The 1,039,144-nt window shown below is 45.4% G+C and overlaps 4 protein-coding genes across 5 annotated transcripts in view; 1 reads left to right on the top strand and 3 right to left on the bottom strand.

The window, feature by feature from the left end:
- Nucleotides 1–46,357, top strand: part of KCTD17 (potassium channel tetramerization domain containing 17) — a 54,334-nt gene extending 7,977 nt beyond the window's left edge. Inside the window, exons 3-6 of the mRNA XM_086936457.1 lie at nt 23,421–23,512; nt 26,307–26,402; nt 31,385–31,516; nt 45,361–46,357. Of these exons, the coding sequence (XP_086792583.1) occupies nt 23,421–23,512; nt 26,307–26,402; nt 31,385–31,516; nt 45,361–45,471 (431 nt within the window). The 3' untranslated portion in view covers nt 45,472–46,357. The remainder of the gene's footprint in view (nt 1–23,420; nt 23,513–26,306; nt 26,403–31,384; nt 31,517–45,360) is intronic.
- Nucleotides 46,358–84,095: 37,738 nt separating this feature from the next.
- LOC147748569 (thioredoxin-dependent peroxide reductase, mitochondrial-like) lies at nt 84,096–84,958 on the bottom strand. Its single transcript, XM_086963154.1, has one exon. It carries the CDS (start codon nt 84,809–84,811, stop codon nt 84,227–84,229), a length of 585 nt encoding a protein of 194 aa, XP_086819280.1. The 5' UTR covers nt 84,812–84,958; the 3' UTR covers nt 84,096–84,226.
- A 3,048-nt stretch (nt 84,959–88,006) lies between these two features.
- TMPRSS6 (transmembrane serine protease 6) lies at nt 88,007–347,568 on the bottom strand. 2 transcript variants are annotated; one of them, XM_086963145.1, is made up of 18 exons: nt 347,391–347,567; nt 346,553–346,685; nt 300,158–300,297; nt 292,630–292,697; nt 265,563–265,744; nt 210,826–210,867; nt 208,757–208,961; nt 180,678–180,814; nt 178,089–178,201; nt 167,697–167,806; nt 165,533–165,675; nt 156,617–156,715; nt 120,765–120,878; nt 119,574–119,690; nt 116,504–116,672; nt 113,896–114,167; nt 92,559–92,695; nt 88,007–89,199 (listed from the first exon to the last, which is right to left on the bottom strand). In XM_086963145.1, exons 1-18 carry the CDS (start codon nt 347,430–347,432, stop codon nt 89,041–89,043), a joined length of 2,382 nt encoding a protein of 793 aa, XP_086819271.1. In that variant the 5' UTR covers nt 347,433–347,567; the 3' UTR covers nt 88,007–89,040. The 2 variants fall into 2 exon arrangements, with proteins under 2 accessions (XP_086819271.1, XP_086819274.1); XM_086963148.1 differs by lacking the exon at nt 156,617–156,715 and having other exon boundaries at nt 347,391–347,568.
- Nucleotides 347,569–359,646: 12,078 nt separating this feature from the next.
- On the bottom strand, nt 359,647–806,195 carry IL2RB (interleukin 2 receptor subunit beta). Its single transcript, XM_086963139.1, has 10 exons — nt 805,965–806,195; nt 703,910–703,989; nt 668,521–668,635; nt 666,837–666,918; nt 593,776–593,878; nt 462,620–462,765; nt 461,487–461,646; nt 404,220–404,328; nt 366,797–366,872; nt 359,647–366,616 (listed from the first exon to the last, which is right to left on the bottom strand). Exons 2-10 carry the CDS (start codon nt 703,986–703,988, stop codon nt 365,924–365,926), a joined length of 1,563 nt encoding a protein of 520 aa, XP_086819265.1. The 5' UTR covers nt 703,989; nt 805,965–806,195; the 3' UTR covers nt 359,647–365,923.
- Nucleotides 806,196–1,039,144: the final 232,949 nt, after the last annotated feature.

Below are 1,039,144 nucleotides of genomic sequence, written 5' to 3'. Positions count from 1 at the left end.
TATGAGGTAGGTCATGCCAATCACAGGGCACTCAAACCCTTAGTGTGCCCCAGTGTATGTTTTCACTCTATTCTAAGTGTTTTCAGCATAGCATTGGCTCTGGTTAGAGAGAGCCCAGGGTCAGTCAGTTACTACCAGTACCAGTCAGCAAAAAAGTTGGGGGTTGCCCACGGAACAGGATGACTTTGCAACACCCTCCCAAAACGAGCACAGATTATTTTAATGGATCATAGATGTGAGAGTGCCATCTTTCTTTCCTTGGTCTGCCCGCACTTTTCTGAACTGCTGATGTGCTTTGACTGAGTGTGCCCTGGGTTTTTGCCAACCAGGTACCTAGGGCCTTTGTTCCTTCCCTAAAACTGAAAACCCAATTAGCATCTCTGGCCACCTCTCAGCCCCTAGTAAATGGTACCCTAGGTACCCAGGGCATGGTGACCAGAGAAGACACCGCAGGGCTGCAGCACTTATTGTGCCACCCTCATGGACCCTGTACCCTGGCACTTTGCAGGCTGAGTGCCTAAGTATAGAACTAAACCAAGAGTCAACATGGCAAACATCCCTGTGTGCCATGCCCACAAAACCCACTGCCCTAGCATACTTCAGTCACCCCTCTAGCTTGGCGCCCTATGCCAGAGGTGTGGGCACAGGTGTACAAGTCCTGTGCCCCTACAGTACCCAGGGCCATTCCTGGGCGCTGGAAGTGCAGTGATGCCATTAAGAGTATATGGTGCTGGGAGGTTGTCATTTCGAACTCCACAGCACCATAATGGCTACACTGAAGACTGACAAGTTTGGTACCAAACTTCTCAGCACATTAAACCTGCACTGATGCCAGTGTGGGATTTAATGTAAAATGCACCAGAGGGCATCTTAGAGATGCCCTCTGAAATCCTAACCTACAATCCACGTCTGGACTGAGTGTCTGCAGAGGCTGCCACACAGCAGACATGTTGCTGGACCCCTGGGTGGAGAGCACCCGCTCTCCTGGGCCTGCAACAATGCAAATCCTGGGCGAGGTGCTAGGTCTCCTCCCCCAGGATGGGCAGGGGGAAGCTTCAAAGGCATGCCGCCTCTGTGAGCTTCTCCAGACCACTTGCTGTACCCAGCAACTGGCCCCCACCATTACTAACCCCCCACTCTGGCGGGGAAAACTACGTCAGGAAGGGGGGGGGGGGTGCCAGCCTGTGCCAACCCCACCCCTCAGGTGGGGGAGACTAGGTGAAGCACGACCCCGGGCTCCGGCCATCTTGTAGATGGGGAGCCCTGCCCAATTCCAACTAGACTCCTGCCCCCCTCCCACAGGAGAGGAGCAAACTAGGGGGTGTACTCACACCAGGACAGGGACCCATTGGTCCCTGTCCTTGCCCTACCTGTAACACCCCTAAATTCAGTATTTAGGGGCTCTCTGAACCTTCCTTCCTCAGATCCCGATATGAAAAGAAGAAAGAAGATCAAGAAGCAGACCCGCCGTGCAGCTGCGAATAAGACGACAACAACTGACTTGGCCCTAGCCCTACCGGCCTGTCGATCCTGGAACCTGCTCCCGCCTAATCCTGGCGACTCCTGCGGACAGCAACCTTGGGACACCTGGAGGACCTGCCTGCCTTGACCCTCTTAAAGACTGGGACCCCCATCAGAGGCTCTGCTGCAACAACCCACCTGGTGCCAACCAGGTAGCTCCGGACCAGCCCACTCTGCACCTGCCGAGCCCGGGCCGGGCCCAACTGAACCAAGACCACCAGGATGTCCCCCCCGGCGACAGGGACCCGAAGTCCAGTGCCCAAAGGCCCCAATGAAGAGGACCACTTCTTAGCAAAGTTGGCCAAGAGATTAGAGCAAAAGATCAGACTCCTGGCTCTAGAAAAGGAAAGAGATGGGCTTAGCCCCCGGATGTATGACGTTACAAATCATGCTTTTACCACGCATGCCTTTACAACGCATAGTGCTTTGGGGCGCTGGATAGTGAAGTTTAATTTATTATTCCAACTCCAGTCCCCGTGGATAGTAGGGAAGGTGTTGGATAGTACATTAAACCTATTCCCTATCCTAGAGCGCCCCCAGCGCAATGCGTTGTAAAAGTTGCGTCGTAAAGGCACTGCGTGGTAAAAGTTGCATTGTAAAGGATGTTCCCCTTAGCCCCCATCTCTGGTGGCAGTAATACCAATAATAAGGATGAAGAGCAATCTTATGATCCAAAAATCCCCAAAGGGATTGTCCCTAAATTTGAGCAAGGTGAGTATATCACGAAGTGGTTTACAGCCTTTGAGAGGGCTTGTGATATCAGAAGATTAAAGAAACCTCTCTGGGGGGCACTCCTGTGGGAACTGTTCTCTGGTAACTGCAGAGACCGGCTTTGGCCCCTCTCTGGGCCAGATGCAGGGTCTTAAGACCTCATGGAGAAAATTCTGATTGAGGGATTTGGACTCCCTGCTGAGGAGTATAGAATTAGGTTCAGGGGGGGCCTCACAAAACCCAGGCCCAATCCTGGATATATTTTGTAGACTACTCAGTAAAGACACTGGATGGTTGGTTAACTGGACACAATGTGCATGATTTTACTGGACTTTATAATTTGTTTATTGAGAGAGTTACTCCTGAGGCGAAAAGCCGGGAGCTTGAAATTGACTAATTTTAATCATTGTTTCTTGTGTTTTATACTTGCTTATTTGCACATTGCAATTATCCTGGCACCTACCCCAGCCTCGCCGAGCAGCTGATTATTAGCTGTTTTGGTACAAAAACGCTCGTTTCTTTGGCGCCATTACCACGCCGAGGGAGCCTAGAGAAACGCCCATCTCTATTGACCACGCCCCCCTCCGACGTCTGAGCTGCCACTACAACTAATGAGTCTACACCGGAAGCGCAGCGGACGAGCGCAGCGGGCACGCCGTTTGTGCGCCGAAGGCGCGCTTAAGGCAAGCTCGTCTGCGCTCGTCCGCGACGAGAACGCGACCAGCGCCGACAACTCTGCCCAAAGTTGCCCGCAGCCCCCACGGTATACCCGGGAATCACTGATTAATCTACGAGTGTTCGCTCACGAAGGTAAGCTCACCTTTGAAGACACAGCGTTTCCATTACTTGACTTCACACATAAGGGCCTGCTCATGGGAGGCCTTCTGAACGTCAGATCACTACCAAAGCATGCTAACTAAATCAATCTCCTTATAGAATCCCACCATCTAGATGTCCTTTTCATAACGGAGACGTGGACTCAAGCCGACTGCGATATTGAATTAGCATGGGCCTGCCCTCAAGATTTTAATATTTTGTACCTCCCTAGACCCAAAGGCCGTGGTGGCGGAGTAGGCATTATCTACAGAGCCTCCTGGCAAATAAACACGATAGACATAGACCCAGTGGCCGGGATTGAGCTCTTTGGCCTGTCCATAAACTGCCACCTAGGAGATATTTTCACAGCGATTATTTGCTACCGACCTCCAGGGTCCTTTACCACCCCTCAACAGAAAGCACTACTTACCACTTTTACGAATATGGCAACCTCCCACAACAAACTAATCATTTTAGGGGATTTTAATCTCTGGCCAAACGGTAGCTAGACACTGGTCTGGACAACTTCCTGCTGTCCTGTGACAGCGTGGGACTTCACCAATTGGTTAAGCAACCCACCCATTCAGCAGGCAATCGACTCGACCTTATTTTTTCGAGTCCTGGTTTAACACACATGAATGACATTCTGCCCATGAGCTGGACGGATCATTCTCTTATCAAATTTTATATTACCAGCACTAAAACCAGAAAGCTGAACAAAAGCGTTCTACCAGAATTTTCGTACAGAGACTGGAAAGCTCTGGAAAAACAGTTCCACCACCAATGTCTTCAATGTGGAAGATACCTTCTCCCCAACCAACTCGGTTGAATATAACTACGGAGCCTTCAGCACAAGGATAGCATCCATTTCAGACTCTATTGCCCCACTAAAACATTGTAAACCTAAAGGCAGAGCACCTGCTCCATGGTATAATGACTCCCTGAAAACTCTCAAATTAGCCTGCAAACAGGCTGAGAGGAAGTGGAGACAGGGATATTGTGACAATAATAAAATCATCTGGAAAACAAGCTCCTTGAATACAAATCTGCCATCAGAGAGCAAATCGTCCTATTACTGCTCCACTATAGTTAACGCAGCTAACAGTTCGAAAAGTATATTCCAGATCCTTGATAACCTCATACACCCTGACTGCGCCAAGAAAACCATCCCCCCTTCACAGACCCTCTGTGACAATCTCGCACAGTTCTTTACGGACAAAATCGAGACCATCATTAACAATCTAGCAACTCCCCCATCGCAAAATATTCTAAATTCCCCCGGAGTCGATACTACCAACCGTGATCCTCCGAGTCCAGTCTGTCCTCCTAGGGAAGGTCTACAGGCCTTTCCCCCTATCCCCGAAGTTGAATTCGAGAGACTGGCACTTGGCATCACCTCTGGGTCCCCCCTGGACCCACTGCCCCCTAAAATCTGGAAAGCATGTGGAACGGTACTATTCCACACCCTCCGGAGGATTTGTAATCAATCTCTATGTTGTGGACTCGTTCCCACCCCCTGGAAGCAAGAACTTATCACCCCGTTACTGAAAAAACCATCTCTGAACCCAGAGTGTCGTTCCAACTTTCGACCCATATCGCTTCTACCCTTTCCAGCGAAAGTGGTGGAACGCTGGGTCAGCTCCTGTCTATCGACACATCTTGAGCAGAATCACGTTCTGGACGACTTCCAATTCGGATTTCGTCCAGCCCATGGCACCGAAACAGCAGTGCTTACAGCCATGGAAGAACTTCGTATGCGGGCAGACAGGGGCCAAGCAGTGGCCTTGATCCTACTGGACCTGTCTGCCGCATTCGATACTGTTAACCACGTGATTCTGCTGGAGAGGTTGAGAGAGGCTGGGGTCGACGGCACTGCCCTGCTCTGGTTCCATTCGTACCTCAGAGATAGGAAACAAGCTGTATCCCTCCCTCCTTTTCAATCTGCTTTCTCCCCAGTCCCTCACGGTGTACCCCAGGGTTCTTCTATCAGTCCGATCCTTTTCAATGTTTACTTAAAACCATTGGTTACTCTAATTAAAACCCACAGAATGAAAACCGTAAACTATGCGGATGACACCCAGCTCATTCTTTCATGGGAGGGGGAAGACTCAATCCCCATGGAAGCTTTTCACGATTGCCTAAGACACTGCAGGCTGGTTGCACCGGAATTCCCTCCAATTCAATTCCTCTAAAACCGAGGTTCTGTTTTGTCCCGTGAGCCGAATCCCTCGCCCTTTGCCTGTGGAATTCTGGCCCCCGGAAAACTCAGATAAACCTCAACCGGTTACCAGTGTCCGCAATATGGGTGTCATGCTAAATAACAACCTTAGCATGGAAACGCAGGTAACCAAAACAGTCGCTACCTGCTCGGCCCTTATGCGCTCATTGCGTAAAATCCTGCCACTACTCCCCGCCCAGGCCCGAGCATTGATAGTCAGGTGTACTATTCTTAGTCGCCTTGACTATTGCAATGCTCTCCTGCTCGAGTCTCCAGCGGTACTATTGGACAGACTCCGAGTCCAGTCGGCAGCAGCCAAATTGGCCCTTGGTTGGACCAGGAGATCCTCGGCCACAGCAGCTTTAGCCGAGCTACACTGGCTTCCATTGAAGCAACGAATAGCCTTCAAGGCCCTCTGCTTGGTCTTCAAGGCATTACACGGATCGGGCCCAAGACCCCTACAACAAATGTTTTCCTGGTATATCCCTACCAGAACTCTACGATCCGCTACAGCCTGCCTTGTGACAGTACCCAGATTTAATAAGGTTAGGACCGGGGGAAGATCTTTCAGAGTGGCTGCTGCTAAGCTTTGGAACAGTCTGCCCGCCGACATTCGTCAAATTCCACTGCTCCTGCCTTTCAGGAAACTAATAAAAACGTGGCTCTTCCCCTAGTTTTCCCCCGCCACGTCTATCCCCCTAAAACCGTTCCCATTGCTTCTAGCTCAGGAGTAAGCTTTCAGCGCCAGGATACCTGCCAGGTGACAGCTGCGCTCTATAAGTGTCTGTCTTAAATAAAATGATAAATAAATGAAGGAACACATTTTGAGTAATTGCCCAAATGAAAAGTTGAATCAGCATTTCCTCACCTGGACGCTACGCTGCCACGGCCCACCTTTCCTTTCTGGAGACAGCATTTGAATTGCTGCAACGCCTCGCCAGACCCGCTTCGCGGGTCCCGCAGCGCGGTGTTGACCGCTGAAACCTTCATCCTTAAAGGGGCAGTATCTCTGAAAACCAGCAGGGCTGCGAGCGCTTGCAGGGACTCCGAGGACCAGGAGTCCCTGCGTGCCCCATCGACACCAGCTGGGCTGCTCTCCCTACCGGCCCCGCCCACCCGCCTATCACATCTACTGTTACTTAAAGGTTGACGAGATCCCGCTGCGCGGAAGCAGCCCGGGACAAGGGCGGGACCGTCTGTGGCCGTCCGGGGCCGAAGGAGGCTGGGCTGGGCCCACTCCCTGACCTCTTATTTACGGACTAGCTAAGGTACTGTGTTATATGAGGAAAATTTCGTGGTCCATTGACATCGTTTACTACTGAACTGTGCTGCAACGGTTTACTAGCTATTTGTACCCTCCATCCTCCTCCTGGTTACCAGACGGGGGTCAGTTTGAAGAGGGTTTATCTGAGCTCTCACTGAATCGCCCAGGAACTTGGATTAGTAGGAGGGGTTAATGTTTGAGAATAGGACCAGATTTTGCCTATATGGTCTTTATCAGATTTCTGTCGAATGATTTCGCCTTGTAGGTGATTCACCTGAGATTAACACGGACTGACCTTAGGCTTCTTTTGAGATTAACCCATATTTGAACCTTAGCATTTATCTGTAATTGCTTTAGGACTCTTAATTTCTTGAAGCAAGTAATTGTTTATGCCGTTTGCTATTGTTTTACTTTTTGCTTTGCTAGACTCGCGGCCTGTCCTCATCACCCTATTTTTCTTATTTGTGTAGTTTTTGATCTTTGATACCATCTTTACTCTCTCGTAAATATGTCTAAAAAATTGGCCCTTGTCACCCCAGCACCACTCAAAACCTTAGATTCCTTCTTAGTCCAAGTAGTTAAAAAAATAAATAACGAAAGAAGGGAATCTTTAGGTTTGAGCCAATCACCAATTTTGCTCCCATTGAGTCCCGATCCTAGTGCACAAACGCCTGGTACATCATTACTTGATCCTACAATTCACATACCTGACGCTAATTCATTAGATATTGGCATAGATGATGGAAATTCCGACCTGTTAGCTGATCAGTCAACTAATGTAGTGTCTGACTCTGAGCAACAGCAAAATACCGTTGCGGAAATTCCTTCACCTTCCTCGCCTGTTATGCGACCTGTGAGAAATTGTAGAAAAGCTCAAGCCAAACGGGGGGGGGGGGAAACAGCTAGGAAGGAAAAAGACTGCCTCACCCACTAGACACAAAGGGAAAAATGTGGAGCGCGAAGATGCTGACGAGCTCAGACAAATCATCGACGATGACCTATTCAATAGGATCTCGGACATGATAGATATTAAAATTAAGACCATTATCAAGCCACTTATTGGGAAGATAGATAAATTAACAGCAGAAGTAAAAAAGATGGGTAGGTTGCAAAGTAAGTTGGTTAATGACCTGGAGAATTTAGCCATTCAAGTTATTAAACCAGTAGTTATCGTGGAGGAGGATCCGGGTGTAGATACAGGGCCTATGGAAGCTCAACAACAGCCTACCCCGGAAGGCCAATCACCACCACCTGTGCCCACCCAGGACGCAATAAGAGAGCCCCCCACTTTACAACCTGTGGGGCCAGCCCCATTGTATTTAGGGGATGATTCTTCTCAATTTATTATGGAAGCCTCACCATTAGTCCTGGTATTGGCGAATGTTCCTGTCTTAACTCAGGATCAAAAAGAATCCGCTCAAGGACTAAAAGATAAAGCTTTATATTGGCTCACCAATAATATGCGTATGGCAGATCAGGGAGTTGACCAGTTAGCAGGGGAAATTGTTATGACAAGGAGGGTATCATGGATTGGGAATAAGACTAAGAAGTTTAAAGGGGACTGCGTAGTATTAAATTTTGCTAGCGCAGAAGTACTCCCTAACATTCTCGCTAATATCCTCCCACCCCAACGTAGAACTGGATCCATAATCCCCCTTACCCTGAAATTCTTTTATAATGAGACTCAGATGGCGACCTCCTCAAACATCTCCAGGCCTAGAAGGAACGCTAGAGTTGCTCACTGGGGCGGGGAAACTAGACCCAGATTTAACAACGATTGTTTCCACCCCATGACCAGTCGCGGGATAGGGCAACACAACTTCCCGAACGGGCCAATGGCCAGAACACCAGGACTATTTTGGTCCAATATAAATAGGTGGGGCCCAAATACTCTGGGTTATGATAATAGAGGCCAGGGAAATGGGTTTATGACCAGGCAGGGGAACGAACACTTCTTGATGCGACCTAATACTCCTCAGCCTATGTGGAATTCAGCAGCAAACGGATGGGGTCAGGTGTCTACTCCTTTTGATTGGGGACTGGGAATGGGGAACAGATACGGAGTTTTGTCCGGCCAAAATGACTGCGACTGACATATAGAGGTCACAAACCAGGGGAAAGAGTCCATAGTCCAACAATTGGATCAGATCAGCCCACGCATTAATGGCCTAGACCCCAATGAGTCCATCCCCCAGTCAGTGCACGAAGACCGAATTACATTTGGGCATGTTCATCCCATATCTTTGCCATATTTGCCTGACCATACCTCGATCCAGGGACAGGGTAGTGCTAACCCACATAGTTTATTGATTGTGGGATTTAATGAAGTAACCCAAATACCGCGAGAGCCTGAAGTGGCATTGGTGCGGCACCCAGAAACTAAGACATCTATAGACTCCTGTAGACTAATAAGCTGGAACATAGCAGGGCTAAATGGTAAGCGTCAGGATAAAGCCTGGTCAAGCTTTGTTCTAGGCCACCACATTATTGCCCTTCAGGAAACTTGGGACATTTCTGACAATCTGTGGTGGGATGGGTTTATTAGTTTCACTAAAGCAGCCGTTCACAGTCGCATGGGGAGGGCCAAGGGAGGCCTTTTATTCCTGTTTTCCTTAGATTTAAAGGTAAGTTGCAGGCAGATTAGCACCGACTCCCCTAATATCTTGATGGTCGAAAGAGTGATTAAAAACACTAGTAGGACTATTTATATAAATTTCTATAATTCAGGGAATAGTGATTATAGAGGCCGTAATATCACTGATCTAGATAGTATTTTAAATTCGGTCCGTGTTTTTGGTATTGCTGAAGGAGCAGAGGGGGCAGACCCGAGAGCATATATTACCCAACTGTTCCAAAAGGCATTTCCCGACCTTTCAGACTGGGATTGGGACTCTCAGATCCAGCGGGCTCATCGCTTACCACTATTTCAGAAAGATAAGAGTGGCAAATTCCCACGACCGATTTTGATTTATATAGGTAATTACTTGCTCCGACAAGCTATCTCTTTAAAAAGCACGGCCTAATACCCCAGTCACCATTGATTCTATTATTTTTTTTGTGAGATCTGACCTAAGTAAACTCTCGCTAGAAAGACGATGGAAACTGAAACAATTCATTGATCCAATTAAGGAACTTGGTTATCAAGCCTATCTGCAGGAACCTGCAAAGCTGAAAGTGATTAAAAATGGCCGATCTTATTTCTTTTTGGAAGTAAATGAAGTTGAAAGTGCTATTGCTACCTGGCGACAGGGGAAATGACTAAAATAATAATTAAGCTAGCGTCTAATGCTTAAGCGCATAGGGTTTGGCTGATTCTTTTGGTATAATTTAGTTAGCTATAAAAGGTTCTGTGGCAACTAAATGTTTGCATTGGTCAGCACGGGTTTCTTCTTTTTTTCTTTTGTGTTGCTACGATTAGTGTTGAATGCCTGGATCCTATCAGTGTTCTTTCTGCTCTCCGACTGCCAAGGGAACGGCAGTCCACCGAATGGGGGGACCAGAAGGCAGCCACTGGGTGGGAAATAGCCACTGGGTGGGAAATGGGGGGGGGGAAAAAACAAAAAAAAGCATCATGAGTATAAATATATTTGTGTTTTCTTGGCTAAGATAAGCTTATATGGTTTGCAAAAATGTTATGTTTCTTTTTGGGTAAACGCCATGTCAGAGTTTTTTACTACGCCAATTAAATGTATCAATTAAAACTACTAGTTTGGAATGTGGCAGGCCTAAACAGTCGGAATAAGAGGAGACTAGTATATGAAGAACTTAGGTTGCATAACCCACAGTTAGTAGTCATAACTGAGACTCACATTGCATATAAGGATAGAAGTTTATTGAATCAGTTAGGCTATGATCTTCTGGTCTGCACAGACTTCAATGCCTCAATTCGAGGAGTAGCTATACTGAAACATAAGCAGCTTAAAATAGAAGTCAACAAAAAAATGACGGATAAGGCGGGCAGGTGGGCCATGCTACAAGTGACTCTGGAAGGTCTCCAATTTATAATTTGTGGGGTTTATGCCTCAAATCAGGACGAGCCAAGAATAATTGATCAGGTCAATATGGAGTTACTTACATGGGAAGGGGAACGCATAGTGGTGGGTGATTTTAACTGTGTTATGGATTATAATATGGACACAACCAGAAAGGGTGCGTTGCAAAGGATGCGTAAGACGAGGGCTGCTATCATAGATTTGGCTAATATACATGCAATCAAAGATGCTTGGAGATATCTTTACCCACACCTACCAGGGTATACTTATTACTCATCCGCCCATAAACTCTGCTCACGCATTGATATGGTCTTTGCTTCTAACTCTATATTGTCAACTAGTAAAATGTTTATATGCCCCAGGGTGACTTCGGACCATAACCCGCTCTTATTCATAATAGAAATAGAAACAGATAGGCAACCACCTAGGCCCTTCTCCTTTCCCAGATATCTTTTCTCTGACAACAATTTTGTGAGCTTGCTGAAAGGACATATACAAGATTTCATTGATATCAATGGGTCTTCTACATCTCCTTTGATGGTGTCGGATGCATGTAAGGCTAGCATCCGTGGGTTTACACAACAGTTTGTTTGGCAGCAAAATAAAATCAATAGGGTTCGAAATACAAAATTACTAGATGATATATCTAATATCGAAGAGAGGCTATATAAGATGCTAGCTACTTCCACCACTACAAGGGCAAAAGAAATAGAAGATTTAAATTTAAAACTGATGGAATCAAGATTAGCCTTGAAAACTATTTTTAGAGAGAAAAGTATATCTAAATTAGCTAAATATAGGCTGAATCAATATGAAAGTGGGGAGAGGATAGGAAAAATTTTGGCATACAAAGTGGCAGAAGACCGAGCCCAAACGCTGATCAAGGAAATAAAAGGCGACGATGGACAATTACATCAAGATGCTAAATCAATTTTACATCAGTTTGCTATATACTACCAAAAGTTGTATACGCCTGAAACAATCCCAACAGGAGATATTATAAAAGCCTATTTGACAGAAAATGGTGTACAGGATATAGAGGATGAGCAAGCAGAACATTTAGAAGCAGATATAACAGTAGGAGAAATACAGGCAGCTATTAACTCCCTAGCACTGGGAAAAGCCACAGGGGAGGACTCAATCCCCCTAGAACTTTATAAAAGGTGCATGGAGGAATTGATTCCTCTCCTGATGATGGTCATTAAAGCTATTGGTAAAGGGGATCAAGCCCCAAAATCCTGGAACCGCACTCAAATCATATTCTTTCTTAAAAAGGGGAAACCCCCACAAGAGAGAGGGTCTTATAGACCTATATCATTAATTAATGCTGATGCAAAAATATTTGCAAAAATACTAGCAACAAGGCTTGCGTTACTAATGCCACAGATGGTTTCACCATTTCAACACGGGTTTATCCCCAAACGTGATACTACCGTTCACATTAATACTGCTATATCGGCATTTGATGTTGCTAGGACGTGTCCCACCCCACTCGGAATGATTCTTTTAGATGCGGAAAAGGCATTTGATCGAGTGGGGTGGGACTTCCTCTGGGCAGCTTTGGTTGCATTCGGCATAAAAGGTCAGTACCTGAAGTGGGTTAAATCCTTATATGACCAACCAAGGGGTAAAGTATGTTATTCAGGACAATGCTCACCTATTTTTCCAATAGAACGTGGCACTCGACAAGGGTGCCCTATGTCTCCTCTGTTATTTGCTCTAGCAATAGAACCTTTCTTGATTGCATTACACAAGCAAGAGATGATTGTACCGTTTAAAAATGGTCTTAATGCACTAAAAATAACTGCCTACGCAGATGATGTAGCGGTTTTCTCTACGAATGTCCCTGAAGCGATATCAGGTATAGGTATCGAAGCAGATAAATATGGTAGGGCATCAGGGTATAGGTTAAATGTCAGCAAAACGCAAATAATCACAAATTTTACTTCACTAACACCAATAGATGGAATATGTAATGTTGCAACATACCTTGGGGTTAAAATCTCTTCTAATTTAGATTCAATAATTTCACTTAACTATGAATCGTTATTAAAAGAAACTTCTCTTCTTCTCAAAAAATGGCACAAACTTCCAATGGGGATCTTGGGAAGAATCAACTTAATCAAAATGAAGATCTTACCTAGATTTCTATATCTTTTCCGGTCTATACCTTTAAGAGTGTGTAATACTTACTTTAGCAGACTGGAGGGTATTATTAGCAGTTTCATTTGGGGGTACAAGAAAGCACGACGTGCGATATCTCTGCTTAAACTCCCCTATGACCAAGGTGGACTTGGGTTACCAGACTTTAAATTATATTATTGGGCTGCTTTTTTAACTCGTTTTCGCAGCCTACTCATTCCTGATAAATGTCTTTACTTTCATAAACTTATATTAGGGGATGAAGCTACTATGTTCTTTTACAGACTCAACGACCCCAACTACTTTAAACGAGTACGGTTTAAGACGATTCGAGACACAGCTAATATCTGGCGATCTATCCTTGTCAAGAATAACATCTCCTTATTTCATGCCAAAACACCACTCTGGTATAATCCAGGGTTATCAGGTGTTTTTCATGATTCAGCTACTTCTATGTTCTCGGATAATGGCATAAATAATTTGGGAGACTTGTATGACCATACTGGATTCTCTACTTTTGTAAATCTAAAGATGATGTATAAATTACCAGAAAGGGCTTGGTTTAAATACAATCAGATCAAGGATTACATTATCCGTAGAACAGGCCTTGATAGCATATCTGAATCCGAAATCTGGAACTGTATGTACAGGGAATCTGACAAGGCACTGATCAGCTGCGGCTATAAGACTTTTTCTATCTTACACAAGGATGACATTAGTAAGGTGGCAGAAAAATGGAGTGCAAAGTTGGGTGTGAATGTAACACCAACTATGATAACCTCCTCACTAAATAGCCTAAATAATGCAGTTCAATCGGCTAGTCTGAAATTACAGCTGTTTAGGAGTCTGTTTCAACTGTATTATTCACCTGATAGGATTCTAAAATGGGCTTCTAATAATGAATCGAACGAATGTAATGCTCGTACAAAATGTCCTAAATGTGCACACAAGGGGGCAAACATTGTTCATATGTTTTTTTCATGCCCCGAGCTATCTATTTTCTGGAAAGATGTAGCCGGTGTTATCTCGACTAAATTGGCTAGGCCAATTATACTCACGCAATTGGATATTTTGATCGGAGTCGTTGGGGTAGACAATAGATCTCGGGATCTGATGAATATACTTTTTACATGTGCCAGATTAACTATTGCCAGGGCCTGGATACAAAGTCATCCCCCTACGGTCACGGAATGGTGGCTTTTGGTCAAAGACATTTATAATATGGAAAATTCTTTAGCGATGACTAAGGGATTGAGGCAAAAACGGAAGATACAAGAAATTTGGGGAGTAATTATGTCTTAATGATATAACAGAAATATTGATTTTCAGTATTGTTATTTTGATGCCTTATTTTATGAGTTGTCTGACACTGTATATATATGTATTTGATGTTACTCATGATGCTAATAAAAATTTAAAAAAAAAAAAAAAAAAAAAAAAATTCGGTCAATCAGAATAATACGTTTGATACAGACTATATCTTAGGTGATTTTAATATTCATCCGTGCAACCTAAATTGCAGGAGAAGTAGTATTGAAGGGGATGATGGACCTGAGGGACCTCATTTTGAACATACCACAGAGGGAGAGGAGCTGGAAGATTTTGTTGCCAACTTTGACCTATATGAACCAGAGGGCGGCATAAGATTGCCAACCTTCACTGGCATCCCTTATGGTACAATCATAGATTACATTTTTGTATCCCTAGGCATTCTTAACCGGGTTATTGTCTATCACACCACACAATCACATTTTAGTGACCATAATCCGGTAGAATTAGAAGTGGCGTGGGGAGGCAACATGGGACCATCCCCATTGAAAGTAATTGCCCACCCCCTGAGGACTACTGACCAAGGTAGACGCATGAAATGGGCAAAGGTGGTTCCTGAAAAATTTTATGCTGAAAATTTTTCAAAGATGAACCCCTTCGAAGCTAATGACGAGCTGGGCTCGTCATGGCGCTTACCTGCCGTGCGCGGATGACAAGGCTAGCTCGTCATGAATAATAGCATCCTGCAAATCTCAGCACAGGACGGGAAAACGCCTAGCAGCCATGTGGTTAAGGGGCAGGTCGAGGTTTGTAATAATCCCTGTGCACAGGGTCAAGAAATTGTCGAGGCGTTCGAGGTAATATGTGGGCAGGTGTCACAGGACCTTTTAGCAAAGACAAAAAAAGGAATTCCAGGAAATAAGCGCTGGTTCGATTCAGCATGCTCAAAAGCACATAGATTACTACTGGCAGCCCTAAAAAATACTCCCAGGGTAAAAGATGAGATTACCAGACTCAGGAAAACGTATAAATTAGCAATAAAAAAACGAAAGGATACCATTAAACAAGAAGCATGGGAGGGCCTCCTTTCGGCGGCAGTCCTGAAGGATAGTAAAAAATTCTGGGACATCATTAAACAGCCCTTTTTCTCAGACGACAATAATGACTCCATGGACTGCGTTATTCCTGATGAAAAGTGGCTATCTCACTTTAAAAATGTCTATGGGGACACTGTTGATGCAACTAAAGATGCCCTGCTGACAAGCCCAGTCATCCGCCCCATCATCTTTAATCGAGATGAGGTGGAAAAAGCCATTATGTCCACTACAAAGCACAATGCACCTGGCCCTGACGGTGTGCCCGCTGACTTTTTTATGTACTTTCCAAAACTGTGGGCTGAAGTTTTGGCAAACGTGTTCATTGCAGTTAATGGTAACCCTGTTCCTGCATCATGGAACACCTCCACCATAGTTCCTATTTTTAAAAAAGGTCAGCGGGATGACCCAGGCTGTTATAGGCCTATATCCCTCCTGGATTCATCAGTAAAAATTTTAGGAAGAGTTCTTCTATCCAGGCTGAGGGAAAACGTTGAGGGCTGTGGTGGTTTGTCCGAAATCCAATACGGATTTAGGGAAAGAAAGGGGACTATTGAACAGTGCGTCAACTTACACTTGCTCATCTCCAAATACACAGTAGCCAAGGAGGGGTCCGTGTATCTTGCATTCATGGACCTCTCCTCGGCATTTGACCTGGTCAATAGGACAAAATTGTGGTCTATTCTGCAGGAGATGGGTATTGATGAGGCATTGGTCACCTTTATGGCCTCCCTGCATCAAGAACTTTTCTCAAGTGTACGTGTGACGAATGAGGGTAGGCGCACCGCTCTCTTTAGATCATTAAGGGGTGTGCGGCAGGGCTGCATTTTAGCCCCCTTGCTCTTTACCATCTACATCAATGGCCTGGGCGCACACCTAGGGGGGCAGGAAGCCGACGTCCCGCGTGTAGGAGCAATAAAGATCCCGGCACTCCTATATGCGGATGACGCCGTGCTGATCGCCCGCACGGGTGTTGGCCTCCTGCGCCTATTGAATGCCTTTGGTTCATTTATGGAGCAATTAGACCTTAAAATAAACGTAACCAAGTCACACACAATGGTGGTGAGTCTAGAGTGCCGCAGGAAGAGAAACAAAACTTTCACATGCAGGGGGGACATGGTCTCTAGGGTATCCACATTCCCATATCTAGGAGTACTGTTTGACCAGAAAGGGTCCTGGGGCCCACAGGTTAGAGCTAAGAGGTTGGCCGTTACTCGATCATCATCAGCACTCCTGAGCTTTGCTGGTAGGCTGGGGGCCAGGCCTATGGAAGCTATACTAAAAATCTATAATAGCAAATCTGTGGCCATTGCATTATATGGTTCCGCATTGTGGGGATATGCAAATGTGGAACCAATCCAGAGAGCGGAGAATGGATTTATTAGAACCCTACTCTCTGTACCCCAGTCGACCCCAACGTATTGTATTCATAAAGAAGTTGGCATACAGTTTCTTTCTGATAAGTTGAGTATGGCCCCTTTGATTTTTTGGCTAAAAATGTGGATGAATGAAGAACTCCCATTGAATCATAAGATCATGTCCGATGTCCTGACTCTTGATAAATCCAACAAAATTCCTTGGCTGGCCTATTTGGCCAGGACTTTTTTAGACCTAGGCCGTCCGGAGCTTTTTACCTCCCCGGTGAATATTAGGATCCAAGATCTTGACTTTGTTAAAAAGTTTTTCATGGGAAGGAAGGAAGCATGCCGTGAAGAACATGAACTAGTAAAACCGGCAGTGAGGGATCATTGCTTGTTGGTCAGCTCGCCATCACTCGCACCATATCTTGGTTTCGTCACAATCCCCTTCCACAGGTTTCTTTTAACCAAATTTAGATTTAGTTTGCTGCACTTTCACTTAGGTTCCTTTAATAATTGGCAGAAGCCAGAATTAGCCCCACCCTGTAGCTGTGACCAGTTCTCAGCACAAGATACAATGCACTTTATGTTTTGTGGGTTGTACTTAGAGCCAAGGAAAAATTTTTTGTTGCCAATTCTTAAAGAAGCCGGCTTCACTCAGGTGAGACCGGCTTTGCTCTTCTTACAATTACTACCTAATCCCCACATTACTTTTTGCGTTGCTAAATTTCTGGTAGCCGCCTCAAGGGCGAAAGCTGTATGTCAAGATTAGTTATCTATGTCAAACTACCTTTTTAAACTGTTTGTCACAATTTTAAAATTTGTTGTTACTATTCAATATTATGTGTATTATGGAAAATTTTGTATGAAATGTATTTTATCCTTTCTCTCTTTGCATGGTTTTTAAATAAGCCGAATAAAGATATTTTGACTGACTGACTGAATCAGCATTTGGTAGACCTAGGTCTAATTTCTCCCCAAGAATTGGGAAAGAAGGCAGACCACTGGGTCAAGACTAGGGTGACCAGGACAGCCACTGGGGGTGACCAAAAGAAGGTGGTCACAAAACCTCTCTAGGGGAAAAGTGGTGTAAGTCCCCAAGATAAAGTCTGAGTCTTCCAAAGGGCCCCAAAAACCAGTACAGGTGGGTGGGTCCCAAACTACTCCCTATGTGCCTCAGCCCTATAGGGAAAAACTTTGATCCTAACCAGGCCTATTGTAACAACTGTAAAAAGTTGGGACATTTAACTATAGACAGAAACTGCCCCTACAATAAAGCCCCTAAGGCACCCAATACAGCTACTCCAGGGACCGTAAATCTACAGATGGGATCAGAGGAGTGCCCAGAGCAAATCTGGGAATACACTCAAGCTAGTCTAGCCTCCTTTGGGGGGGGGGGGTGGAGGTTGCCAATGTAGCTGGTTGGCCACCCAACTGTAACCAGTATCTGCAGTACCCCTCCATTAATGGAACTAGAGTAGAATCCCTGAGGGATAAAGGTGCCAGCATCACTACGGTAAAGGAAAAGCTGGTTTCCCCAGAGCAATACCTGGTTGGGAAAACGTACCTAGTCACCAATGCTGACAGCATTGCCACCCAACGCCCTCTTGCTTTGGTGACATTAGGATGGGGGGAGGTTACTGGCCTGAAACTGGTAGTGGTCTCTCCACAATTGCCAGCTGACGGTCTGCTTGGAAATGACCTGGAAACCTCAGCCTGGGCTCAGGTTGAGCAAGTAACCCATGCAGCCATGCTGGGTATCCCTAGACTGGTGTGTGTGCGCAAACCAGAGCACAGAGCAAAAAGAAGGGTGAACAAGTAAGGTTGGAGCCTGAAAGTATGGCCCAACCAACCAAGGGAAAAAGCAAGGAGACTGGGGAACCAGCTTCTACACAGCCAGCCTCTCAGGACACCTCTCCTCGGGGAGAAGACTTGGAACCCCTAGAGGGAACTGAGCCCATGGAGCTTGAACCTTACCAGGCTGTACTCCTGGGCCCAGGGGGACCCACTAGGGAAGAGCTGTGCCAGGGTCAGTGAGACTGCCCAACTCTTGAAAGCCTGAGGCAACAAGCTGCTGCAGAAGCAAAGGGAGATGTTGGTGGTACCCACAGAGCTTATTGGGAAGAGGGATTACTGTATGCTGAGGCAAGAACCCCCAATCCTGGAGCTACCAGGAGGGTGGTAGTGCCTCAGAAGTATAGGGAGTTCCGCCTCATTTTACCTCATGACACCCCCCTAGCTGGACACCTGGGTCAAACCAAAACTTGGTAAAGGCTAGTTAGCCACTTCTACTGGCCTCCGATGAACCAAAAGGTGAAGGAGTTTGTGAGCTCCTGTGTTACCTGTCAGGCCAGTGGCAAGACAGGTGGCAAACCAAAGGCCCCCCTGATACCACTGCCAGTGGTGGGGGTACCCTTTGAAAGGGTAGGTGTGGACATTGTGGGTCCACTTGAGCCTCCCACAGCCTCAGGGAACAAATTAATTTTAGTAGTAGTGGATCATGCTACTAGGTACCATGAAGAAATTCCCCTTAGGGGGGACTACAGCTTCTGCAGTAGCCAAGGCCCTCCTGGGTGTCTTCATCAGGGTAGGGTTTCCTAAGGAGGTGGTTTCAGACAGAGGTACCAACTTCATGTCTGCTTACCTGAAACACATGTGCAAGGAGTGTGGGGTGCAGTACAAGTTCACTACCCCATACCACCCGCAAATCAATGGTCTTGTGGAGAGGTTCAACAAGACATTGAAAGGTATGATCATGGGACTCCCTGAAAAACTCAAAAGGAGATGGGATGTCCTGTTGCCATGCCTGCTTTTCACTTATAGGGAAGTGTCACAGAAGGGAGTGGGAGTTTCACCCTTTGAACTTCTGTTTGGTCATCCTATAAGGGGACCACGTTGTCTGGTAAAATAGGGTTGGGAGAGGCCTCTCCAAGCCCAAACAAGACCTTGTGGACTATGTGATTGGCCTAAGGTCCAGAATGGCTGAGTACAAGGACAAGGCATCCAAGAATCTTGAGGCCAGCCAGGATCTGCAGAAGCACTGGTATGACCAAAAAGCTGCAATGGTTGAATTTCAACCTGGACAACAGGTGTGGGTTTTGGAGCCAGTGGCACCAAGGGCTCTCCAAGACGGATGAAGTGGCCCTTACCCTATCCTGGAGAAAGAGTGAGGTCACTTACTTAGAGGACATGGGCACTAGCAGGACACCCAAAAGGGTTATCCATGTGAACCGCCTGAAACTCTACAATGACAGGGCTGACCTCACCATGCTGATGGTGACTGTTGAGGAACAGGAAGCAGAGAGTGAACCTCTCCCTGATCTCCTCTCTTCCAGCCCAACAGATGGGTCAGTGGATGGAGTGGTCTTTTCGGACACCCTCTCTCCCCAACAGCAGACTGACTGCAAGCAAGTCTTACAACGGTTTGCTAGCATATTTTCCTTGACCCCTGGTCTGACCAGCTGGTGTACCCATGATGTGGACACTGGTGACAGTACCCCTGTCAAAAACAAAATCTATCGACAATCAGACCAAGTCGGGGAAAGCATCAAAGATGAAGTCAGCAAGATGCTGGAGCTAGGGGTGAATCAACCCTCTAAGAGCCCCTGGGCTAGCCCAGTGGTTCTGGTCCCCAAACCTCATCAACCGGTTGGAAAGAGAGAGATGAGGTTTTGTGTGGACTATAGAGGGCTCAACTCCGTCACCAGGACAGATGCTCATCCCATTCCAAGAGCAGATGAGTTGATAGACATGCTAGGGGCAGCTAAATTCATCAGCACCTTTGACTTAACTGCAGGGTACTGGCAAATTGGTATGGCCCCAGGAGCCAAAGAGAAAACCGCATTCTCTACCCCTAATGGCCACTATCAGTTTACTGTGATGCCTTTTGGGTTAAAGAATGCCCCTGCCACCTTCCAGAGGTTGGTGAACCAAGTCCTGTCTGGGTTGTAATCCTTCAGTGCAGCCTGTCTTGATGATATTGCTGTCTTTAGCTCCACCTGGCAGGATCACCTAATCCACCTTGGGAAGGTGTTACAAGCCCTGCAATCTGCAGGACTGACAATCAAGGCATCCAAATGCCAGATAGGGCAGGGAACCGTGGTGTACTTGGGCCACCTTGTTGGCGGAGGCCAGGCCCAAACCTTACAGCCCAAGATCCAGAGCATCCTGGACTGGGCAGCTCCAACCACCCAGACCCAAGTCGGGGCATTCCTTGGCTTGACTGGGTACTACAGAAAGTTTGTGAGGGGATATGGTTCCATTGTGACTCCCCTCACAGAACTCTCATCCAATAAAATGCCCAGGAAAGTGAACTGGACTGTTAGCTGCCAAAAGGCTTTTGACACCCTGAAAGAAGCAATGTGCTCAGCACCTATTCTAAAAGCACCAAACTACTTCCAGCAGTTCATAGTGCAGCCTGATGCCTCAGAGCTGGGGGATAGGAGCAGTCCTCTCCCAGATCAATGAGGAAGGCCAAGACCAACCTGTTGCTTTTATAAGCAGGAGGCTACTCTCCAGAGAGCAGCGTTGGAGTGCCATTGAGAGGGAGGCCTTTGCTGTGGTTTGGTCGCTGAAGAAGTTGAGGCCCTCCTTGTTTGGAACTCACTTCCTGGTTCAAACTGACCACAGACCTCTCCGATGGCTACAGGGTATGGACTTTGAAGTGAAACACCGGCCAGGGACTGCCCATGCCAATGTAGATGGACTTTCCAGGTTATTCCACTTTAACAATGAAGACTCCCTAGGGCAAGGTTAGTCTCATCACCTTTTGTTTGGGGGGGGGGGCATCTTTCTTGCCTTGGTATGACGCCACTTTTTTCTGAACTGCTGATTTGCTTTGACTGAGTGTGTCTTGGATTCCTGCCAATTAGGTACCTAGGGCCTGTGTTCCTTCCCTAAAACTGTGCTGAAAATAAAATCCCAATTGGCATCTCTGGCCACCTCTCAGCCCCTAGTAAATGGTACCCTAGGTACCCAGGGCATGGGGACCAGAGAAGACCCCTGAGGGCTGCAGCACTTATTGTGCCACCCTCTGGGGCCCATTACCCTGGCACCCACACACTGCCTTTGCAGGGTGAGTGCCTAAGTAGAGAACTAAAACAAGAGTTGACGTGGCACACATCCCTGTGTGCCATGCCGACAGCACCCACGTCCCTAGCATACTTCAGTCACCCCTGTAGCTGGGTGCCCTATGCCAGAGGTGTGGGCACAGGTGCATGAGTCCTCTGCCCCTACAGTACCCAGAGGCATTCCTGGGCGCGGTAAGTGCAGTGATGCCATTAAGAGTATATGGTGCTGGGAGGTTGTCATTACGAACTCCACAGCACCATAATGGCTACACTGAAGACTGACCAGTTTGGAACCAATCTTCTCAGCACATTAAACCCTGCACTGATTTAATATAAAATGCACCAGAGGGCATCTTAGAGATGCCCTCTGAAATCCTAACCTACCATCCACGTCTGGGCTGAGTGGCTGCAGAGGCTGCCACACAGCAGACATGTTGCTGGACCACTGGGTGGAGAGCCCCCGCTCTCCTGGTCCTGCAACAATGCACATCCTGGGCGAGGCGCTATGTCTCCCGACCGCCCCCCCCCCCCCCCGGATGGGCAGGGGTTAGCTTCAAATGCATGCCGTCTCTGTGAGCTTCTCCAGACCATTTGCTGTACCCAGCAACTGGCCCCCACTAGTTCTAACCCCCACTCTGGCGGGAAGACTGGCAGGAAAAACTACGTCTGGAAGGGGGGTGTGCCAGCCTGTGCCAACCCCACGCCTCAGGTGGGGGAGACGAGGTGAAGCAGGACCCTGGGCTCCGGCCATCTTGTAGATGGGGAGCCCTGCCCAATCCCGGCTAGGCTCCTGCCTCCCTCCCTCAGGAGAGGAGCGGACTAGGGGGTGTACTCACCCCTGGACAGAAACCCATTGGTCCCTGTCCTTGCCCTACTTGTAACACCCCATAATTCAGTATTTAGTGGCTCCCTGAACCTTCCTTCCTCAGATCCCGATACGAAAAGAAGAAAGAAGATCAAGAAGCAGACCCGCCGTGCAGCTTTTAACAGGACGACAACAACTGACTTGCCCCAGCCCTACTGGCCTGTCGATCCTGGAACCTGCTCCTGCCAGGAGCTCCGCTCCCACAGCCGAGTGGCCTGCTAGCCAGCAGGCACCAACCAAAGGCCCCCTTTCCCTCATTGGATATAATTGGGTCTACCTACCTCTGCACCCGACCGGCCCTGCGCTGCTGGGGCGGAACCGACTATACTTACCTGACCCTGGGGGACCCTTGAGTCTACACCCGGAACCTTAACTTCACCAGCCAAGTACTCACCTGGAAACCAGTAACTCACTTACCTGCCATTGGATAACATTGACCCATTTTGACTAAAATTTCTTAAGTGTGAAGTTTTGAAAACTGCAAATATTCGTATAAAATCAGCCGAATTCCGAAGTACTCACCTGCAAGAAGCCAGTACTGTACCTTGCAGCCCAGTACTGAACCTCAAAATTAATCCTTACCGGGTTTACTAGTAATCTGTATGGGAACCCATTGTCTGTTTTTCTATGAAATTTCTTCGAATTGCCTACTTTTGAAAACTTGAAATATTCTTTAAAAATCATACGAAATACTGAAGCGCAATTACCTACCTGTTTAAGTTCAGACCCCAGTGCTGGCCCTAGAAGAGCCACTTTCTCACAATAGACTTGAGATGTCACATACACTGGTCCCATGAACGAGACCTCACTAGTGCAGTCTCCTGGGGTTTTGTGTTTGAATAGGTCTTTAAAACAATTGGTAAGTTTGCAGAGCCCTTAAGCTGCACCCTGATAGATGCAATCAGCTCCCTTTGTCCCTGTAATTGATACCGGGTTTAGTATATCCCCAATTATAAATATATTCTTGCATGTTTTAATCTCTCCTCTTTTGTACTACAGTTTTGTATGTTGTCTTTCTTAATCTTTTCCACCTATATTCGCCATTACTGTTTTCTCATTTGCTCTCCCCTCTTTCGCTGCACACTTCATTTGACTCCTCAGGTGTTCTGGAAGAGGCGGAGTTTTACAACATCTCGTCGTTGATCAGACTCGTCAGGGACCGCATTGAGGAAAGAGACTCTGATCTAACACAGGTATCGGTAATGAAAAGGGGTGAATGTATGTATCTCTGCTTCTTTTATGATTTTAATTAATCGAAATAAAGAGTTTTGACTGACTGGGTGGGGGGGGGGGTAGCACTTTGTGCTTCGCCTGTCTCCTTTTTTTTTTTTTTTTCTTTCCGTCGTCCTCTGCCTTCTCTCCATTCACATTTAGCAATTGCACCAAATTTCCGTATCTCCTGTCTCACATACCACTTCCACCCAGTGCACACAAACTCACCTGTTTAACAGAACCTTAGTACACACACATACAACCATATCCGAATCCATTGCAAGTTTCCTCAGAACCCCTAAGTATCAAACGCTCCATCGTCTTATGAAGTTCCCTCGGTGGGCATAGTCCTTCAGTCAACTGAGCTGCATGACCAGAGTGATCCATCAAATGCGAATGCTAGGATTCATAATTTCACCATGGGATGTGGGGTTATTTGCAATTCCCGTGCCACCGCCTCATGAAAGCTGATGAGCCATGAGCATTCTTAATTAAAATGGTTTCTTGACTTGATTGAAGTGTGTACGGCAGTCTAACATTTGAGCGCCTCAACTGGTGCAGTCTTGTGAGATCCTGGTAAAAAGATGGGAGAAGATGAAACACTTAAGGAAAAAAAAAGGAAAAAATTAGGATATCGGACTGGTGAACGTATTCGAAAATAGTGCACCCCGTGCCCCAGCTAAAAATATCTCGAGCAATGGAACTGCACAAAGTGGATGAAGCAAAGTACAGAGAGAATGGGCTGTTGAACATGTCAACTGAGGAGGGTTGGACGCACTTCAGTAGCGAGATGAAGGGTAACGTGCATTGTCCTTGTTCTGAGGCACGTGTCAATCAGGAGTCCCCTATAATTGCCTTAACTAAACTGAAATTATTTCGACAGGTTCTCAGAACTGGAGAGCAAAGAAGCAGTTTTTCACATTTTGGAAATAGGCAATATTCTGAAGGTCGAAAATTGTCTTACTGTGTTAGCGTTCTCTAACAATGAGCAGGGTCGATGCAGGAAAAATGTAGGGAGATAGGTCAGTGTTAAAAGATGTACACAGTAACTGATTTACTGGCTTGTTGTGCATGCTTGTGTGCTTTCTTTCCCCCATCCTCTTTCCTACTCTAGTTTGTTTTTTTATCAATAGATTTGTATATTCAATTTTATAGGTGCACACACCTATAGAAGCAGTCTTAATAAGAATGGACTACGTCTAATATGACTTCATTCATTATTCCTTTATAGGTTCATTTTCTTGAGTTATTCAACTTCTACGATTGAACACCTAGTTTGTTCATTGTGTTCGTAATAGTTTATTAAAGTGCACCCTCCTTTATTTTGTTTTAAAAAAGCACATTGGTGAAATGTGTGTTTTTATTTTACTCAAAATATTGAAAGGCTAAAAATGTTAAAAAAAGGACTTGTGATCCTCAAAAGTTAATGCATCTTTGTACTAATGTTGTGGGTTCAATTAAAGTTTCGACCACCACCCCTCAACACTAAATTCTTGGTTTGCTGCAACATAGAGCCAACAAAAACGTTCTCCCAAAAATGCCTTAACCCACCTCAAGTTAAGCCCTTCGTAGTCTTATCGAATGATCGATCTTTGTATCGTAATTCGAGGGAAGGCCAAAGAAGGTGGAATTCAGAATATTGGATTTGCAGTAAAGGAGCAGGTACTTAACTTACATTTGGTGACCTTTATTGTGGCGACGACAACCTGGGAATAATGGGCTGTGTTGACTTTAGCTGCAGCAGCAATGGATATTGATGTATACTGTTGAGCGGATGACTCTTTTTACTTTTGCACCCGGAAACGACTTCGTTTGTGATGTGGTTTTGGTCATTGGCTCTAATTTAATACAGTCCATTTCAAAATGAAAGAAAATGTCAAAATAACATAGATCCTAACCTGATCTTTCAAGCCACTTGAAACCACAATGCGTTATGCAGGTTTATGGGGTACCAAAAATTGACCCAGTTACCTACAATAATAATCTTACTTTAAGTGTGTTTTGGGAACTCCAAGACTGTTGCCATTTAGTTTGTCTGCCAGCTATGATTAATGTCATGAATGAAAAACAAGTGTTTGGTGGCACCAAGTTAGGCTTCTTTAGAGCAGCATCTCTTCTAACGTGTTAGAGTTCCTACGCTGTTGGAGCTAGGATGCTGGCATTTAATAAATTATCCATCATTTTTAATTTTTCTTTATTCTGGTAGAAGACCTAGAATACAGGCTATGGGCAACTGGACTCTGAGCGATTAGTGGATAGAACTCCGCTTACAATTATCTGTCCTTAGAATACTTTCATTTTTAATTGCTATTTTGCGGTTTTCGCTCACTTTGTCTCCTCAGCAGTCACATGCTATTGACTGTCCTTCGGTTGCAGAGGCTGGCATGCAGCAAGCTACTTTTAACTCTATTATAGTCAGTGGGGGCTCTGAGACTGGCCTTCACTGCGGAAGCCTCGACTGTCACTTATAGATCCTTTGAGGCTGTACCTTAAAGCTGAAGTAAATTTCCTCTACTTACCATTATGGTGGGGTTTGATGAGCTTAAATACTGTTCTGCCCCATGGCGATATCCAGAAGCCCCGTAATACCCCTTTCCATATCTAGTAAGGCTCTGGGGTGTCTATTCCGTAACATCCCTTTAGCCTCAACCACATTTTGAGGTTCCTCTTAAGCACCTTCCTGCCCCACCAGTCCTTCCCCCTTTGCTACTCCTTAAACATTCCTGGGACTCCGCCAGGGCTTGCTTGTTGTAAACTCATTTCTGTCTTCCTCAGGCTCCCCCTAAGCACGTCTACCGTGTGTTGCAGTGCCAGGAGGAAGAGCTAACACAGATGGTCTCCACCATGTCAGACGGGTGGCGGTTTGAACAGGTAACTGGGTGGACAGTGGAGTGGGATGGAGGTTATGCAGAAGGACTGGGAGGAAGGCAATTGGGCATGTCGAAGAAACAAGAGTCTGGGACAGTTAACGTATTTTAAGTAGGATCTTGAGGCCACAAAAATCTCAATTTCTTTCCGTCTTAGCTTGTGTTTTTAATAATTCTACACACATTTTTAGTGGTTTGACAAAGTAACAATTTGCATCCTCTACTCCGGACATATCCCACGTATGTACAGGAGAGCCTGAACGATTCACAATTCCAGGATATCTGGGTAAAATGAATATATATGCAACTAATCTAAATGGAAGTAATTTACATAGATACTGGTTCGCATGTCATGTAGTATGGATTCTGGCCCTCTTGACCAGCATTTGACCACCGTGCTCTATTCCCAGGTATTCAGCAGGAGATTCCCCGTTTATATTTCTTATGGCACAAACTGAATTGTCTCTTGTGCTGCTAAATAAACATTCTCTATCAGTCATCCCCATTTTATCGGCCAAGGGAGGATGAATGGCGTTGCTGGTCCAAGATGATTTCCACCTGTGAGTAGGTTAAGTTCTCAGCAGCTAGTTGAAGCAACCATCTAGAACTACCCTGCATGCTATGATTATCCAGTTCTCTTTCCCCGAGTCTAGGGCAGTTGATTGTGCTCCTTCCTAAAGCCTGACTTTAGAGTGCTCCAAGGTCTCCCTAGGGGCATGCAGCACTATGTAAATCTCACCTTCCTACTGTTGGAGACCTGAAGCTATCCTTGTAGCTGACAGCAGCAGCCTGGTGATAGTTATTTTTAACAATGTGTGAAAAAGAAAATGCGATTGATAATATGACTAGGGAAAAGAGCAATATGTAAGGCACAACAACCAATTAAAAAATACAAGTTTGATTTATTAATGAAATTACAGTATCATTTTTAAAAACACAATCAGTACAATGTTTCTATAAAAATACACAAATTTATGTATAAAAGAAATATTTGTGACACAATTATACAAAAACACATATAAAAAACATAGGTGGCAAACAATAAAAATCATCGACGCGCGTTTCGGCGTTAACAAAACGCCTTCATCAGGAGCCACATTCAATCTGTAAAACATGTATAAAAAAGGTTAGAGACATCTAGAGGTCATGAATACCTCATAACAAACAATCAATAATTCAAAACATATAGCTGTGCTTACATAACAAGTAAATCCCTACAAGATGTAGCTACAAATTGTAGCTACAACTGATACAGACTAGTTGATGTATATTTGAGCAGTAATTATACCCAATAATGGAAAGAGGGGTATTTTTGGGTATAAATGACAACAAAATGTCTGTCATTTATGGAGTAGCAGTAATAATTTTAGGTTAGTATTATTAGCTTAAGTGTGATAAGGCCAAGATCTGATAGGGGTATCCCATTTTTTCAAGCCTGGACATGGATCTCTTCTCTTTAGTCTTACCTAGTGAACACAAGATAGGTGTTCTCTATTAGTGCTGGACAAAGTCTGACAGCTGTTTTCTTGGCGGAACTCTATCTCGCCTGGCTAGAAGTCTTGGTCTGTAAAAGATGTATTTATTAAGCATATGTACCACTCTGTTCACAGTTCGGTTATAGAAATAAATTCTTTGGAAGGGATGAAATCAATGTATTGCGTTTCTGGATACTGATTTATTTTATATATTGCAAGGTTGTATGGTTTCCTATTTATTTCACACGGGTTAGTTTTATGGGTATCCCTTTCTTTTTTGCAGAGTTTTTTATGGGGATATACGGAAAAATGTATGCCAATATATCACAGTGTTCAATTGAGTACCAAATAAAGGGGGATCAGCTAAACCCTCACATTTAGTAATAAAAAGGTTTTTACTTATGTATCAGATAGAAAACAGCATGATTCCCATTTCTATTACTTAGCAGTTCGTATTGTCATAGATCCAATGAGAACATAGAATATTGCATATGCATCAGGCAAGTAGTCAGATAGTTCCCATATCTGTGGGAAAAAGCTGTCACAAATCTATCCCACAAGCGGCAATTTGTCAAGCACAACACCCATGCATCTGATAGCAGGAGAAAAGCTTACAGTTTCTGTTAAAATGTGTGTTGTATTGTCGGTGTACAAGCGATCACCACCCTGGAATCCTGTATAATACCGGTGTGGTTTAAACGTGCTAAGAATAAAGGGCGCATAGCATTACTATCGAGCGAGTCATTAATGGTAAACAAATTCAATGTGGCCTCATAGCTTGCTTACCGAAAATGAAAGAAAGGCGAGCCGTGGCTTCAACCTGTCAAGAGCCAAAAAAGCCACAGTCTGTAGTCTTTTTCTGGCGCCTCGCAGCCGCTGGTGTGCGTATGCTTGTTCCTAGAAAAGGTATAGAGCGTGAACAGTTCTTTATAGTTCAAGATAGTGCGGCGGCTAATGTAATTCATCTATCAGTCACTTATGTATTGCCTCATGGCTAGCTTACCGAGAATAGAAAAGGTGCAGGCCGTAACTTCAACCTGTTAGACGCCAAGAAAATTTCCGTCTTTTTTAGTCTATAACGGCGTCTCACAGCCGTTGGCTTGCACGTGCTCATTCCTAAAAGGAGTGCAAAACGGGGCTAAATTATTTAAGTTCGGGGTGCCGGTACATAGAGATAAGCAAAAACAAAAACAGGGCGGCGGCGTACGTCTAAGCCGTTTGCTTACCGAGAAAAGATAGAGTCCGGTCCGTGACTTCAACCTGCGGGCGCCCCGTTAGAAACTTCGATCGGCGTCCCGCAGCCGTTGGGAAAGGATGGTTGGCCAGCCGGAAGGGCTGCCCTGCTTTAAGTACCCGGAAGTAGGTTTGACCACAGTTTTTAAAGGGCAAGTGACCGTTACTTTCAGAACTCGGGTATTATGGTAGCGAGTAGCGGTGTGAGTTTACAGATCATGACTCTCTAGTGGTCCTGTGAGAATCAATTAGGGTTTAAAGGATATCGCGCATGCAAATACACTGTTGACAGAGGCTTCAATAGGTGAACAGCGATCGGTGCAACCAGCGCCCGACGCGAATGAACATTCATTCCATACAGATTAACCTCAATAGAAAAGGTTCTGTTTTTAAAAATCGGACATATTTGCACGTGCAAGCCAACGGCTGTGAGACGCCGTTATAGACTAAAAAAGACGGAAATTTTCTTGGCGTCTAACAGGTTGAAGTTACGGCCTGCACCTTTTCTATTCTCGGTAAGCTAGCCATGAGGCAATACATAAGTGACTGATAGATGAATTACATTAGCCGCCGCACTATCTTGAACTATAAAGAACTGTTCACGCTCTATACCTTTTCTAGGAACAAGCATACGCACACCAGCGGCTGCGAGGCGCCAGAAAAAGACTACAGACTGTGGCTTTTTTGGCTCTTGACAGGTTGAAGCCACGGCTCGCCTTTCTTTCATTTTCGGTAAGCAAGCTATGAGGCCACATTGAATTTGTTTACCATTAATGACTCGCTCGATAGTAATGCTATGCGCCCTTTATTCTTAGCACGTTTAAACCACACCGGTATTATACAGGATTCCAGGGTGGTGATCGCTTGTACACCGACAATACAACACACATTTTAACAGAAACTGTAAGCTTTTCTCCTGCTATCAGATGCATGGGTGTTGTGCTTGACAAATTGCCGCTTGTGGGATAGATTTGTGACAGCTTTTTCCCACAGATATGGGAACTATCTGACTACTTGCCTGATGCATATGCAATATTCTATGTTCTCATTGGATCTATGACAATACGAACTGCTAAGTAATAGAAATGGGAATCATGCTGTTTTCTATCTGATACATAAGTAAAAACCTTTTTATTACTAAATGTGAGGGTTTAGCTGATCCCCCTTTATTTGGTACTCAATTGAACACTGTGATATATTGGCATACATTTTTCCGTATATCCCCATAAAAAACTCTGCAAAAAAGAAAGGGATACCCATAAAACTAACCCGTGTGAAATAAATAGGAAACCATACAACCTTGCAATATATAAAATAAATCAGTATCCAGAAACGCAATACATTGATTTCATCCCTTCCAAAGAATTTATTTCTATAACCGAACTGTGAACAGAGTGGTACATATGCTTAATAAATACATCTTTTACAGACCAAGACTTCTAGCCAGGCGAGATAGAGTTCCGCCAAGAAAACAGCTGTCAGACTTTGTCCAGCACTAATAGAGAACACCTATCTTGTGTTCACTAGGTAAGACTAAAGAGAAGAGATCCATGTCCAGGCTTGAAAAAATGGGATACCCCTATCAGATCTTGGCCTTATCACACTTAAGCTAATAATACTAACCTAAAATTATTACTGCTACTCCATAAATGACAGACATTTTGTTGTCATTTATACCCAAAAATACCCCTCTTTCCATTATTGGGTATAATTACTGCTCAAATATACATCAACTAGTCTGTATCAGTTGTAGCTACAATTTGTAGCTACATCTTGTAGGGATTTACTTGTTATGTAAGCACAGCTATATGTTTTGAATTATTGATTGTTTGTTATGAGGTATTCATGACCTCTAGATGTCTCTAACCTTTTTTATACATGTTTTACAGATTGAATGTGGCTCCTGATGAAAGCGTTTTGTTAACGCCGAAACGCGCGTCGATGATTTTTATTGTTTGCCACCTATGTTTTTTATATGTGTTTTTGTATAATTGTGTCACAAATATTTCTTTTATACATAAATTTGTGTATTTTTATAGAAACATTGTACTGATTGTGTTTTTAAAAATGATACTGTAATTTCATTAATAAATCAAACTTGTATTTTTTAATTGGTTGTTGTGCCTTACATATTGCTCTTTTCCCTAGTCATATTATCAATCGCATTTTCTTTTTCACACATTGTCTATTTCCCTGCATTACAAATTCAGTATTTGAACAGGGGGTCCTTGTTGTTCACATTGATAGTTATTTTTAATGCATGTGCTTGTTTTTACAGCTGGTGAACATCGGTTCCTCCTATACCTATGGTGGCGAGGACCAGGCTGAATTCCTCTGTGTGGTCTCCAAAGAGGTCCAGGGATCACCCAATGGTCTCCGCGTTTTGTCGTTCTCCCGCTGCCGTGGCAAGGTAGGGACCAAGTTCAGGTAATGTTTATCATCGATATCTGAAGAGTATGTCGAACTCTCTAAATGGTTGCCCCAGTTCTCTCAACTCCATACTGGTTTTCCAAGCTGTATCTTTCCATTGTCTGCCTCCAGGTTATTCTTATGATCATTAGCTTGGCATCTCTTCAACTACTTTAGAGCAACAACTATGCTTCTAATCAATAACTCTGCACCCTACTCATGATTTTCTCCTAGCCATAAGATTGATGCCACCATTCGCATTTTATCAGTAACTCCATGCTAGCTATTAGTATTGCTGCTCCGTCTTCACCCTCACAACTTACCAGTGGTGGGTCCCATGTGCCATCTGTACTTGTCAGCTCCAGAGCTTCAAGCTCCCTAAAGTTGAGGTCACAAGATCCCAGGAAGTATCTCACGCTACAGAGCCCTATGTAGAACCTGCAGGTCTCATCCTACAATTTGGGCAGGACCGGCTTAATGTTTCATCCTTCTGTGGTTCGAGTTCTGTTACAATAAGTAAATCCCACCATTGCATCGCTGCAACTAGATCTCCTACCAATAGATAGCCTTTATGTATATTTTACCATTACCACAACCCTACCCCTAAAATACTTTTTCATCAACTTTTTAAAAATTCGTTATTATACCCCCATTTCTCTTTTTTGTGCATATGAATGTTTTTCCAAGTGTTGTGCATATTCTAACCCTAACTTGCAAATATTCTTAATTTAACCTCATCCCAAGTAAGTATATGTAATTTATAATTTACTTTGGTTTAAAAAAAAATAATACATTTTTACATTTTTGTTTGTCCCATCAATGATAATATTACTAATTGAGGCCATGTGATTAACAATTTTAGCTGCTCTTGAAGAGCAGGAGCTTTTTATTTAGCTGTTTTGAGGTCGAGCCCGGGCAGCGCATGCACTGCTCTGCGAGGTATGCTGTATTAGAGTATGGACTTGAAGCTATACCCACTCTCCACCCATGTTTTTCATTGGCTTGTGTCATTGTCCTTTGTAAATGCTGGCTTCTGATTTTTTAATAGGCTTGTTAGTCCCTCCTTAGTACCGCCTTGTCTTCATTTGTAACATCCCATGAGGACTGGCCCTTTTACTTCTTTTGTTACACAGTATGTCTTAGTCCGTAAGCACTATTTTCTTTAATGAGTTTCACCAACTGCAGGCACAACATGCTTTCCTGCAACATTCAGCGTGCCATGCGTGCTTTCACTTTGCAAGCAGCCCGGGACAATGGTGGCCGCTTCTTTGAAGTGAAATAGGTCTCGTATTTACAAGAGTTTGAGCTGCTGCCATTGTAAATGACCATGCCTTTTATGTGTTAATTATCAAAACAGATAAATAAAAGGCATTGTCATTTACAATGCCTATAGCCTAAACTCTCGCAAATGCAAGACCTATTGCATTGCAAATGCTTGTTAGTGTTTTCAATGGCTTTAATTAATAATTATTTAATAACTAATCTTTTTTGTTTATTTTACAAACACATTAAAATTCTTGGATCAAACTTGAAGTGTTTATTCCGTATTTCTTTATTAATTTAAACCTTTAAATTTTTAATGGCTATTTACATGAACAACCTCTTCTTAACTTTCAGAGTTTTTATGTAGACTAACATTTGATTTTAGTACTTTGTTCTTACTCTATTCATCTTTTTTAAGGCATTTTAATTAATAAATATTAATTACTCGACTGGTTATTGTCGAGCATTTAATTAGGTTCACTTGCCATATAAATATTTTGTTCGTTTGATTTTTATTTATTTTTTAATATATGTATTTCTAAATACTGTATTTCAGGGAGAGGACCCTCCCCGAAACACACTTCTTTATTTATTGCTTTGCTTAATTTATTATAATTAAAGGAAGCCGTTTTTGATAATGGCCATAACCACATAAATTATTTAATCAAACTTAAAGCAATTTGTTATTTTTTTTACTCTGACCCCAAATAATTGATTAATATTACCCTTGGCGATGCAGTTGCTATTTTGATATAGTGTGGACTTTATAATGGTAAGGCAATCTAAAGGGCGCATGCTGAAACGAGGACCTTTAGAGCGGCATTATGAAACGCCTGTTACAGTGGCTATGAAGTTGCACATTATTAATCTCACAGCAGCCGCAATTAAGCGATTATTCTTCCTAATGTAGGACTGTTCGGAATTTAAATTGCCATGGGATACACATAGGTCAGTCTTCCTGAAGTGAATGCCTACCCAGCATGATTCTTAGGCAGTCTTGTGAGTGGGACTCACAAATGCAGTGTTGGAACATGGTCTGTGAACCTAGTGCCTGTAATATGGCCAGTAGGGCCATGGCAGGCTCACACACAAAGACCAGTGGGCCGGGACAGAGCTTGTCTCTATGTCAAGCCCAAGATCTTAGCACTTTTTTTTCCTGCCAAGTGGCATCTGACTGTCTAGGTGACCAGTTTTGCTTTCATGTACCCACCCCATTTTCTGTCCGTCACGCCGTCCATTGAGGACAAAGTCCTAAGGTGTGTATAAACATATAACCTCTATTTTGCTGATGCTGTTTTTTTACCTTCAGTTTAATCCCTGCTAGACTCCGCATGGTGCGCACCTTGATCCCAATATACGGAAGAGCCAGACCTTTGACTAGTGCCTGTGTAATGATCAACTGAGCTCTGGAACAAGTCTCAAAATATTTTTATTTCAGTTCTTCTTTCTCACCGCCTGGATTTGTTTGCTTTAGGATTTATGCAGAGGCAAAATGTTTGCAAGTCAGTAGCGTCTGCACGCACGCCGCCGTTACCTTGCCTCGATCTCCAGCCCTCTGATCAACCTGTCACATAACACCCTTCTTTCATCATCTCCTTCGCCTCCCCTTCAATCAACAACTGACCTCGTCCATTTTCTTTGGAGCAGTTTCCTTCCTTATTGCCTCTTCACTCTTGCTTCTTCTCGGTCAACCCTCTTGTCCATATAAGCACCACTTATAAACTAATATCCTGCTTCTTCTCTGTGACCTTTTTTTGTTTAGAAGAGCACTGCTTGAGCAATACCCTTTCTCCTCAGCCACGCCTTGTCAATAGCTGCAACGCTTGATCCATACCCTCCTCATTCACTTCTCAGGTCTATAGCTGCAACGCTTGATCAATACCCTCCTTCTCCCCAGCCACCTCTCTTGTCCATAGCTGCAATGCTTAATACCCTCCTTCTCATCCACGTCTCTTGTCCATAGCTGCAACACTTGATCAATACCCTCCTTCTCCCCAGCCACCTCTCTTGTCCATAGCTGCAATGCTTGATTAATACCCTCCTTCTCCTCATCCACTTCTCAGGTCTATAGCTGCAACGCTTGATCAATACCCTCCTTCTCCCCAGCCACCTCTCTTGTCCATAGCTGCAATGCTTAATACCCTCCTTCCTCTCATCCACATCTCTTGTCCATAGCTGCAACGCTTGATCAATACCCTCCTTCTCCCCAGCCACCTCTCTTGTCCATAGCTGCAATGCTTAATACCCTCCTTCTCATCCACGTCTCTTGTCCATAGCTGCAACACTTGATCAATACCCTCCTTCTCCCCAGCCACCTCTCTTGTCCATAGCTGCAATGCTTAATACCCTCCTTCTCCTCATCCACATCTCTTGTCCATAGCTGCAACGCTTGATCAATACCCTCCTTCTCCCCAGCCACCTCTCTTGTCCATAGCTGCAATGCTTAATACCCTCCTTCTCATCCACGTCTCTTGTCCATAGCTGCAACACTTGATCAATACCCTCCTTCTCCCCAGCCACCTCTCTTGTCCATAGCTGCAATGCTTGATTAATACCCTCCTTCTCCTCATCCACTTCTCAGGTCTATAGCTGCAACGCTTGATCAATACCCTCCTTCTCCCCAGCCACCTCTCTTGTCCATAGCTGCAATGCTTAATACCCTCCTTCTCCTCATCCACATCTCTTGTCCATAGCTGCAACGCTTGATCAATACCCTCCTTCTCCCCAGCCACCTCTCTTGTCCATAGCTGCAATGCTTGATTAATACCCTCCTTCTCCTCATCCACTTCTCTTGTCCATAGCTGCAACGCTTGATCAATACCCTCCTTCTCAACCACTTCTCTTGTCCATAGCTGCAATGCGTAACCAGTGCCCTCCTTCTCCTCAGCCACTTTCCTTATGCATTACTGCAATGCATGATCAATGCCCTCCTTCTCCTCGGCCACCTCTTGTCCATAGCTGCAACAATTGATCAATACTCTGCTTCTCCTCAACCACCTCATGTCCATATCCTCACCACACAATCACACTCACCCACTTCTCCCTCCTGTGTTTTCAGGTCTGGGTCTCTTTATGTTGCCATCATCCCTATTATCAAATAGTTAACTAAAAATTGTACTAATAACTTAAGACCTGGCTCCTATTCCTAAACTAATGGATAGTGCTCCGTTCCTTTACAACAAAGTTTTAGCTGAATAAGAATAACTAGATCCACTTCTTTTAAAAACCCCAACAACCGCCTTGTGATATAGAGACGATTGAAAGGAGTAGAGGGAGGGGAGGGTGCAAGGATGAAGCAGAGGTAGAATCATCGTGGATGAAATTGGATGGGGCAATTTGGGACTGAGGACAAAAATCTGAGAGAAGGGTATTCTTTCATCACCTCCTGAAACTTATCGGTCATCAACACTACAGTTGTTGTCCTGCGGACTTGTGTACTAGCTGGGGTGTGCCGATATTATGGCTTTCAATTTTTAGGGCGCACGTGGTTCTCGAAGTTTCCAGTACCATCACTTCTCCTTCCATTCACAACTCATGATGGGATGATCCTCCCTCCATGTTCCTTCAATCAGGTCTTTCAGACCCGGTCTCTTGAAAACCATTTCAGAGGTGCTTCATGCACTTGTGGCACTTGTTTTGGAGTGCTGTGTACTCGATATGTTTATTTTTTGCTGCTGGGGACAATGGCGTAGCAAGGTGGTACCGGGTGCGGAAAGTTTCTGGTCACCCTTCCACAACCCAAAAATTGAAATTTTAAGGACAAATAAGATACTTACAATTGCAAGTGTTTTTGCCATTTTGTCACTCCCTCCCGCCCCTCATTGATGACACCTGGGGCGGCCTGCACCCTCCTTCCTACGTCGCTGACTGGGGAGTGGAAGAGGTAAATATGTGTGACTGTGCACCCTTGTCTGTCAAACCCTTCTCCTTTCCCTTTTTAGGTCACGCCTATGCAGTGCAAAGCGCAAATGCGCTGCATTGGAAAAAGACCATTAGAAATGGTCCAATTTTGCAGGGAAAAACGTGCACGCATTGCTTTGAATGGCAACGCGTGCTTGTTTGGCAATTCCCTTGCGAGAGCGAGCGGGATTATCTTTTAGGAATTATCACGCTCGCTCCTGCAAGGGAAACTCTGCCTGTTCTCGGCTGCACTACCCCCCCACCCCCTACTTGCGCGAGGGCTCTCTGCCGCACTCTTCTCCCCCCCACCCCCTACTTGCGCGAGGCGCTCGCGCTTGTTCATACTTGCTCCTGCAATTGATTCGGTCCTTCCAGACAGAGCAACACACATCTCTGTACATTTCTTATCACGTTGATTGTCATATTCTGTGTTGTGCTATTCCTTATTCTAACTCTCACAGACTCTATTTTACTTCTCATGGAATTGCTATTGTTCAGCCATATGCATCAATAGCCACTGGTTTTGCACTGCTCGTGTATGAGCGTCCAGTTACTCTCTGGTGCCGAGTGCAAAACTCCTGAATTGAGATGAGGGAAAACCAATATCACACTCTGTCTCTCAGTGAGTTGATAGTGCAGCCTATTGCAGACCAGCCCCGCTTATGCTTTCGGGAGAAAACCTTGCTTACAAGTGTCATGTACCTTAGTGAGTGGAGCACTTGTGTTCAATGAGAATTGCCTTCCAAGCCTCATCCGTTATGTGCCACTCACAGTTCTTTCCTGTAAAAATGTAATTATTTTTATGTTGTCATAGGCACATTTTTTAACTGTTTCTCTTCACTCCCTGGTGTCACATCCTGCCGGGGTTTGCAGTCACGCTCACAGCCGCAATGCATTACCTCCAGTCTCCTCTGGTTATTCACAGCTGCAGTGGAAACCCGTACTTCCTCTTCCCACCTCCCCCCCCCAATCCCATGACAATGTGTCTCTGGGACACTTCTGAGTCCTGTTCCTGAACATTGTCACTACCTTGCGCAGTGCGGATACTACCTTGTCTGAAGTTCGCCCTTCCTCAGCGCTGTCAGCAATAAATCTACCCTTTCAGGTTTTTTCATGCGGTCCCTCGACACTGTTCAACACTAGGCAGCGTCTCTAGTGCCAATTTTGCTGGGTCTTATCGTCCATTCCTACCTTCTCTGCCATGGTTCTACCCCACCCCTCCCTCACGCATCCCCACAGTTGTCTACCCTCTCTCCAGGCACACCCATCAAATGCCCAGGCCCACTTACTGCATTTCCAGGTATTACTCCACATGTTAATCCACAGTCTCTGATGGCCAAACCCAACCATTTTATGCCCTGGCACAACCACCATGTGCCCAGGCACACTCTCAAATGCTCAAGCGTACTTACAAATTCTCAGATGCAATTCATATTAAGCCCAAATATAACATAACTTGCTTATACAACAACCAGGCACATCCTCCGATATCAGGGATGGCCCTTGAATAGCTGCCGCCAACTGGCGCCTCTATGGTCATTTAAAAAAAAAAAAACGTTCTTGCTGACAGTTCATACGTTTCTGTAGTCCTTGAATGAAGGGTCTCTTGTTGTCAGTGTATATGTTTCTATGGTCATTGAAATAAGGGCTTTCTTGCTGACAGTGCACATGTTTCTATGGTCAGTGAAAGAAGGGCTCTATTGATGACAGTACACATGTTTCTGTGGTCCGTGAAAGATGACTTTTTTCTGACAGTAAATATGTTTCTATGGCCAGTGAAACGAGCATTGGCATAGCCAATAGGTCCCGCTTTTGGGACCTTATAAGTATTTAGTTATGCAGCACAATATTCTTGGTGCAACAACATCAACCGTTGCATGGCTAAACACTTAAGGTCCTAATGGCGAGACCCGTTGGCTATGCCAATGCTTGTTTCCTTATTGTATTGTTGGCAGCATCAGTTTACTATAAATTTTTCCTACAGCTTCTTTTACGCTGGATGTTTTGAAAGTTGATATTCGTGTCATTCTGGAGTATTGCTAACTTTTGCTTGAAAGATTAGATTTCCTCCAGCTCCACTGCCCTCCCTATTGGTCTGTAGTGTGCAGACACCACAGGATGCTGCTGGCTGCCCCAGGTATACTCTCCTGGTCTGAAAATGTTTTACCAAATTGGGAAGCACTGGATTAAACCCACGTATGGCTGCTGATTTACTTATCACTTTGGAGGGTTTTTAAGTTCTAAAACGTTTAGTAAAAAGACAAGAAAATTGCCCTTGGTAAGGAAACCTTTTCAATTCCTGACTTTGATTTTAGTTTTTCATTTTTACCTGCCGACAAACATCCAGAAGGGATTTTGCCGAAGCATTCCTTCCAAGGTTACCCCACCAGATCAATTAGTGGCTTCATTTTGCTGGCGCCTATCTGTTTTTTTTTGTGTCCTCTTTTCTTTGATCAGTTGTGTTTACTGTAAGCCCGTTTTGTTTAGCCGACAGAGGTCTCACCTGTCCTGGCTAGAAACAGGTAGTTGTCTGCGTACAGATGAATTAAGAGATGGAAGGGCTCAGCACTCATGGGCGTGGACCTCCTAACTTCACAAATGGGATAAAACGGGAGGAAGCCTGCAGCCCCCCCTGCTTGCTGCCCTGTACGTACCAATCTTCAGGGTTCAGTAGCCGTTTAAGTATGGGCGTTGTGAGTTCATGTGAAAGAGCTACCCTTCTTTTTGCGCACGAGCACGTAACTGGTACCTTTTTTGAACATAATCTGAAGCGGCCTCCCAGCATAGTCTCAACAACGAAGCTCGCCTCAGGAAACTTGTTTCCAGTTGGAGATGCAATGGGATAGATCCAATCAATCTGGAAACACCCAAAACCTACCTCTTTTACAACAAGGGTGTGCACCTTAGCTGTGGCGCTACTAGATTTCTCAGGGGTGAGGCATGTCATGTCATGCAATGGAGGTGGTGCCATTTCCGCAGGCAATATCCGAAAAGAGTGACAAACTAGACTTGAAACATTTTTTTTTTTATACTATCCGATTAGAACAAACCTATAAATGCCAGGTGTCCTCTCGAAGGTCGTCTTGAACCTTAATCACAGATAGGCTCTAGCATGAGGAGGCTGCATGGAAGTTGTCACCATTAATGAAGTAAAACAAAAAAATGGCCGTTTTTGCACCATTTTTTTAACCCCATAAATTGGGGTGTGAGGTATGCAACCATACAACCGATTCTTCAGTTTGAAAAACATTAAAATTGATGATGGTGATGCGTTTCCGCAAAGTCCCTGGGCTGCAGTATTTTGCTGCCACACTAGAAAATTACTCTAGTCTAGGGATATTCTTCTCAAGAGATATGAACTGCAATGCAGCATTTCTGTTCTCTACCGCCTTCTGAAATGTTTCTACATGTGCTGCATCCAGGGGCATGCCAATGGGCACCCTAAAGCAACTTGGACCCAATACATGTCAAGTACTGCCACACCCAATAATTCTAAGGAAGTCCACCATCTCCAATGCCACGTTCCAAGTGAGGGCCCTACTCGAGACGGGTCATCTTTTTCCAAATTCACTTTTTATTGAGTTGGAATATATCATTTACATCAGCTGATGGTCAAAATGCCTGTCACACCTCGCATCCAGTAACCTGTTAATATGAATTTGCATACCAACGTATAAACGAAAACTCCAAGTGATCTGTCCCAGAGCAACATTGAATAAAAGGATTAAATGTCTGGACAATATTCTGTTCACGTTTCTCTAGACCACGGTTCTGGTTTAGCTTGTGAAGCCTTACACAATGTTTTGAGCGTCCTAATCCTTCCAGTGTAAGGGCATGAGACACTGTCACTTCCAAAATCAATATTTAAATTTTTCAACAGTTCTGTAAGCCACCCAATGTTGAACGAAGGTTTTCAACCCAATTTTTTGGGCATGTACATAATTAGAAAATGTATACACCCTGGTAGATACTATACATCATCCACTAAAGTGACTTTTGCCATAATATACTGAAATGGGCAAACAATAAATAATACTTGCACAAGACAACCCTGTAAAAATCTATTTAATGTGGATTGGCCAGACTCCATATTTCCCGGAATTGTATTTGTGATGTGTCCTCAATGTGCCACTTTCAGGCCCAATGGCATTTTATTCGTAACATCGAAGAGTCTCCTAGCAAAACACTTGCATCATTATTTGACCGCCTTACTCTTCTAACTGTCACCCTTGATCTGTTATGAGGTAGAGCGTTTTTTCATTGCAGCGCTTAAGCTAAAGAAAGAGTTGACTAACGTGATAGCTTATTTATATTGGTTGGATTAAAAATATTATTTTATTTGATTGAATTTCGCCTTTATATTTTTGTTCTGGTTAGTTACATGAATCTTTTCTCTCACTGTGTAAATAGGTTTAACGCCTTAACCTTGGCGGTTTTTCCGCCGCGGTGCGTGCGTTCTAAAGGGTGGGCGAGGCTGTGTCGGCCGTTGCCAGCACTGGGGAGCACGAAAGGGGTTAAATGAATTTCTAATGTCTTCTTCATTTATTTTGATTAATTTAGTGTTTTGTATAGCGCAAACGTGACCCGTTATGGTATCAGATCGCTTTACAGCAATAGCAAGTTAGTTACAAGATTCAGCAATAAATGGTTAAATACAAGCCTGGAGCAGGTGATAATGAGAGAATAGTGCTGAGATAACAGGCTATTTACAAGGAGTAGAAGAGGCGATTAAGAGTTCAGTCGGGGGAGATAGAATGAGGACTTTGGCAGGAGCAGAGTAAGACAGCACAACACCAGCCTTTGCCCCTTAAAATGACAGTGAGGTGAAAAAGATGCAGAGTGGTCAATGAAAAAGGAATCACATGGTTTACATATATGAGAACAAAATTGGCTACCCCTTGTAGAGTTCAAGTACAGAACACCAAATCGCTGGGCTGCTGAAACTGTAGAAGCATTAAGAGTATAGGGTAGGTATTTTCCCATTAGGAAAGTCTTCGCTTCCTTCTTGAATCTTAATAGAGCTGGTATTCTTCTGATGTAGGGTAGCAGCGAGTTCCAGATTATGGGTGCAGCCCCTGAGAAAGCTCTGTTTTCTTCTTCCGGAAGGGGGGTAGTTTCAACACAAAATCCCTGGCACACCGGGAGTGCCTGCTTCCTCCGAAAACACGATTTTCTGAGCAAGCTACGCAGGAGACTTAAAGTGAACCACTTTGTGAGTGATACAGGCCAGTTTGAGTTGGATTCTGGCTTCGTACTGAAGCCAGTTCAGCGCCTTCAGGTGCGATGAAATGTGGTCTAATATTTTTAAGCCTGTTTGGAGTCTTGCCGCTGCGTTAATAAAGGCTTTTATAGGAGCCGTTGAGATCTTGGTTATACCAGATAAGGTTGAGCATTCATATTCGATCCGAGAGATAACTAAAGCCTAAATTGCCATTTTTAGGTCTGACGTATCTAGGAATGGTTTGAGATTTCTCAGGTAGCTCAGGTGAAACCTGCCATTTTGGCCAGTGTGTTGATTCGGGCTTGCACATTCAGTTTTTTGTCCCGTGTGATTCCTAGTGATTTGTCTGAATCCACTATAGCGCGGTGATAGTTGGTCCATTCAAGTATGTTAGGGGAGCTTTTTGGCGGGGAAATAAGTAAGAATTTGTTTTTTGCGCATTAAATCTGAGCTGGTTTCTAGAAAGCTATTGAACAGTCCGTTTCAGAGCTTCGTTCATTTTTTTGATCTCCTCTAGGTATGAAATTATGATGTAGATCTGAGTATCGTCTGCTTACATGTGGTAAGAGAAATTGGCGATACGTAGAATTTCAGCTAAGGGTTCCAAATAGAGGTTAAAAGAGTTGGGGAGAGAGTTGAACCTTGGGGGACACCAATCCTAACTGGGGAAGAGGAGGATAGATTACGATTAACTAAGAATCTCTGGGAGTGGTTCTGTAGGAAGGATGTCCTTGTCTGGCTGTAGTGCAAACACAGCCTTTATGCAAGCTGATGACTTGCAAAGCAGGTAGTAATTAGGCTGGCCTCATGCAAGAGTATCCCAAAACATGGGCACTGTGTAGGATGAAGGCTGAGCTCCTAGCTGTCATTGCCCTTCCTGAATATGCAATCTGGGCAGAAAAAATGGCAGGCCCTGCCAAGAAACCGAACCAGTTATAACTACGGAATCCACTGGCTCTGCCCCCTAACCCTACCAGCCATCAAAAAGGCAGTGCTCAGGAAAATCTAATCTACAATCCCTTGCTAAAAGGTCCTCCTAGGTGTTCTAAGTGTAGCCATGTATCTAGCCTACCTCACTTCCGTGTCCATGCTAAACCATGGGCATCCAAAATGGATTCCACTGGTCCAAGGATACATACACTCATTCATGCAGCAATTTTCTTGAGGGAGGTTGTTAGGCAACACTTCTGCCTGTAATAGAAAAAACATCGGTGCAGAACAACTACTTCATAAAATCGAGTCAAATTAACAACCCTGGTAATTAATAATAGCCCCATATTGATGAAGGGGCACGCTTGCTGCCTCCGCTCCCCATCAAAGAACCAGGTCTGCAGCTTGTCATTGCCATGGACAGGCCTAGGCCTATGCGTGCACACTAGATTAGTGTGTGAGCTGGCCACAAAAAAGTCCAGATATCCGTTTCCCATGCAACTGGGACACTCAAGACCGAATTACATGCCTGGATGCTGTGCCAGAGACATTCTTGTCCCTATAGGACCGGATTCTAAATCATGCAGAATTTGGGTGGGAATTACTGCTGCTCTGCGTGGCAACTTTAATGGGTGACCAAATCACCTCTCCTGAATTTTCCACTTCAGAAGGAGTCCTAACGTGGAATCTGTGGTGTAAAACACAATTACTACAGGTTTAGTATTTTTGTGAGAATTTTTCCCGTGATGGATTTCACCAGGTTTTCCCTGGTGAAAGTGGTCAGAAAAAAATTGTGGTTTGTGGTAATTGATGCACAACTCTGAATCCTGATCCATGTGCAAACTTACTTTTGTGCATGAATCAGAATCTAAAAAGCAATTTGGAGTCTTAAGTACATTAAATTTGAGTCTGTATGTTGAGAGAAAGCAAGGGTAGATTATGTGAAGAGAAGAGCCTAACTTTATATTCCCCATTATAATGGCCTTGCAGCGCCCTTGGGTTTGAGTATATTCTACTATAGTAGTATTGATCCAATGCTTGATAATTCTAACGAGGGCTAAAGTGCATTTGGGAATAGGATGCACGCTATTTTATGCATCCCTTTAGATGGAAGAATATAGACTTATAGCCCGTTGCCGAGGGCTATACCGATTATTAAAGGCCCTGAACTTGACTTATAGGTCTGAGCTGCAGGCATGCGCCTATAACTAGGGTGAGTGCTTTTAACAACTAGTAGGGGAGAGGAGTTGGCCTAACGGCTAGGGCGGTGGACCTCTAATCTGGGGAATTGGGTTTGAGTCTCGGCAATGCCTCTGAACATCCTGTGATTCTGGGCAAATTGCGTAATCTCCCCGTGCCTAGCAAAAAGGAATGTGTTCTCCTGTAATGCAACTGGTGCTATGTAAAGCACTCTGATACCCGATTCGGGTTAAGTTCGCACTATATAAAATTCAGTAAAATACAAAAAAATAAACTATAGCCCAAGGCAGAAGGGCTGTAAGGCTATTAGAACATTCCACCGACTAAGGGTAGAATGTTATAAATTAAAAAGGGAGAAACATGAAGACAAACATTGGAATGTTGGCTCTCCAGGCTTATACCAGACATTATAAGCCTGGAGCCACTCCGTTGTCTTCATTGGAGCGCTCAACATGCCACAATATTCTAATGCACGTTTGTTGCGCAACCCACATAGGGAGTGTTGCGATGTGTGTGAGGACCATAACTAGGCTCTTATGTTTTATTGCAGTGTCTATACATTATTTGAAGTGAAAAGGAGTGAAAGACCTGTCCCTTAAGCATTAGACTCTGATTTATGGCCAACCTCAAGTGTGTGAAGGCTGTGTGGCCAACTTTTGAAGTGTTTAGATGTTTTGCGTGTATGGCTGAAACTTCTCAAAGGTGTTACAAATAACTTAGTAGCTCAGCCTGCTCTTGCATTTAGGAGAAAAATGCATGAATAAACGAGGGCATACATGACGATATCTATCACCGTTGAGTGGCCTGCATATACTGTTTGAAGCACACAGACTACAGGAAAGTGATGGTTCTTTGTATGTTCTCATGTTTGTTCTCAGGTTTTCTTTCATCTTCTTAGTGTTCACTCTACTGAAGGCTAAATTCCAAGAGTGAGCTATACTACCAGGTTCTCCCATGTCTAATTTTGTTTTCAGTTAAAAATGTCAAGGTATATACATCTATGAGTAACACTACCCTAAAGATGCCTTGCTCTTCCGATTACACATTTTCACATTTCTTTGCTTCTTTTGCTACCTTCGAGAACTCTTCTTTTTTTTCCACTGTAAACACCACCATTCAATTCTTCAAATTTCGCTCATTTGTTGTTACTTCTTACGCAGCTTGTCTTACCAGTATGTTCAGCTTTCGGTCAGCTTAATCCGCTTCTCTACCTGGCCTCAAACACCATTTTTGACCCACCCCTCTTAACATTTCCCGAGCCACCTGGCCCTCTTTTCAGTACCTCGTCTGCTGATTACCTGCTCATTCTCTTCTTTTTTCTTGTTTCTCAGAACGATGACGTTGACGTGGAGGGAGAGCCGGACTTGGAGGTGCACACAGAAGAGGTGATGGTGCATAAGAAGGAGGAGGAGTATGCTGCCCATGCCGGAGGACCTCCCTAGACCATGGGGCTGTGTGAATTTATGTGGACAAAGTTCCAGTGTCACTTGTCCCATACTCTACACTTTCATGCTGGAGGATCGTCTTACACCATGGTCCAATGCTGGTGGACTTGCTTTGGCCAGAAATGCCTGTTGTAGGAGCCTCTTAGAACCCTATAATACCAGAAATTGCTTGCACTGTTCCATCTTGCTGAACTCGCTTAGAAGGAAGCCTTTCTTTTGTTGTTTGCGTCCCTGTTCTGGTATCAGGTGTAGTGGACACACAACAAATAGGGATTGCAACTGCATCCAGACTAGTTTGTCTCTAGCCACCCCCTCTATACCCTGTTTGAATATCCTCAGCATTTATCTTAAATTTGTTCTGCACTTTCCTGCCTCCACACTTCCTCCCTGTCACCCTTTTCTTTCTCCCTCATTCCTCTCCTGCTGTCCCACTGTGTTTCTCTTGTCCACGTTTCCGGTCTGTCCATTTGTTTCTCTGTCCCTGTATTTTATTCTCTCCGTTGTTGTAGCCCTAGGTATTTCTGTATTCTATCTTCCCCATCACACTTTTCTTTCAGTTTTCTCATGGTATGATTTCACATATTTCAGCGTTGGAACTCTTAAATTGGCAAGCTTTATTAGTTACAAACGCCCCAGCCTTAAATGTCAGTAAAGGGCGCATTCAACAGTTACCGGACCCTCCCCTTCCAATTGTCTAATGTCTTCTGTTCCATTTATTAATAAAGCTCTTTCTAATCCAAACCGCTTCACTGCTAGTGTCTACCTGACATAAACATCTCAGTTCTGCAGATTATATGTACTTCTCTACTGTGTGCTGTGGGGTACCACTAAAGACCTGAAACGTGCAAATGTCACTCCCTTGTTAAATGTTGGTGCAGTGGTGCTTTCAGAAACAGACCCTCAGCTAGGAGTAGCTGGATCCTTCACACATCCTTACACCTGAAAAGATGGCTGCCATTTCTATGCTTAAATGGCTGCCAACGGTACCCTCACCATTGTGAGTGCAGCTGTTTTTGACTCTTACCAACAGGGTGTGCTGTATTACCACTTTTTGGGAACCCAGCATGACTACTGCAGAGGTTGTGCTTTGTTTACGGGACGCCTGCTCTGCTTATGACTGTCCTATTCCTGGCTTTGTACCTTTCACTGCTGTTGCATGCTCTATGCATCTATGGGCATCTGTGAGAAAACCCTGCACTGTACCTTTCCAATTGTGTGTGAGTGAAGGAAGCTTGCACTTCTGCTGGCTGTGTTTTGCGTTGCATAGGACTCTTGCACCATTCCCTAAGTTATACCCATGCCTGCATTTTATGAGGCGTAGGACCCTGGCACTTTTCCCTGTGTTATATATATGTTTGCACAGTTCCCATGGTAGTACCCATTTGTGGGGCATAGTACTCTTGCACAGTTCCCTGTGTTATGCCTTTGTCTGCATTTTATGGGGCGTAGGACCCTAGCACTCTCCCCATTGTTATGTCTATCTTTTCTGAGGCTTGAACTGCTGTTGACCATGCAGTGTGGTTAGATTCCACTGCTGCTGCAAGTGACCTCTGTTCTGTGTGAGAAGCATACTTGTCGAGTGAGTTGTACCTGGTATGCATGCATGCATGCACGTGTGTGTATATCAGTGCACGTGATCTTGCACTTGTACAAGGGGAGAAGCTTGCACCACTGATGCCTGTGCATATCCATTCCATGTATACAAGGGAAGTTTGTTCTACTGATTCCTTTGACACCTATTGTGGGCGACGCTTGCACTGTGGCTGCCACACTGCAGTATTTCCTCAGCGTGTAAAGAAGCTTGCACCGTTCATGCCCATGTTGTGTGTCGATGGAGAGCAATTACTGCTGGTTACATGGCACGAATGCTGCTTCCTGTGCTTTACAGGTCTGTGATAGAAGCTTGCATTGCTGCTCCCATGTGATAACATGTTGTGTGTGTTTGTAAGTGAACCATGAACTTCTGCTCTCTCAACGGTGCCTGTTCTACGTGCAAAGGAAGTTTACATTGTGTGATCCCAGGGCAACCTTTACTCCCACCGCGTGCAACCTCTGCCCTTAATTTAAGTTACTGTTATCAGCCACAGCCCGTTAGAAAATATTGCAATGACGCACTCGGTCCAAGGGGCACTCGCCCAGCCCACTCAACTTACTAAACACGAGTAACTGTATGTAACAATACACCGTTGGAAGCGGGGCGTTGCAACATAAATGAATAAGCCCAGGGCTGCGCATGCGCACAACACTAGAGTGTCTACGCACTTGCGCCTGCCCGAGGCCACGCAGTGGCCATCAAGAGGGCGGGCACCTAGTCAAGGAGGGCGGTCCCGCCCCCAGTTGCTTGTCCGGCACATCCGCCTCACCGGTTGGAGGAGGCGGCCTGCCGAGAATCTCGTCCGGGCGGCGGGGAGGGGCTTCATGGGTACTTATGCCACGGTGCCCTTCTCCTGAGCCTCTTTGCCGCCCGGACGCCGTCGTGATCTTGCGGGACACTCTTTTCGTCGGGACTTCGACGGTGAGCTGGGCCTTCGCCCCCCCCCCTCCCCTGCCCCCCCCCTCCGCCTACTCCCTCCCTTTGGAGGCGTGGGCCATGGTTAGGCGGCCCGCTTAGCATCGGGCCGCTGTGGAGGGGGGGACGTTCCGGTCTTCCCGGGTTTTTCTTGCCCTCCCTTTGGGGGGTCTCAATAATGCGCGGCCTGTTGTTTCCCTTGGGGCCCGGCTCGGGTCCCGTGCGGCCTTCCTCCCGCCCCCTGCCTGCATTTGAGTGTTCGTATGGCCGGGGTGAGGCGATTTCGGTCCCCTTTGGGCAGGCTGTGCTTTCCCTTCCACCCGGTCCCGGGGTGCTCTTTGTTCGTGTAGGGCCCCGAGCCGGCGCTCGCCTATCTCCCTCGGGTTGGGTTAGCTCGGTTCTCCGGGGATCCGGGGGTGACTCTCACCTCCCCTCACCGCCTTTCTGCCGCCATTATGGGTCGGTGTTAGCGCGGCGACCATTCTGGAAGTTATTATTGTTTGGCTTGAAGGGTCGTGGTGCGCGGGATACTTTTGCAATCCCGTTTTCAATTGCTTATTATGTTCGATGTCGCTTTTGGAAATGTTCAGTGTGCGGGGCGGCTGGGTACGATTTGTTACAAAAGATGTATGGTGGCGAGGTCGGTGTTCGGTCCTCGCGGGCCCTGGACCCGACGAGCAGTTCATGCAGTGCTGATGTGGATTTAAACTGTTTATACCAAATTTGTGCTGTTATTGTACTGCATTGCTATTTTTTGAATTTCATTGTGTTTGATTTGTACTTATTTCACTGTTATTGCGGTGCTGCGAGGCTTGGTTCAGGCAAGAGGGGTTCGGGTCTGGCCTGCGGTGGGTTTGCATGGGGGTACTCACCTTTTCACTGCTTCTGAATGGAGGTTCGATCTGATTACAGTGGACGAACGTTTAGAGGTCCTTGGCAGTTAGTGTTGATATGGTAGGTTTCAGAGGATCTTTGAACGTGGCTTTCGTTGTATTGCCCCCTTTGCATGCAGTTCGACTAAGTGACCCCCGAGGGTATTCAGGCTTGGCTAATTTTACGTACATTTTTCCGTGGGTGATCCCGTGAGTTAGGCCCCAGTGTGAGCGTGATCCTCAAGTGTGCATCTCTCTCTGTCTATGTGCGCAGATAAAACTAAGTAGTTCGGTGGACACGACTGGGCGGGTGGGGGTTAGAGTACATGTGGTAGCCGTTTGGTCTTTCGATGCATTTGCCAGTGCCACGAAGGGGACCCCCCCCCCTAAGGATTTTTAGTACTTCCAGGTAGCCCAAGTGCTTTTATTTCAGCTCCTGTCCCATGTCGACCACGGAGGGCGGACGCCGCACCGGAGCCTCGGGCTACAACCTTGTTAGCATACTGTGCGCGAGATGAGGGGGCATGTGCCTCGGGGCCACGGAACTGAGGGGTTTATTCTGTGGTGCGAGCTTCGCGGGTTTCCCGACGCTCAATGGTGAGCACTGTTTATTTTAAAGCTTAGGGCTGCATACTTCGGGGCTATGAATGAGCCTTACGGGCGCAATTTTTTGCAGTGCGATTGTTGTATCGACTCCGGTCTTTAGATAACGGCGCGAGGGGGCAGCCCACCACGCGTGTGCATGTATGGTGCGACCGCAATTTCGAGGGGTGCACAGTATCATTCTGCCGAGTATCTCGAGGATCAATATTATCATTAGCATACTAACGCTTCTCTGTGTCTGTAGTGTTGGGAAGTATGTTGCGTACACCCGGGGCAACATGCTCGATAATTTCAGCATATTATCGCGTGTTATTGATGTCTTGTGTGTGGTATCATGTCGCTAAGCTTATGCGTGGCTGCAGTGTAGTTAAGGGATAGCTCTATCACGCCAGGCGTAGGTGGGAGGCAGCTGAGCTAATTCTTGATCCAAGGCTTTCTGTGCAGCGTTCGGCTAGGGGCTCGGCGAAGCTCCGGTGGTTGTCCTCGTTGCCTCGCGGGAGCGCAGCCGCAGCGGGTTCATCTCGGTTTCGTGGCCACTTGGTGGGATTAGATCCTCCCTCATGTCGGAACATTTCGAGGTGTTATGCCGGGTATGTGTCGTAAGGATTGCTCAAAGCGCTAAGTTTAGGGTGGTGTCCGGCGGCCTTTGCGGCGTACGACTGGTGTGTACAATTTGGCAATGGGTTGTGGGGGTCGGCGTGGGGGCACGATGCACTACTCCAGGTCCCACGTTATGGAGTAAGCTAACATATACTGTCTTATTTCCTCCCGTTGCAGGCCCGATTCACACCCCCCCCTGCCTTCCATTTCGTTTTTCCTGGGTGCTGTATTATGTCCCACAGCTTCAGACAATTGTCGAGGTTTGTATCAGCGAAGCGTGGGGGGGCCAGCTCAGGATGGAGTCGGGTGGGCGAAGGATCATGTGTAAGGCTTGAGGCCTTTCTTGGTTACAAGATTTACTGTTGCCTGGTTCACGGCATATACTGTGCTGTTTTTTCTGAATGTACTCTCCATGGTAGCTGGCCGGGTAGCATGCCATGAAAGTCTGCGCATATGTTGTGTGCAGCTCCGCCCTCTGCTCGTTTATTTGCTCATCTCTTGTAAGGGGTAGTTTAATTTCTAGCGAGGCGTGGCCCTCTTAAAGTTTGCAAGCGTTTTGAGTAATAAGGTATGATGCTACTCCTTTTGTTCAGCCTGGTGTGAGTGCGTGGTTGCATAGTGCTGTCGAATAAAGTTGCGGGTGCCATGTTACAACAAAGAGGATTATCGCTGAGCTGGTCTACGATCGCTCCGTGGGAATTGTGAAACGTGAGTTGACCTGATCACTTTTGTAACCGTGTGTCCCAGAAACCAAGCCGTCGAAATTTATCCTGACTGTACCACCTGGGTATTCTTTAGGGAGAGCAGTACAACGAGTCCCTTCTTTCCCGACCAGTTTTGTCTCGTCCTGAGTTATTGTGGGGGCATAAGAAGTTAGGTTTTCGACCAAGCTACGATCAAAGTTATAGCTTCCCCCCCCCCCCCCCTTTTAGTTACGTTTTGCATATTTTTGGGTGGCTCTTGTCATAATCTCTCAGTTCCAGGAGATAGAACGGCTGGTAACCCTGATGTAAGATAACTTGCACACGGACGAGATAGATGGATTAGCGGGAGAAGCTTAGTTTCTTAAAAGGTTAAGCGAGTGATAGGGGTTTTGAAAACTGCCTCCTAGTTGTTGCATTAAAAAGCAGATCTGCATTACAGGGCTCCTGCTGAACGCCAAAATAGCTATATATCGCCATCTTCTGGCTTCCTGCCGGATAGCATTATACCTGGTCAAGGGGATTTTTATTCAATAGAATAGTGCGATTGAGAAGCGTAAATAATGCTATCTGCTCTTTTCACATCACATGATACCAACCCTTAAGTAGATCCAAATGTGATTGCTTGTGGTAGATTCGCTTTCATCCCCTGTTCTGGCATGTGGGTCCTACTAGGTTTCTGGGGATCTGGCGTCGAGATTCGAGTATAGGAATGCGCAGCATTATTAGACTAAGTTACCTGATACCAAAAGGAAAACTTTCTTAGGCTTGCCTAGGCGAGGTGTCACCTTCACTATGAAGGTTTTGATGCCACCCTCCTTTCCATTATCGCTGCAATATGCAAGGTAGTGTGCCCCCCCCCCCTTCACTTGAATTAAGTGGAAAGCCACCGAATCGTCGTGTATCCGCATGAGGAAGCTTTGCGCTTGTCTTTAAGCTTCTTGTTTGTCTGCGTGGGAGCGTTCACTCGGGCTTTATCCTGACGTTCTCTGGCCTCCGTGAGCATGGGCCCCGTTCTTGCGCTTGATTGTCGGGACCATATTATACCTAGGCCACGGAGGGGTTGTACGACCGCTGGTAAAGTGCCAGGGGTACTACATATAAAACTAAAGCTAGTCGGGGGGGATTGATTCACTGTCTAAGTCTACGTCGGCTCCTTAGGTGGGGGCTCGAAAGCTTAGTGGGCTGGGGACTGCAGGCAGGCGGCCTAGGTATCTGTAGGGCCTACATGTGAAATATTTACATCCCTATCGGGCCATTACAGTCCGACTTTTGCCTTCAGAAAGCGGGCATCGAAGTCGTGCCATAGTGAACGGCAACAATGGCAGAAAGCGTTATGATAAATTTCGATGTAAACTTAAGTCTCCATCTGGTGTATAGTAACACGAGGGGGTGATCAGTAGAAGTAGTCACAACCGTGGAGCTTACATTTGCTTATTCTCATCTTACATAACAAATACAAATCGCACGATAGGGACCTCGCTAGGGCCCAGGTAATTCCATGCTTTGTGGTCAAGACCGCTGTTGCCACCCCCATTCATGTGGAAGCCTTTGAGTCTGCTGGCTGACGGACAGCTGACGGTTAGTTTGTCATCTTTTAAAGTTTGCTTTGAGGTTGAGTACTAAAGTTCTCCGACAACATAAGTGTAAATACAGCAGCAAAATCGTGGGTTGCAAGAGGAGCGTTGGGTTCAATTGCCCGGGCTATTACAATGGAGATTCAGTCAATGTCTGTATGGAATGTGTTTACCAGGTTTTATTTGTAGCCACCAGGTTGATCACTTGTATAGGGTTCTAAGAGTCTATTCAGGTATGAAGGACTAGTCAAACGACAAATCATAGACATAGGCAGAGGCAGAGTTGAGTGAATTTCATCTAAATCACTTAGGGACAGATATACCATCCATTTCAGTGCCATGCGTGATAACTTAACTTTTATCTTACTTTTCTCTTACCTGACACCGCTATTTCATAATAAGTGAGTGGTTAAGCAGCAATGTAATATTGTTAGTATTCTCAAAACAGGTAGTTCGACTGTCTGAACAGATGTAAATGGAACACAACAGTGCAATCTGTGTGCCTAAGGCGTTCATTTTCACGTTTTACGCCTTTGGCGTCTTTGAGGTCGGTCCTATTACGTAAAAGCAGTCGCCCCACAGAATGTCTTGGCCTGGTGTGCTGGGGGGCCCAGAGCCGCGTTGTGACTTTATATGGCTGTGTGGAACTTTGCTCGGCCCCTGCAGTAGTAGTAGTATGTCCGGTATGCAGTCAGCAGCGTTTCTCATTCCACATTTAGGGGAGTATATTTGCATCCACTGCCTTAGACTGAACTGCAATTAGTACCTATAGACGTGGGCCCCTAGTAGACTCTCAATAAAGAGTGCTCCAGACGTGTAGCTACAGCTGCCCTTACACTCAGAATGTTCGCGGCTAGTGATACTACATACACATGGCGCACTGAATACCCCTCTGTACTTGGCCGTTGTCTAGTGCACAAGCATACATAAAGCGCAATTTAACGGTTTAAGTTGTTAACTGCGCTTCAGCAGAAGTTTGACGAGGCTGGGTGTAGTCTGCTGAGGCTTTGTGTATAGGTGTGTGGCGGATTGCAGTGGCTGCGCTGGTTCTCCCATCCTATAGTTAGAAGCGCTATCAGCAGGGGAGGCCGCTGTACCCCACGGTCTGTTCTCTGCGTATGACCCGCGTACCTGGTAGAGCCTGCCCCATTGCTGCAGAGGGATTTGTCCCAGGGTATAGGCTGATTAGTTGTTAGGGGCTTTAGTTTATGCGGGCGTGCCTTCCTACAGATAAACTATCTTAGAGGTAGCGTGGCCAAGCGCCATGATGCAGGGCGGGATCTTAAAGGTACTCGTAGTTTTAGTCCCAGCTTTCCCTTGTTGGCGGTACTATGTTTTCCTCTCTGTCCTAGCTATATTCGAGGTAGCGTGTCCGAGCTGCCTCCAGTCCTCACCTCTAGTGGGCAGGTGTGGCCCCGCCTTTAAGTCCTGTCAATCCGGTATTGACTTATGTAGGCACCACCCTAGTTATAGTATATGCGTATTGCCCCCCCTTGTCCCTGTGCTTCATCGAAGTTTAGCAGCTCTAGCGTTCTTCATGAGCGCTCTTTTGCCATGTTATGCGATGCACCGGGTGGGTTTGAGTTTCAGGGCATGGGCGGCTATGCCTTTTGTTCTATAGCCTTAGTTGCTTCCTGTCATCAACTCGTGTGGGCATGTGTTGCCAGCGGTTACGCCAATCCTGTATTGTCATAAGTATGACATCACCCGAGTTGCATAGGAAAAGATGTACTGACCCCTTATTGTCCCGGTGCTCTTGAGCATTGCTGCACAGGCGTTCATCGTAAGCTTTCCTTCTCAATGTTCGGAGGAGGATGGCGTTTCACCAGTGGTGGTAACCTAGCGGGGTTTTGCCTGCTGCGCTTGTTGTGAAGCGTTGGTTTGAGTTTCAGGGCATGCGCTGTACGTCTTGGGTGCGATAGAAAGCAACTTCAGCAGTCAGGGGCCCCCGCCTTCGCTTGTCATTTCCTAGTAGCATGTCCTCCTGACACAGGGATGGCTACACTAGGGTAAGGACGATAGGACCCAGGGGGTATCCGCTGATAGTGGCAGGAGGCCGGGTGTCTCGTTAGGCATGTGAGGTTCATGCCAGCATCAGGTATCTGCGAGATGGTAAGGGTCCACTACTCTAACGTTGTCCTGGTCTTGTTCAGTTGGACTGACTAGATGTTCTGCAGAGCAAAGATTGCAGGCTTTTCCCCAGAAAGCATGGTGGTGGTGCCAGGATAAGGTTCACCCAGCGTAGGGGTCTAGGCGTGTTCAAGCACGACTAAGTCATGTTAAAGGTTATTTTCAGTCGGATGGGGTTCTCCTTACGCCCGTTGGCTTCGACCTCTTCCTCCGTGAGTTAAAAGAAGCTCTCATGTACAAGGGTTGCAGGTAGGGAAGGTAGCAATGGTGGGGGGGCCCGTGCGGCAGCGGGTACCACCGCACAGGCTGTGGCGGAGTTACTGGGCGATCCGGAAGAAGAGAAGTGCAAATGATGTACTTCAGCGGGCACATAGGGGTGCCAGAGCCTAACCTGTAACATCATGGGAGGTGCAGGAATCCGTGTCGGCGCCCCAGTAGTCCTTCGGGCGGTTGTGGGCCTGTGCAGCCGGGGGTTTGCCTAGTCACGCCCAGCAAATGGGTGTGTCAGTAATTAATTCTATTATACAGCAGTTGGGTGGTTCGCCACTGTGCTGTTTGGCTCAAACAGGCGGACAGGTGGCGAGAATGCGGCCTGTCCTGGATCGCCCGTAAGCTAACCCACCATCTTTACATATGTTGTATGTAAATAAATCCTGCAGCAAGTTTTTACCCAAACTTCTAATTGTCTGTGTTTCCTTTGCGGGTTTGGGTATGTGGGGCGGGACAATGTTATGTAGCCCTGAGGTGACTATGCGCCTGCCCGAGGCCACGCAGTGGCCATCAAGAGGGCGGGCACCTAGTCAAGGAGGGCGGTCCCGCCCCCAGTTGCTTGTCCGGCACATCCGCCTCACCGGTTGGAGGAGGCGGCCTGCCGAGAATCTCGTCCGGGCGGCGGGGAGGGGCTTCATGGGTACTTATGCCACGGTGCCCTTCTCCTGAGCCTCTTTGCCGCCCGGACGCCGTCGTGATCTTGCGGGACACTCTTTTCCCTCCCTTCCTCTTACCCAGAGTGTCAGTAGTAGGGGTTGGGGGGCGTTTTAATGTGTTTGTTTTTCGTTGCAGGCGGAGTTACTGGGCGATCCGGAAGAAGAGAGGTGCAAATGATGTACTTCAGCGGGCACATAGGGGTGCCAGAGCCTAACCTGTAACCTCATGGGAGGTGCAGGAATCCGTGTCGGCGCCCCAGTAGTCCTTCGGGCGGTTGTGGGCCTGTGCAGCCGGGGGTTTGCCTAGTCACGCCCAGCAAATGGGTGTGTCAGTAATTAATTCTATTATACAGCAGTTGGGTGGTTCGCCACTGTGCTGTTTGGCTCAAACAGGCGGACAGGTGGCGAGAATGCGGCCTGTCCTGGATCGCCCGTAAGCTAACCCACCATCTTTACATATGTTGTATGTATATAAATCCTGCAGCAAGTTTTTACCCAAACTTCTAATTGTCTGTGTTTCCTTTGCGGGTTTGGGTATGTGGGGCGGGGAAATGTTATGTAGCCCTGAGGTGACTATGCATCCTGCAATACCATCCGGTTACACCACGTGTTCATAGTGCCAGGGCAAAAATCCCCGCCCCTTACCCCCAAAAAATGTCACCTCTAGTACACTTAATCCAGTAGTATACGATTCTTCTGTATGCGCAAATAAGAAACCACGCCTGGTACTCCGGTGCTAACTTTGTGCATTATTGCCGCTTGCGAACAGCTTTTCAGTGTACAAAAGTTGAACGACTGATATTGTTCAATGTTTGTTTAGACCGCGTCCCTTCTGCTACACAAACGGGAGGTCTTTTTACTTGCGTAGGGTTCTACGGCGACATCTTTGTAACCACAGTACTAGGCCGTCTTTGACCACTAGATGTCAGTGTTCTGTTGCCTTGACTCTGGAGAGCACGCTTCAAACTTCTCGTGCGAAGTGGAGATTCTAAGGCCTTTGCCCTCACTGCATGGTGTTATCGTTCCCGGTTTGCATTGTTCTGCCACTTTTAGATATTTGTGACCCACAAAAAAGAGAAAAAGCTCAAGTATAAAGTCCTCTATTTAGTTACAATAAGTCAGTTTCCGTGCACTTTTCCCTTCACAATTTGCTCTACGTGGAACATATTTACCCCGCACGAGAATACACGGAAGTGTTTGGGACACTTAGAAGAAGCACTCCCACGACTTTATTCCAGCCTTCTCGTATCACATGTAAAACAACCTCACTCCACTCCTACTCAACACTAGCTGATCAATTATTCTGCAACTTCTGAGTATTACTACAATTTTGGACATCATGACTTATCGGCTTTACTTCCTTCCTCCTACATACATACCCACCCCATTCATACGTATTCTCACTTGTTGATAGAACATCTCCAACTTAACTCCTTAATCAAAGCTGCCAACCCATCTTGTGACCAGCTGACCAATTCAGCCATCAAAAAGTCATGTTCAAGAATCCACTCCATCTTCCACCTTTCTCTCACATAAGGCATGTTTCCTTCTTGTCTCAAGCCTGCTTTGGTTCTACCTCTCCTTTAAATATAAAAATAACTCCTCTCAGGCCAACCATCAACCAGTTTCTCAAACCCCCATTTTTTTTCAAAGCTCTCAGTACGACGGGTCTTTAACCAGGTTACACAGTGGCTATCATCAAACAACCGAATCTACCTCCTCCAGTTGAGTTTCCGGGTACTCTGTGGAAAGGGCACTGTTGCATCAATCTAAACTCATCAACCTGGCAACGCTCCTATTCTCATATTTGTGTGCCTACTTGTGGCCTCTTACACTGTTGATCATCCTACTGTGGTAGCATCACTGGTCCAATATATCAGTGGTTCTCCTCGAACCTCTAACTCCTGCTACAGGTACTTGGAACTTAAGAGCTCGGCACGCACCTTAAACCCAGCTGTCTTCCCACAACACTGTCTTCTGCCCCATTCTGTTATCATACTACAATAGCTTCCTTGCTGACAACTCATTTAGGACTTGATGTCTTTTTTTCCTTTTTAATTTCCAACTTTACTCTGTACCTCCAATCACAGATTTCGTACTGCCGCAGAGCCATCCAACAACACAAGGCATTGCAGTCGCTAATGCTCAACTTTTCTAAAACAGAGGTCCCTTGCTTTCTTTTCACCACCTGACGTCCCTATTACTGACTCCATCCCCCCCCCCCCCCCCCCCTTGACATTCAAGAAAAGGACACAAAACATTAGGCTTCTCTTCAGCCTTTCAATGAAGACTGGGTTCTTCACGACAAACACAGCACAACTTAACCTCACTCGCTCATACCATTGATTATTATAGCTAAAACACTCCAATTCGTTCTGTCAGTGGCAGCTGGTGACATTTAAAAGTGGTGAGACGTAAAATTATTGTTGTACTGAACTGCGACGAGCTATCCCGAACAACTTACCGGGGATTCAGGTCATTCTCCCTCTCCCCCTGAGAAAATCTGGAGAAAAAAAGTGGACAAATGGTGCATTGTCAAGCACATTTGAGGCAGCAGGAAGGTTAATAAAGCAATACGATTGAATTAATTATCATTTAAGAAATTGCCAATGAGCTATAGAGGACAATCTTTGTGTATGCTGATATAATTTGCCTGTATTAACTTTTGAACACACTGATACACTTGTAATGGTTTTAACTATACAATAAATACATTCATTGACTGTGCAGTGCTGTAGTTCAATATTATGGCACGATTTCCTTAAATGTTTCTATTTTCATGCAAGAAACGCCATTTAAAGAAATCTGTGCAGAAAATATGAATGCATTTCATGTAGTCCTGTGTAAAAAATGTCTCCATGTAACAGCAAAATTTCCAAAATTCTCAATAGAAAAGCCATCCCAGGGAGGACTTGTAAGCTTATTTTCACTCTCTGGTCCCCTGAGGTTTCTTATGTTGGTGCCCTTTGAATCCTTCTCACTCTTTGGACACATGATATCCCTGTTTTCCATTATGCCATATAGGTCTTGTGCTCGATTACCTGGAGACTTGTTTACCCTCAGCTCTGCTCACACAAAGATCCAAGTGACCCTGCTCAAACCAAAACCCCGTAAGTCCTACTCACTCCCTATGTGCTCACTCAGATTAACGGCAAGAGCACTGAGGGTCCTGGCAGAGTTTGATGGGAGAGCCTCTCCTTCTTGATGCAATGCCATAGGAGGATCAAGAACGTACATGTGTTAGAGGAAATGGTACTCATTACTGAAAACCAGTGATTGGTTATGTGTCAAGGGGACTATCAACCCTCTCTTGCCTGAACAAACAGGGCTGTTTTTTTATATGGATGGGAAAAGTGAATCCCAAAGCAGCAAAGAGAGGGATTCTGGAGTTTGTGGAAGAGGGAATTGGGCCATGGGGAACCTTTAGCACCTTTGTTCACTGGGGGAACTCAAATATTAGAGTTGTAGAATGGCTTTGAGGATTGCCCCTCTGCAGAATCTCAATTAAATAATTTCGAAAATAATTGTCGAGTGATAGTTGAGGATGAGCTGTGGTCTAGAGGGCAAAGTTGGTAACTTTGGCAAACCAGGCTCAAGTCCCGATCTCGACACAAATCCTGTGATGCTGACCAAATTCCTTAGTGTACCTGTGCCTAAAATGAAAAAATGTATGGTTTGCTATATTGTGCTTCGAAGCACTTCTGCAAGGTTTGCGCTATTAAAGAACACTGTAGGGGGAAACAAAGATTAACATAAGCAAGGGCAACAAAGGCTACTAAAAGTGTCTGAATGGCAACTTAATAGGAACCTGTACAACGGAAGCACACACACTGTCAGTGTTTAAATATACGTAAAGTACAATTTGGAAACAAGAATATCCAGTAACACAATTTTCTAAGTGTTTTTGTCATTGTAATATCGCCGAACATGAAAAACTGTTAACCGATATTGTACAAAGGAAGGCATAGATTAAATATTTGAGGACAATACTTTCCAGAAACTGATTAATGCCTTGCTTGCAGTGTAACCTTTCTTTTCAAGTAGGTCGCTTTACCAGCGATCCTGTCAGGTAGCAATCACTTCCCCTTTTGTAAGAAAGTCTCCAGACCGAAGTTCTCTTAATTCCTAACATGAGAGGATACGTTTGCAAGATCAAAGCGGGCAGATCTATTTTAGTACACCCTCGGAACTGATTATTTTGAAGCCCAGAAGGGCTCACCTAGAATAGCTCTTTCGCGTTCCTTAAACAGGTTGTCATGACAAGGTGCAGAGCAGCTCAAGTAATGTTTCAAGGTACAGATCATAACCTGCTCCCAGTGTTAAGTAATCAATATGTCTGCCTTTCAGTGTCCAAGGCATGGCGTGAAGCAAAATAATGTCCCCCTAAGACTGTGATGAGGGGCCCCGAAGTCTCCAATATGTCAGAGATGTGTATTGGCCTTGAGCTGAATGGCGGCCATCTTTGCCTTTGGCAGTGCACACAAATGAAGACAAGCCTGGCGTCCCTCTTGCCCCCTAACCAACACTAGCCTGACAAAGCATAGCTTCCAGAGCTGGACTGGGAGTCGACAGCAGGTTCGAGAATGTTTCTATGGGAGCAGTATCTTGCCACAGCAGCAAAACATGTCTGCAAAGAAACTGTGCAAACGCTCCCTCGACATGAATGGCGGACTGACGATTCCCCCGATAATTCATCCAATGAGAGCAGCGCACCGCCCTCCAGCCTACCAGGGCGGTTCCGCATGTACTTCGCCGTCATGGAAAAATCAGACCAGGTGGGAATATGAAGGTCACAGAAGAAATGTGACATCACTGTTTTAATAAATCGGTGACATGCTACTACTGCAGGCAAGCAATACTACGTGAAGTGTCTAGCAGAATACAATAGATACCTGCAGGCGTGTAATATAAACTGTAATAAATAATGTTCAGGGTTTGCTGCTGTCAAACAGTAAAACGTGCCTCGCACTGGGCTGTGGCGGTGTGTAATGAAGCTGAAAAGAGATTCTGCGGCAACTTGTAACCAGATTACACTTCTGCTGACAAAGGATTTACATTGGGCCAGCGGAGGGTTATAGTCCATGGAAAGAGTGGACCATCGGAGATAATCCTAATTAGCTAACAATCATCAGAACAAACAGCTGTACATAAGATATGCTTTCGAGGCTAGGTCTTATGAAGCTGAAATAAAATATAAATCAAAAACGCTCCACGTCGTCAACAGAGGCTCCCAAGTTGTCGGGTTTGAGCAGATTAACAGACCCTGGTTTTGGTGTTCATTGATAATCCGAAGTGGCCAGGGCGTTCATGCAATGGATTCGCTTGCACTAATGGGCTCTGTGCATCTGCACAATCAAAGAAACTGTGGTGTTAGAGTGGTGTAAGGCAACACACAACATTCAGCAAAGCATTATTATTATTGCAAGAGCCAGGTAGCAGCTAAAGTTGTCAGGCCAGACCTAAACAAATTGATAAAAAGTCAAGGGAGCCGGAGGTCTGCACAGAAATGTATGCTTTGCTGAATGTTGTGTTAGGAATTAAGAGAACTTCGGTCTGGAGACTTTCTTACAAAAGAGGAAGTTATTGCTACCTGACAGGATCGCTGGTAAAGCGACCTACTTGAAAAGAAAGGTTACACTGCAAGCAAGTCATTAATCAGTTTCTGGAAAGTATTGTCTTCAAATACTTAATCTATGCCTTCGTTTGTATAATATCGGTTAACAGTTTTTCATGTTCGGCGATATTACAAAGACAAAAACCAAAAACACTTAGAAAATCGTGTTACTGGATATTCTTGTTTCCAAATTGTACTCTACGTATATTTAAACACTGACAGTGTGTGTGCTTCCGTTGCGCAGGTTCCTATTAAGTTGCCATTCAGACACTTTTAGTAGCCTTTGTTGCCCTTGCTTATGTTAATCTTTGTTTCTCCTACAGTATTCTTTAATAGCGCAAACCTTGCAGAAGTGCTTTGGAGCACAATATAGCAAACCATACTTTTTTTTCTTCATTTTTGGCACAGGTACATTAAGGAATTTGGTCAGCATCACAGGATTTGTGTCGAGATTGGGACTCGAGCCTGGTTCGCTATATGCCAAAGTTACCAACTTTGCCCTGTAGACCACAGCTCTTCTCCAACTCTCACTTCACCATTATTTTCCAAATTATTTAATTGAGATTCTGCAGAGAGGCAATCCTTAAAGACATTCTACAACTCTAATATTTGAGTTCCACCAGTGAACCAGGTGCTATAGGTTTCCCCCATTGCCCAATTCCCTGTTCCACAAACTCCAGAATCCCTCTCTTTGCTGCTTTAGGATTCACCATTCCCATTCATATATCAAGCATTGGCATAGCCAATAGGTCTCGCCTTTGGGACCTTGTAAGTAGTTGGTCATGCAGTACATTATCCTGGGTGCTGTACCGGAATGGATTGAAGCATTATCAGGCGTATCTGCACCACTTTTGCATCTTGTGCAATAGCTCATTGGGGTTTTTTGTGCAATCAGATTATGCTGCCGGCCAATAGGGCAAAATTGAGAAAATAATGCAACAAACATATGACACGCCTGTTTATAATGACTGGTGCGTAATATTTTAGCACAGACAAATTCTGATGCATGCATAACTTGTGAAAAAGGGAATGAAACCGTTTTACCAACATTTATGCTGCTTGTTTAATAAGGACTATATTTACAACAAGGGGTGGTGAGGGACAGAGTCTCTGAATTAAGCAGAAAGCTCTCACCCAGTCAAGAGATCAGGGCTAGATCCAACACCGTTTTTTAGCTCACTGCACCATCCCAGTTTCAGAAACTGGCTGTATGCAAATTAGTCTGTTCCTGTCCCAGTGCATGATGGGAACAGGGCAAACCAAACTACAAAAGCCAATTCTTACACTGGGAAGGAAACAAGCTCCCGGGGACCGGTTTCTGGCATTACAGCCGTCTTCGGCCCGGTTTGCTTGAATCCTGATGGTGCAATGAGCAAGGGTCTCACATCTGAGAATACCCTTCCATGCTTAGGGTGGACAAAAATATTTACAACAAGGGGTGGTGAGGGACAGAGTCTCTGAATTAAGCAGAAAGCTCTCACCAAGTCAAGAGATCAGGGCTAGATCCAACACCGTTTTTTAGCTCACTGCACCATCCCAGTTTCAGAAACTGGCTGTATGCAAATTAGTCTGTTCCTGTCCCAGTGCATGATGGGAACAGGGCAAACCAAACTACAAAAGCCAATTCTTACACTGGGAAGGAAACAAGCTCCCGGGGACCGGTTTCTGGCATTACAGCCGTCTTCGGCCCGGTTTGCTTGAATCCTGATGGTGCAATGAGCAAGGGTCTCACATCTGAGAATACCCTTCTACGCTTAGGGTGGACAAAAATATTTACAACAAGGGGTGGTGAGGGACAGAGTCTCTGAATTAAGCAGAAAGCTCTCACCCAGTCAATAGATCAGGGCTAGATCCAACACCGTTTTTTAGCTCACTGCACCATCCCAGTTTCAGAAACTGGCTGTATGCAAATTAGTCTGTTCCTGTCCCAGTGCATGATGGGAACAGGGCAAACCAAACTACAAAAGCCAATTCTTACACTGGGAAGGAAACAAGCTCCCGGGGACCGGTTTCTGGCATTACAGCCGTCTTCGGCCCGGTTTGCTTGAATCCTGATGGTGCAATGAGCAAGGGTCTCACATCTGAGAATACCCTTCCACGCTTAGGGTGGACAAAAATATTTACAACAAGGGGTGGTGAGGGACTGAGTCTGCCCTGTTCCCATGATGCACTGGGCCAGGGACAGACTGATTTGCATATAGCCAGGTTCTGAGCTGGGATGGGGCAGTGAGATAAATAACGGTGATGGATCAAGCCCTGATCTTTGGACTGGGTAAGAGTGGTCTGTTTAACTCAGACACTCTGTTCATCACCACCCCCTTTTTGTAAATCGTTTTTGGCCACTATAGGTGTGGCAGGGTATACTCAGACATGAGTCCCTTTCTCACTGCTCCATCAGGATTCAAGCAAGCCGGGCCGAAGAAGGCTGAAATGCCAGAAACCGGTCCCCGGTAGCTTGCTTCCTTTCTGGTGAAGAATTGGCTTGGTAGTTTAGTCTGCCCTGTTCCCATGATGCACTGGGCCAGGGACAGACTGATTTGCATATAGCCAGGTTCTGAGCTGGGATGGGGCAGTGAGATAAATAACGGTGATGGATCAAGCCCTGATCTTTGGACTGGGTAAGAGTGGTCTGTTTAACTCAGACACTCTGTTCATCACCACCCCCTTTTTGTAAATCGTTTTTGGCCACTATAGGTGTGGCAGGGTATACTCAGACATGAGTCCCTTTCTCACTGCTCCATCAGGATTCAAGCAAGCCGGGCCGAAGAAGGCTGAAATGCCAGAAACCGGTCCCCGGTAGCTTGCTTCCTTTCTGGTGAAGAATTGGCTTGGTAGTTTAGTCTGCCCTGTTCCCATGATGCACTGGGCCAGGGACAGACTGATTTGCATATAGCCAGGTTCTGAGCTGGGATGGGGCAGTGAGATAAATAACGGTGATGGATCAAGCCCTGATCTTTGGACTGGGTAAGAGTGGTCTGTTTAACTCAGACACTCTGTTCATCACCACCCCCTTTTTGTAAATCGTTTTTGGCCACTATAGGTGTGGCAGGGTATACTCAGACATGAGTCCCTTTCTCACTGCTCCATCAGGATTCAAGCAAGCCGGGCCGAAGAAGGCTGAAATGCCAGAAACCGGTCCCCGGTAGCTTGCTTCCTTTCTGGTGAAGAATTGGCTTGGTAGTTTAGTCTGCCCTGTTCCCATGATGCACTGGGCCAGGGACAGACTGATTTGCATATAGCCAGGTTCTGAGCTGGGATGGGGCAGTGAGATAAATAACGGTGATGGATCAAGCCCTGATCTTTGGACTGGGTAAGAGTGGTCTGTTTAACTCAGACACTCTGTTCATCACCACCCCCTTTTTGTAAATCGTTTTTGGCCACTATAGGTGTGGCAGGGTATACTCAGACATGAGTCCCTTTCTCACTGCTCCATCAGGATTCAAGCAAGCCGGGCCGAAGAAGGCTGAAATGCCAGAAACCGGTCCCCGGTAGCTTGCTTCCTTTCTGGTGAAGAATTGGCTTGGTAGTTTAGTCTGCCCTGTTCCCATGATGCACTGGGCCAGGGACAGACTGATTTGCATATAGCCAGGTTCTGAGCTGGGATGGGGCAGTGAGATAAATAACGGTGATGGATCAAGCCCTGATCTTTGGACTGGGTAAGAGTGGTCTGTTTAACTCAGACACTCTGTTCATCACCACCCCCTTTTTGTAAATCGTTTTTGGCCACTATAGGTGTGGCAGGGTATACTCAGACATGAGTCCCTTTCTCACTGCTCCATCAGGATTCAAGCAAGCCGGGCCAAAGAAGGCTGAAATGCCAGAAACCGGTCCCCGGTAGCTTGCTTCCTTTCTGGTGAAGAATTGGCTTGGTAGTTTAGTCTGCCCTGTTCCCATGATGCACTGGGCCAGGGACAGACTGATTTGCATATAGCCAGGTTCTGAGCTGGGATGGGGCAGTGAGATAAATAACGGTGATGGATCAAGCCCTGATCTTTGGACTGGGTAAGAGTGGTCTGTTTAACTCAGACACTCTGTTCATCACCACCCCCTTTTTGTAAATCGTTTTTGGCCACTATAGGTGTGGCAGGGTATACTCAGACATGAGTCCCTTTCTCACTGCTCCATCAGGATTCAAGCAAGCCGGGCCGAAGAAGGCTGAAATGCCAGAAACCGGTCCCCGGTAGCTTGCTTCCTTTCTGGTGAAGAATTGGCTTGGTAGTTTAGTCTGCCCTGTTCCCATGATGCACTGGGCCAGGGACAGACTGATTTGCATATAGCCAGGTTCTGAGCTGGGATGGGGCAGTGAGATAAATAACGGTGATGGATCAAGCCCTGATCTTTGGACTGGGTAAGAGTGGTCTGTTTAACTCAGACACTCTGTTCATCACCACCCCCTTTTTGTAAATCGTTTTTGGCCACTATAGGTGTGGCAGGGTATACTCAGACATGAGTCCCTTTCTCACTGCTCCATCAGGATTCAAGCAAGCCGGGCCGAAGAAGGCTGAAATGCCAGAAACCGGTCCCCGGTAGCTTGCTTCCTTTCTGGTGAAGAATTGGCTTGGTAGTTTAGTCTGCCCTGTTCCCATGATGCACTGGGCCAGGGACAGACTGATTTGCATATAGCCAGGTTCTGAGCTGGGATGGGGCAGTGAGATAAATAACGGTGATGGATCAAGCCCTGATCTTTGGACTGGGTAAGAGTGGTCTGTTTAACTCAGACACTCTGTTCATCACCACCCCCTTTTTGTAAATCGTTTTTGGCCACTATAGGTGTGGCAGGGTATACTCAGACATGAGTCCCTTTCTCACTGCTCCATCAGGATTCAAGCAAGCCGGGCCGAAGAAGGCTGAAATGCCAGAAACCGGTCCCCGGTAGCTTGCTTCCTTTCTGGTGAAGAATTGGCTTGGTAGTTTAGTCTGCCCTGTTCCCATGATGCACTGGGCCAGGGACAGACTGATTTGCATATAGCCAGGTTCTGAGCTGAGATGGGGCAGTGAGATAAATAACGGTGATGGATCAAGCCCTGATCTTTGGACTGGGTAAGAGTGGTCTGTTTAACTCAGACACTCTGTTCATCACCACCCCCTTTTTGTAAATCGTTTTTGGCCACTATAGGTGTGGCAGGGTATACTCAGACATGAGTCCCTTTCTCACTGCTCCATCAGGATTCAAGCAAGCCGGGCAGAAGAAGGCTGAAATGCCAGAAACCGGTCCCCGGTAGCTTGCTTCCTTTCTGGTGAAGAATTGGCTTGGTAGTTTAGTCTGCCCTGTTCCCATGATGCACTGGGCCAGGGACAGACTGATTTGCATATAGCCAGGTTCTGAGCTGGGATGGGGCAGTGAGATAAATAACGGTGATGGATCAAGCCCTGATCTTTGGACTGGGTAAGGGTGAAGTAGTGTGGCTCACTGGTTAGAGGCGGCAGACCCGAGAGCAGAGGACGGCTCGGGACCAGGGTTCGATTCCCGGCGCGGCAGGTTTCTGGACCAGGGTCAGCGGACTCTATAATTCTCTCGCCTCGGTGCCCACTCTGATCAGCGATCACACTCGGCAACTCTAGGCATTAGCTTGCCTCATCTTCACTAACGGCCCCACCAGACCGCCGGGGATGCCTGGTCTCACCCTGGAGATACCCATTAAGGGACCATCTCTCAGGGAAGCCAGGAAGGGTTTCGCAGCGGTCGAAGCGCCTTGGGAACCTCTGGGTAAGTAGTGCGCTATATAAATGCCTATACATTTACATACATACATTTACATTTAACTCAGACACTCTGTTCATCACCACCCCCTTTTTGTAAATTGTTTAATAAGGACTGGCAAACGCTGAGCTGGTTCAAAATAATACATATATAATGGATTGGCAGCTTCAATAAACCGTTAACTTGGCCAGCGTGCGAACAATGGACATGATTGGTGGGGGTGTCCTCCTGTTCAGCTGAAACCAGTTTAATCGCCCTCATATTTCCGTCTTTTTCCTGATTTTGTCTTTGAACGCACTCCAGGGTTGCAGTTCAGCTTCTTGTAAACAGTGATTGCCTTCCCATACTTGAGATAACCCTATCTGCGGTGGCCATTCGCTTTGTTTGCAGTTGTGCCACACAGCACAGGGTAAGAGTTCAAGGAAAAAGGTACAATATATGATTTATGCTTCAGTTCTTGAGGCATTAATCCTAACCCTAAGGCCGGTCTAGCTGTGTGATGGCACCCATCGACATATCTGTTCAGGTGCCTTTACCTCACTCAGTGTGTTCCCAGGCCCTCGTTGCCCTCAAGTCTATAATAAGGTTTGTGGCTGGAGAATCTGAGTTCGCGATAAAGGCTTTGTCTGTGGCCCTCTATTGAGGCTAATGACTGGACTTGTGCTGCCCCGAGATACATGGCATTATCTGCAAATGGCTGACAGGAAACAGACATGTTAATGGCGCAGCTACAGGGTGGGGGCTCGCCTCATCTCCAACAAAAGAAGGTAGCTGACCACTCTGGTTGTGTCATTAACGCACAAGGTCTTCTCTCTCCATGGGCTCGGTTATTGGCAAACTATTTCCACAAACAAACACTCAACGGTCAATCTGGAATAATGCTGGCTTCTCCTTCCTTCTGCACGCCAAGCAGACGCGCCGTCGTTATAAAAAATATTAAACTGTCCGTCAGGGGATTGATAATCGAAGCAAGGTAAAGAACCAGGCCTGCATTGTTCATCACAACACTGTTTGAGGTTGCAGGGCTTTGAAAAACCCTCTTCCTCCAATTCTAAGCCCTGAAGAAAGTGTAAATGGAAGCATGCATTAAAGCAAGCTTCCTTTCTTTCCCATCGTGTGCTCCATAACCCTGACAAATGCCTGTCATTTTTTGATGAAACAGCAATAAGTACTAGTCCTAGAAGCAGCTGTCCATGGGGATGACTCAGTCCCTCTGGCCAGCTCTGCCCCATGTACTTGAACTAAGTTCGTTCGCGGTGCACACACTTTCCAGAGATGTTGATCATCTGCGAGTTTGGGTTATTTAGTCCTTACTCCATTAAGCATAACTCGAGCTACCAGCTGTGATTGTAAAATCTCATCACATATTGTTATGGTAACAAAGAACTCCAGCGGATCACGGCGCTGACGCATCAAAGCCCTGATAATAGAGCTTAACGTATGATTTTTCAACAAGACATTTAAACAAGCGAGGCCGCTGTAAGGAAGACAAGAACCCTGCACTGTAAACAGACCCCCTCAAAGCTAAACCTTAGCCCCCTGACCCCTCCCAGAAGTGCACATAATCGTAGACAGCCTTGTTAAAGGGACCCGCTGTAGAAGTAATGCTGCTGCCACCCTGCGCGATGCTGCTCGCTCCCGAGAGCAAAACACTGTGGGAGTGAACCTGTGGAGAAGAGATGAATGTTGTGTGTTGCCTTACACCACTCTAACACCACAGTTTCTTTGATTGTGTAGATGCACAGAGCCCATTAGTGCAAGCGAATCCATTGCATGAACGCCCTGGCTACTTTGGATTATCAATGAACAACAACATAGCCAATAGGTCTCGACTTTGGGACCTTGTAAGTAGTTGTGAGAAGAGGTGAGACACAAACCCACCTTTGGCCATTTGCGTGCTTTCATCTTGAAAGACACACGCAAATGCCAATCCAATGTGTGGGAGGAGTTAGACCCACAAGGAGAAGTTTGGAGTGCTCATAAAAAGCCTCCCATAGAGCAGCGCAAGTGCGCTGAGCTAGGCTTGACATAAAGAAACAGCCCTGTTTGCTCAGGCAAGAGAGGGCCAGTGGTCTCCTTGGCACAAAAGCAATCACTGTTTTTCAGTAAAAGAGTACCATTCCCTCTAACAAATGTAGGTTCTTGATCCTCCTGTGGCATTGCAACAAGGAGTCGGTCTCCCATCAAACTCGGTTAGGACCCTCAGGGGCTTTTGCTGTTAATCTGAGAGTTAGCACATTGGGAGTGAGCAAGACCTAAGGAGTTGTGGGTTTGAGCACGGTCCCTTGGATCTTTGTTTGAGCAGAGAACCAGTGGAGCTGAGGATAAACAAGCTGCCAGGAATCTTATGGCAATTTTAGAAAAAATGTAGTGCTGGCCGTACATATACTTTACAACGTCTCCTTAATTGGAGTAACAAATCACCTATTGATTGAGGATTTGTATGGTATTTTTTATTTATACCTTTTGAATTATTTATTTTCAGGCAGAAAGATAATTTGACGAAAAAGACATACCATATATACACAATTATTCAAAAAAATCAACCATACAAAATTACGACACTACTACATAAAACATGAAGCAAAACATTTCATATGTACATTTCATATGTACATTTGCACAATATTCAAGTTTGGTCAATATCATATATACATTACCACAGTATCCACATTTTTGATACAGTTCCAATCAAGGAATGGTGAAAATAATTAAGAAAAAATCAAGTGGAGAACAGATGAAGCAATAACATGCACAATATTAATCAATGAAAGAAAAGAATAAACTGAATCAATGTTTCAGTCATTCAAGAGTGCTTGTCTCCATTTGGCCGACGCGTTTCGAACTCGAGATATGAATTAACGTGTTCTCATCAGGGCTGTATGATTTTCCTTACAAGGGTCGTCGCACTTTTTATGGGGTTTCAGTTGAAGGGGTTCAGTTACTTTTTGTGGTCCCTGCCGCAGTTTCTTAAGGTGATTGCGTTGGGCATCCCAGATAATTACAAAGAGGACTTGTGACGTGCCCACCGGTGCCAGTTGCGAGCCTGTACTTGGGTTCGCGTGTTTTCAATACACCAGGTGGTTTCAAAGCGCTTTGATGTTTTGTCGCCAGCACTTGGAAGGAGAGCCCTTAAACCAAAGTTAATAGAATCGAACACGCTCTGATTTGGTCTTGAGCTTTGCAGCCTTGAACCCGCCACAAGCAGTTCAAAAACATGCCCAGGTCCTGCACTGCACTGAACCGCGCTGATCTGCCCGGAATTTTCTCGCTCTAAAAACCATCCTTAAAACCAACTGGTGTATTGAAAACACGCGAACCCAAGTACAGGCTCGCAACTGGCACCGGTGGGCACGTCACAAGTCCTCTTTGTAATTATCTGGGATGCCCAACGCAATCACCTTAGGAAACTGCGGCAGGGACCACAAAAAGTAACTGAACCCCTTCAACTGAAAGCCCATAAAAAGTGCGACGACCCTTGTAAGGAAAATCATACAGCCCTGATGAGAACACGTTAATTCATATCTCTAGTTCGAAACGTGTCGGCCAAATGGAGACAAGCACTCTTGAATGACTGAAACATGGATTCAGTTTATTCTTTTCTTTCATTGATTAATATTGTGCATGTTATTGATTCATCTGTTCTCCACTTGATTTTTTCTTAATTGTTTTCACCATTCCTTGATTGGAACTGTATCAAAAATGTGGATACTGTGGTAATGTATATATGATATTGACCAAACTTGAATATTGTGCAAATATACATATGAAATGTTTTGCTTCATGTTGTATGTAGTAGTGTCGTAATTTTGTATAGTTGATTTTTTTGAATAATTGTGTATATATGGTATGTCTTTTTCGTCAAATTATCTTTCTGCCTGAAAATAAATAATTCAAAAGGTATAAATAAAAAATACCATACAAATCCTCAATCAATAGGTGATTTGTTACTCCAATTAAGGAGACGTTGTAAAGTATATGTACGGCCAGCACTACATTTTTTCTAAAATTTACATATGGTCTAGCTGCCCGTACGTCCCAGGACCTAACTCCCTGTTTATAACAGGAATCTTATGGCAAGCATACAGTCTCCAGGTAATAGTGCACAAGACCTACATGGCATAAGGGAGAACAAGGATATCAAGTGGCCTAAGAGTGAGAAGGATTCCAAGGGCACCAACATAAGGAACCTCAGGGGACCAGAGTGTGAAAATAAGCTTACAAGTCCTACGTCGGACCCTGGGATGGTTTTCTACGGAGTATTTTGGGAAACGATAAAATGGGAAGCATTTGCTGTTACATGCAGTCATTTTTTACACAGAGTACTACTTGAAATGCATTAATATTTTCTGCACTTAAAAAAAAAATAAACATTGTTTCTTGCATGAAAACAGAATATTAATTTAAGGAAATAGTTTCATAATATTGATGTACAGCACTGTACAATCGATGAATGTATTTATTGTATGGGTAAAACCATTTCAAGTGTATCGGTGTGTTCAAAAGTTAATATGGGCAAATGATAACATCAGCATACGCAAAGATTGTCCTCTATAGCTCATAAAAATTGGCAATTTCTGAAATGATTAATAGAGCAATACGATGGAATTATTTATCTTCCTGCTTCCTCAAATTTGCTTGAAAATGCACCATTTGTCAACTCTTGTTGACAAATGGTGCCCCCCCCCCCCACCCCTCCCCACTGAACCTGAAGGTTGTTTGGGCTCACTGGCTACGATTGCTTGCTGCAGTATGACAATGTATTCCCCACCACTTTCAAATGTCACCAGCTGCCACTGAAGACCCCTGTAATGTAACTCACTACCACCCAACATTGGGGCCGTTCTCTCCATCCAAAAGTGGAAAATCACAGTAAAATATGTCCTGAAACTGGAACTATGCAAACGTTGGGCAACAAATCTTAATCTGTGCAATGCATGTCATTATCCTCTGGTAGCCAGTAGATATATGCGCTTTGGTCCAACTGTCACATACTTGGTTGATGTCCGTCTCCTCTTACCACACAGCGAAGTGATCTTTTCAGACTAAATAGTTACTCAGCCTAAATTTAATGCCTACTCTTGTTACTTATGTATCTCCTCTATTGCTATGTACATCATTCTATGTTGGAAATGGTTTTGCTGCTAAATAAAATAAACAAGCTTGAACGTTTGTCTCTTTGATGTTGCTAAAATAGGTTTCTTTGACTGTGCTTTTAAACAGGACCTGTTATTAAGACACAAATTACCATTTTCTTTGCCGAGTCCATCTTAAAATGCATATTATTAGTAATAATGACAATTGTCCTATAAAGTGATGTTTACTATGTTGTACCTGGCGTGGAGTAACTATTCTCAGCAGAATTGAAATACGCCTACATGGCACTGTCAGACCCACCCTCTTAGGGTGGGCCACATGACAAGCAGTGGCTACAGGGCCCGAGCGCTGAGGGCGCGGGTCGTCTCCTCTTATGTACCTGGGCCTGGCCTATTAAGTCTGCAAACTGGGCCAACCACAGCCCCTTCAGCACTTGACTCTCAATGGCAGCGATGGGGAGCAGCCACAGGCTTCTAGGGGAGGATAGCGAAGGGGTAGAACAGGAACAGCAATCCACAAACACCCAAAAACATAGTAACTTGATTATCCAGCCCAGTGCTCATCTTCAGAAAACAGAAGTACATATAAGAGTTTAAAATATAAAACTAGAAACTACAAAAACTCAGGTACTCAGTTTCTGGCCCAGGGCCACTGCCCTACAAGCAAGGACACTCCTGCTCCCCTGCCCCCCTCACATCTCTCAATTTTATTGGTAGCTCTGCTTTGAGTGAATGAAATAAAAATGAATGAAATAAAACTTATAAACGCACAACTTTGCCCGGAGGCATCAAGGCGCCTACAAAGACAATAAAAAACGAAAAGGCGGAACCAAAGAGCTAAGGGTAAGCTTTGCCAAAGAGCCATGTCTTAAGGGCCTTTCTAAAAGATTGTATTGATGGTAACATCCTAATTTCTAATGGGACAGTGTTCCACCATCATGGAGCCCGATTGGAAAAGGCTCTGCCTCCCCATTTTGCTCTTCAAGTCTTCTGAGCCTTCTGAGTCACAGGTGCTGTGCTTCAGCACCCCCGGTACCCTCGACAAGTCGTGCGTCAAGTTTCTCAGTTTTATGTTTCACACTAAATGGGACTCTCCACGGTAGGCCTTTGCCATGCTTCCATCAACTTCAGTCGTTCTTCCTGTGCAGGGAAAATGTGCCAGCTGCTTGCGCACCGGCCCTCTGCTTCGACACCAGGAGCAGACACGGGGATGTGTGGCGAGTCTGGAAGCTGCGGCAGGCAGGAGGGCAGCTGTCTTCAGAACAGTAGTCCTCTTATGGGAACTTGTTGGAGCTGGCTGGAGTTTGGGCCCTGCAGGTGTTGACATGGCGGTCCTTCACTTGGACTGGCTGGTGAGTCAGATGGGCAGACGTTTCCGGGGATCAAGGTGGCAATGCAGTCTGCTTCCAGGTCTGTAAGGCAACATTTGGGCTGCTTCTAGTTGCCTCACAATTCTGCTGCAGAGGTGTAGTCTGATTGGGTGCATTTCTGGTCAGTGCCTAGGTAAGTCACATAGCCACTCAGGCAAACAGTAAACAAATGCCAAGATTCAGCAACCTCAATTACAGAGGCGTAGCTCGCTAGGGCACAGGTGGGCGATTGCCCTTGGCTAACCAATCGAAGTCCATTCCGACACAAGTGGGCATGTATCCCAGGTTTAGCAACAGTCCATTCTTCAGCCAGGCAGGCTGCTTGGACACCCTTGGGAAGTGCACCGGCTATAAAGGCAAGGTGGGTAAGTGCCACTGATCAGCAGCAGGCAGGTTTTGTTATGAAATCTGCTTGGGCACACTTCCGCAGTGTCGCAGATCTACTGCTCCAGGTATGGTGACCAGGGCTGGCTTTAGGACAGTGCCACTTGTGCGGCCACACTTGTTGCTGACCTGGGAAGTAGGTGCTGTGTCTACCAATAACTGTAGGTTTAAAAACATCTTCAGCAGAGTCCCTTGTGTGTCCAGTTTTCAGACAGGATTAAAAATCTCAAGATCACTCTTATGATTAATGTTTCAGCTAGAGAGAGTTATCAGAGTTTTGTCTATGGGTAGTTTTGACTCGTCATAAAGTAGCAAAGAGGGTTAATATGCCAGCTGCAAAGAACGCATACTGTGCAGATCACAGATCTTTATTTTATGTGGATAGCAGAGTAGATTACTGCTTTTGTCACAGTGATCCTTTTTTACCACAAATCATAACATACAACCCTTATAAAGAACAGTGACTTATAAACTGTCATCAAAGAGCTGCATGCAAACTGCTTAACCCTTTCGATGCTGATGACGAGCTCAGCTCGTCATCAACCACGGGTGTCGTGTGCTGATGACGAGCTGAGCTCGTCATGACACCAGCAAAATGGCAATTTCCAGCACAGGAGGGGAAAAAACGCCTAGCAGCCAAGGTGTTAAAGTAGGTTAGGGGGATCTTTGCTGACTTGCCCACGGACTGCCAGTGGGATCGCTGCTTGTATTCTGCTGCAGCGCACCCTTACCTGAACTTCGAACGCTGTCCTGCCGCCGGAGCCTCCAGTCTGCCTCCCGCTGCTTCGCTAGCTTTCCCAAGACGCTAGCGCGGCTGCCGAGTGGAGAGCGGGCTGGGGACTACATATCCCAGCAGCCCTTGCGGCACCACACATCATCTAACCACGCCAGGAGGCACTTTAAAAACGTGTAAACCCCGCCTCACGGGACGCCAGGCGAAGCCAGTCTCCTCTGTGGCCCTCAGAGGCCTGAGGAGACTGGACTGGGCCACCTCCTTGATTTTCATTTTTTGCTCAGGTCTATTTCTATTTGTGTTATTAGGGCTACACTATAGTAAGCTGTTACTTCCTCTAGCATTTACCAAGTACCCTTCTGGGAAATCTAGTCTGCATCATTTGATGAACTCTACTAGTAAGGTTTAGTGTAGCTTAATTGGTTTAGTACGCATTATGACTTCACATCATTTAAAGGGAAAATCCTCAACGGTAGGAGGGGTACATAGAGGACCTCTAGATGATTATGTTATTAGGGCTACTTCAGGTGTTGAAAGGGAAATTGCTCTTGCTGAGGGACATGCTGAGCGACGTCGCTCTGTTGAGCTCATAAAAAACAAACTATCATCTCTAGGCCCGCTGCAGTTAGCAATTTCACCTTGCACAACGAATCACACTCAACGAGAGGGATTTGATGTATCCATCAATGACGGTATTCCACTACTTCTACAAGAGATAACTTCCTTACTCACTACAAACAGTGAATTGAATCTAAATGTTTCTGCTTCTTTTTCTAACTCAACACAAGAAGTGGAAGCTCTAGTAGATACACCGTTAACAATAGTGGAAACTGCTCAAAGAAAAAATATTAAAAACACCAAATGTTCCCGACCCCCAAGGCCCCCCATCGAAAAAAAGGAGAAAGAGGAGTGGACCGCATAGAAGCAAGACTACCCAGATTGATTTTGATTCTCTAAAAAGCCCTCAATTGGATGTACCTTCGTCACTTGTTATAGTTACCCCACCATATCATCCTATGGAAAAAACATCTAGCACCTTACATCTTACACATTACACCTAACATTTTAAGGGGAAATATTGAACATTTACTCAGAACTCTTATAATACCACTAACAGAGACTGAAAAAAATAGCATCCCAGTTGGAGAGCTTGGAACAAGCGACTGAGGTCAATAAAGAGTTAATAAAGGACCTACAAAAGTCCCCACCAGTACCCCCAACATTAGTACCACCTACCTTAGTATCATCCCTAAAATCCGTTCAAAAGGAACCAAAAAGTAACAAAAAAACTAACCAAAAACCCCTTAAGCAACCGCCTCTAAAAAAACCAATTCAAAATGTTAATAACCGGGACAAAGAGGCTCAACCAGGAGGGAAATCTACCGCCCCACGAAATATTAAAAATCTGAAAGGCAATGAAAATCCTATCCGGGTAATACAATCCAAGAGGCATAAAGTAGAATTACCACCTGAAGCAGTTCTGTTAGCTGTTGTCCTTACTGGAGTTCCATCACTAGAAGAAGGCAATAGAGAAGACCACCACCAGCTAAAAAACAGTCTTATTTTGGCTCAGACAAAACTGACCACTCCCACCATATATAAACGGAGAAGTGTTACATGTTAGGCGTCTTTCCTGGCTGGGACATAGAGCAAAAGACTTAAAGGGAGATATTGTTGTAATCAACTTTAGAGACCCTGGAGCAGTCAGATATATTCTAAGTTGGCCCCCAGAGAATGGTAGTAATGGTATCACGGCTCGGAACTAACCTACTTTTATCCTAGATTTTTAATGGCACCGGTAATTAATCACAGGCCCCTTCTTGGATATCAGGCTGGCTCTCTCATCCCTGTTCACAACCGCTATGTGGTTTTAACAGGTATCGAGGGAGTGGACTGCCTCCATCCTTGGAGCATAGAGAAGGGAACTGTCCAAATCCCACATAGTGTGTCATCTGTAAACTTCGAGTCATCTGTACCACCATCTGACCCGAAAATAACCACTGATGCCATTGCCACCCCTATATTGTCTAATAGACTAACAATTCTGAGTTGGAACATTGCTGGCTTAAATACAAAAATGAAATCTAGGGACTGGTTAGATTGGGTCACTAACTATGATATTTTAATGTTCCAAGAAACTTGGTGCACTACTTCCCTGCTCCTTGAGGGTTACAGCTGCCATAACCAAACTGCAGCCGTTCCGTCCATGGGCCGTCCGAGTGGGGGCCTATCTATTTGGGTCAAGATTACACCAGAAGCTAAAATTAAACCCTGAAGACCAATGACATGAATTTCCAGACTTTGATTTATATTAATAGGATAAAGGTATGTTTAATACATTTTTATAATAATGATTTCACAACCCATCCAAACACAAATGTTATAAGGTTGTTTGATTTTATTGATGGAATTGTGGATGGCCAAAAGTATGGTCAACTTGATGGCATTTGTGTTGGAGGTGATTTTAATGCTCACATTTATTCCTGAACCCCTCCCTGTAAAAGAGGGGAAGAACTGTTGAGTCATCTAGCCACACGAGACCTAGTCCATGTTTTAGAGAAGGTAAATACTAATGTGAATACAGGACCTGTGGCCACCTATGTTGGGCATGGGAGTTCAACCACAATAGATTATGTTTTTATATCTTCCTTGCTTGGGGACTGTTTATTGGAGGCTGAGGTTGTCAATACCATACATAGTGACCATAACCCTATTCTGTCCACTTTAAAAAGAATTTTAAAACCGTGTAAACGTAAAGAACCGGGAGCAAAAAAAGCTGGTGGCATCAACGGACAATCTTAGGGTAGCTTGGAAGGGGATAGATAATAAAGGGGTCCTAGCCCGTACAATTAAAAAGTACCCATCGCTAGTGTCTGTCTGTTTATCTTGCGATAATTCTGAACATGACATTATCGAGCCTTTTACAGGGTTGCGTAAGGCCATAAAAAAGGAGATTTCTAAACCCGCCCTAGTAAATAATAATAAAAAGCCCAGGTGGTTTGACACTTCATGTTCCAAGGCAAACCGTGATTTACGGGCTGCTCTCTTGGCTGATCCACGGGACCAGCCTTTGGTGAGGAAACTTAGGTTAAGTTACAAGCGCACCGTAAAAACACGAACAGAAGAGCTATTAAAAGATCACTGGGAATCCCTTGCATGCACAGCGGCACTGAGAGACGCCGCTGGATTCTGGGGTGAAGTTAAGAATTTTAGATCATTTGGATCAAACATCACCCCTATAAATTGCAATATATCAGGGGATAGGTGGGTGGACCATTTCTCAGGCATTTACGCTGCACCATCCCCATTAATGGAAACACATTACCCCTCTACGGCATTGAACATCTCAATAATGGTGGTGGAAGATGCTATCTCCCAAAGTGCAAGTAATAAAGCACCTGGTCCCGATGGATTATCCATTGACCAGATTAAATCAGAACCCGATTTTTGGTCACCTTTATTGTGCAATATTTTAAATAATTTATCTAACAGCCAAGTCCCGGCAACCTGGTCAAACAGCTTTATCGTGCCAATCTTTAAGAAAGGCGATAGACTAGACCCTGGCTGTTATCGCCCCATATCCCTAATAGACAACACTTTGAAGATTTTAGGAAGGGTTATTTTTAACAAGATCAGGACCTGGGCAGAGGAAAACATGATTTTACATCCATGTCAGTTAGGCTTTAGAAGCAATGTGGGGACTGCCGAGCAATGCTTAAATCTAAATTTATTATTGGCTAAATACACCATTGCCAAAAAATCCCCATTGCATTTGGGGTTTATGGATTTAAGTTCAGCTTATGATTTCGTTAATCGTTCCCGCTTATGGTCTGTTTTGCTAAATTATGGGTTAGACGAGTCACTTGTTTATTTTTTAGCTCACCTACACAGTGACTTGAAAGCCCGCGTCCGAATAAACAATGACGGTGAAGTCTCAGGGGACATTTTAATTGGCAGGGGGGTCAGACAAGACTGTGTCCTGGCCCCCCCTGCTTTTTATTTTGTTCATAAATGAATTGAGCAACTCTTTGTGTAAATTGACCAGTGATGTCCCGAATATTAATAGAAAACCACTTCCTGCACCTCTTTACGCGGATGATGCAGTCCTTATGGACCGCACACCCAATGCATTACGCACTTTAATAACAGGCTTTGTTCTATATATGGCTGACCTTGGTCTATGCACTAATTTCATTAAATCTTTTATAATGTCCTGTGGCCCAAAAAAGCATAAAATCTGTCATATTGCTTCAGGGAATAATGTTTTAAAAAGCACTAGCACTTTCCCTTACTTAGGTCTGTTGTTCTCAGATTCTGGATCTTGGCAGCCGCATGTTGCCAGTGGGAGGAACAAATTGGGCAAAGCCATCAATTCCATTATCAGCCTCCGCCAACCCAAACACGCCGAGGTAATAACACCACTGCTTCAAATTTACAAAACCCAATGTTTACCAACAGGAACTTATGGTGCAGAGGTGTGGGGCTTTTCCAATTGTACCAACATACAGACCGAAGAAAATAGATTCTGTAGGAAGGTTCTGGGGGGAAGGGGGGGGGGGGTGATTTCTGCTCCAACTTATGTTTGTCATAGGGAATTGAATCTCCCATATGTAGAGGATTTTATAAGATCTAGGCCTGCCTTGTTTTGGTTGAAAATATGGCGGAATCCTGCTGCCTCTTTCTTTAACCCGCGAAATTATAACGGATTGTTTAAAATGCAAGCGGGCTAGCCACATACCCTGGCTCAGAGCAGTAGAGAAAAGCTTAGTAAGTGTGGAGAAGGGGCATTTATTTTCATCACCCCTAACTATTGATTGCTCCCATAAGAACCTAGTAAAAAGGGCTTTTTTATGATCCGTACAGCAAGGAGAGGGAAAGGACCGAGCTTGTAAAGCCTACTATTATAAAGTATATCCCTCTTCTCGAAACATTTGGTAGGTTTAGCAATATGCCTCATGGCTACCTGCGGAAAAAATTGGGCCTATGGAATAGGCGTTTGCTGTTTCGCTTTAGGGACGGGAGCATTAAAAATCTACTTTGCTTCCCATTAGGCTTTAATAAAAATTTGGAAAATTTAAGCTGTCCCTGCAATTTAGGTGGTAAGCAAAGCCTTTTACATTTTATGTTTTTCTGTGGTTTTTATGTAAAATACACTAAACTTTACCTAATTCCATATTTTAGAGAGAGCGCCCTGATGGATTTTAACTTAGCATTTAGAGATTTATTGATGCTAGGAACTGATGATGTAATCTTCAGAGTTAGCTGCTTTCTCCAATCCGCTGTTCGCTCTCGAGCAACAATGAATATGGTCTGATAAAGTTTGCACTATTTTTGTATAGTTTTCACTTTTGTATATTTGCACTAGTGATTGTATTTTTGCACATATTGTGGTTAATTAGTCTGTGTACTGCCTTTATCGAAGTGCAAGCTTGGCTAAACATATTATACGTTGTACCTTAAAATAATGTCACTGGAAGTCTATCTTATGAAATTAATTGTGTCACTTTTTATCAGCCTTTTTAATGATTCTTTTATTGCTTTTATTAGGATGAATTGTTGTGATGTACCTGTACTTTTATGGATGTTTTTTATATTTGAATAAAGATCCTTTGAATAGGCCGTTCTGTTTTTCTCCCAGTCTCATTATTTTTTCCTAATGTTGCTCAAAAGTGTGTGTTTGGGTAGACATACATTCTTATCAGTAAAGTCCGCCTTTACCAGTACTTTAAAACATATCAAATGTATGTAAGAGAGGGGCTATGGAAAGATGGGGAGCACTTTTGCCTGGTAGTCGTAAGTGAACCTGAAGAGGTGGGGCACCAGAAATGATTGCTGCACCGGGTGCCAACAGCTCTAAAGCCGGCCCTGAGGGTGACAGACTCCAAACTAAAAGTGCACCAGAAATATTATGGACAGTCTGGTGGATGAACCCTCCGCTCTGGGGTCAACTGCTGTTGTGGCCACACTTCTGGATTTGATCTCGCTATCAAATGTTTTGCCACACGTCTGGATTCGTCCTTGCTATCAGATGTTTTGGATTAACTCCGCCACTGATGCTTACGGCCACATAAATATCAATATCTCACCTGGTTGGATCCATTTACATACTCCCCTGAAGGCTATTACAGGGACTGGGCTGATTTTTTTCAATCTCTCTGCAATAGGAGCCTACGGGCCCAGTGATGTGTCTTTTTTCCACCGACCTTCGCAGTGGATTTAACACCTTCGGTGCTCATGACGAGCTGAGCTCGTCATAACGGCTGTGGAACGCCCACGCGGGGATAATACCCCTCCTGTGCGGGGCGTTCCATTATGTGGGCAGATTGATGACGAGCTGAGCTTGCCATGAGCACAGCTCCACTGTACTGCATGACGAGCTGAGCTCGTCACGAGCACCGCGGCACCGCCCCCCCTTTCCCCAGCCCCGCGGCGAAGGGGTTAAGGTGTCTCCCATTTGTCCTGTTTAGGACCCCGGTTTAAGGACCCTATGTACCTTCATTTGTCTAAGAGGTCGAAAGATCGACTGTGATTTTGTACCTGTATTGATTTTTGATTTGCAGCATAGATAACAGCAATTTATTTCCTTTGTCTATTTTGTGACTGAATATTCAAAGTTTCTGAGCCAAATAGGCGACTGGACAGGACTATTTTAAATAGCACATTGTTAATATTGGATAAACACCCCAGTTTCACACTTTCAAACCCTCACAAGAATACTTCCTTGAGCACAATCCCCTCTCCTGGAGCACCTATTTACAAATGTATAGTTTATTCGCATGACTTAAATGCTGATATAAATATACTTGAATTCGCAAACAATTGTCTACATAGTTATTTATGGGTGATGTGATTGTTTTGATGGTTCATCCATTGTGTCCACCTTATTCTGTACCACTATTGACCCAGGTCCAGGGGAGTTTTGGGTTTCCCCATTGTAGTGTAACAGGAAAACTAATCCGCAATTTTTTGCAGGAAAAGGACTTTCCTGAATTGGTAAGGGAAGCCTATCGCCTATTTCCCCACTTTTCTATATGTCCCCTCACTCCAGTCTCAGTACTATCTGCAAGACACTTCCTGAACAAGTAACCTCATGGCCAGCATGTGCACAGGCCTGGGTCAGGAGCTACCAAAATGGTTTGCTTCACTATGACTCAAACCAAAACGTATAACTCATGTATCACATTGGCTAGCCACATACATCCAGGAACACAAGCACGGGGATTTCAGCACAACCTTCTGTGTCTAGCTTGTAGCAGCAGAATTTTACAGGAGTGGGCCTGTAGCCAACCCTCATGCGACACAGATAAAAGGCCTGGCTGAGAAAGGTCTGCGTGTGAATTCAGAAAATGGTTATTTAGCTGCCATTTCAACTTCTTTAAGTTCTACTACTTAGGATTCAGGTTTTTAAATCCTGATTGTTCGCTTTCTGAAAGATTTAGAGAACAAGTATCCTGATTACCTTACATGTTTCTGGTTGGGATCTCAATTTGTTAGTTTTTTCTTTTCTTTTTTCAATGGGCCGGAGCCCTTTTGGCAACTTCATTTGTGTTCTTTGAAATATTTCGAAGACCGCCCTTCTCCTTAATTTGGCAAGATTGGTTAGTTTGTTGGTTTTGCTTTCCACTCCTCCCTTTACAATTAATTGAAAAGATGAAGTGCTTCTAGGGCGAAGCCCTCTTTGTTGCTTAATGCTGCTACAGAATTTTATATCTCACAAGTCATCATCAGTTTGCCTTCATTTGACCCATCTCATTGTTCTAAGTAGGTGCTAAGGTTATACAGAGTAGATGCCGGAGGGTATTCATCAATTATAGTAATAGGTTGCAGTACTTTAGGTTCAACGAAAATTTGCTTGCATTTCAATGCCTATGACTAGGTTGAGAGGTGAAAGAGCAGGCAATATCAAGATGGTCTTTGATGGTAGCACTCTGTTGAGACAGACATTGTTTCTACTTTGGGGTACCGGTTCATACAATCTGTTAGGTGATAACTTGGTCATCTGTGCATTAAATGGCTAGGCATTCATGTCTTACTTTATATTAGAGAGCAGTTTCAGTTTGGCCGGCTAGTGTTAGTCTTTCATCTTGTAGTGACATTTTGAGTGGTTTTTCCAACTGTGTTGTAGCTGTGGGGACAAGTTATTTACCTTCAGTAATGTTCTCTCTGAAGAATATTTGAGATCCTGCAGATTCCTTTAATCTCTCCCAACTCCTCTCTGAGAAAATGTTTTTGTGTTTAAATTTTGAATTTCCTTTGGGTCTTCATCAGAGTCCCTAGCCTCGATAGGCTGGACTTGGTGTCATCAACGTCATGGCATCCTTCCATAGGAAGTTAGGCATTTCCGAGACAAAATTGCAAAACTCAGACTGTAATAATATGGTGCAGCATCTGACTCAAACTGTGAAAGATTTGTATGAATCCAGCCTAGTGCCTAGGAACAGGTTCTGGAGTTCATGTATTCCCCACAACAAACGTATCTAATGTTAAGTAACTTGATTTGCCAATGTAAATCTGCCCTTTGACAATGCCAAATGTGTAATTACACTTAAAAATGCAAATATTTCCCTATCCAAGTTGAAGTTGGGGATGCAAATGGATTTGCGAATTCTGCCCATCAGAACAAGATACCAGACAGCAATTCAATTTTACCTTTTAAATATACATTCACATGGCTCCAACATTGCTGATAAGCTATATGTATTAGTATGTATATGTATTAGTGGAGAAGTGTGGCTCAAATGGTTAGAGTGGCAGACCCTGATGCAGAGGTCTGGTCTGGGACCAGGGTTTAATACCCGACTCAGCGGGTCTTGGGCTCAATTTCCTCGGACCTGATAATTCTCGCCTCGGTGCCTATTCTAATCATGGGTCCCACTCTGCAACTCTGGGCAACAGTTTGCTTAATCTCCACAACGGCACCAACAGCGCTGGGATGCCTGGCTTCACCTTGGGAGGGCCTAGGAGTGGACATTCCACAGGGAAAAACCAGGAAGGGTTCCTAAGCGGTATACAGACAGCGCCGGGACACCTCCGTTGGAGGTAGCTGTGCGCTTTACAAATGGCATTTATTTATCTAAATTCGCACCCATAGCAACTCAATTATGGCCTCTGAAAAATGGTATCTATAATATTACAGACTCTGCTTAATATTGACCCACATGTGTATGGCCCCAACTAGAAGAATCCGCCATGCCTGACACAAAAAACATGTGAAGAAGCACCAGTAAGTTCACGTTTGGAGGTGACGGTGAGAAGCATCGTCTCTTCAGAGTTGCCGCCTGGTCAGCCTTGGTTGGTTTCTGGACACAAGCTGGTTGGTGTGTTGATGGCATCTGCAGTAGATGGCAAAAAAGGCTGGAAAGGTGGCAAGAAAGGAGGAGCAAAGGTTGCAGCAGGGCCCCGGTTACCACAACAGCCCACAAAAGAAAATTGGTTTGGGGAGGGGATGGAATGGCAAGAGGCAATGTACAAAATGTAGTGGCCACACGGACCTCTTTGGCGCTTTACAAAAACTCGAAAATAAATTAAGAAATAAATGGATTTTGAAGATTATAGACATGACAGCCTACAAGTTTCTAACAAAGCAGTATGACCCCTTTTTGAGTGGGAACTATGGTATTCGTGTTAAAAAAAGTCTGGTTTTATTGTATATATGTGGAGCATATTTGTAGAGGTTTTAAAACGCCTTAAAGGTGGTAATCTACAGTGATCTTTAATTAACATAAAATCTCTCGGCCATCTACTTTGTGATCACAGAAAATCAAATATCTTCTTTTCCATTATTCTTCACTGTGAAAATGAAATGTTATGCGTCACGTCATTGCCTAATGCCATCCCTGGAGACAGGCACAGCTGCTTCAATATGGAGATCTGTTTTTTTCAGCAGCAGCAGACAACAGTCTTCATCAGCACTGTGGTGACACAATCTGAATAACATCAGTTCACCTTCTCAAAATGCTCCTTGGAGCCATATGGGCTGGGTTTGATCGTTGGGGAATCTGGGGTCCAATTGGCAGGACACACCTCCCCGTGCGACTCCACATATTGGAAGGCTTTCACCACGCGCAGTGTTTCTTTCACATTGCGGCCAACTGGGAGGTCATTCACACTCAAATGTTTCGCAATCCCATTTGGATCAATAATGAAGGGGCCCCTCAGTGCTATCCCTGGACCCTCCAGAAGGACTCCATAATCTCGAGAAATCTGCTTTGTAAAATTTGACAAAAGTGAGATATGCATCATTTCCAACCCGCCATTCTTCCTTGGTGTATTGATCCAGGCGAGACGGCTGAAGTGCGAATCCACCGACACAGTCACAACTTCACAGTTCACATCATGAAATTCATTTGCTTTGTCACTGAAGGCCACAATTTCCGTAGAGCACACAGAAGTGAAGTCGAGGAGGTAGAAAAAGAGCACCAGATACTTTCCTTTGAAGTCGTCTAGGTTCAGGTCTTTGAACTCGTTGATCACAACAGCTGTACCTTTGAAGAAAGGGGCTTGCTGGGTGACAGCTGCCATGAACCGCGAGCAACTAGTGCTGAAGGCTGGCTTCTGGAGGAGGCAGGCTGTAAGAAGATGGGTTCGAGCGCAGGCCTAGAAGGCTACAGGGGATGGAGTGTCACAACTTCAGCGGCAACCACACTTAAATTGAGGTTGGGCGTGAAAAGAAACAAACATTTTAGGAGAATGATTAAATATCCCAGTTGGAAGAAAAGATACATGGGGTCAAAACTTATATGTTGAACACATGTTTGAGGAGTATTAGAGACTCAGGTGAGGAAAATGGCTGCTCGGATGATGGATCCGCCTAAGTCAAGTTCGCGGTCTAGTGTTTATCTTCACACGACTGCCAGAGAGCCCAATGTGCGTGTTTCGAATAGAAACTGCGCACGTCAACTGTAGACATCCGAAGGGCGGCAGCGTCTCCTTTTCGCGCATGTCTGTGAAGGTCCTCCGGAACTATTGAGGAGTTTTTCAACCAACGAATGTGTCAGAAATAACTTTCATTCTCAACTGGTGAAGTTGCTCGCATGCGCTACGAGGGAGCCCCGCAACCCGACACTCGTCAATTGAGGTCTGTCAGAGTGCTACAGAAAAGCATTCCAGTTGCTGAAGCAGCTTAATAGTGTACTCCAAGTTCCTGGGCACGGTAAAGCAGAAACAACTTTCATAGAACTGCCAAGGTACAGTGACATTTCTTTTGGATATAAACAATCAGAGGATTGTTCGGAAAGTTACACGTATATTTTTATTTATTTATTTTATATTCTTATATAGAGCAGGACTCGACCCCCGAAGGGATATCCCCGCGCTTGCGCTTTCAGTTAAGAAATGCCCAGTTGGTCCATGGTCTATAGGATGGTTGATAATTTATAGATTTTAGGAAGTCGAGAATAAGTACGTTTTTAATGATTTTCTGAAGGATGAATAATTAGTGGTTTGTTTCAGAGTAGGGGTAGAGAATTCCAGAGGATAGGGCCCTTGTAGGAAAGAGCTTTTCCTCCCTGCCTAGATCTCCTAATCCTGGGTATCTGAAGTAGTTGTAGCTTATTGGAACGCAGAGAACGTCCCGGTATACAGGAGTTAAATTTTTCAATCAAATATTTAGGGCCGGTGCCAAACAAACATCGGTGTATGGTGCAGCAGATTTTAAATTTAATGCGTTGCCGCACCGGCAGCCAATGGAGTTTGTCCAGAAGGGGGCGTGAGGAAGTCCTAGGCTGGACATTAAGGACAAGTCTCGCCGCAGTGTTTTGGACTACTTGTAATCTATTGAGTTGTTCCTCATTGGCTGAGAAGAGCAGACCATTACAGTAGTCCAATCTACTGATCACCAAGGTCTGGGCAAGTGTTTTCCTGTGACTATCAGGCAGGAAAGGAAAAACCTGTCGTAGTAGTCCGATGACACGGAAGCAACATCCGGAAACTTGACCTACATGTTCTTTAAGTAGTAGTGCCTGATCTAATTGCTCTCCCAGGTTTTCCACAGTCGGTTTAGGGCTCGGTGCTGGTCCTAGGTCCAGAGGCCACCATTCAGGGGACCACAAAAGCGTGGCCTCCCCGAACAACGTGACCTCTGTTTTGCCTACATTGCACTGGAGGCAATTTAAAGCCATCCAGTCTGATACTGCCCTCATTCCGTCCGCAAAGGATTTTTTTTAATGCGGGCGTCAGAGTCTTAAAAGGGAACAGATGCTGAGTGTCGTCGGCATACGACACCGGGGTGAACCCATAAGTTCTTACGATGTCCGCCAAGGGGGCCACATACACGTTGAACAGTGTGGGGCTTAGGCATGAGCCCTGTGGCACTCCCTTGGTGAGCTCCCTAGAGATGGAATGATGGGAGCCCAGTCTGACTTCTTGTGTGCGGCCTGAGAGAAAACTCTCCAACCAGAGGACAGCGCCGTGCCTCCTAGGCCCACTTCCCTTAGACGACCGAGAAGTATCTCATGTGACACAGTATTGAAGGCAGCGGATAAATCTAACAGCACCAGAATCATAGATCCCCCTCCATCCAGTTGCATCCTGATGTTATCGGTCACTGAAAGGAGGGCTGATTCGGTGCTGTGTTTAGGTCTGAACCCAGATTGAGAATAGTCCAGACCTTCCGCTGCTTCGATATATTTAGATAGATGGGTGTTCACATGTTTCTCGGTCATCTTACTAAGGTATGGCAGGAGGGAGATGGGCCGGAGATTAGAGAGGTCTGTCCATGGGAGTGCCGCATTCTTTCGGATAGGGTTCACCACCGCTTTCTTCCATTCCGAGGGCACTTGTCCCTCCCTAAGCGAAAGATGTATTACTGATTGGATCAAAGGTCAAAGCAGGGTGCTCAGGGGTGCAACCATTTTGGCAGGCAAAAAATCATCAGGAGACCCCTATTTTATATGACTGATAAGGGGAGGAAGGTCTAAGGCACAAATTACTGGAAAGGACATTAATGAGTTCTCTCTGCATACAGGCAGATTAGAAGGGGGGAATAGTATTCCTTTTACTGGATGCCACCATGATTTTATCATAAATCAAATGTATCTTATTTAAAAAAAAAACATGAAATATCATCGCAAAGAGATTGAGAGAATTCGTCAGGGCTCTCACAGGCTACCGGTTTTACAAAAGCCAGTAAAATTTTAAACAACTCCCTCGATGAATTGCCTGCCTCTGCCAGTTGCTGAGTAAGACTGTTCTTCCTGGCCAGTTTTATGTTTTTATAATAGTTAGACTGAGCCTCTTGATGTTCTTTCTTGCTCTCCTCAGTTCTAGTTTTCCTCCATATTTTTTCTATCTTTCTGCATCCCTGCTTCTCTATTCTAAGTACTTCAGTGTACCAGGCTTCTTGTTTGGAGGGGGGATGTTGCTTATGTAGTTTCAGAGGGGCCAGTGTATCAATAGCTTCTATTAGTGAGTTGTTGAATTTGGACAGTGCAGATTCCACACTGTCCTTATCTGTAAGGATAGGTTGTTTCCATATTTTCTGCAGCTCCTCCAAGGATACCTTATGCCACTGAATCAGCCAGTTTGGAAGGTATCGTGTTCAGAAGGTTACAAGTATTATTGTGAACTAGCAATTTTGGCGGAAGAAGCATTCACGCTTGTATCTATATATATCTATCTATATATATATCCTAAGGATTTTTCAGTTGGAGTAAATATTAAATAAAAACATGCAGTCATAAGGAAATTACAATAAAAGAATATACATAATACAGACTCCACAGATAAACCAAGTTAGATCTATAATGTTGTTGTTTGTATCTCACACAGGAAACTGCATATGCTTGTTAAAGTTATTTACAAGAGAGAAGCAACAGTCGAGGGTCTACACAGTAAATGCCCATTACTGAAGTAATATAGTCAAGAGTGTTATAGTGTAGGTTGTTGCCTTACCCATTGTGTCTCTCTACAGGTGCGGTCATAGACCACATCGCATAGACCTAGTAGAAGACTCATCTCTACAAGCAGTGCCTGTCTCTCTTTCTCTTCCACTTCCCATTTCCCCCCCGCTTCAGGCGTCACCTTGAGTATTCAGGTGGTGTCTGGGGTAGAGGGGCATTGGGACCATCATTGGCTACTGTGGATCATTCAGGCGCCTGGACACAGACCGGGCTCTAAGAACCCCAGCTCGCAGTAACATTCGCCAGGAAGCAGCCATGTTGCCAATGGACAGCTATGATGACCTCCAGCTACAGTGAATTCATAGCACCATGGATAAAGTTAATCTTTATACCTTTAGCCCATCCATTTCCTTTCCATCCTCACCTTTGTTTTGAAGAAGAAGAGATGTTCCTAAGTCACAGATGAACCCAAACTAGTATTTTCCCACTGAAAAAAGAAGCAGCAGAAAAGGTGAAGAGAAAAATTTGCAAGTGAAAGGAAAGCTGATGAAAAGGATGGGAACTGTTGGTGTGTTCAGAGAAATGCAGCTGGTTTAAGACTTCACAGCAAGCAGAGATACCCCAAACTCTAAAAACAATGTACTGGTGCCGGTTTTAAGCTCTTTGTCTGCCTGGTGAACCCTTTTGTACTCCCTCTGAAGGTTATTATGTCAGGTTGACTTGTAAGCCTCAGATGCAAGGAAAGGCTGTCTCATGGCTGCTTCATACAGAGCAATAGGGTCTGAAGTTGGAGAGTCTTCAAATGTTGGGTCCCTCTGTGACAAGTAATGAGCAGTCAGTTTATTAATGATGCCACATAAAGGATGTCAGTGATTGATAGGACAAGCCAAAAGTTTGAGATTTGGGAAACACCTATGAGATGACATGCTTGATCCAGCCGACCATCCGTGTGACCCTGGTGTAGACACCGTAGTATTTGGGCACTCCACAGCTGGCACCCCAGCTCACCACACCAGCCAGGAACCACCTGCCAGATGACTCCTTGCAGACGAGCGGGCCACCAGAGTCACCCTAGAAGACATGAGAAAAAAACATTAAAAAACAGTTGAATGCGAGGGACGATGAGCCCTGGCGCTGAAAAGTTACCTACAAGGCCTAGTAATCCAGACTTTTGTCCTTCCATCCCTCACTTACAAGCCAGTTTTGAGGGCACAGATTGGTTCAGTGTCTTTCCTATTCACCCAGACTATTGTCTCTCCCTCAACCCTGCTAATTTTCGTACTATTTCTGTTTTGTTTGTTTCTCAATGTGCCACCTTCCTTCAACAGTCTGCTGCTATATTCTCAACCTGCCGCCACAAAATTTCCTGCCCCCATTTTGCCTCCCCCCATCTTGATCCACCAATATATGTGGGCAATGCATCTTTTAGATTAATCTTAACTAGGCCAGCAGTGGACGGCTCGCTTGTCAGTCAAGCCATTGGCTACTGTTCTATTACTCTGCTTCCTGTGTTCAGTAAAATGTTAGAAAAACTATTAAGTAATCAATTATCAAACTAGCTAGAAGAATAGAACAATCTGAAAGATGGATGTAAGGTCTGTTTGTCCACTTGTGATATTCAGTTCACTGTCCGTTTAAACTAAAGCTCTCAATGTTCCCTTGCTAAATTCCATGGGAGATTGTGAAGTGTTCAACTGGATGGCTGTGAATTATTGAAAAGATCCAACAAAACCAAAATATTGATATTAGATATGAACACAGATCCTTAGGACATATACTGGCTTAGTAGGACAGGCTCTCCTCAACTTCCAGCACTGAAGGACACATTATTTCATGCTCTGACTGACAAAGATCTGTCCTTCTACTTCAATTCAGCATGTGGCTCTAGTCACCGTACACTATAACTGATGAAAAGAGCAATCTCTGTTAATCCAAATAATATGTATCTCTAAAGACTACTAACTGTGTGATATCAACATTAGAATATTGTATCAGCCTGCGCGCGGGCCTTACAACTGAGCTCAGATCAAAATTGCAGAGTACACAGAATTTAACATTTTTCTTAATCTGCTGAAGAAGGAAATACAACCATGGATCTGAGGCTAGGAGAAAACTTCAATAGCTGCCCCTAGATGATAGAATACAGACAGCTTGTGTCTGTGCCTCATCCATAACCTGATTATTCGCTCGAGAAATTACATCGGACTAAACAACTCAAACCACAAGTTCCTTGCTGAACGTTATGGCAAGGACTACAGCGAGTACTAACCATAGAAACAAGTAGGAAGGTTGGTGGCTCCTTCAGATTCGTAGGAGTCAAAATTTAGAATCAATTGTCCTCAAAACTAAGACAAATCTCACACTTTTCTTAACCTTTAGAAGGCCCTCAAGCCTCGCCTGTCGTGCTGCTGTGTTTACACGCTATGCTCGGTTTAGTGGTTATCTAACACCAGGGCGCCTTTCTGGACCTTTACATGTACAAATCATATCAAATTTCAAAACACAGTAAACACTTTTCTAAATGTTACAGTTCAAAACCATATAGAATAAAATCTGCTGCTTTTAGAGGTTCATACAAAGCAACTGTTAAGTCGGTCTCAACGAGAGTCTGTTATGAATGATATAGGTCTTTAGATAGCGTTCCCACCCACCTCCCGAAATGCAGAGAAAGTAAAGGATTGTAAAGCTGGCTTATTTGACAGAACGTTTGTAAATTTCACTAATTCTTTTGAACACTTTATGCACCAAAGCGCACCGATCGGATTGGAAGTATCCAGCTGTGGCGGCCATGTTCAGCTGCTGCCTGAGCAAGATGCAAGAAACGAGGCCCGAAGGAGGGAGCCTGCATCTAGGGCCGAGGAACTGCTAACCTCCTGCTGTGCTGCTTGAAAGAGGAATCGCTTTAATGATTTCACGTTAGAGGCGAAGGTGGAAGTGAGCGTGCTGGTACCTATGCTCACTCAACCGTCTTCCCGAAAAAAACACACTCGTAATTAAAATTGTCAGAAGTAACAGATCTGAAAACGAGAATGTTCCAGGATATTCAGGGCGCCAGGACACTTCTCTACATTCACGTCAACTGTAAAGGAGCAAAGCCTTCTGGGACTGGGCACTGAAGAAGGTGCAGCTTTCTCTTTTGACTGTTCGGGGAAAAGGACTTTGGGAGCCATTTTATTTCCCCAGTCACTGCAAGGAGTCGGATATATGAAATGCGGAGAGTGTCTCACCTCTTGGGATGCTAACACTCCCATCCCACCTCAGGCTGGATACTCCAGTGTGCATGCATGGGCTGTGCTTGCAGAGCTCACCTCCCATGGACACTCCAATATCTTGTGCTCTGTTTGTGTTCCTTTGAGGATTGCCAGTTATCACCACTATTATGAACTCCTGATCCTAAATGCAGGATCTCTTGTCCAATGCACAGCCCAGGGGAGCTGGCCAATCATGCCGTTAGGGTGAAGAAGGTGTTTAAGGGTTCACAAATTTGAAAATCATCTTAAACTTTCTTCAGAATAAATAGATGGGGTTTTCAGAGCTGGATTTCCTGCACTGAAACAGGTTTGCACTCAATTTGTGCCCGTTTAAAGAAGACATCACGTGAGGATCTAGTACAGCGCTGGTAAGGGGACTTGATCTACTTAACCACATACAGTGGACAGCCGGAGGCCATTTGGGCCTTCTTAAAACCATGGGTATCTCACTCTTACTCAAAAGTATGAGGGGTGACTGCCACTTGTCACCTGAAAACAAGCCTTGTCCTTCCTCAGCTTCTTTCATGCAGCTGAGTCCGCTTGAAGGCCTCGCCTCAGCGGCCTCATTCACTATTATGACACCATATTGGTACCATTGCACACCGTAGCCACAAGCAGTACTTCACACACCTCTAAAGACGAGAGGTGTCCAATACTTTAGCACCAATGATGGAATCGCAAGGACACACCTGTGCACTGCATAGGTTATTAAACCCTCATCAGATATACGTAGGCACCTGAAGCCATCCGTGGTCGGCTACAGGCTTACATACATGGAGGTCCTACCTCCTCTAAGCCAACTGAGGAGGCAAGCGGCCCAAGCTATAAGATCTATTTCCCCACTTAACCAAACTAGTCTCTTATGTGCTAAAATTTGAGGGAGCTTGGAAAGCAGATAACAGTATCAAGTGTAAATAAAAAGGGGTGCATATAAATTTACATCATTTGAGTTAAACTGCTATACTACCAAACAACCACAGCTAAATCTTGTATGTCTTAGAAGTCAGAGGACCTCATTTATGTCATCTTTCATTGCGATGCCACAATGGTGGCATTCTCCTCTTGGATTTACAACCGCTATAATCCATACACGACAAACAGTGAGGATACAAGCCTTGCTGGGACGCTTGTGTATGCTGCCACCATTACAAAGGAGCAGAGGAAATGATGCCACCTCACCTGACAGGCGTCCTTCTTGCCCTCTTGGTATCCAGCGCAGAGCATTCTAGGAGAGATCTGGTAGCGGTATGACTGCATGCAGACATCATGTGGAACAAGCTGGACGTCCACTTTCTGGAGCACATTGGTGACAGGACCTGGAGGCACAGTGGAGTTATTTTTTTTTTAATATAACATATTTACCACCATCTAGAAAGTACTAGAACCAAAAGTACAAATACAAAAATTCAAATAATACAGTAACAGTGCATTCTTTAATATATTATTTAATACAAAATCAAATCCAAACGTTAAAGATGTAAGGTTTGTTGAACAATTAGTTTCATAGCAAAACTTTTGGGGGACATTGGGAACAATAACATTTATTTACAATAAAATACTTTAGTAATTTGCGTTTTTGTTAGAGAAATTTTAAGGATTAGACTTTTGAGTGCGGTTCAGAGTTAGTAAAAGAGTTTGGGAAAAGGGTTAGCTTCATGGTTAGGAGTAGGCCCGGTTTGAGGGTTTGGGTTACTTGTAGGGTTATTCTAAGGGATAGGAATGGAGTGAGTGATAGAGTTACTATTTGGGTAAGTGGGTGAGAATTAGGGAACCCTACAGCACTAAATAAAAATGAAAACATTTCCAAATTGTGTCTTTCAATATAATTGAAATTAAACATGGCTTTGATTTTCTCACTTTCTGATTCAGATATTTGGGTTTTCAAATGTAAAATTGTGAATGTTCAACATAGATTCTTCTTTGTTATTTCTATAGTACCAATAGCAATAATACCTAATTATTAGCAATCATAATAAGATGAATATGGGCCTGATTATGAGTTTGGCGGAGTGAGCTGCCATGCCTTCACCCTGTTCCCACCCCCCCAAACCTCATAGTCGGCCGCTCGCCAGATTACGAGTATCTTGTGGTCTGGCAGGCGGTCCTTTGGCGTTCCCACAGTAGCGTCTATTAGAAAGGCGCCGCAATGGGAGCACCAAAGCCCGTCCTGCATGGTATGGACTGTAAAATTCAATGCTCTACATGACAGGCAGTGCATGTAGACAGGGGGGCACACCATGTGCCCCCCTGCAAGCATCCCGTGGCCCTGAGGAAATAGGCGGCCCTCTAGGGCCCCCTATGTTTCCTCATTGACACCCTTTTCATGGCATGTTCACCATCATGAAAAGGGTGGATGTGAGGAAAGTCTTAATAAGCTTGGCAGTGCCGCAGCGGCACATCCAGCAAATTGTAGCCCTCAGGTAGCAGTGCCACCGCCAAGGTTCACGGATCCCTGGTGGTTGCGGCGGTCCTATTGGAGTCTGACCGCAAGACTTGTAATACGGCAGTCGGATCACTGGTGCATTGGTTCATGACAGCCACCGCACCTCCACCACAAGTTTGGCAAACTCATAATCGAGCTCTATGTTCTTTTGCCATATTAGTTTATGAAGCATTGCTTGTATATGTTCTTCCAAACAAATCAATATGAATAACAATTTGGATCCTCATGTAAATAGTTCTATAATTCTGTACCCTTCTAATAATAATTTCACATCAAACTAATTAGGTTAGTAATTCCACAAGAATGATTACTTACTTGTAGTGTAGGTTCTGCATCATAATTTTCATTGCCATCATAAACCTGAGAATAATTCTCAGCTGCGTGCAGAGATCCCGGGAATATTTTAGTAAAAGGAACACTTTACATCCAAATATATGTAAATCCATAAATACTACAGAGGGTGGAGAAGGCAGCATGCCCAAACCAAGATGAATTATGATATTTTTCTGTGATGTTAGTTTCTGTTACAACCATCTAAAAAGGTAATTTTAAGTTAAAGATGCGTTGCAATTTATATGCCTTTATTTTTGTTGCATTCCTTGTCCTCTTGCTTCTATTTTAGTCCCTGACTTTTTTTACTTCACAGCTGGAACTTTGGACTGGATACTACTTGTCTTGCATCTTTTCACCCTCCTGTTCCTCAGGAGGAGTTAGGTGATTTGTTATTCTCTTCATTTTGAGGCTTCATTTAAATCAAGATTATACGATTGCCAAAGATGTCTTTCTTCCTCATTAGTGGGTTTTTTAAATGTGGGCCCCTCTTAAGCAGTTAGGTAACACCTTTCACATATACTGTACTCTTCTATTCTTTGCCTACTGGTAAGAGTTGCTCTTCCTATAGACAGTCTAGAAGAGTACTCAAGAGAGTGTTCAAGCATCCTTTTCGTGCATGCTAATAAGAAAGTCTGGTGTCTGATTCCACCAGAGGGAAAGCCACAACTATGACCTGGTAAAGAAACGTCCCTCTAGCAACAATTTGAAAGGTGGCCACTTGGAAATCTGTCTACACTTTTACAAGACACTATTAAGTTGATTCTGATACGAGGGTTGGTTTTTAGCACAGACACTCTTCAGAATCTGTGCTCTTAGACCTCTTAGAGAACTGAATACGAGTTTGTAACACTTTCTGACTTTATCCGTTATGACTGAGAGAGGGATTTGCTTGCTATTCTGCTCTATTGTTTATGACTATCAATGAAGATCCTACAATGCAGAAGAAATGAACACTGGGATCATTAATGGTCTGAAAGCCATGAAGTTTATTTTTTAGTCAATTCTACGTATCCTTCAAAAATGAAGTGAGTGGCTCTTTCAAGCAATTGACAGTACAAGTCACCATGGGGTTGCTAACCTCCGGATTATTAAAAGGATGCTTTTTAGCTCTCCATGGTAAGTATATCAGGCTTTTTATCTTCCTCATTTCTATACTTATTAGGCAGTAGTTTTAATTTTAGGGTCCCGCAAAGCAGGTTTGGAAAACACGTTTTTTTAGGACAGTCTGTAATTAAAAAAACCCTCTAACAGGCTTTGAAGGGTGTTTCTCTGCCATGGCATGCTGGATTCTTATATATTTAGGGGCAGATTTACAATAACTGGCGCATCCCCAGGGATGCACCAGTTATTGTGCGCCGCAGCTCCGCCAACCATGGTGCGCCGCATTTACAATGCGGCGCACCATGGGGCAAAAACAGCACAGATGCATGACGCATCTGTGCCTTAAAGTGGCGCATTGCTGGAGTTGCGTCGCAAGCGAGACGCAGCTCCAGCAAGGCTCGGGGGTGCCCTATCTGTCCAATGCTGCGTCAAGCTTTACGCCTGCTTCAAGCAGGCGCAGGGTTTTGACGCAGCATTGGCCTAAAAGTGACTGAGTGAAATCTTGTAGATTTCACTCAGCCACTTTTGCGAGGCGCACCTGCCCCGGAACGCCCACCCTGCGCGGGAACGCCCACATGTGGCACAGGGCTTTACAACGTGACGCATCTGCCTAGATGCGTCACGTTGTAAGTCGTTCGTAGGGATGCGCCATGTTTACGCCACAGTTGCGTGACGCAAACGTGGCGCAAGTCCAACATAAATCTGCCCCTGTGATTTAAAGTGTCCCGGTGTTCCCACACACAGCTGGAAATTATTCTAACATTTGTGGCTATCAATAAAGATTCTACAATAAAGAAAAATAATTTTCTCTAGTCATCCTATAGCAGTAACTAGAACAACAGCGCAATCAGAACACATTGCAACATAATGGTGAGCAATTTTAGAAAGTTGCCTGGTGTAGAGTGCAAACTCCTCCTTACTCAAACTAAAGACTGATATATTGTACTGAATTTCAGTGTATGTCACTATTGCCCAAAATTCCAAAAAAAGTTCAGAGTGACTTAGCATAACAGTAAATCAGCCAGTCGAAATCAGGAGAAGCAAAATCTAATAGGCGTCATTTGAGAAGTGCCTGGAAAAGGTCCTTTTCCTTGCAGACTCTGTGTAGATGCCTGTTTTTACAAATCTGAGGAATTACCCCCTAAATTAAGTACAGACAGGCGCTTTTCTGTGCATGTTCTGTTACTGAGACATCTTGAAGACACCTTCCATAGCACTGGATACCATTGATTGAAGACAAAAGGATGTTTAGATAGCGACCAAATATTGTGTACAGGATATTCTTTGCTGTTCTGGTAAGCCATAGTTTCAATGAGGCCCTGACATGACCAATTACTAGGGTGAATTATAGTGGAGAAATATTTAAGGAAGGCACCACCTTGTCCTGAAATATTGTCACAAAGGGGAAGAGCTAAATCTACTAATTTACTTTGTGTAGTTTCAAATGATGTGGTCAAATACTAATTGCTATATAGACTTAGGAACTCCATTGACCTTTCTGGTACATTGCGCAGAAAGACCATACAAAGACAAACTTATAGATTCCTATCTGAAAAAGTATTCTCCAGATAGGTCGTTTACTGTAGGTTCATATAGCCTTAGTATTTGTCTTTGTGTAAGGGGCTAATCCTGGATTTGCAACAGGCCACTGATGGGAGGCACTAATATAGCAACTTCATATTTTTCAGAATATCTCCACAGTGTGCAACTATTAACAGTGGTTTATCAAAATATTGAGAAAGACATGTTACCATAATATTGGTGCATTTATATTGTGATAACCAAACTATCATTTGTTTAATTAGTGCGTATATTTTTGTCAAGAATATTGTTGTAGGGGAGGAGCCAAGCTGGCAACCAAGATGGCCGCTTAGGCTCCCGGCTCCGCAGACCTTCTCATCCTGCTACAAGATCCTGCCAGTTATCCTGTGCCTATGCAACTCTCCCAGGTAGACGAAACGAAATAACGCTACACCGAGTGACCCCGAAAGTTCCACCTGCTTCGAGAACGGAGAACCGTCGCCTTTAAGTTTGCGGCCTACATCAGCATTGAAGCTGGGGCCTCGAGTAAGAATGCAGCCGGCGTCTAGTTGAACAACATCGGCCATAAGAGTTCGGGAGGAGCCGGTCCACCGGAATGGAAGTACATTTTGTCCGATTTCAACATCAAACATCCGTATGGATTAGCGCCGAAGTGGGGCACCTCAATGACACTGCGGATGCGAGCTGAATAATTGGTTGTCGGAGTACGGAATATAAACGGCTTGGTACCGTCTAAACTGCTACCCGATGGTTTCGGGCATATCCTGAAGACAGCTCCGCGATATCCTTGCATGCAGAGGAGTTGGATCGCGTGTCTTCGCTTCTGATTCTACTGAGTCTATCCCGAAGGGCCCAAGGATAGACCGTGAACGAAACGCGCGAAATGGCGCTCAATATCGGCCTTCGTGTGAATTGGGCCCGATCCTCCGAGAGGTCAGGGAAAATTCGAACGGATGACCTGGGACGACATATCCTATCTAAGGGATCTTCGAGACCCGACCAGAATTTCCCTATCGAGGAGAACCAACTAGTGCTGACCAGGGTTGAACCTACGCTTGGGGCTATAATGGCGGCGATCGAGGGTCTTCATCTCTCCCTGAATTAGAAAGTCCAAGCCTTGGAGCACAAATTGGATGCCATGGCTTTTGGACTGGAAAATAGTGACATAGCTTTTGTTCAATTCAATGACACTGCGGAAGTAACAACATCCACACCACCCGGACTGATGGCGGCCAGCAACCCCATAAAACGAGTGATGCGAGAGATCCTGGATTGCAAATTAGCTAATGCTCGTGTATCGGAGGTCCCGGACGTGTCAGTGCTCACAATATTGTTATCGACTGAGGGTAAATTGCACCAGGCAATGTATCTGATGACTCATGTGATGACTTAGGAGTGGATCGACAGGGCGGCCCTTTCTCCCTTTCTGAACTTAGTGCACCTGGACTTTCAACAATATCCCTGGTTCTTATCGACACAGATGGGACTCAGTGACAATGAGACTGAGAAAGCCCAGCTATTTCCGGCTCGCTACTGTTCTTTCACATTTTTTAAGATGGCGGCTGGTCGTTTGAAGAACATTCGTGTACCTGATCGAGCGGGTCAAGGCTGAGAACGGCCTATTGTTTCAAGACTTTTATTCAAATGGTGGCAGTGTATGATTCACTCTATGATGTTGGGGCCGGGAGGCAGTGTAGGTGAGTAATGTAGCCCCCTATTTTCGCTTGACAGTGAAATGATAATATATCCGTAATAGGGGGCGGCTTAGAACCAGCGGGGGGGGAGAGGCCGGGAGCCTGTACGAAGGCCCTCCTCCACTTACTTCTTTTACTATTTGTAGATTAGATGGGGCGACAGGCACACTGCTAGTTGGGGTCAGGCGTAAGCTACATGCAGAGGTGCAGGGTGGGAGGTGCGGTGTCGCGCACGTTGCGTATTTTTTAATTTTATTTTCTTTCTTTATTTACTGGATATCCTGACTCTTTTTTCAGTATTAGGGTGCCAATGCGAGCTCTATTATTTTGATTTGTTCATTTTTACATACAAGTGTCTGTACTTTGTCCTGTTTACGATTTTAGTATTGAGGGGCGCAATGATCATTGAGATCCTGATTTTGTGGGTGGAGGGGCCTGTGGGCAGCACGCATTGATATAGGCTAACTCAGCTAGTTTTATAATCCTGATTCGTCAAATGTCAGTTAGAGTCTCAATGTCCTGCTTCAACAGCTGCCGATATTGCGACCTTTCAATTGTTTGATTCCTTGTATGTTTTGGACTGCATTGCACTTGATACGCTCTTATTGTTTTTCGTTTTGTCTAACAATAAAAAGATTTACAAAAAAAAAATGAATATTGTTGTATATAATATCGATAGATGTAAGAACAATTATTCTACATTCTTTGATTTTTTTTCTTATTTTTAATTTTATTTAAAATAGTTAAATGTTTTAGGAAAGTGTTTTTTTTTAATAAAGAAATGGGGCGGTTCATTTTATAAAAGTGAACTTTTTTTAAATGAGTAATCTTTTATTTTTCAATTGAAAATTTATTAAAGTATTGACAAATATTATTGATCTATTTTGTATTGTTTGTTTTTAAGTGTAAACGTAGTGTTTTGCAATCTGTGTTATATTTTCATTATTTTAAAGGGTTTGTAGAGGGAAAAGGGGAATGTGTTTTAGATAATTTTTATAGCAATTCATTTTATCATTTTCAAAAGTTAATATTTTTCTATCATTAATAAAGATAAATATTTAATATTTTGTATTTGTGTACTTTACTATATTATTTACTTTTAGTTTTAAATAGTAAATTATTTAAATAAAAAATATGTTGATATAATTTTGTATGATTTTAAGATATGTTGGTGTTTTTTATATTTAAGGCAGTTTTTTTAAAAGAATTAAATATTAATATACCTTACATTAGATATTTTATTTTATACATGCTTTTCAAAGAAATGTTGGTGTAGTTTTTGAATAATGTATGTTTAATGAACATTGTTTTAAAAATAATGTAAAACATTTTTTATAGATGTTTTTATAATTGTTAATTTTTAAAATTGTTGCAATGTTTTCCTAGTGTTTTTATAACTATATATATAGACACACACACATATAAAAGCTTATTGTCAGGAAATCTTTGATTTCCCCAAATAAATTAAACTTAAACTTAAAGTTATAGTTATAGATTTAATTTACAATGTATCCACTACCTTTGACAAGTGTCATACAGTGTAGAGTGAAATTGCATACAGTGTAGTAGAGTTTCACTGACCGGCTTCTCCAATGAATAGTTGGTGAGCTACTGGTTGCTCTCCAGCTGCATTTGAATAGCTCTTTTGTGTGTGACCAATCTATTAAATTCGAAGATTTTGCTTGAGATAATTAATATATTCATATCAAAATTGAAAAGTATGTATTTGAAATGAAAATGAGTTTACTTTCAGAACGCATAAGATAGTGTCTGTAGAAAAATGGTTGAATTTCTAAAATAATTTTAGTGATCAATCATGTGCTGTTGGGGAGATTCATTACCAATATGACCTTATTCCACGAGCACTGCCGCTATGGCTGTTAAGTATTACTTATGTGATGGCATTCTAAATTGACAGCACCTTTTTTAAATTGCTGCTGGTAACACTTTGTGACGCACTTAGGTGATATCTGCTGGTAATCCTGCATAAGAAGGCCACTAATCTTGTATGATGTTGTCACTATTACCAGTAGCGGCTGCTTCTGATCCAACTAGGTAGGGTGGTAAGGAGGGGAGGGGGACATAAATATATTAAAAAAAAGTGAACAAAAAATTACGACTTACCCGACGCTGCGTCTGTCCCGTCTTCCGCCTCTCCCGATCCTTAACTGGTGCACACTGCCCAGCCTCCCAGATGACGCTTCTCTAATGCTGGGAATATTATTCCCAGCATGAGAGAAGCACTGGGATTGGTCTAAGAGGCAACAGGATGGAGTGCAAGGAAGCAGGACAAAATAATATCGAAGCACTCCTGAGCATTCCAGAGCTGCATATTTATGGCCTCAGTTCCCGGCCCGGCATTTCCTGATGTTCATCCTGCAGTCTCTCTGATTGGAGGACAGCTGTGGATGACTTTGTATTCTTTTACGATGTCCTCCAATCAGACAGCACATTGAGACACACCACTCTGAATCCAAAGCAAAGAGCAAACGTTTTGGATTCTGGATCCAAGCAGTTCCATGCAGGAGTGCAACCGGGAACGCGCGTCCCTCTTTGTATGTCTCCACGCCCCCCCCCCCCCCCCCCCGGGGTTGCGCCCCACAGATTGAAGACCTCTGCAGTAGACTGTTGTACTGTGGCATATACTATAGTAAAGTGTTGTAGAGTGTAGGGGTATAGACAGGAGTAAAGTGTCAGAGAGTGGGTTACTGTGTAGTAGTGTTGCAGAGTAGAGTTGCATAGAGTACAGTAGTTTGTCAAATAGATATGCTGTGTAGAGTGGATCTTTGTACAGTTGCATAGAGTGAGGTAAAGCCTTGTGCTGTGGAGTAGAGTCGAGTGGGGTAATGCAGTGTGGAGTAAAGTATAATAGAGTGTATTGGCATGTCATAGAGTACAGTGGTGTGGAGAGTAGTGGTGTAGCGTGAATAGTAAACTATAAATTGGAGGGTCTCGTAGAGTGGTAGTGCTGTGCCATAGAGTATAGAAAGGTGTTGTATTGTGGACTAGAGTGGAGTATAGAGTTGGACAGTGGCATGTACAGGGATAGAGTGGAATAGAGTGTCATAAAGTGTACTATACCTTTACAGAGTGGACTTATATAGAGTAGAGGAGAGAGTCGTACAGTGGAGCTGCATAGAGTGTGGTGGCATAGACTGCAGTGGCGTAGAGTGGATTACCATAAAGCGTAGTAGCATACAGTGGTATCACGTATAGTGGACTAATGCACGTTGGAGTGCAGAAGAATGGACTGGCATTTACTGGCGTAGCCTAGAGTGGAGTAGTGTACAGTGGAGTGGTGTAGAGTGGAGTAAGGTATAGTGGATTAGCGTAGAGTGGAGTGGTGTACATTAAAGTGGCATAACATAGAGTCAAGAAAACTCTTATAAATTGGAGTGTCGTCTCAAACAGTAGAGTAGATTGCTGTGTTGTACAGTGTTGGAAACTGTTATAGAGTAAAGTAGAGTAGAGTGTTGTTCGATAAAGTGTACAGACATAGAATCGAGTACAAATCTGGAGAGTGGGTTGTATCGGGATAGAGTGGAGTAGAGCCTAGTAGAGTGACATAGATTGCAGTAGAGTTTTGTAGAGTTTAGTTATACATAGAGGATGAGAGTACAATGGAGTGGTGTAGAGTAGAGTAGCGTACAGCAGAGTGGCATTCATTGGATCAACATAAAGTGGCATAGCATATAGTCTAGTAGTGTACAGCGGGGTGGAGTAGCATAGACTGGGCTGGTGTAGAGTGTACCAACATATAGTGTAGTAGTGTACAGTGGAGTGGCATACAGTGGAGTGGTGTGGAGAGGAACAGGATACAGTGGAGTGGCATAGAATAGAGTTGTGTCCAATTGGCTAGCATACAGTGGAACGGCGTACAGCAGAGTGGAGTGGCATATGGTGGAGTGGAATACAGTGGAGTGGCGTACACTGAAGTGGCGTAGAATGGAATTGCGTACAGTGTAATAGCATAGAATAGACTGGCGTAGAGTGGAGCTGTTTACAGTTTAACAGCGTAGAGTGGAGTGGATTGGCATACCGTGGAGTGGCAAAGATTGTAATTGCGTATAGTGGAGCAGCAAACAGTGGTGTGGTGTAGACTGGAATGGCAAACACTGGAATAGCGTCCAATGGAATAGAAAATAAATTTATGATGTACAATGGAGTGGCATACACTGGAGGGGTTTAGAGTAGAGTAGTGCACAGTGTAGTGGCATACAGTAAAATGACATATAGCGGAGAGATGTTAAGTGGAGTAGCATGTATTGGAGTAGCATACAGTGGAGTGGCATACACTGAAGTGACGTAGAGTGGAATTGCGTACGGTGTAATAGCGTAGAATGGACTGGCATAGAGTGGAGTTATGTACAGTTTAACAGCGGAAAGTGGAGTGTTGTACAGTGGAGTCGCATAGAGTGTAATAGCGTATAGCTGAGTAGAATACAGTGGAGTGGCGTACAGTGGAGTGGTATAGACTGAAGTGGCGTACAGTGGAGTGGTGTGTAGTTTAATAGCCTATAGTGGAGTGACATACTGATGTATTTGAAATTTAGCAGCAATGTAGATTTAAGTGGGCAGAATAAATGCTAAATTGCTCTGCCTTGCATTTCTCAAGATTTACCAATCATGGCAAGGCCACGCATGGTGGCCCTGTTGCTTTGTAAATCTGACTTAAGTATGGTGTTACACAATACCATATTACAGCTAGGTCTTTAGTTATATTTTGGCCCATTGTATACTGCTGTTACTTTCTGGTATTGCATGGTATATGGTGACGTCAAGCCAGTATATAATTGGGTAATGGCTATTTTTAGAAAATGGGAGGGCAGACATATTGTTTTTACTACACTTTGGCTGTGTTCATGTTAGGGCCTTAAATATAGTAAGTAGTTGGGTTTTAGTAGGTTCTATTGTAGTTCCCTAAGTATTAGCACTTTTTTACCGTGGTAATAGGTAGTGATTTTTTTTTACATATGTTTAAATATGTGGTTTATGGAGTACTTGCTTTTGTGCTGGTTCAGGGAGGACCTGGCCTGGCAGTTGGGGCTGAACTGTTCTCATGTTCCAATGTTGTTTTTGCATTAAACTTTTGTAAAGGCAGTCATTATCTAATCAGATAATGACTTATCATTGTCATGTACTGCAGTAGTTTCACAACATTTCGTGAAATTCCGCAAATATACTGTGGTCACAGATATCACTATGTTTAAATTACTTATAGCTTACCCTACTTACCCTACTTGCCTGAAGTTCCAAAAAAGGATAATTTGTGCAAAATAATGTATAATCCTGCTAAATGACATGCAAATGTTTACAGCCATTTTTGCTCTACGTTAAATACAATTGTCTATGGAAAATGCATTGGTGGAAAAACGCGTTTTAGGACCTGCCTATTCCCTTAGCACCGCCCTAGCAATTCACCTCAAAAATGTATATCATCACATAATGTAGAAAATGCTACAACTCTGGAAAATTTGATGGTGAATCATCAAACAGGTGTAAAGTTGTTATGGAGCAAAAATCAGAGGAATTCCTATCTCTGGGAATCCTACCTAAAACTACATAGTGGCAATCAGATTTAATGTGATTTCATTCTTTTTATCTATTGCATTTGTTATGTATTTGTTCATTGGTTATCATAATCATGTGAACATAAATGTATATTTTAGTTGTTCATGTAGTAATTCTGGACTTTCCTTGCCAGTTTTAGTAAAAATCATTGTTGTTATAAAAATTGAGATTTTTTTTATCCTAGTGGCCAAATATTATATCCTCCATATAATAGTTTGTGTAGCTCACTGGTACATCACGTTTTCATTTTTTTGCAGTGGAGTGCACAAGAAATATGGTTTCTGTTTGGCTTGTTGGGCTCAGTGTTAATTTTGTGAGCCAGAAAACAAGCAAAGAAAATGTATGTATATTAAGATGTATTCTATTTGTTATGTATACGCATTTTTTTTTACTTAAAGCAATGCTCATACAAGTAGGTTAGAATTGTTATATTCCCTATAATTAATATGCAATTCTTGAACAAAAATCCATTGCAGTTACCAGCATGTCAAAGTTTAGTTAGCTGGAACAAAGAGCATGAAGAGGTTGTGGTGTTAGGCCAGAGTCTCTGCACCGGTTCAATATCCTGTGATTTTCGGCAAATCACTTAATCTCCCCATGCCTGTAAAAATGAATGTGTTCTGGTGTAAGGCAACTGGCGCTCATGTGAAGCACTCCTAGTCCAGCCGGTTGACTTTACTCTATATAAACCAAGCTATGCAGGGTGGGGAAAGGGCATGCAGTGACAGGAGTGAGATGGTGGAGAAACAGGCCAGCAACAAACAGAATTCGGATGCTGGAAATCACACAGAGAAACATTGCACATACAAACATGTTAAAATTTAGATTTTTCCCTATATTTAATATGTAGTTTATATTCTTGAATAAATGCCCACTGCAGTTACCAGAATGTCAAAATGTAGCTACCTGGAACCCTCTGCATGGAGAGGCTGCGGCGTCATACCTGAGCTGCTGATTTTGGAGCTGGGAAACCAGGTTTGCGTCTCCGCACTGCTTCAACATCCTTGACTCTGGGGAAATCACATAGGGCCCGATTATGATGTAGGGCGACAACCTCCGACCAGCTGCCGGAGGCTTTCCACCCGACATCGTTGGTTTTATTCTGACCGCTGTATTAGGATGACGGCGGTCAGAGTGAAACCTGCGGTAGATTCCGCTGAGCTTCCAACAGGCTGAAGGAGCCCATCGGAAGGCCACCCTAATCCCATAATGACGGTGGAGCCAGCCTCAGCTCCGCCACCGGGATTATGATGGCAACATGGAAAGGCTGTTAGAAGGTGACACTGGGGGCCCCTAGCAGGTTCCTCTTCTCCCTTTGTCCACTATGAGGCCTGGGGTACAACTATGGTGGCCCCCCCTAAACCTCACTGCCCCGTGTGGCAGGCCTGCATGGTGCCTGCCACACGGTGCAGGGATGCTTAGAAACATAACTTTTTCAATGGCAGCTTATGCTGCCGGCTTTTTCTGCCCGCTGCACAAGCTGCCATCCATAGAGTGGTCACATCCAAATTGTACAGTCAGAACCGCCGACCTATGGTCGGGCGGTTCCCAATCTGCAACGGTCGACCCAGCAACGTAATGAGGCCCTTAATCCCATGTGCATGTAAAATTAGTGTGTCCTTGTGTAATATAACTAGCTCTCATGTAAAGCACTCCAAGACATTCCAGTTGACTCTGCGCTATATAAAACAATCTATGACTAGTGATGGGGGTGGGGAAGAGGCATGCAGTCAGAGTACCGAGGTGTTGGGAGGGGCAGGCCACCAACGAACGGGGAAGGGGCATGCAGCGACAGAAGTGAGGTGGTGGAAGGGACAGGTAAGCAACAAACAGAATGTTGATGCGGAAAAGTAAAATAAATAAATAAAGTATGTTACAAGTGTGCGGCTAGTGGATTCACACTGTCCGCCAGAAGCAGTACTTGGCCCATGCTCCTCAGCAAGAAAAAAGACGTGAAGCAGCGCAGGGGGCGCTGACCAAAAGGTAGAAAAGCGACTAAAGTGACGTAGGAGCCAACTAATGGTAAGTAACAGGCACACTCTAAGCCCCTTTTAAGATTTTTTTTTGTTACAAGAGATATTGCAAGAAGGACTCATGCGCAGTGTAGACAAAACCAAAAAAGGATCATGTGCATAGGCTAATGTACATTACTGTGAAATGTCATTATAATTTGTTCAGCTGTTTTTCCACTATGTCTAATACAAAAAGTCTATGTAAAAGCATTGGCGTCAAATCTTGCTTTGGGACCCCCCTTTTTTAGTCCAACCCCTGGACCAAATGTTGCAAAACGTTCCATCCTCCACCAATTTAACGGGAGTGATAGGTCTAGAAAGTTTTTCAGAGATTTGTCAAACGGGTGCAAAGTTATTAAGGGACTAACATTCGAGGAATTCCTATCTCTGGTAGTCCTAACGATGACTACAGAGAAGCTACTATCAATTCTGTAATGAACACACACACAGACACACATATATATATATTTTATGTGACCAAGATCTCGCTAGAGATCGAAACACGTCGTCCTTTGCTGGCCGAATAAACCCGCATATTTGCAAAAACTGCAGCCTGGTGTGGCCCGTCCTTTCTGCGCTATCAGCAGAAGTTTTTCGTTGTATACATATGTATATAAATATATATATAAATATATATATATATAAATAAAAAAATATATATATATATATGTTTAAGCAAAGTGCCCTGGAGCATGGGAGAGCACACAACCATTTCCAGCCCTCCAGCTCTGTCTGTGCAGCCTGCTGTCATTCATCAGTCTCCAAATCAGTATTGCCAACGCGTTTCAGGGCTAGTCAGCCCCTTCTTCCTGGGCAGAGAAAGCACGAATGAAACTTGCATTGTTCATTCACCAACTTTTATTTGCAACCTTCCCCTCCATATATATATATATCCATGCTGCCTGGTATTTGCCTCTCCCCCAGTGCCATCCATTTATTCAATAGTCCGATCCAGCGCAAATAACAATGGTTGACTTGTGCCTGTTCCCAGTAACCGTTTATCTGTGGGGCATTATGGGACCGGTAGTCCCGAGGGGTGGATTGCACTGGCCTAAACATTGACTTTGAGTTTTAAATACACTTGACGTTGGAAATGTGACCCCGAGGTGAGATCTTTATCATCCGATCCCGTCACCAATAATTGTGGCAGCAAGACAGGCAACCTGCTCAACAAGCTTTAATGCGTGCAGCTGCGGGTTAAGGACACGATGCACAGAAACTATATCGGCTCGAGGGAACTTTCTGGGACTAAGGTACCTGACCTTGTGGAACAACAATTATGTTCGGCAGCATGGAGTTTTCAGTACATTTTAATCTTATTATTCAAAATAGACGTTACAGGACTACAAGTTTGGCTGCAAACTTTATTTGCCTATAGAACTCCCACTGTGACGTAATTCATGGCATGTGTGTGATTTACTCTGTCTGCTTTAATGGGATTTCCCATCAGTTGAGTTTACATAATTCGTGAAATGTATTTTTGCGTTATGTTTGACCTGCTTTATTGGAGACTTTAGGCAGTACTTTACTGACACACACATGCATTATCAGAGCCTTATAACGAATGGTTACACATGAATGTGCTTTCTATGTCTATGATGAGGTCCAGGGGGAAGGGCTATTTAATGTGTTTGATACATGGCGCCAAACTAGATCGACAAAGGCCTCTGTGCAGGCCGAAACGCGTCTCTTGTACCTGGGATTGAGGGCGACATGACTGATTAAACTGATGCCAAATCCTGTAACCACTTTGTGCCTGTGCCTTCTTCCATGAAGTTCGTCTTTGTGGGAGCTGGATGTTCTGTTCATATATATATATATATATATATATATATATATATATATATATATATATATAAAAAACAACTCCTGAAGTAGAAAAAGTAAACTCCTTCACCAGGAACGGACAACACACAGGTTTTCGAAATTTTCGGTGCTTTTTAATTCAGCCTTTCACAACATGACGCGTTTTGACCAGGTTGCCCCGGCCTTGATCACATGACGTGTCAGGAAAAACTCCACCCTTAAATACTATGAATCAATGTATGACCCTCCCATTCTTCTCATGAACAGGGTAAACAGACTTATAAAAGTGCTTAGTGCAATCGTGCAAAAACATATCTTATAACAGAAGTTCAAAAATTAGTTCTATACATTATTTAACATAATTTAAATATTATCGCTTCATATAAAAGCAATAAAAATTATTAATGTTCAATGAACTTCAATGATTTATAAAAATCCGGGGCAAGTGCCCAATACTATTATATAAGATATAATATTCATCTTGCACGAATCTGAAAACAATTGATCATAGTAAAACCCATTAGTGCAAATTAAACATGTAGTTAATTACAACCTTTCATAAATGATAAGTTAAAAAATGAATGAATGAACGGATGCATTTTATCAAGCAATCTTACATAGAACCAAAAGAAATGAACATCTTGTTAAATATCCTGATGTTATTCTAACTTGAAACCAGAAAAATTATTATGTTCTATTGAAAAAGGATCAATTCACAACCAATAGATAAATGTATAAATATAAATATGTATATAAAATCAGAAAATAAATTGAATAATATATTAAACAATTCAGTGGAATCAGAATAAAGTGCTAGTCAATATCAACAGATTCATAATAGATCGATAATATATATAGAGATATGTACCTCAAAGTACAACCCTTTCCCCAATGTTACCTTGGTTCGAATGGAAATGTATACCTGTCAAAGTTTATTTTGGTTAATTCCTTTTAAGTTCAATTTCTCAATTTCATTGGTTGTTTTGTTTGCAGTTTCAGTTTATTTTTGGGTTTAATTGTTATTTGGTGGATACTAATTTGTGCTTATGTGTAATTGTTATATATGTTGTATTTTGGTATCTTTAAATAAAAGCAATTCATGTATTTATAATGTTTAAATACACATTGTTTTATTGTTGTTATAATTTCAGGATTTTATTTTAATAATGAATTAGTGTTATTTATCACAAATTTATTTGAATGATATATTTTTACACTTTGAAGTAACATTTAGGAATATTTTATTTCAAGTTTAGCTTTTACAAGGATTGTTAATATATAATGTAATGTTTATATTGTGCCCCATTTCAAACTATTAATGTAGTGTATTTCAATTATTATTGTATTTTTCTATTTAATAGTAACAAGATTTAGGCAGTCAATAACCTAGGGCCTCATGATATCGAGCGAAAAGCCACCCAACTGCTTCTTACAAGTATTAGATTGGAGATGACAATGTCATCTAATGTAAGCCTAATGATTCCACAGAAAATAAATATGCTACTTTTGTATGAATATTTTGCACAATGACTGATAATAAATCTAAGTGATCCTGAGTTAGAATCAATTGCATATGAAAGCACAGGTGGACATTAAGAGGAGACACCTTGGTGGTACATAAGGTGAGAAAGGGAAGGTTGTGTTCTGGGAGGAGAGTATTGTTACCATTAGAAATGAACACAGACCAAATTGTATAATAGTAATAGTATTCCTATCCTTAGGAATGAGAAGATAATAACATTTAGATTTCAGTTTTCTATGATGTAGAGAAAACATCATATATATGGTAACTTTCAGTGCTAGTGTTCAATATTTACAGGTAATCGAGCAGTATCTTAGACATATGTACATGTTAGACAGAGAAGTTAAGAAACATTTATTATTGTAAATGTAACATGCCATGTTAACATGCCACTGAAAGATATATGATGTAAGTATACATATTAATGGCGTATAGTAGCAACACTCTTTTTGATAGTTATAGATATTCTCCTCTGAAATTATGTGTATACACATTGATACACTAGTAATTGTTTTGAAAAATAAAGGTCTTCAATTCTGTAGCAATTACAGTAGTAATAACAGCTTCTTGTTTGGTTTGTCAAATAGGTAGAGGATCCTTGTATGGTCAGAATAGACTGGCTAGGTTATTTTCCCTCATTTAACAGTACTAGATATATACAATATCACATGATTGTTTCTATCTTACAAAGGTTGCAATTTTTGCTGACTTGTCTAATATAGCTTTTAACGGCCATTAAAGGCCCGCTCCAGCATTAAAGGCAAGGGCCTTTAACAAGGGAGCAGGCATTTAAGGGCCTTTATAACCCAGCTACTATGGGCTATTATGCTATTAGAATATTTCCCCCCATGAAGGCAGAATGTTCTAATTAAAAAACACAAAGGCCTCTCGGAGCGCGTGGGGGTTAAAATCCCCCTTGGGTTCCGAAGACTTTGTTTTCACAGCTCTTGTTGTGAATGTTTTATAGCTAACAGCACACACAGGGCCACAGTTGATAGCTGTTGAACATTCACAGCAAAAGATGTGAAATTGGGCTGAAGTCAGTCCCTGGTTCTCCCTGGCAAGACTGAACTGATTTTCATAGTTCAGCCAATCCAGGGAGACCCAGGAGCTGAGCAGCAGTCACCCCTCCCTCCTTTTGAAGCCCTGGTGACACTGAGCTTCATGAGGGAAGGGTGACGGCTGTGTGTGTCCTCCAGAATGAAAAACAAAGTCACTAACAAATAAACTGTTGCCTGAATTGTTGTTTAGATGATAATTAAATTAATTTAATTGAGTGATTATCAATATCCACTAACACCGCTCAGGATGAACCTAGAGATTAGCCCTATAGTAGATGTAGCCTCTTCTAGACCCCTCCTATACTGGCGACACCTATGGAGTACACCTGAATTAGCTGAATACAAAGAGGAGCTGAAGGATGTTAGAGCCTTCAAGGTACAGGGAACTCCCTTGGTTAGCGTATATCAGGAACACTTGCCAGGCCTTAGGGAGGGTACACATGTGGACAACCGCAGAAGAGATCTGTCCTACGATCTCTGGAATGGCACTACTTGACTCCCATAGAGAATTTAAATTGGCTCCACTATGGCGGGGGACTAAGCCTGGTTTTTTAACTTCAAGGTTTCTGGAAATTAAGCAGCAATATAGGCTAGAATTGGCTTTATATTACATTCAACTGATTCTAGCAAATTAGCTTTTTCTTCAATTTAGACATGGGGCGCTCCCGCTTCGAGCATTTACTAATAAATGGCAGGGCGCCCACACACTAGATTGTCCAGGGTGTGACCGAGCTGAGGAAACCAAAATGCATGTCCTCTTCTTTTGCCCCGCCTATGGAAAGGCAAGGTCTCGGTGGTTGCTACAATTGTGCATACATTTGGGGATTAGACACTACACAGAGGTGCTCAAGCTCTTTAAGTATGAAACTTACACACTTATTGTGTTTTCCATCTCCCGGTTCTTATACTCTATGTGGTGCACCCGTAGAGCTATTCTAAAGAAAACCCTCGTAGGAAACTCTTAGTTCCACAGCAACCTTTACTTACGCTATGCTATGCACCAGCCGGAATAACGCGGTTTGCACACATGAACTGTATGATTACCCCCACTGTAATTAACCCTCTCCATAGGGGTTTTAATTATATAATTTTAGTTGTTTTAATTCTGACTGTTTAACATTCTTTATAAATATCTATTAACGTCAAAGTTTTTAGCAACTGATAGGAGTTTTATTTATTAATGAACTAGTCATTTGCTATAATATGTGCCATTCTACCCCCTCTCGTACCCAATGTAGAAATTATAAACTTTGTTGTAGATCATACTATATCTAGCCATAGGACTATGAGCAGATATGAGGGAGTCGATTCAATAATGCACTAAAAACTTGCACATTCGAAGTGTTTTAATTTTAAAACACAAAAATACTGTATATAGCTTTTATGATGATATATTGTATTGTTTTTTTGCCAAAATGTATTGTACTGTTTTATACAAGTTTTTATGGCCTGTATGGTCGAAATAAAACTTTCTTTGACTGACTGACTGACAGAATTCTATTCTGAGTCCTGTAACCTTTTTGGGAATGGAGGCCTTCCCACAAGTCCTGAGAAGCACATAGACACCAACCATATTTATCTTTAAACTAATGAAGTAGTATGATGAGTTATGGTTTTGGGGCTCCAACCCTCTAACTCAATCAATTCCAATTTACGCCAAGATTGCGCTATGATTTCTTATAAGGATTGGTTGCTGATGTACACCAGTAAGCCATCCGTGTATAACAATATTCTATTGTTCTGCTCTGAGCCCCATTAAAAGCCTGAGATCTCCTTTAACCCTCTTATGCATTCCACCAACAGCTCCATAGCCAGTGCGTAGAGCAGTGGCGATATGGGTATCAATGCCCACTGCATTGTGTAATATTAATTGATGAGGATAGGGATCTACCACTTTTTTTTAAGTGTGACATACAGCTTTAGGTTATTCTAAATATCAGTAAGTCCTGTAACGCACAGACAAAAAGATTTGTTAAATACATGACTGCATTCAATCCTAGATAAGGTCAAGACTTTTAAATAGTCCTGGGATTTGACCATTCCAAATGAGTATTCTTTGTCTGTCAAAATTGCTAATTTGCTCTTGGAGACTGAAAAATCTTACAACCTAGATCCTTCTACATGTGCACAAATATGAATGCCACATAAAAATACTGCAATCACTGTACTACCTCACAGTAGCCAAACAAGTTGAATTTATAGCTTTTTATGTAATATGTGCAGAACCTTTCATGAGCTCTGCGTTTGTTTGTTGGTTCACAAATTCTCTAAATACCAATCACTTTGTCAACTGTGACCAGAAACTCAATTTCTGTTGAACGTGTATAATTTCAGGAAAGCCAGATCTGGTGGGAGAGTTTTTTTCCATCTGGATGGCAGTGCTTGTGAATATCTGCACATATACCTTTCAATTCAACAAGCATTCAACCAAAAGATCAGTAAATCCCTGGCTGTTCAGAAACTACAAAAAGGCGGTATCTTCTGAGATACTTGATCCTTCTTTAGCTGCTCCCTTCAGCATCAGGAAACCTCATCAATGATATACATGCATCAAGCTAATATACCCACTGTCAAAATATAGGTAGCTGGCAACAGTAGAACTTTCCAGGATATTATAGGATAATGATGTGTATACTTCTTTACAGAATAAGAGAATTTTTTTTAGCGGGTAGCAACAGCTGATCAACTTTGTCTTTGGTGAGTTAACAAATTGGTGGGCAGCTCCAACTCGATTCAGAAGACTGCCTGTCCCATTTCGCCAAGTTAAACCTCACTCTTATCCTAACCCAACAACATAAGCTTAACTGCAACCTGACTCATACCTAATCCTACCCCCCACTTATTTACGCATATAGGGTCCACGATGAATCCTTAGCCAAACTCAACCTTTAATCCTTGACCCTGAATGTCTTTTTGATCCTACATGCCAACAAGGTGCCTAGGCAGATAATGCAAGATGATTCATTATTTCCCTCTCACTAATAGAGTGAAGTGCTGGTTCAGCTAGACAAGATCTGAAACAGTAAGGCACAAAAGTGTGAGCGACGGAATTGATAAAAAAAAAATGTTGCAAATTCAGCACAGTAGCCTGCAATCTCCGGGCTTTCAATCAGCCAGTCATATTTCCTTAGAGTAGCAAAAATGCCTCTCTCAGCCATTAAGTGTCGCTACCAAAACTTTATTTGACTATTCATTTCCCAGGGTATATGATCGTAATCAGAACAGCACTTCCGGGACTGTCCAGCAGGTGTCACTATAAAAGTGGCACTTAATTTTCCCTCCCGATATGATGTGTTACTTATGTAGCACTCCTAGCCTGACCACTCAATCTCTGTAAAAGTTTCACATTTGCATCCTTACCCCAGGACTGTTACATTAACACCACTCCCAGACATGGCCAATGGATGTCACTCTGAGCCAATGGTACTCACCGTCCTCTTTATTGGCTCCCCAGCCGGTGACCCAGCATTTAGCACCTACTGAGAAGAAATGTGTGCTCGGGGGCAGACATATGGGCCTTATAAAGGTTGTGCCAGACACAGGATGATCCAGCTGAAGCAGGGCCATGTCAAAGTCGTGTGAATCCTCGTCGTAGAATGGGTGAGTCACTATGCGTACCACCTTGAAAGAGATTTCATTCCTGCTGCTCGGGTTCAGACGGTACTTTCCCAGGTAGACAGTCCAGATAGTGGGTGAGGCCAGGCTGAGATGAGAAAGAAAGAAGGTATAGTAGGGTGACTCAGATCTGTAGACAGGAAGAAGGAAAATCCTTCCCACTACTACCACCAGACCTAGCTCCACCTTTCTCTCACTCTGGCCACCAATAGTCATTTGAACTGGCTAGGGGTTAATTGTGCAGTCAACAACTCAATAATTCAACAGTCATAATCCTTTGCATTTGCACTATATTATCTCAATTTTCGGACGTCATCTCCTCTGCTAAACAATGTCCTTTATAAAAATTGCAAGATTGTAGTGATACTAAAACTGTAATTGTTATCACTGTAATCAGCAATGATCGAAGTCATGACATTTTGACGAATACTGGAATTAAAGAATCAGTGTCAGAAACATTTTTCAAGGGTAAATCCCCTACTTTTAAGCCACAGATGCTTCCAATTGTGATGTTAGTGCATATGTTATACTGTATTTTTAGTATTAAATCTGTTTATTAGAAAAGGACAGTCAGAAAAACCAAAACAAGGCACTCTTACAACCCAACGGGCCGGCTCAACAACGTAAGTCCGTGTATGCCATTTCAAGACTCTGGTGGCACAATAATTATTAAACACAGCATGCCGCCTACAACCCCAAGGGGCCGGCCGCATCTTAAATTGGAGAGGGGGAAGGGGAGAGGGAAAGGGAGGACGGAACATTCGGAGCAATATTCTATCAGCATGCGAGGTAACAGGAAGTAAATGCACCTCAGCTGCAATCTCAGTCCCCGCACCCATCGCCCTCCCCCACCAACCAACCAGACTACGTGATGTGGGGTAGAGCATGACCTACATAAAAAGCGAGAAAGGGAAGTCAGAAGGTTTAGATGGCTGAGGAAGCAAGGAAGGAAGGAAAATGGCGGGATGCGTTGAAAATGTTAAAATGTGAGTACAAAGAGAAGAGTAGATTAAGGGGTCATGTTACAACATAGAATGAGGGGAACCAACTAGCAATAAGTTATGGATAGAGTAACGCCTTAGTGGGGGTGAAAAGCCTTTTGGTTAAACGACATACAATGTACTGTGCAAGTAGAGGGAAAGCGTTTAAAAAGGACTGGGGCTATATAGACACGAGAAACGTTTTTGACTGTACTGTGAATTATAACATTGAGTTTCACGAGGTAATGATGTTGCTTTGAATATTTGCAGTTAATCCCTGACGAAGGGCTGAGAATGAGCCCGAAATGCATTGGATGAAGGATGTTTTTAAATGTATCCGCCGTGCTGCAGGAAGAAAAGGCCTATTTCGGCAAACTGCAGTATTTGAAAAGTTGGAAAGGCATTTAAGTGTCGCATATGTGATTGTTAATTCACACTCAAAGTACTCTAAACATTGGAGGAATGAAGAAATAAATATACAGATTTATAATGGATTAAACAGAGTCATCATTTGTTTAAAAGGAACTCGCTGTGCGTCCGTTAAGGAGTGTTAAAAACGCTCCATTCTTGTGAGTCTCATAATTGTCCACCATGGTGTGATTTAATTTCCAATGTTTCCTACTCTGCAGTGTTACACCATCCGCAATTTTATATAGTATTGTGTATTTATAACAGCACTTTTAGCAAATAAAATAAATACATGGTAGTGCAATTAACAAATGTAATAAAAACCTTTCCTTCTTTTTTCCCTAATCTTTAAAGTGAAGGGTTTTTCCCCATATTCATGAATATAGCAATTTTTGTCCGTGAAAATTTCTCCTGATAGGTAACTTACACTTGTGTAACAAGGATTTCAAAAAACAATGTAGAGAACAACTCTTATATCACACATGATCTAAATGTAATTTTAGGGATAGACAAGGCAATCAACAGATTACTGTTAATGCTTAAGACCATCCAGGGCTCACTTGGATGGATCTAACCTGGGACGCCAAAGAGTTTTTTGTGTAATGCTCCTTGTTTTTTGTGATTTGTCCACTACTGTTTTAGGGCTTAGGAGTAAACATCTGTCTTTACTGGATACTTTGGAAATGGTATTATCAGTCGTCCATCCAGAGTGCCCTCTATAGGAAAAGGCGCAACTATCTGATGCCATTCCACAACCTAGGGCAGTTATTTTAGCTCAAGTCAGCTTCCATTTTGTTTTAGGGTGTGCATGGTTGTGAATGGATCATTACCAATTACAATGAATCACAAATTAAACATTTCTCTGGTTGTTTTGCTATTATTGTATATACATTTGAAAACCTGTTATAATGTGCACACACATTTCACTCTGCTCTACCACTCCTATGAGTAGGAGGTCCAGGCTACTGTACTTTCGAACCATAACATTTACAGTGCCTCTGAGCTCTAAAGTGCAGTGTGAGCGCACCTCACTCACCTGTCCAGCGAGAAGCAGTGAGCAGCTGACACCAGCCACTGTTTGGACACCAAGGTCCCTCCGCACAAGTGCTCGCCATGGGCCTGCAGACTGGCCTGCCAGGGCCATTCTCCTTCCACACAGGAGGTGCCACCGACAATTCGGCTCGTGGCTGCCTGGAATCCACAATCTGGAAAACAAATAAGGTGAACATTCTCAGGCAGAGCCCTGTCAGTGCTGCACTGCCTTAGTAGTATAAGCTTCCACTCATGGAGCCATCTCACTGCTACACTACCCGAGCAGTGTAAGCTACCTCCAGCACCAAGCTTCCTGCAGCAGTGATGTGTCAGTGCTACACCACTGCTGCAGTGTGAGCTTCATCCACCAAGCTAGGAAATGTGAGCTTCCTTCTGCAGTGCTCTGTCAAAGCAAACTATTACTGCAGTGCAAGCTTCCTCCTGAAGTACCTTCTCAGTGCTACATCACTGCTGCAGTGTGAGCTTCATCCACCAAGCTAGGAAATGTGAGCTTCCTTCTGCAGTGCTCTGTCAAAGCAAACTATTACTGCAGTGCAAGCATGGTGAGCAAAAAAACGATGGATTTAGGCCCAGATCTCTGTACTGGGGTGAATGTATGACATTGTTCTGCATTCTGTCCATCCCCTGTTGTTTTTGCATTTGTCACCCCAAAAGGGACGGGTATGCTCAGACGTGAGTCCTGTGCTCTCCATGCCACTGGAATCAAGCTATCCAGGCTGGTGAGGGCTGAAAGCACGAAACCGATCCTTGGATGTTTGTTTCTAGTCCAGGGAGGACCTGGCTTGGCAGTTCGGGTTGGACTGTTCCCATGGGGCACAGGGTCAAGACTGATTTGCATATGGCTGGGTTCAAACTGGAATGGCACGGTGAGCAAACAAACGATGGATTTAGGCCCAGATCTCTGTACTGGGGTGAATGTATGACATTGTTTTGCATTCTGTCCATCACCTGTTGTTTTTGAAAGCTTCTTCCAGCAGTACCTTCTCAGTGCTACATCACTGCTGCAGTGTGAGCTTCTTCCAGCAAGATAGGAAATGTGAGCTTCCTTCTGCAGTGCCCTGTCAAAGCAAACTATGACTGCAAGGCAAGCTTCCTCCAGCAGTACCTTCTCAGTGTGAGCTTCATCCAGCAAGATAGGAAATGTGAGCTTCCTTCTACAGTGCTCTGTCAGAGCAAGCTATTACTTCGGTAAACGTTTCCTCCAGCAGTGCCTTTTCCGTGCTACATCACTGCTGCAGTGTGAGCTTCATCCAGCAAGTTAGGAAATGTGAGCTTCCTTCTACAGTGCTCTGTCAGAGCTTACTACTGCAGCGCAAGCTTCCTCCAGCAGTACCCTTGCAGTCGTACACAACTGCTGTGACCTTCCTCTAGCAGTGTCCTGTCTATGCTACATAGTCACAGTGGGGTGAGCTTACTCCAGCAGTGTCCTGTCAGCACTGCACAGCCCCAGCAATGTAAGCTAACTCCAGTAGTGCCCTTTCAGCTCTACGTTATCCCATCAGTGCAACATTCAGCCAACAGTACACTTGCAGTGCTACATACTGCACAGCAGTGTGAGCTACTTCCTGCATTGCGCTGTAAGTGCTCCATGACTCCAGCACTGTGAGCGACCTCGTGCAGTGCCCTGTGAACACTATGCTACCCCAGCTGCTAGAGTTTCCTCCAGCAGGCCTGAGCCCACGCTGCATTACCCCAGCAGCATGAGTTTTATCTAGCAGTGCACTGTCAGTGATACACTACTCCTGCAGTGTCAGCTTGATTAAGCAGTGCCCTGTCAGTGCTATAAGGTCCAGCAGTGTAAACTACCTCCAGCATAGTTGAGTTTGTGCTAGACGACACCATTGGTGTGAGATTACTTCCGCAGTGCATGGGCAACGCCTCCGTTGGAGTGTAGTAGTGTCACCCCACTTAAATGGGACCCAAAGCCTCAGAGATGAAAAATAAAATGGTAATTTATTACCATTTTATTTTTCTTCATCCCGTCCTGAGCCGAGTGTCAGGACGGGCGGGGCCTGCTGAGTTCCAGCAGTGGTGGGCTGCCGTGCACCGTTTAAAGTGCGCATGTCTCTTTGGCATTTTAAAACTCTCACCCCAGCTTGTCTTAAGACAGTGGGTTGACATCAAATGCAGGTTTCCAGTGCACTGCAGAGTGCAAAGAGAGGCTGCTCCCACCAACCAGGGTGCTGCTCTCATGCTGCATGTAAGCAGTGCAAGGATTGGGCAAGGGAGTTTGCTGGTGCCCGCTCAGCAGTCGACAGTGTCAAGGAAGAAAAGGTCTTGGGTCCAAAGCGAGGAAAACCTGTAAGTTAAGTGGTTTTGTGTTTTTTTTGTATTTTATTTTCGCGCTCACCTACTTGTCCGCCCAGCTCTCCTCCTGGTAGATGCCAACCACCAGTGCAGCAGTGTGATGTTCCCGTCAGCACAACGCTACACTCGCAGTGTGAGCTTCTAGCAGTAACCTCCTAGTGCTGTGCTACCCAGCAGTGTGAGAGTCCTCCAGCAGTGCCCTGTCAGTGCTACACTTCTCCAGAAAAGGAATGTAATTGTAAAAAGCTGCGGCAATATGAGCTTCCTACAGGAGTAACTTTTTTCTGCTACATAACTCCAAAAGTGTGAAATTCCCCTATCAGTGTCCAGTCAATTTATTCACCATAATGTCATTTGTACAAGTTTTGTTCAGTGACTTTTCTCTAGCAGGGAATCTCTATGAGTGGTACCCTTGGGATGTCTCACTCAGTGTAGTATCCCCTAACAGTACAGTCAGTGAGTACTCATTGGACTCAGTTTATCTCTCTAGGGACTGACCTCAGTTAGTACCCCACATAAAAGACCACAGTGCAGTTCCACCAAAGTGCCCCATGTGAGTATATCCTGGAAGTAGTTTGTGTCTCCCTGACAGCTCTCACTGAGTGTCCTCAGCGAGTATGCTCCAGCAGCACTTTGTGTCCCCTCCAGCAGTGGCCTCAGTGTGTGTTCCTCCAAGGTGTGTGCTTTGGGTCTCTGCTAAAGTGCCCTGAGTGTGTCTCTGTCTGCCGCGTCCCTACTCCTCTCACCGCAGTCCCTCTCATCCGACAGGTCTCCACAGTCTGCCACCGTGTCACATTCAGGGTTCGGCTTCTTGAGACAAGTTCCATCCTGGCACCTGTATGTGAAGGGCCCACACTGTACACCTATGGAGAGAAAAAGAAGAGCCTGTCAGCCCCTGGAAGAGGAAGAAGCAGCCCCTTAACTCTCCGTCTCTGTTTGCGCCCCATCTATCCCTCTCCCTCTATCTCGTTCTCCTGCACCTTTGTTATTCTGCCCTTCTTTCTTCCTCCTTTACAACTTCTCCACTAATGCCTTTGCATCCTTGCTTTTATTCTTTCAGGCCTCCCTATTTCTTCTCCCTTTCCATCCTTTCTCTGCCCCTGTGCCCGCTCTTCCTCTATCACCCTCCATGCACCACTCCACTCCCCCACTCTCATTTTGAGGTCTCCCATCTTTTAACCACCCTGTCTCATATTCTTTGCTTCTTTCTCACTTCTTGAATTTGAAGATTTTTTCAACCCAACATTCCTCCCATTTTGACACATCCCATCCAAGCACTCCTCTTTATTTCTCCTGGCTCCCCAACTCTCTCCATTCATTCATCTTACCTCTCCCAGTCTTGTTCTCTTTCCTTCTTTCAGTCCTAATATCTGCCTCATTTCCATTTTCATACAATTCCCCTCTGCCCCTTCTCAATGTGCAACTGAAACCAAGCTACACTCGACATAAAAGCCCCAATCAGGGCGAAACCTGCCTTGGGTTGTTTGTGACCCAGTTCAGGGAGGACCCTGCATGGCAGTTTGGACTGGACTGTTCTGGTTGGTGCAGAGTCAAGACTGATTTGCATATGGCTGGGTCCAAACTAAGGTGGAATGGTGTACAAAATAACAATGGACTGGAATGTGGCCCCAAGTAATTACCAGTGCCTGAGATTGATTCAAGTGAAAACAACACTGGGTGTGGGCTCACCACAGTAAGGCCAAGCCTCTGTATAACTTGAAAACTAAATAATTGCCAATACTGTAATCCTCAGTAAATCATCTCTATTTCTTCGCCATTGGAATTAAACTCAATATGCGAGCAAGACTAATAGTTCAGTCTGAACAAATCACTTTTTATTAGTACATTTTTTGTTCATTTGTTGGTTATAATTCACCAATTTCACATTTATAGGATTCAAGCATCCTCCCCATCACTTTTTGGTATATTCCTCTCACCTTCATGGCAGTGCTCTTCATCACTCCCATTGGTGCAGTCCTGCTGTTCATTGCACACTCTACTATAGTCCAGGCAGGTGCTGTCCTCTTGGCACTGGAACTGTGCTGGGCAAACTGGCGGGAGAAGAGCAGAAAGCAAGTGCCATCACTTTTTCACACTGAAGGATGTCTGCATTGTACATTTTTAGTCAAGTTATACTCTCAAAGACGTGGGTTTATTTGCCAAAAAAGCGAAACAGTAGTAGAAGACGTTTTCTGTAGTTTACTAAAAATAAAATCAGTAAACCGTTTTTTGCTGAAACAAAATTGCATGGATGAAATTTTGCCAGCCTAATGAAAAAAAGGTACATACTTTCCAACGTCATGAAGAGTAAACATCAGGGTTCTGCTCACTCCTATCCTTGGACCACACTGCCATGTTGCATCACACGGGATTACCCATTTTGGACCTTCTGCCCTTTCCGTATTTTCTAGCAGTGGCCCTAGATAGCGGGCATCCTCCGTGTTGTGGTCTTGAAACTCGGGTGCCACTGTCCCAACTGGTCTTTCTGCAGGATCGCTGCCCAGGACCGTGGCTGGGACTGCAGGCGGATTGGAAATAGTTGCCAACTTTTTTATTTTGCTGACAGTCAAACGCACAGAGCCTCGTTTTGAATGCAATGGTAATGGAAACTAAGGGCCCGATGGAGGTAGCCCTTTACCGATCGGAATCGGACGAAAATACCGATTTTCGGCCGTTTCCGATCGGTAAAGGGCTAACGAGATGTAGGGGCACATTTTCGGTAATTTTACCGAATCGTTATCATTACCGAATCGGTAAATACCGAATTTGTAAGGAATCGGTAACGATTCCAGATGTTGGGACCTACATCCCATTTACCGATTTTGAAATACCGAATCGGTAAAATTCGGTATTTCAAATTCGGTAAATGGGATTTACCTACATCGGGCCCATAGTTTTTGCTGTAAAAAGTATCTGCCGTGTTCATGAGAAAAAAGTCAAAACTTTTTTTACATGAATTGCAAAAAAACATGTATTTCACTAACTGTGTCAGAATGAGAAGTTTTGACTTACCTGCAACCAACTGTTTGCGGCCTGCCATGTTGTAGATTCACATGCTGTGCCATATCTTGCTAACTAGTGTCGGGTATGGATTATTTAACCTCGTTCACTTCAAAATGTAAATTCTAGTTTGGAGCATGACTTGCCATCATTTATGTTACAGCCCCGACAGAACGAATTCAGCTCAGCGGGGCCCCTGTTTTTTTGCATGAATGCAACACAGTAACCATTTGTGAATGTATGAGCAGATGGCCATGTTCTTGCCTTGCAACTATCCATTAGTGGGAAGTTGCCAAGGAAACCCAGGTTATCCCCTTTTTATGTGTCGAATGAGCCTGCAGAATATCTGAGGGTCGGATGTGTGTGCATTATGGCTCAGTTCACCAAAATGCCAGGGGTAGCTGAGGAGACTTCACATGCCCCTTGACCTTCTTCTGTTCCTGCCACTTCTGATGCCAGGGGTCGCGGAAGGCAGTGCCAGGAGTCACAGAAGGGGGGCATATCGGGAGTCGCAGCAGCAACCCCCGGTATCACCTAAATGACGTCCATGTTCAACCTGAATGCAACACACAGTTCATCTAGCTACCTCAGCGTTACCGATACTCAAAAGGTTTTGGAGGGACGTATTTGGCTTCATAGACAAATCGCTTAACTGCAAAATAATAAGAGACTTCGCCTCGCTCACCACAGCATTCATCCGAACCGACCTCCCCTCAGAGGGAGACAGAGAACTAAGGGACCTATTACTAACTGCTGCCGTCAAGCTAGTACTTACGAACTGGAAGGATACCTCTACAACGTCATACAGAGGGTGGCTCAGCTGGATCACCTACCTAAGAGGGGCAGACACCTTGGCATAAAGTTACTCGCCCTGGAAAGCCTCCTCCAGGAAGCTCTGGCAAACCTTGGACAAGAATCTTACCCCAGATGACCCACCATAAAAATGTATTGACTGAAGGAACTGTGAACCATTGAACTACACGCAACCTCCGAAATGTTTGTTAGATACTACCAGAGCTACTTCTGTACTAGCCGTCTTCTACACTTATTCTCACTTTCTTCTCCTCCTCTTCTGACCTCATGCTACCACCACTGTATAACCAACAAAAGGGTTGCAATCCGAGATGTGTACCATGAACCACTTACCCTGTTAACTCATTGGCTGGCAACTCATATATCGATTTTCTTTTATATTGTTTGTACTTTTATAAAAGCCATAAATATTAAAAAAGAAAAAAAAGAAAGAGGGTTCCTCTGATAAGTGGGCAGAGAAAAGGGAAATAACAATTTTTCTTACTTATACGCCTGATTATGTCTATGTAGTGCTTAAGAGCTCGTTTGGTGCGCAGAGGGTATGGGCTAGGTATTTATACCTGCCCCGACGATCTCGTGCCCACTTATGGCTCTGGACACGCCGTCTTGGAATCCAGTCGCGTCACACTTCGCAGGCCCAGAAATCAGTGTAATGCGGGGGAAGGTTTGCGGTGAGTGCCCTGTGCCCCATACCCCCCCCGTTTTGATGGTTGTCCCGTATGGCGAGACGAGTCTCCCACTACCCCGGCCAATAGAAGCTGCAAGTGGTGTGCGTGGTGGTGTTGGTTCGGGGTGGGGTCAGCGGGGGGGTCACCAACCTCATATCCAGGCTTCCCCTCCCCTCCGAGCCACAATTGCAGTGATCGGCCAGGACCGTCCGCTGGCCTGCATGGTGGTGCACAACAATTTCCTGATCTGGCCTGGGGCGAGCTGTGTGGTTGCCTACAGGCATGCTGCACCAGCCCGGGGGGGTGGCACTGCCTTACAGGTGGCTTCTCGGCTGCAGGGGTGGCACGGCTTAGCTGACCGGTCTATGTGTGCGAGTTGCAGCCATGGCTCTGGGGGATGGGGGCAGCTGATTGTAGTATGGGCTGTCCACCCACATATCTGCTCCTGGTTCCACGTTGCGTTGTGTTCTCTGGTCGGAGACAGAGTCAGGGTTTTGCGGTGAGTCTTTGGGCCCTTTGGGGCAGTTCCTCTTGCCTCCTTAGACGATCCGCCCCCCAGGCGTTCAAATTCCGCACTCACTGTGTGGCGCATTGCGTCCCATTGGTTGGTGGTCCAGGGTCCCGACTTGTGTTGCAGATGGGCGTGTCTGGGGGATTTGTCAGGCTGTCGCTCCTACCTCCTATAATGGATAGGGAAGAATGGTGGGAAATCTGCAGAAGGGCCCACTAATATTTTGGTCTCTGATTAATGCACTGTTTTTTTTTCAAAGATCAGCAGGTACTGTATTCAGACACTCGTGTTTATCAGGCGGAATGGGGGACCCACTTTGAAGGCTTATGAAGGAGTTGATGAGACCTTATCCACCCAGCCTTGCCCCGAAATCTCAGGAGTGGCACAGGGTGCTCTTAGTTTCAGACTAGAAGAAGTGAAGTATGCTTTAAATCAGTGTAAACGGGCAAAAGCACCATGACCGAACGGAGTACCCATTGATGTGTTTCTGGAGAACCAAGATCTGTGGGCAAGCTTTTGACACATGTTTTTAATAAAATTGCCCAAACATCTGCCCCTCCATCGTGGAAAACAACAGTAATTGTCCCCATTTATAAGAAGGGAGATAGGTCAACTCCTAAGAACTATAGACCTATCTCACTGATGGATTCCACTGCTAAGTTAATGGGTTGTCTCCTTTTAAATAGGTTGGAGGAATGGGTCTTGGATAAGAATATTATAATCCCATGTCAGTTTGGTTTTAGAAGAGGGAAAGGCACAGTGGATCAGTGCTTGAATTTGAGCCTAATTTTAGCGAAATATACTGTAGCTAAAAAAGACCACCTCTATTTGGCCTTCATGGTACTGTCCACAGCCTTTGACTGTGTGGCACAGTCTAGGCTGTGGCAGATCATGGAGGCATTGGGGATTGACCTGAATATTATTAACAATATTTGCGACTTATATTCAGGTGCTTCCGCCTGTGTCCGATATGGAAGGGGTGGTGATTGTACCAGACATTTTAAAATCATGAGAGGTGTTAGGCAGGGATGCGTTCTCGCCCCTTTCCTATTCGCACTATACACCAATAATTTAGAAGCTGCTCTGATGGAAACCACTCCGGATGTCCCTTATATAAACTCCAAACCGATACCAATACTACTTTATGCGGATGACGCAGTGCTTTTAGGATGTACTAGCAATGCACTGCGTCCCTTAGTGTTGGATTATACGCAATACATCTCTGGATATGAAAGTTAATTATTATGAGTCCTTTATCCTTGTTGCTGGTCCAAAACTGCAGAAACAAACCCAAATTATCACTGAACGGGGAAAACTGGGAGTCGTTGACTCTTTTGATTATTTAGGGATCATGTTTGATAGACAAATTAACTGGCAAAACATGATTGTAAATAGAGCGATCCAGATGGAAAAGAATATTGGGGCTTTAATTAAGTTTATAAAAATAACAGTTTAAAACCTTTAGATGTAATATAAACAGTGTATGAAGCAAAACCGGTGTCTGCTGCCACTTATGGAGCGGCTGTCTGGGGAGTCAGAGAATGTACAATGCTCCAACCAATTGAAGAGAATTTTTTTAAAAGGCTACTTTCATTGCCAAAGTCTTGTGCCAATTTTAAATGCCATATGGAAATGGCAGCCCCTTACATTTCTGACAACATTTCTCTGGCGCCAGTATTATTGTGGCATTCAATATGGCAAAAGGAGACTCTCACACTGACAAGAGATATTATAAATGATGTGTTGAATTTAGATGGGGCAAGTAACATAACCTGGTTACGATATGTTGAATCTACTTTAAAAGCTAATGGGCTACAACATCTTTTCTTCGACCCTATGAGTTGCTGTTCTATTTCTAAGAACGATCTGAAAGCCCAGCTATTATTTAATATGCAGACTGGAAGAGAGACTTAAATGTCAAGCTGTCAACAGTTAAAATATATTTAACAGTACCGAGTATCTCACAAATGGAGAAAAAAATCAACGTACCTAACATTAGTTACTAACCTACAGCACAGGTATATCCTGGTGAGATTCGGTCTAAACTATATCCCTTTACTTTTGGGTATCCCTGGCAATGTTTATATTGCTGACGATCTCCCATTTTGTACTTGTGTTAACCAGTCAATACAGAATGATATGTATTTTTTGTTTTTTTGTAAACACTATTGAATGAAAGGAAAAGGTTTATAATACCCATTATGCGTTAAATGAATTTTAAACAATGTTGTGTGGCCTTTTACTATTTGCAATTCTTGTCTGACCCCTTCACTTGTTTATCTGTGGCATCCTTCCTCTTAACTGCTCTAAAACAGAGAAGTTCAATCTGCGGATCTAATTCATTGTAATATGAACTTAATCAAGTATGAACTTTTATTATAAATCTGTAATCTGTATAACTATTGTATCTTAAAACCTATTGTACTGTAATGATGTGAAATGTTTTTATCTTTTATCTTTTTATATATGTAGTATACTTTTATGCCTTCATTATGTCAGCGAAATAAAGCTATTCTGACTGACTGACTGATAGGGTGTCCTTTTAGGAAACCTTAGGTCCCCACTGGGTGTCAAGAACATCCATGCTAGCTTGTTGGTTCAGGCCCAGTCAGTAACCCGGCATACCCATGCATGGTGAACTTCAAGGCATAAATGAAAGAGGTACAGCAAGGGTACTGGCCTGGCCCTGTAAGGGTTACCAGTGAGTAGGGGGGCTATATTCAATTATTATATGAAGTAATACCCTCACTATAAAACGGCAAGGCCTCCAGGCATGTACATCCTGCTTGCTAAAGCAAGATGCAGTGTGGGGAAGAGGGCACTTCCACAGGCCAGGAATGTTGACGGTGGATTACGTAGTACAGCCATAGGCAAGATTGTGATGCCTGTTGGTTGATATGTTGGTGGCCATATCCTGGGCATTGGCGGAGTTACAGTGCAATCAGGAGGTGGAAGGCTATGGTAGGGTACCTCTTCAGGAGCACAATAGGGGTGCCTGTGCCAAACCCCAGGAGTCTTTACGGCAGGACCCTAAAGAAAGAATCTTCGGCGCCCCGCTAGACCTTCGGGTGGTTGTAAACCTGAGCACCGGGGGCTACCTTGCAACGCTCTGCCCTTAAAGGGGGAGTGAATAAAGTGGTGGACCAGTGGGTTCACAGTATTGATGGGGGAAATCCCCTCATAACTGGGAGCACCGATTGGATTGGCCACCGTGCAATTTGGCTCTTCAGGCGGGCAGGGCAGCGTAGGTCAGTCACTGCTGCCTGTCTTTGGATCGCCCATGAGTTAAACCACCACGTTGGCATACTTTTGTATGGAATAAACCTGCAGCAAACTTTTCCCAACAAAATTGTGTTGTGTAATTTATTTATTCCAATTGCATGCTAAGTTCTGCAAAGGTTTGGAGGGTTGGCATATATAGGCACTATGAGGCTGCTCACAGCTCACACATTGGCCACCTCAAAAGGACAGCCACCTTAGTGCCACATTAGGCACACCGCCACCCCTCTAGTTGAGGGCACCCCAGGGAGGAGTCCCCCAGCCTGGCCACATCACTTCCGGCGCGCAGAGGGTATGGGCTAGGTATTTATACCTGCCCCCGCCCATCTGGCACCCACTTTTGGCTCTGGACACATCGTCTCCTGCCCTACCACAGACCCGGCATATTAGCTGCTGAGCACGGTAGGACTGTTTAATGTTTTTCATTTGTGTTGCAGGCACAGTTACAGGGCGATCAGGAGGTGGAAGGGTATGGAAGGGTACATCTTCAGGAGCACAATAGGGGTGGCTGTGCCAAACCCCAGGAGTCTATATAGCAGGACCCTGGAGAAAGAATAGTTGGCGCCCCACTAGACCTTCGGGCGGTTGTAAGCCTGAGCCACCGGGGGCTTGCCTTGCAACGCTCCACCCTTAAAATGGCGTGAGTAAAATGGTGGACCAGTGGTTCACGGTATTCAAGGGGGTAATCCCCTCATAACGAGTAGCACAGATTGGATTGGCCTCAGTGCAATTTGGCTCTTCAGACAGGCAGGGCAGCATAGGTCAGTCAGAGCTGCCTGCCCTTGGATCGCTCGTAAGTTAACCCACCACATTCACATTCTTTTGTAGGAAATAAACCTGCAGCAAACTTTTCCCAACAAAATTGTGTTGTGTGATTTATTTATTCCAATTGCATGCTAGGTTCTGCAAAGGTTTGGAGGGTTACCTATATAGGCACTATGATTGAGGTGAAGAGATGAAATTACAATTGGAAGGAATTGTGAAAGTGTGCATAAGACTACTTTGTCTTTATCTACTGGAATGAAAGGTTCTTACACTCATAACGCTTGGAGCTCTCTAATACTGCGCAAGAAAGGAACTCCTACCAGAAATGCAAGTTATGTGTTAATTACTGCATTGACCTTGATTGCAGTTTTCAGAAAGTAGACCCTTGGGTCTTATTAAGATAATGTTGAGATCCCAAGTGCGCATATCGAAGCGATAAGTCTTCTTAACCCCCTCTTAAAGAATTTAATAAGAGGGATTCTTCAAAGAGAAATCGATCATCTGATAAGTTCCTACTCAGTGGCAGCTGGCACAGGTATGAGGGGTGCGGCTGGGGCAGGGTGAGGGGAGAAGTCGAAAGATGAGGGTATAGGTGACAAATTAAAAAATAAATGAATAAAACCACTTACATTATGCTCGCCTCATTGCTGAGTCAGCGATGCGGCTAGCGTAAGGTAAGTGATTTTATTTAATTATTTATTTTGACCTATCCTGTCCTCTGTCGACCCCCCCCCCACCCCGCCGTGCCCCTCTTACCTGTGCCAGCCCCACTGCTCCTACTGCTTACAAATGTACACAAACTGAAGTGTAGGCGAGACCTGCTTCCTTAAGAGAATGAATGCATGGCACTTTGTGTGAAGGAGTTGCAGCTATTGGATGTACCCGGGTTTGATCACAGACCTGAACAAAAAACTTGCACTTTCCTGCATAACAGTGTGCTTTCTTAAGAATATAGGTATACTCGGATGGGAAGTTAAGGTAGCCAGACTCCATGACCTCTGGAGCAAAACTGTTGGATTGAGTGACTGTATATTGGATTGGTAACTTGCCTATTTGCATTGTCAACATGTTTGGGGAAACCTTGAGCTTGCAGCGTGGCTCTAGGGGCATCTTGAGGGAGTAGGACAACCATATCTGTCTTGTGAGGTAATATGAATTTTATGGTCAATTGTGTCCCCTAACGTAGACCCCAACGGCTCCATGTACGTGCTTCAAGTACATGTATGTTCCCTCCACAACCAGCTATGAAGACGCAAATACATTTGCGTCCAACGTTAACATGTCCTCTTTCAGATCCACCATGAATGGGTCGGATATTCGGTTCCTAAGTGTGCCTTGCCAACGTCTTTACATGGTGCACTTTTCATGTTTTACTAGCTCTGGTGAGTTAGGCCCTGATTCCTGCCATCGAGCCCTTTCTGCCTTCTGTTTCTGAAAACTACAGTCTGCTGCTTCCTGACCTCTGCCTTAATCCCTGTGCGGCGAGCGGTGCCTGGCTCGACCTGCTTGCCTGCCAAGACTGTATTCAGCCTTCAAGTTATCTGCTCCGCTCCTCGAAAATACATTCCTGTCTAGTAGTTTAGGAAAACATCTCCCCAGCTGCAGAGCAAAGGGCCCGGCCTTTCTGTTTCCATGCAAGTAATTCATAGCTCCTGTTACCATGGTAGGCCCATGGCCCCCTTGCTTTACACGTAGACACGTAGTCGCATATGCACGCACTAGCAGTCAGTATAGAATAGCCTCTGCCCGAGAGACCTTTCCTTCTAGATAGTACAGTTCCTTAAACACAAGATATTAGATATGATTTGGGATTAGGTTGTTCTGACATCCCAGACTTCTGTCTCCTCATGTAGGGCTAAATGTCAAGTCCCCTTCACCCTCCAGTTCCACGTCAATCACACGTCATGCTGCTGCGCGCGCATCTCTGCCATGTTTTTCTGCTGACACTGCAGGATTCGTCTATGGATCCACCTACCTGTGATACGTTTCAAGTGACGTTGTCTAGCACACACCTCCGTGCACGCCCTCATGCACGCCTTCTGTTACGTACATGTGTTCTTATCTCGTTTCTCTCAGCTGTTACGCCTTCTGCATCAATCTCTACTGTAATGCATTGACTATATATATGATGTCCTGTTAATAAAGCATTGTACATGTCCATGTCCATTCCCTTCCTGAACCCTTGTGGTGATGGAACATGATACCTGGTTCGAACCAATTCCTTTTTAAGGAATAAAACCTTCATAAACTCAGATGCCACGGACTCTGCCTCTTATTTTTGACTGAGTTATTCTTATTGAACTTTACCGCATAAATTAAGTATAGGTAATTTAAATTTACCACATAATTGGCGCCCGAATAGGGACCCCTCCCCCACCTTACGCGCCGGCGGTGCGTTGCAGGCCTAGCCCCCTGCCACAGCCGGACGGACAACTACGCGTACCCGCAGGATTTCCTGTATCTCCCTCAGGCCAACGGAGGTGACTGAGGCTGCGATCGACACCCAGACGAGGCGGTGAGGAGTGCGGAGGATCCCGACCAGAGCCTAGCTGAGAGAGCAAAGTCCGAGGTATTCAGAGGCCCACCAGTTCCGAAGTTCCGAAGTACCTACGTCACGAGTCGAGTCCAGTCCAGTCCGGTCCAGTCCAGTGTCGAGGTTCCGAGGCCTTCTGTTCCGTGCTTCCCGGTGAGTACCGTTGCTGGGGACGCATCTAGACGGGGGCATTAATTTGTGCCCGGTCAAGACGGGTTTGGGTACACAGACCCGGTCTGCACTGTTTAGCGGTGTATCTGTACTGTTTAGCAGTATATCGAGTATGCAGGTAGCTAGTTTTATTCTAGTTATTGTTGTTCGTTTTCAAAATGTTTAAATGTGTTTTAATGTCGTGGTATGAGTGATTGTGCGATCTACATTATCGTGTTTTTTGTGTTAGTTGTGTTCAAGTCCGAGTAAGTATCAAGTACCAAGTAGTACGGCTGAAACATGCTGCTGTTTTCCAAACTGAAACAGATAGGAACTAGAAAAGGGATACTCGAGGAAGCTGTTCCCATTCCACCCCGGGACACTCCAGGGTATTTTATGTACCACAAACACGGCTTAGATGCTGTATTATATCTCGACTTGTGGGTGGATTACACCAAAGATCTAGCAGAGAATCAGAGATGGCCTGCTACAGGGACATGGGATGCCGAGTGCATCATGAGAGTAGAAGAAGCAATATGGAAAAAGAAAGCCAGACAGTCGCAGAAAGATGCCATTGAATTATGGCGTAAAGAATCACACAGACGTACAGAGAAAGAATTCAGAAAAGCAGAAAAACATAGAGAGGATTCAGACAAAGCCCAAGAAAACATATTAGTTGAAGAGGGGATACGAGTAAAAGCAGAACAAGTAGACCGACAACGAAACACTCTTGTGAATGGTATGTATCCTCTTCTGGCCGAGGGTTTACCTAAGCCCACTCCGGAAATACCGAAGGATCTGCCCCCTCCATTGGTTCCGACTAAATTACGTCACAAGACCACAAAATACCTTTTCCTTTCTTCCTATCTAGACGATGTAGCTCCCTCATATACTTCTGCACCTGCTCATGTACCCGTACCACCTGCTCCTGCTGATATCTCCCTACCCCTACAGCGTCAGCTCCCAGGTCCGCAACTGCAGATCCCTCCAGGTCCGCTGCCCGCACCTGCTCCCGTTGTTCCCCCCGGTATGCAACAACTGCATCCATCAAATCCTTTTGGGACTGGCGTGGCCCAGGACCCAACCCAGCTACAGCAAGTACAATCAGGTTACGCTCAAGCCTCCAGTTCAGGAGGTGCTACGGGAGGTTATCAAACACCCCCACAGATACACCGAATTACGATGAGAGATTTAGCAAAGGCACGGACACCGAAAGGCGTTCCGGCCGAACTACTTAGAAGAGAGCGCACAGACTGCAGATATGACCCAGTGCCTGGTACGTCAGGCCCCATGTTACTAGCGTCCCTACGTTTGAGACGCGTTACAGACTATTTAATGTTACTACCAGGAATGCCAGAACATCTAGACAAATTGTACGATTTTATTAGAACAGGAGAAGGGTCGGAGTCTGTTGCTGAAGCCATGTCACGTCAGAAAGTTGAGACTAAAGGTTTGTTAATGCGATTTTTGGTTAATTGCTTAATAAGAGAACACGATCAGGCAGGTTTTCCGCAAAGTGAGATGGATAGACTGATCTGATGGAGCCAGAATATGTCGGAGGGTAAACATGATAAGGAAAACCAAGTACATCATATGGTTAGAAAAGTCCGTAAAGAAATAATAGAAATACAATGCCTGCCGGTATTTACGAGAAACTCAAAGAAAAAGAATGGGAGGTGGGAGAGCAAAAGATTGATTGGGCTGCATTAGAGAACGAAGAGAATACTAGAACCCCAGGCCTAGGGCTTGGGGACAAAACTAAAGCATTACCAGGATTGTTAGTACAGGTTTTGCCACGTTTGTTAGCAACGAAAAAGGAGGACTCGGATGCAATCTCAGCCTGCAAACAGAAACCCGATGAAGACACTAGTGATTTTTATTCCCGATTTGAGAAATGTTTTGTTATTAATAGTGGCCTGAAAGCCAGTAGCGAGTCGTATCCACATCTTTTTGTGTCCAAATTGGTCGAAAATTCTCTGCCCCAAGTTAAGAATCGTGTTCTGAAAGTCGAGAGCACATGACAAGCAAACACGCCTTCCCAAATGTTACAAATGTTACAGTACCACCAGAACAGAATTAGAGAAGAACATGATCACGAACAAAGACGTATGAAAGACACGAAAATGAAAATGTTAGTTGCTCAGTCAGTTCCAGCTGACGGTCAGAAAAGGGGCATGACACAGTCCAATAATTCAGTAGCTCCTGTTAAAGGGATATGCAACTATTGTAAACAGCCAGGTCACTATATAAACGATTGTGCAGTTTTGAAACATAATATAGCTACAGGTAAAACTAAAGAAAGACCGCGTCCTCCTAGACAGGACCAGGCCCAACAACAAGTATCACAGAATATCCAGCCTATGCAAGCTTCACAACAGACAGTACAGACCGTAGCAGTACCACAGCCACAGCCCATTGCCGCAACACAACATGCAACGCAACAGATGTACCAGTATGCACAAACAGATTACCCCGATTATCAACGATACACATGAAACAGCCTAGAGAGGGAAGTTGGCTTGCCTCTTATTGAGGTTCCTGTAGATCAAGAGGGTCCTTATGTACATAGCCAAGTGTTAGGAAAAGATAGAAAGTTTTTGATTGATACAGGGGCAAGCAGAACAACGATAAGTCATGACGAGGTTCCAGGGGCACCCCTCTCAGGCTCCCAGAATGTTTCCCTTGGATTTTCAGGCAAACCTATTGTAAATGAAGTATCAAAACCAGTACCTCTTTTAGTTGGTCCATTGTCTCGCACTACAGATTTGTTATTAACGAAATCATGTCCAGAAAACTTGTTAGGTATCAAGACACTGAAAGCTCTAGGAGCTGTGATTTGCTGTTCTCCGGAAGGAGTAAGATTGTTCTTACGTGACTTTAAGGGTCACTATGTGTTGAGAGATATTGATCCCAGATTACAGAATGTTCCTGCACATTTATGGGCACGAGGCCCCACTGATGTAGGTTGTATGCACATTACACCATATCGTGTCACACTCAGGCCAGGAGTAGTCTTACCACGAATCCGACAATACAAGTTACCTCCAGATGCTGTAGCGGCTTTACTGAAAATCATTGATGAGCTCATTGCACAAGGAGTGGTTGTAGAAACCGACTCGAATCTATGTAACTCCCCCATCATTCCAATTCTTAAACGTACTGATCCAAATGCACCCCCAGTTTATCGATTAGTTATCGATCTGCGCGAATTGAATAAATGCATCGTACCACAGTACCCCGTGGTCCCAGACATCTCGTCTTTATTGACTGCCATTGATTCCGAAGCAACGTTCTTTACTGTAATTGATCTGAAGAACGCCTTCTTTAGTGTCCCAATTGATCCAGAAAGCCAATATCTTTTCGGATTCTGTTTAAATGGTCGAAGCTTCAAATTTGCACGCGCACCTCAAGGATTCACAGAAAGCCCCAGCATCTATAGCCAAGCACTGAAAAGACAACTAGAGAGTATACACATGCCTGACAACACTGCCCTGTTACAGTATGTCGATGATCTACTGATCACCGCCCGCAGCGAACCTGAATGTGAGCAAGCGTCACTGACGGTTTTGCATTTCCTGGCTGACAAGGGACACAAGGTGTCCCCTTCGAAGCTGCAATTCTGTGTTCAGCAAGTGGTTTACCTTGGGCACTTGCTGTCCAAAGGGGGGAGACAGCTAACACCTGACCGCATTCAGTTAATTGTAAACATGTCACAGCCCAAGACACAAAAGGAGGTACGAGCCTTTATAGGCCTCACTTCTTACTGTAGACAATGGATCCCTCAGTATGCATTTCTAGCGAAACCACTCATACAGTTGACAACCCAGGAGGCAGCGACATCGACTGCCCTCCCTTGGACTCAGGAACACACACAAGCTTTTGACGACTTAAAGAAAGCCTTATGTCAAGCACCAGTTTTAGCGACACCATGTTACAGCAAGCCTTTTACACTTTCGTCACAGAACGTGAAGGTACCGCATTGTCAGTACTCACTCAGGATCAAGCAGGTTCACACAAACCGTGTGCTTATTTTTCTAGTACATTGGATCCAGTAGCCCAGGCTCTGCCTGCGTGCTTGAAATCAGTAGCAGCAACAGCTCTAGCAATCAGACAAAGTGATTCCATAGTGTTAGGACACCAATTGACAGTACAAGTTCCACACTCCGTGGAAGTTCTTTTAAACCGAACACAAACTCAACACTTGACTATAGCAAGACTGACAGGTTATGAATTGACATTGTTTCAGCCACACATAGAAATCACACATTGAACCCTGCTACACTTCTGCCATTAAGTGAGACAGACCCATTGGCACATGATTGTATTGAAGTCATTACCATTACGACGAAACCCAGACAAGACTTGACAGACACCGCATTACCAGATCCAGACCTGACACTTTATGTGGATGGTTCATGCATGAGAACAAGTACAGGAGACTTAGTGGCCGCCTACGCAGTCACGACAGAAACTGAAGTCATAGAAACAAATTGTATAGACACCCTGTCAGCTCAAGCAGCAGAGCTCATCGCTCTGACTCAAGCCTATATTCAAGCAAAGAACAAGAGAGTTAACATATACACAGATTCACGTTATGCATTCGGAGTCGTACACGACTTCGGTGTCCTCTGGCGAGAGAGAGGTTTTTTGACCTCTCACGGAGCCAAAATTCAACACGGTCCCCTCATTCAAACTCTGTTAGATGCAATACATCTGCCTACAGCTATATCCATCATGAAGTGCAAGGCACATACGAAAGTCACAGATACAATTTCCCAGGGTAACGACCTGGCAGACCGAACAGCAAAGCATACAGCCCAGACTCAGACTCACGCAACTGATCTGACAAAGACAATAGTCCAGACACCGACACATTGCATGACAGTTAAGGATCCCGCCCTAGCTGTTATTGATATACAGACACATGCTACACCAGACGAAATCAAGAAATGGATTGAACTAGGAGGGGTCCAGACAGAACAGGGATGGATGACGAAGGGAAAATCTACATGGTTTCTCTCTGACTCTATGGTCCAAGTAATCATTAACACAGTACACAGTCCTGCACATTTAGGAGAAAAAGCCATGTTAGACAGTATTCAAAACCTCTGGTTCAATAAACATTTACGAGCAGCAGCCAAACAGAAAGTGCGTACTTGCATGATCTGTTGTCAGTTCAACCCAGGTAAAAGCATTCCCGTAGAGCAAGGTGGATTTCATCCTCCCGATCACCCTTTTGAAGTCCTCCAGATGGATTATATCCAGATGGAACGTTGTCGAGGATTCAAGTATGTCCTCGTAGTTGTATGTGCACTCTCCCGTTGGACTGAAGCATATCCAGTCCCAGATTACACTGCTCCGACCACTGCCAAACAGCTGGTTCGTGAATTCTTCCCCAGATATGGTTTGCCCCGCATCGTATACTCCGATAACGGTCAGCCATTCTCGTCCGAGCTTATGAAGCAGGTATCTCTCCTGCTCGGCTATCAATGGAAGTTTCACTGTGTCCGACATCCCGAGGCAGCAGGTCTCGTGGAGAGACATAATCAGACTCTGAAAATTCGTCTTGCCAAGATCTGTAGAGAGAAAGGTGTCGACTGGATAGTAGCTTTACCAGTTGCACTCTTTTACATGAGAATGGTTGCACACTCAAGAACAGGGCTATCCCTGTACGAGGTGGTCTTTGGTAGGCCACCGAATATGTGGGGGACGCCTCTGCCTCGCAAAATCACTGATGTTGACTGTAACATGCTGACAGATTACCTTGCTTCCTTGATGTCTGCACTACAATCATGTCGTTCACAGGTTGCTGCAGCCTTTCCCGACAACACCGAGGTGAAGCCGCATGAGGTTGTTCCGGGGGACCTCGTCTTCGTAAGGAACTTTGACAGGAGAAGTCCGCTGGAGCCCCGTTGGCAAGCACCGAAGCTAGTACTTTTAACCACAAGGACAGCGATTAAAGTCGAGGGGCGCAAGGGCTGGCTTCACTCGAGTCATATCAAAAAATACCATGGACTACCGCCAGATCTAGACTCCCTGCCCTCCTCCACAGACTGACTCAAAACTCCCCCTGGTCGAGAAAACTTCTTCTCAAGAATATAAATTAAAATTGAGGTCTAGCAAGTCAGACAGTTTAATTGTTTAAGTCCTCCCCTAGGTGAATCGGTTAGACGGGTTTCTGACATGTATCCCCTAGACCCCAACAGAGAGAGAGATAGACAGAAACAGCTCAAGAAACGTGAATATTGTAAATCACTGCGCAGTCACTGTATTGTGACACTATTGATTATGTTTTTTCTGAGTCTTTTGATTATTGCTGCAAGTATACTGTTACATATATATTATCCTATTTTCAAGCGTGCACATTCTTCCTTCAATGTCACTGCCGAGCACTCTTTCAGTGAACTGCCCCCGCATGAGTTATCTTACCGACTTGCACTGCGTAACAACACATTCATTAGTATGTTACATCATTCCCATCAGACCAGCAATGCTACCAATTGTTGGATATGTGGCCGACTCCCTCCCTATCAGAAATACAAGGGAGTTCTGCCCCTCTTCCCGTACCTGTTCACACACAATGGTTCCTGTGGTGCATGGTTTAGTTTAATTAATTCCTTAGATTCTGATTCCGTAGTTTACCAGGGCAATTGGGTATGGGGAAATCTGAACACAGTTCTGCATAAAGTATGTTTCCCTGACAAGGAGGGTCTTCCAAAGAGGACAGGGACTGATCTAGAAAATGAAGTATATGGATTAGGTAACTTTACACTTAACCTCATGATTCTGAGTGTTGAATCCGAAACCGAACCAGTCTTGCCCGCTATGTCCGTACTACCAGTCAAAGGTGAATTATGTGTCAGAAAGAATGGTTCAGTACACCTGGGTCATAGTAAATGTACTACTGTGATCGAATTCAGTGATAAGGGCAAGTCTACATTTAAAGCTTCCCGTCATTCCTACTTCGTTTGTGGTCATACCGCATATATACGTTTACCTCTAGATTGGGATGGCACCTGTTACATTGCATTCCTTCTGCCACCCGTTTTCCTAGCCCCTCCTGATTACCATAGGGACACCCATCTAGTACACAATAGACCACAGAGAGATCTCACGATTGTCGACTACACTGAAACGGCATGGGAACAATACACAGACTTCAATAAAGGTTTCTTTCCCTACTTAGGTGCTGTCTTTAATAGTAAATTGATACGAAAATTAACCAGAACCCTTGAAGCAGTAGTGAATGAAACTACTTCCGCCCTAGGTAACTTAACGGAGGAGCAGTCTGCTATGCGGATTGTTGTTCTTCAAAATCGTCTTGTCCTTGACGTCATCTTGGCCGATAGGGGCGGAGCTTGTAGAGTCATCGGATCGAGCTGCTGTGTTTTCATTCCAGAAAACGCGCCATCAGTATATAGAGCCATAACCCGTCTTCACAAAATTGCAAGTCAGATACACCAGAATCCAGGCACCTGGACTTGGTCCGGTTGGTTCTGGAGCGTGTTGTCAGCCTGGGGATGGAAGGTCCTATCCTTCCTAGGTATAGCCCTTCTCATAGTATTCAGTTGTTGCCTATGTCTACAATGTGGGCCAGCAATTTGCGGCTTGTGCGCCACATCCTGTATTCCTCATTCAAGTCCACGTTCAAAACACCGTAAGAAGAAAGAAGAGCAAATGATGTTACATGAACAGATTGATAGATTAATGAGGATTGATATCTCATGAAGGGTCCGTAGGGGACAAGGAGGGAATGAGGTAATATGAATTTTATGGTCAATTGTGTCCCCAACGTAGACCCCAACGGCTCCATGTACGTGCTTCAAGTACATGTATGTTCCCTCCACAACCAGCTATGAAGACGCAAATACATTTGCGTCCAACGTTAACATGTCCTCTTTCAGATCCACCATGAATGGGTCGGATATTCGGTTCCTAAGTGTGCCTTGCCAACGTCTTTACATGGTGCACTTTTCATGTTTTACTAGCTCTGGTGAGTTAGGCCCTGATTCCTGCCATCGAGCCCTTTCTGCCTTCTGTTTCTGAAAACTACAGTCTGCTGCTTCCTGACCTCTGCCTTACTCCCTGTGCGGCGAGCGGTGCCTGGCTCAACCTGCTTGCCTGCCAAGACTGTATTCAGCCTTCAAGTTATCTGCTCCGCTCCTCGAAAATACATTCCTGTCTAGTAGTTTAGGAAAACATCTCCCCAGCTGCAGAGCAAAGGGCCCGGCCTTTCTGTCTCCATGCAAGTAATTCATAGCTCCTGTTACCATGGTAGGCCCATGACCCCCTTGCTTTACACGTAGACAAGTAGTCGCATATGCACGCACTAGCAGTCAGTATAGAATAGCCTCTGCCCGAGAGACCTTTCCTTCTAGATAGTACAGTTCCTTAAACACAAGATATTAGATATGATTTGGGATTAGGTTGTTCTGACATCCCAGACTTCTGTCTCCTCATGTAGGGCTAAATGTCAAGTCCCCTTCACCCTCCAGTTCCACGTCAATCACACGTCATGCTGCTGCGCGCGCATCTCTGCCATGTATTTCTGCTGACACTGCAGGATTCGTCTATGGATCCACCTACCTGTGATACGTTTCACGTGACGTTGTCTAGCACACACCTCCGTGCACGCCCTCATGCACGCCTTCTGTTACGTACATGTGTTCTTATCTCGTTTCTCTCAGCTGTTACGCCTTCTGCATCAATCTCTACTGTAATGCATTGACTATATATATGATGTCCTGTTAATAAAGCATTGTACATGTCCATGTCCATTCCCTTCCTGAACCCTTGTGGTGATGGAACATGATACCTGGTTCGAACCAATTCCTTTTTAAGGAATAAAACCTTCATAAACTCAGATGCCACGGACTCTGCCTCTTATTTTTGACTGAGTTATTCTTATTGAACTTTACCGCATAAATTAAGTATAGGTAATTTAAATTTACCACACTTGTCGTGTTGGGGCACCTAAGATGGTCATTAACGCTTGATGCATTTTATGTACCACTTCTGAATTAAGGGGATTAGGTGGCAAGGATTATTTAAATATCCATAACCACTTAATCCACAGAGCATTCCGCAGGAGCTGGGAGAGTGAAAACCTTGACACAAAACAGTCATTTTTTCTTTTCTATAGTGGTAAACAGAGCTATGCCTGGTGTCCCCAACTTTAGAACTACGAGTTGAGAATCTTGGGGGTGTATTCCCACTTGTATGTTTCTTGACTGTGCTTGCTGAGCAGACCTGCAAAGTTATATATTAGTACATGGAAAGTGTTCTGTCAGGAGATGGATGCTGCATTTCAGAGCCCGGTGACCCATCTCCTGAGCAATTTGAGACAAGAGTAGGGAGTGTATCCATCCCAGTTTCTGAATACAATACATGTTTTTTTAGGTCGAGCGACCTATCTCAATGCGCATGCGCATTGAGCGGGAGCGAAGATATATAGGGGCTTAAATAAGCTTTACCTAGACTGGGCGATTTGGTGCTGTGCCCGTGGCTTTTAGGTCAATGCGCAAGCGCATTGACCTAAAATACGCGTGCACATCATCAAATCGCCGTCTGTTCCCTCAGCCGCACTCCTCCCACACCTTTGAAGTGAAGCTTAGCTTCACTTCAAAGGCCCCTGCTGCTTAACACCCTCTCCCCACTCCGCCCCCTCCCCTGCCCGCCGTGTCGCATTTCTCCCCCCCCCCCTTCTCTGCCTTCAATCCGTCATGTTTTTTTTAACCCTTTCCATGTTTTGGTTTTCCAGACTAGAGTGGAAGTTAGAGAAGGTTGACATTTGGTGCTGTTCTACCGCATTTTAAGCTGTTATCAACTTATGTTGATACTCGGATCTGTATGTTACTGCACTTTAAAACCCATAGCTCTGTCATCTTGAATAGTGGCATGAAAGTGACACGGTGAAGCAGTCTGTTACAGTTGATGCTTATACTTGTGGTTTGCGCAGACCTGTTCTGGTTTCACGCCTTTTCTTGACATTTTTTCCATGAAATGTATTGTGAAAGACAAAAGGTGTTTATCAACTGTGCCTGGGAGAGCTGCAATCTGACCCTGGCACATCTCGCCACATGCAATTTCCCAGATAGAAAAAACGCGTTAGGCTGAAATTCAACACTTCTCTTCAACCCCGTCCGTTTGTGTACATGTCTGTGCTGCCGTCTTACGGCTAGAGCAGCCAATTTAAATGGGAACATCAGAACATGTGTTTTTGAGAGATTTCCGGTGCTCAGATTTCTTTTTAGTGAAAAGGCGACAATATCAACACTTCTCTTCAACCCCCTCCGTTTGTGTACATGTCTGTGCTGCCGTCTTACGGCTAGAGCAGCCAATTTAAATGGGAACATCAGAACATGTGTTTTTGAGAGATTTCCGGTGCCAAGATTTCTTTTTAGTGAAAAGGCGACAATATCAACACTTCTCTTCAACCCCCTCCGTTTGTGTACATGTCTGTGCTGCCGTCTTACGGCTAGAGCAGCCAATTTAAATGGGAACATCAGAACATGTGTTTTTGAGAGATTTCCGGTGCCGAGATTTCTTTTTAGTAAAAAGGCGACAATATTTTTTTTGCAAATTGGTTAAAAGACAACCTGTCATGCTGCACTGTAAATGTCACATAGATGGAGCAATAACTTGGACGTAACTGTATATAGACCTGTGCAGACGGGTAATAACATCGGTGGCACACGAAATTGCTACAATAAATTGAGTTGTCCAAACCTCCCCTTCTATTCCAGAAGGCACCCTTCACATCAAGTACCTTTTTAACGCAGCGCTCTCTGCGTGCTTGTAATCATATTGTTTGCCATATAGTTAGAGGTGCGTGCATCGTTAGGTCTTACATCCCCAGTCTCCTGGTGCTAAAGTTCTCGATATGTAACACATACCCACCTTACGTTTTCAGAACCCATGGCTGGTGTTTCCTGTGTCAAACAATCATGTGGTGATTTAACTGTGAGTCAGTCGGGAGCACCGACTTGTGAATTTCTCTCATCTCTACCTGATCTGTTTGATGAAGGAGTTTAGTGGAACATTTCGCCATATACTTTGAAGTATATGGCTGCCTCCCCATGAGGCAAGCGTGGGTGACTATAATTACTGGTGCTGGATGGGTATGCTACTCTGTGATTTCAACTCTTGACCATTATAATGGAGGTCCTGGTAAACCTGGTTCAAGGTTCGGGAACTACTGCTCACACCAGGTACTTCTGGGTTTCGAAGTGCAGGCTTAATACTCAGAACCACATGTTAGCGATCAGTTGTTGCAGTATCTCATCCATCATAAAATTACACCGTTTCTGTTAGCTGGTGACACTCGGGAACGATCTTTTGGCATGGTTACCTCATTAGTTTTTGTAGGGGGTTGTATTCATTAGTAGCATTTAACAGTGCCATGTAACATGTATTTTGCATCCACTGCCCTATCCTTTACAGTGATTGCTCTCAGTCACACATAGTGTAGTTAACAGCCACTGCAAAGAAATTGTGCACGAGTTGCTTTACACAAGGTGTTATTTTTAGCTTTTGCCTAAACGGAGCTTGCAACATCTCTTGTAGCAGCAGCAGCAGCAGCAGCAGCAACAACAAAAACATCTTAAAAGGGTCTTAGAGCCCGGCCACTACTTACTTTTGCTAAACATTGGTTGACATCCACGTCACTCTTTTTAGGTCGAAGGCCTAAAAGGCTGCGCTTGCGCAGTCTTAGGCCGGAGATTTAATGACTCTTAGTAGCGCAGAAGGTCCCGCCTCCCTGCCCTGTCTCTCCTTCATTGGCTGGCTTCCTAAACGGAGGCCAGCCATTGGAGGAGAGATGCGTCACTCCAAACAAGCCCCGTCTTTTTCGGATTCGGGGGCGTAAATTTTGCTGTTCTTTAGACAGTGACGTTGTCTGTCACTCAAATCAGCAAAACCACGCCCCCGAATCCGAAAAAATCGGAACCTTGAGGCCGCCATTTTTGTTGTTGTCTGCAGTGAGGATCGATCTTTCATTTAGCCCTTCTTCTGCAATCCACAGACACCCGGTTATGCCGCCCTTAGTTCTGCCCTCTTACTGCCCTGTGACAAGCCCTCCCCTGCCTGGGCACTCTCGGCTCTTCACTCGTTTGCAGCGCGGAGCGTGCGGCTTTGGGTGGAGCCTGCCGTGTGCGCTGTTCCCTGGGCCGAGTTCGGAGTGTCGTCACTGGCGGGAGGCCCTGCTGCGGCTGCATCCGTTGCTGGATCCCCGCGGTGAGTGTGAGTGGGTGTTGGGGGGCAGGGGTACCCATTAACTTGCTTGCTTGAGTTATCTTGCATGCGGGTGCGGCAGTGTGCTGTGCCTGCAGCAGCCCGAGGCTGCCAGGCGCTGGGAAGGTGCCCGAGAGCGAGGAAGCGGCCCACCGACCCGCCATAGCCGGGGACTGACGAGCTGTTTTAGTAAGCCTACAATGTAGAGTCACTGCTCGGGCTCACCTATGGGCCATGCTTAGAGAGACCCCCTCAACGCTTTCTGTGTCTCCTCCCCCCCCCCCACCCTCCCTCCTGCTGTCCGTGTCTCCTTTTCCACCCCCCCGTCCGTGTCTCGAGCGAGGAAGCGACCCACCGACCCACCATAGCCGGGGGCTGATGAGCTGTTTTAGTAAGCCTACAGAAACAGCAAAATACATGTCGGACGGGTGGGGGGCTACTCGCAGATGCAGTGACTGAAACCGAAAAATACATGTCGGACGGGTGGGGGGCTACTCGCAGATGCAGTGACAGAAACAGCAAAATACATGTCGGACAGCACACTATGCTTAGCACACATTTTTAGCGTTTGTGTTTTTAAGCCACACCCTTAATTAAATTGGCCACGGACGTTTGAGAGACACACCACCTCCCCCACCCACCCTCTGGATGCAATAACAGAAACAGCAAAATACATGTCGGACGGCACACTATGCTTAGCACAGATTTTTAGCTTGCTGTGCCTGCAGCAGCCCGAGGCTGCCAGGCGCTGGGAAGGTGCCCGAGAGCGAGGAAGCGGCCCACCGACCCGCCATAGCCGGGGGCTGACGAGCTGTTTTAGTAAGCCTACAGAAACAGCAAAATACATGTCGGACGGGTGGGGGTCTACTCGCAGATGCAGTGACTGAAACAGAAAAATACATGTCGGACGGGTGGGGGGCTACTCGCAGATGCAGTGACAGAAACAGCAAAATACATGTCGGACGGCACACTATGCTTAGCACACATTTTTAGCGTTTGTGTTTTTAAGCCACACCCTTAATTAAATTGCCCACGGACGTTTGAGAGACTCACCACCTCCCCCACCCACCCTCTGGATGCAATAACAGAAACAGCAAAATACATGTCGGACGGCACACTATGCTTAGCACAGATTTTTAGCTTGCTGTGCCTGCAGCAGCCCGAGGCTGCCAGGCGCTGGGAAGGTGCCCGAGAGCGAGGAAGCGACCCGCCATAGCCGGGGGCTGACGAGCTGTTTTAGTAAGCCTACAATGTAGAGTCACTGCTCGGGCTGACCTATGGGCCATGCTTAGAGAGACCCCTCGACGTTGTCCGTGTCTCCTTCCTCCCCCCGCTGTCCGTGTCTCCTTTTCCGCCGCCCCGCCCCCGCCCCCCCCGTGTCTCGAGCGAGGAAGCGGCCCACCGACCCGCCATAGCCGGGGGCTGACGAGCTGTTTTAGTAAGCCTACAGAAACAGCAAAATACATGTCGGACGGGTGGGGGGCTACTCGCAGATGCAGTGCCAGAAACAACCCTCTACCTTATTTAAAAGTGCGGTGGGCTCATCCAGAATTAAATGTAAATTCACATTTGCACAGATGGATTGTTTATTGTCCTTGGCTGCCACCCCTGGTGACACAGCTATTGAAATGATAGTGGTCTGGTGTAGGGCTGTAGGACAGCGCCTCAGTTACCTCAGTACCTTTCTTTCCATTCTTGGAAGGTGGATTTGTGGTTCAGGGCTTCTTTCCCTCACAGGTCTCCATGCACCTGGATCACCAGGGCGGGCAGGGATATGGGACTATGAGTGGGAGCTCTGTCGCAAAGCAGGCATCTTAGTCTCTGTCAGCCCACCTGCCAAATGCACTCTTTTAATGCATCAGCCATTTGTGCTAACTGCAGTTGTTACCAATCGGTCCGCATGGCATGCAAACAGCATGTGGACTGCTGTGGACTAGCTGAAGTAAAGGTATTAAGCCCCAGAGATTGAGGACACACGCTCACTAGGATATCATATCTCAGCTTTTACTGAAAAAGCATGTAATCTGGTAGCTCTTTTCCTGTAATACCCACTGTTGCTCCACTTCGCAATCCTGGGAAAGTGTCGGAATATAAGCATTGTACTATTTTTTTAATTGGCAGGTCAATTATGCAAACCTTAGTTTATTTAATCTTTTTTAGGTTTGCGCAAAAAATCTATATACTTTTTTTTTTTAAACCAGTGGTATTTATTTGATGTAACCCCACTTTATTTAAAATTGTGTATGAAAGGTTTCTTAGTCCCAAAACCTTATCCTCGGATAATGCAGGAGGAACAGTAGACTGTCTTATTGTGTCTCCCTCACTACCTCACTCTTTCACTACCTCACTCTCTCTGTCTCTCACTACCTCACTCTCTATCTACCTCACTTTCTCTCTCACTACATAACTCTCTCTAGCTCACTACTCCACTCTATCTATCTCACTACCTCACTATCTCACAACTTCTCTCTCTCAAAACATCACTACCTCACTCTCTCACTACCTCACTCTCTAGCTCACAAGCTCACAACTTCCCTCTCTCTCTAACTCACTACCTCAATCACTCTCTCACTACCTCACTTTCTATTTCACTAACTCATTTTCACTCTCTCTTTCACTACCTCTCTCTCTATCTCACTACATCACAACATCACTCTATGCTTATATCTCACTACCTCACAACATCCCTCTCCCTCACTACCTCACTCTTTCACTACCTCACTCTCTCTATCTCACTACCCCACTCTCTTTCTACCTCACTCTCTCTCTATTTCAATACCTCACTCTCTATTATTTCAAAACCTCACTCTCTCTCTATCTCACTACCTCACTCTCTCTCTGCTAATGCAATAGGTATCGCATATGCAAAAAAAAAAAGCTAATGCCCATAGAAATGACAATGCCATTTATTTAGGGATACAAACAAGATAAAAAAATAATGAGCAATACCAATAGCTCTACCTATAATATTGCCGAGACCATTGCATTGTAAATGCTTGTCCTTTCTTCCTGTTGGTCCACGTCTGCTTCCTGCTTGGCTCCACGTTTTCGTCCTTACTGTGGAGCTTGAACCAAGTACTTCTTCCTGTGGCTACACCTTCAATGACCATGCACTTGTAACATACTTTATTTACTTTGCAGAGTCTGCATTCTGTTCATTGCTTGCCTGTCCTTACCATCACCTCACTTCCTTTACTGCATGCCCTTTCCCTGTTCGTTGCAGGGCTGTCACTCCCACCACCTTGCTGCTGTCACTTCATGTCCATTCTCCACACAGTCGCTAGTGGCTTTCCTCCACCTCCACCATCACCACCACATCCACCATCACATCCACCACCACATCCACCACCACCACTTCACCACCACATCCACCATCACATCCACATCCACCATCACATCCACCATGACATCCACCGCCACATCCACCACCGCATCCACCACCACATCCACCACCACCACATCCACCACCGCCACATCCACCACATCCACCACCACCACATCCACCACCGCCACATCCACCACCACATCCACCACCACCACATCCACCACATCTACCACCACCACCACATCCACCACTTCCACCGCATCCACCACATCCACCCTCACCACCACCACCACATCCACCACCGCATCCACCTCCACCACATCCACCACCACATCCACCACCACATCCACCACCTCATCCACCACCTCATCCACCACCGCATCCACCACCACCACATCCACCACCATCACTTCCACCACCACATCCACCACCACTTTCACCACATCCACAACCACCACATCCACCACCACCACATCCACCACATCCACCACATCACCACCACATCCACCGTCACCACCACATCCACCATCACATCCACCACCCCCACCACCACCACATCCACCATCACATCCACCACCCCCACCACCACCACATCCACCATCACATCCACCATCACCTCCACATCCACCATGACATCCACCGCCACATCCACCACCACATCCTCCACCACCACATCCACCACCACATCCACCACCACTGCATCCACCACCACTGCATGCACCACCACCACCACCACTACATCCACCACCACATCCACTACAACCACCACCCCATCTACCACTACCACCACCACCGCATCCACCACCACCACTGCATCCACCGCATCCACCACCACATCCACCATCACCACCACATCCACCACCACCACCACATCCACCACCACATCCACCACCACACCCCCCATCTCCTCCACATCCACCATGAAATCCACCGCCACATCCACCACCACATCCACCACTGCCACATCCACCACCACCACCACATCCACCACCACATCCACCACCACTTCCACCACCACATCCACCATCTCCTCCACATCCACCATGAAATCCACCGCCACATCCACCACCACATCCACCACTGCCACATCCACCACCACCACCACATCCACCACCACATCCACCACCACTTCCACTGCATCCACCACCACCACATCCACCACCACCACCACATCCACCACCGCATCCACCACCACCACATCCACCAGCACATCCACCACCTCATCCGCCACCTCATCCACCACTGCATCCACCACTACCACATCCACCACATCCACCACCATCACTTCCACCACCACATCCACCACCACTTTCACCACATCCACAACCACCACATCCATCACCACCACATCCACCACATCACCACCACATCCACCACCACCACCACATCCACCACCACATCCACCCCCACATCCACCACCACATCCACCATCACCACCACCACCACATCCACCACCACCATATCCCCCAGATCCACCACCACCACATCTATATGTGTGTGGCTCTGTGTGTGTGTAGGTGCAAATGCAATGTTCTTGGATTTTCGTCACAATAAAATACACTGAACATAATCTTTACAAAAGTTATTTACAAACGTTTAAGCTATTGCCGTTATAAATTACAATAACTTGTATTTAAGTATTATTTATTTACAAAATTAAAAGCCATTGTTATTTGTAATATCAATACATCTAAGTCACGTAAATACAACACACATTGCATTACAAATGCTATAGGTGTCACATTTGCAAAAGTTAAAACTATTGACATTGTAACTGACAAAGCTATTAATTTTGCTACTTTCAAAACCAACACATAAATAAAAAAAGTGTCATTTACAATACCAATAGTTCAAACTTTCCTAATACGAGACCTATTGCATTTCCAATGCTTGTCTATAGTCTATGCATACCAGTACAATTTTGCTCCGCAAGCTGCTTGAAAAGCTATCACTGCTACAAACATTGCTTTACCTCTATCTCGCTTATGTAGAGAATTTGTTCTTCATTTGTCCGTTGACTGAGAAGTGTATTATAAGTGCTCCATATTTCTGAAGGGAGGAGTCTGTTGAAAATATTCAATGTGACTGGCTATCTGAAAAGTGTCACACTACTGTGACACTATGTGTGATCCTCCATAGCAATCCTTGATTGATTTGTATGATTTTAAGTAGACATGTTTGCAGATCGCCACTCAGAACTAAAAATATGCACAAAACCATCATGCCCAACAACTTTATTGTCATTCTGTCAAAGATTGTGGTGTCTGGGAAATTGAAATGTCTCTTCTTTTTCCAGTCTTGGTAAATCGGTGTTAACTGGGAATTCAGTGTTGCTTCCATATAATTCTGAGTCTGCAGTGGTTGCAGATTGGACTTTGGTCAGCGATGTGAACCCTACCTGATGTCATTAGTCTATAGTTTCTGGGTGTGGGACAGGCATTACTTAGCCGTTTTCCCTTTTACCACCTAATTGTCTAGATAATGAAAAACATGGACTCAGAAGTCCCTGGAGATGGATATTAGCTACGACCACAGAAAGGCACATGGTAAACACCCTAGGAGCAGATTTTATGCACTTATTCTCTTAGCTTTGAGGTAGCAGGTCTGGTCACACTTTACTATCCATCTGGATATGTCTGCGTTTGATGCAGAATGGTCCTTGTGAGGTTAGTAAAAGCAACAAAGAGTTGTTGAGCCTTGCAAAAGGGTTTGTTCCTAACAATGTAGTACATGATGGCATGCTCAAAATCAAGTGTGTGTAAAGCTGTTTCAGCTATTGAGTCTGGTTTGTGGATGAAGACGGGGAGGTCTATAATCTGATTAAGGTGAGAAGGAGATCATATTTTGGGTAGAAACCTGGGATTAGACCTAAGAACAACCCTGTCATTGTGGACTTGGAAGAAATGCTTTTCTCTTGTGAGGGTACGCCAGTGCAGTTAAAGGACGAAATATAGCTACCAGGGACGCTACCATCCTTTCGGGCTGTTATGGAAAATTCTTGTTGAGGGCTACAAATATCTCAAGGAGTGTTGAGAATCAGGGCTCACTTGGCCCATGTGGGAGCCACCAGGATGAGGGTGAAGGATGTATGCCAAAGCTTCCTGACCACATATGAGAGACAAGAGAGAGGAGGAAAAGTGTAGACAAAGATCCCTGATCAGTTCATCCTTAGAGTACTACCCCAAGGACTGAGGGTGTGGATACCTAGGGGTGACTTTTTGGCATTTAGCGTTTTCCAAAGAGATATACGTTGTGGACACCCCAACAGCGTAAGTACGGGTGAAGAACTTACGGGTGGAGTTCCCGCTTGTGGAATTGTTGATGCATCCTGCTGAGCACGTCTGCAAAGTTGTTGCCTACTGAGGGGAGGCGCTCCACTAGGAGGTGTATAATGGTGATTTATGCATTTATGGTGAAATCCAAGCTATGCAATACGGACGTGATGGCTTGGGTGTAGGCTAGGAACTGCTACATGCCTGCGTTCTTGATCAACCAATTGTCGAGGTAGGGGAACACTTATATGTTTTTATGCGCTGTCATTTTATGGTTTTAAAATATATTAACCCGAATAAAGGCTTTATTGAATTAAATTGATATCACTTTATAGCACTGGGCATTTACAAAATGTGGAGGAAGCGGCAATGAGTTGAATGGATGGGTATGTGGAAGTAGGCATCCTTTAGATCTAGTGTGATCATGAAGTCGCCTAGCTGCAGCAGTGAGATGCAATCCTGCAGGGTGATCCTGTAGGTGTATTCCATCAGGATATACTTGTTGAGAGGCCTAGTGTCTAGTATTAGTCATAGGCAGCTTTCCCTCCTGGTAAAAACAATTATAGGCAGTAGGCCCTCTTGCCCTTGGTGCACGGAAACTGGTTCCATGACCCCTTTGAGAGTGAGCAACTGAAACTCCTCTTGTAGTAAGGCGTTCTGGTCAGGGGAGATGTTTGGTGGGGCTGAGGTGAGATCAAGACAGTAGCAGTGCTCAATGATGGATAGAACCCACTGATCTGAGATGATTTCCTCCCAGTGGGGAAGAAATCCTTTAAGCCTCCTCCCTGACAGGTGTAGTGTGACCGGGGGAGATGTGGGGCAAGGCAGTGTTTGGAAGTTAAGGCTCCCTTGGCTGGAGCTCCTCTTCATTTTTCCTTGGGGTTGCTGCTCCTGAAGGTACCCCGTTGTATCCTCCAACCCCCTGATGGGGCTAGGCCTATTGCAGATCCTATGACTGAGTTTGGTCAGGGGGTTGGTCTTGATTTTACCCCTGGCCTGCTGCCTCTGAAAGGAACCTCTGGCTGTCAGTATTTAAAGGGGACCCATGGCATTGACTGTATACGTGTCTTCTATATTTTTTCCAATATTGCATTAACCTGTGGGCCAAAGAGGTGATCTCTGTTGAAAGGCATGTGGATGAGGTGTTGTTTAACTACTGGCTTGAAGTCGGAAATATAAAGCAAGGAGCAGCGGCACAGAATAATGGAGATGTTCACTCCTCTGGCAGCTGTGTCATCCGAGTCCAAAGCATGTATGGTGCCATTAGAAATCATTTTCCCCTCCTCTGTAATTTCCTCTCCTCTTCTTCTGTACGCATACAAGAGGTGCTGCAGTAGGGTTTCCATATCTCCCCACTGGGCTTTTGTCCTAACGTGACAGGAGGCCCAGAGAATTGGCAAAATAGTCCACAGGTGTGGCGGCCCTGACTGCCGCCCTTTTGCCTGCTGCATCAATGCACTTGCTCTCCTTCTCAGGAGGGGGAGTGTCGCCTGTAGCCTGGGCGGCAGCTTGCTTACAGGTGGTAGGGACCACCAGAGAGCCGTGGGGGGCAAGGGGGACGGACACATATCCTCTGATTTACAAGGGGGCAGGGGGAGAAAGTTTAAATTTAACCCATGATTTTACTGGCTACCTAAAGGTGCCTGGAGCAGTCTTAACCATGCCCATTAGCATTGGGAAACAATGGAAGGAATGTTCTGCCCTGGATAGTGTCTTGACCAGAAAGTCATCGTCCTCAGGTGGAACATGCATGTCTACCTTATGGTAGTCAGCTGCACGCTGAATAAACCAATGGTATGTGGTGGGGTTGTCTGAGGGACGAAGACCTAACAGAGACATGCTCGCGTCCAGGATCCATGGGGGTTCTAAATCGTAATCCCCAATGGGTGGTCTGAGGGATGTGGACATAAAACAGCTTCGAAGTCCTCTAGTGTGGCATAGGGGATAGAGCTGCTTGTGTAAGATAAGTACTTTGGTGACCCTGTGAGGAACCTGGAGGAGGGGAAGGGGGTAGGCAAAGTGAGGTGGGTTGGTGGAGGAGTAGGTGCAGGGCTGGTAGACTTAAACCTTGAACCTATTTTTAGGCAAAGGATGTGGAGGAGCATCCAGTTGTAAAGCGCCCTTGAAGACAAGCCTCCTCTTTTTGGGAAAAACCTGTCCAGGGTTAGAGGAGATCTTGCTATTGCAAGGGTGGATAGTTATCCAATTTGCCTTTCATCAGGGTGCTGCTGGAACCTTTCGAGTATGGGCCTCTCGGAGTATTTGGAGCTGGCCTTGGTTGGCGATGTTGGGGCCGGTGCTAGTTTGGTGCTTGATGCCTGGACCCATAGGTGTCTGTGCTCCTCCTCAATTTGTAGACTTTTGTGTGTTTTGAGAGTTTGGGTTTCAACTGTAATCATGACTCATGGAGTGGATTTGGTATGAGGGCCGGTGGTGACTGAGGTGGACAGAACACCTTCATCTGTCAGAGTCAGGTGCTGATGACCTCTAGGTTGGGCTGATGGGCTGGTACCAGTCATGTCAGAAAGTAGTTGACTCTGTGATGGACTTTTTGACTTGGCCATATCTGCGGACCTATATATACATCCTACTAATGTCTTGTACCACAGCCAATATAAAGATGTTTTTGAGTCGAGACCTGACTGTCTGTTGTCTCATCATGTGAAGGTGTCGACGAATCATGAATTTTTTTCTCTAACTGTTTTGGGGGTCAAGCATGCTTGTGGTGTTGAGAGTCATGCTGTTCAGAAGCAGCACCTCAAGAGGACACACCTTCACGAATAGTGTTTCAAGATAGATCCTCGTTTGGTATCAAAGGTACTTTTCGAGGCTGAACATCCTCACGTTTCAAGGCAGGCTTTCGGGAACATCTTGGGTACCCAATGCTGAGACTCCTAGCAATTGTGCTTGGACCCTTTTAATGTGGCTTGTGTTCCTAATGCTCTGTTTGTGTCTGCGGTGGTCAGTTTGTAACCTGAGCTGAAGTCTGGGTACCTCGTGGATTTTGTTTTCAGGCTGAGGCAATTTCTTGTACCAACACTCATCTTCTAAAAAATGGGCTTCTTCCTCCATGTTAACAGACTTTTCGAAAAAGAGCAAAGGTGGGTGTACCGTTTGGGTACCCATAAGCAGGGTCTTAATGACGAGATCCCATGGTCATCAATACTGAAATAATTTTGGTGTCCTAAACCATCACTGCATTTTCTGTTTGGGCTAGCACCCTCTTTGCAAGTGCACTGTTGTTGACACTAGACCCATACTATACAGCGGTCAACCATTCTGCCACTAACTCTTGTGATTTAGGAGGAATTACCATCCTGTACTTTCACCCTGCTCTCTCCTCCTTTTTTTGCTAGTAATGCCCGGCCCCATTAACTATGGCGAAGTGAAATTCCATTGTGACGCATTTTCTTCCCTACAGGCAATGTACGTCTCACCTATATGTTCGCCCAGGTCCCCTTGGGGCGTACCGATCACTTGGGCCTTACTCGACATGCACCATAACAGTTGCCATCCGGTGGTTGTGTCATTCTATCCATCCCCGAGTTTATTATTGATATTTAGCTCCTTCTGACGTAAGGACTATCCCGACAGCCACGGGACCTTTTTAAAGATGCCTTTATTTATGGCCTTATGATCATTTGTGTGTACTGCCCTTATAAGATATGCATTTAATGCGACTGTCAGCCATGGGCAACACCGCCCCGTTTTAATACTTTCAGTGAGATCATATACTCGTTTATCTTCATCTGTCCCATTCTTAATGTGACCACAACTCAACGCCCACCTTCTGGAGGGTACGAGCACAAAAAAGCTTTCATTTTCAATCTCTTTTTTCATTACGAGCAAGCCACTGCCCTGCTCGTTCTAGTTTACAGCCTCGAGGCGCGCTCATCCTCACCTGAGCGTGCCCGAGGATTGGGTGGCTCCACGTCTACTGACGCTGGCCACGCCCACCCTGGAAGTGTTTGCTTCCTCGTTACCGGTTTACTTATACCGCTTGCCAGGCTCCGTGTCCTATCTTCGGGACCCAGTTATAGAGGGTGCATGCAGGTTTCAAGTGGGTGCCTGGCGTCGAGGGCGTAAGCCCAACACTTTCAGCAACAACATCATGAGCTAAGTATCGATCGCTTGTAAACTACTGCTGAATAGTCTCTTTTTATTTCCTAAGGGTGTGCCGATTTCACCACCACCCCCCCTCTCGAGGTCCATGGTGTGATATTTTCTCACCATTCAAGTGAGAATAATTTTAATTCACTTCTCTAATTTTGACACTGAATGCCGGGGGCCACTGGCCATTTGGTCCTTTGATCCCGCCACGTACACGCGCCACGCTGGGTCATTGTTTAAGTGTTTATCGCCATTGGCATTGTCTATTGATCGACTAAGCACTTATATACCCATTCTTGGCGCAGAGTAATACCCACTCCTTGGTTGGGTGTTTAATGTACTGCTATTTACTAGTGTGTGTTTGTCAACGACCAGAGCACCACTCACTTCTCAAACTTGATGTAACTGATATACCTCTGAACAGAGAAACTTAACTGTTTGTTTGTCTCTTCATGTGTGTCTTTGTCATTTCTTTACAGGTGCATTTAAATTTTTTGGTCTCTATAATTTTGAGTGTTGGATTCCACGGGCCCAGACACTGCAGGAACGAGGTACGACCAGATCCACCGCCCTGACTCAATGCCTCCCATGAAGTAGACAACCATGAGAGAACACCCGAGCCCCGGGCAGGGGACAGGAAAATCAAAGGGACGTCAAATAAAGCTTCACCCCTGAGCTGGACTGGACAATGAGACTCGACCACCACCTCCACGCTTCTGTACCTGTGAGACAATGTAAACACAATTACTTCTGTGCCCAACTCAAAGGAATACCCCTCCTTCTCATAACCACACTCCACCATACAATAAGAAAAAACACCTCCTTACTTGTGAGCTGTACAGGATTAGCCTCGGGAGGTCTTTGGTAGCAGGTAGGATGAGTATTCCATTAACAAAGAGCATCCAACTCCATATAACGTTAGGGGATAAGGGGATAGTACTTCGAGGACAATGTCTGCCAAAAACGGGATTGTCAAGGGGAAAAAGCCATAAACTATGGCATAAAAAACCCCAGCTGATGTCCTTGTACGTGATAATAGTCCTAGAATCAAGGCGGGGGGCACAACAAACAATCGAGTCCCTCTTCCGGGATCTGCAGCTCCTCTGTACTCAGTGCGACAGAATGCGCCCAAGCAGCACACAACGAGGCGGATAGCCTACCAAAATGCGGAAGGACGCTGCGAAGGATCCACGCAGCTAACACGCCGGCTGGCGTCTCTAGGGGAAAGTATCCCTGTCTGTCCGAGGAGCCGTGATACGAGGGGACCGGAGCCCCAGTTCCCTCGAGTAAACAAACACCACAGCTCAAATCACAGAAACGAGGGAAGTGGAAGTGAAAAAGAAGGAGGGGGCGGGGTGGGAATAAGGCTTCCTCTAACTACTCTAAACTAAAAGGGAAAAAAAACGGAACAACCAGAAAACGGGAAGGGCAAGGCAACAACAGGACTAAAGACACAAAGGGGACTAAGGAAAATAGGAACACGAGCCCGTGAACCAAACTTTCTTTCAACGTGGATAACAAGACCCAGAACCTGGAACCCAAAGCTAAAAGATACCAAGCACTGAGCAAAGGTAAGGGCGGTTCCTAAATACCCTCAGAGCTAATCATGTGATGGTGGAGCATGGACATGGAAGATAGACTAGACCCAATTCCTAACAGTGAGTACCATAAAGGGAATTATTTAATTTCCTTTTTCTGCACTTTTTGACTTTTTTTTCACTTTCACGTCCCTAGGTTAGGGTGAGCCTTAGCGTGCCCATACCGCCGGGGTTTAGTCCACCATAGAACCTGACGAATGCCAGGTAATTTGAAACCAACATTGGCAGAAACATGTTGACCCACTTATAACTTTATTGGAAACATCCAAACAATCTATTTGGGTTATTTTCCAACACATTGCTTTTAATATGTCCAATTGATCAAGTAATAAATCATTTTTTGATACAATTTAGACATTTTTATTCTTACTACCAACACTATCACCTATCACTCACTATTCCACATTACCCGCTCCGCAGTAAATCTGGCATTGAAGCACACTGGGGTGGCATTCGGCCTCTCCCAGTGGGGCCCTATGATGTAAATGTGTTGTATTTGTATAGCACGAACAGTAACCCGTAAGCATCCCGGCGCTTGTACTCCTACCACAAGGGAACCCCTCCTGGCTTTTCCTTGTGAGGTGTCCACTCCTGGGCATCCCATGGTGAAACCAGGCATCCCTTGTGTATCGGGGGCCGTTGTGGAGACTAAGCAAGCTATTGCCCAGAGTTGCAGCGTGGGACCCATGCTTAGATTCGGCACTGAGGCGAGAATATCCGGTCAGAGGAATTTAAGCCCGATCCCGCCGAGGCGGGAATCGAACCCTGGTCCCTGGCCAGCACTTTGCATCAAGGTCTGCCGCTCTAACCATTGAGCCACACTTCTCCACTTCTCATGATGAAGCATGTCACCAACCAGGTTGGTGAGTGAGGGCTTTCTATACAAACCAAATTGGTGCTGTATAGTCTCCTTTCCTCTGCTCTGGTTGTTCTACTCAGAAGCCTTCTACACTCTATAAATGTGTCAAGTCAATGTCTTCTGTTATACATGCTCCATTCAACCGGAAGTTACATTTTAAAGTAACCATCTGTCGTATTCTGAGCAAAACAATTGATGGCATGATAAGCATAGCATGAGATGTACAGCAACACTTACTGCAAACAAACATCTTCCCACTAAAATGTTTGGAACAAACTGCTTCCTAAGAACCAGAGCTGGTGCGTCTGCAGAAGCGACGAAAAGGGCTCTGGATTAGGAAGATGAAAACAAGGTAGGTCTAGATACAGCTTGGGACAAGATGCTCACTAGACTAATGAGAGGTCTAATGAAGAGGTGTGCCACTGAAGACTCCGTAGGCAAGATAGCCCAAGGCCACCGTAACAGATTTGTCTAGCCCTTGTAATAAAGATATAGGAAGCTCAACACTTTTGGTCACTAGAATTGTCTGCCCCAGTCTTTACATTAAAGGCAAGGGGATTACAGAGCTCCAAGGCACTAGTGCAGCCTGACCCATCACCAAAATTAAAGGTATAAAGACAGGGAAACTCTGGATAAGTCAACAGGTGCAGATAACAATTGGGCCAGGCCACTTACTGCAATTCCTTTCGTCCAGTTCGTTGGGACAGTCTTTCACCCCATCACACGCTGGGACACAGAGTCCATTCACTGAGCACAGGAACTCCCCAGGGCATGCTGCAAAACAAGAGGACAGTGGAGATGTGTATTAGAGCGGAGCGGGAGTCAGATTCATCATTAACAACCGCAACATGGGGGCACAGTCTGGCTGAATGAAAATGGCAGGGAGAGGAGGCGAGCAGAGGACCATTATACAAAGAAAGACATTTGAAGAGAGGATTGGATGGTAAAGAGATAAAGAGCAATGGAGAGGCAAGGAAGGAAGCAGAAGGACAGGGAAAATAAGATGAAAAGAGAGAGAGACAAAATTGTGAGAAAGACACGAAGAAGAGAGGCTTTAAATGAGAAGAAGAGGCAGGATAAGATGAATAATGGATAAGGAGAGCAGTGAAAATATCTTCAAGTAATTCAGTGATCAGCAACTGTTTAAGGAGAGTGAAAGGGGCCAGGGGACAAATGAGATGATCTAATAAGTATGCTTTTCCAATCAATGCAGCACCACTGGACACTGCTGTCTGACAATAGCATTCAAAATGTTGACGTGACCTTTTGGAAGCTTCCCAAGAAGGTGTGTTTTTACTGGAACAAGTGCTGTAGGATGGCTGACATGCTTTGCGCATAGAAATGGAGGATGTCATGGAGTCTGCTCAGAGGTAGGACATTTTAGTATGGTTTAACACACAGAGGTCACATTGTACCAAGAAAGACAACAAACTGACTAGAAATCAGAAGCAATTAGCTAGGAAGGCTACACAAAGGCTATTTCTGCCCCAATTTGTTGCCACGTGATTTCAGAAGGCATATCTCACCTTTCTGCAAAGGCTGGGAGCCACAGCAAGTAAAAGTCCTTACTAGATAGTTAAGGGGCTTGAAATCTCCACCAATCAAGGTGCACTGCTAAACTATGGGCCGTTTTTAAGCTGGCTTGTCTGGATGACAGCCGAAGTGATGTCTTCATACACTCCCTGTCAAACTAAAAATAGACAGCCCCCCACATCTTAAATATTTTGACACACTTGGGGCATATTTACAAGGTGATATTGCCACAAGAACATCACTTTTAGTAACGCTCTGGTGGCGATATCCCCTTCTCGTTGTTTACAAAGCAGTGTTAAGCCACTTCATGTGGCATAATGGTGCCTTGTAAATAAGGCCCCTTTTCGTGCTTCACGTAGTGTGAAAGGGGAATGCAATGGGTGTTGCAGTGGGCGTTCAGCCACAACACCCATTGCTTTTTGACGCTGCCCCAGATATACAAGGATGGGTCAGCGCCAAAATCTAAGGCAGGTATAAACTGGTCTCAGGATGGCGATACGAGGAAATATTATTAATTTCTCCTCGTATTTTGCTCTTTCTATGAAACACAGAAACAGCAAATCGAGTTTCAAGATTGTTTATGAGCAGGAAGGTGTCCCTTCCTGCACATAAACAATCACCCATGCAGTACAGGCACTCTTGCAACAAGGCGCAAGAGTGCCTGCGTTCGCGCTAGGCTACTTTTTTAGCACCAGGGGAAATGCAGAGGTGCGCCGTATTTTTGTATAATACGGCTCATCCCTGCATTTAAAATATGTCAGAGTGCGGCGTTACCAATTTTGGGAAAACACAGTGCTCCGACATCTTAGAATCAGGGGAAGACACTGAAACTTCAGATGGCTCTGTCATCAGAAACCCCTCGCAAGTGGTCCGTCTTCCACAGGATCTCTGGGTGAAGTGCATTATAAGATCCACCTATTTAACCCAAGCATTGTGATGCTGATTTTTCATGTCTCAACTTCCATTCAAACATGAAGAAAACATAAATATCCCCAGCGTGCTGGATGAAACTCTCAGCACATTGCAGGACATGGAAGTCAACTGCGGAGTCAAACAAGATAGTCTACCTGAAGCCTGAATTTATGTCCCAAAGTTCTCTGTCAATGATAGAGCAGAAGCTAAATCCCATTACCTATCAATTTGGTACTAGGATCAAAGGTGTGTAAAAATATAATTCTGCAGTCCACAATTTGCAAAATCGACAAACTCTCTTAATTTGCAAACCTACACATCCTTTCACCTGTGCCTGTAGGCACAACTCACTTCAAAAAGGATCTGCTTTGCAAAAGTATTTTTTGCAAGAAAATTCTCCTAAAGAAAAAAGTTTGACTTTTTTTCCTGTAGAAAAATATTGATTTGTGAGATTTTTCACTAAGTATTTTGTTTATAAAAATAGAAATTATTTGTGAAGTTTAAAACTTTTTGAAAAGTTACACGTGTAAAACCTCTCCTCACACATCCCTAAGTAAGACAAATATTGTACTAAGACTGTCATTAGAGGCACAGTATGAAAAATACCATGGCTGAGAGTCCTACAACTTTGTGCCAGAATTACATCAGCAGAAATCAGGGAAACAACATGTAGGACCTTCGTTTTCATAGTTACAAATGCTGAATTGCAAAAGAGCTTTTTTAGCTGAACCTCTTTCTAATACTGGTCAATGAGAATCCATACACGCTGGCATGTTTGAAGACCAGGAAGCACTGCATTTCCGGAAGGAAAGAGAGTTTACTTCAACTGATCCCAAACAAATGAATTTGAAGTAACGCTATTTGCTGCTGACTGAACACTTCCCCATCTCTGCAGACATGTGGACAGATACCCACTTACTAAGGCTCTCTGGTGGACACTGCAACTTTTTACAAACTGTTTATTCTGATCTGATGAGTTCTCTTCTTTTTCCTTTTGGCTGTTTGTTGGACATGGCCCACTCTGCAGGGTCATCCCCAAACATCTTGCCTTTATCCTCCATTTTGTTGCTGAACTCGTTTTTGTTGGCTTTAGGACTCTGTGCACTTTACCATTGTTAACCAGTGCTAAAGTGGCTGTGCTCTCACCCCAAAGCATGATTTAATTGGTTCATACCCAATTGGCATATTTAATTTACAGATAAGTCCTTTGCAGAATGGTACACCATATACCCAGTGTCTGTAAATTAAATGCTACCACTGGACCTGCAGCACTTGTTGTGCCACCCACTTAAGTAGCCCTCCAAAACATGTCCCAAGCCTGCCAATGCAGCCTGAATGCAGTGTTACATTTCAACTTGTCATTTAAACCTTTTTGCTGAGTCTTAAACTCCTGTTTTATTACATATAAACACCCCTAAGGTAGACCCTATGTAGCGCATCGGGCTCAGTAATCAAAAGATTGGACAGGTACTTTTAAGTCTAACATGTCCTAGTAGTGAAAAACTCCTAAATTAATTTATCACTACAGTGAGGTTTACCCCTACTACAGGATAACATTGGAGCTTCCTTATTACATTTAATACACTGTAATTTCCAAACGGCAGCAGGTGGCTATGTCATGTTTGTTGTCTATGAAATTGTAATGATAAACACTCTTTTGTGCCTGTATCCTGTCATGGGTCACATGGCTGGGTGTAGCTGACAGTTACACTTTGGGAATTACTCTCAGACAGTTACACAGTACAGGGCCTATGTGTGCCTGAATTGGCTATCTGCTAGCATGATGGGGATGAAGTTCAGCACAGCCCCACTTACAACTGAATAGCCTGTGCTCTGTCTTCACACAAAGGGTCTAACAACCCTGCATTGTCACTTCAGCCAGCTTGGAGCCAGGGCAGGGAAGGTAGGGAATTCCATGCACTTCTAGAAGCTTCTCACACCTTCCAGAATCAGGCAACCAGGGAATAAAAGAATGACCGTAGACACCAACTCTCCGTACACTTCTGGACCTTTGGATACTCTGCTACGAAGAAAGACTGCAGTGCTGCTTCTAGGACTGCCACTCTGCTGGACTGCTGCTCTAAAGGAACTGCTGCCCTGCTGTGATGACTCGCTGCCCACTTGCCTGTGGAAGAAAACGGGACCTTCATATTGATCCCAGTACCCCGGAGTGACTCAAAGGGCTAGTCTGCTAACCTCCTGATCTGAGACTCAGGGGCATAACAGGCTCCCCGCCAGCCCCTAGACCCAGCTGCAGCAAATTCCTGACCCCCAAGTGGTGCCTCTCAAGTCCTGGACCCTTGGCGTGGCTCACAAGGTTGTGAAATCAAGCTTTTGGGCTATTTGCGACTGTGAACGGGCCAGTTTGCACCAGTACTACGCCGCTCGCACCCAAATACAGCGCGAGCTGCCACTTGCCTGTTTCTTCACACACCAGCATCAACAGCCCACAGGGGAAAGCCAATGCGAAGCTCCAGCCTGCCCATCCACCATGCCTGCCAACTATTCACAACAAGCCGACTGCCACCTGTGACGCTCTCCTTGCTTCTCGCGCCCCTCTTCAACACGAAAGGGACTCTTGGCACAAAGTTTGAGAATGTAAAACTCCAGTGGGAGTAATCTGGGACTGTATCCGACCACACTCTTTCATGGTCAGCCTGAACTTTTGACTGCAACCCGATCCAGCGCAACCAGATAGCCGCAATTGGCGCTTTCTACTTTTAGGTGCTATTTTTTAGTTTATACTTTAAAAATGTATCACTCCTCCTCTACAGATTGCAGTTTGTCATTTTAGCGTTGAATCATTTATCAAAATGTACTCTATTTTTCTAAATTGTTTGGGATTTTTCTTTTGTTGTGATTTCATTTTATTACTGTTTGTGTTTCATAAATACTTTACAGCTAAGTTTGCTTGCCTTTTGTGCCAAGCTACCCAGTGTTAAGCACAGGTTAATTTAGTGACTTTGGTGGTTCACCCTGCAGGGGATTGTGGCTCTAGTTTGACCAGGGCTCACACCCCTGTCAACCAACAACCCAATTTCTCACACTTGTTTTGCTGTTTAGTAAACCTTTTAATATATATATATACATTTTAAAAACCAAATAGGCTATGTCTGATATTTTATGTCTATATCTATTTTGATATATCAGTTACCTTTCCTTTTATATTCTGATTCCTCCCATTTTAATCTCTATCCTCTTGGTGGTTTTATCCAATACATTTGTACTATTTCCAGAGCTATCTTTATTTGGGTTTAATGTTCTTTACTTCATAACAGAGCTGAATGTTTGTGTTGATTCTGTGTCTGTAGCAACCTTTATGAAATTGTGAAGTGGACCTGGTCTGCTATTTCAAACCCTTACAGGCGCATCGCAACATGTCTTTGCCCACCAATGCCTGTGGGCAGCCGGTTTCAGTTATGCTGAAAGTGTACAAAATGGCTTTATGCCTCTAGCCACTCTTCCACTTCTGTCATGATAGCAGTGTCCTCAGAGAAAAAGTGACTGGGTGAATATTTGAATGAATCCATATATGAGTGAATGAGTCAGTAGACCAACACCCACCACAAGAGAATCCTCCATAATAACCCATTTAGATCTCCTCTTGGGTAACCTGGACACTAGGGAGAACTTTGTTATCATGGCATGTGATTTTAACTGCAACTTTGAGCCTATTATGGGACTCAGTGACATCTTCTTAGAAGAAGATGAGGCAAATGGGATCCCTGCTTTAGATAATATTAAACCAGTTAAATGTTCCCCCTTGGCCCTCCAAATGACGAAACTATGTGCAGAATACTGCACCAGGGCGTGCAATGGACGGCTACCATCAGATAGCTTGAAGAAGCCCACTTTTTATAGGGGGAACTATAAAAGTAATATAGATTTTATTATTGCCTCAGTATCATCATGGGAATATCTCCTTGATATGGAGGTAATAGAAAGATTAGAAAGTGATCATTTCCCTCTAGCCCTACAGATTGAGGCTTCCCTATTTGGAGATACAGTCTCCTTTTTGACTGGAGAATTAACCAATGTTGACCAAAATGAGATCCATATTAGCAACAATAGACGTTCTCTTAAATGGCCACTAATATTGGGCAACGGTGAAATTGTAGCAGAAATTTATAAGCTCTTTGCAAGTACCTTTGGCCCATATTTAAATGATACCCCAAAGGAGGGAAATAATAGCCATTTTAAGATGTTACACCTAAAATTCTTTGATGCTTTAAAGCCGTTAGTCACCAAGATGCCAAGGAAAGGGCAGCAGAAGACACATAATTTGCCCCATAGCAAACCCTGGTACAATAAAGACAGCAGGGAGTCCAAGAGGGCACTTTTAACTGCGATTAAATCAAAGGCACATTTGGACATCAAGTCAGCCAGGAATAGTTATAAATTGGTCCAAAAGGCATCCAAAATAGCATGGGAGGAAGCAAAATGGGCAGAACTGCTTCATGCAGCAAAAATACGAGACAACATAGCCTTTTGGAGGTTAATAGCGAATGGGAACCATCAAGGCAGAGTGGTCAAGGACGTCTATTTAGACTAACAGACCTGGGTAAACCATTTCACTAACCTCTATAAGGAATATGAGGAACCCCTCACAGATAGGATTCCAAGTTATGCCACTCCATTGGATACCTTGGATTTTACTTTAGGAGAGACAGAGTTGGCAATAACCCAGATTAAGTCTGGTAAGGCTCCTGGGTTAGACAAGATTCCGGGTGACTTGTACAAACACGAGCTAAAAATATGGGCTCCCTACATCAACTATCTGTGTAATGAGCTATCCCGAAATCTAGACTTCCCAGAGAGCTGGAAGGGGGCTGAAATTGTCTTGATTTACAAGAAAGGTGACAGGATGGACCCCTCAAATTACCGACCAATAAGCCTAATGGATATACTACAAAAAATTTATACGCGACATATCCTATTCCGCGTCAACGATTGGCTGGACGAAAAGGCAATTCTGTCTAGGTACCAAGCGGGATTTAGACCCAAAGTCAGTACAATTGATCAAATTTTCCGTTTTTGCTGCCTCTATTGGAAATACATTAAGATTAAGAAGGGCCAACTATATGTTGCGTTCGTTGACTTAAGGGCGGCGTTCGATCCAGTCCCACGTAACTTATTGTGGGAAGCTTTGAGTTTAGCAGGGATGCCACCCACATTGATAGTGCAAATAAAAGAGCTCCACAGAGGCAACTTTGCGAGAGTTCGATGGGGCCCAAAAGGCGAACTAACCCCCAAAATCCCTATTGAACGTGGTGTGCGCCAAGGGTGTGTACTGGCCCCCACACTCTTTACACTATTTGTGAATGACATTCCTTTACATCTAGAGGGATGCAAAAATGATTCTCCCAAGCTGAACGGTGAAAAAGTTACTTCCCTATTATTCGCGGACGACACCATTCTGATTTCCCAGACAAAAAAAGGTCTCCAAGCTCTCCTAAATTCTTTTAATGACTACTGCAATAAAAAAGGATTGGAGATAAATGGGAAAAAGACAAAGTGTATGGCCCTAAACCCAACTAAACCTGATAAAGGCTGCTTAACTTTAAACGGACTAAAATTTTAATCGGTTCCGCATTTTGTATATCTAGGGGTGACACTGGATTCCAACTTCACATGGAAAGCCCAATTGGAAAAAAGTAAGATGACGTTTAGCCAGAATACAAAACCTATTCTTAGAGAGCAAGACCTGAGTACCAGTAAGGCCGTGTCTCCCGCAGTTGAACTTTTTAAATTTAAGGTTCAACCTGCGGTGCTATATGGCTCAGAAATCTGGGGCCCAGGGTCCAAAGACACTTTTAATGTCTTGGACAACAACTTCCTGAGAAGCTTGGTCAGAGTCCCCAGAAGTACCCCTCTGGTCCCACTACAGCTTGATTTAAATTTTCGTAGAACGGATCATCACATTGTTCTACGTCCTTTACTGTTATGGATCAGGCTGTGGCGGGTACCCGAGTTGCAAGTATTTAGAGATGGGCTTATAGAAATTATGGAGCTTGATACCTTTAAGGTAATATCTTGGTTTAAACACGTTAAATTCTGGATCACAACACTAGGTCTGACACACTATTGGGAACATCCAGATCTACTTCCACCTAATTCAAAAACCATGGTAAAAAAGTCCTTTTGGTTGTACATAACGGATATGACTAAAAGCGCTTCATCCAGTGGGACACTGGTAACAAGGTTCCTTACCTTCAAAGATGATCCATTTTTTGAGACCTTTTTGGACGAAATAGAACCACCTCTAGCAAAAACACTATTTCTGAAATTTAGATATGGTAACCTCCAGATTGGCTCAACATTGGCACGTTGGTCTGGCGGTGTAAATACGCCAAACCATGTGGAAGATGAACCTTGTCCCATGTGTGGACGTAACCAAAAGGAAAACGAGCAACACATCCTCTTTTTTTGCCCAGCATATGCTCAGGCCAGAAAAAGATGGATCAAACCAATATGCCTAACATTAGGTGTAAGATCTTGTTCCCAGGCTTTAAGGATCCTTTCGACCAATACAAGCCAAACTATTGTATTTAGTGTTAGCAGATTCTTGTATAGTATCTTTTTCCAAAGAAAAAAATTGGGCTATAGATTGTAAGAAAGTCGATATGTCAAATTGCTGCTTAATCCATAATAGGGGGAGAATTGATGAAATCTCATTTCTTATTGCCCATAGTTGTCTCAACTAAGGAAGAATAGCTTTTTTTAAGAATGTTTTTATACTCCTTGCTTTTTAACTCATATGATTGACCTGAAAATTGAATGAACCTATGTAGCAAGTGTATTGTTTTATTGTATCTATGTAATTGTTCTTTTATGGTATTCATGCCGAAATAAAGATTGAAATGAGTGAATGAGTGTGTGAAAATGAATAAGGGAAATGCATGAAGGAGAGAATTACAAGTGAAGGAACGCTATTTGACTAGGTCACAGAATACATTTGTAAGAAACAGAGAAACAATAAGTGAACAAATAGATGTCTGACATTGAATATCTGAGTTAGTGATTCAATTGAGGTCTGAGTGAGCAAGGAGATGCCACAAAGCTGCTACTTTCTCTACATCATGGACAGATGAGAGTGGAGGTGAATGCAGGAGGACTAGTGGTCAGTAAGCTTAACTGGGTACTCACGGTCGGTCTGGTTGTAGAGACTGTAAGACACCTGCAGGCCTGGCCCCGTCAGAGTGATCTGAGAGCTGAAAGAGACAGTGGTGCTGGTGGAGGCCATTGCAATGCGCTCAGCATAGGGCAAGAGGACCCGCATGCCACACATTCTGCAGAAAGAGAAAGAGAGGAGGCAGGGAATAAGAAATGACAACACAACAGGACACCATTCTAGCAGTGCCAGGTCCCCTCCCCACTGGTAAAGAGGTCTTTAGGGCATCAACACACAGCACATAATTATTTAATACTGACATCCCCTCCATGGATACACAACATGAGGCTCAATACTGCAAAATACAACACTGTGTTCACTGCTTTCCCCGCAGGGCATCCATGAAGCTCATTACTTTCCCGGTGATCCCAAATTTCCCTTTATCTCACCTCATGCAGAACCTACTCTTTAAGGTTCCTGAAGTTCCTTCTATGTCTTAAATATGACCATCCCCATTTGAAGGAAGTTAGGATGTCTGTCAGTCAAGCTGAGCCAACAGAAGCAATTCTTCCCACACACAGGCTGGGCCCTATTCATAAAGGGAAAGTTGGTTGTAAACATACTTTTATGACTGAACATACTTTTTTACGCCTGCCTGGAATTTACCAAGGGAGTCCTCACAGGTGTAATCCCATTTATGAGGATGGAGATTTTCGGTGCGCGTCCAGTGATCTCCGCATTTGTAAATCACTCGTAAGAGGTGGCAAGTAGGCCTCCTAAGGTGTTATTTACCTTTGGAGTTTGTGAATGCCCATAAACCTGCATGTCTGTGGTAATCCACAAACACCTCTTTGTTTCCTTGGCACTCTGGAAGGGGTCAGAGATTTACTCCAGAAAAGGGACAGTGTAACTCCCCTCCCAGTGGTGTAGGGGGAACAGATCATCATCAGATTTGCTGGGAGAGGAGGACAGGTCTTTCTCTCCCTGGGGAACAATTGAGAAAAAATGCTATTTTCACAGGGCATCCTATTTCCCCTGTGCTGAATTCCCCCACACAGAGGGATAAGGCCACACAGTGGGAATAGGAGCCTCCTGCAAAGGCTACATAATGTTCCCAGGAGTACGGCTGAAAACCTGCGCATGGCGCATCTTTCTAAGCATAGTGCAGAGAATGTTCTGAATATGGAAAAGTCACAAAAGTACGAGGGGTTGTCTTCAATGCTTTTCTACCTTCCTTTGTTAAAAGGGACCTTTGTCCTGATTTTCAGCAAAATGAGCCTTGAGTGACTTGAGGCCTCCTCCTGCTACTCTCTGTAGTTCTGAAATACCACCTCGGCACATTTAGGAAAGGTTCCTTCCCGCCTTTACATCTGGTAGGAACTGAGAGAGGCATAGGATTCTGACGCATTCCCAGCTTTACAAAATGTTGTAAATCTGGATATGCGTCAGGTTCCATGAATGTTGCGTGGAAACACCTAGCGCAACACCCATAGAACACTCTTTGAACGCAGAGTAATGCGTAAAAGGGGCCCATATTTACAAGGCCATGAAAAGTCATGCAGGGGTTGCTTAACGTGGCCCTGTAAATATGGAAAAGCCCATTGAGCCACCAGCACGTCAAAAAAAGTGACGCACCTGCGTCGCAATGGGCTTCTTGTTGATGCCTTGAATGTGCATCTCTTCAAGCAGCACCATGTCCATATGTTACACTCACAAATGCCTGATGTCTATCGAACTGACTCTAGACTTACATGCTTGTGAAATCCCCAATTTAGGTAGTATTCCATTGTTTCGCAATTTGGTTCAGGCTCTGTAAATGCTCTGCATACACACATCCACATTGCTTAATTTGTTTAAAAATATATTTTTTTCATAAGAGCCTGTTGCCAGTGCTGCTATATGCTGGGTTTGACAAATATCAGTCCCACCTAGCACTGATTCCTCCCATGCCTCATCTTCCACCACAATATACTTCCTTTCTACCTATCCAATTCTTGCAGGTTCTTTTTTTATCAACCTTGTTTCTCCTTTGCCTTTCTCTCTCTTACTCTGGGTCAAAGTCTGATGATGAAAAATAAGTCCCAGTACCCAAAAATTATGCTGGTGCGTACCACCTGCAACATCGGCACAAATATAGCACTGATGCATACATACACACATAAGACAAGGCGGGAGAGAGAGGTGTGACAGTGGACTTACCTCCGGTTCTGAATCAGCCACTGTCCCTGGGTGCAAGGCTTGTCATTATTCCGCCGATCCAGCCAATAGGCATCAAACCACAGGACAACACCATAGTCGAGGGAGGGAACCTGGTAGGGAACAGAAGAAAAGAAGGGAGATTTGAGACAGCTCAATTGAGGCCATTCCTCATAGTGATAGAGATGAGGAAAACAACAAACACCCTGATCTGAAACCCACCCTGATATCTACATACAGTCCAACCAAACATGCAGAGTTGGTTGAGGGTCATCACTAGAGGCCTTCGTCTTGTCTGCAACACAGGTTATGTATGACTGAGGAATGACAGAGGACTCCGCCTGTCATCTTTTGGAGGTAAGTAACATAAGCAGTTTCATAAGAAAGACACTACCTAAACTCCAGGGAATGTCTAAGTCTGTTGTGCTGTGTAAATTGCCAAGCGAAATAATAAGAACAGATCTGAATTTTGTATGTTTTGTCGTGCATACTGTCACGTCATTTTCCTTGAAGCAAACCTCAGCCTGAAACAAATCAGACATTGTAATAAATGGTGACCGAAATAAAAATGAGGATAGCATATATTTTCCAATACTGTCTGGTAGCAATAGAGAACTCGGAATGAGTAGTTAGTGCCGGAGGACTACCTTCGCGAAACTTATGAAGTGATCAGAATTTGACAACCCAGAAAATATTCTGCCACAGGATGTGGTAGCTCTTACTTCACGACCATGACCTGCCACTGTTTCAAAGGCTGTGCATATTTACTGTTCTAACCAACATGGGCAATCAATCCAAGTTGTGGTAATAATAGTGACAATGGTCAAAGTAAAAGTAAAAAAAAGTTCAATCTTTCTTAAGGGTTTCAAATTAGAGGGTTTCTGCTAGTGGAGCCCAGCGGCCCACCTGCCACAGGACTGCAATGTCACAATGGAGAAAGCCCTTGCACCATTTAGGCCTTAGTGATGCCCATAGGGCTAAAAGGTCTTTGGGGTATGGTGCTGTATTGAGGATCATGTGACACCTTCAGCCATTCCTGGCTTTTCAGTCAACACAATGCTTCATTCTGAGACATGTTGTTTTTTTACATTGTAAGTTGGGTCTCAAAAAACCAAAGTGTTACTAGATAAAATCCATGGTTGCCAAAGAAGTCAAGCATTTCATAAGATCAGTTGGATGCTGTGATATTATATGTTTAAAGGTGGATTTGTTTATTTCCAATACAGTATCTGCTTGATCCACACATGAAACCAAATATGGGCCACGTACAGCTATTTTAAGGAAGTGTACTTTTCATTCGAATCATACTTGTAACAAACATTGACAACGCAATATATTATTATCTTGGAAAAGCGTATCAAGAATATGTTTTTATTACGATTAACTAAAAGGCAAGGCAGGGATAGCAGAAGCAGCAAGGAAAACGTTTGTAATACAATAAAAGCAGATTGACTAATGGAAGTGTGAGTGGCAGTGTGTCTGTGTGTGAGTGCGACAGAGTACAAATGTACGCAAGAGTGCAAGAGAGTGAGAATGTGTGTTTGAGAGAATGTGTGTGTATGTGTGAGTGTATTTGTGCTATGCATGCAAGTGTGCAGCTGATCTGGCATACTGGAGGTCATTCTTGCCTTATGGACAAAAGCACTAATAGCCTATGGATGGGAAGTGTTACCTAGGGCAAACTGCAGGCCCTGACATGCTTCTATTAAGACACCATTATTGACTGTGGGGACTTGAAATGTGTAACTGAGAAAGCCGCTAGCCCAGTCATACCCAGTGGCAAGGACACAGAACATGCGCCACTACAGCTGGTCGAAGGCCCTAACATGATGCACTCAATTCTTAGCATAGGGGTGGATCCGTAGCAAAATGTTGGAACTGATAGTTGAGGTAACTATTGTCATAAGATTTGCTGTACTCATTTTATAGGGGGTGTGAATGGCAAAATTCGGACCCTTGCATGCCGGAGGGAATTTTTAGAGGTACTCATGACTGTGGCTGAAGTATCAACTGTAAACTTCTGCCACTCTCATATTGAATGTACTCCTTTGCATAAGCGAATCCCCCATGAAAAAAATATGACCTTGGTATCGTGTAAGTGATTTCTGACTTAAGCCATTTGAAAAAAACCGAGATCTACTCCTAGTAAAGGCCAGGCTTCCCTTGTGCACCATGAAAGTACTGAAATATTTCACGAATGCCCTGTAAAGGTCTGCGGTGTTATAGCAAATTTGATCCCAAAAGTTAAAAAAAAGAAGTCTACTCTCCTTTAAATCATCTACAGTAAATCTGTTAACTTATTTTGCTTGCTGGAATTTAGGGAGGTATTCCACCCCACCACTTACAAAGATCTTTTTTCTCTTATAATGGCTATGAGGTTTGCTCTGAGCCCATTTCTAGAAATGCTTGTCCTAACCCATCGCAGGGACCAGGACTGGCTTCAGGGAGGTGTGATCAGTGCCGCCGCACCTGGCGTTGACATTGGTGGCGGGCGCTGTGGTTAAAAATAATTTTTGGTTTAAAGCACATGAACTTCCTTATGCATCAGGCAACAATAAAAATGTCTGGTGATTAAAGTTCCTACTGGTAAGAGTTAGGAATTTTGTCTAGTTGCAGTTTGGCTCCTCGTAAAGCAGCTTGGAGGACAATGTGCCTGCTGCAAAGAACGGGTACCAGGCAGATCACAGAACTGAGTGTGAGTGAACTATGAGTAGTACTATAAAAAAATTAAATGTACATCACAGAGCGACTATGGATTGATGAGGTGCACTGTTGGAGAGTGGTAAATTGGGAATTTTATAGAGAAGAATGGTATGGGGAGGAGAGTGCCAAAAAAGACTAAGGGCCTCTTTTATGAGAAGTGTTACATCGCTGCGACAAAGCAGTGATGCAGCACTTCTCAGTGCGCCCTCCTTGTGACGCGTTGGATGCATCATATCTACTATATGACACATCGTGTTGCAACGAATGACAGATGAGTCAGTATTACTGATGGAGCAAAAGTGTTGCAAGGGTTCCTAAATAAGCACTTGAGACTATCTGAGTGGCTGCCACTAGCGCTCCAGCCTGTCCGGACTAGGAATCTTATCCCAGCCTCCTCCGAAGTTCAGGTCTAGTTGCGCACCTGGTGACTGACAGTGGATTTCCTTGTCTTGGAATGCCATGCGAGGGACAGCAGTATAGGGCTAGGAACAACAACTATGGCCTGATTCAAAAGGAGAAAGCTCCTTGCATTTCACAGCCATGGTCCTATTTTACTTTTCTGACAGAAACTCCCACTTTGGATCTTTTTTTCCAGAAAAACATAAAGAATGTAGAACTGGGCCAAAAAACATGGAGCCTACATGGCATTCTCGTATGTCTTTAGTGCATCCGCCGCATCAATTGATGCACTGATGGTATAAAGCAGGCTGGGGATTTCTTGATATGACGGGCTCCCAACTCATTTTATGGAACTGAGGGGCATATTCTCAAGAACCTGTGATAACCATTGCAAAAGTAACTTAACACAATTTCCAACATCGCAGTCTATCGCGTGAAATTACGCCATGTTAACTAAGCATTCTCAACACGGCGGTACCATGCGATAGTCTCCAGATAACGCGTAAAATGTCCGAGTAAAAATCAACGCCACGTCGCAAAAATGCAAAACGCAAACGCTAAAAATCTTGCGATGAGGCCAATCGCGGTACAAAAAGCAGCGGAAACCAGTGTCAGGCCTTCAAATCCCACAAGTCTGGTGGGAAAATGCACCATAAACACTAGAGAAACAACACATCAGAAACAATCCAAAGCGCGTAGCAACATGGATGCACCCTGACCAAGCGCAGAGGCCAACGCAAACCCCACAGACCAACAGCAAGGAACAACGGGGTCGGGGACAGCCAAGGAGAAGAGGGAGAGGAAGACAGGGTGCAGTCCGCAGGACAACCAGATCAGCGTCACGGAGGCGACAGAACACTACCATCAACTGACCCACAAGTAGTCTATCGTGAATGCAGTCGGAGTGTCGAGGAGGCCAATCGAGGAGGCCAACAGGCACTGGCATGATGTGACAACCTAAACCTGGCACAAATCCGCTGCCAACATGAAGGCTGCAACGGCGACAGGAGGTGGGAGTCCTTCGCCACGGGAGAAGCTGGAGGAAATGGAGGCCACAGTCATCAGTGTTGAGACGGTGCAAGGAGGTGGGAGTACGGACACAGCTCGAGACGACCTGACACAACATCAACAGGGCGAGTAATGACCAGGGACCGGGGGGACGGGGGAGATGGGCACAATGGCACAGATGCACCACGAGGTGTAGCACACTGCACACCCACAATTACCCTGGATCATGTCCCTGATCCCTGTGGCACACTCCGGCACACATACATAGCAAGAATAGCACACCCACATTGACGACAACGTGATACAAATCGCAAAGCCGACACTGCAGAACAGAGGACACAACTGGCTCAGCACACGCACAGAAAAATGCCTACTACATCTGACAGAGCTGGAAACTGTGAAATGGAAATGTTCACGTACAACCTCACACCCATCATGTAGTCCAAATGTACACGGTCCCGCATCCAAAACCTGCACCTCCCAAACAGTCACAATGTACATTGTCATACAGTCTGCATATAAACAAGGACAATACGACAACATACATTTCAACACAATGTCAACATGCATCTCCCCTTTACATTGCAGAGGGGCACGCAACACCTCCAGAAGAGCACAGAAGACAACACATCTGTAATGCCGGAGAGGACCACTACACCTTCGACACCGACGACCTACAACAGCCAATGGACATCCCACGCAACCCACCACCAGGACCCGGGTGGCCAAGCTACTCAGAGGAGAACACAGACCCTGCAACAGACCACACAGCAGAAAGCACCCGCAAGCACAGCTGGCTCACGACACTTCACCCACCCACACGTGGCACCCCAATGACAGGTGTCAGCACGCCAAAAGGAGGTGGCTGAACAGGTGTGGGCGGGGTCCGAACCCATGGTAGGTGAACTAGATCACATACGCTGGTGTCTATTAACCATCAGGGACCACCTTCACCCCACAAAGGAGACCCACACTGCCATATTGACACATGCGGATGCACATTCCAGTACAAAACCACGCCCAGGGGCACGCAAATAGCAGTCACACACCAATGTTGGCTCTGCGTACGACGGCCCAGGCCACTTCCCTTATGAATTGAGTGGGTGACAACAAAGCTACATGTCCAAGCTCCAACCCGCTGCCTACTGTGACATGTCTACGCCCGCTGTACACAGCACATTGTAATGTCGTAGGGCCCAGGGCCCTCATGCGTACAACAAGACCACAGGGACACGCGAAGACATTATATTGAACCGGCTACGGGCACGTGCGCCCGGTCCCTTTATTGGCAGGGCCACATGTACAGTGACGCCTGTGCTGGATGCCTGTGGGGTGAGTGCACGGAGTGCTTGGGGTTGGCAACAACTTAAACAGTGGACACCAGTGAAACGGAAATAGAAAACACCTGCATAACAGAGTCAACTGCTAAGCAACATGGAGGGAGCCGGAGCAAGTACAGAGGTCACCCAACATGCAAACAGAAGTGTCCGTGAGTTGCAGTGCACTGAGTCAGTGGCACCTGGAGTGCTGAGCAGGGGATCAGGCAGAAGATGGCATCCACAACAGGTGCAAGCAACTCCGTCAGTCTGCCAGTACCACCGTTTCGACTCTGGCAGATGATGGTTGGAGGTGGTCCTGGTGATGGTGGCGTGTGCCTTCTGCGGTGATGCCACGTCCGGGCCGGTCAGGACTTGATTGGATGTGTGAGCCCTGGTGGGCCACAGTTGAGGCCTGAGGCAGCGGACAGCGCAGGGCCACAGACACATGGCGTTTATGACCTCAAGGCCATCGCCTCAGAGGCCATCCAATATCTCAAAAGAAGGATACCTTGCGGTGTACTGAGGTAGGGCCAAGCGGAATGGGCGGGTCCTCATCGATGTCGAGGGTGAATGTGGCGGAGGGTTTCGGGGGACAGTGGAAGGTGTCCTCCAGGGCATGATGCGGAAGGTCTGATTTTATCCGGAAACAGCAAATGGTGGACTGGAAAGCGACAGCCTCGTTGCCAGAACCAATTCGGCCTCAGCTACATGAGGATGAAACTACCCCCTAGTCCATAGACTCAGACGCCACCAATGGTCGACCAGTGAGTGTCCATGAATGTCGGGGAACAGACTTAGTGGCACCGGGGCTGAGAGGGGATGCAGTCTTCGATGATACTGATACACTGATATGAACTCCGTAATTGCTAAATCAAGACTCTGTGACCTACTGGACCGCAGTGTAGGCCGGAGGCAGCGGTCAGCAGTGGCCCACAGCCAAGTGTCGTTGGCTCGCGGTGCACAGAGTTAGTGACACCAGGGCAGTTGTTGGTAGTGTTCGATCACCTCCGTAACGATGATCCTTTTTTGCTCCTGATTGCAACGCATCATCTTTTTACACCTCTCCTTGCGTGCAATATGTACTCTGCCATTGAAAAATCGATGCTCAATTCCAATTCAGAACAACTCGACCGCAGTGTAGGCGGTAGGCGTTTCCAGCAAGGGGCTACAGAAACGTGTGGTTGTGATGCTATATATACACTTGGTGTCACCAAATCGAAGGGAGTATAGTGACTTCAGCTCAGCCATACACATCGTCTCAACCATAGTGTAATCAAGACTCCGTTCCAAATCGGTGACCTACTTATCTGCTGTGTGTGCCGGTACAGTATGTCAACGAGAAAGGACTACTGCGGACCTTGCTTGCGGAGGATGTGATGGTCGTAGCACGTTGGCAGGGTTGTGGGCCACGGGCCTGGAGCTTGCACTGGCACGTGGTGGGCCCTCTTCGACACACGCCGGTGTCTGTAGGTGGGCATTGATGTCTGTGTGCGCAGGTGCGGGTACGACTGGTTCGGGGACCAACGTCCCGGGGTGCAGCAGGTGCACAGGATTGCAGGCAACCCCGCTAATGGCGACAGCGACGGCCTCGTGGCGGGCTGAGGGGCGCTGCCCTGGCAGAGACGTTGGGCATTCCGGAAGCAATTCACGCCCAGAGCTACGTGCCTTTTATTCACACCCCTATGCTAGCTTGGCGTACGACAGGCCAGCCCACTCCGCTCACGCTTACAGGTGGGGGGACGTAACAAGCTACATTTCCGCGTTCCTCCCCACTGGCAGGGGTGACATGGTTGCGTCCACTACACTCCATACACCAGCGGGGTATGTAGATATGGATATGTGTGTGGTCTGCATACTGCAGTCTGTCCAGCACATCCATGCCACACTTTGCATCGTGTACATTCTCATTCATGGGTCACTTGCCTCCTTCGCACATGCCTGGTCCCCACCTCTTCTCACATCCTGCTATTGTGTGGCTGAGGTTCCATGTCGTTGATGGCTAATGTACATGGCTCGCCCGGGTTCCCACAGTAAATTGTTCTGTCATGTATGGTGGGTGTGCATGTTATATGTGAGCTTGTGACGTGAGCATTTCTTGTGTTGTGAGTTGCATGATTGTGGAGTTGAGGAGAGGTGTGGTGTGTTCATTTGGTATTGGCCAACGAGCAGTGCATTTCCGTGGGTGCCATCCTGGTAGCGCAGGTTAATGATGTACTGTCGGAAGGTGTAGGGCTCATGCACACTGCCTGGGGATTTGGCGACAACGTTGGCAGGGATTCCTAGGTGGTCCAAAATTGCCTGGATATTGGTGGGATACGTGCGCTTTCTGTTGCTCTTATTGTGTGCAGTGTTGCCAGGGGGCACAAGTAGGACATGTGTGCAGTCAATTGCGCCTGACACGTGCAGGAAGACAGATGTGGCGTAGACGCCTTGCTTGGTCTCCAACTGTCCCTGCGCAGCGTTGGGGAAGTATAGATAGTGGGGTACCAAGCTGATGATGTCATCCATGACTGTTGTGAGGGACTTGGACTGGGCTGGCAGTGTGGCTCCTACGACTCGTGCGGATGTTGGTTGGAGGGTACCAGTGGCCAACAGGTGCATCACGGCCAGCAGCTTTGTCTGCGGTGGGATGTTGGCTTTCTGCTGTGTTGGTACCGTCAGCCTGTGTGCAATGGTGGTCAATATGCGGAGGATGGTTGATCTTTTGGGCCTCTGGTGGGCTTTGACATCCTCTGGTGTTGGGTCTGTGAGGTCTGTGCATTTTCAGAGGATCGCTGACTTTGTCTGCGCTGCCTCGGTGTTGGTCAGGGCGGTGGGGATTCAGGGGGTGGTCCTGGGGGTGGTGGCGGTGGGTGTTGTGGCCCTCTTGGGTGTCCGGGCCGCAGGTAAACTGGTGCTATGGGCTGTTAGCACCAGCTCGTGAATGGGGCGATACATTTATCGCGACTTTGGCTGCAATAATGTGCCGTTAACTCGGCGATAGCTCCTGGAGAATATGCCCCTGAAAGTTTTGGGCTACAAAATGTTTCAAATGTTTGGTCTTATATCATAGCTACCACTTTGATAATTCCTTCCTACTCGTAGGCAGTGTACAATTTAATAAAAGACGTTACTTGGAAGAAAATTATTTTATTTACAATTAAGAACATTAATGATATGATGTGTGTAGGCTAAAACATAAAAGACCATGATTCTTAATTTTTTAAAGTCATAATTGAACAAAAAACAATTGACAGGCCATTTTAAACTTCTCCCGAAGCTTCTTATATGTACACGACCTGAGACACAGTTAGAGTCCATCTGGCACCATTTGTAAACCCATTGTGTGTACATTGATTTATTTTTCTTTGCGCCCAGTAAATTATGCGATAATAACACGTTTGAAAAAAAAGTGAAGGGTTATAATTTAGGTTGTCTTAAATATAGAGATTTTTTAATCAACACTTCAACAGCCTTTTGTCTACAAAAAACTCTATGAAAATAAATGACTCATAAATAATTAAAAGTAAGGAATTGCACTCAGGCTCAGTTTTTAGCCAATACCACAGCAGATAAACTTGATATGTAAAAATAGGCACTTTTCACCTGTACAGGATATTGTAAACTAATGATATCTATTCGTCTTTTCAGAAAGAAGACAACTTGTTTTTAATATTTGTTCAGTCCTGAGGAAGGTGTTTTACACAAATTAAAGTTCAAGCACCGAAACGCGTCGACATAAGGACTGAATGTGGTTTTTAAAAAAAAATAATGCTCATAAATGTTTTTTTAAAGATTATTGTGATTTTTGAACAACATTGTATTGAATGGGATGTTTTTGTAAAGAATTTTGTGCAATAAATGTATGTGATGATTTTTACTGTGTAATGAAATGTGTAGGTTTTCATATTGAATAGAGACCGCGCCCAATTGTGTAATGTACAATTTTTATCAAAACAATTCCTTCTATCAATAAACACGAGTACAAAGAGCATCTTATAGAGTTTTGGTTTACAGATATCCTTACATGTTTGGTCACAAGTGGTCTATGTTTATCTGATAAGTGCTTAAATTTGAATAATTGATTGAAGAACACAGAAAGGAACCCCCCCTTTTTTTCTTGCCCATCACTAAAGCGCCAACCTGCTCCTGTCCCATGACCATCTTCAGAGCGCAAGTGGAGATGAGGAAAAAAGAGGCTTTTGTTGGTGAGTGAGAGGTTCTGGGAACCCAAAGACCGTAGCACTGATTACAACCCCAAGATAACAGCAAGTTGAAAAAGATGTACAGAGTCAAGCTAAACAGGAAAAAGTTAAATTGACAAATTAAAATGCTATCTTCTGACATGCAACCTACTCCAGACATTTCAAACTTTAGACAATAGCTCAAGGCACACCTACTCTTGGCTGCACCAATGGGTCGCCAGCACCAAGTGAACACTTCATACTGTCAATGGTATACAAGTGTCTTATGTCTTTTAATCAGTCTGACCACATACTTCAGACCAGGAGTTGAGCTCAACACAGGTAATATCACATTCCACCACTAGAGAAAACGCATCACAATTAATACTATATTGTAGCCACTAGAGGAAACTCTCCACGCGCTATAGTTATGTTCCAAATACTAGAAAGAGTGACCTCTCAACACACTGAAGATATATTACAGATATTAGGAGTTCCACACAGACAGATACAATATTTTACCAGTAGGAGCTTTCTACACACTGATATACCCCAGACCTTAAAAGAACTTATCACCCACTCACATCATAATCCATCCATAATAAAGGCTTGGCAATGTTCTAGAGGAAGATCATCCCACAAATACTGTTTCCAACCTTTCAGAAGTAAAAGAACCTCTTCTACTTATATTCTAGCACCCACCTTCACCTACGAGTGCACAGGTAAGGCCTGTTTTAGCCCTAGATCACTCTAACAAGCTAACATTTGGAGAATAACAACAAATGATGCAGAGAAAGACTCACGGTTATGTGCCAGCTGCAATTTGTGGCTGGGGAGTAGTAGCTTGGGTAGTAAGGAGTGCTGATATTACCCTGAAACTCCAGCCCTGGTTTCAGCACCAGCATCTTGTCACATGCTAAGAGGAAAAGGGAAAACAAGTATTAAAATACGGAGGGCACAGTATTCCCACGAAGGAATACTTCCAAGGCCCCCACCCTGGAGTGTAATGCCAGTTTCTCTTGATTTCCTAAAGGACCCCCTTCAAGCACCAGAGTCAGACTCATTCTGCCCATGTTTTATAGTATAGACAATGGTGGTTTCTAACCAACATAATATGGAGCTTTCGGGCTCCAACAATATCTGACAATGCAGGACTGCCACTGATGCAGATTTCAGGTTGAGCATGACAACAGGGCCTGCAGCAGCTGGAGCAGGTTCCCTTAACTTTATTAATGCAAATCTCTGGAAATGTCTGCATGATGTTACAGTAAAAAAGTCAGGAAGTTAGAATAGGTCTACTGCAGAAGTCAGGTTGTGGAGTTCTTGCAGGATGTCATGGTGCACAATACTAAGGGCCAGATGTACGACCCTTTTTTGTGCACACAAACAAGAGCTTAGGTTTTTTGCGACCGCAGAAAAGGGTCATGGCATATACAAACGTAATGTGCGAGTCATTGACTCGCAAAATAGCGTTTGTGACTCTCGCTATTAGTAAGGGGCGTCCCTTCCTAATAGCAGGACTCAATGCCATTCACTATTCTTTTGCGACAGTATTTGTGGCTGCAAAACACTCGCAGTTTACTTTCAGACCGACAGTTTGAAACAACATTTCCTTGCCTGTTCAGGCCACAGTAGTATCTCTGGTTCTATAGTATCATTTCTATGCCCAAACCTGAACAGGCAAGGAAATGTTGTTTCAAACTGTGGGTCTGAAAGTTTTTAAATTATAAGGTAACATATGCTGCGCAATTGATAACCTGCAGTTAGAGTGTCACCTAGATGAAAGGCCAGTTTATTAGACAGGTTATTGCACCCCTAAGATATGTATATTAGGGATCTCCCATTAAGGTGTTGAGTTTAACAATATGGACACAATGTTGAAATAATTATGAATATGTTCAGTACAGAATGTAGTATAAAACAGTATACTGTTTGTTAGTATAAGGTGAAATATGATGTGATGACTGTAAGCTACAATCCAACACTTACTTTCGTTTTTCTATATACACAGAAGGATTCCAATATATTCAGAAAAGTGACCCCATAAGAATCACTGTCCTGAAGGAGTTTCCACATTCATTGGCTCCTAAACACCGAAACGCGTCAACGCTATTGTTTTGTGTATAGAATTCAAACAAAGCCTAGGTGGCAGCAGATACACAGAAAGTCTGGTACTGTAGGCTCCATACAAAAGATAGAGGGCTAGTGGATCTGAGCAAGGTCTAGTAAGAGCATTAGAATTGCTTAACGAAGGGGGTAACTAGGGTTAATTGTGATTGTGTTATATATTTTTATGTTGAAAATGCTTTTTTATGAATGTTTTTTATGATGAAATATTATGGACAAATTGTTTTCATGCTATATATTGTATTTTATAGTGTAATGTTAATGTAAATGCTTTCAGGAAGATTTCTGAAATTTTAAAACTGGCAAAAAAGATAAAATCGTTTTTAATAAAAGATACTGTAAACGTTACATTCTAGTTGGCTAATATATTTGGAATTAAAACCAAGGCTCTACGACATAATGGTATGAGAGAATGATGTGAACAAGGATTTATTGTAGTTTCCAGGGATGTCCCTTTTTGACTATATTTGTCTTAAGCACCCTGTTCCCTGGAACTAGTAGGGTCTTCTCTCTTTCATTGACTATACTGAGATCTGGCCTGGCAGGTCGGGATGGACTGCTACAATTGGAGCAGGATCAAGGTTGATTTGCATATCGCAAAGCTGACAAGGTAGGCAAAAAAATAATGGACTGGATTGTAGCCCAGAGTATTTACCATATCTGAGATTAATTCAATCACTTTTTTGTTTCCTCAGTGCAATTCCCTGAGCATGAAGGGTATCCCCAGACTTGGGTCCCATGTTCACTCCGCCAGGATTCAAGCTACACTATTAACAAGGCCCAAATAGGCCACAACTTGTCGTGTTTGCTTGGTTTCCCATTTAGAGGGGAACTGGCCTGTCAGTTCCGTTTGCACTGTTCCTATTGGAGCAGGGCAAAGTTTAATTTGCATATAGCTAGTTCCTTCCGAGATAGCATGGTGGGCAAAATAATGATGGACTGGGATGGGGGCCCTAGTAATTACCAGTGGCAGAGGTTTACTCAAGCCTTCAAACCATCACTTTTTTTGTTTCCTGATATTAGGATGCAGCACAGGGTGATCTGAAGTATTGAGATGGAGCTGTGAAATAAAGCATAGCCAGTAGCTGGGAGTAAATGGAATGTGAGCATAAGTAGGGCACCATGCTGTGGAATGGGCCACCCATTCTGGTGAGGTGCTTTTGCACAGATCAAGTCTGCTCTGTACAAAATGGCAGTGGGTAACTTCTTAATATCTGTGCCGATATTGATGTCACTGTATATGGCTCTGCCTCCATCTTCCTTACCTTGGAAAGGGACAGCCTGTGCAGAGAGACTGAAGGGGTCATAGTAACTGTACATCGCCTGCTTCCATTGTACTGATAGCACTTCACCAGAGGACAGGACCTCTACCACTGGTTCCTGACGGCTGCATCCATAGTGTCTACATGAGGAACAAAAGGTGGTTAGTAAAGTGTGAGAATGTGAAGGCAAACGATAGAAGGCACTAGACTGGGGAGTAACAAAAGCTAGTTATGGAAAGAGAAAGAGTATTAGGCTGTGAGGTTGGAAAGGAATCTATCTTTTTGCGGACAACCTGGCTAAACTCCCTCCATCCAGTATGACATTGTATAGAAACACTCAATTAAAGGGGATTCACCTGGACTCGCCTCTTTCTTTCTCAAAAGTCATCAGTGCTCTCTGTACTTATTCAATGTTTCGAGGGTGACTTGGACCTTCTTTTAGGTTTGTTCCCTTGGAGACTTCTCAGGTTCCTTCCCCCGACCTTTCAGAAAGGAAGAACTATACAGCCTCCGCCATGAAGTGGTAGACCTGAAGGAACAAATCTCGGACTTGCAGATGCAGCTAGAGGATCTCGAAAACAGGTCTGGCTGATCAAATATTCGCAGCAGAGGAGTGCCGCATGAAACGGATATTGAAGGTCATGTGGTGCGCCTGTTTAGACAGCACCTACCTGAACTTGCAGATACAGACGTGAGACTAGACAGAACTCATCACACCGGGAGAGCAGCAGGCTCTATGAACTCTTCCCAAGATATCTTGATTTGTGTCCACCACTTTAAGCAAAATGAGGATATCACGTCAGCGGTGAACGTGGCAAGCCTCTTTACATGCAATGGAGCAAAAATCTGTCCCCTACAACCCTGCAAAAACGATGCCTTCTGTGACCAGTTACTTTATCCCTCCACGGAAAAGGAATCGGATATAGATGGGGGCATCCCTTCCGGATCACCTTTCAGTGGAACAAAGAAACACACTCTATTTGCACTCTGTTGGAAGCTCAAATCATCCTTGGATTGGAAATAACACCAGATAAACGTTGTACAACATCGATGGGGCGTTACACACCACCTACCACACTCTTTGGCAGCTGGACCAGAAGCACCTTCAAAAAGTTGTCTAATACCCTTATCATGGAAGAAAGTCACTGCAAACGATTAGTTTTGCTCAATGGGCTTCAAAACTATGAATCAGACTCTGTTGTTCAGAACGCACACGTGGAAGTGCCCTTAGTACTACACGAAGCAGCTCCCCACATACCCCCATGACCCTTACATTCACCAAAGGAACAGCAGGAGCTGATAGGGCAGGAAATCAAAACTGGCTCCTAAGAATGATCCTCTAACTGGCAGGATGTGTCACCCCTTTCCAGACTCAGTTTGGTTGCTCTCATGGGGAGCGCAGTGTTGTAAATAACTTATTTCCCCTGTTTGACAATTTCTTAGGCTAAGATTCTAGTGCCATACAGCACCTTTCGCTCTTTCGCAGTACCTTTCTCAGCAGCCACACTTGCCAAGGTGTTACCAAGTCTAGACAATGGTGGCAATCCCAAGTTTGAATGTCAGAGGTCTCAATGCCCCGACTAAATGCATTGAAGTCTTGAAAATGCTAAGGGACTCTGACAGTGACATTTGATACACCTCCTGAAACAAGATTGGACCTGAATAAAATACAAGGTCTTTCCACACCAATATTTTTCATAAGGCTGTGATAAAAAAGTGGGAGTTGCTATATTCTTCATTAGCAAATTCCGAAGGAAAATCCAACAAACTTCAGTTGTAATTCCGGGGAGGTTGCTCACACTCCATACTACCATAGAATAGTACTCCTTTACATTAGCTACTATATACACCCTCAATTAATCCCAGGAACATTTCATTGACAGGGCCCGTTTCATTGTTGCATCCACCCATGGCAGGGACATTATCATCAGTGGGGACTTTAATTTAGTGCTAGAGAGCAAACTGGACAGGTCAGTTCAAACAGTAGATCAATCTAGCACCTTCTCCCTTGACTGGGTCCAGTGGTTGGGGGACAGGGGGCTCTGGAGAACGATGTATCTTCCGACTAGAGACTACTACTCTTTTTCAGTATCCAGGCAGTCATATGCCCAATTAGAGTACACCCTGGCCTCGCCAGTGCTTCATTTGTGCTGGTGCTTGCCAGTGCTTAGCACCGGCACTTACTTTTTCAGGGCCGGGTCTTCACGAGTCTGCATGATTGGATGACACATTTTACATGGTGTTAGCTTATTGGCTTGGTGCAGAGTGGTGTTGTAACTTCTCAGTCTCTCCCGAGTCCCGGTGAGTGCTTCGTTGAGACATGTGAGGCGGAGACTACATTGAGCAAAGATTACTGCGTAATTTCAGATAGTCAGTGTATCATCATCAATCATATATGTGTGATGGCATCATGGCGGCCATTAGTTCAGTGTTGCTGCCGGTGGTGGGTGGGAGACAGACCAAGAGTCAGACACTGATTGGGCTGGGCCTAGGCTGCATTTGGTTGTGCGCGCTGCGCGCAGATTGTTTCCCAATTGCCACTCCCTGGCACACTCGCACCCCCAGCCACGAGTCATCAGCATGACGCAACCACGTTGAGGGCAGGCTACAGTGCAGCAGTAGCAACAGGCGGTGGGCCCAGTAGTTAATAAAGGCAGTGGCAGTGGCCCGCAGCCCAGGCCGACCACAAGTGTAACCGTAAGTACTAGTATGTAGCCATAAGCAGCAGTCATCATGCCAAACATCCATTTTTTTTAAGTGTGTAGACGTGTCGGGCACTGCCACCGTGGTAGCTCCGGCTCCATCCACCATCATCAAGGTTCGATGACGCACTGGGCCTGGCTGGCCTCCGGCTGCCCCAGCCCAGGTAGTACGGTAACGGTACACTTAATAGCAGTACTGTTTAATAGTATACTTTTATCAGAACAGGCCAGGACCGGCCGGCCAGGGCTACGTTGTTAAAGAAGCCTTGACGTATATAGGGCGGTGGTCGGCTGGGTTGCAGGTTTAAAGTTAAAAGCCCTGCCTTGTTTGAACGTATGATTGATATCCTTCCTCAGTGCTTACATTACTTAAATTAACAGTGGCTGCGCTTTTACTGAATAATGCTAAGAATAGCAGGATGTTGTGTAGGGCAGGCAGCGCAGCACGCACAGATTTTTTTCTGAATGCCACCTGTAGGGTTTGGTGAGGGTGCTAGGCCCTCATTCCGTGGATAGGTAAATGAGACACGGACACAGTGGTATGGGGATAGGTAATGGGCCCTGAGCACGTGCGCTCAGCCCCTTTTATTAGCCAGGGTCATCTGACCTGTGACGCCTGGTGGTGGGTGGGTGTTAAGTGTACGATTACAACATGACTGAGACACTAGACCATGTCCTCCGTCAGTACATTCCTCCCAACCTTAGTTAAGAAACTTGCCCTAACTAAAGTCCAACCTGTGGGAAAGAATACAGTTCACACCAAACTCATAACTTAAATCACGACGACTCCCACGTGGTCTTCTCCACTGCTGATCACGTTGATTGCTGGCAATGTTGTCTCTTCTTGCCTTGGCAGACTTGCATCTTGTAGGTGGGCTTTACAGTCTCTCTCGCTCTGTTCAACATCCTGTGAGCGTGCAGAAGTATAAATATATATTGAGTCCCAAGTGTGTTACTTTTCGCTGGACCGTCCTGGTCAAAGTGCTTGTTTCAAACTGGTGTCTGTTCCTGACGGGACCTTCCACTGCAGGTTATCCCTCTCACGGATAGCCCTCTCTCGTGGGTGTCCCCTCTTCCATCGACGACCTGGAGGCCCTTCTGCCAGGCTTCCACTGGACCGGTGGACATGCCGCCTTGCCTCTTCAACATGTTGAAGGACGTCGCTACGGGTCCTCTTCTCCGTGCCCGAGTTCCACCTGAAAGGGTGTTGTTGGCACTGGTTCCGTCTTGTGCGACCTTCGGTCTTCCAGGATCTTCAGTGCGAGCTTCCACAGTCCGTCTCTCGTTGGGGATCCGCTGCCACCGGTGTCCCTGAGGCCTCTGCCCCTGGATTTCCACTGCCTTGTGTCCGTTCCATCCCAAAGGTGGTTGTTACCAACAAACCGGCCTATTCGCTTCTGTCCTTAATGGATGACTGTTGGGTTCGCACGTGGATGCTTGCTTCCAGTGGTGTTACTTGTATCCCGGTTGTGCGTGTGGACTGTCGTGCACCTCTCACGTTCTCCTCGGTGTTTCCCATTTTGAGTGTCGTAGTGTCTTGGTCCACACTCCTCTTTGCTCTCTTCTATCCTCTTGTCTTCCTGTCATCGTGCTGCTTAGACTTCTTCTCCTTCTCCTTTTCTCTTTGGTAGTGGCAGACGTGCCACACAGACCTTCTCCTTTTCTTCTCTTCTCCTTTGTGGCATTGTGCCACTCCTTCTCCTTCTCTCTTTGGTGGCGTTGTGCCACTCAGGCTTCCTCTCCTTCCTTTTCGCAACGCGGTCTGGTCACCTTGCTGTCTTCCTCTTCCTGACCAGACTTCTCCAGGAAGCGTGCACTCCGCCTGCTTCCATCCGGTTTTGTCCTGGTTCACGGACACTGCCTCTACTCGTCTGTGACTGGACCGGGCGTTGCGATCTTCTCTCTCTCCTTAGATGTTGAGTGTTGACTTGTGGTTGGTGAAGTTCGTTTTTCGCTGTTCGCGGACTGTGTCTTGATGTTCGAACTTCTGGGACCTCTGGCCGGTCCACTCTGCCGATGGTGGCAGGCTATCTTCTGGCCTCTTGTGGGATACTTGCTGTGTTGTGGTTTGTTGACCCTTGCTTCGGTCACCTCCTTTCACGACCCCCGGTGGGTCGGCTTTTGGTGCGGCCATCTGGCTGGCCGGCTTCTTGGGTGCGTCACGTGTGACCGTCCGGGTTCTTCGTGCGACCGTCTGAGGGGTCGGCTTGGTGGGGTGACCATCGGGGTGGTCTTCTGCGTGAGTCCTCACGCTTCGCTGTCTTCTGTTTGATCGCGGTTTGCTCTGTTCCGGTGCTGTAGCGTTGGCGTGCTTTTCTCCGCGCTCTTCTTGTGCTGCGTTTCTGTGCGGAGGGTTATGTCACTACTCCAAGCTTCTTCGCGTTCAGGTCAGCTTCCCGTTACTTCACGGGTGTGCTTGCTTTTCTTCTGGGACCTTGGAGCATTGTCGGCGGTCTTCGCGCTTCCTCCCTGTGTTGCACTTGCTTGTTGGGGAGTCTTGGGACCTCTGTCTCTTCCCGTGGTGGTGGTGCAGCAGTTTCTTCCCTGCGGTTGCAACGACAACCTGTGGCCATCAGGTGCCGCTCCGCTGGCAGTTGGTCTCTGCTTGTCCCCTGTGCGTCAGGTGGTCTGCGCCTCTGTTCTGTCTCCTGCTCCCGGTCACTGCTCGTGAGCGTCAGTCCTTGCGCTCTCCTTTGTGCGTGGAGTTCCTTTACTCCTTGCGGCGTCCTACGCAGATTGCGCTGCGACTTTGGTCGGGCTTCCTTGTTGCTGTGTGGTGTACCTGCGCCAGTCTGGCGTCACTGCGTGTGTCTTGTGCTTCCACTTTTCCTTCGCGGCACATCACTTCAGATCGATGGATTCACTTGCCCCGTGCTGCTGTAGTTAGCCTTGCTGTGCTGTCCTCTGCTGTGAGCCTGCTTTGCTTTCCGCAGTCACAGTTGCCTCTGTGCTAGTCCTGCGCTCTTGGGACGTTGCTGCGTAGTGCCTTTTGTCCTCACCACTGGGTGGTGCTCTGGCACCGTTCTGGCATGTCTGGGTGCCTCACATTGTCCTGGGGCACGTTTAGTGCTTTGGCAGCCTTGGGCTTGCGCAATGCTTGTTTGTTTCTCTTGGCCTACAGTTGGAGACTTTGCCACTAGGTGGCAGTGTTGTACGCCTTCCTCACGGCCTCTGCAGCTTTCCTCATGCTGCGGTCAAAGATTCCTTTGGGTGGAGTACCAGTCTCCCTTTTGCTGTGGAGCGCTGGGGCCTTCTCACCTTCCTTCTGGATCACTCGGAGGCTCTCCCAGTGTCTTGTTCCTTGACCTGACGGCTGCTCGATGTTACAGCCGGTAAGCCTTTTCTTATTTGTTTAATCCCAGGCCAGTCAGGGGCACCACATACGTTTAATGCTTGGTGCGGGCGGGTGGGCCTCTCACTCAGAGCAGGGGACTCTCGTCTTGATCGCTCACAGTTCACTCCTGCCCGCTCCTCGCAGCCGGCCCCTTGCCCGCTGCGGGTCTGACGCTCGGTCGCTGGGGGGGCTGCTAGTGCTGTTCTGCCCGGGCGAAGGCTGGCTGCTGGTTCTTTGGTTTCCCACCCCGCCACCGCAGCCTCACACTTAACATGCTGCACGGCGGGGGAGGGGAGGTACTGCTTTAGTTAGCCGCGGGTGGGCTCCGCTTGTGTGTGTGTTCCCGGCCACAGCTCTTCCACACGCTGCGGGCGCTCCGCTTCCAAGTCCATTCACCCCCTCGCCGCGGCAGCCTCAGCCACTCGCTGCGTGGCGGGGAACAGGGACGCTTCAGGCAGGCCACGGGCGGGCTCCGCTGGCCCTGCTTTATTCAATGTTAATTTTATAGCGTCCTGACTAAGCGGGTGGGCTCCGCTTTACATAACTTCATGAGGGGGTCGCTTCTGGCTGGCGCGGCCTCCCAGGCTCACCTCCGGCCTACGGGCCTCGTTCTCAGCTGCGGCCGTGGCGGGTGGGCTCCGTCCGGCCAGCACTCCACTCCGATGGGGGTCCCTGCTGCCGTGGCCGACTCGGGTGGGCTCCGGTCGGTCCGCTTCGTGCTGGGGCACACTTTCGGCCGGCGGGCCTGTTCTCCCAGACCCTCGTTGTTAAATTCCAGCCCTGCTAGATGAGATAGCAACATTCAGGGGAGTGTCTGGGTATACAAAACTCTCAGATCTTGATCCTCACAATAGTCATGGTGGATAGACTGGTTCTAGAGTCCCATTTAGCTTTACCGTGGGCAACTCACTGAGTACACCACCTGGGCCTCAAAATGCTCCTCCCTCGAAAAAACAGAAGAATGCAAGTACAAAGGTCTCCTTATGGCTACACAAAAAGGTCTTCATACGTGGCAGATGGGAGGCCTCTCATGGTTGGGCCATATCATTTAAGATGACCCTCCTTCCCTAAATACTTAATGTCATGCAAACAATTGGGAGTTGAGCAATCACTTGATGCCGACCTCACTATAGGGACGGTGTTTGTAGCCAATTTAGGTGCACCTAACCACGAAATCCGAGGTAGCACCTTCCAGTTGGTGAAATACAAATCATGCAGAGCACCTCACAGCTGGTGGAATATAAATCATGCATGATACCTATACCTGCCCATTTATGAGACAAATACTGATAATCACATCTCATTGAAGAAAGTAACCCTTCTTCTTCATGTTTACGTGTTTGTGGTCTTGTATGTCTCTTCTCCCATACAGGTTTTTTACATATCCCCACCAAACTGTAGTGGGTAAATCACGGAAAATATCCGGATAAATTTCACTGTATATATTTTTCACATTTAGAGCCTCTCGGGAGGGTACGCCTTAGCGCGCGCACACCACCGGAGGACTTTTCTGTAGGTCCTGACGAATGCTGAGCAAAACGCATCCTAACAGCAGAAACATGTTGACCAATTCCTGTCTTTGATTAGGATTCCGGTTCCTTAACTAAGAACCTGAGGAGTCCGCACACTTTGTTTTTAACCAATGCAGGCTGGCCATTATTAAAGATTTTTGTGAAGGCACAACCTCCGCATTTTTTAATTAAACACATTTGCACCTTCACGTTTAGTCACCTCCTAATTTGGGCACTGTTTGCACTCGCCACATCCTGCTCCTCTGTAACCAGGCGTCGTAGCACGCTGGGGAGACATTCGGTCACCCCAGCGGGGACCCAATGATGAAGCATGTCACCAACTAGTGGTGAGTGAGGGTCCTTCAAACAAGAAAGGTTCTTTTTCCCCACCTCCTGACATCGGGTGACCAGCAAGCCCCCTGGTTTTCTTCTACTGAAGACAACCCACTGGGCTCACATAGGGAGACTGAGATTGTCCCGTTGTGTGTATGCACTTGTGTGAGCATTGATCACACGTGCATCACACAGCGGTGCTAACATTTTACCCTCACTAGTTTAACATTAATTTTTACTGCATCACAGTCACTCCTTTGTTGTTTATATACACAAAAAGGTCTTCATACGTGGCATTTGGGAGGAGACAATCCTGGTGGGGTCTCTTGATTGTCTCCTGATTATCTCTAATAAACTTATGATCCTAATATACCTACAGACTATAGATCTTCTTTGATTGTAACACCTCTCATGGTTGGGCCATATCATTTAAGATGACCCTCCTTCCCTAAATACTTAATGTCATGCAAACACTTCCCTTGCAGCCACCCCACCAACTTCTCGCTAAACTTCAGCAAAGGATGGAAGCCTTTATCTGGGGGATAAGCGGCCACAACTGGCACAGCACAAGCATACCTTTTGTTAGGAGATGGGGGTCTTCAGCATCCCAAACCTATCGAACTATTATTTGGCAGCCAAACTTCTCTATATGGTGGAATGGAACAAGACAGCCACCGAAAAGCACTGGTGCTTTATGGACCAGAGCATAATAGGTATTTACAGTTGGAAGGTGCCCTGGCTGGCTAAAAAATCTCGACCCTGGGGCCTTTACTTCTCTCCTGTGACCAGATCCACAATTTAGGCCTACGACAGAACTTTACTAAACAGAGGCTTACCAACCCACCCCTCGTCACTTACTCCTATCATTGGCAACCAAACTACCACCGGCCTCAGTGTGCAATGACTATCACGCATGGCAAAATGCCAACTGTAAAAGTATTGGAGACCTATATGGCCATCGTTGTCTCATGGAACTTGAGCAAACAAATCAACACTTCGGCATGCCGGAGACGAAGCACTGAAGGTACCGGCACGTACACCACTGGGTCACCCAACCGGCTGTAAAGACAAATGCTGCCAGGCCTCTTACATCCTTGGAGAGGTGGTTTTTTTATTAAAAAAGATCAATAAGGGCCTATTATCAGACATTTATTGCTTTCTTAATGAACCCCGACAGACATTTAAATCGCCTGCCCAACGCCGGTAAGAGACGGAACGAAAGCGCACCTTGTCTGGTCCTAAAAATATGGTCTGACATCTATCACAGAACACGATCCTAAGCATTTAGTACATCCGGCAGGGAGGCAATGCTGAAGCTTACTCAATACTAGTATTACACCTCTGAGCGCATGGTGCAATGGAGGATTTCGGCATCAAACCTTTGCTGGCGGGGTTGTGGTGCACTAAGCACACTGACACACTTTGTGAGGTTGTTCAAAGCTTATTTACAACAAGGGGTGGTGAGGGACAGAGTCTCTGAATTAAACAGAATACTCTCACCCAGTCAAGAGATCAGGGCTAGATCCAACACCGTTTTTTAGCTCACTGCACCATCCCAGTTTCAGAACCTGACTGTATGCAAATTAGTCTGTTCCTGTCCCAGTGCATGATGGGAACAGGGCAAACCAAACTACAAAAGCCAATTCTTACACTAGGAAGGAAAAAAGCTACCGGGGACTGCTCCATCAGGATTCAAGCAAGCCGGGCCGAAGAAGGCTGAAATGCCAGAAACCGGTCCCCGGTAGCTTGTCTCCTTTCTGGTGAAGAATTGGCTTGGTAGTTTAGTCTGCCCTGTTCCCATGATGCACTGGGCCAGGGACAGACTGATTTGCATATAGCCAGGTTCTGAGCTGGGATGGGGCAGTGAGATAAATAACGGTGATGGATCAAGCCCTGATCTTTGGACTGGGTAAGAGTGGTCTGTTTAACTCAGACACTCTGTTCATCACCACCCCCTTTTCTAAATCGTTTTTGGCCACTATAGGTGTGGCAGGGTATACTCAGACATGAGTCCCTTTCTCACTGCTCCATCAGGATTCAAGCAAGCCGGGCCGAAGAAGGCTGAAATGCCAGAAACCGGTCCCCGGTAGCTTGTCTCCTTTCTGGTGAAGAATTGGCTTGGTAGTTTAGTCTGCCCTGTTCCCATGATGCACTGGGCCAGGGACAGACTGATTTGCATATAGCCAGGTTCTGAGCTGGGATGGGGCAGTGAGATAAATAACGGTGATGGATCAAGCCCTGATCTTTGGACTGGGTAAGAGTGGTCTGTTTAACTCAGACACTCTGTTCATCACCACCCCCTTTTCTAAATCGTTTTTGGCCACTATAGGTGTGGCAGGGTATACTCAGACATGAGTCCCTTTCTCACTGCTCCATCAGGATTCAAGCAAGCCGGGCCGAAGAAGGCTGAAATGCCAGAAACCGGTCCCCGGTAGCTTGTCTCCTTTCTGGTGAAGAATTGGCTTGGTAGTTTAGTCTGCCCTGTTCCCATGATGCACTGGGCCAGGGACAGACTGATTTGCATATAGCCAGGTTCTGAGCTGGGATGGGGCAGTGAGATAAATAACGGTGATGGATCAAGCCCTGATCTTTGGACTGGGTAAGAGTGGTCTGTTTAACTCAGACACTCTGTTCATCACCACCCCCTTTTCTAAATCGTTTTTGGCCACTATAGGTGTGGCAGGGTATACTCAGACATGAGTCCCTTTCTCACTGCTCCATCAGGATTCAAGCAAGCCGGGCCGAAGAAGGCTGAAATGCCAGAAACCGGTCCCCGGTAGCTTGTCTCCTTTCTGGTGAAGAATTGGCTTGGTAGTTTAGTCTGCCCTGTTCCCATGATGCACTGGGCCAGGGACAGACTGATTTGCATATAGCCAGGTTCTGAGCTGGGATGGGGCAGTGAGATAAATAACGGTGATGGATCAAGCCCTGATCTTTGGACTGGGTAAGAGTGGTCTGTTTAACTCAGACACTCTGTTCATCACCACCCCCTTTTCTAAATCGTTTTTGGCCACTATAGGTGTGGCAGGGTATACTCAGACATGAGTCCCTTTCTCACTGCTCCATCAGGATTCAAGCAAGCCGGGCCGAAGAAGGCTGAAATGCCAGAAACCGGTCCCCGGTAGCTTGTCTCCTTTCTGGTGAAGAATTGGCTTGGTAGTTTAGTCTGCCCTGTTCCCATGATGCACTGGGCCAGGGACAGACTGATTTGCATATAGCCAGGTTCTGAGCTGGGATGGGGCAGTGAGATAAATAACGGTGATGGATCAAGCCCTGATCTTTGGACTGGGTAAGAGTGGTCTGTTTAACTCAGACACTCTGTTCATCACCACCCCCTTTTCTAAATCGTTTTTGGCCACTATAGGTGTGGCAGGGTATACTCAGACATGAGTCCCTTTCTCACTGCTCCATCAGGATTCAAGCAAGCCGGGCCGAAGAAGGCTGAAATGCCAGAAACCGGTCCCCGGTAGCTTGTCTCCTTTCTGGTGAAGAATTGGCTTGGTAGTTTAGTCTGCCCTGTTCCCATGATGCACTGGGCCAGGGACAGACTGATTTGCATATAGCCAGGTTCTGAGCTGGGATGGGGCAGTGAGATAAATAACGGTGATGGATCAAGCCCTGATCTTTGGACTGGGTAAGAGTGGTCTGTTTAACTCAGACACTCTGTTCATCACCACCCCCTTTTCTAAATCGTTTTTGGCCACTATAGGTGTGGCAGGGTATACTCAGACATGAGTCCCTTTCTCACTGCTCCATCAGGATTCAAGCAAGCCGGGCCGAAGAAGGCTGAAATGCCAGAAACCGGTCCCCGGTAGCTTGTCTCCTTTCTGGTGAAGAATTGGCTTGGTAGTTTAGTCTGCCCTGTTCCCATGATGCACTGGGCCAGGGACAGACTGATTTGCATATAGCCAGGTTCTGAGCTGGGATGGGGCAGTGAGATAAATAACGGTGATGGATCAAGCCCTGATCTTTGGACTGGGTAAGAGTGGTCTGTTTAACTCAGACACTCTGTTCATCACCACCCCCTTTTCTAAATCGTTTTTGGCCACTATAGGTGTGGCAGGGTATACTCAGACATGAGTCCCTTTCTCACTGCTCCATCAGGATTCAAGCAAGCCGGGCCGAAGAAGGCTGAAATGCCAGAAACCGGTCCCCGGTAGCTTGTCTCCTTTCTGGTGAAGAATTGGCTTGGTAGTTTAGTCTGCCCTGTTCCCATGATGCACTGGGCCAGGGACAGACTGATTTGCATATAGCCAGGTTCTGAGCTGGGATGGGGCAGTGAGATAAATAACGGTGATGGATCAAGCCCTGATCTTTGGACTGGGTAAGAGTGGTCTGTTTAACTCAGACACTCTGTTCATCACCACCCCCTTTTCTAAATCGTTCAAAGCTTAAGCCTTATTGGGACACAGTTCAGAAAGACTTTGATGATATCTTTGACACCACTCTTCCCTAATTCCCAAGCTGTATTCTCTACCCATCAAAACTGCTCAGGAGTAAGTCAATCACCTTGGTCTTGGGTGCGGCCAAATAGGCTATGACGTCAAGGTTCTAGAGCACGGGTCTCCAACCGGTCGATCGGGAGCTACCGGTAGCTCGCCGAACCCTCTGGGAGTAGCTCGCGCTACTTTCTAATTATAGAGAGGTCATTTAAACATTCTATTTTTTATCCTTTCATTGACTTTTCCAGCTTTAAGACCTTGCCCGCCCTCTCACAAACCAGCTACTCTGATTAGCTGAATGAGCTTCGCTGGGGCGGGGCGGGCCAAAGAACGTGATGTTCCTTCCTAAAGTCGCGCGCCGTGGTGCAGTTCATAATTGCCATCTAGCCTATCTCATCCTCCTGGGAAGCTGCGCTGGGAAGCTACGCAGGACTGGTAAGTGTTCCCCCCTGATTATTAGAAGTATTGTTGGTAAAACTGTCGCCGTGCATTGTTAGGCCTTTGATTTTATTATCGGCTGCCACCGTGCTTTACATCTGCCTTCAGTAACAAAGCGCGGTGGCAGCCGATATTAAAATCAAGATCCTGCAGGCAGTGAGCAGCTACCGCGCTCACAGCTGATTTTAAAAATCCAAAGTCCTTGCCTGCACCAACTACTTTCACTGACTACCACGCAAAGGCAAATTTAAAGCGTGTGGAAGTCAGTGAAAGCAGTTCAAGGCAGGGAAGGACGTTTTAATTTTTAACATTGGCTTCCGCTGTTGTAGCAGCTCAGTGCCTGCAGGATCTTTGCATTCACTGAGCAGCTTTCACTGACTACAGCACGCTTTACATTTGCCTTCGTGTGGAAGTCAGTGAAAGCAGCTTTACAGTTTGGTGCTAGTGATGTCTCCGGGCAGATGAATGTGAGCAGGCCAGCTGCCGTTCCTCTTATGTTAAATGGCGTCTCGTCTCACAAGGGTAGTCTGAAGATGTTGTGCTCTTCAAACAGGGAAGCCTTGGATGAGAGGGGGCATATTTTGGACTTGGAAGCTGGTCCTTAATCTACTAAAAGTGTTGGATTCCAGCGGCAGTTGGCGACATCTGTTGCATTCCAGCTTGCTGCTCAGTACTGGAGTTGGCAGAGTCTCCTTTATTGACTGTCCTTACCGTTGACAGAATTCCTTCCCTGTGACAATCTGCATGCCATTCAACCTTCCTGGGTCACATCCCCTGGAAAACCTTATCAAAAGACAACCGCTCAGAAGCTGTGCAGTCTGCATTTTTTAATTAATATGATATATTTCCTGACCTATACATACCCGTAGCCATCAGTGACTGACTCATGATTAGTGCACGCAAGGACCTTTTTAACATCGGCTGCAACCGTGCTTTATATCTGACCAGTGCTTAATTTGTAAAAAATGAAGTGCAGGTGCTCAAATGTTTGCCAGAGGCCACACCTACTTTTCTCTGGCTCCGCCCACTTCATCCACTGGCTCCACCCACTTACTATATTGGCTCCACCCACATTTTCACTGGTCTGGCCACCACCAGTAAATTAATGATAATTAAAAAAAACACGTAATCCTGCGCCTGCGGCCCCCGCCGCCCCCAGGCCCTGCCAGCCCTGCCTCGCCTCGCCTCACCTCACTCACCTGCCGCCTCAGCTGCCTGCCTTATTTCAAATTCGGCCGGCGCCGGCCTACCCCCAGGGCCAGGCCCCACCGCCCCAGGCCATCTTGTCCCTGCCTCCAGGGCAGCGCCAGCGCTGCTGTAGCAGTGGTAGGTAGAGTCGGTCGGTCGGGTCGACCAATCACAGTGTTAAAAAACCCGACTCACTGGTCTGGCCACCACCAGTAAATTAATCACGCTCACTTCACGCCACGGACCACTGTTCAATAGGCTGGAGCATGTGATTTTTAACAATCGAGAACAACACTCCTCACAAAGTGTACAACATCACACCTGAATAAAGCTGTTTATGGCTGCATCCCAAAGCATGTTTGATGAGAGAGTGAAAATTGGAGCATCCATGGGCTTTCTACCAGCTGTTGTCTGACAATTCCAATTCCTGACAGGTAGCAAGCTGTGCCGTTGGATGAAGGGAATCTTAAACAGTTCAGATGTGCTCTCGGGAGGCCGCCTGCTTACCCTAATCACTTTGAAGAATCAACGGTATGCCTTGCAAGATACATAAACTCACCACACATGTCTCGCTATTTGTTTATGGACTTTAAGAATGCTGGTCTATAAAGACAAACGGATCGAAATATCAATGCAGGTATAATGTATAATTTTGCATATAAGCGTTGAGACTAACAATATACACCAATGAAAATATGCATAATTATTTGTACTTTGTGTTACTCAAGAGTATTCAAATCTGCATTTACTCACGAAACAATTAAAGTATATTTATTTCTAGCTTACAAAAGAGCATAACGAGGAAGGAAAACTAAAATCTAATTTACATTAGCGATAAGTTTTGAAGCTGGCAGTGTTAATCATAAACATTCCATATTTTTCATCGACCAAATTTCAGCATATGGGAAAAATAATCCTGTATTTTGGCTCCATAAGAATCAGTGTTGGCAAGATTCAGTACGTAATTTCCTAGCTGGTGTCTTCTTTCAGTCAGCATGAATGTAGCTTCTCTAGTGCCATTTTTTAAATTCGAGCCATTAGAATAATCTATAATAAGGGGGTCAGAGCACGAGTGCCTCCGCTCTCATGTTATCCCTCGTTTATGCTCTACCTGCATTATTTTTGTCTTATTTAATTTTGTTAAAAGACACATTAAGTTTATGAAACTCTCCAACAGTGAAATGCTGCGTTCCTCTGGGCTAGCTCTGAGATTTCTAGAGACATACACATTTTCGCAAAGATATGAGGATTTAAATAAGCAATCTCACCCCACTGCCAGGCCTCTGGCCCTGCCCTGCCTCGCTCGCCTCGCACCCAGGTCGCCCTCACCTGCTGAGCAGTGACTGTGAGCACTCGCAGGGGTTATATCCAGGCTGTTTGTGTTGGCAGTGGCAGGGGTTTCTACAGGGGGCAGGGGTTACATCCATGCAGTTTGTGCAGACAGTAGCATTAGGGTCAATGGGGAGTGGGGATTACATCCATGCAGTTTGTGTTGGTAGGAGCAGGGATTTCTAGAGGGGGTTACATCCATGCAGTTTGTTTTGGTAGCGGCAGGGGTTCCTACGGGGGAGAGGGGGAAAGGAGTTATATCCATGCAGTTTGTGCAGGCAGTAGCATGAGTTTAAATAGGGGAATGGGGATTGCATCCATGCAGTTTGTGTTGGTAGTAGCAGGGGTTTCTAGGGGGGTGTTGGCTGTGGGATGCCGCCGCTGGTCGACTCACGGCTCCTACGAGGGGGGCGTGGGGGCATCAGTGGCTTATCTGAGGCAGCAGGTCTCAGCGCTCCTAATTACATTGCCTTTTTAATCAATGCCCGAAGCGGTTCCAGACACTAGGTCATAGCAAGGGGGTGGGGGAGGAGTGGGGGTGGAGGAGCAGGTGGGGGTGGGGGGGGGGAGGCCAGGGGTGCCTTCTATGCCAGTCTGTACCGGGTGTCATGCACCACGAGGGCTACCTGTGCTGCCACAGAGATATACCCGTCACGCACACCCCTGCAGTGTTTTTCTTGGTAATATCGCACTAGCAGCTTATTTATTGAAGGCATTGCAGCATTTGTATGGCGCTTTCTTACCACTAAAGAGGCTCCGCAGTCGCCGGCCGCTCCCAACTCCGAGTCGAGTCTCAGTCCCCGACTCCCCCGACTCCCCCACCAGCAACTTTGGAGTTTGGGCGGGCGAGGGAAGATGTGCGGAGTGCGGACGTGCGGTTATGCAGGGGCGGGCAGCAGAGAAAATGCGCGTGCAATGCATTTGCATGCAATCTGCGCACGCGTCACTTCCTCTGGCGCGCACAGCCCCAACCCCCGCAGCAAAGCCCTGCCCAGTGCCTGCCCCTGGCCCCTGCAAGGCTGTAACAAAAGTTACAATTTACAACGGCAAGTCCCGGACTCTCCCGCCCAGGCGGCGCCCACTGGGGCCCTGATCCGCGCCGCGCCTGGGGAAGTGGAATTAATTTGTTCTTCTGAATCTTACTTCTTTTCTTTAAGTAACTCAGTGCCACTGCCTGACAGTAATACACAGCAGCGCCACACTCTGTGCCTGCCAGAGAGTCATCACCACGCACCAGTCAGTGCGCACGCAGACAGAGACAGCCACGAGTCTAAAAAATGAAAATGAGGCAGAGAACAGGTGCACTTTAATGCCGAGTGATAGACCCGGCCCCCATAATTAAGTGCCGGTGCTGAGCACCGGCAAGCTCCGGCTCAAATTAAGCCCTGTATCTGACTTCAGTAACAAACCACGGTGGCAGCCGAGGTTAAAGTCCAAGGTCCTTGCAGGCACTGGGCAGCAAATGCGGTGGCAGGCAATGTTACAATCAAAGATTCTTGTCTGCAAGAGCCACTTTCACTTACTACTACAGCACGCTTTAAATTTGCCTTTGCGTGGTAGTCAATTAAAGCGGCTCGGTGCATGCAAGGCCCTTTGATTTTAACATCAGCTGACAATGTGCTTTATTATATCTTCTTTCAAATTTAAAGCGCTGTGGCAGCGATGTTTAAATCAAAGCGCTTTACATGTACTGACCCAATCCTCCCAAAACAGGCCCTTCCCCTCTCTGTCCTGTCGCTCCCAGTCTCTGTCTACCACACTCTTCCTTTGTGCCAAAGCAGCTCTGCTTGTGTGACAAGGAGCTGTGTTTTGCTGCACAACAGATACGCAAAACATATTGTTTTGTAAGTACTTCTACTGGTTTGCGTTTAATAGAGGCAGTTTACAATTTTAGAGGCTGAGATTATGCACTTTCTTCTTGTGTGGGATTTTTCTAAGCACGGCTCATAAGTCCTTAAGAAAGTGATTTTACCCATGCACTTTGATCCCATTGATGTTCTGTCTTTATTTAGCATGGTTCTTGCTTTGTTTTACTTTTTTTGATAAGAAAGGGGATGCCTTCTATTGAAGCATTTTAATAGCGCTTACTAATGTGCTGCACTGAAGCACTTACCTACATGGTTAGCAGGCTATGGCATGTGTAGGGTAGGTGGTTCAAAGTGTTTTCTTTGTTTTTTTATCCTATTTTGGATGTGCTTCCTTGTCTTGCCTGATAAACATCAAGTTGCAGTTATCATGATATGGGACCCATTGCATAGCAGTGTGGTGAACGAGGTGTGAGACAGATATGCAGTTTACTATGTTATGATTTTCAGTCTGATGACAGCTTTGAACAGCTCTGTAGTTGTATTTTGTTCAAACCACAGTAGGGGCCACAAAGAAATTAGACTTAAAGACAATGTAGTAGGGCGTGGGAGGTGTCTCCGAAAAATGCGCGAGTTGCTTGGCCTTTAGTAGCTCACGACGATTTTCACTGATCAGAAGTAGCTCTCACTACAGAAAAGGTTGGAGACCCCTGTTCTAGAGCACATGGACAAGCTCTATCGGCCATGGGACATTCTGGGCATGGAAAAGATAACTTAGGTGTTGAGGCATACTCAGCATATATTTGACAAGATGGGGGGCCCTGTAAAGATTTCGTCTTACAGGAACTTAAGGAATGCACATGCCCAGCGTATACTAAGACTTACTGCCCCTGGCGATTCTCCTGTGCACCTCCGATGACTCAATGAGCTCTGGTTGTGTGACTGCCTGTCTGGTAGGACGTTGGCAACAACTATATGCTAGTGACATTGGAACTGGATACAATCTCCTGAGTTTTTGTCTTCCTCTCCTCTCTCTTACCTCTTGGACTCTCCCCCCTTCTTTCCTTCCCCTGAGGCTTTATTACCTATCGTTTATCTCCCCACCGGCCTGCGGTTGTAGGTGGGTGTATGTATTCATCCTCTTGAAGTTAATAAAAAGATCTGAACCATAAAAATGGTTCCCTAGAGTGTCATTTCCGAAATTCCTATCTGAATAGGGGCTACTCACGACACAACATTTAATAATGCAGTAGCAAGGTCTACAATTGATTATACTTTCTGCTCTCGCTGTATATTCTCAAAAGTAAAAGACTATCGCATTGGGAGAGTGGATTTTAGCAATCACTTACCCCAGGAAATCACGGTAGAAGAGCCATTAACACACAAATTGCCCCCAGCAAATACACTCTGTTCAGAATTTACCAATAATGAGAAAATTGTAAAATGCAGAACCAACGACCTCTAAGGCCTCCATTCCTTTGAGAAACAACTCCTGGAAGAAGCGGAAGCAGCCGACCCCGATATAATAGGAGGCTGGGAGGCATTTACAAAAACCCTACCGAACAGCTACAGGGATGTTCTCCAAATAGGAGAACAATTGCCCCCAAAATCAACGGTCAGGCTACAACCTATGGAACAACACCGAACTAAAAAAGTTAAAAGCTTTGATAAATCACACACAACAGAGGCTGAAGAAAGACCCCACGGCATTGCAAGAACTGAGGCAGCTAAAAGCCACCCACAAAAACAAATTTGGCAAAATAAAAAGGAAGCCGAAGTATCTCTTTGGGCTAGACTCCTGCACGACATTAAAAACAAAAATAGCGCACAATTTTGGAAGAAGATTAACGCTCTGTCTAATCCGCAAGGCCAGTGTATTAATTCCAACGTCACAGAAGAGGCTTGGATAACTTATCTCGAATTACACTTTAATAAAGAACAGACTCCCCAAATTTGCTTAACTAACCTTGCCTCTACCCTGTAAACTCAATCACCCCAGTTAAACTTCAATGCAGTACTGGGACAGGACCTCATAATCACTAACACACAAGTTCATAAAAGAATCTTGAAAGGCAGACGTGAGGAAGCTCCCGGCCCAAACGGGATCCCGCCCATATTATTTGAACAAGATCCAGAATTTTGGGCTTCAGTTCTAAAACGATCTTTGACACAATATTGCAAAAGTCAACTGTACCATAATCATGGAGGGGCTCGATAATTTCTCCCATCTACAAAAAAGGAAATAGGAGCGACCCAAAGAGATACCAGTTGGTAGCTCTTCTGGACAATGAAGACAAATATTATGCCGATGTACTCCTCCAAGAATTAACAACATGGGCCACAGAAATCAAAGTAATACCTTACAATCAAACCTGTTTCTGTAGAGATATGGGTACTGCCACTAACATCTCCACCCATTTCATTAAGGATAGATGCTACACTTGTAATTAAACAGCCCTTGTACATGTGCTTCATCGATTACAGCTCAGCGTTTGATTATATAAACAGAAATATTCTGTGGCAAAAACTAAAAAGGCTAAGAATTCCAACACTGCTTCTAAAACAACTAATTCTTTTGCATAGTAACACCTGGGCACAAGTAAAGTTGGGGGCAGGGGACCATCTAACGAAAAAGATAAACACAACCTCAGGTACCTGGGAGTTGAAAGTGACTACACGCTGTGTTGGGGAGCCATCCACACGTCTTGCTGACCCAGGGACTGTCCTCTGCGTTCCTGCCTGCCGCAGCCCCTCGCCGGCACCCGCTTCGCGGGTGCCGCTTCGCGGACCAAGGAGGGTCTGAGCAACCTGGAGGCGCTGGGCTTCTGAAGGCGCCGGGAGCAACACCAAACCGGCGTTGGCGCTGTAGCAGGGACTCGAAGATCCAGGAGTCCCTGCTCTCACAGCTGCGCGAGCGGACGCGCCCACCACCAGCCACGCCCCCCGCCTGGCCAGCTTGAAAAGGCGCGTGTCTCCAGTGCTCCCTGGGTCCCTACCTGGGAGTTGAAAGTGACTACACGCTGTGTTGGGGAGCCATCCACACGTCTTGCTGACCCAGGGACTGTCCTCTGCGTTCCTGCCTGCCGCAGCCCCTCGCCGCACCCGCTTCGCGGGTGCCGCTTCGCGGACCAAGGAGGGTCTGAGCAACCTGGAGGCGCTGGGCTTCTGAAGGCGCCGGGAGCAACACCAAACCGGCGTTGGCGCTGTAGCAGGGACTCGAAGATCCAGGAGTCCCTGCTCTCACAGCTGCGCGAGCGGACGCGCCCACCACCAGCCACGCCCCCCGCCTGGCCAGCTTGAAAAGGCGCGTGTCTCCAGTGCTCCCCGCGTCCCTACCTGGGAGTTGAAAGTGACTACACGCTGTGTTGGGGAGCCATCCACACGTCTTGCTGACCCAGGGACTGTCCTCTGCGTTCCTGCCTGCCGCAGCCCCTCGCCGCACCCGCTTCGCGGGTGCCGCTTCGCGGACCAAGGAGGGTCTGAGCAACCTGGAGGCGCTGGGCTTCTGAAGGCGCCGGGAGCAACACCAAACCAGCGTTGGCGCTGTAGCAGGGACTCGAAGATCCAGGAGTCCCTGCTCTCACAGCTGCGCGAGCGGACGCGCCCACCACCAGCCACGCCCCCCGCCTGCAAAGCTCTCTGATTAACGCGCTGCCAAGCGCTCCGCGGGACGCGAGCGGGACGCCGAGCGAAGCCCGAGCAAAGGGCGGGCAGTCTGTGGCAGTCAGGGGCTGTCTGAGGCTGGGCTGGGCCACCCCCCTTTTCTTCGACCTCTACGACTCTTATCCCCCTGAGTCTAACGGCAGGCTTCGGATCTACCATGTCCACCAGATCTGGTAAAGCCTTGAGGGGTGGTGGAGCAAGTGTTATAGGGGGCCCTACGATGATTGGAACAATGGACAAATTCATCACCCGGGTGGCTAACGTCATTGAAAAGGAGATCGCAATGACGGAACGCCGCCTTTCACTAGACCTCCTTCCATCTAAGCGCTCCTCTTTGGGAACTGTGGCTCATGCTCTGTCGCCGCCTATGCCCACTGCCATCTTGCCTCAACCTGATGAGCAACACATTGCAGTGCTAGAGGCTGGACTAGAGAGGATAGAAAGCCTCATATCACTTCCCTCCCCAGGTAGTTGCTGCATCGAGGCTATTGCTTCTGGCCCATCCCCATGCACATTCAGCCCTCCTGACAACAGGTCTTTCTCGGATCCTATTGTTCCTTCACCTCACACATTACCTCTTCCCCAGACTAGATCTCCGCGGGTCCATAGGAAAAGGAAAAGGGGAATCAACACTCGGAGGGGGAATTATTCCATGCTCCACAAGCGCTCTAGGACAAAGCTTAATAGGGGCACTACACACCAAGACGCTGGAGAGCAGGAACTCCCTGGGATTGCAGGTCCCCCCCAGCATGCAGCCGAGCCCCTGACACCGTCCCTCCTACCCCCAGCCATACCGGCTCTAGCAAACCAGGTTACATCTCTCGAGTCTCTCGAGAATTTGGTAAAATCTTTGTTTAATCCGTTACTTGAGCAAGTTAGGAGCCTGGGGGCTAGACTCGACAATTTTGAACAGGCCACTAGGGACAACTTTTTCTCCCTGAAAACCCTGCTGAAAGTGCAATCTAGGCCCACTGAATTCATCCCAGATAGGAATGTGGCTAAGGAGGTCCCAGTAGGCCAACCAAATAGAGTTCAGTCGTCACTGCCGGCTAAAACACCGGCCATAGGGAAAGCCCCTACCCCAGTCACACTGGCCGGTGCGAAGCGGCCGGTGCCTAGTGAACTCACCCACGTAGCTCAGGTGCACGGCACTCCCCCCTCAGCAGTGACGGCACTTGTGCCGAACCCTGCCCAAAAGATCCCACAGAAGAAAGGGACTGGCCCAAGCGTCCACTCGGCAATTGCTGCGCCTGTTAAAACCAACGGAGCAGCACCCACCGCTAGGGCTACCAAACCAACCTCTTCACCCAAAAATCCGCCTCCGTCTAAAAACCCCTATCCCGCCACGCAAGTGCCCTCCGGTAAATCTCCCACCAGAATGTCACCCGTATGTTGTTGTCCTCACTAAAGTCCCCCTCCTAAAAGAATCACAACAGGAAACACATCAGGCGCTGAAAAACAAAGTCATCCACTGGATGAAAACCAATAGACCACTTCCAGTGGATGTAGACGGCCTGATCCTTGGGGTGCGCAGGGTGAGTTGGATTGGCCACGGGAAAAAACTTTTTGAGGGTGATTGCGTGGTGGTCAATTTTCAAGATATAAGAGCTGCCCACTCAATATGCTCCCAAGGCCGCACGGCTGGAACGGGGGTCGACGCTGTCGACCTATCTTTTTTTTATCCAAGAACGATCCCGACCACTCCACTATGCCCTGTCGGGCCCCCTCCTCTAAACATCGCCCACGGCCACCCCTCCCCGGGAGTCTTCGCACAGCAGCTCTACCAAGCGCCAGTGATGCAGAACTGGGGCTTCTGGGGCTGCTGACTCTTTGACGTCCCCGGGGAGGATCCTGCGGTTTCAAGTCCTGCTGTTGAGCCCATCCCCTCCCCTAAAATCTGTTGCCCCTCGACTGCACAACAAAGCCAGGCTACTGCTAAGTATCTATCAGAGCGAGGTGAAACCATGGAACCTCCCGGCATACTGGTTGGCCCCTCTGTTGTGGGGGTTGTGGAGACGTTGCCCCCCGTCGAGAACCGTAGCATTGCGGCTGTGACGGACCCCTCGCTTAGGGTTTTCAGCTGGAATGTGGCGGGCCTCGAGAGGAAGCTAGCGCTTCCAGACTGGAACTCGCTGGTGGAGCAATACTCCATATGCCTGTTCCAGGAAACCTGGAGCGGGGTGCCCCTGCACAAGGCAGGATACTCCACCTACTTTCTGCCAGCAGCCCTTAGTGTAACCGGTAGGGGCCGCCCTTCGGGTGGCCTCCAAATTTGGGTGGCTACAGAACTCAACTGCAGAGTGGTGGAGCGGGATACCAAATGCCCGGATCTCCTGAACATAGTGTTGAAAAACTTCCAAGGCCGAGTTATTTTACATATTTTTAATATTTATGCCCGAGGCACAAAGGGGGGCAGAGAATCTCCAGTAATATCTTGCTTAGAAGCCCAGCTCCGCCTATCACCTCATAGGTCCTGCACCCTGGTGGCGGGTGATCTTAACTGCACCTTTGAGCCCCTGGACCTTGAAATCTTATCTGATCAAGAGGAACTCGACGCTAGGTGGGGGATCCCGTCCCTTGAACTGAATCCCATCAAAAAGTGGACAGAAGTGGCCCTCCAGATCAATTCAATAGCCATGGAGTTTGGCCTGAGGGCTGCCAATGGCAGGACTAGGTCCGACAAAGCTGGGGCCCACACTTACAATAGGCCAGGGCACACGTCACGGATTGATTATTTCCTCCTCGACTTACACCTGTGGAGCATGGTGGAGGACATGGCGATTATACCATCTGTCGAGAGTGATCACAATCTTCTCTCTCTCACCATGTCTCACAGGTGGATAACCTGCCCTGTGACTAGAACTTCTTGTAACCCCACCCCGGACCTGTCAGTAGTCGCCAACTGTGGCCGGCGGCTAAAGTGGGCAAAGCTAGTACTCTCAGAGGAGAAAACCTCTGCCATTAGGCAGCTTCTTGCTTCAGCCCTAACCAATTTTGACCACCAGGTGGACGGGTTGTCGGAGGTGGCCGCAAGGTTCTGCACTATAACCCAGGCTATTAGCGATCTTTTCGTAGTGCCAGCCAACACGAACAGAAGGAAACCAAGCCCACAAGGCAGATTGGGCTGGTTCAATCAGAAGTGCAGGGAGGCGAAGTCACTTCTCATTGAAGCAGTAAAGTCCAAACTACCATCTAGGACTAGGGTGGCCAGGAGGCACTATGCACTCTGCCAAAAAAGCGCCAAGATGGAGTGGGAGGATAACTTCTGGCAGGACCTTCTGACCGCCAGTCGAGGGAAAGACGCAAAACGTTTTTGGGATTTGGTGGGCAACAGGAACCGTCCTGACGATACCTTGAGGACCTGTACCATCAACGCCCAAACTTGGTTCTCCCACTTCCAAAAACTCTACTCTGCCATTGAAGGCTCACTAAATGACCCCTTTGACCTCCCGCCCTCTAGCTTGGTCCAAGACCTGGAATCCTTTTCTGTTTTGGATGTTACAAAACAGATCAAAACCCTGGTACCACTTAAAGCAGCTGGCCCGGATGGCCTCCCTGGCGATATTCTTCGAGCATACCCGGAAGAGTGGGGGGTAATAATTTCTGCACTCCTCAACGCAATCGTTGCGGGAGGCCCGGTGCCAGATTCCTGGAGAGGTGCTGAGGTGGTCCCCATATACAAGAAGGGCAGTAGGGACCTACCTGGGAACTATAGGCCTATAAGCCTAATAGATTCGACCCAGAAATTGGCGGGGAAAGCGATTTTGGGGAGGATCTCGCAATGGGTGGATGAAAACCATATCCTGTCTGACATGCAAGCCGGGTTCCGCTCAGGCACCGGAACCATCGAACAGGTTTTTAGGCTCCTGTTACTACACTGGAAGGTGGTGGAGCTAGGCAAAGGCAGTCTCTACTTGGCCTTTATTGACCTAAAGACTGCCTTTGACCTGGTTCCCAGGGAGGAACTCTGGAGGGTGCTACACGGTTTAGGGATGCCCCCGTATTTACTAAACCTCCTTATTAAACTGCACAAAAACACCTATGCCCAGGTTAGATGGGGGTTGAACGGGGAAAAGACCGATAAGATCAGGGTCGAGAGGGGAGTAAGGCAGGGCTGTGTTCTGGCCCTCACCCTATTCTCCCTCTATATCAATGGGGTGGTAGACCATCTACTCGGCGAACCAGCAGACGCTCCCACTCTGGGAGGCGTAAAAATTCCAACCTTGCTGTTCGCCGACGACACCCTCCTCCTCTCTAAAACCCCCCAAGGTCTCCAGACATTACTAAATCGCTTCCAGGACTTTTGCACCTCCAGGGGCCTTGTCATCAATGTGGAAAAGACCAAGTACTTAGTTTTGCACCCACCCCGCAAACTTGGCCGCCCCCCTATTTTGAATTCTATTCCCCTAGAAAGAGTGGCAGAATTCGATTATCTGGGAATTCGACTCAAAGACGCGATGAGTTGGACCGCCCATATCAATAAAATGGCATTGACCCACAAAAGGGTGGGGGGGGGGCCCTCCTCAAAGAGTTCAACAACTCAACAAAACATTGTGTTGCCCCCCTACTTGACATATACAAAGCTCGTGCGGTCCCTGCGTCACTATATGGAGCTGAATTGTGGGGTCTGGGTAAAGTGGACTTACTGTGCAAGGCCGAAAACAAATTCATTAAAGATCTCCTTGCCATACCATCGAGTAGTCCGACTATCCCAGTGCTCATGGATGCTGGCTGTAAAGCAATAGGGGACCAGGCTCGCCTTCGACCCCTCCTGCTCTGGGCCCGCCTGTGGAGGGTACCGGAGCTAAAGCCCTACGCTGACGGCCTTGCTGAGGTGATGCACTCCGACGGTTGGCACAGTATCAAATGGCTGAAGAACATCAAACACCTCCTAGGGGACCTAGGCCTGGACTCTTGTTGGCATAGTCACTCCGCTCCCCCGAAGGAGACCCTAAAAAAACTTTTTTGGGAGTGGGTCCGTGTGAAGCGCATCAGCAATCAGCAGCACTGCAAAACCACCGCAGCTTTTCTGCTGATAAAAGATGTCATCGCCTACGAGCCGTACATGGACCTAATAACAATTGCCATGGACCGGTCCCTGTACATCAAATTCCGGCTGGGGTTGCTACCCTTGGCTGACCTCTGTTCCAGGTGGAATAAATCCCAGCCCTCTTCACGATACTGTGCTCTCTGTCCCGACAAACCAGAGACTGTGCCACATCTTCTTTTCGAATGCCCAGATTATGGCCGACCAAGATCACGTTGGCTTGGACCTATCTGCAGAGAATTGGGTACTCGCCAGCACTCTGTCGCCCTTCGGATTCTTTTAACTAATACAGCCCCTCCGATTGTTTGTGCCGTTGCCAAGTTTTTAAAATGGGCCTGGTTGATCAGACTTAGAAGACTGTCCATATCAATTTAATCTCTTTTTAACTAAATTATGATGAACTAATGTGTTTTACTGTTTTTTACTTAATGTACAGTCACACTCTTTTCGACATGCTGTTTTAATCTTTTGTATCGCTTTTATGATATATGCATATCGAAATAAAGCAATCAACCAACCAACAATAAAACAAGAATGTGTGCTTGCCGCTATACTTTTTAATCTCTTCATGGCCGAGCTTTCAGTCCAACTCAATGGAAGCAACTTGCATGCCCCGAAGCTAGGAGGCCATCAGCTATCCAATCTCCTAGATGCAGATGACCTGGTACTCATCAGCCGGACCCCTATAGGACTACAGCGTTTGCTTGACATCACATCTCAATACTCGGAGACCAACAAATTAAGTATTAATCAAGAAAAAACAAAAGGCATGTGTGTAAATTACCGGAAAACAAAAACAAAGTACAACTGGCACCTGGCAAAAGTCAAGCTGGAAGTTGTACAAGACCACTAATACTTGGGGGTTATGATAGATAACAAAGGCAACTACAAAGCACAATGTGAGGCAATAAAAAAGAGGGGACTAACGACAGCGGTGGCATTAGGAAATCTAAAAAATATGACCTCTGGACCAAGCTTTCTCCCTCTGACCAGGGTGAAACAGGCTAAATTAATTCCATTAATCACCTATGGAAGTGAAGTCATGAGAGGGAGAGACGCAGAAACATTGAACAGCGCCATTGCAATAGCCTTGAGAATAATATACGTGTTGCCTGGATATACATCTCCGGCACAAATAAGGCTTGAATTCGGAATGCAAAGACAAGAGCTGGCCCGTAAAGGAGCTTTCATTAAAACCTGGTATAAAATCAAAAAAGGGAAGCCAGAAACGTTAAACTCCTACTTGTGGAGGGAACTAGAAGCCTCAGACACATGCCCAGCTAGACACTTATTGGACAGTGCACTGGACCAGCTGGGGTTACGGCAACTCTGGGCATCGTCAGGGTCCACGGCAAGCTTCAAAAAACAACACTGTCAAAAATGAATTTATTATACAAGACAAAGCGGTCTTGACAGAACGCGCACACAGCTGGATCACTGTACAGCCCTACAGCAAAGCAGGTCCTCAAGTATACCTCCTATCTCACTTCTCTAAAACCACCAAAGAGAAGTTTCTGAAATTTCGGTTAGGCTTATTGCCATCTGCATATCATCTGCCACCATGGTTACTCCCTCCGAAGCCGGCAATCTGCCGTCTCTGTGGGGAAGGAGAGGAGGACATAGTCCACATCATAACCATATGCCAGGAACTGATGCAGGAGCGCTGGTCACTACTTAGACCAATCTTTAACAAGAAACAAATACGGTCGTGCAGACAAGCGGTGATCGCAAGTTTCTCTGGTGAAGATATTCAACTAAGCTGCTGCCTGGTAAAATTTTTAACTGCTGAGGATCTCAGACTAAAACGGATACCGCCAGATCATCAGATAAGTAGCACTGAAACCGAGATGGAGCTGGCCCGCTAACCCATCATGTAATAGCCTTAACAGCGCTTTGTACATCAAGCACTAAGCATTTCTGCACATCCAGGCCTCAAGGAAAAGCATTAACAGGCTAACCTTGGCCACTCTTGTATTGAGCAACAAAAGTTGTTGCAGCACCACACACTTTAAACTGGTACCTAATCGCCCACACTCATTTTGTAGCCAAGACCCTGACCAGGGGGGTAATTCTACCTCACGAACTGCTGTGAAATTTCCGCAAACAAAAAAATGAAGAAACTGGACTATGAGTTACCAAGGCCGGGGGAGTGGATCTCCTGCAATTTTAAGTGTGTTCTTAACTGTGGTTATTAGCCTTTTAAATTGATGTCTTACTGTTTTATAAAAGATAGCCAACTTTTGTAGGTTTTAATTAACTGTACAATAAACACATTACTATTACTACTCACGAGGTGATTAGGTGGCTTTCCAGTGGGGCAGGTGAGTCGTACATCGCCAGACGGTCTCTGCAGTCGGAGCGCTTCCATTCCAGGCGCAGTTTCACCGTTTGTCCCTTGGGTGCCTGGATATGCCATAGGCAGCTGGAGAATAGATAGTCTGGGCGCTTCAGAAGAATGAGCTCATCGTCTCTGAGAGAAATGTACCTATAACACCCTAGATTAAAATTAGGAGAATTGAGGAACTGCACCACATAGGCATAGGATGGGAGGCAGGATAAAGATATCAGCACAGGCCAGCTTTGAGGGAGACAGAGGAAATGAGGAAGTGAAGAAGGGTAAGATGGCAGGAGAGAAAGGTGAAAGAGGATGGACAAATGGATAGATGACTAGTTAGATGGATGGTCAGATGGTTAAATAGTTTTATGTTGGTTTGGAGGATTGAGTTGTCTCTAGACTCTAGGCCAGATTTTTAATCTGGCAGACGGCCCGTTTCTCCGCCAGGGTGGCGGAGTAAATGACTCTGTTGCACTGACAGAGGTACTGTCCACCAGATTTAGAAATGACCACTAAGTAGGCGGTAATTTCCTGAAGGGCTGCCAGGAATCACCGTTACAGCCGTTCCTGTCAATGCTTTTTACCATTTGGTGCAGGGCTTCATCAATATGATGGAGTCCTGCATCATACTGTTTTATTTTTTATTTTCAAAAAGAAAATCCAGAAGCGAGATTTTCTTTTTGAAAGTAAAAAATAAAATGCTGCTCTTACCATGGGAGTCCTCTCTCATGGCGAGAGGAGCATTTAGCAGTTTTCACTGTCCCTTACCACCAGAGTTTTCGTGGTGGTGATGGGCAGTGAAAACTGACCTCTAATTCAGCCCATCTAAATTAGGTTGGCAGAATAGATGTCTGCCTCCACAGGGATTTAATCACGGCAGAGATGGAGTAGTCTCTGTTATGATTGAACCAAAGGTCTGCACACATCTAAATTCGGCAAGCGGACCATTATGTTGGAAGTAAGCATACTCCATCGCAACTGAGTATGTTTACCGCCAACATATAATTTGGACCATAAGTCTCAAAATCATCTGAGCTAGAATAAATTCATATCCAGTTCTGAGTTACATATCCTAACTTTGACAACATATACTTCCTCTCCTGTACGTTGTCCTGCCTTTAATTTTCCCACTTATCCATAATGTTGAAAGGATTATATTTTTTCACTGTGACATCATGCCACTTTCACTCGTTCGCTCTTCCTAACCCTAAACGATTCTGTAATGCTAACTGCTTCGCTAATCTTAATTTAAGTACAATTTAGTTTTGTTATGTATAAAAATAATCCCCACTCTAGCCCATAAATTAATTGAACGTAGGAAGTGTTTAATTAAAATAATAATCTCTTATTCTAACATTAACACTAATCATGTCTGCAATCAAATGTTTTTTATGACAAATTATTACTAACTCTTATCCCTAACCCAAATTTGTGTTTGTTAAAATAATTTATTTAAATCATATAGTTAACACCCCTATTATAAGCGTTGGTTCTGTATCTAGAATTGAAGTTCTACAAATGTTGCTCTAATATACTGATTAAAAAATAAAGATGACGATTTTTTTTAACAATGTAAGTTTGTTTGATATTAGAATTACAATAGATTGTAAATGCTGGATTTTTAAATTCCGATAAAGTCAAATGGAAACCGTTACAATTTAATCACAATGCACTGGAAATGTTCAATATTAAAATCCTAACAAAATATAAGTGTTGGATATTCAAATAGGAGTATTCATACAAAAAAATAAGGCAATATAGGAGCAAGTTCGGAGGTTGTTTTTAGCTATGCCTTAACTTTATGCGCTTTTTAAAAAAAAATATTCTTTTTATATGTGCTTGTTTTTAATCTTATAATCTTTAATGGGCTTTAGGTTGTGCAGGAGGAAATGCACAATGGTGAAAAGTGTTTCTCTTTTGAATTATCTCTGAACACACTTCAATGCCAAAACTCAAAATCAAATGAACATGTCATTTTAAATGATAAAATCAAGCAAAGGAAATGAAAAAATATAATTCCATACCCAGTGTCAAAACTAAAACGGAAAGATCTTTCTCGGTCATCTCTGAAAAGTAAAATAAATAAATAAATAATATATCAGATAACAGATAATTTAATTAAAAGTTTCAACGAAAACAAACTCAAAAGGACAACTAAAGTATGAAAGAACAAGTTACTGAACCTCTGGTGGATGCTCTATCTAACCGCAGATTCCTTACGGTTAGAATATTACTCAGGCCTTTGACTGGATCTGGAATCTTTATGTAGCAGTGATTATGGGTGCCACACAGCTCGGCATTGGCTTCATTTTGACACAGAAATATTGGAGCCGAGCACCATATAAATGTCAAGCGTAAGCTCCCATGTCAGTTTCTTCCTTGACTCTTTCTGCGCCCTCGGATACAGAGCACGGAGATACCAATGTGCAGATCCCTAATTTGGGACCTTTTTAAATGATAAGAAGAGACGACTCTCCAGAATAGGGATGCAGGAAGGCTGTATGGAATCTGTGGTTAGATAGAGCACCTACCAGAAGAATAACTTACTTACCTTCGGTAATGCTCTTTCCGGTGGATACTCTATCTAGCCTAAGATTCCTCACTTTGTGAATACCCCCAGGCGCCAGACTGGAACCAGAGATTTATCTCAGCAATTCCTTCATGTGACAGTAGGAGGAATTGTGTGGTCCGCGCCCGTCCCATCATAGAAGTGACATCGGAGCCACATATAAACCCCTGCACATCAACATCAGCTTTTTTCAGATATCTGTCTGAGCTGTCAGATGCACAGCCTTGCATTATTCAGATATCACAGTGGGCAGATCTATAACTGGGATGTTTTTTAGCAGAAAAAAATATAAGCTTTCTAAAAGGTGAAAAGAGTGACATTACTGGATTTCCCATCATCAATCTGCATAGGAAGTGACATCTTTGGATTTCCGATCATTCATCTGCACAGGAATTTACATCACTGGATTTACCATTATCTATCTACACCGGAAGTTACATCACTGGAATTCCCTTCATCTATCTGCTGAGCAGCCAAGCAAGAGGAGTAATTTCCACCTTCCATCTACATAGAAAGTGATATTTCTGGATTTCTCAAAATCTATCTTCACAGGAAGTGACATCACTAGATTTACCATCATCCATCTGGCCAGAAAGTGACATCACAGCTCTCCGCTTCCAGAACCTACTTAATGACTGCCATAGCGTGGACGCACAGCCGACATGCGTAGCAGACACGCTGCTGGTGCACCACAGATGCACCAAAGGCAAGCCTGTCTGCGTCTGTCCCTGCCTGAGCCACACCCAGCACTAGGAACCTTGGCACTTCCACCACTACCATGCTCTGACCCTCCGTGCAGTCGACCCTAGTTGCTCCTCCACATACTGCTGTCTTGTCGCACAACACAACACAGAGGCAGCATTCCCCTGCACCTTCTGCAAATATTCATGCACTTAGCCACACTTAACACTCAGCACACTGACAGCACCCAACACCCCACCCCCTGACATTCACATGGTCCTGAAATCACCCACACAACACTCCACACTCGTATGCATGCCCCTCAATACCTGCTTACTCACATAAAACGCCACAGAGATTTAGACTTGTTACACGACAATGCCCCTGACCTACTTTTTCTCATGAAAACCTTGCTGAATTCTGCATCTAATTTCTCCCCGAGCACTCGCTAGTATCAACATGTAATCATATTATACAATACATAAATTACAGATGTCACATATTATTGTTTTTCTTGTATTGTTTGATATATTCTTGTAGTTCTTTTTTTAGCCTTTATTCTTCTAGGTCTGTTTTTTTAGCCAACACGTGTTTCGTCACCAATGGCAAGTAAACTGTGACTTCCTCAGGGCTAAAAAATATATACAGACAAAAACATTACTAAGACGAGGATATACTTTCGAGTATTGTTAATAGATTCAAGTATCTGTAACTTGTGTACCTCTACTTATCTTATTTTTACGTACCAGTGACATAATAGTGGGTAACCCGTGCATAAAGCTTAGAGCGAATTATCAAACTTATGTAAAACATTAAACAATCCATTTGCAGACTTGTTATTTATGCATATTTTATTTTCATTTCTTTAGCATCTAGTTAGCATTATTGACTAGCGTGCATAATATTTTCCATTGTGATGTTTAGTTGAAGTTTAGACTGACTAGACAATTTTGTTTTGCAAACATGCTTCCCAATGTTGTATTGCGTGTCCTATATTTTTCGTGTCTATCAAAAACCCTATCTCGTGAAAATGCAGATTTTCCACAGTTTTAATGTAAAGAAAATCATGATTTTATTAAAAAAGGCACAGAGGCTAATATTATGCATATCCCTTTTATTCCTGCCCAAACACAGCCGCAACAACACTATAGAACTTAGAATATTACCAAAACATTCCAGAACTTAGAACATGTATAATACTCCAAGTAAAGCAGCCATCTTCCTCTTTTGTGACTGCGAATGTGTAAAAAACAATAAACAACAAGTCCATGAATAAATTCCACCGACTCCAAACTTCTTAAAAACTCATCTTCGACTTCTTCTCCTCATGGAACATCCTCTTCATCCACTTCTTCTTTTATCCTTCAAAATAAATCAAACAATAATTAAATACAGGGCGGGCACAGCGGAGGGATAATATTAGCCTCCGTGCCTTTTTGAATAAAATCATGATTTTCTTTACATTAAAACTGTGGAAAATCTGCATTTTATGTCAAAGGCCCGGAGGCCAACATTATGCATGTTCAAAGTTCTTCCAAAACCTTACTCAAAACATTTTCCACAGGCTTAAAGTAAAACTTACGAAAAATCGAATCATTTGACCAATCTGCTGCCTTCAAAATTCCGCCCAAACTAAAACCTTTAACAAAGGCCTTACTAGCCATAGCCCCTCTCACCGAATGGGACCCGAAAACACTAGTATCCACCCCTGCCTTGACCATCACATTTCTCACCCATCTCGCCAAAGTAGGAGTAGACACAGCCTTATACGGATTAACATAAGAAATCAATAACTGCTTACAATCTGCTTTTCTCAAAGCAGAAGTCCTCTTTTCATACTCCTTCAGGCACTTAACCACACACAAAACACTCTCTCCCTCTAAAAGAGGATAAAAAATTGTTCTTGACATCGTTTTCGTCCTTCTCTTAACCTCAAAACACACTCCCTCTGGTTGATAAAACCTAGAATTAACATCCAAAGCTCTAACATCTGACACCCTCCTAAACGAAACCAGACACAACAGCATTGTCATCTTCCAAGTCAAGAATTTCAAATCCAACCCTGAATTTGACCCCTAACTTTCAAGCTCCCTCAACACCAAAGTGACGTCCCAAAGTGAATCATACTTAGCCTTCGGTGGAATAACCACCCTAACACTTTTAACCAATTTCCTGACCAGAACATGCTGTCCAACTGGAACTCCATCCACGAGACCATGCCCTGCTGAAATAGCAGATCTACTTAGATTAACTGAATTATACGCCAAACCACTACAAAAAAGACCTGACAAATAATTTGCTACCTCTACCACAGGTGCTGAAATGGGATCCAAAGCCCTCTCAACACACCAACCATTCCACTTTCTCCACGCTGACTCATACACCCTAGATGTCCCTTTAGACCATGACTTTGAGACAAGCTCCTCAGCCTCTTTTGATAAACCCTGCACTTGCCAAACTCTCCTGAAATCAACCAAGCCATCAACTTCAGTTGTCCTGTGACCACCAGGTCGTGAAAGTTCCCCTGAACATCCATCAATATATCCCTGCAATCCGGCAGAATTATCGGGTTCCCCACCAACAAATCCATCGCATCCGGGAACCACACCTGAGCTTTCCAGAAAGGAGTTATCAGAACCAACTCTGACTCCTCCCTTCTGACCTTGTTCAAAACCCTCTGAATCATAGAAAAAGGGGGAAACGCATAACACCTTCCCTCCTTCCAAGTCTGCAGAAAAGCATCTACTCCCTTCGCCTCCGGATCCGGCCTCCAACTGTAAAACTCCTTCAACTGAGTGTTCAACCTGTCTGCAAACAGATCCACACTCAAAGGTCCCCACATTCTCTCCAGATTCAAAAACACTTCTCTCTTCAACCTCCAACAGCTCGCATCCCTCATGTATCTTGAATACCAATCCGCTTCTACGTTGCTCAACCCGGGTATGTACTGAGCCTGAACCACAATCTCTCTCTCCAGACAAAATTTCCAAAATTCCTTTGCAAGTTCCGCCAATCCCTTTGACCGAGGACCACCCATCTTGTTTACATACTGAACCGCCGACAAATTGTCCATCTTCAGAAGAACACAACATTTGACTCTGTCCTTCACAAAACTTTTTATTGCGAAGGAACCTGCCAGCAACTCCAAACAATTTATGTGCATTAATCCTTCCTCTTTCGACCATTGCCCCCCTGTTGATGTCTCTCCACATCTCGCTCCCCATCCGCTTAAACTTGCATCCGACTCTATCTCCACTTCTGGCATTGACCCAAATATCGCTCGACCGTTCCAAGCATCCAGACTCATCAACCACCACTCCAACTCCTCCTGAGACTCCTGATCTATCACAAGTTTCTGAGAATACCTCACATCCTTCCTCAAATATCTTGCCTTCAACCTCTGTAACGCACGATAATGCAGGGGAGCAGGGTATATCGCCTGAATTGAAGAAGATAGAAGACCCAACAGACGCGCTAACTGCCTCAAAGTAATCCAGTCTGCCAACTTCACTCTCCTCACTTCTTTCCTGATCTTCCTCACCTTCTCCATTGGCAACCTCAAGACACAATCCAACGTCCGTATCTGAAAACCTAAAAAGGTCATCTCCTGTTTTGGATCCACACACGACTTCTCCTTGTTCACTACAAACCCCAAATCCTCTATTACTCTCACTGCAAATTCCGTATGATCCTTTGCCAACTTCCTCTCTTCTGCCATTATCAAGATATCGTCCAAATAGACTATCAGGCGAACTCCTCTGGACCTCAGCCAAGCTGCAATCGGCCTCATCACCTTGGTGAAGCACCACGGAGCTGATGTCAAACCGAAAGGGAGACTCTTGAACTTCCAGCGCCTTCCCAACCACCTGAACTGAAGGAAATCCCTTTGATCCTGGCACATAGGAATTGTTAAGTAAGCATCCTTTAAATCCAGTCTCGTTAACCAATCCCCCTTTCTCAACAGATCCCTTAGCATATGAATCCCCTCCATTTTGAAATGGTTGTAAACAACCCAATCGTTCAATTCTTTCAAATTGATTACCGGTCTCATCTTCTTGTCCTTCTTCTCTACAAGAAATAAGTTGCTTATAAAGCAACCCGGTATTTCTTCTGCAAGCTCTATTGCACCCTTTCTTTCCAACTCTTAATATCTTTGGAACCCTCGTTTGAACCGGGGTACTGATAAAGTCTATCCTGTAACCAGACACAGTTTCCAAAACCCATGGATCCTGTGTTATTTCCTGCCATCTGGAAACAAACTGGGCTAGTCTGCCGCCCAATTTTACTTCCGTAAATAAATGGTCTTGTAAGAGACTTACCTGAAAGTCCTCTTGGTCTCCTATCCGACCTTGGACCTCTTCCTCTCCCCCTCTGTCTTTGCGGGAAGAAACTTCCTTGATCGGACCTTGTAAATCCATATCCTCCTCCACTTCCATAGCCAAATCCATATCCGTAACCTGAACCAAAGGGCCTGTTTCCTCTACCATAAAATCCTCTGGTAAATCCGAAACCTCGGCCGGGGAACCGACCCCTTGTCCTCCCGGCCGAACCAAAAACACGTCTCATATCTTTCTGAGCCTTCTGCAAAGAATTAAATGTTCCTACGTACTTTGCCATATCTTTGACAAAGTCGTCACCGAACAGCAGCCCATCGCTCTGTTCCCCAAACTCCTTGCCAGCCAAATCTGCAAGTTTCGGATCGATCTTGAATAAGATACTCTTTCTCCTCTCCTGACAGAGAGCTGCATTGGCATTCCCTAGCAAACAAATTGCACGTTGCACCCACTGACGCATTTCACTTACGTCAACACCAGTATTGTTACTATGTGCTTCTTCGCACAAATCGAAAATCTTTGTCAAAGGACCCAGAATATCCAGCATCCGATCCTGACAACTTTTCAGGCCTTTGTCCAAGCCTCTTATAGGGTCTCTTCCCCCTTTGTTATTAATAAATGTCAGCATCTTTTGGTCCAATTCCGGAGTGAATGCCACTTTACTATTTAGGGATGGCCTCGGGCACTCAGACCTCAGTCGAGTCCTTATCTCCTTTGGCATCTCCTTTCTTATCCAATAACAAATATATTTAGCAACATGCTCTACTGGGGACCACTGAGGTGACAATGGATGCTGTATCAGTAATGGATCAAACATTTGATCCCCTTGAGGGTCAACAAAATCCTCATACTCCAACTTAATCTGGTCATCTAACTTCCTCCTTTTAACCTTCACTTCCTCTACATCCGAATCCTCCAAACTTGAGCTACAAGTAAGCTCCACATCCCCACTAGTAGAGCTACTATCGCACGCCACAGAGCTGTGACCTTTTCTTTGTGCCTTTATAGCACTCACTTTGGCCTTTATAGCCTTTTCCTTTTGCTCTCTATTTTCCTTCTCCTTAGAAGTCTTTCCTTTTATCACATTTTTTCTCTTCTCCTTCCTCTTAGATGCACCACCAGAAGTACCTGCCACTACCTGCACTTCCTCAGAGGTATAAAAACCATCCTCTTCTCCTGACCTTTGGCTTTTCTCTCCTTCTATACTTCTCTTCCCAATAGTGCTTTCTATCCTTTTTTCCAAGGAAGCACTAAACTCGCCAAACATCTTTTCCATGTATTCTTTCATTTTTTCCACGAAACCTGACTCCTCATTCTCCATTTTAAATTATACCTCCCTAAAGGATTCCTATCTAATACTCAAAAAAATTTCACAAATCTTAACTCTAATACACCTCCTCCTCAAAGCGACACACTCCACTTGAACCGACGAACTTCGTCTGACTGAAACTGACAATAATCAGTCAGACGATCAAAACACCCCAAAACATGGCCGAACATTTTTCCTTTAAGAAAACCGGACGTTTCCCAAACACACAAAATGGCCGCCGCACGTAACGTAAGTACGGCGGCCCCTACAGCACACACTTTCTAAGCCTCAGCGCGAGCCTCTAAACGCGTCAGAACTCTGCCGATCATCATTTCCTCTGATGCACTCGAGCGCGTCTCCCGTCACGCGACGCGTCTCACATATGCTAGGAGCTCGAGGACTCACGCGCTCACCAACCGTCAACACCTGAACCAAATAAACGGTAAATTCATTCTTCTTCGGCTAAAACACACGCTTAAACTGTCAATTAAACCACGGGATTATTCTAAATATTTAAAGACTTACACCCGTTTTTCCTTACTCTTTCAAACAACACTTCACATTTAAAATACCCATTAATAATACATTTCGCTTAAAACTTCACTCAAATCATCTTAACCAAAATCCTTATTTATCTCTGGGTATAAATACTAATCTATTTCTTCTAAAACGAATTTAAATAACAGCACTTAAAAAGTGTACTTATCTTATGTTCGAGCAGCAACAAAAGAGGAAGATGGCTGCTTTACTTGGAGTATTATACATGTTCTAAGTTCTGGAATGTTTTGGTAATATTCTAAGTTCTATAGTGTTGTTGCTGCTGTGTTTGGGCAGGAATAAAAGGGATATGCATAATGTTGGCCTCCGGGCCTTTGACATAAAATACCATGTTGTGATTACTTGTGACGTCCTAAAGTGTAATGCACCTGTTGCTTTGATCCGTTGTGGCTCTCTGAAACTATACTGAAAATAACAAGACTTTATAAGTTGGACATTCCCTTTACATATTTCAAAATATTTGCATCAAAATAGTTAAGTCTGGCCTATGAAAGGTCTAAACGACCCTACCTTTAAACCAGTTTTACTTCCGTCCCGGTGTCTCAATCTGTACTTAACTCCGATAAACTTTCCCAGGTTCAGACAACCCAATAATGTTGTATCAAATCAATATTATGTCCGTCTTCTGTAATCTGAAAATCAAATATAAGTGATTTTCAACGTTTTGTCCTGTAAAATGTATTGCTTGTTTTATAACCTCCTCTCTGATGGGCGTTGTCAGGTTATCTTACCCGAATTTTAGTTGCACGGCATCAAGTGGTCCCAGCAAGTACCCTATGAAGTTTCGCATGAGTCGCCAGCATTGTGACTAAGTAAAACTATGAAGCGAGCAGACTGTCCTCACGTCTCCACTGTATTTCCATGACCACCATTTTGAAGTGGCAAAACCTCTAAAGCTATATTCAAGTCGAAAATGTGTGTAACAGGTGGAAAGTCCCTTTGCCTTTACTATAATTATATGGTTGTCATCAAGAAGTTAGCCTTAAGCTGAATCCCTATTGGTTTCAGTTGATTGGCACATATGTTATTTATTGATCCATTTGTTTTGTTGATGTAATATAATATGCTGTTCAGTCATTGACCACTAATCGGTGGCTAAGTGGGTCCTCCATGAGACGTGAACCACAGTGTTTCCTGTTAAAGCATTTAACTTTTGTTGTATCTGTCAAATCATTGCATGCTACAATGTTAATAAGCAGCGGTGCATGTTTGCCATAAGTCATACTGCGGATTAACATCCAAATGCATCTAATTTTGCCAGTGTCATAAGCCTTCAACACTGGTTACATTAGATAATGTCTATGAGTTTAGTATCCCTAAACATTTGGTAAACATTCCATTTCATATTTCAGTAAATAATTAAGTACACATTGACACAGTATAGTCATCTAATTGCTGAGATGAACATCCTACAAACATGTGATTTCAACATTTTTTTCATATACATTCTTATTCACCAAGGAAGGATTTAAGCTCATGATCTGTGGTAAGACCCATTTCAGCACATCTCAAGCGTAGAATCCACATAGCTTCCTTCCTTCTAAGGATAAGTTCCCTGTTTCCTCCAAGGGGGTCTCCAAGGGGATCATTCAACTTCAATAGAAGTTGAATGATCTATGTGCCCCTTGTTTATCACATTTCGCAATGTGTGCGGCTATGGGGTATCTCCTGTCATTCTGTATGACAGCTCCCATGTGTTCACTAATTCTCCCTGGAGGGTCCTTATTGTGCTGCCCATATATCTCTGTTTGCATTTACATTCTATTGCATATATCACGTATTTGGTGTTGCAATTAATGTTTGAGGTAATCTCAAATGTCTGGTTATGGATGCCCTTAAAGTCCTCTTTTTTATCCAAAGCCCATTTGCACGTGACACAGTGGCCACATTTAAAACAACCTTGTGTGTGTTTCAGCATCCAATGTTGTTGTGGAGTACAGGAACAGTAACTGGGACTCAAAATATTCCTAAGAGATGTTCCCTTGTGAAAGGTGAAGTCAGGTCTATGTGAGGTGAACCCCTAGATGCTTTTCTCGCCTGAAGGATATGCCAATGTTTAACCATGCTTTGTGTAAGTATTTTGGAGCTGGTGGAGAAGTCAGTCAACCTACGTACCTTGTTTGGGTTGCCTTGTTTCTTCACTTTGTCTTTCAGTGTATCTGCTCTCTGCAGATTGTGCATTCTCTTATTCGCTGTTATTAATGTGTTCTTGTTATAGAATATAGCATGTTACAACGCATGCTATTACATCGCGTACTTTTACAACGTGATTGTTACAACAACCGCGTTGTTAGTACATAATACCCTTACATCGCAAGTCATTACATCGTCTTGCTGTAGGGGGCGCGCTGGAATTAGGAATAGTATTATTTACTATTCCTACTCCAGTTTGTGCAACAGCAGGGATGGTGTTGGATTTCATATCGAATACCTTAGTGCCCCCTACAGCAAGTCATTGTAATGACTTGCGATGTAAAGGTATTGCGTAGTAACAACGCAGTTGTTGTAACAACCCCATTGTAATAGCATCGTGGTGTTGCAACAGCAATGTAAACGCTGTTTCCCCTTGTCATACCCTCTGTTGGTGAGTCTGGGATTCATATCACTCACGCAGTTTTGAAATTCCAAGTCATGATTACAGTTGCGCCATACACGTACCAGCTCCCCATATAGGATTAATCTGATGTCTGGGATGTGAGCTGCTGGCATGTAATAATGCATTGCAGGAGCTTGGTTTATGGTAAAGATTACTGTATGTCCTGCCCTTGTCTATGTACAGTTCCACGTCCAAAATAGTATTCTCTGTGTGATGTGTTGGTAAGTAAATTTGATATGACTTTCATTGTTGTTTAGATGGTGACAGCATCTGTGTTACTTATCTATTGTACCAGTCCAAATCATGAGACAATCATCTATAAATCTGCCCTAATATAGGATACATTTGTTACATTCTGATCCTTTATGTCCCCATATCCATTCCTCCTCCATTCGACCCATGAACAGGTTAGCGTACGAGGGGGAAAATTTAGAGCCCATAGCCACTCCTCTGCTTTGTTTATACCAATCGTTCTTAAATAGGAACACACTGTTGTTTAGAATTAGTCTCGTCATTTCCACCGGCATTTCTGTGTGTTCCCATAAGCTCGCAGATCTTGTTCTTAACAGTCCTTCCATTGCCTGGATTCCCAGGCCATGTTTAATGCTTGTGTATAAGGCAACTACGTCCAATGTTACCAGTGTCATGCTTGGTTCCCATATTATATCCGTCAATAGGTTCAAAATGTGTTTTGTTTCCTTTTTGAGTGATGGTAAGCCGAACACTAGAAGTTTTAGAAAAATATCTACGTACCTCAAAAGTGTTTCGGTTGGTCCCCCTATGTTCAATATTATTTGTCTCACAGGTGGAAACGGGAGATATTTATGTATTTTTGGAAGGGTGTATATACATGGATATCTAGGGCGGTCAATTTTCAAGTACATGTATTTATTTTCATCTATAAGGCATGCATCATGCCATTGTCTTAGCGAGTGGAGCATTTTATTCATCAAGACCCATATTGGGTTGTTATCCAGTTTCTCATAGCACATTGGGTCATGTAGCTGTGAGAGTATATCCTGTTCATAGTCACATGTGTTCCTTAGAACTATGTTACCCCCTTTGTCAGCCTCTCGTATAGTGATGCTGCCATCCTCCCTTAGTAATTTTAGTGCATTCCGTTCTCCTTTAGTCAGGTTGTCTGGTCTACCATGACGTGTTATTTTTGGGAATTTACTTTGTCCAGTTCACCTAAGACTAGTTTGTGAAAGATATCAATGTTATTGCCCAAAGGTAAATTGGGTGTCCATTTTGATTTCTCTTTCAACCCACTGGTAATACTGTAGTCCATCTGTATGTTTAAATCCTCAAGAACTCCATTAGATGTGTTTGGGTCTCCCTCATATTCTGTTATTGAGAGTAATGATTTTGTGTCATGGATATCCTGTATGGATAAATCACTCAGTACACCACCATGTTAGGATTCCTTTATTGGTTTCATTAGATGCGGGTTGAAAACAAAACATTTCGTAATTTTCAACCGTCATATATTTTTAAAAAATAGATTTTTTCATTTTGCAAATGTCTCCAACACTGTTGGGGCAAATGCTAATTCCTTTTTCTAGAAGTGAGACCATATCTGGAGTGAGTGGTTTGTCTCTTAGATTAACCACTGTAATGCTATCTAGTTCCTATTGTTCCAAGAACGTGTTTTCATTCCTCTGTACCCTTCCTCCTGTGCCGCCCTTTCTTTCTTCTCCTTCTTTTCTTGTAGTGTCCACTTGTTGTGTTTGTTTGCGATTGCCATTTTTCATCCTCTGTACCTTCCTTAACCGCTTAACAGCGTCGGCAATTCCAGGCTGAAAATGTTCACCTCACCATCAGCCGCCTTCAATTCATCGCTCCCTTGCAGGATCTCTGCAACAATCTCTCTCAATTCTTCAGTGAAAAAATCACCACAATTTACAGGAACTTCAGCCCGGAATCGGACCCGACAGACCTTACCAAACACTTCCCGATCTTATCCAAAGAACCAATGCTAACCACATGGCCTACCATCACCCCAGAAGAAAATACTGTCACTATGAAGTCCACCCAACTCCTCAACACCACTCAGTCCGATTTTAGACTCAACCACAACACATAAACTGCCTCATCGCTGCCACAGATGACACCCGTGTGACTCTGGACAGAGGAGACACCATGGGCCTCATCCTCTTGGACCTCTCGCAGTATTTGACACAGTCTACGACTCCATCCTCATTCAACACCTACAAAACATAGGAATCCAAGGACACTACTCCAATAGATCTGTTCCTTCTTCACTAGAAGAACCCCGTCAGTCAGCCTGGCACCATATAACTCAAACGCCTGCAAACCCAACTGCGGAGTTCCACAAGGATCCTCCTTGAGCCCGACACTCTTCAACACATACATGATTCCTTTAGCCAGCATCATGGACTCTTACAATATCAACGTCTTCTGCTATGCTGAGACATGCAACTCATTCTCTCACTCACGAACAAGATGGCAAGTACGCAGATCAAGTTCAATGTCTACATGACTGAAATCGCCCACTGGATGTAGACCGACTGTCTAAAGCTGAACACAGACAAGAACAAAATGATGATCTTTGGGAAGAGCACATCACTGCGAGACTCCCACTGGTAGCCGACAGAGCTAGGACATACACCCATGCCAAGAACATCAGGATCATCCAAGTCAATACTGGCATGCCTCGTGCTCCCTTTGCTTAAAGATGCTGAGGAAGATGTCCAAATGCCTCCCAATCAGCACCTGGACACCATCATGCATGTCCTAGTCACAAGCAAGCCAGACTACAGGAGCACACTCCATGACGGGATGAACAAAAAACTCACCAGAAGACTGCATTCAAAACTGGTCAGCCAGAATCACTCTCAACCTCCCACGCCGCACTCACATGACACCACACCTGAAGGAGCTCCACTGGTTCCCCATTCAGAAACTAGCACAATTCAAACTCCTCACCCACACATTCAGGGCACTACATAACACTGGCCCAGTATACCTCAACAATCACAGCTGCTTTTACAAACCTTACAGACACCTCGGCTCATCCGGACTCCTACTTACACAAATCCCACACACATGGAAAAACCAGATCCGGTGGTCGAGCCTTCTTCTACATTGCTCCTAAAGTATGGAATGACCTGCCATTACACATAAGCGCTTCCTCCTCACTTCTTGAATTCCGCAAGAAGCTGAAGACCTGGTTTTTTGAGTAGTCCCACTAGGCCATAGGTGTGCCTACCCTCACACCTGTGCAATGTCAGGATACCCTGCTGGTTGATCATATCTCTACAAATTTGCATAACATAACATTCTACAGAAATGGGGAGGGAGGGTCATGAGGCATCTGAGATCAGTTAGAATATCCACTAGAAAGAGTGTTACTGAATGAAGGTAATCAACGTATTCTTCTGATGGATTCTTCTAACCACAGATTTCTCACCTTGTGGATAGATACCAAAGCAGTAACTTCCCAGGTGGTGGGTCTGTGCAATGGCTATGTCCAGAAAGTTGTACAGGGCTAAATGGGCAAAGTTCCCTCCCATCAGACCTGTTATCAAGGCACTAGTGTTTCGTGAATGTATGAACTTACACCCAATTCACAACCTGGCAGATGTCCAAGAGAGGCACTCCCATGTGCCATGTGCCAGTGTTGTCATGGCAGCCTTGGCTCTGGTGGAGGGAGCTGTCAAACCCTCTAGTGACTGCTTCTTAGCAAGTGCATAGCAGATCTTTATGCAGAGTACTATCCACCTTGAAACTGTTCTCTTCTGTATTTCCTTACCATTCTGAGCTCCATTGCACCCTGCAAAGAGTTGAACATCCATCTGATGTTTCTTGGTGCAATTGATATAGAAGCAAAAACTCTCTTGGGGTCCAAGCGATGGACCCTATCTTCTTCACCGGAAGGATTATAAATTGTCCAATGTGGAAAGGCAGCCCAACTTTCGGCAGACATGTTGCCTTAGTCCTGGGCCCTAGTTTTTCTGGGAAAAATATGATATACGGTTGTCAGACAGAGAGTGCCTGTAACAAACTCATTCGATTGGCTTATGTAGTCACTACGAGAAACACTGTCTTCCGGGTTAGTGGGCGTAGAATGCAGCTGTGCATTGGTTCAAATGAAGCGCACATCACGAACGCGAGTATCAAATTAAGAACCCATTGTGGCATCTTACAAGATTTTGATAAGAACATGTCAGTCCTATTAAGAAATGAATCACAACAGGTGATTTAAACAATGATAGCTGATCAGGACAATGGAAGAAAGGCCTTTTTTAGTAGCCACAGCAAGTTCTTGCTGGGATAGAGAGAACAAACAGTAAAACACCACAAAGCTGAGCTTGTAAAGTTTGTTACTGCAGAGAGATACGCCAAGCAACAAACTTCTCCCAGCTCCAGCATATGCGGTTTTGGTGGATGGACACCTGGCTGCCAGTAAGACATACACTATTTTAAGGGGAAGGTCAAAATGAGTTTACTGTTGTCGCTCAATCTCCATGCACGGGGTGTAGGTTGTGCATGGCCGGATGCAGAACCCTGCCCTAAAGCTGCGACAGAAGGTCCTCTCGAAGCGGCAGCCAGGGCAGAGGACAGATATTCATGACCAGAATGTCTATGTACCATACTCTCCTGGCCAGTCTGGGCACCACTAAGATGTCTTGAGCCTGGTAATTCCTAATATTCAGAACTCTGGCTAGGAGGGGTAGTGGCTGGAAGGCGTGCAGGAGTCCCAAGTTCCATTCTAGGCAAAAGGCATCTCCGAGGGAGAATTGCCCGGGACACTCCAATGCGCAAAAGTTTGGACACTTGAAATTCCCAGCAGATCAAGATCAAGCTATGGTTCTTCCAAAAGTTGGAAGACGCCCCGTGCTACCTCTAAGTGTATTCACCATTCGTGATCCACTAGGCACCGCAAATTGACTTTGTCCGCCCTGGCATTTAAAGTTCCTGCCAATTGTTGTATGACTAGGGAGCTGCCCTGAAGAGATGTAAAACCTCTTGGCATAGGATACACCCCCCCCACCCGCTCTGCTTGTTAAAGTACCAAACTGAGGTGGTGTTATCTGTGAGGGCCTACGTCCCATTCTCCCCTGATTGTCGGGGGGAAGGCTTTTAGTGCCAAGCGAATCTCTGACAACTCCAACAGATTGATGTGAAGACGGGTCTCCACCTCCTTAACACAGCAATGATACATCTGTCATGAACGTTAGCTCCAATGAGGTGGGGGGAGGGCTGCCACTAGTCCAATTGCAGTCTAACAGCCTGTACTGCAGATCCTATGAGGTTTCCTTCAACACACGGATGGAATCTGACATGTTTCCTTGGTGCTGAGCACACTGAAATGTCAGATACCACTGCAAAGCCTTCATGTGCCTTCAGACGTGCTGCAACCACTACCATTAGCTTCAGAAACACACGATGGGGACTGGTGAGACTGAAAGTATGTACAGAGAATTGAACAATGCTTGTGACTCAACTCGAAACACAGGTAGTGTCTGTGGGACTGCAGGAAAGGGATGTGTAAATATAATTCCTGCAAGTCTTGTGCCACCATCCAGTCTCCTGGATCCAGGGCAGACAGAACTTGAGCCAGTGTGAGCATTATGAATTTGTACTTCTTGAGGAAGAACTTCAATGAACAGATGTCTAGTATAGGACAAAACCATCCATCCTTCTTCAGCACCAGGAAGAAGCATTCTGTTTCTTAAACTGGTGCAGCACCATCTTGATAGCCCCTTTGCCTAAGAGGGCTTCAATATCTCTTTGGAAGATAGACAAGTAGTCCTTCCATAGTCGCTGAGATGTAGGTGGCAGATGAGGTAAGGTTGAGAGACGGGGTAGAGCATAGCCACCCTTAACAGTTTGATGCACCGATCTCTACAGTATAATGTTTTGCTACTCTAGGAGATAATAACTAATTTTGCCTCCAACAGGGTGACATATGTTTAAACAGTTGGTCGGAATGGTCAAAATATTGAGTACAAATTAACGGGTGGTTTGAGCAGAGTAACAGTTCACAACAAATAGAGATAAATTCAAAAACAGAAATTTAATTTCACATTTGATACCAGCATGAATCGGGTCATTCAACATTATTTATTGGTAGTGCTCATAGGTGTAGGAGAAGGAAAATTTAGGGTAGTGATAGTGAGTTGACGGGTGAGGGACAAGGTAAAGGTGTTTGTGAAAAGAAATACAATACACAGTATATACAAATAGACCTTTCCAGCCTATCTAAGGTCAATTAGTTCCTATATATACATTGCTCATAGGCGTACTTTCAATCAATACATTTGGTTCTATGAGCATGAGGGAGTTTAGTAAAATGGTCTACGTTTCTACCCCTGCGGAGAGGAGGGTGAGTGGTTGCCACACATCGAGGACTTTTTTTTACTTATACTTATTTTCACTTGACGCTGTCAACAACCTGGATCCACCTAAAATTTCCCTCCCCTTTTTCCCTCAGACTCGCATCCGGATTAACCAGTGCCAACATTGGGAGATATTTTCCCCTTTTGTCTGTAGAACTACTGTGAGTATCCTACCACACAGACTTTCTCATTTTCAGAGAAATCCTATGTTTGACATGCACTCTCACATGTCATGTCTTTCCTTTCAGTAAGTGTGGAGCCTTGCCATAGTCCTACCTGGATTGAACGTTCACCATCTTTCCAAGCACACAAGTAGGTTCAGTCATTACCCCCTACTCTATATGTTCACCACCCAATAATATCAGGTACTGAATCTTATCTGTCCCCCTTTAGGTGCTCTCATGTCCTGATGAAGACCCCGTTGTGAGGCAACCACTCACCCTCCTCTCCGCAGCGGTCGAAGCGTAGACCATCTTACTAAACTCCCTCATGCTCATAGAACCAAATGTATTGATTGAAAGTACACCTATGAACAATGTATATATAGGAACTAATTGACCTCATATAGGCTGGAAAGGTCTATTTGTATATACTGTGTATTGTATTTCTTGTCACAAACACCTTTACCTTGTCCCTCACCCGTCAACTCACTATCACTACCCTAAATTTTCCTTCTCCTACACCTACGTGCACTACCAATAAATAATGTTGAATGACCCGATAATGCTTTGAAATATAATCACATTTCGTGCTGGTGTCAAATGTGAAATTCAATTTCAGTTTTTGAATTCATCTCTATTTGTGGTGAACTGTTATTCTGCTCAAACCACACGTTAATTTGTACTCAATATTTTGACCATTCCGACCAACTGTTTAAACGTATTGCATTATTGACCCAGGCCGGGTGGTTTTTACTTGGGCATAACCCCGTAAAAATTCAACACCCCAACAGGGTGACAGCATGCCACAGTGTCTATCTAAAGGGGTTCTTAGGCGGCGTGGGGGGGGGGGGGAGGCTTAGAGAGGGAATGCAGCAGACTGGGTGGTACGGTGCCCCTCAGGACCTTGTGTTTCCACAGGATCCCTGATCTTTCCCCATTGTATGCCCCTTCCAAAGCCTCGAAAAGGATGATAATGTTGAGAGTACTGCCACAGGGGCTTAAAGAGGCCAAAAAAGTGTGCTGTCACGCTGCATTCCTTAAAGTGCTCCAGAGCCAAGTTTGCTTTGTCTTTAAAGAGTGGTGCCATCGAGCGGCATGTTCATCAGAGATGCCTGGACGCCACTGGAGAAGTCAGTGGATCCTATCTATATGTGGTCCTGAAGCACAACGCTTCTACTGATTTCCCTACTCAAGCAATCAATGGTGTTCAGTCCCGACCTGATGACATACCTTGCAGGATCTTGTCTGTCTTGTATTATTTGCATTGAATTGACACGTAGGTCATCTGCTTAAAGGCCATAAAGCTTGTGAATAACGTCTTAAGAAGCAAGTTGATTTGACTCACCTGAGTGATAAACTGGAAGGATGAGAACATCCATCCGTTTTCCAAAGGCCTTCCATGCACTTTTATACCCTATCCAAAGGCGTGGTAGGAACAAAGTTAGGGTTGAGCCTGCTAGTTGACTCTTGTACCACAAGACGTTCATTGGTGGGGTGCTGATGGGGGCATGGCTACGACTGCAATGGAGGCATACGTGCCTGGGTAGAGCTCCGCTAGAGGCTCCCCAAAAAGGCTCCTTTCTCTGACAGAAATCACCTGATGAAACATCCGACCAGCGAAACACTTTCCTGCCAGAAGCCCTGACCTCTGGTGCCAATCTTGCCCTACCTGGATCCAGATTCTGGGCCCCGACCGTGTGAGCTGATTGCCGAGCTGCTGCTGTGTGGCTTGGCTCCTCCCACGAGGCCTGGAATGATGGCGGAGACTGTGTGGGCCGCCTGGGCAGCATCGCAGTAGCCCTTCCTGACGTCGCCTGTCCCAGCGGGGTTGTATGATGTTACAACGCGATCCAAAAGATCGCGGTATATCACAACGCATCTTTTACAACGCAAGTCGTTACCACGACTTGCGCTGTAGGGTGCTGGACTTAGGAATAGTACGATTTACTATTCCAACTCCAGCCTACGTACAGTAGCAAAGGTGTTGGAATAGTAAATCTGCTATTCCTTAGTCTAGAGCGCCCTCCAGTGCAAGTCGTGGTAACGACTTGCGTTGTAAAAGACGCATCGTAATGGCACCGCGGTGTTTTGACCGCGGTGTAAAGGCTGTTTACCTCCCAGCAGACACCGGATTGCCACAGAAGGTTGCTGGGGCCGTCGCAGACCCACCCACTTGATGCCGCTGCTGAAACTCACTCGAGCGAGGCGCTCTGGGTGGGGGCCGACCGGGCTGAGACTGCCCTCGCGATGTGACGGGTCGATGAACCGGCGCTGCCCTGCTGTGCCTCTGAACTGTAAGTGATATAGAGCAGGGACTGCTGCCGTGCTTTGCTGGCCCCCCCTGGAGTGACGTTGGCTCCCACCAAGCGCTCCGCACTACAACTGACGCAGCTGCACCCCTGCCCTCCCACCCCACCAGAGAAACTGCTGGCACCGCTTTGGGGGCTGCGGGGCGACATGGAGGGCTTGTTATGGACGGCTGTCTCTGCCAGTGATTGCTGTGGCCCCAGTTGGGGGGCACCAGTGTTAGTGACATCTGGGAGACTTGGTGCCATTTAGGAAACAGCTGCTCTGCTGCCCATTTAAATTATAAGGGACACCCGCCATTGATCTGGCTGCTGGTGCTCCCATAGGGGCGGCGCGGCTCAGGCCTAGGTGCACCGCACTTTCAGCACTGGGCGGATTGCCCAGTGAGAGAGCCTGGCTGACACTTGTGGGGGCCCATGTGAACAGCATTGCCGAACACCAATTGCACCTGGCCCGGGCAGCGTCATGGGACGGTTTGTGTGGCACAGATACGGTGCCCACCCCAGAGCCCACATCCGGATCTGGTGAGAGCAGCCCATGATTCTAGATCGCCCCTTGTGCGGATGCCTCTCCATGGGTTGCTGGGCAGACGTGCGGTGAGGTCACCTGCGGGCGGCCGTGGAGACCTGTAGACGAAGCCCTACGCTGCGGAACACCTGCTGTCCTTTCCTCATTGGCTTTGATACGTGGCAAGTTGCGAGATCTCACACCGGGACCATACTGAGCAAGAGGCAGCATCTTTTTGTGCGTACTTTGCGCCACATGTCGGATGGCACTTGCGCACGGGCTGGAATGGGAGGAGCGCAGGCCCCTCCATCTGCTACCAAGACCAAGCAAGAAAAGATGGCGAAACAGGGACACAAGGACCAAACCGCGAGCAAACTGGATGCGGTGCTCGCTGCGGTTGAGAGGCTGGAGGACACTATCAACCAAACCCGCACCTCCCTAGAGTCTAAAATCGATAGGGTGGCCATTGATCTTACCCACCTGCATGCAGACCACCGGAAGTTGGTGGATCGCATCACTATATTAGAAACCACTCTCGCTGATGTTAAACCGCAAGTGGCTCACACGGATAAGCAGGAGTAGAACTTATTGAACCGAGTGGAATTTCTGGAGGAGAGGGCCGAGGATGATGAAGGACGCGCATGGTAGGTGTGCCGGAGAGCTGGGAAGGAAGAAAGCTTACTTCTCACATGGAGAATTGGCTCAGAGACCTGCTGCCTGAGGGAACCCTCTCCCCTCACTTGATCATAGAACGTGCGCACAGAGTCCCGGCAAGACCCCCTCCCACAGGCTGAAATCCGCTGCCTCTACTCATAGGACTTCTCAACTACAGGGATAGAGACTCCATTTTGCACGAAACTAGGAAACTGCAAGATGTCCAAATTGACAACCATAAAGTAATGTTTTTTCCAGACTATACCATACAGGCAAAGATTTTTCTTCATGGCGGTGAAGAGGAGTCTTCGGCAAAGCAACCTGAAATACTCACTACTCTTTCCAGCGCACCTACGAGTGGTCGCCAATGACAAGACGCATTTCTTTGCCACATCGTAAGAAGCGGAGGACTGGATGGACACCTTAGCTGCCGCGGCGGCCTCGCGACTCTGCTGCAGCGGCAACGTTGCCGAAACCGAGGGTCTTCTTTCGTCAACCTCGGAGAGAGCGGAGGGCCGCGAGGGAGAGGATGCCATCTTCACCTAATGTGGGGTCGCACGCGATCTGGTCCTCAGTGGACAGCGAGAGGTTCTCCAGGCGGTAGCAAAATCAGCGGCTCCTTGATGGCCGATGATGCTTCCAACTCCAGCCAGCATGAACAGACCACTGATGACGATCGCGAATATGGCCTGCAGCTCTCACAAGACTCAAATGGGCAACCGGATGTCACCCCACAAACGGCTGATAATATAGTATGAGTGCTATGGACCTTCCTCGCTGCTTCCACTCTGACTAAAGGTACTGTGGGATGTTTGGGGGAGAGCGAAGTTGTCTGCTGACCCAAAATAAGCGGGATTTTTAATGCCAGCATGGGACGGGTGGTGTTAGTTTGATCTGGGCTGGGAGGGAGGGCTCAATTGCATATTTTGCCTCTGACATTTATATCTTCGCCCACACCTCCAAACTGGAGAGTGACATTGTGTTACTGCAAATAAGTTATTCTCTTCAATGGAACTTAGCCTGAAGATGGGGAGCCTCTGCGACATAGTACACATGCTTGGCAAACTATTGCACCGCTGAGCGTAGCATACCCCCCTGATTATATTGACTGTTCTCTCTATTGAAAGTTTGGTCGATTGCTAGTTGCATTTCCACCCTTATGGAATTATTTAAGATGTTCTTGTTGTTGGGGGTTCTTTTGGAGATATAATTTATTGTATGCCAGATTATGAAACACACTATGCCACGATTCAGAAAGTTGGGTGAATCACACATTATCATGATTTTTGTGCCGCACATGTTTGTTGGGTTGCCAAGAACACATTACTTGTCAGTAGACTGCGAACGCCATGGTTTCACTTAAAATAGGAACATGGAATGTGAGAGGTTTGCATTCACCATTGCGCAGGTATCAGATATACTCATATCTTAAGCGGCATCACATACAAATAGCTCCTCTCCAGGAGACACACTTAGCCAAAGTGGAAATTCAGCGCTTACACCATCAATGACGTGGTCAGCTGTATGCTACGGGGTATTCGGCTTTCGCCCGAGGAGCGCTTCTATGGGTGCGTCCGGGAGTACCTTTTAAAATTATGGAATCATTGGTGGACACGGAGGGCAGATATGTGGTAGTTAAAGGCACACTAGATGGCCGGCAGGTTGTCATAGCTAAACTATATGCCCCTAACACAGAACCAATCAATCAATCAATCATAACACTTGTATAGCGCACTACTCACCCGGCAGGGTCTCAAGGCACTTGGGGGAGGGGGTCCGTTACTGCTCGAACAGCCAGGTCTTGAGTTGTCTCCTGAAGGCGAGATGGTCCTGGGTCAGCCGAAGGTGGATGGGGAGGGAGTTCCAGGTCTTGGCCGCCATGTAGGAGTAGGATCTGCCTCCGGCGGTGGCTCTTCGGATGCGTGGCACGTCGGCGAGGGCGAGGCTAGTAGATCGTAGCTGGCGGGTGGGCGTGTAGAATGTCAGGCGGTCGTTGAGGTACTTGGGGCCCAGGTCATGGAGAGACTTGTGTGCGTGGGTGAGGAGCCGGAACGTGATCCTCTTGTTGATGGGGAGCCAGTGCAGGTCCCTCAGGTGACCGGAGATGTGGCTGCGTCGGGGGATGTCCAGGATGAGTCGAGCGGAGGCGTTCTGGATGCGTTGGAGTCTTTTCTGTAGCTTGGCTGTGGTTCCGGCGTAGAGGGTGTTCCCGTAGTCCAGTCGGCTGGTGACGAGTGCCTGGGTGACCGTCTTCCTGGTTTCGGTCGGGATCCATCGGAAGATCTTGCGGAGCATGCGAAGGATGAGAAAGCATGATGAGGGGACGGCATTGACTTGGCTGGTCATCGTGAGGGAGGAGTCCAGGATGAAGCCCAGGTTGCATGCGTGGTCTTTTGGTTTGGGTGCGCTGCCCAGGGCGGGGGCCACCCGGAGTCGTCCCAGGCGGAGGGCGATGGTCCCAGGATGAGGACTTCCGTCTTGCCCGAGTTAAGTTTCAGGCGGCTGTTCTTCATCCACTCGGCGACGTCTTTCATCCCTTCGTGTAGGCTGGTTCTGGCGGTGTCGGGGTCTCTGGTGAGGGAGAGCATCAGCTGGGTGTCGTCGGCGTAGGTGATGATGTTGAGGTTGTGTTGGTGTGCGATGTAGATGTTGAAGAGGGTGGGGCGAGTGATGATCCTTGCGGAACGCCGCAGATGACTTCGGTGGCCTCGGATCGAAACGGGGGGAGGCTGTGTTCTTCCGGCGAGGAATGAGGTGATCCACTCCAGTGCCTTCTCTTGGATGCCGATGTTGTTAAGGCGTTGAACTAGGGTGTGGTGGCAGACCGTGTCGAACGCTGCAGAGAGGTCCAGGAGTATGAGTGCCACTGTTTCCCCGTTGTCGAGCAGGGCTCGGATGTCGTCGGTGGCTGAGATGAGGGCGGTCTCGGTGCTGTGGTTGGCTCTGAAACCGGACTGTGAGGGGTCGAGGGATCCATTCGTCTTGAGGAAGGCAGCAAGCTGTCTGTTGACGATCTTCTCGATGACTTTGGCAGGAAAAGGGAGGAGCGAGATGGGGCGGAAGTTCTTGAGGTCGGTGGGGTCCGCTGTTGGTTTCTTCAGTAGGGCGCTGATCTCGGCCTGCTTCCAGCTCTCCGGGAAGGTGGCGGTGTTGAAGGAGGTGTTGATGATGTTCCGGAGTTGGAGTGCGATGGGGGAGTCGGCCTTGTTGAAGACGTGGTGGGGGCAGGGGTCGGTCGGAGATCCGGAGTGGGTGGTGTTCATTGTGCGGGCTGTGTCTTCGGTGGTCACCGTGGTCCAGGTGCGGAGGGTGGCGGTGGGGGGCGTTGGTTCTCTGGTTGGGTGCGTGGATGGTGCGCCGAAGCTGTTGTGGATGTCGGCGATCTTTCAGTGGAAGAACGAGGCGAGAGAGTTGCAGAGATCTTGTGAATGAGAGATGTCGTTGGTGCCGGTGCTGGGGTTGAAGAACTCCTTGACGATGCTGAAGAGTTCCTTGCTGTCGTGGGCGTTATTGTCCAGTCGTTCCTTCAGTGATTTCTTCTTGGTGGTGCGGATAAGCTGGAGGTGCTTGCGGGTGGCGTGTTTAAGGGCGGTCATGTTGTCAGTGGTCCGGTCGAGGAGCCAGGCTTTCTCGAGGGTGCGGCAGGTCTTCTTGGAGTCCTTGAGTTCGTCGGTGAACCAGGAGGCCTTCTTGCTTCTGGGTCTGCTGGGAGGGTTCTTCAGTGGTGCGAGGTCGTTGGCGCAGGCGGTCAACCACTGCGTGAAGTTGCGGGCTGCTTCGTTGGGGTCCGTTGTGCTGGTGGGTGGGTTCTGGCTGAGGGAGGTGGTGAGCTGGTCGGTGGTGATCTTGCTCCAGCTCCTGTGAGGAGCCTGTTGCGGGTGGGGGTGGGTCGTGGTTCTTCTGAAGCTGAAGTGGACGCAGCTGTGGTCCGTCAAATGGAGTCCGGTGGAGTGGCTGAAGGTGATGTGCTTGCTGGATGAGAAGACGGGGTCAAGCGTGTGGCCGGCGTAGTGGGTGGGGGTGTTGACCAGTTGCTTGAGTCCGAGGTTGGCGAGGTTGTCCAGCAGGGCGGCGGTGTTGCGGTCTTTGTTGTTCTACAGGTGGAAGTTGAGGTCCCCTAGGAGGATTTAGTCGGCGGAAGTGAGGGCGTGCAGGTTGATGAAGTCGGCGATGTCTTCGCTGAATTGTGTGCGTGGCCCGGGGGTCTGTAGACGAGGGTGCCTCTGAGCGTCGTCTTAGGGTCGGTGTGTATCAGGAAGGGGAGGTGCTCGGCGGCGGGGAAGGTGTCGTCGTGGTCGGTCGTGATGCGGATGGTGTTCTTGTGGACGATGGCGATGCCTCCTCCGGTCTGGTTGACGTGGTCCCTCCTGATGATCTTGTACCCGTCCGGGATGGCGATGGCGATGTCGGGGGCTGAGGAGACGTTCATCCAGGTTTCTGTGAGGAAGGCGATGTCTGGTGATGTTGTGTCGAGCAGGTTCCAGAGTTCCACGGCGTGTCTGTGGACGGAGCGGGTGTTGAGCAGGATGCACTTGAGGTGGTTTCTGCTGGTGCTCGGCTTGGCAGGTGCGGTGCAGGTTCGGAGGCAGGTGAACTTGCAGGTTTTGCAGGTGAAGGGTCTGTGGAAGCGTTTCGTGGTGGCCCGGCAGCAGGCGGGATTCCAGCCGGCATTGAGTGCGTTGAGGGCGGCGGCATCGTAGGTCAGGCGGGTCGTCTTGCATCGGCAGGGGCCAGGAGTTCTGGCGCTGGGCGCGGGCCAGGCGCTGAAGGGTGCAGACGGGCTTACCTTTGGCGCGCCTTCGGCGCACAATCGACGCGCCTGCTGCGCGTCAACGCTGCGCGTACGTGGGGGCGACATAAGAAGGAGCCGGGAGGGAGGAGCAGCTGGGTGGCGGGAGCGGGCGGCGAATGGGCAGGAGGGGGGCGGGGCCGCAGGGAGGCAGCGGCGGGAAAGGAGGGCAGAGGGCGGCTCAGCTGCGGCTGGGTAGCTCTGTGAAGAAAGGAAAAAAAGGTTAGGAGAGGGAGAAAAAACGAAATAAAAACGAAGGCAGCAGCGAGGCAGCAAAGGGCACAACAAAGGGCAGAGCAGATGAAGGCAAAAACGAAGAAAAAAAACGAAGGCAGCAGCGAGGCAGCAAAGGGCACAGCAAGGGCACAGCTGATGGAGGCAGTAGCAGAGGTGTGTGCTGCATTTTTTGATAATCTCTCACGAGTCGTTGCGCCTTGGCATGTTATACCCATTTTGGGGGATGATTATAACAGCGATTTAGACGTCTGTCTGAACCGCTCCTTCCCACCTCTCCCGGGCACGAGCACATACAACGCCATGAAGGCACTAACTAACTGGGCGACACAGTGGCGCCTGCGAGATATCTGGAGACACCGCAAACCAAATGTTATAGTGTACTCTTATTATTCAGGTGCACATGGGTTGCATGTGCGGCTGGACCGTTACATGCTTTTGGAGGAATTGCTGCCACATTTATCAGCGGCCTACTGTCTAGGTAGGACGCTCTCAGATCACAATCCACAGGTGCTGGAGGTGACCTGGGAGTGCCCTCAGGCACCAATTCCCACCTGGCAGATACAACCAGAAGTCCTGCTGGACACACCCTTTCGAAACCTGATGGCCACCAATATTACCCAATACTTTGCAAATAATACGGACACGGCCACAACGCCGCTGGTGGAATGGGATGCATTTAAGGTGGTGATCAGAGGCTATTGTCTTGGTGCACAAGCGGGTATGCGGAGACAACTAGAGGTTGCACTCACAAAACTTAAAAACAAATTACTCCGGGGAGAGGGTGAGGCGTTCAGAGGCCACCCTGCATCTCTGGTGCAGGATAGGGAAGAGCATTACAGACTGATGGAACGCCTCCGCCTTTTAGACTATGCGTCGCATTCGGCACAAACCCATCACATGGGGACAAACCGGGCAAGCTACTGTCCTGGCTAATACGACAAGATGCAGTTACTACACCTGTGACGTCTATCAAGAACGCACGTGGTGTCACTGTGCATACACAACAGGGCATACATAACGCTTTTGTGGAAAACTATTCTGAAATGTACCAGACTCATTTGCGAGCAATGGGCGCAGACATATAGGACTTTCTCTCCACCCTAGCATTTCCACGAATAGCGCCGAACCAGCAAGAGGAGCTAGATGCTCCCATACTGCCGTAGGAAATTAAAGATAGCATTTTCTCCCTCTCTAACGGCAAATCTCCGGGCCCGGACGGATTGTCGGTTGAATTTTATAAAGCCTATCCAGATTTATTAATACCAGAATTACAGTGGGTGTATGCGAAGGTGCTGGATGACTCGGCGCTTACACCTACGCAAAATGAGGTGCTGCTGATCTCCCTTCCAAAACCAGGTAGAGACCCTGAACTTCTGGGATACTACCGTCCGCTGGCTCTGTTGAATACAGGTTACAAGATTTTCGCTTCCATCCTAGCTAAGAGATTAGCTCCATTTGTACAGACTCTAATCTACCATGATCAAAATGGATTCGTCCCAACCAGAAGTACCTCTCTCAAGATACGTAGACTGATTAGAATCTAGAGGTATGCATCGGAGCACTGGCCACATTCAGGCTGCCTTGTGCTGGATCTGGAAAAGGCCTTCGACTCGTTGGTGTGGCCTTATCTTGCAGCGGTTCTGCGCAAATTTTAACTTGGAGAAGAACATTACCAGCACACTACGGTGGGGGTGCGCATGGGCAGGCTCATTTCTGATGCAGTCCGAGTCGGTAGAGGCACCAGACAGGGGTGCCCGCTATCCCGCTGCTTTTCTCTCTCGCCATGGAGCCGCGGGCGGTTTTGCTTCAAGAGAGCGGTATGGAATGGGGCATTCTAGGCGATGAGCTCCACGCAGTGTTTCTATATGCAGACGATCTGCTGTTATGTATCAAAAATCTTCACGCTATACCCCCAGTTATATCTACACTGTTTCGCAAGTTTGAAGCAGTGCCGGGGCTTAGAGTTAATTGGGCTAAATCGGGCGTCTACTCGCTTCAAACCGACGTTACGGAAGCTGACGTAATTACTAACAGAACTGCACTTGCTTGGTATCCTACCACATTTAGATACCTAGGAGTTTACGTATATAGGTCCCCAGAGGACATCTTGGACGGTAACCTAGTGCGTGCTATTTCATCTGTTAAGGCACAGATACAGTTCTGGAAAACTCTCCCATTGAACATCATGAGTCGTATTACATTAGTCAAAATGATAGTACTACCAAGACTATTGTATTATTTTGCGAACCTACCTGTGTATGTTCCTGTACGTATATTTCGGGAACTGGAAGACCTGATTCGCAGACTAATTTGGAATACGGGAAGGCCCAGAATAGCGCTGCAGAAACTATACGCGCCACCTAAGCAGGGAAGGCGAGCGGTTCCTCATTTGGAGCTCTATTACCTAGCTGCCCAGCTACAATGGGCCACGAAATGGCTGACTGGAAGGAATCTGTCAGATATGGCAACCGAATTGCTTCCATGGACGCAGTCCCGAATACACGATTTGCTTCATCCACTGGCAAAATCTCCCCGCCCAAGACGGATCCACATTGAGCTGGCTTATAGATGTTTCTGGAGGAGCCTACAGCTCACCAGAGACGTGATCCCTTATGCCCCGATACTTCCGCTTGTTGGGACGCCCAGAGGTGGAGGCACAGTGACAGACGTGGAGTTGTTGGCCTGGAATGAGGCTGAGGTTGAAACAATAGGGGACCTGTATGTGGACGGTGCTCTAATGCCCTTTGCAACCCTGGCAACAGACAGTGACATACCGGTGGGCCAGTTTCTCCTTCAAGCGGCTATTATGCGGAAGCTGTCGCAGGCATGGGGAGATCTGACAACCGAGCCACCAACACATGAACTGATGCTGTATATGTATGTCATGGGAGAGGGGTCACATGTGGTCCATTGGATAGTGCAGGCCTTACTTACCCACATATTGAAATCACTGCAAGGTCTCCGAACAGGCTGGGCTGAGGATAGGGGTAGACCTTGGACTGATAAGGAATGGGAACGTGTCTTGGCTAGTGCCACACATATACCACGCAACTCACGGTTTAAACTTATGCAGACATATATATGTTGCACAGGGCGTACCTCTCACCGGACAAAATAAACAAACATTTCAACATCACCACTTCTGACTGCCCGAGATGTCGGCTTATAGATGCCGACTTCCTTCATATGCTGTGGTCCTGTCCCCTGCTATTGCCCTACTGGCGCACTGTCATTGAGACACTCACAAACTGCACTAGTACCCAAATACCTAAAACGTGGGAGGTCTGTATACTGGAATTTTATACACGCAATAAAGCCAACAGAGTGATCCCTAGATTTTGTGATCTGTGCCTAATAACTGCGAAGCAATTAATCACTAAAAGATGGAAGCATAAGGATCCCCCCCGAGACACTCAGCTGGAAAAAATCCCTAGAGGTATGGGCGCAAGCTGAAAGCACCATCCTCCAAAGGGATGAAATGGCGGGACTGCGCAAATACCCCATAGCACAACCCTGGGATGATATCCTTAAGGCCCTCACGCACCCTTGTGCTGCACCGCACACACCACCACTGCAACCAGCAGATGACATTACCTAAGAGGCCATCATGCTATATGCAGCGCTGATCTCTACCGCAATTGTCGGACTAACATACGATCACGCAGGCCTTCATGATATTCCGTGGATACCTACTTAGCCATATGAAGTTCTGACATCTAAATGTCCACAATCATACCAGACAATGCAACTCGCGCACATCACACATAACCCAGCTCAGCCACAGCTTACTTCGGAAGGCCACTCACCTGTGTACCTTCAACTGTATCTGGTGTATAATATATCTCTTCCCGGCCCCCTTTTTAGGTCGAGGTAATATCCGGTCTGCCAAAGGCAGACCGGAAGTCCGAGATTTATTGTTGTTTAGTGTGGACTATTTGTCCCGCCTCTTTTTTGCCTCTCTCCCATTGGCTGGCTTCCTAAACGGAGGCCAGCCATTGGAGGAGAGAGCCGTCCCTCCGAATAGGCTCCGTCTTTTTCGGATTTGGGGGCGTAAGTTTTGCTGTTCTTTAGACAGTGACGTCGCCCGTCACTCAGAACAGCAAAATACACGCCCCCGAATGCGAAAATTACCATGCTTTCTCCGAGGCATTTCTGCTTTTCCTCGGAGAAAGACGGTGGTGATTTCCAGAGCTGCTCTGCTCGTCCCCCCTCCCTCCGCTCGCAGCTCTCCTTCGTCCCGCTCCCCCCCTCCCTCCGCCCGCAGCTCTCCTTCGTCCCGCTCCCCCCCCCACCCCCTCCCACACCAGGCCAACTATTTTCATTAGCAATGAGAGCGGTGCAGATGTGCTGTGTGAGTGGCCATCCCGCGAGGTCAGGGAGAAAAGTTTACTGGAGGTCACGGAACCTACCTGGAAGGAGAGCAAGACCCGTTTTTATCTCTCCTCAAGCCTGGTTTGTTTGGGAGTCTAGCAGTGTCTACAATTAGACGGCTGCCATTCTATTACTGGTAATTGGATGCGGAGCAGCGCTCTGACCGAGACATCTCCACACCACATCGAGGAAAGATCCCTCTCGCTCCTTACCGGGAGTGGTGCCGTGCTCGAGGCATCTCTACACCTCATAAGGTACTTGCCACGACTTGGAAATACAGCGGACGGGAGGTCTCCCCGTGCTCCTGCTCGGCAAGGAGAAGAAGTCTGTCCCCAGCCGCCGCCGACCGGAGAAGCCCAGCAGCCCTGCCCGCGGCAGAGAGGCGCCGCCGCCTCCCCAAACAGCCGGTGAGTTGTAGTTTGCCAGAGGGTGGTTGACGGGCAGGGTCCGGTCTGAGATGCTGCCCGACTGTTCCGGTGTGTGAAGCCTTTCTGAAGCGTGCTCCCGCGCCTCGCCACACCAGCCCAAAGCCTCCCGGCCACGGCGCCTCTCGCCGCCAGTGACGGTGTGGATGAACGGAAAGGCGGCGACAGCTGCAGCGCTATTGTCTACAGGATTACGTTAATAGTTTACACCATCAAGCTATTCAAAGATTTTGGGCGGCCGTTCTAACTGGAAATCAGGAGACCCGAGAGAGACGGTAGTACAGACCGGGTTGTTCTCGGGGGCGGATGGTGAATCAGAAGCTGCTGCGAGGCGGAGTTAGAGTCCAGTCAACTCAGGCCGCCTTGGAGAAAATTCTTTACACAAACACCAGTCCGGTTTACGCAGGCAGTCGGTGTTTAAGGTGACCCACCAGATCAGATAGAAACTGTCTTTTAAACTTCCCTTCCCATCTGTTAGGTTGTAAATCTGACATGCTAACATCGCGTTCGTCAACGCTCTTGGCAGCTGGAGGGAAGGTTGGTAAAGAGGGCACACCTGCCAGAGGGGCAGCATCGATGCCACTGCGGCGAAGGTCACCCGCCGCGGCCTCTCCTTCTGTGCCCTCGCCGATCTCGCAAGCCACATCTGCCCTTCCTGTCGGATTCTCGCTCCCTCTGCCCTGGTTTCCCCTGCCTCTCTCGCTCCCCTTCTGAGCCCCCTGTATGTGTAGCGCTCTCCCCATCGCCCTTGCTTCCTTCACCCCTCTCTGTCTCGTTCCACTTCTGATCCCGTTTGCACATCTCCCTCCTGCTGCCCTGTTTTCCATCAGACCCTCTATTCCGCTCCACTTCTGACCTTGTGTGTGTGTGTGTGTACGTCTCCCTCCCCTAGGTTATGTCTCCCCCTCGCTATCTTGCTCCACGCCTGACCCCCATGCATGTCACTTTATGCTCGTTTCCGTCTCCCCCTCGCTTTCTTCTCCCACTTCTGAACACCTGTGTATCTCTCTCTGCCCTGTCTCTCTCTCCCCTGTCTCTCTCTCCCCTTATGACCTCCATGCGTGTCTCCCCCTCTGCCCTGGTTACCCTCCCACTCCCTATCTCGCTCCACTTCTCTGTGTGTCTCTCTCTGCCCTTGTTTTAAATACATTCTCTCACAACGGCTTTACTAAATGGAAAGGGATACAATCTTTATAGCTCATCACACACGCCTCAATGAGGCATGGCACCACTGTCCAGAGCTGCAAGACCAGGTCTAGATTCTCCACACACAATGCGGTTTCTTCAGATCCATTGCATTCTGCTCATAATGAGTGTGAACCTGAAAGCCTGTCTCCCTCCCATGGCTAGCCTGTCTTAAAGGAACCCCGAATTACTTCATGTCTGTAACACGCTGCTCCTTGCAGGGGTCTCTCATCACTGTTAGACCATCATGGATGGGGCAAACACGAAGCCAGTGACGATGGGCCCAACCATCAAAAGAGTTCCCGCCTCCCTGCAGGCCAGTGTGCCTCTGCTCATTAACGCGCACTAGAATGTGCCACTCCGGCACGGCGTGGAGCAGGGTTCCAGCTCTCGCGCATGCAGCCCAGCACCATACACAGTAAACAGAAGCCAGTCACATCAATGGCACGGTGGTTGAATGAAGTGTCAGGCCTGCTGAGGAGATCCGAGTGCAACCAGCAAATCTCAGGATGAAGCCCAGAGAGGCAGATTCGGTCTTTCATCCTTTCGAGATCGTAAAATGAGGCGCTGCCCGGGTACTCCGACCCAATGAAGGTGAGGAGAGTGTGTTATTATTACGGCATTTATAAAGCTTTTTGTACATATGCTGTGAACTGTACGGCTGACCTTTTAAGTGTTGTGGCATTATAGAATGAATGCAGCGATGTGCAGAGCTTCAGGAAGGCGTGGAGGTTGTGGGAGCGAGGTGTTTGCATCGCTTATATGATGTGAAAGGCACTCACTTTAAAGTACATTCGTGTAAGGCAAAGGCCGGTTGTGTTGAAATTGTATACCAGAACTATTAAAATGCTGCGGCGGCACGTTTGTTTGATGTAAAGCCCCCTCCCAAGACTACCAAAGCTGTTTTCAGGCCCTGAGGAATGAGACGAGTAAGAGCCATATTATTGGATAATTGTTGCTCACTGCCAAATGCGATCACATTGTTGTAGATTCCTAATTATACGTTTGTATCTCACCTCCTGACATCCTAGCACCACCATTTCCTTCTACATTAACGTTTTTCAGTTCAGCTGTGCAAATCCAGCATAGAGTTAAATAATTTCAAGCATGTGTTATAAACCCCATCCTTTCATTCACAACCGGGTTGTGTCTGTTATTGTTGTTATTGTGCTGTACCTGTGCTCGATGGTGAAGCTCATGCAACCTGCTTACAGGCTCACTTTCACTGCTCACAGTTTTATGTGCTCCTCTGAGTCTCGTGGTGATCACAAATTGTGACAATAGAGACCGTGTTTGCCATAATAAGACAACCCTTTGGACCCACAACAATGTTATTAACGAGTCTCACGAGCCCTGTAAATAAATGTTGAAACGACACAGGTTGAAAATGCAAGAGCGGGGGAGGTGGTGGCTCCGGTGCTGGGTGGGCTTATTGGTACCCCCCTGTTCTGTCTGTTTCCTTCCTTCTTTCCTCATTCCTCATCCTATCCCCCCTGCCCGATTTTGCCCCTGACACCCCCATCAACTCCCCCAAGGAAGAGTTGCTGATTGTGCCTTCTGTCCTTGCATCTAAAGGTTCCTCTGATGTGCCCCCGCACACGAGGGGTTAGGTCAGCTGGTAGAAATTCATAACTTTGCTTGAGGGGGAATGTGGAGGAATTATCATTCTGTTGAATCTTTCATTGTATTTGTTAGGAGACCAGGCTGCTGCCTGTCCCGGAGGCTGGACGGGGGGTGGGGGCTTTTGGAGCCGGTGATAGTAATTAGTGTGCGGAGTGCATTAATGAGGCTTGTAAATGCATTGTGTAATTTATACAATCTCTATACCCTACAGCGCAACATCACCTCCAGAATCAAGCAAGCATCTCCTCAAAACACCAGTTAAACAGAAATCAGCGCCAACGACAACACCACCACCTCACCATGCCTCACTACCACCACAGCCTCACTATGGACTACAATAGCATCACTCAACACTACCTCAACATCAAAGCACCACCTCAACTTTAGTGTGTGTGCGTGGCTCTGTCTGTGTGTGTGCGTGGCTCTGTCTGTGTGTGTGTGTACACATAGCTCTGTCTGTGTGTGTGTGTGTACGTGTATCTGGCTGTGTGTGTGTAAGTGGCTCTGTCTGTGTGTGTGTGTGCGTGTGGCTCTGTGTGTGCGTGTGGCTCTGTGTGTGCGCGTGGCTCTGTGTGTGCGTGTGGCTCTGTGTGTGTGCGTAGCTCTGTGTGTGTGCGTGGCTCTGTGTGTGTGCGTGGCTCTGTGTGTGTGCATGGCTCTGTGTGTGTGCGTGGCTCTGTGTGTGTGCGTGGCTCTGTGTGTGTGCGTGGCTCTGTGTGTGTGCGTGGCTCTGTCTGTGTGCGTGGCTCTGTATGTCTGTGTGTGTGTGGGTGTGTGCGTGTGTGTGTGTGTGTGTGTGGCTCTGTCTGTGTGTGTGGCTCTGTGTCCGCGAATACTCTCTACTACTCTCTAATGCTCACCTATTGCAATTGTAAATGACCATTTATTTATATATTTTTTAAAAATGAAAACAAATTTCATGAGCAATGCTAATAGCTCTACCTTTAATAATGCCAAGACCATTGCATTGTAAATGCTCGTTTTCCTTTTTTCCATTCCTTTTCCCTTGTCTCCATTTTCCTCTTCCCCTTTTTTTCCTTTAATTGGAGTGCAAGTTTTTTTTTCAATTCATGAATAACAACAAAAGTTGATATCTAGCCTTATTTACTCTTATGCACACACATTGCGCATGATGAAATGCGACTTGAGTCACAGGAGGAGTCGGGAATGCAACTGACATCTTTTGGTCACCTGCTGAGATCACACACAGGCAGTTACCGATTTAGTTATGCACACATGGGATACATATGTTTATACGTAAATGGAGAGGACAGTGTACGTCCGTAATTAGAACCTATGATACTTTGTGCATGTATAACGCTATGTGAGCTGAAGATGTACACCTTGCTATATCACTTAGTGGAACTACCTGACTTTAGTACACAGGCCCATGGCAACATTTCTTGTATTGTAAGTTGAATGTAGATAATAATGTGTTGCAATTTATATAAGAAAAGACAAAATGCAATAAAGATATTTAAAAAAAAAATAAAAAAAATTGGTGGGGTGCTGAAGGAGGAACAATTGGTTCCCAGGTCAGGTCTATGTTGACTCGCAATTTGCCTGTATACAGGACGGCCAGAACCAGGCTTTGTTCAAGTGCCCATTAAGTATCCATATAGACTTTGATGAATGGGATGTGGATCTCTGTGGAGGTCTGCTGGTGCCGTCAGATTTACGTCAAGATGTTTGTTTTCACCTTCACTTAAGGCAATTCTCCTACTCAAAAAGTTGGGAGTCACTATCTCCATCATCATAATAGAGTTCAGGGTCAAAGAACAGTTATAGTAAAGGAAGCTACTCTCGGAATGAGACTAGGGAGGTAGTTAGGGTGACCAACTGTTATGGGTGCAAATATAGGACGGTGACTGTAAAAATTAAAGACAAAGGGTCAAAATTCAGGACACAAATTCAGGACAGTAGGTCAAAATTCAGGACAAAACTTCAGGACAATTGGATAAGTTTTACAGACACATCAGAGGTCGCGCAATAGTATATAAGTAAGCCCAGCCATATCCAAACATATTCAACCATTTGCAAACCTATTTATCATGTATCCGTCCATCTATCATTTCACTCATCCATCCCTTCATTCATCCTTTCACTCATCCATCATCCATCCATCCACCCTTTCACCCTATCCATCTGTAGACTCATCCATCCTCTCTTCTACCCATCCATCCATTCATTCACTCATCCATCCAACCATTTACCCTTTCACCCATCCAGCCATTCTTTCACTTACTATCCATCCACCCAGTCCCTCATCCTTCCAACCATCCACCCTTTCAGTCATCCATCCATCCTCCCTTTCTCTCTCCATCGACCCTTTCACTTAGCAATCCTTCCTTCCATCCATCCACCCACCCATCTACTCATCCATTCATGAATCCATCCATTGACCCTATCATGCATACATCCTTTCTCTCATCCATTTATCCTTTCACTCCTTCACTCATCTATTCATCCTTTTGTCCATCTACCCTCCCTTTCACTCACTCATCCGTCCTTGCATCCACCCTTTCGCTCATCTGTCCATCCATTCACTCTTGCACTTATCAGTTCATCAATCATCTATCATTTCACTCATCCATCAACTCACTCACCATCCACGCTTTCACTCATCGAGCCATCATTTTACTGATCCATCCACCCTTTTACCCATCCAACTACCCTTCCACCCATACATTCAGCTATTTACCTTTTCTCTCTTCCATCCTTCCACTCACTCATCAATCCAGCCATCCTCTCTCATTAGCTTTCAATTCAATCTTTCATTCATCCACTCACCCTTTCACTAATTCATCCAGTTATCCACCCATCCCTTCACTTACTCACTCGCCCACCTTTTCATATTAATTTTGAGCTGAGCCTTTCTGAGAAGAGGCCCATCAAGAACTTCACCCTCGCTGCAGGAGCCTTTCCAGGAGTGAGACAGAAGCCACTCAGGGCAGAGACAGGATCCACCACAGGAGGGGGACAGGAGCCATCACAGGTGGGGGGGGGGGGGGGGGGGGACAGGAGCCATCACATGGGGGGGAACAGGATCCACCAGGGTGGGCATGCAGTATTCTAGTATCATCTTGGGCTCTTCCAGGGTGGGGGAGGGCGCCCCACTCCCTCCTGGTCAAGACAAAGAGAAGACAGGCTCCCTGTCCAAAATGTTAGTTTTGCCATCTCCAACTGTGATGTACAGCACTTAAAGGGGATACTCCAAGAGAACTGATTTAACTGATAGTCCTCCAGACTTTGTTTATCAGTGTGGGTGCGATTGTGCCATTTCTTTACTTTATTATATTATAGACTGCATGTTTGAAGAACCGCTCGCTCTGTGAAGAGAACCAGTGCTGGCTCGGTGCAATCAGGGCCGGCCGGTTCTAGGATGTTTGGGGCCCTGGCAGAAAGGGAATGTGTGAGGCGGCGGCCCCTCTAAATTGCAGAGACTCATTCAGGGCTATTTGCATTTAAATAGATGCCCCTGCTCCTGAAGCCACAGCCCCTCCCTCTGTCACCTTCGAGCACCTCTTAACAGCTCATCAAGGGCTGGAGGCGTGAGGCCATCCCGCTGTGCCTCTCCAATGCTGCTGGGTATCTGAGCTTTGGAACAGCCTCGGAGTTAAGAAGGGAGGTGGGTGGAAGCTGTGCCCGGTTAAAATTACAGACAAATGGCGTCCGTTAAAGGATCCTTCACGGACAACGGACAGACAGCCAAAATTACGGACTGTCCGTGAAATTTACGGACGGTTGGTCACCCTAGAGGTAGTGATTGAGGTCTAGGTGGGTGTGACTTTGGCTGAGTTTGCAGCAGATTTGCTTCAGAGTCTGGGAGAGAACAATCACATCTTGCTCTAGTGTCAGTGCTGGCATATATGCACGGCAAACCAGCAGGATCTCAGTCCCAGGGGTAGGTTTCAGAGCAGGCATCAGACCTCGAAATGTGTTAATAAGCACAGTTGGCATTGGGGACGAATCCACTGAAAGAGGCCTGACAGGAGAACTCGCCAGATCCTTTTGGTCTGTAGGCACGACAGATTGAGCCATAAGGGGGCAGAAAATATACACCAAGACCTGTTTGAAGGCTTCGACCTTTTGCAGAGTCATCGATGGACCTGGGAACTCAGGCTAGATATGGATGAGTTGGGAAATTGGTTCTGCTGTTGGGGACAAGGACCAAGATCAAGAGGCACCCTGACATCTGCTCAAATCCTCTTGACAAGAGTGGCGGAAAGAAGATGAATTGTTCTATGACTTCTTGCATTTCTTTTTTGACTTTCACTTACCCAACGACTTGGAGTTGGATGAAAACCTCTTGAGAAAGCAACCTCAAGCATGATAACGTGTCCAGTTTCTTAACTTCAAGTGAGACCCGCCCTTATATGCTTTTCTACTGTGCTCAGCGATGTAGAGCATGGCCTTGCAGTCTCAGATGGTCTCTATATTCATCCGAGCATAATCGTAAAATGAGTCTGAGTTGTGTAAGGAGACCAGACACCCGAAACAGACCTTGTGCAGGTCCAGCACCAGTATCGCTTATGGCAATCTCTGCAGGGGTCTGTCATTTTAGTGAAGCCATTTTCCCATGCACACTGTGAGAAATTTGATGGAAGAACTTTCCATCTCGGACAGAAAAACGAGAAAGCGAGCTGCGGATCTGTGTTGGAAGGCACAGAATGAAAGTAACTGATGACATGCAGGGGTGGCATTTATATGTGGCCCAATGTCACTTCTGGTGTGAGACGGACCAGACACAGAGCCACACAACACCACCTACTGGTGTGTTAGAGAATTGCAGAGAACATTTTTTAGATCCATTTTGACCTGGGGTTATTCACAAAGTGAGGAATCTGCAGTTAGAAGTATCCACCAGTGCGAGCATTAGCAAAGGTAACTAACTTGTGCGTTTGATGGGTACCTCTAACCAGAGATTCCTCGCTCTTAAAATAGATATCAAAGCAGTAACTCCGGAAGGTGAAGGGCCTGTGGTGTGGACTCAGACTAAAATGTCTTGCAGACCAAATGGGTGAAGTGGTCTTCCTACTGACCCAGCTGTTAACGTAGTAGTGCTTCATGGAACAAACAGGGGTGACCATCAGGAGCATGATGAGGGAGACACAACCGGGCTCAAGCAACCGCCCAACCTTATTTTAAATCTCACTGGCAAGACACTCATGGAACTCCAGATGAGGGTTCTAGAGATAACTCTAGGATTCATATTCACAGCAACTCTCCAAAAATGTAAACTGCATTGCGAGGTCAATGAGTTTATCAGAAAGATCAAACTAAGTGCCTTCTTTGAAGGTAACCCCATTGATGAAGACACACAAGATGACACAGGATTAGGGGCTAACCCAGTGGTGTCACTAGGGTTGGTGTCACCCGGTGCGGGTAACTCATGGTGTCACCCCCTCACAACTTACCGGATGGACCATCTCACCCTCTGCCTGCACCATGTCCCCTCTGCCTGCACCATCTCCCCTCCGCCTGCACCATCTCACCCCCTGCCTGCACCATCTCTCCCTTAGCCTGCACCATCTCACCCTCTGCGTGCACCATCTGCCCTCTGCCTGCACCATCTCCCCTCTGCCTGCACCATCTCTCCCTTTGTCTGCACCATCTCCCCACCGCCTGCACCATCTCTCCCTCTGCCTGCACCATCTCACCCTCTTCCTGCACCATCTCTCCCTCTGCCTGCGCCATCTCTCCCCCTGCCTGCACCATCTCCCCCCTTCCTGCACCATCTCCCCCCTTCCTGCACCATCTCCCCCCTGCCTGCACCATCTCCCCCTCTGCCTGCACCATCTCCCCCTCTGCCTGCATCATCTCCCCTCTGTCTGCACCATCTCTCCCTCTGCCTGCACCAGCTCTCCCTCTGCCTGCACCATGTCTCCCTCTGCCTGCACCATCTACCCTCCGCCTGCACCATCTCACCCTCTGCCTGCACCATCTCTCCCTCTGCCTGCACCATCTCTCCCTCTGCCTGCACCATCTACCCTCCGCCTGCACCATCTCACCCTCTGCCTGCACTATCTCTCCCTCTGCCTGCAGCATCTACCCTCCGCCTGCACCATCTCACCCTCTGCCTGCACCATCTCACCCTCTGCTGCACCATCTCACCCTCTGCCTGCACCATCTCACCCCTTCGCCTACACCATCTCACCCCTTCGCCTGCAACATCTCACCCCTTCACCTGCACCATCTCACCCCTTCGCCTGCACCATCTCCCCTCCACCTGCACCATCTCACCCCCTGCCTTCACCATCTCTCCCTTAGCCTGCACCATCTCACCCTCTGCCTGCACCATCTCCCCTCTGCCGGCATCATCTCCCCTCTGCCTGCACCATCTCCCCTCTGCCTGCACCATCTCTCCCTTTGTCCGCACCATGTCCCCTCCGCCTTCACCATCTCACCCTCTTCCTGCACCATCTCACCCTCTTCCTGCACCATCTCTCCCTCTGCCTGTGCCATCTCTCCCGCTGCCTGCACCATCTCCCCCTGCCTGCACCATTTCCCCCCTGCCTGCACCATCTCCTCCTCTGCCTGCACCATCTCCCCTCTGCCTGCACCATCTCTCCCTCTGCCTGCACCATCTCTCCCTCTGCCTGCACCATCTCTTCCTCTGCCTGCACCATCTCCCCCTCTGCCTGCACCATCTGCCCTCCGCCTGCACCATCTCCCCTCTGCCTGCACCATCTCCCCTCTGCCTGCACCATCTCTCCCTTTGTCCTCACCATCTCCCCTCCGCCTGCACCATCTCTCCCTATGCCTGCACCATCTCACCCTCTTCCTGAACCATCTCTCTCTCTGCCTGCGCCATCTCTCCCGCTGCCTGCCCCCCCTACCTGCACCATCTCCCCCCTGCCTGCACCATCTACCCCTCTGCCTGCACCATCTCCCCCTCTGCCTGCACTATCTCCCCTCTGGCCGCACCATCTCTCCCTCTGCCTGCACCATCTCTCCCTCTGCCTGCACCATCTTGCCCTCTGCCTGCACCATCTCTCCCTCCGCCTGCACCATCTCACCCTCCCCCTGCACCATCTCACCCTCTGCCTGCACCATCTCACCCTCTGCCTGCACCATCTCACCCTCTGCCTGCACCATCTCACCCTCTGCCTGCATCATCTCACCCTCTGCCTGCACCATCTCACTCTCTGCCTGCACCATCTCACCCCTTCGCCTGCACCATCTCACCCCTTCGCCTGCACCATCTCACCCCTTCGCCTGCACCATCTCCCCTCCGCCTGCACCATCCTCCCCTCCGCCTGCACCGTCTCACCCTCTGCCTGCACCATCTCCCTCTCTGCCTGCACCATCCCTCCCCCTAGGCCTGCACCTCCCTCCCCCGCCTACACCCCCTCCCCCACCTGCTGCTCTTTTAACCCTTTCTTCGTCGCCTTCTCCCCCTCCCTCATGGTTTCCTCTCACAGTTCTCAGCTCTTCACAAAGTGACTGAAATAAACTCATGAAATGTGCTTTGCATTCGTGCGTGCGACACTGAGAGTATAAGTTTAAATAGACATAGAAGACACACTCGCCCTCACCTTCGAGCAGAGCTGTCTTACACAGCGTAACAAGATGGTGACACCCCCCTAGTGACGCCACTGGGCTAACCCCACCTTCACCCCAACCCCCCACTTCAGTCTCAGTGGAAATACAAGCCTTTGAAAATGCAGTACTAAAGGACATAGGGAAATCAACCCCAATCTTATAAGGACCATCCACAATACAATTAGGGAGGAGGATATAGCCATAAAAGAACCAGCACACAACAAGATCATAGTGATAAAACCAGCAGACCAAGGGGGAGCCATAATTATCTAATCAACTGAAGCACATCGAAAGGAATGTCTCTGTCTTCTCATGGACGATGCATTTCTAAGACTGATAGTACAAAACACCAGCACTTATCTGAAGGACACCAAGGACGTATTACACCTCTTGTGTGACATTGATGTCAACTCTGAATCCTACCTGCTCTCGGGACGTGACATTGAAAGTCTAAATATGAGTCTCCCTCAACTAGAGACACTAGATATAGTAGAGGTGGTTCTTTTCAAAGTGGTCTGGGATTACCATACACCCAGAAATGTAGTCATAGAATGCTGCAAATGGGCCTTGACTAGGAACTTTTTTGAGTTTGAAGGTTTCCTCTTCAAACAGATGCATGGAACTAGCATGGGTAATAATAATAATAATAATAATAATAATAATAATAATCTTTATTGCATGATTAATTAAAATCTTTGCAATTGGACAATAAAAACAAGAAGGAGAAAAGTACATGAATAAAGCATTTTGGAAAGCAATTTTAAAAAACATTTAGAAAAGTTAAAAAGTGAAAGAAGAAACATGCGGCTGGTACAGTACTAGGCATTAGTGAAAAAGGACTTTCACAATCAATTGTGTCTTTGGTTATCAAAGGAAAATAGTCTTGAAGAGCAGAAGCCATTCACGCTAAGTTAAACTCAATTACTAACCGCTGGGTTTAGGGCCGTGTTGACTAATTTCATAAAGTGCACTAGCCTGCATGCTAGTTGGATGTCTTCTCCCTTAAAGCTTATCAACAGAGCTTGTCTACGAGTTCGCACACGTCTTTGGTTCCAAAGCTGTGTTAGTAAGCTCTTTCAGATACTATCTAGAGCTTTGCAGCTACACAGCAGGTGCAGAACGTCGTCCTTAGCATTTTCGCAAAGCCTACACTTGGCGATGCAGTCCAGGCGCATCCAGGGGGCAAGATGTACTTTAGATGGTATTACCCCCATCCTCAACCGCAAAAAGTCTTCCTTCGCCTTCCTTGAAAAGCCGGTGCTGAGGTATGGCTGTGGTGAGGCGCTGATGTAGCCTTGAATCACAAACCACCCATGGGACCTCTTGGTTAGTACTGCTTTGTCCTCTTCCACGGAAATTGTTTTCACAGATTTATTGACAAGACGTTTGAAGCAATTGTGTGTACAACTCGAGTCCCAAAGATCTCTTAGCACAAGGGAATTTATGGCTGCTTGGAGGTAGACCATTGCAGGGGAGTCCTTGTTTATTTCCAATTCTTTCCAAAGATGGGCATTCAGAGAGTCTATTTCCGAGTTCTTTACTTTGTGCCAGCATTTTACGTATGCACCTTGCGTGTGCGATTTGCTGCTTCTGTAGGCCAAACTCGAGCCTTAGCTGTGCTGGGGAAGTGTATGGAGGAAGCGCAAATGGTTAGTACTTTTGCACTCAGTATTGCTGACTTTTACGTACATCATCTGGAAACCCATAATATCCTATGTCCCAAAAATCCCTTCCTGAACCAAATCAAACTCTAGAAGAGGTACCTAGATGATATCCTGGTCATATGGGATGGCAGTGAGAGGACAGCTAACAGCTTCATGAACTGGTTGAACACACTAAACAAATTCCTTCAGTCTACACACACACTATAAGGAACAAAGAATTTGGGTTCCTTGACCTTAACATCATTGGAGATCAATCGTCCTGATGGCCCCCAGCGCCGGGACACACCTCCAAAGGTAGCTGTGCGCTTTACAGGTGCTGGTATTTCATTTAATTTCATCAGGACACTTTGAAAACAACCACACACGAGAAACCGACTACCAAGAATTGCCTGTTACTCCAGCCGGAGACAAGAGGTCTAGGCAGAGCACCACCCTTAGAGTAAGTGTGACTACAAGGGGTCTCCTCCTCTAACTTGCCAGTTTAAGCATGGCTAATTTGGAAACTCAAACTAAATCTGCAAACAATTGGTTCCAGGGACTCAAGACAATGGGTCCAGAGGGGATTCTAATTTCTGGGATTTGAAAGGTCCTGATGAAGGCTGTGATGACCTGAAAATTGTAGGCAATAAAAAGCAGCTGAAACATGTTCACAATCTGGCAGTAAGGAGGGGTGTAGGAACTCCTTATACTTTCCTGTCACCACCATCCTTTACGTTATTAATCCTAGTTGGTGGATCTAGGAATACAATTATTTGCTAAAGATACCACTAAACTAGTTTTAACTCTCACTGCACTTTTTCTTTCGGTGATCCCAGGATCCATTACATATATTATTATTTATATGTGTTGATATTGTCTACCCCTCCCTTTTGTTCCACCACGGGCGTTGGTCTGCGCAGGGGTGTATGAAGCAGGCCCGATGATGAAGCATGTCACACTTTTGTGAGTGAGGGCCGTATTTTTCCACTGAGCACGTGCCACCTCTAATCTAGACATCCAAACACACTACTCCCCTAGGTGTGTTTACAGTTGTATCTGGGGAGGCAGGAGTGGTGGTTGTTTTGTACCTCTCCCCCCTCCTTGTGTGTGAGAAACTTCATGACAGTTTCCATCCATGGCAACTGAAGGAAAATCTCCCCTTCAGCCAATTTTTGAGGTTAAGTACAAACTGCTTGGACATACATGACTACAAGACACAAGCAGTAGGTTTAGCAACTAAACTTAAGGCCTGAAAGTACCCAGCCAAAGTAGTGGAAAAAGCCATGAAAGAGGCCCTCAACAATTACACGGATGCTCTGTTGGACCATGTCCCCAGAGGAAAAAGAAGTACAGGCCAATTTGCATCACAACATTCAATGTAGCTTCCGATAAAGTCAGCAAGATCATCAATAAACACTGGCGGATCCTGAATAGTGCCCCCTAATCCTACCCAAAACAATGTTCTCCTTCGAACGAGGCAAAAGTCTGAAGTACTCCTTAGTGCATACATGTCCCCAGAAATCATCTACTGACACCAGACAAAACAAAAGGGATACTCCCACAAGTAGTAGGCTACTACACTTGGGGTGTGCCACTTAACATAAAATTATGAAATCAATCAATTTCAACAATAACACCAAATGGGAATTGTGAAAGTTTACTAACTGCAACACACCGAGGCTAGAATACATGATTACCAGTCCTTGTAACATTCACCACATAGGGATGACCACTCATAAGGTGAACATCAGTCCAGGGTAACATTGCAACAACCTCTGGTGTGGTAAAACAACAGCAAACATGTCTACCCACTACACTTAAAAGAAACACATGGTTTGAGATTACCATTGGGTGATCGTGGAATATGTATACCAGACAGCCAACTGTGAAAAAATACTTTTGAGAGAGAGCAAAGATGGGTTTTTTAACTCAATACCCATAAAAAAGTCCTAAATGACAATATCCTGTGGGGCCAATTCACTATATAAGACCAACAGGCTCATCCCCTTTACAGCGAGCGTCTTTACAAATGAGGTTTATCTCCCTATATTACATGATAGAGATTTCTGGGTCCTATATCAGAGCCCCCCCTCTTTTTTTCAACCATTTTAGTAAAAGGATTTTTGCATAATTTTAATGTGATTTTGGCATGTGAATATGACAATATTAGCCTTTTTTTTTCTCCACAGCCTCCGCAACCTTTTGTCTCCCCAACTTCTGGAATACCTCCAATTTTGCAGAAGGAAACCTAATCACAGGTTTCATTTAAAAAAAGTTTTTTTAGCACCATAAACAGATGCCAGCACCAGCCTGCATTCTAGAAGCACCAGGCATGCTCACTTAAACACTTAATGAAGTATCTCTTTCAGCGTGCACTGACTTTAATCATTTCGAGGTGTTTTTAGGGCTCGCCCCTTTCCTATTCCGCAGGAATAGGAAAAGAGCCCTAATGCAGCCAAACCATACTTCAGGCCAAGGGCTCTCCAGCGGATTTTGGGAAGTGCACGCCTCGTGCACGAGCTTGCCTGAGCCTTCTGCCTATCAGCCTGCCAGTTCTCCTCCCCTAATTATTCACTTCACTGACTCTGGCTCTTCAAAGGCTCTGCTCCCCGCCCCCCGCCTGCACTTCACGGCCGCTTGTTGCATTCACAGCTCTCCACTTTCCTGCTTTGTCCATCTTGCTAAAAACACCTACTCCCCTCTTCCTCTCTCCCTGCTGTCTCGGGCTGCACTCCCTGACCTTCCCTGCCCTCTCACCCCTCTGCATTCCACTTGCCTCCCCACCTGTCCTCATCGCAGTGCTCTGTATAGCATAATTTCTTCATGTTCTCCTTCTGCCCACACTAATTACTGTGCAGCTGTAGATACTTTTCCATGCTGTCAACGTTCTGTGGTAATGGTGTCCCTTCCGGAAGGTGTGGCATGCGTGGGTTATTCTTCACTCGTGGGCAGGGATCATACTGTCCAGATAGATGCCTTCCGGGTTGGGAGTTAATTACATGGCCCCAGAGCTCTGCAATGTCTGTCATCCTTGATTTTTTGTGTGTACACAATTGTGCACGCAGGCCTCCATCCACAACTCTCGCATAACAAGAGTTTAAAACACTGCATCTGCTGTCAGGGGCACAATTAGACACAAACTTTAGTGGGGGACTAACAATTTGAACGGGGGCGGGCTTTCTTCAGAACCCATGAACAATTACTTGCGGGGTCCTTTCACTCTTGTGGCACACTGCATAATAAGGGACGTTCTTTCTGAGCTCATATTTAGTCAATAATGTACCACAGGCCACTAATGTTGGTGTCAGCTACATATTCTTTACAGGGGTTTAGGGTTTTTCTAAAGGAGTTGTAACAGAATGGCTGAAAAACGCTTCATTTTAAACACACTGGGCCGGCGGACCAAGCAAAATTGGGAAATTCTGGTTCTTTTGTCAGAGACAATCAATGGCGCATTCTTACGGTCTAAAAGACTCTAGGGGTTGTACAGCAATATTTTTACCTCTATGTGATTGTAGGTGCTCGGAAGTTATTTGTGTAAAACAGCCACATTACTGGTATTTGTTGCTGAAATAAACAGCACCCACATGCCGGCCACTGGTATTGTATTTCAACATTTAATCCAGTCGGTATCTCAATATATACTCCATGCAGACATTTCAAGGGCCAGAGTGTCAGGCTTTGGGCGAGAGGCACATAAAGCCCCCGTTAACAGTCTTTGAATTACCTCTGTGATGTTAGTTCTCCCCTGCATGTGTGATTCCATAGCCAGCATTGCAGTTGTGTTTGCTTTTTCTGGACCATGTATTGATGCCAGTTCACATAGTACATGAAAGCACTTCAACATATGTGAGTTCAGACTGCCAGTTTTACAAAAATAAAACTTTATATAAGTACTACTTAATGCAGTTCTGTGATATGCCTAGTTTATTATCTCTTCCTCCGCATCGCTGGCTCGCTCTGCCTCTGTCTAGCTCGCCCCTCCCCCTCCACCGAGAGTCTTGCGGTCCTTATTGTCACCTCGGCTTGCATTCACCCCTCCTTTCTCCCCTTTCGGCCGCTTTGATCTTCTCAGTGAGCTGTGCGCAAATGCTTGTGTGTGATTACATGCCGGAGACTCTGGGCCGGAGCAGGCGCCTGCTTCAAGACTCCGCTTGCCTCGCCTCTCTGTGTTAATTTGTTAGGTCACCACTTCTCAGCATCCCTCCTCGCCGTGCCACAGCGCAAAATGCAAAAGTAATCTTCAGGACTATTGATGTCTTCAAATGACTCAAACTGAGCTATAAAACATGGTACTTCTCTTTTCCGTAACACCTAGAACTGCCAGAATTAAAAGAAGGCACTAAATTATAAGAAGCTATCGGTGCGTTTGGCATAGCGTCACTTACATGCCGGCGTACTGGTCTCCTGATTTGTTAATAGATAAGAAGTACAATCGCAATTATTTTTACTAGCCGGGGAAATAAAACAAAAGTTAAATTGAAACTTCTACTAAAGCTTTCCAGTTCTTGGGTGCTTCATAAACTGCAGGGCAGGGAGGGATGCGCTCTGCTGGCAAGGTTGCTCACAATTGAACCTCAATAGCTGGGTTTTAACCGTGGCTTTGGCATTTGATCAAATATTGTGCACTTCTTTACAAATGTTACAGTCCACATTCACGAGTCACCAACCTGTCTGGCTGGCCGGTAATGTGCTACGCAAACGCCCTGTGTGAAGCAGTCACGACTGCGGGCCACAGCTGGCCTGGGACACACGCATAACCCAGCTGCCCAGAGCCCTTACTAGATTCTGTGAGCGTGGTCCCTGGTCGCAGCAAGTACTGAGCTGCACCCACGCAGAGATGGCACCCGACTATGAGCCTGCTCTTTCCAGGTTGTGGCCAGGGCCAGCGCACTGTAATTAGCCATATTCACATTCCAGAACTAGGCCCTTGGTACTTGTGCTTTTGATTCCTGCATGGGAATCAAATTTGCCCCAACTGCTTGCACATCTGCTGCATTTTTTTTCTTGCATGCTATGAACAGGGCTCCCGGTTTTATTGCATTTTTAAAAAATAATTTCCCAATGTATTTATCCATATTTATTTTCTGGCCATCTTACTGGGATTTATCCATATTTATTATGTGTTTTGTGAATTAATGAAGGTGTAAAATGTTATATTTCGGCATTTAACTGATAAACATGCACACTTACTTTGGTGCCTGTTGTGTTTTACCAAAATAAGCAGCCATATATAACATTACAACACATAACAATAAACCCACAGGTAAATTTTTTACCACCAGCCGTCAGTGCACGCTTCCACCAGGCACACACACGACCAGCTGGCAGTGCACACTTCCACCAGGTACACACACCACCAGCCATCAGTGCCCCCTTTCACCAGGCACACAGCACCAGCCGTCAGTGCACGCTTTCACCAGGCACAAACGCCACCACCCGTCAGTGCAAGCTTCCACCACACACACACCACCAGACGTCAGTGCACGTTTCCAGACACACACACCAACGGCCGTCAGTGCACGCTTTGCCACCAGGCAAACACACCACAAGCCGTCAGTGCACGCTTTCAACAGGCACACACACAACACCAGCCGTCAATGCACACTTTCACCAGGCACACACACCACTAGCTGTCAGTGCACGCTTCTACCAGGCACACACACCACCAGCCTTCAGTGCACACTTCCAGACACACACACCACCAGCCGTCAGTGCACGCTTTCAACAGGCACACACACACCTCCAGCCATCAGTGCACGCTTTCACCAGGCATACACACCACCGGCCGTCACTGCACACTTTCCCCAGGCACTGACACCATCAGTCATCAGTGCACGCTTTCACCGGGCACAAACACCACCAGCCATCAGTGACGCTTTCACCGGGCACAAACACCGCCAGCCGTCAGTGCACGCTTCCACTAGGCACACACCACCAGACGTCAGCACCACCACATTATCACTCAGCACCACCACAGCATCACTCAGCACCACCACAGCACCACTCAGCACCGCCACAGCATCACTCAGCACCGCCACAGCATCACTCAGCGCCACTCCAGCATCACTCAGCGCCACCCCAGAATCATTCAGCGCCACCCCAGCATCACTAAGCTCCACCCCAGCATCACTCAGCACCACCACAGCACCACTCAGCACCACCACAGCACCACTCAGCACCACCACAGCATCACTCGGCGCCACTCCAGCATCACTCAGCACCACCACAGCACCACTTAGCATCACCACATCATCACTCAGCGCTACCCCAGCATCACTCAGCACCACCACATTATCACTCAGCACCACCGCATTATCACTCAGCACCACCACAGCACCACTCAGCACCACCACAGCATCACTCAGCACCACCACAGCATCACTCAGCACCACCACAGCATCACTCGTCGCCACCACAACATCACTCCACGCCATCACAGCATCAATCTGTGCAACCATTCAACAACAACTGGTTCAAATATGTTCTCTCAATGTTTCAAGCTTTATTACAAACGTCACAAAAAGATGTTAATATTTCACTTCTGTTCTTGGATTTTCATCACAATAAAATACACTGAACATAATCTTCACAAAAGTTATTTACAAAAGTTTAAGCTATTGCCATTATAAATTACAATCAATTTTATTTAAGTATTAATTATTTAAAAAAATTAAAAGCCCTTGTTATTTGTAATATCAATACATCTAAGTCACGTAAATACAAAACATGTTGCATTACAAATGCTATAGGTGTCACATTTGCGAAAGTTATAACTATTGGCATTGTAAATGACAAAGCTATTAATTTAGCTATTTTCAAAATCAACACATAAATAAAAAATTGTCATTTACAAGACCAATAGCTCAAACTTTCCTAATGTGAGACCTATTGCATTGCAAATGCTTGTTTAAGCTAGCATGCATAGCGCGCCTTACCTATCCTTCTGGTGTGAAGCGTTCTGTTACTCTTATATGTGCCATGTATCATGGCAGGCTGATTCTCTCCTAATATATTACAGGTGTGACAGACTACAGCACTAAGTAGGTGAAATGTTTATTTGAGCATGCAGAGTGTGACGTTGCTACACTTTGCAATAATGTTAAAATCTGATCAGGAGTGGAATCAGGGTGCGAGTTCCTTCGTCCCGAAGATAGCCACAGGGAAGAGTGGCTTAAAACATGTAGACCGTGTTAAAAGAAAGGTCATCAAAACCACACATACTTTCTACATTCCTTTCCTTTTTAACAATACCCTCTAGAGGATGGAATAAAGATTAGCTTTCCGACCAGGCAACTCCTATTCTACCATCATCTAGTGTATACCATTCAGTACTCCAGCATATTTCATAGAAAGCAGCACACCCCATTCCGCAGCAGAACAGGAAGAACCCTATGATGAAGCATGCCACCAAAGGGTATTCCTGGTGGGTGAGGTTATATAAAAAAGCCCTGCACTTTTTTCTCCCTGTAGAAGGTGTAGCACACACTACGTTGTAGGGCTCCATATTTTTTGATTAGTGCTTCATGAACCTGTGCCCTGATACCAATGTTGGGACCACTCAACTGTCAAGGGCAGGCGCCCCGCATGCCAATGCAGTGGTGGCAGACTTGGCCCTGGTGAAATGGCCCTTTTGTCCTTTGGAGGCTGCTTTATGGTGCCAGATCTTAATGCAGAGGACTACCTACTTTGTAAGAGTTCTTTTCTGCACCGCCTTTTCTTTCTTTGCAAAAGAGAGCCCGCAAAAAAGCTGATTGTCCCCCGATGGCCTGGTGCAATCAATGTAAAAATGTACAACTCTTTTGGGGTCCAGCTGACAGGGTGTCTCCCCCTCTTTCAATGGAAGGGCACAGGCAATAAACAGTTAGAGGGTGATGGATTCCCAATGTGAAAAGGGTCACAACATCTGTCAAGTTGATCCTCAGCACCAGTTTGCCTGGAAAAATGGTGGTGTAGGGTGCTTGCACCTACAGGACTTGGAGCTCCCTCACACAACGAGCTGAAGTGATCATGATGAATAAGCCAGTTTTTAGGGTCAGAAGAAGCAACAAGCATGCTGTGTATCAGCTTGAAGGGTGTATACCTGAGAAATGTCAGGACCAAACTGTGGCATCACAAACAGTCTGTGAGGAAACGTGTGTCAAGCCTTTAGGAAAATACTTCACAGCATGTGATTAACCCCTCCCACGCTTGTGACGGAACTGCTCCGTCACGCCCCTCGGGTGGGCTGTGCTGGTGACGGAGCGGTGAGAGGGCGGGGCCGTGACAGAACCGTTCCGTCACAAGCGCAGCCTACCCGAGGGCTGTGACGGAGCGGTTCTGTCACAAGCGGGGGACCGCCGCGCGGCCCCCCCCGCCCTCTAGTGCTGCGGCGGAATAGCCGCCGCAGCGAAAGGGTTAAAACAAGGACGGTTGGTATGGTAAATACAGAAAGGCCAAACAAATAACCTTTAATAGTGCCTACAGTAAGACCAGCTTGGCCAAACACAAAACAACTAACAAAATATTCGACCTTTAATGGGGCTGTCTTGTGGACTCCACACCAGGCCAAAAATTTGTCCCAGTGCCTGAGGTAAACAGACTTTGTGGAAGGCATGATGACATCAATGACTGTGGGTGGCAAATCAAATACAGTCAACTGCCACCACTCAATCTACATGCATAGAGGTGCAGATTGTGCAGGTTCGGATGGAGAACCCTGCACTTCTGTGACAGAAGATCCTCCTGGAGTGGTAGCCTGATCAAAGGGAGGATGTTCACACCCAGACGTTCTGGGTACCAAGTTCTCCTGGCCCAATTCGGAGGCACTAAGATGACTTGGGCCCAGTAGGCCCTGATCTTCTCCAGAACTCTGAGGCAGTAGTGGAAAATCATACAGGAGTCCTGTATTCCACTCCAGCTGAAATGCATGTCCTACTATTAGCCTTTGCGAGAACTGTAACACGCAAATGTTTAGACAACACGCGTTTTCGTTGGTGGCAAAAAGATCTAGCCAAGGTTCTCCATATTGTCCAAATTCACCCTCGGCCACTTCAGGGTGCAGTCGCTATTCATGAACTGGGAGATACCACCAGTTGAGCTTGTCTCCCCTGGCATTCCAAGATCCCACTAGGTAATTTGTGATCAGGGAGATGTCCTGGCATTCTAACAAGTTCTGAAGGCACAGAGCCCCTTGGCACAAGGCCCAGGACCCCACTCTACCCTGCTTGTTGTGTTACCTCATAGCAATGGTGTGGCCCTTGATAACCTGCACCACTCTCCCCTTGATTGATTGCAGGAAGGTCTTCAGGACTTGATGAACACAGCAGTAATGCATCTGTAAATACCATGAGCTATGGGTATGAGGGAGAGGGGCATGCCCTCAGTCAGATTGTGGTAGAGCAGCCAATACTGCAGATGATGTTGTGAAGTCTCCGCCGAAACAGGGATGGCATCTCACAGTTTTCCTTGTTGCTGAACCCACTGACACTTCACTGCAGAGCCTGCATATGCCACCTGGTGTAGGCTACAAGCAGGATGCATAAGGGCAACAGGCCAAAAGATGATATCAAAAGATCCAGGACAAACTCTGAAACATCAGAATCATAGCCCAAATCTCTTGAACTTGTTGCAATGGAGGAAAGGGCCTGAATTGCACAATGTCCAAGACAGCTCCTACAAAAAGGAGTCCGTGCAAAGGAGTCAGGTAATGACTATGGCTCGTTGTTTGAGAACAGTAACAGGATGTTGCCCTCGTCTGGATGGTCCACTGCTGCAAGCTCACCTTCAACAGTGAGTCAACGAGGTAGGGGTAAACTGGTATCCCCAACCTCTTTTTTTGGACTGCGACCCCCCCCATAATTTTTGTAAATACCTGAGGGGTGAATACAGGATGGCTACATGAAAGTACACCTCTTACAGATACAAGGCTACCAATACCATTCAAACATCCGAATCCACAGCAGACAGAACCTGGTCCAGCGTCAGCATTTAAATTTGCACTTCCACCCAAAGGCCTTCATGGGGTGAAGGTCTAAAACTGACCGAAGAGAGTAACAACCTGTCCCAATTTCTGAGTCCAGAACCTTCTTGATAGCCCTTTTGGAAGTTGGTGCTCACACCACTTGCAGTAAGATGGATAGGTGCCTTTCTGATATAAGAGAAGCCTGCAGTGGGTTGTAAAGAAGCGGATGGACATAGCCACGCTAATTGATTTGGAGAACCCATGGATCAGATGTGATGGATTGACACCCTAGGAGAAATCGCTCGATCCTGTCTTCTACGGACTAGTCGTGCACCGCAAGTGGCAAAATAAAGTAGCTTGGAGGCTGAAGCCGCAGAGGAAGAGGACCGATGCCCATGTTGACATGTGGTTTGCCTGCTGCATCCCTGTATCTGCCCAGAAAAGGAGTGAGGTCACTGCAGTGGCAGGGGGGGGCCTGGCATTGCCTGTATGGCAAACTTCTGGAATAGCCTCAGAAAATCCAAAACTGATGTGGAAACTGTGTGGCAGGGGTCAAAGGGCCCAAAGAACAAGAAGCGGCATGAGTTTCCTTAAAGTGTTTCAAGGTGGGAATCAACTATTTCGCTGAATAAGTGGGATCCATTGAAAGGCATATCCATAAGGAATGTCTGCACATCTCCTGGGAATCAACTCCCACAGGAGCTGAACCTGATTCCGATGAAGATTGCATTCCATAGGAAACTCAAATCCAGGCTTTTCCAGTGAGTCAGTTAAGTTTGGCAGTGGTTGTGAGACGTTGGGGGTTTTCCCCGCTTGCGCCAGGACACTCCCCGGAGGCGCGTTGCAAATCCCCATTCACTCATTCCTGAAAAACCAGAGGATTGCATACACTCCTGGCGATGGAGCACTACAATAGTTCTGACTGATCGCTCCTCAGCGCAATCAGTAGTATCCAAGTCAGCAAAAAATCCCATATTTAGCTTCATCCTGATCATCTTGAATGAGTTGAGCCAAGGAGACCCTAAATTCTTCTGGGACCGCAGGCAATATCTTGCTGGCCATGTCCCAGAGGGCCTGAGTATATCAGCCTAATAGGCAAACTGCATTGACCAACCTCAAGGCTCGGCTGGCCGAAGAGAACATTTGTTTTTGGAAAGCCTCAATCCTTTTCAACTCCCAGGACGGTTGTGGGAATTACATTAGGATTCAACTTGCTGGTGTGATTTTGGAGAATCAACTTCTCAGGAATAGGATGCTGCATAAGTAAGTTAGGGTTTCTGAACACCAATCTGCAGCGTCAGGCCACCTGTCTCTTCACTGGTGGGTAAGAGCAAGGCTTAGACCTAGAATGTCAGTGAGGGTTTTGTTGAATGGGAGTAAGAGCTACCAGGAAGCAGGCCCAATTTGTAGTATTCTGTAAGAACATTTGTTTTAACTTCAATCGAAGGCAGTTGTAGTTCCTGGACCTCAGAAGCACATTGAATTACCACAGCACAGGAAGCACTCTATTCCGATGGAGGGCCATGGGGGAAATCAACCCTTTATCAGGGTAAGTATGAAATATACTGGCCCCCTTTACGTCCATGTATAAACTGTGATCATCATAATGTGGGTAATACCTCCACTTCATCACCATTGTCATCTCTGGGTGATGGTAAACTTTGGTCAGAACCAAAAAGATGATGGAACCTCTATGGTAGTGGAGGTGTATTGTCAGAATCAGGCTATGCGACAACCGGGTGCACTGGTGTGGAGTCGAAGCACAACCTCACTTGGGGTCCGGATGGATTCGGCTCAGGGTCGGCACCGGATCCCCTCCAGCACCTACAAAATCAGCTGCTGCGTTGACGAAAGAGAGACCGGCGCAGGGTTTTGGAGCCGAGTGGAAGTCGGCACCGGAGTCTGCATGGAATCAGAGGGTACAGAGAATGGAAATGAGAATGGATCTTCCATTCTGTGGAGCACTGCTATGAAAACTTTGAGGATCCGGTCTGGAGCTTGGGGAATATCACAAGAGTGAGCATTCTGTAGTTAGAAGCAGCCATCAGAATTAAAAAAAACTAAAAAAAACTCACAACTGCTTTTACCTTCAGCACGGTGTTTTAAATATTGTCTTAAAAGCAACATGCTATTGCGCTGGAATAAAGTGTCCGAGACAACTTGTTCCAAAGGTGTCTTGTGGTCTGTACAAGTACAGCAGTCAAACAGAATTTTACATGGGCACAGAATTACCTAAAGAAATTGCAATTAATTTTAAAATGTAATGGTGGCAAATCAGATTGTTACTTAAAGTTTTGTATGTGACGTTATTTTCCAACTTACATTTTTCCGAGAAGGTTATGAATTTAGCCAAATAAGATTCAAGGGCAAATCCAATAAAAGAAGGTTTATGGTAAGCAACACCCCAAAATTCTGTTTTTAATGTCAGCTGTCTCTTGCAAAAATGTTTGTGAAACATTCTTCCCAAAAAAATGTAAAACGTTTTTGCAGGATTTTTCATCCGGGCTCAAAGTTGACAAACGTTAAGAGCGGCGAAAGTTGGCAACTTAACCAAAAATGTTTGCGCACCCCTGAATTTTACTCAACTCTACAATGGCTAGATTTTATGAACTAAGAACTAAACCAAAATCAGTTTACTCTCATTCATTCTAATGCACATCCAGCACTTTTATAAAACCTCCAAATTAATAAATCATACTCCCTGCTGCCTTACTTGCTGCACAAAAGTCACACCCACCAGCATTTAAAGTTGATGCTGTATAGCTAAAGAGACCAAGACACAAAAATGAGTGCTAAGTAACCATAAAAGACCAAGGAGAAAGTGCTTCATACCCTTGTGGCTAGAGATCAGTGACAAGCACCCGGTGTAGGCAAATAGTAGGGGTTCTGTGCTACCTCCCCAGATTCAGTAGAGCTAGATGCCCAGGGTGAACAAGGCATAGGTATGGGCGCCACGTACCCAGTGTCACCAGGGAGTAGGGATCAATGGTGTACTCCGCGGAGTGAAAGTTCCCGGTTCCATTGGCACTTGCGTGAAGAGCTCCAGACAGGGTGAGGTTCACCGCCTTCGGTGTCAGCTCTGTCAGCTGGCGCTCTGCCACCAGGAGTTGTATCCAGAAGAAAGCAGTCAGGCTCTCCTCGCTGGGGGAGGAGACAACAAGTCAAGTCGTGTTGTTAACAAGAGAATAAAGGACAGGTGCATAAAGTGCAATTAAAGCAAAGACTATATAGATCAAGACAGACGGGTCAGAAAGAAATGATGGGAGAAAGGAGAGACACCCTGGAGGACAGTCAGCTGAAGTCAGGGGCATAGAAAATCCGAGTGCATGGGATGCAGAGAGCACAGAGACCTGGAAACAAAGATACCAGGGAGGCACAGAGAGTAAGGTTCATTGAGATCGGGAATTGCAAGAGATGGAGAACAGAGATCCGAGGGACAAGGGGACAGAGTGAAGAAGAGGGCAAGGAACAAAGAGAAAAGAAAAGGAAGGAAGCTCCTACGGGTAATGTTCGCGCTTTATAAAATCGCATTAAATAAAAAAATAAAATAAAAAGAGCAGGAGGTGGAGAATAGAGGTCGTGTGGCAGAAAGAGAATAAATGTTATAAAGAACCAGAAGCAGACAGAACCAGGTACAAGTGGTGAAGCCTCTGGGCCATAGGGCCGTGTGATCAAAGAGACACAGAAGGCAAGAAGCAAAGAAACCAGAAAGAGCAGGAAGCAGAGAAAGGAAAATAGACACCATGGGGACAAAAGCTGATAGATGGAAGCATATGCATTAGGGTGCATAAACAACAGCACAACCAGGGATCCCATATGAGGCTGTTTTCCTCTGTGCAGGAGTGAGTGAAAGACTATACAATGTGTTAATATGACCCTCTGGTGGATAAAGTGTGATGCATGGTATATCATAGATGATGTACACTGAGCAAGTCAGAAACCTAACCATCTCTCACTGAATTTTAACTGTTAGTTGCTCTTACCACCAAACTCAATGATACTCACTTTTATCACTTTCAAAATGGAGAGGGGCTGTTTAGGCCCTACTGGGTTACATACCTGTCACAAGCCACTTACCCATAGAATTCTTCAGTGGGTGCTCAACTCAATGAGCTATCGTTTAGGTATGTGTAGGACTAAGCTAAGCGTGTGCACACGGAGGAGGGTGACCCATGGACTTAATTTGGGGCAACACAATGCATCTGACACCAGGGGCCTTATTATATGCAGGGCGCATGCCCTAATCCGTGCCACAGTGCAATTTTAAATAGATGAGCCGGGCACAGACCTGGCCAGTGAGCCCTATTATAGATAATGCACTGCAGCCAGGGCAGTCACAATCTTGCACCAACCCTGGGGACACCTCCTCGATGCTAAAAGGCGACTGTCGGATGCACCAATTTTCTCTTTTACAGTCGGTGGCAGCCAGCCTGCATCTTAAAGGGGCCAGAGAACACCCAGTAGGTGGGGCGTGTGAGTGACTGCACTCGCCTGCAGCGGATTGTCTGGGCGGGTCCCTGGAACCCCGTGGCGCATTCTGTGCCACTTCTTTGTGCACCGGCAGTAGGATCTGGGACGCCGGCATTCACCACGAGGTTAATCTCTAACTCGCGGATCATTCACGATACTGACCGCACTGCAGCGACGGCCATCGAGCCTTCCCCGCCCAGACTCTCTCCCTATTCGGAGCAATAACTTTGTCAAGGGTCGGCTCCACGCTGCCCACGGGTCCTGCACACGGCACAAAACGAAGCCGTGCAAATCTTGTTTCGAAGTAACCAACGGGCAACCAACCACTTAGCCCAAGGAATTGATTTCACCAACCTGCTACACTCGTAAAACCCCTGCGACGCCATCAGCTTCCTGATACCCGATACCTCCACCAAGAGGCTTTCTTAACTCAGGCAAAACTTTTTACTTAAGTCCTGAAGATGATCCCCTTTATTAATTGAGCGAGGGATCGAAACGTCGACACCCATGAGTGGCCATACATGAGAATAATTGGTATTTGAAGTTGTATGTACCACTCCAGGCGATACTGTCGAAATTCTTGATTCTTAACAGTACCCTGCCTTCTCTTTTTCTTTGCCTGAAACACCCCTTTCACTCTTTTCTATTTCTCTTTTCCTCCCGGTACGGCACATGATTGTGTCTTACTACGAAGTACTACTGTTGTAGAAATGTATTGTAATTAATTATCTCTTATCTGTTGATAAATAAATTCCTTGCCCGGCTGGACAAGGAAGTTAAGTATATAGCAGCCTATTGTGTTCTATATAATAACTGTTCTATTTTCATAAAAAGCTAAGAACCCTTGTTCCCTAAAACTTAACTGACACCCATGGTTCATAGCTACCCGCTGGGTCCCCCCTTGTTTCCTAAAAATCACTTCTTTGTGGTGCACCTCCTGATCATCTCTTTGCCTCTGCGCCTGCGTTCCTAATAAAGAGTGGAGGCACATGCAAGGTTTTCCCATCATTAGCATGAGACCACCCTCCTATGCTAATGCGGGGACATCCCCTTAGAATAGCTATATGTGTACCAGTGGGATCTATATTCCAGAAGGGGCTGCACAGGCTTCTGTGGCACTTCTTTATTCCCAATGTGCCATGGTGGCTTTTTATGTAGTACAGCTGCAAAAGCAGAAGGTTACTCAAAGTGTTCAGAACCTGCCATCATCTTTTTAGCAAAGTCATCCAGTGTAGAGTTATAAAGTTATCTAACCCAATAACTGATTCCGAACGGGCAGATGCCTGACAGATTTTAATGGTAATATGTGCTTAGATTTAGATTCTGATTCTTTGTATGGGAATGTATCTGCTGTGGATATCCTGGAAAGCTGGCACACAATCCTCCTTTCCTTGCAACATGGAGTGGGTTTATATTTTTCATTTGATTGGAAAAGGCCTAGCCTTAACTTAAAGCATCATAACAATAGAGTTGGGTTGAATACCTACAAGTGAAACTGTGTGTTTGGTTATTTTGACAGTGCAGAAATAAAAATGTTACTTAACCTGTAAGCTTCTGTTCATATCATTTAGTGAAGTAGGTTCATATACTCTGAATCCTCTTGCCATCTAGTGTTCGGCTCTGACATTTCCAGTCAGTAGGAGACTGGCTTAGTATATGGTGCACACTTATTTAAGTGGAGCACCTTGCACTAATCCAGACAACCCTTATGGTGATTTTAGTGGTCTTAGACAACTATAGAGAGCTCTCTAAATGGTAGCTGTGGAGAGCAGCCTTCAGGCTTATCTTGAAGGAGTGTTGAGCAGGTTGTTTTACCAGATCTAATCATGTAGTGTAGGTTAAACTAAAAGGGACCACACAGTGTAGTTATAAAAATATGTCTATTTATTACATAACTCTCACTAACACATTGCTGTATCTACTACCCAGAGATAGCAACATAAATAGACACAATACTTCAATTGTAAAAAGGTAAGTAAGCACAATACACTGTTGTCTCCAGGGGGAGACCAAACTATGTACTAAGAAAGTGGAATGCGAACTGCGACCTAAGTCGGAACTTGAACCAGGGGACTCAGAAGAGCTGGGGACACAAGGAACCACCCAAGGTAAGTACCAAGGGACCTAACGGAGGATGCGAAGAGTGGAAACACAGCTGTGTGCTCAATAGAAGTCAACAGGAAAGTCACAGTTGCAGATTTGAAGAAAGAGGACCCTTCCCAGTAGACCCTGAAGAAACACGGTGGAAGACAGAAGGTTGGAGAGCCACCCCACCCATGGATACCCCAGGAACCAGGATACCTACACTAGGGAAGCGGGGTTTATAGGTGCAAAGTGACATCTGAAACCACCGTAGACCACAATGGGGGACTCCAGTAAAGATGCCGCTGGTGAAGAAGGTGCAAGAGTCGGGTGAAATCCAAGGGTGGATTCTCAAAGTGAAGAACCTGCGAGCAGAGGGGACAGAGTCTATGCCACTCTGAGCTGACCAGGAGGGACAGAAGAACAATGCCCACTGATGTTGGAGGATGCAAGAGTGATGACGGTGACTATGTCGCTGCAGCTGTGAGGACAAGTACACAGAGGAAGACCAGGACCCATGCACAAGCTGTCCCATGTTGGAAGTCTAGAACTAGAGCGTCGGTGTCTGGCGGGAGCACCAACAAGGCTTGGCAGCTGCAGCAGGCTTGGAAAGCGATGAAGAGCAAGGTTGGGACCAGCAAGGTCCAAGGAACTCACCAAATGCAGGAGAGTCAGAGAAGGCCTCAAGAAGTAGAGGAGCCCACTAAAGCAGGAGAAGACCCTCAGGAGGAACCACAGGACGAAGCCACAGGAGTCGCAAGAGGACCTCAAGAAGCTCACCAAAGATGAAGGCACAAGGTGCAGAGGATGTGGCGAGGACAATTATCTTGCCAGGAAGAGATGCTAGAGGCTGGAGCTTCTTGTAGCCCCAAGATCTCTGGAATGAAGAGCCAACAAGCCTTGGCAATGGCAAACTGATGCGGTGCACAGGGGTTTGGTCCCAGCGGTTCGGACAAAGGATACCGGCTTCAAAATTGCAGAAAGGACAGGTCAGGCCTCGAGGGAGTTGCAGAACCACCTACTGTGTTGCTGAGCCTTTTGAACTCCGTGGGACATCAGGAGCAGAAGACTGGTCAGCTTTGTTGCACGGCCTGCAGATACAGGGAAGTGACTCCTTCACTCCAAGAGAGATTACTTTGGGTGTTCTTGATGCGCAGAGGTCTGTTGAAGATCCTGGGAGAAGCACAGGCACAGACGATAAAAAAGACTTGCAGAACAGCGAGACCAGGAGCAGCAGGAGTCTTTCTTGATGCAGTCTTGGTTCCAGGCAAAGTCTAGCGAAGTCCAAGTGTCCAGACGGTCGGAGAGTGACGTGGTTTCAGGCTTGAGTCTTGTCCCACGACGAATCTGAAGAGCCACCCACAGGTAAGCCCTTCCCCAGGGAAAGGGTTGGAACAACTCTGGGGTCCCTCCCAGAAGAGGGTCTAGATAAAGGGGAGGATACTCCCATGTCATTTGTTCAGTTTCACACCGGAGCGGAAGCAAAGGGCTCCCTGAACTGGCTCCAACTGGAGTATGCGAGGAGGGCACCAAATCTGCCCTTCAAAGCAGTCTGGTGGCACTGGCAAGGGCCCCCACCCCAGCCCAATACATTAAATCTTGTCTGGGGAGGTGGTCAAACCTCCCTGCGACAGTAAAACCTATTGTTCTACCTTCCTACCTCCCCCTGCTCGAGCTTGGCTCAGCTGCAGTAGGCCAGAAGCGTGTCTGTGGTCGGCAGCAGCACTAGCTTTCTGTCAGACCCTGAAAGGCTGTAACCAGGAGAACATGAGGGTACCCCAAGGGAGCCCTCATTACATGGGATCATACTTCCAACACTGGAATCGATGTTGGGGTATAATTCCAAAATGTTTTAAACCAAACATGACTGGGTTTGGTGCAGTCACTATATTGTTAGACATCTTGCAATGACTGATGTCCACTATATGTATTAAAATGGCTTGACTGCACTTACAAAGCCTGGAGAAACGACTCTGGGGTTTGTAAGGGTGTCCTGCTCATGCAGGGGCACACTCACATTTATAATTCAGCACCCTGCCTTCAGGATTGAAAGGCTTGCCGTAGGGGTGACTTATAGGTTTTAAGTGTAGTGACCTCAAATATAAAGAAACTTATATCTGTCATAAGTTGTGCTTGCATCAGCTTACGCAGACTGCGATGGCAGGCCTGTAGCCACAGTTTGAGTTGTCTCCCATGGGAGGCATAATGCAAGCTGCAGGCCATGGTGGACCCCTGGTGAACCTATGCCCTGGGTACCTTAGTACCATATACAAGGGACTTGCAAGGGTACCCAGTAGTCGATTGTGGAGGTATCAAAGTACTTACCATGTCAAATTTAGGAAGGAAGCACAGTGGCTGGGGTCCTGATTAGCAGGATCCCAGTCAGACTAGTCCAAAACACACTGAAACCAGGTAAAAAATCAGGATAACCATGCTAGAAGAATCCTACCTTCCTAAACATTCCAAGTTGTTTTTCTTCAAAGAAAGTCTTTAAGCCGCTGACTCCATGATAGATTATTTTTCGCCCAGAGGGTAGGAATAGAATGGAGCAGTGATTAAAGAAAGTATGGTGAACACGTGGATTGGTTACGGAAGCTAATTAGTAAAGGACGAAATCTGTGATCATTGCCACCCGCTTTAGGGAAAGAGGGTATGAGCGTGTGCATCTATAGCACTAACATCTAAGAACAGATGGTTACAGGCTAAGTAACTTTTTCAGCTCCTAGCATGTGCTGTTGTAGATACACATGCTCTGCACCAAATGTAAGACAGTACCTACTTACAAGAATTGGATAGTGTGTGAATGATGCAGAAGTCTGCAACAGAGTACCGAGGACCATTTAGCCGATTGGCAGTTGTCTGACTAAGTTATCCACACAATTATGTTTACAAAAAGTGTATGTGATTGGTCAAGAAGCTGCTTTACATATGTCAGTGAATAGGATATTCCCTTCAAAAGCCATCGTTGATGCTTTTTAACATGCAGAGTGTGCCCTGGGTCTAACAGGGAGGGCTCTTCTTGTTTTATGACAGCAGGATTGGATGCACTTGACTATCCAGACCCTCGCAGGTATGTTGTGCACTTAACAAATGACTGATTGATTGAATGCCTGCTTTGGAGATGGGCTGGCCCTTGTGTGGTTTTGCAAAGGCTATGAACAATTAGTCAGATTTGCGTAAGGACTGGTTGCTGTCAATGTGGCATATGAGAAGACGTTTGACAACTAGAATGTGAAGGGCCCTTCCTGTTGTAGACTCTGGTTGAAGGAAACATATTGCAAGATCTATGGTTTGATTAAGTTGGAAAGGAGAAACCAATTTGGGGAGGAATGTAGGTTAGTCCTGAGTACTACTGTATCATTTTGAACCTGAAAAACAAGTTACTCACGTTCGGTAATGCCTTATTTGGTAAAGACTCTATCTAGCTGCAGATTCCTTACCTTAGAACGATCCCCATGCATCAGACTGGATCCAAAAGATTTTTGAGGGCAGAACCCCTGTAGGCCGGTAGGTGACATCATTCAGCTCAACGTGGCAGTGTCCGTGTCAGAAGTGACGTGCGTGGTGCCTATGCAGGCGCTACCCCAGCACAATGACATTAGTTTCTTTTCATGACTTTCCAAACCAGGAGAGTGAAGCCACGAACAACATTGATCACTAGTGTGGAAAACTAGGGTCTTCAAAACAATTTCACACCAAAAAGTCCTGCAGGACCGAACAGCAAAGTGCCCGTCCCGAAGGACCTGACTGTCCAAGCAGCAGTGCAGCAGTGCTTAGTGAACATGTGCAGAGAAGTCTACATTGCTGCTTGGCAGATGTCCAGGCACGGACTCCATGTGCTAACGCAGTGATCGCAGCCTTTGCTCTGGTGGAAAGAACATGCAAACCCTCTGTGGGCTGCTTCTTGGCCAAGGTGCAGCAGATTTTAATACATAGCATGATCCTTTGGGAAATAGTTGGTTTCTCTACTGCCTTCCCTTTCTTACCCCACCAAGAGTTGGTCGTCCACCTGGAACTCTTTTGTGCAGTTATGGTAGAACGACAACATTCTTTTTGAGTCCAGTCAATGGAGTTGCCCCTCTTCCTAAGAGGGATCTGGCAGAATGAAAAAGGTAGGCAGAGTGATGGATTGGCGTTCATGAAAGGGAGTGACAACCTTCGGCAGAAAGGAAGCTCTGGTGCAAAGAACCAGGGGGTGGTAGGCTGAAGGCTGGGTGGACCCGTATGGATGCTTCTTGCCTGGTATTGTGGAACCCGCCCAATGGGGCTTCCCCGGCCTTATCAGGTTGGCTCTCCCCATGGATACTCCTGGCGAGTTAACGAATCTCTGGAGAGGCTTCAGGGCCCTCCTCACATCCTCATTGACAAAGCTGTTAAGAAGTGCCTGCGCCTTACTACATCGGTTAGGAAGAGGCACTGAAGTGCTGTTCCAGAACATGGGTTGGTCATGCAGACAGGCTCTGATGCTGTTTTGGATACGTGACCCACCTGTAATGGCAGGCTGGAGGATGCGCCCTAGCACCTATGGCACAGTGGATAGGTGCCCGGCTTACCATCGCAGTCTGATGAGCATACAATGGCAACCCCGGTGTTCTAACCTCCGTGTCAGGCCTGCCTCTGCGTGCTTGCATCCATGGTGCTAGCGGCAAGGGGCCTGGTTCGTTGTTGTGGGCCGGGAGTGCGCAACCGTACCATGAGTGGGTACACCTATGTCCGGCTAGGTCGAGCAGGGTGGTGTGTGTCCACTGGCACCACAGGTGCTCGGGTCTGAGTAAGCCATGTGCCCGGTCTGTCCTTGCCCCATAAAAGTGTGCGCACCCTTGCTATCTGTGTTGGGAAATGGTGCTGATTCCATGATCTGAAACATGGAGCTGGGAACTATGTGTGCCTCCTGCCATCGCAGATCATGGTGCGCAAGAGCGCACATGCGCCCAGGTAGTGAGGAATACCTATGAGTGATTTCACTACCTATGAGACCTGCTCTGTCCATAAGTTAATATGGGGAAGTGGTTGACAATACTTCACAGTACAATGGTGGACTGCAGTGGAGCAGCCTCATGATGTTTCATATCAACGGATTCACAGTGCCAAACCCTTTCCCTTGGTAAAGGGGGTTTAGGCATAACTTGCTTAGAAATGTCACTTATAGAATATGAACATTTCTATTGTCCAAAAGTCTAGGGGACCATGGTTTTTGGCTCCAATGGATACCAGTGGTCGGGGGAGCACATCTGTGCAGTCCCCAATTGACATCCATAAAACATGTGTTATCAAAAGAGACTAGCTTAAATATGACCAATATTGTTAGGACTCTGATTAGATTTGTCATGGGCACCTCGTTGGTGAGTTCATGAAGCCCTCACCCACCAACCCGGTTGGTGGCATGCTTCATCATCGGGCCCACCCAGTGACATTTAATGTGTCCCGGGTGTGCTGCGATGCCTGATTACAGCGGAGCTGGTATTTTACTGAGAGTGCAGTGTGAGGTGTAAAGTCAAGTGTGAGTTAAAACGGCTTGGCGAGGGTCCCAGTACCCGAGGGTAAATTACATTTTAATAACTGGGCCCCCGTCAGCGGTTAAAATAAGGCTTGGGGATGTTTAAGGGAGGCGAGTTACTACCTCCTACATCCATCAGTTGGTCGACATGTTTCAGCCAGTGCCTTAAAGTAAATCTGGCTTTCCTCAGGACCTTTTTAAAATAGAGTGTAGTGCAGGATAAAAAGGAGTGTAATCCAGGCTATGTGTTACACTCACTAAGATGTTTCTCTAAGTGTGAGAGGGGATTCCCTTCTCATATATGCCTGTACCGACAACATTGAAGACATAGACAAAACATGTAAGAATGGCAAATCTACAGTGCTCAGTGGGTAGACTACAGTCGGCAAAAGTGTAATGGCACTGGTGGTACCATTATTGTGATTATCGCAAATTATTGGGGGTGGTGTCGCTAAAACACGGGTATCACACATATACATGAGATACAAAGTGTGATGAGGCGTAAGTAAACACTCTTACGCTTAGATTTTGCAGCCAATGCTTCCAGGAGTGAAGCGGTAAGGGGTTGACCCTGTAGGAAAATAATGTTGGCCACTGGGAGTTAGAGACCTGTAAGGAGGGAAAAGCGCTTACCCAGAGATTGTTGCTTGGAGGTTGTCATACTCACAGCTTTTCTGGTCAGAGCCTGCCTTGTACCTGTTGCACCGTCCTCGTACTCCGGTAGAAAGAGCTGGAGTTTCTTGTTCGTTTTTATATGCTTGCTAATTGGATTAACTATCGGCACCTGTAGCTGGGAGTAAGAGTAGAAAGACTACCTAGCTGTCTGCTCATGGGCGGTGGAAAGACACTAGTCTCTAGCACATGAGCGGTGCCGCTTGTGTCTATTGCGCATGAGCGGGGGTGAGACACTAGTTGGTGGAAAGACACTAGTCTCTAGCACATGTGCGGTGCTGCTTGTGCCTATTGCGCATGAGCGGGGGTGAGACACTAGTTATTAGTGCAGGTGCGTCCGCGGGTCTAACACGGTAGAGTATGTGTTCTGTTGAAGTATGCAATCTGCCACTATCAATAGTGCGGGCATGGAGTTTCAAGGAGGTGCATTTAGCTCGGGCATAGTGTAATGAATCATCACAGGTTGCTGTAGGAGCGGGAGACTATGGCTGGGTATGGCAACTATTATATGGAACAACAGGAGAGTGAGGGTATAATTAAGAACACTCTTTTACCCCTTCCGAAATGTACAATAATCAACAGAAGAGTGTCAAAGTGAACTAAAATGAAAATAACAGGATTATGGACCAATAAGTGTCCATAGACAGAAAGAAAATTACCACCGTCTAGAGAAACAAGAATGAAGTAAAGGAATTAGGTGCATGTGCTCAGTGATGAAAAAGAACCCTCAGGCACCGCCTGTGAAGGTCGGTAGCCAATTGTCTTCATTGGGTTCCCAAAGGTTGAAAAAGATGTGAGGTAGTGATAAAGAAGTGCTTTAAAAAGAGCATTGGCTACTCATCACAAAATAACTTTATTAAGAGGGTAGCTCTAACTCTGGTAAAAACAGTGCAAATTAAAGGACTGGTGAATGGTTGAGTTAGTTTGAACCAAAAAGTCCTTACTGAAGTGAGAAGAAATCAAAGATGGTCAACATGTTTCTGCTTAAGAGCTAAAATTCAGCTCAGCATTCGTCAGGACCACAGGACTCCATCAAACCCCTAGATGGACATACGCTAAGATGTCCAAAACTAAGGTGTAGAGAAAGAAGAAATAAAAATAAAAAACTAATACAACCTGATTAGTGTGGACTTTCTATATTGGGTAATTGTCCCCGCAGTCTCACCCCAAGGGGGAGACAAAAAGTACTAGTAAGCCCTCAGTGGGACCTCATGGGTTGGCGGTGGGGGGAAACCTTCACGCTCGGTCCATTTGCTCCGATGCGACTCCCCGCCGTTTAGACCTAATTAGACCGCGACCGCCGCCCGTAACAACAGATGGCAACTAGTCACAACCCGATATGGGTTGGGCACGATTAGGGATGGTAGCCTCCGTTGAGTTGGAGTTCATAGGTCAACTGGGTTGAATGGGTACTAGTAAAGACCTCTGTATAGAGGTTTACGTCAGCATGTGACTGAGTACAGTGATATGTCAGAGAAAATGAGGAAATTCAGGGAAGGAAGGATGCACCAGTCATTGTGCCTCCTTGCCAAGGTGGTGCGGAATTTGCCTCCTCGCATGTTTGAAAACAGAAGTGCCTGGTGCGACTCATCCCTACGCACACCAGTCACTGTGCCTGGATCGCCTGGGCATGAGCCATATCATTGTGTACCAATCAGGGCCCCTCATCCTACCAAGAAGCTCCCCAGTGTTACTCCCCATTCATCGGTTGTTCCCTTGTTGACTCTCATCGTGGTAGAATAACTGCTCTTTCCACACCTGGTGCCTCCTGAAGATATATTGGCGCCAAGTAGTAGCAAGAGAAATTGATTTAATTGGAAAAACCTTTCTGAGACATTCAGAAGCAGGTGAAAAGACTGTGGGATGCCTATGAGTTTTAAAACCTGTGGGTGAACTTCCTGAGTGGCTGCTAACCTCTCCTTTATTTACGTCTACCGCCTAAATAAAACTGTTACATATTCCCAACTACTTCCTGAGGACCCAGACTGAGCGTGACTTCGGCAGTGTGCGGCCCAGTGTCCGGTAGGGAGGGCTGATTATCTTCCATCTGGGGGTGTAGGACAATAGGGGTGAGCTTGAAGGTGGAGAGAGAGGCTTGGGCCACGGAGTCTGCAGAGGGTGACCCATATACCTGCAGGCTACCAGTGTCACCACATTAGGGTGCTGAGTGCCTATGTGTATGTAAGAGTGTGACACATGGACTGGCTGTTACCTGTTACACCGCGTAGTGAGGGTGTGTGAGCAGGAGTGATCAGTACGGAAGGCCTTTGATTCACAACACTCGCTGGTGGTGCCGCCTTTTATGTTGCTTGGTGCCAAGAGCACAATACCTTTTGACACTGGGTTCCTCCCGCAAGGCTGCTAAAAATCGATATATGTTTTGTATATGTACATATTCTTGATATCATGCACCGCATAAAGGTGCTCTCGCTCAAAAGAGGGGGGAGTTAGATTAAGCATTGTCCATAGTGTGCATACTAGGGAAATCATAACAATACGAGTGTGCCTTGTACTACTAGTATTATTTCCAATTGTGTTTTATGTACTAAAGTATATGATGGCAATGTTATAATGATTGAATATGTGTGTTGAATATAAACGTTTTACATACATCCTTTATGAAGTCTCTTTAATGATGATCAATGCATTTATCCCGAGTGGCTGCTGTGCCTTTGCTTTACACATGGCCTCTGCAGTGAGCCTGACTGCTCAGTGCCAAGTTACTCAAGGGTGAGCACAGGTTATACAGTGAGTGTAATCACCTGCCCTTGATGGGACTGGTAGTTCTGCAACACTGGGGGCATCCCTTCAGCCAAACAGGCACTGCCGGTTCAAACACAGACCTTTCAAAAATCTATTTACAACAGGGGATTCGAACAGAGAATGCTGATCTGGCTATTGCAAAAAGGCTGAGATGGTAGAAAGATAGCTCTTTAAGGTGCCCCAAGCAGAGCTCAGCTGGGCAAGAAAAAGGATAAACAGAAGAACCTTGGGGAGGGGAGCAGAAAGAAGGTCAACCTGTTTCTCTACACACCATGCCTCAAACTTGCCCCCAACAGCAGGTGTATACTGTTTTTGTAGAGGGAGGCTTGGTTGCCAAGATAACATTGCAGACTTTGGGCGGAAGGTCAAAAGCCGAATGAAGGTGGAGCATTGACAGGTTTGGGTGGGGAACCATTCCCTGTTGCTACGACAGAAGATCCTACTGAAGGGACAGCCTGATCGGAGGACCGATGGTCATGCTCAACAGCTTGGGATACCAAACTCTCTGAGCCCCGTCGGTAGCCATAAGAATAACTTGGGCTTGGTTGTTCCTGATCTTCTTGAGAACTCTGGACAGGAGTGATATAGGCAGAAAAGCGTACAGGAGGCCTGAGCTCCACTCGAGATGAAAAGCATTTCCAAGCAAGAGCCGCCTTGGTTCTACCCACTCTTAAAAGAGACCTTGCACCACCTCTGGAAGGAGATGCCATTCATGATCCACTATGCATCTGTGACTGAGTTAGTCTGTCCTGGAGTTCAGAGAACCTGCCAGGTGTTGAATCACCAGGGACATGTCCTGATGTTCCAGCCATGTCCAGAGGCACAGGTCCTCCTGATAGATAGTCCACAACCCTTACCTGCCCTGTTTGTTGCAATACCACATGGCAGCAGTGTTGTCCATGAACACTAGCACAAGCCTTCTCTTGGAGGGTAGAAAGGCTTTCACTGCCAGCCGGATCACTCGGAGCTCCAGTAGGTTGATGTGGAGTTCGGAGTCTTCCGGAAACCAGAGGCCTCTGATCTCCACCTCTCCTAGATGGTTGCCCCATCCCAGGAGTGGCGCATCTGTCACTATTATCTGATCTGGTTTGGGAAGGGAGAGGGGTCTGCCGTGGACCCAATCACGGGTTGTTAACCAACACAGTAGATCTGGACCATGTCGGAGAGATTTCCCTGATGTTGTCATCACTGGATCTTCAGGTCCTACTACAGAGCCCTCATATATTAGCGGCATGTGTCATACACAGAATACAGGAGGCCATGAGTTCCAGCAGCCTCAGAGTCAGTCTCACCAAAACCCAGGATAGAGGCTGAAACATCGGTATCATAGCCTGCATATCCTAGGCACCTGGGGCGAGCCCACCTGCAACAGTCTGTTATCGAGATAAGGGAAGACTTGTAATCCTGACCATCGTAGATGAGCTGCAACCAACACCATCATCTTGGTGAACCCCCAAGGGATGCTGGTAAGGCCAAAAAGGAGCACCACAAACTGAAGGTGCCCATGGCCTTCCTGGTACCACAGGTAATGCCTAAAGGAAGGCAGGATGGGGATGTGAAAATATGTGTCCTGCAAGTCCAATGCTACCATCCAGTCTCACTGGTCCAGGGCTGACAGGACTTGAGCGAGCGCGAGCATTTTGAATTTCTCATTTTTGAGGAAGAAATTGAGAAGGTGCAGATGTAGAATAGGACAAAGGATTTAGTCCTTTTTGTGCACCAGAAAGTAGCGGGAATAACAATCATGACCTACTGCTGGTGTTGGCACCCTCTCTATGGCGCCCTTGGCCAAGAGAGCCGTCACTTCCTGATGGAGTAAGGAGAGATGGTTCTCCATAAGCCTGTCACAAGTGGGTGGCGGCGTAGTCACAAAGGAGAGGAAATAGCACCATAGGACAATCTGAAAAACCCAGCGATCTGATGTTCTTGACCTCCAGTGGGACAGGCGATGGCGTATTCAAATTCCCACTGGGTGTCCATGATGGTTGGAGTGCAAACTAAAGGGGTTTGGTGGATGCGTCTGCCGGGGGTGGTGGACTGTCCCAACCTTTGGCTGAGCCTGTCGGTACTGCGTCCTCTGCCCCGCAGAAGCTGGTAAGTTTGCATGCCATGGTGGCTGGGCAGGTAAAGGCATGGCTGGAAGCCCCTTTTATGGCCACAAAAGGAGCAAAAGGCAGACTGGTGTTGGCAGGGGGGTATTGAAAGCCCTGGGAACTGGCCATAGCTCTGCTAGCCTTAAAGCACTGCAGTGCTAAGTCCCCCTTGTATCCGAAGAGACTACAGCCTACAAAGAGCAAATACATAAGCGAAACTTAGACAGCCACTGAAAATTTGAATTGTGAACTTCACTGCATCTCTCCCATCTGCCATAGTTTGGGAGAGTAAAGCACTGGCCTCCTCTGGAACCATGCACAGCAGCTAAGCAACCGAATCCCTGGAGTGCCTGGGAATAACGGCCCAAAAGGCACATGGTGTTCACAGACCAGAGTGCCAGGCTGGTGGAAGAAAACATGTTCTTGCTTAATGTGTCCAGCCTCTTGAATTCCCTATCTGGTGGGGTTGTAGGGAATGCACCAGGATTTGCAAGGAAGTGGAGGCTAGGACCAACAAGCTTTCGTGAGTTTGTTGTTGCATGAGGATCCTGGGGTCCCCTGGGGCAGGACGACGACAACGGGCAATTGTCCTGTTCACAGGAGCTCCTGTACAGTGTTTGGACCAGGTCCCTAACAGGATGTCCGTAGGAGCTTCATTAAATGGGAGAAGGGGGTCTGAGGGGGTTACCCCCGGCTTAAGTACCTCTGTCAAGACATAAGCCTTCTCAACACCATAGCAAAAGATGCTCCCTCTTCTATAGCCATGCTAGGAGGAGAGATGAGGTCAGAATCTGGAGAGGTGTCCGGTCCACTGGCATCCACCAACTCCTCACACCATTCCATGATGGGGTCTAGGGGCTGGTATACTTCAGGGTCCAGTGGTCCATCCCAATATTCATGTATACAAAAGGGGAGAGATAGAGGATAAGGGCTGGAGCCGACCTCCAAGAACAGTTCATAACACAGAAAAAAAGGCACACAACCTTATTTTCGAAAAGTTCTAGTTCCTTCTCAGGAGAAAACAATATTCTCTGTTAAACCCTCACCCACCAGGGTTGCCCCTTGGTGGCATGCTTCATCATAGGGCCCTTCCCATTCCACTGTGCAACGGGCGTGCTGCGACCAGACGATCTACGCAGGAGCACTATTTTTCAACTATGAGAGACAGGTTGATCTGCGAGGGAGGAGTGAAGGAAAGGACGCTATTTAAAAATACCTGGCTAGTAGGTAATGACTACTTTATTCCGACCCCTAGTCGGTATGGTTAAAAACAGGGGAAAGATTGGGACTCATGGAGTTAATGTTCCAAATTCCTAATGTTCGACATGTTTCTAGCCTACCCCTCTCGGCTATTCTTCAGGACCTAGCGTCTGATACCTAGTTCCACTCCTGCTGTATACTAATCACAACATTCAACACTACATACTTTGTAGCTACTTTTTAGGTCAGTGCATATATACTTGATACCACCTAAACTTGTATTCTTATTGATTATATTGGGTATAAAGCCAACGGTTCATGGTTTCTCCGGGCGGGAAGTTTGGTCTGTAGTCACACTCTCATCAAGACCGCACTTCGCTTCTGAGACCAGCTGCTCGGGAGCCTCCCAATATTCCCCAAATCTTAGCCCAAAGGAATAGGGCTCAGTATCTGGCCTGGAGGGCATGGCTCCAGTTGGTGCTGGAGTTGGTGTCAGATGACACCTCTCCCTCTATGTGTCAGATCTGGGATGAGGCTGGTGATGCCGACGCTGGAGGAACTGGAGCATTGGTACAGGAACGGTGCTGGGGAAGGTCAAGGTGGTACGACCAGTGCCGATTCGTGATTATAAGTGGCTCTACTGGTGCCGGGGGTGGAATCGTCAGCGGGGAACCAGTAGGAGCTTCTTTCAAACCCATGGGGCTGCCTAAATTTGAGGTGCATGGTCTCACAAAATTCGTGGAGTTGGGCAGGGATCGTTGTAGGTCCTGGAAACTCAGGGCGGCATGGAGCCAGCCCAGGCACAGGCTCTAATGCGGTGCAAGGCCTTGAATGACAAAGTTTCCACGTCTCATTAGATGACTTCGATGGACAGGGTGAAGTTGAATACCTCTGTGACTTCCTGCTTCTTTTCTTTCTGTGGGACTTACTGGAAGGAGACGTTGAGTGCAATGAAGTTCTAGGACTCCGCCAGAGATCCCAAGACCTTCCTCTTGACCGGGATTGAGACCGATGCGGCATCACACGTCAAGCAGCAAGGAGTTTAAGGGACCGCTTTCTTAAGGCCTCAGGGTGCATAGCGCGGCGGCTGATGTAGATCTTCAAGACATGAACGCGCTTGAGGTACTAGAAGTAAAAGAGATGTGGGTCCGTCATCAACATCTGTCTGGCACTACAGGGCTTGAAGCCAGCTTTTCAAGAGGCCATCTATGCCACACCAGGAGAAAGCTTCTCAAAAAAGTTGGATAAAAAGTAAAAAATGGGTAAGTCAAAAAATGACAGGGGTAGCTTTCTCCGGATCTGTTCTGACTGGCTTGGAAGAAAAGAATTGACATCAGAGCTCTGGGTTTGCGTCTATATAGGCACGGGAACACCACTACCAGCATGCAGGGGTACTGCTCACGAAAAATGTCTAGATCCAGTCTGACGCATGCAGTTAATTCTAGGATAAGGAATCCACGTCTAGAAGTCTATTAGATAGAAAGATTCTTGCAGTGTGAGGCCCTACAGCTCTCTAACACATCTGAGAGATGTCACACCCACAAGAAAAGCTACCTTCCAGGAAAGGGACTGGAGGGGGGCAAAGCAGATAGGCTTCAAATGGGATCCCATGAGTTAGGTAAGGACTACATGGAGTGTCACACTTGTGCATGGGGGGTGCTCTGGAAGTAGGCTGTCCTGTTTTCAGTATTTATTCTTGTGTGGATTTCAGTAGTGTTTTCTCAGTGCTTTCTAAAAAGATTTTATTCAGTGCTTATCAATGTTTATTCCACGTGCCTAACCACCCAAAGTAGACAAAAACTGTGTTGTTCAAGTGTTTACAAAACATGTTACTTTTTTTGTGATGATTGTTATTAAGCATATATTTAATTTAAAGGAGAAATAACTCATGGTATGTAGTGTCCGATTGACTTATGTTAGACTATTTTAAGAAGAGAAAGTCTTATTTGCCGCTTACATCATATTACCTTTCAAAAATCTCTCTGTCTGGTTTATATAACCATTAAAGAATTAAAAAAGAAAGAGCGCTGTGTCCAAATGTTTTAATAAAAAACTCTGGTCACATTTGCAGGTCACTCTTCTATCCCTTACTGAACATCATGATACTGTAAGAGTGGTCAACCCTGCCAACAGCATAGTAACTTGTGAAACTCTTAAAATGTAGGATTACACCAGATTTGTAGCCCTGCAATCTGAGTTGTCTGAAACGAGATGCATTAAACGTGCCCACACCTGCCTTTCTGCACTCTTTGCCTGACTTCATTAAGGTGCTGCTGCTGTTCCCATGAGGCACAGGGTCAAAACTGATTTGCATATAGCTGAGTCCAAACTGGGGTGGCATAGTGAGCTAAAGAATGATGATGGATTCAACCCAGATCTGTGACTGAGGATGAGTGTCTGAAAGGTTTCAGCGATCCGTCCATCATCTCCTTGTGTTTGCTGTTGTTGTCAAGACATGCATAATTGCTAAGTGTCCCTACGGCAAATGTCTCACTCTAAGTCAAACCTGATCCTTTGACTGACACCACACTGCATTCTGGGATGTGTACTTTTGCCGTTAAAACTGTAACTGTGTGCTCAAAAACCTCAGAAGTAAAGTGCAGTTGGGTAAAAATCCAGAATTAACTGAGGGATTCACACATAACAATGGGACACCTTGCAGCTATGACGTTTGTTGGTATACAGAAAGTATTGTGCCATGTTTTCACCACTATCTCATGTAGATAGTAACAGGATTGTTTTCAGATGTACATTCACATTAAATATTTAATGCATGGGGTGTTTGGCAGTTGACCTGCTACAAATATTGACTTGTTAGAAAAGAGAGCTGATGTATTAAAGGGATTTACCCATTCTGTGGGTAAATCTGATAGTTTACAAAGGTCAAGATTCTAATGAGCGATCACTCCCCGGTCTCCCTCCAATTAGGACATGCTTCTGGTGGGATCCGTACGGTCTGGAGGTTGAATGCATGGTTCTTACAAGGCGCGGAAATCAGGGACACCCTCGCAGTGGAACTAAAACAATACTTTCTGGCTAACAAGGGCTCGGTCCCTTCATCTGGCGTACTTTGGGAGGCCGGTAAGGTTACCCTATGAGGGGTGGCTAGGGGTCTGGTTCACATGAAACGGGCAGTGCAGACTGCTCTTCTGACTCAGCTTGAGGCTCAGGCTGTACGACTAGAATTGAACAGGGGCGCCACAATGATGTTTATTCCGCAAGGCAGCTTGTGATGCTCCGGGAGGAGATCTGTCAGGTCTCCCTAGACTCGGCTAAGATGCTGTGACGTTCTGCTGTGGCCCGCGTTTATGGATGGGATGACAAAAACAGAAAGTTGCTCCATAACCTGGTCTCCTATCCCAAGGCTAACCCCATTACTCCTGAAGTCTATGATGCTGCCGGTACCCATCTCTGTACCTCGCAAGCTATTGCCCAAGCATTTGCGGGCTACTACGCCCAGCTCTAGTCAGCCCAGACCCCTGGGGCTTCTCTGACGGCACTGCTGGAACAGGCAGAGATTCAGCTTCCCTGCCTTACCCAGGATGAGTCCACGGACCTTGAACTTCCCTTTACCCCTGAGGAGATACACGGAGCCATCTCCCTGCTGCACTCTGGAAAGACACCAAGCCCAGACGGTTTTCCGAAGGAATACTACGCAACATATTGCGATGTACAGGTCCCCCACTTAGTTGACCTCTTTCAACATGTGGTCGAGAATGGCTCCTTTCACCTGAGACCAATGTGGCTACTATAGTGGTAATTCACAAGACCCAGCAGCCCTCCCTATCCTGCGCGGACTACCGCCCGATTTCTCTCATCAACACCGAGATGAAAATCTTTGCCACTGCCTTGGCACAACGCCTCCCTCCCCTATTGCACGAGGTGGTTCACCCCGGACCATTGGGGCTTTATGCCTGTGCATGGTACCCGGCATTGCGTACGACGCCTTTACCTCGCCCTTGCCTACCGCCACCTCCTCACCCTGTACCTGGCGCTGCTTCTCATCGACTTCGAGAAGGCCTTTGACACGGTCGATTGGAGCTATTTGGAGGACGTTATCGCCACGATGGGTTTCGGTCCCCTTTTTAGATGTTCTATCCGAGTCCTGTATTCCCACCCCAGAGCACAAGTCCCAGCCAACGGTGCTCTCTCCAGGACCTTTTCTATCTGGAGAGGCACCCGTCAGGAGTGCCCTCTCTCACCACTCTTATTCCCGCTGGCGATGGACCCCCTGGCCTGCCACATACGCAACGACCCCAAAATTCGAGGATGGTCTTGGGATCCCCATCAAATTGACAACATTTCCCTATGCGCGGACGATGTCCTCCTTTTTGTAGCCGAACCGAAGAATTCTGGCCCGCACTGCCTGGAGGTCCTCCATGCCTTTGAAGATGTCTCGGGTTTACGGCTCAATCCGGCGAAGTCCACTCTGGTTCCCCTCCATCAGTCGAGGGCCTGCTTCGACTGGCAGTCGACCATCTCCTTGCAACGCCAATTGTTCAAATATTTGGGGATCTGGGTGACCTTGCTCCCGGAGCTGGAATGGGCTCTCAACCTCACACCACTAGTCACGAAGGCCAAGGCTGATCCCAAACGCTGGCAGTCTCTCACACTCAACCCCCTCGGAAGAGAAGCATTTTTTAAAATGATGATCCTCCTCCATTTTCTATACATTCTCCAAAATATTACCTTTCAACTTCCGGACGGTTGGTTCCGCAAGTTTGATCGCATACTCACCTGGTTCTTGTGGGGAGGTGGGAGGCCACGTATGGGCCTGGCACGCTGGCGGATCCCTACCTTTGACGGGGGCATGGGGGTGACCAACCTTCACTTCTATTACCTGGCCACTAGACTTATTGTCGTTCACGACTGGTTCGCTGGTGGCTAGTCCGACCCGGCTTAACGTACAGAGGTCAGGACTATAGACTTTCCGCAGCTCCTGGCCTGCTTATATGGGGTTCCCATACCCTAAACCATCCCACCTGTCACTAGAGCAGTCCTTTATGGCCAGGCACTCTGCGCTACACGCAATGGGACAAGAAACGTACTCAGCATACACCCCTGTGGTACGGCACCTGGCTCCACGAGGCGTCAGCCCTTCAGGGTTTTTTTCGGCAGTGGGATCGGGTCGGGATTTCACTCCTTGGGAACATTTGGGTGGGAGATCACATCAGAACCTTTTCTGACCTGCAGCAACCCCCCTCCTTTCAAAATACCCAATTCTATAAATATTTGCAGCTCCGGCACGCCCTTAGTGCACACATCCCACCAGCCGCCTCCCTCCCTGAATTCAGCCCGCTAGAGGCCCAGGTCATGATGGGGAACTTGGGTAGAGGGGGGTGTTATGGATCTACCGCTCCCTGGTAAACAATGGCCCTGCGACCCTAGACTCGCTGCGCACCTGCTGGTAACGTTGGTTGGGTCCCTTGGAAGAAGCAGATTGGCGAGACACGCTCATGGCTCCCAAAACCCTGACGACCTCCTCTAAACTACGTCTCATCCAACTTTAGTATCTTCAGACGGCATATCTCACCCCTGCGCATCTGTACAGGGCAAAACTACGCCCCTCCCCAGCCTGTACACCGTGTAACCACGCCCTATCTGATTTTTATCACATGGTCTGGCAATGTACTCTTCTTGTTTCATTTTGGGCAGGTGTTGAATCAGAGCTCACGCAGATGTTGGATAGTTAGTTCCTCACGACCCATTGCGTCTTCTCCTGGGAGTATTCGATGACCCAGATGGCTCCAGAGCCGACAATCGCATCTTAGGCACTGCGATTGCGGTGGCTAAACAAGACTTTGCGGCGGCCTGGTCCCAGGCCAAACCCCCTACTGTGCATAAATGGCGTTGAGGGGTGGATTGGTGTGCGGCCCAAGAAGAACCCCTCTTCGAGGCCAGGGAATGTCCTGAGAAGTTTGAAAGGGTTTGGGGCAAGTGGCTAAATTTGTTGTTCTGATTACTGTGCACGTTTCTCTTCAGTTGTGCTATATCCACGAGGTGGCCTCTTCGGGGTCCTTGTTCCTAGGTCTGATATCCCTCTGTCTGCTGTCGATGGACTTTGATACAGTGTACACACTCATGATGCGTTTGTATGTTCCGTTTATTTCAAATGCCAATAAATTTGATTATCAAAAAAAAGATTCTAATTAGCCAGCCATTTCACCTATCAGTGAAATAATTAAACACTGTCAAAAGATACAATGTAATTTTAATATAAATTTAATATGCCTAAACTTTTACTATTCCTAGACTCTCTACAGTGTCTAAAATAAAAATAATTAGATCAGATCTAAAATATGCTTCTAAACAATGCACCATTATTCAAGGATAACAAAAGGAAGAAGAAGCAATATTTTACTGAATTCCATAAACAACAAAACCCAAGCACAATAACGGATACCAATCTTTTTTGCTGCTTCCTTATGTGACAAAGCTAGGTTGTGTTGAACTCTTCAGGAAGAAATAAAAATTACCAATTTTCTCTTATTTTCATTTCTTTGAATGACATTTTAGTCTGTGGTTGTTCAGGTATTTATCAGTGTTTATATATTTACACTGGTGAGGGTTGTTTGCCTTTCTGCTGGGTTTTATCAGTTTTTATAGTTTTAAACCTAAAAGAGGATAGCCTACCTTGGAGGGATGACTTTTATTGAGGCCCTATATGAAGCTTTATTGACTGGTATGTAGAAAAGGGAGGAATGCTCCCTGTTTGGATTGTAAGCGGATATGGCAAGGCCTGACCTTTGCAGATAAAGCAGTTAGCAAATTATGTCTTAGCGGGGGGCTTTAGGGGGTTTAGGAGGGCCAAATGTTTCTCCCACTTTTCTGCATAACAGGCTTGAGTGGTAAGCCTGTGGGACTCTTGTAGGATGCCCATGCTTTCTTATTAGAGGCAAAGGTATCCAAGCTCTGGGACCTCAGGTGCTGGATCGCTAGATTGAGATGTTTGGGGTCCAGATGTCTGAATTGACCTTGACTCTGGGTGAGAAGGTCTGGCATGCTGGGGAGCCTCTGGTAATCACTGATTGGCATCTTGAGTAATGAGTACCAAGACTGTGAATACACTGACCAGTTTATCCACAGTGCATTGTCCTTTGACTGTGGATGTGGGTACCTGGAGACAAAGTTTGGCAATTTTGAGTTTTCGGGGGTGGTGACAAGGTCTATGAGTGGTGTAAAGGAGCAAGACCTGTCGGTGGAGTTCCCACTTTTGGAATTGTTGATGTGTCCTGCTGAGCTGGTTGGCCAGGTTTTTGATCACTCCCAGAAAGTACTCCACCATGAGGTGAATGAGATCGTGTAGTGCCCACGGCCATGTCTTTTTTGCTTCTAGAGAGAGGGCAATTAAGTGAGTAACAGCCTGTTTCTTGAGCTAGTGAAAGGCTGTTATGTTGTCTGTTTAGCCATTAATGAGGGGGTGGAAGGTTTTCAGGGCTAGTTGTATGGCAAGGAGCTTGAGGTAGTTGATGTGGTATATAGTGATGAGGAGGATAGCTTGTATCATCCTATTTCCCAGATAAGCTCTCCAACCAGCATGAAAGTTATCCGCAGTGATGGTGAGGTGTGGAATAGGATCTAGGAAGGGCCTGCACTGCAACAGATTGCTGCTGTTTGATAACTGCAGAGAGTGATGGGTGCTAGTGCTTACCTAGTCTGTATCTTACTACTGACCCTCTGCCTGTGACCATTGAGCTGAGAGGAACTGTTGTAGCAGGCAAATATCAAGCTGGGCGTGGGGTACCTTGTGAATCCATCAGACTCATCAAGACCCAGTTCTGACTAAGAGTTCAGCGGAAAAACGGTTAAGAGCTGTCGAAAGGATAGCACCCACTGTGGGCTTGGGTAGGTGTCGCCTCTGACTGAGTTAGCACTGCCTGCAGGGCTGTATTTGAAGGGGTTGTTGGTGGGATGCAGGGGCATTTATTGAAAACCCAAGGCTGTTTAGGAGAGAGATGGTAGCCTGGGTGTCTCCTAGGCAGTGATTCTTGCTTGTGCTCTTGATAAGCCAATCATCGCGGAATGGAAAATCATGGACCCCATCCTTTCTTAGGTGGGTGGCTTTTACTGCTAGTAGGCACTTTGTGAATACCCCTGGAGCACTGATAATGACGAGGGTAAAACCCTGATTTGCATACTTAAGGTCTAGTGTCACCTTGTTGCAGTAGACGGATAATACCTTGTAGTGTGACCAATATGGAAGTATTCAGAGAGGATGTAGTGATATAGAGGCCTGAGGTCCAATATGGGGCTTAGGGAGACATCCTTCTTGGGGATCAGAAGGTAAAGGCAGAACCCCTTGCCCAGCATTTGAGGGGGACTTGCTGTATGGCCCCTTACAGAAAAAAAACTTGCACCTCTGCCTGCTGAAGGATTTGATGGTTGCTGCTGAAGGTGTGGGTATAGGGTAGGTTGTTGGAAGATGTGTTAGAAGTTTTAGGCAGTAGCCATGGAACCACTGCTAATATCCACTTGTCTGATGTGATTTCCATGAGGGAGGAAATCCCACAGTCTCCCCCTGAAAGGTGTCCTGTGATCGGGGATAAAGGAGGGTGACAACGCTTGGAGGGGGGAGCTCCTTTGTTAGAACCTCTTTTGCCACTGCCCATGTTGTTGTTGGCCCTGGAGCCAAGCTACACCTGACTGAAGAGCCCCAATCGGGACAAAACCAGTCTTGGGATTCTAATGTTCCAGTTCAGAGACGGCCTGGCTTGCCAAAGTGGGTCCCTTGCTCACTCTGCCAATGGAGCCAAGCTACACCTGCCTTAAGAGCCCCAATCAGGGCGAAACCAGTCTTGGACTGATTATGTTCCAATTTAGAGAGGCCCTTACTTGGCAGTTTAGGCTGAACTGTTTCTACTGGAGCAGGGTCAAGACTGATTTGCATATGGCCTGGGTCTAACTGCATATGGCTTGGACTAATCTGAGGTGGCATGGTGGGCAAAAGAAAGATGGGTTGGAAGGCTACCCCGAGCGATTGCCAGAGGTTATACTTATTGGAAGCATCCTCCCATCACCTTTTATGTGTTTGATGACCCTTAATGTACCCTTATGCCACCTGCTGGTGGCATGACTGCGGATGTTTCTGGTATGAGATGGTTGGGGCCGATGAATTGGCTTTGAATCCTACCTTGTATTGTTGCCTGTGAAAGGCACCCCTAGGTGATGATTTATTTATTTATGCATTTTTAAATAGCGCGGACTTTACCCGAAGGTGTCAGAGCGCTTCACAATAGGAACGTTAAGGATACATGAGGAGAAAATTACAAGTGAACAAATTACAAATGCAAACGTTAAGTTACATGAGGTAAAAGTGACAATTGTGAGCAAACAAAATACAAGAGGTAGCAAACAGTACATTACAGGAGGAAAAAAAATTACATGTGTGCAAGTTACAAAGGCGTACAAAGTATAAGTAGAGGTATAGTACAGCAATAAATGGCAGACACTCAAGCACAAGAACAAACGTTACGTAGGCAATGGTGGCACTTGTGCAAGTATCTAAAGCAAACAAAATGAAGGAGGTAGCAAACAGTGTGTTACAAGAGAAAAGTGACGTGTGCATGTTACAAAAGAGTACCAGACACAGGTAGAAGGATAATACTTCAAAAAATGGCAGACCCCTCAACACCACTCAAACCACAAGAACACACTGGGAAGGCACTTCCATAGTCATGGAGAATAGAATTTCCTATAATGGAAGGTCCTCCTTCAGATAATAGAGAGGGCGAGCATTATATTTTATGACTTTAGCAGTTTCTGTGTCCTTCTTGATTTGTTTTCATCTGATCAACCTGCAGAACAAACAGATTTTCTCCATCAAAGGGATGGTTGAGCAGATATTGCTGGACCTCCGGCTTAAAGCCTGAAATGTGGAGCCAGGTGTGGTGTCTAATGAGGACACCAGTGTTGACCCTCCTATATGCGGTGTTTGCAGCATCGAGGGTGCTGCGGATTTTGGCAATGGAAGTAGATTCCCCCGGCATTATTTCCTCACCTCTCTTTTGGAATTCCTCTAGGAGATGTATGACTATGAATTGCCTCTTGTCCCACTAAGCCCTGTCATAGTGGGAAAGGAGGCCGACAGAGTTGGCTATCCTTCAGTGGGTAGTAGCCCCCTACTGCTATGGTTTTCCCGACCATCCGCCAGCCTCTTGCTCTCATTATTGGGCAGGGGAGTGACGCCTGTGGTCTGAGTGGAAGCCTACTTGAGCGCTGTACTGGTGACCAGGGAGTCTGGTGGAACATGATGAAGGCTAGGTCTTTGGGAAAAGGCGTGTATTTTTTCTCTACCCATGGTGTTAGCACCCTGGCCTTGATGGGCTCTTTGACGATATCAGGGGCTGATTTGAGCATACCCTTCAACAGTGGGAAGAACTGGACAGTTCTCTCTGACTTAAAGACTGTTTCCATGAGGAAATCATCTTCCTCAATGAGGACATCCATATCCATTTTGGATGCCCGGTGTATCATCTTGTGGGTTGCTACGGTGCCGTCCGGGGAGATACCCTTACAGGGTAATGGTCCAGGTCTGGATCCCATAGGGGATTATCATTGTGGTCGTCCCATGGGTCATCTGTGGGCACCAGGTGATCAAATGGTGCCTTGAAAGGGTCAGCAGTTTTAAAATGGAGTGTAATATATGATGATTTTATTTATGAGCATTTTCCTAGCCTTTGTTTCTCTAACACCTTTTTAACTTCTGTATTTACAGACCAATACAAGACTACACTATATACTTTTTGTTATTGTTGTGTAAATGTTATTGTTAATTAATTGCACATTAAGCTAACTTATTACAGGTACAGGGTGGTATTTTTGAGCAATTTCTGAAGCTAGTGGTGCTACTATTATTTTTAAACAGAAAGAAGGTGGCGGCACACTGCCTCACCATTATTTTTAGTTCGTCGTTTAGTTAAGTCCGTCTGACCAATGTAAATTAGACTTATGTTGTGCTATTATGTTGTGTCAGCTGATAATGGCACACTATTGAAACTACCAGAAAACCATCACAAGTCGAAGCAATTACATGTTAATGAATAATGTTCAGCTCTCAGGTCTGTTTGTACCCTTTTCACATCAGTTTTCTCATGATTGTTACATGGTATCTATTTTTTTTCCTGATGTGCTGATCTGTTGATATCTGTGCTGCAGAGAAATTGGAAAAGGAGAAGACTCATCAGAAGTAGATGTGTCAGGAGGCACGCGCAAGAGAGAACAAGACACAAATTGATGCAAAGAATCCTTACCCGAAGGCATAGACAGTGCTGGAGTTGAAGAACGGAGCCAGTTTTGTTGCTCGGACCAAGTCCCCTACCTGCAATCGGGGCAAAAAGGATAGAGCGCATCATTAAGCTAACCGAGGCCACATACTATGCCGTCTGCTGTTGAAACAGGAGCATGGGCTTTCGAATCAATGAAGTGGGGTGACATCTGATGTCTTTCTAGCAACTCAAGATCCCTCCTTCTCTCCTTTGATACACGATCTCACTCCCCCCTCTATCTTCTCTAGCTCCATGTTCATCTTCCAAGCCCCTCTACTCTTTTGCATGGTTCATTGTTTCCCTCCCACTCTTCCCCTATGTCTTTATTGTTGCCACTCTTTCCTTGTGTGTCCCTTTCTCCCTCTTTCTCTCCTATCACATGGAACCTCAAAAGATGTGAAGGAGAGGAACATGGGACTACAAAGAATGACCCTTGTAGTTCCACGTCCCTCAAGGTAGGGTGTTTGTATTTCTATTTTTCTTTACCTCTCTAGTTTGTGGTACAATGTTCTACGTTCCTTTCATCTTTCTTGGGGTTTCAGATCTTCCTTTTCTGTAAACACATCACCTTCCTTCTCTGTCTCTGGTTTAGTGTTCCCTTCATGCTCATCTGTGTTCTTCTCCCTTTTGTCACTTTTATAGGCCAATGTTCTCGTTTTTATTCTCGTGGTTCCTTGCTCACGTCTTTCTTGATATTATGTGTTCCTCTCCCACTCCTCTTGTGGTTCTATGTTCTCATTCCTATCCTCTCCCTTGTGCTTCTGTGCTAACCTCCCTTGTCCCTACTGTGGTTTCATCTCTTTCAGCTCATGTGATTCCATGGTTCATTTTTCTCTGTTGTGGTTGAGGTATCCCTCCCTCTCCTTTCTATGGTTTCACATCTTCTTCTTTCTCTTTTAGTTCTATGTTCCCCTCCCTCTGCTGTCTCATATTCCAGTAGGCACCTTTCTTCTTATGTATCTTTCTATTAATTCCCTCTATGCTATCTAGATCACGGTCTCAGGTCCCCTGTGATGGGGCTACATGTTATTTCTTTCCACTCTTGGGATCATGTTACCTTTCCTCTTCTCTTGCGGTTCCATTTTCCCTTTTTCTTCACACTTGTGTTCATGTTCCCATCTTTCTCCTCTCTTACAGGCATATGTACCTCTGAATCTTTCTGTTTCATAGCTCACCTTCTTCTGGTGCAATGTTTCATGTTTCCCTTCCGTCGAGTCCCAGGTTTCTGCCCCCTTCTGTCTTGTGGTGACCTGCCCCCTTCCCTTTCTTGTGGCCCAGGTTTCCTCTCCTTCTCCTCCTTTATGGTTTCCAATTACCCTCTCCTCCTCTGCTGTGTTCCATTCTCCTCGCTCTTCTTTGACATTTCCATACTCTGTTTTCAGCATATACATCTATATTCCCTTCCTCTATGCTGTAGATCAAGGTTTCAGATTCTCCCTCTCACCTCTTTTCTGATTTCAAATTCTGCTCCCCCTCAAGTGGTCAAGACTTCCCTCAATGTGCCCTAGATCACAGCCCAAGGACATGGACGTTGATTCACCAAAATGTTAGGGGTAGCGGAAGCGACATCACGCACCCTTCGACCTGTGATGACATCGCTGGATGTGACATCACATAACATTGTCCCTACTGGTAATACAGGAAGTGATGACATATGAGTTTATGCCCTGAGGACGTCACATGAGGTGAAATTGCTGAAAATAAAAAACCGAAATAAGGCCAAAATTAAACAATACGTTCAAATAAAAAAAGAATAACAGAGATGCTTACACGCCTATTTCAATCAGAACACATATATTCATTGGGATGCTACCATGATATGTCAGGCATGCAACTATCACATGCTATGTGATAGGCACCATGTGCCAGACAGCATAATTAACGCCCCAAATGCTACACCAAGCCCCCACATGCTCTGGCACCATTACAATTGGAAGCTTTTATCAGGTACACAGATTAGGGGCAGCATGACGTGCAGGCTTACCACATACTGACAGAAAGGGCACAACAGAGGCAGCATGAGTGTAAGCACGACCCCACCACACAAAACGGATACAGAATGAGCAGTATTACTCGTGCTGGAGCTTAGGCTAAGCAATTGAGGAGTTGAGCCTAATGACTTTTTAGCAGTGTTGTTCTTGCCTCCATACTGTGATACCAGTGTACATTACAAGTTAGAAGAGTTCCAGCTTCCAAGAGCTGAGAGGATGTGCCCATATTAGCATGTCAGTGCATATTGAAAATCAGGAGAGAGGTGAAATGTAAAAGCTCAGCAAATGTCTGATTAGAAGTTTAGTGCATATTACAAATTTAATGCTGTCCATACTACTTACAGAAGTGCACTGTGTTGGATATGGAGATATCTCAGAGCTATTAGAGTTGTGCATAATGCAAGGCATGCTGGAAATGCATTGCGAAAGCTCCATGGAATTCTTAGAGCTAAGATAGTGATGCCGGGTGCACATGAAGATATAGAAGCATTACGAGAGCTTCATGGACATTTTCGGTCCTCATTCCCAGCCTGCTGGAGCAGTATCCACAGGGGGATTCTGCACTGGCTGATTCTCAAGGGCCTGGTATTCTTGAATCCTAAATTACTAGTGTAAGGCCCAATTTTACCCTGTGCAGGTCCACACCTGCTAAATTCACGTGTCCGCTGACATTTTTAACCTATCTGAAGCATGTGAAAAAGGAGCAACTATTCCCAGATTCACATGTTCTTTCCCATTCTGGGGAACTTAACGTGCGATGCCAATATTAGGGCTGAAGGTACCAGTCAGAATCAGTACTTTGGGGCTGGTAAGGTCAACGTTTAATTACAGGCATCTTGTAATGTAACCCTAAGTAGTGGGATAGCAATACATGGTGCAAGTGAGGATAGAAATGCAATGTGAGTGCTTTGTGAGAGCCCAGAGGAAGTCTTAGTAATGGGATAGCAGTCATGCTTGGTGCAAGTGTGGCTAGAGTTCCATTAAGGAACAAAGAGAGTCCCACTGGGTAACCACTGAAGTGGTTATAATTGTTCTGGTAGTACCCAAAGTCTTGTTTTTAGCAATACCAATCACACAATAAATCAAAAAACCTCAAAAATTATGCAAAGGCATTCGACTAGATATAGGCCAACAGTATAATCAAGTTATAAAGCAACTTAGAACACATATGTATCACACATAATATTCACTGTTTAATCAGATTAAGGACAACAGGAGAAATGTTTAAAAAGTTTGTTTCTGCATTTATTCAGAATAGTAATTATATTGCAATGACATCAAATAAATTAAAAACAATATGTTATACAATCAATTAAAAACCTATAGAGTCAGAGACATATACAAAAAAACATTTTTTACGGTGTAAGGTTAAAATGTTCACGAGAACAGGGGTCGACGCGGCGTTTCGGTTCAGGAGTAACAATAAAAAACCTTCTTCAGGACCAGTTCTGAAATTGTTTTTGTCTTCCAGATAAATCATAGAAGAACGGGGGCCCGATTGTGTAATCGGGTTTAGATGAACTGCGTATTTCGCAAATCTGAATATAGTGGAGACAGTTCTGGTGTCTTATGCTCTTTATGGGCGTGTTCACGCTCTGGTAGTAGGAGCCACCGATATTGGTTATTTACTTGGCCAGAAATTGATAACTGGCAAATCGCTGTGTCGCAAGCCTTTTCAATTGGCTTAATCTGCGTTCGATATCTGAGGAGTGTAGGGGATTATCCTCACACTTCTAGCTTGAATTCGGCCTCCCTGCTCCTACACCGGCAGCGTTTCGGGGGTTCTGTATTTGTTGAATATGACATATTCAAGAAATACAGAACTCCCGAAACGCTGCCGGTGTAGGAGCAGGGAGGCCGAATTCAAGCTAGAAGTGTGAGGATAATTGAAAAGGCTTGCGACACAGCGATTTGCCAGTTATCAATTTCTGGCCAAGTAAATAACCAATATCCACTATATTCAGATTTGCGAAATACGCAGTTCATCTAAACCCGGATTACACAATCGGGCCCCCGTTCTTCTATGATTTATCTGGAAGACAAAAACAATTTCAGAACTGGTCCTGAAGAAGGTTTTTTATTGTTACTCCTGAACCGAAACGCCGCGTCGACCCCTGTTCTCGTGAACATTTTAACCTTACACTGTAAAAAATGTTTTTTTGTATATGTCTCTGACTCTATAGGTTTTTAATTGATTGTATAACATATTGTTTTTAATTTATTTGATGTCATTGCAATATAATTACTATTTTGAATAAATGCAGAAACGAACTTTTTAAACATTTCTCCTGTTGTCCTTAATCTGATTAAACAGTGAATATTATGTGTGATACATATGTGTTCTAAGTTGCTTTATAACTTGATTATACTGTTGGCCTATATCTAGTCGAATGCCTTTGCATAATGTTTGAGGTTTTTTGATTTATTGTGTGATTAGTATTGCTAAAAACAAGACTTTGGGTACTACCAGAACAATTATAACCACTTCAGTGGTTACCCAGTGGGACTCTCTTTGTTCCTTAAGACTACTCCCCTGTCCCAGACTGAGAAGATAAGGGGGCCTCCTTTACCTTTTAGAGTTCCATTAAGACAGCACTGTGCTAGACTTACTACTAGGATCATAGCAGTGCATGGTGGGTGCAAGTGAGGATAGCGAAAGCTCGGAGGAAGGCAGTGCATGGTACAAATGAGGATAGAGATGCAGCGTGAGCTCTAAGCTAGTCTTAGTACTGGGATAGTGATGTCTGATGGAAGTGAGGATAGAGATGTACTAAATGAGGCTGTCAGTACAATGAGTAGTCACTATTTAAACATTTCGAGCTTGAATGCTAGCACAAGTCAAATTTCACAAATAGAACTTTGTAATTTCCATACAATTAAATGTATTTCACCCTAAGCCGGGCCACATGGCAGATACAGTTTTGCAAGGTTTTTTGTTTTTGAGGAGTAGAGTACCGGCACATCTCAAGAGAGACGTAATACATTTAATTGGAGAGTACCGGCACTTCTGAGAAACAAGCAGGGCCTCTGGTACAGAGTACCTGCACTTTTATCTATCCATTCCAAGCACTGCTCGACATTCAATACTGTTGTGAATTTGCCATTTATCTAACCAGCATTCTGCCAATGCCATGACAATGCAGTGAATTCAGTAGTCCGGAAATGACTTTGAAATTGGTCCAGTGGTTTCCATCACAGGCCGGAGTCTGTTATGGGTCATGTGCCCAAAGACTTAATTTCCTTAAGACTTAATTTCCTTGGCAGACCCCGGAGGACAGAAAGAGCTAAACTGCCACTGTCGCTCCTCAACCAGGCATTAGAAAGCTGTGCAAATCTAGGATAGTCACCCCCACTTTGGGGCATATTTACAAAGAAGTGATGGAGCGTGGTGTTACCCTACTTGGCTTAAAGCCGTGCTCCACCACTTCTGAAACGCAGAGCTGCACCATGTTTACAACAAGATGGTGCAGCCCCGCGATTCCCCCTGCGATGGCGCTAATTTCAGCTGCCTAGCACCAACGCAGGCACCACTGCACCATAGTGTAAGGGTGCCGGGGATGTGGGGAATTACTGTTTATGTGCAGAAAGGTGTCCCTTCTGCACATAAACAATCTTAAATGGTGAATTGTAACTTTTATGTGTGCTGCTTGTGCAGCACACATAGAAATTGCAACTCGTCATTTTTAAAATGATTGTTTATGTGCAGGAAGGGACACCTTCCTGTACATAAACAATCATGCATGGTGTTTTGCTGTTTGTATGTGTGCTGCACAATGCAGCACACATAAAAACAGCAAAAACGCAGAGAAATAAAGAATTTCTCCGCTTTGCGCCCTGTTAACACTAGGTTTGCCCTGGTCTTCATTTTGGCGCTGCCCGCTATTTGCACCACTCTTGTAAATATGGGGCAGCATTAAAATCAATGGGTGTTGCGGCAGAATGCCCACCGCAACACCCATTGCCCACCCCTTTCACACTAAGTATTGCATGAAAGGGTACCTTAATAACAGGGCAGTGTTAAGCCACATTAAGTGGCTTAACGTTGCCTTGTAAATAAGACAAAGCCCCTATTGCCACAACTTCGAAAAAAGTTATTGTAATATGTCCCTTTGTCTCTTAAGACAATTGGTGGGAATAATGTTCCATAAGAAAAAATACACATCTTTGGACTCAGCAACTCACCTCTCCCGCACTCAAGTGTGTCTACTTGCATCAAGTGAACAAGCAATACCAACTCAAAAACTGGGGCCAGGGGCAGCTAGTGTCTTCAACCTGGGCCATTCCCACCTAAAAACACAGCATCATGGGAAATCTCAAAGCTACGCAACCCTTCTACCAGAACAAGCCACCCTCCATACTTCAAGGGATCATGCCTCTAGGCAGGTGCAGAAGCCCACCTCTATGGCACACCCTGTGTCGTATATTGGAAACATCCCTAAAATCATGCCTTTTCAGAAAGGCCCTGAAAAGGTATCTTTTACCCTCTCCTTTCTGGCTTGAGCTATGACAGGTATTATATTCCGCATCATGTAGCAACATATTCGTCATTGCTCTGGGAAGCTGGGCGGAGGCCCGCTGGTGCAATATAAAAGTGGGTCAATGCTGTGGGTCACAGTTTTGAGTCCTAACGTGTCTTGTTCAGCCTTTTATCCTTATATAATTAGTGAAATGAATACCCTTGGGTTGGACAATAGTGACATCTTTTATTACAGGCTTGCCTGGTTGAAGGACGAAATAAAGAGCATGTTTACCGTTATAGGTGTGAAATCGTTGATGAACGTATAATGACCATAACGATTGCTGTTATTACGGTGTATAATGATGGCAGATATTTACATTTGCTCCTCTCTACCCTCCCAGCTGCCCTTCGCTTTCTTCCCGCTTCTGACTTTCGCAAGCATGCGGCCCCTGATGTTCTACTTCACCACCGCGTAGCTTTAAGCAGCCACGTTTGTTTACTGGTCTTTGTGCTGCCCAGAGACCTCTCGGAGCAAGGGGTCGCAAGGATAGCGCCAGGGGTCGCAAGGGGAAAGAAAGCTAGGGGTCTCAGCGTCAGGTTGTCTTCCCTCTCTTCTCTTGTGCTTTGATAGCCCCTTCCCTTCTTTCATACATACACGACCCTCTGACACATCTCTCCATGTTCTCTTCCTATGTTGAAGATCGCAGCTCCAGCCTCCAAGTTCCTTTCCCCTTTCTCTTGTGGTTCCAGGTTTCCCTCTCTCTCCTCTCATATGACCCCTATGCAACCCTTGAACTCTAGGACACAACCCTATTTTGACTTCCCTCCTCTCTTGCGGTTCCAGGTTTCTCTCCTGCTCTTCTCTTTTGGTTCTGTGCATCCTTCCTTTCCCGAATTTCCTCCTTTTCTCTGACATATCACTGTACCATACCCTCTCTGCATTCTAAAAACAGCCCTAGGTTCTATTCCATTTCTTGTTTTGTGGTTACAAGTGCCTCTCTTCTAATGCTAGATCCCCTCTCCCAGGTGTAGATCATAACCCTGGTACCCTTCCATCTCTCACCATCTTCTGCACTTTGCTGGCCTCCACTTTGAAGGCTCTTGTGTCCTGCCGGGTAAGGTCTTGGCTTAGCTGCCGGTTCTGGATCCGCAAGCTGCAGGCAAAAGTCTGGCTCACTAGAGGCTCAGATGGAGAGTTGAAGTCTGAAAAACAACAGAGAGCCTGGTCAGAGCCTACAAAGACGGAGAAGACATTATTTCTCCTTCCTTAGAATCCTTCTCTTCCAAATGCCCCAGTCCATCTTCTAATTTTAAAGTCCACCTTCCTTTGTCCATTAGCTTTGTTGTTGCATTTCTCCTTCCAAGATCCGTCTGATGTGTGCAGCAAGGCTTCTATACGTATTTTTCATTTTATACATAATACAGGCCTGGATTTACGCTAACATGATTACGGTGCATTTTAAAATGAATCAGTGTATGGTGCAAGTGCAGGGCATAGAAAGCATGCTAATTTGCAGTTTGTGCAGCCCATAAACCTGTGCTTAGATTGTCATGTTGTTCATTATTCATGCTGGAAAGATAAAAAATGAAAAATTCCATTCTCCAATGCACGCACAGTTCATAATTCTAATATATATATATATATATATTTTTTTTTTTAAGTCGAAATAAATTAATTTACTATGGGATTCTGTTTTAAGTCCTTGTCTCCATTACTTTCTATGCAAAGGAGTGGCAGTATCAGTGGTTGGTCTTATTGCTCCTTTTTTGGGAGTAGTAATTTACATGTGTGAACTTGGCTCCTCCACCCCTGTTTCAGGGGATGGAGACATGTAAATCTACCCTTTTGAGTAACTTTAGACTCATAAATGGTGAACAGCTCAAAGTTGTAAGGTTGCTCAATAATGTATGAGTAAACTTACATGTGTACCTTACTCACAAGTATAAGTTACCTTTGTGAATAGCCCGATAGTGGGAAATACAAACTATTGTGCATCTATGCAGATTTTGGGCTAGGTGGTGCTGTGCTAATACCACCTCCAGATGAGAGATTATTTGACAGGGTTTTCTGACTCACACTTCCAAATTTTTTGGAGCATATGCTTGAATTAACAGACTATAATATTGCTCCATCTATAATAAGAATTTAGGCCACATTTAGGGCCTCATAACAATGGCATTGCTGCAGGCAGGAACCGTCCGACAATGAGTGGGCGGTCACGCCTGGCCTATTAGAATATGACAGAGGTGCAGGCAGTCATAAAATGCTTTTTTCTAGTGCAGCTTGTGCTGCAGCCCAGGAAAAGGGCTGCAGTACAAGCAGTACTAGAAAAAAGCATTTTGTGCACATCAATGCACCCTGTGCCAGGCACCATGTGATGCCTGGCACACAATATATGGATGCGTGGAGGGCACTACATGTGCCCCTCAAGTTACTAAGCAGTGGGCCACGGAAACAGTAGCCCTGCTTGAGGCCCCAAATTCCTTTTCCGTCTGCTTATTCATGGCAGTGGGACCGCCATGAACAGGCAGTTGGAAAGGAATGTCCAAATCCCACCAGTGGTTGCCTGTGCAGGCACTGCCTCCATTCTAGGGATTCAAGTCTGACTGCTGCCCTGATAGGCTCCTTGAGCCTGTCAGAGGCAACGGTCTTCCCCCCGACACAATCACTCCAACCGCCGGTATTGTAATCCAACAAGCGGACCGTTGGCCAAGAAGTTGGGCAGACTGCCACCAATGGCCTGACAGTGGCGATCCGCCCGACATCATAATGAGGGCCTAAGTGTTTACATGACTAATGACTTGCTTGTTCGTTAACTAATTGCATTGTCGTTGAGGTGAGGGCAAACCAATAATGTTTCTAAGTTCATGTTGAAAATCTATCTCTTTTAATAAATGTCTGTCTATACAGTGATATAATCTGATGTACTAAGATGAAATGCTTCAGCAGGCTAAAGAAACACACTTTTTAGAATTTTGCAGTGACTGTATCATATTTTGACTTTAGGTTTGCTGCACGATATTCAGTGAAAACATTTTTATGGCTTTGCTTGAGCACAGACTCTTAGAACCAAGCCAGACCCATAGCTCGGCTTACCCTAATAATTTCTTGGCATGCCCACCCACATTTGTGACGGTTCAGTCACTTGATAAAACGATTTTAAAAGGCCAAGAGAGGAAACATGGAGCCCTGGCTACAAGCACACATTTGACAACTCTACCATCAAGGCATCTCGTAGCAGAGACAAAGAAGAGTGGATGCAGTAAAATCACATTTAAAATATGTGATCTCAGGGCAGGGGCTTGAGACTGTTGTGTTGTATGCGACAATAGTCATGAGTTCCCATAGTGAACTGCCAGGCCTAGGTAGGACAGACCCGAGAGTAGCTTTAGAGGGAGTTTGGGGTGTAAAACCCTGCAATGCATTCTTGGCTTGGTAGTTGGGTTGGGGGGCCCTGCTTTTCCTGTGTCCATTTTTTATGGTGTTCTCATTTTACTAAGTGTTTTTAACTTGCTCATTTTTTGGAGTGGAAACTTAAATATACGTAGTGACTGCTTAACCAAGCAAGCATTGGCAAAGTCAATAGGTCTTGCCTATGCAAGAGTATGCCTTTACCAATATGTTTTAGCCATGTTGTACACCAGCCAGGCTGCTGTTCAGCATGGCAACAAGTTAGTGGAGTAAAGGAGAGTAGCATGAAGTGGAATGTCATAAGGTGCAGTAGAGTGCAGGGTGACGGTGTGGCGTGGATTAGTGTAGAGTACAGTGTTGTGGAGTGAATTGGGGTGTCATGAAGTGACGTGGTGTAGAGTGTTGTGGAGTGTCGTGGGGGAGTTGTGTCGTAGAGTTGAGTAGCATAGAGTGTCGTGGAGTGGTGCAGAGCAGAGTGGAGTGGCATAGAGGGTGTTGAGTAAACTGGAGTAGAGTGGCTTAGAGCGGAGTATATTGTTGTAGAGTGGAATAGAGTGGAGTAGCGTAGGAGAATGGAATGGCACAGAGTGTTGTAGAGTTGAGTGGAGTAGAGTGGATAGGCACAGAGTGTTATAGAGAGGAGAAGAGGTGTGGAGTGAAGTATGGTGGAAAAGTGTGTCGTAGAATAGAGTGTAGTAAAGTGGCATAGATGGAGTTGAGCAGAGCATCGTAGAGTGGAGTAGTGCTGTAGAGTGCCATAGAGTGTTGCACAGTGGAGTGGTATAGAGTGGAGTAGAGTGTCAAGGAGTGTAGTACAGTTTAATGAAATAGAGCATCATAGAGTGGCGTTTTGTAAAGTGTAGTTTCATAGAAAGGCCTAGCGTGCAGAATAGATTGGTATAGAGTGCATTGTTTTTGAGTAACATGTTTAAAGGTAATTGGAGTAGAGTGCAGTGACACAGAGTACAGTGGTGTAGGGTGCAGTTGTATAGAGTGGTGCAGAGTAGATTGCAGTTGCATAGCGTGCAGTAGCACAGACTAGATTGTTTCAGAGTAGAGTGAAGTGGCGTAAAGTGGAGCAGGGTAGAGTGGAGTGTTCCAGGGTACTGTGTAGAAGTGTAGAGTGATGTATACTGCAGTGGTGTAGATTAGAGTTGTGTTGAGTGCAGTGATGTAGAGTGGAGTGGAGGAGAGTGGCGTTGAGTGTAGTGGTGTAGAGTAGATTGTTTCAGAGTAGAGTGAAGTGGGGTAGAGTGGAGTGGTGCAGTGTAGAGTGGAGTGGTAAAGGATAGAGTACAGTGGCACAGAGTAGTGACACAGGGCACAGTGGCGTAGAGGTGAGTCATGCAAAGTGGAGTAGTGGCATAGCATTTAGTGGCGTAGAGTAGATTGGTTCAGTGTAGAATGAAGTGGCGTAGAATGGAGTGGTGCAGGGTATAATGCAGTGGCAGAGTGGAGGCACAGAGTACAGTGTTGCAGAGTAGAATGGCATAGATTGGAGCGGTGTAGAGTGGAGTGGTGCAGAGTACAGTGGAGTGGTCAAGACGGGAGTGGTGAACAGCGCAGTAGCGAGGAGTGAGTGGTGCATAGTAGATTAGGGTAGAGTGAAATAGCATGGAGTAGATGTTGCAGAGTACAGTAGAGAGCCATAGAGTGAAATGCAGTAGAGGCCGACACAAATTAAAAGTGGTGGAAAGCGCAGAAGGGGGAGTGCAGGGGGGACTGCGGAGTTAAAATGAAAATAAAAAAAGGTACCTGAAGCTGCCGGACGCCTCGCGCCTCGGAGTTCCACTTCTTCCTGGCCCCAGCAGACACTGGGACACATAAGAGACTCCCTGTGCTAATCCCCACACTTCTCTCATACTATGAGAGCAGCGCAGTGATTTGCCTGAGTGGGCTGGTTTAATGCTAGCTCAGGGACAGGGAGTCTGTGCTGTTTCTCTAACCTGGCTGTGCACTACAGCCTGGTTGGAGAAACCTAACTGCAAATGCCTAAGACGGCTGGCCAAACAGACATGCACACTTAAAAGTGCACATGTACACCATTCCTCCTCCCTCACGTGGCCCGCCCTGCACATGCTGGTTAAGGCAGCTGCTGAAAAATAAAACAATAATAAAATATTGTTTTATTTTTCAGCTGCTGGCTCGGAGTGAGTGGGGCGATGCTCCTCTGCCATTGCGGAGGAGCTGCCGTTGGTGAAATGGAGTAGAGTGCAGTGTCATAGAGTGCAGTGGTGCACAGTAAATTAGAGTGGGGTAGAGTGGAGTGGAGTAGAGTATAGTGGCATAGAATATAGTGCTGTAGAGTGCAGTGGCGTGGAGTGTACTGGCGTACAGAGTAGAGTGGTGCAGAATAGAGTGCAGTGGTGCAGAGTTCAGTGGTGGAGACTACAATCTTGCCAATCTTGCACAGTAGAGTGTTGTAGCGTGCAGTGGTGTAGAGTAGAGTGGCATATAGTGCACTGGTGTAGAGTGCATTGGTGTAGAGTGGTGCAGAGTAAAGTGACATAGAATGCAATGGTGTAGAGTAGAGAGGCGCAGAGTGCAGTTGTGTAGAGTAGTAGTGTTGTAGAGTAGAGAATAATGGTGCACTGTGCAGTGGTGCAGAGTAGATTGGCGTAGAGTGCAGTGGAATAAAGTGTATCGGTTATGGGTAAAGTGGTGTAGAAATGCATTGGCATTGAATGCAGTGGCATAGAGTGCATTGGCGTAGAATAAAGTGGACTGGAGTGGAGCAGGATAGACTGCAGTGCCATAGAGTGTAATGGCACAGAGTTAAATAGAGTGGAGTAGAGTAGGTTGTTTCAGAGTAAAGTGCAGTGGTGTACAGTGCAGTGCAGTAGAATGCAGTGGTGTAGAGTAGATTAGAGTGGATTGGGGTAGAGTGGAGTGAAGCAGAGTAGAGTGTTGCAGTGTAGAGTGGCATAGAGTGCATTGGTGCAGAGTACAGTAGAGTGGTGCAGAGTAGAGTGCAGTAGCATAAAGTACAGTGGTGAAGAGAAAAGTGGCAGAGAGTGACATTTTGCAGAGTAGGGTGGGATAGAGTAAAGTGGCTTAAAGTGGAGTGGTTAAGAGTAGAGTGGAGTGGTGCAGGGTAGAGTGCAGTGGTGTAGAGGGCAGTGGCGTGAAGTGCATATGGCATAGAGTGTAATGGTGTAGAGTTCAGTGAAATAGAGTACAAAGTTGCAGATTAGACTGTTGTAGAGTACAGTGGTGTATAGTATAGTGGCATAGAGTGTATTGGTGTGGAGTGCAGTGGCGTTAAGTGGTGAAGAGCGCCGTAGAAAGCAGTGGCATAGAGTACAGTGTGCAGAGTAGATTGGTGTATAGTGCAGTGGCGTAGACTGCATTGGTTTTGATTAACGTGTAGAGTGCATTGGCGTAGAGTACGGAGTATATTACAGTGGCGCAGAGTGAATTGGCATATAGTGAACTGGCATAGAGTGGAGTGGTACAGAGTAGTGTGCATTGTTGTAGAGTGCAGTGGCACAGAGAGCAGTGTTGCAGAGTAGAGTGGCATAGAGTAGAGTGACGCATCATGAAGTGGTGTAGAGTGCAGTGGTGCATACTAGAGTAGTGTGAGGTGGAGTGCATTGGCATAGAGTACAGTGTAGTGTAGACTAGGGAGGCACAGAGTGAAGTGGCGTAGAGTGGAGTGGTGCAGAGCAGAGTGCAGTGACACAGTGTGGAGTGGCATGCAGTAGAGAGGTATAGTTTGGAGTGGTGCAGAGTAGAATGCAGTGACCTGAAGTGGTGCAGAGTGAAGTGGAGTAAAGTAAAGTATGCATGGTGGTAGCGTACTGCCATTAAAGACAACACATCTTCAATTGAAAGGACCATTACATTTACATGTGCAGTTTTATTGAATAAAGTATACAGAGCACAAATGATAATGTATGGAAATGTCATTACCTAGTGTATTGATTTGTTTTGTTCATATTAAAATATGTTTCCACAACACTTCAGAATTACCAAAACTTTCCTTTTCTAATTCTGATATATTCTGAAATATCTGCACAGTTCATTTACAGACATTTAAATTTAGCTGTATGCTAGAAAACAAATAACATCGTACAGCTTTTCTCAAGAACACCCCCAGTAGCCGGCATGATTGTCATGTAAATCATCTCACTTTGAAGTCAGAGAAAGAAACGTAAATACTGCACTCCATGGAAGACAGAGCCTGACATCTGACCTGTGTCTCTGAATGTACAGCAACTGTGACAAGATAAGAACAAGATTTAAAGGCATGTTTACATAAATCCAATATTGAAAGAAGAATACAGTAAATATGGTTTGGCAATGGAAGGGATGAACTCAAGCTTGACAACTTAAAACAAATAGAGCCAGCAAATCTAAAGTAAGTATATGTGAGTTATAAACCACAAAGCCAATGGAAAGCCATGGGCGGAATTCATTGCCAGGGAAGCTTACCAAATGTCCCAAAGAGGCTGTTAGCAAACCAGACAGCTGCGCTGTCTCGTAGGGTTCTACCTAAAAGGTAGTAAATTTGCACCCATAAAAGTACTCCTTGAATGTATGCACATTTACTGCTTTTTGGAGTTCACAAGCATTGGCAGTAGTATATTTGGAAAGCTGAACCAGTCTCAGATTTCCAGATACTACTACCAATCAAACATCCAAAAGTTGATGGGATGAATGCTTGTATATAGTTTAACCAGTTTCAATCACTTGGGTAGCATTCTAAGCCATCATGTTTTTGCCCACTGTGCCACTCAAGACAAAGGCCCACCTAATGCAAATCAATACTGACCGAGGGGCATATTACCAAGCAATAGCGATAATTATCGCTATTGCTTGGTTAGAGACAAAAATTTACCGCAGCGCTGCAGCGATTTGTACCGCAAATAAACCTTGGTATTACCAAGGTTTAACGCAAATGCGGTAAAAATCGCCGCAAAGCATGAATATCGCTGAAAAGTCAGCGATATTCATGCATTAGCGAGCTAATGCTCTTAGCCATGTTATCCACCTCCCATTGGATAACATGGCTAAGAACTGCTCTGGGCAGGTGTTAGCTTTTGGAGATATTCCCGCTTAGCGCGAATATCTCCAAAAGTTGGTAATAGGAGATAGCGATGTTAGCGACTGTTTTCCGTCGTTAACATCTTGGCACGCCCACTTTGCATCTCATTAGTGATAAATATCACTGACATGCAAAGTGGGGCCCAAGATGGTCGTTATCTCCTACTAGCTGTCGCTAACTGGTGTTAGCGGCAGCTAGGTAATAGGGAGATAATTTTATCTCCGCTTTCTTGGCTTTTAAAGCCAAAAAAGCGGAGATAAACCCCCTTGATAATATGCCCCCAAGTTCCTTATGGAAACAGTCCATCTCGAACCCTGTTCATCTCACCCCTCTGCCCTGCAACCCACTGAATTTTTAGTTGGAAAATTCGAGATTTTCATTCCCGAATCTCACTAAGCTACTCCCCTGCCAAGAATGTAAGAAGTAGGATACAAGTCATCAATTCAAACGAATGGTACAGAAGCTATACTTCAGGGGAGGGACAAACACAAGAATAGGAAAGAAAGTAATTGAATAAGAAGGAAGCAAATAAGACTGACAAGAAGGCCAACCAGTGGTAAGCAGTGGGCCAACCCAAAGCCCTGACATTGTCCACAATAGGTCTGTGGCATGTTCTTCACTATTAAGCTTTATATGATGTATGTGTAAGATCATTGGTTCTCATGTTCTAGTTTGGAATATTGTTGTGTCTGTTTGAATGCTACTGGTCTGAGGGCCCATTACCATGGCGGGCGGATCGCCACTGCCGGGCCGGCGGTGTCCTCCGCACCGCGATTGTAACTTTGAAAACCGCAGATCAGATTATGATGGCGGTGGTGATCACGGCGGTGTGAAAATCTGTGAGCTGCTTTTCCTCTGGTAGCAATCCGCCCACTAGCCTGGCAGGTGGAACTGGACCGCTAAAATGGGCCCGGTGCCCAGCTTTTTCCGCCGTCCGGATTAGGATGCATGCGAAAGCCAGTTTCTTCCGCGCCGGTCTCCCCCTATGGAAAGGCTGGCAGGGTTGTGTTTGGGGTCCCGTTGCGGGCCCCCCTTGTGTTAGGGGTGGGTGCACTGGGGGGTACCCTTGGTACCCCCCTACCTTTCAGTGCACCAAGCGGCAGGCACACGGCAGTGCCTGCCACGTAGTGCAGTGAAATGCACAACATACTCATTTTAGCAACGCAGCAGTGCTGCTGCCCGCTCCGCCCGCCACAATGTTAATGCTGCGGAATGTGACCGCTGCGGTGGCAGGCCCATCATAATTCAACGGGCGGGACCGCTGGTAGCATGGCGGTCAGACCCAATCACCGCCATGCGTGCGGCGGTCACTTCATAATACCATGGGCGGGACCGCCGCACGCAATCTCCTCTACGGTGGCGGCCGGAAAAAGTCTGACCGCCATCCTAATAGGCCCCTTAGTGTTTCCTTGGCCCTCTGTACCAGCAGCTTATCATCTATCTCTTCAATAAAGAACGACAAAACATTTACTGTGAAGCATCCCCTATCTTAACAAATTAGGTGACGACCGGGATATCAATGCACACTTCGTGAAAGCTTTTAACTTTCCAGCTCTTCCCTGAATCCACTTTCAAGGTTATCAAGGTACCGTTTTTATTTGTTTATTTACAAGGGTCCAGGAATCTATGATTATACGCTTATACCCTGCGCATGTTTGCCGCTGCTAGGTACTTCATTTTTATTTTTGAACAGACTTGTCTTGTGGTTAACAAAACCTTATCTGTTACTGAGCACCCCGATCGAGCAAGGTCTCTGGATTCTCAGTGCCTCCGCTGGGCCATTGCCCGTGTAAGACTCTGGGGACATGGTGCCAATATCAGCAACATACTCCTCCTGCAAACACAGCAAGATCATAATAAAGAACACACAAGACACATTGTTTGTTGGAGAAAATATTTCTGCAGATTTATTTGCATTATAAAATATATGCCAACGTGGAGGGTTAACTTACGGGCGATCCAAGGGCAGGCAGGAGTGACACCCCTAAACTGTCCTGCCCAACTGATGAGCCAAGTTGCACTATGGCCCTAACCAATTGGTGCTCACCATTAAGGGGGATTACCCCTTACATCACGTGAACTGCCAGTCCACCCATTCATTCAAGCCCCTTGAGGGGGCGGAGCGTATCCAGGCAAGCCCCCAGTTGCTCAGGTTTACAACCGCCCTCAGGACTAACGGGGTGCCGTCGTTCCTCCAGGGTCCTGCGGTGAGGACATCCTGGAGCTATTTGGCATTTGCACCCTTGTTGTGCTCCTGAAGAGGGTACCCCTATGTACCATTCAGCCTCTGGATGGCCCTGTAACTCCACCACAAGTCTGAGTGTAGCCCCCATCACACCTAGGGCCCCCCACCAAGGCAGGCATTCCTGCATATAAAAATAAAAATGTAGATGATTCAAATACAAATTGATCACTAATACAGACTAGAGATTATAATACAGTGATAAGTAAATAATGCAAATACATTTAGCCATGAGAATCAAATTCACTTCTTTTTTGAAGGAGGCAGTAGAAGGGTTCAGTCTTGTTTCTGTGGGCAAAGCATTCCAGATCCTGGGAGCCATTCCTGTGAAGGTCCGGTTGTAAGTTTTCTTCTTGGCAAATCGTTGAGGTTTCAGTAGAACATTCTTGGAGCCCTGGAGGATCTATTACCACAAGAGAGTACTAGTTTCTAAGCTAGATAACTCAGAGTATTCTGATGTAAGTCCTTGTGTGTCATATATGCGATTTTCAGATGAATTCGAGCCTTGAACGGTAGCAGGGCAGGTCCTAGGCCTTCTGAGGCCCTGGGCGAAAGGGAAGATGTGAGGCCCCTCTAAGTGACATCACAGAAAGTGACTTTGCAAATTAATTGGTGAGAATGTACGGCAAATCACCATCATACTCAAGCATCACGTGGCACACACTGTCATCTTTTTCCTCACGCATCCTAAAGCTACAAGCAAAGAGGTGTATTTATGACAATTTCACTAATGTATTTATGACATTCATAGACAGGGTACGTATCTTCCGGTTTCATTGCCATTTCTGAAACCAGCTCAGAACGCATCGCTCACCTCCACCGCAGCCCCCCTCCCCTTCTCCTACCCAATGAACGTCAACAACAACTCTTACACCCCTGGTGCCCATTCCTCTATCTATAAGCCAGTGCACAGAGGCATTCACCAATAATCTAACACTAGAAAGTCTCATGGACAAATAAACTGACAGCCCACACAAAACGAAGTCTTACTGTATAGGAGACAGCCCCTCACTCTCACAGTAAAACCCACCAACAACAGTAATAACCTAACGTCACATGCGTGACGTCACGTAAGACGCAGTGTACTGTATCAGTGACGTTCTGACAGCACACAATGCCATCTCTTGCACCACGGACACTAGCTCCCTGGGCATCTTTTGACCTGCGTCTCGAGCACTTACCCTACCTGGATGCTCGCGCCTCAGACTGTCTGTCACTTTGTCCTTCTGCATCTGTTTCCCTCCTCCCCCTTTTACTCCACCAGTTTCACTCCAGCCATCTGTGCCTCTCTTGTCCCCTCCCTGTCTGTTGTTCTGTTGTCTACCCCTCTCCCCGCAACCCCTTTATCTACTTGCATTTATTTCTGTCACCTCCTCGTACCCCACAAGCAATTTGCCCCATGTGCCATTACAGCTACGTTTCCTCAGCTAATGGGCACGCCTGTGCGCAAGTCTGCTCCTAAAGCTGCATTATGACGTCTTGAGCCAGACCGTGAAAATTTGCACTGGTGCAAGACATGTGCAAATGCTTTAAGCACTTTTTTTCTTCTTGCATCTTTAGGAGCAGACCAGACCAGACTGGGGGCCGGGTTGCAAGAATTGCCCCATGACCGAACAATTTTGCACCAGTGGCGGGCAATCTTGCCCCAGAGTTTGGACTGACCGAGTCAAAAAATTTAACTTCACTTGGTGCAGCGCTCGCACAGATTGGTCCCTGCAAACACAATTTTGAACTGGTCAGTAAACATCTGTGTAAATTGCAGCCTCAGCAGTAATAACGATTGATTTGAAGCAGGTCTCTTACCTTAACATACGGTACAGAACTTAACAACGACTCAACGGGGCCCCGACCGACTCCTGCCTGCAGCCCTGCCAACGCGTCCCGATCCGAGTAGTGAGTGACTGACTGACTGCTCACGTATGCGTCACACTGAGCGGGGCTGGCCATAAAATCATGTCCAGGGCCGTCATTGGTAGCGCTTTCACGTGCTACCAGGATTGACGGCCCTGGGACCCACTGTCACCCGAATCGGCAAGGCCGGCATCACGTCACGTCACCACCACTAAGGCAGCACGACCAAGCTAGGTGGTGGGGTGCCTGCGTCACGGTGCGTGCGCACAGACAGTGTTTAGTGCTCCTTCCCTGCCTTAGTTACTGCCTGCGGCCCGGCCCCTGCGCATGCTTGACAAGAGTGCTGTGCGCACTGCGCAGCGCTTTTCCCATGATTATTTTATTCCCGCAACTGCGGGGCGGGGGCCCCCCCTGAGTGCGAGGCCCTGGGCAGCTGCCCATACCGCCCATGGCTAGGACCGGCCCTGAACGGTAGCCAGTTGAGGGCTCTGAGGTCTGGGGAGATGTGAGAGTTTCTTTTTGAGCCTGTGATGAGTCTAGCAGGTGAGTTGATTGAGGCTCTTAGAGGGGCTGTCGTCGATCTGGGGAGGCAGCATAGGGCGACAACCCCATATTCCACTCTTGGGATTACTAGGGCTTGAACTGCCTGTTTGAAGTCGTTTGCTGGCAGGAAGAGTTTCAGTCTTCTCAGGGTGTTCATGTGGAAATGTGCTCCATTTGTAGAGGTGGTGATATGTTTCTGCATCTTTAGGTTTGTCTCCAGCGTCACTTCCAAGGATTTCACTGAGTCGACAATGAAAGGTTGCCCTTTGAGTGCTGTTAGGTGCTTCATCCCGTTGAGGATGATGGACGATTGGTGGGCGGAGGTTTAAGAAGAATTCAGTTTTGAGGGAGTTTCGTTTCAAATGGTTTTCGGACAGCCATGTTTGAGTTTTTTGTAGCGTTGAGTTCACTTCTTTTGAGTCTCTCAAGTCTTGCAATTTTTTTTTGCCCTGAAGATGTAGCGGTTCACCCACCATTAGTGACGGAACACAGGTTGGCCAAACAAAAAAGACCCACAAGAATAAAGGTCAAACAAAAGAATCACAAGACTAAATCAAACACAAGAAAAACAAAACAAGACTATGACACATCTGCAACCCATGTACTGTACAACAATATGACATCATGTTGATACTAGCAAGTGCTGGGGGAGATATTAATTGCTAAATTGGTTTGACATCGGTCTTCTAACTGGGGAGTGGGTAATCTCCCTACCTCAAAGCACCGCACAGGAGTAGAATTGTAATAACTTTATGTGCACGTCATTTAGAGCGCGGCAAAACTTCTACAAATTTCACCCTTGCTAGTGTATTGAATTCTACATCAGCACCTGTCGTCACCATAGCCATCTCCCCTGGCTACAAAATTGCCAGGCAAGACAGACTTCACAAGCCCGGAGGCAGTACCTGCATCAACCACAAGAACACCATCAGCTGCCTCACATCTACGTATATGTCATACTCTGACATGGAACACCTGTTTATCAAGTTCCATGTCACAGCCAACTTCACCTTAAGTGGCACTCTCATCTACAGACCACTGGGACCAAGCACAAACTTCACCAACACTATCACTGGCTTTGTCACACCACTCATCTTCACTGCTAGAAACTACATTGTACTTGGAGACTTGAACTTCCACATGGAAGACCACGCCAACCCCAGCTCATGAGCACTCATTGAGAACCTTGAAAGCCGGGGCCTCACCCAATGGGTAAAGGGACCTAACTATCTCGACTCATGCCTCCTGGACCTTATTTTCACCAACTTCTGTAACATCCAAGTCAATGAGCCCACACCAGTTCCCTGGACAGACCACGCCCTCGCCAAATTCAGCATACCCATTCCAGTAAAACACACATGCACCACCACAAGACCAGCCTGCCGAAGCTGGAACTGCATCATTGACAAGAACTGGAACACCGATCTCAACACCCACGGACCCTAACAGAGCAACAGCTTCCCCTAAGCCATAAAGAATTTCAACAATTGGATCACCACATTGCTGACTCCATGCCCCCCTCCCCCTCTAATACATCAGTGAACAGTCAAAATATCGATTTTTAAATATCAAAGTACATTTATATTGTGTTTTAAATATCGTAGGGACAGAATATCGACATCAAGAATATTGACAACCAGAATATCGAAATTAAGGTAAGAAATATTGATGTTGCAAATATCGATGGTATTAATATCGATAGTTAAATTATCAATGTTAATAATATCAATATTTATATTAGTGTTATGTATTTTAGTATGTATTTTATACTTAATGTTCTATATTTATTGTTAGGTATTGTACAGTTTTTTAAAATATATGTATATATATTTTTTTAATTTGTAATTTTTTTTAAAGTAAATTTTGCGTTTTAGTACTGTAGCGGGTTGTGGGTTTATAGGGGAATAGGGTGAGAAGTAATTTAATTATAGTAAAATAAAATATTAATTTTTTGTTATTTTTCAATAAATTTTGTGTTTTTGTGCTGTAGCAGGTTGTGGGTTATGGGGAATAGGGTGGGAAGTAATTTAATTTTAATTAAGTAATGATTAATTTTTAATTATTGGTATTAATAATTAATTTATTGTTAATTAATTATTATTATTAATAATTGATCATTATATTATTTGTATTAATTTATTATTGGAGTGAGTTGTGGGTTTATAGGGAAATAGGGTGGGCAGTAATGTATCTGTAATTAAGTAATTCAATAAAATAGGTATGGATAATTTTTTTGTTCATTAATTATTAATTGGTTATTAATTTCAATGAAATATTATTCATTGGTATTGATAATGAATGTTTTTGTTAATTAATTGGTTATCAATGTTTATTAAATAATATGTATGGTTATTGATAATTAATTTATTTTTAATTACTTATTAATTGCAAAATAATTTTTATTAATTGATTTATTGAAAATTAAATTAATTGTGTGAAATTGTATATGGAGTGTGTTGTGTATTTATTGGGAAACAGAGTGGGAAGTATTTAATTATATTACAGTAATTAACACCTTAGATGCGCGCAAACATCCCTCCCCAGTGCTGCGCTGTCCATTGGAACTAGTGCTGAATGGATGTCCAATGGTCGTGCGCAGCACTGGGGAGGTAGTGCTGCCGTCGGCCAACGCCCCGACGCAGCACTTAAGAGGTTAATCATTTTGATATATTTGTAGTTTTTATTTTATTTTTTGTACATTTATTAATAAATCATTATTTAATTGCAATATTTATTTGATTTATAAGTATGTTATTTTTAACACCTACGCTGTACTCTCTGGAGTGGGAATATTAATGTTTACCCCTAGGCTATCCAGCGCTTTCCCTACTGTTGCACGCTCTGGAATGGGAATAGTAATTTTTACCCGTACGCTATCTAGCGTTTTCCCTACGGTTGCACTCTCTGGAGTGGGAATAGTAATTTTTACCCGTAAGCTATCTAGCGCTTTCCCTACTGTTGCACTCTCTGGAGTGGGAAAAGTAATTTTTACCCCTACGCTATCCAACGCTTCCCCTACTGTTGCACTCACTGGAGTGGGAATAGTCATTTTTATCCCTACGCTATCCAGCGCTTTTCCTACTGTTGCACTCTCTATATTCTTTATCTTTTCCTGTGCCATTTACATTGTTTTTCTTGTTCCTTTCTCTTGAATATTTCATCTAATTGTTATTTGTTATTATAATGAGGGAGATGTGTTGTATCTGTACCTTTAATGATGTACATTCTTCGCCAGGAATGTAACTATGTCATGGGTTGGAATGCGATGTTCGGACGTTTGATCAGTTGTAACTTGGACTTGAGACTGAACGACTTGCCTCCCTGTTTGGGTGTGATTAAACTACTTTATTAACACTTGGAGAAGGGTGTATCTTTACATTAGTTTCTTGGGGTTAGAGGAAGTGTTTTTGGACCCCCCCCCCCCCCCCCCATTGGAGTTTTGGGGCCTTGTAGAGGATTTGTCCTTAGATTTATCCCCACCTTTCTCTTGAGGCTTGGTAGAATCTTCCGGTCACCACCCTGATTTTTGATCCCGGTTCTGACCCATTTGTCTGCCTTCTTACCCAATTCTTGGGGAGAGGTCAGATCAGAGCGCACCAGGTGCTGGTGTAGAAGCTGGTTTTGACAATTACTAAGGATCTGCTCCCTCATAATCAAATTATACAATCCTGTATAGTCATGTACTTTGCTGCCCAATAACCAGCCCTCCAGAGCCTTAGTAGCACAATTTACAAAATCAGTCCAGTCCTGAGTCTGTCTTCTGGGTATCCCTGAACAACAACCTATATTGCTCAGCGGTTAAGCCAAGCCCATCTATCAGAGCACTCTTCAGGGCTAGGTAGTTATTAGCATCCTCATCACTAACTGTGAGGAGCCTATCTCTGCCATTATCAGAAAAGGAGAGCCATAAGATTGCTGCCCACTGACTTAGGGGTACCTGCTGTACTTTGCAGGCCCTCTCCAAAGCAGTTATCCATTTGTGAATGTCATCCCCACTCTTGTAGGGAGGGACAATCTTACTTAGGTTTCTATGGTCATATGACCCTTCCCTATTTCTAGGGGTATTGCTGCCACCAGTGGGTTCTAACCCACTTAACTGTTGCTCTCTTGCGAAAGCCAGGGTCTCTTTGGCCAGGGCAAGTTCTTGCCTCTGGATCTTAAGCTTGACTTCTCTCATCCTTGCTTGATGCTCTAATCTATCAGGGGAAGTCATTCTCCTGAGGGCTTCTGACCATATTGAGGCACCAGAGTGGTGAGACTCCCTGTGAAGGGATCTCCTCCTTCTGTGCTCAGTGTTAAGCCTGCTTGGGAGTCTGTATGAGGCTATGCCCCTCCAGCCCCATATATTTATTTATTGACATTTGTAGAGCGCAGCGAATACCCGTGGGCGTCTCGGCGCTAATTAAGGGATGGATCAGCAACTGGGGTAAAGAAGATATACAAGGCTATTGGTCAAATAACCACGTCTTTAGCTGTTTGCGGAATGTGAACAGGGAGGGACTTGCTCGGATATGTGCAGGAAGGGTGTTCCAGAGTCTAGGGGCGGCAACCAGGAAACGCCTGTCGCCCCAGGTGACTGTTCTAGTGCGAGGCACAGCCAAGAAGTTCTGAATAGAGGAACGAAGAGATCGGGTTGGGACATGATGGAGAAGATTCTGTTTGAGAAAGTGGGGACCTTGATTATTGAGTGACTTGTAAACAATACACAGCGATTTGAATTTGATACGGCTGCGTATCGGGAGCCAATGGAGATCCCTAATGATGTTTGTAACTGGTGCGAACTTGGGGATCCCAGCCAGCATTCGTGCGGCTGCATTTTGGATTGACTGCATCTTATTTGTCACTCGGACTTGGGCATTTAAGAATAGAGCGTTACAATAGTCCAAGGAGGACAGGACTAGTGAGCTGACCAGTGTTTTCCCGGCCGTGTTCGGTAGGAAAGGTAGTATTTTCCTAATCATTCTCAATTTTATATGAGCTGAAGCCGCAGTTTTATTCGCATGTGCCATAAAATTGAGGCCAGCATCGAAGATGACGCCTAGATTTCTCACTTTGCTAGCTGGACTCGGCGGGGGACCGAAAGATGGTGGCCACCAGACAGGTGACCAGCCCGGGGAGAGGTGACCGAAGATGACCACTTCAGTTTTTTCTGAATTGAGTTTCAGACATTTCGTGGCCATCCAGTCACCTATTGCCATCATTCCTCTCGTGAATCGATTGGCCACTTCCTCCCCGTCCCCTTTGATAGCCAGTACCAATTGGGTGTCATCGGCGTAGGAGGTCAGGCTCATCCCAAATGCTTTGATGACATTTGCAAGGTCCGACACGTAGATATTAAATAGTGTCAGACTCAGGGATGAGCCTTGAGGGACCCCACACGGCAGAGACACCTTCGATGATTGGTAGGGTCCTAGAGATACTGCTTGTGATCTATTGGCCAGAAACGATACAAGCAGGTCCAGAGCAGTTTTCTGGACCCCCAGTCGTTCGACACGGTCGACTAAGATCTTGTGGTCGACCGTGTCGAAGGCCGCCGAAAGATCCAGCAGTACCAGGAGTGCTGTCCCCTCCTGGTCTCGTATGGCTCTGATGTCATCCGCAGCCTTTAGAAGGGCAGTTTCCGTGCCATGACATCTGCGGAATCCGAACTGGGTGTTGTCGAGCAACTGGTGCTGCTCCACAAATTCCGACAGTTGCTGATTCATGGCTTTTTCTATTACCTTAGCCAGGAAAGGAAGACTGGCTATCGGACGATAGTTTTTCAGGTCATCTTTATTCAAATTAGCTTTCTTTAAGAGGGGTTTGACCAACGTATGTTTCAGAGAAGCCGGGAAAATTCCGGAGCTAAACATAGTGTTGCAAACATGAGTTATAACCGGTATCAACGTGTTCATAACTGGCATAAGAACTTTGAGCGGACACGGGTCTAATGCAGAACCTGATTTGATTCTTGAAATAATACTCCTTGTCTGATCCATAGTGAGCTCGACAAAGCGGGTCAGTGTGTTATCCCATGAGGTGGAGGACAAGGATGGTGGTGTAGAGTCCGTGTTTAGAGAAAAAGCCTGATAGATGTCGTTAACTTTATAGCTTAGGTTGGCCTGGCTAAGTACTCCTACATGTACCAGGTCATTGTCATCATCATCATCATCCCCTTGATTTTCATCAGGGAGATTTTCTGTTGATGGATAGCCCTCCCCTGTACCACTTGTACTACCTGGGTTACCTGCTTTAATAGCATCAAACGCCTCTAGGATTTCTATCAGTTGCTTGAGGGTAGGGTTTGATCCTTGTTTTAGCTTCGAAATTGTGCACAAGTGCCTTAACTCATGGAAGGTAAAGGTATCATATCTGGAAGTTACCCTTAGAGGGTCTATCTCCACTGGGAGAGATCCATTAGGTTCTGCTCTCAGAGACATGATCTAGTGAGGTGTGGTGTGTGCACCTACCTACACTAAGTGTTACCTACTAAACTTCTCTAGGAGTTGTTGTCAGGGTGTGCTAGGCTCTTTGCTCTACAACAACTAACTTCAGTAGAACGTAAGTATTTAAGACTTGATTTATATGTACCTCTAGGTACCTTAATGTGATCTTTCAAATGATATGTCAAGATTATATGGTAAAACAATCAGCAAGCTCTTATCCCAACCGCTGCACATCAATGTGAGAAGTTGGCCTGATATGTGATGTCCACTATTCTAGTGGGCACCCTGTATCAGCCCAAACAACCCTTATGGTGATGGTTGTAAAGTCAACCTTATAGACCAGCTATCCTAGTGGTAGCATGGACAAAGCAGTCTTAGGCTAATACTTCAGAGAGCATGTGAAGCCAATTGTTTTACCAATTATAATCCCTTGAATACCAAATGAAAGGACACCACACAAGGTATATATAAAAAATATAACAGAACCCCTGTGCACTCTTTATGAGTTCAGAGTTCGAGATACAGCACAAGTTACTCAATATGCATAGTATAAGTTGCACAATACAATTCTGCCCTAGGGGCCTCACAAACGATATACTAAGTAAGTGGTATAAGAACCACTGCAGGAAAGGTGAGTAGGCCTAGGGCCTAGGAAATCACTGGGGCTACACTGAACTACCAAAGGTTAAGAAGTAGGAGTCCCACAGGATGCGTGTGCAGTGTCTAAACACACACGCAAGTTACCATAGACTTTCAATAGGAACGTAAAAGTTACAAAGTAGTAGATTTCAGACACTTCCAGGTGGACTACGGGAAAACCCAGTTAAACTAGGACACTTGGATAGTTATTACCCACGGGAGCACCGGAGTACTCGAGTTACCTCACCCAGGGTAGCCGGGTGCATAGGTGTTCTTTCGTGTTGGGTTTCGTCGATCAATCCTATGGAGAGCTGCAAGAAAGTGCTGCAAGCGACCAGGAGGAAAGTGTCCAGATGGATCCACGGGTGGATCGGAGCAGTGAAGAACTGAAAGCAGAGGGGACAGAGTCTGGGTCACTAGCCAGTGACCAGGAAGGAACCAGGCGATGTCGGGATGCAATCAGGTGAGGAGATGAAGCTTGTCTCTGCAGCCACGTGGACCAGGAGGCGTCGACGATGACCATTATGCATGGAGCACCTTGTGTGCCCCAGGCAGTGTCTGGAAACAGCAGTTTCCATTGAACTCACCCTGCCCCAATCCACTACAGGCTGTCTGGGGAGGTGCAAGCACCTCCCTCGACAGGAAACCTATTGTCCAGGCCTCCCCTGCCGGAGTTTAACTTTAACCGGGTAAAGCAGTAACTACATGTCTTCTCCCTCTAGAAGGGTGGAATGCTACCCCCGCCACCAGGACTGGGGGGGGGGGGGGGGTAGTATTCCAAAGTGTTTGACACCTCACACGACATGTTTGATAAAGCCAAACCAAAGTTAGCATTAACTGTGAGGATTATAATGCACTTAAGAGTATATGGTATGGCTATATTATAGAACAGCTATAAGGACATGGTTCCGAAAGCTGCAGACAGGCTCAGCTCATGCTAGAGCACCATCTCACATAAAACCAAGCACTACGCCTTCAGGATTTTCAAGGTCTGCCATAGGAGTGACATATAGGCGTATATGTGTCTATATATAAGGGTAGATATAGGAATACTATATCTAAGCAAGGGGTGATTACACCACCTTGCCTAAGCTGAGTGATCAGCCGGTGGTGTCAGTTTGGATGGCCAGCCAGGGGTGGCATAATACATGCTGCAGCCCCTGGTAGGCCTTGGATGCACCTATGCCCTGGGTACATATGGTACACTATACAGGGGCTCACAAGGTGACCCAATACCCAATTGGGTATGTACCTAAAGTACATGGAGTCCATTTTACAGAGAGAGCAGATAGCCTGGGGCCCTGAATAGCAGGATCCCAGGCCAACTAAGTCAAAAACCAGCTAAACTCTAGGCAAAAAGTTGGGGTAACCATATAATCAGATATCCACCTTCCTACATGGTTTTTGATTGTTTCTGAATGCCATTGCTTCGTTACTTGCGAATTCTGTCTTCTTTCATTCAGTTGCCTGTCATCGCTTTTTACCAGCCTCTTCTGTTTTGCCCTCAGTGATAATGCTTCTTGGCACGACTTCCATCCTGTCACTGAACTTGATGTCCTTAATGTCATTTCCAGACTGAAACCATCTTCTCACACTAATGATCCTCTCCCATCCAACCTTGTCCAAGAACTTAAACATATCTTTACCCCCTACTGGACCTCCATCATCAACTCCTCCTTTACCTCTGGTTGTGTCCCTGCTTCCCTCCAATTGGGACAAATCACTCCCATCCTCAAAAATCCCGCTGGTGACCCTAATGACCTAAATACTCTTCGTCCTATCTCTAACCTTCCTATTCTCTCAAAAGCCCTTGAAAAATGTGTCCTGTTACAACTAGATAAGTACATTGATTAATTCAATCTTTTAGACTCGTTCCAACCTGGCTTCAGAAACGGCTGTAGTACAGAAACCGCAATGCTAAACATAATTGATGACATCCAACAAGCCCTTGACAAAGGCGATTCCTCCCTACTCATTCTCCTTGATCTCTCCGCTGCTTTTGATACTGTAAATCACTCTACGCTACTTAACACACTTAAAGATCGTTTTGGCCTCAACGGTTCAGTCCGCAAGTAGTTTACCTCCTTTTTATAACACAGAATCCAGCAAATTAAAATCCATGACTGCCTTTCTAAACCTCTGCCTATCTCCCTAAGGGTCCCTCAGGGCTCTATCCTCTCCCCCTCTCTATTTAATCTCTTCATGGAACCCCTCACCCTCATCCTGAAACAAGCTGGTATCAATTACCACCGATACACCGATGACACTCAACTGTACTATAAAATTCAATCCTGCTCAGATGTCCTTCACCTCAATGATACCTTGAGTAAGATTCAATCCTGGTTCCACTTCAACCACCTCAAACTCAAGCCAAAAAAGACCGAAATCATTCATTTCTTCCATAAGAACAACTCGCTCCCCATTCTATCCTGGATCTCTGATTTTACTGCACTCAACTGCTCTCTCACCATATCCAACTCTGTTAAATCACTCGGTTTTAACATTGACCTGAACCTTACTCTTATGCCCCCACATAACAAATGCTGCCAAAAGTGCTCTCTGCACACTTCATCACTTAAAGAAAATAAAACCCTTCATTCCAGCAGACGACTTTAAATTAGTTGTCCAATCGCTGGTTCTGTCAAAAATCGACTATGGGAAGGCCATCCTCACTGGAACTCCTAAAGCACACCCCGTCCCTATCAAATCGGTTCTGAACCTTGCCGCTGGGCTCATTAGCGACCTTAACCGGTTTGATCATATCTCCCTCGCCCTTAAGGCCCTCAAGTGGCTTCCCATTGAAGGAAGAGCCTCCTACAAAACAGCGTGTATTACGCACAAAGCCCTGCATCAACGCTCCCCGCAGTACCTCTCAGATAAACCTCACATAGCTGGCTGCTCTAGATCACTGAGGAGCTCCAACACCCTCGCTCTTGTACCTCCTCTATTAAACAAGAGAAAAACACACAATCTCGCTCCTTTTCCGGAAACGCACCGAACATCTGGAACTCCCTCCCCAAAGATCTTTGTTGCAACCCCTCTTATGCCAGCTTCAAAAAAGACCTTAAAGTTCTCCTGCTGAACAAATACTGGGGCCCTTAAATCCACCCCTGGGGCGCTCATCCCACCCCTACCTCTTATTGCTCTCCTCCCCCTCTCTCATCTTCTTTCTCCCGCTAACCACTCCCTCCAGTCCATCCTATAGGACCTGCCCCGTTCTGATGGAGCAAGGATTCGCAGGTAATGCGACTTGCTTGAATTCAAGAACCTCGCATAATCAATAACGTTATTAAATCAACCTGTTCTGTTATTATTATCGCACTTTCACACTACACGCGGGTGTCCCAGAGACGCTTGCTTATGTGTTTTCTAATCCCAACAAAGCTTGCACACTGACTGGTCGCTGCTATGCGGATTTCAGTCTGCGCATGCATCGGTCATACCCATGTGATGTGACGCACTCGTAGTTCTGGAGGGATTTTTTCGCAGCACATGCGCATTATTGCAAACATGGCCGCTTTGTTTTTAACATGCATCTTGCTTGCTATCGCTGCTATTGCACAAATGTCTATTTCTGCCTAACTCTTAACGCTATAGATATTATAAAGTGAGGGATGTAATATAGCCAATCACGGTATACAGTGTAATCATTTTTTCTGTGTTCCTAATTTGTTTTTGCTTACTTTTCATGTACCGCGTATCTGCGGGCCTGGGAGTGGGGAGCCTCTCCATCTTGGAAGTCTGAGTGGAACTGACCACGTGATAAGAGAACCTAGTCTTGCAGCAGTGGAACTCAGCCAGCTGGCTGCCGAAGCTGAGATGATCCTGGGAACCTGCACTCTGACCCAGCGAGAAGAAGCTGTACTACACCTAAAATTGATACAAAATTATTAGTCCACTGTGTGTCCTATTGTTCTCTTTTACACGTATGCCATGGGAACTGGAATGTAAGGGGTGGGTACGAAAAATGAATATTAATTGTGGGAACACTAAATTCTAGGTAGTAACAATGACCTAACCACCTCACTTGTCCAATCCAAAGTTGGGGATCCTGTCACTTGCAACATTTGTGGGTGGTCCACTGACCCGAAAACAGTATAACTAGCCTAGGTTTAGCTAGAGAAATTGTCCGACTTGTCCGAGTAGCTGACCTGTCACCGACCCTACGAACTCTATAGGTGATTGATACAGAGAGCTGCGGAGCACTCTGTCCGTAATTTCCACAAACTCACTGGGGTGGAATAGTTTAAGTGCTGGCCAAGCACTTTGCTGGGAGATTCGAAAACCCAATCGGGGTTATTGGCAGATTCCATGCAGAGAGGGAGTAGCGCAGGCGTTGCATCCGAAGCTGCAGGTGTTGGTCGTACCCTTTGATGAGCCCAGTCCTGATCCAAATCCTGAGGGGTATCCTGTCCTGACGGTCCATGAGCTGTAACTGCTCGCCTACTGGCATCCTAAGTCCTTGAGGGTCCTTGTCCTCGCCTTTTTCCCAACTGACCCATGGCCAGGGTTAGTCCTCATTCCCGTCCTAGGTAAATATATAACTGTGGGTGTCCGTCTATCTATACTCTTTCCTCTCCTCCTTTTAAATAAAGCATCATTGCCTATGTTATTTTCCCTGTCTTTTCCAAAAGATTTTACATGCAAACTGTTTATTAGTTATGTTCCATTTTTCCCCTTACCTGTAGGATATTATTGAACTGTTTACTTATTCAGTGTGATCTATACTTTAGAATCTATGCTTTAAATAGTAGATAGAATAAGGTCTGTTTAAATCACTGATGAATTCTAGAACTCTACTAAATAGTATGGTTTTCCCACTTTACCTGCCTTAGTATAAGCCTGTAAACTGAATAGCATGTTCCCTGTTACCCTTTTCCTTTAGCCTGCTCGCACTCAATGGTGCTCACTCTCATTCATAGTTACATTATAGTCCTGATTCTAGTTATTGATTTTCTAATCTGTGTAAACTTTATTCTCATGACATATGAAATCTAACTTTTACTATATAAAGTCTTGAAAACCCTTCAGGTGTCTGTGATTATTACAAAAGCATAAATCGTTATTCAAATGTACAAGGTATTCTGGTTAGCCTTATCTCCTACCCCTGCTAGCTCCTGATTCATCGGGAACATAGGTACCTGTGACAAGGATTGGTAAGTCAGGTACACGGGAAATAATAGTAGAGAAAACACAAGAATTACTGATAGTGATGTGTAAGCTCACCAGATTCACAAGAATACAGTGCTAAACGCGTTATGGGCCCAAGTGCGTACAATTTGGTGAAATAAAGAGTCGGGCGACCTGCGCGCTCTATCAGTAATTTTCTGGTAGCAGTAGTATGGTTAGGACTAGTTAAGATAGGTAGATAAGATATTTTCAAATGAACTGTGAAAAATAAAATGTGCTGCTAAAAATAATTTTTCTGTACAGTTATCGATTGATTTTAAATGGAAATGTTTTGAAATTATATTTTATGAAATGCTGCTATATTATTGCATGTGATTAACAAATTGTTAGTGATTGTTCTATGTTGTCTGGAATCCCCGGGGAATAGTATAGCGGGTGGTGAGCAGAATCCACCTAGCTGTGAGGTCACTGGCTTCGAGGAAGATTAGTGCATGGTTAGGTAGAACAGGAAGCGCTAATTAGGACCTTTTCTGAGTGAGTAATTGAATAAATGATAGCAACGAGTCCACTAATGAAACTTTAGTTGTGATATTATCTAGTAAGGGTCACACAAGGAAGGAGTAGTGGGTTCATCAGAGCTTGAATGATAGCAAAGGAGTGCCTTGGTGAAACTTTTGACTTAGTATATATCCCGGAAAGAGTGGATGAGTCGAAGAAGTAACAGGTTCTCTAATGCTTGTGTGAAAGGGTAGGCAGAAGGGTCTATCCGTAGTGAATGAAAAGTAGACAGAAGTGGTTTACTTGTAGTGAAACAAAAACCTTCTTTCTTTTTAAGACACTCAAGCACAGTGGCGAAAGTTATACGTTGTTAACTAAATTGAGCACTTGCACTTTAAGAAAAATTCAAAGTTTCCGTTACCTTGTAAAGGAGGGAGTCGGTCGCGAAGCTGCGCTGACGTCATTTCGTGCTGCGCTGGTATTGGTTGAAACAGTGGGCGTGAAACGAAGCTGGTATTGTAAAGGAGGGGTGAGTGCCGAAGCGTGAGACCGCGTCTCGCGAAAAGGCCACGCACCCATTGGCTGAAATTATTTGCAATCAGAGCGTTGATTGGTTAGTGAAGTTTATAAGACGCGCTGGTATTGGAAGTACATTTATAAACAAAAAAATTCGCAATCCGAGCTTGAAGACAGCTTGGAGAGGTGTATGTGGCATCCCGGATTCTTACCTGATCCGAAAAATCTAGGTTTTCATAAGGAGCAGATGCTCAGAGGTAGACCTTACAATATGTACGGAAGCAAGAGGAAAATGTAATTTGCCGAAAAGATCAAGAATTATTTCAAGAAAGACAAACCCGTCAGAACTAGGGAGGGTGTAATCATTCCACCACCTAATACTCCCGCATCATTCATGATGTTTGATAAAGGGTATCATACTTGCGTGTGGTTGGAAAACTGGGCAAAGTATACTGAGGATGATGGGATCCTGGCTTTTCCTGTAGATGGTTCATTCAATGGTAGAATTTTGTTTAATTTGAGGACCCGAATGAATGACTTACATCCTCGAACCAGATTGACACAATATGAGGCTCTAGAGGAGTGGGAGATTGAGGCTCTAGAGCGAGATAGACCCAGGATGGATAAGGGAGTGAGTAAATGGTATCCGAAATTGCAGCGAGAAACCAAAGAGAAGAAAATGAAACAGTGGAGACAGAACATGATGGTTGAGGGACTATTTCCAGTGTTTGGGATAGAGGAACCCGCGGGAGGGAAATGCACTGAGAAAACCTGACACCTGATGGCTGCAGGTGAATCAGAAGATGAGTATCTAGAGGATTTATTTATGAAAAATCCACCACCATATGATGAGGAGTCTAGATCCCTGAGTACCAAAAACCCATTTTTCAGACGTCCAAGAAGTAGAAGGGCCAGTGAGACCGATACAACAGGTATAGGTAGTAGACAAACTAATAAGGACGGATTTTGTAGACCTGGTACCACTGTCCCAAATTATAGACCATTCGGTGATGAAAGACCAGTTATGACAGTCTTAACTGCCCCGAGTCTGTATCCACCTTTAGTTCCGCAAGTATTACATGACCCATCCATTGAAAGGGTTTTGCACGAACAGGAAAAGGAAGCATTAATCAAACAGCGAAATGCACTCATTCAGACAATAGCACAGATAAATCCCAGTCCTGAAGCCCTGACAATTCCAGTTACCATAGGTCCCATTGTTCCTCTTTATGGGGATAGACAGGCTAATCCGAGAACTCCAGTCATTTCCCCTGCTGTAGCGCATCCCAGGAAGAAGCCTCTCATCGTTGATGATCAGGCAAGTGAATGTGAATCTGTAATTTCCCTAATGGATCTGTCCATAAGGGAAACAGAAAGCAGTATACCACGGACAAGACCTCAGACTAGGACAAAGGAAGTCTTAATTGAAACAGCTTCAGGTACCAGGAACGCTACAATAGTGACTCCAGAGGAACTAGATCGATGGACCCGAGAATTAGAAAAGGAAACTCCACAGCCCAAACCGTTAGATATTTACAAGCTAAGAATAAAAATAGAAGAACTAATGGCTGGGAATGTGGGACTTGATCGGTTGAATACCTTTGATGAGGATGAACTTTTGTCCATCTGTAAGAGCCTGACTAAAAATACCAGAGTGTTTCATGAGAAACTAATGGACACAGCTGCTAATATGGGAGTAGACATCAGTAAATCTAAGGTGTTACAGAAGCCCTACAGAGCAGAATTTTCAGACAAAGACTTAGAACACATGAATGTGTCTGGGAGAAAGGTACAGATAAGGGAATTGTTAAACCTGTTACAAAAATGGGGAGATTTAGACAGATGGAAAGCCAGGTGGGCAAAGAAAAAGGAAGACAGTAGATCCAAGCAAACATCCTCTGAATATGCCCTAAGGGAAGTTGATAAAGCAGAGACTTTGTGCCCTATGAGAGAAGTGCCAGGAGGGAAATATGAACATGTTCCATGGTCCCGACAACACATAGTATCTTTCACAAATGATTTCCCAAAATTAAGAGAAAAACCTGTGGAGTGGTACTGACAGGTCGAGAGGTTCGTTAAAGTCCAAAAATGCCTCCTGAAAGACCATGATGGGTTCTTTGACATAGTAGTTCCCGTAGATCTGTGGACAGACTGTAAAATTGCTGTTGATTGGCCCAGTGAAGAATATCCCAGAGACCCTAGAACCAGAGCACCATCTCCAGACGTAATGAGACAGTATGAGAAAGTAATACTGCATTTGAAAGGGAAAGTGCCAGCTAAAGAAACTGATTGGACCCGTATAGATAGAACTACCCAAAATCGTGATGAGACTGTGCATTCCTATTATGAGCGACTGTTGCAGGTGTTCAAGACCTACAGTGGAATCGATAACATTGAAATGAAGGATATGACTCATTTCATTTACCGATTTGTGTTGGGATTGAGGCCTGAAATCTCACAGTGGATTAGAGACAATAAAATCTGTTGGCAGGGAAAACCCATAGATGAGGTCCTGAAGTACGCCAAGTACTGCGAGAACGAGATGGAAAATAAGCGAAAGGCCCTAAAGGAGAAGGTGATGTGGGCTCAAGTGAAATTGGCGGAACAACAAGAAAAGCAGTTAAGTAAAATAAATAATAACACCCCGAATATAGGTACTGGGGGAGGAGGGAAACCCCGAACTAAAATGAGTCGAGAGGAGGCTATGAAAAAGTTTCCCTGTCACGGGTGCGGTCAGATAGGGCACTGGAGAGACGAGTGTCCATGTTGCAGCATGGTAACCTGAAAAATAATGTATTTAAATCCACAGGTGCAGAATGAGGGGCCACGAAAATCCCAGCAACAGGTAAAACAGAATCAGTTGCCTCGTGCTCCTAGGCAAAATTTTAGGCACAAGGCTCAGCAGAATGAAGAGGTCGAGGTATGGGAAGGAAGGGAGGATAGAAATGCAGCAACCTCGCAATTCCTGTTGAATGATACATTCTTCTGTGATGAACCATACTGATGGGGCCTGAGGGGGGAGGACGAGGAGTGCGTGCTTGGCGCCTCCTTACCGGTAGACCAAACAGGGCCATACATTGAAGGAAAGGTTGAAGGAAATGGCGTCACCTTTCTGTTGGATACTGGTGCTACCCGTTCTACTGTGAGAACAGCAGACGTTCCTAACCTACCCCTCTCGGGAGAAGCTATCCAAGTAGTGGGCGTGTCAAACCAGATAATTAGAACTCCTGTAACTGAACCAATGGAGATTTCTATAGGGAACTTTAAAGAGATGCACAGATTTGTCGTCTGTGACTCCAGTCCTGTGAATTTGCTGGGACGTGATTTGCTGTGCAAAATGAACTGTACCATCTTTTGCACACCAAAAGGCGTTGAAATTCAGACCCCAGATGAAGATGGACTTTCCAAATTAATGTTACTAAGGCCTGACTCAGAAATAAAGAAACTGACAATACAGGACTTACCTGAAGAACTCCAACAGAAAGTGATACCAGATGTGTGGGATTTCACTGGGAGAGATCTGGGATTATTGGCAAATGTAGACCCAGTTAAAATAGCCATTAAGTCAAATGCAGTTTACCCAAATATCAAACAGTATAAAATGAACGCAGAAGTGAAAGGTGGAGTTGCTATTGAAGTAAAAAGATTGCTAGAAGCTAACATTATACAGGAAGTAATGAGCAGTCCTTTTAATTCACCCATAATTGGAATTAAAAAGCCTAGTGGAAAGTACAGGGTAGTGCAGGACCTGCGAAAGGTAAACCAGATTGTTGTACCTTGCTGTTCTATCGTGCCAAACCCTGCAGTGATCTTGTACCAAATTCCATGGAATGCGGAATGGTTTACCGTTATTGACTTGTGTCACGCATTCTTTTCCATCCCATTGCATCCAGACAGCAAATTTATTTTCTCATTTGAATTTGACAGTCATGTCTATGTCTGAAAGCGTGTTCCTCAAGGGTACACAGAGAGTCCTTCAATTTTCAACCAGATTTTAAAAAGATGCCTTGAATCACTAATCTTGCCTAGAGAATCAGTTTTGGTCCAGTATATAGACGACCTCCTAGTGGCGTCTAAAAGTCGGAACGACTGTGTTACTGATACCATTGCATTGTTGAATCATCTACGCAAAGAAGGACATAAAGTATCACCTGACAAATTACAGTTCTGTAAAAACTCAGTGAAATATCTGAGGCACCAGATAGAACAAGCACTGGCGTTGCCAATAGGTCTCGCAGTAGGAAAGTTGGAGCTATTACAATTGCAAATAACAATGCCTTTTATTTTTGTTTTCATTTTAAAAACAAAGGGCTTTGTCATTTACAAAACCAATAGCTCCAACTTTCCTACTGGGAGACCTATTGTGCACTGCACAGTGTGGGTGAAAGTGGCACTGCGTGGGTGTGAGTGGCGTTGCGTGTGTGAGTGGGGCTGCGTGGGTGAGTGGCGCTGCGTGTGTGAGTGGCGCTGCGTGTGTGAGTGGCGCTGCGTGTGTGAGTGGCGATGTGTGTGTGAGTGGCCCTGCGCGTGTGAGTGGCGCTGCGCGTGTGAGTGGCACTGCGCGTGTGAGTGGTGCTGCGCGTGGCGCTGCACGTGTTAGTGGCGTTGCGCGTGTGAGCGGCGTTGCGCGTGTGAGCGGCGTTGCGCGTGTAAGTGGTGTTGCGCGTGTGAGTGGCGTTGCATGTGTGAGTGGCGTTGCATGTGTGAGTGGCGTTGCATGTGTGAGTGGCGCTGCATGTGTGAGTGGCGCTGCATGTGTGAGTGGCGTTGCGTGGATGAGTGGGGTTGCGTGGATGAGTTGCGTTGCGTGTGGGAGTGGTGTTACTTGGGTGAGTGGCGTTGCGTGGGTGAGTGTGGTGTTGCGTGGGTGATAGTGGGCTTGCGTGGGTGTGAGTGGCGTTGCGTGTCTGTAAGAGGTGCTGTGTGGGTGAAAGTGGCACAGAGCCTTTGATGTGGCCTGGCGCAGGAGAAATGCTGCTGCTGCTAATTAAATATAAAAAGTGTTTAGTGGGCTTGCGTGGGTGTGAGTGGCGTTGCGTGTCTAAGTGGTGCTGTGTGGGTGAAAGTGGCACAGAGCCTTTGATGTGGCCTGGCGCAGGAGAAATGCTGCTGCTAATTAAATATAAAAATGCTGCTGCTGATAATTAAATATAAAAAGTGTTTAGGGATTCACTTCTGCCGAGAGTAACAAGGCAGTGCTGGGAGGGGGGCTGCGCACCAACTGAAGTGCTCTGGTTGCACGGCCTGCGGCCGTGTGATGTGATAAGCCTTTGAAGTACACAGGCATGCTTTGACGGAGGTGTGAGAGGTCTGGCAGGGAACAGATGGCCTGGCTGTGAAGCAGGGGGCGGGGCAGCGCTGGGGAAGCCTGTGGGAGGGTGATTGATGTCTTTGATGTGGGGAGGGAGGAGAGCCTTTTGCGAGCCTTGTGCAGGAGAAATGCTGCCGATGCGCGTGCATGTTTAATCACGTGATTCACGTGAACTTAAAGAAAACCGCGGCTGAAAGCCCGTGGTTTGAAGAGGATTTTGCCGACATGAATTCTCGCTCCGCTCAATGCGCTTGCGCGCATTGATAGGTCGCGAGACCTAAAAAGGTATCCGGAAAGTCACTTCAGAAAGAATTAGAATAATTCGAGACATGGAGTTACCCAGAACCCAGAAAGAAGTTAGAATGTTCCTAGGAGTTGTAGGATACTGCAGACAGTGGATTGTGGGATTTGCTGTTCTAGCAAAACCATTAATAAAGATGACCAAGAAAGGAGCAAAAGATCCAGTTGAATGGGATGATGAAAGTATGACATCCTGGATAAAATTACGAAACTGTCTGTGTTCAGCTCCTGCATTAGGAATGCCTGACTATTCTAAAAACTTTGACCTGTTTTGTGATACACGAGACAATTGTGCACTCTCAGTCCTAACACAAGAACATGGTCTGACCAGACGTCCGGTGGCCTATTTTTTGGCTACTTTAGATCCAGTGGCTGCTGGATTGCCTGAAAGCAGTAGCTGCAACTTGCACTAGTCTAGAACAAAGTGAAAGCCTTTTTATGGGACATCCTGTAACTGTATATGTTCCACATTCAGTTGTGATTCTGCTGACCAGAACCAAGACTCAGTATCTCACACCCAGTCGGCTGACTTAGTATGTGAGAATTCTTATAGGTGCAGAAAATGTGATAATTTCCCGATGTAACATACTAAATCCAGCAACCTTGTTACCAAACACCCAAAGTGCAGAAGTTGAGGGTGAAATTGAGCATAATTGCATTGACCTAACTGAATATAGCACTAAACCACGGCCTGATATAAAAGAAACAGCCTTGCCAATAGAAGATCTTGAGATGTTTGTGGATGGCTCATGTTTAAGACATGAGGATGGGGGTCTGAGTGCTGCCTATGCTGTAGTCACTCTGGAAAAGACACTAGAAGCCTCCTATTTAAGTGAAATAAAATCTGCACAAGTAGCTGAATTGATTGCATTGGCAAGAGCCTGTAAACAAGGGAAAAACAAAAGAGTAACCATATATACTGACAGCCAGTATGGTTACGGGGTTGTGCATGACTTCGGCCAGTTATGGCTGCAAAGAGAATTCATTACTTCCTCAGGCACCCCTATCAGAAATGGAAAAGTGGTACAGAACTTACTGGAAGCAATCCAGTTACCCAAAGAATTGGCGGTGGTCAAATGTGCTGCTCACAAATCTGGAAATGACGATGTGACAGCTGGAAATAGATATGCTGACCAAATAGCCCAATATTGTGCACGACACAAAATGTCATTAAACATCAAATTGTGAGGCGGAAACAGCTGCCAACTTATGGTGTTTGAGAGTGTATCTACTTGGGAGGAACTGAAAGGGTTGCAAATGGCAGCAGAACCAGAAGAACAGGAAAGATGGGAGAAGGATGGCTGCCAGCCCAGGAATAGAGATGGTGTCATTGCTTGTAGTGATGGTACGCCTGTGTTGCCAGATAGTATGGTTGCTCCAATGGCCAGACTGATACACGGAGACTCACACATAGGGAGGGATGCGATGGTCCGTGTTTTCAAAGAAGTATGGTACAATTCGAAGTTCAGGAACATTGCAGATGCACTTTGCCAGAGGTGTTTAACTTGTCAGCAGTTTAACCCTGGGAAGAGAACAGTAGTATTACAAAGTACAATTGGAAAGGCAGAAGGTCCTTTTATCAGACTGCAGGCTGACTTTATTCAGTTACCCATGTGCAAAGGATATAGGTACGTTTTGGTTATAGTCTGCCTATTCTCAAGATGGGTGGAGGCCTACCCAGCAAAGAAAAATAATGCTATTACTGTAGCCAAATTGTTACTAAGGGAACTGATACCTAGGTACGGTTTTCCAGACACGATTGAATCAGACAGAGGTGGGCATTTTGCCAATGTAATATTAGATGAACTTTATAAAGCATTCAAAATTACCCAAAAACTGCACTGTGCATATCATCCAGAGGCTTCTGGAGTAGTCGAACAGGTGAATGGCACTATAAAGTCAAGATTGGGAAAAATGTGTAACTCTACAGGATTGAACTGGATAGACGCTTTACCCCTTGTCCTGATGTGATTGAGAAGCATTCCAGACCGAAAGACAGGCCTGAGTCCCCATGAGATACTAATGGGGAGAGTGATGCGACAGGCATGGGTACCAGAACACAAACTGCTAAGTATTTCTGATGATTTGGTACTAGAATACTGCAAGCAACTGGGTGACCAAGTGCGTTCTATCTCTCACCAGATTGGGGAGGACGCCGTCGCCTGGCCAACAACTCCAGTCCATAATCTGAAACCAGGTGATTGGGTTGTGTTAAAGAAACACACCCGGAAGAGTTGCCTTGCACCAAAGTGGGGAAAACGCAGACAAGTGATTCTTGTCACCACAACTGCAGTAAAGTGTGCAGGAGTGCCAAAGTGGATCCATGCCAGTCATACCAAGCGGGTGACCGAAGAAGAAGCGACTGATGCTGAAGGTTGTGCAGCTGAGGGGTCTCCAGATGAGGGTCCGGAACTAGCTGATGTCGAACAACCGAGCACCAGTCAAGACGAATGGTTCCAAGCAGACAATCTGATTCTTGATCCAATAAGAACCAAGAAATACTCCTACCTAGTTGGAGAGTGGGATAGTGAGGACGAGACAGGAAAAGACGGAGATAATCAGGTCATCGGAATCCATGTCAGACCTGCTGAAGAACAAGGTCAGATAGGGACAGACCAAGTCATCGAGACACCTCCAAAGACTCCAGAAACTGAAAAGGGACAGATAGTAATTAGGGATGAAGTTCATGCGGAAGAAAATCAAGAGTTCGAAGTGCATGAACAGGAACAGATAGAAATAGACGAACGTGTTCAGGAGACAGAGTCTGAAACAGTTGAAAGTCAAAGTCAAATCCAAAGTACACCTGAACAAGGCCAGCTTAGAAACCAGGCGGAAGACGCTGAAGTAAGACCTGGAACTAGTCAGACAGGAAGGGACGAAGATACCGTCAAAGAAAAGGTACCACAACTGAACGAAAATAAAAGAGCTCGAGAGGAAAGCCAAACTACAGTGACAGCTAAAAGACTCAAGAAGAAGAAAAGTGAACCCAGATTCATAAAAAGACTGAGACTAAGATTGAAAACAGTAGAAGAGAAGTTAGAAGACCGAAAAAGGGCTGCCAGTGAAAAGGAGAAAACAGGAGCCCAGCCGAATAGAAGAAGTACCAGGATAAAAAGACAAAACAAAAATTATCGAAGCCCTGAATGGACTTACCTGGTGTTAGAGGAATTTGAAGATCTCGAAATAAGTGACGAAAGTGAGGAAGATCTGATTGCTGATCAGGTTTCTGAAGAAGAAGGCCCAACCTGAAAAACTTAGCCTGTGTAAGCCACTTGTGTAGAGACACAAAGAGGGGTTGTAAAACTTCTTTAAGCCACGATGTCTGATTCAAATGTGAATGGAAGACCCAGACAGAATTGCTGTAAAACATGCTGTAAAGTATGCTTATGTAGTGTAGCAATAGTACTGATATTATGGATAGGACTAACAATTAGTATCCCGTTCATGTTAAGTAAAGACTCTAACCTGTAACCTACTAAACAAGTGACGGAAGACTCAGACATTCAACCGACAGATGAAACACCACGAAGTGTAGAAAGACGTGAAAATACATTTAGCCTTAAAAAGACAAACCCAGACGTAGATGCATCAGATGAGGGAGGACTACATTATCACAAAATCAAAAACAGAACACATTTAAATGTATTTGCAAATCTTTTAGTACACTATGTAGAAGCAATGTAAATAGAAGACTGTTATGTACGCATGAAGCTACCCACTTCTGTAGCTGAAGGTGTGACGTATCACCATCTACCCCATACCTATGGAATTTCCTGTAGTATATTAGCAAGCTTATTTTACAGAAGCACCTTACAGTATTACTATTCAAACTCTGACGTAATTTTTTCTGAACTTCCTATTCGGGGAAACCTGAATATTGTACATATTAAAAGTGATGTGACTCGTTATATGGGAGAATATTTTCTGACTATAGGTGACATAGATTTAAATGAAGCACACAGAAATAATTTGACCTGTTCATTACATGAACAAGAGAAAATGTTTTTGAAAATGGCAGAAAAGAGAAGAGACAGTTTCCAAAGAAAGGCAAATGATAAAAGACAGAGAACTCCTAAGTGGGCAGAAAACATGGAAAGCACCTCAAATGGTGAAGCTAATCATGCAGGACTTCGAAAGAAAGGGGAAACTTTGCCTTCATAGGGAAAAGACTAGTTATTATAACAATGTATTCATCGGTTCCAATGAATGCGAACACAATTACAAGGTAATTGGAGGTTGGGGATTCAAAAATGGGTCAGAACCTGTGTTTCCTGGAATATATTATATATGTGGAAACAGGGCTTATTTCAAATTACCAGATCACTGGTATGGAAGCTGCTATTTTGGCAATGTCTTCCCGAAAATATACCACGTGAACAACGCCGCTGGAAGCAATGAAAATACTAATGGTTTAGTACGTAGTAGAAGGGAAAGTGTAGGAGAAATAATAGGTGATATGTTTAGTGCACTGATACCTGGAGTGGGAGTGGTTCTGAATACACATCGAATTTGCAAATTGTCTACAGTAGTGGATCGGTTATCAACTGACACTGCTGCTGGATTCCTGCTGGTCAATACCGAATTGGTTGCGATCAGATCAATGGTTTTACAAAACCGCCTTGCTCTTGATACCTTATTAGCAAAAGAGGGCGGAGTCTGTAGAATGTTGAAAGCGCAACATTGTTGCACTTACATTTCGGATAAGAGCATTGAAATTAAGAAATATGTGAGAAACATAACTAATTTGGAAAAGGAACTCAAACCACTGGAGGTTAACAGTGCCTGGAAGAGACTAACTGATGGTCTCTCCTCAATAGGTAGTTGGTTTTCTAACATAGGTAAAAGTCTTGTGAGTAAAATACTGATGCCAATAGCTGGAATAAGTTTGATTGTGCTGATCATAATAATTTGCTGCAAATGTCAAAAATGCAGAAAGAAGTATACTGTGAATAAGAGAGGAGTGAAAAGGAATGTTGATGAACTGGAATTAGAAGAGCTGAGAAATCAGATTTACAAAAGAGCCAAGAATTCCCATCCTAATAAGGATGCAGAAAAAAGGCTCAATAACAAGTTTGTGGAGATTGAAACGAATGAGATCTGAAAGAGAAAGTTGGCATCTGTTTCCATTAATAGTGATGATAGTAAATATCATCAAAGAGGGGATTGATGGAGCAAGGATTCGCACGTAATGCGACTTGCTTGAATTCAAGAACCTCGCATAATCAATAACGTTATTAAATCAACCTGTTCTGTTAATAATATCCCACTTTCACACTACATGCGAGTGTCCCAGAGACGCTTGCTTATGTGTTTTCAAATCCTAACAAAGCTAACAAAGCTTGCACACTGACTGGTCGCTGCTATGCGGATTTCAGTCTGCGCATGCGTCAGTCATACCCATGTGATGTGACGCACTCGTAGTTCTGGAGGGATTTTTTCGCACATGCGCATTATTGCAAACATGGCCGCTTTGTTTTTAACATGCATCTTGCTTGCTATCGCTGCTATTGCACAAATGTCTATTTCTGCCTAACTCTTAACGCTATAGATATTATAGAGTAAGGGATGTAATATAGCCAATCACGGTATACAGTGTAATCATTTTTTCTGTGTTCCTAATTTGTTTTCGCTTACTTTTCATGTACCGCGTATCTGCGGCCTGGGAGTGGGGAGCCTCTCCATCTTGGAAGTCTGAGTGGAACTGACCAGGTGATAAGAGAACCTAGTCTTGCAGCAGTGGAACTCAGCCAGCTGGCTGCCGAAGCTGAGATGCTCCTGGGAACCTGCACTCTGACCCAGCGAGAAGAAGCTGTACTACACCTAAACAGGGGCGGCTCTAGGCTCATGGCGGCCCTGGGCAGGGAGCGTAGGTAGGGGGCCCCAGAAGAGGGGGTCCGGGCGGGGCAGAGCGCGGAGGTGAGTGAAGAGGGGGGGTCAGGGTGTTTGGAAGTGGAACAGAGCCGGAGGCCACCAAATCCCTGCCAGGGGCCGCCACGCAAATATGTATCCATCCTCAGAGGATTATTATATTAAGGATATATATTGGCGTGGTGGCCCCTGGGGTTTGGTGGCCCTGTGCAGGTGCACAGCTTGCACATGCCTAAGGCCGGCCCTGACCTAAAAATGATACAAAATTATTAGTCCACTGTGTGTCCTATTGTTCTCTTTTACACGTATGCCATGGGAACTGGAATGTAAGGGGTGGGTACGAAAAATGAAAATTAATTGTGGGAACACTAAATTCTAGGTAGTAACAATGACCTAACCACCTCACTTGTCCAATCCAAAGTTGGGGATCCTGTCACTTGCAACATTTGTGGGTGGTCCACTGACCCGAAAACAGTATAACTAGCCTAGGTTTAGCTAGAGAAATTGTCCGACTTGTCCGAGTAGCTGACCTGACACGACCCTATGAACTCTATAGGTGATTGATACAGAGAGCTGCGGAGCACTCTGTCCGTAATTTCCACAAACTCACTGGGGTGGAATAGTTTAAGTGCTGGCCAAGCACTTTGCTGGGAGATTCGAAAACCCAATTGGGGTTATTGGCAGATTCCATGCAGAGAGGGAGTAGCGCAGGCATTGCATCCGAAGCTGCAGGTGTTGGTCGTACCCTTTGATGAGCCCAGTCCAGATCCAAATCCTGAAGGGTATCCTTTCCTGACGGTCCATGAGCTGTACCTGCTCGCCTACTGGCATCCTACGTCCTTGAGGGTCCTTGTCCTCGCCTTTTTCCCAACTGACCCTTGGCCAGGGTTAGTCCTCATTCCCGTCCTAGGTAAATATATAACTGTGGGTGTCCGTCTATCTATACTCTTTCCTCTCCTCCTTTTAAATAAAGCATCTTTGCCTATGTTATTTTCCCTGTCTTTTCCAAAAGATTTTACATGCAAACTGTTTATTAGTTATGCTTTATTTTTCCCCTTACCTGTAGGATATTATTGAACTGTATACTTATTCAGTGTGATCTATCCTTTACAATCTATGCTTTAAATAGTAGATAGAATAAGGTCTGTTTAAATCACTGATGAATTCTAGAACTCTACTAAATAGTATGTTTTTTCCCACTTTACCTGCCTTAGTATAAGCCTGTAAACTGAATAGCATGTTCCCTGTTACCCTTTTCCTTTAGCCTGCTCACACTCAATGGTGCTCACTCTCATTCATAGTTACATTATAGTCCTGATTCTAGTTATTGATTTTCTAATCTGTGTAAACTTTATTCTCATGGCATATGAAATCTAACTTTTACTATATAAAGTCTTGAAAACCCTTCAGGTGTCTGTGATTATTACAAAAGCATAAATCGTTATTCAAATGTACAAACACAAGAATTACTGATAGTGATGTGTAAGCTCACCGGATTCACAAGAATACAGTGCTAAACGCGTTATGGGCCCAAGTGCGTACAATTTGGTGAAATAAAGAGTCGGGCGACCTGCGCGCTCTATCAGAATACAACTGGGAGGGTTTTGGGTAATTCCAGATATGACCAGGCGCACACCTGGGTAACCGCAAGGTATATGTAACTACAGAGTACAGCACTCCAGGCAAAAAGGGCGGGCGGTAATCCCTCGTAACCGCTCGGGGTGGGACCCAACAGATCCACACTAATTGCACGAAAACAACAAAACCCCTGCACTGGAAAGAAGCAGTAATTTCTAGGTGATTTACAGTTTCAAATGAGAGAAGTAAACCGAGCACATCAAGACTTTGGAAGGTCGACTGATATGTACAATAATAAAGTTCAAAAAATGTAGAGTTCTTGGTGTATAGCAACGGTTTAATGTTCCTCTGTACTGGCCAACACGTGTTTCATCGCAGGGAACAGACTGCGAATCTTCAGGGCCTCATAAGCTATGAAGCGAAAACGGGGGTGATTTGGCCAATCGGATGCGCAGAGCAAAAAGCGTTATTCGCATATTTGGCAGTCTCTCATTCGAGTTCAAATGGAGGCCACAACCGGGAGGAGAAGTTTTAGCGCAGTGGCGCTCGAAAACATAGACAGGCGGGTACACCTGGCTAAACGCAATCCCCCTCCTGTATTTCCCGGCGCCGTGTTTCAAAAGACGGCCAAATCACCCCCGTTTTCGCTTCATAGCTTATGAGGCCCTGAAGATTTGAAACTGTAAATCACCTAGAAATTACTGCTTCTTTCCAGTGCAGGGGTTTTGTTGTTTTCCTGCGCGCTCTATCAGTTCCACCAGATATTACTGAATACTCCCACCCTCCTCAGCCACCCTAATTCGCTTACCCTTCCCCCCTCTTCTCCATGCATTCATTCCCATGCTAGGCTGATCTCTCAAGACTCGCATGCAACCGTTTTCAACTCATGTAATATGACGATGTTAATCTAGAGCTGTTTTGACCTTCTTGTTGGGTTTTGAATTCTCCCTCATTGTTATCCTGTTACATTCAATTAATCCTATCTATGTATAGCTGTATGATATTGCCGTAACTATCCCCTCCCTTGCCTCCCCCCATTCCCATACCCTACCCCCTCCTTTTACATCCTCTCCCTCTCTCACTAGCCAAATCCTCTTGATTTGCTGTAACCCTTTTCGCTAGTTGTTTTTTTTTTATAGATTGTGTAATATTCAAATTGCTTTCTACCATTTGTATTGATTTCTGAATACTACCTCATTGTAATTTTTGTTATATTGCAACGGATACTCATGTAAAGCGCTCTGATACCCCCGGGTCTAGCTAGTGCTATATAAAACATGTTAAATAAATAAACAGGACAGCGGCGCAATGGAGTCATTTCTGCTTGCACCCGTATTGAGGTTATTGCTGATACATTCCACAGAGGGAGCCCTTTACATACTTCTTATCATTTACTTTCAACCAGCCAACGATCCAGCAAGGGTTTCAGCAGTTCAAAGGAGAAGTATTGGAAAAATGCTCAAAGGTACGGGGGTTGTGGTACGTGCAAGCGGGAAAGGCGTTCATGCATTAGTGAGGCTCACTGTGAATTCGACTACATTGTTGTTTTGCCCCCACCGTCCACTGAGCTCAGACTCTGTAGCATACATTTATACACTAAGAACATATCGTATATGCTCTTTAATGGTGTTTGATTATTATTCATCTGGATTTTAGTTCACCTTATGGAATTCCACAGCAGAATACATGCTCGTATTTTTATTTCAGATTAGGAGAGGCACCCTAATTGAATGAACTTCTTCACTAATGCAAGACATCTTTTTACCCAAAGCTTGTTCATTGGTGTAGATTTACAAAGAACGCAATTAAAGTTCGAGCAGAAGTAGCTATTGTCACTGTAAATCGATAGGTCATTTCTAACACCAGTCGCGCTCCATTTGAGACCACGGTAGAATTTGTTTCCTCCTTGCCAAGGAATTTTCTGTACTTTTTTTTGTTCCAATAGCTTTCTTTTTTTTATAACAAACTTTATTGAGCCTTCAGTCAAAATACAATACATCATTTCAAATATCAGTGGCATTTTCATTTTTGTTGGTCATTATCCCGTCCTGCTCCTTAATTAAGTTTACAAACTTCAAATCATTGTATCCAGCATTACACATCATGAAATATATATTTTGAATAAAAGGAACATATGGATTTGTCCACAATATTTACTAATGTCTTAAAGGAGCCTTGTCTTGCATCTGTACTTTCAAGCCCTAGCCTGTAGCAAATACCCTCTCCCCTCCCCCTCCCTTTCCTGGTCCGTCTGCGTTCTGTCTTCTATTCCGTATCACCACCTTGAGTTATCAATGGTCTCTGACCTGTATTTCCCATGTACCTTGGACCATTCTGTGTAATTTGATTTAGCTGCCACTAACGATGCCTTCATTCTTGTAGTATTTTATAAGGTGGGGTCAACAAATTTAAGTGGGTTGTCTATTTGTGTAAATTCTTCTAGCATAGTGTCCCAGTCCAAGGTGATGGGACATTTTCTCAGTCCTCGCGTCACCTCCCTTTCTGAGCGCCGCACTTTCAGCACTACCCCATCTAACCACCTCCTCACGCCAAATGTGTCGTGGGGGGTTCCTCTGGGAATGCCATCTCATAGTAATCGCTCTGATAGCCAATATAATCGGTAGGTCCAGAAAACGCAAGTTAACTTTCAGTTTTTTTGCGCTTCCAAAAGCTTTATTGATCATTTTAAACAGGTCAGTAAAAGGAAAGAGCTCCCCAAGAACATTAGAGTAAAAACAATTGTTATCCGTAATTGTTGACCGTCCTGACTCGTTCAGAAGCGGTCGCTCCCCACACGCTCCCTGGTCATTTGGTATCGTAGCGCTATTGTGCTCATTGCTGCCATTAACCAATTTGCGCATTGCCCTCATTGCCTGTATTATCATTTGTGGCTGACTGGTATCGTAGCGCTATATTGCATTGCCCTCATTGCTTGTATTATTGTTTGTGGCTGACTGATATTGTAGCGCTATATTGCATTGCTCGCACTGCTTTTGTAATCATTTGTGCCTGATTGTGCCGGTGCCTCTGCCCATATCTTAGCGACATCCCAGACTGTGCCCCAATCTCGTCCTGTTTCACTTTTGTTTTTGCTGCCATCTTGTTGTTGTGCCTCCTAGCCCGTCTCTCCACCCCGCTCCCGCCTCCCAGCTGCTCCTCCCTCGCTCCGCCCCCCTCCACTCTCCACTTATGACAGATGCATTTGCGCGCAGCTTCCACGCACAGCGGACGCGCCCTATGCGCGCCGCAAGGCGCGCGAAAGGTAAGCCCGTCTACGCCCGTCCGTGTCCGGACGGCACCCAGCGCCAGACCCCCTGGTCCCCGCACAATCCACTCCACCCGCATAACGTACGACGCCGCAACCCTCTCTGCACTCAACACAGGACGTCTCCCAGACTGCTACCAAGCCGCCCCAGGACACACCCATGGACCCTTCACCTGCCACTCCTGCAAGCTAGACTGCATCAGGACCCACACCAAATCCACAAACGCCAAACAGAACTCCGACACTAACCACCTGAAGTGCATCCTGCTCAACACCCGCTCGGTCCACAAACACGCCACTGAACTATGGAACTTACTAGACACCGCATCGCCGGACGTCGCCTTTCTCACAGAAACCTGGATGAACGCCTCATCAGCGCCCGACATCGCCATAGCCATCCCGGACAGCTACAAGATCATCCGAAAGGACCGCACCAACCAAACAGGAGGAGGCATCGCCATCGTCCATAAAAACACCATCCGCATCACGACCAGTTCCGACGACAACCTCGCAACCGCCGAACACCTTCACTTCCAGACTCACACCGACCCTAAGACCACACTCAGAGGCACCCTCATCTACAGACCCCTAGGACCCCGCACACAATTCAGCGAAGATATCGCAGACTTCATCACCCCACACGCCCTCCCCTCCGAGGACTACATTCTACTAGGAGACCTCAACTTCCACCTAGAAAAGAACAACGAGGGCAAAACCACCACCCTTCTAGACAACCTCGCCAATCTCGGACTCAAACAACTGGTAAACACCCCCACCCACTACGCCGGACACACGCTCGACCCTATCTTCTCCTCCAGCAAGTACATCTCCTTCAATCACACCACAGGACTCCATTGTATGGACCACAGCTGCGTTCACTTCAACTACAAAAAAACACGACCCACCACTACCCACAACCAATCCCCCGCAGAAACTGGAACAAAATTACCACCGACCAGCTCTTCACATCGCTTTACCAAAACCCTCCCGCCAAATCATTGGACCCAAATCAAACAGCCATCAACCTGACACAATGGATCACTCACTGCGCAGAGTAATTAGCACCCTTGAAAAACCATCTAACCAAGCAAGGTAGCAAAAAAGCCCCCTGGTTCAATGATGACCTTAAGGAATCCAAAAAGATCTGACACACCCTCGAGAAAGCCTGGCGAAAAAACCCAACCACTGACAACATGACCACCTTCAAGAACGCCACCCGCAAACACCACCAGCTGATCCGATCCACCAAGAAATCGGCATTTAAGGATCGACTCGACAACAATGCCCACAACAGCAAGGAACTATTCAACATCGTCAAAGAATTTACCAATCCCACCGCCGACATCACTCCATCTCAAGACCTCTGCGACTCTCTAGCCTCGTTCTTCCACAACAAAATCGCTGACATACATAACAGCTTTGGCGACCAGTCTACCCCCCTCACCTCCAAACCAAAGCCCCCCTCCGACATCCTTTGCACCTGGAACCCAATCAGCACTGAAGACACCATCCGCTTGATGAACACCATCCACTCCGGATCGCCAACCGACCCATGTCCCCACCACATCTTCAACAAAGCAGACTCCATCATCGCACCCCATCTCCGAGATGTCATCAACTGCTCCCTCAACACTGCTACCTTCCCGGAAAGCTGGAAACATGCCGAACTCAGCGCTCTCCTGAAGAAACCCACAGCAGACCCCACCGAACTTAAGAACTACCGCCCCATTTCGCTCCTCCCAATCCCTGCCAAAGTCATTGAGAAAACCGTCAACAAGCAGCTCGCCGCCTTCCTCGAATCTAACGGCTCCCTCGACCCATCACAGTCCGGCTTCCGAGCCAAACACAGCACCGAGACCGCCCTCATCGCAGCCACAGACGACATTCGAACACTACTTGACAACGGAGAAACAGCTGCCCTCATCCTACTGCACCTCTCCGCATCCTTCGACACAGTCTGCCATAGCACCCTGATACAACGCCTCAGCAACGTCGGGATACAAGGAAAAGCACTGGGCTGGATCATCTCATTCCTCGCCGGAAGAACCCAGAAAGTCCGCCTCCCCCCTTTCAGATCGGAGGCCACTGAAGTCATCTGCGGCGTACCACAAGGATCTTCACTCAGCCCCACCCTCTTCAACGTATACATGAGTCCCCTTGCATCCATCGCGCGCCAACACAACCTCAACATCATCTCCTACGCAGACGACACCCAGCTGATCCTCTCCCTCACCAAAGACCCAAACACCGCCAAAACCAACCTACACGAAGGGATGCAAGAAGTAGCAGAGTGGATGAAGAACAGCCGTTTAAAACTGAATTCAGACAAAACGGAAGTCCTCATCTTAGGATCATCCCCCTCCGCTTGGGACGACTCATGGTGGCCACCGGCCCTGGGCATCGCACCCAAACCAACGGACCACGCACGTAACCTGGGCTTCATCCTGGACTCCTCCCTCTCGATGACCAGACAAGTCAACGCCATCTCATCATCATGCTTTAACATCCTACGTATGCTCAAAAAAATCTTCCGCTGGATCCCCACCGAAACAAGAAAGACGGTCACCCAAGCACTTGTCACAAGCCGACTGGACTACGGAAACACCCTTTACGCCGGAACAACAGCCAAATTACAGAAAAAACTCCAACGCATTCAGAACGCCTCAGCCAGACTTATCCTAGACATCCCCCGCCAAGCTCACATATCCGGTCACCTGAAAGACCTCCACTGGCTCCCTGTCAACAAGAGAATAACGTTCCGTCTACTCACCCACGCACACAAAGCCCTCTACGACCTAGGACCCAAATACCTCAACACGCGCCTGACCTTCTACACCCCCACCCGCCAACTACGATCGTCCAATCAAGCCCTCGCCGCGATTCCACGCATCCAAAGATCCACCATGGGAGGAAGATCCTTCTCCTACTTAGCGGCCAAGACCTGGAACTCTCTCCCCACCCACCTCCGCCTTACACAGAACCACCTTTTCTTCAGAAAACAACTCAAAACTTGGATATTCCATAAGTAACGCTCACCCCCCCCCCCTCTCTCAAGCGCCTTGAGACCCTCTGGGTGAGTAGTGCGCTATACAAATTCTAACTTGACTTGACTTGATCCGGTGTTCATGCAGATTGATATGACATTAAACATAATGTTATGAGGTAACAGTTATATGGTGACATCTTAGTAAACAACTCTTAATGACTGTAAAGTCAAGCCATATACTACAGGTAAGATCAAAAGCAAATGTTTATTCATCCGTTTCGCGTCCTCTAGTAGTCAATACTCAAGGAAATCTTCAAAATCACAGAATTGTGCTTGGAGATAAAGGAAACAAAAAATGTGCAGTGGGATTCAATGGGGCGTGAAGTAGACAGTGGAACAGCGTAAGAGAGAAAGTATGAAAAGGGTATCCAAGAGGGTACAGCGCAAAAAAGAAAGATAGCCGAGTAATAGGTTGCTAGGGCCAAAATCACGACTTCGTCCACCCATGATGTCGGGCAATGGGCGCAAAGGGAAGCCAAGAGTCCGCTACTACGTCTGATTACTGAAGGAGTCTAAGGATTCCCAAGTGCGCCAAGACAGGGTTGGGATGCTACAGTGGTGAGATTGGGCCATGTGTGCACTTCTAAGGTGTGTGACCCAATCCCACCAAGTATGAAAAGAAACAGTTTTGAAGTCTTTCCAATCAAGTGGGATAACTTTAAGCGCAACTGTGGTCAACAAATCAAAGAGAATTAAATTGTTGTTTGTAAGCAGGGGTGGATTCCCAGCTGCATGTGGTCTGATCACGATAGTTGGAAAATCCAACAGTGTTATTCCAAAGATTTTTCTTATTTGGGTTGTGATGTCATACCCGTATGAGGTGAGGTAAGGACATGAAAAGAACATATGTTCCGAGTTACCACACGCTATTCCGCATGACCAGCAAGTGTCAGTATCTTTCAGCTTGAGTTTAGAAAGTTTATTAATTATCCAGTAGAGTGAGTGAATAATTAAGAATTTAGTTTGTAGCAACGAATGGATGCGTATACATAGAACAGGAGGGACCCAATCTTGCTCTAAGTGTCTTAAGAGGGAGGAGTAATACCTTTGTTACTGAAGTAACTCGGGCATTTATTGCACAGGGAGAATTTAGCAGGGGTACAATCCTCACATATTAATTTATAAAGTTGGAGGCCACATGTCCACCTTATTCGATACAATGGAGGGTAGAGAAACAAGCATTTGCAATGCAACAGGTCTCACATTTACGCGAGTTTGCGCTATTGGCATTGTAAATTACAACTTCTTTTATTTATGTTTCGGTTTTTTAAACAAATAAAACGCATTGTCATTTACAATGCAATAGCTTAAATTCGCGTAAATGCGAGACCTGCTGCATTGCAAAAGCTTGTTATACTGTGTGTGCCGCCATTTTTGCATATTGCATGTTTGCATAAACAAAATAAAAACTGCAAAATAGCCAAGGTTAGAACTATTGGTTTTGACATTTTTTGTTATTTATGATTGTGGCGAGAGTGTTTAAACTGCTTCTAGTGAGACCTAAAAAACGGGAGTGTTTCGCCAAACACTATCGCCAGACTCATCTCTCCACCTCCCGTTCATCTGTTTCTCTGACCCCTCTCATGCTCCTCCCAACACTCCACTCCGCCCTCCTCTGTCTGCAATGTCCTCACTCCCATCTACCTTGTCAATCTGTTGATTCAGCCATTTTAATCATTCATCAACAGAGGTACCTCCCGCCCCCAACTCCCTCCATTCATTTTGGTCCACAGGGTGACACTGCCCCATTGCCCCCACCTCGCCCACGCCAGACGGAGAAAACTTACACAGAAAGTACCACACCAGGGTCCCGGCTCCGGCCAGCAGCAGCGCGACCACCACGGGGCCGAAGCGGAGGAGGTCTCGTGCCGCCTTCTTCTCCTCCTTCCCGCCCGGCACGTGCAGCTCCTCGGCACCTGTCTGAAGGGCAGGAAAAGGGCCATTAATCACCGACTGTCAGGGGCACTGAGCTCCCTCTTCCTCCGGTTCCTGACCACTGAGCTCCTCAGACCCTCCCGTGCTTAAGTTTATCCTGTATGAGACTATCCTGTAGTGTAGGAGATAGCGCCAGCCGATTTAAAGCAGGGACCCAGCAGGGACCCCGTGCTCTCCCTTAGCTGGCACGCATCTCCTCTATTTACTTTAGCCCCCCCCCCCCACGGTCCAGGTGTCCTCCTGTGCTTGGGACTAGAAATTCTCCTATACTTGGCTTGCACCGGACAGTAACTCTTTGTGTGCGTGGGCGCTGGACTCCTCCTATGACTGACACTTCACTGCTCCTGTGCCTGCGCGCTGCTTTTCGTGTCCCTGAGAGCATAGCTCCTCTTGTACCGGGGCCCTGAGCGTCTCCTGTTTCTGTACCGGGGCCCTGGGCTCCTCCTGTACAGGGGCCCTGAGCACCTCCTGTACCGGGGCCCTGAGCTCCTCCTGTACCTCAGTACCTGGGCCCTGAGTTCCTTCTGTACCGGGGCCCTGAGCGCCTCCTGTACATGCCTAGGCCTGGACCCCTCCTGCCTTCGAGCTCGTCCTCTGCCCAGATCCTGTGCTCCTTTGTGTCTGCCACCATGTGCCCCTGGTCGGATTCCCAGTATTACCCCGTACGGTATGTGGCACTGCGGTACTCACCCTCCCGCCTCCACGGCCCGGGGGTCTCACTCCGGGATCCATGCTCTGCGGGTGTCGGCGGCGTTGCTTCCGATCAGTGGACGGGCCCCATGGTGTTCCGTGTGGCTCGGGGTCGATGCGACCTCTTTCTTCCGGCAGAAGCTACCTTTGTAACTTGGCCTCCCATCATCTGTGCGGGCATGGCCCTGGTGCAGGCATGTTTGCAGCGGCTCAAGGCCTGCCCTCCCCCACCCGGGTCGATACCTGACCCCGCTCTCTGCCTTTTAGCCGGGCCAGGGGCCAGGAAGCGTCAACGAACTTCAGTCCGGCTAGAGTTGGTGTGGGAATGCCTACCATAGACACAGCTCCACTCTGTCTGAAGTGTGTACTCAACACAATCACCCTTAAGCGCCTAGACGCAAATCGACGTTGCCACACCTGCTTGTGCTCGACGTAAACACCTAAACATAACACAAAGCCGCCTTGCGAGTTTATACACATCACTCTCTCTGCATACCCCTAGATCAACCCAGTGCTATCTGCAAATGTGTGCACTCAACACAATCGCAACTAAGTGCGTAGGCTTAACTGGACGCCGTTTTAGGCCTACAAACCCAGTCCGCTGCCTTATGTGCACGTTGACTCAATCCAACTTTGCCCTCACTTTGTGTACTGTACACAGCCATTAATTAACGAATTAATTACTCTAGCCAATGCACCGCTAACTGTGTACCCGATTCAACACTTCTATGAGCTCTAGCGGTGAAACCAGTAGGTGACTGGGACCTGTACTAAACCCAAAGCATTCCTAAAAGTGCACATTTGAACTCAATGCCATCAGACATGTCAATACACATCCACTGGAAACCCTTGTATCAAACCCAGCTCTGTTATAAACTTCAAAACGTGACCCCAGTTACCAATAGTAAAGGCCTACTTTATAATAAGCTCCAACATTGGACTCAACCACGCCATTGTTACCACCTGAAATGGAGCCAGCACCACCTACATATTTATACACAACCAACTTCCCACGAGTCATTTATACTTAATCTAACCCTGTCACAATCTACTGATCTTAACCCAACCCCACGGCCAGCTTCTAAACTCAAGTCAGCCTCTTCATTGACAGCTTGTAAACTCAACGCAATGTTGGGAAAAAGTCAATTTAAAGCCAAGCTTTGTCAAAACTGCATATAACAGACAAATACTCAAGCATACGCTTGTAAATTCGGGCTATTCCCACATCCACCAGATTGTAAACTGACTCAGCGCTCCGAGGTAACCAAAAGATGAAATGCTTTATATATGTATATATAAAAAAAAATCATACCTAAACACATAAACCCAACACCATTATAGATGTTTACACATAATCTAACTCCATTGTAATTTAGAACCCCACTTCCTCACAACCAGGTCATACACTGATAAATTCAAGTAAAACTGATCAAGGTCACATAGTACACTGGTCCCAATGCTGTCGTAAAAGCCTCTACACAACCACGCCCCACTGGAATCGCTCATAGTAACTCAACTCAAGCATAAACCCTCTAACCTTCTAAGATCAAACTAGGTCACCTTCAACAGCTTGTAAACTGAACCTATCGCCCTGAAGTAACGTAAAGAGACAAACAGCGCTTCTTCTTAACACGCCAACATGAGTAAATACTTAAATAAACCCTTCACTGACTCAAATGTCTACACACAACCGATAGCGCGCTCTGCAAATCGACATATCAACTTAACATCACAATTTCTTGTAGTAAATCAACTCAAGCATAAGCTTCTAAGTTCACGCTAAACCGACTCCATCAGCTATTGAACTGCACACAGCGCTCTGAAATAAATGAAAGGGGACGCGCTCACTCTATAAAACACCAAAATCAATAAACTCCACACTGTTAAACGTCAATAAAAAGTCCGAACTCCGTCAGAATCGCACAAGGTGAAGTCAACTCCATCTTAAGCATTAAAACGCAAGGTAACCCTTTCGTCACCCTCTTGTATTTGAACGCAGCTCTGGACTCCTGCACCACAGATTACCATCGGAAGCGCACTGAACCTAGTGCAACCCTAGGAATAGGAATATGCGACACGCACTGCTCGCGCATGCGTACAAGACCCAAAGAGGTCGTCTGGCGACGTACTCAACACCCTGCTCAGTATAAACCACGAACCTACGTTGTCTTGAGGGCGACCCAGTCGTCTCTGCATCCCACCCAGCGCTACCGGATACGTACTTTCATCCGACCCCAGAGAAGCGTAACCAGTTACAGCCGAATATCTGTTTGTAGCAAGACGATAGGGCTCCCTTTGAAAGGCTCATGGGATCTGGTCACCCATGACAGCAGGTGGGGAGCAGGTGCAGGCAGCCTCGCGCGAGCCTCCAATACCCGGGAGATTTAACCAGCCTTTCTCTGCCTACAAACCACCTCTGCTTCAGAGGAGTCAACCACGGATGCAGTCAGTTCCGTTCCTCGCCGATCAGCTGAGGCCACCAATTTAGCCCCACTCGAAGGACAGGACCACTTATGGTTGACCACTGTAGAGGCTGTCTCTCCCGGGTAATGTTGTTTCTTCAGGGAGTTCTGCTGTCTACTGGTGGTGGGGTTGAGTTGTTGCATCTGGCATGGGAGGTGATATCCTCCATCAGGTGAGGCCCAGAGAGGTTGTTTCCTGTGATGAGTGTAGACATGTATTGTCTTTCTAAAGGTAAGTAATGCAGTGGGTGTCTCTGATAGGACATGCAGTTTTAGTTGTGTTAAGTAGTAATACTCTCTTATGATGGATGTAGGGTCCTGCAATAAGCGAGGACTGTGCTGGCTGTCTCTGTTGGATATTGCTGGGGCAGGAATTTCTTCTGCAAGGTGTACTGTCAGTCCCCTACACTGAGTGTCCACTGTGATTATCTGATATGATGGTTTGGATTTTGACCTCACCCTTACCTGCTTGTTTCTGAAAAGTGCCGGTACTCTCCAATTAAAAGTATTGCATTTCTCTTGAGAGGTGCCGGTACTCTACTCCTCAAAAAAAAAAGTGCTGGTACTCAGTACCGAGAGTACTGGCCCATTTGAAGCACTGGTCCTGTGACCCCGAAGGGCGCTTCAAGTGTGCTCTCCTTTGACTGTGGACTTCTGTCCCACTTATGGGTTTAGCCTGTAGAACAGTGGTGGCAGCGTACCATGTTTTGTGACCAGACCTTTTTATCTTTGTCAGTGAAGAGCGGGCCTACTGGCCCACTCGTGTAAAGTTCAGATTCTATGCACTAACCCAGACTCCAGTACACACATCCCCAAGTGCATCATATGCTTGTGTGTGTATATGGTGCATGTGGCAGATGCACTGAATGGATGAGTGAACCAGAGTAATAGAGGCCTGCGGGTTTCACTTTAGAAGCCACTGGCCGAATACTGTGCACAAGATGAAGATGAGGCTGACTTCCCAGACAATAGAGTGTGTCTGAGCGGACTGTGCTGCTGCATCAACAAAGTGTGCCCAAGGGTACTGTGCTGCTGCATCAGCAATCAGGGTCCATGGAGACGGTTGCACTGCTAAGAGGTTGTACTAAAGCTGACTGTGACCTTTGACCCCACAGCCCAAAAACCTATATCACCCAAAGCACAGAAACAGGCTCATCGGCAGCAGGAGGTCTGTGTCTTAACCAGAGCCCTGCACGCCCACACAGAACTCTGGGCAGTGGCCTCAGTTGCAGTCGCGGCCTGAGTTGGGGGGAACATCCAGCCAGCCTGTCTCCTCGTGGAAGAGGGAGCACGCCAGATGCGTGCTGCGGGTCCACGTTGGCTGCCTATGAAGGATGTGGTACCTCTGCTGCGGGGACTGCTGAATGAAGTGAGCCAATAAACTAGTAAAACAAGCATTTGCAATGCAATAGGTCTCGCATTTATGCGAGTTTGAGCTATTGGCATTGTAAATGACAATGCCATTTATTTATGTTTTGTTTTTTAAAACATAAACAGTATTGTCATTACAATAGAATGAACGTGCATAAATGTGAGTCCTATAACATTGCAAATGTTATAACGTGCCACACCCTTGCTCGGCCGAAAGGAAAGCGGCCAGCAGTATTAATAAAATAAATAAATAAGCTTGTCCGCTATAGTTAAAGCGGAAGCACTATAATTAAAAAAAAAACATTAGGAAAGCGGCCAGCGGTAAGTAAATAAATAATTAAGCTCTGCCGCTAGAGTTACAGTATAATTTAAATAAACACATTAGTAAACCCAGAGGACCTGCTGAGATGTCGTGGGTGGAATAGGAAAGATCATAAAAAAAGTGCTTACCAACTTATGAAGGAGACCGTATAATGCCACAAGTAAAAGATCCAGTCCTCATGGGAGGTAACAAACGGCGACTAGGCGGTAACAAGGAGGGACTAACAAGCCTCATTATCAATCGGAGGCCAGCATTTACCAAGGACAATGACACCAGCCAATGAAAAATATGGGAGGAGAGTAGACAAGTATTCCACAGCATACTCGACTACTGTATGCCTTGCAGAGCGAGCAGCACGTGCGCGCCGCCTCCAGGCTCGACCTAAAAAAACATGCATTTGGTCATTCCTGGATGTGTTACATTGCCCGTTGATGGTTTTGCTGCTGTGTAGAAAATACGCAAACCACTCTCACACATGCTCTTGAAAGATGCTTGCATTAAATCTTTCTGAGAAATGGCTGCATATTTTCTCACGCCAATAATGAGCTCACTGCCTGTAAAATTTGGGGTCAATGCATATCTAATTGCTTAAATTGAGGATAATCTCACTCAAAACAAATTAAAACAAAGTAGCCTCTTAAAAACATTCATGCAGGCACACCAGTTGTGGCCATATTTGCATTGGCAGCAACGGAAATGAACTGGCGCATATCCCTTGCATTACAAATTTCAGGACGCACAGTTAATTTTTGGCAAAGGGCTACGCACTCAATGTTTATATGCTTGTATAGCGCTCGATTGCCGTGGCGTCTTGGCACTGAAATGTGTGAGCAATAAGTGTATTTAACGTGGAAGCGCGCTTTTGACCTTGACTAGTGAGGGACTTCATTATTATATAAATAAATGTATCTCTGCTAATTGCCTATTATTGTAATAAAAGACGGTAAGTACAGCAGGCCGCCAGAGCTGCCCTGGTTGCACAAGTGATGGATACGGAAGGTTTTTATCACGCAGAGGCCATCTTCCCAGAGCCGCGGAGGACCCCGTTGAGGCGTTCTGTGCAGATGGGATCAGAATCCAACATCGAATTAAAAGCTGCAAACCAAACCTTTTGAAGTGTGATACACAATATAGCAGGGAATCTGTCACGGGAAATGCTTGCGAGGGGCCGAAGGGCGATGCTGACGTTAGACAAAAAAAAAAAGGCAGCGCCAAGAGAATGGAGACAGCATTCTGGATATTAGAATAACAAGCAGGAGCCCTTGTGACAACATTACGCTTCCTCCCACTGTGCAACGGACATTCAAGCAGTCAGACGCGTAGCAAGCGAGTAGCGCATTTTGCGATGCAGGGCGCGCTACGAAATTCGTTTTATTTATTAAATTGCTTACTTACCCCCAAATATCCATATTCCGGGTTTTAGCACCCGCCACCCTGCCAGTCCCGCCTTTCTGTCCCACCGGAACTCCCTCCACGGGCCGTGGCTGAGTGGCACACATCGTTTGTATGTGTGTATTATATATTTAAAACATGTAAAACGTATAGAAGTAGACAAATACAAGTGCATATATATTATTTATATATTCAATGAAAAAAAAGGTTACAGAAGGGACATTATAGTTAGGCTCACATTTCACAAAAAAACATACGTTTTTAACATATATATTTAGTTAATAGTATAAAATATTTATTAATCTTAATTATAAAATATTTAAAACATTATTAAAAATATATTTACATATACATATAAATAAACCTATTACCTAAATATAAAAATAAATAATATATAATAATTTAAATAATTAAAGTAATACTTTTTTATGTTAATTAATAATTTACACTACATTAAATATAACAAAATTAAAAACATTACATAGCTAAGGGAATAAAAAAAGTATTCACACTCCAACAAGTACAAAAGTAGAGAATTTGTTGGATAGTAAAAATTACTATTCCCACTCCAGTGAGTGCAACAGTAGGGAAAGCGTTGGATAGCGTGGGGGTAAAAATTACTATTCCCACTCCAGTGAGTGTAACAGTAGGGAAAGAAATAATTTAATATTTAAATAGGAATACATTAATTATCAATACCAATTAAAAATTTATTAAACTTAATTACCAATCACAACATATTTAATAATCCATTAATTATCGAAGATCAACTTACCTTTCGTCCCCAGGTCAATGCACTATCTTCCTCTATAGCCTATTTGCTCAAATCCATCCGTAAGATCCTTCCATTCATTCCAGGTAGCGACAGAAAAACAGTGGTCACTACGCTGGTCATGGCAAGGCTGGATTATTGCAACAGTCTTTTTCTTGGTGCCCAACAGGGGGTACTCAATAAACTGCAAGTACTACAAAATGCGGCTGCTAGGCTCATATTGGGGATCCCAAAATGTGTGCCTATATCCCAGGAGCTGGCTAAGCTCCACTGGCTCCCAATGCGAAAGAGAATTCTTTTTAAAGCACTATGCCTAGTATTTAAGTCTTTACAAGGCAAGGGACCCTTATTCTTTTGTCAGTACTTTCACTGGTATTGTCCGACTAGAAACCTTAGATCAGCTGACCTGGGGCTGATCACAGTGCCGCGCATTAGGAGAGCGCGCTGGGGAGGCAGAAGCTTTGTGCTGGGCGCAGCCAAAGCTTGGAATACCCTGCCTCTCCCCCTCCGAAAAATGACGGACCTCTTGGCCATTAGAAGAGCTTTAAAAACATGGCTGTTCACCAATTGATTCCCGTTTTGCCTCTATCTCAGGAGTAATACTTAGCGCCAGGACACCCACGGGTAACAGAGCGCTGTACAAATGCCAAAAAGAAATAAATAAATAAATTATAAATACCCTAAAATATTATTTATTAAAAATTAATTACCTATTAATAATTAACTAACAACCAATTAATTTTCAATACCAAAAATGTAATAAGTAATACAAAAATTACCAATTAATATTTAACAATACATTATTTATCAATACACAAAAATAATTTCAATAAATATTTAATAATAATTACATTACTTCCCACTCTATTCCCTATAGACCACAACCCACCCTAAATAATAAATTAATACAATTAACATAATTATCAATTAAACAATTAAAATTAATTACCAATTAATACAAATTAATTACCAATTAATAATTAATTAACAATCAATTAATTATCAATACATATAAATAAAAATAAATATTTATTTAATTACAATTAAATTACTTCCAACCCTATTCCCCTATACACCCACAACCCGCTACAGAACTAAAACGCAAAATTTAATTAAAAAAATGTGTAATTCCAAAAAATTAATATTTAATTTACTATAATTAAATTACTTCCCACCCTATTCCCCTATAAACCCACAGCCCGCTATGGAATTAAATTACACAAAAATTAAATAACGCAAAATTCATTACTTAAAAAAAATTAAACATACATTACAAAAATAATATATACTTTTAACACATACTAGCTAGGCCTGGGTGGTAAATTCCGTTCTGTTCGCAGAATTTGGATAACTTCGTATTCCGCGGAGAACGCAAAATTGCCCAAAATTCTGCGTGCCGCGAAATTGTTTGCTTGCTCGCGTTCTCAAATGCGTGTTTGCGAGATATTTCCCCCTGAGCACGCAAACAGCGATTGCGAACAGTAAAAAAGCATTCCGAACAAGCAATTCCGCATGTTCACGGAATTTCTGCGTGTTCGGAGATTTTTTACCATTTTGCAGAGATTTGCGTAACGCGATAACGCAAATTCCGCCCACCCCTAATACTAGCATACATAACACAATTTTGTTTTTCAATATTATGGAAAACCATATTTCTAAATTGGGGTGGGCTGAGCGGTACCCTTCCCCAGGACCCGCCCTTTTTATACGTTTTATCTTTTATTAGGGGAGGGGGTCATGCAGCCCCCTCCCCAGGCCGATTTTGTCCCCAGGAACCCCATCCTGGGGCCCAGCCTGTTTGCAATGGTGAGGGAGGCCGCGCTGCCCTCCTCCCAGGCTGATTTCTGCCCCAGGGACCCCACCCCCCAGGGTCCAGCCTTTTTGCAATGGGTGAGGGGGCCGTGCAACCCTTCCTCCCTGGGCCGATTCCGGCCCCAAGGACCCCATCCTCTGGGGCCCAGCCTTTTAAAAAAACTTTACTATTAGGGGAGGGAGGCTGCGTGGCGTGTTTCTCTCCACGCAATTTTGCGTGCAGAGAAACCGATGAAAACAGGAAACAGGTGAAAACTCTGCTTTTTGCAAGCTAGAGCTGTTTGACAGCTCTGGCTTGCAGAAAGCATAGTTATGTTTGCTTTTGCTGTCAGCTCCCCCCAGGCAAAAGCAAACAGCTACCTCCTGAGTGTGGGCACCTCAGGAGGTAGCAGGAGCTGGCCCTGAGGGGTGGCAGTCCCCAGGGCTTACATGGCACAGCGAGGTGGGCCACGCTCCCCCCTCCATTGTACAAATTATCACTGGGGAGGTGGTGGACCCCCTACATTAATGTGTTTCAGCCCTGGGAAGGTGGCAGTCCCCGGGGCTGCCTGCCACCCCCTATTTTGATATATTGCCCCAGGGAGGTGGCAGTCCCCAGGGCTGCGGGGAGGGGGGGGCCATGCGGACCCCCCCCCCATTCATTTTATGATTAGCCCTGGGGAGGTGGCGTTCCCAGGGCTGCCGCCGCATTCTTTGTATGATTTGCTCCTCGGAGGAGGCAGTCCCCAGGGCACACGCAGGATATTTATTCTTAAGTGCCCCGAGGAGGTGGCGGTCCCTGATGTGCGATGTTGCCGCCTGGGCATTCCCCGCATAATTAAAAATCAATGCCCCGGGAAATTGGCGGTCCCTGGAGCATTCATAAGCCCTAGGAAGGGTGTCCCATTCGCCCCCCTCCTATTTCATTGGCATGCCTCTGGGACCTGCCCCACCTGGGGGTTAAGTAAAAACAAGTGCAGGAGTCGTTTTTTTTCTTTAATTTTACAGCAAATTTGCTAGTATTGTGATTTTGCAGTACTTATGTTTTAAAAATATTTTTGGGGCCTGTCAGGGTCAGGGTATTCCTAACTTGCCCCCTTTTCAAAATTTGTTGGGGGGGGGGGGACTCAGCTGAAGCGAGTCCCAAGTTGGCTGTCAACACTTCCTCGTTGAAGTGTTGTCAACCAATCAGAGCTCTGCATTTCCTTGCACAAGCTCATTATTTTTTGTGAAGTCGTCGCAGCCACAGATATCACTAACTCTATTTTCTTAATTGTCTCAACAACAACTGATCCGATTTACATCAAATAACAAAAAGCACAATCTGCAAAATCAAATTTACCTTTTTGCTCAATTCGGTGTAATTCTGTAAAGAGGTTCAGGCTGCAGATATGTATAAAGATCCTATAAGAATAAACATGGAAAATAACACTTTTTTTATGACAGCCCTTTTTGTTGTCCCATCCTACCGCTTGAAGGGTCACCCCAAAATTTTCCATGCACAACAAGACCTAACTTGACACTTGAAAAAAATCGTGAAGTTTCGTCAACCGGCGCCAATGTTACAGGCAAGTCAAAAAATGCTTTACCTATGGAAACATGGTCCTAACTATAAGTACCTACTGGCAACCACCAGTCAGTAATATATCAGTATCCATTTCTTGACAAGAAAAACATTGACCCCTGAGTTATACAGATTCCGTGGGCCTCATTTATGAGGCCGCGCGTCACTTTTACGCTACCGGTGCGTCACGTTTTGTGACCCACCAGCAGCGTAAAAAATGTGCCTTGTTGCACCATATTTACAAAGTGACGCATCTAGGTAGATGCGTCACTTTGTAAACTCCTGCGCTACATTATACCTACGCCAGGTATAATGTATGCAGGGGGGTCGTTCTGACGCAAGAAAGGGTCATTGAAATGACGCAGTGAAATCTATAAGATTTCACTGCGCCACTTCTAGGACACAAATGCGCCAATTTCTTACGCCTGCCTCACAGCAGGCGTAAGACTGACACAGGCCCTTCCACATGGGGCTTGCTCCATGTGAAAGGACACATTGCTGGAGTTGCGTCACTTTTGTGACACACTCCAGCAATGTGTCACTTTTGCGCCATACAGATACATCAGAAATACTGACGTATCTATAACTCCTTGCGCCATGATGCGTCATACTGTAAATATGACACATCATTGGTGTTGCAAGGAGGGCTCAGTGAAAAGTGACGCTTTGCTGTTTTCACGCAGCGATGCGTCACTTTTCATAAATGAGGCCCCAAGTGCTTTTTTTCACACAAGAGATGCGCAAGCAGTTTGCCATTCCTCACGTGTTTCGGCTTTTCATTTTAAGTCTTGATCACAGGTGTGAGTCACACCCAGTGTTACATGGATCACAGCCTTTATAGCAAAAGACAGACTTTTTTGTTGGTCCATAGTCTGCCAAATATTGTGTACAATTTAAATGCGCTTTTCAAACAGTAAAACAATTTATTTAAAAAAAACCTGCAGAATTCTAGTTTTATCTTTTAAATGTTCATCCTGCAGTTAAACTATTTCCATCAAGCATTGCAAAACTGGTCAAAGCGTAAACATTAAAGCAAACTTGCTGATTGCCTTTTCATCCCAGCTTACGCTTGAAAACCTTGAAACTTCAACAAAGAATAATAACATATTTGCCTCGCATCCCTTGCCCACTTCCTTTTACACTTTCACTTAGGCAAAACCTCATCTTTTAGGTCTCCCCTAGTCAGCGATTGCACTGGCTCTTCGAGACATGCTGTATTCAGGATATAAGCATAAAGCTCCACCCACTTTCCGCCCATCTATTTAATTGGCTTCTGTCACTGTCCTTTGTAAATGGTGGCTTTTCATTGGTCAATAGCTTAGCAGTCCCTCCTTAGTACCGCCTTGTCTCTTCTTGTAACCTCGCATGAGGACATCCACAGTTACATGTGTTGTTACTCCCTAGGTTTTAATTACATCCTGAAGGCACTATTTTTTAAAAAAAGCTAGTTACTTCACTCACTAGAACATCTCACATTTATATGAGACCGTCTATACATTTCCCTTTATCAGCTCCACACGGAGTACAACCTAATCCGAAATTAATGTACTAATTCTATTGTCACATTTCTAAGCTACTAATTGTAAATATGGACATAGCTATTTGAGTGTACTCGTAGTACTGTCTTGCATGCAAGGCATTATAGGTAGGGCGGATTTACCATATCATCTGAGGGTGCAGTACCATATGTGACCAAAAGAGGTCTCCTTTTGGCCACACATGGTGCTGCACCTTGCAACATGGCTAGGTAAACAAGCATTTGCAAGGCAATAGGTCCTGCATTTACGCGAGTTTGAGCTATTGGCATTGTAAATAACAAAGCCTTTTTTTAATGTTTTGGTTTTTAAAAAGGTGGGTCAAGCTCCTGTTTCAAATATCCTTACATCTTCTGTGTTAAGAGCCCCGGTCCCTGGAGGGTGTTTTCAAGAAATTGATACTGATTATTAGCAGGATTCTTTGTTCCTGCATGTTGTAGCTGCCCGGCCTGGGTCAGGGGCCCTTGAAACGATTTTCAAACACTGGTCACCCTAATGCTAGGCCGACTGGGAGAGACACAACTCTAGAACCGTTGGGGTCACAGCCCGTGAGGGTCTCCGGTGACACCTACCCTGATGCCAGACATTATAGGAGTGACTGAGCAGCAGAACAGAGTGACTGCGAGAGGGACAGGGCGACCTGGTTTCCTGACATCCCCCCCAATACTCCTCAGGAAACAGAAGCATGCGTGGGTACCAACACCAGGGAGCCAGCAAGACCATACTGCAATAAGGGTAATTTTTTTCCCATCCTATCTCAGAAATTATATATGATTTTATAGCCCTTGAAAGATGAACCCTGATGCTTCTGATGTTTTACGACATGAGACACTGATGAGCTAAGCTATTGCCATTTCTTGTTACTGTCTGTTTTGTTACTGAACACAAACGATACATGAACATTTATTGAATACAATCTGGATAAAAGAAAGAATGACTATTCACATTTACTGAAGAAAGCACCTCTGCAAACGGAAGTCTCAAGCTGCAACTACAAGTTGAAAAACTATCTGTTGGAGTCCGAAAAAAGATCACATCAATGAATCCTTCTGGGAAGGTACACTTTATTTTATTCTATTAACAGTGCAAAGAAACATAACTTGCAAAAACATTTGTACATTTTATAGACACAAATATTTGCTGAACTTGCTAGATATTCGTAGATTTTACATTAAAAACACACTATGAACAGAGAAAACAATTGCATCAAATATGATATATACAAACTACAAGGACACAAATTTCTTTAGGCCAGCTATTACATTTTGCCCAAAGGTCCTCCAAAAGCTGGTGTTCTTCCAACAGATTGCATAATGCTCTTTTGCTTAAAAATGCCTCCATTCTCCCAAAAAAGAGGCCACAAATTAGTGCTCCAAAACAAATATCTTGTAAGAGATCCAATTTGGAATATCTGTAGGTAAATATCAGAAAATAATATAAAGTATTTAAAACTGCTAAACTCCCATTCATCCTCTTTGTCCTCCATAAAGCTCATCCTACTAAAAAAAGTATATTGATTCTCAAGTCATGTACTTTTGAAAAGTTTAAATAAAAGGTGTGCAGCTTTTATCTTTTTTTAAAGAAGATAGATTTGGTGGTTTCAATTTGGGAGACTGTGACTAACGTAAAATTTACATCTCTAGAAAAAAACACTACAGCTCAATGCATTAATCGTCTCCTAACTAGCTACCATTTCTATCAGTTGTTGAATGCATGCTTGTTTTTGACCTTGTCCAGTGCGCCACTGCCTTTTGGCTAGGTTCGTATAATAGGATTACCACATACATAAATACAGCTGTAGCAGTTGCAAATAATAAGTATTACATTTCGAAAAATGGCTAAGCTTTAATCATTTCCCTAAAAAATGTAATGTCATCTGTATGCTGCTTGGCTTGTGAGACCAGCTGCTTCAATTAAGCCAAGACTGGCTTTAAAATAACAGTATTGTTAGATTCCCAGACTATGCGCTAAAAATATTCAGACTCAAATGTGTATCTACAGGGAACCAAAAATAAAAGGAAGAGATTATAAACTGCACAATGTGTCCAACATAGGTGCAGGAGGACAGTTCAAACGCACCGGCCCTTTAAATGTAAAATACACTGTTTTATATATTTTTTTTGTCTGTGATGCTGGTCTGCGAAACGTCAGCAAGCTTGAACATTTTTGTACGTCAGTCATTACTGAAGCATATAAGGGTGGCGGTCAGGGCACACTCCAGATCTGTAGAAAACATCTTCCTCCTCCCAGTCTTATAACCAGGGCATGCTAACTGAAACAGCCAGTTTGTGAACCAGAATGCTCCATAATATTCCAGAATTTGCTGATGGTTTCAAGAATCTTACCAATATCTGCAATATGGTTTTCAAACAGTTTAACGCTTTAAAGATTTATTTTGAAGGCTCTGACGCTGGAGACTTAACCTAAGGCAGAACCAAAATCCATACCCTGTGAGCCTTGAGCACTCTGGAATTGTTGTATGTTGGAATACCTGAAGGCTGCACCCTTGGCCCAGAGCCTTCTGGCACAACCAAATATGTGCATTGCATGCCCAGAGGGTAGAGGCAGGGCCAGCACTAGGCATGGGCAGCTGCCCAGGGCCCCGCGCCTACTCGCAGCTGTGGGGTCTCACACCTGTAAAGACATCAGAAGTTCTAGGCCCAGGGGCCCCTGAGAGTTTATATGTTTTCTTTTTTATGTCAATCTCCCCTGCTGGCCCATCTCTGTGGGCCTAATGGCTGCATCTGCATGTTGATGACAGCAATCAGACAGGCAATCTGAGTGCCCTTGCCTGTGAAGTGGCCCTGCCCCTGTATGAATAAAAGACAGAATATCCTGCTGGGGCACAGCAAAGGATAGAGTGGCGATGGCGGCTCATCACAATGAAAACTGCACACCGAGGACAAGTGGAAAGGGAGCAGAGGCGAGTAAAAGGGGCAAAACAAATGGAATACAGTGGAGGGGAGCAGATCGGTGTGTGTGCGGTACTGAGACGAGGTGCACACAGAAGAGCAGAATCAGCATGCAAAAGTGTATGGAGCAAGGTTTAAAGTCTGCTGGGTCACTCAAGTCTTAGACCGGATAGTAAATTAAAATGGACATTGAAAAGGGGCCCTATACTCATGTCCTTAAGTTTGCCTGCAAAAACATTGATCCAGTGTCTGCACAATGAAGGAAAGTTCTGAAAAGCAGGTGATGAGACGGGCCCGCTCGACATTTTTGCCCTCACCCTAAGATGGAAAAAACAAATCTTAACTCTGCAGTAGTGCCACCCCTAACTACCTTTAATGCAACTTCGGTGAGACTCGTTATAGTTCTTTCAGTCTCATCACTCCAGAACTGGAGCATTTTCAATATTATGTACAAGGAAGCTGCAGATGTTGTTTATTCATTTTATGCAACTAATAACCACTGACAAAGCCAATAGTACTAGCTTGTTCTGGGTGTAATTTTACTTGTTATATTTATCTGGCGGCAATGACAAGTTTTTTCATCGCATTTAAAGCCCTCCAGTCAGGTCAGTATGGAGGCCGTTTTATTGACTAGATGTTGACCTGCTTTATGGCCAGGTGAGCGGTTTTTACTGTTGATTTTGTTGATAATAAAGCAAACATTGCCTGTAGCAAACTCAAATCAGTGCAGTTATACCTTACAAAAAACTTATACAGCATGTCTTTACAACTTGAAAACTGCAATAGTTTGCAAACATGGGACACCTTCCTAGCTAACTAACTCCCTAATCTGGGCCCCTATTATTTTGGTACAGAGGCCTATTTTCTGTCCCAGTCTGATGCTGCAAATTAGGCAGGGCCACTGGAACTATGCGATTGTGTGGTGGAAGCGATTTCTGCATAATTATGCAGAAATCATTTCCACCACATTATATGCATTTGATGCCTCTGCCACATAATCCATCAGCTGCTGCATAACCTACAGATTTTAACGTCTAAATTGCTTTCTATCTCTAAAGGTCCTAAAGTTACAAAAAATGCAGAGACACGTCTTGCCGCATGTGGGAAGGCCCTTTGAAAAGTGGGGATAGTCAACTTTCTGTTTCCCACTGCTAAATTTGGGTGTTGAATTGGTACTAATCGGGTGCAACCAGTGCCCAAACAGTGTTACCAAGTTTAAAAATGGCAAAAAGTGAAATATTACTATTTCAAAATGTGCCGGATTATGCCGCATAATTTGCCTTTTCTTGCCACATAATTTACTCACCCTGCCACAGAATGTAACCCTCTCCTGCTACATAATTCCTGTGGTTGTGCAGTGAGTGTAATCCATGGCAGTATTTGTATTCCTGTGTATATTTCCCATGCTTTACTGAATCTTGCTTTCCCTAAGAGTGCTAGCTATTTACAGCATGTGTGTTTGTGTATTTTATTTCACAGCATATTACTCTTGGATGATGCAACCTTTGTACTAAGTCGCATCCAGGTGTTTATAACAGGCTACAGTTGAGCACTTTGGATGTGAGGCTGCAGGCAGTACAACTTTCACACTGTGCCTTTCTGTGGGTCAAAAAAGTGTTCAGAAAACATGATCATTCAAAATATGGCCTCTCTACAGAGCACAAAGAGCAAGGGTCCTGCGTTGCAGGTGTGATTCTATGTAAGTGTGTGTGTGAAGGAGCTACTTATTGGTCAAAACAACAAGGTGAAAGTAAAATTATTTATTGTAGTTAGTCATTTAACTTAAACTGCTAACAACGATTGACAAAACCCTGTCGCGGCTGGCATAAATTGGCCGCAGCTGCATTTTGTCAATGGTTGTTAGCTGTTAACTGTGGGGGCGGGGTTAATTTTAATGTAAAGAAAAAAAAATAACTTTCCTTAGTCGGCCCGATCCGATCCCACGTCATATCTGCTTAGGGGCCTCACATGTTCCTATTCTGCCGGGGCACCACATATCCTAGGACCGGCTCTGGGTAGAGGGACTGATTGCATGACTAAAGCCTTACTCTTTCTCAACTAGAAGAGTCTGGCTTGCTTCAGATTTCCCACCAGAGATTGACAATTCATATTTCGTAGTTTTCTACACTTTTTTCATGATTTTACAGAAAAATAGCCCTGTACCTCCATCTATGTTGGTATTTTAATAGCACGGTTTAAAAAAAGAACTCTGCTTTTTATAATGAGAATGAGACTTCCTAACTTGGTGAGAAATTCCCACCAGCATTGCAAGTTCAATTATAGGTGGACTGTCCAAAACCACGCCCCCTGGGCTGTGAGTGACAAGGCAATGAGCAGTAATCACTCCTCCCAATCTTTCAGAACCCACTTTGAAGATTACCAACAGGTTTATGTATCTGGGGGCAGATTTATGAGGCATTTGCGCCTCTTTGCGCCGCAATTGCGTCACTTTATTTGATGCAACTGCGGCGCAAACAATGCGCCCTATTTACAACGTGACGCATCTAGGAGATGCGTCACATTGTAGAGCACTGCGCCATAAGGAGGCGTTCCTGCGCAGCGGGGGCGTTCCTGCGCAGGAACGCCTCCTGAAAGTGGCTGAGTGGAATCTATGAGATTTCACTCAGTCACTTTCAGGGCAATGCTGCGTCAAAACCCTGCGCCTGCTTGAAGCAGGCGTAGGTCTTGATGCAGCATTAGTAGAATGGGGCACCCCCGAGCCTTGCTGGAGCTGCGTCGCGCTTGCGACGCAACTCCAGCAATGCGCCACATTTCCGGCACAGATGCGTCACGCATCTGTGCCGTTTTTGCACCATGGTGCGCCGCATTATAAATGCGGCGCACCATGGGTGGGGTAGCTGTGGCGCACGTTAACTGGCGCATCCCTCGGGATGCGCCAGTTAACATAAATCTGCCCCCTGGTTTGCATATCTCGACCGCGGTCAAAGGATATAGTGGATATGTTTGTATTATAAAGTCACCTCTCCCTTTGTTAGGTAGTGCCCCAGAGTAGTAACTTTTCTGATTCCCTGAGCTGATATTTTAGGTCAAGTGTTTACACACAAGAACTCCAACCACGGAATGCTATGCCTAAAGGAAGAGACCCCACTCACCTTTTGGAAATTGTTAAAAAGTAACTCCTCCTCCTTAAACCTTTATGTTCAGATCACCAAATAGCCATTTGTAGACTTTATGAGACCCCGTCCCAGTCTCCACCACTCCCTGCCCCACTCCAGAACACACGCTCGGAGGGGCGTCCCGTGGACTCTTTAAGTTACATTCAGTTATTAATGCTTACAAATACTAAGGGACATGAGAAATGGTAGGACTTCACTTCTCTGAATGTTATAAAAGTCTTGAAAAACACTGCAAATTGCAAGAAATCACTGTATTTACAAAGGTGTAAGAAAATCGCGGGCCAAAAACATCTGAAAAAAACGTATGTGGGGAAAAAATCCCATTAATCAAATATTTACAGAATTTGTTTTCAGTGACACATCTTTAGACATAATTTCCCTTTAACAAAATATCACAAGAAAAATTAACTTCAAAAAACTTGCTAATCTTCCAATTTCATTACATGCAAAAAAGTGCACTTTTTCCAATTCTGCTGTTAGATTTATAATGTACCACCCTCCCCGGGAGACAATCCTTTCCCCAGGGATCATTCACATCGCACCTTCAAGCTCTAATTTTCTAAAAAGATCCCACTTAAGAATCCATTCTAAAGCAGAAGGTAGGTCTACCAAATAATAAGTGGGGACCCTATGCTCCCAAGTGGAACTCCTCGAAAAATGTCGCAGAGATGTGCCATTTTAAAATATTTATGAAAAATATGACTTTTATGCCGCAAATAAGTCACGCTTATCCCATTTTCTACCCCCCAAAAACACTAAAATTCTTTGCTAACGGACAACTTTTTCACTCTCTTTATCTCAAGCTAACCACTACACTAAAGCTGATCCCTGCACAGGTTGAAAGGAACCTTGTCTGCAATTGCTGGCCACCTCTGACAGCGTACGTGTAGCTGACAAGGCCCTATTTTAAGTGGCACTTCCTTTTAGCTTGCGCTGTTCATTATGCTTTTGTGTTGGAATCAAGAGAGCTAAAAGTTGGTGTTCGTCCGCGGATATTTCTATGCTCAGGATATCTGTCTGTGCCTAGTTTCTCGAGTGAAATACCATGTGGGATATCTATAGCCCTCAAAATATTTCTTTCCTGCACACCATAGTGGATGTCCTACCCTATCATTTAGTTGCATTATATCATACAAGTTACTTATCCTGAAAATCTGTAACATGCCATGTATCATAAAAGTTTCAATATGACCGTGCGCGGAGATAGCATCAGGTGGCTGAACTGTAATTCTTTCTTTTATCAAAACATTGTAGCCCACCCGCATGTCCAATAATTTACCCATATTGAAGCTCAAAGTCTTTCAGGGACAGGTAAGCTCCTGTGTTCCCTCCTAGTCTCTGAGTAAGTGTGGGACAAATACCTGATACATGCATGTTGTGTTCTTCCCTATCTGGCTCTACCAAATTAAGGGTTTCGTGCAATGACAGGACCTGGACAGGCGTCTCTAGCTTTGCTGAAAAGTCAGCGGGGATGGAATTATTGACCTTTTGCCTTTCGACTTCATGGTGTATCTGTGGGTATAGTAGATGGGCAGGGTTTCCTGGAGCCACAGGAAGAATGGCCAAATCACGGGAGCCACGGAGGACATTGGCGCTGCACGCTGTGATCCTCGATATCTTTTCATAGTCTGAGGTGTACACGGGTTGGGTGTCTGGGGATGAGACGGCCAGGTAGGATCCTTCCCCAACACTAATAGAATCTTTATTTTTGTCTTCGTTGTCGTCATTCTTTGAGGGTTCATAGGAGAAGTAGACCTTGCAGGGGGCCATGTCAAAGAGGAAGTATCCCTGGTTGTGGAAGCTGTGTTGGGATAGTCCACTGTTCTCGTATGGAAAAGGGTCATCGGTACAGCCTATAGGCAAGACCTTAGGAAGATCCTTCATGGGTGTAATCTCCACTGGAGATATCTTTGGGTCCATATCAACTACGGCGAATGAGGATGCTGGGAACGGAGACGACATCCAGGCCTATTGAGAGAGTAAAAGAGGGAATCCTCATCATTCACATCTTTTTTGAGGTTCCAGCACCCCCACATTGACCCCTCCTAACCACAATATAGTCCATCACACGTTTCTCAAGTTTGGTTAAAAATCTTTCTGGAATGAGAACTTCCCACAAAATCCAATCCAAGTTCCCAGTTTGCTTACCTTAAAATCACCACCGTAGAGGGCCTCAAAGAACACAGAGGGGTCGGGAACAGAGATCCAGGGATTTTTTTTATTCCTAGGGACCAGAAAAAGGGACCATTAGGCCAAAGAGGAAGAAAGAGGTGGAGTGAGAAAGATTACAAGAGAAAAAGAAAGCGCGGTATTGTGATAAAAATGGAATCTGGAAGGAGAAAAGGGAATAAAGAAGACAAAGGATAAATAGGACGACAGATGAAGTGGGTAAGCGATGGAGCTAGGGAAGGACAGAGCAGTGTCTAGACAGATGGAGTGAGGGAGATTATGAGGTAGAAAGGGAGACAGTGAGAGAAGGAATGGATGATGAGACTAGGAAGGAGAGAGAGGGAAGAAAAGGAAGGAAGAGAGCGAGAACACGAGGAAGTGAGAGGTGCCTTGTGCTCCCATCTAACAATATAAACTTAAAGGAGTGCATCGAAATTTTGACCATTAAACTCCTCAGCCCCTCTCTTTCAGCTAATAGACCACTTATGTTCACAAATCCCTCTCTGCATGTTCCTTCACGTCAAACTTCCCGAGATCAGTAACTCCTTCCCACACCATCAACTCCCAAAACTCTGACTGCCCGGAACATTGGACAACATTTACCAGGTTTTAACACATCCTTATTCTCATATAAAATGTTTGCCTGTTCATTCAAATGGCTTGAAAAAGTAGAAAGAAAAGTAAACATAACATTTCTATTTTTTAATCTGCACAACTGATACAAACCCAAAACTCTGTTCCACTTACAATTTAAAAGCAATTTTGTTCAGATGTTTTTTTACTCGTAGAAGCTCCATTTTAGAAAGTCGAGCATGGAGGGATTTCACCCATCTATTTGCCCATCAATTAACATATTTATGAAATTACTTTTCTTTTTTGGAAAAAAATGCATTCCTCACCTCTATTTACCAGGCTTAGCTGGCCTACTAGTTCCGTTTTTCATGAAAAAAGTACTGAATTGTACTTTTATGATTCTCACGTTAAGTTGGATGTTTAAGCGAGAAATGCGTTTTTTGGTTAAGTAAAAATGGCACTTTTTTTTTCTTTAGTTCCAATGAACTTTTTTTTCCCCATTTAAAGTAGTTCAGGTGAGGTATAAGGAGACTATGCCCTGATTTTATAGGGTTTCCAGAGGCAACCAAGACATTCACTCTGACCGCCACGCAGTGTGGTGCCAAGGTACACTTTGTCATAATGAGCAATTCAATCTGTCATCGTTAATCAAGAAAGAAACAAACGACAATCCAACCTATTCCCCCTCCCTCCATTGGTCAGTACATCACATCTTCTGTAATAACCATGGCTACATATGAGAAAAGCGAAAGATGATGAGCCACAGCAACAGACTTTGGGCTTGAGGGGCACTTTGCTCAGTGGGCGACTTTGGCCTGTGTTATGTGGTGTAAAGGTATTCAATATGGAGCGGGCCCTCAGCAATTAGGTCATCGCGGTCAGGGCCGGTTCTAGGATTTGCGAGGCCCTGGGCCAAAAGGGAATGTGCGAGGCCCCTCTAATTTACATAAGTGACCCCTTGCAAGAAGACAATTCAGAGACACTGAGGGACGCCCATTGTCCAGCATTTTAGCGCCCCCACAGTTTTAACTTTCAGTCCACAAGCAATTCTCACACCTTCAACCCAATAGGTGTAAGAATGCGTGTGGGCTAAAAGTTAAAACTGTGGTGGTGCTAAAATGCTGGACAATGGGCCTCCCGCAGTATCTCTGAATGGTCTCCTTGCAATTGGGACAAGTGGAAGCGTCTCCCTCCCCTAGGCCTCCAGACACCATCCCTGAGAGGCACTGGGAAGGAGCCCCTTCCATGGACCCTAATTGCAAGGAAACACGTTTCTTTTAGTGTTTCGACAGAGAAACAACAGGACATGCATCAGTGTGGGGCCCCCTGCTGGTGGGCTGAGTGCGAGGCCCTGGGCAGCTGCCCACGCTGCCCATGCCTAGCGCCGGCCCTGATCGCAGTGACTCCACTGGAGAGGCCACCGGAGAGTCTGACTCTGGGTCGGTCAAGCCATCCGCTATTTCACCACAGGTTCCGTCCATGTTCCCTATGCCCCTCTGTGCCTCCCTCAGGAGTACCCTTACCTCACAGCGCTCCCACTTTACCATCTCTCTCATCTTAAAGTTAATAGTCAGCTGTGGGCCTCCTTTTGCCTTCCAATTCCGAGCTATTTTACGCTTAGCAATGATATATGCTAGATCCTAAAACTTCTCCGTTATTTTTGCCTTTGCAGGGTGGGGGAACCAGTGTAATAGACAGTGCCCAGGGGTTCACGGGATCTCATTCTCAATGCACTCCCTCCCAAAAAGTGTGTAGCACGGGACACGCCCAAAATATGGAGGATGTGGGCTCTAGCATCACAACATCGGGGGCATGCTGCGTTGAGTACATGGAAAAATCTGCCTATGCAGTGGGGTGTGAAGTATGCCCTGTGTAGTATGTACTAATTGATGAGTTTGAATCTAGAGTCTAGAGACTGTTGGTGTTCGTTCTAAGATCTTATCCCAGTCTTTCGATTCAATAGGGGTGCCAATGTCCTCCTCCCACCTAGTCCTCACTACGTTCAGAGGCAGTTGTTGGTCCATTTGTAGTGCCCTATATGGACTTGAAACCGTTCATATGACACCTGATGAAAACGCCACATACTGACAACTCTGGTACATTGCGGGTTCAATGGATCCCCCTCCCCAGTGCTTCTTAATCGCCAATGTAAGTGCCCTATAAAGCAGGAGGGGCCCCTACGGCAGGTCAAATTCTGCTCTGATATCCTCGAACGGGAGCAGCTCTGAGCTCCTGTACAGGTCTCCCACCTTCGTCGCCCCCCTCAGCCCATTGGTCCAGGCCCCGACAATTCCCCCGTGAGATAATACATACAGGAAGTCCATAGGCAGTTCAGTCGAGTATGGGGTCATAGTATGTGGTGTAGTCTTTGTAATCATCTATTACATCACTTTGTCAGAGTGTTAAACTCATACGAGTCACTTGTGTTAGATCGCCGCACTTGAAGGAGAACCCTAAGAAGATCATGGAGCGGTGGCAAGAAGGGGTCAGGGACTGCCAGACCCCCTTCCCCCGTAAGGTGCTGCATTGTAGTTAGTGCCACACTACGTTGTACCGATCCCCACATGAACTCAGCGCTCAGGGTTTTTAGTTCCCTGAATTGCATCCCCGGGATCCATAAGGGGAATGTAGGAGAAAAATAAAGAAGCAGCAGAAGGACCACCATCTTCAGGAGAGTGACCCTTCCCATCATCGATAGTGGAAGCGCCCGCAAAACTTCATGGAGGACCTGAGGGAACCAATTGTGTGCCCTACATTGCCTTCTACTTGTCTTTGTCGTGGTATATCTTGAACCCCAGGTAAGTCAGGCATCAGGGTTCCAACTGCAACGCAGATATGTGTGCTGGGGGTCCTCCCTTCACGTCATGGGGAAAAGCCTGAATTTTTGCCAGCTAACCTGCAGCCCAGATAGGAGGCGGACTCCTGTAGCATGGTTTTGGCCCCCCTCAGGTCCTCCTGCGTGTCACACAAGAATACCAACAGGTCGCGTCTGCATACAGTGCTATCCTGTGGCAGTGCCTTGTATTGGGCCGCCCTGAAACGCCCCGCCAGCTCTAGCATACAACGCCAAGGGTTCCATAGCAAAGGCAAAGAGCAGAGGAGACGGGGCACCCTTGTCGCATCCCCTGTTCCACTCGACAGATCGCTGATATGGTCCTGCCAGAGTGCCCCCCTGGCAGCGGGTCCTGTATGTAACAGACGCACCCAGGCTACAAAGCACTCCCTTAAACTCATGTGAAGCATCACCTCATAAAGGTAGTGCCGTTCGAGGCTATCAAAGGCTTTTTCCATATCGAGAGCAAAGACGGCTGCGTCCTCTTTGGTATAGTCATTAGCCTCCATAATTGCCAAGAGGCGTCTGATATTAGTTGCAGCTTTAAATAATAAATCACGTCTGGTCTGAGTGTATCAAGCACATCATATGGGAAAGCAGGCGGGTTGCCAAGATCTTACTCGGAATCTTATAGTCAATGTTTAACATCGACAAATGTCTGTACGCCGAGCGATCATGCGTCAGCTTTCCCAGCTTCAGTATAGGGACGATCAGCAGTTCTCTGGTGGTGTCCGGTAGGATAACAGTAGTTTTGGCTGCTTTATATAACTCGGCTAGCTTAGACGTGAGCTCCAAGGAGGAGGTGGCGTAAAATTCCACTGGGAAGCCATCAGTCCCGGGGGTCTTATTTTGTGCCATGTGTTTAATGGCACACAATATTTCCTGTGGGGAGATATCATCTCCCAGGACTCTCGCCTCCTCCAGGCACAGTAAAGGGAGCACCCCCAGAAAAGTCTGCGTCACCATCGCATTCATTTATGTAATACTCTTATAGAGTGTCGAATAGTATTGGGAGACTATATTGTTAATCCCTTCCTGGGAGTACAACCTGTCGCCTCTTTCATTCTCCGGGTCCATAACTGCCAATTCCTGTTTGGACAGGTTAGCTAGCCAGGCTAACAGGGAGTCGGATTTGTCCCTGTCAGCATATGTCTTGCCCATATATTGCTTATAGTCAAAACACCTAAGGCGTTCTACCTGGGTCGCCACTTCCTCCCTTGCTTCTAAGAGCGCCGTCTGTAGATCTGGTCGATTTGGGCACCGTAACTCTATTTCCCTAAACGGTTTGGACCTCTCCCAGCACGGTATGTTGTATGTCCATCGCTTCCTCCAGGCAATGGTCCCAGAGTACCTCCATAAAGGCGTCCCACTCTAACTCCGGGGAGGACACCGTACCAGCATTATCGGCAAAAAAATCGGAGTATTTTTTCATGTATCGTCTCTCCAAAGGCTTGGTCCTCTAGCACTTCAGGTTTGAGTCTCCAAGTGGGTATGGCTTGGAGAGGTTGAGCCCAGCACAGGCGCAAATGGACGGGATTGTGGTCTGATATGGTACAGGCCAAATATTCAATTGCCTGAACTGGACTATGGACTCTCGGGGTACACAAGAAGGTATCCAACTGAACCTGCCACTTTGTGGCACCCTGAAAAGACGGAATAATCCCTCTCATATGGGTTCCTCTGCCTCCATGATTCCTGCAGTCCCCAACGTTGCTGACACTCTTTAAAGGCACGTGCCATACGTGCAGTCTGGGAATCTCGTAGGGGGGATTGAAAGCAGTCCATATGAATGCCTGCCACACAATTAAAGTCGCCCCCTTGAATCGTCAGAGAGGTCAAGTAGGGAGCCAGGCATTGGGATAAGTTCGCTAAGAATATACCCTGGCCTGCATTTCGGGGCGTATACATTCACCATGGATATGTTCCGTCCTCCCAGTCGGCTACGTATCATTACGACTCTACCCTTAGGGTCTTCAATTCTTTATACCAGCTGGAAGAGAAGTGGTTGTACACTAGGGTGCCCACTATGTTCCAAGTTGTGTCGCCCAGCAGCCAATGGATCCCTCTTCCTATTCCTCATCTACCTGCCCTGACATGCCCAGCAAAAGAAAACATTGTCAGTAACATATTACCTTAATAGCCACAACTGTCAAACTTCAGTCACATAACAAATACCCCAACTCCCCCTCCCCCGGACAAGGAGATAAAAATTCCCCATCCAAATAATACCAAGTAAGTAAAGTCGAGGGAAGGTGCCCACTCAGTATGTAGCTGAGGTGTTTAATCCCGCAATCCTCCCGGTAAGCCAGCCAGCCATCCAACCCAGAAAATCCTCATAGATAGCATCACTCACACTCTATATGCATCTCAGTATGACCTCCCCAAGACAATGCTAAGGAACCTGTATAGTAGTTCCCGCCCTTTATCAGTCTGTTGCTCAGATAAGATCTCGGCATCACCTTGGGGAACTTTGTACTCAAGCTCTCAGAGACACTAGAGCTGGGATCGGAGTCTGTTATCTGGGATCCCTGCGAGGGCCCTGCGTCCCGCAGAGTCGCTAGCCAATCCCAAGTCTCCTGTGGAGAGCGAAAGAACTCCGTCCCCCCTGGGGTCATTACTTTTAGCTGTGCTGGAAATAGCATTGCATATTTGCAATCAAGTTGACGAAGTTCCTTTTTGGCCTCCTGGAAGGAAGTACTCTGTCTCTACTTCTTTAGAAAAGTCCGGGAAAATCCACACATGTTTTCCACTCAGAGGTCGCCTTTTTGTCTCACTTGTGCCAAAATGTGATATCTATCCATGTATCGCGGAAGCTGTGCTATCACAGGCCTCACGGGGGCTGTGGCGGCCTCAATGACACCTGCTGCGCTCTTTCTAGTGCATAGAATGTTGATAATCCCACTGGAGCCACATCCGTGTGCAGCCAGTGTTCCAAGTATTCCACCATGTTGGCGTCCTCTACCTTCTCCGGCAGGCCCACCACTCTAATGTTATTCCTGCGGGAGCGATTTTCAGGGTCTTCTGCCCGGAGCTCCGATGTGTGCACAGTTGTTTCAACTGCCGTGAGGCAATCCTACAGGGGTGGACTCCGTCAACTGGCATCCATTTGCGTCACCCCCTCAGCTAGGCATTTATGGTCATTCAACAGGAGCCCCAGATTTTCCTCAGCAATTAGCACACTGGCGGTCAGTCTCCACGTCCTAGACCTCTTAACTTCTCACAGGTGATCCCTGGTGCTGCTCAAGCCGCTAGTTCCTGCTGCTGTCCTCCTGATGGTCTACTTCACCGTGGGTGCTAGTTAAAGCGATGCCCCCTGCTATTGGCCCTATTAGGCCCTGAATCTCTCAGCCCTCCAAACAGTGACTCCAGTCAAGGCAGCGCTGAGTCGTTATGGCCCTCTTCAGCCGGTCGTGCAGGCACCTCAACACGAGCCAGCGGTTTAGTATCCTGTTTCACTTGGCCATCCGTACACTGAGTATTCACATTCTCAGTCTTCCGTCACACAGCAGTATAAAGTGTCACTATTGTCTAGTCCCTTATCTCCAGGGCTGAGCTTGGAGGGATTCAAACAAAGGCCCCAGGGACTGGGAAGGACACACCGCACTTCTTATGCGGGGCCCAGGCTGCCTCCTCCTCCACTCTCCAGTGTCCTCTCATTCGGGCCCAGGCAGATCGGGCCCACAGCAGGGTGTGTCTCACCTTTAGCGCGGGGGTGCCGATCCACTCTCCCCGGCTGTACAGCTCTTCAGGAGAGCCAGGAGCTCTTTCACCACAGCTTACTGCCCGCTCCTCACAGTCCTGGCGCCTCTCCTGGGCCATCTCTCGCTCATCTCTCTCGCCTGGCTTCTCACCCAGTCGCACTAGCTGTCTCCCTTAGGGGCAGCAACTGGGATCCTCAGGGTGTTCAGAAGCTATAGGCGTCCAAGCCAATGGTCTCTTCTCCCAATACTCCGGCTACCCGAACTGCTCACCAGGCCATTACCATTTGGAGTCGGACCTCCACAGCTGGGCACAGCGGCCGAGTTCAACGTCCTCGCACTCAAATCACAGCTCCCCCACATCGTTGCAGGGATCCCAGGCTCAGGGCAAGTGAAGGTTGTCTTTCAGTGCTGGTTGAGTGGTTTTACCAGTACAGGATGAAGCTGGATGGCGGCCTGCCAAGCGGAGCTATAGAGCAGCGCTGCTCACTCCTTCGGTGTCAGGCCACACCCGAGGCTATTCCCTGATGTGTTTTCTGTGCATGTCAACAGAAGATAATCATTAGATGTAATTGGTCAAAGTTGTGAAGCTGAAGTCATCAGAACTATATTGATAAGTATAAGGGTGTTTGAGGAGGACAAGACCTTTAAACAACTTCTTCTTGACCAAGCCACCAACCACAATAGACGTGTGTAGATGAAGCTCCGTCGGCATCCCCGTAAGCCCGAGCCTAAACTGGCTTAATGGCTGCCATCCCTAACAATTAAGCAGCTGCCCCTACGACTGCCACATGTGGCAAGATCCTGTCAGCCTAGAAGGTTAGAGAATGCCGATTTGGAGCCCCTAGCACCTGGATGGGGGAGCGGGACCACTCTAGGGTGGCTGTGTGGGGCTGCTTGACCCTGACCTGGGGGCCTGAGAAGGTCCTCCCCCTCTGCTAAGGTTTGCTGGCGGATCAAAGGTTCGAGCTGTGGGTTGGCCCCTCCCTCTTCTCCCCATCTTTGCTGTGAGACACCGCTATGTGACGAGGTGTGCCGCTGGGGACTGCCCGGATGTTGGCGGTAATGGAGACTGGACCATTACTGAGCTGGGCCGGGGGCTGCACAAGTTACCCGACTCACTGGAGAAAAAGGCCAGCCCAAGCTTTTTTTCCCCGGAGGCCCTGCAGCGACAGGTGCCGTGGGTTAGCCTGCGGATTTTGTCACCAGACCGCAACGGGCCGACCCGCTGCCTACACCTCTCCTAGTGGCCCCCTCCCTGCAAAGGACCTGCTTGCCTGCTTGAATTCTACTTCGACAGAACGCAGAGACAGGCCTGGACTGCAATTAAGAAGGGGTATTGAGCAGAATAGCCACAGGATCTGCCCTCCACTACACCTTGCTAAATACATAACTTTCATCATATGATTTGATGCTGCCCCACCCTGGGGGAATTGAGTGTGCCTTGATGAGAAGGGCTCAGGGAGCATAGGCTCTTGCCACTCTTCCACACCTAAACCGGAGGACTGACTTCCTCAGTGCGCCACCCTCAATTTGCTGTCCACGACCCCTCCAGTGCTGGGCGAGCGGACCTGTACTAGCACTCCTACCATTTGCTGCTAAAGGAACTGATACAGTGGGGGTTGCCAGGTGCTTTGGGGGCAATATCGACCATATTACGTTACCTGAATTGTGCGGCTGTAAATGGACCGGGCTTCACGCCAGTTTGACCCAGTATGCACAGCCTACTAGGGTTGGTTGCCGAGACCCTAATCCACGCCGGTTACCCTTTGATGCCTTAAAGAACCCTATCACAGCCTAGAACCAGGAAATAGCTGAGAGTGCTGATCCGCACAACGGAGAGTGTGCACAGCTGAGGAGAACTGATGCCTTAATGGTGAAATTGCGATCAGGCTTCAAGGCCCTCGATGGCAGATTCGGAACACTTGATAAATGGCAGGACATGATGGGAAAGTGCATTGTTCTGCATGAACACAGGCTGAACACAGTGGAGGGCAGGGTGTCAATTTAGAGGAAGGCATGGCTCAAGCAGCAAAAAAGCTAGACAGACGTGAAAAGCTAATGAAAACGGTGGCCATGAAATATGAGGACGTAGAAACGAGGACCAGATGAAAAAAACTGCATTTTGGGCATACCCGAATCCACAAATACTAGATGCATGGACCAATTTGTGGAATGACTACTGCCAGACCTGTTTGGAATCCTCTACGCCTACATTTGCTGTTAAACGGGCCCATTGCTCGCTTGGGCCGCATCCTAATTCTGGCTGCCCGCTGAGGCCGCTTATTGTAAGTGCGTTAAATTACAAGGACCAAAACACCGCCCTGAGGCTGGAAAGAGAAAAAGGCCCATTGAACTATGGTATCCATATTTCCGGACTTTACTGCACTAGTCCAGGAGGCCTGACGCAAGTACACAGGAGTTAAAGCCACCCTTCGAAACCTGGCCTTCGATATGGCATGACTTATCCAGGCTTATTAACCATGACAAATTGTCGGACAAGCAATATCGTATATCTAATTCTGTGCCCTTGCAATCTCCCATATGTTGGGGAAACAGGCAGAGAATGTAGAATACGGATAGGGGAACACAAGTCTAACATCAGGAAACAAAAAATAACTGCCCCCGTAGTAAGCCATTGGGTTGAGAAAGATCATAAGGAACACGAACTCCGTTGGTTCATTCTAGAGAAAATAAAAGCGAACCCAGGTACTGACCCCGTAAGCTTAAGAAAAAAACGGGAGGTCTTTTGGATCTTCTTCTTGGATACTGTTAACAAAGGCCTCAATGAAGAATGTCCCTGGCACCAGGCTTTTTTGTAAAATATGAATCTCCTGACTATTCAGACTGACCCTATTTTCTTTGAATATGAAAAATTCAAATTAGGAGGTAACTGTCCCACACTGGACATTCTAAGTAAAAAGGTGAAAACGTGTAATCTCATCTGAGGAGGATGCTATAGCATCAATGCACTCATACCTATAATAATAATAAGACATGCACAACCCTGTCTGGCTCTATACTGTGGAGGTTGGTTGAATCAGCAAGATCAGCCTTTTATTGATAGCTATAGCCTAATTTTTTAAGGAATCAAGCCCTTACTCGATCTTAGCAGCACTTGAATAGCCCCCTTAGATGGCGATGACAATCTGAATTTTGAGAAAAGCTGTAAATAAACTCGCTGCACTATAAGTTAAAATGTAATATGGCAAAGCCTTTAAAACAATACGTTGAAGGTGCGTTTTATAAACCAGACTAATATAACTTTCTGCTAAAATAATGACCGAACAGGGCTATAAAGCTGTTGTTTAGCCATAATGTGCCTGTTCTAAGATGGCCGCCACCGAACTATCGATAACGTTTCAGTCCGTCATCTATCTCTCTGCTCTTTAGCAGCTGACGAACTCTCAGTATGGCGCGAAATACCGGCTACTTAAACTCGGACAGGCTCAGCTTGCCTGTGAGTCCTGTCGCCCGTGAGGAACGGCCGACACGGTTGACCAACGGATCCCCATCTACGGAGTTCGTCTTCACTATGCTAGGTAAGTGTATCTAGCCAATACCCTGTTACCCTCGCTCCTCGGAATAGAATGCACCTAGCCACGTTTTCTCATGTGCCCGTCTCTGTTTTTATTTATACATTAGGCGGCACGTTCGGCAGCTACGCGCCACTTCAAAATTGAAGAATCTTAGTGCCCATCCCCATCCAGGCGGCACCTTCGGCAGCTACGCGCCGCTCTCAATTTGCAGAAATTTAGTGGCCGTCCATTCTCGCTTCCAAAAAGGTGTGTATATGCAAGGGACTCTCAATATCAATAGTTACCCGTGATTGCTTACACGCATTTTTCACATTGCTTACACGCATCTTTGCCCATTGCCCACCAGGTATCTCCGTGTGCAACCCGCTGTCCACCTCATACCTCCTGACGGATTTACACTATACAGATTCAGTGTTTAATCCTCCTGTTATTCCCGGTGGGTATAAATCTCTAAATCTCTAATGACCATATCCTTTATTACCCTGCAAACGAGTACCTTTTTGTATACTTATTACACAATTCTATCCCAGGGAAAGGGTGCCTGATACCACCAAAACTTTGAAAAACATAGTGATCCTCTGTTTGCCTCCTCGCTGCCAATTTCTACATAGTGGAGCCTACTATTTTGAAATACAATTCTCAGGACTCAGGTAACTAAGCGAACCCTTGCCACTGTTTAGTTAAAATAAATTAACATAGACCGTGGATAATCAGAGCTCACTCTCTACCATTTAGGAGATCTTTGGTTTCCTGATAACACCTGTAAAGCATCTCTGCATTAGAAAACCCTGTGAATACCAAATCAGGTAAATTGTATTATGGTAGCTTTTGGACGTAAAACCAGGCCTGATCTTATATTATTGTTATAGATCAAATTAACACCTAGAAAACTATTTACCTTATAGGTTCTGTGAATACCAAATCAGGTAAATTGTATTATGGTAGCTTTTGGACGTAAAACCAGGCCTGATCTTATATTATTGTTATAGATCAAATTAACACCTAGAAAACTATTTACCTTATAGGTTCTGCGCTTTAACATCAACTTTGGCCCTCAGGTTATCTCGCCTTTTTAATAAAAATGTCCGTAAATACACTCCCTACTTTCTTTGCTGGGGTTAAATTATCCCCTGTTCCCAGCTAAAGATAGGGCTTCTCAACATTGTAGCATCTAGTGACATGCAATAACCTCTCTTTTCCGTCCTTGGTCAATATGTGTTTCAAAATGAGTGTATGTTATAATGTGACATATTGTGAAGTGTGTAAGAAGAAAATTGTGTCCCTGATTGGTTACTTAGCCCTGGCCATCTAATTGCCTTTACAGATCTCACCTATTCGGGAGTCTGTCAGTGGGAGTGCTCTTAGGTAGTTGGGTACTGCACATGGTCAAAATGACAACCACGTAGACACAAAATAAATGAGAATAATCATGGTCTAAAGAAATTGCATTGATCTAATAAATTGTACTAGAGAGATATTTATCATGAAAGATGGATTCTTTGTTTAGAAAAATACTAAGGCATTGTGTTTTGTTTTCAGATCATTATCATCTTCCCTCCCAGTCAACAACCCCCAGCCCTGACGAAGGTGTGGCCCTTTGGGCCTGTACACCGAAACGCGCGTCGGCTCATGTCCCAAGAAATACGGCATATTATGTTATACTAAATAAAGGGCCGTACTATGAGTATTTGTCTGGAATAAGACTCTGGTCTATGCCACATATTTACCATCTATGTGTGGCATACAACAGAATGATGGGAATGTATTGAAGAATGTAAGTGGAGTGATAGAACTTTAGGTAGAATTATTTGGTGAGAATCTGAGAGAATGAAAGTATGAATGAAGTGTGGATTGTTGCTGGGTAGGCCTTGTAGTGGAAATGTACCTTTGTCATTTTTATCCTTTTGCAACTTTTTATGTCTGTTGTGCAATATTATGTGTTATTTATGTACGTTAAAAAATCACTTTTGCTCTATATCAATTCTAAAGGTGTATAGATAAACAAATAAAAATACATATATTTTTGGAAAAAATTCTCTCCCTTGCATATATTTGGATTGTATATATTTTGTCCGGTGCAGTGCCAACTCCTAGATTTATCACCCCTCATACATCGGGATCTCAGTTTTGGGACCATTAAACCAATTGGCGGGGTACGTGCTCTGTTCTTTATTCATGACTTATCCAGGCTGCCTACAAGTGGAAATTAATGGCAAACCATGTATTTTTGACAACCCAATTCATTCTAGTGCCAACGTTGACCTCTTTTTTTTTCCATCTGGTTAACCCTTAAAATGTGCATGCTTATATGTATTATTTCTTGCAGTTTTTGGCAGTGCGATTATATTGAAACCTTTTCTTATCATAAGAGTGTTTTGCTTGGGATACAGCTGTATAGAATAATTCTAAATTTCCTCCTACAGGATGCAGGGACACAACGTAGCGTTGCCACCCCCTTGTGGTGTTCACACGTTTGTCATTTTGCAGCTACTTGTGGCTATAGGGGTTTTGCATTTGGTAACCTTGTTATGGAGGGATTGTACTTGGCAGACAGCGGCTAGGTATAGAAGGGGGAGTGGGTTGGGGGCGATAGGAGATGTTTCTTATGTCCATTTGATAACTTTATTTCGGTCGAGAGACCATAAAAGTGCAATAAAATATGTACAAGCACAGTAATAAAACCACAAATACAATTGAGTTAAAAAGATATTAAACATGGAGTTATCAAAGAATAAGCAGATAAGTGGATGTGGGGCATTATTTCGCACTAGAAAAAAGAGTTCTTCTCCGCCACATGCCAAATAAAAAACGGGAAACAGCAAAAACAATGGGAGGGGCAGTGTCATAGGTTAAAACTCTTGTAGCGGGGAGGAGCCAAGATGGCGACTGAGACGGACGCGTAGGCTCACGGCTCCGCAAGCCTTTGTCTCCCGCAACGATATCCTGACCTTCATCCTGTGATAGCGCGGCAGAGGGACGACTGTGAAAGTGCGCTGTTGTTGTTCGCGTTCCTCTGATGTCCCTGCCTGCCCGATAGCCGGAGATATCGATGGGATTGTTTGACGGCCTTTCTAGCCCTGGAACCGGGACCTGTATTATCGTACACCGCCGGATGCTGCTGGAGCGACGTCGGACGGTCGAGCCGGGGCGGAGCTGGCATTCTGAAACACGCTACCTGCTGCAAGGGAAATAGACAGACCCATATGCGGACTGTATACGTCGGCCAAGCGGGAACTCACTCTGCTACTTTCTCTTTGTGGAACGCTGACGGTGAGCTGCGCTGCACTGACCCCATTCCGGCACTTGCCTGGCAATCGTGGCTCACCCCCGAGTTTGCCCCCGCCTTGAGCCGAAAAGGGGGAGACTCTCACTGTGGGTCGCCCATTGCTAGCGTGTCCGCACTAAACCTGCAGCTTAGACTCCAGCCTCTCAGTGCCGGCTTCGCCCATACATTCTTGTGAATCCCCTGACGGGGTGGCAATGGCGGCTGGCTCCTCGATTGTGATGGTGGGTGATACCTCGACTCACGACTGGGTCGCCCTGCATGGACTTGAGCAGTGTGTTGGACCGTGTGTCGCATCTCGTTACGCGGAGATGTTGGAACAACAGCCTGAGTTAACCTATGGTACTGTTCTTGCCGCTCTTGCCGATTTGAGATCCGAATGGCGAGAGGGCTCCCGAGTGCTGAGTAAGAAGCTTGACGATGCCGCACTCGCATTGGGATGCGCGCCACTAGCCTGTTCTCAACACTGCACTGATTTGCCTCCACTGATTCCTGGCTGGGCTACACTGTTGCCACACAAGTGCAGGGAGGAGCGGTCTTTTGGCTGTGTTAGTGTTTGCGGACTGTCGTCCGCCTACCTCAGCGGCGCTACAGTGTTTCCTTCCCTGCCGAAGCCTGTGACCTCACCCATGGTATCGCTACTTTTGTTTTTGACGCCGCTAACGCAGCTACTGGTTCCCTTTGTTGCTTACATCTTGCAAGCTCTGCTATCCCTACAATGGAATGCACACCATCGGGCGCACCTGGAAACGCCCTTCCTTTGGGTCCACGGAACTATTTGTGACTGGCGATGTCCATTTTGTTTTTGGACACCTCTTCTCTGCCGAGTGTGGCCATTTTGTTCCTTTGTTCTGTTTGGGGCGGGTCCTCTTCGGGAGCCATGTTTAGGGGGATGCTTGCGAACTGGCCAAGGCTAGGAGATTTCTCTTTACAACTTGTGCTTGATTGGCCGGTGGGGACTCGGCCTGGGGCGCTTCCACAACACGTACTGCTGTGATATGTGATGACTCTCCCCGTTCAATCTTGTGCTTAGTGCTTTCTGTTCTTGCTCTTACGAATGGGGTAGAATACAAACGTATGGCTGGGAAGACCGGGAGAATTTGGATGTGGCCCTCCTCTGATTTTGAGGGGGTAGGCCGTAGCCTCTGCATGCGTGTAGGGTGGGGGGTTGGGGGTGGGGGTGGGGAATTTTATTTTTCCGTCTTAGTTTCTATGGGCCTTATTTTTCTTTTTTCTCTTACACTCTTTCTTCTCCTGTTTCTATCTTGGGTCCGCGGGCGGGTTTGGTACGAGGTGGGTGACGGTAGACATGGTGCATTATGGTTGCTTGATAATCCTGCTGCATATATCCTTGTGCCGCCATGCTGACTGGAAGGTTTCTACTTTGTTTGTTAGTCTTCACGTGACGATGTTGCCCGCTCATGTCGCAAGGGGATTGTACGGACTCTCCTCTTCTTGGTTTACTATCTTAAAAATATTTTATACAATTTTTTTTTTTTTTTTTTTTTTTTTAAATTAACCTTCATCACTCCTGTTTCTCAGTAACACGGTGATATCCAGTGTAACGCTAATTGATTGCCATTTTGTACTGATGTGCTACTGAGTCGCCGCATTGCTTGCACAAGTGCTTCAAATGATATCGTGGCCGGCCGGATGGTTGTGGGCCCGTATTTGTTCTTCTGCTATTGCACAATAAAGGTTTTCAAAAATTTTTAAAAACTAAAAAAAAAAAACTCTTGTAGCTTGGGCACATTGTCTAAACCCCACATTTTTGCACAGTGGAAGGATCCAGCACTTCCGAATTCCGCTGTATGCGGGGCAGAAAAAGAATATATGTACAATGTCTTCCCTCCAATAGTTGCAAGCAGGGCAATTGGCCTCTGACAAGAGTGACCATCTGGATGTAAGTGCCCCTATTGGTAAGGAGCCATGCCTCAGTTGGGTGTACAGTTTTCTTGCGAATGGGGGCTGCACCAAGTCCAGAAACACCTCCGTCCTGGGGCTAACTTTCGTCAGAAGAAACTCTGTGGTCAGCCTTCCCAGGGAGGTCGAGCAGTGTAGAGTTTTGAGGTTGTAGGACTTTACAGCCGCCACTATTTGGGACCTTTGCGTCCTCACACAGCAATCTTCCGGTGCATCCCAAAGTTGTGACATACCAGGTTGATGGAAAAAAGCCTTGACGTGGGCCAGCCAAGGTATGTTCTTGTGTTGTAGCTGGCCCCAGATTGCAGTGAACTCTGCCCTAAAGGATGCCTGCTCCGGCACGGACCAAAGTCTTCTCCAATAGAGCAGCGGTCGTGCAGCTGCCAGCTCATCTATGGATTCTAAGCCTAAGTCTAGGTGTAGTGGTATTAGGGGAGTACTTTGTGGGAGAGCTACCAAATGGCGCATAAAGGCATGTTCAACCTTCGATAGCTCATGTACTTTCATATGGCCACAAAGTTCTGCGGCGTACAAAGCTGCTGGCCTGACCTGCATTTTGTAGATCTCAAGGGCAGGAGTGACAGGTTTAAAGGTCGAAGCGCTATGAAATCTTTCTTATCATAAGAGTGTTTTGCTTGGGATACAGCTGTATAAAATAATTCTAAATTTCCTCCTACAGGATGCAGGGACACAACGTAGCGTTGTCACCCCCTTGTGGTGTTCACACGTTTGTCATATTGCAGCTACTTGTGGCTATAGGGGTTTTGCATTTGGTAACCTTGTTATGGAGGGATTGTACTTGGCAGACAGCGGCTAGGTATAGAAGGGGGAGTGGGTTGGGGGCGATAGGAGATGTTTCTTATGTAAGTTCTCTATGTTTTGTTCTCTTGGTACTATGCTGTGTTGCTTTTTTTATACACCACTACATGATGGTTATATTTCATAGCATATCAGGCTAACATTAGAACTTTCACCGATGTCAAATTCTTGGTGGGAACTGAGGGTGCCATTCCTACCGGCCTGGGCACACTTGGAGGGCAGTGAGATCCGCTGCTCGTGTTGTGATCCTGGGGTTGCAGGGAGGTCCTAAATAGATGGATGCAGGTGAGATGATGGCTTAGTGGTTAGGGTTGACCCCGTTTCCCCGATAGCTCTCCACCAGGTCCAACAGGGGACAAAGCCTTGGAGGTGTCAGCTTGCTTCATCGTAGAGAGGGCACACAGAGCACTACCAGCAAAACCTCAGATGAGCTCCCCGCCTTGCCTATTCATAGCCTGTGTTCTTAATTATGCAGGTCGTATCAGGACACCATACTCCAGGTGGCGCGCAGGACTGAGACTCTGGTGTTCCAATCCTCTCCGATCATACTTTTCCCAAACTACATCCTAAACATTCAACAACGCAGAAGATCCTTTCAGGAATTGAAAAAAAACTTTGAGCCATGAGCATTCACTACAAGCGCCTCTTCCCAGGCTGCTTGAAAGTAATATTCCAAGACAAGACCTTGTTTTTTGACATGCTGGAAGAGACCTGGGACTGGGTAGAGGAGTGATTCACTTGCACAGTGGTGGCTCCATCTTACTGAGATGGAGTGGAAAAGGTGGGAGAGAAGGGGGCCCTTTGAGCGAGTGGCGCACAGTTCCCTGCACGGAACGAATTGTGTGCACAGGACTCGCTCTCTGTAGCTGGGGTGTCCCCTGTGCAGGAAGTGACCATGACAGCACATATGATACTCTTCAAGGAGGTGGTGGACTCTAGCTCAATGCTTCCCTCACACAGACCCTCGCCTTAATGGGTTCTGCATAGATGTGGTAGGTGCCTGCACATGTTGTTGAGAAGGCGTGGAGTGGCAAGGGATGGCTGGTAATCCAAGACTAGAGCAGTTTTGTGTTTGTTCGAGTTGGTGAAGGGGGGGGTTGAGGGATGGCTCAGGCGGTGGGTAACACGACAGGGGAGGCACATATCTCAGGCTAGCCCAGTTGGCTACTGACCTTAGTTGCATCACAAAAGGTATTTCTAGTTGGCAAAGTATGGGGTGGGAGTTAGGGAAGAGGAAGGGTGGGTGGGTATTTTGTTTTGACACAGCATTGGTAGGTCTTGGCACCTTCACACGACAGTCACATAGTCGGCACGCACCTAAAACATGTGCGTCTTCACTTGAGCTGCTATTACCTTGGGAAAATGATTGACTTACAGACACATATACTTCCGGAGAGAGTTAGTGTCCTCTTGTGGAATGTTAACGGCATGCTAGACTAGTTTAAGAGAGGGTCCGTCTTGAAGGCAGCCCACATATTTAACCCTGACATCTTAATGCTGTCAATGCTTGTTCTGAGGAGATGGACACCCCGATTGCATCAACGATCACCCCCTCAACATTGGCTGACACCCCTGCGATATCCCTCAATGAGATAACTGGTGCCCTTTCTAAAATAGCACCAGTCAAAGCCCCCGGACTGGACAAGATCCCTGGGGCCCTTTTCCGCAGTGAACCTACTGTCTGGACACCATACCTTTGGGTATTATTTAATGCTATACTCCAAGGTATGAAGATCCCAGCTAGCCGGGCTGGGGCGGAAATAATCCTTATCTAAAAAAAGGGTTCACCGCTGTTGCCAATAAATTACAGCCTAATAAGCCTTATAGACACCACACAAAAAATCTTTGCATGTGTGTTGCTGCTCCGGTTGCAGAGCTGGATGGAGGAGCACAAGATACTCACTTTACCTTCAGACAGGGTTCAGGGAAAAATTGTCCACACTGGACCAAATCCTCAGGCTACAAATATTATACTGGAAGATCGTGTGTCTGGAGGGTGGCAGCCTCTACCTAATATTTGTAGATCTGAGGTCCGCGTTAGATTTGGTCCCATAGAGAAGTAGTGGGTAGTCCTTCAGGAGATGGGGGTTCCGCCTTATTTGTGCAAAGCCATAAAGCGACTGCACGAGGGAAACTATACCCAAATTAGACATGGGAAGAAGGGAAACCTTACGGTCCCCATTCCTGTGTATAGAGGTGTACGCCAGGGATGCGTACTCGCCCGACCCTATTTAGCCTCTACATAAATGGATTAGTAGATTATCTGCTCAGCGAGAAAGACCTTGACATGCCTAAGCTGGCAACACGTAAAATTCCAGCTATGATGTTTGCCGACGATACTCTGCTAGTATCTAAATCGGATACAGAGGGTATTAAATAGGTTTGATGCGTTTTGCAGGGAAAGAGGGCTTAAAATCAACCTTCAAAAAACCAAATTCATGGTGTTCAATTTCCGAAAAGTACCCAACCAAATCCATCTTTACATGGCAAACCCCTTGAAAGAGTATCCTCATTCGATTATCTAGGAATCATGATCACAGATTCTATGGATGGGGGGCTCATATTAAAAAATCATCCCTTAAGCTATCACAATCATCTGGAGGACTGATGAAGGTTTTCCGAAAATCAAGTTACAAACCTGTGAGTCCTGCCATTGAAATCTATAAGGTCCAAGCTAGGGGATGAGCATTGTATGAGGCAGAACTATGGGGACACTGTAGCTCTGAGAGTCTCACACAGACAGAAAACACCATTCTCAGGCAACTGTTTAGTCTCCCACAGAGTACCCCACTCACGCCGCTACGTCTGGACCTGGGGAAAAGGCCCATAGCGGACGAATCTAATCTTAGACACCTACTATTTTGGCGGCGTCTGTGGGTTACCTCTGAACTTGTAGCATATAGAGAGGAATTAAGAGAGGTGTTGAACCTACCAGGGGCGGGCAAACTACCCTGGCTCTCCTATGTTCGTCATATGTTAATGAGCTTGGACGGGGCAATCTTTGGGATGACCCTGAGGTTGCCTGTGCCTCAATCTCTAGGAAAATGCTAAGGGATTGCTACGGGGAATTTAAATTGGCCCAACTCTAATGCAACCCTTTGGCAGGTAAACTGACTGTAACCTTCTTAGAGTTCAAGGATAGGTATAGATTAGAGCCGGCTTTGAATGACATCAAGCCGGCAACTGCAAGAAAGCTCTTTTTACAATTTAGATATGGGGTCCTGCCTCTCCGCTCCTTTACAAACAACTGGGGCGGCTCACAAACCTTGGGGTGCCCGGCATGCGACTGCCCAATAGAATCTGACCTTCATGTATTTTTTAGCTGTCCCGGATACTACAAAGTAAGAAAACGGTGGCTGTCCCATATCTGTAGAAACCTAGGGACCAGACACTGTTGCAAGGCCTTTAGGATATTTAAACACGATACTAGCCTCCTGATAGTTTACTCGCTAGCAGGTTTCCTACTCTCTATGTGGTGCACTTGTGGAGCCCTTTTAAGAACACAACCAAAACAATGAACGAGGGCCACAGCTATGCATAAATGAAACAAGGAATTTTATTGGGCCACCTATTCTTACTGTTTAACTGAGATCATCTGCAATGATATAACTAACCTACATCTGGTTCTTCTTTTTTTTTTCTTGTGGGCAAGTCCAATTTTCATCTCTTATATCTGGTTCTGCTATCTGTCTCATATCTCGCAATTTTACACATGCATTTTGTATTACCAGAATTGTCTACAGTTAAGACTAATCAAATATTTTATATGAATAGATTTTCTCATGTGGGGAACTAGTCGAATAGACTACACCATATATCTGTGATAGGCCATAATTGTGCATGTTTCATCTAACAGTGTTTTCTTTATGTAGCCAGCTCTGCTCCATCGTTTTTCGTTTCTTTTTTAATTGCAATCGATTTTGAAAGGAAATTTATTGTATGTAATTTTATCTGTACTTTTAAGGTCAAATTGACCGAAATAAAGTTATTACTGACTGACTGACTCAAGAAGACCCACCTCATGGGCAATCGTGGCTCCTTCCTGGCTCTAAGGGGATATTCGTAGGTTTCCACTCTGAGTTTCACTGGGGCTCGCCATCTTGGTCCGTCGATGTATTCCTCTCTTGGTGTCCTGGGTGTGGCCTGATATCCTGCAATGCTTTGTGGCGGCGTCCAGCACCATTCGGGCATTCCTGATTTCCCTTGTTTCTGTCTATGCTCCCCCACCCCTCACCTTTTAGTTTGTGAGGATACTGAGCCACCTCCTTACGGAGCTCCAAGTAGCTTTGAGGATTTTGCAGGGGACCTCAATGATGTTAGTGACCCTGGCCTAGATCGCTCTTTCGCCTTGGACATAGTGGGGTCGGCAGATACTCCTCTCCACTTTCCTACATGACATGTCCATTATTGACGTGTGGTGGGCACACCACCCTGAGGAACATTGCTATTCCTTTTATATGGGAGTGCATATATCCTTATTCTGTCTTGACTACTTTCTCCTCTTCAGGCGGGACAGCCACTGAGTACTCAATGTCCAAATATTGGTGAGGGGACAGTGGGACCACTTGCTGATACTGCTGGACCTTGACTGGGAGCCAAGACGGTCTGCGGGAGTTGGTGCCTGAGCCGCTGGAGCCTCCATAACAATGAGTTCCGCGAGGCCTGCCGACATATGAGTCAGCGATTTCTGAAAGAAAGCTGTGGGTCAGCGAACTTTCCAGGTGTTCTCTGGGATGGCCATAAGGTTACCCTACATGCTGAAACTATCAGCTATAATAAGGGGCAACGGGGTCGAGCCCAGCAAATGGTGACGGTACTTGAGCTTGGACAACGTTATACAGCTACGGGGGAGGTCTCAGTCCTGTGCAACTCCATACACACGCACACACCGCTACATCAGGAACTCATGCAGGAGGCCTGTAAGGCATGGAAGGTTACGAGCAACCGCATTAATCAATAGGGGCACAAGGCAAGCAACACGCTGCACTGGCTGTGTACCCTCAGCACCTCCGTTGCTCCTATAGCCTATATTGAGTCCTAGGACGTCTCACACATCTCGGTCGGGCAGCGAGGCCATAGCACAAGCCTTCTCTGAGTATTACCAGCGGTTCTAAAGTTCTGACCCAGTGGACCCTCGGGCAAACCTCCCCCAGTTTGTGGCAATCCTGCTGATGACTTGGCCTGTCCATGGTGGACTGTGACTCCTTGGAGGCAGACGTAACATGCAAGGAGTTGAGGATAGCTATCATGCAGCTTCAGGCGGGGAGGACACTGGGGCCCAACGGCTTCCCAGCGGAGTTTTGGAGACTTATATGGCATCAGGCAGGTAAGCTTCTGCTGCAGAACTTTAGTGAAGCACTGCCCAGAGATCTTAAGGAAGCAGATATAGTAGTGATCCCAAAGCCGGGCGTCCATGCAGCCCACTGCGAGGAGTTCAGAACAATATCCCTGCTAAGTACGGAAGTCAAGGTGTGGACCAAGGTGTTAGCTAATTGACAAACTGGTGTGATCAGTCACCTTGTCCAGCCTGATCAGTCAGGATTCATGTCCCAACAGGCCACGATACACAACAAAAGGAAGGTTAACACCATGGAGATGAGCGCCATTTTATCCAGTCATCAAGCTCTGCTACAGGTGAACTTTCAGAAGGCGTTCAATTCGGTGAATATGGGCCTCCATGCGAGCGTACAAGTTGGCGGGCTGTGTTGAACTGGTTCAATATAGAAAGGGGCACCCGTCAGGGATGCCCCCATTCCCCCCTGCTTTAGCAATTGAGCCCATGGCTACCTGTGTGAGGGTGGACACTGTTTCGTAGCTTCCAATGGTCTCTGACAGTCAGAGATAGAATATCCCTTAGTGCAGACAAAGTCTTACTGTTTCTGGATGATCAGATGGATCAGGAGCCTGGATACCCTATTGAATTGATTGACAATGCCTTACTGGCCCTCGGGCCCTCCATATTTTCCAAATATTTAGGACTTACTCAGGACCCCGCATGAACTGCACCAAATTGTACATTTACCCCACTGCACATCACCTGATGTACAGTACAGGATGTACATATATATATATATAGTGCAAATCACCGAGCGGTTTCTAAGCGCTTGCTTAGGGAACCGGTCCTGGTATTCCCCTGTGAAATAACCCCGGCAGGGTATCCGCAAGGTGAAAGCCAGGCATCCCGCCGCGAGGGGCCATTGTGGAGATTAAGCAAGCTATTGCCCAGAGTCGCAGAGTGTGAACCTGTGAATCGAGTAGGCACCGGAGTGAGAATTGTCGAGTCCATGGACATTTTTAGGACTCAAGACCCCGCCGAGCCGGGAATTGAACCCTGGTCCCGGGCTGACCTCTGCTTCCAGGTTTGCCTCACTGGCACCTGAGTTACAGCTGCTCTTCTCAGGATTCAAATACCTGGAGTTACTTGTTACAGACAACAGGGCCTACAAGGCCAGCCTCCAATCTCAAATGGTGGGTCTGGCGAAAGACTTGAAATGCTGGTTCTTCCTCCCGCTGTCCCCACTGGGACGATCATCCATTTTTAAAATGGTTTCCCTTATGCAACTTTTCTACAAGCTCCAGAATCACCCCTTCCCAATTGGGCGTGGCTTCTTCTCTAGAGCCCTTGCTCTGATAAGAGATCTTTTGTATGGAGGAGGGGTCCCCCAGATTGCTCCTAAGAAGTGCTGTAGACCTGCCCTTGAAAGTTGTATAGCAACCCCAGATCTACAGTTATGTTACAGCCCACCTTTTAGTGATGAAAGACTGGGAGATCGGGGGGTTTCAAGACCGGATGTACGTGGTAGAGGGATGGGTTATGAACCAAAATAACCTTCTGCACTTACTATACGGTGGAGATGTCCAGTGTTCACTTCCAGTTTCTACGCGTGTGGTGCTGTCTATCTGGATAGCTGCTGTAAAGGCCATGGAATGGGCAGACACTCTCACATTGGAGACTCCGCTGTGGAAGGGGACAAGGCTCTCACAGGTCACGGAACTCCACAGATTTGTCCAGTGGGACACTATCAGTATATCGACCCTGGAAGACGTGCTGCGTAATGGGTCTCTTAAGTCCTTTCAGGAGCTGCAGACGGAGAACCCCATACACAGCACCAAGTTTTTCCACTTCCTCCAGATCCAACATGCACTGACTCCATACTTGCAGAATGTATTTATTTATTTATGTCATTTGTAGAGCGCTTGAATCACCCCAGATGGGGTATCACTGTGCTGTGGACATATAGAGGTGATGCAGTTAAGTGTTAGAAAAGTGAGATTTTGAGTTTTTTCCTAAAGCTCAGATAGTTAGTGCAAAGGCAAATGTCCGGAGGTAGTTGGTTCCAGAGTTGGGGGATAAGTAGGAGAACGATTTGCCTCCCAATCTGGTTTGTTTTATGCGTGGGATGGTAAGAAGGCCCTTCCCTTTTGAGCGAAGGGTACGTGATGGCTTGTGTCTGACCAGTTTGTCTGACAGATATGTTGGACCCATTTGGTTTAGGCCTTTGAACACCATACAGCAGATTTTGAATTGGATTCTTTTGTGTATGGGTAACCAGTGAAGTTTGTGTAGCAGGGGAAGTGAGGGGGTTCGGTCGGGTGCACTGGTTACCAGGCGAGTTGCTGTGTTCAGGATCACCTGTAGACTGTTCAGGGAGGATTCCTTGGCAGAGATCAGCAAAGCATTGCTGAAATCCAGACGGCTAAGTACTAGAGCGTGTACCAGACTTTTGCGTGTGGAGGCAGGAAGGAAGTGAAAGATCTTGCGGAGCAGGTTAGAGTGCATGGAAAAATACTCGTTTGGTTGCAACTATGTGCTCGTAAAGATTTAGGGCCCGATGTAGGTAATCTCGATTTACCTACTCTTAAATACCGTATCATACCGATTTGAGTGAGCTGTTAAGAATGGAGCAAAGAGGTGCTGCCAGTTCAGCTGCAAGGTCTCTGGAAATTTTTGCTGATATTAGGTCTTTGGGGGAGCCGGATTTGGCTGATTTTAGTAAGCATTCTGTGTCATGGATGGTGAGCAGAGGGAATTCTTTTAAGGTAAGGGAGCTAGATGAGGCTGGAGTAGGTTCAGCAATAATCAAGTTATGGCAAGTATTTGTGTTGGAAGCAGTTATCTTATTGTAGGTGTCATCAATTTTGTGTGAGAATTGGTCGGCTATGTTATCGCATAGTGATTGGGTTGGCTCTTCTTCCGGGCTGCAGGCTTTAGGATTGACTAGGGTGTTTAGTACTTGAAAGAGGGTTTTAGGGGTGTTATCCGATTGCTCAAGTTGGTTGGCTATGTGTTTTTTCTGGGCGATTTTTATGTTTTTGTGATATGATTCTAAGACCGTCCTATACTTTCCTTTGTCAAAGGGATCCTTAGTGCGGCGCCATTGACGCTCAATCTTTTTACACAGGGTTTTTCTGATCGAAGATCTGAGGAATACCAGGGGGTTTGGGCACGTTTGGAAACCGCAGAAGTTTTTTTCAGGGGGATCAGAGCGTCTATGGTGGATTTAACTGTGTCCTGGAAGACCATCAGGCATTTATCCACCGTGTCCGAGGCAGACTGTAGGGAGGGAATGAATGTATCGAGAAATAGAGTGGGTGTAAATTTGTGCCACTGTCTGTAGGGACGTATTACTGGGATTTTATTAACTACGTGTTCAGGAGGGCCTAGAAGGTCAAATTCGATTATAGAGTGGGCTGACCACATCAAAGGGTTAGTTGATTTATATACTGTGTCTGGTGAGTTGGAGAGAACCAGGTCCAATGTGTGGCCTGCGATGTGCGTGGGTGCGTCATTGGTTTTAGGAAGACCTAGTGTTGACAGCTCGGTCAGAAGGATAGCGGCCTCTGGGTCCTTAGGGTTCTCACTATGGACGTTGAAGTCACCCAGGAGAAGGAATTTATTGGAAGATATCACATGAGGAGCAATCATATTTAGGAGATGAGAAATGGAATCGGAGAGAGGTCCGGGAGGACGATAAACTAGGGCTCCTTTCCAGCTCATCTGTGGGTGGAGATCTATTCTAAATATCAGAATTTCAATTTTATCGCTGCTGTGTTGGTCTAGGATTGTGGCTTTTATTGGATCTTTGTATATGACAGCTATCCCACAGCCCAACTTGCATGGTCTATCTACTTTCAGGATACAGTAGCCATCTGGTAGTGCGATAGAGATGGCTGGGGTAGAGGAAGGTTTTATCCATGTTTCTGTTAAGAATCCGATATCTGGGAGAGAGGAGGAGAGTAAACCCCAGATATTAATAGCATGTTTAGGGAGTGAGCGAACATTGACTAGGAAGCAGTCCCAGCTAGCTCTGATTATGCCAGGTTTACCGGGGTGGGATATGGTTTGGGGGCCACTGGGTGGTGGGGTGATGCTCTGAAATCCACAGTGTGTAAACGTTAAGGGGCCTTCGACAATAGAAGAGAATTTGCGGGTGCACAATGAGTTCCTTTATACCAGGTGGGGGAGTACATTGATCCCTTATGAATAATAGCTCCTCTCTGGAGTATTTAGTGCACAACTCGGGTTGAGTAACCCAACTTGTGGTGAAACCAGCAGGGTTCCTGGCTCCGGGTGACGGTCTGCCGCGGAAGGGCTTGTCTTAGGCGCGTCCGCTGCACGCATCCGCTGTGCGTCGGCCAGGGCATGACAATTTGTAGTTTCCAGGCAGCAACCAGCTGACCTGGTTACTGAGCGTCACTTCCGGTGGCGCAGCACTCCCTCCACTTAAACGGAACCTTCCGTGGTGGAGCGGGGAGGAGCCCCTTCGTGTGACCCTTGATTGGCAGAGTGAGTACAACAAGCCAGTGATTTTAAAAAAACAAGCACGGGCGTTGCCAATAGGTCTCGCAGCAGGAAAGTTGGAGCTATTGGTTTTGTAAATGACATTTTATATTTATATATCGTTATTGGCATTGTCAATAACAATATATAAATATAAAATGTCATTTACAAAAGCAATAGCTCCAACTTTCCAAATGCGAAACCTATTGGCAACGCCAGTGCTTGTTTTTTCTTGCACTTGTCTGTGATCTTTAATCCCCTCCCTCCCTGTGTTTATGTGATGTTTTTTACGTTTCAATCAAGCAGTCTGCCCGGTTTTAAAGTGTAATCCACAACATGCCTCGCTCTAGTCATTCTGATGGGATATTCTTAAGTGTCACAGTCCATCTAGGGCGGTTATTTTCTCGCACAGTAAGTTAGAAGGTATTTTCTTTTAGGAGGCTGTAATTATGATGGAATATTTTCTGACCGATCAATTCCCATGGGATGTTAATCACAACAATTGTACTTTTACTTTTAGCCGATATGCCAATTCAGATGTGATATTATTGATTAGAACGGTGATGATTCTCGCGGAGTGATACGTCGCCGGTAGTAATTCTGGCGATATGTTTGCTAGCTGAAACGCCGCGGTTCATAATAATGCTTGGTGCCATGTACTTGTATGCATTTCTGTTGTCAGTATTAGGATCTGTCTGCCGCCAGCGAACTTTGATCCAAGCATTCCGACCAATAGGTCAAACCTATCTTTAGTTTGGACCCAGTTATACTGAAAAGGTGGGTAAAAGAGATTCTGTGCAATCCGAAGGTGTTCGTTCACAGCTTTTAGAAGCTTTTGGGCGGCACAGGCAAGAAGCTTTACGATTGGCTGCAGTGTGTTATCAGTGAACCAGCTCCAACGCCTGGCAGTGAGTGACAACCTCTAACTGTTCTATTGGGGTACCTCTACTCATAGAAACATATACCTTTTATTATCTTCCAATAAGGTAATACAATCTTGCATGTGTCTTGGAGTTAGATGGGGTAGAGGATGTGGCCTTACGGCTACAGTGGTCGACCTCGATACCAATGCAGGCTGCATGAAACATACACCAGATTATTGCCGATTATTAGCTTCTCTCATGCCGCCTGCATAGAGTCTGTCGCAGAGACAAATCATTCATGAAGATACTTGGATTAAGACTCTATGTAAACATTTTACTGCTGTTACAGGCTTCAAGGTTATCACTGCAGTCAAGTTTATTTCTCTTGTGAGAAGTGAAGCTTTCCGTACATTTTCTTCTCTCATCCACGATTTTGCTTCCTGGTGCAAACCTGAGGAAAAGGGAGCTTTTGGCCACACCAAAGCTTTGGAGACCTCTGTCCTAGGTTTGAACACATTAATGCTGTGTGTGCAGTGTGCTGCCATCACGTCTCGTACCAGGGAAAGCTAGAGAAAGAAGCAGACTTAAAAGAATATCCAGGTTTTCAAACGTTATCTAAAGCGATGACTGCTAGGGTGAGCATGAATGTCCAACGGAAGGGCGTTCTAGTGGGTGGCTGGGAGGAAGGAGAAAGAGCATCTGCCTGGACGAGAGCAATTAAACTGAGTGACCTTAGATGAGTATTATAAAACACAGATTTCCATGCTGTGCAGAACTAAAGACCCGGCTGCAAACGTAAGAAGGAACGCTGTGTCTAAGGATCCAGAGATGCATACAAAGCTGTTTTTTTAAAAAAAGGAGCATTTTGAATGAGGTGAATGTGGTGTAGAAAGTACTTGAGAAGAGCAAAATAATAGAAAGCTACCATAAGAAATGCGTTACTTACCTGTAACAGCAGTTATCCAGTATTGGTGTCTTTCATGGATTCACATGCCTGAATCATTCCCCGTCGTCGAGACGGGAGCCTCCGGTAAATAAAAAAGTAATGTCTTATAGACATACATAGAGAAAATAGGCCTAAGGGCCTCCCCTTAGTAGCCTTTCTTAGTCCTTATGTAAAAAGGACCAAACTCTCCTAGTCAGCCAATCAGCTCCGACCTCCCTCTAGAACCTTCCTGGGAGGAGCCTCAGTCCCTCAGATTTTCGTACGCACCCAGCTAGGTAGGCGTAATGTTGTTAGAGAGGGATGTGAGTCCTTCCCGGGGAGGCGGGAGGGTTGCATGTGAATCCATGAAAGACACCAATACTGGATAACTGCTGTTACAGGTAAGTAACGCATTTCTTATCCAGTATTAGGGGTGTCTTTCATGGATTCACATGCCTGAATCAGAATAGTTAGCAATCAGATATGCACATTTGCGATGTAAATCAGCTCTGCAGTCATGTTAGACAATGCATATATTATCACATATAGTATCACAAGAGCAAGGAATGTGCATACCTGGACGGCGGGATGTAGGAAGGCTCACCCCACTGAAAGAGATGGCGAAGCCCCGCTGGACCCGCTGCCGCGTCTTTCTGAAGTTCGAAATCCAGGCAGTACTGTCTGGAGAAAGTGTGCGGTGACTTTCAGGTCGCCGCTCTGCAAATGTCCAATATTGGCACCTCCGCGAAGAGAGCTGCTGACGTGGACATTGCCCTGGTGGAATGTGCAGTGACGCGAAGAGTGTTGCTGACGTGGACCACGCCCTGATGGAATGTGCAGTGACCTGATCAGTTAAAGGCCGTCCGGCCTGGTCGTGGTAGAATGCAATCGCTGATGAGATCCATCTTGAGATGCTTAGTTTCGTGAGGGACAGGCCCATTCTTGGCCTGCTGTATGCCACGAACAGTTGTGAAGAGTATCTGAAGTCTTAGAGTTATCTAGGTAGAACCTGAGCCATCTCTGAGATTTAAAGAATGTAGAGCCCATTCTGCTGCGGTGGAAAGGTTCGCAAAGAAAGTTTGAAGGATTACTGGCTCATTGAGATGAAAGTCTGAAGGCACTTTTCGGAACGAATTTTTGGGTTCGGACTCAGCACTACGCCATCATTCCTGAAGTGCATGTATGGTTCCTGAATGGACAGAGCTTGAAGCTCGCTCACTCTTCTGGATAGAAAACCGTCAGTAGCTCTCTGACCCTTAGTGTGGATTTTCCCCGAGACATACTTTGGGTCAGCTCCGTGTACTGGTTCAAACGGATGTTTCATGAGCATGTTAAGAACCACATTGAGATGCCAGGAGGTGGCAACCTCCTTACTGTCGGGAAAGATCTATATAATCGTTTTAGAACTTGCTTAATCAACCCGCTTGACCAGAGCGATGGGCTCGTTGGAATTCTTATATAACGAGATGACGCTGTTAAGGGTACTGTAATGGAGGAGTGGGTTAGGTCCGACTGTGGTAGATGTAATCGATAAGGCAATATTTGCACCAGTGATGTGGGGAAAAACATATTTCCGCGGCTACGCCCCAGACACAAAGCGCTTCCCCTTCCGGGAATATGTTTATGTGCTATCCGCACTTGCTCTGGTAAGAATGTCTACAGTCATGTGGATCATTCCGATTGTGGAACTCTGAACTCAGGGGCCAGGCGACCAACCTGAGAGACTTCCTACCCTGATGTTGAACTGCCTTATCGTTCATAGTAAGCAGAGATAGATACTGCCGCCGGTGGCTCCAGGGATAGGCGGCGGAGTTCTGTGAACCAATGTCGCCTCGGCCCAATTGGGGCTAGTAAATCCAGAATACAATAGGCGGCGGAGTTCTGTGAACCAATGTCGCCTCGGCCCAATTGGGGCTAGTAAATCCAGAATACAAGGCTCCACCATTCTTGTCTTGAGGACAATGGGAGCATCGGGAATGGAGGAATGCCCACGCAAAAACAGTGCGCCATGCGGTTGGAGATGCATTCCCCAGCCAATTTCCGAAGTGTGGGCATTCGGCGTACATTCACGTCGCAATTAGATCCATGTGCGGCGTGCTTCATCCGGAGAAGATGTGGCCAATGATGTGTTGGTCCAGCTCTCTGTTACAATGGTTTCTGCCTGCTGAACGCATTGGTGAGCCCATTGTTCGTCTTATTCTTGGTAGGCAAGCTTGAAGGGCCAGGAAGGCCGCCAGCAGGTTAGTCCGATTGATATGTAGTGTCTTCTCCATAGGAGACCACCGTCCACCTTATGTGACAACGTGAGGAACCGCCGGAAGTAGGAGTGACCAGCCTTGAGACAGTGTTTGAGAGGGTATTCCCCATTGTAGGATTCCGGCCATGTGCGGAGTATCTTTTATGTGGCAAGATGACCCTGTGGAATGTAACCACCGCTTCGATAGCGCCTCTTGTAGAGGTCTCGTTCGTAGTTGAGAGCGAGGGGGATACACGATCACTCACCGATGGGAATGCTTGTGGTGACCGTGTGTCCAGGGTATACCTAGGAAACTGAAGTACCTAGGAAACTGATGTAGTGAGAAGGTTCCAGGACCGATTTTTCCTGATTGAGGATGAGATCCAAGCATTGAAAACTGAAAGCAGGCGTTGGGAGACCTGGACCGTCTTGCAAGGATGAAGCCTTGACCAGGCAGTCATTCAGAAACCGAAGGACCTGGTGTCCTAGTAATGTCGCCCCCAGGGAACGGTATTTTGTGAGTATGTGTGGCGCAGACTTTAGCCCGAAAGGCAGAACGCGAAACTGCAAATGTCCGGCCACTACTGCAAATCGTAAGTATTTTTAGCGATTTCTGTGAAGTGGGATATGGAGTTAAACGTCCTGTTTGCAGGACCTCATGGATTGCCATGCGAAACAACTGTCTCTTGTAGGAGTGTGTTGAAGTCTCTGAAGCCCAAGGTTGGTCTCCACCTCTTATCTTTTTCTGGATATAAAAAAGGGAAGCGGGAACAAAAAACCCTTTTTCCTTATGAGGAGGAGGTACTCTCGCTATAGCTCCTTTGAGGAGGAGGAATTCTCGCTATAGCTCCTTTCTACAGTATAACCCAGACGTAGATGCAGCTGTACCTTTTGATATCTCCGCTGTCCGTTCCCTGAGAAGACAAGTTCTCAGAAGAGGGGTGCTTGTTTTGCTATTGTTGGCGACTGAAGGCCTTGCGGTCTACTCTGGCCTGAAGAGCAGGAAGATTGGAATTGATAATGTCCTTTGTGGGAAGACCTTCTTCTTCCTCCCTTTGTACTAAAGGACTGGTTCATATACTGAAGAGTGTTCAAAGTTCTCGCATTGTCTGCCTCGTTAACTAATCGTGCCAATAGTGACTGGCCCTCATATGGTCTGACCACAACCGTCGTTTGCACCTCAGGACGGAAAGGGCCCTCCTTGGATCCGCGAGACTGCTGTTTCAGCCAACTGGCGGAACCCTGTCATAGCGATGTTCTTCGCGCAGTCTATAGTTTAACGCCGATGCTTCACCATGTAGCGGATTCCATTTTACTTCCACTTCGGATGAGCCTGGCAATTCCGACTGGTATGGGGTCAGTGAGGCCACAATTGTCCATGCTAGCGTACCAAGAGCGCTAGAACGGTCACTGAGGAAAACCTGTTCCTAAGGTTGTCCCCTCTTAAATCCTCCGTATCAGGAGGAGGTGACCTCGGGGCCGAAGGATCCCCGGAGTTTTTCTAGGCCGCCCGTGTCACTACGGAGTCCGGCATAGAAAGTTCCTGTTAAACACGCCGGTGTGAGGGATCACTAGTGATACAGAGGAGGGGTACTACCTGACCCGTACCTTTTCCGACTATAGGTAATTTATAACCAGTATTGACCTCACAGCCTTCTTGAAGGTGTCTCTGGAGACGTACAAGAAGCAGGCCTGCTCTTGAGAGGTCATCGAGGTCTGAAAACGTTGAGTAGTTCTCCATACCACCTTAGAAGAGATTCCAGAATTGGTGGATTTCCTCCGTCGATGAATTCGTCGACGAGGTTGCCGTCATAGACCATGCCATCGCAGACGAGCAGTCATAGATGACCATACCCCCTTTAGAAGAGAGTACAGAATTGGCGGATTTCCCCTTCGTTGCGAGTCCGTCGACGAGATCTCCGTCAGAGACTATGTCGTCGTAGACGAGCAGTCATAGATGAGGCCGTCGTAGACGACTGCATATATGCTCCGTCGTAGATAAGGGCGACGACGCCGTCGAAGACTAGCCTTCGTAGCTGAGGCCGTCGTAAATGCGGTCATCATAGACAAGACCATCCTAGACGAGGCTATCGTAGACGAGTCCCTCGTAGGCTAGGCCATCGTAGACGAGGCCCTCGTAGGCTAGGCCCGCGTAGATGAGGCCGTCTTAGACTAGGCCATCTTAGAGAAGGCCCAGGTCGACTAGACAGGTTGTCATAGACGATGTCGTCCATGACTATGCCGCCGTAGATGAGTCCTCGAAGATGAGCCTACGTAGATGAGGCTATCGTCGATACCATAGACAGGCCGTCGTAGGCGAGCAGTCGACTCTTTAGACTAGCCTTTGTAGATGAGGCCGTCAGAGACTAGGCCATCTTAGACTAGGTCGTCGTAGACGAGGCCACCGAGCACTAGGCCTTCGTAGACGACTAGGCCATCGCTCACTAGGCCTTCGTAGAGCAGGCCATTAGACTAGGCCATCGTAGACTATAGAGTAGGCCATCGTAGAGTAGGCCATTGTAAACTAGGCCATCGAACACTAGGGCTTCGTAGACTAGGCCCTCGTAGACTAGGCCCTTGTCGACGCTGTAGACAGGCCGCGACGCGCCCACGAAGATGCGCCTTCGTAGATGAGGCCATCCTTGAAACCGTAGGCAGGCCGTAGACACGCCGTCGTAGAGGAACAGCCATGTAGATGAAGCCATAATCGATATTCCTAGAGGTTGTCGTCGATGGTTGCGTGTCCGACGTCGACGGTCTCGTCGTCGCCGGCCCCTTCGTCGTCGACGGCCTCGTCGTCGGTCTCGTCGTCGACGGCCTCGTCGTCGACGGCCTCGTCGTCGACAGCCTTGCCGTCGACGGTCTCGTCGTCGACGGCCTCGTCGTCGATAGTACCGCCGTCGACGGCCTCGTCGTCGACGGTCTCGTCGTCGACGGTCTTCCCTCGTCGTCGACGTCATTGTCGACGCTGTCGTCGCCGTCGACACTCTCATCGTCGACGCTTAGACAAGCATTGTAGATGAGCCATATAGACGCAGAGGCTGTGGTAGCAATGATGATGTTTTTGACATCGATGGCTCCTTAGGCTGTACTTCGGGTAGGAGACGCCCTTCTGAATGATCCTATGATCAGAGGAGGCGATTTAGACGGCTCATACGTCGTCATTGTTATCCGACATTTCTCCAAAGGCAAGTCCTTTACTCTCCTTTTTCACAGAGTGGGGAGATTGTTGAAGGACTGCGCCCGGAAGACCATGAGCGGTCTTTTTTAGGGCCTTCTCAGGATGGTACCCTGAGGAATGAGTCTGAGGAAATTCTTTATCAAGGTCTCCTAGACTTTGAGGGCAACACCTCATCCCAGTAACTGGAGAAAATAATAGCCTCCTTTCTGGCCTTAACCATATTAACAGCCTCTCTTCACAACCCCTCAAAAATCACTTGAAAAAGTGCAACATACCTTTTGGTCTGTGAGTGTGAGGAACAGAGCAGAGCTACCTCTTGGAACAAGAAGTGCAAATAGTAACCTCCTTTCTGGCGTTAACCATATTAACAGCCTCTCTTCACGACCCTTCAAAAATCACTTGAAAAAGTGCAACATACCTTTTGGTCTGTGAGTGTGAGGAACAGAGCAGAGCTACCTCTTGGAACAAGAAGTGCAGGCTCCAAACAGAATTCTTCCGTTCTTTCCCTTGTTATACCTTCTTTATTTGAGATAAAGAATGTATGTGAAGATAATCCATAGTAGAAAAGCCAAATTAAGTGAAAAATACACAGAATCTGAGCAGAGCTCAGAGGAGACTCCCTAGCACAACGTGCGGTAGAAAATCTGAGGGACTGAGGCTCCTCCCAGGAAGGTTCTAGAGGGAGGTCGGAGCTGATTGGCTGACTAGGAGAGTTTGGTCCTTTTTACATAAGGACTAAGAAAGGCTACTAAGGGGAGGCCCTTAGGCCTATTTTCTCTATGTATGTCTATAAGACATTACTTTTTCATTTACCGGAGGCTCCCGTCTCGACGACGGGGAATGATTCAGGCATGTGAATCCATGAAAGACACCCCTAATACTGGATAATAGGCGTGTTCTACATGCATACAAAACATGCAAAACAAGAGCGGCCGGGAAACTGAAAGTAAGGCCGGCCACCTGCCAGCCATGAATAATTAGGGGAGGAGAAGCCGCACAGCACACGCTGGGAGAAACCCTTTGATGTGCTGTGCGGCCGTGAAAAAATGCAATTAGGAGGGAGGGAGGCTGATGCGCGTGCTTGTTTGGTCACGTGATTCACGTGAACTCAAAGAAAACCGCACGAACGAAACCCTTGGTTTCACGAGTATTTTGAGCACTTGAATTCTCGCTCCGCTCAATGCGCTTGCGCACATTGATAGGTCGCGCGACCTAATAAGCGTGAATTCTTTTAAAGAGTGATTGAACAAGTAACTTTGTTCTGACAAACGATCGCAAAACTAAAAAAGTGCTGGATATAGCGTGTGTGCATCAGAGAGTGAAAGGCAGAGAGTGGAGCCCTTTACTAGGCACTCGAACCTTAAATGTACCTAAATGCTGCCTCTAGTGCGTCCGCTGCGCGTCGGCCAGGGCATGATCATTTGTAGTTTCCAGGCAGCAACCAGCTGACCTGGTGACTGCACGTCACTTCGGGTGGCGCAGCACTCCCTCTATTCAAACGGAACCTTCCGTGGTGGACCGTGGTGGACCGTGGCAGCACCCCTACGAGTGACCCTTGATTGGTAGAGTGAGTACAACAAGCCAGTGATTTTTAAATAAATAAGCGTGAATTCTTTTAAAAAGAGATTAAATAAGTAACTTTGTTATGACAAACGATCGCAAAGCTTAAAAAGTGCTGGGTTTAGCATGTGTGCATCAGAGAGTGTAAGGCAGAGAGTGGAGCCCTTTACCAGGAGCTCAAACCTTAACTGTGCCTAAATGCTGCCTCTAGCGCTTTCGCTGCGCGTCGGCCAGGGCATGACAATTTGTAGTTTCCAGGCAGCAACCAGCTGACCTGGTGACTGCGCGTCACGTCCGGTGGCGCAGCACTCCCTCTACTCAAATAGAATAACATGGTCATTACCGAATACTCTGCCCTGGTGGCAAAAATCCTGCACACCGACATCAAGGTAAACAAACTGTTCATCCTTTATTAGACTTTGAGGCACAATCAGCCAGGTCCCATGGTTGGGGTGAGGGAAGCGTGGCACGGGACTTGGGGCCACTGGAGGATGAGGACTGAATTGAAGCAGTGGCTGCCGCTAGGGAGGTAGAGATAGCCTCTCAGTTCCCCCTGATATAACTCAAACTGCTGTATTGCACATCCCTCACCAGGACACAGCTGTTCAGAATGGGGCCGGCTGATTCAGGAGGTTACCTGTTTCCCACGGGGAACCTGCTGCGCACATTTTGGCACTGCCTGGCCTTATCACACTTTTGGGAGGGCGTATTGAGGACCTTGGAAACAGTACCGGGTTGAAAAGTCCCTAGGGACCCAAAATGGATCCTTCTATACATCTGCTAGGAAATAGGGAGTGACAGATACAAGAGGGTGCTGCTCTGGTTGGGCCTGCTGATAGCCAAGCATGACATTGCAAGGGCATGGAAGGACACCACGATCCCACACATAACTGGGTGGGTGATAGGTATGAACTACTGCATGGAGCTGGAATGTCCAGTATATATGGCAAGTGGTTGCCCTAAGAACCATCCTTAAGTCTGGAAAGATTGTGTCAGGCACGGAGGATAACATCAAGAGCCATGTCCATCCTGACTGTGGCTCTTGGAGAGGGAGATGCAATCCTTTGGGGCCGCCCGACTGAGTTTATGGGGTGATGCTTAATGTTTTATAGCATCCTGTTTAGCCGCGAGAGAGGTGATCCTGTGTTTCCCACTTTGTGGCACTACAATGTGAATTGTGGAGATTCTCTTTTATTTTACTACAGCATCTGTACCAAGCCTTGGCGTGTTATCGGGCCAAATCCCAATAAAACGTAAAAAAATAATAATATCTGAAACAATGTATAAACAGCTGAGTGCTTAATCTCATTCTTAAAGATCTCTCAATAACTATAAGGACGGGGTATGCAAGTTTCAACTGTGCTTGCAACTAAACCCTTGTAGCTGCTGCTCACACTCTCTTCAATAGTGATTCGTTTGTTCAATTTTTCTGAAGGCTCATTTCTGTTGAAAACCATGCCAAATGTCAAAAAATCCTGTGGCTAAATATACCATGTTAGAAAGACACGACAGCAATGCAATCCTTTCAAACAGGCAGGTCGGCATATTCTGTGCCATCTACAATGCACTTATCAACCAATTTCCGAAAAGTGGTTCCTTGGCTGATAATTGTGATCTCTTGCTAGACAATGACATCTAATTAATGTTTATCTCATTCTACACCGAGTTCTTCATCACTTTATCCAGTGGTCCATATTTCTTGTGGTTCACATGTTGTTGACAAACGCCCCACTGAAAGCTAAGCAGAAAAGCCATGAGCCCCTACTTTTATAATATCTTGCCCCACAGACTAGGAAATCGAAAAAGTGAAGATTGACATGTCCTTGTTACCTAAATTCCACAAGGCCTCAGACCCTCATGTATGTTTGATTAATAACAGATGCCTCAATATTTCATCACAGAAGTGGACACATGTTTTGGGAACAAGTTGGTGTCTATGGAAAACTGATAGGGTTGGGAAAATGTAAGTCACATGCCTGGCACATCTTAGATCCAGCTATTGCATCTTCATAGTTATGGTCTGGTTGGAAATCCCCTGTTTACCCCATAAACCAGGCCCTGTCTGCATAACCAAAAGATTGGAGGGAATACAAAGATTATTTCTTCCTACTGTCAGTGTTCCCAGACAGGTGGGCCTTTAGAAACGTGTCAACAAAGTGGGAAAGAGGGAGGGAATGGACACACTTACCAATTTGTCCGCTTACAACCAATGATGAGCAGGATCCCAGGAATGAACGCGCCTGCCACACATATGCCCCCGATCCAGAGCACAGGAAAAGAGAAGACCTGGGCATGAGCTGTAGAAAAGACAGACGGATATGGTCAGTGTGGGCATGGGAGGCATCTCGCTCCACTGGGTGGAAGAGGGAATGGTTCTGGTGACTAAACTCTTTCTCAGGCTTTGAGTGTATAGAATAACACAGAGCTTGGAAACGGTATACCAATGGCAAAAGAATTGGACTCAAAGTTCTGGGATTATAAGAATGGGTAAAAGAGAGGGAGTAATGGGCTAGGGAATATGGTACCTGGGTAAACCTGTGATCATGTGATTTAGTTATCATGGAGTGTGTTGAGGTGATAATGGGGACTGAGGATGATGGGCCAAGAGCTGTAAAGGGGTTTGAGAGTCACTGGGTTAGTGGAATGAGGAAACTGAAGTCGGGTATTATGGTCCAAGGGCTAATTGAAGACAGAACCAGAAGACGGGATTAGGATTGGGGACTGCACGTTAGAAAGGGCAACAAGGATAAGTGGGCAGTTGAACAGGGGGTATGAGTCAGGGCTTGAGGTCCGAGGGATCCAAAGGCGAGGAGTATGCAACGAAGGTTATTGGATAACCCCCAAGCAGAAAGCGTATTGTGTGGGATTTACCTATTAGAGGAGGGCACTATGATAATAAGGGCCTGGGGCCAACATGTTCCAGTCCTGTTTAAGGCACTTAAGGCACTCTTTGTTCTGATGTTAATATACATAAACAAAACATAGGGCTATCCCATATGGCAAAATAAGTTATGTTTCATTTAACACATTTGCTTTGCTTGTTGAAAGAAATTGCAGAACAATATAACATTTATTAGCCAGCATGAACATGTTTTTTTCTATTAAGGAAACGTAGGTGAGGATTAAGCTTCCCTTCCTTCGCTTTTACAAAATACCAGACAAACATCAACATCATATACTACATTTCACAGGAACCACAGGGAAAATTGTAGTCAAAACATCCATAATTTCCCTTGTAATGATCCCTTATTAAGCTTTATTCCTGCAAGGTTATTCTTCTCCTGTAGTTTGGATTCAATCCTGTTTCTGTTGGGAACATGTTAAAAATAAGATCCTTCTAACAGCAATGTTTACAAATACAGTCCTCGTTACATGTCTTAACATTAAAACCTTTTACACTTATATACAAGCAATTCATCTAGTATGACAATAATTGATTCAGAAATTAATACGCACTCCATAAACTTATTTGGGGTGGGTCATCCATGGAAACATAAGTTTATAATATCTGCCAGGTGGGATAACCCTCGCCCCCCTGTCTTTATAAGAACGGAAAACATTGTTTCCTGCCGGCTAGGAAATGTTATATTCTATGGCAGGACTGGAGCGAGGACTATGCTAATTTAAAGCTTTGGGATTACCAGTGGATCCACCTTATCTGCAAGCTGGAAATAAAACAGTTTGAAAGTACAGTACGATAAAAATCCATAGAAATCATGATATCTTCTGGACAGGGTCCTGAAAAAAAGCTTTGGATGCCATTGCCCTTCTGGCTGAATACACACCAAAGTTCTACATGTCAGTGCCCATCTCTTGCATCATCCACCTGACCTGCCTAGCAATGGCTGGTAAAGAAACAATCTTGAACAGTTTTGTAACCGCAATAAGCACGCGAATCCCCCCATAGGTCTGTATTCCTCCGTCATGAGTTTATACCATTTAAGGCATTTAACCACACACAAATTAGGTGAGTCATTGAATTCTAGAGAAGAAATCACCCAAGTATTTGTCTGTGCGCCTAGACACCGAGAATGCCACTCTGTGTGGAGTACATTCTTCTACAAGAAAGCAAACAAAGAAGCATGGCCAACTTGCCAGATAATTCCTTACAGGATAAATGTTCATTTGGTTGGTGTGAAAGGAACATAGAAACTTGATGGCCATCCCGGAGACATGAATACCTAGGTTGTAGAGACACTGAGAGTCTTGGACCTTTTAGGAAACTGCATACCATAGGTTGTTCCTCAAACAAGATCCTTTCTAGTTACTGTGCCCTGCTGAAATAGGTGACAGACAGGTGTTCACTGACCTGTACAATTGCCTGTCTATTACTGTTTGTTATAATAACATTTAGTATGTGGACAAGGGCAGACCCCACAGGATCCAAACCCCATTAGCGCTTGATGATGCTAACTGCCAATACCTTTTCAGTGAGGCTCGCAGCTTGCTCTGAAAGGCCCAAGATCGACCATGCCATAAACTGGAGGGTTTTTTCCTTCGCCAGACGAATTCATCAGAATGTTCTAAAAGAGAGAAAAATGGAGTCGGTGCATCCAAATAAAGTTCCATCAAAACCGGAAACCACACTTGCGATTACAAAATTTGGATGATTAGAATACGATTATCTTCTTGTCTTGTCTGTAACCCTCGCATGCATAGCAAACTGTTGAACAGCATGCTTAACTTCCTCTATCCACATCTGTTGGACAGCATCTGACATGGCTCCTTCTGGTTCTATTTCCAACTGCAGTACCTTGGTACTTAGTGATCCAGCCTTGGTACAAAAAGGTCCTGTGGCAGGTACCCCATTTGATCATGGGTGCCTTGAACACCATGGTGTGCAATTTCCATCCTTTGGTGTTTTGAAAATAGCATGAGTGCCAGTCAGCCGAAGTGATCCGTTGACCTGGAATGTATTGTGCTGTCAAGGCTAACTGACTGTCCAGGCAGAAATGGCAGAAGTCCTTCAGCATCTCCGGGAGGAACCTGATTCGGGTTTCTCCAAGGTGATTTATGTCAGACACTGCTGAAATGTTGGCCATTTTCAGCAACACGCAGCACCTCGCCTTTACTTTGTCCAACATTTTATCACAAAAGGTCCAGCCAGAAGTTCCAGTTCATGTGCACACCTAATTATTTTTCTGACCAACTTCCTCCAGTAGATAACTCACTGCATCTAGCCCCCCTAGTCCATACTGATGGCGTCTGATTTCACACTCAGATCCAACGTGGATCCAAAGATCACCCTGCCCTTTCATGCCTCTATTGTAAGGAAATGCATCTTTTTGCATGTTCACACCGACATTTTTGGACTGATGCTGCTGTTTTTCCCGACTCTGAGAGTGCACTGAGGCCTTCTAACCACACCTCAGTGCTTATGCCAAGTTATGTCGAATTGGATACATCCAATTGGCAAGTACTGTCTTACTTATAAGTCCCTAGTATATGGAACCCCAGGTACCTAGGTCATGTAATACAGAATTCATCCATGGCTACACCACTGTGTACGCCACCCTGCATGTAACAGAGACATGTAACTGCAGATTGACAGGGCAGTGTGTGACAATGCAAATTCGACTTTGCCAAAAGCCACCACATCCTTTAAATATTATATGTAAGTCTTCCCTAATGAAGGCCTAGACAGTCCTATGGCAGGGAGCTATATATTACTTAGTAAGACATGATTTTCTATATGTCTGAGCAGACAACTTCCAAATTGCTGTTTTACTGTGGAAGGGTTAGAAGCCCCATTGGCTTACACAGGGTTACTGGCTGGCACTTCAGCCCGGCTAACTTCTGAATGGGACCACCTAACCAAGTAAAGTAATGTATCAAATTAATTGTGACATTAAAACTGATCTGATGCTCAGGCCAGATTTAAAGTCTCAATAAAGCTAAGCATATTTTAGAAAGTTGCCACTCTGCACTCCAGTTAGCCCAGTAGCCTCACAAAGGCTACACACAGGTTTCTGACTGCCCAGGAGACGTGTGAATGACTCCCACGCCTGGGAACAAAGGCAGTTGCCACAGAGCAAGGTGCTGTCTCCTCTCCCAGGATGGCCAATCAAGGTTTTGGCCCAAAAGGCAGTCTTCAAAGGTGAAGCCTAATACAAAAGAGCCCCCTGTTGCACATTACACAATATATCATTACTTCATGGACCCCACAGCTTTTATTCTACTGGGGAATGGTATTTACTTATGAACTCTCCCATGTGTATGTATAAAAGCACATCCTATGCTCACGAGGTGTTTCTCACATGTGTTAAGAGATAAGTACAAATAACGTGAGTGCCTAATGTAAATGGCCACCTTGGACCGAGTCTCCACCTGTGATCAAGACGTTCTGCCAAAATGTATTGGGTGGCCGCTTCTGCACTTCTACATCTATAAAGGTTGGCAGCATCCAGTTGGTAGTTATAGTTAGGACCTAGTTTCAACAGGAATAGGGTTTTTTCCTTTTGTTAATAATTTTGGCACAGTTCGATGAATCTTCACCAAATTTCCAAAACTAGTTTCCCACTCACTTCAGCAGCTGTTCAGAAGGTTTTGGGCTGATTCGTCAAGTGGGGCCCAAGAAAAAGGACGGTACTTTTTGTAATTTGGTGTAAATCAGTAGTTTTGGAGTTATTAAAGAAAAAAGATTTATGTATAGCTAGGGATGCAGAGCCTCCACGGATCCAACAGATCTCATGGTAAGATCAAACTGGCTACCACCACTTCAAATAGGAAGTGGTGGCAGCCATCTTGGGACTAGAGACTCAGCCCGAATGTCCCAAAAACGCAAAACAAAACCAAAAAGATGGGCATTGTAGGATTACCCTAACCCTCTAGGCCTGGTGTTGGGGTTCCATAGCCGGCTATGGCCATGAATTTGCATAGGATTCACGTTTAAATGTTTAAAAAGTAAGCGTGGTCTCCAGCTCTAGTTTGTTTTTAATGCCACCCCGGGAGGGCCAGGTCCTGGAGGGATTATAAAGTATATAACTGGGGGGGCAATTATGGCCCAGGGACCACGACTTTAAGATAAATGGGAAGGGGCATGCAGCCCTCCTCCGGAGCCAATTTTAACCTCGGGTACCCAAGCCCCCGGTGCGCGGCCATCATATACAGTAGGGGGGGGGCACACAGAACCCTCTCAGGCCTTTTTTGGCCCCAGGGACCCATTCTTGGGGCCCGAACGATGTAGAAAAGGGGGGGGGGGGTTGGGACAGGCAGCCCCCTCCCTCCCGGAGTCATTAATGGACCTGGGTGCCCCATCCTCCAGGGCCGGCTCCAGCGATGCCCTGGGGTGTCCACCCTGAGACATAGCAGTTTCCCTGCCCACACTGATACAGGCACAGATACCTGTGCTTGTTCTTGCTTAGTGGAACGATTTCAAAGCTCCCGCCAAGGGAGAACAAACACAAGACTGCTTCCAGCTGGAGGGAGCTTGATAAATGCTCCTGTCAGCTGGGAACAGACTTCAGTTCTGTTTTCCTGCCCACAGTAAAGCAGGCATGGAAACAGATCTGAATATTGCATCAGCCCATAGGGAGCACCATTTGTATCTACTCCCTAGGGCCGGAGCTATGCCTGCTCCCGCTGGATGCTGGGAGCCGACTGGTGATGCGGGGACCTTAGGGCTCCCCTGGCAAACTCCATCAAGAATATGGTGGTGCCCTTAGTTGGACGGGCCAGGGGATAGGGTCCCTGGGCCGAAATAGGCCTGGTGAGGCATGGAGGGGCGCATTCACGCCTCCTTCCTTTTTAAATGGCCAGGCCAGTGGGATGGGGATCCCGTCCCAAAATCAGCCTGGTGTTTGGGTTTGCAGGCCCCGTACCCTTTACACATTGGCTGGGCCCCAGGAGATGGGGTCCCTAAGGTCAATAAGGCCTGTGGAGGAGGGCTGCGTGCTCCCCTTATTAACTTTGGCCATCCCCCAGGTCCCCTGGGCCAAAATCGGCACGGGAGAGGGGCCGCTCTCCCTCCCACATTTATTAAGGCTGTGACCCGGGGAATGGGTCACCAGGGCTGAAATCATCCTAAGGAGGGTGGTTGCGAACACCCCTTCCCCATACCATAAATATAATGGTCGGCCCTGGGAGATAGAGTCAAAGACGCCAAAAATGGCCCGGGGAGGGGGACACTAGTCCCGCTCCCCCCAAAGGGGCTGGGCCGCAGGGTCCCCAGGGCTGAAATCGGCTCAAAGAGGAAGACCCTGGGCATGCCTAAAAATTTGGTAGGACCACAGATAGGGGGTCCCCGTGGCTAAAAGCAACTTGGAGAGGGTGCCTGCTGGTTGGATGCCATTGGGGGATTGGCTACAGGGCCAGGCCACAGGCCAAGCCCTGTGGCCAGCTTTCCTTTGCGCACGGCCAAAGGTGTGCACAGGAGGGTTTGGATGCTTGCAGGGGTTGGCCGCTTGGCCAGGTCTTGCGGCCAACATCCACCGTGCACGGCCAAAGGTCATGCACACAGCACTTGGATTAACGTATGGTAATAAAATATAACTTTAAGTTATCTATCTATCTATCTATCTATCTATCTATCTATCTATCTATCTATCTATCTATCTATCTATCTATCTTTTATGTGAAATGTGTGTTATTGTGGTCATTTTCAACACAAAATATGTTTTATATTATATTTCGGAGTTTTATTTTTATTTTCTTAAGACAAATACTATTATCACTTCAACTTGTCCCTGGCAGAGCAAGAAGATGCCAGGCAAGAGTATTCCTCCCCATTCCAGACCTTGCCACCATGCAAGAGACTGAGAAAATGAAGACATTTAGACTGAACTGACAGACCATATTGGATTTTGCAAATCAGCTGTCCCCAGAACTGATGCCTCTAAATCAAAATCCCAAGGCTACAACAATACTTGTAGAGGCAACAGCAGTCCTACATTTCACTGCAACTGGCACTTTCCAGTACACAGTTGGGGATTGTAATGGAGTGTCCCAAGACACTTTCTCCTGTATGCTACAATAGTTCCTGAATGTCATGATCAGTCACAGGAATGACTTTTTCAATTCCCTACTGGTGTGGTTACACTGAACAACATAAAGGCAGACTTCTTTGCATTACGAGGCATACCACAAGTTGTTGGTGCCATTGATGGGTCACATATAGCTGCATCCCATGACAGAGAACAGAATTTGTAAGGATCATGTCTTCCAGTGCAGAAACCCATTTTCATTTCAATTTGAAGACATGTTATTGAACATGTAACAAGTGATTAATTGCGATCTCATCAAATGACCATTTCTCACATGGGGAAGCTGTAATTGAGGAGGTGCATGCTCTGGGGAGTACCTGCTGCTAAATCCCATTGCCGTGAGGGGAACGGCTGTTGTGTCCATAGCGCCAGCATCCTGACCGCCGCGAGGGCAAGGGACTACTCCCCCAGGTGCCCCGGCGGGCGGGTGATGTCAGCGGAGCGCCCGGAGGGGCGGGTAAAACTGTGGAGAGCCGAGCGCTCTGTGGGAAGCTGTAATTGAGGAGGAAAAGGGGGTGGTGATGAACAGAGTGTCTGAATTAAGCAGACCACTCTTACCCAGTCCAAAGATCAGGGCTTGATCCATCACCGTTATTTATCTTACTGCACCATCCCAGCTCAGAACCTGGCTATATGCAAATCAGTCTGTCCCTGGCCCAGTGCTTCATGGGAACAGGGCAGACTAAACTACCAAGCCAATTCTTCACCAGAAAGGAGACAAGCTACCGGGGACCGGTTTCTGGCATTTCAGCCCTCTTCGGCCCGGCTTGCTTGAATCCTGATGGTGCAGTGAGAAAGGGACTCATGTCTGAGTATACCCTGCCACACCTATAGTGGCCAAAAACGATTCAGAAAAGGGGGTGGTGATGAACAGAGTGTCTGAATTAAGTAGACCCCTCTTACCCAGTCCAAAGATCAGGGCTTGATCCATCACTGTTATTTATCTCACTGCACCATCCCAGCTCAGAACCTGGCTATATGCAAATCAGTCTGTCCCTGGCCCAGTGCATCATGGGAACAGGGCAGACTAAACTACCAAACCAATTCTTCACCAGAAAGGAGACAAGCTACCGGGGACCGGTTTCTGGCATTTCATCCGTCTTCGGCCCGGCTTGCTTGAATCCTGATGGTGCAGTGAGAAAGGGACTCATGTCTGAGTATACCCTGCCACACCTATAGTGGCAAAAAACGATTCAGAAAAGGGGGTGGTGATGAACAGAGTGTCTGAATTAAGCAGACCACTCTTACCCAGTCCAAAGATCAGGGCTTGATCCATCACCGTTATTTATCTCACTGCACCATCCCAGCTCAGAAACTGGCTATATGCAAATCAGTCTGTCCCTGGCCCAGTGCATCATGGGAACAGGGCAGACTAAACTACCAAACCAATTCTTCACCAGAAAGGAGACAAGCTACCGGGGACCGGTTTCTGGCATTTCAGCCGTCTTCGGCCCGGCTTGTTTGAATCCTGATGGTGCAGTGAGAAAGGGACTCATGTCTGAGTATACCCTGCCACACCTATAGTGGCCAAAAACGATTCAGAAAAGGGGGTAGTTTGGTCTGCCCTGTTCCCATGATGCACTGGCCCAGGGTCAGACTAATTTGCATATAGCCAAGTTCTGAGCTGGGATGGTGCAGTGAGCTAAAAAACGGTGATGGATCAAGCCCTGATCTTTGGACTGGGTAAGAGTGGTCTGCTTAATTCAGACACTCTGTTCATCACCACCCCCTTTTCTGAATCATTTTTGTCCACCATAAGCGTGGAAGGGTATACTCAGATGTGAGTCCCTAGCTCATTGCACCATCAGGATTCAAGCATGCTGGGCCGAAGACGGCTGAAATGCCAGAAACCGGTCCCCGGTAGCTTGTTTCCTTCCCAGTATAAGAACTGGCTTGGTAGTTTGGTCTGCCCTGTTCCCATGATGCACTGGGCCAGGGTCAGACTAATTTGCATATAGCCAAGTTCTGAGCTGGGATGGTGCAGTGAGCTAAAAAACGGTGATGGATCAAGCCCTGATCTTTGGACTGGGTAAGAGTGGTCTGCTTAATTCAGACACTCTGTTCATCACCACCCCCTTTACTGAATCATTTTTGTCTACCATAAGCGTGGAAGGGTATACTCAGATGTGAGTCCCTAGCTCATTGCACCATCAGGATTCAAGCAAGCCGGGACGAAGACGGCTGAAATGCCAGAAACCGGTCCCCGGTAGCTTGTTTCCTTCCCAGTATAAGAATTGGCTTGGTAGTTTGGTCTGCCCTGTTCCCATGATGCACTGGGCCAGGGTCAGACTAATTTGCATATAGCCAAGTTCTGAGCTGGGATGGTGCAGTGAGCTAAAAAACGGTGATGGATCAAGCCCTGATCTTTGGACTGGGTAAGAGTGGTCTGCTTAATTCAGACACATTTGTTCATCACCACCCCCTTTTCTGAATCGTAATTGAGGAGGTGCATGCTCTGGGGAGTACCTGCTGCTAAATCTCATTGCCGTGAGGGGAACGGGTGTTGTGTCCATAGCGCCAGCACTCTGACCGCCGCGAGGGTAAGGGACTACCCCCCCCAGGTGCCCCGGGTGGCGGGTGACGTCACCGGAGCGCCCGGAGGCGCGGGTAAAACTGTGGAGAACCTCTCGCATCGCGAGACGCGCGCGGGAGCGTCCGGGCGAAGCCCGGGCAAAGGGCGGGCCCTCTGTGGCCCTCCGAGGCACGAGGTGGACGGGACGGGCCACCTCTCTTGGCATCCCAACAAAAGAAGGTATAGTACTTCATACTATTCACAGACTATCCATGGACATTTTGCTTCTCCATCATAGACACTATTTTTGAACATACTTTATTAATCATAACAAGCAAGGGGGCATATCATTATCCCATACCACAGCGGCGCCCGGGACAGAGAATGGAAAAGCACACTCAGAACTATAAAACACTTACCACTATCAGCAAAATAGATATTGATGACCGTCGCCAACCCCTCGACACAATGCTATCCCCGCCACAAACCCCCGATAGACCGCAAACCTTGTCCTACTGGGAGGAACTAAATGCTTTGTGCGGGTCTAAGTTTGTTCCAGTAATATCCCCCTCCCCCGTAAAAGGCCTTAGTATCGACACTCTCGCTGACAGACCATATGAACCATCCTTACCACCCAAGGAGGACAACAGCCAAGCTATTGCACTGTCGCAAGGCCAAAATGCGAAAAGGAAGCACAACAGGGTTAACGACTACGAACTTCAATCTAAAATACAAAAACTCTGTATTGATCCCCCATCGCCTGCCATAAATTCCACCATATCCAGGGGGGACGCTGAAAGTTTGAATGATGAAGTATCATCGCCTCAATTGCAACTACTGCCCCAGCTCGAACTGTTGTTAAGATCTGTAATAGCACCCTTGCTAGAACAAATTAACATTCTAGGGGATAGGCTGACAAGTATAGAGACAGCTATTAAAGCCAACTCTTCACCCCCTATAAAGATGGCAATACCTAATTGTCCCATCCCACCCACTGCACCTGAAGTGCCTATGTCAACTGACACAACAAAAACTGTCCCAACTGAAAGACAATCTCCCAGCATGTTACCTCTAACTGTTACCAAAATCGCCCACAAACCTGTGTTTAATACAAGAAAAAATGTCCTAATCGAAAGACAACCTCCCAAGAGACAACCCCCATTTGTTACTAAAATCGCCCCTAAACCTGTGTTAACTAATTACTCTGCTGCTAGAGCAGAGTCAAACAGAGCAGCATGTATAGACTTACCTCCGGAAGCCGCCCCCTTTGTGCTTGTTCTTTCAGGACTACCAGTTCCCACTCACAGGAAACCCGAGAGATATCAGGACCTACTACACAAGGTCATCTTCTGGTTAACTAAAAATAGACCCCTGCCACCCAATATGGACGGTGGTATCCTGAGTGTTAGAAGGGTGGGCTGGTTAGGGTCACTACCTAAAGACATTCCCGGGGACCTAATTCTTGTTAAATTTAGGAATAGGAACATCGTCCCCTACCTACGATCCTCCCAGCCCCACGAAGGTGACGGCACCATCTCCATTTGGGATATGCATGATTTTTATCCGAGTACCCCACATATCCCCCTACCAAGATCAACAGCAGTATACAATTATTTGGTAGGAAGGGGCGGTATTAGCTCTCCTGCCCCCCATAGATTTGACTTATTCTACAAATACTGCAATGTCTGAGAAGCTTTTATAAAGGGACAAGTTTACGTTTTAACCCAGTCAGTAATGCGGTTTTTATGTATCAAGCTTTTAAATAAGGAAAAGGCTCCTATAGGTTGGGCATATGTCTCTTCTAACTTGTATATATCATTGTATGTATTTTTCCATGCTCTTATGTTTATATTGTTTTTTATTTGTATGCTTTTATGATTTTAAATCAAAATCGAATAAAGCTAAGTGACTGACTGACACATGTATTTTTATTCTTTAAATGTAGAATTAATTTGTTTGATAAGCAAGATCAATCAAAAACACACTCTGTGATTATTTAGTGACTATTTAGCTTAGAAATTATTCCAGAAATGCCACAAATCTTATGACTGTTTCCCTCTATAATTCTACTATTTTATCTATATTAATCACATACTTTTATGATTCATTCATTTAGTTTTAGATTGAGTCTTAGTTCATACAGGACAGGCTCCATTTTAGTTAGACTGTCACATTTGTTTACCTTTGACACCAAATCCATCCTAGGTAATAGAGGCTGTCATCTTTGACAATGGAGGCTGCCTTTTTTTCTCAAATGATGCCGAATCATCACCGTGTTTGCCTTTGACGCTGATGTCATATGTGCTTATCTTTCCAAGAACAATGAAACTGTCAAGTCATTCATATACAAACATAAACAAAACCCCCAGTGCGACATCAGTCTGGGACAGGTGCCTTTATCAAAGTAACATCCATAGCCATAGTAGTGTAGTCTGAATTTATGTCCTATTACCACATATATCCATAAGGAAATATCTGGGATTCACACCTTGACATACATAATCTATGTCAGACATTCCTCAATTTATGTCAGAAATCCCACTCTCTGATCAGATTCAATCTATAAAGAGTGCCACTTGACCACTTAGTTAGAAGAGAAACTTCACCCAAGTCGCAGATGCAGATCATAGAACCAGATTAGCTTGACACTAGGTTCCATTTCGACCAAAGAAGCCTCAAGCAAGGCTTCCCAACGCTCTGTGAAGCATTCCATTCTCCCTTCACAAACTAGTTCCAAGATTGGGTTCTCTCATAGACTCAATCTACTTGCTCTTGGCCTTGAGCTCGAAATACCCGAAAAGCTATTCTAAACAGACAGCAAACCCTGTTGTGCAGGAATAGGCACCACCATCTAAACACAGCCTTAACATGTATTCATCTGTTATAAATAGCTTAGCGCTTAGAGATAGCGTAGTGAGGGTGTATGGGCTATAAATTGTGATGTTACCATTTTCCCTGTTTTCATTGTTATTGAAAAGTTATCCGCTTTTTATTATATTCTGTGATGTTACCAATATTATGTGCACCTGATCCTGACTGTTAAATATATATATTTTTAAATAAATATGTTGAAATGCATATTATGTTTCTAGTGATCTTGAGTGTGTAAATCATAAATGAACAATTGTTTGTATTACCATTGCTCTCTGTTACTAACCCAAAAGCATTGCCACCACCTCATTTATATACTGTGTGGGATTCTGTGGGGCTACAATATTCTGTCTTTCACATTCAGTGGTAATGCATTGGTCTAAGTTCACTCATATCGCCCATGGGTGTGAGAACAAACCTTGAAAAGCTGAGCCAGAGATCAGTTTAGGCGACACAAGTGCACTGCAACAGAAAACATTTCCACTCAATCAGTGAGCAGGTTGTACCTGTACAGCACATGTGTATGTGCCAGATTTCCTGGATTCACCAATGAGTCCTTTGTGCTACACAACAGTAGTATACAGCAATAGATATAACAATGTTGAAAAGTCAGGGACTAACTTGTTTGTAAGTACAATGCTCAAGCATTGTCAACCACAATATTAATTAGTGGCCAGAGCTTAATATTGTAATGAAAATGTGCATCTACTAGTTTTTATTTAAATTTCAGGAGACACTGCTTATCATAAGAGCCCATGGATGTTAACACCTCTGAGGAATCCAAAAACACCAGGGCAAGTCTACTTCAAGGAGGCACATGGTCAAAATAGGAGACCTGTTGAGGGCTTTTGGACTCCGCAAAGCATGATTCTGTTGCCTATAAAAGTCTGGTTGAGCTCTCCCTACTCACCTTACAAGGTGTGCCAAATACCTGTATTAATTTGTATGCTGCACAACATTGCCCTTAGGTGGAACATCCCTTGCATCACCAAATACGTTGAAATTGCCCAGGGTAATATTGTAGAATTGCACCATGAAGATGACAGTGGCGAGGAAGAAGGAAATGACCGTAGGCATCAAGAAATAGACGTCTTCTTATGAGGTTAAGTTTTTGAGCTACAAAATAAATATTCTGCAATTTTATCGTTTAGTATCTGACATTAAAATTTGTACTATTACTTTAACGTTTTTGCCTTCAAAAATGCCTAATGCAGGTGGCTGGACAAGGTTAAATAACTGTATTTTTCAAATTTCCATACATAGAACACTCTCATAGTATATGCAGGCTGATTTTTACTACTTTTAAATATCAAGGGTACAATTTTAAGTACACAACGAGAATAGTTGTGCTACGAGGAAGTCAATATACATAATTTATAAAGTCAAACAATAACTGTCTTTTCTTGATTGATCTTATATGCCACATCTCACTCTCATCTTCTGTAGCACTATAGAATCATTTGTGACTCTTGGATGGCATAGGTTATTTAACTAGTGATGTATAGTTCTAGAGGGTAAGTTACTTGCATTGTGTTGGCGTGCATCTTGTTCTCAAACTACATTCACATATTCATGGATGGATTCCAATGTGTGTGTTGTCATAAATATCAAGTACGAGTGTGGCTGTATGTCAAACATTTAAATTATTATTATGATGTCAGGGTAGCCATACGTATCGTATAAAACAGAAGTGGAATTGGGCTTAAAGGGGTTTTAGAAGAAAAAAATCTTGGTTTTCACTTATGTATGTTTGTGCTTTAAATAATACATGATTATTTGTTTTAAAGAACAAAAACGAATGAGCCATTATTTGTACAATTTTATGTATTTCAATATTGATGAACTACATTTTAATACAGCAAAGACATTCTACATTATGAATTTGAAACATAATTGCAAAAAGTATTAGATTGACATTTGTTGTCCAAAAATAACTGTTTAGAGTAGACTCTAAGGGTGTTAATACTATGTTTAATAGATTATTAATAATTTATTTATATTGACAATCTTACTGTTAACATAATAGATGATGTGACAACACAGAAGAAAGCACAAAACAAATTATGAAATGTGTTCAGGAAATTAGTATAATTGTCAAATATTCTGTATCAAAAATTACATTGGTTTGGGTATCAAAGTAAACATAATAATAGAATAATTCTTTTTTTCAGAGACTTAATTAAGTTGTATGATTGAATGAGATTATGAGGGTGAAATCACAGTTATTTAAACTCAGTGTCAAGAAAGGATATATTTGTAAATAGGTAAATGTGACTAACAAATTATTCTAAAAGGGAATGCTGGAGCCTCCCAGAAGGAAATTAACGATTGTGCCTCTAGGTGGTGGTATTGCTGGAATCCTCTACCACTGGTCCAGATTAATGACCCGTCCTGAGGGGATCACTGACACAGTATCGATCACAACAATAGCGTGGTACAGAAATATTGTGTCAAAAATATTGATTATAAAACTATTATTTCCCGATACTTATAATGGTAAGTACACAAATATTGAAAAAAGATCATTTAATATTAATATTGTTAAAAACATACATATTGTTTTTAAATATATATTGTTAAAAATAGTCAATCTTGAATATTGTAATATATATCATTAATTTAATGTACAGTAAATATATTTAAGTAACATTTAATACTGTATATAAATATATAAAACATATATATATAATGTATTTGTAGAGCACACGTTCACCCACAAGACTATCTAGGAGCTGAATAACAGATGGTTATTGTTACCCAACGGTACTCACTTTATCAACATCAGAATGATGAAAGGCTGAGTGGACCTGCCAGGATTTGAACCTGTGACCATGAGGTCAAACACAGGTCCCTACAGTGGATGGATTAGTACACTAAGCCACCAGACAAGGCTTATCTGTGTGCATTTTATATATACATACCACTTAAAAAAACAAAGGTTACAGGGACATTATAGTTAGGAAATAGAATTCTAAAAAGCCTTAAAAATTAACAGAAAAAAACAAAAGTTACATGGACATTATAGTTAGGCTCAGATTTCACTTGTACAAAACCAGTGGAATTCTGCAGTTATAGTTACCTGAGCTAACTATAACTTATGCCCCCCCAATGCACTGCTTATTACCTCACATATTTCATCACTCAAGATATGGTCAGTGACATCACGGATAGCATCACTTATGATATCATCAAGCAAGTGTAAGTGTTTATAAGAGTTTATGGGTGTTAAACATCTATACTAACCTACTGCAAAAGTTAAATTACTATACTAAGTGCACTACTACTGTGTGATACTACTTTTAACATATATCATGTGAGTGGTGTGGGACTCAATGGGTGTGTTAGTGGCTGTATGGGTGTATAAGTGGATGTGTGAGTAGCTGTGTGGTGAGTGAGATGCTGTGTGAGTAGGTGCATTGGTGAGTGAGTGGGTGTGTCAGTGGCTGTATGGGCGAGTGAGTGGCAGTGTCAGAAGCTCTATAGGTGTGTAAGTGGATGTATAGTGACTGTCAGGGTGAGTGAGTAGGTGTCTAAATGGCAGTATGAGTGAGTGACTGTGTGTGTAAATGGCTGTGTGGGTAAGGGAGTGGGTGTTTGAATGAGCGTTTGCCTAAGAGAGTTGGTGTGAGTGGCTGTATTGGAGTATGTCTGTGTGAATGGCTCCATGAGTGAGAAAGCGGATGTGTGAGTGCTTATATGGATGTGTGAATGGGTATGTAAGTGGTTTTATGAGTGTGTGAGTGCTTGTATGGATGAGTGAGTGGCTGTGTTGAGAGGCAGTATGGGAGAGTGAGTGGCTGTGTAAGTGACTATGTATGTAAATAAGTGGGTATGAGTTGCTGTATGGGTGAGTGTGTGGCTATGTGACTGGCTGTATGGGTGAGTGTCTGGTTGCATGAGTGGCTGTACAAGTGAGAGAGTGTGTGAGTGGCTCTATAGAGGAGTGAATGTGTGTGTGAGTACTGGTATGGGTCTGTGAATGGGTGTGTTAGTGGTTGTGTGAATGGGTATACAAGAGGTTGCAAGGGGGTGTGAGTGGTTCTATGGATGATGTCATCAGTGATGTCACTGACCATGTCATGAATTATGTAATATGTTAGCAGGGCATTGCAGGGTGTAAGTTATAGTTAGCTCAGGTAACAATCTTAATTTACTACTATAAAAGCATTTATATAAATGTATTTATATATATATATAACAAAATGAACATCAAATGCAAAACATTAAATAAATTAGCAAATTCTTCAAATATTGAAAAAAGAAATTTACAATTTTTTTTAAACATTACACCCAAAAATATGTATATATATATATATATATATATATATATATATATATATATATATATATATATATATATATATATATATATATATATATATATATATATATATATATAGAGGAAAGGGGAGGAAAGAACAAACCCCCGGACACGGAGGAGCCAGGAACAGGAGTACCAGGAGGACGAGGGTCAGGGGGCGGAAAAAGGAGGAAGAGGAGGAACAAGGAACTCCCGCTGGACCAATCGCACCAAGAAATAGCGAGCCCTGATACAACTGGCTCACAAGAACAAACCAACTTAACGGTTGTTAATTTGACACCCAAACAACTGACCGATCAAGAAACTGAAGTTCTCAGTTTAGGACTAACCTTCTGCCCCAACAAAGAACTAGAGTATACCCAAACAAGGATTGACTTGTTTCGCTTTACACGAAAACTAAAACTCCACAAATATTTCAAACTACGTCCCCATACTCAAGACTCTAATAAAAAGGGGGCAAGAATAACAGCTACGGATGCCCTAAGCAGCAGAGATCTAGTAACAGTAGAAGCTCTGGAAGATCTTGAAAGAGAAGAGACACTAGATGTAGAATATTTGGATACTGCACAAAGGGCAGAGCTGCAAGGGATCGACCAGGAGAGGGAGGAGAGCAATTTCAAACCTCCTTCCGTGTTTGTTCCCCAGTCTCCGTGGGATGCTGTGGATGCGTTTAGCGAAGCCATGATCAACGACCTCATGAAATACCGCAAGTCACACCACACCAGTCACAATTTCAACATCACTGAACAGCAATATGAGGCGTTAATGAACCTAAAGAAAGACAATCACATTGTGGTGAAACCTTCTGATAAAGGTGGGAACGTTGTTTTAATAAGTAGGGATTATTATAAGGCCGAGGCATTGAGACAGCTTTCTGATGAAAACTTTTACATCAAGTGTACCATGAACACGTACCAACAGAGTATCAAAGAGTACGATATTCTCATCAAAAAATGGTACGATCTACAGATGCTGGGCAAAGATGAACACTTATTCCTACGCAACAACTGCCCAATGATTCCCACCTTTTACCATCTCCCTAAGCTGCACAAAAGTAAAGACATTCCACCTGGACGCCCCATTATCTCTTCAATTGGCAGCTTGACAGAGAACATGTCGCGCTTTGTAGACAACATTCTTTTCCCTTTGGTGTTGAACCTGAAATCGTACATCAGGGATACAAAGGATTTCCTGATGAAAATACAAGACCTACAGTGGAATTCAGGATATTTGCTTGTGGTGCTGGACATCACAAGCTTATATACAATTATTGAACACCAACATGGTCTGAAAGCAATAAGACATGCTCTTGAACAGCGCCAGATGCGATTCGCCAGACATAACCTGATGATACTGGAATTTGTTGAATTCTGCTTAACCCATAATGTATTCCTGTTCGAAGAACAACTGTATTTACAAAAGCCAGGGACGGCGATGGGTACCTGCTTCGCTCCCAGCTACGCGAATCTTTTCGTGGGCTGGTGGGAGGAGCAGGTACCCAGGAGCTGTAGGGTTGGGCAGGAGGTGGGCACTATCGTGTTTTGGCATTGTTACATCGATGATCTTTTCATCGTCTGGAACGGTAATGTTGCAACAGCTACTGAGTACATTAAGACACTCAATGATAACAATCTCAACCTACACTTTTCGGGTTCTATTAGTCCGGTGGCAGCGGAGTATTTAGACCTGAAGGTGTTTGTTGAGGATGGACAGCTACACACAAGCTTATTCAGGAAAGAAACTGCTGGCAATTCAACACTCTTTGCCAGCAGTAGCCACCCACCACAACTTATCAACAGCATTCCCTACGGAGAGCTCTTGAGACTCCGTAGGAATTGTTCCAGAGATTCGGATTTCGAGGCGGCTGCCTCTGAATGTATATCCCGCTTTAAGGTAAGGGGATATGGCGAAGATTTATTACATGACACGCTGAGAAGGGTCAAAAAGATATCAAGAGGGAGTCTACTCACTGCCAGATCAGATGGATCCGGCCATGATAAGAACAAAACCACTAATTGCAATAAATTTAGGATGATCACCCCCTACTCCACCGGGGCGAATGATCTAAGAAGAATGTTCAAAAAGAACTGGCACATTCTGCAAATGGACACTGTACTAAAGGATGACCTTCCCCCTTATCCATTAGTAACATTCAGTAAAGCCAGATCTGTGGGAGACATGCTCGTTAACAGTCATCTGAACCCCCCCCCCCCCCAGGATGAATACTCTAAAAGATCAAAAAGGGTTTTTCCCCTGTGGGAGTTGTAAAGCCTGCGCGAGCAGTAAGAGGGTTCTCTCGAACACTATACCAGATACAGGAAGAAGCATGCCTATTAGGAGGTGCATTACCTGTAGCACGCAATATGCGGTTTACTGTTTGCTCTGCCCGTGTGGCCTTCGCTACATAGGCAGCACAATTAAAGAACTGAAACTAAGGATTATGGAACATTTGAGAGCCATCGACAAAGCAGACCCCAGCTACCCAGTGGCCCGCCACTTCGCGGAGGTTCATGGACGAGACCGGAAATTATTACAATATTTCGGTCTAGACACCATACCCCCAACCGTGAGGGGCGGAGATCGTCTAAGACGACTCCGTAGACTGGAATCTAGGTTTATCATAGATTTCTCTACAAAGTATCCCAGGGGTTTAAACGCTGGGGAGGAAATGGCGTTCCTTTCGGGTAAATAGGGAATACATAGTACCATCAAGGCCATACAGTTTGCAAGAAATTCCCCCACCTGTAAGAACCAAAAGAGAAGCATTACAGTAAGAACTCTGGGTGATCAGACAGCCTGCATAGGATCCCTAATATTGTTGTAATGTGATGTAGGACTTGACGTATGCTGAAGTATTTGTTTCTTTTGGAAACCGGTATGCATAACTGCTTATCAAATGTATATATTTTTGTCTACTATTTTCGCATAATCTGTACGCTCACCAGATTAGGGCCCTATGCTTTGTTGAATGGATTTTGATCAATTCCCTGAGATTTTCCTTTGCTTAGAATTAATACATGCTAAGGAATTGAATAATGTTGTGTTCAAGGGATCCTGAAATTCTTGTTCACAAAACAACGTTGATGAACTGATATTCAGCATTTGGGTCGCACAGCTTGGTGATTTATTCAGTATTATGATAGGTTGAATGCCTGCAGATATTGGTGGATTATTATTTGATATAACTAGATAGAGGACCTTAGCCGATCCACGGCTTTATTTTATTTTATTTGTTTAGAACATAAACATTTGATTTACTGTATATACCCACTTTCTGTATAGATTTGCCCATCTATGGGCTCTATTGCACAATCTGTGATCATCTTGAGGTTGTACTTTTGACATTCAAAGATGGCGCCCATAGCGACATAGGTGGGGTTGTCCTCTGTCTATTTCAATGTCAATGGAAAGAGAAAATGTCTTATTTAATCCGCCAAAAATGTGTATTGTTGTTACCCACACTGACGAAGGCAGCACGCCGAAACGCGTCTGTGTAGAGTGCCTGCGACAATAAAATCTGCATGGTAGAAAGTACCCCTCGAGTGCTGTTGTCTTCTTCAGATACGAGGAGGAGTTGGAGCGTTATATATATATATATATATATATATATATATATATATACAGCACGTGACTCCTCTGGATCTCTCGGTGTTTCAGCAACCACGCAGCACACCAGCAAACAGGAAGGAGACGGACCACAGCACATCAGCAGAGTTGTTTTTTATTGAACAACAGAAAGCAGCTACGCGTTTCTGGCAAGATGTGCCCTTGTTCACGCTGCAACTAGTACATCCAACTCAATGCTTTTTTATATGCTAATTACACATAGTGACCAACCCCTCACAGTGACATAGTGAGTCATGTGACTTCATAGAAATAAACAACATACTTCCACAGTACAGTGACAGTGTATCCAATGGAACATTACCAAAAAGGACGGAAAAACATCACTGGTTAAATCCAGATATTGATATACATGAATCATAAATTCTCACCGGTTAAATCCACCTATGACACTCATGTATCTCATAAAGCCTATGTATGATAGAAATAAAATCCCTTACTTAAAGAGCAGATAAACATCTACTTCACAATAAACAATAACAGGGAAATTCTAATATCTACAATTCATGCTTATGGGTATATCCGTCTATGTACCAGCGGTCGTATGAAAAAAGTGCTAAGTGAGTAAAGTGCAACATTTGTAAAAAGTGCATGAGAAAAGAAAGCTAAACCAGCTAAAGTGCAATACCAGTCAATATATCTAGTACGATAAGCAAATATATATTCACAGATGGATAGATGGTGGGTTATTGAATACCCTATCATTTCATGTGTATATTTCACGTACTTTAATAATAATAAATAGTATAAATAGTTAAAAAGGAAGGAACCTAGAACAATAAACCAAAACTGGGTTTATGATAATCACATGTCGATGTATAATAACCTTTCAATTTCATAGGCCTATATATACACAATTCTAAATCTCATATTTACAACCCACATTAATTTACATATGCTTATTTACAAAGTTCACCTCCATTGTCCCATTAACTAATCATATATGTACATGAGTAGAAAAATAGGAAAATAGAAAAATAGAAAAATAGTAGCAAAACAGTATCAAAACCCTATTAACGTTTCTGAAAAAGGGAAAAGTAGAAAATTACAAAAGTACAAAAGTACAAAGCTCTTCATATATATACATATGTATAAATGTATACACAATGGATCAATATATACACATAAATACATACATACAAAAATTTAAACAATTCATCAAGGATTCTAATCATTCCAAATTTTCAGACCAGTAGAAAAGGTTATACAGCCATATATACACAATTTAGGTGACCAAAATGAGCAGACCCAAACTCAACCTCAAAATAGGGAACCTAACTAAGAGGGAGAAAGATAGTGGGGATGGGTCTGTGTATATCAACAGAAAATGTACAGCGACTGGAAATTGATATGGTTATAAGAAGTGGTGTAACTCATCTATATTATTCAAACCATTGGGCCAGCGTGTGTCAAGCTCCAATATCATCCTAGTTTCTAGCTGTCTTAACCGTGACTCCCTGTCACCTCCTCTAGTCATAGGTGGCACAGACCCTATTACAAAATACTTCAAGCACGAGAGATCTTTATTGTGCACTCTTTTGAAGTGGCGTGCCACCGGGTAGGCAGGGTCACTGTGTAAGATTGCGCGCAGATGCTGCAAAATCCTGACATGTACCTGCAGCTTGGTACTCCCCACATATTGTAAGCCGCAGGTACATGTCAGGACATACACAGCAAAATCTGTTTTGCAATTGAAATTGCCCAAGATCTTTCTGGGTTCAGTAGAAAATGGAGTCAAATATTGTGATGTATTTACTCCGAATCTACATGCGCGGCAGCTAGAGCATTATATATATATTCACTGAAAAAACCATAGGTTTCACACCAGTTATAGTTAGCTGGAAATTTTACTGACATAAAACCATTGAAATTCCCACGTTATAGTTAGTTGGACTCACTATAACTTGCGCGCCTGCAATGCACTGCTGATGACGTCACATATTACATCACTCATGACATGGTCAGTGACATCACTCATGACATCACTGATGACACCATCCAGGGAATGTGTGACTTTCTGAAAAATCAATATGTTTTATATTTTAGTTTCTATTTTTGAATATGTGTTTCAAGGGTTACATTACACTGAAAGGAGGTCTGTCATTCGGTCACAAGGATGGTGTCACTGTTTTTTTTATTCTTTTTTGTTGTTTTATATTTTTTAGTATCAGTGTCTGTATGGTTTGGTGGGGGTATTACTTAGCACATAGATGCATCAATAACTGACTCACTGTTTGTATGTTTTTTGAAGACAGCATATGTGCAGGACTGTATGGGTGGATGAGTGTGTATATGTGTGTGTTAGTGAGTGAATGACTGTCTCACTAGTGTCTTAATGAGTAACTACATATGTTTTAATATAGTATATGTGAGTATTGATGTATATAAGTGAGTATATGTGAGAGTGAGAGATTGTAAGAGTTCCTGTTTAAATAAGTATGTGTTTCTATAAGTGATTGTTTAAGAGAGTAAGTATGTGTAAGTTTTCTTAGAAGTAAGGTGGTAGTGTGTGTATAGCTGTATATGCAAATAATGGATGATCAATAGTTTATTTGCATGTGTGATTATGTGTGTGAGTAACTTTTGGATGACTGTCGGTGTGTAACACGGATGTATAGGTGTTTCACTACATATGATGAGTGAATATATGTGAGTGACTATATAGAACTGTTGGTGAATGAGTGGATGTGTATATAGATGGTGGTATTACTGAATTGGTTGTTGAAACTGGTATGGGTATCTATTTTTTTGAAAATTTTTGTTTCTATTTTTGAATATGTGTTTCAAGGGTTACATTACACTGAAAGGAGGTCTGTCACTCTGTCACAAGGATGGTGTCATCAGTGATGTCATGAGTGATGTCACTGACCATGTCATGAGTGATGTAATATGTGACGTCATCAGCAGTGCATTGCAGGCGCGCAAGTTATAGTGAGTCCAACTAACTATAACGTGGGAATTTCAATGGTTTTATGTCAGTAAAATTTCCAGCTAACTATAACTGGTGTGAAACCTATGTTTTTTTCAGTGAATTTATTAGGTTTTTTAAATGCTAATTCCTAATTATAACTAGTGTGAAACCTATGGTTTTTTCAGTGAATGTCAAAGGTTTTTTAAATGCTAATTCCTAACTATAACGTGTGTGAAACCTATGTTTTTTTCAGTGAATTTCAAAGGTTTTTTAAATGCTAATTCTTAACTATAACGTGTGTGAAACCTATGGTTTTTTCAGTGAATTTCATAGGTTTTTTAATAGCAAATTGTTGGGCTACATCTGGCTGATATTTGGGCTACATTTGTTTTTTTTTGTCTCTGGTGGCCATCTTTGGGCTACATTGGGCTACATTGGGCTACATTTGGGCTCTAACATATATATATATAGCCCAATGTAGCCCAATATATATTTTTTCAAAGTTAATTTTCGTAAAAACCACTGGAGCATATATCTTGAGACATAGCAAAGGCACATCGGGGTACCAGTCCCTACAATTTTGCCAAGTTTGGTGGAAATCCATTCAGCCGTTCGGGCTAAAAGTGAGTTTGACCGCCCTATGGAAATTAACATGGGGAAAACACGTTTTGGGACCCCCCTTTTATCTCAGCCCCCGCTTGACGAATTCCCCCCACATTTTCAGGGAAGGAGCGGAGCGGAGCGGGCCACAAACTTTGAGAAATTTGCGAAGATTCGTCCACCGGCGCCAAAGTTATTCCCAATAGAATGTTGCGGATTTCCTATGGAAAGTAGATCCTAACTATAACTACCTACTGGCGACCGCCAGTAGGAAATATATATATATATATATATATATATATATACACACACACACACACACAAATAATATAGAATTTTAAAATATTAATATTAGATGTATTTAAGCAATACTAAAAAAAAGTATTGATGTCCGGGAATAATAGATATACTACTCCCACTCCAGTCTGTGCAACAGCAGGGAAAGTGTTGGAGTTTGGAGGGATTCAATTTACTATTCCTACTCCAGTCTGTGCAACAGTAGGGAATGGGTTGAACTTCGCAGGGTTAGTTTTTTTGTCTGTGAAACAGTAAGGAAAGTGTTCGACTTTGGAGGGGATACATTTAGTATCACTCCAGTCTGTACAACAGTAGGGAAAGTGTTGGACATCAGAGGGGTAACATTTACTGATTCCACTCTAGTCTGTGCAACAGTGTGGTAAGCGTTGGACTCCGGAGGGGTAACATTTACTATTCCCACTCCAGTCTGTGCAACAGTAGGGAAAGTGTTGGACTTGGGAGGGACTAGATTTACTGTTCACACTCCTCCAATCAATGCAACAATAGAGAAAGCATTGGACTTCGGAGGGGTGAAATTCACTATTACCACTGCAGTCAGTACAACAGTAGGGAAAGTGTTGGACCCCGGAGTGGTGATAATTACTATTCCTACCTTAGTTTGAGCAACAGTGGAGAAAGTGCTAATAATTTTGAAATATAATTATTACTCAACTTACATATTTAGTAATCAATGAAATAATCAAAAATAAAATAATAATTAATTACTGTTTATTACTTAGTTACCTTCCCACCCTATACCCCTACGAATTCAGCAGCCTGCACCTAATATATAATATAATTATTACATAACGTACACATTTATTAATCAATTAAATTTATAATAAATTAATAGTTAAATGGCAATTATTAATTACGTCATTAACTTTCCATCCTATACCCCTACATACCCAGCTCCTGTACATAACACAAAACTCAAAAATATAATTATTACACAATTAACATAATAAAAAATCAATTAAATAATAATACATTCTTAATTGTTACATGTCTCCACAGTTGTGGATTCAGAAATGATGACAGATGTCTCCAGTGTTTGCAGGGCTTCCATTTCTGTGGAAAAGTCAGGTTGGTTGTTGGCAGTTGAAATAGGTCCACAGAAAGGGGTAGTTAAGTCCCAAATAGCCCTACAAATGTCCTTCATACCTTCCTGCACCATCCCTGTAAGGTAGCACAAGATTGAAATCTGACGTTCCATGAAGTCATTATGCTCCCTCTGCAACTGATTTTGCTCCCCCAGAAGGTCATTGTTTTTTCGGGAACTATGACTGGGGCCATCTGACATTCATGTCTGGAAGCTGCACCAAGATGTTCTGGCCCGAAGTTGTACGAAAACTATGGGCATCATATGCCTTACTCACACGTACCAATTCAGGACTACCTGAAATGTTGTGCACTGTAGAAGTGAGTCCTGGCTCAAATGCCAATGTTGTTGCTGAAGGAAATACAGAAACCAGGACTTTCGGTACACAGGACTGAGTGGGTGGTGGGTGTGTGGCCACAGGGAGCAGATGCTAAAACAAACTGTTGAGGAGGGGCCAGCACTAAACTACAGGATGTGGATGGAGTGATTGGCTAAGTGAGGCTCACCCTTGCAGCCTCATCAGACAAACTAGATGAACCAGGCTGGTCTTCCTCATGATCCAGAACCGCAGGAGACGTCTGTCTACTGAAGGCTTCTGCAGGAGTTGGACTGGTGGTTGAGAGACTTTCAGTGGGTTGCTGGACTTCACCTGTGGGTGATAGTCCAGCAATGATAATGGAAATAATAATTAATGAATATGAAACTAAGAGGTATCTAGATAAACATCTGATACATGAGCTTCTGGGTAGAATGTTTTCTAGAATGGGTACCTGCATTTAATATAGATATTTACACACTCCTTTATGTGTCCCTCAACGACAGATATGGGATAGTATGTTGTTGGAAATATGTTGTCTGTCCAATTCCACATATGACTGGCTCTCAGTCATGTTTGACACCAAGTACAATTGTTAGTTTACACAATATTTCTGACTTCTCTAAATTATTTGTTGCATATATTTGGTGAAATATTTATATTTAAGACATTTTATTTTTAACATATGTGTTACATGGCAGCTGTATGTTGGCTGACACTAAAACACAAACCCACAAGCTGGTAAATTTCTGACATAAGTGGTACTACTTACCACTAAAACCTAACTGAGCTGGTAAATATTTTACATAAGTGATACTATTTGCCACTAAAACCTAAATAAACACAATTATTATTTGTTTTCCATGTTAGTAAAAGTCTTATTAGAGAGGTGCCACACTTGGTCATATGCCACTGAAGTGGTTACAGATATTTCAACAACACTGATGTCCTCCAGCCTGTTAACACTGAAACAAAATGTACGCTTCATAATATATTATTGGCATAGCAAAGTGAAAATGGATTAGTGTAGGTATGGCAGTACCCATGACTTGCCAAGTATAGGCTCAATACAGAAAGTCATCAGTAAGTGTAGCAACCTGTTGTATCCATGGAGTACATGGTTAAAATACACAGAATAGAGACTGTCAGAAAACATTCTCAAGTGACACACAGTTCTCTACTCACCCTTTTGCTATATGTAAAAATTATCTTTTTCTACATGTCATACATGTCTAAAGCTGTAAACATGGCCAACCATGGGCTATTATGTGAGATGTTCCATTACCATTTCCTCAAAGATGTAGGCCTTAGGAAGAAGTCAACGATGAAATGCAAAAAATATTTATATCTGAACAAACACAACTCTCAGAATTGTGTAGAATACTAAAACTAAAGAATTAGAACATTACTGTACAGCCTGCAAATATTAATATACTCATAGTTAAGCTGTGGGGTTTTAGGTTTAAACCTATAATAACTGATAAAACAACACTGACAGAGAAATAGTCCTCACCAGTGAAAACATATAAACACTGAAAAAACAACTGCACAACCACAAACTAAATGACATTCAAAGAAAGGGAAAAGAGAGTGAAAGAGTAATTTCATTCTTCCTGAAGGGGCCAATACAATGTAACTTTGTTATACAAACTAGCAGTAAGAAAGACTGGGATAACATTATTCTGCGTGAGTTTTGTTGTTTAGTGATGCCACTAAAATATGGTTTCTTTATCCTTTTGCTTATTTAAATTTTGTAGTCTTTGGTCTAAAGATACAAGGTTTAGAAGCATGTTTTAGGTCTTGTTTAATTATTTTATAAACTGTAGAGAATCATGAAATATCAAAATCATATTTGATATTTTGGCTGCGTTTGATTCTTTCCCTGATAGGTAAAATGGCTGGTTTCATAAGAATTTTTCCTGATATGTGTCATCACATTTACCCACAGAGAATGGGTAAAAACCCTTAATACTTCAGCCCACAGTTTCTAGTGGGTCAGTATTGATAGTAGGTGAATTGCCAATACCGCAGGCTTTAAACATTCAATGCAAGGTATAGTGACAAGTATATGTATAAAGTGTGCTATCACTAAGCATTAGGGATAGTGGTGAAAACATGACACCAGACTTTTGGAAAACTAGCAAACCAGTGTCACTTGGAATGCTCTGCAAAAAAGGTTATTTTCAAGTTCAACATATATTGGAGTGATATTGTTTGTATTTGCAGAGATTCAGCTACGTATATGAAAAAGTGGTGTGATGACCTATCAAAATTGATACCCAGGCTGAAGTGATTCCCTGTAGGAGATCCTTGCCACGTGTTAGATGGTATGCTGAAAGCATCTTTACAATCTTCAGAGTTAATGAGAGATGCTATTGACTTTTAAGTCCATTCTGGTGCTCTGTTTTCTTATGCACAGGAACTAAACGCGAATATAATGTTGTGCTTTGTGTGACATCAAAGAAAGAGTCATCCCATCTGTGTCTCTTAGCTGATGGTTCTCAGTCTAAGGGGCTATGAATGTTATATTAACCATGTGGCAACCATTTACAGACTTTTTGCTGAGTGATGATGTGAAAGGCAAGAAATATGAGGATCTTTGGTCGCATAAAGATAGTGATGTGAAAAAGTGTAATCTACTGCATTATTATATTTTTACGGGAAAACATAACTGCTATAGAGGACATAATAAAAAAAACTAGAGTCTGAAAAAACCCTTGTCTGCCAAGTGTTCAGCATAATTGGTGTAGATGTGAAACATCTCATTGAGAATAGGCTGGGTGACACCTTTAGTGACTTTGACACTGCAACATGTTCCATGTTAGAGTACTTGCCACTTGGTAAGCAAAGCAATGTTGGAGAGCAATTCAGGAACATTCATTTTACTATGTATGAGAAATGGTTTACAATGATGCATAGAAATGCCCCTTCACCACCAATGACATTTGAAGTCAATGAAACCTCACTGTGGTACTCTGTAAGGGCCGGACTGGCTACCGGGCAGTTTGGAATGCTGCTGAGCTGGGGGCTGATTTAGTTAATGGGGACCTGCGTGAGCTAAACGAAATTTGTTTCGCTTTCAGTATTTCAATGCACACGCAGGTCTCCATGGACGAAATCAGCCCCCACTGCAGTAAAATCAGGCAGCAGCTTAGCAGCATTCCAAACTGCCTGGTAGCCAGTCCGGCCCTGTACTCTGTACAAGTTCATGATACCTTCAGTAAAGGGGAATTTCCTCCGTAGTTACAATAGTGCAGCTTCATTTTTGACTGCTTCAATCACTCTGAGGGTATAAGCGCCCAGCTCAATGCAAATGTTGCAGAACCTGCCCTGAGAATCACAATCTCCAAGTGCACCAGTATTGGCATGGACAGCTATGTCAGTGGTCAGAGTTAACAATTTGGTACTGGCTGTTTTGGCTTTACCTTTCTTAAGTGCCAATGTTGAGAGGGCCTTTTCACAGAAGTTTACATGGGAAGGAAAGAGCGAGCGCACATGACCAAAGACTCACTGAAGAAATATTGTATGGTGTACTACAATAGGCTAAATTTGCAAAAATCTATTTGGACCTCATATACACTATATGTACACTGTCTATATACCATGTTCTATGTGTGTAGAAAGCAAGCAATAATAAAAACAAAACGTTCCACAAACACCGGAAAGACACATTTTTTGTTGTTTTTAGTGGTGCAAAAATGTGTAACCACTGATAACAACAGTTTTTTTTAAGGTATTAAAATCACTTGAAAATACTGAAAACCCCACCAGAATTTACCAAAAATAGAAACTGAAAACAGGAAAGCCTACTCATAGTACTGTTAAAACAAATTAATTGAGATACAAGGACCAACACCTTACATCATGAGCATGGAGAGATGATCTCTCCAATTACAAACTTTACTGGTAAATAATGTAGGACTAAGGGGTCGATTACGATGTCGTTTGGAAACCATTCCAATCAAATCGGTTTCAGAATGGTTTCCGACTGAATCGTATTCGGGGAGTCCGTCTGACCGATTACGATTGTTCCGAACACCGTTCGGTCGAACTCCTATTGACTTCAATGGGAGCCTGTGTTCCAACCAAATACACAGGCTCTCATTGAAGAAAGGGGTGGTTGGGGAAAATCATGAACCTTGTGACGGGCACCTCAAGGTGCCTGCCACACTGTGCATGGTTGGAAAGGGGGACCCATGGGTACCCCACAGGCCCGATTCGAAGGCCCCCTGGGTGAAGCGGATCCTGCTACAGGCCCCCAAAGTTCGTTTTTCCAGTCGATCCACGTCGGAACAACTGATTCGGAAAGGCTGTCTGAATCTTACATCGTAATCAATTGTTCAGAAAAGCGGTCCATAGACTTGTACAAGTCGTCTCAAAATGACTCGGTTACTGTGAATGCAATTGGGAACTGAGTCGTACAGTCCGAACGGTTTTCAAACATCATTATCGGTTGTTCGGAAATGTTTCCGATTTGGTCGAAAACAAGGCTTATGAATCGATTCGAACAAATCGATTGCCCTTCTGAGCCTTTTGGAATGACATTGTTATCGACCTCAAAATGTTGAAATGAAGGTAAATTTAGATTTAGGACCAAAAATAGAATCTTTCTAAACAATGAAATCGAACGTCTATATTGAGACAAATATTAACAGGATTGAATAGCAATTGGATGATGAAATACAGCGATTTACCTTATCTATCCCCACGCAACCAGGGATTTCTGCAAAACCTTCTGAGTACAAGATTCGATAGTCCCTCTTTCCCGAGGGAAAAAGGTTAATTGACCTGGGAGAACTACCACCAGTCTGCTGGATCTCAAGGTGGGCTTTGGAGGTAGGGAAGCTCACTCTCCACCGCAATTCATTCCAGCACTTCATACTATCATTCTGTGAGTGCCTGATGCTTGAGATTGCATTCACTCTTATGATATTTCTCTCTCACATTTGCCTTTTCTGGGTAACAGTGTATTTTGAACAAGGACACACCAAACTGTGGCTCTACCCTAATAATCTCATCAACATTGACAGTTAATTCTGTCTCTGAAAGTCTAGGATTCCTTCTTGGAGCCATGGTGAGACAAAACAAAACATAAAATACCAAGCCAAGTGAAGGAAAATATACAAACTTTTTAGAAGCTAAGATCCAAACTTGCTGTAGGTCTTGCTGCTTCAAAAACGTAAAAGTCAAACAGTTGTTGCTTAGGGAAGGGTGGGTTTTATAGTGTGGTCCGCAGGTGTGAGTAATATGGACATTTAGTTCATGTTTGTGTGATATATGCGTCCGTGATTAAGACAGATAGATATGCCAATGTTAATCATGTTCACAAAGTAATTACTACATCACTACAACTCTTTAGACCCGCCAACATGGCGGACACATATAAATTTGGATGTTTGTAAACCACCACTGCAAAGCCGTTGGAGTACTCTCAGTTGACAGGTGATTTTACGACAAAGACGGAGGAGAACCGCTGGCCCGACAGATAAACCTCCATCATTCTGATGGAGGTTCTTCCGTCAAATATATAAATCGGGTGAGAAAACCTTCTCCAGCATAACAGATGGAATGAAGCCTTCGTCAAAAAGGATGGATGACCCAAAAGCCAATATATAAATCAGGCCCTAAGTCCAGTCTAACTAGAGCCAAAAGTTTCAGTTCCACCAAAATAGCCACTTTGGCCCCAGAAATACCACAAGAATTGTACAACAGCAAGCTGGCCAAGCCTATTGTGGGAAGAACGAAGTACCATGCAGGTAACACAAACAGTTTGAGGCTGATTCATAAAAGCATTTATGAGCACAGAAAGTAGTAATATATGAGAACTCTTTTATGTACTCTTACATGCCTTTATGAATTGGCCATGAAATGTTCATTGCCCTATTAGTAAAGGTGAAACAAGGGAGAAGTCTTCTCTACATCTTCTAAATGTATATTCACTGAATATTCGCTTAATATTCCAACTTTAAATGTTTGGGGCCATATCACAAAGGGGTGCAATAGTTTTTTTAAATGGTGATGTAGGAGTGAAAATGGTACGTACCTGTAGTACCGGTTCTGCATCACAGGAATCTTCATTGAAGTCATACACGCTTGAATAATTCTCCAACATTTACGGGGACACAAGAGCACCATTAACCCCTTGCATGCGGTGAGAATTTTCGCAATGTGCAGGCGATTTGAATAGTGGGCGGGATTTGGACGCCCCCCGGCCCTCCTCCGCACACACCCACCGTGATGCATGACGGCCGGGGGCCGTCCCGAGCATGCAAGGGGTTTAATAGTTCAGTCTCATGGAAAAGAGCATCAAATAATTTCTTTGTTCATTAATCTTTAAGGTATACCTGTTGAATGGAAGCCTGCAACAGAGGTCTAATTTTTTATGACTATTCAGATAAAAACTCCCATTTCATATTTAAAACGGCATTATAACCTCTTCAATAGAAAACATAGCAAAAACACATATTAAGTGGAGAATATAAAAGTAAAAATGCAACCTGTAGGTTTACATTTAACAAAAACTGAAAAAGAAGCCTTTCCATTTAGGAACCTGGCAGGCACTCAACCTAGCATGCCTTGTACTGGCAGTTGCATCGCTCACTGAGTTCTTTTTTTCAGGGTCAAAGTGTTCAGAGGGCATATGTAAACCTATGTATAACTAAACAACAATATATTCTAGTAGCCAGCGAGGAGGGTGGGTCGTTTATGAATTCAATGATGATTCATATGATGCAGAACTAGGACTACAAGTACGTAACGTTTTCTTCTGCATCATAGGCTCTTCATTAATAGCCATATATGCCTGGATAGAGTAGCGACTTCATATATCTAAACAAAGCTGCTGGAAGATATGAAGCCAGTATAGTTTATCCAAAGGTAGATGTTTATGAAGATAAGATCTATCCACATAAAGAAAAATACAAACATTGTATACATTCACTTTAAGGGATTTCAGAGAATCTCTTGCTGAACTCTGGCTTCAGCTAGGGTATCAATATCTAAAGAATACTGTCTACTGAATGTGTGAACTTATTTCCAAGTAGTAGCTTTACAAATATCTGCAATAGTACTATTCTTTATTCATGCAGTGATAGCTGATTTGGGGAATGAGTTTTAGGTTTCCCTGGCAAATGTTTATTTGAGAGCTGATAACATAATGTAATACAACCTACTATTCATCTAGCAATGGATTGTTTTGAAGTGGCTAATCCTTGCCTGATGGGACCATAACTGCCAAAGAATTGAGTAGGTTTTATTATTCCTTTTGTTTTATCTAGATTAAATCACAATGCCCTTTTAATATCTAGGAAGTGTAATGATCTTTCTGCAAGGGTCGAAGGATTAGGGAAAAAAGTTGGAATTTATTTACGTGAAATTCAGACACCAATTTTTGTAAGTAAGAAGGAAGTGTTCTTAGACCCCTGTTTGAGTGAAAACTGTAAAAGGTTCCCTGGGAGATAAAGCCTACAGTTCACTAAATCTCCTTGGTCATGTGGCATCAATGAGGAAAGCGTTTTTCCATAAAAAATGCTGTAATGAAGCCTTAGAAATGGGGTCAAAGGGGGATTTGTAAGTCTAGTAAGAGCTAGATTCAGTTCCCATGGGGAGATGGTTTTCTCAAAGCAAAGAGGGAAAACATTTTAGACACCTAGGAAGTGTTTGATAACAAAAATTCAAAAATAAGAACTATGATTAGGTAATTTCCTATTTGCCATTATGGCCACTAGGTGCACCTTTATTGAGGAAAACTGAAGTTTCAATGTTGCCAAATATACTAAATATGGAAGTAGAACTTCCTCTTGACATGAAATCCGGTCTTAAGCTTTAGGCTGACACGATATGTAGGTTTGTTTTCTGTTTAAGTGCATAAAAACATCTTGTTGATGGGCGCTTTGTTTTTCTCAAAATGTCCTGCATTGTTGTGGAAGATTTAAAGTGTCCATATTGTCTGAATTCAGGAGTCATGCTGCCAAATCCAAAGATTTATGGTCAGGTGGTGAATTTGGCCTTGAAGTCTTGAAAGAAGATCTGGTCTGCATGGTAATCTCCTGTGTTTGATGAGCGAAAGGTCCAGGCTACCAGATACTAACAGTGCCTCAGCCAGCATGGTGCTATGAAGATCATCTTGATGTTGGAATCTGCGTAGTTTGACAATCAGCGTTGGAATGAGCAAGATTGGAGGAAAGGTGTGGCCCAATGGTGCTGACCAGTCTCTTTTAAGGGCAATGCCCACTGACTTGTTCTGGTGCTTCGGAGGCAAAATCTTAACATTTGCATTTATTTGTGGTGAAGAAATCTAACGTTCGAAAACTCAGTTTGTGAAAAACAGACAATACTAATTTTTTGTTTAAGACCCGGTCGTGATGATTTTTTTCATGACATCTGCTGATAAAATCTGCTTCTTGATTCATTTCCCCTGGAATATGAATCCCTGAAAGATTTATGTCTCTTTCTAAGTTCCAGCGCCCCATCACTTCTGCTTGGAGGGACAGGTGTCTTGATTTTGTTCTGCCCAATTTGTTTATATAATACATGGTGGTAGTGTTGTCATTCTAACTTATTTTGTCGTTTGACTTTAGAGATGATAGGAAAGCCATCAGGACAAGGTGTACTGCTTTCGGTTCCAGCAGTTTGATATAGTATGTTTCTTGTTCTGGAGACCAAAGGCCTGGGATTGGAAGACAGCCTAGATGTGCTACTCAACCTGTCAGAGATGCAACAGTTACTATCATAGTCTTTGGGATTTTCATTTGGAACAATACTCTTTCCAGGAGATTCATACTGTTACATCATCATGCTACAAATTGCTTTTACTTAAATTGTTAGAAGAAAAGGAACTTTCAAATTGTCCATGACACTGCTGTTAAGGCTCAATATGGAGTCTCGCATTTGGTACTATGTGGATGCAGGATGCCATGGGCCCTAGAAGGGAGATAATCTGACGAGTGCTGGTATTGTAGGTGTTCTTTAGGAAGAGACATTTTTGGTGGATAGATAATATTCTCTCCTGCGAAGGATACACTGTTTTGTTTTTGTATCTATGAGTGCTTCTATGTAAACAAGAGCCTGCACTGGTACTTCAACTGAGTTTTACAATTTGATATTTAGACCTAGATGCTTCAGAAGAGATAGTGAACTGAAAATATTGTATTGCTATTGCTAGAGTATTAGCTTTTATGAGCCGATCATAGTCTAGATATAGATATACAAATATTTTCTATTTTCATAGCTGCACTGTGACTACTGACATGCATTTTGAGAATGCTCTTGGGGTGGACTTGAAGACAAATGGCAGGACAGTGTATTCATAGTAGAACTTTCTCACCAGAAACCTCAGATATTTTCTGTGCTGAATCTCAATCAGAGTTGAAAATATGCACCTAGAAGATTTATTGAGCAGAGTCAATTGCTTTTCCCTCTGTGAGGAAAATTTTGATGAAGAGACAGCATTCCGAACTTCTCTTTTAGAATGAATGTGATTAATATATGCACATCTAATATTAGCTGGTACTGAATTGGATGGGTTTTCCTCATTACTAGGAAATGTCTGTATTATACTGGTCGCTGTATTACTTTTTTGGCTAATAAATGTTGAGGTACTCTTTGTAGGATGGGAAGTTGAGAATTCAATGTTGGTTTTGGTGGGTGACAAGGTGGAAGTGTCTTCGACCGAATGTAGTACCCTCTTTGGATGATGCTTCATACCCATTTGTCAGTTGTTATCGATTTCCACTCTTCTAGGTGATTTAGCTCCGCTCCGCCTACAGGAGTGGATAACTGAATAATAGTGAGGCTAGTCAGGGTATTCTGCTGGCAGTAAAAGCGGCATTGCAGAAGGAGGTTACACAGAAGGCAATCGGGGAGTATCAATCCTCAAGGGCAAAGAGGTACGAAACGGGAGAGCAAGCTGGTAGAGCACTTGCTCTTCGGATTAGACAGGAAAGATCAAAGAATGTGATTGTGTGAATAGAAGAAGAAGGGATAACATATACAGAGATAAAGGAAATTCTGTTGGTGTTTAAAAAATACTATCAGAAATTATATGAGGAGAATCCCTTCAATAATGATCAGGAGGAGGGATGTATTGACAATGGACCTTGTTTGGATGATAAAAAATAAAAAAATAAAAAAAGAGTGGATAACTGAATAAAGGGTATTGGGGCATCATTGCTTATTTCCAGAAGAATATTTTCTCTTGAGTGTGCCATTTTTGGCAGTGTTGATTTTCTTTTATATCGTCAATGATAGTAAGGATTTTGGCTTTGTTTTTGTTGAGGCTGGTAGTACCATTTTGGATATTGTACTCGCTGTTGGAAAAAACAAGTCTTTTAGTTTATATTGTAGGTAAAACTTTTTCTGGACTTCCAGTCCAATCACCTTAAGAGATTCTGCGTTATTAATGTAAAGCATTTCCTCTTCAGTATACTGACACAATAAAAAAGTACCTAAGAATGATAGATTAGCCATTTTCTTTTTTTTCCCTTCAAATATTTAAATTGAAGTTTCTTGCAAACAACAACATAGATAATGATACATAACCCAACCAACCACCATTGATTAGCTATTTTCAGGAGAGCTTCTGGGTTTAAAGAAGACAGCCTGAAACAAGAGGATCTTCTAATTAAAGTACAGTGGCAGTAACCTGTCACAGAGATTTCTGCAAAATCTACTGCAGCACAAACTGTTTGGTCTGCTACTAAAGAGCCTTCTTTCACCATCTGCATGAAGTCTTGTTGACAATGTTTTGGCAAATCTTCCAAGAACTACTTCATGCTGTCCCAGATCTCCCTGTGATATTGTCTAATGAATGCTGTGGCACTTGGATTTTTCTGGTGTGTTGATGCTGTTCCATGCATGTTCCTGCCATTAGCAGCAATTTGCTTGCTCTCTCCTTCTGGGGGAGCATCAGATTCTGGTGCCAAAGAGTGCTTACATCTAACTGCTGTCACTATAACCATATCCGATTTGGGATCTGATCTGAGAAAGACTGTATCCTGATCACGTGGCCTGTACTTCTTTAGTGAGTGAGATGTTACTGCTTTCACTGTGGCAGGAGTTAGAATTGTTTCTTCAGCTACCTCTTGTAAACCTGGGACTAGAAATAACAAAGGTTTTTGTGCTCATCTCGGTTGTAGAGTTTCCAAGATGACGGACACAGATAGCTGAAGAGTCTCTAAAGGAATGTTCAACTTTGCTGCACCCCTTGCCAGAACTTCCTGATGCTCAAGTTGGTGAGTATGGAAATGTAGGTATATACGATGCAACATCAATATCTGTATCTGGAAATCATGAACGAGTTGTTGATTTCATTCCTCTTGATAATGGAAACCTATCAGTAGATGGTTGTCTACTTCTTAAATTGCCTTTGAAGCTTCCCCTGGAGGGGATAAATAAAGCAGAGATAGAGGAGTCTGAAGAGAATCCTCAAATGGTGTAATCGGTGTTAAAGGCTTATATGAAAGTGGATCCAGGTCAGGTGAAGAAGCCAGAGGAAATCTAGATGGGAATAGACGTTGATTCATCCCTGCATCATTTTCTTTCTGCATTAGTGTTGATCGTGTAGAGGAGATTGTGCAGTATGTGAAGCTGATGAATATATGATCTGTAGTGTAGATAGTGATAAAGACCATGGGCCTTATTACAACTTTGTACCACTGTAGGACTGCCAAAGCCGCGAAACTGCCGCCCACCAGATTAGGAGTTAAATCTTGGACTGGATGGTGCTCTAATGTGGCGGTCTGTCAGGCTCACTGAAGAGCTTGACATGGAGACCGTGGCTCTCAGAGCGCTGACTACACCTTCCTGCACGGTGTGGTATACATGAAGACACTGTACAGGAACTGGGGGTGCTAAACCAGGGAGGCTCTAAATGTCCCCCAACATGGGGTGGTAGGGAGACGGCCCTATTAGGGCCCCCTCTGTTGCCGCTCTGCCACCCTTTTCATGTCAGGCTTACCACTGTGAAAAGGGCTGTGAAAGGGCATCTTCTTGCTTGGCAGTACCTCAGCAGCACCGCCAGCATATTAGTACTCCTGACCGCCGTGGGATCCTTGATCCCCGGCGGTCGCAGCATTCATGTTGTGATCTGACCCCCACAGTCATAATACTGTAAGCGGGCCCACAGTGTGGCAGTGGTTAAAGCACCACCACGGGTTTGGTGGTCCTCTTATAGACCGCCAAACTCATAATAAGGCCCCACGCCTTAGATAGCTGTGACAGTGAGGCAGACATTTTCTGTTTCTTTGAAGTCAAGGTGAAGTCTTTTTGACGTTGACAGAGATATGGTCGTCATAAAGTGCATTTTCGCCGTCAAAGGTGTATACTTCGCTAAATTAAATTTTTTCAAAGTCTACGCTGAGGAATGATGGTGTTGAGGTTTCAACATCAACTGACCTGAGTGTTGATGGACTGAGGTAGTTGAACTTCCTTTGACTGGTGAACAGGTCTTCGCCGTTGGCTTCGACGGTGTGGCCGGTAATACTGATGTGGATATTCAGTGTCATCTGGAATGATATTGTCTTTTTTCTCTTGACCTTCCTCTATGATAATCTTTTCTGAAGGATATGGCTTGAAAAGGCAGAGCTTTCTAGTTTCTTTTGTTATATCTCTCCTCTTCTGCACTCATGTTTTCCAGCATACCTCTTAAGTGAATGCCTTCGCTGCCCTATAAGGTTCACTTGGGCCTTTTCTGACAAATGTCGCATTTAGTGACAGAGTAATAGGTAGGTAGACATATGACACACACTTTATATTCATCGTTTACAGTTTTTTTCGCCCAAACGAAGAGAACTTGGAGAAAAGTAATAGTAATATGACTGAAATACAGTCAGAAATTTATGAAAAAATGGTTCACTCAAGAAGTCTAAAAAAGTGGAGTGAAAGTCAAAGATAAAAATATCTTCGATGAAAAAAGGTTTGTTTTGAGGTTTTAAGACTCAGAAGTGTTCCTATATTCCTTCTACCATCAGCCTGAAAAATTAACTGGGTAATATAGGCAACTGCCAGTATAAGGATGCTGGGTTGGGGTGAGTCCCAGGTACTTGAAGGGATTCTGTATGGATAGATATAATTATTGTGAATACGGTTTGAATGATCCCTAGCATCACCAGTTTTTTCCAGAGTGTTGGCCTGTCCACGCTATCAAAAGCCGTGGTAAAATCAATAAAAGCACAGTATACAATTTGTCATTTTAACACAACATATTTGTCTATTATCGTTTGTAAAATAGCAATATTGTCTGTTACAGAGTGTTTTGGGCGTAATCCTGCCTGGGACATAGAAATTGATCCACTGGAAAAGGCCCAGTCCTTAAGATGGTCCCGCACGCAGGCTGCAAAGACCTTTCCCATTGAGTGAGTAGGGCAATTTGCCTACAGGCTGCATTTTTACATTCATATTCTTCACTTCATAGCGTCATTGTGCTATTATTTCTATTGAAAGATTACACAATACAGTTTTAAATCTGACATTATACTTTTTATGCTGTTTCCAAGAGATTGTCCAGGGTCTGCACAAACGATGGGGAATATACAAGCATTCATGGCTCTCAATGAAGATCTTACGATGCACAATTGACTTTACAAACTCCAAATTAACTTTGTGACTAGGTTCCTCCTAGCTTTGGAATGGCAAAAGGGCAGGAAAAAGCATATTTTATGAATGTTAGCATGTAGGGGATGAAACACAAATAAACACAGGACTGTTTCTTGATATATGTCATGACACTTACAAAATGGCTGATAAGACTTATCAGCATGTTACCTAGCATTCAGTGCAAAAATACCCAGCCATACCATCATGTCAAGCCTTCTTATGTCTCCCATACATATTTCGTCCAAGTGGGATTCAGATATCCGCTACAATTTTCCTTCTAGAAAATACTTGCCCAAGACTGTGATCTCTAGCTGTGATACAGATGGCCCCTTTAAGTGGTTCCAGTAAGCCTGCCTCGGGGGAAGCTTATTCTTTGCAGGCAGGCACTTCGAAGAGCCACACTTTCAACTAAGGCTTATCTTTCCAAGAACCATTCTCATGTGTTAGAACAGTAGGAGGGATGCAACCTGCCTATTTGATAGCCTGAGCCTCTTTATAATGGGTTAGAAATATGCTAGCAGGGGGTTGGTCCACAGCTATACCAAAAATAATCTAAATCCAATGACAGTAGTTTCTACAGAGTTTAGGGTCTCTATCTTCAAGGAAAGGATGTCGCAGTCCTCTTCCTACTTATTACTTTGAATAATATTACTCTGTCAAAGGTATTAGTGCGACAATCAATACAGCAGTAATTGCTAGGCACACACCAATCTTATATACTGAGGCTTAACAATATGCCGTTTTGTCTGTCAAGTTACTAGAGACAGTCACATTTAAAATATCCACAGTCAGTCTCAAATTAGACCAGGCCACCTAGCAAATTATTTATTTATTTTATTTTATTTATTTTGAAAGTTTTATATAGCGCGAATAAGATCTTTGCAGATATCAGAGCGCTTTACAAAGCAGGGAGTACCAACAAATTAACAAGTAAATTAGTCTTTCTAGGATATATTCAGGAAGGCAACCAGCTCACACTGCTGATTCTTCTTCTGAATTATTAGTACCATGTGAAAGTCTCCTCATTAAAGTAAATATATCTGCTTTTACCTCAGGGCTTCTACCATTCACTGAATGAGTACAACAACCATTAATAACTTTCAACAGTGTACCAGCTTGCAGCACAATATTATAAACATTATATGACAAATCAAGAATTTCATCTGAAGGCAGCAAAATGCTGTTAACCACTGTTGGGAGTTGGAACACTTAATGAATAACCATATTAATAGGGCCGACTGCCAAAAACACATTTGGCAAGTACTCAGAACAAAATCTATTGACTAAAAGGAACACTGGAATAGGAGCATGCTTGCTTTCAAAGCACAAGATCAGCATGGGTATAAAACGCTGCAAAGTTTTTCTTCCGCAAACTTTGTGTATCTCACAAAAGCTACAAAAACATACAAATGTTGCAAAGTTCTTTGCAAAACGGGCTTGCAAATGAAAATCAGGACTTTTGCAACGCTTTTGCATGCAACCTACCTTTCCCTCACAAGTGTTATAAAGTCACCTGCAAGGAAAAGCTATGCAAGGTATGCAAACGCTCATGGGTTACAGTTTCACAGTACATGCAATGTTTTTGGGTAAAAGTGAACTTTGAAGTGCCTTTCCATTGCGAGCGTCGAGTGCCTTGAGCCCTTCGCAAGGAAAATATATGCAAGCTATACCAGAGAACGCAAAATGCTTGCAAGTGAATGGCAAACCATGTTGTTTATGTCCTCGCAAGAAAAAGCCTTCCAAGTTCAGGACCAATTAACACTCACAAGAAAAAAAATGACTTAGTCGTAAAGAGGGGACCTCCATAAACTATGTAAAGGCCAATAAACCTAAAGTGAGCGAAATCTGATTTGTGTAATAAACACTTCACATTCCTTTAAAGATGACAAGAATCCTGATACATGGCCCATCTAGAAAGGTTGATGAGAGCATAAACAATCATTCGTCTAGTCTGTAACGGCAGCAGTTGAAAGCAGTAGTGGTGTTCAAAGAACGTTGGTCACTTAGTGGTGTTAAACCGTCTCTCGAGTATAGTTCCATCCAACATTTCCTGGACATGTATTTTCCCACAGTTTACATGTGGGGTTTGGGATTTCTGCACACTAGTGTCGATTAGATCTTTTTATTTTTTTTTATTTTTTATTTATCAGTTTTATTACAGAGAATCAAGATGAACAAGTCTCATATTAGTCATAATCACCATACATGAAGTTTTAAAAATCACATTATAAGATCCGAGACACAAATCAGGAAAGGAGTACAGCACCACACAAGCATCGTTCATTCAGCATTTAAAAAGCAGATTCCAACAGATAAGAATGGCAGTCGTTAATATTTAGGATTGGGACATGGTGCTAGGAGCCCGCTTGGTCAAATCCGGATTGTCACGTAAATATTCAGACAGCGGGTCTAGGGTGACCAACTGGCATTGGTGCAAATTCAGGACGGTGAGTGTAAAAATTCAGGACAAAGGGTCAAAATTCAGGACACAAATTAAGGACAGGAGGTCAAAATTCAGGACAAAACTTCAGGACAATAGGTACGTTTTACAGACACATCAGAGGTCGCGCAATAGTATATAAGTAAGCCCAGCCATTTCCAAACATATTCAACCATTTGCAAACCTATCCATCATGTATCCTTCCATCTATCATTTCACTCATCCATCCCTTCATCCATCCCCTCATCCATCCTTTCACTCATCCTCCATTATCCATCCATCCATCCACCTTTTCACCCTATCCATCTGTACACTTATCCATCCACTCTTCATCCCATCCATCCATTCACTCATCCATTCAGCCATTTACCCTTTCACCAATCCAGCCATCCTTTCACTTACTAATCCTTCCACCCATCCACTCTTTTAGTCATCCATCCATCCTCCCTTTCTCTCTCCATCAACCCTTTCACTTAGTCTTTCTTCCATCCATCCATCCACCCACCCATCCATCCATCTACTCATCCACTCATGAATCCATCCATCGCCCCTATCACTCATCCATCTATCATTTCACTCCTTCACACATCTATTCATCCTTTTGTCCATCTACACTCCCTTTCACTCACTCATCCATCCTTACACCCACCCTTTCACTCATATCTCCATTCATTCACCCTTGCACTTATCAATCCATCCATCATTTCACTCATCCACCTACCCCTCATCATCCACCCACCCACCACCCACCCACCCACTCATCCATCCTTTCACCCACCCACCATCCAATCTACTGATCCATCCTTTCACCCACCCACCATCCACCCACCCACTCATCCATCCATCCTTTCACCCACCCACTCATCATCCATCCATCCATCCTTTCACCCACCCACTCATCATCCATCCATCCTTCCATCCTTTCACCCACCCACTTATCCATCCATCCATCCTTTCACACACTCTCCATCCATCCATCCTTTCACCCACCCATCACCCATCCATCCATCAATCTGTCCTTCCCCTCATCATCCATCCATCCTTCCCCTCATCATCCATCCATCCATCCTTTTCCCTCATCATCCATCCATCCATCCTTCCCCTCATCATCCATCCATCCTTCCCCTCATCATCCATCCATCCTTTTCCCTCATCATCCATCCATCCATCCTTCCCCTCATCATCCATCCATCCCTTTCCCTCATCATCCATCCATCCATCCATCCTTCCCCTCATCATCCATCCATCCTTTTCCCTCATCATCCATCCATCCTTTTCCCTCATCATCCATCCATCCATCCTTCCCCTCATCATCCATCCATCCTTTTCCCTCATCATCCATCCATCCATCCATCCTTCCCCTCATCATCCATCCATCCTTTTCCCTCATCATCCATCCATCCTTTTCCCTCATCATCCATCCATCCTTCCCCTCATCATCCATCCATCCTTCCCCTCATCATCCATCCATCCTTTCACCCCCCTCATCATCCATCCATTCCCTCATCATCCATCCATCCATCCTTTCACCCACCCCCTCATCATCCATCCATCCACCCTTCCCCTCATCATCCATCCTTTCACCCACCCCTCATCATCCATCCATCCATCCTTCCTCTCATCATCCATCCATCCATCCTTCCCCTCATCATCCATTCTTTCCCATCATCCATCCTTCCCCTCATCCATCCTTCCTTTCATCCATCCTTCCCCTCACCCATCCATACATCCCATCCATTTATCCTGCCCCTCATCCATCCATCCTTCCCCCCCATCCATCCTTCTCCTCATCCATCATCCTTCCCCTCACCCATCCATCCATCCCATCCATTTATCCTGCCCCTCATCCATCCATCCTTCCCCTCCATCCATCATCCTTCCTCTCATCCATCCTTCCTTCCTTTCATCCATCCTTCCATCCCATCCATTTATCCTGCCCCTCATCCATCCATCCACCCTTCTCCTCCATCCATCCATCCATCCTTCCCCTCATCCATTTATATTTCCCCTCATCTATCCATCCTTCCCCTCCATCCATCATCCTTCTCCTCATCCATCTTTCCCCTCATCAATCATCCAGCTACCCTTCCACCCATACATCCAGCTATTTACATTTTCTCTCCATCCTTCCCCTCACTCATCAATCCATCTATCCTCTCTCATTATCCATTTATTCAATCTTTCATTCATCCATTCACCCTTTCACTAATTCATCCCGCCATTCACACATCCCTTCACTTACTTACTCGCCGACCTTTCCATATTAATTTTGAGCTGAGCCCTTTTGAGAAGAGGCCCATCAAGAACTTCACCCTCGCTGCAGGGGCCGTTCCAGGACTGGGACAGAAGCCACCCAGGGCGGAGACAGGATCCACCACCGGGGGGGGACAAGAGCCACCACATGCGGGGGTGGACTGGAGCCACAACATGGGGGACAGGAGCAGCACAGGCGGGGGGTGGACTGGAGCCACCACATGGGGGGACAGGAGCAGGAGTCATCACAGGAGAGGGAACGTGATCCACCAGGGTGGGCACAGGGGTGGGCATGCAGTATTCTAGTATCATCTTGGGCTTCTAGCCCCCTCCTGCACAAGACAACGAGAAGACAGGCTCTCTGTCCAAAATGCCACCCCCCACTGTGATATACAGTACTTACAGGAGATACTCTAAGAGAACTGATTGAACTGATTGTCCTCCATACTTTGTTAATCAGTGTGGGTGCGATTGTGCCATTTCTTTATTGTATTACATTATGCATGTTTGAAGAACCGAGGTTTGCTTACAAATTAGTGACAGTAATTAAGCTCGGTGAAGAGAAGCAGGTGCTGCCTCGGTGTAATCAGGGGTGTAATCTGGCCGAGTCTAGGATGTTTGGGGCCCTGGGTAGAAATGGAATGTGTGAGCCCCCCTCTAAATAGCAGATACAAGACGCATTCAGGGGTGTTTGCATGTGAATGGATGCCCCTGCTCCTGAACCTGCAGCCCCTCCCTCTGTCACCTTCGAGCACCTCTTAACAGCTCATCAAGGGCTGGAGGTGTGAGGGTTGCTATCCCGCTGTGCCTCTACAGTGCTGCTGGGGGTCTGAGCTTTCATACAGCATCGGAGTCAAGAAGGGAGGTGGGGGCAAGCTGTACCCGGTTAAAATTACGGACAAATGGCGTACGTTAGAGATTCCTTCACGGACAACGGACAGACAGCCAAAATTACGGACTGTCCGTGAAATTTACGGACGGTTGGTCACCCTAAGCGGGTCCCATATGTCTGAGGGCTTAGAAGTAGTCGGCAGCTCCTCTGCATATATCAAAAAATTGTCTCTACAGTAGGCAGCGTCCACCAACCAGTCCATAATCATTGGGGCACGTTTGCTATTCCAGTGCATAGATAGTCTGCGTTTTGCTAGTAACAGTAATATGGACATAAGGTTCTTCCCTTTTGCCCTGAGGGGTACATCCAGACCCAGCAGACACACTCTAGGGGTACATGAAATGTCACAGGACAGCAGCTTCGCCAGATGGGCAACGACATTTACCCAGAATAGTTGCACCTTCTCACAACACCAAGCAAGGTGTGCGAAGTCCGCTTCATCTGCATTGCACCGTGTACATTATGCATCATCACGCAGTTTAATTTTATACAGTTTAAGGGGGGTGTGGTATACCTGGTGTATGTATTTATAATGGATAAGACGCAAGTTCCCATTGGGAGTGAGAAGGGTGGTTAGTGTGCAGGTCGCTGTCCAATCGTCCTCCGTGAGGGGGGCGTCCAACATTGCAGACCATTTATCCCTCATCGGAGCAGTGTCAGCGTCTATCTCATCCTGTATCTGCCCGTATAATTTAGACACAATGTGAGCAGGAGTAGGTGCGGTGATCAGTAATTGCAGAGAGTGTAATGTAGGAGGTTCGTCGCGGAAGGAGGGATATAGATCTCAAGCAGCTGCCCGCAGTCGGTGATAGAGGAATCGGAAGAGCAATGTTTGGTTGCTGATGTATGTTAAGTCATCGTGTGTGAGGAATGAGCCACCCGGATATAGGTCACCCAGAGTTGAGATGCCAGCCTGTTCCAAGAGTGCCATGTTGTTCCTTTCCATCGTGACCGACAGGCTAGAGTGCCATGCCAGCGGGAGGTTTGGTGCATATATAGGGGATTTGTGGGCTAGAGTGCTGAGTCTTTCCCACGCACGAGTTGTGGTGCGGATTGTGTTTATTTCACGTGCTGCAAGATGTGGCCTATTGTGTGATAGAATACTTGCGAGAGGTATCGGGTGAGCGTCTCCGTCCTCGACAGCTAGGTGCGGCAAGTACTGCACCGGGTGATGCCAGTAGTATGCGAATTGGGCTTGTGCGCATAGGTAGTAGAGGTAAATGTCTAGTACCGTGAAACCGCCTGCGCTGTATGGGAGAGTGAGTGTGCGGAGACTGATCCTGGCCTGTTTTCCCGCCCAGATAAGTTGCACAAACGCTGTGGGAAGCCTTGTGAAGACCGATGAAGGAGGGGTGATTGGTATGTTAACGAACAGATATAACAGTTTCGGGAGTATCACCATTTTCAGCAAGGAAATTCTGTCAGCTAGGGACAGGGGGAGCGCAATCCACCTCTGTATCTGCGTTTCTATATGATCCAGTTGTACCATAGTTATGCCGAATAACTAGTTCTATATCCCTGTGCACCCAGATAATTAAGTATTTAATGGGATCTTCCTGCCACACTAGAGGGAATTCCAACTGCGGGGGCTTGGTGCCGGTGGTCAGCGGAATCACGGCGGATTTATTCCAATGTATATGGAGACCTGACTGCCTGCCAAACTTCACATATTTCCGAAGCACAGGGGATATATTGTCTTCCGGGTCTCGGATGTAGAGGGCCATATTGTCCGCATAGAGCGAAAGGCTGATAGGCCGGAGCCGGAAACCCAGCGCAGTGTGGGCGTGTTTTTGGCGTATCTTGCAGGCTAATGGTTCCAGCATTCCCCGCTATCCCGCCTGAGAAGAGCAGGGGGGATTGCGGGCATCCCTGCCTGGTGCCCCGCTGTATGGGCATTGGGTCTGATACAAAGCCATTAACCTTGTCGCGGGCCAGGGGGTTTGTGTATAGCAGGCTGATCCAGGTTAGCATTCGCAGGGGTAGGCGGATGTGACGTAGTATCACGAACATATACAGCCACTCTACCGATTCAAAGGCCTTGGCCGCATCTAATAGGACCGCCACAGCACTGAGATCCGGGTCTAATTGGTGCATTAAAGCAAAAATTGTGCGCAGATTGTGTGTGGTGGACCTATCAGGGATGAAGCCCGATTGGTCAGATAACACAATTACGGGCATAAGCTGCTGCAGTCTCGTGGCAATTATCTTCGCTAGTATTTTGACGTCTGTATTAATTAATGATAAGGGCCCATAGGACTCTGCTTTAGAAGCATCCTTATCACGTTTGAGCAGTGCCACTATAAGGGCCTCTCCTAACGTCTGCGGGAGTGTGCCATCACTGTGAGCTTCATCGTACATTTCAAGAAGGTATGGGAGAATATCTTCGGCATACGCCATATAGAACTCTCCCGTGAACCCGTCAGGGCCTGGCGCCTTACCGTTTGGCAAGATATATAACAAGCATTTGCAATGCAATAGGTCTCGCATTAGGAAACTTTGAGCTATTGGTATTGTAAATGACATATTTTTTATTTATGTGTTGGTTTTGAAAATAGCGAAATTAATAGCTTTGTCATTTACAATGCCAATAGTTTTAACTTCACAAATGTGACACCTATAGCTTTTGTAATGCAATATGTGTTGTATTTTCACAAAAATCTAAGAACAGAAGTGAAATATTAACATCTTTTTGTGACATTTATACGACAGACGTCATCGTTGTTCGAGTACTTTACGCTGGTGTTTGGATTCCTGTAAATCCCCAGTGTTGCAGGGTGCTTAAGAATTTTGTGATCACAGTGGTACTGTATTCCGTGCTGGGGAGGGGGAGGGGAGGAGAGAGAGAGAGGGAGAGAGGGGGAGGGGAGGAGAGAGAGAGAGGGGAGGAGAGAGAGAGAGATAAAGAGAGAGGGAGGGGAGGAGAGAGAGAGAGAGAGGGAGGGGAGGGGAGGAGAGAGAGAGAGATAAAGAGAGAGGGAGGGGAGGAGAGAGAGAGAGAGAGAGGGAGGGGAGGGAAGGAGAGAGAGAGAGAGAGAGAGGGAGGGGAGGAGAGAGAGAGAGAGGGAGGGGAGGAGAGAGAGAGAGGGAGGGGAGGGGAGGAGAGAGAGAGAGAGAGAGAGAGAGAGAGAGAGAGAGAGAGAGAGGGGGAGAGAGAGAGAGAGAGAGAGAGAGAGTGTTTGCCTCTTTTTTATATTGTGTTTTAATTTAACCAAAGAGGTCCTGTGATTAAATTTTGGGCATTTATAATAGAAATACATCTGTAACTTTCTTAAGCTTTTCTTAGGATGATGAGGGAATCCCTTGGGCACGTGCACATATGCCCTTCACATGAGTATAGCAATAACGATTATAGGTGAAACACTAATTATTCATAAAGCTGTACCTTCTCAACAGTGGGTTCATCGACACGCTAACTCCCTTTATTTGGATGATGCGCCTGCCCTCCTCCCATTGTGACTCCAATGGACTCATGCACAAATATCGCTAGACAAGCCAGAGCCGTCAATATTGAGTTATGGTAATGCAACCAACACTCACCTTTGTCAATGGTCCATCTCTGTGCAGATTTCCAGATCCATCTACAAGGTTCATAAGACCTCCAGCACGTCCTGGTAACCGGCGCGTCACACTGGATTGGTTCCGGGTGCACTAACTCGTGTTAAATTCTATAGTAGCTAATACCGGTCCAGAGTTCGTCACAGAATGATATGTTTTGGAAATTTTTTCAAAAGTTTATGGTTCAGCAATAAACAATAACAAAGCCTCACTCATGAGTCGATTTCCTTCATCCACAGTGCTTTGCCCAACCTGACTCCGCCTTATCAAGGGGAATATTACGTAATTTCGCAAACCTGTCACTCAAATGTAGGAGGCGCAGCTACTGCCAGGCAGTGCAGTTTGTGAGGCATATTACTTTTAACTCTGCTTCAAAGTCCGCTCAAGCAGGACAAAACTGCAACAACATTATTGCATTTGATTTATGTCCACTGAAACCCGCTGCCATAACAGTTTTCCAGTCGAATAAAATCCGGCGCTCGTACTTCATGTAAATGAGGAGCTATTGGCTAGATTCTGTTGAAGTAAAGAAAATGCAAGTACATCTTAATAAATCTAGTTAATTGCCCTTTAGCGCATCGGTCTGTTTGTGCGGATGGGAGGCAAAGGGTATTAAACACAAGCCTTTCAGCCGAAGCTTAAGAGGGGGCGCCCTTGTGAAGCGAGCGCGCTCACGACAGCAGAACGCCAACCGGAAGTTCGGCAGCGTGAAGCCGGTCGTGGGGCGGGAGATCCGCCTTCTACGTGTAGCCCGCATCCACGGAGTGCCAGAGAGCAGCATTGGTGACGCGGGCGGGGCTCCCATGCCTGAGGGAGAGCCCTGCGGTGGCTGCCGAAGTCAGGAGTGGCGGCGATGCGGTGAGTGGGGTTTAGTTGTAAGGGGGGGCGGGGGCTGCGGCGGGTGTGTGCGTGTCTTTGTGTGTGCGTGTCTGTATGTGTGTGCAGGGGGGTGGGGGGGGCGGCAGCGTGTGTATGTGTGCGCGCGCCTGTGTGTGTGTGTGTGTGCGCAGGGGGTGGGGGCTGGCTGTGTGTGTGTGCTCCGTGTTTGCATGCAAGCCAAGCAAAAGCAGGGGCTGTGTGTGCGTCTGTGCAAGCGCGTCTCAGAGGCGTGCTTCCGCTGTGAAAACTGAGAATGGAAAAGCGCGTGTCACACTCGTGTTTACATTCCCAGATACGGGCAACAATAGGTCTCGAGCAGACGCTGCTTGACCTAAAAAAGGTGATGCCTAGGGCAAAAAGTTAAGCTGAATTATTTTCCAAAGGATAAGAGAAATTAATTGTCTCTTCCTATGTGAAATATATCACATCACTACAACGAATTCTACTTCATTTACAGTCCTCCATAGTCTATCTGAGTTACACAACACAATACTAATTGATTTGTTTATTTTTTGCATCAACTAGAATAATTGGTTCCAGGTTATTTTGATTTGTATACCTGAATTTTCAACTACAAAAGACAAAAAACAAACACGTATATGTACATCATTATACACACACACATATATATATATATATATATATATACACAATATACACACATTGATACTTTTATGACGTTTTTCATATATCCTTCTTCCAAACTGTAGCCCTATTTTTTGAGAAAAGGATGCTTTATACAAAATTAACCAAGCATTCCTATAAACACACGGCCTACCAGAACTATAAAGCGGAGAAAAAATAATAAGGTATAGCTTGTTTCAACCTTTCCAATTCTTCAACTCCTAAAGAATTAAATTATACTAAATATCCTTCTTTTGCTGGTGTCTCCTTGAAATGTCGACGCGTTTCAGCCCCATGAGTATGGGCCTCATCAAGACAAGGACTAATTAAGATCCGTCGTGGTGTGTGAAAGCACACGCCGATAGGGGTATCCTATTTTCTTCCTAGTGGTAGTATTCTTCGTGGATTTTGCAAAGATGTTAGGCCACTGTATCTATTTGGGCAATGTTCGTCGCGTGTGTCTCTAGGACATCAGGTGAGGTTTCACGGTCCGTTTTGTATTCCCGATATTTTATAAATAGAAAGAATGTCCCTCCACGGCCAGGTCCTTCGAATGCTTCACCAAACGCCAACTATGTTGTTGTGGGCTATAAGGGCCTCTCTTAACGTCTGCGGGAGTGTGCCATTACTGTGAGTTTCATCGTACATTTCAAGAAGGTATGGGAGAATATTTTCGGCATACGCCTTATAGAACTCTCCCGTGAACCCGTCAGGGCCTGGCGCCTTACCGTTTGGCAAGGCTCTAATAGCTGCAAGTGTTTCCTCCTCCATTATCGGCAATGCCAGGTACTCGCGGTGATCATCCGATAGCCATACCAGCGCCACATCCAAAATATATTCCAAGATTTCAGGTTCTGTGGCCGTGTGCTGCGTGGTGTAAAAGTTGCGGTATGTGTCAACAAACGTTTGCAGAATACTAGGGGCGTCGAAGTGTATTTGTCCCTCATCGTCCACTATCTGAGTGACCAATTGCGTCTTATGTTGCATGTGCACCTTCTATGCTAGAATACGACCTGGGCGGCCACCCTCCCCCAGCCTGCGCGCTCTATGTCTCTTGGATGTGTAACGTATTTTTTCGTCTGCTAACTCATTATAACGTGTGACCTCCTCACGTATGGCCGCCAGAGTCCCTGCGTCTTGTGTGGAGTCATATTCCTCCTCTAGTCTTCAAATTTCATTCTCACAATTTTGCAGTTGTGTTCTGTTATCTTTTAGTATCCCTACAGTGGTGCTGATACACACCCCCCGGACTGTGGCCTTAAAAGCTTCCCAGAGGGTTCCAGCGCCATCCACAGATTTATTGTTTATAGCGAAGAAATCCTCTATGGCTTTGTTAGACCTGACATCATTGGCTTGAGTCTCTCCTCCATTTTTTCTGTTTGCCTCTACTGTTTTACGATGCTTTGCTGGTATATGCTTTGGGCGCCGTGTCACTGCTGATCAGTGCCATAGCGCAAGTGCTCCCTATGTTAAAATGATGTATCTATTGTATCCATGTTTGGCTTATTTGGTTTACTGTCAGTCCCTAGTCTAGTGCACCAGGAGTGCCGGGGCTTGTAAATACAAATGCCGCTCGTGGGCTTGCAGCACGTGTTGTGCCACCCACAGGAGCGGCCTTGTAAAAGAATGTCTACGGGTCGGTCATTGCGAGACCCACGTGCAGTCCTGTACTGTCACGCCGGCTGCGCAGGTATCCCTACTTGCCAGCCCCTCCAACCTTCCCTTAACTTCATGTTAGTCACCCCTATGGTAGGCCCATGGGCAGGGTGCATTGTAAGTGTAAGGTAGGACACGCCTGACCAAGTTGGCATGTCCTGATAGTGAAGTGCCGCCATCTTCGTGCTTCACTATTGCGAGGTAGCCTGCTCTCCGTTGGATAGAATGGGCCGCCGGGATTGTTAACGCTATAATCCTAGCTGGCTCGGGGAGCATGGTGCAATGTCGAGTTTGGTATCCCTGAACTCGGGGTTTAATTACGCATCCGTTGGTGTGGATGGTTTTTGGACTCTGGGTTCGAAAATAGCACTTTTAGAAAGTGCCTATTTTCTTGCCTAACCATATCTGGTTTCTGCTGGTCTTGCGTGTGTGTGACAGGAGCTGGGTGGCTCCAAGAGGTCTGGATGAGTCAGTGTGGGATGAGTGGGACATTTACGTTGAGAGTGGGGGGAGAGTAGCTGTTGATAGCCTGCCTTGCCTGATACAATGCTGGCTCCACCTCCTGCCAAGCGACTGATGGCTCTGTGCCTGCCATGGACGATCCTAGCCCCACCTCCTGCCAGGAGGGCGATAGCTCTGCTCCTGCCAGTATCAATGCTGGCTCCACCTCCTGCGGGGCGTCTGAGGACCCGGCCCGGCTCAATGAATAGGCCAGGTGCTACTGCCTAGCTCCACCCACCGCAGACCCAGGATGTTGGGAAACCCCCGGCATAGACAAAGGGATCAAAGACGAAAAGGGGTATAAGAGAAGGACCCCTGAACTAGGAAATCAGATCACTTCTGACAAGGAACCCTGTAACCAAGGACAAGAAGCCTACTGATCTAAAGGACTGCCTACCCCTTCTGCCAGTGTGCTGTTGTTGGGGGAATCCTGCAGTGCTTCTTTATTTTTGCCAAGGAACCAGGAGAGAGGAACTGTGTGTGTACTCTCACGCTTGCTAAGAAAATCTCCAAGGACTGGAAGAGTGCCAGTCTCCTGCTGAAGTCACAGGGCTAAAGGACTTCATCTGCTGAAAGTGCTATTTGCTGGAAGTGTGAATCCAGCACCTCTGAAAGAACCAGCAATCACGACGATCGGACGCTGGGCCCGACCGACGCCAGCAGCAACGCCAGTGAGTGGGAGTACGGCTCTAACTCCAGAGGACCTCGTGTCTGCCCCGCTGCTGATCGCATCAACCGTGTGCCCTTCGACGCCGTGAGCGCTGCTCACTCTGTGCAACTGCATCATCGACAACGCCTGCTGAGGCCGGATCGACACCGAAGACGCGACGCCGGATTGCTCGACGCCGCTGATCATCGTGTGATTCATTTTCCTAAGGTACTGTGTTGTTGGGGGTCCGTGTGACTCCAGGCCCGACGTAGCGCTCCTCGCGGTCGACGCCGAACCTGTGGATTATCTTTGCCCCGGCGTTGTGTAGCTCCCGTGTGAGCTACCCTGTTGCTAAGAACTGTGTTTCCAAGAAGAAGATTTGCTTGATACTAAAAGACTTTTTGTGCTACAGAAGAAACTACCTTTGAACTATCCTTTTTCCTTCCTAAACGTATTTATTCCGATTGTGTACAGTTTTGACGTTATTTTGGTCTTGTGCTAAGCCTTATATAAAAATACTTATTTTTATAATACTACTGTGTCGTGTCCATTTGTAGTGTATTCACTGTATTACTGTATGTGGTCATAATTGCTTAACACACAGCCTCTGAGATAAGCCTGTTCTGCTCTGCCAAGCTACCGAGGGGGTGAGCAGGGGTTATCGAAGGGTGTGATCCCCTTGCCCTGACTAGAAAAGGAGTGTCCCTATTTGTCAGAGGTGCATACCTCTGCCAACTAGAGACAGCCGGTTCTAACAGGCTTTATGTATTGTCTCTTTATACAAAGGGTCTATGAGCGCTGCTGCATTAAAATGCCATGTGAACGGGGGTGGAATATATGTGGGGACAGCCAATGTTAACATCACCGGTTTATGGTCCGATAGTGTCTTGAGGAGGTGCGTGACGTCTGTAGCCCACGTGGAGGCCCGGTCAGTCAGGAGCCAGTAGTCAAGCCTCGACCAGCTATTATGTGCTGTGGACGAATGTGTGCTTTCCTGAAGTGTGTGATGACGTTCTCTCCAGACATCATGCAAGTGAAATTCGTCAATGCCGTGGAGGAGAGCCTCTGCTGCGCGTCTATGGTGTTCGACAGTGTCATGGGAGCGGTCCAGAGCAGGGTCAAGGGCTACATTCAAGTCTCCACCCCAGATCCACTCCACCGGTGGGTGATCTCGCAGTTTGGTAAATAGTGACATATAAAAAGCAGGGTCGTCAACATTAGGTCCATACACATTGACTACACCCACTCTTGTGCCCCGCAGTGTGCCAATAATAATAACAAATCTGCCTTGTGGGTCTATGTCTGTACATTCCAAACGAAAGTGGGCCCCTTTGCGTATGAGGATGGTCACCCCTCAAGCATAGGAGGAGTACGTGGCCGAAACAGAGTGCTCAGCCCATCTGTACCCCAGTGTCTTAGCCTTACCAGGAAGCAGGTGTGTTTCCTGCAGGAGCGCCAGGTCTATGGCGTGGCGATCTAGATATGCCAAGACCTGTCTAATTTTCTTAGGACTGTTAAGACCCTTAACATTCCATGTCAGCAATTTCAAGTGTCTACCCATTCTCTGTTGAGTATTTCCATGGGGCATTTGTGTGCTCTGTACCCCCCAAACCGATACTTAAGCGCTCGGATCTGTGAGCAGTGGCATGACCAATACATTCTGTGACTGTTCTAACCCTAACCATACCCCTCCCCCCACCCGCCACCCACTTCGCCATTCAAACATGAGTAAGCCTATCCCCGAACAATCTGCCCAAAACAAGGAAAAGAAAAACATGTGAGCACCCAAATCAGCATAGTGCAACCACGCATGGGTGCCCAGACAGGGCAGTTAGTGTGGAATAAACAAGGGGGGGGCCAGTAGCAGCCCGCCATTTACCCCAGCATGGTTATGCCGGGGGATCAAGCCACGCATTCATCAATGCGAGCCAATGACATCGGGTATCCAGTGCAAAAACCAAAGGGATCGGAACAGGATGTTGTGCCGCCTCAGACAATTTTTCATGTTAATCATGCAAATCACAGGTCCGCCGAGATGGTCGGTTGTTCAAATGTACATATACAGTTTAAGAAGGATATAGATCAGTGTTCAGGTGACCATTCATAGCTTCCACTCGATAACAACTGTATAGTAAGGGCATATAGCAGTCAGGATTGACAATCACTCCGCATCCGAGGGAGGGTCCTGTTCGTGCTGCTGACCACGTGGTGATTTGCGTTGTAGTACATGGGGGTGATTTGCTTGCAAATACTTGATCACTTCTCGGGGTGTGTTGCAGATCACGCTTTTACCATCTAGAGTCAGTTTTAAGCGCGCCGGGTATAGCATTGCATAGGGGATGTCATTATCTCTCAGCTTCCGCTTAATGTATAGAAATTGCTTCCGCGCCTCTTGTACCTGAGAAGTGAAATCCAGGAATATGGAGATGTTCATACCTTTATGAGTGAGAGTCCCGATTTCACGGGCCTTCCGAAGCGCACCGTCTCTGCCCCTGTAATTCAGTAGTTTGGCAACAATAGGACGCGGTTTAGCTCCAACCGCCGGTTTCGGCGCCAGCGTGCAGTGTGCCCGCTCCACTATGAACACCGGAGAGAAAACTTCTTTGCCCAGAATGGTGGTCAGGAGAGTTTCGACATACGCCTCCATGTTTCCTATATGAGTCGTTTCCGCCACACCCAAAATGCGCAGATTACAGCGCCGAGATCTTGCCTCTAAATCTTCCGTCTTGGCCGCCAGGCTTTGCATGAGTGTGTCCACCTTTTTATGCTTCAGTTCGAGCTGCCGCCTGGCATCCTCCGCATCTGATATGCGGCGTTCCGCCATATCCACGCGTTCAGCTTGTTAGTCCAACCGCTCCGACATGCGGTCCACCCGATACGTTGGGGAGTCAATCTTCCCATCGATGTTGGTCAGGGTGGATTGGATGGTGGAGAACATAGCCTGGACATCCACTGGTGCCTGCATGGTGGTGGAGGGTGCGGCGTCCCGGGATGGTGTTGGGCGGTCAGTGGATGGCGTGGGTGTCTTCCGCTGGCTATCGAAATGGATTTCCGTTTGCATTTTCTTCGGCTTACCCATGATAACGTTCGAGAAGGCAAGGTGTAGAGGCAGATAGTGTTCGTTCTCGGTGACGTGCGTCTCAGCAGCAGGGCCGCGGTTCAGCAGGCCCCATTAGCGATACGTGGTTTGGGCATGGTGGGTAGTCGGCATCCAGTACAGGAGCGAGCACGGCCCAGGCCTAGACCCGGGCGTCCGCACAAGTTCCACCACACCCTTGTGGCTCTCCGAGGTCGGCGGGGGAGGGTGGAGCCGAGGGAGAGCAGCAGAGTATGTCGGCCCGCCTGACAAGGATCGTCCAGCGGGGCCGCGCAGGCAGTCAAAAATGGCGTGATCAGGGCAAGGTTCAGCAGATGTATAAACGCGGGGTTGTCTCCAGCCTCCGATGCGCTGTAGTGGCAGAGGCGGGATGCAGGAAAGCCGGGAGCACGGTGCGTGCAGGCCGCAGGTGCCGCCCGCGCCCCGGGGAGGATGTGTTTCGTTCAGGCCCAGCGGTCGTAGCAATGTTCCCTCACCTCCGCAATGGTAGTTCCTCCACAGCTCAGCAGAATCAGCTTGAGAGAGCTGGCTCAGTCCTCAGTTGGCCCCCATGTGGTGGGGATCTCGGGATTGCCGCGACTCCCCCAGGCCCGTCACGGCCTACAACTCGCCTGCACAGCCGCGTGCTCGCGTAGTTATTACGTGGTCACGTACAGCAGGGAAGGCGCCTCGTCACTTCCGGTGGATGCCGGAGCTCCCGCTTCGAGTTCGGCCAAATTTCACTTGGATGTTGTCTGCAGGTAGCAGAGATCATCTGCTCATCGAGCAGACAGAGTTTGTCGGTTTTTACATTCAGAAACCCAGGATATTTTGCAGGATAGTTGCTTGATCCAGAGAGCTCGCCTACGGCGCGGCCATTTCCTAGTGCGGCAACTCCGCCCCCCCCACCCCCACCCCGTCGTTTAGATCTTTGGCGTACCATCAGCATCATCACTCCCATCTTACCAAAATCTTTGTTCCTTCAACCCCTTTTGAGATGCAGTCTACCACTGAGTTTCCATCTGTGGACCCTGAGATGGCCCTGCTAGTGAAAACCATTGGCCTTGCTGTGTGTATTCCACTTGGCAGCCAGGTCACTTTGATGTTGCTACATCCCTATGTTTCCCTTCCCATGATTGGTACATGAGGCAGGCAGAGAGAAAATATACAAATGTCCCTTAGGTGCGGAAAGAAAACTCTTGTTTTAGGAATTTGTTACTGCTAAGCAAAAAAGAATGCTGAGTAGGTAACTTCAAAATGGTGGCTAGCTTGGCCTTCAACAATGATGAAATATATCCACTGCTCCGGTGCAAGCACTTTCATTACAGATATCCCTGCCAGGCAGTAGCTGGTTCTCCACCAAGACAGCGGAGTAGAGGACATCCGCTACCAGGTAGCCCGCTACCATACTCTAAATGATTTCCACTGTGATACAGTTAATCCGTAGTGCCTACATCATGAAAAGTAACAAGGTAGCATTCAGGTCTCCAAAGTGCATAAGAGTACTTTTTTGTTAACTGACTCACTCACAGTAGAGTACCAGAGGAACTACACCCATAAATCTCTGTGTTAAACACATTAAAATATTGATGATAAATGGAGAGGATAAAGAGGCCCCAAAATGAGTTTTTGATTACAAGTAAGTGTCTGACAAACACACTTAATGAGCTGGGACATAATGGTTAGTAAAACGCCTTTAGCCCTTTTATAGGATTGATAGCCATGCTGAAAACATCATCACATACAGCCGTTTTGTGGGGCTGCAACTATCCTCTCCTGCTCAGAGTACCCAGAGCCTGTACCTGCGGATGGTGTTTTCCACTCCAGGGATTCGCTCCATTCACTCCACTGGGCATCTTTTGTAAATTTTTTCTGATTCGTACGGACCTGAACTTCATAGAGTGTATCTGGTTTGAGAGCTGGAATTTCAAGCCACTGCTGATCCTGTCCAATAAGCAGAGTCTGTAAAGAGTAAGAGAGGAAGAGGCTGATACATTGACTGTGTCTGATAAAAGAAGGAACCCTCAATCCCAAGAGACTCTTAGGCCCCATTAGGATGGCGGGCGGACTTTGCCCGCCCGCCATCCTCCGGTACAAGGGACCGAGCGCCATAAGGGCGGGGGTCCCGTCAGTGGAATTAGGATGCGCCCGCCACAGTGGCGGGTGCATCCTGTATTTTTACCACATCGGCGGGCGGTGCTGAAAGCACCACCCGCCGCAATGGTAAAAATACACTTTGTGCATCTCAAAGCACAACGTGACAGGCACTGCGCAGTGCCTGACACGTTGTACTTTGAAATGCTGGTACCCCCCATGTGCACCCCCCACTGGAGTCCTTGGGGGCCCGCAACTGGCCCCCAAAGCAGACTCCGCATGCCTTTCCGTGGCGGCATTGCAAAATGGCAGTTGTAATATGGCTGGCGGTGTCTGATAGACACCGCCACCATATAAACCCTTTTCTGCCCCGGTCGCAAGGCGACTGGGGCGGAAAAGCGGCGGACAGTCTTTCCGTCCGCCGCGGACCCCCCAGCCATGTTAATATGGCAGGGGGTCATTTGTGTACGGATGGCCGGCGGATCGCCCCGCTAGGCCGGCGGTGGCTACCGCCGGCCTGGCAGGGGTGATCCGCCCGCCATCCTAATGGGCCCCTTAATATCCTTCTTGTCTTCACAAACTCTCTGATCACACAAGATTGGACGGTACAGAGGTTTTATAGTTGCTCTCACATTTGTAATCCAGATAGAATGGTCCTTCTTTGCCACTCCAACCTCATGAGCCCCCCCTATCCCACAAGAGGCTGTCTCTGCTCTTCTCACTTTCTACATCCCTGTAACCCCTGCCGAGGTCTCTTTAGCCCTCATTAGAGAATGGGATGCTACTGCTTTCTTAACAGGTGCACCCTTTTCATGTCTTAGAGGATATGATTGTTTGGTACCTGCCAGGGATCTCCACTTGGCCTGTAACGCACTTCATAGAATCTTGTGCCATCCACATAGGGGTAGTTGCGGGAGACCCAGGTGAGGTTGGTACGGGCATCGCTGAGTTTGGCGAATCGCAGGGATTCAGGTGGGTTGAGCTTCACTAAAGAAAAAAACAAAACAAGAAGTTGTGATGAAGGTGCACCACATCAGTGTCGATATAAGACAGTCTTAAAAAAAGCAGGATTGTTAATGGGTGCAAATCGGACATGTGAGATCATGTGGCTAGACTCATTGGCTTTAAACTCGAAGATAAGAGTTACTTCGGCGACCAGCCTGCAGTCCACCCTAGTTCAGTAGCTACTATTCCCAAACACACTGCTTGACCCCCTGGCATTCCTCGCAATTCACTCACATTTGGAAGGTGTCACACAACTTTAAAAAACATTTTTTATTGACAGCACAAATGTCATTGTACAGCAGTTATGGGTGGAGCTCCCATCCATCGAGTGCATGAGCATACAACAGGAATACAAGGTAGTGATGGGGCATGTGAATTACTTGCAGAACAAAGCAGTTTGTGGCAGCAATGTCAATAGTTACTGCATAGTTATTAACAGCATGAGAGAAAGAAATTTTAAAAAGAAAAAAAAATGGTTCCACATCAAATACATACTCAAGGGGGCGTGGCTTGGGCGCCGATGGCGATGGTCGCCTGAGAGCTCGGCTCCGGGACTGAGCCCGTGATTATCCTGTAAATCGGAGGCTGCGGGGCACCCCAGACCCCGCATTCTGCTGGACGGACCGACGAAGACCTGCCAGGGCCCTTGGCGTGGCTCGGACGAGTGGTGATCCGGCGTAAAACCGAAGTTTGCGGAGTTGCGGAGTGCGACCCAACATGGCGCCCGGACTTCATTGTCCCCCTGGCCGGATCCATTGAACTGGAGGAGCGTCGCCGGCAACGTCTCGCCCCCGGCTTCGCCATCCCTTGCTGATCTGTGCACTAGATATCGGTTGTATCGGACTTTCTACAACGAGAATGCACTCGGTTGGGTGACTGGGCGGATGCCCACGTTATAGTGGATCCCGTGAGCGGACGTCTGGTGAACCAGGCGGTGGCCCCACTCACGACACCGCACTTAGCTACATTTTCCTGGCCAGTCCACTTCCATGGGAGGCGCGACACTCTGGCGCCACAAATCGTCCGGTGGAGTTGGTGACCCTCACCCCGGGACTTTAGCGGCTGTGCGGGCCTGCCCGACCTGGCGGCGGTTGTCTCCGCCCCCTCATCGGTGCCCTCGGACGCCGTGGTGGTGGCGCGAGCCGAAGCGGAGAAGTTCCCACAGGCCCTGGAGAAGGAGGTCTCCGATACTCGATTTGAGGTCCAGTAACCGGGAGGGTCGTGGTCGGCATCTGCACCCGGAGGCGCCTGCTCCTGGACCATCACGGAGTGCCCCCGGCGACATGGGGAAACCTAGAGGAGCCAAGGGGACCACCCCAACCGCCTCAGACTCGGAGACCCAGGACAAAGAGGAACATGGGGACCCAAAGAGTTCTGGGGGTGCATCGATGCAACAGCAGTTCGACCGCGTCCTGGAGGCGATAGCGACCACGCGATCGGCCCTCCAACAGGACATTGCCCAGGTGGCGACGAGCCTAGGTCTCCTTAGAGCGGACCACGGCAAACTTTCGGACCGGGTCAAGGAAGTGGAGAGCTCGGTGAAAATCTTGGAGCCGGCGCAGCGAACCTTGGCTGCGACTATGAAGGATGCCTTATCCCGGATTGCGACCCTAGAGCAGAGAGCGGAAGATGCGGAAGGCTGCAACAGGAGGAACAACATCCGTGTGGTGGGCCTTCCGGAAAAGATCGAGGATGGCGACATGGTGGCATACTTGGAGGCCTGGCTCCGTGACACGGTGGCCCCGGAGGGGCTATCCTCCTTCTACACCTTGGAGCGTGCCCACAGAGTCCCGGCGCGGCCACCGCAGCAGGGACGTGCCCCGAGACCAGTGGTGGCACGGTTATTGCACTTTCGGGACAGAGACTTAATCCTCAATGCCGCCAGACATAATGGTCCATTCAAAGTGGCGAACAGTCAGGTGAACATCTTCCCGGATTACACCTACGAAACTCAACGCAGGCGGTTCTCCTTCCTGGCGGTCAAGCGCGAGCTCAGGAGCGAGGGCATCCAGTACTCGCTCCTCTATCCTGCAAGGCTCCGCATCATTGTCGATGACAAGACTCAATTCTTCGACACCCCGGAGGATGTCTGTGCCTGGCTCGAGCTTTACAGAGCAGGGAAAGATGGCTTCGGCTCCTCATCCCAACAGGCGGAGGAGCCGGAACAGAGACGGCGATCCAGGAGGATTAGGAATCGCCGCGGCCGCTCGGGGGGGCCCTCAACTGCAGAGACGTCGACGGAGCGGAAGGGAGTGCTGGAGGTGTTATCTGAGTTATCTGGCGCACGAGACGATGCCATTGAAGAGGAAGCAGACCCGGGTGACGAGGGGGCACCATCGGACTCCGAGGACTCAGTGACTGATAGCGCCCATACGCCGGTGATCACACCGAAATCGGTGGAAGACCTTCTGGATGGACAGGGGTAACGGGGTGAGCTACTTCATTTTGGGAGGGGGCCCGGCAGGGGGGAGGCGGTTGCCGTCAATTGATGCTGACAACGCGGGCGGGGAGGGTGGGGTGCCCCTGTTTTTGCCCCGGAGGTCTTAGGCACTGTTTTGGGCTTGTTTTAGTCCTGGTAGCCTGAGCGTCGAGGGCCCACTGCCTCCGCCCGGCCCGCACCTGGCCCTTAAGGCCTTCCTACGGTGGCGACCGCAGGATTAGTAGGGGTTATTGGGTTGTTGGAGGGCAAGGTTTGGATGGGATCTGGATGGTGCTGTTTGGGTCCTGTTCTGGGGAGGGTGGGTGGGGGTTTGGTTCGTTCTTGGGTTGTTTGGATTTGGTTGGGGAAAATGGCCGCCATCAGTGCTGGGATGAATGATGCCCTTTTTTTGTGGGGACCCGGATGGGGAGACTGTGCGAGAACAATATGGGACAATGGCTGATGTTGCTAACTTGAAATGTGTTACTTGGAACGTGAGGGGGCTTCATACTATGTCCAGGCGCCACAAAGTCCACGCTTATTTAGTGCGTAGGGGAGTGCAAATGGCGCTGCTGCAGGAAACTCATCTGAACAGGGCGGAAGGGGCGGCGCTACAGCGTAGATGGAGGGGGCAGGTCTTTCACACATCGTACTCCGCGTATGCCAGAGGGGCGCTAATATGGATTAGAGCTGGGGTCCCCTTCCAGGTCACGAAAACAGTGGTAGATCCAGAGGGGCGTTACGTGGCCATTTCGGGCACTTTAGGAGGGAGGGACTTGAACGTTTGCTGTGTGTACGCTCCTAATATAGACCAGACTGCCTTCCTTTCCAGGTTATCGGGCTCGTTGGCCCACTTCTTCTCCGGGCCCCTTTTGCTCGGGGGAGATTTCAACTCAGTAGTGGACGTAGACACTGACCGCTCACATCCGCCCCTTCCCGATTCTCCGGTTCGTCGCACGGCTAAGGGTCGTAAGGATTGGCAGACCCACTGGGGTCTGACGGATATCTGGAGGGCACACCACCCCACATCTAGGGACTATTCATACTTCTCGAGCCTCCATGAGTTGCATGTCAGACTGGATGGATTTCTTGGCTCGCCCGAACTGGTTTCGGCAGCGGTCCGATCTGAGTACTTGTCCAGAACCATTTCAGACCATAACCCCCTCCTGCTGGACCTTCGCTGGTTCCCCGGGGCGCCGGCGGTGCCCACCTGGAAGTTACGACCCGAGATTCTTGAGGACAGTGTTTTCAGGGCGGACCTGGGGGATAAGGTATCGGAATATTTTGCGTCCAACGGCGGCACCGCGAGTACGAGAGCATTAGAGTGGGACGCTTTTAAGGTAGTGGTGAGGGGCTACTGCATTTCTAAAAAGGTGGGCATGAGGCGAGTTATCCTAGCTGACCTAGATGCAGCGGACCGGAAACTCCGCGAGCTGGAACTTCGCCGCCCCGGGCGCCCGGAATTACAGGTACACACGGCGGAGGCGAGGGAGAAGGTGGCGGCGGAGGTCGAACGGCTTCGCTGTTTTGACTACAAGGCCTATACGGTCCGGTCCATCGCGGAGGGGGACAGATTGAGCGCGTTGCTGGCATGGCTGGCCAACCCTACGCGTCAGTCCTCATTGACGACAAATATGCGTAAGGCAGACGGAACCGAGGTATACACTCAACCGGAGATTCTCAGCTGCTTCCGGCATTATTACGAACGTCTGTACCGCAGTCGCTCCGCCCGAGACCCTGACCGGCTCGATAATTATCTACGCCCACTGGAGCTCCGAACAGTGGAGCAAGAAGTGGCGAAAGCCCTGGGATCTGACATAGAATTGGGGGAGATCCGCGGTGCCATTAAACGGATGGCGAGAAATAAGACCCCGGGCCTAGACGGCCTGCCCGTGGAGTTTTATGCAGCTTATGCTGACCTCCTAGCCCTTAGGCTATTGGTGGTCTACAGAGAGGCGAAGAGGCTGGGGCGGCTCCCGAGCTCGATGTGTGAGGCGTTGGTGGTTCCTCTCCTCAAACCAGGAAGGGACTCGTCCGACCCGGGGTCTTACCGTCCCTTATCGATGCTGACGGTGGACTATAAAATACTGAGCAGTATCTTGGCCTCGAGGCTGCTGGGGCACATGAGTTCCCTGGTGCATGAGGACCAAGCGGGTTTTATCCCAAGGCGTAACACGACTATGAACATTCGCAGGTTGCTCCGTTTGCTAGGGGAACCGTTCGTGGATGCCCCGTCCCCGGTTGTCTTATCGGTGGACCTAGAGAAGGCCTTTGATAGCCTGGAGTGGGACTACCTTTACACGGTGCTGCGGAGATTCGGCCTCGGTGAGGGCTTCATCAGATGGACCGCGGTTCTCTATGCCTCTGCATCAGCCAGGGTCCGGGCGGGACCACTGATTTCCTCACAATATCCGGTAGAACGCGGCACGAGGCAGGGGTGTTCGTTGTCCCCACTTCTCTTTGCGCTGGCGGTGGAACCACTCGCGCTGCATCTTCGATCGGGAACCCACTACATGGGCCTATGGACGCCTTCGGGCCCGCACTACGTCTCGCTGTATGCAGACGATCTGTTGCTCTTCCTAGAGGACCCGCTCGACGCTTTACATGGAGCGGCGACGGCACTTACGGAGTTTGGGGAGGTTTCGGGCCTCCGGGTGAATTGGTCCAAGACCTGTCTTTTCCCGGTTCGTAAGGGTGCCCCCGCCCCTACTTTAAGTAGGGAGATTAGATGGGAACCCGACTGCTTTAAGTACCTGGGGGTATTCGTCTATCACGACCCATCCGACCTCCTGGATGGGAACATTGCCCGCAGCACTCGAGCACTTCGAGGCTGCATGGACTTCTGGGCCACGCTGCCGCTCTCGGTGGCGGGACGGATCGCTCTGCTTAAAATGGTGGCGCTTCCCCGGCTATTATATTATTTCCGGACACTACCGATCTGGGTCCCACCGGCCACGTTTCGACTATTACGATCTATGATGGTCGGTTTCCTCTGGGGCTCGGGCCGCCGTCGGGTGGCCCTCAATACCCTGATGAGGCCGAAAGATGAGGGGGGGCTTGCGGTGCCGGACTTTGAAAAATATTATCTGGCGGCGCAGCTCCAGACCTTCACCCAGGAGATCGCCCGAGAATTCCGGGGCCCGGAAGACAGAAGGGGGACGGGCATGGCCAGGCATGTTCTCTCCTTCATAGCGCTGCGACAACGTTTGGCCCTGCGGGATCTGTCGCTGGAGGAGCGGACCGTCCGCCTGTGTTGGAATCGGGCTCACGCCCGAGGCCATCTGAGAACACCGTATGCGCCCGAAATACCTTTGGGGATGCTGACGGCCCTCCCCCATGGAGGCGATTGGTCACGATTGGCGGCCTGGGAGGACGCCGGCTTACAGCTAGTTGGGGATCTGTATGAGGACGGGGCGCTCTTGCCCTTCCGGGATCTTATTGACCGCTTCGAGATCCCCCGTGGTGACTTTCTGTTGCACTCGGCCATTGTCCGAGCGATTCAGGCACACTGGAAGAGCGGGCAGGAGGAACCCGCCTTATCTCCGGTGTGCCAATACGTGATGATGTCTGCGGGCACGGTGAAGGCGGTCACTTGCCTTTACGGTAGATTGATCAACGAAGGGTTGGCTCCTCTCACTACTTTGAGAAACCGCTGGGAGGAGGACATTGGCAGGGAGATACCGGAGACGACCTGGTCCCAGTTGGTGCGGCGAGCCTGGAAGGGCACACGCCACGCCCGTTTTCAGCTGGTCCATTATTACGTTCTCCATAGAGCATATCTGACCCCAGTGAAAATTAAGCGATATTTTGCCACGAATTCGGCGGACTGCCCTAGGTGCCCAGCTCAGGAGGCGGACCTCCTCCACATGTTATGGGCCTGCCCGGGATTATCATCCTACTGGGTGGAAGTGGGGAAGACCCTGGAGGAGGTGACGGGGAGATCCTTATCATTTGATGCGGCGGTGGGACTCCTACACTGGTTCCCTCATACCCCCAAGAATAAAATTTCCAGCAAATTTATCGACCTAGGGCTCCTCCTTGCTAAGCGAGAGGTGACCAGGAACTGGAAGGCACGAGTTGGTCCGACAGGAAGCCGATGGCACAGCGAGCTCTTGAAGTGGGCGGCGGGGGAGAGCACACTGAGATACCAACTGGCTTGGAGGCAGCGTAATGAGAAGGCGCAGGAGGCAGCGTTGGAGTGGGAAATGTTAGTACAGGCCCTCAGGGATTATTGCGCCCCCAGCGACTCTGAAGGTGAAGAAGCGACTCGCCCCGAGTCCCGTTAAACATTTGCACCATTAGTCCTGTTGCTTTCCCCGTGGGTCCCATAGCAGATCCTGTTGCGGTAGTTCCCAGGCGCTGATGGCGGGGTTGGGTGGGGTTTACTTTGGTTAGTAGTATTTTGAGGGTGGGGGTTTTCCTTTTGGGTTTATAGACTTGTTTGGAAAAGCAGATGACGGACAGTAGATCATCCGGACCAGCTCTGACATCCTTCTGAGCCCCCATTGAATTTCGCCGCCCGACCCCAGGGTTGTGGGCTGGATGGCTGTGTACGGAACTTACGGTGCGGGGACAGAGGGTTGTATTTCGCTGATATTGCTTGTGATATAATGCTGGTCGATTTTGTAACGATTTACTAATTCCTGCAATAAAAATATATTTAAAAAAAAAAAAAAAAAAAATCAAATACATACTCAATTTATAGGGGGAGCCGATTCACCAGGATTGTGTGTACCGATAGGGAAACCAGGAGTTGGCTGTCCTGTAGGGTTGGTTCCTGTTCTACATGCCACTGGAGGGGGAGGTAGGGGAGACAGGGCTGTCTAGGATGACCCAGAGGGCAGTACATGAATGGGAAGTGGGTTGGTGTTGACTCAAACAACACGTTAGGGCCTAGAGTGAAATCACTACATTTCTGGGGGCGGTGAGTGGAAGAAAGAAGCAGTGAAGCTATGCCTTGCCACTTGGTGGTACAAAAGGGGGTGGTAATGGACGGAGCATCTGAACCAATCAAACACTCACACCCAGTGAAAAGATCTGGGTTTAGTCCATCACCGTTCTTTAGCCCACTCTGCCACCCCAGTTCAGACATGGCTTTATGCAAATCAGTCTGACCCTGTGCCTTATGGGAACAGTCCAGCCCGAACTGCCAAGCCATGCCTTCCTTGGACCGGAAACAAGCTTCCGAGGACCGGTTTCTGGCATTCCAGCCATCTTCAGCCCGGCTTGCTTGAATCCAATGGCTAAGTGTGCAAGGGACTCACGTCTGAGCATACCCTGCCACACTTATGGCGGCCAAAAGCGGTACAAAAGGGGGTGGTAATGGACGGAGCATCTGAACCAATCAAACACTCACACCCAGTCAAAAGATCTGGGTTTAATCCATCACCGTTCTTTAGCCCACTCTGCCACCCCAGTTCAGACATGGCTATATGCAAATCAGTCTGACCCTGTGCCTCATGGGAACAGTCCAGCCCGAACTACCAAGCCATGCCTTCCCTGGACCGGAAACAAGCTTCCGAGGACCGATTTCTGGCATTCCAGCCGTCTTCAGCCGGGCTTGCTTGAATCCAGTGGCAAAGTGAGCAAGGGACTCACGTCTGAGCATACCCTGCCACACTTATGGCGTCCAAAAGCGGTACAAAAGGGGGTGGTAGTGGACGGAGCATCTGAACAAATCAAACACTCACACACAGTCAAAAGATCTGGGTTTAATCCATCACCGTTCTTTAGCCCACTCTGCCACCCCAGTTCAGACATGGCTATATGCAAATCAGTCTGACCCTGTGCCTCATGGGAACAGTCCAGCCCGAACTGCCAAGCCATGCCTTCCCTGGACCGGAAACAAGCTTCAGAGGACCGGTTTCTGGCATTCCAGCCGTCTTCAGACCGGCTTGCTTGAATCCAGTGGCAAAGTGAGCAAGGGACTCACGTCTGAGCATACCTTGCCACACTTATGGCGACCAAAAGCGGTACAAAAGGGGATGGTAATGGACGGAGCATCTGAACCAATCAAACACTCACACCCAGTCAAAAGATCTGGGTTTAATCCATCACCGTTCTTTAGCCCACTCTGCCACCCCAGTTCAGACATGGCTATATGCAAATCAGTCTGACCCTGTGCCTCATGGGAACAGTCCAGCCTGAACTGCCAAGCCATGCCATCCCTGGACCGGAAACAAGCTTCCGAGGACCGGTTTCTGGCATTCCAACCGTTTTCAGTCCGGCTTGCTTGAATCCAGTGGCAAAGTGAGCAAGGGACTCACGTCTGAGCATACCCTGCCACACTTATGGAGGCCAAAAGAGGTACAAAAGGGGGTGGTAATGGACGGATCATCTGAACCAATCAAACACTCACACCCAGTCAAAAGATCTGGGTTTAATCCATCACCGTTCTTTAGCCCACTCTGCCACCCCCAGTTCAGACATGGCTATATGCAAATCAGTCTGACCCTGTGCCTCATGGAAACAGTCCAGCCTGAACTGCCAAGCCATGCCTTCCCTGGACCGGAAACAAGCTTCCGAGGACTGGTTTCTGGCATTCCAGACGTCTTCAGCCCGGCTTGCTTGAATCCAGTGGCAAAGTGAGCAAGGGACTCACGTCTGAGCATACCCTGCCACACTTATGGCGGCCAAAAGCGGTACAAAAGGGGGTGGTAATGGACGGAGCATCTGAACCAATCAAACACTCACACCCAGTCAAAAGATCTGGGTTTAATCCATCACCGTTCTTTAGCCCACTCTGTCACCCCAGTTCAGACATGGCTATATGCAAATCAGTCTGACCCTGTGCCTCATGGGAACAGTCCAGCCCGAACTGCCAAGCCATGCCTTCCCTGGACCAGAAACAAGCTTCCGAGGACCGGTTACTGGCATTCCAGCCGTCTTCAGCCCGGCTTGCTTGAATCCAGTGGCAAAGTGAGCAAGGGACTCACGTCTGAGCATACCCTGCCACACTTATGGCGGCCAAAAGCGGTACAAAAGGGGGTGGTAATGGACGGAGCATCTGAACCAATCAAACACTCACACCCAGTCAAAAGATCTGGGTTTAATCCATCACCGTTCTTTAGCCCACTCTGTCACCCCAGTTCAGACATGGCTATATGCAAATCAGTCTGACCCTGTGCCTCATGGGAACAGTCCAGCCCGAACTGCCAAGCCATGCCTTCCCTGGACCGGAAACAAGATTCCGAGGACCGGTTACTGGCATTCCATCCGTCTTCAGCCCGGCTTGCTTGAATCCAGTGGCAAAGTGAGCAAGGGACTCATGTCTGAGCATACCCTGCCTTGATTGGCACACATATGGTCGTCATTAGAACAAACAATGACTTTCATTCAGTGATTTTTCTTTTTGAATTTGGTTTATTTCAGAATTCAGTTCATAGTAATATCATAGTTGTATCTTCAAAATCATTGTCAATCATATATGAATCAGGCACTGTATTTCAAACGTGTCCAATGCATTTCGGGCATTAAATAACATGCCCTTCATCAGGGAAATCACACTACAAACAATAATGTAAACAAGTGTTAGTTTCAGTAATCACTGTGTCTCTAAAATAAAAACAATATGTAAAGCACATGTCCATAAAAAAACATATATACACTACATGTAATATATATGATCCATCAAAATTGTTAGCTGTTCAATCTCATGCTGGTGTTGCGCATGTGGACGGGTGATACGAGGTGTTTTGCATGCAATAGTGAAAGAGTGAAAAAACTGGGAGGCTTGTCACTTACGTGCCTCTCACGAACGGATGATCTGGAATCTATAAAAAATCGTACGGAAGCAGAGGGATTAGCCCGTGAAGTTCGGGTGCGAGATAGCGTGCTCAGGACTGGGGGCTGGGAAGGGCTGTGAACTAACCTGGCGATCGGGTTTGACGAAGTCTTCTAGGTCCGGTTTACGTCTCACGAAACGCGGGCATCCATGTTGGTTTGCCGCGTCTGAATGTTTTGAAAGGAGGTCACGTGTTATATCGCGTCTAAATGCCATGGTGAAAAGACTAAAGCAACGGGATATCGGTGGTCACGGAGGGGCTGGGGGTACTGTAATTCTGCTAAACCTTCGAATGTTGGCAATGGTTTAGGCGATGCCAAATTATAGATATTATGGGGAAATGGGTGATAATATAGTACCGTCGCGAGGGTTCAAACAAACGATAAAAAAGTGAAAGAGGTGCAGGATCGAACTCAGGAGGTGATGGATACCAGGCACAGTATGTTAGTGTGGTAGCTAAAAGGTCGTGTGGTGTGAAAACAAGAATAAAACTCAAGGGTGTGTGTGATCTAGGTAACAGGAATATACACAATAACTTCAAGATCAGAGTAGGGAACAATTAAATTAAAGATAGCACGACAGTTCAATTCTTTCATTTAAACCCATCGGTTTTTGGGTTGATAACTTCTGTATCCAGTGGTTCTCTCTCATTAAGAGATATTTGTTGTTGTCTCTCCCTTCTTGTTTGGTTACAGTCTCAAGGATGATAAATTTAATTTGGGAGACATTGTGTTGAGTTTCGACGAAATGCATTGATAGAGCCGATTTTACATTTTTGAATCGGATGTTGGACTTATGTTCCGTAAGGCGCACCTTTATGCGTCGTTCGGTTTTTCCAATGTACATCATCCCGCAGGGACATTTTATGCCATAAATCAAGTTACTGCTGTCGCAGGTAGCGTTTACCTTAAGTTTAATGGGGTTACCTTGTCTTGGATGGTGGATGGTATTCCCTTTGATTATGTTATTACAATTGCCGCAATTGAGGCAGGGTTTTGTGCCCGTGTATGTTGTAGCTTTCTCGGGTTTTTGTTGCAGGATCTCTCCCAGGTTTTTTGCTCTGGTGTAGGCAAATAACGGGGGTTGGCTGAATGAATTTCTAAAATCAGGTTCCATGTTGAGGATTGTCCAGTGTTTCATGATGATTTGTTTGACTTTAGTACTGGTTGTGGAGATTTTGACACCATCACTATCCGTGATTGTTCCATTTTTGTTGTTGGAGTTAGAAGTTTAACTCTATCGGTATTTTCAATCCTGTTTTTGGTTTCTTCAATTAAGGATTTGGGATAACCTCTATTTATAAATTTGTTGGTCATCTCTGTAAGTCTGTGTTTCAGAGTGGTTGTGTCGGAAATGATCCTTTTAACTCTCGCCATCTGGGAGTAAGGTAGATTCCTTATCAGGTTCGGTTCATGATGACTTGAGTGTAATAACATATTGTTCCTGTCGGTAGGTTTAACATAAAGGTCCGTGCTGAATCCATGTGGAGTTACTGTTACTTTTACATCTAGGAAATTAACCGACCTATCTGAAATATCCCAGGTTAATTGGATACGTTGGTCAATTGCGTTGAATTTAGTAAGTTCGGTCCTTAATGTCTCTTCCGTGTCCGTCCAAATGATGAAGTAATCATCAATGTATCGGATTAACATTTTCAAATGGTCTGTCCATGACGTCTTCTTGAGAATGTGTTGGGTTTCATACCATTGCATAAAGATATTTGCGTACACGGGGGCAGCTGAATTGCCCATAGCCATCCCGGTTAGTTGTTGGTACCAACTTTCTTTGACTTTGAAGTAGCTATGGTACAAAGTAAAGTGCATAAGTTCCATAAGGAACAACTGTAGGTCTTGGTCTAGATCTGTGTTTAACAAAGCTGATTCCATAGCTTCAATCCCCATGTCGTGGGGTATGCTGGTATATAGGCTGCATACATCCGCAGTGCATAAGATCACTTTTTCTTGGGGGTTCAATGAAATTTGTTGTAATTTGATCAGAAATTGTGTCGTGTCCTTGATGTACGTTTGCATGGATTGTACTGATGGTTGTAAATATTTATCAATCAGTTGTCCTATCGGTTGATGTAGACTTCCTTGGGTTGAGACAATTGGCCTCATGGGTGGGTTTGTGATGTTTTTATGAATCTTAGGTACCATTCTTAGTGTTGGACTTCTAGGATTGGTGGTTATGAGGAAGTTTTTAGTCCTCTCCGTAATGGTACCTTGTTTAAGTGCTCGATCAATGGTGGTCTTTAAAATCTTGAGATACTCCATGGTGGGATTGAAGTCTAGTTTAGTGTAGGTTGTCGTATCCATGATGTGTTCTGTTACTTTGTTGTCATACATATTGGTATTCATTATAACGATGGCTCCTCCTTTATCTGCTTTGGTAAAGGTTGTTTGTTCGTTGGCTGCCATTCTTCTTAGTGTGTCTAGGTCTTTTTGTGTCAAGTTTCTTGCTTTGGGTCTGGTATGTTTAATTTTGCAGAGGTCCTGTTTAACTATGTTTTCAAATAGGTCCAGTGTCTTATGGCCTATGGGTGCTTGGAATGAGCTATGGGGACGGAGTCCCAACAATTGGTCTTTCTCTTGTGTTGGGCGGTCCAGTGTGACATTATCGAAGAAGTGTCTAAGCCTCAGCTTTCGCATGAATTTGAAGAAGCTTACTTCAAGTTCTAAATGATAGCTGGAAGTGGTTGGTACAAATGAAGTCCCTTTTTGCAATAACCCCAATTCATAGGAGCTGAAACTGTAGTCACTGATGTTAATGACTAGTTGTTCTGAGGTTGGTTTTTCTTGGTTTTTTTCTCCTTCTCCTTGGTTGTAGCTGTCGTACTCCGGGTATTTGGAGGATCTCTTTCCTTTTCCTTTTCTTTGCCCTCTCCTGGGTCTCCTTTTTGGGCTTGGCCCTGATCTAAAAAAGGACTGCTGTCGGTTGTTTTGCTAGTAGTCGGTTCTTCTGTTGATCCTACGTCTTGTGGAGTTCGTGTGGGTTGTGTCTTGCGTGGTTTTTGGCTGGCTTCACTATCCGTGGATGAGGTATCTGTGTTGGAGTTGTAAGGACGATTTCTACGTTTTTGGGCGTAAATGTCTGCCCATGTGTAAACCTCTCCTAATCTGTAATCCAAGGTGTCCCGCTTGAATTTACGGATCTTGCGATCATTGATCTCTCTGGAATGGCGTTCAATTTGGGTTTTAATATCTTCCAGAGTAGTTTTAAGTTCGTCCTCAGTCATCATTTTAGAGAGTTCTGTTGATGTTTCCTGTATTTCTATGGTAAGTTCCTCCAAAATTGTAGATAATTCTTGAATGATTAGAAGGATTAGGTCCAATGAACACTTATTGAGAATCTCATACCAGCGTTCCTGGAATTTTTTGGAGTGTTTGCACAGGGATGGTTTGAGTGCAATTCTTAGCCCACGTGGTATGCGTTGGTTCCGGTGGTACTTGATAAGAGTGCTTGCGTGGAGTTGTTGATTAGTTTTCCTCTTAGATAGGTAAAGTAACTGTCTAATATTTTGTTCCTTTGACCGACTTGAAGTTTCTTGTGTTAGTTCTTCCCTGATAAGAGAGTAGATTTGGTCTACATCTTTGGCATCAAACGCGAAAGTGGAGGCTCTTGCCTCGGTGCTTTTTGATATGTCCTCGTAGTTACTCATGTTGCTGGTTTTACTTAGTGTTTAAGGGTGCGTGCTATCAATCCTGTGGACGCTGAGAGGGAACTTAAAATTGTGATTGGATAGATGCACAGCTGTTTTTTGAGTTCGACTCTCGTTTTTCTATGGTTTGTGGAGGTTTAATGGTGCTCAGCAAGGTGGCACGCACCCTTAAACACTAAGTAAAACCAGCAACATGAGTAACTACGAGGACATATCAAAAAGCACCGAGGCAAGAGCCTCCACTTACGCGTTTGATGCCAAAGATGTAGACCAAATCTACTCTCTTATCAGGGAAGAACTAACACAAGAAACTTCAAGTCGGTCAAAGGAACAAAATATTAGACAGTTACTTTACCTATCTAAGAGGAAAACTAATCAACAACTCCACGCAAGCACTCTTATCAAGTACCACCGGAACCAACGCATACCACGTGGGCTAAGAATTGCACTCAAACCATCCCTGTGCAAACACTCCAAAAAATTCCAGGAACGCTGGTATGAGATTCTCAATAAGTGTCATTGGACCTAATCCTTCTAATCATTCAAGAATTATCTACAATTTTGGAGGAACTTACCATAGAAATACAGGAAACATCAACAGAACTCTCTAAAATGATGACTGAGGACGAACTTAAAACTACTCTGGAAGATATTAAAACCCAAATTGAACGCCATTCCAGAGAGATCAATGATCGCAAGATCCGTAAATTCAAGCGGGACACCTTGGATTACAGATTAGGAGAGGTTTACACATGGGCAGACATTTACGCCCAAAAACGTAGAAATCGTCCTTACAACTCCAACACAGATACCTCATCCACGGATAGTGAAGCCAGCCAAAAACCACGCAAGACACAACCCACACGAACTCCACAAGACGTAGGATCAACAGAAGAACCGACTACTAGCAAAACAACCGACAGCAGTCCTTTTTTAGATCAGGGCCAAGCCCAAAAAGGAGACCCAGGAGAGGGCAAAGAAAAGGAAAAGGAAAGAGATCCTCCAAATACCCGGAGTACGACAGCTACAACCAAGGAGAAGGAGAAAAAAACCAAGAAAAACCAACCTCAGAACAACTAGTCATTAACATCAGTGACTACAGTTTCAGCTCCTATGAATTGGGGTTATTGCAAAAAGGGACTTCATTTGTACCAACCACTTCCAGCTATCATTTAGAACTTGAAGTAAGCTTCTTCAAATTCATGCGAAAGCTGAGGCTTAGACACTTCTTCGATAATGTCACACTGGACCGCCCAACACAAGAGAAAGACCAATTGTTGGGACTCCGTCCCCATAGCTCATTCCAAGCACCCATAGGCCATAAGACACTGGACCTATTTGAAAACATAGTTAAACAGGACCTCTGCAAAATTAAACATACCAGACCCAAAGCAAGAAACTTGACACAAAAAGACCTAGACACACTAAGAAGAATGGCAGCCAACGAACAAACAACCTTTACCAAAGCAGATAAAGGAGGAGCCATCGTTATAATGAATACCAATATGTATGACAACAAAGTAACAGAACACATCATGGATACGACAACCTACACTAAACTAGACTTCAATCCCACCATGGAGTATCTCAAGATTTTAAAGACCACCATTGATCGAGCACTTAAACAAGGTACCATTACGGAGAGGACTAAAAACTTCCTCATAACCACCAATCCTAGAAGTCCAACACTAAGAATGGTACCTAAGATTCATAAAAACATCACAAACCCACCCATGAGGCCAATTGTCTCAACCCAAGGAAGTCTACATCAACCGATAGGACAACTGATTGATAAATATTTACAACCATCAGTACAATCCATGCAAACGTACATCAAGGACACGACACAATTTCTGATCAAATTACAACAAATTTCATTGAACCCCCAAGAAAAAGTGATCTTATGCACTGCGGATGTATGCAGCCTATATACCTGCATACCCCACGACATGGGGATTGAAGCTATGGAATCAGCTTTGTTAAACACAGATCTAGACCAAGACCTACAGTTGTTCCTTATGGAACTTATGCACTTTACTTTGTACCATAGCTACTTCAAAGTCAAAGAAAGTTGGTACCAACAACTAACCGGGATGGCTATGGGCAATTCAGCTGCCCCCGTGTACGCAAATATCTTTATGCAATGGTATGAAACCCAACACATTCTCAAGAAGACGTCATGGACAGACCATTTGAAAATGTTAATCCGATACATTGATGATTACTTCATCATTTGGACGGACACGGAAGAGACATTAAGGACCGAACTTACTAAATTCAACGCAATTGACCAACGTATCCAATTAACCTGGGATATTTCAGATAGGTCAGTTAATTTCCTAGATGTAAAAGTAACAGTAACTCCACATGGATTCAGCACGGACCTTTATGTTAAACCTACCGACAGGAACAATATGTTATTACACTCAAGTCATCATGAACCGAACCTGATGAGGAATCTACCTTACTCCCAGATGGCGAGAGTTAAAAGGATCATTTCCGACACAACCACTCTGAAACACAGACTTACAGAGATGACCAACAAATTTATAAATAGAGGTTATCCCAAATCCTTAATTGAAGAAACCAAAAACAGGATTGAAAATACCGATAGAGTTAAACTTCTAACTCCAACAACAAAAATGGAACAATCACGGATAGTGATGGTGTCAAAATACTCCACAACCAGTACTAAAGTCAAACAAATCATCATGAAACACTGGACAATCCTCAACATGGAACCTGATTTTAGAAATTCATTCAGCCAACCCCCGTTATTTGCCTACACCAGAGCAAAAAACCTGGGAGAGATCCTGCAACAAAAACCCGAGAAAGCTACAACATACACGGGCACAAAACCCTGCCTCAATTGCGGCAATTGTAATAACATAATCAAAGGGAATACCATCCACCATCCAAGACAAGGTAACCCCATTAAACTTAAGGTAAACGCTACCTGCGACAGCAGTAACTTGATTTATGGCATAAAATGTCCCTGCGGGATGATGTACATTGGAAAAACCGAACGACGCATAAAGGTGCGCCTTACGGAACATAAGTCCAACATCCGACTCAAAAATGTAAAATCGGCTCTATCAATGCATTTCGTCGAAACTCAACACAATGTCTCCCAAATTAAATTTATCATCCTTGAGACTGTAACCAAACAAGAAGGGAGAGACAACAACAAATATCTCTTAATGAGAGAGAACCACTGGATACAGAAGTTATCAACCCAAAAACCGATGGGTTTAAATGAAAGAATTGAACTGTTGTGCTATCTTTAATTTAATTGTTCCCTACTCTGATCTTGAAGTTATTGTGTATGTTCCTGTTACCTAGATCACACACACCCTTGAGTTTTATTCTTGTTTTCACACCACACGACCTTTTAGCTACCACACTAACATACTGTGCCTGGTATTCATCACCTCCTGAGTTCGATCCTGCACCTCTTTCACTTTTTTATCGTTTGTTTGAACCCTCGCGACGGTACTATATTATCACCCATTTCCCCATAATATCTATAATTTGGCATCGCCTAAACCATTGCCAACATTCGAAGGTTTAGCAGAATTACAGTACCCCCAGCCCCTCAGTGACCACCGATATCCCGTTGCTTTAGTCTTTTCACCATGGCATTTAGACGCGATATAACACGTGACCTCCTTTCAAAACATTCAGACGCGGCAAACCAACATGGATGCCCGCGTTTCGTGAGACGTAAACCGGACCTAGAAGACTTCGTCAAACCCGATTGCCAGGTTAGTTCACAGCCCTTCCCAGCCCCCCAGTCCTGAGCACGCTATCTCGCACCCGAACTTCACGGGCTAATCCCTCTGCTTCCGTACGATTTTTTATAGATTCCAGATCATCCGTTCGCGAGAGGCACGTAAGTGACAAGCCTCCCAGTTTTTTCACTCTTTCACTATTGCATGCAAAACACCTCGTATCACCCGTCCACATGCGCAACACCAGCATGAGATTGAACAGCTAACAATTTTGATGGATCATATATATTACATGTAGTGTATATATGGTTTTTTATGGACATGTGCTTTACATATTGTTTTTATTTTAGAGACACAGTGATTACTGAAACTAACACTTGTTTACATTATTGTTTGTAGTGTGATTTCCCTGATGAAGGGCATGTTATTTAATGCCCGAAATGCATTGGACACGTTTGAAATACAGTGCCTGATTCATATATGATTGACAATGATTTTGAAGATACAACTATGATATTACTATGAACTGAATTCTGAAATAAACCAAATTCAAAAAGAAAAATCACTGAATGAAAGTCATTGTTTGTTCTAATGACGACCATATGTGTGCCAATCAAGGGATGATACTAGAGATCCTCTAGCCTCACATTTTCAATATTTCATAGACGTCGTTGGGCCCTCGACGCCACCTTACTGAGCACCATTAAACCTCCACAAACCATAGAAAAACGAGAGTCGAACTCAAAAAACAGCTGTGCATCTATCCAATCACAATTTTGAGCATACCCTGCCACACTTATGGCGGCCAAAAGCGGTACAAAAGGGGGTGGTAATGAACGGAGCATCTGAACCAATCAAACACTCACACCCAGTCAAAAGATCTGGGTTTAATCCATCACCGTTCTTTAGCGTGTGGGTGTGAGTGTTTGATTGATTCACATGCTCCGTCCATCACCACCCCCTTTTTTTGCCACTTGGTGGCATCCAACAATGTAGTAGATGTAGAAGTCATGGTGGGCGTTCATTGGATTTGGCCTCCACTTTGAGGAGGAAATTCTCCCAGCATTCGACTCCCGTGAGGGTGTCGACCAGCATACGAAGCAGCCTAAGGGTGTGAGCCTCTGCTGTGGTCCATGTCAATAAGACACGAAGGGTGCAGAGACAGAATATTGAGTACAAAATATTGAGTTGCACAAATATTGAGTCATCAATAGGGAAGTAATATTGATTTAAAAATATCGAAGTTTTTAATATCGTTTGCAAAAATATAGTTGTTAAAAATATTGTTTTTTATTATTCTTATGTATTTTAGTATATATTTTATATGTATGTGATGTATTTGTTTTGTATAATAATTGTTTGTATTTTTAATATATGTGTTACATTTTTTGTAGTTAAAAAAAAAAATGAATTTTGCGCTTTTAGTGCCATAGTGGGTTGTGGATTTATAGGGGAATAGGATGGGAAGTAATTTAATTATATTAAATGTATTCATTTTTTTAATTTGAATTTTGCGCTTTTGGTTCTGTAGCTGGTTGTGGGTTTATAGGGCAATAGGGTGGGAAGTAACTTAATTATATTACATTTATTAATTTTTTTGGGACTAATTTTGCACTTTTAGTTCCGTAGCGGGTTGTCGGTTTATAGGGCAATAGGGTGGGAAGTAATTGAATTATATTGCATTTATTGATTAACTTTTATTTTTTATTATTTGTTTAATTGAGATTAATTAATTGGTTATTAATTTTGATAATTCTGAATTAATTTTAGGTGTGTGTTGTGGTGTTTATAGGAGTAAATGGTGGGAAGTAATTTGTGTTTAATTAATTAATATATAGTTGCTAATTCATTTTAATTATTTGATATTTATTTTGGGTAATAGTTTATTTTTTAGTGTGTTGTTTTGACTTTTAAAGGGGTAAAGGGTGGGTATTAAATAAATATTACATATTTAATTATTAGTTGTTAATAGTAAAAGATTTTAATTTTAAAATACATTTTAATTGTGTTATATTATTTTATAGTTTAATTTAGGTGTGTGTTGTGGAAATGATAGTGTTAAAGTGTGCGCAGTCAATTAATGTTTATCCTTTTTTTAATTAATAATATTATTGTAATTGATCATTAATTATGTTAATTATGTAAAAAAATGTATTTAAAATGCTGAAGTGTTTTGTTATTGGTGTGGTGTGGTAGGGTAGGAAATAAAATAAATACATTTATGTTTTAGTACATTTTTTGTTTGTAAATATTTTCTAGTTTAAAAGAATTATTTTTTTGTATATGTATTCATTATTTTATTATGTATGGTATTTGTAGGTTTTTGCTATATGTAAATAATATTATATGTGTTCTTTTTATATGTTTGATATTTTTTTAAAGTATGGGTTTTTTGTGTTTGAGTGTGAATAGTATTTTCTTCCAGTATCTAACACTTTCCCTACTGTTCCATTCATTGGCTTGGGAATAGTAATTTTTAGCCTGCTGCTATCCAGCACATTCCCTAATGTTGCACTCACTGGAGATGGAATAGTCATTTTTACGCCTCCGCTATCCACCACTTTCCCTACTGTTGCATTCACTGGAGTGGGAATAGTAATTTTTATCTCTCTTCTATCCTGCACTTTTCCTACTGTTGCACTCACTGGAGTTGGAATGGTAATTTCTACCTCTCCGCTATCCAACACTTTCCCTATTGTTGTACACACTGGAGTGAGAATAGTAATTTTTCCCCTCCGCTATACAACACTTTCCCTATTGTTGCTCTCACTGGAGTGGGAATAGTAATTTTTACCCCTCCGCTATCCACAACGTTCCCTACTGTTGCACTCGGAGTGGGCATAGTAATTTTTACCCCTCCGTTATCCAACACGTTCCCTACGGTTGCTCTCACTGGAGTGGGAATAGTAATTTTTACCTCTCCGCTATCCAACACTTTCCCAACTGTTGCACTCACCGGAGTGAGAATAGTCATTTTTTCCCCTCCGCTATCCAACACTTTCCCTACTGTTGTTCTCACTGGAGTTATAAAAGTAATTTTCACCCCTCCTCTATCCAACACTTTCCCTACGGTTGCACTCTTTGGAGTGGGAATACTACTGGAGTGATAATAGTAATTTTTACCCCTCCTCTATCCAACACTTTCCCTACTGTTGCACTCTTTGGAGTGGGAATACTACTTTTTACCCCTCCGCTAGCCAACACTTTCCCTACTGTTGTATTCACTGGAGTTGGAATAGTAAATTTTATTATTTTGCTATCCAACACTATTCCTACTGTTGCACTGATTGTATTGGGCAATTTAAGTTTAAATATTTAAAAAAAAAAATGTTTTAATGTATTCTTGAATATTTTTTTATACTTCAAATTATGTATATATATTTTTTATTTTATATAATTTTAAAGTTTAAAAATACATTAAAGATAGTTTATTAATTATTTTATAGTAAATATATATATATGTAAAAATTATTATGGTTGTGTGTATTTTTTTAATTAAGTTTACTTGTAATATTTATTTTGTTAACATTAATATTAATCTTTAATTCAATATATATTATTTTATATATATATTTAAATCGATATTTTTTACATCTATATTTTTTAACATCAATATTTTTTATTCAATATTTTTTGTACTTACCTGTGTAGGTATGGGAGTCAATATTTTTGTAGTCTATATTTTTTTTACGATATTTTGAACATCAATATTTTTAAGATCGATATTCTATCAGTGAACCAAATCCTAGATCTATGAAGCGAAGCAAGTGTTTGTCACCTCACACCCGGGGGCCAAGCCCTAACAAACAAGATTTAGGAGTGGGCCATCGTCGGGTTGTATGTATGTATGTATGTATGTATTTGAGCTTATATAGCGCACAGCTACCCACAAAGGGTTTCCCGGCGCTTGCTTAGGGAACCCGTCCTGGTATTCCCCTGTGAGATAACCCCGGCAGGGTATCCACAAGGTGAAAGCCAGGCATCCCGCCGCGAGGGGCCGTTTTGGAGATTAAGCAAGCTATTGCCCAGAGTCGCAGAGTGTGCACCCGTGAGTCGAGAAGGCACCGGAGCGAGAATTATCGAGTCCGTGGAATTTTTGAGCCCAAGACCCACCGAGGCGGGGAATTGAACCCTGGTCCAGGGCCGATCTCAGCTTCCGGGTCTGCCGCCTCTAACCCCTGAGCCACACTTCTCCACCATGTTGACCTTCTGACATGTTGGGTGTAGTGATGTACATGCCCATACCATGTGAAAGAAATCCGCATTCTGAAAATGACATTGGGGTCATATTGGGGAAAGTGTTGGGAATCTGCGTTTGCGTGATACACCCTTCACCAACTCGTGAGCAAGAGTGCAGGCCGCATCGAAAAGCGGTTGCTGTAATACAGCGATCCATCTGGTGCGCGCCTCGCAATCTAAAGATGGCGTGTTGAGTGCAGTGTATAGTGTCGTGATGGCGTGTCGAGTGCTTATGGCAGTCAGTATTGTGTCCAATGTCTGTGAGGTGGATGGTTCAGCATTTCCCGTGTTCCATGTCTCATGGGTCGCATGTTGAAGGGCATGGTAAGTTAAGAACTGACCGGCGTTCAGCCCTGTAAGTCTCCACCAGCCCATAATACAACATGAGAGTGTCATCATTATAGAGGTCGCCCATGTCTGGGATCTCTGCATCATTCCATGGGGTCGGATCAATGCATTGCACTGCTCAAGGCAGTCACGTTAGGACCCAGATAGCAATCAATGGTGATTACAGCTATGTTGGGCCCTTGGGGTGTATGCATCTGTGTCAGCAGGCATGGGCTACCACCATCTGCCTGGTCTCATGTGGCATGTGGCGTGGACGGTGGCACCAGGCAACCAGGTGTAGGCACTCTTCCCTTGCAATACCGCTCGCACAAGCAAGGTCTCAGGACTTTGTGGTGCGAACAACCACATTATTGGCCACTTTAAATGTTCCACCGCATAATAAAGTTTGACAATGGCTGTGCCAAGTCCACCTTCAACAAATAGGTGTTGCAGTCTGGACAGTGCGGCCCGAGCTCCATATCAGCTCCAATTGTAGGCCATGTGGTTTGTGGAAAAAGCTCCTCGGAAGTACGATGGGAAGGGCTGCAAAGAAGTACAGCAGTCTAGGGAGAACTAGCATTTTAGAAATCACCGCTAACCTAGTGGGGGGCAAACAAAGCGAGTGCCTGAAGGACAGGGATTAGCAAACAGAGCCTATTGCCTTATCAAGATTGACCTGCCTGAGGTCCCTCTCAGTGTGGTAAACCTTTATACCCAAGTATTTAATAGTATAATAATATCACTACAATTGGGTCCCCAGGGGTTCTGTCCGATCCTTGATCGGTCTATGTGCTAAGGGATACAAACATGATTTTAGCCAGTTCACGCTTAGGCCAGAATGTGTGCCAATGTTGTCTAGTATCTGCAAAAGGCCTGGAAGTGAGGATTTTACTTCCAGCAGAAAGACCATAGCATTGTCTACTTATAATGAGATTATATGATACATGTTCCGTTTAAGAATGAGAGGGGATAGCAGGCAACCCTGTCCGGTGCCGCTACAAATATCTAACCTGTTCGAGATCACGTGCCCCGAGCCAGCATAGAGGGTGCGCACCAACCCAAGAATCCCAGTCCAAACCCAATTTTGGTAAGGATCAAGAAAAGAAAATCCCAGCTCATGGCGTCCAATGCCTTTGCGATGTCTGACAAGGCGACCCGAGCGAAGGTATCAACCAGTGTATTATACAGGAGGCGCAGGAGACGACAGATATTCATAAATGTACTGCGTCTTTAGATGACACCGGACTGATCTGTGTGAACCAACGACTGAATAAGAAGATATTGGCGATTAGCCAATATCCTACCCAGGATTTTACAAGCCAGATTAAGGGGCTCATTATGGCCTGCGGAGTTCCCTCCTGTCAAATTAGGATGTGACCGCCACCCTGGCGGTCACACCCTCTATTTTTACTATTGCTGCGGGTGCGGCTTCAAACTGCACTCGCCGCAATGGTAAAAATGCATACATTGCATTTGTATGCAGAAAGCTGCAGGCACCGTGCGGTGCCTGCCGATTACTGCATACAAATGCAGGGGGGTACCATAGGTACCCCCCATGTGCACCCCCCACCCCCCCCTTCACCCGGGAGGCCCGCAACGAAGTTACACATGCTTTTCCACGGCGGAAAAGCCGCCGTGGAAAGGCATCTCTTTTACACCATCCTAATGTGGCTGGCGGTGTCTGATAGACACCGCCAGCCACGTTATCATGAAGGCAAGTATATACAGATACATGTAAAAGCTATGTACCTTGACGATATGTCAAGGAGCAAAGAATAGTACATCTACACTTACCTGTTTGAATTTACCTTCACCATATTTTGGGCCTCGACATTTAAGCTTGCTATTTTGGCCCACAATAAATGTTGTCATCGACAGCCTGACATAGAACAAAGTGAGATCTACAAACAGTAGTAAAACAAATTGCATCCGCATTTATAAGCTGCAAAATGACAATGAGACACTGAAAACATAGCTTTGATTTCTATGTGTGACTCAGTGGAGGATGGACCTCTCCTAACCTAGATTTTTGCGCTGTAATTCTTCACATAGGTTGTTCAAATGCCTATATGGCATTTCTACATGCCTATACACCACATACAGTTACTTAGGATATCTGCTTCACTTTTATCTGACAATAATGATTAAACGTGAATTATTAGATCGCAGTGGCCCTCTATCACCTCTAACCCTGCTTGAAAGTGACAGATGGCATTTTTTTAGGTCGGCATGAAAACAAGACATTTTGATTTTATTGAAATTATTTATGTGATGTGCTTACTTACAGAGGATTTCAGCTAGCCCTCATCATCAATTTGTCTATTATTGTGTAATTCACCTTTTTCTTCTGCCCACTATACCACACAGCATGGGGTAATGGGTCACGCCAATTCAGTCACTGGCTAACTTCGCTGAAACATCATGTTTCCCTTTGACAAGGAGCACTTACAAAGTAGTTCCCTCATCGACTACTACGTGAAAAACATATTGTGGCTTTTAGCCGATGTTCTTTAGGCTGACGAGGGTCCAACAGCTTCTAAACAATAAGGGGCCTATTAGGATGACGGGCGGACTTTGTCCGCCCGTCATCCTAGCGGGGAATGGGACCGCCCGCCATAAGGGCGGGGGTCCCGGGGGTGGCATTAGGATGTGCCCGCCACTGTGGCGGGCACATCCTGCATTTCTAGCATTGTGGCGGGCGGAGCGCTCAGCACCGCCCGCCACAATGCTAGAAATGCTTGTCAGCATTTGCATATACAAAGCGGCAGGCACCGCGCGGTGCCTGCCGCTTTGTATATGCAAATGAAGGGGGGTACCATAGGTACCCCCCCATGTGCACCCCCCACCTGTACTTCACTCTGGGGGCCCACAGGGGGCCGCCAGAGTGAACACCGCATTGCCGCCACGGAAAGGCATTGAGACCAGACCATTGTAATATGGCGGGCGGTGTCTAACAGACACCGCCACCATGTTACTGGTTTTCGGCCCCGGCCGCAAGGCGACCGGGGCGGAAAACATGCGGGCGGTGTTTGTCACCGCTGCGGTCCCCTCCGCCATCGTAATATGGCGGGGGGGGAATGCAGGGAAGGATGGCGGGCGGATTGCCTCCGCCAGGGTGGCGGTGGCCACCGCTACCCTGGCGGAGGCAATCCGCCTGCCATCCTAATGGGCCCCTAACATTTTACAAAATTCAAGACACAACTAAACAAGCTTTGATAAATCCAAAAGGCTATTGGTCATAGCCAGGCTTTGCTAATGAATGTCTCTATATCTTTTCATGCAGGGATTTTCCCATCATTAAATAATAAAATTCGGTATTTGTAAAGCGCAAACTAATCACCCCTATGGGTCTCAAGGAGCTGGGGTCCATTTGGGAGAGTAGGGAGCCTATGTACAAAAAAGTGACGGAGCACAGCATTAGCCTTTTTAGCTTAACGCAGTGCTCTGCCACTTCAGAAATGCAGGGCTGCACTGTATTTACAATTATACGGTGCAGCCCTGCTTTTCGCCTTGTGCTGGCGCTGAATTTAGATGCCTAGAGCCAACGCAGGCACTCTTGTACAATTGTGCAAGGGTGCCTGCATGGCAGGGTAAGATTGTTTATGTGCAGGAAGGTGTCTTTTTCTGCACATAAACAATCAGTAATGGTGTTTTGTAACTTCTATGTGCAGCACATATAGAAGTTGCACCTTGACATTTTTTTAATGACAGTTTATGTGCAGGAATGAACACCTTCCTGTACATAAACTATCAATGGCGTTTTGCTGTTTCAATGGGTGCTGCATAACGCAGCACATATAGGGGCCTATTTACAAGCCCCTATCGCCACCATAACGTCACTTTTTTTTACATTGTTGTGACGATAGGGGCTTCACCTTATTTACTAGGCAGCATTAAGCCACTTAATGTGGCTTAACGCTGCCTTGTAAATAAGGCCACCCTTCAAGATATACTTAGCGTGTAAAGGCTAGGCAATGTATGTTGCTGTGGGCATCCTGCCGCAACACCCACTGATTTTGAGGTGCCAAAATTAATACCAGGGAAAACCTGGTCGTACCATGGTGAAACGAAGAGAAATGTTTTTTTTGCTCATTTTTGCTGTTTCTATGTGTGCTGCGTTGTGCAGCACACATAGAAACAGCAAAACACCACTGATTGTTTCGGTACAGGAATGTGCCCCTTCCTGCACATAAACAATCATTTTAAAAAAATGACGAGTTGCAACTTCTTTGTGTGCTGCTTTCTGCAGCACACATAGAAGTTACAAAACCCCATTACTTATTGTTTATGTGCAGGAAGGGACACCTTCCTGCAGATAAACAATCTTATAAATAATCTTATCCTGCAATGCAGGCACTTTTGCACAATGGTGCAAAAGTGCCTGCGTTGGTGCTAGGCAGCTAAATTTAGCGCCAATGCAGGGTGAAAAACAGGGCTGCACCGTATTGTTGTAAATACAGTGCAGCCCTGCGTGTCAGAAGTGGCGAAGCGATGCGTTAAGCCAAGAAGGCTAACACCGCGCTCCGTCACTTCTTTGTACATATGCCCCATAGAAACAGCAAAAACATGGAGAAATAAAGGATTTCTCCTCGTTTTGCCAGGGTGAGACCAGGTTTTCCCTGGTCTTAATTTTGGCACTGCTTCATATTTACACCACCCTTATAAATATGGGGCAGCGTCAAAATCAATGGCAGTTGCGGCCGAACGCCCATCGCAACACCCATTGCCCACCCCTTTCACGCTACGTATAGTGTGGAAGGGGCCTTATTTACAAAACAGCGTTAAGCCACGTTAAGTAGCTTAACGCTGCCTTGTAAATAAGGCGAATCCCATATCGCCACGATAATGTCAAAAAATGTCACGTTAGGGGCTTGTAATTATGCCCAGTGTCACAGGATGCTGAGCTAAGCTCCGCCGCCGATGATCGAACCGCAAGCCCCACGTTTCCGGAGTCATCCTCCTGGCCACTGCGCCACACCTACCCCTCCTTTCTAAGCACTCTAAATGATAAATAGCACTCTTCACCACCTTAGAAGATCTCAATTTACTGATCTCATGAAGATGGAAAGCCGAATTGGCATTGCGGCAATTCCAACAATGCGAGATTCTGGAAAGGTATGGAAATAAAAACAATACATTGCTACATTTAAAACCGTATAAAGGAATTCTTCTGAATGAGTACACTAAACAGTGCAGCACAAACATCTCGGTCCAGTAGCCTGCCTGTGATGCGGCCTTTTGTTCTTGCGTAGCTTGTAGCTTCTAGTGCTATTTTGATGGCAGCACGTTATGTTGCCTCCTATTTGTAATCAAAATGTTCATGTAAAGCAATTACTGTAATGAATTGCTATTCACTCTCGGCAGCAAACGGAAGTATTCAAAACAGCTGCAGGGTACGCGGTGCGATTATTAGTTTCAAGTGATATTATAAATCGCTGATGTGCAGACAATGCGAGCCGTAGCAAGAGCGGCAATATGGAGAAAGGTTTTCTTATTAAGCGTGAAAGGACTATTGCATGTTCGCACTTCATTTATTTTCACATACGCAGATCTGTTGTCAAACAACAGTTCAATAGATAATTAAAAAAAATTGGCAACAAAAAAAACTTTCATTACTTCAGTATGTCACGCGCACCGAGTTACCTTTACAAATATTAATCTGACAAGACTATTTCCTCATTTAATGTGCCGACGTGCGGGCACATGCATTCTAAGTAATTCGTGACCTGCTTTACGAAAAATACAATTCACTGGCTTTCTTTCTTTCTATTCTATGCAAAACCCAAGTACAACCTGTTCTTTATGTTAGATGTACTTGCAATAGTATTTATATTAGATGTCATCAGCATGCCACTGAAATTATTTGATTAACTCATATTGTCTCTCATTAGAGAATGTTATAAATAATACATTGTACTGATGAGTTACAGTCTACTTCTACAAGACGAACTCCGCTACCATCTGCTACAACTTACCCCACCTAAAGGGTCAACCTGTGCTTGCATCATCCATCGAGGCTGTCTCAAGGCTTAGTGACTGCTTCCTGTAGCATATTTCTTTTTAATAAATTATATTATTACATGATATTTTATTTACCCTATTAACTTGTGGTGGTCACCACTAAGTAGTTATTGTTAGGTTTGCTTTTCCATAGAAAGCGCGTTCTTTGGGTTGCTATTAGCGTTGACCCTGTTTGACGAATCTTCACAAGATTTTCCTCAAAAAAAGTTAATCCACCTAAGCTCCTTCTTGGAAAGTGCTAGGGTGATCTGTCAAGCGGGGATCGAGAAAAAAAGGGGTTCCCAAAACACGAAATTACCAATGCATTTTACATACACTTCTTTAGACAAGGATACAACAAAAACTGCTAGAACGAATTGCCAAATTCGGCAGGGAGCTAGATCTGGGTCCGTTAGATTGTGCGTTATGCGATTTGGTGTAAATCAGCTCAGTAGGTTTTGAGAAATTTAGAATAAAATATAATTGTATATTTAGGCAGTTGGATCGGCGAGAGTCTCAAGAGTCTCTTGCAGGATGAATAAATCTATAAACAAATTTTAGAATTGTGCGAGCGCTCTGAGTGGCTGCCTGCAACATAAGAAAAATGTTGCTGGCAGCCATTACAGGACTTAGGGCCAGATGTAGGAAGGCCATTACCGGTCGGTAACGGACGAAATCGGCCGTTATCGACCGGTAATAGCCTTTTCTTATGTAGGTGGTATATTTACCGATTCGGTAAATAACGAATCGGTATTTACCGAATCATCATTTACCGATTCGGTATTTACCGAATCGATAAATGAGATGTAGGATGCACTTTAAAGAGTGCTTTTGTGCTTTAAGGATTCGTTATTTACCACCAACTATTAGTTGGTGGTAAATAACGAATACCTGCGTAAATGCAAATCTGTGCATTTACACCTGTGCCATGTCACAGACATACATGCCCTTATTCAGGGGTGAAACAGGGTGTCAAAGTGACACCCTGCCACCCTTGACTCTTTCCCAATTTTACAGAATCGGTAATTACCAATTCGGTAATTAACATTCATTCCTATGGCCTCCAGGCCCATAGGAATGAATGGCAATTACCGAATCGGTAAATACCGATTCAGTAATTACCGAATCTTAACGATTCAGTAATTTATACCGAATTTTTAGCTACATAGCATTTACCCATTCGTAAATACCGAATCGGTAAAATTTGGTATTTAGCCCCATGTCCCATGTCTTGAAGTTATAAAAAAATAAAAACATATGGGGGCAGGGTAAGGTACCCTGACCCCCTAGGCTCAATTGGGGGGGGGGGGGGCATAATGGGCACCCCCTGGGGCCAAAAAAGAAAAAAACGTTAAAAAAATGCAGTGATCCAGTGAAAAAGAACCCAAAACAAAATGGCAGTCCACATTTATTTACTATAAGCCTGGGGGAGCCCACCCCTGGGACTGTATTAAACAAGCATTGGAAATGCAATAGGTCTCGCAATAGAAGTGTTTGAGCTTTTGGTGTCGAAAATGTTATTTTTTTGTGCAAAATATAAAAGTATTTTTTACGTTTTTAGAAATGGCAATAGTTATAAAATTATCACATGTTACATGTATAGCATTAGTAAAGGTACAATATATAGGTTTCCCCTGTCTTACATGTATTGACCTGACAAATAAAAATGTTTTAACATGAACAGAAGTGAAAACCTTTAACATATTTTTCTGACATTTGTAATAAAGTTCGAAACATTGCTAGAAAATAATTGAACCAGTTGTTGTTGAATTGTTGCACAGATTGATGATGTTGTGGTGCTGAGTGATGTTGTTTTGGCTACAAGTGATGCTGTGGCGTTCAGTGATGCTGTTGTTGCGCATAGTGAAGTGTGGTGCCGCTGAGTGACGCGGTGGTGGTGCTGAGTGATGCAATGTTGATGCAATAGATAGAGTGAGTGCGATAGATAGAGGGAGGATGTTAGATAGAGGGAGAGCGATAGAGGGTGGACGGTAGAGGGAGAGCGATAGAGGGAGGGCGATAGAGGGAGGGCAATAGAGGGAGGGAGGGTGATAGAGTGATGTAGGGCGTTAGAGTGATGTTGGGCGATAGAGTGTTTGAGGTTGAAAGAGTGAGGGAGGGCGATAGAGTGAGGGAGGATGTTAGAGTGATGGAAGGGCGAAAGAGTGAGCGAGGATGGTAGAGTGATGGAGGGCGGCAGAGTGATGAAGTTTGATTGAGTGGGGGAGGGCGATAGAGTGAGGGAGGGCGATAGAGTGAGTGAGTGAGATAGAGTGATTGAGGGCGGTAGAGTGAGTGAGGGTTGTAGAGTGAGTGAGGGCGTTATAGTGAGTGAGTGCGGTAGAGTCAGTGAGGACGGTAGAGTGAGTGCGGTAGAATGAGGGGGATAGAGTGAGGATGGTAGAGTGAGGGTGGTTGAGTGTGGGTGGTTGAGTGAGGGCGGTAGAGTGTTAGGGTGAGTTTGGTAGAGTGGTTGATTGAGGGCGGTAGAGTGAGGGCGTTATAGTGGTAGGGTGAGGGCGGTAGAGTGGTAGAGTGAGGGGGATAGAGTGATGGTTGTAGAGTGGTAGAGTGAGGGTGCTAGAGTGGTAGAGTGAGGGCGGCATAGTGTTAGAGTGAGTGCGGTAGAGTGTTATAGTGAGGATGGTAGAGTGAAGGCCGTGAGGGCGGTAGAGTGAGTGCGTTAGAGTAGTAGAGTGAGGGCAGTAGAGTGAGTGCGTGAGGGTGGTAGTGAGGTATAGTGTGTGTGGTAGAGTGAGAGCGTGAGGGCGGTAGAGTGTGAAAGTGAGGTCGGTAGAGTGAGGGCGGTAGAGTGAGGGTGGTAGATTGAGGGCGTGAGGGAGGTAGAGTGGTATAGTGATGATGTTAGAGTTGTAGTGGTAGAGTTAGGGCATTAGAGTGAGAGTGATAGAGTGATAGAGGAAGGGCGTTAGAGTTGTAGATTGATGTTGGTAGAGTGAGGGCAGTAGAGTGAGTGAGGTAGAGTGAGGGTGTGAGAGCGGTATAGTGAGTGCGGTAGAGTGGTAGATTGTTGTCGGTAGAGTGAGGGTGTTAGAGTAGTAGAGTGAGGGCGGTTGAGTGACAGCAAGATTGAAAAAAAAACAATTGTGTTTTTTATTTTTTATTTTTATTTATTTACTTATTTAGTGATGTTGTGGTGGTGTTGAGTGGTGGTGTGTTGATGCACTTGTTGTTCACATTGTAAATGTTGTGATGTTTATTCTTAATGTTGTTCTGCTGATTGTTTCAGGTGTTTTGCGCATTGATGCAATTTTTTTTTTGGTGTGGTGCTGAGTGATGTTGTGTTGGTGCGGAGTGTTGCTGGTGTTGCGCTAAGTAATGCTGGTGTGTTGCTGAGTGACGCTGGGCTGGTGCTGAGTGTTGCTGTGGTGTTGTACAGTGATGTTGTTGTGTTGTTTAATGATGCATGTGTTTTTCTGAGTGTTGCTGTGGTGTAGCTGAGTGTTGCTGTTTTGATGCTGTGTAATGCTGTATTTGCTGTGAGTGGTGCTGTGCTGTTGCTGACTGTTGATGTGGTGGTGCTGAGTGGTGGTTTGGTGTTGCAGAGTTGAGTTGATATGTTGCTGTGATGGTGTGTATTAATGCTGTTGTGTAGATGTTTGTTATTAGTGTATTATATGTTGTGGCATTAAGCTTTGTGTGTGATGTTTTATTGTATTTGTCAGATGTGATGTTCTGTGAGTGTTAGTGTGTTGCATGTTTTTTTGTAACATGTGTGTGTATTTATATATTTGTTAAGTATGTGTTATGTGTGTTAATGTATTGTGTTGTAACGATGTTTAAAAAAATAAAAATTAAATGGCGGACGCTATGTGTTTCCTTTACGTGATTTACGTTTTGTGTTTAGCGTTCTAGTGTTTTAGTGAAGTTTCAAAGTGTTTGAGGTATGAAGTAATCTGTAGCCAATCGCAGCGCTACGTTTTGTGACGTAGCGTTGCGTTTGACGTCCGTCAATTGGGAAATTCCCAGATCTTCGGCAACTTTCGTGTGGGAAAGGCGTGTTGTTGTTCCGGTCTTCTTCCTGCGTCGTTTGACAGGTAAGTTTATAATGTAAGACTATATAATGTATTATGTGAATGTATTATTGATTTTGTAGAGATTATTTTTCATTTGTATGACTGTTTGATAGTAATGTTCGACATTTGTGTATCGCGCTTTTTTTTGGCTTTAGCGGATGTACTTAGTATATAGTTAAATATGTATTGAACTTTCTAAATTGTGGATGTGCAGTGTTTTAATGTACTTTTATGTAATGTATAGCAATGTATTGATTTAAAGTTATTGTTAATGTGTAAATATCATACATTTATTTATTTTGCTTAAGTATTTTGTGTTTGTAAATAGTATTTACCTTTATTTATGAGCTGTTATGTATTAATAATTTAATGTATTAAAGTATTGCCATGCTTATATTGAATCGGTATGTATTTTGTAGGTGTTGGGTTATTATTTCAGTTATCGTATGTACAGTATTGGTCTTGTATTTTTAATAACATGATTGTTTTACTTCCGTTCGTCTTTTCATGTTTTTTTTTTGGTAACTTGATCATTTTCTTTGGCGTATGTACAGGATTGGCCTTTTAAATCGAATTCCATGAGTTGTTTTTTCGTTAGTAAGTTATTATTGAGTGGGTTTTATTTTTGGCGTGTTATTTGGTCCTTCATTGCATGAATTCATTGATTTTTTTATTAGTTATTAAGTTTTGGCGTAATTGTATATTTTGAGTGTTTGTAATTTGGCCCTTATTTTTTTTTTGTGGTATTGTTGGCGGTACTACATAATGGAGATATTTTATTTGTTTGTTAATTTTTTATTTGTATTCTCCTCTACTGTTTGAAATGTAATTATGTCTGGAAATATTTTTTTTCTTGCTGAGAGAAGGTGTAGTGTTGCTGAGTCTTGCTGTGTGTGTTGTGAGTTATAATGTGGTGGTGTGTAGTTATAATGTGGCGTTGCATAATTATTTTGTTGTGGTAATTTGTGTTGCTGAGTGATGTTTTGGTGGTGTGTGGTGGTGCTTAGTGATGCTGGAGTTGTCTTGAGTGATGCTGGTGTGTTGATAAGTGTTGGTGTGGTAGTGCTGTAGTAGTACTGAGTGGTGTTGTATTGGTGCAGAGTGTTGTTTGTGGTGTTGCAGAGTGATGTTGTGTTGTTGTTGAGTGATACTGTAATGGTGCAGAGTGATGGTGTGTTGGTGCTTAGTGATAATGTGGTGTTGTTTAGTGATAATGTTGTGCAGATGAGTGTTGCTGTGTTGGTGCTGCGTGTTGCTGTTGTGGTGCAGAGTGGTGCTATGGTGATGCTGTGCTGTTGTACCCTGGTACTGTGGTGGTGTACTTAGCCCCACTACAGCACCAGTGCAACACCAGCATAACTCAGCGCAACACTAGCATTACTCAGCAACATATCTAGCATCACTCACCGCCACCAGAACAACACTCAGCAACACACTAGCATCACTCACTAACACCATAGGATCAGCTAGCATCACCACAGCATCATGCAGCACCACAAACAACACTCTGCACCAATACAACACCACTCAGTACTACTACAGCACTACTACAGCCCCCTTGACATCCAAGCCTCTTGCTAGGCAATCCAAAACCGCTCCTTGGTTTTTGGAAAAATTAAAACTGGCCAGAGCAAGATGCAAAACGCAAGAACGGAGCTGGAGGAAATCTTACAAACTTGACAAACTCTCATATAAGTGTGAATTAAATAAATACTACAAACTAGTGAGATTTGAAAAAAGTTGCCATCTTAAAAGCAGAATTGACTCAGCAGACAATCCCACAAAAGAACTCTTTTCTATCTATAAGGAACTTACGATCCCAACGAGGTTGGAAGCTCAAGACACTCACTCGAAACAACTATGTGACTCTATGGCTGACTTCTTCGTAAATAAGGTAGATAATATCTATGCCACTTTTACAGAGGATGCGGCCAGTTTGAGTAAACTCGTAATAGCCAAGACCAGAAACACGGGGACTTTCGGTCTCACGTGTTTTAATACTCCTGAGAAACAAGAGCTACTGAGCATCGCAAATAGCATACAAGCTGGCTCTCCGAGCGATGTGTGTCCACCGACTAGATGTAAGGGAGTCATGGAGACCACGTTAATCGACTACATCAGCCTTATGGTGTCACTCTCCTTTCAAGAATGCCAGGTCTCCGATGCTTGGAAAACTGCTCAAGTAATCCCCCTTAAAAAGAAGGCCAACATTCATATCACCCAATTTCAAAACCTTCGCCCTATCTCCCTCCTCCCCTTTTGCGCCACTCTTGTGGAAAAGGTAGTTAATAGACAGGTTATGAGCTATCTAAAAGAACACTCTCTCCTGCACCCCACACAATCTGGGTTCAGAGCAGGGCACTCTACTGAGTCCGCCCTGCTTTTCTCCACCGAAAGTTTGAGGCATATAGTGGATGATGGAGAGACAGCAGCGTTGGTACTTTTAGATCTGAGTGCAGCCTTCGACACCTTGCTGCACTCAACGCTGCTGTCTCGGCTATCTGACATGGGAGTAACGGGGCATGCCCTTGCATGGATGGAGTCCTTCCTGGTTAACAGGAACTTTCAGATGCACTGTCCCCCCTTTAATTCTTCACTTAGGAAGGCGAGCCATGGGGTTCCTCAGGGCTCTAGCTTGAGCCCTACTTTATTTAATATCTACATGGAACCCCTGGCTCGCATAGTGGAGACTTACGGGGTGGGCATTGTCAGCTACGCTGATGACACCCAGCTGATGTTCAAGCTCATACCTGACCACAGAGAGAATGCCACTAATTTTTCCAACTGTCTCTCCTCTGTGGCAGCGTGGATGAATAAGAACTGCCTTCGCCTTAATGGCGATAAAACCGAGCTATTGGTGGTAGGAAAATCTTCTTCCGCATGGTCCCACATGTGGTGGCCTGCGGAATTAGGCAGACTGCCTTGTCCTGCGGTCTCGGTACGCAACTTGGGCATAACACTCGACTCTAATCTCTCATACATGCCTCATGTCAGTAAAATCTCGGCCAGATGCTTCAGTGTATTGAAGGTTCTCCGAAAGGTACCAGACCTCCTCCCTATGGACTCCAGGAAGACCATTGTTCATGCCCTAGTAACCCCCCATCTGGACTATGGGAACGCCCTGTTGCTAGGCTTGAGCAAAAAGGGACTTCACCAACTCCAGTGTGTCCAGAATGCCGCGGCACGTCTTGTGCTCAAGCTTCCTCGCAGAGCCTCAGGGAAATCTGCCTTGTCTAAACTCCACTGGCTCCCCATTGAGGAGCGAATTAAATTCAAAGCACTATGCTTTGCCCATCGCATCGCTCAAGGTACGGGGCCAGAGTATCTAAAAGGCCTTCTTACATCACACCGCCCCACCAGAAATTTAAGATCCTCTGGAGCAATGTTGTTCAAAATCCCCAAAGTCACCAGAGCCAGGATAGGCGGCCGCTCGTTCAGATTTCTGGCTTCTAAGTGCTGGAACGAGCTCCCACTTGCGATCCGTATGGAGCCCTCTGAAACCAGGTTTCGGGGAAAACTTAAAACGTTCCTATTCCCACGCACTTAACCCCTTTCCTTCCTATCCCCTTGAGTTGGCCCTCCGGCGCTCCTTCCTTTAGCGTCAATGCAGTTTTCAGCGCGGGGACACTCTGTTCTTGAGTAACCAGGCGCTTTACAAATGGCTTTAAATAAATAAATTAAAAAACAACAGGAACACTTAGCACCACAACACCATCACTGAACATCACTACAGAATCATTTAGCCCCAGAACAGCACCACTCAGCAGCACAACAGCACAACTTAGGATTGTTTTCTTGCGCATACTTTTGTAGTGGTGCTGATTGACGCTGTTGTGCGGTTTGTTACTGTGATAGTTGAATTTCTTGTTGTGTTGGTGCATAGTGTGAATGTGTTTGTGCTGACTGATAATGTGGTGTGTGGTGGTGCTAAGTGATGATTGAGTTGTGTTGAGTGATGCTGGTTTGTGTCGATAAGTGTTGGTGTGGTAGTGCTGTAGTGGTACTGAGTGGTGTTGTATTGGTGCAGAGTGTTCTTTGTGGTGTTGCAGAGTGATGTTGTGTTGTTGTTGAGTGATACTGGAATGGTGCAGAGTGAGGGTGTGTTGGTGCTTAGTGATAATGTGGTGTTGTTTAGTGATAATGTTGTGCTGATGAGTGTTGCTGTGTTGGTGCTGAGTGCTGCTCTTGCGGTGCTGAGTGCTGCTATGGTGATGCTGAGTGATGCTGTGGTGTTGTACCCTGGTACTGTGGTGGTGTACGTAGCCCCACCACAGCACCAGTGCAACACAAGCATCACTCAGCGCAACACTAGCATTATTACTCAGTAACATATCCAGCATTACTCACCGCCACCAGAGCAACACTCATCAACACACTAGCATCACTCACTAACACCATAGGATCAGCTAGCATCACCACAGCATCATGCAGCACCACAACAGGAACACTTAGCACCACAACACCATCACTGAACATCACTACAGCATCATCTAGCCCCAGTACAGCACCACTCAGCAGCACAACTTAGCATTGTTTTGTTGTGCATACTTTTGTAGTGGTGCTCATTACTCATTACTCAATAAAGCATTCATTTCTTTGTAAATTTGATGTATGGATGTATGGATACAGTGGTATGGATGTTTGGATGGATGGATTATTGTAGGCAGATAGATGGATGGTTGTGAATGTATGGATGGATGGATGCAGTGGGGGTGGGTGGCTGTGGGATGCATGATAGCGTGCTGGAGGGATGTATGGATACAGTGGGATGGATGTTTGGATGGATGGATTATTGTAGGTACCTTGGGTGAGGAGGGGACTCAACAAAGCATTTATTTCTCTGTAAATTTGATGTATGGATACAGTGGGATGGATGTTTGGATGGATGGATTATTGTAGGTAGATGGATGGATGGTTGTAGTGAGAGGATCGATGGATGGGTTGAGAGGATGGATGTAGCGTATAGTAATGTTGTGGTGGCTATAAGTGATGCTGTAGTGGTGCAATGGATAGTGAGGGTGATAGATAGAGTGAGTGAGTGTGAAAGATAAAAAGAGGTAGGGCAATAGAGAGACAGGGTATAGATGGGTGGATGGAGTGGGGGGATGGACGGATAGAGTGGGGGGATTAATGGATGGATGTATATATTGAAGGATTGAGAGGGGGGATGGATGGAGTGAGGGGATGGGTGTATGGGGGGAGTAGGGTGATGGATGGATTAAGTGGGTTGATGGATGGATGGTTGGAGTGTGTGGATGGATGTATGGAGTAGGGGGATGAATGGTTTGATGGATGGTTAGATGAATGAATGGATGCAGTGGGATGGATGGATGTAGTAGGATAGATGGATGTAATGTGTTTGTTGTATGAATGGATGGATGGATGAATGGATGGATGCAGTGGGTGTGGGTGGCTGTGGGATGCATGATAGCGTGCTGGAGAGCAAGGGGGGGGTGATCAGCGCGAGACGCGCGAGTCAGCTGAAAAGAGCGTGTACTAAGTGCAGCCAATGGGCGAGAGGCTGTGGAATGAGTGTGGTGGCTGTGGGATGCATGATAGCGTGCTGGAGCGCAAGGGGGGGTGATCAGCCTGAGGCGCGCAAGTTAGCTGCAAAGAGCGTGGACTAAGTGGAGAGCCAATGGGAGAGAGGCTGTGGAATGAGTGTGGTGGCTGTGGGATGCATGATAGCGTGCTGGAGAGCAAGGGGGGGTGATCAGCGCGAGGCGCGCGAGTCAGCCGAAAAGAGTGTGGACTAAGTGGAGAGCCAATGGGAGAGAGGATGTGGAATGAGTGTGGTGGCTGTAGGATGCATGATAGCGTGCTGGAGAGCAAAGGGGGGGTGATCAGCGCGAGGCGCGCGAGTCAGCTGAAAAGAGCATAGACTAAGTGGAGAGCCAATGGGAGGGAGGCTGTGGAATGAGTGTGGTGGCTGTAGGATGCATGATAGCGTGCTGGAGAGCCAGGGGGGGTGATCAGCGCCCGGCGCGCGAGTCAGCTAAAAAGAGCGTGGACTAAGTGGAGAGCCAATGGGAGACAGTATGTGGAATGAGTGTGGTGGCTGTAGGATGCATGATAGCGTGCTGGAGAGCAAGGGGGGGTGATCAGCGCGAGGCGCGCGAGTCAGCTGAAAAGAGCGTGGACTAAGTGGAGAGCCAATGGGAGAGAGGCTGTGGAATGAGTGTGGTGGCTGTAGGATGCATGATAGCGTGCTGGAGAGCAAGGGGGGGTGATCAGCGCGAGGCGCGCGAGTCAGCTGAAAAGAGTGTGGACTAAGTGGAGAGCCAATGGGAGACAGGATGTGGAATGAGTGTGGTGGTTGTAGGATGCATGATAACGTGCTGGAGAGCAAGGGGGGTGATCAGCGCGAGGCGCGCGAGTCAGCTGAAAAGAGCGTGGACCAAATGGAGAGCCAATGGGAGAGAGGCTGTGGAATGAGTGTGGTGGCTGTAGGATGCATGATAGCGTGCTGGAGAGCAAGGGAGGGTGATCAGCGCGAGGCGCGCGAGTCAGCTGAAAAGAGCGTGGACTAAGTGGATAGCCAATGGGAGAGAGGCTGTGGAATGAGTGTGGTGGCTGTAGGATGCATGATAGCGTGCTGGAGAGCAAGGGGGGCGTGATCAGCGCGAGGCACGCGAGTCAGCTGAAAAGAGCATGGACTAAGCGGATAGCCAATGGGAGAGAGGCTGTGGAATGAGTGTGGTGGCTGTAGGATGCATGATAGCGTGCTGGAGAGCAAGGGGGGCGTGATCAGCGCGAGGCACGCGAGTCAGCTGAAAAGAGCATGGACTAAGCGGAGAGCCAATGGGAGAGAGGCTGTGGAATGAGTGTGGTGGCTGTAGGATGCATGATAGCGTGCTGGAGAGCAAGGGGGGGTGATCAGCGTGAGGCGCGCGAGTCACCTGAAAAGAGCGTGGACTAAGCGGAGAGCCAATGGAAGACAGGATGTGGAATGAGTATTGTTGGACCCGGCCCTTTAGGCAGGTACCCTAAGACTTTTTGCTTTTTCCTAGCCTGTTTCTGGAACCTGGTGGTGGTGATTTTAGGCCTCTGTGCACTTTTTCCACTGTGGTACAGTGTAAAGTGCTTGAGCTCTCTGTGTATGTGTGGTGAGTGACCTGCCCTCCCATAGGAATGAATGGGGAATATGTATGCCCATGGTAGTTCCTGATGTGTGGGGAGTGCAGGGGCGAGTTTGATATGTACGAACTCGTGAGAGTGAATGCTGCGTAATGATATATGCGGCATGACTGTGTCTAGTCTAGAAGTGCCACTTTTAGAAGTTGGCATATTTGTGTAATTTGTGTCTGGCGTGTGATTGGCTGGTGAGCCTGGTCCAGGAGTGCCTGGGCCTGCTTGTGGATTGACTGTCTGGTTTGAGGGTGACAGGGGCTGGAGAGCCCAGGAGGTTGTCTGAGTCAGCCCGTGGATGAAAGGCAGCATCTGCTGCCAGGGAAGTGGGAGGAGATGGCACCTGATAGTGAAGGGCTGTGCCTGCCTGACCACAATGCTGGCTCCACCCCCCCGCTGGGCGACTGTCACCTCTGTCCCCGATACTGAAGGGACTTCCCTATAACCAGTTCTAGCTGGTTCTCACACTGACTGCACAAAGACCTCAAAGACTTTTCCCTGTATAAGAAGGGGCTGTGTCCCCTTCCAATTGGTTCTTGTTTGTGGACTTGAATCTTGCCAGGGGCGTGCTGCTGCTTGGGCTCAGGGGAATCCCTGGGCCCTGCCCAGCCCCTGGACACCTGATGGACTTTTCCTGCTGGGGGCTATGCTGCTCCCTCTCTTACTCCTGGACTGCTGAGGTCCTGGACTGCTGAAGGACTTTTTATTGGCTTTATTGTTGCCTTTAGCGCTGGGAGCGCTTTATCCCTGCACTAAGCGCCTGGGAGCGCTTTCATTTCCACTGGGACCTTGTTGGTCCTCTAGCGCTTGGTAGCGCTTTTATTTTTGTCTATTTAATTAATTTACGGGTGCCACCCCGTTTTTATTTGGAGCCGGAGCCCACCCGGCATTTGATTCCCATTCACCGCCGCTGCCCGGGGCTTGAGATCGCCGAGAACCGAAGGAGCGGAGCCCTGATTGGTCGAGACGGACGAGCCCCCTCAGCAAATGCCGCGCTGTGATTGGCGGGCCGCGGGAGGCTCGCCCTGAAGGCCGCGCTGTGGTTGGTGCAGCGCTGGAGGCTGCACCGACTAGCCGCGCTGGGATTGGCCAGCGCCCGGTGAAGGAGGAAGAAGATGGCGGCCGTTGCGGGGCTCCCGTGACCGAGAGGGAGCCCTGAGAGAAGAAGCGTGGCCTGCTGCTGGGGCTCCCGTGTGCTGAGGGAGCCCCGGGAAAAGAGGAGGAAGGTGGCGCGAGCTTCCGTGGGGGCTCCTATGTCGAGAGGAGAGACCCGCGGTGATGTCCCAAAGCCCCGGGTCCCAGGAGGGGGCCCGGGTGAAGCTGAAATGGCGGCCGAGGCCGCCAACGGCCGGGCGGGGCTCCCGGAGTCCAGGGAAGCCCCGCGCCGAGGGAAGGCGCCACCGCTCTGAGCCCCGCTGCCCAGGACCGCTACCGGAGGAGTCTCTGAGCAGCCGGTGAGTGCGGGAGGGCTGGGGGCTCCAGAGGGACTGCTGCGGGTGCCGGGAGACGGCACCATAGCGAGAGTGGAGGTAGGGCGGCCCCAGATGGCAGCGGGCCGCCCCAACGTGTTAACGGAGCCTGAGGCTCCCATGCTCACATTTGTGTGTCGAGCCTAGAGAGGCTCTGGGGGCCATTTTCCCTTGAGTCCCCCGAGTGGGACTCCAACGATTGGGCACACCATTGTTTTCAGAGCCCTGAGAGGCTCCCTGCCCCATGATGTTTAGAGCCCCGTGAGGCTCTTGGGGGACAACAGTGTTTTTAGAGCCTGAGTGGCTCCAACATGCGCAGTGTCTGGTTTCAGAGCCTGTGTGGCTCCAGCAGTGGCGCAGTTTGCGCCTAAGGGTCAGTGAGGGCCCTGGCGCAGTTTTGAAGTTCCCCAGCTGCCCAACAATTAGTGGGCAGCTGCACTGTTTAGGTTTTGGGATGTTCACAGGTGCCCAGCAAGTAGTGGGCACCTGCTACGTTTAGGCTTGTGCTTGGAATGGCGCTGCATGACAGCGCGCCCTGACATTTGGACACAGGGGGTCTTAGCCCCAACAAGGCCAGTTGGCCTAGGGACTGCCACAGGTGGTGGCTTATGTAAGTTTTGCACAATTGTGTGGTTTTTTCCTGCACCTCTGAATGTTTTTAGGCTTCATGTGATTTTTGCGCTATTGTATTGTTCTGGCACCTCTGAATGTTTTTAGGCATCATGTGTCTTCCTTTTCCCTGCACTGCACCTCTGAATGTTTCAGGCATCATGTGTCTTCTTGCGCTGCACCTCTGAATGTATTTTATTGCATCATGTGCTTTGTTCTGAACACCGCTGAATGTGCAGGTTTATGCATCATGTGTTTCCCTTGTCTTACACCTCTGAATATTTTTATGCATCATGTGTTTTCCTGGTACTACTCCTCTGAATGTATATTTATGCATCATGGGTAATGTGTTCTTTCCTAGACCCCTAAACGCTGTGTGATACTTAGGTGGTTGTCCGTACACCTCTGAATGTTTTTAGGCATCATGTGTTTTTCCTTTACTACTCCTCTGAATGTGTTTCATGCATCATGGGTAATGTGTTCTTGTTTATACCCCTAAATGTATTTTATTCTTAGGTGGTTGTTCTTTTAGTACAGGTGGTCCTAGTGAGGTCCTGGTACCCGTTCCCAGTAGTTACTGGATGTATTTTATAACTGTTATCTTGTGCTATACTTATTCTAAGTTCTAAAAGTGCTATTTCTGATTCAGACAGTGGCCCATGTGGCCCTGTCCTGTACATAATCCCTTGTGAATATCGCCCGTGCCAGTTGGCACCATGTATATTGTGTGATCCTATCTGATGTGTTTTTACAATACAAAAGTTATTTTATAATAACCTTGTGTGGAGTTCCTTTTGTGGTGTGCCTAGTATGTTGTTGCTGTTGTGTGCTGGCGCAAATGCTTTACACATTGCCTCCGAGTTTAGCCTTACTGCTTGTGCCAAGCTACCAAGGGGGTGAGCAGGAGTTAACTTGGCGTGTGATTTCCTTGCCCTGACTAGAATGGTGGTTTCTGCCTGGCTTTGGCGTCAGCCTTAGCCTACCAGAAATAGCCAGTTCTAACAAGTGTGGTGGCTGTAGGATGCATGATAGCGTGCTGGAGAGCAATCGGGGGGTGATCAGCGCGAGGCGCGCGAGTCAGCTGAAAAGAGCGTGGACTAAGTGGAGAGCCAATGGGAGAGAGGCTGTGGAATGAGTGTGGTGGCTGTAGGATGCATGATAGCGTGCTGGAGAGCAAGGGGGGGGTGATCAGCGCGAGGCGCGCGAGTCAGCTCAAAAGAGCGTGGACTAAGTGGATAGCCAATGGGAGAGAGGCTGTGGAATGAGTGTGGTGGCTGTAGGATGCATGATAGCGTGTTGGAGAGCAAGGGGGGGTGATCAGCGCGAGGCGCGCGAGTCAGCTGAAAAGAGCGTGGACTAAGTGGAGAGCCAATGGGAGAGAGGATGTGGAATTAGTGTGGTGGCTGTGGGATGCATGATAGCGTGCTGGAGAGCAAGGGGGGGTGATCAGCGCGAGGCGTGCGAGTCAGCTGAAAAGAGCGTGGACTAAGTGGAGAGCCAATGGGAGAGAGGCTGTGAAGTGAAGATCCAATGGGAGAGAGGCTGTGGAATGAGTGTGGTGGCTGTAGGATGCATGATAGCGTGCTGGAGAGCAAGGGGGAGTTGATAAGCGCGAGGTGCGCGAGTCAGCTGAAAAGAGCGTGGACTAAGTGGAGAGACAATGGGAGAGTGGCTGTGGAATGAGTGTGGTCGTTGTGGGGTGCATGATAGCGTCCTGGAGACTAAGGGGGGTGATCAGCGTGAGGCGCGAGATGGAGAGGGAGAGGGTGGGAGGACTTAAAGTGACAAACCAATTAAAGAACTTTATGAAAGTGCAAGGGGGTGTAATCAAAGTGAAGCGCGAGCTGGAGAGGGAGTGGGTGAGAGGACTTAAAGTGACGAGCCAATAAAAGAACTTAAAAAAAGGGCATGAGGCGAGAATGCGCGTATTTGTGTTCACGTGCACTGCATCAAATCGCCAGTTTGGTTAAAATCTGGATTTTGGTTAAAATCTGGATAAGCCCCTATATCTCTCGCCAGCTCGAATGCGCAAGCGCATTGGCAGGCGAGACCTAAAAAGGGGAGGATAGTTGCATTGCTCACTCCCCAAGCCTCCAGAGGCCCCAGGGAGCCGATCACATCAGTGATGTCATAAAAGATGTCATGGAACATGTCATGAGTGATGTTATATGAAAGGTCATAAGCAGTGAATGGAGGGAGGGCAAGTAATAGTTAGTGATGCTAAGTATTACTGATGAATTTCTGTGTTCTTTTTAGTTCATAAAGTTAATGTTGTCATTGATAAATTCACCTAACTATAACGTTACTTTAACCTGTGATTTTTCAGTGAATATCTACATACATATATACCCACATATAGAACACAGTCTCCTCCGTTTCAAGCAGACAAGGGGACACAATGGGGTTTCAGGAGACCGTTTATTGAAAATTATGGCATGAAGCGTTTCGGCAGTGAGCCTTTTTCAAATGCCTCTGGTGCTTGGGGTTTCCGTTTCAACGCCTTTTAATGTGCTCTTCCCTTCATAATGGCGGGAGCACACCTGCACCAAACTAACTCGGAGAGCACTCACGCAGTTCTCTGTGGGAGTCTGCAAGTACCATCATGCAGTTTGTCTGTAGCACGAATATATACCCATATATATATATATATATATATATATATATATATATATATATATATATATATATATATATATATATATATATATATATATATATATATATATATATATATATATATATATATATATATATATATATATATATATATATATATATATATATATATATATATATATATATAAATATATATATCCCAAATCCTGTAGTAGACACCACGTCTTTAGTCACGCGCAGGAGCCAAACAGGACACAGACCCAAAATTCGTGCTGATTATTCGTTTATTTTGCCAAGATGTCTGAGACGCGTTTCGCGGCGCGAACGCCGCTTGTTCACACGCACACACACACACACAATGGCAACTGCCACTGTGTAATTATATTTAGGTCAGAGTTTCCATTGGCAAGGCTTTTTCTGTTTCTTCAATAACTTTGGCGCTTTGTAATGAATCTGCACTAACCTTTCCCAAAAAGATTCACCCACTTTGGCTCCTTCATGGAAAGTTTTACGAGCATCCATCAAGTGGGGAGAAAGGAAAAAAGGGTGTTAGACATGACCCTCTTTGCAGAATTATCCACAAATATTTTTCCTTCTTCCTCATATTTTTTCTGACCACTGCTAATCAGATCTAAAGTGCATGTGCTATCTTCTTTAAACATAGTATTATTGGTTTACACCTTTTTGGCATATTTGATTTACATGTAAGTCCCCTGTAAAGTGGTATATCATATACCCAGGGCATGTATATCAAATGCTAATAGTGGGCCTGCAACGCTGCTTGCTCCACCCACAGAAGTAGCCTTTCAAACTTGTCTCAATCCTGCTACTTGCAGGGCCTGCGTGCACAGTTTATTGCCATATTGACTTGGCATTTAAAGCTACTTGCCAAGCCTTAAACTCCCCTTATACTCATTCATATAGGTCACCTCTAAAGAGCCCTTGGTAGTCCTATGGGCAGGTGACATGTGTAAGTTAAATGTAGGACATGTACTTTTCCTGTGTGGCATGTCCTGGTAGTGACAAACACCTTATTTTGTTTCTCACTACTGTGAGGCCTACTCCTCTAAGACTACCATTGGGAATTCCCTTACAATGGTTTATGAGGTAATTCCTGATCTGAAAGTAGCAGTGTTGCCATGTTTGGTATGTTTAGAATGGCAATGCAACATTATGCTTACTAGTGTAGGTGGATTTTGCATGACTATTTTGGAAATACAACTTTTAGAAAGCGATATTACAACTACAAAGGTTCAAGAAAATGTTTAACAGTAGGCTATTAAAAATTACATATACATAGCAAAATAATTGGATCTAATGACAATTAATATTGAACAGGTACCCAGCACAACATAAAACAATTATAAATGCAAAAACATATTTTTACTAAAAAATATATACTAAAACAGAAAAGTACATAACAATTGGAAGGTACATAAAAGGGGTGCTCACATAGTTACACAAAAATCATCACTAAAAACAAAATATACAGTGTAAACAAGAGGACAATGGAATAGGGAAACAAAAACTTTAAGCAAGATAGGTCTAGCACATATCAAGAACAAAGAATGGCAATAAATGCTCCCACATAAATATATGCCAAAGACAGGCGTCAACAGCGTTTCGTCCAATGGAATTTATAGGGTCATCATCAGGACAGGAAAATAAATAGAGCAACCAATTATGTATTTTAGAAAATAAATAAATAAAAAACATACTTTTTGAAGGGTACCACAAGCGAGAAACCTAAATAAAAAATTGACAGCATAGCACAAAACAAAACAAAACAAAGTGTCATGCATTAGATATTAATAAAAACCATGGACAAGAAATCAAGTAAACCTACACAAGACACATAATAGATTTCAAGTGTCATGCAAATAATAGGGACTTGGAATACCCAAATTCAAACAATCACAAGAAAGCAATCACCAACCTTGAATGAATGAGACAGGGCCCAGAATCACCAAACTTATGGAATGTCAGGAATACCTACTTGGATGATTTGAGTCAAACGTACTCAGACAAAATCAAAAAGGGGACCTCATACGAGTCAGATCAGAAATCCTCCAAATCAATAATAAAAAAATATCATTATATAAACCAAATTTCACCTGATCAAACAATCCGCTGATTAAAAAGGTAACAAATGACTCACCAGTCACCAAGGTTAATTAAAACACATATGATTTACAGTCCCAGGGTGGATTTTGGTACAAATTTGAAATTGACGCACTCACAATCCAGAGGATATTACAGCAGAACACTATGAAAAAATAACAACGAAATGACTTCCAAGAAGATACAGATTCAAAGTAATAAAGTTGCCATAAAACTAAAGTACTGTGGCTTACCTGCCTGACAAATCAAGCTAGCGCACAAATCGCAAATGTTAGAGTCTTTGTCCCTTAAACATTTGGTACCTCCTGCTTCGCAACACAGCCCAAAAGTTCTGAGGGAACCCTGGTTTAGCACCGAATTAATACAAGAAAAGATAAAAATTGCCCGGGAGCAATGGAAGGTGATAAGGAACAACAACCAGGGCTCCAAATCAAACCACCTTCTCGTTAGGAGTATGAAAAAAAATTATCGCAAAATGGTGTGGAAAGCAAAGGCCAAACACAAGGAAGTGACATGGGTAAAATTGTTAATCGCAAGTAAAAAGCGAAATACGAGGGATTTTTGGGGCATCATTAACAAATTAAACAACGCCGAAGCAATGTCACAGGACCCCGGCATTAGCAATCAAGGTTGAGAAGTCCACGTAAAAAACCTCTATTTAAAAAGGGAATCTCCTCCTCCTGAAAAACATTAACGTATAATCATAGTAACGAAAGTGAGTCAATCGAAAGGAGCCTCAGATATGTTAAAAATCTCCACCGATATAGGCAGCATCAATTAGTCGATGAAACAGCCGGCATTATTCTGCATCGAAAGAGTCAAAAGGCTGATTAACAACCTCAAACCTGAAGGCGCACCGGGGCCTAATGGTCTCCCCAATGCAGTATTCAAATACAACGAGGAATTTTGGGCACACCATCTCTCTGCCCTGTTCAACCAAGTTTTTATCCGTAAGCAGCTGCCCCCATCGTGGAAAGGAAACATCATCCACCCGATCTTTAAAAAGGGGGACAGGAGATTACCACGGAATTATCGGCTGATTTCTCTAATTGATGTGGAAGCCAAGCTTTACGCTTCATGCTTATTGGAGGAGATTCAAGACTGGGTGGATAATAACAATTTAATCCCCAGCTACCAAACAGGCTTTAGAAAAGGGACGGGGACTATAACAAATCTTTCTGCCCTAGCCCTCCTGATAGAACAAGCCAAAAAAAAGAAACATCAGCTATACGGCTGCTTTATCCACATTAGAGCTGCATTCGATCGAGTCAGCAGGGGGAGACTATGGGAAAAACTTAAGGAGTGGGGGTTGTCAAAAAACCTACTCAACGCAGTTATGCTCCTGTACTCTGACACGTGGGCAAGGGTTAAACAAGGCCAAGGTTCAAGTCTAACATCCAAAATAGCAACCGAGGACGGATTAAAACAGGGGTGCGTCCTGGCCCCATGTTTATTTAACTTATACCTTGCTGACTTAGGAAAAAACCTTGATCAAACCGAAAGCCACGCTCCCAAACTTGGAAACACCCCAATACCAATTATGCAGTTCGCAGATGATATTGTCCTCTTAAGCAGAACTTCAATTGGGCTGCAAAGACTGATAAACGCTTTACAATCCTATCTAGACCATGAACATCTGGAATTGAATAGGGAAAAAACAAAAGTGGTACGACTGATGGAGCACAAGCGTATTAAATTTAGCTGGACATCTAACAACCTTGCAATAGAAGAACAGGAATTTTATAGGTACCTGAGGGTGACCCTCGGCAAAGACAACTCCAAAAAAGAACACAACATGGTGCTAAAAGCTAAGGCTCAGACGTTAATTTATGGTTATAGGCAACTTTTACAAAAATTGAGTGGTCCAGACCACAACCACCTTCTAAAAGTAATGGCCGCGCAGATCCTACCAACTCTATCGTACGGTTTGGTTACATGGCTTGGAGGGGAGGCCGGTCTATTAAATAAATGACAAAATAAAATGTATAAAGACGTCTTTAAATTACCCAAATCCTCTTCAGCAGCCCAGGTGCGTCTAGAATCTGGACTATAAAATCAAATCTTTTGATCCATGTCAAGATTCGCCAAATTTTGCCATAAACTTCGTGCTGCTGATCCAGATTCTTTAAATAATTTCTGCTGGCAAGAAATCAATCATGACATCACCCAGCCCTCGAGTAACCCCTGGGCTATTTACTTGTGAACCTGCCTTACTGAGCTTGAACTGCTAGAAGCTTGGAATAGAAAAATCGACCAAGCCTACTTTTGCAAAATTGCTAATTCCATCGCCAAAAGGAAATCACTATTAGAAGATAAACAAACATTGACTCACCGACGTCACGCCTGGACAGTAATCTCTTCTTACTCAGTACAACAACCCCAGGCATATTTGGCAACCCATTTTAGAAAATATTTTAAAAAAATCCTTATTGACTTCCGTATGGGTCTCCATGAAACCAAGGATTTAAGACCCTCCTGGTAACTTCAAGACAAATGCCAAAAATGTAGAGTCTGCGGTTACCAAAATGAATCTCTAACTCATTTGTTTTGTGTGTGCCCAGCCCTTATGGTATTTAGAAGACAGTATCTACGGGACATTCTGAATAAATTGAACATAAGAACATGTCGACAGGCTGTCATAACCTGGCTGGGAGGTTCTTCTCCAATTTTGACTTGTCGGGCCTCAAATTCATGATCGAGGCTAGAAAGCAGCTACAGGTCTGTTAGTGATCATTCAAAGTCTTGACGGAGGCCCAATCAACCATCCCGGAGTTTCCTGTTCATTATAATTCATTATTGTTGCTACTGGGGGGACCCGGGGAAAAGTTTTAATTTTTATATTTTTCTGCTTTTGAAGTTTTAATGACAATATGTTTTGTGATTTTAGGCCAATTCTACCTTCCTTATTGTAAGGATTTTTATTAATTCAACAATAAAAAAATTATTGATTGATTGAAATCGCTACCCGTCAATATGGTGGAAACGTGATAGTCACAACATCCAGAGTAGCAATGCTCACTTTAATAGAACTGAACAAAAGACTATGCAAGATACACAGCTCTGGCAGTTATCCCTGGGTCGAAACTTCTGCATCTATATCAAAAATGAATCAATGATGATTCCACTTCATAGCTAGAAAAAAGAGATATATTAAAGAGAAAAAATAATTTAAAGAAAAGGACATTTAAAAATCCCCGCACAACAGAATGCACATGCGCAACATCGGCAGTACTAGTCAGTTATTTCAGGAAAAACCTAAGAAAACGTAGCTGATCCTCAGCAAATAATTAATCAAGTTGTTTAATTTAACACAAAAAATGAAAGCAAAAGACATTGACAAATCAACACTGACGGTAGTATACTATTTTTCTCAGCTACATTTCGGGAAAACCTATAATCAAGTTTAGCTAGTCCTCAGCAAAAAATGAAATAGTGATTCAATTTGCAAAACGTAAAGAGATAACTAGAGAGCTCCGATCTCCATTGCATGATGTTAGCACGACTGTACCAACTAACCTATCAAAGGAAAACGACATCGCCTCCAATATCACTACAAGTACATATAAGACAGCAAGATGAAAAACCGATTGTCTCCCATAAAAGGATATCTCAAAAGAACACCAACAGAGAGGTTGCATGTGAATGTAGGTATATACTCATCATCTTAAAGTGCCAGTTGAGTTTGTCTTGTGCTATGCTCAATTTGTTTTAAAGAACAAGTTAGTTTGTTGTACAAACATACATCGGCATGAGAATTATATATCGTAAAATCAACCAGAGAGGTATTGTTTAAAAGTAGTGCCTAGAGGCTACCAGCACATCAGTATCATATCCAAAACAATGAGGGTAAAAACTTATATAACACCACAAAATGAAATAAGAATACAGTACAGTAAGGAGGTGATTGAGAAACCAGATATGTACATAAATGTAGGATTACAGAACTAGGGGCCAGATGTATCAAGAATCTGTTTTGCAAATCCTAAATAGCGATTTTTTGCGAATCGCTATTTAGAATTCGCAAAACGGTATGTATGTACAAAATCAAAATTTTTTTGCGATTCCTTAATATTCTTTATATGCGAATTCGCATTTTGCGAATTTGCAAATAAAGAATAATTTCCAATGCATTCCTATGGGCCAGGAGGCCCATAGGAATGATAGTGCAATAATTCTCAATTTGCGAATTCGCAATTTGCTAATCGCAATTTGAGAATTATTTCAAGGGTGCAGGGGTGTCTCAAAGACACCCTGCTGCACCCCTGAAATCTACATGTGTGTGCATGTGGCACACATACATGCCCTATGGGCATGTATGAGTGTCACATGCCACCCTCACAAATGCCAAACAGGGCATTTTTAAAAGAAATCGCAAATTACCACCAAGTACAAGTTGGTGGTAATTTGCAATTCCTTAACTTAAAATCGCAATTTCAAAATGTGTCATACATATCATTTAAGGAATCGCAAAATTTGCAATTCCTTAAATGCTATGGCAAAATAAGGAATCGCAAATAATTGCGATTCCTTAAATTGCGATTTTTTTCATACATCTGAAAAAATGCAAAACGGCCGTTTGCGAGTCGCAAAAGCCTTGATTCAACTGGCCCCAGATTCCTCAAGTGTATTTAACCCTTTGTTGTTGCTGTTGCATCTCAGGATCCAGTGGCATTTCAGCTTTGTTAAGCATTTGTTGGATATCGCCACCATACAATGGTTTCCATGTCAATTCAATAACCTGCCATTTTATTTCATCAGGGGAATGGTTTTGTTTAAGAAAGTGAGATACCAAATGAGCATGTTCATTTCTGCATCCAACGACTCTTATGCTGGAAAAGACGAGCTTTCACATTCTGGGTTATTTGACCCACATAAATGAGATTACATGAGCACCACAATGCATATACTACATTTTGGGAATTACAGTTGGTATGGTCCCTTACGTTGTACACAATATTGTCGTGTAAAAATTGTTTAGGGTTAACTGTAGACTCACACATTATGCAACTGCCACATCTGAAGTGGGCCACAAGTTTATTAAGGCCCCACATGGAAGCCAAATCAGGAGAATAAGTCTTGGGCAGAGACCCATGTATAAAATGATCACGCTTATTGTGACTCCTTTTGAAATTAAAACGGAGGTAGATCTTTAGAGATACCGATAGATTGGATCAAAGGCCAATTTTCTAAAATTATTTTAGTAATGGCATTACTATGTCTGCCAAACGTGGTCACACAGGCAATCCTCTCCATCGTTTTCTTAGGGAAAGAAGTGAGTAGAAATTCACAGTGGTTATGCCAAGCCCTTTTTAACAATCTTTTTATCAGTCGTCGCGGATATCTGCTATGTTCCATTTTTTTGATAAGATATTCGCTTCACGAAAATAATTTGTTTTAAATTTGCAATTTTTTTTAATGCAGAGGAATTTCGCAAAGGGCAATCCATCCTTCAGACCTTTAGGATGATGGCTTGTATAGTGAAAAAAAGTATTGCGGGCCGTTGGTTTTATGTTGCGTTTGGTGGCTAGTTTGCCCTCATGTGGCATGATTGTGAGGTCAACAAAAACAACCTTTTCATTGCTTGAATATGATGTGAAGTTCAAGTCCAAAGAACAAAAATTCAACCATGCAAGAAAAACTGCTAAACTGGATTCATTTTTTCTCCAAATAAAGAAAACGTAGTCAATATATTGTCTCCACCTGAGTACATTATTAATGTAGGGATTTACAGTGCAATCATATATATTTTGTGTTTCAAAATTGTCCACATACAACATTGCAAAGTTTGGAGCATAAGAAGCTCCCACGGAAGTTCCCTTGATTTGCAAAAATAATCGCCATTGAACTGAAAATAGTTATGGGTAAGGGAGATAGTCAAAAGTTCAGTAATTAACTCAGTAGGGACAACGACAGGGTCAGGTCTCAAGTTGAGGGCTTCTTTAATTACCTGAATCCCTTCCAACTGGGTAATGTTGGTATACAAGGATTCAATGTCCAAGCATACCAACAACTCCCTATCAGGGAATAAGTCCATGTCCTCAAGTTGCAAAATCATATCCGCACTACCTCCAACATAAGTCTTGGTATTAACAGACATATCCTTGATAAAATCATCAATATATTTATATAGCGGTTCAAGAACAAACCACAACTTGATACAATTGGACTACCAGATGGGCTAGAAGAATTCTTATGAATTTTAGGTAAAGTATAAAGGACAGGTGTCCTAGGAGATTTGGCATTAAGATATTCAAATTCACGAGTGCTCAAAAAGCCAAGATTTTTAGCTTCACACATGGTATCATCATTTTTTGTAATATTGAATAAGAGATTAGATCTCAGCATCATATAATGATTGGTATTAGACAATTGCCTTAAGATTTCAGACTTATAAGACACAGTGGGTTGGATCCCAATTCCACCGCCTTTATCGGTGGGTTTAATGATCATGTCATTGTTGGTTTTTGATGTAAGGAGAGCTTTTTGTTCCTCAAGTGCGATATTGTAAGGAATATATTTAAAACAAAGTAACTTCCTTCATAACCATTGCTTCAAAAGCCAGTAATTCAACTGGCATTGTGTTACTTAGCAGATTAAACGATGAAGGAGGGGAGTAGTCTAGAGGGGTTGAAGGCTTTGAAAAATCCTGATCAAGAAATAAGGCTTTAAGCCGCCATTTCGGGAAGATTTATAATAGTTCCATCTGGATGTTAAATAAATTAGTTTTCTCAGTGGGCCCAAACCCAGCCCTTTACTCAGCAGTATTATTTCAGCGGATGAGAGGACATGTTTAGATAAGTTAAAGATAGGGAAAGGGCCCGATCTGTATCAGGAAATGACTCCTCAGTTAATTGGGAGGCCCCCATTGGTAGAATTTCCTGCATGTTTGTCGTTCTCCCGACTGGAAGCTCCATCGCGTTGGTCTTGCCATCCCTCTGCCTCTCTCACGCATGCGTGGTCCTAAAAAATTAGGATATCCATATGTAGGAGGACCAGAACTTGGCCCTGTTCCTACGTCTGAGTCTTTGGCTGAATTAACTGAGGACTCAGAGAAAGTAACCGCTGTGTGTTTATTAAACCGACCCCAAGGCTGGTCATTTTCAAAATAGTGCTGTTTAGGCTGTGTATAGAACTCATCCACCAAATAAGGGTGTGCTTTCTCTTGGTTGAAGTTTGCAATTTGAACTTTTTTTGTTCTTTTATTACGTTCAAACTTTTCAAATTCAGCAATGGTCTTATTTACCTTTTCAATAGCAGCCGTGGCGTCAGAGATTACATTAGCCTCATTTATTTTTCTTTCTAGTTCAGCAATAATTTCCAATTCCTTTTAGCTATGTTCTAAAGCTGTGTCAATCCTGAGGACAAGCCAATGAAGAGAACAGGTAACACCTATATGGCTAAAGCCTTTTTGGAATTTCGGATCGGTGATAAAAATCACTGGAACGTTTTGTACTTGTAAACCAATGGAATAGTATCCCTTTTAAGATACTCAGTCTTCATTAGGGCATGTTGAGTTGTGTGTACATGTTTTTTCAAAAATGTTCTAACTCATCAAGTAATGTCTGAGCTTCACAAATGACTGGTGTAGTTGTGGACGGTCCAAGAAGAGACGGGCCAATTTTAATCCTAGAAATATATTCCTCAGAGTAAGTTGGAGGGCTGAAATCAGTCATAATAATTTAGATGTGATATTAAAGAGTCTTTAGAACTTTAGTACTTTTACAAAGTGTGCATTTCTCTGTGCCTATAACTCACTCCAATTCACACCTTGGGCAAAGTGACAGCTATACTTTGTGCATACTTTCTAGACAGCCACAACACACGAAAGCCTGGGAGTGACAAGAGAGGCATCTGCATCTATCTGCATACTGATAGTCTTCCTGGGCTGGGAGCGAGGGGCACACTTACATTTTTATACGCTGTGTCCTGCCCTCACACAAAGGGCCTGTTTACCCCCTACTGTAAGTCTGGAGCTAGGGCTGGGATTGAAAGAGAGTGTTGTGCACTTGTAAGGATGAAGTGCCCCCTAGATCAAAGATATTTTGAGTATAGATACAGGGGCTCTGACCCCATGTTTTTAAATCGCTTCTGGACCTGAAAGTATCTTTGTTCGAGTAAAGGCTGCTGCACTAAAAGAATTGCCCCACTGCTGTGACTGACTGTTCCCAGGAACTGCTGCCCTGCTTTGCTGCGAAGCCCTTATGCCTGCTGACCTCTGCCCTGTCAAGAAGGTCTACAGACTGCACCCACAGTCAATCAATCAATCATTTGTAAAGTGCACTACATACCCGCGAGGGTCTCGAAGCGCTGGGGGTGTGGGGGAGGGGGAGGGGTTGCGCTACTGATCGAACAGCCAGGTCTTGAGTATCCTCCTCCTGAAGGTCTAAATTTATAGAAAGGGTGAGCAACCCAATATACCCTTGCAGGCTTGGGCAAATAATCCGTTGAGAAAAATGGGCCAGCAAGGGATTTTATTTGAATTATCAGTGTCAGCAAGTTAAGGACTCTAGTTAATTGAGAACCCACACTACTACAAGTTAGTGGCTGAAAATAGTTTCTCTAATTCAAGTCAATAATGTTACCACACTAACAAAATGAATAAATACAATAACCAAGTGTTTTTTTTGAGTCAAAAGATTATTATTTTCTTACAGGCAAAGGAATTTAATCAGTGATAAAACAGGGTACAGAAAAATGCATTTGGGATATAAAAGGAGTGTCTTATATACTCCTATAATACATCAGAAGGTAGGTCTAAACTGCTAACATATAATAACACAATGACTTCAAATCCAAAAGTAAATGAAAATCAATCGTGATTGCTGAATAACGAGCAGAATTAGACTCAATAGTCGACGTTTCGGTCTTTTGGAGATTATTTCATAAGACCATCATCAGGACATGGGCTTTGTGCATTATAAGTGGTGACCCTCTGAAAAATCAAAGTTCTGAAACATACACTTCCCAATTGGGTAAGTGATGCTGGTTGAGGTGAATCGGTGGACACCAAAACTCTGTCAACTATTGGGACAGGAGCTTCGAGGTGGAAAATGCTTGAAACTTAATTTCAAAGAAGCAGCAGAAGAAAATACCATCAGGTTTCAATATATTTATTACTTCAAAGGCAGCTGGTGAGAAGTCACGATTTGTGAGGTCGGAAACACGAAGCAACACCGTTGTCAATGTCGGCAGCGACAGCGTATTTAATAAACACAGCAAGCTGTGTTTACCAAATACGCTGTCGCTGCCGACGTTGACAACGGTGTTGCTTCGTATTTCCGACCTCACAAATCGTGACTTCTCACCAGCTGCCTTTGAAGTAATAAATACATTGAAACCTGATGGTATTTTCTTCTGCTGCTTCTTTGAAATTAAGTTTCAAGCATTTTCCACCTCAAAGCTCCTGTCCCAATAGTTGACAGAGTTTTGGTGTGCACCGATTCACCTCAACCAGCATCACTTACCCAATTGGGAAGTGTATGTTTCAGAACTTTGATTTTTCAGAGGGTCACCACTTATAATGCACAAAGCCGATGTCCTGATGATGGTCTTATGAAATAATCTCCAAAAGACCGAAACGTCGACTATTGAGTCTAATTCTGCTCGTTATTCAGCAATCACGATTGATTTTCATTTACTTTTGGATTATAAAGTCATTGTGTAATTATATGTTAGCAGTTTAGACCTACCTTCTGATATATTATAGGAGTATATAAGACACTCCTTTTATATCCCAAATGCATTTTTCTGTACCCTGTTTTATCACTGATTAAATTCCTTTGTCTTTAAGAAAATAATATTCTTTTGACTCAAAAAAACCTGGTTATTGTATTTATTCATTTTGTTAGTGTGGTAACATTATTGACTTGTATTAGAGAAACTATTTTCAGCCACTAACTTGTAGTAGTGTGGGTTCTCAATTAACTAGAGTCCTTAACTTGCTGACATTGATAATTCAAATATAACCCCTTGCTGGCCCATTTCCCTCCTGAAGGTCAGCAGGTCTTGGGTCTGTCGTAGGCTCAGTGGGAGGGTGTTCCATGTCTTGGCGGCGAGGTGGGAGAAGGATATCCCACCAGTAGTTGTTCTTCGGATAAGGGGGACGGTAGCGAATGAGAGGTCGGCGGAACGTAGCTGGCAGTTGGGGATGTAGAAGGAGAGCAGTCTGTTGAGGTAGGCTGGGCCAGTCTTGTGGAGTGCCTTGTGTGCGTGGGTGAGGAGCTTGAAGAATATCCTCTTGTTGACGGGGAGCCAGTGCAGGTTTCTCAGGTGGGGGGTGATTTGGCCGTGGCGTGGTACGTTGAGAATCAGTTGTGCCGAGGAGTTTTGGATGCGTTGTAGTCGTTTGATGAGCTTGGTTGGGGCTCCCACATAGAGGGCGTTTCCGTAGTCGAGTCTGCTGCTGACGAAGGCCTGGGCGACTGTCTTTCTTGTATCTGTCGGGATCCATCTGTAGATCTTGCGGAGCATGCGAAAGGTGTTGAAGCAGGAGGAGGAGACGGCATTGACTTGCTTGGTCATTGAGAGCGTTCAGTTGAGGATGATTGCCAGGTTGCGTGCGTGGTCGGTGGGTGTCGTGGCTGCCCCCAGTGCCGTCGGCCACTAGGAGTCGTCCCAGGCTGAAGGGTGGAGCCGAGGATGAGGACCTCCGTCTTGTCCGAGTTCAGCTTCAGACGGCTGGTCTTCAGCATGTCAGTGACGGCCTTCATTCCTTCATGGAGGTTGGCTTTGGCTGTGATGAGGTCCTTGGTGAGGGAGAGGATCAGCTGACTGTCGTCGGCGAAGAAGATTATGTTGAGGTCGTGCTGTCGGGCTACGTGTGCGAGCGGGGCCATGTAAATGTTGAACAGCGTCGGGCTGTGGGAGGATCCCTGGGGTACACCACAGATGATCTCGAAAGGCTTTGGAATGGAATGGGGGGAGACAGACGCTCTGGGTTCTGCCGGAGAGGAAGGAGGTGGTCCAATCCGGAGCCTTGTCTCGGATCCCTGTGGTGTGCGCGTAGTGTGTGGTGGCAGACGGTGTCGAAGGCAGCAGAGAGGTCTAGGAGGATGAGTGCTGCGGTCTTGCCGTTGCCAGCAGGGTCCTGATGTCGTCGGATTGAAGATGCTACTAAGGTTAAAAAAAAGGTAAGGTAATTTGTTTATTTGCCTGCAATTGACAGAAAGAATGCTGAAGTCATTTTATTTCATAAAAAAACAAACTGGGTTAAAGTGTCATATGAAAATGTTTCAGAAAGCAGATGGATATTAGCTTACCTTAACATTAATACAATTGGTTTATGCATATAATCAATCAGACACCTCTTTTTGGGACCATGTTTCTTCTAAAATGTTAATGTATTGCAACATTAAGCTTACTTTGGGAAGCGACTGTAACTAAGCAATGGATCCTTTATGGATAGATATTCCAAGGATAGATTTGTCCTGAAAGTAGAGCTGAAGCCCTTTATAAGGATTGTATTCCAGAGAGATTTGAGTGATCCTGGAGAATTTTTAATCCTGAAACTAAAACATATCCTTTTTACTCTCTAGTTCACAATTTTCGATCCAGCATTATGTTAGGATTTAGAGTTGGGACCCAGTGAAAACCCCTGACGTCCCTTAGCCGTTCTACTGGCGAACAGAGCAATACGTATCGCCAAACACAGCAACCAAGGGGAGAAATATTGTTAAAGACTAAGGGCCAGATGTAGATAATCTCAATTTACTTATTCTTAAATACAGAATTTTACAGATTCGGTATTCAAGAATAGGTAAATGGGATGTAGATAATTGTTTGGTAAAAATTACCGAATCAGTAAGATTCGGTAATTAAGAATCGGTATTTACCGATTCTACTGATTCAGTAATTCCCATTAATTCCTATGGGTCTGGAGGCCCATAGGAATGAATGGGAATTACCAATTTGGTAAATACCGATTCAGTAAATACTAAATCGGTAAATACCGAATCGGTAATAGGGGGAACCCTTTCAAGGGTGGCAGGGCGCCACATTGACACCCTGTTGCACCCCTGAATAGTGCATGGGTGCACATGTGGCACACATACATGCCCTAAGGTCATGTATGTCTGCCACATGGCACTCAATATAAAGAGAAAAAAGTTGCTTTTTAAATGGAATTCGTTATTTACCACCAACTAATAGTTGGTGGTAAATAACGAATCCTTAAATGTAAGAAGCACTCACTAAGTGCTCCCTACATTACAGATTCGGTAATTTACCGAATCGGTATTTAAGAATTCGGTAATTTACCGCTTTCTTAAATTACCGATTCGGTAAATTACCGAATCCTGAAATGTGGCCTCCTACATCTGAAAAGCCTAATACCGGTCGGTAACAGCCGAAATTCGGTAATTTCGGCCGTTACCGACCGGTATTAGGCTTCCTACATCTGGCCCTAAGAGAGAAATCCAAGATTGGAGCTTTGGGGACAATTAAGAGACATGACTTTGGCTAATGAGGAATTTCGCACCAGTGTTGGCTTTAGAGCAGATTGACCAGTGCATCTGCAGCTGCCGCAGAGCTCAGGGGGCGCCTTTGGCATAACTTTTTGGGTTTAAAAGGACCTGCTGCAGAGTTCCTTGTGTGTCCAGCAGTTTTCTGTCAATAATAACAAGTTCAAGACAACTGGTGATTAATGTTCTTGCTGAAGAGAAATCAGGATTTTTTCTAGTGGCAGTTTGATTCCTCATAAATTAGTGCAGGAGCTTAATATGCCTCCCGCAAAGACCGTGTATCAGAGCTGCATGCAAACTGCATTTTATAGGTTAGGATGTTATGTTTTCCCCCCTGTCTTTCTTTATCTATTTCTAATGTTAGTCGAGTTTTAGTTTGGATAGAAATACATTTTTTTTTTAAGCCAACCCAAACCAGTGTTAAAAAAAAAATGTAAGCAAAACAGGGGCTATGGAGAGATAAGAGGCACTGTTGGAGGGTGGTATTGTGGGAATCTGTAAAGTAGGTCATTGGGGTGGCGCCAAAAAAGATTGTGGAACTGGGCGCCATCGACACTAAAGTTGGCCCTGTTTTGCAGTAACAGACAGCTGAGGTACTTTGAGGCACAAATGGGACAGGTGACAAAACCGGTTAAAGCCAAAGGATCTTACCTGGGAGGGCAATATAGACTCACAGATTTTTAAAAGTGTTGGGCTCAGTAATGAGCCTTGCGGGACAACACAATTAAGAGAAAACAGTGCAGATAGAAATGGAAGCAGCAAAACGAACTGCAATTTAAAAGAAATGTCATAACGATGTTAGGGCCAGATGTATCAAAGGGTTTTGCCCATTCTGTGTCTATGGGGAAATATGTTGATACATATGGGCCTTAGTGTTTTCTTACTTATACCAAAATCGGTGAGCCTGGATAAAAGAACAGAGTGAGAGATAGTGGCAAATGCTGTGGACAGGTTCAAAAGTCCCAGAGCGGCAGTGTCATCTAGATCCAAGCTCAATCTCACGTGATCAGTCATGGCAAGAACAGCAGATTCTGTATTATGCGCCGGTCTGATCCTGACAGCGAAGCATGAAGTACATCGATTACCACATATTCAGATAGCTGAATATTAATGGATTTTAAAATGATTTTAGGCCTCAAACATACGAGAGAAATATGACAGAAGTCAGATAGTCGTGCAGGATCCATGCACGGTTTGTTCAACAATGGCGTAATGGTGGCTTTTTCCATACCAAAGGTATTTCGACACCACAAGGGATAGATTGCACCTACGACTGACATTGGGACAGATGAATTCAGCTGGAGTTTTAAAGATATGCTAAGGAAAAAGGTTTAGGGAGATCCAGATTTTAACAATAAAAGGTCAGCGACAGTACTTCCGAGAGTGTGGCAAATTGCTATTTGTAGAGCCAGATAGTGAACAAAAGTCAGCAGTAAGCTGAATTTCTTTTACCTTTAGGTCAAGGGTGATAGAAATCTAAGTAGATGTTTTCAACATTTTCTCTACAAGGGTACAATTCTTGCCAAAAAAATACACTGCATGTACATGGAAATCCCCAAACCCTCCCACAATATCGGACATGCATGCACAATAGGAAGGACCCATTACAGGGCCAGGCACTATCCTCATAAACACTCCAAGATATGGGAGCAGTAGTGGAAATATTTTAGACTGATACGCAAACAATTTTATCCATGTTGAAATGATGCTGATGGATGTACATTGCTGCAATGATGATCTAGATGCCTTTTGTTTTGTCTCGTTCGTTTTTGTTACCTCACGCAATAAAACCAATAAAGAGGATTTATTTTTAAAAAACACCGTAAGTTTTTGAAACAGACTCTGCCACAAAGGTACTGAGTGGTTACATACCTCTGGGTTATTAAATTCTCTGACAACAGTGAAAGGCTTATGGGTGAGGTTTTTAGATGTCAGTCCCATGGACACCAATTCCTTTCCAATCTTGCAAATGTTTTTCTTCCCCGAGTGTAGTATATGTAAAAATTCAGCCGTGAAATTAACATTCTCAATGATGGGAGGAGGATGCTGTTTAAGGTATTAATAGTTTGAAGTCAGATTTAGTTCTTATCGAACCTGAGCATTCAAAACTAAATGACCTTGCAAGAGAAAGGGCTGTTTGACTTTAAATGAGAACATTTTGGTAAAGATAGCATCAACTGTGCATCCGCCAAATGTGCCGGCTCCTTGACCAATTGCTTAAGGTGTACAGCATAATATGCAGGAAAAATTGGCACTGAGGAATCAATATCTCTTTTTTTATTTAATCATAGGGAACATTTGATTACCCTAGCTGTTCATTAGCCATGTATAGAGTGCCTGGTTACTGTAACAGAGTGTCCCCGCGCTAGGAATTCTTTCTCCACTACAGAAGAGTTAAGGAAGAATTCCTAGCACGGGGACACTCCGTTGGAGTAACCAGGCACTCTATAAATGGCTAATGTAATATGTCATGGGTCACATTGTATCAAGGTTTGGATTCTAGGAAGACTGTGACCTTGCTACATTTCCCCAAAGCTGCATGCACAGGCTGCAGGTAGGCAGTAGGCGTCTGTTCTCTCAGAGGCAGATATTATCAAGGCTTTTATATAATCAGAACACTGCCATGATTTGTCACATTACATTAAGGCACTAAAAGGGACAAGTAGATTTTATTCCTACAGGAAAAATGTATTTCTGAAGCATATAGTCCATTTGACACGTATGTTTTTTATAAACTTGCACAGCTTTCTCATGTATATCCATGATGTTCGTAGGGTCGGGACGACTTTGGTTATTTACAGATCCAACCTGACAAGATACACACGACACGATATACAGACTGCTCTCACATATTAATAACAGGATAACCAGGACGTTTTTTATGGTGGTGAATGACCTCTCTCAAGAGTGGGGTAAGTCCTGTCTTTGAGAGTGACATTCCAGTAGATACATTATCAGGTAACCATTCGAGTCTCTAAACTTAGCTCTCCAGAACAAGATCAATCTCACATATAGATCTGTATTGAGGCAAAATACAAGAGAGACTAAACTAAATCTTTCACAAAAATGCCGTTTTTTAATTTTAGATTAATTTAACTTTGTATTTGTTTTTGTACCACTTCATGTTCTGCATTTCATACTCCTGCATGCACATATACATTAACAGTCTGATTAGTTACCTGCAATGTAAAAGCACATTTGTGAATGATCTAAGCTCAAGTTTATAACAAGTTGTTCCTCGTGTGTCAATGCCACGAACAGTGCTTTTTACACGCAGGCTTCAACCCTAAATACTGCAATGCACTCACACAGAAACCTTTTGTACGCCAAAATGTACATGTGTTGCTTGGCTCCCCCTTACCTTTTCTGGAGTTTTTATAAAGCACATGGCTCCACGAAGGCCTCCCAGTGCAGAAACAGACATCGCAACTCATCAAATCACTGTAGCGGAGGATTAGTTACTGAACAGCCAACGCTTTCCCGAAGGGAAGTTCATGCTCCAGTAAGCGTAACTCTAGAGGTAGAGTATTCCAGAGTTTGAGGGGTAAAAAAGAAGTTAGAGAGCCACCCCATCGGAATTTGCAGATCTTAAGGATGTTTAATAGATTTGTTGAACTGGATCTCTGACCCTCTACCTGTTTAAAGCTTCTACCCTCTGTTTATTTTGAGCTTAATGATGTGAAATGGTGCGTGAGGTTTCGTACGCACCTGGCCTCGTTGCTCACAAATTCGCTCATGCCCTACCACAAAGCTAATCCCAAAACACTTTTTTTGAAACATCTCTGATGACTCTTACACACTTGCAACAAGTACTGCCACAGCTAACTTCCAATCTGGCAGGAAATCTGCCATGAGTCTGGTCTTCCAGGAACAACATGGTCCAAGGTATTGAATGATTCATTTGTAGAAAATGTGAGAGGGACATGGGGGAATGGGTGGAAATTGGGAAATACTTAATACTAAGTGGGAGGGGTTTAACTAAATTTAAGGAAGGGTTTCGGGACGGATGTGCTAATATAAACACACACACAAAAAATAAGATAATTTCTATTCACAAACAACACTTCAGTAGGGGTTTTCGTGCATTAATAGAATTGCCAATCATTAACAATGTGCAAATAGAAATCTACACTCCATTTTCCATGTATAAACATATATGTTAACTCCTTTGAAACAATTGAGATAAGGCCTAATAAAGTGCATTATCTTCAGCTACACTTCTACGCAATCTTGTTCAAAACGGATGTCTCATTGTATCCCATTCACTGTCTATTATTTCTGCTGCACATGTTCATGCAAGTCATGTTTGTTTATTTTTGAATGACGTTGTACTCGAAGAAGACTCTCTAGCATGGGCTCAATAATGCAACTTTCCTTCAAGGTTCTTCTCCCTGCTTGCAGTATTGCATTCATTTACAGTGGTCCACTGTTGTTTTGTAGCTAGTTTGTTCTGACATCTCAGGATGACATTAACAAAGATGGAGCTGAATTATTATTCATGTAATGGGATAGTTCTTAGGTGGTAAAGCTGTAAACCACTCAATTTAAATTCACTGATCTGCTGACATTGTAATTCTTTTGCTCACATCATTATGAATCTGTCATTTGAATTTTAGACCATGAGAAGATTTACTATACAAGCCCTCAAATGTGGGGATGAACTCTGATTACGTTCTGATGCTACTAGGGATGCTGTCAGATTTCTTACCGACTTTTTTGGGATGAGTTTTAGTTTGGCTATTATTCTCTATTGCCTTTTTGCTGAGAGCCTTCATGGCAATGACTTTATGCATCTGCACTTTACAATAACTGTATTGTACTCTTTTGAACTTTTGTAATAAGTATTTCTAAATTTTTTAACTCCACCCTAGATAGAACTCATTTATTGAGTGAGTGAGTTTTTCCTCATTTTACAGATTTAATAATATGATGATTTGCACCTTTTCTAGGTAGACATTGCCTCATGGAACATATGTCTAACACTATCCTAGATCCACTCACCTGTGGGTGTGCTATTCAGGTGTCTTCTGGGGTGTAAGATTTTATGGGTTCCCTGCCCCCACATCATTAAGGAAGTACAGCCCAAAAGGTGTCATAATAGGCTCACTTGTACTCCAGCCAGCCTTGAAGTATGTCCTAATGTTAAATTAATTAAATAATGTCAAGACCTAAATTGTGGGAGCGTATATATTTAAAATGTTTAAAGATAATATAGCAGTATTCATTATTTTATAATCAATTAATACATTCAATTAAAAATAATGCAAATGTTTATTAAAAAAGTAAACAAATGTTTTATTGAAAAACAATTATACTTTGAATGCACAGTATGAGATAGAGTATGGAAACAGTACGCAAAGCAATGCAATGAAATGGAGGGGTGAAATGGGATAGGTAGAGAGAACTTTACATACATATTTAATTTTCCCAGTGTTGCGCATCTCCCTATGCGTTGGGTACTAAAGAGCCATCAGACTAACAGGTAGATTCATCAACACAAATTCCATGATCGGCAATTAATAAAAAGAAAAGTAACCAAATTGCAAAATCGCAAAATATATTTTGCGACTTCGCAAATAAAATCGCAGAATCAAGTTGGAACCCCCTTTGCGATTTCATTTGCGAATTTGCAAAATAATCGCAAATGAAATGCATGAAAAATCGCAATTAGCGAAAAAGCTGAAAATCGCTATTTGCGAGGCGCAATTTAAGGAAAACCCAAACCAGGTGGTAATCATAAAGTTACATTTTTGTATTTTTTTTATTTCCCTAACTAGCTACAGGTGTGGGACTGAACAAACACACTTAAGGAGACACAGTAGGAGCATGAGGACATTCACAATGCCAGGACTCTACATGGTGGCAAGGCGGCGAAGGCTCCAGGCTGCAGCAAGGAACAGATGCCGGATCCAGAAGCGAATTTTCCGCCAGCGGATCACACTCTTGGGCCAGACTGAGGAGGAAATCTACTCAAAGTACAGGCTGAATGGGGCAATGATTACCAAGCTCATCCGGGACCTTGACCCCCTGATGCAGCACCCAACGAGGAGGACCAATGCCGTGCCCACCCATGTCCAGGTCTTGTGCTGCTTGCACCTCCTGGCCTCCGGAAGCTTCCAAGGGATAGTTGCAGTTGCAGGGGGGATGTCCCAGAGCACACTGTCCCGCTGCCTAAGGAGTTTCCTGGAGGCCATGCTGACCCGGCAACACCATTACATAACATTTCCAACCACTCAACAGGACTTGAATCAAACCAAGCTACAATTTTACAACATAGCGCAATTCCCCCATGTAATTGGATGCATTGACTGTACCCACATCCACATCTGCCCACCCTCTGAGACAGAATACATGTACCGGAACCGCACATCCTACCACTCACTGAACATCCAGATGGTCTGCAACGCAAAGACAATCATCACCGACATAGTGGCACATTACCCGGGGAGCACGCATGATTCCTTCATATTCTGGCACAGCAGCATGCACACACGCCTGGCCAAGGGAGACTTTGGCGAAGGACACCTTCTAGGTAAGTACACATGCCAACAAGCAGTACATCGAGACCATGTAGCTGCGCTTAACAGGCACTCACCCTCTGCTCCTTTCATTCAGGTGACAGCGCCTACGGCCTCCGTGAGTACCTCCTTACCCCATACCCCAACCCTGCCACACCATAGCAACGGCGTTACAATGCTGCACACATTCGCACTAGAAATTGCATTGAGCGGACATTTGGGCTTTTAAAGAGCAGATTACGCATCCTACATAAGACTGGTGGGGCCCTCAAATACCAGCCTGAGGTCTGCTGCCGCATCGTGGCCGTGTGCACAGTACTCCACAATATTGCTACCAAGCGGAGGATACCTGTGGAGATATATGGAAGTGAGTGCATCATGCACGCACGGAGAACCCTGCTGAAGGACACAGGCGCCGCAACCATATCACAATGAACTGTTTCTAGTGCACCCATTCCCCTCACACAACACTGCACTCATGCATGACGAATGAAATAATGACACGAGTCGGATTAACTTGTGACTATAAATTATTATTGTTATTTTCACAATAATGTGTATTTCAATTGTTTTCAAATCACATGAGAACTGTATTCCCTCATACAGCCCCATGTTAGAGAAGAGGGCATGCTTGTGTAATCAGCATGGCCCTGCTGGTACCGTTAATTGAGTCACTGGCGCATCCGGCCGGACGCACCCAGTCGCCTTTTAACGTCCTCCACGACACTATTGGCCCGTGATGCTGCAGTGGGCCTGGTGCTGCGGCGGCGTTCGGTTACCGGCGTCAAGGACATGCTGCTCTGACTCGAAGTGCCCTCACTGGCATCATCCCCCCCACTTACTTGGCCATGACCAGACGCCTGCAGACTCTGCACAGTTGTGGTGACTTGCTCAAGGGCCCTGGCGACGTCCTGGCAGCATTGCACCATCTGCATCGCAAGAGAGTGGCGCGAAAGTTGGGAGGTGGCATTTCCTATGAGATGGTTGGATCTCGTGTATGCTGACAGGCTGGTCAGCAGCTGGCGGTGGCGCAGCGGGTGATATCCTGCTGGGACACCAGGATCTGGCTGTTCTCACAGACAGCTGCGGTCATGACCTGCATGCTTTCTGTGAGTTGGCTCACATTTCGCACAGTCTTGTTCAGCTGCAGGTGGATGGCTGCCAAGTGCTGTGCCTGCTTCTGGTGGACTGCAAGCATCCGGCGTTCTTTGGCCAGCTCAGGATCCCGGACATGTACCCCCCTGCCAGCGCGTGTTGAGACGTCGCGCTGCTGCCTCATCAGTCCGCTGGACTGGGATCGCACAGTGGCTGTGCGCCGTGTCTGCCTCCTGGGTGGTGGTGGTGTGGCCTGTACCACTGCCATGGGTGTTACATGGGGTGGTTGCTGGGCTCCTGTGGCAGCAGGGGTGGCCCTGTCCACATGGGGAGGTGGTGGTACTGCTGCTGCTGGCTGTGATGGTCCGGGTCGTGGGACAGGATGGCCCTCTCCCTCCGTGTCCTCAGGGTTCTCCTCTATGTGTAGGGCCTCGCTGTCGGTGCTGGGTTGTTCGGACGCACCTGTGATGTAAATGGGTGCATGAGTAATTAGCAATTTCGGTAATTGCAAGTTCGCAATTTCTGCATGGAAAACGGGCGATTCTGCGAATTGTATGCGTTTTTGCAAAAATCGCAATCGGCAATTGCGGTTGATTGCGATTCGCTTTTTTTACTCGCTTTTCTTGATGCATCCCATTCTGCGAATTCTAAATTGCGATTCGGTATTTTTCGCAATTTATAATTTGCAGAATATGGGCTTGATGCATCTGGGGGTAAAAGTCCACGTAGAGGAGTGGGAGGAGAGGGGCAACAGGGTTATCGGTCGCTGAGGGTAAGGGGAGGACATGTCTAGCTTATTGTATTAGTTCTAGGTTTCTAGTAGATATTTTACATCAATTTACATTTACGTTACTAAGCAGTATTCAGAAAATGCATATCTTCTATAGCAAGCTGGATAACCTACAATTCCTTAAAACTGAATTCTGCAAAAACATAAATCTTAGAGGTCTATAACTCATCCATCAAAAACTCCAGGTGGTGCCCAGAAGAGCTTGCTCCTGCATCCCTCCTACCAAACAGCTAAAATGTAGGTATAATTTTCGAAGTCTGTTTGCACTTCCATGAACACGTCTCCACAATTATGGCAAACTGTTTCTTTCTCCTGAAGATATTGAAATATTCCTGGCCTTTATAACAGCCATTCATGGGACAATTATTATACAAGCCACTAGTGCGGCCAGACCTGACTATGGCAACTGATACTTTCTTGACCTCCATAAAAAGCAGAAACAGTTGCTGCAGGTGATCCAAAATGCTACAGCCAGACTGCATCTCAGACTCAAAAAGTATGACTACATTTCTTTGCTCCACACTTGCTCTGCACATTTATTCTCCATCTCTTGTTAAAAGAAATCCAAGTTCAGTGACTGATCTTTTGGCTTCCTTGCGGCCACAGTCTTAACTGTGGGGCCACAGTTTAGAGAGGAAGTGGAGAAAGTCCTACGACAAATTAAGTAAACAGGATTATAGGAAGGCAACCAAGAACAATCATTCCAAAATCAGAATTTCCCAAGCCACCAATTACACTGAAAAATTTAACAAATCTTCCATTTCGCCTAAAGAAATCTTTCAGCTCTTGAAATCTCTCACAGAACTTAGATCGCACAGTTCTCAATTGGGAGCAACTGTGGAACACCACAATAATCTGGCTAATTTCATTATAACAAAAGATCATGGATATTTGTTCATCCTTTCCTAACAGGCCCAAGCTGCCAGATGTTTTGTCAGTGAGGCGACTGCCAGAAAGCGGAGAAGTGTGGCTCAATGATTAGAGCGGCAGACCCTGATGCAGAGGTCTAGCCCGGGACCAGCGTTCAATTCCCCGCCTCGGCGGGTCTTGGGCTCAAAATTCCACGGACCTGATAATTCTCGCCTCAGTGCCTATTCCAATCATGGAGTCCCACTCTGCAACTCTGGGCACTAGCTTGCTTAATCTCCACAAGGGCCCCCACAATGCTAAGGATGCCTGGCCTCCACTCCTGGGGGTGCCCAGGAGTGGACGCCTCACAGGGAAAGCCAGGATGGGTTCCACAGCGGTATTCGTACAAGCGCCTTGAGACCTTTGCGGGTGAGTAGTGCGCTATACAAGTATCAAACCTAGCGTTCAGAAAGCAGCTTAAGACATGGATATTTGACAAATAATCCACCTCCCCTTCCTAAGCGCCTTGAAACCCTCTGGGTATGTAGTGCGCTATATAAATGTTGACTTGACTTGACTTGACTTGAATTTACATTTACAAAGCCCTGAACTGGGTTTGTTCGCTTTTCCACTCATCAGAATGTGTGGTTCCTTTTAGCTTTTCAGCATGGTCATGTCTGGCTCCCCTCTGGACCCGGCTCCCCTTTGCATCTTGGAACAAGGGTCCAAGATCACCTTCCCCGTCATGTTGGATCTGTTAAATCTGTTTTTAACTAGTGTGTTAGTCCCCCCTGAATGGAAACAAGTGGTAAAGCCACTCTTAAAAACTGCCAGCCAGGACCCACTGTGTCAGGGAAATTACAGACAAGCTTTCCAGTTGCCAGCAGTGTCTAAACTCCTGGAGAAACATGTAAATGAACATCTTTCCATTTATTTGAAGTCAAGCATCATTCTCAATCCTACACAAATGGAGTATAGACTGCATCACAGTATGGAAATGGCACTGTTAGCTGTGGTAGAGGAAATTGGATGGCTCAGGTTGGCTCTGCAGCAATCATCCTTTTGGACCTCAGTGCAGCTTTTGACACCGTTGACTATGCAGTACTTACTAAAAGAATTCCCAAGGCAGGCATAAAGGATAGTGCGGTGAAATGGCTGGCATCAATTCTATACAGCCGGACTCTTCAAGTGCTTGATCAGGCATGCTACTCAGATAACTTCTCGTTGAATTGTGTGGTGAAGCAGGGCTTGGCTGCGAGTCCTACTTTATTCAGTACTAGCAGCCCGCCCCAGCGTTGCCTGGGGCAGAAAGGGGCTGGGGGCAGTACACCCGCCCGACCCCCTCCCGCACCAACTCCCTCCCGCCCGACTCACTCCCGCCCGACTCACTCACACCGCCCTCCCGCCCTGACTCACTCGCGCCCCCCTCCCGCCCCTACTCACTCGCGCCCCCCTCCCGCCCCGACTCACTCGTGCCCCCCTCCCGCCCCGACTCACTCGCGCTCCGACATTTTCCTTTACTGCTGCCTCCTTCTTGCCTCCCCCTGCATCACAGTCTCGCACTGAACTTTCCCTTTCCTTACCTGTGCCGCCGCTCCTCATTGCACAGCTGCTCGTCACTGCACCGCCGCTCCTCCTTCCTCGTCATCACGCACGTCGCGTTGCGGTCATCACGCGTCGCGGCCAGCGCTAGGTCCCGGCCGGCGCTACTTTCAGGGGACTACTTTGTTTACAAACTTAATTTTTTTAATTTACTTTTTTTTAAAATTTATATAGCCTATGTCCATCTACACACCATGACATTTTCATAGATGTATCGGGTGTGTAGATTGGCGCTGTGGTTCCCGAGTTTACCTGGCCAAAAGGTGCAAGTTCTCTCTTTATAATAGTAGTATAGATATAGATATACATGTACCCACTTGCCAAGATAGTATGCTCTTTAGGGCTATCAATAGTCTCATAGGCAGATGACTTCCAAATAGTTATGTCAATCTCCCCAGAACATAGGTCAAATCTCCAACAACAGGCCCCCTGCCTAAAGGAGGTGGCTTACTGGATGGAAAGATGTTGCCTTAAACTTTATGGTGACACAACTGAGGTTATGATCCTGGGTAATAATGTCAAGGACCAGACACACACACACTGGCCTGAATGTCTCGGGAACTCGCTCATTCCAAATAGCTCTATAAAAAGTCTGGCTGTCTTTGCAACACCCTCTCTAAGGAGTGCCAAGCCAAAACATCTTGCAGCAAGCTGCTTTGGTCTTCTTAGAATACTGAGGAAAGTGTGAGCTCTTCTTCCCTTTCCTTCAAAAAGGCTGATTGCGCAGGCCTTGATAATTTCTTGTTTGTACTAAAGGGAACACTGTATATCTTGGATCTCCTCGCTATGTAACAAAATGGCTGCACATCATTCAAAATGCAGCAGCTCATTTTCTTCTGAACAACCCCAGACACCAGTCAGCTAGAAAGATTTTGGCCATCTTCTCTGGCTTCTAGTGGAGCAATGTCTGCAGTCGAAAGTGCTATGTAGTGAACACAGAGACTTTTACAAGACTGCTACAATCTTTGGTTACGCCTAACATTCCTGGCAGGGCACTGAGATCGTACAGCGCCCATCGTCTGTCAGCACCTAAAATTCTCAGGGCAAGATGGGGTGGCCGTTCCTTTGCTCATCTGGCCCTCAAGTTGTGGAATTCCCTGCTGAATAGGCTGCGTCAAACAAACCTAGAATCCACCTTCAAAAAGGCTGTAAAAACCTGGCTGCTTGCGGACTAGCCAGTTCCTTGTTTGGACTCCACTTTGGCGGTGGTGCGTTGGTTTCAGCACCTGGAAGCTTTTGGGCAGACATGCACTCTATAAATCCAACAGAATAGAACAGTATACAAAAGAATGCACTTCAATTCTCCTTGAGCCTTACTATGCCCAACTTAGAGTTTAAGAAACAGCTCAAACCCACCTGTTGACTCTCTAATTACTCCAATCCTTTTATACCTATTGTGGCCTTAGTGCTAGGACACCCAGATGGGTAACAGAGCACTTTACAAAAATGAGAATAAATTAATTATACATTAAAAGGTTTGATCGTTTTTAATTTTTAAAGAATATGAAACACTGTGGGCGTGGTTTGAATTCGGGCAAGATAGCCACTTAATCCAGCAGCTCCGCCATGCCGAGGAGAGAAATCCTGCTACTGGCATGTAATCAGAAGTTTGCTATGTGATTCTCTCAAATCCTAACTTGGTTAGCAGTGAAGATCAACCACAAGTGCCTTCCCGATATTCTAAGGCCTTCTTTATAGTGCAACCAAAGATAGATAACACCTGACAAACGAAATCAAAATGGCGCTGTACGTGTTGATTGCGCATAGGCAGGCTCCCTTAATGTTTGCTTGCTCCTTGTGAAACCTAGTGAATTCTGGAGGTAATCTAATTGATGACCCAAGGAGGCTCGATCTGACAATTTGTGGTGACCTTTTACTTGTGGAATCTGGGACAAGTCTGGTGATAAAGCACTCTGGAAGTCAGCGGTAGGACAAACGATGCCCAACTCCCCGCTGCCCAGTCCACAGATTCCTTTGCATTACCCCAGTTCACGTCATATAAGAGCTCCAAGACTCCACTGCTTCATGGCCTCATGTTTTAACTCACACCGGTATCCCTGAATGAGTATTATTTAAACCACAAATTCTACTTATAAACAGTCCTGATTCATCCTGCCAGCCTCCCTGGATTCCCGATCTATCGCTGCAGTGCTGAAGCCCCAAACACACAGGTCGCTGTTGGACCCAATATGCCCGTTCCATGACCTACGCCACTTCCATTGGAGACCAACTAAGCACTCCTTGGGTCGGGCCTGCGTTACTAACACGAGTGCCACATCGAGAGTGCTCATCGCATCTGTAGATGCCACCTGGTGGACAGCCTGTAGCCCATGGCCCAGAGACCAAGTCCTGAGACCTCTGCCCAGAGACTGCTTGTGGCGCATTGCACGCTACATGCTGCAAGAATCACGCTGCAACATCAAAACTCCCATACACTGATCTGCGAGGTCTGTTTTAGAAACTGTCTTCAAAAACTTCAGACAGCCAATGAGTGAAAATACCTATGTATCTTGATACGAGTTCATGCTGATCCCTTAACCAGGAGGTTGTGCAGAGTGGTGTAAAGTCCCTTATCCACGAAGTTTAACAAACAACGCATATACTTGCAAGTTCAGGCAACTTCCTCAACCAGGAAGTCATATATAAATTACAAGGTGCTCTAACATCATGTGATTGGCTGAAAGAGGCCTGAAAGGACATAGATGCCACCTTGCCTCTTAGGTCCTCTTAGGTCCTTTGACCCTTAGGCCCTTTAGGCCTACTTAGGGCTACTCGCCTCTTGAGCACTTATTAACCAACTCCACCAGCGTAAGACCAGCCCAGATCAAGCATACACAGGGAACACCAGCTGCCATTGGATAATCTAGGCCCAATATCCTTGGCCCATAAGCGAAATCAGAGCAAATCAACAAACCCCAACAATACAAGATCTACAATGATAACGTGCAGTGTTTAGAGGGTGCAGCACACAACATAGGGTTCATCACAGTATGTAACGCAGTGCCTCAACTGGACTCAACCAAGCCTCCTGTCATTTAGCTACTGTTTATGACGTATGACTTTTAGCATGATCGCACTCATAATTCTGGGCCCACAGCTTAAGGTCAAACAAGCAAGCCCGATTCTGAGCACTGATCCGTCCCCCCACACCTGTTTCCACAGGACGCTAAGTACTAAATCTAACCACTAGTGCCAACTACCTCCCCAATATGGTTGACCTAGAAGCAAAGACAAACATTCAAAAGACGTTATAGAGGGGGACGTGGCCAAGCGACGAACGGAGGTCCCGCTTTACCGCAGCCAATCTCATCTGCCACCTTAGAAGCACTTTCCCAGGCCCACAAACATATGCGTACCCCTCACGACGAAGCAGAGGGTCCTGGACGCCCCTGAGATCACCTGGGGGTCTTGTCGGCCCGAATTGAAGTCCTTGCCTTGGGGCCTGTGCAGCTCCTGGGGCCGCCATCGTGGAACCTTTACAGGGTCGGAGCGCCTCTTCTCGCCTGCTGCTGCCAGAACTGATCTGCCCCGGACCTAGACCACATTTTTGATTGCGTGGTCACTCCCGACTTGGACTCCAAACCCCGGGCCCGCTCTGTTGGAAGCAGACAGATGCAGTGAGGCCCAACTGGGGGAAGGCGACTGCCAGTGGTGGTGCGAGCTCGCCACTGGCCCCATGACTCCTGGGACAGGTGGAGGCCTGATCCAACCGCCTGGCCTAGCGGAGAGGCGTGTTTGGATGCTGGCTCACTCTCCAGCAGCGCATCTCGAAAGAAAGCGGATACGACGTCCTCAGAGGGCACTGCCGATCTCGTTCCATACAGATCCTCATCCCCTGTGGCGGCCCTGGGCCGTAATCAGACTAGCACTGCCGAACTGCGAGCTGGGATCCTCAGCCCTGCAATGACTCAGCGGCGCATAACGACACAAGAGATAAGGGAGATCGGCTGTGAGAATCGAGTAGTGGGACCCTCCACCACACCGCCTTCTCCTTTCCTTAGGTGCTAACAGCGACAGACCCCCTCCGGGTAACTAGGGCCCAGCCTGCTGGATAGCACGGGAGATTACGCAGCGCCCTGCACCGTATCACTGGGCCCTTCCTTCCTCATCTGGAGTTAATATCACAAGCGGGCTGTCGGAGTTAGACGGCACATTTACTGGGCACCCCCTACACTGCTCTTGTCCCACTATATGAGCAGGGTACCTGGTCCAGAATGTATGGCTCCTGCACTGGAAACATGCCATAAACAAGCTGGAATCCAGTTGAAGCAGACATTGGAACTGGGACAGGCTGAGGGGTCGGGAATGGATCGTTGTAAGCACCTGCTCGAGGAAGCCTTGCCCGGGGCTTACGCCCTCCCAGGCCACTCAAGCCCTAATCCACCGACCTCCAGTGGACCCTAACAACAGGCCAGGCAGTGGAGGACAACTAAAGACAATACAATGACCTCGCTCTGGCTGAAAACCAAACCTCCCCCACCGCATATCTCTGACCACCGGGGGCTATGGCTTATGAAAGTTCCACGTCGGTCCCAGTCACGCAGGCCTTTATGAAGACTTTCCTACAAGAAATTAAAATGAAAATTGGCGGAGGAGCCACGCGCGAGACCAAGATGGCCGTGTGAGAGCTCGGCTCAGTCAACCTCCTCGTCCAGCCTCATCACCCTGCCATATATCCTGGGTCTTAACCCCACCACCAGACTGCCCCGAAGAAGCGGTGTTACCCGCTGTGTCTCTGAGCCGCCAGTGTCGCCCAGGTCTGGAGATATGCCGCCCGGCGAACTGCGGCCTGCCCACGCCTAAATCCCGGGGCTGGAGTAGAGGGAGTGCCCGCCGCCAAAGCCACAAACACCGGGGCCGAAAACCGGAAGTCTCCAGTCTGTCATCGGCTGCCTGTGCGCGGTGGCGGCAGGCTTGGTGGAGTGCCGGAGGGGGACGACGCAGTGGTGGAGGGGCCCTAACCCGCAGGGTGGGCTCTAATCTGGTCCTGGAGAGGCGCTAGGAGGGACGCAGCTCCGTGCCTCAAGTGGAGAAGGAGCACGGCCCTGGGGTGCGGAGGCCCGGAACAGGCTGAGGTGAGGTGCGGCGCAACGAGGAAGAGGCACAGGACATGCGGTGACCCCGGCGGGACGTTGACTGGCGGTGTTGGCCCCCCCAGGGTGGAAATAATTGGGCTGCACTGCCCGCCTTAGTAAAGGGGCTAATGCCAATAACTTGCAACAGGGAGGTACGGAGGACACTTGGCACCAGGCGATCACACTGAGCAGCGGGCGGCTGGAAGCGGTGAAGACAGCTGGTGAAGGAGAAAGGCGCTAAGACCTGTTGAAGCGGTTTGGCCTCGGAGGGGCTCGGGTCCAGCATGGTTGGCCCTGCAGCGGTGACGAAGTGCCGCGGTGCGACCCCCTGGTAAAGGCGGCTGAGAAAGGGTGAGTCCCACCAAATAATCAGTCTTGGCGCTCGCTGGGAAGACTGCCCCCCTGTTGGTAGACTCAGGGGGCTTGGACGTTCACTGGCCACGGCCCATTGGACCACGGTGGCGCGGCGGGCAGGTGCAGAGTGGCCTGGAGACACAACGTGAGCCCCGAGACCTTGGATCCGGACGAGTCCTCAAGACCGCTGCTAGCAGGGATGAATAAAGGGCGTTCAGATGGCGACCAAGCCAGATACAGACAAGTCCTTGCCCAGATCCTCCAAGGGGTCTAAAAATGTCCAGTCTAACAAGTTGGAACACTATACTATGCCTATAGGCTCCCCTACAGACTTGAAAGGGGCTCTCTCGGCGGGGGTGACACCACAGGCTCTCCCACTGAACCGACACTCACAGATGTCATGGCAGCTATAAGTGGGGTCCAAGCGTCTCTGGGTCAAAAAATGGAAGATCTGGACAATAAGTTAGACACATTCACGATTGAGGTCAACTTTATACGGGCAGATCTCACGAAAGCCAGTGAAAAGGTGAAATCGCTTGATATTAAGATGGCCAGCTTAATCGATGATATGGCTCTGCTAAAAGGAGGTACTGGGCCTCAAGACCTCACGTGCTTTGACGAATATTTAGGAAGGGCTAGGCGCAATAACGCACGCATTGGGTGCTGTTAGGATTAGAAATAGGAAAATGAATGATTGATTGATTATAGATGAATTTGGATGTAACTCTGTATAATGTTTGCACAGTGAAAATTGGCAGCCAGGGTAACTAAATTGATTGATGTTTTTATCCTTTTAATCATGATCTTACTAGATGAATTATAATGGAACATTTTTAAAGGGTCAAAACTTTGTTCTTATTGTATATAACAAATGTATTTTATTTTGTTTTTACTGTGAATAATGAATGTATTTTATGCATGTTTTGTATAGTACTATTGTCTTTTTATGATATTGATTTATCGAAATAAAGTATTCTGACTGACTGACTGACTAACATACGCATTCTCGGGGTGCCTGAGAAATCAGAAGGCCTGGCGCCGGATCTGATTGTCGAAGACATTGTCCTCAATTACCTCAAGCCCAAGGGACTGAGCAACCTTTCCACAATTGAGCGCGCTCACAGAGTGCCGAGGGGAGGCCCAGGCCTGGAGCCCCCGCCTGATGATCGCGAAAGTCCTGAATTTTCGCGACAGAGATGTGATCCTACAGGCAGATCGAGCGGGGACCCTCCTGCGGTTCGAGAATGCGAAGCTCTCGTTCTTCCCGTACTTTACTCAGATGGTACAGAAACAACGCCAGAGTTTCCTACATGTGAAGAAGAAACTCAGGGACAAGGGACTAAATTATGCCATGATGTTTCCGGCTCGCCTGAGAGTGGAGCTCGAAGGAAAGGCCTGTTTTTTTGATAACCCCGAAGTAGCGTCGGACTGGATGGACAGCTGGTGGGGGGAGGGGGGTGGGGGCGGGTGTTGGTTTCTACTACCTTTAGTTAGCTTATTGATTAGGTTTTGGGCGATAGGCACACTGCTAGTTGGGGATGGGTGACAGCCAAATGCAGGGGTGCAGGGAAGGGGCATGGGGGTTGAGTCGGTGGAGTTTTTCAAACTCTGGATTGTATTGAATGCAGTAACGCTTGCAATTTGTTTTCTTTTTCTTTTTGCATCTGGTGACAAAGCTGAAAATGGGTTGATTTCTCACCATTGAAATGTCAGCTGTTAGACAGGGATCCGGGATGAATGTGATTAGTCGGAATGTGAACGGTCTGAGAGACAAAATTAAGGGGGAAATGGTGAACCAGTTGACTAGACGGTATTCCCCAGAAGTGGTGCTACTAAAGGAGACCCATTTAGTTGGCAATCGCTGCATGGCTCTCCACAGGGTGGGGTTACAAGTTAGTGGCACACGCTGGATTCACCACAGGGTCTAGGGGAGTTGGTATCCTGGTTAAAAAATCCTTTCCCCTAACCATACAGGCCACATGGGCTGATCACGAGGCCGATATATTGACATGTCGGGCAATGGGAGGAAAGAACGGTCACTTTCATGTCAGTCTATGTCCCACCCGGCCTTCAATCAAATACGTTTCTAGACCTGGGTACTATATTCCTGACTTTGCAGCTGGGCCTGCTGGTGATAGGGGTGACTTCAAAGCGGTAATAGATGCAGAGGTAGATAGGCATCAGGCCCGAACTCTTTGACCTGTGCAGAGATGGCTCCCCGACTTCTTAGAAATGACAGGACTAATTGATGGTTGGAGGTTGAGAAACCCAAGGGGTGTACATTACACACACGCATCCGCTGCGCATCACCCCCTGTCCAGAATAGACTATGTACTGATACCGGCGGCCCAGGCAGCTGCGGTTTGGAGGTGCGACACCTGGGCAGGGGAGTTTCCGATCACTCACCAATTTGGCTCCAGTTGGAAACTGGCCATTCTGATGCAGGTAGAGTAGCCCCTATCAATGAATGACACTTGCGGGACCCCGCCATTAAGAAGGAAATTATTAAAAGTACAGAGAGGTACTTCCAAGAAAATCAGGATTCAGTGGACTCAGCACAGATCTTGTGGGAGGCATATAATACTGTTATTCGCACGGAGGTTCTATCTATGGTCGCTGGGAAAAAGAGGAAGAGGCAGGCTGCAATAGAGCAGGCAGAGGCGGAGGTGACCAGGTTGGAGATCGAGGTATCAAGGGAAGCAACCCCGGAAGGTATGCATCGTTTAAAATTACACCAGGATGAATGAAGGGGCCTTGCTAGAGATAGAGCCAGAGCACAGTACAATGAGACCCAAAGCAAGATCTACGAACATGGGGACAAAGCTGGCAAACTGATAGTGTGGCTTGAGAAGGGAGAGTGGGCGCCGCGGTTGATGCCAGAGCTGCAGGGAGGTGATTTGGCTGCTATCACTGACCCGCAAAACATTGCAAATGAATTCTCAAAATACTATGGGGAAGTGTGTACCTCTGCGGGGCTATACACGGAGGCCGATAAAACAGCAATGATCAAAGACATTCTGATGCCCACACTGTCAGAGGATAACCAGAAATACTTAGATTCCCCACTTACGAATGACGAAGTGGCACAGGCCATCAGAGTAGTGCACTCGGGGAAGGCTACGGGACCGAACGGAATCCTTATAGAGCTGTATACATTGAGTGCAAACAAACTTGCTCCGTTTCTTCGGTTCATGTTTGTAGAGAGTAAAGAGGGGGGTCAGCTCCCATACGACCAGCGGGTAGCAAATATATTGGTCATCCACAAAGCAGGTAAGCCCAAGACACTCTGTTCCGCATATAGGCCTATATCGTTGCTTAACACTGAACCTAAAGTTCTGGCGAAGCTACTGCGACGAGGCTAGCAAAAGTTATCACCACCTTGATCCATCCGGACCAATCCGGCTTCATGCTGCGTCGGAATACGGCCCTTACCTGCGAAGGCTGCATGGAATATTTGGTAGGGCCCCGACGTTACAGGAACTGCCGGTATTGGTATCTCTAGATGCCACCAAGGCATTTGACAGGGTTGAGTGGCCCTACTTGTTCGTAGTCCTGGAGAAGGTGGGCTTTGGACCAGAATTCACCAACTGGATCCGTCTCTTGTATGCTGACCCCCTGGCCAGAGTACTAGTGAATAACTGTAAATCCGAGGACCTCTCCCTGGGTAGAGGCACGAGGCAGGGATGTCCCTTGTCCCCGCTCCTTTTTGCCCTGGCTCTTGAGCCTTTGGTGGCGTGGGTTTGGTGGGACCGATCGATCAGAGGGTTGCGTTGGGCACTGGAATGGGAGGACAAAATCTCATTATAAGCTGATGATATCCTGCTTTACCTCACCAATCCCAGGGGCTACTTGATTTGTTTTCTTGATGTACTCCCCATATTTGGGCACTACTCCGGCTTTGCAATTAACTGGTAGAAATCAGTGCTCTTTGTCCTTAGAGGAGATCCAGCGGTAGTCCCGAGCACTTGCCCGATACAGATCGAACCAGTGGGGTTTCGATATCTCAGCATTTATATTACATTTGATCCGAAGCTAAGATATGTTAACAACTTGGGCTCCCCTCTGACTCGCTTAAAGGGAGATGTGGTGAGATGGAAGGCACTTCCGATCTCCCTTTTGGGTAGGGCAGTGCTTTTCAAGATGATGGCACTTCCTTGATTCCTGTACGCCCTTTAGAACACAATGGGCCCTGTACCGTCGTCCTATTTCAGGGAAATAGAGGCCCTTCAGAGGCAGCTTCTTGGGGACGGCAAGCCTCGTATTGCCTTCTCCAAACTTACTCTACCCTGGTATGACGGTGGGATAGGACTGCCGGATTTACGGAAGTATTATTGGGCCTCCCAGTTAGCGGCGGTGAACCAAGCTATATACGGACCCCCCGGAGACCCCGGGTACGCTATGGACCATTGGCAGGTGCCAGGGGGCGACTTCACCAGGGCATTGTATGCCAGGCCTCGGCGATTCCCCCTTGCTGGACCATCGGCACACGCATTGCAGGCATGGCATGCGGCAAATCGACTCCTTAAGTGGGAGGGGAAACTTACACTTGGCACCCCACTGTGGAACTCTGAGAAACTTGGCAGCTTGTGGAAATCCAAGGGATTTAACAAATGGGATCTTATTGGGTTCTCGCAGATCAAATACATTTGGGGCGGGACACGGGTTCACACGTTCAGTTCCCTCCAGCAGCAGTACCACCTTCAAGACAGCGAGCCTTACCGCTACATACAGGTCAGGCATGCTCTGCTTGCGCACATCCCTAGAGGCTCTGTACTCCCTGATGCCTCCCCTCTGGAAGATCGAGTGTTAGACGGACACCTCCCGGAAAAGGCCATCTCATTATTATACAAAAAACCTATTAACAACATGGAGGATCCTCTGGTCACTATTAGAACACAGTGGGTTGCTGATGGGGTGGAGTTGGGTGACGAGGACTGTAGGAAGGCGGTCTCCTCTCCAAGGGTGGTGGCCATTCAGATGAGACTCAGACTAGTGCAATTGAAGATTCTCCACAGGGCATATGTCACAGGGCCCCGTCTGGTTCGAATGGGTCGGGCGGAGAGTGGGCAGTGTCGGAGGGGGTGCGGTGAGCTTGGAACCTTCATGCATAATTTGTGGCACTATGAGGAGATACAGGAATACTGGGTGATGGTCCACAATGAGATGAGCGGTGCCCTGGGTATCGAGATCGTCCCGGATGCCCGCAGGAGTATCTTGAATGTTTGGGAACCCACTGATCTAAGTGTGTATGGGAGACAATGGGTGACACTGGCATGTATGGTAGCCAAGCGTAACATTGCTCAGCTGTGGGGAGCGAATCAGTCACCTCGAGTCGAGAGATGGATGGAAGACCTGGATTGGTGCATGTTCAGGGAGAGGTCGGTTTATGTTGCCAGGGGTTGTCCTGCAAAGTGGGGGAAGGTCTGAGAGAATTGGAATCGATATTGCGGGGATATTTGTGCCCCCCAGTGGCTCAAGAGGAGGTAGAAACGCATGAGTGCCTGTGATCCCGTAACAATACTCTGTATTAAATATTCTGAAGTATGGAAATGGATCTATGACGAACGTGATCGAGGCTATTGTCACCCGAAGTTTTTCTTTGTGGTTTTGTTAATAAAAAGAATAAAGAAAAAAAAAAAATAGTTTAAAACTTGCCTCTGAGAGATCCAACGGGACATCACAGAGATCGGGGGAAGAGTGGATGACCTCGAAAGCACGATGGATGCGCAATCAGAAGATCATGAGAGCTTATGGTGCAGGATGGCAATGCTAGAAGACCAACATATCAATCTCCAACAGAAGCAGGAGGCCATGGAGAACAGAAGCAGACCTAATAACCTCTACATCAGTGGTGTTTAGCTTGGAGCTGAGGGACATCATGACCTTTACAGCAGACCTGCTACAGATAATCAGAGCTGATGATGACACCTCCCCCCCCCTCCCTGCTGTAGACAGAGCCCATCGGGTTGCTGCCTCTCGGGCCACCCGGATTTTACTCCAGACATTCTCACACATGTCCACTTCTTTGTCGAGAAGGAAGCCATCTTGCAGAAGGTACGTTGAACTACCAACCTGACATACAACAGATATTCGATCCAGATCTTCCAGGATATTGCCATTATACCCTATGTAAGGCCTTCAAGCCAGTAACTGACAAGCTGCGTGAACTTAATATTAAATACCAATGTGGCCTCCCTTTCCCAATGATCTTCTCCTGGGAGAGCAGACGCCAGGCTCTTCACTCACTGTGGGAGGTGAAACAAATTCTCCAGCTTCCGAAGGAACCCAGAGATACTAGCCCCTCTCCTCCCCGGGTTTCCCACTGGAAACCAATACGGCCGGAATGGGCCACAGTACCTCCACCTAAATACAAATCCCGCCTTAAGGAACAGGACTCTTCACAAGAAAGACAAGACATCATCCAACACATCCACGACATGACCACGATCACGGACCTGCTCCTCAGCAGCTTTGGAATCGCAGGCATTTTGGATGTTGCAACACACAATTTATGGACTTGGGAACTCTATGGACCCTAATGCATTGACTATAAGATAGTCCTGATTGGCTCACTATGACTCTCTGGCTCTGCCTGTTCCCAACCACTTAAAGGTTCCTAATAAGTCTGCTCTCCCACTCTATAAATTATAACTCACCCGTAGTCCCCTATCTCTAGACACAGGCGGATCAACAGCTGGCTTTTTTGCTAATACCCCAGAGCTTGGCCGCGGTCTGTGGAGACTGATTCATCAGAGCTCCCACTTACTGCACTTCCCAAACCTGTAGTGCCCTCAGAAGAGTGACATCTGGGGTGTGGTCAAGATGGCTGAGCGGTAGGACGCGATCTCCCGTCTTTCCGCTTCCGCTAGGCAGATCTGGGCGATTCAATAGCACTCGGAGGGGGTCTAGCTTTAGAATTCCCTCCGGAAGCTAGACAAGGAGCCTCCCTCGTACAAATAATCCCGGAGCCCTGGAGTTGTTGCAGCACCTAGGGAGAGAGGAGCGAACAGGCGCAGGAGCGGGCCATGCTTGTATGGTCCCTGTTGATCAGCACAACAGGCCGCATGGTGGCGAGACCTGGCGGCGATCCCGGGGATGCAGAAGCATTGAGGGGACGCCCTGGGGCGGACCCCTCTCCCCGGCATTTGGAGGCGATGCTGAGAACTTGGACGAACGACCAGGGCAAACGGCTGGAGCAGCCGAGATCGGGCTGCAACGGAGATGCTTGGAGGCCCTTGCTTGAAGAGGCATAGTCGCAGGTCCGCCCTGGGAGGCCTGGAGTAGCCATTAGCCCCTCCTCCTCCCCCGGTGCTCCCCAGTGGCGACCCATACACCACCGAGGAAGGCGCACACCCAGAATCAAGGGTGTGGTCTCCCGCATCAGCCCACGGAGGTGGGGGTTGGTGCTGGCGGGGCCTCATTCTTCTTGCTCCCTCTTCCGAGGTGCAGACGGCTGGCCTGCCCCTCTCTTACTGGAGGTGGAGGACAGAGCTGGGGACCAGGGGGCCCTCTGGTGAACTCAAGTGGGCCGGAGTGGCATGCGCGACAGCCCTAGAGGGCTACCGCAGAGTGTGGGCCCCGGGGGCAGAGACGGCCCGGTTAGATCAGGTGCAGTTTGTGGCCACCCGAGTGTGCCCTAGCTTGCCAGATCACAAGTGTGAGAAGTTGGCCTGATATATGATGTTTCCAATTCTGGAACCACCTTGTATCAGTCCAAACAATCCCTTATGGTGTCTGGTTGTAAGTCAACCTTATAGACAAGCTATCCTAAGGGTAGCATGGACTAAGCAGCCTTAAAGGCTAAACTCAAGAGGTCGTGTTAAGCGAGCTGTTTTACCAATCACAATCCTGTAATATCAAATGAAAGGACACCACTCAAGTTATATATTATAAAAATATATGTATTTATTACTAGAATAATCCTCTATACTCTTTATGAGTCTAGAGGCACAAGCATTTAAACAAAAGCACAGTTAAACATACAAAGTTGCACAATTATGGATGAGGGCGGGTGGCCACTCAAACCATATATTAAGAAAGTGGTGTAAGAGATACCAATCGAACAGTGGTTAGGCCTAGGGCCTAGGGAATCGCTTGGAGCAGTCGGGACTAGCTATGCTGAAGTCGGGAAAAGCCCGCGGATTCGGGTGCAGCGCTTAAAGCACAGGCATGCACCAATGCAAACTCAATGGTGCGTAAAAGTTATAAAGTTATAGTTTAAGGAGACTTCCGCTTAACCTAGCAAGATGAAACTTTAGACACATACACTAGAGGTGTGTACCAGTGTGGGAACACCGGCGTTGATGAGTTACCTCACCCACAGGAAGTGGGTGCACAGGTGCGAAGTAGTGTTGGGTTTTGTCACGCTGGTTGATGGTGCTTGAAGCTGAAGATGCTGCAGGCGTCGTGAAGGAGAAGTGTCCGGTGTGATCCAAGGGTGGATCGGAATCGTAGAGTACCTGAAAGCAGAGGGGACACAGTCTGGGTCACTCAGCAGTGACCAGGGTGGAACCAGGCAATGTCGGGCGCAATCAGGTGGTTGTCGAGGAGCTTCTCTCCGCTGCCACGTGGACTCTAGGGCATCTGCGACGTCCAGGAGTGGATCAAAAGCTGTCCCACGAAGGCTCTCGCCGTCGGCGGTGTCGGCTTCAGGATTGGAGCAAACAACACTTGGCAAGAGCAATCCACGCAGGACCGGAAGATTGCTTCTCACTCGGACAAGGAGGGTCAGAGCGGGTGCTCCTTTTCAGAGGAGCGAGTGCAAGTCTGGAGCAACCAGAATCACAAGTTAGGTTTCGTAGTTCGCCGGCACAGGGGCCACAAGCCAACGGGCAAGTGACCGGGCCAACGCTTTGAGCCAAAAGATGCAGAAGGGCCCCACGCAGCACTCGGTGAGTGTAGAGGGGTGAGCTTCGGTGCAAGAGTGGCTCAGGGCTGGGGCTTCTCAAACCCCGATGTACAGCTTCAAGGGTCACTCGTGGGCTGCACGGTCAGCGTCTCGTGGTCTTTCCAAGATGGCGGGCCCCCGCTTCCGGTCGCCTCCACGGGTCTCAGCTCTGTAGGGACTGTGGATCGGGCAGTTAGAAGGCAGGCTCGCTTGGTCTTGTCGGACTCTGTTGCTTGAGTTCCGGCGGGAACTGCAACAAAGCAAACGTCGAGGTGCTGGATGGTGCCTGTTTGCACAGGGTGGTCACTCCTTGACCACAAGGGATATTCTTCAGTCTTCTACGTCGAGTAGGATGTCGAAGGGTCCAGAGTTTTGTTTCATAAATTTCAGTCAGGATAATCTGAGTGCTTTGGCACTGCTCCCATTCTTATACCAATCTAGGGGACTGGATTACCTGCTAGGTCCCTCCTATGGGTGGGACCCAGGAAGGGGGTGGTAACATCCCTTTCCCTTTGTCCAGGGTCACGCTGGGACTGGGGCTGGTGAGCCCCAGAACCGGTTTGACCGGATTATGCAAGGGGAAGCCTTGTGCTCCCCAGGCACTGTCTGGTTTCTTTCAAACCTCCCTGCTACAATCCACTATCTCCTGTCTGGGGTGGTGTGACACCTCCCTGCGACAGGAAAGCCTTTATCCAGGCCTCCTTGGCTGAGTTTCGGTCAGCAGCAGGAGGTCAGACTTGTGTCTGTGGCAGAAGCATCCATTTTGTGGTGCTGAGGCTCCTTTTAAAATCAACCGCGTTTTAGCAAAGTAACATGTCGTCTCCTCTAGAGGGGTAGAATGTTATCCCCATCGACAGGACTGTCGAGGGGATAGTATTCCAAATCGCATGACACCTTACATAACATGTTTTGATAAAGCCAAACCAAAGTTAACATATAACAGCAAGGATTATAATGCACTTAATAGTATATGGTATGGCAATATCCCGGAACAGCTAAGGGAATTGGTCCCGACAGCTGCAGACAGGCTCAGCTCATGCTAGAGCACCATCTCACATAAAACCAAGCACTCTGCCTCCAGGATTGTTAAGGCCTGCCATAGGAGTGACTTATAGGTATATATGTGTCCAGTTAGGTTTAGATATAGACATACTATATCTAAGCAAGGGGTGATTACACCACCTTGCCCCAGCTGAGTGATCAGCCAATAGTGTCAATTTTGGATAGCCAGCCAGGGGTGGCAAAAGATATGCTGCAGCCCCGGGTAGGCCTTGGATGCACCTATGCCCTGGTCACCTATAGTGCACTGTACAGGGGCTGATAACTTGACCCAAGCCAATTTAGTTATGCACCTAGGGTACATGGAATCCATTTTACAGAGAGAGCAGATAGCCTGGGGCCCTGATTAGCAGGGAACCAGGCCAACTAAGTCGAAAACCAGCTAAACACAAGGCAACAAATCTGGGGTAACCATAGTCAGGTAGCCACCTTCCTACAACAAGCATCCAACTTCCCCCGCTCCTTCATAAGTGAGCCTCAACAGCGACCCAGGTGAGGTCTAGGGGTGACCAGGCAGTGGACAGGGCCCTCACCCCAGTTTGGACAGGCCTTCCGGCAGAGGAGAGGAGCTTGTGGTACTACAGTGAGTATGCCCCATCAAGCAGAATCAGCTTGCTTTGGACAGCGAAAGGGGACTTGGAGGGGAAAAAACTTGCATAACCTAGAGTGCAATTACTGCCGGGGGGGGGGGGTTGGGGCTGGAGCTACAGGGTATACCCCTAAGATATCAGAGTGGAAACGGACTGGCTTAGCGGTGCAGGCGATTAGGCCCTAGCAAGATTGCTCTGGAGTCCTGATCATGACATCTAAAGCCCTACCATGATTGCCTGTTGAGTCAGCAGATTGAAAGCCAGGTGAAGTGGTGGAAAGAGACTACGGCCTCGTATATAGCGGTTCCCTTCTCCTGCCCTGTACACGTGAGAGCTAGAGACACACAGGTCACATCCATAGCTACTGCGTGCACCCTGTGCACTACGCCTAAAGCAAAGGGAAGGAGGAGAGAACTATAGAAGTGTTTCCCATCTATGGCAATGGGCAGACCAAAGAAGGATAGATCAGTCAAGGACGTGCTCCAAAAAACACCCCAATCCAAAGACCCATCCATCCAAGGGCCCTCAGCAGAGGCGTAGGCAGGCAGAGGGGTGGAGGAACTCATCAGTTGCTGCTTTTTGGAGTCCCTCTTCTCCTCCCTGAGGGAAGACCTCTCCACCATGAAACAAGAGCTGTCTCCGGATTTAAGAGAGGTACGGCGTGATGTGGACTCCCTGGGAGAGAGAGTCAAACACGGCGGAGGAACTCAAGAGCCTCCAAAAGAAAGTCATCAGCTTAGGAGAGCAAAACGTGGACCTCCAGGCACATAGAGAGGACCAGGATTGGAAGATACCGCCATCGAGGCCATGTGGTGAATATGTTGCACATGCTTCTCAGTGAGTCAGAGGAGTTCTCAATTAAGCTTCACCGAATGCACAGAGTAGGACCTCGGAGGAATGCCTCCCCCCTCCAGCAGATATTCTAACCTGCGTCCATGACTACCAGTTGAAGGAACGGATACCACGCGCGGCCAGAGACACTCCCACCTTTAAATACAAAGACCAGAAACCTGCTTTTTACCAAGACCTGGCTGCCTCATTCCTATTAAAAAGACAAGCGTTTTGACCCATTACTGCACACCTACGATCCATTGGAGTGGCGTATTCGTGGACTCACCCATTTAGACTGATTTTCTCTCACAATGGGGAACTTCGCCAACTCTGCTCGGTTGCAGAGGCCAGCAAGCTCCTGGGCATTGCAGATCCTAAGGAGGAGGGAGCACCGCCAAGTAAGCCAATCAGGAACAGGGGGATCGGCCACAGATGGACTCGGATCAAGGGCACCTCTAGCTCACTGAAACCGGACTGAGCAACCATTACCAAGGAGCGCCAAGCAGTCTTGGAATCTCTCGCCGGGGGCGCTTGGGGTGACGGACACTCGAAGTAACAAGAAGTACCAAACAAACTTTGTGCATCCACCTCTGCTTGCATCATTTTCTGATGCCTGGTTTGTCCAGGGGGCAGAAAGACACTGGCCCACATCCCCTTTCCCTGTCAGGAACTGGGGCTCAGTCCTCAGACCACACACTCTCCATGATGTTGGACTTCCATCCCTTGAGACTTTGTTGCAGGAGTTCTTCTGTTGGGGTTTTCTATTCTTTCTTTTTTACCTTTGTTTTGTCCCCTGGGTCATGGATCTTTATTTTCCTATTCGTAGCAGTGACCACCCGGGATAGGAGTGCACTGGCTGTCCCAGGGGCAACAGTTGGTAGCACACGAGGGACCACCAGTTCACTTCGCAGGACCTTTTGGGACTTGACAGGCATGACAGATGAGATTAAAATCCTTCCCCTGAATGTAAAGGGTCTAAATGGCCAGATTAAAAGAAGGGCTGTCCTGTCCTATCTAGAACAATCGGCAGCACAAATTTGCTTATTTCAAGAAACGCACCTCCTGACCAAAGACACTCACCAAATCAGATCGCAGGCATTCCCTCAACAGTAGTTCTCCTCGCACTTTCCCAAAAGGGCAGGCGTGGCTATTCTTTTCTCGCGCTCTTTCAGGGACAACGTGGAGGCAAAGCGGGCAGAAATAAAGGGTAGGTTCCTAGCCCTTACGATCACTATTAATAATTGCGACTACACACTTAGCTCCATTTATGTGCCTAATGTGGGTCAGGAGGCATTCTTAAGACCGTTAGTGAGGGATCTCGTTGCCTCTCCGGATAGATTGCTCCTACTGGACGGTGATATTGTTCTAGTGTTCGATAATCTGTTAGATCGCTCTGCACATCGTCACAGGACGACCGGGCCCTTATACAAGTGGGGCGGGAGTGGCTACAGGATATGGGTTTAGTAGATATATGGCGCCTCATGCACCCATATGATCAAGACTATACTTTTTACTCACATGCGCACAAAACGTATGCTAGGATTGATTATTTTATTGGTTCACACTACCTACTGGCCCACACACAAACTTAGGATACCGAGCTGCGATCATACTCATACCACGCGGCGCTCACCCTCAAGCTTAAATTGACCACCTCGAACAATCATCATTCTCCTGGCGACTACACAATACCCTGCTACATCGCCCGGAAGTGATAAAACGCCTGGATAATGCTATTAATGAATTTCTTACAGTGAATGACACCCCAGACATCGCAATTATCACACTGTGGGAAATACGGAAGGTACGCGCTTGGTGGGAATTTTCAGCTATCTCTGCAACTGATAATCAGGAAGGAGAGGCGGAGGGACCTCACTGCTCAGGTACAAGAATTAGAAAGTATTCACGAGCGGACAGGAGCCCCAAGAGTCTGGCGACAGTTAGAGACGGCTCGGCAACAGCTCACGGGCATTGACCAAGACAGAGCAGAATAGGCTGCACTCAGGCTACGTCACTCTTGCTACGTCGGGGGTAATCAGTGCGGGCGTCTCCTGGACAACAAACTCCGAGCACAACGCCAGACCGCTGCAGTTCACACATTGTGTGATGAGGCTGGTAACGAACACACGGAAGATAGTGCTATAACTCACGAGTTTAGGGATTTCTACGCCAAACTGTACACTGCACAACACATGACAGAGCAGGACTCACACTCACACAAGGAGCTCACCTCCCAAGACTTTACCCAAGTACAGGCAGCTAGTTTGGACAATCCTATCCGAATAGAGGAGGTGATCTCGGCCATATCTCGCCTCAAATTGAATAAATCTCCAGGCCCGGATGGCTTTTCTAATATCTAAAGCCTCAATTGTAGTAATCCCAAAACCAGAAAAGGATATTAGGCTATGTGCCTCTTACAGACAAATATCACTCCTAAATAGTGATTTGAAGCTCCTGACGAGCATATTGGCAGCACGCCTAGGCCTAATGATGCCAGGGTTAATAGATCCTGACCAGTCCAGTTTTATAGCCACCAGGGCCACCAGGAAGTGCAGCGACAACACAAGGAGGATAATTCACCTTCTAGATAAAGAGCAACACCAAGATACGGAGCGGGTCATGGTATCGATCGATGCTGAAAAACTTTTGATCGGGTGGAATGGGGGTACTTGAAGATCGTCCTGGCGCAGTTCGAGGTGGGAGGCTCGCTTCTTAACATGGATACTTAGCAGTTACAGCCAGCCAAAGGCCATGGTGCGATTTAACAGGCGCTCTTCTGAACCCCTCCAGATCTCACGGGGCACCAGACAGGGGTGCCGGCTCTCACCGTTGCTCTTTGCGCTCTACATGGAGCCGATGGCCCAGAGAGTGAGGGAGAACCTACAGATCTTTGGGGTGTGTTTTGGGGTGGGCGGCTGCTCATGTCATTAGCCTTTACGCCAATGACGTGATTGCCACATTAGAAAAGCCTCAGAGTTCTATCCCTGCCTTTCTTGCCGAGCTGGAGAGACCTACAGCCGCTTCTGGCTTCAAAATCAATGTGACGAAATCTCAGGCTATGAGGTGCTCACTCCATCCGTCCACCAAGGAGGCTCAATCCCGCTCCAGTGGGATGAGGGAACCATCCCATATCTGGGGATCCAGCTTATCAAATCCACCCACAACACAGCAGCATTGAACTATAAACGACTCCTGTCCCAGGTGCCTGGGGAGTTGGGCAGATGGGGACCCTTTGGCTCCTCTTGGCTGGGATGGGTGACAGCGATCAAAATGAACATTTTACCCAAAAACCTATACATTTTTCAAACCCTCCCAGTGACACCTCTCTCTGGAATTCTTAAACAACTACAGAATGAGATCCGCTCGTTCGTCTGGGCTAACAAGAAGCCCTGAATGAGTAAGGAGCAGAACTATTGACCACCTAGAGAGGGGGGGTCTGGGGATCCCCAATCTGACCCGCTACTTCCAGGCCACCCAGTTGCGTGTTCTTTTGGAATGATCACGTAGCGAGTAGGATAAACACTGGCTCTCCATGGAACGGGCTCTCGTGGGTCGGGCTCTGTGGGGGGTCCCCTTTTTACACAAATCTCAGCGCCCAGAAGGTATATATAATTTGCCAATCATTAGCACAACTTTGAGAGCGTGGGACTCCATGGTGGTTAAGTGTGACCTAACTTCATTTCCGTCACCCCTTACTCCCATAATTGGGAAAGAGGCATTCTCCCCCGGACTGGATTGGAGGGTGTTCCGTCATTAGGAGGCCCAGGGATGCTGATTCATTGGGCATATGTTCGATGTAGAGGGCCGCTTAACATTTGAAGATCTCAGATTTGCTTTTGCCCTGAGTCTGAGCGATATCGCTTCCACCAAGTTAGGCACTGGGTGATGCACCCTCAAGTACGCTCTGGGGGCCAGAGAAAGTTAACATCCTAAGAGAAGTGGCTTCACACAAAGACAACCAACACGCACCTTATCACTGAACTTTATCACATGCTGCGGCCACCAGAACAGGCAGCCTCCATGCCAGGGCAACTACGGTGGGAGGCCGAACTGGGCCGAACATTATCGCAGGAAGAATGGGGGCATATCTACTATTAAGCGCACCACACTGAAAAGAATGTCTCGAACATTGAGACCGCTACCAAAATAGCCACCTATTGGTACCTTACTCCACCTAGATTACTTAGATACAATCCCAGTCACCCCTCACACTGCTGGAGACATTGTGGAGAGGAGGTTACTTTAACTCATTTACTGTGGGAGTGTACACACCTTTCAGAGTATTGGGAACAAGTCCTGTTAGACATTGATACTCATTTTCACACACAAATCCCGCACTTCCCAGCATATATCTTAGGTTTACCTAACAAGATTACCTTCCCTCATAAATCTAGCAGAGGCAGGTAGATGGGGTTGGCCTTGGGAGCAGCACTACATAACATACTAACCCACTGGGGTACTGATAGGATTCCAGCACATCTAGGCTGGTTGGGTAGGTTATGGACTGTGCTGGGCATGGAGCGCATTACACTCACGCTACAAAGGGAAGGGGCCTTGTTTGTAGATTACTGGCGCCCATACGTGTCCATACTTAGTACAGACATGAGGGAGCTAACCTGCCCCAAGTATTTGCGATTGTTGCGACTCGTGGATCTCACGCAAGACTCTACCCCATCTGCTGTCCTGGACTCAGAGAAGGAGAAGCCATTAACTACCAGGTGGCCTCCAAGACAGGGGGGCCAGTGTCTGAGAATGGAACAGAGGGAGTGGCGACACGTAATAGATTAGGACCCAGGAGACCTTTTACCTTTTCCTTTCGGTTTTCAGTTCCCTTGTCATTAGGGAGGATGGGAGTTGGGATCCTTAATGTAAATTGTCTTTGGTAACCTTTTTAAAAGCTGTACATTGTCACATTGTTATATCTGCTATGGTATCTACGACGTTGTTTGTTCTAATAACGCCAATAAAACGACTTAAACCCAGAAGAGTGACATCTTCAGAATGGCTCATGTTTCAACTTTCATCTTTTCCAGAATGGCAGTACATCCTACAGGCCCTGTTGGCCGTTCCTTGTTACAAATATCTTTTTTCCTCACTCTCCCTCCCATCCCTACACAGGAGGGCTGGCGAACTTGACAGGGGAATCTCTCTGCAACCTACCTTGTATATCCTTCACTCTGGGGTACTCGATATACACTCTCCACTTCTCCTCCCTAGGGTGCTACAGCCTCCTCACCCACAGTCCCAACACTACTTCCAACCATCCTTTCTATCACTATGAACACAACTCCACTTGTTAAGTTTTTGTCCTTTAATGTCACAAGACTTAATTCCCCTAACAAAAGGTGACCGATCTGGCGATCCTTGCTCATACAAGACCACGATATCATCTTCATTCAAGAAACACATTTGCTACTTAGAGACACACATCTCATGGCCCTTTCCAAATACCCTTACCAATACTGGGGGTCCTCCACCTCGAAAACAGCGGGAGTTGCACTAATAACTAAACCAAATAGGGGAAAATATCCCCACAGGAGATACGAGACACTGAAGGTCGCTACTTAAAAATTCAAGTTCAATATGCGCACAACCTCTAACTCTTCTCAATATCTAAGTGCCCAACCAGGCGCAAGATGCCTTCCAGAGATCTTTGCTGAGGGACCACTTGTGATCGCCAGAGGCATCAGTGATACTTGGGGGTGACTTTAAAATGGTCTGGGATCCAGATATGGACCGCAGCACCGCTACCTTTCAGGGCACAGGGGCAATGTCGGCTGCCCTTAAGAGGGAACTTACAGACCTAGGCTTAGTGGATGCCTGGAGATAATCCGGAATCCCAAGACCAGCATTAGCCTCTTTTCTCCACTTTTTCGAAATAGATTTCAAGGTTAACATGATCAAGTCCCATGCCTTAAACCTTACCTTCTCAACTTCGGAGCTACAGAGTCTCCAATCTCCACCCCCTTGCATTGGACTGATAATTCAATCCAATAACTAGGCTTCAATCTGACCCCGTCACTCTCCCCATGGACCCAGGCCAATTGGCAGACATGCCGTTGAGAAGTCTGGGAAGAAGTACACAGCTGGAAAAAGCTCCCAATCCCTTGGATGGGCCGCCTTAATGCGGTCAAAATGACACTCCTACCCAAAATACTCTACCTATTTATTATCCTGTCTACAACCATTCCTCAGGTAGACATCCAGAGTCTTCAAAGCGATCTAACCTTCATATGGGACAAAGGTCGCCCCGCTTTTCAATCAAACTGCTTTTGATGCCCCGAGATTGCGACGTCTCGCCTGCCCTAGCCTTCTAGAATACTATTGTGCCTTTCACCTCCGATATATTTCAGAATGGGTGCTTAGCAAGAGCGAGAAACACAGGTTTGGCAGGGACTGGGCAGTCACATGCAGGCCCGCTGGCTCCCCAGAACGGCGCGGCCTTGTAGAGCATATATAGCAAGTCTCACTAAACAGTACTCGATATCTGGGATAAAATTGCAATCCCAGAAGCCTCACATCCTTCGCCTCCCCCAACACACCTATAGCTCGCAATCCCATGTTCCCACCGGCCTTATAACCTCACGCTTTCCCATTATGGAATCAGGGAGAATGCTGCATAATTCAAGCCTCTTCGAGGGAGACACTTTTAAAACTTTTGAACAATGCAAAAAATCTTTCCATGTCACGGAATCCGACAGATTACAGTACTACCAGCTCTGCCACTGGTTGCCCAACCCTAAATACACTCAGGGAGCCACTAGACCACTCACTCCCTTTGAAGCTCTGGTCCGTGCCTTTGAGGTCACCCGCGGGTTAATCTCCTGTACATATAAGGTATTACAGCACTCACAACCTGGTGCCCACGAGAGGAAACAGCCCAAAATGCAACGTGGACACACCACATTTTACAGTGAAAACTGACACTATTTTGCAAAATGTCTAGCTGTAGATTTTGAACCTTAGCTCTGCCGGCACCTAGGGAAACCTTATTTATTTTATTTATTTTTTGCATTTGTATGGCGCTCAGCTACCCAACAAGGGTTTCCCGGCGTCTTTGACATTAAGTTGGTCAAAGGAAAATGCTGAGTTGGTTATTTAGCGCAGTTGTTTCTGAAACAGCCAGGTTTTTACATATTTCCGGAATTTGGCGTAGCTTTCCTCTTTCCGGATATGAAGAGGTAGTGCGTTCCATAAAATTGGTCCTTTGTCAGAGAAAGATCTCCCGCCAGTTCTTTGTAATTTAAATCTGGGGACGGCAAAGTTCGAGGCCGTTTGGGAGCGGAGGTTTCTTATTGGCAGGTAGGGAAATGCTAGAGCTTGTAGATAGGAGGGAGCCATTTTGTTTTTAATTTTGAACATGTAGCTCAGGGTTTTAAAGCTGATCCGATGTTCTACCCTGAGCCAATGTAATTCGTTCAGGTGTCTTGATACTCTTTCAGCCCTTGGGATCCTACACAAGAGTCTTGCGGCAGAGTTTTAAATTGTTTGGAGTCGATTGATTACTGCTAAGTTAGAGCCAAGGTAGAGGATGTTTTCGTAGTCAATATGCGATGTTACTAGTGCATTGACTACGGTTTTTGCGTGACAGGGGGCAGCATCCAAATGATTTTTTTTAACCATTTTATTATGGTGAAGCAGAGTCCTGCGATTTTGTTTGCCTGCTGTTTCATAGACAAAGTGTTGTCTATAATGAACCCTAGGTTTCTTACCTGCGTAGCTGGCGGGGGAATATTACTCAGCTCAGACAGCCAGTGGGAGGGGTTCCAGAGCTCCTTGTTTCTTCCCAGTAGGAGTACCTCAGTTTTGTCTCCATTTAATTTCAGCTGGTTGGTGGTCATCCAGTTGAAAATTTCCTGGAGTCCGGTTTTGAGTAGGGAGGGGGCTGACGGGTTTGCCTCAGAAAGGGAGAAAATGATTTGGGAGTCGTCAGCGTAGGTCATCAAAGACAGGCCTACGCCGTCAGCCAGGTCGGCCAGTGGTCTAAGATACAAACCTAGCAAAACTTTACATTTTTGAAAACTAGACACCCAGGGAAAGCCAGGATGGGTTGACTTGTCTGGCTCGCACCAGGTTCTGTTACCCAGAATTCCTAGCAAACCTCAAAATTTGTAAAAAAAAAACATATTTTCCTCACATGTCTGTGGTGGAAATTTCTGGAATCTGCACGGTTCCACAAAATTTCACACCTATCAGAAGCAGTGGGTGGCAGACACAGGGGAAGAGGTGTCCCCACAACACTGTGAACAACTATAGCATGACATTCCCAAACTATATACAGGAGCATTCCCTAACGCGAATCAGCATACAAACTAATGATGCCTTGGTACTGGTTGTATGACTCAATAACTACTTCCTGAAGCACGACTGCCTGAACCACGACCTCCTTTACCACGAACGTTTTTACAACGATCTATTCGTTACAACTACTTGTTTTAGTACGACTTCCTTTACAACGAATTTCTTTTATTTAGTCTTTTTTTGTGGGGGGAAAAATCCCCCCCACACGAACCCTTAAATCCCTTTATAGTTTTTTGCTCGATTTTATATTGTTTATTCGTCATATTTAATATAATTTTAAAGCAACGTTTTTTTAGATTATACTTTTAATAATAATTTTAAGTATTAATTAAAATATTCTTTTTAAGAAATGACCTACCTATCACGCCAGTCAGGGTGCAGACGAAACAATGCTATTTTTTTTTCTTATCCTATCGTGGGAGTTACTTTGTGATTGGGCAGTGTTGAGTGACGTATCACTTCAACAAAGCCCAATCGTTTTGAGCGTAAGGGAATGGTAGGCGGAAGACTGCGGAGAGAAGTGACGTGGCCGGCAAGTCGTGGTTACGGACGTCGTGGTTCCGTCTTTCGATGTTGTGCAGTCTTCGTTGTTCAGTCCTCGTTGTTTAGGTGAGTCGTTGCTCAAGAATCATGGTTTAGGATGTTTCCCCTTGGTACTATGGCCCTACACGACTACAGAAAATGCTCCCTACACTCTCCTCTCTCTGCTGGAGATGCCGGACAGCGTGGGTGACTTCATACATATCTGGTTGACTTGTCTGCTGATAGAATTGCTTTGGAAGGGGGTTTTAAGCCATGTCAAAGACTATGGGCTAGATGTAGGTAATTTCTATTTACCGATTCCTAAATACCGAATTTTACAGATTCGGTATTTAAGAATCGGTAAATAGAATGTAGGTAAAAAATCAGTACATTTTACCGATTCGGTAATATTCATTATTACCGATTCGGTATTTACTGAATCGGTAATAGTGAATGGCTTCCCATTCATTCCTATGGGCCTGGAGGCCCATAGGAATGAATGGGAAGCCATTCACTATTACCGATTCGGTAAATACCGAATCGGTAATAGGGGGGGCATATTCAAGGGTGGCAGGGTGTCACATTGACACCCTGTTGCACCCCTGAATCGTGCATGTGTGCACATGTGGTGCACATACATGCCCTGAGTGCAGGTATGTCTGCCACATGGCACTTTTAAAAAAGCACAAAATTGCTTTTTTAAAGGTATTCATTATTTACCACAAACTTGTAGTTGGTGGTAAATAACAAATCCTTAAACCAAAAATGCACTCACTTGAGTGCTCCCTACATAGGATTTAAGGATTCGGTAATTTACTGATTCCTTGAATTAAGGAATCGGTAAATTACTGAATCCTTAAATCCAGTCTCCTACATCGCAAAGGGCTAAATACCGGTCGGTAATGGGAAATTTACCGATTTTTGGCCATTATCGACCGGTATTTGCCAACCTATATCTAGCTCATAGTGAGTTCCCCTATACCAGACGCCCCCATGGTGACCCTCCTGGGTATCAGACCAACACAACTTGCAGCCATGACAAATTCTGATTGCCGCAGATGCTGGGAGCGGCAAGACAAACCATTGCTCTTCAATGGAAAAATAACTCTCACCCCCGATCTCTGCATGGTTCCTTCACCTCTGGCATGTTATGGCAATGGAGCTACTGACTGCCCACCTCACTCACATGGATACCAAATTCACTCACACCTGGCAACCCCTTATCCACCACCTCTCTCAAATAGAAAACGCTTGCTATGCCACCCCCAAGACAGCAGGCCCTCCAACTTTTTGAGGACTCCCTCCTGCCATACTCTCGAGATAATCCTCAAGCAGAACCCCTAACACACAGACCAGACAGAAGCCCCCTCCCCCTTAAACGCTACTCGCAGACTAGCGGATTATCTCCGGTGCCCGCCTCCCATCTAGCAACCCCTCCTTGAACCCCCTCCCCTCTCCTATCCTTTGTTCTCCCATGAGTTCTTTTGTTCAGTCATCATTGAAAAGTATCTATTAGAGGCTGCCCAAATCACCCCTGCACCTTCGCAGTCATGCTGCTTTCCCTATTCAACTGTGTATATAATGTATGATATATATGCATTGTTTCGTTTGTACTTCATATCTGAAACTTTTTTCCCCAATTCATATGTAATTTATGATGCCTGATAACTATGTTGCTAATCGGGGGCAGGGCTTGCCGGTGACAATGGCGGACGCGTAACCCCATAGCTCTGCGTTGCTGCCCTACAAAATTCAAAAATATCCTTCATCAGCTTACACTCAAACACTAAAAAGTGCGAATTATAGCACCCTCTGTGTCCCGGCAGTCTGCGGTGGCCTGATCTGCACTCTGAGGCGCTGCGCCGAGGGCTGACGGCGGAGGGGAATCCTGCGGCGAGGGAGGCCGCAAGTCGCGGCCCTGAGTGATCCTAAGGCCGGACGGCATGCGGCGACGTGCAGATCTTTGAGGCGCCTGAGGCCGGTGAGAGCTACGGTCCTGGCGCGAGAAGCGGTGAGCCCCGGACCTCCCTCCCGGGCACTGCTGCAACGTCGGTAAGGGAAATACACCGGCCCATGACACTCGGGCCTCGGCAGCTGGATCTGGCAAGGGGGAGCCTCAGGAGGGATACCGGAGGCATGAGGACATGCACATGACTGTAAGAACGGCAGCAGGACGCCTGTAGTGCTCGCCTCGGGGCATCCTTCCCCACGGTGGATGCAGGGTCATTCCTGACGCAGCACATAGTGAGAGGCGGCGACCTTGTGGCCCAAAGACTGACCGGCCAGGCCGAAACATAGCTTTAAGGTCAGCGACAACCGCAGCACTACACCTTGAAGGTCACCAGCCTACAGCTACAAAACTGTGCAGCGCTGAACCTGAGGGAACGCAACGGTCCCCCTGGTAAGCCTGGCGAAACAGCACGCCCAAAGTAATACAGCGACAACGACCACGCCATTGCAGCCCGACCACCTTGGGGGTACCCTGCAGTTCAACAATCGCGCTGAGGAGCGTTGAGTGTCCGAGGCACCTGTGAGGGATCTGGAGACGACTTTGCACCCAGCGTCTTGGCGGGCACGGCGACGGCGTTGCCCTTCTAAAGCCGATTAGCCTCTGCGCTATTTTGCGGCCTGGTCGACGCGCGTAGACCGCATCATAAGACGTCAACATGGGGAAAGGCGATAAGACCCAAAGCAAACTTCCATTTGAGCAGCATGGCACTAATACCCCGGACTCCCAGGAGGCAGATAAAACCAACTCGGCGAACGGAGTGGGGAATATTGACTACTCGGACATCAAAAACATGCTACTAGACAGCATGGCGTCGATCGGCTCCAAAATAGACACACTCACCTACTGGATGGACCGCATGGCGGAACGCGTAGACAAACATGCGGAGCGCCCGGACATGTCCGAACGACGCCTCACTGAGGTCGAGGAAGCGCAAACGGAATTGGACTCCGACCACAAGAAAATAGGGAAACTTATGCAATCACTCCAGGAGAAGACTGAAGATTTGGAGGCACATTCGAGACGCTATAACATACGCATCATGAGGGTTCCAGAGACGACACAGACTGGCATCATGGAAAAGTTTGTCGAGAAGCTCCTCGTCACATTGCTGGGTGAGAACGTATTTTCGCAAATGTTCATTGTGGAGCGCGTGCACCCCTCGCTTGGCCCACGACCTCGCCCGGGGGCCCCGCCGCGTCCTATCATTGCCAAGCTTCTCAATTATAGAGACAGAGACGCAGCTCTCCGGGTAGCCAGAGATAAGAAGACACTACAGTTCGAGGGCTCGGAAATCTCCCTATACCCTGACTTCACTGCGAGGGTACAAGAGGCACGCAAACACTTTGCCCCATTTAAGAAACAACTTTGGGAACTGGAACTAGATTATGCCATGCTGTATCCTAAAAAACTGCGAGTGAACCGGCAGGGGCATTCCCATTTCTTTAAGGACTCTAAAGCACTCCAGCATGCTTTAAAGGGATGGTCCTGGGCACAACGTGCAGACTCCAACAGTCAGGTAGACTGCGAGGACCGAAGAATCCAGCTAGATGACCAAGAATAGCGTTGCCCTGCAGCCGACATGTGGAGACACCGAACTCTGCAGGTCTACAACGACAGTATAGACTGGGTCACTTCCGATGGAGACATCGAAGCTAACTGCCACAACGCCCCAGAAGCTAAGGGCCGGCAAGGTCCTCCCGACGGAGCCCTGATACCCTGACGGACCAGTCTATGGGTGAGACCCAACTAAATCATGCGTTAAGTATTGGATTGTCAAGTGGGGCTGTTATTTGATAGCTCACCCAGGCAGATGCTGAGGGAGCGTAGTGGGCGAGAGACAATGGCTGGGATGTGTCCCTCGGGCCAGTGTGATTTGCTTGACAATCAATGTTGGTAACTACATGTAAGCTGATGTAATTGCATGGTGCAGTGAGGACTTGGAGTGGGGTTGTCGGCAGGCATTGAAACTAACACACTTGATTGCTGCCCGGCAACCTTGGCCCCCGCGCGTAATGCACCTTGAATGCCCTAAAGGGGATTCGACAGTTGAGGACCCAGTTGGGGAGTGGGAGGGAGGGGGTCATTCATGCGAGGCCTTGTTGGGGTTGGTCTGCTGTGGGAGGGGGGATGCAGGGTTTTTGGGATGGGACAGTTTCAGGGATGAAGGAGGGTATGGTATCTGACTCTAGACATTCTACAGATTTTGGGCGCAAGAAAGGCAATCGCCTTTAATATACACTTAGCTCACCTTAATGGCTGAAATTGCCAATGCAAGCAACGCTGCGCACACACCCAAACTCAGGGCCCTCACGTGGAGCGTGTGAGGTCTGAATAACCACCGTAAAGTTAGGAAGGTCATTAGCTATCTACAGCGCCAACACATAGACGTAGCTTTGCTGCAAGAAAACCATCTCCTCACGACCAGCAAAATGCTGCACTGCAGAGGGCTGGAAGGCAATATAACAGTGGCAGGCTTCACATCACATGCCAGGGGAGTGCTCACCTGGGTAAACCCGAAGTCTGGCCTCTCCTTGCACTCTCTACGTGCAGACACAGAGGGCAGATTTGTTATCTCCAGATGCACAGGCCCTAACATAGACTTGGTGGTAATCAATTCCTACGGCCCAAACTATGACTCCCCCGACTTTTTTCAAACCCTAGCCGCCATGGCCAGACAATATGACACTGACTGTATAAATTGGGTGTGGGGACTTCAACCTGGTTCTAGACCCCGCTCTGGACAGATCGGCTGGCCCACCCCGCCGTCCCTCGATGGCAGCTCTGGCAATGAGGAGCATCAAAACGAGTATGAGTCTTGAGGACGTGTGGCGGTACTGACATCCAGAGCAAGGGGGTATACTCACTACTCTGCATACCATGATATCCATACCAGAAAAGATTACTGGCTGGCATCGGCCTCCAGGCTAGGGCAGATTAGGGATTGCAGGGTACTTCCCAGGACCTTGTCGGATCACTCACTGATGCTTTTGGTGCTGGACATTCCAGGCAAAACCATCCCGCCCTTCACATGGAGATTCCCTCCCTATTCCCTCCTGGATCCGGTATTTAGAGGAGAACTCGCGGAAGCTATAGACGTGTTCTTTGAGACCAACGTGGGTTCTGTAGACAGCTTCCAGGTATTCTGGGAAACATTCAAAGTATATATTAGAGGCATATCAATGTCCAAATACTCAGGTGTGCTCAAGTCCATTAGGCAGAGACTGTCTGACCTTGAGCGATGTCTTGAGGACAGACAGAGCAGACAAACGGACAGTACGGTAGGTGAAGAGATCAAGACTCTTGTCGCTGAGTTTCATGAGGAAGCAGACAGAGAAGTGACGCACATGGGAAAGTACGCAACAGCAAGAACGTATGGGGAGGGTGAGAGACCCAGCTCAGTCCTGGCCAGGGTTATAAGCGAGAAAAGAGGGCGACAACAAATTTCTGAAATAAAATCGGAAGACGGGGAGGTGCTGACGGAAGAAGCAGACATAGCGCAAGCTTTTAAGGCCTTCTATGCTGAACTATACAGGTCCAAAAGTGGAGACCTTGAGGAAGACATCACAGACTACCTGGACCACATCAATGTACCTACGCTGTCTAATACACACAGGGAATTCCTGATGCTCCCGATAGAAAAGGATGAAATCACGGAAGCACTGGCGAGTATGCGAGCTGGCAGTGCACCGGGCGCAGATGGCCTCACTGTGGGGTTTTACAAGGCCTTTCAAAACACACTACTCCTGCACCTCTCTACGCTCTTTGACGACATTTGGGTAGAGGGCAGTATGCCGCAATCCATGAGGGAGGCGCTGCTGGTTGCGATACCAAAGCCAGGCAAACCACGAGACGAATGCAGCTCGTATAGACCTCTTTCCCTACTGAATGTAGACACTAAACTGTTTGCCAAAGTACTAGCTAACCGACTGGCGCTTCTGGCGCCTCGACTGGTGGCCCCTGAACAGGTTGGTTTCATTCCCAGCAGGAACCTGATATATAACATCCGCACGGTCCTGGGCACGATACAACATGTCCGGCAGGATAGGAAATCACTGGCTGTATTCCTAGATATGGAAACGGTTTTTGACTCAGTGGAATGGCCATTTATGCGCTTAGTACTGCAGCTGATGGGCCTAGGGCTGCCATTCCTCCAGATGATAGGGGCACTATACAACTGCCCGCGGGCCAGGCTTCGACTCGGTAACTTGGTAACCGACGACTTCCCCATCAGTAGAGGCACCAGACAGGGGTGCCCGCTTTCGTCCCTTCTATACGCCCTGGTTGCCGAACCATTAGCCTGTGCACTCCGAGAGTATCATGGCAATGAAGGCATAGGCTTCCCCACATACAAGATAGTGGTGTCCATGTACGCTGACGATACTTTGCTGTATGTTCGTGACCCTGACAACAATTTAACCTCGGTGCTGGGAGAAGTGGTCCGCTTCGGAGCCCTATCGGGCCTGAAGGTAAACTGGTCGAAGTCACTGGCCTTCCCCTTAACCCCTATCACACAGAACATTGAAATAGAATATCCACTGCAGTGGACTACCGATACAGTCAGGTACATAGGTATACAACTCCACACAGATGCTGAGATACTATTTAGAGAAAACTATGGCACTGCCTTCAGAAGGCTGGAAGACGACTTTGAAGCTTGGTGTAGGCTCCCACTCTCCCTACTGGCACGAATATTCATAATGAAAATGGTAGTGTTGCCCACATTCCTGTTCCTATTTATGACACTTCCGATAGTACTTCTCAAATCCTTTTTCAAACAACTAACACAACTTATGATCAAACTGGCTTGGGCAGGGAAACAACCCCGGGCCAAGTGGACACTACTCACATTACCTTACAGCATGGGAGGGCTCAGCGCCCCAGACTTAGAGCTGTATTATAGAGAGGCACAAGCCGCGCACCTACGTACCTGGCTCCACGGCGATGGCAGTATTACACATGTCCGAATGGAAACACTCTTTGCCTGCCCTCTCTCGCTCCCGTCCACGATCTTCCAGCCAGTGGATCGCAGAACCGGCATACTGGACTCAATCGCCGCAACCAATCATGCATGGCACAGCCTGCTGCAACTACAGGGGGGCGCCCTGCTATACACCCCAATAATGCCGATAGATTGGGCTCGATGGCTGTCTCCCATCAAGGAGAAAGGGGTGGTCCTTGCATTACACAACATTGACGTTAAAGTGGCAGGGGATCTGTTCCAGGACGGGATAGCCAAAACTTGGGAGCAAGCAACAACTAATAGAGCAGATGCACCTCTGTTGGCCTGCTTCCAGTTCCACAGGGTGCGATACGCTCTTTCAGACCTGTTGGGCGAGGACATGGCTGAGCCACCTGAGGTTTCGGAACTCACTTATGTAATTAAGGCCGAGACTCCTCAAAAACTACTGTCCAACCTATATAAGATTTCGCAGGCGCACAGGGAACACACATAAATGAAGGCACGTCTGGCATGGCAAACTGATCTGCAGATGGTTATTGACTACAACACCTGGCGATACTGCTGCACTAACACTAGGAAGCTATCCCTTAATGGCAGACACCGGCTCGTTCACTTCAAGTTCCTCAACAGGGTGTTGTACACACCGATGCGGCTACGCAGGTACGGCCTCCGCGACACTGCGGACTGTGAAAGATGCCACGCCCCGGACGCAGATTTACAGCACCTGGCATGGCGATGCCCAGGCATATGGGATTTCTGGGACAAGATCTTTACTGAGATAAGCAGCATAGTAGAAATATAACTCACACCTGACCCTGCGCTTGCGTCCTGGGATACACCAAGAAGCTCCCCAGGGCCACACGGCGATTGGTAGGCATGGGACTGCTCATAGCCTGCAGGGTGGTGGCCTGCTGTTGGATGAGAGGCCCTCCGCCTACACTGCTGTACATAGTCCGAGAACTACAGTGAGCTGTTGCCCCCTACTAGTCGTCCGAAAAACTTCTGGGGGTTGTACCAGACATACCTTAACAGTAACAGTGACATTCCTACCACAGAGGACGACAGGGGACTCTAGATTACGACTGCATGGAGGAGATTGATGCATTGGAGTGCAGGGCAGAGACTGCGTTGGCGTTGTGTTGGGGGGGGTTACTTACTGGGGGAGGGGGGTCGTGTAACTCATTGGCGTGCATATTTGTGGATATGGTACAATCGCCGCCTGCCCAGCTAAGGGTTGTTGGCTAAATGGCTGTGTACTCACCTGAAAGGGGATTGTCGCATTGTTGCTCATACAGTATTTGTAATCAAAGTCAGATCAGAGGGAGGGGGGATTGTTGAACTGAAATGCTTTACGTATTGCAAACCCAAAAAAATTATTTAATTAAAAAAAACTATGCTGCTCATCTTGCATTTACCGTTTGAAGCCCTGTAAGCTTACACTGCCTTCTCAGTGATCCATGCTGAATATGATGAAGCTTGTTATTCTTAAAAAATTCTACTAAACAGGTTTGAAAATAAAGACGTTATAGAACACAAATTAGGTCAAGAACGAACTAAATTTGATCAACTACCCATAATTTCCCCAGTAAAAGGAAGATCCACAGCCGGAGCACACATAGACGTTATCCTGGAGAAAGTGAATGCCCTTCACAAGCTAAAAAGCTTGACCAAGATCAACATGGACAACCTACAAACAGGTATGTAGGAACTCAGGAAAGAACAACACTAAGAGGTAATTAGGCTGAGAATAGAGTCAGTAGGGTTGAAGACCAATCTAATTTCCTACAGAAAAAACTAAAAGCCAATGTAAAAAAGATAACAATCCTTGAAAAAGAAATCACAGGGAGGGAGGAGCTATGCGAGCATCCGTTATGGCCGCGTGAGCACAGAGCTCCCCGGACCCTCGCCACTCTTCGCAACCTATCCTGACAACATCCTGAATTCTTGGACGGATTATTGAAGATGAACCTTGGCTGAGTTCATAACTCTTTTCAGATTTTAATTCGGACTCGGGGAACTCAAATTACATCGATTCAAACTTTCGAGGCCCACCTTGCGGCAAGCCGGGGACTTGGCGAATTGTGCAGCCGGGAAGAAGTTGAATAACAACGGCAGTGGGGTCTCCCCAATAGCCCTACTCCAACTTTCACTTTCGGTTTCGTTTCTGGGTCCTGGCATTGTCTGATTGCAAGAAGGTTCCGCTTGGTCAGGGATCTGTCCAGCCTATATTCAGTGTGAGTGAGACACTACCATCTACACCGATTGGGTCAAGTCGTGTCTTTGTCTTGGCCGCACGATCCAGTTTTTGTGGACTGTTGGTGCCTTGCCCGCATGCGGCCATTTTCACTAGGTCTCGCAGGCCCCTCCGGGGCGCATCTTCCAGCATGGCAGCCAGGGGTGAAGCCGAGAAACAGAAGACTAAGACGCACCTTCGTGGGGGACCGGTCCAATCCAACGTTATGGACCGGTACACTCAATCCAAAGGATCCCCTGGAGTCCCTAGCCGTACCCCGGAGGACGCCAAGGAGGACCCAACCACCCCTACTGATCTGTCCCTGCAGGACATCATGGGCGCCATTACCAACATGAAGGAGACCATCGGCCAGCAGTATGAGGCTCTCGCTCATGAAATTGACACGGTGGCCATTGATGTCACCCTGATCAGAGCCGACCTGTCCAAGACCAACGAGAAGGTGAAGTCGTTGGATCTAAAGACTTCTAGCCTCACGGCCGATGTGTCGGAACTTCAGACCGAACTTGGAAATTTAAAATCGGCCAATGACCTGATGTCCCAACGGCTGGAGGATTTTGAGAATAGGGCGAGACGCAATAACATCCGCGTCATAGGTGTTCCGGAAAATCCCGAGACTCACTCGATTGACCTCCTGGTTGAAGATCTAGTCCTGAACCACCTTGCCCCTTCTGGACTGAGCAAGTTCTTTGCAGTGGAGAGTACCCATCGCGTTCCGGGTGGAAAGCCTAAGCCGGGCGCTCCTCCGAGGCCCATCATCGCCAAACTTTTTCATTTCAGGGATCGTGATGCTATTCTGCAGGCGTCGAGAGTGAGCGGCCCGGGGAAATTTGAGAATTCCACAGTTAACTTTTACCCGGACTTTACCCAGCTCGTCCAGAGACAAAGGATGGGCTTTCAGGGAGTTAAGCGACGTCTCCGGGACTTAGGATTGAAGTACGCAATGCTTTCCCCTTCCAGGATTCGTGTGGAATATGAGGAACGGACATTCTTTTTTGACCGGCCGGAAAATGTGAGTGACTGGCTGGATTCCCTGCCTGGCCGGAACGACCAGACTGAGCACCCTGGTGGTGCCGAGGGTGGTGAGCCTGTACAGGTTATATTTCGACCCCTGATCTCCGAATGCTAGACTTTGCTCATCTGGGTTCCATTTATTTTGTATACTGTGTTTCACTTATGTTCCTTTCTGGGTGGTGGAAGGGACGGGCCTCTTTCCTCCTCCAGGGTCTTTTTGTAGAGTGGGAAATGTTAGGGCGACAGGCACACTGCATGTTGGGGTGGCTTTTTAGTCTACTGCAGGGGTGCAGGGAGGGGGGAGTTGTAAAGGGTGTTGGTTGGGGGGTGGGATGGGGTGTTTGTGAATGTGTTTTTCTTTCTCAAGGCGATGTATTGGTTTCTTCTATACTTCAAGTGTGCTGCTCTTTGTGGGGTGACTCATGCATCACTTGTGGGGATGAGGGGTAGTGGGTTAAGGTTAATATCTTGGAATGTCAATGGATTGGGTGATCGCATAAAACGGGGTGTGGTATTGCAATATCTGTGTCGCTTGTCTCCTGATGTGGTACTTTTGCAGGAGACGCATTTGGTGGGAAATACGTGTCATGCTATGAATAGGTGGGGTTATCGCCTGGTCACACACACCGGGTTCACCATTGGTTCTAGAGGGGTGGGTATTCTGGTTCGGTCTTCTCTCCCTCTTGAGATTGATAACGTAATCCTCTACGACAGAGGGCGATATGCCGCCCTCACTAGTAGGTGGGAGGGTAAGACTCTCTTATTGCTCACTTTCTACGTTCCTCCGGGTCTCCAGACCTCTACCTTCTCAGATGTTGGCTGTGTGATGCTGGAGCTCCCTGATTGCATTCTCCTTAAGGGTGGGGATTTTAATTCTGTGCTTTCTGGCAGTATGGATCGTAACCCCCCCAGAGATCTTTCTAATTCCCAGTCATGGCTCAGTGGGTTCTTGGACACCTTTGGTCTGGTAGACTGCTGGAGGTTAATGCATCCGACACAAAGTCAGTACACCTTTCCCTCTGGGGCTCACTGGAGTCTCTCCAGACTTGACTACATCCTTATGCCCGCTGCCCAGTCTTCCTCTGTTAGGGAGATTAGACATCTGGCTCGGGGCATTTCGGATCATTCTCCATTGTGGCTCTGCATGGACACTGGGGCGAACGCTGCGGGGCGGATCGCCCCTATCAACCCCTGGTACCTGCGTAACCCTAAGACCTGTAATAGTCTGATAAAGTCCCTAGACCACTATTTCCTGGAGAACAAGGGGTCTGTTTCGTCCTCTGTGTCCCTGTGGGAGGCTTTTAAGACTGTTATTCGAGGACAGGCCCTATCTTTAATAGCTGAAACTAAGAAAGCTAGGAATCAGGAGGTGGTGAGTCTGGAGGCCGAAATATTGGAATTGGAGGCTGACCTAGAATCAGGCGTTACCCATGACAGACAGACTCCACGCCCTTGGTCTGAAGCAGCTGAACTACAAATTCTTTGTCACGGATGCTAACAAGACGATGTACAGGGAGCAGCAGGGTAGACTGTATGATGATTGCGAGGCTTGACAAAAAGGAGAGAGCAAATCGTGTGGTCCCTGTGATTCAGACTTTAGATGGTGAGAGTGTGACTGACCCGAGTGAGATTGTGGACTGTTTTGCGGATTATTTTCGTGCTGTTTACTCCCCGGTGTCTGATAGAGATGAGGACGACTCCCATTCATTGCTGCGGGACATTGCGCTGCCCTGCCTTTCTGAGGAGGATCGAGTGCATGGAGGCTCCGTTGTCCGTAGACGAGATTGCGACCGCAATTAGTTCTCTTCGTTCGGGCAAGGCTATGGGCCCGAACGGCTTGCCTATTGAGCTGTACAAACTGAGCCCGGATTAAGTCGCACCATATCTTCGCAATATCTTTATTGAGTCACGCGACCTTGGCACCCTCCCTTGTGACCAGCGTTTGGCAACGATCGTGGTAATTCCCAAGGAGGGTAAGCCTCGGGATCGCTGCGCATCGTATAGGCCCATCTCCCTGCTAAATGCTGAGCCTAAGGTTCTTGCCAAGGTCCTCGCCAATTGTCTGCTTACAGTGATTTGCGACCTGATCCATCCGGATCAATCCGGTTTTATTCCACATCGGAACACTGCTCTCAACTTGCGGCGCCTACATGGTGTTCTCGCGAGGGCGGGATCTCTTTCGGAGCCGGCCATCTTGGCTTCCTTGGACGCCACGATGGCCTTTGATACGATAGAATGGCCTTATCTCTGGGCTGCCCTCACGAAATTTGGTTTTGGTTCGGAATTTGTCGGGTGGGTGAAACTTTTATATAGGGAACCGCTGGCTCAGGAGGTGGTCAACGGTCGGGTGTCCAAGTCGTTTAATCTCGGGAGGGGTACTAGACAGGGGTGCCCGCTGTCCCACCTGCTCCTTGCTCTAGAGCCTCTTGCAGCCTGGCACCGATGGGAGCGATCAATAAAGGGCATTCAGTGGGCCCCCGATTTTGAGGACCGAGTCTCGTTGTATGCTGACGATATTCTTTTGTACCTTACCTCCCCTCGTAAATCCCTTAACGTCCTGTTTGACGTTCTCACCTCGTTCGGCAAGAATTCTGGCTTGATCATAAATTGGTCTAAATCTTGTGTATACATTATCGCGGGCGGCCTTCCTCCATTACCTAGTAGATTTCCCATTCAGATTTCTCAATCCGGCTTCAATTATTTGGGGATTTTTATATCGTTAGATCCAGCTGCCCGCTATGAACACAACCTCCTTCCTACTCCCCGGAGGTTGAAACTAGACGTGGTTCGATGGCGTAGACTGCCGTTGTCGCCCCTCGGCCGTGCCGCACTCTTTAAAATGATGTCTCTGCTCCGGTTTTTATACGCACTCAAGAATTCGTTCGACGTCATTCCTGTATGCTATTTTTGGGAGGTGGAAAGTTTACAGAGGCGGCTCGTTTGGGACGGCCGCCCACGTATTGCTCTTGCAAAACTAACTCTCCCCTGGTATGACGGGGACATGGCGCTCCCGGATATCAGGAGGTACTATTGGGCCTCCCAGTTGTCCGCAATCAACCACGCAATGTATGCACCCAGCCCAAATCCGGCCTTCGAGATGGACAGGCATCAGTTGCCTGGTGGTAACTACAACAGGGCGCTCTATTCTCGGACAGCTGGGAGGAATCTAACGGGACCCACCAAGATTGCTGTACGTGTGTGGAAGGATGCAAATGCGGCCATGGGATGGAACGATCGATTGACTCGAGCGACCCCTCTGTATGCGTCCGAAAGACTGAGATGCCTCTGGACAACGAAAGGTTTTGAGAAATGGGATATGATCGGTATAAGCAGAGTGGGTGACCTTTGAGTGAAAATCGCAGTTAAGACCTTCGAGGTACTTCAGAATGAGTATGAGTTGAGTGATAGAGAGTTTTTCCGGTATGCCCAGGTCCGTCATGCCTTGACGTCGGTCTTCGCTGCCGACGCTAATGTTCCCGAGTCCTCCCCACTCAAGGACCGTATACTCGATGGTCATCTGCCCGATAGTACGATTTCATTGATTTATAAGAAGTTAATCAACAATCGGGCAGATCTCCTTGTGCGTCTCAGGGAGGCCTGAACTGGAGACGGGTTGGAGTTGGATGATGAAGACTGGCAGTCAGCACTGTCTTCCCCGAAGGAGGTAGCCATTCCCGCCCGTCTCCGTCTCATCCAACTCAAAATTCTTTATCGGGTATATGTTACTGGTCCTCGTTTGGTTGCCATGGGCTTCTCCTCGGATGGGTTGTGCAAGCGCGGGTGTGGTATGAGTGCTACTTTTCTCCATATCATTTGGGAATGCCGGGAGGAGGCTGTGTATTGGAATCGTGTGCATGCGGTAATGGAGTGTGTAACCGGGGTCGCTCTGCTGCCTGAGGCTCGGAGATGCTTGTTGAATGTATGGGAGCCAAATGATTACAACGTCGCTCAGGCCCGGTGGGCGGCCCTTGGGAACATGATAGCAAAGAGGGATATCGCGCAGCTGTGGGGTTCCCAACGGCCCCCCACCGTGTCAGTGTGGAAGGAGAATATGGACTGGTGTATGTTTAGAGAGAAGACTGTGTATTTGGCTAGGGGCAAGCCTAGGGCGTGGAATAAAATCTGGGGTCAATGGAACGCTTACCGAGGGAACATCTGTACACCCCCGTTTGAGGACAATCCGGACATTCCTCTATCCCCCTGATCCTGACATTCCTGGAAGAATCTACTCTTTTTCCTGATTTTCCGACCTCCCCACTGACTCCCCCCCCTGGCCATCTCCATTCCTTATCTGTTTATCTATCCTGTATTGAGGGTCCCCCCCCGTTGGAGCACGACTTGATCCATAATGCTCTCCGCCTTGAGTTTTGTTTGTCTGTTTTTCTTTTTGCTCTTTTCTAAAAAAACAAAAACAACTATATCCTGATTCCATCCTATGTTGCTGAGAATTGTATCCTGCATTTTGCCGGACCTCTAGGGGATCGGTCGCTGCTTTGTGATGTTTTTTATGCTTTAGCGGCCGGCCCCTGTGGTTGTAGGCCCATACTTGTAATTATGTTGCATTGCGCAATAAACTTTTTCAAAAAAAAAAAAATAGAAATCACAAACCTGGAAGACAGAAACAGGAGAGGAAATCTAAGGATCTTTGGATTACCTGAACAAACGGCGAATAAAGATGACTCCTTTGTTTCTTTCTTGGAGGCCTGTATACCACAAAATTGAAGTCCCAACCAGATCATCCCAACACCCTAATTACCTTGTCTGATTTTCAGACCTTTGAGATAGGAGAAAACTAAGAAAATCATTAACCAAATAAGACCTCAGAAAACATTAACATAGAAAAGCCACAAATTTGCATTTCACAAGACTATGCCAAAGACACTCTTTTCTGCAGGAAGGCCTTCTTGACCCAATGAAGCAGATTGAAATTAATGAACTTCTTCTCATTCACGTGACCTGCAAAGCTAAGACTGTCTAAAGACAGGAAAGCTTACTATTTCCAGGGGCCAAAAGAGCTAGAAACATTCCTGGACGACAACAAACAACATAAGATGGACATATAAAGCCATATAATGTGTATCCCTTTATTGTTCCAGACATCACAATTTCTTCTGCCCGCCCCATTGGTTGATTTGGGTTGGCATCTGACTTGGAACCTGAGCTCTTCCTCTGTTCCTGATTAACATATTAACCTACCCTTCCTGCAAGTGACAGAGCCCCTCAATATGTGTGCAATACGCATGCTTGTGACTATTCAAAATAACATTTCCAAGTTCTTTCAAATGGCTAACCAATGCATTCTTCTTACTAGTTCACTAACTTATGCTACGGCATATCAAACCTGTACCTACATGCCACCTACTGCCTCATCCCATGTATTCTCTTAGGAATGGCCTACACTTAAAATCACATACTTACTCTTATCTGCATGGCTATAACTGCTAGGACTAACGTTTAACATTGCCCCACCTTAACTATGGATGCTAAAGTCCATTAGAAGACACCACCCGCACGATGAACACCATCCACTCCGGATCACCTACTGACCCTTGCCCCCACCACGTCTTCAACAAGGCTGACTCAATCATCGCACCCCATCTACGGGACATCATCAACACCTCCTTCCACACTGCCACCTTCCCGGAGAACTGGAAGCACGCCGAGCTCAGCGCCCTCCTGAAGAAACCAACAGCGGACCCCACCGACCTCAAGAACTTCCGCCGCATATCACTCCCCCCTTTTCCTGCCAAAGTCATCGAGAAGACCGTGAACAGACAACTCGCCGCCTTCCTCAAGACGAATGGATCCCTCGACACCTCGCAGTCCGGTTTCCGAGCCAACCACAGCACCGAGACCGCCCTGATCGCAGCCACCGATGACATCAGATCCCTGCTCGACAACGGGGAAACAGCAGCCTTCATCCTCCTGGACCTCTCCCCAGCGTTCGATACTGTCTGCCACCGCACCCTAGTACAGCGCCTCAGCAACATCGGAATCCAAGAGAAGGCACTGGAGTGGATCATCTCGTTCCTCGCCGGAAGAACCCAGAGAGTCCGCCTCCCCCCGTTCAGATCCGAGGCCACCGAAGTCATTTGAGTCGTACCGCAAGGATCACCACTCAGCCCAACCATCTTCAACGTCTACATGAGCCCCCTCGCAGCCATCGCACGACAACACAACCTCAACATCATCTCCTACGCCGACGACACCCAGCTGATCCTCTCCCTCACCAACGACCCCGCCACCGCCAGAACCAGCCTACACGAAGGGATGAAAGACGTCGCCGAATGGATGAAGATCAGCCGCCTGAAACTGAACTCAGACAAGACGGAAGTCCTCATCCTAGGATCATCGCCCTCCACCTGGGACGATTCCTGGTGGCCCCCTGCCCTGGGCTCCACTCCCAAGCCAACGGACCACGCACGCACCCTGGGCTTCATCCTGGACTCCTCCCTCTCGATGACCAGACAAGTCAACGCGTCTCCTCATCGTGCTTCAGCACCCTGCGCATGCTCCGTAAGATCTTCCGCTGGATCCCCACCGAGACCAGGAAGACGGTCACCCAGGCACTCGTCACCAGCTGGCTGGACAACGGGAACACCCTCTACGCCGGAACCACAGCCAAACTGCAGAAAAGACTCCAACGCATGCAGAACGCCTCCGCACGACTCGTCCTGGACATCCCCTGACACAGCCACATCTCCGGCCACCTGAGAGACCTGCACTGGCTCCCCGTCAGCAAGAGGATCATGTTCAGGCTCCTCACTCACGGACACAAGGCTCTCCACGACCTGGGCCCCAAGTACCTCAACGACCGCCAGACCTTCTATACGCCCACCTGCCAGCTACGATCGACCAGCCTTGCCCTCGCACCACGCATCCGCAGAGCCACCGCCGGGTGAAGATCCTTCTCCTACCTAGCAGCCAAGACTTGGAACTCCCTCCCCATCCACCTTCGGATGACCCAGGACCATCTCTCCTTCAGGAAGCAACTCAAGACCTGGCTAGTCGTGCAGTAACGTATCCGCCGCCCCCCAGCGCCTTGAGACCCTTCCGGGTGAGTAGTGCGCTATACAAATGTCATGATTGATTGATTAGATAGATGTTTGCCTTCAAGGGTGAGTAGCGCGCTATACAAATGTCATGATTGATTGATTGATTGATTAGAAAGATGTTTGCCTTCAAAAGGTTTTTATGAGAATAGCTGTTCCCGCAAGCCACTGGATAATGTCATTTTACTGCGGTTTATAGACTATTAGAATATTAATAGGTCTGTATGTTTATATGTAATTGCGACCTATGTAAGGTTTTTGAGACCAAGATATTAACTTCTTATAGATATCTCCGTTACATAGGTCGCAATTATGTTGAGCATTCAATATTAAACATTAAACATGCTATAGTCAAGGTCACTGTGTTACCCTATGCAATTTGATACAATTATCTAGCGATACTGCGATCTTGACTATAGCCTGATTAATGTTTAATTTGAACACTCAAGAAAGCATAAGACACAATTTAATGTTACTGTCAATGTTATTAGATGTTCTCTCCTCGTGGCGACAGCTGCTTCCATGTTCTCTCTCTCCTCCCTTTAGCGGCCAGAACAACCGGGTCTTCCACCTCCTCCTGTTTACCGGAAGGTACTCAGTGGGTGGGTAAGAGGGTTTTCCACTCTTCCTATCTCCTTCTGTTATTCATGTTTTGCTCTCCCTAGTTCGGTTCTTTCTCCTTTCCTATAAACTTTCTTTTCCTCCTGCAGATGTCACAATCACAAACACCACACTTCTCCATAACGACCGCTGGTTCACACGCCACCCAATTATCACCTTAGCATTCCACCACTCGTCACGACCCCTCTACCACTATGCAACTCAAAACAAGAGACAAACAATATACACTCTAGTGGTAGGAGGTGGCCTCCACAGTTCACATATATGTGCACCTACAAACACTTGAAACCACTACCATGATTGTCTGACCTTTGCCATGCTCACCATGTGCTAACTTGGACCGTCTCAACCCCAACTAGAAACCCTAGCTAATAACACACTAAAAGTTCTCTCTCTCAATGCCAAAGCTATCAAAAACCAAGTAAAACGCAGGTAAGTCCCAGATTATGGTACTAAACTCAAGGGTCATATAATACTATTGCAAGAAACTAAATTGGGACACACAGAATACAACGCCCTGTGAAAAGTATATAGAGAGCCTCTGCCTCCCCTGCCAATAAAAAGAAAAATTAGGTCATCACTCTGATAACCAAAAAGAAGTTGTGGACAGCACCCATGACAATGACGGCAGGTTGTTAATCATCCACGTTAAAAACAATCACTCTTCCATCTATATTATCAACATATACACATCTATGGCAGACATCCCTTATTTCTGGATCACTCTAAACAAACAATTATGTGAACTGAACTACCAAATAACTCTAGCAATCCCCTTGCAGGAGACTTTAACCTCCTATTGGAAGCTGGATTAGATAAAAACACTGCATGCAAATACAGACCAAACAAAACACATAAACAAATGAGGAACTTTTGTAAGACGCGTTGCCTGAATGACATTTGGCATTTCTAAAACCCAACTGAAAGCAATTTCATATTTTACTCACAGCCACACAACACATTATCAAGAATAGGCTATATCCTGACAAATAATGTACCAGCTGCCTCAACAATCGAGCCAATATTAATTTCGGACCAGGCGTGCATATCAGTGGACTTGCAAATTGGTCACAACCTCCCTAGGCAGAATCAGTGGAGATTCAACAATGACGTTCTCAAAGATCAGTCATTCATCAACAACAACAACAAAAAACTCCATGGACAACTTCTTCCTTGAGAACAACTCCAATGAAATCTCTAAAGAATCCATTTGGGATGCCATGAAACCTGCCATCAGAGGAGAGTTCATTAACATTAAGTCCAAAATCAATAAATGCATTAACAAACGCATCAACAAATAAGACCAATCAATTTGAGAAGAAATTCTCTGTTAACAAAAAATCAGGAACTTTCACAATAACTTAAAACACTAAAATATAAGTATAACAAGATATTAAGTAACAGGGTGCACACCTGGGTGCAAAACAACAAAATGAAAAACTTTAAAGAATCAGACAAGGCAGGCAAAGTGCTAGTGAATTACTTAAAAGTTTTAAAAAGCCAAAACTATAGCCCATCTATTACAAATAAATCTAGAACAACTATTATCAACCCTACAGAAATAGCTAATGTTTTTTAGAGAATTCAATAACAACCTTTAGAATCCTAACAAAATTACAACAGCAGCTAAATGGGAGAAATACTTGGAAAAAATCCAGCTCTCGACTTTCTCAGCCTCTAACTACATTTCCCTCCACCAACCCTTTTCTCGGTCGGAGATTGAGAAAGAGATGCGTTCTGTTAAGCTAGGTAAGGCACCACGGCCTGATGGGTTCTCAGCCAGATTTTACAAAATCTTCCAAAACAAGCAACTCCCTCATTTGGAGTCCCTTTTCAGTCACATTGAAAACAAGCATTGGAAATGCAATAGGTCTCGGATTTATTTGAGTTAGAGCTAATGGCATTGTAAATGGCAATGTCTTTTAGCCATGTGTTATGGAGTGTATGCATGTGGTGTGTAATGGAATTATGTGGTATGGATTGGAATTGTTCACCCTGCGCACTCACTGCTCTGCACTCACTGCTCTGCACTCACTGCTCTGCACTCACTGCTCTGCACTCACTACTCTGCACTCACTACTCTGCACTCACTACTCTGCACTCACTACTCACTACTCTGCACTCACTACTCACTACTCTGCACTCACTACTCACTACTCTGCACTCACTACTCACTACTCTATACTCACTACTGTGCACTCACTACTGTGCACTCACTACTGTGCACTCACTACTCACTACTGTGCACTCACTACTGTGCACTCACTACTCACTACTGTGCACTCACTACTGTGCACTCACTACTCACTACTGTGCACTCACTACTCACTGCACTCACTACTCACTACTCTGCACTCACTACTCTGCACTCACTACTCACTACTCTGCACTCACTACTCTGGACTCAGGACTCACTACTCTGTACTCACTACTCTGCACTCACTACTCACTACTCTGCACTCACTACTCTGCACTCACTACTCTGCACTCACTACTCTGCACTCACTACTCACTACTCTGTACTCACAACTCACTACTCTGCACTCACTACTCTGCACTCACTACTCTGCACTCACTACTCTGCACTCACTACTCTGCACTCACTACTCACTACTCTGCACTCACTACTCACTACTCTGCACTCACTACTCTGCACTCACCACTCACTACTCTGCACTCACTACTCACTACTCTGCACTCACTACTCTACACTCTGCACTCACTACTCTGCACTCACTACTCTGCACTCACTACTCTGCACTCACTACTCTGCACTCACTACTCACTACTGTGCACTCACTACTCTGCACTCACTAGTCTGCACTCAGCACTCACTACTCTGCACTCACTACTCTGCACTCACTACTCTGCACTCACTACTCTGCACTCACTACTCTGCACTCACTACTCTGCACTCACTACTCACTACTCTGCACTCACTACTCACTACTCTGCACTCACTACTCACTACTCTGCACTCACTACTCTGCACTCACCACTCACTACTCTGCACTCACTACTTACTACTCTGTACTCACAACTCACTACTCTGCACTCACTACTCTGTACTCACAACTCACTACTCTGCACTCACTACTCTGCACTCACTACTCACTACTCTGCACTCACTACTCTGCACTCACCACTCACTACTCTGCACTCACTACTCACTACTCTGCACTCACTACTCTGCACTCACTACTCTGCACTCACTACTCTGCACTCACCACTCACTACTCTGCACTCACTACTCACTACTCTGCACTCACTACTCTGCACTCACTACTCTGCACTCACTACTCTGCACTCACTACTCTGCACTCACTACTCTGCACTCACTACTCACTACTCTGCACTCACTACTCTGCACTCACTACTCTGCACTCACCACTCACTACTCTGCACTCACTACTTACTACTCTGTACTCACAACTCACTACTCTGCACTCACTACTCTGTACTCACAACTCACTACTCTGCACTCACTACTCTGCACTCACTACTCACTACTCTGCACTCACTACTCTGCACTCACTACTCTGCACTCACTACTCTGCACTCACTACTCACTACTCTGCACTCACTACTCTGCACTCACCACTCACTACTCTGCACTCACTACTCACTACTCTGCACTCACTACTCTGCACTCACTACTCTGCACTCACTACTCTGCACTCACTACTCTGCACTCACTACTCACTACTCTGCACTCACTACTCTGCACTCACCACTCACTACTCTGCACTCACTACTCACTACTCTGCACTCACTACTCTGCACTCACTACTCACTACTCTGCACTCACTACTCTGCACTCACCACTCACTACTCTGCACTCACTACTCACCACTCACTACTCTGCACTCACTACTCTGCACTCACTACTCACTACTCTGCACTCACTACTCTGCACTCACTACTAACTACTCTGCACTCACTACTCTGCACTCTGCACTCACTACTCTGCACTCACTACTCTGCACTCTGCACTCACTACTCTGCACTCACTACTCTGCACTCACTACTCTGCACTCACTACTCACTACTGTGCACTCACTAGTCTGCACTCACTACTCACTACTGTGCACTCACTACTCTGCACTCACTACTCTGCACTCACTACTCTGCACTCACTACTCACTACTCTGCACTCACTACTCACTACTCTGCACTCACTACTCTGGACTCACTACTCTGCACTCACTACTCTGGACTCACTACTCACTACTCTGCACTCACTACTCTGCACTCACTACTCTGCACTCACTACTCTGCACTCACTACTCACTACTCACTACTCTGCACTCACTACTCACTACTCTGCACTCACTACTCTGCACTCACTACTCTGCACTCACTACTCACTACTCTGCACTCACTACTCACTACTCTGCACTCACTACTCACTAGTCTGCACTCACTACTCACTAGTCTGCACTCACTACTCACTACTGTGCACTCACTACTGTGCACTCACTACTCTGCACTCACTACTCTGCACTCACTACTCTGCACTCACTACTCTGCACTCACTACTCACTACTCTGGACTCACTACTCACTACTCTGCACTCACTACTCACTACTCTGCACTCACTACTCTGCACTCACTACTCTGCACTCACTACTCTGCACTCACTACTCTGCACTCACTACTCTGCACTCACTACTCTGCACTCACTACTCTGCACTCACTACTCACTACTCTGCACTCACTACTCTGCACTCACTACTCACTACTCTGCACTCACTACTCACTACTCTGCACTCACTACTCACTACTCTGCACTCACTACTCACTAGTCTGCACTCACTACTCACTAGTCTGCACTCACTACTCACTACTGTGCACTCACTACTGTGCACTCACTACTCTGCACTCACTACTCTGCACTCACTACTCTGCACTCACTACTCACTACTCTGGACTCACTACTCACTACTTTGCACTCACTACTCACTACTCTGCACTCACTACTCTGCACTCACTACTCTGCACTCACTACTCTGCACTCACTACTCTGCACTCACTACTCTGCACTCACTACTCTGCACTCACTACTCACTACTCTGCACTCACTACTCTGCACTCACTACTCTGCACTCACTACTCTGCACTCACTACTCTGCACTCACTACTCACTACTCTGCACTCACTACTCTGCACTCACTACTCACTACTCTGTACTCACTACTCTGTACTCACTACTCTGTACTCACTACTCTGTACTCACTACTCTGCACTCACTACTCTGCACTCACTACTCTGCACTCACTACTCACTACTGTGCACTCACTACTCACTACTGTGCACTCACTACTCACTACTGTGCACTCACTACTCTGCACTCACTACTCTGCACTCACTACTCTGCACTCACTACTCACTACTGTGCACTCACTACTGTGCACTCACTACTGTGCACTCACTACTCTGCACTCACTACTCTGCACTCACTACTCTGCACTCACTACTCTGCACTCACTACTGTGCACTCATTACTCACTACTGTGCACTCACTACTCTGCACTCACTACTCTGCACTCACTACTCTGCACTCACTACTCACTACTCTGCACTCACTACTCTGCACTCACTACTCTGCACTCACTACTCTGCACTCACTACTGTGCACTCACTACTCTGCACTCACTACTGTGCACTCATTACTCACTACTGTGCACTCACTACTCTGCACTCACTACTCTGCACTCACTACTCACTACTCTGCACTCACTACTCTGCACTCACTACTCTGCACTCACTACTCTGCACTCACTACTCTGCACTCACTACTCTGTACTCACTACTCTGTACTCACTACTCTGCACTCACTACTCTGCACTCACTACTCTGCACTCACTACTCACTACTCTGCACTCACTACTCACTACTCTGCACTCACTACTGTGCACTCACTACTGTGCACTCACTACTCACTACTCTGCACTCACTACTGTGCACTCACTACTCACTACTGTGCACTCACTACTCACTACTCTGCACTCACTACTCTGCACTCACTACTCACTACTGTGCACTCACTACTCTGCACTCACTACTGTGCACTCACTACTCTGCACTCACTACTGTGCACTCATTACTCACTACTCTGCACTCACTACTGTGCACTCATTACTCACTACTCTGCACTCACTACTGTGCACTCACTACTCTGCACTCACTACTGTGCACTCACTACTCACTACTCTGCACTCACTACTCACTACTCTGCACTCACTACTCTGCACTCACTACTCTGCACTCACTACTCTGCACTCACTACTCTGCACTCACTACTCTGCACTCACTACTATGCACTCACTACTCTGCACTCACTACTCTGCACTCACTACTCACTACTCTGCACTCACTACTGTGCACTCACTACTGTGCACTCACTACTCACTACTCTGCACTCACTACTCTGCACTCACTACTCTGCACTCACTACTCACTACTCTGCACTCACTACTCACTACTCTGCACTCACTACTCACTAGTCTGCACTCACTACTCACTACTGTGCACTCACTACTGTGCACTCACTACTCTGCACTCACTACTCTGCACTCACTACTCTGCACTCACTACTCTGCACTCACTACTCACTACTCTGGACTCACTACTCACTACTCTGCACTCACTACTCACTACTCTGCACTCACTACTCTGCACTCACTACTCTGCACTCACTACTCTGCACTCACTACTCTGCACTCACTACTCTGCACTCACTACTCTGCACTCACTACTCACTACTCTGCACTCACTACTCTGCACTCACTACTCTGCACTCACTACTCTGCACTCACTACTCACTACTCTGCACTCACTACTCTGCACTCACTACTCACTACTCTGCACTCACTACTCACTACTCTGCACTCACTACTCACTACTCTGCACTCACTACTCACTAGTCTGCACTCACTACTCACTAGTCTGCACTCACTACTCACTACTGTGCACTCACTACTGTGCACTCACTACTCTGCACTCACTACTCTGCACTCACTACTCTGCACTCACTACTCACTACTCTGGACTCACTACTCACTACTCTGCACTCACTACTCACTACTCTGCACTCACTACTCTGCACTCACTACTCTGCACTCACTACTCTGCACTCACTACTCTGCACTCACTACTCTGCACTCACTACTCTGCACTCACTACTCACTACTCTGCACTCACTACTCTGCACTCACTACTCTGCACTCACTACTCTGCACTCACTACTCTGCACTCACTACTCTGCACTCACTACTCTGCACTCACTACTCTGCACTCACTACTCACTACTCTGCACTCACTACTCTGCACTCACTACTCTGCACTCACTACTCTGCACTCACTACTCTGCACTCACTACTCTGCACTCACTACTCACTACTCTGCACTCACTACTCTGCACTCACTACTCACTACTCTGTACTCACTACTCTGTACTCACTACTCTGTACTCACTACTCTGTACTCACTACTCTGTACTCACTACTCTGCACTCACTACTCTGCACTCACTACTCTGCACTCACTACTCACTACTGTGCACTCACTACTCACTACTGTGCACTCACTACTCACTACTGTGCACTCACTACTCTGCACTCACTACTCTGCACTCACTACTCTGCACTCACTACTCACTACTGTGCACTCACTACTGTGCACTCACTACTGTGCACTCACTACTCTGCACTCACTACTCTGCACTCACTACTCTGCACTCACTACTCTGCACTCACTACTGTGCACTCACTACTCTGCACTCACTACTGTGCACTCATTACTCACTACTGTGCACTCACTACTCTGCACTCACTACTCTGCACTCACTACTCACTACTCTGCACTCACTACTCTGCACTCACTACTCTGCACTCACTACTCTGCACTCACTACTGTGCACTCACTACTCTGCACTCACTACTGTGCACTCATTACTCACTACTGTGCACTCACTACTCTGCACTCACTACTCTGCACTCACTACTCTGCACTCACTACTCACTACTCTGCACTCACTACTCTGCACTCACTACTCTGCACTCACTACTCTGCACTCACTACTCTGCACTCACTACTCTGTACTCACTACTCTGCACTCACTACTCTGCACTCACTACTCTGCACTCACTACTCTGCACTCACTACTCACTACTCTGCACTCACTACTCACTACTCTGCACTCACTACTGTGCACTCACTACTGTGCACTCACTACTCACTACTCTGCACTCACTACTGTGCACTCACTACTCACTACTGTGCACTCACTACTCACTACTCTGCACTCACTACTCTGCACTCACTACTCACTACTGTGCACTCACTACTCTGCACTCACTACTGTGCACTCACTACTCTGCACTCACTACTGTGCACTCATTACTCACTACTCTGCACTCACTACTGTGCACTCATTACTCACTACTCTGCACTCACTACTGTGCACTCACTACTCTGCACTCACTACTGTGCACTCACTACTCACTACTCTGCACTCACTACTCACTACTCTGCACTCACTACTCTGCACTCACTACTCTGCACTCACTACTCTGCACTCACTACTATGCACTCACTACTCTGCACTCACTACTCTGCACTCACTACTCACTACTCTGCACTCACTACTGTGCACTCACTACTCACTACTCTGCACTCACTACTCTGCACTCACTACTCTGCACTCACTACTCTGCACTCACTACTCACTACTCTGCACTCACTACTCACTACTCTGCACTCACTACTCACTACTCTGCACTCACTACTCTGCGCTCACTACTCACTACTCTGCACTTACTACTCACTACTCTGCACTCACTACTCTGCACTCACTACTCTGCACTCACTACTCTGCACTCACTACTCACTACTCTGCACTCACTACTCTGCACACTACTCACTACTCTGCACTCACTACTCTGCACTCACTACTCTGCACTCACTACTCTGCACTCACTACTCTGCACTCTGGAAACTCACTACTCACTACTGTGCACTCACTACTGTGCACTCACTACTCACTACTCTGCACTCACTACTCTGCACTCACTACTCTACACTCACTACTCTGCACTATGGAAACTCACTACTCACGACTCTGCACTCAGCTGGTGGTGTCTGTGTGTGCATGGCAGTGGTGGTGTGCGTGTGTGCATGGCAGTGGTGGTGTCCGTGTGTGCATGACAGTGGTGGTGTGCGTGTGTGCATGACAGTGGTGGTGTCCGTGTGTGCATGGCAGTTGTGGTGTGCGTGTGTGCATGGCAGTGGTGGTGTGCGTGTGTGCATGGCAGTGGTGGTGTACGTGTGCATGGAACCTACTTGCAATCAGACGTGTTGGTTGTCACCAGAATGCTTCGTTACTGCTGCCGGTAATGCTGCTGGATGCTAGGACGTGAAGAGCACACACTCACTTGAGTCGGGTCCAGCAACTTTTTGAATATCCGACCTCACTTCCTTCCAGAGGAGGATGCGAGGTCACAGCCACGACACACATAACCACTGCCCGGGTCTCCATACTATTAGGCAGTGAGTCAGTGTTCATCTTTCTTTTCCCGCTCGCCAGCAGTTAAGTCACCCATTCTTTCAGCTCAGTTAGATTCTGGTGGTTAAGTGACACCGCGGGAGCATTTCTTCATCGCTCCAGCGGTACTTAGTAATCGTCTCGGGCGGCATCAATGCTGTAGCGGCTGGGAGCCGACAGAGGGCGCACTAACAGCAACAGTCAGTGAGGTAATAAATAGCATGTGAATAAATGTGACATGCAGTAGACACGGCCCTGATAGGTAAGTGCCGGTGCTAAGCACCAGAAAGCACCGGCACAATTAGCAAAGCAACCCGCTTCTCCCTATGTACTGGCGACCTTAGGCCTGCTGCTTCAGCTGCGGGGGGCGCGCGCAGCCGTGAACGGCGGCTGCGCGCGAGCACTAGCACGCAATCTGAGAGGCAGGGACGGCACGCGACTGGGGCAAGCGGGTGTGTCCTGTTGAAAGAGGGTACCCCTCCTTAGGTGCTCGGTGACTTGTTGGGGGCCTGTTGACGACTGTGCACCTGCCCGTCCTTGTGCAAGACAGTCTGTCCAGTGCTCACCCTCATTTGGCGAACGTCACCATGGAGCGCAAAGACACGCCGAGACGAGGTAGGAAGGGGGGGGGGGTGTGTCTCTGTGTGTGCTTGCGCATGCGCTGCGGCGAGGGGGGGATGTGTATGTGTGTGTGTGAGTGTGTGTGGGTGAGTGTGTGTATGTGCGGCGAGGGGGGGGAGGGGGGGTCTGTATGTGTGTGCGTGCGTGTGAGTCTGCTTCCAAGGAGCCATGGGAGACAGGAAGCGCGCGCGACCTGATCCCAGTTCCAAGGTTGCGCGTGCACCTCGCTTGTCTGTCTCCCTTGACTCCTCGAAAGCCAGAATGATTACAATAGAGTCTCGGAACGACAGATTGCTTCGCAATCTGTTCGCAGTTCCGAGACCTAAAAACGGGTAAAATCACAGGCACAAGCTCAGAAGCCAACATTACCGTGATCCACAAAGAGGAAAGGGACCCTCTAGAGGTCAAAAACTATAGACCCATTTTCCTCCTAAACTTGGACTGTAAAATATCCACAAAAATCTTGGCAACCAGAAGAGAAGAATTCTCCCCTCTATTATAGATCACAAACTGGCTTTGTCAAAGGTAGACATGGCTCTGACAACGTTAGACTTTTCTGGCACATCACTGAAAAAGCTAAATTTAGAACATCATCTACAATGGCATGGCACTGGACACAGAGAAGGCCTTTGATAAGGTCTGTTGACCTTTCCTGTGAGCTATCATAAGCAAATTCAACCTTGGAGATACCTTTATTCGCCAAACATTTGCTCTATATGCCCAACCCTCAGCCAGTATCACAGTAAATGGGATTCTATCCAATAAAATAAACTTGGCGCAAGGAACTAGACAAGGTTGCCAACTTTACCCCCTTCTCTATCTTTTAGTCATTGAATCCCTCCGTGTTTCCATCAGAACAAACACACATATAAAAGACATTTCTGTTGGGAACACTCCCTACAAAGTCTCCACCTATGCTGACAATGAACTCATATTTTCACAAGAAGCCAAAATTGCTGTCGCTGCAATCTTATCTGAAATCAAATTCTACGCTCAGGTCTCAGGCTCTTCCCTAATTCTTGTGAAGACCGAAGTTTTCTCTTTCAATAACCTAACCCTCCTTTCCATTGTGAACATCACCAACCTACACTGGCAATCCTCGCAGTTCAAATACCTAGGCCTCGACTTTAAAAATAACCTAGAAGATACAAGGAAAACAAATTAGGACTATCTCCTAAAGAGAATCAAAGACACTCTGAAAGCCTGGTCGCCAACTCCGATGACATGATGGGGTCGTGTGGCATGCACTAAAATGATGATTGCCCCGAAAATTAATGTTATCACGTCAATGCTCCCCATACAAACTATTGAACATCTTCTTTAATTACATCGACGCCGTAATCTCTCAATTTCTCTGGCAAGGAAAAACAGGTAGATTGGCCTCATGAAACTAAAACTACACAAAGGGTCTGAAGAATTCAACATTCCCAATATTTTTAAATACCAACTTGCATTTCTAATACAACAAGCCTTTTGGTGGTTACACCCTGTAAAACTAGACACTCTGCTATGGGTTCAAATCAAGGAGTCACTGGCAAAACCATGTGCCTTAATCTCATTGTTAACTATGAAAACGGTGTCACTGCAACATTATTCTCAAAGACACTATATCGGCACTCAAGTCATTGGACAAAATGCTCCTGCATAACATCCAAAACTCAGACTACACTTCCCTGTGGAACAAGGCAATAATGGAAATAGATGGCACATCACCGTCTTGGTGATCATATAATATCCTAGTCCACAAAGACCTCGGCCCATCGACTTTTCCTAATACATTTGCAGAATTACAGAACTGCCACAACCTTGATAACATTGCATTCTATAACTTCCTTAAATTAAAAAGTTTGAAATGAAAAAGAACTCTACCACACACAATTCCGATCTAATCCCCCTACTTCTCAAATTATCCAAAACATCCCATGTTGCACCTTCAATTTATAAGTCCTTGCAGTCCACCAACTCATAAATCACATCCGAACTTCAATCTAAATGGACTGAGTCACTCTCTATCTCCTCTATTTCCACCTTAAATGATCTTTCATGGAAGACGATCTGAACATCCTACCTCAAAAATAAAATGTTCCCCACTCGCTCACAATGTAAGTACTGGATACTACATGGAGCCTACTGGACTCCTTAAAAACTCTCTAAAGTGAGGCTTCTTGAATCAGCCATTTGCTAGAACTGCAAAAACTCCCCAAATACTCTTTCTCATATGCTATTCAGTCAGTCAAATATCTTTATTCGGCTGACTTGCAGCCATAAAAGAATACATCATAAAAACATTTAAAACACAAATTAAAAATATAATACAGATAATGGATAATGTGCTTCAAGACAGTAGTAATTCATAATCGAGGTGAAGTAGAAGTACATCAATAAATTAATATTTCTACAAAATAGCAGCATAAACTAGAAACAGCGTATAATAAACTCTGTGAAGAAGCCCTGTCCCGGTTTACCATAAAATCCAAAATAATGAATTAAAAAAACAGGACAAAGGAGATCATTTCCCAACAATATTGCATAAATGGACAGCTGTGGAGATGTATCCGTAGACCTCTAAACAAGTGAATTCATCATTTAAAAGCTGGAGATGATATAGAGTTGGCCGACACTTCCTGATATTTAAAAACTTTAAAAGGAGAATAATAAAAGTGCGCCTCGGCTTGATATTTAGTTGACAGAAGAACAGGAAGAGAAGCGTGTCTTTGTAGACTTGGAGTCACAAGGGCAAGGATTCAGTTTAGTGTCACAATAACCTTTCCGGGGTAAGAAACCAGAAGATGTGAGATGCCAAACCTGAAGCTAATAAGATAAAACAATTGAGTGTGACAGAAGTAAAAAGAGAGATAAGTCTTAACACCTGGAGAATGTACTAGAAGCGAGCATTACAAAACTCTTGTTTGCTATCTTTAGGCGCTCACTATACAACTTTAAACAGGTCAAGAAGTCCTTTTTCAATTTAGTTTTTGGGATCTTAGCAACATTAGCTGGATAATAAAAACAGTTTGCCAGACTTTAAGACTCCAACTGTTTTTTTATATAGCTAAACCAGGGTATCTTCAACATATGATCAAGTTTAAGACAGTCTAGAATAATTGCGCGATTAAGAGCTGGCTCTTCCTTCACCCAAATTAAATGCCACCGTAAAATTGGTGCAGCTTGTATGCAAAAGGACACACGGGTCAAACCAAGTTCACTATGACAAATGGTGTCAGGAAGGCTAATGGGGGCTGTCAACAAACGTCTCAAGGTTGTTCTCAACTGCTTGGAGACGTTCCGGATTATAAAAGCCCCATACTCCAGCCCTATACAACAGAACACGAGCGGGCCTTACAAATACTGATTACTGCCTTCATCGGTCTTGAGCCTAACTTCTTCGTGAACCTAAATACCGCCTCCAGGTTTTGATTAAAACTACTGACCCCTGTTTCAACTAGAAGGTGCCAGGTGCTTTTCTGATCAAACAAGATTCCCAAGTACCTAAAACGTTGGGATATAGGACAGCCTTTCAATGTTGATAAAACATGATTTTAAAATGGTGGTGGATTTACCCTCCATCATGGTGTAAGATTTTGCTGTATTGGTCCTTAAACCCAATTCGAAATGAATGAAGAAGGGTACTGCACTCGATTTTAACTTATTTTAGAAATGCTGTGGTCGATATGTGTGCTGTGCTAGATAAGTGTCTGCCCACTAGATAGAGAGTGTATGTGGCCTGATGCAATGAGTCACCAGGACTCTAGTACGCACAACTAAGATACAAATTCTCCTGTATTTCATTTGATTTATTTTTATCAATATTTCAACTGATAAGAACATCACATTTACATTTTTTGTTCATTCATTTTTGCTTGCAATATCAGCAATTATTTCATCATTGTAGCATTGTAAATGCAAACAAATTTACATTTCCCAAAACAAAATGGAAATAAAAACCCAATGCATTTCGGGGCTACAGCCCTTTCGTCGGGAGTCTGTTTGAGAAAGAAACAAACAAGGAAAATGTGTTACTTTTGATGCTTGCGGAGGTATTTGAGTCTATAAACTATATTTGCTCTGTTAATTCTTACCACGGATGTAGGGAAGTCACAAGATTCCTTGTTAACTTGTTATAATCATTTGGCAGTATTCTATTTAAAGAAAAAATATTGCGTGATTAAGAAGAGGAAAAATTTTTACATTCGGAACTGAACTATGCAGTCAGTGAGGCAAAATGAGGTTACCTGAAATTTTATGCACACTGAAATATCTGTACAAAAAGAAGAAGAAGGGGACGAGTGCTGTTTAAAATCATTACGTAGATAAAACTAGATCAAATGTAATGTGTATTTGTGCTCTAGTTATAAGCTCACCTGTAGTTTTTCAAAGTCTCGCATACGTGAAAAGACCTAAATGGGACAAAAATTATAATCGCCCATGAGTATGATATTATATTCTGAAATATTTGCGGGTTGTCAATAGTTAAAACGACGAGCTTTTACCTGCGAGCCTTGTAGATTAAACTTCGGTCTCGCTGTGGTCTCAATTCACGATACTGCAAATATAAAGGATAGGACCGTTCTAGCGATTCCCACTCAAACTAAGCTCGGTTCTTAATGCGTACAACATTCCCTCGAGTGAGCTTACCATTTGGCTTGAATTACTGCCGTTCGAATAAGCGTCCAGCACCTAGCCAGCCGGCTGGAAACTGAGCAATAGATGGAAGTCCTTTCTTTATTATTACTTCCATGCTACCTAATGCGTAGCAATAGACAGAAGATTCAAGACAGTTTCGGCTTAGAAAATAGTCGCCATTAGACAACGTTTACTAATCACTCGATGCCTCCCTTACTAATGACTTTACGTGTTGTAAATTCGCAAGAAACAGTTGTATTGTAATTTAAAACGGAGTTTCACTTTTAATCGAAAATTACCCTGAACCACGAGTAGTCTTTATTTGTTTATTAAATTGTTACCGATTTCTCCCTGGGCAATGTTCGGTCATGGAGGAAAAAATTATGGTAGGTTTAACATACTAATTCGGTCGCCATTATTAAGTGGTGGAGGCTAGAACCTGCGTTGTTAAAATAAGTTAAAATCGAGTGCAGTACCCTTCTTCATTTATTTCATATTTCTACTGCAACCCAAGGGAACTAGCACCAAATTGAAAATGTCTTTTGATTCAATCGCAGCTATCACTGACAATAGAGCGAATACTAAGGCCTATACAGCAGATGAAGCCAGTCAAATATACAAACTCATCAAGGAGGCGAAATCTTTTGACGCCCAAGGAGGATCTGTGGCGCAGCAACTAAAACAGCTTGAATATTTAACCAGACGTGAACTAAATCAGCGGTTACATGCAACCACATTAATCCAATATCACCGTGTGAAACGAATCCCGAGAGGTCTCAGATTAGCTATTCGACCGATGCTATACAGACTAAATAATAATCCTCAATTTATGGAAAAATGGTTTGAAATTCTGAACAAGTGTTCCTTGGATTTATTGTTGTTGTTAATTGAAGAGCTTGCAAAAACTATACGAGACTTAGAGGAGGAAATTTTCAACGTCAAACGAGAATTGTCAGAAAGATTGGAGGATGAACCATGGGCTAAGATCTTGGAGGATATTGACATAAGATTAGACAAGTATGGAAAGGAGCTACAAGAAACGAAACTACGCAAATTTAAGCGTGACACTATTGATTATAAGCTGAATGAAGCATATACTTGGGCGGAAGTCTACGCAAAAAGGAGATTCACCAGCAAAAACTAGCATTAGGTAGCATGGAAGTAATAATAAAGAAAGGACTTCCGTCTATTGCTCAGTTTCCAGCCGGCTGGCTAGGTGCTGGACGCTTATTCGAACGGCAGTTATTCAAGCCAAACGGTAAGCTCACTCGAGGGAATGTTGTACGCATTAAGAACCGAGCTTAGTTTGAGTGGGAATCGCTATAACGGTCCTATCTTTTATATTCGCAGTATCGTGAATTGAGACCACAGCGAGACCGAAGTTTAATCTACAAGGCTCGCAGGTAAAAGCTCGTTGTTTTAACTATTGACAACCCGCAAATATTTCAGAATATAATATCATACTCATGGGCGATTATAATTTTTGTCCCATTTAGGTCTTTTCACGTATGCAAGACTTTGAAAAACTACAGGTGAGCTTATAACTAGAGCACAAATACGCGTTACATTTGATCTAGGTTTATCTACGTAATGATTTTAAACAGCACTCGTCCCCTTCTTCTTTTTTTACAGATATTTCAGTGTGCATAAAATTTCAGGTAACCTCATTTTGCCTCACTGACTGCATAGTTCAGTTCCGAATTTAAAAAATGTTCCTCTTCTTAATCACGCAATATTTTTTCTTTAAATAGAATACTGCCAAATGATTATAACAAGTTAACAAGGAATCTTGTGACTTCCCTACATCCGTGGTAAGAATTAACAGAGCAAATATAGTTTATAGACTCAAATACCTCCGCAAGCATCAAAAGTAACACATTTTCCTTGTTTGTTTCTTTCTCAAACAGACTCCCGATTAAGGGGCTGTAGCCCCGAAATGCATTGGGTTTTAATTTCCATTTTGTTTTGGGAAATGTATATTTGTTTGTATTTACAATGCTACAATGATGAAATAGTTGCTGATATTGCAAGCAAAAATGAATGAACAAAAAATGTAAATGTGATGTTCTTATCAGTTGAAATATTGATAAAAATAAATCAAATGAAATACAGGAGAATTTGTATCTTAGTTGTGCTTACTAGAGTCCTGGTGACTCATTGCATCAGGCCACATACACACTCTTAAACCCAATTCGGTCATAAAATCATTAAATCTGGTCACTAACTTCTGTAGCCCCACACTGGTTCTAGACATTACAACACGGCCATCGGCATAAAGTAAAGCCAGAAGATTTCTGGTGCCTATCATGGGTACATCCACCTTCCCTTGATTGATTTAACTTTCTAGGTCATTAATATACAGACAGAATAAATGCTATTCAATTGCGGAAAGCTCCACCATTTCTGTAACGAGATTCAGAAAACCGTAAATGCAATCTTCAACAGTGATATTGCCTTAAATTTCCATACAGTTACCTTAGGTGCCTCGCCTCGAGTTTACAAATCTTACATTAAACAGCTGTTGTAAATTCTTCGTCGAATTTGGTTACATTTGTTAATCAATTAACTGATGTCAATTCAGAGATCATTAGTGTTGTTAATCCATCACATGCAGAATTGGGGGGAAATTAGAGACAATGAAGGGATGGTACACTGTTGACTTATGTTTCAATGTAATACATGAGTAAACTGGCAAGAGTTAAATGCTCACTGCTGTCATTTGATAAATGCATAACCACTCATAAAGGAAAAGAAGTTATAGCTATTATTTTGGGTTCATTACTTTTTTTTAAACAGACTTTATTGGTATTTTCAATTCTGTCTAGACATTCACAATACAAATCTTAGTCTCATGTCACTGGTAATAGCATTTTAGTCAAAGGCTACTTAGCTAGGTTACATCTATTGTATCTACTTATAGTATACCTTGTTATTCTGCAGCATATCTGAGATTTGGGGCACATTGCATGACAAATATTTCTAGAATATTCTATCCCGCCACAAGTTTTTTTTTTTTAACACCAGTTTTCCTGTTCATTAATAGTTTCTCTATGGGAGAGTGCTCATATCACTGCCATAATTAAGCAAGGACGTTTTGGGCAATCGTCTCTTTCACTTTTTCCTCCCAAAACTTCCATTTATCTCTCTCTATCCGATTCTCTTCCTGCCCTCTTCTACCTCAGTATACCCTGGTCCCAACCCTTCAGCTGTTGCTGGCCTTTTACTCACAGTGATCATATGGTCGGAAAGTGTCATTTTTAAGGTATGTCTGGTTCTTGTAGTGGCATTTCAGGCGCAGGTGGATCCAAGTTCTCACTGTGGCTACAGCTCTCTGCATGAAAGAAAGAAACAAGGGCTCAGGGCAAGAGCTGGCAAGAAAGGATGACTGTGAAAGGGGGAAATGGAAAGAGAAAATGAAAGAAGAGAAGGGGGAGTATTTAACAGAAGTGAAGAAAACAAAAGAGAGAAACGACAGCGAAAGAAAGCGGCAAGAAGGGAACGGGTGGATTGGAAGAACGATAAAGCGGGAAGGATTGAGATGGGGAAGGCAAGAAAAAGACTAAAGGACTAAAGGATTGGAAAAATGAAAGGAAAGTTTAGAAGAACATGAAGGAATGATAGCAAAGAAGTCGGGGGTGAATGAGAGGCAGAACAGAGAGCAGGACGCGAACGGGGAGATGAAACATGAAAGAGAGGAGTCAGGACATAGGAACATGATATAAAAAAAGAATAAGAAAAAGTATGGGAAGCAGAGGAGAAGGAAGAGAAGGGAAAACGAAAACATAGAGAAGAAATAAATGTCTAGAAGGAGAAGAGCTCGTAACAAACTTGAAGAGGAAGAAACATCCGAAGAACGCAAGGAAGTAAAAATTAGGACGCGCGCACCGCACATTCATACCGGAGCCAATGACGGCAGCAGCTACAAAAAGTCAGCACTGAGGTCAAGCACGTGGAGGGCATGCGTGCTGTCGTCATACGCTCCAGTGTTTGTCTTTTCTTCCCTGAGGGCGTACGCCTGCATTCCGCGTACCTGAGGTGAGGAGTTTGGTCTAATTTTCATTCATACATACTGTAACGATACCTCGAAAATTTGGTTGTCACATTTCTCAGAAAAAATACCGATCATTTGTTCTTGCTCTGCTACTTTGGAAGGGGCAAGTGTTGATGGAGGTGAAAAATAATAATTGGAAAATTTTCACTATTCTTTTGTGACTTGGCAATCATACCGTTTACGTGAATAATCACTTAGAATTAATTTAGCCATCTCTCACACTTTAACAGCTATTTCCTCACGTGTTTGCCTTTCTAGATGTATATTTCCCAAGGGAATAATACAATATTCACTGTTAGCTGCACATTTTGTATTGGCATGGTTTTAGGAATATACGCCTGCATTCCGCGTACCTGAGATGAGGAGTTTGGGCGGTACCTGAGGTGAGGAGCCAGGGCGGTAAAAAAAGCCGCGCTAGTAAGTTTCAGTGCATCGGCAAGAACCTCGGTGTTTGTGATTGGCGATTAATTTGAAGTCAATGGAGGTTAACTGCATGTTGCATAGAGAACATTGTTAAGGGTAACTTTGGCCTATTGTACTTCACTATAATCAAACCTAGTAAAGAGCGATGTGAACATGCAGTGTGGCTGGCCCATTAGCGGATACATCTCCACCAGTCAGCACTAGTGTTGCAGTCATCTACCCAGATCTTCCTGCAACTACCTCTCGGGGAGCATTGCATCTCTCTGTGGGCAGAGGCAGTGTAGAGGTTTTGGCACCACACACATTGGGGCCTGAGAGTGTTCACCGTTTATGCTCCAGGCGGGAGAAGAGGAAATATTCTCGGTTTCTCCACCCATTGATGAGCAACAAATAATGCAGTTGTCAGAGGGAAGGCACATCTGCATGCAAAGACATAACGTTACAAAAACTTTTCAGTACAAAATGAGCAAAGATCAGACTGGACAAACATCTGTCTGTCTTCTGGTAAAGCGGCAGACTTTGTTCTGCCTGATCATGTTTGTTTTAAAGATTGAACTTAATGGTGAGTGAAAATGGCGCAGCTACGCACGTCAGCCCAACAGAGATCACGTTGTGGTAGAGAGCGCTGCCAGCCCTGAGCTCCATGACTGGTGCATGACGTCGCAACTCATGGTTCCACTGGGAAGCTAGAGTCTTGCAGCTGATTCTGCTCAGCTGGTCCTCGGTCCCAAGTTGGTCAGCATCCAACAAACCAATAAAAAGAACAACCCGCCATGTTTTTAAAACAGGATTCCATTCCTGCCCAGTCTGTCTGCTTGTGCAGGTTGGGCAGCCAAGCTCCTGCCAGAAGTGATGAGGTAAGCTGGATAAGCGCAGCTTACTTGCCTGTCATTCTTGATTTTATTTCTGTTGGCCTATGTTTTTTGGCTTATGATTAAAAAACACGAATAAGGCGGGAAGTAGGGATACATTTTAATGTCCATATTCAGCACTTAGATACAAACAAACAACTGTAGTTGTATGCTGGCAACTTTAACGAGTTCCATACTTCTAAAGCCACAGCATATGGCAGATGTTTACATTATGTCACAGGTAAAGTGGTTACAGTTAATTTTTGATTCACAATTGCAAATGCCCGGAAAAATCGAGTCGTCACTTTGTATTCTTTATGTATTACCGGCAAGATGGACAGGTTGGCTTTGCCAAATGCTTGTGTTTTTAACGGCTGGTATTGAGCACCAGCAGGACCCGACAGTGTTGAGAGGGAACCCACTGTAATCATTCAGAAGCTTTTGGCATATTGATGAAAATTATTACAGAGCACATCCAGAGGGTGATACATGCTGTCAATTTTCAAAACCAAAATGGCGGTGATATTAGCGCACGTCACCACCACAAACTCGGTTGGTCTATTTTACAGCACAACGGTGCCGCACAAGTAATGCTCTAGACTCTCACAATGACGTAATGGCAACTATGGATTCTGAAATAACAGTCATATCGCCACCGCCGGAAGAACCAATAAAAAGAACTAAGAGTCAAAGGCAATGCCACAATTCTGTAGTAAGTAACAACTACAGACGTATAATAGGGAAAATGAAGCGCTTCCCCTCAGCAGTCCAGCGGCCTTGCAATCAGCAATCCTCAAATATGCACAGAGTTTAAATGAGGCCATCTCACATGATCAGGGCCTAATCCCAATTCAGACCCTTTCCTTTCAGGATGACACCAGACAAGTGTGCCAAACAACGATATATGAACATCGCAATGGCAGATTACGAGGCGCCACAAATTATGATTATCAGTAATACCAGTTAAGACCGGAGAATCGTGCTACAACTTACCAAGTGGTTAAAAAGAATGTCAACCATTGACATCAAAAAGTGTCATGCAGAACACTCATCATCTTCAACTAAACCTCAGACAATGCCATCACAGTCGAAAGCAGTACACCACAAAGCCACCTCCTCTAAATCTCTTATCAATACAAATGCTAGTTTGCGTCAAGGGATCTGCAGTAACCAACTCCTATTTGAACTGGAATATTCCTCACAAGGTCCATGTGACATCTTCAACAGAGGAAATATTCTGAGGTTACTAGCAAAGGTTCCAGAGCTGAAAGACATAGTTTCCCCAGATTTACAATCAGTGGAATTTTTGGCAAACAACAACCCCCAGTTACCAGAACTTACGCTAACAACATGGAATTCAGGGGAAATTGCAACATCAATTTTAGCCTTTGCCAACACTTTGGAAAATGGGGAATATCAGTAAGGAAATATAGTGCCCTCAGGCACCCATCCCCCTTGTCACAAAGAAAGGAAATTCTGGCCACGGTAGAAATCACCCATGCCCATTCAGTTTGGGGGGCGCTAGAAGCAACTCGGTCGACAGAACAGAGGGATTGCCAAAAAACATACCTAGAGCGTAGTGGGATTGGCTTCTCTCAGTGCTAAATGCTACAAAGAGCCCATGAACCATCAACGGGTTAAACTAGAGTAGGGTGCACAACCCTGCGCCTAATGTCATGGAATATAGCCAGGGCAAATCCCTTACTACAAGATGGCTTCCCACCAGAAAACGGGAAAAATTTAGATATCATAACCTTGCAAGAGACCTGGACAATGGTAGCACTCCCAGTAGCAGATTTCACACATTACCAATCCCCGGCTACAAAAAACAACACTGCGGCAGGCGAAAAGGGGGCCTTGCATTATACATCGTTCTCAGATTGGACTCTATGTCATTCATATTAGTGCTATCAATGGGCATCATTTCAAAATCAGGATCTAGCAGAGTGTTACAGAGGTCTCTCCATAAAGCCAAGTCATCTGCAACCCATTCATAATGCCTACTAGTCAGAATATGCGTCTCTTCCGCTAAAGTCCACTCTATGACATCACTATGCCAGTGTGCAATCTCGGGTGCTCTCTGCCCCATCCATGTAATGGTTACCCTCCATCGGGCTACGAGCAATAGCAATTGTAAGAATTTATATGGCATCTTCTTACCTTTCGGACCCTTTAAATTACCCAGCAGGCAACATTGTGTAGTAAGAAACATTGACAGATGTGTGACCTTGTGAATGTCTTCCACCATCCGAGTCTTAAAGTCCAGTACCTCTCGGCACTGCCAGGCTAAATGTAGAAAGTCAGCATTGTCTGCGTTACAACAGGGACAATTATTAGGTTGAGTCAGGGATATAGAATGTAGGTCCTTGGGTGTAAGATACATTCTGTGAAGAAAATTGTAATGAATAAATTGAAAGTCGGCATTACATGAGACAGTCTGTGCACTCATTGACCAGTGTCCAGTCCCTAGTCCCTAGGGAATATCCAAATCCATATCCCAAGCTACATGGGCCCGCGCGGGGTGACCCCACCATATCAGCATGCATGGTTCTGTACAGCAGCATAATAATGTGGTGAAGAGGGCCACAAGTTAAAAGGATACCTAGGGTTTGTGTGGGTTTAGGAGCTACAGGGTAGCATGACCAGGCCGCTCTGGCAGTATCAGCTAGGCTAGTGTTATGCAAGAAGTGTCCAGGCTCAAGAGCGAATTCTTGGTGGGCCTCCACAAAGGAAATAAATGACTCATCTGGGTGTAAGTCCCCTAGGTAGGTTTCATCCCCCATCTTGCCAGGCTCTGAAGGACTTGCTGTCCATCATCTGTCTGACCGGTTTTAATGTCCAGACTCTTCCCTATGGAATGCTTCAAGACTATCGGAGAAAATCTTTGCCAAAGGGTTGCTGTCTGTTGGACTATGTATTGAATTTCTGTAGGAACCCCAGGCACCTCCATCAAGAGCTCCGGTAGCCAGTCTATTGCTATGCTTCCGGACTATAGACGTTTTTCCCAATTATCGCCCATGTCTAACGGGCTGCATGCTGAAGATGTGAGGGGTAGTAATAAAAATGAAGGCAGGGGACTTCCAGTCCTCCGTCCCCGTACCATCTGGTCATTGTCAACATAGCCACCCTGCAGCACCAACCAGCCAGAGTAGCGAGGTAAGAATGGAGTTCAGTTGCTTGAAGACCCTAGAAGGGAGGGGACAGAATGAGTGTTGTAATACGTACAGACAGCGTGGTAGCAGAATCATTTTAGCTATGGCCATCCTACTCATCAATGAGAGTGGCAGAGTGTTCCAAAATGTCACAGATGGCAGTAAGGCATATAAGACCCTACCCATGTTCAGTAGTAGCTGTAATTTACGTGTGTTAGCATCCCTGATTCCGAGACCCCGGAACTGCGTCAACTCCCATTGCAAGCCCAGAGCAGGTAGCAGGTGTACTGGAGTACCGACTAAGGAGGCAAGGGGGAACATCAGAGACTTGTCATGGTTAAGACGAAGACCTGAGATATTACCAGAATCATCCAGCATCCGTAACAGTTTTGGTAGAGCATGACGGGGGGAGGAAATATAAATCAGGACGTTGTCGGCGTAAAGCTAAATAACATGCAAAGTCTCACGTAGTAGTATACCACTGTCACTCAGTTCCTTACGCACCCATATTGCCTGGGACTCTATTGCAGGCCCAATAATAGCAGTGACAATGTGCAGCCCTGCCGCGTACCACGGCCGAACTGCCAGGGCTCCACGCGGCATTGTCCAATGCGAACTCTTGCTGTCGTCCCCGAACAGAGCAGCTGATCCCTACACATCCATATTGCCAGGGGTTCTATTGCAAGCCCAATAATAGCAGTGACAATGGGCAGCCCTGCCGGGTACCAGGTCCGAACTGCCAGGGCTCCGTGCGGCATTGCGCAATGTGCACTCTTGCTGTTTTCCCCCAAATAGAGCAGCCAAATCCATTCACAATACCGTGGGCCAAAGCCCAGAAGCTGCAGCAGCTTGAGGAGATATCCCCAGTACACCTTATCGAAGGCTTTCTCTAGATCAATCATGGTCGGTGACAGATTTTCGTCGCAATGGTGGTCCTCATGTAGGACATGGGTTAGTCGTCAGAGATTCATGTAGCTGCTCATGGATCTCGTGTGCCATATGCAGAATCAAGCGATAGGCCAGTTCTTTGCATAGCTCCTTCATGTCTGTGTTGATCATTGTGAGTGGCCTATAAGTGGTGGGGTTGTCTGCGGCAAGAGTATCATGCAAATCTCTCCCTCTCTTATGGCAGGTGGCAATATCCCTACTTCCATGGCTCAAGAAAGACCTCTAACAGTCCCTGTGCTAAGGTGCCAAAAATGCCTGGTAATATTTGGATGGGAACCCATCGCTCCCAGACGCCTTAGACCGCAGAAGTGATTTCAACTCCTTTCTAATCTCTTCCAGAACTAATTGTTTATCCAGAGCTTCAGCCGAAGCTAACTATAGTCAAGGGAGATCCAAGCTTTCTAAAGAGGGGTTGTACATGAGGGCATCTGTAGTTGGATCTGCAGTGTGAAATCCCTGAAGGTGCATACAAAACTTGTCCACGACACTTGCTCCTGAGGTGACGATTACCCTGCCCGGGGTGATCAAGCGAGTTATTAGTGGTGGGGTGTGTTCCCTATGGAGAATCCAGGCCAATAGGCACCCAGATTTGTTTCCCTCTCAGTGTAACCTTTGTTGATATTGTTTTAGGGTATATTTATCGAGACAATTCTAAATGTCGTTAATTGCACGCAAATTGTGTGTTCCTCCCGGACTGTGGCGGGTGTGGGATGGTGTGACGTCTGTACCTTAGTGAGTTTTAATTCTTCCACAGTTATTTCAGCCTGGAGTTGACAGCAAAATTTGCAGGTCAGTCCCATGCAGGTGCCCCGTAGTACCACCATAAGAGCGCCGCTTTCAGTTGCTCTACTAGCGGAGCAGCCCTAGTTAGACTCGAAGTAACCCGTCAGGGATTTTGAGTGCATCACATCCTACCGTATCATCCAGTATAATCATAGGCATCCTCCAGGACCTTCGTCCCTGTGGTGTACCTCCCAATATCACTGAGCAACAGATGGGGGAATGATTTGACAAAAAGCATGCCATCTGTGTTGTTCTAGTGCCCTCTGGGTCCAGGAGCCCAGTAACCAACAGTCTGTCCAGCCTACTATATGTGTTGTGGAGTGGTATGTATATAGCTTCTGCGTGAGATGCTGTAGATGCCAGGCATCTTTCAGTCCAAGGTTGATCATGAACGCCTGAAGGGCTGCCGTCATGTGTGGTTTTGCTCTCGCTCTGGCGGGGTTTCTGTCTAGGTCGTGGTATAATATACAATTAGAGTCCCCTAACCAATGAAGGGGCCGATGGACCTCTTGCGTGATCAGATCTGTATAGTGAAGAAAAACTTGTTCTCATCAACATTAGGGGCAGAGGAGTTTAGGATCTTTAAGTCACAACCATCCAGAGTGCCCTGTATCAGGACATACCAGCCCTCCACATCTGCCTCCTTATACTTGAGGGAGAAAAGAATCCCCAGCACCACCCAAATCAACACTCCCCTAGCATACCTAGAATAAGAGGCATGGTAAATCTGGCCTGACATTTTTTGGCTAGTCTAGGGCTTCCGAGTCATCTTAAGTGTGCTGCATGCACGCATGCTATACCGATGTAGTGGCGTTTGAGAAATGTGAGTACTCAGTGGTGTTTAATGTTAGTCCTCAGACCTTGAATATTCCAAGCAAGGAACTAGTATTCAACCCCCATCCCAAATCTGGAGCAGTAGTGGGTACCACACTCCCACCAGCGCAGTCCTGTCCCACTGCAGTCAAACTGCTGTCAACCAAACAATGCAAACAGGCACTGAATGGTTAAAGTAAGAAATTGCTTACTGTCTGAAAGGGCCATAGTCAGACTTAAAATTTAAAATCCGACTTTGTTATGATTTTAAATTGTGAGTCTGGAGACTCCAAACTCTAAACCCTATCATTTTTCCAATTGGAAATTACACTTAAAAGATGTTTTTTTGTTGTTGTTATAAATCAGTTTATCGAAAATGTTTGTTTGCGAAACACAAGAATGCATATCTTGGGGCACAAATAATGAAGAAAGCCGTCTACCATGGTACCATATCTTGAAGTCTTACAGTGATGAGCATCAAACAGTTTCATTGAACATAAAACAGCTTGATGGATCACTCAACGAGTAGGGTTTTGTAAGGAGTGGTTGCATAACACGTGCCCACAGTAGAATAGAAGTAAGATCTCAAGTGAACAATTAGTAGAACTCGAGATATGAATTTTAAAAGATTAAATCCCAAAACAGTGCTTAAAAGTGCACCATTCTGAAGATACCACTGTGAGGTTCGATGTTGATGCAGCGCCTGTATCGTAAGGAGTTTAATGAGTTTAATGATGACGCAGAACCAGACAACGAGGCTCGACCTTGACACATCGACTCAACTGCATTAATCGCAACTGACCCATTGAGTCCTTGACGCCAATGCTTGCTCCATCCAAGGTACTTTTTCAGCAGGCCCTGCGTGGGTCCTGTAGCCAGCTTGCTTTCCATCACTGTCGGCCTGAACTTTGAATTTACCCCAGTATAGCGCGACCTCAAGTAACCTTTTGACTCTATCGACTTCTAAGCACTGTTTTGGGATTTAATCTTTAAAAATTCATATCTCGAGTTCTATTTATTGGATTTTTTACATTTTTTTCTTGTTTTACTCAGATAAATATTCAATATTTTTCTAAACTGGTGTGAAGTCTTTCTGTGGTGTGTTCACTGTGTTACTGTAATTTAAGTTTTTCACAAATACTTTACACATTGCCTCTTAAATTAAGCCTGACTGCTCTTTGCCAACAGAGGACGAGCACAGGTTAATTTAGGTTGTTTATCTGACTAACCCTGACTAGACTGTGGTCCCTACCCGGACAGGGTGCTGACCTCTGCCAACTAGAGACACAATTTCTAACACAGTACTTCGTAAACATCAAGCTGTTTGGCATTGACCGTAATTTCTGGGCTACCTGGATACAGTTTAGCTCAGCGATCAGGGGATATAGTTCTAAAAACTCCCCCTAGTAGTACTGGTTACAAAGAAGTGTGGTATCTGTGTTATGAGTGACCTGCACAAACTTGAGACATGTTGTCTTGTTCAAGAATGAGCTGTGAGAAAAAGACTATTTTCTGGAGAGAAAAAAACAAAGCACACTCATCTACACCCTGAGATCCGCAAGAAGAGTATTTGTTAAGATCAGGATTCCCTGATGTAGGAAGCTGGCTCTGTATATACTATAAAAAAGTACGGTATACTACGCACTGCGAGTCCCTGTAGTGTAGATACTCAAATTACGGCCCAAGTGCCATTTGCGGCCCGCAAGATCTTTCCATGTGGTCCGTGTGGAAAACAACAGCCGACAGTCAGCAGCCATTATTCTGCCTGTTGTTCGTTCCTCAGGGACGCATTCACAGTTTTAAAAAAAACATCAAAGGAGCATGCTGACTAAATTAGTGTCTCACAGGCGGGCCCCCTTCACCCTTTTGCTCAGTGACGTCGCTCGCTTGCCAGGAGATGGGAGGCACCAGAGGTGTGGTGCTCTATTGTGAGTGCATTTCTTCTGGGCCTCGCACCCTTCTCTTGTCTGAGTGCATTAATTATGCACATGAAACTAAGTGCAATCGTTGTACTGTTTCCCTGGTTAAAGATATGTATCTTCTCAAAGTGAGAATAAACAATTTAACAATCTCTGGTTGCTAGTCAGATTTGTGTAGCACCAGCTGCTGTGGAAGGTAGACCAATGCCCCCATTGTCCCAAAAAATATTTCTCCATCAAACATTTTCAGCATGCTACTTCTGAGGAGTCTCGTTTTCAGCACAGCTGTGCTGCATTCCTTTGATGTGAAGTGATGCTACTGTCCTACACAAAGGTTGAACAACGATTCAGACAGATTATTGGAAAGTAAACATGAGCTGGGCTTATCACACCCAGCATGAGTGTTATCTCTGACTGAACTGGGGTAAGATGAGATGGAAACATATCTCCCCACAACAGCTGTAGTGGCTAGCAAGGGGGCATTGGCCCCGTGCAAGCTGTGAAAATGAGCCCCAATTCACTGATTTAGATAGTATAATACCTTGGTTGAAGTGGATACCTAGTGCCCCAGGCTCAATGCCTCTGCACCTGCTGCGCTATTGATAGCCTTGCTCCTAATCACCAGGTGTATAAGCAAAGGTGCACATAGTTCATCGTGGTCTAATTATACTTGTAGAGATTCTGCTTTTTTTGTGCCTGCCCTGTGACGTAGATTTTCCAATATTTGGTCTCAATTTGTAGCTGGTGCTGAAAATGGTTCTGCCGTTCTTTTGTCTCTTTAAAATCCCACTTTCTGCCTCTTACAGGCCAATCTTTTCCCTCCTTGCATTTAACAATTAAATTTCCCCTAAGGGGGCTCCATGTTTTCCACCAGCAGATTCCAAGCATTCGATTCCTGTCTCTGAATCCATACAAAGGCTGGCTCCTGCCCCATCACCTCCACATGGACACTGATACAACTACAGTGAGGGACATTGACCTTTTACCGGTATCTTTGGTAGACAACTCTACAGCCATCTCAATGTAAACGCCACTCAATCCCCATAATTTGATGCCTTCACTTGCCCCTGAATGTAAGGGAGGAGTTGGGACATATGTAATACTTACAAGGTTGGACTAGCTGTATTGGGCATTTCCCTGGGCCGGGGGGGGGGTTCTGTAATGGTGGGGGGCCGGTTAAGTGTCAAGTTAACTCTGGTAATTAATGTACCTGCTGGAGAGAGATGGGAGTTTTGTGTAGCACCTGTTTTGACTCATCTAGGGTAGCACCCATGGTTAATATTTCTGCTGCAAATAACCTGTACTATGCATATCAAAGAACACTATTTTATGTGCATAGCTCAGTGGGTTACTGCTTTTGTCACACAGACCCTTTTGTCATTGTGAGGTTCATAAGTTACAGTCATAATCTAGCACAGTGAGCACAGAAACTGCTTTAATTTGCTGTGTGGATTGTGCCCTTCCACAGAAAATGGAGTTCAAGATAGAGGTTCCGTTTCATGTTTCCTTGTGGACATAATATTCTCTCTGTTGCCTTTTAGCTGGGTTTGTGCTATAGAATTACCACATACATAGATACATTCCCCATGTAGGCCCTTTTGCAAAACTCATTAGCTCATGTGGAAAGGCTGTGAGAACCCAATGTCACTCTCACCAGGTTCATTATGGAGAAATAAGGAGAGACTAAAACCAGTTTAACTGCTTTTGCCAGCTCTCCCTGCAGACCTGCCAGGCATCAGGCTGACCCATGATAGCGTTGGGCCCATCTCTCCTCCAATTCACTTCCTCTGGCTTGTCTCGGCTTTTCTCTTTTGACATGGATTGTGAGAGGTGTGTAAATCACAGACACCACTCTGAGTATGCCTGCAGTTCACCCTTGGAATATACATTCAGGTGACTGGTAGTTAATCATCTGTGGAATAACTTATTAAATAAATAAATTATTATTTGTTCTAACAGTATAAACCCTGAATTGAGTGGCATTCATGGCTTTACTCTACATGGTAGAATTTGCCCACCAAACTCCCCACCATGCATGTTCCTCCTTCTTAACCCCGCCCTCAATCACACACTCCCCAACCCACCCAGGCAGGGTCATCTGTGCGGCCCCTGGTGATACCTTAGACTTTGAATTTCGGTCCCTGAAGTAATGTTTGTGAGTGCCACTGCCCTAGAGGATTAGCAGAGACTAAATTAGGTAAGTACCAACAGCTCTCTTTGCAGTAGTGTGGGCGAGAAGTTAGGCTTATCCGAGAGTGTGTTAAGCATTTATTGTATTCAATCAAGACTGATGACACACACTCAGAGACAGAATCCAGACCAATTGGATAAGTATAACAAATATATACTTATGTTTTATTTTTAGAACCAAACAGACTTGGCACAGGTAAGTAAAATATATTCTCAAATGCAGGACTTCACAAGGAAATGCCGTTGTGGTTGAATATGCAATAGTTATAGGTTGGTATTGATTAAAAAACTGTTTACATTACACAATAATTACTTTTAGAATACTTTTCAGATACTTTTAGATTACTTTGAGGACTGGGGGTGGTATGCCTAGATACCACACATAAGAATCTCACAATACAAGGTAAGTAAGACTTTTCTTGTTTTGAGTTAGAGTTACTGTTTTTCCCATACAAAGCAACAGTTCGACACAGAACATTTTAGGACCAAATACTTATAACATGGGTTCCTATGGGAGAAAAACGGTTATCGGTTTCTTACAAGTGAGTGCTTTGGGGGTTAGAACCAAGGCTCCCCAAGGTCTAGGTTTGCACTCGAGTTACACTACCAGTAGCACTGGGGCGGCCGGTTGGAGAGTGCAGGGCCCCAATGTTAGCCAATGGAGCTAAGGGGGCCTTGGGTTAGGGACTGCTTGCAAGCAGGCCACTCAGGTGTGGGAGTCAAGCTCCTTGGTTAAGATTAGCACTGCAGGGGCCAACAATCAGCACAGGAGTTGCACCACCAGCGCCAAGTTCAAGTTCAGGAATTTGTATAGCGCACTACTCACCCAGAGGGTCTCAAGGCGCTTGAGGGAGGGTGAGTGCATTACTTATCGAATAGCCATGTTTTTAGTTGCTTTCTGAAGGAGAGGTGGTTCTGTGTAAGTCGGAGGTGAGTGGGGAGAGAATTCCAGGTTTTGGCCGCTAAGTAGGAAAAGGATCTTCCTCCCATGGTGGATCTGTGGATGCGCGGAATTGCGGTGAGGGCTTGATTGGATGATCGTAGTTGGCGGGTGGGTGTGTAGAAGGACAGTCGTGTGTTGAGGCATTCGGGTCCTAGGTCGTAGAGGGCCTTGTGTGCGTGGGTGAGGAGACGGAACGTTATTCTCTTGTTGACGGGGAGCCAGTGGAGATCCTTCAGGTGATCCGAAATGTGAGCATGACGGGGAATGTCCAGTATGAGTCTGGCTGAGGCGTTTTGGATGCGTTGGAGTTTTTTCTGTAGTTTGGCTGTGGTTCCGGCGTAAAGGGTATTTCCATAATCCAAATCGGCTGGTGATCAGTGCGTGGGTGACTGTCTTTCTTGTTTCGGTGGGGATCCAGCGGAAGATTTTTTTGAGCATGCGTAGGATGTTGAAGCATGAAGATGAGACGGCGTTGACTTGTCTGGTCATCGAGAGGGAGGAGTCAAGGATGAATCCCAGGTTACGTGCGTGATCTGTAGGTGTGGGTGCTGTGCCCAGGGCCGGTGGCCACCTTGAGTCGTCCCAGGTAGAGGGGGATGATCCTAAGATGAGGACTTCCGTTTTGTCCGAGTTAAGTTTTAAACGGCTGTTCTTCATCCATTCGGCTACTTCTTTCATTCCTTTGAGTAGATTGGTTTTGGCGGTGTTTGGGTCTTTGGTGAGGGAGAGGATTAGCTGGGTGTCATCTGCGTAGGAGATGATGTTGAGGTTGTGTTGGCGCGCGATGGATGCGAGGGGACTCATGTATACGTTGAAGAGGGTGGGGCTGAGTGAAGATCCTTGTGGTACACCACAGATGACTTCGGAGGCCTCTGATTTGAATGGGGGGAGGCGGACTCTCTGGGTTCTTCCGGCGAGGAACGAGATGATCCAATCCAAAGCTTTTCCTTGTATTCCGACGTTGTTGAGGCGTTGTATGAGTGTGTTATGACATACTGTGTCGAAGGCGGCAGAGAGGTCGAGTAGGATGAGGGCAACTGTTTCTCCGTTGTCCAGTAGCGTTCGGATGTCGTCTGTAGCTGCGATGAGGGCGGTTTCGGTGCTGTGTTTGGCTCGGAAGCCGGACTGTGAAGGGTCGAGGGAATTGTTGGATTCATGGAAGGCGGCGGGCTGACTATTGACGGCTTTCTCAATGACTTTGGCAGGGAATGGGAGGAGCGATATGGGGAGGTAGTTCTTAAGTTCAGAGGGGTCTGCTGTGGGTTTCTTCAGGAGGGCGCTGAGCTCGGCATGTTTCCAGCTCTCCGGGAAGGTAGCGGAATTGAAGGAACAGTTGATGACATCGCGGAGATGGGGTGCGATGATGGAGTCTGCTTTGTTGAAGATGTGGTGGGGACATGGGTCGGATGGCGATCCTGAGTGAATTGAGTTCATCAGGCGGATGGTGTCTTCAGTGGTGATTGGGTTCCAGGCGTAAAGGTTGTTGGAGTGCAGTTTTGGTTCGGAGGTGGGTGGAGTGGGCTGTTCATCGGACTGGTTTTCAAAGCTGTTATGTATGTCGGCGATTTTGTTGTGGAAGAAAGAGGATAAAGAGTCGCAGAGGTCTTGGGAGGGAGTGATGTCGTTGGTGCCGGCTGTGGGGTTGGTAAATTCTTTGACGAAGTTGAATAGTTCCTTGCTGTTGTGGGCGTTGTTGTCGAGTCGATCCTTGAATGCTGATTTCTTGGTGGATCGGATCAATTGGTGGTGTTTGCAGGTGGCGTCCTTGAAGGTAGTCAGGTTGTCAGAGGTTGGGTTTTTTCTCCAGGTTTTCTCGAGGGTACGACATAACTTCTTGGATTTCTTAAGGTCATCGTTGAACTAGGGGGCCTTTTTGCTGCCTTGTTTGATCTGATGGTTTTTCAAGGGTGCTAATACGTCAGTGCTGTGGTGATCCATTGTGTGAGTTTGATGGCAGCTTGGTTTGGGTCCGATGATATGGCAGGAGGGTTTTGGTTTAGCGATGTGAAGAGTTGGTCGGTGGTGATTTTGTTCCAGTTTCTTCGAGGAATGGGTTGTGGGGTGTTGTGGGTTGTGGTCTTTTTGTAGCTGCAGTGAACGCAGCTGTGGTCCGTCCAATGGAGAGCTGTGGTGTGATCGAAGGAGATGTGTTTGCTGGAGGTGAAGATAAGGTCGAGCGTGTGTCCGGCAAGATGGGTGGGGGTGTCAACAAGTTGTTTGAGTCCGAGATTGGCCAGGTTGTTTTGAAGGGTGGTGGTGTTGCTGTCGTTTTTCTTTTCCAGGTGGAAGTTGAGGTCTCCCAGTAGAATGTAGTTCTCGAAAGTGAGGGCATGTGGGCTGATAAAGTCGGTGATGTCTTCGTTGAATTGAGCGCGGGTTCCTGGTGGTCTGTAGATGAGGGTGCCTCTAAGTGTGGTCCTGGGGTCGGTGTGGATCTGGAAATGGAGGTGTTCGGCGCTCGCGAGGTTATCGTCGGAGCTGGTCGTGATTCGGATGGTGTTCTTATGGACGATGGCGATGCCTCCTCCTGTTTGGTTGGTGCGGTCTTTTCGGATGATCTTGTAAGCGTCCGGGATGGCTATGGCGATGTCGGGCGCTGATGAGGCATTCATCCAGGTTTCTGTAAGGAAGGCGACGTCCGGCGATGCAGTGTCGAGTAGGTCCCAGAGTTCAGTGGCGTGTCTGTGGACCGAGCGGGGGTTCAGCAAGATGCACTTCAGGTGGTTGGAGTTGGGGCTGTGTTTGGAGGTAGTGGATTTGGTGTGTGTCCTGGTGCAGGCGAACTTGCAGGAGTGGCAGGCGAATGGACCGTGGGTGTGTCCTGGGGCAGCTTCGCAGCATTGTGGTGTGCGTCCGGGGTTAAGGCCAAAGAGGGTAGCAGCGTCATACGTTATGCGGGAGGAGAGTGTTTTGCGAGGACCAGGGGGTCAGGCGCTGGGCGCGGTCCAGGCGCGGACGGGCGTAGATGGGCTTACCTTTGGCGCACCTTCGGCACGCATGGGGCGCGATCGCTGCGCGTGAACGCTGTGCAAGAGGCCATCTGTCATAAGTTGATAATGGAGGGGGCGGGGGGGAGGGAGGAGCAGCTGAGAGGTGGGTGCGTGCTGGGGAGCCTCGCTACGAGGCACAACAAACAAAATGGCAGCGATAAACAAACAGGCAAGCAGTCAGAGCTTACGATGCAATCAGGCAATAATATATGTAATTTTGAATCCAGCAATGCGAACGCAAAATAGTCAATCTGCACAATTAATAATGGCAAGCAGTCACAACTACGATACCACTGGGGGGACCGGGTGCAGAGTGCCAAGGAGACATCTGGAGCCCTGTGCTTTTCAATGGAGACCTTCAGTTTGGCAAAGATGCTGCAGGCTTGAGCAGGGAGGCTTCCTGAAGGCGACCACCAGCTGAAGAGGTGAGTTGGAGTCTTGGGGGATACCTGGAGACCATCGGGTGGGCCACCCAAGGCCATGGTGTTTTGGGTGCAGGGGTGTCTTCTGGTGTTGGGTTTCTTACCAGCTTCGGTCGCGGTTGGGGTGAACCCTTCAGGTTGAGCCTGCAGGTGGCGGACTGAGGTTTGATGGAGTTCGGGGATCACCAGGTCAGGAACACTGTTGAGACCTCCTCTTGGTGTTGGGCCACTCGAACTCGGGCCATGGGCGTCTGGTGCAGAGTGGTGCAGAATTGCTTAGTTGTCGGAATACAGATTCTGGTCTTGGTTTCTTTGTTGAGTAAATCTGGTGCTCAAGGGAGACAGAGTCTGTAAGGAGAGTGCTGGGCAGGTCCTCTGGGGGACTGCTGGCTGCTGAACACAACGGGTTCTTCGCTGTAGGCAGATCAGAGGCAGACAGGCCGGTGGGGCTGGAGCAAAAGCAGTAGTTGTCCTCTTCTTCCAAGGTCAGCACAGCTCTTTGGGTCATTCTTCCTCAAATCTGAGGAGGCAAGGTTCAGGGTGGCCCCTAAATACTAGATTTATGTGCATTAAAAGGGTTGTGCAGGTCGGGACCAATGGGTCCCTTCCTTTGGGTGGGTACAACCCCTATTGTGCCACCCTCCAGTGGGAGGAGCAGTGGCCTCCTCCTGATTGGTTGGGCCCCCTCATCTTCAAGGTGGAGGGGAATGAGATGTACGCTTCACCTTGACTCTCTCATCTGAGGGGTGGGGTTGGCAAAGGTGGGCACACCTCTCCTCCTAGCTTGGTTTTCCTGCTGATTCCCCGGCCCAAAGTAGGGGCAGAACCAGTGGGAGCCTGTTGATGGGGGAAGCAAAAGGCATGGACTGGTCCTAAAGGCGGCAGGCCTTTGAAGCTTCCCCTTTTGGGAGCCAGCGCATCCTGGGAGAGGAGGCATGAAACCTCTGCTCAGGATGGGCTTTCTTTCTGGACCCAGAGAGCGGAGGCTCTCTACTCAGGGGTCCAGACACCTGTCTGGTGGGGGAAAATGGCAGGCAGCCATTCAGGAACCACACCAGGGCTGGTCGCTTTTCAAGGGGCATCTCTATGATGCCCTCAGAGCGCATTTTACATTAAATCCCATACTGGCATTAGTGTGGGTTTAATGTGCTGAGAAGATTGCTACCAAATTTTCCAGGTTTTAGAAATGTCATTATGGAGCTGTGGAGTTCGTAATGACCATATACACTTTATGGCTTTACTACACTTACAGTGTCTAAGAATGGACTTAGACACTATGGGAGTACAGGGCTCATGACACTGTACCCTCACCTGAGGCTAGTGCACCCTGCTAGAGGGGTGGCTTACCGAGGCCTCAGGCCGTGGGTTGTGAGCATGTCACACAGGGTTGGGTGCCATGTTGACTCTTCACTTTTCTCTGCACCAAACCAATCAACCTGCAATGGAAGTGTGTATGTCAGGGTACAGGGCCTCTAAGGGTGGCACAATAGGTGCTGTGGGCCTTAGAAGCCTTCCCTGGTCACAGTGCCCTTGGTACCCACGGTACTTTTTACACGGGTCTTACCTGTGGCCAGGGATGTGCCAATTGTGGGTACAAAGGTACAGTTTTGGAAAAGAACACAGACCCTGGGAACCCGATTGGCAGGAACACAGGGCATGTCAACTCTGGTTGCTTCAGATGTCAGGCAAAAAGTGGAGGTAACCATGCAAAATGGGGCACATTTCTACAGCTGATATTTAGCATCCCTCAATTTATTTGTTGACCTTTACTTCTAGAGTGTGGTTAATCTGCAGTGTACATACAATAACAATAATAATAATTATAGGATTAACCTATATACTTTTTTTTAACTATAGCTCTTACCAGACATTGACCTTTATTGATTTTTTTTTATTGTGTCTTAAAATATCCCTGTTTCTATCCTCTACCCTCTTCCTAATTTCAGGCTTGAGCTCTCATCCTTGCTACCACATGAAAGATTAAAATGGAAGCCTCTGGCACTTAAAAGTAATGTGAGGCATAGGGCACTGGTGCAAGAGGGCTAAATACATTTGCTCCCATGAAACTTGAGAACGTCCCTGTAAGTACTGACTATTGCAGTATGGAGGTACTATCAATGAGGATATTGTGTCAACAGTGATATTGAGCTGGTTGAATATTGGGAGAACAAATGCACCACAAAATGGCAGATAACAGGGTAATAAAGAAGCCCATGTGTGACCCAACTGCCTATGGCTAGAAAGGAATTAGCAGGTAATTGCCCCATCAGGAAGTTCAGTGTCTCTTGTGTTAGGTGATGAATTGCAAAGGTGCATGTGAGCTTTCATACATCATATCAGTCTATGTCTGTGACAAAGCAGAAAAGAAAGCAGGCAAAGTGTGTGCTTAGAGACCACAACAAAGCATTTATAGAAAAAATAACAAGCAGAGGGCAGAAATTATTAGTCCAAGGTTTGATGTCTAGTAGCAACATATACCTCTTTGTACCTTAACCCCATGAGTGCCGAGGACGTAACAGTTACCTCCTCGGCTGTGGTGCTGGTGTGCTAAGTACGTAACCATTATGTTCTCGGCACACCATTGCCTAATCCTTCTGATGTAAACAGCAGAGGGATTTCCTTATTTTATTTAGCCTCTGGAAGTGGGGAAGAGCTTCCTGAAACTCCTGAGATATTTTTTATCAATAAAATGGTGATTGGGCACAAGGCGCGCTGATGTCATGTCAAGACTCCACTTGATACTCACAACTTTTCTGGGCACTCACAGGAGCAGAGTGCTGAATTTTCCCAATTCCCCCTTCAGGCCTCCACCAGAGCCCTTAAGATACAAGTGCTCTCATGATCCCCGTCGGGGTAAAGGGGATGGGGACAGAGAAGAGACTGCCTCGCTTCATGTGGTTCACTTCTCACCAGTATTAGGCGTTCATATGATACTGCCTCTGTGTAATGTTTCTTATGTGAACTGTAATTTAAATAAAAGAAAGAAAAACATCCCATCATTACTAAATTCTATGTGTTTTTCTACTCTTAACACTCGTTAATATTCTCTTTTTCTTTTTCTCACGTACCCTGTTAAGCTAAAGCCATTGCTTCTCTTCTTTCTTAATTATTTCTTATTTTCCTTACGTTATTTGATACACGTTTGTCAATTATTTATTACTTAGTAAGGCACTTTTCTTGTTTAACAATTACTAATAATTGCAAATTCTTTCTTTACATGAATACTTGCAGTTCTGGAGAGCAATGGAGAACTTCTCAATCACCTAAATGTTTGGGAGGAACAGGTAAGTGACATCCTTGGTCTATTTTGACTCTTCCGTTTTATTTAAATTGAAGTTTTAAGCTTATTCCTGTGAGAAAATGCCCTCTTTCTGTATGGTTGCCCTGACTTTTTGCTGAATTGCTGATGTGCTTTGACTGAGAGGGCTCCTGCTAATCAGGTAACCAGGGCCTATGTTCTTTCCCTAAAACTGCATTGAAGCCTAAACCCAATTGGCATCTCTGGTCACAGTTCAGCCCCAGGTAAATGGTACCACAGGTATTGTATTGTATTGTATATGCTCTTATATAGTGCATGGCTATCCGGGGGCATCCCAGCGCTGCGGACGTGCGGAGGAATAAGTTAAGTTTTATGGGAAGAGCCAAGTTTTCAGTTGTTTGCGGAATAAGAGGTGGTTGACATCCTGGTGGATGGAAATAGGCAGGGAGTTCCAAAGTTTGAAGGCGTTGTAGGAGAAAAGACGTCCTCCAGTACGGGACCTCCTGATTCTGGGGACCTCGACCAGATGTAGATCATTGGAGCGGAGGCTCCTGGATGCTTTATGAGGTTTGAGGAGGTTATTGAGGGCAGGGGGACCTTTTCCCTGAAGGTTTTTGTGGGCAATGCATAGAGCTTTAAAATGAATTCGCTCTTGCATCGGGGGCCAGTGGAGTGTTCTCAGGGCTGGTTTGGCTGAGTAGTGGTTGTTAGTACCTGTGAGTAGTTTTGCTGCAGCGTTTTGTACCACATGAAGTTTACGGATCGCTGAGGTGGAGGCCCCTAAATAGAGGGCATTTCCATAGTCCAAACTCGATAAAATGAGAGCTTGGATTAGGATTTGCTTGGAGCTCTCGGGTAAAAGGGGCAGTATCTTGCGTGTTGACCTCAGCAGGCCGAAGCAGCTGGCAGCTATTTTGCTGGCTTGGCCTCTAAAGGTAAGCTACTTATCAAGCCAGACGCCCAGGCCCTTTATTTCGTTTTTTGGGGTTAGGGCGGGCCCCATGCATGGCGACCACAACGTGTGTCGGTTGAAGGTTGCTTGGTTACCCAGCAGCATGAGCTCCGTCTTATCGCCATTGAGTTTTAGATGTGACGCACTCATCCAAATTGCGACTTCTTTAAGACAGGAGCTCAGGTTTGTGGGGTTCTGCTCTACCTGGTTCAGTTAATGTGTTTAGTAGAAGATTCGGTCCGGAGGCGTGAGAGTAGGTGAATTGGCCACTAGTATCCTGTAATCAAATTGATGTGAAACAAACCCTCCGAGTCCATGGGGCAAAGTCAGGCCCTGCTGCATATACCACGTGATTATTTTCTTACGTAGGTACTGGATGCATGCTTTATTCCCTTGCAGCATTAATTTGATTTATTTACAAATTGTTTCATTATTAGCTCATTTGGGCATTATTAGGAGTGACGAACACAGGGCTGGTCCCTGTGTAGTCCTGAGGAAGAGCTTGGGGGACGCTCGAAACATGTGGACAGATAGGAACTAATAGGTACACCTAAACTCATTGTTCTTTAGGCACCCTATTTATTCTACCCCGTTTTTAGTTCTACCACCTAGGAGCAAGAATAAATCATTTATAGCTTACTAGGCAGGTATTTTTAATCACTTACACATATCCCACTCCACCACATCACAGTTCTTGCACCACACATAGTCTAATTTAAGTGCTCCTACGTAGTTTGCAAGTCGAAGCACGCCCCAGCCTGTAAAGGACTGGGATGGCCCCAATGATGAAGCATGTCACCGTGGGGCAACCCTGGTGAGTGAGAGGACACTAAGAAAAAGAACAATTTTTATTTTTCTTCTACTAAACACATTATTCCAACCCCAGTGAGTGTTGTGAATATGACTATAGTAACATAGCTAGGCTCTTGATCTCTGGTTCTGAGGTTTTCATGACTTGTATAAACTATGGAGGGTGAGCCTTAGCATTTTCCCTCTATCTCCCCTTGTTTTCTGATAACTATCTGGTTCAGTGCCACCACTAGCTCTGTGTCGTCAGCATAGCTAATAAGCTGGATGCAAAAGGGTGAGACTATTTCAGCTAGTGGGGACATGTACACGTTGAAAAGGGTAGGGCTCAGGGAAGAGCCTTGGGGAGCCCCACATTGCAGAGGTATTGGACGAGAGTGGGTGGTACCTTCAAACACCTGGAAGTATCTTCCTTCAAGGAATGACTCTAACCAGGAGAGGGCCCTTCCTGTTACTCCCAGTCTTTCGAGTCAGTGAATCAGGGAGCGGTGGTTCACCGTGTCGAAGGCTGCACTGAGGTCTAGGAGGAGGATGGCTGCAGACCCTCCGGTGTCCAAGATCTTTCTGGACTCCTCCACCACTGCCATCAGTGCAGCCTCCGTGCCCTGGCCTGGATGAAAGCCTGTCTGGGAGTAATAAAGGAGTTTATGGTTTCAAGGTGTGTGGAGAGTTGGCGGTTCACATGTCTTTCTGCAACCTTGCTGATGCCAGGGAGGAGGGAGATGGGCAGGTAGTTGGTAAATTCCAAGGGGTCAAGGTGGGGTTTCTTCAGTAGGCCTCTAACCATTGCGATTTTCCAATCCTGAGGGACTAAGTCCGACTCTAGAGAGGTGTTAATTAGGTTGACAATGGAAAGGATTAGAGTGGGCCTGGCGGTCTTTAGAATGTGAAACGGGGAGGGTCTAGCGGGGAACCGCTCTTAATTAAGTTAAATATGGGGGGAGGAGTTCCTCCGTAAGTGGACTGAAGGATTCAATCTTGGGGGCATTGTTCTGGGATTCTGATTCAATCTGCCCGTGGGGTGTTTGTTATCGGCCAGTGGGAAGGCGTTCAGCATAAGCTTAATTTTTGTGGAGAAATAATCCGCTAGCTTCTCAACGCGACGGCCTGAGGGGTCGGAGCCAGGGGAGGCTCTGGGACTTTCATGAGTTTTTTTACAATCCTAAAGATTTTTTTGGGTGCATTGGAGGCGGATGATATTTTTTTGTTCGTAGTAGGATGCCTGTGCCGTTTTAAGTGTGGCTTTGTGGGTGATGATGGATGCTCTATAGTTGGATTTCTTATCCGTTAAGAAGCCCTTCCTCCATATTCTTTCAAATCTTTTGCATTGTTGTTTTAGTTTACAAAGTTCAGGTGTGAACCAGGGGGAGTTATTTGAACTTGCTTTTTGTGTCATAGGTCTTCTAGGAAGTACTTTGTCCAATGAGTTATGTTATGTTATGTTATGTTAGCCTGATTTATAAAGCGCACAGATGCCCCAGCAAAGGGCCATGTGTTGAACTCTCGATTGGCTGTTGTGGGATCAGCGTGATGTAGAGGTATGGGGTTTTGCAGCTCTTGTGTCCAATCCTCCGTACTTAATTTGGGCCATTGGCGGTCTTGGATAAGGGAAATTAGCACAGTCAGGCAGGGAGACACTGACTGCCATTTGAAGGGGATTAGGAAGTGGTCCGACCAGGGAAGAGGGGCAGGTTCTCTTCCAGGGGATCCTCATCAATAGTCATAAGCATTAGAATATTCCCGCCCATAGGCGGGACCCCGGAAACACTATATTATATGTGCCCCACATATATATATACTCATATATATATATATATAAATACATATATATATAATATATATATATATATATATATATATATATATATATATATATATATATATATATATATATATATATATATATATATATATATATATATCCACACTATCCTTCTCACTGCGCCAGTCTACAATCACCGACCCCACACAGGAAAGAACAGGAAGACCCAGAGTGCAGGTGAGTTCAGTTTATTCGATAGTACACCACGGCAGCATAACGTTTCGGCCTGCACAGAGGCCTTGGTCACATGGCGCACTGAAAGAGGTGCAGAAAATTTAAAGGGGACATTCACAATTGGGGGAAACATTTGATTGGTTAATTTGAACGCAGTGGGAGTGTTTACAAATGGCGACAGAAAAAGATGACTGCAATTGCTGTAATTAAACCGGGGAAATTCATGTCAAAAATATAAATATATGTAAGCCCTGGGAAATTAATCACTGTATAAATACATTTTTTGCACTAGCCGATCATTGTAACAGTCCAGTCAAATTCATTAGTTCATGTGGTACAAAAACAGTGGGCAAACGGAGTATGTGCAAAATGCAATATATGAAAACACATATTTACATAAAGTGCAAACGGCAAATGTCTATCTGATGTCAATATGATAAATTCATTAGAAAGGCTAACCGCATAAGTGCTAAAAGTGCATGTATATACAGTGCACAATATGACATTTGAACCACATAATTAAAATATATACAGTATATTTGATATATATACACATTCATAAGAATTATGGATTATACACTCCTGCCCCAAATTACTGATGAAACATCTGACCAAAAATTGAATTGTAATGGACTTTACGGCTAGCTATGCAGGGCTTTGTTCAAAGTACCTACTGACATCCCCCCTGAGCTATTTTTAAGAAAGTTCAAGCTCCCACACCAATCACCCATCTCTAATGTGAATGCAAAAGAAGGAAGTGAAAAATAAACTAAGTGCAACATACTTTTTTTCTCAAATTTACATTAAAAATTGTTTGGTGACATTCATTTGTTTTTTAGGAAAGTAGCAACCAACAAACCACCTTACAATGACCTAGTGTCTAAATTCATAAATGGTCATATTAATCAGTTTGGGCCAACACTACTATGTACAGGTGACAACAAGAACTATAAATTGGTGGAGTCCAATCACTATCCTAACAGAGGAGAGGCAGAGGTGCTACAAGATAGTGGTTCAAATACACGGGATATTACAAACAAGTGTAAAAATCCTCTGTAGAATTGAGCCCATTAGGGCTCTTACTATCCATCTCCAGGATATATCTGGTCTCGAGTGCCCTCAAGATCCCTTCCCGGTTACCTCCCCTCCTTAGTGGGCCTACAGAGTCAATGGCATAATATTTAAGGAGACCACTGTTGTTACCATGGAACTCCTTAAAGTGCCGTGCAACCGGGTAGGTGGTGTCATTGGTGTTGATGGCTCTAATATGCTGGAGAACCCTTTTGTGGACCTGCAATTTGGTACTACCAATATACTGCAGGCCACATGGGCACTCCAGCACATACACCACGTACTCCGATTTGCATGTAAGTTGTTTGTTAATCTTACGGGGTACCATTGAAAATGCTGTAAGGAACTCAGTTTTATTGAGCCCCTGAGAGCAAGCTTTGCAGCTGGAGCATTTCCTGAACCCCCGACTGGCAGCTAGCCAGTTTTTGGGTGGTGTTACCTCAGGGCTAGACTTGACTAGCGCATCCTGCAAAGAAAATGCCTTTCTATAAGCGATAACTGGCTTATTAGGCATTTGTTCACCAATAACTGGATCAAGTTTGATAAGATTCCAGTATTGGTTGACAATCTTTCTGAGCGCCCCGTGCTGACTATTGTAGGTCCAGATAAGTCTGATTGGGAGCTCTTGGTTCACTGCCTTATTTTTCTGATCTTTCTTGTAGGTCAGTGCTTGGGTCCGAGACAAGGCATTGGCTTTTCTTATAGCTGTATTAATAAGCTGCTCGCTGTACCCGCGTGCAAGAAATCTTTCTTTGCTCGCAGCTTGTGCATTTTTACAGTGGGAGTCCGTACTACACACCCTACGGATTCTAAGCATCTCCCCATAGGGGATGCTTCTAATCAAGTGTGGGGGGTGATGACTTCCCGCATGTAAAATGGTGTTGCCCGACGTGGGCTTCCTGTACAGCTTAGTTTCAAGCCTTCCCTCCCTGACCTCCAGAGTAATATCTAGGAAGTGTGCCACCTGTTGGCTGATATGAGACGTGAAAGACAAGTTAAATGAGTTGGAATTTAAGGTTTCAATGAAGCTAACCGCTTCTTCACGTGTTCCACGCCACACCAAAAGTATATCATCGATATACCTGTACCATCTGATGATATGATGGGTACAGGTGTCATGGTGGATACCCCTGAGGACCTGCCTCTCCCAGTAACCCATGTGAAGACAGGCGTAACTAGGAGAGAAACAGGCCCCCATGGCAACACCCCTGACTTGCTGGTAATATCGATGAAGGAACATAAAAAAATTGTGGTGCAGACAGAAACTAATCATAGTTAGCAACATTCTGTTGTGCTCGTACAACTCTATGGGTCGTCTGCCTAAGAAGAACTCTACAGCCCTGAGCCCATCTGCATGCACTATGCTTGTGTATAGCGACGACACATCTAGTGTAATCAACCAGTAGTCATTCTTCCACTCAAAGCCCTCCAATTTCCTCAACAAATCACTCGAATCCTGAATATATGATTCTAGTGATAAAACATGCTCTTGGAGGAACAAATCAATATACATGGTGGCTTTTTCCAACAACCCCCCACACGCCGATATGATGGGTCTACCTGGCGGCTTTGTTGCATCCTTATGCACCTTAGGAATTAGGTACAATACTGGGGTTACAGGATGGTCATTTTTTAAGCACTTTAGCTCATCCATGCTGAGCAGTCCGCTTGAGCGCCATCCCATTAATAGAGAGTGAAAGTCTGATTGTGCCTTCTTTAGTGCAGTGAGGTCGCAATGTCTGTAGCAGTTTGGGTCATTGAGCTGTAGGTAAGCTTCCTCCATATATTGAGTTCTTGGCCAAAGCACAATATTGCCACCTTTGTCAGATTGTCTGACAATGATATTTCCATCTGCATTCATTTTGGTGATCAATTTCCGATACTCATTATTATCGTGATGTTTGCGATAATTGGCTTTCAAAGTCTTCATATACAGTGCTTTAATCTGTTTGACGGCAGCATCCTGAAATATGTCAATGTTGTCATGGGGAGTTATGGGAGTAAATGTAGACCGTGGTCTTAGGTCACTGAGGCCACCAGTATAAGTACTCCCCTCACTCTGCGTGCTTTGTGAATTTGAAGCCTCTGCACGCAAGTCCGCCAAGTCCTGCATCAGCGGGATGTCGTGTACTGTCAGGCCTCGATTGGTGAAATCCAAACCTGGCCTTTTAGACGCCCCCCGTGACTTGCTGTTAGTAAAATGTTTTTTGAGTCTCAGCTTGCGTGTGAATTTAAAAAGATCTATTCTAACGTCCGCATAATTGAGACTGCTTGGAGGACAGTATGATAATCCCTTGGACAGGATGCCGATTTCAGTATCAGAAAAAACAGTGTTGGTCAAGTTAATGACAGAAAGAACATTGTCCAGTGTTTGATGGTCGTTACCTGGTGCTACGCTGGTTACTTCTTTTTGTTTGTGTTCCAACGTTTGTAATGACGTTTCTTTGGTTTTCCGTTTTGCGCTACATTTTCTGCGCTCTCGTCGTTTTTGGTTTGAGCTTTTTCTGGTAGCGGGTTGCGGGGCCGCAGGGTCTCGCGCCTGTCCTGCCTTACACACTCCAACTCCTCCTCCGGAGTCAGCCGTGTAAACCCCAGGCGCTCCGAAAATCTGCCAGCTTCAGCCTCCGATCCGCTATCGACAGTTGAGCTCAGGTCTGTAAGGCTTGAACCCCCGGGAGAAACGGACCGTGCTTGGGTAGTATTATGAGCCTTGTTCTGAGTTGAGCGTGAGTTCTTAGATTTGGAGGCTTTAATGGCATCAAACTTCCGTGCAAACGTGAAGATTCTCCCTTCACTATAATCAGTTTTATCACGCTGAAATTTAAAAGTTTTGCGTTTTCTGATGATGTCTTCTTCTTTTTGCAACCGTTGTTCCATTGTCTCACGATATTTTTTACATTCCTCCACAATGCTATTGTCATCCTCGCATAGGCTTGAGATTACTGCCTCCAGCTCGTCAATCTCTGCTTGCAGCTTCAGCCTGTCACTCTCCGCATACCTCACCAGCATGGTAACTAAACGACGCGACGAATCCAAGCTCCACTCCGCCCAGTCCTTTAACATTGCTGGATCCATGTACTCATAGCTGGGGGCGAGCATAACCCTGAGACCGCGTGGTATGCGGTTAACTTCAAGGTAACGGCTCAATGATCGATGTTCCCACCATTTGCTCTGCTCTCTTTTTGAGAGCTTTTCCAGTAGCTTGAACTTATCACGGAGGTTGGGACCTCCCGCAGCATTAGCACCAGTATCCTCAGAAACAGTCACCGACGGCCCCCCAGCCGGGGAGTCGTCAAACGCTTCCAAGGCTGCAACCTCTCTCGCCTTGCGTGCGCCAGCCGCCATGGTGTTACTGTAATTAAAACTAATGTCGCACTCACTGTTTAAGCGGGGAAACTGCGATAATCGCGGCTCGTCCTCCACTGTTGCACAACTCCTCCACCGGGACACTTCTTTTTCCACGAATCGCCGTAGCAAGTAGGCGGGCTCCAAAGGTTTGGGACAGCCGTCCCAACACGGTTACCAACAAACCGCAGCAGCGAAGTGGTTATTCAGATGCCCGGGGGCTCGAGCAGTAACTCCCCAACGGGAGAGATAAAGACTTCCGGGTCACCGGACGCCAGGGTTTCCTGCTGCTCAGCCACCACCGGAGGAGGGGTCTTCCAAACGCCGGAGATATATATACAAACATGCAATAGCAGCCAAATCACATCAGAGCTGAAATATGCTGTGAAGAATTTCCACCATACATGAATAGTATGCATTTGAAACATGAGAAACAACACCAAAGATTGTTTAGAAACTGTTTTAATGCTTAGGCAGCAGTAGAAATTCTTATAACTCACTGAAAGCATAGAAAGCTCCCAGGCTGCATTGCAAACACAGTCTAAAAAGACTGAAAAGCTAACCTGTAGCTGTATACAAAAAACTGACACCGTGCCTTTAAGGCACTCATGACCCCCGGTATCCCATCATGCCTCAGGGGTGACAGTTAGGTCAGTTGTTCTTTCCGGCTCCTTCATGAAGGATCCTGGTTACACAGTTCCACTAATTTCTGTTTTCTGACAGAAAATTACTTCACTTTGAACAACTTTTTGACTTACTTTGACATTTTTCATCTTGTCAAGTAAGGAACTGCCTTTTTAAGTCAGTTTACTGGGCTTTTTCAGTTGAAAAAGCCTTCACTTTTTGATATGTGTCCTTCTTGTGGTAACAAGAAAGCAAAATCAGACAATCCTGTGTCTGCCTGAAGAACATGATCCAGACACCTGCCCTCACTGCGAGCACCTGTCAGGAAGAACTCTCAAAGACAGGGAGAGAATTCGCATCTATGGCCTGGCTCATAGGTCATCCAGAAGAAGGTCTCCGGGGAAGAAGGTTCCAAGAAGACTAAAACATCTTCAAAACACAGGTCTTCCATCCCTTCAGCCTCAGCGACAGGCTTGGCGCTGAGGAAAGAACCACCGGTGGATCGTTTGGCTTCAAAAAGGCCGTCGACGGTGGGCTCGCCGTCGAAAAGAAGAACAGGTATTTCAACGACGTCGAAGGATCCAATTCCGCCGTCGAGATCCCCTCCGCCGTCGTCAACCGGGCGACAATCGGCGTCGAGAGATGTGACTCCGCCGCCGTCAACCGGGCGACGGTCGGCGTCGAGATCAAAGGCCCCTCCGCCGTCGTCAACCAGGCGACGATCGGCGTAGAGGGAGGTCACTCCTCCGCCATCGTCATCCAGGCGACGACCGGCGTCGAGAAGTGTGACCCCTCCGCCGTCGTCCAAGAAGCGACGTTCGGCGTCGAGGACCAAGACCCCTCCGCCATCGACAGTAACTCGTCGATCTGCGTCGAGGACGCCGTCTCCGTCAGTGTCTAGTCGACGCTCGGCGTCAAGGGTGTCCAATACCCCTCCGCCGTCGTCGCACAGGCACTCGACGTCGAGGCAGAAGACTCCGTCGACGGCTGGTCATCGCCGTTCGACGTCGAGACAGAGAACTCCGTCGACGGCCGGTCATCGCCGTTCGACGTCGAGGCAGAGAGCTCCGTCGACGACTGGAAATCGTCGTTCGACGTCGAAAGAGAAGCCTCCGTCGATGACTGGACATCGTCGTTCGACGTAGAGAGAGAGGGCTCCGTTAACGGCCGGACATCGCCGTTCGACGTCCAGACAGAGAACTCCGTCGACGGGCGGTCATCGCCGTTCGACGTCGAGACAGAGGACTCCGTCGACGGCTGGTCATCGCCGCTTGACGTCGAGAGACCATAGATCCTCACATCGATCGCCGTCGAGGCATTCGAAGTCGAGATTGTTTGACCCGCCAACCCCCCAAAGGCGTTCGGTGGCGAGAAAAGAACGCTCGACGTCGAGGCATTCAGAAAGAAATTCTGTGATTATGGTAACAGAGTCAGCTTCTCGTCATTCCTCTTCACGGTCGTCTGGCTCCTCAACTGCATCTTCAAAGTTCAGAAGTCCTGTGCGCAGATCTCCTGAGCGTCGGCCAGATCCTTTGGCTGGGCAAGTCAGACTGTCACCTAGATGGTACAAGTCTTTAGACCATTGGCGAGATTCTGGGGCTACCAAACGTATGCAAGAATATGCCAGCTCACAACACAGGTCTCCTCTTCAGAATCTGGTAGAGGAGATGGACAAGCGTAGTCCTCCCAGGTGCAAATCACCTGTGAGAACACCAACCAGATCTCCCAGAAGATCCCGATCTCCCAGAAGAAGACCTCGTTCAGAAGATCGGGTCAGATCTCGCTCTCCTTGACGGGAGGAGCGTTCAAAAAGATCGCGGGAGAGGAGGCACAGTGCTCACCGTAGACGTCGACGAACTCCGTCTACTTCGTCTACCTTTTCCACCAGGTCTTCCAAGAGGGATTACTCCCCTACGTTGACGGACAGTCCTAAGTCCAGATCCTCCCCAGTGGATGACATTAGCACGTATCTGGATGTCCTGCAAAGAGGAGCACTGAAACTGAACATTGAAATGTCTATCCCTCAGGTTACAACGACAGTAATTTTTGAGACTTTACACAAAAAAGCTATCTCCCGTCCACTTTAGTCCCGGGGATTATGGATCCTGTCAAAGAGGTTAGCTACTGCATACATAAAGTGAACGTAACGACAATCTGTAAAGGATATACATAAATAGTCCAAAATCGTGTTCCTCCACAAAGCTCGGGTCCTGCGATGAGACAACGCCGGACAGAGCGGGGCCTCCTTTTTCCTGAGCTGGGTTCCAGGAAAGGTGAGGTACACTCCCTGTACTATTCAGATGTAAGAGACACAGTTTGGTACAGAGGAACACGATTTTGGACTATTTATGTATATCCTTTACAGATTGTCGTTACGTTCACTTTATGTATGCAGTAGCTAATGCTTAGAACTCTGGCCCTGAAGAAAGCCATGGGATCTTGTCCCTACTGGCTGAAACATGTTGGCCTTGTATATGCAGTTATATGTTTAGACTGCTTCCTCTGCATTGTTCTTGTTTGTTTGAGGGAAAGGACAAATTACATTAGAGTTCTTCGCCTATTGATTCTTTTACCCCTTGTTTTTAACTCACACATCTTTTGATTTTTGCACTGCACTCGATCCCATCTTTATCATTTGTTCATGGGTACCTTAGCGATTGATGGTGCGACCCAATTGAGTAAGGGCGATGGATGGGTCTCATTGATCAAGAGACATACCACCCCATTTTTGGATGACCAAATGAGAACACTTGATCTACATACCTATTTGATGGGAATCCAACACATCTCTGTACGGGTCTTACCAACAATCTCAGTAGGTCCTTCGACAGGTTTGTCCTGGCACACATTTTGATATAGAGACTTATGTAGCTCTATTAGCGCCTAACTCACTTATGTAGGAGTTTTGCAGTAGCTCGGAGTACTTGAAGCTCCGTTATAGACCCCCGGTTCTTTTGTTGTTAGCATTTGAGCTTGCCTCCCGAATGCATGAACATTTTAAAGGAGGCTAAGAGGCCTTCCTATACGTTCAAGTGGAAAAGGTTCTACATTTGGTGTAGGGATCATCATTTATATCTGACTAAAGGGCAGGAGGAGGTAATCCTACCATACCTCCTTTCCCTGGCAACTTCTGGTTTGAAATATACTTCCATTATGGTGCATTTGTCAGCCATAGTAGCATACAGAAAATCACCTGATCAGATTTCTTTCTTTCAGGTTCCAGTGGTTAAGGACTTCCTCCAGGGGTTGAAAAAAGTGTATCCCCCTGTGCGAAATCCTTCTCCTCCATGGGAATTAAACCTGGTTCTATCCAGGTTAATGTCACCTCCTTTCGAGCCCATCCACAAGGCCTCCTTGCAACATCTCTCTTGGAAGGCAGCCTTTTTGGTGGCGATTACCTCTGCGCGCAGAGTAAGCGAGATACAAGCGCTCTGTGCGAAGGAACCATATACTGTTTTCCACCACAACAGAGTAGTCCTAAGGGCTCATCCATCTTTCTTGCCTAAAGTCATTTCTGATTTTCATATAAATCAGTCCATTTCCCTCCCTTCGTTTTTTCCAAATCCTACGACCCCAGCCGAGCGGTCACTTCACTCCTTAGATCTTAAGAGAGTGCTCAAGTTCTATTTGGAAAAGACCAAAGGGATTAGGAAAACGAATCAACTGTTTGTGAACTACGGTTCAATGAGGACAGGTTTTCCAGCAGCCAAGAGGTCCATCTCCAGATGGATTGTCTCTTGCATTAAATTGGCCTATCAGCTTGCAGGCAAGCCTTTGTTGGTGTCATCCAAAGCGCATTCCACTAGAGGGAAAGCCGCTACAGTAGCTTTCTTGCATGATATTCCAATGTCAGAAATATGCAAGGCTGCAACCTCGAAATCGGTTCATACCTTTACGAGGCATTACTGTCTCGAATCTGATTCCAGGGCCGATACTCAAGTAGGGCAAGCCTCCTTGAGGAATCTGTTTGGGTAGCCTATAGCCTACTCAGACTTGTTGATGAGATTACTGTCTTATCATTCCTTTGCCCGCAGGGAAGAGGAGAGGCTCGCTATTCTATTCTAATGCTTATGACTATTGATGAGGATCCCCTGGAAGAGAAGGATTAGTTACTTACCTGTAATCCTAGTTCTCTTCCAGGGGTATCCTCATCAAAGTCATAAGCAACCCTCCCGCCTCCCCGGGCAAAGGATACTCTTTAATAAGGAGACATTGTTAACCTATTTTGTTACTGGGTTTGTTTTCAGTCTCCGAAAAGAACAACTGACCTAACTGTCACCCCTGAGGCATGATGGGATACCGGGGGTCATGAGTGCCTTAAAGGCACGGTGTCAGTTTTTTGTATACAGCTACAGGTTAGCTTTTCAGTCTTTTTAGACTGTGTGTTTGCAATGCAGCCTGGGAGCTTTCTATGCTTTCAGTGAGTTATAAGAATTTCTACTGCTGCCTAAGCATTAAAACAGTTTCTAAACAATCTTTGGTGTTGTTTCTCATGTTTCTAATGCATATTATTCATGTATGGTGGAAATTCTTCACAGCATATTTCAGCTCTGATGTGATTCGGCTGCTATTGCATGTTTGTATATATATATATATATATATGTATTTATATATATGAGTATATATATATATATATATATATATGTGGGGCACATATAATATAGTGTTTCCGGGTTCCCGCGCATGGGCGGGAATATTCTAAGGCTTATGAATTTGATGAGAATACCCCTGGAAGAGAACTAGGATTACAGGTAAGTAACTAATCCTTTCTTTCCTTTCAGTTCTGTAATATTTGAGAAAATTGGATCCAGGAGGTCCCCTTTAGTGTGAGTAGTTTGGTGAACTTTTAGCTGCAACTCATGTGCTGCGAGGTCGCGGACAAGGTCGTTAGCTATTGTGTCCTGGGGGCTGTCGAAGTGGAGATTGAAGTCTCCTAGAAGGTTGAAATTAGAGGAGGTGCTAGCTAAGTTTACCACTGATTCCAGTAACGAGCTGCAGAATTGTCCCAGGGCTCCCGGTGGGCGATAGAGGAAAATGCTGACAAAATTAACTGAGAGGGTGAGCATGATGGAAAAGTATCCAGCAGACTGTGACCAGAGAAGGCCTCTAAGGGCTGTAGGACTTATTGTGCCACCCTTCGAGGTCCTGTACCTTCACACTCACATACTGCCTTTGCAGGCTTCGTGTTTTGGTACATGTAGGAGAGTAGGATCTGCTACTTATAGTTACCTCCACTTTTTGCTGATGTTTCACTGTTTTCGACTTAGACTGACTGGGATCCTTCTATCCAGGACCCCAGTCAAGCTGCTTTCTCCTCTAAATTGATTGCATGTACTTTAGGTATACTCCAGATTGGATTCTGGGGTACCCTTATAAGTCCCTAGTACATGGTATACTATCTACCTAGGGAATAGATACCCCAGAGGCCTCCCAGGGGCTGCAGCATGTATTGTGCCACCCCTGAGAGACCATTCAAAATGACACCAAAGGTCCGCTACTGCAGCCTGTGTAAGGTGGTGCATACACCCCTTACTTAGATATAGGTTCACTATATCTACCTAATATCACTGCACATATAAACCTATCAGTCACCCCTATGGCAGACCTTATCAATCCTGAATGCAGGGTGCTGGGTTTTATGTGAGAGGGTGCCCATGCATGAGCAGAGCCCCTCAGCAGCCTTCGGAACCTATTCTCCGGATTTGTTTGTGATGCAGCCAACCATATACTCTTAAGTGCATTATAACCTTGCGGTAAACGCTAACTTTAAAACGGCTGCATAGAAACATGTTGTGTTTGGTGTCAAACACCTTGGAATCATACCACCCCACGAGTAACTGGCGGGGGAGGTATGATTCCGCCCTCCTAAAGGGACATATGCAACACACTGGTTCAGCCGATACCAGCTTTCTCGACCTGGGCATCACAAAATGGATGCTGCCAGCCACAGACACGAGTCTGCCCTCCTGCTGCTGAGCCAAGCTCGAGCAAGGGAAGGCTTGACAATAGGCTTTCTGTCACAGGGAGGTGTAACCACCTCCCAGACAGGCTTTAGTGTATTGGGGCTGGGTGGGTGCACTCTGAGAGTGCTTTGATGTCTGCACTGGGGGCACATTTGGTGTCCCTGTGCATAGTCCAGCTCAAACTGGTTGCAGGAGCAATTTGCTCCTGCTCTGGTGCAAAACTGGACAAAGGACATGGGTGTAGCCACCCTTCTGTCCTGACCTTCCCGTAGGTGGGTCCCCAGAGTTTGTCCCACCCCTTCCTTGGGTATAAAGTAGGAACCCCTGACTACAGGACTTTAGATTTTACCTGGACTAAACTCTGCTACAGAAATCAAATACTTCGACGATCTGCACGACGCTGGATGACTGAAGAATCTCCCTTGGGGTAGAGGAGTTACTCCCCTGCAAAGCTCCTGAGGACTCCGAAGATGTCTGCAACACAGGAGGCTGGTTCCCGAAGTCTCTGAGGTTGATCTGTGCTCTCAGCAATTCTGAGGCCCTATCCCTCATGGGGACCGTGCAACCCGAACCACTATGCACTGTGTACTTTTGCAGCAGCATGTGCTTTTTGGTGATCCCTGAGGCTGTGCTTTGGGCTAATTGTTGTCCTGACCAGAACAGTGTTTCCACTGAAGATTTCCGAGCTACACTCCACAAGTGTTCCTGTTGTCTGGGATTTCGTGATTCATCTCGAGGTCCCTTCGCAATCCCTGGTCTGTTGGCCTGTGGGTCCCTGTGAAGGTAACTTTCACTTTCCTTGGGATTTCCTGGTTGCTCCAGATGTACCCTGACTCTCCATTGCTTGGAGAGTCCCCAGGTCCTTGCTGGTCCTCACTGAAGCTGATTTCCTCTGACTACGTGGGTTGCAGTTGCCAAGGCTTGTTGGTGTTCCATCTGAACACTGACCCCCCAGCACTCGACATCCTTCGTGGGACAGCTCACCTCCGGACTTTGGGCATTGTCGACGCTTCCTGGTCCCCATGGCTGCAGAGTCAAGCATTGCTTCAACTCACCTGAAGCACCCGACATCGGTGGGCGTTAGTCTACTGAGCCTCCGGTCACCCTGAAGTGACCCAGACTCTGTCCCCTCTGCTTTCAGGCTCTTCTCACCTTGAATCCATGCTTGGATTCCACCGGACACTATTCCTCTTCACGGCAGCAGCACTTTTCCCCATCACGCCATTGAAAACGATGAAGACACCCGACATCACTAGACACCTATGCACCGGGCTCCCCTGGGTTAGGTAACATGAGTACTCCGGTGCTCACAAGGGTGATGGCCTTCGAACCTTCTATGTTTGAAACGGTTAGCTCAAAGTCCGCTCCGAAGTGTCCTTAATCTTTAAAATCCCAACCGCGACTTTTCCATAGAGTTGTACAGAGCTCGCGCCTGTGTTCTCACACTGCACCCATCCTCCGTGGGTCCCCCGTGTCACTGCATTGGGTGGTTGCTTGGGGTCCCAGCGATTCTACGTGCTGTAGGCACTGAGTCTAGTCAAGTCGTGGTTGTTATACCACTTTCTTAGTATATGGTTTGGTCTCCCCCTGGAGCCCACTGTGTATTGTGCTAGTTACTGTCGTTCTAGTGATTTAATATTGTGTGCTTTGATCTCTAATCTCATAAAGAGGTTTCACGTGTAGTGCTGCCATTAAGAGTTTATGGTGTTGGGAGTTTGTCATTACGAACTCCACAGCACCATAATGGTTACACTGAAAACCGATAAGTTGGGTATCAAACTTCTCAGCACATTAAACCCACACTGATGCCAGTGTGGGATTTAATGAACAATGCACACAGAGGGCATCTTAGAGATGCCCCCTGAAAACTAACCTACCACTAGTGTCCAGGCTGAGTGGCTGTTTCCAGCTGCCACCTCCAGACATGTTTCTGGACCCCTGGGTCAAGAGCCTGCTGCTGTCTGGGACCTGAAACAATGCACATCCTGGGACGAGTGGCCAAGCCTCCTCCCCCAGGATGGGAAGGGTTCACGAAGGAGAAGCTTCAAAGGCTTACCACCTTTGTGAGCTTCCCCAGGTCACTTGCTGCTTTTCAGCAACTGGCCCCCACTGGTTCTGACCCCCACTTTGGCCGGGAAAACCGGTGGGAAAAACAAGTGAGGAAGAGAGGTGTGCCCACCACTGCCAACTCCACCCCTCAGGTGGGGGAGGCGAGGTGAAGCATAACTCTCTGTCCCTGCCATCTTGCAGATGGGGGTCTCAACCAACCAGGGACAGGCTCAGGCCCCCCTCCCACTGGAGGGTGGCATAATAGGGGGTGTACCCACCCCAGGGAAGGAACCCATTGGTCCCTACCTTTTTCCTACCTCTAACGCCCCTAAATCTAGTATTTAGTCGCACCCCTGAACCTTGCTTCGGCAGACAAGAACCTGCAACAAGAAAAGAAGAAGAAGGACCGAACAGCTGTGCCGAAGCTAACAAGAGGAAGACGCCCACTGACTTGGCCCCAGCCCAACCGGCCTGTCTCCACCTCGAATCTGCTTCTGCAAAATCCCGGTGTATCCTGCAACCAACAACCTCAAAAATACTGGAGGACCTGGCTGCCTTCCAACCCAAAGACTTTGTTTCCTGTGAACACCGTATTTGTTCATCTGAAACCTGTGGCCCCGGCCGGAAACTACACCACTCTGCACCCGCTGACCCCGGCCCAAGCTTGAGTGGGCAAACACCAAGAGGAGGTTTCCCCCGGCGATCCTGACCCAAGATCCGGCAACCCCTGACCTGCCTCAAACCTCCAACCGGCAGCCTAAATCCAGAAGGTCCCCCCAACCGCAACCAGGAGCCAGTAAGAAGATCAAACCCCAAAAGGCAACCCTGCACCTGATGCCTCACGGCATTGGGTGGCCAAACCAATGGTGCCTAACCATCCCCAACTTACCTCTCGAAGTGGCGGTAGCACCCGGAAGACCTTCGTCACGAGCCTGCAGTGCTTTTGCAAACCGGAGACTCCCCATTGAACACCAAAACAGCACTCTGCACCCGCCCGCCCCAGTGCCGCTGAGGGTGCAACTTTTGTGCTGGCCTAAACCCCCGTTTGCCCTGAGCTTAAGTCCAGGAGCTTTGCTCCCACAACCCAGTGGCCTGCTTGTCAAAAGCCACCAACCGGAGGCCCCCTATCACCCATTGTATAACATTGGGCCTCAGCACTCTGCATCCGGCCGCCCTAGTGCGGCTGAGGGTGTAACTAGAGTGCATCCTTGACCTGTAACTGTGTTACAATCTGTATATTTAGTGCAAAGTACTTATCACTCACCTGTGCCAGGCTTGCTTGGTTCTAGGAAATAAAATAACTAAAATAATATTTTGATACAAAAACAATTGGCCTTAAGTTCAGTCTTTGAGCGTGTGAATTCATTTGCTGACCGAGTGTGTACAACAAATGCTTAACACTGTCCTCTGATAAAGCCTTACTGCTCGACCACACTACCACAAATAGAGAGTAAGGTGCTATCTTACTTTACATCTGCCCACCTTTGACGTTCCACTGGACTCTGTGCACACTATACCTCACTTTGGTATAGTATATACAGAGCCAGCTTCCAACATTGGTGGATCACAACTTTGCATTTGTTGGACTACTTGGTTACCATCTGATCACACGACAGAACTGTTAAATAGTCTTTAGAATTCAGATTTTTCAAATTGGCAATTTCTTTTGCAAAATTACTAAAAGTCTTGCTAGGGCCTTGGTTAAGGCCCTGTAGAATTTTAGAAAAATAAAAAGTCACTGTAGCTAGGGTTAGAATGTTTTTTTAACTATGTCTCAAAACAAGAACCTAGCTGTTAGTGAAACTAACCACAATGCCATAGAGGACTTGGTTCAGGAGCTCAACCTCACCCCTTACCTTCACTTGTCTTTCAAGGAGGTAAGGTCCCTATGTAAAATTAAAAACATAGCCATGGTGTCCCATCCCACCAAACACAAGCTCCTGGAGCTGTTGGCTAGGTATGCTTAAGACTACCCATCTGAAAATGGTGAAGACCAGTCAGATGAGGAAGGATGGAAAGTGATGACCTGGTAGATCACCCCCCCCCACTTCCTCGGGTGAAAAGGGTCCAAGTACCCTTGACACCAAGAATCAACCTCTCAGTACCTAGATCCCACACAGGTTGATCAGTTACAACTGAGGACATTGAGGACAGCCTTTTAGCAAGGCTGACCAAAAGACTGAATCTAGAGACCAGGTTGCTGGCTCTAGAAAGAGAGAGAGCAGAGATGGGGATAGCACCCATCAATGGTGGCAGCAATATTCTTAATAAGGATCCTAAAATCCCCAAAGGGATTGTCCCTAAATAGGAGGGTGATGATATCACAAAATGGTTCACAGCCTTTGAGAGGGCTTGTGAAATGAGAAAGGTGAAGAAGTCACTCTGGGGGGCTATCCTTTGGAAACTGTTTACTGGTAACTGCAGAGACAGACTCCTAACCCTTTCTGGGGCAGATACTGGGTCTTATGACCTCATGGAGAGAACTCTGATTGAGGGATTTGGACTCACAACTGAGGAATACAGAATTAGATTCAGGGGGGGCTCACACAAACCCAAAACGAATCCTAGATTGACTTTGTAGACTACTCAGTAAAGACATTAGATTGTTGATTAACTGGACACAATGCACATGATTTCAATGGACTTTACAATCTGTTTATGAAAGAACATATTTTAAGTAATTGCACTAATGAAAAGTTACATCAGCATTTGGTAGACCTAGGTCTAATTTCCCCCAAGAATTTGGAAAGAAGGCAGACTACTGGGCCAAGACATGGGTGATAAAAACAACCACTGGAGGTGACCAATAGAAAGGGGTTACAAAACCTCCCCGGGGGAAAGGTGGTGAGAATCCCCAAGATAAAAAGCCTGAGCCTTCAAAAGGGCCCCAAAAACTTGGGGTGGGTCCCAAAACCCTTCCCAGTCTAATAATATGTACAGGGGAAAGAACTTTGATCCTTTAAATGCCTTGTGTAACAACTGCAAGACGTTGGGACACTTAACTGGAGATGCTGCTTGCCCAAACAAGAAGGCCCCTAGTCCTACTACAGCTACTCCTGGTGTAGCAAGTCTACAGATGGGATCAACAGTGTGCCAAGAGCAAATCGGGTTGCACACTGAAGCCGTTCTAGTTTCAGAAGGGAAAGTTAAGTTTGCCACTGTAGCTGCGTGACCACCCAACTTAAAGAAATACTTACAATACCCTTGAATTAATGGAACCAGGATAGATGCGCTGAGGGATATATGTGCAAGTGTCACTATGGTGAGAGATACACTGGTTGCCCCTGAGCAATACTTGATTGGGAGAACGTACCCAGTCACCAATGCTGACAGTATCACCGCTAACCATGCAATGGCTATGGTGACATTAGCTTGGGGGGAAGGCTTTATGGGTTTATTGGCCTGAAGCAGGTAGTGGTCTCTCCAAAGCTACCAGCTGCATGTCTGCTTGGTAATGACCTGGAAATCTCAGCATGGGCTGAGGTTGAACTGAAAACCCAAGCAGCAATGCTGGATATCCCTGAATAGGTGTGTGTAAAACCAAGAGCACAGAGCAGAAAACAGGGTGAAAAAGAAGTGTTGGGGTCTGAAAGTATGGCCCAACATTCCAAGAGAAAAGGTAAGAAGACTGAAGAGCCAGCTTCGGTACAGCAAAAGGATCAGGACTCCTCTCCTCAGGGAGAGGACTTGGACACCCCAGAGGGAACCAATCCCATGAAGCTTGACCCTTACCAGCTTGAACTCTTATGCACAGGAGAGCCCTCTAGGCAATGAGCTGTGCCTTGTACAGCAGGACTGTCTAACTCTTGAAAGCCTGAGGTACAACGCTGATGCACAGGGAAAGGGAGATGTCAGTGGTACCCACATAGTTTATTGGGAAGAGGGACTACTGTACACTGAGGTCAGAGACCCCAAGCCTGGAGCCACTAGGAGAGTGGTAGTGCCTTAGAAGTACAGGGAATTTCTCCGAACTTTAGCTCATGACATCCCCCTAGCTGGGCATCTGATCCAAATCAAGACTTGGGAAAGGCTAGTTAGCCACTTTTTCCGGGCCCAGATGTTCCAAAAGTAAAGTAGTTTGTCAGCTCCTGTGCCACCTGTCAGGCCAGTGGCAAGCCAGGTGGCCCCTCAATGGTCCCCCTGATACCACTACTTGTGGTGGGGGTTCTCTTTGAAAGAGTAGGTGTGGACATAGTGGGTCCACTTGAACCTCCCACAGCATCAGGAAACAAATTCATTCTAGTGGTAGTGGATCCTGCCACTAGGTATCCTGAGGCAATTCCCCTTAGGACTACTACAGCTCCTGCAGTAGCCAATGCCCTCATTGGTGTCTTCACAAGGGTAGGGTTTCCTAATTAGGTGGTTTCAGACAGAGGTTCCAACTTCATGTCTGCTTACCTAAACACATGTGGAAAGAGTATGGAGTGCAGTTCAAGTTTACTACACCCTATCACCCACATACCAATGGCCTTGTTGAGAGATTTAACAAGACATTGAAAGGCATGATTATGGGGCTCCCTGAAAAAACTCTAAAGGAGATGGGATGTCCTCTTATCATGCCTGATTTCTGGTTACAGAGAGGTGCCACAGAAGGGAGTAGGGGTTTCCCCCTTTGAACTTCTGTTTGGCCATCCTGTGAGGGGACCACTCTGTATTGTAAAAGAGGGTTGAGGGAAGCCTCTCCAAGAACCCAAACAAGATATTGTGGACTTGGGGCCCGATGTAGGTGGCCGTTTCAGGCCATTTACCAACCGGTTACGGCCGATTTCGTCCGTTTCCGAACGGTAAATGGCCAATCGGTATGTAGGGGCCTAAATCCAAGGCCACATGTAGGTAAATCTACATTTACAGAATCAGTAAAATTACCGAATCTGTAAAATACTGAATCAGTAATTTTACCGATTCTGTAAATTCCATATGTAGGTGGGACTCTTGGAAATCCAACTTCATGGTAAAATACCGATTCCGGTGTGCATGCACATGTGTGCATGCACACCTATGTCATGTGACAGGCAGACCTGCCCTTAGGGCAGGTATGCCTGCCACATGGCACCTGTGCCTGTTTTGGGGGTGCCAGAGGGTGTCAAAGTGACACCCCCTGCACCCTTGTGAATTCTTTAATTACCGATACCGAATCGGTAATGCCTATTCATTCCTATGGGCTTCAATGCCCATAGGAATGAATGGGCATTACCGATTCGGTATTTACCGAATCGGTAATTAAAGAATTGTTAAGGATTCGGTAACGAATCCAGATGTTGGGACCTACATACCATTTACCGATTTTGAAATACCGAATCGGTACAATTCGGTATTTTAAAATCGGTAAATGTTTTTTACCTACATCTGGCCCTATGTGCTTGGCCTAATGTCCAGAATGGCTGAGTACATGGAAAAAGCATCCAAGAATCTTGAGGCCAGCCAGGAGCTTCGGAAGCACTGGTATGACCAAAACGCTGTACTGGTTGAATTTCAACCTGGGCAGAAGGTGTGGGTTTTGGAGCCAGTGGCATCAAGGGCTCTCCAGGACAGATGGAGTGGCTCTTACCCTAACCTAGAAAAAAAGAGTGAGATCACCTACTTGGTTGACCTGGGCACAAGCAGGACACCCAAAAAGGTTATCCATGTGAACCGCCTGAAGCTCTACCATGACAGGGCTGACATCACCATGCTGATGGTGACTGATGAGGTTCAGGGGACAGAGATTGAATCTCTCCCTGACCTCCTCTCATACAGCCCAAAAGATAGGTCAGTGGATGGAGTTGTCTTTTCAGACACCCTCTCTGCCCAACAGCAGACTGATTTCAAGCAAGCCTTGCAGAAGTATGCTGAGCTCTTTTCCTTGACCCCTGGACAGACAAACTGGTGAACCCATGATGTGGACACTGGTGATAGTTCACCTGTCAAAAACAAAATCTTTCAACAGTCTGATCAAGTTGAGGAAAGCATCAGAGCTGAAGTCAGCAAGATGCTAGAGTTAGGGGCTATTGAACCTTCTGAGAGCCCCCAGGCCAGCCCAGTGGTTCTAGTCCCCAAACCTCATCCTCAGGGTGGAAAGAGAGAAATGAGGTTCTGTGTGGACGATAGAGGGCTCAGCTCTGTCACCAAGACAGATGCTCACCCTATCCCAAGAGCAGATGAGTTGATAGACAATTGGGTGCAGCCAAATTTCTAAGTACCTTTGACTTAACTGCAGAGTACTGGCAAATTGGCAAGGCCCCAGTAGCAAAAGAAAAGACAGCATTCTCCACACCTGATGGGCATTATCAGTTTACTGTTATGCCCTTTGGTTTAAGGAATGCCCCTGTCACCTTCCAAGGGTTGGTGAACCTAGTCCTTGCTGGATATGAGTCCTTTAGGGCAGGATATCCAGATGATATTGCTGTTCTTTAGCTCGACCTGGCAGGATCACCTGAACCACCTTGGGAATGTTTTAAATGCCCTGCAAACTGCAGGCCTAACTATCAAGGCATCCAAATGCTAGATAGGGCAGGGAACTGTGGTGTACTTGGTCCACCTTGTTGGTGGAGGCCAGGTACAACCCTTACAGCTCAAGATCCTGCCCATCCTGGACTGGGCATCTCCAAACAACCCAGACCCAAGTCAGGTCATTCCTTGGGTTGACTGGGTACTACTGGAGGTTTGTGAAGGTATATGGGTCCATTGTGGCTCCCCTCACAGAACTCACCTCCAAGAAGATGCCCAAGAAGGTAAACTGGACAGTTAGTTGTCAAAAGGCTTTTGACACCCTGAAAGAGGCTATGTGCTCAGTGCCAATTCACAAAGCTCCAGACTATGCCAAGCGGTTCATTGTTCAGACTGATGCCTCTGAGCTAGGGATAGGAGCGGTCCTATCCCAGACCAATGATGAAGACCAAGTCCAACCTGTTGCTTTTATAAGCAGAAGGCTTCTCCAGAGCGAGTAGCGTTGGAGTGCCATTGAGAGGTAGGCCTTTGCTGTGGTTTGGTCCCTGAAGAAGCTGAGACCATACTTGTTTGGTACTCACCTCCTAGTTAAAACTGATCACAGACCTCTCAGATGGCTAATGAAAATGAAAGGTGAATATCCTAAACTGTTGAGGTGGTCCATCTCCTTAAAGGGAATGGATTTTGTAGTGGAACACAGACCTGTGACTGCCCATGCCAATGCAGATGGACTTTCCAGCTTCCTCCACTTAGAAAATTAAGACTCTCTAGGGAAAGGTTAGTCTCATCCTCTTTCGTTTGGGGAGGGGGTGAGAGAGTGCCCTCTTTCTGCATGGCGTCCCCCACTATTTGCTGAATTGCTGATGCGCTTTGACTGAGTGTGTCCTGGGCTCCTTCTAATCAGGTACCCAGGGCCTATGTTCTTTCCCTAAAACTGCATTGAAGCCTAAACCCAATTGGCATCTCTGGCCACAGGTCAGCCCCTGGTAAATGGTACTCAGGCACTGTGACCGGAGAAGGCCTCTAAGGGCTGCAGCACTTATTGTGCCACCCTTAGAGATCCTGTACCTTCACAGTCACATACTGCCTTTGCAGGCTGCGTGTTTTGGTGCAGAACAAAGTGAAGAGTCGGCATGGCACACATCTCTGTGTGCCATGCCTACAACCCACTGCCCTGGCATAGACCCATCACCCCCCTAGCTGGGTGCACTATGCCAGTGGTGAGGGTATATGTGCATGAGCCCTGTACCCCTACAGTGTCTAAGTCCATTCTTAGACATTGTAAGTGCAGCGTTGCCATTAAGAGTATATGGTGCTGGGAGTTTGTCATTACGAACTCCACAGCACCATAATGGCTACACTGAAAACTGAGACGTTTGGTATCAAACTTCTCTGCACATTAAACCCACACTGATGCTAGAGATGCCCCCTGAAAACTAACCTACCACTAGTGTCCAGGCTGAGTGACTGCTTTCAGCTGCCACCACCAGAAACGTTTCTGGACCCCTGGGTCAAGAGCCTGCTGCTGTTAGGGGCGTGAACCAATGCACATCCTAGGACGAGGTGCCAAGCCACCTCCCCCAGGATGGGAAGGGTTCATGAAGGGGAAGCTTCAAAGGCTTGCCGCATTTGCGAACTTCCCCAGGCCACTTGCTGCTTTCAGCAACTGGTCCCCACTGGTTCTGACCCCCAATTTAGGCGGGAGAACCGGCGGGAAAAATAGGCGAGGAAGAGAGGTGTGCCCACCTCTGCCAACTCCACCCATTGGTCCCTACCTTTTTCCTACCTGTAACACCCCTAAATCTAGTATTTTGGGGCCCTCCTGAACCTTGCTTCAGCAGACAAGAGCCTGCAACAAGAAAAGAAGAAGAATGACTGAACAGCTGTGCTAAAGCTAACAAGAGGAAGACGCTCACTGACTTGGCCCCAGCCCTACCAGCCTGTCTCCACCTCGAACCTGCTCCTGCAAAATCTCGGTGTGTCCTGCAACCGGCAACCTCAAAAACCCCAGAGGGCCTAGTTGCCTTCAACCCTAAAGACTTTGTCACCTGATTTGTTCATCTGCAACCTCTGGCCCCGGTATGAAACTGCGAATCCACACCATTCTGCATCCGCCATCCACGGCCCGAGCTCGATTGGGCAAACACTAAGAGGAGGTCCCCCCAGCGATCCTGACCCGAGATCCGGTGACCCCTGACCTGTGTCAAGCCTCCAGCCGACGCCTGCAGCCTAAATCCAGAAGGTCCCCCCCAACCGCCACATGGAGCTAGGAAGAAGATCCGACCCCAAAAGGCACCCATTCACCCGACACCCCAGGGTCTTGGGTGGCTAAGCCGACGGTGCCTAACCAACCCCAAACTTACCTCTCGAAGTGGTGGTCGCATCCAGAAGACCTTCGTCCCCGAGCCTGCAGTGCTTTTGCTAACCGGAGACTCCTGGTTGAAAGCTACAGGGCTTCCGAACCAAAACAGCACTCTGCACTTGGCCTCCCCAGTGGTGCTGAGGGTGCAACTTTTGTGCTGGCCTAAACACCCATTTGCCCTGAGCTTAAGTCCAGGGGCTTTTCTCCCACAACCCAGTGGCCTGCTCATCAGCAACCACCAACCGGAGGCCCCCTATCCCCCATTGGATAGCATTGGGCCTCAGCATTCTGCACCCGGCGGCCCTAGTGCCACTGAGGGTGTAACTAGAGGTCATCCTTGACCCTGGGGAAGCCCTGACTTTACCCCCAGAACCTCAAATCCCCCTGCTGAATCCTTACCTCAAAACCGATAACACTATTTTCCTCCATAGGATAACATTGACTGTTTTTCTGTGAAACGTTTTTAAGTGTGGAGTTTGAAAATCTAAAGAAATTCTTTAAAATTGTACTGTTTAACAAAAACATTTTTCCTTACCTGTGTACAGAAAATGTTCCCGAGTAGTATCCAGGTATACTACTCTGTGTAAGAAAAGTAATGTCAAAAATAACTTACCTGTAATTCTACAGAAAATCCCATTCAAAGTATATGTACTGTATTCTGAAAAGCATTGCATTATCAGTAACACTACTGTAATCAAATCAAAGTACATTTACAATTGCAATCCAAACTGTGTTACAATCTGTATATTTACTGTAAACTACTTATCACTTACCTGTACCAGGCTTGCTTGGTTCTAGGAAATAAAATAACTAAAAGAATATTTTTATACAAAATCAATTGGTCTGAAGTTCAGTCTTTGAGTGTGTGAATTCATTTGCTGACTGAGTGTGTACAACAAATGCTTAACACTGTCCTCCGATAAAGCCTTACTCCTCGACCACACTACCACAAATAGAGAGTAAGGTGCTATCTAACTTTACCTCGGCCTACCTTTGGGGTTCCACTGGACTATGTGCCCACTATACCTCACTTTGGTATAGTATACACAGAGCCAGCTTCCTATAATTCCTAAGTCGCAAACCTAACTAACTAAACCATCACTATGAAACAAAAACTACCCTAATCTACTTCTGCACCAACTCTATGACAAGAATCCTACTCTAACCCCTGACTGACTAGAGGGCAAGCACGGGATGAGCACACACCGTGAAATCGCTGATGAAGTGCGCGGCTCAGAACGCTGCCGATGAACTCCACAGCCGAGTATGTCCTTGCACCTTCAATGGCTTGCGATAGACTAGACCAGCAACTCTAGAGCTTTTTCCTGGACACCCGCCGAGTGATCCAAGCGGACTGAACACTGGACTTTTGGCAACCTAACCTTCGTCCCCCACTACGACTGCAGTAGATTACAGCTGCACAATGAGCAAGGTGGGTGGCGGATGGGGGAGCCCTGACAGTACCCCTCCGCAAACTAAGCCTCCCGGCTGAGGTTTGTGGGGATACTGTCGATGAAAGGCTCTTATTAATCTAGGAGCATGGATGTTACATTGTTCCTCCAAAGACCTTTCTTCAGGTCCATAGCCCTTCTAGTCAATCAGATAGAATGTATTACGAACAGTTTTGGAATCTAAGATCTTTATATCTTCATACTCTTCCTTCCCTTCGATTAACAGTGGTTTTGGAGGTTTTGATTCTTTTAGATAGGGTGACACCTATTTTAGCAGGGACACATGAAAAACTGGATGTATTTTCACCTGTAGAGGGAGTTTTATTCTGTAAATCACCGGGTTTATTGCCTGCTCAACTGGGTATGGAACTACAAAGTGGGACTGAAATTTTCTATTTCTTCTAAGCCTCAGATTCTTGGTGCCTAACCAAACCTTATCTCCCACCTGCAAAATTGGCCCATCTTTTTCTTATCTGCATTTAGTCTATAACTTTCTTTTGCAAGAGTCAAATTTCTAGTTGCGGATTCCTGAACCTCTGTTAGATGTTGGACTAAATCTTGCACTGCTGGCACTGCTACCTCTTGGAATGCTACTGAAGAGTTCGGGTGCCTCCCATAGTTTAAGTAGAAAGGAGAAACCCAGTGGAAGCATTTTTCGCATTGTTATGTACAAACTCTACCGTCCCAAGGAGATCTGGCCAATCACTTTCCTGATCTAACAGAAACAACCTTAGCTACTTCTCTAACTCTTCATTGACTCTTTCTGACTGTTTACCAGTTTGTGGATGGAAACTAGTGGAATATCTAGTTTCTATACCTAATCTTTTGGTAAAGGCCTTCCAATAATGAGACAGAAATTGGGACCCCTTATTAGTAATCAGGATTTTAGGAATTCCATGAATCTTAATCAAATTCTGATTGAATTGCATGGGTAGTTGTTTTGCAGTAGGGTTGCCCTTTGAGGCGACAAAGTGAGCCATCTTGGAAAAGGCATCAACTAAAATTGAATTGTACCCCTGACTGAAAGGCAACTCTACAATTAAATCCATTGTGATGGTGTGCCAAGGGTGAGGAGGTGTATGCAGGGGATGCAATAATCCCAGAGGGGCCCGTCGGTCCGACTTTCCTCATGTACAAATCTCGCATCCACCCACATATTGTTGAACATCCTTTGCCAAATTAGGCCGCAAGAACTGTCTCTTCAATAATTATTTGTTTCAATGAATTCCTTCGTTTTATTTTTGTCAAATCTGTTTATTAGCAATTTAGGGTTTTCATAGTACAATATGAACATCAACCAATCCATCACAGCTGTCCGGGCGCGTCCATTCAGCATTCATACACCTTACATCAGTATAAATTAAAGGCACAAAGTCACAGTGGCGGTATCTCAGAAGCAAAGTGTAAGCGCCCAGAGCTGGCTAGAGCGTGGAGCGCCTAATCGGGCAGCCTCCAGGTTAGTCCATGACTGTCCACTCGTTGAGCTTTGTACAATAGCAGGGTTTTCGGGTGGCCCCCCCCCAACATGGGCTTGCTCACAAGAATGACATTTATACAACAACCCTAAAGGAACTGAAACAACAGCTGCAAAACCACAGACACATATTCATGCTGATCCCCCTCGCACCCCCCCACCCCCCATCTCTGCCCCCGCGCGCACGCGCACCCCAGCCACAGCTGGGCCTGCACCTTCAACCTGTATGCCCCAGAGGGCCAGTAATTTATCTGACAGATTATCCAGACAGAAGAACAGCCCACGGTACACTCTAACCCCCAAGAGAACCCACCTAAACTACTGCAGCCCCCGCATCACCAACCTCACCCGTTAGCTGTAAGGTATTAAGCATGCACTCCCATTGTTCTGCCATAGGCTTTTTTCGGAGCCCTAACGTTTCCTCCCTCTGTATGGCAGTCCACTCCGGCCGGGCCCATGCCTGAAGAGAAGAAATCCACGCCTGTATGCCGGGCGGGTCCCTCACATTCCATCGCCTCGTAAGGAGGCGCTTTGCCACCACCATCCCCAGATCTAAGAAGCGGGATGACGCCTTATCTTTAGGTGGTCTCCTGAAGTGATGCAAGATGTATTCAGGCCAATCAAAGGGTATAATGCGACCAGTGCATTTTCCGAGCAGCTCACTTATTACACTCCAGTAGTTTCCCAGTCCTGGACAGCTCCACAAAAGGTGGAGAAGTCCCGCGTCCGTCTCATCGCATCTGGGGCAGGACACATCGGAACGGTGGAAGTACTTGTTGATTAGCTCATGGGTGAGGTAGGCTCTATGAACAACGTATAGTTGTATCTGGCGAAAGCGCATGTTTCGAGGAATGAGTACCGGACTTTTAAGAACTCTCTCCCACTCCTTATCAGACAGCGTCCTTACCATATCTCGCTCCCATTTGCCTCTGAGCAGGGCCAAACTGGTCTCCGTGTGGATCCTTAGCGATGCCGCAAACCAGCGGACCAAAAGTTTGCCCTCCCCATGTCAGGTACTGTATGGTTAGGTGTTGTGCAGGCTCCGTCGCCACATCTCCCCACCTGGCCGTCAACTTCGCTACGAGGGAGCGATGTAGTACGAACCCCCCCCCGGGAGGAAGCCCATCTTCAGAGACCAGCGTCGCATAGGCCACTAGCTCTCCATCCCTGTAGAGGTCACCCAGTGTTTGGACATCAGCCTCCCTCCACTGCTCTAGCATGGGTCGCGTGAGAACCCCCTCGCCACCTGGAGAACCCTCCAGAGGTATAGCAGGCGCGTACGGGAGCACCTTTCGTGTGAGGAAAAGGGCTCTGCGAAAGCTTTTATACGCCACTGCCAGCAGCGGCGGAGTGGGTCGCTCAGGCGCCGCCAGAGGTTCAAAGAGTTTGGTGACACGCCCCAGGGAGTACGGCGGCTTTCAATGAATTCCTTCGTGACAGGCTAAGGGACTATTGTGACAGTCAAACAACGCTTGCTGTTGGAGTTCTCGGGTTGGTAAATATAAAGTTTTCATGTGAAAGGGCAATTGTTGGAGAATCTCTCTCACTGAATCTTTTCTTACCCACTCTTGCATTTCCTCTGGTGTCATTTCTTTTCTGATCATTTCCTCAATAGATTTCTTATTGATGGCCCCAATGATTTTGCTTTCTGGAATGATCCTCTGTTCATCCACCAAAGTCTTCTTCCCTTCTGTGTGTATTCTGGACAATGCATCAGCCTTTCCAATATTTTTGCCTGGTCGGTATATGATAACAAAATTATAATCAGCAAAGTATAGTGACCTGTGGTCCGTAAACACTGTTACCACATGTTTAGCACCTAAGAGATGGTGTCGCCACTCTGAAATGCTTCCTTAATGGTTAAAAGTTTATTTTCGGTAATGGTATAATTAATTACTGCGGTAAGCAGCTTTCTTGAACGATATGCAATTGGATGCAACTGTCCGGTGTCCTTATGTTGCTGCGACAATATTCCTCCTAACGCTTGTTCTGAGGCGTAAGTTTCAAAATAAAAGGGCTGACTCGGATCTGCATGTATTAAGACTGGTGCAGTGGTGAAACTTTTCTTTAGAGACTGAAAGGCCTCATCAGCATCTTCTGTCTACTGAAAAGGAGTTCCCTTTTTCAAGAGTTTGGTCACAGGTATGATTTTTTGAGAAAAATATTGAATGATCCTTCGATAGAAGTTCGCAAAGCCTATAAAGCTTTGTATCTCCTTCACCGTAGTGGATGGAGGCCAGTCAAGCACCGTTTCAATTTTCTTCTTATCCATGGTCAGGCCCTCTGGAGCGATTATAAATCCTTAGAAGTCCACCGACTTAACTCCAAAGGCACATTTCTCCAACTTTGCATACAGATGATTCTCTCTTAATCGTTGTAGAATTCTTTTGACTTGCAATTGATGTACTTCTTCTGTGCACGAGTAGATCAAAATATAGTCAATGTACACAATAGCACACTGGTCAATGAATTCCTTTAACACGTCATTGATAAAATATTGGAAAGCCGCTGGGGCGTTACAGAGCCTGTATGGCATTACTTGATATTCGTGCACTCTATATTTGGTTCTGAAGGCTGTTTTCCATTCATCTCCTAAATGCACTCTGAGAAGATGATAGGCACCCCACAAATCCAGTTTCGTAAAAATGTTTGCACCCTTCAGTTGATCGAGTAAGACCAAGATCAAAGGTAAGGGATAACGATTTTCGGTGGTTCTCCTATTCAGCGCTCTTTAATCTATACAAGTTCTCAACTCGCCATCCTGTTAAGGAATGAAGAAGAGTGGCTAGACACCAGGAATTCTTTTTTTATTAGTACTTAGGGGAGGCTGCCCTAAATTGGCACTATAATGCCCCCAACCCTCCCAAATATTGCCACTCTTTCTGTCCAATCTGGGGGGCAGATGGGGGTAATAGCCCACTGGGCACCAGGGATGATTTTTTCTTTTTTTTTTAAGAGGGCTGCCATCAATGGGCATGCAAATGCCCCCACCCCTCAACACAAAAGGGGCAGTCTTTCGGCCCCCCCCTGGGAAGCAAATGAGGATTATTACACCAGACCTGTCCAACTGGGGGGCAGAAAGCCCACCAGACACCAGGGATTACATTTTTGTTAGTACTTAGGGGTAGGTGCTGCCCTAAATGGGCACTATAATGCCCCCACCCCTCCCAAAAATAGTCGCAGTCTTCCGCGCCCCCCCAGAGTGAAGATGAGTGCAATAGCTCCTAATGTCCACCCCAACTGGGGCAGAAAGCCCACTTGGAAGCAGGGATGATTGTAGTTTTTTTTAAATAAAGGAGGGGTGGGGGCTACCCATAATGGGAATGCCAGTGCCCCCACCACCCAACACAAAAGGGATTGTCTTTCTGCCCACTCCCGGGAGGCAGATGGGGGTTGTTACAGCCGATCTGCCCCCTTTGGGCACTAGGATGTAAGGGTGGGGCAGCCCAAAATGGACATGCAAATGCCCCCACTCCCTAAAAAAAGAGACAGTCTTTTGTGCCCACCCTGGAGGGCAGATGGGGCTTATTACCCCTATTCTGCCTCTGGAGGGGGCATAAAGCTGACTAGACACCAGGATTTTTTTTTGTTTAATAAAAGAGTGGTGGGGGCCGCCCATAAATGGCAATGGCGATGCCAATGCCCCCCCAGAAAGTCCACTAGGCACCAGAGATATAGAGGTATGTTTATGGACATGTCAGGGAGCGGTCCCTTAGGCAAGAGTTGCTCCCCCTTTTTTTGTGAACACATTTTGGCTGCTTCTGCCCCCCTTGTGGGCAGATCAGCGATTTTTTTTAGGCACATCTGCTCCCAAAGGGGACAGAAACCACTAGACACTAGTGAACGTTTCTCGGTATGTGTGAACTGGAGTTCAGCTGATGGTCTAGGTTTACTACATAAACAAAGTGAATCCAACCGGGGAAAGGGAAAAGAGTGATCAATAGTGATTGAAGCACTCAGAGTTTTGAAAAATACCCCTCACACACCAAAAGGCCCCTTGGTGTCATGCTTCATCATCGGGGTCTTCGCACCCCTCTACCGGGATGCGGCGTGCTGCGACCTACGACTACGCGGGAGCACTTGCAGTGTTGACTATGTGTGGTGTCCAGTGTGTGGGGTATATTAAGAGTGAGTGGGGGGTGTGTAGTGAAAAAAGTTAAAAAGTACCTGGCACTGGAGTATAAAAGAATTTTTTTTTTATTCTGAACTCTGGCTGGTGCTGTTAAAAGAAGTGCAGGTCGAGGTCTAAGTTGTATAATGAACAAGACCTCTGGTGTGCGTTGTTGTCGACATGTTTCGGAGACAAGCTCCTTCCTCAGGACGGGGGCACAACCTCCCCTCCCTACTCACGTCTTGTTAAAAAAAGTGTATTTACAGAAAAGTGAAATTTTAATTATAGGCTAAGTGTGCCTACAGCGGTCTGCTACAAGCACAATGACCTGTAGAAAGACAAAAATCACAACTAATGGTTACCCATGTAGCGGGTAGTTCAAACAGGTGCAGTCACCAGGAACCATACCATTTGCTTATTTTATAAGCCTGTTAAAAACGGACTCACAACACATACAACATAAAACACATAAAGTACTAGGGTGTACTGTAAGGTGTATTCCTACTTGTGAAGCTTCCTTGTAGGCTTCATGAGCATAGTCAGGACGTCGGGGTGTTGCTTCAATGGCTATCTGTGGTGGAGAATGATGTAGCTGTAATCTTTCATTCTATCACACTTACGTTTGTGGAGGATTATCACTGGTCGTGTGTTCTGTATCATACTCACAAGAACAGGACTCGCTGGTCACCGTCTTACCCCGCACGCTGCTCCGCTGATGTGGAGTGAGGATGTGGTTTAGGATATTTATACCTTTTCATCCTAATTGGTGCAGGTAAGGGTGTGTTAATTAGGGGTGTTACCTGCCACTGATTGTATGTCCATGTATGGCGCATCCGCTTCCCGACCATACAGGGCTTACGTATATGTTCGGGCGTGCGCCGGCCTGGGATTAGTGTCTGCATCATAGATCTAGTATAGACGGCGCATGTGCAACCGTGTTACAGCATACATACATGCGTGAAGGTAGTAAGTGTTTTACGCGCATGCGCGGTGCCCATGTGTCACTGCTTAATTCCATTTAGAACTGTTGATCCTTTATAATGATAATTGACTCCAGGGTACATCATCATTAAGTCCGTTCAGATGGGTCCCCAGTCTGAACACCCAACGTTGTTCCTTCTGGAAGAGACCGGCCTCTGAGGGTAGTTGTTCTATGACCGTCCATTTCAAATCATTGACGCAGTGTTGTTGGGTCAGAAAATGAGTTGCCATTTTGGTTGTGCTTTTTTTGCACCGCACATTGCTTTTATGTTCATTCATACGTGTTTTTATGGCTCTAGTGGTCATCCCCACATATTCCAGGTTGCAAGGGCATTTGATCATGTAAATGACGTTTTTTGAGTTACAGTTTGAGAATCTCCTTTGTTCCCATGTTGTGCCATTCCGAAAAGTAAGTCTCGTACTTTTTTCAGTCAAGTGGCAGCTGCTGCAATTACCGCAAGGGAAATGGCCCTGGATGCCAATCGATGGTTGAAGGGCTATTGTGGTCGGTCTTGGTCTTGTGTGTACCAATATGTCTCTTAGGTTGCGTCCCCTGCGGTGTGCAAACATCGGTTTCTCCAAATCCAATTTTCCACATGTTAGTATTCGCCAATGTTTATTTACAATTTTGGATACATCATTTGACAAGGTGTTGAATGTTGTCACACAGATTGGCCGCTTGTTCTCTGTGGGTTCCTTTGTTCTCTCCTCGAGTAATGCCTCTCTGTTGTTATTTTTTGCCCTCTTCATCGCTTTGTTGATGATTTTGTCGGGGTATTCTCGTTGTTTGAGTTTCTCTTTGAGATCGTTTGCTTGTTGTCTGAATTCGGACACCTCTGTGCAGTTGCGCCTAAGGCGTAAAAACTGTCCATATGGCAGATTTTCTCGTAGATGTCTCGGGTGGAAGCTGTCGTATCTCAACAGGCAATTCCGGGAAGTAGGTTTGAAGTGAGTGGTGGTTTTCAGCACTCCTGCTTCTGCATAAATGTTCAAATCCAGGAAGACCAATGTCTCGTTTGAAACAGTGCTTGTGAATTTTAGAAAAGTGTTTTGGTTGTTTAGCCATTCCAGAAAAATCTCCGCTGACTGTAGATCACCTTCCCAGATGACCAGAATGTCATCTATGTACCTCCTCCAGCATTTTATATTGGCCCTATATATATTTTGGTCATGGAGGATCTTGTTGGTCTCAAGATGGTGCACATAGAGACCGGCTAGACTCGGAGCGAAAGTGCTTCCCATGCTAGTCCCATGGCATTGTTGGTACAGCGTGGTTTTATATTGGAAAAAGTTTCTTTGTAAGGCCAGTGAAATGCATTCCATAACTAAACCTCGTGGTGTTTGGTATTTCCAAGGTGTCGAAAACAGAACTTCCTCTATGATAATCAATGTTTCGTCATGAGGAAGGCTGGTATATAGGCTTTCCACATCTAGGGACATCAGAAGTTGTGTTTGTGGGTCAAAGGTTGTCTCTTGCAATAGTTGTAAGACCGCCTTAGTGTCCTTTAGGTAGGTATTTGTGGCTTGCACTAAAGGACGTAGAAAGGCATCCGCGAATTTTGATAGTGGTTCAAGTATCGAGCCGATGCCCGATACAATCGGTCTGCCTGGGGGTTTGGTTAAGTTCTTATGTATTTTTGGAATACAGTAAAAGTATGGGATGCGTGTTTTTTTCTGCTCAAGGAATTCTCCTTCCTTCTTACTTAGCCAATCGTGTGTTAGGCCTTCCTCAATCATACCTCCGATTCGTGTCCTGAGGTTTTCAGTTGGGTCTTCTTGTAGGACCATATAATTGCGTCTGTCTGATAGGAGTCTCAAGCATTCATTGTCATAGTCCTCCGTTGTTTGTAGCACAATCGCTCCCCCTTTGTCTGCCGGTTTGATCACCAGGCTTCTGTCTTCGGACAAGGTTTTCAAGGCAATTTGTTCCTCCTTGGTTGTATTGTGAAATGTCCGTGTAGTGGACGTGTTCAGTTGGTTAACCTCTGTCATTATGGCTTTTTCAAAGGCTAATACTTCGAGAGGAAGTGTTGAGTCTGGAGGTGTAAAGGTAGATTTTGGTTTTAGACCGGTGTCTGTTGTTGGGGCTTGTGGTGGTTTGTCGTGGAAGAAAGCCTGTAGTTTTAACTTCCGTATAAACTCTTGTATCTCCACGTTCATCTTGAAGATGTCCGGTCTCTGCGTTGGTACGAAACCTAAACCTTTGTTTAATACCTGTCGTTCTGTTTTTGTTAGTGGCTTTGAAGTCAGATTGACCACTAGGTCCCTCTCTGGTTGCTGGTTGAAGCTTGATTGGGTAGGGAGCCCGTCATACTCCTGGTCTGCCGTGGGTTCTCTTGGCCTTTCTCTTCCCAAGTTACATTGTTGCCTTTCCGGTTCTTTCCCCGGTTTCCAGGGCGGGACCCTAAAAAAGGCTGTGGACCAAAGAAACCCCCATTGAAGTCTGGATTCCACTGTGGATAGCCTTGGACATTAGGTGGGTGGTTAAACTGAAATGGTTGGAAAGGTGTTTGTCCCATGTATTGTGGATATTGGGGTTGGTATCCTCTCCACCCTCGTTGTCTTGGGAACTGTTGCCTTCTTTGCCTCCAACCACCTCTATTCTGACGATTTCCTTTTCCACCACTGGAATTTGAGCTGTTGGAGCTAGTGTCTGACCCATCACTATCAGTATCATTATTTCTGTTCATGGATACATAATCAGCCCTAGTGTATGGGTACGCTCCTTCTGGTGTGAATTTGTCTTTATCTTTACTCAATTTGTTGAGTTTACTTTGTTTCAGGGTAAATTCAAATTCCGTCATTTGTTGGTTAAGTTCGTCTAATCTAGCTTTTAAATCCTCGGCTGATATGTATGTCTTTAGTTTGACTTCAATCTTTTCAATTTCGATCTTCAGTTCTTGAGTAATTCTGGTTGCCGTTTTTATAATTAGGACCAACCAGTCCCTGGTGCAGTGCCATGAGATCAATGACCACTCCTTTTTGAACTGCATGTCTGTCTGGAAGATGAAAGGTTCGTTTTTTACAATCAAACCAGGGGGGCCCATTTTGTTCCTCAGATACCCCGTCATTACCAGACCATGTAGGGCTGCCTTAATCTGGTTACGTCTTAGTTTTACCAATTCATTCCAGTCGTTCATGCTCGGTCCGGTTTCAGGGTTACTGAGTCCCTCAAAGGGGTTTGGTCCTGCTAGGATTCTGTCGATTTCTTCCTCGCCAAAGGTTAGGCCATGTTCGTCCTCCATATTTATTTGACCGCTGTGGCCTACAGTTTACCTAGTGTATGTGTTTATGTGTTGTGATGAGAGTCAAGGGTTGTACTCCCGCAGCTGCACGCTGCCTAGACCTTATCAAAAACAATTGAGGGAGGTAGAGCAAGTCGTTGGATTCGTGCTCCACAGGGATAATTACATAAACAAAGTGAATCCAACCGGGGAAAGGGAAAAGAGTGATCAATAGTGATTGAAGCACTCAGAGTTTTGAAAAATACCCCTCACACACTAAAAGGCCCCTTGGTGTCATGCTTCATCATCGGGGTCTTCGCACCCCTCTACCGGGATGCGGCGTGCTGCGACCGACGACTACGCGGGAGCACTTGCAGTGTTGACTATGTGTGGTGTCCAGTGTGTGGGGTATATTAAGAGTGAGTGGGGGGTGTGTAGTGAAAAAAGTTAAAAAGTACCTGGCAAAAAGTGTATTTACAGAAAAGTGAAATTTTAATTATAGGCTAAGTGTGCCTACAGCGGTCTGCTACAAGCACAATGACCTGTAGAAAGACAAAAATCACAACTAATGGTTACCCATGTAGCGGGTAGTTCAAACAGGTGCAGTCACCAGGAACCATACCATTTGCTTATTTTATAAGCCTGTTAAAAACGGACTCACAACACATACAACATAAAACACATAAAGTACTAGGGTGTACTGTAAGGTGTATTCCTACTTGTGAAGCTTCCTTGTAGGCTTCATGAGCATAGTCAGGACGTCGGGGTGTTGCTTCAATGGCTATCTGTGGTGGAGAATGATGTAGCAGACCGCTGTAGGCACACTTAGCCTATAATTAAAATTTCACTTTTCTGTAAATACACTTTTTTTAACAAGACGTGAGTAGGGAGGGGAGGTTGTGCCCCCGTCCTGAGGAAGGAGCTTGTCTCCGAAACATGTCGACAACAACGCACACCAGAGGTCTTGTTCATTATACAACTTAGACCTCGACCTGCACTTCTTTTAACAGTACCAGCCAGAGTACAGAATAAAAAAAATTTTCTTTTATACTCCAGTGCCAGGTACTTTTTAACTTTTTTCACTACACACCCCCCACTCACTCTTAATATACCCCACACACTGGACACCACACATAGTCAACACTGCAAGTGCTCCCGCGTAGTCGTAGGTCGCAGCACGCCGCATCCCGGTAGAGGGGTGCGAAGACCCCGATGATGAAGCATGACACCAAGGGGCCTTTTGGTGTGTGAGGGGTATTTTTCAAAACTCTGAGTGCTTCAATCACTATTGATCACTCTTTTCCCTTTCCCCGGTTGGATTCACTTTGTTTATGTAATTATCCCTGTGGAGCACGAATCCAACGACTTGCTCTACCTCCCTCAATTGTTTTTGATAAGGTCTAGGCAGCGTGCAGCTGCGGGAGTACAACCCTTGACTCTCATCACAACACATAAACACATACACTAGGTAAACTGTAGGCCACAGCGGTCAAATAAATATGGAGGACGAACATGGCCTAACCTTTGGCGAGGAAGAAATCGACAGAATCCTAGCAGGACCAAACCCCTTTGAGGGACTCAGTAACCCTGAAACCGGACCGAGCATGAACAACTGGAATGAATTGGTAAAACTAAGATGTAACCAGATTAAGGCAGCCCTACATGGTCTGTTAATGACGGGGTATCTGAGGAACAAAATGGGCCCCCCTGGTTTGATTGTAAAAAACGAACCTTTCATCTTCCAGACAGACATGCAGTTCAAAAAGGAGTGGTCATTGATCTCATGGCACTGCACCAGGGATTGGTTGGTCCTAATTATAAAAACGGCAACCAGAATTACTCAAGAACTGAAGATCGAAATTGAAAAGATTGAAGTCAAACTAAAGACATACATATCAGCCGAGGATTTAAAAGCTAGATTAGACGAACTTAACCAACAAATGACGGAATTTGAATTTACCCTGAAACAAAGTAAACTCAACAAATTGAGTAAAGATAAAGACAAATTCACACCAGAAGGAGCGTACCCATACACTAGGGCTGATTATGTATCCATGAACAGAAATAATGATACTGATAGTGATGGGTCGGACACTAGCTCCAACAGCTCAAATTCCAGTGGTGGAAAAGGAAATCGTCAGAATAGAGGTGGTTGGAGGCAAAGAAGGCAACAGTTCCCAAGACAACGAGGGTGGAGAGGATACCAACCCCAATATCCACAATACATGGGACAAACACCTTTCCAACCATTTCAGTTTAACCACCCACCTAATGTCCAAGGCTATCCACAGTGGAATCCAGACTTCAATGGGGGTTTCTTTGGTCCACAGCCTTTTTTAGGGTCCCGCCCTGGAAACCGGGGAAAGAACCGGAAAGGCAACAATGTAACTTGGGAAGAGAAAGGCCAAGAGAACCCACGGCAGACCAGGAGTATGACGGGCTCCCCACTCAATCAAGCTTCAACCAGCAACCAGAGAGGGACCTAGTGGTCAATCTGACTTCAAAGCCACTAACAAAAACAGAACGACAGGTATTAAACAAAGGTTTAGGTTTCGTACCAACGCAGAGACTGGACATCTTCAAGATGAACGTGGAGATACAAGAGTTTATACGGAAGTTAAAACTACAGGCTTTCTTCCACGACAAACCACCACAAGCCCCAACAACAGACACCGGTCTAAAACCAAAATCTACCTTTACACCTCCAGACTCAACACTTCCTCTCGAAGTATTAGCCTTTGAAAAAGCCATAATGACAGAGGTTAACCAACTGAACATGTCCACTACACGGACATTTCACAATACAACCAAGGAGGAACAAATTGCCTTGAAAACCTTGTCCGAAGACAGAAGCCTGGTGATCAAACCGGCAGACAAAGGGGGAGCGATTGTGCTACAAACAACGGAGGACTATGACAATGAATGCTTGAGACTCCTATCAGACAGACGCAATTATATGGTCCTACAAGAAGACCCAACTGAAAACCTCAGGACACGAATCGGAGGTATGATTGAGGAAGGCCTAACACACGATTGGCTAAGTAAGAAGGAAGGAGAATTCCTTGAGCAGAAAAAAACACGCATCCCATACTTTTACTGTATTCCAAAAATACATAAGAACTTAACCAAACCCCCAGGCAGACCGATAGTATCTGGCATCGGCTCGATACTTGAACCACTATCAAAATTCGCGGATGCCTTTCTACGTCCTTTAGTGCAAGCCACAAATACCTACCTAAAGGACACTAAGGCGGTCTTACACTATTGCAAGAGACAACCTTTGACCCACAAACACAACTTCTGATGTCCCTAGATGTGGAAAGCCTATATACCAGCCTTCCTCATGACGAAACATTGATTATCATAGAGGAAGTTCTGTTTTCGACACCTTGGAAATACCAAACACCACGAGGTTTAGTTATGGAATGCATTTCACTGGCCTTACAAAGAAACTTTTTCCAATATAAAACCACGCTGTACCAACAATGCCATGGGACTAGCATGGGAAGCACTTTCGCTCCGAGTCTAGCCGGTCTCTATGTGCACCATCTTGAGACCAACAAGATCCTCCATGACCAAAATCCATATAGGGCCAATATAAAATGCTGGAGGAGGTACATAGATGACATTCTGGTCATCTGGGAAGGTGATCTACAGTCAGCGGAGATTTTTCTGGAATGGCTAAACAACCAAAACACTTTTCTAAAATTCACAAGCACTGTTTCAAACGAGACATTGGTCTTCCTGGATTTGAACATTTATGCAGAAGCAGGAGTGCTGAAAACCACCACTCACTTCAAACCTACTTCCCGGAATTGCCTGTTGAGATACGACAGCTTCCACCCGAGACATCTACGAGAAAATCTGCCATATGGACAGTTTTTACGCCTTAGGCGCAACTGCACAGAGGTGTCCGAATTCAGACAACAAGCAAACGATCTCAAAGAGAAACTCAAACAACGAGAATACCCCGACAAAATCATCAACAAAGCGATGAAGAGGGCAAAAAATAACAACAGAGAGGCATTACTCGAGGAGAGAACAAAGGAACCCACAGAGAACAAGCGGCCAATCTGTGTGACAACATTCAACACCTTGTCAAATGATGTATCCAAAATTGTAAATAAACATTGGCGAATACTAACATGTGGAAAATTGGATTTGGAGAAACCGATGTTTGCACACCGCAGGGGACGCAACCTAAGAGACATATTGGTACACACAAGACCAAGACCGACCACAATAGCCCTTCAACCATCGATTGGCATCCAGGGCCATTTCCCTTGCGGTAATTGCAGCAGCTGCCACTTGACTGAAAAAAGTACGAGACTTACTTTTCGGAATGGCACAACATGGGAACAAAGGAGATTCTCAAACTGTAACTCAAAAAACGTCATTTACATGATCAAATGCCCATGCAACCTGGAATATGTGGGGATGACCACTAGAGCCATAAAAACACGTATGAATGAACATAAAAGCAATGTGCGGTGCAAAAAAAGCACAACCAAAATGGCAACTCATTTTCTGACCCAACAACACTGCGTCAATGATTTGAAATGGACGGTCATAGAACAACTACCCTCAGAGGCCGGTCTCTTCCAGAAGGAACAACGTTGGGTGTTCAGACTGGGGACCCATCTGAACGGACTTAATGATGATGTACCCTGGAGTCAATTATCATTATAAAGGACCAACAGTTCTAAATGGAATTAAGCAGTGACACATGGGCACCGCGCATGCGCGTAAAACACTTACTACCTTCACGCATGTATGTATGCTGTAACACGGTTGCACATGCGCCGTCTATACTAGATCTATGATGCAGACACTAATCCCAGGCCGGCGCACGCCCGAACATATACGTAAGCCCTGTATGGTCGGGAAGCGGATGCTCCATACATGGACATACAATCAGTGGCAGGTAACACCCCTAATTAACACACCCTTACCTGCACCAATTAGGATGAAAAGGTATAAATATCCTAAACCACATCCTCACTCCACATCAGCGGAGCAGCGTGCGGGGTAAGACGGTGACCAGCGAGTCCTGTTCTTGTGAGTATGATACAGAACACACGACCAGTGATAATCCTCCACAAACGTAAGTGTGATAGAATGAAAGATTACAGCTACATCATTCTCCGCCACAGATAGCCATTGAAGCAACACCCCGACGTCCTGACTATGCTCATGAAGCCTACAAGGAAGCTTCACAAGTAGGAATACACCTTACAGTACACCCTAGTACTTTATGTGTTTTATGTTGTATGTGTTGTGAGTCCGTTTTTAACAGGCTTATAAAATAAGCAAATGGTATGGTTCCTGGTGACTGCACCTGTTTGAACTACCCGCTACATGGGTAACCATTAGTTGTGATTTTTGTCTTTCTACAGGTCATTGTGCTTGTAGCAGACCGCTGTAGGCACACTTAGCCTATAATTAAAATTTCACTTTTCTGTAAATACACTTTTTGCCAGGTACTTTTTAACTTTTTTCACTACACACCCCCCACTCACTCTTAATATACCCCACACACTGGACACCACACATAGTCAACACTGCAAGTGCTCCCGCGTAGTTGTAGGTCGCAGCACGCCGCATCCCGGTAGAGGGGTGCGAAGACCCCGATGATGAAGCATGACACCAAGGGGCCTTTTGGTGTGTGAGGGGTATTTTTCAAAACTCTGAGTGCTTCAATCACTATTGATCACTCTTTTCCCTTTCCCCGGTTGGATTCACTTTGTTTATGTAATTATCCCTGTGGAGCACGAATCCAACGACTTGCTCTACCTCCCTCAATTGTTTTTGATAAGGTCTAGGTTTACTGGCATTTGGTTGGCTGTGTGAACCTGCATTTTGCTGGCGGTGTATGTGGACTTGTGCTTAGCTGGCAGTGTGTGTGAACTAGTGCTTGGCTAGCAGTCTGCGTGGATGGTACATGTCTGGGGATGTGTGAGGACTGTTATTTGGCTGGCAATGTGTGCGGACGGTCGTTTGACTAGCGATGTGCTTGGATGGTGCTTGGCTGGCGGTGTGCGTGGATGGTGGTGGGTTGGTGGTGTGGCTTGCGTGGATCCTCTAGTGTTTTATTACCCAGAATCCCCTGCAAATCTCAAATTTAGTAAAACAATTCACACTTTCCTCACATTTCTGTGTGGAAAATTTGTCAGATCACTGCGCTGGCACAAATTTCTTACCACCTATTGTTTCCCTCAGTCTCCTGAAAAAGGATACCTCACTTGTGCCGGTGCCCAAAGCAGAAAACCTAAAAAGGTATCACATGAAAAACTGAGGAGGAACCAATGAGGGTCCAAAAGGGCAGTTTTTTTCATACGTTTTCACGCTGACACTGCTTTGGGCAATCTCACAAGAGAGGCCTCATTTTTATTGGGTGGTGTGAAATTTGTGCAGGCACAGTGATCTCACAACCTTCCCACACAGAAATGGGAGGAAAATGTGACTCTTTAGCAACATTTCAGGTTTGCAGGGGATTCTGAGTAAGAAAGCATTCAGGGAGCCACACAAGCCACACCTCTCTGAACTTCCCTGGGTGTCTAGTTTACAACCATGTCTGGGTTTGATAGGTGTCCCGAGATGGCCGCCTAGCCAAGGACCAAAAACTCAGATGCCCCCTTTACAAAATCAGGTAGTTTTGTGATAGATAATTCTGATGTCTTCGCTGTATGTTTTGGGCCCTTCCCTGTCGCGGATACTTGGCCCACCCACACAAGTGAGGTACCATTTTAATCGGAAGACCTGGGGGAACGCTGGGTGGTAGGGAATTTGTGTCACCCCATTGATCCTACAACTCTCCCCAAAATAGGGAGGAAAATGTGATTTCTTTAGCTGAATTTGAGGTTTGCAGGCGATTCTGGGTAAGAAAACATGGGCGATCCACGCAAGCTACACCTCCCTGGACGGTTCTGGGTGTCTAGTTTTCAGAAATGACTGGGTATGGTAGGTTCCCCTAGATGGCCGTCGAGCCCGAGACCAAAAACACAGCCCTTGCAAAATCAGGTTGTTTCGTGCAAAATAATTTGAATGTCTCCACAATATGTTTTGGGCCATTTCCAGTTGCAGGCACTAGGCCTACCCACACAAGTGAGGTACCATTTGAATAGGCAGACTTGGGGGAATGCTGGGTGGGTGGGAGTTTGTGGCTCCCCGCAGATTCCAGAACTTTCCATCACAGAAATGAGAGAAAATGTTTTTTGTTTTTTTTACAAAGTTTGAGGTTTGCAAGGGATTCTGGGTAACAGACCTGGTGAGGGCCACACAAGTCACCTCATCCTGGATTCCCCTGCGTGTCTAGTTTTAAATTATTTAAAGGTTTGCTAGGTTTCCCTTGGTGCCGGCTGAACTAGGGCCCAAAAGCCACAGCTAGGCACAGTGTTAAAAAGGGTCAGTTTTCACTTGAAAAATGTGATGTATCCACGTTTCATTTTGGGACGTTTCCTATCTCGGCCACTAAGCCTACCCACACAAGTGAGGTACCATCTTGATTAGCTGACTTGTGGAAATGCTGAGTGGGTGGATGTTTGTGGCTCCCTGCAGATTCCAGAACCTCACACAAATGAGGTATAATTTTTATCAGAAGACTAAGAGGAAGAAAAAATAGTAGAACCAGTATTATTACTGTTCGTCTTTCTATGCATTTCTGCTTTCCAAATGTAAGACAGTGTGTAGAATCGAAGTCACTTTAAGCAATAGCCTCTAATTCACATGTTAATACGGGTACCCACAAATTCAGAGATGCACAAATAACCACTGCTTGTAAACCGCATATCATGTTCCCATTTCAGATATACATAGGTTTCCTTGAAACCTATTTTTTACCATTTATTTTTTACCAAATGAATTACTGTATACCTGGTATACAATGAAAAACCATTACAAGGTGCAACTCAGTTATTGGCTTGGGTACCTTAGGTTCTTGGTGAACCTACACACCTCAAATATCTCCGCAACCAGAAGGGTTCCGCAGATGTAACGGTGTATAGCTTTTAAAAATGTAATATAGAAGAAGTTACAGGTGAAATTGTAGGCACAAATGTCTGTTTTTTTCAACTAAATTTCAATATTCTTTTATTTCAACTGTTATTTTCTATAGGAAAACCTTAATGGATCTATACAAATGACCCCTTGCTGAATTCAGAAATGTGTCTACTTTTCAGAAATGTATCCGGGATCAACTTTCATACCCATTTCTATCACTAACTGGAAAAATGTTGAAAGCACAAACAATAGTAAAAATAGGCCATGTCCCAGTAAAATGCCAAACTGTAGAAAATGTTGGTTTTCTAAAAGTCTTCCTGTTCCTGAAAGCTGGAAAGATGGTGATTTTAACACCACAAACCCTTTATTGATGCCATTAGCATGGGGGAAAACAGTCACTTTCTTCTGCAGCACTTTTTTCCCCCCAAAAACCCAAATTTTTGCTGTATTTTGCCTAATTTCTCAATCCCCTCCAGGGGAATCCACAAACCTTGGTACTTGTGGAATCCCCTGCATGTTGGAAGAAAAGTGCGCCAATTTGGCATGGATACCTTATGTGGACAAAAAGTTATGGGGGCCTAAGTGCGAACTACCCCAAATAGCCAAAAAAGGCTGTGACACTGGGGGGAGAAAAGGCCTGCCAGCGAAGGGGTTAAATGGTCATTACAGACAGTCAGCCTTGTCACCCCGTAAGGTTTATCTGCTCTAAACTTCAACACATTAAGGCTATTCGCTCCACTATGGCACTGTTGTTAGAATATTCAAAGCTGATTGACTCTGACTTTAGATTGAAGTCCACTGTAGAGCTGCCATTGACGGATTATGTATACCCATCATCTGGCAGTAGGGAACATCTCGGAACATAAAATGCACAGGCATACCACAGGCTGTCACTTAATGACCATACACATTAGGACCTGGGATTTGGAATCATTGACTTCTTTGCAGAAACATTTTGTCGCAAGACATAGTGTGGTGGTGGAACATTCATTCTACACCAGGCACAAAAGTGTACTGAAGTCTGTGAAGCAACATTGAGGTACTTGACTGCATATCTTACAAATGTAAGATATTTACTGACTAGCTGATCCAGGTTATTGGAACATAGGAACCCTCTCTATTTTAAAGTCTGTAGCACAAGTAGAACAGGTATGAGAAATGTGATGGTGGGTTGTCCTGGAATGGGGAGAACCTATATTTCCTGGTATAAGAAGTAGATGGTAGTGAGAATGATAAATCTACATACTGTGGAGAATGGGAAGGTTCATTACATGGCAGTTTTAGGTTTCCCAATTACAAAAAATGTCCACATGAAGATTTGCTGGACCCCGATTGTGAGAAGTTGGCCTGGCATATGCTGGCCACTATTCTAGTGGGCACCTTGCACCAGTCAAAACGACCCTTTATTGATGGTAGGTTTTGAGACAACCTATATAGAAAGCTATCCTAGTGGTAGCTGTGGAGAGTAGCCTTCAGGCTAAGTCTTGAAGGAATGTAAAACTGCTTGTTTTACCTGTCTATAATCTCATGAATGACCAAATGAAAGGAGAACCACACCAGGTATATATATATAAAATATATGTATTTATTCTAAACACATCCCTCTAGTCTCTTTATGAGGCTAGAGGCAAAAGTACATTCAGTAAACTTATTTAGCACACAGTAAATGAGCACAATATATGTTGGGCCCTAGGGGCGTACCAAACCATATATTAAGAAAGTTGTATAAGAACCACGACTGACATAGATACAAGGCCTAGAGTCTTTAGAACCACTGGCGCCACCAAGAACCACCCATGGTAGTGACACAGGAGTACCACAGGGGATGCGTGCAGTGTCTAAACACAGCCTCAAATCACCATTAACTTCTATGGGGAAAGTCGCGGTTGGAATTTTAAAGATGAAGGACACTTAGAAGAGGGCTGTGAGCAACCCCCTTTTAGAACTAGGCAGTTCTAGAGTCAATACCCAGGGAAGCCGGGTGCATAGGTGTCTTTTGGTGTCGGTTTTCGTCATCGATTTCAATGGCGATCAGCGGCAAAGTGCTGCTGGCGACCAAGTCGAAAGTGTCCGGGTGGATCCAAGGGTGGATCAAAGATCTGAAGAACCTGAAAGCCGAGGGGACAGAGTCTGGGTCATTTGCCAGTGTCCAGAAAGGCGATGAGCGGATGCCCACCGATGTCGGGTGATTTCAGGTGAAGAAGGTGAAGCTTGACTCTTCAGCCACGAGGACCAGGAGGCCTCGACGACAACCAGGAGCTGGATTCGAGCTGTCCCATGAAGGATTTTGAGTGTTGCGGTGTCGGTATCCGGATTGGACCCAACAAGCCTTGGCAACAGCACCCCACGCAGAAAGCAAAGATTGGCTTCGGTGCAGACCAGCAAGGTCTGAGGCACTCACCACTTGGTGGGGAGTCAGGGCACGTCTGGAGCAACCAGGAAAGCCCAAGAAACAGAAGAGTTACCTTTCGTGGCGACCCACCAGTCGAGGGACCAGGGATCGCGAAGGACCATCGAGTGGAAATGCTAGAAGCAGGCCCAGGGATCACTCGTGGAGTTTAGTCCCACAATCTTGGATGCAAATGGTGCTTGAGTATTGGACCACAAGTAGCCCAACGCACAACTTCGGGAAAGCTCGGAAAGTTGATGCACTTGCAAATGTGCACTGTGTCCAGGAGTTCCGGTTCCATGTCACTCTTGAGGGCTACGGGTCTCAGCTTTGCTGAGATCTCATGTCGGCCTCTGAGAAATCTAGAAGTCCGTGTCCTGAGTCACAAATCCTTTGGGATCCTGCGGGAGCCTTGGAAATGCATATTTCACCAGAGATGCTTCTTTGGTGCCTGTTTGAACAGGGATGTCACTCTTTGACCCCAAGGGAGATTCTTCCGTCTTCTAGTCGTGTAGAATGTCTAAGTTCCAGGATATATATGTTGCAGAGTCTCCGCCAGGTGTAATCTGAAGTCCTAAGGACTGGGGTCCCATACTAAGTTCGGGGGTTGGACATACTCTGGGGACCCACCTATGGGAGGGACGGGAAGAGGGGTGGTTACACCCATTCCCTTTGTCCAGTTTCGTGCCAGAGAAGGGGCTGAGTGCCCCTGCAACCGGTTTGAATTGGGGTATGCACAGGGACAAGTGTGCCCCCAGCACTGTCTGAAAAGCACCCACCCAGTCCCAATACACTAAAGCCTGTCTGTAGGTGGTATTCCAGGCCTCCCCTGCCGGAGTTTCGTCCAGCAGCAGGAGGTCAGACCTGTGTCTGTGGCATTCATTTTGTGATGCCATGGCTCTTTTAAACTATTACCGGTTAGACCAGTGTGTACATGTCACTTTCTCTAGAAGGGTGGAATTCTACCCCCGCCGCCAGGATTGGCGGGGGGGGGGGGTAGGATTCCAAAGTCTTTGACACCAAACACATCATGTTTCCATGCAGCCATTCCAAAGTTAGCATTTAGCGCGAGGTTATAATGTACTTAAGAGTATATGGTCTGGCTGCATCACAGAACAACCTCAGCGAATAGATTCCGAAAGCTGCAGAGGGATCCTGCTCATGCATGGACACCCTCTCACACAAAACCAAGCACTCTGCCTTCAGGATTAAAAGGCCTGCCATAGAAGTGACTTATAGGTTTATATATGTCAGTGATCAAAGGTAGATATAGGTAACCTATTGTAAGGGGTGCATGCACCACCTTACCCAGGCTGCAGTAGCAGACCTGTGGTGCCATTTTGTAAGGATTCCCAGGGGTGGCATAATACATGCTTCAGCCCCTTGTAGGCCTCTGGGGTACCTATGCCCTTAATACCTAAGGTACCATATACTAGGGACTCATAAGGGTAACCCAGTAACCAATCTGGAGTGTACCTAAAGTACATGCAATCAATTTAGAGAGGAAGTAGCTAGGCTGGGGTCCTGAATAGCAGGGCCCCAGCCAGACTAAAGTCGAAAAACAGTGAAACACCAGCAAAAAGTGGGGGTAACCATAGTAAGCAGATCCTACTCTCCTACACCGATTATGATGCTGTGGATCATATCAAAACAAAAGTTGAGTTGTAGAAGTGTCATCAAGTTTAATGGCAGGCCCGAGTAAAAGTGCATGCAGCTAAGAACAGAGTGAGTATAATTGGTTGGAGACATCACAGACAATGTGCTTAAAATTTAATTTGTGTTTGTCTACAAGTGATGTTGGTGATGGGTTACAGGCTGGTCTGAAGGAATGTAGCTGTGTATTCCATCCTAAGCTGGATAGGCTGAGGGATTCCCAACTGCCAGGAAACAAATCGATTTAAGGCCCTGGTTATAATAAGCCAGATGGATTTAGGAGCTAGTATACTGCTCAGACAGAAATAACATTTCTGGCTAGAATCCTACATCTAAATCAAGTAAGTATGAGTTAATCCCCAAGGAATATAGAGTATGCATGTTTGCCAGTTTATTTGGGGAGGGTGAAATACCGAATATAATTTCCAATTTGATTAGATTGTAGCACCGATTTGACTTTGAAGCAGTGGGTCCAATGGAAGTGGTTGGGCGGGGGAGTGCGGGTGGGGGGAGGGTTGGTGGTGGTGATTGAGTTTGACAGAGAAGGGCGGTGGTGGGCATGGGAAACTGTGGTCTGTGAGGGTAGTGTTCCATGCTGTGGAAGGAGATTGGCCAGGGGCAGGGCTGGAATGTGCTTGTAGTCCAATTCTTTTGCGCTGTTACTGACTAAATTTATAAGACCAGGTAGAAGTAGACCACCATGGCAAATAAGAGCAAGCAGATAAACGATGTTTCATTGCAAGTCATTTATTCATTGCATATTAATGAAGAGTTTCAAAAGACCAGTGCTCACAATTGGGTGAGTGAACATGCAGTGATAAGTGAGTGATAAAGAAAAGTGCATCATATACAAATAAAAAGACATTTGGTTCATTTAGTTATTTTTATATATTAGAATAGGAGTCGATAAGTGTCTATGGGGCATATGTAGGTAATTTCCATTTTGCGATTCCCAAATAGCGATTTTTAAGGAATCGCTATTAAAGAATAGCAAAATGGAATGTATGTAAAAATTCGCAATTTTTTTGCAAATCTCTAACATTCCTTAATTGCGATTAGCAAATTGCGAATCGCAATTAAGGAATGAGTATCCAATTAATTCCTATGGGCTAAGAGGCCCATAGGAATGAATGGGGATACATTCTCAAATTGCGATTTTCTATGAGAAAATCACAATTTGAGAATCGCAATTCCAAGGGTGCCAGGGTGTCCAAAGGACACCTGTTACACCCCTGGAATGTGCCTGTAAGTACATGTGGCGCAAATACATGTCCTAAGGGTATGTCTGTGTGCCACATGGCACTTTTAATTTTTTTTAAAAATGCTTTTTTGAAGGAATTCGCAAAATACCATCTACTTGAAGTAGGTGGTATTTTGCGATTCCTTATGCAAAAATTGCAATTTTTAAAGCACCCCTACATAGCATTTAAGGAATCGTAAAATTGCGATTCCTTAAATGCCATCAGCAAAATAAGGAATCACAATTTTTGCAATTCCTTATTTTGCTAAGTGACACCTACATATCAAAATGCCGTTTGCGGTTCGCAAACGATGAAATTCACCGAATTTCGGCGTTTGCGAATCGCAAACAGCTACCTACATATGCCCCTCTATGTTTCGGGAAGTAGTTCCAGTTTTTGGCTGCAAGGTATGAGAAGGTGAGTCCTCCACTTCTGGTCTTCTTGATACGAAGGAGGTGTGCTCTTGCCTGGGACTCAGATTGAAGGTGTCAGGTGGGTTTGCAGAAGTTGAGGCGGTGGTTGAGGTAAGCTGGACTGTTGTTGTGGAGAACTTTATAAGCGTGGGTGAGTAGTTTGGAGTAGCATCTTTCCTAGACTGGGAGCCAGTGGAGATTGTTGAGGTGTGGTTATTTCGTGGGATGTTTAGGACGAGTGTGGCGGTGGCATTTTGGGGGTTTGGAGTCAGCGTAGGACATGTGCTTGGATTCCGACATAGATCGTGTTTCCGTAATCAAGTCTACTTGTGATAAGATCCTGGGAGACAGTTCATCTGGTGTTCAGTGGGACCCACTTGAAAATCTTGCATAGCATTTGCAGGATGTGGAAGTGTGATGAGGAGATGACGTTGATCTGTCTGCTCATGGAAAAGTTGGTGCTCAGGATGATTCTGAAGTTTTTGGCATGGTCCACATGGGTGGGGGGCCAAGGTTGGAGGGTCACCAAGAGGCCTCCCAGGGGGAGTAGTTGTTGCCGGGAGTAGTTGTTGCCGAAGATTAGGACTTTGGTTTTGTCTGTGTTTGGTTGGAGGCAGTTGTTTTGCAACCAAACAGCGACGTTTCTCATGCTGTTGGAGAAGTTTGCTTTTGCAGTGCTGATTGAGTCTGTAAGGGAAAGGATGAGCTATGTGTTGTTAGCGTAGGATACTATGTTGATGCCGTGGGTTGTGGCGTTGGGCTGAGCATCGACCTTTGAGAACCTCTGCAGATGAGTGTCTTGGGATCTGAGGTGTAGGGGTCGGGAGAATAACACATTGAGTTCTGTCCAGGGGGAAGGAGGATATACACTTGAAGACCAGTCTGCAGATACCCAAGTGCTGAAGCTTTCTGAGGGACTTGTAGGAGACCGTATTGAAAGCTGCAGAGAGGTTGAGATAGATAAGTGCAGCTGTTTCTCCTCGATCAAGGATACTTCTGATGTAATCGGTGGCCACAATGAGGGCTGTCTCTGTGCTGTGGTTGGTGCAAAAAGGCAGATTGGGAGCTGTCTATGAGTTGATGGATTTCCAGGTGATCTGCAAGTTGGCTATTGATAGCCTTCTCAATGACTTTAGTTGGAAAAAGCAGCAGTGAGATGGGTCTTTGAAGTTTCTGAGGGTGTTGGGGTCCGCTTTTGGTTTCTTCAATAGCTCATTGACTTCTGCATTTTTCCAGCAAGATGGGAAGATGGCGGTGGTTAGGGAGGTGATGCTAGCGGTGTGCGTGGGGGCGATAATGGTTCTTCCAAAGTTATATGTGAAATGGGGGCATGGGTTTTAGAGGGTCCCTTAGTGGATGGTATTCATCAGAGTGGTGGTTTCTCTGTCCGAGAGGGGCTTCCAGTGCTTAGTTGCCCCTTGGTGATGAAGAAGGTGTCCAGCGGTTTGGGGTAGTTTGTATCAGTATGCTGTGGGCCGAACATGTTGTAGATCTTGGCAATCTTCTGTTCGAAGACATTTGAGAGGTCGATGAAGATGCATGATATGGGCTGATGTTGACAGCTGCGGGACAGGTTAGGAGTTCTTTGCCATTTTAGGAGCTGGCTTAGAGTCTGAGAGTTAGGGCATTTTTCTTTGCGTCTTGTACTTGTTGGTGGTAGCGGTTGAGGGAGGCATGGTATGTGGATTTTGTGGTGGTGTTTCTGTCGAGTTTCTATTTTCTCTCAAGCTGTTTGCAGTGGTGCTTAGATTCCCTGAAGTTGTTTGTGCACCAGCTGGGTCATTTGTAGGTCTTGTTTCTGGTGGTAGTGGTGTGGTTGGCACAGTTTTTATTGAAGAGCTTGGTGTCGACATCGACGTTCATGGTGTCGTTGGGTAGGTGTTCCTGTAGGATCTTGGTCCAGTTTTCTTCCGATACTTTGGCCCAGTGTCTAGATGGTGCTTCAGTTTTTTCTGGTAGGGTGACTTGGTGGGTGGGTGGCTAGGGGATCTGTGGGAGCAGCGTGTTTGCCGGTGAGTGTTGTTGAGGTTGCAGAGGATGGCGAGGAAGTACTGGCGGCGTTCGTTGGCTCCGGTGGCAGTTGTGGTTCTGGTGTTGCTTTGGATGGTCATGGGGCCAGGGTTACTGATGCTGTGTGGGGTGCAGGTACGGATGGGCGCAGACAGGCTTGCCTTTTGCGCGCCAGTGGCACACCCACTGAGTGCATCCACTGCAGGGTCGTGCTGCAGCCTGCATCAAATAGGTCCTGGAGTGAACAGGGCTTTTGTTGGCGGGAAGAATGGTGAGCCGTAAAACCCGGGTAGCGGCGGTGTCACTTGGTCAAAAGGCAGCAATTGGATCAGGCTGGGACAAGCAGGAACTGGCGGCCACTGGCAAATGGCAAGCTAGGTGTCCAGGTGCCGACTGATGTGGTCGTGCTGCAGCCTGCATTAAATAGATTCTGGGGTGGGCATGGTTTCTGTTGGCGGGAAAACTGTAGGTAGGAAAAACCCAGGCAGCAACAACAAGGTCACCACCGTCCAGTTGAAAATCTCTAGGTACAGGACATCTCCAGACTGTGAGCACTTTCATCTGAACCTCTCTAGATTGCAAAACGCTCAATGCTGGACATATACAGATTAGACGTTCGTGAGGACATTGAAAAGACCGGCAACCACTTTGGTTTCCTATCTTCTGACTGTGAACACCTTCTACTGGATATTGTTTAAAAATAAATGACTCATGCAGGAAATACATTGTCTGGGAACCACTCCCACTGGACATATACAAGCTAGAAATCATTTAAAAAGACTCTATAGGCTGAGAACCATTCCATCAGAATATTTCTAAACTGGGAATGACTTCTGTACTGCACCATTCAACTTGACCAATTCTTACAGAGCATTTCCAGGCTGGAAACCAATCCTACAGAACCCCTAGTATCTGGGAACCATTTCCACAGGTAACTCCAGATTAAGACCACAGTTCTATGTTTATGGTTTTGGCTGTCCTGCACCTGTCAGTGTCAACACCCACCATTCTCTTCTCCCCAAGGTAGAGTTTGCATGCCATGGAGTTGGTTCCACTCCTCGTCAGGTTACACTTTCCGTAGATGGAACTGCAAAAAAGATGAGAGGAGAATAATGTCAGGTGCATTGTGTCACATTGTGCATTTTCTAGCCACAGCATTGAGAGTGGAGAGGCTTGCTCTCTGTGAAAAGATTGTGGGTGTAGCCCCTAGAAGGAAAAGAACTAGAACTGGATGTATTTATCTACAGGAATGAGCTATTGGAACACTTCAAGGGGAGGGAAAATTGAAATTGTATTTCGACCCCCACATGCACTGGACTCTACTTAAACCCCCTGGGACAATAACTGGTATTGAATTTTTTTTACATCTCACTGAATCTGGGTGTTGTTCGTAGATGTGGAAAACCCAAATCAAATTTCTGTGATACTTGCAAAGATTTTGGGCAAGCTTCCTTGAAGACTAGAAAATATTTGACTGCCTTCTGTAGTGGACTCTGTGTCCAAACCTTAAACAAGAAACTGGACCTGGAATTCTCCATGTCTTGGAAAGGACTCTGAATTCAGGGCTAGGGAAGCAAACATGGGAGTTAGGTTTTTGCACCTAAGACTGGGTGTAGAGCCTGGAAGAAAGGTGGATTTTAATGCCCCTCGGATGACTGTATAACTACTGGAAGGATGATTAGAATAGCAAATAGCAGGAGGAAAAGGGACTTTAAATACTTTCATGTGCCTCCTGAAATAATCTCTCACTTTACTCCCTTGAGGACGAGCCATACATGACATTGGGTTTTCTGTAACCCTGGGCGTAGTTCGCGAAGTAGCGTTACTCGTAGCTATGCGAGCTACGCGTAGCTATGCGAACTGCGTAGTGCACTGTGCAAAATGCTGTTCCCACTGATTGCACAGTGCCGGATGCTTGTCCGCACTGTGCAATTAGTGAAATCCGCATCTTGCTCAGTGCAAGCGGTCATTTTTCTGCTGCTTGAGTAGATTTCTACTTGGGCGGCAGCTTTCTCAACGCGGAATGGTAGTTTCTCATAGCCAGCAGTTGCGAGCATATGCAACCACTCGCAATGAGAAACCTGACCTCCCTGCGTTGAGAATTTCGCCGGGAGGTTTATTTTCCACGCTCGCGATCGGCAAGTTGATGTTGCTGATTGCGTACGAGGAAAAAGTCTAGCTGGGATGTCATTTTGCTCGCTCGCGGTCACCAACTTGACGTTGAGGACCGCGTGCAAGCAAAAAATGACTGCTACACTATGCTACTTGTGTTTGCACTGTGCTACGTGCATTTCGTGTAGTCCGAAGTAGCGCAAACTACGCAAGCGTAGTGTAGTACTTCACCCAAGGTTAGTTTTCTGTGTCTCCTGAAATTGAGTCTGTGTGCAGTACTCTGAAGGATAAAAAATGAAAATTATATTATATTTTATGCTTATTGGAATTGTATTTTGGTATAGCAGAGAGGGAAATTTATATTCTGTCTTGCCTGGCAACAGCTCTAAAGAGAATCTCTGAGATGTAGTCAGTTGACAGAAAAGGATGATTTTCTCAGTTGGAAAGGATTGTAGACCTCTGCCTCCTTCCCCTTCAGTGTACAGCTCATATAGTGATTGTACTGTCAGAATTAATACACTCATGATAGATACTATTCTCCAAGGTGTAACAAATGAAAACATGAAAAATAGCTTACTATTTTATTACTTCGGCTTCTATCAAGCAAGTGGCATCTGTAAACTTCTTGTCATGGATCCAGGTGCAGGAAAGTGTTGAAAAAGTGTCATAATAGCAGTTTAGTTCCAGAGTCCCTGCAGAGGGTGACAGAATAATTTGACTGGTGAGTGGGTGAGACAACCAGGGGCGAGGAAATCTCCCACCTTAAGACTACTAGAGGAATATGCATAATACAAAATTACAAAATAGAGATAGGAATCACACAACCAGGTAAGATAAGAAGGAGCTACTTAAAAAAAATGGGCTCTACCCCAAATAGAAAAATTGGCAGAGAAATCTTTAAGCAGCAAATAAGATCTAAGATCATGCTTAGAAGCAAGTTGATAAAAAACTCCCAACAATTATAGAAAGCAAGAAAGGCTCCCTCTTTCATGAGAAAGTGAGACAAATATACTGACTAGAAGTAAAGATACAGATCTAGAAATCTAGCAATGAGGAAAAACTATGTGTTGAGATAATATGAAGGTAGCACCACTGTAATATGACCACCATCGCAGTTTTTACAAAAACTGCGGTAGTGGTCTTATTACAGTGGTTAGTCTGTTTAAGTCATGGAATTCCTATTTTATTTTATTTATAGATATTCCCCTGATTGAGGCAGGATTGCCGAAATGCATTGGGAATGAATTAATGCATTAATGTTATTGATTATGGATGATTAATATCTACATCATATATGAATCAGAGAGTCAAGAAGCATTGATATTTTCTTGGATTTATGAAATGGAAATTAAAGCTTATCCACATTTCCTGAATTAGTGTTCAAGAATTTTTGTTGGAATATAGCTGTTTTATACAGCACCATGAAATCTGTGCCCGGAAAGACACCTACACATTGGCGTAGGTGCTACCTTCATATTAATTAGTAAGAGGCCACATATACAGCTGGTCATCTTTTAGACACAGTTTTTTCTAACCTTCTTAACTCAGAGGTTGCACCTCCTTGGCTTCTGACTCGGTCAGACCATTGTATTATTCCAATGTCTTATCTTTGTTTAAAAATATTGATACTACAACCATCAACGTCACTATGAAGAGGCTCTGGCATAAATTAAATTCAGCAGAATTCAGCAGCTATTTATCTTCCAATACCCCTTTGTTAGATGCAAATATGGACCACGCTGAATCCAAAGTAAAAGCGTGGCTCACGTCTGCCCTTGACATGTTTCTATCTCCTTGTCAAGTTCGGGCCAGAAGTAAGCCTTCTGTCCGTGCTTTAACAGGAAGTTGATGACAGAACTACCACTGCAAAGTGCTTGAGTGAGCATGGAGAAAATCCTGTAGTGTACTGGCAAAAAGCAACTTACCTGAGCGCTATTAAAGCATACCATAAATCAGTAAGGAAAACATGAACAGAATTATTTTCTAACAAGAGCTTAAACAGTATAACCCCGGCACTCTGCCCCACTCCCACATGTATGCCATATCTCCCCATACTGTACTCCTTCTCACGCCAAGAAAAGCCAACTTACACGTTTTGTCTTGTGGTCGTCATTTGTTGGCCTCAGTTTATTAGGAATACAAGGAAACATGTTTATACTTTGCATTTTGCATGTTGTGTCACAACAAACTTCCTTGATATTGTCTCTTGGCCCTTCTGGGTCGTTTTCTTTGGTAGGTTGGGTTTTTTGCGCCCCGTTTGGGTGGGAAGGGAGTAGCTTCTGTCCCGGTGTTAGGCCACCTCGCTACCTTGTCTGGCTTCGGCGGTTGCTGGGGGGGGGGGGCGAAACCGGGGCCTTCTATCACCCTTAGTCACGCTTTGCGTGCCGAAAAGGCTGGCTCCCACTGGTTTGGTTTATCCAGGGGGGCGGCGCTGGTTATGGCGCTGGCTCTCGAGCCCCCTTCAGGAGCAGCCTCTGCGATAACCCCCGCACTGTAAATAGTTTCACAAAACCAGTCATTACAGGCCCAGTTGAGGCTTCAACTGAACATTGTAACATTATAGCAGACTTTTCAATTGAGAACATCAACACCATTTATACCCATTTCTGACTAAGGCTCCCGCTGACACTGAGGCCTGGCTCGATCAGTAATTAGAGTTAAAGCCCGAATTAAACACTTTAGCCCTCCGATATCCACCCTCTGTCTCCACTCTCTGCTCTCTACTGAAATCGGGTTCCTCCGATGACCTTCTCAATCCAGACTTCATTATTAACTTTCCTGAGATCTTCTTTTCCACTTTTTGAAGATTGACAATCACTCTTTGTCCTCAGCCACTGTTCCACAGGCGTGGAAGCAGGCGAAGGTAATAAGCCTGCTGAATAAAGTGTCTCTTGACCCTACCAAACCCGAAAACTACCGCCCTATTTCTCTGCTCCCTTTTCTTTGGTAACATTTCGGAAAGGCATGTAAGTACACTCCTTATGGAGTTTTTAGAAGACATTAACATCTTGGATTTGCCCCAAACTGGCTTCAAGTCCAATCACAGTTCTCAATTGCTTTGCTGACAGTGAGTCCTTTTGAAGAGCAGCAGATGAAGGTAGCTATTCGGTCCTTATTGTTTTGGGCCTGAGTGCTGCCTTTTTGACACATTATTGCATAGGGTGCTCCGTCAGCGCCTTTGCGATATAAATGTCGGTAGTAACGACCCTTTGGAGCATGGGGTCCCGCAGGGCTCCTAGTTAAACCCTACTTTTTAAAACATTTATGTCGGTCCCTTGGCAGTGATTGTGAAGTCCTTTTGGATCTCCATAGTATCATATGCAGATGATACTCAACTTATTGTCTCCTTCTCCAATGATGCTTCTCATGACATAATTACATTTCAGGAAGGTATGCTGTAGGTGGCCTCCTGGATGGATGAGAACTGTTTTAAACTTAACTAATAAAACCGAGATGTTGCTGTTCGGCAAGCACACCTAGACCTGGGATGATCACTCGTGGCAGGAGGCTTTTTGGGCCTCCTCTATCTCCTAAATCATCCATAAAAACCTAGGTATTTGGCTTGATGATTCCCTCTCCTTTGAGATTCAAGTAAGAACTTTAGCAGGCTCGTGCTTTGGTTTCTTGCACAGCCTGAAATCCATCATCAGCTTCTTCCAACCCCACATTGGACAGGTGATTATTCAAACTCTCATCCTGTCATGCCTGGAGTACTGCAACATCTTGTATTAGGGGTGCAAGAAATCGATTGTAAAGAGGCTGCAGTCTGTCCAAAATGCTGCGGCAAGACTACTGCTCTCCCTTCCTAAGTTCTGTTCTTCCTCCAGGCTCCTTCAGAAGCTTCACTGGCTGCTCCTTGCGAAGTACATTCAGATCAAAGTTCTTAGCCCTACTCGCAAGATTATGCATTCTTCAAGGGCTCCTTTCACTCTGCAGAACTAAATCTGGCAGAGGTCCCTCAAGTCAAGAGAAAGAAACGAGGAGGTTGCTCCTTCGGGGTGCAGACGCCTACCCTCTTGATTTACGGATCACTCAGAGTCATCTTTGCTTCAGGAAAAAAATTACAACTTGGATGTTTGCTACCTGGGTCTCTCAGTAGCACCTCGCCTTTCTTGTTGCTTTCTGTAGGTTTATTGGGTCTTAGCGCTGGGAAACCCATTGCTGGGGCAGCCATGCGCTCTACAAATCATATTAACATACCAACAAATAGAATCTCCCCCCCCCAAAAAGAAGCAAAAGATCTTACCATGAAAATAGACTTAGTTATATAAAGTGATAATGATCACAGTTCTCCATGCTCCACGCAGACAGAAGAATAATACATTTGGGGCCCGATGTAGGTCGGTCGGTAACAGCCGAAAATCGGTATTTTCGGCCGTTACCGACCGGTATTCAAGAATTGGCATTTAGGGGCACAATTTTACAGAATCGGTTAATTTACCGATTCGGTAAATTTACCGATTCTGTAAAATACCGAATCGGTATTTTTACCGATTCAGTAAATTTACAGATTCTGTAAAATACTGAATCGGTATTTTTACCGATTCAGTAAATCTCTGATGTAGGTGGGACTCTTCTGAGTCCCAAAGGCCCTACAAAATCGGTATTTTACCACACAATCCTATTGTGTGGTAAAATACCGATTTCAGGTGTGCATGCACATGTGTGCATGCACAGGGCATGTCTGTGTGCCACATGGCGCACATGCCTATTTGAGGGGTGCCAGAGGGTGTCAAAGTGACACCCCCTGCACCCTTGCAAAATTCGGTATTTACCGATTCTGTAAATACAGAATCGGTATTTCCCATTGATTCCTATGGGCTTCAAAGCCCATAGGAATCAATGGGAAATACAGATTCTGTATTTACAGAATCGGTAAATACCGATTGTTACAGATTCGGTATTTCCACATCTGGAAATACCTACATATCCAACCTTTAGATTTACCGATTTTTAATTACCGAATCGGTAAAATTCCGTAATTAAAAATCGGTAAATCTAATTTACCTACATCTGGCCCTTGGCCATTCAAGTGAACAAATTGAGTAAACATGCCTAGAGACGGTGATTTTACTGCGCACAACAAAGTTAACAGGAGACAAAGGCCCAGATCTAGATCGCCAATTACCGGTCGGTAACGGCCGATTTCGGCCGTTACCGACCGGTATTTGGGAATTGGCATGTAGGGGGCATTTTATTTACAGAATCGGTATATTTACCGATTCGGTAAATTTACAGAATCGGTAAAATACCGAATCGGTAAATATACCGAATCTAAATCAAGATGTAGGTGGCACTGTAATCAGTGTCACAGGCCCTTACCGAATCGTTATTTACCATGGAATACTATTCCATGGTAAATAACGAATTCTAGTGTACATGCACATCTGTGCATGTACACCTGTGCCATGTGGCACACAGACATGCCCTAAGGGCATGTATGTGTGTCACATGGCACACAAGCCAGAAACAGGGGTGCAACAGGTTGTCAAAGTGACACCCTGTCCCCCTTGTAAATTCGGTAATTTTACCGTATCTGTAATTACCGAATCGGTATTTGCTATTGAATCCTATGGGCTTCAAGGCCCATAGAAATCAATGGCAAATACCGATTCTGTAATTACAGATCGGTAATTACCGAATCTTACAGATTCGGTATTTTTACCGAATTATTTACCTACATAGCAATTACCGAATAGTGAATACAGAATCGGTAAAATTCGGTATTTACCATTCGGTAATTGGCTATTACCTACATCTGGGCCAAAGTCCCTTGATTACTACACATGCTCGATCAACTCATGCAAGAAAACAATAAATAAAGAAAGTACAGTAAAATGCCCAAACACCTTATTTGCATAACTACATAGTGACATTTACGACTGCAATATCTAAACAATTCCAAAAGAATGTTTACCCCTCCCTCACCCAAAAATATATTTCAGTTGGAAAGACCATCATTAGGGATGATCCCCTAATTTTGTTACGTTATGTGTATTTTTCGAATGCACTGGCACCCATGAGGTTATCCTGGCGCTTTGCAGGTGAGTAAAGCCTAGCTTACCAAGGACTTACTCAAAAAGCCATGTCTTCAACTTCCTGCATAATTCTAGAATAGATGAGTAGGTTCTGATGTGGTGTGTCTGATGTAGGATGTTGTTTCACACTTTAAGAGTGATGTATGGGAAGACTCGACCTCCTGACCTCGTTTTGTGCATGCATGGGAGAAGTGCTAGTGAGAGTCCGCTGAAGGGAGGGGCCTGGAGGTTTGGTGGAGATGTGCATAGCTATTCAGATACACTGGGCCTGTGTTGTGTAGTGCTTTGTAGTGTGTGAATGAGAAACTTCAACTATGCATGTTTGTATATTAGGAGCCATTGGAGTTCCCTCAGGTGTGCTATGATGTGAGACCGGAATAGGTGACTGAGTACCAGTCTGACTGCTATGTTCTGGATGGTCTGTAGCTTTTTGTAGTTTCTTAAGGCCATATGTAGGTAATCTCTATTTACCGATTCTGAAATACCGAATTTTACCGATTCGGTATTTCAGAATCGGTAAATAGTATGTAGCTAAAAATTCGCTAAATTTTACCGATTCGGTAATTATTGGTATTACCGAATCGGTATTTACCGATTCCTTAATTCCCATTCATTCGTATGGGCCTGGAGGCCCATAGGAATGAATCGGAAGCTATTCACTATTACCGATTCGGTAAATACCGAATCGGTAATAGGGGGAACATATTCAAGGGTGGCAGGGTGTTACATTGACACCCTGTTGCACCCCTGAATCGTGTATGTGTGCACAGTTGGCGCACATTCGTGCCCTAAGGGCATGTATGTCTGCCACATGGCACTGAGAAAAAAGCAAGAAATTTCTTTTTCAAAGGTGTTCTCTATTTACCACCAACTTATAGTTGGTGGTAAATAACGAATCCTTAAGGCTAAAATGCACTCACTTGAGTGCTACCTACATAGGCTTTAAGGAATCGGTAATTTACCGATTCCTTAAAATAAGGAATGGGTATTTTACCGATTCCTTAAAATAACGAATCAGTAAATTACTGATTCCTTATTTGCAGCCTCCTACATCTCAAATCCCTAAATACCGGTCGGTAACGGTGAAATTACCGAATTTCACCGTTACCGACCTGTATTACCTCACCTACATGTGCCCTTAGTGATTCTTGAGTAGAGTGTTCCATAGTCTAGTTTGCTGGTGATTTGCACTTGGACAGGGCCACTGGAATTATGCAGCAGGAGAGGGCCAAATTATGCTGCAAGGTTGAGTAAATTATGCTGCAAGAAAAGGCAAATTATGTGGCATAATGTAGCACATTTTGTAATAGTGTTACTTCATTACATCATAATTTTTAAACTTGCTAACACTCTGTGGGCATTGGCTGCATCTCATTAGTAGCAGTTTAACATCCAAATATAGCAAGAAGCAACAGAAAGGTGACCAGTCCAGCTTTGAAAGGGCATTCCACTGCATGCTAACATGTGTCGTTGCATCTTGAGTAACTTGTAAACCGTTTGAACTAGAAACAATTTTTTTTGCTGTTAAAATCTGTGCATTATACAGCAGATGATAGATTATGTGGAAAATATGGCAAATCTATTATTACAATGCGTAAATCTTTTCGGCCTTTCCAACGCTGCACTCCCACACATAGGGTTCAAACCCTTCTGTTGTATCAGGGTCGCCAGAGAGGTGCGCAACAACAGTACCAACGATCCTACCAACCATACCAGAAGTGACAAGCTAGAGGAAGATCAAGCCAGCAGCTTGCTCAACAGACAATTGGGTGCTGAATATTGTTCGCAATAGATATTCTCTTAGATTCATCGCCCCCACCTTCAATACCTCTGAAACAATCCAGGTACTAACTGCAACAGTTGCAGTCAGAGGCCAACATCCTCTTACAGAAACAGGTGGTGGAACCTTTACCTCCTCTACAACGAGGCATGGGGCTATATTCAAGGTTCTTTCTTGTCACAAAGAAAGACAAAACCGAGTTCAGATCCATTCTTGACATCAGATTGGCCAACATGTGGATTTGGCAAGAAAGGTTCTGGATGCTGGCATTACACCAAATGTACCCTCAGTTGCACCAAGGGGATTGGCTCTGCGTCATTGACCTCCAAGAAGCATACTTTTACATACCAATTACCAGAAAGCATTGCAAGTTCTTGAGGTTTGTAGTGGGACACAACCACTATCAATACTGAGTACTTCCATTTGGCCTGAAGTCAGCACCCAGGGCTTTCTCCAAATGGATGGCAGTGGTTGTGGCCCATCTAAGGAAACACAACGTGTTCGTCTATCCATATCTAGACGATTGACTGGTCAAAGCATCCAGGTCTCATGAGGCTCAGCTTCACTTCAATTGGACCTCCGATCTTCTCCTTCAGCTCGGCCTTCATGTCAACCATCCAAAGTCAACCTCGATCCAAGTACAATTCCTGCAATATCCGGGGCCTCCATCGATACTCTCAAGGCAATAGTGTGTCCTTCTGAAGAGAGACGCTTATCAATCCTTCAGAAGGCTCAGCCTCTCATGGCAATCTACCAACCCTGAGAAAGGTCTCCTCACTCCTGAGCTCGATGGCCTCCTGCATATTTCTTACACCGAATGCACAGATCCACATGAGGCCCAAACAGGAGTGCGTAGAAGATCAATGGGACCAGCGAACGGGAGTTTAGCAAGACAGGATTCGATTGTCTCAGCATGTCCTGTGGTCCATTAAATGGTGGTGCTATTCAAATAATCTCCAACGAGGGATTCCTTTTCAAAAGGATATACCTGTTGAGACCGTAGTCACTGATGCTTTCCTCCAAGGATAAGGAGCCCACTTCATAACCAAGGCACGTTGTCACACAGGGAGTCCTATTACCACATCAATCTACTGGAGCTACGGGCAGTTCATCTGGCACTGAAAGCCTTCCAACCATCACTCCGCTACAACTCCCTGCTTCTTCAGACGGACAATACAACAACAATGTACTACCTCAACAAGCATGGAGGCTCCTGGTCCATGCCCTTGTCTTTAGAAGCCCTGGCGATCTGGAAGCGGTGTCTGGCCAGAAATGTCATGATCACAGCAGCTCACTTCCCAGGTGTTCAGAATGCTCAGGCCGATTCACTCAGCAGGCTCCTTCAGGAAACCACAAGTGAGTCCTAAACTACGACCTGGTCAACAATATCTTTGGAAAATGTAGCACTCTGGAGGTTGACTTGTTCTCCACCGCAGAAAACAGCAAATGCCAAAATTTCTCATTGAGGTACCAACCAAGATTGCTGGGGAATACCCTGTGGATCAGCTGGCCCGGCATATTTCTCTACTCCTTTCCACAAGTTCCCCTAATTCCGGCAGACCTCATTAAGCTGTCGCATTCACGGGCCAAGATGATACTCATAGTCCCAGAGTCGCCATGTCAGTGGTGGTTCACAAACCTCCTTCCCCTGTCTATCCATCCACATCTCCGGCTGCCATATACAATAGATCTGTTGACGAAGTTCGGAGGCCAGATGGTACACCCTAAGCTCTCCTCTTTGATTTTGGCAACAAAGCTCCTGATCTAGTACAATATGGACACTTGAACCTACCTCAGGACTGCATGGAAATTCTCGGGGAGGAAAAGTGACCTTCCACACGTTTCACTTATGCCCTTAAATGCAAGAGGTTCTGTGTATGGTGTTTATTGAAGAACGAGGACCCTAACTTTTGCCAGTAAGATGTTATCCTTCCATATTTGCTCCATTTGGTGCACTCTGGCGTATAATTTTCTTCCATTAAGGTTCACCTGGCAGCTCTTACTCCCTAAGGTAATGCCCTTCACAAACTTCCTTTTTCAGAATCCCTGTCATCAAAGATTTCCTGGAAGGTTTGAAGAAGGTTTTTCCTCCCATTAGACGCCGTTCTCCTCTATGGGAGCTTAATGTGTTCCTCTCTCGCCTTATGCAGAAACCTTTTAAACCCATACATAAGGCGTCTCTTCAGCATCTATCTTGGAAGACAGCTTTCCTTTTGACTATAGCATCCGCCCACAGGGTAAGTGAAATCGTGGCACTTTGCTGTCAATCGTCATACACAGTTTTTCATGCATCCAAAGTAGCCATGAAGACGCATCCGAAATTCCTTCCTAAGATGGTTTTGGATTTTCCTGTTAACCAGACAGTCTCTTTTCCTACTTTATTCAAACATCCATCTACTCCAGCGGAGAGATCCCTTCATTTCCTAGATGTTAGCAGGGTTCCCAAATTCTGTCTTGATAAAACTAAAGAGATACGGAGATCTGACCACTTATTTGTAAATTATGGTTCGCTCCGTACGACTTACCCACTTAAGCAATCTATCTCCCGATGAATTGTTTCAGGCATCTTACTTTGTTATCAAAAAGCTAACAAAACTCTGGCGGCTAAGCGTAAGGCCCATTATACCAGGGAAAAAGCAGCTACCACTGCTTTGCTCTGTAACATACCCATTCCAGACATATGCAAATCTGCAACCTGGAAGTCAGTTCATACATTCACTAAACACTACTGCCTACACTCCGATGCTAGGGCAGATGCTCAAGATGGTCAGGCTTCCGTTAGGAACCTATTTGCTTAATATATGTACAATAATCCTCTGTCCCCTCCACTGCGCTCTGTGGGGATGGGCTAGCTAATCTATTTAAGTGCTTATAACTATACATTGAAATCCCCCACAAGAGAAGGAACAGTTCTCTCATAGGGGTATTTCCATGATAAGTCATAAGCAACCCTCCTTCCTCCCCGGTGGAATAGACAGAGGTATCCAGACATGCGGCATACATTTCACATCGCCTTAAAAAAAATTTAAGTAACTGCCACTAGCTGTGCAAGATGGGATACTGTTGGTCTCTTGATTCCTAAAGGCACAGCCTCTATTTTTTAGCCATATAATGGCAGCTTATGAGGCAACTCTGTCCTACTCGCATTCATCTCTTTCATGAATAAAAAAGGGTTTTGTGAAGGGTACTCTTCTGTGTATTAAACACTGTAGCATTTTCTCAAAAATTGTGTACTGGCACCTTTTTAATTTCAAAAGGAAGATTCGGCCAGTGTAGCCTATGTACTTGGACTGAATTATTTGTCTCTCTATCTTCTGAGTGTCTATACAGGTTTTCCTGAAGAAGAAAGGTGAACAACATCCAATTGAGAAGATATATCTAGAAGAAGTGCTCCCGGGTCCCCGCAGGTGGGCGGGACTATTCAAGTGCTTATGACTTCTCATAAAAATACCCCTCCAAGAGAACTGGAGTTACAGGTAAAAAAACGGTTCCTTCAGGCTGACCTGTATAGATAACATGCCGGTGCAGGGACCTAGTTAGGCCCGCTGAACAGAGTGCCTTAAATTCTGGTTGTGGTGCATTGCGTGGATCCACTTCAAACATGAGGACCCTGTTGATGAGGCTTGTGGTGCAGAGTCCGGTGTTGAGGTTGCGAGGCACAGTGGAGCGATGCATCGGTACCGATGAGCAGTGAAGTTGCAATCCGGAGTTTCGGCTTCATCGTTGAGACTGCTGTTGACCAAGGATGCAAGGAGCTTTTGCTGAGAAAAGCGTCACGCAAAAATGGTTCAGAGGAGAATTGACGGTCCTAAGATGCGGGAGCCGGCGGTGATGCAAATCTTTTGTGACGGTTCCAATCAATGCAGTAGCAGTAATGCTTTGGTTCTGTTCTGGGATACGCCACTCAGCTCATGAGATGCGTCAGTTCTGCTTGGGGATGCGCCGCTCAGCAGAGATGAAACGTTGGTTCCACCTGCATCCACCTTAGGCACACTTCCAAGGGTCCAGGTGCAGGAGTTGGAAGCCTGTGGTGTACTTGAGGCTTCAGATCAGGAGGCCGTCCAACTTGCCCTTGGAGTTACTCTGGGTTCTGGGGTGAAGAGATGCAGGTCCAGTCCTTCTCACCGAGGCAAAAGGGGCAGCAGAACCGCGCAGCAAAGCAAAGCAAGAGTCTAGCAGATGGGCAGTCCTTCAGTAGCACAGCAGTCCTTCTTCCTGGCAGAGTATCCACAGGTCTAGAAATGTACTGAAGTGTCGGAGTCTGAGGTCCAGTACTTAGACCCAGTGATGCCCAGGGGCGTGGAATTCTTTAAATAATCTACTTGTTCAAAGGACAAAATTTGAGAAAAATCTACTTGTCCTGTATAGACATTAACTTGTCTCACAATTTGCTAAAAAACGTATATGTTTTGGCACTGAAACATGCTTACATTTTTATTTTGTTTTATTAAAACAAACACATGGTTTTCAACAGTCTTAAAGTAGAACATATTTAGTAATGAGCATTATCCTTGTCTGACCAAAAGATGAGACACAAAATGGTGTTTAATAACCAATACTTGGTAACTTTGTCCTCAGTTTCCTCAAAGCAAGTTGCAGCCTATTTGTTTAGATTGACTGCTCTAAAATTCACAACCATGAGCATCATTCTACAGTTATGAACAATAAGAATCCTAGTGAAGGAAGAAGGTTTTGCAGGCACTTGTCCAATGTAATTGTGCTTGACTTAGTGCAACACTCTGTATGCAAGTACAGGAATGCATAGCAAATTGAAGCATCATAAAAATCACGAAAAACAGTGAGAAAGAACAGAACACAGGCACAAATGAGGAACAAAAAATGGCACAAACAATGCAAAGTAATGAAAAAAGAAGCAAAACCAAGGGCAGCAGAGACAAAGCAAGGGCACAGAAGAGAAAGAGAGTGCCAGGTGTAAAGATCACAAGAGACATACAGTAGAAGATAGCTGGTGAGAGACGAGTGTGAGAGCAAGAGAGGAGCGAGGTGGGAGCCTCTAGGCGCAGGAGCCCAGTCTAAAAGGGCCCTGACTGATTGAAGGACTGGTCGCAGGTTAAGTGTTAGTGGGGTAGTGGGGGTAGGTCAGGTGCTTCCCACAAGCACTCCACCTAAAGTCTGTATAATTTAGAGGATGTATACAGTTCCTTACAAATCATAGATGATTCAGAAAAGGGGGTGGTGATGAACAGAGTGTCTGAATTAAGCAGACCACTCTTACCCAGTCCAAAGATCAGGGCTTGATCCATCACCGTTTTTTAGCTCACTGCACCATCCCAGCTCAGAACTTGGCTATATGCAAATTAGTCTGACCCTGGCCCAGTGCATCATGGGAACAGGGCAGACCAAACTACCAAGCCAATTCTTATACTGGGAAGGAAACAAGTTACAGAGGACCGGTTTCTGGCATTTCAGCCGTCTTCGGCCCTGTTTGCATGAATCCTGATGGTGCAATGAGCTAGGGACTAACATCTCAGTATACCCTTCCACGCTTATGGTGGACAAAAATGATTCAGAAAAGGGGGTGGTGATGAACAGAGTGTCTGAATTAAGCAGACCACTCTTACCCAGTCCAAAGATCAGGGCTTGATCCATCACCGTTTTTTAGCTCACTGCACCATCCCAGCTCAGAACTTGGCTATATGCAAATTAGTCTGACCCTGGCCCAGTGCATCATGGGAACAGGGCAGCCCAAACTACCAAGCCAATTCTTATACTGGGAAGGAAACAAGCTACCGGGGACCGGTTTCTGGCATTTCAGCCGTCTTCGGCCCGGCTTGCTTGAATCCTGATGGTGCAATGAGCTAGGGACTCACATCTGAGTATACCCTTCCACGCTTATGGTGGACAAAAATGATTCAGAAAAGGGGGTGGTGATGAACAGAGTGTCTGAATTAAGCAGACCACTCTTCCCAGTCCAAAGATCAGGGCTTGATCCATCACCGTTTTTTAGCTCACTGCACCATCCCAGCTCAGAACTTGGCTATATGCAAATTAGTCTGACCCTGTCCCAGTGCATCATGGGAACAGGGCAGACCAAACTACCAAGCCAATTCTTATACTGGGAAGGAACCAAGCTACCGGGGACCGGTTTCTGGCATTTCAGCCGTCTTCGGCCCGGCTTGCTTGAATCCTGATGGTGCAATGAGCTAGGGACTCACATCTGAGTATACCCTTCCACGCTTATGGTGGACAAAAATGATTCAGAAAAGGGGGTGGTGATGAACAGAGTGTCTGAATTAAGCAGACCACTCTTACCCAGTCCAAAGATCAGGGCTTGATCCATCACCGTTTTTTAGCTCACTGCACCATCCCAGCTCAGAACTTAGCTCTATGCAAATTAGTCTGACCCTGGCCCAGTGCATCATGGGAACAGGGCAGACCAAACTACCAAGCCAATTCTTATACTGGGAAGGAAACAAGCTACCGGGGACCGGTTTCTGGCATTTCAGCCGTCTTCGGCCCGGCTTGCTTGAATCCTGATGGTGCAATGAGCTAGGGACTCACATCTGAGTATACCCTTCCACGCTTATGGTGGACAAAAATGATTCAGAAAAGGGGGTGGTGATGAACAGAGTGTCTGAATTAAGCAGACCACTCTTCCCAGTCCAAAGATCAGGGCTTGATCCATCACCGTTTTTTAGCTCACTGCACCATCCCAGCTCAGAACTTGGCTATATGCAAATTAGTCTGACCCTGGCCCAGTGCATCATGGGAACAGGGCAGACCAAACTACCAAGCCAATTCTTATACTGGGAAGGAAACAAGCTACCGGGGACTGGTTTCTGGCATTTCAGCCGTCTTCGGCCCGGCTTGCTTGAATCCTGATGGTGCAATGAGCTAGGGACTCACATCTGAGTATACCCTTCCACGCTTATGGTGGACAAAAATGATTCAGAAAAGGGGGTGGTGATGAACAGAGTGTCTGAATTAAGCAGACCACTCTTACCCAGTCCAAAGATCAGGGCTTGATCCATCCCCGTTTTTTAGCTCACTGCACCATCCCAGCTCAGAACTTGGCTATATGCAAATTAGTCTGACCCTGGCCCAGTGCATCATGGGAACAGGGCAGACCAAACTACCAAGCCAATTCTTATACTGGGAAGGAAACAAGCTACCGGGGACCGGTTTCTGGCATTTCAGCCGTCTTCGGCCCGGCTTGCTTGAATCCTGATGGTGCAATGAGCTAGGGACTCACATCTGAGTATACCCTTCCACGCTTATGGTGGACAAAAATGATTCAGAAAAGGGGGTGGTGATGAACAGAGTGTCTGAATTAAGCAGACCACTCTTACCCAGTCCAAAGATCAGGGCTTGATCCATCACCGTTTTTTAGCTCACTGCACCATCCCAGCTCAGAACTTGGCTATATGCAAATTAGTCTGACCCTGGCCCAGTGCATCATGGGAACAGGGCAGACCAAACTACCAAGCCAATTCTTATACTGGGAAGAAAACAAGCTACCGGAGACCGGTTTCTGGCATTTCAGCCGTCTTCTACCCGGCTTGCTTGAATCCTGATGGTGCAATGAGCTAGGGACTCACATCTGAGTATACCCTTCCACGCTTATGGTGGACAAAAATCATTCAGAAAAGGGAGTGGTGATGAACAGAGTGTCTGAATTAAGCAGACCACTCTTACCCAGTCCAAAGATAAGGGCTTGATCCATCACCGTTTTTTAGCTCACTGCACCATCCCAGCTCAGAACTTGGCTATATGCAAATTAGTCTGACCCTGGCCCAGTGCATCATGGGAACAGGGCAGACCAAACTACCAAGCCAATTCTTATACTGGGAAGGAAACAAGCTACAGGGGACCGGTTTCTGGCATTTCAGCCGTCTTCGGCCCGGCTTGCTTGAATCCTGATGGTGCAATGAGCTAGGGACTCACATCTGAGTATACCCTTCCACGCTTATGGTGGACAAAAATGATTCAGAAAAGGGGGTGGTGATGAACAGAGTGTCTGAATTAAGCAGACCACTCTTACCCAGTCCAAAGATCAGGGCTTGATCCATCACCGTTTTTTAGCTCACTGCACCATCCCAGCTCAGAACTTAGCTCTATGCAAATTAGTCTGACCCTGGCCCAGTGCATCATGGGAACAGGGCAGACCAAACTACCAAGCCAATTCTTATACTGGGAAGGAAACAAGCTACCGGGGACCGGTTTCTGGCATTTCAGCCGTCTTCGGCCCGGCTTGCTTGAATCCTGATGGTGCAATGAGCTAGTGACTCACATCTGAGTATACCCTTCCACGCTTATGGTGGACAAAAATGATTCAGAAAAGGGGGTGGTGATGAACAGAGTGTCTGAATTAAGCAGACCACTCTTCCCAGTCCAAAGATCAGGGCTTGATCCATCACCGTTTTTTAGCTCACTGCACCATCCCAGCTCAGAACTTGGCTATATGCAAATTAGTCTGACCCTGGCCCAGTGCATCATGGGAACAGGGCAGACCAAACTACCAAGCCAATTCTTATACTGGGAAGGAAACAAGCTACCGGGGACTGGTTTCTGGCATTTCAGCCGTCTTCGGCCCGGCTTGCTTGAATCCTGATGGTGCAATGAGCTAGGGACTCACATCTGAGTATACCCTTCCACGCTTATGGTGGACAAAAATGATTCAGAAAAGGGGGTGGTGATGAACAGAGTGTCTGAATTAAGCAGACCACTCTTACCCAGTCCAAAGATCAGGGCTTGATCCATCCCCGTTTTTTAGCTCACTGCACCATCCCAGTTCAGAACTTGGCTATATGCAAATTAGTCTGACCCTGGCCCAGTGCATCATGGGAACAGGGCAGACCAAACTACCAAGCCAATTCTTATACTGGGAAGGAAACAAGCTTCCGGGGACCAGTTTCTGGCATTTCAGCCGTCTTCGGCCCGGCTTGCTTGAATCCTGATGGTGCAATGAGCTAGGGACTCACATCTGAGTATACCCTTCCACGCTAATGGTGGACAAAAATGATTCAGAAAAGGGGGTGGTGATGAACAGAGTGTCTGAATTAAGCAGACCACTCCTACCCAGTCCAAAGATCAGGGCTTGATCCATCACCTTTTTTTAGCTCACTGCACCATCCCAGCTCAGAACTTGGCTATATGCAAATTAGTCTGACCCTGGCCCAGTGCATCATGGGAACAGGGCAGACTAAACTACCAAGCCAATTCTTATACTGGGAAGAAAACAAGCTACCGGAGACCGGTTTCTGGCATTTCAGCCGTCTTCTACCCGGCTTGCTTGAATCCTGATGGTGCAATGAGCTAGGGACTCACATCTGACTATACCCTTCCACGCTTATGGTGGACAAAAATCATTCAGAAAAGGGAGTGGTGATGAACAGAGTGTCTGAATTAAGCAGACCACTCTTACCCAGTCCAAAGATAAGGGCTTGATCCATCACCGTTTTTTAGCTCACTGCACCATCCCAGCTCAGAACTTGGCTATATCCAAATTAGTCTGACCCTGGCCCAGTGCATCATGGGAACAGGGCAGACCAAACTACCAAGCCAATTCTTATACTGGGAAGGAAACAAGCTACAGGGGACCGGTTTCTGGCATTTCAGCCGTCTTCGGCCCGGCTTGCTTGAATCCTGATGGTGCAATGAGCTAGGGACTCACATCTGAGTATACCCTTCCACGCTTAGGGTGGACAAAAATGATTCAGAAAAGGGGGTGGTGATGAACAGAGTGTCTGAATTAAGCAGACCACTCTTACCCAGTCCAAAGATCAGGGCTTGATCCATCACCGTTTTTTAGCTCACTGCACCATCCCAGCTCAGAACTTGGCTATATGCAAATTAGTCTGACCCTGGCCCAGTGCATCATGGGAACAGGGCAGACCAAACTACCAAGCCAATTCTTATACTGGGAAGGAAACAAGCTACCGGGGACCGGTTTCTGGCATTTCAGCCGTCTTCGGCCCGGCTTGCTTGAATCCTGATGGTGCAATGAGCTAGGGACTCACATCTGAGTATACCCTTCCACGCTTATGGTGGACAAAAATGATTCAGAAAAGGGGGTGGTGATGAACAGAGTGTCTGAATTAAGCAGACCACTCTTACCCAGTCCAAAGATCAGGGCTTGATCCATCACCGTTTTTTAGCTCACTGCACCATCCCAGCTCAGAACTTGGCTATATGCAAATTAGGCTGACCCTGGCCCAGTGCATGATGGGAACAGGGCTGACCAAACTACCAAGCCAGTTCTTATACTGGGAAGGAAACAAGCTACCGGGGACCGGTTTCTGGCATTTCAGCCGTCTTCGGCCCGGCTTGCTTGAATCCTGATGGTGCAATGAGCTAGGGACTCACATCTGAGTATACCCTTCCACGCTTATGGTGGACAAAAATGATTCAGAAAAGGGGGTGGTGATGAACAGAGTGTCTGAATTAAGCAGACCACTCTTACCCAGTCCAAAGATCAGGGCTTGATCCATCACCGTTTTTTAGCTCACTGCACCATCCCAGCTCAGAACTTGGCTATATGCAAATTAGTCTGACCCTGGCCCAGTGCATCATGGGAACAGGGCAGACCAAACTACCAAGCCAATTCTTATACTGGGAAGGAAACAAGCTACCGGGGACCGGTTTCTGGCATTTCAGCCATCTTCGGCCCGGCTTGCTTGAATCCTAATGGTGCAATGAACTAGGGACTCACATCTGAGTATACCCTTCCACGCTTATGGTGGACAAAAATGATTCACAAAAGGGGGTGGTGATGAACAGAGTGTCTGAATTAAGCAGACCACTCTTACCCAGTCCAAAGATCAGGGCTTTATCCATCACCGTTTTTTAGCTCACTGCACCATCCCAGCTCAGAACTTGGCTATATGCAAATTAGTCTGACCCTGGCCCAGTGCATCATGGGAACAGGGCAGACCAAACTACCAAGCCAATTCTTATACTGGGAAGGAAACAAGCTACCCGGGACCGGTTTCTGGCATTTCAGCCGTCTTCGGCCCGGCTTGCTTGAATCCTGATGGTTCAATGAGCTAGGGACTCACATCTGAGTATACCCTTCCACGCTTATGGTGGACAAAAATGATTCAGAAAAGGGGGTGGTGATGAACAGAGTGTCTGAATTAAGCAGACCACTCTTACCCAGTCCAAAGATCAGGGCTTGATCCATCACTGTTTTTTAGCTCACTGCACCATTCCAGCTCAGAACTTGGCTATATGCAAATTAGTCTGACCCTGGCCCAGTGCAGCAAGGGAACAGGGCAGACCAAACTACCAAGCCAATTCTTATACTGGAAAGGAAACAAGCTACCGGGGACCGGTTTCTGGCATTTCAGCCGTCTTCGGCCCGGCTTGCTTGAATCCTGATGGTGCAATGAGCTAGGGACTCACATCTGAGTATACCCTTCCACGCTTATGGTGGACAAAAATGATTCAGAAAAGGGGGTGGTGATGAACAGAGTGTCTGAATTAAGCAGACCACTCTTACCCAGTCCAAAGATCAGGGCTTGATCCATCACCGTTTTTTAGCTCACTGCACCATCCCAGCTCAGAACTTGGCTATATGCAAATTAGTCTGACCCTGGCCCAGTGCATCATGGGAACAGGGCAGACCAAACTACCAAGCCATATCTTATACTGGGAAGAAAACAAGCTACTGGGGACCGGTTTCTGGCACTTCAGCCGTCTTCGGCCCGGCTTGCTTGAATCCTGATGGTGCAATGAGCTAGGGACTCACATCTGAGTATACCCTTCCACGCTTATGGTGGACAAAAATGATTCAGAAAAGGGGGTGGTGATGAACAGTGTCTGAATTAAGCAGACCACTCTTACCCAGTCCAAAGATCAGGGCTTGATCCATCACCGTTTTTTAGCTCACTGCACCATCCCAGCTCAGAACTTGGCTATATGCAAATTAGTCTGACCCTGGCCCAGTGCATCATAGGAATAGGGCAGACCAAACTACCAAGCCAATTCTTATACTGGGAAGGAAACAAGCTACCGGGGACCGCTTTCTGGCATTTCAGCCGTCTTCGGCCCGGCTTGCTTGAATCCTGATGGTGCAATGAGCTAGGGACTCACATCTGAGTATACCCTTCCACGCTTATGGTGGACAAAAATGATTCAGAAAAGGGGGTGGTGATGAACAGAGTGTCTGAATTAAGCAGACCACTCTTACCCAGTCCAAAGTTCAGGGCTTGATCCATCACCGTTTTTTAGCTCACTGCACCATCCCAGCTCAGAACTTGGCTATATGCAAATTAGTCTGACCCTGGCCCAGTGCATCATGGGAACAGGGCAGACCAAACTACCAAGCCAATTCTTATACTGGGAAGGAAAAAATCTACCGGGGACCGGTTTCTGGCATTTCAGCCGTTTTCGGACCGGCTTGCTCGATACCTGATGGTGCAATGAGCTAGGGACTCACATCTGAGTATACCCTTCCACGCTTATGGTGGACAAAAATGATTAAGAAAAGGGGGTGGTGATGAACAGAGTGTCTGAATTAAGCAGACCACTCTTACCCAGTCCAAAGATCAGGGCTTGATCCATCACCGTTTTTTAGCTCACTGCACCATCCCAGCTCAGAACTTGGCTATATGCAAATTAGTCTGACCCTGGCCTAGTGCATCATGGGAACAGGGCAGACCAAACTACCAAGCCAATTCTTATACTGGGAAGGAAACAAGCTACCCGGGACCGGTTTCTGGCATTTCAGCCGTCTTCGGCCCGGCTTGCTTGAATCCTGATGGTGCAATGAGCTAGGGACTCACATCTGAGTATACCCTTCCACGCTTATGGTGGACAAAAATGATTCAGAAAAGGGGGTGGTGATGAACAGAGTGTCTGAATTAAGCAGACCACTCTTACCCAGTCCAAAGATCAGGGCTTGATCCATCACCGTTTTTTAGCTCACTGCACCATCCCAGCTCAGAACTTGGCTATATGCAAATTAGTCTGACCCTGGCCCAGTGCATCATGGGAACAGGGCAGACCAAACTACCAAGCCAATTCTTATACTGGGAAGGAAACAATCTACCGGGGACCGGTTTCTGGCATTTCAGCCGTCTTCGGCCCGGCTTGCTTGAATCCTAATGGTGCAATGAACTAGGGACTCACATCTGAGTATACCCTTCCACGCTTATGGTGGACAAAAATGATTCACAAAAGGGGGTGGTGATGAACAGAGTGTCTGAATTAAGCAGACCACTCTTACCCAGTCCAAAGATCAGGGCTTGATCCATCACCGTTTTTTAGCTCACTGCACCATCCCAGCTCAGAACTTGGCTATATGCAAATTAGTCTGACCCTGGCCCAGTGCATCATGGGAACAGGGCAGACCAAACTACCAAGCCAATTCTTATACTGGGAAGGAAACAGGCTACCGGGGACCGGTTTCTGGCATTTCAGCCGTCTTCGGCCCGGCTTGCTTGAATCCTGATGGTGCAATGAGCTAGGGACTCACATCTGAGTATACCCTTCCACGCTTATGGTGAACAAAAATGATTCAGAAAAGGGGGTGGTGATGAACAGTGTCTGAATTAAGCAGACCACTCTTGTCCAGTCCAAAGATCAGGGCTTGATCCATCACCGTTTTTTAGCTCACTGCACCATCCCAGCTCAGAACTTGGCTATATGCAAATTAGTCTGACCCTGGCCCAGTGCATCATGGGAACAGGGCAGACCAAACTACCAAGCCATATCTTATACTGGGAAGGAAACAAGCTACTGGGGACCGGTTTCTGGCATTTCAGCCGTCTTCGGCCCGGCTTGCTTGAATCCTGATGGTGCAATGAGCTAGGGACTCACATCTGAGTATACCCTTCCACGCTTATGGTGGACAAAAATGATTCAGAAAAGGGGGTGGTGATGAACAGAGTGTCTGAATTAAGCAGACCACTCTTACCCAGTCCAAAGATCAGGGCTTGATCCATCACCGTTTTTTAGCTCACTGCACCATCCCAGCTCAGAACTTGGCTATATGCAAATTAGTCTGACCCTGGCCCAGTGCATCATGGGAACAGGGCAGACCAAACTACCAAGCCAATTCTTATACTGGGAAGGAAAAAAGCTACCGGGGACCGGTTTCTGGCATTTCAGCCATTTTCGGCCTGGCTTGCTTGATACCTGATGGTGCAATGAGCTAGGGACTCACATCTGAGTATACCCTTCCACGCTTATGGTGGACAAAAATGATTAAGAAAAGGGGGTGGTGATGAACAGAGTGTCTGAATTAAGCAGACCACTCTTACCCAGTCCAAAGATCAGGGCTTGATCCATCACTGTTTTTTAGCTCACTGCACCATCCCAGCTCAGAACTTGGCTATATGCAAATTAGTCTGACCCTGGCCCAGTGCATCATGGGAACAGGGCAGACCAAACTACCAAGCCAATTCTTATACTGGGAAGGAAACAAGCTACTGGGGACCGGTTTCTGGCATTTCAGCCGTCTTCGGCCCGGCTTGCTTGAATCCTGATGGTGCAATGAGCTAGGGACTCACATCTGAGTATACCCTTCCACGCTTATGGTGGACAAAAATGATTCAGAAAAGGGGGTGGTGATGAACAGAGTGTCTGAATTAAGCAGACCACTCTTACCCAGTCCAAAGATCAGGGCTTGATCCATCACCGTTTTTTAGCTCACTGCACCATCCCAGCTCAGAACTTGGCTATATGCAAATTAGTCTGACCCTGGCCCAGTGCATCATGGGAACAGGGCAGACCAAACTACCAAGCCAATTCTTATACTGGGAAGGAAACAAGCTACCCGGGACCGGTTTCTGGCATTTCAGCCGTCTTCGGCCCGGCTTGCTTGAATCCTGATGGTGCAATGAGCTAGGGACTCACATCTGAGTATACCCTTCCACGCTTATGGTGGACAAAAATGATTCAGAAAAGGGGGTGGTGATGAACAGAGTGTCTGAATTAAGCAGACCACTCTTACCCAGTCCAAAGATCAGGGCTTGATCCATCACTGTTTTTTAGCTCACTGCACCATCCCAGCTCAGAACTTGGCTATATGCAAATTAGTCTGACCCTGGCCCAGTGCAGCATGGGAACAGGGCAGACCAAACTACCAAGCCAATGCTTATACTGGAAAGGAAACAAGCTACCGGGGACCGGTTTCAGGCATTTCAGCCGTCTTCGGCCCGGCTTGCTTGAATCCTGATGGTGCAATGAGCTAGGGACTCACATCTGAGTATACCCTTCCACGCTTATGGTGGACAAAAATGATTCAGAAAAGGGGGTGGTGATGAACAGAGTGTCTGAATTAAGCAGACCACTCTTACCCAGTCCAAAGATCAGGGCTTGATCCATCACCGTTTTTTAGCTCACTGCACCATCCCAGCTCAGAACTTGGCTATATGCACATTAGTCTGACCCTGGCCCAGTGCATCATGGGAACAGGGCAGACCAAACTACCAAGCCATATCTTATACTGGGAAGGAAACAAGCTACTGGGGACCGGTTTCTGGCATTTCAGCCGTCTTCGGCCCGGCTTGCTTGAATCCTGATGGTGCAATGAGCTAGGGACTCACATCTGAGTATACCCTTCCACGCTTATGGTGGGCAAAAATGATTCAGAAAAGGGGGTGGTGATGAACAGTGTCTGAATTAAGCAGACCACTCTTACCCAGTCCAAAGATCAGGGCTTGATCCATCACCGTTTTTTAGCTCACTGCACCATCCCAGCTCAGAACTTGGCTATATGCAAATTAGTCTGACCCTGGCCCAGTGTATCATAGGAACAGGGCAGACCAAACTACCAAGCCAATTCTTATACTGGGAAGGAAACAAGCTACCGGGGACCGCTTTCTGGCATTTCAGCCGTCTTCGGCCCGGCTTGCTTGAATCCTGATGGTGCAATGAGCTAGGGACTCACATCTGAGTATACCCTTCCACGCTTGTGGTGGACAAAAATGATTCAGAAAAGGGGGTGGTGATGAACAGAGTGTCTGAATTAAGCAGACCACTCTTACCCAGTCCAAAGATCAGGGCTTGATCCATCACCGTTTTTTAGCTCACTGCACCATCCCAGCTCAGAACTTGGCTATATGCAAATTAGTCTGACCCTGGCCCAGTGCATCATGGGAACAGGGCAGACCAAACTACCAAGCCAATTCTTATACTGGGAAGGAAAAAAGCTACCGGGGACCGGTTTCTGGCATTTCAGCCGTTTTCGGCCCGGCTTGCTTGATACCTGATGGTGCAATGAGCTAGGGACTCACATCTGAGTATACCCTTCCACGCTTATGGTGGACAAAAATGATTAAGAAATGGGGGTGGTGATGAACAGAGTGTCTGAATTAAGCAGACCACTCTTACCCAGTCCAAAGATCAGGGCTTGATCCATCACCGTTTTTTAGCTCACTGCACCATCCCAGCTCAGAACTTGGCTATATGCAAATTAGTCTGACCCTGGCCCAGTGCATCATGGGAACAGGGCAGACCAAACTACCAAGCCAATTCTTATACTGGGAAGGAAACAAGCTACTGGGGACCGGTTTCTGGCATTTCAGCCGTCTTCGGCCCGGCTTGCTTGCATCCTGATGGTGCAATGAGCTAGGGACTCACATCTGAGTATACCCTTCCACGCTTATGGTGGGCAAAAATGATTCAGAAAAGGGGGTGGTGATGAACAGTGTCTGAATTAAGCAGACCACTCTTACCCAGTCCAAAGATCAGGGCTTGATCCATCACCGTTTTTTAGCTCACTGCACCATCCCAGCTCAGAACTTGGCTATATGCAAATTAGTCTGACCCTGGCCCAGTGTATCATAGGAACAGGGCAGACCAAACTACCAAGCCAATTCTTATACTGGGAAGGAAACAAGCTACCGGGGACCGCTTTCTGGCATTTCAGCCGTCTTCGGCCCGGCTTGCTTGAATCCTGATGGTGCAATGAGCTAGGGACTCACATCTGAGTATACCCTTCCACGCTTATGGTGGACAAAAATGATTCAGAAAAGGGGGTGGTGATGAACAGAGTGTCTGAATTAAGCAGACCACTCTTACCCAGTCCAAAGATCAGGGCTTGATCCATCACCGTTTTTTAGCTCACTGCACCATCCCAGCTCAGAACTTGGCTATATGCAAATTAGTCTGACCCTGGCCCAGTGCATCATGGGAACAGGGCAGACCAAACTACCAAGCCAATTCTTATACTGGGAAGGAAAAAAGCTACCGGGGACCGGTTTCTGGCATTTCAGCCGTTTTCGGCCCGGCTTGCTTGATACCTGATGGTGTAATGAGCTAGGGACTCACATCTGAGTATACCCTTCCACGCTTATGGTGGACAAAAATGATTAAGAAATGGGGGTGGTGATGAACAGAGTGTCTGAATTAAGCAGACCACTCTTACCCAGTCCAAAGATCAGGGCTTGATCCATCACCGTTTTTTAGCTCACTGCACCATCCCAGCTCAGAACTTGGCTATATGCAAATTAGTCTGACCCTGGCCCAGTGCATCATGGGAACAGGGCAGACCAAACTACCAAGCCAATTCTTATACTGGGAAGGAAACAAGCTACCGGGGACCGGTTTCTGGCATTTCAGCCGTCTTCGGCCCGGCTTGCTTGAATCCTGATGGTGCAATGAGCTAGGGACTCACATCTGAGTATACCCTCCCACTCTTATGGTGGACAAAAATGACTCAGAAAAGGGGGTGGTGATGAACAGAGTGTCTGAATTAAGCAGACCACTCTTACCCAGTCCAAAGATCAGGGCTTGATCCATCACCGTTTTTTTAGCTCACTGCACCATCCCAGCTCAGAACTTGGCTATATGCAAATTAGTCTGACCCTGGCCTAGTGCATCATGGGAACAGGGCAGACCAAACTACCAAGCCAATTCTTATACTGGAAAGTAAACAAGCTACCGGGGACCGGTTTCTGGCATTTCAGCCGTCTTCGGCCCGGCTTGCTTGAATCCTGATGGTGCAATGAGCTAGGGACTCACATCTGAGTATACCCTTCCACGCTTATGGTGGACAAAAATGATTCAGAAAAGGGGGTGGTGATGAACAGAGTGTCTGAATTAAGCAGACCACTCTTACCCAGTCCAAAGATCAGGGCTTGATCCATCACCGTTTTTTAGCTCACTGCACCATCCCAGCTCAGAACTTGGCTATATGCAAATTAGTCTGACCCTGGCCCAGTGCAGCATGGGAACAGGGCAGACCAAACTACCAAGCCAATTCTTATACTGGAAAGGAAACAAGCTACCGGGGACCGGTTTCTGGCATTTCAGCCGTCTTCGGCCCGGCTTGCTTGAATCCTGATGGTGCAATGAGCTAGGGACTCACATCTGAGTATACCCTTCCACGCTTATGGTGGACAAAAATGATTCAGAAAAGGGGGTGGTGATGAACAGAGTGTCTGAATTAAGCAGACCACTCTTACCCAGTCCAAAGATCAGGGCTTGATCCATCACCGTTTTTTGGCTCACTGCACCATCCCAGCTCAGAACTTGGCTATATGCAAATTAGTCTGACCCTGGCCCAGTGCATCATGGGAACAGGGCAGACCAAACTACCAAGCCATATCTTATACTGGGAAGGAAACAAGCTACTGGGGACCGGTTTCTGGCATTTCAGCCGTCTTCGGCCCGGCTTGCTTGAATCCTGATGGTGCAATGAGCTAGGGACTCACATCTGAGTATACCCTTCCACGCTTATGGTGGGCAAAAATGATTCAGAAAAGGGGGTGGTGATGAACAGTGTCTGAATTAAGCAGACCACTCTTACCCAGTCCAAAGATCAGGGCTTGATCCATCACCGTTTTTTAGCTCACTGCACCATCCCAGCTCAGAACTTGGCTATATGCAAATTAGTCTGACCCTGGCCCAGTGTATCATAGGAACAGGGCAGACCAAACTACCAAGCCAATTCTTATACTGGGAAGGAAACAAGCTACCGGGGACCGCTTTCTGGCATTTCAGCCGTCTTCGGCCCGGCTTGCTTGAATCCTGATGGTGCAATGAGCTAGGGACTCACATCTGAGTATACCCTTCCACGCTTATGGTGGACAAAAATGATTCAGAAAAGGGGGTGGTGATGAACAGAGTGTCTGAATTAAGCAGACCACTCTTACCCAGTCCAAAGATCAGGGCTTGATCCATCACCGTTTTTTAGCTCACTGCACCATCCCAGCTCAGAACTTGGCTATATGCAAATTAGTCTGACCCTGGCCCAGTGCATCATGGGAACAGGGCAGACCAAACTACCAAGCCAATTCTTATACTGGGAAGGAAAAAAGCTACCAGGGACCGGTTTCTGGCATTTCAGCCGTTTTCGGCCCGGCTTGCTTGATACCTGATGGTGCAATGAGCTAGGGACTCACATCTGAGTATACCCTTCCACGCTTATGGTGGACAAAAATGATTAAGAAATGGGGGTGGTGATGAACAGAGTGTCTGAATTAAGCAGACCACTCTTACCCAGTCCAAAGATCAGGGCTTGATCCATCACCGTTTTTTAGCTCACTGCACCATCCCAGCTCAGAACTTGGCTATATGCAAATTAGTCTGACCCTGGCCCAGTGCATCATGGGAACAGGGCAGACCAAACTACCAAGCCAATTCTTATACTGGGAAGGAAACAAGCTACTGGGGACCGGTTTCTGGCATTTCAGCCGTCTTCGGCCCGGCTTGCTTGAATCCTGATGGTGCAATGAGCTAGGGACTCACATCTGAGTATACCCTTCCACGCTTATGGTGGGCAAAAATGATTCAGAAAAGGGGGTGGTGATGAACAGTGTCTGAATTAAGCAGACCACTCTTACCCAGTCCAAAGATCAGGGCTTGATCCATCACCTTTTTTTAGCTCACTGCACCATCCCAGCTCAGAACTTGGCTATATGCAAATTAGTCTGACCCTGGCCCAGTGTATCATAGGAACAGGGCAGACCAAACTACCAAGCCAATTCTTATACTGGGAAGGAAACAAGCTACCGGGGACCGCTTTCTGGCATTTCAGCCGTCTTCGGCCCGGCTTGCTTGAATCCTGATGGTGCAATGAGCTAGGGACTCACATCTGAGTATACCCTCCCACTCTTATGGTGGACAAAAATGACTCAGAAAAGGGGGTGGTGATGAACAGAGTGTCTGAATTAAGCAGACCACTCTTACCCAGTCCAAAGATCAGGGCTTGATCCATCACCGTTTTTTTAGCTCACTGCACCATCCCAGCTCAGAACTTGGCTATATGCAAATTAGTCTGACCCTGGCCTAGTGCATCATGGGAACAGGGCAGACCAAACTACCAAGCCAATTCTTATACTGGAAAGGAAACAAGCTACCGGGGACCGGTTTCTGGCATTTCAGCCGTCTTCGGCCCGGCTTGCTTGAATCCTGATGGTGCAATGAGCTAGGGACTCACATCTGAGTATACCCTTCCACGCTTATGGTGGACAAAAATGATTCAGAAAAGGGGGTGGTGATGAACAGAGTGTCTGAATTAAGCAGACCACTCTTACCCAGTCCAAAGATCAGGGCTTGATCCATCACCGTTTTTTAGCTCACTGCACCATCCCAGCTCAGAACTTGGCTATATGCAAATTAGTCTGACCCTGGCCCAGTGCAGCATGGGAACAGGGCAGACCAAACTACCAAGCCAATTCTTATGCTGGAAAGGAAACAAGCTACCGGGGACCGGTTTCTGGCATTTCAGCCGTCTTCGGCCCGGCTTGCTTGAATCCTGATGGTGCAATGAGCTAGGGACTCACATCTGAGTATACCCTTCCACGCTTATGGTGGACAAAAATGATTCAGAAAAGGGGGTGGTGATGAACAGAGTGTCTGAATTAAGCAGACCACTCTTACCCAGTCCAAAGATCAGGGCTTGATCCATCACCGTTTTTTGGCTCACTGCACCATCCCAGCTCAGAACTTGGCTATATGCAAATTAGTCTGACCCTGGCCCAGTGCATCATGGGAACAGGGCAGACCAAACTACCAAGCCAATTCTTATACTGGGAAGGAAACAAGCTACCGGCTTGCTTGAATCCTGATGGTGCAATGAGCTAGGGACTCAGACATGAGTCCCTTTCTCACTGCACCATCAGGATTCAAGCAAGCCGGGCCGAAGACGGCTGAAATGCCAGAAACCGGTCCCCGGTAGCTTGTCTCCTTTCTGGTGAAGAATTGGCTTGGTAGTTTAGTCTGCCCTGTTCCCATGATGCACTGGGCCAGGGACAGACTGATTTGCATATAGCCAGGTTCTGAGCTGGGATGGTGCAGTGAGATAAATAACGGTGATGGATCAAGCCCTGATCTTTGGACTGGGTAAGAGTGGTCTGCTTAATTCAGACACTCTGTTCATCACCACCCCCTTTTCTGAATCGTTTTTGGCCACTATAGGTGTGGCAGGGTATACTCAGACATGAGTCCCTTTCTCACTGCACCATCAGGATTCAAGCAAGCCAGGCCGAAGACGGCTGAAATGCCAGAAACCGGTCCCCGGTAGCTTGTCTCCTTTCTGGGGAAGAATTGGCTTGGTAGTTTAGTCTGCCCTGTTCCCATGATGCACTGGGCCAGGGACAGACTGATTTGCATATAGCCAGGTTCTGAGCTGGGATGGTGCAGTGAGATAAATAACGGTGATGGATCAAGCCCAGATCTTTGGACTGGGTAAGAGTGGTCTGCTTAATTCAGACACTCTGTTCATCACCACCCCCTTTTCTGAATCGTTTTTGGCCACTATAGGTGTGGCAGGGTATACTCAGACATGAGTCCCTTTCTCACTGCACCATCAGGATTCAAGCAAGCCGGGCCGAAGACGGCTGAAATGCCAGAAACCGGTCCCCGGTAGCTTGTCTCCTTTCTTGTGAAGAATTGGCTTGGTAGTTTAGTCTGCCCTGTTCCCATGATGCACTGGGCCAGGGACATACTGATTTGCATATAGCCAGGGTCTGAGCTGGGATGGTGCAGTGAGATAAATAACAGTGATGGATCAAGCCCTGATCTTTGGACTGGGTAAGAGTGGTCTGCTTAATTCAGACACTCTGTTCATCACCACCCCCTTTTCTGAATCGTTACAAATCCTAGAAGTATGAAAGTTTGCTCAATCCACCCTCTGGCCTTTTTAACATTTAGGTAGGGCCACCATGATATGGCAAAACAGATTAACCCTCAGCTTAAAAGCTAAGGCCCCCATTAGGATGGCGGGCGGACATTGCCCGCCCGCCTTGCACGCGGTACTAGGGACCGCCCGCCATAAGGGTGGGGGTCCCGTGCATTGGATTAGGATGCGCCCGCCACAGTGGAGGGCGCATCTTGTATCTTTATTACTGCGGCGGGCGGTGCTGAAAGCATCGCCCGCTGCAATGGTAAAGACACATGTCGTGCATTTCAAAGCACAACGTGACAGGCACCGCGCGGTGCCTGCCACCTTATTCTTTGAAATGCTGGGGGGTACCATAGGTACCCCCCAAATGCACCCCCCACCCCCTGGAGTCCCTGGGGGCCCGTAACAGGCCCCCGCAGGGAGTCTCCGCAAGCCGCCACGGAAAGGCATTGACAAATGCCCATACTAATATGGCTGGCGGTATCTGATAGACACCGCCACCATATTAAATCTTTTCCGCCCCGGTCGCCGGAAAAGCGTCGGACGGTCTTTCCGTCCGCCGCGGACCCCCCAGCCATCTTAATATGGCGGGGGGTCATTGCAGCAAGGATGGCGGGCGGATCGCCCCGCCAGGCCGGCGGTGGCTACCACCAACCTGGTGGGGGCGATCTGCCCGCCATCCTAATGGGCCCCTAAGTGTCACATAAGCTGCGGGCAGATTTTACCCAACCACAAGAGTAACTTTAAGGGAAAGGTCATGTCTATAGACCTGCTGCACCTAGTAGGGCAAGTCAAAGGTAAACCATGATTAACAGGCTGAAACGCCTGCTTGTTACATTCACTAAAGCACACATAAAGAGTGCATTGGATGTAATGTGACATGTAGCAAAGGTGATTTCATGTACCTAGTTCTCCACCTGCAACTGTGACTGTAAACAGCTCGCCTTAGTCCCAATCTGAATTATGTTAAAGGTGATTAATATATCTGGCCTTTCTGAAGAGCTAAGTAGGTCAGAGTGCTGGATAAGCTCTGGCAGGATGGGAGGGAGAGGTCTATTCTGATGAGTGAGTGGGGAGTAGAGTTGTGCTGTTCAAACACACTAAACACCAGCATGACTCTTGCAAGGTTTTCTCCCTTAGTTTGGAAGGTTTCCTACTCAAGGTGGTCAATGGGGTCACAGAACTAGTTAAATTATGATAAGGCTGATGTAAATGACACCATCAGAGGAAAAGAAACTTCTGCCGTATAGAAAGACACTACGTGCACAGTTCTCTGGGATAAAGTACCTTAATGCAGGAAGGAACCATTGGCAAAGTGTCGGAGGACTGAGGGAATTATGTATGGAATGACTGAGTGGTTGTCCTAATTCATAGATTAACTACTACTACAAGAAGGGGATCCACTTCAGTCCTTTAGACTAAAATGGACTTTGAAGACAACAGGGAGAGCGGATCTTTCATCTGTTTCTTCAGAAGCTGGCATGGTGCTCACTTGAACTTCCACCAACCCTCCAGACATCTGTGCTTTGCCTCCCTTTACTCGCTCACACTTCCCGCATCCGCCAAAGCAACAGAGGAGAACGCTCCATCTCCTACCGCACTGTGAAGGCCTGGAATGTGATCCCCCTTTACCTCTGGACCTCATTTTCTCTGTTGGAATTCAGGAAAGGACTCAAGACCTGGCTATTTAACTGACCCATCCCTAGCATTTGGGTTTTCGGCACCTGGATGAACTCACAAGTGATTAGCCGCGCTTTACAAGTACTGTTTCGATTGACTTGTACCCTAGTTCTGAAAATGGTTCAGAAAGGTTCTTGAGAGCCGCTCCCTCTAGCCTTAGGGACAGAAAAGACAAATCAGATTTTTCTGCGGAAGAATCAACTGGCTAGTTGGAAGTGAAACTACATTGGACTCTGGGGCCCTGTAGTGAGTAGTTAAGCCCACGTTTATCTGCGCTCCCCTGCCCTACAAGCTCAGCATGAAAGGTTGAGGGCTGTAGGCGCCACCAGGTAAAATATATTGAACAATTGAAAAAGCAGGCAGCAGACCTGACTAGCAGTCTGCCCCGGAATTGGTAGCCCAGGTGTCCCTCTTTGAAGACTGCAAGCACTGGACTGTACCACCCTGCCAGAGAACCTACCATATTCTGTGCCACTGCCCATTGTTTTACAGAAGGAGACTGGCGTGCTGGTAACTGTGTATGGTTTTTGGAAGTGTGAGAGGCTTATGGCAACTTCTTTTTGGGTACTGCACAGGAACCTCCATTACCTTTAACATTAATATCTGGTTTATTTGGTGAGTTTTTTTTATTTTCTTCAAAATCAGTAGATTATGATTGGCTTACCCAATTCTTGTTTTGCTTTAATCTTTAAATCTGTTTATTTTCAATAAACAGGTTTGCTGAGGTTTCTGCTTGGTTGCCTCACTTTAATGTTGAATTGATACTGCATAAATCCTTTACTCAAATTTTTCTGAGCAAAAACCTGCCAATTTGTGCCATCACTATTAGGATCCACCTAGTTTTTCTAGTTTAAACTGTTTACCTAACTGGCACTGGATTACTAGTCCCAGCCCCACAAACTACTAATCTGTTATTTTACGCCTGCAATGCAATTCATCACAAAAATACATAAACACACACAGACACACCAGACAAATGTAGCTTTCAGACAAAAACAGAAAACAAATACATAAATCATAAAACCATTGCAAGTAAGCAGAAGTACACTCAATGTGTTGGATAGTAAACATCATTAAATCATTGCCATTAGCATCAACCCCTCAATCAAAAATACAAAGGAGCACATCATGGACCACAATAAGGCAGATAACCACAGACCAAACTGATGTGCAGTTGGAGCTCTGCCTGGCATTCCTTCTAATGTAACTTGATAACAGGAATGGAGCACTGTGTTCTTCTTGGAACCATCACACTGTGATTTTGCATTTGTAGTTGCCACTTTTGTGGAATCTGTGTAATGGCAAAAGTGGCCAGGGTCCATGCTTCATAGGTACATTTTGTTTTGGGTGTTGCACTCTTGTTAACATTTGGCAAAGTTCATATTTGTGAGCTACTGATGGTTTCAGATTCTGTCCCACAGCAATACTCAATCAAACTGAAGATGAAGGACTCATATTACAATAACAGTGATCAAGCAATTTCTCAGAAAACAAGAGACGGCAAAGGAATCTTCAAACATATGGGACTGTACCTAAAAGAGAAACAAAGCATTCTCCAACAAGAAAAGTAATACACATCTCACCCAGTACACTATCGAAAGGGGAATTTCTTAACTACAAAAGATAAAGTAATCTTCCGACAAAAAGTTGTAGGTTAACAAAGCAACAAATCTTCCAACATGGAGAGGGAAAATTGAATTTCTACACAAGACAAAACACAAGAGATGTCCCAACAAGAAGAGAGAGTAATTTTTCCCACCATTAAAAATGGCAAATTAATATTCCAATAATAATAAAAGTAGGATTCACTTTAAGATAAAATGGGTATAGATATTTTGCGAGTAAGAAAAAAGAAATTAATATGCAGATAAAGATAGGGACAATAATTATTCCAGTATGATATGAGACAATGATTTTTACTCTAATAAAATAAACAAAATTTGTTTTCCAACAATTAAAGGGATTATGCAAACACCTTGTCATTAAGTGAAAAATATTCGTCTAAATCTGAATGAGAAATAAGAGTAACAAAAAAGGAGAAATAAAGTAAAATCCATTAAAACAAATATATCAAATGCATACAAAAAGACAAAATAAAAGTAATCTCCCAACAAGGAAATACATACTGTATCTCATAAAAAGAAAATAGACAAACTGTCACCAATCAATATCAGAATGTAAAATAATATCCAGGCAGTACAGGAATCAATAAATACACTCAAGCAAGAAAAAAAGATCATCTTCTAGTTAGAAAGGCGACATAATCATTATCTTATGAAGAAGGCAGAAAGTAATATTCCTACTAGAAAAAAGTGAGAGGAATATTCTCAAAAAAGAATGTGCAACGGAGAGTTCAAATAAAAAGACAAAGGAATACAGATGAGAAAACAAAAAAAAGAAAATAAAGACATTTACCACCACAAAATGAATTTATGAATCTTCAATCAAAAAAGAGATGATGAAAAAAATTAATTTCAAAGCAAGAGACTGCACAAGGAGTCGCTGATTAATAATAAAAAAGTCTAAGAATGTGCCCAACTCACTTAAACGACAAATAAGTAATCTTCTAGTAAGAAAAATAAAAACAGAATCTTCCAACAAAAAGGAGACCCATGAAATCCCCCAGCTAAAAATGTCTGAAGAGAATATCCCAGCAATAAGAGAGATAAAGAAATTCCCACTACTTTGGAAAATTGACAGGGAGTCTTTTATCAAAAATAGACAAAGCTATTTTCATTAAAAAGTATTAGCTGACAGAATGGACCAACAAGAGTCCATGATATCCAGGAAAAGAAAAAAGGGATCTTCACAAAGAAAGGAATTTGCCTAGTAAATGAGCCAGATGTAGGTAACTTCCATTTAGCGAGTCCTTAATAGCGAGTATTACCGAATTGCTATTAAGGACTCGCTAAATGGAATGTAGGTAGGAATCGCTAAGATATTAGCGATTCCTTAACATTCCTTAATAACAAATCGGTAATTCCAATTAGCTATTAAGGAATACCTAGCCATTCATTCCTATGGGCTAGGAGGCCCATAGGAATTAATGGGAAGAGATTCACTATTAGCGATTCTGTATTACCGAATCGTTAATAGCGGGAGGTATTTCAAGGGTGCCAGGGTGTCAAAAGGACACTCTGTTGCACCCCTGCAATGTGCATGTGTGCACATGTGGTGCACATACATGCCCTAAGGGCTTGGATGTGTGCCACATGGCACATTAAAAAAGTGCTTTTTGTAAGGAAATCGCTACTTACCACCAACTTAAAGTTGGTGGTAAATAGCGATTCCTTAAGGCTCAAGTGCACTGTTTTCAGTGCTACGTACATTGCATTTAAGAAATCTGTATTTCCGATTCCTTAAATGCAAGAGCAAAATAAGTAATCACTATTTTGCGATTCCTTATTTTGCATGTAGGTTTAGAGTCACCTACATCGCACATGGCTAAATACTGGTCGGTAACGCAGAAATTTAACGAATTTCGGTGTTACCAACCGGTATTTAGCCACCTACATTTGGCCCATAGTCTCCAAACTGCAAAGAAAGACAAGGAAACTACCAATTAAAAAGAGACAAAGTAACAAGAACACTGGTGAAGGTAGCTTTAAAAAAAGTTTGTAAAGTAATCTCAAGAATAAAAATAGATAACATCTCATAATTCAAAAGAGAATAAAGACTGGTCTAAAAAGAGAACAGATAATGGCACCTTCAAACAAGAAAACAGACAAATGAATCAGGCAACAACGAAAGTGAAGGTGTCAGAGCGAAATTATGTTTTACCTACGACAGGATTAATTTAGCTCTTCAGGAAAAACCACCCTTTTTTCATGAGTAAGAACCAGCAATGGCAATTCTTCATTTGTAAACATAGAGCTCTTAGGTTCACTAATTATCAGTGAACGGCCTGTAAAGCAACAAATTAACATTGCAGAGGTGTGTTGGTGTTCTTTTACCCCCGAATCATATCAGGATAACTGCTTGCATTACTGATCTCTGGGCAACTAGATGAAAACCTCATCAGCTTATCTTTGAAAGATGAGGATGAGATTTTGCCTTATGGCCAGCTAACTATAGAACTAGGGAACCACAGTCGGGCATCGGTTCAACATCTTGTGATTTTGGGCAAAATCACATCATCATTCTGTGCCTAAAGCAATTAAATGCGTCTGACCTTGTGTAATGTAATCTAGTGCTCGTGTAAAGCATTCCAAAATCCTCAGCCCAAGCTCACGCTATATAAAATTGCAAAAAAGACAGGTTTTGCAAGCCAAACTGATATTGATACTAGTGATCCTTGAGCTGCCCCAATGGATTTGAAGCCACCCATTAAAACCCACCAACCCACCACAGCCGTCTCTACTACCCATCATCATCCTATCCAAGTTTCAGTATGGATGCCCCAAATGACTACCCACACAGAACACCTCCTTACCTTCAGAGGAGATTGGTGCAGCCAAAAGGAGTAGGAGAGAGACACAGTAGCAATGAGAGTGGCAGTAGAGATGTGTCATCCTAAAGAAAAAAAACAGGTATGAAAAAGAAATAAGGATTTAATGTTTTGATTTCTTATTAAGCTTCAGAAATGCGGGGGTTTGGCACACTTTTTGTCTCACACACACAGCACACACACACTCTCACTCTTCTCTCTGTGTCTCCCATAGATGCACACACTTTGTTCAATTCATAGCTGTCCAACAAGTCTTCAAGAGATTTTGCCTCCCATGTTCATTTAGTACTGGTTCCTTTGTGAAACACGCTCACCAGACAACGAGAAGGGCAGTTTATTTTATCTTGATGCAAGGAGGAACAGGCTCTTTGTTCACTTGTGGACTTTTTCTACACACCGACTACTACATCACCACTACCTTTATGAATGAATAATTCTTCAGGACAACAGTGGAATAAATGAAGGACACCTCAGCCTTGGATTACAGAAGGGACATCCACACCTTGGAGAAGATACAATACAACATAATCATGGAACATATAGAGGACTACCAGCATCTATGTTTATCAAGGACAAACCAAACCAAAGCTATATCATGTGTTACATAACTTATTTAGAAGCCTCAAAGGAAAGCCCAAAGCACGGCAACCCAAACAGCAGCTGTTTCAAGGAACACCTATCTTAACATGGACAATATCCAGCAAACCCAACTAACCAATATATCCAGGAAAACTCAACCATTGTTTATTATATCTTGAACAATCTATCCCAAGATTGGAACATGTCTATCAAACCTTTTACCATAATCCCTATCAGGTTACTCAACTTTGTAACAAGAGTCTTTTATCTCTAGTGCCCTGGGGGTTTACCATACTGTTGGACCCAAAACTGAGCACCAAGTATGACCCGTTAGCAGACCAACCTTGGGTGGCTAGATAAAGTGTTTCTAGGCTAACTCAGGGAGATGATGTACAGAGATCCAGAACTCAATCAGCCATATAATAACAATAACTGTACAGTCAATGCTTGTACTTAAAAAGAAAAACATCTTTAATCAGAAGGTACTGTTAATTCTGTGCTTAAAAATGTAGACGGCCTCCCACGATGAGTGAGGCTGTAATCACCATCATACCGAAAAAGTAAAAAGATCTACGACTTTGTGGCTCCTACCATCCCATAACACTCCTCAATCTCAACATGAAATCGGCTGTAAGACCTGATGCCGGACAAGAGCCACCTGGATCAATCAGGCTCCATCGAAAGCAGACAGACTCACTATAACATTCGAAGGGTGATTCATTTGATTGAGAAGGTTACCCAAAAAATGTCCCAGCGGTAATGCTCGGCTGAGATGCAGAGAAGGCGTTTGACCGGGCGGACTGGACTTTTTTATTTAACACCCTGAAACAATTTGGCTTCTGCAAGGCTTTTATATCCATGGTCCAACTAATTACGCAACGCCCTGCCTCAGAGTAATAGTTACGGGGTTGGTTCGGAACTTTTCCACCTGTGGGGAGAAACATGACAGGGATGCCCTTTTCCCCCCTCCTCTTCGCACTTAGCATAGAGACTCCTCTCAGCGAAGATAAGGACAAACCAGGTCAGGGTATCAGTTTTGGGTTGGAGGAACATAAGATGTCCCTGTTTGCGGATGACATTCTATTAACCCTCACGGACCTGCAACGCAGCCTGACCACCCTGCTAGATGAGCTGCGGCTCTTTGAAGAGGTTGAAGGCTTGCGCATAAACGTATCTAAGTCTTTCCTCCTTAACTTAACGCTAACGGACGCAGAGCTGGGAAGGCTGGTGTCCCCGACACCTTCCCAAAGGGGGAAGAAGGAGCTCACCTACCTTGGCATTAAACTAACCCCTAAGATCTTATATCTATTTCCGGCCAACTAACCGCTACTCCTCCGCCAATTAAAGGAGGCCTCAAGAGGTAGGCCCTATTTATAATGGCTTGGTAGGATATATACTATTAAGATGGTGGTACTACAAGTGGCAGCTACCTCCGAACAGGGGTGGTGAGCACTGTTCCCTCTAGGCCGCGCGCGCGCACGCGCGCACCTTCCCTGACGTCAGCGTGCACCACCTAGCGTGGAGCGCGCACACAGGCCGTCGCAAGAGATTTGCGCCGCCCGCCGCTTTTACAAAGCGAGTGGCGCGAACATGACATGAGGCACTTTTTACAGTGGTGACGGCGGTGCGGGCGTGAGGAGTTGCAGGTAAGGAGCGGGAGGCGGGGGGCGGGGGGAACTGGTGGTTATTGGGAGGCGGGGGGCGGGGGGCGGGAGGAGTGTGTAGGAGATTGTTCAACATTACCTGCTAGTTGAGAACTATATGATGGTGAGTCTTGCATAGGTGAAATGTGCATTTGTGGCTGGGGATTGCTAATTCCTAGCACTAATTTTGGAAGACTGCTGCCTGGCCATGAAGAGTCCTTTATAGGGATGTTTTATGTCGGAGCAAAAATGTCTTCCTCTTCGGACAAATTCCGCCAGCTCCTCCTCTACCAGCATCAGCTCCTCCTCCTTCAGCGCCTTACTACACAGCCTGGGCGGGAGACGTGGGTGGGAAGAATCGTCTCCTCTTTCTCTGCTGTTCTTCTGAGACCTTCGGAATGAGCGGGAAAGTCACTTCAGAATAAAATCCACGGCGTTAGGGTTGTCTTTTGGAATACAGGCTTTTCTACCCTTTTTTGCTATTTAAAGGTCCTTCAGTTCTAGGCACAGCAGACACAAAAAACGCGTGGGACACAGGACAGAAAGGCACAAAAAACAAGTGAGACACAGGACAGAAAGGCACAAAAAACAAGTGAGACACAGAACAGAAAGGCACAAAAAACGAGTGAGACACCGAACAGAAAGGCACAAAGTATTGTAAGCGCTGTACCTAGGACAATGCATTATAGCACTGCTGCACTTACAACACTGCTCGCATGTGTGCATGCACTGGTGCATGTAGGTCATTTACTGCAGGAAGAGGGTGAATACTGTCGCTATTTCGTGTAATGATAAACAATTCCCATTTATGCTTCTGAACACCTACAGATTGAATAGTTGCCCTGGTTATGCATGGTAGGCTTCTCCTCAGAGTCCAGCTACCTGCAGTGAAACTGACTAATCAGATATGTGTGCCCACCAAAATCCTTTTCCAACTCCTGCCTCACTCACAAATAACCCTCAGTTTTAACTATGTGAGTTTGATCATTTGTGTTCGTGAACATTAGAGCTACATTTATAAAGACTGTATTAGCCGGTTTATTGAACAAATAACTTTCTTCAAAACCTGTCCGGGTTTAAAGAGAAATCATTTTACAGTGAGATTTGAGAGTCCTTTCAAGCAGTTTTTTAGGAAGGTAAGTTGTAAATGTGCCTCTTAAAGCACCATTATTACTAACAACAGTTTGATTTAATGACAGGCAGAAAGGCACTAAAAACGATTGAGCCACAGGACAGAAAGGCACAAAAAAACGAGTGGGGCAGAGGCCAGAAGGGCAGAAAAAACGAGTGAGACACAGGACAGAAGGGCACAAAAAACGAGTGAGATACAGGGCATAAAGGCACAAAAAACGAGTGGGGCACAGGACAGAAAGGCACAAAAAAACGAGTGGGGCAGAAGGGCACCAAAAACGAGTTGGACACAGGACAGAAAGGCACAACAAGCATTGGAAATGCAATAGGTCTCGCATTAGAAAAGTTGGAGCTATTGGTCTTGTAAATGACAAATATTTTATTTATGTGTTGGTTTTTAAAATAGCTAAATGGATAGCTTTGTCATTTACAATACCAATAGTTATAACTTTCGCGAATGTGACACCTATAGCATTTGGAATGCAACATGTTTTGTATTTACGTGACTTAGATGGCAGCTCTGGTCGTTAGGCCACATCTCTAGAGAGCACGAGAGTGCAGCAGGGGAGAGAAGCACAGAGAGGGAGCAGAGAGTGCAGCAAGGAAGAGAAGCACGGAGAGGGAGCCCAAGAGTGAAGCAAGGGTGAGATGCACGGACAGGGAGCCTGAGAGTGCAGCAGGGGATAGAAGCATGGAGAGGGAGACAGAGTGTATCAGGGGCGAGAAGTACGAACAGGGAGCCCAAGAGCGAAGCAAGAGAGAGAAGCAGGAGAGGGAGTCTGAGATTATAGAAAGGGAGAGAGTTGAGCATAGAAAGGGAGAAGATGAGTTTGGGAGAGAGGCATGAGAGTTGGAAGGCAGAGCAATGGAGATAGACCTGGGAAAGGAGTAACCATGGGGGAGATGAAGATGAGAGCAACAGGGAAAAACTAGTGGTGTTGACTAATGCCGAAATGGTATAAATGATGCTGTGTTAGTGCTCATTGACAATCGTGTGTACCTTGAGGAGAGATGGGAGAGGGGAGGAGAAAGAAGGGAGATTGGGGAAAGAGGGGAGAAAGGGAGGAGAGTGTGGGGATAGAGGGTAGAGGAGAGAGAAGGAAGAGTGTGGTGGAAGATGGTAGAGGGGAGGGGAGAGTGCTTATCCAATTTTGCAAACTGCCCTTAAGACCCTTATTGTGGCGCTGTATGTATGAAAATGCACTATCTTTTCACTTTTTAAAGTAAAATTTTGGAGTGCCATTTGGCGCCGCAGACACGCGTGGTTTGGTTCCTGGCGCACATAGCCATGGTTGCAGCGCACAGAGACCCTCCATTGCCGCACACAGAGGAAAAAAATTAGAGGGAACATTGGTGGTGAGGCGGGGGGGAGTGGCGGGTCGGAATGAAGAAAAATAAACATACCTGCTTTGCCGCCGCATCCGACACACATCTCTCCTCATCTTCTTTTCTTCTTCCCGGCTGCTGCCTGTACCAGAAGCACCCAGGCTTCCGACTCTGCCAGCCAATCACTACGCTGCAGAAACAGCATTGTGATTGGTCTGAGCAGCCGGTTTGGCCGCTCAGGCAGTGCCTGGGGAGGCTGGGCATGTTCTCCATGGGGCTGCTCAACACAGCCAGATGGAGAACATGCTAAGTGTGCATAAATGCTTGTCCAGCTCAAAAGGGCAGGTCAAAGCGTCATGCGCATGTAGGGAGGGAGTGCAAACAACTTCTGCTCCCCCTGCATCAGCCAGCCTCACCCGAGTCGCAAAGGAAAATAAAATTATACTAACTTCTGGTTATTTTCATTTTATTTTCCGCTGCTCAACGAGCAGTGGGACGACGCTCCTCCGCTGGGTGTTACTGAAGTTCCTTCACCTGTTCCAAAGTTTGCCAATTGACATTAAAATGGATTACTTGACTATGCTCCGAATGCTGCTAACTAACTTCATCTGGCAAAATAAAAGAGCCCGTCTTGCCTTTAAGTTGCTTAGACGTCCAAAAACTGAAGGGGGCTTATCACTTACGGATTTTAATCTCTATTATAGGGCTGCCCAACTACGAGTCATTATTGAATGGTCCTAGAGAGAGTCAGACATACACTGGCTCATGGGGGGCGTGGCCAACTGCCGATCATGGATGTCGCCTTCTGAAGGAGCTCCGGATCCGGGTTGGAATAATCCTGCAGATACGCCGCATCTTGGGATCTCTGCTGTCCTATGAATTCGTTTAGGAAAGACAAGGGAACCCAAAAGGTATGCCATAGGGATCTTGGGCAGTATCATGCTACAAAAAACAGTGGTCCCTACTCGTGGACACAATGGTATACTGAGCTAATAATCACACACCTGATGAGTGTTATGTCTTTTGTCCAGCCGGACAAGGAATTTATGTAACAATTTTCTTAATAAAACTGAATGAACATATTAATAACAAGTGGGCACAGCCGTGACCCACAACATTCAGACAAAACAACGAACAGAATGGTAAAAGGAGCAAAGCAAAAATATGTCTGTGTACTTGTAGTCAGTGTTACAGACAGAGACTGTTATAACCACACCATTGCATTTCACAATATTTTAAATGTCATATTGCATAAGGGGGTTTATTGGTCGACGACGTTTCGATGCCTAAGTTAAATGAGGGGCATCATCATCAGGACAAAAATATAGTCATTGTTGTCTTTAAATATTACACTGCCCTTTAACGCAATTCTATACATTTATACATTACATGGGAAAAAGGAGATCGTTAAAACCAACAGCATCAGGAATGGCCTGAATCGTCTCGAAGATTGGACCTCCCTACTGTAAACAAAGCTTACATGAAATACCCTCTAAATGTTATTCTATGTACTGCAATGCGCCTGATAAACTTGAACAATGTTTACTCTTTTCACAATATTCACCACCTTAAGACGGCCGCAGCGTCTGCACACCATGACTAGAGGTTTCACTTCCCCAGTCCTTTTTTACTGTTCACAGACCAACCGGCTCTCACTTCTGCAGTCCATCATCGCTTTCTGCAGACCACATGGTCCTTTTAAATAACTTGCCACACGCCAGTTCTCTAACACCAGAACCCCACCATCCACCACAGCGCCGCCGACTTCTGCATGTAAGTAACCCGCACACGCCGTTTCCTTTCACTCCAGTCCCACCATGCCCCGCTGGGTAATTGACTCCACTGAACTTTCTCCCCAGACCGAGTTATTACGCTCCCGATTCAGACGACTCTCCACGCTGGACAAGGCAGTACCGGTAATTATTCTACCAGTAGCACGCCATGTCGCTCACCTCCCTGGTCGCACTCGAACCTTTTTAATGTTCAACCATTACTTTTCCAGATTTCTCCTATGTTCATGGTGCCGCTCGCAGCTGTTTGCAGAATCCGTGACTTTGTTTTTCTTTCCCTGCCTGCCGTGCCCTGAAGAAAGGGTGAAATTATCCACTTGGAGTGAGTGAGGCTGTTTCAACAGGGGCCGGGACTGCGAGACCCAGGGTTCCGCGCAGGATCACCGAAGCGCACCTGGAGTCTCTTCCCGCCCCCTGCTCCTCCCTGATTGCCTGCCTGCCTACATAACAGCTTGCGGCCCCCGCTTCGCGTGAGCCGCTCGCAGCTGTTTTCAGAATCCGTGACTTTGCTTCTCTTTCCCTGCCTGCCCTGCCCTGAAGAAAGGGTGAAATTATCCACTTGGAGTGAGTGAGGCTGTTTCAACAGGGGCCGGGACTGCGAGACCCAGGGTTCCGTGCAAGATCACCGAAGCGCACCTGGAGTCTCTTCCCGCCCCCTGCTCCTCCCTGATTGCCTGCCTGCCTACATAACAGCTCGCGGCCCCCGCTTCGCGGGAGCCGCTCGCAGCTGTTTGCAGAATCCGTGACTTTGCTTCTCTTTCCCTGCCTGCCGTGCCCTGAAGAAAGGGTGAAATTATCCACTTGGAGTGAGTGAGGCTGTTTCAACAGGGGCCGGGACTGCGAGACCCAGGGTTCCGCGCAGGATCACCGAAGCGCACCTGGAGTCTCTTCCCGCCCCCTGCTCCTCCTATAAAGACACACCCCTGACGCTAAGCGGGACGCGTGCGGGACGCCAGACGAAGCCCGGACAAAGGGCGGACAGTCTTATACAGTCCGAGACAGGCCGTGACTGGACTGGGCACGTTATACTGTCCGTGCTGAACACGAGTCATCTGGCTGCAGTAAGACACTTTGCTCTTGGATATACATAATTTGTGTCTCACTATTATAGCATTCTTGATATATATTGTCAAACCCACTTGCATGATAAAACTTAAGCGTTGCTACTGATATTATTGAGGATGCCAAAAAAGATTCCAGCCGCTGCGGCAAACACCATGGATAATTATATGGTACATGTAGTATCCAAGAATAATAACGAAAGGAGACAGTCACTAGGTTTAAGTCAATCCCCCAATCTTTCCCCCCTGAGCCCACCACCAAACTCCCCGTGGGTAGATATACCATCTCAGGACGTGGGAAATGAAGTCCCAGATACAGAGACACATGATAGCGGGACTCTTAACCATAGTGTACTTATAGAATCCGACCAAGATTCAATCCACGATAATGATACCGAGTCCCAGATAGATGACACAGAACATGACCCCCCTGTACAGGAGGGTACACAGGTGAACACTGTAGATGAAGATCCCCCTGTTCTTGTACCGGTTACACGGGCGTTTAGAAAGTGCAGAAAACCACAAATACATTGCGGTGGGTCTCATCCTTGGAGAAAGAGGGTTGCATCGCTACCGAAAATTAGGGATACAAATAGGGGGCAAGGAGATGAAATTGGGAAACAAAATGTGGATGAAGAGCTTTTAACTAGGATAGCTGACATGATTGACTGTAAGTTTAAGGCACTCATTAAACCAGTAGTGGCCAAATTAGACAAGCTCTCTGCTGATGTAAAGAAACTAGGTGCGGTCCAGAAAAAGATAGCGGAAGAGGTGACAAATATATCAACTTTAGTCACAAATCTAGCTAATAGCACAAAAGAGCTTACCGCGAGAGGAACAGAGGGAGGTGCAAATGAATCACATACCAACCCCACCGGACAGGCACCAGCAATAGAGCATAATCAACCAATGATAAGAGAAGATCAGCCTCCAAAACCATCTGTATCGACCACATTAAGTACAGAAAAAGACTCACTACAATTCATAGAAGACGCGTCACCTCTTGTGTTGGTACTGGCAAATGTCCCCCCTTTGGCTATTGGCCAATTAGAATCCCCCACAGCATTGACAAGTAAGGCCCTGCAATGGCTGTCTGGTAATATGCATATGGCTCCGTGGGGGAAACAACAGCTAGCAGGAGACCTTAAGTCAGCCAGAAGGGTACCCTGGATCCAAAAAAGTTCAAAGGTGACTGTATAGTTCTAAACTTTACAAACTCTGCTGCATTACCAAATATTCTATCAAACATTCTCCATCCTCAGCGCAGGAGAGGCACCATTGTTCCACTTACTTTAGACTTTTTTGGTAAAAAACAGCAAAGCATGACTTACCCCAAGACATGCCATACCTATACCAGGCCAGTGTGGACTGGAACAACAAATGGCTGGGGCTTAGGTGCAGCAGCTAATAATTGGGGGCACAGCTCAGATAGATGGGAAGGACCGCAACAGATACACCAACAAGAATATCAACACCCTATCCATTTTAACAACCAGTACAACATTCCCATTTCTAACAGGTTCGATGCCTTCTATGGTCAGGGAGGGTTGGAAGGGGTGGAATGACTACTCGATACACCCTTTTTTCCTGTCCATAGTGATCGTATACAACAAGATGTAGGACTAGGAAACGAGGACCATACATCTACGTCGCACGGATTTAATACCGAGATGATAGCTCCATCACCCCAGATAAATGGACCCATAAGTTTATTAAATGTACAAAATCCTGCTCCTATCCAAGCTGTCACAATACATAATTCTGTGGAAGTACAGGTAGGCAGTTGTATAGGCCCAATGCTTCCTATCCCAGCTGAAAAGGAAAATGTAGATAAAACGTTGTGTTCATCATTAACATGTAATGAAAGTTTAATATCTTGGAATATAGCCGGGCTCTTTGATAAATCTAGTGATATTGGTTGGCTGTCTTTTGTCAAGGAACATGCAGTAATATGTCTCCAAGAAACATGGCTGGTGAACAAAAATGTACACATTGAGGGTTATCAAAGTTTCTTTGTTCCAGCAGATCCCTCAGTTAGTGGTAGAGCAAAAGGGGGGCTGTCAATATATGTCAACTTGGCTCTTATATGTCTTAAAGTTGAACATCACACTGGAAACAGAAATATACAGGTTTTAGAGTTAAAGAGGGGAAAAACTAAGTTCACACTGATTAATTTCTATAATGCAGTGAATCAGACTGGCGATTGTAATATACAGTCTTTATGTGAATTCTTAAGGGATAATGTTGGACATTTGCCCCGCCAAATACTAATTGCAGGCGATTTTAATACTCATCCATGTGGGAACCCTGGAGAGACCGCTATTGGCCAACTGGGTTGTAACAGCCTGGAAGATTTCCACTTTGACCATTCGCGGCGTGGAACAGAACTAAACACGCTAATGAATGAAAACAACTTAATCACAGCAATGTCTACAGTGGCGGAACAAACTCTTTTTCCTATTCCCACATTTAAAGGTCATGCAACAGGATCATACATAGACCACATTCTATTGTCTGCTGACCTCGCTAACGTTGTTCTGGACTACTGCATTCAAATGAGCATCTACAGCGATCATAACCCTATATGTATCAAAATGGGTGGGAACATTTTTGAACAACGAAAACCATGTGTGGATCGTGGGTCCATAAAATGTATAAATGGAAAGCGTCGCTTAAAATGGTCATTGGTGAACTGTGAAAACCTGTATACTTCTATTAATAACATGTGTAGTCCTGAACTCTCAGTATGTATATCACCTGTATCAGTACCGCAACAAATCCTAGCATCCTTTGAGGATGTTGCCTTAAAAGTAGGGTCATTGTTAACGGTGTCAGCCAAAGGGAATGCAAATAGTAATCCAAAGTGGTTTGACAAAGTTTGCTCCAAGGCTAGCCGTGAGCTCAAGATAGCACTGAAAACAAAACCTAGAGATCCGGCGCTTATCAAGGTCATGCGTGCTAGATATAAAAAGTCCCTCGATAATCGCAGGAGAGAGGTAAAGAAAAGTGTTTGGGAGTCTCTGCTAGATCCTGAAACATTGAGAAATAGCTCCAAGTTTTGGGATATTATAAATAAACCCCTATTTGAACACCCAAGAAATTCCACTGTGGGTACTAATATCCCAGAGGAAGAGTGGGATAATCATTTTAGCTCTATTTTTAAAAATAATGAGTTGCAGGCTGAATACATTCCGGTTAAATTTAAAGAAAATCAGTTGCTCTTCTCAACAAACGAGGTTGCAAAGGGAATTGAAGGGCTGACAACTAATAAGGCCGCAGGACCGGATGGTCTTCCACCGGACCTTTTTAAATCCTGTATATCACTATGGGCACCAGTTCTTACAGCCGTACTTAATGCAGCTGTGGCTTGTGGTTGCCCAAAGTCATGGGGGGTATCTACCATCGTGCCCGTGTTCAAAAAAGGAGACCGTAATAGCCCCCTCTGCTATAGACCAATATCTTTAATCAACTCTTTTGCTAAAGTAGTGGGGGGAGTAATTCTAAATAGACTGGTCACATGGTCAGATGAAAATAATGTAATATCCCCAATCCAAAACGGATTCAGGCCCGTCCATTCTACGATTACCCAATGCCTAAATTTATACCTAATTATAGGGAAGTATACCAAGGCCCGACAAGGAACAATTCACATGGCGTTCATGGATCTTTCTTCGGCTTTCGACTGTGTAAGCAGTAGAAAGCTCTGGGACGCCATGGCGAAAATGGGCGTGGAGCAGAACCTAATTAATCTGTTAGAAGATATGCATTCTGATACGAGAGCAAACGTCAGGTACACACAAGATTTGAAAGTGACAAAAGACTTTGGAGTGTACCGGGGAGTCCGACAAGGATGCATTCTGGCCCCGTTCCTTTTTAATTTATATATAAACGAATTGGAGGAGCACCTTTTAAGTACAAATGCAGACTACCCTTATATTGGACGAAAGGGACTGCCGGTTCTGCTATATGCGGATGACGCCGTCCTTTTATCCAGAACTGCTAATGGCCTTCAAACCTTATTAAATTCTTTTTTCACTTTTATGAAATCCAGAGATTTGAGTATAAACAACTCTAACAGCCTGATTCATAAACGGGCCGTTTTGCGAGTCTATAATAGCGATTCATAAGGAATCGCTATTACAAACTCGCAAAACGGGATTCATGTAGGAATCGCAATATTAATTGCGATTCCCACTGATTCCTTATTTGCGATTAGCTAATTGCTATTTATTAGCAATTAGCTAATCGCAAATGAGATTGCGATTACAAGGGTGCCAGGGTGTCCAAAGGACACCCTGTAGCACCCCTGCAATGAAAATTTACACAGGTGTTGCACACACACATGTCCAAAAGACTTGTGGGTGTGTAACATGCAACTCAGAAAAATGCATTTTTCTGAGTTTTCGCAATTTACCACAAGGTTTGACCTCGCGGTAAATTGCGGCCCGAAATTGCGATTTCGCAATTGAAAAATGGATGATGAATTACATTTAAGGAATCTCAAATAGAGATTCCTTAAATGTAATTCCTTGCAAATATGCGATGTAGCAAATAGCGATTTTTGCATTTGGGATGATGAATCCCAAATGCAAAAATCGCACTCGCAAAGGGCCAGATTCTCAGAATCTGGCCCTTTGCGAGCCGATTTCGGCTTCATGAATAAGACTGTAAATCTTTCGTAATGAAGGTTGGCCAGGGTAACAAAAAGCCAAATTGTTTAAACCTTAACGGAGTATCAATCCCTGTAACAAATACATTCTCCTATCTTGGAGTCCTGTTCGATCATCAATTGAACTGGGGACCCGTAATACAAAAAAAAAAGGGAGAGGTAATCAGGGCAAATGTGGCAATATTTGATTTCTCAAGAAAAATGGGCAATGGGCAACATCCCAGTTGCTGCATTACTCCAACTTTACCAGGCCAAGAGTGTTACTACTGCATGTTATGGCAGCGAGATATGGGGATACGCCCCATTAGGAGCCCTAGAGATAGTTGAAAACAATTTTCTCAAGCAGTTACTAATAGTTCCTAGGGGAACAGCAAATTTTTCTTTACAAGAAGAGCTGGGTATCCCATTTTTATGTGATAAAATGGCAGTAAACCCTCTAGTATGTTGGCTAAACTGCTGGCTAAATGACGACATACCACTCACTCAGCTCATATTGAGAGAAGCGTTAACATGGGAAAATAGGCTGAAGGTTCCCTGGATAAAGTATCTGAGTAATTGCTTTAATGATATTGGGCGACCCGAACTTTTCCTAACACCAAACTCCATTACGAAATTGGATGTTATTTATGTGAAGAAGGCTTTTATCTCTTCTAGACACATAGCCAGGGAGTCTGGTGAAATGAGGAAAGGTAGTGTACGAAATCATGCGCTAATAAAAACAACTTTGCTCATAGAACCGTACCTATTATGGCCAATGTCAAGTTATGACCGTTTTTTGTTGACAAGGTTCAGGCTGGATTTATTCCACTTACTTCTGGTCTGTGCCTAAGGGATCTCATCGTGGACAAGTGTTGCCGGCTTGCGGCTGCGACGAAAAGTCTCCGCAAGACCTGGCACACTTCTTATTTTGTTGTCCTTTTTATAATATACCAAGGAGGCTATATTTAAAACCTTGCCTTAAAAAACTGAACTTTTCTCAATTCAGACCAGCACTTTATTATCTCCAGCTGCTAAGTTGTGATTGTACCCTGTTCGTATGTCGTTTTTTAAAACTGGCAATCAAATTTAGGAAAAGTATGGAAGGATAGTAGCACTGTTAATTGAAAAGATAACCTTCTTATGCTCTTAGAACATTTCTATTTAATAATCTGAACGTTTAATATGCCTTTAACTTTTTGTGAGTGTTTCTTTGATAAGTCATTTTCAACTGTTTTTTATGCCAATATGAGCTAATATGTGTATAGTGTGTAATGCTTTTATGGTTGTCACTTTAAACAACCGAATAAAGTTTTCTTGACTTGACTCATGGTATCTGCTGATCCGATGATTTGCCTGTTATAATACGCGTAGGTTTTAGTCTCTATTTTTGCCAGTCGCATGCTCCGTATTTATGTTCACCTGCACTCATAACGTTTGTGCCCTTCACTACATGACTGCCCCACGGAACCCGGTTCAGCCTCCGTCTATATTTGTGTTTAATGGTTTATTAGACCTTCACTGCCAACATTTCTGACCGATCTCACTCTGGTCACTGTGTCACATCGAAATTTGGAACACTTGTCTCCATCACTGCGCCTAAATAGTCTGCCCTTACGGTACTTGATAATTTGCTCCTCAATGCGCCGTTATTTTGTCATCACTGGCACTCAAATACACCCCTCTTACACGATGAAGTCATTTCCCTGTTGTCTTTCGCAATCCTGGACACTGAGTTCCACCATGCGCCGTTTTTTCTCCACCACGAGCACATGAATATTCTCTGTTTTAATGGAAGAGATAAGGTTGCAAATTTCCAATACAACATGCCTAATTTCATGTATTTCTTCTCTCCCCTTTTCTCCTCCTTTTTCCCATGTAATGTATAAATGTATAGAATTGCGTTAAAAGGCAGTGTAATATTTAAAGACAACAATGACTATATTTTTGTCCTGATGATGATGCCCCTCATTTAACTTAGGCATCGAAACGTCGTCGACCAAAAAACCCCCTTATGGAGTATGACATTTAAAATATTGTGAAATGCAATGGTGTGGTTATAACAATCTCCGTCTGTAACACTGACTACAAGTACACAGACATGTTTTTGCTTTGCTCCTTTTACCATTCTGTTCTTTGTTTTGTCTGAATGTTGTGGGTCACGGCTGTGCCCACTTGTTATTAATATGTTCATTCAGTTTTATTAAGAAAATTGTTAAATAAATTCCTTGTCCGGCTGGACATAAGACATAACACTTATCAGGTGTGTGATTATTAGCTCAGTATACCATTGTGTCCACGAGTAGGGACCACTGTTTTTTGTCCTATGAATTCGGGCGCATCATCAGCTGCTTGAAGACGGTCGGAGCAGCGTTTGGTGGGGTCCCGGTGTGGTCCGGACTGTGGAGTGGGTGGTCCGTGACGGTTGTGGCCTTCGATGCAGCCTGGGACAGCCCGGGCTGCTGTGGTGACGAGTTCTGCCGGGAGGCGGCTCTGCCGAGAAGTGCGGCACGGCAAAGCAACTGGAGCTCTGTGCGGCACTGCGGTGATCAGGCGGCGCCGCAGACAGTAACCGGAGGAGCGCGTATGGCGGGGTGCGGCCGGCGCGGCTCGAGTGGGCTGGCCTGGAGCGCGTGTCCCGGGTTGCACCTACGATAGCGCCGAGGATCCAACGTGGCCTACACGGGCCTTCCCGGCTTTGAGAGGGAGAGAGGTGGCGCAGGAGGCCCCGGGTAAGCCGCAAGTGGGTGTCATCATCAAGACCCACGCAGTTAGAGAACCCTGTGAGGGAGTGCTGCTGCTCGGGGGTTGCGTGGGTGCCTGTATCACCACCTGTGGGACTACCCATGTATGGAAGTGAGGCCATAAAGTACATTGGTTTTGATGTAGAGATGCCCCCTGGAGAGCTGCTATTTAAGTGTGGCAGCGGTGCGGGGAGACTGGAGAACCCCCCCTCCTTCCTGACCCCCTATAGAGGACCCAGTGCTGCGTGATCAGGCAGCGTATTGGTGAAGGGGGTTGTCGACCGTGGCACTGACCAGGGCGATGCGGACCGGTGGCCTGCGACCCAGAGCTTAATAGAGTGCGCCACGGACTGCGCTGCACGCACATAGTCAGGACTCCTGTGCGGAGGGGGCAGCCGGGGTGTATGCGAACTTGACCAAGCCAAGTTGGGGGGTGGCGAACTGTCAGTCCGCCTCCCTTGCAAGGAACAAGGCCACTGCACACGCCGCGACGGGGCGAGTAAAGGGCAAACAGCAGGACACTGCGGCTGGATCCGATTGGATTCCTGACACTACGATGTCGCTGGGTGGCTCCCAACAGCCCAGCTGCGCAGCATCTACCAACACAGCGGAGGCGGCGGACAAGCTGGATTTGATCTTTCAGGAGGTGCGTGACTCTAGGAAGGCCAAAGAGGCACATATAGGCGCTCTTACATCTGGCCTGTCGCTGCTCCGAGCGGATCACGCGAAGCTTGCGGATCGGGTGAAACACCATGGGGTTGAACTACAGGCCTTGTCTCCTCAACAATCCAGGAATACTGCCGATATGAAACAGCTCCGATTCCAGGTCGCCACCCTCATGGACCGCGTGGAGGATGCGGAAGGTAGAGCACGGAGGAACAACGTTCGCGTAATAGTAATGCCGGAGAGAAGCGAAGGGGCTGATGCAGCAAGATACATAGAAGGTTGGCTCAAGGAGCATGTAACAGTGGAGGGCCTTTCGGACCACTTTTGCATTGCACGCCTCCACCCCCCTCCCCCGAGACTACTAATAATTAAACTGTTAAACTACAGGGATCGGGATGTGTTGCTACAGAAGTCGGGAGAGATGCCCCAAATTAACTTTGAGAACACTAATGTCTTGCTGTACCCAGATTGCACACTGCTAGTGCAGAAACAACGCTCCTCCTTTCTATTGGTCATAAGGAAACTGCGAGAGCTAAACTTGCAATATACCCTCCACTTCCGGGCACGGCTGAGGATTATCCAAAAACGGAAAACGTATTTCTTTGAAAGCCCAGGTGACGTGGAGGAATGGCTGGAGGTGATGGAACTGGGGAGGCAATCGATGGCTAACTCCCAGTCCTCGACATCCACCATGCAAGGAAACCGTGCAACGGGCCACTGCGCTTCCAGAAGACTGTGCAAAAGGAACACACAGCTCTGGCCTACAGCGCAATAGATGCAAGGCGACAAGGAGAAAGCGATCATGGCGGTCTTCTCCTACAGCGCAAATCGACGACCGGACTACATCGGAGGTGGACACCCAGAGATCGGACTCGGATGGGAGTGTGGCCCTGTTCTCCTCAGTGACCCCACAGACAGCGGATGGACTGATTTCCTGAAGCGAATGGACAGTATTACGGACTTGCAACTGAACAGTAATGTATATTGCTGTCAACATATTTGTTGTACAGGCATTGTATCCCTTGTAATTGAGGCCTGGGGGCCATTTGACACTCAAGGTAACTCAGAGTAAGAAGAGGTGCTGCATGGGTAGGTTTGGCCACTTCTCCAGTATGCGAATGCTTTGCATAGATGTTACACAGGTTTCTTTGTTTCCTGATTTGTTGGGTGGTCCGGTATAGTTCCACGACCGAGTATTGGAGATTCTTGGGGTGGGTAAGGGTCCTGAGGGATGCACTCTCCTGCGCTGGCGCGGCGCTACCTTAGCCTTGCTGCCTATACGGTGGCCACATCCAGACATGTGATGCAGATACAGAACAAATTTACCATAATCACGTGGAATGTCAGGGGTCCGTTCAAAAGCGACATAGAATACACGCGCAGTTCGTAATACGCAAGGCGCAGATAGTGTACTTGCAAAAGTCCCACTTGATTGAGGCGGAAGTGGGGAAGCTGTGTAAAAAGTGGAGAGGGCAGGTGTTCTCAACCACGAGCTCAGGGTTTGCGCGAGGCGCCACTATATGGGTCAGGCATGGAGTACCGTTCAAGTTAGTGGTGCAGAAGGTGGATCAGCAGGGGAGGTACGTCCTGGTTCCTGGTCAGGGGCACCCTGGATGGCCAACCGGTAGTGCTGGGATCAATAAATGCGCCAAACTCAGAACAGGACAAGTTCTTATGTAAATTGTCAACTGCACTGATGGGCTGGGAGAGTTATCCGTGGATTATTGGCGGGGATTGTAATGCAGTGATGGATGTATTTCTGGATAGGTCGCACCCTCCTCTGCTTGGGACGGGGGTCTGTTAGCAAGCAAAAGCATTATGTGACATGGGGGTTATGTGATGTATGGAGAATGAGGCATCCGACACACAGGGAGTACGCTTTCTACTCGCCAGTAAATGTGCTACACACACGTATTGACAGGAAATACCATTGCAAGGCGGGTACTGACCACCACATATTTAGCAAAGTCCTTCTCCGATCACAGTCCATTGAATGGGGCAGGGTGCCCACCCCAGTGCCAACATGGCGGCTGTGGCCACAATTGCTGGAGGACTCAGTATTCCCCACTGCCATGTCGGACACCATTCAGCAGTATTTTGCAGACAACTGCAACACAGCGTCTACCAGGTTGTTCGAATGGGACGCCTTCAAAACAGTACTCCGGGGGGAAAGCCATTGGGGTGATGGTAGGGGCGAGGCAAGAACTACATAGGTCCTTGGTTGACGTGGAGGAGAAGCTGACTAAATTGGAACAGGAAGCTGTACTAAATGAGGAACAGAGAGCCCCCCTGCAGGAAGCTAGAATCAGACATGCTGAACTTTTGGAGTCCCTCCGAGTCATAGAGTACCAAAAGTAAACTCACATGACCCACACGGACGCTGACAAGGCAGGGACATTACTGGCTAAACTACTGCCAGATGACCCCCCTACTGTGGTGATTAACGAGATTACTACTGCCACGGGGGTGTAGTGTACACCCAGGGCAAAATTAATGAGGCCTTCTGGCAATACTACGCACAACTTTATAGCGCACCAGAAGAGGGTGTCGGTATGGATGTAGATGAGTTTTTATCCGCAGTTCACTGCCCCCAACTTACAGCGGATGCTCGGAAGGACTTGATGGGCCCAGTTACTCAATCAGAAATTAGGGCTGCCATTAAGGGCCTCCCCCGTAATAAGAGCCCTGGGTTAGATGGCTTACCAGCCGAATTGTATTCCTCCCTTGCGTATATCCTTGTACCCCAATTGGAAATCCTTTATAGGGAGGCCTTGAAGGCGGGAGCTTTGCCCCTCACTACAGTACAGGCACTGGTGATAACTCTACTGAAACCGGGTAGGGACCCCACAGACATGGCTAGTTACCGACCTTTATCACTATTAACGACTGAGTACAAAATACTCAGCAAAGTCCTGGCCAACATACTCCTGCCAACACTACACAAACTCATCCACATAGACCAGACAGGCTTTCTGCCAGCGCGTAGCACATCCCTGAACACCAGAAAGCTGCTTCACCTACTTGCAGAGGCCCGAACCGAACAGACTTTGCGGGCTGTATCTTGTTAGATATGCGCCAATCGTTCCATACGATAAATTGGAAATATATATTCAGGGCCCTAGCACGGTTTGGTCTGCCAGAGGAGAACATTTCTTGGATCAGACTGCTATACCACGCTCCCACGGTTAGAGCCAGGATAGGAGGGCATATTTTGGCGGAATACAAGATACATAGGGGCACGAGAAAGGGTTGCCCGCTCTCGCCGCTTATTTTTATATTGGCTCTTGAGCCCTTTGCAGTAAAGATCAGGGCAGACCTGCTTGACATGGGGATAACTGTTCTCGGCCTTCACCGATGATATCATACTATACCTACATGACCTCCGCTCCCCCATGGCTGCGTTATTTGCCTCCTTTGAAAGAATGTCAGGTCTCGCTATTAACCCGGCGAAATCGACGGTCTTCTTCTTTAAAGAGCAGGAGGCTATGCCAGATTTTAGATTTGGGACGCTGAGTTTTAAGATCGCTCCCCATACGTTCAAATACTTAGGGATCCATGTATATAGGACCCAGGCGGATATGCTGGAGGGCAACCTGAATTGAGCTCTGAGAGCCATAAGGTCCAGTGTTAGCTTTTGGACATCCCTGCCGTTGTCGGGGGCAGGCAGGGCAGCGATCGCCAAAATGGTGGTCCTTCCGCGACTACACTATTATTTTTCAAACATACCACTTATGCTTCCAAATACTACCTTTAAATTGATGAACACCTTACTAGTTGAACTTATTTGGGGGTCGGCCAGGTGGGGGATCAGCCTGAAGAAGTTACAGCGCGGCACATCTGGAGGGGGCCTGGGGGTGCCTGACCTAAAGGCTACCTTTGCATGGCATCCCCTTACAATGGGGTCACCTAACGATGCGCAGGCTTACACCCTGGGCGGATGTGGCAGTCACTACAGTTGCAGACCTCTTTGGAGATGGGATGCTACTGGACCATGATAATTTTTTCAGAGGAACGGGAGCGCCAGATCATTTATACCTCCTGCACGCCGCCTTACTACAATATGTACGGAAGTATTGGGCACCGGAGAGACAGGAGCCCCCCATTAATGACCTGGTAAAAACACTGTACTATATGGGTAGGGTACGTCACCTCATTAGGTGGTTATATGTAGGCCTGCGATCGCACACGCAAATTGACCTGACCCCGCTACGCACCGCCTGGGAAGGGGATTTGGACAGGGCACTTGCGGACAATGAGTGGGAGAGGGTACCGTAGCACCCTAAAAAGGTATCACAGAATGCGCACTTTAAATATATCCAAACTATGATCCTATACAGGGCGTACCTCACACCACATAAACTTGACAGGATGTACCCGGCAATGCGCCACCACTGCCCCAGATGCCAGGGGGAGCGGATCTAGCAGGGAACACATAGCGGAAATTACAAACAATGAGTTAGTTGACGCGATGGGGGAATGTCTCCTTGGACTGCGAAAGGGAACTTCTAAGCACAAGGTGCAATTTAGATTTGAAAAGTTGGCGCCCCTATTGGCAGTGCGAGGGATCACCATGCGGTGGAAGTCTAAGATGCCACCCCCTTAGACACTAGTGTTAGCCAGTCCTACGGTGATGACTAGACCTATGAGCGAGAGTGACATGGGCCTGAGTGTCTGCGGAAGCGGGACGAATGTACGGACAATGATCGAACTAGTGCCCGCGGCCGAACCTGGAGAGACTCTATATGTATACATGCAAGATCAGAGGGTGTCGGGCACATGGTTCTGTTGGGGGTTTTTGTTTTTCTCAAGTATGATATGTTCTGTCAAGTCGGCAATGTGAAGGTACGCAAAGTTATGTTATGACAGAACAGGCTGACATGGCATAATAACACTCTCCCCCCGGCTAGGAAGGGGTTATGTCATGGTGCAGCTGGAAGATGATGCCATGGTTGGAAACACACAAAAATGGATTGATACAATATGTACCAAGAGCACTGCGGTACTGTGTTGTAGTAAATGTTGTCAGTTGTACGAGACACAGATATGCTATATTGTAAGGCTGTAAACTGCAAATAAAAAGGTAAATCTATAAAAATATGTTTAAAAAAAAAAAAAAGACATACACTGGCTCCATATGGACCGGGCAATAGCTGGAAGTGTCATATAGGATATGCTATGGAAACCAAAAACAGACCGCCCCTCAACGCTTATATAAGAACGCCCACGAGAACAACCTTAAAAGCCTGGGATGAAGTGGTCAAGAGACCCGCATGGATGATATTTCCCTCCCCTTTAGCCCCAATTCACTACAACCTGGCCTTTCCTCCAGCTAGAAAACCAGGCCCATTTGATGCGTGGAGTGAGGGGGGATGTCTCATGTTATCCCATCTAATTCATAATTGGGACATTATCACCTCTAAGCACTGCCAACAAGACTTTCACCTCTCAGAGGCTGAACACTACCACTATCTGCAAGTGTCACTAGGCGCTGCATCCAGTCGCTCGGGAAGCAGTGACAAGGGAGCTCACTTCAATAGAGCACCTTGTAAAGGCAGCTAAGGCTAATAGGGGCATTATTTCCTTCCTGTACTTCCCTAGTACTCCACACATTACCCTCTCAACCACCACGCCACATTTCCTTTTGGGAGTGCACGCTGGGCCATGACATATCAGAGGGGCACTGGGGAGCACTTTGGAAGGACATCGCTCCATAGGACTACGGAAAGCCCACTACAAGGTACTTAACGATTGGTACCCGACCAAATTGAAAAAGTTTTTCCCCAACACATCTGGAGGGCTGTGGACTCTTAGGTGAGTTTCGTTACATATGGGGGAACTGCCCAACAATCCGCCCCTTCTGGTCCAAAATCCTGGCCCAAATTAAGGACATGCTGGGATACCCGATCCTAGACACCCGAAGTTTGCTCTCCTGGGTCTTTTGGACCCCTCGCTGAAATACCAACCAAAGGCTGACAGAGATTAAATATGGGTATGTCTGGGCGCAGCGAAGACTGTGATAGCTGCAATCGGGACAAAGAAGGAGACTCCAGCCTTAACGCAGTGGCATGCCCGCTTGTGGCAGGCAGTCACCATGAAAAGAATGTACGGCATCTTCAGGGATGACTTTAACATTATTGAATATGCCTGGGGCTCCCTAATTAGCTACCTCTCCTGAGGGATCCCTCTTGTGGCCTGCCCTTCAAGGGTACAAGCATTACATCTTTCCCAATTTTGAATAGTGATCCTTTGAACAGAGAACAATTCCCATACAACATAAGCTCCTCTTGGCTTCACCTGATTGTCCTGCAATATTTACTTTTGTGCATCTTTTGTATTAGTTTACTGGGAGGGGGAGGGAAGTAGCACAAGGGGAGGGTATTGTGGAGGGAGAGTCTGGGAGATATATGAGGTTCTTAGTCTTGATAGCACATGGTTATGAATCTATGTCGTGGAATATCATGAGACACAGAGGAACGCTGAATACTGATATGGCTACTGGAAAGCTTCTCATGATGTATTACATTTACTGTATTGTTATCTATTATGCTATAGAACTCAATACAAAAAAAAAGATTTTGACAAAAAAATGTAGAGGGCTAAATGTGTACAATTATACTTGTACACGCATAAGAGTAAGGAGTCAACCAGTTCCAACTTCAGGCTTTCACTGGTTCGTACTGATAGTACTACAAGATCAGTGCAAAACTGCATTATTCTACTACAAGGCTTGTGTGGTGCAATCTCCCTTCACTCACTTTTCTGTAGTTACAACAATAATGAAGGTCAAAATAAAGATGTCCTTATGGAATCTTTTTACAGATTCCCCGTACGTTTAGTCCTGCACTTAACCTCTAGAGTGGTAGATGAGGCCTCACCCACTACACTCAGTCGGACAGGGGCGAGGACAATGCTCCTGCTGGTGTGCCTGCTTGCTCCCCGTCTCTGGCAGTAGTACTCTTAGGTCTGTCCGTCCCTCCATCTCCCATGACGATTCTGACTGCGAGCGAACATGTTCCCCTGGTTCTGAAAATTGAGGGCTATTTGGCACAAGCAGGTAAGATGCACTTGCTCGCCCCTGTTGAAATGTTTTTATTTGGATCTTCCTCGATCCCATGCTCAAGCCCACCACCCAAACAAATGAAGAGCCCAATCCAAGTCAAAGGAATGATCTTGTCAGGGGCTGAATTTTCAAACCAGAATTCCGACTGCGATTCTTCTAAGTGCTAAATTGTCACAGGTGCTTTTTCCTCTTGGGATAAAACCACCAAACATTCGTATGATTTTCTCTAGTGCCAAGCCATTTTGGGTGCTATCACTTTTTGTTAACCCTTTGTAGTTGTTCTCACTGTCTCTAGACACTTTCCACTGCTCTTTGCAGACCAATCCGTGCAGATCTCAGTGCTCACATGCAAGCATGGTTTCGAGGAGGCAAGTTGCCTTGTTCCAGAAAGCACTGCAGGGTGACTAAAGTCAGGCTACATGGTTTGGCAGAGGAGGGACGTTTCTTGTCCAACTCTTTATGGCCCTCTTCTATGCAGCCCTCATATAGGATTACTTCTAGTATCCCTCCTCAGCTGCCTTTTGCTTTGTTCCTTCAAGTTGATTCAAGGCAGCCCCTTACAGCAGGATGCTGAAATTTTAGGCTCCTGTTCCCAAATCTACCAAGGGGATTTGGCGGTCAAAGACCCAAATCCTGAAACCTAGAATTATTTCTTGGTCTCCACTGGTGTGGGAACCTTAGCACTGGTGGATGGAAAATCTTGTTGCACTGTCTGGAGATTTCTCTTCAGTATTTATACTATTTTGTCCAGAGGCACGTCTGTCCCAAAGTCCAGTTCTGCTTATGGTCAAGCCTGGTATTAGGAGGTTGAAGCCCTTTCACATAGCCACATTTTTGATTAGCAGATTAGGCATGAAGGCTGATAGAGCTTGGTGGTCTGTTAGTGCCTGCAAAACAATGGCTCAAAAGGAGGGCAGCCTTCTCTCCTTCGCTACTACACACAACTGTCTGCAGTACAGCTTTGGGCACGAATGAAACAGAAAAGTGACAGGGGATGTCCTTGAACTTCAAAATGGAGTTTCAGTACTCCATCCGTATACAAAATGAGCCTAGCTCACTTCAAAAGATCCCAGGAATATTAACTTGGCTTCTATCAATTTACATCCCTGTGTTTTAAGCTCATTCTTTACCTTTGCCAGGCATCAACATAGAAGAGTCCCTAAATGTGTGCACAAATTAAGCACCATATACATATTCTACTACACATACGAGGTCTCATCCATTCAGAGCACATACACCTGTGCCAACCATATTATGCATGGATACAGCCTAGAATCCAGCTGAGAAGAACTGGTAAACAGGAGAGGCTAGTATGCCACTGTCCCACTAAAGGCAACAGGTAGAAGACCTGCTCTTCTGCTTCAGCCAGTTATAGCCATCTCTGACCAGATACTGTCATCCCTTCTCCCAGAGAATCCAGTTTCCAGTGTCCTGACTCCCTTCGCGGGGTGTTAGGGATTGAGATCCGGAAAGAGATTCCCACCTCTCTCATTCTAAGGTATGGTGCAGACTAGAACCTAGAGGGACTCTTGGCAATACAAAACTATAGCTAACTATACTATAGAAAACAGCACCTACTTCTTACCTCGTACTACACTTAGGTTAGGTACACTAGGGTAGAACTATTTAGAAGCACCAGACGAGTATTCACATTTTAGCCTGTGGTATCTATGTATGTTTGTACCAATATATGTCATAGCTAAACGACCATGCTATTGCAGTATTATTTCTTCTTACTGCTCACGCTGTACGTATGATATTTTGCATACTGTCTTACGATTGTAACAGTTCATATCACTTGCACGAGAAATAAGATTGTTCAACAAATCCTTTTATTGAAACGCCCGTCTATTCTTTCTGTGTTACTCTGCAAACAAAGCATGCACGATTTACTGAGTGAAACTGTTATCTATTGTTTCCACGATTCTGAAACATGTTCCGATTCTAAAGGAAACAAAGTTGTCATGTTTATGCGGTTGTCAGAAACTAATCCCTTCTTGTTCATTCGAGAAGTTTCTAGTGACCTCTGAGTTAGCTGGCACACACAAGTAATCAAGGTTAATGTACTCGATAGGAGCATACTGACCGTAGTCCTATGCAATAACTATAGTGTATATTATTCCAATGCGCAGAGCCTAGAAGAGAAATAGGAACTACACTACAGGCGCAAAATTTATTTTTAAGAAACCAGTAAGGGATTTTATACTGATTGATTTTTAACTGTTATGTAATCCCCAATCCAATTTTTATCTGGGTTTTAGCTATTTTGGATTTTATACTGATTGATTTTTAACAGTTATGTAATTCCCAATCCAATTTTTATCTGGGTTTTAGCTATTTTAATGTCATTTTTACCTATTGTACATATTTATCTATGCTCTTTTATGGTCCACAGACCGAAATAAAGAAAGATTGGATTGGATTGGATAAAAGCCAACCACTAACATATCCACAAGAAATAAAACCATAATCTTCATTGAACCCAACACTAAAATACAGTGTACTCATGGCAACCCAGCCATGAACTATGTAAGGATAGTTCAGGTACTGGGCATATAAGGAACATAGTATTTGTAAGTTATTGTTAAGATATCCAGATCCAATGTTAGACCTTGGACTACATCGTAAACCTGCCATCTGGACTATATGTAGGACAACCTAACTGGGAATTATATTCTGAACAACCTAACCATAGGTTACATTCAGGACAACGTGACTTAACACTCAAGTATATTTGGGACAGCAAAACAATTAGGTACATTTATAACCCGAAGCAATCATGGAGTAGATGCATAAGAGCACAGCCATGGAGTATACCCATGACAATTCAACCACAGAATACAGAAAGTAAAACCTTGAACATTTCCAAGACAAACTAAACAAAGCATAAATATTATCTAGGAACACCCAAACCCAATGTTGGAACGTATGAAGAACATCCCATAGTATTGTGGACTTTTTTCCGAACAGTCGAACTGTGCACTATATAAGAACAATCCACCACTATAAATATTCAGAGCACTCACATTCAACCAACCTAGACTATATCCCAGCCAATCCAACCATGGTTTATATCTCGGGCAATGCAGCCCACAATTGGGTATATCCATGACTACCAAATCACTGGAAGTTTAAAGTATAACTGAACCACTGAGAATATCCAAGACAGGCCAACTATAAGCAAAATTTAGGACACCTTAACCCAACGATGGGGATGAGAAGGACAACCTAAACTAAGACTAGAGGATATTTAGGATACCCCAACCACTGAATATGTCAAGTGCATCCTAACCTCATCTGAGCTATATCCAGGATAACACAACTATGAAGGACATTCCAACCATGGTTTATTTCAGGAGAATCTTACAGAACAACTGAGCAAATCTGGGATAACCCAGCCATGGTGAGTGCTGGTGAAGATCCAGTCGAAGTATGACATATACACAGGACAACCAAACCATACAGTATATCCATAGCAATCCAATCCTACTAAGTATCCAGGGGACCCCATTTAAACAATGAAGTATATCAGCTAGGAAGTGTATAGCAAAACAACCTAACCATGGAGTATAGCCACTCGAACGTAGCCAAACAATGGAGTATATCAAGGGCAACTTAAACCCTGGTGTTTATATATAATCGTCTACAGCAAACCACCCACGTTGGAGTGTATCCAAGACAACCCAACCACTTAGCAAATCCAGAACCCAAACAGTGTATGTTCAGGACACCTCAACCATCAAATATATTCACAACAACCTAAACTAATAATGGATTGTAATCGGCCATACCACTACCTAACCATCAAATACGTTGTCATCCTATTCCCTGGACTGAACACTGCTGTTATGCGTTATTTATAGGATTAGTGCTCATCGTGCAACAAGCAGTTACATGACCCCTTACCCATTGTTGGAGAGGAGTGACTTGTGCTCTTTGTAATTCGATATGATACATTAGTGCATTAAATGAAATGGGAGTGTGCATGGTCACGCCAGATTCTACCCTGGTAAGTACACATTTTTTTTGCAGTGCCTGGGTTATTGCATTCTTTGTTACGTTGTTTGTCAAGAACTCTAAACTGTGTGACTCTTCCCTCCTAATAGGTTTTTGAATAACTAACTTTTCCGATCCTGCAATATGAGTAGACAGTTTTGCTAACTGGGCCCCTTTTCCCCACCAGCCCATTACTAAAATGAGAATGTAGGGCACTTTGCCAACAGCCTTCGTATGTTTTTTCAGGACCCTTCTGCTTCTTTAAGTGCACCATTGGCTGATGACACCTCAAATGTTATAATCGTGTCATGTGCTTAATTCTTCCATCGGTCACCCAGTGAGGACAAGGAGTATTAGTAGAATTGAGAGCGCTGAGGTAAGCCCTGTTTGCGCTGCAGCCCTCTGACTCACTTCTTACGGTGGAACTTCTCAAATCCTGATTTTCAACTACCAGGGAATCTCCTGTCTTATCCTCTTGTTTCAACAGTCAGTATAACCAATCAGTTATCATTATCTCACACAGCAGGCCCATTAACAGCTCAGATGTTGCAAATAAATAAATAAACGACAGGCTCGCTGGATCACTTTATACTTCACAACCAATGAACAGTGAACCTTCATCCTGCAGTATGTGTCAGCTCATCAGGAACCCAAACTACTGGTTGTGCAATTCCCCCAGATCCAAAACTATCCCTCAGTTGCGGAGATACTCCTGTGTGAAGCTCCAATTTGTGGATCCTTTGTCAGAGCTGCCATTGCTCTGTCGGTAGCACAGGTACAGCAAAACCTAACTGTGCTTGGCAGGGTCAAAGATTCTCCATCCTTCCCAATTGTGCAACTTCAAAAAGCTAACCATGATTGCACAGTTGAAAGTTTTACTTCTTGGGGCTTGGCTTGGACGCCGGAGAAGATGGCTGCCTGAACCCTCTTCTCCTCCTGTGGCGCCAAGTTTCCTTATGAAAGCTGTTTGTTCTGGCTATCGTTGACTCGCTCTGATGGTCAAGTGAAGGGGCAGAACTGTTTAAGGAACTAGCGGTGCTGCTTTCGTCTCTGAGAAACCTGCCTAGTCACCGATATGTGACTGGTCGTCCTGGCCGCATGGAAGCCCTTGCAGTTCTCTGCCCGGCCCATTAAGCATCGGCCCTCTGCACCTACCCTGGTGCAGGTTTTCCTGGCGATTGCAGTTTGACGTGGGCTGCACTCTGGATGACCGCCCTTAGATATCTATGAGGTACGGCGCGTAGCGAACATAAAATGGCGGCTGCCCGATTCATTACCGGCCCGACTCCCGCATGGCATCTACACTTGTTGCCCCGGGTGGCCTGTTAGACACTGCTATGATCGGGCAGATGGATCCCTGCTTCCTCCAAAGCTCCCTAACTAATTCAGAAGGCTTCTACCCAACTCTGCCTCTTGGATGCCTGCCTGCCATATCCAGCGCTTATGAATCTCTACCAGCACAACACCAAGGAGAATATTGTTCATGTCCCTGACAGGGGCCTCCTTTAGTGCTGCATTATTTTTTGTGGCCCATGCTGTGTAATGCTATTTGGATACCACAAATATTGAAGAAGGTTCCAGCCCATTTTTGTTTATGCCTGACCCTAAAATGGCTGACGCCTGTGAAGTCCCCATTGAAATTGCCTGAAATTGACTGCTACCGGAATTGAAATTGCCTGCTACCGGATATGAGGCTGTCTTCTAGTCGCTCTGGTAATTGGATGGGCTAATCTAACTCCTGCTGTGGTTACCAGGGTCACTCCTGTTCCACTACACTGATATTTGACTCACTCAAACCACATTTCACTCAGCCACCCACAGCACGGTTGGCTTTATTCTGTGACCTTCTACTAATCCAGTTTTTCAGTTAAGCCACAGATCTTGCAACCAGTGCAGGCCTTTAAAACAACAGAGTCCAACCAGCCATCCATTTGAGCTAACCCAAGAAACACCACCGTGCTGACGCGGTCCTATCTATCTGCTTTATCTGGCGGTTGTCCACAAGTCGCCAAGCTACTCTCCAATTCTACCATGGGAGAAAAGGAGGCCAAGAATCTGAAGCGGCTGAAGGCTGATCCGCCAAATCCAGTCTCACAAACTAAGGGTGCACGTGATATTAATGCGACGCTGGTCACAATTCTCCTCAAACTTGCTGAAGTCCACGAAATCACAAAGTCTACTAGAGAAGAGATTACTGCGGTGCGACAAGATATTAAAGACACTAATGTCAGGCTCTCAGAAACTGAATGTAGGATCAGCCAACTTGAACACTCGGAGGTGAAGGTAACTAAGTCCCCTAAGGAACTCTCACAATCTACTACATCCATGTCACTACGCATCTCTGAGTTTGAAGATAGAAATCGCAGAGGGAACTTGCAAATGTTTGGTATTCCAGAAGGGGCGGAGGATAAAGATGGATCGTGCATACCTTTCCTGGAATCCTGGTTCCTGCAGGCCACCAATCTTTCCTTCGCTACTCCACTGGAATTCGACAGAGCCCATAGGGTTCCGGCCCGAATCTCGCCTGGTCAAAGGGGCCCCAGACCAATTGTTTGTAAACCTCTCAGGTATCAACACGTGAAGCAAATTTTGTCGTTCATGCACAAGCATAATCACATATTATGGAAGACCAATAAGGTATACATCTCAGGATTATTGCAAAGAAACTGTCACCTTGAGGAAAAACTTTCTAGCCCTCCGCCCGCGTTTTCAATCGCTCAATTACCAATATGGCTTCGTAGGTCCTGCACGTTTCCGGGTGATGATCCAAGGGATGCCGCAAATATTCACTGATCCATCACATCTGAAGAAGTTCCTGGACGGTCCAGATGAATCATCTATGGACACTGCTGCGTCGAATGCTCCTGGTGCTGGCACATAGACCATCAGATTACTGCCCGCTGTCTTGTCAAATTACGGCGCCTGTTCAACTTCATCGTCTCAGGTTACAGGACTGGTTGGCGGTGTGGTAGGACGCTATTTTTCCTTTTTAAATGTCTACGATGCTGTGATGCTACCTACACTGCATGTAAAAGAAAGACTTGATGTCTGATTTGCCTCCATTTGACCTCCATATGTCTACTCATTAAGACTGTGGTCTAGACTTTGTGTGGGGTGTGCAACACGGCTGAACAATACTCGTCAAATTGATCCCCACAGCAGTGTGTGATACTTTTGATACACTTACTCTGTTTTGGTGTAGCTTGAGCATATGTTATAATGTTACGGGTCCGTTTTCAGAGTGGCCATTTTATGTCATAGGCCCACTTAAGATTCTTTTGGTTAATCTAGAGCAATCACTACAAATTATCTCATACCGCGCCTGCGGGAATGGAAATTGGGTGTGTTGTACCGTTGTTCTGTTATACCGATTGCTTTACTGTGTTATTTCTTAGGTGACACAATGTGACCGATTCGCTAGTTACGTATAATCACTTGGAATGATGCACTCAAGACATGTTCCTATGGTTTCTGATGTTTGTTCATATACCTCGCTTTACTTCTACTATGAAGCAAGCAAAGATATCATATAAATGCCATGGGGGAGGGGACCTGGTGTGGCTGCTTCTCCCTGGTCGCCATGTCCTTAGTGTACTTTTGGGGTGGGGAGGGTGGGTTTGGGTTGTGGGTGGGTTGGAGGGGTTCTTGATTCTACTGCTATTTAATATTTCATCTGTGTTTTTGCTTCTGACTCTCCGTCTACCTATGTACCTATGCAGCAACTCTCTACATCTCAGTGTCCATGACAGTGCTCAGTATGTATTCATTTTTCCTTGCCTGTCCATTTTCTGGCATTTTTGGCCTCGCCTTTGAGAAATGTATGATGTCCCTTACACTTTGCACTATGAATAGAGTGACTTCCTATTCCCTCCCTTCCAATGACCCTAAATAGGCTATCCATTAAGATAGTGTCGCTCAACGTGAAGGGTATCAATCACCCAATCAAAAAAAAGGAAAATTTTAGACTATCTACACAAACAAAAGGGTGACATTGTATTATTACAAGAAACTAAAATCGACTCGCCCCAATTTAACTCTATGAAAAATAAATGGTACAGTGAGACAATTGGATCCGATGCCTTAGGAAAAAAGAGTGGGGTTCTCACTTTAATTGCAAAGAGAGCTAATATTGATGTCTTTCACAGTACAACTGACACAAAAGGTAGATGGGTCTCCACGAAGTTGTCGAAGGACAATAAAGAGTTTTATGTGACTAACCTCTATGCCCCCAATAAAGACGACCCGGGGTTTTGGAAGGAACTCTGTGCTCATGTTGACACAATACCAGATACTGCAACACATGTCTTTGGTGGGGACCTTAATCTCCCCATGGATCCTCTTTTAGATATGGATTCCCACTGCTCCTTCCGTCCAAATAACTCGCACAAAGCTCTCCTCAATCTTTGCTCCCGCTTTAATTTAATTGACTCATGGAGGCTGTTGAACCCGACAGGTAGAGACTATACCTTTTACTCTCCACCTCACGATTCATATTCACGCATAGATTATTTCCTCGCTTCTGGCCACTCCACTGCCAACATTGAAGACACTTCCATTGAAGCGCGTGTAATTTCTGACCATTCATGCATCATGTTGACTCTGGCACTGCACATTGTGGTTAAGAGGTCCTCTCTTTAGAGATTCAACGATGCGGTTTTGAAAAAGGAGGCACATAGATTGACTATAGAATCGGCCATAAATGAATATCTTACTCACAACAAAAAGGGGGACACAACAGATCTGACAAGATGGGAAGCACTTAAAACAACGGTCGGGGGGGGGGGGGGTATTAATCAAAATTCGCTCAGCCATGAATAAGGATGCCAATATCACTTTACAGTGCTTGGAAAAGGAGATCTCAGCGCTAGAAAAAAGACATATAGCTTTTAAAGATCCTCTGGGCCCAAATGACTTGATGAACATAAAATAGGACTACAATAAAATAGTCAGTGAAAGGGCAGGGGTGTGGCTTCAACACCACAAGAACTTCATCAGGCTCTGTCATGCTAATAAGGCGGGTAAGAGCCTTGCCTCTTACTTGAAATTCAAGCTACAACAAACCGCTATCAAAAGCATAGTGGATAAACTAGGAAATCCGCACTCGGACCCTACCAAAATTGCCAACATCTTTAAGAACTTCTATAGCGACTTATATAGCAAAAACCTATAGATCGATGGTTCTAAACTAGGGACATATTTAGACAAATGTAAGCTCCCTTCTCTCTCGACGGAAGACCAGGTCGAGCTCAACAGGCCCATATCCTCTGATGACATTGCCCAAGCCATTAAATCTCTTAAAACCGGGAAAGCGCCGGGCCCTGGCGGATTCAGCGCTTCGTTCTATTTTTCCCCTTCACTAACGGAGCCTCTAAGGGACTTATACGAGCACTTTACCATCAGTGGCCAAGTCCAAGGCACTCCCCCAGAAGCAATCATTGCGGTTCGAAACTAAAGACGGGAAAGACCCGACGTTCCCGAAGAACTACAGGCCGATATCATTAATCAACCTCGATTGTAAGATCTACGCCATGGTTCTGGCCAAGAGAATTCAAAAGGTCTTACCCCAACTTGTACATCCGTCGCAGGTAGGGTTCCTCAAAAACAGATTATCCAGCGATAACACACGAACATTAGCACACATATTAGAAAAAGCGAAGCTTACTACCTCCCCTACAGTGGCTGTGACATTAGACACCGAGAAGGCCTTTGACAAGGTTGACTGGTCTTATTTAGAAGCCACTTTACGGAAATTCAACCTAGGGTCTGACTACATTCGTATGGTGATGGCCTTGTGAGAGCAGGCGGATGTCTGTCGGATCCGTTCGAACTGAAGCAAGGGACGAGACAGGGCTGCCCCCTTTCTCCCTCCCTTTTTCTCTTGGCTATTGAACCCTTCCTTTACTCTCTTCGGAATAACAAGTTAATTAAGGGTATCTGTTTTGAAGATGTCACTGTCATAATTTCGGCTTATGCTGACGATGTTTTGTGGGTTTTGGAGCACACAGACCTAGCTATCCCGGCACTGATGTCCTCTATTGCAGAATTTGCAGAAGTATCAGGCTATAAGCTTAATAAGGACAAGACGGAGGTTAAATTACTTAATAATATAGGTGACAAGAGCGTGCTAGGGGATTCAGGCTTATGCTGGCCACCAAAGAGTTTCAAATATCTAGGTATTGAGTTTGAGAAGGATTTAATTAGCACTCTCAAACTAAATGAGCTTTCCCTCCATACAAAGATTTCCTCCCTTCTGGATGGCTGGTCCCCAAAATTCCTGTATTGGTGGGGCAGAGTGGAAACTCTGAAAATGATGATTACGCCCCTCATCAACTATCTGATAAGCATGCTACCTATGCTACTCTCCGATGATTTCCTCAACAAGACATATAAGCTATATAATACCTTTTTGTGGCAGGGAAAGAAACCGAGAATCTCCTTGCGGAAACTCCAGCTCCCAAAAGGGGGGATTGGGCTACCAAATTTCAGATGCTATCAGACGGCCTACCTTTGTAAGCAAGGGGCGCACTGGTTCCCAGCACATCAGGACTACACTCCTATTTGGGTTCAAGTCGAGAAGTCTATTATTAATAACCTTCCGCACTCCGCTATTATGTCCATGGATGTCACAGTATTTCCTCACTCCAAGTATATCTTTCTTAACACTAAACGGGCGCTCCTTAACCTAGAGAGACATTGCAAAGTCAAAACCAAATTCTCCAGGTCCACCTTAACCTCAATCTGGTTTAACTCAGCCTTTAAGGATGAAGGCAAATACCTCTATTGGGAGGAGTGGTCTAAGAAAGGGCTGAACTTACTGAAGGATATTTACGATGGATTTTCTCCTCTAGCTTTTGCCTCCTTACAGACGGGGTTTGATCTCCAACCACTTGATTTCTGTAGGTTCCTACGTCTCAAAGCCCTTGTCTCTGCCAGAGCCATCTTACCACACGCACCTACACTATGCAGTAAATTACTTCAGCTCATGTCATTAGGCCACATGATTTCAAAAATGTATTACATTCTCTCACCCATGCCTCAAAAAGCTCACAGGAAGTGCGAACTAGACTGGGAATATGAAGCCAACTCCTCTACTATCCAGTTCGATTAGGACAGAATTCACCTCACTCCTTTCTCCAGCAAAATATCCCCGATACTCTCCCTGTCCAAATTTATGCTGATCAATAGATCGTATTGGACACCGGAAAAACTTTTTAAACTTAAGCTCCTAGATAACCCTCTATGCTGGAATTGCAAATCCCACGTCGGTAACCTGGCCCACATGCTTTTCTATTGCCAGATGCTCCAGCCGTTCTGGGATATGATTTTTAACTATATTCAATGAATATTCCAATATCGGCCGCCCAGAGAATTCGCATATGTCTTACTGGGAGCAATTGACCCGAGGTTACCAAGTGAACATGATAGACACCTATTAGACCTCATGCTCACACTTGCATGCAAAGTAGTTTTGAGTAAATGGAAAAGTGCCTCTGAGGTATCTTTCAAAATGTTGCAGGAAATGCTAACTTCTCTGAGAGGTGCGGATAATGACGTCCTATACTCGTCACCATGGCGAAAACCTCATACTAAACTCTGGAGCTCGCTTGATTCAAGGGAGACATGCTACGATCTGCCTTAGACTCGTTTGGGACACTATCCCCTGACTCACACCCTGTATCTGTCTACTATTTGTCTGTTAATGGACTGTATGGCTTGGCCCTGTATCCGCTACTGCGAGCCAAATTTGTGGTAATCCGCAACGTTGCTGCTGTAATCTTTCTCTTTTCTTTTCCTTCTACCTCCGTTCTTCATCATAAGCTTTGTCTCTTCCTTATCCTATCTTCTTGCTTTTCTCGTTCCTCTCCTTCCTTCTATCACCTTATATTACATTAGTGCGATAAGATTAATGTTCTGTATATGGATAATCTGTTCATATTATATCTAATGTGTTTTTCTGCTAAACTATATTTCATGTTATTTTTTCCCCGTGATATGTAACTCAGGCAGGTTATTATTTGTATGCACCCTTTGTATTTATCCTTGTATTATTCTCTGTCTTTTCCTCGTTTATTTTTTTACTCTTTGTACTCTTCAATAAAAAAAGACTTGAAATAAAAAAAAGTTTTACTTCTTATGTCTTTTAAATTCCTCCACTAACTTCAGCAGTTTAAAACAATTGTGCCGTTTTCACTTTTGCCCACTCTTCACATCTTGACCTGTGGAATCTGGTGCATGGTCAAGAAAGAACATCTTTAGTCCTGCATCGAAGACTCCAGCTTTGTGGTCCAAACGCCGTCAACCTGTGCCAATGTGGGCTTTTGATTTTGTTGATTGGGGGCTCTATGGTGATGGAAACAGCATATAGTCTTGAGAGAGTGTAATAGGGTTGGCAGACAGGCAGGCAGGAAAAGGTGCAACAAGCATGCATACCCACTACTCATTCTATCCCTTGCAAGACGCCTCCGTGCTGGCAGCTGCAAACACCTGCCCTCTTGCTGCTGTCTGGTGCGCAAGCAAGCACTCGGAAGAGTACTGCAGTTAAAACCCTCGAAAATCATATAGGCTTCCAAGAGGATTGTTGTGCTCACAAAGATCATCCCTTTTCAAAATGGAAACATGGCGATGAAGAGAGCAGCATGAAAGGATCTGCCACTCAGTAGGGCACCATTTCAAAAGAACTGTTGGCAGGGGGACCATAATGATAGAAACAAACCAAGGTAACAGCATGATGTATTATGACAACCCCCCTGTTAAAGTCAGTTATGTGGTTAAATGCCCTTGCATTGTTTCTTCATTTGCATTGCATTCAAAAGCACCAGCTAGGCGTGGATTTATTAATTGTATGCAGCAGTGTGCTGAGGTTTGACTCTCTGACCCTCACTCTCCCCGAGTAAGCATTGGACTGGTCTGATTTGCCACCTTTAGGGTCAGGTGCTAAATGGGAGTATTTGGTGCTCAGTGTTGGGAGCAAAGGTTAAGTGGCAGCAGTACATCAGAGGTAAAAAAGACAATTGCCACAACTGAAACCCGGTATGTACTGACACCTCCCTACCCCAACCAATTCCCAAAATTGCTGACGAGCAGTGACTAATCACTAGACTAAAGTTTCAGTAAGCGCTAACTTCAATTAATAAATCCATCTTTTTCATACACCGTGTTCACATTATAATGGCAATGGCTGAAGGGAAGCAGCAGACCTACAGAACCTGCTCTTAGATATATTAAGGATGTGTTGATATAAGGAATGGAGGACCCAAGAGACCAAGAGTATAGAAATCATCATAGATTATATGGTGGAACCATAGAAAAAGCAGGCACTCACAGGAAGCTGTGAAAAGAATGTAGAAAACTCAGGGAAGGGATGCATCGAGGAAACCCCGGGGATCTCTGTGGTCACAGACTCTCATGGCCCCTTACCACAGGCTTCTCGTAGAATGTCAAATAGGCTGCCCTCTACTCTTTTACCTAGATTTTACTTGACATAACCCCCCTGATACTTGAGGCTCCTATGTCCTAGGAGGCTTGTACCCCGCTTAGATCCTGACCATTTACCTGGCCCTTTAGAAAGCAATGACTGAGGAAGAAGAAAAGAACCTTATTGGCACAATTTAGCCAGAGTAATTCTGGGACCACTCGCACTCCAAAAAGTAGCTCCCAAACGTAGGTTTTCAGGGTTTTTAAGAATGTTGTCAGATTAAAATAAGAAGCCTCCCCGGGTGCAGTTGCAATGAGTTCCCCAGTTGTGCTTCTCTCACCTTTATTGATCTTCCTTCTCACAAATGAATCTGAATTGAGCTGCCTTTGACACAGTCGACCAAAAAGCAATTATCCACACTTTTGCAAAAATGAATGTGTTTCACTGACACAGTCCTTTCAGTGGTGGTTCACATCCTACTCTAGTGAGCCATCCGGCTCGACCCCAACAATGTTGCAAAGTGAACTTCCTGGGCCGGGCGCGGGCCAGGAAGTATAAAATAAAGGTGATGTCAGCGCTCGTAGGTGATTGCACAGAACTAGTCTACTGTGTAGTTGTCCGTTACTTTACTGCTAACTCCCTGAAGTTTACCTGGTGTCCAATCCAGTGTTCCTGAAATCCACAACCGGCTACACCTACCTCTTCAAACACCATCAGCTCGTCCAAGTATAAACCTCAAGATCACAGAAACTCTGTGTCTTCTGTGAAGTTTTCCAGTGTTCCATTCTGTTTCCCATTATCTTCAGTCGCTACGTGGGGCAGCTAAGCTTGTTACTCAGCAATCACCATGCCAAGATTCACCAATGCACCTACAACACAAAACTCTACCTCAAAATGTTCTCGGTCATCACCATTCAAAACCCAAAACCTGCCACAAGCTAAATAAAAACGAAATTTCAGTTCCTTACCTAAAGAACAGCCTAAAACAAAATGTGCCCTCCTGTGCTCCGATAGAAGCCGACAACCGCCGATTCAGCCTAACTATCCAACATGAACAATAATAGCTTCACACCCCGGCTGACAGTGAAAGTGAAATCACTTCGATTCATCCTTGATACAGACATTGTCTTCCTCAGCCGAATCTCTTGATTGTTTTTTGCAACAGCCATAAACATTTGCATTAAAATACCAGAATGCACAACATAAACTTATAACTCCGACCATATGTAGCTCATATTTTATGGTAAAAACTCTTGAAAATGTAACAATACGTTTTAGATCATTTATACCACTTATAACAAATAGTTTTACCAGTCGGTTTAAGTGGAGCACTACGAAGGAATATCCCTTCTAAAAATGCTAATCACAGCCCCAATAAACCCGCTTAGATGTGAGCCATGCAGACGAGATATGACTTGCTACAGAAAAAAATGTATCATGGGGTGATCCACTTTGTAAGAAAAGTTTAAAGCTTCAGCGCAAGATGTAATAGGCAACAATTTAAAAAATATTAAATTGCTATTTGCGACAGCAACTATTTTTGTACATAATAGCATAACATGCAGTGTTGCCTCCTGGCCCCCAAGTTCACTGTCGCAAACATTAATCTGGAACACGCTACTCCACTTAGCACATACAGCCAGATTCATCATTGAAAATTGCGCTCGCAAAGGGCCAGATTCTGAGAATCTGGCCCTTTGCGAGCGCAATTTTTGCATTTGGGATTCATCATCCCAAATGCAATAATCACAAATAGCAAAATCGCTAAATTGCGAGGAATTGCATTTAAGGAATCTCTATTAGAGATTCCTTAAATGCAATTCATCAACCATTTTTTATTTGCGAATTCGCAATTTTCGGCCGCTATTTACCGCGAAGTCTGACTTCGTGGTAAATAGCGAAAACTTAAAAAAATACACTTTAGTGCATTTTTCTAAGTTGTATGTTACACACACACATGTCCTTTGGACATGTGTGTGCGCAACATCAGTCTACCTTTCCATTTCAGGGGTGCTACAGGATGTCCTTTGGACACCCCTGGCACCCTTCAAATCGCATCCTTATTTGCGATTAGCAAATTGCTAATCACAAATAAGGAATAACTCCCCAATCATTCCTTTGGGCCTTAGGCCCATAGGAATGAATGGGGAGTTATTCCTTATTTGCGATTAGCAATTTACTAATCTCAAATAAGGAAGCTGTAGGAATCGCAATTTATTTTGCGATTCCTACATGAATCCCGTTTTGCAATTCCTTAATAGCGATTCCTTAATAATCGCTATTAAGGACTCGCAAAACGGGACAATGATGAATCTGGCTGATAGACTTTAGATGGAAGGGTGCCAGTTATACATTTTATATGTAAAATTTGTTGTTGCTCTGGACATAAACAGTCAAGATGTTGCTCTAATATGGGGCTGTTAGTTTGAAGGAAAGATAGTTAAGTGAGAGAGCCCATACAGACGCTTTGGGGACGAATACTCTTCTTCAGCTTGCTTGTGTCCAGGCTTGTATTAATAGAATCGTTCCATATACAGGTACTGCCCAAAAGTTGATAGGACACCCCTGCCCCCTCCTCGCCCCCCTCCCCCTTCCCGGCAGTTAAAACCTCTAAAATAGTTTTTAAACATGATTCCCTGGAGTGGTTTGTACACAATTGGAGCCAATACAACACATTTTGGAGTGCAACTGGTTTGACACTAAGCTCCAGGTACAGTAGTCTTAAAGTAGTAAGTAAGACCTCACAGAACCCCCTGTATCACATCGTGCCTCACAGGTGAGTTAGGTCAGTTCTTTTTTGTGGCTCCTACTGTTAAGATCTTGGAGCACTGAGTTCTTCTGCTTTTAGACATTTTTGTCAAAATAATTTCTTCAAAAACTCCAGCTTTCAACTTTTTCTGAAAAAACTCAGTACCTAGAGTACACTGTACTCTTTTTCTGACAGGAGTTATATATTTGTTCTGTCAGTCAAGCCTTCACTTTTTATGAAGCGCCCCTCTTGTGGAAAGAAGAAGGAGCAGACTGATCCCCCAGTCTGTATCGTGTTTTCCAGAGTCCTATTGTCCAGACACTTGTCCTTCTTGCCAGGAGCTCTCCAGGTGAAACCTGAAGGACAGAGAGAAAATAAGGCTGCATGGACTCCAGGAGAGAGGCTTACAGTATCTAGAGGGCTTTGGGCATCTCAGTTCTCCTCCAAAGAGCCCTCCTCTCTTCCAAAAACAGTCCACAGATGAAGATCTCATGAAAGACATGAGAAACTGTGAACTTGTTCGATGTCAAGAGGTAGAACGTTGAAATTGGAACAAATACCTGGTTGTTCCCTGTCGACGTTGAAAGTGGCATCGGATCAGACTCGCCACTTGACGTCGAGGCACATATCACCCTCCAGGGTTCCTTCAACGTCCAAGCCTCATCGTCACTCGATGTTGAGATCTTCACTGTCGTCAAAGGGGTCGTCAGTGACAAGATCGCCGTTGAGGCACTCACTGCCTGCAGCAGCGCCATCGATTCCCAAGAGACATCAGCCATTGACGTTGAGACAGCCATCGACCTCAATGGATACACAGTTAAAAAATACACAGTGCTCGTCAGCGTCGAGTCACCCGTCGACGTAGAAGGGTATGCCATCAAAAGATACAAACCGTTTGTTGAGGACACACTGTTCGATTACAAAGCAGCCAGCAAAATCATGGTCAACATCAAAGAGGGTGTCTAAAAGAGTATTGACGATTTAGAAAAGGGGGTGGTGATGAACAGAGTGTCTGAGTTAAACAGACCACTCTTACCCAGTCCAAAGATCAGGGCTTGATCCCTCACCGTTATTTATCTCACTGCCCCATCCCAGCTCAGAACCTGGCTATATGCAAATCAGTCTGTCCCTGGCCCAGTGCATCACGGGAACAGGGCAGACTAAACTACCAAGCCAATTCTTCACCAGAAAGGAGACAAGCTACCGGGGACCGGTTTCTGGCATTTCAGCCTTCTTCGGCCCGGCTTGCTTGAATCCTGATGGAGCAGTGAGAAAGGGACTCATGTCTGAGTATACCCTGCCACACCTATAGTGGCCAAAAACGATTTAGAAAAGGGGGTGGTGATGAACAGAGTGTCTGAGTTAAACAGACCACTCTTACCCAGTCCAAAGATCAGGGCTTGATCCATCACCGTTATTTATCTCACTGCCCCATCCCAGCTCAGAACCTGGCTATATGCAAATCCGTCTGTCCCTGGCCCAGTGCATCATGGGAACAGGGCAGACTAAACTACCAAGCCAATTCTTCACCAGAAAGGAGACAAGCTACCGGGGACCGGTTTCTGGCATTTCAGCCTTCTTCGGCCCGGCTTGCTTGAATCCTGATGGAGCAGTGAGAAAGGGACTCATGTCTGAGTATACCCTGCCACACCTATAGTGGCCAAAAACGATTTAGAAAAGGGGGTGGTGATGAACAGAGTGTCTGAGTTAAACAGACCACTCTTACCCAGTCCAAAGATCAGGGCTTGATCCATCACCGTTATTTATCTCACTGCCCCATCCCAGCTCAGAACCTGGCTATATGCAAATCAGTCTGTCCCTGGCCCAGTGCATCATGGGAACAGGGCAGACTAAACTACCAAGCCAATTCTTCACCAGAAAGGAGACAAGCTACCGGGGACCGGTTTCTGGCATTTCAGCCTTCTTCGGCCCGGCTTGCTTGAATCCTGATGGAGCAGTGAGAAAGGGACTCATGTCTGAGTATACCCTGCCACACCTATAGTGGCCAAAAACGATTTAGAAAAGGGGGTGGTGATGAACAGAGTGTCTGAGTTAAACAGACCACTCTTACCCAGTCCAAAGATCAGGGCTTGATCCATCACCGTTATTTATCTCACTGCCCCATCCCAGCTCAGAACCTGGCTATATGCAAATCAGTCTGTCCCTGGCCCAGTGCATCATGGGAACAGGGCAGACTAAACTACCAAGCCAATTCTTCACCAGAAAGGAGACAAGCTACCGGGGACCGGTTTCTGGCATTTCAGCCTTCTTCGGACCGGCTTGCTTGAATCCTGATGGAGCAGTGAGAAAGGGACTCATGTCTGAGTATACCCTGCCACACCTATAGTGGCCAAAAACGATTTAGAAAAGGGGGTGGTGATGAACAGAGTGTCTGAGTTAAACAGACCACTCTTACCCAGTCCAAAGATCAGGGCTTGATCCATCACCGTTATTTGTCTCACTGCCCCATCCCAGCTCAGAACCTGGCTATATGCAAATCAGTCTGTCCCTGGCCCAGTGCATCATGGGAACAGGGCAGACTAAACTACCAAGCCAATTCTTCACCAGAAAGGAGACAAGCTACCGGGGACCGGTTTCTGGCATTTCAGCCTTCTTCGGCCCGGCTTGCTTGAATCCTGATGGAGCAGTGAGAAAGGGACTCATGTCTGAGTATACCCTGCCACACCTATTGTGGCCAAAAACGATTTAGAAAAGGGGGTGGTGATGAACAGAGTGTCTGAGTTAAACAGACCACTCTTACCCAGTCCAAAGATCAGGGCTTGATCCATCACCGTTATTTATCTCACTGCCCCATCCCAGCTCAGAACCTGGCTATATGCAAATCAGTCTGTCCCTGGCCCAGTGCATCATGGGAACAGGGCAGACTAAACTACCAAGCCAATTCTTCACCAGAAAGGAGACAAGCTACCGGGGACCGGTTTCTGGCATTTCAGCCTTCTTCGGCCCGGCTTGCTTGAATCCTGATGGAGCAGTGAGAAAGGGACTCATGTCTGAGTATACCCTGCCACACCTATAGTGGCCAAAAACGATTTAGAAAAGGGGGTGGTGATGAACAGAGTGTCTGAGTTAAACAGACCACTCTTACCCAGTCCAAAGATCAGGGCTTGATCCATCACCGTTATTTATCTCACTGCCCCATCCCAGCTCAGAACCTGGCTATATGCAAATCAGTCTGCCCCTGGCCCAGTGCATCATGGGAACAGGGCAGACTAAACTACCAAGCCAATTCTTCACCAGAAAGGAGACAAGCTACCGGGGACCGGTTTCTGGCATTTCAGCCTTCTTCGGCCCGGCTTGCTTGAATCCTGATGGAGCAGTGAGAAAGGGACTCATGTCTGAGTATACCCTGCCACACCTATAGTGGCCAAAAACGATTTAGAAAAGGGGGTGGTGATGAACAGAGTGTCTGAGTTAAACAGACCACTCTTACCCAGTCCAAAGATCAGGGCTTGATCCATCACCGTTATTTATCTCACTGCCCCATCCCAGCTCAGAACCTGGCTATATGCAAATCAGTCTGTCCCTGGCCCAGTGCATCATGGGAACAGGGCAGACTAAACTACCAAGCCAATTCTTCACCAGAAAGGAGACAAGCTACCGGGGACCGGTTTCTGGCATTTCAGCCTTCTTCGGCCCGGCTTGCTTGAATCCTGATGGAGCAGTGAGAAAGGGACTCATGTCTGAGTATACCCTGCCACACCTATAGTGGCCAAAAACGATTTAGAAAAGGGGGTGGTGATGAACAGAGTGTCTGAGTTAAACAGACCACTCTTACCCAGTCCAAAGATCAGGGCTTGATCCATCACCGTTATTTATCTCACTGCCCCATCCCAGCTCAGAACCTGGCTATATGCAAATCAGTCTGTCCCTGGCCCAGTGCATCATGGGAACAGGGCAGACTAAACTACCAAGCCAATTCTTCACCAGAAAGGAGACAAGCTACCGGGGACCGGTTTCTGGCATTTCAGCCTTCTTCGGCCCGGCTTGCTTGAATCCTGATGGAGCAGTGAGAAAGGGACTCATGTCTGAGTATACCCTGCCACACCTATAGTGGCCAAAAACGATTTAGAAAAGGGGGTGGTGATGAACAGAGTGTCTGAGTTAAACAGACCACTCTTACCCAGTCCAAAGATCAGGGCTTGATCCATCACCGTTATTTATCTCACTCATTGCACCATCAGGATTCAAGCAAACCGGGCCGAAGACGGCTGTAATGCCAGAAACCGGTCCCCGGGAGCTTGTTTCCTTCCCAGTGTAAGAATTGGCTTTTGTAGTTTGGTTTGCCCTGTTCCCATCATGCACTGGGACAGGAACAGACTAATTTGCATACAGCCAGGTTCTGAAACTGGGATGGTGCAGTGAGCTAAAAAACGGTGTTGGATCTAGCCCTGATCTCTTGACTGGGTGAGAGCTTTCTGCTTAATTCAGAGACTCTGTCCCTCACCACCCCTTGTTGTAAATAAAAGAGTATTGACGTCAAGAAGTCGTTGCCGTCCGCCATCTGAGTCAGCGGAACCAAAGTCTTCCTCACCAGTTAGGCCTGCTCCTAGGGTGCCTGTGAATCTCTCCCCATATTGGGTGGCAAGGGGGCGCAAGTGGCGAGATCCTGTACCTCAGGGGCCCTATTCAGATTTTTTGCAGACGTATGATCCATCCTGGGTTGCCCCGCATACTCCATCACCAAGATGCACGCTTCCGCCTACATTCTCCCTGGACTCTCCATCCACGCTTCCAGAGTGAAATGGGACTGCACCGAAGTCCCTGTGACGATCCAGGACTCTGCTGAGGTCTCTATCAAGGTCTAAATCTCCTAGAACCAGGTATTCCTTCCGATGAAGACGATCTCATCCTTCCAGGTCACGCCATAGGAGGTGTAAAACACCCTCCTGGTCCACCACCTCTTGATCCTCAGTGGGGGATTACTCTCCCACCTTAACGGACAGACCACCAGCAAGAGTGTCCCCTGTGGATGACATCACAACTTTCAAGGAGGTTCTCATAAGAGGCGCATCAAAACTGAACATTGACATTCCTGTGCTTACCTCCTCGTCATCGGTTATTTTTTAAACACTGCATCACAGAGCTGTGTCAAGACCACTATTAACTTTGGTTCCAGGTCTTTTGGAAACAGCAATGCCACTTTTCTTTCTTGACTCTGGTGTCTCTAAGAGCAGCTCCATTGAGAATCCCAAAAATATATAAGGCTCCAAACCAGAACCCTTTGTTCCTGAGGGCTGGTCCTCCAATGGATACAGTTATAATAGCCGCTGCACGCAAAATATATTCTATGGCCTCTGCTTCATCAGTCCCTCAAAATAAGGACAGCAAGCAAATAGACTCTACTGGAAAGAAGATGTATGGAACATCTGCTTCTTTCATGAAAGTAGTGAGCGCTTCTGCCTTACTGGGAAGATACAATAGTTCACTGTGGGACTCTCCCAGCAGGCTCACTGAAAGGTTGCTTAAGGAAGATAGACAAGATTTTCTGGAAGTCCTGCATGAAGGTGGATTGGTATTCAAGCAAATAATCAGTGCAGCAATGAGCGCCTCAGACCTTGCCGCACATGGATACTTGCATGGCATCTGTGCGAGAAGATCTTCCTGGCTGATTCTCAGTGGCCTCAAACCGGAGACTCAACACAGGATAATGAATATTCTGTTCACAACGAATTCCCTGTTGGGGACCCATGCAAATGAAGAAATGTCCCAAATGAAATCTGAACTTGGCACTCTCAAAGGCCTGGAGGAGAAAAAAGGTACAGTCCCTATGATAGACGTGGTATCAGCAGAGGGTTCAAGCCCCTCGCTAGTCTCAACAACAACCACAAGCCAGGTCTCATTGGCATTCTCGCTGACCAGCGAGGGGAAGAAGATATCAATGACAACCTGCATCCTCTGCCAAACCAGCTGCAAAGCAGTGAGTCCGTACTTCCCCCTTCTCTGTTACCCGCTCCAGTAAGTGGGGGAGTATTATAAAGCCCCTGAAAGAGTGGTACGATATCACAAAAGAAAAATGTGTGTTAAACATTGTATAAAATGCTTGTTCTCTTTGTTTCAGATCTCCTCCTCCAGCTGTTACGCCGTCGAAAAAAGCATGTAGTCAACAAGACCTCTTGTAAAAAGGAAGCCACCAGTCTGCTCCGAGAAGAGCCCATTGAGGAAGTCCTTCACACCCAAAGAGGGTTCGGAATCTAATCTCGCTATTTCCTAGTGAGGGAAAAGGGCCCGAAGCAAGAGTTCTGACTCATTCTGGACTTGAAAGTTCTGAACAAATTTATACGAAAGGAAAAGTTCAGGATGCTTGCTCTCCACCAGATCTACCTACAGCTATATCAGGGAGACTGGATGTGCTCTGTTGATCTCCAGGATGCGTATTCCACATCCTAATTGCCACAAAACACCGGACGTTCGTATGCTTCAAAGTTGCACAGAAGCACTATCAATACAAAGTGCTGCTGTTCGGCCTGAAATCGGATCCCTGAACCTTCTCAAAATTTATGACAGTTGTCCCAGCATCCTTAAGGAGAAAGAGAACATTTTTCTACCCATACCTAGACGATAGGCTCAAAAAAAGTTCCTCTACGTCACAAGCAAAAGAGCATTATCGGATTTGTGTTGAGACGCAGCAAAAGCTAGGTCTCAGAATCAATTAAAAAAAATCCATACTATGCCCAGTCCAGATCATTCATTACTTGGGGTTTACTGTGGACACAACTGCCCCAAGAGTGTAACCTTTGGAGGAGCGACTTTCCTTAGTCAGTCTGAAGTGTTGCAGCCTCCTGCACACTCCTTATCCATCTACCAGACAGATACTGTTGCTTCTAGGAAACATGGGCTCTTGCATTTTCATAGTCCCCTATGCAAGACTGCACATCAAACCTCTGTAACAATGTCTGTAGGAACAGCTGAGTCTGTTTTCGGATCACTGCAAAGACAACTGATCCTGTCACAACCTGCGATCCAGTTGCTATCATGGTGGTCTAAGAAACAGAACCTACTGGTAGGAGTTTCTTTCCACCAGGAACCTTCCACTCACACACTGATCACGGATGCCTCTCTAAAGGGATGGTGCATTCACATGAGTTTCCATCAAACTGAGGGCGTGTGGTCGGACAAGGGGCAGAAGTACCATATCAACCTGCTAGAGCTGAGGGCGGGTGATCTAGCCCTGAAGTACTTCTATCAATTGATAACAGTTCAGAACATCCAAGCAGATTCCCATAGTTGCAATTTCCATGAAAACCATGACTGGATTCTGCACAGTGTTGTGAAAGACATTTTTCAAGAATGGGGGCATCCACACATTGATCTGTTTGCAGATGCAAGCAATAAAAAATGCCAGTTCAGGTTTTCCCAACCAGGGTCGTAGGGGAATGCCCTTTTGGTAAGTTGGTCAGGAAAATTTCTTTATGCGTTTCCGTCAACTCCGCTGATTTCCACAGTTATCAACAAACTGTACAAGTCCAGGACCAGAATTACCCTCATCGCCCAAGAATGACCCCCCAGTGATGGTTCACTGGCTTGCTTTACCTGTCTGAGAGGCCCACAAGATGTTGCCATGCATGCAAGAACTCCTTCATAAGCCAAAAGGGCAGATTATCCATCCTAACATTCGCTCACTGAGCTTGACAGCATGGCTCCTGAATGCCTCCAATATATGTACGCTTAGACTTGTTGCAGGAATGTATGAACATTCCCAAATAGTCCAAAAGACCTTCCACCTGAAAATTGTATTTCTTTAAAGGGAAAAGATTTTATTTGTTGTGTGCCCAGAATAATTTCCATCCAATTTTGGGTCAAGAAGATGTCATTCTGTCTTTTCTTCTCATTTAGCTAAATCTGGTCTGCCATTTTCCTCCATAGAGTTACATCTTGCAGCCATTACAGTTTACAGAAAAATATTTGTACTAGACAAAAGACATCAGACAGTCTGACCACCTCTTTGTCAGCTATGGCCCAACGAAAACAGGCATAGCTTCCTCTGAACAAACAATTTCTAGGTAAATAGTTTCCTGTATAGTGTTTTCCTACCAGTTAGCCAATAAACATTTACCTGCCAAGCCGATTCTACCAGGAGTAAGACAGCAACGGTTTCTCTTTTGAGAAATGTACTCATTTTGAAGATATGTAAAGCTGCAACATTGAAATCAGTAAATACTTTTACCAGGCATTACTGTCTAGACTCAGACACTCAAGTAGGGCATGCCTTGTTAAGGAATCTTTCTGGATAATTGTGACAGCTACTATTAAAGATTTCCTTGTCCGCATGTTGTGGAATGGGCTAGCTAGTCTATTCAATGCTTATGACTTTTGGTGAGGATCCCCTGGAAGAGAAGAATAAATTGCTTACCTGTAATCCTAGTTGTCTTCCAGGGGGAATCCTCAACATTTTCATAAGCAACCCTCCCAACTCCCCGGACAAATTTTTAATAGAGTCTCTTACATATCCTTTGTGCCCTGGATTCCATATCGTCATAAAAAACACCTACCTAACTGTCAACTGTAAGGCATGATGGGATAGAGGAGTCCTGTGCGGACTTAAAGGCAGTTTTTTGTTCTGTTTTATTTTGAATGCAGCGTATGGGCTAATAATGTCTAAGATTTCCTTTCATTTTCCTTTTAAAGAAAGATTTTAAATCATCTGATGGTATCTTGTTCTGTTTATGACAGAAATACCTTGGTAATTGTTGGGTGATTTAATATGAAAATTCAATATCCGTTGGACATTTTTAGCCTTTGTTTAGGCTGCATGGCAGACAGAACCTTGCGCTAAATAAACCACCATCAAGATCTCAATCCTGAGCGTGTGCGACCTTTACTGCTGAGGCAAACCTTTATACCCGGTGCTTGGCCGGACCTGTGAACATATATATCATATATATATATATATATATATATATATATATATATATATATATATATATATATATATATATATATATATATATATATATATATAATATATATATTACCTACTGGCGGTCGCCAGTAGGTATATATAGTTAGGATTTTTTCCCTATGGGATTTTTGAAAATTCTATGTCTAATAACTTTGGCGTTTGTGGACGGATTGGCTGAAATTTTCAGGAAAATGGAACATTTTGTTTCTGAGCAGCCCCTGGAAATTTGGGGGGGGGTTCGTCAAGGGGGGGCCGAGAAAAAAGGGGGGTCCCAAAACGCGTTTTTCCAATGTTAATTTCCATAGGGCGGTTGGCCTCACTTTTAGCTCGAACGGCTGAATGGATTTGCACGAAACTTGGCAAAATTGTAGGGACTGTTAGCCCGATGTGCCTTTGCTAGGTCTCAATATATGTGCTCCAGTGGATTTTGAGAAATTAACGTTCAAAAAAAGATATATATCTGTAAGCGCGCTCTGGGCAGCGCTCCGGTTCGCGTACTTGACGCGTAACGGAACTTCGCGAAGCGAAGCTGATTGGCTCTTCGGTGTCTGTCAACATTCTAAACAGTCCGGAGCGGCCGCCATCTTGTCTCTCGGTAGGATCGAGAGACAAGAGGAGGCCAAAACAAAGGGGGAAATTACCATAAGGGGGCATAGTAGATCCTCCCTGACCCCCTAGGTTTTATGTGGAGGTTTTAAAAGGGCCCCGCAGGGCAAAAAAAAAAAAATTTTTTTTTTTTTGTGTGGGGAGCGCCCGGTTCGCGAACCGGGAAGCGTTCTGGGGAGCGTACTATAAGGAAAAAAGAATGATAGACTTTTCAAATACTGTATGTTAATTGATTGTTGGTTTTGTTGATTATTTTTTAATTTCTTTATTTTTTAAGCAATTATTTATTATTGTGATTGTGTTTCAAAATTTAATAAACTTTCTAACATTTCACTGTCTGAAATGTCATTATTTTCATTGAACATAGTTTGTAATCTCTGAGGGTGTAAAATGTCCTCATTTTGAAGGAGGTCATCTACTGCTTGCACACATTGCAGTAGTCCTTGGTCCCAAGTTTCATCCATAAATTCTTTATAATTTGGATCAATTATTTCTTGGCTGCTCTCTTGCAGGACAATTTGAAATTCAACTTTGTGTTCGCCTTCCATTTTGCCTGAAATTTGGATAAAAAAAATATATATTAGTAGAGATAGGGCACTGTTGGGATTAATTTTAGATAGGCAGTTTTTATCAGTGAATTTATCTTTGGGCAGTGTATAGTATCAGAGTGGAAGTAGGAATATAAAAAAGTGTATGTGATTTAACGTAAGTAAATTCATAATTATACAAGAGAAGCCTAACTCCATCCATAACTATAACAGAGAAGTCTATCTAAATCTATAACTACTACAGAGGGATAGTATATAACTATCAGAAAAAGTTTACCATATTAACTTATAGTGCACAATATACTTCAGTTTTAAAAATAACAACTTACCTTTACAAAGAAGTTGAAGTGATTAGTGAAAATCCAATTGAAATGTACAACAAGAAGTAGTAGTCAAAATGGTTGTGTTTCCTTCTCTTCCTTTATATATATTCAGGTATATAACCAATCAAATGTCAGGTAATAAAAGTAGAAAATGAAAGTAACATTTTCATTGGTTGTCAATTCCAACACTTCAGATGTGTTTTGTGAAGTAATTTACCTCACGGTATTTAGAGAGGTCTACAGGCTAAATGGCTAAATGGAATTTCAATCAAATTTGTGAAAATGAAAGGGATTGGTATGTAGTATGAGCTAATCTATATTTGGTGAGAGTGTCTCCAGTCGTTTTTCTGTAAATTACTTTCCCACCTTTTTTATTGGACCGCTTCCCGGGAAGCGTCCCGGTTCGCGAACCAGCAGCGTTACGGGAGTCCACCATTTTGTGTTTCGGTCGAATTAAGATACAAGATGGAGGGCAAATAATGTTCAGAATGGGTAGAAGGGGGCACGGTAGACTTATCTTGACCCCCTAGGTTTTCTGAGGGTGGCTGAGGAGGCTTATATGTGCGAAAAAAAACATTTTTTTATGAAATTCCGCGAGGTTAGCTTTCGGTTCGCGTACCGGATAGCGCCCCGGGGAGCGTACTTTGTTGAAAATTAGTGAAAAAAGTTAGAAAAAAATAATAATTGTGAGTGATCAGATGTAGGGTAGCTCTGAGAAGAGCTTTTGGGATTATGGTACATTTAGGTACTTATAAGTAGGTACCAATGCACAGTCTTAAATTCAGAATGAAAATTCTGTTGCCCTCATCTGAGAAGTGAACTCCATCTCCTCTGTAGACATCTTGCATGTAGTAACGCAAGTTATTGTTGTACATGGAGCCCATTCCATGGTCTCTCATGTAAGCTGAAACAGATTTGTTTACATGCTTCCTCGACTTCTCAATTTGTGGACAAAATTGGTTGGACCACCTCCATTTCTGTCTTTGGCATATATTTGAATATAACAAGGCAGTTTGAGGAAAAAGTGCCATTAATTGCTCAAAGGTGTCCTTTAAAAGCATTTCCAGACCTACTCCAGTCAAAGTGCCCAAATCATTACCTCCACAGTGCACAATTAACAGGTCAGGTTTTGGCAAATGCATAAAGGTTTTCACCAATGGTATCAATTGGTGACATTTTAATACTCTGTGGCCAAACCACTTAATTTCCACATCTTGTAAATTAAGGTTAGGTAAATTTCTGTTCTCAGCATACCTTTGAGCCCAGTAGATGTAACTATGTCCAACAATCCAGACAGTAAACATGGTGAGAGAAGTTTCTGCTACAGTCAGATGAAGTGTGGTAATGAAATGGCAGATGAAACAGTAGGAGTTTGTAAAGAAAAAAAACTGTGGAGTTTCAGTGCTAATGATTCACTAGCAGTGATTGGTGGATTTCCATTTCTGAAAACAGAAAGTTAGGGTGCATGGATGTGTTCTTTGAAAGATGTAATTTGAATGGTCAAGGAAAAAACATTTAATGAAAGATTGCACTGGATACGCAGGTGCACTGAGAGTTCAGAGTTCAATTGAAACATTGTTGTGTGAACTTGCAAACATCAGAGGTCTTTCAGGAGGTGTTTGCTATGGAAAAAAGGCAGAGAGGGCAGAGGGGGGAAGGGTTTTGATTTGAAAAAAGTGAGGGAAGAGTTTTGATTGGCTAACATGAGAGATATGTGTAATGAATATCAGCATTTCTGTGCTTTCTATAGCTGCAGCCTCTGGAGTGCATACTCTTTGTTCTGCTGAAGACAATTTGGTGTATTTCTGAGACTGTTTTGAAACTCAAAAAGTATTTGCTAAGGTGAGAAAAGATTTATTTAATTTAGATAGAGAATAGTATGATTAAAGGAGAAAATTATGAAGAAAGCTGTGTTTTTAAAATGTTGCTTTGTCTCAAGTGATATACAAATAGATTTTGTTTCTTTGAGAAATTGTAATTGCACATTCTGTGTAGATATCTTGCATGCAGTAACGCAAGTTATTGTTGTACATGGAGCCCATTCCATGGTCTCTCATGTAAGCTGAAACAGATATGTTGTGTTTAAAAACGTTTTTTTAAATCAATTACATTTCTGGATATGTACTGCTAGAGCTTCATAGGTTGTTTGGGCCATATTTATAAGGCATTTGAGTGTCTATGATGTTATTTTTCCCATTTAAATTGAAGAGCTTTCTCCATGGGGCAAGTTTCTTGTAAATATGCTCCCACCTGTGCTTGACAAATTTAGATTTTGATTCTTGGAGTTACATAGCCATGTAAAAAATGACCCAAAAATGGTGCAAGGGCAATCAAAAAACGCTTTCATGTGTCTTAAGGACATTTTAAGTCATTTCCTCTTGAATGTAGGTATACAATTGATTTATATGTTGTGTTTAAAAACGTTTTTTGAAATCAATTACATTTCTGGATATGTACTGCTAGAGCTTCATAGGTTGTTTGGGGCATATTTATAAGGCATTCTAGTGTCTATGATGTTATTTTTCCCATTTAAATTGAAGAGCTTTCTCCATGGGGCAAGTTTCTTGTAATTATGCTCCCACCTGTGCTTGGCAAATTTAGATTTTCATTCTTGGAGTTACATAGCCATGTTAAAAATGACCCAAAAATGGTGCAAAGGCAATCAAAAAACGCTTTCATGTGTCTTAAGGACATTTTAAGTCAATGAGGAAACACAGGTGATGTGATTGTGAAATGAGGAAAAGAAACTCCACATTTTTCAATTACATCACTAGTGTTTCCTAAGTTTATGAATGATATTGTGCAGATGAAGTTTAGGTCTGTCCACGGACACAAAAGAGGTCTGCCCTTTGTTCAAGAGTGAATTGGACATGACTTACTTCATTGGTAGGCCTTCACATGTATTATCTCCTCTGTATTCTTCAACAAGCGAAAATCTCATCTGCAACCGTGAGTAGGCCTCACCTCAAACAAACCTCTGGATAGGCCACACCTTATCGTCATCCTGAATCAATCATTTAAAATGTTAGGGACAGATTTATGATAGGTGTATGCCTGTTTTGTACCACTGTGCGTCACTTTTGTGACGCAGTGGTGGTGCAAAAGATTTGCTATGTTAAATAATAAGTAGGGTGTTAAGTTTTTGATGACTGTTATTCATTTACTGTTTGGTAATAGTGGTTAATAACATTTTTTATTATATTTTACCACAGATTCAACTGCAGATCATTTCAAAATTTGAAAATGCCAACTAAGAATCGAATTAGAAAGGCTACAAAACGTCAAAGACAGCAGGTTCATCTATTACTGCAGCGGTCCTCTACAAAAAAAACTTGTCAAGTCACCAAGAAAGCTCCGGGTAAGACCACGAAATCATTCATAAGAAATATTTGTAGTAAAAAAAGTATTTCTACAGAAAATGTTTCAGTCCAGAAAAAGAGAAGCAATTTAAACGGAAAGGAAAGACCAATCAAAAATTTTACTGCTATAGCAAGAGATAACTCTGTGCATGATAGTAGAAGGAAACAACAGTTTAGGGACATTCGAAAACGAATGATCCGCAACAGGATAATAGTTAATTTGTTAAAAAATATTAAGAAAGGCCAACAGAAAGTGGCATTTTATAAGAAAAATGTAAAGAAAATTATTGATCAGGCTTTTGAAATTAAGCGAAAGTTATTTATTTTGGTAATCAATAGAATTAGGAAACTAAACAAGGTAATTTCTGATTTCAAATCAAATAGTAGATGGAAGAGAGTAGTTAATCGAAGTAATTTTTGTGAAGTTTTTTCGGGAGAATGGATGCATAGTTCAAGTTGTGAGGCATTTTTTAATGAGGAGAGTTATTTCCAGGATAATGATTTGGTGCTTGCAGTTGACACCAGTGGTCGAGCTTATGAAGTGAAATATGGTTGTCCAGTTGAAAAAGAAAAACTTGTGACAACAGAGACAGAAGAGGTGTTAGGTAATGAGGTTTTAGGAAGACGTCCTAAGGGTCCTGTGTACATTTGGAAGTGTAGTAGTATTTGCAGTGTGCGACAGGATTCCATCAATTTGCTTTGTGATTTTGTACGGACATTTAATAAGAAAAGTTTGAAGCAGAAAATGAAGTTGTTGCAAGAATTAGATCCTTGCAGAGTGAGAGAAGCGACAGGTTTGCATGGTCATTCACTGGCTTGTCTTTCCAGGAGAGTATGCCAGAGTGTTTTTCATCATTTCAGGATGCTAGCAGTGCATCATAATAAAGTGAGGAAATTAGTCAGAATGTTGTATTATGCTAAGAGTCCAGCAATTATGCTTAAACAATTATGCGCTGCTCTTTTGCATGGTTCTGAAATAGATGTCAAGAATATTTGTGAAGAAATTGAGTTTTGTTACTTTGGAAGTAAAGATGAGAATGTTCAAATTGACCCAGAAGTAGAGGGTAATGTTGAAGATAATGTACAGGTTTCCAGTACAGAAAATTTTCAGAAGGAAATTGCCACGTTTCAGGTGAAATCAAGTGAGAGGCCTAATTTCAGTGTGTTGTCGACGCACTTATTATAAGAATCAGATGAAGTTAGTGGATTTATATGCAAAAAGTGAAAGGGAAAATAGTAGTGAATGGAAGGATTTCGCAACATACTTGATGGTAGAAAATTGTTTTGATTTGGGATCGGATCAACGTGTGTGTACTTATTGTTGTAACAAATTAAACCAAAACCAGATGCCTGCTAGGGCGGTTCATAATAATCTGGAATTGGTTGAGATTCCTTCTGAATTGAAGGATTTAAATACTTATGAATCTATTTTGATTCAAAGTATCCATCCCTTTCAGGCTATTGTAAGAATGGAGCCAAAGACAGGGAAGTTGCCTCCATCAGATTTACAGAGAGGATTAAAGGGAAGAGTTGTTTATTTGCCTCTAGATTTGAACAAAAACATTAACACAATTGGAGTAGAAAAAGTGGAAGAGGAACCTCTGGTTATCTTAGTTAATGGGGTTCCGACAAAGAATAAGAAAATATGGCAAGATTTAGTGGATGTTAGGAAAGTCAAAAAGGCAACATTGTATTTGAAAAAAAATAATAAGTACTATAAGAATGTATATGTTGCAGAAGAGGAAGTAAGTGATGAAGAGGATAGCGATTTGTGTGCTGGCCAAATTGAGAAAGTAGAAGCCTCTAAAAGTGAAGAAATATATGAACATTATAGTGTTCATCCTTTGCATTCCAAGGAAGTCATGGGGAATGCTATTGAGTTGTTTCAAATGAAACAAGCCAAAGGGAGTCCCATTAGTGTTTGGGAGGAAAGTTTGGAAGCTCGGTGTTTCCCACAGCTATTTCCAACAGGTCAAGGAGGAAGATATGATGAGCGACCTCATCAAATTCCTGCTTCTGAATACCGGACTTTACGATTGTATGCAGAAGATCCTAGGTTTTGTCAATGCATTCCCTATTTGTTTCATCTCCTGTTTGAAAGCGATCTGTCTGGACTGTCATATGTAGTGAACCACATCTTGAAAAGTGGTATACAGATGCGAAACATCTCGGCAAGTGACTTTATGCATAAAGTCAATGTCCAAGACAGTATTTTGGATTCTCACCTAATTAATCTCATGGCGTGTCAGCGTGGTACTAATGAGTACTGGTACCGTCGTCATGGTGATTTAAAATGTATGCTGAGGAACTTAGGAACTCCGACATGGTTCCTCACTCTGAGCTGTGCCGAGTATGGCTGGGAAGACTTACTTGAATTTCTACGAGAGGTAAATGGAAACATTGAAAACATTGAATTCAAGACACCCGGAGAACTGTGTTCTTTGGATCCAGTGAATGTATGCAGGTACTTCAATCATAGATTTGAAGCTATGATGTCTTTCATCATGAATAAGAAGAATCCACCTCTTGGAGAGGTGTTGGATTTCTTCTGGAGAAAGGAGTACCAAGCAAGAGGTGCTCCTCATATACATATGCTGCTGTGGATCAAGGATGTACCTAAATTTGGAACAGATCCGGATGACTTAGTGATGAGTTTCATAGAACAGTATTCTACGTGTGCTGTTCCAAACGCAACGGAGAAGAAAAGCCTAAGAGAACAAGTTCTACGTTTCCAAAGCCATCGTTGTGGAAAGTACTGTCGTCGTAAATTCAGAAACAAGGACAAGTTCTACACCAAATGTCGTTTCAACTTTCCACGACCGGTGATTTCTAAAGGAAGAGTGAACAGTTTGATGTCTTCTCTGCGACATAATGTGACGAGGAAATCACCCAAAAATACATACAATTTGAAAAGGAACGAAGAGTCCAAGTACATCAACGACTACAACCCAGTGATTTTGTCCATGTGGAATGCTAACATGGATATACAGTTTGTGGCTGACAACTGTATGGCTGTGGCTCGGTATGTGACATCTTACATCACCAAAAAAGAAAAGACAGAATTGAAGGATATGTGGGAGGACATTTCCCATGAAAAGAGCCTCAGCAAGAAGTTGTACAGTTTCAGTCTGAAGATGTTGTCGCATCGAGAAATCGGAGCTTACGAATGTTCTGACCGGTTGTCTTCAGCAAGTCTTTATGCCAAATCCAGGAGTATCGTTTGGGCGAGTCTTGGTCTTGCTGCAACGCGTACTCGAGTTCTGAAACCTGTGCAGGAAATTGAGTATTTGGCGGAAAAGTAGCCAAACAGTACCGACATTTTGAAGACCAACATGTTGGATACATATTATCCAAATCGAAGCAGTCACCTTGAGAATGTTTGTTTGTATGAGGTTCTACAAAATTACATATTCAAGAGGAACATCAAAGAAGATATTGAGAAAGGAGTGTATGCTGTAATTGGAAGTGAGGGATGTCTGGTCAAGCAAAGAAAATGCCACTTGGTAAACCATCGAAAATTGAGTGGCGAATCTCCAGAAAAAAAGGAGTTTTTCTATTTGGCACTTTTGCAACTTTTCAAGCCTTGGCGTGCAGAAGAGGAACTGCTTGGAGATTTCCTCTGTTACGAAGACTCTTTCACTGCCGCCAAGGAGACCATAGAATGTCCTGCTTTTCCCAAATATCAAGAAATGTTGACTTTGGAAATTGAGCAGGAAGCAACGATTGCAGCCGAGATTGCCAGAGACAGTTCTCAGGACAGTCAGAGTTCTGTTTCATTGAGTCAGGATCCACTAGGAGGACCTGTTATCGAAAATGAAGCTGCCACTGCTATGAATGAAGTGGAAAGAGCCATGGCACATGCTCAGGAGGATGCGGTTAACTTAGAAGACTTGGAAAAACAACTCAACGTTGAGCAGAGGAAAATATATGACGAAGTTACCAAGCAAATTGATCATGGATTAAGTCATGAGAAGAAAGAGTGCTCATGTACGTCGTTGAAGCCTGTCCGACTGTACGTGAGTGGAGAAGCGGGAACTGGAAAAAGTTTCCTCATTAAAGCAATTTCTTGTTATTTGCAGGAAAGGACTGAGTCATCGCTGTCTTGTGTTGTTACCGCTCCAACTGGACTGGCTGCACATAACATTAAAGGTATTACTTTGAATCGTCTACTGATGCTGCCAGTGGAGCATGACAACAAATTACAATACCACAAGTTATCTGGAGATGCTTGTTGTGAAGTTTCAAGAGTCTTGAGGAAAATGAAACTTCTTATCATTGACGAAGTAAGCATGGTTTCCAATGTCATGCTTGCCTTTGTGCATTTGAGAATGCAAGAAGTTCTTAAAACTGAGTATGATGTGTTATTTGGTGGCAAACACATCATTGTTTTCGGAGATCTTCTGCAGCTGACACCAGTGAAAGGACAACCTGTGTTCAAAATGCTCACGCATGAAGATACCAGGAAGTGCCTAGGGAGCATTGGCAACGTCAATATATGGTTAAACTTCAATTATGCTGAACTGCATGAAAATATGCGTCCGGCGAAGGATGAAGATTACAAGAATATTCTACAAGATGTTAGAATTGGAAAAGTGACCGAGCATGGGAAAGAAGCTTTACATGCACGATTACTGTCAAATTTATATCCAGAACAAGACGTTGTGCCTGAGAATATTTTTCAGAAAATTACTGAGAAGAAATCCGGAATATGTTTGATGCCAACTCTTGCAGAATGTGCCATCTTCAACAACAAAATGTTGCATTTAGAAAAGAAAATTGTAAGCAGAAAGAAAACGGATTCTGTTAAAGATGTTGTTGGTTTTCAATTTGAAAACACTTCTGGTGTCAACTGCTATGCTAATGTAGTTGTTAATGTTGTCTTTTCACTAGAGACTTTAAAAGAACAGATTGTGATCAATTCGGAACAAAGTTTATGCTGTTTGTTGAATTCTGTGTTAGAGAAATGTAGCACTGATAGAACAAAAGTAGAAAGTGTGTCTGAAGTTCGTTATCTGTTAGACGAATGTTCAGGTCAAACAGACTTCTCTGAAAATATTCAGCATGATTGTCAGGAGTTTTTAATGTATATGCTTGATGTATTGCAAGATGAGGGTGTAGATGTAGATCACCTGTTTGGGCTTTCTTATCAATGGCAGCATGACTGCGAGAACTGTAGGGTATCAAGTACTACTAGTGTAGACTCAGAAAGATTTATATATTTAACTTTGCCAGACAGTAAATCAGTGTCCTTTAATAAGCTAGTAAAAGCAGCTGATCACAACATGGAGTGTAGCCAATGTAAATCTGAAATGATGTCAACATTATTTATACGAAGATATGGCCAGTATGTCATTTTAATGTTCCAACGATGTAGGCCTGATGGAACAAAATTGACAATTTTAATAAAAAATGTTGTTGCTTCGCAGTTGTCAATATCAGGAAGGACTTTTGTAACTGCAGCAATTATCTATCATGACGGTCCTTCAACAACATCAGGACATTACACAGCTTATTTAAAGTCTAGAAACGGCTGGTCATTCTGCAACGATTCTGTTATAACTTTCAAAAAAAAATTGCCGTATGACCTTAAAAATTCTTACCTGGTGTTTTTAAAACCAAAATTTTAAGGAAAGAATCTCGGGATGTGCTCTGAGGAATTTCAAGAGGTTCATGGAGTAGAGGGAATGTAAGTCTGCAATGCTGTCTAGATTATTGGTCAAAACTTTTGATTATAATGTCATTTTAAAAATCCAACTATATAAACCTGATGCAAGTAAGTCTGCTTCATAGTAAGCAGTATCAGTGTCATAGGAAAAGTAGAACATGAGTGAGCAAGAAGGGTAAGATATTAGTAGTCCAGGATTGTGAAAGTAATCTTAAATGTTTTCTTTCTGAAAGTTGCGAAAATAGAAAATGACGGGATTTGCTTACAAGAATTCCAAGAGTTGTAAATCGCTCTAATATGATTTGGCCATGTGGAAACATGTGGTAGAATGTGAGAAGTCTTTTATCGTATGTAACACATTTTTCAAAACGATGGAGGTTTTCTTTCAGAAAGTGGCGGGCTGAAAATATTAATAGCACAACAGAGTGTAAGCTGTTCATAGGACATCCTTCGACGTCATGGAAAGTAAGTTAATTTTAAGGAGTTTTGAATTCAGATTTCTTATGTTGTATGGGTTTTTTAAACACAATCATTTTGATTGTGTTTTTTTTCCCCGTTGTTACATGATGAATACCTTTCAAGTCACTGATTTTAGTGAAATTTGATACATTCTGAGAACAGCAAAAATAAACCATTTAACATGTATAATTAATTTTCTACTTTTTAGGTCGAGCCTGGGTCCAGGTGGAGAACTATAGCGAGCTGACACGGGGGAATGACGGACAAGAAACTGTCACGCGCTTCTCCCCGGCTGGATTCAGCTGCCTGCACGCGCATCCACATTCACGCATGCACACAGCCACACGCATACACAGGCACAGGCACACGCATACACAGGCACGCACACACACACACACCCCGTCGCCGGACCTACACACACACCCCCTTCCCCCCCTCGTCGCCGCCGCCGCCGCCGCCGGACCTACACACACCCCTCCCCTCCCCCCTCCCTCGCCGCCGCACCTACACACACACCCCCTCCCCCCCCACAGTCACACACACACGCATACACACAGACTCCAAGACACATACACACACGCACGCTCACACATATACACAGCCCCCGCACGCGCGCGCACACACACACATGCCCCACTCACCAGCTTCCTTCGTGCGGCGGCTCTCCTCTCATCGGCAGCTGCAGGGCCCGGCAGCAGGACTCTTCCTCCCTCCTTCGGCACCGGGGCGCAGGGTAGGCTCCTGCCTGCTCCGGTGCTCCAAACAGCCGCGGCTCTTCCGTGGGAGGCGGGGTAGGCTCCCGCTCTCCTACTTCCTGTTTCCGGTTGTCCCGCCCGGCCTGCCTGACTTCCTGGTCGCAGGCCGGCGGCGATGTTCCGTTTGCCTGAGGAAAAAAAGCAAGACGGTGGTATGTGTGTGGGGGCCGGGGGCCGGGGGCTTCTCTATGTTTTTTTTGGGTGGTGGTGGTAGGGGAGGTGGTGGCTGCTGCTGGGTGGGCTGTCGGGAGGAAAAATGACTCTGGAGTCCATCATGGCGTGCTGCCTGAGCGAGGAGGCGAAGGAAGCCCGGCGGATCAACGACGAGATCGAACGGCAGCTCCGCAGGGACAAGCGGGACGCCCCCCGGGAGCTGAAGCTGCTGCTGCTTGGTAAGTGACAGCGGGCGGCCCCCTCCCGCTCCGCCTGGCCCCGGAGCCAACATGCTTCGTTCACTAGTCCATTCCTCAGCCCTGCCGGACACTCCTCAGCCCCCTAGCCCTTCTCTGAATTGTAAACCATGGTAGTAAAAAAATGCTTGAACGTCACACTTGAGGACTGGAGATTTATGTTTCTTTCACAATGCTGCCTTGCGGGAGGGGAGGGGGCGCGGCTGGCACAGTCCTCGACTGAGGGCACACAGTACGTGTGTGTCCATGCCCGGGCAGTGCATGGTCGTAAAGTAAGGGATGCATTTTTAGTTTGTTTCTGAAACAAAAGATTTCATGTTGGCTGAAAGCTACTCGGCTCAACGGACTATGCAGCACATAAACAGCAGGTAATAACTTTAGTGACTGAACCTAGTTAGATATGAAAAGAATGCTTTCTGCAACAACAGGACATTTTCTAAATTGGCAGCTCTACTAGTGGTCCCATCAAGATGCAATGAAGGCCTAACTCCAGTATTAGTGGCTCATATAGAGCTGGCCTGTAGTGTGGATTCATCAACAATTTGAACTATCGCTGGTAGCGTGCCTATTTCCCAGTCCCAAGATGCACTTAAGTGTGACCCATACGTTGAACAATTCATAATAATGAGTTTAAAAATAATATGCTAACGGATTAGCTGCTGTTGGTTGTTTTTGTAATGATGATGGCTTTACATATTATGCTTCTCCGTTAACGATGCGATTGTAGGAAGATGGCTCTTGATATATTATACAAAAAAGAAGTATATTGTGTAGTGAGTCCAGGTATCGAATGTGAGTGTACAGGGCTCGGTTTAACAATCTCAAGGTGCTCTTTTTGTGGTTGCGGGGTTGAGTAGCCTTAGGCATATCAATATATTTCTGATGTTTACACTTACCTCTTTGAAATTAAAATGTACAAATGAACATTTGGTCAATTACCATTAAAATGTTTGACTTTTTTTTGATATTCTTGTACTCTTTTATGCAAACTAAATTTAGATACTGCATAAATAACTTTAACAACAAATACTTTATATGTAGCTTTTTATGTAAATAAAATAACTATAGCATAAAGCAAAAAACATTGCCATTTACAATGCTAATAGCTCAAACTTAAATAATGCGCGACCTATTGCATTGCAAATGCTTGTTGTACTTATGATCTACATTTAGAAATGTGAGGTAGACATGGAGAAACTGAGACTTCTGTAAGTGTCAAAGTTAATGCATACACTGCTGCACTTCTGGGTACTGTTTCATATGCTGGACTACATCTGCACTATGAGATACCTAAGCAAAGGCAACACAGGTGATGTGATTGTGAAATGAGCAAAAGAAACTCCACGTTTTTCAATTACATCACCTGTGTTTCCTAAGTTTACGAATGACATTGTGCAGATGAAGTTTAGGTCTGTCCACGGACACAGAAGAGGTCTGGCCTTTGTTCAAGAGTGAAGTGGACATGATTTACTTCATTGGTAGGCCTTCACATGTATTATCTATTATTATTATGTATTATTTATTATTATAAATTTGATATGCAACCCTGAGTAGGCCTCACCTTAAACAAACCTTTGGAGAGGCCACACCTTATCGGCATCCTGAATCAATCATTTAACATGTTAGGGACAGATTTATGATAGGTGTATGCCTCTTTTGCGCCACTGTGCGTCACTTTTGTGACGCAGTGGCGGTGGAAAAGTTTTGCTATAAGGCGACAAAATTACAAATTGATGCATCTAGGCAGATGTGTCGTGCTGTAAAAAAACCGTGCCACATGAAACCGATGCAGCAGTGATGCAAAAGATGCACCATGTTGCAAGATAGGACTCACTTCATCTGCATCAAGATACTGTTAGTTTAAAATGTATATTTTTAGGACTGTGTAGGGGCATGGAGAAGCAGAGGCTTCTGTAAGTGTCAAAGTTGTTGAAAAACTGTTTGTCCTTCAATCTTTTCCCTTGTCTTTTCTAATTTTTAAAAACATGTTTTAATATTTTTCAAATGTTTGTTCTCTCTTTCACAGATTGAAAGTATAAAAATAACAAATGACTAACTTAACGACAATTATAAGGTAAATGTTTTGTACTCTTTTCGTTATATTTCTATCACATTTAACTTCTATTAGTTCCACTGCTTCATTTCTTTAACCCTTACTTTCCTGCCTTTGCTACTTCCCTCATTCCTTTATCTATTACTTAATTACTCTACTCATTCCACTATTTTTCTCAGTCTCTCTCTTCTCATACTTCTTCACTCTTGTTCACTCACTCTGTCTCTATTATTGTCACTGTTTCTGACTGATCAAAAAAATTGTTTTAAAAAAAGAACAGTAAGTATAAGGGAAGGAAACAGACAGTTATGTTAAAAGAAAGACAGCTATAGGGAGTAAACTAGGGATACTGTTACCCGCAATCCACTGCTGATGATGTCACTGACCATGTCATGAATGATGTAATATGTGACATCATCAGCAGTGGATTGCGGGTAACAGTATCTCTAGTTTACTCCCTATAGCTGTCTTTCTTTTAACATAACTGTCTGTTTCCTTCCCTTATACTTACTGTTCTTTTTTTTCAAAAAAAATGTTTTGGTTCGCTCCCGGTTCGCGTACCGGAGAGCGAACCCGGAAGCGAACTAAGAGAAATAGAGGTTGGCAGAGTTCCAAATATTCGACCAATTTTTTTATAACGGGGAGGTAGTTCTGAAAAGAACTTTTTTTTTATTTTTATTTTTTTATTTTTATTTTTTATTATTTTTCTGAACTTTTTTTTTGTTTTTTTGTATTTTCTGAACGTTTTTATATATTTTTTGGTTTTTTTGGGGGGGGAAACGAAAACGATTCATTGTAAAGGGCTCAACAGGAGCAACAAAAAAAAAAGAATTTATTCTCTGGGGCGTTTCGGGCAATCATGATTGTCAATAGCTCTGTTGATTAGAGTGATGCTACTTTCTCTGTAGCAAATAAACTGATTGCAACGCACGCACACTTGTTTGATTTCCCCGAACCTCATGTTTATATTTGGGACCATCTCCCTCGCCTCTGGTCCCGTCACTTCCTGTACTACTGATCTTCTGGCCATCGAAGGGGGATTATCTTGCTCGTCACGTAACTGCGCAGCACTGTAGTTGATAGGATGCCACCTACTCATGTGCCGATGCATTGTGTAGTTTCCGTAACTGTACTTCTTCTCGGTCCCTCTGGACAGTCTATTTTTACATATAAGGCAAGTTACGTATCGTGCATTGACTTTCTTTTGGCCCCGGGGAAATTAAAAAAATTGCCAAATATAGTTTTCTTTCCGATGAGACCTCCTGGGCTCCTCAGACAAAAACTGCCTCTCTTCCTGCTCTTCCTCCTCTTCCCCTTCTTCCTCTTCTTGCTGAATTATAACTTCAGCAGGTGGTCCTCTCTTCCTTGGATGTGGTGGAGGTGGTGGGGAAGAACCAGCTGAAGCTACTAATGAAGCCATTGCTCACTGATAACAAAGGGTCTTTCTCTCACAAAGATGAAAGTCAGAATGAGGAAAGAAGGAGGGGTTTTCATCATTTGGGAAAAACAATAGTTCTAAACCAATGAAAAGTGTTAATTTTAGATCACATGACCTAGTCTTACATCATTAGGAAACCAAAAGTGAAATGAACCAATGAAAAGTGTTATAAACAAGTCACAAGACCTGTTCCGCTCACGTTACGCGCTGCGCGCCGCGCCCCGGATCGCTTCCGGTTCGCGGTCCGGAGCACTTCCGGGAGCGCTAACGCGGCGCGTCATAAGACGCATTACGCGACAACGTGATATGTCGCGCTTCCGCGATGCGTCATGATGTTGATTTCTAATGCGGCAGTTGCGCAAACGGAACGTTTACCGGTTAGCGGACCGGGTCGCGGCATCAAATTGAGCTAACGGAAAGCTTCCCGGTTCGCGAACCGACAGCGAAACAAAAAAAATATATATATATATATATAATTAAAAACATTAAATTACAAAAATTTTAAATATATTTTTAAATTAGAATAAAAATACATTTTACAGCTACAGATATTAGCTTTTAAAAAACCATTGAAATTCACTGAAAAAACCATAGGTTATAGACCATATATAGTTAGGAATTAGCATTTGCAAAACCTTGAAAATTCACTGAAAAAACCATAGGTTATAGACCATATATAGTTAAGAATTAGCATTTACAAAACCATATTTTACTCACACAAAACCATTGAAATTTCATATATAGTTAGTTGCCCTAACTATATATCGCGCACCCGCAATCCACTGCTGATGATGTCACATATTACATCATTCATGACATGGTCAGTGACATCACTGATGACATCACTGATGACATCTCAAATGACATCACTGATGACATCTCACATGACATCACTGATGACATCTCAAATGACATCACTGATGACATCTCAAATGACATCACTGATGACATCACTGATGACATCTCATTTGACATTACTGATCACATCACTGAAAATATCATTCATGTGATAATACGATGAACCTCTTCAGACTCTAATAAAACCTTAGATACAATCAGTGTAAACAGACACTCACAGACTGTCACTCATCCATGGAGTTACTCATACACCTAGTCAGTCATGCAAAGAATCAATCACATCTCCATTTCCTCAACTATACAGTTATACACACCTTACTTATTCAAACATATACTAACACACATTTACTCTCTTATACAATCCCTGATACAAGCTCACAATGATCCATACAGCCACTCACACATTCACTGGCTCTTATGCACAGTTATTTATATATGTCAACTCTCACATGTACTGTGTTTTACATATGTACTTACTTTGACATGTAGCACTGAGATATCCATTCACTCACCAATACACTCATGCACACAGTCAACCGCCCATACAGCTGTTTCCACATGCCCTTTTGAACCCATACATCTAGTGAATCAACTGCTCACACATCTATGCACAGAGTCATACACCTCCCAGCCACCCACACACACATTCAGTCTCCCATACAAATACTTGGGCAACCAACCAATAACCCATATAGTTACTCATATAGCTCCTGATCAACACATGCAGCAGTTTACAGAACAACAGACATAATGATGCACAAATTAAGACAGTTTAGTCACTAACTCATGCCCTCAGTGAGACACATTTAATCACTCACTCATACAGTCAGTCATGCACCTACTAAATCCTTCATCCAGACACTTATACATCCACTCATTCTTCAATATGTAAGACATATTTTAACTTTACAGAAACACACAGTCACTGGATGTTGTCATCAGTGATGCCATCAGTGATGTCATTTGAGATGTCATCAGTGATGTCATCAGTGATGTCACTGACCATGTCATGAATGATGTAATATGTGACATCATCAGCAGTGGATTGCGGGTGCGCGATATATAGTTAGGGCAACTAACTATATATGAAATTTCAATGGTTTTGTGTGAGTAAAATATGGTTTTGTAAATGCTAATTCCTAACTATATATGGTCTATAACCTATGGTTTTTTCAGTGAATTTTCAAGGTTTTGCAAATGCTAATTCCTAACTATATATGGTCTATAACCTATGGTTTTTTCAGTGAATATATATATATATATGATCAAGACCGGGTTTCCCGGTCGAAACGCGTCATGTATATATACGAAAGCAGAATTCAGGTCAGAGAATTCAGACGAGCCCGTAGTTCTTCCAAAGTAGTGTTTATTCGGCAAATCCAAAAGTCGAGGGCTAACGCGTTTCGAACAACAAGTTGTTCTTGGTCACATGACCCGCGTTCGTCTCATACCACCTTTTAAAGCTGTAACCACACAAATTCATAGAAATAGAAAACATATTTTCCTATATGCTCAATAATTCTTGATACACAATAATTCTAACATCAGTTACTGTCACTGATATTCAGTGAGACAATCAATTCTATCCATTGTGATTTTGTGTGTGAATACATTATTTCATAAGTGAAAATATAAAAATCCAGCCTATTATTTTAATACAATTCAAGTATTGCAAAATTCATGAGTAGTATGATCAAGACCGGGTTTCCCGGTCGAAACGCGTCATGTCTGCTATCATGGAATAAAGAAACTGAATATAAAGAAAGAACTTGACATGTGGTTTGGTCCGTTTCCTGATTTGCATCTCCAAGGAGGAAAGCACTGTGGTATTGGGATTGTGTTTTATATATATATATATATATATATATATATATATATATATATATATATATATATATATATATATATATATATATATATATATATATATATATATATATATATGAGTGACAGTCTGGTTTCCAGTAGTCCTGAAGTCAGAGTAGCAGGAAACTGGCCAGCTGGCAGTAAAGGGTTCCTTAAGTGCTCTGTTTGCAAGGCGTGCAAGAATGGTATTAATAAAAGTGAGTACTTAATCCCCTTTAGCGAGACTCCTTTCCGCATCCAATCGAAACTAACCTGCAAAACTGAGTACGCGGTGTATGTGCTGGAGTGTCCTTGTGGCCTACGCTACGTTGGTAGTACGAAATTACCGGTACACAAGAGAATACTACAGCACCTACGGGCCATTACCAACGGCGACACCGCGTACCCAGTGGCCAGGCATTTCGAGGAAGTCCACAACATGAATCCCGAGGGCTTAAGGTATTTTGTAATTGATACAGTTCCTCCCTTGAGGAGAGGGGGTGACCGTGAGGCACTCCTACGCAAACTGGAGACAAGACACATAATACTGTTCGATTGCAAGATCCCCAATGGTATGAACTCTAGTGAAGACTATTTTACCTGTTTGTAGACATTGTTGTTGTTTTATAACATATCAGTATATTGCTGTTCTTCTAACCTATTTAAGGTTTTTTTTAAACCCCCTTTTTTTACACATTATGAAATATTTCTGACACTTTTTTATACACTTGTTTTTTTCATAGTGTGCTGAAATGTATTTATCCATACTAATATAATAAAGAGAGAGCCCAAACCTTTAAGCCGGGTAATCTCAGGAACCACAGCACCAATCACAACACCCAATACAGCGTTGGAAAGGGTAGTTGCAGCAGAAGGACATAGGCTATGCAGACGCCCACCATATACATTTAAAAGGTAAAAGAACTGTGCCAGCATAGTAGTCCCTTGTGGGCGTGTCTGCGTTGTGCTGTGGGCGTGTGCTGGGGGTGTGACAAACGCTGGGGACGTGTGGTACGTTCCGCCCTTCCATCCATGTCTCATATCGTGTGCTAATCCCACCCTGCTCCCTTTAAATACCCCTGCACCCCATAATCATAACCCACCCTTACTCCTTAAACGACCCCAACACCCTTAAACACTAACCCATCTTAACCCTATAAATATACCCTGTACCCCAAAACCCAAACCTATCCCTAAACCCTAAAAATACCCCTGTACCCCAAAACCAAAAATTAGCCCTGAACCCTATAAATACCCCTGTACCTCAAAACCAAAACCTACCCCTGAACCCTAAAAATACCCCTGTACCACAAAACCCAAACCTAGCCCTGTACCCTAAAAATACCACTGTACCCCAAAACCCAAACCTACCCCTGAACCCTAAAATGCCCCTGTACCCCAAAACCCAAACCTAGCCCTGAACCCTTAAAATACCCCTGTACCCCAAAACCCAAACCTAGCCCTGAACCCTAAAAATAACCCTGTACCCCAAACTTACCCCTGAACCCTAATATACCCCTGTACCCCAAAACCCAAACCTAGCCCTGAGCCCTGAAAATACCCCTGTACCCCAAAACCCAAACCTAGCCCTGAACCCTTAAAATACCCCTGTACCCCAAAACCCAAACCTACCCCTGAACCCTAAAAATACCCCTATACCCCAAAACCCAAACCTAGCCCTGAACCCTAAAAATACCCCTGTACCCCAAAACCCATACCTATCCCTAAACCCTAAAACTACCCCTGTACCCCATAACCCAAAACTATATCTGAACCCTTAAAATACTAAAACACCCCAAAACATATACCTCAGTACCCCAAAACATATATCCCTATACCCATACTTACCTTATCCAAACATAAAAAACATGCTTTTACCATTCATGCATTTACAACAAATTTCGTTGTAAATGTATGCGTGGTAAAAGCATATAAAATGTAATACCATAAGTTATAATGGCATTCGGAGTCATGGGACTTTCGTAATGAAAGTATGCGGAGTGATGGTATGCGGAAAGAAAGTTGCGGAATAATGGGTGTTTACCCTCCCCCGGTAAGTACATTGGTGGCATGGCGGCCCACATCTCCAGCAACATACTCATATTTTTTCACCACCCATTTGAAAAATGCACAGGTCTCTCTCATTGATGGTCAGCACCGACATACACTTTTAGACACACCTCCAGCCACAAGTTCTAGAATTGCGAACTTTAGAGCTGGGGAGCTACGTTCAAATCTCGGCATCAGCTCAACATCCTGTGATTCCAGGCAAATCGCTTTGTCTCCCCGTGCCTACCAGAAATGAATGTGTTCTTCTGTAATGTAAATTGTGCTCATGCCATGTTGTCGAGTTCGCGCTACATAATAATGCAAGGAAAAATAAAGTAGGGAAACTCGAGTTCACACACTACTGAACGCGGACTCTTAAGCTCATCAGCAGTGCACTGTGAATCGGAGCGTTTCACAGGCCTGTCACAGATAAGAAATGCTATCTAAACGAAATCCTACAAAACAATATACTACTGGCCGGCAGCAATTCATACCTGGACAACGTCGGGACGGGCTGCTAGTATATATATATGGGAGGAGTTGGTCCTTGGCCTGGAATACCAGCACTGCATACAAAATAACCTGGTGGCGTGGTTCCGCTTCATTGACGACCTGCTGGTCGTGTGGAGAGGGTGCCACGAAGGAGCATTAAAGTTCATTGATCAGATCAACAACAATGATCTCAACTTGAAATTTACTGCAACGCTCAGCCAGGAGAAGGTCACATTTCTTGACACGGAACTCTATGTTAATGGCCACAAACTAGAATCCAGATTGTACCGCAAAGCTACAGCTGGCAACAGCATTTTGCATGCTGCCAGCTCGCACCCAGCACACTTGATCTCTAGTATCCCATATGGGGAAATGCTGCGCCTAAGGCGAATTTGCAGCAATCCCGAGGATTTAGAGAAGGCACAAAAGGAGAGCGAATCTCGCTTTCTTGAAAGGGGTTACTCGGCCCGAGTAATAAAGAGTGCAATACAAAAATCCATGGTGTTATCCAGAGAGGAGCTCTTAGTCAAAAAATCCGAACGTCATGTGACACAAGTGCAAAACACACAGGAGGAGACAAATCCAGAGGCGAATTGTTTTAGAATAATAACTGGTTTTAACAAACAACACAAACAGATTCGCAAAATATGTGACAAGCACTGGCCTATTGTCACAAGGGACAACATTATAGGTAAAGACCTCCCCAAGAGAGTTTCACTTACTTTCAGTAAAGCACCATCGATGCGTGATCACATTATGATAACCAACTCTGAGCCCTATGTGAAGTCCTCATGGTGGCAGGAAAACAATGGTTTTTACAAGTGTAAAACTTGTAAAGCCTGCCAACATGGAATTAACACCAAGAATTACAAAGATGGTTTCACTGACACACAGCATCCAATAAACCAAGTGTTAACATGCAAAACGGAATACGCGGTATACGTTTTGCAGTGTCCCTGTGAAAAGAAATATGTGGGCAGCACCAAACTGGCTGTCCACAAGAGAATCCTCCAGCACCTTCGGGCTATCAGTAACGGTGACAACACTTACCCGGTGGCTCGCCACTTCAGGGAAAGTCACCAGAGCGACAACACTAATCTTAGGTATTGGGTGATTGACGCAATTATCATCAGCAGAAGGGGAGGAGACAGGGAAGCTAAGTTAAGGAGACTTGAAACCAAGTACATCGTATTACTCAATACCAAGACCCCGACGGGCCTCAACATCACGGAGGATCTTTACACTTGCCTGCCCTGACCCATCACTAATTCATGTCTCCTCTTCATGGTATCTGTACTGGAGGGTAACCCGGCTGGGTGGAACTCGTTCAGGTACCATGAATTGGCTGCGACAGGTTAAATAGTCCTGAAATCTGACCGATCTTAGCTGCTGCTTATAGATAAGCCATCAACAATGATTTTATATAGTCACTATGCACTTATCAACATTGTTTGGTTTTATTATTTTGGTTAAGGTTATCACTATTTTTTAACGATAGTATGTACCTTGGGTCTTTATGCTTTCATGAAATGATTTATAAACGAGGAAAGAAACTTGACAAGAATCGCATATTTTAAACTTGAATAGATAATAACAGACCGCGAACCCACACGGCTGGACTGGCAGAGACAAAGTACATTACAACAGGTGTTTACTAAAAAACGTGAGGTTTGGGTTTCGGTAGCAATACTAAGCCCTGGAAGGGGAAAGATTGGCATATTTTGCACAGGTTCTTTGCTTCTAATTGCACATTTTGCGATATTTGCACATATTTTAATAGAGCTATCTGCAATGTATAGTCATGCACTTGCACTTTATTCTATTCATTTCCCGTATGCCCTCATGTTTTTTAATCGTAGTCAGACTTGTGATTTTAACATGTATTTTACAGTTATTTGTTGTTGCCATGATCAATTTATTTATATCAGTATCCAGTTGTATATATTCATGATGTGGGTTCTGGTTTGGGTATTTTACCAATATTGAATGCGTTCTATGTAAAAACCAATGCTATCATCCAATAGCGGAAAGTATTTTTTCCATGTCCATACTAAGGTAATTCACAGGTGAAACATATTGTTTATCGTCACTAGCACTTTAAAAGGGCTGTCCAATGATCAAAACGTTGTCATGTGAACAAGGCTCCGTTGAGCCGAAACGTCTTTGACTGCACCTCTGTAATAAAGGAAACAGAAGCCTACCTGGTCCGCGTCCGAGTTTCCTTTTGCTGGCTGGCGAAATCATTGCAGCACAATTTGAAAGCGGGATACGTAATATATATATATATATATATATATATATATATATATATATATATATATATATATATATATATATATATATATATATATATATTCACTGAAAAAAACCATAGGTTTCACACCAGTTATAGTTAGGAATTAGCATTTAAAAAACCTATTCAATTCACTGAAAAAACCATAGGTTTCACACCAGTTATAGTTAGCTGGAAATTTTACTGACATAAAACCATTGAAATTCCCACGTTATAGAAAGTTGGACTCACTATAACTTGCGCGCCTGCAATGCACTGCTGATGACGTCACATATTACATCACTCATGACATGGTCAGTGACATCACTCATGACATCACTGATGACACCATCCAGTGAATGTGTGTCTTTCTGAAAAATAAATATGTTTTATATATGTATATGTAAAGGTCGATGGAAGAATAAATGTTTAAATAAGTGTCTTAATGGATGTTTTTGTTTTTTATTGATTGGTTAACTGGCTTATTAAGTGTATCTTAGTGAATACATATATTAGCGAGTATTGCTTAAATATTTAAATGTTTGTATCAGTGTTTCACTTCGTGTATAAGTGGCTGCATGGGTTGGTGAGTAGCTACATGTGTGTGTATATGGGTTATTAGATGTTTTTTTTAGTATCAGTATGAGTGTCTGTATGGTTTGGTGGGGGTATTACTTAGCACATAGATGCATCAATGACTGACTCACTGTTTGTATGTGTTTTGAAGACAGCATATGTGCAGGACTGTATGGGTTGATGAGTGTGTATATGTGTGTGTTAGTGAGTGAATGACTGTCTCACTAGTGTCTTTATCAGTAACTACATATGTTTTAATCTAGTATATGTAAGTATTGATGTATATAAGTGAGTATATGTGAGAGTGAGAGATTGTAAGAGTTCCTGTTTAAATAAGTATGTGTTTCTATAAGTGATTGTTTAAGAGAGTAAGTATGTGTAAGTTTCCTTAGACGTAAGGTGGTAGTGTGTGTATAGCTGTATATGCAAATAAATGGATGTTCAATAGTTTATTTGCATGTGTGAGTATGTGTGTGAGTAACTTTTGGATGACTGTCGGTGTGTAACAGGATGTATAGGTGTATCACTACATATGATGAGTGAGTATATGTATGAGTGACTATATAGAACTGTAGGTGAATGAGTGGATGTGTATATAGATGGTGGAATTACTGAATTGGTTGTTGTAACTGGTATGGGTATCTCAATTATTTTGAAAATGTTAGTTTCTATTTTTGAATATGTGTTTCAAGGGTTACATTACACTGAAAGGAGGTCTGTCACTCTGTCACAAGGATGGTGTCATCAGTGATGTCATGAGTGATGTCACTGACCATGTCATGAGTCATGTAATATGTGACGTCATCAGCAGTGCATTGCAGGCGTGCAAGTTATAGTGAGTCCAATTAACTATAACGTTGGAATTTCAATGGTTTTATGTCAGTAAAATTTCCAGCTAACTATAACTGGTGTGAAACCTATGGTTTTTTCAGTGAATTTCATAGGTTTTTTAAATGCTAATTCCTAACTGTAACTGGTGTGAAACCTATGGTTTTTTCAGTGAATTTCAAAGGTTTTTTAAAAGCTAATTCCTTTCTATATCGAGTTTCTAAACTACGATTTTTTTATAAATTTGCTGTTTTGTGTAAGTATTAATTATTATTTTTTATTTTTTTAATTATTTTTTATTTTTTATCATTTTTTCCTGGGGCGCTCTGGGTGCACGCACCGGTAAGGTCTCCGGAAAGCGCACCCAGAGCGCCACTTGCGTTCGTGAAAAAAAATATGAATGAAAAGTAAATAATAACGCAAGACATTTAGGGCCCGATGTAGGTAAACGCGATTTTCCGATTTCAAAATACCGAGGCGGGCCGAATCGGTATTCTGAAATCGGAAAACGAGATGTAGGGGAAAAAAACCGAATGAATACTGATTCGGTCGGCATCGGTAATGAGATTCGGTACGTTCCGATTCTGCTCGGTCCGAATCGGAAAGTACCGAATCGGCCAACAACGAATCGGAAATCACCGAATCGGCTACCACCGAATCGGATATTCCCGATTCGGCGAATACCGATTCGGTAAAAGCCGAATCGGTAAAATCCGAATTGGCAATCATAGACCCATGGCGAAAAAGCCCATAGGAATGCATTGAAAGAACCGATTCGGCTTTTACCGAATCGGATAATACCGAATCGGATTTTACCGATTCGGATATTACCGAATCGGTAAAAGCCGATTCGGCAATAGGCGATTCAGCCAATGAGGTGGCTCCCCCTCCCCCACCCAAACAGGGAGTGGCAACCCTGGCAGGTGCAGCTAATTAAGACGTTTCTGGAAATATCTGGAAAGCCTGCCTGAGCCCAACACACACAGTTAGCAGCAGTTGGAGAAGAAGGTTGCAAACTGAACAGGAGAAAATGGCAGATCAGGCAGGAAGCCAGAAGTCCTCCCAAAAGAGGAAGCCCAAGTTCACCACCACCGAACTTCAGGTGCTGGTTGAGGAGGTGGTGAGGGTGCACCGCCAGCTGTTTGGCAAGCTGTCCCTCAACGTGCCAGACAGCACCAAGAGGAGAATGTGGGCCGACATCGCCCAGAAGGTCAACGCTGCTGGTGTCACCCCCAGGTCCATTGAGGAACTGAAGAAAAGGTTTTACGACCTCCGCAGCCTCACGAAGAGGAAGCTGGCTGACATTCAAAGGCAGGCTGGACTCACTGGAGGAGGCAACAACCCGGCGCCACCCCTCACCGAGCTGGAGGAGATTGTCTCCAGCACCATCGAGAGGGAGAGCATCGTAGGAATCGGGACCCTGGACAGCTCTGCCAGAGCCACAGCTACAGGTAAGAAGCATGCGCATCATGACACACCCTACCAGACACCTCCCCATTAGACACAATGCATAGGCAAACACCAGCACTGTACTGTCACCAACATACAAGAGACAAGCATCATGGTACATGTAGTCAGCAGAAGTTAGCCAAATATGTCAGTGCAGAATCACAAGACAGGAAACAGTGTGACACGGTGTAAGGAGATGCAAGGACATGTGGAATGCCATAATTGTACTGACTGTAATACATCGGCACTCAGTTTACAAATGCTTCTTTGTACCTAGGGGCACCATCAGGCGGCACAACTGTGACAGCAGAGGGAGCAGCAACGTCCAACACTGCAGTCGCAGGGCCGAGCACCAGCCAGGCTGGCCAGGAGGAGGAGGAGGAGGATGAGGAAGGAGACACCCCAGGGCTAGGAATGGAGGGAGTCCTGGTCATTGACTTCCAAGCAGTGCACTCACCAGTACTGCCCAGCACACCCCCCTTGCAATTCTCACCACAAAACTCCCCTACAAGGCAGACCATTCCGCCGACACCAGCTCCTGCCACAACCGTGGCCTTGCCACCCGTCCAACCTGTCCTGGGAGCAGGGGCTCCGGGACCGGCCAGCACCACACCCCCACCAGTGGCACCCCAGCCCACTCAGCAGGCCGGAGGCAGCAGTGCCCGACGCCGTGCCACCACCACCACCACTGCTGCACCAGCACGGGAGGGCAGTGTGTTCCTGGGCCTGGAGGGCCAGATGGTTAAAATCCAGCGCCAACAGGCCAGATCCACCATGGCCTGCCAACGCCAGCTCCTGCAGCACAACATGCAGATGGGGGAGTTGGTGAAGGGTTTCCAGGCTGTTGTGGACAGCAACAAGGAGGTGGCAGCAGGGTTAGGCAGGCTGACCACTGCCATCACCCACTCATCTGCCAGACAGGAGGAGCATGAGGTTGCACGCAGGAGGGATGCCCGGGTGCTGAACCGGGCCATGGCCCGCCTTGCAGCGGCGACCGCACAACTGTGCCATCGCAGCTCCAACCAAGAGTCTGTGCTCAGTCAGCATACGGCTGAGCTCACCAGGGGGATGGCCAGGATCACCACGGCCATGGAGGCCATGTTAATATCAAACGCCGCCTCCAATCCTGCCCTGGACCTGGGTGATGCTGGAGACAGCAGCAGCCGCAGCAGCCCGGCCAGCGCTGCATCTGAACCACGGAGGAGCACCAGGCGATCCGCTGATGCTGCTGGGCATTCGGAGGGGGCCGAGGGACACCCCAGTGGGTCTGGCAAGCGGGCCAAAAAATAGCCTGACAAGGGGGGATGAGCAAACCAGTACCCTGGACTTTATTTGATTTTACAAACTCCATTTTTTGATGCACATCAGTGCTGTAACTGTGGTGCATCACTATTAAAATTTGATTTTTTGCAAGCAACATTTAGCAGTCTTTGCATCTGTACTCAGTCAGAAATAGTTCTCAGTGATCTCCTCACGTCTGTATCTGCCATCACTTGGCGTACACACCCCAGCTGGCTGTGTCAGTGGCACAGCTTCGTCGTCGTCATAGTCCTCGTAGTCAGACAACTCCACCTCAGTGCCCTTCTTGACCGCAAGGTTGTGTAACATTGCACATACAGCTATGATCTTGCAGCAGGTGATGGGGGTATACTGCCTTGCACCTCCACTCTTGTGCAGGCATCTGAATCTACTTTTCAAGATGCCAAAGGTCCGTTCGACAACATTCCTTGTGCGTATGTGGGCCCGGTTATACCTCCTTTGGCTGGGTGTGGAGGGGTTGAGGTAGGGGGTGAGTATGAATGAGCGGAGGGCATATGCACTGTCGCCTGGAAGAGAAAGGGGTCACATTAGACACATGCATACATGTATTCCACCTACCTACTATGTGTTATGGGGGTCTGATGATGTGTCTCACCTAGGAGGTATCCTTCTCCGAATTCGCCAGCCATCAGCCGTGCATATATGCCGCTCTGTTGGAATATATAGGAGTCATGGGTACTCCCTGGAAATTTTGCTACCAGGTCTGTGATGGTGCACTTGGCATTGCAGATCACCTGCACGTTGATGGTGTGTGTAGATTTCCGATTGCGGTATATGTATTCGGTGTCCGCTGGTGGGCAAATCGGAATGTGTGTGCCATCTATGCAACCGATGATTTGGGGAAATTGTGCCATCTGGTAGAAGTCTGCTTTAGTTTGTAGCAGTTCCGTGTGGGTTGCAGGGAAAGAGATGTATTGGTCCATCCTGTCTATCATGGCGTCAAGGAATATGTGGAAGAACCTTGACAGGCTGCTCTGGCTCACCCCTCCTGCTGCTGCTACTCCACTTTGATAGCTGCCAGACGCAAGCAGGTGTAGGCTGCATAGCACCTGGACGTGCGCTGGGATGGCGTGTGCCCTTGGGGTGTGGTGGTCCAAGAATGGCTTAAGGTCCCTGATGAGCTCGAGTATGGTGTCAGAGTCCAGCCTGTATCTCTGTAGGATCTCAGCCTCAGTGAGCATGAACAGGGTTACCCTCTGTCTGTAGACCTGTTCATTTCTTAGCCATTCCCTCTGTCCTTCCTGCTGTAGCCGTAGCCGCCTCGCAATGACATAGAAAGCTGCCATCCTGCAAGTTGCAATGCATTTTGGGACTGTTTATATGGGTTGGAGTTGGTTACCACCTGATTGCAATCCATGGTAAATACCGAGTGAATTCTACCGATTTTGAGCCGATTTCGGTGTTTCTGTGCCTCCCTACATCTCCCCAACTGTCGGAATCGGGGAATTTCCCGATCGGAGAATCATACGAATCGGCATGTTTTCCGATTCGGATCATGTCCGATTCGGTATTTGTACCGAATCGGTAATTGGACCGAATCGGTGAATTTCCGATTCGGTGTCACTTACGAATCGGTAATTGGACCGATTCGGTGATTTTCCGAATCGGTGTCACTAACGAATCGGTAATTGGACCGACTCGGTGATTTTCCGATTCGGTGTCTCTAACGAATCGGTAATTGGACCGAATCGGTGATTTTCCGATTCGGTGTCACTAACGATTCGGTAATTGGACCGATTCGGTCTTTGCATCCGATTCGGTGTTTTTCCGATTCGTTACATATCCGATTTTCGGTATGTACGTATCGGATTCTTTCCCATTCGGTACTCATTCCGAATCGGTTTTCTATCCGATTCGTTCTGTTTTTGGTTCCCTACATCTCGATGGCTGTTTACCGATCGGTAAGGGCCAAAAATCGGTATTTTCGGCCGATACCGATCGGTAAAGCCCTACCTACATCGGGCCCTAAGTACCATACATATAAAAGCAGTTTTTTTGAATAAGGAAATGAAAATGATTTTGCATTTCCGTGAAACTATCAAAACGTCACTTAGGCGCGCGCGTAAGCACCCCCGGAAGCGACTTCGTTCGCGCCGCGTATGCGCCCCCGGAAGCGCCTACATTCGCGCCGCGTGAGAGCGTCAAGTCATGTGACCTTAAAATAACACTTTTCATTGGTTGCTAACAGTTTTTTTTACAAAGAATGAAATCCCCACCCATGTCCTTCACTTCTTCTTTCACTTTTGTGACTGAAAGACCTGTTTTTTGCTCTTGGATCTTTCTTGGATTACCATGGCTGCCAGAGAATCCAGCAGTGATGAAGACAGAGAGACATTTATTGATGAAGAGGTTCCTCCACCCCGGGTAAAAGAACACTTCATATGGAAGTTTTTTGCCATACCAGAAGACCAAAAGAAGGTAAATGCTCCAAAAGTGGAGTGCAGGATCTGTCACACAGTCCTGTCACGGGGTGACCCCACTAAAAAATATTCTTTTGGGAACTCCACAATGATTCGCCATGTGGAGAGGAGACACCCCCAGAATTTTGCCCGGGAAAGTGTCAGGGCTCTGGCACAAGAGGTTCCCAGTGATGGGGCCTCTACATCCACCGGAGGACCAACAACATCGGTGAGGGGGAGATCACAAGAGCTGGTTCCGAACATTCAGCCTGCATTTAACAAAGGCGTCCTTAAATGCAGATACTGTGATCAGCTACTTTGCTATGGGGAGCAAAGTGTTCTGCTCATGGTTCGATCATTGGAGAACCATCGCTGCCGTTCCCAGCCCTAATTTTATTTATTTTTTTTGCTCCTGTTGAGCAGTTTCCATTCCCTGTTTTTGTTTTTGTTCTAAAAAAAGAAAAAAGAAGGAAAAAAATGTTCTTTTCAGAAGTACCTCCAATTCTCATCAAAGAGCTATATTCTTAAAAAAATGAAAAAGAGTAAGTGAAGTGGAGTGCATTGATAAAGGAAAGGAAAATGAGTAAGAAAGAACAGAAAGGTATGAGAGGGGAAAGGAAGTGAAGTAGGGGGACTGAAAGAAGGTGAGTGTTGGGAAGGAAAGTAAGGAGAAGGAGAGTGAACATGGGGAATGTGGATATTCAAAGAAAATGTAGAAAAGGAACAGGGGTGTGGAAGAGTAAGAAAGAAAAGATGCATTGCTGGAGTTGCATCATTTTTGTGACGCACTCCAGCAATGCATCACGTTTGCGCTTACAGATACGTCTGAAATACTGACGTATCTGTAAGTACTTGCGACATAATACGTCATATATTTAATATGAAGCATGAGTAGAAGACTGAAGGCCTCATTTATAAGGCCATGTGTCACTTTTACGCTACGGGTACGTCACTTTTTGTGACGCACCAGTGCTGTAAAAAAATGCACCTTATTGAGTCATATTTACAAAGTGACGCATCTAGGTAGATGCGTCACTTTGTAAACCCCTGTGCCACATTATACCTACGTCAGGTGTAATGTATGCAAAAGGGACATATTGACGCAAGAGGTGACGCAGTGAAATCTATGAGATATCACTGCGTCACTTTTATTACGCTGTTGCGTCAAAATCTTGCGCCTGTTTCACAGCAGGCGTAAGACTGATGCAGGCCCTTTCACATGGGCCTGGCCCCATGTGAAAGGATGCATTGCTGGAGTTGCATCATTTTTGTGACACACTCTAGCAATGCATCACTTTTGCGCTTACAGATACGTCTGAAATACTGACGTATCTGTAAGTACTTGCGACATAATACGTCATATATTTAATATGACGCATGAGTAGAAGACTGAAGGCCTCATTTATAAGGCCATGCGTCACTTTTACGCCACCGGTACGTCACTTTTTGTGACGCATCAGCAGCGTAAAACATGCACCTTATTGAGTTATATTTACAAAGTGACGCATCTAGGTAGATGTGTCACTTTGTAAACCCCTGCGCCACATTATACCTACGTCAGGTGTAATGTATGCAAAAGGGGCGTATTGACACAAGAAAGGGTCGTAGAGATGACGCAGTGAATAAACTGGGTTTTCCCCATGCTACGCTCCCCGGTCCGCTCCCCGGTGCGCGTACCGGGCGCTTCCCCCGCGCAAATTGAAAAAAATATATATTTGTTTTCCGCGCGGGCCCTTTTATAGCCCCCACATCAAACCTAGGGGGTCAGGGGGGTCTACTCTGCCCCCTTATGGTCATTTCCCCCTTTGTTTTTGCCACCTCTTGTGTCTCGATCTTACCGAGACACAAGATGGCGGCCACTCCGGACTGTTTCGAATGTTTACAGACACCCGAAAGCCAATCAGCTTTCCGCGCGCAAGTCGCGCAGCACGCCCGGTGCGCTCCCCGGTGCGCGTACCGGGGCGCGCCTATAGATATATATATTTTTTTGAACCTAAATTACTCAAAAACCACTGGAGCACATATCTTGAGACATAGCAAAGGCACATCGGGCTACCAGTCCCTACAATTTTGCCAAGTTTGGTGGAAATCCATTCAGCCGTTCGGGCTAAAAGTGAGGTTGACCGCCCTATGGAAATTAACATTGGAAAAACACGTTTTGGGACCCCCCTTTTATCTCGGGCCCCGCTTGACGAATCCCCCCCAAACTTTCGGGGAAGGACCGGAGTGCCGCGAGGCAAATTTGAGGAAATTTTCAGGCAGATTCCTCAACCGGCGCCAAAGTTATTCTGAATAGAATGTTGAGATTTTGCATTGAAAAAAATCCTAACTATAACTACCTACTGGCGACTGCCAGTAGGTAATATATATATATATATATATGCCAAGCTCCTCCCCTGAAGAAGACCGTGGTACGGTCGAAATGCATTGGAAATGAAAACGGAGCTGAATAAATTAACTGTAAACCAACGCGATGTGTGTGCGACTCATCTCTTTCATCTGAAAGGTGTGTACAATTTAACAACGGCTTGGTCAGGCCGCGGAATCCCGCACCGCCCAAGAAGAGCGCCGGCACTGCCTGAAATTGACCGCCAAAGTTTCCCGCCGCAAGGCAACAGGGCAGCGGCAGCAACCATGGACTGGACCATGGCAGAGGTCCCAGCAGTTACGAAAAAGAATTGTTGGGAAATCGCGTTTCACTAACCTGGCGAAATCGTCTCCCATCAAAGGGAAATCATCGCAGTTAAGCAACTACAATGACCAGGATGCTCAAGATTAAAAGAAACGCCCATTGATGGGCTGGAACATTAAATAGAAGCTCCGATATGGCCCTGTAGCTGCAGCGCTGCTGACAGACATGCCAAGCTCCTCCCCTGAAGAAGACCGTGGTACGGTCGAAATGCATTGGAAATGAAAACGGAGCTGAATAAATTAACTGTAAACCAACGCGATGTGTGTGCGACTCATCTCTTTCATCTGAAAGGTGTGTACAATTTAACAACGGCTTGGTCAGGCCGCGGAATCCCGCACCGCCCAAGAAGAGCGCCGGCACTGCCTGAAATTGACCGCCAAAGTTTCCCGCCGCAAGGCAACAGGGCAGTGGCAGCCACCATGGACTGGACCATGGCAGAGGTCCCAGCAGTTACGAAAAAGAATTGTTGGGAAATCGCGTTTCACTAACCTGGCGAAATCGTCTCCCATCAAAGGGAAATCATCGCAGTTAAGCAACTACAATGACCAGGATGCTCAAGATTAAAAGAAACGCCCATTGATGGGCTGGAACATTAAATAGAAGCTCCGATATGGCCCTGTAGCTGCAGCGCTGCTGACAGACATGCCAAGCTCCTCCCCTGAAGAAGACCGTGGTACGGTCGAAATGCATTGGAAATGAAAACGGAGCTGAATAAATTAACTGTAAACCAACGCGATGTGTGTGCGACTCATCTCTTTCATCTGAAAGGTGTGTACAATTTAACAACGGCTTGGTCAGGCCGCGGAATCCCGCACCGCCCAAGAAGAGCGCCGGCACTGCCTGAAATTGACCGCCAAAGTTTCCCGCCGCAAGGCAACAGGGCAGCGGCAGCCACCATGGACTGGACCATGGCAGAGGTCCCAGCAGTTACGAAAAAGAATTGTTGGGAAATCGCGTTTCACTAACCTGGCGAAATCGTCTCCCATCAAAGGGAAATCATCGCAGTTAAGCAACTACAATGACCAGGATGCTCAAGATTAAAAGAAACGCCCATTGATGGGCTGGAACATTAAATAGAAGCTCCGATATGGCCCTGTAGCTGCAGCGCTGCTGACAGACATGCCAAGCTCCTCCCCTGAAGAAGACCGTGGTACGGTCGAAATGCATTGGAAATGAAAACGGAGCTGAATAAATTAACTGTAAACCAACGCGATGTGTGTGCGACTCATCTCTTTCATCTGAAAGGTGTGTACAATTTAACAACGGCTTGGTCAGGCCGCGGAATCCCGCACCGCCCAAGAAGAGCGCCGGCACTGCCTGAAATTGACCGCCAAAGTTTCCCGCCGCAAGGCAACAGGGCAGCGGCAGCCACCATGGACTGGACCATGGCAGAGGTCCCAGCAGTTACGAAAAAGAATTGTTGGGAAATCGCGTTTCACTAACCTGGCGAAATCGTCTCCCATCAAAGGGAAATCATCGCAGTTAAGCAACTACAATGACCAGGATGCTCAAGATTAAAAGAAACGCCCATTGATGGGCTGGAACATTAAATAGAAGCTCCGATATGGCCCTGTAGCTGCAGCGCTGCTGACAGACATGCCAAGCTCCTCCCCTGAAGAAGACCGTGGTACGGTCGAAATGCATTGGAAATGAAAACGGAGCTGAATAAATTAACTGTAAACCAACGCGATGTGTGTGCGACTCATCTCTTTCATCTGAAAGGTGTGTACAATATATATATATATATATATATATATACATACAGACTCACGCGCTGCTTCTGCGACGCAATCCAGGCCACACCAGCAATACTCTTCCAAGTGATTTTATTGAGATTAAAAGTTCAGGCATAACGCGTTTCGAGTCCCATGACTCTTTGTCAAATACCAATAGCTCCTACACCAGTGGGTTCGTTGCAGGTTTTAAAAGGAACGTAGCTTCTTAGACACTGAAAAAGGACCAAACTCAGTATATTTCCAGATTTAAGGGGACAGGTATCATTACTCGTGAAAGTTTTTGGATTATTTCTTTTTTTTTTTTTTTTGGAAAACCTTTATTGATACTTCAACCAGTTACAAGTATGGGCCTACAACCACCATGGCTGGCCGCTAATCGATATCATTTCAGACAAGCAATTATAACCAGACTCGGCCTCCCGGGAGGCGAATACAGCACGACTTCAATTGAAACTGACAGCATAGCATACTATACTATTAACAGAATAATAAAGGTTCCATTTTATAATATAAAGATAGAAGGATCAGGTGCCATACAATATCACAAAGGTGCATAAAGGGCGGGCAAAACAGTAGGAGGTCCACAGTTGGTTCGATATCATTCAAACAGTGGCGCTAAGGCATACGATTCAGGATAAACAAGAATACAATTAATGTTCGCACCAGTGGAGCGCCCGCCCGAAGGTACTGAGGTACCGTGAAAGTATAGGCACAGATAAAAAGTCTACAATTGTCAAAAGAATAGACCCACTACTCTGACCCGAAAAAGAAGAAACAAAAGAAAAGGCGAAGAAAGATAAGAAGAAAAAAGGCCATAGAAACAAATAGTAAAAACAAAATCCCCCCCCCTCCAACCCCTCACCCTGAACCCCTGCAGATGACTACGGCCTACCCCCCTAGCAGCGTGCCTGTCGCCCCGCAAATAAACCCGAAATATAGAAGAACAAAGGGGAAAAAAAAAAGAAAAGGAAAAGAAAGAAGGGACTAACACCCCGCCCAAAAAGGGGAAATGGAGGAGGGCTATGTCTTACGCATTCCCGGACTCTCCCCCCGTCTTAACGAAGAATCCCCCGCAATGCTAACACAACCAAGCAGACCACAATAAAACAGTACATCAGAGGAAACTAGAAATCCCGCCCCGAACTCCGTTAACCAAATAAAGCAGTCCCGTTACCGATAAATCAATATTGAGAAACCTCAAACAACAGTCTCAGCCTTGGCCCAGTCGATCAGATTTGCTGATCTCCTCCGATAAAGAGAGCCCCACAGTAAAATTGTCAAAGGTCAAACAGAAGTTGTCGAAACATAGTCCATAAGTCGAAGAAAGGATGGCAAGTCCCAAAGTTGATGCTCGAGTCCAACAATGCCCCTTCCCGGCTCTTAGACCAGGCACTATCCCATCCGCCATCTTGATGGACCAGCTGGGAAGGGGGTGCGATACAGTCCCACACAGATCACAATTACGAGCAAACGTCTCCAAATCGGGAAAAGCAGTGAAATGTTCCGCCAATGGCAGTTCCAAAGACTCCGATTTTGTAGGTGCCTCGCCAATCTCCACATGTTCGATCCATTCCACTTCTGTAGGGGCATGGTAAGCTCCAAGCACCGGGTCAAATTGCATCGTTGGGGTAGCAATAGGAAAAGAAACTGGCCACCGGGTCTCGAGCAGCAAATCAGAGTCCGGTCCCGATCCTCTAATTCCGTCCGCCGCCAACATCAGATTCCAGGCCTGGGTCTTCATAGTCGCCTGAAGTGCCTCAAGGGCCGCCATCACTGACCGCAATGACGGGCCGCACTGAACCCGCTCCGCCAGGTTTCGCTTAGCATCAAGCATATTGACCCCCACGGAGAGGCGCCTTCCCCGGGGTAGGATTAGGCGGAGCAGGAATGTACCGTGAGGGACCGGTCGTCAATAGGCGTTAATGTGCACCAAGTCTCCGATCCAACGGCACCGGCGCTACGAACGCCAGGCCCCCGGGTCTCGGACCCCCACACACACCACCTCGGACGTCACTCTTCTCCTCACCTCCAGTACAGTTCCAGGTAGCAGATCGGCAGCCAAGCAATCATAAAGATGTCGGACGTTCCGTGGACCGGACCCTGCCGCTCTCTCCGGTCCGCTGTTGTTCAATTAGGACCCGGCTAGACAAACACTTGAGACCCCGGCTTCCAGACTGGGCTAGGCCTCAAATTAAACCTCAACATAACTCCACTCCACCATGTCGGAAAATTCTCGGGATTGCACCCTCAGTCCGCAGAGTAGTTCATGCAGCCAGATATGGGGCGAGAAATCAGGATATACGACCGGATCTTCGAGCGAAAGACGGGGGTCAGCGGAGCCAGGAAGCTATGCGGCCATCTTGCTTGCTGTCGTAGCTCCTCCGTTTTTGGATTTTTTACAGTTCATCCCGGCTGCAGAGGTGGGTACCATTTATATTTGGTGGTTAATAGTAACCCTTTACAGAATGTTCGTTTTTCTGAGGTTACCTTTGCTGCCCAGTCTCGTTGGTGTATCCTTCAGTTGCATGGGACTACAGTTCCCAGAGTCCTTTTTACCTGTCCTCCGTTTTCTTCACCGGATTTCAGTGTCGGTAATGGCAAAACTCCACTTAATACAGCGTGTGCCGAGTGCGAATCACGCAGTAAAAAGGACATTTCCATATCTCGGCCACAAAGTGCATGTTCAGTTTTGCGACCATTGATGTAGCCTATCTTTTAAACGCCGAGTTTGCTGTGCTTCAGAAACTTCTTCCGCATACCCTAGCTGCTTCCAAATTCCATTCGCCCGACCAAGGCGGGCCTCACACAGTGGCCTCATCCATCAGGTTCGTCTCCTGTAGCTTGTTACAGCCGGGGGGCACCCATAAGATAAGCTCCTCGCTTCTGTCACTCGTTCCTGACAAGTGAGCGCCTCCCCCTCACGGATCGTGGGCCTGGTCCTGAAGTGTGTCAGACACTTCTGTGAAATGCATACAGACTCTCGCGCTGCTTCTGCGACGCAATCCAGGCCACACCAGCAATACTCTTCCAAGTGATTTTATTGAGATTAAAAGTTCAGGCATAACGCGTTTCGAGTCCCATGACTCTTTGTCAAATGCCAATAGCTCCTACACCAGTGGGTTTGTTGCAGGTTTTAAAAGGAACGTAGCTTCTTAGACACTGAAAAGGGACCAAAGTCAGTATATTTCCAGGTTTAAGGGGACAGGTATCATTACTCGTGAAAGTTTTTGGATTTTTTACAGTTCATCCCGGCTGCAGAGGTGGGTACCATTTATATTTGGTGGTTAATAGTAACCCTTTACAGAATGTTCGTTTTTCTGAGGTTACCTTTGCTGCCCAGTCTCGTTGGTGTATCCTTCAGTTGCATGGGACTACAGTTCCCAGAGTCCTTTTTACCTGTCCTCCGCTTTCTGCACCGGATTTCAGTGTCGGTAATGGCAAAACTCCACTTAACACAGCGTGTGCCGAGTGCGAATCACGCAGTAAAAAGGACATTTCCCTATCTCGGCCACAATGTGCATGTTCAGTTTTGCGACCATTGATGTAGCCTATCTTTTAAACACCGAGTTTGCCGTGCTTCAGAAACTTCTTCCGCATACCCTAGCTGCTTCCAAATTCCATTCGCCCGATATATATATATATATATATCCACCACCGATCCCGTCTTCCTCTCAAAAACGGGGCGACACATGCTCTTGGACAATCCAGGTAAGGTTTAATTGCCACCAAACAGACAAGAGTGTATACTTAAAACACCTGGCAGACGCGTTTCAGCGAATGCCTTAATTATTGCCAGCATTGTGTTTCAGAAATTGATTAAAAAGTGCGAGGACTTACATACAGTTAGTAATGTTCTTATTGGTACAGGTAAATCCAATCAGTGGCCGGGTTGTCCATCTCTACTGATTGTAGTTGCAAAGCATGCTGGTACCTGAAGTCCCGCAGTCTGTAGGGGTCCCACGCAAAGTGAAAATTTGCAGTCCCACATTGCGAACACAGGTTCAGTGACCGGTCCGTGCAATTTGTAATGCCCTGGCTGGTTGCCAGCTAGCGAGTCCACACATCCACTGTTGCAGGGACAATGGCGGCTTGCATCACCTGTGGTCGTCCAAATCAACAGAACTTTGCTGCTCTCTCCTCGGTACCAAAACACTGTTGTGGGCGAGGGGGCGCCGCTTTGTGCAATCAGCACCAAACACCACTCTGTTGTCGAACATAAGCGGAGCACCAGACCGAGAGGCGTGCCGGTCGTGCAGCGTCGACAGCCGCACATAACATCCACTACCAATCCCGTCTTCCTCTCAAAAACGGGCCGACACATGCTCTTGGACAATCCAGGTAAGGTTTAATTGCCACCAAACAGACAAGAGTGTATACTTAAAACACCTGCCATACGCGTTTCGGCGAATGCCTTAATCATTGCCAGCATTGTGTTTCAGAAATTGATTAAAAAGTGCGAGGACTTTACATACAGTTAGTACTGTTCTGATTGGTACAGGTAAATCCAATCAGTGGCAGGGTTGTTCCATCTCTACTGATTGTAGTTGCAAAGCATGCTGGTACCTGAAGTCCCGCAGTCTGTACGGGTCCCACGCAAAGTGAGAATTTGCAGTCCCACATTGCGAACACAGGTTCAGTGACTGGTCCATGCAATTTGTAATGCCCTGGCTGGTTGCCAGCTAGCGAGTCCACACATCCACTGTTGCATGGACAATGGCGGCTTGCATCACCTGTGGTCGTCCAAATCAACAGAACTCTGCTGCTCTCTCCTCGGTACTAAAACACTGTTGTGGGCGAGGGGACGCCGCTTTGTGCAATCAGCACCAAACACCACTCTGTTGTCGAACATAAGCGGAGCACCAGACAGAGAGGCGTGCCGGTCGTGCAGCATCGACAGCTGCCATAACAGCCACCATAAATCCCGTCTTCCTCTCAAAAACGGGCCAACACATGCTCTTGGACAACCCAGGTAAGGTTTAATTGCCACCAAAAGGACAAGAGTGTATGCTAAAAACACCTGGCAGACGCGTTTCAGCTTCTGCCAGGTATTACAAGTGGAGAGTCAGTGGTTGTATCAATAATTCCCTTCAACACAAAGTGTAATATTTTGAAGAGGTAGAACTGTGTTTCACCTTTCGCCATAAAGTTTCATAAAGTGGCCAGTCTACATAGTTGCTCTAATATGGTGTTTCGGTTTGTGTCCTTCGCCCTCATTAATTGTGGGATGCAAGCTCCCAAAATCTTTTTAGCTTTTTTTCTTTGACGGCAACATTTGGTTAATTTTATACCTGTTCTTGACCTTCATAGTTTTTTCTATTTATCAATGCTCTATTCATTCTACGTTCCATGAAACTTCAAGCATTGGTGGAGGAGAACTATCTCATGCTTAGAACTACAAATAGATCTTCTTTCCAGTTTCTGCATCTTTGTGAAACCAAAGGTGTTTTTTTCTGCACTTCTGTAGGTGGATTGGATGTTGATGTTGACCATTGCTAGTCCGAAATAATATAAAATAATGTTTCTCTTCTAGCTTTGCTGCATAGATTGTCTTTGGTGATTGCCCCAAGGTGTTCCTTAGTAGTGGCTGATATTTCTCCCAATTCCACTTCATTGATCTATTGCTGGCCAGTGAAATTAGGGGGAGTCGACAGTGGGAGTTCAAAGATTTTGAATTTTCCAGACAAGTTAGTCACTAGAGGATCATAATCACTTTCAAAAGGTCATATCACTTCCCTATCAAGTACCTACTTCTGTGACTCCGCATTAATCGGAATATAGTAAATTAAGCTTCATTTTAGACTTGTAGGTGGTAGAGGCTGTGCTATCAGACATATGTCCATTATGGAAACGGAGGTTCACTATTCTGGGGCATGTTGGTAAAACATTTCTCTCTCCTGTTGTTTTTTACCAATTGTATTATTGACTCCTGTGTACCCTACACTGTCTCTTCCACACAGATAATGTAAATGTATGTAAATGTAGGTATACTTATATAGCGCGACCTGTCACCACAAAGGGCATCCTGGCGCTTGCCTGGGGAACCCGTCCTGGTATTCCCCTGTGAGAGGCCCCGGCAGGGTATCCACAAGGTGAAAGCCAGGCATCCCGCCGCGAGGGGCCGTTGTGGAGATCAAGCAAGCTATTGCCCAGAGTCGCAGAGCGTGAACCCGTGAGTCGAGGAGGCACCGGAGCGAGAATTATCGAGACCGTGGAATTTTTTTAGCCCAAGACCCGCCGAGGCAGGGAATTGAACCCTGGTCCAGGGCCGATCTCAGCTTCCGGGTCTGCCGCCTCTAACCCCTGAGCCACACTTCTCCACATAATAATATATCATTGTAGGCAGGACATTGAAATCACTGCAGATTATTATTGTATGGTTTTCTGTGGAGCTTGTTAAACATTTAATTTTTCATTATCACATCTTTAAGTGATCAAAGGAACTGGTCTCCCTGTTGAGGGTGGCTCGGTGGAATGCGCAGATTCAAAATGTTCAAGGAATCCCTGTGTGTATAAGATCTTGACAGTCATGTAATGTGTTTGTTGGATGAGCTGCAACAGAGAGTTGCTCAATTTTGGGAGTGTCATTTTGTGGAGCCCCATGTTTCTAGGCTCCCTACAGGTCTATATTTGGGGAGTTTAATTACCACCATTAGAAATTCTGCGTAGCCATCTAAAGAGAATTCTGCATTTGGTTGGGGGAGTTGGGTCCATGTCTCCTGCAAACAGATGTCCTTCAATTTAATAAAAGATTGCCATTTTGAATCATCTGTTTTAGAGCTCAATACTGATATATTCAAGAAAAGATAGACAGGTGAGTGGAAAGTACTTCAGCAGGTTTCTGTGTCGATGATAGGGAACAGGGCGATTGAATGGCTGAAAAGGGAATTGAGTCCTGGTACAATATTTGCTACTGCCTACACTGCACAAGGTAGATGTTTAACAATTCCATGGATTATTTGTATTCAGGATGTCAGAGGAGACCATGTTACTGCTTACCGGCCATATTTCAACCACTCTTAAGGAGTCTGTTTTTGTCACAAACAGTTGGGTAGCATCCTCCCTGGTAAGTTATATAGTGTTAGACCTGGCATTTTTTTGCGTGATTCCCCTGTCTTTTTGTCTTCTGAACTCCTGGTTTTGACTGGTTTTGCTGGTTTAGTGTCTCTGTGCACTGTCTCACTGCTGTTCAGTATTAAAGTGCAAGTGCTCCTACTGTAAATTATGTTATGAATTGGTGTTTCCATGATTGGCATGTTTGATTTACTGGTAAGTTCCTAGTAAGGTGCACTGAGAGTGCCAGGGCCTGTAAAGCAAATGCTACTAATGGGCCTGCAGCACTTATTGTGCCACCCACAGAATGAATGTGTCCTCATGTAAAGCAACTGGTGCTATGTAAAGCGCTCTGATACCCGATACCGGGTCAAGTTTGCGTTATGTAAAACTCAGTAAAAAAATGTTTTTAAAAGTAGCCTGCAACGGTATCTCAGACCTGCCACTGCAGTGTCTGTGCACAGTTTTTACTGCCATGTCGACTTGGCAAGTGAACCCACTTGGAAAACCCTAACCTTCCCTTTTATTATATGTAAGTAACCCCTAAGGTAGGCCCAAGGTACCCAATGGGCAGGGTGCAGTATATGTGAAATGTAGGACATGCACTGGGAATCACTGACAGAATTTCAATTTCACAAAAATCGACCTACTATAACATCGAGTCTCAAACATCGATATCACTAATATCGACACCCTATACTTAACATGAAAACGACTACAATATCGATCAAACTATATCGATGCACAAAAATATCGTCTACACAAATATCGTTAACATTATTTTCGACTACCATAATATCGACACTCAATACTACATATAGCACACTACAATAATATCGAATACTAAAATTTCGATAGCACTATTTTCGTCTACATAAAATTATTGATTGCTAAATAATACTCAATTTTTAATATATAACACCAATAAATCTATTCTCTTAGTAATACACACATTTTAAAAGACTTCACTAATTTATTTTCTAATTATTAAGTAACATTTACTGTAAAAAATTGTGTTTTCGCGCACTAACGATATTTGGATATAAACTCTTTGTAAACATACTTTTTTTATACTTAGTACTCATTGTACATATTCTATATTTATTACAAGAGTTTTTTATTACATAAATATATCATTTCAGTTCCTCTAGATAAACAATATAAGAAGATATATCTTAAATGTTTAAGTTAAAAAAAATTCAAACTAACCAATAGTAACTCGTCTTTACATATCTGACCAATCAGATAGCAAACTTAATTACACATAGACTATATAAACCAGTCACAAACAACCATACAACTTGCAGGGAATATTCTTCGTGACCACATACTGCCAATTTTGGGAGCACCATTTATATTCTTCTGTGCAAGAAAATTCGTCCTGAAACTACAAGTAAGTAATCATATAGCTCTGTTAATAAATTCTAATGTTTTTGTACTATCACTTATAGACCAAGATTTGTAACCTAAATTGTTGTTTCTTTATGTACTTTGCCTTTAAACAGACTCTACAAACAAATCAAGTTATACTTCAACTTCAAGATACTGGACACTTTAAATTTAAAAAAGGTATCTACATATTTTTTGTATTTACTTAACGTTATTTGACAATTAGTGTCCTAATTTCAAACTCTCTACTTTGTTTCTTAGCCTGTAACTCTTAATACATATTGTGAAGCCAGAATGTTTTGGGGAAAAAACGTTACAATGCTGTGTAAAAAATTATTTATTCCTGTTCCTAAATATGTTTCTTTTGCTGTAACTCATAATACATGTGTCATCCCAGGTTCTTTTCAGCAAATAAGTAACAATGCTTTATAACAAGTGTGTATTGTTTATGGAACATATAAACACATTGGTAATTTTCATAAACTTTCTCTCTAAACAGACCTCAAAGCTACAGAAAACAGATAATTCACATCAAAGAACAAACATTCTGCTACTACTCTAATTCTCTTGGTAAGTTCAGAAATAAAACATAACAAGTCTTTATAAACTCTATAGAATATACTCGAACAAAAAAATGACTCTTTTTATGCTTCTGTTAGTATTATCTTGGAAATGTCTCTTTTAAAATCCAAATAAACTAAAGTATTTTTAGAGACGTTATAAACTACCAAAAATGTAACCAAAATAAAAATTGTAACTTTTCCTATAACATACTTACATTTTTTTTCAACAGACCGTGGCAATAGGACCACAACATCGGACTGAACAAGCATCTACTTTCGATACATAGAACATTACTGCTGGTAAGTAAATTACTAGAAGAGTACTTGCTTTATTTAAAATCTTTTATACATTTCACATTTTTTTAAAATTTGTATATTAACTTTTCTAGATACCAGAACTCAAGAATGACTGATGATGCAAGATTTATTACATCTCAGAAAGGCAAATTTTTGTTATGCTATATGGGCTACATTTATACTCAGGAGAAACAAAAAGACCTTAAAGTGAATTGGAAGTGTACGAAATATTACTCCAATAAATGCTATGGCCGTGCTACAACAAGGGAAACTAGTGTTATTAATACCACTGAACATAATCACCCACCAAACATCTCGGAAATCGAAGTGAGATCCACTCTCGAGAATATCAAAGAATTAAGTAGCAGATCAGAACTACCTACCAACGTAATTCTGAAAGAATTACTACCTAAAGTTCCCAGAGAAGCAAGAGGTCAGCTACCATCTATTGCTTCCATTAAAAGAACAATAGCAAGGACAAAGAAAGCAAGTAGACCCAATATACCAACTCCTAGAACTTTTGAGGAAGTCATAATTCCGCCTGAGCTTGTAATCACTCATAATGACGAGCCATTTATTTTTTATGATAATCATAGCAAGGACAAAAGAATAATCATGTTTGCAACTAATAACAATATGACAAAATTAACAGAAAGTGCTACTTGGATGATGGATGGAACTTTTTCTATATGCCCAAAACCTTTCTACCAATTATACACAATTCATGGGCAATATCATAATACCTGTATCCCCTTCATATACTGTTTATTACCGAACAAACAAGCCACAACTTACTCAGAAATTTTACAAAAAATAAAAGAACAAACTTCTGACTACTTCCCAATGAAAATCATCATAGACTTCGAACATGCTATGATTAATTCTATTTTGAAAAGTTACCCACACACATCCATTCAAGGATGTTATTTCCATTTCAATCAATGTCTCTGGAGACATTTACAAAAATCTGCCCTTAGTGTTGAGTATGCAACAAATATAACTTTTGCGTACCAAATCAAACATCTCATTGCTCTGGCATATGTACCAGTAACTGATGTGGCAGAACATTACAATCTATTAATTGAAAGTCCTTTCTACACCCAAAATGAGCAAAGACTCGCCCCACTTTTAGATTACTTTGAGGACAACTGGGTAGGAAGACTACATAGGTCAGGCCACAGACGCCAGCCTAAATTTTTAATTCCCTGGTGGAATGTATATCTACCAACGCTGAACCAAGAGGCAAAAACGAACAATGCTGTTGAAGGTTGGCACAATGCCTTCCTCTCTTCTACTCGACGTACAACACCCACATTACACAAGCTAGTCACAGCTATACAAAAAGAGCAAAGCTTTCAGGAACTACGTATGGAGCAATCTGTCATACAACTAAAACCAAAAATCTCTAGACAAACTGCTCAAATGTATCTATATCTTCAACAGCAAGTCCAACTATATCCTACAACAAGAAGACTGGAATATCTAAAAATGATAGCCAAAACATTGAACTAATTGCAATAAGTAAATCAATGGATAAACATCAAACAATATCCTTAATATAATAACACACATATTCTAATATAATAAATCTATATTTATTTAGTCTAATGTATTTTTTTACAATATTATAAAAAGACTAAATAAATATATCATTATCTCAATTTTTTTTTTAAATACTGTTTCCATCCAAACAAAATAATAAAAATGAATAACTTACATTTAAATAGAACATCATAAAGATTAATCCTTTACCGACAATACAATGTGTAAATCTCAAAGACTTAATCCAACAAATCATTAATTATTTTTCTATTAACTGTGCTAAAACTATCCATCATCCAAATAAAACGACTCTTTAAATGCCATTGAAAATGACGACTGTTATCTTAAACTGTGATAAATATTTCAGAGAACTCAAAATAAAAAGGAAGAATGTTATACATCTCCGTTCTAACAACTGAAACACACTTCCTTTCCCAAAAAAAAGAGTAATCGGAAACGGAAATAGCTGTTTCAAAATACGAGACAAAAAAATTCAAAACAATCCCACCGACATAACACTAACGAGTATACCATAATATATAAACATAACATTCCTATTTTTTTAAATTTTAATTAAATCATACCACATACTCATTAACTCCAACTATTTCAAATGGACCAAAAACTCGTGAACGGAAATACGTATTGAGTCCACTCCATTATATGTAAACAGTCATACTTTAATTACTAACCCCAAAATAACAAAGGACTACCTTTAATTTTTAGTTACAATACTTTAAAAAGATAAAAGTAGAATCGTACCTACTCAAACGTGAACCTGCTTCCAACCGCGACTTTCCCTTTCCCAAAATAACGCAAAAAGACAAAGAGTGGTTACAAAATAAAAGAACCGAATTATATGTAACTGTGAAAAGTACTACTATAAATGTCCATTATTGTTATATATATGGTTCAAAATTATGTGTAATGTACAAAAAATTGTATAGTACATTGTAAAATGATTATCTTTTTTACTATATATTAATTATATTTTACATACTTTTAATATTTATTACATTAAGTATGAAAATCTTGCAATATTTAATGTAATATTTATTAAAATTATTATATAACTAAATCTGTAATATTGTATTTGTTTTTCAGATTTACTTGTTTACAATATGACTAATATGTGAAAATTATTATTATTAAAACGTATTTTTTAATAATAATTATACATAACAATATTGTATTGTTAAAACAATCATTGATGATGATGTAAATGTTCTAATCAAGATCTTTATATTATATTATACATTTAAAAGTGTTCATATGTTAATATCATCATCTGTATATCACTATATTTATTGAAATTTTGTGATTTATGTTTTTCATTACACATGTTTAATGTTTTATTAAGAAACAATATTTTTTATGTATGTATAATATCAAACATTGCATTATGTGAACTAACCATTTTTTCTCTACAAATTAAAAGTACTTTTCAAGAAAACTACTCAAAAATGTGAATATTAAAAGAACATTGTCCTTCTTTTTTTTAATATTTATACCAAACATAGCTTGATAAAATGTATATGTGATCGTATTTTTCAATTGTTGAATAAACAAAAATTATTGTAAACAAAAAATGTGTCATTATTTTCTATTACCTATTACAAAATCATTTTTATGTCTTTTTGCAAATGTATTATAACTGTAATGTTCTATCTATTTCTATATACCACATGTAATTAGAGTACATACTATACACTGAACCTATAACAGTTATTATTCATACACCCATATACATATAATATCAATATTTGAAGGACACAGAATTAATAATTTTAATATTCCGACTGCAATCACCATTTACTTTAGGTAATTGCTTGTCAAAAATCTTTAATAATTTACTATTACAACTGCAATCACCATTTAATTAGGGTAAGTGCAGGACACAGAACCTATTTAATTTACTATTCCTACTCCAATCACCAATTAATTTGAGTAAGTGCAGGACATTAATTCATAATAAATTACTATAGTAAATTAAATGTAAAAAAAACATTAATATAATATAATGTAATGTAATTTCATTTAATTAATTTAATTTAAATTTAATCTTAATTTATTTTTTCCCTGTACCCCTGTACCCCTATAACTAAAAACTGACCCAGAACCCCAAAATACCCCTTTACCCAAAAACTAAAAACTGACCCGGAAACCTGAAAATACCCCTTTACCCACAAACTAAAAACTGACCCTGAACCCTAAAAAAAAACCTTCACCCACAAACTAAAAACTGACCCTGAAACCTAAAAATACCCCTTTACCCACAAACTAAAAACTGACCCTGAAACCTAAAAATACCCCTTTACCCACAAACTAAAAACTGACCCTGAAACCTAAAAATACCCCTTTACCCACAAACTAAAAACTGACCCTGAAACCTTACAAAACCCCTTTACCCACAAACTAAAAACTGACCCTGAAACCAAAAAATACCCCTTTACCCACAAACTAAAAACTGACCCTGAAACCTAAAAATACCCCTTTACCCACAAACTAAAAACTGACCCTGAAACCAAAAAATACCCCTTTACCCACAAACTAAAAACTGACCCTGAATCCTAAAAATACCCCTTTACCCACAAACTAAAAACTGACCCTGAACCCAAAAAAAAACCCTTTACCCACAAACTAAAAACTGACCCTGAAACATAAAAATACCCCTTTACCCACAAACTAAAAACTGACCCTGAAACCTTAAAATACCCCTTTACCCACAAACTTAAAACTGACCCTGAAACCTAAAAATACCCCTTTACCCACAAACTAAAAACTGACCCTGAACCCTAAAAAAAACCCTTTACCCAAAAACTAAAAACTGACTCTGAAACCTAAAAATACCCCTTTACCCACAAACTAAAAACTGACCCTGAAACCTAAAAATACCCCTTTACCCAAAAACTAAAAACTGACTCTGAAACCAAAAAAAACCCCTTTACCCAAAAACTAAAAACTGACCCTGAACACTAAAAATACCCCTTTGCACACAAACCAAAAACTGACCCTGAACCCTAAAAATGTCCCTTTTAAAACACTACCCACCCTTATCCACTATAAACTCGACATCCCGCTCCTAAAATTATGATACATTTCTTTATTAAATATTGACGAAAATATATATTTATAATACTTTTTACTACATACACAAAATCCCAAAATTAAAAAAATAACATAATTGTGTATGAAATTTCGCATTTAACAAATATGTATTTAAAATTTCGAAATGTAGAAATAAATTAATAAAATACGAAATTTATTCTTCTATGATTACAGTATACTTTTTTTATACACTACCCACCCTTATCCCCTTGAAACTCTACATCCCACTCCTAAAATAATTAGACAAATATTTAATAAATATATATAAAAATTTTATATTTACAATTCTTTTTAGTACATACACAAAAGCAAACTTAAAAATGTTGTATTATACTCCTTAAAATACGATATAATTTCGACTTGATCAAACATTTATTTCAATTTTCGAAATTTCGAAATTTAAATGAAAATGCAAAATTTTTATTTCTATAATTTCACTATATTTTTTAAAATACTACCCACCCTTATCCCCTATAAACTCTACATCCCGCTCCTAAAATTATTTTACAAATATTTATAAAAAATATAATAATTATTTTATATTTACAATACTTTTTAGTACATACACAAAAGAAAAATATTTTTTTTTTAATATACTCCCTAAATTTCGAAAAAATTTCGACTAGTTCTAATATTTATTTCAATAATCGAAATTTAGAAATTTAAATGAAAATTCGAAATTTTTAATTGTATAATTACACTATACTTTTTAAAAACACTACCCACCCTTATCCCCTATAAACTCTACATCCCGCTCCTAAAATTAATATACAATTATTTCGTAAATATTTAAATATAAATATATATTTACAAACATTTTTACTACATACACAAAAGCAAACTACAATAAATTTTACAATACTCCATAGATTTATATAAAATTTCGCCTTTTACAAATATGTAATTCAAATTTCGAAAATGTAAAATTTTACTTAAAATTCGAAATTTATTATTCCATAATTACACTATACTTTTTTAAAACACTACCCACCCTTATCCCCTATAAACTCTACATCCCGCTCCTACACTTATAACTAAAATTATTGAAATTATATGTATAAATTACCTTATATATAGACAACATTTGACTATATCATTACTTAACATACTTTAAAACATCACTTTTACATATCGATATTTTTGCCTATCGATATTTTAAGCTTCGATATTACTGATTTCGAAATTCATGTCTTCGATAATATTGACACACACATGAATCGATATTTTCTACAACGATATTTTGGTTGTCGATATTTCTTACCATCGACTTTTAGGACTCGATAATATGGTACTTCGACATTAACAACTCGATATTTTGACTGTCTACCATGCACTGGTGTGTGTGACATGTCCTGATAGTGAAATACGGTGTATTTCGTTTTTTACTATTGAAAGGCTATCTGTTCTATAGGATAGAAAAGGAGATGCTTTGTAATATCTTAAAAGTATAACTTCTCATTGGGACAAGATAGAGGAATGGAGTTAAGTATTCCTGAACTCAGAATGTAAAAATGCTTCTTTTAGTAAAGATGACTTTTATGTTGTGTGTTTGAAAATGCCACTTTTAGAAAGTTGGTATTTTCTTGATTAACCATCCTGTGTGCCTCTGCTAGGTTGTGGATTGACTGTCTGGCTTCGGAGGGACAGGGTCTGGGGGTGTGCATTCACTGTAGACAGCCACTGGGGGTTGAGGTGTGTCCTGCCTTTCCTGGATGAGTCTGGGCTGGGCTGAATAGTTCTGGGCTGCATTTAGAGTAGTCGGAGGAGATTTACTTGCACCTGAATAGGCCTGGTCTGCCTTACACAATGCTTTCTCCACCTCCTGCCAGGAAGTTGGGTCAGAGAGGACACAACTGGTTTGGACAAGTACAGAGACTCTTTGTCACAAGAGGGCAAAGGGAAATGTGGATTAAATATTGGGGCCCAGACCCAAGAAATTTTAGAACTCTTTTGGACTCAGAAATCTGCCAAGAAGAAGAGCTGGAGAAGCTGTTAGGGGGAACTACCTTTTTGCTGTGTGCTTTCCTGGGTTGGCCTGCAGTGGCTACTTCTGTCTTGGGCACAGAAAGAACTGGACTGAACTTTCTTCAACATCTTTGAGTTTCTCCAAGGGCGTGAGGTAGAGTTTTCCCCTGGTTCAAAAAGTCTCAGGAATAGCAAATACTTCATCTTCCTCTTGGTGCAGCCTCTGGGACCGCATGTCTCAGCTGCCACAGAGGGAAACCGCAACCAGATGCCGCCACCACCAAGACCGCCGGTGGTTCCGTGATCTGAAGGCACCACGGATTGCACTGCTCCACTTCGTACTGCAACCCTGGTCTCACCGACGATGACAATTGCCGCTGCCACTGAGCAGCTGCTTGCATCCAGACCTTTGTGCACCGCACTCTGCACTCCACACCGCCTCGCTTTACTCCGCTGCCCTGGCCTCACAGACAACGCTGTTGCAAGCTGACATCGCCGCTGTGGTCTGTACTGTGGTCTGGGGGCCCCGCTCGTCAGCTATACGAAGCACCGCCCTGTCCTACACTGCAGCCGGGTCCCACTGACGCCAGCCCCATTGACCGCCGACCTTCGATGGACGCCTCTCCTTGCACTGTTACCGTCAGCATTGCGACAAACACCGCCTCGCTTCGGAATGCGGCCCTGGTCTCACCGGCACCGCTGGACGACCACTACCGAGCCACTGCCTGCACCGCAACCTGAAGGCACTGCACGCCACACTGCTCCACTACACACCATACGCTCGACAACCGCTGCCGCCGGCCCACACCGTTGTAGTCAGCTAGAACGAAAGGTACTGTTTACAAGTCTTCTGACACCTACGCCGGTCCGCACCGACATGCTCGGATAGCAACAGACGGAGTTACCAACTTCAAAGAACTGCATTTTTAAGGTTATTTTTGCAAAGTTCATATTTTGATTATTGTATGTTGGATTTTTATTGTTTTGCACAGATAAATATTGGATATTTTTCTAAACTGGTGGGGTGTCCTTCTGTAGCATTTTCACTATATTACTGTGTGCAAATGCTTTACACACTCTCTGGGAAAAGCCTGACTGCTCGTGCCAAACTAAATGGGGTGAGCAGGGATTATTTCAGTAGTGTATCCCCCTTATTCTGACTAGGAAAAAGGGTCCCTGCTTAGACAGGGTAACAACCCGCCAACTAGAGACCCCCATTTATAACATATGGGTATGATGTGCTGTTACTGTCCTGAGCATATAGAAGCTTTTGACAAGTAGGACTGGTTTTAGAACTTGCTAGGTGTAGTTTAATGTCAATGTTTATTACACTATCTTCAAAATTGTAGCTCTCCCTCTTAAGAAAATTAAAGCTCTTCCCGCAAGAAAATTACTTTAGATCAGCATTGTAGGCCTTTATCTTCTCTCGCTTGAAGTATTCAGCCTCCCTAACTCCATATTGGCACCCATGAATGGCACCGGGCAGGCTGAGGCTAGTATCATCAAAGACCTTAGTAAATTCAACCACATCACCCAGAAATTGAAAAAACTCCTCTGGCTCCCCATCAGGGGCATGTTATCTCCAAGATCCATCTTAGAGATATGTTGCGACCCTGCCCAGGATGAACTGAATGGTTCTCATTATTTGATTTGGTTTGTCACTAAGATGGTTCTATATCTCCTACCATCAAAGAAAGGTAGAGAAAGAAAGATAAAAAAGAAGAATATTAAACACATAACCAAATGCACCTCATTGGGAATGACATTCAGTACCTCTGAAAACCATATTGAAGCCATTAAGTGATGCCAAGAAAGGGGCAGCTGGAGTTCTATGCTACCAAGTTGTGGACACTTAGGTCAATCTCTGGACGCAAATATTTGACCTGGCTGTTAAACCAATACTCCTCTACGACAATTGCATCAGGGGCTCCACCAATACTCATTATTACATCACGTGGGTCAGTTGCTCAATAGAAATCATGCGTCACCAGTTTTGTATACAAGCACTGATGGCCCAACAAAACCTGCCTAGCAGAACCACGATGATGCATATCACTACAGGATTAAACACAAATTGGCCGACAAATTCTAGAAGCATCTCAGGAAAAGCAACAGCTAGTCTTTCCATTTCAAAGCTATACAAAACCAACAACATTAGACCACACATTCCTTCTTAGATGAAGAAGCTCCCTCCATACTAGAGACGAGGTGAAGACCTTGAAGAAAACAGAATAGAAACGTGGGAATACACAATATGAATCTGATAGTGATATTTACAAAACAAAAAATAGTGCACTAAGAAACCAAGTTCAGCCACAAATCAAAATTAAATGTTACCAATCGACAAATTGGAATGACTTTCATGCATAGTATCTACTTACAGGGAAGAATCAGAAAGACAGACAAAGACTAAATTGACAATCAGCGATCACTGAATTACATTTGACAAAGGCTGGCACAGTAAAGTACACAATCTCACATTTAAGAAAACACTAATGTAATATGCTATGGGAAAGTCACCCACAGGATCACTGGCGATAAGACCCTTTTAAGAACACAAGATGTTAGTATGCTGGGATGATAGGCAGTCCCACACCTGTAAACGTGTGACAACATCAGTCTTGCAAACATGTGTGCTTCAGTGCAATACCTGTGAACCTGCAAAGCTTTGGAAACAAACACATGTAATCTCATATCATGCTAATAAAGAATTACTCATGTTTGGTTGTAATGGAAGGGAATGAGAAATAGAAAATGTGAAGGGGGAAACTGTAAAGTGAGTAAGAGAACGGTTAGTCAAAGTATGACAGAAGAGATGAACGAGGGAGAGAAAGATGGAAAGAAAAAACAGATATAGAGATTAAAAAAAAGTTCGGGGAGAGACAGATGTACAGAAACAGAGAGAGGGAGTCTCTTCTCGCTGACTGATGTGGTAAACTGGGGAAATCCCTGAGTTGAAACTAAAGAGGGGGGGGGCATACTTGCCTGCTTTTGACAGAATAGAACACCTTTATACTTACATGCAGTTTAAAAATATGCACAGTCTTTCAATTAGTGTTATAAAGATGCACAGTAAACTCTAAAAATGGTTGTCTCTTTCATTGTATCATTGAAATAGCCTCACTTACGTCTTGATTACGGAATCGAGAAACAAAGAAAAACAACAGCCAGTCTGGGCACAATATTGAACAAATGAAAGTGTTTTACACCTAGCCCCAAGACACAGAGATTCCATAGGGTTAATACAGTCCACAAACAAAAATATACCTGGGGTCCTGTTTGAGACTCAACTATCCTTTAACCTATAAAGCAGTGCGCTGGTGAGAGGCATTAACTACCAGTTAATCATTCTTTGGATCCCCGACCCCAGCCTCCTCCGGGCAAACCACTGTGTAGAGTCCACATTTTAGAGTTCAGGCTACTACCTCGCCTTCTATGCGCCCTTTACAGCAAGCAGAACACAAAACTCTCCAGCAGTGGTTCTTAACCTATGGTCCAGTAATCCCTGGGGGTCTTCAATGCCCACTGGCCTGCGACTGCTCCGAAAATTGAATATTATTAGCAGATTATTAAAGTGTATATAAATAGAGAGGCAAAATGTACAATTGAACATTTTAAAATTGCATTATTCTCAGAGTGACTCATGGAAGCATGCAAGTGCATCAGACAGAATATAGTATGGTTGATGAGGGGAGTGGTTGAATTTGGAAAAGCTCAAACCTTCTCATTAAAATTATATGTGTGTGTGGTTAGTGAATAAAATAGTTCATCATTTGTGCTTTCGTTTGATGAATGCTTGTTTCTGTATGTTTTGTGGTCCAAATCATCGAAAATACTTAGACCGAGGTTCCCGGTTTACAGTAATGATTTGGCGGCGGATGTCAACAGAACACAAAAGTTGAAGAACCACCGCTCCAGAGATTAGAAAATAGAGCAGCAAAATCACCGAAACTACGCAACACTGACTCTGGAAACCCCCGTGGCTCCCAGCAAAACAAAGAAACAACTGCAGGATTTTATTACCCATCAACAAAGTCCCTTGGTGGGCTTCTGAAGTGGGGAGGTTTGGGGTGCCTGGGTACCGTGGCATAAAGACACGCAATGAATTTCACATGGCTGCTTCTGATTACCAGTTCGATTCAGTCAAAATACAAACGGTTCTAGGAAGGCGAGGGTGGAAACCGAAGTGGAGGGTTCAGGTCACGAGCTACCAAACTACACATCTCTAGCTGCGTCGCGCACGTGCGCCGCTCGCCAGCCGCTGCTCACCTCACTGCTGATTCCAGTTAATTGCTGCTCCCTGGAGCATCCTAGCGCGAGCGGTCCGGAGGAGGCGTTGGGCACTGTGCTGCGCCAGAGAAGTTCAGCCTTCTCAAAACGCACATCACACAGGAAACTTGCCTCTGACTCACCCTCCCGTAGCAGAAAAATTAGAACAGAGGTGTGGGGAACGAGGCAATGCTCTGTGCTCGCTGATGAAGGCCATGCGGTTTGGCGGGTGGGGACGGCTGTGTGGGGTCAACAACCAGGGTCCACTCAGAGCAGAGTGTCTCTACGAGGAAGGCTGAGAGAGCTCGGCGTGCAAAAATGGTTTGTCAGGCACAGGCGACGAGGACACCGCACTGAGTGGGTGTTAGGGGCGGCTGCCTTGTCTTTTCCTCCCCGGACCCCACCTCACCGTACAACCTTCAAGAAAGATCTTAAGAGAGAGGAAAACCGCACAGGGCTTCCTGCCCACAAGTAGGACCCACCTCGGGCCTGCGTACCTCAGCTCGTGAGGTCTCTGCAAGCGCGGTCCGGAGTCCCAGCACGGGGACAACAAGCTCTTAGGTTTTTCAAAAGCTTGCCAGGGGTTGGGGTGGGGGCGACGTCACTGTGAGATAGATGGCTTCCTTGTTCTCCCAAGCCTTCGCTTCGATTGCAATGCATTAAATGGAAAAAGAGAAAAGCAGGTAATCGGTGTCGAAGAATACCTCTTTACCACCGAAAATTATATTATTAGCCCATTAAAAGAATTCCAGTCCTGCTGAGAAGCACATTTACATTCCCTTTCAAACTTAAGAAATGTGGATACCTAGTCTGTACCTGATAATGCCTGCCACTTCAAAGCACTTTTCCCATAAAGTGCCAACTTGTTCGTAGTTGTCTCAGTAGCACGGTAGTACTCTGGTACTGCCAGCTCCTAACGCAATACAATTCACCTCAATTCTGACCTTCACAACCTTTACCGCTCAACGTAATTATTTTGACTTGCTATTACTTTTGCAGGGCTAAAAGCTCGTGTTATTCAACGTAATGAGGAATACTTTGACTTGAGTAAGGTGCAGTTAACGTGAAATTATGTTTTCCTTCCCTTTTATGCACAGGCCTTTTAAAATGTATTTACATTTCTTGTTTGCAACATACAAAATACAAATCCTGGTTTGAGAAGGTAATATAAGGCCCGTGGACTCCAGACTGGTGGCCCCCAGATCTAGACCCCGTCCCTAGCCTTAAACAGGTGGTGAAGAACCTGGGCGTGCGGCTGGATCAAGATCTATCTTTAAAGGACCATGTAAACCAGACAGTCTGGTCCTGCTTTCATGTAATTGGACTACTTCGCAAAGTGTTTCCTTTACTTCCAGACACAACTAGGAAAACGTTGGTCCAGGCCTTGGTGCTCAGTCGCATGGATTATTGCAACAGGCTGTTGGTATCGGCAAACAATGGTGTACTTAGCAGGCTTCAAGTGGTGCAAAACACTGCTGCAAGGCTGGTCCTGAATGCCCCACCTAGATCTTCATCACGCCACTTGCTAGAAAAACTACACTGGTTGCCGATTCTCCAACGGATCAAATTCAAGACCTGCTGTGTGGTCCAAAAGGGTATACATGGTCTAGGCCCATCGTATCTGGCGGAAAAGTTCATTCCCTACAACCCAGCACGTACCCTCCGCTCTAGTAACCAGTCCTTTCTGCAAGTCCCAATTGTTAAAAAGGCAAGACAGGGTGGAAAAGCCTTGTCCTTTCTCGGCCCTGGCCTCTGGAATAAACTCCCTGATTCTCTTAGGCATTGTACGGACCATCTGACCTTTAGGAAACGGCTAAAAACCTTTTTGTTCTAAGCTCAGCACCTTCTCTAAATTCTTAACTCTTCCATTCTTACCTCTCACGTTGCTTTGGGCGCAGAGATACTCCTTCGGGAGTTGATTCTAGCGCGGTACAAACCCATAAATAATAATAAATAAAGGAGATTTACCCTCTGTTAATGTAAAGGGTTTTTTAAACAAAAAATATGGCTTGTAGGGGTTTGCCTATTTTGTTTTTGGTTTAGAACAAATTTAGAAAAGCTAAATATTGCACTTGTAAAATTGTGAGACAAATTTGCATTTTTAACTTAGACATTGTTTTTTCGGATGATTATAATCAGAGCCACTGGAATTATCATCCTGCCTGTTTGTAACAATCCCTCGGTCTCAGAGATATGGCCTGTTCTATGGCAGGTGCAAAGACCTGAAATTCTCTTATTTTCAACCTAAATTCCAAGAACTGTGTTACTAAGTTCAAAAAACTCTTAAGGAACATGTGCTGTTTTCTCTTTAGACTATTGTCTTAACCCTTCCTATTTTAGATGCAGTTTGCCCTCTTTAAGGGCTAGGTCGTTTTCATCCTGTAGTGTCAGGAAGCTCCTGTGAACTGTGCTCATAATAAATAAATGTAACCTTAGAGTCGGCATTTGTCGACTCTGCTGCAATGGAGAACTAAATTAAGCCAGCTTGATTAAATTATATGACTGGAAAAGCGAATTCTTGCACGTAATGCAGCTCATTCAGTGGTTGTGTTAGTTAACTGATTCGTCAGTTTAATGCACATTTATGATTTCTTGGCAAAAGTTTCACAACATTAGTTCCAGTTTAATACGTGACCTCAACAACCAGTCACCAAAAGTTGACAAGTTAATCTTTGGAAAGGTACCACAGGGGTCATTGACTATTAGTGTTTTGGATCCATTTTGGATAGAATAAGATGCTTTTCTTGGTCAAAATCGTCAATTGATGCCACAGATGGTGGATTATTTTTAATGCGTGGTGTATCCATTACATGGAAAATGCTTCTGCAAACAGGAACACATAATTAATGGCCTTGATTGTCATTCACATTTTGAACTGTTGATTCAAGTTGTTCACAGTGCCTGCTATTTTCATAAGAACAAATAGTTATAGATGAAGGAAGGAATGGTTATCAGTCATCCTTTAACTAAATTGTCAACACCAGGTAGTAATTTGAGGGTAAAGTTATGCAAACAAAATTCTGGTGGTTATAAAAGTAAGTGTAGGAAATCATAGTTTTGGTAGTTCAAGATTAAAGATTGAAGTTGTGGTAGGTCAAAGCTGAGGCACTCAAACTGACTTTTCCCTCAGTAAATATCATTTATTTTTCTAAATACTGGATAGGCTAATTAGGAGTATGGGAGTTTTCCCTAAGAGAATAGTATTGAAATTATTTTCCAAGTGCGAAAATAAAGAGGATTTTTAAGTCTTATAGCAAAAGATGGTAAAATTATCATTCCCAGTAGCCCTGTCGGACGTCATCAAGTTAGTGGCCTTTAAATTTCAATCAGGTAATCCACTATTGACCTCTCCATTTCAGAGATCAAGGGAAGTGTAGTTTGAGGTTGGCGAGCCCTTTCATCAAGGACGATCTGACCTTTTGGGAATTATGGTGAGTGGTTTAATGATTTTACGCAGGATGCCTAAGCCATTTCAGCGTTTTATCTATCCCTCTTCCTCTAAGTATAACTAGAGCTGACCTCTAAAATGTAGTTTTGTTTAAATCTCTTCAAGTGCATCAAAGGGGCTTGGTCCTAGGCTGGAACGGCTGATTTTTATGGGAGGTATCGGACACAGAAGTCTCCTCTTGCTAATGGAGAACCAGAAGTAAAATTTGCAAGATGTGCCAACGCTCTTTCAAGATGGTCATTTTTGTTTGATTAGGTGCAGAAATTGTAGCTGTTGTAAGCTGAGATCCTTTCACGATGCCTTTAAGAAGTCAGCCTTACCATTGGGGTTACTACCAAGACTTTGAGTGGAAAATAACTTCTGCCATTCTATCTCTATGACTGAAGCAATTTCAGCAAAGGAATCTCCACAGACAGAGTCCTCCAGTGGAGGATTTACAATTTCCGCAAAAATTTGGATGATTTTCAATTATCTCCCAACTCTAAATCGGGCAAGCAAAATAACCAATAACATAAAGCACAAAACATATGCAACATAATGTGACATTGCACAGCATGCAATACAAGTTATGCGGAATGTATGAAAAACCCTTGTCCCTGTCTGTTTCGTAATTGTTATTTAGTTTGGTTTAAAATGGTTTTAACCACCCCTGTACATCCATCGTGCTGGTAAAAACACAGAAATGCCTACCTAAATTAGTCCATCGCTACAATCCGTCTTGCAGTCTTAGATTACTATTCGATAACTATCTTCCCCACTTCATTCAACACCAGGGGTGCTGGTGGAAATACCCTGGGAACTTGTTGAAAAAGCCCAGAGAAGCCTGTACTTAGCCTTCATTCAACATCAATACAATGTGACCTTCAGAAGGGAATTGACGACCTCTATGTTCCATTAAGCTGCTCTCAAAGTCGACTGGCAATCCGATTGCAAATCAACCCCAGACTACATACAAATCTGAGATAAGCCAGACTGACAACGTCCTAATACAGCATGTAGCAATCAATGTAACTATTCTGGGCAAAGCCCAGAGGAAAGCCAATTTTGTTAACACAAGTAGGAATTCTGATAATCAGGGCAGTGGGAATTTTACATGTTTGTTATCCTTCATTAATTACTATTTTTTGCTCTTTTCTCTTTCTCCTCCTCTTTTATTACCTCCTCGTCCATCTTCCCACCCCATTCCTTACCAAGGAGTAGCTTGTCTGCTCTACAGAAACCTATTACCTAGCAAAGTCAAATACTTCCCCCAATATGACGCCACCTACCCAGCCTGGCATGCATAAAAGGGGAAATGCATCACCCACACATCCTGAGAAAACCAAAGCAAACTCAAGAAAAAAGAAAGCCACAGATCCATTACCATAAACGGAAACAGTGAGGGAGGGACAGGCTCAGGAATGGAATAGGAAAACCAGGACCAGTGAGTAACCAGGCATTCACAGGCATTGGGAAGATGCTGCTAGCAGCACATCACTCAACAAATAACCAAAGATAGTTACATCTAGTTATTATGTACATTTGACTGAAAACAGCACTGTATGAGGATGTTTTGAATTCTGCCAAACAAGAAGGAAATGTAGCCTCAGACACAAGCTGTGAAGAGAGTAAAAATGGGCACTTCTCTTTTAGGAACTTCAGAAGTTACAATATCCTATCATGCTTTGCAGAGTCAATCATGCTGTTCTTTTTTAAATAAAAAATGGGGCAAGGCTCTAAAAAGACCCAATTCTTCACAATGTTTCTAGTCCACCCACTGAGATCTGAGTGGGATATTTATGGTTTCAGAGAGAATACCTATGATGTGAATAAAGGATTGCAACTAAGTAACTTTATTTTCATGATATTATTCTCTATGACATTCTTGAAAGTAAAATGTTTATTAGAAAACCGTGCTTAACATAGGTTTGGTTTAGTTAGCATTACTAGGCTGTATTAACAAGAGTGCTTGTCTCATTGCAGAAAAGTGTATGTTTATATTTTGTGCACGAGCTGCACTTGTTCATGCATTTTATTTGTTTTCAGAACATCATCAAAATTCAGCTGCAAACCATGGTCTCTGTCCATGTGTACATATGTACTTTTATCTAGTTTCCTCAGGAAGGGATGTACTCATGTTGTAACATTAATATGACCTAAATACCTATTACCACGTAGATATTATAACTGTAGAGAATGAATGAATTAATATTGCATTTATAGAGCACCTGGTTACTCCGAACAGAGTGTACTCGCGCTGAGCCGTACACTTCACGTAGCATCATGTCCAGGTCAGGAAAAAATCAGGGCCAGATGGGCTCTAGCTCTGTCTAAAGAACCTCTTCTTCAGATTTCTGTGGAAGCTTACTTCCGACTGTTCAAGTCTTAGGTTGAGTGGTACCGAGTTCCACAGCTAGGAGGCAAGAAGACCATAGGAACAGCCCCCAGTGGTGCCCGGCGAAATCTGGGAATAATTGCCAGCGCTGCATCTCCCAAGCTAAGTGCTCTACCTGGAGTGTATGCCTGGATCAGGGGAAAGAGGTAGTTGGGACCCCTCCTGTGCATTATCCTGTGCGTGAAACACAGGGATTTGAACAATATTCTGTGTCTGACTGGAAGCCAATGCAGTTGAGCCAAACCTGCCCTAATGGAAGTCCATTTTGGTATTCTTAATAGCATCTGGCAGCAGCGTTTTGTACTCTTTGAAGCAGTGCCAGTCTGCCTCTAGAGGTACCCAAATACAGCACATTGCAGTAGTCAAGTCGCGACACCAGCATGGCCTCCGTAACAGTTTTTTAGTTTTTTAGTGCTGAGGTTGGTATTAGCCTCAGACTTCCTTAATAGTCGCAGCACTCCGAAACAGGAGCCCACTGTGGCCCTGATCTGACTAACAATTGATAGATGTGTGTTGAATAAGATGCCTAGATTTTTCACTTTATGTTAAGGGGCTGGGGTGGGGTCCACATCCGCCTGCCACCATGCCGAGGACCAGATAGAGGACTGTTTCCTCACCACCAGCACCTCTGTTTTGTCAGCATTTAACTTCAAGCAGCTAACCTGCATACAGTTTGCTAGGTCAGCGAGGCAACGTTCAAAATTTGCTGCGGCCCTGTTGTCATCATTGGCTAGTGTGATCACAAGCTGAGTGTCATCAGCATATGATAGGAGACCATTCTCACACCATACAAAATCAAATCTTTGTTTTCATGTGTTTTTACATTATTAAAACCTATTTCTTTTGTGCAACAAATTATATATTTAACAACCAATGAAAATAATTTGCAAATGTGTTGGTTTGAAATGAATAATGTAATTAGTTCTGTGCAAGTAATATTTTAAGAAGCCCAAGGACTAAATCATCAGGAGAAACACCACGCCAAACCCTGAGCACACAAGAAAACAAAGATAGACACCAAAAAACTACGGAGCCCTCGTTGAGCCAGGTGCTCAGCTCAATAAAAAATTTCCATGAGGATGTGAAAAAAGACAGCCTAAAGAACCGCATGGCCATTGAAAAACTACAAGGAGCAGTGAAGAAAGTGGGCAGTATCTGCTCCGAGATCTCTGAAAGAATGGTCATGGTGGAAACCCGTACTGAGAATCTTGAAACGGATGTTGCGACGCTTCAAAAAAAGGAAACAGAACAAGATGGAATAATAAGGGATCTTATGGCCAAAGTGGAAGATCATGAAAATGAAATTAAATGAAAAAGAAATTTCTAAAGCGCACTGCGGCCAAGCGGCTTCCTGGCGCTGAGGAGCACAACAGTATCTACAGAGGGTCCCATGAGAGGTTAGCCGGGAAATGCCTGAAGAAAAAGAAAAGTTTTAAGAGCTTTACGAAAGTGAGAAAAAATGGGGATAGAGCAGATGGAGAGAGGGAGATTGTTCCAAATCTGGGGGGCCAATACAGAAAATCGGGTGCCCCCGGTTCGGGATTTGCGGAAGCGGGGGACATGAAGGAGAGAAAGAGAAGAAGAGCGGAGAGATCGACTGGGTGCGTGAGAGGAGATTAGAGAGTTAATGAAAAGCGGGGCAGAACGAGCGTGCGCCCGGAAAGCCAGACAGGCTAATTTAAACCGGGACCTGAAGAGAACCGGGAGCCAATGGAGGGATTTGAGGGCCGGGGTGATGTGGGAGGATTTGGGAAGACGAAGGATAAGGCGGGCCGCCTGGTTTTGGATGGCCTGGAGACGGCGAGTTTCGTAGGCGGGGATGCCTACGTACAGGCCGTTGCCATAATCCAGGCGGGATGTAATGAGGGCCGTGATAATGGTTTTAAGGGCATCAACAGAAAAGAACCGGGAGATTTTGCGAATAAGGCGGAGGGAGGAAAAACAAGAAGACACAACGGAACTGATTTGGGCGTGGATGGAAAGATCATTGCTGATCTTGATGCCCAAAGTCCGGACTGAGGAGACAGGAGAGGGGGGAGGACCAAAAGAAAGGGGCCAGTGAGCCGAGGACCAGGGATTAGACGAGCCGACAGTGAGGACGAGCTCTGTTTTATCGGGATTGAGCTTCAAATGGTTGAAGCTCATCCACTGAGAGATGAAAACAAGGGTAGAACAGAACTTAGGGAGAGAGTCAGCTGGGGAAGAGAGATCGAAGACGAGCTGGAGGTCGTCTGCGTAATTATACACAGAGACCCCCAGCTCGAGAAGAGAGGAGATGAGGGGACGGATGTAAAGATTGAAGAGAAGAGGGGAAAGGGAAGAACCTTGAGGGACCCCACAGGTGACCGGGAGTGGGGGAGCAGAGAAATCAGAAAGGTGAACTGCCTGTGATCTGCCTTGGAGGAAGGACGCGATCCAGGAGAAGGCAGTGCCTTGGATGCCCGCTGCGCTGACACGGTCGAGAAGAATGGCATGATAGACCGTGTCAAACGCAGCGGACAAGTCCAAAAGGACCAGGGCCTGGGGGAGGTTGCTATGGGCCTTGCCCTTAAGTTCATCCAGGACCGCGAGGACCACTCCCTCAGTGGAGTGGCCAGGGCAAAAACCCGCCTGGTGGGAGGCCAGAAGATGATTCTCCTCAATGTAGGCGGAAAGGCAGGATGTCACGTAGCTTTCAAGAATCTTCCCTAGGTAGGGGAGAAGGGAAATCGGCCTGAAATTAGATGGAAGGGAGGGATCAAGGCCAGCCTTTTTCAAAATAGGAAAAACAATAGCAGATTTAAAGGAGGGGGGAACACAGCCCGAGACCAAAGAAGTGTTAAGAAAAGTGAGGGGGGGGCCGGGCAACTAGTGTAAAGAGTTCTAAGGATCCGTGCGGGGGCACAGTCTGCAGGAGAACCGGACTTGACCTTAACGAGCAGGTCAAGGAAGAGCTCAGAAGAAATAGGTTCAAAATGATCCAGAACAGAGGAAGATAGATAAGAATGGTCAAGCAGAGCAGGTTGGGACACAGTGGGAATATTGGCCTTAATGGTGATAATTTTATTGATGAAATAATCGTTCAAAGAGTGACAGAGGGATTGAGAAGGAGCAGGGGAAAGACAGGCACGATGGGAGGTAGCAAGACTGTGAACTAGTGAGAAGATCTCACGGGACTTGTTGGCCGATAGGGCCACTCGCTCAGTAAAATATTTAGATTTGGCCGCTAGAATAGCTTTTTTATAGTTGTTAAGGAGGGCTTTGTATTTTAGACGGAGGGTAGGGCAGTAATTGCGACGCCAATGACGCTCCGAGCGCCTGAGCTCTAATTTCAGGGATTTAAGGTCACTAGAAAACCACTTGTGAGCGTCATGGGGGCGAGCCGATTTAATCTTTTTGAGTGGAGCGACCTGGTCGCAAGCAGAAGAAAGCCAGGTGTTAATGGCGTTCGCCTGACTTTCCAAAGACAGGTCAGTCAGGGTAGGAGCGGATGAAGACAATAAGGAGGAAAGATCGTTAAGATCAGTCTTATTCCAGCTTCGGGCCAAGATGTTTTTAGGCAGGGGAGCTTTCTCAACATGACCTAGATGGATAGAAAAGGAGATCATGGTGTGGTCCGACCAGACACAGGGTAAGATGGAAGTGGCCGAGAGTTGACAGCGTAAGGACCAAATTTGGTCTAAGATATGACCGTGAGTGTGGGTAGGGGCCAAAACATGAGGTAGGAAATTAAGACACTGAAGTGTGGCAGAGAAATCTTTGGAAGAGGAATCTTCCCTCGGATCACCCGGCCAAAAGTTGAAGTCGCCGAGCAGGAGCAGCGAGGAATTATTTACCGCCAAAGTGGCCAGAAGATCCTGCAAGGTGGACACAAAAGATGGCATGCTTTGAGGTGGGCGGTACACGAGGACCACCGTAAGGGGTACCGGAAGATTAAGAGAGCGCGCCACCAAGAAGTCAACACTGGGTATGCGGGGGTGCGGAAGAAGCTGGAATTTCATGGAAGAGGGAATTATCATCGCCACACCCCCTCCAGTTTTTCCGTCAGGGCGGTCAGCACGAAGGGCATAGTAGGTACTAGGGAGAATAGCGAGAAGGTCAGGGAGTGAATCAGAAGAAAACCAGGTTTCGGTGAGGAAAAGAAAATCCGGGGAATCAGTATCCAAGAGATTGAAAAGGGCAGTTTGATTTTTGGTGGCGGAGCGGGTATTAAGAAGGATAGCAGAGGCGGCTGGGGGACCGGGAATGAAACCAGTAGCAGAGGGCATGGAAGAGGTAGAGGGTGAGGAAATAGGGGAAGCAGGGGAAGAGCAGGGAAAGTAGGGGACATAGATGCCATGCGAAGATAAGTGTTGGACTGCAGAAGGAGAAAGAGGAGCAGAGACAGAAAGAGACAGTAGCTGGGCAGAGGTGTACACCAAAGGAAGGGCAGGGTCAGGGGCACCGGGTCCCGGCCCGTCGCGGACGGGCGCAGACGGGCTTAACTTAGGCGCAACTTCGGCGCGCCTTCGTCGGGCCCGCTGCGCTCGTCCGCTGCGCTGCCGGGACTGGCCCGCCATTATGTAGGGACACATGAGAGGGAGTGGCTAGGGGGGAGTGGCCCAAACGCTGCAACGCTGACCCAGAGCCGCCCAAGATGGAAACTCGCCTGTCTCAGGAGGAGACGATCAGCGGGAGGCTCTCTGGGTGGCGTGCAGGAAGGAAAGAATGGAGGCTGCTAAGAGGTGCTGTGCTGCCGTGCGCGGAAGTCCAGAGCGCGGCTGGGGGCACAGCGAGCGATGACCAGGTCGGTAAGAGCTTTAAAAAGTAAACGTTGCTCCCAGCGAAGCCTCGGGAGTTCTGAGAGCTGAAGTGGAAGGCGCGATGTCCAGCGTGCGCCTGAAGTACTTGTCTTGGGGGGAGGGGCCCAAACGCTGCAACGCTGACCCAGAGCCGCCCAAGATGGAAACTCGCCCGTCTCAGGAGGAGACGATCAGCGGGAGTTGCTCTGGGTGGCGTGCAGGAAGGAAAGAATGGAGGCTGCTAAGAGGTGCTGTGCTGCAGTGCGAAAACAGATCCAGAAGGAATAATATAAGGTTTCTTGGAATTCCGGAGAATTTTGAGGGAAGCGATGCTAGAGGGGCAATGGTCAACATACTCAAAACAGCATTTCCGGAATTGGAAGCCTGGGATATGGAAATGGAAGTTCAGCGGGCCCATCGTTTTCCTCTAATGCTGTCAAAAAACTCTAACAAGCAAAATCAATATCCCAGGGCAATGCTGGTCTGCTTTGGGAATTTTCTCCTCCGTGAAAAAATCTACGACCTTGCAAGACCTACCACCCAGAGAGAGCATAAGGGGTTAAAATTTTTTGTCAGACCGGACTTCGCTCACGCCACCGTGGAGCGAAGATGGAAAATCCGTCAGCTATTTGGACCCTTTGAAAAAGTTGGAGCGAAAGTATTCTTGCAAAACCTGGCACGCTTGAAAATTATATTTAAAGGTGCAACAAGAAGCTTCAACAGCGAAATACAGGCGGAGGACTATCTTCGAGAAATCTCAGAGACAGTCTCTCGAAATTCCGGGAAATAATCTAAATCAGATTTAAAGACTTGTAGACTTAAAGACTTGTAGTAAAAGGAATATATAAGATGAATTAACTTTAGCAATGTGTATCAAGTAGAAGGTATATATTGGGAAAGCGTGGACTTTTGGCGGAATGATCTGGGGAAATTAAGTCTGAAAAATTATTAGAAAATTTAGGCTAAGGGTCAACTATAAAAAATAAGCATAAAACTTATACTAACAAACTAGCCTAGTTCGCAGAGCCCGCTTGCGCAGATGTCGCACCCCTGGTCCAGACAGGCCCAGGTAACCTTCAATGGTGGTGGTGGGTGGGGGGGGAAAGGGAAGGGGGGAAGGCTGGACAGGTTAGACATACAGGGAAGTAGCCTCAAGATGTGGCGGGGGGTTGTGGGGGGGGGTCTAACAGTAGGGGGGTGGATATACAGGTATGAAAGGAAAAAAAAATCAACTAGAAGACAGGACAGATTCATTAGGTAATAATGGTTAAGTTGAAAATTGTGACAATTAATATATGCGGGTTAAATGATACACATAAAAGACAAAGGTTTGCAATTGGTTTGAAATCTATTGGAGCAGATATAGTTTGTCTACAAGAAACCCATGTTGAGGGGTCTCAGCTTCATTTATTAAAAACATTAGGATATAGAGTTATTACCGCCACCACCCAACAGAATAAAACCAAAGGGGTAGCTATTATGGCAAAAGGTGGTGGAGCCCAGTTTGCGAGACGGGCAGCAGATAAATTTGGCCGATGGGCCATCGTGGAATGCAACTATGATAAGGGGAACAAATTTACGATTGGCTCTGTGTATGGCTGTGTTTCTGACGATCCCGATCTTTTGAACTTTTTATCAAACGAATTATCACATTGGCCTGTTCCGCTGATTGTTTGCGGTGACATTAATCTAAATCTCCCGCCTAAGTGGATAACTGCTCATAACTTTAGCTACCAGGGAAGGAAGCCAAAAACATTTAGAGCACTCAATGATCTTTGTAACACCCATGCGATATCTGACTGTTGGGAGATGCAACACCCAACCAACCCTGGGTATACTTTTTTTCACATCCCCATTCTAAATTTGCAAGATTAGATTATTTTCTTCTGTCTGATGTAATTATCTCTCACTGTTCGATAGCCAGATTACCAAGAGTCTTTTCCGACCACAACCCTTTAATTATTAATATGGATTTGGGGGATCTGCATAGACCCCGCAGCAATTGGACATTTGAAAGGGCTCTTCTGGCCAACGTAAAATACTGTAACCTTATGGAAAAATGGATCCCTGACTTCCTAAAATATAACCTAGGGAGTGCTCCCCTAGAGGTGGTCTGGGATACATTAAAGGCCGGTGTAAGGGGAGAAACTCTTAGATTTTCCATCAAACACAACCAGGAAGCAAAGCAAGAACTAAACGAATTAAATGATAATCTTACTAGCAAAGAGGAAGACCTGAGGAAAGCTGTCCAGGGTAATGGTAATGTAGAAGGTGCAGCAAGAAAAGTTGCGATAGCAAGAAATCAAATAACAGAGACATTCACCGCAAAAGTAATAACCAATGCTATCGTGAACACGGAGAAAATATATGAGCTTAATGAGCAGGTAGGACACCAACTGGCTGTCCGCTTAAGACAACAGATCAGCGACAACACAATCACTAAAATTAGAGACCCAATTAAAGGCCTGACCTGTGATTCTAAAGAGATAAGGGAAGCGTTCCATAGATACTATGAAGATCTGTACACCGAGACAGGGAAAAATCAATACAAAATAGATACATATTTGGATCTTGGTACAGGTTGTCTACTACCCGAAACCGACAAAGACAAACTTGCAGAAACTCCACAATGGCTCGAAATTCTCCTGTCGATAAATAGTCTCCCAACCGGAAAAGCAATGGGCCTAGACGGAATTCCAGTCGAATTCTACGTTAAATTCAACAAACAACTAAAAGAAATCCTAACCAATCTGGTAATTCAGGTATTTAAGGGAGGGCGAGCACCCGAATCATGGAATCAGGCTAAAATCATAGTTTTTCCTAAAAAAAATAAAGATCCAAAGGAACTAGGGGCTTACCGCCCTATTACCCTGATAAATAACGACGCAAAAATATATTCTAAATTACTCGCTAGTCGATTGGCCCCGGTAATCCACAAAATTATTTCCGTAAGACAGCATGGATTCGTTCCCGGTAGATCTACTACTGATCACATTCAGAGGGTGATCACGCTCTTCGACATAGCGGACGTAACAGGAGACCCTATGGCACTTATCCTTTTAGATGCTGAAAAAGCCTTTGATAGGGTCTCCTGGAAATATCTATGGACCGCTATGTCGAGGAGTGGGATTGGGGAGACATTTATCAATGCTATTCGCAAGATGTACTCTAATCCAGAAGCTGTGGTCTCGATAAATGGAGAAAACACAGCCACAATTAAAGTATCAAGAGGTACAAGACAGGGGTGCCCTTGTTCACCTCTCCTATTTGCCATATTCATCGACCCTTTCATCCACAGATTGGAAATGAATACTTCAATAATGCCAATAAGGACTATTAATGGCGAAACAAAGTCTTTAGCATATGCCGATGACATTGCCATAGTTACAGCTGATCCTAAAAAATCAGTAGAGGCAATGGAACTAGAGGCAAACAAATTTGGCGAAATCTCGGGGTATAAATTAAAGCAAGTAATATTTTTAGTGCCACCCATTTTCGTAAAATCATGCTATGAAGTTTTGTGTTTTCTTCGTCTAGTGCATTATAAAAGACATGCTATTTGGGGAAGAGCCAATTATCTTCTTCAGACTTTTCTGCTGGTTATTTAGAGAGGGCTAGATGATTGTGACCCATTCTGTATTTTGGCCTGTTTACTATTAATTTGATTAAGTCCCAAATGTGCTGTGGCTACTTACCTTCTTAAAGGCAGATGCTGCATTATTAGGATTTGATTTTATGCTAATTCCCTTGACTCTAATGACTTTTGCTTCCTGTAGTTATGATATTATGTGAATACATCTATTAATATTGAGAACTAGAAGAGCCTTGCGCTGGGTTTCTATAATGGCGTTGAATGTGTGTTAAAGTTAAGAATTCTCCCTTTCCTGCCCGCCGGCCCTTGTTAATTAATTAAGGATGGAGCATCAACATACCTATAACTAGTAGAATAGAATGGCACTTTCATAACAAGAAACCAGGTGGAGGACAAATGTGGACTCTAATGTTACATTTATTTATTACTAGCAGCCCGCCCCAGCGCTGCCTGGGGCAGAAAGGGGCTGGGGGCAGTACACCCACTCCCGCCCCGACCCCCTCCCGTCCCGACTCCCTCCTGCCCCGACTCCCTTCCGCCCCCACTCCTCCCGCCTGTCCCTCTGTGCACACCCGCTCCTGTCCCCCTCCCGCCGCCCGCCTCCCGCCTCGATTTCAATGAGCATTTACTTTACCTGAGCTGCCGCTCCTTCCCGTGATCTTCACTTCACCGCCGCTCCTCTTCGCCATGACGCGTCCGCGCTCCTCACTTCACCGCAGCTCCATGTCTCTCCTCCTCGTCATCACGCACGTCCTCATCACGCACATAGCGGCCAGCGCTACATCGCGGCCAGAGCAGCGTCGCGGCCGGCGCTGCTTCCAGGGCACTACTTTTTTAAAAAAGTTATATTTCTAAATGTACGTTTAAAAAATTTTTTTTATAGCCTATGTCCATCTGCACACCCTGACAATTTCTACAATGTATCGGGTGTGTGGATTGGCACGGTGGTTCCCGAGTTTACCTGGCTCAAAGGTGCGTGTTCTCTCTTTATAATAGTAGTATAGATATAGATGAGCACAATTCACAGGAGCTTCCTGACACTACATGATAAAAACAACCTAACCCTTAAAGAAGGAAAACTACACCTAAATATAGAATAGGAAGGGTTAAGACGATAGTCTAAAGAGAAAACAGCATGTTCCTTAAGAGTTTTGTGAACTTAGTAAGAAAGCTCTTAGAGTTTAGGTGGAAAATAAGAGAATTTCAGTTTTTTGCACCTACCATAGAACAGGCCATATCTCTGAAACCGAGGGATTGTTACAAACAGGCAGGATGATATCATTTGAGCTTGGAAGCAACGCGCTCTGATGAGTTCTGGTGTATGAGTCGATGATGGTCATTGCGTTAAACATGAACCGCTTACATACAGGTACCTAATGTATGGAATGGAAATTTATGGTATAGAGATTGGGTGACACTAGATTCCTTCTTGTGAACTCGGCTATGAGTCTTTGTACAGCAGCATTTTGGGCTGATTGAAGATGATAGTGTGTTTTTTCTCCAGTGCTGGAAGGTATATTGAGTTGCCATAGAGCAGGAGATATGTCATGAATTCACTGATAACCAGGACTTGTAGGTGGTGTCCAATAAAGGGCAAGATTCTTTTTACGATTTTAAGATGGAGAAAACAATATTTGCCTGTTTTTTTGTTTGAAGATCGAGGATAAAATTGTGATCCATATAAATGCCTAGCTTACATACAGATGTGGCTAGGGCAAGGCAATGCTAGACCTAAAATCTGTTTTAGTTGCGTAGATTTAGGAAATTATTAGATATTCACCATCTTATTAAAGCCAAGATTAGTGTTATTTTATGCTACTAAATGTGTGTCACATTATTTCCCCTAGAATGCAAAGAACTTTGCTTATTAGCCGCCATCATAGGGGCCTGACGAGACAATTGTAACAGTCTTTACCTGGGTATGAAGAAGTCACTTTTTCCAGGGACTATTTAGAATCAGATGGCTAACAAGGAGGCAGAAACCGCACACCATTGTCACGCCTCTCTATTTTTCATAAATTACATTGGTTTCCTGTCTACTATTGGGTGATGTTTCAATCTCTTTGTACATTACACCGCTCTATATACAGGAAGGTTACTCTCTCAGTCTTTGATAGACTGTCTTTGAAAAAATACCTTTTTTGTGTCGTCACCCCCATTTTGTGATGCATTTTATTGCTGTTTTTTAGACCCCACACTAGGGTGCTGCAGTCAAGTGCCCAGTGTATATGCTCTGACCCCCAAATCATGTAAAAATTGGCTGTTCCCTGGGTGGCATATTTAACTCTCCTGCTAGGGCATGGTATATGGTGTAGAAGCTATTCCCATGGCATGGAAAGTTAAAATATCACCTATGGACTGCAGCACTTATTGTGCCATTTACTAGTGTGAAAAAGGAAATGTTTTCAGGCCTTCCATTGCAACCTGACTCCTAGAGTGTAAACCCACAGTCCGACCTGTCAAAATAACTCTTTAAGGAGAAACCTCCCCTATAAATATGAATAACTCACCCCTTTGTAAGCCCTGTAGCCCACAAGGGAGGGTGCATGGTATTTCAAAGTGGGGAATGTGGACATCTTTTGTTACAGTTTCGCTGTGGGGAAAAGCCCCCAAAAGCTATTTTCACCGTGGAAGGCAATGGCTGTCCTATGCAAAATCTACAGTGCATATTAAATCTGCTATCTTGCGTTTAGGTTAAGCTGGATAAATTATTCAACCACCATTTTTAATGTTAATTAAAAATCCAATTTAAGGGTGAAGTTGGATTTTTAATAAATATTTAGCAAAAAGTTACTTTTAGAAAGCTACCTTTTTCTTGTCTGAAGATCCTGGAGGCTAATTTGCATTTTAGCAGCTGCCCTGTCAGTGCTTGACCTTAATGAAGTGTAAAAACTGCCTCCAAAGCAGGATAGTGGTGTGGTCCTGATGATAGGATGAGTGAGCTGTGTGTGGGACAGCTAATTCATATCAGCTCAGGTAAGGCAACAGTGGAGGATCCAGGAACTTCATTAATGGAGCAGAGGTGAAGCCTGCACATTCATTGTCCAGTGTAAGGGAGAAATGTGGTTGAGGGGGTACCCGGATTCCAGGAAACATGGTAGTCCGCTCAGCTCTGTACCAGTGGGAAGGGGAGCCGGTCCCAGAACCACATAAGTGTAACTTAAGAGGAGTAGACTGCTTATTTCCCAAAATTCACCTCTGACTAATATGCAAGCTTGCCCCCAGGGCAGAAGACTTGTGCCAGCTTGGAGTACCCATAGAATAGTGTTCTCTGGGATATTTTGCAGTAAGGCAAACTAAATATGCTGTAAAAGTGGGTAGAGTTGCCCCAGAGAACTTATTACCTAACAGTTATGTTTTTTCCCCATATTGGGGTTTTTCATACTAGCTACATTACCTAGCATTACATCAGTATTACAATGACACAGTTACTTCCCTAACAGTTAATGAGTGTACAGGAATCACACCCGCACACTGGCTACTGACTGTACAGAAATGGATCTCGCTGCCAGCTCCTCAGACAACTTTCTGGATCTATAGAAAATAAGTTGAAGCATGTACATGCGGTTTCAGACCTTTGAGGACACCAGAAGGACTATATCTGCCCCAACATGAACCCTGGACAAATCTGAGGACTCAAAAGATCAGTTGGCTGACTTCCTGTGTGGCTACAGGGAGAACAAAAGCAGCAAGAGGTATTTTTCCCGGAGTGACCAGATGCAACTGGAAGAGGACTGGACCCCACTGGGGGCTTTGCCTGGATTGAGTCCTGCCCTTTAAGTGCTGTCCCTCAGGTCCTGGAAGCCTTAGTGGTGTGTAGAAAGACGTATTTAGAAATTTCTGAAAAGTTTGGAATTTGTGAAATGTTGGAATTCCAAACTTCTGGAAGACTGGGACCGACCAGCTAATTCAATTTTCCCAAGGCCTGACTTTGCTGTGCAACAAAATCAGGTTGGTTCCTCGACAAGCTTTTCACTGCCTCAAAATCTAGTATAGCAGAATCTTATGGAAAGCCTGTCTCACTTTAGTGCAAACTACCCTAATGAAGCTTGCTTCCCTGCCCCGCTGGGGGAATCCGAGCTGCAAAAAAGTGACTCAGTTCGAAGTTAGACATCTTGCCTGGGCGAAGACACCAAAAGTATCTGGCTGACGAAAGGACTTCAATTGGAATCAAATTGGACTCTTCCCGCTCTCAGCTATTCCTTCCAAAACCAACAACATCAGCAGGACCTCGGTCAAGGGACTTTGTTGGATACATTCTGCTGCCTTGCCCTGATGGAGGATTTTGACTTGTATTTCAGAGACTAAGTCAGAGGATAAATACCCCCACTCTACCTTGATCGACTTGAATTTGCGCCTTGGTCCTATTCACCTCCAAACATCACTTTCTGTTCGCACTTTACTTTTTTGCCTCTTTTTCTTCATCATGAAAAATGCATATATTTAGTTCCCCATATTGAATTTTTTATTTTTTAGTGTAATTTTGTTTTCTCAATTGGATTGGGGTTTTTATTATAGTGTGTTTTTGACTTTTTATCTATTTTGGTACTTCTAAATGCTTTACACATTTTCTCTAAGATAAGCCTAACTTCTCTATGCCATAGCTACCAGCGGTTGATCTCAGGTTTAATTATTGAAACTTTGAGGGGGGAGCTGCAAGATGGCCGCACTCTAAGTGGGCTCTGCCGGCCAAGCACGACAATCCGCCACTATCCTGCAGTAATCGCCGCTCCTACTGCACAACTACGTCTGCCATCAGTCGCCTGGCTCGCGGCGCACCTACCAATTTCTTTCCCGAGTTCCTGGGTGCTCCCTTGGTAGATTCCTGGTTCCGTGGCTGGAGCTGGGCCTATTCGCTGTGTGGCCGCCCGCGCCTTCTCTCCTGCTCGAGGGCCATGGTGCGCTGGTGCTCCGGGCGGCAGCCTGACTCGCCTGACGCGGTAGGTCGCACCATTGCTGGGTGGGCCCTCTGGTGGAGCTGGGGGCTGCTCGCTGTTTTGCTTGTCTCGGGGCGCCGCGTCCTGGTGGCGCCCGGTTGCGGCCTGGTTCTCGGCTACGGCCCTGCGTGGGCGCAGCGCCGCTGGGACTAGGCTCCGTGGGTGTTGTGCCGCCCTTGCTACTCCCACCGGTGCCTCCCCCCCGGCGGGCGCTTGCTGCCACTCTCCGTGAGCCCTGTCTGTTCTGTGCGGGGGGGCGGCTTGTCACCGCGCCTTGGCTGCCTCTGGCTCCTCCTGCACTGGGTCCCGCTGCTGCCCGGCTGCTGCTCCCGGCCCCGGCTGCGCCGCGGTGTGCGGTGGTAGGACTGCGGCCTTGCTCCACCCAGGGTACATATAGCTTGTAGGACTGGTTCGGCTTCGTTCATTGCTGCCACAGTGGTCTGCTGTGGAGGCTTGCGGGCCCCTCACCAATTGGGGTGAAGCACCTCAGGGTCGAACATTCTGCTGCCAATCCTCTACTGCCGCTGGTCCGGGCGGTGGCTGTCTGGGCCTCTCTGCATTTCGCCTTTCCTCTGCCCTCTCTATTACCTGGAGCAATGTCACTTAGAGCGCAGGCAAGCCCCTAGGATCTCTGGCTGCGGCCGTTCGAGGTGACCCGGAGCCTCCCTCCTCCTGACCTGGGGGCGCGGCGTCCTGCACGTTTCAGTTTCCCTTCTATCAGATGCCTCCTGCTTTGGGTCGTCGCTCTCCACTGTTTGGATTACACCTCCTGGGGTAGTTGGGCCTGCGCTGCTCTAGCCCCCGCCACCCGCCACACCGGATTGGAGCGCCCCATACTGTGGCGTGCTCCGGTCTTCACCTTCTCGTCTTCTGCTGGTGGTGGCCCGGGCACGGACTGCTCTTCTAGCCTCACCCGAGCGCAACTTGCCTGCTTCTTTGCTCTTCGTGGTGCTGGGGGCGACGGTTCTGGTTTGCACTCTCCGCTGGACTCTCCACCTCTGGCTGCTGTTGGCTTGTTAATTTTCCTGCCGCCGCTATTTTATCTTCCCTCTGTGCTTCACGTGGCCCTACAGAGCAGTGTTCCGCCATGGGGAAGTCAGACCCAAAGCATCCTAAGATCGCCTTTGAACTCCGTGAATCCTCTCGTCAGGACGGCGCGGGCTCTGATGGTGTAGATTCGGCCGGGTTGATTGACCCCCCTCCAAGTCGGGATGACGACCTCAAGGCGATAATGCTCGAAGTCAAGTCAACCGTCACAGGCATCGCCTCCCAGTTGGATTACCTGTCTCCTCGCCTTGATTCGGTTAAGGCCCGAATGGACTCCCGCGACAACAGACTCCTTAATGTTGAGACCAGGGTTTTCGATGCGGAGGATGCGGCCACCCAGGATAGGCAGAAGCTGCTACAGATGGATAAGATCTTGGCCGTCATTCGAGAAAAGAATGAAGATTTAGAAGCTCGCTCCCGTAGGAGTAACCTCTGCCTCACAGGCCTACCAGAGTCCACCAACATTTCCAGGTTGGAGTAACTACATTGAGAAAGTCATTAAGGAACTCTTTGGGGATGTCCTCTCTCCTTTCTTTGTCGTGGAGCGAGCCCATCGGTCCCTTGGCCGGCGGCCCGGCCCTGGTCTACCCCCGTCCCATAGTGGCAAAGATCCTGAACTTTCAAGATCGCGACGCCATCCTCCAGGCGGCACGCAACAAGGGCACCATCACGCACCAGGGCAACAACCTTTCTTTTTACCCTGATTATACCCTGTCCGTCCAGGCTGCCAGGAGAGAGTTTTTGTCAGCTAAACGCATCCTCCAAAAGCACGAGGTCCCCTACTCCCTGACCTATCCAGCGAAGCTGAGGGTCTGCCAAGGTTCCAAGACACTTCTTTTTCCCGACCCGCGGGAGGCGCTCGCCTTTGCCAAAAAACTGCATAAGGAATCCAAATCCTCTTCCCCCGAGTCTTTGCTCGAAGCTGCCAACCGCTTAAGGGATAATGACTAACTGTGTGGGCTGAATTAATCTTGTTTCACCTTCGCACTGTTATTGTCATGTTATTCTTCTTCATATTAGGCGTATTCCCTATCCCCACCTGCGGGAGCCTCAACTTTTGCTATGTTATCTGAAAGAGACAATGCTACTTCTATTCTTAAGCCCTCACAAGTTGGTGCTAGCTGTAGTAGCTATTTTGACTGTCGGTGAAGACATTGATTATTGTTCAATATGATTTTGGTTTTTGATGCTGCGATTTACCCATGCTTGGCCCCCTGCTCTACAGCAGGGGTGTTCGCTGAGTCCTGCCATGCCTTCCCCGGGATGATTCCCACTCCTGATGTTTTGTCACCCTCTCCAAGTTTTGGGTCCCTGGGGTGGGGTGGGGGGTCCTCTGAGCCTGATTGGGGGGTTGGAGTGGGTGGGGGGTGGGTGGATTTCTTGGGGTCTTCTGGTTTGTGGTTCCTGTGTTGGAACTGGTTTGGGGACGTGGGGGGGCGGTGGCGGGTTGTTCTGTTCCTCCAATGGGAAGGCGGCTTCAAGTCGCTGTTGTATTGTTATTTCACTTTGTCTTTGCATGCCTTGCTCTTGACACTGTATCATGCTTGATGCCTTGGTTAACTGCTCCTGATTTTATTGGTCATTTTTTGTACACTGTGCTTTGCTCATTGCTCTGGCTGCCCGCGTTCAGTGCTGTATGCTATGTCTCATTGCGCTATTTGCCTTGCCTTGCTCCTTTAGTTTCAGGTAACCCTGTTTCTCCTTGTACCACATTCACTCCCATTGTGTCATCTCCCCTTAGTGTCACCGGGGGCTCGGCCTTCGCGATCCCTCGCAGTGATCTGTGTTCCTGGCACTATCTATCCGCTCATTGCTGGCGTTCCCCCCCCCCCACAGTCACGTGTGCGCTACATTATTGACCATGGTCTCCCTCCTTCTCTTCTCCTGTGTTTGTTTGCGCTCCTCTGGGCGCCCCGACGCTGATGCGCCTGTTGCCAATGTCACGACTGTCCCCTCATGGCTGAGTTTGTATGTTGGTCCTGGAATATCCGGGGTTTGAATGACCATTGTAAAGCCCGCTTGATCCACTCCCATTTACAGCACCATAAAGTTGATCTCTGTCTCCTTCAAGAGACCCACCTGTTGCCGGGGACTGTCTCCAAACTCCGTTGCATGTATTGAGGGAAATCTCACTCTGCCACTTATTCCTCATACTCCAGGGGCGTCTCTATATTGATGCGTCGGGGTCTCCCTTGGCAGACGGACAGGGCAATCCTTGACCCGGAAGGTAGGAATGTGATTCTCCATGGCCTGCTACGGGCGCAACCTGTTACCATTGCTGCAGTATATGGCCCTAACGTTGACAACGCAGACTTTTTCACCCATGTCTGGCACCTCATCTCTTCTTGCGGTCCTGCGGTGGTCATCTGGGGCGGTGACTTTAATGTTGCGCCTTCTGCGGCTCTGGACTGGTCGGGCTCCCACTCCATTCACCCGCGTGCTGCTTCGGCTCTCTCTGCTATATGCACTGAAAATGTCCTCTACGATGTTTGGCGTCATTCCTTCCCCGAGGTGCGAGAGGGCACTTACTTCACTGGTGCGCAGGGCTGCTGGTCTCGCATTGACTTCAGGCTGACTTCCCCGGACGTTCTATCCTGGTTTTCCGACTTGAGGCACATGCCTCGCACTTTTTCCGACCACTCTGAACATGTCTGTTTGCTGTTTTAGCGTGGCTGAGAGCCTTTCCATCCCAAGAAGGTGCCATAGCCGATGGATACACTACTGGTGCGTCAGGACCTTGTCCGTTCCCCATAGCGCCAGAATCGATTGATGGGCTGCACAATGCTAATGCTATATTCTTACCCCATCAAGATTTTAAGGGGTAGGAGAGGGGTTAGGAAGGCCCAGTATTACGAACGAGGGGAATCTGGGAAGTTGGGTATCACTGTATGTGTCTATCTATGTCTTCTAGGATCTCCTCCCAGAAGCCGTTCAGGTTAAGGCATTCCCATACTATGTGAACCAGTGCTCCCAGCCCCTCACACCCACCCAGCATGTCATCCCTTTCCGGATTCCCTTTCTTTAGCTGCTCTAGGTTGAGATACCAATACGTGGCCAACTTTGTTGCTGTTTCCATACAAGCCACGCTTGTGGAGGTGTGTCGCACTCTATAAAATATGTCTTGCCACTCCTTCTGAGAGAGTCCCCTTCTCAATTCTCGCTCCCACCGGCACTGGGATGGAGTCTTGATCCCCTGCTCCTCCCCACTCAGGTGTCTATAAATCTTCCGAGGTCAGGCGCTTTTCTGAATTATTTAAGAGAAGCCATTTCTCAAAGCCCGCGAGATGACGCTGTGCTGCCTCTCGCGCATTCGGTTGCATCACCCAATGCCGTATCTGTCTATATCTGTAGCATTCACTCTCAGGGTTCTCATAGTCCTGTTTCAGGGCATGGAATTACCTGAGCCCTTCCGGGTTGAAGAAGTGACCAATAGATCTGCATCCCGTCTCCTTCCATTCTGATAATGTGGTGCTATTCATCCCTGGGGGAAACGCTCTGTTTCCGACTATAGGGCTGAGGGGGGATGGGAACAACGTCAGTCCCGCTCGTGTCGCAGTTAAATCCCAGACCCTCAAAGTGGGCTCCACAATGGCTGATAAATATAAATTCGATGGGCGGTAAGCGCGGAGCAAGAAGGGAATCTTCCAGAGCGCCATATTAGCTAGTGCCCTGTCGATAAATAGCCATCTCTTATCCGATTATGGCCTGTACCATTCTAACAAGTATCTTAGCTGTGATGCTTGATAGTATTGCGCCACACAAGGAATACCTAGGCCTCTTTCTTCAGGGAGTGACCAACTATGGTCTTGTCTCAACGTAGGGTGCTTACCCGCCGCCACAAAGTTTTAAAGGACTTTCTGAAACGTCCAGAATGTGCCCTGTGGGGGTCGGACCGGCAAGGTTTGAAATTTGTGTAGTATTCTGGGGAGAATCGTCATCTTCAGAACAGCTCTACTGCCCATCCATGAGAGTGGGTAGCGTTGCCATAGAGCAGGGTCAGCTTTAACTTTACCAAGAAATCTTGATAATTATGAGAAGCTATTTATGGTATTGAGGGGGCAAACTAGATGCCCAGGTATGTCACTGGGTCTGAAGCCCAGTGTTCCGAGTGAGATTGGGTTAACCGATCCCTAGTGAGCGCTGTAGTTGTGAGGCTCAAATTCTGGGACTTAGCCAGGTTAATGCAGAATCCCGAAACCTGGCTGAACGCTTGGACTTCTTCCAGAAATGTCGAGAGAGCGTTCCCTGGATTCTCTAAGGCTACTATCACATCATCCATGTAGAGCGTTATCAGGTGCTCCTCCCCCAGAACTGTATGCCTGTGATCTCCTCTGAAGACCTAACTCTCTGTGCTAAAGGCTCCATGTAAATAGCAAACAAGAGAGGGGAGAGCGGGCACCCCTGCCACGTCCCTCTACGTATCAGGAAGTGTTCAGACGTTCTACCATTCACTCAAATTGATGCGCTTGGAGAGCCATAATTACTAAGGATACAGGAACAAAAGCTTTCCTTGATTCCAAATAGTTTTAAATCAGGTAAGGCCAGTGCACCCAATCCAACCCCTTTTCGGCGTCAATAGAGAAAAGCATCCTCTCCTGCTGAGAGTGGGTGGCCTTATCTATCAAGTGTAGTATTCTTTTTCTATTGTCAGAGCATTGTCCATGCCGGATAAAACCGGCCTGGTCTAGCTCAATCAGTCCCGGAAGCAGGGGTGCTAGTCGGGCCGCCAATATCCCCATAAAGACCTCAGGATCAACATTTAAAAGTGAGATTGAGTGATACAACCCACACTGTTGTTTGTCCTTACCCCGTTTGGTTATAACAGTTATTGATGCCTCCTTCATAGAGGGGGGAGGGATTCCGCTGACGAGAACGAGTTAAGAACTCTTGTAAGGAGAGGAGCTATTTTGCCACACAGCAATTTATAAAAAGCAGCTGGGAAGCCATCTGGCCCCAGTGCCTTATGCGGTTGTAATTTGGAGATTGCAGATATGACTTCCTCTATCCGAATCTGTTTCTCTAAATCTGAAGCTTGCATATCTGTGAAGCCCTCGCCCTTCGACTCCCCTAAATACTGCACAATGTTTTGCTCAAAAAGCTCCTTTCGGAGAATATAGCTCCAGGTAGAATTCTCAGAAATGGGCAGCTATGTCCTCGTCTCCCCCAATTGCCGTCCCGACTGGGGCACTTAGAGTTTCGACCACATTTGCCTGGGGTATCCCTCTAAGCTTTTTCGCAAGCAGTCGACCACATTTATTACCCCTCACATAGAAGAAATGCCTAAGCCCTAAAATGGAGTTCTCTGCCCTATCAAGGTCAAGTCCAGCTAACTGTTTTCTGGCTCCTTCAAGCTGGCGCCACACCCTAGGGGCACTGTGCGATGATGTATTTGTTCCAATTCCTTAACCTGCTGTTAAATCTGTGTTCTCTTCTCCCGCTGCAGCTTGTTATCGGCCGATGGCATTGCAATTACTTTTCCCCTCAGGACTGCTTTCATGGCGTCCCAAAGTATAGGCAGGGAGACATCTGGCTTGTCATTTAGCGCTATATAGTCATCTATGTCTTTCTCAAGCTGCGTAATCACTTCAGGCCTGCGTAACATGGTCTCACGGAGTTGCCACGAATGAGGGACCTGGGTCAAGGCTGGGACAGAGAAATCATGTACAACCACTGAATGATCGAATAAAGATCTGGGTTTGATTTCGACCGCCCGCGTAGCCTTCTGTACCTCCAGAGATCCTAAAAAGTAATCTAAATGGGCGTAGGATTTGTGAACGTGGGAATAGAATGTGTAATCCCATGCGTTTGGATGTGAGGCCCTCCAGAGGTCTCCAAGACCCATATTTTGTAGCCATAATACCTTCCGTGAGCTAAGAGCCACAGTCACTCCCAGCCCGTGTGCAGATCTATCAGTCTTGTTATTAATAACCATGTTTAAGTCCCCTACTATGGGAGCTCAGCGGTCCTGCGCTGCTAATACCTCAACTACTGCCCTGTGGAATAAGGTTTCCTGGCCTTCGTTGGGGGGTATATGGAGTTCAGTACTAGTGAATAGTTGCCTAATTGAATGCGGTAGCACAGCAGTCAGCCCTTTATCTCAGCTATCTTAGCACCTACCTTCCCTCTAAACTTATGTGAGAGCAGAATCGCCACTCCTGCGACTTTACGTGGCAGGGATGAGAAGTACTGCTGGGGAAAGGATTTAGATTTAAGTCTGTACGTGACTCTAGGATGGAGATGAGTCTCTTGTAAGAGGCAGACATCTGCCTGGAATGCTCTAACTAATATAGGATCGCTTTCTCTTAACTGGATTGTTTACGACTTTTACTTTAAGAGTCAGAAACTTCAAGTTAGTCATGGGGGAATGTGTGGTACAAGGCTAATGAAGGTATAGGTAGTTCTCTAGGTTCTGGCGCCCTCATTCCTTTTCCCCGGTAAGCTGTGAGCCGAACATGTATTGTTGAATGAGCTAACATGGTTGGTACCATGAACCCTCCCCCTAACAGGAACAAACCCCAAAGAGTGAACTCACAAGTCCCCATAGCAGGGAGGAGCACAATCTCCCAAATCTCCCTCTCCCTACTTAATGGTAAAGTCAATGATGGATGCGTGGCCAATCCTTCAAAATTTGCCCAGGCCCTCCTCACCCTAGCCGGCCAAGCCCATCCCCGGTTGTGCTATAATATAAACAAGGTGCTAGGTCTTTAGTGGGATCTGCTATCATTTTGTCCCCTGCCAGCTGCGCAATCAGGGCTTTCCTCTTGGAGGCTATCACTGAGGGGTCAGGTCCAGCTATAGTTTCGCGACGTGGGCACTCCATCTCCTGTCATCTGAGGTTTCCTGTGGTGCCTTGTTTGTGCTCGGATGGCTATCTCCTTGGGGATCTATTTGGAGTAGTTCACTTGCCTCCTTCAACGAACGAACCTGATGTAGTGTGTCCTGCCATCAGAGTATCAGTCGGAAGGGGTGTCCCCAGGAGTACGACACCCCTTGTTCTCTCAGGTAAGCCGTGATTGGGCAGAACTCTCTCCTCTTCTGGAGGGTGGATGCAGTGAGGTTCTGGTAGAGGTGCAATGTTTCCTGGAAGACCACCGGGGAGGATGCCCTTGCTTGTTTCAAGATCCTTTCCTTCAGGGGGAGCTATGGACGCACGTCATGATGCCAGACGGGCGTGAGGAGTTTGGCCCCCGCCCCTGTGTGTTCTGTCCAGTCTTATGTCCCCTGCCATTATGTCTCCTAGTATTTGGGCAAAGAGAGCTGCGACATAGGCCTCTATGTCTTCTACCTCTGCGTTCGGTGGGGCTCCCCGTATCCGCATGTTATTCCGGTGAGAGCGGTTCTCCAGGTCTTCAGCATGCGTTTGGAGGTCTATTTGTTGTTCTGAGAGCCTGATTATCTCCTGCTGGAGTTGCTCTATTTCCCCGTCCCTGGTCATTTCTTTTCCTTCTATTGAATCAACCCTGTCTCCAATATCCATGATCTCCTTATGTACTGCTTGTAGTTCTTGGGTCAGGTCCTTCACGGAGAGCTGAGAACAGCGATTCTAGATAAGGGCGGGTTACTGGAACTTCCATTTCCTCACTGCAGGGGGAGGCAGGGCGGCTCAGTCCTGGCCACGGGGTGTCCTCCTGGGTCAGCTGCTTTACTAGCATGTCTTGGTCCTTCCCGTGGCCATCAGTATTGACGTGAGTGGGGGGTGGAGGCTGGGAGGACTCTACAAGTTGGGACGCCCAGCTATAAGCCCTTTGAATCAGGACAAAAATGTAATGTATCGGATCCTCAGGCTGCACTTGGGGATCTTCTAATTTCAAGAGTCGTGCCAGCAGACGGGCCCACTGGCCACTGGTGTCACACTTGAGTACGCCAGACGGCTTGCGGGATGTCTAAGACCTATGCAGCTCACAAGTTTATGTTGAGAGTCTCATTACTTTAGTGTCCCCTAGATCGTAGCCTGGAAATCCTACGTGGGCTCGCTATATTATTCAAAGACCTCCCTCGCTTGAGCGCTGTCTCAAAGGCTGCCCAGTGCCACCTCTCTTACTGCTCAGGTCGTCCCCACACTTCCTCCAATTGCCTGTAGTCCCTTCCTTTGTGTATGAGGAGGGGTATGGTAATAGCAGGCACACTGGCCAGCTGCAGGTTATCGTAGGTGGAGGGAGGAACGGGGGCCCACACTCGCTGGCTTCGACACAGGCCTCCATGAGCCCCATCCAACCCTGCTTCCAGCAAGCTAGAGGGCTTCCCACTACTCTCTGGGGCTAACTCCCCCGCTACGCTTCCCACACTCACTGTGTCTCAGTCTGAGATGGGGTCAACCCTCTCCCGCCGTCTCCTCTCCGGCTCCTGGCAGGCGAGCCTCCGTGGCCTATTCTGTGGGGCTCACCGCAGCCCAGCCCGCCGCTGGTGCTCTCAGCGACTTGAACTTTTCTCCCCAGTAGGAGGCCGATGATGGGACAAGCCCACAGTCTCACCGGCCCTGATGCAGGCTGCCACTGAGAACAGGTCCTAGCCGCCCCTATCGCCGCTGGTCTCCTCAGTTTACTCTCTACGCTCCCCGGCGGGGACATCGGCGCCTCACCCCCGGTCCGCCACCAGCTGCTCTTGGCGTTGGGGGAGGCCGTTCGTCTCAGTGTGTGTGCTTCTCTGGGGCCCACTACACCCACGGATGCCCCGGTCCCGCAGCAGTATCCCCAGGGGCGATCACTCGCTTCAGACCACAGGTGGGTGGGCTCCACTCATCCGCAGCCCCCAGTGTCTAGCTTGTCCCAGCTGTCCCATTTGAAAAGATCCCGAGCTCGGCATGATTCTTCTGATGGGGGCAGAGAGTGGTGAACCTCAGCTCAGCGCCGCTGCCAGTCCAACGTCCAGGCAGTCTCCTTGAGGTCCGCAGTCAACACTAGGCCCAACCGGCCCAGTCACACCGGCGGCCAGATCTCAGTTCCCTCCTGTGTGCTCAATGCCGTTCTGCAATCTGGAAGGACCGCTTAAGTCCCTGCTTTGCCTCCAAGCTCAATTTAGCCCACGGGCGCTTCTCAAACCAGGGGCGAAAAATGGGGCAGGGCGGCTGGAGCGGGTAGAGATCGGATCGCAGGTCCGATCAGGTTGCCATCTTGGCCACGCCCCTGCTTTGTTATTTTAAACATTACTCGTTTCCTTTAAAGACGCTTTAATGCCGGGGCTTTTTCTGTCCAAGCCATTCACATTTGAAATCTCCTCCAACATAATGGTTACACATCATCTGCAGTTTAGGAAGACTCCTAAAACATGGCTCTTTCCACCTTTATATTCTCTACTTCGTTTTACGTCGTGTCCAAACAGTCTCATCTTGCTGCAGTTGAGTACCAAGAGATTCTATTGGTGCTTTAGAAATATAAATAACCTAATAGTAATGGCTTAACAAGTCAAGTGATGCACTTGTAGTGAGAATCTATGCAGTAATTCTTACCAGTGGTATAAGCCAATGTACAAGATACAGGCCCTTATAGTTCAACGGTTGAAACGTTTTGTATTAGAACAACTATGACTGATTTTCCTCTTGCAAACTGAGACTTAGGTATACCAGGAAATAGCCTTTTTGATTTTTGATAAGTTATGATACATAATACTATTTATTTAGCAAGAGTATCCTTTGTTGAAACAAAGCTGATGAGAACTCACCCATAATTAACAAAAACATGTTCAGACATACGTAAATCTATTTTTTTTCTAAACAATTTTATAAACCCCTTTTTACATTAAGGATTGAATGACTCCTCTCTGCTGGAGTTATAGGCTCAAGGCTGACAGTTGTAAGTGAGCCCGTTTGATTTAGATAAGAATCCAAAATAACTTTGAACTGAAACTTCGAACTGAAAAGAATATGCCAGGATAGCTCAGAATTAGGGAATATAGCAGGAGATTCCTCCTCAGCTCAGAAACTGAAGCTCACTTAAATTACTTAATGTAGCAACAGAAAAGCTTCCCTGCATGGTAGTAGAAAGCGTGCACCCCTGCCCTGCATGTTTCATAGTGAGTATCTGATGGTTATAGATTTTTCTGCCTTAGCATCCACAACAACCATGCATGTGCACTGATTGTCCAAGTGACACTGAATGCAACTAGAGTGGCGCTCTGTTCTTTTTTATTTTTTATTTTTGTTTATATAACATATTTTATTGATTTTACAAAAAGGAGACACTTCAGTTGGTTTTATTAGAACAGTGCATACAACACAGAATTATAACAGTCGGAGAACAGTGTTGTTACTGTATCCAGAAGATTCAATCCAATAAAACAAACTCTCTCCCCCCTATCCTATTAACTATTGGAGCCCGCCCTCCTACCCTTCCAGACTCACTATTGTGTTAACATTAACTGTTGGCAGTGACCAAGACTCAATATGAATCATGAATCTTTAAAATATAACTTACAAACTTTCTTAACATTTTCTAGTAAGGTTCCTGTGGGGTCTGTTAATAAAGGTGTCCATAGTATATTGGTATTGCTCCTTAGCTAACAGCTCTTTAATGCAGTGAGGATTCGGCAGAGGCAAACTGTTTCAACATTGCGTCCTATTCCAATGATATCAGGTTTTTCCTTAGTCGTTTATTTTCCTCTCTACTTATCGCCATACATTCAGCCCTCCCCCACCGGACCACTTTGTTATGCCATGTTAATGCCGCCGGGGACTGTACAGACTTCACCAATATTAGTACCAGATTAGCAATTCTGGCCTGCTCTCCCTGTGTCTAACGCTTTGTACACAGTTTCAGTATTCAGTATTCCACTGTATCTTTCCCGAGCCCAGGTATCACCTCATTAATGAGTTTGCAAACTGTTGTCCTGAAGGATGTCAGTCTTGGGCATGTCCATAGCATGTGTAATAACCCAGCAGATTGTGTGTGGCAGCGAGGACCAGCATCTGTTGTGCCCAGGATCATTTTGCTTAGTCTATATGGGGTCAAATACGCTCGGTGTATCAGCATGTATTGGATTCGTTTGAATTTAGGGTTATGTGATACTTTTTTTAGGATATTCTATTATTTGCTCCCATTCCTTGTCCAATATTACACCCCCAATATCTGCATTCCATTTATCTCTAGCCTCCTGGAGTGAAATTGCTGCATGTGATCGTATACTTCTATACAGCCATTTGATTAGGTGTCCTTCATTACCCATGAGATATAACATATATACGAGTTCATGTGTTTGAGGTTCCGTGCCGTCAGGCAACCAAGTGCATCGCACATATCTACTGATACCAGCATGTAGGATATATAGTGAGTTAGGAACCCCTTGCACCCTAACAAAAGTGTTATGGTCCATAAGCATGTGATCCGCAAATAGCATTCCGACTGTGGTAACGCCTTTGTTGGACCATTTGGTATTTTGGTGGGATATTAGGAGCATAGGGGCGCAGGTCCTTGGTATATTGTATAGCCTTTTTCCAATAGAATATGGCTACCTTCAATAGTGGTGGTGCCAACGACATGGGTCTACTTTCTGGCAACAACAGTGTGTGTAGTGTACCCTTGTCCCACGCTGTCTGAAACATGCCTATCTCTTGCAAGTGGTGCCCAGCTAGCCAGTAAGATAGCCACTGGAGCTGACTGGCATAACAGTATGCCTGGAAGTTCGGGACACCCAGGCCTCCCCGGTCTGTACTCAGCTGTAGTTTTGCGAGTCCCACTCTCCTTCGACTCCTGCCCCAAATCAAATCAGTTAGCATTGTGTTTAGCATTTTAAATATGTGCGTCAGGATTATTATCGGTAAATTGGTGAAATAGTAAAGTAATCGTGGGAGCATAACCATTTTGGATATGGCCGCTCTCCCTGCTACTGAAAGCGGCAGCGAGGTCCAGAATGTGATTTGCGTTTTTAGTTCCTTGGTTGCGATAGGTTACCCTCTAACAGATCCTGTGGCTCTCTGTATATTTGTATACCCAAATATTTAAATGTGGTGGGTGCAGTAGGGAATGTCCAATACCCAAACTGAACAGGGTCTAAACGGCCAGTGTCCTTGAAATAATAAGCGTAAGATTTGGATTCGTTTATGGTTAGGTCAGATAGTGTTTGAAAGAGCTGGAACATCGTGGGAAAGGTCTCATTGTGGCTCGGAGGTTGTTTAGGTATAATATAATGCCGTCTGTGTGAGCAGAGAGTATATGGGTCGTGTCCCATAACATAACGCCCCTATCTCTCGCAACTCCTCTTATCTTAATGGCCAGAGGTTCAAGCGCCAGCACAAACAGCAGGGGTGACAAAGGGTACCCCTCCCTCGTACCCCTGGCCACAGCGTAAGGTTGTGAGATATGGGCTTCTTTCCAGGCTAGCGCTGTGGGATCTGAGTACAACAGTCGGACCCAGTTTATGTATTCATATGGTATCCCGAATAGCGAAAGGGCTCGTAGCATATAGTTCCAGTGTAGAGTATCGAACGCCTGTCGCAGGTCCAGCGAGATAGAGCCTGCCTCAGCGTCGCCTGGGGGTATCGAGGTGAGTATTTGATGTAGTCGTCTAGTATTTAGGGGAGTACTCCTGCCTGGGACAAAGCTGAGTCTAGTCAATGTGTATCATTTGCGGTAAATGGTGTAGTAGTCTACATACCAATATTTTACTAAGGATTTTGTAGTCTGAATTTAGTAGAGAAAGGGGGCTGTATCCAGACATGTCTGTTTGATCTTGGCTGGGTTTCGTCAATGATATAACCAATGCCTGTCTCGTGGTGAGGGATAATAAACCTGTCTCCAGTGCTGCATGGTATAATTTTTCGAGGTGGGGGACCACCTGTGCTGAAAAAGTATCATAAAATTCCACAGGCAGGCCATCAAGCCCTCGGGTCTTTTTACGTGGAAGGACTTTTATTGCTGATTGGATTTCAGATTTTGTTATAGGCGCTGCCAGTTTCTTTTTTTGTATGTCCTTGAGCTGGGGGAACTCCAGGCCGTCAAGGAAGCCAATCAGTTCCTCCTCCTGGTGCTCCTCAGGTGGAGCATATAATGCTTTTAATAGTTTCTGAAAGCCATGTTAATGTCAGATTGTGTATTTACCGTGGTTACCTATGGTGTATGGATCTCGTGAATGGGGGTAGGGGGTGGTGTGTCTCTTATAATCCTCGCTAGCAGCTCTCCCGTCTTATCCACCTCTGAGTGTAAGTGCGGTAGTCGATCGTCCTCAGTTGCTCCAAGAGTTCAGCATGTTTTATATGTGCTTCCTGCAGTACTGCCTTATTTGAAACAACTGATGCTGCAGCATTTTCCAGCCCTTCCAGCCAGTCTTCAAACTCCCGCAAGTCTTTATCTATCATAGCCCGCACCCCCACCTTAGTACCAATGGCCACCCCATGAATGACTGTCTTGAACGCATCCGACTCCACCTGATGTGTACTTGCAGTGTTCATGTTTTCTGTAAAGTAATGCGATATGGCAGTGGAGAGGGCAGTGAGAAAGACGGGGTCTTCCAAAGCAACTGGCTGCAATCTCCATGTTGGTGCCAGCATTGGGACCCTACCCCACTCCAGCATCAATTCCAAGGGGTTATGGTCCGATAGTGTCTTCCCGAGATAAGTGGCATGGGTGATACTTTTAATTAGATGTATAGAGCAGAACACTCTGTCAATGCGTGTATGCATCATATACGTTGGAGAATAAAATGAGTACTCCCGACTTGTCGGGTTGTGCACCCGCCATGGATCTCCAAGTGTCCAACCTGTCGCCCATCTTGTTATTGCCTCGGATTGCTTCTTACTGGTGGTCCCCGATATTGGTGGGTGTGAACGGTCAAGGTCTATATTTAGAACTGTATTAAAATCCCCACCCGCCACCCAGGAATAACCCTCCCAATTAACCAATACCGTGTTTAAAGACCCCAGAAATTTATTTTGGTTCACATTGGGGGGCATATATGCTTCCAGGTACCAGTGGTTCCCCGTCCTCTGTACCTCGGAGCAGCACATATCTGCCATATATATCTGTCTTCTGTTCTGAAACTATGAATGGAGTGCCGCTCCTGATCCATATTGCTACCCCCCTTGCAAATACAGAGGGAGATGTACAGAATAGTTGTCCCCGCCATTTTTTCCTTAGCTTAATGGCTTCATCTTGTGTGAAGTGCGTTTCTTGCATTAACACAATGTGGGCCTTTCGTCTATTTAGCTGTGCATACATTCTATGTCTCTTGTGTACAGACGCATTCCAGGTCAGAATCTTGTATTTACCCTTTGTAGACATAATACTAATTATGTTGTTGTGTCATATGTCTTCCAATGCAGTCTTGGTGGCAGATAATATATATGCCGCAAGTGAGTCTAGATGAACTAATACCAATCCCCAATACTAGGTTCCCCTGTTGAACAGCAGAGTACCAAACTATGATAATAATAATAACTAGTAAGTCTAACCAGTTAGACAACGTTGCAGGTGCAACGGGGGTGGGGGTGGGGGGGGGAGGGGTGGTAACCATGGTTAGTAGGGAGCCTAGGGTTACAATACACCAGAGTAGTCCTTGTTAGTTTTTGTTAGTCGCGTATACGGCCAAACCTGGGCCTATCACTACTTATGCGTATATGGTGCCATAGTTATGTATCCAATATAAAACAGTTATAATTACCAGCAGTAGGTCTCCCCGGCTCCTGTACATACCAATCAATTACATCAGTCCAGATAGTCGTTCACTGTCTGCGGAGTGATAGAGGGGAAGAGAGCAAGGCTATTTTCAGAGTCTGAATGTGCAGTGGAATCTTCTGATGAGTTGTGCGATCCCGCCGTCGAGTGTGCGTCCTGCTCGTCCATAGCCACAACAGCCTGTATCGCTGATTTCTGACCTTTGATTATGTGGTCTTGGGATGGGCCCGTCGTAGCATCCTGAAGGATGGCTTCTTGCGGTCTGTTTTCCCGTGTCAAGCCTTCAGAGCTCCATGTGGTTTCATCCTCGAAGTCTGGGTGAGCTTTGCTATGGGTTCGGCGACAGCGTAACTTCCATCCATTTCTCCGCCTCATTCGGGCTATCGAAAAAGTGGGATTTCTGGTCATGGATCACTTTCAGCCTGACCCGGAAGAGAAGAGCATATTTTAGGTTGTGACCTCTGAGCTGCGTTTTGACCTCCTGGAACGATGCTCTCATTTTTTGCACCGCCAAGTTAAAATTTGGATACAGAGAAGCTCTCTTGTTTTCAAATTGTATCAGGGCTTTTTCTCGAGCTTTGCGGAGCAAGTGTCTCGATCTTTAAATCTTTAAATCTTCATTGGCCTAGGTGGAGCACCAGGGGGAGTGGGTCACGCTGGTATCCTGTGGGCTCTCTCCACACTAAAGACCTTAGGGCCATATGTATCAAGGTACCAATTTGCGATTCTGTAATAGTGATTTTTAAGAAATCGCTATTTCAGAATCGCAAATTGGTATGTATCAAGAAAATCGCATTTTTTTAGCGATTTCCTAATATTCCTTAATTGCGAATTCGCAACTTGCAATTCGCAATTAAGGAATACTTTCCCATTCATTTCTATGGGCCAGTAGGCCCATAGGAAGGAATAGGAAATTTGCGATTCGCAATTTGCTAATCGCAAATTGAGAAGAATTTCAAGGGTGCAGGGGTGTCTCAAAAACACCCTGCTGCACCCCTGAAAATGACATGTGTGCGCATATGGCGCACATACATGCCCTAAGGGCATGTATGAGCGTCACATGGCACCATTGGATTTTCAAAAAAATATTTTTTTTAAAGAATTCGCAACTTACTGCCAACTAGAAGTTGGTGGTCATTTGTGATTCCTTAAGGGCATTTTGGATTTTTTTTTCCTTGATACATTGCATTTAAGGAATCGCAAAATTTGCGATTCCTTAAATGCAATCGCAAAATAAGGAATGGCAAATTTTGCGATTCCTTATTTTGCACTCAAATTGTTTGATACATATCATTTTGCGAAAATGGGTTCGCAAACGCCGAAATTCTGCGAATGTTGGCGTTTGGGAACCCATTTGGCCTTGATACATATGGCCCTTAGTGAGGCCTTCTGGTGCTATCACATCTTTGAACCATTGTTCAATGTATTGGGTGAGGTTCAACCCTTCACTGCTTTCTGGCAGACCCACAATTTGCACGCTGTTGCGGCGGGCCCTCTCTTCAGCGTCGTCCACTCTGTCGTGTAGACCCGAGAGCTGGCGCCACAAGTGTTCAATTTGTTCCGAGTGGGTCTTATGCTGTGGTATTAGCTCTGCAAGATGTAGTTTGTTGCTTCGGACTGTATCTGCTAGCTTGCTATGGTCAGCCTTTAAAATAATGAGGCCAGTTGCAAGTGCACTTGCTGTTTGATTGCCTTTCATGAGTCGCGCACCTCTTGTTAAATCAGGTCCAGTTTGTCAGCCTGTTCAACCACAGCGCTCGGCGGTATACAGTCTGGGTCAGAGGCACTGTTCATATCTTCCTGATATGTGTGGTCGAGCCTCCCTGAAACCACGGGCTCATTTTGCTTCCCCATGGTGCGCCCCATCTTGTACCATGCAAGCTGTGCAATGCGAGGGGTGTGATAAGTGTTGTTTCGCCTCAGTTCGTGCCACACACACACCGTGCGCAGCACTGCTATATCTTATTAGTTTCAGACCCAATCAGCCTGCAACAGGCCCGGCTCGAGCGGATGGGCCAGGCCCACCCAAACATGAGCCTGGCCCACCCAAACAGAAGCCTTGGCCCTCAGCAGTGAGGGCTTGAAGGCAGGTGTGCAACGCACAGGTCGTGTGTGTCAGCCCGGGCCGAGAAAGCTTCCCGGGCGCGCACACACAGATTATCGCAGCTCCTCACCAGAGTACTCCACAGGTCTTCAAAGACCATTTACATGTTAACGAGGCTTTATTCGTTTTTTCACCCCTTCATTTCTGCATGGCGAAAAGCGACAAATCCTTTCTTTGACAATGCTAATATTTGGTAACATTTGTCTACTGTCCTGCTGCCTTGATATTTCTTTTTCTGTGCTGTGCAGGAGAAAAGAATTTTGTTTATACCTAGTCACCTTTCCTAACCTCCGCAGCAGCTTATCACATTAGGCTGTGACACAAAGTTTGACTAATGGAGTAGGTAAGAGAATGTGTTACTACATTTTCTTTCTTTTTAAAATCTGCACAGGCCCAGCAGGACACATACTTTGTGTGTGCTTCATTTAAACAGTTTTTATCATCATCATGGCCAATGCAGGACAACAATAAGACAATACAAAATGTCCGGATAACGTTGGTGATTAATGATCCTGCTGGAGAGTAATCATTTGTCTGTTAGTAGTTTTTAAATGCAGATGAACTGTATTTTATGTGGATAGCTCAGTGGGTTTCTGCCTTTGTCACAGAGATCCTTGTGTTATTTGCAATTCAGAAGTTACAATCCTAACATAGGACAGTGACCAATGAACTATCACCAAAGAGCTGCATACAAATATGAATGGTATAGTTAGAACTTCGTTTTTTTTTATTTGTGATATAGTTAGAACTTCCCCAGTCTTTCATTATTCTAATGTTGCTAAAATTAGTAGGTTTGGCCAGATATACATTTTTATCAGTAAAGCTGACCCCCATGGAATACTCTTTAAATCCTACGGTTGTGTTTCCACAGACCAAACCCTCTTAAAATATACTGCCCACCAGTATGGATGACATGTGATTCCTGCACCTTGTATCTTCATTGGCTTATGTGACATTCCCTGCAGACTGATTTACATACTTGTATGACTCATTGTCTCTGTATAATGTGTGCGTGGTGTAAAGTACTGACACACACTACACTGATATGAGTAGAGCTATACAACAAATGAAATGCATATGAGAGAGGGGCTACGTAAAGATGAGGGGCGCTGGTGGAGGGTGGCAATGAGGGAATCCGAAGAGGAGGTAGTGGGAGGGGCTATGGAGAGATGAGGGGCACTGTTGGAGGGTGGCAGTGAGGGAATCCGAGGAAGAGGTCATGGGGTGGAGGGAGGAGCTAGGCAGAGATGAGGGGCACTGATGGAGGGTGGTAGTGAGGGAGTCTGAGGAGGAGGTCATGAGGGAAGGGGCTCTGGAGCGATGAGGGTCACTGTTGGAGGGTGGCAGTGAGGGAGTCTGAGGAGGAGGTCATTAGGAGGAGGGGTATGGAGCGATGAAGGGCGCTGGTGGAGGGTGGTAGGGAGGGAGTCTGAGGAGGAGGTCATGAGGGCAGAGGCCATGGAGCGATGAGGGGCGCTGGTGGAGGGTGGCAGTGAGGGAGCCTGAGGAGGAGGTCATGAGGGGGAGGGGCTGCAGAGAGATGAGGCGCACTGGTGGAGGGTGGCAGTGAGGGAATCTGAGGAAGAGGTCAATAGGGGGGCCATGGAGGGATGAGGGGCACTGTTGGAAGGTGGTAGTAAAGGTATTTACGGAGAAAGAGGTTATCGGTGCGGTGCCAAAAAAGACTTTCGCACCAGCACTGAGCCGGCCCTGTCATAGCCTTTCTGTTTTTGTTTATTTAATTTAGCAGTCGGGTCATAAGGGCTACTGTGGAACATACTTTAAAGTGCATACTAATTATATTTACTGCTATATTCAATGTTTTAAGTATGAAGGGGATTTTACTAATGTTTTTACCGGGAAAAATGAAAGTGGAGCCCGATAGTGCCTGATATGGGGCTGGGGCCCAAGGTTAGCTGTGAGATAAGGTGCACTGAAGAGGAGTAGTGGATAATCAAGCCTGTAAGGGAGTGTGTTGAAGAGGCCGGGGTCAGGTGGAGGTAGTAATGAAGAGGGATTCTCCAGTATTAGGGTGTTTTCCTTAGATTCACATGCTTGAATATTCCCCGTCATCAAAGTGGGAGTCCCACGGTAAATAAAATAGCAATAAAAAGAATCCTAATAAAGTATGTATATAAAACATATCACATAATTTGCAACACCAGAAATACTTATAAGTACCTGGTTAGCATAACCACATAGAAATACATGGAGAAAGAAAAAACCTATATAACATATCCATGTCATTATGTTAGTCCAAACGACGGACAATCCGGCGCAAGAACCCCCCCAGAACCTTCTCCTCAGAGGCTCAGGCCCTCAGATTTTCGTAGCACAGGAGTGACAAAAGAGTCTAGGAGGAGAAGAGAGCCTCTGAGGGGAAGCGGGTGGGTCGCATGTGAATCTATGAAAGACACCAATACTGGAGAACCACCTGTTTACAGGTAAGTAACAATTGTTCTTCTCCAGTATTAGGGTGTCTTTCATAGATTCACATGCTTGAATACAATAGTGAGCAGTAACATCTGGCTGTTCGAGCAAATCAGCAATGCATAGGTATGAAAAATGCAAAGATAGCGTAACAGAGCCAGATAGCGATGATAAAAGATAACCTCCCTCCTTTCCCCCCCCCCCCCGCCCCTTCCCTAACAACGGATAGACGGGTGGGGTCATAAAAATCATGTTGCTATTAATTGCACGGTTTCTTAGTAAAGTTCTCTCCCCCCCCCCTTTTTTTCTTTTAACAACGGAGAGAGGGGAGGGGTCACAATAACCATGCCTAAAGGACAAAATTATGTTTTAAAGATGCTGTTCCTAAAGAAATTCCTTGTGGGAGAAAAAAAGAAAAAAACAAAGTCTGTATAGGCTGCATGTTCTTAAAAATCTAAAATATGTAGATAAATTGCAATTTTAAAACGGAATATAATCTGGAAAAGTAATGAACACTGTAATTTGTCTCCTCCTTAAACACCATGAACTACATAAAGGTATTTTTCCAATCTGAATGTATTTTGTAAATAGTGATACAGTGCAAAAATGAGAGAACAAAATGAATTCCCTCCACTATGGAGAGTTTTTAGAAATGTATATATATATAATCTAATATGGTTTTCGGACAATGTTGTTGCATTGTATTAATGGTATAGAGACAAAATATCGACTCCAAAATATCGACTGGACATAATATCGAGTTTTAAATATAGACTGGACAAAATATCGACTGGACATAATATCGACTACAAAAATATCGTTTTTCAGGTAAGTGAAGTAATATCGACTGTATAAAATATAGATAGCAAAAATATCGATTTTTTAATAATATATAATATTTTATAGTGTATTTTTATGTAATAATATGTGTGAATAGTGTGTATTAATGTTATAAAATATTTTATTACATGAATTTTGTTTTGATAATAATTGCGTAATGTAATTCTGTAGCGGGTTGTGGGTTTATAGGGGAATAGGGTGGGAAGTAATTTAATAATAATTAATTAATTAATATATGTTTGTTAATATTTTTAATTAATAATTAATTGATAATTAATTAATATTAATTAGTTAATTAATTAATATAATTTTGAATATATTTTGTATTAGTAAATAATTGTTAATTAATTAATTGTAATTAGTTAATTACATTAATTAGAGTACATTTTTTATATATATAATTTTGTGTTATTTTTAAGTAATTAATTTTGAAAAAATAATATTAATTATTAAAATAATTACACCTAATGTTCTAATATATTTACTTTATTGTTATTGTTAATTAATAATTAATTGGTAATTAAATAATATTGATAAATTTTGGGTAAAGGAGCATTTTTAGGGTTCAGGGTCAGTTTTCAGTTCATGGGTAAAGGGGTATTTTTAGGGTTCAGGGTCAGTTTTCAGTTCATGGGTAAAGGGGTATTTTTAGGGTTCAGGGTCAGTTTTCAGTTCATGGGTAAAGGGGTATTTTTAGGGTTCAGGGTCAGTTTTCAGGTCATGGGTAAAGGGGTTATTTTAGGGTTCAGGGTCAGTTTTCAGTTCATGGGTAAAGGGGTATTTTTAGGGTTCAGGGTCAGTTTTCAGGTCATGGGTAAAGGGGTATTTTTAGGGTTTAGGGTCAGTTTTCAGGTCATGGGTAAAGGGGTATTTTTAGGGTTCAGGGTCAGTTTTCAGGTCATGGGTAAAGGGGTATTTTTAGGGTTCAGGGTCAGTTTTGGGTTTTTGGGTAAAGGGGTATTTTTAGGGTTCAGGGTCAGTTTTGGGTTTTTGGGTAAAGGGGTATTTTTAGGGTTCAGGGTCAACAAATAAGATTTTAAAAAATTATTTTTATTATTTTCATTTATTATTTTATTATTATAATTTAATTTAAGTCGTTTTAAGTATATTTTAGTAATTAAAATTTAATATTAATTTAATTTAACACTGTTTTTAATAAAGTCGATATTTTTTACATCTATATTTTTGTTAACGATATTTTGTACTCGATATTTTTGTACTTACCTGTTTGTAGATACAAACTCGATATTTTGACTGTCGATATTTTGTCCACGATATTTTGGCAAGTCGATATTTTGTCAGTCGATATTATTTCAGTGATCCGTATTAATGATACATTTATGTGCTTTGACATATAGTTCACAAATTTATAAGTCTAGAGTAAGCCCTTAGGATTAGAGATATATTTTGTAAGAAGGATGTTCTTCTGTCGCATAAATGACAAAAATGATGACTGAAGTATGAAATGATTTTAATTGGTTATTATTACAAGTGATGTTTTTAAATGTTTTTACAGCCCTGATGAAGTTCTGTTGAACGAAACGCGTTGGCTGCTTAAAAGAAAATTGAATAAAGAAGAAACAAAAGAAAGATATAACATTTCTGGACATTCTTTATTGACATTGACATTATTTGAATTCTGGTGGTGCAATCCACAGTGGGTGGAATAAAAGATAACAATAATAACAATATCATCACATAAACCATATAGGTGGAGGGAAGAAATCAGAGGCTCACCTTAGTTAAAAAAGATTGCGAAGCACCGCTTGGCCCACTGCTGTATCGGCTTCGTTGATCGTTTCAAGGCAGTAATGTCTCGTGAAAGTGTGCCAGCTGGACCACGTAGCTGCTCAGCGTATTTGGTGAATCGGCACACCAGCAAACAGGGCAGTAGAGGATGACATCCCCCTGGTGGAATGAGCTCTTACTGATGATTGAAGATACGTGCCAGCTGTTTGATGACAGAAGGAAATTGCTGAAGAAATCCAACGAGCAATAGTTGGCTTGGTAACAGCACGCCCCTTGCGCATTCATCCGCAAGCAACGAACAGCTGATCAGATTTGCGAAAGGGTGCCGTCCTGTCGATGTAAAATTTCAGGCATCGTTTAACGTCCAGTGAATGCAAACGTTGCTCCGCTGGAGACTGAGGATCAGGAAAGAAAGTCTCTAAGAAAACAGGATCATTGAGGTGGAAAGCACAACACAGTCCGATTTAAATTGGATGAAAGGAGGTTTAATGGTAAAGGCGTGAATATCGCTGACGCGACGTGAAGATGTTAAGTGAAAATGTGAGTAAAATGTAATTTGAGGTTTGCTAGGGATTCTGGGTAGGGAAACTTTGGGGTAGCCAGGCAAGCCATACCTCACTGGACTCCCCAAGATGTCTAGTTTTCAGAAATGTGTGGATTTGATAGGTTTCCCTGGATGGCCGCTGAACCTGGGGCCAAAAACCCAGGTGCCCCCGCAAAACCAGGTCATTTTATGATAGGTAATTTTGAAGTCTCCACAGTACGATTTGGTCCATTTCCTGTTGCGGCTACTATGCCTACCCACACAAATGAGGTACCATTTTTATCGGAAGACCTGGAGGAACACTGGGTGGTATAACATTTGTGTCAGCCCGGTGATCCTACAACTTTCCACACAAAATTTGAGAAAAATGTGATTAGTTCCGCAAAATTTTAGATTTGCAGTGGATTCTGGTTGTGAAACATTGGGGGAACCACGCAAGCCATACCTCACTGGACTCCCCAGGGTGTCTAGTTTTCAGAAATGTGTGTGTTTGGTAGGTTTCCTAAGATGGCCGCCGAGCCCGGGGTCAAAAACTCAGGTGACCCCCCCCCCTTGCAAAACCAGGTTGTTTCAAAATAGGAAATTTTTATGTCTCCACAATACGTTTTGGGCCCTTCCCTGCTGCGGGTACTTGGCCCACACACACAAGGGAGGTACCATTTTTATCAGACGACTTGGGTAAATGCTGGGTGGTAGGAAATTTGTTGTTTCTTTCTGAACCATGACAATTATGGCACAGTAATGCAAGGAAAATGTGTCAGTCACATTTTGAGGTTTGCAGGACATTGTGGGTAAGATAACTTGTTGGGATCCACAAGAGAGACATCACCATATACTCCCCAGGGTATTTAGTTTACGAGAATATCTAGAGTTGCTAGGTTTATCTTAGATAGAATGTACACCTAGGCAGAGAAAGACAGAAAACGCAAATATTACTGCACAACCATCTATTCCTCAAGCACACATACATACTGGTTGGATTTGGCACGAGGGTGAGTGATGGTTTTGTGTATAAAAAAAAGTGATTTCCCAAAAAATGAAATGCACTGTCAGTAATTGAAATGACAAAATATGTAACCAGTGACTCATGTAAAGCCACGATAAGGCACCAACCTCTTTACAGGCATTTCATAAACCGTTCATTCATGTGACACATACAAAACCATTCACACCGTCAGCCGCGGGCCCATCACATTACAACATTCACAGCGGACAGCGCCATTCAAAGGCCCATCACTTTCATATGCCCACATGCCTGACACATCAAACCCACCAGCTGATGTATTACGTGGACTGGCGTTTGGCTGCCAGTGTGTGTAGTGACCAGCAGCAAGTTACTACTCACACAGCACCAGCCAAGCGCAGTCCACGCACACCGTCTGCCAAGTGCCAGTTCATGCCCTCAGCATGCCAAGCGCCAGTTCACACGCACCGCCAGCCAAGCGCCAGTCCATACACAATGCCTGCCAAGCACCAGTCCACGCACACCGCCTGCCAAGCACCAGCCCACGCACACCACCAGCCAAGCGCCAGTCCACACACATACCCAACCAAGCACCAGTCCAAGCAAACCACTGCCAAGCGCCAGTCCACCCACACACCCAGCCAAGTGCCAGTCCACGCACACAGCCAGCCAAGCACCAGTCCACACACATCACCAGCCAATCGCCAGTCCAAGCACCCACCCAACCAAGTGCCAATCCACTCACTCTGCCAGCCAAGCCAAGCGCCAGCCTACGCACTCTGCAAGCCAAGCGCCAGCCTTCACTCGCCGCCATCATATTTAGGGTATTTTTTATACAAAAAGGAGAACATAAACAAATTGTAAATAGATACAAATCTACTAACACAAAATCTGAAACTAAGTACATTGCACCAGTGCCAACCTTGAAACTCAATCATCATTTTTAAACAATACTGACCAGGCAGTTCACATTACCACTCATGGATGCTCCCAAAAATTATTTTGCGTGTGGTACATTCTAGAAACAAGCAGACACAGCCCAGGGTTAGAAGGACACTCGGGGCAGTACATACTAGTCTCCTTCCGCGTACCTCTTTGCCAACACACTCTACATCTCCTACTGTGAAAGTCTTTTGAGGGTGTGGCAGGAATGTAATCAAGAAAGTGGCGATCTTTAAAAAATCCTCCACCACTCCAACTCTAGGAACACGCTGCAGTTCCAATACAACAAGGCTGCCTATTACAGACTTCTGAAACTTAGCAAAAGTCCTCTTTGACTCAGGACAACAATCCTTAGATACAACAAAAGCATTAAAGGTTGCCAAGTGGAAACAATGGATAGCCAACTTCTTATACCAAATGTAAGCCTTTCGAAAAGCAGTGTAAGGTTCCAACCTCTGATCTACTCTATCAACACCACCGATATGCCTATTATAGTCTAAAATGCACACAGGTTTGCGCACTTCAGCAACCTGACCCCTAACAGTCACAGGGGAAGTGCTTTAATCATGGATGGTAGTCAGCATGTAGACATCTCTCCTGTCTGCAAACTTCACAGCTAGAAGTTTCTTGTTACGCAACGCACTGCACTGTTCTCGCACAAGCTTTTGACAAACAATTTCTTTTGGGAAACCTTTACGGTTATTATTATTCTTTTTTTGCTGATTTATATTGCGCAAACTCGACCCAAAGGTATTGGAGCTCTTTACATGAGCACCGGTTACTTTACACATTCAGGCACAGGGAGATTAAGTGATTTGCCCAGAATCACAGGATGTGGACGCGACCTCGAGGCTCGAACCCTGGTTTCCAGCACCAAATTCGGCAACCTAGCCGACGGACCACATCCTCTTCCCTCCTCCGGTTAGAGCAGATGATGCCACAGGCAAGTGACCACTTTGGCCAATTCCCTGAACAAATGCACACCTGTGTAGAAGTTATCTACATATAAATGGTGACCTTTGTTAAAAAGTCCTCTATCAACTAGTTCCCACACAATTTTCTCAGTCACTCCAAAAGTGGACAGACAACCAGGGGGGTCAATCCTGGAATCCCTACCGGTGTACACCCTGAAATTAGAGACATATCCAGTCCTACTGTCACACAGCATATACATCTTAATTCCATAGTGTGCCCTCTTGCTAGGAATGTATTGCCTTAAGACCAAGTAGCCCTTGAACAAGACAAAAGACTCATCCACAGCTATTTCTTTCCCTGGAGCGTAGATCTCTACAAAGTGATCAAGGACAGGCTGAAACTTGAAAAGATGGTCCCAATCAGGGTGATCTTGTGGCAACGCTAAACCATTATCAACAAAATGTAGCATCTGAAGCATAAGCCAATACCTATCATGACTCATGACTGCCATAAATATAGCCATTGCCTTCAAGGGACTAGTAGACCAATATGAAGACATCGATGGCTTCCTTAGCAAGCCCATCAAAAAAGTTAAACCCAAGAGCTTCTGCATCTCTTCCAGATTTGTAGGAGTCCACTGGATAGCTCTAGAGTGGGGCTTAAGACTGGCACTGTTGTCCCTGAAAAACTGTTCAGCATACAAATCAGTCTGCTCAACAATCTGCCAAAAATACATCGTCCATAAACAACTGAAAAAAATGTATAGGCAAAAAGTTTTCAGTATCTAGTCTATACCCTGGAACACCAGTAAAGTCTGGCAATGTCGGATGCACCATGCCTGGAACAACTGAGAGGGGCAGCACTTCCAATGGGAGGCCTTGCAGCCCCAGGCTGCAACCCAGATGCCTCTTGCTTCACTATTGGCACATCAATGTCCTCCTCTAAGACAGGCATTTCATCTGCACTAAGAGTGGCTTCATCATCCGATGATTCCCCGTGGACAAAAAACTCACTGCCTGAATCTTCTACTGTCTCCTCTGCCTCAGATGCAGTCAATCTCTGAACCATGGTCAGAGGAAGACTCAAAACACATACCAACAACCTGCTGAGCAGTAATTCTGCGGCTAGCCATACTCCTTATAAAGAAAGGAGACTTCACAAACAAGTCAATAACAACAAACACTGTGCAAAATAAGTAATAAACAAAGTGTGGCTTTAGCACATAGATCTATATACTCAAAAAAATGACTCACTTGCCAAAGATAGCAACACTCACAAGCACCTACTCTGCAGCAAAAAGCAACAATATCCCACTAGACAGAAAAAACAAAAACAATTACTCACAAGACAACAAAATACACATCGATCACAAATGCAAAAAGATTTTGACACTCAAAAAACAGAAGCCAAACATACTGCTATTATTATACCATTTGCAAAAAACACATTCATGCAGGGAAATGAAACTTATTTAGAGTAAATAGTACTAAAAAAAGTCTCTTACCAAACACATGCAATTACACAAACTGCTGAACCACCAGTAACGACCCTGAACTAGAATGACGTTACAATTGCAATTCAGAAAAAAAATAAAACAATTAACATTATAACACGCTACATCACTAACCAAATGGCCAATCTGCCAAATGGGCCTTCAAATAGGGCCGAGAAAAATGGGGGGTGATCTTGCCCAAGGGATCCGGTGGGGTTTTCTGCCAGGCCGATCTGTCCCCAGGTGGGACAGAAAACAGCAGGCAGAAATTTGCCCCCCTTGCAAAATAAATAGATCCCTGGTGTCTTGTGGGGTTTTCTGCCTCCCGCCTAGGTGCAGAAGGCCAAAAAGGGGGCAGATCTGCCCCTAGGGCGCTAGAAAATACATAAACATAATTTAACCCTCTTGGTAGCGACCCTTGGCCAAGGTGTCGCTTCCATCTACAATAAAAAAGAATCACTGGTGCCTAGAGGAGTTTTCTCGACCCCCCGGGGGTGTCAGATAGGCCAAAAACAAGCCAATCTGCCCCCAGGGGCGGAGGCAGAAAATAAATGAACTTAATTTGACCCCTTGGAAGCGACATTGCCCAAGGGGTAGCTTCAATCTGCAATGAAAAGAAAAAAAACTGGAACCTAATGGTTTTTCCACCTCCCCTGGGGACAGAAAGACCACAAAAAACAGGCCTATTTCCCCTCGGTGGGCAGAAAAAACAAAAATGTTACACCCTTGAAAGCAACCCTTGCCCAAGGTGCGGGTGTTGTGGGGAGGGGAATAAAAAAATAAAAGAAAGAAAAAAACGTACTTTTCCGCCAGTCTCGCTTCTCTGCTCCTGCTCACCTATCTCCACTACAGGAACAGGAAGCAGGCAACCAGGTTCCCTCCCCATAACCAATAACAATGCTGCAATGCAGCACTGTGATTGGTCTGAGCGCCGTGACATGGCGCTCAGCCAGGGGCTGTAAGCGTGGGCATTTTCTCCGTGCAGGCTGTAATGCAGCCTGCATATAGAACGGGAAATGACTGGTTTGGGCGGCCGAGAGGGCCGATCAAACAGTCATTGCTCACTTAGGGGTGGAAAAATTTACTCCTCACCTGCCCTGCTCGGAGAGCAGAGCAGCCCTGTCCACCCGCACACTCGCATAGCAGCAGGAAAGATAAAATGATAATAACGCAGTTATTATCATTTTATGTTTCTACTATGTACTCCATGCACTGCTTAAAAGCAGTGGGGCGACGCGCCTCTACCATAGCGGAGGAACCGCCACTGGTTCCAGAGTAGCGTAATATTCATGGAAAAGCCCTTCAATACCTAGTGAGGGTTAGTAAATGCTATATAAATCCTATTTCAGTGTAATACAAAAATGTCCCTCCTCTACAGATCATCAGATACTAATTGCTGAGCAAGTCTTACTAATAGATGCATGGATGCATTACTGGTTGTAGCAAACATTTTCCCTGGTTGCAATGTGAAAGGTGAACTCCCTTGAGTATTTAAAAAGGGGGTTTACACAATCTCTAGGTTTAGGAATCTACTTTATTCAACAGGCAAAACTCTAATTGTATTTGAATAACGCTTCATACCCTTTGCAAAGCACATTGTCAGAGGTGTACCAGACCACAGTGTGAGGAAGTGCTTGGTTGAAAGGATGTGATGTGTGCCCTTGTTTGTTAGCCTTGTTTTGCTATAAGTCAGTGACCAGAATGGTGCCTTATTCTGTTTGGCTCACTGTGCGTTAGTGTTGTGGTGGAAAAAGGGTAGGAGACAGAGCGAGGCCACTTTACGTTAACGAGCTGCAGCGAGTTATGCGGCAGGTCCTCTCAGGTATTTTTTTTGTGCGGCTTTTGAACTTACTGTGCTTGTTGCTGAAGTTAGAGGCAGTTGGTTTGTATAATCATGATGGGGACTAGAGAGAACAAGCATAAGCTTAGCCAATAGGTCTCTCCTTTGGGACCTTTATAAGTGTTTAGCCAATAGGCCTTTGCAATGTTTTAAAGCTATGTTACCCAAGCGGACAAATATCAATAAGTAGAAAAGATAACGTTTGATGTACCAACTGATTATTACCTCCACACCTTAAACACCAGTTCGTAAGCCCAAAATGCCACCCCCAAGAAAAGGATGCCTTCACAGTTAGCGCCCTCTTTAGATCATGCTGACTGCTAGCACACCTCCTCACTGGAACTCCACAAACAAGGAAGGAGATGTTGTCAGAGTCAACTATTAAAAGGCAGCAACACTCATCTCAAAGTTTATCTAACTCTATAACGTATTTCTTTACAGAATGTATCTATAGATTAAGGGACACCATACTGAGCTTCTACTTTTACCTACACAAATAACGTTGCATGCTTAACATATAGACTATAACGTTTTGTCTTTTCATCATAAACTATTAAAAAAGATATTTATAAAGAACCTGATCAAAATGCAAAATTGTTTCTTGACTCATCACAATACATTTAAAAAATAAATCAATTGTTTCACAATGTGTTTCAACACATCTCTAGCCAAGGTATTCCATCAGAATAGTTGCACACTACTTTATCCTACATCAACAGCAATCAATTAAAACTAGTGGGGCTTTGACCATAAGATCAGCTACTACAGTTAGAGAGGATGGATGCATAGACACCTTAAGTGTAGTGACAAAAACTCCTAGGCAATGTCAATAAAGCAAACAATATACACAGTTAGTAGGACATTAAGAAGACCAAGGAAGACAGAAAAAATATATTCAAAGTTGTTACCGTTTTAATAATTTCTTCTCATATTATCTAAACAAATGATATGTATACAAAACATTTAAAAAAAAATGAAACACAATATGTAACATCATTTTTAATCAATATGTATAAATAAAGGGTTAAAAAGTGGCAATATCTTTATTAACTCGACGCGCGTTTCGGCGTATACAACGCCTTCTTCAGGAAAGCCACACAATTATCTAAAAATAAAGAAGAAAAAAGAGAACATACTCAGATTTCACAAATTGTTGTCCGTATCTTGACATGTTTTCTCAAGCAAAACATCTATTTAAACAATTTGTATCTCTTTTTACATATATCCTAAAAAACACAATGTGTATCAGTAGCAACAATCTATGTACATAATATGGCGGTCTTCCTTTGTATCACACATTACAATTTTATATTTATCTCTGGTGCTATATCTGAGTGCTGAAAAATGAACATTAATGAAAGAGGCCTATTAGATAGTGAAGGCCTGTAACATTATATAGTCAAGAAACAATTAGATAGAAAATAAGTAGCCAATCACTCACAGATCCTGTTTCAATGTGATTAGTTCCTAGTGATTAAAACCTGCAACTCCATAGTTGGTGGATGTTCTTTATTCTAATAAATGTCTGAAAAAAATGTATGTATCACTATTATTATGGACCTGTATAATGGGGTCTGATCATCATTAATGTACATGGTAGCTGCTGTTTGTATAAGCTATGTGTATAGTTCCATTTGAAAGAAGAAATGTATCGAGATTTTAACTCATAACATATGCATTTGAAACCAAAGAATCAATGTTAATAATTCAATTAGATCATAAAGAGATAAGGACTCTGTTCGGTAACAGTGTGAGCAATCATCATGCTCCAAAATTTGGACTGATGTTAGCGGACCAAAAAACTGAGACTGGTTATAAAAATCAAAGTATCTAACATTAATCTATCTCAATTGGTGTTGATTCAGTGGTATTATACATGTTCATTGAAAACGGATAAACCACAATGACGAAAAGGAATTACCTGAAAAAAATGCGGCACACCCAATGTGCAATGATGTCTTATTAATTTTAAAATCAACGGTTTCACAAAAAGGTGGGATGTCTACAAAAAAGAATAAAAAACGACTATTTTTGATTGTAAATTGATTAAAAAGAGATAACGATATCCCTAACATAGATATAACTGTGAGTTTCCATAATCTTATGATCTTTAGAGAAATTTTAGGACCAATACCTGGTTATCAAACAAGGAATTGTTCAGGGGGTCCTTGTTTGTTCTCATATAGACACCTTAAGGGAACAGGCGTCTTGGCACCGATGACTTAAGCCTGCATCAGGACAGGTGTGCCAGGAGCATGACCTCTAGTTGACGCCCATGTCACCTCACCGCCCTGGGTCCCATTTCCCTTATCTGCCAGACCCAGGCAGCACCTAGAAGCGATTTGGTTTGCAGCGTGAGCTACACATGAATATTATTTCAGTCACCAATACTGCCAGTGTCCATTGCTGAAACAGTTTGAAGAATGTCTCTGTGGTCACAGTTCCCTTTCTTCCTCCCTAGACGCCCTCTCTCTCTTTCTGTCCCATCTACTTTTGTGTCTCTACTTGTGGTGAACTTTGAGACAGGGAGTGGCTGGCACGCTCACCCGCTGTTTGGGGGTGTGAAAGGAGCTGTGCAGCAGGCATGTGCCGAAAGAGAAACACAAGAGTAACTGCGAGGACGGGAGAGAGAAGTCAGAAAGAAGCATTGTTCATATACCAGTATATGCCTCAATACTTAGAACCTCAGACCTACCGGCCAAATTAACACTGCATTCCTCACTATACCATTTTCAGTTCAGATGCCAGTATGTGCCTCAATAGGGAGTTGCTGTTTACTCCATACAACTTCTTCAACAGCACTTACAATTTATATTAAAATGGGGCCCATTACACGTTTATCCTTATCAAGTGCTCTTAAAACATTGCAACTACCTGCCAGAGTAACACCACATTCCTCACTATACCATTTTGTGTTCAAATGCCAGTATATGCCTCAATAGGGAGTTGCTGTTTACTCCATGCAACTCCTTCATAAACACCTCTGTGACCTACGCAGCTTCAAAACCAGAACTAAGCATAAATAGCAAAAGTTTCCTCAGCTTCAGCTTTATGTGCCTCAATAGGGAGTTACTGTTTACTCCATGCAACTCGTTCAACAGCACTTACAGTTTATATTAAAACTGGGCCATTAGACGTTCATCCTTAACAAGTGCACTTGTAGCTAGTGCAAATGAAAAAAAAGGTGTGTCATACATGCAAACAGTTTCCGGGCACTTTTATACTGAAATATATGCATCTTGAAATAGCCCAGTAGGAACGGGGCACATTACACGTTTATCCTTATAAAGTGCACTTAGAACCTTAGAACTACCGGCCAAATTAACACTGCATTCCTCACTATACCATATTCAATTCAAATGTCAGTATGTGCCACAATAGGAAGCCTTATCAAGTGCACCTAAAACGTTACAACTACCGGATAAAGTAAGACCGCATTCCTCGCTATACCATTTTGTGTTCAAATGCCAGTAAATGCCTCAATAGGGAGTTGCTGTTTACTACATGCAACTCCTTCATAAACACCTCTGTGACCTACGCAGACTTCAAAACCAGAACTAAGCCTAAATAGCAAAAGTTTTCTCAGCTTCAACTTTACTTGTCACAATAGGGAGATGCTGTTTACTCCATGCAACTCCTTCAACTGCACTTACAAATTACACTAAAACGGGGCTCTTTAGATGTTCATCCTTATCCAGTGCACTTTCAGCTACTGCAAAAAAAAAGGTGTGTCATACATGCAAACAATTTTCGGGCAGTTTTATACTGAAATGTATTCAGCTTTGAATATCCTTAGGAACGGGTCACATTACACGTTTATCCTTATCATGTGCACTTGGAACCTTAGAACTACCGGCCAAATTAACACCGCATTCCTCACTATACCATATTCAATTCAAATGTCAGTGTGTGCCACAATAGGAAGTTGCTGTTTACTCCATGCAACTCCTTCAACAGACCCCTGGGCAAGATAGCAGCGTCTCGCACACGACTCAGACAGGCACCAGGCATAAAGATATAATCAAGTCTCGAAAAGGAGCCATGTACAGCCGACACATACGTGAACTCACGCGCAACCGGATGCAAATGGCGCCACACATCCACCCAGCCCAAGCTGTCCGCTGTCGCACGCAGCCTAGTATGTGTGCAGAGGGAGAAGGATCCACAGCCACTGGCAATCGCCTCTGGCGGTCCGAGCACACATCCATCACCTCATTCCAATCGCCCCCAACCACCGTCAACACATCCGGGATTTCATCCCATATCGCAAACAGTCTCTCCGACAGGGCCCACTGCATAGGGGGAGGTGCATAAACACTACCGAAAAACACAGGTTCAGCACCCATCATTCCTTTTATAAAGACAAATCGGCCCTGGGGGTCCACCCACTGCTTCTCATGAACATAAGCCACCCTGCGATGAACCAAGATGGCCGCCCCTCTGGATCCCCTTGTAAAGCCGGCATGGTAGACCTGCTGGAAGCCAAACCTCTGAAGGCTAAGGACCTTGGAGCCCAACATATGAGTTTCTTGGAGCAAAAGCACGTCTACCGCCTCCCTTTTCCCCCAGCGCAATACAGCTCCACGCTTGATTTTATCGAGCATCCCCCTCGCATTCCATGTTACAACACGTATGGACTTATTGGGAAGCGTAGTAGTCTGATCAACCATTGTCCAGGTGATTCCCCCCACCAGGCCCCCTGCGCCACCCCAACACACCCCACTGCTCACCCAGTCCAGCAGTAATACACACGTGCGATCCTTCCCACCCACCCCAAAGCCCCGAATCCAAACCCGCCACTCCCACCCAATCCCAGTCCTGAATCCCCCCAACAACAAACCAACTCTCCCCACTTCCCCGTCCCAACTCCCCCCACCCCTATACCTCATAGAACACTGAAGTATCTGTCGCGGCATGGAAAGACCCGGGTCCAAAACCGAGTACCCAGGGCCAACCATACCAAAGGATCCCAACATCCCGACCTCAACACTCACCCCCCCCCCCCAGATAACTCCCACAACTTGTGAGGGTCAGAGGCCCCTTGGAAGTCGCCTCCCGAGCCCCAACAGCGTCACCACATATAGCCACAAAGAGCCTCAAAGCTGGCAGGCTGGCAGTGGCGGTTCCCCCACATAAACAGCCCCACTACATGATCCGTTGCAAAGTAGGGCAACACATTATCGGGAAAGACAAGGGCCCAGGCCCCATCAGGGTTCAACTGCCAGCGTCCAAGTGTTCAGAGTCCATTGTTCCTCTGGTCTGCGTCGCACTGGCGGAGGCGGATCTCTTGCATGATCGGGACCTCCGATGTCGTCCTTTTCGGGCCTGGCGGTTTGTCCGTTCTTGCGATGATCCCCTTGACCCGCCCGGATCCAGCCCCGGCTGGGCATGCGGCCTGATCCTCACCGTTTCGTCTGTCCACCGAAAGACCTCCTCTGGCGAGTCAAAGAAATGGGTCCGGGACTGGTACACCACCCGTAGGCGAGCCGGGTACAGCAGAGAGTACTGGAGTTTCAGGCCCCGCAGCTTGGCCTTGGCGGCTACAAACGATTGTCTTTGTTGTTGCACAAGCCTGGTATAATCGGGAAAGATCATGATGGTGTGATTTTCATAAGAAAGTGGGCCTTTGATCCTTGCTTCCCGCAGTATGACATCGCGGTCATGGTAATTCAAAAGTCTAGCAATGACAGGCCGAGGACGCTCACCCTCCGGCGGCCGCTGTGTCAGGGCCCTGTGTGCACGCTCGATCACAAAACAAGAGGACAGGGCCCCCGGCGGGAGCCAGCCCTCCAGCCACTGGGACAAAAACTGCTCCATGTCGTCCTTCTCACACCTCTCCGGAAAACCTATAAAGCGAAGGTTGTTCCTGCGTGCGCGCCCTTCGGCATCATCCACTCGAGATGCGAGAGCCTTTTGGACACGGTCCATCTCCGCCATTTTCTGTTTCAGCGTGCCGATGTCCGTCTCTGCCACCGAGATTCTGGATTCCGTCTCCGTAATCCGCTCCACCGCATTGCGAAGGTCTTGGCGCAGCAGTGTCACATCTGCACCCACAGCCCCAATCTTTGCATCTAGCATGTCTCTGGACTGGGTGATCGCCGCCAGGAGCGCCGCGTTGTCCGGCCCAGCCACGCTGCCGCCGCCGGGCGCCCCCGATCCGCCACTGGGCCCGGTGAATTTGTCGATGGGACCCTGCTTAGGCGGGCCTCCGCCACCACCTCTGGTCATGGCCGCGTGCAGTCCCACCTTCACTACACCTCGGGTAGCTGCCTCTGGTTATTGTCTCCGGAGCCCTCAGCCAAGCCGGACAGCACACCCTGGGAACGGGGCAATCGCCCTCCACGGCGGGCCCCGGTGGATCTGCAGGAGCGGTCTCACAGCGTTGGACTCAGGAGGCTCCGAGCCCTGGGCCAGGGCACATCCACACGTCCGAAAGTCTCTCTGGGATGATAAGCGTCAACCACTGCGCCCAGGTCCAGGCCGGTCTCAAGGTCGCAAAACTCAAGGCCCCGGTCCCACAAGGGCGGAATAGGCCTCTGCCACACCATGCCGCCCGGGGGGGCTCTCCAACGTACGACACTAGACCCCAGGGCACCTCTGCAACTCTTCTGCTCTCGGTGCTGCAATCGCCGGATGGGGACCCGTCCAGCCGACTCGATCTCCGGCAACCTGCCACCGACCACCTCCCGGCCTCCTGAAAATCGAGGTCCCGGCTCCACCGCCAACCGCCAGGCCGCACTCCGTCGCTGGCGTCACCGGTCCCCGGAAAAGTTTGAAATGGGAGGTCAGCACACCGGAGAGGTCCAGGCACCGCCAGGAACAGACGCCACTCACGTGGTATCGTTAGCGGGCTCGGGGGCCAGGATAAATGAACAAATTGTGTCCGGGCCGGCGGGAGCTCTACAAAGCTGCGACCGCCATCTTTGCCCGCCAAGCCACACCCCTTGCCCCCCTATTTTTAATCGGGAAGAAGAGTGAACACTCACCTGTGTTTAAAGCGGCGGATCCTCCTCTGAATCCTTTTCCTTTGCCGCAGCATTCTCTAGTGGGATAAAAGTTTCTAAATGGAGCTGGTCCTGGTACTGACCGCAGCCTCTCTGGGTTCCCTGATGGGGTTGTCGACCGGCCGAGCGGCCCCTGCCTCGTCCGTCCCAGCAAAAAACACGGGGGAAAACCTTTTTTATTGTGGACTGAGCCCTGTCCAGTGACGTGAAGGTATTAACGAATTTGCTGAGCTCCTGAACAAACGGCTCGCCAAACAAACCCCCTTTGGCAATGGCACCCGTTTCCGAGTCTGCCAGGTCCCCTAGTTTTGGGTCCATTTTTATAAGGAAGGATCAGCGACGCTCGGTTGAGAGGGCACAGTTCGCATTGCCCAAGAATATAGCCACCCTCTGCGCCCAGCCGGATAGTACCTCTGGGGAAATAATGGAGCCAGACTCTTTGGACTCCTGTGCTATATTGAGGATCTTTGTAATGGGACCAAGGGCATCCAGGAGCTTGTCCTGGCAAGCCCTCCAGGATCTACCAATCCCTTTTTTGGGATCCCTCATAAACTTCTGGAGGGAGGTGGGCATGCAGGGTTCAATTTCTGTGGTAAGGGCCACCTTCCCCTCTAAAGAAGGGCGGGGACACTCAGCCCGTAAGCAGTTGCCAGCCTCTTTCTCTAGAGGACGATGGATGTGTTCCGCCACATATGCAGTGACCTTATCTGCCGGGACCCACTCCGAGGAGCGAGGATGGACAATATCATTAGGGTCAAGTGTATAAGAAGTGTTTTGGGAAGGGAGGGAAGGGCGGGAGGGGAGCCAAGGCCTCGAAGGAACGGTGTCGGAGTCAGGATCACCAGCCGCGTTCGGGTCAGTAGACGGGAGGGGCGGAGGGGGTGTGGAGGATTCCCTGCAGGCGCTGCTTGGCTATCCACAAAAGCCTGTCTCAAACGCTTGAAAGTGTTCAAATCTACCCCAGGTTCATGGGGGTGTTTAGATGGCGGAGAGCCAATGGTATCGGGGTCCGAAGGGACCTTGGCAGTAGGGGGTGCAGCCATCTCCTGCTCAAAACTTTCGAATGCTTGATTGATCTGGCACAAGAGCCTATCCTCCAAGGGAGTGATAGCTTGGCCCACCGCCTGGTAGATAGAAGAATCTACTGCCTCATAAAAGGCATCCCCCCAAAGCATCTCTGCGAGGGGGTCTTCCTCCTCTTGGAAGTTATCGTAGTACTCCTTGGCACCAGTCAAATTGGAGAAAAACTGATTATTTGAGTGGTGACCCACCAGGCCGACAATGGGGCCTAAGATGTTAAGGGCTGGGTGTCAGCCTACACACTGTGGGCGGATAAGCCGCAATTTATACGGGGTTCCAGACCCAGGGGACAAAGCTGCTGGCTGTAAGAGCAAATACAAAGAACTTCAGAATCCCCAATCTTGAGGGAATATAACTGGTCTGGGTCCCCTTTAAGGCCGTCACAGTCTCATACAAGACTTCCACGAGGTGTTCATAAAACAAATACGGACTCTGAATCCCTATATAAAACGGTCTGGCAGGGAATCAGAGCGTAAATATGTAAACAGCAGTCATTGGGGTATTACATCCGCCACAGCCTACCGACCCAAACCTGGGCGTTTTCCTCGGACCAGGGGCTCTGCTGCAGGTGCGTGCGGTATGTGAATTCTATGTCAGGACGGAGGCGAGGATTATGCAGTCCTTTCTTCTCTTTATTTCGACAGCACATTCAAAGTAGAACCAAAACAAAAACTACAACTCCCATGAGCACATTTGGCACAGTGTCCATAGTAACAGCCAGCCAATGGAGATGGTGTCCGCTGTATAACCGGTGCTGACGTCCCTTCCGCTTCCTCTTTCTTCTCTGCTCGTCAGATAAGTGGCATTTATTTTTCTGACGTATATATTGTTGTGGCCTTATTGATTGTTAGCCTGGTTTTGCCCGTGCTTTTCCCTGCTCTGTACGCGCGCTACTTCGCGCTGCTGAATTGACACGCGACAGGCTCTGCCTGCGCGTTCTCCCGCATATCGCGGACCGTGTCAGAAGTGCTTCGCGCTCTTTCCCGGCTCTGTGGGGCGCCGTTTCTCACGGAGACGCTGCTCGGCGGCCTACCTCTGTTTTGATACGGCGCACTGAGGCAGATTCCTCTGTCCTCACAAACCCTCGCCCTGACACCGGCTCTCGGTGATTCCTCACGCGCTAGTTGCGCAACGCCCTCTAGTAGCGAGTTGAGGTATTGCACCTCTTTTTTCTGACAGATTGCTGTCTGGGCACCGGCGAGGGGGCTACCTTTGGTATTAATTAAGGTGTTTGGTGCCTACACCCATAATGCAGTCTTCGGACCAAGATACAAATATCACCCAAGAGGCAGAGGAGTTCCACCTCGCCCAACCCTTCCCGCCTGCGGTGGGCCGCGCGTTGTCGCAGGCCCTGGACTCGGTGCTTGCGCCTCTGCGGGATAGAGTGGACGCTCTCGCCCAGAGTATCCCCGGGGTGTTTGGCGCTGCAGGACCTGCGGACCGTGGGTCCAAGGGCTCGCAGGGGGGGGGTAAAAAATCAGCTAAGCGTCCTGCGGGGCACTTGGAAGAGTTTGAGCGTTTGCGAGACTCTTTCCGCAAAAGTGCGCGGACACTGAAGCATATACCCTGCCGGGAGGGGCTCTTGCCCGGAGATGATGGCGACGAGGTCGCACAAGACACGGACCAGGAGGATGGTTTCCCCTTGGAGGGAGAGGGTGTCTCGGGGGACGAGGGTTCCTCGGATGAGGATGATGGCTACACGGGTAGACCTTGGCGCCCGACGCCTCATTCCTCTGGATCCCTGGAGGGAGAGGACACTCCCTCGGACATGTTTGACCCGACGAGCATTTACCACCCTAGGTCGTCGGAGTGGATACCGGATCCCAAGGTGGCAGCTTACGCTGCAAGCAAAGTGCGCCAACCCCTGGAAAGGGACGTTAGGACCCGCATGCGAGGTGAATGCCCTCGCCCGAAATTAGAGGGCAGGGTGGCCACCACGCCGGATATCGACGAGAAGCTCTGTGCGTTCTTCGCAAAGTTCATGAAGGACCCGAAGAAAGTTATAGATCGCTCCTGGCGAGCCTGGCAGGATAAACTCCTGGACGCGGTAGGACCCGTGACACAAATTATCCAACTGGCTGAGCGAGCCAAGGAGTCGGGAACTCCGATGTCCACGGAGGTCGTGGCGGGCTGGGCCCAGCGAGCCCTGTGCTTCCTAGGGAACGCGAACTGTGCGTTAGCGGCTGAGCGGAGACGATCCCTCCTCATCAAAATAGACCCCAAGCTGGGAGACTTGGCCACCTCAGAAGCAGGGATCATTGCACAAGGCAAGCTTTTTGGCGAACCTTTCATTGAGGAGCTTAATAAATTCGTCACCACTTTCTCAGCACTGGACAGAGCTCAGACGACGGTCAAAAAGATTTTCCCGGGGCGGGTTTTTGCCGGGGCCGGACGAGGGCGGGCCGCTCCTCCGGTCATCAACCCCAGCAAGGCATCATTACAAGAACCAGCACCGAAACAACGGCTGGAATGACGGCCGCCAAGGAAACTTCTACCCCAGTAGAGGCAAGGGGCGCGGCAGAGGCTACCGAGGGGCCGTCAACGCCCCAGGAGGTCCATCCGGTGAGTGTTACCCTTTTTTCCCCACACGTTCTGGGGGGGGGAGGCTACGGGAGCACCTTTGCAACTGGCGCAAGATTACTTCGGATCCTTGGGTCCTACAGACAGTTCAAGGTTTTCAGATCGAGTTCTACGGTTTTCCCCATCAAAGGGTTCGCCCTCGCCCTCTAGTTTTCTCACAGGAGGAAAGACTTCTGATCGCCGACGAGGTTGCGGACCTCCTCAGGAAAAGGGCGATTTGCAAATCCCATCTTCATCCTGCGGGATTCCTAAGCAATATCTTCCTGGTCCAGAAGAAGGACAAGGGTTTTCGCCCAGTGATAAATTTGCGGGAATTCAACGAGTGGCTGGTCTACCGCCACTTCAAGATGGAGGGGATTCATCTCTTACGAGATATTCTCCTCCAAGGGGACTGGATGGCGCGCCTGAATTTAAAGGACGCTTATCTCACGGTCCCCATCTTTGCGCCACACCGACGATTCCTTCAGTTCCTTTGGGACGGGGAGGTCTTCGAGTTTCAGGCTCTACCTTTTGGCCTATCATCGGCCCCTTGGTGTTTTACGAAACTCCTTCGGCCGGTGGTGGAGACCCTCCGCGAACGAGGGGTCCGACTGATCATATATCTGGGCGATATACTGCTGTTGGACCAGTCTCCGATCCGGCTCAAATCCAACTTGAACATGACTATTGCTCTCCTGCAAGACCTGGGGTTCGTGCTGAACACCCAGAAATCGGAATTCCTCCCGACCAGACAGATCACTTTTCTAGGTTTCCTGATAGACTCGGAGACGGCATCTCTCAGCCTTCCTCAACAGAAGGTGTCCAAGATCCGCAAGGAACTTTCCCAGGTTCTGAAGAAGGACAGGATATCCCTTCGGCAGTTGGCCCGCATCGTGGGACTGCTCTCCTCATCGATCCAGGCGATCTTTCCGGGTCCCCTGCACTACCGAGCCCTCCAGCGGTTGAAGGCACAGCACCTCAGGAAGGGGCTGACGTACTCCGAACTCATCTCTCTCACCGAGGAGACAAGGACGGAGATTCGGTGGTGGATCGAGCACATGAGTGCGTGGAATGGGAGAGCGATTTTCGGATCCAGCCCGGACCTGATCATCGAGTCGGATGCCAGCAGGTGGGGTTGGGGCGCACGCTGTGGTGACGTTACCATGGGGGGTCGTTGGACGCAGGAGGAGTTGCAACTCCACATCAACTGTTTAGAGCTACTAGCGGGCTCGTTTGCAGTGAGGTCCCTGACTCAGCATCGAGTTTCGTGCTGTATTCTATTACGCATGGACAATGTGTCAGCAGTACAGTATATCAATCGCCTGGGCGGCCCTCGGTCGCGTGCGCTAGCAAATCTGGAGAAGGACTTCTGGCACTATTGCCTAGAGAGACTGATATCGGTGTCAGCGGAATACCTTCCGGGCACTCAGAATTCGATTGCGGACTGGCACTCCAGGAACTTCCAGGACTTCAGCGACTGGCGGCTGGAACATTCAACCTTCCAGGCTTTGATGGCCAGGTGGGGTCCATGCTCGATAGACCTGTTCGCATCTCGACTCAATCGACAGCTCCCGAGGTTCGTGAGCTGGAGGCCGGACCCGGAGGCCTCGGCGATCGATGCCTTCTTACAGGACTGGACACGGGAACTGGCGTATGCATTTCCCCCCTTTCTCATGATTCCACGAGTGGCAGCTCAAGTCCGCAGGCAATGGGCTTCCATGGTCCTGGTGACTCCCTTCTGGCGAGCCCAGGCGTGGTTTCCCTCTCTACTGGAACTGTCATGGGACTGTCTGATTCGACTACCCTTGTTCCCTTCGTTGCTCTCGGGCCCTCAAGGGGAGCCTCACCCCCTGGTGATTCAGGAGACCCCGCACCTCATGGCATGGAGGATTTCAGGGGACGTTGGCAGGACGGACGCCTTTCGGATGACGCTGAGGACCTCATCCTTAGAGCCTGGGCTCCAGAAACTGTCAAGAGGTACCGCTCGGCTTGGCAGCGGTGGCGTCGTTGGTGTCTGGGAAGACACGCCGATCCCGTGGGGGCGGACGTTAGCCACATCCTAAATTTCTTGGCTGAATTGCATCGGTCGGGTATGGCCTACCGGTCTATTAACTCTTTCAGATCCGCCATTTCGGCGGGGCATGCCCACATCCATGGGAAACCAGCGGGCGAGCACCCCTGGATTTGCAAACTGATGAGAGGTGTTAGACTTTCTAAGCCCCCGGAACCCAGGTATGTAGGTCTCTGGGATGTCAACATTGTTCTGCGTTTCCTCTCCTCCTGGGGGATAACCAGTATCTTTCTAGGAAGGAACTGTCAGCCAAACTGGCAATCCTTTTGTGTCTGGTTTCGTGCAAGCGTGTCTCGGATGTGAGGGCGCTGGACATCACAACTCGAATGTTTACTCCGGAAGGGGTCACGTTTACGGTGACAAGAAGGACCAAGACCAATATCAGAACTGTGTTGTATCCCTTTTTCCCGGACCAGCCCAAGCTCTGCGTGGTACGATGTCTCAAAACTTACGAGAACATGACGTTGGAGTATCGCCCTCCTGGAGAGCGTCAACTCCTTATTGCCTTGCAGAAACCCTTTAAACCGGTTTCCTCTCCAACCATCGCCAGGTGGGTCGGTTTGATCATGACCAAGGCGGGTGTGGACGTGACAAGATTTGGAGCCCACTCCACGAGAGGGGCAATGGCTTCTAAGGAGGTGCAGGTGGGCGGTCGGCTGGAGGACATCATGGCGGCAGCGGATTGGTCCTCGGAGTCCACGTTCAAAAAATATTACTTCAAGCCCATCTATGGCGCAGCAGAACTGGTGGTGGATAAGCTTTAAACATGCATAATCCTCGCCTCCGTCCTGACATAGAATGAAAAATTTCCTAGCTAACGTAACGGAAAGTTTCAATTCTATTAAGGACAAGGAGGCGAGGATTATCCCTCCCGAGACTTGCTGGTCTCACCCACCCGTATCTACGTACATCCAGTAAGTAACACCTTTTGTTTACTTATGGGTTTTTCTGCTGCTGTGTGGTATTCATAGTTTGTAGAATGATTTGGTACAGGTACATAGTTTTCTCTTGGTAAAATGTTTTTTCAACACTGCTTTTTGCTAGGAAATGTTGTACACCGTCTCCTGATGCTTCCTTGTAAGGAAGAAGAACGAGATAACGGTTTGTTTTGTGTTGATTTAGGACAAGATCAAAAGGACTAAGGAGCGTTTCCGGGAGTTTTCCTCGCAGAGAAGAAGAGGAAGCGGAAGGGACGTCAGCACCGGTTATACAGCGGACACCATCTCCATTGGCTGGCTGTTACTATGGACACTGTGCCCCATGTGCTCATGGGAGTTGTAGTTTTGAAGTTTTTGTTTTGGTTCTACTTTGAATGTGCTGTCGAAATAAAGAGAAGAAAGGACTGCATAATCCTCGCCTCCTTGTCCTTAATAGAATTGAAACTTTCCGTTACGTTAGCTAGGAAATTTTTCATTCCTGAGAAGATCCAACACCGCGACGCACTTGGAACTGCCTCTCGCACCTCCTGGTGGCGGGAGGTCTGCAGAGCACAAGCCAGCAAGGTGCCACGTAGGGATGGGAAAACCTGTTCCCGCTGCACTACAAAGACTGCAAGCGCAGATACGCTCTGAAAAGGAAACAGCGGAAACAAAAGGAAACAGCACGATCCTGAAACAGGCCACCTAGAAAAGATCAATCAAATGACACAATGCGGTTGCGCCTAATTAAACCCAAACACTTCGGGTAAACCAACACAAGAGCGCGCAAATGGCAATTAACATAAGTATCAACAAAGCATGAAACAGAGTCAATTAGCATACAAAGCACTAAACAGTAAAATAACTGGAGCACTTATCTAGCTGCGTAGCAGCGAAGAAAGCGGAAGAGGGGACACTAGCAAAGGACTATGTTGGGCTTAAGGGCCCCTGATTGGACACTGATACCTTGTTGTGATTTGGTTGTTGCTATCTTGTTTTCTTTGAACCCTTCCCGGTGGTTCATGGCAAATGTAGTCTTTGTTAATCTTAACGCTGCTATGAGAATAAAGTGAAGAAAGAAGGCATAATCCTCGCCTCCAGTCCTGATATAGAATTTATAATTAACTGTTGGTGTGGTCCTCTTTAAATTCGCAAGACAGCACCACCTAGTGGCAGACTCTCACAGGCACTGGTGTTGACATTTAAGTGCCTGTGCTGAGTATCGGAAACCCTCAGCTCAAATTAAGCACTGCCCTAATGGACCTTTTCTTTGGGATGGGATGGTTAGTCAAAGTGATTTTCTTGAGCAAAGTGTACAGTTCTCGTTATAGCTAGGATTTAGCATGCAGGTACTGGAGACATTTCCCTTGAATGGCTTTGATGGTGTTGCACAGTGCTTGAAAGGCAGAGTACCATACTATTGGTAGCAAGTGCAACGAATGAAGCACCAGTGTTACATGGTCCCTTAAATGGAGGTAAAATCATTTCTTGTGGTGTTCTGGATTCTTTGCAGTTTGTGGAGTAAGAGTCATGGTGTTTCTAGATACTGGTCATTCGTATAGTGTACCCATATAACACCATGAGGGTGAGAATAGCCTGAGTTTGCTGTGGGTATCCCAAATGTTAGTGAAGAAGTGTTGAAGTGTCCGAGTAGCATGGAATCCAGTTGTTTTCACTTCACTTACAGAATTATGTCAAAGTCTATGTTCATTCTGACACTTTTACTTTCCTTGATGTCACTGGTGGAGCCTCTAGTTCCTCGGGCCAGATTGTTGTAGGTTGGTAATTACTACATTGTCCACATGTTTCGATCCCAGATTTTTAAGAATTGAATTTAAGATGGCTGATCATTATCTATTCATTTACAGCCCTGGGACACTGGATAAGTCTGAATATATCTATGCATAAGAGTTTTCCAGTTTTAAAACAATCCATGTATCTTCCGTGTAGTTTTAGCATGTACGTTTATCAAGTCTGATAATGGGGTAAGGTAGGGGTTGAAGAGGAATGGAATAATTGTTGAGCCATGGGGGACTCCACCGTGGGGAGCTTGGGGGGGGGGGGGTGAGGTGAACAGTTGTTTTCGGTACATGACTTTTTGTATCTTTCAGGGAAATAGAGACCCGTGGGAGTGTGTTCTGGGTTGTAGAACTCGAGAAAACACTATGTAGCTCTTTTTAGGGCGTAATACATTAATCCATGTGAAATAATGCTCTGTATTTGAAATTTTCTGATTTGTATGCTCTGTCATGTAGTATGATGATGTTTTCGGACTTGTTGCTTGACGTTCTCCATTTGTGCTGTAATGCACCGAGTTCTGCTTTCAGTTTCCAGGTCTTTTCATTGATCCAAATATTTCTTGTTCTGCTTTTAGGGACATTGTGTGTCATAGCTGGAATTTGTGGTCCAAGCCATTAATGAAACACTTGTAAAACGGCACCCTTTAGTTACTTGTTGAAAGAGGTCTTGGTGAGCTATGTATCAAGTTCTGAGAGGTTAAGTTTCTTTCGGTGTCTGCAATTACTATTGCCTTGAGTGTTTTCTGTTGATGCTCTTCTGCTTGGGAGTTTGAAATAGAAAGAGTTGATGTGATAGTCTGAGATTTAAGTCTAATTACACCAGCGGGCCACAACATAGTTAATAACATTTATTTTAAATTCCTTATATTAATACTTTTTACATGACTTCCCAAAGTTTGTTCAAGAGTCTTTTCTGATCCAGCTTTTCTTTTCTTTTAGGTTTGGATCTCTTTTTTCTTTTGAGTTGGTGTCCCTCAGAAAGAAAACATAAGGTTCAACGTAAGTTTGAGTAATAAAATAAAAACATAAATAAGACCTTTTCCTCATGCTATTTCTGTGCTTCTTCCCGTCTATCTTTCTTATCAGAAGGAAGTTAATTAATTTAGGCTTTATCAACCTCTTAACTTAGTCTTGTATTGATTTTCCTTTTTGTATCCGCATAGTGAAAACAACATTTTCCTTTTTATATTCCGTGTAGTGAAAACAAAAAGGCAAAAGAAAAACAGAATGTAAATAATTATAGAATTCACCAAAACCTGTTTTCCTTTTTGTATATCGCCATCTAGATAAATAAAAAACAACTTATATCTGCCAGGAATATTGGATGTGTAGTAATCGGCCTATCATCCTCTCCGGCTTCTTACTCCCATGTTAACAGGGTGGAATTCCCCTTTCCAGGGCCCTGTCTCCTTTTAATATCCAGATTGTCCTTTTTCAAATTGGATGGGTTAGACTTCCCCTGGCTGACACCCAGCCTCTATGCCATTGCCCTCCTGGACTGTGGTGAAAACTGCACAGGTGCTGAATGGTGACCACAAGTCCTCGGACCAGAGGTCTAGTTCCTCAGCACTCTCTTCACCTGAGTCGTCTCTCTCCTTCAGGGTTGGGAAATGCTTCTCCTTTGGATTATTCCTCCACATTTCTCACTTTTCTTCCTGTTCCTACGTTGTCTGGATGTGATTTTTCACCTCGTCGTCTCCTTTAACGCATTATGCGTTCTCTCTCCTTTTGGCATCTTCCTACTGAAGTACTAGAGTCACCAATCCTTTCTCTCATTCCTGTCTTTTCTATCTCCCTGCCCCCTCCCTCCATCTGCCTTCCCTTTCCATACTTTCCTGACTCTGCTGTCTCTTTTTAGTGCTATCACTTATCCATAGGAGAAGTTGCTTCGTCAAGGGAGCCACGTTTCTGGTATGAAAACCCTTTTACATGGTCACTCCAGACTACTGGTGACATTTCCTATTATTGTGGCATGTCCTGACACTGCAAAAATTACTTTCAATGTGTCTTCTTTTTATATATTGATGGAAGTTGAGTGCCTCTAGCTAAATTATGACAGATTTTGTTCGTGACAGCTCAGGATGGTGAAAACAGATGGTCATGGCCTCAAGGACCCATACATTGGTGTGGTTTATTGTGGTCTCCATAAGGGTTTCAATTGAGGCATTTGTGAAAGCTCAGTTATTATGGGGTGGTCTGTATATCAGAAGGAATGAGTAGGCAAAATGTAGGTAACCTCTTGCCAGCATAGATTTGCTTTAGGTCTTTGTAAGGGCTACACTGTTTGCTGTCTTTATGTGTTTTTTAAGACAACAGCTAAACCACCTTCTTAGGGCTGTTTTGGTATACAAATACGTATTCTGGAACAATCGCCTTATGACAGGTTGGTGAAGCATTATCACATATTCAGGTTTTTATAATGAGCAAGAGATCTGGTACCTTCATTTTAAGAAAATTGTAAAGGAATATAGACTCAACAACATTTATCCTAGTCCCACATATATGTTTGAAACAATGTATTACAGCCACCATTACATATTTATTGTTAACATGGTATCAATTGTCAGTCCTCGTAAAGCATCAAAGTCAAGTTAGAGATAACTGTCCCAACTTCATGCTATACTGACAATTACATGTGCAGTCCAACACCCGGGTACTAGTGTATTCTCTTGAGATTTTGTTTGATAATCAAATTATTCTATAACAGCTATGCAGATATATTTTAAGAACATGTTCAGGTAGTACATGACTGGTTGATGGCATTAGGTCCTTGGAACACATTTGGCATTGTTTCTTACCTTGTTGCCCACTTGTCCATGTGGGATAAAGCCCTTAGTTCTTCTCTTTGTGTTCTTGGAAAAATAAAGAGTGATTATTGCAATACATCTTAGCTCGCCATGGAACGAGTTATTTATTGTAACCTAGTGCTCTGTAGCTCTCATAACAGTCAATATTTTCCTCATTAAAACAAGGTGCTAGCTATAGAAAAAAATTAAGTTCTCATCTTCAGAATTTTCCATTCCTCCCTAAGGCTCTCATTCCTTGTGGGCCCTTTTAGCTGTGATGGGGCTGGTAAGCACAGTCCATTGTCCCATTGGGATTACAAGTCTCGCGAGGACAATGCAGGTCCGGTGTTAAACCTGACACTTTGCCTGCAGGCAAAAGGTATATTTAAAATACTGGACAAAACATGAAAGAATTGGTGCAGAAACCCAAACATTAACATTTGTAATTGAAAATATTTCTGCCCTAAAATTACCGATGCCCGTAGTATCAGTAATTCAGTTGACTGAGCTGTTTTCTGGGCCACTCCGAATGAGCCCCTAAATCCAAGTAAAATACATTATAACATCATTCAAGCCAGAAGGGTTTTTCGTCTAACTGGACATTCAGTTTAGGTATTGAGATATGTTGAAAATCAATTTCCTAATTTACAGTTGTCTTCAAAGTTAGATTAAGCCACTTTGAGCAATGCCCAATTGTACAGCTGTGGAGTATTCTGGTTCATGAAGAGTAAGACAACATGTTTTCAGAAGAAATAAAACAGCTTGATACATAAAAGTATTGTAACTTACAAATATATTGTAAACTTATCTTTGGAACCCTCCTTCAAGGACGCTGAAAGGTTTTATTATATCTTATGATGGTCAAAATGTTCCCCTCGCATACCTTCAAGAAAAAATGGGGGAATGTAGTCACTCCTCATTGGCCTCTTTCCTCTCTTCTGGTTTCTAATCCCTAGCAAGCAAAACACTCTTATACCTTGTTTCACAGGTAGTCGTCAGACCCCTGTTGCATGCACAACATGACTAACAGTCAGACTATTGTATGTTTTAGGTTTCTGAGCATGTAGATCCTCAGACACATATTCTCTTGCTTCGTACTTATAGGATCTAAAAAAAGAAGCCATTATGAGCTTAACTTTATATGTCTATTACTGTTAAGCTTATATCTTCAAGTAAGATGTGCTCTAAAATGCTACTGGTGTTATTTTCTTATTTCTGTTGATACTTTCCTAGAACTGAGTAGAGATTACTTATTTGTATTTCCCATATTTATCCTTTTTTTTATATATATTTTATTAAAAGTTTTTTGGTGTTACAGCACAACACAGATCAATACACAATACATTACTACTTAGAAAAAGAAAACGAAATACAACCAAAGGCATTGATAAAATAAAGAGGTTATACTCCTATAAACCTATAATCCTATCGAGGCTAAACAGAAAGTTAATAACTAGAGACAAATCAATACCCAGGGACCTCCCTTCACGGTGGATCATACTGGGGATTCGCAACAGAATCTTTCCATTTCTGTATGGGTTCCCAAATTCTTCTGCCTAATAATCTTCCCCTTCTCCCCTTCCTTGCATATATTCCCTTTTCTAGATTGAAAACAGCAAGTAGATTGGCCAACCACTGCTGTAACGTTGGCGGTGTTCTATCTAGCCAACCCCTTGCTATGCACATCCGTAGGACAGACATAGCCATGAATAAGAACTGAGACTCAGGCCTCTGCTTGCTAACTCCACTGACCCCGAGGATGATCCATACTGATGTTAAAGCGACGTTAATTCCTAATGTCCCTGACAGGAAGGTTTCTATGGCCCTGTGGAGAGAATATAACTGCGGACAGGTGGCAAACATGTGCTCTATATCTGCTTCTGCGGAATCACAGCGCAGACATGTAATCCCAGTGGTTCCTCCCAACTGTGCTAGTTTTGCCGGGGTATAATATAGGGAATATATTGTTTTATACTGTTGGGCCTGCAGCCCGGCTGATAATAATATTGTCTGTCCTAATTCTAGAGATTTCAGAAAGCAATCCGTCTCTATCCCCAGTTTACTTGCCCATTTAACCCCAGATTTCTCCCTATCATCAGCCTTTGTTGCACATAACTCTGAGTATAGATTGCGAATAGAGCATTCTGCCCCACTCTCAATAGTTTCAAGAATTTTATTCCTACTGAACCCTGCCGAGCCTCCCCGCTTATTCCAGAGAAAACTCCGAACTTGGAGATATTTTAAAAAACTCCTACGCTCTATCCCGTAAGTCCCTTGTAATTCAATGAATTGATACATCCCATCTGTCCCAATCAGATCACCCATCTTCAAGATTCCTTTCCTTGTCCATTCAGTCATAACTGCATCTGCAAATATTTCGTCAGGAAATGATGGATTTCTATACATTCGCGTATATCTATTATATCTGCCAAGACCATATTTTTTAGAAAAAGCTGTCCATATCCTGCGTGCCGCCTGTAATGTTTTAAATCTTATTCTCTTACAATTGCTTGAATCCGCCCCTTTAAGCAACCAGTTTTCAGCTTCCTCATCCAATATTGCAGCATAAATATCCATTGATCCCACCTTTATTTTTAAATCCCCAGCTGGTCGCCCTAGCAAACCCTGCATATATTGGAGTGCCGCTGCCCAACAGTACATTTTGAGGTCCGGAACCACCCAACCTCCTCTGGCCCTAGAAAGTGTCATGTAGCGCAGGGCTCTCCTGGTCTTACTGTGTGCCCATATGAACCTGTTCCATGTTTGCTCTATTGTAGTAAACCATTTAGTCTCAAAGAAAAGAGGGATTGTCCTAAATAGGTACAGAAATGTAGGGAGAATAATCATTTTGATCACATTTGCCTGACCTACGAGTGATAAATGGAGATTGTGCATCCTATCCAGATCTTGCTTAGTTTTGGTAATCATAAGCTCAATATTCTCTTCCACTATCCTATCCAGGTCTGCTGAGATATTAATCCATAGATAACTTGCAGAGGCAGTGACCCTAACATCATCACACAGTGCCCTGCTATTCTTAATTATCTGTGTTTTGGCCCTATTAAGGGCATATCTTGAGACTCGTCCGAAGACCTGAGCTTCAGCCTCTACCTCCATAACGGTCATACCTGGTACTGATGTTACAATTGCCACGTCGTCTGCGTATGCCAGCGTTTGAAAGTCTCGCCCCTGAACCCTTAGTGGCACAATCCTATTGTTTGATTCCAGTCTACGCAGGAGTGGATTGATATACAGAGGGAACAGGAGCGGCGAGCACGGACACCCTTGGCGAGTCCCGCACTGTATCTGTAGGGATTCAGTATATCCTCTGTTTATCCTCAGCCGAACTGTTGGCCCTTTATATAAAGCCTGAATTGCCCTGACATACCCCTCTCCTATACCGTTCCACCTCATAGTAGTCCAGAGGTAGTCCCAGGAGACCCTATCGAATGCCTTCTCTGCATCTAATAGTAGGACAGCCATAGGGTCTCCTGAGACCTCGCATCAAAAAGGGTGATGACCTGCTGTATGTGCTGCGCGGTACCTTTTCCTGGAATGAACCCATGTTGAGTAGGGCTAACCAACCCTTCTATTACTCTGGCTAATCTTAGAGCCAAGATCTTAGAGAAAATTTTAGCATCCGTGTTCATCAAAGTTGTAGGCCTATATGACCCTGGCTCGTCCGGTGGTTTGCCCTTTTTCAAAATCACAATTATATCTACTCCTGCCCATGAATTTGATATAGAATCCCCTGCCTGTGCCCTCAACATCGTATCTCTCATGTCCTTACTTAAAATTGTTTGAAAAGTCTTATAAAATTCTAGAGGTATTTGGTCGGGGCCTGACGCTTTACCTGACGCGAGACCATTTAATGCCATTAAAAACTCCTCCATTGTTATAGGAAGATCCAGGAGATCCTTATCTTCTTCAGAAAGACCGAAGGGAAGTGTATCTCCAAGATATACCTGGGTCTCTGTACTGTCCCCTACCCTCTCTTCCTTATACAAACCGACATAAAAAAGCCTAAATATCTCACGAATCCCACAAATATCTGTTATAGTACCTCCTCTGCCATCAGAAATCTTTCTTATTTCCCCGGCTGCCGCCTTTTGCCTTGTACGTATTGCCAATGTGTGCCCCACCTTTTCACTTAATTCATGGCATAGTTCTTTCTTAATTAAAAAGTTAGCTGCTGCTTTCCTAGTGACATTCTCTACTGCATCTGCCTTGGCGGCTAGTAGCTTATGCAGAATTTGTTCTATGGATGTCCCCTGCTGAATTGCTATACATAACTCCTCTTCTACTAGTCCAACCTATGCCTTTAATCTTTCCTCCTTCTGTCTATGTAGACTAAAGCTCAGAGTCTCTCCCCTTATGCTTGCTTTAAATGCATCCCATATCATCCCTGCCGATGTACTTCCCCTATTGATATCCCAGAAGCTAATCATCCAGTTGCACATGTATTTTATGTAATCATCATCTTTTAATAGCGTCCTTTCAAATGACCATGTGTTCTCGTTCTTTTTAGCTGTTTTATCATACTTAAGGGTAATAACCAATGGGCTATGGTCTGACATAATTCTGGGTAGTTTCTCCATCTGTACTCTTGGCATTAATGAGTTAGTAATTAAAAAATTGTCTAACCTAACGCAAACCTTGTGTGGTGCAGAGTACAATGTACTGCCAGTACCTGGAGGATTTAAGCGTGCCCAGACATCCACCAGTGAATTGTGTTGGGCCAGTTTCACTATTGCAGCGCCTGTTTTTTTTTTTACGACCAGTATAAGTCTGCCCCCCGTTTATCCCTAATCCAGCTAGACCATTAATATTAAAATCTCCGCAACATATTACGGGTTTCCGGTTATAAGGCTAGTTCAGCATCCAAATACTCGAAGACGGCCGGGTCGTCCTCTGTTGACCCATAGATAAAACCACAGTGCATACTTCCCCATGTATTATACACTCTAGGAGAACCCATCTGCCCAATTGATCTTCCAATTTCCTATTTACGCTAAGATCCCCCCTCTTAGCAACCCCCTTAGTCCTAGTGCCTTGTTTAGTATATGCCAAGACGGAAAACCCTAGCTGCTCTAGTAGATAAGCCCTTGTCCCTTCAATATGGGTTTCTTGTAGACATACCAGGTCCAACCGCATGGCCTTCAGCATCGAGGCAACTTGCTGCCTCTTTGCTTGCCCTTTAAGCCCACATATATTTACGGACGCAAGCCGAACACTCATTAAGATATTTTAAATGGAAATCCCACCTTTTTCGCCTTCCAGTTAAATAAATGCAAACACCATCATGATCTAATCTGTGCTGTGTGTGCTGTGTGTCCCCCCCTTAGTGCCCCCTCTCCCCCTTCCCCTGTCCCTGTCCCACCCCTCCCCCAGCCCTCCCTTGAGACCCCCCCTTCACAGGCAAATAGGTCAACCATGACCTATGTGTGGCCGCAGTAGTTCGCAACCGTTGCAGCCTCCTCCCACCCAATATTGTAGTGTGTCTCATCTGTATCCCCTAACCTTCCTCACTATACCCTAGTAGTTTAATTACTCGTTACCAGCTTTTTTGGAGGGGGATAGCTGGATTACCTACTCTTACAGCAGATCTATTTTATCACTCAAACCCTCCCCAACCCTTTCAATTCCTCCATATATTGTTGCGCTTTCACCTCTGAGAAAAATAATTTAGCCTGCCCTTTTGTGATCACCTTGAGCTTTGCAGGGAACAACAAGTAGGCCTCAGACCCAAGGCTCTGGAATGAGGCTATCAGTTGCCTGAGTCTCCACCTCCGTTCTACGGTGGCGTGACAAAAATCAAGGCGGGCAAAGAACGTAACCTGGTTATGCGTTTGCTTAGACTCGGGCTTTGCTTTATCCATAATCTCCTGCCTTAACAAATAATTTCCCACATACACCAGAATAGCCCTAGGTCTATCAAGCTGAGGTGCCCCAGGTCCCTTCTTTAAAGTCAGAGGATACCTATGTGCTCTCTGCACCTCGGTTTCCCAATTCCAACCTGTCATCTCGGGAAATGCCCCCTTAAGCAGGTTGATCACAACAGTTCTTACGTCCTGCCCCTCCTGCCCTTCAGCCACACCCAAGAGTCTTATGTTATTCCATCTCTGACGGTTCTCAAAGTCTTCCAGCTTCAACTGGACATCCTCCGTTATCTTCTCTTGAGCTTGCTTAAAGGAGTGCCATCTGCTTACATCGTCTTTGAGTTTTCCAGTCCTTTCCTCCACTTCAGATACCCTCGTTGCCATGCCTTCATACAATTTGTTCATTTTCCTGAGGGAGGCTTGGATTTTCTTTGTTGCCTGTTTAGGCCTGCGATTTTCGACCCTTGCATCTGTTTCAGGGTGATCATCACGAGATCCAATGTGGCGGCCTGTGGCTGGGTCTGAGGAGGGGGTTAGCGTGCCCTGCTTGCTCAGTTTCTGTTCCGCCTTCTTGATACATTTGTGATGTAGCAGAATAATTCCATACTAGTTTCCTGGCAGTGTTGGCCGGGCTTACTCTGTCCTTGACCTTGGACCGCTTTTTTTGTGTGTTCCTCTGGACAGATGAAGAGCTTTCTGAGGCCGAGTCAGTGCCTGTATCCTCCAGTGAGTCCTCCTCGCTGGACATCAAAGACTCTTAGTCTTCATTCAGGGAATAAAAACAATCACCTTCTATTAATCCTTTCCCCTTTCATCCCCCTTCAGGCCTGGATCTATCTGCACAGTACTCACAGTTCCTTCTGACATGCCCGCGTTACTTTCCCTCAAGAATCGGCGTTGCTCGGTCTCCTCGAGCGCTGTGGAGCCCCCATTGCTCCTGTCTTTCAATTCCTGCTGCTCTGTTTCGCTGTACTCGTGGCTCTGTTCAGCGCTCGTAGTTCTCCCAGGCGGCGTTTCCTGATGGCGTTGCTTGGCACCCAGAGCTCTAGTGCCCTCGAGGTGAGCTCCAGCGTCGCTCTCTTGTCTGTCCAGCGCGTCCATTGCTCCTGCCGGCGTTGGATCCTGTGCCTTGCTAGCCTGCACCGAATCCTGTGTCTTACTAGCGAAGGCCTCATTCTAGGTGGGTTGCCAGAGCTTTGTGTATCTAGGCTCAGCCATGACTTTGGCATCTTTGCTTTCTTTTGACATGCAGGGTTTTTGGATGCGATCGCCCGCTCCCGTGTTTAGCGTGTTTGGCGCGGCCTTACTTCCCGGGTTCACGGAGCTACCGCCCGGGCCGCCACCTGGTTGCTGCAAATTTATTTTCTTCGATGACATCGCCGGGGGTCTCCTTACTCCTCCTGTGGACCGGAGTGAGAAATTTGCCGGTTGTAGGGCTTTGCTGCTGTCAATACCATCTTCGGCGGCCCCAGCCGGAGCCTTAAGATCTTTCGCTTCTTTAAGTGGTTTAGCCGGCTTTGATATCGGCTTTGCCAGCCGTGCCACAATCCTTGTGCAGCCAAGTCTGACAAATGAAAATAATGACCCTGCCGAGTGCAGAATCCACCACGCCAAACTCGATCTTTGCTGCCCCTCACATGCACTATACTACTGATGTGTTAGGGTCCACCGCATCCTTCTATCTCTCTGAAGCATTAGGTCAGGAGGAGGTATGCCTGCGACTGAATGCTACGGACTACTCGCGGCCATCTTGCCTTCCCACAATCTTCCCATATTTATCCTGATTATTCAGTTAAAGGCTATTAGCTTTCAGCTGCATATTAGCATAACTCAATACAAAAGTCCTTCCTTATATTCTGTACTGAATTGAAGACTTACAATTGTGTATTTTACTCACATTCGTACGTGTGTATATATATTCATATTGACTGAGACACCACAGTTACAGTACAATTATGGTTACATAAAACCTATTAAAAAACACTGAAGCTTGTCAATTTTAGTTCACTAAACTATCCATAATTTGCACCCCATCATGCACTCACTGCTTATGACCTCACACATTACATCACACATGGCATCTTAAATGACATCATTGTTGGCATCACTGATGACATCTTAAATGGCGTAACTGATTACATCATTCATGTTACTGTTGTTCACATTGCTCTATGAACCCTAATATAGTTTTAAAAAAGAAAATAGGAAAAATGCTCTATGGTCATACAAAGTTAAGGATTACTGTTGGTGCTGGGATGGGTGTATGGAACGGATATAGACTAGCCACTGGAGGCAATTCCTTTTCCGTATAGTGAAGCCCATATGTGGCGTGATTGACTGCCTGGAAAAGTTTGGCACAGGCAATAATCTCTGATGCACATGGGAATGCGGCTGGTGTGGGATGCTGAGAGATGTTTCAATGCAGGTTCTGATTTAAAGCCAAAGCCTGTTGCCAGCAACCTCTGAGTAAATCCAAAGGCTGTGTGCACCAGGGACAACCTGCCTCTGGAGAGCTGGGTGCATGGCCATGTTATGCAGTAAACGCTCAGCACTTTAGACAAAGTCTGTAAAATAAGGGTTCATTAGTCATAGATGGTATGGCGCAGGACTTCGTTGAAGATTATGCTTCACTGATCACTGCCCACGGATGTACACTGTAAGGGTGAGCCACTCAATCTTTGCCGAACGTTGCTAAAAGGTATGTCCATTATGGGTTGGTTGCACACAGAAGGCAGGGAAAGGACTAACCTAATTAATAACTCCCACTGCACATAACTAATGGCGGAGTATTGGTATAATTGTGTGATGACATCAATTATGTCATCAGTGATGTTCATTTGAGGCGTCATCAGTGATGAGGGATGCAATATGTGGCCGTAAGCAGTACATGGAGGGTATGCAAGTTATAGCTAGTTTACTGAATCATAACTAGCAAATTTTAACTATGCATTTTTTTCTCAGTTCTTGAAGTCTGCACCCTCTGGTGGTGTACCGGGCAGTTGATTCTAACACCTGTGTAACTGGGCACCTTGAGACTGTGAATCTTGCACCTGATGGTGGGGTACCGGTGGGAAGTCCTAGCCCTTTCAAAGCTAGACCCCTTGAATCTCATGTGGAGATTGGTGCAGGGCTTGGCCAGAGACCATACTCTACAGTACAGCTACCCGCCCCCTCCCTCCTGAATGCACAGCCAAAGACCATGCGCAGCATGTTGTCGGCAGCAGGTTGCTACTGGGAGCTGGACATATGCTTAACTTTGAATAGGAAAAAAAAAAGAAATTCACTGAAAAAACACTAGGGTAAAAGTGGTGTTATAGTTAGGTGTTGAAATGAAATAAGAATTAATGTGTACAAAACATTAAAAAACACTGGCCTTCTCCAGATATATTTTAGTGAACTAAATAAAACGTATGCCCTGTCATGCACTACTTATGACCTCACATATTATGTCACTTATGACATTTAAAATTACATCATTGATGACATCACTGATGACATCATGTAGTAATTGTGAAAGAAGTTTATTGGGCATTATAAACTAAATGCCAAAAAAGAAAACAAATAAGACACTGAACTTTGTTATGAAGATAATAAGACCTAACTAGGACCCAGTTGGGCTATTTCATCTCTGGGTTACAGCTGTGACGTCCAAGGGCCATATGCAGAACAGATTTTCAGATAGCCAGTCACTTTAGGATGACATTTAGATGAATTTATGTATATCTTATTTGCAAATCTCGAATTTCTGATACAGATCCGACTCCTAAAAGTCAGTTTGACAACTCTGTTTACTCTCTTTTTGAATTGACATATTTGAGAATTGATTATAATTTTTGTACTATTTCAACAGTGTGGTTTGTTAAATTAAATTCAACACACAAAAAGGTGAACCTATAGCAAGCATTCCTCCCATCACCTTTTGTGTGTTAGGTTGTTTACTTGCACCTGCCTATCCACTGGCATTGATTGACCAAATGTTATAGGATAAGCAAAAGTCACACCACAAAAGTCTTTTCACCATCAGTTATCAACACAAGCAGGAAATTCCGGGATCCTTTACCCCAATGACACAGCAAGAAATGACGTTACAGAGACTTTGGGCCCCAATGAATCCTTCGAAGTGGGTAGGAAAAATACGTTTTACAGTAATATACTGAAAAGTCCCACCAAAGCAGATAAAAGGAAAGTGTATGGTAAGAGTTTCAGTCATTAGTGGCCCCTACATTTCAGCCCAGTGAGATACGTTTTGGTGCCACTGACTTTTTTCTCTATATTCTGGTTCCCCATGAACTTCATCTTTCATTCTCGTACTAACCCCAGTTTCCTGCTGCTACAACTTCTCACAAACCTAGAAACACTTATTTTTTTTAAACCTCAGTAATATTCTTAATCCTTAAAATAGTTATCGCACCCCTAACTCATAGCTTAACACTTCTCAGCATAAAACCTTTTCTCCTTCTGCGGCTTTGTCAAGGTCACAGTATGACTGGCAGATAGCTACTTGTTAGTTCTGCAGTAATTGCGTGCTGCGAGAAAGCACTCCTTAACTGGGATGTGTGCTTGGGTGCAGGATCCACACATAACACATGAATTGCAGAACATATACTCAACCCCTTAATTGCTGGGCTTTCTCCCCAACTGCTGGGCCCTTTTTTGGCTAGTTGGGGTAATTTGCTTTTAGCGCTCCATAATATTTTTCCACATAAGGTGTCCATGCCAGATTTTTTCCAACATCCTGGGGATTTTAAAAGTACTCAGGGTTTGTGGATTCCACCAGAGGGGACCAAGAAATAGGCAAAATATAGCATCATTTTGACGTTTTTGAGAAATAGGAAAAAAGTGCTCCGGGTAAAACTGTTTATTTTCCTAAAAATGGCGTCAACAAACAGTTTGCTGTGCTAAAGTCACTATCTTCTCAGCTTTCAAGAACCTGCAAAGCCGAATCAAAAAACCCATTCCTATATGTTTATCACAGTTTTTGCATATTTCAAAGAGGAAGTGCATTTTTCCTATTTTTGTTCTCTCAACCTACTTCCAGTTTTTGGTGGAAACCAGTGAAACCCATGGGTGATCCAGGAAAGCTATAGATTTCTGAAAAGTAGACAAAATTCTTTTTTTTAAAAAATATTTTTTTCTTTTTATTAGACGCATAAATTGCAGCAAAAAGTTATCATAGACATAAATACATTGCAAAAAAACATAATTTCGTTTGGCTGAATTAATCATACTTATAAAATCATAATAATTCATCATCCAACAGCAAACAATAATTAGAAAGTTCCATATAAAGTGCAAAGAAAGACAGATTTAATTTGATTAGATTGAGCATAAATATAAAACCATAATGAATCCTGAGACGCAGCATCCGAAACCTAATAACCTTAAATACAGTACAGAAGAATAGGCAAGATTCACTCATTCTGTGTAAGTGGAGAGACCCAAGCTGCTAGGACACCCCAGATCTTTTTTTCCCATAATCCTTCCCTTTCTGCCTCTCCATTCATAAAGTGCCTTCTCTAAGTTGTAAATGTGCAGAAAGTGCCCGTTCCATTGCTGGAAGGTCAGGGGTAGAGGCTCAATCCATGCTGAGGCTACGCAGAGCCTAAGAACTGACATTGCTATAAAAATTAGCTCTTCACCGATTTTGTCAGGTTTAGCTATCCCCAGAAGCATAAGCTGTGGTGACAAAGGGATATCATCTTTCAATCCGTCCTGTAAAAAGTCAATTATCTCCCTACCAATTAATTCTATACAGGGACAAGTGGAAAACATATATGAACCAGATCCGCATCAGGTGCCTTACATCTAAAACAAAGAGTCCCCTCCACTCCTCCCCATTTAGCGATTTTCGCGGGTGTAACATATAAATCAAAAAGAGTCTTATAATATAACTGCAAATTGGCAGAGCACAATATAGAGCTCCCCGTTACTAATGATTTAAAAAAACAAGGATCTGGGATCTCAAGCCTGTCCTGCCACTTCAGACTGTGCTTTTCCAAGTCATCCGGAACATCCTCCAACAAACACCCATATAGTTGTGAGATTGAGGGACCTGTGTCCTTTATTAACAATTCCATTGAGGGACCTGTGCAAAACCTGCAGCACCTCCAGCTTTAAACAAAAAGAAAGTCCTTCAGCTGTAAAAAAAAATAAAAAATCCAAGGGACCAATATTAAATCTTTACCTAATTACTTCAAATGATGTGATATGATCTCCAACAAAAAGATCCTCTATCCTACAGCAGCCAGCCCCTGGCCACCTTGCCAGACAGTCATCTTGTAGTGTCCTTGGAAGCTGATCATTCCTGAGCAAGGGGTTATATCTACTGAATCTCCCCACCCCTAGTCTTTTCTGAACTTCTGCCCAGTTCCGAAATGTAGTAATTAAGGTCTTAAACCATGTTTTTTTTAAAAAAAACTTGCTTTGTAGAATTTCACCAGACAGCCATTTGCTCTTGCTCCAATCATTATCTCAAATATCGAGGAAACAAAGCTTGGGTCATCCCCGTCCCTATCCTTGTTACAAACTAATGGTCCATAATATTGTAGTGCTGCAGCTAAATAATATAGCCTGAAATTAGGAGAGCCCCATCCCCCTCTATCCCTAGGGAGGCACGAAAATGCATTGGCCCTCCTGATCCTACCGTAGGACCAGATAAATCTAGCGACTGCCCTTTCAATGAACTTAAACCAATCATTGTGTATCTCTAGGGGAATCGTACGGAAAATATACAATAATTTGGGTAAAATCATCCTTTTGACTAGGTTTCACCTCCACATTATTGTAAGTTTCAGATTGTCCCATCGGCTGAGATCTTTCTTGATTTTCCCCATCACAGGGGCCAGATTTAAATCCACTATTGCTTCTACCTTTGGTGTGATATTTATTCCTAGATAGCCTGCTTCCTCCACAATGCATGCTATCAATGGCAGAAGTAAATCTGTTTATCAAAACCTGTGTTTTAGCCTTATTCAATAAGAAGCCTGATTCTATCCCAAAATTTTCAGCTATAGTTTCCACAACACTCAATGCAGTGTCAGAGTCGGTTGTAATTATAGCCACATCCTTGGCGTAAGCCAGTACCTTAGTGTCCCACCCCTGCAGCCTGACTGGGGAGATGTCGATGAAGGCTTCCAGTCGTCTAAGGAAGGCGTCTATATACAATGCGAACAACAAGGGAGAAGAGGGACACCCCTGCCTTTTTCCCCTTCTGATTGAGAATGGCTCAGATTCTTCCCCCATTATTTACAATTGGGCAGTAGGGTCGTTGTACAAAAACCCCACCACTTTAATAAAAAGATGTCCCTAGGCCATTACCCTCCGCGATCTTCCAAAGATATCTCCAAGACACCCTGTCAAAAGCCTTCTCGGCATCTAGAAAAGCTACCCCGATGGGATTCCCAAGGACCTCTGTGGCATCGAATAATGAAATTACCCGTCTGACATGATCTGCTGTTCCCCTCCCCCGAATGAAACCGTGCTGTTGTGCTGTGACGAGATGCTGCATCACAATTTTCAATCTATTTGTAAAACTTTTAGAATATAATGTAGCATCACTGTTTAGAAATGTGATAGGTCTATAGGAGCCCAAATTAATGTGATAGGCCTATAGGAGCCCAAATTAATAGAGGTTTCCCTTTCTTTAAAAAAATAACAATATTGGTGGTACCCCAAGAGCCCGGTGGAGCAGCCCCATCCCAAACTTCATTTAAATAGCCCAAGCATTTTCTGACAGACCTCCTTATAAAAGTCTTTGTAGAACTCTAGAGGTATAACGTCTGTTCCTGTAGCATCGCCTGAGGGTAGTGCTTGGAGAGCCACCTGGAACTCTTCTAGGGATCTATCTGACCTCAAAAAAAAGCTCTCCACCTGGGAGACCCTCACCAAGGGTACAAAATCCAGCTGTTCCTCTAACACCTGTGAGTCCCCTGCAGGCGGAGCTTTATATAAATTCTCATAGAATTCCCTGAAAGCTTTCCTAACCTCAGCAGGGTCTGTAACTACTGTACATTGCATGTTCCTGATCTGCCCTATGTTTCCTGCAGCCAGCTGCTGTCTTGCCCTCACCGCCAGATATCCCACCAGATATCGACCCACATTTTCGCTACATTTATAGCATTCTTGTCTCTTCGCAATAAACCTCCCGCAGTCTTATCAGCATTAAAATCATTCAAGCACACTTTAGTGATAGTGATTGCACTTAACACTGGGGACAAATTGCCCCTAATAGCAACCATACTGATTAATTCTGCCTCTAGAAGTCAGAGTTTTGTTTTATAGAACTCTTAAATCTGTCCTGCCCTCCCCCCTTTGTTTAGCTAGACTGTGCCGCTGGGTTTCTCCCATCAGTGACGCCTTAAAAGCGTTCCAGATCATACCTGGAGGTGGGACGGGGCACTATCCCTATTAATACTGAAGAATCTCTCAATCCAGTCCATCATATACTTGACATATTTTTGATCAGATAAAAGTGCCCTCTCAAATATCCATCTCCTACATTCCTTTCTTAATCCTGTAAGAGGGAATTCCAGCACAACGGGATTGTGGTCTGACATCACCCTGAGAAAAAGTCTCCCCTGGGCCTCTTTCATTAAGGACGGTGAAACTAGAAAATAATCTAATCTAGCAAACTTGCAAGGTGAAGGTGGGGCGGAATAATCGGTATATCCAGGCTCCTGAGCTTTCAGCCTAAGCCAAGCATCCACCAAACCGATATCTTCGAAGAAATTCTTCAGAGATCTCAAAGTTTGCGGTTTGCGCCCTGTACTGGATACTCCACTATACCCGAGGGTTCCTCTAGACCCGTTAATATTTAGATCCCCACAAACTACGTATGGTGCTGGCCAAGAAGGTAATTCAATAGCTAAAAATTTCAATAACCCAGGATCCCCTAAAACTGGAGCATAGAGTGAACATAATATAAAAGAGCCTGTACCTGCTCTACACTCCATTATTGCCCATCTGCCATTCTTTTCTGCTGCTCTTCTACCAGGTGTAACTACATTCTCTTTCACCAAGATCGCTACCCCCTTAGTCCTAACATCTTGAGTTGTATGGCAGACTACCTTTAGCTCCAAAGAATTCAACAGATTGCTATCATTATGTGCTATATGGGTCTCCTGAAGACAGTAGCTTGTAGGAATTTCAAATCTTCCTGGACCTTTCTCCTTTTAGCACTTTCATTAAGCCCACAGATGTGTATAGTGGCAATACGAAGCTTAGCCATTACTCCATGTGTCATCTCAATCATCCAGAATGTGCAGCTACGGACAGTGAAAACTGTCTCCTGCCAAAGAGAGCTCCCAAATCCATGCTCATATATATACTGTTCTTCAACCTTTAATGCTGCCACAAAATACAAAAGGTAGACAAAATGTTGCTGCAAATTCCAAACAAGCTTTTCAACACAAACCCAACCCCCCTGATCCCCTGCCTCCCCCACCCACCCCCCACCATAGAAAGCAGGCTGACCAACCAGGTCTGTGTGATAGAGATGGCAAGAACCACCGCATGCTCCAATCCCTAGACCCTCCCTCCACACCCCCAACCTAACAGTGAAAAAAAGTGCAGACCTAGTGAAATAAGGGGGAAAAACCCCATCCCAAAGCCAAGAGAGCGAAGATGTGGTATGCCACCAGGACAGGAAAACCAGCTATTATAAAGTCTAACCCACCCTTCCTACACTATACCACCCACAATATCTATACATCTCTATGCCTTTCTTTTCCCAGACGTAACCTGATCCAGATACTCTCTAGCTTGTATCTCAGAGGTAAAGACTTTGACAGACCCTCCGACTATTGTTTTCAGCCTTGCAGGCGCAAGCAGAAAATCTTCAGATCCTGCCTCTTGATACAGCTTAATTACCTGCCGTAAACGCCATTTCTCCAGTATTAGGGGTGTCTTTCATAGATTCACATGCCTGAATCATTCCCCGTCGTCGGAGTGGGAGTCCCACGGTACATAAAAAATCAATAAAATGCCATAATAACATAGGAAAAAAACAGTAATTCCCAACCAGGAAGTAAAGTAGCCAAAGCTACAGGAGAAAAAACTTCCACACTCATGACTATCCTAGTCATTTTGTATAGTCCAAACTACAGCCAATCAGGCGACAGCACCCACCAGAAGGTTTTCCCCAGAGGCTCAGGCTCTCAGATTTTCTACCGCACTTTGTGTGAAGGGAGTCTCCCTGAGCTCTGCCCAGTTTCTTCTCTTTATTCCAGTTGGATTCTACTTTTCAAGAATGTCTTCTAAGAAATCTTTATTTAGAGCATGTGACTCTTGTGGTAAGCTCCGGCTTTTTAAAGAGGATCCCCACAAAAAGTGCATATATTGCCTTTATCCTGATCACCAAGTCAAGGACTGTAAAATTTGTAGAACTTTCCCTCAAAAAACCCTCAGGGACAGAGAGGGTCGCCTGCATTTGTGGCTACAAAAGCTCAAGGATTCTGATAATCCTGCGTCTGAGGTAGACAGTATTGCCTCTGGTTCTACTTCAGGATCTAGGAAGAGGCCTGCGACTGATGTGTTAACATCTCCTGAGGCTAAGGTGGCTAAGAAACGACTGCCATCTAAGGGGTCTGACAAGCCTTCTACTCTCAATGCTACTCCCCCAGTCAAGGAGAAGGAGGGACCATCTACACCCCCATAAAAATCTTCCAGAAAATTGCCTCTGACATCTGAGAAGAATTTGCCTCAGATTCCACCACTGTCGTCGACGGCGCCATCTTCAACTCCTTCGTCGACGAGGATCTCCATCGACGGTAACATTTTCATCTCCTAAGCCTCATATGATCATGTCGACGGCGGCTTCTTCGCCTACTATGGTCTATGTTTCTGTCAGACCTCTCTCGTCGACGGCGCAGCTTTCATCTTCTGCCGTCGTCGGCGCATCGTCGTCGACTCCTCTGAAGAAAATCCTGTCGACGAGAGTGTCAACGACATCTTCGTCGACACCTTCTCTTCCGTCAACGAAAAAGCTACCGTCGACGAGTTCCACTCCGTCGACGACGATACCATCGTCGACGAAAATAATTCCGTCGACGAAGTCCATCCCGTCAACGAAGACCGTCCTGTCGACGAAGTCTGTTCCGTCGACGAAGTCTGTTCCGTCGATGAAGCCTGGCCCGTCGACGAAGTCTATATCGCCGACGACACCAACACCGTCGACGGACCCTTCATTGTCCACGTCGACAACGACCTCGTCTAAAGCACAATCCACTGCAACAAATCCTTCAGTGGATCCAACGTTGACGCTTCAACTATCCTCTTGTACCGCTTTGCAGGTCTGGTCACCTTCTACGGTTTTTCTGACGCCGAAACAATCTTTGCTTCAGAGACGTGGATCGACCTTGGAGCTCTCTCCCCTGCATATCTCTCCACAAAAGATACCCCTGCAGGTGCCTGATAAATGTCTTGATTCTGAACACATTGAGGAAGACTCAGACATTGGGGAAACCTTTGGCACAGCTGCTAGTCCTTCCGAGTTAAATATCAAGTATCAAGAGGACGATCAGGATGATCAGCAGTCACCTGAACATATGCCGTCCCCTGTAACAGGTGTCCCTGCCACGCAGGTGCCGATCGCATTGCTCACCAACCTCCAATGCATGTTGGATGACTGTTACAGACGGTTCCCACCATCAGAATCTACAGGCTCAGTGCCTCCTACACCTGCTACGGAAGCACCTATACCAGACTTTCGACCTCTAAAGTCTCCTCCACCTCTGCCGTCCACTCAGTCTGAGGATCAACAGCTTTCAGATGAAGACCAGAGGGAGGAAGGCGAAGTAGATGATATGTCGGAGTGGGATGAATATCAAGTGCAAACTCCCTCTCCATCACCTCAGGCTGCCTCGGATTCACCACCAGTAGACGTGGGTGGTTTCCACTTCTTGATGGAACGGGCTACTAATACTAAGCGTTTCCATATTAATATGGAGAAAATGGAGCAAGAATGTTTTCTCTACGACTTCAAAGACCAGCCTAGAAAACAAGTCAAATCCATACCGATTATTGACTTTATCTGGAAGGAGGGTATAAAGGTCATGTCTACTCCAGTATCCATTCCTCCGGTCTTGCCACGGATTAACAAGAAGTACAAGACACCTGGAAAGTCACCTGCGTGCCTTATAGGACAACCGAAACTGGACTCAGTTATCATCCAAGCGGCGCAAAAGAGAGCTAGAAACCCTTCATCTCCAGTTGCAGCCCCACCGGACAGAGATGGCAGGCGCCTGGATGTCGTTGGGAAACGCATTTCAATGATGGCAGCTACCACAGTCCGGGCTGCTGATTCTTTGGCCATCCTGGGCAGGTATGACCAGCAGACGTGGTCGGACATAGCTCCGTACATAGACCTCCTTCCTGAGCCTTCTAAATCTGAAGGACAGAAGATCTTACAGGAAGGACAAAGAATCTCAGAGGAGATTATTGATTCGGCGGTTGACGTCGCCTCAACTGGTTTCCGGCAGCTAGCTGGTGCTGCTTTCTTGCGTAGGCAGGGGTGGCTACGATCTACTTCTTTCCGTCAGGAGGTACAATCTAAGGTATTGGATATGCCTTATGATGGTGAATTTCTGTTTGGCCCGCAAGTTGAAGAAGCCCTACAAACAATAAAGAAAGATACAGAAACGGCGAAATCCTTGGGTACACTTCAATTTCGCAAACCGCCCTTTCGAGGAGCGAGAGGACGTGGATAGTTCTCCAACAGAGGTGGATACACACAGCAATCCTCCTACAGACAAGGAAATCAGCGCTATCAGACCCAGCGCTATCAAACCTATGGCCAGAGGAGAACTAATTATTCCCAGAACAGGGGAAAAACTACCTACCGCAGAAAGAATAAGCGCCAATGAGACCCATCACCTGCCACCACTACTACCCCACTCTCGAGAAAAAGTTGGAGGACAGATATCAAAATTTTACTCAAATTGGCTATCGATAACATCAGACAGGTGGGTCCTGGATATTGTAGCCAAGGGCCATGCCTTAGAATTCGACCATTTTCCTCCGAATGTTCCCCCAAAAGGCCCACCTCCAGCTCACCTGGAAGAGCTATTTGCCCAGATTAATTTGATCCTACAGAAAGGAGCAATCGAGAGAGTACCTCAAAATATGAGGGGAATGGGATTTTACTCCAGATTTTTCCTAATAAAGAAAAAGTCCGGAGAATGGCGTCCGATTCTGGATCTCCGTGCCCTAAACAAGTATTTGAAAAAGTTAACATTCAGGATGTTGTCACTTCAGGAAATACTGCATCTTCTAGCAGCAGGAGACTACATGGCCACCTTGGATCTCCAAGATGCATATTTCCATATCCCCATCTTACCTCGCCACAGAAAATTCCTGCGATTCAGAGTGGCTGGCAGGGATTACCAGTTCAAAGTACTTCCCTTCGGTCTACGCTCGGCGCCAACGGTGTTTACAAAGGTCTTAGCCCCAGTGGCTGCTCACCTCCGGCTGGTGGGGATTCAAATATTTCCATATTTGGACGACTGCCTTATCAAGGCCAGTTCTTACGAGGAGACAGACAATCATCTACAACGGTGTCTGAATCTTTTTCAAACCCTGGGTCTCTCCATCAACTTCAGCAAATCCCAGTTCATACCATCACAAAGACGGGCTTTCCTGGGAGAAACCTTAGACACCCAGTTGCTCCAAGCCTTCGTCTCGGACGAGAGACAAATCAAGATACGAAATATGGCCAGAAATCTGCTTTCAAAAAAGTCAGTTTCAGTTCGACAGTACAAGTCTTTTCTGGGGATGGTATCGTCTTGCATTCCATTAATACCAAATTGCCGACTCAGGATGAGGCCTCTGCAGGAAGAACTGAGCTTACAATGGCTACAGGTCGCCGGCTCTTTCGGGGATCTCATTCAGATCACACCTCACATGCGGAGGTCCCTCCTCTGGTGGACGCAAAGAAAACATCTGCGGCAAGGTTGCGCTTTTCTCCAGGATGCGGCAAGCTTTACAATCACCACGGATGCATCCCTCGAAGGCTGGGGAGCTCATCTTGAGGGCCTAACTATCAGCAGCAAGTGGAACCCTCAACAAAGGCGTTGGCACATCAACCGGCTAGAACTGAGAGCCATTTTCCTTGCGCTCAAGGCATTTCGTGCAATCATCCAGGATGCCAATGTGTTGGTACGCACAGACAACACAACAAGCATGCATTACGTAAACAAGCAGGGAGGAACAAGATCACTTCTCCTTTCTCAGGAAGCCCAAAGGCTATGGACATGGTCAATACAACACAACATCAATCTTCAAGCGGTGCATGTTCCTAGAACGGAGAACGTCTTGGCAGACGCACTCAGCAGGACAACCGTATCCACTCACGAGTGGGAACTTCATCAGCAGACCGTGGATCGGATCTTTCAACTATGGGGTCATCCAGACCTAGACCTCTTTGCAACCAAGACCAACAGCAAATGCAGATTCTTCGCAAGCTGGCATCCCCACAAGGACTCTCAGGGGAATACGTTTTCGATCGACTTGTCTCTGACATATGCGTACGCTTTTCCACCAATTCCGCTAGTTCCCAGAGTCCTGCGGAAGATGAAGAAGGAGCCATGTCGGCTGATTCTAATTGCTCCCAGATGGCCTCGCCAGTACTGGTTCACAGAGCTCCTTCTATCGGAATGCAAACCGATTCAGTTGAGTCCAATTCCGGATTTACTCTCCATTCAGAACGGCCAGGTTTACCATCCAGATCCAACATCACTGAAATTAGCGGCCTGGCGCCTGAGTACCGTGAGTTTGCCCATCTAAACATCCCTGCAGATTGCAAGGAAGCTCTGGCCAAGGCAAGGGCACCTGCTACCATAAAGATGTACAGTCTTAAATGGAAACGTTTTTGTGATTGGTGTCGTTCAGCTGGAATTCACCCCTTTTCAGCTAAACCAGAGGAGATCCTGCCTTTTTGCCTACATCTGGCACGATCAGGATTATCTCATGCTACCCTAAAAGTTTTCCTGGCAGCGATTTCAAGATATCGACAAGATGGGACCAATTCTCTTTACTCTGCGCGGATTATACAGCATTTCTTTAAAGGCCTTTTTAGAATGTTCCCTCCGGTACGTCGTCCACCTCCATCGTGGCATCTCAATGTAGTGTTGGCACAGCTCATGCGACACCCATTCGAACCCATCCACAGAGCAGATCTGAAATTTCTTACGTGGAAGGTGTCACTTCTATTGGTCTAACCTCCTCTAGGAGAGTCAGCGATATCCAGGCTTTTACTGTTCTTCATCCTTTCTTACAGTTCACAAATGACTCTGTGGTGCTCCGCACCAATTCGAAATTCATTCCAAAAGTACCTTCGGATTTCCATCTGAATGAACTGGTGGTTTTAAAGACATTTTTTCCTAACCCTCAGTCACCTGCGGAAAGGGCATTGCATACTCTGGACATTAAAAGATATCTAAAATTCTATTTGCAAAGAACATCTACATTGCGCAGGTCTGATCAACTATTTGTCACTTATGGGACAATTCGTAAGGGACAGGCAGTTTCTACACAAACAATTGCAAGATGGATATCTGCAGCTATTGCATTTTGCCACGCCCAAGCATGAAGACCTCTGCAAGCAGCTCCTAGAGCGCATTCTACAAGAGCAGTGTCTTCTTCTACGGCCTTATTTGCTGGAGTTCCTCTTCAGCACATCTGCAGAGCGGCAACCTGGGCCAGTCGCCATACTTTCACCAAACACTATTGTTTGGATGCAGCCAGCGAGACCGATGCTTCAGTTCTACGAAATCTTTTCATCTACGGTGAGCCTCTGTATCCCACCTCCTATTCCTGCTATCAGACGCTTGTTATGTTTCTGTTATGCACATGATCAAGTGATTGCGTTCTACCATGCTTTTACTGATGTTCTTTTTACATATTACATTGTTATGTGCTTCTAATATTGACAAGCTTATGCTACCATTAGCGTCTGCCAAGCACGGATATGTACTGCTTTCTACTCTGATTCAGGCATGTGAATCTATGAAAGACACCCCTAATACTGGAGAAGAACAATAGTTACTTACCTGTAATCTGTGGTTCTCCAGTTTTGGTGTCTTTCATAGATTCACATGCAACCCGCCCACCTCCCCTCAGAGGCTCGTAGGCTACTTGGTTTATCATCACTCCTTGCGAGAAAATCTGAGAGCCTGAGCCTCTGGGGAGAACCTTCTGGTGGGTGCTGTCGTCTGATTGGCTGTAGTTTGGACTATACAAAATGACTAGGATAGTCATGAGTGTGAAAGTTTTTTTATCCTGTAGCTTTGGCTACTTTACTTCCTGGTTGGGAATTACTGTTTTTTTCCTATGTTATTATGGCATTTTATTGATTTTTTATGTACCGTGGGACTCCTACTCCGACGACGGGGAATGATTCCGGCATGTGAATCTATGAAAGACACCAATACTGGAGAACCACAGATTACAGGTAAGTAACTATTGTTCATTCTGGCTCATTTAGTGATTCCTTATTTTGCGATGAATTTTTGCTTCATACATTAGGATTTGCTCATTTTTAATCACAAACACTGTTTTTTGCGATTCACAGCGTTTGCGACTGAAAATTACCTTGATACATAGGGCCCTCAATGATCTCTTGTTTAAAATGAAACAGAAACAGTTTGTTGCAAAAATTAAAACGAATAGCACAGAAGTGTGTATTTCCTCACTCATATTCTGTTGCTGGGGGAAGGGAAGAGTAGTCTGAACAAAAGGAAAGCAATGACTGCCGACCACTTGAAATAGGCAATCTAAATAAATAAAAGGTAGTTGTTGAGCGCTTTTCGTTTACTGAACACGAAGACAGCGGACCCGTAAAAAAGAGTGAACAGTATTCAAGGCAAGGCCCATGCACTCTGCTGCCATCTTGGAATGATTCATATTTCCCTCTTTCTTGAAGCTTCTTTACAGAATCGGATACGTATCAAGGCTAGCAACTATTGTTCTAAGGGCACAGGAGCAGAACGACGCTGTTTCCAATGCCCCTCTCAGAACCTCCCTGCTTATTATTTCAATAAACAATTGCAGGTAAGTAGCAAGGGAAGAAAGGGGAATGGGACAGAGAAGAGACAGCTCCCAACACTCTGCTTGTTCTGCCAATCTTTTATTCTTCTTCTTAGTGTTCTTATAGTGGTAAAACACACATATGTAATGTAACTTTATTTTTCCATTTATCTAATAATGACTTACTTCCTTTAACCTTTAAGATTGCTTGCCTTACCAGGATATGATTGGGAGCCTTCTTCTCTTCTTACTTCTCTTTTGCTTTCTTCTAAATTTATGAAGAGAAGTGCAGTTCAGTAATCTTCTTTCTTCTTTTTCAGAGATGACCTGCACCTATCCTACTTCAGCTTACTTCACAAGAAATGGTACAGGTAAGTCTAAGTTTCATTTATTAAATTCTGTAATGGTGTGCTTCTTATTTATATTTGTGTACTTACAGTGTGTTGAAGTGAACTGGCCGTATTAAATGGGGTTCTGAGAATTTAATGTTTCTGCCTTTCTTTCTTGCACCACAAATTTAGTAATGGCGTTTAGCTTCCTAATATAATTTGCAGTTATGTTGTTTTTATCTTATTTTCCCTTAAGCTCTTTGTGTGCTTGAAAAGCATCTTGATTTATGGAGCGCTAATTATTACACACGAGCATCTCAAACTCTGGTAGCAAGTTATTTGTTTAAGGGATTTCGTTCTTAAGTTAATTTCTGTTAGCTCTTCATGTCATTGATAAAAGCCTTGATTTATGGTGCACTAAGTCACCCTTGAATAACTCTGACTCTGGCTGAAAGATTTTGGTTTAAGAAGGTTGTTGAGAGGAAACTCGGCTTGTTTAAAGAGACCCCTGATTTATAGATATTTACTTCAGCTGACTGAACACAGCTTAAAAGAGATACTTGTATTTTTCCACTGATTAATGTGACCGTGTTCAGGAGACCCTAATTCGTTCTGACAGAATTGCCTAACAAAAGCCTCTGAAAATACACTGCAGGTTTAGTGGGAAATTGAAGAAGCAGTGTTTAATACTTTTATTTCTCCTCTAGCCTTCCTGTTATATTTTGAAACTATGGTATTAGCTTTCCACAAAATATTTATTTTTTTACGTGACAAAACCAAACAGTTCACTGACCTTGACTCTAGGAATATTAAACACCATCAAATCTAAACCGGTGTGCACGCAAACTACCCAGACTGACTTCCACGACGCCTATGTAAAATTCGTTGCTCTTCCTTGAGATACTTTGGTGAAGTGCACAGTGGAATCTTGGAGAGGCATTCACCAGAGTGTGATTACCCTAAAGACTAGACTGCTACACAGCGATATGCTGCAGCAGTGTTGGAATGTTTGCAGCCATGTTGGAATTTCTACAATGCCAACTTGCTCTCCAACTCAAAGGATCAAATGCTTTTTGTGGTTTTGTGAGGGGGAAATGGTGGGCGGAGTTAAGTAAGGAGGAAACCTACCATGAGTCAAAAATGTGCTAGTATTCGCAACAAGAATTTTCAATTCTATTGAGGACACGGAGGCGAGGATTATGCTTCTCAATCTTTACTGCATTGAACACAGCAGCCAATGAAAATGTATATTTTCACAGTAACAGTAAAACAAAACTTCATTTCCCATGAGTACACATGAGCATAGGCACGCCCCCACAGTCCATAAGAACCCGTTGCGTGCTCCCATCATCCTCTTTCTTTGAGGCGAAAAGTCCAACAAAACTTGAACAATCACAACTCCTCCAACGTGGAAGAACAGCTACAGGTTAGCATCCTGCCATCCGCTGCCGATTAATCCGACTTCTTTTCAGATCCTGCAATAAAGGAAATAACACCACCGTAATCACTGAATAATGTGGGCGGGCAAGCGTATTACATACTGTACATTAAGCCGGTGGGATAATCATCGTCTCCGTGTCCTTAATAGAATTGAAAATTCTTGTTGCGAATGCTAGCAAATTTTTGATTCTATTACAGGACCGGAGGCTTCAGATTATGCTAGTTTAACGCTGAGTAAATACCACTGAAGTAATATCTCCCACCGGCTTATAATAAAACGTTTTAAACGTTGACTCAGAAGACCAATCTGCACAACGCATTATATCCTGGATACTTGACCCCAATCCATATGATTTTGACGCCATAGCGCCTCTCACAGAGTGAGCACCAAAGATCTGTGTATCTACACCAGCTTCATTCATTACATAGCGAAGCCATCTGGCTATCGTGGCAGCCACCACTGGTTTAAAGGGTTTTTGAATAGCAATCAATAACTGAGTGCAACCCTGCGGCCGCAAGGCCTTGGTACATTCCTCGTACGTTTTCAAACATTGAACCCCACATAATTTTTCATTTTCAGGAAAGAATTGTAAGAAATATGTCGAGAGAAAGTTTTAGTACGACCTGTAATATGAAAAGAAATCCCTTCCTGTGGTATCGGGTTCCCAAGGCCTACATGCTCCGTAGATAACCCACTTACACCGAAAGAACTGTTGGCACGGAAACTGAAAAGTACAAAGAACAAGTTTATTAAGACCCCATGGGGTGGTGGTACATTCCTACAGCACCCTTCGGTTCTGCAAGAAGTATCACACCGAACGTTGGTGTGAGTCCTTCTTTTATACACTTTACAGGTAATAAAAAGATAGGCGGTACAAGGTTACAAAGCTTTATGTACATATATGGCCATTTTTGGAGCACAGCCAACTCGTGGGAGGGGTTACAACTCCACTGGTCAGTTTGGCGGAACATTCCTGAGGGGTGACTGGTCAGTTGGAACTGCGCATGCACAGGCTTGACCGTTACTAAAAATAGCCTGTTGCTGGGCAAAGTAGAGTGGTCAGTGGTACGGACAACGGACTAAAGGGCATGCTGACCACGAGGCCGCTCATTCTCTAAAATGGCCGCTGTAACATCCAAAATGGCGTTTTCTAATATGGCCAAGTTAAGGGGAATAACGTGTAGCAAAGCTAAGCGCTAACCCGGCCATCGTCAAATTACGACAGACTACCCTTTTAGCGTTTAGCTGAAGCTACCTCATAGTGGACATAATCAGGATACTCATCTTCGATATCAATTAACATTATTTGAGCTACTTCTTTATGAAGCATCATTTCATTTTGAACAAGAGCTCGTCTTGATGGGATGCAAGCTGATAAACACATGGAACATAAGGCAGGGCCACATTGTATACATAGACATACAAAGAACAGTATCCCAACAATGATACACAAAATCGTCAACAGTTTCCAACCCCAAGTGGTAAGCATTGACCAGAACCACCCTGAGAGAGTCCAAGTGCCATTGTCCGGGTGTATCTCGGCAGCTATCTTGTGAAGCTTTGATATTGCATCATAAACAGATGGAGAATTATCTGGCACGTACACACAGCAGCTACTCCCGATGATTCTACATGCCCCCCCCCACGGTCAGCTAGAACTACATCTAGAACCATTCGATTCTGGAGCGTAACAATCCTAGAAATCTGGAGTTCCTCTGTTATGTTCCCCAATGCAATAGCAGTATCATTGGCTACAGCCTCAACAACACGAGTCAGCCGTCGTATTTTACGACTATTCAAGGCAGCCCCCACAAAGGAAAACAGTCCCAAATTTAAGTCTACATACTGTTGTAAAGCAGTATCGGTCTGGTCAATATCATCCAAGACCACAGCACGTTTAACACGATTTAGTACAAAGTCATGGTAAAGTACATAATCATTATGGTACATTGGTGGGGCAATGAATACAGGGGGCAATACAAAAGATACATAACATGTGCCTAACCATCCTAAAGGGAACTGATGGTAACCTTTATTGCCACAAATAAAGTAAGTATTTCGAGATGCCACAAATGATATGCCATTCGGACTGTCAAATGTAAGTGTAGTGTTACATTCACTCTTCCCCACCGGGATTGTACCTTTATTACGAATGCAGAGTTCTGCCTTGGTAGTGATAACATTAATAACATGTGTACTGGACATATTAATGTTCCTTTGATTACTGTAAACACGGGGTGCAGACACATTATCGGGGCGGTACTCTTCCCATTCAAATCGAGTACCCTCAGCTCGTGGATACCCATCCCGGTCATGGTAGCAAACTTTGTTCAAACGGAAGAGCACCCCCCCTTCGTTGGCCATCGTAAAGTGAATAGAAGAGTGTACCAGGCATTGCAGGAGCCATTATGCGAAAATGGGAGTGGGATGAGTGGCGTGCCCCCTTTCTTCTGATGACCAGGCAACATCCCACACACCCAGCAGTTTGAAGTGTTCGTCATATTGTGAGTATGATGCAAAATCTGAATGAAGCTATTGTTCAAATAAGTCTGTCGGTGTCGTTCTTCATGGTAGGGCAAAGTGAAGTGAAAATGTTCAGATGGAGCCGGGGTAGTCCGCAGCAAATGTTCACGTACAGGCACCACAAGTTCTACTACCCAGGCTATTACTGCTATCACCACAATTGTCAATACGAACAAAATGGCACCAAGTATTCTTTTGTTTCGTGATGCAGAAGACGCCATAGTTCAAAGAGTTCACAATGTCTCAAATGTATTTCCCTAAAAAAGAAAAATACGGTGCTGAGCTCCGAGGTAGCCGTTGTTTTCTTCTCCGGGGTCAAGACGGGTGTCGCTACTCTTGGCAGAACTGATCCCCCCCCCCCCCTTGAGATTCCCGGCTTCCGTTTCACAAACCCCAGAGCGGTAACCAACCAGTCTCGAAAAACAAAAATCTTCTTCCTATCGTGGCCGCAGATCGTAACGCTGTCGTCCAGAAACAGTGTGGTCCGGGAAGGCTCCCTCAACTTCAGCCGATGTCACAGCTGGGCTCTTTTCTTTATCCAAAATCTCCTTATAGTCGGTCAGTACAGTAGGATTCACCAGATCCGGAGAGACACGGCGGCAGTGAGTTGAGTGCACCCACCGCTTTCTGTTGGTCACTCGCACAGCCGTTCGAGTTGCCAGGAGGACTTGCTCGGGGCCACGCCACCTCGGTTCCAAGCTATTCGCCCTCTCAAACGATTTCACCATAACAAAGTCACCAGGGCGAAGATTGTGAGCCTCTCCAGCAGAATTGTCAGGGAGCGCTTCTCGAACCTGTTGATGAATAGAAAGCAAATCATTTGTTAATCGTGCCAAATAATCGTTCATCATTATGCAAGGCACATCATGTATCAATCGCGGCTTAGGCACTCCCCATATGTTCATAGGCCTTCCAAACACCACTTCATACGGTGTGAGGCCTGTTCGAGAGTGGGGCACTGATCTAAGAGAGAGCAATGCTAACGGCAAGGCATCCGGCCACTTCAATGACGTGGACGCCACAATCTTAGCCAGTTTCAACTTCAACGTAGTAGCATTGTACCGCTCGACAAGACCTGCTGACTGAGGGTGGAGCACAGCATGAAACTTCTGCTGGATCCCCAACCCCTTCAGTACATACTCCACAATTTTCCCAACGAAATGAGGCCCATTATCGCTCCACAAAAATTTGCAAACTCCAAATCGAGGGAAGTACTCCTTGAGCAACACCTTAGCTGTTGTCAAAGCTGTATTATCTTTCGTGGGAAAGGCCTCAACCCATTTGCTAAAGGCACACACCACCACTAAGACATACTTAAGGTTATTGCAGCGCTCAAGCTGGATGTAATCCATTTGGAGTACCTCGAATGGTGCAGAAGGTGGAACGAACCCTCCTTTCGGAGTATGAGTCCCTTTCGCAGGATTGTGCTGTAAACATATCAGGCAGGTCTGCACTACTCTCTTGGCAGTATTGGCAATCTCAGGATGCTCCCAAACTCGTGTTAACAATCGAGTGATTGCAAGAGCTCCCACATGCGCTAATCCGTGTGTCATCTGAACCATCGCCTGCAAGTAAGCTGCAGGCAATTTCCATTTCTCCATGCCCTTGCTTCTCCAACAACCCTCATCATCTAGTACCCCTTCTGTTGCCCATGCTGCAAGTTCTGATTCAGTCGCTGATTTCTGAATATCTAGTATCTCCGCTCTAGCATCATACCAGCGCTCAGCCTGTGATTTTGTTACATACATGGGGGAGTCAGTTCGGGACATAGCTGTTTGTCTTGCTATGTTGTCTGCAAAAGCATTTCCTTGACCCACTTTATCAGTGATCTTTTTATGGGCACTGCATTTAATTATCGCTACTTTCTTTGGGCAAAGCAACGCGTTTAGATCACGCACCAGTTCTCCGTGCATAATGTGTACTCCATGAGAAGTCAAAAACCCACGTTCTCTCCAGAGCAGCCCGAAATCATGCGCTACTCCAAAGGCGTACCGGCTGTCTGTGTATATGTTCACACATAGACCAGCACTCAGCTCGCAGGCTCTTGTCAAGGCTATCAGCTCTGCTGCTTGAGCCGATTTCTGTGGTATCCTAGCTGTTTCTACCACTGTCTTAAGTGTCGTGATCGCATATGCTGCGGAAGTCGTACCATCTGGCAGCCTCAAACACGATTCATCAACCCACAGTTCCCCATCCTCATCTGGAAGTGGCATATCCTGCAAGTCAACACGACCCTTTGTCTGTTCCTCGGTCAGGAAAACACAATCGTGATGTTTTTCTTCCTGACCCTCCTCAACCGGATAGGGCAATAAAGTGGCAGGGTTCAGAGTGCCGCATCTTTTCAATGTGATGTGTGGCGCCAAAAGTGTGAGCTCATATCCTGTCAAACGCGCACTCGTGAGATACTGTGTTTTGGTTTGATTCAACAGGGCATCTACTGCGTGAGGAACTAACACCAACAATTTGTGCGATAAAACTATTCCCTCACTTTGTCGTATAGCTACCGCTGTTGCTGCAACTGCTCGAAAACATCCAGGTAACCCTCGTGCTACAGGGTCAAGAACCGCTGAAAAGTAGGCACATGGCCTCTGCTTGTCCCCGTGTGCCTGCACTAACACTGATAACGCACACCCATCTTTCTCGTGCACGTACAACGTGAAAATCTTTGTATAATCTGGTGTACCTAACACGGGTGCAGAGCAAAGGGCTTGTCTCAATTGATCAAAAGCATTTTGACATTCATCTGTCCATTCGAGGGGCATTGGTGTAGTTTTGGACAGTAATGCTAACAAAGGTTTTATAATGTGCGAAAACCCCATGATCCACTGTCTACAAAAGGACGTTAATCCTATAAAGGCACGTACATCTCTCTGAGTGCGGGGGACTGGTGTATCTAAAATCGCCTGAATTCGATCTGATGTTAATGCATGCCCCTCCTTAGACAAAAGATGACTGAGGTAGGTCACCTTGGGTCTACAGTATTGAAGCTTTTTCTTCGAAACCTTATGATTGTTTTGAGCCAAAAAGGAAAGCAAGGCAAGCGTACTCTCTTCACATTGTGCATAAGTGTCTGCAGCCAACAAGAGGTCGTCAACATATTGAATAAGGGCTACTCCAGATTGCAATTGAAAAGAATCAAGCTGCCTCTTTAAAGCCTGGCTGTAGATACTAGGACTCTCAGTGTAACCTTGAGGAACACGACAAAATCTATACGATTTATTATTTAACGTAAAGCCAAATAAATATCTGCTATCAGGATGGATGGGAATGGAAAAGAATGCATTTTTCAGGTCGATGACACTAAATGTCGTCGCCGTCGGGGGAACCAATGTGAGCAATGTGGTGATGTCGGACACCACCGGATATTGGGGAATGACAATTTTGTATATTTCTCGCAAATCAATAATAAATCGATAGACCTTGTCGTCAGTGTCTTTCTTAAGAATCGGAAGAATAGGACTGTTGCAAACATTATAGGGAACTTCCTCCACTACGCCTGCAATGAACAAATCCTGAACAATGTGCGTCAGGGCAATTTCACCTTCCCTGGAAATCTTATACTGTGGTACACGTGGCAAAAGTACTCCCTCCTTTACAGTAATTCGAATAGGTGGAATAGGCATCTGTCCCACATCCGTATCTGAGGTAGCCCATAACGTGTGGGGGAGAGAGGCTAATGCTTCACTTTCTTGTATAGTGCAAAATCTGTCTGATTCTGGATAATTGTCATTCAAAATAACTCGCACTCCCTCCGGAGCGCAGCGTATCGTTGCTCGAAAATATTTGAGCAAATCATTGCCCAAAATGTTATCTGGGGTATGGGGTGACAACAAAAATTGACCAAAACTAAAAAATTTATCAAGACAAAGTGCAAGAGGCTTCGATAATGGGCTAGGAGAGGGTGTGCCATCAAACCCTACACATGTTATCATTTCGCCAGACAGGGGAGCCCTCGGAACCAAGTTTTTAGACAAGGCGCTACGAGTAGCTCCTGTGTTGACTAAAAACTGATCAGTAGAACCCAAAATGCCCGCTGATACATATGGACCTCTCTGATCTACTGGCACTTCAACTGATTCCGCACCCCATCCTACGCAGTCCTATGCATGCACGTAATCCTGATGCTCCACATTCTCACCCTCCGATATCTGATACAGGTTCCGTCTATCGAATGTATTACATTCATCCTGGCCACGGCCCCTCTCTTCAAACCTACCACGATCACCTCCACCACCTCTCGCCCCTGAATAACTGTTCCTTGACCTTCCACCTCCTCGACCACGCTGACTACGTTGCTCACGAAGTACCGGACAATCATCAGCCCAATGCCCAAACTCCTTACAATAGGCACATTGGTCCTCCGCTATATCCGTACGCCCGTACGACGCATTACCCCCTCCTCGCCTACCTCTATCATTCCCTCTAGATTGCGTTCCACGAACCTGTGCCAACATCACCTTCGTTTTCAATTCCTTCGCTTTCTTATCAACACTTTCTTTAGCCTCCAATTCCTGACGCTCATAATACTGAGCCATAGTTAACAAAGACGCAGGGGTCGCCGTGGTCCAGGAACTTTCGCTCATTTTCAATCGCTTCGCAATCTCTGGTAAGAGATTAGCCACATACTTATCAACAAACAGATGCCTACCCGTATCGTCTGTTAATGATTGCCCACTATAATCATGAAAAGCTTCTTCGAAGCGTGTAAAGAAATCAGATACCGATTCATCTGGCTTCTGTTTACATGAAGCCAACATAGTCCAATCGATCTTTTTAGGAGGCACCAGAGTTTTTAATTTAGTCAAAATAGCCGTCGGGAGATCTAGAATCAAAGCACAGGGTTTACATGCAGGTTCCCTTAGTAAATCGGCCTGTTCTAAGTCCTTCCAAGTAGCCCCAAAAATCGTTTGATCATTAGTTTTACGAATCAACCTCCACATATCAGGGGGAAGAATTAACCCAAAGAAGAGATCTATATCAACAAGAGTCATAACACAAGATGAAATTGCCCCCTCCACCCCTTCATAGAATGCAGCTTGATTTTTACGAAGATCGGGCAGGGAGTTCTTTAGTGCCATAACATCTGCTCTATTCCAAGGCGTATAAACCCAATTATATATAAAGTACCCCTTCGCATCCTTCGACGTTTTATCGTCATCTGTGCCATCTCCCTTTGGGGGAACATACAAAGGTGCAGCTTCACGCATAGGCATACCATGCACTTTAGAATTCTTATCTGAACCCCGGAGAGAACCGCAATCTGGTCGCCTCATCCCGCAGATGGAGTAGTCGTTTGAAAAGGTCATCAACATCTGAAAGAGCAAATAAACCTTTATCCAAATTCTCACAATAGACCGATACAGCTTTGGGTTCTAAAGTCTCCGAATATTTACGAAAGCGAGTAACAACTTCCTGTGCTAAAGTATTTATGAAACACAGTAATTCTCGTTCTGACCACATTTTCCTTTCAGCTAAAACCGTTGCTACAGTTATATGATCCATACTTAATTTCCTAGCAAGACGACGCAAGTCCGCGGCTCTTTCCGCAGATAACCTGACACTCGAGTTGTCCTTTCCATCCGACTTATCCCGACCTTCATCACCAGAATGCTCGGACGGAGCCGTAGGGTGGACATACGGAGGCGGAGAGCGATCTAGTAATGAAAAATCATCAATTTCATTATTAAAGACAGGATAAAGCGGAAGACGAATAGGAAATTGACCGGTCGTTTGCAAATTACGTTCCCGGGCCTCCCTCTCTTTCTTCTCCTGCGCCTCCTTTTCCTCAAGCTGTAAAGCCTTATCTCGAGCAGCCTTGCGCTGCTCTTTGTCCGCCAAGGCAACCTCACGCTTCATACGCTCACGCACCGCTTTCTCCCACATTCGTACACAATCAAACATATTCTGTCTAGACCTGCGCTGAAACAAACATTGCTCCACAAACTGAACCTTTCGTAAATCAAACGACCCATGTAGTGGCTATTGCAACTCGGGATCGGTTCTGGTATATTTATGCCATAATTTACTGTACAGTATAGGGGGAAGGCCGAATTTCACATACATCTCACGATTTGGAGTTCCTTCTGGGGGAGCCGGCTGTGATCCCGCTAACCTAATTGTGGTACCATTTCCAAGACAGCACATCCCTCGGAGTGTGCTTAAAACAGGCATGTTCAAAAAGTATCACGAAAGCGTGATACCGTATAAATGGCACTTACAGTACTTCACACAAATGTGCCGCTCAGAGTACAAAACAAATTAGAGAAACATCTCTACATGCCTGCCTACGTGAAGTGCACTACACATATAATACAAAGGTCACAAAGTCAAAAATGTTAGCTAACTCAAATCATAGACATAATCATAGAACTTCAGTAAGCGTCCGGAGACTACCTTACCGAACAAAAATCATAGAACTTCAGTAAGCGTCCGGAGACTACCTTACTGATCACAAGTCTTACCCAATTCAAATATCCAGGTTCCAACTGCCAAGGTCTTTAATCGAATCAGCCAAATAGGCACTGTACAGCAACGCAGACGATCAAGATCTCAGTCGGAGACCGGCGCCACCTGGAAGGTCAGATCAGAAGGAAAGGAAGAAAACACCGTGGGTGCCAAGACTCGGGTCACTCAGTGGCAGCGTACGCGTCCATGGCGAGTTTCCAATCCTTCGTCACGACCTCTCCTTCGGGCATCCGAGTCACCGATGAGTCCCTTCGTGGTCGCTAATTTGTGGTATCGGGTTCCCAAGGCCTACATGCTCCGTAGATAACCCACTTACACCGAAAGAACTGTTGGCACGGAAACTGAAAAGTACAAAGAACAAGTTTATTAAGACCCCATGGGGTGGTGGTACATTCCTACAGCACCCTTCGGTTCTGCAAGAAGTATCACACCGAACGTTGGTGTGAGTCCTTCTTTTATACACTTTACAGGTAATAAAAAGATAGGCGGTACAAGGTTACAAAGCTTTATGTACATATATGGTCATTTTTGGAGCACAGCCAACTCGTGGGAGGGGTTACAACTCCACTGGTCAGTTTGGCGGAACATTCCTGAGGGGTGACTGGTCAGTTGGAACTGAGCATGCACAGGCTTGACCGTTACTAAAAATAGCCTGTTGCTGGGCAAAGTCGAGTGGTCAGTGGTACGGACAACGGACTAAAGGGCATGCTGACCACGAGGCCGCTCATTCTCTAAAATGGCCGCCGTAACATCCAAAATGGCGTTTTCTAATATGGCCAAGTTAAGGGGAATAACGTGTAGCAAAGCTAAGCGCTAACCCGGCCATCGTCAAATTACGACATTCCGGGGTGAACACTTTACCTGTTACGTCGAGTGCTCTCACATCCGAAGACCTTCTGCAAGATGATAAACAAAGCAACATAGCCAATTTCGCCGACAACTGCTTTCTAGACAGAAGAGCATTGACCGGCCAACTGTTGAGCAATGATAACACTAGAGACACGTCCCACAACCCGGTATACTTGGGTTTGGGAGGGTTGGCCACCCTGATGCCTTTCAACAATTTGCACACCACCGGGTGCATGCCTACCGGTTTCCCGTCTATATGAGCATGCCCCACCAAAATAGCTGAACGAAAATTATTGACCGACCGGTACGCCAAGCCGTCTCCGGCCTTTTCCGCCAGAAAGTTCAAGACTTGGGACAACTCTGCCCCCACGGGATCCGGGTGTCGTCCCACGCACCAATCCACCCAGTTCTTCCAGGCCGTGGAATAACGTTTCCTGGTGGAAGGCGCCCATGCCTGCTTGATGAACTCGGCAGTCCTGCTCGAAACTCCCGGCAACTGCCACTGTTCCCGGAAAGCCTCCATGCCATCAGCGATAGCCTGCCCTCCAACAGCAACGGGTGCTGCTCCTGATGAGGGACCTGCAACAACCACCTCGAGTCCGGTAGCATACGTGGACGATCGCAGCTCCGCTGCAATAGTTTGGGAAACCATGCCTGTGACGTCCACCACGGAGTCGCCATGACTATTTCCGCCTTCTGCCTGATCACCTGTGTCATCACCCTGGGAATCAAGAGGAAGGGGGGAAAGGCATACTGAGTCCCTTGCGACCAGTCCTGGAGAAACGAATCGGTCGCCGTCGCCATCGGGTCCGGTCTCCAACTGAAGAACCGGGGAATCTGAAATGTCAACCTGGATGCAACCAGGTCCGTCTGAAACGGGCCCTATGTCACTTGCAGCCAGTGAAAAACACGAGGGAGCAGCTTCCAATCGCTGTAGTCCCTCAAGTGTCTGGAATTCCAATCCGCCACCTGATTGGTCTGTCCCGGAATGTATTCCGCCACAACCGAGATCTGGTTCTGGAGACAATAGTGCCAAAAGTCCTTGGCTATTTGGACAAACATCGATGATCTCGTGCCGCCCAACTTGTTGATATACCTCACCGCGGACACATTGTCCAAACGGAGGAGGATGCAACAAGATGTCTGCCTCGGGGATAACGTGCGAATCGCAAACGACCCCGCCAGCAGCTCCAAACAATTTATGTGCAACTCGAGCTCTTGTGCCGACCATCTGCCGCCTGTAGAAACCTCTCCACAGCGCGCGCCCCAGCCCCACCTGCTGGCGTCGGACTCGATCACTACCTCTGGTTGGGATCCGAAGATCGCCCTGCCGTTCCAGGCATCCACGTGGCTTAGACACCACTGCAGCTCTGTTCGTACTTCCTCCAATAGGGGAACCGAGTCGGTGTACGAGAGCCCCCTCCGAAGATGCTGTATCTTGAGGCGCTGGAGGGCCCTGTAATGCAGGGGCCCCGGGAATATTGCTTGAATGGACGATGCCAGTATACCCACTACTCTGGCCAGCGTCCTGAGAGTGACCACTTGCCTTTCTAATAACTTCACTATCTCTTTTTTTAATTCCCTCAACTTGGCTTGGGGAAGACACAGCTGCGCTGTCTGGGAGTTGATCGTGAACCCCAGGAAGTCTATTACCTGTGTCGGAACCATCACAGACTTCTTTAAATTTATTACAAACCCTAAGCTTTGGAGTAGCGAAGTAGTCATGGTCAGCTGCCACTGAAGACTGTGCTGATCCTACTCCATGAGCAGGATATCGTCGAGATAAATGATCAGTCGTACCCCTCTTTCTCTGAGGGATGCCACCACTGGTTTCATCACTTTGGTGAAGCACCAGGGAGCCGAGGAGAGACCGAAGGGAAGAGCCAAGTATTCGTAACACTGGTTGTCCCACAGGAACTGTAGAAACCTGCGGTGTGGAGGAAAAATCGGTATAGAGAGATATGCATCCTTGAGGACCAGTCGGACAAACCAATCCCTTTCTTGTAGCAAATCCGCTAACAGATGAATACCTTCCATTTTGAAATGGTTGTAAGTTAGGTACTGGTTGAAATCCTTGAGGTTGAGCACTAACCTGTTGCCACCTCCTTTCTTCTGGACAAGAAAGACGCTGCTGAAGAAAGCTCGAGGACCTCTCTGGCATTGAGCGATCGCGCCTTTCTTCAGCAAGTCTGCCACCTCTTCGCCTATGAAATTGTGATCTAGTTGGGAAAAATGGAGAGGCGGCGGGGGAAACGCTTGCGCCGGGCGGGAGTAGAACTCCAGCCGAAACCCTTGGACGGTCTGCAGCACCCACGCCTCCTGCGTCAAAGCTCGCCACTGTGCCAGACAGTGCTGCGTGCGCCCCACCAACATAAGAAGAGAAACATCTGTGACACTCACCGGAATTCTGATGCGACTTAAAGCTCGCTCTATTGTTTCCCGACTGGAAACGTCCTCTGATGAATCTTCTCTTAGACAAGTAGAAGGTTCCACCGCGGGTGGAGTCCCACTCTCCACGCCCGCGACCAAAATATCCACGCTGGGAGCCTTGTTGGAATCCTCGGCCTGACGAGTGGCCCCCGCCTCGCCTGGCCCTGTTGAAAACCCCTTGAGTAAGGGCTCGCTTTATTCCACTCTGGGCCTTATCCAAGGCGGTGAATGTCCCTACATATTTAGTGACGTCTTTAATGAATCTGCCACCGAAAAAAAAAACCCCAGCCAGGGGTCCTGGTTCCGCTTCCGCAAGTTCCGTCAGGTTGCTGTCCATCCTGAGCAATAAGGACTTGAGCCTCTCCGAAGAGATTGCGCAATTTGCGTTGCCAACTAGGCATATGGCGATCTGAGCCCAGCCCGCCAAGATATCCGGATCCACTGGCTCTGCTCCTTCCTTGGCCTTCAGGGCAATTTACAGTATTTTCGCCAGGGGCCCCACAACGTCAAGCATCTTGTCTTGGCAGCCCCGCCAAGCCCTGTCCAACCCCCTCTTGGGATCCTTTGAAAATTTCCTCAAAAAGGTAAGCATGCTTGCATCAATCTCCGGAGTGTCTGCCACACTATCCGGAATCTCTGGGCGCGGACACTCCGACCTCAAACGGTTACGAACCTCCCTACTGAAGCTCTTCCTGAGGTTCTCGTGCAGGTATTCGGAGACCGCCGGGGGCGGGACCCAGTCCGAAGACCGAGGATGAACTATGTCCGAAGGGTCAAAGCTAAATGTTTTGACCACCTTGTCCTCCGCCGTCTTGGGATTGACTCTGGCCTTCTTTGGAGGAGGAGGGTGCTCCTCCGAGGTATCGGTGTCTGTACCTGTGTCCGTATTTGTTGTGGTGGTAGCGTTTTAATGTATGCTCAAACTATCTGTTAGCAGTTGAAATCACACTAAATAGCAGATCATCCCGCCGTCATCACAATAATCAGCACAATAACCCCAAAGAAATCCCAAACAACAAACAGAGTGATGGTACCAAAGGGGAGGTGCACTTAACTCTGACTTGAGCAGCAAAGAAAGAGGATGATGGGAGCACGCAAGGGGTTCTTATGGACTGTGGGGGTGTGCCTATGCTCATGTGTACTCATGGGAAATGAAGTTTTGTTTTACTGTTACTGTGAAAATATACATTTTCATTGGCTGCTGTGTTCAATGCAGTAAAGATTGAGAAGCATAATCTGAAGCCTCCGGTCCTGTAATAGATTCCTGACAGCACCCCCTCTCAACTGGGTTTTCTCCAATTGTGGTTTGGCTGGGAATTTAGCATGGAAGGCTCTTATTAATCGAGGGGCATGAACATTGGTACTTTTTTTCCATGTACGCTCATCAGGCCCATAACCCTTCCAATCAATGAGGTAGAAAAGTTTGTTTTGAATCTTTTTTCAATCTAAGATTCGTTTCACCTCGTACTCCACCTCACCTTCAAGAATTAGAGGATCAGGAGGGGGAGTACTCCGCAAACCTGGTTGTACTGGTTTAAGGATAGAGATGTGAAAAGCTGGATGAATCCTGGTTGTGTCAGGTAGTGATAATCGGTAAGTTACTGGGTTAATGACCTTCTCCACTGGATTGGTGCCCAGGAAACGGGGTTGGAATTTACGGGAACCTTTAAGTCTGAGATTTTTTGTACAAAGCCAAACTAAGTCCCCCACCTGAAGATGAGGTTCTCTTTTACGCTTCCGATCAGCAAAGTGCTTGTAACGATCTTTATTGACCGACAAATTCTGAGTTGTAGATTGGTGGATTTTAGCTTTCTGCCGGGCAATGTCTTCAACAGCAGGAACTTCCACATTCTCAAAATTAACATGGGAATTAGGATGTCTGCCTGAATTTACAAAGAAAGGGGAATGACCAGTGGACACATTTAAAATGATAAAATTAATATAAAATGTGAATTAATTTTTAATAAAGCTATTTTGAAATAATTTCGAATTACACAACAATTAAATTAATACTACAATCCCCTACCCTAGAAAATCTGACACAAGCTAACAAAAGTTTTAAAGACAAAAAAAATAAAAAAGTGAACACTTACCCAAACATTTACTTTAAGCGATGTGATAGCATGCGCTGTAAGGGTGATTTCATTGTAATGGCATGCGTTGTAATGGTAATTTCATTGTAACGCATGCGTTGTAATACCATGTGTTGTAACACATGCATTGAAATGGATGTTTCCCTTCCCACACATCTACTGATAGAAAAGGGTACCCTTCTTGTGTGGCTGGGCCTAGCGCCTGCTGCTCAAAACGCAAGAAGACGTGACCTGGAGACATCATATTTCACCCAGCTGAAACCATACTTTTTAGGTCGAGTGAAACTCGGACCTATTGTTGTCAACCCAAAAAATTCCTTTCCTAGGATTTTGGACAGTGCACGAGAGTCACGTGACTCCTTGCGGACGAGCATGCCCAGCCCTCCCACTGCCAGCAGCATTTCTCCACGGCCGCCAGGCCACATCAAAGGCTTCCCGAGCGTGCGCTCGGCCGGCCTCTGGTATTTCTCCTCCCCTAATTATTCACTTCACTTTGGCCGAGCTTCAAAGGGATCTGCTTCACACTTCACGGCGGCCGTGACTCACATTTCTCCTTCCTTCGTGCCCGCCACCTCTCCCCGCCCCCCGCCGTCACTTATTCACGGCCGCATATGTTCTAATAGAGACGTTAATTATATCACCTATGAAAGCCGTTTAAAAACTTCTGAAGTCTGTCTTAAAAAATATGGTATAGAGAAATAAATTGTTTATTATATTATTTCAGTGTGTGGTCAGGCCTTTCGGATGCTGCTAAGAGCCGCTGTCGCATGCAAACACCCCATTTTAAGGGACAAGCTTTGATTTTCAGCAAACTGATGTATTTAACCTTTGATGACATTCTTCCTCTCCGAAGCGACTACAAACACTTCTGACTTGGCTTTATGCTCGTTCACAAAACATTTTGGGGGGAAAGAATGCATTTGAGCCTCATTCCAATGCAGGCGTTTTTCCGTCACTCCCATTCACACATTCTGTCTTTCCGTGGCCCCCTCCCTCTCGCACAAAGCGCCGCCTATTTGCTTCCAGGACTCGCTAAAGCTCCAATTAGGAGATCAAAGGGACGCGGGGAAGAGCTGATAACAGACCTTATCGTTAAGTGTGCAGAGAGTTGATCGTTACACATTTTCCTCAGACAGGATTGTGCCAGCTCCAGAGCTACTTTAATATTTCAGCCATTCCTTTCGAATTCCTGGTGCAGTTATTTATTTTACTTTCATCAGCCCACTCCATATAAGTGTGTGTGGTTTTTTTCTACTTAGTCTCCTCTTGATTGCACTCTCCCTGCCTCCTCTGGCTCCTTCATGCAGCCTTACCCACCCAACCCCAACCCCCGCCAACCATCCCCACAACCCTTCCATCTACCTCCCCAGCTGTCCGTCCTGCTCCCTCCCCACCTTCCTCAGTGCGGCCTGTTGTGCACATGAGGTAAAGAACAAAATAAGTGCTATGACGGGGGTCAACGCCAGCTGCTTCTTAGTTTTTATCATTATTAGTACTTTCGACCATGTGCACTGTACGGGGCAGCAGGTTAACTTTTTTTGTTGCACCTCCAACAGTCTACTTTGACCTGCCAGCATGAGTGCTGTGCTGACAGTTACTACCCAGGAGATCCAGTCACACAGGTACAGCACATGGATGGTTGGCTAAAGCTCCTCTTTCTCGGTCTATCGATCATCACAAGCTCCTCTCTGTCTCCTGCATCGCCACAAGTCTTGAGATATAATTCGCTGAACATAACTTAGACTTTGGGATACTGTGCGATCTCGCAATGTGCCTGATACCTGATCTTACTGACTCACTCTGCCCCACACCACTCTGGTTTCGCAGTGCCTTTCAGTCGCGTGACCGTGGGCAGGGGGCCCTGGAGCTGATGACCTTGCACACGTCAGCAGTTGTGATGCGCACCCTGCTTCGCTTTCAGGGGCCTCCGTCCTATTATCTAGTTCCCTAGTGTGTCTCGTAGCCCTCGACTGTGATTCATACCTGAACCTTTTAATTATTCATTGTTCCTTCTGCGTATCTTGATTTTCATCAGCCCTGTCTTGTGAGCATCACAGTGTCACTGATTCAGCACTTCTTTTAAAGAGGAGACCAACTCTTAAATAGACGCAGGCACTAAATTACAACTGCCACTTAAAATTCGATTTCCTCCGCAGAATGCTAGGTATTAAGTGAACACAGAGCCTGAATCTGCCTTGAAGAGTAAGCTGGTTGCCTCTCTTTCGCCTTTTGATTATTTTAAAAATTAATCCATAGCAGATTTTAAACAAACTTCCAAGTCCATGTCCAGGCCAAGCAGTAATGTTTTTAGTTGTTGTTTGCCCACTAAAATGTTGCTTTAGGTTGTGTGGTGCACTGACTTGTACACGTGCACGTTTCCCTCTTGGTGTACAAATCTTGAGGCTTTCTCGAGGCTACAAATTAAATTGGAATTACTCGTATGTTATTGTTTTTTTTTTTTAAAGAGAAAAATTTCCTAATGTGAAATACTGCAAACCGTGAACGGCCTGTTCATTTAAATAAGCATTAAAATATTAGTACCCCTCGATGGTTTTTGAACGCCTATTTCTAACAGTGAAAGCATGTTGAAACTTGAGAGGTAATTTTAATGTGTGCGTATCATCAGCTTTCAAGCACAGGCAATTCATTATTTATGTGAGTTTAGAAACCATAAGATAACAACACGTGTTTGTCACATAACACATTTATACTTTCTCACTAGGCAGGGTCACGTATCTGTCTGGGGAAATCTATATTTTTAAAGTTTTTCACTGGTATAAACAAATTCGGCAACAAAAACAAAGCCGGAGGCATGGTTAGCAGTGTTTGCTGCGTCTAGCTGGGATGTGGTTTGTGGCTGAGTGAAGGTGTGTGTGCTCTGCATGCAGAGAAGATGTGTTTGTCATGGGCAGGGACATTTGGGGCCCATTCTCTCCTCATTCACCCGCCCACATTCCACATTTGCCGCACATTCTTCCCAGCATGCATCTGTCCTCGTTCCACAGTACCAATATGTGGCTCAGAGGCAGCAAGGGCTATCCTGAAAGTGTTGAGCAAAGCACTTAGAAACCAAAGTCATCGGTGACGCCTGGCCTTTTAGCCTATAGCAGCTTGCATTCCCGGATTCCCAGGCCCTGCCTGCTCTCCTCTCTCTCCTATCTCTCTCTCTTTACCTTCCCCCTGCTCTTTTTTTTTATCCCTCTCCCCATCTCCCCCTCTGCCTGCTCTCCTCTCTCCCTCCCTCCCCTCTCTCTCCCCTCCGTCCTTCGCTCTCGTCCTCCCCTTCTCTTCTTACCCTCCCTCTACCCTCTCTCCCTTTCCCTTTCCATCTCTCACTTTCCCTCACTTCCCTCTCCCTTTCCCTTTCCCTCTCTTCTCTCTCCTCTCTCCCCGTCTCCGTCTCTCTCTCCTCTCTCTCTCCTCTTTCCCCCTCTCTCTCCTCTCTCCCTCTCTTTACCCTCTCCCTCCTCTCCTTTTTCTCCCTCTCCCCATCTCCCACTCAGCACCACCACAGCACCAATCAGCACCACCACAGCATCACTCAGCACCACCACAGCATCACTCCGCACCAGCACAGCATCACTCAGCACCACCACAGCACCACTCAGCACCACCACAGCACCACGTAGCGCCACCACAGAACCACCACAGCACCACTCAGCACCACCTCAGCACCACCACAGCACCACTCAGCATCACCACATCATCACTCAGCGCTACCCCAGCATCACTCAGCACCACCACATTATCACTCAGCGCCACCACATTATCACTCAGTGCCACCACAGCACCACTCAGCAGCACCACCACTCAGCACCACCACAGCACCACTCAGCACCACCACATTATCACTCAGCACCACTCTGCACCACCACAGCACCACTCTGCAGCACCACTCTGCACCACCACAGAACCACTTTGCAGCACCACAGCACCACTCTGCACCACCCCACCACTCAGCACCACCACAGCATCACTCAGCGCAACCCCAGGTTATAGTTGTCACATTTGCAAATGTTATAACTATTGGCATTGTAAATGACAAAACTATCAATTGAGCTATTTTCAAAACCAACACAAATAAAAAAATGGTCATTTACAAGACCAATCGCTCAAACTTTCCTAATGCGAGACCTATTGCATTGCAAATGCTTGTTTTTACAATGTTGCTTGCTGCAGAATTTGGGCCTTAGTCAGTCGGCATCTAAGGAAACATATCAAAGCTGCACATTTCTGAAAGCTAGACACCCAGGGGAGTCCAGGGTGGCATGACTTGTGTGGCTCTCACCAGGTTTTCCTATCCAAAAGCCCTTGCAAACTTCAAAATTTGGATAAAAACTAATTTTCCTTATATTTCTATGAGGGAAGCCTATGGAATCTGTAGGGAGACATAAATTTCCTACCACCCAGTAGGGCTCCACGTCTTCTGATAAAAATGGTACCTCACTTGTGTGTCTAGGCCTAGTGCATCTGACAGGAATGGATCAAATCTGGCTGGATGGGAATCCCCTTGCAACACAATCAAAAGTTTTGCCCTAAAAAAAGGGAAAAAACACTAAGGTCATAAATGCAAATGAGGATAAGAAATAAAACACAATAAAGTCTGCCCCAGTGGCAGATCGCCATAAAAAACAGCTGATCAGCACACCAGGGGGGCGGGGGGGGCACAAGGCGAAGGCAAAAATGTGGCACCCTGGTGAAAAGCGACCCTTACCTTAGGGCAGCTCCTCCCACATACAAAAACATATTCTCTGGTGTCCAGTGGTTTTCCGCCTCCCTCCACCACTGGACAGGGCTGCCAAACAAATGGTCACGATCAAAGCCGATGTAGGCTGAAACGCGTTGGTTCGAGCTCCTTGTCTGAATAAACAGAGCAAAAATACCCGAGTCTGGAGTGCTGTGCCCTTTGTTTGAAAAAAATAAATAAATAAAACTATATAAATATATATTATTCAAGCCCTCTCACCTGGGAAAGGAATGAGACCACTTGACCTGTTTGTACCTTGTAAGGAGAGCCACCACTGTTTTGCTTGCCAAGGAGGAGGAGGAGGAGAAAGCCCACGTCTTGCCGCACCCGCGCGGTGCCGCTTCGTACTTGATCCTTGGGGAAGTGCTGGACACCAGAGAGCTGTTGTCGCTCTCCTTCCTGTCTCAGGGCTGAGGTGGACTTTAGGAGGGCTGTGCCGAACGCTGCAGGGACTCCATATACCAAGAGCCCCTGCTTCACCTGTTCCACCTGGTCAACGTTTCCTGGCCAGCCCGCCCCCTGGACAGAGTGTGCTCTACTTATTAGTTCCGGGCCACCGCTTCGCGGGAGCCCGCGGGAGCGTCCGGGAGAAGCCCGGGACAAGGGCGGGCCTTCTTATTCCCTCAGAGGCCAGAGAAGGCTGGGCTGGGACAATCCCTTTTCAACTTGTGGACCCATATCGGCCATTCGAACTGAAATTGAGGCCCGGGACAGTTCTTTATGTGATTTAGATTTTTACTTTGTTCCTGAAGGGGAAGTGTAACTACAAATAATCAATCCATCAGTATGGCTAAAGTGAACTCCAAAACAGGTATGAGGGCGGTGGGTATGGGGACTCTTGATGGCTATCTGAAACAAGTGGAAACGGCAGTTGCAAAGGAAATTGAATTGGTAGAGCGGAGACTGTCTTTGGACCCAATCAGGCAAACAGTCTCTCCGTCCTTAATTGTAGTGGAACCCGCCCCCACTGTTGCTCCGTTGGACTGGTCGCACCCCCATCTGATATCAAATGGTTCAGTAGCAGCAGATAGTCTTACGATCTCTCCCGCCCCCCCTACCTGGAACTAGTGCAGCCCCTTCTCCCGTGCCTACATGTACTAGGCAGTTGAGGGCTAGACTTGATATAATAACCAATCGTAGTAAAATCGTACCAGGGAAAAGGAAGGCTAAGAATAACCCACATGGTAGTGGGCAACAGGCAAAACAGCCGAGACATAGCAACTCCGCATCTGGGCTAGGTAGAAATGGAGGTAACGTCTCCCATCCAGACAATGAGAACAGAGGGGAGGGAAGAAATGACTGTATTGATTTAGATTTTGAGAACGGTAGTGGGGGAATTATGTCAGATTTTGTTAAGATTTTGGATGCACATCTTAGGTCATTTACGTCTCCCTTAATGGTTAAGTTGGAGCGAATAGAGGACCGACTTAATGTAATTGATAAACATCTTAACATTAAGGGTCCTAAGACGGGGCCAAGTTCATCGGCAGCTCACTCATTAAGTGTAGTTACAGCCTCAGTTAATAATTTGTTGGACTCTATAATCACACCACTCCTACAACCGGTACCTCAACCGAATCCCCAGGGTGTAGGACTAAGTATTCCACCCTTAATGTCAAAAGTCACTGGAGCCACTCAGGATGAGAAACAGGGTCTTCGGGGTCCAGTGGGGAGATTAAGTCCACCTACACAGACCCCCAAGAGAGAATTGATATTACATTTACCAGCAGAGGCATGTCCTTATACAATAATCCTTGCTAATGTTCCCAAAATTGAGGGCGGCCAAAATGAACATTGGACCTCACTAAAGAATAAGGCCCTCCACTACCTGTCCAATAAAACAGTTTTGGGAGATCATCTGGATAACAACTTCATGATGATTAGAAGAGTGCAATGGGTGGGTAAGACTAAGAAAAGCTTAGAAGGCGACTGTGTCGTCATAAGCTTTAGATCACCCAGGCTGGTTGATGATATATTGAGGCAGGCCGGGTCGGTCAGAATTCAAAATGAGTATGTAAACGTACCCCCTTTGGATTTTTTTTATCCTCCACATAACATTAGGCCAGTGTCTAGTGATTTATTTAAAGGGAGAGGTCCCTATGAATTCACTGTACCAGTCTTTAATAGATTTGATACATTTTCTAATTTTCTAATTTTCATTATACTTTATTTACTTCCTGTACGTATGTATGTATTGTTTTATATGTACTGATCCATGTTTGCTGCGGCATCACTCCGATACAATTGTAATTTTACAGATGCATTAATGCCGTTATCATTTTTGTTATTGCTCAATAAAAAAAAGATTTGAACTTAAAAAAAACATTTTCTAATCTGGGAGAAAATGAGTGACTAGGGTCCCAAGAAGACACCATTTTCCATGTCACCCCGGTTAGAGCCCCCAGTGCTGCCACATTGGTAAGAAAGGCCCACCTCGTAGTTGGGCGTGATCATGGGTCTAGGGGCACATCCATAAAGCTGGTAACTTGTAATGTTGCTGGCCTAAAAAATAAAATTGATGACCCAGTATGGAGAGAATTTATTGGTGAGGGCGATATTATAGGACTACAAGAAACATGGGACATAGAGAACATCCTGAGTTTGCATGGTTACTCGAGTTACTTTATTCCTATGGTTCCATCTAATATGGGGAGGGCGAAGGGCGGCTTGGTTACCCTAATTTCAGTCACCATTCCTGGTACCCATACCCAACTAGATACGAGATCACGAAACTGCCTAGCAGTACACATTTCTTTGAGTGGGGTGGGAGATGTTTTAATTATTAATTTTTATAATTCATACGAAAGAGTCACCATAACTGACCACCTGGCCATGTTAAATCTTTTTTTGGCAGATTACAAGGAGGTCAACAAAAATCAATGTTTCATTATAGTTATGGGAGACTTTAATATCCATGGCTGTCCGGATAAATGTTTGTCATTAGATCTATTAGGCCCACCAGAGCAAGGGGGGACTCGTTTTGAACACTCTGCACAGGAAGATCTCCTTGAAACAATTTTGGCGGATAATGGTCTAATGCTTCCATCCATGTTGGATGAGGAAATACCTACCTTTAAAGGGAATGGTAGTCACTCAGTTAATACACTATATCTTTATTATCTCAGCACTGGGGGATAGGATTCTTGGATATTCATCGGTTTGGTCACATTTCAGCGACCATAACCCAGTGGTCCTCAGTGTTTCGGACCTGATCATAAAGCCTGTGACAGCTCAAAATAGAACGGACAAATCTGATATCCGTCCAATAGATCAGGCCCGTAGGATTAGATGGAGTACAGTCATACCAGGAGACTTCCATACCAACTTAATAATGAAGGTAGGATCAGAGCTGGACACGTGTTTGAACATGGAAGCAGGGAATGAGGCGGTTTTAGAGGCTTATTCAATGATTTGTACCCAGGTGTCAGCCGACCTTAGATGCATGGGGAAAGCTAGGGATCCTGCTGAGAAGGGGTGGTTTGACCGAAATTGTTCGTCAGCCATAAAAAGCTAAAGGTCGCCCTGAATTGTAAGCCAGTGAATAGGGCCACTGTTGTTACCGGATTTCTAAAGCGCATAGCTGCCCGTGAGCGTCCCAGCGCTGAACCATTACAGATGGAATGAAGAGGGGGGGAAGTTCACGGGAACAGCCATGTCTTCAGAGATTTTCGAAATGCCAGCAGGTTGGGTTGTGCACGATGGTCAGAGGGAAGGGAATTCCACAATTTGGACGCGTTGTACGAAAAACAACGACCTCCTGATCGTGCTCTATTGATCTTGGGTACTCGAGTGAGGTGGGCATTAGAAGATCGGAGGGGTCTGGAGGTGGTATAAGGAGTAACCAGATCTTTAAGGGGGGGCTTTTCCGTTAAGAATTTTGTGCGTAAGGCAGAGCGCCTTGAACTGCACTCTTTCTATGACGGGTAGCCAGTGCAGCTCTCGAATAGCTGGTTTGGCCGAGCAGCGGGTCTTAGTATTGGTCAAGATCCTGGCGGCGGCGTTTTGTACTACCTGTAATTTAGTTGTAACTTTCTGTGGTACGCCCAGGTACAGTGCGTTGCCGTAATCCAACCTTGACAAAATAAGGCCTTGGATCAAAAGTTTCCTTGATTGGAGAGGGAGCAGTGGTAGGATTTTTCGGATTGAGCGCAAGATACCGAAACAAACTCCTGCCTTGTTAAGGAAAAGTTATAATAAAGCACTGGAAACCAGAAGACGGGAGATCCGGGAGGCGGCCTGGGAAGAATTACCCACTGTAGAAGTGCTCAGGAACAGTGCCAAATTCTGGGCTGTCGTTAACAAACCCTTTTTCCATGACCCCTGTAATGACCAATTAGATTGTGGAATTCAGGAACATGTGTGGTGCTCCCATTTTAAGTTAGTCTATGAAGGGGAAAACTGTGGGTAGGCGACTTTGCCTACCCCTATCTTTGATCCCTATACTTTAACGGTAACTAACACTGAGGTAGCAGACGCAATCGGGAAGATGACGAGCAATAAGGCACCGGGTCCCGACGGCGTACCAGCCGACCTCTTCAAGTCAGATGTCAAGACCTGGTCCATAGTTTTAACAAATGTTTTTAATAGGGTATGTACAGCAGGCATTCCGGATACCTGGTCTGAATCTGTTATCGTACCCATTTTTAAGAAAGGCAACAGCCCAGCTGTTACCGCCCTATCTCTCTCATTGACTCTGAGGTGAAGGTCCTAGGGCGTGTGGTACTAGGTAAAATAACAGCCTGGTTGGAGGATACAGACACCCTTTCATGCCTGCAATATGGGTTCAGGAAGGGCCGAGGCACTATAGATCAAAGCCTCAACCTTCAGCTCCTAATTGGAAAATACACCATTGCCAAAAGGGGTACTCTATATTTAGCCTTTATGGACCTTTCCTCGGCCTTCGACCGAGTGAATTGGTCCAAGCTTTGGGGATTTCTCCTTAAGCTTGGCATTGATAAAAATACTGTCTATTTTCTTGCTGATTTACACAGGGACCTTACAGCCTCAGTTAGATATGATCGCCTAGGTAACTGCACGGGCAAGATTGGGATCATTAACGGGGTTAGGCAGGGGTGTATTTTGGCCCCCCTGATTTTTACCATCTATATTAATGATCTGGGTGCCGCTTTAACGGAGGCGTGCAAAGATATTCCAAGAGCTGGCAAGTATTCTATTCCGGCATTACTTTATGCGGACGATGCCGCTTTAATAGCACGCACAGCAGTGGGGTTGCAATGTCTTTTAAATGTATTTGCTAATTTTAGGAAAGCGCTCGATTTAAGCGTGAACTTTTCAAAATCCCATGTAATGATTGTGGGCAGCAAGGCCAAAAGGATCAAGACTATGCACTGTGAAGAGAATGTATTATCTAGGGTCACAAGATTTCCATATCTGGGGGTTATTTTCGATGATAAGTCCACCTGGTTGCCCCAACGAGTTGCCAAACGAAATGCTTTTGCTAGGTCTATCCTGGCTGTCTTGGACTTCGCCCGTAAATTAGGGGTTAAGCCTCTATAGGCTGTGTTGAAAACATATGACGCCAAATGCATTTCAATAGCTATGTACGGAGCAGACCTGTGGGGGTTCAAAAATGTAAAGGCATTGCAGGTGGCAGAGGATAAGTTCCTGAAATCTATCTTATCCGTCCCCCGGTCAACACCTGGATATATTGTTCACCAAGAGTGTGGGGTAGAATATCTAGTAGACCGCATATCCTTAGGCCCGCTATTGAAATGGATCTCAATATGGTTAAACCCTGAATTAGTGTTAAATCAGGAGATTCTCAGGAATTGTTTAGCCCTTGAGTCCGGTAATACCATCCCCTGGTTGAACTATGTTAAAAAACTAACAATAGAAATGGGTCGCCCAGAACTGTTTGATCACCCAAATAATTTACTAAAGGGGGATGAGAAATGTGTGAAAGATACATACAAGCAGTTGGTATATCTAGCAAGAGAAGAAAAGGAATTATGCAAACCAACAGTAAGGGCTCACCAGTTGTTAATTACCTCCAGTGGTATAGAACCCTACCTGAGAATTGTTAATAATATGAATCATCGTTATTTATTGACTAAGTTCAGATTGAACAAATTCCACCTTCTGCTTACCGAACGCCCGGGTTGGACTAAGGGGATGGAATTGGAGATTTGTTCTTGTGATAGATTCTCTATTAAAGATACTGTGCATTTCATTTTATTTTGTAAGCATTTGTGCCCTATCCGTAAAAAGTTAATTATTCCTCTTATTAAAGATAAGGGCTTTAGACAAGTTAAACCTGCCCTTTTGTACCTACAGCTGTTGTCTAATACCTGGGAGATTTTTAATATAGCAAATTTTTTGACAGTAGCAATGAGACTTAGAAAGAAGATTAACTGGATATAGTGTATATAGTGGGAAACTTATGAATTATGACAGAGCGCTTGCTTTTTTTTTTTAAACTGTCCTTCGTGTTTGTACTGGTCTTTTTAATGAGATTTATAATGTATGTGTTTTTATATATATATATATATAAGGTCAAATGTCGTGGTGTGGTAGGATAGATAAGAGCTCAAACGAGCTATCGGGACAATGGAAAGTCACTAAGGAATATTACGAGTATGTGCGGCAGCAGTTTTTAAATCATTTTGTAATAATTTTATTATATATTGGCAACACTGAATGTTAGTTTGGCTAATCAGTTGAAGTGCCTCCACGTATCCCACTGAGCAGTGTTTTAATTACTGTGCATGCTTCATCATACATTTTGCCTGCTTTTCGAGGTAACTTTGCAATTTTGGAAAATGCATTGTGCACTTTAAATGAGTATTTTGCGTTTTACCTACATTTATGTTTACGAAGAGCTTTAGGAAGTGTAAGCATGCTGTATTTAAACTGCAATAGGAATCCATACGCTATAGTATGTCTTTCATGTTTACTAAATAGGCTAGTGGGATAGGCTATTTAACTTAAGAGCTATGTAGTGCCAAACTAGATTGACAAAGGCCTCCTGAAGGCTGAAACGCGTCTCTCTCTGTGCTCGTGATTGAGGGCGTCCTGCATTATGAAATAAATGCCGAATCCTAAGCTACTTTGTGTCTGTGCCTACTTTCCATGGAGTTTCTGTGGTAGTTGGATGTGTTTGCCCATATATATATATGGTTTGAACACGACGGAAGACATGCAGAGTTTTCTGTAATAATAAGCTAGTTACAGCATGGTCTTAACACGTTGGTTCATGTACCTCAGTCTTGTAAATATATGAATTTGTCCTTGTAAATAGAACATATGTATATAGATTGTATATATATACTTTTCCCTCATTTAGAATTTCTCTCTTTTACAAACAATGAAATTTAATTAATTGTTTTTATTAATCAAATGGTTGTTGGGATTTTTTATGAATACCTGCATTATCCATGAATTTATTAACATGTATTCTTGTGGTCAATGGTAGATTAGACCCCTCAATCCAAATTTGATTATTTTGAGAAATTTGCACCATTTTTTTGCACTAGCACTTTACTATTTTGTAAGGGATGCACTTATAAGCACTTTTTGGAACCCTCTCCAAAGTTATAGACTATGCATGTGTATAAACTTAAAAAACTGTTTTAGAGTTTGATTACAACGTATAACAGTTCGGCTTTTTACAGGGTATCTTGATAAAACGGATTTAACCGGTTATTTATTTTTCCCTGAATTACTGCTTGTAAATACGGCAATAGATAAAGGTTTTTTTTGCCTTTTTGTAAGAAGAAATTTTAATTAACAAGAACTATAACTATATTTATTTTTTATAAGTTCTGTGACATATTTTAACAAATGAAAACCAAGTTATAGATAACTTATATAAATGTGTTTAATATGTCAATAGTGATATTCCGTTCCGTTTTATTAGCAGTAACATTGACACAAAAGAAGAAAGCTATAATACATAGTATTTTTTCTATGTTAATACACATGTGGTCTGTGATGCAAACAGTAGGAGGGGCGCTTTTTGCACTTTAAATTGTAATCATGGTGTATGCAACTTTGTGACACGTGATCACGGGCTTACGGGCTTGAAACGCGTTGTGTTGGGTCACTGAATAAAATACTGCCCACTTGAAAAGCTCCGGAGGTCTGCGTCTCTTTCCTCGCCTGACTGCCGCTGGGAGAACTCAGGAAGTGGTTTGAGGGTTTCCAGATATATATATATATATATGTAATTGTAGTTCTGTTATATTTTTAAAGTGGTCTCGACTTTGATGTATTATGTAGTATACTTTTATGGTTTTTGTTATGAACCGAATAAAGTATTTCTGACTGACTAACTGAGTCGCACTCCTTGAGGTAACCACTTTTTTAATGTTAAAACGCTGGCAGTTCCTAATGCATTTCGGTCATGCAGTGACCTTCTTCAGAGGATCACCACAGCATCAACAGACTTTCATTGCACTAACAAGCAGTTGCTTTTATTTCCGGTATATATATTTTTTTCTTATACCTGTTTTACTCTCTCCTCCTCTCTGTCCCTCTCTTTCACCTATTTTATGACAAATGAACATCGCACATTGTACCCTTAGTATGTATAAATTCCCCTATTCCGATTTTTAAGAATTTTTAATAACATGTTTTTAATCAGGCAATAATAATGTTGATATGATTTCTTCTCTGTCTTCGGGTACTTTACCGTTATGTCGTTCTGTTTTAACAGAAACAGTAAAAATGTAGGACAAAAATGGCCACTAAATAAGAATAGATCAACAGGGTTAATAGTCTAGTCTATTTTTAATGAAATAAAGAAGGGACTTTTGCACTTAACACTTTAAATGGACAGTTTAGACTGCAGGACTCTATGGTCAGGTTGAAGGCACCCGCCGAAACGCGTTGACTGTCCCCCTTGTTTGCACTATGGTGTTGTAAATCAATAAAAATACCTCAACCTTGAAGAAATCACGTCTGGACTCCGTTTGTGCTGTGGTGAATTCGAGCTGCTGGGCTACGGACTGAAGCTCGGCTGGGTTCGTTCTTTTTTAAGAAATATATATTGAGGAGAGCACCCGCTCTGTGATTGCTAATATTAAAATCACCACTGCTAACACGACTGACGGTGTGATGGCGCTTTATTAAAAAAGCTTGAACTTTCTATAAGGAGAAGAGGTCCACGCCTGCTTTAGTCGCGCTGATAGCGGCCAGGATTGCTTTGATATATATATATATATATATATATATATATATATATATATATATATATATATATATATATATACTCGCAGCGCTGTGGAGTGGTCTGTACCTGTGGTTTCTCTTCCTCAGAATACTTCGCCTCAATGGAGGCGTAGCAGGAGTTTGAATTGGGTATATATATATATATATATATTTGCGCAGTTTCCGTATCAAAAGACACAAAACCACAATCCCAGTGGTAAAGAAGATACGGACACGGTCCTCAGTTAAGTGCTTGAATTTTATTTTCGGTGCTCAAGCGTCACAACGCGTTTCGGTCCCACCTTGGACCTTGATCACATGACACAGTGTAATAGATCACATGGGTTTAAGTGCTCTGTTGGCGATGATGACATCAACACAGTACCATAGACATAAAAGAGTTCCAATGAAACAGAACCACAATACATACCATTGTTTGATCCAATATGTCAGTTTAAAAACGGTACATAAAACCCTGGTTTTTAAAAAAAGCGTGATAAAGTGCAATAATGTATGTAAACAAGGTTAAAAGACTTGATTGACCTTATTTAAAAAAAGTGCTCGTGCAAGTGCAAAAGATAGGATAGAATTAGTAGGTGTGCACTGAAATTCACAAGAGTTTTAACAATTTTGAGCCCAAAATTGGTTGCATCTGATGCGCAAATAAAGTCACACATGTCGGTATAAATACCCGAGCCATAACATTTTTGTGTGATAACCACAAATCTCACAAGTTTTTAAATGTCGGTATAAATACCCGAACCATGACATCTATATATTCACTGAAAAAACCATAGGTTTCAAACCAGTTATAGTTAGCTGGAAATTTTACTGACATAAAACCATAGAAATTCCAACGTTATAGTTAGTTGGACTCACTATAACAAGCGCGCCTGCAATGCACTGCTGATGACGTCACATATTACATCACTCATGACATCGTCAGTGACATCACTCATGACATCACTGATGACACCAGCCAGTGAATGTGTGTTCTTCTGAAAAATTATTATGTTTTATATTTGTATTTGTAAAGGTTGATGGAAGAATAAATGGTTAAATAAGTGTGTAAATGGATGTTTAAAAAAAAAATATTGGTTAACTGCCTTTTTAAGTGTATTTTATTGAATACATATATTAGCGAGTAACTTTTGAATTTGAATTTAAAATACTTATAGAGTGCTGCATTCACCGTGCGGTTTCTTGGCGCTATGGAGGCAAAAATAGCAGAGGAGAGGCAATAGATACTGGTACAATGAAAGAAAGCAATGAGGACAATTTATAGAGGGAAGGCCTGATTGAATAAGAAGGTTTTGAGGTTTTTGCGGAAAAGAGAGTAGTGCTTGGCGGACCGTAGATGGTCGGGGAGGGAGTTCCTAAAAGTGGGTGCCAAAAATGAGAAATTGGCCCCTCCCCACTTTTTACGCTTCTAGCGAGGTACCTGCAAAAGTGATTGGGATGATGAGCGAAGCTCTCTGACAGGGACATACTCCCTTATCAGAGAGGTAATGAAAGCGGGAACTGAGCCCTGGCGCGCTTGGAAGACCATGCAGCCAGTTTTGAAAAGGGATCGCTCCCTGACAGGTAGCCAGTGGAGCGCCTTCAATAGAGGAGTTGAGTGGTGGGAGCGGGAAAGGCCATACACTAGTCGGGTTGCCTGGTTTTGGACCAGTTGGAGCTTCCGTAGGCTGTACGCCGGAATGCCGTTGTACAGGGCATTGGAGTAGTCCAGCCGGGAGATCACCAAGGCGGACATGATCAGTTTAGGTGCCAGGGGAGAAAAGAAACGGGAAACAGTGCGAATAGTGCGAAGAGTGAGAAAGCAAGAAGAGACAAAAGAACTAATTTGGGAATGTAGGGTGAGATGATTATTCATTTTGATGCCTAAGGTCTTAACTGTGGAAGAGGGAGTGGGAGGGGGACCAAAAGAAGAGGGCCAAAATAAAGAGTTCCAGGGACTGGAAGAACCACCCGTGAGAACCAGCTCAGTTTTATCCGGGTTCAGCTTCAGATGGTTGTGGTTCATCCAGTCCCTAATAAAAATCATAGTAGTCTGAAAGTTAGAAATAGAATAGGAAGAAGAAGAGAGGTTGAAGATGAGCTGGAGGTCGTCCGCATAGTTATATACGGTGACCTCTAGCTGCTGGAGTGCAAAGATTAGGGGATAGATATAAAGATTGAACAGAAGAGGAGAAAGATAAGAACCCTGGGGAACACCACAAGTGACCTTAAGTGGGGTGGCCGAGAAATCCCCCAACCGGACCGCCTGGGTGCGGTCCCTCAGGAAGGACGATAGCCAGACAAGGGCTGAGCCCCCGATTCCCGCCGCTCTGACACGTGAAAGCAAGATGGAGTGGTCCACTGTGTCAAAAGCGGTGGAGAGATCGAGGAGCACCAGGGCCTGGTGTTTGTTTTGGTCCATGCCCTCCCTGAGGTTGTCCAGGACCGACACCACGACGGACTCAGTGGAGTGCCTAGGCCGGAAGCCCGCCTGACGAGACGCCAGGCCCCCATTTACTTCTACATGGGCGCTGAGTACCGATGTTACATGGCGCTCAAGCACCTTGCCCAAATAGGGCAACAGTGAAATAGGGCGATGTTGACTGGGGCGGACGGATCCGCACCAGGCTTCTTCAGAATAGGCACTATTGTAGCAGATTTAAGTGCTGGGATCACAACCTCCTGAGCAAGGGAACTGTTGAGAAAAGTGATCGGGGGCTGGGTGCAAACAGAGTAAATCTGTTGAAGAATCCGGGCCGGGAAAATGTCTGCCGGGGAGCCTGACTTTACCTTGGGAAGTATTGCCAAGAATACTTCTTCAGTGAGAGGGGGGATCGAAGAAAGACAGCACTGGACCGTAGGAGGAAGGGGTTCAACAAAAGTAAGAGAGGGGGGTGGAATATTGGCCTTGATGTTAGTAATTTTCTCCAAAAAAAAAGAATTCAACGAATCACATAAGGACTGGGTGGGAGGAGGTTTAAGTGTAGCCCTGTCAGAGAAGGCTAGATCGTGAATGATTTTGAAAATCTCCCTGGATTTATTCTCTGCCACCAAAATTTTTGCTGAGAAATAGGCAGTTTTGGCGCCTAGTATGGCTTTTTTATAGTCGCTTAATAGTGTGGAGTAGTGGGTTTTCAGTAAAGGACAATAGTCCCTTCTCCATTGCCTCTCAGCCCGCCGGAGGGTCAGCTTTTTTTCCTTCAGATCTTCCCTGAACCACCGATTTGACTCCTTAGGTCGTCTAGTTGAAATCCGACGTAGGGGGGCTACCGAGTCGCAGCCTCCAGCGAGCCAGGTGTTAATGGCGGTGGCTTGAGATGAGGAGGATAAGCCCGCCAGATTAGGTGAAGAGTTCAGGAGAGAAGAAGATAACGAAGGGAAGTCGACACGGTTCCAGTTCCGCGCCCAGGTGTTTTTGGCAAGCGGGACCTTAGTTACAGGGTTAAGGTGGAGGGAGAAGGAGATTAGGGCATGATCTGACCAGGGACATGGGGACACAGACATGGAAGAAACGGGAATATTGAGAGACCAAACCTGGTCTAACACATGTCCGTGTATGTGTGTCGGGACATGTATGTGAGAGACAAAATTCAGGGATTGAAGTGTTTCTGTAAACTGTTTGGAGGAAGTACACTCAAGGGGGTCCGTGGGCCAATAGTTAAAATCGCCTAACATTAGGACTGAGGCGTAATTGACCGCCAAAGTGGCCAGTAAGTCCTGAAGGGCTGGCAGGAACAAACGTGAAGACTGGGGCGGGCGATACATTAGCAGACAAGTAAGCGGGGGAGAAAAGGTAAGAGAGCGAACCACAAGATGCTCAGTGGGGGTAATGAGAGGGGAGGGAAGAAATTGAAAATTATACTCAGACCGGGCAATAAGAGCCACGCCGCCCCCTGTCTTGCCCGCCGGGCGGTCCGCACAGAGGGCCACGTAAGAACGGGGGAGAGCAGCCAGAAGAGAAGGCAGAGAGGACTCACAGAACCAGGTTTCGGTTAAGAACAGTATGTCAGGCTTGTGAGAGTCAAGCAGAACAAACAGCTCCTGATAATGTCTGACCGCTGACCTGGTGTTGAGCAGGATAATAGATAAAGGAGGGGGGGAAGATAAAGAACCAGAGTAAGAGAAGGGCTGCGTCGAGGGTATCAACAGAGAAGAAGGAAACTGAGGAGATGGAGAAGCAAGACCCACAGAGGAAATATAGCTGATGGTGGAATCGGGTAGAGACCAATGGCCCTGTATAGCTTTTAGATATTTTTACTTTTAAATATTGAAATATATGTATCAGTGTTTCACTTTGTGTATAAGTAGCTGCATGGGTTGGTGACTGACTCACTGTTTGTATGTGTTTTGAAGACAGCATATGTGCAGGACTGTATGGGTGGATGAGTGTGTATATGTGTGTGTTAGTGAGTGAATGACTATCTCACTATTGTCTTTTTTAATAACGACATATATTTTAATCTAGTGTATGTGAGTTTTGATGTATATAAGTGAGTATATGTGAGAGTAAGAGATTGTAAGAGTTCCTGTTTAAATAAGTATGTGTTTCTATAAGTGATTGTTTAAGAGAGTAAGTATGTGTAAGTTTCCTTAGAAGTAAGGAGGTAGTGTGTGTATAGTTTTATATGCAAATAAATGGATGTTCAATAGTTTATTTGCATGTGTGAGTAACTTTTGGATGACTGTCGGTGTATAACAGGATGTATAGATGTATCACTACATATGATGAGTGAGTATATGTATGAGTGACTATATAGAACTGTTGATGAATGAGTGGATGTGTATATAGATGGTGGAATTACTGAATTGGTTGTTGTAACTGGTATGGGTATCTCCATTTTTTTTGAAAATGTTAGTTTCTATTTTTGAATATGTGTTTCAAGGGTTACATTACACTAAAAGGAGGTCTGTCACTCTGTCAAAAAGATGGTGTCATAAGTGATGTCATGAGTGATGTCACTGACGATGTCATGAGTGATGTAATATGTGACGTCATCAGCAGTGCATTGCAGGCGCGCTTGTTATAGTGAGCCCAACTAACTATAACGTTGGAATTTCTATGGTTTTATGTCAGTAAAATTTCCAGCTAACTATGACTGGTGTGAAACCTATGGTTTTTTCTGTGAATTTAATAGGTTTTTTAAATACTAATTCCTAACAATAACTGGTGTGAAACCTATGGTTTTTTCAGTGAATTTCATAGGTTTTTTAAATGCTAATTCCTAACTATATATAGGGCCTTACACCTTGGAAATGTAATATTTTTTATAATGAATCCTATATTGTATATTTATATAATACTATTTTATTTTTGCCCTGGTGCGCGCCCCGGTGTGCGCACCGGAAAGCGCAGTTTTTTGGAGCGCCCCGGGTCGCGCACCGGTGAGCGTCCCATTAGCGCTATTGCCGCGAACGAAAACATAATCGTGACGTATCGCGTAGCCGCGTCCGCGTGATATGCACGGCGTAAGCGCATCCGGAAGCACTCGAGCGAATACGATCGCGCAACGTAAGCATCTGACGCGCTTACGCGACGCGCCCCGTGGCGCCCGCCCGACGCGCCCGGGGGCGCGTCGCGTAAGCGCGTCGGGTCATGTGACCTGAAAATAACACTTTTAATTGGTGCAGAACAGTTTTGGTTTCCAAATGATGAAAGCCCGGGTCATGTGACCTGAAAATAACACTTTTCATTGGTTCAGGACAATTTTTTTATCTCCAAATGATGAAAGCCCCCACCTTTTTTCCTTATTCTGACTTTGTCCTTTGACTGAGGAAGACCTGTTTGGAGATCTTTGTGTTATATTTTGTACTTTATAATGGCTACAGTAGCAGCAGCAGCTGGAGCATCTACACCACCACCACCACCACCAAGAGGACCACCACAACATCACATTGGTGGTCAAGAGGAAGAGGAGGAGAAGGAGGAAGAGGAGGAGGGGAGGAGGTGGCTGCCAGAAGACAATACCCCATACAGGCCAAAGCAGCACATTGTATGGGAGTTTTTTTCCATCCCAGAGGGAAAGAAGAAAGTGAATGCGCCAAAGGTGACTTGCCAAATCTGTGGTTTGAACTTTCAAGGGGGAACCCTAATAAAAAATATTCCTTTGGTAATAACACCATGATCCTGCACATGCAGCGCAAGCATCCCAACAACTATGCTGCTGCAGAGGTGAGAGAACTGGCCAGCAACCCTCCCCAATCTTCACCCAGCACCTCCAAACGAAAGCAACCCACTCCATCGGGACCAGAAACAAGGGAGATGGTCCCAAACATTCAACAAAAGTTTGGGCAATACAAGATCTCTTGTATTTTTTGTGGCAAGACCATCACCTACGGTGAGCAAAGCATAACCCTCATCAACCGTGCTGGTGACAACCACAAATGCCCCAAAAATCCTTAATTTTTTCATGATTTTTTTTTGCTCCAGTTGAGCCGTTTTCAATTCCCTGTTTTTTGTTTCTCCCCATAAAAACAAAAAAATATATAAAATAGTTCATAAAAGCCAAAAAAAGTACAAAATGTTAAAAAAACATTTAAAAAATATAAAACAACAAAAAGAAGAAAAAAACAGTTCTTTTTAGAACTGCCTCCAATTTATAAAAAAAGGCTACACTTTTTAAAAACTCTATCATTCTTTTTTCCCCATGTAACGCTTCCCGGTACTCTCCCGGTACTCTCCGAGCCCCCCCCCCCCCCCTTCCCCAAGGTAAATAAAAAAGAAAATGGTTTTTTTGACCCGCGGGCCCTTTTATAGCCGCCACATCAAACCTAGGGGGTCAAGGAGGGTCTACTCTGCCCCCTTATGGTCATTTCCCCCTTTGTTTTTGCCCCCTCTTGTTTCTCGATCCTACTGAGACACAAGATGGCGGCCGCTCCGGACTGTTTGGAATGTTGACAGACACCCGAGAGCCAATCAGCTTTCCGCACGTGAACTCGAGTAGCGCGCTGGTTAGCGCCCCGGTGCACGTACCGGGGAGCGCTTATAGATATATATATTTTTTTGAACCTAAATTACTCAAAATCCACTAGAGCACATATCTTGAGACATAGCAAAGGCACATCGGGCTACCAGTCCCTACAATTTTGCCAAGTTTGGTGGAAATCCATTCAGCCGTTCGGGCTAAAAGTGAGGTCGACCGCCCTATGGAAATTAACATGGGGAAAACACGTTTTGGGACCCCCCTTTTTTCTCGGCCCCCGCTTGACAAATCCCCCCAAAACTTTCAGGGAAGGACCGGGGTGCCACGAGGCAACTTTGAGGAAATTTTCAGGCAGATTCCTCAACCGGCGCCAAAGTTATTCACAATAGAATGTTGAGATTTTCTATTGAAAATAATCCTAACTATAACTACCTACTGGCGACCGCCAGTAGGTAATATATATATATATATATATATATAGATATATATATCGTCACACGTTTCCAAAAATTGATGTCAGGAAAGAAAACGGCCAGCACTCCGATGTCGTGATCTTGTTAATTATTTTATTTCCAAACCCCCCAGCACCCCCGACAGACGCGTTTCGCTCAAGGCTTCGTCAGTGTCGTCAGTGTACAAACAAATCGCCATTTTAAACAGTCCGCCCTTTTTGAGTCATAGACATAAACGATGGTGCAAAATTAATTTTGTGGCGGCCATCTCGTAGTGTGTTCATACAAGGTTCCTACTACTGTTCAAAGATAGCGACTAATAAAAGTGCTCAGTGCAAAAATATAAAACCAAGTTTGACATTTGACCAAATATTTAGCAAGACTAGCGCATATTTACAATAATTACATTTGTGATACCAAGTAGTGTTCTTTACATATTTACAGACGTCTCTGGTGTTGTGTAGGGGTGTATCCCCTAATATGTGCATGGCATTTCTGTGTACCAATCATAAATATACAGATGGTAAGTTATTCAACCCAATGCCCGCTATTTACAGATGTCTCTAGTGTTATATTATATATATATATATATATATATATATATATATATATATATATATATATATATATATATATATATATATATATTTTTTTTTTTTTTTTTTTTGCTCACTGCACCATCAGGATTCAAGCAAGCCGGGCCGACGACGGCTGAAATGCCAGAAACCGGTCCCCGGAAGCTTGTCTCCTTTCCGGTGAAGAATTGGCTTGGTAGTTTGGTCTGCCCTGTTCCCATGATGCACTGGGCCTGGGACAGACTAATTTGCATATAGCCAGGTTCTGAGCTGGGATTGTGCAGTGAGCTAAATAACGGTGATGGATCAAGCCCTGATCTTTGGACTGGGTAAGAGTGGTCTGCTTAATTCAGACACTCTGTTCATCACCACCCCCTTTTTTTAATCGTTTTTGGCCACTATAGGTGTGGCAGGGTATACTCAGACATGAGTCCCTTGCTCACTGCACCATCAGGATTCAAGCAAGCCGGGCCGACGACGGCTGAAATGCCAGAAACCGGTCCCCGGAAGCTTGTCTCCTTTCCGGTGAAGAATTGGCTTGGTAGTTTGGTCTGCCCTGTTCCCATGATGCACTGGGCCAGGGACAGACTAATTTGCATATAGTCAGGTTCTGAGCTGGGATGGTGCAGTGAGCTAAATAACGGTGATGGATCAAGCCCTGATCTTTGAACTTGGTAAGAGTGGTCTGCTTAATTCAGACACTCTGTTCATCACCATCCCCTTTTTTGAATCGTGTTGAGTTTGAGGCAGTTGGCTCTCATCTAGTCAGCGACGGCGGTCATGGCGTTCCGTAAGTTTACTCTAGTGGTGTCCATGTCTTTGGTGAGGGACAGTATGAGCTGGGTGTTGTTGGCGTATGAGATGATGTTGAGACCATGGCTGTGAGATTTGGGTGCCAGCGGAGTCAAGTAGATGTTGGACAGTGTGGGGCTGAGTGAGGAGCCCTGTGGTATGCCGCAGATGATACTCTTGGGGTCGGATATGTACGGCGGGAAGCGGATTCTCTGACAGTGTCCGGTGAGAAAGAGGATCGTAGCTTTAGGACATTGCCGTGGATGCTGATATGCTGAATCTTTGGATGAGGAGGTGGTGGGAGACTGTCGAAGGCCGCTGACATGTCGAGGACAATCAGGGCTGCTGACTCGCCTTGGTCAAGCATGGCTCTGATGTCATCCGTGGCATCGATAAGGGCGGTTTCAGTGCTGTGGTTCGAGCAGAAACCAGATTAGGAGTGGTCAAGAAGGTGGTTGGATTCTCGGAAGTCTATGAATTGGAAGTTGACAGCTTTCTCCAGTACCTTGGTTGGGAAGGGGAAGAGCGAGATTTGGCACTAGTTCTTGAGGTCGGATGGGTCCACTGTGGGTTTTTTCAGAAGTGGTTTGACTTCTGCGTGTTTTCAGGTTTCTGGGAAGGTGGCCGAGCTGAACACTGAGTTATCCAGTATTGGGGTATCTTTCATAGATTCACATGCCTGAATCATTCCCCGCACTGAGGCGGGAGTCCCACAGTAAATTACAAACGTAGTGGCATCAGTAAATAATAGTAGTAGGCTAAAAGAAAAAAGCCTAAGGCCTAAATCTTAGTAGCCTATCTACCTCATTATAGTAAAAAGAACCAAAAGTCATCTCTAACCAATCAGCTACCAGCATCCTCTAGAACACTCTCAGCAGAGGCAGTTCTCCTCAGATTTTCACCACACGTCGTGTGGAAGGGAGTCTACCTGAGTGCCACTCAGTTCTTCTCTACAACACTTCAGAATGTCTGGCAGAAAGGCTCTGTTCAAGCCCTGCAGGACCTGTGATAAGAAGAGGGTCCATATTGATGACCAACATAAGGAGTGCATTTATTGCCTTTATCCTAAGCATGAGGCAAAGGATTGCAAGATCTGCCGTACTTTTCCTACCAAGACTCTTAGGGATACAGAGGCAAGACGGGAAACAACCTTTACAACACAACTTTTACAACACACTACCATTACAACGAAACTTTTACAACGCAACATCCATTACAACGCATGCCATTACAACGCAACCATTACAACGCATGACACTACAACGCATACCACTACAACGCATGTCATTACAACGCAGTCATTACAACGCATACCATTACAACGCATAGCATTACAACACATAGTACCCTTACACTATCCAACACTTACCCTACTGTTGTACCCCCTGGAGTTAGATTAGTACTTTTTACCCCTACACTATCCAACACTTACCCTACTATTGCACCCCCTGGAGTTAGAATAGTAATTTTTACCCCTACACTATCCAACACTTACCCTACTATTGCACCCCCTGGAGTTAGAATAGTAATTTTTACCCCTACACTATCCAACACTTACCCTACTGTTGCACCTCCTGGAGTTAGAATAGTAATTTTTACCCCTACACTATCCATCACTTACCCTACTGTTGCACCCCCTGGAGTTAGAATAGTAATTTTTACCCCTACACTATCCAACACTTACCCTACTATTGCACCCCCTGGAGTTAGAATAGTAATTTTTACCCCTACACTATCCAACACTTACCCTACTGTTGCACCCCTGGAGTTAGAATAGTAATTTTTACCCCTACACTATCCAATAATTACCTTACATGCAATGTAATGTTATGCGTTGTAATGGTATGCGCTGTAAAGGTAGTATGCGATGTAATGGAATGCGTTGTAAAGGTAGTTTATAAAAATTCGTTGTAATAACATGCGTTGCAAAGGAATGCGTTGTAATGGATGTTGCGTTGTAAAAAATGCGTTGTAAAGGTATGCGTTGTAAAAGTATGCGTTGTAACGTCATACATCTAGGCAAGACTGCTTTTGTGGCTCAAATCCTCTTCGGCTGAGGAGGATGACAGAGCCTCAACTTCTAGCAAAAGAGCTAGATCCCATGACAGCTCTTCAAGTGAGGGAAGAAAACACCATAAATCTTCCCATGATGTTTCTGACCCTTCACAGAGGTCACCTAAGCTTTCATCTGGGTCAACGCTGTCTCCACCCTCCACATCAGTCAAGGAGTCTAAGAAGGCATCTACTTAAAAAACTGTGAGTAAAAGCCATGTTAAATCTGTCACTTTGACTCCATTGTCGACGATTTCTGTGACTTCTTCTGCCCCATTGTCGACGGCTACTGTTTCGACGATGGCCATTTCATCACCTATTCTGTCTACCAGAATCTCTATCACTACCAAGAAGCCCGTCTTTGAAGAATCATCGACGAAGAAATTATCGACGGAGTCCCCGTCGACGACCACGTCAACGACGTTACCGGCGACGAAACCTCCACCGTTGAAGAAGATATCATCATCGATGAAATATATGTCGTCGATGTCTGCCCCGCCGATAATGTCACCGTCAACGACTTTTCCGTCGACCACCGTTCCATCAACGGCGGCACCATCAGTGAAGACACCGTTGACGAAGAGCCCATCGACGAAGAGTCCGTCGATGAAGAGCCCGTCGACGAAGAGCCCGTTGACGACGGATTTACCAATTCAGTCTAATGTATCGACAGTGATAGTTTTACCTGTGCAGTCAATGCCCATATCGTCTGGACTTTACCTACTTAAAACTTTTCCGAGGCATCAGGATTACAGTAAGATTTCTCCGCTTCTGCCTCCACATCTCCTATAAACTTACGTTGAGGATGATGACTATGAGGACGAAGATGATGAGGGACCTTTTGGCACAGCTCACCATCCTTCTGAGCTCAACATCAAGTGTCAGGATGACGGCTACGACGAGGATTACCAGGACGTACTTATGGTTCTACGCCATAAATTTCATCGAAGTGAGTCACACCAGAGGGAAATGAGTCAGCTACCTCCTACGCTCATACAGGATCTCCAGGCCATGCTGGCGGATTACCAGCAAAGGTTTCCCCCACAACAGGCTGTCCCAGAAAATCCACCCCTACCGGCGGTGGTTCCTGATCCTTTACCTCAGTCTGAGGTTCCTGTTACACCGGCTCATCCTTCAGGTCCTTCTGAATAGGTGCAGCATGACTCTTCTTCCTCTGAAGATGAAGTTGAAGAGGGTGAATTGCCTGAAAATATTCATATTACGGATCCCTGGGATGAGTATGTAATACCAATGCCTTCTCCACCTCTTCCTCTACCTTCTGCTTCTCCACCTGAGGACATTGGGGGCTTCCATAATTTAATGCAGCGGGCCGCAGCTAGATTCCAACTGCCTGTTGCGGTCGAACAGACAATGTTTCTTACATGATTTCAGGGAAGAGTTCAGGAAAATCACAGGAGCTGTACCAATCATAGTCTATATCTGGAATGAGGGAATTAAGATCATGAAGACGCCTGCATCTATTCCTGCAGTGCTTCCTCGCATGGAGAAAAAATACTGTGCCCCTGCCATCTTGTCTGATTGGTCATCCACGACCAGATTCGGTAATTTCGCAAGCCGCCCAACAGCAATCTAAAAATCCTGCAACGCCTATCACCACACCGCCTGACAAGGAAGGACGTTGTCTGGACCTTATAGGCAAAAGAAATTCTACCATGGCAGCGTCTTCTATTAGAGCTGCAAATTCTCTAGCGATAATAGGTCGTTATGTCCGTCAAATGTGGTCAGAAATGGCAGGTCTCATTGACTTCATTCCTGAAGAACGTAGGCTGGAAGCAAGGAAACTTCTGTTGGAAGGAGAACGTGCTGCATCTGAAACTATAGATTGCGCACTGGACATTGTGAATACCAACTTCCATCAATTCTCCTGGGCTGCAGTGCTTAGACGCCAGGAATGGCTTAAAGACACTACTTTCAGACCTGAGGTACAAACAAAAATTTTAGACATGGCCTATGATGGAGAGTCTTTGTTTGGTAAACACATTGATGAAGCCCTCTTAGCTATCAAAACTGACACGGATACCTCTAGATCATTAGGCGCCCTTCAATACAGGTGCGGATCATTCAGCGGCGCAAGAGTACGTGGTTTTTCATCAAGAGGAGGATACCAAAACCAACAAAACAGGCAGTGTCAATCGCAGTATAGACAGCCTTACAACTAGTCATCATACTGGCAATCCTCTACGACTAGTTTCTCCTGTCAGGGTGTTCGAAAGCGATCACAGAATCAAAGTCGAGACACTAACAGGAAACAGTGATCCCCACAGGACGCCAACCAAATTTCCCTCCATACCTGTGGGTGCGAAGATTTCAGCGTTTGTTCACAAGTGGCAGGAAATTACTTCAGATCGCTGGGTTCTGGACCTAGTAACCAACGGCCACACCATTGAGGAATTTATCAAACAGCCTCCTACTACTCTGCCCAGGGGTCCCCTTCCCCCTCGTCTTCACTTATTATTCAAAAAAGCCTTAACAGTGCTCTTCAAAAATGCGATAGAGAAGGTTCCATCATCTCAGAAAAGAACAGGTTTCTATTCTTGTTTCTTCCTGATCAAAAAGAAGGCAGGGGAATGGTGACCGATTCTAGACCTTCACAAGCTCAACACATTCCTCAAGAACCAAAGTTTCCGGATGGTCGCGCTTTCCAAGATTTTAAGTTGTTTAAACGAAGGAGATTTTATGGCTTCTCTGGATATGGAAGAAGCGTATTTCCACATACCTATCCACCCCAAACATCGCAAATATCTTCGCCTCACAGTGGCTGGCGCCAACTATCAGTTCAATGTGCTCCCGTTTGGGCTGAAATCGGTACCAAGAGTCTTTACAAAGTGCTTGGCACCAGTGGCAGCCGCATTGAGATCTCAAGGAATCCAAGTATTCCCTTATCTAGACGATTGGCTGCTCAAAGATCCTTTGAAACACGAAACCAAGGTTGCCACAACAGCATGTCTCCAGCCCTTTGCTTCTCTGGGGCTGACTTTCAATGAGAACAAATCACAGTTGCTTCCACTCCAAGTCATTCCTTTTCTCGGAGCAATGCTAGACATGGTCCAGTGCAAAGCATTCTTGTCACACGACCGCCAAATACGTCTTAAAAAATTGGCAACTATAATTTCAAGAAGAAGGTCAGTTTCTGTCCGGATGTTTGCTCCACTCCTGGGGGTGTGCTCTTCTGCAATACATCTCATACCCTTGGCACTGCTCAAAATGAGACCTCTTCAGGAGGAGCTACACCTTCAATGGCAACAAGCTGTGGGTTTGTTTGACAATTCCATTAGGGTCATGCCGCGCATGATAGATTCTCTGCATTGGTGGTCGCAAACAGCCAATCTAGCCCAAGGTCTCACATTCCTACAAACCATTCCAGACTTCATTTTAATGACAGATGCCTCCATGGAGAGATGGGGAGGTCATCTGCAAGATTTGCAGTTTCAAGGAAAAGGGTCTCAAGTACACAAACAACAGCATATCAATAGACTGGAGCTTTGCACCATCTTTCTGTCTCTGCAAGCGTTCCTTCCAAGGATTGCGGGTTACTCAGTGCGGGTCCGTACCGACAATACGACCAGCATGGATAACATCAACAAACAAGGATCAGCTACGCTCTTGCAGGAGGTTCAAGAATTGTGGGAGTGGGTCACATTCCACAAGATAACCCTCAGAGTCAGGGTTCTCCACAATACTCTGGCGGACACGCTGAGCAGGTCTCAATCAGAATGTCATGAATGGGAGCCGGAGCAGGAACAGGCAAACAGAGTATTCCAGGCTTGGGCAAACCAGCACGGGATCTATTCGCAACGAGAGAGAACAAGAAATGCTGATTCTATGCCAGCAGGTTCCCTCAACAGGGCTTAAGGGGGAATGCCCTGTCCATGCGATGGTCAGGGATTTGTGCATACGCTTTTTCCCCAATACCATTGATCCCGAAAGTGCTCCGCAAGATGAAGCTGGATGGTTGCCGTCTGATTCTGATTGCACCCCGTTGGCCACAGCAGTATTGGTTCCAGGAACTTCTGCTATTGTCTCAAGATAAGGCCATTTGCCTTCTTCCGCCGCCTACAATGTTGTCGAGGGACAAAGGCCAGGTGGTTCATCCGGACCCACAGCCCCTACACTTGCACGCATGGGTCCTGATTTCTTAGAGTTCAAGGACCTTAACATTTCACAAGACTGTCGTAAAAGTTTTCGTTTTCCTCTTTAAATTTCTTTCCAGTCAGAAAAAAGAACATTCCCCTGCCTTAAACTACAGATTCTAAGCTTTGTAGAGACTTTTGCAAGCAATTGTCAATAAGAAATCACCATAAGGTGTGTCTCTAGTGTTTGGGGATGGGCCACAACTCCAAGATATGCAAGGAGTGTGGCCTGATGCACATGAAGGGGATCTGGGAGTGTGAAGCCAAGCTATACATTGCCAAGAACCACTGGAATTTGTGTAAGGGCCTCTCCCTCTCAATGTCATAGACACATAATTCTTCCCGCTTTCAGGGCCAGCCTTACGACAGATCGCAGTTGAAGTCTTCCGGTAAGTCAAAATCCAAAAAGAAACACACAAAGTCCAAGGGGTGCTTGTCCCAGTCTTGCCACAGTCCGTGTGAGATTTTGTGAGTAAGACAAGGTGCACCACTGTCTCGCTTGCCAGTATCTGACCAGGAGCCAATTCTGCAGCTGATTACGATGATGCTCCTCGAAAAGCTGGGTGTGTCGGCAATGCCACAACAGATTGAGGCCTTCTTAGACGCTGCACTCCTAATCTTCAGTACATTACCTGTTCACTCCAGCTTACCTTCAAGCCCCATGGATCCACGGAGGCTTCCTGTCAGTTTATTGTCAGCGAGCCTGCCCTTAGTGCTGAATTTGTCTCCTGAAGCTGCTTTGGGTTCAACTCCAGCTCCAGAGGCGACTCCATGTCTGGCACCGTGATACCTGGTGGTTCCTGCCCTGTGGACATGGGTGGACGTGGGCCCCGATTCCCAGTACTTTAACAGCTGTTCAGATCAGATTCTTACCAAAGCCAACCAGCCTTTGGTGATGATGATGACAATTTTTACATGGACCTACGAGAAGTCACTGGGCTGAACACTTCTCCTGACACTGGGATGGTCTCCCTCTCGTCTCTTCCGTTTGTCATGATCATTAAATAGGTGACTGAAGTCTTAGATCTGCAATTGCCTTCCACTGAGGTAGAAACCAGCATCTTGAAGGAAGTGCTACAACCAGGACAATCCTCATCTGAACCACTGCTGCTGTTCAAAGAGGCCCTAGCAGATACCCTCATGGGCACTTAGACAACAACCTGTTCTTGCCCACCCTTAAACATATATGCGGCATGTTGTTACTGACGTGCTCCAGGTGACCCTTCTTTCAGAACGCAAACCCAACTCCTGGAACCTGGTAGTACAGGCCTGCACCAGCAGAGTCAATCCTCATTCTTTTGCTACTACCCCCAGACAGAGGGTCGAAAACAGTTGAGGAAATTGGAAAGAGAATGTTTTCTTCCGCTAGCCTCAACACCAGCTGTCTACTGAGAAGGTGCTCCCATGAGTTATTGGACATGTTTGTTGAATTGTTATCAGTAGTCCCAGAAGAGGTTTGCACCAATTTGATACTGTCCATTCAAGATGGGCAGTATGAGACCAAGTATGTCATCTGTTTAGGCCTGGACACAACCAACTGCTTAGTCAGAGTGATCAGGAATAGCATGGTGTTCTGGTGCCACATGTGAATTAGATCCAAGCACTTCCTGGGTGAGATATCACTCATTGATATGCATTTGTTCATGTTGCTTCAAGACTTTCAAGATATTCTGAAGAAAGGAGCCATAGAGAGGGTCCCAGGCTCAGGGTTTAGATCTCGGTGTTATTCATGTTACTTCCTAGAACCAAGAAAGGGCAGAGGCCTTCACCCTCTTTTAGATCTTCGAGCTCTCAATGTGTAAATGGTTGTGTTGTGCCTGCATGATACCCATTTCCTGTTGAATTACACAAATATTGGGTTAAAACTATTGTGTGACATGAATATTGTGTCAACAATATTGTGACTTATAAAATGTAATGTAACAGATTAATGAAGGCAAGAATATTTTTTGTTAATATTTTATCATTCTTGAGAATATAGTTGTGTTAAGTGTTGGTTATGTTCATATAGTTGTAATAAATACATTTTGTGATTAATGGACTATGTTTTAGTTAACATTAGTTTTAGGTGTTAGCACTTCTAGTATAATTATTACTCATTTTTTATAATGAGGATTGAAATTGTAACAGGTTATTTTTACATTCAATTAGTAATTTTTAGCGTAGTAGCTGGTTGTTGAGTTTATAGAGGAATAAGGTGGGAAGTTAATTATATTATAATTTATTTAAATTGAATATTAATTCGTTATCGTAAACTAACCATTTAATTGATTATTAATTATGTAAATTGTTTAATTCTCATTTTATGTTTTTAATTTTTCAATTTTAATGTATTTTTTAATTTTTACATTTTTGTTAATAATTATATTTTACTTGCAGATTGTTTTGTTGGTTGGGGAATAAGATGAGAATTTATTGAGGTTATAATATATATGTATATGGGGAGTTTCTTAGGATGAGGAGGATCTGCAGTACATCGACAGACCTTGAGAGATGTCAGAATGAGGCTTTTGTAAGATTCTGTGCTCGAGGGTATGATACTTCATTGTTGCAAGAGGCAAGAGATAGAGCCAATCAATTGGACAGAGACAATTATCTCGCCTCAATTAATGTAGACGTTACACCTAGCCCAGTGAATATGGAGGGAGAGGCAGTGAGTAATAACATCAGTTTGATAACGACTTTTAATGGAGAAGAAAGGAAGGTGAGGGGAATATTGAAAAAGCATTGGCCGCTTTTGAAGACTGATATCAGTTTAGCTCCCCTTATACCGGATGAGCCATCGGTGGTTTTCAGAAGAGCACCGTCCATGAGGGACGTTTTGGTCAAATCCAGTCCTGAGGTAGTAATTAAACCTCATTGGATTTCTAATAAATGTGGCTTTTTCAAATGCATCTCTTGCAGAGCATGCAAGTTTGGTGTGAATACCAGCGAGTACTACTCTGCATTTGAATCCAACCCTTTTAAGATCAAGGAGCACTTCACCTGTCGTACAGATTTTGCGGTTTATGTGCTCCAGTGTACCTTTGGGCTTAGGTACGTTGGTAGCACAAAATTACAGGCATTTAACCGCATTCTGCAACACCTACGAGCCGTGGTCAATTCTGATGTTAATTATCCTGTCGCCCGGCATTTTGAATTGATCCACAATAAAAATCTTAATGATCTGAAGTATTTCATCATCGATGCGGTACCCAAAAACATCAGGGGGGGGTAATAGGGAGAAAGCCCTGAGACAGCTAGAAAGTAAATACATCTTACTTTTAGATACTAGGATCCCCAATGGATTAAACACAGGGGAAGATCTTCATTGCTTCCTTTAGTCGGGTGGATTAACAGTAATATGGATACCTACTGTGTTCGTTACCATCTGTTAGTGAATTGATCAGGCAGGGGTAGAATAAGTCAGGACATTGCTATGTCCAGATGGCCCGGTTAGTTTTTGGAGTATATACATAGGGATCCTAGGAAACATCCTATTTGGCATCTTTATAGTCTGTGTAGGATGCTCCGAATTAGTCTCCCCTTTATCATTCCTTGCTTTCAGTCGGGCAAAGTGGGGTAAGGGTTATAAATATGCCTTTATCCGTTGGTTTTTTCTTCTATGTAAAAAGGGCACTATGCCACAATGTATTTATCGTCTCATAACTATATTGATCCATACTAGTTTTCAGTAAAGATGTAGTATTTAGAACAACAACTTCTGTATGTGGGTGGCATGTAACTCTTCATAAACAGAGGTTTTATTGCACGTGCCATCACTAATGCACTTCCTTGTACATATGAATTTGAATTCTTGATTTTAAGATTCACTGAATTTGCACATTTGCACAATTAAGCACTTTATCAAGTATAACATTTGCACTTTCCCAGATTGTTGAAACTTTTGCAGCGTTTTGACTAGCATGTTTGTCATAAATTGAAAGAGAAATAACGTACTCATTGTTTAAAAGAAGGAGAAAGGAGGATGGAATGGCTGCATTATAATGGTCATTCCCGTGTGGTAAACGAACTGTATAATATTTTGTAAAGTTAATATGTAAATATATCAAATTTACCTGTTCCTTCCGTAAATAGATCAATTGGTATGTTGTTTTAAATAATATTTCCTGTAACAAAGTATTTTCTTTATGTCTATGCATTGCTGACGTTTTTTTTTTTAATTTTAATTTGTTTTTATTTTACAATAAAGTACAGTCGGTACATAGTTACATAATGACAGGCAATGATTATCAGCATTCCATATAGTTATACAGTTTCGCTTTCTCATAAAATATTTGCTTGTATTTATATATAAGGTATATAACTATGCAGTCTTGCGGACTCATTTCATTCTAGTCTCCAAGAGGTTATAATATTTTTTTATTAATTGTTCACATTATTTCATTGAGCAATTCAAAATTATGTATATTTTTAATTATTTACTTATTAGGTTGTTATTATTATTTGGAATTTTTATAAATGTATTGGTAAGTGTTCGAATAATAATGGTTGTTAAATGTGTTCTCTTTAATACTTGAAAATTAATTATTGTTTTAGTTAATTTTGTTGGTGTTATTTTAATTATAATATATTGTTTATTTGTTTTATAACCTGATTTAATCATTTTTTGTTACTATGTTTTAAAAAATTTTGTAGAAAAATTACTTGGAATTGCAATGTTATATGTAATTCCTCCAAACTCCAACATTTTCCCTACTGTAGGAATAGTAAATCTAACCTCCCTGGAGTTTCACACTTTCCCTACTGTTGCTTAGACTGGAGTGGAAATAGTAAATCTAACCACTCGGGGGTCCAACACCGTTCCTAATGTTGGTTAAATTGGATTTACAATAATTATTTTGTGTATTGTATTCTGTATTTTGGAATGATTATATTATTTTTAGAAAAAAATATTTTTATTGTTTGCACAGTGACCCGTTCTGTTCTGACAGTGTCACTTATAACTAATTAATGTGGCTTGAGTGTTTTGTTGTTTTTATACATTGTTTTTATACACACTATGGGGCTCATTACGATGGCGGAACGTTCGCCTATGCTGGGCCGGCAGTGGCGATCATTCCGCCATCGTCATGAGATTTACCCCCGCCATTTTATGATGACTGAAAACCCGTCTGTCGCTTTTCTGCCGGTGGCAATCGTCAGGATTGCCTGCCGGGCGCAGCTGGGCCACTAATATGGTGGCGGTGCGTAGCAGGCACCGCCCGCCATATTAGGATGTGGGTGTTGCAGGTGCCTTTCCATGGCAGCAATGCCGCCATGGAAAGGCTGGCGGTGATTTACTTTGGGGGCCCATTGCGGGTCTCCTCTGTGGGGGGGGGGGGTTTGCATGGGGGTACCCATGTTGCCCCCCTCCATTTCCATGCACAAGGTGGCGGGCACGCGCGTTGCCTGTTTTGTAGTGTATGGAAATGCACAACATGGCCATTTGCCATTGCAGCGGTGTTAAATTTCCAGATGCGACTGCCGTGGTGGCGGTCGCATCATTATCAGAGGTGCAGGACCGCCGCATGGCAGGCAGGTGGTCCTGTTACCGCTAGGATGGTCCTGAAGTCCTCCCGCCATCCTAATGACCCCCTTAATTCTCTGCTTTGTATATCACTGTGTGAGTACCTATGAGCACCAAGCACTTAAGATGAAACAGTAAATGTCTTGCATAACTGCAATATATGATGTTTTTCTCTTGTCCACTTATTCTCAATTTCAGTGATACAGAATTGTTGTGATTCACATAGTCATTGTGTCTTGAATTTTTTATTATTTCCCATCTTACCACATGGGATCATTGTTATTTACGTGTTAATTGCCCTTAGTTCCAGGTGGGTAAGAAGAGCAGCCCCTGTTTCTGTATAACTTATCTATATTTTTTGTCCCAACATTCTGTCAGAAAACCCTATTGCCGTATTCCCATCCTGTAAATGCACAGGCACTACCTGCAGTTGAAAGTGGACCACAAGCATTTGCAGTTTGCCATGCTCCCTTTTGGGCTCACCAGTGCCCCTTGAGTTATCACAAAGGTGATGGTGGTGGCCGCAGTGTAGCTTCAGAGCATGTGGGTACCTATTTTCGTTTACCTCCGTGACTGGCTGTTGAAGGTGGGCTTGCCACAGTCAGTCATGGAACACTTCCAGATGACGATTAACTTACATTATTGGGATTCATGATTAATGTGTCGAAGTCACACCTCATTCCTTCCTGCTCGTTGACCATGCCAGTTGGCATATGCTGACTCTCTGGTGGGATCTGAAGTGGCAGTGGACCCAGCACCAAAGGAACCTAACAATTCCATCCAGATTTGTAGGAGACAACACAAGATTTGCAGAGGTGGCTGCTCTACTGCAATGGGACCAGTGGCTGATCTCACCCAGTGCCTGTGGTGGTCATAGATGTGTCACTATTTGGTTGGGGTGATCACCAGGGAGAGTTGGAGATTAGAGGCTTCTGGTATCCAGCAGAAACCCATTCCATGGCAGTATACTGGAGTTACAGGCCATTTGCTAGGGTTGGAAAGCCTTCTTGCATCCATCATGAGGAGGCTAGTTTGGGTCCTCATAGACAACACCATCACCAGGTGGTATTGCAACAAGAAGGGCGGAGTAAGGTTCTTGGTTTTGTGCTCAGAGGCCCTGCACCACTAAACCTGGCTGAATCGTTAGGGCAGCTCACTGATCATATACTAAGTAGCGGGATCTTTAAATGCCAGGGCAAACAAACTCAGAAAACAATGCCTAGGAGATTAGGAATGGCAGCTACATCCAGAGGTTTTGCAGGACGCCTTCCAGCAATGGGTAGAGCCCTGTCGAGCCTGTTGATCCCGCACTTGAGTAATGGTCAGGCTCTGCAGGGGAGGAGTATAAGACTCTCCTGCTCCTGCACTAGAACGCTTCACATTCTAGTGTTCTGGGTGTTTGCTACTCTGCTTCTGGATTACCTACAAGAGCTCTACCGGGGCTCTTCTGTTTCCTTGCAGACTGCTGGCGTCCTCTTCTCCTTCCGTCGCAAGCTTGGCGGTGTCTTCGGCGCGGATCCTGCTTTCTGGTCTCCTCCTTCTTCCGTCGCGAGCTCGGCGGTGCCTTCTGCGCGGATCCTGCCTTCTGAACTCCACTCTGCTTCTTGTTTTGGAGACAGCTCCTGCTCCAGTTTTCTTCAAGTTCACCCGGCTCACCTAAAGAGAAAAAAAACAAAAGGAAATCACCCATCAGTATGGTGCACCTAAAGATCATTATTTTATAATAAGATTAGGAGCACTTATCTTAGTCGTGTGCTGTCGTCCCTGAGGATCTGCCTTTTCCTTTGTTTGGGCACCTGAATGGAATGTTCCTGTAAATGCTGAGTTTCCAAGGTTTTAATGGGAAGAAAATCATGATTTTATTAAAGGCACGGAGGCTAATATTATGCATAATCCTTTATTGCTCTCAAACACGGCAGTAACATCAGAACTAGAACACAATAGAACTCTAGAACACTGAACATGTATATAACATCAGAACAGTCAGCCATCTTTCTCTTTTAATAGCTGCTTACCAAATAAAGTCCCATCTGAAGATCCAAAAAGACCAATCCATTTACGTCCTCCAAAGGCTATTCCCCATATCCATTTTCTCTCCTTTAACCTAAATAAAAATAACACAATTTTTTTTAAAAAACGGGTTGGGTAAGCGGAGGGATAATATTAGCCTCTCTGCCTTTAATAAAGTCATGATTTTCTTCCCATTAAAACTGTGGGAAATCTGCATTTTATGGCAAGGCCCGGAGGCCAATATTATGCATGTTCAAAGTTCTTCTAAAACTCTTTCTAACACATTTTCCACAGGTTTAAAATATAATTTTTTATAGTTGAATAATTTGACCAATCAGCCGCCTTCAAAATGCCTCTCAAACTGGAACCTCTCCTAAACGCTTTACTAGTCATAGCACCCCTAGCAGGATGTGCCCCAAAAACACTCACATCCACACCAGCCTTACTCCTTCACCCACCTAGACAAAGGTTGGTGCAGTCTCAACTCATACTCTCTCAAACAACGAACCACACACAAATTACTATGCCCCTCCATATGAGGATATAAAATAGTCTTAGACACAGTCGCTGTCCTTTTCCACAACACAAAACACACACCCTCAGGTTGGTAACTCCTAGAATTTTCTTCCAAAGCTCTAATATCTGAAACCCTCCTAAAAGAGACCAAACACAAAAGCACCACCAGTTTCCAAGACAAGAACTTAAGATTCTGTGAGGAATTCGAACCCCAACTGCCCAACTCCTTTACAACAACCGAAACATCCCAAAGAACAGAATACTTTGCCCTAGGTGCCAATTCCACCCGCCCACTCTAAAGCAACCTTTTAACTAAAGCATGCTGACCCACAGGCACACCATCCACCAAAACATGCCCAGCTGAAATCGCAGACCTGTTCAAATTCACTGTTTTGTAAGCCAAACCACCTTTCTACAGAACTGATAAATAATTCACAACCTCCACTAGAAGAACTGATACGGGATCCAAACCCCTCTCACCACACCAACCACACCATTTCTGCCAAGCTGACCTTTAGACCCTTGTTGTTCCTGAAGCCCACAAACTTGTGATGAATTCCGAAGCCTCCTTTGATAATCGATACAGTTGCCAAACTCTCCTGAAATCAGGCAAGCTTTAAGCCTCAACTGGCCTGTCATCACCATCTTGTGCACGTTCCCCTGTGCATCCAACAGAACCTGCTGGAAAATTGGCAACAAAACAGGATCCTCCATCAACAAACTCATCACAGCTAGAAACCACACTTAGGGCTGCCAAAACGGCGTTATCAGAACCAACTCTGCACTCTCTCTCCTTACCTTCGTCAACACTCTCTGAATCATGGAGAATGGGGAAAGGCATAAAGCCTCCCCACTCTACACTCCTGTAGTAAAGCATCTGTCCCCTTCGCTTCCGGATCCAGCCTCCAACTGAAGAGATCCCCCAACTGCGCATTCATTCTGTCCACAAATAAATCCACCTGCAGAGGACTCCCACCTCTGCAGTAACTGCTGAAAAACCCTCATTGCAAACTCTGTTTACTCTTTTGCCAAACTTTTCTCCTCTGCAATAATAAGAATGTCGTCCAGATAAACAATTAGCTGAATTCCCCTGGACCTCAACCAAGGTACTACTGGCCTCATTACTTTGGTAAAACATCAAGGAGCTGACGTCAACCCGAACGGGAGACTTTTGAACCTCCTGTGAACTCCTTTCCACCTGAATTAAAGGAAATCCCTAAGGTCCACACACACCGGAACAGTCAGATAAGCATCCTTCCAATCCAAAAGGGCCATCCAATACCCTTTTCTCAACAAATCCCTCAACATATGGATTCCCTCCATTTTTAAATGATTGTAACACACCCAATCGTTCCACTCTCTGAGGTTTATAACTGGTTTCATGCCCTTGTCCTTTTTTTCCCCCAAAAATATATTGCTCACGAAACAACCTGGTTTCTTCTTTGCAACCTCTATTGCCTCTTTCTCTGCCAATGCCTCTACCTCCTTTGTAACTAGATCCTCCAGTTCCTTTGAGAATCTTAATACAGCGGGACACCTTTCCTGAAATGGAATCTCCATAAAATCTATATGATATCCTGCCACTGTTTCCAAGACCCACAGATCCTAAGTTATTTCCTTCTACCTTGAAACAAACTGGGCTAGTCTGCCGCCCGATATTACATGGTTAGAAATAGAGTCTGTGAAAGATCTTACTTGATGAACCTCTTGTTTTTCTCTCTGCTCGCATTCCACAAGACCTTCGTTCTTTGCCTCTGTGGGTATAAATTACCCTGATCCGATCCTGAAAGACCATATCTAAATCCTGATCCATTCCAAATGATCCTCTGGTAATTCCTTGACCACAGCCGGGGAATCGACCCCACATTCTTCCGGCCGTAGCAAAAACCTTTCGAATATCTTTCAGAGCTTTTTGCAAAGAGTTAAAGGTATCAACGTACCTAGACATATCCTTCACAAACTCTTTACTGAAGAGCATTCCTTCTCTTTGCTCCCCGAATTCCTCGTTTGCCAGATCTGCCAACTTAGGGTCAATCTTTAACAAGATGCTCTTACGCCTCTTAACACATAAGGCCGCATTAGAATTACCAAGAAGGAAAATTGCCCTTTGCACCCATTGACGTAACTCCTGTACATCCAGTCCGGTATTATTCGTATGTGCTTCCTTACATAGATCAAAAACTTTGTGAGTGGACCAGGAACGTCAAGCAACCTATCCAGGTATCCTTTCAGACCCTTATCTATACCCCTTCTCGGATCTCTTCCTGACTTATTTTAAAAAGTCATCATTTTTGGGTCCATTTCTAGTGTATATTCCACCTTGCAGTCCAAACTAGGTCAAAGACACTCAGACCTTAATCTTGTCCGCACCTTCTTTGGTATTTCCCTCTTAATCTAGTATCTTACATACTTTGCTACATGCTCTGCAGGAGTCCATTGAGGAGACAGAGGATGCTGAATTAGAAGTGGGTCAAACATTTCCTCACCCTGAGGATCCACAAAATCTCCAATCTCCAGTTTTATATTCCTCTTTGCCACTTTCCTCCTTTTATGGGGAACCTCTTCCTCATCAGAGTCATCAAGACTTGTAGAGCAAGTCAACTCTACATCCCCACTGGCAGAGGACGAGTCACATGCCACAACACTATGGCCTCTCTTTTGCACCTTTATAGCGCCACTCTTTGCCTTTATAGCATCATCAAACGCATGAAACTTACGTTCAGCAATCTTATCCTTTTTCTTTACATTCTTTCGTTTTGGCGAATATTTGATTCCTTGTCCTGAACCAACAGCAACAACCTCCACTTCTTCTGTTGCCTAAAAACTTCCATCCTCACCAGACCTCTTTCTAGAGTCTTTAATTTGCAAACCTTTCTCTACACTACTCTCTATCTTCCTATCAATAGAAGCAGACATCTCCCCAAACATTTTATCTATATACTGCTTCATCCTTTCCTCAAATCCTGATCCCTCACTATTTCACATCTTATTACTATAAATCTAATTAAAGCTTAACACACTAACTATCTCTCTTATAAATATAATCCACTTGAATAAGATTAATCAGCTTCCTAAGGACAATATACCAAAATGTTCCTACCAGCGCTCAAAATCGACCTCCACATGAACTCCTGTCAAACTCTGACTGAAACTGACAAGCATTCAGTCAGCTTCCGATCGACATAATTGTCCACAATATGGCCGACTACATATCAATTAATTTCTATACAAATTGCCCAATCCTACAAGATGGCTGCCGTACGTTGTGTGTGTTCGGCGGCCTCCGCTTTCCTAAAATAAACTCAGTAAAATATCCCTTGCGGTCCACAATACAGGAGACGCGAGCTGATTCAGCCAGGCTTGTGCGCCAGCAAAGAATGCTGTTCACCACTCAAAGCACTGCGCCAGCCTCGTGCTCGGCAACCACTCCACGCGCTCAAGAGCGCGGTACCTTTTCAAACAATAACCGTAACGCAACGGTAAAAATACACTTAGCCCTCTGATTTTCAATAACCTTAATACGTGCTGACTTCGTGACCATACTTAATCAAAAAAACACGTTATGATTAGAAATCATACAACCAACCGATTTAAATACTGCTCAATTTCGTTACATATATAAAAATCATTCAAAAATAGCATAAATACTTGAAAACTCTATCTAAATTGTTTCACACACATCCCAATGTCAATTAACTCATATTTAGGTAAATATTCAAACCAACCATACCACAAACAGTATCAAAGTTCATTAGATATGAATGTACTTATCTGTGCTTGAGCAGCAACAAAAGAGGAAGATGGCTGACTGTTCTGATGTTATATGCATTCTCAGTGTTCTAGAGTTCTATTGTGTTCTAGTTCTAGTTTTGATGTTGCTGCTGCGTTTAAGAGCAATAAAGGATTATGCATAATATTGGCCTCTGGGCCTCGCCATAAAATACAAATATAAAATACTTTAGTTAGTATTCATGACATTTAGGTTATTCATTTAATATAGTTAGTTGCTGGAGAATTTTGCTTACCTGTTCACAGACAGTGCCCCCCAGCTTAGGTTAGGTGGGTACCATTTCACAGTCTGAAAACATGTCATTGTCAAATACAAATATAAAATACTTTAGTTAGTATTCATGACATTTAGGTTATTCATTTAATATAGTTAGTTGCTGGAGAATTTTGCTTACTGAGGTTCCGTGACAATTGTAAGTGGTGTTTTCGAGTCGCACGAATATGGTCGAGTCTGGTATCTATGAACCGCAAATGACGAGTTTAGTAAGTGTGCGCAGTTTCGCTGTGCTAACTTAAACCGTTCGTTTGTTATGTGGGTTTTTCATCTGTACCCACGGGTTCCATCTTAGATACGGCATCCATTTTGTCTCTTGCCCTCAAGTAGCCAGCGAACGGACGTTGTCCGCTTCGCGACCCTGGGACTCCCAAGATATTTGCGGAAGACACATGTTCTTTGTAAGTGTCTTTATGACGAGGGGGATGCTACTGTAAAGCAGATGGTGCCGCTTGAGGCTCATCTTGCCGCACGGACTTATTGTCTCAGCCGTGCATCTCATTAGGCACGTCCCTTTGATGCCTGTATCTCGTGTTTCCCGATACCTCCCCTTTTACACCCTTTCCGATCTCCCCACTGTCTCCGTCTTCCTCTACACCTGTCCTTGTTCCTATTTCGATCTGTTTTACTACCGATTGGAATTTGCTAATGGTGGGAAGATGGTTTTTTACAGTTGGGAACCGCCAAATGTTTCCGCACTTATGTTCCGGACCTCATGTGTTTCAAAGTGACCAAAGCGACCCCTCTGGGGGATAATGGTGGGAACCGGGTTGTAAACTTTTGTGTTCAATGTAACTCTATGGGTAAAAACTGTATAAAAGGAGCGATCCACAGAACCAATTTGAAGCAGTCTCCCCAAGTTGCACGTGGTGTACTTGTTGTGACTTCTGTGTTCCTTGCAGCAAATAAACCTTGAATCTTTGACGTCGAAGGAAGTGTCCCGTGTCTCTGTGATTCGTACGCCGGAGCAGGTTACCCACGAAGGTTTCAGGTGTTGTGCCCTGGCACCGCTGGGTCTTAAAGAACCCAGTCCTTCAGTTGGCGCCCAACGCGGGGCTGCATCAGTGGTACCGGTCCAAGCCCGACGATCGTGAGGAACTTCGTGTGAAATCTCCGAGGGAAGGTGCACTCCGCTTCATCGATCCTGTTGTCGAAATAAGTGGCCCGAAGACTTTTCCCGCGAAGATTCCCGCCTCCGGACGGCTGCGACGGACTGCTGCCCTGACTGTAGACCTGTTTTGGCGCTTGGCGTAGACCTTGGTAGAGCGAGACGATTGACGGGCCTTCCTGGTGACGCCATCGATTTTTGAGTTAAGTATTTGTGGGTCGCTCCCAGAGTTCTTGGTTGTTGACACTTTAGCGAGTGTTTTTGTTGTTAAACGCTGTGTGAGTGTTTTTGTCGGTGACACTTTGCTAGCGTACTTTGTTGTGTTGTTTGACGACTGCAACCGCCAAAAACCGAGGGTTTTGTTCTTTGCTGGGACTTGGTAAATCCCGTAACCCTTGAAGTTTGTGAAACTCGGCTAGTGTGCAAGATGCCTGGTCGCAGTACTTTGTTTAGTTGTTTCAGACCATGTGGTACGGATTCCCGATTGGAGGACTCGTGTCCGATACCTCCGGTTGGAACTCCCACTTATGAGCTCTATAGTAAACATGGGCTAGGCCCAGTTACCTTTAACGATTACTGGATTAAATACACGAAAAAGGACGGTGACCTTCGCTGGCCACCTCATGGTAGCTTCGAGGCCCCGATCTTAGATAATCTAGAGATTAAATTGTTCGAACGAAAGTCAAGGCCGGCCATGTTTGATGCCTTTCGGTTGTGGCGTAAAGAAGCCCGACAGAAAGAAATCAGACAGACTAAACGTAATCAGCGAGATAATGTTGCTACCATAGTGAAGAAAGCAGAGCAATTTCAGCGAGATAAGGAGGTTAAGGATAAGGAAGTGTTTGATAGACTACAGCGTATGACCGTAGATAAATGTTATCCTGCTTTGCCTACGGAGCCGGAAAAGAAGGAAGAGCCAGTTGAGGATCCCTTAATGTCTTATCTTATGAAGTCGCCACCTCCGTACGTACAGGGTACCGCAGTTCCTGTGGTCCCTGCCGTACCTATACTTCCGCCTATTCTTCCTCCGCCTGTTCCTCAACCTGCACCCGTTCTTCCGACTGTTCCTGCTCCTTTGCCTGTTGCTATCCCTACTGCTCCTCCGCTTCCACATACTCCTGCTCCCGCCACTGCTACTGCTCCTGTTTTGTTAACTCCTGCTGTTGCTACTGTTTCTACTCCTTCTCTTGTTAGTCCTGTGTCTTATACTTCTCCCTCTACTCGTAGTCGCAATTCTCCTCTTGCGACTAGCTTCTATTCGCTCGGACCTGTTCATGGGTCCGCTGGTTCTGATGGTCCTCAGAGACGTAGCCAGCTTCCTGGAAACAGAGAACGCGTTGCGCTATATAATATGGCGATGGGTTGGATGGTGAACCCTCTTAGAAGTCCACCCCGTGTTGTCCTCGACACGTTTTGTCAATTCAATATACCAACCCAGAGATATGTGTTTAATGAAATGTGTAAGTTCCTTCATGATCGGATAGCGGCCGATGCGCCTGACGAGGTGCTCACCGCTCTGTCTGATCTTCAGCTTCAGTTCGCAAATGGACTGATAGTGGATACCAACGTTCGACGTGCTGTTGAACGATTGCTATCTTTTCGTCCCGCTCCAATCCCTCATGCATTGTTCGTTGAGGATATTGAAGAACAACCAGATGAGTCTGGCCAATATCCCATGCGAGAAGTTCCACCGGTTTGGATACCGCCTAATCCTAATGCTCAACCTCCGACGACGGTGGGGCACTTCGAGAGAGTATGGATACATCTCCCATGGAAACGTTCGGAAGTGCTACAGGTGAAGCAATCTTTGCCTGATCCACGCAAAAATCCTACAGGGTATTACAAAGAATTATCGCAGCTCGTAGATGCTACGGTAATGAATCTTTCCGATATCGATATGTTGTTCGGCAATGTCGTACCGCAACCGGTATGGGCTAAGATTCGGCAGGAAAACCATCCGAATGAATTAGGCGGTGATTGGGCTGCCATTGTAGCGGCAGATGCCGGACAAGTTGGTGGTGCCAAACCCGACCAGTTGATTACTGCCCTTCCCCAAAGAATAATAACATTAATGAAAACGCTTATGCCAGCTATGAGGGTAAACTGGGACAAATTGTCAGCCTGTAAGCAGAAGAAAGATGAGAGTGTTTCCGACTTCTTTACGAGGTTCGAGGAAGCATTCATCGACCATAGTGGACAGGATATGGGCACTGAGGGTGGTCAGAGATTGTTTGTGGATAAATTTGTCTCGAATTTATTGCCCGATTTGAGCAATAAGTTAAAGAATTCGGAAAGTGCGTGGGCCGTTTCTACTTCGGCTCAGATATTGGCTACGGCACAATATTATGAGAATAGAGAAAAAGAAGAGAACGACCGTGCTGATAAAAAGACGAAAGAGCTCAAAACTAAAGTGTTGTTGCAACAAGCGTATCCTCCGCGTTCTAATCAGAATGCGTCCCAACAGAATAGATCGCAGTCGCAATCGAATCGATTGCAGCCGCGTAATGATTCCTCCTCCCAAAGATCATCGTTAGGGTACAATCAATGTGCTTATTGTAGACAGGAGGGACACATTAAATTCAATTGTCCTGTTTTTAATGAACGTAACAGTGGTAACTCATCTAGAGGAGGTCGCGGTGGTTCGCAGCAAGCATCACGTGGTAGAGGTCGTGGTGCTCAGAACGATCGCTCAGATAACTCATCCAATTCTAATAATTGTTTTGATCAACGTGGATCATCGCAAGGACGATCTGCGCAGTACAATGTAGACGATTATTACGTCGATCAGGGAACTGACGACAGTAATTACTAGGACAGCCAAAGACAAGGAGAGGGAGTGGTATCAGTTCCGGTTGATCAGAGAGGGCCTTACGTCGCAGTTGCTACATCGGGCGTCGTTGAGCCTTTTCTGTTGGACACTGGTGCAGCGAAAAGTTCTATCATACATTCGAAACTCCCTGGCGCACCTTTGTCTGGCTTAACAAATGTTTCCGTTGGATTCTCTGGCGCCCCCGTTAGCAATCCAGTTTCACGCCCTTTGCCCCTTCAAATTGGGCCACGTGAGCTAGAAGCTCCGTTGATTTTGACTACGGGTTGTGGTGAAAACCTTTTGGGCCTGGATTTGCTTAAACGTTTGTATGCGACATTGTATTGTTCTCCTGCGGGTGTAAAGCTTACGCTAGGAGAGAGGGTTGTCTCTCCTATGTATTTGTCTCTCGATAAGCTTCCACCGGAATTGAGTTCTCTTCCTGCATCTTTGTGGGCAACAGGTCCAAATGACGTGGGCCTACTTGATATCTCCCCTTATGTTGTTCAGTTGAAATCTAATGTGCGACTGCCACGTATTCCCCAATATCGTATCTCCCTTGATGGTGAACGAGCACTGTTAGCGATCATCTATGATTTGATCGAGAAAGGTGTTATTGAAGAGACTCGGGGAAACGTGTGCAATAGCCCTGTGCTACCCATTCTTAAACGTACTGATCCTTCAAAACCGCCTGTTTATCGCTTTGTTATCGATTTACGGGAGGTGAATAAAATTGTGGTTCCTCAATTTCCCGTTGTGCCTGACATCACGGCGCTGCTGACTCTAATTCCAGCTTCTGCATCATGGTTTTCGGTGATTGACTTGAAAAATGCGTTTTTCAGCATCCCGATTGCCGAGGAGAGCAGAGACCTTTTCGGTTTCTCTCTTGGTGGACGTAGCTTCCGGTTTAAACGCGCTCCTCAGGGCTACTGTGAGAGTCCATCGATTTACAGCCAAGCCTTGAAGGGTCAACTGGATGCGTTTAGGTTGCCGGTTGGTGCGGCCTTAATCCAATACGTCGACGACTTATTGGTGGCTGCTGATACTCAGGACATTTGCAAAATTGCTACGGTGTCGTTGCTGCAACATCTCTGTGAGTTGAATCATAAGGTGTCCCCTTCTAAACTCCAATATTGTTGTCAAGAAGTAACCTATCTAGGTCACTTATTGTCAAAGGAGGGAAGGAAGTTGACCCCAGAGAGAATTGCAGCGATTGCGCGAATGGCTGTGCCAAAAACCCAAAGAGATGTGCGTGCCTTTCTAGGTATCACGTCGTACTGCAGGAAATGGATTCCTAATTTTTCATTGCTAGCGAAACCATTGGTGGCTCTTACGTGCAAGGATGTTTCAACTCCTTTACCATGGACGGAAGAATGTCAGAAAAGTTTTTCTGAATTACGTGATTCATTGTGTTCGGCTCCTGTGTTGGGTACTCCTGACTACAGTAAGCCGTTTACATTATATGTTCACGAGAGAGAAGGTTGTGCTTTGAGTGTCTTAACGCAACCTTTTGGTGGTAAGCAGCGTCCATGTGCATATTTTTCCTCGACCTTGGACCCAGTAGCTAGAGCATTGCCGAGTTGTTTACGAGCAACAGCGGCAGCTGCGGTCTCCATCCGACAATCAGCAGGATTGGTCATGGATAATATGCTTACGGTGATGGTTCCGCATGCAGTCGATACTCTTTTGAATCGAACGAAAACTCAGCACTTGACGAGTGCGAGGTTGTCTGGGTACGAGCTGACGCTCTTGGCAAGCCACATTCAGATAAAACGTTGTAATGTTTTGAACCCGGCAACTTTGTTACCAATTAGCGCAGAGTCAGATGAAGTAGCAGAACATGACTGCTACTTGAGGACAGAGGAAGAAACAAAAGGTCGAGTGGACCTTAAAAACACCCCATTGGAAGATCCGGATGGTACTTTGTATGTGGATGGGTCATGTTTTAAGTTGCCGAATGGCGATGTGACTACTGCTTATGCTGTTGTAACATTGAATACTGTTGTAGAGACTGCGAGGTTGAATCAGAATTCTGCTCAAGCTGCAGAATTGATTGCTCTTACTAGAGCATGTGTGTTAGCGAAAGGGAAACGTGTGAATGTGTTTACCGACAGCCAATATGCGTTTGGCGTCGTTCACAGTTTTGGACGATTGTGGAGAGAGAGAGGTTTCTTGACGTCGCATGGTACGAAGATTCAGCATGGCCAGCTTGTGAATGACCTTTTGGATGCATTGACTTTGCCTACGCAAGTTGCGATTGTTAAATGTAGTGCGCATCGTAAGGTGACGGATGATGTTGGTCGTGGTAATGCGTTTGCGGATGAGATTGCTAAGGAGACTGCCCGGAACCTTAGCACTCGGATGTATGTGACGAGTTCGGTTAGGTGGCCTACAGAATCGAGTATGTGTGAGAACACTATCGAAAGTGTGAAAGCAATTCAGAATGAGGCCACCGAGACTGAAAAGACGAAGTGGAAAGAAAGTACGGGAAAGTTGGATGCGAATGGTTGTTGGATTGATTTGACTGATCAGAAAAGATGGATGTTGCCGGATGCGTATGTGCTGGCCGTTGTGACAATGGCACATGGGTTAGCACATATTAGCGCGAAAGGTATTTGTAAATTGCTGTCTCCGGTGTGGAAGAATGATGGCATTACGAAATGTGCTGAACGTCTGGTGAAGAATTGTATGGTGTGTCTAATGTACAATCCTGGCAAAGGAACCCCAACTCCTCCTGGCAGTTTTGCTCCCCCTTCATATCCCTTTGAGGTGATTCAATTGGACTTCATCCATATGGAGCGATGCAATAACCTGAAATACGTTTTAGTTGTGGTTTGCGCATTCTCCCGATGGATCGAGGCTTATCCCCTCAAAGACAATACCGCTTTGTCTACTGCGAAAATCCTACTGAAGGAATATTTTCCTCGGTATGGAATGCCTAGAGTCGTGTGGTCAGATAACGGAAGTGAGTTTGTTGGAAGTGTGTTAAAGAGAGTGTGTAAGGGCCTTGGAATTAATCAGAAATTCCATAGCGCCAATCATCCCCAGTCAGCTGGATTGGTTGAAGGGTACAACGGCACCCTTAAACTAAAGCTAGCGAAGATTCAGGCTACGACTGGTCTTTCGTGGCCTGACGCTTTACCTTTAGCATTACTGTCAACTAGGGCGACTGTACACTCCCGAGTAGGGCTTAGTCCCTATGAAATAGTGTTCGGCCGTCCTGCGAATGTGTGGGGGGTTCCTAGGCCAGGAATATTCTCTGATCTTGAGTACCCAATGTTGATCGATTATCTACATGACTTGACTGCTAAACTGAGGTTAATTCACCAACAGGTTCACGAAGCATTGCCGACGCAGACGGAGGGTCCAGGCCACCAGCTCCAGCCCGGAGACTGGGTGGTGACGAGAAACTTTTCACGCAAAAACAACCTAGACCCGAGGTTTACCGGACCCTACCAAGTGCTCCTTGCCACGAGGACTGCAGTTCGTCTCGAGGGGCGGAAGAATTGGGTGCATGCCACGCACACCAAGAAAGTCCCCATTCCGTTGCCAGCAGACTCGTGGGTGAGGAAAGGCATTGCATCATCTGAAACAGAAACATTGCCGGCGTTTGTGCCTTTTAGTGACGCACAGCCTGTTGGAGAATCCCCAGCGCAGCAGAAAGACACTGTTGAACAATTAGCTTCAAAAGACTCAAGACCAGAACACTCAACTGATCAGCAGGACGCTGTCCCTTCAACGGATCCTTTGTTTGACGAGCAGACACGTCCTGGGAAAACCCGATACTTTTTCCGATCACGCACTAAGGACAAATAAAAAAATCTTGCTTTGCTGAATTGATACCTGCATTATCCCGTTTTCCGTGATCAGTTTTGAACTTTCATATTACTGCAATTATTCCTGTATATACATTGAGCTTCATTCCTTGTGCTTTTTGCTTCCTCAGCTGAGAGACTTTGTTTTTGCATACATATATATATTGTGCATTAAAGGCCGTAGGGCCGCGCGCGTACTTCCTTCTGGATAGTAGGTCTTGACGCTAGGTTAAAGGCCGTCGGTTCCTGGGAACTCCTAGGGATTGACTATTGCTACACAGAACGAAGTGCGTCAAGAAACGTTGCGGACGGTCGTAGGGAATGACATTCTCGAAGCTGAATGATTTGGAGGGAGCTCAGGGTTACAGATTCAAGCTGCAGCAACTCAGTCGTACCAAATGTTTTATATTCCAACTGTTTGTATTATTTTTGACTGCTTCTGCATTATTGGTGGGTGGGGTGTATTACACGATGTCTTACTTCTTACCTTCTGCTACACCTACTCCTACTTCTGACCCTAACCTTACCTCCACTGTTTCTCCCCATTCCTTTCACATGTTACCGGAACACGAACAGGCTAGACGTGTAGAATTCCGCAACAATTCCTTTATTCAGCTCCTTCATCAGCATCAGTTAGTGGTTAACACTACTAATTGTTGGGTGTGTGGGTTGATGCCACATACTACGGATAAGGGAATTCCATATCTGGTGTTACCGTATAGTTCCCAAGGGTCAGCTCGAGCATTTCAAACAATGTTTCGAAGCGCACTGGGTTTCCACCCCATTCGAGAACCGCGTTCTCCCTACTCTGGTCCTACCTCGTATCAAAAACCTTTGTCAATAGCAATAGAGGATTTAGATAGTGATATCTATGATCCCTCGCTTATTCCCGAAGAAGAGGTACAAGCCTATAGAGTCCTAAGTAGAGGGGAATATAGTGCGTTCACTAGCGAAAAGCAGCTTAAAAGCTCGCCTCCGATATGGGTCGTACCCCACACTGGTAATTTCTGTCTCATGGGTCGTGGTCGAAGATCGCAAGCCCGACTTGGAGCAAGTGCTTGCACTGAAAATTACATTCTGCCGATGTTCTCGTCCCCTGTGTTTCTGCCTGCCAAGGGTACATACTTCATCTGTTATGATCGAGCATACACATGGTTGCCCGCTGACTTCATGGGCTCATGTTTCATTGCAAATTTGTTGCCTCCGACGTTCACTGTAGATGCCGATTATCATAAGACTAGAGTTGTACGAGGCGTAATTAGCGAAGAGGATACTGCCGGTCAAGAGGCAGGAGACTTTTTCAAGGGTTTCCTCCCGTTTTGGGGACCTATGGTTAATAGTAGGAACCTGAGACAGTTGACTCGAGTGGTAGAATCGACAGCTAATATTACTGTCAGTGCCCTTGGTAATATCACCACCGAACTTCAGGCGGAGAGACTTATGACGTTACAAAACCGTATGGTTTTAGATGTCATCTTAGCAGATCGAGGTGGGGTATGTAAGGTGATCCATTCGAGCTGCTGCATTTTCATTCCAGATAATGCTCCTACTGTCTATCAAGCCATCTCGAGGTTGCATAAAATCTCCGAATCCATACACGTGGATGTAGGGGATTGGACGCTACTTGGGTGGTTTTGGGGCCTGATGTCGACTTGGGGTTGGAAGATTCTGATGATCATCGGAGTTGTTGTAGTGTTCCTGTTCACGTGTTGCCTTTGTGTGCAGTGTGGTCCTGCCTTATGTGGCCTCTGTGCTACAACGTGTATGAGACAACCATCTGTTACCAAGGGGACTCGGTTGGACAGAGCTATGCTACAGCAACATCTCGATGGTCTGATGAATATCGAATATGATTCCGACTAGTGCTTGCCTACATGAGGGCAAAAGGAGCGTCTGAGGTTCCGTGACAATTGTAAGTGGTGTTTTCGAGTCGCACGAATATGGTCGAGTCTGGTATCTATGAACCGCAAATGACGAGTTTAGTAAGTGTGCGCAGTTTCGCTGTGCTAACTTAAACCGTTCGTTTGTTATGTGGGTTTTTCATCTGTACCCACGGGTTCCATCTTAGATACGGCATCCATTTTGTCTCTTGCCCTCAAGTAGCCAGCGAACGGACGTTGTCCGCTTCGCGACCCTGGGACTCCCAAGATATTTGCGGAAGACACATGTTCTTTGTAAGTGTCTTTATGACGAGGGGGATGCTACTGTAAAGCAGATGGTGCCGCTCGAGGCTCATCTTGCCGCACGGACTTATTGTCTCAGCCGTGCATCTCATTAGGCACGTCCCTTTGATGCCTGTATCTCGTGTTTCCCGATACCTCCCCTTTTACACCCTTTCCGATCTCCCCACTGTCTCCGTCTTCCTCTACACCTGTCCTTGTTCCTATTTCGATCTGTTTTACTACCGATTGGAATTTGCTAATGGTGGGAAGATGGGTTTTTACAGTTGGGAACCGCCAAATGTTTCCGCACTTATGTTCCGGACCTCATGTGTTTCAAAGTGACCAAAGCGACCCCTCTGGGGGATAATGGTGGGAACCGGGTTGTAAACTTTTGTGTTCAATGTAACTCTATGGGTAAAAACTGTATAAAAGGAGCGATCCACAGAACCAATTTGAAGCAGTCTCCCCAAGTTGCACGTGGTGTACTTGTTGTGACTTCTGTGTTCCCTGCAGCAAATAAACCTTGAATCTTTGACGTCGAAGGAAGTGTCCCGTGTCTCTGTGATTCGTACGCCGGAGCAGGTTACCCACGAAGGTTTCAGGTGTTGTGCCCTGGCACCGCTGGGTCTTAAAGAACCCAGTCCTTCATTACCTGTTCACAGACAGTGCCCCCCAGCTTAGGTTAGGTGGGTACCATTTCACAGTCTGAAAACATGTCAATGTCATTTTTCTTTTGGGGCCCAAATTTCATTGCTCTTTTGTTTATTCTCGTTAGTTATTATATAGTGATTGTTTTGCAAGATAGCTTACGTTGCTACAGAAAGGAAGAGAGGATTAATTCAGGTAGGGAGAAAGCCAAACATCGTTAAACCACAACTGTTTCCTTTTCTTTATTGTATCATATACTCCCTGATTGACTGGCATTAAGTTTAAGAAGAGACATCGAGGGACGATTGTTTTGTTTACCCATATTTTTTCCCCTCTTGCCCTGGTTACCATTGTCACTTTGACACCCTTGGGCGCAACTGGTAAAATGGAAGTTGGTTGCTTGCATCTGCGGAAACATAGGTAAGAGTTTGACAAGCCCTGGTTCAATGTATTTCTGAGATCGGGGATTTGATCAATGGTTACAGCTGGTATATCCATTGCTGTCATTTCTTCTTCTCCTTTTTCTTCTGGATTTTTTTGTGTTTTCTTGTTGCATGTATTTTCGCCAATTTCAACTTTCCTATATATTTGTAAAAATCAAAAACTTCTCAAAAACTACTCAGAGACAGAAAGGCGCAAATCAAGAAACCGTGTACTAAACACTGATATCAAGCGCGAAATGCCGTTTGACAATTAACAATGCGTCACAATTGAAAAAAATGCGAATATAAGAACTTAAGTGACAATATACAATATAATCAATTTTGTGAAAATGTATAAAGTTTTTTTAATTTACTTCAATCACTACAAAACTCAAAATGCCTCATTGTGGTAGAGAGGGGTATATTTAGTGAAAGAAAAGAGGGACTCACTGACCGTGACAAAGGCCATTCAGGCTGAAACGCGTTGATCGAGTTGGTGTGTGGTATGAATAAATAATACCATTGAGAAAATGCCAAGAAAACGTGATCTATCAGGGAGAGATAACCTGACTGTGAATGAAAGAAAAGCCATGGCAAAACTAATGGAAAATGACAAATTGACAATCAAACCTGCGGACAAGGGGGGGAATATAGTTTTAATGGATACAGAAAATTATAAAAAAGAAGCAATGAGACAATTGATCGATATAAAGAACTATCAGAGATTAAAACATAATCCAATAAACAAAATGGTGCTGGAATTGAATGAAAACTTAACAGCATGGCAAAGACAAGCTTTATTAAGTGACGAAGAAGTCAAGTTTCTAACGAAGGACTTACCAACAATCCCTACTATATATTTCTTACCCAAGATACACAAAACACTAGACAATCCGCCAGGGAGACCGATTGTCTCTTCGTGTAATTCAGTATATGAAAATCTGTCTATATACATTGACAAGTTTTTATCTCTAATAGCCCAGAGTATGAGCTCCTACATAAAAGATACTGGGGACTTCCTCAGAACCCTAGCTGCCATCACTTGGAGCGAGGAGTTCTTACTAGTAACAATAGACGCTGTATTGTTGTACACTTCCATCAGGCACGAGGTAGGCTTGGAAGCATGCAATTTCTTTTTGAAACAACGAAGTGTCGTGGAAAGACAACACTCAGAAACGTTGATAAAAATGATCGAAATCTGCCTGGTAAACAACGTCTTCACATTCAACAAAGAACTGTTCAAGCAATGTTGCGGAACCGCAATGGGCATTTCTTTTTCCCCAAAGTTTGCTAACATTACAATGGGCTGGTGGGAGAGAGAATGGGCCTGGAATTTGGATAATCAAGATGAGTTGGATCGAATTGTGCTATGGGTCAGGTTTATTGATGACCTTTTTCTGATATGGAGAGGCACAGAAAAGGAATTCGACCAATATTTCAATAAATTGAACAACAATGAAATAGGTCTCTCATTTACAAGCATCAGGAACAAGAAAGAAATAGAGTTTCTGGACACAAAGATCTACATAGAAAATAATGAAATTCACACCACCTTGTTCCGAAAAGAAACTGCAACAAACAGTATACTACACAGAAAAAGTTTCCACCCTAGATCTCTCCTGGAAAGCATCCCATACGGGGAGTTTATACGAATGAAGCGAAATTGCTCAAAACCAACAGATGCCACAAATAAAATTGAAGAAACTGCAAAGAGGTTAAAATCAAGAGGGTACCATGAATCAACATTGCAAAAATGTAAAAGAGGAGCCCAAGGTAAAACAAGCGAAGATACATTGTTACCAAGAAGAAAAGAAGATCAACAAGAAAAGCAAGAAGCACCGAGATTCATGACAACATATAGTAAAGAAAGTGCGATCATAACCAAGAAAATCAAAAAATACTGGCACCTAATCTCAGGGGATCCTGACATTGGTAAACTACTGGGCCCGTATCCAAATGTAACATATAGAAGAGCAAGATCGCTAAAAGATGTGCTTGTTCATAGTCATTTTCAGGAAAAGCAACCAACGAACTGGCTACTAGATCAACAAAAAAGTTTCAAAAAGTGCAACACATGCAAGGCATGTAAAATCGGAAAAAATGTGAAAAATATTCAAGACCCGAATGGGAATGTCATAAACATTGAACAAAACATTACATGCACATCACAATTTGTTGTGTATGTAATAGAGTGCAACTGTGGAATGCAATACGTTGGCAGCACAACATGTATGGTGAAGAAGCGCATACTGGAACACATTCGAGCTGTCAAGAATGGGAACTTTGCGTACTCTACAGCGAAACACCTAGCCCAATGCCAGAAAGGGAACTGGAGAGCAATGCAATACTATGCAATACACATGATCCCCCCGGGAGAACGAGGGGGGAGACAGGGTCAGGAAACTGCGTCAAATAGAGTCAAAATATATCATACGACTCAGGACTAAGCACCCTCGTGGGATTAACTTTGATGAGGAACTTTATGTTCACCTCGAATGATTAAAGAAGAACTGAGATCCAAAAGGTGCCGTAAAGACTTTACATGATCCAGCAACAGAATGAATAAAATAATCGGGTACTATACCCAAAACATGAGAAACTACTCAAAAACTACTCAGAGACAGAAAGGCGCAAATCAAGAAACCGTGTACTAAACACTGATATCAAGCGTGAAATGCCGTTTGACAATGAACAATGCGTTACAATTGAGAAAAATGCGAATATAAGAACTTAAGTCACAATATACAATATATTCACCGTAATGAAGTCGCTCACATAATGTCCTTTTGTGAAAATGTATAAAGTTTTTTAAATTTACTTCAATCTCTACAAACCCCAGAAAGCCTCATTGTGGCAGAGAGGGGTATATTTAGTGAAAGAAAAGAGGGACTCACTGACCGTGACAAAGGCCATTCAGGCTGAAACGCGTTTGTTCGAGTTGGTGTGTGGTATGAATAAATAATACCATTGAGTAACCTAATCTGGAGTGCCGCGTCGTTTGTGGAATAATTAATGATTGTGGCCAGGATCCGGCGATAACGCGGAGCACCCGCTGTGGAGCGCTAAACTGACTAACCAGGGATCACAGTGTGAGGAATATATATATTTGTATATATACATATATATACATATATATATTCACTGAAAAAAACATAGGTTTCAGGAAGGTTATAGTTAGGAATTATCATTAAAAAACCTTACAAATTTACAGAAAAAGAGATAGGTTTCAGGGGTGTTATAGTTAGCTAGCCATTTCACTCATACAAAACCATTGAAATTCCTCTGTTATAGTTAGTTGTACTAACTGTAACTCTCGCGCCCGCAATCCACTGGTGATGATGTCACATATTACATCATTCATGACATGGTCAGTGACATCACTGATGACGTCTCAAATTACATCACTGATGACATCACCGACGTGATAATCAGATACACCTCATCATACACTAGTATAACCTTTCATCCCTCACTGAAAATGACAGAGTATCATATTTGAATCCATTGACACACCAACACAAGTATCTAAAACCTACTCAATGATTTCTAGATCTACACACACTTCTGATCAAATACCTATAGATTCACTCATACATGCTGTCAATGATCTATAGAACACTATCAAATATACTTATACACCTATATTGACATTATACACCACCATACATCCTATTCAGTTATGCAGTGATCCTACTCACTTTTGCAAATAATGTTTCATATTTACATTTACTCAGCTACACACTTATACAAATAGCAGTTTATTTATTCATATAGATAGTAACTCATTCTTAGTGTGTTATGAAATTACTATTACAAGTATACAGTTATCTATACAGTCACTCATGAAATCAGAGTCTTATGTATACTTATTTATATACAACAACTGTCACATACACTGCCTTTTATTTTTCTACTTTGTTGGACATGTACCATTGAGAGATATATTTGCACATCAGCACACCCATAAACATATTTACTCACCCAAACAGCTTTTATAATATGTAGTCTTAACGTCATATACCTATTGAATCAACTATTGACACATCTTTGGGCAGTCTCACACCCCTCCTCGACCCACACACACATTCACTCTCCCATACAAATAATCAGTTAACTAATCAATAACTAATAAAGACTTTCAAGTAGCTAGTAACCAACTGGTGCAGCAGTTTACACAACAACTGACAAAGTAATACAGATATTCACACAGTTTATTCGCTATCCAATATTTTTAGTGAGACACTATGAATTAGTCAAGTAAACAGTCAATCACACTGCTACTAAATCCTCTATCAAGATAGGTATATATCCACTGATTCTTAAATGCAGATTTCTATATATAGAATACATATTTAAATTACAAACCAAACCATATTCACTGGATGATGCCATCAGTGATGTCATTTGAGATGTCATCAGTGTTGTCATCAGTGATGTCACTGACCATGTCATGAATGATGTAATATGTGACATCATCACCAGTGGATTGCGGGCGCGAGAACTACAGTTAGTACAACTAACTATAACAGAGGAATTTCAATGGTTTTGTATGAGTGAAATGTCTAGCTAACTATAACACCCCTGAAACCTATGTTTTTTTCAGTGAATATATATATATACATACATATATAAACATATACATAATCCGCATATCTATATAAATATACATGCATGCATGCATATACATATGCATATATGCATACATATGCATGTTATGTACATGAACGTTTGAAAAATACTAATAAAAGCAAAGCTAAAAAGCCACCTAATTACAAACAGAATTGCTTTAACTTAAACGAGGGCAAGACCTGTTGTATTTTCAATGCTTGTTTACTTTGGTTCCATCAAGAGGACATTCAGATGTGTCACACATTTGCCATAAATTCTGAATGTTAGCACTCTAGTTGCTCATTAGATCACTGTAGTAAAGCTACTGCTCACCAGGGAAGTCTGCTGCTGGTGTTCAAAGTGCATGTTTTAGTCTGCATGTTAGAATTTTTTAAGGAAATAGAAGAGGATTTGAGAAGTCAAAATGTGCCCTAATTTTTCTTTCTGTAGCACTAATCATAATTTTAATGGCAAAATGAAGCCCCTCATTTTGTTCCTTTGCAAATTAAATGTTTTAAGTGTTACCACTTTATTCCAATCAAGATGGCTTCAGGTGTTCCATACTTTTGTCATAAGTAAGACTGTTAGCGCTTTAGTTGTTCTTTAGAACACTCTGGGACATTCTGTCATTGGGCTATAATTGGGCTACATCTGGGTGATATTTGTGCTACATTTGGGCTCTTTTGTCTCTGGCGGCCATCTTAGGAGACTTATTTGTTATAAAGTTTCCTAATTTCCTCATTTACTACAGTCTCCTCTGTAGGAAATATTTTCTGTGTTTTACACTCTAGTTGCTCATTAGATCACTGCAGTAAAGCTACTGGTCACCAGGGAAGTCTGCTGCTGGTATTGAAAGTACATGTTTCAGTCTGCATGTCAGAATTGTTTTTTATGAAATAGAAGAGGATTTGAGAAGTCAAAATGTGCCCTAATTTTTCTTTCTGCAGAACTAATCATACTTTCTATGGCAAAATGAACCCCCTCATTTAGTTCCTTTTTAAATTAAATGTTTTAAGAGTTACCACTTTATTCCAATCAAGATGGCTTCAGGTGTGCTATACGTTTGTCATAAGTTGGGCTGTTAGCACCCTAGTTGTTCTTTAGAACATTCTGGGAAGCTGCAGTAGAACACAAAGGAATCAAATGACAGTCTCTGCACTTGTTGGATGTACATGTTTCACTGAGAATGTCAGACTTCATTCTCACATGACTGAGAAAGATAATGTGAATTTACAGAAAATATCCTCTAAATTTAGCTTATAGATCACCTTCCAAACCTCTGTGGGAAAAGCATGAGAAAATAGTTTTCTCTCAAACATGATTCATGATATCCCAGCAGAAGGCTTTTTCACATGGTAAAATCACCTTAGAACACACCACAATTCCTAAAATGAGTATGGTACCATCAACAAATGATTTATAATGTAACTAAAGTCTTAAAACTTTCTATTAACTGCAATGCTTTTTAATGAGGTGCTATCATGTATATTAGTCCCAAGATGGCTGCCAACACTTCTTGGCTGAAGTGCTGACAGCCAATCAGATCTCACGATGAGATGTGTCTTTAGGCTCCACCCAGATATATATGTGATTTTACTTTTGATTTTCTCAGGAACTACTGAAGGGATTTACACCATTTAACCAAAAGGCACGAGTGTGAACCAAGGACTACCTTTTTTCCAAATTTGGTGTTATTCTGTTCAGCAGTTCGGGCTGTAGCTGCGGCTAAAAGTTCCTATGGGAAATTGCATGGGGAAAACACTTTTTGGGAAACCCCTTTTTTCTCGGCCCCCGCTTGACGAATTACCCCAAGACTTTCAGGATAGGAGCGGGCCGGAGCGCCCCACCAGTTTTGAAATTTTCGTGAAGATTCGTCAACCCTGCGCCAAAGTTGTTCCAAATAGAATGTTGTGGATTTCCTATGGAGAATAGGTCCTAACTATAACTACCTAGGTAATATATATATATATATATATATATATATATATATATATATATATATATATATATATATATATATATATATATATATATATATATGATATGTGTGTGTTTCCAAAAGTTTTCCCTGCATTAAGAACACACTCTGCAGCAGGTAGGTTTCACACCCTTTATTTTCAGATGAAAGTGTAATTGCATTCCGACCTTTTTCAATACTCCTGCCTGACGCGTTTCAAAGCTTTTCTGCTTCTTTTTCAAAGGCATCTGTTCCTTGAACACAGTATTCTACGTGCTCCTTCATTTATAGGCCTCCAGTGTGCCTTCCTTAATGGATTTTGTTTACTGTTGCACGCTGGTACTTGTGGTCTTATTTGCCAATTAATTATACCTTCCAGTAGGTTCTGTGTAATTCCCGTTACTTTTAAGGACAAATTAAGCCCTCCAGTGGGCCTCAGAATGGAATTTCACTTTTCCAATTCATTGTGCTGCCCTGTCTGCATCGGAAAGGAATATTCCCCTCCTGCAACCCCTAATTAGTTCCATGGGCGGTGCAGTCCTCCACAGCCTCTCCTTTATCTCTGGTTAGAAAAGAGAGCTGCAACGCCTTAAAGTGAAGCATTTGTCTTAGTGAAGGGTGTATGGGGTTTTTCAAATACCCCTGGTTCTGTCAGGGGTCGGAGTCCCAAGGAGTAGCAAATATCTTGTCAACGAGTCTATGGATCTCTCTCATATGCCTGGTCACACCAATAATCGGCGCCTCAAGTTGTAACAACTTTCTTGTTAAAGAGAGCCCCGCGCCTCCCTCACATCTGTGCACAGATGAGGCATCTGCACATGAGGGTGTGGCAACATGTTATACAGCGCATGTAAAGACTCTGCTATCTGTGGTCAGGTCAAGGCTTGCCTCCTCAAGGCATAGCAGTCATCTTGTTAAAGTGAACGTGGGTCATGTCTCAGGTCAAAAAAGGTACTTGGAGCTCACGGTAAGGCAGTCAGCATCCTTTCTAAGACCTTTGGCCAGATCAGGAATTAGCATCTGGAGGCACAGCAGCCCTCTAGGTGTGTTTGAGGTCTCTCTCACATATCAGGTGAGATTCAAGATCAGCAACTAAAGGCATGACAGGCATTGTTTTAAAAGTAGTTATTCAATTAGCGATAACTATGCATCTTTGAAAGAACAAAAAATGTGTCAAGCGCCTGAATCACCCCGCAGAGGTATCTCCTCACTATGTAGCATTGGTGTAGTATATAAGTTGCGGAAAAGTTCAGCTTTCAGAACTTCTCTAAAAATAAGGAGATCAGTACACTTGTGGAGATAGGGAGGTATGTAGTCCCAATATAGGAGAGCCAAATAAGAAAAAGTCTTCCCCCTGAGAGGGAAGAAACGCGTAATGGCTTCTGCATCTGTTTGGGAGTGAGATTAAACATTGCAGTGCAACAAAACTTCAGTGGTCCGTGGTCGTTCTTCGCACAGTTTGAAAAGGCGCAAATGGGAAGGAGTATTTGGTGATATATATATATATATTCACTTAAAAAAACATAGGTTTCAGGCCTTATATAGTTAGGTATTAGCATTTAAAAAACCATTGAAATTGCTCCTATATAGTTAGTTGAACTAACATTATTTCGCGCACCCGCAATCCACTGCTGATGATGTCACATATTACATCATTCATGACATGGTCAGTGACATCACTGATGACATCACTGATGACATCTCAAATGACATCACTGATGACATCTCATTTGACATCACTGATGACATCATCCAGTGACTGTGTGTTTCTGTAAAGTTTAAATATGTTTTACATATTGAAGAATGAGTGGATGTATAAGTGTCTGGATGAAGGATTTAGTAGGTGCGTGACTGACTGTATGAGTGAGTGATTAAATGCGTCTTACAAAATGCATGGGTTAGTGACTAAACTGTCTGAATGTGTGCATCAGTATGTCTGTTGTTGTGTAAGCTGCTGCATGTGTTGATCAGTAGCTATATGAGTGGCTATATGGGTTATTGATTGCTTGCCCAAGTATTTGAATGGGAGACTGAGTGTGTGTGTGGGTGGCTGGGAGGTGTGTGACTCTGTGCATAGATGTGTGAGCAGGTGATTCACTAGGTGTATGAGTTCAAGTGTGCATGTGGAAACAGCTATATGGGCGGTTGACAGTGTGCATAGGTGTGTTGGTGAGTGAATGGATATCTCAGTGCTACATGTCCAAGTAAGTACATATGTAAAACACAGTGCATGTGAGAGTTGGCATATATAAATGACTATACATGAGAGTCAGTGAATGTGCGAGTGGCTGTATGGATCATTGTGTACTTGTATCAGTGATTGTATAAGAGAGTAAGTATATGTTAGTATATGTTTGAATAAGTAAGGTGTTGTGTGTATAACTGTATAGTTGAGGAAATGGAAGTGTTATTGATTCTTTGCATGACTGATTAGGTGTGTGAGTAACTCCATGGATGAGTGGCAGTGTGTGAGTGTCTGTATAGGTGTATGAGTGCATATGATAGTGTTGTATTGATGAGTGACTGTATGTATGAGTGATTCTATAGGTGAATGAGTGAATGTGTGTGTAGACCTAGGAATCAGTGAGTGGGTATGTAGTAACTGGTATTGGTGTGTCAATGATTTCAAGAATGGTAGTCTGTGTTTAACACTGGGTGTATCAAAGGTTATATTGGAGTGTGAGGAGGTACATCGTATTATCACATGAATGATATCATCAGTGATGTGATCAGTGATGTCAAATGCGATGTCATCAGTGATGTGATCAGTGATGTCATTTGAGATGTCATCAGTGATGTCATCAGCGATGTCACTGACCATGTCATGAATGATGTAATATGTGACATCATCAGCATTGGATTGCGGGTGCGCGAAATATAGTTAGTACAACTAACTATATAGGAGCAATTTCAATGGTTTTTTAAATGCTAATTCCTAACTATATAAGGCCTGAAACCTATGTTTTTTTAAGTGAATTTGCAAGGTTTTTAAAATGCTAATTCCTAACTATATAAGGCCTGAAACCTATGGTTTTTTAAGTGAATTTGCAAGTTTTTTTAAATGCTAATTCCTAACTATATCAGGCGTGAAACCTATATTTTTTTTCAATAAATTTCAAAGGTTTTGTAAATGCTAATTCTATTAGCGGATAACGTTTATATATGTTATTATCCTTCTGGGACCACCTGAGCAGCCATCTTGTTTTTCAGGAGAAGTGAGGCACAAGAGAGCACAAAACAAGAGTGGAAAATCGCGAAAAAGGGGGCAGGGTTGAGACCCCCTGACCCCCGAGCCCTTCTCAGGGGGTCCCAGAAGGACCACCAAGTGTAAAACAATTTTTTTTTTAAATCGCGGGGTACGCGCACGGTACGCGTACGGTGCGAGTACACCGCGATTTTTTCAATTTTTTTATTTTAATTTTTGCCCTTGGGGTCCTTTTGGGACCCCCTGAGAAGGGCTAGAGGGTTGGGGGGTCTCTACCCTGCCCCCTTTTCGTGTTTTCTACTCTTGATTTGGGCTCTCTTGTGCCTCAGTTCTCCTGAAAAACAAGATGGTGGCCAACACCCCAATTCAATCCGCACACCGCTAGCCCCTCCTCCCGAGGGGCGATCCGGAGGAGGGGCTAGCGGTGTGCGGTCCATTGCCATTGTTTCTAGTAATTGGCTCCCTTGAGCTTTGAGCTGACGAGCTCCTGGATGACGCACCTGCGTGCCGGTTCGGGCATCGAGGCCTTTGATGGTTGCTTGGCGGCCTTCTCTTCCATCCCTAACTGTTTTCTCTACTGATGAGGGAAGTTGTCCCGAGGCCCGGGCCATGTCTCGGGCGATATCCTAGAACCCGAGACATGTGTCGGGTCTAGAGATCATCAGTCCAGCAAGTACCTACTTGCACCCACTGGGGTGAATCACTCGAGAACTCCATGTACCAGATTCCTGAGGGGCGATCCGGAGGAGGGGCTAGCGGTGTGCGGTCCATTGCGATTGTTACTGGAGGGATTTTCACCAAACATAGCAAGGCACATCTGCATACCAGGCCCTACCATTTTGCCAAGTTTGGTGTAATTCCATTCAGCCGTTCGGGCTGTAGCCGTGTCTAAAGGTCCCTATGGAATTTTACATGGGACCCCCCTTTTTTCTCGGCCCCCGCTTGACGAATCCCCCCGAAACTTTCAGGGATGGAGCGGAGCGGAGCGGAGCAGAGCGAAGCAATTTTAAGGAAAATTACATGTAGATTCCTCAATCGGCGCCAAAGTTATTCCCAATAGAATGTTGGGAATTTCCTATGGTAACTAGGTCCTAACTATATATACCTACTGGCGACCGCCAGTAGGTAATATATATATATATATATATATATATATATATATATATATATATAGATTGACAAAGGCTTCTAGAAAGCCGAAACGTGTCTCTCCGTGCCTTTAGGATTGAGGGCGACATGACTGATTAAACAGATGCCGAATCTTAACCACCTCGAGTCCGTGCCGTCTTCTATGGAATATCTGTGGGAGCTGGATGTTGGGTTCATTCAAATTCAGCGTGAGCGGTAGTCACGCTTTTCACGGAACACCAGTTGTTTATGGCTCTCCCTTCAGACCGGATGTTTTGGAGGAGTACAGGAGTGCTATTGGGGGAGCCCTCAGGTGTACAGCCAGGAAAAGGAACGAGGATGACTGCTGTGGGAGATCAGGGTCGCATAGCGGGGCCGTTTTTAGGTCTCGGACCTAAAGGCTGCGCTTGCGCAGTCTGGGGTCGGAGAATTAATGTTGTTTAGTAGCGCTTTGGATCCCGCCTCACTGCCCTGTCTCTCCTCCATTGGCTGGCTTCCTAAACGGAGGCCAGCTATTGGAGGAGAGAGCCGTCCCTCCAAAGAAGCTCCGTCTTTTTCGGATTTGGGGGTGTAAGTTTTGCTGTTCTTTAGACAGTGACGTTGTCCGTCACTCAAAACAGCAAAACCTCGCCCCCGAATCCGAAAAATATCGGAAGCTTGAGGCCGCCATTTTGTTTCCTTCGCAGTGAAGGTGAGCCGTTCCTTGTTGTGCTTGTGTCCTTGTGTTCGTCCCCTCCTTCCGTCCCCTCCCGTGTTGATGGTACAAAATGGTGTAAGGACAGAATGCAACCAATCCAGTCCGACTGATACCGAAGACAGACAGGGCAGGACTTCAAGTTCTGTGAACACCTTCGTGCAGGTGGTACAACATGGTGTAAGGACGGAATGCAACCAATGCAGTCCGACTGATACCGAAGACAGACAGGGCAGGACTTCAAGGTCTGTGAACACCTTCGTGCAGGTGCGCGCGGTCCTCCAGGGCTTGGACCTGTGGTTTATGTTATAAGCAGATCCCAGTACGGAAGATGAACCCGGGTGCACATTCCTTCCTGCTGACTTTGCCCGCACTCCCACCAGCCGGTCGGATACCAGCGAGCCTGAAAGCCCAGCAGCCAGGGCACACCCGCAGCCGGGCCTTCCGATCCTGTGAGGTGATGCTCTCGCGCACGGCGGCGTCTCCCGCGCGCCTCATGAATCCACCCAAGCGTTTTTGGCTCGACAGGGGGGAGAGCTTCCGGTCAGACAAGTTGGCGGTTTGAAGTCACGAAACGTTCAGTCTGTGTCCTGCGGTCACTGCAGTGCTTAATTTGTGCCGGTGCTAAGGGCTGGATCTACATAATACCACCACACGTCTGCACGTCTGCAACTCTGCATCTGCACGACATACAATTGGTCATACTGGCAGGCAATGTGAATGTGAATGTCAGTCAGTATATAACAGTAAATTACCTCAGACTCGGGGCGCATCACATATGTAATAATTTGCTTTAGGCACCGTGGCGGATGGCCTGCGGCCCTTCCGTGCTGCTGTTAATTGGCGGGCCGCAGGCACAGGACACTGATTGGGCAGGGGGCTGGGTTTGGTTATGTGCAGCGTGCAGGCAGTGTGTGAGTGTATTTTTTTCAGTATGCCACGCCCCGGCACACGTGCACGCACGTCCTCGCTAACTCATTAGGGATTCACAGGCAGTTGGTTAGCCCACCGTGGAGTGCAGACAGCAGCAGGCCTGGGCTGCCGATTGCAGAAATGCAGGCAGGCCAGTGCCTGGCCGCCCACCACCACCCAAAGTAATCGTAAGTAGCAACGCTGCTTTTTCTTATTTTGGACTGGAGCGTGGTGAGTGGCGTTACAGTGTCTGCAACTTCAAATGAAAGTCAAGGGTATGGTCGGCGTACGCTAGCTCCAGCTCCCGCTGGATGATGAAGTCGGGCTCTCTGAGGTCAACTTTAAAGGCCCTGTAGGTATACAGTTTGCTTTTTGTTCGGCAGGAAACACGTTTATTCTTTTATGTGATCTGTTCGTAAAGGTGTGCATATATGTTCTGTACCCCTGTTTACAATGTATATTGTACATAGGCTATACAAAAGCCAGCCCTGTCGATTTGGTCAATGCTTTTTCATTTTGAACTATACGCAACAGATTGCATTTTTTAAGTTGCACCACCATACTTTTCTTTGATCGAATTTCACTTCTTGTCAGATGTATTCCTGGGAAAGCCAGTGGGTCCGCCTGATGGACTCTAGGGTGAAAGTTCAGCAAAGCTTTTATCTCTATGGGTAGTGTGAGCAAAGTCCTATAATGAGCACCACAACATGCTAAATCAATTACCATCCAAGAAACGTAAAGCCGAGTTGTCTTTCAGACCCTGCTATCATGATTTCATTCCGTGCCAGCCCTATTCTCCAAGGGGTTCAAGTATTTCTGGAACAGGTGCTGCTTATCCAAAGGGGGTCCTGGGCACAATTGTTTGACACATCAACACCAAAAGTGCTTCTGATAAGAACTCTAGAGCAGGCCGTCATAATGTTAAACCTCTCCTTATTCTGCAGAAAAAACAACCCCATGTTAGCAATGCACTTCTATTAATTACGGTATCAGCAAGTGTTGCCTTTCTACCACTTAAAGATAATTAAAATTCTCCAGCAAAAACCCCAAACCCTACAGGATTAGCCAATCAATTTATTGGTGGAATCTTACTCCGCAGTCTGCATGCATTTGAAAATTAAGACATTTGGCTCGAATGTCTTATTTCCTGAGGCTAGGCTGCACCGGCCACTGATACCTGTCATCCAGCAGACCAGCCTTTTCCTGGTGCTGGCAGTCAGTAGAGAAGACGTTTGCATGTTTCCCTCACCTGGGCCAGTAGGCCTCCCAGGCAGCATTGGGTCATGGCTGCAAGGCTGGGGCCACTCCCCCTAGGCTTGCAGCGGTACCGTAAAACATGGCTCCGAGGCCTACTGGGTACCCCTACCATGGAATTGTACTTGCACACGGACAGTGCCGACTGCAGAGGCATGATTGCTCAGGGTAGGCCTTGGAGAGTGGACTTCATAGCTCAATTGGTGGAAGTAGGTGGAGCTGAGAAAGTGGATGTGGCCTCCGGAAAAAAAAAAAAAAATTGAGCACCTGCACTTCATATTTTACAGAGAGTTCCAACATTAGATGACAAGTCTGCCAAAAAAAATAGAAATTAAAGTTTCATTGTGTTTTCTCACACATGCGTACACACGTTTTTATTTTAAGGAAATATTTTTATTGCAACACAGACTGGCTAGGTAAGGTTATAACTGCGATTTAAACAAAAACCAAAACACCCGGAATTAGGATTAGATCTGCATTACTCTCATAGGGGTTTTGGGTGTCTGAGGGGCTTTGGTGGAGTTGGGGCCCCGAGCCATTGGAGGCCGGTTTTAGAAGGGGCGATGCGCTGACACTATCAAGGGCACCTTGGGAATTATTATAGTAGCCCCAGAGGGGAAGTGTGGGTGTCCGGGATTCTGAGGTAGGGGTAAAAGAGAGAAGTGAGGGTAAGAGAGTGGAAGTTAAGGGGGAGATAAAGGACGGAGAGAAATAAGAGCGGGATGGAAGAGCAAAGAAGGAGTCGGAGGATGGATGGTTAAAAGAGACAGTCTGTCTGACTCTGAAGTTGAGCCTTGTGTCCCAAGAGCTGCTTTCGCACTGCCAAAGACAACCAGCTTCTGCAAGGTGCCTATAGAAGTCATGCACTACGTTTTTTCTTGGCTATTCCCAGTTCTTGGACTGCCTTTTGTGCTTCAAAGGTCTTTTTAAATTTTGTTTATTTGCAGACCCAAACTTTATAATAGGTCTATATAAAAGTAGCATGGGTTTCCAAATGAGTTGATGTCAAAAGGACTGTTTTTCGTCAACTTCCCTTTCCTTTCCTGGAAGAGTTGACGAGTCTATGCACTGAAATATCACAGTTTGCAAAAGTGACATATCGCACGCCTTGATCACTGATGACTTTACAGGGTTGATCAACCTTGTCCCACTCACCCTTCGCCCTGAAATAGCTTCCTATTTTATGATGAAGGGGCAAGTATTTTCTAGTCTTTGGGCCTTTATTAAACAACCCAATGCATTCTGGGAATCCTAGTCCATGGTTGCCTCATTTAACCCTCTCCCCGAACCCACTTGTTGTCCTTCCCTCCCCTCTCCATACTCACAATACATTTCCAATTCTCACGCATTTAGCGTAGTCCTGCTGGCATAGCATCTCATTTCATGGTTTCCATCGCAAACTCCTACCACAACCCCACCCCCTTGCTGCCCCTGCTTCTCCCCGGGGTGTGTTTTTTTTACCCCACCTCATTTGCCCCCCTGTCCCTTGTGGCGTCTCCTCAAGGCATGCGTTGCACCACCCCCAACTCTGAATATAGGGATTACGTGGGGTGTAATTTAAAGGGCATTTGAATTATGCTATTCTATGGCCGCTGCGTTTTCTGCATAATTATGCACTTACTACACTTGCCACATAATCCTCCATCTGCTACATTAACTGCAGACTTCAACACAACAAAATGTACGTAGCTCAAATGGATCGAATGCCACATGGTTTCACAACGTTGCAGACCATTTGTGCCTGCCCACACCAATGACAAGCGAATCCCTCAGATGTCTTGCATAGTAACGTCAAGTATGGGCTGTCTGTTGCTTGTCACTGTTGGCTGCCGCTGGCAGCGAGCTTCTACCAGCAGAAAGAGTTATGGCCACTGGTGCCAGGCCATCCCGTGCCACAGAACACCTGTAAGCAACCCTGTTTCTAATGCTTTCTTGTGGACTCTGCCACCCTGTTTGTGCCCCTGTTTGTGCCGTTTTTCTTGCCTCTGCCACCCTGATTGTGCCATTTTTCTTGCCTCTGCCACTCTGTTTGTGCCGTTTTTCTTGCCTCTGCCACCCTGTTTGTGCCGTTTTTCTTGCCTCTGCCACCCTGTTTGTGCCCTTTTTCTTGCCTCTGCCACTGTTTTTCTTGCCTCTGGCACCCTGTTTGTGCAGTTTTTCTTGCCTTCTGCCCCCTAATTGCACTCGTTTTTAGGTTTCGCCTGCCAAGGCTGCGCTCTGCGCAGCTTTTCGGCGCAGGCAAAATCTATTGTTTACCATATGTGCTTCAGGAACGTCCCCCGGCTCCCATTGGCTAGCTCCATAAATGGAGGCTAGCCATTGGGAGCCGGATCTGTCCGTCAAGGCTGGACCAGATTCGGGGGCGTTCCCGCGATTTTTTCGCTCTCCACCCACTTCGGATCGTCATCGCGGCGGTGGGTGGGTGTTATTTTTTTTTTTTTAGTCGGCCTGTTTTCGTCTTTTTACAAGTGTTTGTTGTTGGAGTTGGCTGCAAGATTCGAGTTCCCACGAGGCAATCAGATAAGGAGTACTTTGTTTATAAATGTGTTTTCACTTTGTAAGTTTACGTATTTTGACGTTTTCGCCATTCCCCCCCCCCCCCACCGCTAACGGAGGAAGCCTTCCCGACCCCTCTCCCGCTGTCCGTTCCCGCCCCCCCCCCCCCGTCCGTGTGCTTCATGTTTTTCCGATACCCCTCCAATGAGCGACACTTGATATAATAACACACCACCCTTTTTTCACAGTTAGAAGGTCGACAACTCTGGCCGTTACTCCACGCCCTCTCCTCCTTGAAAGCTGCACCTCTTTACAGTTTTTAGCAACACTATGTCATTATTAAATTATTGTTTTTATTTTTATTATCGCTATTAAGTGTTTGGCTTTTGTTGTTGCCTAACAGTAGTTTCAAAACTCATAGTAGAAGAGATTGATGCCGTGCATTTTAATAATGCTCACAGGAGAGGGCTTCGTGGCACACACGAGAAAGCAAATAAAAAGGGTAATCGAAGAAAATGCAGCGCAAACGGAAAACCGCAGTCCGCCAAAGATGTCACGAAAATAAAGATGGTTTTGTTTTGCCAGATATTATATGTGACTCCAGGGCTGGTGTGATGAATAATATTGCTAATCATTTCACATTTATCACCCTATTTTATTTAATTATTGGTGTATTATATTAAGTGAGTCAATGTATGTATTCCACTAGAAGATCGAGTCTGAGGAGATGAAATAATAGTTAAATGTGACCCCTGCAAGTGTCTCGTCGAAAATCGTTATAATAATAATAGTTGTTAATTTACGGTTATCAATTATAACAGTTTGTTACAGATCGCACTTGTTAGTGTCACTGTAAACATTATTAGCTGTTTTTATCTGCAATACGTTTGCTGCTATGTTATGTTTTCCAGCATCGGTTTTATTGCCTGTGCTATTTTTGGAAATATTGGTGGTGTTATTATAACATGCTTGTTGCGTGACTTTACAGTTAGCTACGTTTCATACAACAGCCGCTTCAAGCAGGAAGTCGCCCACCTGTTTGGTCCCCGTGCCAGGGCACCCCTCCTCTTTGGTTCACGTAGTCCTTTGGTTATAAGTTGCCACCACCTTGACAAAGAGTATATAATAGCACTCCCCGCACAAAATGACGGCACCCTGTACATATGTTTGGGCTGAAAATCAAACACGCGCTCAGAAGTGACCTGAAGGCTGTGATACGCAGCGTGTTACAAAATTCCAAAAATGACCAGCAACATTGAAACCTCTTTTTGAGAAAAAAGAGTATGATTTGCATACATTTGGCTCATATATAACAGCAGCTCGTCAATATTCTTGTCTACGAGGGTGCGTTCGCAGGCCAGCGCAGCGTGAGACCCCGAGAGAAGGTTTCTGTTTTCTGCCAGTATTTTAATACTTAAGTGTCCCAGTTTCTGAGTGCGCCTCAGCAGCCCTCTCTACAGAGAAGCTGCAACCGGTGTTGATTAGCCATAAGCAGATATGTGCATATCGCACATGCATTTAAGGCATTTGTTTAGCGGCGTATTCCTATTAGTAAAGCTTTGAGGCGCTGTTCTAGCCTTCATCTCTACCATGCTGTCTTTATAGAATGTAATTTCAGCAAACCACCTTAAACGTTTTGGTTCCGATTCACAAAAAAATGCGTAAAAGTAAATTAATAAATGTCCTCTCCCGCTCGAACGTGGCTTTAGGCTTTATTTGGAATCCATAACACTTTTCAGAAATATGTCTGGGGAGCTGAGTCAGTTGCAGGTGTCTGGCCATTCTCCTTGGAAAGTCATGTGTCTTTTGAGTTGTATTGAACAATGTACTGAGTTTCATTAATCATGATACAGTTAATTAATCTTTTACATGATAAAAACAATGGGTTAAAAGAACAACAAGGTAAAACGAGTAGATAGAAACCATGTACATAGTCAAAGCGGACCTTTTGAAAACCTTTTCGATCAAGTCTCCACTAAGTGTGCTAAATGATTGAGAGTACTGGTCTTGAAGGTACCGAAGGGTCAGTTGATGATGACTACTGTGCCAGCTGTTTGCTTGTTCAAGTAACGGCACAGTTACCGTTGTGCGGTCACAGTGATTGTCCAGTGATGGCGCGACGCCACACAATTAAAGGGCCAGTGCTTTAAAAGTGCAAAAGAGCGTGCGTGGAAAAAGCAAACCGGCTATGGGTCTGGGTTCAAGCCATAAAATGCACTCCGGTGTGGTCGGGATATAGGTGCATTTTAATAATGCTCCAGTGTGTCAGAATGTTTTAGACCCCAGCGTGAGCAGTTTCTCAGTGGTGGGATGAACTTTGCCAGGCAGACTATTACCTGGGCGCTCAAACCTTGTAAGCAGTGGCGGCTCCTGCAGGTAAACACGGTGGGGAGGGCGGGGCAGAGTCCATGATGCAGCGAGCTCAGGGAAAGTGGTTTCACTTGTTTATTTATTTCATTTTCCCCATTCTGTCATTTGTCACTTCCAACGCCGCCAACACCCCCGTCCCCACCGCACTTAGCTGCACGGGCAGTGATTGCTTGTAAGTAGAAAAGAAGGGCATGATTTTTTTTATTTTGTTTATTTATTTAATGCGTTTTTATATAGCGCGAACATTACCCAAAGGTGTCAGAGCGCTTTACAAAGTTGCATTACATAAGGACTTTGGATTACATGAGTTACATAAGAGATACAAACAGAGAAAAAATTGCAAATGTTCAAGGTGTACAGTCCCTCAAAAGAGAGATATAAACAGGAAAAAAAATTCACATGTACAAGTTGTAAAGTCACTCAAGGAAAGATACAAACAGATACACTCTAAAACCACATAGGAATGGTAGTAAGTACAAAGGTCTACTACATATACTAGTGGTTAGAGTTCTATATATACAAATACTAAATTCACGTAGGATTACATTTTAACAGCGATTAGGCTTGGACAATTATATAATACAGCAAAAAGAGAAAAACAATAGAGGGTCATCAGGAGGAGTGGGCAGGGAATGAGTGATGCTATGGTAGCGACGAGTGATGCTGTGGTAGCGACAAGTGATGCTGTTGTAGCGCATAGTGATGCTGTGGTAGCGCATAGTGATGCAGTGGTAGCGCATAGTGATGCTGTGGTAGCGCATAGTGATGCTGTGGTAGCGCATTGTGATGCTGTGGGGGTGTTGAGTGATGCTGTGGTGATGCGATAGACGCATACAAATTTTGTCATTTACAATGCCAATAGCTCTAACCTTGGCAAAGGCGAAACCGTTGCATTGTAAATGCTTGTATGGCTGAGATACCCGCCACCCCCTCTCAACACAATCCCCAAGAATGGGAATACGGAAACATTTCTGAACTTTTGGAAGGCGGGAGGGAGTTACCCTCCCGGCCGTATTTATTAAAATATGAAACAAAATTAAAACATTAAAATAACAGTTTCATATCATGTACAATTTCATTTCCATATTACGATGTTTGGCTGACCTTAACATATTTCTAATACAAAGGTTCTCCTAGCCGATACTAACATCCTACAAATACATTCTTAAATTGAAATTGTACATCCTAACGTTAAGGGCCAACGGCAAGGTCGTAACCGGTGTCAGATCCCTAAACCAGAACTACCCCCTCACTTGTGAGGGGCGGCCGCACAGAGGACTGTACCTCATGTGCACATACCAATTTCCCTTGTCTTGACGGGGGCCACAATTAACTCAACGCCATTTTATGGTCGTCCGAGGACTCGTGTGAGGTGTCTAGAAGGTAGCGTAGACCCCCCTCCCCACCCCACACAACTTACCACATCTGCCGTCGCAGATGTCCTGGCCCCGGGAAATTCCCAGGAGGGGCCCGTAGCCCCTCCTATCCAGGGAGGGGCCTTGACCGCCTTCCCTTTCCTTTCGGCGTCCCATCCTTAGAAGGGACCGCCTCCCCGTTGAGGGGCCAATGGCCACCTCCCCCCGGGCGCTCCCATCCGTAATGGGTGACGCCCCCCCATAGGGATCTTCCAATTACTGCTCACCGATCATGACCTTACCGCCACAGGCCGGATGGTTGACCGGCTATCCGGACCCCCCACAAAACTCCTACCTAAAGGTCATGCTGTAAACTCTTTAGCCAGGCTATGAGGTCTCCTATGAGTAAAGAATTCCCCACCCGGGACAAATGGACCCCATCCTCCAGATACATACTGTCCCCCCTGATACAACCATGAGGAATCGAATGCAATGCACTTGTACGAAACAGTCTAGCCAACTTGTTATTTACCTTCTTCACCGAATGATTTATAGCAGACACAGAATTCGCCCCCCGCCACACTTTTCGTGGAATCATATGGGACCATGCAATCGTGCACCCTGGAACCCTTCTCGCCAACCAACTTACTGTGGATAGTATCGCCTCGAGAAGTAGTCGTCTACCAGTGGTCACCAAATCATTGCCCCCAAGATGCACTATGATTATAGATGGCGGTGACCTTGTCCGCCCTAACAAACCCTCGACAAAAGGTTGAAACTGGTCAATACAGAGCCCGCCCCTTCCGTAGAAGGTCACCCTGTACCCGTATTCCCCAGCCATGTGAATCATGTCACCTGCTTTGAATACGTCCGCGGCACGCCTCACGTATGAGTGGCCCACGACCCGCACCACTTTTTCCGCAGCCGGTGATCTTTGACCGCTGGTTCCCAGGTGTCGGGTCGACTGCACAGTCCGCCCCGCCTCGTAAGCTTGCGAAACTGTAAACCAAACAAAAACAAGAAGCGTGAGTACATGATTACAGCTTCACAACATGTGCAACCGCACATACCTTTTGTAACAATTCGAGGACCAACGGACCAATTGTTTCACTTTTTCCACACTCAGACCCCTGGCTGTAGCCTCTGTAGCAGCCCCTATCCGGAAGGAATGGGTCCCAAAATCGCCCGGGTTCAAGCCCGCGGCCGAAATTGCCATTGCTAGCACCCGCTGGAACTGAAACCTCGTCAGTGGGGTGGCATCAGTGTGTCTCAACAGGGTCCCCCCCCACGATGCCGCCCTCTGTGCCAAATATTCCTCAACGCATACGACGGGGCACATGGGAGATCCGGGACTCCGATGGACTACTATACTGTCCCCGATCGCACCCTGATCGGTCTTGGACCTGGGAAACGAGACAATCATCGTATCCCCCTTAACTAGAACGTGCTCTTGGCACAGTCCCCCCCGTATCCTGCTTGTGCCTTGCCACCAGTTCGCTTACCCGCATAGCCCCATGGAATGCTAATGCAAAAGCGGCCCGGAATAACACTGTTTCAGACTGGGATGAACAAGTCGCTGGGAGAACGGAAAATAACAGGGCCAACCTTTCCAGACCTATCGGGTGCCTTTCATCTACTCTGCGACCCTCAAGGCGTTGCCACCCACGCAGCGCTTTCTGTACTACGAAAGATGCAGTAGGGTCCTGGATCCCATGAGCCCGCGCCATGAAGGAAATGGCGGCCCGATGCCTCTGGGCCGTGGCTACTGATTTGCCTGCCTGATGTAACAACAGCAAAAACTTTACGACATACTCTTCCTGGCCCCAAAGCTCCCCCCTAGCCGAACCCAAATAGGACCAATAGGAACGGAACGCCCCTTCATATGCCTTCCTTGTCCTGGGTGCTAAACTCTCTCCCACGAGGTTTTGTAGTTCGGGGCACTGAGAGACCAGAGAGCTTCGGGGAATGGTGCCGACACCGGGTCCGCTGTGGGCAGAAAACCCCAGAAGGCCTGCATACGGAAACGAGAAAGCGCATCAGCCGCCTGATTCAGTACTCCCGGCACATGTCTCGCCCTAAAGAGCACGTTCAATTGCATACACAGTAACACAATTTCCTTGAGCAATCTCAGAATCCATTTGCATCGTGCTGCCTGACTATTGATACACTCAACCACGGTCATGTTATCCGACCAGAACACCACAGAGTGATCCCGAAACCCCTCAGGCCATGTTTGTAGGGCCACTAGAATAGGGAACAGTTCGAGAAAAGCAATGTTACTCGTCAGCCCACACTCCTGCCACCATGACGGCCACTTTTGAGCCGACCAGTGATTACCGAATATGGCGCCAAAGCCTATACTCCCCGCCGAATCTGTCCACAGCCCCAACTCCTCGGAGGACACCGTCGGCTTGCTCCAGACAACCCGACCATTGAAATCCGCCAGAAATGCCAACCAAATGCGCATGTCCTGGCGAATCTCGGCCGAGAGCCTCGTGCGGTGGTGCCCTTCTTTAAGACCGACCATGGCTTGAGCAATCGAGCGAGAGAAAGGGCGGGCCATTGGCATTACTTTAAGGTCAAAATTCAACTGACCCACAGTTTGCTGCAATTGATGCAAGTTTACCTTGGTTTCCCGAATACATGCTTCAAGGGAGGCCCTGAATTTCCCCACCTTTTCTTTGGGCAACCGGAAGCAACCTTCCATTGAATCGAGCTCTATTCCGAGAAACTCGAGCGAAGTTGATGGCCCCACCGTCTTACCTGGTGCCAATGGCACACCAAATTGATTCATCAGACCACAAAATTCTTTTAAAGCTTGTGCACATTCTGGATCCCTAGCTGCCCCCAGGAACAAAAAATCGTCAAGATAATGCATAACATGTTGAAACCCCGTCATTCTTGTGAATACCCATTGCAGAAAACAACTGAATTTCTCAAAATAAGCACAAGATATGGAGCATCCCATTGGCATACATTTATCCATGTAATAGCGACCCTGAAACATAAAACCGAGGAGACGCTGATCGTCTGGGTGTACCGGGAGCAACCGTAACGATGACTCGATGTCTGATTTGGCCATCAGCGCTCCGGGCCCCAGGCGATTCAACATGGCGACGGCCTCATCGAAAGATGCGTACCGCACCGAACACACCTCCGGGTCTATCGCATCATTCACCGAAAGACCTCTCGGGGCGGACAAGTTATGTATTAATCGAAACTCACCCGGGTCCTTCTTGGGGACCACTCCCAAGGGGGAACAAACAAAATTAGCAACTGGTGGCATGTCGAATGGTCCGGCAACCCGTCCCCGGGTCAACTCTTTCACAATCTTCGCCTGTACCACCGCCGTATTCTGCAGGACCGACAGTTGGTTCCTACACTGTGCCTTACCCTGAAAATTCCCCACTGGGATGCGGAAACCATACGAAAACCCATCTCGCAACACCCCAGCGGAGACATGATCCGGGTATTCATTGAGCCAAGGAATCATTGCCATGGTATCAACCGGGGTAGGTAAAGGCACCCCTCGGACTATTTCAGACCTGTTTGGCGCTTCCCCTACCTCCGTTATCACCCGTTTTGGCTCTGCACATGGTCTCGGGATGAGAGGATTGCCCACACCCCCCACAGTCGTGCCTAAACTTGCATGACCCCTGGGGCCTTGTACACTTTCCCCTGTTAAAATTCCAGCAGATGCCTTTTTTGCCTGTATTGCCACTCGATCTTGAGTGATGCTCATTACTTGAACCTGCCCGAAAGGGCGCCCCAGATGAATGGCGGGAAAACTCTCCCCCGTTTCCCCCCACTAATGGTGCCTTTAACATGCCTGATTTCTCCATCTTTTGCCATGAAATGGAGTCGTAACAATCCCACGTCAGAGATGTGTCGAACTCCTTGGCCTTCCGAAAAACATTATCATAACAAAACCACTGATTGCCCTCATATGACTGAGAAAACTCCATAATACGTGTCTGGTACACGGGTAACTCGGCCAACAGTTCAGGCCTTCGTTCCCCCATAATTGAAGTGAATATGCCAAACGCTCTGCCCCAATTACCTATGTTCTCATCGACCTTAAACGCGGCCATCTTAGCGCGCCAAACACTCGGATGTAAAAACTCTTTTTGACCCTTCACATGCTCGATCTCATAATGATCAGTTAGCAAAGAAAACATGTTTACATACTTCTCAGCCCATACCCTCTCCTTGATTTCAATCGGAATATGCTGAGCCACTTTCTCCCTTCTCGAGGGTACGGACCCCTCCCCCGCAATCGGCAGTCGCTGCTTACCTGAACTAGAAGTTGTAACCGTAGTCGCTGCCGAACTCGTGCCCGCCGCGGTTTCACCTCCTGGAGACTGCGGGGGAACAAAAGGACATGGTGCCTTTGCAGCCTCTCTTGATTGCCGCAACTGCCTCATTACTGCCCTGGCGTCATCCGCCGTGGTGCCCTCGCTATCTTTCCCCAACCACGCTGCCAGCTGTGCAGCCAACTCGGGAGGCATATCCTCCCCGTTCACAGGGGTGACTACAACGGGAATTGGTTGCCCCTCCTTCGGGACCGGGATCGGGGCCTGTCGGTGTATCGGGGAGCGCCGGCGGCGCCTCGGGAACCGGGGTCTCTCCCCCAGTTGCCCCCCTCTTGGACCTTCTACCTCTCCCGCTAGGGACTACTCCCGGCAATGCTGGTCCGACGACTCGCTTTGGGCCTCCTACACCGTTCATTGCCGCCATCTGTTTCTTCATCTCGGCCATGTCTTTCACGAGCATGCGGAGCATCTGATCGGTACCGACCCGCTTTCCGACCTTCTTGCCCGGCATTCTCGAACGATGATTCTCTGAAAGAACAAAGACAAAATTACAACGCTCAAAATTGGCTCTTCGTTCCGTCTCGAGCTCACGTGCAGCTTCAGAGCACAGGAACAAGAGGATGCTACCTTGGCTTGTCGCTCCTTTTATCCTTCTTCGGGCGGGCGTAAACCCGCCTCCGCCCGCCTCCGGGGGCGTGGCTGGCGGCTTCGGTGTCTAGGACAACCCACTCTAGGGCGGGAAAAAAGCGCGCCCCGGCTACGCCGCTTCGGGCATACCAGCCGGGACTCGCCTCCCGCCCAAGATGGCTTCCCGGGGAGATCGGGGTACTCCACCATACGTTCGGGGGGACCGATTGGTCGCCCCTTTCCATTCTTGCCTTATGCCCCCGATTGCACTCGTTTTTCTTGCCTCTGCTCCCCTAATTGTGCCATTTTTCTTGCCTCTGCCTCCTGATTGTGCTATTAGCAATGTAAATGACAATGCCATTTATTTTTTTTGTAGGTGGCTCTATGTGTAGGTGGCTCTGTCTGTGTGAGGGTGGCTCTGTGTAGGGTGTAGCTATTGGCATTGTGAATGACAATGCCATTTATTTAACAATTAAGCTATTGGCAATGTAAATGACAATGCCATTTATTGATGATTTAAAAAAAAAAAAAGAAATGTCATGAGCAATGGCAATAGCTCTACCTTTAATGATGCCGAGACCATTGCATTGTAAATGCTTGTTGCGACTGCCAGCATGGGATCCACTTTTCCTCCAACAAGAAATGCCTTGCCTGGAAGACTGGCGCCACTTGGTGACTGGGCACTGCAGACGTCAACGCCGATGCGGTGAGGACGGTTTTGGCGATATCATCTTTTTTCCATGGGTCGCCTTCAACACCGAGTTTGTGCATTATTGGAATTTAATTAATACTGCCCGTCATCTGATACAGTAAGACATTTGCATTTGCCCCGGCTACATGCGTGACTGACAATGACCTTGCCGTAAAAATATACTGTGGTAATTGCCTGCCTAGCAATGGACCTCTGCATGGCACTATGGGATCGGTAGTCCCGAAGGGTTAAAAGCATTTGCTTGATGATTAACACTGAGGTGGTAATTTACACTGTGCCGGATATCTGTACCCCTTGGTGAGACTGTAATCATCCGGTCCGTATGCTCTTCAAGGAAAGGATTGTGATAAACGGGATTAAGTCATGACTTTAATTACTTGGAAGCGGCGGTCAGAGGTCATGTTTGGGCAGAGTTTGTTTGTATTAGCTCGGGAGAGCTTTCCGGGACAATGGCAATCACTAGAAAATACAAATAGTGACGATCGGCAGCATGTGTTCCTTTTTAACACATTTCATGCACTTTATTTTAAACGCAGGCAACATAGGATGATGGGTTTGGCTACATATTTTATATGCCCACATTATTCCCACTATGGTGGACTGTACTGGGAATTCACAATTATATTCAAATGCCCGTATTGTTTGTATACTGGTATTTACTACTAACTAAATATTTGCACTGTGCAGCGTATTTTATGTTATGTCTTACCTGCTACAACGCTGATTTCAGCTGTAAAAAAACATTGATTTGGTACATTTGGGCTTTGAGTTGATGGGATACTAGTCAGTATGTTTACTATGTCCATCAAACAGGTCCCGAGGGAAGGGCTATATGTCTTGCTTGAATAAGGGCGCCAAACCAGATTGACAAAGGCTTCTAGAAAGCCGAAAGGCGTCTCTCCGTGCCTTTGGGATTGAGGGCGACATGACTGATTAAACAGATGCCGAATCTTAACCACCTCGAGTCCGTGCCTTCTTCTATGGAATATCTGTGGGAGCTGGATGTTGGGTTCATTCAAATTCAGCGTGAGCGGTAGTCACGCTTTTCACGGAACACCAGTTGTTTATGGCTCTCCCATAAGATAGGAGGATAGGAATATATGTTTATAGAGCGCTCGATTGCCATGGCGTCTTGGCGCTAATGTATGTGAAAAGGAGTACGGCCTGTATTACCAGGGGGACTAGGTGGAGATAAACAGCCATGTTTTCAAATCCTTCCTAAAGAACTACCAATTAGATTGAAATCTCATGCCCATTGTCATTTTGCTCCATAGCTTTACCGCACAGTTCGATAAAGTCCTGCCAACCCATCTTGCCCGCCTAACTTTAGCAATTTGGATAAGGCCCAAATTTGCAGATCTAAGAGCTCGAGAGGGGGTGTACGGTGGGAACATTTTATTTATATATACACACATTGTTTGCTGTGATAGCGCTTCAGCCCACTGGGGTGTTGAATGAACTTTATTTCCTGCTCAGTTTTGACGGACTCACTTGAGACGATGTTCCGTAGCACTACAGGTACCAGAAGGCTATGTCAGCCACGCCCACTGGGGTAGGACCCTGGAATACAAATTGTGCGAGGAATCCCGCCAAACTGAATGCAGCGTTTAGCCATTGAGGAAGGGAACAGGAGTTCCCGAAACGCGTCTGGCTGTTTCTTGAACTTTGAAGCTGCTATCTACGCTGCGGTGTGCAAGCGAGTTCTGTCCCAATAAAGAATTGGAAATATTCGTCTGCCTGCGGCTTCCTTTCACTGGGGCTACCTGTTTGATTCGGATATATATATATATATATATATATATATATATATATATATGGTTAATCTAAAGTTTTCTGGGGACATGAGCATACAAAGAGAGACTGTTAATTTCCTTTCCCTTAAAGTCTTTGTTGCTAATAACAAAATATGCACAGCCTTATACAGAAAACCCACGACAGGGAACTCTCTTTTGCATGCAACAAGCATTCGTCTCACTAACTTAAAATGGAGTAACCCCTAAGGGGAGTTGCTCCACCTAAAAAGGAACAGTAACAGGAAGGCGGTTTCAGGGAAGCAGTTAGTGATGCTATCAAAAGATTTCAAGTGAGAGGTTACCCCAAGAAAGTCCTAGACAGGGCAGTAGAGAGAGCACATGATAAACCCAGACAGAGTCTACTGTTGGAGAGAACCAAAACTACGGACCTGCACAATAAGTTCAGGCTGATCACCAATTTTTCAAAGGATGCAGGAGCCATTAGTTAGATTATATGAAAAAACAGACACATTTTAACATTAGATCCTATAATTGTCCCTGATATTAACGATCACCCCTGTACAACATATAGAAAAGGTAGATCCATTAAAGATCAAATAGTGCGTAGCCACTTTTCCTCTGATATCAGTGAACTCAGAATTTGAAATATCGTAGGATTATTTCCCTGTGGCAAATGTAAGGAGTGCAAACATGGCAACAAAGTGCTAACATATGAAATTCCAATGCCAGACACTTCACGCCACATTCCCAGAGCCACCACCACAGCTGCATGCTCTTGAACATATGCTGACTACACCCTCCCCTCATAAACTAATCACCAGACTATACAATCATATGCAAGACACTGCTCCCATTTGCACCTCAAATGCTTGCCTTCTCTGGGAACAACAAATATCAAAAGGAGGGGGAGAAGGAATCTGTGATCCTTTAAGTTTCCTTAGGTTCAATATGATATAATCAAAGGGGAAGGATCACTTGTCCTGCATAACCAGGGTATGCCGGTGCTCACAGAACGTAAGCTGAGTTCATGGCACGAGGCTGGGGTAACACAAGTGGGGGACTTCTTCTCGGAGAGTAGACTTCTCACACATGCAGAATTTATGCAGATGCACCAGGCACCGCGGTCGATGTTTCTATTACATGCTCAAGTCACGCACTACATTTCCACACACTGGGCGAGAGAAGGCATGGAACCGGAAACGACGGCCCTGCTCACTATGCAATATCTCATGGGATCAGGCAGCCATTTAACAAAGTGGCTCACTGAGGGTATTAGAACGAGTAAAGCTAATCCGCTGCAGCCACTTCGTACACGTTGGGAGGGTGACACAGGCGGAGACATTGGTGGTAAGGACTGGGAAAGGATACTAAAGCTCCCCAAGAAAGTGTCACGTAACCCTAAGTTCAAATTCATTCAACTCATGATCGTACATAGGGCGTACCTAACCCCACACAGAATACATGCAATGTTCCCTGAGTCGTCCTACCAGTGCCCCAGATGTCACCGGGATGACGCGGGTATGCTACACATGTTCTGGGACAGCCCTAAGTTGGGATACTACTGGGTCACAATCCACCACATCCTAGCGGAGGTTGCCCCAGGAAGACCCTATGATTCAACACTATACAACATTCTGGGGCTGGGACACAAAGAGAAGAAGCCGAGTGTAGCCACTAGATTCGTAGATCTAGCACTGTTATTAGCAAGGAGGATGATACCAATGAAATGGAAGTCGGTGAAACCGCCGAGTGTGGAGTCATGGAGTAGCGAGGTGATAAGATGGGGAAAGGCAGAGGGCCAGGAGCTACAAAGAGAGGAGCGAAGGGGCCTACGCAAACACCCGATTTCCATAGACTGGAATTCGATGGTGGAGGAGTTTGAAATATGCGCGAAGGCGCACATCCAGTGAATACCTGTGCCGTTGGTGGACGTGATGGTTGGCTGACGGGGGCATGGGAGGGCTCCCACTTGGGGTGCTGACCACAATCCGCAGGAGGTCACATACACGTAGTACAGGTTGCAGACTCGAGACACATCTTATCTTGCAGTAACATTGTAATGTGAGAATATCAGGTTGGATGGACATTATATCACGGAACATAAAGGAATGGACATTGCTCACAAGCGAAACACCCTATACCATATGTAAGTGCCGAGGGGGGTGCGGGGGGGGGTAATTAAGTTGAAGCAAAATTGAAACAAAAGTAAATCTGTAGTAATATTCAATGTCATGGGGGGGAGCAACACTAACAAAGTAAATGGAAAAAGTGGTATTATTGCTGTGAAGATGCTGATGGCAACGTACAATACTTTGTAACTAAAAGGAGACGAAATGTATATACGTGTAATGGTGACCTTGCTATGACAATAAACACACTTTAAAAAAAAAAAAAAACAGGGTATGCCGGTTTGTTCTTGCTAGTCCCAATAAAAACCCTCATGCACGTGATTGTGGTGGTTAAGTAAGCGGTATATCTTGATTCTCCGCTTTCCCTTTCACGTGTGTGCATAATAATAGGGTTCTATTGTTTTGCACCCTCCACCTGGAGGTGTTACCCTTAGTTAAGAGCAGTAGTGACCAGTGATGTGGTTGTGAAAAGTGAGGTGAGTAGGTTAAAAATCCCTTCTGTCCAGATTCATACATTTTATTATTCTGGGTTCGGAGATATTAAAAACAATAAGAGTGAATGAGAGTGATTATGACTCTCTCACAAAGTGATATGTGAAGTAGGTCGACATGTTTCAGCCCTCCTTAGCCGGTAGGTCAATGGGGCTTTCTTCAGGACCAAGGTGTAGATAGTGCAGGGACCAAGGGCGTCCCTAAAACTTGTACGCAATCTAGGTACTTCCTAAAGTGCCATTCTTTGTTTGGGAGATTTTTGATTAGACTTCTTGAGGTCGCTCAGTACCTGTAGGTAAAAATAGACAAACTAGACAATAGGGTAGGGGAGGTGGGTTTACATAGAACTAGTTGACTGGCATATTATGCCAGGAACATATAGAACGCAAGTTATAGCTTAACAATTAAAAATTAAAAAACAATACTACAATAGACCGTCCCTAGCTCATGTTCAGGGTCAACTCTCTCTCTACAGTGGTTATCAAACTCTTTTCTGTTGGTCTTAAGGGTGAGAGACGTCTTATTAAATTTGTCTCCCTTTGTTAATGCTCGCATTTAAATAGGTATTCCTTTAGGAGTCAAAGATATTTAGTCAAAACTATGTATTTGTATGTCAATAGGGAAATCACTCTTACAAATGTGGACTTATGGCTCTATGTAAGTTTAACCATTGGGGTAATAACACTAAGTTGACAACCACTTCTTGACCACTGCTGATTTGCCTTATTTATTTATACATTCTATTTAGAATTATCAGGCCGCCGGTGTTAAGAATAGGGGTTTTTCGTAGCGTTTATCTCACAAGAGCATTTGGGTTATTAACTGTGTGTTGTGTCGACTGGAAACCCAATTTACAGCATATATTTATCATCTTTTTCCCCATATTCCTCTTCTAGTGGCCCAGGAGCTTCTACTTGAAAGTCGGGTCAGTAGCGTTAAGTACATTTACAATTTGCCACATACCTGTGATATTGGTTTCTTAAACCTCAACCGAGTCCCAGTGGGTCAGGGAGACCTTCTGTAATAACGATACAAAGGTTAAGTGTAAAAAAAGGGGACAGTAACGTTACGGTTTTGTCGGCGAGGTTCTCGTGCTCCACGCTACCTGCGCTCTCCTGTTGCACGACTTGTGCTGACTCTGCCACCTGGGCCCGGGAAGTCAGGTTCTCTTCCGGGTTCGTGTATTATCGCATCGGCATAATAGTAATCGTAAGGAGACTCAGTTAAAGTGAATGAGCCTGTCCTTTGTGGAAACTTAACCTCATAAATTGAAATAAACAGATAACCAAAGGTTATTTAAAATACTGATTGTCCTAAATTCACTCAGTTGTTTGAACCCGTGTGTATAGTCATTTCGTGTAGTCACTCTCGTCACTGTAAAGAGACTCTGTTAACACGGTCTTCTGTATATGGTTGTGTCCATTCTGCATATTAGTGAACCATTAGTCTAATCAGTGCCGCTGTTGCACAGTGCCCTGTATTTCATTTAAATTATATTGTGATGAAATATTACAGATGCAACTTGCGTCGATTTATTGTGATTGCTCTTTACTGACAATTGTTTTTGTTAAAGGGGAGTCACAGTTCCATTTGGAAAATTATTTATACATGCTTCCCCACGGAATATTATCATTTAATCCTTCAGAATCCGTCTTCAATCTGTGTACCCACCTCTGCTCCTTTTCAAATAGGATTTTCTCTGCGTTGTGGTCATTTACTGTATGTCCTGCTTCCAAATAATGACTCGACATCTTGGACATCTAGGAGTCAAAGATATTTAGTCAAAACTATGTATTTGTATGTCCATAGGGATAATCACTCTTACAAATGTGGATTTATGGCTCTATGTAAGTTTAACCATTGGGGTAATAACACTAAGTTGACACTAAGTTGACAACCGCTTCTTGACTACTGCTGATTTACCCTCAACGAATCATTGAAAAATGTAGAAAGAGGGCGAGGAACCAAAACAGAGAGAGTCTCCTAGAACCAACAACCAGTATAACTGAACCTGACCTGATGACCTGTGTTACCACCTATGGTCCAGCGAGTAACAGCATCAAAAAGATTGTTAATAAAAACTGGGGAATCCTGACTTCTGCAAACATAAATTGGCCTAAACCCAGGTTTGCGAACAAAAGGATGCGAAATCTGAAGGATATTCTGGTCCACACGAGACCACCCCCTAAAAAATTGACAACATCAACCAATCTTTTATGGAATGCTACCCCTGTTATGGGACATTTCCCATGCGGATTATGTTCTGTATGCCCAATAACAAAAGCCACAAAAGAAATGCAACTTATGCCAAACTTCAAGTGGAAATTGCTGAGCCACACGAACTGTAACACCAGTCATGTAATCTACATGATCACATGCCCGTGTGATAAGCGCTACATAGGCATGACATGCAGGAGAATCAAACAACGCCTATGTGAACATCGCAACAATATAAAATGCAAAAAAATCACCACCAAGATGTCGAGTCATTATTTGGAAGCAGGACATACAGTAAATGACCTTAACTGGGTAATTTTAGAGACACTGGGCAACAAAGACCACAACGCAGAGAAAATCCTATTTGAAAAGGAGCAGAGGTGGGTACACAGATTGAAGATGGATTCTGAAGGATTAAATGGTAATATTCCGTGGGGAAGCATGTATAAATAATTTTCCAAATGGAACTGTGACTCCCCTTTAACAAAAACAATTGTCAGTAAAGAGCAATCACAATAAATCGACGCAAGTTGCATCTGTAATATTTCATCACAATATAATTTAAATGAAATACAGGGCACTGTGCAACATCGGCACTGATTAGACTAATGGTTCACTAATATGCAGAATGGACACAACCATATACAGAAGACCGTGTTAACAGAGTCTCTTTACAGTGACGAGAGTGACTACACGAAATGACTATACACACGGGTTCAAACAACTGAGTGAATTTAGGACAATCAATATTTTAAATAACCTTTGGTTATCTGTTTATTTCAATTTATGAGGTTAAGTTTCCACAAAGAACAGACTCATTCACTTTAACTGAGTCTCTTTACGATTGCTATTATGCCGATGCGATAATACACGAACCCGGAAGAGAACCTGACTTCCCAGGCCCAGGTGGCAGAGTCAGCACAAGTCGTGCAACAGGAGAGCGCAGGTAGCGTGGAGCACGAGAACCTCGCCGACAAAACCGTAACGTTACTGTCCCCTTTTTTTACACTTAACCTTTGTATCGTTATTACAGAAGGTCTCCCTGACCCACTGGGACTCGGTTGAGATTTAAGAAACCAATATTACAGGTATGTGGCAAATTGTATATGTACTTAACGCTACTGACCCGACTTTCAAGTAGAAGCTCCTGGGCCACTGGAAGAGGAATATGGGGAAAAAGACAATAAATATATGCCGTAAATTGGGTTTCCAGCCGACACAACACACAGTTAATAATCCAAATGCTCTTGTGAGATAAACACTACAAAAAACCTCTATTCATAACACCGGCGGCCTGATAATTCTAAATAGAAGGAACGGGTGAATAAATAAGGCAAATCAGCAGTGGTCAAGAAGCGGTTGTCAACTTAGTGTTATTACCCCAATGGTTAAACTCACGTAGAGCCATAAGTCCACATTTGTAAGAGTGATTATCCCTATGGACATACAAATACATAGTTTTGACTAAATATCTTTGACTCCTAAAGGAATACCTATTTAAATGCGAGCATTAACAAAGGGAGACAAATTTAATAATACGTCTCTCACCCTTAAGACCAACAGAAAAGAGTTTGATAACCATTGTAGAGAGAGAGTTGACCCTGAACATGAGCTAGGGACGGTCTATTGTAGTATTGTTTTTTAATTTTTAATTGTTAAGCTATAACTTACGTTCTATATGTTCCTGGCATAATATGCCAGTCAACTAGTTCTATGTAAACCCACCTCCCCTACCCTATTGTCTAGTTTGTCTATTTTTACCTACAGGTACTGAGCGACCTCAAGGAGTCTAATCAAAAATCTCCCAAACAAAGAATGGCACTTTAGGAAGTACCTAGATTGCGTACAAGTTTTAGGGACGCCCTTGGTCCCTGCACTATCTACACCTTGGTCCTGAAGAAAGCCCCATTGACCTACCGGCTAAGGAGGGCTGAAACATGTCGACCTACTTCACATATCACTTTGTGAGAGAGTCATAATCACTCTCATTCACTCATATTGTTTTTAATATCTCCGAACCCAGAATAATAAAATTTATGAATCTGGACAGAAGGGATTTTTAACCTACTCACCTCACTTTTCACAACCACATCACTGGTCACTAATGCTCTTAACTAAGGGTAACACCTCCAGGTGGAGGGTGCATAACAATAGAACCCTATTATTATGCACACATGTGAAAGGGAAAGCGGAGAATCAAGATATACCGCTTACTTAACCACCGCGATCACGTGCATGAGGGTTTTTATTGGGACAAGCAAGAATGAACCGGCATACCCTGGTTATGCAGGACAAGTGATCCTTCCCCTTTGATTATATCTTACTCTGGGAACAAGACATGGGCGCCCTTATAACAGAGGAACAGTGAAAATTCTGCTGCACACAAATGGCTGCTTTCTCCTAATTATAGACTGTAGCCTATCTGTGCTCTGGCACTCAATGCGATGCTTTCAGATATTTATTCCTCAGGTAAAGCTCGGTTACAACAGCGGTCTCTCAGGACGCATTTCGGCTTATGCCTTCATCAACATTAGAAAATGCCATTTTGGTAATGGTATTTATACTCCCATACAAATTACAGGGCATGACATTTCAATGAAAAGAAAATAGTTTTTTTACATGGTTTAGCAATGATGTCACCATAGAAGCAAGCCCCAGTGGGCAAAGCATAATTAAAGGAAAAATAAATATTGCATTAGAGAATTTTCTTAACAACAAGAGATCAAAACATCAGCAGACTGCTAATTTATCCATCTCGTTAAATTAATGATAACATGTGCATTAAATGCTGAAGCTTGTTACGTTCCTGTAGTTCTGTACCCATACTAATAGCTGAATACATTGGGCCCCAGTGGGCCTGGCTTCTTGTGTAGGTCACATGTATCTTTTCAGTCAGCTCTACATATGTTTATATTTTCTACCCTGTAATGAAACACAAATAAAGAGCATTAACCTGTGGGTCCCATATAGAGAAAGAATAGAAATTAAAAATATAAAAAATATGTAAACCAAAACGGCTCACAGAAGCTGCCGACAATTCAAAGGCAAGTCACTACTCATTCTTTTTCCTGATATTCTTAAAACAGTTTGTTAACACCACGAGCAATCATAAATGCACATACAATTCTCCAGTATTGAGGTATCTTTCATAGATTCACATGCCTGAATCATTTCCCGTCGTCAGAATGGGAGTCCGGCGGTACATAAAAAAGCAATAATTATGCACATAATAACCATAACATAGGTAACATAGAACCAGGAAGTAAAGTAGCCATAAACTACAAGGAAAAACACTTCCACATTTATGACTTGTCCAAGTCATTATATACAGTCCAAACTGCAGCCAATCAGGCAACAGCGTCCTCCAGAATTTTCTCCTCAGAGGCTCAAGCTCTCAGATTTTCTACCGCACGTCGTGTGAAGGGAGTCTCACTGAACTCTGCTCAGTTCTCTTCTAATTCTTCAGAAATTTCTTCACTTCATGATGTCTTCTTCAAATAAATCTCTCTTTAGACCTTGTGAATCTTGTGTGAAGCTCTGGCTGTTTTCTGATGATCCCCCACAAAAAGTGCAATTATTGCCTATATCCTGATCACCAGGTGAGAGAATGCAAAATATGCAGGACCTTCCCTCAGAAAACCCTCAGAGACAGAGAAGGGCGGCTACTTCTGTGGCTACAGAAGATTAAGGATCAAGATAACCCCTTATCTGAGGTGGGAAGTGTTGCCTCTGGCTCAACTATGTCCTCTAGGAAGAGGATTGTTGAGTCGGATCTGTCCTCTCCTGGGGCTAAGGTGTTGAGAAAATAACCACCCTCTAAGGGCAATGAATAGCCTTCCACCTCATAAAAGGCTCCTCCACCTTCTAAGAGTAAGCGTCTGCTTACTACGCTCCGAGAAAAACTACGAAGTCTCTGGATTCAAAACTGCTTTCTGAGAAGGATTTACCTCAGAGAAAAGTCCAGTCGTCGACAACATCGACGACGACTCCTTCGTTGACGAAAATCACTGTTGACGCGACTTCGATGTCGACTGTCCCCTTCTCGTTGCCGAGACCACAAATGATCATGTCGGCTTCATCTTCGTCGACGCTGGTCTCCGTCTCCGTGAAGTCCATCTTGTTGACGAAGAAATTATATCTACCGTTGACGTAGGTTTGAAAGATCTCGTCGACGATTGCGTCGTCGACGGACGCCACGTCGTCAAAGACAACCTTGTCGATAAAGATTGCCTCATCGACGAAGTCTTTCTCATCGTCGAAGACTGCCTCGTCGTCCAAGACTGCCTCGTCGATGGTCACTTCATTGACACGAGCTCAATCGACGACGACCCCATCAACGGCCCCCTCGTCAACACTAAAATTATCATCTTGCACAGAGTTGCAGGTTTGGTGAGCATCTACGGCCACAGCATCCTCTACACCGTCTACGATGTCTGGGCAGTTGCCAAGATTAACAACAGCATCTTCTTTGCTACACAGACATAGTTCTTCATTGGAGGCCCTCTCTCCACTGCATATTTCCCCTACCAAGGTACCTCTGGAGTTACCTGAGCAATCACTGGATTATGGGGAGGATGATGAGGAGTCTGAAGAGGATGACAGATTTCGCACTGCCAGGAGCCCTTCAGAATTGTTCGTTAAATATCAGGATGATGACCAGGATGAATATCCTTCCCCGGAAACTGTAGCTCCCGCTCCTAACATGATACCTACAGCACAGATGCCTTTAGCTCTGCTTAACAATCTTCAGTACATGTTAGAGGATTATTATCACCGGTTTCCTCCATTTGAATCAGCGGAGTGCATTCCACCAACGCCACCGACGCCTGTGCATCAAGCTCCTGTTTCTACATTGAGGTCTCCCAGACCACCTTCTCCTGTGCCTTCTCATCATTCCCATTATGCTAACACCTCTGACGAGGATAGAGAGGAAGGATAAGTGGACGATAGATCTCTTCTTACGGAGTGGGACGATTACCAAATACAAATTCCAACTCCTTAAACTCCATCTCCCATCGATTTGCCTCCAGTTGATATCGGAGGCTTTCATCTCCTCATGGAAAGGGCAACACAAAGGTTCCTTCTGCCTATGGAAACAAAAAAGGATGAGTGCTTCCTATATGATTTTAAAGATCAGCCAAGGAAGCAGATACAGACTATCCCTATCATTGATTTCGTTTGGAAGGAAGGATTGAAGGTTGTGACAGCTCCGGCTTCTATTCCTGTGGTCCTGCCTCGGCTCGACAAAAATATAAGGCACCAGATAACTCACCTGCATGCCTCACAGGTCAACCAAAAGCTGACTCTGTTATTGTCCAAGCGGCACAAAGACGAGCTAGAAACCCCTCCTCTCTCCGATCTCAGCTCCCCCGGACTGGGATGACAGACGCTATTGGAAAGAAGGTTTCCCCCATAGCAGCGACAACCGTCCGTGCTGCTAATTCACTGGCCATATTAGGTCGATACGACAGACAGATGTGGTCGGATATCTCTCCCTACATCAACATGTTGCCAGAACCATCGAAGTCTAAAGCTTTAAAGATCCTACAAGAAGGGGCACGTATCTCTGCTGAGATCATAGATTCAGCCGTGGATGTCCCATCCATAGGATTTAGGCAACTAGCGGGTGCCGCAGTACTGCAAAGACAAGGCTGGCTAAAGTCGACATCTTTTCGCCAGAAGGTTCAGGCAAAGATTATTGACATGCCGTTTGATGGGGAATCACTATTTGGCCAACATGTGGAAAAGGCCCTTCAGACCATTAAAAAGATACTGAGACAGCAAGATCTTTCGGTACTTTTCAATTTCGGAAGCCGCCCATTCAGGGTAGTAAATGGAGTGGATCCAGTCCTTTCAAAGCAATCAACGATACCAGCCTCAACGACAACAGTCATACGGGCAACAAAATACCTCTTATTCGCAAAATAAAAGGAATCCCTCCCACCGCGGACGGGATTCATCTAAAAAACAGTGAAAACCGCCACTTGCCACCTCTTCTACCGCCTGCCCCTTTAAAAATTGGAGGAAGAATCTCCCAATTTTACTCGAACTGGTCTGCTATAACATCAGACATGTGGGTCCTGGACATGTTCTAGAGGTCATAAAAATTCCTCCAAACTCTCCTCCCAAAGGCCCACCTCCAGCTCATCTCAAGGAACTTTTTTTGCAAATAAATTTGATGATACGAAAGGGAGCAATCGAAATAGTCCCTCAGTTGCAAAGAGGAACAGGATTTTAGTCGAGATTGATCCTGATAATAAAAAAGTCAGGAGAATGGTGCCCCATTCTCAATCTTTGCTCCTTCAACGAATACCTAAAGAAGTTATTCTTCCGGATGTTAAGGGTTCAAGAAATCCTTCGACTCCTCTCTGCGGGCGATCACATGGCCACCCTTGGCCACCCTCGACCTCCAGGACACATATTTCCATGTGCCAATTCTACCCAGACACAGAAAATTATTGTGGTTCAGAGTGGCTGGCAGGGACTTTCAGTTCAAAGTCCTTCCCTTCGGACTACGTTCAGCACCCCGTGTGTTTACCAAGGTTCTAGCACTGATGACCACACACCTTCGTCTGGAAGGGATCCAAATCTTTCCATACCTAGACGACTGCCTTATCAAGGCGACTTCTTTTTCAGCTGCCAGTGCCCACATTCAGAGATGTTTGTCCCTTTTCCAATCTCTGGTTCTCTCCATCAATCTCGACAGGTCTCATCTTGTTCCATCACAAAGAAAGACGTTCTTGGGAGCCACGTTAGACACACAACTGACTCAAGCATTTGTCTCGAACGAAAGACAACAAAAGATTTGCAAACTGGCCCACCTATTGCGATCAAAAAGGTGAGTTTCAATCCGGCTGTTCAATTCTTTTTTAGGGATGATTTCTTCCACTGCAAGAAGAACTCAACCACCAATGGTTGCAGGTTTCAGGGTCATTCGACGATCTCATTCGCATCACTCCTCGGATGCTAGAAGCCTTACTCTGGTGGACTCGCAAAAAGAACGTGGAAAAGGGGTACGCATTCCTAATAGAAGCACCAAATTTTGGCATTACCACAGATGCATCCCTCGAGGGATGGAGGGAACACCTTCAAGGGCTGACGGTCAGCGGCAAATGGAACGTCCAGCGAAGGACGTGGCATATCAACCTGCTAGAATTGCGAGCCACCTTCTTGGCCCTGAAATCCTTTCTCAGCATCATTCTGGGAGCTTCAGTACTAAATCGGACAGACAACACAACAAGCATGCACTACTTGAACAAACAAGGAGAAACATGGTCTGCCCTACTCTCTCAACAAGCCCAAGAAATCTGGGACTGGGCGATACGACATAGGATCAGCCTATCAGCGATCCATGTTCTGGGAGTTTCCAATGTCGTAGCGGATTCCCTCAGCAGATCAACAGTTTTCAATCACGAGTGGGAGCTGCATCAACTAACTTTGGATCGAACCTTTCAAGAGTGGGGTCATCCCGATCCAGACCTGTTTGTGTCCAATCCGAATCACAAATGCCCATTCTTTGCAAGTTGGCTTCCCCACAAAGGGTCACACAGGAATGTGTTTTCGATGAATTGGTCGCAGATATATGCTTAGTCCTTTCCTCCGATACAGTTGGTGCCCAGAGTTCTCCGGAAAATGAAGAGAGAACCTTGTTGCCTAATTCTCATTGCTCCCAAATGGCCTCGCCAGTTCTGGTTTACCGAACTCCTCCTTCTCTCAGAATAAGATCCCATTCAGTTTCGACCAATACCGAACCTCCTCTCCATCCAGAATGGACAGATCTGCCACCCGGACCCTGCATCTCTGAGATTAACAGCCTGGCGCCTGAACACCTTGAATTCGCTCACTTAAACATTCCTGTGGATTGTAAGGAAGGTTTAGCTAACGCTCGAGCGCCTACCACTATTACAACGTACAGGCTTAAATGGAAAAGATTTTGCATGTGGTGTCAGTCTGCCAATATTCATCCGATTCATGCAAAACCGGAGCAGATTCTACCATTTTACACTTGGCAAGATCAGGCCTTTCCCGTTCTACTTTGAAGGTGTTTTAGCGGCTATTTCAAGGTTTCGACAAGACGGTTCCAGTTCTCTTTATTCAGCTAGGATCATTTAGCAGTTCTTCAAGGGATAGTTTTGGATGTTTCCTCCTATCCTGCGTCCACCTCCATCCTGGCATCTTAACATGGTGCTTGCACAACTTATGCGGCACCCCTTTGAGCCTATTCATAGAGTGGATTTGAAGTTTCTGTCGTGGACGGTGTCTCTACTATTAGCTTTAACATCAGCTAGGCGATTCAGTGACATTCAAGCTTTCGCTATTAATCCGCCTTTTCTTCAATTCACCTACGCACTAATCCCAGTTTAATACCTAAAGTACCTTCGGACTTCCATCTCAACGAGCCAATCATTTTAAAGACTTTCTTTCCTAATCCTCACTCACCTGCGGAAAAAACTTTGCATATCCTTGACATCAAGAGAGGTCTCAAATTCTATTTACAATGGACTTCTATGATCCGTAAATCTGACCAGCTATTTGTGGCCTACAGAAGGATACGACAAGGACACTCAGTATCCAAGCAGACCATAGCTCGTTGGATTTCTGCTGCAATTTGCTTCTGCCATCTGCAAGCAGGAAGATCATTGCAAACAACTCTGAGAGCACATTCTACAAGAGCAATTCCCTCCTCTACTGCTCTCTTTGCTGGTAGGCCTCTTCATTAAATCTGCAGAGCTGCAACTTGGTCGAGCAAACACACTTTTACCACGCACTACTGTTTGGAAGCTGCCAGTAATGCAGATACGTCAGCAGGACAAGCGGCTCACCATAATCTTTTCAAATAAGGTGAGCCTCTGTTCTTCCCTGCTTCACTGTACTGTCTCTCAGACGCATATTAGCCATGCTTATTGTATATAATAAACATTGCCCTGTATATACAAATATACATGTATTTATGCATATTATAGCAGTCTAGGTACGTTATTGCATAATGTCTTTTGTACATATGTTTATGTTACAAGTAGCGTCTTACGAGCATTATTCGAGCATTATTCGGCGTACTGCTTTCTACTCTGATTTAGGCATGTTAATCTATGAAAGATACCCCAATACTGGAGAAGAACAATAGTTACTTACCTGTAATCTGTGGTTCTCCAATATTGGTATCTTTCATAGATTCACATGTAACCCACCCATCTCCCCTCAGAGGCTGGTTTATGCTCTTATCCCTTGGTTCACTCTTGTGCGAGAAAATCTGAGAGCCTGAGCCTCTGAGGAGAACATTCTGGAGGGTGCTTTCGCCTGATTGGCGCCAGTTTGGACTGTATATAATGACTTGGACAAGTCAAAAAATTTGAGGACGTTTTTTTTGCTTGTAGTTTATGGCTACTTTACTTCCTGGTTCTGTGTTACCTATGTTATGGTTATTATGTGCATAAATATTGCTTTTTTATGTACCGTGGGACTCCCACTGCGATGACGGGGAATGATTCAGGCATGTGAATCTATGAAAGATACCAATACTGGAGAACCACAGATTACAGGTAAGTAACTATTGTTCTTCTTCATCTACGTTAAGGCCTTTAGGTTCCTTACTATCAAATGGCAAAATGTACTTAGATTCTAAGATCCTCATTTTTTTCTCACGGTCTTCACTTCTTGCTTCCACCCTGATTCCATCGATCACACTGTAAGTCAGGTCTTTCATATCTTCGTTATGCATCATCTGGCAGTGTCAGGCTCCTCCATAACTAGTGTCATTGTTCTATATCGCCCTTGGGTGTTGCTGTATTCATTTGTGTACCTGTAGAGTGGTACTACCCACATGCACTTTATCATCATGTATACCTCGTATTCACTTGTGCATGTGTAGTGGCCTTTTATTTGATGTACCCTCTTGTTTGTGATTACCTCTTTAAGGTTTTCGCCATTTTTACATGCTTTGCATTTACTGCAACAGAAAAAAACGTCCTGCGGTTGCAACCATGAAATTTTGTCTATTTTTACATCACTGCGGACCAACTTGTCTTGGATAGAGTCTGCTCTCTTTTAAGTTGTGAGTTTTTTAGGGATGTCTTGTCCTATTAGTGGGTCACTCCTAAGGAGGTGCCAATGATTCTGTAGTAATGTCCTAAGGGTTTCATGTGAAGTATAGTAAGTAGTAATAACACGGTACTCAGCTTTGTTTTCTATTCTGCGTTTGTTTCTGAAGATAAGAGATTCTCTGTATTTTTTTTTTCTTTGCTGTCTCCAGCTGAGGCCATCGTTCTTTTGCTATTCCCTTGTTGCTGAAATCTGTGTCATGTCTTCTTTCACTCGTTTGAAACCCTTATCTGTATTGCATATTCTTCTAGCTATCAAATATTCACCATATGGAATCCCACGGATCTGACTCGTAGAGTGAAAACTCTGGGCATGTAATATGCTATTCCCTGCACTGTGTTTTCTATAATAGAGGTGATGATTTTCTTACCCCTCACTTCTAGTTTTACATCAAGGAATTCGGCTGTAGTAGTACTGATCTGACTAGTAAACAAGGGGGCATATGTATCAAAATCCGTTTTTTCGATTTTTTGAGAATCGCTAGTTGAGAATCGCAAAACGGGATTTATTAAAAAAATCGCAAATAATTTGCGATTTCTTGGTATTCCTTAATTGCGATTAGTAAATTGTGAAATCCCAATTAAGGAATTAAGCAATTAAGGAATACCTTCCCATTCATTCCTATGGGCCTCTGAATGGGAAGTCATTCTCAATTAGCGATTCGCAATTTGAGAATCGCAAATTGAGAATAATTTCAAGGGTTCAAGGGTGTCATAAGGACACCCTGATGCACCCCTGAAAGGAGCATGTGTGCGCATATGGCGCACATACATACAATTTGCGATTCCTTAAATGCTCACGCAAAATTAAGAATCGAAAAATTAGCGATTTTTTAAAAAATGCGATGAGAAAATGTCTCATACATCCATTTTGCGATTTTTTTTACTCGCAAAAAATCGTTTCATATATATGCCCCTTAAGGTTCAAAGTATTCTCATTAATTTCGGTTACAAAATCTCTCCACTTTTGATGTCTCCTCTCCAAATGACGAAATATCGTTGATAAATCTGAGCCATGTTACTATCTTGCTGTTCCATTTATCTAGTGGGTAGTTGTTCAAGACCTGGTCTTCCTACCACCCCATGTGCAAATTACCAAAACTAGGGGCAAAGTAAATACCCATGGCTGTACCCCGTTGCTGTTCAAATATGTAATGGTTGAAAAAGAAAATGTTGTGTCTCAGACACCAACTCATCATCTCAATTAATATCAGATTGTGCTTATAGAACCTTATGTGCCTCTCCTTCAGAATGGTTCAGTTCCACTAAGGCAATCTTTGTGATTTATACTAGTATACAGTGATTGAACGTCAAGTGTCATGAATAGCATGCCCTCCTCCCATTGTACATCTTGTAGTTGTCTTAGAAAATCTGTAGTGTCCTTAATATATGACGGAAGTCTTTCTATAAATGGTCTGAGGAAGGTATCAATGTATTTGGATGTATTTTCAAATAGGCTCTCCTATGTTGCAATGATGGGCCTGCTTGTGGGTATCATGGCATCTTTATATTTTTAGGGGATGAGTTAAAAACTGGAAGTCTAGGTTCTACGACTTTAGGGAAACAGTGTTCTTGACTGCTAATCAGTCTTTCGCTTCTCCACTTTTGAACGAGATTGCTAAACCTATCACCACCTCTTAGAAGTGTGCTTTATTTACTTTTTGGAACATGAACGATCTTTCAGGTGGTGATATGCCTCTGCCATGTAGGCTTTTTTTGACCAGAGTACTATATTGCCCTTTTGTCCGAGCTCCTTACCACAACATCGTTATTCTTAGATATTTTTGTATGGTTTCTCTAAGACCTGGATCAGTATTATATTCTCTTTCAGTTTTAGTGCTGCTCGTTTGCCTGATTTCAGTAGTAACCCTTTCAGTAAATTTGTCAAGATCATAATTAGGGGTGGGTGGTAAAGTTTTAGATCTAGGTCTCAGGGCCGAGCCCCCCTCCTCCGAGAGCCATATTCCTTCTCTCTCTAATCTCTCTGCTACCACTTCCTGTTCGGTGGTGCCGGAATCTGTACCTTCTTGTTCCCATAGTTCTTGTATAACATCTATGTCACAACTACAAAAATGTTCTCCATTGGGCCTGTGTCCAAGTTGGCTACTGTTGAGCTTTTGAGGGTATTCATTTTGTATAGTTTGCCCAACTTCAGTTTTCTAACAAATTTAAAAAGATCAATTTTAGTTCCTGTATAGTCAACATTTTAAGGTTCACAGTAGGATAGTCTCAAAGTCAAGTTTTTGTAGTCTTCCTCTGTAAGGGCCATAGCTGATAAGTGTATTACAGTCTTTGTAGTATCCATTTGTATCTCCTGTTGCTCCTTGTCATGTTTCCGCTTTTGTCTTCTACGCTTTCTTTTTCCTTTGCCGCCTCTTTTTCCTTTGCGGCCTTTGGGCTAAAGTAACAAGCGTGTATGTGACCATAGAAATGGTCGCATGGAATTTTTATGCTACCTCTGATACTGTTTATCTGCATTTACAAAAAATTATATGTACGTTTTCGTTTTTTCTTTACTTGAATATGATGTTTAGTTTCTCCTTTCCTAGATCTTTCTTACACCTCACCCCTTTCACCAATACGTGACTTTGCTTCATTCATTAGCCCTTTGCTGTTGTTTACTTCCTGACTCCATTCCAATATGACGCTCGTTAACCTCGCACTTCCTCCTCTTTCTATGGTCACATACACGCTTGTTTCTTTAGCCCATTGACTAACTTGTCAGAGGCACACTCGGACGCACAGCACGCGGCGTTCCAGAGCTTTGCAGGACATATCGTTGATCATACAGCATTCAGTAAGTACCACTCGGCGTGGACGCTGACATTGGTTTATTCTATGACAACACGTCCCCTAACCTAATTTTTGGCACGTTCTGTACAGAAGCCCCAGTTTCCATACTACTTCGTTGACTATGTTCGATTTTCGATTTTTTGTATTCTATATTCGCACTCGTTACCTTTCCGTCTAACATACTCTTGGTTGGTGGTGTTCACCCGTTATTTTCTCTCTTTTCACTCGTATACTTCCAGTAACCGGTAACCTTTTTCTTGTCTGCCTTCACTCTTTGGCACATTCTTAGTCCACTATACAACTTCAGCCGACCTCACGCACATCTTTTTTTTTACTGTTTTGCATGATGCTTTTCACATTCTGTTACATTTTGTTAATATATTTGATATCCTACCATCATTAGCTTCCTGACTATCTGCATGATATTTATCTTCTTTAGAATAGCGAGTCTCTCCTCACTAAGACCATTTTCTCATCCTTTGTTTATAGAATGTCCCCTGCTGAAGGGCAGATGTAGTGCCCGTTATGCATTGAGATTACTGATCAACCTTTGAATTACGATCATGTGATATCTATGATGAACTGTTCTGAAGAATGAATGATCATTGACGAAAAGGGATTACTAAAGAACAATTGAATACGGATTGACCTATGTTTCTTGATTTTTTTACCTTGAACAATTTTGATATAAGCTTTATTTGCCTTCTAACGCTATGCAGAGGGGGACAACCCCTATCTAGGAGCTGCACTTTCATCATTGTTCTACAAGCTGCTTGGTACAGACAGCTAAGCCCCAGTTGCACGCAACGACTGTATAACCATTATACTCACCTCAGAATCAACTGGTTGTGCGTGTCCTTTCCAAATCATAATCGATTCTATCACACGTAAACTTGCGTGCCTTTTTGTGGACTATTCCATCTTCGACACAAATGAATCTATCTCCCATGGATTTTGTTAAAGATTAGACTAGTTCATGATTTTCATGTTTGTCTATTTTTTTTAAGTCCTTGATTTCACCCAGGATTCTTTCTCTGTCAATTTCAGCATATTTAATCAAAATCCTTATCATGCCGGCTGAGCTATAGACATTGTGTTCTGCCCACTTCTTCAGCATATCATTTAAGACAGAGTCAAAATTCGTAGACCCTTTGGCACTCTCCCAACATCCAGGGACTCGCATTCCCACCACTTGGTAAGTTCAGATTTTTTTAGCATTCCTAGGACTTTGAATTGTACGTAAGTATTATCATCGCCGGCGGGTGATCCCCTGCAACGCTGCTTGTATTGTGCCCAGGTGTACAGGTGAAAAAAGTGGCAGATCTCAACTGCCTTGCAGCAAATACCGAGGTTGTGTGATCTGTCATAGTTCACCCGATTCCGTTTTATCGCATTCGCTGCTAATGTGCAGGAATATGTACTATTGGAGCTGCGCTTCACTCCTAATTACGGACTCACTCACTGCACGGGGGTCACTCACCTCCGGACAACGGTGCTCCGTCGTGGGCGGTCCTCCAACCACCCCGCAGGTCCTCCTGCCTTCGGTGCTGTCTCCTATCGGGTGGCGATGCGGTTTCTGTGCGGGGTGACAGGCTGCTTTCCTCTTCCCCTCCAGCGCGGCTTTGCCTGTCGGCTATTGATTGTGGGTGGTGCCTCTAGGTGCGTCTCACCACTGACGCCAAAACATAAAAACTATCCCTTTCCGTGGATAAAGAAAGTTCTGGCACTCAATGTGATGCTTTCAGATATTTATTCCTCAGGTAAAGCTCGGTTACAACAGTGGTCTCTCAGGATGCGTTTCGGCTTATGCATTCTTCAACATTAGAAAACGCTATTTTGGTAATGGTATTTATACCCCAATGCAAATTACAGGGCATGACATTTCAATGGAAAGAAAATAGTTTTTTACATGGTTTAGAAATAATGTCACCATAGAATCAAGCCCCAGCGGGCTAAGCATAATTAAAGGAAAAATAAAGATTGCATAAGAGAACCTCAGCAGACTGCTAATTTATCCATCTACATTAAATGAATGATACAATGTGCATTAAATGCAGAAACTGCATACATTCCTGTAGTACTGTACCCATACTAATAGCTGAAGACATTGCGCCCCAGTAATTAAAGCGAAATACTGTGTCAGGGGTTGCTTTTACTCATTTCAGGTTGGCTTGATTTGGTATTTTACCAATTCAAATCTGTAATTTTGTGCCTGGAGCGATTAATGGCTTTTGTCATTTTACAGCTCGGCAAGGACAGCACTGTGCTAGTCCTATGCTTAAAGACTTTGCTGTAGAAATGGCAAAAGACTTTGTCCTTTTCTATCTGGGTGTGGATGGCACTGTGCTAATCCTATGCTTAAAGACTTTGATAGAAAAACAGACATTTGAGGTGAGTAGATCTAGAGTGTGACTGGTGTTGAATGTGCTCTAACAGGAGCTGCTTTCCACCTAAACTTGAGAACTACCCAGAGTTCCGTCCTGTTTTTTGAAAAATCTTTTTATTGCAAAACATGCTCCAGAAAGATCACATAGTGGACGGCAGTGTTAATACATTGATACATAAAAGACCTCATCATATACATTACATGTCACCATCACGGCCAGCAGGAAAAAGCTAAACCCCTCGTGTCCCTCCCAACCCTGACCAGGAATGTCTGGGGCCCACACCGGTGAGTTTTCTATGAATGGACTTCACTACACCTGGAAGTATCCCTCCCTCCCAAACCCAACCTGCGCACTCCCGCGCCACCGATCCAACCTCATCCCCCTCAAGAAGGTAGCGGGACTCAGGGCCCTCTCCAGCTTTTAATCGGACTCAGAGTCTGCCTGGGTGTCTACCGTCTCTCCTCTGTACCGCATCCAAGGCCCCCATACTCTCTCCTATTTTTTGGGGCATCCCCATCTCCTATAAATAACCCTCTCCGCCCTTTGGCACCAATCAAGGTCCCTTTCTCACTCTTCCACTGCAGGCACCGCCTCACTCCCCCAGAGCCTTGCTATATTCCGTTTGGCGACCATACTTGCTAGTGCTAACCAAATCTTGTCGCTCTTCGACCATGTGATGTCGCTCGTTACCCCCAGGACATGCCACCGAGCCTCAAGTGGAACGTCCGCCCCCACTACCTCCGCCATGATGTCAGACAGCCTGGACCAATAAGTCCTGATCTTGGTGCAATCCCACAGAATGTGAAAGAACGTGCCCTCTTCCCCGCACCCTCTGAGGCAAAACCCTGAGTCCGCATAGCCTATACGGTGTTGTGTTGTGCAAGGAGTGTAGGAGCGGTGTAATATGCGAAGCTGCACCAGCCTGAACCGAGCTCGAATCACCACCTCCCTTGGGCCCTGCAATGCTTCACTCCAGTCGTCATCTTCCAGTAGCCCTACGTCCGTCTCCCACTTTTCCCACAGAGGGCCCAGGGGGTCAGTCAAATTATTGATCAGCTTTTTATACGTGAGGGAGATTGCTTTTTCTATCATCGGATCCATTAGCAGCCGGTCTTCAAGCGGGGCATATTCCGGTAATTGGTCCCCGGACTGTAAATGTCCCCGGATGGCATGTCTAAGCTGCTGGGAGTGCAGGAACTCTCCAGTTCCCATCTGAAATTCCGTCTGTAGGGCTGCAAATTCTACCATGTCTCCTCTCTTCCAAATGTCCCCTAGTCTGTCAATGCCGATAAGGTTCCAAGCTTTAAGGCCCTGCAGTTTGGCCACTGCAGGGAGAAAGTTCCCTGCCCATAAGGGGGTCTGGGCAGTCAATTTCGCTCCCCATCCCAGCAGTTTCGTCGCCTTCCTCCACACCTCCACCACTGCATTTGTCTGAGGCGGGAGGGACCCACAGCATCTGCCCCTATGGTAGAGAGCCACCAGGTAGGTTACGTCTCCGAAGACAATACGATCCACTCTGTTTGCCGGTTCCTCCACAGGTGCAAACACCCAACCAATAATATTGACAAGCTGGGACGCCCAATAGTACAGGCGAACGTCTGGGATCGCGAGCCCCCCCTCACACACCCCCCTCTGTAACTTCTTGAGAGCTATCCTAGGACAGCCCCCGCTCCACAACAATGCACGCTGTTCCGATTCAACCGCCTGAAAGAACTGCTCCGGCACCATGAACGGTGCGCTCTGTAACGCATAGAGCGCCGTAGGTTTAGCCGAGTGTTCCTATGTGGCATAAAGCCCGACTGGTCGGGGTGTATCACGGATTGTATTATTGCTCCCAGCCTGGTAGCAAGGATCTTGCCCAGGACCTTCGTCTCAAAGTTAAGGAGTGAGATGGGTCTGTATGAGCTACATAGGTCTTGTGGCTTCCCAGCCTTGTGGATCACCACAATCGTCGCCGAGCGCAGGTCCTTTGTCAAGTGTCCAGCCTGGTGGGTCTCATTATACATACACAGCATGTGGGGCGCTATTTTACTAGCAACACACCGAAACGCCTCCGCCGGGAACCCATTAGGCCCCGGTGCCTTCCCGACCTGTAAGTCACTCATAGCATGTTCTATTTCCGCCACGGTATTTTCAGAGTCCAGGATATCTCTGTCTGCCTCTTCCAAGGAAGGCATCTGTAGGGGGGCTAGGAAATCCTCGCATTCTCATTCCGTCTGCTGCGTGTGGGACCTGTAGACCATTTCATAGTAACTAGCGAACTCTTCCGCTATGCCTACACTCGTGGTCTGTAGCTGACCCTCCTGTGTCCTAATACCTGGTACCCAGTTGCATTCCCTATCTCTCCTTTCCAGCCAAGCTATCATTTTGTTGGCCTTGTCCCCTAGATCATAGACCCGCCGCTTGGTCGCTAACGCTCTAGATCGCGCCTGATCCGCCAACACATCCTGCATTTCTTTCTCTAGCAGTCGTAGTCTATGACGCCGTTCTTGCTGTTGTTCCCGAGTTTCCTCCCTGTCCTTCTCCAATTCCAGATATTGCAATTCTAGTCTATCAATCTGCGCTATCTTTTCCTTCCTTTGCTTGCCCGCCTCCGCCTGTACGAAATCCCTCACTACTGTCTTGTAGGCCTCCCAGACTATGCTGTGTGACCGCACCGAGCCGACGTTGTCGGTAAAGTACTGATCTACCCTTTTACGAAACTGCGTCTGAAACTCCTGATCCCTGAATATAAAAGTGTCCATTTTTGGGGGAGCACTCCAATCTCTCCCAGGGCCCAGGAGCTGTACTTCCACTGGGGAGTGGTCCGAAATGCCTCTGGCCTTATGGCTCCCGCCACAAAAGGAATTCATGCCCCCAACCTGGGTGAACAGGTGATCCAATCTAGAACTCGACCCATGCGCTGCAGATATATGTGTATACTGACGAGTGTGGGGGTTATGTGCCCTCCAGAGGTCCACCAGACCCATCGCCTGCACAAAATCTCTTAGGTGGCTCACCCTCCCCCTGGACTTCGAACCCGATGACCTGTCCATATCTTCTGTCATTACCTCATTCATGTCTCCCCCCAGGAGCAGGATGCCCGCCGGTATGTCGAAGAGCAGTTTCCCAATGTCTGGAAGGGTAGTACCATGTAGTCGTGGGGGAACATAAAGCGAACAAATGTTAAGTTCAGGCCCTCCCAATGTCAAGTGATAGCTGCATAGCGCCCTAGGGGGTCCACCCAATGTCATCCAATCACCAGTGGTAGGGAATTTTTAACTAGTATCCCTGCCCCTCCGGAACCTGTGGTAAAGCCGACGTGCGCCCTCAGCGTATAGCCAAATCTATTGAGGGCCTTATAGTGGTTCCCAATTAGATGTGTTTCCTGGAGTAGGACAATGTCGGGGCCATGCCTATGTAGGTACTGTAAAACCATAGTGCATTTAATCTTATTCTGCAAGCCGTTAACATTCCAGGATAAAACAGTAATCGTCTATGCCTTTGACTTATGCATCATACATGTAAAGCAGTGCAACTCGCCCGGGGAGTATCCATACTCCTCCACTTCCCACCACCCTCCCACCCACCACCTGTGTCCCTGGAGCTAAAAGAATCGTACCGGAACTAAACTTTCCTGTTGCAAATAAACACTGAAACTTCCCCCCCCCCCCAACACCCGGATCCCCCCCCTCCCTGCTACCCTGCTTCGCAGGCCAAACGGGCCCGACATACCCCAATAAGCAGAGCGACTGTCGCCCAGGCAACGAAAAACTTGGGGGCAAAAGTGGCAACCAAAAAGCCAGTCCAAGGGCATTGCCCGGCCCCAGTCTATTGATATAGTCCACCTCTCCATAGCTGCAAGTCCAGATGCGAACAGTCTGTAGCGCTGCCCCCCCCCACTTGTGTCACCTCTCCCCTCCCCCCCCAATACATTACCACATGTCCGCCATGGCGCCTCAGGTTCAGCACAGGTTCATGGCAGGTCTCAGCCCAGCCGTCTCCCCGGAACTTCCAGTCCCAGGTATTGGTCCCACCACCTGTTGCGATGTCCAGCTACATGTCTCTTGTTAGGCCGCGCTCTACCGAATCAACCCAGGTCCGGCAAGGCCGACAAACTGCGGGTACCCACTCTGTCCGGTGTCCGAGGAACACCACGATCTTGAGGCTCGCCTCTTCCTGAAACCTGCGACGACGCCGGGGACCGGGCTCCAGTATCTCTCCATCCCCCCTCTCCATGCGGGTCCCGAGAGGGGTGCTCTGATTCTACGAGCCATGCCATGGCATCTTCCGGGGATGTGAAATAGAAGGATTTACCTCTAGCCAGGACCTTGAGGCGGGCCGGGAAGAACATCATGTACTTCAGGTACTTCTTGACCCCATCAAAGGAGCGACATTCTTGTTGGACCTTCAGAGTGAAATCAGGGAAGAACCGGATCACTGCATTCTCCAGCCGAAGGTCCCCATGTTGACGGGCCGCCTGCAGAATAGCGTCCTGGTCCCTGAAATTTAGGATCCAGGTGATGATAGTCCTCGGGGGGGCCCCCGGGCGAGGAGGAGGGACTGGGGCCTGGTGCGCTCGCTCGATGACGAAGAACTTGGACAGTCTCTTAGGTTGAAGATGTTGTAGGATGAGGTTCTCCAAGAACAGGTCCATGCTCGGCTCTTCCATTTTTTCCGGAACACCCACCACCCGAATATTGTTCCTCCGGGCCCTCCCTTCCTGGTCCTCCAGCCATGCCGTGGTGAGTTTCTGTTGGTGGGTGAGATGTTGGACCTGCTGCTGCAACTGTTTAGTGTTATATAAAAGGTGGGTGACCCAATAAACCCTTGCGAGCTTGGGCTAAAATTTGATAAAGTAAAGATGCCAACAAGGGATTTTATTCTACAATAATGTCGCAGGTGATTGATCGCATGAATTCTTTGTTTGTCTTATCAACTAAACTGAATTAATTCCTGCTGTTGTTATAATTTGTCCCATAAATTAGGATACAGTAACCAAAATACTCAAAAGGAAGAAAAGCTACACGGATATTAAATTTGATAATTTCACTTTATATAAATTTGTTCTAAAAAGGGTACTTTTACAGTCAATTAAAATTTCATCAGAAACAAATGGACAAGAAATAAATGAATTGTTCTTAACATCCACTTGTGCTGCAGTCCATTCTTAAATAAATGAGTAACAATGAATCTTGCAGCCCGGCAAGGGCAGCACTGTGCTCGTCCTATGCTTAAAGACTTTGCTGTAGAAATGGCAAACGACTTTGGGCCACATGTAGGTCACCCAATACCGGTCGCTAACGGCCGAAATTACCGAATTTCAGCCGTTACCAACCGATATTTGGCATTTGGAATGTAGGTGGTATGATTGTAGGATTCAGTATTTTACTGAATCGGTAACTTAAGGAATCAGTAAATTACCGAATTCTTAACATACCGATTCAGTAAATTACCGAATTCTTAACATACCGATTTGGTAAATTACTGAATCCTTAATGTAGGAAGCACTCAAGTGAGGGCTTTTCACATTTAAGGATTCGTAATTTACCACCAACTACAAGTTGGTGGTAAATAACGAAAACCGCTAAAAAAGCAATTTTGTGCTTTTTTAACAGTGCCATGTGGCAGACATACATGCCCTTAGGGCATATATGTGTGCCACATGTGCACCCATGCACTATTCACTGGTGCAACAGGGTGTCAATGTGACACCCTGCCACCCTTGTAAGTCTACCCCCTATTACCGATTCGGTATTTACCGAATCGGTAATTCTCATTCATTCCTATGGGCCTCCAGGCCCATAGGAATGAATGGGGAATACCAAATCGGTAAATACCAAATCGGTATTTACCGAATTTTACCGATTCGGTAAAATTTACAGCATCATCAGCTACATACCATTTACAGATTCTAAAATACCGAATCAGTAAAATTTGGTATTTTAGAATCGGTAAATGATATTTACCTCCATCTGGCCCTTTTTCCTTTTCTATCTCGGTGTGGATGTCACTGTGCTGATCTTATGCTTAAAGAGTTTGATAGAAAAATAGACATTGAGGTGAGCAGATCTAGAGTGTCGCTGGTGTTGAGAGTGCTCTAACAGGAGCTGCTTTCCACCTAAACTTGAGAATTACCCAGAGTTCTCTCCTTCTTTTTTGTGTATATATATATATATATATATATATATATATATATATATATATTACGAATGCCGCTTTCTGATTGCGCTGCAACGAATCTCGCCAGCCAGCAAAGGAAACTCGGACACGGACCAGATGGGCTCTTGCTTTTTTATTGCAGAGGTACTGTCAAAGACGTTTCGGCTCAACGGAGCCTTGTTCACATGACAACGTTTTGATAGTAGGACAGCCCTTTTAAAGTGCTAGTGACGATAAATAATGAGTATCACCTGTGTATTACATGGAAAATATACTTCCAGCTACTAAATGGTAGCATTAACTTTTTATGAAATAAATTACATAATAGTAAAATACCCTCGGTAGAACCAGCGTCATAAATATACACAACTGGATGCCAATATGAGTGAATTAATAATGGCAACAACAATCACTGTGAAATACATGAAAACGACAAGTCTGCTTACGATTAAAAACATGAGGACAAAGGAGAAATACATAGAATAAAGTGCAAGTGCGTAATTCATCTCATATATACATTATAGACAATTCAAATATGTGCAAATATCGCAAAATGTGCAAATTTGAAGTAAAATGTCAATAATTCATTTACAATAAATATGTGCAAAATATGCTAATTATTCTCCTCCGAGGGCTCAGTATTGCTGCTGAATCCCAGACCTCATATTCTGTGGTCAGAACTCGTCATAACCTAGTGTAGCTGCGCCTCCCTACTCATATTGGTCTTTGGACAAATACTACATTTCAAAGTTAGATTCAACTTTCATATCGAGTTTTCTATCTTTTGCAAATTATTAGAAAAAGCAATAAAACCATGGTACATGCTACCGTAGAAAAATAGTGATTACCATAACCAAAATAATAGACTAAACAATGTTGACAAGTGCATAGTGAATGTATAAAATCATTGTTGATGGTTTATCTAAAAGCAGCAGCTAAAGTCGGTCAAATTTCTGGACTATTTGTTTTGTCGCAGCCAATTCATGGCACCTGTACGAGTTTCACCCAGCCGGGTTACCCTCTAGCACAACTACCATGAAGAGGAGACATAAATAGACAAAGGGTCAGGGCAGGCAAGTGTAAAGATCCTCCGTGATGTTAAGGCCTATTGGGGTCTTGGTGTTAAGTAATAAGATGTACTTGGTTTCAAGCCTCCTTAACTTATTTTCCCTGTCATCTCCCCTTCTGCTGTTGATAATCGCGTCAATCACCCAATACTTGAGATTGGTATTATCGCTCTGGTGACATTCCCTAAAGTGGCGAGCCACCGGATAGGTATTGTCACCGTTGCTGATAGCACGAAGGTGTTGGAGGATTCTCCTGTGGACGGCATGTTTGGTGCTGCCCACGTATTTCTTTTCACAGGGGCACTGTAAAACGTACACCGCAAATTCTGATTTGCATGTTAGAACTTGATTTATTGGGTGTTGCATATCAGTGAAACCGTCTCTGTAACTCCTGGTGTTAATTCCATGTTGGCAGGCTTTACAAGTTTTACACTTGTAAAAACCATTGTTTTCCTGCCACCATGAGGACTTTACATAGGGCTCTGAGTTAGTTACCATAATATGATCACGCATAGATGGTGCTTTGCTGAAAGTGAGTGATATATTTATTATATATTCACTGAAAAAAACATAGGTGACAGTTCTGTTTTAGTTAGCTGGACATTTCACTCGTACAAAACCATTGAAATTCCTCTGTTATAGTTAGTTCTACTAACTATAACTTGCGCGCCCACAATCCACTGCTGATGATGTCACATATTACACCATTCATGACATGGTCAGTGACATCACTGATGACATCACTGATGACATCTCAAATTACATCACTGATGACATCACTGATGACTTCATCCAGTAAATGAGGTTTGGTTTGTTATTTAAATATGTATTATATATATAGCAATGTGCATTGAAGAATGAGTGGATATATAAATATAAATATCTAGATGGAGGATTTAGTAGCACTGTGATTGACAGTTTCCTTGACTAATTTATAGTGTCTCACTAAATATATTGGATAGTGACTATGTGAATATCTGTATCACTTTGTCAGATGTTGTGTAAACTGCTGCACCAATTGGTTACTAGCTATGTAAAAGTCTATATTAGTTATTGATTAGTTAACTGAGTATTTGTATGGGAGAGTGAATGTGTGTGTGGTTCAGTTGGGGGGGGGAGAGACTGCCCAAAGATGTGTGAATAGTTGATTCAGTAAGTATATGAGGTTAAGACTACATGTTATAACAGTTGTTTTGGTGAGTGAATATCTTTATGGGTGTGGTGATGAGCAAATATATCTCTCAATGATACATGTCCAACAAACTAGAAAAATAAAAAGCAGTGTATGTGACAGTTGTATATAAATAAGTATACACAAGGCTCAGTGATTGTATGAGTGACTGTATGGATAACTGTATACTTGTAATAGTGATTTTATAACACACTAAGTATGAGTTACTATCTATATGAATAAATGAAGTGTTTTTTTATAAGTGTGTAGCTGAGTAATGTAAGTATGATCTAGTCTTTGAATAAGTGAGTAGGATGACTGCGTATGTGAGTAGGATGTGTGCTGGTGTGTATTGTCGATATAGGTGTATAAGTATATTTTATAGTGTTCTATTGATCATTGACAGCATGTAAGAGTGAATCTATAGGTAAGTGATTAGATGTGTGTGTAGTTCTAGGAATCACTGAGTGGGTTTTTAGAAACTTTTATACATACAGTAGTATAACCTTTCATCACTCACTGTAAAATACAGAGTACCATATTTGAATCCATTAACACTCCTTCAATGGATTCAAATATGGTACTCTGTATTTTACAGTGAGTGATGAAAGGTTATACTACTGTATGATGAGGTGTATCTGATTGTCACGTGGATGATGTCATCAGTGATGTCATTTGGGATGTTATCAGTGATATCACTGACCATGTCATGAATGATGTATTATGCGACATCATCAGCAGTGGATTGCGGGCGGGCGAGTTATAGTTAGTAGAACTAACTTTAACGGAGGAATTTCAATGGTTTTGTACGAGTGAAATGTCCAGCTAACTATAACAGCCCTGAAACCTATGGTTTTTTCAGTGAGTTTCTAAGGTTTTTTAAATGCTAATTCCTAACTTAACATGTCTGAAACCTATGGTTTTTGTCAGTGAATTTCGAAGGTTTTTTAAATGATAATTTTTTAATGTAATAATAGTTATATGTACTTTCTGATCTTGATTTTCTACAGTTTTTTTTAATGTTTATTTTTTTATTTATTTTATTGAGATCCATGAGTTCAGAAAGCGGCACATATATACATAGTGTAACATAATATTGCTACAAACAAGTCAAGAGATAAAAGGCAAAGACAAAAGAGGCAAACAAGAACATGGCTCTACAGACACAGGAAAAAAGTATAAATTATTCCCATGAACACTCTATGCCTCCATATAAGTCATAACGGCCCCCCAAATCTGGCACCCCAAATTCCTTTTATGTCTACCCTTCAAAGCATGCAGACTGCGTTCCAAATTAAAAATTGATAGGAATTTTGCCCTCCAGACTTCAAACGTAGGGGGATCCTTTTGCAACCACATTGATGCTATACATATCCTTGCAATGGCAGTGGTAAGAAAAATCAACTATATTGCCTGTATAGATAGGTTATCCACTGCTGATACCTTTTTGACCCCTAGCAGGAACTGAGTGGCAGATAGATGAATAGATGTACCCAATATTTCAGTTAGAAATTTCTTTATATGGCTGATGATTGTACTTAGTTGCCTACATCGGTGGTTCCCAAAGTGTGCGCCGCGGCACCCTGGTGCGCCGTGAAGAGAAGCCAGGGGCGCCGCGCCGCCGCCCAGGATGTGGCTCCTTTGTGCAGAACGTGATCCCACCCCTCGCCCTCTGCATTTAAATGGCTCAATTAAGAGCTTGGTGAGGTTACGGCGGGCGAAATGGCTAAAACTGTAGCTGCCTAAAGAAAGAGATAGATAAGGCACCGGCCGGGTTAGGAAGGTATGTGTTTTGGGGTAGGGCAAATGGAGTTGCACAATTAAATTTGGCGTTTCTTTTCTAGACAGTTGTTACATTGAAAGGAGCACTGGCGTTTTCTAATTACTGGAGTCTGCGTGAATTGCTTTCAAACAAAACTGATGTGATATATATGATATTTATTACAGAGGCTCTACTATATCATGACATTGTGGAGTATCAGGGGAGGAAGCAATAAAAAAATTGGGTATTGCCTAAGCCAATATGATTTGGCTTTAGATTTTGTCAGCCGACCTTTAGATTTTGCCAGTGCTGGTTGCCGCTGCTGAACCGCTTCTGCAGAAGGTACTAAATTGCTAAAATGCTTTGTTTTTTTGTTAAAATGCTTTGTTGATGCTAGACCGCATCAGCAAAAAAAAGCAGCAGTGCCCACTGCAGCTTGATGAGGCATGTACATGCAAGAATAAACATTTAAAAGCAAAGTGGGACAAGGAGAGCCGGAGAAGCAACAAGTGATCTGACAGCCTGGAGGGACTGGAAAGAGCAACACGGAGAGCAAGGGAGGCAGGGATGTGAGTTGGAAATAGCACATTGAGGTGATGAAAACACCTGCACACCCATGGAGTGCTAGAAAAAGAAAAATAGTTCCTTGAATGTTAGCAGTAGAAAAAGTATGCAAGTCATCATATCAAAAGGATGATACATACCCTATGTACCAGTGGCGGGACAAACCTAGGTCGATGGAAAGCCATTGAATAAGAAGCAAGTAAACAAGATGGGGATGAAAGCAAACCATTCATGAACAGTGGTCTGACCCATAGACTACGCTCAGTTTTGTTATTATGTAATATAGATCTTAAGATAAATGACAGCTAAAAGCTGCTTTGGATAAGACTGTTGCTTTTCATGATTTTGGCCTGTACTGGTGTTGCAGTGCTACATTTTAGAACGTTCCAGTTCCCTTTCTGGTTGTTAAGGGCCTATGTTTGTGTAAGGACATTTGATGACACCTGGCTTTTGCTTGGGAATTTCTAATTAAGGTATATCCAGATATGATGATGCCTTATTTAAGCTCCTTATAGGAGTTGAGTCTCCAGTGTTACTTGTATGAAGAGCTTTACCGAATAACAAAGCTGTGTCTTTACACATCTTATCAATGTGCAAGGATTAATATGTAGCGTAGTAGTCTGTGGCACTGCCATGGTTTAGGAACAAGAGAGTTCTGGTTTCAGATACTGATAGCTAAAGCGGTGGTTCCCAAAGTGTGCGTCGCTGCACCCCGGTGCGCCAGTAAAAAAAAGTTGGGGAGCCACAACCAACTGCCAATTAGGTCAAGGGAGCCACGGGTCAAAAAAGTTTGGGAACCACTGGCCTACATGAATAAAATATATGTACAATATCAGCAGCTGCAGTCCCACATCGAAAGCAGTTGCCCCCACTAACACTCCCCCATTTCAGTTTTTTAGCTGGTGTATAATATAAATTAAAAATTATCTTAAAGTGTTGAGTATATAGATTTGCAGACATAAATAGTAGCCCTGCCAGCTCTATAGAAGTCTCCAATTGTATGCCCTGGCAGCCCAATCGATTATCCCATTTATGATTTTGAGTTTCCAAATCATTATCCAATGTATCCAACAGTAAGGTGTAGAGTGCGCCTATCCGTACTGTTTTTTTACTAATTGCCACGACAAGAGTGTTAACTTGGATTTTCCATCGGGCTTTTGAAAAATAATCACGCCATTGTAGGTATTTGAAAAAAATCAGCCCGGGGCAGATTATATTGATCTCTTAACTGACCAAAAGACTTCATAACATCGTCTGAAAATAAATCACCCACTATGCTTATCCCTTTGTCCCTCCATTTTCTCACCACCCGATCCCAAAATACAACTGTAAAAATAGTTGTTGCCGTTAATGGAGTTTGCCAGGATATTTTATCTATGCCGTATCTTTTTGAACAGCCCATACTTTGTACGCAGCTATTAGGACCTTAAATCGGGTGCGCTTGTAATAGCTCCACTCCACATTAATAAACAGGCAATTGTTTGCCTCACTGCCCAAGAGCATTTGATAGATAGCAGGGGATTCAGCCCTAGTGGTGGGTTCAGTGCCTGTCAAGAGTATATTCATATGCTGTATCATACATGCAAAATAATATAGCGTAAAATCTGAACAGCCCAACCCCCTTATGACCTAGGTAACACCATATATCTCATTGCTCTTCGCGCTTTACCCTCAGACCATATAAATCTGGCACAGATTGATTCTAGTAAAGCGAGGTTGGTACATGAAACCTCTAGGGGAACAGCTCTAAAGAATTATAGTAACTTCAGTAAAATTAACATTTTAAGAACATTACATCTTCCCACCATAGTCAGATGCAAACACTCCAAACGCTCCAATTGTTTACGAGTCTCCGACACCAGCCGGGCCCAATTAGACTCGACCATAACCCTCAAACAAACATGGATCCTAATCCCCAGATAGGTCACCTCCTGTACTGCCCTTTGCTCATCAAAAGCATGTATATTGGCGCACAATATTTGAGTCTTTGTAGCATTCAACTTATAACCAGATGCTACCCCATAATGTGTTGCCAACTGTTCTATTATTTCACAAATAGCCATTGCTGGATTAGGTGTCACAACTGCGACGTCATCGGCATATGCCAAAACACGGACCTGATTTTGCTGGAGTTTCACTGAGACTATTCTAGGACTGTCTTCTAACATTCTTAAAAATGGGTCAATATATAAAGAAAACAATAAAGGGGAGCAGGGGCATCCCTACCTTGTACCACGTGTAATTGAAAGTGGTACAGACTCAAGCCCCATTATACACACTTTAGCAACTGACTTGCGATATAATGTTTGTAGTGCTGTTAAAAATTGATGTTTAAACCCTCGTTGTCGCATCACCGCCCACAGGAATTCCCATGAGACGCGAACGAAAGCCTTGTCGGCGTCTAATAAAATGAGGCTAAATGGTTCACCTTTACAGTTTGCATAATCCAGAAGTGTTATCACTCTATTGACGTGATTCGTGGTCCCTCTTTTGGGTATAAAGCCATGCTGTTGAATTGATAACAGGGGCGTTATAACCTCCTCCAGCTGTGTAGCCAGAATCTTTGAAAATATTTTGCTATCTGCATTTAGCAGAGAAATTGGACGATATGAAGTCGGGAATTCCGGAGGCTTATCTTTCTTCCCAAATACAATAATGCTGGTCTCATTTTATGCCCCCCCCCCCTACCTGAGCCAGTCTAAATGTTGCCAGCATATCATCCTGCAGGACACCAGAAAAAGTTTTATAAACTTCTAGTGGTAGTTTATCTGGCCCGCTACTTTTCCATGAGCCAAGTCATTTATTGCCCTTTCTAGTTCCTCTCTAGTTATAGTGGTCTCCAATTGCTCTGCCTCTGAGTCCTCCAAGTTCTGATCACAAAAACGCTGTAGTTAAGACTCTGAGTTTTGCTGATTATATTCTTCACCCGTATATAATGCTTCATAGTATTCTTTAAATACTGTTAATATCCCGGCCTCGGTTTCCACCCGATTCCCCCTTGAATCACATATTGAGTTAATTCTCTGGGCCGTTTCCTGTACCAGACAGCGACCACTTGACTCCCCATATTCATAATTTAGTTGTCGGTTCACTAGAAATTTCTTTGCTGCTTCTTGACTCCAATGGAGGTTTATTTTGGCCTTACACCTAGAGACCTCAGCTGTGGCTTTTCCTACACTTAATCCGCTACATATATCTTTCATAAGTTTTTCTTCTGCACGTCTCAGTGCGTCATACAAAACCTGTAAGATGTTCTTAAGTTGCAAGATGGCGGCCGCCGCTGTGGCTGTTGAGTAACCTGAGGACTGCTCTCCGCTACCTCTCACCTGTGGTCGTTGTGTGCCCGTCCGGGGAGTGCTTTGTGGCTGTGCGAGGGTGGGGATTCTTGCACTAGTCGAACTTGTGTGGATTCGTGTGGATTGTGCGGTCTCTGCTTAATGTTCACCGGCGTTCTCGGTTGCGGACCCGACGCGGCTGCAGCGTTCTTAGTAGCCGGCAGCTGTGTTCCGCAAACTGGAGGTGGAGCTGCGGAGTGAGTGTGGAGTGGAGCGCCAGAGTTGAGCTGCGGTCGAGAAGGAGCTGGCAGCGTGAGGCAGCTCTAGATAGTTTCACTCGTGGTTTTGTGAAACTGATTGTTACGGACGTTTGAATTGGAGTGAGTAGTGGAACCTGTAATGGCTCCAAAGGGCAGAGGGGCAAAAACAAGGGGAGTGGCGACAGCAGCTGCAGTGGTGAATTCGTCTTCTGCAATCTCAGGAACCAGTGGGAGTAGAACCCCAAATACTGTCCCTGCTTCAAATTTTACCGCAAACAGAGGGACACCTGTCCGGAATGATGTCGAAAATAGGCGGTGGTCTGCAGGATTGATGGTGGACTTGAGTGGGGCAGATGGCAACACTGACTTGGGTAATCCTGCACCAGAAAACGGGTTCAGGCATGCAGGCAAAAATGTGCAGCAAAACATTCTGAAGAAAGACCGCATAGTTCCTGCAATATTTCAAAAGAAATCCACACTTAACGGAAAGGGGACAGGGGTCCAGTAACCCAGGGAAAGCAAGTTAATTCATCATTAATGACAGGGAGTGATTCGACAGAAGGCAATGCCCTTGGTGATAATATTCCTGCTGCAGAGACTGATCTAAGCTGTGGTGGTGTGGGGGGTGTGGCAGTTAACAGCACGGAAATTAATATTTGTTCTTTGTGACAGAGAAGATAAATGATGTCGAATCTGCTGGCTCGGATGGGAAATTTTATTACATGCCAGATCTTTCAAATGTCTCAGAGAACGACTATGACAATGATAATGAAAATCTAAGCATAGGTGGTGAATGGGGGGATGAAATAGATTGTTAATGAAGAGACTGCTACGAAAGTGCAAGAATGCGGTGACAACATGCTGAATGCGATATCGATGCCTTTGGGTCAGCCTGTATGGGATGGTACACCTAATGGACAGCCTGTTGAAATGGATGGTGGTAACTCCGATGAGGATAATGCGGAGATAACATTAAACACAATTTATAAGATCATAATGGCCCACAGGGAGGAGACAAGGGCAGAGGTGTTACGTACACAGGGGGCTGTACGTAAATTGCAAAATACAGTTCGCCGCATTGCTAAGGCCTGTGCTGAGACAACTACAAGGGTCGTGGAGGTGGAAGAACGCATCTCTGGAGTTGAGGACTCTTTGGTCAAGCAACTGTCGTCTATTACAGAACTCCAAAAGACTAGAGAGGATATTGACTGGAAACTTACTGACATGGAAAATAGATCAAGACGGAATATTCTTCGCATCTTGGGGGTTCCTGAGAAGCGGGAAGGGCAAGATGTTAGACAATTTGTTGTGGAAATGTTCAAGGAAGCCTTCCTGGACTTGAAGGATTGACATTGGGAGACTGAGGTTATCAGGGCCCATAGATTCCCTTTTGTCATTTGTACAAGAGTGGGAGGGTCTGGGCAGGAACCCAAGGCACAGCCCCGTGCAATTCTAATCTGTCTGAATAATTATTTGCAGCGTGAAGCATTGTACGATCTTGCTCGGCCAGATCGACGCTGGCCGGGTAAAGGGTGTGAATTTTATGTCCGCCCCGATTTTGGCCCAGCTACGGTGCAGTTAAGGTGACGCTTAAGTCAATTAATATCAGGTATTCATACTAAAGGAGGACAGACCTTTTTGTTAAATCCTGCGAAACCTAAAGTGATCTACATGGGAAAAATTCAATTCTTTACATCTGAATTAGCTGTGCAAGAATGTTTGAAGTCTTTGGGGAGCTAGTTAGTATTTTCAGATACATTAGTTTGTTACATTTTATCTGCTTATATGTATGGGTAATAAGGCAAACATATTAGGATACATATTATGTGTATTATATGGTTTTATAATGGGTTGCACGAGTTGGTGTTGTTTGACAGGCAGCTAAAACTGTGTAGAAATCAATATGCACAGCTAGGTAGATCATTGAAAGGGTGTTGGTATTTCGTGATGTTAAGCTCTGTGACGGGTTGGCCACGGGTGAGGGTTGCCGGGGGGGTGGGCAGGCCACAGATACTCTCCATCGCTGAGACACGATCCTTACACCTCGTTGTGGGTGGGGATGGGGTGGGGTGCGGGAGTTGGAGTGGGTAGGGGTAGGTGATTGGGCTGGGTGGGTTGGGTGGGGTCTGGGTGGGGCTTGGGGGAAAAAAAGAAAAATGATCCATGAGTACTCTTTTTGTGATATTTGACCAACAAAGGCTTAGGGCATAGTGGTACAATGTATGGAGTATAGATGGTAGATAAAAGTATCAGACTGGGCTCTTTGAATGTTAGGGGTCTGAACCATCTTAATAAAAGGCAGCGTGTGTCGAGTGAGTTATAGATGCTTCAGTGTGATTTAATCAGCCTCCAAGAGACTCATATAGCATCGGCAAAGCGTAAAGTGTTAGGCGAGTTGGGGTACAATGTTCAACATGCTCGGAGCAGTCAATTACATCAAGGGGGGTTGCAATTATGGCAAAAAAGCATATTGTTACTACAGGTAGGACACTGACCGATAAATATGGAAGATGGGCTATAGCCGAGGGTGTCAGCTGGGCATCAAATTTTACATTGTGTTCTATATATGGTTCGAACTTTGATGAGACATCAGTCTTAGAATCACTTAATGTTGAATAGGCGTGATGGCCAACACCGCTTATAGTCTGTGGAGACCTAAATATTCATCTTGTGCCTAATTCAATAGGAAACTTGAATTATAGATATTTGGGTAGAAAACCAAAAGTATATAGGGCTCTCCAATCCTGTGTTGAGGCACATGGTTTGGTTGATGTATGGGCTACTCTGAGGGGGGGAAAAGGACCCAGGTTACACTTTTTATTCATACCCACACCAAAAATTGGTCAGGTTGGATTATTTTTTTTGTCCCGCTATTCTGTTGAAGGATGCCCAAATTCAAGTATATCCAAGAGCTACATCAGACCATGGCCCATTAGTTTTGACGCTAGCTGGTATTCGAACAACTATCAGGCCACGGGCCTTCTCTTTTGACAGGAAACTGTTACTAGACAAGAAATTTATTGTCCATATGAATGAGTGGATCACAGTTTTTTTCCGGATTAATCGTAACAGTACAAATGTTGGTTGTGTGTGGGACGCTTTTAAAGCTGCATTCAGGGGGGAAGGCCTCAGTTATGGTTTATTCAGGCAGAATCAACTTTTCTATAGTTTTTTAACTGTTTATTTTTACATATTTTGTTTTTTAAATTACATTATATATTTTTAGTATAAATGGAAAAAAATGTTTTCAAATATTGCAACTGAAATTTTTGTTGTTTTATATTTTTATTTTAATATATTTATATGATTTTTTTTCAGTTGGAATTACCAATCTTATCCTATGGAAGGAAATTCAATTTGCAGGTAAAGTATGTTCACGTTACTTTTGTAATCCTGTGCTGGACTCCTAGGTTCAGCACTGGAACCTCTATCTAAAACAGGCAAGTAATTATGTTTTTATCGTTGGTACGATTTTTAGAGAATATTTGTAAGTTTCAAAAATCGACACATAAACTTTTTCAGCAAAAAGCAGGCAATGTTAGCCTACGGAAGGAAATTCAAGTTACTGGTAAGTACGGTTAGAATTACGTTTCAGGATCATTACTACCAAGGCACAAGATGGCTGCCAACACTACCTGATTTGAAGTGTTGACAGCCAATTAGAATACAGCTCATGCTCGGCAGGGTGCGCTTAGGGTGCGCGGCAATAGATATATATGTAATTTCAATTTTGATTTTCTCAGGAACTACTGAATGGATTTACACCATTTAATAAAAAGGCATGACTCTGACCCAAGGTCTACCTCTCTGCCAAATTTGGTGTAATTCTGTTCAGCAGTTCGGGCTGTAGCTGCGACTAAAGGTTCCTATAGGAAATTGCATGGGGAAAACATGTTTAGAGACCCCCTTTTTTCTCGGCCCCCGCTTGACGAATCTCCCCGAGACTTACAGGATAAGAGCGGACCGAAGCGCCCGAACAGTTTTGAGAATTTCGCAAAGATTAACCAACCAGCGCCAAAGTTATTTCAAATAGAATGTTGCGGATTTCTATGGAAAATAGGTCCGAACTATAACTACCTACTGGCAACCGCCAGTAGGTAATATATATATTTTTTTGCTGCTAATCAAAATGAATGAATTTGGTAATTAGCCAGGTTTAACACAATTAGGCACTTTTTTTGCACTTGCACATTTTCACACTAATCAGTAAGCGTATGCTGCTTATACCAGAAATGATTCTGGTATTGATTCTCTCTTCATACTTGATATGATTTTATTATTGCACTATTTTTGCATCTTTTGTATATAGTGGTTTTATATATATTGTGATATGTACCTGTTGGTCCCTTTGATTTAAGTTAACCTTGATGAACTTATTGTTAATCATTTTAGCCAGACTTATTTATTAGTGCACTTGCCCTTCATTGTTATTTCTGCTATATTTATATTTTTCTGGATCAACTGGTCATGCATCCTCTTTGGTTGAAATTCAAATTGGAGCCTGTATATTTATTCTCATAGTGAAGATTTGATGAGTTCATCTAATATGGAAATTGTATATAATACACACAGCTTCTATGGTTACTATGCCTGTAAAAATTAGTCTGACTATTCTTTCCGATGTTGAATGCTATGTAAAAGGATTGCGTAGTATTTCTTTTGTGTTCATATAATTAGGCGGGCCAGAAGGTGATGATCACAGTATTTAAACCACATGTTCTCGGAGTATGTCATGTGATCAAGTCCGGGTTTCCCAGACGAAACGCGTCATGCTGCTACCCATCTTGGAATAAAGGCACTTTAATTCGCACCATCCCTCATTGTGGTCTGTACCTGCTTTGGCGTTTGCCTCCGTGCTTGCGTGCTTCAGGACTGTGGAATATATATATATATATATATATATATATATATATATATATATATATATTAGAAATCCGTCACTCAGGCTGGAATGCTTAGTTCTCGTATTCAGCATGAAGGAACGGACACGGACCACAGGTAAGATGGCGATTATTTTTTTTGTGCTGCCGCCATTACGTTTTGGCTCCGAGGAGCCTTGATCACATGATAACGTGAAGTAGTGTACCACCTACTTTTAAAGTGCTAAGGCATATAAGATTACAGGTCACATGGTATAGACATAGAAAACAAATTACCCATATTTCAACAAATAAATATCATAGTTGACAAAAAATATTGGCTAAAATACATGTATAAGTATTAAATAGTTAATACATCTAAGCAAAATTACTCGAGAGTGCAAATTAGCCAATGTATCTGTGCAAAAATGCAGATTTGTACAAAGGATTGTGCAAAATATCGCAAAGTTTCAACACAGCTGCCGCAATACAATAATGTGTCAATTATAACAAATATGTATTAACAGGTAACACCTGAATCATATCATACATATAAGGAGCAGAAAGCCATCCCTTTAAGACTAGTAGGTGGTAATGTATGATCAAAATAATTGTTCCACTACAATGGTAATCAGTGACCCCAATCCTATCAGTCAGCAACTATGTAAAAAAGTTTGAATGCCAACATATCCTGAAGTACATATATTTGATTTGTATCTTGCACAGAGATAATCATCGAATAAATCCCCAATTAAGGTAATGTACTTGTCATTTAAATTGCAAACACCAATGACCTGTTCAAATGTGCAAATATCCCATTGAAGTGTGAAAAGATAAAGTGCTTGGAGTGAAATTGCATTAAAAACATATCAAAAGCATAGATAGACTGAGCCCAGTGATACCTAGCCTGCATTGACTGATCATAGTCCTAATGAGATCCTATCTGACTATTGACAAAACATTACAGTACTATCCTTATTGCACAACAGAATATATCAATAAAGAGACTGTATCGCAGTTGATACTCGAGATCAGTTGAAGAGAAGTGGATAGACACATGAGGAGAAGAGGAGATACCTAATCAATTTGGTAGGTCAGAATAACTCTGAGGAGATCAAGGAATCACAATACCCAGTGGACTGGTCATATATTCTCAGTATTGTCTCCTGGGTGTGTGTATCTGGTCAACCCTGGCTGTTTAGTATCGAGTTGCAGAATATATTTAGTTTCCAATTTGTGTAGTTTTGATTCCCTGTTGCCTCCCCGTCTGCTGGCAGCAACTGCATCTATAACATAATATTTAAGCCCTTTGTTGTCACTCTGATTATGCACTTTGAAGTGCCTTGCTACCAGGTACGTATTGTCTTGATTGACAATTGCTCTCAGATGTTGTAGGATACGCTTGTGAACTGCGTGCTTGATACTCCCTACATATCTGAGTGAGCATGGACATTCTAGGATGTAGATAGCAAATTCTGTCTTACAAGTCAGTACTTTATTGATCTTATGTTCCTTATTACTGAACCCATCCTTATATGTCTTTTTATTGGTTCTGTGAGTACACGATTTGCAAGTTTTACACTTAGAAAAACTGCTATTGGTTTGCAACCAAGTCTTTTTTTCAATTACTTCTGGGCTTGTATTGACCAACCTATCCCTCGTCGAGGGGGCTCGACTGAATGTAATAGATGCTTTTTTGGGGAGTATACTGCCTATGACTGGATCATTTAAAATGATAGGCCAGTTGTTGTTAATAATTTGACGTAGCTCCTTGTGTTGTTTATTGTATCCAACTATAATCCTGAAAGGATTAGATGGATTTTCGGACTGGGTATTGGTCCCAACAATATCAGGTGGACCAGGAGTGGCTGTCTCAATTGTGGTAGCAGTAATTCCTGTCGGCTGACTAGCATGGACTTGGATCTGGATTTTTCAATTACCTGGCTGGTATAGCCCCTTTCCAGGAACCTAGTCTTGCTGGCTGCCTGGGCCAAGTACAGGTCAGTGTCATTGCTGCACACCCTTCTCATGCGAAGCATTCCACCATACGGTATACTCATAATCAAATGAGATAGGTGTTCACTACCCGCTTGGAGGATGGTATTTCCAGCGGTAGTCTTCCTGAATAGTCTAGTCTCAAGTTTATTACCACAGACATAGACTTCAGTGTCCAAAAAGGACACATTGGTTTGGCTCAATGTTGCAGTAAATTTAAGATTATATAGGTTTTCATTGATTTTAGACACAAATTCTACTGCTTCCTCCTGACTGCCTTTCCACACCACGAATAAATCATCAATAAATCGGTACCATGTTACCACCTTAGATTCAATGATTTCACCATATTCAGCTTTGAGGACCAGTTCCTCCCAAACGCCCATATGCAAACAGGCATAGCTTGCGGAGAAACTGGCCCCCATTGCTACTCCTTGTAATTGCCTATACAATAATCAAATCAAATCAAAATAAACTTTATTCAGCTATACAAGGATAACCATAAAAGATACATAGCGACAATACATGAAAAAGATCAGGCATATATAAAAACTAGCAGTCCGTCCCGACCTTGTCCGGGAGCAACAGGCTTCCCCGACCCCCGCCCACCCCAACATTGTCCAGCAGCCCGGGCCCCCGCCCGGCCCGTCCCCCGCCTGCCCCGATCCCCGCCTGTCCTGCCATGGGTCCCCTTACCTCAGCCGGCGCTCCTCCCACCTGTCCGCTGCTCGCACCACCGCTGGCCTGTCCGCTGCTCCTCACGTCACCGCTCCTCCCCCGCGTCATGTCCGCCGCTCCCTTACATCAGCCGCCGCTCCTCCAGCCTGTCCGCTGCTCGCACCGCCGCTGGCCTGTCCGCTGCTCCTCACGTCACCGCTCCTCCCCCGCGCCATGTCCGCCGCTCCTCGTCGCGCTCCTGGATGCCGCTCCTTCCCGCGTTCCTGACGTGAGCACGCACGTCGCGGCCGGTGCTACTTCGGAGGGACTACTTTTTTTTTACTGTAAATTTTTTAAATAATGTTTTTTTTAAAATTTATATAGCCTATAACCATCTACACACCCTGATGATTCCAACGGTGTATCGGGTGTGTGGATTGGTGCTGTGGTTCCCGAGTTTACCCGCCTCAAAGGCTGAAAGTTCTTCCTTTATTATAGTAGTATAGATACATAAAACACTATAAAAAGGCTAAAGGCCATAATCAATAAAATTTAAAAGAGACAAGAGCAGTTTGCAAGGTGCACTAAGAGTTTGCAGTTCATCCCATCATAAATATTCCAAGATTTAATCAGGCCCCACGTCAGTTGTCCATACATTGTCTTGATTTCAATATTGACTTTAGGTACCCCACCACAAATGGAATACAATCATCCTTTAATAATTGCAAATATAAAAGTGCAGGTCGCACTTGCCTGAAATTCAGCTTTTTTAGAATAGGGAGCAGAAAATGCTTTCGTGGAACTGAGTACAGATTACAAAAAAACATAAAATGAGATAGGTCCTGCGGAGACAGGCTGTCGCAGCCGCAGGGTACTAACTCATGACTAGTATAACTGCCCTTAGGTCTTGCTAACAAGAGATGTAGAGTGTGCGTCCTAAACCTGGTTAAGAGAAACTTTTCATGTGTTGACATTGACCCTAAAAGATATGGCTCTGCTAGTGGGGTTGTTTTGAGCAATATGTGTCTACGAACACTTTCTTTTTTAGTTCCTGCTCATCCCTGTTCAATTTTTTTAATGCCAGGTAGGAAGCCTTAACAAGCTCCACATCCATCCTAGTCATTTTTTCAGGCTTATGGAATAATTTTGCACGCCCTATCCCTTCAAAGCTATGTCTAATGTATCTGAGCCACGAAATTCTGTGAGCCTTATCTAGGGACATACGTTCACGTATTATATTGTGTGTGAGGGATAGCTCCGGGTTCATCCAGCATTTTAACCAAAATACTATGGGACGCAATGCCTAAGTGTCACACAGATACAGAACTCCCAATTCCTCATGAGCCACCATATTAGAGAGACTTTGAGGGGCCGAAAGCAGACGCTTTAAGAATTTATTCTCTGCTATCTGTAAGATGTTAACCTTTTTGTGGCCCCAGATTTCACTCCCGTAGCTTACAGATTTGATTTGACAATAAATTATTGTACATGAATACATTGTTTTCCAGGCAGAACTTGAGCATTTCTTTCAACATCATATTGTGGTCTTTAAAGAGTGCACTTCTAAGCGATAGATAATAGTTGACAGCAGCTATTCTATCCAAATGTTTTATACTGGTATACAGTGCTGTTACATCCAATGCTATCATCCAATAGTTATGTTGCCACTCAATGCTTTGCAGTTTGAATAAGAAATCCCCAGTATCCTGAATGTATATTTATATATATATTTTTTATATATATATTTATACATATATATAGTCTCTGGAAAAAACCTGAGGTTACAGGGATGTTATAGTTAGGTCCAGATTTCACATACACAAAACCGTAGAAATTCAGCAGTTATAATTATACTTATCGCAAGAAACTCTAACTCATGTCCTAAGGTAACTATAATGCGTGCCCTCGTCATGCACTGCTAATTACCCCGTATATCACATCACTGTACATAATGGGGAAGCAAGTTTGAGTGTTAGCGCTCTAGCTGGTCATTAGAAGATTGTAGGATACTGCATAAGCACACTGGGGAATCAACTGACAGGCTGATGTTTCTGTCTTAAGTACATATTGTACTCTGTATGTCAGAATTTATTCTCACATGGCTGAGGAATAAAGTGTGAATTTTCAGAAAATATGTTCTCATTTACACTTCTGAAGCACCTTCCATAAACTCCGCAAGAAAATCATGAGCAAAAACAGTTTTCTCTCAAACATGATTCAACTAATCCCAGCCAATGGATCAGCATTTTCACAGGGTAAAATCACCTTAGACCACACCACTGGTCCAGCGAAAGGGGTTTAGGCGAATTCGTACTATCTGGACCCAGTTTAACCACTCCCACGCTTGTGACGTAACCGTTCCGTCACGCCCCTCGGGTGGGCTGTGCTGGTGACGGAACGGTTCCGTCACGGCCCGCTCGCCGCGCCTGCGGGGCGCTGATTTCGCACCTGCGCGGTGCGTTCTATTGAGTGGGCGGGGACGTGACAGAACCGTTCCGTCACAAGCACTTCTCACCCGAGGGGCGTGACGGAGCGGTGGGAGCGCCGCGCACCCCCGCACCTTAGCACTGCGGCGAAATAGCCGCCGCAGTGAAAGGGTTAATACCCAACAGTCCCTTTCACGCTGCTTGAGTTTAAAGCATGTTACCAATTTCTATTATCTATGTAGGCTTCTTTCCTCTCTGATGAATCTTTCATAGTTGTCAGGGAATTTCAAAGTATTGACAGCATTCTAAAAATAAGACCCTAAATAAAGGAATAATCATTCAGTATAAATAATTGACTTTAATAAAGACAAACTCTAATTACTTATCAATATGCTTTATCTAAATAAATGTGAATGCTCATCAGGTACAGTACATCTCGAGTCATAGATCAACACACAAGAGAACAATAATATAGCAATTCACAATTATACATCTCAAATATCCATGTCGTGAGAGAGTGGGCAGGCGAAGAGACAAAAGAGTAAAGACATTTGCAAAATAAGATTAATGCAAATTCAGAATATCACACAAACCTATTGTGCAAAATTCTAGAAGTCCGAAAAGCTACTCTCCGGCCGAGAGAGTAAGCAGGGGCATCCTCAAGAAGGTATGAGGAGCAAAGTCGAAAGTCAGGATCAGCAGAACAACAACCAGCCAGTCAAGTTAGGAAACAGCAACACGGCTCTCTCCTCTCGCAAAGTAGATTTCAAAAACGCTTTCTCATCATAAAATTTATTTGACAATTAATTCATAAAAGTATCACATAAAAAACATACATTTATCACAAGATAAAATCTCATACAAAATTGATTTATATAATTATTTAAGAAAAGATTAAACTTCACAGGACTAATGTCGAATATACGATTAGAATAAAAGAACCCGATAAAATAATTTTTTTTAAAAAAGGGATATAAAAATTACAGTATATATAAGCTAGTTGTCACAGCTCCTGACATAGTTAATCATAATAAGGACGGCCCTCCCAATCTTTCGATCTTCCCAAATTATTGTCAAATTATTTTCAATCCAATTACCCACGCCCATTTTAAAAATGTTGCCATGGCTATAGCAATTGGGAGTCTGGGGTCTGTACATAATATTCTTAGTGCCTCTTCGTGTCTGCGGGTACCAATTAGTTGGCATACTGGTTTCACCCATTTTTCCCGTGGTGCAGCCTACAAGGGACAAAAAAACAAGAGGTGGCTTATAGATTCTTGTTTGTCCCTGCATTTAGGGCATTTATCATCAGTAGCCCCCGCCCAGCTTGCTGTAAATAACCTTGTGGGGAGGGTGCCTACCCTAAATTGGAAAAAGAGCTTACGGTCAAATGGTTTCTCTATGGCGTCCCAGTACAGTTCCAATTCTGAGCAAGCCTTAAATTCAAGGAATCGCCCTGTAAGGTGAGATGAGAGGCCTTTTGCACATGTAGTTGAGATAACCATCTTCCATTATATGGCCTTCATGTCTTTCTTGGGTGGGAATACTGCATTTGTTGGGTCATCCCACAGTTCACTCATAACCATTCTCACTAACAGGGATCTAAGTACCGAGTTAATTAGCCAGTTAATTTTATGAAAGTGATACTTTTCAATAATTTCCTTGAGACCCTGGGCGTAATGGTGTAGTTCCTCAGTTGTCCATATTCTGCGCCAATACAATAATGGTTGCAGAATTGCCAGGTCTTGTACTGATCTTCTGCCAATATACCAGAACAGAGGTATTAAGGGGGTACTTTGCGGGACACTAGTAGCTTTACGCAAAAATTTGTTTTCTACTAATGTCAGATGTTTCAGTTTTTCGAACCCCCATAGTTCAGCACCGTAAAGGGCCAACCTTAGCACCTTCATTTTTTTTTTTTAACATCATTTTTATTGCATCACCAATATAAATGTACAGACAAGATATGCAGCAATAATAACATGACATGTACTGATTCATTTTGGGATATTCGATCTCCATCCGGAGGGATCACCTCGCTCGTGACGCGGGTGACTTCATCTCTGTCTTGGTCTCGTACTTCTTACATTGTCCGACCGCTTCATCGTGCACATAACCCTGGAATGCTTTTGTGATTTACGCCCCTCCCCCTCCCCAAATTTCGGTACCCCAACATCCCTCCAAACCAGCTTCCTACCCGCCCTCCCCCGTGGTCGCGCTGCGCTTGAGTAACCATGTACTAGTGCCCGGTGTATTGCAGGAGGAAGTAATCAATCACTAAGGTGTGTTCTCCTGTGTAGTGTTAGGGTCTGCTCCAGCTAGTTCGCTCTCGCCATCCTGCCCCTCATCGTTCACATCCCTGAGCGCCTGCACCATCACCTCCCATGCAGTCGCCCTGTCCAGTGCTTTCTCGTCATTCGACCTCCAGGCCATCTGGTAACGTAGGGTACTTTCACACGCGGCCCATCTCAGACACTCCCCATACCATCTTTTATACGTGGGCCCCACTCTGGACTTCCAATTTCGTGTGATCTCCCGCTTGGCCAAGATAAGCCCTAAGTCTATAAATTTACTTGACATCGTATTTCTAGGTGTGTGCGGGAACCAGTGAAGGATGCCAACTGCTTTAGTATACTGGATATCCCTGTCCGTCGCGCCGTTAAGGGCCCGCCCAACTTCCTGCCAATAGTCGCCTAAAGAGGGGCAATCCCACAGCATATGACACAGATCCGCCCCCGCTGTACTACATCTGGGGCAAGCAGCGTCGGTCGCCCCAAAATACTGTTGGATTTTCCCGGGCGTGAGGTATGCCCTGTGAATAACATAAAAGTGGATCAATTGGAACCTGGCATTCCTCGAGCTCTTCCTTGCCCGCCTCAGCAGTTGGCCCCAGGTCGTGTCTGGTATCTCCACCTGGAGGTCCAGCTCCCACTTGGCCTTCAGGGCTGCCAACGGTTGCAAGGCCTCCCGCTGCATCCTCGAGTACAGGCACGTGACGGCCTTAAAGGTTCCCGCCGCCATCATGGCGTACTGGCAAGCCATCGAGGTGCCCGGTTCCTGCAGCCCTTCCCCCCAGTGGGCTCGCATGGCGCCCGTGACTGCCGCGTGCAGCAGGTAGTCACCCCTCGGTAGGTCAAATCTCTCCTGCAGGTCCCGAAACGGCAGCAACACCCCATCTTCGTAGAGGTCACCCAGCATGTGTATTCCCGCCTCCTCCCACCCTAGCAGGCGTGACCAGTCACCTCCATGTGGGAGGGCAGTGACCATTCCCAGCGGTATTTCGGGGGCATACATAAGGCGGACACCCGCCCGCTTACGGGCCCGGTCCCAGCATAGCCGGAAAGTCTGCTCCTCGACCGTCAGGTCTCCCACTCGGAGTCTCTGGTGCAGCGTGATATAGGCCAGAACGTGTCGCGGGGTGCCTTCAACTCTCGCGTCCTCGGGGCCTCTATATACTCTCGCCACCTCCTGAGTAAAAGTCTGCAGCTGCGCGGCTAGGTAATATCCTTCGAAATCCGGCACTGCCATACCTCCCTCATCTTTGGGGCGCAACAGCGTGTCGAGCGCTATGCGCCTCCTACCCGTGCCCCACAGGAACGCTATGATCAGTGACCTCAGGCGTTTGAAAACAGAGCTCGGGACCCATACCGGCAGTGTCCGAAAATAATACAAAAGCCTGGGCAGGGCTATCATTTTAAGCAGGGAAATTCTACCAGCCAGGGAGAGCGGCAGAGTCGCCCAGAAGTCCATAGATCCACGCAGGGC

The sequence above is a fragment of the Lissotriton vulgaris genome, chromosome 1_1, assembly GCF_964263255.1.
Source record: "Lissotriton vulgaris chromosome 1_1, aLisVul1.2, whole genome shotgun sequence".
Classification (NCBI taxonomy): domain Eukaryota; kingdom Metazoa; phylum Chordata; class Amphibia; order Caudata; family Salamandridae; genus Lissotriton; species Lissotriton vulgaris.
The sequence above is the reverse complement of the archived record's forward strand: the minus strand, read 5'-3'. Positions and strand labels throughout refer to the sequence as shown.

Excerpts from the sequence above, each read along its gene's own strand:
- IL2RB (XM_086963139.1), bottom strand. The coding sequence starts at position 703,988 with ATGACACATCTCTACTGCCACTCTCATTGCTACTGTGTCTCTCTCCTA. Across the intron at positions 668,636-703,909 it reads TGCACCAATCTCCTCTGAAG|GGACTCTGGAACTAAACTGC; the intron begins GTAAGGAGGTGT and ends CACCCTCTGCAG. Across the intron at positions 461,647-462,619 it reads CAAGTGGAGATCCCTGGCAG|ACTCTGCTTATTGGACAGGA; the intron begins GTACCAAACAAT and ends TACTCTTTACAG.
- LOC147748569 (XM_086963154.1), bottom strand. The coding sequence starts at position 84,811 with ATGGCAGCTGTCACCCAGCAAGCCCCTTTCTTCAAAGGTACAGCTGTT.
- TMPRSS6 (XM_086963145.1), bottom strand. The coding sequence starts at position 347,432 with ATGGATCCCGGAGTGAGACCCCCGGGCCGTGGAGGCGGGAGG. Across the intron at positions 300,298-346,552 it reads CCTGGTGTGGTACTTTCTGT|ACTTCAACTCTCCATCTGAG; the intron begins GTAAGTTTTCTC and ends GTTGTTTTTCAG. Across the intron at positions 119,691-120,764 it reads TGAAGAGCACTGCCATGAAG|GTGTACAGTGTGGGCCCTTC; the intron begins GTGAGAGGAATA and ends TTCTCTCCATAG.